This window comes from Chiloscyllium punctatum, chromosome 48 (genome assembly GCF_047496795.1).
Source record: "Chiloscyllium punctatum isolate Juve2018m chromosome 48, sChiPun1.3, whole genome shotgun sequence".
NCBI classification, from domain to species: domain Eukaryota; kingdom Metazoa; phylum Chordata; class Chondrichthyes; order Orectolobiformes; family Hemiscylliidae; genus Chiloscyllium; species Chiloscyllium punctatum.
Genome location: NC_092786.1, coordinates 35983514 through 37136946, shown reverse-complemented (window position 1 = coordinate 37136946; position 1153433 = coordinate 35983514). Strand labels below are relative to the sequence as shown.

The window sequence follows — 1153433 nt, the reverse complement described above, 5'->3', positions numbered from 1 at the left end:
CACACTGTAAGTAATCTAATCTAAATAATAAGGGCAAATTTCCCATCTGACCCTCCAGGAGTATGGCACACTCAAAGGAATTCCAGTCTAAGTTAAAGCTACAGTGGTGTCAATGTCACATTCCTCTCAAAAACAGCTCCTAGCTGAGTGAAGCAGCGTCAGTGATTATAAACAGTCATATATCTATAGTAAGTGAACACTCGCTGGCACTCAAGCTGTTTACAAAGTTAGATAAACTCCTGAGTTCAGAAAACAACTTTTGCATCTGTTCCCATGACCTTTGTATGTAGGAGGCTATCTATGTACATGCTACTTCTGGTCCAGCATTACTCAAGTGTGTCTGCTGTAGGGTATCTCTCTGTTTCAAGGAAGAAACCCACCTCCTCTGTTCTCCATAGAATTCCTACAGTGTGGAAACAGGCCCTTTAGCCCAACAAGTCCACACTGACCCACCGAAGATTAACCCACACAGACCGATTCCCTTATTACTCTACATTTTACCCCTGACTAATGCACCTAACCTACACATCCCTGAACACTATGGGCAATTTAGATTAGATTAGATTCCCTACAGTGTGGAAATAGGCCCTTCGGCCCAACAAGTCCACACCGATCCTATGAAGAGTAACCCACCCAGATCTATTTCCCTCTGACTAATGCACCTAACACTATGGACAATTTAGCACCGCCAATTCACCTAACCTGCACATCTTTGGACTGTGGGAGGAAAACGGAGCATTCAGAAGAAGCCCATGCAGATACTGGGAGAATGTGCAAACTCCACACAGGCAGTTGCCCCGGTGCTGTGAGGCAGTAGTGCTAACCACTGAGCCTCCGTGCCACCCTTGCTGCTGCTCCTCCAGCAGACAACCTCTGTCACAGAAAAACCACTGTCCAATAGAGTACTCAGGCTCCTGTCTGTCTTTTTCTCCTCCTCCGAATGCTGGCAGTGATCTTATAACCATCTCCTGCTGCTCTGCTTTAACACTGAGCGACAGATGTCTCAGACTCAACACACGAACGAGTGATCATTCATAAAATGAGCTGACCTTGCGATGTCACATAATGCCAGCTCCCGGTGCTACATTGTGCAATTAGTCCTATCAGCACTTTGGGGCATACTTCAAATGGAGTCACTACTGTAATGCAGCAAACACAGCAATTAATATAGGCACAGTAAGATCCACAAAATAGCAATATGATAAGTGATCAGACAATTTGTGTTTAACAGTGTTGGTTTAAGGCAAAAGCATTGTCCTGGACACTTTAATACTGGATCTTTAAATAATGTCATATTAATTATACTGGCAAAATAAATCAAAATTAAAATTGTAAATCTCATAATACAGCATGAGCTGCTACTGGATTCTCATGCTGCCTGACCTGCTGTGCTTTTCCAGCACCACACGCTCTCGACTCTGATCTCCAGCATCTGCAGTCCTCACCTTCTCTACTGTCCAATAACTGTCTTATGTTAACTATTCTTGGAGTAGGAGCTTAACTCCTGACCTTCTGATTAAGAGATGAGATAGTATACATTGAAGAGGAACTAAATTAAATTCCACGTTTGAAACTGCAAAATATCAGGTTTGTTTTCTACTGCCTTTCAGATATGAAACTGCTCATCTGAATGACTGGGTAAACATTGGGATCCATCAGTTTTGCCATTTTCAACAGTCCATGAAATGTCTTCTTCAGTTCTTGCTGGATTAGTGGTGCTGGAAGAGCACAGCAGTTCAGGCAGCATCCAATGAGCAGCTCATTGGATGCTGCCTGAACTGCTGTGCTTTTCCAGCACCACCAATCCAGTATTTGCTTTCCAGCATCTGCAGATATTGTTTTTACCTTCTTCAGTTCTTGGCCGAACGGCAGATCCAGCCCACAGCAATGCCAACTCCATCATGTTTGATTGAGAAGGCTGGTCCTGACTCCACCTAAGTCTGAGCAAGTATCAAACACCATGTTGTTGGCATCACTGGTTAGTTAACTGGCCTCACTGTGAAATCTGCGTTGACTTAGCAACAAGCAACAACATGAATGTCAAAGACTGGAACTACGAATTGTGATAGCAGAGGCAACAATTTTGTTTCTGTCACATGGTTGACCAGGAATCGCTCCTGCTCTTAGGACCACTGTTAACAGGCACTGGAAGGATTTCCATTGTTGACAATGTTGTGAAGTTAACATTGGATAAGTCAGATCCTAGACTAAAATCTGAATTGAGAAATTTTTTTTATACATATGGTGGTCTTTTACTGAAACATATTTTGATTTACAAATAAAACAGAAGTTTACTTAATAAAAGAAATGAAGATAAAATAGAGCAGATCAAGTGATTTGGAAGGTTTTGAACAATGGCAAAATAAAATCTGATCTATCCCAACACCATCACTTTACAGTACTCAAATACAGGGAGAGTTCCTTCTTCTATCACATCTCTCAGTTTAACGCAACTGTTTTTCTTGGCAGCTTGATAGCTGTTTCAATGATTATTCAACTACTGTCTCACAAAAACTATCAAGTCTCACAGAATTCTGTTTCAGCAGAAGAGCACCCATTCCACTTTTTTTTGAGTTATAAAGGAAAAGAACTCAAAATCTGAAATTCCATTTTCTGGTTTATATTTCCACATGAAATATGCGTAATCCTTATATTATATCCTGTTACTACCTCAAAGTTCAACAGGCCACAATGGAAATCAAGAACTTTGAATTGCACACTCTCCTCTTACAGCAGAGAGCTGCCCCCAAGGCTGAACATGGAGAGAAAGTTGAAACAAGACAGAATGGCTGGAAAAGCTCTGCAGGTCTGGCAGCACCTGTGGAGAGAATTCAGAGTTAACATTTTGGGTTGAGTGACCCTTCCTCAGAATCCAAAACATTACCTCTGATTTCTCACCACAGATGCTGTTAGACCTGTGAGCTATTCCATCAATTTCTGTTTTTGTTTCTGATTTTCGTCATCCGCAGTTCTTTTGGGTTTTTATTGAATAAGTTGAAGTTGTTATCTTAAAGACTGTGATAGCTTCCTGAGAAGGATCTGATGCTAAAATGCATTGCATCTTACACTTCATCCAGGCATGAGACCATAATGTTGAAATTACATCAGGTGATGTTCGAATCTGATTGCTAAACACACTTGCATTCACCAAAGAATCACAGATCACAGAATCCCGACAGTACAGGAAGGAAACCATTCAGTTCAACATGTTCATGTTAGCATTTTAAAAAAGGTGGCATTCACTGGCATTCTCCCTGTAACCTTACACATTGTCATTCCAAAAGAAACAGTCTAATTCCTTTGTGAATACCTCAATTAAGACTGTGTACCCTCAGGTACTGCAGTCCAGAATCTAACTGCATTCTGCCTGGAAATCGAATGTCCTCATATCACCTTTGCTTCTTTGACTATTTATATTAAATCTGTGCCCAAGCACTGTCACTTTAACAGTGGAGTTGACCTGTTTAAATTAAAACAAAGAATGATGAATTTTTAAGGGTCATTATGAGAAAGCTGGATATAGGCTATTGTTAGTCATATCAATACTCCTGTGACTGAAGATAAGTCTGCACTTTTCAGTTGCACAGCTATCAATTTTGAGAGGCAGATGTGAACGAAACATCCATAGATATATCCACAAAAATATCATGGAAATGACTGCTTCATAAGCAAGGGCTCTTGTCATAATTGGGTTCAATCATCATCCTGAATGTATAAATTGTAAACTGAATTTTCTAACTTTGACAAATACCACTCATAGCCTGAAGTCTGTCAGAAAATTCATAACAAAAGCATGAGAACAATACCATTCAACCAAGAGCATTATATCTTGTGAGTACAGATTGAACTTTCAGGATACTACATCACACAATAACGAGAGGTTCTTTGTACACAATTATTCCATGAAATCTACAGCTTTTTATTCCTTTAAAGAGGAGTTCAGTGCAATTTCAGTAATGACTGACTGCTGCATGAATTTGGTATGTTTTTCGGTAATTGCATTTGCTGGTAGGTTTTCGGGAAGAGGAGCAGCCACTTACCTGAGCTCTAGAAACCCCATAGGTATAGTGAACAGACTGTGTCGGTCATAGGGGAGGGCCTGCATGTGCTTTAACCTGAATCCGATATCAGTTGATTTGGATTTTCTAAGCCAGTGATTTTAACTGGAATGCCTCACACATTAACCACGGGAAGAAGCACCTGCTCAGGCATTAGAATATCAGAAATTACCTGAAGGAATACTCAGTCAATCTTTAGCTGTTCCACTTCTCTCACATTTCTGTGGTGTCTCTTGGAAAATGTTTTCTGATGCTAAAGGTGCTGTGCAAATACAAAGTTTTGCCAAGGCCAACCCATAGCTTGTCTGGTTACTGCCAGCCAATCAATAGGCACTGTTTAAGTCTATAAGTGGATGTGTTCATCACTTGGCACAGTTGGCATTTGCAAGTGAACATGTCAGTGACTGATTGAGTGTACAAACCAACTAAATATGTTGTGTGGGAGTGGTTCGACAGAGGATCACCCACTTTGATTGAACATGTATCAGTCTGAAAGTTCAATCCAATAGCCATTTGCCTCCAATAGCTCCACCCAGATTGCCCACCCCAACACATTTCCTTTTTTTTCCGAGACCTACAATAAAAGACATAGATCTGTAGGACAGGATATTCCCAGCCCCCTCATAGAATCCTGACAGTGTTGAAGCAGTCTATTCAGCTTATTGGGTCCACACTGTCCCTACAAAGAGCATAACACCCAGACCAACCGCCCTACCATATAATCCTGCATTTACCATGTCCAATCCCTCTAATCTGCACAAATGTGGACTTTGGGAGGAAACTGGAGCACACAGAGGAAACCCATGCAGACACATGGAGAATGTGCAAACTCCACATGGATAGTCACCTGAGGGTCAAATTGAACCTCGGTCCCTGGTGCTGTGAGGCAGCAGCGCTAACCACTGAGCCACCGTGGAGTAATTCTAAGCATTGAAGCACAGTATGATTCCAGGTAAGACTAAGTGAGGATGGCAGATTTCCTTCCTTGAAAGACGCTAGTGAACCAGATGCATTTCTACAGCAAATTTGAGCTTGTTGTCAGTTCTTCGAAATTGATGTCTACCTCAGTTTTGAACAGAGTTTGAGATTTTCAGCAGGGCAAGTGCGTTTTGTGAATGATATCAGATTCCCTGGCTTCATGAAGAAAGGGGAAGAACCTGCTGGGGAGTTAGGAATTTTCTTAAAGTCATCGTTAGAAGACATTCCCAGTATCAAAATGTCAATTGTACAATTGCAAAGGAGCAGCACAGAAAGTGACCATTTAACCCAATGTGTTGGAAACCGAAAGCCTATAATACCTGACTTTCCCAGGTCAGGATTCCTACCTTAAGGGAGAATGTCTGTCCCATAGAATCAATCCAACACAACAGGAGAACACTCAGCTATTAAGTCCACGTTTTTCAAATGTGTCAATGGTTTTTCTCTCCAGGAGATTTTAAAAAATGTTCTTGCAGCCTCCAACATAATGTTGGCTTCCTGGCATACTGGCGATGTCAGTGTGAGCTGATACAGTCGCTGGGGTTTAGAAACATAAGAGGAACATGATAAAGAAGGAATTGAACAGCAAATTCGCAGGAATAAGTTTGACAAAGGATTCGCCATTGAAACATCTGTGGAAACTGTGGGACCACGCCCAGTGAAATTGGCCTTCAGTATTCCCAAAGGGAGGTTTATCAGAAATCTGACTGATCTAGAATGAAGTTAACTGAACAGTTTGATGTTTCTCAACCAACAAACAGAAATAAACTGAAACGACTGAATTAGCTGGCATGAATCACAAAAGAAAATGAAAGATGACCATGTGACATTTAGGAGACTGGAACTGGGTGAGCTTTGCTAAAACTTGCACAAACAAATACACTATATTTGTCAGTCTGAGGCAGTGATAAAAAGCTTTGTAGTGCTACAATGTGGGATCAAATTCCCAGCTAATTAAAAGCCAATGAACATACTGATATGGTTGACATATTTGACTCCAAATGAACCCAGAGTGAAGGAATAGTCACAGATGCTACCTCTACCATGTACAGCAAGTTATTTTATGAAGGAAGAATTTGTCTTTTGCCAAATGTATGCTGAACAGTCAATTATTGTTACTCCCAACCAAGAACATCACTATTTCCGTGCTGCATTTCCTGTACTCTGAACAAAAAACATCCCATGCAATATGTGGCTCTATTTTTAATCATTGGAATGTTATGACATACAGGTAGGACTTGAACCTGGACCTGTTAACTCAGAGGTGGACAAGAGTTCAATATTAGGATGTAGCCTCTAGATGCCATGCAAGATGTTGCTATCATTGCCTCGACAGTCAAAAGCAAATCGATTTTGTATTTGAACTGAGACCAATAAATTTTAGATATCATCCACAGTTACATATCAGTATCAATTCATAACTTTGTATGAAATATTTTATTAATGTTGGAGGCTGATGGGTGACCATATGGAGGCTCATAAAATCATGAAAGATATAGATAGGGTCAATACCTAATGTCTTTTTCCGAGGTTAGGGGAGTCCAAAACTACAAAGCATAGTTTTAAGATGAGGGGTGAAAGATTTAAAAGGGACCTATGGGGGAACTTTTTTCCCTATAGAAGGTGATGTTTAGAATGAGTTGCCAGGGGGGTTGGTGGAGGCTGGAGCAATTACAACATTTATAAGGCACCTAGTTGGGTAAATGAATGGGAAGGATTTAGAGAGATATGTGCCAAATACTGGCAAATGAGTCTAATTAATTTAGGATATCTGGTTGGCATGGAGGAGTTGGACTGAAGAGTCTGTTTCTGTGTTATACATCTCTATGAATCTATGACTTTAATTGCCACTGAATTCATCAGTATTGTGCCTTGGTAAATGATGAAGACTGGATGTAAAGTACACAGACTCAGTTGCAGTGTATAGAGGTTCAGTAATCCAACCAACTAGACTACCTCTTTCCCAAATAATTGCATTTTGAAGTGAATGCTAATATTATCAAACAGCAGCTGCTCTGGTAGCATTTGTGGGGAGAGAAACAGATGAAATGTTGTAGACATATGATTGTTTCAGACCAGATCAGCCAGACCTGCCAAGAGTTTGCAGCAGTTTCTGTTTTTATTTCAGATTTCCATTGTTTTGTTTTTTGTATTATTGTCAAATTCTATGCTGGCTGAAAGAAACTTCAGATCTGAGATGGGCCCTGAATTGCCCTGTGAAGATTAACTAATCAATCAGGCACATTACTAAATAAAGCTAAATCTTGGAGAAAAATTACTGGCTTATTACATTGGTGAGGAATAGAGACAGGAAACCTCCAAGGTGGAGAGATAAATGGAGGGGGGAGAAGGTAGCAAAGAGTACCTTCTCCCTAGCCCTCCGCCCCCCCCCCCAATTTATCTCTCCACCCTGGAGGCTTCCTGCCTCTATTCCTGATGAAGGTCTTCTGCCCGAAATGTCGATTTTCCTGTTCCTCGGATGCTGCCTGACCTGCAGTGCTTTTCTAGCACCACTCTGATCTAAATTCTGTTTTCCAGCATCTGCAGTCCTCACTTTTGCGTTATTACATTGGTGGCCAGGCTATGAAAACATAATCATAAAATCAGCTGTTCTCTGATTCACCCATATTGTTAACATAATGGGAAGGATCAAATTCCAATTTGAATGACCAAGCCTCAGTCTCTCTCTTGCCAAACTTGCTAAAGCTGATCTAAATTGCAGTTAATGAGAAACTGTTGGCATCATTTCAGACACTGCCACCTGCTATTAATTGGGCCTCAGGAGAAATAATTGGATTTCTGACATTATCTATCCGAATCTTGCAATATAACAGTTCCTGATGCCCAGTATGAGACTCTCAGAACAAGAGGAGTTGGCTATTCAGTTGTTTGCACCATCTCTGTCAGTGTGAAGTTTGAAAAGTGACCTTTGGCGTTTCAGAGTCTTCAGTCATGTTCACTCATACTGTGTCTGAGTTTGAAAAGCTGTTTTCTTGTTTGCGAGACAACAAGCCACTGCACTGGATGGATAACTTATTCACAAAACACAAACCAGGGAATTATGATTAATAGCTATCTGTCATCTTGTCACATTGTTTGCGCTGAATTTTTATTTTAACCTGAAGTCGAGTGGCGGAAGGCATCAACAGTGATATTCTCTTTAGTTGTGACGTTACTGGCTGCCAAACAGGTAAAACCTGCTCCTGGAAGTAAAGACCATGCACATATTCACATTGTCACCTTTGCAGGAATTTTCAAGATGCTTTACAACCAATGAATTGCTTTGTTGTTGAAGAGAAATCAGGGATGTTCTGTCAGACGTAAACACACTAATGTCAATACATATAGACAGGATTAGACACGGGGCAGGTGATTGAAATGTAATCTCTAACATGAAGATGAAAGTATTCTGTCAACAATGGCTAGGATGTTGACTCCCCATACCTGCTGTGCTCTGGATGGAATACTGCAGCTGTGTTTAAAACTGCACAGGATGCTCCATTTCTTAAGAGATATGACAGGATAGATGCTGAGAGATTGTTTCTCCTTGTGAAGAAATCTCGGACCACAGGTCATAATATCAGAATAAGGGGTTACCCAGTCCAGAGAGAGATTAGATTAGATTAGATTCCCTACAGTGTGGAAACAGGCCCTTCGGCCCAACCAGGCCTTTCTTCTCTTACAGGGTTATAGAATCTGGAGATTTTTTTTATTGCAGAGGGCTGTCAGGGCTGGGTCATTAAGTATATCCAAGGCTGAAATGGACAGATTTTTAATCAGGGAATCAAGGGTTATATGTAAAACAGGAAAGTGGAGTTGAAGATTATCAGATCAGCCACCTACAGACCCACCCTGAGAGTGGAAAAGAGTCATACTTACGTGTGAGGGACCGCCATTGATGACAATAATGAAATAATGAAGCAAGTTCGAGGGGCTAAATGGCCTACTCTTGTTCCTAATTTGAATATTCGTTCGTATGTTCATTGCAATGGAATAGTTCCACCAACGAGTCAAGAGAAGCATAAGGAGCTTAATTGTGCTGAGTGCCTACTTCTGCTCCTACATCATATGATCGTATGGTCTCTATTCCCCAACCCTGGGAAACCTGGTCACACAAATCAACTTGCCTTAATGAGTTAAAAATCGCACAACACCAGATTATAGTCCAACAGGTTTAATTGGAAGCACTAGGTCCTACAAAGTAGGGTCTCCCTCCCTCCCTCCTCCTCTAACCTTAATTAAGAGTCCACAGACTTGCCATAGGAAGAGGGTCTAAGGAAGTTTAGATCGAAGAGTGAGGCTTCAGCTCAGGAATCTTGATAAGGAGGTTGAGTAAAGAGATTACGCCACAGTTGAAGAGGGTGAAGACATGACTGCTCAGCTGGTTCAGTGCGCTACGTGTTTGATGTGGCAGGTCAACGACTCTGGTGTGTCTGGCTCGTATATGTGTGGAAAGTGGGTGCACATTCAGCTATTGACCGAGCATATTGCAGCACTGACGAAAGAACTCGAAGACCTTAGGCTCATCCGAGAGAACGAGATCTTTCTGGACAAGACCTTCAGTGATGTTATTACACCAATCATGTCAGAAGAGAGCAGAAGAGTGCTGACGATGAGGAAGGCAGAGAGGAGACAGGTGCAAGAGACGCCGGGAGAAGTACCTGTCAGGAACAAGTTGAAGCTGTTGGACACAGTAGTGTCTGATGACACTGCCAGTTCGCAAGGCGGCCATGTTTGTCAATCAAAAGTTGCCGCAGAAGCAGAGTGGAAGAGTCGGACATCGCACAGAGCCGTGGTAATAGGGGACTCCATCGTGAGAGGAACTGACCGGGGTTTTTGTGGCAGCAGACGGGATTTAAGGATGGTGTGTTGCCTTCCTGGTGCTAGAGTGAAAGACATCGCGGACAGAGTGCAGGACATCCTCAAGGACGAGGGTGAAGAGCCCGAGGTGGTGGTACACGTCGGCACAAATGATGTCGGGAAGAAGAGGAGGAACATACTACAGCGAGACTTCGGAGAACTAGGAAGAAGGCTAAAAAGCAGGACGTCCAAGGTGGTTATCTCCAGTTTGCTTCCAGTTCCTCGGGCTAGTGTGGCCAGAAACCGGGAAATAATGGACTTGAACGTGTGGTTGGGGAACTGGTGCAGGAAGCAAGGTTTCAAGTTCTTGGATCACTGGGGTATATTTTATGGTAACCATAAATTCTACAAGAGAGACGGCTTGCACCTTAATAGATCAGGGATCAGCATTCTGGCAGGCAGGTTTTCTGCTGCAACACCACTACATTTAAACTAAGTAGCGGGGGGGAGGGGACAAGCTGGATGTTTAAAAAGGAAATTGAAGGGGTAGTTAGAACAAGAGAAGTCAAGAAAGACAACTGTATCAAGGAGGCAAAAAACTGGAAAAGGCATCATGCTGTAAAGTTGAGTGAAATAAGGGTTGGGGGGATGGGTGAGAGCAGTAACAAATTAAAAATTCTATATATGAATGCACGAAGCATTAGACACAAGGTGGATGAGCTTGAGGCTCTTTTGGAAATTGGCAGATACGATATTGTGGGGATAACTGAGACGTGGCTTCATGGGGACAGGGCCTGGGAAATGAATATTCAAGGCTACATGTGCTATCGTAAGGACAGACTGACGGGCAGAGGGGGTGGGGTGGCCTTGTTGGTAAGGGAGGATATTCAGTCCCTTGCGCGGGGGGACCTAGAGTCAGGGGATGTAGAGTCAGTGTGGATAGAGCTTCGAAACACTAAGGGTAAAAAGACCCTCATGGGAGTCATCTACAGGCCCCCAAACAGTAGTCTGGATGTCGGATGTAAGTTGAATCAGGAGCTGAAATTGGCTTGTCGCAAAGATGTTACTACAGTTGTTATGGGGGATTTTAACATGCAGGTAGACTGGGAGAATCAGGATGGTATCGGGCCTCAAGAAAGAGACTTTGTGGAGTGCCTCAGAGATGGATTTTTAGAGCAGCTGGTGCTGGAGCCGACCAGGGATAAGGCGATTCTGGATCTGGTATTGTGTAACGAACCTGAATTGGTCAGTGACCTCGAAGTGAAGGAGCCATTGGGAAGTAGTGACCATAATACAATAAGCTTCAATCTGCAATTTGAGAGGGAGTGGGTACAATCGGAAGTGACAATATTTCAGTTGAATAAAGGGAAATATGGAGCTATGAGGGAGCAACTGGCCAAAGTTCAATGGTGCAATACCTTAACAGGGAAGACCGTGGAGGAACAATGGCGGATATTTCTGTGTATAATGCAGAAGTTGCAGGATCAGTTCATTCCTAAAAGGAAGAAAGATCCCAGGAGGAGACATGGGTGGACGTGGCTGACGAGGGAAGTAAAGAAACATATAAAGTTAAAAGAGAAAAAGTATAACTTAGCGAAGATAAGTGGGAAAACTGAGGACTGGGAAGCTTTTAAAGAACAACAGAGGATTAGTAAGAAGGAAATACGCAAAGAAAAAATGAGGTACGAAGGTAAACTGGCCAAGAATATAAAGGAGGATAGTAAAAGCTTTTTTAGGTATGTCCAAGGCAAAAAAATGGTTAGGACAAAAATTGGGCCCTTGAAGACAGAAACAGGGGAATATATTACTGGCAACAAAGAAATGGCAGAGGAATTAAATGGGTACTTCAGATCTGTGTTCACTGGGGAAGACACAAGCAATCTCCTTGAGGTAACAGTGGCTGAAAGACCTGAACTTAAGGGAATTTATATTTGCCAGGATTTGGTGTTGGAGAGACTGTTAGGTCTGAAGGTTGATAAGTCTCCGGGACCTGATGGCCTACATCCCAGGGTACTGAAGGAGGTGGCTCAGGAAATCGTGGATGCGCTGGTGATTATTTTCCAGAGTTCAATAGAATTGGGGTCGGTTCCTGAGGATTGGAGGGCGGCTAATGTTGTGCCACTTTTTAAGAAGGGTGGGCGGGAGAAAGCAGGAAATTATAGACCAGTTAGTCTGACCTCAGTGGTAGGAAAGATGCTGGAGTCTATTATAAAGGATGAAATTACGGCACATCTGGATAATAGTAACAGGATAGGACAGAGTCAGCATGGATTTATGAAGGGGAAATCATGCTTGACTAATCTTCTTGAATTTTTTGAGGATGTAACTCGGAAGATGGACGAGGGAGATCCAGTGGATGTAGTGTACCTGGACTTTCAGAAAGCTTTTGATAAAGTCCCACACAAGAGGTTAGTGAGGAAAATTAGGGCGCACGGTATTGGGAGCAAAGTACTAGATTGGATAAAGAATTGGTTGGCTAATAGGAAACAAAGGGTAGTGATTAACGGCTCCATTTCGGAATGGCAGGCAGTGACCAGTGGGGTACCGCAGGGATCCATGCTGGTACCGCAGCTTTTTACAATATATGTAAATGATATAGAAGATGGTATCAGCAATAACATTAGCAAATTTGCTGATGATACAAAGCTGGGTGGTAGGGTGAAATGTGATGAGGATGTTAGGAGATTACAGGGTGACCTGGACAAGTTGGGTGAGTGGGCAGATGCATGGCAGATGCAGTTTAATGTGGATAAATGTATGGTTATCCACTTTGGTGGCAAGAACAGGAAGGCAGATTACTACCTCAATGGTATCAAATTAGGTAAAGGGGCTGTTCAGAGAGATCTGGGTGTTCTTGTCCACCAGTCAATGAAGGCAAGCATGCAGGTACAGCAGGTCGTGAAGAAGGCTAATAGCATGCTGGCCTTCATAACAAGAGGGATTGAGTATAGAAGCAAAGAGGTGCTTCTGCAGCTGTACAGGGCCCTGGTGAGACCACACCTGGAGTACTGTGTACAGTTCTGGTCTCCAAATTTGAGGAAAGACATTCTGGCTATTGAGGGAGTGCAGCGTAGGTTCACGAGGTCAATTCCTGGAATGGCAGGATTGCCTTACACGGAAAGACTGAAGCGACTGGGCTTGTATACCCTTGAGTTTAGAAGACTGAGAGGGGATCTGATTGAAACGTATAGGATTATGAAAGGATTGGACACTCTGGCAGGAGGAAACATATTTCCGCTGATGGGGGAGTGCCGAACCAGAGGACACAACTTAAAAATACGGGGTAGACCATTTAGGACAGAGATGAGGAGAAACTACTTCACCCAGAGAGTGGTGGCTGTGTGGAATGCTCTGCCCCAGAGGGCAGTGGAGGCCCAGTCTCTGGATTCATTTAAGAAAGAGTTGGATAGAGCTCTTAAAGATAGTGGAGTCAAGGGTTATGGAGATAAGGCTGGAACAGGATACTGATTGGGAATGATCAGCCATGATCATATTGAATGGCGGTGCAGGCTCGAAGGGCTGAATGGCCTACTCCTGCATCTATTGTCTATTGTCTATTGTCACTAGCTTTCAGATGAACCACCTAATGAAGGAGCAGCGCTCCAAAAGCTAGTGCTACCAATTAAACCTGTTGGACTATAACCTGGTGTTGTGTGATTTTTAACTTTGTACACCCCAGTCCAACAATGGCATCTCCAAATCATGTCTTGATGAGGATATTTGAACGGCAGCATCAGAGACAGAGCGATCAGATCTGAATCTGTGACTAATATAGCATTCCGTAAGTGCGAATGGTTAAATAAAAGAGTCATATTTATGCCAAGAACATGTTATCAAAATTACACATCTGTCCCAAAGCAGACATCTGCTGGGAAAGGTAGGGGTTTAATGAATATGTAGATGAATCTCTGAGGTATGCTGTAATATAACTGTGACTTCAGTAGTCTCGTGTTAAGGACCCTGTTAGAAGGTTGTGACTGATGCAATGCAAAGCGCAGAGCTCTAAGTGCTTTATATTCATGTACTATTGTTAATAAGTATTGCTTTATAGAAACTTGGATGTCTGGGCTGAGCTTATATGAATAACAGAAGAACCAATATTAAAGCACAGCCCATTGTGTTGCTTCAGTATGGAACTCTTCCTCTCCAACAAGCTTGTCTGTTGTCCCTTGCATGAAGAAGATGAAATATAGAATGAAATACTAATTGCCAAAGCAGGGTTTCTGGACCAGGCATCAGGCTGTGTCAAATTTGTGACAATTTGATTCAAGTTTTCTCTGTATCCCTGAAGAGTTCCCAGAATAATCATGACCTTGTCAGCGCTCTCTCTGACTGCTTGTTGTTGTGCTACCTCGATGAACTAATTAAGGTGATTGACAGCAGTGGAGAAGCTGACCCAGCATGTAGGCCTTAGGTATTGTCTGTCTTTACTGCAAATTGCGATGTCAGACTGGGTTTTAATATGAGTGTTGGATAGTCTAGTAACAACTGAGGAGATGTCATCAAATGAGGAACTAATTTCTACTCTCAACAATGTGATAGTGATGTGTGTCTGCGGGTGGTACACAGTCCAGGTTGTGGATAATATTGAATTGACATGTCAGCAATTTCTCAAATGAAACTAGAACTGGAACAATTCATTGAATCCGAGCACAGAAGGAGACGATGAAGTTCCTTATGCTTCACTTGACTTGTTGGTGGAACTATTCCATTGCAATGAACATACTCTTGTTCAAATTAGGAACAAGAGTAGGCCATTCAGCCCCTCAAACCTGCTTCACTATTTCATTATCGTCATCAATGGTGGTCCCTCACACGCAAGGGTGGCTCTCTTCCATTCTCAGGGTGGGTCTGTAGGTGGCAGTACAGACAGATGCAGCCTCCACAGGCTCTGTTACAGTTGGGGCAGAAGGTGGTTGCAGAAAGCGGTGAGTGGGGCATTGGTGCGGCAGTGCACTCCTTTCGCTGTTTTCACCCCGGTTTTCCACTTTCTCCTGGCGGCAAGTCTCGAGGTGCTTGACGCTTTCCTTAATGCTTTCCTCCATTTTGGACGGTCTTGGGCTAGTGATTCTCAGATGGCTTGGGAATCCTGCACTTCGCCAATGAGGCCTTGAAGATATCCTTGAGATGCTTCCTCTGTCCCACCTGGGGCTCGCCTGCCGTTTCAGAGCTGAGAGTGGAGCACCTGCTCCGGGGAGTTTTGTGTTGGTCATGGGAACGACGTGCCCAGCCCATCACAGCCAATGAAGGGGGGTGTCAGTGCCTCAATGCTGGGGATATTGGCCTGGTCAAGGACACTGATGTTGATGTGTCTTTCTTCCCCTGTGCTGTCACTGGATCTTGACTTCAAGTTTCATCATTTTATAAGATTGTGGCTGATCTGATTGTGACTTCAACATCACATTCCTGCCTAGCCCCAATAACCTCTGACTCCCTTGTTAACCAGGAATCAATTTATCTCTACATTAAAAGTATTCAATGATTCCACTTCACACTGCTCTCTGTTGAACTGAGTTCCAACGAGTTACAGCCTGCTGAGAGAAAATCAAAAACACCATCTCCATTTTAAATGTGAGGCCCCCATACTTCTGAATTTTTCTCCTAGTTCTAATCTCTCCAATAATGCAAACAATTCTTTTCCACGTTCATTCTAAATAGTCTCATTGGGATCTTGTATTTTTCAATGCTGTCACCTCCCATTCCTAAACCCCAATGGATATGGGCCCAGCTATTTCAATCCTTACTTCTAGGCTAAATACGTCTCCTTCCCAGGTGTCAATCAAGTGAAATTTCTCTTGAACTGATTCCAATTCATTTACATCCTTTCTTAAGTAGAGACCAAACTGTACACAATATCCAGACATGGCCTACACAAATGTAGCAAAACGTCCCCACTTTTACATTCCAATCCTTTGTGATAAATGACAGTATCTCATTTAGGAGAAAGTGAGGACTGCAGATGCTGGAGTTTCGAGTCAAGGTTAGAGAGGTGCTGGAAATGCACAGCAGGTCAGGCAGCATCCGAGGAGCAGGAAAATCTCATTTGTCATCTCTCTCACATGCTGTACCTGCATTCTATCTTTTTGTGATTTAAGTACCAACACACCCAAATCCATTGATGCTTCAGGCATCTTCAATCTCTGATTTAAATCATATTCTGATTTTCTATTCTTCCTACTAAAGTTCACATTTTCCCATATTGTATTCCATCTGCCAATTTTTTGTCCACTCATTTAACCTATCCATATCCCTTTGCAAATTCCTTATGACTTCTTTGCAATTTGCTTTCCTACCTGTCTTTACATCATCAGCAAATCTAGCAACCATCTATTCAATCTCCCCATTCAAGTGATTTATGTGGATTATAAAAATTGAGCCCTCAAGACTGATCCCTGTGGCGTAACACTTATCACCCATTTATATCTACCCTCTGCTTTCTATTTGTTCAACCAGTCCTCTACCCTGTATGTCATCACCTTTTATTTCCTCCTTTTTTATTCATCCACAGGAATTGGGTGTTGTTGGCTGGGGCCAGTATTTCTTGCCGATACCTAACTGCCCTTGAGAAGGTGTTAGTGAATTAACTTCTTGAACTTTACAGTTCACGTGCTGTAGGTTCATCCACAATGCTGTTAGGGATGGAGTTCCTTGATTTTGACTAGTGACTGTGAAAGATTATGTGTATCAGCTGATGATATTCCCATGTATTTGCTGTATTCCCATGTATTCCCATGTATTTCCCATGTAATCCCTTCAAGATTGTAAAGGTCATGAATTTGGAAGGTGTTCTCCTCAGAATCTTGGTGGGTTATTCAGTGTGTCTTATAGATGGTGCAGAATGTTGTCACTGTGCATCAGGTGTAGAGGGAGTGAATGTTGAAGGTATTAGATAAGATGGCAATCAGTGTTGGAGTGGTACTTATCCAGGCAGGTTATCCATTACACCATGAGGTTCCATGTAGCACCTTGTCATAGAATCCCTGCCATTTGGCCCAATGAGTCCACACCGACCCTCTGAAGAGCATTCTACCCAGACCTCTCCCCCACCGCATAACCCTACATTTTCCATGGCTAATCCACCTAACCTGTACATCTTTGGCCTGTGGGAAGAAACTGGAGCACCAGAGGAAACCCACACAGATGCGAACAGAATGTGCAAACTCCATACCGACAGTTACCCAAGGGATTGAACCTGTGTCTCTGGTGCTGTGAGGCAGAGGTGCTAACCACTGAGCCACTGTGCTGCCTCTTGTCATATGCATTCCAGCAATCTACATATAGTATGCCTAGTGGTTCTCCTTTATCTACATTGTTATTTTCTCAAAAATCTCTCGTAAATTAGTCAATTATGATTTCCCTTTCACAAACTATGTTGAATCTGCTTGATTGCTTTAAGGTTTCCTATTATAATAGATTCTAGCCTTTTCCCTGAGACAGCTGTTAGACTAAGTATCTTGAAGATTCCTCCTTTCTCTCTCCCTCCTTTTTTGTTCGAAGGACCTTTCCAGAATCTAGGGAAATTATAACCAATGCGTTTACTATCTCAGTAGCGAGTTCATGTAACACCTTGCTAGGATGTCCATCAGGACCAGTAGACTTGTCAGGTATTAGTTCTAACAGTTTTCTCAGCAGCACTCATCTGGTGAATTTTATTGTTTTATATTCTTTGCTCCCTTTCATATAACAATTCACAAATATTTCAGGAACTTTTCTGTGTCCTCTAAAATGAAGACAGATACAAAAATATCTGTTCAATTCAGTTGACATTTCCTAATTTCCCATTATTATTTTCCAGACTTACTTTCTAGAGGACCAATGTTCACTTTACTTATTCTTTTCACTGCTTAAATATATGTAGAAACTCCTACTATCTGCTTTTATGTTTCTAACTAGTTTTCTCTCAAACTCCAATTTCTCCATCCTTATTAATCTTTTCTTTATTCTTTGGTGATCTTTATATTTTGATCAATCTTTGTCCTGACACTCAGTTGAATGGAATGATGTACTTTATTTCAGGATGACATTATCTTTAACTTCCTTAGTTAGCCACAGATGACGTATCCTTCCCTTACGATCTTCTTAGGGTTGTAGTCAAAGACATACAGCAGGGAAACAGACCCTTCAGTCCAACCAGTCCATGCCAACCATAATCCCAAACTAAACTAGTCCCACCTGCCTCTGCTTGGTCCTTATCCCTCCAAACCTTTCATATTCATGTACTTATCTAAGTGTCTTTTAAATGTTTTAACTGTACCCACATTTACCACTTCCTCTGGAGGTTCTTTCACACGGAAACCACACTCTGTGTAAAATAATTGCCCCCATGTCTTTTTTTAGTCTCTTTCCTCTCACCTTAATATATGCCCCCTAGTCTTGAAAAGAAACCTATCATTAACCCCTCATGGTTTTATAAACCTCTACCAGGTAACCCTCAGCCTCCAAAGCTCCAGAGAAAAAGAAACCAGTCTATTCAACCTTTCTCTCTAGCTCAAATCCTCCAAACCCAGCAACATTTTTGTCAGTCTTTTCTGAACCCTTTCAAGTTTAACATCTTTCTTATAGCAGGGAGACCAGAACTGAAAGCAGTATTCCAGAATTGGCCTCACCAACTAACCAAATCACCTTTCTCTTGCAACCTGAGGAACCAGTCGCCCAACTTGCTCAGTCTTATCTCCAATACTTGAGCTCAGCCTTGCAACTCCTCCCTACCTTATAACTGTAGCTTGATTGCTTGTCTTTTACATTTTGGTGACCAGACTTGGATTAAACATTCTAAATGCCGTCTGACAAGGCCCCAATATAGTCTAAGAATGATTTCCTCTGTCTTGTACTTGACTGTACTCGCTAAAGAGTTTTAGTCGATTGTATTTATTTTTTGATTGCTGCTCTAAAATGGTTGACTATTGAATGCTTTCAGTTGATATTCAACTTTACCTTTTGCTATTTCAATGGTGTTCATGGAGTGTTTAGGCATTAATAGTTTCTTTACCCACAGTGCTGTGTCCTTTGCCATTTTGTAAATTCCTGAATTGCCTTGTTAGAATCAATTACCCTCCCTTGCACACCCTCTACTTCATAATTTGGTTATGTTTGTGAATTTGACTAGTTTTCATTGATTTGCTGAATCTCATAGGGTCATAGAGTCTTACAGCATGGAGACAGGCCATTTGGCCCAAATTGGTCCATGTTGACCAAAATGTCCATTCACCCTAACCCCATTTCCCTGCACTTGGCCCATATCCTTCTAAACCTTTCCTATCCATGTATTTGTCCAAATGCTTTTTAAATGTTGTTTAGTGTACCCGCCTCAACCGCTTCTGCTGGCAGCTCATTCCATATGAGTACCACCCTCTGTGTAAAAACGTTGCCTCTCAGGTTCCCTTTTATTCTTTCCCCTCTAACCTTAAACTGATATTCTTTAGTCCTCGATTCCCCAACCCTGGGAAAAATACTGAATGCATCACCCTATCCATGTCTCTCATGATCTTATACACTGCTATAAGGTGCCCTATCAGGCTCAGATGTTCTAAAGAAAAAAGTCCTAGCTTGTCTAACTTCTCCCTATAACTCAGACCATTGAGTCCTGGCACCATCCTTGTAAATTTCTTTTGCACTCTTTCCAGTTTAATAACATCATTCCTATAGCAAGGTGACCAAAACTGAACACAACATTCCAAGTGCGGCCTCACCAACGTCCTGTACAACTGCGACATAACTTCCCAACTTCTATACTCAATGCCCTGACTGACGAAGGCCAAAAGCCTTCTTCACTGCCCTGTCTACCTGGGACTCCACTTTCAGAGAACCGTGCACCTAAACTCCAAGGTCCCTCTGTTCCACTACTCTCCTTAAGGCCCTATCATTCACCATGAAATTCCTACCTTGATTTGGCTTTTCAAAATGCAAAACCTCACACTTATCTATATTAAACTCCATTTGCTATTTCTCAGCCCACTTACCCAGCTGATCAAAGTCTTGCTGCAATTTCTGATAACCTTCCTCACTCTCCATGATACCGCCTATTTTAATGTCATCAACAAACTTACTAATCATCTCTTGTACGTTCTCATCCAAACCATTGATCCAGATAATAAACGGTAATGGGCCCAGCACCAACCCGAGGCACTCCATTTGTCACAGGTCTCTAGTCCGACAAGCATCCTCCCACTATTACACTCTGCTTCCCACAATCGAGCCAATTTTGTATCTAATTTGCTAGATTCACCTGGATTCTATGCAATCTTACCTTCCAGAACAGCCTACTCTGAGTAACCTTGTCAAAGGCCTAACTGAAATCCATAAAGATTATGTCTACCACCCTGACCTTGCCAACCTTCTCAGTCACTTCCTCAAAGAACTCTAACCAATTTGTGAGACATAATCTCCCACTCACAAAGCCATGCTGACTACTCCTAATCAAACCCTGTCTTTCCAAATGCATGTATATCTTATCCCTCGGAATTTTCTCAAGTAACTTACCCACCTCAGGTGTTAGGCTTTCCTGGTCTATAGTCCCCAAGCTTTCATTTGCAGCCCTTCTTGAATAATAGCACAACATTTGCTACCCTCCAGTCTTTTGGGCCCTTACCCCTGTCTAACAATGCAGAGGTATCAGCTTGGGTCCCCACAATTTCTTCTCTAGCCTGTTGCAGTGTTTTTGGATATGTCTGGTCAGGACCAGGAGATTTATTCACCTTCATGCATTCTCATACAATTGTGACATTAAAGTGGTTGAAGAAATGTCATGTGGTTGAAGCTTACTTGCTGAAGTAGCCCAACTCTCCCCATCCCTCATTCTCCACAGGAAAACATTACATGAGATATCTGTCGATATCTTTGATGGGCCATCAATCAGTTTTTGTGGTTAATTTGGAACTTCTCAAGAGTAACTATATTATGTGGTTCAACTGTATGAGGGTATGCTAAAAGGAGCTGCTCACCAGATGTTCTCTCTGGAAACTCTCTCTGGGGTAAAGCTCCTCATGTTATATACTGTGTTTTCCCTTTGTCCTAGCCAGATGGATATAGGTGGGTTTCTCTGCACTTGGGGCAATAATGGAGTATCTTGTCTTTGTTGCTGCGCTACACCATTTATCAACTGATAAGACTTGCTGGCAATGTAGGCTGGGGAATTTTGGAATCATGATTTATTCCTTTCTCACCAGGGTGCATGTCACATTCCAAAGCAAGCTTGTGCTCATCAGCTTGGTTGAGATTCAAAACTACTCACTGCTTAAAAAACATCAAGATCTTTAACCTATTTCAAACAAGATAGGGCTCAGACAAATGGCAAAGAAAATTTCATGAACGCTGAACTAACAAAATGTAGGAAACACTATTTGCAAAATGCTGTGTAAAAAATATGGTTATGGGAATAATAAATCATCCAGTAGATGTCTGCAAAGAAATGAAAGGCTTACTCTTTCATTGTGACAGGAATGGCCTACTGTTCAATATATAGTTTTAAATCTAAAAGATGTCGCTAAACTTGAAAGGTTGCAGATAAGATTTACCAGGAAGTTGCCAGGGTTGGAGAATTTGAGCTATAGGGAGAGGCTGAATAGACTGGGACTACTTTCCCTGCAGCGGCAGAGGCTGAGGGGTGACCTTACAGATGTTTGTAAAATCATGACGGGTATGGAGAGGGTAAATAGCTAAGGTCTTTTCTCCAGGGTAGGGGAGTCCAAAACAAGAGGACATAGGTGTAGGGTGAATGGGAAGATTTAAAAGGGATCTAAGGGGCAATTTTTCACGCAGAGGACGGTGCGTGTATAGAATGAGCTGCCAGAGGAAGTGGTGGAGGCTGGTATGATTACATTTAAAAGGCATCTGGATGGGTATATGAATAGGAAGGGTTTAGAGAGATATAGGTCAAATGCTGGCAAATGGGACTAGATTAGTTTAGGATATCTGGTCAGCATGAACGAGTTGGGCTGAAGAGTCAGTTTCAATGTTGTACATCCCTATGACTCTATAAAGCCTATTACCTTCCCTTGTTTAGGAAGGAAGAGGTTTGACTGTCATGGTGGGAGCTGGCTTGAAGTAAGTAGATTTGGGAACTGAACTGAACAAGAGAGAGAACTGCATTTACGTAGCACTTTTCAAAACCACCGGACATCTCAAAATGCTTTCCAGCCAATTATGTACTTTTCAAAGTGTAGGAATAGCTGCTGGTAACTGGCTCACAGCAAACTTCCACAAACAGCAATGTAGTAATGAATAGAAAATCAGTTTCCGTGATGTCAACTGAGGGATAAATATAACTGCTGTGCTTCAAAATTGTGCTGCAGGATCTACTACATTGTCTCATTCAGACAGAGGAGAGATCAGTTTAACATCTCACCAAAAACCAACACTCTCTTAGTGTTTTATGACTGGCATGTCAACCTGGGTTTTCTGATCTCACTTTTCTTTCTCTTTCAGGCTTTTCCTGTTGGAGTGAGCCTTGAATCCAAGGCCTTCTGGACTTAAAGGCAAGAAGTATTACTGGTTAAGCCACATATGGTATATGACAATGGTTCGCGATGAAAAATAAAGTTGACATGCACGGACAAGCAAGGAAGCTTAGAAAGCCAACAGATAAGAGCTTGATAGAGAATAAATAAGAAATATAGCTGCAAGGAGCTGAAAAATGAATAAAAATTACTCAGTGAGACCGCAGCAATGGGAAATGGATAATTAATACAGTGGGAATGGGTCAAAATGGCAAGGATCAAAAAGAATGAATGAATAACTATGTAATCTTATAGACTGTAAGAACTTGGAGAAAGGTTCCAAAGAATTTACAACCCACTATTAGGCCATTAAATGCTTTATGTCAAAGTTTATACTTGGCATGAACCAGCTCTGACATAAACCCAAACAGAGTGATCTTCTGTTCCTTATTTCCTTCTATATTTATGGCCTGGATTTTCCAGGGTTCAGACAGTGGGATGTATGAAGAAGGGCTCATGCCCGAAATGTCGATTCTCCTGCTCCTTGGATGCTGCCTGACCAGCTGCGCTTTTCCAGCAGCACATTTTCAGTGGGACAAATGAAACAAGATGCAGCGCAGAAATCCCACACACTGGTCTCCATGGGAATTCTCAGTCGTAGTCCAAGAAGGTTGAACTTCTGACAGGAAATTCGCCTGCACTGAGGGACCCTGCAGAACCTTTCCACCTCGGAGTTAGAGTCAGAGTTTTCAAATGTAGTTATCCAGACAGTTAGACCAAAAACTGGATGCAGTAAGAAAAATCGAGTCAAACTGCTGGGTAACTGTACAACGTGCTTGCTGATCACTCACACCTAAACTCCTGACTCCTCCATGATCCCCTGCACTCACTGACCCTCTGATTGCACACACTATTCTCTGGCCTCCCAAACCTGGTGCGGTCCAACTGCTACCCTCTGCACCTGCCACTCTATGTACCAGTCACCCTAACCACCTGTAACCCTATGAAGTTATCCACCTACCACCTCCACCATATGCTATCCTACACATTACCCTCTTACCTCACCTACCTCACTGCCCTACCACCTTACTCATTCACTAATTCATGCACTCATCATTCCACCATTCACTAACATTCATACTGGACATCTAACCTTAATACTGATATCAAAACATGGCATGGCCTTTGTTTTGATACCTTTTCTTGCGCTCTGTGTGGATGTCTGAGCTGACCGCATCTTTCTGGGTTACTGCATCAGAACATGGACCTTTTGTTATCGTGTTAGTGTGAGTGAGGAGATTTCTAACTGAGTAGCATTGGACACAGCAGTTCTGACACTGATGAGAAGATTTGAGTCTATCTAACTTCCCATTAAATACATTCCTTGCTGTAGTTATTCCATGTTCTACACACTGCCTTTTCCTAGTCTATCTCAGCAGCCCTAGCAACAAATTATTCAAATTGGGAAACAGTTTGTAAATGCTTATTTTGGTCTACAGAATAATAAAGCTTCTCACTGTTGGATGTATTAGTGACCACTTCATATTTATGTCCGGCCATGAAAACATCTTCCCCACATCTACCTTATTCCATTTTCTTTGGATTTCCCAGAGTTTCCAAATACCATTCAAAGCCCTAAATGGAAACAGACTCTTGTCTGCACTGTAGCCTTGTCTAGCCCATGGGATAAAAGTATATAACTTATGAAGGCAGATTGTGTAAACTAGGTTTGTACTCACGCAATCCAGTAAAATAAAAGTTGACAATGGTGAGGCCACTATTGCATTCAAGTCTGGTTTCCCAGCTGTAGGAAAGATGTTGTTAAACTTGAAAGATTTACAAGGACGTTGCCAGAGTTGGAAGGTGTGCACTGTAGGGAGAGGCTTATTAGGTGGGGGAATTGGAGGAAGTTTATCTAAGTTCATAAAATCATGAGGGGCATGAATAGGATGAATAGTCAATGTCTTTTTTTCCAGGGCAGGGGAGTTCAAAACTAGAGGGTGTAGGTTTAAGGTGAGAGGGGAAAGATATAAAAATGCTCTAAAGGGTAACTTTTTCACATAGAGGGTGGTGCATGCATGGAATAAACTACCAGAGGAAGTGGTGGAGGCTGGTACAATTACAACATTTAAAAGGCATCTGGATGGGTATATGAAGAGGAAGGGTTTAGAGGGATATGGGCCAAGTGCTGGCAAATGGGACCAGATCGGTTTAGGATATCTGGTCGGCAGAGGCAAGTTGGACTGGTGGGCCTATTTTCGTGCTGTACATCTCTACAACTCTTTGTCATAGTTGATATGCTGCAGAAGATTAGCAATTTTAATGGAGTTAATGGAGAAATTCTCTTTCCTCTGGTATGTAAATCAGATCAAGCAATTTAGTCTTAAAATCGGAGCTAGGGGTAAATTCAAGCATGATGCTAGGGAAAATACCTCTCTGTAAAAAGGATGGTGTTACTCTCCACTAAAATGTTTTGAGGCTGGGAGCAATTAAAAATGTAAAGATGAACAGAATTGTGTTGGATGGTAATGGATATGGAATCAAGGCAGGAGTTAAGATTTAGATCAGCATTAATCCAATTAAATAGCAGGCACTCTTGAGAGACTAAATGTTCTTTCCCTGTTTCATTGTCCCTAAGTTTCATTAGTGATATCCTCTGAACCTGAACACAGCAGGAGACAAGGAAACACATGAGGCTCTGCTGATATTAGCTCCTGAACATATTTGCGTGAAATTACGTTTTGTCTGTTTATTTTAGGTGGTTGTGACTCAACAGCTGAATAAAGTAACAGCTGGCTTTATTGTGTCACACCTATTGGGCAGAATAGGAAAAGAGTAACAAAGGGGGAGCCAGGCAGTCTCAAGGCAGTAACAGCTCAACTGGCTGAATGAATCCTATCACAGCTGATTGAAGCTGAGCAGGAAATGATGATTCACAGAAAAGGGAGGAATATTATTGGTTTTATGCATTTCTCTATGAATAAACAGGCTGGTAAAGGAGCTAACACAGGGTGAATTTTCTTGTCAGCCTCCAGACTTCTGGAAAGTTCTGGATTCAAACTGACTTCATTTCTGTGGCAAGGGACCAGAGCACCTAGGGAGGCTGAGAGGCTTCAAAACCTCTCACCCCCTCACCATAGCCCAGCCTGCCTGGTATAGCAACAACTGCTTGGGGAACTCCACCAGAGGGGAATCCTTGGAAACGGAAGTACTGGGGGTACAAGCTGCTCTATGGTGAGGTATACATGACATACTTGGACCAGGGTCGAAGAGTGTGATGCTGGAAAGGCACAGCAAGTCAGGCAGCATCTGAGGAGCAGGAGAGTCGACGTTTTGGGCAGAAGCCCTTCATCAGGATTCCTGAGCCAGCTCATCACCATCAACCAACCCTCCACCTCTGTTCACCGCCAATGCTGGACCCAACCAACAATGATGTCTCTGATCCTCAGGCGCCATTTTTGCTGCTGGATCTACCTCACCGGCATCGCCTCTGCTGATTTGTGGCTTTTATCCTCCTTATTCATTCACGGGATGAGGGTGTTGCTGGCTTGGCCAACATTTATTGCCCACCCCAATTGCCCAGAGGGCAATTAAGAGTCATCCACATTGCTGTGGGTCTGGAGTCACATGTAGGTCAGACCAGGTAAAGATGGCAGACGTCCTTCCCTAAAGGGGGGTGTTATATATGGGGTTAATATATATGTGGTGGGTGTGATACACAGGGCAGGAGTGCTATTTATTGGGAGGGGTGATTCTCCGTGGTTGTACTCCTGCCTGTTCACTATAATGTCATGGAAGAGCCAAGGAATTCCCAGATAAAATGATATAATTTGTATTGTTGTTCCAGCCCTAGACTCTGAAATTTATAGTGAGAATTAAATGAGGATTAAATGCCATCCCTGATTATTTTCGAACAATAGCCAAAGTAAATTTTAAATTTAATGAGCTCTTCACAAGTTTGATGATTCACACAACTTGGAACACACATGAAAGCCAATGTCGACAATGGTCTCCATGACCTACCTGGAGTGACTGTGTGCCAGTGCGTCATTCATTACAAAGCGACGCATTGGATGAAAGATGGACCCACTGTCTGCTTTAAAAGTTGAACTCAAGCAGCACAACATTAGAGATGATGTTAACGATTAAATACACTTCTTGGACCACAGCAGGATATTGAGAGATTAGGCTGATTTTAATAACTCGCAGCTCCCCATGTCCTTCCAGGGCAAAGCCAAGTTATGAGTCTTGTTTGTAGGACTCCCTGATGGGATAGATAATGTGATTCACAGCACAGTCATCGAGTTTCAGAATCATTTTCAGAATTGAGAGGGTGTGGAAGCTGCCTTTTAAATTCCTGCCATGAACTAATTCATTGCTAAATCAAACCCATCACTTTAGCTGTGTGTGAAAATAATCGGTGATGGGTATTATTTGTTTCTAACAACTAAATGAAGTTTGAATGAATGGGTCTGAGAGTTAAAATCAGGCACATTGCGTCCACTACTCTGTAGCTGTCTGCTTGGCTCTTTGCAGTTCCTGCAATATCATAGAATCCCTACTGTGTGGAAGCAAGCCATTCAGCCCAACAAGTCCACACCAACCCTCTGAAGAGTAACCCACCCAGACCTCTACATTTACCCCTGAGCAATGCACCTAACCTACACATCCTCAAACACCTGACCTGCACATCTTTGGACTGTGGGAGGAAACCGGAGCAGAAACCCACGCAGACACGGGGAGAACGTGCAAACTCCACACAGTCAGTCGCCTGAGGTGGGAATTGCACCCAGGTCTCTGGCGCTGTGAGGCAGCAGTGCTATCCACTGTGCCACCATGCCGCTCTAGAAATGCTAGAGTCTGTTATAAAGGATCTAATAGCTGTGCACTTGGAAAACAGAGTTAAAAATCACATAACACCAGGTTATAGTCCAACAGGTTTAATTGGAAGCACTAGCTTTTGGAGCACCGTTCCTTCATCAGGTGGTTGTCAGAGTCAGCATGGATTTACAAAAGAGAAATCATGCTTGACAAATATGCTGGAATTCTTTGAAGATATAACTTGTAGAATTGTTGAGAGGAGGGCAGTGGATGTGGGTTTACTTGGATTTTCAGAAGACTTTCAACCAAGTCCCACGTATGAGATTAGTGTGTAAAATTAAAACACATGGTCGTGAACTAAGATGGACAGGAAACTGGTCAGCAGAGAGGAAACAGAGTAGGAATAAACAGATCTTTTTCAAACGACAGGCAGTAACTTGTGGGGTACCACATGGATCAGTGCCCAGGACTGCAGCTATTCATAATATACATTAATGATTTGGATGAGGAAACTAAATGTAACGTCTTCACGTTTGCAAAAGACACAAAGCAGGGTGGAAGGGTGAGCTGTGAGGAGGGTGTAGAGATGTTTCAGTGTAATTTGGACAAATTGGGTGAGTGGGTAAATGTATGACAGATGCGATATAACGTGAATAAATGTGAGGTTATCTACTTTGGTAGCAAAAGCAGGAAGGCAGATTATCTGTATTGTCATAAACTGAGGTAGGGGAATGTGCAACAATAGCTGGCCATGGTGTGATTCCAGCCAAGTCACTGAAGGTAAGCATGCAGGTGCAGCAGGCAGTAAAGAAGGCAGATGGTATGATGGCCTCCCTCACAAGAGGATTTGCATACAGGAGCAGAGAAGCTGCAATTAGAAAAGGGCCTTGGTGAGACCAGAGCTGGAATATTCTGGTCCCCTTATCTGAGGAAGGATGTTCTTGTTACAGATAGAGTACAGTACCAGAGTGATTCTTGGGATGGATGGCACTTGTGCATGAGGAGGAGTTGAATCAGTTAGGATTATACTCGCTGGAGTTCAGAAGATTGAGAGAGGAATCTCATAGACACCTATAAAATTATAAAGGACTAGACAGTGTATTTGCAGGAGAATGTTCCCGATGCTAGGGACGTTCAGAACCATAGGCCACGGTTTAAGGATATGGGATAAACCCATTTCTCCATAAGGAGAAATGTTTTCACCCAGAGAATGGAGATCCTCAGAATTCACCACTACAGAAAGCAGACAAGGCAAAACATTGTATGGTTCCAAGAAGGAATTGGATATAGCATACGGGGCTAAAGGGATCAGAGGATATGGGTAAAAAGTGTGAACGAGCTATTGATGATCAGACACAATCATATTAAATAGCAAAACAGGCTTGAAGGACCAAACAGCCTACTCCTGCTCCAATTCTCTATGGTTGGATGTTTTTACATAGAACCTCCAGCAGCCTCAACAATCGTAAAAAAAAAAATTATGATTGCCCTGAGTTATTTCTCCCTTTATCTTAAATTCCATTGGAACATATTCTGTTTGAATTACTGCAACAGTTCTTGTACCAACTGTCTTTCCTGATGTCTCCTTTGTGAAGACTGCTTAGATATGCTTACTAGTACACTCAGTCTCCCATTTAATTTCCAGAAATTGACATTGGCATGTCCAATGTTATTAAAATGAACATACATTAATTTCTCTACATTACCTTACAATTCCAGAATGTCTTCTTTATTACTTTGACACCCCTTTTGTCTGTTCTTTAAAACTAATGCATCCAACTACAGATTTCCTATTTCTCCAGTTTCTGCATAGGTTTTCATATGACCATTTCTCCACCTATCATTGTCTGAGTGAAATGTAGATATCTGTCAGAACTGTTACTTCCAGATCTTGAATAGTTGACGCTTATTTAAATAAATGTTTCATTTAGCTAGAATGCTATATCTGAATTCTTCCATGGTCATAATTATCCCAACAATTCTAAACATCTTTCTTGAGCTTGGGTGGATCTCTACCTCAGCTCCAAGAGCATTTTGTACTCCCTTGCATATTCTACACATGTTTGATTAGGTTTCCTTCTTGCAGTCCTAAATTTTAATTGAGAAGCTTCAGGTTGGAAGCATTGAGTATTGCCTATTTGAGAGTTTCATACTCTGCAGGTTGTTCTTCTGACAAACTGGTGTACACGGTCATAGCTACACCTGTCAAAACACACTGTAACATGAAGATCCACAACTCCTTTGGCCACTTTGTCTAGCTCCTTTCTAAAATGAGGTTAAATATGATTTGATTCCACCCTCGTTAAATTTAGGCACCAAGAGTAGATTCTTAGTTCAATTAGATCACTCTTTAGGATCGGAATCCTCTGAGCTGCTGCATCCTTTTTCCTTCTTTATCCTCAGAGTTTGCTTTCCCAATTCCTGTTCTCTAATCACTTCATCTCTTTGGAATTCAAGTGTTCTTATTTCCATCTTTTCTTAATTTTCCATAATTTTGAGTCTTTTCATTTTTTACTTTCTCCCTAAACCCATGTTTTTTTTCCATTTCTAGCCATATATTAACTAATTCCAGTTGCGACATCCTAATTTCAGGCTTTCTTTTTTTTTCCCAGTTGTAAATATTGGATAATTACTAGTAGCATGTCATACATATGAAATCCTACTTTTACATCTCCCTCAAATTTATGTGCTAACTCTCATTATTGTTTTGGAACGTGCTGCCTCAGGATCTTCAGTGAATTTCTGCAGAGCATCTTGTAGTTGGTACTCCCTACTGCTCCTGACCATCAGTGTTTGAGGGGCTGAATATTTGTGAATGTGATGTCAACTGTTGATTTGCCTGCATGGTGTCGAGCTTCTTGAATGAGCTGGAATTGCGCTCATGCAAGCAAGTAAGGAGGTGATGGCCTGGTGGTGTTATTGTTGGACTGTCAATCCAGAGATCTGGGTTTGAATCCCATCAGAGCAAACTGTAGAATTTAAAGAAAATTCTGGCATTAAAAGTTGAATAATAACCATGGAGCAGTTGGTAGGAAAAACCCACCTGGTTCATGAATGCCTTTTAGAGAAGGAAACTGCCATCCTCACTTTGATCTGGCCTACATGTGACTCCAGACGCACAATATGGTTGTCTCTTAACTGCCCTCTGGTCAATAAATGCCAGTCTAGACAGTGACAACCTCATTCTGTGAACGAATTTTTTAAAAGTGGTGAACATGCTGTCACATTCCTGATTTGTGCTTTAGATGGCTTTGGGGAGGCAGGAGATGATTTACTCAGTGTGGGATTCCTGCTCTTGTACCCACAGTATTTGTATGGCTTGTCCAGTTCAGTTTCTGATCAATCGTAACCCTCAGGAATTGATAATAAGAGATTCAATGACAGTAACATGTCATTGTTACGGGGCAGTGGTTTGATTCTTCTTGATGGAGATGCTCATTGCCTGGCATCATGCGTTGCAAATGTTACTTGTCACTTGTCATCCCAAGTCTGGATATTATCCAGATCTTTCTGTATTTGGGCATGGAATGCTTCAGTATCTGAGGAGTCACAAATGGTGCTGAATATTGTGTAATCATCAGTGAATAACCCCACTTCTGACCTTATGATGGTTATGAAGATTATCAATGAAGCAGCTGAAAATTGGTGGACCTAGAATACTACCCTGAGGAAGTAGAAGGCCTCTTGTGGCACAGTAGTAGTGTCCTTACCTCTGAGCCAGAAGATGTGGGTTTAGGTCCCATCTGCTGCTGAGGTAGGTAATAACATCTCTGAAGAGAATGATTCGAAAACATCTACCACAAGGAGCTCCTGCAGACATGGCATGAAGTTGAGATGACTGACCTCCAACAACTGCAACCATCTTCCATTGTGCCAGGTATGACTTCAACTAACAGAGGTTTTACCCCGATTCCCTTAAGACTCCATCTTTGCGAGGGCTCCGTGATACCATACTCAGCCTTGATGTCAAGGGCTGTCACTCTCACCTCACCTCTGGAGTTCAGCTCTTTTGTCCAACTTGAACCAAGGCTGAAATGAGTCATATAGTCACAGGGATGTACAGTACAGAAACAGACCCTTCGGTCCAACCCATCCATACCAACCAGATATCCCAACCCAATCTAGTCCCACCTGCCAGTACCTGGCCCATATCCCTCAAAACCCTTCCTATTCATATACCCATCCAAATGCCTTTTGAATGTTGCAATTGTACCAGCCTCCACCACTTCCTCTGGCAGCTCATTCCATACATGTACCACCCTCCACAATATCTTTCTGATAGGAGGGAGACCAGAATTGCATGCAATATTCCAACAGTGGCCTAACCAATGTCCTGTACAGCCGCAACATGACCTCCCAACTCCTACACTCAATATTCTGACCAATAAGGAAAAGCATACCAAACGCCTTCTTCACTTTCTTATCTACCTGTGACTCCACTTTCAAGGAGCTATGAACTTGCACACCAAGGTCTCTTTATTCAGTAACACTCCCGAGGACCTTACCATTAGGTGTATAAGTCCTGTGAAGATTTGCTTTCCATGGGTGGCACGGTGGCACTGTGGCACAGTGGTTAGCACTGCTGCCTAACAGCGCCTGAGACCCGGGTTCAATTCCCGCCTCAGGCGACTGACTGTGTGGAGTTTGCACGTTCTCCCCGTGTCTGCGTGGGTTTCCTCCCACAGTCCAAAGATGTGCAGGTCAGGTGAATTGGCCATGCTAAATTGCACTGTAGTGTTAGGTAAGGGGTAGATGTAGATGTACATGTAGGGGTATGGGTGGGTTACGCTTTGGCGGGGCGGTGTGGACTTGTTGGGCCGAAGGGCCTGTTTCCACACTGTAAGTCATCTAATCTAATCTAAAATGCAGCACCTCACATTTATCTAAATTAAACTCATTGACCCATCTGATCAAGATCCCGTTGTAATCTGAGGTAACCTTCTTCACTGCCCACTACACCTCCAATTTTGGTGTCATCTGCAAACTTATTAACTATACCTCTTATGCTCACATCCAAATCATTTATATAAATGACAAAAAGTAGTGGACCCAGCATCGATCCTGGTGATACGTCACTGGTCACAGGCCTCCAGTCTGTTTGGCTCTGATAGAACCCAAACTGGGCATCGCTGAGCAGATTATTGCTGAGCAAGAATTGCTTGATAGCACTGTTGATGTCAACTTCCATCGCTTTACCGATGATCGAGAGTAGACCGATGGGGCGATAATTGGCTGGGTTGGATCTGTAATGCTTCTTGTATACTGGACAAACATGAGTATAGCTTAAATGGTGATTTATTGGAGCATATTATTGTCCAGCAAGTATATTAAGGTGAAGAACATGCAGGTCCTTAACTATAGATTTGAACTAAAGGTCCTCTGGAATGTGTGGGTACATTTTAAGAAAGGAAAACGCAAACCTGTGGGAGTGATAGCCAGGAAAAGAGCAGCTGGTTTATTGAGCCAGTCCTCAGAATAGCCTTTCATAAATTGAAACAAGACAGATGTCTAATCTTCCATAGAGCCTAGGTGTCTCGATCAAAGCCAGAGATGAATTGCACATTTCATGGAATCACTGCCTGTAACTGCAGTGCAGCATCAGCAATGTACTGCCAAGTGACAATAGGATTTAACGATTTGTTTTGCCACAGGCTCCATGTCAATCAACAGCAGGATCATACACTTTACAATTTATTGTTGTATTAGTTCAGGTCACCAAATCTACCTCTGGCAGCTGCCCTTGTGTTAAATTTAGCCGCTGGGATCCAGCAGCATTTGGGGATCAGAGCATTATTGATACTGTGGTACATCAACCGCGGTCTTCTGCAACATCGCATGCCACGCATCAACAAGGAAGGATCATACTCAGAGAGTAAGGTAATGGTGAATAGCCAGAAATTATCCATGTCCATGCTCAGTTTCCACAATAAGCGATGCTCATATCATAGAATCGTACAGCACTGAAAGAGGCCATTTGGCCCATCAGGGCTGTGCACGAATGATCATTAATTTTCCACTTGTTTCATGACAAAGTTCATTTCTGACAAAGCAATGTCATTCACCAGTGTTGACACATTCAAGCAGAACTATTGAGTGTTAAAATACCTTGACCAGACCAATGTTGTTTGGATGATAGAGTTGCGATAGAGTTATGTTCACTTTAAATAGAGAGAGAGAGAGAGAGAGAGAGAGAGAATATTGAAGTAAACTTGAAGTGAAAGCTCAGCTGCCTGAATGGAAAGACTGGGAGACTAGTTGTTCCAAAATGGATACATGCATCAATTGGCTGTTAACTGGATACCTGAGTTTTGGTTACAGTTTTGACAACAATTCAAATTTAACCAATTACTTTAAATTATGCCCAGGATGCTAAAACCCAATTGAGTTTGAATTTATTGCTTTGACAACAGCAGATCAATGACAGGGAGCAATGTTGTGGAGTATAAAACCAGGGCATTTTGAAAATTTAGTCAGAGATCTATCGCCACTGATCAGCTGAGTAACTGCCATAGGGTCAGTGATTAGATGGATTTGAGATTAAGTTAATTTAATATCTAATAAGTGTGTTATTGGAACAGCATGAGAATAGGATTGCATTCAGTTAAGGGAGAGAGTGTCAGGTTTGTTAATGGTTTTGTTTAGTGCTCATATTAGAGTTGGAAAATAAATTGTTTTTTTTCTTTAATTAGTGGAATTTAGGAGTTCTCTGTCAATCTCTCACATTTTAACAGATTACGAGGCGGGGTGAGCTTTTCTGAGTGTTTGGTTTTAACTAACAGAGAGGTCGACCTCCGTGTCTTAATGAGAGAGAATGGGAGGAGGTGCCCGGTTAATCTGGGTTTCTGCCTGCTAAACTGGCCTATTCATAATTTAATCAGAAGTAGGTGTTTTTCAATCCTGTGAGGGAAGAGGCTTGGCTGGCTAGTTTGAAAATCCCACCCCTAATTCCTAGAGTGTTGAGGTCAGAAATCACACAACATCAGATGATAGTCCAACAGGTTTATTTGAAATCACGAGGTGAAACCTGGTGAAGGATCAGCATTCCCCAAGCTTGTGATTTCAAATGAACCTGTTGGACTGTAACCTGGTGTTATACAAATTCTGACCTTGTCCACCCCAGTCCAACACCAGCACCACCACATCATGGCAAGACATGGGAGCCTGTATCTGTTTTAAATCTGGATTCCTGAAGAAAGAGATATGGCAGAATTGCCAACGTTTCGAATCATTCTTTCACCAACCCCACAAGATTACTATCAACCCCACAAGAGTTTCTTCTTTACATAATTTGTGAACTTTACCATCGTCCTGCTTTTACATCTAATTCTAAATGGAAATGGGGCAAATGACAAGGAACTGGCAAAATACCCAATGCTGGGAATGAAATAATTTTCTGTGATTTGGAACCCCTCTCTGCTGAGATCTGTCTTTATGTTGTGTGTCTTTAAACGTTGTTTTATTCACGTTTGTTTGTTGAGAAGGATCTGTCAATACACCGGGAGAAATTTAGATCACATTTGCTTCTTTCCAGTGAGTGTTTTTAAAATTTACTCATAGGACGAGGGTATCTCTGACTAGGCCAGCATTTATTGCCCATTACTAATTGCCCTGAGGGCTGTTAAGAGTCAACTACATTGCTGTGGATCTGGAGTCAAATGCAGGCCAGACCAGGTAAGTATGGCAGATTTCCTTCCCTGAAGGACATTAGTGAACTAGATGGGATTTTCCAACAACCAACAATGGTTTCATGGTCATTATTAGACCCTTAATTCCAGATTCTTTATTGAATTCAAATTCCACCATCTTCCATGACAGGTTTTGAACCCAGATCCCCAAGACAATAGCTGAGTTTTTGGATTAATAGTCTAGTGACAAATACCATGGAGCCATCACCTCCCCAGGCTGGGGGCAACAAGTTTCAATCAAACTGAGACTGGCACAGAGAAAGGACCAGAGAATAGCAAAGGCTGGGGAGAGGTAGTGGTTTATCGAATTAGTGAGATAAATTGATTTCTCAAACTAGGTAAATAATGAAGCTGGCCCTCAAATGGTCAACATTGTTTAAATAACAATTTTCTTTCTTGCTACCATGTGAGCACTGACAAGGTACGGGGAGCTTAGTTTGACATATGAAGTGAGAGTTACCCAAAGCAACTTGGCAGAGAGATTCTGAGCTAACTTCCAATCAGCCCACTATTACAGGTAGACAATTCTTTATCTGAAACCCTTGGGACCAACTGTCTTTCGGATTTTGGAATTTTTTGGATAAAGGGTTAAATGACATTTTCATAGTAAAAAAGAAATTGCCAAACAGCAGACCCACCTGTGATTACTACAAGCACTGAGACAGAATTGACGCCTGCCAGTGCTAGGTCACATCATTATGTCACATCTGAATAACGTGAGTTGAATGGGTGTGAAGTTGCATTAACTGTTTGCACGCCAAACAACCCTGTTAATGAGAAAAAAACTTCAGGAAAATAATCTTCAGATTTTGGAGCTTTTCAGATTTCAGATAAAGGACTGTCTACCTGCGTTGGCTAAAATGGATTTGGGTGGAATATCTAGTCCTCTCTCTGATGAGAGCAAGGATAAAGCATTAAAACAAGTATTGAACGACAGTGATAGTATTTGAAACTTCCTACATTAAGTAGCTATGTAACTTGGGAAGAACATGAGCTCATACTGCCTAGCTGGATGTATTGTCATTCGGATGAAACATTGTGCTCAGCCCCTGTCTGCCTGCTCAGTCCATGTAATGGGTCCCAGTGTCTTAGCCAACATTCAGCATTTTATCACGCCACCAAATGGCATTACTACATCACATTTGTGACTGCTGTTTGTTTATGCTGAATGGAAATTCGGTAAAACACAACTGCAAAGTAAAATTATTCACTGGTTTAAGAGCACTGTCCAGATGAAAGGATTCAGATTAAGCTCCCCATTACTTTTTCATGAAGTAAATAGCTTTTCTATGCATTAAGGATCAAGGAACACAACTTCATTTTATCATTTCAAGCAATTTTCTATGAATGACACTTATTAATGAGTTAATGAACTATACCATTTGTTCTGCTTTTAATGTTTGATTTTGTTTTGCGCCTTTCTTGATCATTGGAAACATTATTCACAGTGATGAAATAGTCCCTACTGCTGTCTGAGTGATGTTCCTCTTTTCAGAAAAACGCACTGGGCAGAGATACATTGCTTACAGAGTCTGCCTTGTTCCAGGCTGCTCATCACTCTGACACTAAAGTGATCATCCGAAATCTGTTAGTTGCTACAGAAGGTACAGTCTAAGGTCAATCCGCAAAGTGCAGAGGCATCTGCTCTTCCCAGCTGCAGACTATTCCTGCAATTGGATCAGACTGCTCTACTTCAACATTGTCAGTGCAGTCTCAATCAATGGGTGGGAATCAGATAGCTTCCCAGTCAGATCTGGAGTCAGGCAGGGCTGCCCTCTCTCTCCTGCCTTGTTTGTGTGCTGCATACAGCCATTTGCCGATCCTTCAGGAAGGATGTGAGCCTGAGAAGGGTGACTATTCCTGGCAGCAGGGGCCTACAGGTTAAGGCCTTCCTGTACATGGATGACATCACTGTTTTCTGCTTGGATCTGCTGTCGTGCACAGACTAGTCTGCATATGTGACCAGTTTGAATGGGCCTCGGGGGCCAAGTCAACTTAGGCAAGAGCGAGGCCATGCTCTTCGGGAACTGGGTCGACCAATCCTCCATCCCTTTCACTGCAGGACTGGCCAGCTAAAGGTGCTGGGTATTTGGTACAGGGGGGCTGGGGCATGCGGCAAGTCTTGGGGGGAGCGTATCAGTAAAGTGAGGCAGAAACTGGGCAGATGGAAGCTACGGTCGCTCTCCATCGCGGGAATAAACCTGGTCATCAGGAGGTGTGATGCGCTGTCAGTGTTGTTATATGTGGCACAGGTATGGCCTATTCCCAGAACCTGTGCCGTTACAGTCACCCGGGCCATCTTCCATTTTATATGGAAATCAAAGATGGACCGGGTCTGAAGGGACTCGATGTATAAAGATCTGGGCAATGGGGAAAAAACACACCCAATGCCATCCTCACCCTGATGGCCACCTTTGTGTGTGGCTGCATCAAGCTGTACGTGGATCCCCGGTACACAAACACCAAGTGTCACTACGTTCGGAGGTTCTACCTGTCCCCGGTGTTGCAAATGATGGGCCTGGCCTCGCTGCCGCGGAACGCTCGAGTAGTTGGACCATCCCGTATCACCTGTCCTTCGTGGAGAAATTTATGAAGAAAAACAACTTTGACCACAAGTCCATCAGGAAGTGGTCAGCACATAGTGTCCTTGAGACCCTTCGGGAAAAGGAGAGGGTGGATCCTATCGAGCGGTTCCCTGGGAAGACTGTCAAAGCCATTTGGCAGAATGCCTCATCGCCAGAACTTTCCAACAAGCACCAAGACATGGCTTGGCTGGTGGTGAGAAGGGCTCTGCCTGTGAGATCCTTTATGCACGCCTGGACTCTCTGCCGCACTGTGGAGGGGATGAGACTGTCACACACCTCCTTCTGGAATGTCCCTACGCAAAAGAAGTCTGGAGAGGAATGCAATGGTGTTTGTCGAGATTTGTCCTGACCAGCACCCTGACGCGGGACTCACACCGAGATGAACATCAACTGTGTCTGGAGGATCATCAACTCGGTCAAAGACGCTCTTTGGTCTGTCCGAAACCTGTTGATCTTCCAGCTGAAGGAGCTGACCCCAACTGAGTGTTGCGGACTGGCACATTCCAAGGTCTAGGACTACGTGTTGAGGGACGTGCTGAAGCTTGGGGCAGCTGCAGCCAAGGCGTGGTGGGGAAAGACCACCGTGTAACGTCTGCCTGCTTAAGAAGAACAGGGGGCCCACTCAGTAAGTGGGCTCTGCTGAAGCCTCAGCTAGATATATGGATGGTAAATGTACAGACCTGTATATACGAATGATTAATTCCGATCTCTGTATGTAAAGAAATGCAAGGTGCGCCTATGAATAGCACTACCAATTGTAGAGATCATCAAAATATTTAATGAATAAAGTATATTTTTGAAATTAAAAAAAGCTGCAGATCATTCCTCTTGAATCCACTTGTGGAGCATCAAATTAACATGACTGTTTTAAAATTCACAGATCATCTTTTGAAATGTGTTCTCAGATGTGGGATTAAAGTTACTGGACATCTTGAAAATTACAGATTATTGTTTGCTTTCTCCTCAGGTGTTTATACAATTTGGAATGCTGAGTTCTTTGTAAAATAAAAGATTGAATTCAGTTGCGAACATTTGGAACCTAATAATGACGCAGCTTATTGAAATCTTATTTAAAATTTCTTCTCGTTTCCCTTGAGTTCTCATGAAAATTTACAACCTTTAATTGACATCCCTGAATTACCATATTTTGATCTGAAACATTGGGCTGAAGCTTACATTTTTTGGTTAAGTCTGAGTTTTGTTAAGACTTTTGGAGGGCTTCGCAGAGTGAGGTCCAATGATGTTTCTCACTGGATCTTACCAACTTTGCCTCATCAACTTCATAGCTCCCCCATCTCCCCCACAGGTCTCTGAAGGAATGCCCAGCATTGGGGAGAGACAGTCATTGACCTTCTGCACCCTGGTGGTGTTACTGTATATTACAAACCAGATGTTCAGCCAACTGATCTAACTGTCCTCCAAAGACTTAGTCTCCAATACTGTTGCACAATTTGGGCACGGTCAGTCAGTAACTCTGACAGGTCAGAGTCTGATGCTCTCCACATATATTCTCTGTGACACCACTCATGCTCTGCTACTGTGCCTCTCATAGAATCCCTGCAGTACAGATAAAAACCATTAGCCCACTTAGTCTGCACTGAGCCTCCAAATAACAATCCACCCAAACTCATGCCATCCGAATTAGCCTGGCTAATTCACCTGGCCTACACATCCCTGGACACTATGGGCAATTTAGCATGGCCAATCCACATAACCTGCACATGTTTGGACTGTGGCAGGAAACCGGAGCACCCAGAGGAAACCCACTCAGAGACAGGGAAAGCGTGCAAACTCCACATGAGCAGTCACCCAAGGTTGGAATTGAACCCGAGTTCCTGGCACTGTGAAGTAGCAATGCTAACCACTGCGTCACCATGCCACCTCTCACCAGGGCTCATGCTCTATCATTCTAATATTTGCAATGTTTTCTGTCACTGACACCCAGCCAACCCTCAAAACCACTCACCTTGCATGTCCTCTGATGCCTATTTATTTACTCGGGGTACCTCCCTATCCATAACAGACACACCAAATAATCGTATGCAGATACAAGATCCTTTATCCGAAATGCTTGGGGCCAGCTGTTTTTCGGAATTTTTCGGTCTTTAGAATGTGAAATTTTTTAAAATCTTACAGGAGAAGCAGACTTCTCACCGGAACATGCTTAGCCAAGCCCCCCTATGTTGCATCTGAGTGACACACATCGAGTGGGTGTCGGCTTGGGTTAACTGTTTGCTCGCTAAACAACCTTGATAATGAGAAAAAAACTTCACAAAAAAACCTTCGGATTTCGGAGCTTTTCAGTTTTTGGATGTTTGGATAAAGGATCTTGTAACTGTATTACCTGCCTTTCTCTCATTCCAGGAAGTTACCAGGCCCTGAGAGGGCAGAAAGAGTGAAGACAGTTGGTGTGTTCTGTATACCACTCTTCATCTCCTTATATGGAGAATGTCCTGACTCTGACCTCTGAGAGTGACTGACTGACCGTGCCCGAGCCATGTAATGGTATTGGAGACTAAGGCTTTGGACGACAGTTATCTCACTTGGCTGAACATCTGGTTTGTAATATAGAGTAACACCAACAGCATGGGTTCAAACTCCTGCACCAGCTGAGGTTACCCTGAGAAACCTCCCTCTCAAGCTGTCCCGTCACCTGAGGCATGGTTACCCTCAGGTTAAACCACCATGAGTCATCTCGCTCCTTAATTTGAGAGGTACCCTACAGACCACCAGGACAATGGCAATAAAGCCTTTTTGTTGAAGCCTAGACCCTGACTCACCCTGATTGAACCCGGCTGACATCCCTGACAAGCCCCCTGGTTTTGGAGCTGAGTTAAATGGCACAGGAATGCAGTGATTTGGACCTTAATCAACTGAGGGGACAAAGCACAAAAAACGCAAGGCAAACACGGTGTGTGCATTCAGGTTGGCTCAGAGTGAGGGAGCAGTACGAGAGCTATTAAAGAGTGTGGGAATGTAGCCTAGTCCAGTCTGTGAGCTGGGCGTGCTTCTGCATGTAGTGTCTTTGCTGCAGCATTACAATGAGAGTCACTGGTGCATCGGCTGCATTGGCATGCTGGAGTGCCTGGTAAGTAGAGTGGAGAGGCTGGCACATATCCGATAGTGATGCCTGCAGATGTGGAATGTATGTGGCTGCTGCCCTTGAGATGTTGGTGCCCAGTGAACAACATGGAGATCCTTCAGTAAATGGTGAGTTGATGGTGCGATTTAAATGTTGAGATTTCTCGACACCTCATTTGTTTAGTAAGGAACCTGGCACGTTTGCTGAGATAGAAGCTGAATACCTGTATCAAGAAGGTGAATTGAACCATTAACATTGCACATAAAGAGCAGTAATCTTCCTCAATCGCCCCCAGTCGAATGAGAATTCTGCCCTGTCGCTTGTGAAAGGCATAAAAGGTGAAGCGAGATGATCCCAATGTTGAGATCAACCTCATCAGGCGTCTTCCTTGATTCTGCCACAGGTGGCACCATAGCCCATCTCACTAAGACTGCTCTGAGATTCCATCTAGCATTTTTGCAAAGTAACTGTTACCACTTGCTGTTAATTGCCCACACTGTTATATGTTGAAAAATGTGGTGCTGGAAAAACACAGCAGGCCAGGCAGCATCCAAGGAGCAGGAGAATCGACATTTTGGGCATAATCCTTTCTTCAGTTATATGTAGAGTAAACATGTGCCAATCGTCCATTGGGATGAAAGTTCAGAGTAATTTTAACTCTTTACTGTAAAGTATGGCATGAATCTTCTTTGAATAAAAGAACAAACTGTGGATTGTGGAACTCTGGAACAAGAACAGAAATTGCTGGTGAAACTCTGCAGGTCTGGCTGTATCTGTGGGAAGAAAGCAGAGTTAATGTTTCCAGAACATTGGCTCTTCATCAGAGCTGACGAAGTTTTGTGCCTGAAGGCAAGTCTTTGTAGATTATTCACCAAACCCTGGCCAGGTTCTGTGATGTTTTACTAAGATAGGGTGCAGAAGGCAGCCCAGAGTTTACTCACATCTAGAATAGGGATCAAACCTTATGCGGTTAGCATTAGAGGGGGCGTGGACAGCAAGCTAACATTAAGAGTCTTGAAGTTTCTTCATTAGAAATGTTCCATCCTGGTTGGCCTTTGAAGAAGTACATACCTCTACTTACTATATTTAGTTGGTGAAAGTGAGGACTGAAGATACTAGAGATTAGAGGGGGTGGGGCTGGGGAGAAGGTAGCTGACAGTGCAATAGGTAGATGGAGGAAGGGGTAAAGGTAGTAGGTCAGAGAGGAGTGTGGAATGGATAGGTAGGAAGGAAGATTGACAGGTGGGACAGGTCATGGGGATGGCGCTGAGCTGGAAGTTTGGAACTGGGGTAAGGCAGGGGGAGGGGAAATGAGGAAACTTGTGAAGTCCACATTGATACCCTGGGATTGAAGTGTTGCTAGGTGGAAGATGAGGCGTTCTTCCTCCAGGCGTCAGGTGGTGAGGGAGCAGCGGCGGAAGAGGCCCAGGACCTGCATATCCTCGGCAGAGTGGGAGGGGGAGTTGAAATGTTTGGTCATGGGGCGGTGGGGTTGATTGGTGCAGGTGTCCTGGAGATGTTCCCTGAAGCGTTCTGCGAGAAGGCATCTGGTCTCCCCAATGTAGAGGTGACTGCATCGGGAGCAACACATGCAATAAAGGACATTTGTGGAAGTGCAGGTGAAACTTTGATGGATGTGGAAGGCTCCTTTGGGGCCTTGGGTGGAGATGAGGGGGGAGGTGTGGGCGCAGGTTTTGCGATTCCTGCAGTGGCAGGGGAAGGTGCCAGAAGGGAGGGTGAATTGTTGAGGGGTGTGGACCTGACCAGGTAGTCACGGAGGGAATGGTCTTTCCGGAAAGCGGATGGGATGGGGAGGGAAGTATATCCCTGGTGGTGGGGTCTGTTTGGAGGCGGCAGAAATGTCAGCAGATGATGCAGTTAGGTTGGTGAGGTGGATGGTGAGGACCAGACGGGTTCTGTCCTTGTTGTAGCTGGAGGGATGGGGTTTGAGGGCGGAGGTGCAGAACGTGGATGAGATGCGTTGGAGAGCACCTTCAACCACATGGGAAGGGAAATTACGGTCTTTAAAGAAGGAGGCCAACTGGTGTGTTCAGTGATGGAGCAGGTACGGCGGAGGCAGAGGAATTGGGAATACGGGATCGCATTTTTGCAGGAGGTAGGGTGGGAAGAGGTGTAATCCAGGTTATTTAGTTCCCAACTTTGATCTCCTTGTAACCTTTCTCCATAATGCCTATTTCTGTTGTTATTTCATTTTTTTAATACTATGCACATTTAAGCAGAGTCATTAGAAGCATAGAATGTTACAGTAAAGAAAAAGCCATTCAACCCATCATGTCTGTAATGCCTCCCAAAGAGAGCTAACACTCGTCCCATTTTCAAGCCCTCTTTCTGTAACCCTCCAACTCCTCACTTTCAAATATATATCCAGCTCTATTTTGAAGCCTCCTCTGGAATCTGCCCCTAGCACTCTTCCAGGCCACGTATTCCAGATCCTAACAACTCTCTGAGTAAACAAGTTTCTCCTCATCTCACTCCTAGCTGTCTTGTTGACAGTCTTGAATAGTTCATAGTTTTGAATTCTACAGTAAGGCCACCTCTTTATCATCTCATCTCCAAGGATAATAAACCCAAATTCCTCAATCTTTCCTTATATCTAAAATCCCAACATGTGCTTCCTTTCTCTTCCTGATCTTCTCATCAATATCTTTAATCACCCTGACTAATCTAGCATTGCATACTCAGTATTTACTTCTCATGGGTATGTCTACAGCTTGCACCCTAATCAGCACTCTTTTGAAAGTCACCCATTTCTCATCCATTGTTTTATCCAACAAAATGTGTTTCTGATCAATCAGCTCCAGTTGAACTTTAAACCCCTAAAATCTGTCCTTTTCCAGTCTGGGATCTTAATCATTGACTGATTTTTATTCTTTTCCAATTTAATATTGAAACTTATTATGTTATGATCGCTATTGCCCAAATGCTCTCCCCCTCTGACATTCTCCACTTTAACTGCCTCACTTTTTAAGAGTAGATCCAGTACAACTCCCTCCCTGGTGGGACTGGAAATATACTGTTCCAGAAAGTTCTGCACGTATTGCAAGAATTGCTCCCTTTCCATGACCCACACTCTTTTTTGTCCCCCCAGTCTATCTTAGGGTAATTAAAATCAGCAAATCGGAGGGCACCCATTTCTTTGTTCACCGCCAACATTCAAGTTTTCCCTCACTTCCTTTTCCCCTTCTATCTTCTCTCTTCTGCTGTCACAAGTACAACTGAAACTAGGCCCATTAGCCAACCCTCACCTTAGAAGTTTCAATTCAGCCCAATACAGATAGTATTCTGAGATCACTACATTAGAGGTCTCACATTTCAAACTACTCCTTTAGGGCAGAATGGTGGCTCAGTGGTTAGCACTGCTGCCCTGCCAGTGCCAGGGTTTGATTCCAGCATCGGGCAGCCGTCTGTGTGGAGTTTGCACATCCTCCTGCTGGAATTTCTCTGGATGCTCTGGTTTCCTCCCATAGTCCAAAGATGAGCAGGTTAGGTGGAGTGGGCCATGCTAAATTGCCCCATCGGGCCCAGGGATGTGTAGGTTCAGTGGATTAACCACAGGAAATGTAGGGTACAGGGGTGGGTCTGGATGGGATGCTCTTTAGAGGGTTAGTGTGAACTCAATAGGCCGAATGGCCTGATTGCACAATGTGGTGATTCTATGGGCCTGACTTCTGAAACTGATTCTGCCAGTCCTCCAAGCTATCCCCTTCCTATGCTGTTGGGGAAAAAAACACCCTTTCTGACATTGTTTTCCCTCTTTGACTCGATTTTCTGTTATCTTAATATTTCTGTACTCTGTCCTGCTCTGGGAATCATTACCTAAACAGCTGGCCTGTGGTGCTGCCACATCCTTTTACTCCATAAACCTCTCTATTCCTTCTCAAGAACCCACTTTCTCTCCATTAAAGTCCTCTCAGCACCCTAGTTGTTCAATTGACTGAGACCTGGTCCCAGCATGGTTCAAGTGAAGCAAGTCCCTCTAGAACAGTTCCTTTCTACCCCAAACTGATACTGTTGCCCCATGAATTGAAAGTCATTCCACCCACAACTATCTCTGAGCTACGCATCTAACTCCTTGTCTGTAATTACCCTATACCCTAATAACAATCTGGATGAAAGAACTAAGGGTATTGTTGCTCGGTTTGCAAATGACACAAAGGTAGTGTTGAGGAAGTAGGGAGTTGCAGAAGGACTTGACAGGCTAGGAGAGTGGACAAAGAAGTGACAGGTAGAATGCAGTGTGGGAAAGTGTGAGGTTATGTACTTTGGTAGGAAGACTAGAAGCATGGACTACTTTCTAACTGAGGAAAGGCTTCAGAAATCTGAAACACAAAGGGACTTATGAGTCCTAGTTCAGGATTCGCTAAAGGTTACCATACAAGTTCATGTGGCAGTTAGGAAGGCAAATGCAACATTAGCATTCATCAAGAGGGCTAGAATCTAAGAGCAGAGATGCACTGCTGGGGCTGTATAGGGCTTTGGTCAGACAGCATTTGGAATATTGTAAGCAGTTTTGGGCCTCGTATCGAAGAAAAAAATGTGTTGGCCCAAAAGGGGGTTCAGGACACCTTCTCAAGAATGGTCCTGGTGTTGAAGAGCTTGTCATATGATGAATAGTTGAGGACTTTGTGTCTGTACTTGATAGAGTCTGGAAAAATGAGGTGGGATCTGATTGAACCTTATAGAATATTGAGAGGCTTGGATAGAGCGGACATGGAGATGATGTTTCCACAAGCAGGAGAGACTAGCACCCAAGGGTACAGCCTCTGGGTGATGGGACAACCTTTTTTGAACTAAGACGAGGAGGTATTTTTTCAGCCAGAAAGTGGTGAATCTGTGGAACTCATTGCGTGTATTTAAAAAAAGAGATCGATAGGTTATTGATTAGTAAGGGGATCAAGGGTTATCAGGAAAAGGCAGGAGAATGGGGTTGAGAAACACGTCAGCCATGACTGAAGGGTAGAGCAGACCTAATTGGGTTAAATGTCCTAAATCTGCTCCTCTTTCTTATGGTCACTTGTCTATTACCCATGGCTCGGGTAACAGTCTCAAGATTATTACTTCAGTGGTTCTGCATTTTAATTTAGCCCCTAGCTGTTTAATTAATTTCAGCAGAACTTCCTTCCTAGTCCTATCAATATTGTTGGTATGAACATGGATGATGACAATCAGTCTCCTCCCCTCCTTCTCCACGTTCCTCTCCATGAAAGAACATCCTTAACCCTGGCACTGGGCAGGCCATACAGTCTTTGGAATGCACGGTCACAGTTACAGAAAACAGTATTGATCCTCTGTATTATACCATCTGTGTACAGAGGAACCTCGATTATCTGAACATCAATTATCCAAATTTTGGATCATACGACAAAGATCTCAAGGTCCTGCTAAAAACATTACATCAAAGAGGTGTTACCAACCCTGATCACGTCTTTTGTTTACAATGATTAAAAATGAACCTGGCTTACTGAAATGCTGCCGAGAACAGTCCTGGACATCAATGGGAGCCCAGGCACCGTCTTCAAATGACTGACCGCCCACCCTCTCTCTCTCCCCACACTTTCCCTGGAATTCTACACAGCGGTGTACCTTAAACCGCGCCCCCTTCCCCAGGTAATCTCTCCAACATTGTCCTGCAAAGGGCAAAGTTGGAACATGTCAAAAAGTTGCTGTAAAAAGGTGTGTGTGTGTCTCTGTGTGTATCTGTGTGTGTTTGTGTGTGTCTCTATGTGTGTGTCTGTGTCTGTGTGTGTGTCTGTGCGTGTCTGTATGCGTGCGTGTCTATGTGTTTGTATCTGTGTGTGTGTGTGTCTGTGTATCTGTGTGTGTATCTGTGTCTGTGTGTGTGCATGTATCTGTGTGTCTGTGTGCATGTGCTATTTAGGGAACATCTCTGGGACACCCGCCCCAATCAACCACACCGCCCTGTGGCCCAACATTTCAACTCCCCCTCCCACTCTGCCGAGGACATGGAGGTCCTGGGCCTCCTTCACTGCCGCTCCCTCACCATCCGACTCCTGGAGGAAGAACGCCTCATCTTCCACCTCGGAACACTTCAACCCCAGGGCATCAATGTGGACTTCAACAGTTTCCTCATTTCCCCTTCCCCCACCTCACCCCAGTTCCAAACTTCCAGCTCAGCACTGTCCCCATGACTTGTCCTACCTGCCTATCTTCTTTTCCACCTATCCACTCCTCCCTCCTCTCTGACCTATCACCTTCATCCCCTCCCCCACTCATCTATTGTAATCGATGCTACTTTCTCCCCACCCCCACCCTCCTCTCATTTATCTCTCCATCCTTCAGGCTCTCTGCCTGTATTCCTGATGAAGGGCTTTTGCCCGAAATGTCGATTTTACTGCTCCTCGGATGCTGCCTGAACTGCTGTGCTTTTCCAGCAGCACTAATCCAGAATCTGGTTTCCAGCATCTGCAGTCATTGTTTTTACCTTGTTGATTTGTAAGTACAACAAACTTTTATCTACCCACCTTCATAACCAACACTCCTCAAACATTCCGGTAGATTCCCCCGGCCTCTAGAACTGCTCGGATGCCATTAGCCATGTGGCTCATGCAGCCACCATCCCCACGCTGATTGATGACGTCACTTCCGCTCACCCCCCCCATCATTGCTGCTTCTGCCCCTCACAATTCCTCATGCATCACACGTGACATCACTTCCGCTCCTCACATCAGCGCTGATGTCACACACTCAGTGACTTCCGCCCCCCCCCCCCACCCACTGCCTTGTTTGCCACCACTTCTGGCCCCACCAACGCCGCTCACCTGCAGTCTGGTGACACGCCCCCCACAGATCCCACTGTCACCATCCCCCCCCCCACCCCGAACCCTGAGGGGAACACCACCCCTGCTCTTGACTTTACCCCCATTCCCCCCACCACCACACCCACTCCAGTTACAGGCTCCGCCCCTATTTCCAGCTCCACACCCACACCAAATCCCAGCTCCCAGCCCTATTGGTGTCCAGTCTGGTGCCCTGGTAGAGGAGGGGGGATGTGGAAGGGGGGCGCGGGCAGACGCGGGTTGAGGGCACACAGTGGACTGACAGGGGGAGGAGGCGAGGGTGCACGGGGGCTGGGGTCGATTGTGGGCGGGGCACATGGTTGTCGGGGGGTGCGAGGTGGACAGAGGAGTGGATGAGGTCGGGGTTGGATAGGGTTGGGGTGGGCGGGGGGGGACAGCAGCAAACGGGACAGGGGCAGGGGCAGGAGCGAACGGGGGCAGCAGTTAAGGAGGGTGGGGGCGGACAGGAGGAATGCGGGGCTCGTGCATGGTGTGCTGCTGCCTAGTCTCCTGAACAAGGAGCGGACTGAGCAAGTGCTTGCTGTGTCGATCCCATGGAACTGATGGTGGCGGTGGGGCTTGTGGGGGGTGGTGGTGGAGGCAGGAGGCTTCAGCAATGCTGCAGGTCCCTTACACACAGGTGGGTGTGTGCTCAGAAACAAACCCTGAGACAGAGAGAGGGAGCAAGGCAGGCAGAGTGAGGAAAAAGGAAACTTCAGAAAACTCAAGAGTCCCAGAGGAGAGGCATTGAATCAGTTAACCGAATAATCAATTATCTGAATGAGATACTGTCCATCCATCTCGTTCAGATAACCGAGGTTCCTCTGTATATGTCCACACTATGTTCCTATTTCATACCGGCTGCCATTCCCCCCTCCACCACCCCCCCCCCCCCCAACTTGACTAGTGCCCTGTACCATGGTGCTGTGGTCAGTTTTCACTCACCCTCCCTGCAGCCTGCACTTCTGTCCCCACAGCTTGCCAAGATCCTGTCACTGTTGGATTGTCACAGGGGCTGAGGCTCCTTGAACATTACCACGGGGTTCCCAACTCTGCCTCATCTACCCTTGTGTGTGGACTGATTTAGAATGACCTAATCAAGGGGGAATGACTATCTCCTGGAGCAAAGTGTCCAGGTACACTACCCGTCCCTGATGCCTTGCAAAGTCTGCAACTCTGGCTCCAAATCCTCAATTTGGCTCTGAATTTCCCTGAGATTCAAGCACTTACTATAAAGTCCAGTAACTCCCGGACGCTGCAAACCTCCCAGAGTATTACTGTCACAGAAGCAACTTAACAAAGAAAGGATAAAGCCAAGCTGAGGCTGGTAAGCAACTCAATAATTTAAGGCAGGTAGACCCATTGTACAATTGGGCAGAGCTTCAAACACAAAAAAACAAAATCCCTCCTGTTGTCTGATGCTGATTAATTCGTTGGAGTTGCAGTAGATTTGGAAGATAATAACAGATGTCAGCCAAATGGGTAAAATTGCCCTGATTTCCAAAGAGCTATGCTAACAAGTTGGATATGCATCAAGGGAACCATCAAAGATCTCAAATTTAATTGACATAATTCTGGCTTGCTCGGAATTAAATCTTGTGCCATCCTCGCTTGTGTCCAATCGCATTTGAAGTGGAATCCAACACATACCAATTTGTTAAACAGCTTGATCAACATTTATTAAAAGATTTCTCTGTGTTGTTTTACTCCAGGTGCCCAGAGCATCAACACTTCCCCATTTCTCGTCAACTGAATGGATTTAAGAGCTTGCCCACAGCTTCTCCCTGAGTCGATTTTTCGAAATCTTTCTCTTCATTCAGCTCAGCGGGGATCTGGGCTAAAATACTGAACTAGTGAAAAGAGGCCAACAGCTCTTAAATAAATAACCATGACAACGAACCAAAAGAGAAGTTGCTGGAGAAAATCAGCAGTATCTATGGGAAGGAAGCAGAATTAATGGTTTGAGCCTGACCCTTCTTCACAACTCGAGAGTGTGGTGCTGGAAAAGCACAGTAGATCAGGCAGCATCTGAGGTGCAGGAGAATCGACGTTTCGGGCAAACACCCTTCATCAAGAATGAGGCTGGGAGCCCAGGGGGTGGTGTGATAAATGGGAGGTGGGTGGGGCTGGGCGAAGGGTAGCTGGGAATGCGATAGGTAGATGGAAGTGGGGGTAATGGCGATAGATCAGAGAGGAGGGTGGAGCAGACAGGTGGGAAGAAGATGGACATGTAGGACATGCCGTGAGGACGGTGCTGAGTTAGAAGGTTGGAACTAGGATAAGGTGGGGGAGAGGAAATGAGGAAGTTGCCGAAATCCACATTGATGCTATGGGGTTGAAGGGTCCTGAGGCGGAAGAAGAGGCGTTCTTCCCCCAGGTGTCGGGTGGTGAGGGAATGGTAATGGAGGAGGCCCAGGACCTGCATTTCATTGGCGGAGTGGGAGGGGGAGCTGAAGTGTTCGGCCACGGGGCGGTGGGTTTGATTGGTGGGGTGTCCCGGAGATGTTCGCTGAAGTGCTCTACGAGTAGGCGTCCTGTCTCCCCAATGAAGAGGAGACCACAGCCCTAGCTGACCATGCCGCCTCTGTAACCATTGGCCAGACAACCATCTTTGTGACCACCATGAGATCCGCTGCCACCGAAACCAACGTGAGGCCTAACCGGAACATCACTTCCGCCCCCTTTGTTGCCACCGCCACAACCACTTCTGCCCCGATTGACATCACCAACGCCACGCGTTCCGCCACTTCCACCCCCAATAGTGGCCACCATTGCAATTACTTCTGCCCACACTGCCGCCACTCACCTGAACATCGCCAACAGAATTGCCTATGACACCTCACCACCCCCCCCCCACCCCCCCCGTTGATCCCACAGTCACCACCTCCGCACAGCAGCTCCCACTCCCCCTGGATGACCGGGATGAGTGTCACTTCCATAAATGACGTCACCGCCAGTTCCTCTACCGTCACGCCCACTCCAGTTACAGTCTGTAACCCCACTCCCAGCTCCAGCCCTACCCCAGGTACTACCCCAGCCCTGCCAAGTTTTCACTATCTCCCTAGACCTCCCCCTCACTGAGGATGATCAGTCCTCAGCAAAGGCCTTACCTTCATCCCCCTCCACTCCTGGATCAATGAATTCAACACGTGTTCTTCTGTTGCCTCCGCCTCTGAGCTTACTTTATCCACCAAGACTCCCACCCACCTTCCAAGGACACCTTCTCTCGCCTCCAACACATCCCATCCACCTGGACACCTCGTGCCAGTCTGTTACCTGCCCTCGACCTCTTTATTTCCAACTGCCCCTGGGCCATTAACCGTCTCAACCTGTCCACCCCCCTCACCCACTCCAACTTCTCACAGTCACAATGTGCAGCCCTCCACTCCCTCTGCTCCAACGCCAACCTCATCATGAAATCAGCGGACAAGGGGGAGCAGTGGTAGTTTGGCACACTGACCTCTACACTGCTGAAGCCAGGCGCCAACTCAAAGACACCTCCTCCTACTGCCCCCTTGACCATGACCTTGCCACTATCACCAGACCATCATCTCCCAGACCATGCATAACCTCATCACCTCGGGGATCTCCCACACACAGCCTCCAATCTCATAGTTCTGGAACTCTGCACCGCCCGATTCTACCTCCTAACTAAGATCCACAAACCTGACTACCCCTGCTGACCAATTGTCTTAGCCTGCTCCTGCCCAACCAAATTCATCTCTATATACCTCGATACTGTCCAATCGCCTCCCTGGGAATTATTGTCGCTCCTTAATTGCCCTTCAGTGGTTTGCTCGGCTATCTGAGGGCAGTTAAGAGTACACAGCATTGTTATTGACGTGGATCTGGAAGGTCAGATAAGGACAGCAGATTTTCTGCGCTAAAGGATATTAAGGAACATGATGGAAATTAATGACAATTGAGTGTTAGCTTCATGAACACTGTTAGTAAAACTAGCCAAGATTTTATTAATCAAACTTTGATTTCGCAAGTTGACAAGGTGGAATTTTATGTCCTAAAAGCATTAGCCTCAGTTGTTGGTTCACTAGCCTACTAACACTGTCACCACATCATTATCTCCCCTGACAGTATCCACCAAGAATTCTAATACTGAATTCAGAAGAAAGTTTTCCATTTTGAATAGTAATACAACTGGGTAACCCCTATAACAGAGAATGCTTGAAGCAAATATTAGGGATACACTTAAGCAGAAACTAGACAAGGAAGTAAAGGAGAAGTGAATTAAAGATTACAGTGTAAATGAGGTAAGTTAGGAGGAGAATGGACTGTTTGGGCCAAACAACCTGCTTCTGTGAAGTATAATTTGTGTCCGTCATTCTACAAAAAGCCTGCAGATTGCCCCATCTCCTTATGTGGAGCAGCTGTCTGGAATCAGAATGCTGATAGCACTGGTGGAGTGGCAGGGTTTGAGGATGAATGTCTTTCTAAGAGACTGCTGCAGATTAATGTTCCACTCTCATTGCTCTTGGGGGCAAACCTATTGGATGACAGATTGATGGTCGACTGTGACGGTCTGCGAGTCCCTTTGGTAAGGCAAGCATGACAGAGGCCCAAGCGTGTGCTGCAACACTCCAACATTGGGTGGCTTGTTGCTGCTCTTTTTGATACAATGGAAGTTGCGACATCAGCCATCGGACACTGCACCATGGTTGGGTTCACATATGTGTGTGAGCAGGGGTTAGCCACCATTCCCATGCTGAGACATAAGGGTCTCGAATAAGTAATTTGTTCAACCGGTACTGGAATCCTCTTTGCTCCTTGATCCTGCAATTAGGCTTTCAACCGACTGACTCCCACAGCTACCTAGATTACAAAATAAAAACCCCTCCCCCCACCTTATCCCAGTCCCAACCCCCAGATTGACCAATGCCCTCTTGACCTGCAATCTTCTTCCCGACCTCTCCACCTCCACCCCCTCTCCGCCTATCACCCTCACCCTCACCTCGTTCCACCTATCGTATTCCCATCGCCCCTCCCCCAAATTTCACCCCCCCCCCCCCCCCCCCCCCACTATTTATCTCATCCTGCTTGGCACACCAGCCTCATTCCTGAAAAAGGGCTTATGCCCGAAACGTCGATTCTCCTGCTCCTCGGATGCTGCCTGGCCTGCTGCGCTTTTTCAGCACCACACTTTTCATTTCAGGCAGGATTATCCAGTTCATCCTTGTGCATGCCTATTGGAGTGTTGTTGTAGTCTGCCTTGGTAAATTGGTCACCAGAATCATTAAAATGTAATCAATATAAGAATTTGGCAGGTTGGCATCTGTGCATCCTTACCTCTGCCTTTGTCAGTAGTCCACTTGTTCTCAATGTCTGACCTCTTGCCAATCTCACTTCTAACCAACTCTAACCAATTCTGTCACATACACATAGGATCAGCACCTCAGGTGAGAGCAAAAGGTAGGAAATCAAATGATGGTGTCATCTCCTCACCATCACTGGCATTCGGCTGCTTCAGCCCTGGCCAGATTACAGTTCTTGAACATCCGAAAGGAAATTGTAGACACATATGGTACTGGAAGGTAGAAATTAGGGGTTGTGTGAAGAAGAAGGTGTGGAATAAGGAGAAAATGGGATATCAGAGGAAGAATAAGATAGGAAGACACCATAATCTGTGATGACATCAAAATCTCTTCTGCTGTCCACCAATAGGTGGTTTCACCATCAGGAGAGCCCAGAACACCTCAATCATTTAGGACTGAGATTAGGAGAGTTGCTTTCCGTCAGAGCATTGCAGATCTTTGGAATTCATTATGAACAAGGTACAGGAGTAGGCCATCATCCTTTGGAGCTTGTCCTACTGTTCAGTAAGAACGTGGCTAATCTGATTATAACTTCAACGTTTCTGCGTGTTCCCGATAATCTCTCATCCAGTTTTGTTGTTGACTGCGCATTGAGCATATTCAGGACTGAGATTGATAGATTTTTGATCTGCCAGAGAATTCAGAAGGGTGAGGATAGTGAAAGAGAGAAGGGTTAAAGAATCAGCTATGATGGGACTGAACGATAGAGCAGCCTTGAATCTTTCCTCAGTCAGATTTATATCTTATGTCAGAGTCAGTGCATAATCCAAAACCAGTGCACCTCCTCCACATAACATACTGGCCAGCTTTAAGTAGTGTTAACAAATGATGACTGTGGCTGAGGGGTGCACCCAGTGAACTGCGTAATGTGGTTACACACATACAAATCGGCCAATCCCACAGGCAGTACGAGTTGCCAACATGTACATTAACCAGGTCAACCATGACGTTTGGTCTCTGTAGAAGGTTCTCGAGAGAATAGCAGAAATGTCTCAAGAACGTCCTCAAAGAGCTCAAATATCTCTGTTAACTTGTGAGCTTGTGACCAAGTAACGGAGAAGATTCATTTGGACAGGCACAGAGCATGGCAAGAAACTTAGTCAGGAAGACGCCAAGACCAAGTTGAGGTGTTGGAGGTGTTGTACCAACCTCCAAACATCCCAATCCTCCAAACACTACTTAACCACACATGGCAGAGACTGCAGATTCCGTGCTGGAATTAGACCCATCTCAGCAGTGGAAGCAAGTCATCCTTGATCTCAAGGGATTACCTAAGAGCAGGCACTAACCGGGGTGTGGATTCACTGTATAAAAGATCATCAGAAACCAGAGTAGAAGTTAACCTCCAGCCTCCCTGGCTTTCAATAAAATCATGGCCGCTCCGATTCTGACCTTCACTCCCCTTTCCTGCCTGACCCCCCTCATCCTTAACTCCTTGGTCAATCAAAAACTCGATCTAACTCAGCCCTGACTATATTCAATAATCCACTCTTCACTGTTTTCAGGGGAAGATAATTCCAAAGACGAATGACCCTCTAAGAGAAAAGAATTACATTTTAATCTCTGCGTCTGCATTCATGGGTTTTACCAATTTACTTAATGAGGGTAGATTAATCTCCCTGCTGGCTTTAGGCTGATTCATTTCCAGATGGGTAGGAAGTGACATCAGATTCTACACACTTTTCAGGATCTATTGTTTTCTTAAATCGTTTTATTAAATGGATTAATTTTGGCCCTCAGTTTAAATAATATCAAGGACACAGGCCTTTGCATTGTTAGGTTGAGTGCAATTTTGATGTGAATTATTGTTGTCATAATGAGAAAAGGGCACATGTGAACAGAAGGGTAGTGAGGATTTAAATAGATCCACCCTCATGTTATTGCTCTGTGATGTATGCATTTTCAATAGGGGCCTCTGCACAGACTTAAATTTTTTACTCTCACAATGCAGCTACACCAAGGCATTAGTTCAAATCCAAAGACAGATTGAGCCAAGCTGTGAAACACATAAAGTGAAATGCTTCTTACAGCAATAGTCATTTTTTGCTGAATCAGAGAAGAATTGCACACTAGAGAGAAGTTCCCTAACCACCTCAATACCCTGCATTTTGGGTGATCAATTTTGCTGATATAGTCATATTAAATCTGACATAAAATCAGCTACCCTTAATTCTACAAAGCGTAATTGAGCTGCAACTGGATTTTAAACATGACTCTGTCAGTGGAATGACCTAAATTCTCACAGCTGGCACCCTTTCATTATCTCAAGCTTAACATTTTGATAATTAGTCTACAAATTATTCATAACCTGGACTGAGAAAGTGGCAGACACATTAAGATTCAGTTTCCAGTGCTGCTGTTCACTCTATGACCTATGAAAACTAATGTGAGCATCCAATATATTCAGCACATTCTTCACAGTCGTGACTTGAGCCTCAAACCATTTAAAACTTTCCTTAATTATGTATCATTATTTTCACACATCCTCTTTGAATCCACCCTGGTTACTAACGTTTTATCGGAATCATAGAAAAGCTACAGCACAGAAAGAGGCCGAATGTTCTGTCATACCCATGTTGACTCTTTGCAAGAGCAAATAACCTAGTCCTATTCCATGTCTTTTCCTTGCAACCCTGCAAATTCCTTCCCTTTAGATAATTGTCTAATTTTATTTTGAAATAGAATTGCTCCACAATCTTAGGCAGAGCATTCCAGATCTTTGCTACATGCTGCATTGACAAGGTTTGTCATTACTTGTGGGTGAGATGTGGGTGTCACTGGCTAGTCCAGCATTTATTATCCATTCCTATTTGCTCTCGGGAAGATGATGTTGATCTGCCTACTTCCATGTGGCGTAGGGACACTCACAGCACTGTTAAGAATGGAAATCAGTGACCCAGGATATCCCCATACAGCCTTTGTTTCTTTCTGCCATTCACTAATGTATTGTCTCCTGCAATCACAATTCTCCTGCCAATGGGTGCAGTTTCTCTAATCTACAATGTCCACATCCCTCATAGTTTGGAAAACCTCCATCGAATCTCCTAACACCTTCTTTTCCCCAAAGAAAACACCACCAGCTTCTTCGATTTATCCACACAATTGAAGTCTCTCTTTCTCTTAGATCTTTTCTGAACCCAGCACTGTAGAATTCAAATACCTTTTTAATGTGGGGTGCCCAGAATTTGATAATTCTCTGTACAGTTGAGGCTGACCCAGTATTTTATAAAGATTCACAATAGTCTCCATGGTTTTCTGCTGTCTGCCTTTATTCATAAAGTCCACTGGCTTGTATGCACTGTGAAGCAGTTTCTCAACCTGTTGTGCCATCTTCAATGGTTTCTGCACATATATACACCCACGTTTCTCTGTTCCCATTCCTTTGTTCAGAATTATACTCTTTTTTTGTATTGCCTCACTTAATTTATCCTACTAAACGAATTATTTCATATTTGCCTTTGTTAAATTTAATCTGCCCCCTCCCTGCCTGTTCCACCAGTGTGTCTAGCTCTTGTTGATGTCTGCCAACATTCTTCACACAATGCAGAAAACTTTGGAGATCTGTGTCATTCTTAAATTATTTGAAATTGTGCTATGTCCATCCAGGCCTAAGTCACTAGTTTTATAAAACAGTGATCTTTCCACTGACCCTGGAGATGCCCACTGCTACAACACTGCCACTGCTCTCTGTTTCCTGTCACTTCATATCCATTCTGTCACAATCCCGGTTAGTCCATGAGCTTTCACCTTTCTGACAGGCCCAATGTCAATTTATTGTTCTATGGGAAGGTCAACTGTATCAGCTGCTGCTTATGACAAACATTGCTGCTACATTCTCTTGGATTGTGGGAAATGATAGGGCCTGTCTTGCTCTGGTATGGTCAAGGAAGACCATTTCCTGGTCTTGCGAGAAGAGTCTCTTGTAGTTGACAAGATATCATTATTGCATGTTAACAATTAATTACAAGTTACATTAATATGCTCGACGTGATGTGGTGGTGCTGGTGTTGCACTGGGGTGGACAAAGTTAAAAATCAGACAGCACCAGGTTATAGTCCAATAGGTTTATTTGGAAGCACTAGCTTTCGGAGCTCTGCTCCTTCATCAGGTGGAGCAGCGCTCCTAAAGCTAGTGCTTCCAAATAAACCTGTTGGACTATAACCTGATGTTTTGTGATTTTTAACTTAATATGCTAGATGTTGCTATAGAGATTTGAGGAGGGCCAAATGTCAGGTCTAACCCCTTTGAGATCCTATGCTGTTCTGCCCACAAGTCCATTTGACCCTCATCAAAGTGGCTGCTGCTTATGGCACTCCTCAATATTAACCTTTTCAAATCCACATGCATCATTTATCAAAAGCTTTTAGAAGTCTGGCGAGAGTATACAGGACTGGCATGTTTCAATAAGGAGAAAGGACAAGGATGGCAAGATCAGGGATCCTTGGATAACGAGAGAGATAATGAATTTAGTCAAAAAGGAAAAAGAAGCCTATGTGAGGTTTAGGAAGGTAAAATTGGACGGGGTCCATGAGGAATATAAAGAAAGCAGGAAAGAACTCAACCAAGGAATTAGGAGAGCAAAAAGGGGCCATGCAATGACCTTGGCAAGTGAGGTTAAAGAGAATCCCAAAGCATTCTATACATACATTAAGAACAAGGGGGTAACTAGGAAGAAGATAGGACCACTCAAGGATAAGTGAGGGAACTTGTGCTCAGAGGCAGAGGTTGTGGGTGAAATCCTAAATGAGTACTTTGTGTCAGTAATCATCCAGGAGAAGGATATGGAGGATAGTGAGATTAGTGTGGAATATGCTAATATGCTTGGGCATTTTGAGATCAAGAAAGAAGTGGTATTGGGTCTCTTGAAGAGCATTAAGGTGGATAGTTTTCCAGGACCCATTGCTATCTACCCCAGGTTATTGAGAGCGGCAAGGGAGGAGATTGCTGGGGTCTTGACCAGGATTTTTGTTCCCTCATTAGCCACTGGCAAGGTCTCAGAGGACTGACGAGTAGTTAATGCTGTTCCTTTATTCAAGAAGGAAATAGGGATAATCCAGGAAACGATAGATCAGTGAGTCGTACCATCGGTGGTTGGGAAGCCATTGGAGAGAATTCTTAGAGATAGGATTGAATTGCATTTGGATAAACATGGCATAATTAGGGACAGTCAGTATGGCTTTGTGCAGTGTCGGTCATGTCTTAACAAGGTGATTGAATTCTTTGAGGAGGTGACGAAGGTGTTTGATGAGGGTAGAGCAGTGGATGTTATTGACAAGGATTTTATTCAGGCTTTCGACAAGGTAGGCTCATCCAGAAATTTAAGATGCATAGGATCCATGGTGACTGGGTCATGTGGATTCAGAATGGGCTTGCCCAGAAAAGGCAGAAGTGTGTTTTTTAGGTTGGAGATCTCTGACTAGTGCTGTTTCAAAGGCAGCCATACTGGAACCTCTACTGTTTATCATATATATATATAACACACAACTTGGATGAATGTGTGGATTGGAGGGTTAGTAAGTTTGCAGACAATACCAAGATTGGTGGAGTTGTGGATAATATAGAAGATTGTCAAAGGATACAGTGGGATATAGATCAGTTGTAGATATGGGCGGAGAAATGTCAGACGGAGTTTAATCCATGTATGTGTTAGGTCGTGCACTTCCCTTAACAAATGTTAAGGAAAAATATACTGTTAATGGCAGGACTCTAAACCACTTGGAGTTCAAGTCCATATCTCCCTGAAAGTGGCCACGCAAGTAGAAAGGGTGGTAAAGAAGACATATGGCATGCTTGCCTTTATTGGTGGGGGAACTGAGTACAAGTCAGGATGTCATTTTGTATTTTTATAAAACTTTGGTTAGGCCACACTTAGAGTATTGCATTTAATTCTGGTCACCACATTACAGGAAGGATGTGGAGGCTTTGGAGAGGGTGCAGGACAGGTTTACCAGGACGCTGCCTAGATTACAGGGTATGAGCTATAAGGAGAGGCTAGAAAAACCTGGGTTGTTTTGTCTGGAGCGGCAGAGACTGAGGGGAAACTTGATGGAAGTCTACAAAATTATGAGATGCATAGATAGGGTTGACGGTCAAAATCTTTCTCCCAGAGTTGAAATGTTTAATATTAGGGGGCATACATTTAAGGTGAGAGGGAGAAAGCTCAAATGAGATGTGAGGGGCAAGTTCTTCTACACAGAGAGTAGTAGGAGTGTGGAATACGCTGCCAGGGATGTTGTGGAGGTAGATAAGACAGGGGTATTTAGGGACTTACAGATAAGCACATCATTATGCAAGAACTGGAGGGATATAGACCAAGGGCAGTCAGAAAGGATTAATTTAATTTGGCGTCATGTTCAGATCAAGGGCGGAAGGCCCCTTTCCTGTGCTGTAATTTTTATGTTCTATGTTCTAAGTCCATGTTACTACATTGACTGGATTATCTTTACCAATCCTTTCTGTTACCTCGTCAAAACATTCAATAAGGGAAAATCGCTAATATGACACCCCTTTAAAAAAAAGCAGTAAGGCAAAAGTTGGAAAATTACAGACTAATTAGCCGAACCTCAGTTATGGGTAAGATTGTGGAATACATTGTGAAGGATGAGATTTTTGAATACTTGGAAATATATGGTAAAATGAGGCAAAGTCAGCATGGTTTCATCAAAGGGAAGTCATGCCTGACAAATCTGCCAGAATTCTTTGAGGAAGTAATGAGCAGGTTAGACCAAGTAGAGTCAGTGGATGTTATCCACCTGGACTTCATAAAGGCCTTTGACAAGGTATCACAAAGGAGGCTACTGAGTAAGATAAGGGGCCCATGGCATTATAGGCAAGGTGCTAGCATGGATAGAAGCCTGGCTGTCTACCAGAAAGCAGACAGTGGGGATAAAAAGGTCCTTCTCAGATGGCAGCCGGTGACAAGTGGCGTTTCGCAAGGCTCAGTGTTGGAACCACAACTTTTCACTTTATACATTAACACTTTAGATGAGGGAACTGAGGGCTTTCTGGCTAAGTTTGCATATGGTACAAAGACAGGTAGAGGGACAGGTAGCATTGAGAAGGTGGGGAGGCTGCAGAAGGATTTAGACAAGTTAGGAGAGTGGACAAAGAAGTGGCAGATGGAGTGCAATGTATGAAAATGCAAGGTCATGCATATTGGTGGGAAGAATAAAAGCATGGACTATTTTCTAAATGGGGAGAAAAAAATGCAGAAGTCTGATGCGCAAAGAGACTTGGGAGTTCTAGTCCAGGATTCTGTCAAGGTGAACTCACAGGCTGAGTCAGTAGTTAGGAAGGCAAATGCAATGATAACATTTATTTTGAGAGGACTTGATTATAAAAGTAGTGATGTACTTCTGAGGCTCTATGAAGCTCTGGTCAGACCACATTTGGAGTATTGTGCACAGTTTTGGGCCCCATATCTCAGGAAGGATGTACTAGCCCTGAGGTGTGTTCAGAGGAGGTTCACGAGGATGGTCCCAGGAAAGAAAAGCTTAATATATGAGGAATGTTTAAGGACTCTAGATCTATACTTGATGGAGTTCAGAAGGATGAGAAGAGATCTAATTGAAACATACAGAAGCCTGAATGGCCTGGACAGAGTAGATGTGTCCATTGTTCGGGTGGGTGTTTCCTCTAGGTGCTCCAGTTTCCTCTCACAGTTCAAAGATGTGTTGGTTAGGTGGATTGGCTGTGGGAAATTGTTGACAGTGTCCAGGAATTTGTAGGTGAGGTGGATTAGCCATGGGAAATGCAGGGATAAGGGCTGGTCTGTGTGGGATGCTGTCTGGAGGGTCAGAGTGGACTCGATGGGCTGAGTGGCCTGTTTCCCCCACTGTCGGCGTTCTATGAATAAGTAAAGTGTCAGCCTCGATTATTTAATATCTCAAGCGTCAGAGTTAAGCTCAGTCTATTTTGGAAGCCTCAGAATTACCCGCTTAGCTAGAGTGGACATTGTCTGTGATTCCATTAAGAATCGGTTTTTGTGTGAATTTCTTTGAACTGTAACCGCTGGCAAGAAAGCTATTCAAAACAGAACAATTGAACATGTTCTCTGAAGTAATCTTGTAATGGTGTGACATTGATGATGTTTGAAAACCCAGATGGGAGAAATCCGTTTCACAGATTGTGCTGAAGAGAGAGAGAGAACAATGCAAAAGTTTGAGAAATAAAGGGGAGACTGGAGAGAAGCTTTTGTCTTAAAGAATGGCAACAGTTGAAACAGCACTGATTGCTCAGGAGGAGGTTTTATTTTGTTTAAAATCTGGTGAACAATCTGGAGGATGAAATACATGATAAAATATCCTATTATCATAAAATAGGCTCAATCTAAATCCAACGTGTGTGGGAAGCTTCTATAATGTCCCAAAGGTTTGTAAACCTATACATTTAAAAGGATTGTTTATTTTATACAATTACAGGAGAGTTAGCTGAAATTAGTAGCACCTCAAACTTATTTTATTCAAATCTGTAAACTGGAGTGGGATTCATCCACAATCTTCAGAAACTGAAACTGTTGAGAAATTGATTGAAACCGCAGAGCACAGATCACAGACAAGCAGCTCGGAGTCGCAAAAGCTGAAACAAAATATCTGTAGTTCAGTATGTTCCCACAATTCAATAGCACTTGCTGAACAATCCCAGTACACTCATAAAATTACGAGCAACCTGTTTAAGATAATCAATTGAACTTGTCACGTGGCTCATTTACACTTGTTTGAAATAATGTACGTATATATACAAGGACCCATTCTCTGGAAGAAGAAGAAATATGTTCAACATGTGTATTAAAGAACAAGCCCTGGGAAGTGCATAGTTAGCATTCGCTTACTGCATTGGCCAAGCACAGTTGGCTTGCTAACCAATCAGCACTCTTTTTTCTTATAGTATAATCTGTTGCAATCATTTGAAATTTGGCAATCTAGTGTTTGTCCCAATGACTAAGGTGAAGGCTTCTGCAGAGTCTCTGTCTTTTCAGCAATATTGAAATAAATTCATACCTTGTAGGAAGGTCGGTGCTTGCTGGGAGAACTGGAGTTGATAACTAAAACCTGATGTAACAAGCAAGTCCTTGAGGCTTGTTTCTATGGCTGGCAGGCATTGAGAATAATTGGTACATCTCATGACAGGAGATCCTGCAGCACCGAGAGTCCCTTGTGGGTAAGTGTCAGTGAAAGCTCATGACTAGAATGCTCAGAAGACAGTGGGATAGGAACATACAGTCTCATGAGGCCTATTTAAAAGTGACCGTAAGTCAGTTGTTACACTTAAATCTAATTACTGTAGCATTACAAGATGCTTGAGGCATTTCCTGGAGTGTTCACGTTTCACGAATTCTATTGGTGCTCCCAGAATGTACAGTGCTCTATTCAATTAAGCATCTGCAGAGCACTGTGCTAAATGTGGATATCCTGCAGCAATATTGTAAAAGGGAGATCACTGCCTATAAAATGGCCACTGCATTTATGAAAATTACAAGTTACTGAATGTCAAAGTCATTTTCTAGATGGGAAATGTTTCTAATGCAATAAGATGTTGTTCCAGTGACACTCAAAACTGGTCACTCAGACCTTTTAATCAGGATCTTAGATGGTCAAGATCAAAACAGTTTTTTAAAAAATCATTCATGCGATGTGAACACCACTGGCTAACTTGCCTCTAATTGTCCTGGAGAAGATGGTGGTGAAGATCTCTTTGAATGGCTGCAATCTCTGGAGGATAGGTACACCTGCACTACCATTAGGGAGGGAATTCCAGGATATTGAATCCCTGTAAAAGTGAAGGAACAGTGATATATTTCTAAGTCAGAATGTGAGTGGCTTGGAAGAGAACTTTCAACTTCCACCACATATCTGCTGCCTTTCTCCTTCTCAAGCTGATGGAGGTCACAGGTTTGGAAATTTGTGTCTTGGTGCAACGTTACAGTGTACCTTATAAATTGTACATTCTGTTGTCACTGTGCATTGGTGGCGTCAAGTGGGCTGCTTTGTCCTGAATGGTATCAAGCTTCTTCAGTATTGTTGGAACTGTGCTCATCCAGGCAAGTGCCTGGATTCTATCGAAGTCCTGACTTGTGCCTTGTAAATGGTGGACATGTTTTGAGGAATCAGGAGATGAGTTACTTACCACAGCTGACCTAGCTTGTAGACACAGCATTAAAAGCCTGGCCCAGTTCACTTTCTGGACAGTGGTAATCCCCAGGATGTTGATGATGAAGTATTCAGTGATGGTAAAGCCATTTAATATCAAAGGCTATTAGTTGCACTCTGTTTCTTTTTGGTGATGATCTATGCAAATGGAGCCTTTTTACAGGGCATTTCAAGATAGAGGTACCCATTGCTCCCCCTCTGGCAGTGGCAGTGCCAAACTCTACTGATGGGTCATCCATCCACACAAAGCTGCAGGCCACCTTCAGGAAGATCTCTCAGGCAAGCATGGTGATAGCCAATATGGTACCAGAGCCATGAAATAGTCTGTTTTATAGTTCGATTTCTGAAAATGCATAGGACTCTGCCCTGGTGGAATGATTGTTGACATGTTATTGGAGCAGATAGCTTGGTCTTACAGATACATTCTCAATCTTCATCCAGCGTCATGGATTCTGTCTCAGTTTCATCTTTATTAGTGTGCTTGAAATTGTTGGACATGAGTTTATGAGGGATTATGGACAGTTCAGTGAATAGAAGAGATAAACATTTTCAGGCCATCAATCCTGTCATGTATCTTTGCCTGATGTTAGAACAATACAGCGCAGTACAGGCCCTTTGGCCCGCGATGTTGCGCCGATCCAAGCCCACCTAACCTACCCTAGCCCACTATCCCCCATATGCCTATCCAATGCCCGTTTAACTGCCCATAAAGTGGGAGAGTCCACCACTGCTACTGGCAGGGCATTCCATGAACTCACGACCCGCTGAGTAAAGAATCTACCCCTAACATCTGTCCTATACCTACCACCCCTTAATTTAAAGCTATGCCCCCTCGTAATAGCTGACTCCATACGTGGAAAAATGTTCTCATGGTCAACCCTATCAAAACTCCTAATCATCTTGTACACCTCTATCAAGTCACCCCTAAACCTTCTTTTCTCCAATGAAAACAGCCCCAAGTGCCTCAGCCTTTCCTCATACGATCTTCCTACCATACCAGGCAACATCCTGGTAAACTTCCTCTGCACCCGTTCCAGTGCCTCCACATCCTTCCTATAGTATGGCGACCAAAACTGCACACAATATTCCAGATGCAGCATCACCAGACTCTTATACAACTGCAACATGCCCTCAGGACTCCGGAACTCAATTTCTCTAACAATAAAAGCCAGTACGCCATATGCCTTCTTCACCGCACTATTTACCTGGGTGGCAACTTTCAGAGATCTATGTACATGGACACCAAGATCCCTCTGCTCATCCACACTACCAAGTATCTGATCATTAGCCCAATACCCCATCTTTTTTTTACTCATACCAAAGTGAATCACCTCACACTTACCCACATTGAACTCCATTTGCCATCTTTCTGCCCAGCTCTGCAACTTATCTATATCCCGCTGTAACCTGACACATCCCTTCCTCACTGTCAACAACTCCTCCGACTTTCGTATCATCCGCAAACTTGCTCACCCAACCTTCTAGCCCCTCCTCCAGGTCATTTATAAAAATGACAAACAGCAATGGTCCCAAAACAGATCCTTGCGGAACACCGCTAGTAATTGCACTCCAAGATGAACCTTTACCATCAACTACTACCCTCTGTCTTCTTCCAGCCAGCCAATTCCTAATCCAAACCTCCAACTCACCCTCAATGCCATAGCTCTGTATTTTTTGCAGTAGCCTACCATAGGGAACCTTATCAAACGCCTTACTAAAATCCATATACACCACATCTACCGCTTTACCCTCGTCCACCTCCTTAGTCACCTTCTCAAAGAATTCAATAAGGTTTGTGAGGCACGACCTGCCCTTCATAAAACCATGCTGACTATCCTTCATCACATTATTCCTATCCAGATGTTCATAAATCCTATCCCTTACAATTCTCTCTAAGACTTTGCCCACAACAGAAGTGAGACTCACCGGCCTATAGTTACTAGGGTTAACCCTACTCCCCTTGTTGAACAATAATTTTAAGCTTCCCGCAGAGTCCTAGGGTACACCTGGTCAGGTCCTGGGGATTTATCCACCTTTAAAATGCAGAACACATTTTATGGAGAATACAACAGTACAGCACAGGGACAGGCTCTTTCCCTCACAATGTTGTGCCGAACATGATGCCAAATTAACCTCATCCTTTCTCCCTTGGTCCATATCCCTCCATTCCTTGAATACTCATGTGTTTGTCTAAAAGTCCCTTGAATATCCCCTATCGTATCTGCCTCTGCCACCATCTCGGCAGCATATTCCACACTCTTCTCTGGAAAAGTCTTGCCCCTCACATCCCTTTTAAACATTCCCCCTCTCAGCTTTAATGCATGCCCCTTAATTTTAGACACTTCAACTCTGGGAAAGGATTCTGAACATCAGCCCTATCCACATATTTCATAATTTTATAGACTTTTGGCCAAGTCTCCCCTCTGCTTCTGCCACTCCAAGGAAAACAACCCAAGTTTTTCTAGCCTCTCCTTATAGCTTATTCCCTCTAATCCAGGCAGCATCCTGGGAAACCACTTCTGCACCCTCTTTAAAGCCTCAACATCCTTCCTGTAATGTTGTGACTGGTCACTACCTGCTTCCTCAACAAAGGCACTTTCAGGGATGGAGGACTATTCCAAGACACCATCTGGGATACAAATGGCTTGCTGTTTCTGTATCCCACCAATTCTGACACATTGACATCATCCCCAACATTTGAAGTATTATAAGGTGAATCCCCTCCATGACTTGTCAGGTTGTTCGGGCTATCTGTTAGATTTGTATCTACAGGGTCTGCCTTGTCCAGTGTGGTGCAGCAAGGTGACTTGATAGTCTACTGAGAAATGACACTTGTCTAAAACAGGGTGCAGTTTATTGCATGATGAGAACTGTGCACAAATGACACTAATATGGTTGGCAGCATTACAGAGATCATGAAGAAGAGCAAGACAGTACATCTTACTCCTTTGAGAGCTCAAACTGTTCTCCCTCCAAGACGGTATGAAGTCATTCTAGTTGGTAGGGCACTCCACACTTCTAACTGTTATACAAAGTGGAGTTGTCGTGGTATTGTTGTGAGCATTATGCAAGCTGTGCTCTGTTGACAGTTGTGCGGGGATTAATGCTCTCTAAACCGCTGCTGATTTGAGAACCAACTGCATTTATTGTTGTTGAATAAAGCTGACAAGCATTTGTACTCATGCTGTGTAAGACTCTCCGTGAGGGTAGTGTCTAACTTTGATTCTTCTGAACCCAAGGAGAGTTCCCTTAAACACCTACTGGCCATTCAACCCTGATGAGCGCCAGTCCCGATGACGTAATAAAACTCAAGATTTCAGCCCATTTTCCATCTAATGAAAGGAGAAAGCTGAAAAATCCAGCATCCCTCAGATTGGAAACTGATTGTCCTGTATAATTTCCACATACACGCTCCTGATAAGTACATGCACATTTCTGTGATGGGTTCCTATATTCTAAAAATGTTATATGTCCCTTAAAAATATCATTCATTTTTCAGTCCTTTGCCTGAAGTCAGGTCTAACCCAAAGTATTGTGAGCTCCATCAAAGGAAGGACAAGAAGGGCAGGCCCTGGATCCATCCCAGATTGGAATAGTACCAAACCTTGTGTTGATGGCATCATTTTAAAAGAACAAACCATTGGTTCAGTCTCTGAAAGGTCATTTGGCAGTCATTAAAACTTATCACAGAGAAAAGCTAATTTACTCTTTTGTGAACAAGCCTTAACTTTTCTCCTGCTTTCAGTGGCTATCTGTTTAGTAAGTGCTGTTAGTTGGCACCTTGTGAACTCTGTGAATACTGTGTGTCATTGTGCAGTGGTGTTATTCCTCAGATTCAGGAAGACCAGATCACTCTCAAACTCCAATTCCCCGATTTCAATGTTAAACTGCACAGACACTGAAAGTTAATGCCTGATTTATTCTTGAATAACAGTGGGCACCGAAAGCCTCATTATTATGTCCTCTGCAAAAGCTGCAGTGCAAACCGATGTCTCTACTTGAGCTTGAAGAGTCAACTAACCAATCTGCGTTAGAGACTCCTTCATCCCAATGCTGGTGTGGGACGTTGTTGTGCAAGAATGGGTAACTACTTTTGCTTCCTCAACAGTGAATGTGCTTCAAAACAATCCACTGTGAGCACATTTTTTATTCATTCATAGAGGTTTCCCCCCACAGTCTAAAGATGTACAGGTTAGGTGGATTAGCCATGCTAAATTGCCCATAGTGTCCAGGGATGTGTAGGTTAGGTGGATTAGCCATAAGGAATGCAGGGTTACAGGGATTGGATAAGAGGATGCGCTGGGTGGGATGCTCTTCAGAGGGGTGGTGTGCACTCGATGGGCCGAATGGTCTGCTTCCACACTGTAGGGATTCTATGATTCAAGAAAAACAGAGAACAGTCCAACACAAGAACAGGCCCTCTGGCCCACCATGTTAGCATGGAATATGATGCCATTCCAAACTAATCCCATCTGTCTGCACATGGTCCATTGCCCTCTATTCTCTGCCTGTTCACGTGTCTGTCAAAATGCCTGTTAAGTTTTGCTAATGTACCTGCTTCTACTATCTCCCCAGGCAACACATTCCAGGTTCCCATCATCCCATCAAAATATCCTACTCACACATCTCCTTTAAACTTCCCCCTCTCACCTTAAACCAATGCTCCATCGTATCTGACTTTTTCACTCTGGAAAAGAGACCCCGCCTATGCACCCTATCCATGCCTGTCATAATTTGATAGACTTCTGTCAGGTTGCCCCCTCAGCATCTGACACTTGAGCAAAAGCAATCCAAGTTTGTCCAACCTCTTCTTCCTGCTGACATAGTTGTCAGGGAAATTTGACTTCTCCCTGATCTCCCACATCTCACAGGAGAGCCATACCACTCCACAAACTGCCATTACCTGCCTCTAGCAACTACTTGATCAATAGGAAAGAAAGATCTTCTCTTGCTGTCCCTGAATGCTGCTCTTCTTCCTCAGTGAAGCCTGCATTTTGACCTTAACAGCAACATGTTGACCTTACAGTCCCTCTCCAATCCACTAGAACTTGCCTGCTTTTTATACGCTGCCGGTAGAAAGCAAGAACCTCTCTCAGAATCAGCCACTTCTCACCATCGCCCCTTCTCTTGGATGCTATTCCTTCTGTTGGGCACTGGGTCTTCCATGATCCTTTTCTCAGTTGTGGGGACTGAGTCGACCTCCCAGAACTCTCCTTCTCCTCATTCATTCAAAGGATGTGGGCATTACTTGCTGGGCCAGCATTCATTGCCCATCTGTTATTGCTCTTGAGAAGATGGTGATGAACCAACTTCTTGAATTGCTACAGTCTGTGTGGCATATGTAAACCCACTGTGGGGATGGAGTTCAAGGATCTTGACCCAGCGACAGTGAAGGAACGGTGACATATTTCCACCTTAGGATGGCATCTGCCTTGGGGATGAACCTGCACGTGGAGGTGTTGCTGTTCCCATGTATCTGCGACTCTTTTTCTTTTACATGAAAGAGCTCATGGCTTTGGAAAGTGCTGTTTAAAAGAAGCCTTGGTAGATATGCTGCAGTCCATCTCGCAGATGGTACATCCTGCAACCGCTTTGTGTCAATGGTGGAAGGAGTGGATGTTGAAGGTTTGGAGAATTGGCTAGGTATAATATCAAGACAAGTATTTCTTTCTTTGTTTCCATATATTCTGTAGTGATGAGAGAACAATTTTACACAGAACCTATTGGAAATTATGCATGTGAATGAGCTGTGGAACTGACAGCAACGAACACAGCGAAAATGTAGTGCAGCAAGCTTCCTATACTCTTCAGACAAATGGGAGTGGGGTAGTTGGCTTGGAGAAAAATATCACTGTTCACTGGATTGACATTTCCATTGATGATTTGACGCACAATCTGAAAAAAAAAGTCGAGAGTAATTGGTTCATTGTTCCAGTGAGTGGGTATTAATTCAATGGGATGAATGGCCTCCTTCAGAGCAGATTCAAAGACATTGTTTTTGTTTCTTATCATTAAAGCCGGGCATTGTGAAGCTTTTCTCATGCATTATCCAAAGCTTTTCATACAAATGTCTCATTTTGCGCTGTATCATTTAATGATTCTAAGCTGTTTTTATTAACAGCTAAGTCTGACTTTGACGCACCATGGTTAAAAATTGCAAGGTACACGACTCAAGTTATAAGGTTCATAAAATATAGACAATGCAAGTATTTTATATTTTTTAGAACAGGGATTTTTACTGTAGACCTATATTTAGTTAAAAGTTGGACATTGCATTGCCCTAGGATAATAATCTCTCCGATGCAGTTTGAGTAGATGCAGTGGTAACATTGGAAAACTCGTCTATTTCATAAAAATTCAAATGAATCACAAGGTGGTTTCTTCAGGAGGGTCAGGACATGTTAGGTGAAGCTTTTTATTTCTTAAACATTTGTCAACATGCAGAATGGTGTAATTAATGTCTCCTTTTAATGAGTGTCATGGTTGATATGGTGGAACTGCAGCTTGTGCAGTCTATAACAAACAGCAAGTGTTGCTTCGGAAAAGCATTTTGAATGCTTTCACACAATTTATTATTTACTGCCAACTGATTAAACCAGAAAGTCGTTGTTTTTCAAAATAAGTTGTTTTGTAGTCGTAGTGCAATAATAATATTATGTAATGTTAGGGGGTTTATTGCAATATGAAACTTGGTTGCACTGAATTACATAGAGGCAAAATCACTGAAATAGGTCCTTTTCTTTTATTCTCTAGCCATACCTATTACCAGCTGTTTTCACTTAAACATACCAGCGTATGCTTTTACACCTTGGGGCCTCTTCTGATGCAGTGGTAGTGCCCGTACCTCTGAACTAGGAGATGAGGGTTCAAATCCATCCTTCTCCGATATGGGTCATAACATCTCTGAACAGATATATTGATTGGGATAAATACCTACCCTCTGCTTTCACCCTTGTATGGTTATCTAGGTTCTCCTTAAGTCCATCAATGCTGCTTTTCTCTTGCTATTTCTTATGGTAATGTGTTTCACATTCTTACTGATCGTTGGGTAATTAAAGTGATTATTTTATATTTATACCCCTAGTTTTGACCTCCATGGAATTTAAAGAGATGTAGTACAATAGGTAGAGTCAGAATCACGGGGAGAGCTTTAATGTAGGGGGTTTTGCAGCGGTTTACAAATTATACACATATATAGCATTTCAGGAAGTGGGACAAAGCCACATAACATGATCTTGATCTATTACAGCCTCATGGCAAGTGATAGTTCCTGTTAGATGTTGCTACTGTTAGTTATGGCCTTAAGTAAAACTTAATGTTTTTCACCTTTATCTCCGTTGACACCATAGACATGCTTTGGCAATTCAATGAGACCAAGAAAGGTCTGACAGAACAACAGTGACATCTTCAATACATCTACATTTCATTGTTTTAATCATGTGTATGAGACTACACTTAGATCTTTTCTTTCCTAAAGGAAAGTGCCCCAGACTGACAAGCTTTCCTGATGACTGGGGAATTCAAGGGAAACCTCTTTTTGCATGGGAATTTCTGCAGCATTAGGGAATGATGTGGAGATGCAGTGTCGTGGGGTCACAATGCCATTTCTTTTCCTATAGTCTCTGCTCCTGTTACATGGGGAACAGTTGGAACTAATGAGAGGAACAATGTTGGAACAAATTCTGACCGATAGGATTGCGATTCCAATATCCAGCTCAATGACTTCCAGCATTCCTTACCTCATTTATTTATCTTTCCTTTGCATTGACAAGAGTCAAGTTGCTATTTGGCATTTACAAGGGAAGGTACAGCCATAGGAAAGATTATAGACACAAACCTGTAGCATGGCATGTTGGAACACCAATGATAAAGTGCCACATATTAGGATTTATAAATTTGTTAAGCAAGCAAAAGCTGTGATGAGCAAAGCACAATGTAACTATAACAAAACCAATTCTGAAGAAGGGTCATTGGACCCAAAACATTCACACTTTTTTTCCTCCAGATGCTGCCGGACTTACTGAGGTTCTCCGGCAATTTCTGTTCATGTTTCAAACTTCCAGCTTTCACAGATCTTTGTTTTAGGACAATGTAACTGTACCTTTCCTCACTAAATGTCCCCCAATCTTTTTCCCTCCTTGTGTCCAATTCTTCATTTAGATTAGATTCCCTACAGTATGGAAACAGGCCCTTTGGCCCAACAAGTCCATGCCGACCGTCTGAAGAGTAACCCACCCAGACTCATTCTCCATATGTATCCCTGACTAATGCATCTAATACTATGGGTAATTTAGCATAACCAATTCACCTAATCTGCACATCTTTGTGGGAGGAAGCCAGAGCACCCGGAGGAAACCCATGCAGACACGGGGAGAATGTGCAAACTCCACACAGACAGTCACCCGAGGCTGGAATCGAACCCAGGTCCCTGACGCTGTGAGGCAGCAGTGCTAACCACTGAGCCACAGTGCCGCCCATTAAAAAATGTCCTGCTGTTTGATCTGATCCAATGTTTCAAATGTATCTTCATTCCATCTGGAATCCATTCTTTCTCCATACCGAGAAACATGTTTAAGATAATCAGCCCACTAGATATGCAAATAATTGGTGAAGTCAGCTGACAATTGGTAGGTATTTGGTCATGGAAAGGTTTAGATTTCAGCTTCTCACATCATTTGGCATCTGCAATGCAACAGGGACGATTGAATAGCGATCACAAGCTAGAGTGTAGGTTATTTGTACCCTCCCTAGACAGGGGGATGCTAACGAAGGAAACCTGAAACCCTATTGAGATTCTAATTGGCTCAATATGGGGCAGGGAGTGATACTAATCTTTATGGCAAGGCTTTACACCAGGCGTGAATTTACTAACCAAATGTCCAAGGAATTGTATACATCATTGAGCTGTGAAATACAATGATACAATTTCTGATACAGTCATCGACCTTGGAGGTCTTTTGAAAAGAATGGAGGTCTAAAGATTATTGGAATGCTTTTCTTTACAAACTATTGATTCAGAAATGGTTGAGCTTGAATTAAAAGAAAATAAAAATCACAATGTAACTTGCATTGATTTTGCAATGCACTTTCAAACATAAATCATTCAGTATGACCTGGATGCCTAGCAACAGGAATCTGTAACTCAACGATTCTCTTCACATGGAGCATAAAATCTAAGAAGTAGTCTCAAAAGATATATTCTACACATTAAGTTCAAGTTAAAGAGCAACTTCTCCATGGATTCTTTTGTTTAATGTTAACAATCGTTACATGAATTTTAGAAATGATAATGAAACTATGATTCTCATGTCAATAGGACTGATTAGATTTAAAATAAGCAAATATATCAATATTAATTAATCAGATATTAATTAAGATGTTTCCCTATTAGGAATATGGTTTTATTTCTTTTCTCATCCTGAAGGTTCGGAAAGGAGTCGTAGGAAGAGAAGGGACATTTGAGGTGTTTTGAGGAATCATAGAGTCGTAGAGATGTACAGCACAGAAACATCCAAGCCGACCAGATATCCTAATTTAATCTAATCCCATTGGCCAACACTTGGCCCATATCCTTCCAGACTCTTCTTTTTCATATACCCATCCAGATGCCTTTTAAATGTTGTAATTGTACCAGCCTGCTCCAGTTCCTCTGGCATCTCATTCCACAGGCGCACCAACCTCTGTGTGAAAAAGTTGCCTCTTAAGTCCCTTTCAAATCTTTCCCTTCTCACCTTAAACCTATGCCCTCTAGTTCTGGAAGCCCTGTGAAGATGAAAATTTGAAAGAGTTTGGTAGAGACTTCCAAAGAACATGACTAAGATAAGTGGGAAGATCTCTGAAGACAATGTTTGATGGAATTGTTGGCCGTGCTGGAAGGTCATGCATTATAGTTTAGAATCAGAGAGCTGGGGAAAGAGAAAGTTGCCGAAACCAAGTGGAGTGGGATTATGGGAGGAAGTGGTACACATTCATGGCTTTGAAGTCAGGGCACTCAGGGATGGCAAATCCATGGGGAGTGATGAGTGCAGTAATGACAGGCTGGCAGGATAGGCAGAGCTTTTGATGAGTTGAGATAAACATAGAATGCAAGTTGGGAATTCAGGAAGAACTGTTTGGGAAGTCATGCAGGGAGCTGGAAGAAGCATGGAGAAGGGTTTCAGCAGTAGTGAGAGACAGGCAAGGGTTTGAAGCTCAGAATTCAGATATTGATTTAACCTTCTGTTTGAGTCCAAATCCTTGAAAATATCTGATTATTAAAAAGCTGTAAAATAATTCTGCTCATGATACATTCAGTCTCCGCGTAAAACCAAGCCACGTGCTCTTTCTACTGGGATTCAGTCATTTAAGAAATCTTCAGATCCCAAGTCACTTGAGAAATACATCTAGTGACATTGCAAGGGACTGAGAAGTCAGTCTTCATGATTGAAATTCATAAGTTTGCAAAGGACATAAGTTTCTAGTAGCGTATCATGTGAATATGCTTAGCCTCTGGACATTAAAGTTGTCAGTTTGGATTGTGATTCAAGGAATAGATGTCTAACAAGAAGCAGTCACAAGTCCAGGCATCTTATCTACACACATCCATCCCTTAGTTTGCTGCCCCACTTCTTTCTCAGTACATAATGCCAAAAAAGCTCCTAATCCCATGATGCCAGAAATCCTGACCCATGCTATACTTTATACCTCAGCTCTGTTGTTCAGACCATGTACTGTTTAGTATCAACTGGTAAAATGACAAGAGCAAGAGCCAGCTGTCGATTTAAAAGTTATCCTCCAACCCAGTTTATACAATGCTTCCACCTCATCTGCTTCTCACTGTTGTTTGCCATTCCATTCAGCAGCAGAACTGCTCTATCAGCCAAGACCCTTTTTGCCTTTGCTGCCAGAAGAAGAGAGTGAAATTTTATCAAGGAGCCCCGGTGCAGGAAGTGGTTTCTCCTGCATTATGCTCCGCCTGTATAGGGACTGAGTTGGAGGAGCCTGACCTGATGCTTAAATGCCCCAGGAAGCTCTCCAAGAGAAAGGACCAGCCAATGTCCTTGGACTCAGAGGGGGAGGGATGAAGTGATTGCAATGATGAGATCCAGGTGGACCTCATAGAATTTGAATCCCCTAATTGGGGCTGTTAATCTGCGCCAATCAGTGAGCCATGGCTGACAGTTTAAAAAGGAGAGTTTCTCCCCTTCACTGTTTGATCACACAGCATTGCCCTTTGATGTGAAGGGCACTGCTTGTCACTGGCCACTCGAGTGTTTTTCATATCTTCCTGGTGGTGGAAATTGAATAAAGATTCGTGCACTTTGTGTCTCTCACTGTGTCTCACACCTGCACATACACACACCATGGGTGCTGGGGAAAAAATAAGCACTACCACAGTTAGGCGGTAGTGTGGGGGAATTAAAAAAAAATTAGTAGAACCACTTTGTGTCTTTTCACTGTGTCTCACACCTGCACACACACAACATGGGTGCTGGGGAAAAAATAAGCACTACCGCAGTTAGGTGGTAGTGTGGGGGTTAAATTAAAGAAAAAAAGAAAATAAATAAAAAAAAGAAAAAAAAAGAAAAAGAAAAAAATAAAAAAAAATAAAAAGGAGAGTTTCTCCCCTTCACTGTTTGATCACACAGCATTGCCCTTTGATGTGAAGGGCAGTGCTTGTCACTGGCCACTCGGGTGTTTTTCATATCTTCCTGGTGGTGGAAATTGAATAAAGATTCGTGCACTTTGTGTCTCTCACTGTGTCTCACACCTGCACACACACACAACATGGGTGCTGGGGAAAAAATAAGCACTACCGCAGTTAGGCGACAGTGTGGGGGTAAGAGAAAAAAAAGAGAGAAAAAAAGAAAAAGAAACAGGAGTTCACTGTAAAAAAAAATATAAAGGAGAGTTTCTCCCCTTCACTGTTTGATCACGCAGCATTGCCCTTTGATGTGAAGGGCACTGCTTGTCACTGGCCACTCGAGTGTTTCCTTTCTTCCTGGTGATGGAAATTGAATAAAGATTCGTACACCTTGTGTCTCACACCTGCACAAAAAAAAATTTAAAAATAAAAAAAAATAAAAAGGAGAGTTTGAGGGATTCTGGCACCCTGAAGAGGCAGCACTAAAATCAAAGACTGTTCATGTGTAAATAAAGGGTGACTCGGTGCCAGGATACTGGCCTCTGAGGTGTTAGTTCATTTTCTTTCTCTGGGGTGGCACGGTGGCTCAGTGGTTAGCACTGCTGCTTCACAGCGCCAGGGACCTGGGTTTGATTCCAGCTTCAGGTGATTGTCTGTGCGGAGTTTGCATGCTCTCACTGTGTCTGTGTGGGTTTCCTCTGGATGTTCCAGTTTCTTCCTACAGTCCAAAGATGTGCAGGTTTGGTGAATTGGCCAGGCTAAATTGCCCATCATGTTTGGCACATTAGTCAGGGGTAAACGTAGGGGAATGGGTCTGGGAGGTTTACTCTTTGGAGGGTTGTTGTGGACTTGTTGGGCCAAACAGTCTGTTTCTACACTGTAGAGATTCTTTCACTAAACTTCCAATATCTCTTGGCATCTTGGATTCCCGAATATTGCCATCCTTATCTTTCATTCTCACTGGAACATGTTGGACCTAAACTCTGTTCAAGTGGCCTTTAAAAGACTTCACATGATTGATGTGATTTTCCCTGAAACAGCAGTCCCCAGTCTGATTTCTCCAGCTCCTGTTTAATCCTGCTGTAATTAGCCTTTGTCCAATTTATCCCTTTCACCCAAGGACCAGTCTTAGCCTTGTCAATAATTATCTTTAAAACTTATGGAATTCTGATCATTCTTCCCAAAATGTTTCCCCACTGAAAATTTTGATCACCTGGGCAGGCCCATTCCCCAATGCAAGGTCTGGTATTGCCCCTTCCTGAGTTGTATTATCTACGTATCGTTCAAGAAACCCTCCTGGATGTGCCTAACAAATTCTGCCCCATCTAAGATTCTGGCGTTAAGGGAGCCCTAATCAATATTGGGAAATCACCCACTAGAATAACCCTGCTGTTTTTTTTCCATCCCTCCATGATCTGCTTACATTTTTGTTCCTCTATCTCTTGCTGGTTAATGGAAGGTATATAGTATAACCCCATCAGAGTGTTTGCCCCTTGCTTATTTCTGAATTCTACCCATATTGCTTCATTGAATGAGCTTTCCAAGATGCCCTCTCTTAGTGCAGCTATGACATTGCCCTTAATCAGTAATACAACTCCCGCACCCTTTTCACATCCTTCTCCATCATGTCTGAAACACCGAAACCCTGGAAGGTTTGACCTGGTATCTTGAGACTTCATGTGGCCTGGAGTCAATGTTGTGGGCACCAAGAGCAACTCCATCTCATCTTTGTGTCTCTGTGCCACACCTCTGCTGTAGGGATGGTAGTGATGGTGTCTGTAACATTATATTTCAGGTAACTGTTGTGAAGATATGGGTGTATCTTTAAGAGAGTTAAAAGCCAGCAGTGACAGCACCAAGTGTTCTCAATAAGACACAATGCAACATACATGCTCCAGCTACTAGGATAGCTAGGGTAGCTGGTTGCCTGGAACCGACAAAATAGATTCAAATTAGGCCAATCAGTTTAAATTACACCCCAATAAACACCAAACTCCAATCCAGTTTGAATTTAGTATATTATCAATCTTAAAAGTGAATGACACAATCCGATGTTTTGGGGGTATAAGACCAGGGAAAATTGAACAGTTAGGAGGAGAACTGTGAAGCTACCAGTATGTAAAAACTGTCTGAAAAATAGCTCTTTTAAAGGTACCTTTGCCGATCAGTAACCTGTGAAGAAGAATCCCTAAGAAGAAGAAAAGAAGACATAGGAAGACCCAAACAGAAGAACCGAAAGCTGCCTGGTTTTGTGATAAGTTTTGTTTTGTAAATCTTAATCGGCAGTTTTATCAGACTAGTATTATAGAAGCTGAAAAATGTGTTGCTGGAAAAGCGCAGCAGGTCAGGCAGCATCCAAGGAGCAGGAGAATGGACATTTTGGGCATAAGCCCTTCTTCAGGAATGAGGAGGGTGTACCAAGCAGGCTAAGATAAAAGGTAGGGAGGAGGGACTTGGGGGAGGGGCGTTGGGAATGTGATAGGTGGAAGGAGGTTAAGGTGAGGGTAATAGGCCGGAGAGGGGGTGGGGGTGGAGAGGTCGGGAAGAAGATTGCAGGTCAAGAAGGCGGTGCTGAGTCTGAGGGCTTGGACTGAGAAAAGGTGGGGGGAGGGGAAATGAGGAAGTTGGAGAAATCCGTATTCATCCCTTGTGGCTGGAGGGTTCCTAGGCTCTTCCTCCATGTGTCGTGTTGCCATGGTCTGGCGATGGAGGAGGCCAAGGACCTGCATGTCCTTGGTGGAGTGGGAGGGGGAGTTAAAGTGTTCAGCCATGGGGCAGTTGGGTTGGTTGGTTCGGGTGTCCCAGAGGTGTTCTCTGAAATGTTCCGCAAGTAGGTGGCCTGTCTCCCCAATGTATAGGAGGCCACACCGGGTACAGCGGATGCAGGGGTGACAGGCCGCCTACTTGTAGAACGTTTCAGAGAACACCTCTGGGACACGCAGTTTCCTCATTTCCCCTCCCCCCCACCTTGTCTCAGTCCCAACCCTTGAACTCAGCACTACCTTCCTAACCTGCAATCTTCTTCCTGACCTCTCCGTCCCCACCCCCACTCCGGCCTATCACCCTCACCTTTACCTCCTTCCACCTATCACATTTCCAACGCCCCCCCCCCAAGTCCCTCCTCCCTACCTTTTATCTTAGCCTGCTTGGCACACTGTCCTCATTCTTGAAGAAGGGCTCATGCCCGAAACATCGATTCTCCTGTTTCTTGGATGCTGCCTGATCTGCTGCGCTTTTCCAGCAACACATTTTCAGCTCTGATCTCCAGCATCTGCAGTCCTCACTTTCTCCTGCAATTCTGATTGACCTAGAGCTACATCCTATAATTTCAAAAGCTTCATCATCTGAGACATCTCAAGGCAGTTTAAATGGGTTAAGACCAGGCGAAGAGAGGTCAGTTAGTTCCCTCTTTTTAAATCCCTCAGTACTGCAACAAAGATTTTCTGTTCTTTTTTGCATGCAGATAAACTTACTTCATGAGAAACCAATCTATTTCTTTCTTGAATCTGTTGATTGATTCTGCCTGCACTGCATTCTGTGGCAGTGTGTTCCACAGATTCACAGCCCTCTGAGAGATGTAGTTCTCCACATCTCAGTTTCAAACCTACCTCCTCTCACGCAATCTCTATAATGTCTTGTTTGTCTATGACCTCTTCAATTAAAATGCTGTACTAGTCAAAATTAAAAGGCCAATTACAAGGTTTATTGAGTGAAAGAAAGCTGAATTTTATTATTTACTAACCCTAAGAAACATAAGATGTGGAATTGAACACATAGCCAAATACAGGTATAAAGTTGAAAAAGGGAAAGTGTTTATTACAAAAAGGAAGATAAATGTTTTGTGGTATAAACAATCCTTGAATCCTTGTGGTGTTGGGTTGAATCTAAGGCTATTGTTAAATTGATGAATTGTATGCTCAGCACTTGTTAGATTTGCAGGTAACCTTGAGTTCTCAATGAATGGATGTTTCCTCAATTTGCTTTAGCAATAGGTGCTGCTCTTGGGAGAGATTGAAAGAAATTGGGAGACAGAGAGCAATACACTACTTCGTTTTTTTCTTTCTGTATTATGTCTGAAAGCTTTTAGGTGAAATACTGCCCATTTTTGAATTCCCATGTGTGGTTTCAATGTTTATTCCAAACTTTGCAGGCAACTTCCACCTAACACATGGAACTTCCATAAAGATGTAAGTCAAATGGGAGGTGCAAATCAGAGGGACTGGTTTCAGTCATTTCAATGGCATGCTAATTTCAATATAGACTGAATCGCATTTATTCATTATATAGCTTGATCACTATGGCCTACTTAATTCAATGTTTTGGTTCATGTAAGGTCCTGGGTATTAAAAATCAAATGACAGAAGACAAAAACGTGTAATCGTTGTTTCCTAAATTTTATGAAAAGAAGAATTCAATGGGCAGACATTTTAAAATCCTAAAATTGGATATATTCCAACAATTACCCAAATTTTGCATTTGTGGTGTCAATAAAACTACCTTGTCTGCTGTAATCACACTGTGAAACCAACAGCAGCTTCTGACATCCACACGTCTGTAGCTAAATGTGAAATTCCAAAAATTGCTGTAAGCTTGTCCACAGGTTGCACCATTAAAGTTCCCATCAATAGAAATTTTTAGAAATGACCTGAATTCAGGTGAACATCTATTTATTTTGCTACTGATCTCCCTATGAAACTATTGTTACACTCTGCTGAATGGGGAGTGACTGGAGTTTTAACAAAGTTCATAAATGCTGATGAAGTAAGTTCATAAATACTAAAGAAGTACTATCTGACTTGCAAACTGATTTTAAATTGCTGGAGCATCATTTGTTTCCATTTATGATGAAAAAATATCCATAGATTTTTAAAATGATAGAAAATATTTATTTTTAAACTTGTTTAGGTTATTTCAACCTTAACCTTATTCCCAAGCTTATGCCTCAATTTTTATTTCACTTCTTATAAAACAGCTAAGAGATTAAATATAATCAGTGTGTTTACTTCCTGAATTGAAAACAGAAAACATTAGAAATACTCAGCAGATCAGGTAACACCTGTGGACAGAGAAATGAAGCTAACATTTCAGGTCGATGACTGTTCATTTCTTTAAATTTCAAATGACCAGATTCCAGAATATCCTGCTTTTTTTTATTTCCTGATTTCCTGTCTGTGAGATTTCATCAAAGTTTGTGTTAAATACTATTGCTGGTGCTGAATGCTGAAAGTCTCCTTCAGCTGACACTAATCATAAATTAATATCATGAAAGGGGGAATCCAAACGGTAGACATTACTTGATCTTTCTGGACAGTTTACTTAAAGGTGACTGTGAGGGTTATCCCTTCCTTGTTTATGTTTCCTCACACCGTTGTTTCCAAGGGTCAGACCACAATTTTTATTGCGTTGTTCCTTGCTCACGAACAAAGTACTGGCATTGGTTTGTTATTGCCTCCTGCAGGTCAGCTGATCAGGAAAATCTTTTGCTCTTACCATGGACTTACAATCTGTAATCAACATGTTTGTGGCCAGATTATGAACACACTTTGCATGGCCAACAAGCCTTGTCATGTGACAGGAATCCAGAGCTCTGTCACAGGGCTACTAATGCTCTACGAGTATCCATCTGGTCTTATGACCAGAACCAATGTATCAAATAATCCTGCATTGCACCAATGTGAATATTCATCTCTTCTGCTCTCTAATCAGCTATTTATGTTTTACTAAACTTTCCTTCTTGCTTTCAAGAGTAAATATGATAGAGATTGAGATAGCTGCATTTCTTCTGAGGCTATGTCAACTGTTGCTGTACCTTCCTTAGCTAAACACAATGTTCTTTCTGGTTTTCATGAGCAATCACAAGCTGAAATGTCAGTGTTCGAAAGCTTTAGTCAGGAGGAGGAAGAAAGAAGGTAAATGCTGAACTTGCATAGGAAAGAACACTTTTGATTCTGGCAATCATTAGGTAAGCTAGAATGATTCATTGAATGGCAGCACAGACTTGATGGGTCGAATGGCCTACTTCTGCTTCTGTGTCTGATCATCTTATTGAATATTGGACACACAATGAATAAACAAGTTTTAAGAACAAATGGCACAGAATTTGAGCATCTAATTTGTTATTGGAAGGAAATTTAAGTATTTTTGCAGATTCTGTGTAATATTAATTGATAAAATACTTTTTTGATAAAAGATTTTTCATGTTCAAGACTGAAAACAAACAAATGCCTTCCAACACAAGCACATTTTGTTTCCTTTCACTTGCTGGCAATGTAGGATTAAGTTCACAAGAATGGCTCCAGCTGCAGTAATTAGTTTTGAGGACCTAACAGCATTTACACCAATCACATTGAAGAGTGCTATGTATCTGGGTGCAGATGATTTACCAAGAGCACAGAGTGGAACAGTCTTTACAACGCAAAACCATGAAAATATCACTCTATTGAATGAATTGCTGTCTGTACAAATTTCAATTTCTGTTGCTCTTTTGTAATGAGTATGTGAGGCATGGCAAACATCGCTAAGAATTAACAGCCATCAGCTTGTCTGTCTATCGCAGGTAAAATTACATCAACCCGAGATACTGAGACCTTGAAGAACTATGTGCCACCAATAGCTCTGGCATTGTGCTATATCTCTGCTTTTCTCTGTTCCAAACCCTCACCTGAACAAAAAAATAACAGAAAGTGGATCCTGTGAATAAGCAACTTCAACCATCACCAGCACAGAAAGAAAAACAAGATGTAGGTTAAGTGTGAGTGGCCTTTTGTGTGATAGAGGTTCAATTTAATTCAAACAGTCATTGGATGACAATCAAGAGAATCTGATAGTGCGAATGTTAAGGCCCATAATGTTCAACTTTGGAATATTCCTTAAAATTTCACACACAGGAGGGAAGTCATAATATCCATTGCTATCTTTCCATATGGCCTCACTACTTACTGGTGCAAGGTTAGACTCATTCATTTTGACTTAAAATGCATCTAAGTACATGTTTCTTTATTATTCACCCATGGTCCATGGGTGCCGCTGGCTGGGCCAGCACTTATTGCCTGCTCCTAGTTGTCATTGAGAAGGTGTTGGTGAGCTGTCTCCTTGAACCACTACAATCCATTTGCTGCAGGTAGTCCCACAATGCCCTTACGGAGGGAATTCCAGGATTTTGACCCAGCGACAGTGAAGGAACGGTGATATATTTCTCAGTCAGGATAGTGAGTGAGTTGAAGGGAACTTATAGGTGGTGGTGTTTCCCATGTACAGTATCTGCTGCCCTTGTGCTTCTAGATGGAAATGGTCATGGGTTTGGAAGGTGATTTCCAAGGAGCCTTTCTGAATCATTCTAGTGTATCTTGTAGGTAGAGCACATATTGCTACAGAGTGTTGGTGATGGAGGGAGTGGATATTTGTGGATGTGGTGCCAATTAAGCAGGCTGCTTTGTCCTGGATGGCGTGAAACACCTTGTTGGAGCTTCACCCATCCCTAAGTGGAGACAGTGACCTATGTGCAAACAGTTCAGTTGCACAATTGTTTGCACCCAACCAGCCTTTCTCAGAGCTAGGCAGAAAAATTTCCAACAAATGCTTTGACCAGCTTTTCCAGTTCTAAAATAATCTAACAACTTTGGGACCACTTGATGCAGCTGAAGAAAAAAGTAGACAAGTGATAACTTAGAAGGTTCATGGGGAATCATTAACTTATATCCCCGTAGAGCTCATTTAATATGAGTTCCCCTGGTAACAGGCAATGGTGTGCTCAGATGGAACTTATCATCATTATAAAGCAGACCCAGAGATCTGTCAGTGCCGGATAAGGATTAGCCTATGGGTGCTACGAATAGTGGCTCTATTTTGATGTTCAATATTTCTTTCCAGTCAGCTTCCTGAGTTATTATAGTAAAAATTATACTATGTTTCATTTCCTGAGATGGTTAGGAAGGGCATGAAATGGCCTCTAATTGATACCAGGGATCTGAGCAATCCTCTGGCACATGAAAGAGTATTACCTCCCTTAATCTCCCTCTCCCTGCTTGAGCTGCCTCTTGCTGTCTGCTGTCACCATGGATTCAACACTTTGTTAGTCTCTGCTCTTAGACTCTGCCTCCCACAGGCTCTGGATACCTGTGCTGCACTCTTCAGGCTGCACTACTGTCCCTGGTTTGAGTGTCTTGCATCTCTGTCTTTACCTTATCTAAGAGTGATAGTGGCTGACAGGTGGCACAGTGGCTCAGTGGTTAGCATGGCTGCCTTATTTATGGGACCTGGGTTCAATTCCCACCATCAGGTTATTTTCTGTGTGGTGTTTTCATATTCTCCCTTTGTCTGTGTGGATTTCCACCAGGTGTTTTGGCTTCCTCCCACAGTCCAAAGATGTGTAGGTGAAGTGGATTGGCCATGCTAAATTGTCCATAATGTCCAGGGATGTACAGACGAGGTGGATATACATGGTTACAGCAATAGGGCGGGTCTGGTGGGATCGTCTTCAGAGGGTTGTTGTGGACATGACTGTGAAATAACATACAAGAGCTTGCACTCTTACACAGAGCTGTTATTGCATTAGTTGCGGTCTACCATTCTCTCTCAAACTCAGTTCCATGTTGCAACCTGGCAGTTTACACGCATCAGAAAGGCAGATATTCATAAACTATGGAGGGAGTTAGCATCTTGGTGCAGTGTTTTCTATCAGTAGACCTGTAATGCCTTTTGCGGTCTCACCAATAATTAAAAACAAATGAGGTTGTAGCAACAGTTTTACAGGGGGAGGTTTCCTAGGATTTACAATGAATTAATGGTGAAATGAACAACAAATTAATCAAATTACATGCAAAGCAGTTTAACCAAAATGCTGATGGAACTGTGATTGCGAATTGATTGAGGATCTGGAGCAGATGTGCGGTTGCTTTAAGTTGATTGCAATCAGATGGTGAAAGAGTTAGTGCCAGAACAAGACCTGGACGATTTATTTCATTTTAACTCACTGGGTAGCTACAGAAAAAAAAAGCACACAAAAATATACTTTGGTGCCAAACTAATTTTAGTATGAGATAAAAAAACCAAAAGACGTGCAGATGCTCTAAATGGCAGACCCTCTCCCCAACAACAAGGGCATCTGTTTTCACAGCGTTTGCAATTTTTTCAGTTTTATTTAGTATTTAACTCACTTTTTTATAATCCATTTATGGGATCAGGTTGTCACTGGCTAGGCTAGCATTTTCTGCCCATCCCAGAGGGCAGTTAGGAGTCAACCATATTGGTGTTGGTCTGGAGTCATATGTAGGTCAGACAGGGTAAGGATGGTAGTTTCCTCCCCTAAGGGACATTAGTGGACCAGATGGGGTTTTTCTGACCACAATCAATGATTTCATGGTCATCATTAAACTCTTAATTCCAGATTTCTGTTGCACTCAAATTCCAATCAAAGACCCCAACCATTACCTGGGCCTCAGGATTAACAGTTGAGAGTGTGGTGCTGGAAAAGCACAGCAGATCAGGCAGCATCTGAGGAGCAGGCGAATCAATGTTTCAGACATAAGCCCTTCATCAGGAATATTCCTGATGAAGGGCTTATGCTTGAAACATTGATTCCCCTGTTCCTCAGATGCTGCCTGACCTGCTGTGCTTTTCCAGCACCACACTCTCAACTCTGACCTCCAGCATCTGAGGACCTCACTTTCTCCTCTCTGGATTAACAGCCAAGCAATAGTACCACTCAGACCATCACCTCCCACATCACATCACTGCCACACCTCTTTCAGGTATGCTCACCTTGAAGGAGCTCAGCTCCTCTCTCCGACAGGATTTCTGTTCCAGTCTATTTTCTTGCCCACTATCAGTTCTGAGGAAGAGTAACTCGACCCAAAACATTAACTCTAATTTCTCTCCACTAATGCTGCCAGACCTGCTGAGCTTTTCCAGCAATTTCTGCTTTCGTTTCAATTTTAGTACGAGGCAGGCTTAGTTTTAACATGCCATATCTTTTTATTGTTTCTTCCTTTAAATTAGTTCATAGATTCTATTTTCATACCAGAAAAGGACAAATAATAGAGACACTTTGAGGCATTTTGATCATTCTTTGATGGGAGCTGTTTGTCTCTGGTAAAGCCAGCATTTGTTGCCTTATCCCTAATTGTTCTTGAACATGAGCTCTGACTGACAAGACCCAATGAAACCCTCTCCCTTTCAACAAAGGCACCTCCATTAACATGATGGCCTCCTACATGGCAGCGTGCATGTCTGTGGGCCCCAGGAATCAATCTAAAGTGGTTTGTGCATTATTTATATCCAATGCCCACTCCATTTATGAGGAATGAATGATACATTTCCAAGTCAGGATGGTGAGGGAGGGGAACTTGCAACAGATAGTGCTGCCCTTGTCCTTCTAAATGGTAGGCACCATGCTTTTAGATTAGATTCCCTACTGTGTGAAAATAGGCCCTTCGGCCCAACAAGCCCAGACCGACCCTCCAAAGAATAACCAACCCAGACCCATTTCCCTACAATTACCCCTGACTAATGTACCTAACACTATGGGCAATTCAGCATGGCCTGAACATCTTTGAACTTGTGGGAGGAAACCGGAGCACCCAGTGGAAACCCACACATACTCGTGAAGAATGTGTAAACTCCACACAAAAGGTTGCCCAAGGGTGGGATTGAATCCAATTCCCTGGCGCTGTAGGGTAGCAGTGCTAATCACTGAGCCACCATGTTGCATAATAGGGGGTGCTGTCTTGTTGAATTTCCACAATGCCATGTAACCAGCTGAATATTTCCAAAATTTTCTGGTTTTATTTTTCAATTTCAACACCCACAGTATTTGACATTTTGAAGAATCGAATTATCTACTTTATAATAATTGAAATCTGGCTCATAAAGCCGTGTTTAAAAAATGGAATAGGCAACACTGATTCAATGTCAAGATGGTGAGAGCAAATTAATATTACACTGTTACTTTTCTTTAATCTATCTAATTTAGGTTGGATCAAAATGCTTTCTTTCTCAAACCTAATCATATTTGAGGTGTTGTAATATATTATGCCAAGTGTCATGATCAGTTTTGGCAGTAAGTAAATGTTTAAGTTCCAGAAGTGAAAAAAAAACTTCAATGATGTCCTCAAGGCATCCCTGATGGGTTGAAATGCCATGTTGAGTCATGGGGACCCTGATCTCTGATTGACTGAAATCTTCAAGGACATCAAGCACTTTATCATAAATATGCAGTGATGAAGTCAAGTCATCAGAAGAGAACTGCAATCTTCTAAATAACCCATCAACCCAACTTTTCAAAAGCTACCTCCCTCACATGGCATCATCAACTGCTCTTCCCAAGACTGCAAGAAACTATAAGAGAGTCGTGCATTCATTCGCCAAGCTGATGTGTTTTTCTGCAAAGGTTTCATCGCCTTGCTAGATGACATCATCAGTACATCTTTGATAAGATGTTGATGCTCTGTCTCACCTGGTATTTACACGTCTCTGTTTGTTGGTACTTCCAGTTCTACCTGTGAGGTCCAGTTCAAGGTGTCTATTGATTGAGTTCCGGTTGGAGTGCCAGGCTTCAGGGAATTCCCTGGCATGTCTCTGTTTCGCCAGTGCAAGGATGGTTACACCGTCCCAGTTGAATTTGTGTCCTTCATCGTCTGTGTGGTTGGAAATGAGACAGTACTGGTCATGTCTGGCACTGATGATACCACCTAGCGAGGCAAAAAAACGTTTGCAGAAAAACACACCAGCTCAGCGAACAAATCTATGATGTCATCCACAATCTGAGCTACAGATCTTCTCAAGAACTCTAAACTGTAGGGAGTCGTGAACACGGCCCAGTCCATCATTCAGCCTTCCATTCATTCTGTACTTCCCGCTGCCTCGGGAAAGGAACTAACATAACCAAAGATCCCTCCTACCCTGGTTATACTCTCTTTCGCCCTTTTCTGTCAGGTAAACGTTTGAATATACGTACAAACAGATTCAAGAACAGTTTCTTCCCTGCTGTTATCAGACTTTTGAACAGGCATCTCAAGTGTTAATTCTGATCTCTCTCTCTCTCTCTGCACTTTCTCTGAGGCTGTAACAGTGTATTCTGCACTCTGTTCTGCTACCCTGATGCATTTTGTATGGTATGATCTGCCTATAGAGCACGCAAAACAACATTTTTCACTGTATCTCAACACATGTGACAACAATAATTCAATTAATCAGCCTGTGAGTTGCACATAGGATGCTGAATTGGCTGATAAATCCATCAAACTAAAATGGAGCCAGTCTTCCTTGATCCCCAGTCAGTTCTGAAGGGGTTAACGTTGAACACTGCCTTAAGCTCCACCTCATCTGATGATATGTCAGAATGTCTTAGGATCTCAGGAAGTGCAGATCTATATATATACAGGGGTCCTTATTGTCACAAGGATTAATGTAGATAGTTTTAATCAACATGTTAAGATACCTCCTGGACACATGGGACTTGAACCCAGACCTTCTGACCCAGAGGTAGGGACACCACCACGGCACAAGAGCCCCAGACAGAAATGAATGTAGTTATTTTAATCAATCTGCTCTGACGTGTTACAGTACACCTCCAGGGCAGACGGAAGTTGAACCCCTAACTCAGAGATAAGGACACTACCGCTGCATTAGAAGAGCCCTAAACATAAATTAATGTCGCTTGTATCTGATTGCTATTGTGCAATAAGCTTCATCCTGATGAGGAAAGATCCTATTCTTGTTAAGACCCAATAGACTGTGATCCTCTATGACTGTTGTTCAATGAGGCCTTTAAATCCAGCCAAAGAATCTGGGATTAGTGACAACAAATTTCTACTCACAAATCTCACAGTGATGGAACAGTTTCCAAAATAACGTCAATAAGACCAATTTGTACTGTTTCATTTCAGAGGTTTTCAAATTCAACCTTTTAAACACAGCAGAGCAGTTTGGATCAAAGATTACAGTCTTCAGCTGAAAGCAGTGCATTTTGATCACAATTCTGCAAGAACAGTTAATGGTGTGTTTATGCTAATGTAGACTAGCAAGATCTTAGTTACATGTTACAGGACTGTGCTTCTGGATGCAGCTATTTTGCCTTCTATCTCTTGACAAGAGGTTGTCCGCAGCCCCAATATTACTTCAATCACGCAAGTTGGTAAACAAGCTGCAGATCCAATGCTGCAACAATGATAAGGACTGCAAAGCTGAACTGGCATTGGATTGAAACTAATTAAAAGTCAGGCTCATGGCTTTGACAGTTCAGTACAGCACAATATTTATTTTATGGACACACAGGAGTTTGAAATAGTTATGAAAGAATAACAACTGAATTTCATTTTAACAAAATTTAATTTTGAAGTATTTTTAATAATAGCATATGCAGTCTTGGGACACTCATCAGGACCAATGCCAGAAAACCAAATTTCAAAGGGAGCTAGACTGCAAACAGCACCTTCTCATTTGCTGCAGAAATAGTTGGTCCCTTGGAAATTTAAAAACCACACAACTCCAGGTTATAGTCCAACAAGTTTAATTGGAAGCACACTAGCTTTCGGAGCGACGCTACTTCATCAGGTGATTGACAACCACCTGATGAAGGAGCAGCGCTCCAAAAGCTAGTGCTTCCAATTAAACCTGTTGGACCATAACCTGGTGATGTGTGATTTTCAACTTTGTACACCCCAGTCCAACACCAGCATCTCAAACCTTGGAAATTTGGTTTTCTTGCATCAGTCCTGAGGAGCGTAAGACAAAAAGCTTCAACAGTATATCTCCTACGTTTTGGCAAAGGCCTGGCTGATATGTGACTCCAGGCCGACAGTACTGTGATTGGCTTTTAACTGCCTTCTGAAATGGCCTAGGAATCAACTCGCTTCCGGCAATAAATGATGAATACTGCCCTAGCCAGTGAATCCCACAATCCAGGAACACATATTTTAAAAATGACAGGAATGAAGGGATCTAAATTCAAAAGCCCCCAGAAATGATTGCAAGTTGGAACACAATTAATCTTGAGAGCATAAAAACATTGTTGTAATACAAAATTCTTGCTAATTTAGATGGTAGCAGCATGACAGCAGTTATAATAACAGAGGGACTATAAAGTGTGAGACTATTGGTGAATATGGAATTATTCGCAGTTATCAGTCAGATGAGTTGTTTGTTGACTGCTTGGTCAGTAGGGGCTGTCAAAGTCACCTTGTCTCTTTTTAGTCCTCTTTCTCCTGTTCCTCAGCAACTTAGCCTTGTCATCCAATGTCTACTCTTTGATGTGCCATGCTGACTCAAATATAGCTGGTAACTTAGAGTGCCATGGAACAGATACTGGGCATTGACCTACAGGATTTGCCCACAAATCAATTAGACCTGAGAGATTGCAATCCCTTACATTGGCAGTAGATCTGGGAGGGGTTTGGTTGGCTCAGTTGGCTTATACAGCTAGTCTACAATGCACAGTGACACCAACAGCATGGGTTTAGTCCTTATGGGTAATCATGAAGGACTCTTCTTAACTTTCTCCTCACCTAAGATGTGGTGAGCCACAGGTTAAACTACCATTGGTCATCTCTCTCTCTCTAGTGAGGCAGCAACCCTATGGTAGCCTAGGCCAACTTTACCTTACCTAATAGGTCTCGAATTGACATTGGTCAGTTTGTGGATGCACCCTACAGCACAGGGAAACCAATACTCCTTGTGAAGCTGCAACTCTTCTTTTGGCAACTCTGCAGTGTGCCAAAAAGGACAGTGATCTGTCTATGAGCAGAGAATCAGTAATTTCCCTTCTTCAACAATGCACAGCAAACTATAAGGTGCTGCTAATACCACCATCCCCAGCATGAAGGGAGTCTAACAGATTGAGGTTTGTTGTGATGGTCACCTGGTAATTCCAGAATGGTGACCCCCAACATTCTGGATAGGTATAACCCACATGGAACACTGAGCACCTACTTCCTACAGATTGTCCCACTCTTTGTTGTGTCTGTGCATTCTCCTTATTGTGCTATTTTAAAAGGAGGACATATACTATTGCAGCCAGGTCTGGCAGCAACACATATGAGCAAAGGTCTTGAAGTCAGGACAAGGTCCTTTTAGCACCAGGGCTTTGACCTGCTTGTGTGTCCTGAACAGAACTTTGAAAGCTTCTTTGGGTGTCTCTTATGTAATTAGATTTCTTGCATATTTTAGCTCAATGTCCTCTTGACAAATATGTCTTCTATATCTCGCAAAATAGAATATAGAAACTAGGAGCAGGAGGCATTTGGCCCTTCAAGTGTTCTCCACCATTCAATATGATCCTGGTTGATCCTCTGTCTCAACACCATACCCCTTCATCCTCCATACCTCTTGATGCCTTTAATATCTAAAACTTTAGCAATCTCTTCCTTGAATATAGTCAGTGACGCTGGCCTCCACAGCCTTTTCAAGGAGGCACCATTGATCATCTTCTAAGTGAGGAAATGTTTCTTCTTCTCAGTTCTAAATGGTCTGCCTATATCCTGGTACTCTGATTCCTGGCTCTAGATTCCCTGGCCAGTGAAAATATCCTTTTGCATTTTGTGGAATTATATACATTTCAATCAAATCCCGTCTCATTCTTCTCAGCTCAAGTGAATACAGGACCAGTTGAATCAATCTTTCTCATATGACAGCTGCCATCACTGGTACCAACCTTGTGAACCTGTGCTGCACTCCCTCTGTGTGAGAATATCCGGTCTTAGGTAGGGAGAATAAAGTCGCAGTGCTGTGCCGTTCTGGAGTTAGTTTTGCTGGCTTCTCTCCCCCTTTAATTACTTCTTATTTAAAAGTTTCAAGTATGTTTCTGTTTGTGATGTTTACACATAAGTAGTGAGTTGGGACACCATGTGTGCCTTTTCTCATTATTTTTGCCTTTTCCAGTAAACAGAACAGTGGAGTCAAGTGATGACTGCGAACAGGTAAGCCTTCATTATCGTCGATAACACTGATAAAGTTGTTATTTCTGACAGTGTCTGTTGACAACAAGCTTCCAATGATAAATTCCAAGTGCACATTGCTGGTCTGCAATTTTTTAAAAATGTAGGTACAAATGCACAATATAAAGTTACATTTTTTAAAAATCTTAAAAATCAACTTTATTTAGCATTTATAAATGCAAAATACTGCGAATGCTGGAAATCTGAAACAAACGCCAAGAATGCCGGAGAATCTCAGCAGGTTTAGCAGCGTCCACAAAATCTACATCATTACACAACAGAACTCAATCAAATTCCCACAAAAAATGCTGTTACACAGTGCTGACCCAAACAAATGTATAGCATTCCAGAGAGCAATATTCAGTAAAATTCATGTTATCCAGGACATCACTAACCACAACCTCTGCTTTCCCCTTCAGACACCCCTAATACCAGATGAATACGCAATATTATCAGTAAAAGAACTGCATGAAGTATTTTTTTCCTTCAGTGGTTATGATGGAAAGAGTCAAAACTGGGAAGGATCTATGTCTCTGCAAGTTGCAGTAAACATTAAGGCATGTTTTCATTCGAAGTCAACCGTTACCGTGAACTACAAAGGGTTAACCAGCATTTTTGATTTACTGACATCAGTCAATCATGGTGCATGCCGAGAAAGGGGAATTGTATCATACCACCCTGGAGAAATCAGCAATCTAATCATGTCACATGACTGATTTACATATGGATAGAAGCTTGATTTGCTGAGGGACTTAGGGAGGAAATTCCTGTGGGTGGGGGGGCACAGAGAATAAAGCAGACATATCATTAATCTAGTACTTAGGTTACTACCTAATATATTGACCCTGTGGCACCTGTCAATCCCTGGAATACAGCATTGCTCAAAGCCAAAGGATTTAAAAGGCTGAATCTTCAGCTCAAACCAATTACACAGCAATCGATTTGCAATGGGAGAGCTGGTCTGTTTGGAAAAAGGCCCATCGTCAGTGCTCAATGTTTTTAGCTAAAGAGAAGCATATATCAGTCGGCATAGAAACAAAATCTGTTGCACATCTGAAAACACACAAAAAACCTAATCATTATATTCAAATAGGAAGCAAAGATGTAATCAAATAAACTAAGCACAAAAAAATGAAATAATTCTCGCTTGGATTGAGGCAAGTATTTGTAAACACAAGGTGTTCCCTTAATAGTCTCAGAGTGTCCTATATAAATGCAAGATATTGCTGATGCTAGCTATCGCAAATAGAAACAAAGTGCTGGAGAAACTCAGCGGAGCTGGCAGTGTCTGTGGAGAGAGAAACAGAGCTAAGTTTTGAGTCCAGTATGACTCTTCCTCAAAACTACTGTGGAGTCTTAAAATCATTTCACTCATTCAGCTATTTCCAAGATGGAAAATCAGTGGAGGCCCACCCTGTGGCCCTAATGCATTGTGGGAAGTCTAACCTGACTAACAGAGGAACTCCATCAGTGCCAACAGCACCAGAGCTGAAAATGTGTTGCTGGAAAAGCACAGCAGGTCAGGCAACATCCAAGGAGCAGGAGAATCGACGTTTCAGGCATGAGCCCTTCTTCAGGAAAATGAAGAAGGGCAAGATCTCCAGCATCTGCAGTCCTCACTTTCTCCCAGAAGATTTTTGCCATCAGCACCAGAGCCCAGGAGTGGGCAAGAGTGCTGGAAGAATCACAAAATGGATCATAGCGCCCTGAGAATGTAAGCCCCAGAATAACAGGACAGGGAAGGATCCTCGATCTCAGGGAGGGGGAAGAGAGAGGTGGGAGCTAGGTTTTGTCAGGCATAGATTCAATCCTCCTAAAGATCATAAGACACAAAAACAAAAGTAGGCCATCAATCCATTGAGTCTGCTTTACCGTTTAATGAGATCCGATAATCCTCAACTCCACTTTTCCCTGGAATCCTCAAATCCCTTACTGATTAAAAGTTGATCTCTCTCAGCCTCGAATATACTTAATGACCCAGCCTTGACAGCCTTCAACAAGTAAAGAGTTCCACAGGTTCACCACCCCCTGCGAGAAGAAATTCTTCCTTATCTTTGTCTTAAATATCCGATTCCTTATTCTGAGAGTATGCCCTCAGTTTGAGGCCCTCCCACAAGGGGAAGCAGCCAGCTCTTATCTACCCCATCAAAACCCCTGGGAATCATGGATGTCAGCTGTCATTCTTCTAAATTCCAACAAGTACAGTCACAATCTGCTCATCCTCTCCTCATAAGACAGACCCTACTAGGTATTAGCCCAGTGGATCCTCATGCCAGCAATGATAATTCATGGAGGCCTCCTCATCTTACTTCATTGATTTCAAATTTCTTCATTTCCTTGCTCCTTCCTGTCTCTAAAATCTCATCAAGCTCCACACCTCCCTGAGATATCTACATCTTGGTCTCTCAGCACCTTGGTTTTAATCACTCCACCACTGCCAGCCATACTTCCAGGTGCTTAGGTCCCTAGCTCTGGAATTCCCTCCCTCTACCTCCCTCGGTCTACCTTGCCTTCCCCCTTTAAGATATTTCTTAAAACCCAGCCCCTTGGCCAAGCTGATGCCCGCCAAACCTCATGTTTCCTGTAGTAGCTCAGTGTCATCCCACAGTTTGTGATGCTCCTGTGAAATATCTTGCAACATTTTCTTCCCTTCAAAATTTGCTATAAATACAAAGTTGCTTTTGCTTAAATGTAGCCCAATTCTTTGTGAGACGATTTATAGCTCGGGTGCTCGTTGTTGTGGTTCTGTTCGCCGAGCTAGGAATTTGTGTTGCAGACATTTCGTCCCCTGTCTAGGTGACATCCCCTGTGCTTGGGAGCCTCCTGTGAAGTGCTTCTGTGATCTTTCCTCCGGCATTTGTAGTGGTTTGTATCTGCCGCTTCCAGTTGTCAGTTCCAGCTGTCTGTTGCAGTGGTCGGTATATTGGGTCCAGTTCGATGTGCTTATTGATTGAATCTGTGGATGAGTACCATGCCTCTAGGAATTCCCTGGCTGTTCTCTATTTGGCTTGTCCTATAATAGTAGTGTTGTCCCAGTCGAATTCATGTTGCTTGTCATCTGCGTGTGTGGCTACTAAGGATAGCTGGTCGTGTCGTTTCATGGCTAGTTGGTGTTCATGGATGCGGATCATTAGCTGTCTTCCTGTTTGTCCTATGTAGTGTTTTGTGCAATCTTTGCATGGTATACATTGGTTTTCCTGTATACTACAAAGGTATACAGGAAAGCCACACACACACAGACCAAGTCCTAAACTATGAAAGCAACCACCCCAACACACACAAAAGAAGTTGCATCAAGAGACTATTCAAAAGGGCCACAACACACTGCAGCACACCAGAACTACAAAAAAAGGAAGAAGAACACCTATACAGTGTATTCGCCAAAAACGGATACCCGCGCAATTTCATCAACGGATGCCTAAGGGAAAGACAACGGAACGAGGATGTGCCGCAACCCAAAGGACTAGCCAAACTACGATACATCAAGAGCATTTCTGAACTGACAGCCAGACTACTGCGACCACGAGGACTCATAACAGCACACAAACCCACAGCCACTCTCAGACAACAACTCACCAGAACAAAGGACCCGATACCCAGCATGAGCAAAACCAATGTAGTGTACAAAATCCCATGCAAGGACTGCACAAAACACTACATCGGACAAACAGGAAGACAGCTAACAATCTGCATCCATGAACACCAACTAGCCACGAAACGACACGACCAGCTATCCTTAGTAGCCACACACGCAGATGACAAGCAACATGAATTCGACTGGGACAACACTACTATTATAGGACAAGCCAAACAGAGAATAGCCAGGGAATTCCTAGAGGCATGGCACTCATCCACAGATTCAATCAACAAACACATCGACCTGGACCCAATATACCGACCATGCAGCAGACAGCTGGAACTGACAACCGGAAGCTGCAGATTCAAACCACTACAAATGCCGGAGGAAAGATCACAGAAGCGCTTCACAGGAGGCTCCCAAGCACTGAGGATGTCACTTAGACAGGGGACGAAACATCTGCAACACAAATTCCCAGCTCGGCGAACAGAACCACAACAAGTAGCCCAATTCTGCCGGCATATGTAAGCAAAAGGCATGTTACTGTTATCATCGAATCCCTACAGCATAGAAGCAAGCCATTTGGCCCATCCAGTCCACATCAACCCTCCAAGACCCACCTCCTATCCCTGCATTCACCATGGCTAATGCACCTGACCTGCGCATCCCTGGATGTGGGCAATTTCCCATGGCAAATCCACCTAGCTTACACATCTTTGGACTGTCAGAGGAAACCCACACAGACACAGGGAGAATGTGCAAACTCAACACAGGTAGTTGCCCAAGAGTAGAATTGAACCCAGGTCCCTGGCACTGTGAGGCAACAGCACTAACCATTGGCCCACCATGCTGCCCCCATAACACTTGGGCATAACACTTCAGAAGGAGAGTCAGTTGGAAGCTGACTCACTCCTTCCAAGCCCACCCTATGGCCATGATGTGCTGCAGGAGGGCTAACGTGGCAAACAATAGGACTTCCATTCATGACCTGGAGGTCACCACTACTTGTCAGCACTTTCAGGAGTGAGCTGGCCACCTCTCATTTCAACAATGCACTTCAGTATCCTGCTGTACCAGCCCATTCTACATCCAGTGGAACAACATGACTCAAATCGAAAACACTCTGTCACACACAGTAATTTTTCACTTATTGATCACCTTGCAAGTTGTTACTGATGCTGGGTATTATGAAAGCTGATGTCAATACATAAACTACCTTAATCTCATAAGAAGCATAGCCAAGCCAGAAAGACAAGCTTGTTTCTTCCCGGCGTTACTTCTGAGATTTATTATCATGGTGACAAATGGGATAGTGGGGGAGATCAGGAGTAAAATAGCTTTCTGGTATCATGGTTCCAACTAACATATTTAATTGGATTCTTAACCTCCATTCCTGGGTTCATAGCCTCTGCATTGATCACGGGTTCTGCTTAATGATCTACTTAGCATCTTATTCAGTTCTATTTGTCACTGTTGTAATCTTCTAAGGAAACTAAATGTTCCTCTGCATACAGGTCTCAATCAAGTTAAACGTGTTTACAATGTCACAATCTATAAATATTCTGATTTTCTAAGTGTTGCACAGTCTGCAAATTTAAACCTTAAAGAAGGTTGCAATTTCACAACCAGGGGAACATTTATTGCTGCGTTCTGATTCCTGGATAGGGCGGATATGATCACCGCCACTGTTTTCCAATTATGGAAAGGCTACATTATAAGGATTTGGAGGATTTTTTTGTAGGAAGAGCAAGGAAGAGATTCAGCATTTGTATTGACTCTTCGAACAAATTGTATAACCAATTCCATTCCTCTGCCCAACAACATTTTCTTTTCAAGTTTATATCCAAATCTTTTTTATGAAAATTGGTCTTTTGACAATCTCTGTCCTTTCTTGCAGTGTATGTCAGATCATAAAACTCGATGCATTTATGAAAATCTTCTCCCTTTTGTGTTGCTTTTTGGAAATTGTTATAAATCTGTTGTCTGGTTACCAATCCTCCTGTCAGTGGAATCAATCAAAATGCTTCATAACTTTGAGCACCTCTATTACACCTTTCTGTAACTACTCTGCTGCTCAAAAGGAGATAAAAAACCCAGTTTCTCTTGTCTGTCCACAAAACTGAAGGCCCTCATTTCTCAAGCTTTTACTGATGTTTGCCCATTTTTCAGTGAAAATTGAAAATCAGTGGCATTACTTACTGTATCTCATACTGGGCCCAGACTAGTGCAAAGTAATAGATCCGCCAAAGATCAGCAAAGCAGCTCCAGAGCCCTTAACATAGATCATGAGAGTAGCTGAGGAGAGAAGCAATATATTGGTCTCCATAAACCTGAATATAATCCACACAGTGAGGCATTTCCGGTCTCTCACTTTGTTTATTTCAATATGTTTAAAATATTGCTTCACCGGCCTATTTTGAAAAGTGAGTGATTTTCCTAACGTGTCTTTTGCCTTTAACAGTATATTACAGATTAGACTCATGTGTGAATCTTATCCAAGTTCGCCTCAATTAAAGAAACACTGACTTCTCATTCATCCAACGACATTGCGTGAAGGTGGTCCAGTGAATTCTTCTTGGTGATATATTGGGTTCCAGAATCCAGAAGAGCTCTGCAGAATCTCCCACAGCCATGTTCTAGGCTCTAACCTTTGAAGAGCATCGTATCTCCTACCACCACACCTTTAACAGGAAGTTACTGTGCAAGGTGATGGTCCTGAATGGATTAATGATGAAACCTGCATTATGCTTCACCCGGTTTGGCCTGTTATCCGCAATCTCAACACCATCTGTGTAACCCCATTCATCACACGGATGTAACTTGTACCTGATCAGGAAACAATCAACTTTTTTTTGTCAACAGCTTCTGCTCTTTGGACTACTTAGTGACTGTTGCAACACCTGACCAACCAAGTCTTAAATACTTAGTCAGAAAAGGGGATATTGCCAGATATCTATCCAGTCATGTGTTGGCAGTGCTTGGCATCATATGCCCACGCAACATGGTGCCAGCAGTGGTCATCTGAAGATTCAATCTTGCTGAAGCATTGCAGAAAGCAAGGTAGTGGTGTGGAGCAGAATTCAATTTAGCTGTACAGTCCAAATTGCAGTAAATCCAGGAGATACTTCCAGTTATAGCTTCCAGTTAAAAAGTAATTCAGTCAGGCAGACAACCAGCAGTGGACAAGCTTATGGTCAGATTCTACAAGTTAAGGAAACAAAGCATTTCAGACCTGGTAAGAGAAGCTCAGTGTAAGTTCAAAGCTTCCTGGAGCTGGCTGACAGGCATACCTGGCCATTACGGATAATATCGGGTGCTGAAGCCCCTCCCTCCCGCAGCCCGATAAGAAGTTTAGCCACAGAGAGCTAATGGTTTCTGAGGCTCCATGAATCCTTGGTGTATAAGGAAAAACAGCTTTTGAAAAAATAGCTCCAGGCTGAAAGTAAAAATGAAAGCGAGCATTGTCTCTATGGTGGGGACAAACCACAAGGGGCATCTGCAGTAAGAGAAATCAAAGACCACAAGTGATCTAAGCTGAGTTGATGGCACCAGGAATGCAGCAGATCTTGAATTAAAGCAATAAAGTGGCGATTTAGAAACATGAACAGCTCGAGTCTAACAGAAGAAAAAAGTAGGGAGGTTTACAGAGGCTACATACAATTAGATCTGGACATCAAATCGAAGCCATGGTTACGGTGGGAAGAACTTCTCAAGGTCTCAGAAACTGGGATTTGATCAGAGAAGCCATTAAAGTGAGCAGTAATCTTTATTTAATTTGTAAAGCAACTGGTGTCACTGGACACACCACAGCTAAACGTCAATCAGCTGGGGATGCTATTAAGCAAATGGGATCCACCTTCAAGGTCCCAGGCAGCAGGATCTATTCAGGTAAAAACAATAACTGCAGATGCTGGAAAGCAAATACTGGATTAGTGGTGCTGGAAGAGCACAGCAGTTCAGGCAGCATCCAATGAGCAGCGAAATCGACGTTTCGGGCAAAAACCCTTCATTATTCCTGATGAAGGGCTTTTGCCCGAAACGTCGATTTCGCTGCTCGTTGGATGCTGCCTGAACTGCTGTGCTCTTCCAGCACCACTAATCCAGCAGGATCTATTCAGTCAAGCCAATGGAGAGGATTGGAATCATTTATGAAACTGCAGAAGGTGGGAAATTGTATATTTTGCACATGAAAATACATATAAAAATGTGCAAAATCTACATTTCACTGTAGTAGGTGGGAAGCATTCATTTTAGCTGCAAAACTACAGGAAAGCTCTCCAGTTAGTAACACAGGGGACACTGAGAAGCAGCATTGATGTACTGCATAGTTAAAACCTTTTACAAAGGAAAAAAAACAGCTTTGTTATACAGTGGAATTAAAAATCTTCCAGGTGATGAGAATCCATTCGCATTGATTTGCCAAATTAAAAGCTTTAAAGCAGGAGAATAAAGCAGTATTGATATTCTACAGAATTGAAAACAGTTAAAGTATGAAAACGAAAAAAAATCAAGAAGAAATGGTTAAATGCTGCATTTTCTGGCTATGTCTGAGTTGTGACAAGTTATTTTGAGGGGATTTCCACCACGTGATTTTGCACGCTCTCTCCCCGTATCTGCCCCATTAACTACCAACCCTGCCACTATGGCACCCTTTATGTCAATCTTTCCCCATGCGTTCCCAGAACAACTCGCCACTGAGCAGACATTCACGACAAGACTGATATGCCCCTTCAAAGGCCACTGTGCACCCAGGCAAGCACTGGCATTCCAAAGCTGCCCTGCTCACCCGAGGACAGATGGCAAAGTTGTCTAAGATGGGCACAATAGCACCGTGATTCTCCAACAATGAAAGAAAACACAGATGTGCAGATGCTGAAGATCTGAAACAGACTCAGAGAATGCAGGACAGACTAGGCAGCTCTGGGGTAGAGAAACAGAGTTACCATCTCAAATCCAGTTCTGAAGAAAAGTCACTGGACTTGAAACATTAACTCTGTACCTATTGCCACAGATGTTTCCAGATCTGCTGAGTTTCTCCAACAATTTCTGTTTCTGTTTCTGTTTCTGTTTTACTCTGTGACAGAGGTCTGGATGGTGGATCGGCTTTGCCCAGAATAGGGGTATCCTCTTCCCAGGGGGCTGGGAGAGCAGACCATGCCAATAGACAGTGGCAGCCTGGTCTGAGGGTGCCACCCACATCACGGGGAGGCAATGGCCTAGTGGTATTGTTGCTAGGCTGTTAATCTAGAGACCCCGGCAACTTTCTGGAGACCTGGGTTCAAATCCCACCACGGCAGATTTTGAATTCAATAAACATCTGGAATTAAAAGACTAATAATGACCATGAATCCTTTGTCAATTGTTGGAAAAACCCACCTGATTCACAAATGTCCTTTAGGGAAGGAAACTGCCATCCTTATCTGGTCTGACCTACATGTGACTCCATATCCACAGCAAAGTGCTTGACTCTTAACTGCCTTCTGGGCAATTATGGATGGGAATAAATGTTGGCCTCACCAGCGACGGCCTCTCATGGGTGAATATTAAAAACAAAGTGTCATCTCCATCGTCTGGAGCATGGATCTGCAGAGCCAGAAGTGGGCCAGTGATCTTTCCTTCTGCACCAGGGTAAATGTCACACTCTAGTTCTGCTGCATGTGCCTACCTCCCAACAAGGCTCCTGCTCTACTGCTCTCACTGTTGGCCATAATATCTTCCTTCACCCACCCTCAGCCACCTTGCTGTCCCAGCTCACTGAACCTGCCTGCCCTCTGCACTGTCTTCTCATTAACTTGGAGCACCTCACCCCTGACACCAGGATTCATAACCCCTCCATCCACTTCCATCTCCCTGAATCCTTTCCGTTTCTCTTATTACAGGAGAAGACGGCCTGAAAAGGGCAGAGTGAGCCCATACCAGTGACGGGGAGCCCAGAATCAGGCCCCATTCTCGAAATATAGAAACATAAAAACTAGGAGCAGGACTTGGCTCTTTGAACCTACTCTGCTATTCAATAGGATCATAGTTGATCCTCTATCTCAATGCCGCATTCCCTATACCCCCTCATTATTTTCGAATCTAAAACTTTACCAATCCTACTTGAACATATTTAGAGACATGGCTTCCACGGGCTTCTATGGTAGACAATTGGACATATGAGTGAGATTATCTTTGCTCAGCCGAGCTGACCCTCTATCCTGAGACTGGGCCACCTGATTCGCATTTTCTCAACCAGGTAGAAACATCCTCGCCTGTTTCCAGCCTCTGTACAGCAAATCCTGCCCCTCACTGCAGCAACGCAGAGAGTCAAGCATCTGTCTGGCTGCCTCATGGGCATGTTGGCCAGCTGGCATAAGGAGCCAGGTCAGGCACCTGTGGGATCTTCTGGAGAGGCGCACAACCTTGCACTGTGCTCTGAGCCTGCTACATTAACTGGAAGCAAGAGGAGTATGGCACAAACATGGCTTTGGGTCATCCTCACACAACGTCCCCATTCTTTTGCAGCCTCTAAATAACCCCTGCGCCAGGGAGGTGCAACACACAGAGGGGAGCAATGCATGGGGCTGTCCAGGGAATAGGGACCCACATGTACAATGCACTGACCCTCCCATGAAGCCAAGAATGACACGCTTCTCCCACATGATACCCGTTCCCATCCATGCTTTCCATCCAGCCGTGTAGACACTGATGTTGTTCCCTTTCTCAATTGTCAAGATGTTGAGTAACCTTCCCCCACACCTCCCAAGTCTGCAGCCACCCCTCCCCCCCACTCCCAAACCCAAGGACTAACTTATTGAGTCTCATTCCCATTGTCATGACAGCTCTTGCTCATCTCACACTTGCCCCTCCTCACTCAAGCCAGCATCCCCACCCCCCACCCCACTATCACTTCACCCCTAATGTACCCCCCTCCCCTTTGTTTCTGTAAACCGAGCTGACAGAATGACCCAGGTCATCCTTCAAGTGACCAAGCCAGACAACCCGGGACAAGAACAGCACAGATCCCTGACCAGTCACTGTACATCTCCCAGTGGCATTAGTCCTAGCCTCTGGACCAGACTCTCTAGAACCACAAGGAGAAAGTGAGGACTGCAGATGCTGGAGATCAGAGTCAAAGAATGTGGTGCTGGAAAATCCCAGCCGGTCAGGCAGCATCCGAGGAGCAGGAGAAGCGACATGAAAGTCTTGTGCCCGAAATGTCAACTCTCCTGCTCTTCGGATGCTGCCTGACCTGCACCACACTCTTTGACTCTATGAAGCCACAAGACTGACCATGAATCACTACCCAGATTGCAGATGCATAGACCTCTGAGTAAGATTACTCCAACCGTGGTCAATCCCGTGGACTGGTACCAGTGGCTGCCCTTGACTTACTGTGCCAGGACCCCCCCGACCAGTTGGCGCTTCCATGGACATTGGTAAAGGCTACTCCCCATCGGTGCTGAAACATAGTTGTTTGCTTGCTGCTCATGAAGTGGGTTTTCTGGGTAAACTGAAACACACGAGGGGGTTATGAGGTTAGCGTAGTTCCCTGCTGGACAGTAAGGTGTACGTCCCCTTGACAGAGGACTGCTGCCCAGTAAGGTAAACTGCCTGGTTGGGGTGACTGCTGTAAGTGGCAAGGCAGGGATGCTATGAGCCAACAGCTTGCTGTATCCCTTCTGCAGCCTTCCAATGCTGCCAGCCCTTGGAATTTATGTTTAATGATAAAGTGAAGCAGCCTGCAATACAAAAGAAATCCATTGTAAATTCATTGCTCCAACCAATTCATTTTGGCAAGAGGTGGTGAATGGCAATGTACACATCATTATTTTTAGCTTGGTATGAGGACAGCTGTCACAATAGTACCACATCATAAACAACGGGTGGATAAACAGAGGTTATAACCTACAGAAATCAAACTACCTGTTCTAAGATGTATAGATCTCCAGATTAATGGTATGCTAGAATCAATTCTGCAACAGAGAGTAGAAAATGTATACACACTTCACAATCAATAATTCTGACTCTTGAGCATGAATATTTGCACTGCCTTATTCAAGTGGTGAAAGGCTAGCTACAATCAACAATCATTGACAGCCTGTCAGGTCAAACCTGTTCAGAATGATGCCAGTCAGACAGCAAAGGTCATGAGAGACCACGGATAGGGTGAATAACCAAGGTCTTTTTCCCCAGTGTAGGGGAATTCAAAAGTAGTGGGCATAGGTTTAAGGTGAGAGGGGAAAGATTTAAAAAGGACTTAAGGGGCAACGTTTTCACGCAGAGGGTGGTGCGTGTATGGGACGAGCTGCCAGAGGAACTGGTGGAGGCTGGTACAATTACAACATTTAAAAGACGTCTGGATGAGCACAGGAATTGGAAGGATTCAGAGAGATATGGGCCAAATGTTGGCAAATGGGACTAAATCAGTTTAGGATGTCTGGTCGGCATGGATGAGCTAGACTGAAGGGTCTGTTTCAGTGCTGGAAATCTCTGCAATGAGCCGCCTGTTACAGAACCACGGGTCAAAAAATGCAAGCTGTTGAGTAAACAGTTGTTGAACAAACTGGTTAAGAGATAACCAATGGAATATGAGAAACAGGAGTAGGATTAGGCCTATCAGCCCCTCAAGTCTGATCTGCCTCATTCAATAAGCTGATGTGCCCCAGGCATCAACTTCTCTTTGATGTCAGCTCCTCATAGCCCTCAACATCCCGATATTTTAAGTAATCCATCTAACTCCTCTTTAACCTATTTCAGTATTTAAAAGAGTAGATTATGTTTGACTTCCTCGATTCATGGCGTAAGACCAAAAAGTGGTCAGAAAGCATTGCGGTTACTTCCGTCGACACAGGAGAATTATTTTATTCCACCACCAAGATGGGATTTTGCAAGTAGAGAGAGTTGCTAGAAACATCCTCCACTCCTGTCTAGACAGGAGCCATCTGCTGATTTAAGTATCAATTCCCAAACAGTATGGCTAAGGAAGTGATCATTGGCTCTCCAGTAAAGCAACCACAGGAGGTGAATGCAACTGTCCAACCTAATCAAATCGACATACTTCAGCACAGATTGGCCAGCAGATTGAGGAAAAAGAATTGCTCCTAGATTGAATAAAGGCTGGTTACAGCTCCATGGAGAATCCCACCAACATGAAAGGTCACCATCTCAAAATAAGGGGTCACACAGCAAAGAAAGAGAGATGGAGAGGTTAGTTCTCTGAGGGTGGTGAATCTGAGGAATTCTTGAGTACACAGGACTGTTGATCACAGTTCACTAAGTATAATCAAGGCTGAGATAGACAGACTGTTAATCAGTCAGACAATCAAGTGAATGGGGAGCAGCTTGGAAAGTGGAGTTGAGGATTGCCAGATCAGCCATTGAATGGTGGAGCAGACATGACAGGCTGAATGGCCAACTTCTACATCAACGTCTTATGGAATGACCAATGTCCACAGATCCAGGACATGGTCAAGAAGAGATTATCTGGTTCAGGATACTGCAAGCAAGACAATACCTATCTCAATAGATCAGCCGTCTTTCATGAAGGATGTTCATAAAATTACATCTCCCCCCAGATGACATTAAAGAGCAATTTCCTGTTTCAGCCAGCATAAGATCCTCTGTGAGGGAAACTCAGGCAATTAAAGGTCTGTCAGATCACATAAAGAACCAATGGCTTGCTTCAGCAGAATTGTGTTCTCCACAAAGAAGATCCAAGGGATAAATGGATCTCCACTGGAACTGATGTCATGAGAGCTTGAGTGGAGAACGGCAGAACATCTTCAAGCTCTTCTAATCTTGTAGATCTCCTCACAGTCATTGTAACAATGTCTATCTTACTAGCTAAAACTCTTGCTTGTTTAAAGTAAAAGCCTCTTCTCATTAGACTACCTGGTGGTTCCCTCCTACTTACTTTTGACCAAGAAGGCCCTGAAGATGCAGTCAGAAAAACAGATAGTGGCAGCAATCTACCCAACCATGTGTTGGCAGTGGTTAGCGTTGCATGTTCCTGCAGCTAGCTGTCAGTAGAGGTTATTTGGAGATTCGATCTGGCTACACTTTTCTAACAGGATTCATCACCCACTCTGCTCAAAGGCACATACACAGTAGCACTGGTCATTGTTGTGCGTTCATTGTCCATTGAACATTCGCTATGGACTTGCTTCCTCTCCGTCATCAATTCCCTTCTCTCCTCATTCATTACTCCCAGGATTGAGAGAGGTAGGACAGCAAGTGAGAGGTGAGTGGGTTAACGAATGAGGTGACATGCAGCGAGTGAGACAGTGAGCAGGGTGGCATGTTAGATGGCAAGGAGTTGGGCAGCAATCAGCAGGCATGCAAACCAATGTTCTATGATGCAGAAAGCTACATATGGCAGTGATACCACTCGACTCATGTGCAATGAGTGGATCCCTGTAGTTGTAAGGACAGCAAATGTAGCCTCAAAGAATTGGGAAGAGGGAACGATCTCTACTGATGACTATGGTGAGGTTGTAAATGTTAAGTTTACACATCTTTCATTGGCTATAGCTTAGCAGAGTGTTTGTAATACTTACTGTGAACATTGATTCCCATTGAAATCAGTGGAACCAATGAAGGCAGATAGAGATGAATAGTCTAAGTCATAAATTAGGTAGAATTAAATCTCAATCTCTGGAACATGTTTTGCGACTTTAGTACAAATCCATTGTCGCTGCACTCTGCTCACTGGGAATTTGAAGATTATATGAGAATGTGTTGCAGAAGTCAATCTTACATTCTGCTGAAGTGTTTAAAATGGTTGATAAATTTCGATAGGGTAGAACAGATAAACTGTTTTCTCCAGTGGAGGAATCAAGAATATGGGGATGTAATTAAACAGAAGAATTCCGCCATTTAGAACAGGCAGGGAGCACTTTGTGACATAATCACTAGACACTTAGACAATAATGATATGGATTTATATGGATTTATGAAATATGTATGACAAACCCATTAGAGATTTTTCAGGATGTTCTTGTAGGTTACATAAAGAGGACCACCAGTGCATGTGGCTTGATTTTCCAACAGCTTTCAGTAAGGTGTCACACAGGAGGTTAATGAATAAAACTACAGCACATGAAATTGGAGGTAATATGCTGCTAGGGGTATTGCATACAGTTTTGGTCTAAGGAAGGATATACTTTCCATAGAGGAAGTGCATCAAAGGTTCACTGGACTAATCCCTGGGATGGTGGGCATGTTTTGCAAGGAGTGACTGAAGAAATATATCTGGTGTGACAGGGTCGAAGCACATAGGGTGTTTCCTCTGGCTGGTAAGTCTAGAACCAGAGGACACAGTCCCAAAATAATGGGTAGGATATTTAAGACTGTGAAGAGGATCATGCTTCTTTGGAGAAATCTGTCTCCGAGGTCTGTGGAAGCTCAGTCATTGAGCGTGTTCAAGACAAAATTTTAAAAAATAGTTTCAGGGCACCATGTACGCATCAGCTCTCTGAGTATTGTAACTTAGTGTCAATCTCTTGTCTTCCCCCTATAATCTTTCACATTGTTTCTATTTAAATAATTGTCCAATATCCACTTGTGTGTCTCAATTGAACCTACCTCCAACATACTTTCATCCCAGACCTGAGCCACTCTTCTTTTTATTTCAAAAATATACTTTATTCATAAAATATTTTGATGGTCTGTACAGTCGGTCATGCCATACATACATAAACATTCCATTTCTTTGCATACAGAGATCAGAATTTATCATTTGTATATACAGGTCTGTAAGTTTATCAATCATACGTCCATATATTTAGCTGAGGCATCATCAGAGCCCAAATGACTGCGTGGGCCCCCTGTTCTTCTTAGGCAGGCAAATGTTACACGGTGGTCTTTCCCCACCGCGCCTTGGCGGCAGCTGCCCCAAACTTCAGCGCATCCCTCAACACGTAGTCCTGGACCTTGGAATGTGCCAGTCTGCAACACTCAGTTGGGGTCAGCTCCTTCAGCTGGAAGATCAACAGGTTTCGGACCGCCCAGAGAGCGTCCTTCACCGAATTGATGATCCTCCAGGCACAGTTGATGTTCGTCTCGGTGTGTGTCCCGGGGAACAGGCCGTAGAGCACGGAGTCCCGCGTCACGGAGCTGCTCGGGACAAACCTCGACAAACACCACTGCATTCCTCTCCAGACTTCCTCTGCATAGGCACATTCCAGAAGGAGGTGTGTGATAGTCTCGTCCCCCCTGCAGCCGCTTCAAGGGCAGCGTGCGGTGCGGCTGAGAGTCCGGGCGTGCATAAAGGATCTCACAGGCAGAGCCCTTCTCACCACCAGCCAAGCCACGTCTTGGTGCTTGTTGGAAAGTTCTGGTGATGAGGCATTCTGCCAAATGGCTTTGACAGTCTGCTCAGGGAACCGCTCGACAGGATCCGCCCTCTCCTTTTCCCGAAGGGTCTCAGGGACACAACATGAGCCACCCACTTTGTGATAAAACTCTTTTCCTCACATCTGCTTCTTCTACAAGACATTTTAAAACTATGCCCACTGGTTCTCAATCCACTTACTGTTGGGAACGGTTTCTCCCAATCCACTCTCCCCTTGTGATTTTTCAAACCTTCTTTAAAGTCTCCTCGAGCTTTCTCCTCTCCCAGGAAAACAATCCCAATTTCTCCAATTTCTTGTCATAACTGAAGGGTCTCATCTTTGGAGCCATTCATGTAAACTTCTTCTGCACTTTCACCAATACATTCACATCCTTTCTATAGTGTGTTGTCTAGAACTCCAGCTGAGATCTGACGAGTGTCTTATAATCATAAATCATTATTATCTCCCTGTTCTTGGATCCTATGCCCTTATTTATGAAGCCTGTTTATTTATATGATATGTTTGATTAACAGCTCTCATTACTTGCACTGACACCTTTAATGACTTCTGTTTAACTATAAACCAACCGACTCCCACAGCTACCTAGATTACACCTCATCCCACCCTGCCCCCTGTAAAAACGCCATCCCATATTCCCAATTCCTTCGTCTCCGCCGCATCTGCTCCCAGGAGGACCAGTTCCAATACCGTACAACCCAGATGGCCTCCTTCTTCAAAGACCGCAATTGCCCCCCAGACGTGGTTGACGATGCTCTCCACCGCATCTCCTCCACTTCCCGCTCCTCTGCCCTTGAGCCCCGCCCCTCCAATCACAACCAGGACAGAACCCCACTGGTCCTCACCTACCACCCCACCAACCTCCACATACAGCGTATCATCCATCGTCATTTCCGCCACCTCCAAACGGACCCCACCACCAGGGATATATTTCCCTCCCCTCCACTATCAGTGTTCCAGAAAGACCACTCCCTCCGTGACTCCTTCGTCAGGTCCACACCCCTCACCAACCCAACCTCCACTCCTGGCACCTTTGCCTGCAACCGCAAGAAATGCAAAACTTGCACCCACACCTCCCCCCTCACTTCCCTCCAAGGACCCAAGGGATCCTTCCATATCCGCCACAAATTCACCTGCACCTCCACACACATCATTTACTGCATCCGCTGCACCCGATGTGGCCTCCTCTATATTGGGGAGACAGGCCGCCTACTTGCGGAATGTTTCAGAGAACACCTCTGGGACACCCGGACCAACCAACCCAACCACCCTGTGGCTCAACACTTCAACTCCCCCTCCCACTCCACCAAGGACATGCAGGTCCTTGGACTCCTCCATCGCCAGACCATAGCAACATGACGGCTGGAGGAAGAGCGCCTCAACCACAAGGGATGAATCCTCGAACTCAGCACCACCTTCCTAACCTGCAATCTTCTTCCTGACCTCTCCACCCCCACCCCACCCCCACCCCCACTCCGGCCTATCACCCTCACCTTTACCTCCTTCCACCTATCGCATTCCCAACGCCCCTCCCCCAAGTCCCTCCTCCCTACCTTTTATCTTAGCCTGCTTGGCACACTTTCCTCATTCCTGAAGAAGGGCTCATGCCCGAAACATCGATTCTTCTGTTCCTTGGATGCTGCCTGACCTGCTGCGCTTTTCCAGCAACACATTTTCAGCTCTGATCTCCAGCATCTGCAGTCCTCACTTTCTCCTCTGTACATATCCACCCAGGTCTAACTACTCCTGCACACCCTTTTGAATGCTACTCTTTATTTTGCAGTTATTTTCCAAACTTCCTGTTCTGAGATGTTGTTACTCACCTCTGGGGCAGGTGGGACGTGATACCAGACCCTTGGCTGAGAGCTAGGGACATTCCCATCACACCACCAGAGCCCCAATCCTTTATTGTTTCTCCAATGTATCACCAAAGTATATACCTCACAGTTCATTTACTTTTCCGTCAGCCTGTTCAGAGATTTTGTACACAACAGGGTGGGGGAGTTCAAAATTAGCCAGCATATTTTTAAGGTGAAAGGAGTAACCTTTATAAAGGACATGAGGGACAACATTTTTACACAGGGAGTGGTTGGTGTGTGGAATAAACTGCCAGAGGAAGTGGTTTTTTGCAGGTATAGCACCAACATTTAAAAGAAATTTGGATAAGATCATGAATAGGAAATGTTTGGAGAGATACCGGTGAATCACAGGCAAGTGGGTCTAGTTTAGTTTGTGAGCATGGTTGGTGTGGACTAGTTGGAGCAGGGGGTTTCCATGCCATATGACTCTATGATTCTGAAGCAGGTGGGACCTAAACCGGGGTCTCTTGGCTCTGAGGTAGAGACACTACCACTGCACTATAAGAGCCTTTAGTTACGTCACAGTTCTCTGCATTTTTTTCAGATTCTCCACAGTGTGAAAACACGCCCTTCAGCCCAACAAGTCCAACCTTCCAAAGAGTAACCCACCCAGAGCCATTCCCCTACCACTCTACATTCTACCCTGACTAATGTACCTAACCTACACATCTCTGAACACTGTTGCCAATTTAGCATGGCCAATTCACCTAACCTGCATATCCTTGGAATGTGGGAGGAAACCGGAGGAAATCCATGCAGAACACAGGGAAAATATGCAAACTCCACACAGACATCACCCGAAGCTGGAGATGAACCTGGTTCCGTGGCACTGTGGGGCAGCAGTGCTAACCACTGAGCCACCGAGTTGTAGTTTACCAGCTTTACCTGGAATTAATGACATTATTGGGATGATGGGGAAAGTGGCATTGAGGTAGTTCAGAGATAGTCCTAGAGATGTACAGCATGAAAACAGACCCTTCGGACCAACCCATCCATACCAACCAGATATCCCAACCCAACCTAGTCCCACCTGCCAGCACCCGGCCCATATCCCTCCAAACCTTTCCTATTCATATACCCATCCAAATGCCTCTTAAATGTTGCAATTGTACCAGCCTCCACCATATCCTCTGACAGCTCATCCCATTCACGTACCACCCTCTATGTGAAAAAGTTGCCCCTGAGGTCTCTTTTATATCTTTTCCCTCTCACCCCAAACCTATGCCCTCTAGTCTGGACTCCCCCACCCCAGGGAAAAGACTTTGTCTATTTATCCTATCCATGCCCCTCATGATTTTATAAACCTCTATAAGGTCACCCCTCAGCCTTCAACGCTCCAGGGAAAACAGCCCTAATCTGTTCAACCTCTCCCGATAGCTCCCGAAATCCTCCAGTCCTGGCAACATCCTTGTAAATCTTTTCTGAAACCTTTCAAGTTTCACAACATGTTCCCTTTTCTTTAATTTGTTCGCAGGACAAGGGCATTGCCTGCTAGGCTGGTAGATTAGATTAGATTAGATTCCCTACACTGTGGAAACAGGCCCTTCATCCCAACAAGTCGACACCGACCCTCCGAAGAATAACCCACCCAGAACCCATTTCCCTCTGATTAATGCACCTGACACTATGGACAACTAAGCATGGCATATCTTTGGACTGTGGGAGGAAACCGGAGCAGCCAGAGGAAACCCATGCAGACAGAGGGAGAATGTGCAAGCTCCACACGGACAGTCGCCCGAGGCTGGAATCAAACCTGATACCCTGGTGCTCTAAGGCAGCAGTGCTAACCACTCAGCCACCGTGCCACCTGTAAATTCCATTGCTCATCTCTAATTGTCCAGACGGCTATGAAGAATCAAACATATCACTGTAGGTCTGGAATCACAGGTAGTCAGATCAGGTAAAGTTACCTAAAGGTAGGTAACACACTTCCCTAAAGTGCATTAGTGAACCAGGCTAGTTTTTCCCTGATAATTAGCAAAGGTCATCATTAAATTCTCAATTCAGACTACTATTGAATTCAAATTCTGTGTGGCAGGATTCCAAACTCAGGCCCTCAAGGGAAGTCTCTGGATTAATAGTCCAGCAACATTACCACTAGACCATCTGCATCCCCTTGATACAAGTGGACATGAAGGGTCATGGAAATCTGGAGTTCTGTCCCCTCAAAGGTCTGTGGATGGGAGGAACATATTGGCGCTTTCACAACAGAGACCATTGGATTCTAGTTAGGAAATATTATAAAGCAATATAAAAATAAAATGAAATTAAGCTTCAAATAAGTTGCCATAATTTAATTAAATTTTACAGCAGGTGTGAGGGGTCACATAACGCACTCTTGTTCCTAATGTCAGGCTCAGCTCTATTTCATATAATTACAAATTTGCATATTAATTGAGATTTTATTTTGGTACTCGCTAGTTCTGGGCAAGATCCTTAATGACTTGGAGATGTGAAGTACAGCATGATCAATGTCCATCTTCATTCGAATGCCACTGAGGGAGGAGTACAGTCATTGCTGAAGGTTTGGACAGAACAAAATGTTCAGGCAAGGAAATATTTCACTACATCTCTAAGCAAAACAATTGATATGCAATTAACACTTAGCAATCCCAGGCAATGAACAAAGTGATCGTTCAATATATCTGTATGTGGAAGCATCTCCCAGAATACTGTTCCAATGTAATGAAATAATATTTGTCCCATACCTCTGTATACCCGAAAGTGGATTGGGAACCAGTGTGCAGTTTTAAAATGTGAAAAAAAGCAGATATGAGGAAAGAAGCTTTATCACACAATGAGTGGCTCAGGTCTGGAATGCACTGCCTGGAAGTGTGTTGGAGGTAGGTAATTACCTGGATTATACAATGCAAATACTTTTCATGAAGTGAAAATGGATTATTTCTTTCAATTAGAGTCATAGAGTCATAGAGATGTACAGCATGGAAACAGACCCATTGGTCCAACCCATCCATGTCGACCAGATATCCCAACGCAATCTAGTCCCACCTGGCAGCACCCAGCCCATGTCCCTCCAAACTCTTCCATAGAGGAACAGGTTTCATTCCCAACTGCTCCGAAATCTCATTCAAATTCTTTAAGAGGGCTTGAGGAAGCAATGGCCTAGTGGTTTTATCTCTAGACTATTAATCCAGAAACTCAGTTAATGTCCTGGGGACCCAGTTTCAGTGGTGGAATTTGAATTCAATAAAGAGCCTGAAATGAAGGGTCCAATGAGGACCATGTAATCATAGAGTCATAGAGTCATAGAGAAGTACAGCATGGAAACAGACCCTTAAGTCCAACCTGTCCAGATATCCCAACCCAATCTAGTCCCACCTGCCAGCAACCGGCCCATATCCCTCCAAACCCTTCCTATTCATATACCCATCCAAATGCCTCTTAAATGTTGTAATTGTACCAGCCTCCACCACTTCCTCTGGCAGCTCATTCCATACACGTACCACCCTCTGCGTGAAGAAGTTGCCCCTTAGGTCTCTTTTATATCATTCCCCTCTCACCCTAAACTGATGCCCTCTAGTTCTGGACTCCCCTACCCCAGGGAAAAGACTTTGTCAGTTTATCCTATCCATGCCCCTCATAATTTTGTAAACCTCTATAAGGTCACCCCTCAGCCTCTGAAGGTCCAGAGAAAATAGCCCCAGCCTGTTCAGCCTCTCCCTTTAGCTCAAATCCTCCAACCCTGGCAACATCCTTGTAAATCTTTTCTGAACCCTTTCAAGTTTCACAACATATTTCCGATAGGAAGGAGACCAGAATTGCGTGTAATATTCCGACAGTAGCCTGACCAATGTCCTGTACAGCCGCAACATGACTTCTCAATTCCTGTAGGAGAAAGTGAGGACGGCAGATGCTGGAGATCAGAGCTAAAAATGTGTTGCTGGAAAAGCGCAGCAGGTCAGGCAGCATCCAAGGAGCAGGAGAATCAATGTTTCGGGCATGAGCCCTTCTTCAGGAATGGCTTATGCCTGAAGAAGGGCTCATGCCCGAAACGTCGATTCTCCTGCTCCTTGGATGCTGCCTGACCTGCTGCGCTTTTCCAGCAACACATTTTCAGCTCCCAATTCTTGTACTCAATACTCTGACCAATAAAGGAAAGCATACCAAATGCCTTCTTCACTATCCTATCTACCTGCGACTCCACTTTCAAGGAACTATGAACCTACACTCCAAGGTCTCTTTGTTCAGCAACACTCCCTAGGACCTTACCATTAAGTGTATAAGTTCTGGTAAGATTTGCTTTCCCAAAATGCAGCACCTCACATTTATCGGAATTAAACTCCATCTGCCTCTTCTCAGCCCATTGGCCCATCTGGTCCAGATCCTGTTGTATTCTGAGGTATCCCTCTTCACTGTCCACTACACTTCCAATTTTGGGGTCATCTGCAAACTTACTAATCATTATTGATTGTTAAAAAACAACCCATCTGGTTCACTGGGGAAGGAAAGCTGTCATCCTTACCTGATCTGGCCTCCATGTGACTCCAGACCCACAGCAGTGTGCATTAACTGTCCCCTGGGCCATTAGGGATGGGCAATAAATGCAAGCCTAGCTAGAGGCACCCTCATCACTGTGAGTGAATAAAGACGTTTGCATTGGTTAACAATTCCAAATTCCAAAGTTCTGGAAAGACAGTCCTCTACATACCCTTTTTGACAAGTACAGGATGTTATTGAAAACTGCATCATGATGGTCGCAGAGCTGACTAGTCTTAGAGCTGAGATAAGCAACTTTCTGTTCGCTACCACTTAAAATACCTCCTCCAGCTCAAGCAAGAAAAAAAGCCCTCGGCTCAGAAATAATGCTCAGTTAAGGCAAACTAAAACTCTCACTCCATCGTATTAACATTGGACAACTTCCAAGAAATGCATGAGAATCTCCTGGTCTCTCTGAAGGTTTATAACTACTTTCTGGAGGCTTGCGTAAGCATGGGCAGCGTGTGTTGAGGAGAAATGATATTGTCACTGTACTAATAATCCAGCTACCCAGGTAATTCTCTGGGGACATGTGTTTGAACCCGACCATGTCCGATGGTAGAATTCAAAGCTAGACAAAAATCTGGAGTTAAAAGTCTGATAATGACCATGAAGCAAGTATCCTTTTAAAAAAAATCTAGATCAGGTATCCCTTTAGGGAAAGAAATCTATCTTCTGCAGTTTGCATCTGATTCCAGACCAACAGCAATGTGGTTGACTCTTAACTGTCCTTTAACATGGTCAACAAGCCACGTAGTTCTATTAAAACCACAGAAAAGTTTCAAAGGAAAGAAACAGGATGGCCCAGCTAGCATGAAGTAACTGATAAACTCAGTCTTGGCAACACTGCAAGGTTCTCATGAATTATATACAGGAGCTAGGGCCAAACTTGGGAGAGCTGATTCATGGACTCTACAAAGCAACAGCCTGAAACAATCTAAGCACAGAATATTATGTTATGAGACGGGGTAAACTCTTTTGTTTAATTTAAAGCAATAGCACAGAAAAGATTTATCCCGTGCAGTAATCTGTGAAAATTTGATAGGCCAAGAACTAGCTAAAGTAAAAATTAACAACTTTATTTTTAATAAAATATAACAGAGAATAATTAACTAACAACTATTTACAACTCCTTCCTCGAAACTATCTTTTACTTTCCCTTCTATAATACTAGGAGAAAGTGAGGACTGCAGATGCTGGAGATCAGAGCTGAAAAATGTGTTGCTCGAAAAGCACAGCAGGTCAGGCAGCATCAAAGGAGAAGGAGAATCGACGTTTTGGGCATATGCCCTTCTTCAGGAATGAGGAGGGTGTGCCAAGCAGGCTAAGATAAAAGGTAGGGAGGAGGGACTTGGGGGAGGGGCGTTGGGAATGCGATAGGTGGAAGGAGGTTAAGGTAAGGGTGATAGGCCGGGGTGGGGGGGGGAAGGTAGCGGAGAGATCGGGAGGAAGATTGCAGGTCAAGAAGGCGGTGCTGAGTCTGAGGGCTGGGATTGAGAAAAGGTGGGGGGAGGGGAAATGAGGAAGCTAGAGAAATCTGCATTCATCCCCTGTGGCTGGAGGGTTCCTAGGGTTCCTCCATTTTGACGACGGACCACCCTGCCCCCTGTAAAAACACCATCCCATATTTCCAATTCTTTCGTCTCCGCCGCATCTGCTCCCAGGAGGACCAGTTCCAATACCGTACAACCCAGATGGCCTCCTTCTTCAAAGACCGCAATTTCCCCCCAGACGTGACTGACGATGCCCTCCACCATATCTCCTCCACTTCCCGCTCCTCCGCCCTTGTGCCCCACCCCTCCAATCGCCACCAGGACAGAACCCCACTGGTCCTCACCTACCACCCCACCAACCTCCATATACAGCGTATCATCCATCGTCATTTCCGCCACCTCCAAACGGACCCCACCACCAGGGATATATTTCCCTCCCCTCCCCTATCAGCATTCCAAAAAGACCACTCCCTCCATGACTCCCTCGTCAGGTCCACACCCCCCACCAACCCAACCTCCACTCCCGGCACCTTCCCCTGCAACCTCAAGAAATGCAAAACTTACGCCCACACCTCCCCCCTCACTTCCCTCCAAGGCCCCAAGGGATCCTTCCATATCTGCCACAAATTCACCTGCATCTCCATACAAATCATTTACTGCATCCATTGCACCCGATGTGGCCTCCTCTAGCTTGGGGAGACAGGCCGCCTACTTGTGGAACATTTCAGAGAACACCTCTGGGATACCCGGACCAACCAACCCAACCACCCCGTGGCTCAATACCTCAACTCCCCCTCCCACTCCACCAAGGACATGCAGGTCCTTGGACTCCTCCATCGCCAGCCATAGCAACACAACGGCTGGAGGAAGAGCCTCATCTTCCGCCTAAGAACCCTCCAACCACAAGGGATGAACTCAGATTTCTCCAGTTTCCTCATTTCCCCTCCCCCCACTTTGTCTCAGCCCCAACCCTCGAACTCAGCACCACCTTCCTAATCTATAATCTTCTTCCTGACCTCTCCGCCCCACCCCCACTCCGGCCTATCACCTTCACCTTAACCTCCTTCCACCTATCGCATTCCCAACACCCCTCCCCCAAGTCCCTCCTCCCTACCTTTTATCTTAGCATGCTTGGCACACCTTCCTCATTCTTGAAATAGGGCTCATGCCCGAAACTTCAATCAGAATTGCAGGCCAGGCAATAATACAAACTGACCCACCAATGCTGTATATCACATAAACAGCTTGGACACCAGTTATAGTTTATAAGCTTAACCACAGCAGATAGTTGCTCCAGACTCTTTCAAACTTGAAACAGGTACTTGCATTTTGTTGGCAAACACAGCAATGAATCAGGCTCATGAGTCATAGGATTACAGAATTTATTTACAACAACAGAACTTCACCATTGGAATCTTGTTGAACTCACGCACATTTGGCAAAAAAATGAAGTCTTTGTCAAAAATTATTCCCTCATAGATGTACTCGTGTTACCTTGAAAATATAAGCCATGATGTGCTGGTGTTGAACTAGGGTGCACAAGGTCAGAAGTCAAAAACACCAGATTATAGTCATTGAACATAGAACATAGAACTATACAGCACAGAACAGTCCCTTCAGCCCTCGATGTTGCGCCGACCTGTGAACTATTCTCAGCCCGTCCCCCTACACTATCCCATCATCATCGATGTGCTTATCCAAGGATTGTTTAAATCTCCCTAATGTGGGTGAGTTAACTACATTGGCAGGTAGGGCATTCCGCGCCCTTACCACTTTCTGTGTAAAGAACCTGCCTCTGACATCTGTCTTAAATCTATCGCCCCTCAACTTGTAGTTATGTCCCTTCATACAAGCTGACAACATCATCCTAGGAAAAAGACTTTCACTGTCTACCCTATCTAATCCCCTGATCATCTTGTATGTCTCTATCAAATCCCCTCTTAGTCTTCTTCTTTCCAATGAGAACAGACCCAAGTCTCTCAGCCTTTCCTCATAAGACCTTCCCTCCAGGCCAGGCAATATCCTGGTAAATCTCCTCTGCACCTTTTCCAATGCTTCCACATCCATCCTGAAATATGGCGACCAGAACTGTACACAATATTCCAAGTGTGGCCGCACCAGCGTTTTGTATAGTTGCAGTGTGATATTGCGGCTCCGGAACTCAATCCCTCTATGAATGAAACCTAACACACCATATGCCTTCTTAACAGGTCCAACAGGTTTATTTGAAATCACAAGCTTTCAGCGTGATGCTCCTTTGTCAGGTGAAGTTACTGATGAAGGATCAGTGCTCCGAAAGCTTGTGGTTTCAAATAAACCTGTTGGACTGTAGTTGAGAGTGTGATGCTGGAAAAGCACAGCTGATAGGGCAGCATCCGAGGAGCAGGAGAATCGACGATTCAAGCATAAGCTCTTTATTAGGTTGGTCTATAGCCTGGTGTTGTGTGATTTCTGACCTTGAAAAATATAAGCCTGATGGTCTGAAAGAAAATCCTTCTATTGCAATGAATAGTTTGTTCCTGGTACCCAACCAAACATCTGCCTTTTGTATTTTAACTCAATGAAGCCAAGACAGTGAGATACCTGTATAATTGCAGTAATTACTGGATAATGATTGCATCTTGAAGTTAAGATCTATCTTAATTACTTCAACTGCTGCATACAGTGATCTCAAAAGACTGGATGTTGCAATTGTTTCTCACATGGGGTTTTAAAATCTACCTCAATATGTCATATCAAAAAAGCACACACCTCTGATATACGAGAGGGCCCTAGAGCTTGGATAGTTTCAGTGTTTCTAGAGATCAACAGCAATCTTAAGGTTTGGAAATTGCGAAAATTATTCAGAGACAATATTGCACAGCTAGTTGGAAAATGGTATTGTGTTGCTGCAGTGGATGGTTCGTGTGAGATCGCAGTTTATGTTCTTTTCAGAATTATTATAAGCAAGCATCCAACACCCCTGACTTGGTTAGAATATCCATTCAAAGAGATATCCATCTTGACTCTGATCCCCAGCATCTGCAGTCCCCACTCTCTCCTAGAATAGCCATTGCTTGCTCAGTTCCTGCTTTATTGTAAATAATTAATCTCTTCTTGTAAGGTGTTGGCAGTGATACGCTCAGTTGGTAGTGCCCTTACCTCAGTCACTGTAAACTTTAGGATTCATGTTGCACCTCAGGGTTTGAGTACAAGAATCAAGGCTGGCATTCGATTTCTATACTGTCTAGTGCTCCCTCTTGGTGATGCCATGTTTTGGGTGAGATTCCAACCTGAAGTACTAACTATCCACTTTTAATGGATTATAAACATTCTACAGCACTATTTTGAAGAAGAGGGTGCCCTTACCAACACTCACAAAGTCAGATGTCCCAATCAGGATCCCACTGTTGCCTGTGGGAGTTTGATATGAATAAACTGGCTCCTACCTTTCCTACAATACAGCCATAACCAAACTTCAAACACATTTTCTTGCTTTGGGAGATCAGATAGATAAGAAATATGGGCTTGAAAAGCAAGATCTTTTTTTTTAGAGCTGGGTTATGTTTCTATCATTCACTGGTTTAGAATGTGGCTTTTCACAACAAAGTCAAAAAGTGTACAAAATCTAAGAAATGAATAAAAGTTGCACATTTCCTTCTTTATCATCCATTTCTGAAAGAGTATTTCGTCAGAATAAAAAAGTGCAAACTTCCAGAGTTTTATCCAGGATTTGTTACTTTCTAAGAACACAATAAACAGGAGCAAGATTAACCTGGAGTTTGCTCTTCCATTCGATAAGATTATGGCTGATCTGGTGAGGCCTTTAGTGTACATGGCTGCTTGATCCCATAAACATTTAGCCCCTTAACAACCAACACGTAATTATACTTTCTGTCCTTCGGCGACCCCAACTGGTTCACTAATTCCAGTTAGGGAAGGAAACTGCAGTTCTTTTTTGGTCTGGCCTCCATGTGACTCCAGGCCCACAGCAATGTTGTTCCCTCTTAATCACCCTTTGGTCAACTGGGGGTGGATAATAAATGCTAGCCCAGCCAGTGATGCCCAGATACTGCAAATGGATGAATTTTTAAAAATCTAGTTTTTGTATCCACTACCAGAGGGAACATCCTCAACATCTACTGGTCAATTCCCTCAGTATGATCATAAAGATCATAATTAGTTTTAATTAATCATAATTAAGATCGCCTTTAATTCTGCTAAATGCCTCTGATTTTAGGCCCAATTGTTACCCTTTCTTCATAAGACAACATTGGATAAGGAATCAGCATAATAAACACTCTCTGAACATTCCTCTTTAAGTAATGTGACCGAAACTGCACACAGTACTTTAGATGTGGTCTGTAATTCAAAAAAAACTGCTGTTCACGCCAATTGAAATAAAAACAAATCCAAATCAGAATACATTGCTAAAGCCTTTCCCTGTTGTGTGATTTTCTTAATTGCTGATTGCAATTGTCATGTGCTAGCAAGCAAGGAAAAAGCCTTCCATTCAAAACTACTTCTGTAAAAATTCTACAGTTCATTCCTGTCATACATATCAAAATCTGATTATTCCTCAGTTAGATTTATGTTGGTTGTGATTTTCCATAGATGGGGGAAGGGATGACTGAACAGTAGGTCCTGGCATGCTCTCTGAATGGCTAATCTCGCAGCTAGTTATATAGAGTCAAAGAGTGTGGTGCTGGAAAAGCACAGCCGGTCAGGCACCATCCAAGGAGCAGGAGAATCGACATTTTGAGCATAAGCCTTTCATCAGGCAGGGCTTCATCAAGGCTTATGCTTGAAACGTCAATTCTCCTGCTCCTCAGATGCTGCCTGACCGCTGTGCTTTTCCAGCACCACTCTCTTCAACTCGGATCTCCAGCAGCTGCAGCCCTCACTTTCGCCAGTTATACAGAGCCCCGTTTATTGCACACACATACGTCTAATGCTGAGATTGATGATGAAGTAGACTTAACCTTACAGACCAACACAGTGACAGATGAGCACATGTGCATGATTCCTTCATGGACATAATAGGAAGCTTGTTTGTAAAATGGCAATGGCAGGAAAGGGTTGGGAAAATAATAAGGCGCTGCATTGGGATGGCTCCCTTGTTGTCAGGGAGGTTTCCTTGGTCTGGGCTGGCAGGCAGATCTCCAAGTTTAAGACTCCAGTTCGGGGCCATTTTGGGATCTCAACATTTTGCTTATTACAGAGGGGCCGCAAAATTCAACAATTCTTACCTCTTTGAAGTTGCCCTTATTTGGAGGCACCTGACTGACCAGCACCCACCTCACATTATGGGGCTGCCAATACTCCACATCATAGAGCCGGCAGTATTGGGAACCTGTCCACTGTGCTTCAGCGGCTGGTGAGCTCGGAAGTGCCAGTCACTAGCGAGATAGTAGACCCATTTAATCCTGATGTTGGGTCCCAAAACCTCTGGAAATGCAACCCATTCTTTCAAAACATTGTTCCAGTTGTTTCAAACATAGAAAATCCTACTCTTTGGTCAAAGAAGCAGCTGTTGTACATTCATTAAACATCACTGTCTAAGGTCAACATGCAGCATCCATTGAAGATCAATCTGTTCCCCAGTTGCTAAAAACTTCTAATCTTCAGACTGTCAGAGACAAGATGTAAAACCAAGGATGCAGGTCAGGAGCCCGTGGAAGCCCTGTTATCGATGTGAGAATTGCTTGATAGGTTTAAGCCTCGAGTAGTAATCCCCAGAGTTGAAGAAATGTAGAAACATAGCTTTGTCTTACGGTGACGAACAGCTTCATTCTGTCAGAACTGTAGGATGAAGAAGAAAGAGAGAGTATCCACCTAGTCCTTAGTCCTTTACATAATGTTTGTTGAAAATCACTCACCCAGTCCTGCAGTCTAATTTCTAGTCAAACTGAATGATTGTAATGACACAAGCCCTGCAGCTTTTAATAACGGGATTGGTAGACTGTGTAGAATGATCGATCCCCAACATTGCAACAACATTCTCATTTGTGTGCCCGAGTGTTTGTCCCAGAATCTATCAAACTAGCTTATATAACGACAAGTTTAGGTTGCACATCTTTTACCAGATTAATGCAACTGTACAAAATACTTCCACGCTTTCTCCATCCCAATTTCAACAGCAATGTAATGAAGATAAGCTTTGATATGTTTCCCCAGTTGTGGATATAAATTGTAGTGCCACTTAGTCATGCCTTCACCAACTGAGGTTTTTCAAGTTAGCTGTGGAAGAAGGTTCTCGGTCAAGTCTCACATCAGGACCTGGGTGCAAAAGCCAAAGTTTACAACCCAATGCAACAATGCTACAACTTTTCAACTCTCTGATAATATGTTAAACCAAGGTCCGAACTGCCTTCTCAGGTGAAGGGAAAAGATTACACAGTGTTATGTTGAAGAATAGTGGCATTATTCCAGATTCCTCCCAATATTTATCCATCAATGAATGTCACAAAATATCTTTATTTTGTCAGTAGCACAATGCTGTTTGTAGGAGTTGAATGAAAAGTGGTTGCTGCATTTCCAGTGCTATAATAGCAACTACACTGCACAAATACTTTATTGCTTCTTAGAAGCTTTGAGATGTTTGGTTGTGGTGACAGATGCAATATTAATACTAGTTTTCTTTTCTTTAAAAGCTTTTTGGGTTATTTGCTGAATAAATGTTAGTGCAGCAGTTTTGTTTAAATGAAATTACTCAGAGAGAGAACATTGACTCTTGAATCCAAACAATAATAACTAAATTATCTCCAGAAGTGAACATCACCATCCTTTACCAGTAAATTACAGGAAACTCAACTGATGTTTCAGTCAACTATATCCATCCAATCCTCCCCCATTGAAGGTTCAGAAAACTATGCAGCCTGGTTTCTAGATGTGCTATCCTTTCTTCCTGAATGAAACAGCACTTTTGATAGGAGAGTGGGACAAAGACCCTCCTCTCATTGAAGACTTGGGACATATTGAACCAATAAACCACCATTCAATGGCCCAACACTGTTGGACAGAAATGTTTCTGATCCAACATTTAAAACTGCTGCAAAATGTTAAAGAACAATATTAATTTAGCACTCCGTTGTTCTGGGTTTGATTATGTGAATCTACTTGCAACTGAGGCTCACTGTGCTTGATTAATTAAGTCTGGGTATGGAATATTAGACAAGTGAACAAGCTGTCACCAGAGCTGAAGCTTAGTGAAAGCATTTTAGAGGAAAGTATATAAACCTGCCCCACAAAGAAACTGCTGTCATCCCTGCATAGTGCTGCGATATACAATATATAACAGTTACATCTCTGGAACTGGTACTCACTCAGGTACTCACTCACTCATCCCCTTACCAACCAGCATCCTCACTCACTCATCCACCTACCAAGAAGCATACTCACTCACTCACTCATCCACCTGCCAACCAACATACTCACTCACTCATCCACCTACCAACCAGCATACTCACTCACTCACTCACCACCTATCAAACAGCATACTCACTCACTCACTCATCCACCTACCAACCAGCATACTTACTCACTCACTCATCCACCTGCCAACCAACATACTCACTCACTCATCCACCTACCAACCAGCATACTTACTCACTCACTCACCACCTATCAAACAGCATACTCACTCACCACCTATCAAACAGCATACTCACTCACTCACTCATCTACCTACCAACCAGCATACTCACTCACTCACTCATCCACCTACCAACCAACATACTCACTCACTCATCCACCTACCAACCAACATACTCACTCACTCATCCACCTACCAACCAGCATACTCACTCACTCACTCGCTCAGTCATCCACCTGCCAACCAGCATATTCACGCACTTACTCACTCACTCACCCACCTACCAACCAGCATACTCATGCACTCACTCATCCACCTACCAACCAGCGTATATACTCACTCACTCCCTCATTCACCTACCAACCAGCATACTCACTCACTCACTTAACCATCCACCTACCAACCAGCATACTCACTCACTCACTCGCTCAGTCATCCACCTGCCAACCAGCATACTCACGCAGTTACTCACTCACTTACCCACCTACCAACTAGCGTATTCACGCACTTACTCACTTACTCACCCACCTACCAACCAACATACTCACTCACTCACTCACTCATCCACCTACCAACCAACATACTCACTGACTCACTCATCCACCTAACAACCAACATACTCACTCACTTATCCACCTACCAACCAACATACTCACTCACTCACTCATCCACCTAACAACCAACATACTCACTCACTTATCCACCTACCAACCAGCATACTCACGCACTTAATCACTAACTCACCCACCTACCAACCAGCATACTCACGCACTTATTCACTCACTCACCCACCTACCAACCAGCGTACTCACTCACTCAATCATCCACCTACCAACCAGCATACTCACTTACTCACTCACTAATCCACCTACCAACCAGTATACTCACTCACTCACTCATCCAACTACAACCAGCATACTCACTCACTCACACACACACTCATCCACCTACCAACCAGCATACTCACTCACTCACTCATCCACCTACCAACCAGTATACTCACTCACTCACTCATCCAACTACAACCAGCATACTCACTCATTCACCCACCTACCAACGAGCATACTCACACAGTTATTCATTCACTCACCCACCTACCAACCAGTGTACTCACTCACTCACACACTCATCCACCTACCAACCAGCATACTCACTCACTCACTCATCCACCTGCCAACCAACATACTCACTCACTCATCCAACTACAACAAGCATACTCACTCACTCACTCATCCACCTACCAACCAGCATACTCACTCACTCACTCATCCACCTACCAACCAGCATACTCACTCACTCACTCATCCACCTACCAACCAGCATACTCACTCACTCACTCATCCACCTACCTACCAGCATACTCACTCACTAACTCACCCACCTACCAACCAGCATACTCACACACTCACTCATCCACCTGCCAACCAGCATACTCACTCACTCACTCATCCACCTACCAACCAGCATACTCACTCACTCACTCATCCACCTACCAACCAGCATACTCACTCACTCACTCATCCACCTACCTACCAGCATACTCACTCACTAACTCACCCACCTACCAACCAGCATACTCACTCACTCACTCATCCACCTACCTACCAGCATACTCACTCACTAACTCACCCACCTACCAACCAGCATACTCACACACTCACTCATCCACCTGCCAACCAGCATACTCACTCACTCACTCACTCAGTCATCCAGCTGCCAACCAGCATACTCACGCAATTACTCACTCACTTACCCACCTACCAACTAGCATATTCACGCACTTACTCACTTACTCACCCACCTACCAACCAACATACTCACTCACTCACTCACTCATCCACCTACCAACCAGCATACTCACTCACTCACTCATCCACCTACCAACCAGCATACTCACTGACTCACTCATCCACCTAACAACCAACATACTCACTCACTTATCCACCTACCAACCAACATACTCACGCACTTACTCACTAACTCACCCACCTACCAACCAGCATACTCACGCACATACTCACTCACTCACCCACCTACCAACCAGCATACTCACGCACTTATTCACTCACTCACCCACCTACCAACCAGCGTACTCACTCACTCAATCATCCACCTACCAACCAGCATACTCACTCACTCATCCACCGACCAATCAGCATACTCACTGACTCACTCATCCACCTAACAACCAACATACTCACTCACTTATCCACCTACCAACCAACATACTCACGCACTTACTCACTAACTCACCCACCTACCAACCAGCATACTCACGCACATACTCACTTACTCACCCACCTACCAACCAACATACTCACTCACTCACTCACTCATCCACCTACCAACCAGCATACTCACTCACTCACTTATCCACCTACCAACCAACATACTCACGCACATACTCACTAACTCACCCACCTACCAACCAGCATACTCACGCACATACTCACTCACTCACCCACCTACCAACCAACATACTCACTCACTCACTCATCCACCTACCAACCAACATACTCACTGACTCACTCATCCACCTAACAACCAACATACTCACTCACTTATCCACCTACCAACCAACATACTCACTCACTCACTCATCCACCTAACAACCAACATACTCACTCACTTATCCACCTACCAACCAGCATACTCACGCACTTAATCACTAACTCACCCACCTACCAACCAGCATACTCACGCACTTATTCACTCACTCACCCACCTACCAACCAGCGTACTCACTCACTCAATCATCCACCTACCAACCAGCATACTCACTTACTCACTCACTAATCCACCTACCAACCAGTATACTCACTCACTCACTCATCCAACTACAACCAGCATACTCACTCACTCACACACACACTCATCCACCTACCAACCAGCATACTCACTCACTCACTCATCCACCTACCAACCAGTATACTCACTCACTCACTCATCCAACTACAACCAGCATACTCACTCATTCACCCACCTACCAACGAGCATACTCACACAGTTATTCATTCACTCACCCACCTACCAACCAGTGTACTCACTCACTCACACACTCACTCATCCACCTACCAACCAGCATACTCACTCACTCACTCATCCACCTGCCAACCAACATACTCACTCACTCATCCAACTACAACCAGCATACTCACTCACTTACTCATCCACCTACCAACCAGCATACTCACTCACTCACTCATCCACCTACCAACCAGCATACTCACTCACTCACTCATCCACCTACCAACCAGCATACTCACTCACTCACTCATCCACCTACCAACCAGCATACTCACTCACTCACTCATCCACCTGCCAACCAACATACTCACACACTCACTCATCCACCTGCCAACCAGCATACTCACTCCCTCACTCACTCAGTCATCCAGCTGCCAACCAGCATACTCACGCAATTACTCACTCACTTACCCACCTACCAACTAGCATATTCACGCACTTACTCACTTACTCACCCACCTACCAACCAACATACTCACTCACTCACTCACTCATCCACCTACCAACCAGCATACTCACTCACTCACTCATCCACCTACCAACCAGCATACTCACTGACTCACTCATCCACCTAACAACCAACATACTCACTCACTTATCCACCTACCAACCAACATACTCACGCACTTACTCACTAACTCACCCACCTACCAACCAGCATACTCACGCACATACTCACTCACTCACCCACCTACCAACCAGCATACTCACGCGCTTATTCACTCACTCACCCACCTACCAACCAGCGTACTCACTCACTCAATCATCCACCTACCAACCAGCATACTCACTCACTCATCCACCGACCAATCAGCATACTCACTGACTCACTCATCCACCTAACAACCAACATACTCACTCACTTATCCACCTACCAACCAACATACTCACGCACTTACTCACTAACTCACCCACCTACCAACCAACATACTCACTCACTCACTCACTCATCCACCTGCCAACCAGCAAACTCACTCATTCATCCACCTACCAAACAGCATACTCACTCACTCACTCATCCACCTACCAACCAGCATACTCACTCACTCACTCATCTACCTATGAACCAACATACTCACTCACTCACTCATCCACCTACCAACCAGTATACTCACTCACTCATTCATCCACCTACCTACCAGCATACTCACTCACTCACTCACTCATCCACCTACCAACTAGCATACTCACTCATGCACTCACTCATCTGCCTACCAACCAACATACTCATTCACTCACTCATCCACCTACCTACCAGCATACTCACTCACTCACTCATCCACCTACCAACCAACATACTCACTCACTCACTCATCCACCTACCAACCAGTATACTCACTCACTCATTCATCCACCTACCAACCAACATACTCACTCACTCACTCATCCACCTACCTACCAGCATACTCACTCACTCACTCATCCACCTGCCAACCAGCATACTCACTCACTCACTCATCCACCCACCAACCAGCAAACTCACGCACTCACTCACCCACCTACCACCCAGCATGCTCACTCACTCACTCAACCACTTACCAACCAGCATACTCACTCACTCACTCACTCACCCACCTACCACCCAGCATACTCACTCACTCACTCAACCACTTACCAACCAGCATACTCACGCACTCTCAACCACCTACCAACCAGCATACTCACTCACTCACACACTCACTCACCCACCTACCACCCAGCATACTCATTCACTCACTCAACCACTTACCAACCAGCATACTCACGCACTCTCATCCACCTACCACCCAGCATACTCATTCACTCACTCAACCACTTACCAACCAGCATACTCACGCACTCTCATCCACCTACCAACCAGCGTATATACTCATTCACTCAGTGTGTAGGGAAGTGATGTCTGTTTGTGGGAATCCTCAACTTTGCCTCCTTCTTGAGTTCGGCTACAAACCTCTTCTTACTTTCAAATGTTTGTCATCGTGAACCAGAGCTCTGAATTTCCTTAGATTTATTGCTGCTGTGTTGTCATTTGTGCTTCCAGCCAAGTTAATGCAAGGATTTGAGGACAGCTCAGCAAAATGAGTAACAAAATTGCCAACTTAGACCCAAAATATACTAAAAGAATTGCCATTTCAGACAAAATCACTTCAGCTATCAGTCACCATATCCTGTTTTGTTCTTAGTGATACTCATTTAGAATCAGCACAAATGTAGAATAAATGGATAGAAAGAGTTTGGAAAGTAGAGAGGGATTCTGACAGTTTTTGGGATGTGATTGGCAATGGGATTTTTTTTATTGATTGTAAGTTTGAGATATTAACACGTAGGAATTAAAGTTACTCTTATTTTCTGAAATAGGCTCCAAAATGGATGCTAATTCAATGAGAATGTTCAAGCCCTGCCTTCTGTCACTTTCTTTGTATTTGGCCATTCGTTTTTGTATTTGAACGCCCATCTTCATCTTTATCATATTGCTGCATTCCATTCCTGCCTCAGTTCATCTGCTGCTGAAAACCAGCTCCATCTTGTATTTACTGGACAGTAATGGGTTAATATTCAAATCAGTAAATTCGATATCAGCTTTGAAGTAAGAGATCATATGACGACATTCTCTGCAGAGAAATGATTCTGTGTCAAGCCTTGTGTTAAATCTTGTTAATAATTGATAGAAGATCTCATAAAAGGGTAAACTTAGCAATAATGTAGACTCCAACAGTGCCCATTAGATTTGCGAGGACCCACCCTCTTCTAAGATCAACCAATGTGATGACTTTAAACTTGACCAGCCCAGTACTCTCCTTGCCAGTTCCCACATTGTACATACCATAAACTGAGACCTGTCAAAACCCTTAAGGTCAATCTCCTCATTTGCACTATATCCCAATCACCTGTTAACCATGAAATCACAGACTCACATCGACACCAAGTCCTGCAAAGCCTCAAATTTAAAATTCTCATCCTCGTGTTCAAATATCTCTCAGATCTTGAGCCTGACCTGTCTCTGCAATCTCCATGAGCCTGACAATCCTTGTGTTTCTCTGCTGTGCTTCAATCCCAGCCTCTCACATATCGCTGGTTTTAATCACCCTCTTATTGGGGATCATGCTTTCAGCTGCATAGGATCCAAATTCTGGAAGACATTCCCTGATTCTCTTCATGTCAATGTCTCTCTCTTCACCTCTTTGCCCCTCTCCTCACCTCCATCCTCCTCTCGTCACCTCCATACCTGTCTCTATGCCTGTCTCTTCACCTCTATATCCTTCTTTTCACCTCTTTACCCCTCTCCTCTCATCTATAGCCCTCTGCCCATCCCTATACCTCTTTTTCACCTCTACAAACTGCTCTTCACCCCTATGCTTCTCTCCTGACCTCAATACCCCTCTTTTCACTGCCATGCATCTCCTTTCATCTTCACATAATCTCCTCTTCTCTATAATCCCTCTTCACTTAGAATCATAGATCATAGAATCCCTACCATGTATAAACAGGCCTTTCAGCCCAACAAGCCCACACCGACCCTCCGAAGAGTAACCCACCCAGACCCTTCCCTTACATTTACCCCTGACTACTGACCCCAACCTTCACATCCCTACACACTGTGGACAATTTAACATAGCCAATTCACCTGACCTGCACGTCTTTGGACTGTGGGAGGAAACTGGAGCACCCAGAGGAAACCCATGCAGACACGGGGAGAATGTGCAAACTCCACACCCAAGGCTGGAATCGAACCCAGGTCCTCTTCATAAGTATAACCCTCCCCTCACGTCTGTACAGCTCTCATAAGTTCAATGCCCACACTGTATTTCCACACCCTGTCCTCACCTCTATAAACCTCTCCTCACTTGTAGACCCTTCTCCAATCATTTAAGATGTTCCTTGCAATTTATCTCTTTGACCAAGATGTTGGTCACTTTTCACTTATTTATTTATGCTCTTAATATGACAGCCTTTGGAATGTTTTACTATTTTGTAACATTTATTTCATATCAACTCTAATTGAACATATAACATAACAGCACAGTACAGGCCCTTCGACCCTCGATATCTGCCACCCTGTGAAACCAATCTGAAGCCCATCTAACCTACACTATTCCACTCTCGTCCATATGCCTCTCCAATGACCATTTAAATGCCCTTAAAGTTGGAGACTCTACCACTGTTTCAGGCAGTCCATTCCACACCCTTATTACTCTCAGAGTAAAGAAACTACCTCTGACATCTGCCCCTCAATTTGAAGCTATGCCCCTTGTGCTAGCCATCACCATCTGAGGAAAAAGGCTCTTACTGTCCACCCCATCTAACCCTCTGATTATCGTATATGTCGCAATTAAATCACCCCTCAACCTTCTTCTCTCTAAGGAAAGCAGCCTTCAGTCTCTCAACCTTTCCTTGTAAGACATTCCCTCCATACCAGGCAACATCCTAGTAAGTGTCCTCTGAACCCTTTCCAAAGTTTCTACATCCTTCTTATAATGTAGTGACCAGGACTGCACCCAATACTCCAAGTACGGCCGCAGCAGAGATTTGTATGGCTGGAACATGACCTCATGGTTTGGAAATTCAATCCCTCTACTAATTAATAAAAGCTAATGTATACATTCTTAACAACCCTACCAACCTGGGTGGCAACTTTGAGGGATGTATGTACATGGACACTGAAATCTCTCTGCTCATCTCCACTACCAAGAATCTTATCATTTGCCCAGTGCTCTGCATTCCTGTTACTCCTTCCAAAGTGAATCACCTCACACTTTTCTGCCACCTCTCAGCCCAGCTTGGCAGCTTATCTACTTCCCTCTGTAACCTACAACATCCTGGGCGGCACGGTGGCACAGTGGTTAGCACTGCTGCCTCGCAGCGCCGGAGACCCGGGTTCAACTCCCGCCTCAGGCGACTGACTGTGTGGAGTTTGCACGTTCTCCCCGTGTCTGCATGGGTTTCCTCCGGGTGCTCCGGTTTCCTCCCACAGTCCAAAGATGTGCAGGTTAGGTGAATTGGCCATGCTAAATTGCCCGTAGTGTTAGGTAAGGGGTAGATGTAGATGTAGGGGTATGGGTGGGTTACGCTTCGGCGGGCCGGTGTGGACTTGTTGGGCCGGAGGGCCTGTTTCCACACTGTACGTAATCTAATCCTTCGGCATTATCCACAACTGTACCGACCTTAGTGTCGTCTGCAAATTTACTAACCCATCCTTCTACACCCTCATCCAGTTCGTTTATAAAAATGACAAACAACAGTGGACCCAAAACACATCCTTGTGGTACCCCACTAGTAACTGAACTCCTGGATGAACAGTTCCCATCAACCAGCATCACCTGTCTTCTTTCAGCTCGCCAGTTTCTGATCCAAACTGTGAAATCACCCTCAATCCCAGCCTCTGTATTTTGTGCAGTAGCCTACCATGGGGAACGTTATCAAATGCCTAACTAAAATCCATGTATACCACATTAACCACTTTACCCTCATCCACCTGTTTGGTCACCTTCTCAAAGAATTCAATAAGATTTATGATTCATGACCTACCCTTCAAAAAACAGTGTTGACTTTCCCTAATCAACTTATTCATATCTAGATGATTATGAATCCTATCTCTCATAACTCACAACCGAAGTAAGGCTCACTGGTCTATAATTACCCGGGTTGTCTCTACCCCCCTTCTTGAACAAGGGGACAACATTTGCTATCCTCCAGTCTTCTGGCACTATTCCTGTAGACAATGACGACATAAAGGTCAAAGTCAAAGGCTTAGCAATCTCCTCCCTGGCTTCCCAGAGAATCCTAGGATAAATCCCATCTGGCTCAGGGGATTTATCTATTTTCACACTTACCAGAATTGCTAACACTTCCTCCTTGTGAACCTCAATCCATCTAGTCTAGTAGCTTGTTTCTCAGTATTCTCCTCGACATTGCGTTTTTCCAGTGTGAATACTGACCAAAAGATTCATTTAGCACTTCCCCTATCTCCTCCGACTCAACACACAACTTCACACTATGTCCTTGATTGGCCCTAATCTTACTCTAGTCATTCTTTTATCCCTTATATACCGATAGAAAGCTTTAGGGATTTCCCCTGAACCTATCCGCTAACACCTTCTCATGCCCCCGCCTCGCTCATCTTGGCTCTCTCTTAAGGTCTTTTCTGGCTACCTTGTCAATGTCAAGCACCCGAACTGAGCCTTCTTCTTCCTCTTGGCAAGAGATTCAACTTCCTTAGTAAACCTCAGCTCCTGCGCTCGACAACTTCCTGCCTGACAGGTACAGACTTATCAAGGACCTGCAGTAGCTGTTCCTTGAATAAGCTCCACATTTCTGTTGTGCCCATCCCCCGCAGTATCGTTCCCCATCCTATACATCCTAAATCGCATCGTAATTGCCTTTCCCCCAGCTGCAGCTCTTGCCCTCTGGTGTATACTAATTCCTTTCCATCACTAAAGTAAACATAACTGAATTGCGGTCACTATCACCAAAGTGCTCACCTACCTCCAAATCTATCACTATTACCCAGTACCAAATCCAATGTGGCCTCGCCCCTTGTTGCCCTGTCTACATACTGTGTCAGAAAACCCTCCCGCACACATTGGACAAAAACTGACCCATCGAAAGTACTTGAACTGTAGCATTCCCAGTCAATATATGGGAAGTTGAAGTCCCCCATAATAACTATCCTGTTACTCTCGCTCCTATCCAGAATCATCTTTGCTATCCTTTCCTCTACATCTTTGAAACTATTTAGATGCCTACAGAAAGCTCCCTGTAAGGTGACCCCTCCTTTTCTGTTTAAAATCTCAGCCCATACTACCTCAGTTAACGAGTTCTCAAATGTTCTTTCTGCAACCACAATAGTGCCCTTGACTAACAATGCCACACTCCACCTCCTCTGTTCTTAGTGAAACATCTAAATCCCAGAATTAGGTTTGATTAGATTACTTACAGTGTGGAAACAGGCCCTTCGGCCCAACAAGTCCACACCGACCCGCCGAAGCGCACCCACCCAGACCCATTCCCCCACATTTACCCCTGCACCTAACACTACGGGCAATTCAGCATGGCCAATCCACCTAACCTGCACATTTTTGGACTGTGGGAGGAAACCCACGCAGACACAGGGAGAATGTGCAAACTCCACACAGTCAGTCGCCCGAGGCGGGAATTAAACTCGGGTGCTGTGAGGCAGCAGTGCTAACCACTGTGCTACCGTGTCGCCCACTAATCTGCAACAACCATTCCTGTCCCTGCTCTACCATTGTCTCTGAAATGGCCACAACATCGAATTCCCAGGTACTGACCCATGCTGCAAGTTCACCCACCTTATTTCAGATGCTGCTAGTGTTGAAGTAGACACTCTTCAAACTAACTTCTTGCTTGCTGGTGCCCTATAGCGACCCTGAAAACTTATTTTGGACCTCCCTACTTTGAACCTCCTATATACTTGAACTATAGTTTGAGTTCCCATCCTCCTGCTGAATTAGTTTAAACCCTCCCGAAGAGCATCAACAAATATCACCCTCAGGATATAGGTAACCCTCTGGTTCAGGTGTAGACCATCCTGTCTGTAGAGGTCCCACCTCCCCCAGAAAGAACCCCAGTTATCCAGGAATTGAAAACTCTCCCTCCTGCACCATCCCTGTAGCCACGTGTTGAACTCTTCTCTCTCCCTATTCCTCGCCTTGCATGTGGCACCGGCACTAAGCTTCCTCCCTAGCGCCCTGAATTTCTGCCTTAAATCCCCATCTCTCTTCCTACCTGTTGTTGGTGCCTATGTGGACCATGACTTGGGGTGCCTCCCCCTCCCCCTCGAGGATCTCAGAAACGCGACCAGAGACATCATGATCCCTGGCACCTGGGAGGCAACTCACCAACTGTGAACCTGTCTTGTTCCCACAGAACCTCCAATCTGTCCCCCTAACTATGGAGTCCCCAATGACTAATGCTTCCCTTCTGAGCAACAGGGACAGACTCTGTGCCAGAGACCTGTACCCCATGGCTTACCCCGGTAAGTCGCTCCCCAACAGTATCCAAAATGGTATAGTTGTTGTTGAGGGAAACAGCCAAAGGGAATCCGTGCACTGCCTGCTGGTTCCCTTTCTGTCCCCTGACAGTAGCCTATCTACATTCTTCTTGTGCCTGAGGTAGGTCCGGTGACCTTTCTTCAGACCTCTGCTTTCTCTCCACAGATGATGCCAGACCTACTGACTTTCTGCTGCAATTTATATTTTTGTTTCAGATTTCCAGCAATAACCATTCTTTGTTTTATCCTTGTTTCCTGTTTAGGTGCAAACACTTAATGCTCAGAAAGTTTCATCTCATTTTGAATGAACAGCATTCATCCACAGAGTTTGATGTCAAGTTCCTGGGAGTGGTCATCCACAACAAGCTTTCTTGGACTCTTCATGTGGATGCACTGGTTGCAAAGGCCGAACAATGTCTCTTCTTCCTCAGGCAGCTGAGGAAATCTGGCATGACGGCAAATACCCTTTCCAACATTTATAGGTGCGCCATCGAGAGCATTCTGTCTGGATGTATCACTGTTGAAAAATGTGGTGCTGGAAAAATACAGCAGGCCAGGCAGCATCCGAGGAGCAGGAGAATCGACGTTTCGGGCATAAGCCCTTCTTCAGGGATCTGGCGTTTTTACAGGGGGCAGGGTGGGAGGAGGTGTAATCTAGGTAGCTGTGGGAGTCGGTCGGTTTGTAGTAAATGTCTGTGTTGAGTCGGTTGCCCGAGATAGAAATGGAGAGGTCTAGGAAGGGGAGGGAGGAGTCTGAGATGGTCCAGGTAAACTTGAGGTCGGGGTGGAAGGTGTTAGTAAAGTGGATGAACTGTTCAACCTCCTCGTGGGAGCACGAGGTAGCGCCGATACAGTCATCGATGTAGCGGAGGAAAAGGTGGGGGAGTGGTGACAGTGTGGCTGCGGAAGAAGGGCTTATGCCAAAATGCCGATTCTCCTGCTCCTCAGATGCTGTCTGGCCTGCTGTGTTTTTCCAGCACCACATTTATCAACTTTGGTCTCCAGCATCTGCAGTCCTCACTCCCTCCTGGATGTCTCACTACTTGGTATGGCAACTGTACCATTCAAGATGGGAGATGGTTACAGAGAGTGGTGAACTCAGCCCAGACAGTCACAAAGGCCAACCTCCCATCGATAGAATCCATCTTCCAGGCCCGCTGCCAAGGAAAGGCCGCCAGCATTCTCAAAGATCCATCCCACCCTGGCAATGCCAACCTCCACCATCGGGGAGAAGGTACAGAAGGCTGAAACATTCACCAGCCGGTTTTGAAACAGTTTCTACCCTAATGTTGTCAGAATACTGAATGGACTCACAAACTCTTAACACTCGCCTGTACCTGTGTTTTTGTTTTTGCTGCTGTTTACCTATGATTTACTACCTATGCTTCTTAACTCTGTGATCTGCCTGTATTGCTTGCAAGATAAAGCTTTTCACTGTGTCTCGGTACATGTGACAATAAATTCAATTCTATTCAATTCAATTGATGTTACTTCTCTTCTCCATGTTTATTTAATTACTGCCTTGCACATCATTTTGACTTGCTTAACATAAAATGAGTCTGTTGATAGTACTGTGGCTGTAATAGATGTTGGAATCACTACCTGCTTTCTCCCTGTATCTCAATATCTATTCTTGACTATATCTAAATAATTTTAAAGTTGATTAACTGCTCCTCATCAGTAAGGTTGCCTTTTTAGTATTGAATGATGAGCATTGTTAGGTTGTGTACTTGTGTTCACTGGGAGTAAGGTGAAGAGTGTGCAGACTAATCACACTCTCGCCCATCACCTCCATGGAAGACAATAAACATTCGTCTCAGAGTCTGAGTTGGGTGATATCTTCAGTCCAGAAGAAGATGTACAATGGCTGTTAAATACATATCAGTATCTTAAACTTCCTTTAATTCCAAGCATTAAGAATGTTTCACAAAAATTTCAAAACACTGATCACAGAATCCCGACAGTGTGGAAACAGGCCATCGGGCCCATCGAGTCCACACAGACCCTCCAAAGAGCATCTTACCACATAACCCTGCATTTCCCACGGCTAATCCACCTAACCTGCATATCCCTGGACACCATGGGGCAGTTTAGCATGGCCAATCTAACTAACCTTACATCGTTGGACAGTGGGAGGAAACCAGAGCACCTGGAAGAAACCTAAGCAGACACGGCGAGAATGTGCAAACAGGCTAGGTGTGGGAAGAATGTTCCCAGTGTTGAAAAAGTTGAGAACAAGGGGTCACAGTCTAAGAAGAAGGGATAAGCCATTCAGGACCAAGATGAGGAAGAATTTCTCCACTCAAAGAGTTGTGAACCTATGGAATTCTCTCCTACAGGAAGCTATTGGGGCCAATTCATTTGATATATTCAAGAGAGAGCCGAGTGTGACCCTTGTGGCTGAAGGGATCAAGCAGTTTGGTGAGAAAGCAGGAGTGGGATACTGAAATTGCTTGATCAGCCATGTCCGTATTGGATGATGGGGCAGGTACAAAGGGCCGAATGGCCTACTCCCGACCTATTTCTATGTTTCCACAGACAGTCACCCGAGAGTGGAACTGAACCCGGGTCCCTGGCGCTGTGAGGCAGCACTGCCAATAATTGTGCCAACATGCTTTACACTGAGGTTGCGATTCACTGAATTCAGTAATAATGAAATGTGAAATTGACAAAGAGGGATTGAAATGTTTTTTTTCGAAAAGGAGCAGGGTCTGGGTTAAGGTTTTCATGTGTGGCTGGTGCAAGCCTCATAGATCATCTCAATCAGGGCCACTTGATATCCACAGAATCCTAACTACAATTTAATCACTGGCTGGGTGGAGTAAGATTAGAGTTAAAGGTCAGAATTAGGGTTAAGGGTTAGATGCTAGGATTTGAGGTTAAGGGCTATGTAAAGAGTTAAGTATTAACATTAGGTTTAGGGGTCAGGATAAGGATGAGGGGTATAGGAGCTAAGTGTTAGGATTAGGGTTAGTCTTCAGGATTAAATGGTAGAGTTGGTGCAGGATTAAGGTTAGGGGATAAGAGCTAAGTGTGAAGATTAGGAATTCGAGCTAGGGGTTGGAAGAAAGATTAGGGGATTAAGTGCTATATTAGGATTAGCCTTAGAGTTAGAACATAGAACATAGAACATAGAACAATACAGCACAGAACAGGCCCTTCGGCCCACGATGTTGTGCCGAACTTCTATCCTAGATTAAGCACCCATCCATGTACCTATCCAAATGCCGCTTAAAGGTCGCCAATGAATCTGACTCTACCACTCCCACGGGCAGCGCATTCCATGCCCCCACCACTCTCTGGGTAAAGAACCCATCCCTGACATCTCCCCTATACCTTCCACCCTTCACCTTAAATTTATGTCCCCTTGTAACACTCTGTTGTACCCGGGGAAAAAGTTTCTGACTGTCTACTCTATCTATTCCTCTGATCATCTTATAAACCTCTATCAAGTCACCCCTCATCCTTCGCCGTTCCAACGAGAAAAGGCCGAGAACCCTCAACCTATCCTCGTACGACCTACTCTCCATTCCAGGCAACATCCTGATAAATCTTCTCTGCACCCTCTCCAAAGCTTCCACAGCTTTCCTAAAGTGAGGCGACCAGAACTGCACACAGTACTCCAAATGTGGCCTAACCAAAGTCCTGTACAGCTGCAACATCACTTCACGACTCTTGAATTCAATCCCTCTGCTAATGAACGATAACACTCCATAGGCTTCTTACAAACTCTATCCACCTGAGTGGCAACTTTCAAAGATCTATGAACATAGACCCCAAGATCCCTCTGTTCCTCCACCTGACCAAGAACCCTACCATTAACCCTGTATTCCGCATTCTTATTTGTTCTTCCAAAATGGACAACCTCACACTTGGCAGGGTTGAACTCCATCTGCCACTCCTCAGCCCAGCTCTGCATCATATCTAAGTCCCTCTGCAGCCGACAACAGCCCTCCTCACTGTCCACAACTCCACCTATCTTTGTATCATCTGCAAATTTACTGACCCACCCTTCGACTCCCTCATCTAAGTCATTAATAAAAATTACAAACAGCAGAGGACCCAGAACTGATCCCTGCGGAACTCCACTTGTAACTGGACTCCATGCTGAATATTTACCATCTACCACCACTCTCTGACTTCGACCGGTTAGCCAGTTTTCTATCCAATTGGCCAAATTAGGTGTTAAGAGCTGGGTGTAAGAATTGGGATGGGGGTTAGGTGTTAACAGTTAAACTAGAGGGTTAGGATTAAGGTTAGGATTTAGGTTAGAAGTTAAAGGTAGGTGTTAGGGCTATGGGTTTGAGTTAGGGGTTTAAAGGTAAGGGCTGAGTTTAGGTTTAGTTGTTAGAGTTAGGGGTTGGGATTAGGTTTATTCATATCTGGTGTTCAAAAGGAAGAGGCTAGTAAAGTTCAGATAAACTGAGTTTATGGGACAGGAGGAGGTAGAATGTTTTCCCACACCCCATAAGAATAATATGGGCCACCATTGTCTCACAACCATCAGTCATGTTGTCCTCTTGACTGACCAATGCAACTTGATCTGGCCTCACTGTCACCCCATGGATCAGGCCTTGCAGTGGGTCTTGGCCACCTCAGTGTTAATGGCTTCTTTAGTATGTCATGTGCCTGAACCTGAAAATATCTGAGTCACAATGAGGCATGAAACATCTGAGAATATATGTTTCAAAAAGCAAATTAAGTAGCCATGGTGATTTCAGTTCTTATGCTCATGTTACAGCCAGACCCTGGGCAAGGTTCCCCATTTATTACACTCCCTGACGGAATGCCCAAATTATAGAGCTCCTGGGTGAATATGCTATTGGGCTTAAAAATGATATCACCAAACCAGATTGTTAAGGGTTAATCACTAAGGACATGGCAGTAAGCAATTGAAGGAAAATACATGGAAAAGAGGTTTAGTGTAACAACAGCCTGTTTTGGCTGGAAGGTAACTGTAATGATCTTGGATGGGATTGGGAACACACCGTTGTACAAAGACACAGAGACACTTGGACCTGTTTTTGCACAAAATGAATGTTTGTGAAAAGTACTCCTCAGAGGTGACAATACAGCAATGCAATATCAGCTTCAGCACAGGATTAATACTGGGGGTACTCCCCAGTTCCGGGGGCACTTTTCACTATCTCGAGGCTGGGGCTGTAGAAACTGAGATAGAGTTTTTAATGCTGTCACCCAGGAGTCCCCGATGGGCAGAAAGCAGTGAGACTCATTTGTTGAATATGTCTGAAGGAGTTTAAACTAATAGCTTGATTCATTAGTTTGCATTTACCTAAATTAGATCAAGCTAATAAATTTGCTTTATATCAAAGTGTACTTGTCTTCTTGTATTCATTTTCAAGTGCCTTCAAGAACTGTTGGGCACTGTCTGCCTAACAATACAGGGAGGAGGATGAACAGGTTCCCCCTTCTTTATTCACTCATCTCCTCACAGTGAGGTTAATTTACAAGCTGATCCCTTCCCTTGAGGATAGCTTTCACCCAGACACAAATGGACCGATGTTTTAAAAGGAGCCAATTTAGCCTGGCTTTCTTGAATTAAGAAAAAGTGAATTTACTAATTACTGAACATGAGAAATATTCGTAATACAACATACACATTAGCAATAAGAGCTGAGACCAAAAATAGATGTTTACAAAACAACAGATATATGGTTCATTGAGTCAAAGACATCTACAGCACAAAAAAAGGCCCCGGTCCATTGTGTCAGTGTCGGTCAAAAGCAATCACCTAACAGTCCTATTTGCATTTTCCAGCAACAGAATCATACAATGGCTGAATTGTTCGCAAAGAGCAGGACAGTTGAATGTTGGGGCCATTGCAGTGGAGGTTGCCAGTTGCCTTGACAATGGTGGTTGAACAGTCGATTTCATGATCCTTCGTTTTGAGGTAGGTTGAGACTCTGTAGTTTGGATTCTTTTTGACCGTGATTGAACTCCAGCATTGCGGGAGAAAGTCTTTTTATTGTCCTGGTTCAAAGCATTCAGATTGAGAGAATCTTTGTCTGCAACACAGGGTTGACTTGAGGAAAGTTCTTTGACTGTGCTCTTCACAGCATGCTCAAACCCAGGCTCGTACATATAATAACATGAAGCCCCACTAGCTCACTCCAGTAGAGTTGAAGCTTGCTTTATAACCTCTGAGCTTGAGTATTCTTCAAAGTGAGAAACAGAACACGTCTGCAGTTTTGGACATAACCTGCAGGGTGGTTGTTCAGCAGTAAATCGTTTTCTTGTAGTCAGAAGAGATAATAGTCCAGTCTGTGATGACTTATCTTTTCCTTCTTTGAAAGGCTGTTGTTTGGAGTTGCCTTCACACCTTTAGGAGTGACATTTTCTGTGGGTCTTTCTTTAGACTGCCATTTAATTTGCATCTGCAGCTATTTTTGGTTATATCAGTCCTCTTTAATAAAGATACATTCTTCAAGTAAAAGTTTGAAAATGCCAACAGTACTTCAGATTCTGACCCGTTGTCATGACAATGTGAAAATGACAAAGCACTTACCTCAGCAGAGTAATTTAAGTTGTTTACAAGTTCTACCCTGAAACAGGCTGGTGTAATTAATTTGTAACTTTGTTCAGCAGAGTCCAACCAGCTTCCCAGTGTCTGTACTGCCAGTCGGTACATTTTCCAGAGAATACTAATGGGAGCCATTGAATCTCCGAGAGTCCCATGAATTTTAAGTCGAGGTGATTGGAATAGTTGCAAATGATAAATGACAGCTGGAATTGCCTGCATTTTCTCACAGGAATTTCTATCCTGTCTGCTGCACTTTTATTCTGTCATGGACTCCAAAAGGTTGTGAATAACAAGAGGAAAAATGCGTAACCTTTTTAAACCTTGTGTGTTATTTAAAGCACAAAGTATCAAATATAATTCTTGCTTGTACACAATGCCACCGTTATGTGTTGTAAACTCCATCTATAGTATCTTGTCCATCCCCCATTTTCAATGGCTTCGCCATCTTCTGTTCTTTTCTACAGGTCCCTTTCACTCCTAACCACAAGACTCCATATTCAGGTTATTATGACTGGCCCTTGTAAGAATGATGTGTTTGGGTTACCTTCCCCTCAAACTAATAATTCACCAGCAGCAAGCACTCAAATCAGGATGTGAAGAAATGTCAGCTTTGACCTGCTCTGCACCACTTCGCACGTTCACTATGCTAATGAGTCTCAAATGGTATCAAGGATCACTTGAGTTTAAGTTGACCCTTTCAAAGAATTATTAGAATCACTTATGCTCCATTTAGATTAACAAGGTGCACGGTTGACAGGACTGATAATGTGGCATCATCTAACTGCTTTGACATTCAGTTTGTATACAAGATTAAAGCTTCGAGCTAATGCTAACATTTAATGGAAGAAACGGATTGATTGAGGATTCTTTCAGGGAATATTACACTAAGCTGAAGTCAGCATGTTTTGTGAAGTTATGCAAAGCTTCTTCTGAGATGGAACACTTTCCAACAAGAACTTTATTTCTTCATGCTTTCCACTTCCTTCTCGAAAATATATCTGACTGAATTCCAGAATTATTCAAGCGTTTCCTGTTGCATGATGAATTTCCACACAGCAACATCATATAATTCTGTTACTTGTGCTTTTGCAATATTAGAAGGGCAACTCCTTCAACATTTTTTTGGGCTTTAGATTTATTTCCTTCCATTTTCAGAGAGCTGTGCAGCTCTCCTGTGTAGCCTAGATCCACATTCATGACTGAGAATCACTAGTTAGCAGGATTGCTATCTGCTATACTGAATGCTGTGTGGCTGTGACCTTCATATATATTTCCTTAATCTATCATTTTCTACTGAAATACCTCCACAAGGGCCAGTATCCTGTCACCAAGTCACCCTTTATTTAGACATGCATAGTACATGACACTGACCCAGCTAGCTCTGAGAGTGAGCAGAACATCTGACACTCCTAATCTTATCTGTCAGCCAGGGCTCCCTGATAGGACCAGGTTAACAGCCCCAGTCAGGGAATTCAGATTCTATGAGATCCACTTGGCTGACCTTGTTCCAATCACTACATCTACATTCGAGCTGGCTATATCAATTTTGCAGTCGAGAGTGTGCTGCTGGGAAAGCACAGCAGGTCAGGAAACATCTGAGGAGCAGGAGAATCGACGTTTCGGACATAATCCCTTCATCAGGAATGAGACTGATGGGCCAGGGCTGAGAGATAAATGGGGGGGCTGGGGGGAAGGTAGCTGAGAAAGCAACAGGTGGATGAAGGTGGGGGAGAAGGTGATAGGTCGGGGGGGCAGTGATGGACAGGTTCGGAGGGTGGTGCTGAGTTGGAGGCTTGGGACTGGGATTATGTTGGAGGGGCAGGGGAAATGAGGAAGCTGTTGAAATCCATGTTTATCCCATGTGGTTGCAGGGTCCCAAAGTAGAATATGAGATGTTCTTCCTCCAGGCGTTATATGGTAATGGTTTGGCAGTGGAGGAGGCCCAGGACCTGCATGTTGTTGATGGAGTGGGAAAGGGAGTTGAAGTGTTCAGCCACTTGGGGTTGGTGGGTGCGGGTGTCCCAGAGATGCTCTCTGAAATGATTTGCAAGAAGGTGTTCCTGTCTCCCTGATGTAGAGGAGACCACATGAAGTAGATGACATTGGTAGCGATACAGGTAAATTTCTGATGGATGTGGAAGGATCCCTTGGGGCCTTGGACGGAGGTGAGGGGAGTGGTGAGAGCACAGGTTTTGCATTTCCTGCAGTGGCAGGGAAAGGTGCCCGGAGTGGGGTGTGGGCTGGTGGGGGGGCGTGAACCTGATGAGGGAGTTGCGGAGGGAATAGTCTCTCTGGAACGTTGATATATCTCTGGTGGTGGGGTCCATTTGGAGGTGGCGGAAGTGGCAGAGGATGATGCAATGTATGCAGAGGTTGTTGGAGTGGAAGGTGAGGACGGGGGGGGGGTGGTGGTTATGTCCTTGTTGCATTGGGAGGGATGGGGTTCAGGGGCAATGGTTTGTGAAATGGAGGAGATGCACTGGAGGGCACTGTCAACCACGTCGGAAGGGAAGTTGCAATCTTGGAAGAGGGAGGCCATCTGGGACGTTCTGAAGTTGAATTGGTCATCCTGGGAACAGATGCGGTGAAGGTGGAGGATTTGGGAACAAGGGATGGTGTTTTTAAAGGAGGCAGGGTGGGAGGAGGTGTAGTTTAGGCAGCTGTGCGAGTCGGTGTCAATTTTGTATATGTATACGTCTATTAATATGTATATTACTATGTATATTAATATATATATATGAATATATAATGTATATAAAATATGCATATTAGTAAATATGTCAATTTTTCCAGAAATCAGACAAAGTCTAGGCAGTTTAGCTGATCTGTAAACTCAAGTCTCTGAACTCAATGTTTCTTCAACAAGTGAAATTAGATTTATGGCCTGTCTCAAAGTCTCTGATCTCCACAATTAGTGACACTATTGATGAGAATCGCTTCTTGGTAACTGTTATTTTACAATATTAAGACCTTTTAAACTTTCAGATTCAGTGTTGTCTGAGGAAATAAAACACTTCAGCCAAAGAAAAATCATTACCAAAAGATGAAGCATCTCAGTCAAGCTTAAATTTCCCAATTTCAATAGCTTTACATGCCATCCCTGGGTTGCGAATGGATTCTGTTCTTGAGGCATTCACAAGATGGTTTTTACACAAATCGAACACAATACAAAACAGTCATTTGTAAGGATGAGGAAATGTTTGCATATAGATCTTTAAAATGAATTATAATAGACCACTGTATGGAATTACATTCATAAATATGAGCATTCAAATATCAGAAGTTTGTAAATTGGGATTGCCTATGTTCATATGACACAGTGCCATTGTTTCTGTGGTTCTTTGGCAGCTTTCTGTTTTGTAAGTCAGCTTTGTATCTGTACCATGCCGTGGTTCAGGAGCTCCACTTAGACATCGCTGTCTCTGTTATGTTTTCTGCAGTGGAAGGCAGTGAGGCTGCGAAGGTATTGAATTCCTTGAGCTCGGTTTTGTCTTTGCACTTGGAAAGCTAACCTCCCTGTTTCTCCTCACCTCTTCGGCCTTAGAGGTCACAGCCTTCAACGAATTACTTGCTGCACCAGTATCAACATTTGCCGACTTTGTCTCTCACTTACAGATGTCCATGTAGCAGAGACCTGAATGTCTGGCAGGTCATGACTCAGTGACAAGTCCACTGTAGCGAAGGGCTTTGGGATTACGGCTGTCAATTATCTAATTAATCTGACTAATTCAGAATAGACATCGCAATAAATGAAGTAATGGATTAGGTGATTACTGTGAAATTAAGCTTCCATTAATGCATTTGAATGATTCTAAATCTGACCGTTCTCAGCAGTAGCAGTGCTGACATTCTGCTTGCAAATATCTCTGTGATGGTGTATTGTTTGTGCCTGTCTGATCTTTCCCAGATACTGCTGCTATTTAATAAGGAGTTAATTCCACATTCCATTAGCAACCTTACCTTTCATCCTCACTTTTGTTAGATGTTGTTTGAGAAGAAACTTGGTAAGTAACTTATTGGAGGTCATATGACCTTTAGTAGTCAGTTATATGAGGTGAATAGCAGTTTACTGGAACAGGGATTTATTCTACATGTGAATGAGACAATCTGAATCAATCTTATTGTCTGAAAACTATCAGCAATAAATAAAACAGCATTGCTCAGATGCACAGTACTGCAGGCTTCTGCAATCATTATAATTTCCAATTGTCTATTCAACATCACAGCAGGCAAGAGTGTCGTACAGCACAAGAATTGACCATTAGTTTCCTTTCAACTTGGATTTTGTCAGAAAGGCTCAGCTCTGTTCTTGGAACAATGCGTGGGCTGATAATGCCAATAAAAAGAACAAATCTAGCAACTCTTAACTTGAAACAAAATGCTACAGAATCTGAAATAAAAGCAGAAACTAAGGGAAAAGCCAGCAAGCATCTGTGAGAGAGAAAGAAGCAGAATTCATGTTGTGAGTTGAATATGACTTCTTCAGAACCAACAGGTAAGTGCCTTGGTAGCACTGTTTGTGGGTCAGGGAGACAGTAGAGCCTTGAAACAACATTTGGTATGGGGACAGGTGCAGAGATGTCATGCTGGGTTAGAAAATGTAACACTGCAATTGGGTCAGAAATATAATTTCCCATCTTGACAGATCATAGAGTCATAGAGATGTACAGCACAGAAACAGACCCTTTGGCCCAACTTGTCCATACTGACCAGATAGCTAACCTAATCTAATCCCATTTGCCAGCACTTGGCCCAAATCGCTCTAAACCTTTCCTATTCACATAGCCATCCAGATGCCTTTTAAATGCTGTAATTGTATCAGCCTCCGCCACTTCTTCTGGCAGCTCATTCCATACACACACCACCCTCTGTGTGAATGAGTTTTCTCTTTTCTCACAACACTCAGATAGGTTTTCTCCCCACGAATGTGAACTTATATCTCCCAGGGCCATGCTGCAAGAAAGGAGGAAGCAGTCTGATATAAAGGCATCTCATGTGCTGGAGGTGCTTTCAATCAGCACTAGTTATCACCCCACATCAGGTTTTGATGATAATCATAAAAGAAAACATTTGTTGGAGTTTGGAGAGAGGGTCCTCCAAGTTGAAGCCCCCTTATATATTCTCCATTGCATGCTGCTTCTGTTTTTGAACTGAATGGTCTCTCCTTCACCCTCCAGTTTCAAAAGCATGCCCAGATGCTCCACTAGACACTGAGTCCACTCTTTGGCCATTGGGCAACATCATGGGTGAGTGGTGCCCATGGTGAGCTTCAGCATTCCCTCACCAGGAGCCTATTGGCAGGGTTCAGAGCCCACAGGGGAGATCCTGCTCTCAAACATGCTTTATCTCATTCTTTCAAGTTGATAGAAGAAAGAATGAGTAACTCAATATGAGCCAAACAAAATTCACAATAATCTGAATTCCTTAAAGTGGACTTGCTCTGAATCCTGAGCTTTCATCATTCATCATTCCTCTCCTGTTTCGCTTAACTCCAAAAATTTGAATAATGAATATTAGAAAATTAAAAATAGGAAGAGATAAAACCCCATCAAATAGATAAAGTCTTTTCCATGGGATGGGGGAGTCCAGAACTAGAGGGTAGAGGTTTAGGATGAAAGGGGAAAGATATAAAAGAGACCAAAAGGGTAACTTTTTCATGCAGAGGGTGGTGCACATATGGATTGAGCTGCCAGAGGAAGTGGTGGAGGCTTGTACAATTACAGCATTTAAAAGGCATCTGGATGGATATATGAATCGGAAGGGTTTAGAGGGATATGGGCCAAGTGCTGGTAAATGGGACGAGATTAGGTTGGGATATCTGGTCGGCATGGACGAGTTGGACTGAAGTATCTGTTTCCATGCTGTACATCTCTATGACTCTAAATGCTACACATAGGCCAGAATGAGAAAGGAATTGGATTGGATTAAGTGTGGTATTTCAAACTTGAACATTCCTTCAGTTCCTTGGTCTTTCTGCTACATCCTTTATTTCCAATTGCTCTTAACCTTCTCCCTCACACCTCTTCGAGTTTTACACCCCTTGTCACTTTGTGCCTCATTGAAATAAAAATATTGGCTCATCCTGTTTATAAGAAACATTTACTGAGTATTTGCGGTTGCTGTTTAGCTTGCTTCTATCTTCACACACCCAGTAATGTCAATGCAAAGCTGCAGAAGTGAGAATAATCCCGATTTTGACAGATGTTCACTGCCCCATTTGATGCTTTGTACCTCTGATGAGACTCGAGCCGATTGTAAGTGAAGTGTATAAAATGTGAATGCATTTGTACAATGGCACGGTGCTTTGCACAAAGATTATGCTGTCTGTTTAAGTTGAAAATATTAATTTGTGACCCAGAGTGGTCTTGAATCATTAAGAATGCAAATTAATGTGATATGGAAGCAAAATACATTTCAAAATGATTTCTGTATTCTTGTGGCAATTGACTATAATTTTCTGCTGTTTTCAAATAGCAGTTGCCCAAATTCTCAGGGAGACGTTTCCTGTCATGTCTTTTTGACTTTAGTCCAACAACTGCTGGGAGACAGTGGGCCTGTAATTCTCATTACATTGGCATTGAATAGAAGCACATTCTTCTGTTAAATTGCTGAAGGAAAACAAATAAATCCAGCCACCTACTTGAAGGAGTCTGATGGTCTCAAATTGTCCGTGAAAAGGAAATACCTGTTGTGATACGAACACTCCAATCCACTGATGTAATTGTGAGAAACAGGGGCATCATAATTGAAGGTTCAGGATTCAGAGCAAAGGAGTTCTGATTGTCGTGAATGTTGTTTACCTCATATTGGGTTAGACTTCCCTTCCTCTCTCAAAACTATAAAAACAAGTCCATTTTGAGAGCAGGATTTCTGCTTTGTTACTGTGAATCTTTCTATTAGGCTCAGGCGGGATGCAGAAGGCCACACTGTGTGTGTAGCTCACCTGTGATTTTCTATAAGGGGCTAGAAGATGGGCCCAGTGTCCAATGGAGAACCTGGGGACACTCTCAAAACTGGAGCATTGATGTGAGCTCATCCTGCTTAAAAACAGTAGGAGGAAGCAAAAGGAGGTACACAAGGCAGAAGGTACTTCAGCTTGGGGAAGCCCCTCTCCAAATGTTAAACTTTAAAATAAAAACTGGGCTTCTCAGGGAGAAATAAACAGTTATAAATAATTAATATATGGAAAGGAATGTATTGGTCATATTGGACTTCCATGGAGTAGCATGTTGGCTCAGTGGTTAGCACTGCTGCCTCCGAGTGCCAGGGACCTGGGTTCAATTCCACCCTTGGGCTGACTGTCTGTAAGGAGCTTGCACATTCTCCCTGTGTCTGTGTGGATTTTCTCCAGGTGCTCTGGTTTCCTCCTGCAGTCCAAAGCTCTGCAGGCTAGGTGGATTAGCCATGGGATAGGATATGGGGCTGGAATGCTCTTCAGAGGGTCAGTGTGGACTCGATGGGATGAATGGCCTGCTTCCACGCAGTAAGGATTCAGTGATTTGGAAGTAAACAAGACAATTTGGACCATTGTTGGATTTATCTTCTGGGTTTGCAGCCAGACCACCAGTGCAAGCATGAAGGGCTGTGAGCCGGATGAGATGATGGGGGAAGGGGGTGGTATATGTTGTGGAGGAAATGGGAGGGTCCTTTTCCAGTACAGCCTGTGGCTGCTGATGTACTCAGGCAGGTAGGGAGCCCCTCTGGGCCTGTCTGGAGTGTTGGTCCCTTGGTCTGAGACTAGGAGCCAGCTCCAGACAATTCATACCGATCCTCACCACCTGTAGGAACATGGATGTCAACTGGAAAATCCCACAAGAATAGAGATGTGCTGCCGAGTATTAAACTCTGCTCAGACTGTGTTTAGAATACTGTGAACAGTGTTGGGCCCCGTATCTAAGGAAAGATGTGCTGTTGTTAGAAGGTTAACAAGAATGATCCCAGGGATGAATGGCTCACCATATGAGGAGGGTTGAAGACGATCTATATTCAATAGAATTTAGAATGATGAAGAGGGATTTCATTGAAATTTACAGAATACCGAGATACCTGGATAGAGTGGACATGGAGAAGATCTTTCCACCAGTAGGAGAGATTAGACACAGCCTCAGAGTAAAGGAACAACCCTTTAGAACTGAAATAAGGAGGAATTTCTTCAGCTAGAAGGTGGTGAATCTGTACAACTCATTGTCACAGATGGCTGTGGAGACCAAGTCTTTGAGTGTATTTAAGACAGAGATATTTGACTGTGAGGGGATCAAAGGTTATGGGGAGAAGGCAAGAGAATGGGGTTGAGAAACATATCAGCCATAACGAATGGCAGAGCAGACTTGAATGGCTTAATTCTGCTCCAATATCTTATGGTCTGATGGATCTTATCGTTTCATGGTACCTTGTCCTCTGAACACAGGCCTTAATAGCTTCATAATTACTTGCATTATCTACCACAGCCATGTCTATCCTGTCACCCTTGCCCTTGCTCTATAAAGATGGTCTGGGAGGAGGGAACAGGCCTGCAGGCTGACAGCCGTGGTTCTAATGCCCTGTCCAATGCCGATCACTGCCACGATTGGGCCTAAAAATGCAGCCCTCCGTTTCAGTGCAAATGTTACACAGAGAATTTTGAAATATCACACAGAAAACACATTGATATACAACCATGAAATTTCACCCAATATACTGAGTCTCTGGAAAGGGACTGTCAATGCTTATTAGTTCGAGTCATCATAATTACAGAACTCTAATGAGCAGAACAAATGTTAATCAGCGTGGTAAAGTGTCACTTTACAGACTTTGAAATGCAGGCAAAGAAACAAACAGTTAAAGGGACTTACAGTGACCTATGTAGTTTTGGTCTTCTTGTCTAAGGACAAGTCTATTTCTTTAAGGGGGAGTTCAACAAAGGTTAACTGCGCTGATTTCTAGAATAAAGAAGAAGGTAAGCAGATGTGGCCTTTAGTCCCGAGAGTTCAGAGGAATGAGAATGATCTTGTTGCAACATGAACAATTCATTACAGGTCTGACAGGTGAGATGGGAGAATGGTTCTCCTGGCTGGGGAGTCAAGAAGCTAGGGTCACAGCATCAGAATGAAAGGTTGGCAATTCAGCAATAAGATGAGGAGAAATTTCTTCATTCAAAGGTTTGCAAATGTTCAGAATGCTCCACTGGAGGTATACGGGAGGTCTACTTGTTCGGTGGATAGTGTCCCTGTGAAAATAACATTCATTTAACATTGTGTTCAAAAAGGGGCACCTCAGTCAGTGTAACACTCCCTCAGAACTGCACTGAAATGTCAATCTGAATTCTGTGCATATATTTCTGGTGGACTGTAGCTCCAGGTTCAATTCCCACTCCAAGATTGGATTGTCAAGGAAAGTGCATGCATAATGTGGCCAAACTGGTCGTGGATCAAATTGGAAATCATGGCAATACCAGGCAGGAGAACTTTCTGTTCAGCCACATGTTAGAAAGAGTCCTGGAGCCTCTACCATCTCTATCCATAGATTTGGACTGTAACGTGAAGGTAAAAGTGAATGTTGCCATAGCAACTCGGACTCCCTGAATGAATTATAGCATCCCCACCACCACAGGATGCTGCCATTGAATAGATACAAGTCAGAAGTTGACAGATCTCCGGACCCTAAGGGAAGGTGCAGCAGAGGCTGAAGATGTGCCACGATCTTATTAAATTGTAGGATTGAATGTTTGTCTTCAGCTTCAATCACTTTAGGCAAACCTTACAAAGACATTTGAAACACATCAAACAGGTGTCGCCATTGCCTCAGAGAGTTGAAACAATGCACATCAGAAATATATGCAGGGAATTCAGATTGACATTTCAGTGCTGCACTGACTGAGGTGTCCCCTTTTGAGTACAATGTTAAGTTACAATTGCTTTCATAAGTGACTGTAAATATCCAAAAGAACTGAACAGGGGAGTTCTACTGTTGTACTTCTCTGTTTTTATTCTTTGGCCAACATCGCCAAAACTGATTTTTTTGTCATTGCTGTTTTTTGGGGTTTGCAGTGCACAATTTGGCAGCGGCATTTCCTGCATTGTAACAGGGACTGATCTTCAAGGGCACTTTGGAACATCCCAAGGATGTGAAAGGTGCTTTAATCATTGTCTTTCAATATGGGTCCCTCCATCTGTGAGGTAAAAGTTACCATAGTCCTACCAGACCATAGGGCTGCTCATTTGTTTGAGAGAGAGAGAGAGAGAGAGAACTGGTGAAGGTTTAACCTGATGGTCATTGTATCTCAGGAAAGGAGCAAGGTTGAGAAAGGAAGTCCTTTATGGTAACCTTAGCCGATGTGGGAATTGAATGCATGCTTTCGTGTCATTCAGCATTGCAAATCAACTGTTAACTTTCCAGGTGTGGTGACCCTTCCTCAGAATTTTCCTCAGAACTTCCTTAATTCTGAGGAAGGGTCACTGAACCAAAACGTTAGCTCTTATTTCTCTTAGCAAGTTTTGAGAAGATTTGTAGCTCAGGTTGAGGTTTTGGATCTAGGTTTGATCACTGAACTGCAAGGTTCATTTCCAGATGTTTCATTACCCTACTGGGTAACATTTTCAGTGGGCCTCAGGCGAAGCTGAGGAAATGAATCTTGCAGCTCAGCGAGCAAACCTAAATCTGATTTCTCTTCACAGATGCTGCCAGACCTGATGAGCTTTCCCAGAAACCTCTGTTTTTGTTTTTGATTTACAGCATCTTCAGTTCTTTTGGGTTTTATTGCAGACCAGCTGTCTGGCCAACTGAGCTAATCAAACCCCTAACTGTGAGGTGATTTACCTCAGTAACCTTGGTGTTTTAATGATGTGAAAATGTGGTGGGTGATACCATCAAACATCACATTAGTTGAGGTGAGAGAGCTTCCTGGTGACCAGCAGGTGGAGCTTGAACATTTGGAAGAGGTTGCTACAGGAACTCTGCCTGCCTATAACCTCCCCCAGAGTCTAGGATGGTATCTCTTCAAAGCAAAGAAATAGGGACGGTGTTCCAGACAGTGTCAAGATAGAAGATCAACCATGATTGAGTTGAATGGTAGAGCAGGCTCAGGACCAAATGGCCACTTCCTGCTTCCATTTCTCATGTTCTTAAAGATCTCAGAATTTAACCAAAATCCAAATCAAATTGAAGAGTAGAAAAATGAATCTCAACTGAGAGGCTGAGGGCAAAAAAAATTCAGGATTTACAAAGGAAAAGTAAATTAAAAATGAAAAATTGGTGAACTTTAGAGAAGAAAACTAAATCATAATTCAATTAATTGATGGACAATCTTGCTAACATTGGAGGCTTTTTAATGTATTTTTAAGATTTCTCATATTACTAAACTCTTTGATCTGGCAATCACACCCTCTAAAGAGTCCAGCAGTTTGGAATCTATTGATGAATTTGTTAATTGGCAATGAATTGTCATTTTTAATATAACATTAATCCTTCAACACACATGCATGCATCAGTTTCTACACTTCAGCTGCTATCGCAACATTATTAAATGACTGTATTTCCACTCGGCTTATTATTATTCAGTCACAGTCAACCCTTTGCCCTTTCCCAGTAACCCTTAATTCCCCAACGGCTATCTACCTCAGCTATAATATAAAAGGACTCTGCCTCCTCGGCTGTCTGCGGCAAGGAGTTCCGAAGACTCACAACCCTCTCAGAGAAGAAATTCCTTCTCATTTCAGTCTTAAGTCAATACCCATTTATTCTGAGACTATGCGTTCTAGTCCTAGACTCTCCCATGAGGGATAACATCCTCTCAGCATTTACCCTCTCAAGGCCGTTAAGAATCTTGTATGCTTCAATGAGATCACCCAACCTGTTTAGCCTTTGCTCCTAAGACAATCCCTCTATATCAGTCCCAAGAGGCAGTGGTCCTAGTCTGCACCCATTAAGGTCCCTCCTGGCATATCATTGCTATGATGCAACCAAATCTAAAGTAGATGTGTTGCCAAACAATCTTTCAACAGAGGCGTAGGAAGGAACCCTTCTGTAAAAATCACTCCCATTTTACATAGTGATAGTAGACCCCTGTATTGGCCTTGCTATATAAGGCAGTGGTTCTGAAAGACTTAACATGGGAGACTGTATTACTCCACCGAATCTGATGTCAGACTGTCTTGCATGGGACTAAGGTAGCACTTATAGAGAGAAGACTTACATCCACATTTCTCCTTATGGGCTGAGTAACCAGACTTTATCTTACTAATGTAACTTCTACAGGATTGCTAACATGCAACAATCTACATTATGTTTAAGATCAGAACCGCCTTGTTAATATTGAGTACCCAGAAACCTACCCTCACATCAAGCTGTCAGTGATTGACCTTCCAAGCCAAACAAAGCATGTCCTGTGAGGTTTTCCTGCCACAGTCCCTTCCCAGACAGCCATCCTCAGAAATGGTCTGGAGTCAGGATGGAGCCAAGAAATTGGTCTGTGGCCAGTTGGACTACTTTTAGCTCTTCTCTGACTCCAATCCTCATAGCTGAGGGAGGCATTGATGGAAACTTCATCATATCAAAAGGCAAGTGTTGCAGTTGCTGGAGATTTGAGGGGATTGGAGATTCTTTTATAAAAGAACAAGAGTTTTCAAGCGAAGATAACAAGAAAATCTGCAGCAGTCTGAAAGCAAGTAAATGCTGGCTACTATTTGACAATTTAAGTAGATGGAATTATATTGTCCTATGTGCGAGACAGCAGGCAGTCAGTCAATCTTTGTCTTTCTCCTTCAGTCAACATGGATTTGTCTGTTATTCAATATTGGCTTCTTCAGGTCGAGCTTATTATTGGGTTCAGACGAGCAACTCGATGGGAAAGACAGCCAAGAAAATAATTCATAGGGAAAGAATGATCAATCCCCATTCAAATTAAACAAGTTTAATAACACATCGCAGAACTGGATTCATTAGTTGTTGTGGTTTGGAATGAGGGCTCTAAAGGAAAACTTATAAAAAAAAATCGTTTGATGCGCAAAGTTTAATCAATGTGGATTCTGGATGGAAATTAAACTTCATTCAGGACTTGAGAATGTAGGATTTCAACCCTCCTTCCTCCTCACCACCACTCCCACCGCCGGCCAACACATACACTGAATTGTGAATATATGCAATGAGTGACCTCTTAGTCTTGAGTTTGTTTGATGTCTTTTGCAATGAAGGAGATCGATATTTGCCTTGATTGCTGTTCTCAGTTCACAAGTGGAAACTATTCTCATTTTAAAACTCTGCTCGCAAAGTGGGAACTGCTGTCAACACTATCTGACTGGGGATTTAAATCAGGAATGCACTTACCTCATGGTGTCAGGTTAGTTCCACAGTTGCCAACCAATTTGAAATGTCATCATATTATTCTTCAGCTCTTCACTTCCAAATTTGATTTTTTTTGATGCGTGCTAAAAGGTAGATGTATTATCCAAGGTTGAAGGTTTACACCACCCCCACCTGTTGGAATGTAGCTGAGGGTGGGGGTAGGGTTGGGTCATGAAATGACATGGCAAGACAAGAGTGCACACTACTTCCTGGCTTTGACCAGCAGCAGTGGGAGCAACTTTCTGCTTGGCAATATTTATACCCAGAACATGAGGACTGCAGATGCTGGAGATCAGAGTCGAAATGTGTGGTGCTGGAAAAGCACAGCAAGTCAGGCAGCATCCGAGGAGCAGGACAATCGATGTTTTGGGCATAAGCCCTTCATCAAGAATATGGGGAGTCGTGGGGGGGTAGGTTAGTACATGGGAGATAAATAGGAGGATGGGGTTGGGGGTGAGGTAGCTGGGAAGGTGATAGGTAGATGCAAGTGGGGGTGATGGTGATAGGTCGGAGGAGAGGGCGGTGCAGACAGGTGGGAAGAAAGATGAACAGGTAGGACAGGTCAAGAGGCTGGTGCTGAGTTGGAGGGTTGGACCTGAGATGAGGTGGGGGGAGGAGAGATGAAGAAACTGGTGAAGTCAACATTGATGCCATGTATTTGGAGGGTCCCAAGGCAGAAGATGAGGCATTCTTCCTCCAAGCATTTGGTGGCTTGGATTTGGCAGTGAAGGAGGCTCAGGCCTTGCATACCCAGGAAGGAGCCCTCAGACGCAGGGACAAGAGCTAGATTTCAGCTGTAAGATCTCCCTGCCTGCTCAATCCATAGTCGCATCACCAGTACCACTCCTGTCTGGCTCCAACAAAATTACCTCACTCACCTCTTCTGGGTGTCCAATATTACTTCTGGGCCTGAAACCTGCTGCAGTACCAGCAGCGGCCACCATCACCAGTGGGGCTGATGAGACCAAAGAGCAGTTGGCCCTCCCTTTGGCTGATGGAGGTGGGACTTTCTTCCCCAGAGTGTCAGGAGACAATTTCAGGTCACTAGTTACTAGTTACTGATTAAAATAGATGCGTGGCTTCCAGACCTAATGAAAGAGAGCTCATCTGACTTGTCAGTTGGCAGTGGGGCCACTACCTCCATGTTAAATCCTGGCCTAAATACTTATTGTGGAGGTGCCAGTGTCGGACTGGGGTGGACAAAGTCAGAAGTCATACCACACCAGGTTACAGTCCAACAGGTTTATTTGAAAGCTCAAGGCTTCAGAGCATCGATTCTTTGTAAGGTGAAGTGGAAGGAAGCACACAGGCACAGAACTTATATACAGAGAGATAATGGCAAGATAATTCCAGGTAATTAAGAGTGTCAAAAGGTAAATACAAATAGTGAGAGTGGAGAGTCGTCAGGCTGAATAACAAGTCTTCGCAGGCAATCAAGTGTCAGACAGTATGAGTAGCTGAATAGCAAGTGAAGGGATGGACTATGATCTGATTAATTAAGGCAGAGAGAGATAATTACAAAAAATCAAAAAATAAGATGGTTCTAGAGACACATCCCAAATAGCTGGAATAACAGTGGAGGCAATGGCTTAGTGGTATTATCACTGGCCTGTTAATCCAAGGACCCAAGTAATGTCCTGGGGACCTGGGTTTGAATCACACCACGGCAGATGGTGGAATTTGAATTCAATAAATATCTGGAATTAAGAGTCTAATGATGACCACGAATCCATTGCTAAAAGTTGGAAAAGCTGATGAGGAAACTGCCGTCCTTATCTGGTCTGCAGACCCATAGCAATGTGGTTGACTCTTAGCTACCCTCTGGGCAATTAGGGATGGACAATGAATGCTGGCCTAGATAGCAACACTCTCATCCCATGAATGAATTTAGGAGAAAAAAAAAACTCTTCATCCAGACACATGGAACAGCCAATATTTGCACCCCAAAATGCCAGCATCTTCATGCACAAGTTCAAGCAAGACTTCTTCACTGAACAGGACCTCAAATCAATATTATACACCAGATACATTGACGACATTTTCTTCCTTTGGACTCATGACACGGTATCACTGAAACGACTAGACAACGATATTAACAAGTTTCATCTCACCATAAGATTTACCATGGACTCCTCCTCAAAATCAGTCTCATTCTTGGAGACATGCATCAGCACCAAGGATGGATATCTCAGTATCACACTCTACCGCAAGCCCATGGATGACTTCACAATGTTACACTTCTCTAGCTTCCACCTAAACGTGTTAAAGAAGCCATCTCCTATGGCTAAGACCCGTGTAATTACTGATTTGTTCAGAAGAAGAGGAATGCGATGGACACCTAAACATTCTGAAGGACTCCCTGGTAAGAATGGGATTTGATGCTCAACTTGTCGATCACCAGTTCCAACGTGCCACAGCAAAAACCTCAACAACCTACTTGAAAGACAGACACAGGACACAACTGATAGAGTACCCTTCATCACCCGTACTTCCCCAGAGCGGACAGACTATACCAGGTTCTTCACAGCCTTTAACACATCATCGATGAGGATGGACATCTCACCAAGGCCATCCCTATGCCTCCACGTCTAGCCTTCAAACAGCCACCTAACCTCAAACAGACCATCATTTGCAGCAAACTACCCAGCTTTCAGGTGAATATCAACCACAACACCACACAATCCTGTCATGGCAACCTCTGCAAAACATGTCAGATTATCAACATGGATACTACCATCGGACATGGGAACGCCACCCACCACATGCATGGTATGTACTCATGTGATTCAAACAATGTTGTTTATCTTATACACTGCAGGCAAGGATGCCCCGAGGCATACTATATGAGCAAAACTATGCAAATGTTATAACAACAGATGAACGGAAACTGCACAACAACCACCAGGCAGGAATGGTCGCTCCCGTTCGGGGAACACTTCAGCAGTCAAGGACATTCAGCCTCCAATCTTTGGGTAAAGGTCCTCCAGGGCAGCCTTTAAGATGCACAACAATGCAGAATCACCAAGCAGAAACTGAGTCAAGTTCCGTACCCATGAGGACAGCCTCAACCGTGATCTTGGGTTCATGCCGTGCTACATGTAACCCCCCCATATTGTTCTGTGTAAGATCTTCCTTACTATTCTGTTTTGACACTATCACCTTGATGACTTGTTATGATCTCCCTACCTTAATTAGTTTGGAAGTACTAGCTTTTGGAGTGCTGCTCCTTTTGGCAGATCGTAAGACCTGCCCCACCAGTGACCTCATGAAGTAGCAGTGCTCCGAAAGCTAGTGTCTCCAAATAAACCTGTTGGACTATAACTTAGTGTTGTGAGATTGTTGACTTTGTCCACCCCAGTCCAACAACAGCTCCTCCTCTTCTTAACTAGTTTGAACTGGTTTGGATTACTTGATATTTTGGTTAGACCCTCGTCACGTGTTTCTTATAACTATCATGTTATTCCAGCCATTTGGATTTGTCTGAAGCACCATCTTATTTTTGATTTTTTGTCATTATCTCGCTCTGCCTTAATTAATCAGATCATAGGCCATCCCTTCACTTGCTGTTCAGCTGTTGATCCTCTACTCACACCGTTTGAAACTTGATCGCCTGCAAAAACTTGCTATTCAGCCTGACGACTCTCCACTCACACTATTTGTATTCACACTTTAACACTCTTCATTACCTGGAATTATCTTGCCATTATCTGTCTGTATATAAATTCTGTGCCTGCGTGCTTCCCTCCACTTCACCTGATGAAGGAGCAGCATTCCAAAAGCTTGTGATTACAAATAAACCTGTTGCATATTAACCTGGTGTCATGTGACTGCTGATTTTAAATACTTACTGATTTTCTTTTCTTTCAAGGTCATTCCTTTTCAATCAGTTTGATAAAACCAATCAGACATGGGTTGATTTTTGTCCTGGGAGAAAGTGAGGACTGCAGATGCTGGAGATCGGAACTGAAAAATGTGTTGCTGGAAAAAGCGCAGCAGGTCAGGCAGCATCCAAGGAGCAGGAGAATCGATGTTTCGGGCATAAGCCCTTCTTTGATTTTTATCCTTACTGCCTTGGGATTTAATGACTGGTGTTCGTGCGATTCAGACAATGTTGTCTATCTTAGACATTGCAGACAAGGATGCCCCGAGGCACAGTATATTGGCGAAACCATGCAGATGCACATTCTCCCCGTGTCTGTGTGGGTTTCTTCCGGGTGTTCCGGTTTCCTCCCACAGTCCAAAGATGTGCAGGTCAGGTGAATTGGCCATGCTAAATTGCCCACTGGTGTTAGGAGGGAAATGGTTCTGGGTGGGTTACTCTTCAGAGGGTCGATGTGGACTCGTTGGGCCGAAGGGCCTGTTTCCACACTGTAAGGAATCTATTCTAAACATATTCCATTGTAGTATTGATCTGTTCTTCAGGACTCTAGTTTCAAGTCATGAATATACATGTTGACGTGGAAATTATTTAGTTTGTTGATTGGTGTGCTCCATCCTTATTGTAGCCGACCTTGGAGAAATGACCTCTTTTCTTACAATGGATATGTTCTTGTGGTAAGGCTGAATAGCTTTGGTTTCGCTATTGTGAGGTTTTGGAAGCACATCTATGACGAGAAATCATTGCAAGAGTGTTCCAAAGTCCTGAAGATTTTCCATAGCAAGATCCCTTCATAAATAAGATTTGATTGCAATGTACTATGGTTTATAGGATGTAGGCTGATGGTCCAATATGTATGAGTCCTGAATTTGGTCATGTTCTGTAATTCTGAAAACATGATACAGCTGATTGCAAATTTGTAGATACGGACCTGATGCCAAGCTGCAGTAACCAGGGGAGTACTGTTAAGCATCAGAGTGACCAATATCCATCTGAAATTTTGATGTAATAACCAACTATACTTTGCAAAGCCTGGAAATAGAGGCAGTGAAACAGCTGAAGTCAAAAGATTTATTTCCACACAGTCCACATTTTCATGCCTTATTGGTTAAAAAATAAGTTGTAATGTTTAATGACCTTTATTTCCAATACCAGAAACAAAGGATTTTTTTTATCAGGGGTAAAAGAGCAAGATTATTGTTAAAAATCACACAACACCAGGTTATAGTGCGGTAGGTTTATTTGGAAGCACTAGCTTTCAGAGCTTTACACCACAACCACCTGATGAAGGAGCAGCTTTTCATTACAGGACAACCCTATTATTGCAGGAACCAACCAACTTGGGCGGCACGGTGGCACAGTGGTTAGCACTGCTGCCTCACAGCACCAGAGACCTGGGTTCAATTCCCACCTCAGGCGACTGACTGTGGAGAGTTTGCACGTTCTCCCCGTGTCTGCGTGGGTTTCCTCCGAGTGCTCCGGTTTCCTCCCACGGTCCAAAGATGTGCAGGTCAGGTGAATTGGCCATGCTAAATTGCCCATAGTGTTAGGTAAGGGGCAAATGTAGGGGTATGGGTGGGTTGCGCTTCGGCGGGGCGGTGTGGACTTGTTAGGCCGAAGGGCCTGTTTCCACACTGTAAGCAATCTAATCTAATCTAAACAAAGTGAAGGACCGAGTCTCAAAGCGTTTCCTTCCTGAAACATAGAGACCGAAGCTGTGCATTATATACCAGTTGAGGTCAATGTATACATTGGGATTCCTGCTGTTGCATGTGTTACAGATACCTCATATATGGAAGACATGAATCATTTGCTCTTTGTGCAAGCTGAAATAGGATTCATCAAATCTGTCTGTGGGATAATTAGCTACCTTGCTAATCAGTTGGCTTGCCAACCAATCAACACTCTTTTCTCATGCACTGTACATTAGTGCTCCCTTTGAAGTTTGATATTCTCGTGTCTGACCTAAGGAGAGCCTGACAGACAGCTTCAAGAAAAATATTCAATTATAGCAGGATTAAAAATGAACTAAATAACATGCAAAATATTCCAGCAAGTACAGCACCATGCTAATAGATGGCTGAAAAATAAAGATTTTTTTTCAGCAATTGCATTGCAATTTAGTGATTCTTAAATCCAGTTTACTGCAAACTGCATTCTGGACTTGTCTTCATTTTGTTAAATGAATAAATGTCTGAATGCTGAGGGTCCCAACAGGTGATCTCATGCTTCACTGCACTTCTGTTTAATGTTATCGTCTGGTTTATATTCAGGCCACATTCACGCCCCCAGATTTCTTGAAACACTTGGTCAGTTTTGGCCCACAGCTGAGTTCGTGAGATGGGCTACTATCACCCAAGCAGCCACTATAACTCAGTTTCGTCATCCAATGGTTATATCTATTATTCCCATCTCTTCCTGAATTTCCTGGGGTTTTGAAAATCTTACTCGAAAGCTTTCGCCTCCGCAAAATTATTCTGACTGCATTCTGATAAGGAAAGAAAAAACCTGGATGTGAAGTAAACAAAAAGCCAAGAAATAAAAAGCCTCAAAAATGTAACAAAACGGTTAAAACCTCAACAACAATCTACAGAAGGGAAAAGAACTAAAAAGGACTGTGACCCTTTAAGAACGCCAGTGTGTTTTTCTGCACACGCACTGCAGATGGTCAGGATGCATACATGACAGGATCATCTATGCAGTTATTCAAGATCTATATGGAACTGTCAGTCAGTCCTGGCAGGGCTGATAGTTACCCTGTGGATTTTCCTTTACTTTCAGTCTGGATTACTGAGGCTCCTAAGCTAGGTTTTATTTAAGAAAATGATGGACAGTGGGTGACTAGAAAGAATCAGAATCCTGTTTGATTTGTAGCCAGCACCCCTTTGATCACCAGGACTTAGTCTGGAGAAAGCTCTTTGGCCTGACAGACTTGTTCTGTGCCATTTATGACAAGGATTATTCATACTTGGTTTCAGCAATATGTAAAAAAACTGATTCCAAAACAGAAAAATGATCAAAACTGAATACATTCAAATATTCAGAGTCATACATCACCGAAACAGTCTCTTTGGTCCAACCAGTCCATGCCAATCATAATCCCAAACTAAACCAGTCCCACCTGCCTGCTCCTGGCCCATGTCCCTCCAAACCTTTTCTATTCGTTCACTTACCTGAGGGTAAACATTTTAAACATTGTAACTGTGCCTGCATCCACCATTTCCTCAGAAAGTTCATTCCACATGCGAATCACTATGTAAAACATTTGCCTCTTATGTGTTTTTCAATATCTCTCTCCTCTCACCTTAAAATGTGACCCCTAGTCTTGAAATCCTCCTCCTAGGGAAAAGATACCTACCATTAACCCTTTCCATACCCTCATTATTTTATAAACCTCTCTCAGCTCACCTCTCAATCTCCTACACCCCAGTGAAAAAAGTCCCAGTCTATCCATCCTTCCTTTATAACTCAAATCTTCCATACCCGGCAAATCTCTTCTGAGCCCCCTCTAATTGGGGTGGCATGGTGGCTCAGTGGCTCAGTGGTTAGCACTGCTGCCTCACAGCACCAGGGTCCCAGGTTCGATTCCAGCCTCGGGCAGCTGTCAGAGGGAAATGGGTCTGGGTGGGTTACTCTTTGGAGGGTTGGTGTGGACTAGTTGGGCCAAAGGGGCTGTTTCCACACTGTAGGGAATCTAATCTAACTTGATAATATCCTTCCTAAAACTGGACTCCAGAAGAGGCCTCACCAATGTTATACTAACTCCTGACCAATGAAATGTGTGAAAGATCACTCACTCAGACTTGAAGTCTCACATACAGGATAGTGTGAACTATTTACAATCACTAAGGGGGGACAGCGGTGTAATGTCACTGGAATAGTAATCTAGTTTAATGTTATGAGGGCACACGTTCAAATCCTACCATCGTAGGTAGTGAAATTTGAATCTGAAGGAGTAGGATTGAAAAAAAAGCTTACTTAATTGTAACCATTGTCATGAAAACTGATCCAGTTCACTAGCCCCTTTTCAGGGAAGGAAATCTGCTCTCTTTATTTGGTCTGGCCTACATATGACTCCAGTCCCACAGTGAGGTGGTTGATTCTTAATTGCCCGGTAGGCAATAAACGCTTGCCTGGCCAGTGATGCCCACACCCAATCTGCATCTTAACAAAAACTGTTGTAAATATTACACCAAACTCTGTAATCCATCTCCTGAGGAATGATCTGTTCAACTGGTAAAATACAAGGGATTCCAGGATCTGTGCCAAATCACTTGAGCTACCAAAGAGGACGGCACGGTGGCTCAGTGGTTAGCACTGCTACCTCACAGTCCCAGGGACCTGGGTTTGATTCCAACCTTGGACGACGGTGTGGAGTTTGCACTTTCTCCCCATGTGTGCATGGGTTTCCTCTGGGTGCTCTGGTTTCCTCCCACAGTCCAAAGATGTGCAGGTTAGGTGAATTGACCGTGCTAAATTGCCCTTAGTGTGTTAGGTGCATTAGTCAGAGGGAAAATGGGCCTGGTTGGGTTATTCTTTGGACCTGTTGGGCCAAATGACCTGTTTCCAGACTGTAGGTAATTTAATTGCTGCATTAAATGTTATATTAGTTTAAAGAGATAAAAGATGGAGTCACCACAGAAGACAGTGTCATCATAATTAGTAAAATATGAGCATTTCTATGAGATTGGAAATTCTGTGCATTCTTAGTCAAACTCAAAGGGACTGATTATTTGAACACTTAACATGAGATGTGTTGGGAAAGAACAGAAATTGGGAAAAGAGGAAAAAACTGTTCTGATCAATGTAGCTGAATTTTCACGACAATTGGGCCTTTAGTTTATTTTGTCAGAGTGAGCCACCCATCAGTTTAAATACGATTTTATATTTCAATGGATCTAATTTTAATTTTCTGCCTTTTCTCTTAGCAATTACAGTGTCATACAGCAGGGAAACAGACACTTCAGCCCAACTAGTCCATGCCAACCATAATCCCAAACTAAACCATTCCCACCTGCCTGCACTCCCTTTGTTCATGACAAGGGAAGCAATAAATCTCCAAACAGTCTCAAGCCTTGTAGCTTTTTTCGTCTTACACTATCATTTCTCAATTGGCTTCAGGTATAAGATTCTGTTGGTACTTTATGGATTCTTTTTCATCTGTGCTGATTAAAAATAGAGATTTTCTGTCATTCTTCACCCAACAAGACTTGATATTTCTGTAGAACTGTCAAATCTTGCCTGATAAATTCAGACATAGGATAGGGACCAATGGAATGAATATTCTGATGTCAGGTAATTATTGGAGTCACACAGATTGTGGTTCCATGTCAGGATGATGCAGAAACCCAGGCACAGCCGACTCTGTGGGAAATTCATGGGAATTTGATGGTTCTGATGGATAATTCCCCTCTATCCAGGGCAGAGTTGGGTGGTCCATGGTTGAGGGCAGGGGGAGTGAGTAGTCAGCATGAGTAGTTGAATTGTGTTGGGGTGTTAGTGAGGTCTGATTCGGAGTAGTCACATGGTTAGGAGGATAATGGGATGCTTTAAAGAAACAGTTAGATTGGGTGGGGTGGTGGGGAGTTGGTGGTGGTGGAGATAGTCAGGTCTGGTTGGATAGAGGTTTGAGTCAATTTGGATTGGGAAGATGGTTGAATGAATAGAGGCATGGTAGAGAGGGTTAGGGATTACTTGGGGTCCAGTTGATGGAATTGCCAGAGTCAGTGATTGAGGGTCAGCTTCTAGGTTTTAGATTAGGTTTTAAATTGTCTAATATTTCCTTGGTAATTATCGAGGCAAGGACTGCTGAACGATCTGAATTCTCCGACCTGAGCTCAGAGTCAGAGATATTGATAGTGGGTGGCTGGAGGCGGCGATATTGAGTGTTGGACTTTTAAACTTCCTGGATAATTCCCACACAGGTCCCCAGCCAGCACTTCAATCTGGTCCTGACGACACCTTAAAGCACACATCTGGTTTCGGATACTCCAAATACTAGAGGATTTGGCCCATAAGTGTCAGTGATCAGGAGAATGGGATATGGGAGGGCAAGTACTCTGGTTAATTGGGGCCTGGATCTCAGCAAGACTGATTCACAACCACCACTAGGTCCTCTTTTGGCTAAGCTGTGATCCACAGTAAGAAAGAAAGCGACATCTCCATTTATATAGCACCTATCACAACTTTGTGATGTTCCAAAGCACTTTCTAGCAAATAAGATACTTTAGGACTGCATTCATGCTGTAAAGTAGGATGTAGCATTGATCTGCTCGCTCCTAACCGTGGATTACTAGACACAATATTGACTCTGACTACCTCCTTTTCACCAGCCATGCTGCAGTGCAGTCCTTAGCTCTGAGTGTCATAGAGTCCCAAACAGGAAAATGCACACACATCGACCTTGCACTGAAGCACCTCCATTGCACTGCACTGAATGATCAGGCATTGCACGGTTCCTCTTTTGTCCATAGTCTTTATCCTTCTTTCAATACCATTTGGCTAGTTCTCCTCTGCAAGGAGTGAGAAACATTTCAAAAAATGTTAAAGCTTTCTAAATGATCCTAGAAAGTGGCCCCATTCCTTTAAATTTTAACAACAATACTTTAAGAGCTGGTAGTATGCACAATGTCTCATGTCTCCTTTGCCGAACTCCTACTGCACTCACCCTGGTTGGCCCTTCCTTTTAAAGATTATGAACCTTTGATGAATTGAGAGAGGTGCTGCATGTGCTATTGAGGCTGGCTGTCCAAAAGGACAAGATGGCCGCCGAGTGGGCAGCATCTGGGCTCCTGTGCACACCCTCTTTGTCCATTATTTTTCCTTTTTCCCTTTTCTCAAACGTACCCGATACAGAGAGCTCTTCGGCAGGAGGGGGCTTCGATAGGCTCTGGAGCGGCGATGGTGCCTTCAGAGGCAGCAGTGTGGGTCGCTCAGCCTCTGAAGCCTGGAGCAGGTCTCTCCCTTCCATGTGTAGCAGCTCCCTGGCGGTGGCAAGGTGTGGGCTGACAAACCTGGTTCGGGCCTGGAGCAGCGAAGAAGGTAAAGCTGGTCTTTCTTCAACTTATCTTTGTAAAATGTTATTCTAAGCAAATGCGAATGGTGCCTCTGCACAGTGACGGTACACACTTCTCACTGTATTTTATATTGAATACATGTGACAATACAAGATTCAATTCAATTCAATAGAGTGTTATAAACTCACAATGATCTATCGTGTCAGAATCAATAATATAAGCACCCTTGTGTAATTTACACTTTTGCATGATCTGTTCAAAATAGGAGATGAAATTGCCTCTATGATATTGGTTTGATGAGGGTCACAGGAATTTTCTCTGATGAAACTAAAACAAACACTACCAGGAATTTCACACACAAAAAAACAACCAAACTACAAAGAACACAAAGTTGGCAATAAGAATTCCCAGCACCTGCTTCCTAACCAGATGGCGATAAGTTCAAACACTTGAACTGGCTGGTACACAACTCATCTTTTATTGCTTGGCAAGAAATCCACTAGTTCTTTGACGAGTTGGAAGACAGACCAGGAAGTGCTGTCATAATTAGTTTGCTTCATTGTAAAAGCAACTCTTGACTCGTGGCAGAGCAGTATGAGAGTGTTTTACAAAGTCCACATTCAACTCCTCCAGCTGAAGAAAGGTTTTTGACAATAACTTGCTGTTCCTATCTGAAAACAAGAGGGTTAAATCTTTGCTGTCTAGTTTTGGATTCCCTACCCTGGGAAAATGACCTTGGCTACTCACCTTATCCGTGCCCCTCATGATTTTATAAATCTCTATAAGGTCATCCCTCAGCCTCTGCTGCTCCAGGGAAAATAACCCTAGCTTATTCCTATAGCTCAAACACTCCAAACCCAACAACATCCTTATAAATCTTTTCTGAACCCTTTCAAGTTTAACGACATCTTTCCAATAGTACAGAGACCAGAGTTGAACGCAGTATTCTAAAAGTGGCCTAACCAATGTTCTGCACAGTTGCAACATCCCAACTCCTATATTCAACTCACTGACCAATATAGGCAATGCCTTCTTTACTATCCTGTCTCCCTGCGCCTCCGCTTCCTAGGAACTATGAACCTGCACTCTAAGGTCTCTTTGTTTGGCAACACTCTCCTGGACCCTATCATTAAATGTATAAGTTCTGCTCTGATTTGCCATTCCAAAATGCAACACCTCATATTTATATAAATAAACTCCATCTGCCACTCCTCGGCCCATCAGCCCATCTGATCAAAGTCTTGTTGTACTCTGAGATAACCTTCATCACTGTCCATCATTCCATCAATTTTGGTGTCTTCTGCAAATGTACTAAGCATTCTTCCTATATTCATCTCCAAATGATAGATTCACATCCATCATCCCAGTACCAAAGAAAACATATGCAACATGTCTCAATGACTGGGAAAGATTTAAAAGGGGCCTAAGTGGCAATGTTTTTAGTCAGAGTGTGATGCATTTATGGAATGAGCTGCCAGAGAAAGGGGTGAAGAAGGGTATAATTATAACATTTAAAAGGCAACCAGATGGGTATGTGAATAGGACGGGTTTAGAGGGATGTGGGCTAAATGCTGGAAAACGGACTAGATTGATTTAGCCTATCAGGTCAGCATGGATGAGTTGGACTGAAGGGTTGGTTTTTGTGCTGCTCAACTCTATGACTCTTAAGTTTACTAAATGACATCACACGATCCCCTGGATTTTATGCTAAAATTCCTTCAGAATGATATTCAACCACATGAATTCTTTTACAGCAATCAAGGGCCTGCCTTCATTTTGTGACACTCACTGGTCCTCACAGTGAAGATTAAACTCTTACTAGTAAGCCTTATTAATTCCTCAGTTACATCACCAAGATGCTCGCAAGCTTTGACTTTGATCTTTGAGGTTTCAGGCAGCAATAGTTATGCTTCTTTTAATTGAGGGGTTTTGATAGGTTTTGGAGAATTCTCAGAGATATCAGTTTCGACATTTGGAATGATATAAATCACAAGATCTATTTTGTGCCAATGAATAAATTGCTCTATTTGTTCCAACTTATCATGGTAGGAATCTATAAAGTAGGGAAGCTAGAGAGAGAAGCTGTCAAAAAGGGATAGAGCTGACACTTAAGGAAAATACATTGGGAGAGAATTGGAAGCAGTATCAAAAAGATGACCATCACTTTTAAAGAAACCAAACAGAAGTTGGACACACATAGTTTAGACAATCTAACATTGAACATGTACTGTCCACGAGTTGGCAAGCCAGTTAGAAGGGTTCATAAGCGGTGATGCTTAATGGTTGAGGCAAAGGGAATGCGTGGAAGGAACAATGGCAACTTGAGTCAACAGAAGGGCACAAAAGGAAAATATGTGTCCCATCAGCCAGAAATGCTAGCTGATGTTGCACAGCTGAGCAACTGAAAACTACTGCTTTTTATTGTCATTTCTTTTGTATTTATTTCTGATAAATGTTTGCTCTGATCCTTTGAACTTGGTGAATAGGCCTTGTAATTTATCAGCAGTGGTAAATATTTAGATTGACTTTCTCAAACTTGGCTTGAAATTTTTATTGTAATTGGCTATGGGGGTTAAATGAATCTCAAAAGTTTAGACAATCAGTGCCACACACCTAGCTGTGGGTCAACACTGACTCCAACAGCCAGAGGTTCTATCAGAGGATCCTGATGAAGGGCTTTTGCCCAAAACGTCGATTTTCCTGCTCCTCGGATGCTGCCTCACCTGCTGTGCTTTTCCAGCATCACTCTTGACTCTAAGCTCCAGCATCTGCAGTACTGACTTTTGCCTCTATCAGAGGAGCCATCTTTTAGATAATGTATTAGACGATGCTCTGTCTGTCCTCTCAGTTTGATACAAAAGACACCATTGCATTATCCTAAAGAAGAGCGGAGAGGTTTTCTCTGGCTTCCTGTTCAATAATTATCCCTCAATTATTATCATTAAAATCCTGTGATTACTGTTCCAGGCACTTTGCTACATGCAAATTGGCTGCAACGTTTCCTAATTTACAACAGTAATCTTCTCGAACTGGCATTGTGCAGAAATTTGAGCATGATTTTGTCAGGTAATGAGATGTTAAGTGAAAAAGCACCGGGCGCAGCAAGTATTATCAACAGAATCACTGCTATCTCAATAGTCTGGATGTCTTGAAAGAAAGTAGGTAATAAACAGACATGGGATAAGTCTTAAATGCTACTTCAAATGATAGTTTGTAACTTATTATAAAGTAAAGGACAATTACACATTCCCCTGTTCACTCCTCCCCTTGTGTGAACACCTTGCAACATTTTGGGGCATTTAAACAATTTTTTACTGAAATGTAGCTAGTGCTGTAAAAAGAAAGCATCGTCCATTGTCCGCATGCAGATTCTCACCCAAGGATTCCCGTGCTGAATGATGTTTACAAGATCCGAAATCAGGTAATCGGCTGGGAGAAGCAGAGGAAGCTAAGTGGGTAATATTTTGTTCGGTTATTGTAGGAAACATGTATCCTAATACTGACAAAAACATTTGTGCCACTATCCACCTGGACACCTAAAATAGAACCTAAGGTAAATTTTGTGATGATATTCCCCTTACTCTGCATTATGTATAGAACAGATAACATTGACTCAGAGTCAATACTTTCTCAGCTTTGCTCATTGATCATCATATTTCTAACTAGTAACTAGTTATTCATTCTGAGCTAGGCTTCAGGTTTCCATGCAACTTTTACTGCTACACTGCTATAACCTCAGGGGGGCTAATTCTTCAGGCCATTAGCCATTTCTATCTTGCATCAATGTTGTGGACTAGTGTCCAAAGTAGTTTGCCGGAACAGCAAGAAATGATCTGGAGTTGCCTGGTGACTGCACTGACTTTCATGTTGAGAATTGTCACAGTTCCTAACCAGCTGAAGGCAGATGAGAAAACTGCAGGGAACTGAAGTGAGATTAATAATGAGATGTTGTTGTACACCAGTAGGCTGCTCCCCATCACTGGTGAGAATCCTATCTCACCATTCAGAGTTGGTTGGAAAATGGAACATCTTCCTCTCAATGTCGAGAAGCTCCTCACTGCCAATCTCCTGCGATTTTCCCATCTTTCTCGCTAATGCCCACATTGTTCAGTACCTGGGAAGATTCCACCCATTGCTACCAATCTGAGATGAGGTGATTGGAATCAAAAAATATGTTATATTGAGCCAGATTTGGTATGTCTTGTACAAACTGATAGTCCACCAGAGAGACAAATGACAGTTGAATTGGTAAGACAGCAACAAGACTCTCAAGAGACTACTTCCCTGTCATTGTATTAATGCTGTCTATGGGTTTAGAGATCGATGATTTTTTGGCAGAGATCAGACTTTATCATATGTATCCAACAATTCTTTTGGCAAAAGGTGATTCTTAATCTGTAATGTTTTTCACAGAAGGCATTTTTATTGTCACTCACTACCTTGTGATTTATAAAAGTGTATGGCAATAAATAAATGTATATAGCTCTCATATCACTGTAAAAATCAGATAAATACAAACACTATTTAAAACATAAAAGTCTAGCCATTGCATTATGCATGAAAGCACACACACTGAACACACTTGTTCCATACTGCCTGTTCATGTGGGTACAAGTGGAACATGAAATCTGGGCTGGAAGTTCATGCAAATGAGCCAAACAGCAACAGATACTATCCATGAAACTATCATACAGGGGTAGGCCATTCAGCCCATTGAATCTGCTACATTATTCAATAAGATCATGGCTAACCCGATAATCCCCAACACCACTTTCCTGCCCTTTCTCGATAACCCTTGATTCCTTTTATGCTTAAAAATTTATCTCAGTCTTCAATATACTTAACAAACTCACCTCTACAGCCTCACTGCTCATTGGCTGCCTATTTGTTTGGGTGAGGATGGAGGATATAGAAGCCTGAACGCACGCACCAGCAGATTCTTCCTGGATGATATTAGCCTATGAAATGGACTCTTTAGCCTCCAGTAATGCTGATCTTGCTAATGTTGATCTCTCCTGTATACCCTGTGCAATGTTACCCGCATGCCCCTGTCTAAGTCTTTTGTTCTGTATATCCTTGCTTGTTGTCTGTACTGCTTGTAAACAAAGCTTTTCACTGTACTTTGGGACATAGGACAATAAATCAACCAATCAAAGGCAACAAGAAAATCAAGCCTCACTGGTGGCTATTCAAACAGTGCCAACACTCTGAGCAGTGCACTCTGGGCAGAAGATACAGCAGCTTAAACACTCGTACCAACAGGTTCAAGAACAGCTTCTTCCCCACTGTTATTGGACCTGTGAATGGACATCTCAAATTTCAAACCATATGTATTCTTTCGTGCACCTTGTGTACAGCTGAACTTTGTATTTCTCGCTCTGTTCAATCACCCTATCACCTTTGTATGGAATGATCTGCCTATACTGCACACAAAACAAAACTTTTCACTGTACCTAAGTTCATGTGACAATAATAGATCAAATCCAACCAAATCAAAGAGGCGAGGACAAGGCACAGTAGGTCCTCTGATGCAAATTTGGAGGCCCTTGTCCATGTTAATATCTAATAGGTTCAGGAGATGGATATTAAGTATCTAGCAGATACTAGCAGATAAGAAGGTAAATAGATGTTGAGTATTGATGAGCTAAATACTTTTAACTTGTACTCCTAAGGGTCTGTTTTATTTTTGTTTGGCTTGGTTTTGTCAAATGTGTTTGCATGAAGAGAGTTTCTTAAATGTAAGTATACTTAAAATTATGCTGAAATATGTGCATAAGAAAAGCCAGTCTGTGCTAGAGGGAAGAACAAGAACCAAACCAAGAGCAAGAGGAATGTTTAGGGTGAAGGATGTGGCAAACACCAAGCACCCACCACCAAAATATCTTTCCTCATGATGTACTTCACGAATCGGCTTGGAGATCCTGTAACAGTCCAAATGTGGTCAGGAGGAGGGAGATTCCGTTTGCCTGGGAAAAGCAGGCCTCAGATACATAATGTCAATACCAAGAGCCAAGTACGGGCGGCATGGTGGCTTAGTGGTAAGCACTGCTGCCTTATAGCACCAGGGACCTGGGTTTGATTCCAACCTCGGGCGACTGTCTGTGTGGAGTTTGGATGTTCTCCCTGTGTCTGTGTGGATTTCCTCCTAGTGCTCTGGTTTCCTTCCACAATCCAAAGACGTGCACGTTAGGTGAATTGGCCATGCTAAATTGCCCACAGTGTTGGGTCCATTAGGCAGGGGAAATGGATCTGGGTGGGTTACTCTTCAGAGGATCAGTGTGGACATGTTGGGCCGAAGGGCCTGTTTCCACACTGTAGACAATCTAATCTAAAGCACTTAGTTGTTGGAGGATGGTGGTAAGGCCATAAAAGGTTTTGTGCCCTCACCAGAGTTTTTAAGGTAAGAATCTTACCTCTTCATTGATCTATTCTTGCCTGACACCTCCAAATGACATTATTTGCAATACTACACTGTCCCAGTCTACAATCAATGCTATTGTTATCACTCCATATTCATCTTCTTCTCCTCATACAAGCACACCTCCAAACTCCACATTTTGAGACTGTCACTAATAGAAGCATGCAGGAGTCGAACACTTAGTTCCTCCAACTTGCTTCGCCACTCAATAAGATCATAGGCTGATTTGCTTGTGTTTTGAACTCTGCATTCCCATTTATCCCTGAATAACAGTAGATTCTTATTAGGAAGTGGAATCAATCTTAAACATATTTACTGACCCCACCTGAAGAAGAGAGTTCCAAAGTTGCACAACCATCTGAGAGAAATAAAGTTTCCTCACCTCTGTCATGTTCTGGAAGAAATGAGGAAAATTAAATTTATATAAATTATTCATCATCCTAACGACTCCAGTAATACAACTTGTCGGATGTATCCTGGATTTTGTGTTGCATTTTAAACAGGAGATCTGAGAAATATGTCAACTGCTCGATGCTTCCTTTGACGTGTTAGTTAGTCACTGTCAAACCATGTATGGAACATGGGGGTAATTTTTTACACAACTTAAGAATATTACTCCAAGCTAGTAATGCTTTCACTGACCTGCACCACTGGAAATAATTGCTTATTTGGTATTGGCAAAGCCAGTTTGATTTTAGCTCAACCTACTCAGCAGTCATGGTTGTGTGAACACCAGGTTGTCATGACAACGAGTAATAGTCTGCCACAGGTTATTGTAAACACAGTGACAGTTACAAAAACACAACCAATCTGCTAATTTTGCAGTATCTCTACCAGAGCAGCTGATTGTTCTCTAGATTAAGCTCAGATTCAGGTCTATTCACTACCTAATGCTATTGTACAAGTTTCTACCAGAGTTCAGCACCAAAATAATCATTCCTGCTTTTTGCTGGATATCAATACTGTCACAAAAATAATGTCTTGCTTCTTTCCTCTCTCTTTACAATTGCTGATCTTGTTCCACAGTTATCTTGTTGACAACATTTATTGAGGATCCAAATCCTATCAGCAATGCAGTACAGAGGAACCTCGATTATCCGAATATTGGATTATCCAGCAAGATCGCAAGGTCCCGACGCTTGGCTAAACCATGTTATCCGGCATTTGATTATCCAGAATTCAATTATCTGAACAAAATACTTCCTGCCTGTGTTGTTTTGATAATCGAGGTTCCTCTGTACCGAGGGGATACTAAACCAAAGACAGAAACTGCTGGCAAAACTCAGCAGGTCTGGCAGCATTTGTGAGGAGAAAGCAGTGTTAACTTTTTGAGTCCAGTGACTCTTCATTAGAACTGTGTTATTTTCTGATGAAAAGTTACAGGATTCAAAATACTATCTCTGCTTTCTCCCTCACACATTCTGTCAGACCTGCTGAGTTTTCTGTTCTTCTTTCAGATCTCCAGCATCCGCAATTCGTTGTTTTTTTTTATCTGAGGGAGTGCAATATTGTTCAAGGAATGTATCAGATAGAATCATTGGATCCCTACAGCGTGAAAGCAGGCCATTCAGCCCATACCAACCCTCCAAAGATAGTTCCACCCAAACTCACCCCATCCCTTAACCGCATATTTCCCATGACTAAACCACCCAACCATACACATCCCTGGACACTATGGGCAATTTTTGCCTGGCTAATCCATCTAACCTGCACATAACATTACCTCGTCTTCAAAACAAATCACTGTCTATGGAGGACTTCAAGGTATCCTCTGCTGCTAAGATGCAGATTGACTTTGTCTATATCCTACAACTTAGGTTGCCTCCCCAAATCATGTTCTCGTCTTGCTGGTCTTGCCGTAGTTGATGACTTCTCTCAAATTCATTAATCTGTGGAAATCACTACCCTAGAGTGTGGCAGACGCTGGGATACTGAATAAATTTAAAGAGAAAATAGAGAGATGTTCCATTACTAATGGGTTGAAGGATTATGGGGCCGGATATGATTGTATTAAATGGTGGAATAGGCTTGAGGGGCTGAAGTGTCTACCCCGTTCCTAGTCCTTACATCCCCGTGATGAGTTGTTTTTTTTTCCACTATAGTTTCTTTCAGTCGTCACCAGGTTCACTTTCTGTTTGGTTGCTCCTAAACCACAATGTGTTTTCCATTCCTAATGGAATGGAGGGTAGGAGAGTTTCCCTCACCCTACTCGTTACACATTAACCAACACCAATTAGGTGTGGCTCAACTGACTGCCCTCTTATCTCTAAAACACAGAGTGATGAGTTCAGCTCCCACTTCAGGGTTTCAGTGTGCTATGTTTATATGATTTGGAGATGCTAGTATTGGACTGGGGTGTACAAAGTTAAAAATCACACAACACCAGGTTATAGTCTAACAGGTTTAACTGGAAGCACACTAGCTTTCAGAGCAGTTCCCTGATGGAGGTCATTTTATTCTTTTGTAAGTTTTGGGAGACATAAGCAAAGAGTTGACTCTCACAATCTAAATTCCTCTCCTGAAATTCAAGGGGTCTGATTTAAATTGGAACATTGGACAGGAAAGTGACTATTCAATCCTTTGAATTGGATTCACTATTCAGAGAGATCATGGCTGATTTGCAACTGGATTCCATCCTATGCCCTTGTCGGGCAACGATCTATCAATCTCAGATTTAAAACAATTCAATGGAGTGCAAATGTACTGCTTTGTCAGAAGTAAGTTGCACACTTCTCTGATTCATTTGCTTCAAGTTCTGCTTTCTGACTTCCCTCCTCCTGAATGGCCTGACTCTGATGTGAAGGTTATGTTCCTTTGTCAAGTCTCTGCATCACATCACCACACAGACACTCCTGGAATGTGAGAAGAGTGCGTATTGTTTGCCTCTGAGAAATGGCGATCACATTTTAAGAAGTCAGCTGTCAGCTTCCTTGAATTTGTCTGCTCTTTAATATCAGCCTGGTGCAGCCATTCTTCTGTAGCTGTTATCACAAAGAGTGACAATCAGGATTCCAACTGGTGACAGCTCAGACCATAGTTTTTTTTCAGTCTACTCACAATCCAGTGATTACCACAGTGACCAGCCTAACTAGCATTAATGCTGAAAGGTACAATAGTATCTATTACATGCATGAGATGCTTCCCAAATGTTCTGATTTAAGTCAAGTATAAGGGATGGATAGTGAGCAGAATTGTGGACTACTTGTTGAACCTACAAAGCAAAATAAACATCTTCTGAATCCTAAACTATCAGTCTTGACAACTTGTCAGTGATTCGGTTTCACTGTAATGTCACTTAACACCACATAAATACTGTGGTTAAATACTTCTACTGTGAAGTGAATTAATTTTTACAATTTTTCCACCTCTGCTTATATTTCTCTGATTTGGTACCCTGCTGTCCCATGAGGGAAATATGTTACTGTACATGATACCAGAACTAAGAGATAGCGGTGAGCTAATGGGAGGATTTGTGGAGCAGTGAGTCGTATCCCTAATTCTGCGCCCGAGCTCCAGGTTCATGTTTCGCCTCAGTATCTGGAGACCATAATATGACAAGATCAAACAGGTTGATTATCAATCTGTAAATCCTTCCAATACACCTATGGCAAACAGGAGAAAGTGAGGATTGCAGATTCTGGAGATCAGAGTCAAAACGTGTGGTGCTAGAAAAGCACAACAGGTCATGCAGCATCCAAGGAGCAGGAGAGTTGATGTTTCAAGCATAAGCTCTTCATCAGGAATAGCCTGAGGTGGGGGAGTCCAGAACTAGAGGGCATAGTTTTAGGGTGAGAGGGGAAAGATATGAAAAGTACCTAAGGGGCAATGTTTTCACACAGAGGGTGGTACATGTATGGAATGAGCTGCCTGAGGAAGTGGTGGAGGCTGATACAATTACAGCATTTAAAAGGCATCTGAATGGGTATATGAATAAGAAGGGTTTAGAGAGATATGGGCTAAGTGCTGGCAGATGGGACTAAATTAGGTTGGGATATCTGGTCAGCATGGATGAGTTGGACTGAAGTGTTTGTTTCCATGCAGTACATGTCTATGACATACACAGACACATATAATCACAGGCACTCAGACACACACACGCATACACATGTAAGCTGAATACTGAATAATGGTAACCATAATCGTAGGGTGGCATGGTGGCTCAATGGTTAGCAGTGCTGCCTCACAGCACTAGGGACCTGGGTTCGATTCCCACCTTGGGTGACTGCCCTTATGGAATTTGTACATTCTCCCCTGTCTGCATGGGTTTCCTCCCACAGTTCAAGGAAGTGCAGGTTAAGTGAATTAGCCATGCTAAATTGCCCATAGTGTCCAGGGATGTGTAGGTTCGTTGCATTAGATAGGGGCAAATGTAGAGTAATAGGTCTGGGTGGGTTACTCTTCGTCCAGTCAGATGGACCTGTTGGGTTGAAGGGCCTGTTTCCACACTGTACAGATTCTATTCATGATGTGGAGGAACCAGTGTTGGACTGGGGTGGACAAAGTTAAAAATCACACAACACCAGTTTATAGTCCAACAGGATTATTTGGAAACACCAGCTTTCGGAGTGCTGTGGAGTACGATCATAAGACACAGAATTTATAGCAAAAGATCATAGTGTCAACACAACTGAAATGACATGTTGAACAAACCTAGATTGCTGTTACGTCTTTCGTCTTTTAGAATGGGTTGCAGGTTCATTAATATGTAAATCCCAGAACTTCTTTTAAGTCACATTCTCAAGACAACTTAAGGTTTTATAAAAGAAAGGTGACACCTCAGCTCAGACAATGCATTAAAGAGTGAATGAAGAAAAACAGGGTTGCTACTTCAGTGCACTATTGAGAGAGTGAAGCTCTTTTCGAGGTGGTGTTCTCTCAGATGCAACAATAAACCGAAGCCCCCTCCAGCTGCCCATGTGGATGTAAAGGGTCAGATGGTATTACTTAGAAGAAGAGCAGGGCAGTTGTCCCTGGTGCCCCTGGCCAATATATACCCCTCATTCAACACCTCCATCTCTCATCATTTCATCTTTAAGCTCAATCAGGGTTAAGATGGCAGATACCAGAAGAATGCCAATTTTAATCTGTGGTGCAGAAACAGAATGTCCATGGGAGCCCCCTGAAATAGTCATAACCTCTATACCAGTGGCTTCTTTTTGTTTTCTTATCTCCAGTAGAGCAGAAATGCAAAACTCTTCATGTGAAGAACTGCAGGCTGTGGGCCATTATGTTATTGGCTGCACCTTGTACTGAGCACAGCAACAATGAGCTCTCCACGTGGTACAGTCCCAGAATAGGTTCTCTAACATGGTGGGAAGCATGGCAGTATAATGTCGTTATGGGTCATTCCTGGGAGACCCTGCATCTTTTCAATGTGTTTTTGATTCCTCGATGGAATATGGGCATCTCCCATATGCCCAAAGGGGAATTAAGTGTCATCCACATTGTTGTGGATCTGGAGTCACATGTAGTCAGATCAGGATATTAGTGAGCAGGTTTTTGTGACAACCAATATAGTCATTGTTATGCCAGAGAATTCAAATTTCATCATCTCTCAGGGTGGGATTCAAACTTATGACCCCAAAACATTAGCCTGGCATTTGGGATTACTAGTCCAATGGCATTATCACTACACCATTCCCTCCACTGTCGCTGAATGGAAATTATACTGCTAGTTAGAGATGGCTGCATACAATGCACCTGGGAGACAAATCTGATCAAATTCCTGATTGAAATTGCTATGTTCAGGTTGGTGTGCATCAAAAAGTACTTTATATTAGCATAATATTGGACAAAGTGGGCTCAACCGCACCAACGATGCCAGTGTTCTCTGTCTGCTGCACACAATGAGCAGTTACACAGCATCCCACACAGATCACTAATACATTATTAGTTTTAAGATACTGACTGTGTGTGGCAGTGAAAGAACTCTGAAAGGTTCCATGCACTGAAATGAACAGATCACACACACATCAAAACATAGTGAAGTTCAAAGAGACACTGGCTATGTCATCTCTGTCACACGCTCAAATTTGTTACACATTTTAATTCAATCTACCAGGGCTTGTGATGTCACTCACCTGAGCATCAATCCTTTTCCCCATCAACATGCACTCATTGATTGTGTGAAGATCGAAGTGGTGTTATTGATCAGCAATGAACTCTAATTCATTAAAACTCATCCTTTAATGAATGGGTCAGTGGCATTCTTCAATAAATTTACCACTGGGGTCAGCTGTTTATTGTGTGAATGATATACACAGGAAGTTCAGTTCAATTTAGCTGCTGAGTCCCACCCTGAAATCTGGCCTCATGTGGTTTTACAATGATTCCTATTATTGAGACTTGTTACATTTTAAAAATCTATATGTCAATCTTTATTATATGCCCTTTTTCAATGGCATCTACAGATGGACAATAAATACGGGCCCAGCCATTGACATCCACATTGTATGAGTGAATAAAAAAGATATAGATATATTTGTTATACTATGTACATTCTCTTTGTTTATCTATATGCCACTCGCTGTCTCTCTTTGATTGGAAGTGCCACTGTGAAAGCTGAAAGCTGGGATCTTCTGAAACACATGAGCAATACAACTTTTCCACTACAGATGAAAAGTCCCATTGGGAGGGAGGAGATTTTTCACAGCAGAGACAACAGCAGATACAATGTACTAAACAATTTTCCAACACTCTGGACAGTTCACATTTAGATTGACCAGTTGGACTCCATACCAGAAAGCACCATACATCTCCTGGATCAACACTGCAGCTGATCAGCAGCACTAGAAATCCTTATTTAATTCTCTACCTCCTTAGAGAACGAGATCCTGAAGCACAGTGTCACTCAACTTCTTAAAAATCAAATGGTTTAATCTCAGGATAGTAACAGCCCACGTAGTTTAACATCAATGGTACCAGCCAGTAGGTAGCTGCCAGGAAGAAGCAGTGGATCCAGGCTCAGTATTACCATGTGATTAAATAAAGAACACAGAGGAAGTTAAAATTAAAATAATAGATTAAGAGAGCTTCTGATGATTTCTGAGCATATCTTTACACAGTACGATAGCTCATTCAATCATTCAGCATTTTTCACAGTCCAGCCTTCTGTGATTTTTCTTAACTTGAATACATTATTGAAGATTTGCTTTATACTGTTCTGATGAAGGTAAATTATTCTACGAGATAATCTCAGGAGACTCAGGTGTAGGTTAACAATCGTTTATGTTGCCCACGCACTGAGAGAGGCTCTGAGATAAATCCCTGGCATCAACAAGAAATCTCGGCTATTTAAACATTGTAAGTCACGTCGATAGTATGTTGCTTGGACAAACACCTTGTTTCTCACATATTCCAAAATGACAGAGGCTCCTAATATCTCTGTTCCCAGCCATTCATCGCCCTAGCTCCTTCCCTGAGGCTTTGCTTCATTTTCATCCTTGTCAAAATTTCACTGCATTCTCTTAAAAGTACGTGCTCAAGGTGGTACAGGGTCACTCTCACATACCATCTGCCAGTAAGGCCTCAGAGTCAATGCTGCTTCAGCCATGTTGCGTTTTTACCAATTTTGGTCTCTCTGCTACATCAGTATCCTGAGCCCACTTGTCAGTTTTAACTCTTCTTTTTAATCTGACTGTTTTTCTTGTCAAAGAATAAATGGAAGAAGAATCTGAAATAGATTATTTAAATTGTTGTTACTTATTAACATAACTAAAACTCTCTACTTCATTCTAACCCTTGCTAACTCATTCCATACCTAATATTTCCCCAATAGTTCCTCTTATAGCAAAAATACAGGAGCTGGGACATCATGTTGGGGCTGTACAGGACAAAGGTTCGGCCACTTTTAGAATGCTGTGTACAATTCTGGTCGCCCTTCTATAGGAAGGATATAGTTAAGCTTGAGAGGGTGCAGAAAAGTTTTACATAGATGTTAACAGGACTGGAGGGTTTGAGCTATAGGGAGAGGCTGAATAGGCTGGGGCATTTTCCCCTGGAGTGTTGGAGTCATATAGGGTGATTAGCCAAGGGCATTTTCCTAGGGAGACAGAGTAAAAACTAGAGGACACAAGTTTAAGGTGAAAAAGGATAGAATTAAAGAGGTCCAGAGGGGGTAACATTTTCATGCAGAAGGTGGAATGTGTATGGAATGAGCTGCCAGAGGAAGTGGTGGAGGCTGGTACAATTACAGCATTTAAAAGGCAAATGGATGAGTAATGATCAGGAAGTGTTTAGAGGGATATGAGTGAATTGCTAGCAAATTGGGCTAGTTTAGGTTAGGATATCTGCTCAGCATGGATAAGTTGGACCAAAAGGTCTGTTTCCGTGCTGTACATCTCTATGACAAAGTTGCATTAGACAGATTTTGATTGACAAGTGAGGTTGGGGTTATGAGAGACAGGTTGGAAGGTGGAGCTAAGATCAACATCAGATCAACCATGATATTTGCTTTTTTCTGTGTTTTAAGCCAACACTACTAACTGTGCATTGGGAAAGTAGTCTGGAGAATCTCAGGCTGTGGGTGTCTGCACACGCACATATCCTAAGGCTGCCTGTTCTTCTCGAAGTAAGGTTTTTCAGCACCTTATGTCCTGTGACACTCTTATATTTATATCTGTGCATAGTAGGTTATCAAATGCAGCTTTCTATGTTAGTATTCAAGACCCCTCTCCTCACATACTCATTCCAGATTGGTATCCTGCATTTCTGATGTCAGACTCATGTGATGAATCACCTCATCTTGATTTGTTTGAATCTCCTTTGACCATAATCATATTGAATGGTGGAGCAAGTTCGAGGGGCTAAATAGCCTCCTCCTGCTGTGATTACTTATGTTCGCAGTGTGTGCCAAAACACTTACTGTGAATCAGTAACTGGTGAATGCATTGTTGTAATGCCGGAAGTGCAACAGACAACTTTCACTTGGTGAATCTTCACAAGCTGCAATGTGATAATGAGCAATGTTTTTTAGCTGTTCATTGAAGGACAGATATTGGTCAGAAAATCAGGGAGAACTCCTTTGTCCTTCTTCAAGTGGTACAGTGATCCTGTATATCCAAACTAAACAATTTTAATGCCTTATTGGAAAGATGGTTCTTCCAACAGCGTGATGCTGTCATAGTGCTGCACTGAACTGTTGGCTTAGATGACGTCCTCAATCTTCTAGAATGGGGCATGACCTCATGAGCTTTGGACACAGAAGCAGGACTGCTACCTCCAAGACAAGGCTATTACATAAGATTAGACTTATATTTGGTCCTTCCTGTAACAAGGAAAATATACTACTTGAAATAAAAATGGAAATTTTAATCATGTATCACTTCCTTCAGTCTCAGTTGATGTGAGGAACGTGGGTCTATACAGGAGGCTGGATTGGATTGAATTGTTTCTGGAAAGTATCCTCTGCAGTTGGAAAAGCCCTGGATCTGCTGGGGTTCTTTTCCAGTCAAAAATCTGACTCAATTAATAATATTTACCAGGATAGCATGTACATTTAATTTTAATGCATTCTTTAAAGGGATGTGGACAACTCTGACCAAAACCGTATTTGTTTCCCATCTGTAATTTCCTTGGAGAAGGTGGTGGTGAGCTGCCTTTTTGAACCATCACGGTCTGTTTGGTGTAGTTACACCGACAATGCCATCACGGTCAAAGTTCTAGGTTTTTGATCCAGCGACACTGAAGGAACAGTGATATCTTTCCACTCAGGAGGGTCGGCGACTTGGAGGGAAACTTGTAGGTAGTGATGTTCTCATGTATCTGCTGCCAGTTGTCCTCCTCAATGGTGGAGGTCATGGAATTGGAAGGTGCTGTTGAAAGTGGCTTGCTGGGTTGATGTCATCTGGTATTAGCTCACATGCCACTGCCCATTCTGTCTCCTGAAGCCTTTGCAAACATACATTTAAAGTGGCCCATTCATCAGCAAGAGTTCGCTGAGCTGATTGATTGGCTATGAGTGCTGCTCCTCACCTGTTTTGATGTTAATCAGTGCAATAACTGGGCCTATGCACCTGCAATTCTTGACCTGGGCCTAGGAACATCTTTGAGTTATAATGTAACCTGCTTTTGTAAGGTGTGATTGGTCACTTCAGTTCAAACAAGAGCAATACCAAATCAGATCGAAAATTCTCAATATGGGCCATCAATGTGAGCAGAGACCCAGATGATACTTGCACCCACATCTGCATTAGCACTTAAAGGACAGGTTAACGTGTTTATTGTAATGTACTCGGCCATAGCAAGATGTGAGCATCATGATAATGTCACTGCCCTAATATTAAAGGTCCAGACTAATTCCAACACAGCAGCTGGGGGAATTTAAACACTATTATTAAAATTCTCAATATAAAGGTTGATTCATTTCATAACCATGAAATGTTCATTGATTGCTGTTAATACACCACTGGTTCACGAATACCCTCTAGAGAAGGATTGTTGCTGGGTCTGGCCTACATGATTCAGGACCCACAGCAATGAGGTACAACTTTGGATGGCCAACAAATTCTGATCTTGCTAGCAATGCCCATATCCATGCAAAAATAAACTGCTCATAGTTACACAGATTCATTTCAAGGCTTAAATTACAGTGATTGATCACAAAGCAGGGATGGGAATAAACATTCTAACAGTTCAAATCCTGTGTGTCTGTGACTAACTGAGCATCAGTCTGCAATTCTGAGAGGAATTGGATTGTTTGGATTCAATACCAAGTGCCTCAGGGGATGGACTGCACCAAATACTGAGGCAACAAGGTTCTGGGTGACTTGGCCAGACAGCTGCAGCTGGTGTAGGCCTGTGCTGGGTGACAATAACAAGAGAAGCAGCAGCTGTCTTTGATGCAGCTTGCAGTAAAAAAAGGGTCAAGTATCTCTAGCATGTGGGAAACCTGCAGTGGGCAGAACCTTCCCCAAAGTTTCAAAATGCGACTGGGCTGTTTAAACAGTCGTTATGTTAAAGAAGTCTGCCCACCTTTAAAGAGTGGGTATCAAAAAAACTACCCGTATTGCCATTTTAAAATTGAGCATGTCTGGATTGTGGGTATTCACATTCAAGCCCAATTCTGTCGATTGTTTTGGATGAATATCTTAGCGATACTACGCTTTACAAATGTCAGACTTTCAGGTACTTTTTTTGATGTGCATCTTAACAGTGTAGTGTCTTATAAATGGAGGATTTTTAAAATTCACAGGATGTGGGCATCACTGATTGGGCCAGTGTTTATTGCCAATCCCTATTTGCCCTTGAGAAGGTGGTAGTGAGCTGCGTGAGAATATTGTAATTGGCCATTGTTCACAAGGAACACCCCACCTCAGTACAGTAGAACCTCCAGAGCCCTTGGTGCATCTTCACATATATAAGTCCCACAACCACCTACAACACCGCTAACTGCAAGGCAAAAAGCAGATGGTAAACCTTGATATATTTGAATGGGGGAGTGAGTTTCCGATGGCCAGTGTGCTCATGCAAGTATAGACAGTTTTCACGAGCTTCAGGGAAGGATCTCAGTCGAGATTTACACTGCACGTGTCCTGCAAGCCCAGTACTCACCATTATTGCTAAACAGTCACACAGCCATTCACTCATCAGTTAGAATAGCCATCTTTGCCTCAGCTGCTCTGTCAAGGCTCAGCTGCTGTGGGCACGGCTGCTGTCACTGAACAGGAACAATGAACCAGGGAAGACTCTGGTTGGAAGTGGTACGCAAGACTTCCCCAGCAGAAGATCCGAGTGCACTCAGCACTACTCTCAAAATGTGATACGTTGACAACTAAAGATATTACATGTGGAGAAAATCATTGTAAATAAAAGAAGCTCTTGATGTGGTGGAATTGTTGCACGTTTAGCTCCTCTTTAAAGCTGAGAAGCAAAATCTGGCTGTTGTCATGTAACCTTTATCACCTGAGAGATTGGAATAATCTTAGGCACAATAATTCAGTCAATGGAAGGTACAATTGCTCTAGTTAATTATGAATGCATTAACATTTAGAAGATATTGGATAATTCAACCCTTTGATCATTTTCCCCCTGGATTTTACTTTGCGGGGATGATTTTAGGGTGGGATGAGAGAATGCTGGTGTTTATAAATGTTTACTCGGGGAATTGAGGGGCCAGTTTGATGGCATGTGGTAAGGTGGTTTATAAACTAGCTTTATTTTGAGAAAAAAAGCACAGCAAGTTTCATTCACCTCCCGAAATGTACTTGGATTGATTTCCTGCTGTATTCAGCATGTTCCTTTCTGCTCACTGATAACACCATTTTCACATTGAAAGGAAGGAAATGGTATGTGACTACCTGAACAGGTTAAAGCCAGCTTCTCAAAAGTTAAACTTTACTTCTTAAGTGTATTAAGGAAAGTTATGTTTGGTTTCATATATCTGCATTTTTATTGGTGCATTATTCTTAGTTGCTATCTGGTATTTTGTCTTTGTATTGTAAGAACATATTTCCAACTCTGCTTCTTTGCAAATGCATAGATTCAGCGGCTTTTCTATGGTATTAGAATGGAGTAAAATGGGGAATTCTTCAGTATTGCACTGGGAGGGAGGAAGAGACATTTGTTGAATCTTAGCAGTAAAAGATGCAAAGTCATTTTGGTCAAGTTTCATGAGGGGGTTTCACTTTGCAAGGCCTAACGATTTTTCTCACTTTCCTAAACTCCACTCATTGCCACATCCCTAAGGTGCTCCATTCAGTCTCGTCTCCCACCTGCTGCAGGTGGAAATTCTTGCTACTCCCAGGATATCATGGGGTCCCCGGTACTGGTACCATTTTTGAAGTCCTGCAATGCAGTTGCCCTTCACTGAGCACCTACTGGGACAGGAACCACAAACCAATCTTTCTCAGAGCACATACGGGCATGGGTGACATTGCACATACAAGTTTACAGCCTTAGATCTACCACTGGTTAATTACCAAGCCACACAGGTAAAAACAATGACTGCAGATGCTGGAAACCAGATTCTGGATTAGTGGTGCTGGAAGAGCACAGTAGTTCAGGCAGCATCCAAGGAGCAGCGAAATCGACGTTTCGGGTAAAAGCCCTTCATCAGGAATAAAGGCAGTGAGCCTGAAGCGTGGAGAGATATGCTAGAGGAGGGTGGTGGTGGGGAGAAAGTAGCATAGAGTACAATGGGTGAGTGGGGGAGGGGATGAAGGTGATAGGTCAGGGAGGAGAGGATGGAGTGGATAGGTGGATTACGGAGGCAGGCACTGAGGAAGCAAATACCCATTCTTGGCAATGTCCTGTTTTACATTCCTCTCAAAGTAATTACTATTCTTTCCCCAATGTCCACTGTAGCCTACCAATTCATTATTGTTCAATGTGGGACCATCACATACAGGAAAGCCTTCAATTATTTCAAACATTTACTTTTTGGGTTTTTACAACAGTCATGACTACCATTATATAGGCTAGTTTATAATTCTCAGTTCTATTAACTAAACTGAAAAATCTACTAACAAACTTGATAGGATTTGAACCCATATCACAAGATCAACCATTTTGGCCTCTAGATTATTAGTTCAGCAGCATTACCACTATGCCATCATCCCTCCTTGTGGTGCTAGCCATTTTCCTATCAGACATGCCCTTGTGCTGTACCAGCTCAGCTGAGACATCACTTTCTTTTTCAAACAAATGCTAAAAGTACTTATAGAAAACAGGAGAGACAAATAACAACCTGTAAGACAGTGATGGATGGTGAGGAAATTCTGAATTGGTAGCCTCACCTTGGTGGGATTAAAGAACGATGTTGTTACAAGTATGTAAGTTCAAGGTTACTACACAGTGTAAAGCGAGAGGCTTTTCCATGCAGTTGTCCATGTGCTTTAATGCCAACCAAACCAGAACTGCTCATTCTGGGCCCAGCATAGTAGGTTGTGTTATTTACTCATCATTTACTTGCTCGTCATTAAATGCAATCCTACTGTAGAGTCAAGATAAATATTAAGGCTCCTCGTACGTAAATCCCTGGGACCCAAATCACATGGAAGATTTTGTTGCAGAACTAACCACCCTTTCTGTCGTGACCATAGCAAAACAGTATTGACTGACATCAGCTCAATGGAACTTGATGATGGAACTGGATGAGTGAGAACAGTCAGGACAGCAGGAATTTCCCCCCACCTGGTTCCCGGTAACTTTGTAAGACATGGAGTGCATCCTCAGTGGACAAGATTACTAGCACCCTGTATTGTCACGTTTGGTGGCTTTAGTTGTACAAACTCTCCTGTGATCCTTTTATATACTTGGCAGATCCTAAACATTGACTCTGCACAAATAAGACCATAACAGATGTAGGTGTTCAGCTCCTTGAACCTGTAGTGCCATTTAATAGGATCATGGCTATTAAATAACATTCCCCACTTCCACTTTCCTCCATTTTCCCCATAATCCTTGAACCATCTACTGGTCAAGAATCTAACTGAAAAGGAATCACTGAAACTGAAAAGTTATCTCTACTTTCCCTTCACAGATACTGCCAGATCTCCTGACTTTCTCCAGCAATTTCTGTTTTTGTTTCAGGTTGCCAGTATCCCAGTTTTTTGTTTTGTTAAGAATCTATCAATCCCAGCCTGAAGCATACATAGGAATCCTACCCTCACAGCTCTCTGTGGCAAGGAGTTACAAAGACTCCCAACCTTCTAAAAGAAGAAATTGTTCCTCATCTCAGTCTTACGTTGGCAGACTACGCATTCTGGTCTGACACTCTCCCATGAGGGAAACATCCTCTCAGCATTTACCCTGTCAAGCCCCTGAGGTATCCTATACATTTCATTGAGATCAAATCTCACTCTTATAAACTCCAGTGAGTAGAGTCCCAACTTGATTAGCCTTTGCTCATTAGACAATTCTTCCATACAAGGGATCATCCTGGTTAATCTTCTCCAAGCTGCTTCTATTTAAATGATAATTTTCCTTAAATAAGGGGACCAAGACTGCTCACAGAACTCTAGTTGTGGTCTCACCAGCACCTTGTATGGTTGCAGTAAGGCTTCCCTACTCTTCTTCTCCAACTCTTGTGAAATAAAGGTCAGCATCCATTAGCCTTCAAAGTTTGGGAGAAGATTTGTAGCTCGGGTGCTCGTTGTTGTGGTTCTGTTTGCCGAGCTGGGAATTTGTCTTGCAAACGTTTCGTCCCCTGTCTAGGTGATATCCTCAGTGCTTGGGAGCCTCCTGTGAAGCGCTTCTGTGCTGTTTCCTCCGGCATTTATAGTGGCCTGTCTCTGCCGCTTCCGGTTGTCAGTTCGAGCTGTCCGCTGTAGTGGCTGGTATATTGGGTCCAGGTCGATGTGTTTGTTGATAGAGTCTGTGGATGAGTGCCATGCCTCTAGGAATTCCCTGGCTGTTCTCTGTTTGGCTTGCTCTATAATGGTAGTGTTGTCCCAGTCAAATTCATGTTGCTTGTCGTCTGTGTGTGTGACTACTAAGGATAGCTGGTCGTGTCGTTTCGTGGCTAGTTGGTGTTCATGTATACGGATCATTAACTGTCTTCCTGGGTCAGATATCTGGATGACACCTTTGTAATAATTAAAAACACAGAATAGAGAACACACACCAGATCATCAACGCCACACTCACAGGAATCCGATTCACTAGAGAGGAAGAAAAGGACAACCAACTCCCATTCCTAGACGTGATGGTACAGAGAACACCGAACGGAGAATTCACCACAAAGGTTTACAGGAAAGCCACACACACAGACCAAGTCCTAAACTATGAAAGCAACCACCCCAACACACACAAAAGAAGTTGCATCAGGACACTATGCAAAAGGGCCACAACACACTGCAGCACACCAGAACTGCAAAAAGAGGAAGAGGAACACCTATACAAAGTATTCGCCAAAAACGGATACCCTCGCAATTTCATCAACAGATGCCTAAGGGAGAGACAACGGACCGAGGACATGCCGCAACCCAAAGGACTAGCCACACTACCATACATCAGGAGCATTTCTGAACTGACAGCCAGACTACTGCGACCACTAGGACTCATAACAGCACACAAACCAACAGCCATGCTCAGACAACAACTCACCAGAACGAAGGACCCGATACCCAACATGAGCAAAACTAATGTAGTGTACAAAATCCCATGCAAGGACTGCACAAAACACTACATCGGACAAACAGGAAGACAGTTAACGATCCGTATACATGAACACCAACTAGCCACGAAACGACACGACCAGCTATCCTTAGTAGCCACACACACAGACGACAAGCAACATGAACTCAACTGGGACAACACTACCATTATAGGGCAAGCCAAACAGAGAACAGCCAGGGAATTCCTAGAGGCATGGCACTCATCCACAGACTCTATCAACAAACACATCGACCTGGACCCAATATACCAGCCACTACAGCGGACAGCTCGAACTGACAACCGGAAGCGGCAGAGACAGGCCACTATAAATGCTGGAGGAAACAGCACAGAAGCGCTTCACAGGAGGCTCCCAAGCACTGAGGATGTCACCTAGATAGGGGACGAAACATTTGCAAGACAAATTCCCAGCTCGGCGAACAGAACCACAACAACATCCATTAGCCTTCCCAACTACCTGCTGTACCTGTCGGCTAGCTTTCCGTGTTTCCTGCACAAGTCCCTGCAGGTCTCTTTGTGTTGCAGCTGTCTGTAATTTTTTTTCACACAAACATTACCCTGTTCTTTTGTTCCTCCTTCCAAAGCGACTTCATTTTTTTCACACATTATATTCCATTTGCCAACTTCTTGCTTTTTTCTTGACATATCAGTAGAAATGCTGAAACTCCTTGGATAAGTGAGGAGTGGCATTTTAGGGTGAAAGGATGTGCATCATCTCTCCCTGGGTGAAAAGTCTTCAATCATATGTTTCTCAGAATCTGAATGTCTAAACCTTTGAAAAAAGATGATCCAAGTGTACCTAGACAGCCAGTTTGCTTGAAAAGAATTAATTTATCTTTGTGAAACATTTTAGAGTAACATCGTTCCTGCAGAATCTGTTGTTATGAGAAGTTAATAGCATTTTTGTTATCAAAGAGATGTGTCAGTATTGATGTGCAGAGAGACAGATGGCAGATGGAGCAGCAATATAGCTCAATATCACAACTGCAAGAATATAACAATGTTCTAAGTTAATTATACATATCCTGATTTTATTAAGGAAATAATAGGCAGTGTTTAATGCTGGCAAGGTGGGTATTATATGCTGCTGGAGAGGGACAAGGATTGCCTTCTTTCACCAAGGCCCACCTTATGAAGCATTAATCAGGCAATTCAGTGGACGGCTGCAGGCCTTCCCCAGGTTAAGGACCCTGCTGGTGGTGAGGTGTAAGAAAAGGTAGAGGCAGAAATCCTGTATCCCAGAGCTTTCAGACAATCGGTTGTCCATTGTAGGCCATTCCACCAGAGGCCCAGCATTGCTGAAAGATTGCTCACCAACGGTGAGTGAGGGCAGGATAGGGATCATCATGTGGGGGCCAAAGAGAGGGGAGGGGGGGGATCAGAAGCAAGGGAGGGGTGTTTGTCCTTGATGCTAGGCCTCTTGAACACGCACTGAACGGTTTTGAATGAGGCGCCCTCCCATTGCCAAAATTAGCAATTGCCAGGTGAAGTTTGCTTAGAATCCTTCCTACGCAACAAGATTCATCAAAATGAATTAGAAGGAGAGTGAATGTTAGCAAATTAACCGACAGATGAAGATATGTGAGAAAGTGCATAAAAGAAAAGAAAGGCTGTGCTAAGTCATTGTGAGCAGTGGGATATTGTGGCAGGTTCAGTAAGGCATAGGGAGGGCTGATGTGAACAGCAGAATCTAAGTGAATGTGCAACTGTGCTAACCTTGCCTGCATGGAATCCAGCAGTTCTTAATTATACAGTCATGCAGCACGGAAACAGACCCTTCAAATTCTTTCATTGGGTTGTTATAGACCAGGCCAGATCCCCTCAAAATATTTCAAGAAAGTAGCCCAGAGCTTAATTTTTCTAGTTGTTTTAAGCAGATGAAAGGTCTGATTCCAGGACTGATATAGCTGGTCAAACCACTTAGTTTTAAACGAAACAGATTTTATTTACAGACTACCGAATGAAACATGAACAAAAGAGAACAGAATATAAAATAACTTTACTGAAAACTCAACTGACTCTATTGCAACCCAATGTGCTGTTCCAAATTCCTGCTACATCCCCATAAACACTCCCCTTGGCAAAAAGGTAAATTCAAACATAGGTTCTTTCAAGTGAGATGTCAGAGAGAGAGAGAAAGAGAGTCAGCCAGAAAATATCTGCTGAAGCAGGGAACCTTCCTTCACTGTTGCTGTTTCTTTGTCCCCAACAATTTCTAACAGCTAAAACTAAACCAAACTCGAAAAATCCCTTAACTGAGAGAACTGGCCACTCCCCTTTCATTGTCCAAGTGTTTAAAAAAAACAACCTGAAAGCCTTTATTCCTGATTGTGACCTCAGGCAGCATCTGTTAACTATAATCAAAGTAGCGAGTGGCACAGTGGCACAGTGGTTAGCACTGCTGCCTCACAGCACCAGTGACCTGGGTTCAATTCCCACCTCAGGCGACTGACTGTGTGGAGTTTGCACATTCTCCCCGTGTCTGCGTGGGTTTCCTCCGGGTGCTCCGGTTTCCTTCCACAGTCCAAAGATGTGCAGGTCAGGTGAATTGGCCATGCTAAATTGCCCATAGTGTTAGGTAAGGGGTAAATGTAGGGGTGCGGGTCGGTGTGGACTTGTTGGGCCGAAAGGCCTGTTTCCACACTGTAAGTAATCTAATCTAATCTAGCCACTCCCAGACAAATCAGAACCTCTACCTTTTACAAACCCTTTTGAAAAAAAAACAAAGGGACAAGATAATCTTGTTAAAGGAGCAGCATCATCACAGGGTTGTGGCTAGCACTATCTCGTATTTAATACGGATCACAAGTCACACTTGTAGTAAACAGCTTGCTGAGCTTTTTCAGAAGGTAATTAAGATTTAGCCACATTACTGTTGATCTGGAATTATGTGGAGTCTCGATCAGGTGAATTTGGCAGATTTCCCCTCCTGAAAGGGACATTAGTGAACCACATGGTTATTTATGACAATTGATAATGGTGATATCTACTCAGAATACTCAATTTCAGAGTTTTTAAAAAATTAATTCAGTTTCCATTTGCTGACATAGTGAGGCTTGAACCCGTGGCCCCAGAGAATTAACATGAACTACTGAATTAACAGTCGTTGACATCACCACAGTGAAATTCCCCTGCTAATGACCTCCTAGTCCATCTTTAGCCATATCATTTTGGTGTTGGCAGAAAGTTTTCTTTCTCCCAGCTCTGGAGAAGTTTTATGCCTCCCCAGGTCCTTACAGTCCCCAGCAGCACGTTAAAGGAGGGATCTGTCAAGTGGTGCACAGAATGTGTGTGCCAGTTCCACATAGAGAATTCCTGTTATGCTTATTCCAACTCCAAGTCTCTCCAAATTATCTTTGGATTGATCATTTGAATACCGATGTTGGACCTGTATCATGCAGGCCCTTATGTAATGCGAACAGTGCCAATGATAATGCATTGGCTACATTAACAAGGGCAAAGGTGCTGCATTTTCCTCTTGGTTTCACCTACTATTTTGCTTCACACCCTTGGACCTAACACATTTCTTCCACTCCTTCCCTTTCTATTAGCTTTGCCTATTACATTCTCTATCACCAGGTCCTCTCTCCCCTCCCCCCAATTCCAGTGGAACCTCTGTTCTTTCCAGTCTGGTAGTTAGACACATCATTTTTCCTGTCTTTTTCACATTATGAACATGTCATCTGCACTATCAACACCCTTTCTGCCCAGTACTTATTTATATAAATCATGGTGGTGTAAGTAATGGTGTCAATAAGGGAGAAGCGACCAGTGCAGAATGAGCATATGAATAGAGACATTTCATATGCTGCACGAGAGAACCTACAATGTTAGGTAAAGTCACCATATGGCTACTCTCTCTCATTAGAGAGAGAGGGGGAGATGACTGATGGTGGTTTATCTGAGGGACACCACACCTCAGGTGAGTGGAGATGTTGAGAAGGAAAGTCCCTCATGGTAACCTCAGCCAAGATAGAAATTGAGTAGGTAAAAACAATGACTGCAGATGCTGGAAACCAGATTCTGGATTAGTAGTGCTGGAAGAGCACAGCAGTTCAGGCAGCATCCGAGGAGCAGTAAAATCGACGTTTCGGGCAAAAGCCCTTCATCAGGAATACAGGCAGAGTGCCTGAAGGGTGGAGAGATAAGTGAGAGGAGGGTGGGGGTGGGCAGAAAGTAGCATAGAGTACATTAGGTGTGTGGGGGAGGGGATGAAGGTGATAGGTCAGGGGGGGAGGGTAGAGTGGATAGGTGGAAAAGAAGATAGGCGGGTAGGACAAGTCATGGGGACAGTGCTGAGCTGGAAATTTGGAACTAGGGTGAGGAGGGGGAAGGGGAAGTGTGGAAACTGTTGAAGTCCACATTGATGCCCTGGGGTTGAAGTTTTCCGAGGCAGAAGATGAGGCGTTCTTCCTCCAGGCGTCTGGTGGTGAGGGAGCGGCGGTGAAGGTGGCCCAGGACCTCCATGTCCTCGGCAGAGTGGGAGGGGGAGTTGAAATGTTGGGCCACAGGGCAGTGTGGTTGATTGGTGTGGGTGTCCTGGAGATGTTCCCTAAAGCGCTCTGCTAGGAGGCGTCCAGTCTCCCCAGTGTAGAGGAGACCGCATCGGGAGCAATGGATACAATAAATGATATTGGTGGATGTGCAGGTAAAACTTTGATGGATGTGGAAGGCTCCTTTAGGGCCTTGGATGGAGGTGAGGGAGGAGGTGTGGGCGCAGGTTTTGCAATTCCACCCTACCAACCTTCGCATAAACCAAATCATCCACTGACATTTCCGCCACTTCCAAACAGACCCCATCACCAGGGATATATTTCCCTCCCCACCCCTTTCCGCCTTCTGCAAAGACCGTTCCCTCCGTGATTACCTGGTCAGGTCCACGCCCCCCCTACAACCCACCCTCCCATCCTGGCACCTTCCCCTGCCACCGCAGGAATTGTAAAACTTGCGCCCTCCCCTTCACTGTTTGATCACGCAGCATTGCCCTCTGAGAAGGGCACTGCTTGTCCTTGGCCACTTGGGTGGTTCCTTTCTTCCTGGTGGTGGAAATTGAATAAAGATTTGCACATCTGTTGTCTTTCACTGTGTCTCACACACAACATGGGTGCTAAGGAAAATATAAACACTACCACAGTTAGTTGGTAGTGTGGGGGTAAGGAAATTTTTAAAAATATATAATCAGAAAATAAAACTCCACACTGGCAAACCGTGACCACGGGCAATGAATGTACAGCTGTAAACCTAAAAGCATGTGATCCAATGTAGCAGACTATCTAAGTATAGCCTTGCGTGCTAAAGTTGAATGGGGGGGTCTGTTCAGTTCTCAGATTCTCCTGGTTCCCAAATGCATGTAAACATGGTCTTGTTAAAGTAGGAGATGCCTTTAATTTGTTTGGATGGAGTTAAACTCAAATGTTTATTTGTTTTCTTGCTCTGCTACTGTACAGAACTGAACTTTGTGAGAATGTTTATATATAAAGATATGTTTTATAAATAAGGTATATTTTGAAATTTTTTTAAAAATCTTGTACAATTAAGAAATGCTTTTGTTTGTTTGTTGGATAGAGTCAAACACCAATGTTGGTTTGTTTCTTTTTATCCTACTGTACAGAACTGAACTGTTTCAGTGATTTTATATGCAGACGGTATAAAGATATTTTCTTGAGTATATTTTTAGTGTTGAAACAAAAAAATCGAAGTAGTAAATGATAATTGGCTGCTGTTCACATCTCTGCAAAGTCCGTAGTGTGGTATTCAACTTTTATTCAAACCCATGCAACAAACAAGTAGTTTAACCGTTGGGAATTGCATTACCACAAAACCACAAACTTAATTTTAATTGACTTGGGAGATTTTGGAGTATAAGTACTTTGAATTGAATCTGAAACGTAAAAAAGCATTTACTGATTTTAAATTGTTGCTGAATGAAGCTTGCTTGAGATACTGAGCTAAATTTGGAATCATCACACTCGGTCAAAGAAAGGATATTCACACAATTAACTGCAAGTTACAAGGGAATAAAGTAAAGGTATGGTCACCATTGTCCCGTTCAAGAGAGAGAGGGAGACGACTGATAGTGGTTTAACCTGAGAGTCGAGAAAGAGAGACCTTCAGAGTGACCTCAGCTGGTGTGAGGTTACCTCAGTTAGCTGGCTGGCTGATTTATGCTACATGGTGATACAAACAGTATGGGTTCAAATCCTGTAGAGGTTATGCAAAGTTCCTACCTTATCAAGTAACCCTCACATTAAACACATTTTATGTTGTGTCCCTCTAAGGAGAGAGCATCCCTATAGTCCTCTTGTTTTGGTGGGGTTGGTTAGCTCAGTTGGCTGGATGGCTGATCCACAATGCAGGGTGATGCTGACAGCATGGTTCAACAGGGAATATAGGACTAACTGATTATAGTATAGAAACATGGGAATCATAGGACAGTTATAGCACAGAAAGCAGGTCGTGTGAGACACAGTGACATTGTTCCTACCTCTAGGCTAGAAGATTCAAGTCCCACTTGCCTCAGAGGTGTATGCTAACACATCTGAGCAAATTAATTTAAAAAAAGTTATACAGGACTTTTGTCAATTGCACTCTTATGGCATAGTGGTAGTATCTCTACCTCTCAGCCAGGAGGCCTGTGTGAAGGTCCACCATCTCCTGTGGTATGTAATAACATCCCTGATCATGTTGATTGTAAAATATGTATGGGAATAATTAATGACTAATATAGAACCACAGGAAAGAAAGGCACATAAGGCACAGTGGTGTGTCCCTAACTCTCTTAAGGCTCTCCTGTTCCAGAGCTGTATCATACCATGTCTGAACAGATTGATTAGAAAATATCTCCAGCACGGAAGGAGACTGTTCAGCTCATTATGACTGTGATAGATCTCTGCAAGAAAAAGTGAGAGAATCCACTCTCTCAATATTAACACTACAAAGGATTTTTCTTAATTGTTGCAGGTTGTTTATTCAATTCTCTTTTGAAAGCCCCAGTTCAATCAGCCTCCACAGCACTTTCAAACACTTTTCCAGAACGCAGCCACTCACTGTGTTGAAGAGATTTTCCCCATGTCCTTGTCTCTGTCTGTTCTTGTTGTCAACCACCTTCAATCAATGTTCTCTGGTTCTTGATCCTTTCGATAATAGGAACGGTTTCTCTTTCACTGTCCCCACTCAAAACCATAGGAACAGGAATAGGCCATTCAGCCCATCAAGCCTGATCTACCATGTCATATGATTTTAAAAGGACGAACACTTCATTGCCTTTTACCCACATTATCCCCATAGCCTTTTAAAAACCTGTGTTTTTTTCCAACAGTTGACAATGGTTTCATGCTTATCATTAGACAGTCAGTTCCAGATTTTTATTGAATTTATTATCCATTGTCCGCCATGGTAGAATTCAAACCTGGGTCCCCAGAACACTACATGGGTTTTTGGATTCTGGATTAATAATCTAGCAATAACACCAGTAGGCAATTGTCTGGCCCACAGATGTCACTTCCAAGGCCGTCATTTATAGAAAGTTGGACGTGTTCTCCAGGTAGTCCATGCACATAATAGACAATTTTGATGTAAGGTTTCTTACAGAGCCTCAACTTTTAATGACACAGGGTTAATGTGAGTCTTATGTGGCTTATTACTAAACATGGAAGTACTTTGAGGAAGATGGTGAGAGACCCTGGAGAACATTTTGAATCCAAGCAACTGAAAGCTCTCATTCCCTTCAGTCTTCACTGCACATCTCTAAAGACTTCATATCGTTCCTAGAGATTCCATGCTCTTAGATACATTCTTGTTAATTTTTAAAAATACCTTTTGATTTAGGAAAGGTTCCATCAGACTGGAAAGTAGCATATTTACCTGGTCTGGCCCACATGTGGCTCCAGACCTACAGCAATGTGGATACCTCTTCTCTGCCCTCTGGAAAATTAAGGACGGACATTAGTGATGCCTATTTCTCATGAGTGAATAATGTAAGGCCCAGGAAAGAATAAATAGGAATGGAGATCTTTTGCTTACAGCTAATATCAAGATAACAAAGGCCAGATTAAGAGGCAGTGACTAAACTTTGGTCAAAGAGGTGAGTTTTATGGAGTATATGAAGCAAAGAGAAAATGTAAAAGGTGAAGGGACATAGAGAAGGCATTGCCCAAGTGTGTGCTTAGATAACTGAAGGCATGGCAGGTGAGGAAAGGGGATGAGGAAGAAGCAAAGAGAGCCAGAGAAACCAATAGTTTGCTGAGGTGGGAGGTGAAGTGGATGCTGTTGGGCTGCAGAAAGTTGTAGAGGATTTGAGATGAAGTGCCACAGAAAAATAGAAGTTATTTTTTGTTGAGAAACAGGTGGTGACACAATTTTGAAAGAGATGGAGGCAGTATACAAGGAGAGATACACATTTACAATGTTAGCAAATACGGCAGTCAAGATGGAAAGTTGGGATGGTCAGCAATTGATGGGAATTGCTCTAAAGGGGCAGAGTAGACAGGCAGGAGGCTGGGAGAACACAGCAAGCCAGGCAGCATCAGGAAGTAGAGAAGTCAACATCTTGGGTGTAACCCTTGTGCAAGGAAGGTTGTGGGGACAAGAAGGAGTCATGGACATGTGGCATTTGTCGGTAGGAGGATGTTACCACCAACCCTCTTTCCTTGACTGCATCTTAGGGTCTGAGTAGTTTACAGAGGTAGAAATATTGAAAATAGGAGCAGGAATAGGCCATTTGACCTTTTGAACTTGCTCTGCCATTCAATGTGCTAATGGCTGATTATCCAACTTAATAGCCTGTTCCTGCTTGTCCCCCATATCTTTAGATCCTTTATCTAAGTCCTTCATGAAATCATCAATGTTTTGATGCTGACTGCTTTCTGTGGCAGCGAATTCTGTGGTCGAGGATCAACTGCTATTAAATCTGGACAAGAAGAAGTTCTTGCTAGGACCAACCAACCCAACCACCCCGTAGCTCAACACTTCAACTCCCCCTCCCACTCCACCATGGACATGCAGGTCCTTGGACTCCTCCATCGCCAGACCATAGCAACATGACGGCTGGAGGAAGACCGCCTCATCTTCCGCCTGGGAACCCTCCAACCACAAGGGATGAACTTAGATTTCTCCAGTTTCCTCATTTCCCCTCCCCCCACCTTATCTCAGTCAAATCCCTCGAACTCAGCACCGCCTTCCTAAACTGCAATCTTCTTCCTGACCTCTCTGCCCCCACCCCACTCCGGCCTATCACCCTCACCTTGACCTCCCTCCACCTATTGCTTTCCCAACGCCCCTCCCCCAAGTTCCTCCTCCCTACCTTTTATCCTAGCCTGCTGGACACACTTTCCTCATTCCTGAAGGGCTGATGCCCGAAACGTCGATTCTCCTGCTCCTTGGATGCTGCCTGACCTGCTGCGCTTTTCCAGCAACACATTTTCAGCTCTGATCTCCAGCATCTGCAGTCCTCACTTTCTCCTTGCATGATAGTACTGAGGTACAAGTTATATTAGCAACATAAATATTGTTCTCATTATATATGAACAGACATATGGATATACGTTTGCATTTCAAGAAGTTAGAAATTGTTCTCCTGTTTTTTCACCCAACCTGTGTGACATCACCAGTTTGGGTGGAGCTTAACAATCTACACTATTAGCCCCTTTCAGAACCACTTCACCATACATTAACTCCCACAAATGGTTCTTGTGTCACAGTGGTAGTGTCCCTACCTCTAAGCTGGGAGATCATGGTTCACCTTACAATTGCTCCAGAGATGTGCAATCATATCTCTGAACAGACTGATTAGACAGTATTTCTATGCAAGCTTTTCTTCCTCCTATAGTTATAATCTGTACATTCACGCATCTAAATATATTTACCACTACCTCAAGTTTCTGAATTCATCAATTCAGGTGATCTGGGTATTTCACAATTCTCCCAGAATGTGTTTTCCTCATGCTTGGAGGATTTGGTAGGTTTTTTTGGTTTGAGCCTGATTCTTATCTTGACGTTCTATCACCTGTAAATCATTCCTGTGCTCAAGGACCTTTTATCTCATGATCTCTTATCCCAGCTAAATCAAGCACCTTACCTGCATCAATCTCCTGAACATCTTTCATGAAGGAATTTTTCCCTCCTAATTTGGGGAGGTGCCACATCTGGAGGGCCCTGAATTGCATTAATTTCTGTCATGCTGTTTGCTACCAAGAGAAGTCTCTTTCTTTGCAGTGTCCTGGATTTCTGAGCCAGTTAATTTCTTATTTTCGACTGTATCCTGAATCTTTAGATGTTGGTCTAGCATCCAAGGGGACACATGTAGCTCAACTCCATTGTGCATCAGTGCATCTGTATTTTCAACAGCTCATTTTGACTTCAATATCTTCAGTCATTCATTCACTGTGGCTGTTGAGCTGGAGTGCAAGATATTTTCCCATCTTCAGTCATCATACTGAACTGGCTGCTTATTTAGCATTGCTCTGTCACTGGAGCTGATAATTCCACTTTAGAAGATGAAAAATTGACATGTTCCTCTTGAACTTGTGTCATTTCATCATCTGACATTTCTTCAGTGTGAAGAGGAATCTTTCCACACACTTGACAATCCTGTTTAATCACAGATTTTACGATGAGTGAGAGTAACAGAGAGCATGGAACAGAATGAGGAGAGAAAGAGAAAATGAGAGAGAGAGAGAAAAATAAACCAGAGGGAGAGACAGAATGAGGAAAGAGAAACAAAGAGAGAGAGGGCATGTGAGGGAAAATGGGAGCGAGAGAGAGATGCAATGGGAAGGATTTTTAAAAAGTGCCACAACTCCTTAAAGCAGTAATTTTCTCATTTTGGTCCACAGTCCAAAATAAAGAAACATTGAAAGATGGATATTAGTGAGTGATGTCTGAGCCAAGTCAGTGGCACCATGGGCAGCTCAGCTGGGGCAAGAAGAGTATACCAAATGACATGATATGGATAGAGCCGAGAAACACAAAAGGAGCAGCCACTCTGTAAGGTGAGTATTATAGACTCACAAATACTGTGAAGAATCGAGGAAAAAAATTGTAGACAAATTTCTGAGTAAAGATCAACATGGCAATAAATCAACTGAGGTGTAGTAATTTACATAAATGTGAGGTGCTGAATTTTGGAAAGGCAAATCAGGGCAGGGCTTAATGGTAAGGTCCTGGGGTATGTTGCTGGACAAAGAGATCTTGAAGTGCAGGTTCATAGTTCCTTGAAAGTGGAGTCACAGGCAGATGGGTTGTGAAGAAGGCATTTGATATGCTTGTCTTTATTAGTCAGTACATTGAGTACAGGAGTTGGCATGTCATGTTGTGACTGTACAGGACATTGGTTTGGCCACTTTTAGAATATTGCATGTAAGTCTGGTCACCCTGCTATAGGAAGGATATTATGAAACTTGGAAGGATTCATAAAAGGTTTACAAGGATGTTGCCACGGTTGGTGGGTTTGAACTATAGGGAGAAGCTGAATAGAACGGGGCTGTTATCCTTGGAGAGTCTGTGACTGAGGGATGACATTATAGAAGTTTTTAAAATCATGAGGGGCATGGAATGGACAAGGTCTTTTCCCTGAGGTGGGGGAGTCGAAACCTATAGACCATAGATTTAGGGTGAGAGGGGAAAGATTTAAAAGGGCCTGAAGGGGCAACCTTTTCACACAGAGGGTGGTGCATGTATGGATTGAGCTGTCAGAGGAAGTGATGGGGGCTGGGACTATTACAGCTTTTAAAAAGCATCTAAATGAATACATGAATAGGAAGGGCATAGAAGGATATGAGGCAAATGGGACTAGATTAATTTAGGATATCTGGTTGGCATGGATGAATTGGACCGAAGTATCTGTTTCCGTGCTGTACGCCTCCAGGACTCTATGACTCTAAAAATATAACTGGGATATAAGCAGTGTGAAAGAGGGCACAAAATTCCTCAACTGCATTCAAGAGAATGTTTTTTTGCTACCAGATACAAACCCAAAGAGGGGAGGAGGGCACTATTCTAGATTTAGTCCTACAAAATGAAGTTGGATATGTGGATAAATAGAAGTGGATGACAGTTTTGGAGATATTGATCAACGTAGCACCATTATGGAAAGGATCAAATGTAGAAAAGGAGTGAAAACGTTAAATTACGTGTCGGCAAACTTTAGAAACCAGGGATGATCCGACTTTGGAAGACATGCTCAATGAATGAGTGAGATGTTTAGTCCTATAACCTGCGTGTGTCATCGGATAGTACCACCAGTCAATGTCTGGTTTATACAAAAATATTCCACAATAGTAGATAAACATCTGATCGAGTATAAATTGCAAATATAATTCATGCCGTTCAAGGAGGATCGAGAGAACTGTCAGATACGTTACAACAATGGGAAGATGACAGTGAAGGACAAAATTATGTTCAACAGGGCTTCTCGATAACATTCAGGCAAGTCTTAAATGTCACTAAAATTGGGTAAATTGTTGCATTTCAATTTGCACACTTTAAAATTGTCAATCCTCTTTGTAATGACTATTGGCCACACGCAGATCTTCATTACTTGATCATACATTGACAGTATCATGCTCTAGCAGTACACAGTCATTGTTTCTAAATTCATTAAGTGTCGTTCATCCACTGAATTCAAATTAAATGTTTTATCGTTACCAAATTCCCAAAAGATAATGTCAAATCCTGTCCAAATTTACTTGTAATTGCTTGAATAAGTTTGCTGAAAAAACCTGTCACTTAGTGACTTTGTTCATTGATATTCATTTTAAGAATTTGTGCAAATATTTAGCCATTTCAAAATACAATGATTGTACTTTAATCCAGTTGTTACGTGCACACAGATTTTAATTTAAAGAGGATTTTCATTACCACAGTGCGTTTTATCAACAGAGCCATGGATTCTTAGAAACATAACAATCAACAAAAATGGAAGGGACTGAAGGGAATTTACAGAAGCAAATACCTAGCAACGGTCAACATGAGGTAACCATCCACACAAGTGACAAAGACACAAATAATAAAGACAATTGGAATTAGAATTAGCTTTTTTGTCACATGTACTCACGTGAGTAGAATGAAAAGTTTACAAGTCTCCACTTACTGTGGCATCTTAAGTACCAAGGAATATAGGTACAGATTCTTAGAAGAAAAAAATAGAGAAATAAAGAAATTAAAAGTCCAGCAGTAAATTAGAAAAATAGAAAAATAAGAGTTCAGAATAACAGTCCCTCCAACCGAGACTGCACCGGGCCTCAACTCAAGGCTGGGAGTCTGGGCCCACGTTGAGTCTGGGAGTCCGGGCCTACACTGAGGCCGGGAATACGGGTCCACACTGAGGCCGGGTGTTTGGGTTCACCTTGAGTCCAGGAGTCTGACCCCAACCTGAGGCCGGGAGTCCAGGCCCATGCTGAACCTGGGAGTCCAGGCCCATGCTGAGGTCTGGTGTCCGGGTCCACCTTGAGGCTGGGAGTCCGAGCCCATGCTGAGGACCCAAACACCCGGCCTCAGTGTGGACCCATATTCCCGGCCTCAGCGTGGACTCAGACTCCCTGGCCTCAAGGTGGACCCAGACACCCAGCCTCAGCATGGGCCCTGATTCCTGGTCTTAATGTGGGCCCAGACTCCCGGCCTCAGTGTGACTCCTCCAAGCGTCAGCGTGAGCCTGGACTCCCAGCCTCAGGGTGGACCCAAACTCCAATCCTCAAGGTGGACCCAGACTCCCAGCCTCAGCGTGGGCCTGGACTCCCAGCTTCAGAGTGGACCCAGACTCCTGTCCTCAAGGTGGACCCAAACACCCGGCCTCAGTGTGGACCCGTATTCCCGGCCTCAGCATGGACTCAGACTCCTGGCCTCAAGGTGGACCAAGACACCCAGCCTCAGCATGGGCCCTGATTCCCGCTGAGGCCAGGAGTCTTGGCCAACTCTGTCTTTCACCCCAGACATCGCTGATGTCACCTGAGGACAGGAGTTAAAAAGAAAAAAAAAGTGCGGTGAGTGAAAGAAAAAAATGAAAGAAAATGGATGGAGCAGACGAGCTCCAGCTCAGGAATCCTACTCTGCCGCCATCTTGAATTAGGGAATTATTCCAAGACAGTTCATCAACAATTTTTCTTCCCATGAAAAAATCCCACAATGGAACAAACTTTTGTAAGAAATAATCACAGTCCCATCACTTAACTACTTCAAAGACCTGATTTGAGCTGACACCATGGACTTACAAACCTCCATGGACATAACCTGAAGTTACTCTGTCCTCATGGATTTTGCTTACTATGTCTTCTGGGAATTTGATTCAGTCCTGCTCTGTCAAGGCTGCTATCTTAGACTAGACGGTCACATCTCTGAGTCTGTTGCATCTGTTGCAAATGTTGGTGAGGTAATGCCAAACATGGTTGAGGCTGTCCTGGGAAATTGTCGCACAGCTATTTGGGATCTTGCAGCAAGACCTGCAGTCTTTGTGTTTGGCAAAAAGTCTGTGTCAAGGGGTCCTCAAGGTGAATGCTGTGCACCAACTGTTTTGGTCAGTAGTTGTGTCCAGGGCTTTGTGGTGATATGTGGCCATTTGAAGCAAATCTCACCTCGGTCCATAAAGGAGGTGCTCCACGCCCTCTTCCTTCATGCGAACAAAATCTTAATTTCGCTGCAGATGAAGACAATCACGTGACATGGATTGGCATGCAATTCTAATAAGCAATTCTTCTTTTCAATATTTTTAATATTGATTTGAGAAAACAAAGATGTCAAGTGCTTCAAAGCTTCAGTTAGTGAAACTATGAATAACAGTGTCTGACATTTTTATTAGGTTTGGAAGCAGTTTTATTTGCAAAGAAGATTTCTGAAGGAGTGGATCATCACGAGCAGTTCAAATTCAACTCTGCTAGGATCCTGGCCAACATTATTGTTCTGGTCCTTCTGTGTCAAGCTGAATCCTACAAGAACAGTGTTTTTCAATATAGCTCAAAACTCAGGGCCTAAAGTCATGTCAGAATGGAGGTAGGAGATTGGACGGAGTGCAGGAGGATGATGATAAGGACTCTATAAAGTTATAAATATTCTTCTGAGTCTTTAAGCAAGTTTTAAATCAAGAACTTTTCACTATGTGTAGAGATGTTGAAAAGGAGTGTTAAATTTACTTCATTGTAGTATGTATTTTTTTCTGTGACAAAATATCCTTTGTAACCTTAATCACACTTGGTCATTAATAAAACTTGAAGCGTCCTTGAACTCATTCACATTCCTAACATGACCAGTCAACCTAATTTGTATGACAGCATTTCACAAACCTGTGTTGCTCCCAGTGATAGAGTTGCTTCCTGTCATATAATATGCTGCGCTTTTACCGAGTCTTAACGAAATGATATATTCTTTTTGAAGTGTTTGTGTTCCAAACAAAACCCATTTGACAAAACCTTCCTCAAGAGGTCAGCGATGAAGCTGCAGTCCTCTCCAATTTCCACCACAAATATTCTTGTGGAATTTTAAAGTGCCATTTTTTATTTGTCATATTTCAATGACTTCCCACTTTCATGAAGTTTTTGATGTATTTGTTACTACAATACACCAGCTTTACCCTAGATGAACTGAAAGGCTATAATAATTGATTTATTTCTTCAAACTACTATCTGCTGCAGCCTCGAATTTAGGCACTACTCAATTAGCCAAAAAGTGTTCAATTTATTTAGTCTTCATCTATTCTTATGTTTTTTAGTGTTAATTTAATTTTACTTTATGGTTAGTCTTATCTGCTTAGTTCAGTTTTGTCAGTTCTCACATTCCATCAGCACAGTGATTGGTTTTCTGGTTTCTAATCAGGGTTTCTGCAAAGTCTATTGGTGGGTGGCTGAGATTTTGTCCTACGCCCACTTCAACTGTGAAGAAAATTTGTTTCTGCAAATTTCACTTGGCAGTATTCTTTATTTTCGAAAACGAAAGCCTCAATCAGGCATGATGAGAATGATATTGCCTTATGACAACTCGCTGAGGTAAAACAAGTCAGTTAATGTCATTCAGGGCAACTCGCAGTCTCTGTACCTGAAAGTGTGTGATCGAAAAAGCAGCATCAGTGTCAGCAGATGAAAATGAAAGCAAGAGTTTTCATGTGGAACTGATCACCTGGCTTCAACAATTGCTGCCATCTGACACCAAGAGAACCAAATCAAAAAGAGCACGCTGAAGAAAATGCATGACAAATATAAAGTCAGCAAAACATCAAGATCAATTTGAATGGTTGGATTTTGCATTGGTATTTTTCATTTGCCCAAGCATACATTTTTTGAAAGTGAAGAAGTTAGAGGAGGTAGGTCTGGAGAGGACTAGCTGGGTGGCACTTTTGGGAGCCAGTACAGACGCAATGGCCTCCTTCTCTACTGTAAAATTGAATCTTGAACTAAATGCGGTCAACGTTTTTTAAAAAACTGGGCAGAATGGTTGTCTGGCGGGTTCCCTGTTTGATTGTGCTTTGCAGTGTCATGAACCGAGACCAGGGGCTATTTTTTGGGCTTCTTTCTTTTAATCTTATTAATCCTTTCATGAAGCGATGTGTCACATAATGTAAAGACTACATCTTTGTTTTTCTGGATTTTATTGAAGGACAGTAGCATTTTAATGAGTGGAGTTATATGTTGATACAAAATAGGAACTGAAGTAGGCCACCTCATCCCCGTTGAGCCTGTTCTACCATTTAATAAGAAAATGGATATTCCAGCATTTCTCACATCCACTTTTCTACATTTTCCCTGTAACCATTGATTTCCTGACTAATCAACAGTCTACCTATCTCAGCCTGAAATATACAGGTGGACTCTATCCCCTAAACTCCCTGTGGCAAGGGGTTCGAAGCCTTTGCTGATAAGACCGTCCCTCTATACCTGTGAGAGAGTGCTCCACTACAGTAAAGACTCTTGGCTACCACAGTGACAGGCTGAATGCTTTACAAATGGTCAATCAAATACTTTCACATATGTACACTAATTATAATACCTGGCATTGTGCTGCAGACTCTGGGTTCTGGGCTTGTAGGCCAGGTCTGTATCTCTTCACATTGTTTCTTACTCTGAAGAGTGACCAGACTTTTCACTCTTACTTATACTGACTTTGGCTCCATCATTCAGCTCCTATTCGTGAGCTTCCAGTCTCCTGATGTTCCTTATCCATTGCTGCACAGCCTGAACTGTCTGTGCTAATTCATTTGTACTTCTTTGTAGAGTGTCTTTATGTGGTATGGTCATTCCTGCTAGATCGTGGTACTTGCCAGCTCTGCCCATATTGAGTAATGATTGTTTGAGGTAGTTTGTTGCCACCAGTCCTCCTTTGCTCGGTCTTGGGCCTATTGAGAGGTTTGTGGTGAAGGAAAGACAAACATCGATTGCGCCTGCAGGAACATCAACTTGGTGAAAGTTGCTCTTTGGTCTGCCCGAAACTGGTTGGACTTCCAAAGCAAGGAGTTCACTCCGACTGAGTGCAGACTGGCACATTCCAAGATATGTGCTGAGGAACACACTAAAGCTTGGGGCAACTGCTGCCAAGGTACAGTGGGAGTAGACCACGGTCTGAGGTCTTCCTGCTGAGCTGATCAGTTATTGGACCCTCATGGTGCCTCAAATGCCTGTAAATATAATCTGGTTCAAGTAAGAGATGCCTTTGGTTTGTTTGGGTAGAGTCAAACTCTAATGTTTGTTTTTTGCCATAATATGTTACTGTACAGAACTGAATTGTGTTTGTGACTACGTGTGTATATAATATAATATATATTATGAATAAAGTGTATTTTGAAATAAAAAACAGATTTGTGGTGGAGGAAATGCCATCAGAGTGTATCTACAGAAGGGTATTGCTCTTAGATCCTGAGAAGGTTTATTGCATGATAGCAGTAATTGGGCCAGGCATAATGTTCAGGACCCTCCTCTATACATAAAGCTAAAACAGAATTGCGTGTCCCTACCCATAGACTGCATGTGATATCAGTAAAATGAGTGGAGCCAATGTACCAAGTACATTAACCACCCCTCCCCCACCCACCCCCTGGATCAATTACCCTGATACAACACTTTATAGCTATTGCTTTCACTTTTCTCTTTGTACATTCATTTCTGGGCTGGAGGATTTTCTATTTTCTGAACTATGGAATCCCAGCTTTATATCATCCTGGAGACATCAGCAATTTACTTGATGCAGCAGCCTTCTTTTATTGTTGACATCAGTAGAAACTTCTGTTATTTTGCAAGACCTAAGAGATTATTTTTTGATTCAAGCCTTACTTATTGCTTATATAAAGTCTACATCAGTAATGCAAACGATATATTATGAACTTTTCATATATGTGGATTAATTGCTCCCTGGATACTCCATTGTGGGATAACTTCGCAAAAGAGCAAAAGAATCAAAAAATTAATCTTAATAAAAATCAAATTCCGTGTCATCACAGTACCACACTTGATTAAATTAAAGGAGCTTTTTCCTTAGTTTCACCAGCTAATAAATATTATTTGCTTGATATACATTTTTCACAACATTTGTCAGCTTGTGTTGCAATACTTTAATGATTACAAATCTTTTGAAAGTGAGAATTTGATTCCCACTTCATTAATCATGCAGATAAGACAGGTTTCAAAGTTCCTCTCCATTAATTTAAAGACAAAATAATTTTAAATATTCAAATTGCTTTGCATGAGCTGTTAAACATTCCAACAGATCCAACCTGTTAGGCAAATATACAGCTCAATTTATATGCAAGAAGCGGATGTGATTGATTCAGTTTAAGTCATATGTCAAAAGGTTCTTCACCCTGAAATTGTTATACAAAGGACAGCTTTTCAACTCTGATTTATTAGGAAGAATGGACGCAATGTTCTTTAATTATCATGGTCATGACAGAAAATTCTTAGAATGATGGAAACAATTATTAGTCTATTGAATGTCAGATGGAATCTTCAGAAATCCATGCTTCTCAACAAATACCAACACGAGCTCCAAAAGCAACAATTCGTGGCATTTGAGAGACAGCCTAGAATTAGGACTCCGAACTTCATATTTTTCTGAAGGGATGGCTCAGTGTCATATATTAGGACCAGGAATAGGTCATTTGACCATTTAATAAGATCATGGTTGATCTGAGTTTGGTCTCAACTCCACTTTGCTACCTACCCTTGATATCTTTTGACTTCTTTGTTTATCTAGAAGTTATCTGCCTTTGCTTTTTAAAAAAAAATCAAGTCCTAGCCTCCATCGTTCTTTGGGGAAAGGAATTCCAAAGACTCACAATGTCCAAAACAAATAAGAATGCAGGATAAAAAAATGAAAGAACTGCGGCTGCTGTAAGTCAGAAACAAAAATTGCTGGAAAAACTCAGCAGGTTTGGAAGCACTTGTGGAGAGAAATCAGAGTTAACGTTTTGGGTCCAGTGACCTTTTATCAGAACTGGGGAAGGGTCTGTGCAGTTGTGAGGAAGAGCCACTGCATATGAAATGCTGCTAGACCTGCTGAGCTTTTTCAGCAACTTCTGTTTTTGTTTAAGAACACAGGACGTTCTATTTGTACATAGATTTCCTGCGTTGTTATTCCTGTAAAGGCCAAACCCTGAAGTATGGTTGCTGATATTTACTGCAGCCTAGTTACAAACTAAATAACAGTGCTTCACCAATCAATATAAGACAGTGCGTTTACTGAAGCAATAGACTGGGATGTGGGAAGTGTATTAAATCGTGGACAGAAAAGTCAAGGTTCTGTTGATAAAATATTAGTAATTATATCAACTTACAAAACCTTTTTGAAATACTTTGTACTCTTCTCTTTCTCTAAAACCCTCAGTTATTGACAGTGTGTTTGTCAGTGAATTGAAGAAATAATGTATAATAAATAAAATGCATTCTTGTCTAGTTTTGATTAAATGGTAGATTTTAAAATCCTGACAAAATGGATAAGCATTTCAAAGGTATGAATGCAGTGCAGTCTTGAATCAATTAAATTTGCATCTTTAGTTTAGCATAATAATGTAAGTCTAAGATGATGAGTTTACTGGCTGTGGTACGGAATAATTTGCTCTTCAGCAAAGCCAGGTCATTGGCTACAAATACCTAACTGTTCCTTTGTAATTTCAATGGGTCAGATATTCAAACTTGGACAGCATAATGCACTGTCTAAATTATGTGGGAACCTTTTTGAAAATCTATATTCAAAGTAACCAGCAAATTTGAAACTTTGATTTAAATTTTCAAGAGGCAATTTATATTGATTATAGCTTTTATATATTGTTTTGCAAAACTATATACAAAGAATGAGCATGGTGGTCAGAGATGTCTTTTTTAGCATTGTTCCATCCACTGCAGGGTTTATTGTAAGTTTGATGACTGTTAATAGGGTCATAAAGTCACAACAGCATGGAAACAAACCCTTCAATCCAACCCATCCACGCCAACCAGGTTTCCCTAACTAAACTAGACCCACCTGCCTGCGCTTGGCCCATATCCCTCTAAACCTTTCCTATTCATGTACCTGTCCAAATGTCTTTTAAATGTTGTAACTGAACTGCATCTACCTCTGCCAATTCATTCCAGAAACACACCACCCTCTATGTGAAAAAGTTGCCCCTCAGGTCCGTCTTAAATCTTTCCCCTTTCATCTTAAAACTATACCTTTTAGTTTTGAATACCCCTACCCTAGGGAAAAGACCTTTGCTATTCACTTTATCTATGACCCTCATGATTTCATAAACCTCTATCAGGCCATCCCTCAACTAGCTACAGTCGAGAGGAAAAAAGTCCCAATCTATCCAGTCTCCTTATAACTTAAAACCCTTTAGTCCTGGTAACATCCTTCTGTAACCTTGCTGCACCCTCTTCAATTTAATGCTAACACAGGGAGACCAGAACTGTACACAATACTCCAAAAGTGGTCTCACCAATGTCCAGCCACAACATGACGTCCCAGTTCCTACACTTAATGAAGGTAAGTGTGCCAAACGCCTTCGTCACCATCTTGTCTACCTGCGACACCACTTTCAAGGAACTATGGACCTAAGTCTCTCTGTCTGGCAACACTCCCCAGGGCCCTAGTATTAACTGTGCAAGTCCTGCCCTGGTTTGTCTTACCGAAATGCAATACCATGCAGTTATCTGAATTAAAGTTCATCTGCCACTCGTGCTACTTTTGCAATGAGATGTCAAACAGAGGATGGACAACCTTCCCCTGCACCTTTTGAAGAGCAGGACAGTTCTCTCAAGTGTCCTGTGCTTGTCCCTTGTGTGTTACTGGACCTCCAGTTTACAGTGTACAAGGATGGATGGGACCAGCATGTACCTGTCACCATTTCCCCTCTGAGGCAGCCAGTATAGCAGCTGACTTGTACACCCTGGAAACCACTTGCCAGACTTCAACTGTGAGCTATGAACTTTGGAATGTCCAAAAAGAGTGCAATTTGCTAATCCAGTTGCAATGTCTCTATGTAGCAGGTGGGTGAGGCCAGGATCCTTTTCCCACAGACCCTGCGCTGCAAATCTCTGACAACCAGTCAGAAAGACCAGGCGCTGTCAGTGTCCTGGAAAGGGAGGGGTTCAGTGTTTGCAGACACTGCTTCTCTGCAAACCAGCGTGAAGATGGATCACGATGGCTCAAGGAGGAACAAACAGAGAATGCTGGAGAATTCCAGCAGGTCTGTGCAGAGAGAAATGAGAGCTAACATTTTGGGTTCTTCTTGGGGGAGAGTCCAGCTGTGTGGGCCTGTGTACAAGGGGACAATACACAATACCTACCTGCCAAAAAAACATGCTGCCAAGACCAGCCACGAGAGCCCCGTTATGTACCACACGACGAACACTTGAAGCACAACCCAACATGAGTCAGGTCAGCGTATAATTACAGTTGTGAATCTCTCAGTATCTTACATGTGGTTGGTCAGTGGAAACACTACCCACTGTGATCTATTTCTGTGCATGTTGCTCCTTAATTTTCCTTCCTAGCACTTTAATACCGGCCAAATCTGGTCTCACAGACACTGTTTGATAAGGTACTGGTTCTGGAAGACTTAATGCTGAAAGTGCATTAGCTTTACCCAATCTGATGAAATCCTTAGTCTTTGGGGAGAGGAGACTGTGTCCTAGGCTAGCCTTTGGAGAGAGCTGATTACTTGGTACTACTCTTGACAATCCTTAGTAATTATGACTAGTAATGCAAACTGTACTTATTGCGATCATGCAGCAAACCGTATTGTTTAACTAAGACCATAAGACCATCAGAAATAGGAACAAGTGGAGGTCATTCAGTCCTTCGAGCCTGCTCTGCTATTCAATGGGAATATGGCTGATCTGACATTCCTCATATCTCCTTTCCCTGTAACCCTTGATTTCCAAACTGAACAGTATTCTATCTGTCTTAAGTACTCTCAAGGACTGTACCCCCACAGCTCTCTGTGGCAAGGTGTTCCAAACATTCACCTTTTCCCTCTGGGAGAAGACATTCCTCCTGACCTCAATCTTAAATTGGCACCCCTTTATTCTGAGACCATGCCCTTTAGTCCTAGACTCTCTCATGAGGGGAAATATCCTCACAGCATCTACCTTGTCACCCCATTAAGAATCCTATATGTTTCAATAGGAAAACCTCTCGTTCTTCTAAACTCCAATGAGTGGAGCTCCAATTGTTTAATCTTCACTCATAAGGCAATCCTTCCAGAACAAGGATCATTGGTGAACCTTCCCTGAACTGCTTTCGTTTAAACAATACTTTGGGGACCAAGACAGCTCACAGTACTCCCGATGTTGCAGTAAGACATCCCTACCCCGATACTCCAGTTCCTGTGAAATAAGGGCCGACATTCCACTCGCCTTCCTGATCTCCTGCTGCAGCTATGTGCTAGCTTTCTGCGCTTCATTTCAAGTTCTCCAAGTCCCTTTGTGTCGCAGCTTTCTACAGTTTCTTTCTATTTAAATAATCCTCTGTTCTTTTGTCTTCCCTTCCAAAATGAACAACTTCACATTTTTCCATATTATAATCCATTAGTCAACTTTTTGCCTGGTTATTTAACCTACCAATATCTTTCCGTTTGTATCCTCATACCTGCCATTCCACGTATTTTAGTGTCATCTGTAAATTTGGCTACAGTAATTCAATTCCTTCTTCCAAGGCATTATTATATATAATGTAAACAGTTGCAGTCCCAGCACTGATCCCTGTGGAACCCCACTGGTCATGGATCGCCAACCTGAAAATAAACCCCTTATTCTTGAACAGGTGGAGCCCAGCTTGACACCATCCAGGACAAAGCAATCCACTTGATTGGCACCACATCCACAAACAACCACTCCCTCCACCACTCGCTGTTTCTAGCCCATGAGCCAATTCTGAGTTAAGACACCCGCCCCTTCTGTTTAGAGTTACCAGTGGTCTGTCCTCTTCCATTGACAGTTCGACAGGTTCTAGACATAGTACAGAGAAAGGAGGACTGAGTTACCTGAACCTCCTTTGTCCCATGATGCATTCCTGCAGAAGATGCAGAGATCATGAGGTGCAAGCGACAGCAATGAGGGAAAATAGCAAAAGAAGAGAGGATGGAAAGTTCCACCTGAACTTTGAATGTTAAACAATCTCACACTCCTCCAATAAGGTGAGGTGTACTCATTATAAGGCAAATGCACACTGCCTGCTATATTTGTCCGAGATGACAGGATGACACAAGATGTTAATAATGTAACAGACTGAAGAATTACCTGTGCACTGCTAAAAGGACATGCTGCTTCAGTGTTCAAGTAAACAGTCATCTCAGTTCCAGGACATCTCTGCAGGAATCCCGCAGGGTAGTGTCCTAAGCCCAACCATCTTCAGCTGCTTCATCAATGACCTTCCCTCCATCATAAGCTCAGAAGTGGGATGTTTGCCAATGATTGCACTAAGTTCAGCACCATTCATGGCTCCTCAGATACTGTATCCAATTGCAACAAGATTTGGACAATATCCAGGCTTGGGCTGACCAGTGGCAAGTAACATTTGCGCCACACAAATGCCAGGCTATGGCCATCACCAACAAGAGACAATTTAACGACTGCCCCTTGACATTCAGTGGTGTTATCATCACTGAATCGTCCACTATAAACATCCCAGGAGTTATCATTGATTAGAAACTCCACTGGACTCACCACATAAATGCATTGGTTACATGAGCAGGTCAGAGGCTAGGAATACTGAGGCGAGTAACTCACCTCCTGACTCCCCAAAACCTATGTACCATCCACAAGGCACAAGTCAGGAGTGTGACTTGCCCGGATGGGTGCAGCTTCAACAACACCAAAGCATCTTGACACCATCCAGGACAAAGATATCCGCTTGATTGGCACCACATCCATAAGTACCCACTCCCTCTGCCATCGATACTCAGTAGCAGCAGTGTGTACTATCTACAAGGTGCACTGCAGAAATGCACTAAAGATCCTCAGACTGCACCTTCCAAACACACAATCACTTCCATCTAGAAGGACAAGGGTAGCAGATACTTGGGAAGGCCACCATCTTCAAGTTCCCCTCAAAGCCAATCACTATCCTGACTTGGTAATATATCACCATTCCTTCACAGTCGCTGGGTCAAAATCCTGGATTTCCCTCCCTCATGGCACTGTGGATCAACCCACAGCTGCAGTGGTTCAAGATGGTAGCCCACCCCGACCTTATCCAGAGTAACTCAGGACGGGTAATTAGTGCTGGCCAGCCAGCAGGGCCCACCTCCCATGAAATGAATAAATGTTAAAACGCACAACTTTTACCAAACTTGGATTAACTAGAAATTTTGCTCAAAAAAAATTCTGTCCTTTGTTAATCTGTGGGGATCTTATGATGATTGACATGAAAACAGAAAGGAAAAGGAACATTTGAAAGCAGACACAATAATCTTTGACCAGAGGTTTTTTTTGCTGTAATTTCTTTCACCATTTTGACATTGACTGTTGTCATATTACATTTTAAATTAATTCGTTGTTTATGTATTGAGGCTAGAGATTGGTACTTAAATGCATCAGATCCTGGTGCATTGCTTTTCAATCGCTGTTAAAGTCTTTGTTTGGACCAGATGCATAAATCTAGACATTGTTTAGCTTGGAGCAACATATGCAATACACTTGACTAAATGTAAGTATCAGATATTGAACATTAGAGATAAGAACTGAGATAAGACCTAAGCCTCAGATACAGATAAATACAGATGAAATTTTGTGAGCTGTTTTGGGCAAGTTTTATTCCATCATTTCATGTTACATTTCTCTCTCAATCTCTCCTTGTATTTATTTACCACCTATGGTTGTCAATATTCTGATTATAGGTGAGGTAAAACAGATGGCCAAGTCCTTTGTTTCATAACTGTTTGTGGGAGCTTGCTATACACCAGATTGTTACTGCTGCATTTCCTATTTTACAACAGTGACTGCACTTTATTGACTGTAAAACATTTGGGGATGTCTTGAGGTTATGACAAGCACGGAATAAATGCAATTCATCACTGAATAAAAATGTTACAGTATCTGGAATACTGCGTCCAATATTGGCTACTGTACTTACAGAAGCATGTTAATACATTTGAAGTATTTCGGAGAAGGTTAGTTAGACTGAATGGATTGTGTCATGACAACAGCCTAGACAGACTGAGCCTGCATCCTTTGGAGTTCAGAACAGTCAGAATTGACTTAATTGAAACATAGGTAAAAACAATGACTGCAGATGCTGAAAACCAAATACCGGATTAGTGGTGCTGGAAGAGCACAGTAGTTCAGGCAGCATCCAACGAGCAGCGAAATCAACGTTTCGGGCAAAAGCCCTTCATCAGGAATAAAGGCAGTGAGCCTGAAGCATGGAGAGATAAACTAGAGGAGGGTGGGGGTGGGGAGAAAATAGCATAGAGTACAATGGGTGAGTGGGGGAGGAGATGAAGGTGATAGGTCAAGGAGGAGAGGGTGGAGTGGATAGGTGGAAAAGAAGATAGGCAGGTCGGACAAGTCAAGGAGACAGTAACTGAGCTGGAAGTTTGAAACTAGGATGAGGCTTCCTCATTTCCCCTTCCCCCACCTCATCCTAGTTTCAAACTTCCAGCTCAGTTACTGTCTCCTTGACTTGTCCGACCTGCCTATCTTCTTTTCCACCTATCCACTCGTTGGATGCTGCCTGAACTGCTGTGCTCTTCCAGCACCACTAATCCAGTAGTTAATTGAAACATATAAGATCCAGAGGGAACTTGATGGGATAATTGTCAAAAGGATATTTTCTCTCGTGCGAGAATTTAGAACTATGGGTCATAGTTTAAAAAAAAAATTATGACAGAAATTAGGAATTTTTTTCTGTCTCAGAGGTTTGGAATTCCTTTCTTCGAAAGACAGTGGATGTGGAATCTTTAAATTTTTTAAGACAGAGAGGTACGTAGATTCTTGATTATCAAGGGCATGAAAGGCTATTGGGAGTATGCAGGAATACAGAGTTAAGGTTACGATCACGTCAGCCATAACCGTATTGAATGGCCAAGCAGCGTACTCTTATTTGTTAGTGTGTTTGTATCACTTCTTCCTTCTGCTCTACTACAGCTAGTCAGACCATGGGGCCAAGATATTATTACTGCTTGAGGGACATTGGGGTGTGAGATTTCACTGCTGTCTTTGTTCATTTTCACAATTTTACAGCCAAACCACATCAACCTCACTATGACTGGATTCTCAACACAATGAAATTAAAACATTTAATAACCCTCAAAACTGCTCCTTTGTTCTTAACCAGACTTTCTAAATAACAGATCTTGGACACGAAGTTTATATCTTAGACAAAAATTAATGATTTATGATTAAGAATGTAACTTCAGCAGAACACAGACAAACAACAAGGCAATCAAATTAATATCTATGAACAAAGCCCAATCTTCTTTGATCTTAAATCCCCACTCACACTCCAAGAAACAGACACAGTTAAGGAATAAATTAAAAAAGAAAATAAAAGAATTGTAATTGGACAGGTGGGTAACCATTTCAACCAGGCCTTTATGAAATCCTTGGATGAGGGGATGTATTATAGCCACATAAATCTGTATATCTTGCATGAAACATGAAGTCACTGGTCAATTCAAACAGCTTGGAGATTGCTACTTATTTCCAACAAACTGGAATTCTTTTCTCAGAACTTCCAACAAATTGATAACTGGAGAATAATTTGAGAGAGCAAAAACCAAAGACAGCTCATTCTGAAAACCTACAAAACAAAACTACCTCCCACCCAGTCAGAACCGGTTCACTCCTTGTTTTCTGTTTTTTTTCAACATGGTCTGCTGTTAGCTCGTCAGCACCAGTCCTCCTTTGATTCATCAAGTCAACATCAAATCCCTGAGCATAGCAGCACCTCAGTCCCTAATCATCTACAGTGTCCTTTCAGCTGTAATTAGTCCGTATTAACTTTTCTGGCCAGTTCCCAACTGCAAACATCTGTCATCTCCCCTCTCCTCTTTTTAAAACCATTCAAAATTTGAAGCTCAAATTCTCAACTATAAAAATGAGAAAAAAAAAAATCTCTTCAATAAGAGCAACTATGTTTCATTGGCTGAGAAGAACTTTGAGAAAATGTGAAGAATGCTATAAAAATGTGAGTTGTTCTCACTTGTTTGCCCAGTGTGAAATGTCAGATTATGCTGTGCATTGTATTCTGCAAAAGCTGGGCAAAATCTGCTGCCTCTATAAGCATAGTTGTGTGAGAGTATTTATTATGTTTCTGGACTAGTATTGCAGGTGCCTGCACTAATAATTCAAAATATGTGAGTTTAAATCCTGCCCAAATTAATTTAAATTCCAATAAATGAATAAATGCACCAGCAAAACTGGCCATGTTGCCTCTCGTAATCACAAATGTCCTTTAGGGAGGCAAATCAGCTGTCATTACTCAGTCTGGCTGTGGATTCATGTCAACATAGTTGACCCTGATTCCCTGTCTAAAGCAGCTTAGCAAGCTGTTCAGTTTTACCACACTGCTTTCAACAGTTAAAGAAAAAGGCCCTCGTTATATGGAATTCATGCTTTAAGCCTTCAGGGCTGGCAGAAAGAAAATTACATTTAATAATAAGGAAGATGATACAATCCTTGTTTAAGAAATCTACAGAGTGCTTCCAGAAAATGAAGATTTAAATTCCATCGAACTGAATTTAAATTCTATGCTGTAACTAGCTCATAATTTCCAATTGGGTGGTGTTAAGGTGTATACAGCTTCCAATTGAATGTATATTGGGGGGGGGGGGGTGGGGTGGGGTACATGGTTTAGATGACTTTAGCTATGCTGCATGAGGAGTGTTGGGAACTCTGGAGATCTGTTTTGTTCAGACACCAGTTAATGACGTTTTACAAACTTGATGTGAGGACCTGGAGTGAGTAGTTCAGTGCATTATTAAGAAGAGTCGAGAGAAATAAATGTGTTGTCACCTGGCAAGGGGTCCAGCCATAGAGTAACAGGATAATCTGGAAGGTCAGACAGTCTATGTGTCGGTGTGCTAAAGGTTGGAGACAGGGAAACTGGATAATTCAGGAACAGACTATAGTTTCTCTAATCAGAAAGATAATTATACTCATTAATAAGGGTCAAAATAGAGAAATAATGACCAGAGAAATCAGAAACATAATTGCATCAGATAATGCAATTTGTGTTAAATGTACATTGAATGAATTCAAAACATTTGAGAAAGTGAGGCTATCGATGGAACACCCACATTGTACTAATTACATGCCCCAGTGCCAATGCAACATGAAGACAACAACTAGCAAACAAAGAACTGGCTAAGAACATTAAAACAAACCTGTGAAAGGAAATGTGAATACACAATTATATATAAAGAGGAAGTTACGTGGTACAGTGGGTAATGCCTCTACCTTTGAGCCAGGAGCACCGACTTCAAGCCACTTTTCAGGGAACCCTTCTGATACGCCCATGAAGAGTTGGCAGAGTTTACTACTCATCAAGAACTATGTGGTAGCTGCCCAATTAAAAGACTCCATGGACAGGTTCTTATGATGAGTCAATCTTGTCTGGCATCCTTCGGTGCATCTCATCACCTTTCTCCTTATGTACATCAGCCCTCACAAACAGGCCACCCATTGTCATCCCCCCTCCTTTTCTCATTGGAGGAGACAACAGCCCATAACAGAGCAGAGAAAGTCCAGTCTGGTAAAGGGGTGCCTGAATCAGACTCCTTACTGACTATAAGGAGGGAATTGTGACCCTCCCAGGTGAAGACCAGGATCGCTCTTGTGAGAATTCAGTGACATCCGTTTTCTAAAGTCATAGAGTCATAGAGATGTACAGCACAGAAACAGACCCTTTGGTGCAACTTATGCATGCCAACCACATATCCTAAATTAATCTAGCCCCATTTGGCCCTATCCCTCTAAACCCTTCCTATTCATATACTCATCCAGATGCCTTTTCAATGTTGTAATTGTACCAGCTTCCACCGCCTCCCCTGGCAGCCCATTCCATACACACACTATCCTCTGTGTGAAAATGTTTTCCCTTAGGTCCCTTTTAAATCCTTCCCCTCTAGTTTTGGACTCCCCTACCCTGCAGAAAAGACCTTCCTGCCAAAATGTGTAAGTACCATTCTATGGGCCATTGTCTCCCCCTATTCCCATAATCCCTGCTGTCATTCTCAATTTCACAACATTTTCACCACACTTCCTCTGAGGCATCTGTACTGTCTTCATTAGACATCAACGACGGGGCATAACTTTCACCAAAAGGCATAATGTCTTCTCTCTGTGCTGTCTGGCACATTTTGTAGACCTATCATTGACCAACCCAGAAGCCCCACTAGTGACCTCCGTTGAAGACAGCCCGGGTGCCTCAGAAGAAGCATCAACAAAGTTGCCTCCTGCACTGCTTACCAGCTCAGATACTGACACCTCAGTGAAGGGAAATAAAACCCAGTTAGAATCTCACAGCAACAGGTCTGCAGCTGGAGGGAGGAAGACATTGCCTAGGCTGCTGGCACTCAGAGGACCTCAGGAGACCAGGCATATGCTCAGGCCCAGGCAGGAGAGAACCCGGTCTCTTTGGCAATCAGGGACTTCATCCAAATGCACAGGGTTGAGCAGCAGCAGCAGACAGGTACATGAGAGGCAATGGCCCTCATTGCCCAGACACTGCATCAGTGCAGTGAGTTACGCCCGTGTCTGCATTGCTGTATTGACATGTTAGGGTCAGTCACTGGGAGCCAGGTCCAGCCCCATGAGGGGCTGCTCCCTGGCATTGCCTTGTGAGGTGGGGGCATCTGGATTGGGGTCAAAGTTTTCCATCCCTGTCCTGAAGACGAATGGGTAAGGCAATGGAGTGTAATGATATACTACAACACCAGGGCGTGGCACACACAGGAACATCAAACCATGAAAGAAGCTCAGCTAACATACCACTCTTTAATGCAAATAGAATAGACAGAAAATCAGGGCAGGTGGAAGTGAGGACTGCAGATGCTGGAGATTAGAGTCGAGGGTGTGGTGCTGGAAAAGCACAGCAGGTCAGGTAGCATCCGAGGAGCAGGAGAATCAATGTTTCAGGCAAAAGCCCTTCATCAAGAATGAGACTGGGAGTCTTGGGGTTGGAGAGATAAATGAGAGGGGAGTGGGGATAGGGGAACGATAGCTGAGAGTGCAATAGTTGGACAAAGGTGGGGCGGTAAAGGTGATAGGTCGGAGGGGAGAGTGGAGCAGACAGGTGGGAAGGAAGATAGACAGGTAGGACAGGTCATGAGGATGGTGCTGAGCTGGAAGGATTGGAACTGGGGTAAAGTGGGGGGAGGGGAAATGAGGAAACTGGTGAAATCCACATTGATCCCATTTGGTTGGAGAGTCCTGAAGTGAAAGTTGAGACGTTCTTCCTCCAGGCATTGTGGTGGTTAGGGAGTGGCGATGGAGGAGGCCTTGTACCTGTATGTCCTCGGCGGAGTGGGAAGGGGAGTTGAAATGTTCGGCCACGGGGCGGTGGGGTTGGTTGGTGCGTGTGTCCTGAGATGTTCTCTGAAGCATTCTGTGAATTAGACGTCCTGTCTCGCCAATGTAGAGGAGGCCATATTGGGAGCAATGGACACAGTAAATGACATGTGTAGAAGTGCAGGTGAACCTTTGATGGATATGGAAGGCTCCTTTGGGGCCTTGGACAGAGTCGAGGGGGGGAAGGTGTGGGCGCAGGTTTTGCAATTCCTGCAGTGTAGCAGGGGAGGGTGCCAGGAGGGGAGGGTGGGTTGTTGGGTGGGGGAGCGTGGACCTAATGAGGGAGTCACAGAGGGTATGGTCTTTACGGAAAGTGGTTAGGGGTAGGGAGGGAAATATATGTCTAGTGGTGCATCCATTTGTAGGTAGTGGAAAAAGCAGAAGATGATGCAAAGTAAGTAGAGGTTGGTGGGGTGGAAGGTGAGGACCAGGAGGATTTTGTTCTTGTTGAGATTGGAGGATTGAGGTTTGAGCGTGGAGGTGCAGGAAGTGGATGAGATGAGCTGGAGGGCATCTTCAACCACATGGGAGGGGAAATTGCAGTCTTTTAAAAAGGAGGCCATCTGATGTGTTCTGTGGTGGAACTGGTCCTCCTGGGAGCAGATGCGGGGGAGCCGGTGGAATTGGGAATAAGAGATAGTATTTTTCAGGAGGCAGGGTGGGAGGAGGTGTAATCCAGATAGCTGTGGAAGTTGGTGGGTTTGTAGAAGATGTTGGTGTTGAGTTGGCTACCGTTGATAGAGATGGAAAGGTCCAGGAAGGGGAGGGAGGTGTCTGAGATGGTCCAGGTGAATTTAAGTTCGGGGTGGAATGTATTGGTGTCGTTGATGAACTGTTCAACCTCCTCATGGGAGCACGAGGTGGCACTGATGCAGTCATCAATGTAGTGGAGGAAGAGGGGAGTGGTGCCGTTGTAACTATGGAAGATAGACTGTTCCACGTACTTGGCAAAGAGACAGGCCTAGCTGGGGCCCATACAGGTGCCCTTGGTGACCCCTTTTGACTGGAGGAAGTGGGAGGATTCGAAGGAGAAATTGTTGAGGGTGAGGACCAGTTCAGCCAAATGAATAGTGTTAGTGGAAGGGCACTGGTGGGGATGTTGGGAGAGGAAGAAACAGAGGGCTTGGAGGCCCTGGTTATGGCAGATGGAGGTGTAGAGGGACTGGATGCCCATAGTGAAGATGAGGCATTGGGGGCCGGGGAAAAGGAAGTCTTAGAGGAGGTGAAAGGCGTGGGTGGTATCCTGAATGAATGTAGGGAGTTCCTGGACTGGGGGGATTGGACAGTATTGAGACATGTGGAGATGAATTTGGTGGGGCAGGAGCAGGCTGAGACGATGGGTCAGCTGGGGTAGTCAGGCTTGTGGATCTTGGGTAGGAGCTAGAATCGGGTGATGCAGGGTTCCCGGATTATGAGGTAGGAAGCCTTGGGCGGGAGATCTCCTGAGGGGAAGAAGTTGTGTATGGTCTGGGAGATGATGGTTTGGTGATAGGAGGTGAGGTCATGGTCGAGGGGGCAGTAGGAGGAGGTGTCTTCAAGTTGGCGCCTGGTTTCAGCGGTGTAGAGGTCAGTGTGCTAAACCTGTCTGCTTGTTTGATATGAGGTTGAGGTTGGAGCAGAGGGAATGGAGGGATACGAGTGTAAGGGTGAGAGGTCGGAGTGGGGGAGGAGTGTGGACAGGTTGAGGTGGTTAATGTTCCAGTGGTAGTTGGAAATAAAGAGGTCGAGGGCGGGTAACAGACTGGCACGTGGTGTCCAGGTAGAGTCAGGCCAGGCAGTTAAAGGTCAGGTTCTCTTCCTGAACTGATGTCCTTCACTGCACACAAGTGGTCTTGTATGTTCTGGCATAGGACTAGAGACACGTATCTAATGTCTGAAATAAGATTTATTCTCCACTTCACCCTTCTAATTCTCACCAATGTTTACTTTATTTCTCAGTCTCACCATCAATTTATGGTAAGATTCAAATATTGGTGCTTTTTCTCCTCTTCCTTCCTCTCAAACCTACCTCTCACCCCCTGACTGCACAATGGAGACCTCCTCAGCACTACATGGGCAACAGCCACATCAGGAGCACAGCACAGTCAGGGTGCAATGTCATTCACTGGGCTTCAAGGAGCCGGCTATTCCATGAAGAGCAGAATCTCTGCCCTCAGAGGTGCCAGGTTTGGAGGCCTCGCCTGCTTCCACCAGAATTGTCTTTGAGGAATTAAGGAGTGCCCAGCGCTGACCTTTCTGCCTCATCCCCTGAGGCCCTCGACTGACAAATAAAGGCCCATTTAAGGGCTGACCCTCCACTGCAGGCAGTCCTGTGACTGTGCAGTTTTCCTGATTGCTGCTACCCTTAAGGCAGCTTGTCGCTCTGGGTGTGGAAGTATCTCTCAAACAAAGGCAACCATTGCCTGATCGGGAGATTGGACATTGGGTAGGAGGTGTCCACTGGAAGCTGCCTCTATACATTTATTTCTGATCTCGCTTGCCTCTTTTTCCAACAGACTCTCTCAAATTCAACAAACACATCCCCTCCCCTCCCCATTGTCTTTTAGCAATAATGGTCTCATGATTGATTAGTGTGAAAGCTCAATTTGTTTCAAACAGTAAAACAGATTATAAATCATGAAGCAAACATCACAACAACCATCTGAATTTTGGCTTGTGCAGCTTACAAATCGAATGCAGACTAACAGTCAGGCAAAGTCAAAATATTGTCTATAGATGACACATGGAATCCTGAGAGGTGTACTCTCTTAAAGGCGAGATAATTATACAACACTGATCACTGTCCTGGATCTGTTGTGACCTCAGGACTCCAGGTGTGATGTTCTTCCATCAATTACTGTCTTCTCCATAGTGCTGCTGATCTCAAGAGCTGTCACTGCTGCCTGGCCCACCTGCTGGGGTGTGAATACCCCAGTGTCTTGGTTCTGGGGAATGGTCTCACCACTGCCTGATTGATGTGTGTTTCATTGGGTTTCCCTGAAAGAGGCAGTGCTGGTCACCCGCACTGGCTCCTGAGCCTTCAGACACTTCGAGAAGATTCATAAAGTCATAGAGTCATAGAGATGTACAGCACGGATACAGACCCTTCGGTCCAACTTGTCCATGCCGACCAGATATCCCAACCCAATCTACTCCCGTTTGCCAGCACCTGGCCCATCTCCCTCTAAACCTTTCCTATTCATGTACCCATCCAGATGTCTTTTAAATGTTGCAATTGTACCAGTCTCCACCACTTCCTCTGGCAGCTCATTCCATACGCGTACCACCCTCTGTGTGAAAAAGTTGCCCCTTGGGTCTCTTTTATATCTTTCCCCTCTCACTCTAAACCTATGTCCCCTAGCTCTGGACTCCCCACACCATACTTTGTCTATTTATCCTATCCATGCCCCTCATGATTTTATTAACCTCTATAAGGTCACCCCTCAACCTCCAACACTGCAGCCTGTTCAACTTCTCCCTATAGCTCAAATCCTCCAACCCTGGCAACATCCTTGTAAATCTTTTCTGAACCCTTTCAAGTCCAAAGTATTCTGTCAAAAGTATCTCACAAGTTTTCCATTTTTGTTCCCCTCGGAGTTCCTGAGCAGACCCCAAATAACAACTTTAGCTGAGAAATCTGTTTCATTGTTTTAACTGTGTGAAAAAAAATTCTTTCTTCATTGAATTTTCGTTCACCTCCACCAAAGTCATGATTAACCCTTCAAACCTTCTGTCCCATTGCCACTCACACAAAATGGGGTTAAGTACATCTTCCGTATGCTACTTGCCAAACTTCACTGAGAGGAGACAAAACTTGGAGAGATTCATGGGCTACTTGACACATCCAACCCAACACTGCAAAGAGACCTCCAGGCACAGGGCTAAATGATATCAAACCACAGGCACGCTTTGGGGAGAGCTCTGAGCTGTTTACTGTACACAAACATCTTAAGACATGCAAAAGAAAGTTGTCTAGTAATGTCACCATTCATCATAAAGTCAGAAGTCACGTGACATCAGATTATAATCCAATAGGTTTATTTGAAATCACAAGCTTTCAGAATGCTGACTCTCTTTTCAGGTGGCCACTTCCACCTTATGGCTGTTCAACACGTCATTTTGTTTAAAACATACAGTTTGGATATTACCTACATAAACAACTTATAAAGAAATTGTTCTCTCAAAAAAGTACTTTGAGTGATTCGATGAGGTGTCTCCTTATATATCTTTACAGGGAGTTCTTCGCAATTATTAGATTAGATTCCCTACAGTGTGGAAACAGGCCCTTTAACCCAACAAGTCCACACTGAGCTTCTGAAGAGTAACCCACCCCGACCCATTTCCCTCTGACTAATGCACCTAACACTATGGGCAATCTAGCATGGCCAATTCACCTGACCTGCGCATCTTTGGATTGTGGGAGGAAACTGGAGCACCCGGAGGAAACAGACATGGGGAGAATGTGCAAACTCCACACAAACAGTCGCCCAAGGCTGGAATCGAACCTGGGACCCTGGTGCTGTGAGGCAGCAGTGCTAACCACCGTGCCACTGTGCCACCTACATACTTATAGAAATATAACAGATGCAGAATAATGTGAGTAGGGATTACAAACAATCCCACAATCTTCAATGATATATAGTTTAAAGAAATATAATGAACACCATCACATTTTAACATTGTGATTTGTTCTTATGTCAATGAGAATTGAGGCCATATGGAACCTATAGGGTCATGGTATGGTTTGTAAACTTCACTGATATACACTGGATCATCTCAGCTAGTGCTATTATTAGTTTTTGTAATATCCTGCCCTGGTTCACTAATGGCCTGCTAGGTCACACTGGCAAGCAAGAAGGCCACTGAATGAAGAGGATTAATGGATTAATTTGTGAATTGTCCGGACAGTTGAAATTTAACAAGCAAGAAAACTCTGACAAGAATGGGATAACATTCAGAAATCCAATCCCTCACCTTCTCCTTTAAACCACTTTGAACATTTAATTCTTAAAACAAAAGAGAACAAATTCACCTCAAACAAAATTGTTTACTGGCAATTGCAGGTTTTAAACAAAACATTTTTCGCTGATTAGGAGATCATAAGATCAAAGATCATGTGTTCAATGTTCTAGCAGTTCAGCACAAAATCAGGACAAATTGAGTCACCATGGTAACTTGTATGAAATCTTCTAGTGCTGCGGATATAAAATGTTACTGACAGGTTGGACGCTGAACAACTTAAGTGGAAGGTTAGGATTGAAAAAAAATCAATTGCCCATATGTCCCGTGTTGTAGAATAATGATTCTGAGCAATAATGTGGGTCTGATATGATTAAAAAGTACCCAGTCAGTCAGTAATTAGTTCAAAGATGGATGACAATTTTCTCTGGTATTTTTTTATCAGCGTTTATCTTATCCTTTGCTGCACTTGTCACTTCAATTCATTTTCTAATGTCAGATCTGTCATTGCTCATGCTACACTTTCAATCAGTTTACATATCAAACAATTTTGCGTCATTAGGAACCTTAGGCATGTCCAGCGAAATATCCAGTCAGCACTTCTGTCTGAGGACAATCATGGAGATATCAACGTTGATGAATGTGAAAACTGTTCTACAAGCTTAAGGAGTGTGAAAGGGATGAGGTAAAGTAACACACTTTGCAATTCTTGAAAAGCACAGGGGGAGCTTTCTGTACAACATGTCAATGTGGCATATGTTCACTTCAAAAACTTATTGCTATCACAACATTTTCCATTGGTTTTTGACACTTAGACGATGCAAACCATAACTTTTAATCATTCACAAGTCAATACCATATCATAAATTTCTTAAGGTCAATAAACACTATCTACAAGTTGCTGCTTAGAAATAGTTTGGAGAGGCCGGTGTTGGACTGGGGTGTCCAAAGTTAAAAATCACACAACACCAGGTTATAGTCCAACAGGTTTAAATGGAAGCTAGTGTACTTCCAATTAAACCTGTTGGACTATAACCTGGTGTTGGAACAGGAATTTTTTGTTACTTAATGAACTGTTTTTCTAATGAACCTGTTCAGAGATGTTATGACATGCCTCTGGAGCAGGTGGGATTTGAACCCAAGCCTCCCTGGTCCAGGGTCAGAGAGATTACCAATTTAATATTGTCCTCCCCACCCACAATGGCCGGAGGTGGGTATTGTGGTGGAGTGGGTTATTTGATTGAGTGGGAAGGTATTGGTTAGCGATTTGGGGGGGGGGGTGTATGTGAAAGTGTGAGAAACCGTACTCTCTGCCCTAGCTTCTGACCTTCACGCTTCTGCTTTGCAGCTGGAAGGCCTCCTGTCTGGTAGCTGCCTCACATTCACCTCTGGCAACAAATCCAGAGACTTCCATTGTGAGGGTTTGAGTGCAATCCTGGGGAATGGCGACCATTTCTCGTGACACTGCAGATTGGCTGGCAGCTCCCTTTGTAGGCTTTCCCTCTCTATCCAGCTCAGTGCCTCATCCTTGGAATTGCTTCATATCCAGGTCAGTGTCTCATTTCCTTGGAATCACTTCAGGCCTCCAGCAAAGACAGGATATGGCTCTCTCACTAGTAGGCCTCACTTGCCACTACCACTTGGTATAAAATTCCACCTCAGACAGCTAACCTGCTGAGTGCTCTCCGAGATTTAATCCAAGGTAAATGAAGTTTGTAAGAAGTTCTCTTTACATCCACTTTAAAACTACGATGCTTGAAAACAGACTGAAGTCATGGCTGTTACTTTGCCTCGGAATATCTTTTCATTCTTGTCAATGGTAATCTGTTCATTGATGCATTCGGCTGATCAAGCACCAATTAATTTGGAGAGAGGGTGAACAAAATGATTTGATTTCAATAAAACAAAAAACTGCCGATGCTGGAAAATCTGAAACAGAAACAGAGAATTTTGACAAGGTTTGTGAAGGTTTGTAGCTCAGATTGAGGTTTAGATTAGATTAGATTACTTTACAGTGTGGAAACAGGCCCTTCGGCCCAACAAGTCCACACCGACCCGCCGAAGCGCAACCCACCCATACCCCTACATTTACCCCTTACCTAACACTAGGGGCAATTTAGCATGACCAATTCACCTGACCTGCACATCTTTGGACTGTGGGAGGAAACCGGAGCACCCGGAGGAAACCCACGCAGACACGGGGAGAATGTGCAAACTCCACACAGCCTGAGGCGGGAATTGAACCCGGGTCTCTGGCGCTGTGAGGCAGCAGTGCTAACCACTGTGCCACCGTGCCACCCTATTATTATTGAAATGTTGTGAAAAGTTTAGGGTGTAGCTTTGCTCGCTGAGCTGTAGGTTTGATATCCAGACGTTTCATTACCTGGCTAGGTAACATCATCAATGGCGACCTCCAAGTGATTTGCTGTCCCAGTCGAAAAATATTTGGTCAGTGTTTGTCGGTTTTCTGTATATGCAGGTTCGTAGTTGTCCGACCAAAATACTTAACTACACCAGCAACCATCCCAATACACACAAACGAAGCTGCATCAGAACACTATTCCAACGAGCCACCTCACACTGCAGCACAGATGAACTTCGGAAAACAGAGGAGAACCACCTATACAACATATTCAAGAAGAACGGATACTCAAAAAATACAGTCCGGAGATTCCTCAAGAACAAACCACGACAAGCAGACCAAACACAGCCAGAAACCCTAACCACTTTACCATACATCAAAGAAGTTTCAGAAATGACAGCCAGACTACTAAGACCCCTCGGAATCCTAGTTGCACACAAACCCACCAAAACTCTCAAACAAAAACCAACAAACTTAAAAGACCCAGTACAACCCATGGACAAAACCAACGTCATCTACAAAATTCCATGCAAGGACTGCCACTATGTAGGACAAACAGGAAGAAAGTTAGCCACCAGGATACACGAACACCAGCTAGCTACAAAAAGACACGACCCTCTCTACCTCGTAGCCCTACACACGGAGGTAAAAAAAACACCATTTCGACTGGGACAACACATCTATCCTGGGACAGGCTAAGCAAAGACATGCCAGAGAATTCCTAGAGGCCTGGCACTCCAACCACAATACCATAAACAAACACATAGATCTAGATACCATCTATCAACCCCTCAGAAAACGAACAGGAAATGACATCACCACAAACCCCAGGAACCCCATCCAGGAGAAAGATATAAATAGAAAGCAGGAGACAACAGCTTCGCTTCACTTGGAGGTCGCCACTGATGATGTTACCTAGCCAGGTAATGAAACGTCTGGATATCAAACCTACAGCTCAGCGAGCAAAGCTACACCCCACAAACAGAGAATGCTGGAGAAACTCAGTGAATCTGGCAGCATCTGTTGAGAGAGAAATACTTAAAGCTTCAAGACCAGTAACCCTTCATCAGAACTAGACTTTTAATTTAATTTCACTCTTTTTTGCTTTGTCCACTTCAAATGTTTCATACCTTAATATGTCTAGATATCAGTAATACAACATTATCTTTAAACTGTGATAATCATAGAGTCATGGAGATGTACAGCACAGAAACAGACCCTTCGGTCCAACTCGTCCATGCCCACCAGATATCCCAACCCAATCTAGTCCCACTGCCAACACTTGGCCCATATTCCTCCAAATCCGTCCTATTCATATACCCATCCAGATGCCTTTTAAATTTGTGATCGTACCAGCCTCCACCCCTTCCTCTGGCAGCTCATTCCCATACACATACCACCCTCTGCTTGAAAAAGTTGCCCCTTAGGTCTCTTTTATATCTTTCCCCTCTCACCCTAAACCTATGCCCTCTAGTTCTGGACTCCCCCACCCTAGGGAAGAGACTTTGTCTATTTACTCTATCCATGCCACACATGATTGTATAAACCTCAATAAGGTCACCCCTCAGCCTCCGACGCTCCAGGGAAAACAGCCCCATCATAGTTAAGATTTAAGCAAATCATCAAACAGGAATCATTATTAGGAATTACACAAGCGGAACTGATTAAACTCAGCATCTGTGGAGAAACAGAGTTAACATTTCAAGTCCAGTTGACTCTTGAAGAAGAGTTCAATTTCTTAAGGAGCATCGCACTGGATTCAACACTAATTCTGTTACCCCCTCCACAGATGCTGCCAGATCTGCTGAGTTTCTCTAGCAACTGGTTTCAAGTTGCTGACATCAGCAGTTATTTTGCTTTTAAAGGAATCGACTTGAATGGCAGCTTGTCCACAAAGTCCCAAGTGCTCAGATCCAGAGATAGTATATGGTTCACAGGGTCTTTTGCATTTGGAATAGGTCTTGAACCGTCACATGGACACATACATTCAAAAGAAGTCTGAGAGGAAATTCCACAGCAGCTGAATATAATTTCCATGATGTGTCAGGCAAGAGTTTGAGAAAAACAACTGAACTTGTTTGAATTTTTTGATGAGAAAATGGACAGGGTTGAACATGATGCTAAGACTGTGCAATTATAGTGGATATATAGCAAAAGAAAAACTAATCTCTCTCACAGTACGCAGAAGAAGCCTAAAAAGATGGCTCCCAAGAGTCACATAACTATCCATTGTTCTGTCAGATGAGCCAGAAGGGCAGACAGGCTGACACATTCTCAATAATGAAAGGAGACATTGAGAATTCGATTAACCCTTGGACCACAAATTGGTCCCTCTAAAGGTGTGACAAATCTGAGAAAATCAGGAGATTGGAGGGAGCAACAGTTTTCCTCACCCCCTGCCCCCGATTTTCACCCTCCCCCCCAGAGAATATAGCATAACTGATGCCACTTTGTGGAAAGTGGTTTATCTAAGTTAGCATAACAGTCAGCAGTCATCTTCATGCAATCTTTAAAATGGAAGCAATGAGGCACCTTTCCAAACAGAACTTTCCAGCAATGGTTCTGAGAAACATCTTCAACAAGGGGATTCTCGCTCAAGGTAAAAAGGCTTGCAGAAGTCAACCACAGCTCTGCTGAGGGTTTGGTCAATCTGCAAGTGCCATAACCACAGAGGCAGTGAGGAACTAGAAATCTTCTGTCTCAACAAAAGCCTGCTCTGTGTACTGAGTACAAGCAACCCTCAATTTTCAAAATACCGAATCGTCTGTAACTGCTGAATTCTCACTACAAGTTTTCAATCTCTTCATCTTTTGAAAGAGAATCTTCAAGCAAGTAACAAGCCTGCAATGAGAACAGACTGCAAGTTTCATCATTATAAATATCTTTTATCCATATCTACTTTGAATCTTTGGCACCTGAATTTTGTCTAATAATTTTGATTCTTTTTTTTACTTAGTAACATTCAACTATAGTTCTGTCATAAACTTGTCTTTGATTATGCTAAGTTTCGTTGCTGGTTATTTTTAAAATTAGAACATTCAAAACAAAACTAACAGGATGTTAAATGAGCTATACAAATTCACAATTCATGGACCATCGTACAGAAGCACCTATATGGTTGAGAAAAAGATAGCATGGTTAATATTGTTCATATGGGCTTTTATTAGGCATTTGCGAATATAGTTGCTAGCAAATTTAATAGTTTAATAAGACATTGGATGCCAAAATGACAAAGGCAGAAAAACAGCTCTGGTGATGATTATTTTTCATACTGGATGGTAGTATAACTGTTTTATCCTGAGGCATTCATATTTGGAGCTCACAATTATCTGGTATATATATATTAAATGACCTGGACTTATCTACATGGGAAATTGTTTCAAAATTTGCAGCTGATTCAGGAAGTGTGGAAAATTAATGAATATTGTGGACAGTAAGAAAGTTCAGGAAGACATAAACAGCTGTAGCAATGGTCACACATGATAGATGTCATTTAATAGATGTGTGGTGCAATGCATTATGGTGGGAAGACAGAGGAGAAACAATTACAATGAAATGCTAAAAATGTCAAGGTGAATGCAGGGACAGAGCTACTTTGGGGTGTCTGTATCCAAGCGTTTGAAGGTGGCAGAACAAATTGAGAAGGCTGCCAAAGAAAAGCCAATGGGATCTTTGGTTTATGAAGTGGAGGCACTGAATACAAAAGCAAGGGAGTTAGTGTTATTCATTTATTGGGTCCCAGCTGGAGAAATGTGTTCAATTAGAGCAGCGATGGAGAGATTCTTCATGAGGGGTGAAAGGTTTTTAGAGATGGTGGGAATATGGATGAGAGTCATACAGTCATACAAGCAGGCCCTTCAGCCGACCATCAGGAGGTAGAGAAGTCAATGTTTCGACTCCAAACTAGTCCTGAAGAAGGGTTACACTTGAAACGTTGACTTCTCCACCTCCTGATGCTGCCTGGCTTGCTGTGTTCTTCCAGCCTCCTGTTTGTCTACTTTAGATTCCAGCGTCTGCAGTATTTTTGTCTCTAATGTCAACTCACCATGTTTATACCGACCAACAAACACCAAACTATACTAATTCCATTTACCTGCATTGTGCCCATTGCTGACTGGCATTTTAACTGCTTGTCTAGGTGTTGCTTAAATGTTGTTAGAGTAGCTGCTTCCACCACCCTCTCGGGCAGCACCTTCCATATTTCTAACACACTCTGGGTGAAAATAAACTTTTCTTCAGATCTCCTCTAAACCACTTACTCCTCATCTGAAATTTATGCCTCCTGGTCTTAGATATGTGTGTCATGGGAAAAGACTCTCATGATCTACCTGTCTATGTTTCCCTCACTTTTGTTTGTCTCAGTCAGATCTCCCCTCAGCTTCCTCTGCTCCAGAGAAAGTATACCCAGTCAATCCAGTCATTGTCTCAATAACGAACACAAAATGAATTTGGGATATTCACCAGCAATGCACTGTAATGTAACACAATAAAGTAATTGAGACCAATATCCTGTGATCTTTTTACCCATCTCCATTCAGAGGAAGGTGCAGACACTGAGATGGTGTTCTCATATACTCTCAATTCTTGCCACCCCCTCAGCAAATCCGTTACCTTGCAGTACAAGGTCAGTAGTTTGACTAACATGGACATCATCTTTTATCAGACCGCCAATGATGTGAGGAAAGCTAAACAGCTCCTTCAGGATGCAAGAAGGGCAGGGTATGTTCATGGGAATGAAAGTCTTTGCTTATGTGTGACTTGGGAAGAACAATGGTAATTTTACTGGAATTGGGTTTTACTTCCAGTTGTTGTACTTGAGCTCCTGGCCCAGAGTCAGGGAGGTGCAAGATTCCTACAAACCTTTTCTTTCCCAACCACACTGCCTTCCACCTGCACATATAATTGTGTTAATATATCAACATGTACACGCACCTCCAGACATACATGCAGAGCACATTGATTCACACACAGGTATTCATGTACATAAAGCCTCCTGTGGTGAGAATGACCACCCTCAACCTTAAGACAGTGTTTACCTGAGCGTAGTACCAAAGAATCTTGGTAAGATTAATCGGAGGTTGGTATCAAGTTTAGCATAAAGATACTTGTAGCTGTTGGAGGTCAGTCATCTCAGCTCCAGGATATCTCTCCAGGAGTTCCTCAGGGTAGTGTCCTAGGTCCAACCAACTTCAGCTGCTTCATCAAAGACCTTCCCTCCATCGTAAGGACAGAAGTTGGGATGCTAACTAATGATTGCAGAGTATTCAGGAGATAATCCACTCAGCCATGATCTTATTAAATCCTGGAGTAACCTTGAAAGACTGAATGACCTACTCCTGTTCCTATGGGCACCACAGTCTAGGAAGAATACGAAGGACCTGTGACAAGACATGATGAAGAATTACTAGAGTGATACAGGTACACAATCCTTGATCCAAAAAACTCTGAAATCCAAAGTTTCTTTCATCAAGTTTTTTTTCTGTGTAACAAGGTTATTTGGCATGCGAAGAGGTGATCCAACTCCACATCCACTTAACCCACGTCACTCAGATGTGATGTGGCAGTGTGGTCCAGAACTGGCAGGTGTCAACTGTGTCTCAACACTCATACTGGTCACATGTGGGTCTGCTGTTCGGTAAATTTTTTTATTTCACTGTGAAGATGTCATTTATTCTTAAATCCAAAAAAATTCAGAAATCTGAAAAACAACTGGCCCTAAGGATTTCGGATAAGTGATTGTGTACCTGGACTGAGGTGGGGGGACTTTAATCAAGTGAAAAAGCTAGAGAAACTGGGCATTTTCTTCTTAGAGCAGAAAAGATTAAGGAGAAATTCACGGAGATACTCAAAATTATGTTGGTTTGACAAAGGAGCAGTATGCTTCCAGTAATAGAAACATTGAAAGCTAGAGAATACAGATTGAAGCTATTTGTAAAATGAGGAGATCAGGAATTCTTTTCTGCAAGTTCTGATCATAGCCTGAAAGAGTGGAGGAAATTAGATGTGTTACTCTCAAAAAGAATGGGATTAACACTTGAAGGCTGAAAAAGGGCTGCGGTGAAAGGACAGGGAAAAGAGATTAGTCTTACAATAGGGCCTCCTGCAAATGACCCTCTCCTTCTGCTGTATCATTCTATATTTCTATGAGATCAAGAGGGTTGTTAAAGTGAAAATTGTTAAATTGTCAACCTGGAGAGCATTCGAAGGATGACTTTGGCAACTGAAGGAATTATCTGAAATGAAGAGTTGAATGGAACAAACTTCCAGCATTTGGACAGCATGTGAGAATTATAAATGCAGTTTCCCACATGATGGCGAAGATCTCCTTATAGCTTCTATCCAGCTAAATCCAGGTAACATTGCACAATATTGCCTCTGTGATTATTTGCAAAAAAAAACTATGTTTGCTTGATTGGTAATCCTGACATAAAGACAGTGTGCACACCCCTAACACATCCTCTGTATTGCAACTAAAAGAAAACAGAAGCTCAATAAGATGCTTACATGGACGTACGGTGCTCCATCAACACATGGGTTATTCCTTGGTATGGAGGATATTGCTCTTCTACAGGTTGAAGTACATTGGTGACACTTGTGAGGATCAGTGGATTGAAGTAGAAAAGCACGCCAATTCAGATCTTTGAGGTCATCATTAAGGTCCTAATGTTAGAGCAATAGCAGGGCAGCAAAAGTGCTAAAAATCAGTGTAATCAAGGATTAAGAAGCTGAGCACTTTCTGTTTTCTATATCAGCTTTGACGGACCACCAAGTAATCCTATTGTGGACTATCACTGGGAAAATGACAGCCATTTTGATGTCACAAAGGTTCATCATTCGGACTTTGCCCAGCATCCTAGAACATTACCCAGGAGTTTATGGTAAAAAAAACTTCAAGGCTGCCATAAAGTTCCCAGCTAAAAACAGCGCAGAGCAATAAGACCCACTGAAATTCCATCTCAATCAAGTTTCCAAAATCACACATCTCAAAAATAATGTAATATTTCCATAATAGGTCTGGACAATGAATGATGCCTAGTTTGTCTCGAATGCAACTTTCCTGTTTTCACATTGTCTTCATTGTGTGGAGTAGAATAGCAGAACAGCTAGCTATCAGTGCAATGCAACTACTGACGGCAGAATTGTTACAGCTTTGTCGAAATGAGACTTTTAACATTCATTATTGATCAGTACTTGTTGGATGGCAAACAAGTTAACATTTTCACTTCAACTCTCAATAACTCTGACACTACTGACAAATAATATCCATTACTTTAGACTTAGTACAAAACTTGTCTTTACGTAGTGGTCAAGGTGCTACAATATTTGAAACCACATTTTCACCATACTCCAAAATCAGATATTTCAACCTCAAAAAGAATTGAGTTAGAAACATTTTTTCAGCAACCATGGATCTTGACTCAAAAGGGGGATTTTCCAATACTTTATTGTACAATTGTTCACTAAATATATTTACATGACATTAATTTTAACATCAGTGCAATACATAAGAATGTTGCATATTACCAATTGTTGAAAATGTTGAAACAATGGGGTCACAGCCGAACCAATCATACAATTTTATAAAGCAACATTGTACAAGCGCATCATTGAAAATAGTAACAGCTTCACTATTTATCAGAAACATAGTAATTTCTTTGATTCAAATCACCAAAACAGCCGGTAGCTCTGTAAACATGTGGCCTCTTAATGTGGCATAAAAAATCGTTGAATGGATCTGAGATCCCTTTGGCAATTTTTGAAAATTAACAATGCCAGTTTGCTTGTGTGAGCTGTTCGTTTTTTTATAAGGAAAGTGGTTACAATGGCAGCTAAGCATCATCTTCACAGTGGTATGTCAGAAAAATCCAATGGAACTAATATGAATTGTTTGCACCTTGAGGATGGGGAACACCGTTTGTGTCAAATAAATCATGAAAGGTAAGAAATGCAGATGTAAAAGCAACAGCGGATTTTGTATAAATGCCTTAGTTTTGTGGAGGAATTAACAAAAATGTAAAAGATACGAGTACGTTTTAGGATGTAACTTAGCTGAGTTACACTAACATGCGCTGGATAGGTACAGCCCAACATCACAGAGGTAACGAGACAGCATCTGCCACAAATGAGGGACCAACAAATACTTGTGTAAAAACTACAGAATAGCAATTTAGTACTAGAATTCAATCATTTAGCAAATTGAAAAATAAAACACAAAATACCAGGGAAAAATTCCCTCAGGTAATCTTGATTTGGCACTTTATCAGAACAATTAGCTGTCTGAGACACCAAAGAAAATGTCTTTCAGTACTCCCCATTTCATCATCATAATTATGGACTGAAGTACTTTATAATTATCTGCACACACCTGCACATATTCAGATAAACATACCCACACATTTAAACAGACATGCACAAAAGATAACTTCAACTTATGCTTTCTTGTCAGCTCTCTCTCGCTCTCTCTCTCTCTCTCTCTCTCTCTCTCTCTCTCTCATTCTCGCTCTCTTCATTTTATGTGGTTTCTTCAGTAGATCTGGTGTCTGATTTGAGGCGTACAAATTCTTTGGCCACTTCATCATTGGTCCTCTGTGAGAGTATTCTGAGGATTGTCAGCCCAGTTTCATCCATGTAAACATTTCTGATCAGTGCATACCACGATGCACAGCTTCCTCGCTCAGCTATGTCCTTTAGCTGGATGACAGTCATTCCTATAATCCGGTCTTCTCTGGCAAAACAGTAGTCTTTCACAGAGATATGAAGTTCATAGGACTCAGGGCCATTCTCATTACTCAGGACACTGTATGTAAAAAATAAAATTGACATTTACTTTGGAGAACTTTCTCAACTACCCTCTTAATTTCTCTCATTCACCCTCATGTGTTAACAGTTGTGTGTCTGTCCCTAGTCAACAGGACAGCACGCCCTTGGATTGCCATTTTCAAAATGAAATGCTTGGCAGGTTTTCCTTTCATTGCCCACCCCATGAATGCAATATTCCAGTAAACAAAGTGCTCCAATCAGCAACCAGTTGAAGAAATGACAAAACTACAACCAGCACCTACATTTTCAGAGTCAGACAGCACGGAAACAGACCCTTTGGTCCAACTCCTCCGCACTGACCAGATATCCTAATCTGATCTCGTCCAATTGCCAGCATTTGGCCCATATCCCTCTAAACCCTTCCTATTCATATACCCATCCAGGTAGCCTCCACCACTTCCTCTGGCAGCTCATTCCATACATGCACCACCCTCTGCATGAAAAAGCTACCCCTGAAATCCTTTAGAAATCCTTCCCCTCTCACATTACACCTATGCCTTCTAGTTTTCCCCCACCCTAGGAAAAAGATCTTGTCTATTCACCCTATCCATTCCCCTCATTATTTTGTAAACCTCTGTAAGGTCACCCCTCAGCCTCTGGCAATCTAGAGGAAAAAGCACCAGCCTACTCAGCCTCTCCTTATAACTCAAACTCTCCCAGCCCAGCAACAAACTTGCAAATCTTTTCTGCACTCTTTCAAGTTTTATAAAACCCTTCCTATAGAATGGGCGATCAGAATTTTATGCAATATTCTGGAAGTGGTCTCACAGTGTCCTGTACAGTTGCAACATGACAGCCCACACCAGAAGGACAGGGGCAGCAGGTACATGGAAACACCACTACCTGCAAGTTTATCTCCAAGCCACTCACCATCCTGAATTTGGAAATATCTCTCTGTTCCTTTACTGTCGCTGGGTCAAAATCCTGGAATTCCCTCCCTAAGGTCATTGTGGCTTAACCTACAGCACCTGGACGATAGTGGTTCAAGATTACAGTTCACCACCACCTTCTCAAGGGCAATTAGGGACAGGCAATAAAAGCTGGCCCAGCTAGCGATGCCCATATCTCATAAATAAATCAAAACTCAAAGGTCTGCTGCCAACACTCTCATTCATGTCGTTGGTACTTTGAGACATTACTGTTCCAATGGACTCCTCACTGGTCTCCCACATTCTGCCCTCTGTAAACATGAAGCTATGCAAAACTCTGTTGCGTGTGTCTTAACTTGCTGCCAGTCCTGTTTCTCTGTCACCCCTGTGCTCAATGACCTTGCATTGTCTCTTGCAGTAGCAGCATTCCGATTTTAAAAATCTCATGCTTGTCTTCAAATTCCTTCATGCCTCTCCATTCTTGCTTCCTCCAGCTCCACCTCCCTTTTAAATGTACATACATATCGAGTTCTGGCCTTTCCTTTCTGGCCCCACTGAATCCCTCCATCATCTCCAGCTGTCCCTTCAGTTGCCTAGGCTCTAAACTCTGAGGAAGGGCTTACGCCCAAAGTGTCAACTCTCCTGACCCTCAGATGCTGCCAGAGCTGTTGTGCTTTTCCAGCATTCCCCTTTTTGATTCTGATTCTCCAGCATCTGCAGTCCTCACTTTCTTCTAATCTCTGAAATCCCATCCCCCCACCCCTCTCTGCTTTTGTTTCTATTCTTGTTCACTTAATATCTCCTTAATAACTAACTCTTGGACCAAGCTTTTGGTTGTCTTGCTGAATGTTACTTTAGGGAGCTCATTGTCATACTTGGCTTCACAATCCTTCAGTACAGCACCTTGGTGGTATCAGTGGGAGTGTAATCAGCAGTTTTAACAGATAACTCTCATCCTTCCTAGCTTGCAAGAAAGTTTTCCATTCTCTGATTTATCTTTTGACTCTACTTGCTCTGATCCTATTTATTGGTCTTTTTATCATGCTTTAACCCAAGCCCTTGTTACGTTTACACTTTCCTTGTCTTCCCTCTATCATCTTTTCAAAAACGCAATAAAGTTGGTCTAGAAAGTCTTTCCCTTGGAAATTCAAGCTGACTAGTATTTTTGATTTGTACATTTTTTTTGGTAGGGATTCCAATATCTTAACTTAAGGCAGCATGGTGATTCTGCAGTTAGCACTGCTGCCTCACATAGCCAGGGACCTGGGTTCAATTCTAGCCTCGGGCATCTGTCTGTGTGGAGTTTGCATATTTTCCCTGTGTCTACTTGTGTTTCCTCCAGGTGCTCTAGTTTCCTCCCACAGTCCAAAGATGTACAAGTTAGGTGAATTGTCTGTGATAAACTGCCCATAGTGTTCAAGGATATGCAAGTTAGGTACATTAGTCAGGGGAAATGTAGGGTAATAGGGTAGGGGAATGAGTCTGGGGGGGTTACTTGGAGGGTCGGTGTGGACTTATTGGACAAAATGGCCTATTTCCACACTCTAGGGATTCTATGATTAACTGACATTAAGTTGATGGGTCTACTACTAAAATCGGAATTAAATATTATAATATATCTTTATGACTTATACACATTGAAGGCATTGGCTTAAAATTAATTTAGTACTTGAAAATAACTTTAAAAATCAGACAAAAATCACATGATCACTTACAAGTGAAATGTCTCGTTGTATTTCGGGGACCAGGCATTATTTTTTGTCTTGGTGGCAAATTTTCTTTTCTTGTCACTGAGGTTCGGCCCAACCACATGAATTTCTACAAATGGTCGGAACATCGCCGTGGTTTGCCAGTTTAGCTCATTGACTGCGACAACTGCAAAGAGAATTCAGAACATCCCAGGGCTTAGAATAGTCATGTCAGCGACATTCGCCTGTTAAATAATATCCCGAAGACATTATCTTTCCTGGATTAGGTTGTGGTCCTTACTTTTCACTGTGACTTTGTGCTCTCCTGTCCCAGGATGTGTAAAGAGATCCACGTGGACTGAGACTTCTCCAAATGTGCCGTTTGAGCACTGAACTGAAAAAACGAGAAACAATGTTTGTAAAACCAGAAAAAAAAACAAATCTTAACAGGAAGCTTCCAGAAGTTCAGATATAAGCATAATTATATAATTCTAATAGAAACATAATATACAATTATATAATTGCATAAGCATCAATCCAACACACAATTCCTAAATATATATTTAATTATAGTGCAAAATATAAAATCTCTGTTCTCTGAAAACAATAAATTGTCAATAAAGTCATAGCTGAAAATACAAGACTCAGCTTGATGGTTCTTTCTAGTTTGAAGGGCCATTGTGGATTTGAGCAGGGCAAAAGTGCTGTATTGTTCACACAATATTGTTATCAGTACAAGATATTTTGTCAAGTCAGGCCAGCTAAGAGAAGGCAAAGTACCAGAATACATCCTCGAATCTTGAAGCGATTGAGAAATGAGACCAAGAGGGCCCTCAGAATCTAATTTCAGGTTATGACTGCATTTGAAAGTTTTTGCTGGATGACTCTGTATAGGTCCATCCTTAAAAACGAGACAGGACCAACCCAGATGATCACAGATCGGTTACCTAACCGTCTGAGCTAGGAAACATTCAGAGGTTTTAACAAAAAATAAAGAGCCGCATAAATAGAGGAAACAGAAGTAGTCAGCACAAGGACACTGTTCTTGACAAAACCCGAAAGGATTCTGAGAGGAGGTAACAAATATGGTGTAGTGGAGATTTTGAGCTGCGCCTGGACTTTCAGAAAGCCTTTTGCAAGACCATATGGGACATGGCCAAAGAAGATTAAGGGGTATTGAATTAGGGGGGAGAATTGCAAGTTGGAATCACACTGATTGAAAGGCTTGAAATGTTGACTTCTCCACTTTCTGATGCTGCCTGGCTTGTTGTGTTCTTCCAGGCTCCTGCTTGTCTACCCTGAAAAACATTAAAGGCAGCATCCAAGGATTCAAAAGTCTATGAAGCCATAAGAATTTTAGATTTTACCTCACAAAAGCTATAGAGTATAAATTCCAACAAAAAGATAATGATGAACCTATATTAACACTAGGCAGGACCGTAGTTACAGTACGTTGTGTGCAGCCACCTCTACCACATGATATAGTCATTGAGATTTGACAGAAAATGTAATACCTTCTCTAGGGTGCTACATGGTATGAATAAAGATTTGAATAGTTGGGTCTTTTCCATTATAATGCAGATTGTAAAGTGGTGCAAGACAAGACTTGGTAGACATAGAGATTCCAGTAGTCGAAGGGTTAAGAATGAGTGGCTACAGATACAAGATTAAATGCAAACAGTTCAGCAGTGAGGCCTAGAGAAATTTATCACATGGCAGACTTGAGCCTGTGAAGTCGCTCTAGAATTAGCAGGTGAAGCAGAAACCAACACTATTCAGGATGAAACTGTAAAGTTGAATGAATGAAATATGTTGAAGTGTTGTTAAGAACAGGATGGATAAATTGCATATTGACAATTGGCTCTAATGAAGTATAGGCAGTGTTATGAACCCTTCACACATGTCTAGGAGATAGCCTCGACCTTAACTTTTATCTTATTTAAAGGTGCTGTGTTCCAGATTTAACTTGATTGGTTACCCTACTGGGCTTTAAGCAAAACATCCTTTATTCTTACTCTACACTTAAAATATAAACACAAGAAAGAAGAATTGATCCAATTTCAATTCTTTTGGAAAACTTAACAGAATAATAGATTATTTAATTACTAAACAGTAACTGTTCCAAAATAGTAAAATCTTATAAACACACCTTTGGCAAAGGCAAATTCAGTAAAACTGATTGTCTCGTGCACAGTTTCTCAAGTCCAGGAGGAAAGGACTTGAAGAGAATATTCTGGCAGAGAGAGGGAAAACTCTAGTGTTTTGCTGCAACAGGGATATATGGCAGCTTCAAAACCCTCAACAAATACTCAAAGCTAAACTGAAACCCTGGTTCTTTATTCCTGATGAAGGGCTTTTGCCCGAAACGTTGATTTTGAAGCTCCTTGGATGCTGCCTGAACTGCTGTGCTCTTCCAGCACCACTAATCCAGAATCTGTAGGAGCCTGACTCCACCCATTCATGCTGCTTCTATTGTTCCAACTTTAAAGAAACAATTCGAAGGCTTCACAAGCTGTTTACTTTATTGGTTTGGAATAGATCACTCGCCACCTCTGTCTCAACCTCCCCCTTCATAAATAGAATCAGGACAAAATACACCTCTTAAAGCCATTGTGTTGTCAAGTCAGAGTCATGGACTAATGGGCCAAAGGCTGCTTGCCGTATTGCAATTTCTACATATTTGAAGATTTGGTATATGTGCTATCTTTTGAATAATTTATTTTTGTTTATTCACTATGGAATGTGGGCATCACAGGCTGGGCGAGCATTTATTGCCTGCTCTTAGTCTGTGAGCTGCTTCCTTAAACTGCTGCAGCCCATGTGCTATAGTTAGACACACGATGCCCTTAGAGAGGCAATTCCAAGATTTTGAAAGAATATGAAACTAAGGCCCTGTCCATGAGTTCAGCTGGATATAAAAGATTCTACTTCATTCTTCACAGAGGAGCACGGAATCCTTCCAGTGTCCTCTCTGATACTACTCTCAAATAGCATCGCCAAAAACATATTAGCTGATCATTTATTCCATTGCTGTTGGTTTGATCCTGCACATGAGACAATCTATTTTTTCTGAATTTGCCTTTGCCAAGGGTGTGTTTATGGGACTTTACTATGTTGGAACAGTTGTTGTTTCATTGTTACATAATCTACCATTCGAAAAGAGTTGAAGTTGGATGAATTCTTCTTTCTTTTATTTATGTTTTAAGTGTAGAGAAAGAATAAATTATTAGAATTAGAATCCTTACTGTGTGGAAACAGGCCCTTCAGCCCAACAAGTCCACACTGACCCTCTGAAGAGTATCTTCAAATATGTAGAAATTGCAATACGGCAGACCCATTTCCCTACATTTACCCCTGACTCAGGTACCTAACCTATACATCCCTGAACATTATGAGCAATTTAGCACAGTCATTCACCTAACCTGCACATCTTTGGATTGTGGGAGAAAACCTGCACAGTCACAGGGAGAATATGCAACCTCCACACAGACAGTTGTCCAAGGCTAAATTATGTTTTTCTTAAAACCAAGTAGGGTCACCAATCAAATTACATCTGGAACACAGCACCTTTAATTAAGATAAAAGTTATGGTCTAGGCTATATTTGAAGGGTGTTTTGTCTGATTCATGACACAGCCCATATGAGAGCCAATTGTCTGCAATTTAGCTACCCTGTTTGACAACTGAAGAGCAACAACTGGATTTGACTGCAAAAAACTTTAAGATGTTTTGAGTATTTTCAAACAATGTGCGAACAATAAACTGTTAAATTTTAGTTCAGTTTTTCAAGTTCCTTTGCAAAATAGAACTTTAATCATTAGTCCAACTAGTACATCTTATGCAATCACAATATTAATAGCTCATATTTGGCAGACAATGTTTGAAAATATAGTATACTTTATGCTGTACAGTAATCAGAGAAGATTTCTCCAGTGATTTTCATTTCATTGTTAATTTAAGAACAAATGCATCAGTGGTAATTATTAACTAGTTGATATTATGAACATGCATAATTCATCCAAAACAGACAGCAGTAGATTTTGTTTGACAAATGTGGTCATCATCTGGCTAAGCGGTCCAAGGTGCTGGATTTAACCTCCAGTTGTTGTTGAGTCATGGGTTCGAATCCTGTTACCAGAGTCACACGTCATGTACTCCAAGCAGTTGCCTCAAAGGGACTGGGCAAGTTGAAACTTGCAGTATTTACTTTGGGCAGCATGGTGGCTCAGTGTTTAGCACTGCAGCTTCGCAGCACCAGGGACCCAGGTTTGATTCCACCCTTGGGTGACTGTGTGGAGATTGCACATTCTCCCCATGTCTTTGTGGGTTTCCTCTGGGTGCTCCGGTTTCCTCCCACTGTCCAAAGATGTACAGATTAGGTGGATTGGCTGTGCTAAATTGTCCCATAGTGTCCAGGGTTGTGCAGGTTAGGGTGGATGGGCCATGCTAAATTAGAACTTAGAACATAAAACAGTACAGCGTAGTACAGGCCCTTGTCTTGAAAATATCAGTTTGTGCTCACAGCTAATAGTGTAATGTAGAGCTGGCAGTAATGTGTAATAAAGTTGGTTACACTATCCCAGGTAATCCTCTGGAACTCTGTCGATTCACTTCCAAAATGTGTGGCTACTTTTATGCATAAATACCCGATAAGTCTACAGTGCTTCTGGATGACAGCAGATACAATCCAATCCGCGATACAATTTATTGTCTGCTCAGTTTCCTCTGTCATCGTGCCAATGCAAGACTGTTTCTGGATAAAGACATTTGGTAATGTTGAATGTAATTTGTGAAAATTGCATTATTTTTGTGATTGCTGTACATCGGGTATTTAACTATAAGTATTCCAAAACTTTGTGGATGTAATCTTCTGATTCTCATGTTTATAACACAGAGATTAACACAGTTATATTGTCATTCTGACTTTGTTGCACAGGCTTTCCACTTGACAGAGATGTGGTAGTTACAGTATAAGCCCAGGATCAGGGTCCAACTTGACCTTGTTGTGCAGAGGGGTAAGACTCTTTTCGGCCCCTCTACTCCCCAGAGGCATCTATCCAATTTGGGGGAAAATGAGGACTGCAGATGCTGGAGATCAGAGCTGAAAAATGTGTTGCTGGAAAAGCGCAGTAGGTCAGGCAGCATCCAAGGAGCAGGAGAATCGACTTTTCGGGCATAAGCCCTTCAGGAATCTCTTGAAGAAGGGCTTATGCCTGAAACGTCGATTCGCGTGTTCCTTGGATGCTGCCTGACCTGCTGCGCTTTTCCAGCAACACATTTTTCAGCATCTATCCAATCTGGTTAGCAGACTCCCACGAAGTGTCAAGCCTGATTTAAAAGCAAAAAATTGGATAAGGCCCATCGAATGTCCGAGATTACAAAAGATTACAAAGTTTGATTGCCCTGTGCCCAACTGAGATATTGCAAACAGCATGCAAATGTCACTCATATTCAAACGACTCTCACCATGACTGTGAACACTACTGTTCAAAGAAGGCTGCAGGGTCTCACAATAACTAGGATTGCCAGGATATCACCCAGTAGCTTTGGGAAGCAGAAACCCATTTCTAAGAATGATAGCTCTTCTACTCATTGCCAGCCCACTGGCTGTTGCCTGTCGGGGATGTGATAGTGTAAACTTCTGAACTTTAATAACTGCTCATGGATTGAAAAAAGCAGCAATAACTGCCTGGAATAGACTGTTAAGAGACAAGGACAAACTGTTCTATAGGAATTGAAAGCAATTAGTCATGCCTAGGAGAAGACTAAGTCAAAGCTACATAAACAAATTAAACAACTGTTTTAACAGCTGCTTGATAAACGCCTGTCTTATGCCACAGGGACAAATGATTGTCCTGCAGAAAAGCTTAGAAGAGTTAACTGCAGGAAAGTTGTGTCTTCAACCAGACAGTCATTGCATGATCTAACAAGGAAGAGGGGAGCTACTTCTGATAAGGAGGCAAGCTACACACCTGATAGTTCCAGAGGAGTATTCAATATTATAGATAAAAGAGTCCAAAGGATTATCAATAATGTCACACCACAAACTTTAAAGAGAGAACATTGTGTAAGGATTCATAGAACATAGAACATAGAACAGTACAGCACAGTACAGGCCCTTTGGCCCACAATGTTTTGCTGAGCATTTATCTTAATCTAAGATCAACCAAACCCTCACACTAATTCAACTCCAGATCCTTAGCAGCAGAACTTTGAAGAACAACGCTACACAAGGATCATACTGTGGACATGGAGAGATAAACACTGTTGGTTCGAATAATTCCAACCATAATAAATTCCACCATTAATCAGGTAATAGCCAAGTTGGTTGTGAGGCTTCACATGTTTACTTGGGTCTTATTTTGGTTGCTACATGCAGTAAAGCTTAAATAATTGTTTCAGTATTTGATTGTCTGTGAGATTTATTAATAAGTAGCTGAATTAAAGGTAGCTTGTAGTGATGTACACACTATGGAGAACTAGCCCTGGCCACTATTTCCTCTGTCAGAGCTGCTCAAGATGGTGCTGCAATACATTCTGCAGGCTGCGACAAGATTTCACCTTCTTATAACCTTTACTTTACCAAACAGACTAAAAGCGTCATTTGCTAACCAATTCTTTCAGGAAGAAGGTTATATTATAAATTACAGAATTGAACTTTCCCTTTTATTTTAACATTACTGAAAGCCCACATCATCAACAAGTTCCTCAGGATTTACTTCCATTCCTTTCCTCTCTCAGTCAATTAACATTCAACCCCAGAATCGTCTTTCACAATGAGTATCTTTCCTGATGTGTCTTTCTCTCATGCAAGTAAAGTAAACCTCCGAGACTTATTAGAGATGCTTTGGAGTTTAATCTTTTCCTTTTGAACGTGGCCCCCTCCCTGTATTCCCAGTGGCCCTTTGGCTCCAAGCTGCTCTTTTTCTCCCAGGTTCTGGTAGACCACCTCTGGCTGAGTGATTCAAGATATCCTTACCTTTCAAAGCCCATATCCATGATATTGAATCACAGCCGCCCTGTATCTAGATTGGAATACTGTTTATCTATCCTTAAAATCCCAACTCTCTTTTATTTTGGAAGTAGGTGAATAGTTCAAAGCACAACTGTTTAGTAACCTGACGTTCTTGACAGCTTCCTGGGACTTTGTAAAAAATCACACAACACCAGGTTATAGTCCAACAGGTTTATTTGGAAGCACTAGCGTTCAGAGCACTATGGTGAAGGTCACCTGATGAAGGAGCAGTGTGCCGAAAACTAGTGTGCTTCCAAAAAATCCTGTTGGACTGTAACCTGGTGTTGTGCGATTTTTAACTTTGTACGCCCCAGTCCAACACCAGCATTTCCAAATCCTGGGACTTTGAAATCTAACATTCCAAACACAGATTCTGCTGCCATTATCTCACAGTGTGACCAACTTCCACTACCTTACCAGAAAAACAACGTGGACCTCTCCTTAATCTTTAACTACCATTTCATTCAGGCCTGTTGTTTGGCAGATGTCTGAACAGATAACACAGGCCCTTCATTTTACTCTACATTAAAGACACAGTACCAAAATGAAACAATCTTGTGAACCTCATATCTGTAACGCAAGATCTACAGGATGACTCTACCACGGTTGCTTGAAGAAGCACAATACACAAAATAAATGATTTTTAAAAAGGTTGCAGAGTAATAGCTGCAATGAAAGTATAGTTAAGTAGTATTCCTGGGCTTGTTGCTATAACTGAGAGAGTTTTGAGGCTAAACTGAGCATTTAACTTGGCCCTCTCACCCACCTTAACATTAACTGCAAATCAAAAAGGTACACAGTCAATACAGGTCAACTTGAGTCATTTGAAAGCATTATTTGCTCTTAGAAAGAAGACTGAAAGTTTAAATCTCTTGGACTGATACTGCAGTGCACTACTGAGGGAATACTACAATATGCAAAGTCTTGTGTTTCAGATGAGATGTTAAACTGAGGTGCCATCTATCAGCTGGAATACACTCTGGCACTATTCATAGAAGAGTTGGGAATTCTTCTAGTGGGTCAGTCAAAGATCTCTCTTTGAATTTGATCCCTTTTTCAGGAAAAGACAAAATTCCAATACAGGTAAAACAGATAGTATAACTAACAGATTAAAAGATGGCATAAATTAGTCCTGGAATTATGCTCCAAGATACTACGCTTTGAGTTAAATGTCCTCTTTGCAAACCAGGTGCTGTGGTGCTAAAATAAATGGTTTGATGGATCTGATGTTGGCTCAGTTGGCATTTATTACGCATGCCCTGAAGAGAGCGCCAGTGAGCTATCTTCTTGAAATACATTTTGGCCCCGCCGGCCGGCTTGTATTCAATACATTGTGGCTGATAAGATCACGTTTTGAATTTAATCTCCTCATTCACATCCAATGACGTTTGATTCCCTTGCCCAACAAGAATCCATCTCGCTCCACTTTGAAAATACTCAATGTCCCACCTCTGCCACTTTCTGAGTCAGAGTTCCAAAGTCTCACAATCCTCAGACAGAAATAAAACCTTCTCATCTTTGTCGTAAAAAGGTGAGCCTTAATTTTTCTTAACAGTACCCCCTAGTTTTGGATTAAAATCCACCTTGTCAAGGCAATCTTATCTACATTTATTTTCTTCAAGGAGAAATAAATGGATTTCCACCAAAGTGTGCAGCGCGCTGACTGACACCTGGAGGCCGATGGATCAGAGACTCAGTGAGCTTCTCTCAGGCGATACTGAACATCCTGACTGTCAGCATCTTTGGGGAGGGAGCTGGGGTCAGGGGAAGGAGTCCACGTCATTCTTTCCTTTTAGATCCAGTTGCGCTCTTACACAGAACTGAACTTTGCTCTTCCCCATCACAACCTCACCATGTGGTATTTCTCTTTCCCCAGCTATTAACCACTGTCAGTAATTCACCCATGTTTTCCAACTGAATAATTTCTATGCAAAGCCCATTTGCAAAGGGCAATACAAACCGACAAAGGTGAGGGAGAGGGGGAAGGGGCTAAATCAAAGTGAGTTTGGTTGGGTGGGGTGGGGTGGGATAATACAGCTGCTTACTTCTGAACCAGGAGGCTTAGGTTCATGTCCTACCTGCTCCAGACACGTGTCATAATGTCTCTGAACAGGTTAACTGAAAAAAGCTTGTCAACAATCCTCTACGTGGCTCGAATCTCTTTATCAACATGGTGTCTCGCACTGAATACAGGTTAAACCAGTTGCAAACCAAGATCGCCATTTTAATCATCCTTTTACCTTCTAAAATATTCAACCAAAATCATCTGCATTTAACAGCAGAATCATGGTAAGAAAATTTTAAACTCACATCTAGTCATTATCAATTTGATTTGATTAGATTAGATTCCCTACAGTGTGGAAACAGGCCCTTCAGCCCAACAAGTCCACAATGACCCTCTGAAGAGCAACCCATCTGGACCCATTCCCCTACATACACCCCTGACTAATGCACCTAACACTACGGGCAATTTAGTATGGCCAATTCACCTGACCTGCATATCTTTGGACTGTGGGAGGAAACCGGAGCACCCGGAGGAAACCCTCGCAGACACGGGGAGAATGTGCAAACTCCACACAGACAGTTACCCGAGAGGGGAATTGAACCCGGGTTTCTGGCGCTGTGAGGCAGCAGTGCTAACCACTGTGCCACCACGCCACCATACAACCATCATGCCCCCTGAAATGAAACCCTAGCACAGATATTTGCAGCTATCAAAATGAAAACAAAACAGATAGTGAACAACATGGACATATATGGAAAGGAGTCATTTATACACTGCATTCTTTGGTAGCTAGCAATAGTCTAACTATAAAACAATAAAGGTATGACAGAAATGTTATTCACATTTTCAACTAACGCCTGATCTACAAAACAGAAACAGTTCTACTTGGATATAAAATTCATTTTATTCTTGTACTGCATGGAATCTATTTTCCTTCGCTGATAAATAATTTACAAGGACTGGCAGCTGGGAGGATTGAATACAGTATTCACATTACACATGCAGGAGAAACAGCAGTAAAATAGGCAATGGTGATCTTGGCTTCCAAAACTGACACAATTACATAGTTATGGGACTGTCAGGGGAGAACTATAAAACAAGAGGTGAAATGATTTCTGTTTTTGCAAAAGCATTCCCTTAAAATATTCCTGAAACAAACCAATATATTTCCAGGGAAGCTCATTCCTCTCAATGCTGCATTGAAATATAGGTTTGTATAAAACTGTGGTAATCACCATACTTTATTGAGCTGTGATAATCCCTAAACTAGGAAAGTACAACATGTCTGCTACTGCTGTCTCATCGGCAATTTTGCTATCTTCTGCATTGAAGTCACCAACGTACTCATTTCTATTAAAAAATGGAGACACTAATTCATGCAGTTGATCAGGTGACTTGCATCAAAATATGAAGATGAGACAGTGTTTTTAAACTTTTATCAACTAATAAACACATTAAAACGCTGAAACTATTTTTGAAACTTGGGAATCTCATTTTCAAACTAGAAGTAAATAATAAACATGGGAGTTTAAAAGGTGTGAATCAACATTGACAAATAGAATAGAGAAGGCCGGGAAAATAGTTTTGGGATGATTTTAAAAGTATGAAGATATTTGACAGACAAATACAATAACCATATTTTCTATTGATAAGGAAACTGTCTGTGGAGCATCGATAATCACAGCTGACTGAGGAGAGAGGTTTCGAGAAATGACAGTTGATACAACCTGGGATTGGCACAGATTGTTGTAAGGAGGGACAGTGGCAGAGACCACTGCTTTTTGTTTATTAGGTAAACTGTCGAAGAGGAGAAAGATGCAGGTGTTTACAGCAGAACAGTGGGATTAATTTTGCTTTGCTTTTGTTGACACAACTGACTAAATGGTGTCTTTCAGTGCTGTATATGTCTGTGCTACAAAGACCTGCAGCTCGCTGAGCCGATGTAAGTTTCTGGGATGAGACCTACTTGCACAATCTCAGTAAGAGTGCAGTCAGGATTGCTACATGAGCTGGGAAACCTGCGGTTAAAACTACCAGTTACTGCAGACCATGACAACCCTTAGTTCTTTGCCACCAGCAGCATTCTGGGACAGCCAGCATGCCTTGCAAAGGGAAACATTGCTGGTGATTGTCAAGGACCAGAACTCGCTAAAGCTCGGAATCCTTTCTATAGTGTGCTGCGATGAAGCAGCATGGATGCAAGCTGGATTCGCCAGGACCGTGAGGAATCCAGACAGTCTGTAAAGCTGCACAGCCTGCTCCAGTTACAGCCTGTTACCTTACAGGGAAGGAGAGGAAATTACTTGCTCAGACAAGCAAGAAATCTGTCTTGCTTGAACATTGTGGCATGATTCATGTTTCTAATGTTGCCAGTGGCAGTTTGGAAAGAGCTGGTGGCAAAGAACTAAGAGTTGTCATGCTCTGCAGTTACTGGAAGTTTTGTGGCGGACGACAGCTTTGACTGCAGGTTACGTTCCAGTGTGTGCTTGGCATATTGACATCACTCTGTAAATTGGTGAACTGCCATCTGAGCAATTAAGGATGAGCAATGAATGCTGGCCTAGCCAGCGATGCCCATATCCCATAAATGAATAAAAACATCCTTCCACAATCCCTAGTTTTAAAACAGTTCTGTCACTATTTCAGTCCACAGTGAAAAATACAGAGAATAATGCAGCCATTACAAACTCTATGCAAGGTTCAGATGTGCAGTTAAAGGCTATTATTCAAAAGTTCCTGTCTGAACTTTGCTACACTGCTTTTACTTTTGAGAAAACAACATTAGACTGTCTGCCTCACCATTGAAAAACATTGACAAGCAAAGAGACCGGTCCTGGTCCACTTTTGTTTGTCGTTTACATAAACGATTTGGAGGAGAACTTAGGAGACATGGTTAGTAGGTTTGTGGTATACTGGACTGTGGAGAAGGTTATCTACGATTACAAAGAGATCTGGATCATTTGGGTCAATGGGCTGAGAAGTGGCAGATGAAGTTTAATTTGGATAAATGCAAGGTATTACATTTCAGTAAAACAAACAAGGACAGGTCTTGTATTATAGGTGGTATATCCCTGGGTAATGTTGTAGAACAGAGAAACCTACAGGTTTGAGCATATAATTCTTTGAAATTTGCATCACAAGTAGGCAGGGTGTTTAAGAAGGCATTTAGCGTGCTTGCCTTCATTGCTTAGACCTTTGAGTACAGGACGTTGGGTGTCACGTTGCAGTTGCATGGGACATTGGTGAGACCTCTTCTTGAGTACTGTGTACAGTTCTGGTCACCCTGCTACAGCAATGATCCATATTATTAAAATGGACAGGGTTCAGAAAAGATTTACCAGGATGGTGCCAGGACTGGAGGGTTTGAGTTAGACTGGATAGGCTGTGACTTTTCTCACTGGAGTATAGGAGATTGAGGGATGACATTATACAGGTTTATAAAATCAAGAGGTGCATAGATAAGGTGAATAGCAAGGATCTTTTCCCTAGCGTGGGTGCGACTAGGCAGCATATTGTAAGGTGAAAGGAGAAAAATTTTGAAAGGACATAAGGGGAAACACTTTTACAGAGAGAGTGGTTTGTATGTGGAATGAACTTCCAAAGGAAGTAATAGATGCTGGTACATTTACACCATTTAAAAGAAATTTGGATAAGTATATGAATTGGAAAGATTTGTAGGGATATGGGCCAAAGCCAGTCAAGTGGGACTAGCTTTGTTTGGGAATATGTTTGGCATGGACGAGTTGAACAGAAGGGTCTGTTTCCATGCGATATGACTCTGTGACATGTGGTGGTTTAACCAGAGGGTCACCACCAGTCAGGCAAGGGGCGAGCTTGGGAAGGAGAGTCCTTCACGGTAACCTCAGCCCAGTGCAGGAAATGAACTCATGCTGTTGGCATCAAGAATCATCACAAACCAACATCCAGCTAACTGACCCCTATTTATTAATAGATATAAACTGAACGTGCTGATATTTAGAGTTGGTAATAAGTAATACAAGTACAGTTTTAATAACTTGATAAGTGTTAACTACTGCTAATCATTCTGGCATTGAAATTGAGTTTGAGGTCTCATTTCTTTAGGTTTTGAGAGTTTTGGCTAATTTAAACAATGTTGAATCTTTTCATTCTGACTTTGCTTCTTCATTTCTCACTACCCGACTTGACTCACCCTCTCAAATGTCCTGTCTTCTCAGTTTTTCCCATGTTTAATTCTTTAAAGCTAATTGGTTAAGATTTAAGGAGATATCCCATTCCTGTATCTTGTTCTGTCAGCATAGACTTAATTATGTACATGGATCTAATGTTCAGCACAACAGAATGGTTTAGATATCAAAATGTTTTTATATATCATCAAGGATCCAAATCTGCAGCATTCCAAAACAAATTGGATATGGAGAAGAACGCTGACTGTTAGTCACTTGAAAAATGTAAGGGAGTCAGAACTTACTTATGTGATTGAACTGAATACTACAACAGAATTACTTTGGGGATTGAGGAAAGAAGCTCCACATTCAGCTACGTATCAGCATGATGATGTCTTGTTGATATGTGTGATTTCACATCCACAAACACCAGGGTGACTCTGCATTATTTATCAAACAGTTACAGTGCAAACTTTGAATCAGTGCAAAGTGCTTTCATGCTACCCTGGTGCAAACTGAAGAGCATTGGAGTGATTAAAACGTGGTGTTTTAGAAATCTGAAATAAATACAAATGCAAGTCACAGCAGCCCAACTACATCTTCAGCAAAAAAAAATCTTGAGGATCTAGATGTGGCCCAACTGAATGGTGATAATGCAATTGCAGAAGACGTGTGGCTGAAGTTTGATCAAGCTAACGTGACAACTGGATCTTTTCAAATTAAGACAGCTCGCAACTGGAGGCTGGTGAACAGAGATTGTTGAGCACTAGTTAGGTACACAGTTGCACAGTTCCAATTCTCCTTATTGACTCTGTGCTGTTCACATAGTACAACAGCAGTGCATAAATGCAAAGGAACTGAAGATATCATTGAGGCACTGGTTTGAAAATTCAATAAGGAACTACCTGTGATTTTATCTCTCAATCCATATATTTATCCAATTTCATTTTGAATTTGAAGGCAGTCCTGCCCACCTGGTTCAATTATGTACAGACAATGTAAATTTAAAATAGTATTCCAGTTCACTCAGAACCTGAGTTGCTGTGGCAACACTTATTTTATATTACATGCATCTTGTAGTCTGGAGCTAATCATAATGATGATAGAATCTCAGGTGTTCTTCCTATCACATGGCCGACTAAGTACCTTTCACGCTAACTGATTGCCAGTCACACATAGCGGAAGGATATACAAGTTGACAGTCAACCTACGTGGCATATTATGAGTCAACCTTCCCTGGCCCTAAGGTCCTGGAGAGGGGCATGTTCCTGGAATTACTGGCTCAGAGACAGAGACGCTACCCATTTCGTCACTAGACCACCAAATGTTCTTTCTTCACTGCTTTCTTCAATTCTTGAGTCTACATAGCCTGCTTCAGAACTGTACGGCCTGCTTCAGAACTATATGGTCCTTGCAGCTAAATAATATGAAGCGTGTTGCACAGAGAATATACTTTTTCACTGAAACAACCCGACTTGTTGTGTCACAATTTGTGGTAAAACTTGCCACAAAAATGTAGCCAATTTAGTTTGATTTATCATTGATATATCTTTCATATGTCTTCTGTAAGAATGCAGATGCAAAGTCTGGGATAACTTTTTAAGATCATTCTAAGTCCACTGCTATTTGGAATATAAAATTCATTTATGGCAATTCCATCAGCAGTGCCAGTTAGTCAGCAAATAAATAGTTTTTCTTGTTGAATTTTGACAGGAATTTGCAGGGGTATCTTCAAAGACAAAATAAAAACCTGTCAGAGAGGTTGACACCTGAAGTGCTATTGTAGGAACTAACACCAATTCATAATTATGGTGCTTTCCAATTAAAATGACTAAGAAATGTTTTATCATTATAATGTAACGCAGCAAAGTAGTTACTCTAAAAATAGCTTATTTGTCTTCCGGTAATAAATTGGTTCTGATTTTCCAGTCAAAATAATGGTGAGGTTAATCGCTCTCATTGTGATTAATCAGGAAATGCATGGTTAAATTCAAATATCCAAAATCCATTGCCCAAATCTTGCTGCTCTGCCTCACGACAGACATGCATCAAATGGCATGAAAGTGCTACAGTATTGTGCAATAAATACAAACTAAAGTTGTCACACAACCCTTTTCAATGATTTGTTAAATATTGCTTCCTTTCAGTCAACTAGTTTGACACTGAATATTAATAATTACAGTTATGGAGTCTCACTCATTCAAAGCATTAATGCTGTTATTCCGGTTTAAATAATTAATTCAATCATTGTAGATTTCAAATTAAAATTAAAGAAAAATGATTTTTCATTCTTTCTTTGTCCGTCCTTCCTCTCTCTCCCTGTTTCAGTGTCTGATTTGGCATTTAATTCACCCCATTCTAATGTACACTTGTTCTCCGTTCTTGGGTTGTTGATTTTACAATGTTTCAGTCTCACTCATTTGAGAGTGACAGCGTCTCCCTGTCCTGGTCAATCAGGTCCCAGATCCCAGTCTCTCTCACTGCGTCACGATTAGCTCATGCTTTCTGTAGGCAATATGCTTCTGAAGAAAGGTCACTGGACCTGAAACGTCAACTCTGATTTCTCTCCACAGATGCTGCCAGACCTGTTGAGATTTTCCAGCAATTTCTGTTTTTGTTCCATTTACTTAGCTTTCTATCACAGAGTTAGACACACAGAGTTGTACAGCACAGGAACAGACCCTTCAGTCTAACTTGTCCAAGCTGACCAGATATCCTAAATTAATCTACTCCCATTTTCCGGCACTTCGCCCATATCCCTCTAAACCCTTCCCAGTCATATACCCATCCAGATGCCTTTTAAACAGCCTCCATCACTTCCTTTGGCAGCTCATTCCATCCACGGATTACCCTCTGCTTGAAAAGGTTGCCCCTTAGGTCCCTTTTAAATCTTTTCCCTCTCACCCTAAACCTATGCCCTCTAGTCCTGGACTCCCCTAACCAGAGGAACAGACCTTGTCTATTTACCCTTTCCTTGCCCTCATGATTTTATTAACTTCGATAAGGTCACCAGTCAGCCTTCGACACTCCAGGGAAAATAGGCCCCAGACTTTTTAGCCTCTCTCTATAGCTCAAACCCTCCAAACCTGGGAACATTCTTGTAAATATATTCTCAACCCTTTCAAGATTCACAACATCTTTCCTATAACAGGGAGATTTATCTACTGCTGTCCGGAGTCCTGCCCAATCCAAACCGAATACTACTTGCTCACTTGCATTATCTTCAGACTGTCATACCCCTCCTGACCCTCTTATCCTCCTCTGCCAGCTCTCAAACTGGATGTCACTAGGTTTTCCTGCTGCTATGAAAAGTGGCCAACATCAGGTTTCAGCTTGGCATCATTCAAATTCCTCTGGAGAAGAAAGTCTGACCTACTTTCAGGGTTCTTGGGGTGGGGGAAGGGGGGGGACCTTGTCCAAGAGAAAGCTATTGCATCGAGTTATTTGGGTTAGAGCAAACTCCTGGACTGACTTTAAGGAAAGAAGTGGAGAGAAGTAAGGATGGAATTTCCGAGACTTGCCCTGTAGCCCCTATTATCTGCATCCACAAATTTGCCTGGCTCTCTTTTCAAATTGCTTCTTGTGCTTCAGGGAATTGCCTTGCATTGTTGCGATGGGAAGAGTTCACACTGTAATATACAAAATGCGTGTGATAGCCTGAATTGAGTTGTAAAGGATTTTTCTTTCTATCCATCATCATGGATCATCATGTTACCCCAACAGTACATTCATATTACACAGTCGCAGTAGAAGCTCAGATTCTTCTAATTTTCCTAGACAAGCTTTTACTACAACACTTTGTTCACAATCTTCACCAGTGGCAATTTCCTCAAAGTTCAATACCTCTCTTCTGTGAATTTATGAATATCCTGTAATAGATACATTATCACTTTTGTGATTCATCCCCTTTAACCTTTCCACAAAAAGCACTCAGAAATGATTTCCACCAGACTATTATCAAATGCATTTACAGTCATCTTGCTCTTTAAATCTCAAAGTTCAGCTACTTACTCTCAAGATCAATAAATTACTCATTACATTTTACAACTTGACTTCATTATTTATGATCAGTTTGAATAACTATCCTTGGAAACAGTCAACATGTGGAACTTTATTAATGAGTGGTTACTTCATTAAAATTAATACAATTTCTGTGTGCACTAATTTATAATTTTACAAGAGCCCATCTATTTCCATTATAAATCTGTCACTGTGTTAAGCAATGAGGCAATTTCATGAGTGGTACGTGCAAGTACCCATGGTTGTAGCAACACAATAGAGAGTGTACATTACACTCCAGGACCTTGGTGCCAAGTAAATGAAACATAAATTCATGGTAAGTGTGTGAGTTGACCAATACACAGGTTATTGCAAAGGAACCACTGCGTGCACACTACTATATTCCTGGGAAGTTATCTTAATTCTTCTAACATTGTTGATTATTCCCTTACCCATGTGCTTAAGAATGGCATGAATTACTGTTATTGAACATACCTTCCACTCACCTTTCAAGTTTCACATCTATACACACAAGGAGGAGGACAGCTGCCTTATAATTCTTCATTTCACTGCCATACCATGTAGTCTCCACCCATGCTCTAACTGATTACCTTAGTTGCTTTGTGTGTGAACTGTTAGTTCACGAACAATTCTTGCATTATTAGCTGATACAATTCTAAGATAAATGAATTCCTTCATAGTATTCAATTAGTTTTCATAAATATAGATCATTGGTGCCACACATGGTTCGTCAGGAACTGGTTAATAGTTTGACTCAGTCTTCATCAATCCGTAGGCACTAAAGGAGCTGCAAAGATATTCATTAAAGCTGAAGAATGTACTGGCAAATTACTGCAGATACTGGAATCTGTCCTGAAAACAATAAATGCTGGAGCTCGCAGCAGGTCAGGCAGCATCAATAGAGAGAGAGCAAGCTTTGAGGTAAGATGACTCTTCAAAAGAGCTCTGATGAAGAATCACCTAGACTTGAAACAGTAGCCTGCTGGCTCAGACCATGCTGCCTGACTTGTCATGATCCCATGTTTTCAGTGAGGAACGTATTAACTGTGTGTATTCACCAATAGTATTTTGAGATCTTGTTTGATACACACAATCCCAATAAAATTTTCACAAATTCAGATATGAATATCACTAGTTTTATAAGCCAGTATGTTGACGTAGACGAGTGCAAACAGAACAAGGTTCAGTCCCTCCTTCACACTATTTGATAAAGGGAAAGATTCAGACAGAATGTCCCTTCAGACAGTGCCACACATTTCATCACCAAGCCAAGGAGACCAAACCTTAACAGGCAACTAGATTGCCTCATAAATTTCCAAAGTCCAATGTTAAAAGCTTTGATTGAGTCAACAGATACCATAGTATGGATCTGGATTTTGCTACTACCATTTCACCTAAATTTGGAGAGGAACAAACATCTATGATTCCTTCACAAGCCCTGAATCCCCATTGGATTCACGAAACCTGTTAACTGCTATATTCAGGGACAGATGATCAAGGAGATTTCAATTCAGAATGTGGGTTGCTGTAGGTATGAGATATCTAGACTTGCAAATACTCTGATCCTAGATTAGAGTGGTGCTGGAAAAGCACAGCAGGTCAGGCAGCATCCGAGGAGCAGGAAAATCAACATTTCAGGCAAAAGCCCTTTATCAGGAATCATTCCTGATGAAGGGCTTTGGCCCGAAACGTCGATTTTCCTGCTCCTCAGATGCTGCCTGACCTGCTGTGCTTTTTTAGCACCACTCTGATCTAGACTCTGGTTTCCAGCATCTGCGGTCCTTGTTTTTACCTAATACTCTGATCCACAGAGTCAAAGAGAAGAAGTGGCACATACAGAGATCAGTGAACCACCTACAAATTAAACTTCAAAGCCAGTAACATATCATGGCCACCAAGTACAATGTAGTCAATGAAGAACGAGCAAAGATCAAGGCATCCATCTCAGTCACTTCCATGCCATGGAAAATATCCCTATTCTATGATCCAACTCAACAGTAAGTTGAAGCTATCCGCCCAGAGACTGAGAAATATGTGGCTTATGGCTTAACAATATTATAACCACTCCTTTAAGTTACCCAACTGAAGGACATGACTTTAAACCCTGGCACTTTTCTGGCTAGTGATAGATGAAAGTTCCCTATTTTGATGTGTGTCGAATGTTCCATCCACATATAAATCAGGCAGTGACAGCAGCTGTCTAACGTGCATGGATCAAAGACAGACCATTTAAACCAGGGCTAACAGCAAATGCCAAATAAGTGCTAACTATTTGTCCTGGAACTCAGAAGAAGTAAGAGAAAATATTTTTAGCATTTGTTTTATGATTTGTTCGACCTGATACTGTTGGTCACTGAGCTGTTACAACTTTCTGTGAGGGGAAAGTGAGGACTGCAGATGCTGGAGATCAGAGCTTAAAATGTGTTGCTGGACAAGCGCAGCAGGTCAGGCAGCATCCAAGGAGCTGGAGAATCGATGTTTCGGGCTCCTTGGATGCTGCCTGACCTGCTGCGCTTGTCCAACAACTTTCTGTGAACAAGCTTCAAGACCACATTTGGAGGTAGTCAGTTTCAGTCATTTAGAATGCTACAAGGGAGAACATGCAGCTCTATAGGCAGATATTCACAGGGTGGTCGAAGGGCAATCTGCAGAGGACACTTCATTTATCACACTGTGGGTTCAGATGTCATTCGCTCGGGGAACACAACATCAATATCCTTTCGGGATATTGATGTTACTGTGACATTTTTTGTAGCCCAAATATGATTGTGCTCTGACTGCACTGGGGGACCTTCCCCTTGAATTGCTGTTGTCCTTATGATGATGACACTTTTCCAACAGCATTAGGTTGACAAACATCAAGACATCAAGCTTTGTGCCCCTTTAAAACAATTACAAGGCAAAGTCAGCACAGTCCTACCAGTCCGACTGTAGGTCTGCTCTCTCATTAGACAGAGAGAGAGAGATGACTGGTGATGGCTTAATTAGAGGGTCACTACAGCTCAGGCGAGGGAAGAGATTGAGAGGGTATCCTTCAGGGATTGAATCCATGCTACAGGTGTCACTCTGCATCGCAAATCAGCCGTCCAGCTGATCAACTCCCAAATGATGAGGAATAAAATGATAACAGGTATTTAAGTTGGGAGCAGCTATTATGTAGTCGTGACACAAAGAGCATGACAGGCTTCAAGATGGTTGACTGTTTCTTGCAGCCTGTAACTGTCACAGGGTTAGTAATGTTTCCTGAGGGTTTAGGTGTACGCTGGATCAGGAAGTAATGCTGTTCCTGTTGGAATGAAAAATTCCCCATGTTGAGAGTGGTGTCATCTAGATTTTTCTAAATTTTCTAACGGTGTGAGTGGGTTTGCTGAGTTTTGAAGTAGGTGGTTTAAACTGGGCTCTTCAGACTGCGACTCTGGAGCTGCCTGTGGCTTATTAACAATTAATAGACAGTTCACACCTTTGATTGATTAAACTCGTTTTGATAGCAATTAAATGACTTGCTCCATTTCTTTTTCAAATGTTTTTATCATTGTGGATGTGAGGAAGCATTGTTCAATTAATAACATCATTGTAAAATTCTTCAAAATATTTTTTAAATGGTCCACTGCTTATGAATTATATTGGCATTTGCAGAACAGTACTGTGGCTCTTAAGGTATTGCATTTTTAAACAGCTTTTTGCAAAAAAAAAGGTGCTTTTTGTTATTAAAGTTACTGATCCCTGGTTTAATGTGACACAGAGCTCAAACGTGGTCTGCACTGAGGTGAAAGTTCATTTGTTTGTTTTATGGGAAATATCTTGAGGCCTTCAGCCAAGCAGCTGATACCTGCAAATTTCCCAGAGAGCAGAGATATATAACTGGCTCCATGTAGGGTAACATGTCCCACTCTGGATGCTACACTTTGACAAAGGATCTGAAAGCACTGGAGAGGGATTCACTAGAATGATAATTACAGGATTTATGAGAGAATCTCTGTTGTTCTCAGAGCAGGGAAAGTGAAGACATTTGAAGTGGTGCTGAAAATCATGAATAAAAGTAAATAACGGCAAGTTATTTCCAATAACTGAAGGACTGATAACCAGAAGCCACAGATATAAAGTGACGGGCAAGCAAATTAGAGATGGCATAGGAAAACCAGTTTTAAGCAATGAGTGGTTAGGATTTGGAACGCACGACCTGATAGTGGGGTAGTAACTGATTCATTGACAGTTTTCAAATGGAAATAGGATGAATACAAGGAGATAAACATTGAAGAGATCAGGGGAGTGAGACTAACTGGATTGCTCTTCAGAAAAGCTCAACCCAATCGACTGAGTGGATAGCCTGTTTCTGCCCTATATTAATCTATGATTCTTTTCGATGTGATCCTTATTATTTGACTTGTCCAATTCCTGACATCTTATTCGTCACACCCTTCTAAATCTAGTGGACACTGTTTTATTGTGCATTCCTGTTTTAATCCATAGGCTCTATGTTCTGATTTCCTCATAACAACCGTAAGATTGCAGAAACTTGCTTATAAAGTGAACCATTTGGGTTGGCATGGCATCCATAATTGCTGACTGATGCATTCGGAACACCTTTTAGCATTTTAACTGTATTAAGAGGGTTTGCAAGTGTGTTTAGATTGATGTATCAGCTGTAAGTTGATTCCAATTCACAAGGAAGTGCACTGAGTGCATTTGTGTGTTTATGAGACCACAATAAAACCAGGCCAAAAAAAGCCTAAACTTCTCATTTGTTTCACTATCAGCTTTTTGAGGAATTTGTTCATGCATTACACATACGCACATTGGAAGGTGTAATCCCAAATAGAGAGGGACTGAGCAAGGAGGTGAGATTAGAGAAGCTTGAGGTATACAGTCTGCAAAGCAGAATGCTTTGGTAAATCTCAGAAAGGTTTCAAAGTTTACTGAATAATAAATTCAAAGCAAACCCTGATAACCTTTTCAGGAGCATCAGAGGGCCTCAAGGATTGAAATAATCTTCCAGACAAGATTACATAATTAAAATCATAGGTGAGGCACAATGCTCAGATTCAAAAAAATTGGGGTTGAGGTGGTTGAGATTCAAAAACAAAGCTATTTGTTGCCCTTGACTGTTCTTGTGTTTTTGTTCTGTTTGGTTGTAACAAATAGAAAACACAATTCATTTCACTGAAGTGTACTTTTCAATTTTATAAATCCTCTGGGGATCGCAAGAGTTGGCAAAGATGAGCTGAGACTTGAGTTTACAATAAATCTCATCTATTTTGCAGTGACAGGTCAATGTGATGCCCAGGGTTGCCATGTACTTCTCAGCTTTAGTCATTCTGAGAAGACCATGGTGAGCAGTACCATTTCATTGTTCACGACAACGGTGAATGACTAAAACTTCGCTTTGATTAGCACAATCATGTGATCACTCTAAACACAGAACAACCTAAAAAATACCTCAAACGGGTTACAACTGAGCTGTTGCAGTTACTGGATTAACTTGGCAAAAAGTCATTTACAAAAGTGTATTCCTTTGGAGGCCAATATTATTTATCAAAAGAACGTATGCTTTTACGTTTATCACAAAATATAATTAGTGCTGAGGATGCTGAGAATCAATTACAATGATAAAATTTGCATTTTAAAAATGTTTTTCTCATTAAATAATGTGCCTCCTGTTTTTAAATTCAGGATGGGAGCTTCGCTGTCGAGATCTGCATTTTCTGCCCATCTCTGATTGGCTGTCAGACATTGCAGCTGAGTCACCTTGAACCTCTGTAGCCCAGAAGCTGTAGGTGCACTGATAAGGAAGGGGCTCCAGCACAGTAATCTTGTGACAATAAAGGGACACAATACAGTTCCAAGCCATGATCGTGACTGGCTTGAAGGAGGACCTCCACACAGTGACATTCACGTACACCTATTGCCTTTCTTCATATAGTTGTAGAAGTTGCATATCTTAGAAGGTATTGGAAAAGGAAGCGTGGGGAGGTACTGGAGGATTTGAGCTATAGAGAGAGGCTAAATAGGCTGGGACTTTTTTCCCTGGAGCATCGGAGGCTGAGAGGTAACCTTATAGAGGTTTATAAAATCATGAGGGGCATGGATAGGATAAATGGACAAAGTCTTTTCCCTGGGGTGGGGGGAATCCAGAACTAGAGGGTATAGGCTTAGGGTGAGAATGGGATAGATATAAAAGAGAACTAAGGGGCAACCTTTTCATGCAGAGGGTGGTACGTGTATGGAATGAGCTGCCAGAGGAAGTGGGGTGGCTGGTACAATTGCAACATTTAAAAGGCATTTGGATGGGTATATGAATAGGAAGGATTTGGAGGGATATGGGCCAGGTGCTGGCAGGTGGGACTAGATTGAGTTGGAATATCTGGTCGGCATGGACAAGTTGCACCGAAGGGTCTGATTCCATGCTGTACATCTCTATGGCTATGTACAGAACAACCTTGGTTATCCAAACATCAATTATCCGAATTTTGGATTATCCAAACAAGATTTCAAGGTCCCGTAAAAATGTTATCTGTTATCTGAATAATCAGTTATCCGAACAAAATACTCCAGCCCATCTTGTTCAGATTATCGAGGTTGTTCTGTACACGGTAAACAGTGTGACCATTGAGACAGTGAAGGGTTATGCTAGTGGAAGGGGTACTAATTGAAATGACTTGGTCCTAGGTTGAGTCAAGTTCCCTCAAAGGCTGTCATTCTCACCATAACTCTTGAGTTGAGCTATTTTATCTCTGTCTGGACTGAGGTTGTAATGGGGTCTGGTACTGGGATGACCTCGGAGTACCCAGACTGATTACAGGTGAGTAGGTTATTACTGTATAAGTGCTGCTTGATAGCACTGCCAATGACATCATCCATCATTTTGCTGAAGATTAAGAGTAGACTGGTGGAGTGTGAATTGAATTGGTTGGATTTGTCCTACCTTTTGTGGATAGGACATATCGAGTCAACTTTCACTTTACTGGGTCAATGTTGTAAGCTTACAGGAAGAGCTTAGCTAAGAATGTGACCAGATCTGCTGCACAAGTTATCAGGTGTTCAGTGTTAATAGGCATATAGCGAGGGCATTGCTAGAGCCCAATGCAATATGCAGTGCCTGCAGCATTTTCTTAATATCACGTAAGGTGAACTGCACTGGCAGAAGATTGGCATTTCTGATGCTGAAGACCTCAAGAGGAGGCCAAAACAGATTATCCACTTTGCAGTGTTGGCTGAAGATGGTTGCAAATTATTCAGACTTAGTCCTGCACTAACATACTAGACCCCAATTTGTGGAAGTGAACGTTTATCCAATTTGTACCTTCTGTTGGTTCCTGTACTATGATTCCAGTATTAAAATGACTCCATTTTGGAGAGTGCATGTTTACTAATTCTCACAGCTTTACCAAATCTGAGGTGCTTTATGAAATGTTCAGATTAGGATTAATAGTACAGTTACTCTATGGATTTGTCTGAGCACCTTTTATCCACACTCGGTTTGTTTCTCATTTTAGCGATTTACAATTAAATTCAGCAGGTCGGGCAGCATCTGTGGTGAGAAAGCAGAGTCAATATTTCGAGTCTAGTGACCCTTCTTTGGTTCTGAAAAAGGGTCACAGGATTGAAATAGTAACTCTGATTTCCCTCCACAGATGTTGCCAGCAATTTTTATTTTTGTTTCTGACTTCCAGCCTTTCCTGCTCTTTGTGTTTTATCATTATTAAATTGCTTTGATCCAGGTTTAAAATTGCTATTAAAAATAATAAGAGTGCAAGCATTTGTTAAAATAAAACATGATTTACATTCCAGTTAGTCTAACAGTTTAAAATCTATTTTCTTATATGTGTTGATCTTCTGACGCACTCCCACCCAAGACCATGCTCCATTTGCTCAACTTTGTCACACAGTTGCCAGGGACTCTTCACTATGCTTCAAATTCCTGGGAAAAATCAGTATGTTATAAAGAAAGTTACTGCAAATTTGCATCAAATTCATATGAGCTGAATCAATTGATAAACATTTAAATGGTTTCATTCACACCAGTTAGTGTGAATTTCTGGTGGGGAAGCTGGTGACCATTAAACTCCATTTGGAATGCCTCAAATGGAAAACAAACTCCATCCACACTTCTTGTTGCCGTGGTAAGACTGCCAACATCATCAAATACCCCTCTCACCCCAGTAATAGAAGGGCTTATGCCGGAAACGTTGATTCTCCTGCTCCTCAGGTATTGTCTGACTTGCTGAGCTTTTCCAGCCCTACAGATTTCGCTTCCAACCTCCTCCTTCAGGCAGAAGATACTGAAGCTCGAACACGTGTACCAACAGGTTCAAGAACAGCTTCTTCCCAGCCATTATTAGACTGCTGAATGGACCTCTCTAATTTCAACCTAATGTTGACATGCTTTTGTGCACCTCCTGTGCAGTTGTAACTTTGTATGCCTCACTCACCCAATGATCTGTATGTCCTTGTATGCTACGTACTGCAGTACTGTACTGCTTGCAAAGCAAAACTTTTCACTGTACTTCAGTACATATGACAACAAATCAAACCTAACAAAATTCTTCATGTCTGAAAAGTGACCAAACAACATGCAGACTGTCCATAAAACCCTCTGCTCGAGAGGTAATCAGGTCTGTCACGTCAGCCATTCTTTCTCTCATAAGAACATAAGAGATAGGAGCAAGAGAAGGCCAGTCATATCTTCAATCTCACTCCACCATTCAATGGGATCACGGCTGATCTACTCAAACATCATTTTCCTGCACTGTCCCCACATTCTTCAGTCTCTGAACATGCAGAAATCTATCAATCACGATTGTATGTCCAAATCCTGCTGGGATACAGACGTCGAGAGATTCACCAGCCTCTGAATGACGGGAATCCACCTTAATTTAGTCCTAACTGATCTGTCCTTTATTCTGAGACTCAGTCTCCTGGTTCCAAACCCCTCTAGTCAGGGGAAACATCCTTCCTGCACATACATTGCCGATCAGAATTCAAGAGCTTTGTATATTTGAGTGAGAGTCTCTGTCATTCTTTTAAGCTCCAGAAAATTTGGCCCAGTCTATTTAATCTTTCCTCAGCCCAGGAATCGGTTTGGGGAACCGACTTTGCAACTCCTTCTGTGGAATGTATGTCTCAAGTTATTTGTTCTTTTCTGGCAATTAGTACTTTATGATTTTGTCATAATCTACCAAACATTTCACAGGATATTTAACAATATATTAAACTTATAATAATTGATTAATTTTCTTTTGAGATCCAAGTACTATGGATTCCCCTGCCTCCCCTTAAATATGTAAATGTTAATAACTATGTAACTACTTCAGAAAGACATTAAAACAAACTCTATAAAAGGGCCTGTATGAAGGATTTTCATGTTGCAATGTATCTTCAGCACTTAAAGAAAACAATCTTTAGATTCCTCTCAGAATGACATAATGATATGTGCTAAATCACACATTAAAATGTCAGGTATTTAATGGTAAGATCATAATTTTAATAAAATCAAGCATACAGTCAGAAATTCTATAGAAGCTAAAATATGAAACAAATTCAACAAAAAAAGACTCTTTTTCTGGTCATGCGTAATCATTTTCTACATTTTGTTATCAAAAATGAAATATATAAAATCCAGAAGGCAAGTAAGAATGGGTTACTGGATGTCTGTAATAGCAAAATGAGTTGATTTATGCCCTGTATTGCCTTTCACTTTCATAATGAATGGACTGGGGACACAAAACACATGCAATTACAACTCAGGTCAATTTCTAAGTTGCAAATATTGTGCTTTAAAACATGGACCATGGCATCATCTTGCGGGGGCTAAATTTACTACAATGTAAAAACAGCAAGGCTACAGAAAGATTTATGATATGAAGTAACAGGATAATTGCACAGGACTTGCCTATAAATTCATGTAAAGCAGAACTTTGAGAGAGCTGAGGCAGGCCCCGAAGTAGCCCAATATTCCGACAAATACATTTTACGGCAAAGAGAATTAAAACGTGATGTAGAGACAATGTGAGATGTCTTTATTTATCTATTGTTCAAACCTCCCCACAGCCTGACCTTGTACAGGCATTGAAAATGTCAAGAGGTAGCTTTGGAAACCTTTTGCTGCTTAATGTGTTATCTTCAGACAATGACACTGTGTTGGGCTGTGTCTCATCTTGAAACGATTCAGCTATTCATTGCAGGAGGCAAATTCCTTGTGGGCCAATCTCTTTGCCAGGGTGACTCCCCTTTCATAAAAAAATTACAGTGCAGTACTTCGGCCCTCCATGTTGCGCTGACCTGTGAAACCAATCTGAAGCCCATCTAGTCTACACTATTCCATTATCATCCATATGTTTATCCAATGACCATTTAAATGCCCTTAGAGTTGGCAAGTCTACCACTGTTGCAGGCAGGACGTTCCATGCCCTGACTGCTCTCTGAGTAAAGAACCTACTTCTGACACCTGTCCTGTATCTATCGCACCTCAATTTAAAGCTATGTCCCCTCATGTTAGCCATCACCATCTGAGGAAATGCAGGATAGGACCACAGTTTGGAAAGTTCTTTGCTTCAGCCACCCTGGCCAAGCATCCTTGGTGTTGGGGTAGGTGGCTGTTCTCATCCTCTCCCTTGCTGGAGGGAATGCCTGCTCATTGAACTGTTCCACCACGCCTGCCTTGGGCTTCACGAAAGTTGATCAACTCAATGGTAGAATCTTCCACCCCGTAATGATGTTGGGTTTTAATTTTGGTACCATAGTTTTCCACTCAACGAATCAACTTCCCTTTGTCTCCAATTGACTTTCTCGCAGGTTTAACTGGACTTGCAGAGACTGCACTCTGGTATCACCTAATGCAGCTCCAGTTAGTCAAAGCAGATATATGACGGGTGTGCACAAACGCAGCTAATCTCCAGTAGTCAGTCCGGCAATTTTGGCTTATCCAGGGCATTGGTCTATTAAATTTTCTGTTCGCCAGCTGGGAATGGCTGCTTAATGCACCATAAACAGAGGTTTGGCTGACCTGAATTTGAATCATCACAATTCCACCCTATCAATCGATTAGTAATTCCCACATTTGCAACGCAATTTAATGCATTTGCTTGCTCAAGTAGTGCAGATGGGCAATACCTTACAATTACCTTTGAATCAAAAATGTAAGTACAAATTAAAGCTCAGTAGTGACACTGTACTGACTATCTTGGAGGTGAAACTCAGAAACGGACTCACTGGCATAGATAGAAAGGAATAGTGCAATTGGTTATCATGAGTGCTCACATTGCCTCTCTCCCAAAGTTGCTTTCACTGCCCCCCCACCCCCCCCCCCCCCAAGGTTACATATCACCTCAAAAACAAGTGCACTTCCACGTGATTGCCATAGACTGACTTTTAGGAGCTGTACATATTTCATCAATGTATTCCCAAAATATTAAACCCACTTTCACCCATTCAGAGGCTGGGACAGCCTGGGAGCTTAGAGGGAGGTCAGATTGCTGGGCTTTTAGGTAAAAATCCCTCCATTTTTAATGGGTTTTCAGGACAGGAATCAGACTTCAAGATGATGCCCACTATTAGAAAAAAGGTGAGGATTTTCAAAGATCCACTAGCTCAGAGCTCAGCAACGTGCTACCTTGCAACTTATGATACCGAACCTTCAAACTCACAAACCCATGGGGGGCTGGGGTGGTGGGGGGGGGGGGGGGGGTGGGTGGGTTGAGATACACACTTCAGGGAGCCCAAGTACTGAGAGCAGGCCAGGGTTCGGAGTTGGATGTGGGTGCATTGACCCCCTTCCGGAAGGCTTTTCTTCAGGGTTCGCAGTGTGTTTTGTGTCCAACAAACCAGTCCCACCTCCCACACTTCTGCAGTAGAGCGGTAGAGATGAAACTGGCAGAGAAAGACTCAATGCAATAAATCCTCTTAGTTCCACCTTCCTTAATGCAAGTTGGCGTGCCAGCAAAACATAAAGTGGAAAGTCAAGCAAAAAATGTTAGCTCTTTACTGAAGTCAGCAATGAAGCACAGCAGCAGGAGTTCTGTGATCAATGTATCTCATTGTTCAGCGTGACTATTTCGTAAAGCTGTGCTTTGATACTGCGAAGGACACCACAAACTGTATAGTATGCAGCACATGTGAACTGATTTGTCTTATGGTAAGAAATATCTGAAAATAATACTTGTTCCTGTTTATTTGTGGAAATTGATTCTTCAAGTAATAGCGAAGGCAGTGTTTGGTATGCTTTCCTTTATTGGTCAGAGTATTGAGTACAGGAATCAGGAGGTCATGTTGCGGCTGTACAGGACATTGGTTAGGCCACTGTTGGAATATTGCGTGCAATCCTGGTCTGCTTCCTATCGGAAAGATGTTGTAAAACTTCAAAGGGTTCAGAAAAGATTTACAAAGATGTTGCCAGGGTTGGAGGATTTGAGCTACATGGACAGGCTGGGGCTGTTTTCCCTGGAGTGTCGGAGGCTGAGGGGTGACCTTACCTAGGTTTACAAAATTATGAGGGGCATGGATAGGGTAAATAGGCAAAGTCTTTTCCCTGGCATCAGGGAGTCCAGAACTAGAGGGCATAGGTTTAGGGTGAGAGGGGAAAGGTATAAAAGAGACCTAAGGGGCAACTTTTTCACACAGAGGGTGGTACGTGTATGGAATGAGCTGCCAGAGGAAGTGGTGGAGGCTGGTACAATTGCAACATTTAAGAGGCATTTGGATGGGTATATGAATAGGAAGGGTTTGGAGGGATATGGGCCGGGTGCTGGCAGGTTGGACTAGATTGGGTTGGGATATCTGGTCAGCATGGACGGGTTGGACCGAAGGATCTGTTTCTATGCTGCACATCTTTATGACTCTATAACTTGTGTCAACGCTGTCTCATTGGGACGACTTCCAGTCTTCAATCAGAGGCATGTGACTTCAAGATCTCCTTCACAGGCATGAACACAACCATTAAATCAGACACTCCAGTGCATTACCGAGGGAGTGCTGCACTATTGGACAACACCATCTTCTGAACGAGATATTAAATCAAGTCCTGTTTGCTGTCTCAGGTTGACATGAAGAGTGGTGCTATTTCAAAGAAGCATAAGGGGAATTAACCCCAGAGTCCTCATTTCTATTTATGCCTCCAGCAACAGCATAAAAATAAATTATCTGGCCATTATCCCACTGTTGTTTGTGGGAGCTTCCTGTGCATACTTTGGCAACTGTGCCTCTTATTTTACAACAGTGACGATACTGCAAAAAAAATTGTTTAATTGCCTGCAAAGATCATTGAGATGTCCTGCAGACATGAAAAGGTACTATAAATGTAAGGTCACAACAAATATAGACAGAAGTATACTAAAGTACAAAACAACATTGAAAGCTGGATAAAACATGCCACGAAATGGCTTTTTATGCTTGCATATTACTGATGCAATATAATTGGATATTTATTATGATGGTCCTTACCTTGTGAAGACTGGGTGCTGATAAATTTTTTAATCAGAGCGTCAGTAGTTTGAGTGTAGAGACTAAGTGCATATTTCAAGGACTGCATGTCTGGACTCTTTTCTAGGAATGTCTTCTTGAGGCCATTTCCTCCAGCATGGAAATATTGCTAAAGGATGGGGAAATGCATCAAGTAAAGAAATTTAACAATGCGAACATGGCAGAAAAATCACATCAATGAGACCAATTTTTATAAAGTCACTATCAAATCTGCTGAGGGACAAATTCACACAAACACGTACTTATACTCTACAGCCCAATCAGATTATTAGTCTAGAGATCATTTTTATAACTTGGAAATTAAGTACATTGGGCCATGACAATTAAAGTTATTTTCACATGTGCCGCCCATAGTGGAATCCAAAATCTGTGAATGGGATAATTTTACTTATTCTTGTATTGACTGAATGCAGCAAATATCAGAAACTGGTTAACTGGGTGTATGAGGGAGTCTATTTAAATTAATGCACCAAATATTTAGGGGTAGCTGTCATACAGCACTCCTGGTCACACAATTGTTTGTATTTGCTACATTTAGATTCAGTGTTGCTCTTAAACAGAAAACAAGGAAAATGTATCCAATCATAGACAGGTTTGTACTTTACTATAGATTACTTTTTAAATGCAATTACAAGAAAAACAAGCAACAAGACTACAACATAGTTCTTTCCTTTTACAAACTTTATTTTATTATAACTCATGAATTCATTCCCTATGGCGTTCTTGCAGCTGTGATATTCTGTATTGTTACCACCATATTCAAGGTTAAGAGATTTGTATGAAATGGGCATTGCTGGTTAGGACAGCATTTATTGTCTGCCCTTAAATGCCCTTGAAGGTGAGGGTGAGCTTCCTTTTTGAACCACTGCAGTCTGTGTATTGTAGATAAAGGCACAAACAATAAATCCTCCTTTACAATAATTTACAAAGAAACCTCGCAAGTTGACCAGAATCGCTATAAAATAACTCATTAAACCTGCACTCCCACTTGGTGAGATCATGATTCATCTGATTGTGGCCTCAACTCCTCCTTTCTGCATAGTATATCCCCCCTTCCCAACCTCCCATAAATGCTTGATCAAAACTCTCTTTAATTCATCCTTGAATATATTTAAGGCCCTAACGTTCACTACTCCCTGTGGAAGAGAACTCTAAAAGAGTAATGATCCTCTGAAAGACGCAAGTCTCACTCCTCTCAATCTTCAATGGCAGACCCTAACTGTCTTTTGAAACTATATCTGCTAGCCCTAGTTTCTCCTGTGAGGGGACTATTCCCCCAGCATCTCTCTTATTGACCCTCCTCAGAATCTTACATGTTTCAATAAGATCACCTTTCATTCTTCCAAATCCCCAATCAATGAAGGTCCAACCTTTCTCCCAAGATATTGCCTTTCTCCCAGAAATTAGCCTGTTGAACACTGAACGTCTTCCAATGCAAGGATACCCCTCCTTAATTAAGGCCAAAACTGCATGCAGTACTCGAGGTTCAGTCCCACCATTGCCATGTACAGTTGTGACATACCCCAGTCCCCTTGAAATGAAAGCCAATTTTCCATCTGCTTGTTGCTAACTTTTCATGATTTGTGGATGAGGACTCCCAGAATCCCCTATGCAGCAGCATTCATAATCTTTCTCCAGTTATATGTTTTTCTCCTACTACTACAGCATTTGTGTACTATAGGCAACAGTATGTCTGCTCGATTCTGATGAAGTTGGGGCCCATTTGTGCTGGGGTCAATCATTCTCTAGAAACTATAGAAACTAGACTGGAACACCTATCAACTCATTTCTTTCAGACAGTTAGAACTGGCTTAGGGTCCATCCAGCAGCCAGTTCAAGTGAAAGGTCAGGGATGCCTGGTTAGATGCAGCTTTACACATTTCTCAAATATACTGTAGTCAGATTCATCAAACTACAGGTAAGTAACTAGATGACAGTCAAATCTGAAATTCAACTCTGCCCATAATATGTTTTCAAACAGGCTAAAATAAACTTTTTTGTAACTTGTTCTCCAAGCTGAACTTGTCTACTAACTAGCTGAAATTGTGCAGTTAATGACAACAGACCTGCTAATGAGCACAACTGAAATTCAGAATAACAGTGATGAATTGACCCAAAGTGTGATCTTGCTCAGTGAACTGGAAAAGTGCCGTTGTCAGCTGTTTTGGTCACTTTGTGAGGAAACAAATTTAAAGTAAAAGTCGAAGAAAGTCGAATGTGACAGCCAAATGATCAAATTACGAACTCAGACGCTCATTCTGGTAGGTCAGAACAGATCCATCAACCTTGCAAAATGTGTTTTTTATTTGGCTACCTACCAGAGCTTAACTCAATTAACTTCATCCAAACTTAAATAAAATTGAAGAATCAGTTAAACAAAATAATAGATTTGTAACGGAAAAATAATTGCTGGTAAAATTCAGCAGGTCTGGCAGCAGCTGTGGAGAGAAATCGGAGATAACATTTCGGGTTGAGTGACCCTTCCTCAGAACCCAAAACGTTAACTGATTTCTCTCCACAGATGCTGCTCGACCTGCTGAGGTTTTCCAGCAACTTCTGGTTTTGTTACTGATTTACAGCATCCGCAGTTCCTAGAGTCATAGAGATGTACAGCACAGAAACAGACCCTTGGGTCCAACTCGTCCATGCCGCCCAGATATTCTAACCTAATCTATTCCCATTTGCCAGCACTTGGCCCATAACTCCTTAAACCTTTCCTATTCATATACCAATCCAGGTGCCTTTTAAATGCTGTAATTGTATCAGTTCTTTTGGTTTTTATTAAGTAGCTCGGAGAATGTGGGTATACAGTATATGCTGAAGATGGGGTGGGGGAGGGGTAAACGATAGGTGGAGACGGAGCCCAAAGAGAGAGGAAAATAGTTGGGCAGACAAATGAATGGGTAAAGGTCAGCCTGAGGGAATCAGTAGCTGTTGATGGGGGACCATTAGTGACTGACAATGGGATGGTTGCAATAGCGAGCTATGTGATGACAAGGCCTGGCGGTTAGGACGTGGGAGGAGGTGCTTAGGCCCAAACATTATTGGATTTGATATTGAGTGCAGAGGCTACAAGGTCCTCAAGTGGGAATGAGATGTTACTCTTCCAGCTTGTGCTGAGCTTCACTGGAGCACTACAGCAAGCCTGAGACAGCCCAAGTTCCAAAGAAGCTCAGTGCACATTAACTCTGCTTTCTCTCCATTGACGCTGCCATGGCTGCTGAGTTTTCTTTTTGGCAATTGCTCCTCACGTTTCTGATTTACAGCATCTGCAGTTCTTCAATTTTTTTAAAAATAGATTTGGAATATTGGGTGGAATTATAAAGGAGAAAGTGAGGACTGCAGGTTCTGGAGATCAGAGTCGAAGAGTGTGGCACTGGAAGAGCACAGCAGGTCAGGCAGCATCTGAGGAGCAGGAGAATCGACGCTTCAGGCATAAAGCCCTTCACCTGAAACGTCGATTCTCTTGCTCCTCGGATGCGACCTGACCTGCTGCGCTTTTCCAGCACCACACTTTTCGACTGGAATGATAAAAGCCCACGCTGTTTGTCCCCTCTGCTTTTGTGCTGGGACTCACGGCTCATGTAATTCAACTTCAGCTTCAACTTCAACTTCAAAGGGTATGGGAGACGCAGGCAATCCGATGGCAGGGGCAAGCTCACTGGTAGATTGTCACCATCCTGTGTCAATGCAGAAGTTAAAAGTATAAAAGAATCTCCTGGACAGACAAAAAGGCTCTTCACCAAGGCAACAACTCTACTGGCCACCCCCATTCTATTAGTGCGCCATTCCATCTCTATCAGAACCCTTCAAACCCTCCCCCTCAAACCTCTATCCCCTTAATTTTAAAGTAAAAGACAGGAGGGAAGTTGAGGTAAACCTTTTTCACCCAGATGCTGGTGGGGAATCTGGAAATGCATTGCCTGGGAAGATGGTTGAAGTGGGTAATCTCACAACTTTTAAAAATACTTGAATGAGCACTTGAAGTGTCATAACATTCAAGACAATGGACCTTGTGTGGGAAAGTGGGATGACTGCAGTTAGTGGCATATGATTGATGCTATAGCCTTGATGCATTTAATGCTGTAGACTTGATGGGTCGACGAACCTCTACTGTACTGAATGATACAATGATTCTATGATTAAATCTATTCAACTAAATTATATTTTAACTGTTCCAAGGTTTTGTCCCATTCTACCTCTGAAATCACATCGTGTTCTGTTTGTAGCCCTGAACACTCAATTCATCCGCTTCTGTGTCTCCTTCCATCCGTCCCTTCATCCATAATACATGATTATCCTTAAGCAACCTGCACCCTTTGATCTGACTCTCTCTACCTGGATCCCTCTGCCCTTATCTCCATCTCCTGATCAAACTTTGAAACTTTACTCAAAATACATCTAAGCTTTATTACCCTTCTCATTATGCTACAGTGGCACGTTCATAGAGACTCACAGGAAGGAAACAGATCCTTTGGACCAACCAGTCCAGGTCGAACATAATCCCAAACTAAACTAGTTCCACCCTACCTGTTCCTGACCCATATCCCTCCAAACCTCTCCTATTTGTATACTTATGCAAGTGTCTTTTAAATGTAACTGTGCCCACATCCACCACACTCTCAGGAAGTTAATTTCACATGCTAACCACCCTCTCTGCAAAACAATTGCCTCTCATGTCCTTTTTAATTATCTCTCCTCTCACCTTAAAAAAAAGCTGCATAGTATTTAAATCCCCATTTTAGGGAAAAGCTACCTACCATTAACCCTATCGATACCTCGTGTGCTTTTATAAACTTCCACAAGGTCACCTCTCAACCTCCTACACTCCAGTGCAAAAAAATCCCAGCCTACCCAGCCTTTCATTCTAACTCAAACCTTGCACACTTGGCAACATCCTGGTAAATCTCCTCTGAACCCTTGAAAGCTCTCTCTCTGGGCTTCAGCTCCATCTATCCTTTACTCCTCCCCCTTGTCCCCACTCCACCTTCAGCAATATATACTAACCTTTTCCCAGTTACAATCAGTTTTGAAGTTAACTCTCTTTTCTCTCCACAGATCCTACCAGACCAGCTGAGTTTTACCAGCAATTTCTTTTGTGTTACAAATCTATTAATTCATTTTTCAGATTTATTTAAGTTTGGAAAAAGTTTAGTTAATTAAGTTAGGTTCCGGTAGATAGCCAGTCATGAAAGCACCTGAGATATTTCTCTACATTTAAGTTGCTACATAAATGTAAGATGTTGTTGCCCATTCCATAATGTGTCCGGAAATAATCTTTTCTCATTACCCAGTAGCTACCCATTACCCAACTTACATTAACTTGCCATAAGTAAAACATATCAAACATACACTGGAACTTGCTTCTCAATGTGGCATCATACAAATGGAGTTTATGTCCCCACATTTGTGTGCTGTATTGGCAACTATAACTATCATCATGTCTCGCAACTATACTTTATCTAGGTGTTCTCTGATCACATACCAGTAGGAAAATCCTGCTATAGGTTTATGAATAGAATGTTCTCACTGGGATTATAAAACTGTGCTCCTATTCACACTTTTACTTGATGCTGATCTTTTTAGCATGTCCAGTGGTTGTCATAAATCCCTCTCCTCCTTGTCCTACAACCTGTAAAGCAACGTGCTAACTCAAACACATAAATTCTAATAAAACAACACGGATCAGAGTTTAATTTAGAGCAATGGCAAGGACCTACGGGAAACAGCCCTTTTTATTTAACCAGGCATTTAATTATGGTGGCATCAAGTTCCTTGCACTGCTTTACACAAGAGAATACAACCCTTTGATTTTCCACACCTCAGCTGTGCTTTACTTACAGAACATTTCTGTTAAGATGTGACCTGAAACAATGTCATACTAACAGGAAGAACTCTGACAGATTTTGGTACAATAAGTAATCCCTGAAGATATTTCTTTGAGGTTGTTGTTTTTGGCAGCAGCTTCAATAAAACTGTGTGGCATTGTTTAGGCGTCAGACCGGGTCCCGATGATCACTCACGCGTGTTTTCTTAGGTCAACTACAAGTAGTTCTTTTGTAATGTGACAGTTGCGTTCTTGTGCAACCCCGCATTATAGAAAAATTGCGTTTTAGAACCAGTGATTGAAGTGTTGGTGATGTAATCGTGTTTACAGCCAACACACGTTTTAAGAGTTTGCGCTTTAGGAATGGTGTCCCCAATTTGTTTATTGTGTTGCAGCAAAATTGCATTAACGAAACATGTGTTATCGCAGAACGATCAGTAATTGAAATACATTTGCAACTGAAGAGAGGGAAAAATGTGATGGATTTTACGCTGGAATTAAAAAGGGGGCGGGTCAAATGGAACAAAAGGGGAGGCCAGGGTTTGTAAAGAGTTTGATTAAATAGCAAAGATGGCAAGGAACAAAAGGCAAAAGGAATGATAACTGTGGTCATAAAGAAACAAAGCACTAATGCAGACTCAGTGGGAATAGCAGAACAATGGTTCTGAAAGCAAAAATATGAGAACAAGATGCAGACTGGCATTCTGGGGGGGGTAAATAAATCCAGACAGAGAGGACAGAGCATGGTCTGAAGTTGTTAAACTCAATGTGGCGCCCAGAAGGTTGTGAAGTGTCTTACTTGAAAGTGAAGGGCTTTTTGACAGTTATCTACACAAGTATTACACACACTGATAAGGGAGAACTGAAATCCCAGAGGGGAAAAAAAAAGTGTTACTGGACCAATGAATGATCAGTGTACCATGGGAATGGAGACCAGTAGATGCTACTGATCCTGAAACCAGCAGCACTGGTCATGGCAGCAGTAACATGGCTCCTGAACAGGGATGCCTCTGTTCACCTCCGCTGTTGCCTGTAATCGGTGTGTTTGTTGAAAAGGAATGGGTATGTGTTTTGTTAATCCCTGAATATGTGAAAAATTTAATCAATCAGTATCAAGCCTGCTATAGCTTTAAATAAAGAGGATTATTTATTCATGTAGTCAACTCCAAAAAGTGAATGTTGCATCTCTGACTGAGTCTACATTTAATTTTGGAGAAAAACAATCTTGGAACAATAAATGATTTCTGAATATGGCATCAATTTCTTGCTAAATGAGTGATTTTATTCTGGTACAGTATGAAGGAGGCTGGTTGAGCACTATTTTTCACTATCATACTCTTAGAAGCATCAGAGCACTCTTCCAATGTTTATAATTTCTGTGATTCAATGGTCAAATTAAGAAAAATGTGATCGTTTTCCACAGAAACATCAATAGATCCATCCAGACATGGGCATATCTCCTCATCTTTATTTCCAAAGGAAAATCCAATTTCCAAGGTAATCCCACTTCCTAGCCTTTCCCAAATTGACTCAAGAGCAGGCAGTGTGGACAAAAGTAAACCTGCCCGATGTGACAAGTGGGTTTCCTCTGGGTGCTCCGGTTTCCTTCCACAGTCCAAAAGACATGCAGGTCAGGTGAATTGGCCATGCTAAATTGCCCATAGTGTTAGGTAAAGGGTAAGTGTAGGGGTATGGGTGGGTTACGCTTCAGCGGGTCGGTGTGGACTTGTTGGGCTGAAGGGCCTGTTTCCACACTGTAATGTAATCTAATAGTCACAAAAATTGCTGAGTGTTCACCTTTCATTAATGCTACTCTACAAAATTAATTGACAATGAACTCCATTAACTGCTGCATTTAAAATAATTTCACATCCATCAAGTGGATGAAGATTTAATGCTTCATGAAGAACTATCGCAAACATCAACTTGAGTGAACTCCTTGGATCGCACACTAAGCTGGATGCTTCTGGTGATCTACTGTCAAAACTAACAGGAAGTAGCTAATCCCACACGTTTTAATGGATATTGAGAACGGGTGGATTATCGGACTCAAAACGACAGTCTAAAACGTACAGTTCAGGAGAGGAATTATAACACGGACCATGCAGACAACGACAGATGAAGTCAATTTTTCATGGGCTGAGACACTGAGTTCCATAAAGCAGGAGGACATTGAAGCTAACAGGCTCTGTGATGAGGCAGGACCAAGTGCAGTACGTTCTGCCTTGTAAATATGTTAGTGGAAATTGAGGAAGCTGCTTGCTGTTTTAATCATGATCCCTGCTTTACTCAGGCCCCTTCCTTCATCTCTTATTCTGGATTATTGATGACTGGTGCCAGCTTCTACTCCCACATGCTGGGGAGATTCACTGACATAGGGCTGAATCTTACTTTTCGATTAAGTGTGAGTCATGTCGAGTTGGATGGATTGATTCCCTTGATGAGGCTGAATGTGACGACTCTCATCCTATCTTATTAAACTCGCTGCATTAACTGGCAGCCCACTCCCTATGGGAGGCCTGCTTGATTACGTTGCATTTCTGGAACAACCTGATATCGGGAATTATTCTGCATGCCTGGTGCAGGCTCCATCTTTAAAAGACCATTGTGTACCTGGGCTGGCACTGCCAGTCCAGAGCTGTCCTGCTTGCTTGCTGACATTGGCTCACACTTGGCAGACAGGGGGACATTGGCAGCCCTCTGAGTGGGCAAGGATATGGTGTGCCTCCTGGACAGGGTGGTGCCAAGGTGGCATTTCCTCTTCCCCAGAGGACCAGCAGTGAAGGCTGTGACATCAGAGGTTACCACTCAGGTCAGACATCTTGAGGAATGCACAGCAATGTAGGAAGAAACACAATGTCCCTTTCCCCAATTGTTTCATTGTCATCATTAGACCCTTAATTCCAGACTTTTATTGAATTCAAATCTCACCATCTTCTGCCTGGGATTTGAACCTGCATCGAAGTAAATTACCTGGGTCTCTGAAATAACAGTCCAGAATATTACCACTCGGCCATCACCTCTCCAAATTATGCAGATGGTTTGAATCCACAACAAATTTACTTTCTTACCAGTAAGCAAAAATAACTAAATCCTGTGAGTGGCAGTCTGAGAGGTGGATTTCTTTATCTTTTAATGTTCCTAATTAAACTCAGGATGTCTGCCACAAGATAATCATTATAGCAAGCGACCTGAAGCCAAGGGAAGTCAATATCTGATATTTTCAGCATGCCATTGCTTCCAATTTTTCCATTTACTGACATCAACAGTTTAACGTGGCCCAGTCTAAAGGTGAATTTGACCTAAGGAAGGGTAACATCTCATGGGAATAAAGTAGTTTAATAATATTATACATTTTACATGATTTAACACAGGAATTAAATAAACGATAAATGGTATCACTTGGTCAAAAACAATTTCATTTCTAGGATGCAAGTCGAGTTCTAATAATTTGAGGACATAATAGAGATAGGATTTTTCCAAAACTAGCACAAACAGAATTTTTAAAAAAATGCTGTCAGGCTGTATGTTGACAACATTAGTTCAATCATAACAGAAGTAACTGTATTGTAATAAATGGTATTTGGCTTCTTAGTGAAATAACGACTCAATGAACACTGCCCTCTGTCCTGGGTACTGGCCATTTATAACTGAACTGAAGAATCCTACAGGGATAATACTAGGCTTTGCTTTGCAGTAATGTGAAACGATGATGGAAAGGAAAGTTGGTCAGGACACAAAATGAGCAGTAAATTCACTATCAACCATCCAGCACCACAATCCAAGACCGTTCCACCTATTGACAGCTTGTGGAATGTCAGTGTGTGATGAGTTTCATTTGGAGACTGAAGATTAATCCATTGCCAGTGAGAAAAATACTCTGTCTTTCTTTTTCCAAACCTTTATGTGCTGTCATAATTAAATGGGGAAACATCGATGCAGCTGTGTCCACTCAGAATCCAGAAAATATAAAATTACCTTTATTGTAGCCAACACTACTTCCATGATAGCACACTGACGTGGACTGAGACTTTTGACCTCTTCTCGAATCACATGATCCTATTTGAAAAGGATATTAACAAAAACATGTTCAGTTTACTGAAATGAATGAACATTTCAAAGTAACCTAACAGAGAAATTACTCAATGAGATCAGTTTGCCAGAAGCCCAAATCATACCAATGAATTACTGGGTACTGTTAAAGGATCTATGGCATTAGATAACCTTTACAGTAACAAGTAGGGTTTCTGGACTGAAAAATGCAGCACTTTAGATTCAGGATACAGATTTGTCTTGTAGGAACATTTTTAATAAAAGATGATGTATTATATATTTGTTAAATTAACGCAGTATCTTGCATACATTCACACAGGTTGTTATAGCAACTGTATTTGATAAAGAATGGAGCTATTTAATATGTGTCAAACTGAAGTAATATGTAGTAACTCCAGTGTGACAGGATGGACACAAAGCAAAAAGTTGAAATTTCCTGTCTATTACTAGCAAAAGTTCTGCTCATCCATCAATTAAAAATAAATAGAAAGAGCTCTGATTTCCTAACTGTTTTGGTTGGATCTTGGGGGAATGTATCCTTGCATCATTAAAAAAAAGCAGTAGTTTTTATTTTCAATGAAGAATTTAGTTTTTGTAATACACGAGGGAATATTATTTGACAAGAGCTTGGGAATTATCATTCACAAAAGTGTAATGCCCATTTTTTAAAAATTATGCAGATGAGCATAATTCAAGCTAAGAATCCTTCAAATTGCATGAGCATTGACAACACTGTGTATAGTATGGATTCATTTAAAGAATTCAATTGTTCGTGCATGAGATATGGGTGAAAGGTATAGATTTCTATAAGGAAAGTTGGAATGAAATATAAACATTCTATACCATGCCAAGTACATTTATATTGATACCTTTAGCTTTGATAACTGGCCCAAATCCTTAGCTGCACTGAAGATCATCTGTGCTCCCTGGATGAACAGGACAAAGAGAACATGATATCAAGTCAAAACAGTTGGCATGAATGTAGAAAATATCCTTTGAGCAACTACTTAGTTAAAAAGATTTAAAGGATCTGTAAAAGTGACCTTTTATGTTTAAACTGTGGTCAAGATTTTATGTGAATAAAATGCAAAAATAATTGACACTGACTAAACTGATGTTAGGCTTGCAACATTTCTTGCTTGCAGATCATCAATATGACAAAGTCCAAGAAAAAAAAGTCATTGCAGCAGGTTGATCATAATTATGTGCTACTCCAAATCAGTATGTTATACAGCAATGAGGTAACAATTGCTAAATGCTGATATTTATGCACTGGGGAGGCTGACAGGGCTAAAGCAAGACTCTTCAATATAATTGAGTTGTTCGCTAGGCCTGTTTAGAGGGTGATAAAGAGCCAACCATATTGCCATGGGTCTGGGGGCACACATAGGCCACATCAGCCAAGGATGACAGATTCTCTTTTTGAAAACAAAATTATGACCAGATAGACTTTGAAAACTAGAAGCAAAATACGGCTGCTGCTGGAGATCTGAAAGAAAAACAGAAAATGTTGGAGAAGTGCTTGGGCTGGCAGCATTTGTGAAGAGAGAGAAAGAAAGAGAGAGAGAGAGAAAGAGAGAGAGGAAGAGAAAGAGAAGTAACTTTTGAATTCTGTAACTCTGCTTCAGAATAGGGTTCAGAAATTGGTTTCTCCAGCATTTTTGGTTTAGATTTTTACAAACATTGCTGGTGCTAGTTTTGTTTTAATACTAAATTCATTTAAAATATTGAAATTAAATTTCTCAACTTCTGAGATTTGAACTCATGTTTTCAGATCATTAGTCCAGGTCTATAGATTATTAATAACGTAACCACAATGCTATCATAGCCCCTGTAAGAATTTCAAACCAATAGTGAAACTTTACAGGACCCACAGACTGTCTGTGACTGTCACAGATTGGTTGTCTTTTTTATAATCAATGAAAACAAGTAATCTGTTTCTAAATCATCAAACAATTTGTTTCACTTGAAACCATGACAAATGAGATAATGAAACACAATGTAACATTGCTCCCTATGTTTAACATCATGTAGGTGTCAAGACGTGCAGAAATCTACATAAAATGGTGGTGCCCTACATAGTCACAGTGATAAATTGTAGATTTACGCAAAACAAATTATGAATAAAGAAGCCCTTGATCACTGTAACTGTATGTAGTTCAGTAAGTTGAGTTACATGCTAAGGGTCTATATTAGACAATAAGACATTTAGATACAGAAGCAGAATTAGTTCATTCAGCCCATTGAGTCTACTCTGTCATTGGATCATGACTGGTCTGTTTCTCATCCCCATTCTCCTGCCTTCTCCCTGTAACCTTTAATCCTCTCATTATCAAAAACCTCTCAAATTCTATCTTGAATTTACTCAATGTCTCAGCCTCCACAGCCTTCTATGGCAATAAGTTACACAGATTCATCACCCTCTGGCTGAAGAAATTCCTCCTCATCTCAGTTCTAAAGGTTCATCCCTTCACTCTGAGTCTGTGCCCTCAGGGCCTAGTCTCTCCGACTAGTGGAACCATCTTCTCCACATGCATGCTATCTCGGCCCCTTATTACTCTGTCAGTTTCAGTGAGGTTCCCCCTCATCCTTCTCAACCCCATTCAGTACAGATCCAGAATCCTCAACCGCTCCTCATGTGACAAGCTCCTCATTCCCAGGGTCATTCTTGCAAACTTCCTCTGGACCTCTTCCAAGGCCAACATATCTTTCCCTAGATACAGGGCCCTCAACTGCTCACAATATTCCAAATGTGGTCTGACCAGAGCCTTATCCAGCCCCAGTGGTACATCCATCCCTGCTCTTGTTTTCTAGCCTTCTCAAAACAAATGCTAACATTGCATTTTAATTCTAATGGAGACCAATTCAGCCATATATCCTTCTGAAATCAAGGACTGCGTACCATATTTGAAGCTGTCAAGCAGAAGTTGAGACTACACAGATTACATCAAAGTATTTGTCTTTAGGCATTCCTGTTCATCAGGCAAACAGATATCAGCATGACTAATGATGGAAGTCTAGAGCTCCTAGAGAGACCAATCTCTGTGGGGATGCACACCCTCTGATGTTCATAGTTCAAAACCACACCCCACCAGGTTACAGTCCAACAGGTTCATTTGGAAGCACTATCTTTCGGAGCGCAGCTCCTTCCTCAGGTGGTTGTGGAGTATAAGATCTAACACACAGAATTTATAGCAAAAGTTTACAGTGTGATGTAACTGAAATTATATATCGAAAACAACCTGGAATCTTTGTTACGTCTCTCATTGTTTAGAATGATCATGTTGGTTTCAGTTCTTTCATATGTAAATCGCAGAACTTTTTGAGTTACTTTCTCAAGTGAGCTTTAACAATTGGTGTCACGTTGGCCCAGATAACGCACTGAAGGTGCAAGCACACCTCCTACCTCACAATCCAGGTCGTTTTTGACATATAATTTCAGTTACATCACACTGTAAACTTTTGCTATAAATTCTGTGTCTAATGATCTAATATTCCACAACCACCTGATGAAGTAGCAGCGCTCTGAAAGCTAGTGCTTCCAAATAAACCTGTTGGACTAGAACCTGGTGTTATGTGACTTTTAACTTTGTACACCCCAGCCCAACACCGGCATCTCCAAATCTGATGTTCATGTATCGATTGTCTCAGACTGACTATCCTGACAGCACTTCTTAGGGCAGGAGCCTATCATGATAAACCGAGTTGATATTTTGGTGATGCTGTCATGGAGTTCCACTGTCAAAGGTTTGGCCTTTGGGTATTTAATTGACTGTGCAGGACTCCATGCTGCTATATAAGTTACTGAGCATTCTCCCAGTGATCTCAACAAAGAGCATCATAAAGTCTTCTCATTCACCTGACTTGGATCTTGCTCCAGCCAAAATGATGGCCATATTTGCTTTTGTAGTGAATGTACTTTTAGATTAGATTACTTACAGTGTGGAAACAGGCCCTTCGGCCCAACAAGTCCACACCGCCCCGCCGAAGCGTAACCCACCCATACCCCTACATCTACATTTACCCCTTACCTAACACTATGGGCAATTTAGCATGGCCAATTCACCTGGCCTGCACATCTTTGGACTGTGGGAGGAAACCGGAGCACCCGGAAGAAACCCACGCAGACACGGGGAGAACGTGCAAACTCCACACAGTCAGTCGCCTGAGGCGGGAATTGAACCCGGGTCTCAGGCGCTGAGAGGCAGCAGTGCTAACCACTGTGCCACCGTGCCGCCCACTTAGAAGAAAGAAAATCCATCAGATGTGGGACACTTTAAAACCTGTTGTATAAATGCAATTTCTCTTTAGAGTTTTGATGAAAACTTAGAAAATGCTTTGATCAACATTTCTTTAATAGGTCAACTTTATCTAACCTGAAAATGGAATAGATGTAATTAGTATAACTTATAGTTTATGGTTTAATTACCTGAGTTGCTCATGGAGGAGAAACACTTAATATGCAGAAATTAAAGGGCCATTTGAATGTTTAATGTTCTCCCACTAAAGCTCCTCTCTCTCTCTCTCTGCTGTTTTGGCCGAGGCCATAATTTCAATTTGAAATCTGCTACAAATATATCTATTAAAACAGCAAAGTGAGAAATTTACTATAAGTTTGTTCAGTATTTACAAAAATTGCCAATATCTTTACCCCCTCTGAGGTTATAATGCGCACAGAAACCAATCTCAGAATTAAAAATTGAAAATGCAGGAAATACTCAGAACATCTGGCAATGTCTGTGGAGGGAGACCTTTTTGATTTCTCTGTATTGTAGGCTATTACTTAATATTCATAATAAGCCCACGTTGATTCCCACTTCTACACTTCCTTACAGCCTACAATTTGGAAGGACTCCATTCTGTCCTCCCACTTCCTCTCATTCTGTCACATTGGTTCCAATAATACAATCTCATACATCTCTTTGTTTTTCCTCAACTGAGAGTCCCTACCTTTCCCATTGCCATTGACAGAGCCCCTCGACTATATCTGCCACATTTTCTGTGCTTCTACTACCATCCTTTCCTCATCTGAAAAGATTCTCTGCGTCATCATCTTCCACACCTCCAGGTTCAATACTTGCCGGATCCTTTTCTTCTGGCTCCAGCATGAAGCAGAAAACCAATCATCACATCCTCCCATTCCCTTTCAACAACTTGAAGAGACCGATCTCTCTGTGATACCCTGGTCCACTCCTCAATCACTCCAACACCCAGCCCTCTTCCAGTGGCACCTTTCCCTGCAAATCTAGGAAATGCAACACCTGCCCTTTTAACTCCTCACTCCTCATCATTCCAAATGAAGCAGTGATTCACGTGCACTACTTTCACTTTATTGTATGTGCTGCTCACAATGTATTTTTCTTTACACAAGGAAGACTAGAACAGATTGAAAGACCACTTTGTGGAATCCCCTCGTTCACTCTGCAACATTAACTTGGAGCTTTCTGTGGCCTGTCATTTTAATTATCTACCTTATTCTCACACTAACACCTTTGTCCGCGCTCTGCTGCGCTGTTCTGGTGAAGCTCAGCTTGAGGAATCACACCTCACCTTTCGATTAGGCACTTTAAGGCCAACTCCAGAGGGAGTTTATCAATTTCAGATAGTCAATTTTATTCTTTTTGTTTTACTCCGTTCCTTTTTCAGTTTCCTCTCATTTTTGCTCTGTGACAGAAATACACCTGCTCCAGGTGCATCTGCTGTTCCTTTCATTCCCGCATTGCTATTTCCTCTCACACTAGAGAACTAACTTCTCTGTCATTCAATCTCTTCTGTCTTCCACCTTATCGCAGACCTTTCTTTGGTCCTGCCTCAAACATCCCTCACTCAAATCCGATTACACATCAAAGTTGCCCCGTTCTGATGAAAGGTCACCGACCCGAAAAGTTAACTCTGCTTCTTTTTCTACATGTGCTGCCTGACTTGCTCAGCATTCACAGTCTCTTTGTTGTTAATTTGGGGATGTGGGCCTCACTTGCTGGGCCTACGTTTATTACCCAATCCTAACTGCCATTGAGAAGATCATGGTGAGCTGCTTCCGTGAGACGCTGAAGTCCATTTGGTGTTGGTCGGCCCACGATACAGTCAGGGAGGGAGTTCCAGGATTTTGACCCAATGAGACTGAAGAAATGGCGATATATTTTCAAGTCAGGATTGTGAGTGACTTGCAGAGGAAGGTGTCGTGCTGGTGTACCCATGTCCCACAGCCCTTGTCCTTCTTGATGGTCATCGAGATGCTGGAAGAGGCTGACTAAAGAGTTTTGGTGAATTTCTACAGTTTATCTTGTATACTGTACACACAGATACTAGTGCGTGCTGGTGGTCACAGGAGTGAATGCTTGTGGATGTGATATCAATCAAGCAGGCTGCTTTATCCTGGATGGTGTGAAACCTCATGAGTGTTGTGGAGCTGCAGCCATCCAGTTAAGTGGGAAGTATTCCATCAGATTCCTGACGTGCTATGCTGACAGTGGACAGATTTCGGGGAGTCAGGAGCTGAGTTAGTTGCTGCTGGATTCTTAGCCTTGAACATGCTCTTGTAGCCAGATAGTTATATGGTCAGCTTCTGGTCAATAGTAACGCCCAGGATGTTGATAATGGGGAATTCAGTGATGGAGAAATGTTACTGAATGACAAGGGGTAATAGTTAAATGGTCTATTGCTTGAGATTATCATTGCCTGGCAGTTGAATGGAATGAATGTTACTTACCATTTGTCAGCCCAGGCCTCAGTATTATCAAGGTCTTATTGCATTTAGATGTGGACTGTTCTGAGAGGGGCATGAATGATGCTAAACATTGTGCATGTATCAGTAAATATCACCACTTCTCACCTTACGATGGAAGAAAGGTCACTCATGAAGCAGCTAAATTTATTTGGCTGCGGATACTGGAGGGATACCTCAGAGCTGAGATGACTGACCTCCAACAACCACAATCACCTTCTTTTGTGCCAAGTAGGACTTAAACTGCAGAGAGTTTTTCTTCTGATGCCCATTGACTCAAATTTTATTCAGGTTTCTTGATGCCACACTGGATCAAATGTTGCCTTGATGTCAAAGTTCATCGTCTCTGTTTCTTTTCAAGATTTTCATCATCGTCAGTTTTGTGTTTTTTGTGTAGGTCTCAGTTTGGTGCTGAAATATAATACTAACTTCAACCCCGAATTATAAGAAATAGTCCTCAAAATACTGTATTTGTAACCCGGGTTGAATGTAAATATCTTATCCAATTTATTTTATCGATGTGGCTTCATAGACAAAAATATTAGTTGTGGTTGATGTGACAACGCTATACAGATTGAGTCTTCTAATTTTCTTTACATTAATGACAGAATAGATGCTATTTGATTTTCTCTCAACACTTACTAAAAATGTTAAAACACATGGGCTATGCTCAAAGTTGTTGCAAATTTTAGAACCGTTGAGGAAAACACAAATGGTGCAGTATTTCTGCTTTGAAATCAGCCAGCTATAAGGAACATTATCTTATTCTAGGGATCTTAGAGGGGAAAAACAAACCGTTTGCCTCAAGGGAATGTCAAGTACAAGTAAATTCTCAGAGAGTTATCCTTCATAATGGGCACTGCTGCAAACTCAGCGAGCAAACCTACAGCCTAAACCTCAACCTGAGCTACAAACCTTCACAAACCTTGAGTAAGCATTTCAATCACAAACAAAACCGAAGTACAAGTCCCAGGAAAGGCAGAATATAAAGAGCAGCTTAATTTGTTGAGAGCATTTGTAACAATCTGTAGTTGCAAGGGCTTATCAAAAGATGAGTATTTCCCTTCATGTCAAGCTGAAAAGTGCCAATGGGTGGAATTTAATGTCCACCTCCAAAACAAGTTGGAGGGAGTGTATGTGGCATTTAATTGGAGAAGAGGGTGACATGCTCACTGTTTTCCCACATCTGCTCTGATTAAGCCCGGATTGGGAAGCCTCATGAAGTGTGGGAATCCACGGAACATCAATGACGAAAGTATAACTCAGTCTGAATAATAAGAGAAAGTGTGATTAGCATTTTTCTTCTCATAGGACATGATAAATGTTTAGAGAAGGGCAACTGCATCAGAAAATCCAAAACACAGATTGAGAAGAATTGGCATAAAAAGCTGAGTGGAATTTTTTGTTTTAGGAAGACAGCTGTTTATGATTTGGAATACATTGAGCGAGGGATGGCATGACTTTCAAAAAGAAATTTTCGAAAGAAAATTAGATATCTTGGGGAGGTTGGAAGGTAACTTGATCAGAGCGTGGGCACCAGGGTGTAATATTAAAAGTTGAAACACGAGTGCACGGAGGATTGGGACTTGCAGTGTTGGAGAGTTAGATTGTGTCAGAGAAAATACAATTTGGACTAAATTGTTAATCTGGTAAACATCCATTTGATGACAGATGAAGGAGGTGTGTAGGTTTGTTCACATTATAGTTCTCTTCCCATTCACAGACCAGTCTCTGCAAGAGGAGCCATGTATCTGCTACCCTTGTCCTTCTAGATGGAAGTGGTTGTCGGTTTGGAAGGTGCTGTTTGAGGATCTCTGGTGAAATTCTGCAGTACATCTTATTTAAAGACCTGTTCAGACATGTTATGACACACCTGAAGGTCAAGTAGGTCTTGAACCCAGATTTCTAACTCATTGATAGAGGACACTAGCACTTTACCACAAGTCAATTGGTTCTTTTAAATATGCCCTAACAGTTGCTCCATTAGAATTCAGCTGCTCCTCGTCACTAATGAAGCATACTTATTTACATTTTCAAGGTCACATCTTGTGGTGCAGTGCAGTTCCCTCTCTCTGGGCCAGAAGGTCCAGGTTCAGTTGTCACCAACCATGAATGTGTTTCATCACATGCCCAAGTGGGGTGGTTGAACACATTCAATCTTTTAGTGAGAGAAGATCGAGCCTTTCGTCTGGATCACCACCCATCTCCTTGACCTGGAAATCTATCTCCTACCTGCTGATGAATCCCAGCTGCTAAACTGGCAGGAGTTAGAGACTAAAGTTACCACAGGGAGATGGGAACTGGATAGAGCTGCTCCGGGTGTAGTCTTGCAGGGATCGAGTGCTGGTCAGAAACCAACGGATAATTGCCATCTTTGTGCTACTAGGTTCCCTTCGGCGGAGTTTGTCACTACAATGCAGAAGATGCTCGTGAACATTTTTTGGGACAAGGCAGCAACGTACTGAGGTGCTGAGCCTTCTGCCCAGATAGGGAGGCCAGGATCTGCTCCAGGTGGTGATGTTCTAAAGATTCACTCATTGGACATGGCCATCGCTGGCTAGGCCAGCACTTCTTTTGCCAGTCCCTATTTGCCCCTGAGAAGGTGGGGGTGAGCTGCCTCCATGAGCTGTAGGTTGACCCATGAAGCCCTTAGGGAGGGTTATCCAGGATTTTGACCCAGCAACAGTGAAGGAACAGCAATATGTTTCCAAGTCAGGATAGTGATTGGCTTGGTGGGGAACTTGAAGGTGGTGCTGTTCCCATGTATCTGCTGCCCTTGTCCTTCTAGATGGAAGTGGTTGTGGGTTGGAAGGTGCAGTCTGAGGATCTTTGGTGAATTTCTGCAGTGCATCTTGTAGATAGTACACACTGCTGCTACCGAGCGCCAGGCGGAAGATGAGGTGCTCTTCTTCCAGGCGTCGTGTTGCCTGAAACGTTCCACAAGTAGGCAGCCTGTGTCCCCAGTGTAGAGGAGGCCAATGTAGGGGAGACAGGCCGCCTACTTGTGGAACGTTTCAGAGAACACCTCTGGGACACCCGCACCAACCAACCCAACCACCCCGTGGCTGAACACTTTAACTCCCCCTCCCACTTCACCAAGGACATGCAGGCCCTTGGCCTCCTCCATCGCCAGACCATGGCAACATGACACCTGGAGGAAGAGCACCTCATCTTCCGCCTAGGAACCCTCCAACCACAAGGGATGAATGCAGATTTCTCCAGCTTCCTCATTTCCCCTCCCCCCACCTTATCTCAGTCCCAACCCTCGGACACAGCACCGCCTTCTTGACCTGCAATCTTCTTCCCGACCTCACTGCCCCCACCCCCTCTCCGGCCTATCACCCTCACCTTAACCTCCTTCCACCTATCGCATTCCCAACACCCCTACCCCAAGTCCCTCCTCCCTACCTTTTATCTTAGCCAGCTTGGCACACCCTCCTCATTCCTGAAGAAGGGCTTATGCCTGAAACATCGATTCTCCTGCTCCTTGGATGCTGCCTGACCTGCTGCGTTTTTCCAGCAACACATTTTTCAGCTCTGATCTCCAGCATCTGCAGTCCTCACTTTCTCCCAGTTCCGACGTGCAGCTTCTGTTTGTCAGTCTTCTTACCTCTTTGTGGAAGTTGCTTGTATATTTATCAGGAGTGGGTCAAAAGTGTGGAGGATTGCTGCTTCCCATTGGAGCTCTCTCACATCAGGAGACTGCAACTGTGGTGAGGGAGTGGCTGCTCAGGAATTTCACTGAAGTGGATTCTCATGGCTGATGATTGGAAAGGATTGGGCTGCCGGACTGACCAGAGAGGTGGTAGTGCTGGATGTAAAGGCAATGGGCTGTATGGTGCCAAAACAACCCGGGTACCCTGTATCAGTGATCCGTTTGCTGCAAGTAGTGTAATGGGCCTCAGAACCATGATGCTTGGCTTTGATGACACTCATGGTGCTTCAAACCTGTGGTGGACTGCTGTCTGAACTGACAGAATTTCACACTGATTTCACACTGACCACACACCGTCTCTTTCAGAAATTGGAGTTGTCTCATGGAACTTCCCTCAGTGCCATTCCATTCTGCAAGGAGGGGCTCCCTGTATGGGCTGCTCCTGCTGCACACCCTCGACTTCCTCACCCTCGTCTCCATTCAGACAGTGCATGCAGAGTTGCCCTGCCATTTGCGGGTGGCAGCGCCCCCTGTTGGTGGGAGGCTCTCTACGTGGGAGTCCTCCACTGTACACCTGTGGGGCTCAGCGTGGAGAATGTTGCTTGCAGTAAGCCGGTGCGATACACTTTTAAAGTGGTTCACATCCTCCCAGGCTGCCTGTGTTTTCTGGTGGCCTTGAGCTGTCCATATTCCCTATCAGTATGGGTTGTGCCAGATTGCAGCCTGGTTTCTGGTATGTGAAGGGGCTGCTTCCAGCTTTTGAGTTGGACTTCAGTCGCACATTCCTAGCATTGGTTAGCTGGCGCAGAGGGAGGTGGGAAAGTCAGAGCACCTCCTTGTGGGTCTGCTCCTGGGCTTGGGAGGGATCATTCAACTCAACTCAACTATCTGCCTCTTTCTTGTGGTTCTGTCTGCATCTGTGTCATACCCAGTGGTAGACTTGACCTCCCCCTCCACCCCCCCCACCCCACCCCAGCTTGTAGATACTATGGGGACTGGTCTACACTCACAATGACATTTTAACTTAGATTTTAAGTTTGCTTTGACAATTTGATTTTCAAATACATGTTCCTTTGAGGAATTGTTATTCATTCATTTGGTTGAATGCTTTCAAAATGGTATAGGGTCTCAGCAACGCTTTTAACATCAGCATCGACGCAATTTGAAACGTGTGTGTGTAAACGCACCGAATGTGATTAATAACTCTGGTTCCTTTCAACTCTGTTAATGGCTTTATTTGCACTCTATGACAGTGTCCCAAGCAAATTATTTGATGCAAGACGTTTCCATGGTTGTAATGGTGTGCAGCCAAGTTGGAAACACAGTCTATTTAAGCAAATGTTTTATAAATGTGTGTGCTTGGGAAGGGAAGAATAGCTAACAGTAGAGTACTAGCAGGGCAGGGGAGGAGGTGAAGTAACCTATATTGGCTTGCTTTCTTCTTTTGATTTTGGGAAGCTCGTTGAAGCACCAAGTTATGTTCTGGCATTTTCTACAAACAGCCATGTGGAATAAGGAAAGATAGAGCCCGTAATTTTGATGAAGGAATGCATTCTGGGCCAAGTGCTGGAGAACAGGATTAGAATAATTAGGTAGTTGTTTTTTTGACTGGCCTGGACTCAATGGGTTGAAGAGTATTTTTCTGTTGATCGCTGTGACTCTATTACTGTGTAAGAGACAGAGATATTCTAAAGGAGGTCAAGGACAGGATTTATCTGGATGCAGTTCAGAAGCATTTAAGGAGTTATAAGGCTATGTGGTGTCTTTTATAGACTATTAAATCATGGAAAGGAACTAGAAAGGTAGATTTCCAACAGAATGACTGAAATGTCCAAGAATTATAGACTAGTCATAATGAGGGATTTTAAATACTAGGTACTGATGGGATGGTTGCCGTGTTAAGGGCAAAGAAAGAGCAGAATCTCTGAAGTGGGTTCAGGAGACCTTTCTTGATCAGCATGGTCCAAGGGTAGACATCCACCCAATACTTCCCCTGCTGCTGATTAAATCAGAGCGGAATTAAATGGAAGACAGGATGGCAGGCATGGTGACACCCACCACGCTGGCACTATTTCAGGTTCCAAGCCCACCCTGGGGTGCCAGTCCATTGCCATGAGGTGGAATTGGGGAGTGGGAGCAGACAGGTAAAACCTTTCCTAACAAATTTTTAAAAGTCATCACTCTCCACCTGGAAGGGGACTCCGAATTGTTCGTTCCAGATCTGAAGTTTGTATCTTGGTGCAACTGATCTTGTCTCCTATGGGAATCATTGTACCTCTTAACACAACATATAGTGGAACTGCAACACAGGAATATACAAAATACTCAGCATACATTTTTAAGGTTTGGAGATGACAGTGTTGGACTGGGGTGTACAAAGTTAAAAATCACACAACACCAGGTTATAGTCCAACAGGTTTAATTGGAAGCACACTAGCTTTCGGAGCGACATTCCTTCATCAGGTGATAGTGCAGGGCTCAATGCTAACACAGAATTTATAGCAAAAATTTACAGTGTGATGTAACTGAAATTATACATTGAAAAACTGATTGTCTGTTAAGTCTTTCATCTGCTTGAATACCATGATAGTTTCATTTCTTTCATGTGTAAATCACAAAACCTTTTTTTAAAAAGTTGCATTCTCGGGTTAGCTGTTAACAATGGTGATAGCTAGACAATATGTTGAAGGTGTTAGCCCCCTGTGTTCTCTGTTGATGTCATGATGTTTAGATTGATTCTAATCTAAAAAGTGAGATAACAGAGTTTTACATGAATTCATGCAGTTTTTCAGCAAAGTACAACATAACCCTGCAAGTACAAATTCACCCCACAATATATATGTGTGCATGTGGGTCTTTGTTTGTCTGTGTGTGTGTGTGTCTATCTGGGTTGGGGGTTGAGAGTGTGAGAAAGTGTATGTGTGTGTGTGTAGTGAGTGTAGAGTGTCTTAAGTCTGTGAGAGGGTGTATGTGAGAGTGTGGGAATGTACGTGTCTGTAAGGGTGTGTGTGGGTGTCTGTGTGCACGTCTGTATGTGTGTATAGGAATGCCTGTGTGTGTGTGTGTGTGTGTGTGTGTGTGTGTGTGTGTGTGAGAGAGAGAGAGAGAGAGAGAGAGAGAGAGAGAGAGAGAGAGTGTGTGTGTGTGTGTGTGGTGTGTAGGAATGTCTGTGTGTGTGTACAGTGCAATGGTGGTCACCTGTAATGTGACATGAACCGAGGCCGAGCAGAGGCTGATAACTAAGTTTGGTACCCATAGGGTGGGCCTCAACCTGGACCTTGGATTCATGTCACATTACAGGTGACCACCATTGCACTGTACACACATACACACGGACACACATATACACAGAGGTGCACACAGACACCCACACACACCCTTACAGACATGCACATTCCCACACTCTCACATACACCCTCTCACAGACTTAAGACACTCTACACTCACTACACACACACATACACTTTCTCACACTCACAACCCCCAACCCAGACAGACACAAACACACAGACAAACGAAGACTCACATGCACACATATATTTTGTGGGGTGAATTTGTACTTGTAGGGTTACATTTACTTTGCTCAAAAACTGCATGAATTCATGTAAAAACTGTTATCTCACTTTTTAGATTAGAATCAATCTAAACATCATGAGAACACAGGGAGCTAACACCTTCAACATATTGTCCAGCTATCACCATTGTTAACAGCTAACCTGAGAATGCAACTTTTTTAAAAAAGGTTTTGTGATTTACACACGAAAGAAGTGAAACTATCATGGTATTCAAACAAATGAAAGACTTAACAGACAACCAATTTTTCAATGTATAATTTCAGTTACATCACACTGTAAATCTTTCTGTGTGTTAGGATTGAGCCCTGCACTATCACCTGATGAAGGAGTGTCGCTCCGAAAGCTAGTGTGCTTCCAATTAAACCTGTTGGACTATAACCTGGTGTTGTGTGATTTTTAACTTTGTACATTTTTAAGGATTGGATATTCTTAGCCTTTTAAGTAAACTCCCAGGCGATGAGTGATTGCTTGTATTTTAGTGGTTACTGATCAGCATTCAGCTGAAACTAATGCAAAGAAAGGGCATCTTCAACATTTAACACAGAACAAATTAAAACTGACAGAGACTACATTTTCTTTGTGAGAGCAGTTGATTGGATTGTCATCAAACAGTGAAAACCTCACTCAAAATCATGTCCCCCAAAATACAGAGTCAATTCCTTTCAACTCAGTTAATGACTTTCTTTGTCTCTTAAGTAAATTACTTGATGTGAGATGTCAGAACTGCCGTAATGGTGTCCAGCCAGGTTGAGAACACAGAATATTTAAGTAAGGGCTTTAAAAATGTCTTTAGGAAAGGAAGAATAGCTGACGGGATGGAAGCTTGAGTTCAGAGTAGATTCCCGGCAGGGTCGGGGGGTGGGGGTGATGTAACCCATGTTGGCCTCCCCGATTTTTTTTTAGGGAATCTGGCTGAAACATAGAATTATGTTGATGGCATTTCTCAGCTTCATTTTCGTTGTATTCGTACATTTGTGTCCTCACTTTCCTCAACATTGCATCTTCTGAGCTGTGTGGTGGGCATTGTTTCCTTTGTTTGACGGTCTGAAATAACTGCATGGAGGCCGGTAGCCTGTCACCGAGTGCCCCTTTATTTCCATGTGCCCAGTACATGGACTCTGAGCAGCAGGGTCACAGTCAGTCCCTAGGGTGGGGAGACTCTCTGAGACTCTTGTTTATATCTGCCAGCCAAAGCTCCCTGATTAGCCTATGTTAACAGCCCCAATCAGGGATCTCATACTCAATAAAATCCACCTGGCCTTCATTCCACTCACTATACTATCCTTCTATTCAGATTACCATTTATATTCAGATTCATGACTTGGCAGTTTTTCTCCAAAGATGCTGGATCTGAAGTTCTCTCTGCACTCCATCTCCTTCAAAACGTTTCATTGGTTGGCAAGTGGACATCGATAGATGGAGATGTTATCATGAAGAATGCACCAGTTGGATGATGACTGACAGTTAACTACCAAGCTTAAAATTAGGCAGGTTGACTTTGATTGGTCAACGCATCTTTGAAGAGAATGGTTATTGCCTGTTTTGTTAAGTTGAAACTAGCAGAGTACATGCACATGTTATTTTTGTCTGCAAAGAACAGCCCTATGTATTAATATATCTATCATCCAGTATGCAGAAGTTCATCGTGAGCCCAGATTGCAAGCTTTAATTGGTGGTTAATTCTCAGGACACTCAGGATTACTCCAGTAAATACTCCCCAGTTGTGGAATTGTATCAAATATTGATAGCTTATTTACCACTTGTCAAATGACTTGTCCTTTATATTTTCAGTATTTGACACCTCTTTAATACACTTCTCATCAGACATGTCTAACCACATAACAAACTCTACTCAAGGAAACATACTGAACTGAAATTTTAAAAATATCCTCATGGCCAGATTTGTACAACCATCAGTCGACGGCTTGATAGAAAGTTGCTGCCATTAGATTTACACAGGAATGAACAGAATTTGTTTTATTTAGAAATTTAGAAAATAAAATGTTCTGGTGGTAAGGGTGTTATATAAGAAATTAAAATACCCATGCACACACATGCATCTCAAAAGGTGGGTGAGGAGTTATTATTGGGAGCTGAGGGAAAATTAAAAATATATTTATAAAAAATTGCTGCAACAGGATCCAGATGGTGGAAGTGTGAAGTGTGAATGTTCCTCATGTTAAATTAAATTATCAAACTCAATGGTCCCAGCCTTGCGTTAATTTGTTTCTGCACTTTCAGAATGCCTGAAACTTCTGGCACTGTGTGGCAGTGGGTGGCCAAACTGTCCCCACATCTAACGTCACAGAGCAGCATGAAAGCCGCCTGAGTCTGTCATTCTCACATGCTGCGATTCAGAACTCAGAGCTGTTGCCATGGAAATGGTAGCACCTCCCCAGATCTGAGCTCACTGCTGTGTACCTGTTAATTTCAGAGCAAGCATGACAGAGGCTATGGAACTGATGCCTTGTACATCACAGGACCCTGCCAGATTTGGAAGACATTGAAATTGCCTGGGTGCCAGGCATGGAACAAGAAATTGACTTACTCCATTCTAGGAGGAGACGGTAGAGTAGTGTTAACGTCACTGGACCACCAACCTGAATTCAACCCCACTGTGACAGATGCTGGTGTTTAAATTCAGTGTGAATCTGAAATTGTAAAGCCGGTCCCACTAATGGTACCGTGATGCTATTACTAACTGTCGCAAACCTGATCCTTAATGTCTCTCCTGTTGTTCTTACCTCGTCTGGCCTACATGTAACTCCAGACCCACAGCCACTTGGTTGACTCATGACAGCCCTCTGAAATGTACTGGAGAGGGGGCAGAGGAGATTTACAACAGCCAAGTACTGACTACATCCAGCCCACTCATGCCTGGAAAACCTAAATATGCTATCAATATGTGATAAGATTTCATGACTGGGGAGTATTTACTGGAGTAATCCTGAGTGTACTAAGAATTAACCATCAATTAAAGCTTGCAATCTGGGCTCACAATGAACTTCTGTGTACTGGATGATAGATATATTAATACATAGGGCTGTTCTTTGCAGACAAAAATAACGTGCATATACTATGCCAGTTTCAACTTAACAAAACAGGCAACAACCATTCTCTTCAGAGAAATGCATTGACCAATCAGAGTCAACCTGCCTAATTTCAGTTTAAATAAAGCTTGGTAGTTAACTGTCAGTCATCATCTAACTGGTGCATTCTCCATGATAACAACTCTGTCTATCAATGTCCACTTGCTAACCAATCAACACACTTTCCTCATCCACTATTATAATGTTATTCCCTTTTATATTGGTGTTCTGATGAGTGCAAGCCAAAAATCTTGAAAAATTGTTTTTTTTTCCAATGATAATCGAGGTCTATACTACTACTGGATAACTATTTGATAGCATCATAACTTGAGTTATAGGCAAACATGTGGAAATGGAAACGAAGTTTCATTCTGAAAGCAAACAAAGGGCTATCATAAGGTAAGCTTAATAACCTGTTTCTGATGAGTACAAATCTCTATTTACACAATCTAAACTGTAATAATATAACTTCAAAAATGTCCCCACAACTCACTCAATAGGGGATGCTCGTTTCTTAGGCCATCTATATGAAATAAGATTACCAAATCAAACACAATCATGTGGGACAAAATTGTTCAGAAATCTTTTGTGCCCTGCGAGATGCACACAGAATTGTCATCAAACTTCTAACAGGGCATCTGAGATAAGATTTATATTGCACCACAGGACCAGCATTAGTTGCTGAATCTGATGCAGGATGCATGTGTTGGGGATTGCCTATACTTCTGGAATTCAGGCACACTGAATCAGAGGGAAATATTAACTCCCTGCGTCTGGCAGAAACTGGGTGGGCAGGGTTGGTGAGCACTCAGCACCCACTTTGTCCCCAATCTGTTGAAATTTTAAAACACCTGAGCTTTCAGACTTTAGATTCATTAAATAATCGAACCTTGTAAAACCAGCATCATGTGAAATCAATAAGACGCTGATGGCATTTGAACAAATCAGTCAGCACAAACCTGGTCCCATCATTGAAAAGTCCGAGTGAAGTGAGTTTGAATTTTCCCTTATTTCCCTCAGATTAAGCAGAGTTGTTCCTTTGGGATCCAACAGGTAGGTGTAGGTAACTGGTAGAAGAGATCTGGCTTATTTTCTGTTTAGCTGAATTGGAAAGTCAGCCAGTGGCATATTCTTGAGGTCCAGTCATTCCAATCAGCTGGTCCCCCCAGTGATTTACAGCACAGGTTCAATTTCTGAAGAATCATATCAGACTTGAAACATAACTCTGTTTCTCTCTCCATAGATTCTGCCAGATCTGCTGAGTTTTGCCCTGTCTCTGGAATCGTTTTTATAAATTCATTCACAAGATATGTGTGTTACCTGCAATGCCACAATTTAATGCTCCTCCCTAATTACCCAGCAAGGTAGTTAATCAATCACATATTACGTGTAGGACAGGGGATTTCAAGACTGGGGGCATGTTTTTGAGATGAAAGGAGAAAGATTTATAAAAGATATGGGGTGAAATATTTTTACAGAGGGTACTTGGTACGTGGAATGAATTTCCCGATGAAGTCACAATGTTTAAAAGGCACTCAGATACATACATGAACAGGACCATAAGACCATAAGACATAGGAGTGGAAATAAGGCCATTTTGGCCAATCGAGTCCACTCTGCCATTCAATCATGGCTGCTGGGCACTTCAACTCCACTTACCCGCATTCTCCCCGTAGCCCTTAATTCCCCGAGACAACAAGAATCTATCAATCTCTGCCTTGAAGACATTTAGTGTCGCGGCCTCCACTGCACTCTGTGGCAATGAATTCCACAGGCCCACCACTCTCTGGCTGGAGAAATGTCTCCGCATTTCTGTTCTGAATTGACCCCTCTAATTCTAAGGCTGTGTCCACGAGTCCTAGTCTCCTCACCTAACGGAAACAATTTCCTAGCATCCACCCTTTCCAAGCCATGTATTATCTTGTACGTCTCTATTAGGTCTCCCCTTAATCTTCTAAACTCCAATGAATACAATCCCAAGATCCTCAGCCGTTCCTCATATGTTAGACCTACTATTCCAGGGATCATCCGTGTGAATCTCCGCTGGACACGTTCCAGTGCCAGTATGTCCTTCCTGAGGTGTGGGGACCAAAACTGGACACAGTACTCCAAATGGGGCCTAACCAGAGCTTTATAAAGTCTCAGTAGCACAATGGTGCTTTTATATTCCACCCCTCTTGAGATAAGTGACAACATCACATTCGCTTTCTTAATCACAGACTCAACCTGCATGTTGACCTTTAGAGAATATTCGACTAGCACTCCCAGTTCCCTTTGTACTTTAGCTTTACGAATTTTCTCACCATTTAGAAAGTAGTCTGTGCTTTTATTGTTTTTGCCAAAGTGCAAGACCTCGCATTTGTTCACGTTGAATTCCATCAGCCATTTCCTGGACCACTCTCCCAGACTGTCTAGATCCTTCTGCAGCCTCCCCACTTCCTCAGTACTACCTGAGTGTCCACCTATCTTCGTATCATCGGCAAACTTCGCTAGAATGCCCCCAGTCCCTTCATCCAGATCATTAATATATAATGCGAACAGCTGTGGCCCCAACACTGAACCCTGCGGGACACCGCTCGTCACCGGCTGCCATTCTGAAAAAGAACCTTTTATCCCAACTCTCTGCCTTCTGTCAGACAGCCAATCCTCAATCCATCCCAGTAGCTCACTTCGAACATCATGGGCCCTCACCTTGCTCAGCAGCCTCCCGTGTGGCACCTTATCAAAGGCCTTTTGGAAGTCTAGATAGATCACATCCACTGGGTTTCCCTGGTCTAACCTGTTTGTCACCTCTTCAAAGAATACCAACAGGTTTGTCAGGCATGACCTCCCCTTAGTAAATCCATGTTGACTTGTTCTAATCAGACTTTGCTCTTCTAAGAATTTAGAAACCTCATCCTTAATGATGGATTCTAGAATTTTACCAACAACCGAGGTTAGGCTAATTGGCCTATAATTTTCCATCTTTTGTCTTGATCCTTTCTTGAACAATGGGGTTACAACCGCGATCTTCCAATCATCCGGGACTTTCCGTGACTCCAGTGACTCTTGAAAGATCTCAACCAATGTCTCCGCTATTTCCTCAGCCACCTCTCTCAGAACTCTAGGATGTATCCCATCGGGGCCAGGAGATTTATCAATTTTAAGACTTTAAAGCTTTTCTAGCACTATCTCTTTTGTAATGACAACCATACTCAACTCAGCCTCCTGACTCCCTTTAATTGTTGGGATATTACTCCTGTCTTCCACCGTGACAACTGATGCAAAGTACTTGTTAAGTTCTCCTGCTATTTCCTTATCTCCCATCACTAGGCTTCCAGCATCAGTTTGAAGTGGCCCAATGTCTACTTTTGCCTGTCGTTTGTTTCTTATGTATTTAAAGAAACTTTTACTATCGTTTCTAATATTACTGGCTAGCCTACCTTCATATTTGATCCTTTCCTTTCTTATTTCTCTCTTTGTTATCCTCTGTTTGTTTTTGTAGCCTTCCCAATCTTCCGATTTCCCACTGCTCTTGGCCTCTTTATAGGATCTCTCTTTTTCTTTAATACATTTCCTGACTTCCTTTGTCAGCCATGGCTTTCTAATCCCTCCCTGGATAATCTTTCTTTTCTTGGGGATGAACCTCTGTACAGTGTCCTTAATTATACCACAAACTCCTGCCATTTTTGCTCTACTGTCTTCCCCGCAAGCCTCTGCTTCCAGTCTATTTTTGTCAGTTCCTCTCTCATGCCCTCATAATTACCTTTATTTAACTGTAACACCATTACATCCGATTTTGCCTTCTCTCTTTCAAACTCCAGACTGAACTCTACCATATTATGATCGCTGCTTCCTTAGGGTTCCCTTACTTTAAGATCTTTTATAAAGTCTGGTTCATTGCAAAGCACTAGGTCCAGAATAGCTTGCTCCCTAGTGGGCTCCATGACAAGCTGGTCCAAAAAGCCATCCTGTAAGCATTCCATGAATTCCCTTTCTTTGGAGAGGTTTAGAGGGATATGACAGGTGAGATGAGTTTAGTTTGGGATTATTTTCGGCATGAACTAGTTGGATTTAAGGGTCTGTTTCTCTGCTCTATGTAGGCCAGAGTAGAAAAGTGTGGCACTGGAAAAGCACAGCAGGTCAGGCAGCATCTGAAGACCAGGTGCATTGACATTTTAAACATAGGCCCTTCATCAGGAATGTGGCCAGATCAGTTAAGAATGGCAGATTTCCCTCCCTAAAGTGAATCCAATGGGAATTTAATGACAATCAACAGTAGTTAAAATCAACTAGGTAAAAACAATGAATGCAGATGCTGGAAACCAGATTCTGGATTAGTGGTGCTGGATTCCTGATGAAGGGCTTTTGCCTGAAACGTCGACTTTACTGCTCCTCGGATGCTGCCTGAACTGCTGTGCTCTTCCAGCACCATGTAGTTGCCAATAGGCTAGCTTTTAATTCCAGATTTTACTGAATTCAAATTTCACCATCTGGTGCAGTGGAATTAGAAGCCATGTCCTCAGAACATGAACATGGGTTTGTGTATTATGAGTCCAGTGACTGCACTGAGAGAAAGTGAGGTCTGCAGATGCTGGAGAACAGAGTTGAGAGCGTGTTGCTGGAATAGCACTGCTGGTCAGGCAGCATTGAGGAGCAGGAGAATTGACTTTTCGGGCCAGAGTCCTTCATCAGGAACGAGGTTGGGATCCTCAGGGGCGGACAGACAAACGGGAGGTGGGTGGGGCTGGGGAGAAGATAGCGGAGAGTGCAATAGGTGGATGGAGGTGGGGGTAAAGGTGATAGATCAGAGAGGAGGGTGGAGCGGATAGGTGGGAAGGTCTCACCTGTCAATCTTCCTTCACACCCTCCTCTCTGACCTATCACCTTTACCCGCACCTTCATCCACTCTCAGCCTCCTTCCCCCCCCCTCCCCCCATCCCCACCCACCTCCCGTTTATCTCCCCACCCCCGAGGCTCCCAACCTCATTCCTGATGAAGGGCTGAAACGTCGAATCTCCTGCTCTTCAGCTGCTGCCTGACCAGCTGTGCTTTTCCAGCACCACACTTTCAATTCCAGTGACTGCATTACCATCTCCCCTCGATCTATAACACTTTGCTTTTATTCGTTTCCCTGATGACTCCACTTTGTGGGATCACATACCTTCCTGTTAGGAGTTGGAACACGCCTTCAAAAGCCTGCTGAGAAGTGAAGTCAGCCACTCACACTGTCTAGCCCCCTGCTGAGCCGTGGACTGTGGGACTCACTCTGGTCTACACTGTGATTAGGACTGTTATAATATAGGTGGAGCTATTCCTGCATTGCCACATATAGACCCACTTCCTGGATGCAATCAATTCTGCCCCCATTGGTTCATTAATCATTTTGTTTCACTTGAATTGACTGAGCTAGAGTCCATAGGTAATCATTTGCATGTCAAATACTGATTCCGTCTGATTGCTATCAAGACCACATGCTGTAACAAATCTGTAATGTTTGACTGAAGCTGAGTTGGCAATTCGATTCTCCCAAATTACATGATATTTATAAAACCAATGCATAGCCAGCAACTATTTATGCTTTTCAAAATTAATTTCTTTAAAAATGAGGCATCGATGTGAGATGTACACATCTTGACAATGTAACTGTCAGAAGGACCTTCACAATCACTAACATAAAGACATGGATGACTTCATGTTTCAATACACACTCCAGGCAAAAGCAATTGGAAACTGTATTCCCTGACTTATGAACTTTATTGGTCATGTATTTATGGAATGAAATTACTTCCCTCCATGCTGATATTCATAGCTCATCAGTTATGCATTGTGCATCACTTGTAGTTTTGTCCTGTAAAGTTCTCATGTCCAAGGTTTAACCTTTAGTTGATGATGTACTGAGCTTGAATGTAGTTACTGTCATGTTTTTTATTTGTCACATAGCTCTGGTAGTGCTCTAAAATCAAAGCTTTTACTATCAACACTGTCAAAATTTACCAAACAGAAAAACAACAGATGTTGTAGAGAGCCTGATCAACTAATTGGTTAAAAATAAATTAAAACCAAATGTAGAAAGCACTAACCGAACAAAAGCATTCATCTGTTTTCATTACAACTCCTATTCACTTTCAGCTGAATCCTAAACAGGCAGATTTTAAAAGCTAGTAAGGGCAGACACTTGTGGTGCAGTGGTAGTGACCCTAGCTCTGAGTCAGGTTCAAGTCACAACTGGGGTGGACATAATTAGCAGTCACACGATACCAGATTATAGTCCAATGGGTTTATTTAAAATCAGAAGCTTTTGAAGTGCTGTTCCTTTATCAGATGAAGTCCTGATGAAAGAGCAGTCAACCAAAAGCTTGTGATTTTAAATAAACCTGTTGGACTATAACCTGGCTGTCGTGTGACTTCTGATCGAGGCGTGTCATAGCATCTAGACATAGGAATAGGAAGTAAAAAAGCCAAAATTGCAAATGACACTGAAGGAGGTGGTAAAGTAAGCTGCAATGAAGAAAGGAGAAATTTACAAACAGATATATATGGATCAGTTAGGTGAATAGGCCAAATGTGGCAGGTGGAGTTTAACATGGATGAGTGTGATGTTATTTTGATCAGAGGAATAGGAAGGCAACTTGTTATCTGAATGGAGAGAACCGTCACAGTGCTTTGGTGCAGAGGGATCTGGGTGTCCTCATGCATGAATTGCAGAGAACTACTGTGCAGGTAATAAGGGAGGGAAATGGAATATTGACATTTATTACTAATGCAATAGAGTGTACAAGTACAGAACTGTTGCTGCTCCAAGGCATTAGTGAGTCAACCCTGGAGTTCTGTATACAGTTTTATCGCCCTTACTTGAGGAAGGATGTAGTTGGATTGGAGGCAGTTCAGAGCAGGTTCACCAGATTGATTTCAGAGATGAGTGGAGTCAGAGGTAGACAGTGGTGAAGGTGGCGTTTGGCTTGTTTGCCTTCATTGGCCAGTGCATTGAGTATAAGAATTACAATATAATTTCGCGGCTGTACAGGACATCAGTTCGGTCGCTTTTGAAATGCTGCATTCAATTCTAGCCTCCCTTTATTGGAAGGATGTTGTTAAACTTAAAAGGGTTCAGAAAAGACTTGCAAGGATGTTGCTGGGGTTGGAGGATTTGCGCTATAGGGAGAGGCTGGATAGGCTGGGGCTGTTTTCCCTGGAGCTTCGGAGGCTGAGGGATGACTTTATAGAGGTTTATAAAATCATGAGGGGCATGGATAGGGTGAATCGTCAAGGCATTTCTCCCCAAGGTAGAAGAGGCAAAAACTAGAAGGCAGAGATTTAAGATGAGAGGGGAAGGATTTAAAAGGGACCTGAGAGGCAACGTTTTCACATAGAGTGTGATGCGTGTATGGAATGAACAGCCAGAGGAAGTGGTGGAGGCTGATGCTATTACAACATTTCAAAAGCATCTGGATGGGTATAGGAATAGGAAGGAAGGAATAAAGGGATATGGGCCAAATTCTGGCAAATAGGATTAGATTGGTTGAGGATTTTTGGTCAGTGTGGATGAGTTGGACTGAAGGGTCTGTTTGCATGCTGTATAACTCTATATATAACTCTGGGAGGGGATCGTCTTATCAAGTGAGATTGAAAAGTTTAAACCTGTACTCTCCAGAGTTTAGAAGAATGAAAGGTGATCAAATTGAGATTTATGAGACACTAAAGGGGATTGACAAAATTGGCACGGGGATGTTTGCTCATGTGGAGCAATTTGGAACAAGAGGTCACAGTTTAGAATAACAGGTAGCAGATCTAAAACAGGGATGAGGAGAAATTCCTTCTCCCAAAGGTTTATGAATCTCTGCAATTGACTCCCCAGAGTGTGGCAGATGCTGGAACACTGAATCAATGTAAGGAGGAGACAGACCGAGTTTTTCTTGGTAACGGGTTGAAGGGTTCTGGGGGCTTGCAGGAAGGTGGAGTTGGAGCTGAGATGAGATCAGCCATGATCATATCAAACGGTACAGCAGGCTTCAGGGACTGAAGTGGCTACCCTTGCTCTGAGTTCTGATATTCTCTAAGCAGGTACATGAGAAGTATCTACAAGACTTGAGGAGAGGACTCACTGTGGAGTTCAAACTTCATCCACTCTACAGCATTAGACCCAGGACAGCTTAATTACTGTCCTTTTTTGATAACATTCAGGAATCTCTATCTTGCCTAGATTCTAGTTTAAATATTTGCAAAGTAGATGTCTGAAAATGAATACTTTTTTTCACAAATGTTAACATTATTAGATTCATTTATTATTAGAATGGAATATTGAAAGAGGAAGGTTTTACTGCAGCTGTTCAGGCTCTTGGGACCAAGTCTGAACTGTTGTGTAAAATTCTGAGGTCTCCTTATTTGAAAAGGGATATAATGCAGTAAAAGCAGCTTCCTATCGGGTTCAATTGACTCATTCTTGGGATGAGGGGATTATCTTATGAAGAAAAGGTGAACAAACTGGGTTTCTCTCCATTGCAGTCTAGAAGATTTTCTTGAAACATTTAAAAAGATTATGAGGGAATTTGATTGGATAAATACCAGGCAGTTTCCTCTTGTGAGGAAGATTAGAATGAGGGACCATAAGTTTAAGAACCGGGATTTCCCTTTCAAGATGAAGAGAGGAAGAACGTTTTATTTCCCTCAGCTTGTAAGTCTGTGAAATTCAGTTCCCCGGAAAGTAGAGGTGGCTGGCTGACTGAATTGTTTTGAGTGGATAGGTTTTTAGTAGTTAACAATATCAAGAGCTATGGGGCGGTGGAGAAGGTGTTGTCATAGAGCTGTACAGCATAGAAACAGATACTTCGGTCTAACTCGTCCATGCTGAATAGATATCCTCTATTAATTTAGTCCCATTTTCCAGCCCTTGGCCCATATCCCTTTAAGCCCTTCCTATTCATATACCCATCCAGATGCCTTTTAAATGCTAATGGGAAAGTACAATTAAGACCACAACCAAATCTCTCCCTGTCCTTTTTCAATGTCACAGCTAGCCCAAAGGGCTGAATGGTCAATTCCTGCTCCTAAATCTAATGTTTCTATTTTGTTGAAACAAGTATAAATATTCAGCCAATACTTACGCTTTGGTCTGTTAATGGAGGCAGAACAATCTTTTTCTCGATGGCGTTCAGGACTAATTTCCACAGTTCTTTCAGAACTCTCTTCAGAACAGTCTTCTCACATATTTTAGCAAACAGCGTGAGGCTGGAAAAAACGGAGAAATATTGACTGACGTCAGACAGTTGATGCATCAATGGACTTGGATGATAGCTCACAAAATCTGAAGGCAAATTAAATCTGTACAACAGCATCCCATCAGCATTTCAGCAATACATAACTGGCAAGGCAGCTTTCTGATAAGTCAAACTTAAGGGCCAAATTTCCAAACTGCTCATCTGATATTGGCATTTCAATACAAGTGATGCAACGTTCAGAAACAAATTACTGTAAAAACTATGAAGCTCAGGATGAAATGAATGTTTTTGAGTTGACACATATTCATGGAACTACGTTACTTTTTATCCAGAAGGTCCATGAGTGGCCTCAAGACAATTTCTGCATCCAGGGTTGAGCTGTTCCTGTTTGCAGACACATTCCCATTCCCCCGCATTTGATATAACTCATTGTTCATCTGCTTCACACATTCTTCAATCACAGACTGGAAGCTAAAACAATCAAACAAAGACAGTGATAAAACAAAGCATGTGAAACCAAATATCAAACATTTCAGGCAGTAACATTTTAAAAAATATAGTGTATCAAGGCTAATGATGTTTGCACAAAATGTTAGTACATTGATTTGACCTTTTCCTTTACCTACATATCCGTTAACATCAAAAAAAGCAGTGCAGGGATTCAGCTTTTAATACATGAATGACAAGGCCTTTGGTTGCCAGGTAACTGAATATATTGACACTTTAACAGACGGTGACCAATGCTATTGATGAGATAAAGTTGAAAATCACACAACACCAGGTTATAGTCCAACAGGTTTAATTGGAAACACTAGCTTTCGGAGCGACGCTCCTTCACCAGGTGGCTGTCCTGATGAAGGAGCAGTGCTCTGAAAGTTAGTGCTTCCAAATAAATCTATTGGACTATAACCTGGTGTGGTGTGATTTTCAACTTTGTCCATCTCAGTTCAACACTGGCTCCTCCACATCATTGCTGAGATAATACTTTCCAAACACAACCTTGCGGTAGCTGACCTGAATACCACAGTTAGTGGCAAACAAAGATTGACAAAGAGAAAGAATAGTCAATTTAGTCAGATACTTATATTATGTTAAGACTCTCAGAAAAATGCCTGGGTGCTTTGTTAAGACCAAGAGACGAGTAGGTAAATTCCTCTCTTTGTGCTCTTGAGGTTGGTGTAATAGTGTTTGGGATTTTAGAAACTAGTGCTTTTCAATTGAATATGTACTTGATCACATTTAAAGTTGTGACGGAGTAGGCCAAAGGGATCTTAAGGAGTTTGTTTATTGTAAACTCACTCAGCGAGTTGGTAAGCTCAGTTGGCTGCACAGCTGTCTGTGACACAGAGTGATACCAACATGGGTTCAGTTCTCACATCTGCCAAGGTTACCATGAAGGACTCTCCTTCCCACCCTCTCCTGTTTCCTGAGGATTGGTGACTCTCAGATTAAACCAACATCAGGCATGATCTCTCTCTCTCTATGGTTTACGAAGACAATGGCTTTACTTTAAACTCACTCAAATAAAGGTTAAAACATATTTTTAAAAAATCAAAGAACTTATCTCAAAATCTGAAACACACGCATACTCCACATACTAGCACATAAGGAAACAGGACCAGGTGCCACATGAGGGGAGGGGGAATTGGACAGTTCTTAGGTGAAGGCATAATATGACTTAATGCTGAAATTCACAGTCCACTTTGGGAGGGTGTGGATGGGGGTTGAGGGTGTGAGTGGGGGTGTGCGTAGGGGTTGGGGTGTGAGTGGGGGGGTGTGAGTGGGGGGGGGGGGTTGCAAGGGGGGTGTGTAGGTGGGGGGTGTTAGTTGGAGGGTGTGGGTGGGGCATGTGAGTTGGGGTCTGTGGGAAGGGGATGTGAGTAATGGGGTGTGAGTTATGTGGTGTGGGTTGGGAGGTATTAGTTGGGGGTGTGTGGGTGTAGTTATGGGAGGGAGACTATGTGGTTGCATCTGAACTGCTTCAGTTGGTCCTCGGACGTCTATAAATATAAACGAGTTTTGAATCTTAAACTGTCTCACTTCAGCATTGGTTCTTTTAATTAGGACTGACCATTTCTTGGCAGAATGGGGATACACCACTTCCAAAGAGAGTGAGACACAGAGAGAGAATGTTACATTCTGCACATAGCTCCTCTTGCAGATGTTATTGGATATTACTGTCTTCTACAGTGAAAAATACAGGTTAATAATCATGGCTTCACACTGGAGGATGGTTTTGGTATGTGCATTCTGGCTGGTGGCCTGCTTCTATTTGCTATCAAGAGTTTTGATGGTCCATTGTCAGAACTCCCCCTTCATTCTGTGATCTGGATCGAGGTTTCAATGCTCTTCTATGCATAACAAGATTCAGATTTAAGTTTGTGAGAATCACAGAATCCCTACAGTGTGGAAGCAGGCCATTCAGCACACCATCCTCCAAACAACATTCCACCCAGAGTCACCCTATCCCTATAACCTTGCATTTTTCAAGACTCTTTACATAGCCTGCACATATCTGGACACTATGGGTAATTTAGCATGGCCAATCCACCTGACCTTTGTTGCAGTCAATACCTAGAGTCAAGAGCTCTCATCCTCAGAGACCTGGTGGGCTCTACATTTCAGACAATGAATGTTAATGTCCAGGTAATTACGCGAGGATAGCCTTTTCAGAATGTGGTAAACAGTTTCAGCTATGTTATCCTTTGTATATGTCTAACAGTTTATCTACATTCAGGTCAGGTGATTTTAGCAAACATTTTAAGGTGTCCCAGCTCATGAATAAACGTTTTCGCTCAAACTATGGCCCAAGGGATTTTACTTAGTCAGTGAGGTTTAATGATTAGTAGCCTGTATTTTACATCATTATGACAGCTTGAAGTCTGGTGAATGTTGTTATGTAGGCAGCCCTTTATGAATGCAGCCATATTGTACATACAGCGATGGGGTGCGTGATTCAGTTTGAGTGGAAGATGGTTGAAAAATGAGTAGGGAAGTGGAATTAATTAGAAAGTCTATTGAAGAGCTGGGTGGGTGCAGGTGGGTGCAAGTGGCCTCTGTCTGTGCTGTTATCATTCCAAGACTCAAAGAGAGTGAAGACCAAACTAGATCATCAGGAAAGCTCCTGACTCTATCAAAATAACACTGTGATCAATATGAACAACTATCTGAATGGCTGAACAAAGTTAAAAATCACACAACACCAGGTTATAGTCCAACAGGTTTATTTGGAAGCACTAGCTTTCAGTACGCCGCTCCTTCATCAGGGGGTCATGGAGCAGGAGTATAAAACACAGAATTTATAGCAAAAGGGTTACAGTGTAATGCAACTGAAATGATATATTGAACAAACCTCGATTGTTGTTAAGTCTTTCATCTTACCCAAATTTCGGTCTTTCGTGACCCGTGAGGATGGCCTCAACCTGGGCCTTGGAGTCATGTAATAGTACACATGACTACACTACACCTATACACACACACACAAACTCTCTCTCTCTCTGTCTCTGTGTGTCTCTCTCCTGCGTGTGTGCACACAAGTCTGTGGGGCGAATTTGTATGTGCAGAATGATATTTACAGGTGCATTCTATTGTGCTCAAGAAATATACAACCAGTGGGCAATCAATGCAGGCAGTCAATCCATATAATATTTTGTAAATTCCACTTGGAAATAGAACCAGTCTGAGTCAAGATTGGGATACAGACAGACTCATACCTTTGAGGCATTGGCTGAGCTGAGATGTCACTTTTTAAAAATAAAACCTTCACTTATCTTGAGAATGTGACATAAAAGAAGTTCTAGGATTTACATATTAATGAACCAAAACCTGTAACTCATTTTAAAAGATTAAAGACTTTGCACAATCAAGGATTGTTAATATATCATTTTACTTGCATGACAGTGTAACCCTTTTGCCATAAATTCTGTGTCTTACAGTCCTACTCCATAACCACCTGATGAAGGAGCAGCACTCCAAAAGCTAGTGCTTCCAAATAAACCTGTTGGACTATAACCTGGTGTTGGGTGATTTTTTAAAACTTTGTACACCCCAGTCCAACACCGGCTCCTCCATGTCATGAATGGCTGTGGTTCAGCAGCATTCTCCATCCAATACACAGGATCTGAGCTCAGGCCACATACTTCATTCATTAACAAGCACATTGAACTTTCAATCTGTCAGTGTTCACATTAATAGCATGTAGATTTCATTATTTTATTTATTAAGCAAAATAGGTTGGGCAGGGGATAGAGGGGCAATCTTTTACGTACAAGACAACCCTTCCACATTGTCTCACTCATGCTTTTGATTTCTCAGCTTTCTTTGATTATTATGAAGATTTCATGCAAACATCGCTGTCACATCACAGTGGTTTCCTGCTCAGTGTATTGGTGCATTTGACATTTTACATGGAATATATTTTAACAGTTTTATTTCCCCAGATCATTTTATTATCTTGAAGGCAGTCTGTTACCACAGGATCTAATTGCAAATTGCTAATGCGAACCTCAGAACAGCTTTTTCCTCTTAGAAGTGCAAGAAATTGGTTTCCTTGGTGATAATAAAGGGATTGTAGCTAATGACAATTCACTTGCAGAAATTATTCTTTCACGTTTCTTGAGATGCCTAATCGGTATTAACTTCCCAAACCCTTCGATGCAGCTTATGTATAGGAGGTACCTTGAGAAGAAGACCATTGGAAGACCTTAGGCAAAAGTGGGGATTGCAGATGCTGAAAACCAGAGTTTAGATCAGAGTGGTGCTGGAAAAGCACAGCAGGTCAGGCAGCATCCGAGGAGCAGGAAAATTGATGTTTCGGGCAAAAGCCCTTCATCAGGAATGAAGGAAGACCTTGTTCCTGTGACAAAGTAAAAGTTCTCTCTGGCACTATAATGGATAGTTGTGGGAAAATATTGTACGGTGGAAGAGTGTCAGTTATGCAGAGGAGGTGGCTAAGGGGGAGCACATTACTGATGGTATTCTGTCTCAAAGACCTGGAGTATAGGATTAGATTAGATTCCCTACAGTGTGGAAACAGAGGCCTTTCGGCCCAACAAGTCCACACCGACCCTCCGAAGAGTAACCCACCCAGACCCCTTTCTCTCTGACTATTGCACCTCACACTATGTGACAAGTTAGCATGGACAATTCACCTGACCTGCACATCTTTGAACTATGGGAGGTAACTGGAGTACTCAGAGGAAACCCACGCAGACACGGGGAGAATATCTGTGTGGAGTTTGCACAGTCACCTGAGGCTGGAATTGAACCTGGGACCTTGGTGCTGTGAGGCAGCAGTACTAACCACTGAGCCACCATGCTATGACATGACTAAGGTTACATCCTCAGGGTAATGCCTGAATGGTACTGCAACAGAGGACAATAAGGCCAGAGTTTACAAGGAAGTAAGACACTTGCAATGAATTTAGTAACATTATGCAAAATTTATCATATGTGGCATGATGAGAGATAGATCTTTTTCCAAATTAAATCTTTAATGGATTACTTATCTTTTCTTCTGGCTGAATCTTATGCATTTTTGGTCAATTCTGAGTCATATTGAGTTCTGTGGAGTTATTCTCACTGTGCGGCTGAGCAGGTTTTCTCTCTGTGTCTTACCAAACTCGCTGCATGAACCCTCGTGATGAGAATCACATCTAACTTGCGCCCCATCTGACTCAATGATGTTCCCAGAGCAACTTGATGCTCAGTGAAGGTCTTCCTTAAGACCAACATCCATGTGGCTGTGCCATCTTCCAAAGCCTACTGATCATATCCAGAAGCTGTGCTGCTTTGCTGTGGAAAAGGTGGCAGAGAAGGGGAGGCTGGCATCATGCATCACTGAGAGGGACCTGGAGGTCTTTGTTGGGGGACGGTGGGGGCGGGGGGGGGGGGGGTGCGGGGGGAAGGGAGTGGAATGGAGAGGACAGGAGTCCTTTCCTGGGGGATCTGGCAGAGGAGGCCAGGCCATCGATATGATGCCACCATGGTTAGACATTGGCACCACAGTCAGTGCCATCTCCATGCTGAGGAGGACTGGGCAGTAGTGCAGGGCAATCATCAATAATCTTTTCCACTCCACCAATGTTCTCTGCTCCCTCACACCTAGCTGTTCCACCCAGCTCCCAACAATGCTTCTGCTTTCCCACCCTGCCTGTTGTATAAAGCAGCTTGACTCACTTGCTCTTGTTACCCCTCATACTCCCAAACCCCACAGCCTCTCCATGCTGCTTTCTCCCACCCTCTGAACACCCAGCTAACAGTGGCACCCGGCCTCAGCATTATCCTGTCACTGAGATCCCCCACATCACCCTCTCCTTTCTAGGGACCTCACACACTTCACTCTTCCCCAGCCCATCACCTGTGCTGTGTCCATGTGACTACAACTGAACCTGTCCTGCAGTCAGCCTTCCCACGTCGTGTGTGTGAATGGAGGCGACGAGGTGACAGTAGCTCGCACCCTTCAGCAACCTGACCTTCCTGTGCCAACCCAAACCATGTCCAGACCCCTGGATGGTGGCCGCTCATGTCCCTGACAGTGACAGTCCTCCCTCGCCCCACCTACACTAAGGCCTGACCCTCATGGAGTCACAAAGGTGACGCTGAGAAAGCACAGCAGGTCAGGCAGCACCTGAGGAGCAGGAGAAACGATGATTCTCCTGCTCCTCAGATGCTGCCTGACCCACTATTGTTTTCCAGCACCACCCTTTTCGACTCTGATCTCTCCAGCAGCTGCAGTCCTCACTTTCTCCCTGACCCCTATGAAGTCAAAGGACTGATGATGACCCACTCCCTGGGGCACACAGGCACAGTGCCCCTGTGCAACACCACCCTGACCAGATGCCTGACCACAGCCAAATCCTGAGAGCATCCCCCACGGACCTCACTGCAGACTACTCCCATAAGATGCTCAGACCTGTTCCACTGCTTAATGCAGATCTTTGTGTTTGCCATGAACACTGATGCGATGTGGTACAGGTACTAGACTGACTTGACACATTGATGTACACAAAGAAGCATGTGCCCTTGACTGAGGACTGCTGCGCAGCACAACCACCTACCTAACTATGTCACTGTGCCAACTGCCAATGTAAGGCATGGTGGAGCAAGACAAGGCAAGCATGGGAAGGCATAGTGGTTGGCACTAGATGAAAGCTGAGAGAGCAAGGAAGGAGCACTGGGAGGCAGCCTGGTGCATGCTGTGTTGTGGGTCCCTGTCCCTGTCTGGTGCCTGTACCGAGGCAGTCACTGCTGTTTGCTGGTGTGCCCTCCTAGACCAGCCTGCCCTTGCACAGTGATGTGCCAGTGTACTGGAGGATGCCAGGATGGTGGTGATAACCTCCTGAAATCACAGTGCCAGTGCCTGTGGTGGAAGAGTGTGTATGGCCGGTGCTGATAGGTGGGCAAGGTGGAAGACTTTTGAAGCAAGCGGCCAATTCAACCGAGCCAAGAACCTGCCCTGGTTTGTTTCCGTGAGGGGGTTTTGCGACATCTAGTTTGCAGCCTGGAGCAAGCTGAGTTGTTACAAGCCGTTTATCAAATGGTGAAGAGTTTCAGTGGGGCCCGGCCTGGTGAGAATCTCAGCACACTGCATGAGAAAGTGAACAAGATGTGGCAAGATGGTCTCAGCATAGAGGCAGGCCTCAGTGAATCTCATCTGATTCTAGCGCACATTGCAACATGGTCGGCACTCATCAGAGCATGGCCACTGTTCACACTCCTTTTGTATTTAAAACAAAGCAGAGGATTTCAAATAAGGACATGGAATAAAACAGTGGGGGAGCTGTAGATAAGAGAGTTTGGGTAGGTAGCCACAGTTGAGAATGTGTTGCTGGAAAAGCCCAGCAGGTCAGGCAGCATCCGAGGAGCAGGAAAATCGACGTTTTGGGCTGGAGCCCTTCTTCAGGAGTGAGAGTTTTCTGAAGAAGGGCTTCCTGAAGAAGGGCTCCGGCCCGAAACATTGATTCTCCTGCTGCTCGGATGCTGCCTGACCTGCTGGGCTTTTCCAGCACCACTCTTTCAACTCTGATCTGCAGCATCTGCAATCCTCACTGTCTCCAAGGTGGCCACAGGGCAGGAAAGACATTGGAAACAACTGGGTTTGAAGACTAGAAGGAACAGCAGAACTCACGATGTGTACCATATTCTGTAGACATTTTTGATTTTCACTGTACCTTGTTATGTACACACAGCGTTGTGCACAAGGCTGTGAACAGCAGGTAATAATCATAATGTACCGTCACCGACTTCCACAGAACACTGAGGACACAGTTAGTCTTTTAGGAGAATCTACATTCAGTAAGGAATGAGACACCAATATCACTCCTCGAACTGGCAGCTACAGCTACAACCCTTCCAGGCAAATTAGATAAAGAAATAGCAATAGGATTTTGAGCTGGAATTAACAGGAGATATTACTGTTATAGGTTAATGAAGAACCTTTTAATACTGCCCTTAAACTGAGTGCAAATCTTAGTGGACATATGTTATACATTTACAGCAGGGTATCAATGTGGAACTTCTGCCATTGCTTGCAATACTGGAAAATGAAGAAGGGAGTGGGTGGAACTTTGGAACAGAGGCAGAAGTGATCATCATACTTAATGATGGAGCAGTCTCAAGAACAAGTCTGACCCTGCTCCTATTCTCTACACTCTTAGAGCCTGGGGGCTTTGTTGCTTCGATGTGTGTGATGACATGAGGAGTTTTTGGTACTATGGAGGCTGTCTTTGGAGACGTTGCAACACTTGTGCATCGGGGTTTCCTGTAACTCGGGTAGGGACAGGGTGAGAATACAACATGTGGCAATTGTTAAAGGGCTGCATTTAAAATACTGTGCCACCTTGGTTTGAAGATATTTACTCCTAATTGAAATGTAAACTTTGAAAGCCACCTGTTCACTAAAATCACCCACACAATGTGTTTTGTAGGAGAAGGCTACCCACAACCTATGTGAAGATAGGTCTCCATGTACTGTGGGCAGACTACCGAAACATCTCAAACAGCCAAAGGGACAGGTCTGCACCCACCACCCCCTGGTAAAACCTCAGCTTCTGTTTACATTTTGCGAACAATCAGGGTTCTGCACCGGGACAGATCCTCAGTAACGGCTATCAATCCCCTTGCAAGCTAATCCTCTTGGCTTTGTAGACCAGGAATGACCATACATTGGAGTCCAAGGTCATTGAGCCAGCAAACAGAATGTCAGCGATCTGGATAATATATTGATGTGTGGACATGTAACTCTCTGGGAAATATCACCAGGGTTAGGTTGGAATATAGAGCAGGTCAGAAGTTCAGTGTGACAGTAACACACAGGGCACTGGTCATATGCTGGATGTACTCTGAAGGTCTAGCTCCAGCTGGTGGCATCATTTGATGGCAGCTTCTCTCCCTCACTGTGTCCAAGGCAGGTGAGGCAATTCACATGACATTGTTAGATAGGAGCCAGGCAACAGCTGGGTCTCATGGGGATGCCTAAATTGAGCAATTGGCTTGAAGCCAGGAGCACTGGATTAGTGGTGCTGGAAGAGCACAGCAGTTCAGGCAGCATCCTTGAAGGGCTTTTGCCCGAAACGTCGATTTCGCTGCTCGTTGGATGCTGCCTGAACTGCTGTGCTCTTCCAGCACCACTAATCCAGTATTTGGTTTTCAGCATCTGCAGTCATTGTTTTTACCTTGAAGCCAGGAGCAACCTACAGCATCAGTGCTACTGTTAGAAGGGTGCAACAAACAGATGCAGAAAAATGAATGAACTGCTCTCATCCACAACGTTCAGTTTGTCAAATCAAGAAGGACAGAAAAACTCCTAATTTGTGGCAAGTTGCAAACTATGTTTAAGTGGTGGAATTGCAGACTGACATATTTGAGACTACCCAGGTCCCTGTTTTGTATCGATGTTCAACAAATGAGGACATGTACTGCGAAGGGCAGTGGGAATTGTGGGGTTGATCTCAATCAGTTGGCATCAGTTTTGCCAGCTTCTCAAGCCAGCTCATGTTTCCAAAATGTGTTGATAGACTTATCAACTGGTCAGCTGATGACCTCCTGGTCCAAGACTATAGGCATTGAGAGCTGCCACTGAAGGTCTCCTCAGGCCTCAGGTTTGTCCGGCAGCATCAGGAGGTGGAGAAGTTGATGTTTCAGGTGCAACCCTTCTTCAAGACTGGGGTTGGGTGTTGGGGGGGAGGGGAGCTGCAGATAAAGGGGGAGGCCAGGGCAGGATGGTGAAGTGGGGATAGGTGAAGACAGGCAGAGGGTACAACATGGTTGGTCAATGGGAAGAATGAATCCGGGTGGTGGCAGGGAGTAGTGGGGGGGTGGATGGAAAGGGAGTCGGGGATGGGGAAGGAGGTTACTTGAAATTGGAGAACTCAATGTTGAGTCCTCCGGGCTGTAGGCTGCCTGGGCAGAAGATGAGGTGTTGTTCCTCCAATTTGCAGTTTGGTTCGTTGTGGCAAAGGAAGAAGCCAAGGATGGTCATGTCGGAAAGGGAGTGGATAGGGGAATTGAAAGGGCGGTGACTGGCAGGTCAGGTTGGCTCCTGTGGGCCCAGTTGCGATGCTCGGTGAGCGGTTCCCTAAGTTTACGTTGGTCTCTCCGATGTAGAGAAGGTGACATTGGGAGCACCTGATGCAGTAAACTAGGTTGGAAGAGAGGCAGGTGAACTTCTCTCTCACCTGGAAGGACTGTTTGGTCCCCTGGATGGAGATGAGGGGGTTGGTGTACTGGCAGGTTTTGCATCTTTTCCGATTGCAGGGGAAGGTATCTGGGGGTTCGGGGGAGGTCGGAGGGGAGGGAATGGTCCTTGCGGAAAGCAGAGAGGGGTGGGGAGAGGAAGATGCTCTTGGTGGTGAGGTCAAGTTGGAGTTGGCGGAAGTGTTTAAGGATGATGCATTGGATGCAGAGACTGGTGGGGTGGTAGGTGAAGTCAAGGGGGACTCTGTCTTTACTGCGATGGGAGGGGGGGGGGTTAGAGCAGTGGAATGGGGAATGGAGGTGGTGCAGAGGGCTGTCTGGATGATAGAGGGAGGGAAAGCACGTTGTTCAAAATAGGTGGACATCTGGGATGCTCGCGGGTGGAATGTCTCCTCGTCTGAGCAGGTGTGGTAGGGATGGAGGAATTGGGAGAATGGGATGGAGTTCTTGCAGAGAGGAGGTGTACTCCAGGTAGTTATGGGAGCTTGTGGGTTTGTAGTAATTATCCGTGTGGAGACTAAAGCTGGAGATGGAAATGGTGAGGTCAAGAAAGGGGAGGGAGGCGTCTGAGATGAACCAAGTGAATTTGAGGGCAGGGTGGAAGTTGTGGGTGAAGTACCAGCAATTAACATTCGCGTTGGCAACAAGATTACTCTAATCTAACAGGGGCAACTAAGAGGTCAAGTCAGGTTCTTCTACTTCACTTACTCTTCTAAAGATGAAATTTCTTGCACCTACACAGCAATGTAACTGGCAATCTGACATCTGACTGAACACAACTGTTGGAGGTAAATAGGAATGATGGAAAATTATATATCTGGATGCAACTTTCTGGCCATTCACTTAAGTTTCTTAAATTACTGATCGGGAGGCCTTGTGTTGCAGTGGCACAGCATCCATGACCTTGAGTCAGAAACCTCAGGTTCAAGTCTGACTCTCGGGCTCAATGGACAGGGCAGGTGGGTTCATAAAGCAGCCAAACAAGTTGAGTATCAATTTGCAAATTCTTCCAACACACACCAACAGCAGGCAGTAAAAATGGGAGGAGTTCCTAGTCAGCCATGTGACAAAGAGAGAGAGATTGGATATTCCTTCATAACTAGTCACAGTTGCACACCAAACTTGCACTGTAAATTGTTTTGTTGCCACAGCAACTCCGAGTCCTCAGAGAGAGTGGGGGGAGTAGTTAGCTCAGTTAACTGGACATGTGGTGAACCAGATCGATGTCAACACCACAGGGTCCAAGCACCTCAGTCGCATGGGTTGATGTGGGATCCTCCAGCCTGTGATAGTGGTTAAGACACTGTCGATCAGATCTAGCCTCAAGTACAGAACTCACAAAGAAGAAGAAATGACTAATAGTTCCCCAAAATTCACCTTTGAAAGACTCTTTGTGTAATGTAAAGCAACTGGAATGACATACCCTTTCACAATATCAGAGAAGAACATTTAAAGTATTTGTGCAACTCATTCCTCATTTAGCCACTTAACTATTTCCACTATAATTACTTTACCTCGTGCCAAACGTATAACTCAGTTCATCCAAGACACCGTTAAGCTTGACTTGTAACTCTTTCAGGATACCACTTGCCTCAGCATCAAGCTGAAAAGGAAGCAATCAATCATGAAAGGGCAGACATGCTATCAGGTAGTACACTGATTTCAAATAATGTTTGATCTAAAGCTTCATGTCAATTGTGGGATAAAGTTTTAAAGCGATGAATACTTGAGAAGAGCATCAATCATATTTGCTGTCTCAGATTTTATTGCTTTTTCAAATCAATTCAAATGAATCTGAATGTTTTATTTGTCTGTAGGTTGGGTGGAAAAAGATTCAAATCAAATACCAGGAAACTGGTACTAGATACTAGATGCTTTAGAACAGAGCTGATTAATTTTGGTTACATGCTGTATTGTTACGTGCAAGAAAACAGACATAGATGGCATTATTCACCAGAAGCTTAAGTGCCCAATCTGCTTAGTATTACTTTATTGGGATTTATTCGATGTTGAAATGTGCACAAGGGGGCACAGTCATAAGCGAAATGATTCAATTCTCTTGTTCTCAGATGAGGCAAATCTTCATGATTTTCTTATTGCACGGCTGACCCCTTTAACCCCCAAAAAACCACAGCAGCCTGCTACTACAGAACTGATCTGTTGATTACTCTGTGCAGTGTAAATAGGACTGCTGTCAGCTGTGCAACAGACTTATCAGACTTAAACCCTTTATTACAACACAATTAACTCATACAATCACTTTATCCAACCGCATCATAGTACTGAGAATGATAAGCCAAGAAAACATAGCAAGAAACAACAATGTGGATGAGCATTAAATCTGCACCAAGGATTCACAAAAGAATCTCACACATTAATGAGTTTAGTTCTTTGGTTTTAATTGAATCCTCTTTCATGACATGCCCTATATCTGCCCATATAATTTTTCCACTTTAACATTTTATGCTTCATTAAATGCATTTAGTTGAGCTCCATGCTTGGCTATTGACTCGGCTGGATGGCAAATAAGGGGAAGCAAAATTGCTCACAGATGTGGTCTCACCAGTAACTTGTACAGTTATAGGAAGACTTCCCTCCTCTTATACTCCAACTCCCTTGAAATAAGGGCCAACATTCCATTAGCCTTCTTAATTGGAATGGTTAAACCAATCACCATTTGGCATGAGATGCTTTGTGGAAGATATTTTAAGAAAGGGATACGAAAGACAAATTGTAGGTTAAAAATATAAAATGGGGCCATCTGGCTCCACAAACCTGCTCCACTGTTCAATAGAACGATGGCTGATCCAATGTTCCTTATGCCCAATTTCCTGCCCTATCCCCATAATCCTTGATTCCCATATTGATCAAGAATCAGGTTGTAAGTTTGCTCGCTGAGCTAGAAGGTTCTTTTTCCGATGTTTCGCCACCATGCTAGGTAACATCATCAGTGAGCCTCCGGTGAAGCTCTGGTGTTATGTCCCACTTTCTATTTGTGTGTCTTGATCTGTTACGGTGGGTGATATCACTTCTGAATCTTTTTCTCAGAGGTTGGCAATAAACACATCATTTTGGACCCCATTTACCAACCTCTGCGTACAAGAACCAGAAATGATATCACCCACCCTAACAAACCAAGACACATAAATAGAAAGTGTGATGTAAGACCAGCGCTTCACTGGAGGCTCACTGATGATGTGACCTAGCATGGTGACAATACACCTGAAAACAAACCTTCCATCTCAGCAAGCAAACTTACAACCTGAACATCAACCTGAGCTACAAATCTTCTCAAACATCATCAAGAATCTATCTGTCTCAGCCTTAAAAATACATAAGGGGTCTGTTCCCACAGTGCTCTCTGTGGAAAGGAGTTGCAAAGGTTTAAAGCATCTGACAGAAGAAATTGCTCTTCTTCTCAGTCTTAAATTGGTGCCCATTTATTCTGGGCCCATACTGTCTAGTCCCATACCTCTCCCATGAGGGGAAATGTCCTCTCAGCATTTACACTTTCAAGCCCGTTAAGAATTCTATACGATTCAATGAGATCATCTCTCATTCTTCGAAACTCCAGTGAGGTAAAGTCCCAATCTGTTTAGCCTTTGCTCATAAGACAATCCTTCCATACTAGGGATCAACCCAGTGATCTTTCACTGAGCTGGCTCCAAAGAAATATCCTTTGTTAAATAAGGGGAAGCAAAATTGCTCACAGTACTCCAGATGTGGTCTCACCAGTAACTTGTGGTTATATAAAGACTTCCCTCCTCTTATACTCCAACTCCCTTGAAATAAGGGCCAACATTCTATTAGCCTTCTTAATTATCTGTTGCCGATATGTGCTAACTTTCTGTGGTTCATGTGCAAGTCACCCCAGGTCCCTTTGTGTTCAACTTCCTATAGTTTTTCTCTATTTACACAATATATTTTTGTTCTCCCTTCAAGAACAACTTCACAGTTTCCCACATTATACCCCATTTGCCAACTTCTTGCCTACTTACAAAACCAGTCACCTTAATCTAACTGCAAAGTTCTTGGGCCATTTTGACACATTGACCATGGCTAAACCTCATGTGTGTGAGGAAGGGGTTTACTTTGCAAGGATTATTTTCATGGCCTTTAAACAGATTTTGAAGAAAATGAAGCACAGGGATTACAATGTTTCCTTGAATAGTGATGGTGCTGGTTTAAATTTTTTGTTGATACATGTATCTCATAAATTTCATAAACCTACTGAAAAGTCAGATTTGGTTACTTCTTGATTAATTCGCTAAAGTATTGTTACATCCCATTTCTAATATGAACAGATGAAACCAGCAGCACGCATCAGGTATTGAGAAGAGGTTACTGACCAGTCAAACATGCCAACTCAAGAATGATAGTGAACTACAGTCTCTTGTATTGAAAATCTGACGCTACAGCAAGATACTATGCTACCTTGTGCATCATACGATAACATATACTGATTCTGCATAGGATAACACGCACTGATTCTGATACCACCCCCTCCAAATCATGATTCTGCATTGGATGCATTTTGAATCTTAAAAGATTTTGGTATTGCAGTGATCATGTTTCAGTTATAAATAAATGCAAAAAACTATACAATACAACCTACAATTTATCTAACTCGTTTCATTAAGCAATAATCAATGTGTTTGAATCATATTTCCAATGGAATTAGTTGTCTCAAACTAAAATCTTTTTATGAATTTCCCCTTCCCATGTCTGTTATCATTTTCAGAACTTCAGAACCATTCCTTCAGAACTCTTCATTCCTTCTACTCTGGCCTCTCAGGTATCCCCCGACCCAACCCACACGCGGTGATGTTTACCGCCACGTGATTCGCAAATATTTATAGCATAACAAGAGGCCATTCAGCCCTCTATGTCTACACTGGTCAACAAAGAGCTGACTGCACTAATCCCATTTTCCAGCTCTTGGTCCATTATCCATGTGACGTGGCAACACATGCCAAAATCTAAAAACTGACTAAATATTACAAGAGTTTCTCAATCACCCTTTCAGACAGTGAGTTCCAGTCTTGCACTCCCTCTTAGTGAAATAAATTTTGTTCAACTCTCCTCTTAGCCATTGCCTCTTACCTTAAATTTATATGTCCCCCCCCCAGGCCCAGTTATTGACACTCTAAGAATGCAATTAGTGCCTTCTAATCCGTCCTTCATAATCCATTATAAACCACTCATAGGTGCTCTGATGAAGCATCATTTAGATTTGAAACGTTAGCTTGCTCCATCTCCATGAATGCTGTCTGACCCGCTGTGATCCCCAGCATTTTTTGTTTTCAGTACAGATTCCAGCATCTGCAGTGATTTGCTCCGATACCTCTAACAGGTCCCCTTTCGGCCTTCGTTGCTCCAAGGAAAACACCACAAGCCTATCCAATCTTCCTTCAGAGCTCTGACCCTCCAGCCCCAGGCAGCATCCTGGTGAAAAACTTTAATCACTCTCGTGCAGTCATATCTTCACAATAATGTTATGGCCTAACCAGCATTGTACACAGTTCTAGCATAACCTCCTTTCTCTTGAATCCTATGCCTGAGCTACTGAAGGCAAGTATCCTGTTTGCTTTCTTAACTACCTTTGTCCAATAAAAAAATTGCCACAAAGAATTCAATTGGAACCATGACTTTATAACACTTTGTTAAAACCAGCAAATGAGGCAATAAACCAGCAAAATTGTCCACTTGTCTGTTATTCTTGTTGGTTAATTCACAATACTAGTAGAAAATAGTCCAGTGTGAACAGAGAAAATTATTGCCTCACTGATCAATCCTTTCAAGTCCTGCTGAAATGTGCCAGGAAGTAAAACATATTCCGGCAAGAAAAGGGACACATAGATTAGAAAGTAATCATAGGAGCAGATGATGACAATTAGAAGCTCGGGTTGCTTGCAGTGAATGAGGAAGGTTACACGAAAGATCAGAAAAGTAAAGCTGAATCATTCATGTGAAGTAGCAACATGGAACATAGACACACATGGTGCAAACTTGTGGTTATTATAGAAAAGAGATGCAAATACAACATGAAGGCAACATGAAGTCCAATGTCATTGAGGATGCAACAGTAAAGGAACAGAGTTGAAAATGATTTGGAGATGCCGGTGTTGGACTGGGGTGTACAAAGTTAAAAATCACATGACACTAGGTTATAGTCCAACAGGTTTAATTGTAAGCACACTAGCTTTCGGAGCACCACTCTTTCATTCAACCATCTGAAGGAGCGGCGCTCCAAAAGCTAGCGTGCTTCCAATTAAACCTGTTGGACTATAACCTATAGTTGAAAGTAGAAGGCTACATATATAACTTCAGGTACATCAGAATGGGAAGATCTGAGGTTCAACTCAGTACTTGTCTGGTTCTAATGACTGTAGGAGTAGTCAAAACAATGGCGCTGGTGGCGTTGGTCACTCTGTAAACCATTAATGGCATCTGAGAAGGTGACTGTAAGTCGGTTCAGGACAGTGCATTCACAGCATCAACCAGGACAGTGGTGCCCCTCAGGTTAAATTACCAGCAGTCATCTCTCTCTGTTGGTCTGGTACGACTATGGAAATCTAACTTTACCTTAACACAGATACACAAGCACTGTTTTCAGAAAGAATAGTCGCAAGGGCAGGTGAAGAGGTACATGTTGGAGCAGGGTAGAGATCAACCACAATGTATTCCTCTCCATCTTCATTGATTTGAATCAAAGGCTGGTACTGCAGCATGTTGAGTGGCAGTACACACTCCTGTATTTAAAAAGTTAGGTGTCTCGTGTTGTCATTCAGATGGGATGACAGAAAACAACAGGCCATCATGGAAGATCCAGAGTGCTTCTGGCTTCATTGTGAACACGTGCAGCATGATCCTTGCTCCTCTTGCAGCTTGCCAGGTCAGCTACACATCAGGTCGAATCTGCAGATGGAGAAGCAGTGGCTGACTAGCCACATTTAAGGCTATAAGACCATGAGGCACAGGGGTAGAAGTAGGCCATGCAGCCCATCAGGTGCTCTCCCACTCTATGAGATCACGGCTGGTCTGATTATAAAGGATGCTCGCAACAGTCAAGAGGAAAATATACGAATCATATACTTTGAGGACACAACTTTACATTTGAAACTGCGATACAGTTCCAATGTAGCATTCAAATTGGTAGCATTCTCACTTCAGAGTCAAAGATTTGTGGATTCATGTTCCACTCTGGGCAAGAAAATCCATTCCAATGCTGAACTAAGGGTGTGGGGCATTAATGGATGTGCATCTGTTGTACACAATGTTAAACTGAGGCCCCGTCTACCCTCTAAGGGAGATGGAAAAGATCCCGTGGCACTATTTTGGAATAGAGAAGGGTAACTATGCCCAGTGTCCCATGCAGTATTTATCCTCCAATTAATGTCTCAAAGACAGACTATGGTAATTGCTGCCTGTGGGATCTTGCTGTGCACTGAGTGGCTGCAGCAGGTCTTGCAATGCCACAGTGACAATGCTTTGAAAGTACTTTACTGGCAGCAAAGGGTTTTGGGGTATCCAACAGTTGAGAAAGACATTGTAGAAACTTAAGTCCGTTAAAAGACATTTGCAGGTCATATCTTTTCATTGCACAGAAAGGAAAATGTCAGTAACACTCAAAGGAATGTTAACTGTTTGGACCAGATTATAACTCAGTGTAAGTTGTTGGGTTCTGAGTGAATTAAAGTCTCACCCATTAACTCCAGCCAGGCCTGCAGCAACCACACTGATGAACGTGGTGACGTTCACAACTCTTTGTCCCTCTCTGCAGATGATTAGCTTTCCTGGATGATCTTCACTGGCCAGAAGATGTCCCTCAGTTATGGCTTCACTGGTGAGCCAGATCTCTCTACTGCACTAATTCTCTGCTGTACTTAGGGGGCATTTAATTCCCAGTCACTCAGTCTCCACCAATAACCATTACACCTGCACTCCATGACAAAAAAAAACCCTCCACACTGTTCACTTTTGTCACTGGTATACAGTAGTTACTGCTTAGAAATTTGGCTACACCTGAATTGTTTGAATGTCAGATAATGACCAGGTATAAGTATTCACTTTTCAGTTTGACTGTGCGCCTGTGGATTAATTATCTTAATTTTAATAACAATACAACAGTGACTGCACTTCAAAAGAATCATTCATTCCACTTTGTGACATTTCCCACGTACAAGATAAGGTGGCATATAAATGCAAATCCTCTTTGTCTTCATGAACAGTCAAAAATTGACTTCTGCCCCTTTTGATAAGGCTCATTAATTGGTATTGGAGAATGAGAATTCGGAGAGCAACATTAGCTGCGGATGACTAGCCTTTCAATGTCCTTTGCCTACATCCCACCACTTACTTGCATCTGTTTTACTAAAATTTGTAAAACCAGGAATGACAGCGTCTAAATTGTTTTAAATGATTTGATAAGATTCCTAAAGTACTGCTGGCTTAATATTGGAAATTTAATCCTTGAGCACATATGAAAAAAATGCTATTAATTTACTGAACGTAATTGATAGAGAACATTGCTATGTGGGCCAATCAATCTTACGGATTTATTTGGGTGTATTTCGCTTAACATATTGAAACAAACTTAAAAGCTTTTCAGGAGGAGTTGATTTGTTCAAGAGACGTCCCAAATATTCTATTCCTTAATTAATATTATTTTTGAAGAATCGATGGGCATATTTTTGGCTTCCAGCAATCAAATCAAATCTGATTAAATAAAGTTTTCATAATTAAGTTACAAACAAAAGCTGGAATTATTTTAAATAAGGCAGTACATAGACCAGCATTCAAAATGAGGCTTTAACCTGCTAAAGTCAACTGTTCAACTACTTAACTAGGTGTCTTATTAAATATAGCAGCACTGCATCTGAGGTGTCTACAGACATGTTCACATCATACTATGCAATATTAGGTGCAGTCAATATATTGTTAATATTGAGGATGTGCGTTGTGTTCTAATTTCGCCTCCAGTTTAGCATATCTCTTGTAAAAGATCTTAAATTCTCAAGTTGCTTAGAATGCATCACAATGCATAATGTAATTACAAGTACAGACCAAGGGCTAAAACAAAACAAGAACATAAGGAACAGGGTATGTGTCTCAGTAAACCTGTTCCTCCTCTGTTTATCCTTCCATAGATGTGGGAGTCATAAGCAAGGTCTGTATTTGTTGCCCATCTCTCAGTTCAATTAAGAAGGTGGTGGTGAGCAGCCATTTTGAATCAATGTAGCCCAAATTGTGAAGGTACATCCAAAGTGATGTTAGTCAGAGAGCTCCAAGCTTTTAACCTACCAACTCTGAAGGAAAAGCAATATAAACAGTTGTTCGGTAATATAGAATGACTTTTGCTGTAATAAGAGACATGACGCTTTTTGTTTTACACTCATCAGGGCACACATAAGAATGCCAAATTTCAAAGGGAGCAACAATTTATACTGCATGAGAAAAGAGTGCTGAATGGTTGAGGTATTGCCATGGCAAATGCATCAGAGAACAATTGCCCCCATACAGTTCTTTAATGGATGTGTTTGTTGGTAATGCAATAGCAAGGTACATATTCATCACAAATGCAGTTGCAGTGTCTATGATGTTTCTGGCAGCATGCAGCAGCTAGATTCCCGCATCAAATAAGACTGGAATTGTACTAATTGCAATGCAGAAATTGTGACTTGCTTAACACAAATTTACAGTTAAAGCAGAAGTTTTGTTTATGAAATGTTTAGATCCTTGATATAACGACATACATTATGACAGTTGCAGCGAGGGGAGTGGTAAGCAAGACTGTGAGGGTGGTGGCAAGGGCAGGAGTTACCCTGGTAATGAGGGGCTGGTGGGGGTGGGCAATGAAGAGACGGTGAGCAGGGCTTGGTGAGCTTGGAAAGCAAATGAATGAAATAGAGAAGGTACAAGTTAGATACATCGCCATTTCGCTAAGAAGAAATGCATCAAGTGTGAGGTATCAACTTAGATAAATAACGAAACTGAAGAAAAACTTAGATTAAGAATCACTTGCAAAAACAGCAAGCAAGGGTCAGCTTCCAAAAATATGCCGGGCAGAAGTGTGGCCTTCTCTTTATGCTGGAGTGTGGTTTCAAACTCACCTACATTAGATTATGGTCAAGAATCCCTATTTCCACCTCAGTAAAAACACCTCCCTGCACCTCCACCTCACTGAAACACTTGATCACATCCTTTTCCATTTTGAAAACTCACACAACACCAGGTTATAGTCCAACAGGCTTATTTGCAAGCACTAGCTTTCGGAGCGCTGCTCCTTCGTCTGGGAGCTAATGGGGAGGGATCATAAGACACAGAATTTAAAGCACAGTGTCATGCAACTGATAGGATATATTGAATGAACCTAGATTGCTGTTATGTCTTTCATCTTTTAGAATGGGATGCAGGTTTCCATTCATTAATATGTAAACCCCAGAACTTCTTTCAAGTCATATTCCCAAGATAGCTTAAAGTTTCATAAAAAATGGCGACATCTCAGTTCAGACAATGCACTAAAGGTGTGAGGTTAGTGTCTGTCTGTATCCCAACCTTGTATCAGACTGGTTCCATTTCCAAAATAGGAATTTATAAACTGCCACATGGATTTAAGATCAGCAAGGCAGCCTTTGTGAGGAGCCGGGGGAGTAACTAAACGAGTATTTTGCATCAGTGTTTACTGTGAAGAAGGACCTGGAAGATATAGAATGTAGGGAAATAGATGGTGACATCTTGAAAAATGTCCAGATTACAGAGGAGGAAGTGTTGGAAGTCTTGAAGCGCATAAAAGTGGATAATTCCCCAGGATCTGATCAGGTGTACCCGAGACCTCTGTGGGAAGCAAGGGCCCCTTGCTGAGATATTTGTTACATTGATAGTCACAGGAGAGACACCACAAGACTGGAGGTTGGCAAATGTGGTACCATTATTGAAAAAAGCTGGTAAGGACAAGCCAGGGAACTATAGACTGGTGAGCCTGATGTCTGGAGGGCAAGTTGTTGGAGGAAATCCTGATGGACAGGATTTACACGTATTTGGCAAGGCAAGGACTGATTAGGGAGAAAGTGAGGACTGCAGATGCTGGAGATCAGAGCTGAAAATGTGTTGCTGGAAAAGCTCAGCAGGTCAGACAGCATCCAAGGAGCAGGAGAATCGACATTTCGGGCATGAGCCCTTCTTCAGGAATGAGGAAAGTGTGTCCAGCAGGCTAAGATAAAAGGTAGGGAGGAGGGACTTGGGGGAGGGGCGTTGGAAATGCGATAGGTAGAAGGAGGTCAAGGTGAGGGTGATAGGCCGGAGTGGGGGTGGGGGTGGAAAGGTCAGGAAGAAGATTGCAGGTGAGGAAGGCGGTGCTGAGTTCGAGGGATTTGATTAAAACAAGGTGGGGGGAGGGGAAATGAGTAAACTGGAGAAATCTGAGTTCATCCCTTGTGGTTGGAGGGTTCCTAGGCGGAAGATGAGGTGCTCTTCCTCCAACCGTTGTGTTGCTATGGTCTGGCGATGGAGGAGTCCAAGGACCTGCATGTCCTTGGTGGAGTGGGAGGGGGAGTTGAAGTGTTGAGCTACGGGGTGTTTGGGTTGGTTGGTCCGGGTGTCCCGGAGGTGTTCTCTGAAACGTTCCGCAAGTAGGCAGCCTGTCTCCCCAATATAGAGGAGGCCACATCGGATGCAGCGGATGCAATAAATGATGTGTGTGGAGGTGCAGGTGAATTTGTGGCGGATATGGAAGGATCCCTTGGGGCCTTGGAGGGAAGTAAGGGGGGGAGGTGTGGGCGCAACTTTTGCATTTCTTGCGGTTGCAGGGGAAGGTGCCAGGAGTGGAGGTTGGGTTGATGGGGTGTGTGGACCTGACAAGGGAGTCACGGAGGGAGTGGTCTTTTCGGTACGCTAATAGGGGAGGGGAGGGAAATATATCCCCGCCTCTAACCTCATAGTCATCACCTCAGTGGATCTCCCATCCACTGCCTCCAACCTCCCACAACCCCGCACCGCCCGTTTCTACTTCCTGCCCAAAATCCACAAACCTGACTGTCCTGGCCGACCCATTGTCTCAGCCTGCTCCTGCCCCACCGAACTCATCTCTGCATACCTCGACACGGTCCTGTCCTCCTTAGTCCAAGAACTCCCCACCTACGTTCGGGACACCACCCACGCCCTCCACCTCCTCCATGATTTTCGCTTCCCTGGTCCCCAACACCTTATCTTCACCATGGACATCCAGTCCCTGTTCACCTCCATCCCCCATCACGAAGGACTCAAAGCCCTCTGCTTCTTCCTTTCCCGCCGTACCAACCAGTACCCTTCCAATGACACCCTCCTTCGACTGACTGAACTGGTCCTCACCCTCAACTTCTCTTTCCAATCCTCCCATTTCCTCCAAACCAAAGGAGTAGCCATGGGCACCCGCATAGGCCCCAGCTATGCCTGCCTCTTCGTTGGATATGTGGAACAGTCCATCTTCCGCAGCTACACTGGCACCACCCCCCACCTTTTCCTCCGCTACATCGATGACTGTATCGGCGCTGCCTCGTGCTCCTACACGGAGATTGAACAGTTCATCCACTTTACCAACACCAAAAGCCAGTGCAGGGCGGGCGATGTATCAGCAGAATCGGTTTCTATGGTTTCAGTTGTCTGGGGTTTGCTACAGCCCGAAAATATTATATGGAACATTCCAGAGCCGGGAACGAGGGGTTGCCAGGGAGGTAAATTTCCTCTTGAAATGAATGGGTTTGCTTCTATCTGTGGTTTCTGGCATCCACAGTAGGTCTTGGAACATATGCCCATGGATACAGGTGGACCACTTTATTTCTAAATAAACCTGTCGGACTATAACCTGTGTGATTTTTAACTTTGTCCACCCCAGTCTAACACCAGCACCTCCACATCTTGTCCATTTTTGACACCGAAGAGTTCCAAGCTGTTCCAAACTGAACTTTCCCTGGTCTGTTATCCTACAGTAATCTTGTTTGCCCAATTTGTCTGTAAGTAATATCATGATTTGAAGACATCTTACTGCCTAAGGTGTGAATTTGAACTTCCCGGGCCTAGTCAAACACTCCCAGGACCTTGCCCTCCTCCACAACCTCAACGTTCTCCAAGTGCTCTACTTTGGCTCTCCTGAGTGTTTTTTACATCTGTCCCACTTGCTTTGTTCCACAGCTTGTGACAGATTTTCAACCATTACACCTTGATGCTGGGTAGTCCATTCCCTGACCTTTTCTAGTTCTTGATATCTGCAGGTTTGGAATTTATTTTTATCAAAACCCATATTTTCGACTGAACATTTCAGTCATCCATCCTAACTCTTTAACCATGGCTCCTCTGCTTTTCTTTCCACATTACTCTCCCTCTATAAAGGCTTGGATATATTCCTCATTAAAAGCACAATATAAAAGCACGTTTTTCTTGGATAAGTCCTGAAACTAAAGAACATCAAGCGGTACAACAATAGATCTGGGTTTGAGTTCCAAGTGCTCCAGAGATATGTATGAACAAGATAATTGAAATAAGTATAAAAGGATGCCGAATGGGTGAGGAAATGTCATTAGATTACATAGTGTCCCCACAGGTCTCAGCTGGCATAGCACACTGAATCAATGGCTTTCATCTAGGATAATATTCCAATAGCTGAAAGCAGGATTTTAGTAGCAGGGTAGGGTTCAACATTTGTCATATAATTACCAGGACCTGATCAAAATTGAGTTTGTCCTCACAATGACTTAAAAAGGATGAATTATCAGATAGATGACATGAATGAATTTCAGATATGATAAGCTCTTGAAGTAAACTCTGTTTTTAAAACATGAGGAAACAGAGGATTGCTCAATGTGAAGGTAATGGCTCCACAGCTTGTCATTATACAGTTTACTTTTCTGCATCATATTTTGGACAAAGTAAAATTACTCAATAGATTATTTTATTCATTTTCTCAGTATGCAATTCTTAAAAGTGGGGAAAAGATTTTAAAGCTGAATGCCAGCCCCTAGATATTCTCCAAAGTAAACACAGTTTCACATTACCCAATGTACATATCATTGTGTTGTAATCTGCAGGTCAGATTGAAATTGTATCACTGCCCTTGTTTAAATGATACTAATAAAACAATTCCCACTCTGCCCTTTTCTTCCAACACATTCGGAAGGTAAGAACATGACATCAAGCAAACTCCCTCAACTAATCTAAATGCAAAGTGTGGGCAGTTGACTACACAGCAAAAGCATTAATGGATCATCTCAAACATGCCAATATTGAAGAATAACTGAAGAACTCACTACATTATTACAGTATTATTAAAGAATAGTTATATATGAAATACTAATGCCCTGGTTGAACACTGTCATGTCAGAGATTTCAAAAACAAATGATTTTTATCAAAAACATTGCATACAAATTATAGATTATCATAGCAACAAGGACATGAAGTGTTCTCTTTTTTTCTTTTGAAATAGAATTTATTTTCCAGAAACCATTAATTAAAATCACCAGTTCATTAAGTTGAGCAAATGCACAATTTTGATTTCAACCTTAAAAATAACATACCAATAGATTTGGTTTTGTTAAAGTTTCAAACATTAGAGCAGCTCAAACCTGGAGAAGTTTACTTAAATCATACTTCCTGATAATTTAAATTCTGACCTTATATTTCCATAAATTTATACAGAATAAAACTGCTCCACTTTGGAGAAGACCTAACATTGATAGCACATCCAGTTATCCTGTGTAAATGATCTCCTTATTTGGCACCTTCTACCAATAAATCCACTATTTTCAATACAATTAGCTTGTCATGCATTAGAATTTAAGCAGTGGTTGAAAATAGTGATTGTAGATGGTAGCTATAATCACACTTGTAAATATATTAGTAAACTAAAATTATCTCCAGTCACGATTTATCTTTGACAGCCAGTCAATGCCATTGCCAAGCACAACTGTCTACAACAGTTTTACATTGACTTATTAAATTAGATCAAGAAAAATATAGTTTTATATTTGTCTTGATTTTCCATTTACAATCCTTGTTCACACAGACCTTACAGAAGGCATTTTCCCTTTCTTCCTGCAGCATAGTTGAATGCAGAACAAAAAATATTGGACAAAGACAAGACAAATTACAGATGGTGCACAAAACATGCAACAAGCTATGCTATTCAGAATATGTTAACAAAAGGTTTCCTCACACAACAGCTAATCATAGGAACATCAGGAAATTACCAAATGTAAACAGTACTTAAGCAATGTACTAGTGTTAAAAATGTATCCTAGTTCTAATCATGAAGCATATGTTTTTAATGCAAGAGGTAAAATTGCAAAAACCAAATGATGTAATTTATAGCATTAAATCCTGGAAATCTTTGAGTTATGTTTATATATTTTACTGCATTGGCTTCTAGATTTTCTAAAAGCACTGACCTCTTTACCACCCATTGACTCAAACATTTTCTCCAGCTGGACCCGCAATTGTTGGATGTTATTCATCAGGATGCAAGGCTGCAAAAAAAGGTTGAATTAATAAATCATTTACAAGTGCTTGACAGCATTAGTCAGAGTTTGCACACAGCAATAGTGCAGACAAATTATGCAAGAATGTTGATGGCTCACAACTTGTCTATCGTTTCTACGGAAGAGTACAATAAATGAATCAAACGTTGGCCAAAATGAAGGCCATGACAGATAATGCAGTTCACCTATGAGTAAAGACAACCTCATAACAGTCAAATGATACCCTGCACTCCACATAAGGTGTTTATTTGATCATTCCTCCATCTTGCAATCCTTGTATTTTGTTCAAATGCCTTCTTTCCCTCAATCTGCACCATTTTAATTTGATCTGTTCAAAACACAATACTGTAACAGCTCTACGATCACCTTCAGTTACTTTAGTACATATTAACAATAAGGGTTAAGGTTATCTCATATTGTAGAAACACTAATTCATTACTATGAAACATGGATTACAGTCCATTGAGTACAGGAGTTGGGAGGTCATGTTGTGGCTCTACAGGATATTGGTTAGGCCACTTTTGGAATCCTGCATTCAATTCTGGTCTCCCTGCTATTGGAAAGATGCTGTGGAACTTGAAAGGGTTCAGGAAAGATTTACAAGGATGTTGCCAGGATTGGAGAGTTTGAGTTATAGGGAAAAGGCTGAATAGGCTGGGGCTATTTCCCTTGGAGCATCAGAGGTTGAGGGGTAACCATATAAAAGTTTATAAATCATGAGGAGCATGAATAAGGTGAACAGTCAGAGTACTTTCCCCAGGGTAGGGGAGTCCAAAACTGGAGGGCATAGGTTGAAGGTGAAAGGACAAAAAGGGACCTGGGGCAACTTTTTCATGCAGAGGGTGGTGCGTGTATGGAATCAGCTGCTGGAGGAAGTGGTGGAGGCTGGTACAATTACAACATTTAAAAGGCAGCTGGATGGGTACATGAATATGAGGGGTTTAGAGGGATATGGCTTAAATTCTAGCAAGTGAGACCAGATTAGGTTAAGATAGCTGGTCGGCATGGACGAATTGGACTGAAGGGTCTGTTTCTATGCAGTACATCTCTATGACTCGATGAGAAAACATGAAGGTAGATGGATAAGATCGCAAAGTTTATCTGCCAATTAATGCATGGTGAAAAAGATTACCAAGCTGATGCCTTTATAAGCAAAGTTTAAATCACACTCTCTGCATATTCATTCACTGCTGACTTTATACTCATGATTTGGAGATGCTGGTGTTGGACTGGGCTGTACAAAGTTAAAATTCACACAACACCAGGTTATAGTCCAACAGATTTATTTGGAAGCAGTAGCTTTCGGAGCACTGCTCCTTCATCAGGTGGTCTCCACAACCACCTGATGAAGGAGCGTCGCTCCGAAAGCTAGTGCTTCCAATTAAACCTGTTGGACTATAACCTGGTGTTGTGTGAATTTTGACTTTACACTTAATGGACAAAGTCTCTTTCACTTGCAAAAATCACTGGCTATAAGTAAGAGAAGAAATAAAATACATTGCTTTTGGCAAAGGTAATTAAATTTAGTGGATAGACATAATTGCAAACATATACTTATTATTAAATGATTGTTCAATAAATTACATAATCCTGTAATAAAATAGATAAACACACGATCCAAGCTACTTCGTAAAATTATTAGTAATTTGTCTCAGAAGCACAGCTACTCAAAGAAAAAGATCCTTCATGAAACATTACTTGGCCAGTTGATTGCCAAACTGCAAGTGATGATCTAAATCCAATTAAGCATTTCATAGGTCTACTATCCACAGCATCACTAGGGCAAATGGTGAATCGCTCTCTAATTCTCTCTATAATATAAGCTTGTTGAAATAAAGAATCCTCCAACTCAAACTCCACCCTCGAAAATATTTTTGGTAAAATGACACAGAAATTTCATTGAGTTATGCTAAATGTTGATGATTCAATATTTGTACAAGGTAACTTCAATGTCTTGTTATTAACTCCACAGTGTGAACTAAGCCCATCATATTATTGTAGCCAAAGTCAGTGGAAGAAAAATAAAAATATCTGGGTTTTCCCAGAGCTACAATTACTTTGCACTTGTATAAAATCATAGAAAGTGATGAAACTAATAGAAGTGATAAAATAATGTGACACAGTTCCCTAAACCTGTCGATCTTTCTGAATACTATACTAACTGCCGTTGGTAGGATTCACACCAAGAAGGTGTTGGAATGAGATGCATAATTATAAAGATTGCAAAAGCACTTAAATAAATTTGCTGAAGAAATGACTCATTCCTCAAGTCTGGATTAAAATGATCAGGGCAACAAGAATTTTATTTTGCTGCCCACATTTGGATTTCAAAATGAAGACTTTCAAACCAAATTACATAGGTTGTTATATACTAATAAAAGCAAACAAATTCTACAAAAATACTTGAGTGACAAATTTGTTGCTCGTGACATTGAATCATATGGACGGAATTGCTGGATTGTGATTATAGCTGATTGAAGCCAGGAGAACAAGATCAATGCTGTAACTAGAGCAGTGTCCCTAAGGAATGGAAGAGGAAGAATGTTCCTGACTGAATGTTCCATAGGGTTCCTAACTGCAATCATTATCAAGTGCCCTTTCACCACAGAAAACTAACGTATGGTGACTAAAGTGTCACACTTTGCTGTTGAACAGCTTCCTGACATAAAGGCAGAATTTTAACATGACACCATGCTGGGAGTGAGAATGGGGTTGTCAAGTGGTACCCAGCAGCAAGTGCAGTGAATCTCTCTGGATCTTTTTAACACAACCACTGCTTTTGCGACTGACTTCCTGATTTCCCGACTGACCAGTTAACGTGTGCGGGTATTATGACAGCCTTCATGAGTTAATTTCAACTTTGTTGGCTAAACAGGCACTGCAAAGATGACAATTGATAGGTTTTGAAGATGGGGATCAAGAGATGTGACTGTACCAGTTTTATTGATGCCTCACAGGACCTAATGCTGCGGGCTAGAAGGATCTACGGGGAGATCCTCTTCTCTCCCAGTGACAGGGAGAAACCCGCCACTTAAAGAAAGAAGGCTTGGCTGAAGGTTACTTAGGTGGTGATGCTGCCAAAGTCCTGAATTCAGAGCTGAACATGGTTCCAATGATTACTGACATGACACACTAACATATTTAACTTGATATCTGTGTCAGGCCCATCCCTTACTCTACATTCAAAAAAATCTACTTCAACGTATCACTTTTCACAGCAGCTTACTTTCTAGGGTGCATCCATCCCTCTAACCCAGGCACATTCTCACATTCTCCCTCATCTGTCTATCCTCCAATAACATCCAACATCGCAGGCTGATGGAGGTAATATCACTGATCTAGTAATATCGTGGCCCAGTTAATGCTGTGCAGAGATGAGCTCAGATCCCACAACAGCAGATTTTTTTTTTGTTAATCATTCATGGGATGAGGGTGTTGCTAGCTAGGCCAGAGGGCAGTTAACAGTCAACCACATCGCTGTGGGTCCAGAGTAACATGTAGGCCAGACCAGGTAAGGATGACAGTTTCCTTCCCTAAAGGACATTAGTGAATGAAACTGGTTTTTCCAACAACGACTACATGGTCATCACTAGACTTTTAATTCCAGACTTTTAATGAATTCAAATTCAAACTGGGAGTTGAACCCTGGTCCCCAAAAACTCCCTCGTCAGGTCCACACTCCCCACCAACCCAACCTCCACTCCCGGCACCTTCCCCTGCAACTGCAAGAAATGCAAAACTTGCACCCACACCTCCCCCCTTACTTCCCTCCAAGGCCCCAAGGGATCCTTCCATATCCGCCACAAATTCACCAGCACCTCCACACACATCATTTATTGCATCCGCTGCACCTGATGTGGCCTCCTCTATATTGGGGAGACAGGCCGCCTACTTGCGGAACGTTTCAGAGAACACCTCTGGGACACCCGCACCAACAACTCAACCACCCCATGGCTCAACACTTCAACTCCCCTTCCCACTCCACCAAGGACATGCAGGTCCTTGGACTCCTCCATCGCCAGACCATAGCAACACAACGGTTGGAGGAAGAGCGCCTCATCTTCCGCCTAGGAACCCTCCAACCACAAGGGATGAACTCAGATTTCTCCAGTTTCCTCATTTCCCCTCCCCCCACCTTATCTCAGTCAAATCCCTCGAACTCAGCACCACCTTCCTAACCTGCAATCTTCTTCCCGACCTCTCCGCCCCCACCCCCTCTCCAGCCTATCACCCTCACCTTGACCTCCTTCCACCTATCGCATTTCCAACGTTCCTCCCCCAAGTCCCTCCTCCCTACCTTTTATCTTAGCTTGCTGGACACACTTTCCTCATTCCTGAAGAAGGGCTCATGCCCAAAACGTCGATTCTCCTGCTCCTTGGATGCTGCCTGATCTGCTGTGCTTTTCCAGCAACACATTTTCAGCCCCAAAAACATTAACTGGGTCTCTGGATTAACAGTTTAGCAGTAATACCACTAGGCTGTTACCTCTCCTGGAGTAATTTTAACTCAGTTAATAAATCTGAAAGCTAGTCTTAGTGACAGAGTCATCTGCTTCACTAACATCCTTGACACATGGAAATCTACCATCGTGTGACTCCAGACTCACTACAATCTAACTGACCTTTAACAGCCCTCTGAAGGGGCCCAGTGAGCTATTTAATTCTGGGGCAAATCGGAATGGGCAGTAACTGCTGGCATTGCCAGTAAAATCCACACCTTATAAAAGAATTAAAGCTTAATTAACATCTATTTGTTCATATAAAGCACCCGATAGCAATAAACACGTAAATGAAGCACAGGTACATGAGGAAGACAAGGCTGACCACTGTCCACTCCCCTCGGATGAGGAAGATAGGGCTGACCACTGTCCACTCCCCTCGGATGAGGAAGATAGGGCTGACCACTGTCCACTCCCCTCAGGATGAGGAAGATAGGGATGACCACTGTCTACTCTCCTCGGGATGAGGAAGACAGGGCTGACCACTGTCCACTCTCCTCGGGATGAGGGGTACAGGACTGAGCACTGTCCACTCCCCTGGGGATGAGGGGGACAGGACTGAGCACTGTCCATTTCCCTCGGGATGAGGGGGGACAGGACTGAGCACTGTCCATTCCCCTCGGGATGAGGAAGACAGGACTGAGCACTGTCCACTCCCCTCGGGATGAGGGGAACAGGACTGAGCACTGTCCACTCCCCTCGGGATGAGGAAGACAGGACTGAGCACTGTCCAGTCCCCTTGGGATGAGGGGGGACAGGACTGAGCACTGTCCAGTCCCCTTGGGATGAGGGGGGACAGGACTGAGCACTGTCCACTCCCCTCGGGATGAGGAAGACAGGACTGAGCACTGTCCAGTCCCCTTGGGATGAGGGGGGACAGGACTGAGCACTGTCCACTCCCCTCGGGATGAGGAAGACAGGACTGAGCACTGTCCACTCTTCTTGGGATGAGGGGGACAGGGCTGAGCACTGTCTACTCCCCTCGGGATGAGGAGGACAGGACTGAGCACTGTCTACTCCCCTCGGGATGAGGAGGACAGGACTGAGCACTGTCTACTCCCCTTGGGATGAGGGGGACAGGGCTGAGCAATGTCTACTTCCCTCGGGATGAGGGGGGACAGAGCTGAGCAATGTCCATTCCCCTCGGGATAGGGAGGGAGGACAGGGCTGAGCACTGTCCATTCCCCTTGGGATGGGAAGACAGGGCTGACCACTATCCACTCCCTCGGGATGGGGGAGTCAGGGCTGAGCACTGTCCACTCCCCTCGGGATGAAGGGGACAGCTCCACATTATCTGGGAATGGTCACTGCTTCTGCAGGAGAAAGGGCCCCAGGCCGAGAAATGGCCCAATAATGGGACAAGCATTCATGACCAGGAAGAACATTAATGCAGACAAACGAGGCATGTTAGTGGAAGGAACAAATTATCACTAGTGAGTAGAGGGGAAAGCTACCCTGCAAAAATCCGACAACTGTATCACCAGTGAGTATTTTGTGGCTTTACTTTCATTCAATCGGGAAATAAAAACAATACCTGCTCGTGTTGGTCCTTTGTCACATCACTGAAAACAAAGTTAAAAATCACAACACCAGGTTATATTCCTACAGGTTTATTTGGAAGCACTAGCTTTCGGTGACAACATCCTGATGAAGGAGCAGTGCCCCAAAAGCTAGTGCTTCCAATTAAACCTGTTGGACTATAACCTGGCGTTGTGTGATTTTTAACTTTGTACACCCCAGTCCAACACCGGCATCTCCAAACCATCACTGAAAACATGAAAGATTTAAATATTTGGCGTTTTGTTTATTTCTTGGTTGTCTTCTACACTGGGGCAAAATTCTTGGGATTGAGAACACAACTCCTGGCATCATCTACATTTAAACGAGGATTCCTGCTTCTTTATGGTTAGTTGTGATTTAATGTGCAGTTTCCAGGAAGATATTGTTATGGCCCAGTATGTACTAAATTTCCAGTCAACACATTAATATTTTAAAATAGGATAGAAGACGGTTGCGTGAGGAACCTGACTTCTTTTGTGGATTGAAATCACTCCTGCATCTCAGGAGGTAACAAAAAAATAAATTCTTCATTGATTCGAAATTCTCTGAAAGCAATCAAAGGGTCTTGTTATCAGATTGAATGGAACGTTCAAAAACAATGACGCAGTATCTCAAACCCTCTAGGCATCGGCCTGTTGTAACACACAATGTTGGAATCATCACAGACATCTCCATCTTATTTGGAAATGTGATTAAACAGCCTCCTTTTCCATCATTTTTCAAATCAGCAAAAGCAGTTTTTGCAGGCAGTTCCATCGGAAATCTATCACACCAACAATTCAGTCATCAGAACACCAGAGTACAAACCTGCTGCCAGTCATTCAGCAGCCAAGGTAGCTCACAGCGAAACCCTGAAACTGGGAGACCCCAACAGAGGGGAGATGACCTCTAACCCCCACCCCCCGCCCCCCCACCACCTGCACTGGCTTCAAGTTCACCTCAGAAACTTGAGTACAAGAAACCTCACAAAATGCTGAGAACTTATGGCTTTATAAGCTTCAGCTTAAAAGCATCAACTACATTCAAGAAAGCACACCTGCTATGCGGGAGACTGCATATCAAGGCCGTGTTATCCATTCGTATAAAGGCAAAATACTGCCAATGCTGGCAATCTGAAACAAAGCTGAAAATGTGTTGCTGGAAAAGCGCAGCAGGTCATGCAGCATCCAAGGAACAGGAGAATGCCCGAAACATCGATTCTCCTGCACCTTGGATGCTGCTTGACCTGCTGTGCTTTTCCAGCAACACATTTTCCAGCATCTGCAGTCCTCACTTTCTCCTATTCTGAAACAAACCACAGACACCCAGCAGGTCATCGAATCATGGAGCTGTATGGCACAGAAACCGACCTTTTGGTCCAACTCGTCCATGCCGACCAGATATCCCAAATTAATCTAGTCCCATTTGCCAGCATTTGGCCCATATCCCTCTAAACCTTCCTCTTCATATACCCATCCAGATGCCTTTTAAAGATTGTAAATGTACCAGCCTCCACCAGTTCCTCTGGCAGCTCATTCCATACACGTACCACCCTCTGCATAAAAAGGTTACCCCTTAGGACCCTTTTATATCTTTCCCCTCTCACCCTAAACTCATGCCCTCTAGTTCTGGACTCTCCGACCCTGGGGAAAAGACCTTGTCTATTTATACTATCATGCCCCTCATGATTTTATAAACCTCTATAAGGTCACCCCTCAGTCTCTGACGTTCCAGGGAAAATAACTCTAGCTTATTCAGCTACTCTGAGTAGCTCAAATTCTCCAAGTTAGCTATAATTCGTAACAGGTTCCTATCTTCACCTGGATATAAACTTTGCCAATGTGAGAGGACATGTGAAACACTGCAGTTAATTTGGGTAAGTATGTGAGAATAAATACTGCTCTTGACTTCTGAACTCACAAACGTTTGCTGTGAGTTATTTCATATTTTTTACACACAAGGGTAAGGAGACAGACTTTTTCGTCGAGAGACATATCCATTATAGGCAGTAAGGAGACAAGTAAATTCTGTCTGTGGCAGAATCTGCAACATAAAAAGGGATTTTCCTGTAGTGAAAGTGACCACTGTAGTGAGAGTCAAATCAAAAGCAGTGAAAGTAAACCTGTGAAGGTGTGGAAGCAAACTCAGAGTGCACTTGCGGGGAGCAAATACCTTTCACACAATTATGCAAGAGAGCAGACGAAAGATTTCAACATTCCTGATGAAGGGCTTTTTCCCGAAACTTCGATTTTCCTGCTCCTCGGATGCTGCCTGACCTGCTCTGCTTTTACCAGCACCACTCTGATCTTGACTCTAATCTCCAGCATCTGCAGTCCTCACTTTCATCCTGTGAGATTTCAATACGTTAGTCAATTGTTGACTGCCATTTCTTCAGCTCTCTCAAATGTTTGGATATTATGTCACCTTGCTTTTCCTGGCAAGTTCTAGAAAATCTGGGAAATCCGTGCACACACAGCCGAGTCTTGAACCTCTTTATGGTACTGCTCTTAATGAATTATTAATATATTGAAGTTGCTAACCTCTCTTGCCTGAGGGGGTTTTGTGCTGCAGTTAAATGCAAGAACGTGTTGTCAATTTCAGCACTTTTTAACCCTCCCATCTGCTTCCAAACCCACTCAGTCCTGGAAGTTAAAACTCCCCCACAATGTGTAGGCTCCGTTGTGAAGATCAGTACTTTTGCGCTTTAAATAGCACACTGGCTTTGGAAATATTACATGGCATGAGTCAATACCTTGAGGAGAGAAGCAAAGAAAAATATCATCTGAACGACACTAGAAAGCAGGGAAACAGAGCTTTTCAGCTAAATGATGGAATGTAATAGGGAGAACACAGGTCAATCCATGGAAAATCAAAATCCTTTGAGGAGCAACAATTTCTGATCCCTTCTGACTATTTATGACACCATAAAACACGGTCAAACAATTTGCTCCATTACATTGTTAGTTGGAACTTTGCAGACAGTAGAACAAATTATCTCTTTGGTGCGTTTTCTCACTCTCTTTTTGCTGTAAAATGTCAACCCGATATTGTTTCAGTCACCAATCTTCTTGTAGTCAATATCAGGGTAATGAGTGTGCCATTAAAAAATGACCTACTCTGACCTGCCTATCACCATAAAACATCTGCTTTAATTAGAAACAAATTGAATTTGTGGCCATTCAAAATTTTTCAGACATGAGTGGGAACAACAAAAGATTTTTAACTTCAGAATTACTCTAAGGTTTCACCTCCAAACCTGATTGTTATCGGATATTGCCTGCTGTGGTTAAGACATCAATAATTTCTCAGGAGCATATATTATCCAAGTGCTTATAAGAGCATAAGAAACAGGAGTGGGAGTAAGGCCATTCAGCCCATCGAGTCCACTCCGCCATTCAATCATGGCTGATGGGCATTTCAACACCACTTACCGTACTCTCCCCATATCCCTTAATTCCGTGCGAGATTAAGAATTTATCAATCTCTGCTTTGAAGACATTTAATGTCCCGGCCTCCACTGTGCTCTGTGGCAATGAATTCCACAGGCCCACCACTCTCTGGCTGAAGAAATGTCTCCTCATTTCCATTCTAAATTGACCCCCTCTAATTCTAAGGCTGTGCCCATGAGTACTAGTATCCCCGCCTGACGGAAACAATTTCCCAGCGTCCACCCTTTCTAAGCCATGCATTATCTTGTAAGTTTCTATTAGATCTCCCCTCAACCTTCTAAACTCTAACAATTACAATCCCAAGATCCTCAGCCATTCATCGTATGTTAAAAGTGCTTGTTGGGATTTAAAGCAAGGAACCAAATTGCAAGTAAAGCAGTGACCATCTGAAAGGTGGAGAGGTTGGATTTTTTTTACTGACGCAGAATACTTGATGGTAGATGCGTATTAATAAATGTTCATGTAGCAACATCTGTGATGCACTACATCTCATTCCAAGTTGCAACAACAAATTACTATTTTACTCTCAAATATTTGGACACCAAACAACAATGGGCATTTTCTTTTGCATCAATACAATAATCAGACATTTGCCTTCCTACTGGCACCTGCGGATTTTTGTAAATTCAAGTTTTTGAGACCATAATTTTAGGCAAAGCATATGAGGTTAACTTTTACAACAAGAAATTTGGGAATGAACAGGGCAGATATAGGAAGGTTGTTTCCCCTTGTGGCAGAGTTGAAGAGCAGAGGACATTACCTCAGAATAAGGCGTCACTCATTTAAGATAGAGATGAGGTGGAATTTCTTCTTAGAGGGTGGTGAATCTGCGGAATTCTTTACCACAAATGGCTGTCGAGGCTGGGTCATACTCAAGGCGGAGATAGGCAGATTTTTAATCAGTAAGGGAATCAAGGATTATGGGGAAAAGGCAAGACAGCAGAGGTGTGAATTATCAGTTCACTGAATGGCAGAGAGAATCAATGGGCCGGAATAGCCTCTTCCACTCCTCTGTTTCATCATCTTAATACGTCAACGATTTATAATCCATGCCGGGTCTTTGGAAGTGCCAAGTGACTGATAGTAACATGGAGATTGATTGCTTGTTCTAGTTCTGAATTCACAGAGGATAGCTGTCCCAGCCTATCTACCGATTAATGATAAAATTATGGATTTTGGGGTTAAACTTTGTGGCTTGCCTTATACATGTGATAAATGAGAAACTAAGGATTTTGGGGTCAAAGTTGGGAGTTGACTCTTAGTGAGATCGATTGTTACTTGGGTATGTACAGTTTGCAATGCTTGTCACCTTTCTTCACAGCTTCCAGCAGCTCCTTACTCCCTCCTTGCATCTCTCACTCTAGCTTAGTGTGCATCCCTGCCTTCCCTTCCTCCCACGATTCTGGCAGAATCTTGAGCCTCTTTGTCCCAAACTCTACAGGTTGCTTTCTAAACCCTCCCATTTCTTCTTTTCCGATCTTTATCATCACTCTATTTCTCTTAACTCCCCGCAAGGGTCAACAATCTTCTTTTCAGTTTTGCTCTCTTTGGTGAGTTTTTATATGCTTCTGCATTGAAAGCATATAAAGACAGAGTGCTTTATTAAGGCCTTGGCTTTTACTTTAGAGAGTATCGTTGTTCAGCTAATATTACCTAGCTGTGGTCTCTTTACAAAAAAAAACTTTTGTAAATCTTTGATTTTGTGCTTTCCTGATGAGGTTTTAAAAGTTGGAGCCAGGAAGTCTGACATAAGAACCTCTCAATTAGGAGTAGGCCATTTGAACCCTCACGCCTGCTTTGTCAGTCGACAAGATCATGACTGAGTCAGAAACATAAATTGCTGGAGAAACTCAGCAGGTCTGGCAGCATCTGTGGAGAGAAAACAGAGTTAACATTTCGGGTACAGTGACCCTTCTTCAGAACTGGGTGATCTGTTTGTGGCCTCAACTCCACTCTTCTGCCTGCAACCCCCATTACACATGACTGCTGTGTCGATCAAAATTCTAACTCAGTCTTGAGTTCCATTGCTCTTTGGGGGAAGAGAATTCCTATAGATGAATAACCCTCTTCCAGAAGATATTCCTTGTCATCTTCATCTTAAATGGAAGAATCCTGATTTTGAAACTGTGTCCCCTCTCATTCTGGAGGGGAAACATCCAAGGCTCATATTACATTGTTTGTTTAATCATCGTGTCACGGCAGAAGTGGAACAATGGCCCCTTAAGCCTGAATCAAATTAAAAAAAGAAAATGATCACATTTAACGAACAACACATTGAAAAATGTGAGCATTTGTTTGAGAATTTTGACAAATTCACAGTTGAAGACCTCCCTGATACTGGTAACTTCACTTCCACTTTCTAATAACAACACATAATTACTTTAACCTACTGAAACAACATGCCATATGTCCAGTGGGATTCTGCCAAATGCTACTAATTCATTCTAATGTGTGGAGGTACTTGGAAATCTTGAAAAAAACCCTGCTCGGATATCAATTGTGAAGACAAATAAATGGAAAGAAGGTGGACCAGTTTTCCACAAACAAGGTTGAGAAAGAATTGGATAGAGATGTTAAAATCATGAAAGTCCTGCCCACATTCGATAGGAAGAGACTGTTTCTATTGGCAGTAGGATTTGGAAGCAGGGGACAGAGGTTTGAGTAAATGGTGAAACACTCAAAAAGCAACATCATACAAAATGCTTTTACATATAGAATGGTTAGGATCTGGAATGCACTGCCTTTGTGTGGAGGCAGCAGATTCAAAAGGATGCAGCAGGTTAGAATTCTTACAGTGAGAAATGAGGCTATTCAGCCCATCAGGTCTGTAATGACTCTCTGCACAACATTCTATCCAGACCCAGCACCCCACCCTCCTCAACCATAACCCTGCATTTCCCATAGCTAACCCATCTAGCCTGTACATGCCTGGACACTAAGGGCAATTTAACATGGCCAATCCACCTAACCTGTCTTTGGACCTTGGGAGGAAACCCCACGCAGACACGGGGAGAATGTACAAACTCCACACTGACAGTTACCAAAGGGTGGAATTGAACCCGAGTCCCTGGCGCGGTGAGGCAGCAGTGCTAACCACTGAGCCACTGTGCCGCCCATTAGAGTTGCACAGCATACATCTTCAGTCCTGTTGCTGGCATGTTCTCAGGGCCCATAGTCTTTGCAGCCTCCAAGCATTTTAGATACCAAGTGGAGTGAATCGAATGGGCTAAAGATTGCCATCGGTGTTGCTGAGGGTCCTTGGTGGAGGAGATTTTCAGCACGTCTGGCTGAAAATTGTTGAATGTGCTTCAGCATTATCTTTTACACTGCTGGGCTCCCCCATTATTGAGGGTAGGGATATTTGTGGAGCCTGTTCCTCCAAAGAGTTGCCCACAATCATTCACAAGTGGATGTAGCAGGACTACAGAGCTTAGATCGGAACCATTGGCTGTGGCATTGCTTAGCTCTGTCTATAACTTGCTCTTTATGCTGTTAGGCATGCAAGTCATTCTGTTTGGTAACTTCACTACATTGATATCTCATTTTCAGATATGCTTGGTGCTGCTCCTGGCACGCCCTCCTACACTCTTCATTGAGCCAAGGTTGAACCTCTGGTTTGATGGTAATGGTTGAGTGGGGGAATATGCTGGGCCATGAGGTTACAGATTGTGCTGGAGGACAATTCTGCGGCTGTTGATGGCCCACAGCACCTCATGGATGGAGGTGTGAGATCCGCTCAAAGTCTGTCCCATTTTGCGTGGTGGTCGTGCCACACAACACAAGTGAGTGTATTTTCAATGTGAAGACAAAACTTTATCTCCACAGGACTGCGCCGATGCTTATGCGACAGGTAGACTGCTGAGGAGGCCTTCTTTTCCTTTTAAGCGATTGATGCAATTGATTGAGTAGCTTGGTCGGCCATTTTAGAGGGCAGGCAACCACATTGTTGTGCGTGCGGAGTCACATGGAGGCTGGGAAAGTTCAGCAGTTCCCTTCCCTAAAGGGCGTGAGTGAGCCAGAAGGGTTTTTACAACAATCCACAAGGATTATCATTAGACTATTAATTCCATATTTTCATTGCATTAAAACTTAGATTCTAACCTGGTCCCCAGATTATTACGTGTGCCTTTGGCTTACACGTCTCGCAACAATACAACTCAACATCGCCTGCGGTATAACATCACTGCAGGAGAGCACAGGCTGATGCAAGATGTTTTGGTTGGAGAAGGGAATGAGAAACCCTGCTGCTAGGAAAACATCCAACTCTAGAATTGAAAGGTCAATCCCTAATAAACTTGAAGCAATGAACCATTCAAATCCACCAGCAATAGTTATTGGGGACTCGATAGTTCGGGGCACAGATAGGCGGTTTTGTGGGGGCGAGAGAGACTCACGTTTGGTATGTTGCCTCCCAGGTGCAAGGGTACGTGACGTCTCTGATCGTGTTTCCCGGGTACTTAAGGGGGAGGGGGAGCAGCCCGAAGTCGTGATCCACATTGGCACCAACGACATAGGTAGGAGGAGGGTTGAGGTTGTTAGGCAGGCTTTCAGGGAGCTAGGTTGGAAGCTCAGAGTTAGAACGAACAGAGTTGTTGTCTCTGGTTTGTTACCTGTGCCACGTGATAGAGAGTCGAGGAATAGGGAGAGAGAACAGTTAAATTCGTGGATACAGGGATGGTGTAGGAGGGAGGGATTCCGGTTTCTGGATAACTGGGGTTCTTTCTGGGGAAGGTGGGACCTCTATAAACAGGATGGTCTCCACGTGAACCTGAGGGGCACCAGTATCCTTGGGGGGAGGTTTGCTAGTGCTCCTGGGTGGGGGGGGGTGCGGGGGGGGTTTAAACTAACTCTGCAGGGGCATGGGAACCTAGACTGTAGCTTTAGGGTGCAGGACCTGGACTGTAGGGAGGTTAGGAACATGGCATCAATCTCAAAGGAGGGTGCCTGTAAACAGGAAAGTGGCTTGAAGTGTGTATACTTCAATGCAAGAAGTATACGAAATAAGGTAGGTGAACTTGCAGCATGGGTTGGTACCTGGGATTTCGATGTTGTGGCCATTACAGAGACATGGGACAGGATTGGCTGTTGCAGGTTCCAGGGTTTAAATATTTTAGTAGGGTCAGAGGTGGGGGTAAAAGAGGGGGAGGTGTGGCATTGCTTATCAAAGATAGTATTACAGCGGTAGAAAGGACGATGGATGAAGACTTGCCATCTGAGGTAGTTTGGGCTGAGGTTAGGAATAGGAAAGGTGAGTTCACCCTGTTAGGAGTTTTCTACGGGCCTCCTAATAGTCTGAGAGACGTAGAAGAAAGGATTGCGAGGATGATTCAGGAGAAGAGTGAAAGTAATAGGGTGGTTGTTATGGGAGACTTTAAATTTCCTGATACTGACTGGGAAAGCTATAGCTCGAGTATGTTAGATGGGTCGGTGTTTGTCCAATGTGTGCAGGAGGGTTTCCTGACACAATATGTAGACAGGCCAACAAGAGGTGAGGCCATACTGGATTTGGTTCTGGGTAACGAACCAGGCCAGGTGTTAGAATTGGAGGTAGGTGAGCACTTTGGGGACAGTGACCACAATTCGGTGACTTTTATTCTAGTGATGGAGAGGGATAAGTGTGCACTGCAGGGCAAGAGTTATAGCTGGGGGCAGGGAAATTATGATGCGGTGAGGCACGACTTAGGATGCGTGGCTTGGAAAAGTAGGCTGCAAGGCAAGGGCGCAATTGATATGTGGAGCTTGTTCAAGGAGCAACTGTTGAGTGTCCTTGATAAGTATGTACCTGTCAGGCAGGGATGAAAGGGTCGTGAGAGGGAGCCGTGATTTAGTAAGGAATTGGAACCCCTTGTTAAAGGGAAGAGGGCGGCCTATGTAAAGATGAGGCGTGAAGGTTCAATTGGGGCGATTGAGAGTTATAAGGTAGCCAGGAAGGATCTGAAGAGAGAGCTAAGAGCAGCAAGGAGGGGACATGAAAAGTCCTTAGTTGGTAGGATCAGGGAAAACCCAAAGGCTTTCTATAGGTATGTCAGGAATAAAAGAATGACGAGGGTAGGAATAGGTCCAGTCAAGGATAGTAGTGGGAAGTTGCGTGTGGAGGCTGAAGAGATTGGGGAGACACTGAATGAATACTTTTCATCAGTATTCACTCAGGAACAAGACATTAGAATGGACGGCTTTGAGGTATGTAGGGAAGAGGTGTTGGAAATTCTGGAAATGGTGAAAATAGATAAGTCTCCTGGGCCTGATGGCATTTATCCTAGGATTCTCTGGGAAGCAAGGGAGGAGATTGCAGAGCCATTGGCCTTGATTTTTATGTCCTCGTTGTCTACAAGAATAGTGCCAGAAGACTGGAGGATAGCAAATGTGGTTCCTTGTTCAAGAAGGGGAGTAGGGATAACCCTAGTAACTATAGGCCGGTGAGCCTCACTTCTGTTGTGGGCAAAGTCTTAGAGAGAATTGTAAGGGATAGGATTTATGAACATCTGGATAGGAATAATGTGATCAAGGATAGTCAGCATGGTTTTGTGAAGGGCAGGTCGTGCCTCACAAACCTTATTGAATTCTTTGAGAAGGTGACTAAGGAGGTGGACGAGGGTAAAGTGGTAGATGTAGTGTATATGGATTTTAGTAAGGCGTTTGATAAGGTTCCCCATGGTAGGCTACTGAAAAAATATGGAGCTATGGCATTGAGGGTGAGTTGGAGGTTTGGATTAGGAATTGGCTGGCTGGAAGAAGACAGAGCGTAGTAGTTGATGGTAAAGGTTCATCTTGGAGTGTAGTTACTAGCGGAAGGATCTGTTTTGGGACCATTGCTGTTTGTCATTTTTATAAATGGAGGAGGGGCTAGAAGGTTGGGTGAGCAAGTTTGCGGATGATACGAAAGTCGATGGAGTTGTTGACAGTGAGGAAGGATGTGTCAGGTTACAGCGGGATATAGATAAGCTGCAGAGCTGGGCAGAAAGGTGGCAAATGGAGTTCAATGTTGGTAAATATGAGGTGATTCACTTTGGTATGAGTAACAAAAAGATGGGGTACTGGGCTAATGGTCGGATACTTGGTAGTGTGGATGAACAGAGGGATCTTGGTGTCCATGTACACAGATCTCTGAAAGTTGCCACCCAGGTAAATAGTGTGGTGAAGAAGGCATATGGTGTACTAGCTTTTATTGGTAGAGGAACTGAGTTCCAGAGTTCCTGAGGGCATGTTGCAGTTGTATAAGACTCTGGTGCGGCTGCATCTGGAGTATTGTATGCAGTTTTGGTCGCCATACTATAGGAAGGATGTGGAGGCACTGGAACGGGTGCAGAGGAGGTTTACCAGGATGTTGCCTGGTATGGTAGGAAGATCGTATGAGGAAAGGCTGAGGTACTAGGGGCTGTTTTCATTGGAGAAAAGAAGGTTTAGGGGTGACTTGATAGAGGTGTACAAGATGATTAGGGGTTTTGATAGGGTTGACCATGAGAACCTTTTTCCACGTATGGAGTCAGCTATTACGAGGGGGCATAGCTTTAAATTAAGGGCTGGTAGGTATAGGACAGATGTTAGGGGTAGATTCTTTACTCAGCGAGTCGTGAGTTCATGGAATGCCTTGCCAGTAGCAGTGGTGGACTCTCCCTCTTTATGGGCATATGGGGGATAGTGGGCTAGTGTAGGTTAGGTGGGCTTGGATCGGCGCAACATCGAGGGCCAAAGGGCCTGTACTGCGCTGTATTCTTCCATGTTCTATGAATATCCCTATTTTTTAGGATTCATCTCCTTGTTTCTAATCAGTTTGCAACAAATAGATAAATTCTCGTACATTCTCAAAAACGTTCCACAGCAAACAATAACATGAACTAAAATTTTTCATTATTGTGGGTTCTGTGTTTCTAACTGAAATACTGTGTGTGTATTGCGTATTTTCTTCTAAACAAATCCATTAATAGGCTATGCATAAAATAACTTTCCTACCAACATAAATTGGTTTGACACATTGAGCAACATACCAAATAATAACTGATATCTAAATTTCTAAGGTTAATTTTGTGGTTCATGTATCTTTACACGACTATAATTGCATTTAAAACATGATGTGGAGGTGCCAGTCTTGAACTGGAGTAGACAAAGTCAGAATAACACAACACCAGCTTATAGTCCAACAGGTTTATTTGAAATCACAAGCTTTGGGATCCCTACCCCCTTCTGGACTTCACCTGATGATGAAGGAGCAGGGCTCCAAAGCCTGCAATTTCAAATAAACCTGTTGGACTATAAAACAGTAAGTTCCATAATTACAAACTTAAAACTAAGCATTCCAGTTGTGGAAACTCAGAGGGAGCTCATTAACAGTGTACAATAAACTTATTCCTAATTAGTAGGGCCCAGAAAGGGTCATTTGACGGACAAAGCATTTACGACTTACTAACTGTGTTTGCAATTCACTTCATAAAAAGTAAAAATACACTTCTGTTGAGCCAATAGCCTGCATCAGTTTTGATAATACATTTTGATAGCGTAGAATTGGATTCACAGTTCATGCACACAACTATACCTACCACTTTTTCCTTGGAACAATAGAGGTGGAAATCTTTCGCAACAATAGCAGCATATTGTAGGAGGACTTTACATATGGTCTGTAATGAAAATGAAAAATATGATCATCAGATTTCATTCAGGTAAATTCCTGGTGATTTCTTTTTCGAGATAATGATGGTGCATTAAATATTTTTTTGGCTCTAGTACAGCATGAGAAATAAAATTTATATTTGTGAACTCAGAGACTGCATTTTTTACTGAGTTTTTATAGTTATTGTGAATTTAATCTGACTGAATATCTTTTGGATTGTCAAAGTATGTTGAAAAACCTTCTTGCATATATCAGTTAAAATAATGACAACCCAGGGAAGGAAGCACAGTAACAACTCCCTGAATCTACAGAAATGAAGTAATAACCACAGAACACACCACTTTTCAAACACTCTTAAATTGGATTAGATTAGATTAGATTCTTTACAGTGTGGAAACAGGCCCTTCAGCCCAACCAGTCCACACCGACCCTCCGAAGAGTAATCCACCCAGGACCATTTCCCTCCTAACACTAACACAATGGGCAATTCAGCATGGCCAATTCACCTGACCAGCACATCTTTGGACTATGGGAGGAAACCGGAGCACTCGGAGGAAACCCACGCAGACACGGGGAGAATGCCACCCGAGGCTGGAATTGAACCTGAGACCCTGGTGCTATGAGGCAGCAGTGCTAACCACTGAGCCACCATGCCCCCCTGTAAGTTCTTGTTTTTTAAAAATTATGAATGCATGTACCTTAGCAAATCTTCTCATGAAGTGTGCCAGTGCCTCTGGATTAGGACATTCAAGCTTTTTGATAATCTCAAAACTTTGATTCAGTTGAGTGAAGACATCCACAACAGAGCAAGAGAACAGAGCGTGTTCTGATGTTTGTAGGAACTACATTAGAAGGGAAAAACAAATTGGATAATAACTAAGCTCTTAAAATAAATGAGAGCAATCTGTCAAATGTAATTTACAATCTATTCCAAAGAAAATAACATTCCTGGTTATTGTAAAAAAAAAATCACAAAATATTCAGAATGTGTGCGTTTTAGCTGCAAGATAAGCAAGAAAATGCATTTGAGACTTGCCCCGTCTTTCTTATCTCTCTCAAGTGCTCCGTGAAGAAATTCCATTGAGACAACTTCATTTTCATCCAGCCAATCAATAGCAAAAGGCTCAAACCATCTAATAAAAACAATCAGATGATGATGTTTTATTAAAATGCAAGATTATATTCATTTAGTGTTTTATTTACCAACAATTCTGCCAGACTATAATGTCATATTACCATGGTTTCATCCACATTTCACTGTAACATACACCTTCTTATCAACATTCTCAAATATTCTTAAAATGAGGATTGTATTACACAGATATGGGCGAAAATGATATATAATTTGGAAAGTGAGAGTTACATCAGTTCATTAAGAATTGTTAACCTGGAAATCTCCTGATCTTAATGCAACTCTATGACTGAACTGTCTGTATATATCGGCTTCCCTTTCAGCAAGGGCTGGCATATACTTAATCAATAATATCCTAAGGGTCTATGAAATATAAACAGAAAGTGCTGGAGAAACTCAATTCCCATGTGACATTTCTTCAGAACTTGCTTTCTCATTGCATGGATACAGCTAGGCCTACTGGCACTTCCTTTTATTTCAGAATTCCAACATCCGCTGTAGTCTGCTTTTATAAATAAGGTGCCTTTTCTTTTCATTTACTAAATGCATCTTACACCATTTTAAATATTTGTGTACAATTCGAATAACTTGAAAAGGTGTTGCAAAATGGCTTGGTCTTCCTCTGAAGAATAAAAACTTCAGTTAATACTTCAGTGGAGTACTGGAGTGCTGCACGGTGGGAAGATGATGTCCTTTGGAGTCAACATTAAGCCATTAAAACAGTTTGGCCTTGTGTTTTCTGGTTGTTACTTGCCACTTATCAACCCAAACTAGTTATTGCCCACATCTTGCTGCTTGTGGACATGGACTACTTCAATATTGAGCAGTCATGAAGAGTGCTGAAGATCGTGCATTATAGAACATAGAACATAGAAGAATACAGCGCAGTACAGGCCCTTCGGCCCTCGATGTTGTGCCGATCCAAGCCCACCTAACCTATACTAACCCACTATCCTCCATATACCTATCCAATGCCCGCTTAAATACCCATAAAGAGGGAGAGTCCACCACTGCCACTGGCAGGGCATTCCATGAACTTACGACTCGCTGAGTGAAGAACCTACCCCTAACATCAGTCCTATATCTACCCCCCCTTAATTTAAAGCTATGCCCCCTTGTAATAGCTGACTCCATACGTGGAAAAAGGTTCTCACTGTCAACCCTATCTAACCCCCTAATCATCTTGTACACCCCTATCAAGTCACCCCTAAACCTTCTTTTCTCCAATGAAAACAACCCCAAGTGCCTCAGCCTTTCCTCATAGGATCTTCCTACCATACCAGGCAACATCCTGGTAAAAGCCCACCTTTCTTCAGTGAAGTTCCCTGCTACTACCTCATGATGGAAGGATGGGCATTGATGAAGTAGTTGAAAATGTTTGGGCCAAGGACATGACCTTGAAGAACTCCTGCGGCGATGCTCCAAGAACAAAGTGATTGACCTCCAACATCCATAACCATCGAACCAGTTCTGAAGAAAAGTCACTGGACTGGAAACATTCACTCTGTTTTTCCTTCACAGATGCTGCCAAACTTACTCAGTTTCTCCAGCTATTTCTGTTTCAGATTTCCAGCATTCGCAGCTCTTTGTTTTCTTTTACTGAAACCAATGTTTTAGTGCTAGGCATGACTCTAACCAGTTGTGTTTACCCCATGATTCTTACTGACATCCAGCTTTGTTAGGGCTCCTTAGAGCTCAGTTAAAAGCTGCCTTGATGTCAAAAGCAGTCATCCTGACTTCACTTCTAGAGTTTAGCCTTTTCTTTCAGGTTTGGACCAAGGCTATAGTAGGTCAGGAGTCGTGGGTGTGGTGCTGGAAAAGCACAGCAGGTCAGGCAGCATCCGAGAAGCAGGAAAATCAACGTTTTAGGCTAAAGCCCTTCATCAGGAATGACGCTGTGAGCTGAGGGGGTGGAGAGATAAATGGAAGAGGATTGGGACTGGGTGGGGGGGGGAAGATAGCTGAGAGTGAGATCGATGGATGAGGTGGGGGGGGGGTAAAGGTGATAGGTTAAAGAGGAGGGTTGAGTGGATAGATGGGAAGGAAGATGGACAGGTAGGACAGGTCATGAGAGCGGTGCCGAGTTGGTAGGTTGGGTAAGGTGGGGGAGAGGAAATAAGGAAACTGGTGAAATCCACATTGATGCCATGAGGTCGGACGGTCCTGAGATGGAAGATGAGGCATTCCTCCTCCAGGCCTCAGGTGGTTAGGGAGTGGCGATGGAGGAGGCCCAGGACCTGCATGTCCTTGGCGGAGTGGAAGGGTGAGTTGGAGTGTTCGGCCATGGGGCTGAGAGTTTGGTTGGTGCGAGTGTCCCAGAGATGTTCTCTGAGGTGCACTGTGAGTAGTTGTCTTGTCTCCCCAATGTAGAGGAGACCGCATTGGGAGCAACGGGTACAATAAATGACATGGGTGGAAGTGCAGGTAAAACTGTGATGGATTTGGAAGGCTCCTTTGGGGCCTTAGACAGAAGTGAGGGGGAGGTGTGAGCGTAGGTTTTGCAATTCCTGCAGTGGCAGTGGAAGGTGCTCAGAGGGAGGGTGGGTTGGTGGGGGGCATGGACCTGACAATTGGTCAGGAGTTGAGTGTCCCTGACAGAACTCAACTTGAGTGTCAGTAAGTAGGTCATTACTCAGTGTCACCTGACAGCATTGTTGATGACCCTTCCACATGATCGAAAGTAGTCATATTGCTGAACATCTGAAGTCACATGTTGGCCAGAACAGGCAAGAACAATGGACAATGGATCCCTCACGGAATTGGACAATGGGTTTTCTGATATTCAAACTCCGAGACCGCTCTCCCACCCCCATCCCACTCTATAACTATCACTTACTCAATCTTCAAACTTCTCTCTCAGGGTTGCACCAAGCCTGCCGCCTTAAACTGGGAACACAAACAGAAACTGCTGGAAAACCTCAGCAGGTCTGTGCAGAGACAGCAGTTAATGTTTCCGATCCAGTGACCCTTCTTCAGAACATTACCTGCTGCCTACCTGCCCACTCCACCTATGTGTCAATGTCCATTTAAAGTTCTCAATGTCCTTATGAAGTTCTGAAGAGTCGTCACTGGACCTGAAACGTTAACTCCGCTTTCTTTCCACAGATGCTGCCAGACCCCCTGTGTTTTTTCAGAGGTTCGGTTTCTGTTTCTGATTTGCAGCATCTGCAGTTCTTTGGTTTTTTTTTAAAGCATTCAACTTGGGGTCACACCATGACAAGGTTATTGGAAACAACCCTCATGGGCAAGTATATTCTTCCCCATGTAATTCCTGGCCAGCCCAAGGCACATGGGTGTGATGTGGGTGGATAAAGGTACAATACAGAGAAAAATTAAGATCTAGCATTGGGTTTAAGCAGCTTTCAACCATAAACCTTGTTTGACCAGCAACATTGCTTCTTCCTTTGAATCTAAAAGGAGTACTTTGCTGTTGAATAGTTACAACTGCCAACACCAAAGGAGAGTTGAAGGTTTTAACAGGCCATATGATGCAACAAGATACTGTTCACTGAGGTATGGACTTGCAGCACTGTCTATTGGTGCTGCTTTTTTGTGGCCTTCTTTCATTCTTCAAAGAACGAGAAATACTTGTTAAAAAAGACCCTTCTCAAATCATATTGTGATTGTAACTGAAATGCATCTGGTAACAGGTCCTACTTGGCCAAGTCTTCAGCACTTGAGCATATCCTTACTTTCTCTTCGCTATCTTAGAACAAATCCCTGAGGCAGAAGACTTTCTGGAATGAGGGAGGTTTTGGGAGACTGACCCCAGGGTTTGCTCCTTCATCTAAACTAAAAGGAGTAAATGATCCAGGGAGAATCCTGTATGACCAACCTATCCAGAGCATGAATTCAAAAGCTTTCCTTCTGGGAACTGCATAAAACTACGCTGCATTTGCCTAACGGGGCTGAGATCATAAGAAGCTCATTCTAAGTAACAGGTTGTGTGTGATCAGAAGCAAAAGGTCCATTAGGGACTAGAAACCCAGAAGAATAACACTTAATTCCTGAACCAGCCAGCCATGAAGTGCCTTCATAAATCATGTCCTGTTTCTGTCCTGATGCCTCGAGTTACAGTGCCTCTGGCTGCAGTTGTGAATAGAGCTGCACTGATGGGAGCAGGATCCAAAGGATACATTGGACACAAAGAATGATGGAGGAACAGGTAACATTGAGGAAGCGGGGAGGGTGCAAAAGGACTTGGACAGGTTGGGACAGTTGGGCAAAGAAGTGGCAGATGGCAGTGTGGGAAAGTGTGAGGTTACATACTTCGGTAGGAGGAATAGAGACAGAGCCTGTTTTCTAAATGGGGAAAGGTTATGAAATCTGAAGCATACAGAGACTCAGGAATCTAGTTCATAATCCATTTAAGGTTAACATATAAGTGCGGTTGGCAGTCAGGAAGGCAAATGCAAAATTAGCATTCATTTCAAGAGAGCGGCATGGTGGCACAGTGGTTAGCACTGCTGCCTCACAGCGCTAGAGACCCGGGTTCAGTTCCCGCCTCAGGTGACTGACTGTGTGGAGTTTGCACATTCTCCCCATGTCTGCGTGGGTTTCCTCCGGGTGCTCCGGTTTCCTCCCACAGTCCAAAGATGTGCAGGTCAGGTGAATTGACTATGCTAAATTGCCCATAGTGTTAGGTAAGGGGTAGATGTAGGGGTTGGGGTATGGGTGGGTTGCACTTCGGCGGGGCGGTGTGGACTTGTTGGGCCAAAGGGCCTGTTTCCACACTGTAAGTAATCTAATCTAATCTAATCTAGAAGACAAGAGCAGGGATGTACTACTAAGATTGTATAAGGCTCTGGTCAGACCACGTTTGGAATATTGTGAGCAGTTTTGGGCCCCATATCTAAGGAAGGATGTGCTGGCCTTGGAGAGGGTGCAGAGGAGGTTTACAAAAATCATCCTGAGAATGAGGGCTTGTCACTTGAGGTTAGAGCTTTGGGCTCTACTTGATAGAGGTTAGAAGGATGACAGGGGATCTTAGTGAGTACTGAGAGTCCTGGATAAAGTAGACATGTAGAAGATGTTTCCACTAGTAGAATAGACCAAGAGCCAAGGGCACAGCTCACAGTGAAGGGATGACCCTTCAGAACTGAGATGAGGAGGAACATTTTCAACCAGAGGGTGGTGAATCTATGGAACACAAATTGTCACAGAGGGCCGTGGAAGCCATGTTAAGTTAAGGCAGAGATAGGACAGTTCTTGATTGGTAAGGGGAACAAACCAGACATCCCACTCAGACCCATAGTATCACTACCAGGGACACCAGCACACAAACTGGCCAAAGAACTACAGCAGAAACTGAAACACCTGATCAGCGGATCCAGACACTCTGTACAATCAACACAGGAATTCTTGGACATCATCAGAAATACACACATAGACAAGGAAGAAACCATGGCCTCATTCAAGGCACTGTTCACCTCTATTGACAAAACCCTAGCCAGAGAAACAATCGCCGACCTGCTGGACAGATATAACAGACAACAGGACGTTGAACCTATCAACAAAGACGGCATACTCAAACTACTGGACCTGTGTCTCACAACACACTTCACATTCAACAACCAAATATATGAACAAATCAATGGAACACCCATGGGCTCACCCATCTCTGGACTCAGAGCAGAAGCGGTAATACAAAGGTTAGAACAAACAGTCGTACCGCAAATTCAACCCAAACTCTGGGTCAGATATGTGGATGACACCTTTGTAATCATTAAAAACACGAAATAGAGAACACACACTGGATCATCAATGCCACACTCACAGGAATCCGATTCACTCAAGAGGATGAAAAGGACAACCAACTCCCATTCCTAGACGTGAGGGTACAGAGAACACCGAACGGAGAATTCACCACAAAGGTATACAGGAAAGCTACACACACAGACCAAGTCCTGAACTATGAAAGCAACCACCCCAACACACACAAAAGAAGTTGCATCAAGACACTGTTCAAAAGGGCCACAACACACTGCAGCACACCAGAACTGCAAAAAGAGGAAGAAGAACACCTATACAATGTATTCGCCAAAAACGGATACCCCCGCAATTTCATCAACAGATGCCTAAGGGAAAGACAACGGAACGAGGACATGCCACAACCCAAAGGACTAGCCACACTACCATACATCAAGAGCATTTCCGAACTGACAGCCAGACTACTGCGACCACTAGGACTCATAACAGCACACAAACCAACAGGCACTCTCAGACAACAACTAACCAGAACAAAGGACCTGATACCCAGCTTGAGCAAAACCAATGTAGTGTACAAAATCCCATGCAAGGACTGCACAAAACACTACATCAGACAAACAGGAAGACAGCTAATGATCCGCATCCATGAACACCAACTAGCCATGAAACGACACGACCAGCTATCCTTAGTATCCACACACGCAGAGGACAAGCAACATGCGTTCGACTGGGACAACACTACTATTATAGGCCAAGCCAAACAGAGAACAGCCAGGGAATTCCTAGAGGCATGGCACTCATCCACAGATTCAATCAATAAGCACATTGGCCTGGACCCAATATACCGACCACTGCAGCAGACAGCTGGAACTGACAACCGGAAGCGGCAGATTCAAACCACTACAAATGCCGGAGGAAAGATCACAGAAGCGCTTCACAGGAGGCTCCCAAGCACTGAGGATGTCACCTAGACAGGGGACGAAACATCTGCAACACAAATTCCCAGCTCGGCGAACAGAACCACAACAACGAGCACCTGAGCTACAAATCTTCGCACAAAGGGGAACAAAGGTTACGGGGTGAAAGCAGGACGATGAGGTGGAGAAACGTATCAGTCATGATTGAATAATGAAGCAGATTCAACAGGCTGAATGTTGTAATTCTGCTCCCATGGTCTTACGGTACATCTCCACCTTACCAGGAGTTCTTGCAGCCTTAGTGTCTAAACCTGAATCTTTTCTTCATCCATGTTTCAGTAACAGAATGTGTGAAAGAAGAAAATAAGTCAACCAAGATTTGCCCGTTTTTCAATTGAGTTAGCTGGTGTACCATTGCCCCATCAGTAATACATGAATGAAAGTGAGATTTATATCTAGATTCTTTCAAGAAGATCATGATAGCATACACTAAAATTTCCTGAATAACTAGATATAGGACATGGAATTCTATTCCAGGCAAGATATCCTTCTGCATCTTCCTTTTCCTTCTGTCTAAAAACCAACTGCTATCTCCTTTTCTCATCCAGCTGAGGCAATATGAGCAGCTGTCCCATTTAAATCTTGGTAGTCTCCGTCAATGCCATTATAATCAGCAAACAGGGAGCACAATTCTACTGGGTAACTTTATTAATCTCAGTGTTTTGACTTCCTGGATACAATTCAGTTTTACGGCTTAATGAGAGCAGAAATCTTATTACACAGGTTGCCTGATTGGACGAAGAGCAGACAAGCAAAAACACTGTCAGCCAGTCAGTCAAGGAGATTTTAAGTAATGAAATACGTCAAGGTGTCAGCATTGTGCAAAACTTTCATTAACAGAAATGACAGAAACGGGATGTGAGATTCAGAGGTGGCAGAGGCTGAAGCATTGGTTATGGCTTTGGACTATGCAGTGGATTGCATATAGCAGGATTGATAAATAATGATACAAAATGTTAATCATTTTATCCAGATGATTACAGCGGGGCAGGGGAGCTGTATGACAAACCTGGCAGCTCAGTGACAAAAGCAAATCAGAAACAAAAATTGGCCAGTGTGATAAATAGACAGGTGACTGACAAATGCTTATTCCATGTAAATTCTGAAGGCAGATTTCACCTCCTCACTCAGGATATTTTGTGGCTGAACGCAGGATTAAGAGGAATTGAATCTTACAACCTCAGTATGATGAAGAAACAAGTAGCATCAGAATGTTTGGTAACTGGCAATGTGATTAATTTAGACTCAATGCCCTAAATGGAACAGAACCACTCCCTTACTGTTAAACATTCCCATCAGGTAAAGATAGCAAATCAGATCGCGTACGAAACCTTGCTATTGGGATAGAACTATTTTCTGGATGATAAACAAAAACAAAATTAAATTTTGTTACTTACAAAGAATATTCTGCGACTGCATCTTTGAAAGCTGGGAGTTCTCGCATATATTCATTATAAAACCATTTTACTTTAAAGTGCAAATTCATATAATCAGCACTCTTGCAAAGTCGATGCTTTTCATGCTCTGTTTAAAGCATAAAAGGAAAATAATGTCATATTTTACTTTTCTCTGAATAAGAATTGTATCAACAAATGAATGATTTATATTTCTATACCTTCACAAAGTGTTTCAACATAATGTTATATTTCAGTGAAACAATACTATTATTAAAATAGCATTAAATTATTAATATTTCTAAATATCAGATTAATGTCATGATTTTCTGGTGATTACTCTCAAATTTTAAGCATTGTGCATACTTTAAATTGACAGTTAATTCAACAATTTCAAAAGGGTGAAATATTGAGAATATTATATTATGGGCAGCATGGTGGCTCAGTGATTAGCACTGCTGCCTCACAGCACCAGGGACCCGCGTCCAATTCCAATCTTGGGTGACCATGTGGATTTTGCACATTCTCTACGTGTCTGCGTGGGTTTCCCATCAGGTACTCCAGTTTCCTCCCACAGTCCAAAGATATGCAAGTTAGGTGGATTGGCTACACTAAATCTCCCCATAGCATCCAGAGATGCGCAAGTTAGGTAGATCAGCAACAGTGAATATGGGGTTATGAGGATAGGGTGAGACAGTCTGGGTGGAATGCTCTTTGAAGGGTCGGTGTGAACTCAATAGGCTGAATGGTCTCTTTCACACTAAGGATTCTATGATTATCATTCTGCTGAATACTCTGTTCATAGATAGTGAGTTAAGCTGTTGGCGAGATTGAGATACAGCTATAAAAGCAGCCACAGAGAAAAGCTGATTTGCCTTCAATCCTGACCAATGTCACTTATCCTGAAAATGTACTGGCTCCCTTGTGATTTGACTAAAACATAATCAAAATACCTTCCCGATTATGAGGATGTATAGGGAAAAATTATCCAAAGTTTCACATGATTGAGGGAAGGTCCATTGTGAAACTTGATGCTCCAACTAGCACTTCTCTCTTGATAAACAATGAAATCATGGTGTTGTAAAAACTTCTCAATTAATTCAGCAAAATCTTCATTTGTTGAAATGTTCTGTAGATCGTCTGCAATGACCTCGGAGTCTGCTTAAACTGTTTTTCACATTGATAGGCAAACTAATGGAATGAATCAATAGTTATACACACATATATTTTAATAAATCTTCAAGCAAAATCATGACGACCTATAATTATTTATTGGGAGTGGTAGCAAATCCGTGCTGGAAGCTATGTTCCAGTCATATCAATCAGTATGATTTCTTTAAAAGGTGGATAGTGCCTTATAAAGCCACACATGTAACATGGAAAAGCTGCCTCGTGACAAGGAAAATGACCTCAAGGAACATCACCACAGACAGCCTGATCTGTAACTCCTTTATAAGCTCAGGACAGCAGCCAGCTACTCTTATTACTGTACAGGAGTGTCCAAAGCTGTGGAAATGTGTCAAATAATAGGAAAGTTTTAAAAATGATGTTCCTATTTGCCATATTAATAACAAAGATCATAATCTGCACAGTCTTATGTTTTAAATGCGATGTGCCTAGAAGTTTCCAATTCATTTGCCAGCCTATTATATAAATGCACTGCAACAGCAACTAACTGTCTGCTCCTGCTAAAATATAACTTAAATTCCACTCTTTAAAAATGCAATGTTGAACGGATTACTGGAAATGAATTCATGAATTGCAGAATCAGGAAACATTATTTCCCGTATTCTGCAAGAGTGAAGACAGCTGAGTAAGACATGAATTTTACATCACACATTATTTAGACAGTGTTTGGTGCAAATCTATATTTTTAAGTTCAATTGGCTTCATTGTATTTTCATATTTGTTGGTTTATTGTTCCCAAAAGAATTCAGTTAAAATATTATTCCTTCTGCTTTGACAAGAAGTTATCTACATCCACCTTAAAAAATTCAGTGATTCCCACCTCCACTCCCATCTGAGGTACATCATTTCAAAGTTGCATAACCATCTGAAATGAAAGAAAATCCCCACCATCTTGTTTCTAAAAAGGGTGACTCCTAATTTTAGAAGTGTCGTCAAGTTCAGGACTTATTCACAAAAGGAAACATTGTTTCCAAAGACATGTTGTCAAGATCATTCAGATTCTAATAAACTTCAAACAAGTCACCCTTTTGCTCCTCTCAACTCTTGTGAAAACAAGCCCAGTTTGCTCAATCTTTCTTCATAAGGAATTCAAAATATCAATCTAGTAAACGTCATCCAATCACCTTCAATGTATTTATAACCTTCCTTAAATAAGGAGACCAAAAGTGCACACAGTATTCAAAACACTGTTTCACCAATGCCCTGTTTAACTGAAGCGTGATGTCTTTACGTTCATGTTGAATTCTTCTCGTGGTGAAGCAGAGCATTCCATTTGCCCTCTTGATGACTAGCATATTAGGTTTTTCAGCCTCATGCCCTAGATCACCTAAATCCTTCTACACCTCAGAATTCTGCTGCCATTCACAGTTTAAAGTATACTCTGCTTTTTTATTCTTCCTGCCAAAGTGAACACCTTCACATTTTCCGACTTGATACTCCATCTGCCAGATTTTTGCCTACTCACTTAACCTAGTTATATTGGTCTGCATCCTTGTTATGTTATCTTCACAACATACTTTTCCACTGAGTTTTGTGATATTTATAAATTTAGCCATTACATCTTTGACTGCCTCATCTAAATCATTGATATGAATTGTCAAAGATTGAGGGTCCAGCACAGATGCGTGCAGGGAATCATATCCTTAGTTATAGATTTTTTTAAAAACTGCAGATGCTGGAATCCAAGGTAGACAAGCAGGAGGTTGGAAGAACACAGCAAGCCAGGCATCAGGAGGTGGAGAAGTCAATGTTTCAGTACTGAAAAAGGGTTACACCCCAAAACATTGACTTCTTTAGCTCCTGATGCTGCCTGGCTTGTTGTGTTCTTCTAGTCTCCTACTCGTCATAGCCTGCTAACTTGAAAAAGACCGTACTTGCGCATGTTCTCGGTTTTCTACCAGCCAGCCAATCTTGTAGCCATGTTGGTATGTTATCCCCCACTTTACGCAATCACCTTTTAGGTGGATCATGTCAAACACTTTCTGAAAATCCAAGCACAGCATATCAATGGGCAGGACATAAATGACACTTTGAAAGAAAACTAAATTTACAACTTGTGACAAAATATATGGATGCTTGCATTACTAAGATGCAATTAGTATATGTCCTAATAATCAATAATTGATGTGTGCTATACATTGATTTTACTTTGAAATGGACATTATACTAAACAAATATTTACAACAATGAATGGACAGATTAATTCAAATGTCACATTTAAGATTGCTGAGAGTTTCAAGTTTCCAAACAACTTCTAAACTGCAAGTCTCCCCTTACTGAAAAACTATTAAGGTCGGATTAACTTTAAGATCTAAAAACAGAATTCGCTGGAAAAGTTCAGTAGGTCTGACAGTATATATGGAGAGAAATCAGCGTTAACGTTTCAGGTCAAGTGAACCATCCTCCAAACTTCTGAAGAAGGGTCACTCAACCTGAAACTCTGATTTCTCTCCACATATGCTGCGTTTCTCCAGCAATTTTTGGTTTTGGATTTCTGATTTACAGCATCTGTAATTGTTTCGGTTTTAACTTCATAGTATGTTTATCTGGCTTGCAAACTCTGCTCGGAAGCTTACACCATCCAGACTTGGGAATATATTATCTTTCATTGTTGCTGTGTTGGAATCCTGGATTTCCTCTCCTAACTACACTGAGAAGTGCCCTTACCACACAGACTGCAGCGGTCCACTCACCACTGTCTCCTCTAAGGCAATTAACAACGGGCAATAAATGGTGGCCATGCCATATTCCCTGAACAACTAACAGATAAAGTTCAAAAGGAGAGCATTATTATGTAGGCTATTCTTTGTGTGTGATGAGCTAAAGTGGACTTCTATCATCTATGTTGTCTTATAATTTTTTTTTTATTCAGTGGATGTTCATGTCACTGGGAGACGTTCACCACAACTACAACACAGTCAGTTCTGCCATAACAAGCATTTCCTTATTGCCAATTAGCTATAATGAAGAATTTGGACCACTACTTGTAGAATGTGAAATGTCCTTACCTATATTGGTCATAACGTGATTCTGGTCCCATTGGCTTAAATGATGCCACTATTACACAATTTTCTTATAACGCAGGATCGAAAAGGAATGGAACTAGTGCGTTATTTCAGAACAGACTGGAGGTGGTGTTGGAAGCATCAAAGTACAGGTTAGTCCTGCAAACAAGGCGTCAGCAGATATCACTGACAAGGGAGACATTCATGTGTGGAACTTTTGGAAGATTTTGGCTTTCCATCAATAGAAGCTTCGTACATGACTTCGTCAAAGTTTGGAAGCTGTACTGCCACCAACGCTAGATGGAAGAGATGTCAATCTTGCTAATCATTTTCGGCGCACCCAACACATTGTTGTGCTTGGTTAATATGCATTAATGAACTGCATTATTAATGAAACAAACATATTAATCAGAAATGAATTACTACTTGTTAAGATTGCAGAACTCAAGTGACACTTTTCAGTTCCATGTCACAGCTAAAGAAAAATAATTCAGCTCTTCTCTTGATTATCTCAAGGTTTAAAAAGGAATCAAAAATTGTAGTGAAACTTTGGAGCTTTCACAGAAAAAAGGTCCCAATAGAAAACCTCACAAAATTCATCCTCATTCAATAATTGCTAATATCGTCAATTTGTAATAAATAAAAATATTTTCTAAACTAGTTCTGTCTTTCTCCAAATTTGGTCACTCACCAAAGCAGTGGAATATCACTGTAACTGATATCTTGTGGTTTCCGACTCTTTCATCTCAAACCAATAGTAAAGTCAAAGTGACTAATCAATTGCCCATTAACATAATTTAATTCTCTTTATTTTAGGGCAAATAAATATGCAGCATTGACAATCAATTTAAATTTATTTACACTGATTTATTGAGACCAAACCCTCCATATGAATGATAAATATTTACTTTGTGAAGCGCAATTGGGAGCTTATGCGCTGTAAAGACTTCAATTCATATTGTATCTTTTACCGAGTCCTTAATTAGTGGGAACCCTGTCGCAGTCACTCAAGTTCTACACTCCAAAGCTTCATGAGGCTAGCTAAAAATGAAGTTACTTAGACTTTTTTTTCTGATTATGTGAAGTGAAGGGGAATAGTTGTTTGACGCCTATTAATTATTCTCCCTCAAATTCAGCAATGCTGATTAAAATTGTTGTAAATAAACTATGAGTAATAGCATGGGGCCTTGACATAAGAGCTTCTGACAAATGAACTACCGGGGAACAAGCTGTTAGGAGACACATTGGTGTTGGTTAATTGATGAGCAATGGTGTTCCTCTAATGTCTGGTACATCACAGAACACTTACGAAGACAGCACAACTCACAGTCAGCTTCATTGTTGATAATGACCAGTTGTACAATTCAGTATAAAATCAGATGCTTAAGGCTGAATCCCGAAGTATCATCATTTTACAATCACTGAATTCCAACAGTGTGGAAGCAGGCTATTCAGCCCATCGCATTCACACGAACCCTCTGAAGAGCATCCCAGCCCCAGACCAACTCCCTACCCTATCCCTGTAACCCCATATTTCCCATTGCTAACCCACCTGTGAGAGGAGACTAGAGGAAAACCACGCGCAGACAGCAGAACGCGCAAACTCCACACAGGCAGTCGCCCGACGGTGGAATCGAACCTGGGTGCTGTGAGGCAGCAGTGCTAACCACTGAGTGACTGTGGTGCCCCCTTGTTTTGCTTATTTCAATACTGAACTATTTTGCAGATGTAAAACTCCCAATATCGATTCAGATTGGGCTTCTGTTAAAGAAACTTATTGACGCTGAACACCACAACCCCTGAACATTAGAAAGGCCATTATAACTGTTGGCCATGGCTGATTTGACCCAATCTATGTTAATGCTGGACACTTTTAGTTACAAAATCTATAAATTCATTTTCTTGATGTGGGCTCAGAATACATTTTTGTTATATCTGCCTCCAGCTGTGGAACACATCCTGCCGTTGGACAATATGCAGTTTGTCTGTGGAGAGAGAGAGAGAGAGAGAGAGAGAGAAGGGGAGTTAACATTTCAAGTCCATTATGATTCTTCTTTGGAACTGGCTGCTAAGAAGAGTCATATTTGATTTGAAATGTTAATTCTGTTTTTCCACAGATGCTGCCAGACCTGCTGTTTTCTCCAGCACTTTGTTTTTAGTTTACAGTTCCAGCATCCACAGTAGTTTGTTTTTGTGTTGATGTTTATCTGTGCTGTTTGTGAGGCAGAACTAATGTGTAATGAACTATTTACGTGTTAAGACAATGCCGTGATTTTTTTCTTCATCATGCCATAGTAAATCCTTTGAGATAATAACAGATAACAATGTTGAAATGTCTTTCATGAGCAATTCTACCTCCTGAATCAGGTTTAATTACAAGCAGACACCCGGCAACACATAAATTATTCAGACTTTACCAACAGAACTGGGGGAAAAAAAGGGCATTGAGAAATTTGCATCTTATGGTTGCTGGTGCTCAATGAGCTTGAATTCTGTCCATTTACTTTTAATAGCTGTTAAATATTTGTGCACCATCTGTCACATCGACACGGAGGGAAAATTTCACACCAAAGTGTCCTGATTAAGATAAGAGAGTTATACATTGGGAGATTACTGCATCCTCTCTCTCTCTCAAAGTTTTCATTCAGATTTTGGTCAAGATTTTCTCCTTGTTTGAGCGTTAGAACCATTTTATAGTGAGATTCTCTCTGGGAAGACTGCATGAAACATTAATTTGTCATTCCAAATTCAAGGATCTAAATTTTAACTAAATACAAAATATTAAGTTATTGTGCCTTAAAAATAAGTTGCTTCCTGTCTGCAGTATACAAAATGGATACAAGGTCAAGGAAATGATACTGTAACTTTAAAAATCTATTCTTGAAATCTGGGCATTGTAAGCAGTTGGGAGATCTGTTGCAGCTGTATAGAACATTGGTTCGGCCACTTCTGGAATACTGCGTGCATTTCTGATCTCCTTGTTAGAGGAAAGATGTTGAGAAACTTGACAGTGTTCAGAAAAGATTTACAAGGTTATTTGCCAGGGTTTGAGCAATAGCGAGGGGCTGAATAGGCTGAGGTTATTTTCCCTGGAGCATCGGAGGCTGAGGGGTGACATTTTCGAAGGTTAATAAAATCATGAGGAGCATGGGTAGGGTGAACAGTCAAAGTCTTTTCCCTCAGGTACAGGTGTCCAAAGCTAGATAGCATAGGTTTAAGGCAAGAGGGGAAAAATTTAAAAGGGACCTAAGGGACAACTTTTTCACACAGAGGATGGTGCGTGTGTGGAATGAGCTACCAGAGGAAGTGGTGGAGGCTGGTACAATTGCAACATTTAGACCATAGAACATACAGCATAGAACAATACAGCGCAGAACAGGCCCTTCGGCTCTTAATGTTGCACCGAACTGTGAACTATTCTCAGCTCGTCCCCCTACACTATCCCATCATCATCCACGTGCTTATCCAAGGATTGTTTAAATCTCCCTAATGTGGCTGAGTTATTGGCCTGTTTGTTAGCATCCATTTGCTTAAATTTCATGGGGTCATGGAGTCATTCAGCATGGAAACAGACTCTTCAGTTGAACTCGTCCATGCCGACCAGGTGTGCGAAACTGAAATAGTCCCATTTGCCGGCATTTGGTCCTTTTCCCCCTAAACCTTTCCTATTCATGTACCCATCCAAAAGTATTTTAAATATTGTAATTGTGCCTGACATTACCACTTCCTCTGGCAGTTCATTCCATATGCACACCACCCTCTGAGTGAAAAAGTTGCTCCTCAGGTCCCTGTCAAATCTTTACCTCTCACCTTAAACCTGTGTCCTCTAGATTTGGACTCCCTTTTGCTGGGAAAAGGCATTGGCTATTCTCCTTATCTATGCCCTTTATGATTTTGTAAACCTCTAAGTGGCTGTATCTACAGGAAACAGTCTCAGTAAATCCATTGAGTGTTCTTCAGCAGCCCCTCCCAAATGCATGGTTTCATGGGAAAGAGCAACATCAGTATGGAAACACACTCACTTTCAAGATCTACACCATGCTGCTGTGTAATACTGTCCTATTATCATTACCAGGATAAGATTCTGGAAGGTTCTAAGTAATGCTAGCACATCTTCACCCTGCGAGTTCTCATGGTTCACGAGCAGGTCCAGTCAGCAGTCTGTCTGAGTCATAGAGATATACAGCATGAAAGCAGACCCTTTGGTCCAACACGTCCATGCTGACCAAATATCCTAAATTAATCTAGTCCCATTTGCCAGCATTTGGCCCATATCCTCTTAACCCTCCCTATTCATATAACTACCCAGATGCTTTTTAAATGGACTGCTGGGTGGAACCCGGGATCAGAGGCGCTGGGTGGGAGGGAGCAGCAAACGGCCGTTGTCAAGGTGGGCAGCAGCGAGAGGTGTTGGGGGGGGGGGGGGGTGAAAATGAAAAAATAGGTTTCATTCATAGAGGGATTGAGTTCCGGAGCCGCAATATCACGCTGCAACTACACAAAACACTGGTGTGGCCACACTTGGAATATTGTGTACAGTTCTGGTCGCCATATTTCTGGAAGGATGTGGAAGCATTGGAAAACATGCAGGATGTTGCCTGGTCTGGAGGGAAGATCTTATGAGGAAAGGCTGAGAGACTTGGGTCTGTTCTCATTGGAAAGAAGAAGGCTAAGGGGGGACTTGATAGAGACATACAAGATAATCAGAGGATTAGATAGGGTAGACAGTGAACGTCTTTTTCATAGGATGATGACGTTAGCTTGTACAAGGGGCCACAACTACAAATTGAGGGGTGATAGATTTAAGACAGATGTCTGAGGCAGGTTCTTTACTCAGAGAGGGGTAAGGGCATAGAATGCCCTACCTACCAATGTAGTGAACTCAGGACCTGATCAGGTGTACCCTCGAACTCTGTGGGAAACTAGGGAAGTGATTGCTGGGCCTCTTACTAGGGTATCTGTATCATTGATAATCACAGATGAGGTGCCGGAAGACTGGAGGTTGGCTTATGTGGTACTGCTGTTTAAAGAAAGGTGGTCAGGACAAGCCAGGGAACTATAGATCAGTGAGCCTAACGTTGGTGGTGGGCAAGTTGTTGGAGGGAATCCTGAGGGGGGACAGGATTTATATGTATTTGGAAGAGCAAGGACTGATTAGGGATAGTCAGCATGGTTTTGTGCATGGGAAATCATCCCTCACAAATTTGATTGAGTTTTTTGAATAAGTAACAAAGAGGATTGATGAGGGTAGAGCAGTGGATGTGATTTATATGGACTTCAGTAAGGCATTCAACAAGGTTCCCCATGGGAGACTGGTTAGCAAGGTTAGATCTCATGGAATGTAGGGAGAACTAGCCACGTGGATACAGAACTGGCTGAAAGACAGAGTGTGGTGGTGGAGGGTTGGTTTTCAGACTGGAGGTTTGTGACCAGTGGAGTGCCACAAGGATCGGTGCTGAGTCCTCTAACTTTTCATCATTTATATCAATGATTTGGATGTGAGCATAAGAGGCATAGTTAGTAAGTTTGCAGATGACACCAAAATTGGAGGTGTAGTGGACAGCGAAGAAGGTTACCTCAGATTACAACGGGATCTTGATCAGATGGACCAATGGGCTGAGAAGTGACAGATGGAGTTTAATTTAGGTAAATGTGAGGTGCTGTATTTTGGGAAAACAAATCTTAGCAGGGCTTATACACTTAATGGTAAGGTCCTAGGGAGTGTTGCTGAACAAAGAGACCTTGGAGTGCAGGTTCATTGCTCCTTGAAAGTGGAGACGCAGGTAGATAGGATAGTGAAGAAGGCGTTTGGTATGCGTTCCTTTATTGGTCAGAATATTGAGTACAGGGGTTGGGAGGTCATGTTGTGGCTGTAGGACGTTGGTTAGGCCACTGTTGGAATATTGCATGCAATTCTGGACTCCTTCCTATCAGAAAGATGTTGCGAAACTTGAAAGGGTTCAGAAAAGATTTATAAGGATGATGCCAGGGTTGGAGGATTTGAGCTATAGGGAGAGGCTGAACAGGCTGGGGCTGTTCTCTCTGGAGCGTCGGAGGCTGAGAGGTGACCTTATAGAGGTTTATAAAGTCATGAGGGGCATGGCTAGGATAAATAGACAAAGTCTTTTCCAGGACTAGAGGGCACAGGTTTAGGGTGAGAGGGGAAAGATATAAGGGGCACTCAGAGGGTGGTACGTGTATGGAATGAGCTGCCAAAGGAAATGGTGGAGGCTGGTACAATTTCAACATTTAAAAGGCATCTGGATGGGTATATGAATAGGAAGGGTTTGGAGGGATATGGGACAGATGCTGGCAGGTGGGACTAGATTGGGTTGGGATATCTGGTTTCTATGGATGAATTGGACTGAAGGGTCTGTTTCCGTGCTGTACATCTCTATGATTCCATTAAATTTACCAGTCTTCAGCCAATTCAATTGATGCCACATGATGTCAAGAAACGGCTGGAGGCACTGGATACTGCAAAGTCTATGCGCCCTGACAACATTCCGGCAGTAGCATTGAGGGCTTGTGCTCTAGAACTTGCTGCAACCTAGCCAACCTTTCCCAGCACAGTTACAACACTGACATCTATCCAACAATGTGAAGAATTGCCCAGGTATGTGTTGAACACAAAAGCAGGACAAATCCAACCCAGTCAATTATCACCTCATCAGTCTACTTTCAGTCAACAGTAAAGGGATGGAAGGTGTCATCAACAGTGGTGTTAAGCATGTTATGGACTAGACCAAACTTCCTCAAAATATATTAAGAAGACAGCCTAAGCCTAGCTTTTTCATATTTTAAAAGGTGAGTGTAAGGCATTGTGTTCCAGGTGCAATTTTTTTTTAGATTACTTACAGTGTGGAAACAGGCCCTTCGGCCCAACAAGTCCACACCGACCCGCCAAAGCGCACCCACCCAGACCCATTCCCCTACATTTATCCCTTCACCTAACACTACAGGCAATTTAGCATGGCCAATTCACCTAACCTGCACATTTTTGGACTGTGGGAGGAAACCGGAGCACCCGGAGGAAACCCACGCAGACACGGGGAGAATGTGCAAACAGTTAGTCGCCTGAGGCGGGAATTGAACCCGGGTCTCTGGCGCTGTGAGGCAGCAGTGCTAACCACTGTGCCACCGTGCCGCCCAAAATTTGATTGGTGAAACGACCAGTCATGAAGCAAAAAACACTTTCTTCTTATACACCAGTTAAAATACAGACAAAACAAGAATGAGAAAAAAGCTCAACTGTAACTCTATCAAAAAGTTTTTCTAAGAGAGAGAGAGAGAGAGAGAACTAAAGTGTTTTGCAATAGTATGGGGAGAGTTACAGCAGCTTCCTATCCCTAACAGCTACTGAAAGTTAAACTAAAAACCTGGTTCTGTGGGAGCTTGACCCCAGCCACTCATGTTGTTTCAATTGTTCCAATTTTAAATAAAAATATCCAAGGCTTCATGGGCTGTTTACTTTCTTGATTTGGAACAGATGGCTCTCCACTTAATCTCTTTTATTTAAAAAAAGGACAACATACATCTCTTAAAGCCACAGTATTATCACAAGCAGCACCTGCTCAGTGATAACCTGCTCAATGATGCCCAGTTTGGGTTCTGCCAGGACCACTCAGCTCCTGACCTCAACCAGCCTTGGTTCAAACATGGACAAAAGAGCTGAATTCCAGAGGTGAGGTGAGAGTGTCAGCCCGTGACATCAGGGCTGCATTTGACTGAGTGTGACATCAAGGAGAGTCAATGGGAATTAGGAGGAATCTCTCTGGTTGGAGTCATACCTGGCACTTAGGAAGATGATTGCGATTGTTGGAGGTGAGTCATCTGAGCTGCAGGCCATCTTTAGAGGAATTCCTCAGGGTCTTGTTCGAAGCTCAATTATCTTCAGCTACTTCATCAATGACCTTTCCTCCATCATAAGATCAGAAGTGGGAATGTTCGCTGTTCAGCACCATTCGCCACTTCTCAGATACTGAAGCAGCCCATGTTCAAATGCAGCAAAACAACATCCAGGGTCACCAGACCCAAAATATTAACTCTGATTTCTCTTCACAGATGCTACCAGCGTCACTAAGCAGGTTATTACTTTTCCAGGAACTTCTGTCTTTGTTGTTGTTGAAGACAATGTCCAGGCTTGGGTTGTAAAGTGACAAGTAACGTTCACACACAACACAAATGCCAAGCAATAACCATCTCCAATAAGATGAAAGTGAGGACGAAAGTGATTCCTGATGAAGGGCTTTTGTTCAAAGCCTTGATTCTCCTGCTCCTCGAATGCTACCTGACCTGCTGTGCTTTTCCAACACCACACTCGCGACTCTCATCTCCAATAAGAGACAATCCACCCACTGTCCCTTGACATTCAATGGTATTACCATCAATGCATCTGCTTTTATCAACATCCTAGGAGTCACTGTTGACCAGAAACTCCAATGGACTTGCCACATAAACGCAGTGGCTACAAAGGTCAGAAGCTAGGAATACTCTGGTGAGTACCTCCCCTCCTGACTCCCAAAAACCTGTCCACTATCCAGAAGGCACAAGTGTGATGGAATACTCCTCACTTCCCAGGATGAATGCAGGTGCAAAAACACTCAACAAGCGTGACACCATCAGGACAAAGCAGCCCGCTTGATTGTCACCACATCCACAAATATCCACTCCCTCCTCCACCAACGAGACTCAGGAGCACCAGTGTATACTATGTACAATATGTATTGTGGAAATTCACCAACAATCCACAGACAGCACCTTCCAAACCCCCAATCACTTCCATCCAGAAGGACAAGGGCAGTAGATACATGGGAACATCAGCACCTTCAAGTTCCCCTCCAAGCCACTTACCATTCTGACTTGAAAATATCTCGCTGTTCCTTCATGCTTGCTGAATTAAAGTCCTGGAATTTCCTGCCGGACAATAATGTGGGTCAACTGACAGCATATGGGTTGCAGCGGTTCAAGAAGGCAGCTCAGCACCACCTTCTGAAGGGCCATTAGGGACAGAGTCAGATGGCACACAACACTAGGTTACAGTCCAACAGGTTTATTTGAAATCACAAGCGTTCGGAGCGATGCTCCTTCGTCAGCTGACGAAGGTCGGCGTTCCAAATGCTTGTGAATTTAAATAAACCTGATGGATGATAACCTGGTGTCATGTGACTTCTGACCTTGTCCACCCCAGTCCAACATTGGCACCTCCATAACTAGGGACAATGCAATAAATGCTGGTTCCAATCTGACAGCCACATCCCATCAGTGAATGAGATAAACCTGGGTAAGATTATTTTAACTCTTCTCACCTCCTAATTGGGCTGTTCAATTTTGTCATTGTCAACTCCTGTCGCCAATATTCCATGCATTTCTTTGCAAGCTCTGGTGGCCCTATCCCAAACAGGGCCAGATCCGTTAGCATGGTGACTTCCTATGCAGTGTCAAAAAATATTGACAACCTTGAAAAAGTTTCAGGTCTGCTGAGAAACTGATGTGTGTTTCTTCCTCTCTTAGCTGTTGCAAGAGGACCCCAGTCACATGCCAACAAGTCATCTCCCATGACATGGCATTCTGGGTGCTTGGAATCACCCAAAATATTGACTTTAAGGAACACCTCAGAAACTACAATGAGACCAGCTCATTTAATACAGTTGTCCAATGAGAAACCTGCAGCTAACGTGTCCCAACTGCAACAGAATCACAGTTGCACTGTAAAATTTCTAACTGGAATAAAAATAACCCACTCAAAAAGTGTCAAAACACATCAGAACATCCCAAAGAACATTCATGGAATTCTTTCCTTTCAATAGCTACCAATGACCTCACTCAACAAGATGATGGTGTTGTGGTCCAAAGATATGAGAAATTAGCATAATTGTCTAAAATTAAAAAAAGTTAATATTTCTAGATTCTGAGCTTGTTTACCCGGTGTGTTATGTGAATTGATACTATTCACACATTATGTAGCTGAGTTGTAGAAATCAAGATGGGATCCATTTCAACTACTGGTGTGTGTCAGCTCGGTCCATCCTAATCAGGGCATAGACTGGGCTGATAAGAAAAATCCCAAAGGTTACAAAGGGAAAATTCACTACACTTTCCTGTCCCTGTCACTACCCTGATTGATGGGTGGGTGCGCTTCGGCGGGTCGGTGTGGACTTGTTGGGCCGAAGGGCCTGTTTCCACGCTGTAAGTAATCTAATCTAATCTAATCTGATATTGTTGATAGAAGAGCATACTTGAGGATACTGGTTGAGAGCACTGACTGGTCTCAGATGTAATGCCTCTTCCCAGGCTGTTATTGTCACTGGACCCTTTAAAGCTCTGGGAAGAGAAGACCTTTCTTGGAAGGATTCATTAGTAGATCCTGGTCTCTAGTCCCTAGCATTATTTGTCGCTAACAGCCAGACCAATGAGCATGATGGAGCTGGTTTAGTAATATTTGAGATTATAAAAAATAATAACAGCTCGAAGAACCTTTAAGCTACGGGCATTTGAGCTGTGTCAGCAGCCCTTTTCCACAGCTGATGTATCTTACACAAAATCAGAAAGTTCTCCAAATGCACTGAAATAACTTGCACTAAAGTACAGAGAATTAATTCCGGTTTAGCGGTTTAAATGTCTCAGTGACAAAAATTATCCAGACAAGTAATGTTATTAGTTCACTGGAGCATGTGTTAATGCAATAACATTTTTACTCTCCAGCAGTCTACGGTTGAAGAAGTTGGGAAAAATTCACGGATTTGACTCTGGATGACTTTTGTATTTTGTGTGTGGGGGCAAGAGGCTGTTCGGCAGACTCTGATACTGCAGTGATGTCCCAGGTAGGGTTGGAATGCCTACTAAAAACTAAGAACAATACAGCACAGAAACAGGCCCTTCAGCCCTCCCAGCCTGCACCACTACATTTTGCCCTCCATACTAAAACTGCCTTCACTGACAGGATCCGTATCCCTCTATTCCTTTCCTATTCATACACTGGTCCATGTGTTTTTTTTAATATTGCTAATGTGTCTGCTTCCACCGCCTCCACTGGCAACACATTCCAGGCACCCACCACCCTTGGTGTGAAAACCTTGCCTCACATATCTCTTTTAAAACATCCTCCTCCCCCTCTCCCCTTGAATCTGTGTATCCTAGTAATTGACCCCTCGACCCTGGGAAAAGTCTCATATTTTCCACTTAGTCCATGCCATTCACAATCCTATAAACTTCTATCAGGTCATCCCTCAACCTCCTGTGTTCCAGTGAAAACAAACCCAGTCTGCCCAACCTTTTCTCATGGCTAAAATCCCCTATGCCAGGCAACATGCTGGTAAACTTTTACTATACCCTCTCCAAAGCATCCACATCCTTATGGTAGTGTGGTGACCAGAACTGTACGCAAAATTCCAAGTGTGGCCCAACTAAAGTTCTATAAAGCTGCTGCATAACTTGTCTATGCTTATACTCAATCCACGTTCCATTGAAGGCAAGTGTGCCATAGGCCTTTTTCACTACCCTATCTACCTGCAGAGTCGCCTTCAGTGACCTGTGAATGTGCACACCCAGATCCCTCTGCATATCAATACTCGGAAGGGTTCTGCCATTCTCTGTATAATTTTCACCTATACTTGACCTTCCAAAATGGATAACTTCACATTTGTCTGAATTAAACACCATTTGCTATTTTTCTGCCCATGCCTTGAACTGATCTATACCCTCTGACAATCCTCCTCAGTGTCTGCAACTCTACCAATCTTTGGATCGTCTGCAAACTTACTAATTAGACCAGCTATGTTTTTCTCCAAATCATTTATGTAGATCACGAACAGCAGAGGTCCCAGCACTGATCTCTGTGGAACATCACTAGTCACAGTCCTCCATTCCTTAAAGCATCTTCCCACCAATACACCTGTCTCCTATGACTAAGCCAGTTCTGTATCCACCTTGTCAGCTCACCCCTGATTCCATGTGAATTCACTTTTTGTACCAGTCTGCCATGAGGGACCTTGCCAAAGGCTTTATTGAAGTCCATGTAATGCCAACAACTTCTCCCTCATCATTCATCTTCTCCACTTCCTCAAAAAACTGGATCAAGTTAGTGAGGCACAACCTCCCCCACAGAAAACTATGCCGTCTAACACTAATAAACCAGTTTGCTTTGAAGTGCGTATAGATCTTGTCCCTGAGAATCTTTTCCAATAACCTGCATCCACCCTCCTATCAAGCCATACACTCCAAATTGCTAACCACATGTTGCAGAGGAATGTTTTTCTTCATATCAGCCAGTCTTTCCTGCCTGATCATACAATCCCTACAGTGTGGATGCAGGCCATTCTGCCCATCGATTCCACATCAACTTTCCACAGAGCATCGCATCCAGCCTTCTACCCTATCCCGGTAACCCTGCATATTTCATGGCTAATCTTCATCCCTGAACATAATGGGCAATTTAGAATGGCCAATCCATCTAACCTGCACAACTTTGGACTGTGGCAGGAAAACCTCACAGACACAACGAGAATATGTAAACCCCATTCAGACACTCACCTGAGGTTGGAATCAAACCCGGGTCCCTGGCGCTGTGAGGCAGCAGTGCTAACCACTGAACCATTCTGTCACCCTAATAATCATCAGACAGTAGCTCTCTATGAGGCAGTTCATAAGCACAGGGTAACCATGTTACCTTGTGGGGTAACCATCACACCTCAGTGTGGAACAGTAAACTCTGATGCTTGGCTCCCATCTCTGCACACAGAATAGTAAACAAATTTGACTTCAACCACCCTGATTTCATGCAATTCATGACTTGCATGAATACTGTAGCTAACATCAGTGACACTGTTTTGGCCACAGGAATGTCACAGTGGAAGATGCAATGGGTGAATGAATGTCAGGATTTTGTTCTTTCACTTTTCTGACAAATCCTTTAACCTTCCCCATTTCAGAAGCTGCTGCATCAGTGCAAATGCTGCAATACATGTCCCAGTAAGTTTGTTTTCCCTCAAGTAGGTATCTGATATTCCAAATATGTCTTTACCAGTTACATGACTAGGTAGCTCCTTAGAAAAAGGGAACGTTTTTCTGAATTGAATTCCCATCAACATACTGAACGTTGGTCAGCAGCTGGCAGTTTCCACTTCTATCGATGCACCTGTGGACCCAATTGTCCATTCCATCCACAGAACTGTAACCCCTCAATCTAGAGCCATTCTCGGAAGTTTCTTCTAAACCCCCTCGAAGTATATCATGCTCTTTCGAAAGTGTGGTGTTCTACACTGGCCACAACACTGTCACTGACGTTGCCTGGGTCTTTTAGAAGTTAGCAAGTGTTACATTTTTACATATATTGGATATTTACGTGACTACTTAATCTCTTGTCAGGTTTGCCAATTTGTTACATCAAGGATCACAATTGGTCTGTTCAGTAAAAGAAAGATTATTTTGATTCTTATTGCTCAAGAGACACGTGATTGACATTGACAAGTTAGAACAATAAGTTATTATTTTGAACTTGAGCATAAAACTAAGTAATACAGGTGGAATCGTTTTATGCAAACAGCAAAGGTATATGGAAGAAGCAGCTGGGAAAGGTCATTGCTACAAATCATATAAATGAGTTCAAAAAGGTGTTACACGTGCACAATTGCATCAAGTATCCACTATTGCATTATGCAAAAATAACTCTAGCTACAGTGAAGCACATGATATGCTCATGACTTGACATTTATCACTGCCAAGACAAGTTTCTTCTGTCATATTTCCAATGCTTGCGACTGGATTAGTATTTGCCTGCAGCCCTCCCAGCACCAAGCGTTTGATTAGCAAGAGCTGTTCAGCTACCATTGGGAAGAACATTTGATATAATCTCTAAGTACCACCAAGGTATTGAGAGATGTTGCATATTTCTCCAGCTTCAGCCTGCAAGGAAGCCGAGGTTCCTCACCATTATCACCCCCACAGCCGCTGGCAAGATATATCTCACCCTGCTGTGAGGAATCTCAGTAAGGACACCCTGACTGATCAGATATCTGTTCAGGTAGGAGCATCGTTCCCTGAACATCCAGGGCAGGAACTTGCTTTGAGGCCTCCTCCCTCATCAGTGTCCCCTTTACTCAGTTTCTAAGGCAACAAGACAGAATGAAGGCTACTGTACTCATGTCTGAGAGCAACTAGTTTTTTCAGAATCCTTGAAGTCAGGGTATAATCCCATCAGTTTGTGCCACATAAGTCCCTGTTGATTGCAAAATTGTAAAGAACTCTAGAAATGATCAAGCATTTCCACAATTACAGAAACAGTCAGTAGACGTCAATCAGCAGCTAATCTGCAAGTGACCGATGGTCATTTAACGAACGCTTCTTGGGCGTCCTTGCTACTGCCTGTGGGCCAGTTTCATTCGGACACCTCCGGATTTTCAGCATTCTATCAAACCTCGTCTCAACCTTCTTTTCACCCAGGAAAATAGTCCCAGCATCTTCGATGCATCTGCAAAACTGAAGTTCCTTATCCCTGAACCCATTCCTGAGATCATTTACTGCATTTTACTCTCTCCAGTACCTTCACCACATCCCAAAATTTTGGCAACCAATACTGGACACAATACACAAGATGAGACAGAAAGAATGTTTTATTAACAATTAAAATGAGCTCCTTGCTCTTGTAATTAATGCAACTATTAATAAAGTCGAGCACTTTATTAAGTGCTCCATTAGCCCATCCCAGCAATTTTCCCAGGTCCCTCTGCTCCTGCATCCCTGTTAGAACTGTACCTTTATTGTATGTTGTCTCTGTTCTCTTCCTCCCCAATGAATCCCTAATACTATGGTGCATTGATTTCACCTGCTACTTATCTGCCTTCTCACAGTTCACAATGCTTCCGAGCCCCATAACCTTCACAAACTGTCCATCAAGGTCAAAGTCATTGATTAATATCTGGAAACGCCAGGAAATACTGCACTGACCCCGCCACCCGAGACAGCATTCCAAACTCTCTATCTTACTGTTTGGTCAATATCTTAACAATGTCATTACTGTCCCTTTTAATCCACGATCCATACCTTTGCTCAGATGTCTGTTGTGTGACAGCGTATCAGATGCCTTTGCAAAGTCCACATACGTGACATCAACGTTCCCCTCATCAACCCTCTCTGTTACCTTTCTAAAAAGCTCTTGCAAGTTAGTCAGACAAGATGTGTCCACAGCTCTAAAGAGATGTCGACTTTCCTTGATTAACTCAAATGTGTTCGTGGAATATGAAGTTTTTCCCTGTATTGCTTCTGGAAGCTTCCCTCTCACTGAAGTTAAATTGCCCAGCCTATAGGTCCTGCACTTCTCTTTAATGTCCATTATTGAACAAGGGTATCACATTTGCAAGTCACCTCTGACATCACCAGTGTCTGAGGAAGCTTTTGCTTCATTCAGTCACAGAAAATGGGCATCAGCCTAGCTGCCCTCGAGAAGGGAATGGTGAGCTGTTTAAGGGCTGCTGCAGTTCATTTGTTGTGGGTTGACCCATAATGCCCTTAGGGAGGGAATTCCAGGATTTTGACCCAGCGACAGTGAAGGAATGGCTATATATTTTCAGGTCAGGATGGTGAGTGTCTTGGGGGGGATCTTGTAGGCAGTGGTGTTCCCATATACAGCAAATACTGCCCTTGTCCTCCGACATGGCAGTGGTTATGGGTTTGCAAGGTACTGTGTGAAAGTGTCTTGGTGAGTTTCTGCAGTGGACCTTGTAGATAGCACACACTGCTGCCATTGAGCTTTGGTGCTGAAGGAGTGGAGACTTGTGGATGTGGAGCCAATCACTGGGCCACTTTGAATTGGATAGTGCCAAGCTCCTTGAGTGTTGTTGGAGCTGCAGCCTTCCAGGCAAATGGGGAGTATTACACTACACTCTTCAGTTGTGCCTGATAGATGGTGGACTGACTTTGGGGCATTTCAGAGGGGAATTCTGAGCCTGTGATCTGCCCTTGTAGCCACAGTATTTATATGGCAGGTTCAGTCAGTTTCTGGTCAATGGTATTGTGAAGGACATTGATATTTGGGGATTCAGCCACAGTAACACCACTGAATGTCAAGGGGTGATGATCAGAATTTATTTTGTTAGAGATGGTCATTCCTGACACTAGTGTGGCTTGAATGTCACTTGTCAGCCCAAACCTGGACAATTTCCAGTTCTTGCTGCTTTTGGATGTGGACTGTTTCAATACCTGAGGAGTCGCAAATGGCGCAGAACATTGTGAAACCATCAGTGAACATCCTCACTTCAGACCTTATGTTGGACAAAAAAAATCATTGATGAAGTGAACGAAGATGGTTCGGCCTAGGTATCTACCTTGAGAAACTCCTGTAGTAATATAAAATCCGAAAGAATGTGGATGTTATAAATCAGAAATTTCTGGAACAGCTCAGCAGGTCTAGCAGTATCTGTGGAGTGGAATCAGATTTAATGTTTTCGATCGAGTGACCCTTCCTCAGAACCTTCCGAGGAAATGTCATTCAACCTGAAACATTAACTCTGATATCCCTCCATAGACACTGCAATACGTGCTGTGCTTTTCCTTAGTAATGTCCTGGAGTGGAGATGGCTGACCTCCAAAAAGCACAAGCATCTTCCTTTATGCTGGATATGACTCCAACCTATGGACGGTTTTCTCAATTCGCATTGATTCCAGTTTTATTAGAGTGCCTTGATGCTAAATGCTGTCAAATGCAGCCTTAATGTCAAGGGCAGTCACTCTCACCTCACCTCCAATGTCTAGTCAACTCCACTTCTCTCCTTTACTCTGGATGTTCCCCATGAAAAATTCTCAGATTCCCTTTTATGCCAAGAAGCAGAATTTGCAGGCTCTCTGCTTGAAGGCAGCTTTGTATTTGATATTTGTTTACCATGTGACATGATCTGGTAATAACAACAAACGTGCTACACATTCTGTAGCAGAGACAATAACACATTAGCCTCCCACACAGCAAGATTCTCCTCTCCCTGGCAGCTATCTTCCCATAATGTGGATTAATGTTCGCTACTTTGCTGGTGTCAGTTTTGACTCTACATTGTAATATTTCATTTGACAAAAATGATACCCTTAGATCTGAAATGAACCAAAAAGAACTCAAAGAAGGAGGCTTTTAATTCAGAGTGAGTCCCTAGTGGTAAACTGTTCAGGAAGAGTGATTGCTCTCCCACCTGGGTTTAGATTAGATTAGATTCCTTACAGTGTGGAAACAGGCCCTTCGGCCCAACAAGTCCACACCGTCCCTCCTAAGAGCAACCCACCCAGACCCATTCCCCTACATCTAACACCATGGGCAATTTAGCATGGCCAATTCATCCAACCTGCACATCTTTGGACTATTGGAGGAAACCGGAGCACCCAGAGGAACCCACGCACGCACAGGGAGAATGTGCAAACTCCACACAGTTGCCCAAGGTGGGAATTGAACCTGGATCCCTGGTGCTGTGAGGCAGCAGTGCTAACCACTAAGCCACTGTGCAAGGGCAAGGGCACTCAGGCTGGAATCCAGGTGTGTGGCAGCAGGAAGATTGCTTCAGCAAACGTCCCTCCGCAAGAAGAGTCCACTTTCTGAATGGAGCTTCGAGGAACAATTCTGCTTGTCGTAGACCCACAAAGCAATATTTCATGCCTGAATGATCTCTTGAATCTTCTTACCAGCTGCTAGCCTGATCCTACTTTGGTACAGAAAAGTACAGCAGCATTCCTCTCCCAGCATCCACTCCTTTGTCACTTTCCTACTCTGTGGAACAACATGGTGGTTCAGTGGTTAGCACTGCTGCCTCACAGCACCAGGGACCGGAGTTCGATTCCAACCTTGGAGGACCGTCTGTGCGGAGTTTGCACATTTTCCCCGTCTCTGCAAGGGTTTCCTCCGGGTGCTCCGGTTTCCTCCCACAATCCAAAGATGTGCAGGTTAGGAGAATTGGCCATGCTAAAATGCCCATAGTGTTCAGGGATGTGTAGGTTAGATGCATTAGTCAGGGGTGAACATGGAGTAGGGGAATGGTTCTGGCTGGGTTACTCTTCAGAGGGTCAGTGTGGACTTGTTGGGCCGAACAGCCTGTTTCCACACTGTAGGGAATCCAAGTTCTCCTCTCCTTTGTCCACTCACTTTTCTCCTTCTCTAGTTCTATCACTTTGGGTTGTTGACTATCTCAGTTCTGGACCTCTTCCAGTCCCCCTCCTTTACCTTCTGCTCCCTTCCTTTAGTTACCACTATGTCATATACTTCCACTGGAGGCATGGTGGCACAGTCGGTAGTGTCCCTGCCTTTGAAACTGAAGTTCTGTACTCAACTCTCACTTCAAGACTTTTTGATCATGGAAGGAAGGTGCATGACGTAGCTCAACAGATTGATATTCAACTCATTTATTCTTCCCTCATTTTCCCACTATTCCCCACCAGGGAGGAAAGTTGCATATACACAGATATAAAACAAACACTTTCATTACTCATTCTCTTTGCCTCTCAAGGCTTCACTTCTCATTCTGCTTCACACTCCCTTATTCCCTGCTCCCATTCATTTTTCTCTTTCACTTCCCACTCTCTGAGGTCCCTCTTTCCTTTCAGAATTACAAGCCCAAGGTCTCCTCAGCTCGATGGATCATCTGGAAAGACTTGAGGGAGACGAGATGATCAAGCAAGAGTTTGAAGTGAGCTGAGAACTGTTTGGAGTAAGGAGGGGCTGGACATGTTGGACAGCAAAAGGCTGTGTTATCTGCGGAATGATCTGAAGTGAGCAGGTCGATAAATGAGAATCTAGGACAAGCAGAAGAGTTAGATTGTAAGACAGGAAAGATGTAAATTGGGAAGGCAAGAGATCATACGTAGGCATCTAGCACATCACCTATCTATTACCCTCCACGTACCTTGAATTGGACTGATAACCTCAACATCTCAATGTCATTTTTCATTATCGTCAGTGCTTTACTTGTTAGAATTGCTTCGAGTTTAGTAAAGTGGATTAGAGGACACGTACAAGATAGTTCATTGCTGGGTAGGTTTATTTATTGTGCAGGGGAGTCCATGGCTTTTTCTTCACTTAAGGGTAAACCTACACATCTAGGTTTCAGATCAAATTATTCTACTGTATTGGAATAATATTTTGAGAGAGGGTGAGAGATTAATTATAGAAAAGACTATGTATCTGGAACACCAAATAAATACATGGTTGCTAAATCAAATGAAGAAATAACCTGTTGTTATTTAACTCATTTATCACAGATACATTCCAAAATGTAATAGTTTACACATTGTTTATAGGCTTTCATACAAAGTAAAATTAATTTACCAGATGTGCTTCTCAATTTAACATCATTGAGAGGGGGAAAAGAGTACAACAAATGGACACAGTTTACACACAGCAGGTTACACTATACCTATGCACAGCCAATCTAATTATAATGATATACGTTGACCACATAGAACAGAAGGATTTTGGTGGCAAATTAAAGAAGGAGAGTCTTATTTTGATTGACACAGACCAAACAGGTAATATTTCCAGAAAAATAAGAGCAAGTTCCAACCCACAAATGCAAACTTAAACCGAGCATTCCTGGAATTTATAACACAGAGGTAATTAGAAATTGGAATAATCATTTTATGCAGAATGCTTTTTCACTAGAACTGTCACATTATTTGCAGAAGTACATTCTCAGATGCAGGAAAATGCAAATGCCAGCTCTATTTCTTCAACAGTTTGAATCTTGCCCTTTTTAAAAAAAAATGCTGACCATGATTATTCACACAGACTGGATGTTGTCAAAAGTCTTTAGCATTCCTCACTGAGGACTAACAATCTGCTTTCCTGCAGGAAAATTGATATATTTCTAACCTTTTAAATGTGACATGTCACAGTTCTCTGAATATCTAGCTTAAATGAATCCAGGAGTAACACATACTATATAGTGCCTCAGTTATGTCACAGGAAGTGTGTGATGGAATGAAGTTCTGTCGATTTTATAGAAAACCTGTAGGTTTCCAGATATTTTGCCTACAGTGAGTTAGAATTATATCTTCAGTGAACTAATTTGTATTTGATTTCTGAAAACATTCTGCCTGAAACTGTGAGTCAGATCGTGCTCTCCATCTCTTGATCTAAAGTATGAGAAAAGCAAAATCTAAAGTTCTGAAATTATCCACAAATAAAGTTCTAAAATGCATGCTCAAACTTATTGATAAACCATTTGGCAAAAAGTCCGACTTTGATGTCATAGCTTGGGGAAAAGATACCTTAGGTTAGATGGACAAATGAAAATCATACTGATGTGTGCTGGAGAAGTTTCTCACTGTATACAATGAGCTGGAGGCAATGTAGGTGCTGCAGGAATGGCTGCACAGAAAAATATAATATAAGAGACTTTTATCTTTGAGAAAATTGTTAATGAGGGTACTCATAAAGACACTTATGGATCTGTGCAAACATACTGTTGCAAAATATTACGTTACGGTTATGTTACCAACTTTTCCAGTGTTTTTACTTGCAAGTAGTTGACGAAGCAAAGCAGGAGATAGTGCGGTGTGCAGATGCTGGAAAGTCAGAGTTGATAAAGAGAGGAGCTGGGAAAAAGCACAGCAGGTCCAGCAGCATCAGAGAAGCAGGAGAGTCAACGCTCAGGACTGGGGAAAAGTCCTGATCTGAAACCCCGACTCCCCTGCTCCTCTGATGCTGCTTGACCTGCTGTGCGTTTTACAGCTCTACGCTTTATCAACTAAGTCAAGAACGTCGTGCTGGAAAAGGTCAGGCAGCATCTTTAGCAACTAAGCAAACCAACCGTGACAATTATTTTGATAAGGAAACTATGGATCTTATCAGTCAATTTTATTTCTTCCTCATTTTCATTTGTTCCTTTGTTATCCCCAAGAAATAAGTTCTGATTTATAACAAAAACAAAAATTGCTGGAAAAGCTCAGCTCAGAGCATTTTGAGGACGAATCACCAGACCTAACACATTAACTCTGATTTCCCTTCACAGACACTGCCAGTCCTGTTGACATTTTCCAGCAATTTTGGTTTTTGTTTCTGATATACAACATTCGCAGTTTCTTCAGTTTTTAAGTTCTGATTTGCTGCTGTTGCTAGAATGATGATGCTGAAGTGTGAGCTGATAACAAACTTGGACATGAAAGTGTAATGTAACAAACATAAAGTAACACTGTTTTAATATTGCTCCCTTGGCATTGCTCATAGCACACCAGAGAACATAACATTGAAAGTGTTACATGGCAAAATGGGAAATGTATCACCACATAATAGATGGCAGTGAAAAATATACTGTTCTACTGGAAACACAACGAGAACACTCATTTGATACGAGCTGAATTGAGGTATGAAGGTAAACTGGCTAATAATATAAAGGAGGATAGTAAAAGCTTTTATAGGTATGTGCAAGGCAAAAAAAATGGTTAGGACTAAAATTGGGCGCTTGAAGACAGAAAGAGGGGAATATATTATGGGGAACAAAGAAATGGCAGAAGAATTAAATGGGTACTTCAGATCTGTGTTCACTGGGGAAGACACAAGCAATCTCCCTGAGGTAACAGTGGCTGAAGGACGTGAACTGAAGGGAATTTATATTTGCCAGGATTTGGTGTTGGAGAGACTGTTAGGTCTGAAGGTTGATAAGTCCCCGAGGCCTGATGGTCTACATCCCAGGGTACTGAAGGAGGTGGCTCAGGAAATAGTGGATGCGTTGGTGATTATTTTCCAGAGTTCGATAGATTCGGGGTCAGTTCCTGAGGATTGGAGGGTGACTAATGTTATACCACTTTTTAAGAAAGGTGGGAGAGAGAAAGCAGGAAATTATAGACCAGTTAGTCTGACCTCAGTGGTGGGGAAGATGCTGGAGTCTATTATAAAGAATGAAATTACGGCACATCTGGATAGTAGTAACAGGATAGGACAGAGAAAGCATGGATTTATGAATGGAAAATCATGCTTGACTAATCTTCTTGAATTGTTTGAGGATGTAACTCTGAAGATGGACGAGGGAGATCCAGTCGATGTAGTGTACCTGGACTTTCAGAAAGCTTTTGATAAAGTCCCACACAGGAGGTTAGTGAGTAAATTTAGGGCGCATGGTATTGGGGGCAAAGTACTGGATTGGATTGAAAATTGGTTGGCTGATAGGAAACAAAGGGTAGTGATAAACGGCTCCATTTCGGAATGGCAGGCAGTGACCAGTGGGGTACTGCAGGGATCCGTGCTAGGACCGCAGCTTTTTACAATATATGTTAATGATATAGAAGATGGTATCAGCAATAACATTAGCAAATTTGCTGATGATACAAAGCTGGGCAGCAGGGTGAAATGTGATGAGGATGTTAGGAGATTACAGGGTTACCTGTACAAGTTAGGTGAGTTGGCAGATGCATGGCAGATGCAGTTTAATGTGGATAAATGTATGGTTATCCACTTTGGTGGCAAGAACAGGAAGGCAGATTACTACCTCAATGGAATCAATTTAGGTTAAGGGGCAGTACAGAGAGATCTGGGTGTTTTGTACACCAATCAATGAAGGCAAGCATGCAGGTACAGCAGGTAGTGAAGAAGGCTAATAGCATGCTGGCCTTCATAACCAGAGGAGAAAGTGAGGACTGCAGATGCTGGAGATCAGAGCTGAAAATGTGTTGCTGGAAAAGCGCAGCAGGTCAGGCAGCATCCAAGGAGCAGGAGATTTGACGTTTCGGGCATCAGCCCTTCTTCAGGAATGAGGAAAGTGTGTCCAGCAGGCTAAGATAAAAGGTAGGGAGGAGGGACTTGGGGGAGGGGCGTTGGGAATGCGATAGGTGGAGGAAGGTCAAGGTGAGGGTGATAGGCTGGAGTGGGGTGGGGGCGGAGAGGTCAGGAAGAAGATTGCAGGTTAGGAAGGCGGTGCTGAGTTCGAGGGATTTGACTGAGACAAGGTGGGGGGAGGGGAAATGAGGAAACTGGAGAAATCTGAGTTCATCCCTTGTGGTTGGAAGGTTCCCAGGTGGAAGATGAGGCGCTCTTCCTCCAACCCTCGAGTTGCCATGGTCTGGCAATGGAGGAGTCGAAGAACCTGCATGTCCTTGGCGGAGTGGGAGGGGGAGTTGAAGTGTTGGGCTACAGGGTGGTTGGGTTGGTTGGTGCGGGTGTCCCAGAGGTGTTCTCTGAAACGTTCCGCAAGTCGGCGGCCTGTCTCCCCAATATCAATATAGAGGAGGCCACATTGGGTGCAGCGGATGCAATAGATGATGTGTGTGGAGGTGCAGGTGAATTTGTGGCGGATATGGAAGTGTTCCTTAGGGCCTTGGATGGAGGTAAGGGGGGAGGTATGGGTGCAAGTTTTGCATTTCTTGCAGTTGCAGGGGAAGGTGCTGGGTTGCATTTCTTGCGGTTGCAGGGGAAGGTGCCGGGTTGCATCCGAACCAGAGGACACAGCTTAAAAATACAGGGTAGACCATTTAGGACAGAGATGAGGAGAAACTTCTTCACCCAGCGAGTGGTGGCTGTGTGGAATGCTCTGCCCCAGAGGGCAGTGGAGGCCCAGTCTCTGGATTCATTTAAGAAAGAATTGGATAGAGCTCTCAAAGATAGTGGAATCAAGGGTTATGGAGATAAGGCAGGAAGAGGATATTGATTAGGAATGATCAGCCATGATCATATTGAATGGCGGTGCAGGCTCGAGGGGCTGAATGGCCTACTCCTGCACCTATTGTCTATTGAATTAAACAACATTCAGCTTGAATTACGACTGCAGACAGGCACATTCCTTATATCTGCAGCTGGCTTCTTGGCAGTGTTCATAACTCTTTCTGCTTGCCTCTGCTACCTGGCTATCAGGTTCCAGATTGGCTGCAAGAGCTTTCCCCTTCAGATTTAGCTCACAATTGCAGCCAGCCATCTAAGAATGGCAACTCCATATATCCGACAGCTGGGTCAGTGGGTTCGAGCTCTGTCTGGATCTTTTGGGAGGAGCTTTGAGTGTGTGTAACAGAGCAGGGGGTTTGGATCACCGCAGTGCTCCTGCTGAAGTGGTGTCAAAACCCATCAAACCAACTGAACTGATGAGAGAAAGGAATCTCTGGAGTTCTGTGACGTCAGGATTGTCATGATCTGAGTGAAAGGGGATTTGTAAATGTACATCGTGTTGGTGGTAACAAGAATGGTGAATGGAATGCTGCTGCACGTGAATGTGACTTAACCTCTGAAACATTTAGGTGAAGAGGGTGAAATCCAACAAAATGGAGGCTGAGTTGAAAAGACTGAGTTTAAATGTGATACCACATTTGTGCAGGAAAAAATGCAAATACTTGTATCTACGTGAGGTATGTCTTCGTTTACTGACTATATAAATTGACAGTTTATCTCATTATATGCAATATCATTCAGCTATTAATATTTGAGTTATTTCTTGTTACAGTAGAAGTTTTAAAGTGTGAAACTTTGACTAATTATATCGATTTTCAATGCTATCTGAAATTTTTGAAAGCTTTGCAAGTTTCGTCCAGCTGTTTTCGGAGTTAATTGAGCTCTGAGTTGCAGAGAGTCCTTAAGTGGTCATGGGTCTGGACTACAAGGGTGGAAAAGTTGAACTCTTTCTGATTTTCCCAGTGTTAGCTCTAAGCTCCAGCAGCAAAGTTTACTTCAGTGGGAGAAGATGGCTACTGAAACTCCAAAGTGAAAGAAAATAAGGAACAAACCACTTTTTGCCAGATTGATCAAACTGTTAGAAATTGCTACTGGATATATTCCTCTTCCCAGTCTGTAGTATTTAGCTTCAGCAGTAATGAGTTCTATAGGCTGTGAAGTCAAACCATCTGCTTGTAATTTCTTTTCCTTCTTCCTTCGACTTTTAATAATTTTTACAATCTTACTGAGACCCGATAGCTGCTGCCAGGTTGCAGGTCTAGTGTGTATAGTGTCCATACAATGCTGTGGAATCCATCCACTCAGTGAGTCATAGAGCGAGAGCTGTACAGCATGGAAACAGACCCTTCGATCCAACTCACCCATGCTGACCAGATATCCTGGATTAATCCAGTCCCATTTGCCAGTATTTGGCCTATATCCCTCTAAACCCTTCCTATTCATGTAGCCATCTAGATGCCTTTTAAATGTTGTAACTGTACCAGCCTCCCCCACTTCCTCTGGCAGTTCATTCCGTACATGTAAAACCCTTTAGGTCAAAAGCTTTCCCCTTATATCCCTTTTATACCTTTCCCCTCGAAGCCTAAACCGCTAGCATTGGACTCCCTTACCCTGAGGAAAAGACCTTGGCTATTCACCATATCCATGTCCCTCATGATTTTGTAAACCATAAGGTCACCCCCTCAGCCTCCGCAATCCAGGGAAAATAGCCCCAGCCTATTCAGCCTCCCCCAGAGCCCAAACCTCCAACCCTGAACCCTTTCAAGTTTCACAGCATCCTTCCTATAGCAGGGAGAGCAGGACTGAACACAGTATTCCAAAACCTTGAAAGTGGTTTCATTTTCATACCAGCTCTGTTTGCCTGCTCAACAAGAAACAGTTAAAATGCATACTCTGCTCAGCCAAATCTTCAAATTCCACGCTACCAACCAACTGTCACATTATTTTCTTCTCTTTATTCCATGTGAACCACACGCAAGGATTGGTAAAACAAAATGGGTTCTTTATTTGAAAGTGAAACTATTTCAGACAATATCCACTAGGGGCACATGTCTAGTCTCACCCATGTAACTTGGGGACTGGCCAACAAAGGGGATGAATCTATCCTGACATTTTATGGAATGAATGTCAGTAGTTTGAGATGCATTCCCTAATGGGGTGTGCAGATCATATTTCTTCAACTTTCCGTTAAAAGGAAATTGCCAGCCTGTAATGGACTCGACCACATTATTTACTAAAATGGAACCATTAAGCATTGAGGCCAGCTTACAGATACTCTGCATCCACTACAGTCCCAATTGTTAATCATCACTTTATATCTTTCACAAATTTGCACATCATGTCCCCAAACTGAAGCACAGTCATTAATATAAAAGTAATTGACAGTGATCCCAAAATGAATTTTTCAGGATAGAAGTGCTGTGAGTGGACATCAATTTTCCTTTAAGAACATTTAACCAATTTTACTTCAGCAAATTATCATTAACTTGATATTTTATCCATAGAGGTATCATACCTGTTGTGAGGTACCTTATCTAACACTTCCTGTAAGTCCGCATCATTTGTACATATTAGCTTACTCCCATCTTTTTGGAAACTATTTTGGGAGTTCATGTTAACATCATATGGGAAGACATATAGGATACCTCTAATAATACTTCTCAAGATGTTGCAAGCAAATTTTTGATTCATCAACCTTTTAAAGTGTGAACTATGTCAGCATCCTCCCAGTTTGAGGAAGCAGTTTTCAAATGCAGTAAACAATCAAGGAGTCACACGTAGAGATTGTGTTACACCTGTCTGATTTGTTTAAGGACTCTGAGGTAGATGTTACTCAGGCCTGCAGCTCAATCTATTTTAAGGTTCCTTATTTAAGGAAAATCTCAGCTGTTTTAACATGAACAAGTTTACTGTTAACAGTAACACTTACTGCTATTAGTTGAGCATCAAAAGGAATGGCTGAAGCAAAGAGTTCATTCAGTACCTCTGCCCTAAGAATCCTTTTTATCCTGTCATTGAGCACCTCTTAATGACTCACTACCATCTCAGGAAATTCCCTAACTCTTAGAATAAGTGACAAAGCTCTTTACAATACCACCACCGCTTTCCACTGTTCTCTTTCCATTAAGCTGACCTAAAAGGAGCTACAGTTTTACTGAACTATGCATGCCAATATTTTTCTTGTGTGAAATGTACTTTTAATTCACAAGATCATCATTGTTAACCAGTTTTTGATTTTCTGTACAGCCAGTCAGCCTGCTTAGCTTCTCCCAATACTCTGCTCTCTTGATGTTCGGGATATAGATGCTTCATTTCTGCTTTAAGTCACTCTTTGATATATTTTAGATTCAGCGTTGGAAGGTTGTGATTGACCATTTGATTTTTCCAAATAATCAGTTGTTTTATTAAGGTCAGCTTTAACTATCTGGAATTAATAGATGTTCAACACCTTAGTTTTTCCCATCATTAGAAACCATTCAGCCCATCAAGTGTGTCTCTCTAATCAATCCGATCATGGCTGATCGTAGATTTTTATGTCTTTTACCTATCTTATTGCATAACACTATTAGCTATTGGTAATCAGAAATCGATCAATCTCTATCTGAAACACATAGATAGTCTGAGCTTCTACAGCCCTCTGTTTTAGAGAATTCCAAAGGTTCACAACTGAGTAAAAACAAATTCTCCTTATCTCAGATTTAAGTCAATCCCCTGGTTCTAGACTTCATAACTACAGAGTCATAGAGATTTACAGCATGGAAAAGGTCCTTCGGCCCAATTTGTCCATGGTGCCCATCTTTTAAAATTAATCTAGTCCCATTTACCTGTATTTGGTCCATATTTCTCCACACCTATTCCATCCACATGCCTCTGAAATGACAAAGTTGTACTCGCCTCCACCACTACTTCAGACAGCCCAATGCAGACACTGACCACCCTATGTGTGAAAAAATTGCCCCCTGGACCTTTTTGTATCTCTTGCTCTCAACTTCACCCCAGGGAAAAAAAAATTATCTGCACTGACGCTGTCTATTCCTTGTACAATTCACTGCGAGCACCTCTAAATTTTCCATACCTGAGAGATTGCGGGTCTAATTTGGCCAATGTCTCTTCATAGGACAGTCCTGTCATCCAAGGAACACTTTTGCTGAATCTTCATTGGACCCCTCCACAACAACATCTTCCCTGAGATAAGACCATTAAAACCACACTCCAGGTATAGTCTAACCAAGCTCCTCTTTAATAGAAGCAAGGCTTCACTCCTCCAGTACTCAAATGCTCTTGCAATAAAGCTAACCTCATTAGCCTTCCTCATGGCTTGCTGTGCCTTCAGCAACTATCAACAAGGAAACCTAGGTATCTTTACACATCTACACTTTTCAGCTTCTATAAACAATCTGTACATTTGTTTCTTCTCTGTCACATTTTTCTGCATTCTATTCCATCTGCTGTGTTCTTGCCCATTCACCATTAAGCCTGTCAAAATCCACTCAAAACATCATCCTCACACATGAAATCCCAGTTACTTTTGTATCATCTGCAAAGTTCGAAACATTTAGTCTCCATGACCAAATATTGTGAACAGCTGGACCCCAAATACTGGTCCATGCAGTATTCCACTAGCCTGCCCATGTGTGAATGACCCAATTATTCCAATACTGTCTAACAGGCAGAAAACACTCATGAATACATTACCTTCTATCCTATGTGTTTTCATTTTTCTCACCAGCCACCTGTGGGGGACCTTATCAAAAGCCTCTGAATATCTAGCTATACTATGTCCATTGTCTTCCCTTTATCAATTTTGTTAGTGTCATTTTCAACAAGTAACATATCAAGTTCGTCAAACATGGTTTCCCGTTGGCAAGTACATGCTGACCATGCCTAACCAGATATTTATCGATAATAGATTCTGACATTTTCCCAACTAATGTTACACTGACAATCTGTAGTTCCCTGTTTTCTCTCTTGCTTTCTCCTTGAATTCAAGGGTGACGTTTGGTATCTTTTAATCCATGGGAACCACTCCAAAGTCTAATGACTTTTGGAAGATAATCACCAATACATCGACTATCTCTATTGCCACATCCTGCAGCACTCTGGGATGTAGACCATCAGGTTCTAAAGATTGATCAACATTCAGCTCCAGTTACTTTCTCCAGAACAGTTGTACTAATGCCAATTTCTTTCAAATCCTCATTTTCCCTATCTACTTGGATTTTGAGTTCTGGGAGATTTTTGGTACCATTTGCTGACAACTGACATTAAATAATCATTTTGCTTCTCTGCCATTTCTCTATTCTCCATTTTAAATTCTCCTGATCCACCACTGTTTTAGCCAAATGTTTGCTTTTCACATTCCTATAGAAGCTTTTACAGTCTGGTTTTATGTTTTTTCGCTGGATTGCAATCATATCCTAGTTTCCCTTTCCTTATCAGTTTGTTTGGTCCTCCTGTGCTGTATTCTATAATTTTCTGCTATTTCAGAAAATTTTATTGGCCTTTTTGTTCTTATACAATCCTGAAAATCCCTTGCTAGCCACAGGTGACTGAACATTTTTTGAGATTTGCAATTTGAAGGAATGCATACTTACTATACCTCATGTAATAACTCTTTAAGGTGTGTTCATTGTCTATGCATAGTTATACATTTGAATGCGTTTTCCCAATTCAACCTTTCCATTCTATAACACTACATCTAAAGTAGCATGGCATGAGTTGGCTGTACAACATACTGGTCTAGAAAACCATCCCTCACACACTCCAGAAACCTGTTCTCCATAGCCATTGGTGGTCAGCAGAGAGAAGAGCCAGCTGGTCCTTGCAAGTATCTGAAGGCCAGATGTAGGACTGAGATTAGGTCTAGGTGAACAGAGACATTCTATAGCCATCTAAGGAAGCATGAGATTCTCTTGGTGTGGCCAGGTGGGAAGAAGAATTATTGGAGTCCTTTGGGAGTAGATTTGCGAAACTGCCCGAAAACTAACAGATAACCCTGGACAGAGCCACTCAAAGTTACTGCTCAGTGAAACATGAATACATGAATGTGGTAGTTAGAAATGACTGGGGACTGTTTGCTCAGAGAACAATATAATGTATAACAAATATAAAAGAAGGGTAATCCTTTCTGTAATTAGAATTATAAACAGCCTACAATAATAATAATAGATTTTTTTTGTTATTTTTCACAGTAAAAATCTCACTGAAATACTCTCTTTTTAGCTATGAACTGGAAATTCATTTTTTTCGTTAAAAGTTATTGATCTATAAGAAAATCTTGTCCTCTTGACACCTAATTAAAGTAGAAATCAATGATAAATAAATAATCCCCACCTTAGGCTCCTTCTCCATTATTTTCAATTCTGGCAGAAAGAACATTTGGGCCTGATTTTAACTCTATTCAATAGAGTGGTTTGAATGAGTTAAATCTTGCCATATACTCCCACAATTTGATTTCGCACTTTAATATGGAATGTTTTCTAATTTCATTTTCACACTGTCCAGCCTTAGGCATATCATGCAAGAAATTCTATACAATTTAACAACTGCATTAATTTGGAATTTTGAGATTTTAGATGCTTCTTCATTGTTGTTATTCTTCAGAAGCAGTGGCAATTCAATTCTATAAAAACAAAGATTTATTTTCTTCTACACAACTCAAAAGTGAATCCATACAGACACCTTTAGCATGCAGCTTCTTTGGGTCCATTAAATACAAACTGACATTATTTCCAAAAATGTTAAAATAAACATTACATCAAGATAGTATCTAACTAAATACATCATACTGTATTTTTAATACTTCAGAATTCATCTGGGGAAGTTTAAATGTTAAATAATTGGGCGCTATTCATTAGCTTGGAGCTAGGATATCTTCAAGGTAATATAATAAATAGGAGCCTCATTAATCTATAAGTTTCTGAACCAAACCATAGGGTCTGCAGGTGCAGTGATAATGTCCCTACCTCAAAGCCAGAAGGCTGGGTTCAAGTCCCACCTACTACTGAAGCAGCTAATAACATCTCTGAACACCTTGAGAAAGAAAATATTGGCGTCAAATCATTCCTAACTCTATATCTAGCATTATACTTTATTGAGACGACCGACTTTACTTTGTACAACCTCAGATCTATAGAATATGGGCTTTTTTGTTTTTTTTAGATTAGATTACTTACAGTGTGGAAACAGGCCCTTCGGCCCAACAAGTCCACACTGCCCCGCCGAAGCGCAACCCACCCATACCCCTACATCTACCCCTACACTACGGGCAATTTAGCATGGCCAATTCACCTGACCTGCACATCTTTGGAGTGTGGGAGGAAACCGGAGCACCCGGAGGAAACCCACGCAGACACGGGGAGAACGTGCAAACTCCACACAGAGAGTCGCCTGAGGCGGGAATTGAACCCGGGTCTCTGGCGCTGTGAGGCAGCAGTGCTAACCACTGTGCCACCGTGCCGCCCACTGTTGTTAATCCACAACATTTAAAAAACTTACTTTCCTATGGATTTACTTAAAAACAGATTTGCTGCACCGAAACACTTCATCCTCAGTTAACTTAACTAAAATCCTTAAATGGCTGGCTTTGTTCTTTACCACAGGTTTAAATACACCCGTCATTAAACCAGATCAATCAGTCACAGTTGCCAGTCATGCAATAAAAATAGGGACTAACATTATAACAAATACATTCACAGGAGGTATACTCAGGGGCAGGTTTTCAACTTGAATAGCAAGTGAAATTATACGGTTTCTATTACAGATGGTTGAACCACAGTTTTACAAATGGCAGTCTTACAAACAGGTAGTCGAGAATTCACCTCCTATTGGTCATTGCACGAATAAAATGCTGCTTTGGCTGGACAAGTAAATACAGATGTCGCTTTACCATAAGAATTTCTTATTCATATTAGGAAATTAAATTTATGGGAACAATCTTCCCAGATTTTGGGCAACACGAAAGATAATGCACTGCCTCTGTTACATGGCAACACAAGTAAAGAGAATCTAGATTTTCTGAGAAGTGAAAATCTCCAACTGATACAAATTGCCACCCTGGATTTCTGGCAGGAGATTCTGATCAGGACTCCTTCAAAAATGCAGAGCAATCTTTCATTATGAGCCGCCCTTTGGAGATCAGTCAAAGGAAAGCAAACTGTGCTCCCTTTTCAACAGCAGTCAGCTAAAACGGTCTGAAAATTAAAGGTCCACTACCAAAGGCAGCCACTTTGACATCTGCAGGCAATGGGTTAAGTACGTACGGTTAGTGTGAGGTGAGAGTGATCGGACATTCAACTGCCAGGTGGATCGGGGTAGGTTGCCAAATGGGTAAGAGGGTAGTTGGCCAGGTGGGTAGGGTGCCAAGGAGCAAGGTGAGAGGGGGACCAGGTAACTGACGGAATGATTAGGGGATGTAGGGTGGATGGGAGATACTGGGTCTGGCAAGAGTGTGGAATGTGGGGCTTGGGTGTCAATTCTTGGGATGAGGGTCAGTTCCATCAGTGGAGCAGGGGTTTTATGTCCAGGGGAGGGAGGTGGATTGGGTATTGGGTCTGGTGATAAGCCAGAGGAGTTGAGTTTGGTGGAAGGGTAGGTACTGGCGGTGGTAGGGACCAACTTCAGGAGGGGAGGGATTGGGCACAGGGAGGGGTCATGTCTGTCAGAGGGAGGAGGGGGCTCAAGTCTTGAATGGATGGAATATCGGGTCCAGTGAAGGAGCTGTAGGATCAGTGTCTGGGATCATAGGGCATCTGGCAGCGATGTAGTTGTGAGTGATGTATGTTGGGAGTTGGGCTAATAATTACTCTTTTTAATGGACTATTTTTATCTGAGGAACTATTCACTTTACTTCAGTGGAACCCTCAGAATTCTCCTGTTTCAATGGGTACTTTCCAATGGTTCTGGTGCAGATGAACTTCCCACAGGAGTCTCCAATTTCCAGGGCAATTCCATTGGAGTGTGCTACAATGGGGATTCCTAAATGCAATTCCGACATTCGCTTCAGAAACGAACAGCTTGTTATCAGAAAATCTGGGCCCATACCTACATCGCCTGCATCAGTATGATGATGAGTAAGCCAGGATTCACACACTGGGCTGAATCTTCCCATTTTTCAATTCGATTCTTTTGTTGAGATAGAATCATGGCAACTGGTCCAACATAACTCACTGTGTCTTTTGTCAAGCTCATCATCTTATTAAATCTACACCTTGCTCTTCAGAGCTGTACTTGTGGAATCTTGTGACAACTGTCACTATCATGTACATCCCATTCCCTAAAACTACATGAGGTGGCACGGTGGCTCAGTGGTTAGCACTGCCAAAGTGCCACATAGTGTCCAGGGATGTGGGGGCTAGGTGGATTAGACATGGGAAGTGCAGGGTTCAAGGTATAGGGCAGGAGGATGGGATGCTCTTTAGATGGTCAGTATGGACTCGATGGGCTGAATGTCCTGCTCCCATAATTTACCGTTCGATGATACATGCCTCCAAGTATGTGCAAAACAAGTGAGTGTTAAGAAAACATATTAGATGCATCCTGTGTATGATATGCGTGTATCCCTCTGCACAAGGCAATCTGAATGACTCATATCACTGAGTCATAGGTGAGCCTGAGCTCCAAATTGAAGTGTGGACCGGCAGAAGTGGTGTCTGTGCTCATCTGAGAGAGGCCATGATGATGTACTGAGGCTGATGGTTATCAAGACCAACTTGCCTGGAGGCTGACTGAGGATCATACAGGGACCTGGTGGCTTAATTTACCCATATTCAGCACGATCCATACAGAGGATGATGGAAACATGAACTGAATTTCTGTGGTGTCCTGTGCTGACATTCACTGTGCCTATAAAACTGATCACAGCCCAAGGTGAGTTAATCACTATTGGAGAGTTTCCACTAACCACTCTTGCTTGAAAATCTTTGAGGAAATTGTAAATAAAACTAAACTGGTTCTTCTGAGTCATTTGAATTTTTTCTTTAAATTTACTAACAGATTACTGTTTCCCAATATCACCAAAAAGTACATTTTTCTAACAAGTCACTGTCAGGAATGTGAAAGCTGGTTTCTCATGGCTGGGAGGTTGACTACGGGGATTTCAAATTGCTACAACTTGTGATAAAGTCAATTTCAATCTTGTTACTCAAACCTGACCGATTTATCCCACTTAAACAGATCAACGTGTATTATATAAAACAATTTGTGATTTAAAAGAGCACACTTTAAATCGGAGCCAAACATAGTTGGTCAAGATAGGTCTTGGATGCTGTGCTGTGCAAATGAAGTTGAATAGAAACTCTAGAAAGGAGAACGTACTTCTCATCAAAATGGGCTCAGTTTTTGCCAACATGGAGACTTTCCCTAGTTATCTAGTACTTACTCAATTATGGAAAATATCACTAAACCAACCCATACAACTATGATGTAATTATTATACGTTGTGATTTTTCACTCTGGCACTGTGCAACTGCAAATTCCTGAATCCATCATCACACATCCATGTCAGCTAGCAGATAAGTAGCAGAAAATCTAAGGAATAATCAGAGACGGAGATCTTTATTCTGGTAGTTGCACATGGTTAATGTTTTGACGGAAGTAGGTGGAAAACTTAAAACAAATAGTTCAAGATGCAAACGGAAAGGAACTATATATGGCATTCATCAGTTTTATGTATTTTAATACCTGCATGTCAAAAAATGAGGAAACTATGCAGAAACAAACCTCACAAATGCATCAGCATCAAATCTAATCTGTACTTTCTGGGATTCTCTACACTGGAGAATTGAGGATGCTTTAAGACAGAAATCAATAGATCTTTGGACACCAAAGAAATCAAAGAATTTGGGGATAGCATGTGTAAATCTCACTGAGGTAACTCAACAGCCAAAATCTTTACTAAATCGTCGAGCAGGCTAATTCTGACATCTGCTCTTACTTACCTTATGTGTTTGACTGACCTTTCATGCTTAATTGTAATTCAGCCCAGTCAAAAGTTATTCATAACAATAATACATCAATGTAAGTTAAATGTCAATTGCATCTTTGTACTTAAGCAGCTGTTTATTAACCTTGGCACCTTGCCCACAAGTCATTAAGAAATTATGTGGGACAGGCTTTACTTGAACCATGCTGGAACAAGTGTCCTGGCGAGTTGAGAGGTGGGGCTGTAGAGTGGTCTTCAAACTACTTGTGGGGAGAGGTGAATATAGGCTGACAAAACAAAAGTATATGGCAGCATTTGCAGGCAGCTATTTGGATAACAATTGTATTTGGACCAAAATAATCGAATTAAGGGCACAAAGAAAGGATAATAAGCATAATCTTACAGTCATTACAGAGTCATGGATATTAGGAGATCAAAGCTGGGCACTAAATATTTGGTTTATGTGACTTTTTGGAAGGACAATCAGTAAAGAAAGGATGGGGGGGGGTAGCTTTGTTAATACGAGATGGAATAAAAATGATAACAAGAAAGAGCTTGGATCAGATAATGTAGAATTCATAGGGGTGGAAAATTAAAACAGTTCTAACTCACAACAAAAATACATTAGAAGAAGATTCTAGGAAATGGAGAAACCAACCATAGTTAACTAAGTAGGTTAAGGATAGCAACAAATCGAAACAAAATCTATCCTAGAATGTAGCAAAGATCCATAATAAACGAGGGGACTGGGAATGCTTTAACGGCAACAGCAGATGACCAAAAATATAACCAGAGAGAAAACACATTCCAAGGGTAAACTAGGAAGTATCAACAAAACAGACAGCAAGAGCTTCTTTAAATATGTAAAAAGGAAAGAAGCCAAAATGAACACACACCTCTTACAGAAAGAGGCTCTGAAATTAATAATGGGGAGCTACCAAATGGCAAGGAGTTAAATAAATATTTTACGTAAGTCTTCATGGTAGAATACATCCACAGCATTTCAAAAGTCCTGAATAATCCAGGGGCAAAAGGAGCTGGGGAAATAAATACCACAACAGAAAAAAGATCTCAGGAAACTAATGGTGCTAAAGGCCAATAAGGCCCCTGGACTCAATGGATTGCATCCAAGGGTATGAAAGGAAGTGTTTGAAGAGTTAGTGTATCTTTGGTAGAAATCTTCCTGGGGCTGGCACGGTGGTACAGTGGTTAGCACTGCTGCCCCACAGCGCCAGAGACCCGGGTTCAATTCCCACCTCAGGCGACTGTCTATGTGGAGTTTGCACATTCTCCCAGTGTCTGCGTGGGTTTCGTCCGGGTGCTCCAGTTTCCTCCCACAGTCCAAAGATGTGCAGGTTAGATAAATTGGCTGTGCTAAATTGCCTGTCATGTTAGGTGAAGGGGTAAATGTAGGGGAATGGTTCTGGGTGGGTTGCGCTTTGGTGGGTTGGTGTGGACTTGTTGGGCTGGAGGGCCTGTTTCCATACTAAGTAATCTCATCTGGAAAGCCCCAGAGGATTGAAAAACTGCAGGTTTAACACTTGTACTTTTAAAATGAAGGAGACAAAAAACAGATAACAATACAGCTGTTAGCCTAATATCTGTCATTAGGAAAATATCAGAGTCTATTATAAAGGATTTAATAGCACAGCATTTAGAAATACATTTCAAATCAAGTCAGCATTGCTTTGTGCAGGGAAAATCATACCTGACTTATCTAACTTATTAGAATGTTTTGAGAAGGTAACAAGCAGGATAGGTAAAGGTGAGCCAGCAGACATTTGGATTTTCAACAGGAATTTGATAAAATACCACATATAAGGCTACTTCACAAAATAAGAGGACATGGCATTGATGGTAGTATATCAGCATGGATAGAGGATTAGGTAACTAATAGGAGACAGAGAGACGGACTACGGGGAATGGGGGAGTTTCAGGAGGACAGCCTATAATTTGTGGAGTGTCACAGGGATCAGTATTGGGCCATAATTATTTATGATGTCTATTAATGATGAGGATGAGGAAAGTGAACGCACTGTCACCAAGACTGCAGATGACACACAAACTGATGGGAAGGCAAGTGGTAAGGAGGATGTAAGGAGTCAACAGAGCGATATAGATATGTGATGCATTTGGGCAATCATGTGCCAGATGGAACATAATGTGGGAAAATGAGAGGTTATGCACTTTAGCATGAAGAATAGCAGAGCTAAATATCATTTAACTGGAGAAAGACGGCAGAAAGATGCAGTACAGCTGGGTGTGGATCTCATGGTGAATTACCGAGAATTAGCACACAGGTTCAGCAGATAATAGCAAAGGCAATAGGGATGTTGGCCTTTATTTCAAAGGGAAAGGGATATGAAAAGATGGATTTCTTGCTAAAACTGTACAAGACATGAATTAGGAGAAAGTGAGGACTGCAGATGCTGGAGATCAGAGCTGAAAAATGTGTTGCTGGAAAAGTGCAGCAGGTCAGGCAGCATCCAAGGAGCAAGAGAATCGACGTTTCGGGCATAAGCCCTTCTTCAGGAATGAGGAAGGTGTGCCAAGCAGGCTAAGATAAAAGGTAGGGAGGAGGGACTTGGGGGAGGGGCGTTGGGAATGTGATAGGTGAAAGGAGGTTAAGGTGAGGGCGATAGGCCAGAGATGGGGTGGGGGTGGAGAGGTCAGGAAGAAGATTGCAGGTCAAGAAGGCGGTGCTGAGTCCGAGGGTTGAGACTGAGATAAGGTGGGGGGAGAGGAAATAAGGAAGCTGGAGACATCTGCATTCATCCCTTGCGTTTGGAGGATTCCTAGGCGGAAGATGAGGCGCTCTTCCTCCGGGCGTCGTGTTGCCATGGTCTGGCAATGGAGGAGGCCAAGGACCTGCATGTCCTTGGTGGAGTGGGAGGAGGAGTTAAAGTGTTCAGCCACGGGGCGGTTGGGTTGGTTGGTGCGGGTGTCCCAGAGGTGTTCTCTGAAACGTTCCGCATTAGGTGGCCTGTCTCCCCAATGTAGAGGAGGCCACATCGGGTGCAGTGGATGCAATAAATGATGTGTGTGGAGGTGCAGGTGAATTTGTGATGGATATGGAAGGATCCCTTGGGGCCTTGGAGGGAATTGAGGGGGATGTGTGGGCGCAGGTTTTGCATTTCTTGCGGTTGCAAGGGAAGGTGCCGGGAGTGGAGGTTGGGTTGGTGGGGTGTGTGGACCTGACGAGGGAGTCGCGGAGGGAGTGGTCTTTCCGGAATGCTGTAGGGAGAGGAGGGAAATATATCCCTGGTGGTGGGGTCTGTTTGGAAGTGGCGGAAATGACGAAGTATCTGGAGGTTGGTGGGGTGGTAGGTGAGGACTAGTGGGGTTCTGTCCTGGTGGCGATTGGAGGGGTGTGGTTCAAGGGAGGAGGTGCGGGAAGTGGAGGAGATGTGGTAGAGAGCATCGTCAACCACGTCGATTCTCCTGCTCCTTGGATGCTACCTCACCTGCTGCGCTTTTCCAGCAACACATTTTTCAAGACATGAATTAGGCCTGACCTTGAATACAATAAACTATTCTGGTCTCCTTATCGAAGGAAAGATTTTCTGGCTTTGGAAACAATTCTGAAAAGGTTTACCAGGTTGATCTGGGTATAGAACGATTTTCGTTTCAGGAAAAGCTGAGCAAGTTTGAGTTGAGATGAATGAGAGATTACCTTAGTAAAATATATACCGTTTTTTTTAGGTGTTTGACAGGGTCGATGCAGAGAGATTGTTTCCACTTGTGGGAGACTGCAGTACCAGATGGCATAATCTCATAATAGGGGTCGTGTATTTGGACAGAAATAAAGAAGACCTTCCTTTCACAGAGTGTACTGTATCTGTGGGATTCTTTATTGCAGAGGCCTGTTGAAGCTGGGAGATTAGTATATTCAAAGCTGAGACAGACAGATTTTTAATCAGTAAGGGAATCAAGGGTTATGGGGAAAAGGCAAGAAAATGGAATTGAGCACAATGATATCAGCCATAATTTCACTGAGTGGTGGAGCTGACTCAATCAACCAAATATCTCTCTCTTCTCCTCGGTCTTATCTTAAGAAAAATTGAACAGGCTAAGCCTATATACATAGGACATTAGAAGAAAGAGAGGTGATCTCACTGAAACATATAAGATCTTGAAATCTGAAGTTCTGGGTCGAGTAGTTACCAACAGGATGTTTCCTCTTGTAAAAGAGATTGAAACCAAGCACATGGCTTAACAATTGAAACAAAATGAGCAGAGTATTTCTCCTCAGATGGTCGTTAGAATGCAATGTTCTCCTCCCCAGAAGAAGGCTGGAATTTTAAATGTATCCACGACTGAATAGGGGAAATGGGGTGACAGTGGATGGACATTTTGGTTGGCATGAACCAGCTGGGGTCAAAGGGCCTAGCTCAGTGCTGCAGAACTCGATGACTCTAATTAGACAGACAAGGGAGTCAAGGGTCATGCAGCACGGACAGGAAAGTGAAGCTGAAGCCATGTGCTGATCAGTCATGGTCTTGCTGAATGTTAGAGCGGCTCAAAGGGCCAGAGGGCCTACTCCTGCTCCAAAATCCAAAATGTGTTCCTATATTCCTCATTGCAGAGTTGGCTGTGGGAATGTGGAATATCAATGAAAGCCTCAGCAACAACTATAAATCTCCCCTGAGATTTAAGTGGGGTGAATCTCTTTTATAACCACATAAGTAGCGGAAAAAGAACTTTTGAGGAGCAAAGCACAAATAAGGGGCTTGCATTTTTGGTGAATAACCTAAATGGTGTATGGAATATGCAAAAGAAAATCAGACAGTATATCTAAACAAGATGTTTTGAAGAGGTAAAAACAAAGCTTTATGTCTCTTAAAAGTCTTTGGTAAGGCGATGGATAAATATTACACTCTGAGGCCTGTATTTTTCAGTTTGGGAAAAGTATGCAATTCTCTGCATTGGTGTGACGTACTTCGGAGTTGTAAAAAAGAAAGTCAAAACCACACTACTGATAGTGGACTGTTGTGGATAACATAGAGGTATCAAGGTGTAATCAATGTACTCCTAGCAGTACACTGTCATGTTAATGGAAAAACAAAGTTTTGATTTCTCCCCCCTTTGGAAAGATGTCAGGGATTAATGAACAGTTGCTTAACTGCAGAGAACCAATTAGCATTTAATTTACTTCGATGTATCTGTGCTGCAAGTAACTTTTGGTCGTGCTTAAGTACATATAAACATTAAAGGTCACCTTGTACATTTCAAAAGTAACAAACAACAGTAGTGGTTCTGAAAGTCCTTGAAACATTAACTCTGCTTTCTCTCCACAGAGGCTTCCGTAAGTGTTGAATCTCTCTAGAAATTTCACCTTTTGTTTCAGAGTAAATACTCAACAACTCAGTGAGATTGTTTTACCTTATAGAGTCATACATCACAGAAACAGACCCTTTGGTCCAACCAGTCCATGCCGACCATAATCCAAAACTAAACCAGTCCCACCTGCCTGTTTTTCATGTCCTTCCAAACATTTCTTACTCATGTACTTATCTACATGTCTTATAAATTGTAATTGTACCGGCATCCACCACTTCATTCAGAAGATCATTTCACACATGAACCACTATCTGGGTAAAAAAAATTCCTCTTGTGTCTTTTTTTTAAATCTTTCTCCTCTCACCTTTAAAATATGCCCCTTAGTCTTGAAACCCCCACCCTATATCCCTCACGATTTTATAAACCTCTATAAGATTAGATTAGATTAGATTACTTACAGTGTGGAAACAGGCCCTTCGGCCCAACAAGTCCACACCGACCTGCCGAAGCGCAACCCACTCATACCCTTACATTTACCCATTCATCTAACACTACGGGCATATAGCATGGCCAATTCACCTGGCCTGCATGTCTTTGGATCACCCCTCAACCTCCTACGCTCCGGTAAAAACAGTCTCTGCTTATTCCAGCCTCTCCTTATAACTCAAACGCCCCATTCCTGACAATGTCCTGGTAAATCTCTTCCAAACCCTCTGCAGCTTAATAATATCCTTCCTATAAGAGGGCGACCAGAACTGGACACCCCAACTATCTTGCCACACTATCTCCTCATCCTTTGATTCTATTGATCTAAAGATCTATTGATCTCTGTCTTGAAGCATCTACAGTTGTCTGGTGCAGTGAGTTCCAAAGGCCACAGGGTGACATGTTGATGCACGGTTCAGGTTCTCTTCCATACACACACTTTATTTTGAGCCATATAGAAACTCAGCCCTCTGGATACACAGAGAAATACGTCAAAATGGATATATAACATCCTTTGCATGAACGCCTGTAAACCTCTGGATTATAAATTCTTATACTCATATCCAGAATGCTCACATAAAACTTGTCAGGTTAAACTTATACCCTCCTCCAGAGAGAATGCTGTGCTGCCATCAGTAGCAGGAGGGTGTAATTTCAGAGTGATGCATTCTAAATGAGCATTTTGTAAAATTGGGATACATAAAGGATATGAAAGATTACAAACAATATAAATGAATTTCAAAAAAATTTCAGATTGAATAAGCTCTGTACACTACGGCTCACCAATCCCATTTCACTTAACAATTAAGGAAGATTTACATGTAACTATTGAGTTAATTAGGTTTCACTCTAGCAGTTTGATGTCATCAAAATCCTTGATTATATTACTAGATATGGACAGACATATGCAATTGTTTCACTTGTAACTTATACATTTGTAACACTGACAGTTATTTTTCTCCTGCCTATTAATAGCTTATTAAGAATACTGCTCATATTATTTTCCACACATAAATCATAACTTACTTTTCAGTGATATATTCGTAATTGGTAATCTTTCTCGATTTATGACTTCAGGCAACAAATAACATGGATTGTATTGCTTACAGATATCTGCACTGAAAGCTGCTGTTGGCTAAATAAATGCAAGATTGAATAAACCTCACCATGAAGGTCACATACATCAATCTATATAATTAAAAGTTCTGTGGCTGTTGTGTTTTCATGGATCACAATTTGAAAGATACTTTCTTTCTTGCTTCAGCTCTCAGCCTGAGCTCTTTGTTCAGTTCTCTCAGACTTCACAGTTCTTCAGTTCCCATTTTCCTCCTTACAGTCTGATATCTCACCTCAGTGACTTAGGTGCCCCATTTAGTACCATCACCATGACCACACTCAGGCTGATCCAACTTTCTCTGTTATCCTCCTTGGTACCCACTCCAAAGCTGACACATGCTGAGTCCACCGGTGTCTCCAGATCAGATTCTAACTGCTCCACTGATTCATACCATACCACCCTCAGTGACAACTCCCTTCCTAAAAGCTGCATTGCCAACCTCCCTTGAGTGCTCTCACTTCCACGTTCTATGTGTTTCTAAACTCCTATCATTCATGGGTTTGCACATCATCATCACAGCCTGTGTTTTTTTGTCCTGATTCCTGGGACAAAGAGTTTATCAACAGGAAAGGTTGAGTAGGTTTGGCCAATACCTATTAGAGTATAAAGGAATGAGGGACCATTTTATTGTGACATATGAAAAAGTCCAGAAGAAACTTAACTGGATGGGTGCTGAAAGGAATTAACGTAACCACATAATTGAAATTTGTATGAATGAAGCAACAACTGGGGCTTGTCAAAAAGCTACAGCATTAATCATTGAGATTTTAATCTGTACGTAGTCTGCAAAAATAAGATGGGTGATGAAGTTGGATGCTAGCTTTTGGTGATTTGTACATGACGAGCCCTACATCTCCCTGTGCTACTGCTTTCTGGAGTTTTTCTGTATTCAAATAGTATTCAGATCCTCTATTCTCCTGTTAATGTGTAGAACCTCACAGTTTTCCCAGATTACATTCCAGCTGCCAAGTTTCATCCTCTCACATAACCAGTTTGTAATCCTTCTCGATTAATCTACCTCATCCACTCTCTTGCCTTCCCGCCTATTTTGGTGTCATTTGCAAACTTGGTGATAGAACATTTATTTCCCTTTTCCAAGTCATTGATACACATTGTAATGGTAGCCTAAATGTGGAGTTCATAAAATGTTTCTTAGAAATTTAAGTTCTTGAGCTAAGCAGCAAGTAGGTTACTCAAGACTTGGTATTGTACAAAACTATAGGTTAAATTAACCACTTTGTACTGATGGTGCTGAAGATAGCAGTAACAATATGACTGAATAGTCGACTTAAAGGAAAGAGTGGGATGAAGAATATTAATTTATGTCCACAGGTGTTTTGTGTCAGTCTTCACTATACAGGATACAAGTCTTATGAAGATGTGGTCCACTGTACATTTAAGGGAGTTAAAAGCTAAAAAACCACTTGACACTACACCAAGTGTTCTGAACAAAATATAAGGTAACTTTGGTCGAACAACTCAATTAGCTGGTTGCCTGGAGATGACAAAACAAATTTGAATTAGGCTAATCAGGTTAAATTATACCCCCAAAAATACCAAACACCAATCAAGTTTGAATTTAGTATATTGACAATCTTAAAAGCCAATGACCCAATCCGATGCTTTGGGGTGTAAGACTGGGGAAAATTGAACAGTTGGGAGGAGAACTGCCAAGCCACCTGCTTCTGCAGACTGCCTGGAAAAAAATAGGGACCCTTATCGATCAATGACTCGTGAAACAGAAATCCCTAAGAAGAAGAAAAGAAGACAGAGGAAGATATGAGAAGATTTTACAGCTGGCTGGTTTTAAAAAGTTAAATTTTGGTAAATCTTAATCAGGGGTTTGATCAGACTAATATTATAGAAGGGAAAGTAAAAGATTGGTTACAGGAAGGAGTTGTATATAGTTGTTAGTTAATTATTCTCTGTTATATTTTAAGAAATAAAGTTGTTAATTTTTACTTTAAATAGTTCTTGGCCTCTCAAATTTTCACAGAATACTGCACAGGATAAATCTTTTCTGTGTTGCTGGCTTAAATTAAGCAGGAGGGTTTACCCCGTATCGTAACATAAGTCACATCCAAAATGTCATTGCAAATCAGGAATTGGAAGGGAAAGTGGAACTAAAGAAAATTACAATCATACTGGAAGTGATCCTGAGCAAATAGTTGGAGTTGTGGGTTGACAGTTTCCTGGGTTCTGATGGGCTTCATCCTCAGAGCTTAAAAATGATCAGATTTTTTATGTTGGTTTTAATTTTCCAAAATTCGCTAGATTTGGGGAAGGCACCATTATTAGAAAACAGTGAAGATATTTCCTTTATTCAAAAAGGGAGGCAGACAGCAGGAAATGACTGGTTTGTTAGCTTCACATCGCTCACAGAGAAGATGTTAGACACTGTTATTAAAGGCACTATAGCAGGGCACTTAGGAAATGTAATGGTAACTGGGCAGGGTCAATATGGTTTTGTTTGTATTAGACTTGAATATAAATTAGACATATGTGCATACTAAAAGAAAGGAGACTCGAGAAGAGTCTCAGAACATGAAACATAGGAGCAGGAGAAGTTCACTTGGCTCCTCAAGCACACTCTGCAAACCAATAGGATCATGACTGAACTCTTAGTGCACCCTTAAACTCCACTTTCCTGCTTGTCATTCATATCCCTCATTTCTTTTGTGTGTCACATATCACAGAATGTCCCATTTTAGTCTTGAAAATTGTCAATGACATAGCTCCATCTGCTAACTGGGGATGGGGGAGAGAGTTACAATGACTCTCTGAGAGAAGAAACTCCTCCTTTTCTCCATATAAAGTGGGCGAGCCCTTATTTTTAAACTGTGCCCCCAAACTTTAGTTTCTGCCAAGTGAGGAAACATTCTCTCAACATCGACCCTGTCACCCCAACCACGCCCCAACCCTGAACCTTACATGTTTCAATCTTCTGCAGTCTAATGAGTACATGTCCAAATCATTTAATCTTTTCTCATTAGACGCTCACTTCTTAAGAAAAATTAAGGTAGAAGCATAAAACAATGGAGACGATTTGAACTCCTGACATGGAACAAATGGGCAAAAGGCAGTGGGTATCTGTTCCTAAAGACAGAGTAATCTTACCGCACAACATCTTCAATGCTTTGAGATTATCTTGACTTTCTGGTTACCATGAAACATAATAGAAGGCCTATAATTTGAATAATGGACAACCTGGATATCAACTAGCTGGCAATGACATAGATCTTGGGGGTGAGCCTACCCTACAGAACCACAGCAGCCTGAGTATTCCTGCTCTTCCTTCACAAAAAAAAAGTATTACTCAGAATATAGTTCTTTTGTTTCATTGCCCGGTATAACTGAAGGGAGTACACATGGTATGTTCTCTTTCCATTTGTCTTTCAAAACAGTCCCATGTACATTTACTCACATACAAGCAGGACGGAATCTCCTTTCTGGTTTAGGAAGGAAATTGGGATCAAGGCAGACACAAGCAGAATAATACACACATAGAGATAAAACTGAGAGGAGCACAGCTAAACTGACAGAGCAAGAAAAACATAAAAATGAAAACATGAACAAAACAAGGACACAGCCGCAGGAAGAGGGATGTATTGTATTTTCTTCAGACAGTGTAGAGGACCATCTATATTGCAACACATTTTACATTCCACAACACTCCTGCCACTAACATAGTACCTGACTTCAATTTACCACAAGAACTACTACAGTAGCACTTAATGTAGAAGCTACATGGGTGACTGGTAGTTTGTAATCTCAAGTTAGATCCCCATAGTTTGAATCGATATCTGAAACGGTGTTAAGTTGCAACACATTGATTGGTCCAGATATCCAATAGTATCTGTTTCCACCATTAATATATTTTGATAAAGAAGTGTGATTTGAAATTTGAGGCTTTTAATGGTCACTAAATCACCATTTGTAATTACGCAAGAATAATAAAGACAAGTGACCTAATTAGTTGATCATTCAGCTTGGACTTTAATATTAAATCTTTATTCAGGTCACTGGATAATTGCTTTGGACTTTATATCTATGTAGCGCAACAAGATACTTTTATTCCAAAAACCTGGTGCTTCCAATCACATTCATATTACAAGTGAGTGATTTCGGTATGTTCCAATTCTTAGAAAAATGTCAGGGTTGTCATAAATTACCTTCAAGCGCGTACTTCATGTCCTGAGCAAATAGCTGCCACATAACCTCAGCACTTACTTTTCCCATGTTAAGTTCTTGAGGGAATCTGAAATTGAAACACATATCTCTATGTCAAATACACACACTTGACTGCATAAAAATAAGTAATTTACTTCCAAAATAATTCAATTTGAACTACTCTATATTTGGAAAAATAGAATATAAACTGCATACATGCAATTTCCTTTGGTATCATTTATTACAAGAATGTTATCAAAATTTGCAGCTTGCTCTACCCAATATCATACATTAATCTTCCCACCCCAACCCTGTCCTCCCACCAGTCTCAAGCTTTCTCACAACAGTATTAAGTACGTTATATATTTTGTTAGATAGGAACTCCTTTGCCATCCTTTTCAATTTTCCTTGGTCACATCCATGATACACCAATTACAGCTGAGATGCCAGGCTCGATCCAAAACCTTATTCAATGCAACTCTCCGTTAGCTGCTCAATGATGTGAATGTGTAATCTGGTCATGAGCTTTCCAGGCAACTTTCTTTGATCTGTGGAGAGAACTGCCTTCTTTCCATTGATACTTCCAAGAATATTGTCAATAAAATGGAGAGTAGAGAGGGAGCTGGAAGGTGAATTTGAACTAGTGAATGATCATGGCACAGACTCATGGATGCATTAGTGTGATATGTCACAATTCGGAATGCATTTCCAAGATGTAAAATGTACTGATTTGCTTTTGGACTTGTTCTAATATACATGCATGAATTATAATATGACAATTGCCAAAACATTCATAAAAGTCACTTGTAAAGGAAGATAAGACCAGATCATTGAGTTGAAACAAAGTCAAGATCACACAAAGGGCCCAATGAGCACTCTGGATTTATCAATGTTGGAATGCTATTTAAAAAAATACTGCAATGCTTTGCGTGAAAGCAGACGCTGCAAATGAAAATATTTATATACAATTTTAACAACAGAAAATTGCTTGGTATGGAACGTTGATGCTCCACACTAATAACAAATTCTTACTTTAAAAGTTAAAATTGTATTTTGACTCAGTATTGTCAGATGGAACGAAATGAATAATAAGCCAAAACTCTGATTGCTCTGACATGGTAAGATGACAATTTCCAGCAACATAGCGTTCATTAGCTACTTTAACACTTGTCAGAAAAAATGCAAATATTCTTCCTTCAATAATTAAAGAATTTAATAGCTATCAAAATGGTAACACAATTATTAAAAGAAACATAATTCCAAACACTCAATATTTGAAATATGACTATTGTCTGAGCAAAGGAATCTCGTGTTTTATCCATAAGTTTTCTATATGTGGAAATATTTAGCTTTGTTGGAACTGCACTTTTCATTAGCCAAAATTTCTTGTATCATTTTAAAAGATAATTAAAATGAATGTGCATAAGGGACAAATTAAGCTGCCCACACGCTTTCTGCAGTGAGCTGCAATGATAGCATGGATCAGAAGCACAATTGCAAAACTGCAGCTTTGAGTCTTCAACCTACATTTCCTGCTCCAGGGTGGGAGTTCAGATGCCTTGCATTTATCTTACGTTTAATGAATACATGATGCTTTATTCTTCCCAAATGTCAATGGTGGCACTAAGACTCAGGTATCCCCACACTTGTGTAAAATTCCATCAATGCTGAAAGCTACACTTAGGACGCATTACAACATTTAGAACCTTTGTGAAACTTGCTGGGGCTGTGGGATGTCAGGTTGCAGTTGTACAGGATGTTGGCGAGGTCACTTTAGGAGTACTGCATCCAGTTCTGATCAGGAAATATATTATTAAATTGCAGAGGGTGCAGAAAAGATTTACAAGGATGTTAGGAGGGCTAGGGGTCTGAGTGATAAGGAGAGGCTGGATAAGCTGGAGTGTAGCAGGTTGAACAGTGACCTTACAGATATTTATAAAATCATGACAGGCAAGTTTAGAGGGTTGTGGACCAAATGTAAGCAACTGGGGCGAGTTTAGTTTGGGAAACTGGGTTGGCATGGGTGAGTTGGACCAAAGTGTCTGTTTCCATGCTGTAGGACTCTTTCAAAAGAGTGATCCCCAAAAAACAAATGATGTTGGTATTTTCACTTTACTGTGGAATCTTGTCATGTGCAAATTGTCTGCCATGTACCTGTATTCCAACAACACAAAGTGCTTTGAAATGTCTTCATACGAAGAATATCAGAACATAAATACTGTTTCCTCTTGCATTCATTCTGGTTTCCATTTGAAGAATCTGAAGAGCATTAACAGTTGAATGAACAGAATAGACAGGGCACTCATTCTCCTCTTCCGATTCTAATTTAGTTTGTAATTTTCCAATTCTCACACCTATCCACTCACTCTTGAGGATGGTACCTATCTACCCTTCACTTCCCCAGAGTGACTGCTACCAAGTCACGAGGTATTTGCTGTCAATCCTGATGCTGTCCTCACTTGTCAGCTACAAAACAGAACTGTCCACTAGAAGTGGTCAGCAAGCAACCTGCAGCAGTTAAATGTCATCACCTTCTCCAACCTCCCCCACTCCAACTGCAGCCTGAAGTCAGCAATGATGAGGAAATGATGTTCACAGAATCTGCTCTTAAGAAGGACTGGGGATTAAATATCGAAGTAGTGATTTTAAAGAAACCAAATTCTTGCACCTTCCATTTAGGACAATGCAAAGCAAAGCCAATTACAAGGTGGCTCCTGGCAAGTCATTTCAAACAGGGGATTACAAGAAAGAGAACTTTGACAGCAGCTCTGCTTCATCATCTCTGCTGTCATGCCTGAAATTCTTGCTGAAATGAATGCAAGAGGAAACTGTATTAATGTTCTGATATTCTTGGTATGAAGACATTTCAAAGCACTCTGTGTTGTTGGAATACAGGTATATGGCAGACAATTTGCATATGACAAGAATCCACAGGTAAGTGAAAATAACCGCACCATTTGTTTTTGGGGGATCGCTCAGTTGCTTTCTTTTCAATGCGGTTCCAGAAACAGGAAGAGGATGTTTGTTTTTAAGCTCATGGAATCTACTGTTTAATTGCATAGTAGAGTTATAAAATTGCTAAAACGAAGCATTAAGGTGAAGCTTATTGTCTTGTATTCAACTGGACAGAGAAAAAAATATTTTCAGGAATGGGATTCAACTGTTTACCTTGTTCCTCCCTGGACCAGGAAGGTTGATTGGCATTGTATTAGCAATTACCACTTTTGAACAGGCTCCTATTTTCTTAATTACCAACCTCAACTTTCTGTGCTGAGTTTAATAGGCACTTAACCTGCAAATTCAGCAAGTTCTTAAAAATAACTCGACATTGATGTAAGATGCTGTTTGCATGAAGCAAATGCTGGAGTAGGAAAAGTCAACTTTTAAGTTCTTAAGATTCACAATCCATGGTGTATCTTTAACTCCCTGAACCTGCAGGTCAATTTGTGTTTTAATAATGGAATCTGTCATTAATACACTTTTATTTTCCCAGCAAGGCTTAATCCTATAGATGAGATCAATTAGATATAAGTGAATTCCTTGTAAATTTCAGGGATCAGGTTGTGGTACAATGAGATTTGTGTAAACTCTGATGATGAAACCAATGCATGTGAAGAGAGATGTCTTGGACATTTTTACCAGAGAGCTATATTTGAGAATCTATTATGTACAGGTGTGAATAAAGGTATGATGCACTACATTAGGAGTTGAAGAGCTTTACTTTCTGATAAGAAGCAAGCAGCTTCAAGGTCAGTGTATATTCAGGCACTCCTAGCTCTAGAGACCCGGGTCCCAATGTGTGGGCAGAGAGTACTGGCTTAAAGCACAAGGTAAACCTGGCTTGCTTTTTATTTTAGAATATGAGATGTCACGAATGCAATGTAATAAAAATGATACATGTATACATACATCTTATTCATCACATCATTCTGCTCTGTCACAGTTAATTTCAAATAAATTTATTCAAGTGAATTTCTCTCAGCTAATTTAAAAGAAATCGCATTTTTAACTCAGTGTGTTAGCCTCAGCGTGATGTTTATCAAAACAAATGAGGTAAACTTCAAACTGGGGAAAATGGAAGAACAGAGCTTTGTGTACAGTATAATGGATATTGGTCCCACTGTGATGAATAAGTGGTAACGTCAAATCTTTCAGATACCGTTGAGTCTGATTTCAATACTCATACGTTAGTAATGATGAACCCAGTGATGACATGTAAATGAGCTGGATTAACAGCTAACTGAAATGGCCACCTCACTGATCAGGACTAAGCAAAGTGAGATTATTACTTTTGCTGCTATCAAATCTAACATGAAGGTCTAGAAACCGTACCACGCTATTCCAATTTACAGGCATTAATGGTCACAGAAACATTCAATATGGGGGGTGGACAGTTTGTGCATATTGGAAATGCTTCAGAATAGGCACTCATTACCTGACAGGGTGTTAGAACCTTTTCACATATACAAGTCATTCTGTTATAATGTGTGTTTCGTTAACATGAATTCGTTTTAACGTGATTGATGAATTAGGGACGCTGTTTCTAAAGCGTGAGCTTTTAAAACGCGAGTTGGCTCTAACGCAGTTCCATCACCAACACTTTAAGCGCTGTTTCTAAAGCGTGATTTTTCTATAATGTAGGATGCACAAGAACACAACCATCGTATTATAGAAGAACTACCTGTAGATAGGGGTGTCATACCTATTTTGGATATTTCAAAGAATATTAACTATCTTGAGTACAGCTGGCAATAACATCCGCTGCATTCAGCACAACCAGATCCATATTTAGTCAAACTGAGGATCCTTACCAAGAGGATCAGAGACTGCAATTCCTCCTGCTCTGCCCCAACCCCAGTACATACCTGTAGGCTTCTTGCAGTATGACCATATTAACTGATACCTACTTTACTGCATAGCTACAGGGCATTTGTGGATGGACAGATCTGATTCAACTGAAGCTCTAGGGCCAGTTTTGCTTGGGCCTACCTATTCTGGAGTAGGGATTGGTATAATTTGTGCCAGGACGCTGGCGCTACATAATTTCTACTTTCTCATCTATCATCCAAAGTTATTCCTGGACAATCTCATAAAAATATAGTCAATTATCAGGAAGAATGTTGTTCATCTTAGCAGTTACACAATATTTTTATTTTCGGATACAGAAGTGACAGACAGGAGGTCTCACTGTTAAGTAGAGCACACCAGATACAGCAATCCTTCGCTCCATGTTGTTTTGATAGGTATGTGTAATTTGCTGTATTTAATGTTATTTGACTTGGCAGGAAGATTGCCTTAGCTGGAATATGGCAGTCCCAAAGCACTCAGTTGTCTTGCTTGTCATCCGAAAGAATAGAGAAATTGGCATTGAGCCAACTGCTGTGGCAGGCTTGGCTATTCCATACTTGAGCCACACCAATCCTCAGTGCTCCAACACATTTTTAATGATTGACTAGTCAGCTGAGCTCATTAATGGGGCCTAGGGGGATCGACCTGTCGGAAAGCTGAGGTTCTTTCTAGCCAGCTGTAAATAACTCTGCAAGTCAAACATAAAGGATGTTTCTAGTTGAATAGACTTCCCTTTTATGAGATGATGCATGGTGACTAAACTCTAGTGGTAATATCAAAAGCACTCAGAGTGGAATTTAGGAAAATCAACACAGGTATCACCTGCCATCCAGAGCAGGCAAGAAGCCCTGATGTCTCCTTTCAGGACTGCAGCAGGCCATTCAGCTCAACAAACCTGCCCCACCATTTAATACAATCATAACTCATTGAATAGTTCAATGCCTTTTATCCATCCCATCTTCATAACCCTCTATGCTAATGGTGATCAAAAATCTATCAATCTCTACCTTAAACATATTCAAAGATAAGCAACTTCAACACACTATGGTAGAAAATTCCAAAGGTTTACAATGCCCTGAGTAATTCCTGACCATCGAGAGCTGCTCTTTGATTCGAGGCATTGCTCAGCAGCTGGTGCTGCAGCAACATGAGGTTATGGGGGGTTTGCTGGGAGTGAAAGAAGAGTGCACTAGGGTGCCCCAGAGGGAACGGTCCCTGCGGAAGAGAGAATTCCCGATACACCCCGCCAGCCTCATGACAGCTTCCTTTGCAACCGAGTAAGGTGTAACACCTATCCATTTATTTCCTCCCTCCTTAGTACCCAAGGACCCAAACACACCTCCCAGGTGAAGCAGCACTCAATTGCATTTCACACAATCTAGTCTACTGCATTCGCTGCTCACAACGTAGTCTCCTCTACATTGGGGAAATGAAGTGTAGACTGGGTGACCGCTTCACAGAACACTTGCATTCTGCCAAAAAAAAAGACCCTGAGCTTCCAGGTGCCTGAAACTTCAACAGTTCCATGGATAACATCTCTGTCACAGGCTTGATGCAGTGCTCCAGTGAATCTCAGCGCAAGCATCTCCTTTTCCACTTGGGGACCCTGCAGCCTTCCAGACTCAGTATCGAGTTCAATAACTTCAGAGTTTGAGCTCTGCCATGTCCTTACCCCAACACTCTCACACCAGGCCTTGTTATTCACATAGTCTGTCAGTACACACAACCCATTGTTGTACCAATAACAATCCCCATCAATAGCTGTTCACCCTCCTAGCCTGATCGTTACGCATTCCTGATGAAAGGCTTCTGTCCAAAACATCAACTCTCCTGCTCCTTAGATGCTGCCTGACCTGCTGTGCTTTACCAGCTTTTCGACTCTGACTCTCCAGCATCTGCAATCCTCACTTTCTTATCCACTCCTTTGTCTGTCCAACAGTTATTCTCTCTCTTTGGGCTCTGTTCCCACCTATAGTTTACTCCTAACTCCTTCCCCCCATCCTATCTTCTGCATATAAACCAACATCTTCCTCGCGACCGTCAGTTCTGAGGAAGGGTCACCTGACCTGAAACGTTAACTCTGATTTAGCCCCACAGATGCTACCAGATTCTGCTGAGCTTTTCCAGTATTCTAGATTTTTGTTTCTAATTTACAGCAGCTGCAGTTCTTTTGATTTTCAATTAGTCACTGGTCTGGAGAGCTCTGCTATAAATGGCATCATCTCGCCATGGGCAGGCACAGTCTGAGCTCACTCACTGATGGACAACACAAATACCATGGTGGAGTGGCAGTGATTGATAGATTTTACCTTAAAGAATTAAATGGACATCAAAAATCATCTTTGTAATTTAAGGTCTGGACAGTTCAGTAAATATTACAACATGCCACTAGTAAACATCTTTACGACCATAGTCTGCTGATACATTAATAGCTCAAGGCTTATAGAGGCTCAATAGCAATTAGCATTGTTTACAAATGACACACTGGCAGGATACAATACACAGGGGTATTGGCTACTCCACTTCTGATTCACTAGGATGGCTACTGCAGTGAATTCTAATCAGCAGTCCAACAAATCTTTGGCAGAAAATCAACTCTGGAGGATCAGAGAGTGCAATAGAGTCTAACATGTGTCGTGTGGTGCCAATACTGTTATTGCACTCAATTCCAAGCATTCATTTTCAACTGCTTTAATGTAGGGCTTGCTTTGAAAGGGGTCAGTGTAAAATTAGAAAGTGTTAGGTTAGGAATTGAGTTCCCCTTTCAACATGAAGCCTCAGTGGTATACAGATCAAAGAACAGGATGTGGACATCGCAACATCCAATCTGCCGTAAATCCTTGCAGTCAGTGGAAAATTGGGAGTTCAACAAATTGCTGCACATACTCATACACCAAACTGTTTAATCCAGGCTCCCTCCAATTGAGATCTCATGCTGAAATCTCAGCAAAAGGTTAATTGACACCTTTAGGAAATTGCACTAACTGCATTCGCTCTATGTTATATACAAAGATCTGATTTGCATTTATCATGGGTACTGTCATATGCTTCTTGCAAAAAACAATTATAGAAAAAGGAATAAATCCCAAGTCTTGTTAAATGAATCACTGGTAGAAAGGAACAATGTTTTTAAAGTCTGGTCTGCAGGTACAACAAGTAATTAGGAAGGCAAATGGAATGTTGTCCTTCATTGCTAAAGGGGTTTAGTTTAAAAGCAGAGAGGTAATGTTACAGCTGTACAAAGTGCAGGTGAGGCCACACCTGTGTGCAGGTTTGGTCTCCATACTTAAGAAAGGATGTAATGGCACTGGAGGGGATGCAGAGGAGGTTCACGAGGTTGATTCTGGAGTTGAGGGCATTGGTTTATGAGGAGAGACTAAGTAGATTGGGATTATATTCATTGGAATTCAGAAGAATAAGGGGGGGATTTTACAGAAACGTATAAAATTACGAAAGGAATCGATAAAATAGAAATAGAGAGGATGTTTCCACTGGTTGGTGAGACTAGGACAAGAGGGCATGGCCTCAACATTAGAGGAAGCAGGGTTAGAACTGAACTGAGAAGGAACATCTTCACCCAGAGGGTTGTTAATCTATGGAATTCCTTGCCCAGGGAAGTAGTTTACAGTACTTCAGTAATCGCTTTTAAAGCTAAGGTAGATACTTTTTTGAAAAATAAAGGAATTAAGGGATGTGATGAAAACACGGGTAACTGGAGCCGAGTCCACGAAAAGATCAGCCATGATCTTATTGAGTGGGGGAGCAGGCTCGAAGGGCCAGATGGCCTACTCCTGCTCCTAGCTCTTCTGTTCCTAAAGAAACAGATGAAAATCATTGAAGCATCCTCGGTATTTTCTTTTGTGCTGGTTGAAAATACTGCACAAGTGAAAGCTTCTTTCATGATAACTATTAACCAAAGCACCCACTATTAATCCTTTTCCCTAAACTGTCAACTGTGCAAGATTATGTCTCTTGAGCTTTCACCGTGAAATCCATGGTCTGTTAAACCAGCTGCCCAAGACTTTGCACTTTTCGGTAGGATTGTCCCAACCCTGACAAGTTTCAGTCTCAAACCACCAACCCCACGTGACCTGAGGCTGCAGTAAATTTAATCACAAATATTGCATCTTTGTCTTCTTACAAATGTAACTTCTTTCATACAAATGAGGTAAACTGAGTTACATTTACCAGTCAATTTTAGAACATAACAAATTACATGGCTAACGGAGAACTTATTTTAACTGTTCCTAATGGGAAGAAAATAAGATACAATAAAGGACATTGGTAGTTTGTAAAAAAAAATCATATTAGATCAGGGAGATTTGCTGATTTATTTCATTTTGTGATGTGGCAGTTGTTATCAGTAAAGTGAATGGATCCAACAAAATATCATTCAAATAGACAGGAAGTGGCTCAGTGCAAACTTCTTTTGACTAGTCACCCAGAATCCCAGGGCCTAATATTCTGGGGCTAAAGATTCAAATCCCACCATGGAAGATGGTGAAATTTGAAATCAATAAAAATCTGTATTTAAGAAGTTAGCCCAACGATGACCATGCAATCACTGTCAACTGTTGTTGAAAACCCACCTGGTTCACTCATGTCTTTTAGGGAAGGAAATCTACCAACCTTACCTGGTCTGACCTACTTGTGACTCCATACCCACAACCATGTAGTTGACTCTTAACTGCTATCTGAAAGGCCTAGCAAGCCACTCAGTTCAAGGACAAATAGGGATATGCAGTAGCTTCTGATCTAGCCAGCAAGGTTCCCGCCCCACACAAAGAAAATAAATATCATTCAAAATTCCAAGCTTTTAGAGTGATAAACAAAAGTGCCTTAACACCTCTATTATTCAATAGTTCTATCAGTCCTCATTTAATAGATATCTTATTTTATATATTTCCCTATTTGTTTGCATTTATTAATCCCATATTACTCCGGTGAATGGATTTTCTATATATGCCAGAGTCTAAAGTTTTAAAGGGATACATATATTTCGCCTTGGTTTTTGCAGACTAAAATGGGATGTACTGGGCCAGCAAACCATTTCAAATTTATCCCACAGTTCGATTAGATCGCAAAATGAGTGTTATGGCTTAAAAATTGATTTTTTTAAAAAAGGGTTTTGCTGGACAAATAATTTTGAGCAGCTGTGATGCATGAAAATACGCTGCTGCTCATCCGACACAGGGAGCCCACACAGGGAGCAGTGGCAACATTTTACAAATGGTGCAGCTTTAGGTTTGCAAATGGATGTGAATGGTACCTCCGTGGCCCCACCTACGACAGCCCTTTTCTGATCATCAACATTATCGTAAGACAAGTTCGATTAGGAGGCACGAAGTGTTAGAGCAAACTTTGTGTGATAAGAGTTCAGATTTTACAAGTACTCAACACAAACTGAACTGCCTGATGTCGCAGGTCAGTTCAATGAAACTTGGATGTTTCCACCCTGAACATACACAAAAAAAGTACACTTTGTTTAGGTTGGCCCCATTCTTTTTTTCAGTAGCATTCCACTTCCCCTTTCAATAGTAACTAACCTCTTTAAGCTCTGACACATCTTCACTCAATAGGTTAATATGGCTGCCTCAAACCTTGTGGCTCTGAAACAAACTGTCCTCCTGGACAGTCAAAACATCTGATTTTCAGGTGGTTCTAATGTTAGAAAATTCATATACAAATTGATAACGACCATCATGAAAGGTTAGGGGTAATCTGGTGACCCAAAGTGGCTTCAGAGCTCAGGTTAAGCTGAGACTGTCTGGCAGAAGCCAATGCATCGAAGGACATGACCGAATATTTTTATATTCTTGCAATGAATAATTTACATATTTGGCAATATGCAAAGTAGGCTGTGCTTCCCGCAGATTTACTTCACATAAACTGTAAATTGGCTAAATAATAAACAGAAGTGTCATTTCGCTTGTGCCAATAGTGAACAGAAGTGCAGCACAAACATTTGACATTTTACCCTGCAATATTTTAGCTCTGCAATATTTTACCCAGTTTCAACTATTTTGATTCAAACTTACACTAAAATATCAGAAAGCAAATTAAGCATAGCACATTAATATTTCACGGTGGAATTTTACAGCTAAGTGTAATTAATGTATGTTTATCTTAGTTCACTTTCTAAATTTTTCTGAGGTCACTCAATCTACTTGAGCATATTTACAATTAGCAAAAGCATAAAATATTTTATTTCAAATTGTAAATTGCATCCAGTTCTTTATTTTAAAGAAAACAGGATCGATATAATATTATAATTGTCAGAGCTAAAAAATGTGTTGCTAGAAAAGCGCAGCAGGCCAGGCAGCATCCAAGGAGCAGGAGAATCGACGTTTCGGGCATAAGCCCTTCTTCAGGAATGAGGAGGGTGTGCCAAGCAGGCTAAGATAAAAGGTAGGGAGGAGGGACTTGGGGGAGGGGTGTTGGGAATGCGATAGGTGGAAGGAGGTTAAGATGAGGGTGATAGGCCGGAGAGGGGGTGGGGGCGGAGAGGTCGTGGGGGCGGAGAGGTCGGGAAGAAGATTGCAGGTCAAGAAGGCGGTGCTGAGTCCGAGGGTTGGGACTGAGATAAGGTGGGGGGAGGGGAAAATGAGGAAGCTGGAGAAATCTGCATTCATCCCTTGTGGTTGGAGGGTTCCTCGGCAGAAGATGTGGCGCTCTTCCTCCAGGCATCATGTTGCCAAGGTCTGGCGATGGAGGAGGCCAAGGACCTGCATGTCCTTGGTGGAGTGGGAGGGGGAGTTAAAGTGTTCAGCCACGGGGCGGTTGGGATGGTTGGTGCGGGTGTCCCAGAGGTGTTCTCTGAAACGTTCCGCAAGTAGGTGGCCTGTCTCCCCAATGTAGAGGAGGCCACATCGGCTGCAGCGGATGCAGTAAATGATGTGTGTGGAGGTGCAGGTGAATTTGTGATGGATATGGAAGGATCCCTTGGGGCCTTGGAGGGAAGTGAGGGGGGAGGTGTGGGCGCAGGTTTTGCATTTCTTGCGGTTGCAGGGGAAGGTGCCGGGAGTAGAGGTTGGGTTGGTGGGGTGGACCTGACAAGGGAGTCGCGGAGGGAGTGGTCTTTCCGGAACGCTGATAGGGGAGGGGAGGGAAATATATCCTTGGTGGTGAGGTCTGTTTGGAGGTGGCGGAAATGACGAAGGATGATACGATGTATTTGGAGGTTGGTGGGGTGTTAGGTGAGGACCAGTGGGGTTCTGTCCTGGTGGCGATCGGAGGGGCAGGGTTCAAGGGCGGAGGAGCGGGAAGTGGAGAAGGTGCAGTGGAGGGCATCGTCAACCACGTCTGATGGACTTCCCCCTCCCACTCCGCCAAGGACATGCAGGTCCTTGGCCTCCTCCATCGCCAGACTATGGCAACACGATGCCTGGAGGAAGAGCGCCTCATCTTCCACCTAGGAACCCTCCAACCACAAGGGATGAATGCAGATTTCTCCAGCTTCCTTATTTCCCCTCCCTCCACCTTATCTCAGTCCAACCCTCGGACTCAGCACCGCCTTCTTGACCTGCAATCTTCTTCCCGACCTCTCCGCCCACACCCCCTCTCCGGTCTACCACCCTCACCTTAACCTCCTTCTACCTATCGCATTCCCAACGCCCCTTCCCCAAGTCCCTCCTCCCTACCTTTTATCTTAGCCTGCTTGGCACACCTTCCTCATTCCTGAAGAAGGGCTTATGCCCGAAACGTCGATTCTCCTGCTCCTTGGATGCTGCCTGACCTGCTGCGCTTTACCAGCAACACATTTTTCAGCTCTGATCTCCAGCATCTGCAGTCCTCACTTTCTCCCATTATAATTGTCAGCCTAATTCACAAATATGACAAACACCTTTAGCACCTCAGAGTACTACACTTTACTGCAGTTTATAGCATTCCTTTCCTACTGAAAGGATTGTGTACTGTGTAACTGGCAACCTGTGACAAAGATGTCCTAATGAGGCTAATTTATCAAGACAAGATAGATTAAATCTTTGTGACAAAATCATCCAAAATCCTCATTTTAGTTTTCTCATTTGGAGTAGAAATAGTGCAGTTGTAATTTTAATGGCAACTGCACCAATGTGTGGCTCTGAACCAATATTGACTGCCTGAGTAAATTTGCAAATTAATGGCCAAGAATTGCCCATTTATGAATTATGATTTTTTGTGACTAGTGTGGACTCCATTTCAGAATAGGGGATTGAAGATTTTGAACTGATTCTGGCACCAAATGAGTGCAATCAGCTCTCAGCTCTTGTATATTTAATGACATCCTGCTTCTTACAATAACTTGTTATCATCGAACCCCTATGGTGCGGAAAGAGGCCATGATTCAACTCCTAAGTAGCTAGTGGTCTGTTTGAAGGATTAACACAAGTTAGAAATGCTGGAACTGATCTGATTTTATCCGTGAATTCCCTCATTGGGCAGGGGAGGTGTAAGCTTTTCTCTGTTTGTTCTGGAAAATGAAGTTAGAAAAACAACAAGCGGCAAAAATTCTCCCTAATAAAATTTTGATTTCAGAAAGCAACCAAATGGAATCCAACTAATTCTGTTCAGCAACCATTCCCTGTTATTAATTTTATGACATGCTTTCATTCAGTTGCAGTTGTAATGTATACGCTAAATGGAAGAAATAAAATTGCACTACTGTGAAATTATTTGTAATCTTCAGCCTTGACATTGATGTCATTTTGCTACTTCATTGCCAACAAGAATTTTGAGGTTAATATCACTTGCAAGTCAGTTTCCTGTTTAGCATTTGAACGCATATCTGAAACACAACTTAAACTCTGACTTTACTTACTGGTTCAGGACAGGGGTATAGGCTGTCTTATCCTCGTCTATGCAAGAAACCATCAAAGTAATGAGTTTGGGCCAGAAATCTAAGTTTTTGATGGTGGGTCCCTGGTCCTCACGAGGAACCTCTTGCTTTTTACTCTGTTGAGATAAAAATACTCATTAGTTCAAAAGCAAAATGCAGTATTGGAGAAAATAAATTAATGCATCTTAATAGCTAATATTCAGGCTGTCCTTTTTACAGTTTGCAGCTCAAAACCACACAATACAGAACAACCGACATAAATTAAAGCGTAGTTAAAAGGAGGTAATATATTGGTTAAAAATTCTCCACAGGAATACCAATGCATCCCCACATATAATGTCTTGAGATAGTAAGTGATGTGTAACATGTGCCCACATCTTTTTAAATTCCTTCTTCAGATATGAACATCAATAGGATAATACATTGTTATTATCTATCCCTAATTGGCCTTCGAAGGTGGTGGAGAGCTGCCTGCAATTGAGAGGCTTGCTGGGCCATTTTGTAAGGGAATTAAGGGGTCACACCAGACAATCAATGGCAGATTGATCTTTCATCCCTGAAAGATGAGACAAACGGGTTTTTAAAACAATCCTACAGTTTCATGATCACAGTTATTGAGAGCAGTTTTCAAGTGCAGATTTATTAGTTAATTGAGTTGAAATTAGCATGAGTTAAGTGTCTGGGTTATGAGTCCAGTAACATTATCTCTGCACGACATTGTGCTGTGTCCTATTTATAAAGTTAGTTCATTGCTCTGAATGTATTATCTAAAACTTGCTGGGAAAGCCATAAATTCATGAGGGCTGAATGTCTAGAACCAACACCATACAAATGGCTATGAGTCCCTTAGGGAAGGAATGCCTACAACAAAGGGGCAAACAGAATAGAACCCAAGCAAAATCTGTATTCAGATACAGGAGTTGAATATTAGGTAAAATCTAATTGCTTTTGGCAATTCAAATTTACTTTCTAAAGCATTTTTACCTCTTTATTCTTCTGTTCTACAGCTCATTTTTGTTCCAACATAAAGTGAGTGGCAAAAATGACAGATATTTAGCAATTACATTGCTGAACTTTTGTACAATGCACAATCTGCTAGGAAACCAATTGGGAAATCCAGTTTGAGAACTCTAATACACAATGCAGAGATCTGGTTGCTGAATTTCTTTCTGACAAAGAGTTGGGAAATTTGCACATATACATCTTGATTGATTCACAGCAAAGAATTGTGTCTGTAACACAGCACAGAAGTGTCAACCTTCCTCCCAAGGCAGAATATTTTGCTATAATTCTGCCTAACAAACTCTTCAGTGATGAAACTCATCACCATGAAGGGAATCAGAGCTAAGCATCAAATAGCCTGGGAGTTTGAACTTGCTGCCCTACAGTCATAAGCAAGTGTTTACAAATTCAAACTACTGAAATCCTATATCATTTACCTGGCATGATCAAAGTCCATTGTGAAATTTGATAAGTTACAATCAATGTGACCAGCTGTACTGCCAACCATCAATAATAGCATTTTAAACCTTCTTTCAGTTGGCTATCCTCAACACTTCATTACTCCTTGTAAAACCGACCGTCATTTTTAACAACTCTGTAAGGTTATGTCTGCAAAATTGTCTAATTGTGCATTTCAATCGCATAACAACAATTGAATTTCTACTGGAATATTATATAATTGAAACGCAGCAAAAGAGTCAACGCACAAAAAATGCTGAGCCCTGTTCGTGCCTCCTGTGCTCTAGTCCAGAAAACACAGTTTGGTGGAAATGCAGACGAGCACGTTTCCATCCCAGATATTTGCCAGACATTTCTCAGAGTTGGAGGGAGGAAGAGCAGTATGAGAATGCATGGATGAGAAAGGTTTTTGAAGCAGTGTTTTTCTCACCAGGTACTTGCATTCTCCAGAGTCTTTATTCTTTAAATTTGCTTCTCCGCACCATCTATACCCACAATTATGGGCTTGCCGATTGGAATTCCACTATCTGAGGGGCTAGGAAGAGCTACTAAAGGGACAGCAGGCCTATTTGTGTGGTATGAATTAGCACTGAGTCACTGGTACTGGCACACCTATATCTACATCACAGATGTGAACGCATCTCACTTGGGCAATTAGTTAGTACAGCTGGAGGTTCTAGCTGTCAAGGTAATTAATGACAGAAAAAAAACAATAGTGTGTATCTTTATGAAGATTCAATTCATTGTTAGACGTGATGTTTCTTCAGAAAGAACACAAAGGTAATGTGACATTGTTAATGGGGTACTGCACAGAGGTGATCATCAGGAAGGAAAGTTGAATATGTACAAGTCCACTATTGTTAAACCTACTCAGCAACAGTGTTATTACTGGTCAAGTCAGATTCTAGACTGAAATCTGACTTGATAGGTCATATTTAGTTTAATTCTTTGGTTTTAATTAGATGGTCGTTCATTGAAATACTACATGCAATGTTGCAGGTTTAATGTTAACAACAAAACTGAAGTTTATTACCCAAAATAATAAACAAAATAAATCATTTTATATAACACATACTTAAAGATTTTTGAGACACACAGCAAAATACTATCCAACTAATCACACAAACCCTCCTTTATTGTACCCACATCACAGAGAATACCCTCTATTTCACATTTAAAAGGCATACTTCACTTGTGGCTTCCATGCGCCATCTTGAGAATCTGGCAGCCTCCACACAACAGAGCTTAGACTTTCTCAGCTTGAAATAATCCCTTCATGGTTTTAAGCACTCACTTTTGGTCTCTCAAATTTTTAAACTAAACACCCTACATCGAAGTAATCTTTTCTTTACACAGTCATCAAGCTATTTACTTTTCCTTCACAGGGAAAAATGCTTGATACATCTTCTGCAAACCTTCCCTAATTTAAACTAAATAGCACTTTTTCCACACTATGGGTGTATCCCCTAAATCTCGCTAACGATTTTAGAATTTTCAATCTGAAAATTTTATTGTTCATTTTGTTCACTCGTAAACTGTCCAACTGTAAACAAATCCTCCTTACACTCAAGAAAGTTTCTCTCTGTGATATTTTAAAATAAATCACTAGGGCTACAGGAATACTTGACAGTTAATCATTAAAATCCTTCAGAAACAGAAAGCCCATATGCCATTTGTTCAAAATTCAAAAATCCACAATGAATTATATTAAAACATACATACAGATCACACAACTTGTATCACAACTGTTAAGGGAATTGCCTTCACATGGCCTAAGCCCTGTAGAAATGAGACAATAGAATAGCGCCATGTTCTGTAAGGACACCTATTGTCAGTATGAATTTCAGAGTTGGCCCAGCAGAAAAGGGAGCTGCCAACCACAGTCTTAAGTCTGCATTCAAGGTTTCCTTATCTCTGATGCCTGGTGATCGTCAATTAATCCCTCACCTCTCCAGTTCATGCAAGCACTGTTTGTGAATGAAAATGCTTTTATAAAGGCTGTTATATTTCTACATTCATCCCTTTAAACACCCAAACAATTTTCTGCTCCCACAACTAGTATGCTCCCTACACTTGCTGGAAGTGAGACTAGTGTAGATTTAGTGTGCTCTCAGCAGTATAGACTTGATGGGCCAAAGGTCTTCTTCTGTATGATACTACCTGGATCACAAGAACTACGCAAGTGAGCCTGCCCATTTTGTGCCATAAGCATATTACCAGTGGGACTGGACAGCATTCATTTTTAATCTTTAAATTATTTACTAATATCTGTTAGATGTTCCTGTATGTTCAACTGAAGAGCTTGTAGTTTCCCCTGATAACCAAAGGTAGAATTTTTTGGTTTTGACTGGGACTCATTCTTCAGGAGCAGATGGAGATCACAACCCTGCATTGTGTAGGGATTAGTCTCCGATGGTGATTTTCCCAATTAGTGGTCAGAGGGCAAGTTGATCTTTCAGTTCAAGATAGCAGGTATGCTCATTATCCTGGAAAAGCAATGGGAGGACCACTTGGTACCAGTATTGTAGATAAAAAGTACATTCGACAGCTACACCACAATTTTGGAAAGGGAAACTTTCCACATGGTGGTTAGTGGGCAGGGCCTTAGTGGAGCTACTGAATATCATGTCTACCATCGGACAGCCACGCTGAGGCAACTGGTCAAGTTCTCAATGAGTTGGGAAGCTCAGGAAGCCAGAAAATTCCATCTCTCACAATGGGCTTTAATAGGAATTTCTAAAACCTTTATTTGGCTACTCACCGCTTGCAAAGTATGATATAATCCTGATGCACACACATCTCCTGGAAGATGCCCTAGGTTCAGGATGGAACCATCAAGCTGGCAAATTGTCACCCATGTTTACGACTACATTTGCTCTAATTACAAAGTAAAACCCTACCCTAAGAAACATGTCGCTGAAGAAAGGAACTGAGATCCACTGAAAACATTATTCATTTTCAGCTCAATACGAATATATTCTGCAAAGGATATTGGCTGCTCACATTATTCTGGAAGAACTAAAAATAAGTGTTATGATTAAAAATGCTGTACATATTTTGACAAATTCTGGTTTACCAAATAGCTGTGTGTGTCATCATTACTGTGAATGCTTAAAATGTTGTCAGTTACTGAAATAAGGCAGTTATTATGTACCAGCTTTGAATGCAATGTAAACATGCATAAATTGACCTGAACTTGCACAACCTATAACCTGAATAATAATTATTCAGGCAGGAAAGTTTGGGAGTACTCAAGTTCCATTAATTTATGAGAAACATACACTTGGGAAAAAATACTCCTGTCAAATCACACAAGGTCACATTACCATCCATCACTTTTGGGGGCAATGAATATTTCCTCACATAATTCCTTAGACCAAATAAGTGTCTACAGTGATGGTGTGTGTACTTGAGGCTAAGGATTGTTGCACATATTGCAGACAAATCACACACACATTCTGATCATTTGGATACAGAATGTATCTTTTATGTTTGACAGCTGTTAGATTAGATTCCCTACAGTGTAGAAACAGGCCCTTCGGCCCAACAAGGCCACAATGACCATCCAAAGAGCAACCCACCCAGACCCTCTGACTAATGCGCCAAACACTATGGGCAATTTAGCATGGGCAATCCACCTGATCTGCATATCTTTGGACTGTGGGAGGAAACTGGAGCACCCAGAGGAAACCCACGCAGACACGGAGAGAATGTGCAAACTCCACACAGGCAGTTGCCCACAGCTGGAATCCAACCTGGGTCCCTGGCATTGTGAGGCTGCAGTGCTAACCACTGAGCCACCGTGCCACCCTGTTATGGATACAAACTGCTCAAAAACATTGTACATCCAATGTGTTCTTACAGCTTCAGCTATAACTGAAATGCATTGAAATCTTTTTTGGGACTAGGAGTCAAGGCAGGCATGTTAGATGTTAACTACCCCGTGTCTGCGTGGGTTTCCTCCGGGTGCTCCGGTTTCCTCCCACAGTCCAAAGATGTGCAGGTCAGGTGAATTGGCCATGCTAAATTGCCCGTAGTGTTAGGTAAGGGGTAGATGTAGGGGTATGGGTGGGTACGCTTTGGCGGGGCGGTGTGGACTTGTTGGGCTGAAGGGCCTGTTTCCACACTGTAAGTAATCTAAGTAATCTAATCTAATCTAACTCGCCACTTCACTGCTAAGGCAACTCGAACGAACCAGCTCATTAAGAGCTGACTAGTGAGCTTCAGCAAGTATCTCAGCCTATCACAGGCCTGGCCAGTGGCTTCAAGAGGGAGAGGGGTGTGTGTGAGGCATCGGGGTGAGCGGGGGGGGGGGGGGGGGGAAGGGATGACTTTAGAGTCCACCCAAGTACTTCCCACTGATGCCAGACAATGGCAATTGATGGTCCTCCCTTTCCCTCACAGCTTCTCCCACAGTTAGGTTGCCCTGGTTACAGATTTTGGAAAGCAGCCTCTTTTCTCACTTGCTATGAAAGCGGGTAAACAGAGAGTGGCAGATTAAGGTCTTTGATCGACTATTTCAGATCATTGCCAAGATTAGAGTGGTGCTGGAAAAGCACAGCAGATCAGGCAGCATTTGGGGAGCAGGAAAATTGACATTTCGGCAGGAGCCCTTCATCAGGAGTGAATGTTCTGATGAAGGGCTCCTGCCCGAAATGTCGATTTTCCTGCTCCTCAGATGCTGCCTGACCTGCTGTGTTTTTCCAGCACCACTCTGATCTTGACTCTCATCTCAACATCTGCACTCCTCACTTTTGTCTATTTCAGGTCATTACTTGGTGGTGGATTGAGTGTGTCCCAAATGGATATTCTCAACCAGAACGTAATTAGTGAGACGGCGAGGGGGGTCAGGTATAACACGTCAGGGACAACACATCCAATAGTTTTGCCACCCCAGCATCCAACTGAGAAAAGTACAATTTGTAGTTTCGATCAGGATTGGAATGATTTCCATTTTAATGTTCCTTTAGTTCACGGTTGTAATCAAAAGCAGGATTACATTTATGCATAAGTAACCTCATACATTTATAACGAAAATAGCTACAGCCCATCTATTTCCTTTCCTGTGCTGTGGGCTACTGCAAATGCAATTCTGATGGAAGGGAACTTGGAAATGACTCAGGATAATCATAGATGCAATGAAATTTGTAGAGAGTCCATTCAATCCATGGTGAACACACAGGGTGATAAGTGGCCATGTGGTCAAATCCGACTTTCCAGCACATGGTTCACAGCCTTGTAGGTCATGACATTCAGCTGGACGTTTAAGTATCTCTTCAAACATCATGAGGGCTCCTGCCTTGACCACAGAAACAGGGAAAATAGGAGGAGTAGGGCATTCGACCCTTCAAGCCTGTTATGTCACTCTATACGAACATGGCTGATCATCCAATTCAGTACCCTGATCCTGCTTCCGCCCCCATAGCCCTTGATTCCTTTTGTTCTAAGAACTATATCTAATGGCTTCTTGAAAATATTCAATGTTTTGGCCTCAAGTGCTTTCTGTGGTAAAGAATTCCATAGGCTCACCACTCTCTGGGTGAAGGAATTTCTCCTCATCTCAGTCCTATGCGGTCAGTCCTGTGTCCTTCGATGGTGACCCCTGGTACTGGACTCCCTGGTTGTCAGCAACATCCTTCCTGTATTTACAAGTCTACTCTTGTTAGAATGTCAGATGTTTATGTGAGATCCCTACCCCATACTTTTGGGCAGAGAGTACCGGACCTCCACACTCCATTACTGAAAATAATGCCCAATCTTCCTTTCAACCACTTATCTCTTTCCCTGAATCTACGCCTCATGGTATGGAACCTTCAATCAGGAAGAATCAGGTCTTTCTATTATATCCAGAACTTTTGAAATTTTATACAGTTCAATTAGGTCTTCCTCAACCTTTCCTCATAATAGAAATTCTCCAATTTAGGTAAATCACATACATTTATTCTGTAGCTTCTCTCGTGCAGTTATTCACATTCCTATATCGAGGTGACCAAATATTTAACATTAACTTTCGATGATCACATAAAACAGGTGATAATGGATCAATCATCTGTTATGCATTTATCCCAATTTCCTAACTTAAAGCTGCCCACATCAACAGATGAAGGCTGAATTGTCTGAGGACATCTGCCAGTATGGGACATTTATCATAAGATCTCAAGCGATACAGTACTATTTTTCAATAACTCACTCCCTGTCTATAATTTGGAGTCTTCAAAAATATTTGTGTATGCATTTTCGTAAGGATTTGCCTATAAATGGATCTACGTAAAGTAGGAATGATCAGCCATGATCATATTGAATGGCAGTGCAGGCTCGAAGGGCTGAATGGCCTACTCCTGCATCTATTGTCTATTATTGCTGCACAAAACATACAGTCACTTGAACAGAGTACTTTGAGCATTGTGAGGTAATAGGAAATCATTCTAAATATGTCAAAACATTGGGATGTGCCTTTGACTAAATTATGCCAAATTCACAACAAATTTACTGGGAAAATATAATATTTTGACATGATCGAAGACATAATTTTGAATTGAGAATAGCTTGATCTGCATTGACATAAAATATATTACGGATACATGAGGATAATTTGAAGCTCACACAGCTCAGCATGTCTTGTGGTGATGACTGAAATTTGTAAATTAAATACTTGACACATCTATTTCAGGATCTTCCTGTCTTTGGCTTGCCTCCGCTCTTCCAACATTTAGGAAAATAGCATCATCTTCAAAAAGCATGAGAGTCATTTTCCACTCTCAGCTAGTAACATGAAGGAAGGACTTTTTTTAAGCAATCTGACAGTTCTCAGCTGGATTTACAATCTGGTTCACATTCTGAAGTTTTATCTTGCAAACAGTCCATCTGGAGATGATGTCACTTCCTCAGGAGTTTCTCAAACTGACTCACTTTTAAGACTAATGAAGCAACATTGTTCAGGCATCAATTGAATACATGATATCTCCTGGGATGTACAGATGGACTATCATTTGAAGGATATACAACAGAGAAATGCATTCGATTCAATTGATCTTACTTATTCCTTACATAAATTTGTCATAAAAATATTTCCTTTTTCATTTCACACATAAAATACAATAACCAAAAACGAGATTGATTGTGAGAATGTACGGTAAATTGGTGACTTTCAATAAACCCTCACATTTCATATCACAGAACTGGCTTCAAGCCAGATTAGTATATAAGAAAAAAAAACATGCAGTTTGATGGGTAGAGTTTTGTGCCTTGGGTATAATTGTTGATTCCAGCACAAATAGCATCCATTTCAGAAAATCCTACAAACTTCTTCACACTTGCATTTGCATTTCATTGAATGCCCTGAACCGCACAATTGAAGAGTACTTTAAAACAAAATTTGAACAAAAAAAGATGCTTTCAAAATATTTCTTGCTATGTATCAGAATGGTAATTTTATAAGATTTTATTAATACAGCTCAAAATGGACATTTCACAGAAAAGAATTATTTTAAAATGATTACGCTAATAAACCAGCTGTGAGCAGCTTTGAAAATACACAAAATCACCATTAGTTTGCTTGGGGGTGCAGTACTCAGAGTCTTTGCAAGCTTTCTTTGAAACCTTTCAAAACAAACCTCATGACCCTCTGTTTAAATTTTCCAGTATTAATATTGCCACTTGGTCAACGTTACTGTGTCCAATGCCTGGAAACTCCTTCCTACCAGCAGTCCGGTTGTATCTGCACCACATGGATTGCAGCCTCCATGAAGTCGATTTACAATAGCCTCCTCAAGAGGCAATGAGGGAAGGGGATATTGCCAGCAATGCTTAATCCTCTGAACAAATAGGGGAAAAAAAAACAATTTGGGACCTTCTAAAAGGCTCACAAAGTAATGCAACTATGGGTAACTCCTAATTTTTAATTCACCTCAGGGCCAGGCGTAATTTGTAAGTGAAACGAAGCCAATTTTAAAAGCATTAACTAAAGGCAAAGAACTGGGGAAACAAATTTTGATGAACTCAATTTGCATTTAGAATTTAGCAATTTTGCATACGAGTTATGCCAATACTGGGGGCTCTGTGCTCGAAAAAGTGTAATTGAACAGAAACTCCAGACCATGTTTATTTGAATTACAGCCTTTTCTTTCATTGGGAACACTATTATGAATTCCACTTTCTTATACTGAGACAGAATAACGATTTTGCATTAAAAAGATCTATCATTTGACAGAAGCCAATATACCAGGAAGTTAAGTGCAGCTAATATCTCATTCATTTAAAACACAAGTCTGAATTTATGATTTGAGTTTTTACTGATTTGAGCTGGTTATGTCTATTCCTATGTTCTGATGGTAATTTTCAAGTAATTGACTTACAACAGCTAATTATTCTACCATTTAAGGTTCAAACTTATAATTATTCTGGTAATCAGTGCTACTTATTTTCCTAAGGCTGGCAAGTGCATCTGTACAATTATCTGTTGTTTCACTCTTGATAATGTTAATGCTTTACAGCCCTTATTCAGCAATCGTTCACTTAGACCAGAAAACCATACACACCATTTCACCATTTAAAGTTATCAGGTCTGCAGCTCAGAAAGAGGTCATTCTGCACCAGTCAAAAGCAACCATCTATTTATTCTAATCATAATCTCCAGCACTTGACCGTAGCCTTGCATGCTTTGGTGTACATCTCAATAGTTCTTAAATGTTAGAAGGGTTTCTGCCTTTAGAGAGAAAGTTCCAGATTCCCAACACCCTCTGAGTGAAACCCTCTCACACCCCCTGTAAACCTCCTGGCCTTTAAATCTGTGTCCCCTGCTTAATGGTCCCTCTACCAAGGGGGGGGGGAAAGCTCCTTCCTGCCTACCCTGTCTGTGTTCTTCATTATTTTATACATCAATCATATCGCCCATTCAGTCTCCTCTGCTCCACGGAAATCACTCCCAGGCAAAGGTGAGGACTACAGGCGCTGGAAACCAGAGTTTAGATCAGAGTGGTGCTGAAAAAGCACAGCAGGTCAGGCAGCATCCGAGGAGCAGGAAAATCAACATTTCGGGCAAAAGCCCTTCTTCAGGAAAACCTTCCCAGTCTGTCCAATCTGTCCTCATAACTAAAACTCTCCATCCAGGCAACATCCTGGTGGATCTCCTCTGTGACCTCTGGCCAATATGTGACTCCAGACCCACAGCAATGTGGTTGACTCTTAATTGCCCTCTGGGCAATAAATGCTGGCAGAACCAAGAATACCTGCATTCCAAGAAAGAATTTTTAAACATTTTAAAAGACAAATCAAGGAATATACTGGAGTTAGCCTAATATTGGTTGCTGGGAAAATTACGAGAGATTATCATTAAAGACAAAGAGGCTTAAACCCTCGGGGTTTGCGGGTTTTCGCGGCGTCTGTGTGGGTTTCCTCCAGGCACTCCAGTTTCCTCCCATGGTCCAAAGATGTGCAGGTTAGATGGGTTAGCCATGTGTACTGCCTAGGAATGTGCAGGTTAGGTGGAATATCTGTAGGAAATGTGGAGTTATGGGGATAGGTTTGGGAGGCAGCTCTGGGTGGGATGCTCTCTGGACGGTCGGTACAGACTCAATGGGCCAAATAGCCTCTTGTCACACTGCAGGGAGTCTACGATTCTGTGACAGGAGCAGCACAGTGGCTCAGTGGTTAGCACTGCTGCCTCACAGCGCCAGATACACAGGTTCGATTCCAACCTCGGGTGACTGTCTGTGTGGAGTTTGCACATTCTCCCCACGTCAGTGTGGGTTTCCTCCTGGTGCTCCAGTTTCCTCCCGCAGTCCAAAGATGTGCAGGTTAGATGAATTAGCTGTGCTAAATTGCCCATAGTGTTCGGTGCATTAGTCAGAGAGCAATGGATCTGGGTGGGTTACTCTTCGGAGGGTCGGTGTGGACTGGTTGAGCCGAAGGGCCTGATTCCACACTGTAGGGAATCCAATCTAATGGTCTACCCCTGCTCCTGTGCTCCAATTTGATTCTGTGATTCACATTTGGCTGCTGGGAAATTGTAACAGCAAACAACAGTTGCTGAAATTGGGAGTTTTGTGTTTTTTATTCATTAGGGTGTCACTGGCCAGGCCAGCACATATTGCCCATCCCTAATTGCCCAGATGGCAGTAAAAAGTCAACTGAGGATCTGGACTCACATGTAGACCAAATCAGGTAAGGATAGCAGCTTGCTTCCCAAAAGGCCATTATTGAGCCAGGTGGGTTTTTCTGACAGTTGACAATTTGTTCATGGTCATCAATAGGTAATTAAGACGACAAATGGAATATTGTCCTTCATTGCTAGAGGGATGGGGTTTAATAACTGGGAGGTTATGCTGCAGCTGTATAGGGTGCTGGTGAGGCGGTCCCTGGAGTACTGTGTATAGTTTTGGTCTCCTCACTTAAGAAAGGATGTACTGGCACTCGAGGGGGTGCAGAGGAGGTTCACTGGGTTGATTCTGGAGTTGTGAGGGTTAGTTCACAAGGATAGATTGAATAGACTGGAACTATACTTATTGGAATTTCGAAAAACGAGGGGGGGATCTTATAGAAACATTGAAAAGTTTGAAGGGAATAGACAGATAGAAGCAGGGAGACTGTTTCAACTGGGAGGTGAAACTAGAAGTAGGGCATAGCCTGAAATTATGGGGGAGCAGACTTAGGACTGAGTTGAGGAGGAAAGAGTTTTGAATCTGCCTGGTGAAGCAGTTGAGACTACGTTATTGAATGTTTTTAGGGCAAAGATAGTTAGATTTTGAACAGTAAAGGAATTAAGGGTTATGATGAGCATGTGGGTAAGTGGGGAGGAGTCCACAAAAAGATCAGCCATGATCTTATTGAATGGTGGAGCAGCCTCAAAAGGCTAGATGGCCTACTCCTATTTCTTATTAGATCCTTAATTCCAAACTTGTACTAAATTCAAATTCCACCATCTGCTCTAGCAGGATTTGAACCCAAGTCCCCAGAATACTATCTGGGTGTCTCGATTAACAGTCCAGCAATATTGCCACTAGGCTGTAGCCTGTTTGCTATGCTTACTATTCCTTGTACACAGGCATTCAAATACAATGGGGATGAGTCAGACAACTTGGATATTGCCTCACTGTATTAGTGAATGCCCATTTCCAGCAGCACTGTAGATAACTGTGCCCTGGAGCCTGTGGCCAGTCCTGCTGCAGTGAGAGGATCCGTGAAAGTGAAACCTTCATGAAGATGGAACCAGGAAACATTTAGAGACTGCAGCAATATTTCAACGCGGTTGCCAGTTTCTAGAGCTTGGAACATTGTGGAGTGATCTAAACTGAGGAACATGAGTGAATGGGGGAAGATGTCAGCCTCAGGGAGGATAGCTGGCAAAATTAATTAACTCCATTCACACTGGCACGTGCATATCTCCAGTAACACAGTTGGTAGGATTTGGAGTCTTGCCCAGCTGTCGGATTGATCGAGCTGAGAGTCTGGCGGGAGGCTGGCTCTAGTGGGACTCTGCCATTTTGCTGCTTCTGCCCCGATTATGTCCATGACAGGAAAGAGCATGGATGGCCTTCCTACTGTGCCACCAAGTAATTCGGTCATGAAATAGGCCTGCCGCAATGTTCCAGCAAGCCTCACTGCAAGCTTAAAGAACAACACCTCATCTTTCATTTGGGGAACATGCAGCCCTTAGGACTCACTGTCAACTTTATTAACTTTAGGGTATGATTCCATCCTTCCGTGTTTTTCCAATCACCCTCACAGCCAGTCCTGTTCTCACATGGGTTGCTTTAAGCACAGTCACCCATTCTCACATACTCCTGTCACATTATGAAGTTTGCTTTCAGCACAGTCTGTCCATTCTCTGCTACCCTCAGCCCTCCTTATCGCTTACCAGCTTCTCTTTTGCCTTAGACTGTCATTCTTCATCCCCTTGTTTACTTCCTCCTTTCATATTTCTCTCTCTCTCTCTCTGTCTTTGTGCCCCCTCTCCACCTATCCATTCACCTCTCCATCTCCTCCATCTTCAGCATAAATACCATTTTGTCCAGCTGCTAATCGTTCTGAAGAGGAGTCATCAAACTCGAAACATTAACTCTGGTTTCTTCTCACAGATGCTGCCAGACCTGCTGAGTTTTGCCAGCAATTTCTCTTTTCGTTCCAGATGTCTACCATCTCCAGTTCTTTGTTTTATTATATAGCAGGAAAATAATGCCTTTTCAGAGGGCAGTTAAGAATCAACTACACTGCTGTGGGTCTGGAGATACATGGAAGCAGACCAGGTAAGGACAGCAAACTTGTTTGATTAGATTAGATTAGATTCCCTACAGTGTGGAAACAGGCCCTTCGGCACAACCAGTCCACACTGACCCTCCAAAGAGTAACCTACCCAGACCCATTTCCCTCTGACTAATGCAACATATAGCCAATTCACCTAACCTGCACATCTTTGGACTGTGGGAGGAAACTGGAGCACCTGGAGGAAACCCATGCAGACACAGGGAGAATGTGCAAACCCCACACAGCCAGTCGCCCAAGACTGGAATGGAACCCAGGTCGCTGATGCTGTGAGGCAGCGTTGCTAATCACTGAGCCACTGTCTGTGAATCAAATTACTGCAAATGCTGGAATCTGTACTGAAAACAAAAAAAGAACGCTGGAAATACAGCAGGTCAGGCAGCATTGATGGAGAGAGAGCAAACTAATGAAAAGTTTGATGAAGAGTCATTGAGACTCAAAACAATAACTTGCTCTCTCTCCATGGATGCTGCCTGGCCTGCTGTAATTTCCAGTATTTTTGGTGTTCAGTCTAGTAGATTTCTTTCCCTGAAGGACATGAATGAAATCTCCTCGATTCTAAGTGATGGTCCATATATTGGGACTGATCTTCATCTGTCTGCTCACACTAATCTACTTCATCCACTCCTTGGCAATCTATTCAACTGCTTGTCTGTACACACTGCTCCCTTTGCTCAGTGCATTGCACAGCTTTCTGCATCTAAATCACCTAGCTAGCCTGTCGCCCCTTCTCTTGCTGTTCTTTCAACCTTTTGATTGTTTGCCCGTACAGCTCACAGCCAGACTTTCCATTCTACCCTATGTTTCCACCCTCTGTTCACTTTGCTGTCATGTTGCTTGTATCTTCTGTTGTCCATCTGTTTGCACTGCTGCCAATAATGTCAGAGTGCTCAGAGCAGATAGTCTTGTAGGCCAAACATGCCTTTCTCTGCCACAGCTAATCAGAATGAAAGGCCTCTTTGGCAGTCATCAGTTTTATTGGAAGAGGGATAAAAATTTGAAACATACATTCAAACCCAGAAACATAATATTTTTAAAAAGTGTGAGGCAGAGCTGTAAAACTATGAAATACGCTGTACGTTGTCTTGTTAATTTCTGACAGCTGCATTTCTTAAAATCATGACAGTCCCGGTCGTCACAAATTGTTGCTCTAATCCTGATTTTTATCATTCAACTCACAGTTTACAGACAATCAGACAGGAATTGTAGCTCACTGCTAGCTTTCTGAAGCAATTAAGCCATCTATATTTAGACTGTGTATAATAAGGTTATGTGACTTGTAGTTTATCAACCAAACTCTCCATTGACTGAGAGTGCTGAATAATATATAGGAGTTGATTCAATAAGTACCATTGTCGCAATGTTGCTAAAAGGAACAAATTGTCCTATCTGGAAATTTTGAGATGTTAAACTACAATAAATGCTTATTGTAAGTAACTAAAATAGCTGCCATGTTGACTATTTTGCTCTGATTATAAACATTTCTGACCTTTTTACACACTCTTTGATATGCAACTTATTATCTCTGGATTTTTAAATGCAGTTTATACAAGTTATTGAGGAAAATGGATTACCTGATCCACCAGCTGGTTGTACAGATCATGGCAGTTGTCAAAAATATATTTGTAGGTGGAGTCTAAGCAAGCTTTGACGCAGTCTCTCACAACAGAACTTGCTCTTGGTGGGCTCTGTAATTCTTGAACCTGAAATGAGCCAATGATTGTACAATGCAAGGCATTAAAAGCAAGGACAGTGCTTTATCTAGATGAGAAATATCATGATATATGCATAAAGTGAATGCTTGCAGTAAAGCAAATAGGGTCAAAGAGTGTGGTGCTGGAAAAGCACAGGCAGTCAGGCAGCATCCAAGGAGGAGAATCGACATTTCAGGCATAAGCATTCCTGATGAAGGGCTTGTGTCTGAAACATCGATTCTCCTGCTCCTCAGATGCTGCCTGACCTGCTGTGTTTTTCCAGCAACACACTCTTCAATTTTTCCAGCAACACACAGCATCTGTAGTCCTCACTTTCTCCTTGTAAAGCTAATAGAGCACAGAATTCAGATTCCAGATTTGTTTCCAATGTAATCACTTGTGGAGAAGGAATCAAATCAGATTTTTCAAGTAGAAGTACTTTCTCCTTTCTGAGTTACCTGATCATAGAGTCACATAGCACAGACAGAGACCCTTCGGCCCAACTCATCCATGCCGATCAAATTTCCCAACCAAATTAGTCCCACTTGCCTGCATTTGGCCCTAACCTTTCCTATTCATGTACCTGTCCAAATGTCTTTTAAATGTTATAACTGTACCTGCATCCAACACTTCCTCTGGCAATTCCTGGCCTAGCAAAGCCAAAACCAACTGAAGTTCCTAGCACTGACCATGAATCACTTCAGTAAGTGGGTGGGTCATTGCATTGTGGTGGCCAGAACTGCATGCAATACTCGAAGTGTGGCTGCACCAAAGTTTTGTACAGTGCAACATGATCTCGTGGCTCCGAAACGCAATCCCTCTACCAATAAAAGCTCACACACCATATGCCTTCTTAATAATCCTATCAACCTGGGTGGCAACTTTCAGGGATCTAGGTACATAAACACAGAGATCTCTCTGCTCATCTACACTGCCAAGAATCTTACCATTAGCCCAGTACTCTTTATTCCTGTTGCTTTTTCCAAAGTGTCCAAAATTAAATTTATATTACTAAACAGAGCAGGATTAAGATATATTAGTTGAAAGTAGTTAAGTGAACTACAGGGACTTTTCTGGTCCTGAACTTTCCTTTCTAATCAATTCATTGAGCATGCTTGTTAAAAGCAATCTGAACTACACATTCTAAAACTTCTCCATCCATGGACAAAATCATTCCCACTCTCTCAATAAAGTTTTACTATCGTGTTATGAACTCACTAACCATCTGGCAGAGTTTATATTGAGAACAGGTTCTTTCAAGGGAATAGGCGAAAGTGGGTATTGCAGACGCTGGAGATCAGAGTCAAGATTAGAGTGGTGCTGGAAAAGCACAGCAGGTCAGGCAGCATCCGAGGAGCAGGAAGGATTTTTGACGAAATGTCGATTCTCCTGCTCCTCGGATGTTGCCTGACCTGCTGTGCATTCCCAGCACCACTCTTTCAATGGAATGCTGTATCTTGATAGGAGGTCCTAAGGCACAGTGTTAGTGTCTCTCTCTGTGGTTTGGTTTCAAGTCTCATGCCAGGACTTGTTGGTCAAAGATGGTGCATCTATAATGCAGCCAGACTGACGCATCAAACTGCAAATCGCATCAACACACACCGATCGCAGGAATACAACTGGGAAAGGTTTATAATCAACCATGTGATGGAAAGAAATAAGAGCCTCTACCATCACTTTCCACAGCTTCAACAACCTTCAGGTAAAAGTGCATGTTCCCACAGCAACCTCGACTCTCTGAGGGGCTTACTGACTGGATAACTGGTGTGACTCAGACTATTGCCAACAGCACAGGGTTCCATTCCCCATTCTGACTTCTTCTTGAGGACCTGCCTCTTTGCTGTAGCCATTGTGGAGATTGGGACGCAGCGGATCAGACCTGTCTTCAGGCAGAGAATTGAAGAGGGCGAGTGCACCATGACAGGTTGTGCTTGTTTTTCCTTTTGCTTCCCTTATCCCACTTATAATATACAGCAGCCCCTGACCTGGGTCGCTTCACTTCATTCCAATAGCTAACGTGGAGAACAAGCTTCCCCTGGAGATGAGAAGGATGGATGTGGGAAGCCCTTAAGACTAGAGAATGGTAGCAACTGAAGGTGGAAGTGACTTATTTTAAATGTAATGTCTCAAGGAGCACATCAAATAAAATTGCACTTGGTCTATAGAGGGAACAGATTCAATGGGCCAAATGGCCTTTTCTCCTTCCTTAGAGAAAATACATTTTTTCTCTCTTTGGAGTCAGAGGTGTAGAGGAGATGTGAGTGTGTAGTTAAGAAGTGCAGTTCCACATACAGTCTCTGATGCTTGTCTGACATAATATTGTTTGTGGTAGGTGCAGTCAATTTCACTGAAACAGCCACTTCATGACAAACGATTTCAGAGGACCCTGTAATTTCCTTAGAACTACTGGAGAGGCACAAAATGGCTCAATTAAAGCAAGTCCACTCAATAACAGAATTAACCCAGATGTTGAAAATATTCTTTGAGAGAACAGATGCTAGATTGCTGCAAGAGCAAATAACCATGTACACTGTGTAATGCATTAGATCGATTCAATGTGGCAGTCAGTGCTCGCTAATAGGGTCACGTCACCAGAGAAAACGTATCGGTGCGAATAACATTTAGGAAAACCAATTATCTACATCACAGCGTAAAGTAAAACACAACATTTTGTTCAATATATTTGCCATGTAAAGTAATGAGCAAACCTGCCTTCACCCAAAAAAAATTCATTTGCTTCTCCCTAATGTGCCACTAAAGTAAAGTATTATCTTACCTTCATACGGAAAAATGTAATGCTGGTCAAAAGGTCCACAGTTGATTTTAGGTCTTGCAATCTTTCTGGGTTGCTGGCTGGGAAATTATCCTGGCAAGAGTAATGCGGAAACTTTATAAAAGCAGAAAATACCGGAAATACTCAGCAGGTCTGGCTGCAACTGTGGAGAGGGAAACAGAGGTAATGCTTTGGCTTGGCGACCTTTCACTATGTGTGGCACAGATATGAAATAATTTTAATTTAAAAAAAACAGAAATAAAGCCAGTTATTTCATGGTATTCAGGAATTACACATTACAGAAGCTAAACCTCCCCTCTGGCCTCTACAGTTTATGAATAGTGACAGTAAGAAAGAAATCCTTACATTTATATGCTAGTTTTCACAACTACTAGATGTGTCAGGATGCTTTACAACTCATGAACTACTCTGAGGTGTAATCATTGCTGTAAATGTGAGAATAATGGGGCAGCAAAATCACATGCAACAAATTTGCACCAACAGCAATGTGATAATGGTCAGATAATCTGCCTTGTGATGTCGATCGAAAGAAACACAGTACTGGCCAAGGCAAAGAGCATAATTGTTTTGTCTTCTTTGAGATAGTGTCACATGATCATTCATGGCCATCTGACAGGACAATCGGGGCCTTAGTTTATCATCTCATCCAAAAGACAGCACTCTCTCAGTATATAATCAGAGGGTCAAGCTGGAGTTTCTGTTTTCAAATCCTAGAGTGGAACTTAAATCAACATCTTTTGACTTGGAAGCAGGCATGTTGCCACAGAGTCACGCTTGAATCTGCCTCCTGATACCATGTACTCAGAGGGAGTACTGGAAAACTTCAGACAGGTGTAGCTAGAACAGCTCCCAGTCTATGGCTTGGAGCTTGATGACCAGCTGGAAGCAATTCCTCGACTTACCGTATCAACTACAAAGACAGATACAAAATACCTGTCTAATACTTGTGTAATTTCCTGTTTTTAATTATTAATTCCCCAGTCTTGTCCTGCAAGAGGGTAGTGCTAATATTAGCTATTCTTTTCCTTTTAAATGCTTGTAGAAGTTTTAACAGATCTAGCTAGTTTTCTCTCATTCACTAATTTCTTCCCATTGTCTAAACATCATCCTATGTCCAATCTTCTGACCAGGTGTGTTGGACATTTTTTGTTTCAATTTGATACTGTCCATTAGCTTCCTTACTTAGCCACAGGTTTCACATTCTCTCAGAATCTTCCTTGCTCAATGTAATATATTTTTGTTAAGAGTTGTGAAATCTACTACTGCTTCTCAGCCTTTTTACTTTATTTTTCCAGCTCACTTTAGCCAATTCTGCCTTTGTAACCTTGCAACTGAATATGGCTGTAATTTCAACTCCTTGTAAGTAAATCAAAAGAATACAAATTGCATAAAAATAACTAGTAAAACATGAGGGGATAAAATTTTATTAAGTATTTCTCTCACACTGCTAAAACTTGTTCAATTCACCAATATCATCATGAGAATAATATGTCAACTTGAAAAATACATTTTTTTTCTAATCAACATGTTCAGAGATGTTATTGCACACATCTGAAGCAGATGGGACTTCAACACAGACCTCCTGGGCCAAGGGTAGGGACAGTCTACTGCACCACAAGAGGCCTTGGAACACTTCAACCCCAGGGCATCAATGTGGACTTCACCAGTTTCCTCATTTCCCCTCCCCCTGCCTTAACCCAGTTCCAACCTTCCAGCTCAGCACCATCCCCATGACCTGTCCTACCTGCCAATCTCCCTTCCCACCTATCCACTCCACCCTCCCCAGGACCTATCACCTCCATCCCCACCTACATCCACCCATTGTACTCTTTGCTACCTTCTCCCCAGCCAACCCCCCCCACCCCACTCTGGAGGCTCCCTGCCTCTATTCCTGATGAAGAGCTTTTGCCTGAAACGTCGTTTTTATGCTCCTCAGATGTGCCTGACCTGCTGTGCTTTTCCAGCACCACTCTAATTTGCACCACAAGAGGGCACATACCTAACAACTTTAAACACTACAGATTCAATTAGATACAGACATCCACAGATTAGCAGACAGCCAGGAGACGACACTAAGTACAAGAAGCAATTATTTTCAAAACTTGCAAACCAGATTGAATGGGTTCGATGATGCTCATTCCAAATTTATGGTCTACCAGCTTCCTGTAGCATATGTCTTCTTTCTTCTCTCCCTCCAATTTATTTAAACAAAAACTGCCATAAGAAATATAATCGTGTGACACCAGACTCATCTAAAATCTGAAAGCAGTCAAGAAAGGCACAAACAGCTGTGATTATCTAGTAGGAGACTGATTTTGTGCAGAGAAAGACAGTTAACATTTCAGGCCCATAACCGTGCACTAGAATAGTGTTGTGATGGAGATGATGCATTGCAGGCTGAGGGGTGACCTTATAAAAGGTTTATAAATTCATGAGGGGCATGGATAGGTAAATAGACAAGGTCTTTTCCCCAGGTTGGGGGAGTTTAACACTATAGAGGGCACAGGTTTAAGGTGAGAGGGGAAAGATTTAAATGAAACCCACGGGGCAACTTTTTCACGCAGAGGGTAGTGCATGTATGAAATGAGCATGCTAGAGGAAGTGGGGAGGCTGGGATAATTACAACACTTAAAAGGCATCTGGATGGGTATAAGGAGCGTTTTCAGGACATGGGCCAAATGCTCGTAAATGGGAGTTGATTAATTTAGGGTATCTAGTCAGCATGGACGAATTGGGCCGTAGGGTTTCCATGCAGTACATCTCTATGATTCTATAACTCTAACTGCCTTTCTTCAAACTTAAAACACCAGTTTAGGATACATGTTTCTCATCCCCAAACTGAATATTAAGTTCTATCACGTTATGATCACTGTTGCCTAGAGGCTTTTCTTTATAATGAGGTCATTAATTAATCCTGTTTTATTACACATTAGCAGAGTTAAAATAGTTAGACCCCTGGTTAGCTCTAGAATGCTTGGAATTGCTCTAAGACATTGTCACCAGAACACTTTGTGAACTTATCTTCCAGTCTTAATTTGCTAATTTGATTAATCTAATCCTTATGAAGATTAAATTATGGCTCACATTATTGCAGCTCCTTTCTTACAAGCCTCATTATCTCTTCAGTTATGTTCTGTCCTACAGAGTTATGGGAGCTATAAACTACTCCCACAAGTGAATTACTTCCTGTGCTATTTAATATCTTCACCCAAGTTGATTCTAAATCATACTGTTCTGATCAAAGGTCACCCTTCAGTACTCTACTAATCTCATCCTTTAATCTCCTGCAAAAGCTGAACCTCCTGGCTTTGTAACTGTTGTCTCCTCGTGACCTACAGCTGAAGCTTTCGTTAAATCTAAAGGTTTGGGTTTTATTTCATCAGAGTCATAAATAAAATGGGATGAGAAGACGTGTGGGAAGAATTTTGAAATGAAGGTGAACTCAGCTCCCTGTGTGAGAATATTTCACCATTACATATTGTTCTTACATACCCTATATTTAGAAAGGTCAATCCTCAGTGAGTTATGCAACTGATCCAGCAGCTTTATAAATTTCTCTCTCTGTGAAATAAATAAAACATAAGCTGTTACATGTCTTTGGAAAACATTCCTGAAACTCTAATTCTAATTCTTTAACCACAAATATTCATACAGACATCATAATAAAATTACGGACAACTGCATGTGGTGTAAGTAGCTTTCTCATGAATGTCACTTCTTTTCTGGTATTGTATTAAATTGATACTGCCACCGAAGTACCAGCATTTTAATGAGAGTCAACATGTACTTTGAAATGTTTTTGTTTCAGAGGGAGAGATGATGATAAAATCAGCAGTGTATGAATGCATAATTGGACTTGGTTTTAGAAAACCTCTCTCTCCACACACAAATAAATCAATTTTAATACTGAGCTATCATGATGAATAGGAGTGTCAGCATAACTGATTAAGAGCATTCTTCTGTAATGTTGCAGGTAATCGACAGATAATATGAATTTGGCTAAGGCAATCAGCCCAAATTCTTAGGAACATGCACAGTTCATTTTCACAACCTAATTAATTCCGAAGAAACTATCATATTTTCAACTTGGATACTCAGGTCTTCAGGAATTGGAATGGGGTTAATGAGATTTTGGTGAAAAACAACTTGTCACACAGTTCTAAAACAAATTTTTTGATATTAAAAAAACCCCCATTCATCGTGCACATTACAATTCAGCTTTCTCTCGCTTTGTAGTTGATGAATAGTCAGTGATTGTATGAAACATACATTTTTTCTCCAAAGTTATTTTACTTTGGGGGTTAATATGCTCTTGCTGAATTCTGTCTAATGAATGCAGTTTGCTGTGAAATATGTTGTACCATGCTTATAGTGAACCAACTACAAATACAGACATGTTTGAACAATTTAATAGATTTGTGATAATTATACATTTTAAACAGTTTTGGTGTTTAAGTATTTGAAACATCATAATAGGATTATGAAAATCTGTGTGTTCTTTCAGACTGTTAATTTTCAATATTTAATTTGTTAAGCAAATATTCAGCCAAGTGTTTTCCACCTAATTGGGTATCATGTCATATTAGCTCCAAACACAAGGTTACTTATAAAGAAATTATTTATATATTAATTATTCATTGAAGAGATTTAGTTATGAAGAAAGATGTGAACAAATGAGCTGTTTGCTTTAGAAGAGACTGGTGTATGTGAAAATCTGATTACATGTTGAAAATGATGACGGATGATGTGGTGAATATGGAAACTCACCACCCTGTCAGTGAGTCAGTAACTTGATGACATAAGTTTAGGATCATCATCAAAACAACGAAAGGTGAAGAATGAGCATGGCGAGCAGATCAGACAGATGAATTGCAGCGGCACATTGCAGCTAATGCCTCCATGGAGATTCTGGGCCAGGTGGTTAACATGCAATTTCACATTTCCTCCAGTGTAAATTTGATCTCACTTTTCCATGGAGTCTGGGTACCACTGGCAACACCAACACCCATCTGTAGTTGGCCTTGAACTGTGTGGCTTGATAGGTTATTACAGAAGATGGCGTAGCACGGTGGCTCAGTGGTTAGCACTGCTGCCACACAGCAACTTGGACCTGGGCTCAATTCTATGCTCAGGCGACTGGCTGTGTGGACTTTGCCCATTCTCCCTGGGTCTGCATAGGTTTCCTCCCACAGTCCAAACATGTGTGGGCTAGATGGTTTGGCCATGCTAAATTGGCCCATAGTGTCTAGGGATGTGCAGGCTAGGTGTATCGGCCATGCTAAATTGGCCCATAGTGTCTCAGGATGTGCAGGCTAGGTGGATTAGCCATGAGACACTCAGGCTGGCAGGAATAGGATAGTGTCGATCTGGGTGCAATGCTCTTTGGAGGGTAGGTGTGGACTTGATTGGCCGATTGGCCTGTTTCCACATTGTGGGGATTCAATGATAGTTAAATTCATCCATCTTGCTGTGGGCCTGATAATAGGGTTAAATTCAGCCTTTCAGGGCAGCATATAAGCTTTGAATTATACAGCTCGCCTCTTTTGCATTTAGTTGGGGCAAAGCAGAGTGTGTGGTGTCTGGAGGTCTGTATGGTAAAATATGAAGACTCAATTGCTCAGCAAAATTTCTAAAGCAAATGCAATGTTGAGTTTTAATGAAGGCCTTTGAAGTGTTTCAAGAAGATTTTCCAGCGGCTAAATTTCAAAACGCTTTGCATCAATAGAGCTAGATAGTTTAAAGGAAACAAAATGGATTTCAATTTGTGGCAGCCTTCTTCTTTGGTCTATTTTTATACACCTATTCCGCTTTCGTATATTATCAGGATGCTTTAGTAATTTGCAAACAAGATTTCCATGTAAAGATGCAAACTAACATGGTACTTACTCCAAAGTTTGAAGCAGCAAATCGATCTGAGGCTGAAACACTTGTTGAAGCTGTAGTGTGTGCAAAGTACGCATTAATATTGGCCAACAAAGTGCTCATTACAGCAGGAACCCCTGGGCACATGTATTTGGATGACAGACAGGAGAAATGCCTACAAAAAAAAGCGTGTTAAATCTTTACTTGTACATTTTTTTGTCAAGGTCACCACCAATTTATAAGTTGTTGTCATATTCAGATACATGGTTATTCCCACCCCAACCCTACTTGACTTCTCTGAACTGAAGTACAAATTTGCCTGTATTTCCAAATCTTCACTGTTGTACACTGCAGTACCTGTACCTTGCAAGTATTCAGAATGAATCAATTAATAAATTAATGAATCATACCTTTTAGTGGGTATGTGTGAATGAAACAGCGACATAATCTCCATTCCCATTGTTCGTTGCAGAACAAGAATTTAATTTGGTGCTAGAACATTTCATTGTATCAAATATCAATTGACACAGAGAGCATTTTATCTGTGTTGGTTGATTTATTAATTGAAAAATGCCCACGTGACCAGGAATTGACGGAGAGGGAGGGAAGAGAATCAAAGTGGCAAAGTCAAGTTGTTCATGATTGCCACACTGCTATAGAACGACGCAGTTACACGAAGATTAGCAGAATCTCCCACCTCTCAGCCCCGAGAAACCTTTCCTCGGACATATTGAAGAAACAGTGTCAGAGATCAAACTCTGCATGATCATCCCTGCGGAGGATTAACCCAAACATCTGCTGACACCTCCCTGCCAAATGCTCTTATTATCCCTTTCTTAAAGGGACTGGCTGAGCCACAGTCATGGTTACTGATCTCTCTCTACTCCCTGCTTCTGTATTTAATATTGTAGTGGCCTTTATTCAGAGATGGAAAAAAGCAATGGATGGCGGAGGTTTATAAAAGATCAAAGCTAAAAGCCAAGCTGGTCTCAAGTGGTGGACATCTTCCAACAGGATTCAGGGCATTAACCAGCTCCTCAACATTAGAAACATTAAAACTCAGAGTTGGACGGCAAAGGGGAGAAATAAAAATGGAAGGTACTGAAGGTCAGCAGCTCTGGCAGCATCAGTGGGGACAGAAATAAATGTGCCATTTCCAGCTGCAAATTACTCTTCTTATGAACTCTTATTTAAGTCGGGTGGAATTTTCTCTCCTGCAGGCCAGGTGTTATGATGGGCCGAAAAAGACAGAGAATCTTCCACTTGGGGACGATTCAAATCTTTGTTGGGTAATTACATTCTTCTCAGCACATTACACATGTACAGGGGCGGCACAGTGGCTCAGTGGTGAGCACTGCTGCCTCACAGCGCCAGCGACCCGGGTTCGATTCCGGCCTCAGGCAACTGTCTGTGTCTGCGTGGGTTTCCGCCGAGTGCGCCGGTTTCCTCCCATAATCCAAAAATGTGCAGGCCAGGTGCATTGGCTATGCTAAATTGCCCGTAGTGTTAGGTGCATTAGTCAGGGGTAAACATAGGATAGGGAATGGGTCTGGACTGGGAACTCTTTGGAGGGTCGGTGTGGACTTGTTGGGTGGAAGAGCCTGTTTCCACACTGTAGGGAATCTAAAAACAGCACACACTTTAGCAAGCTCTTCCGAGTTGGTCTCCTGAAGTACAGGAGGGAAGGGAAATGTGTTTCCCTTGAGGTGATTACAAGAAGTTATCTTGCCTGATGAAGAGAGCCTAGACATGGTTGGCTGTGGAGGTCAGTGCCCATAGGTGGCTCAAGAAAGCCGTGGCTCCAGCTTGGCAAGAATTTACTGTGCTTTGCCAGGGTATATGCCTTTATCTACTTGATGCTTCATGCTCCTGTGAATGAAAGGTTGCACTGTGATGTTATACAATCTACAGCCACTAAACAGGAGAATGGTGCCAAGCATCATCATCAGATGCCTCATCTGTAACCAGTATCTGTCACTCTATTGCAGCTACCAATAGCACAAGTGGCATCACAATGGGACTGCCTCTCACACGTCCACCAAGGTCCACATTTAAAATATGGAATGAGCTACAGCACTCCAGCTCACCAACCTTTCATCACAAAGGGGAGAACGTACACAGTTGACAGGTTTTCACCAAATGCTTGCCTGGGACATGAACACAATCATAAAGAATGGCCACTTGAGTTGAGCTCCCTTTTGAGTTCAGCCCTGTTTAGCTGCCTTGCTTCGGTTTGCCGATGTCAGTCAGTGTCGTTGCCTTGCTTGGACAGGATTGCCAGTCAGGTCAGGTTTCACCACCAAGTGGCTTTAAGATCAACGAGCCACACCACACATTACTGAGATATCTCAAAAGCTGGTCAACATTGAGAGGCTTCACTCTTTTACACATGAGTGTTTCCGCAAAAAGATGGCTTGGGTCTGAAGAGAAGTCACCCGACTTGAAACAATAACTCTATTTCTCTCTCCACAGATGCTGCCAGACCTACTGAGTTGCTCCAGAATCTTCTGTGCTTGTTTCTGCTGGCTCAGAGGTTGGAACACTACAAGACCCTCTTGAGTTTCTACATTGCTGAGCACAAATGAATCCAAAAATGCTCATCAGGTAAGTCGAATTAGCACCCATTCATATACAATTTCCATTGGAATAATGACTCTTGTGGTGCAGTGATAATGTTCCTCCCTTTGAGCTGGGAGACCAGCGTTCAAGTCTTACCTACTCCAGAGGTGAAGTGTGTCATAACATCTTTGAAAAGGTTGATTAGAAAATATCTACAATTATCAGGAATTCTAAATGCAAGGCCCGATCAGTTGTCTTAGGATTGTCAGTGATTTAAATCTGGAATTTCTAACTTTGTAACACCAGAAAGATCTAGGTTCAAATCCTGCCCAGTTTTGTGATTTAATTATTGCTACATGTTAAAGATGATTTATAAACTACAACTGGCATCAGGTGCTTGAGATTATTGATCCATTGAGATTTCAAAGATGATCCTTATGTTTAAATATAAACAAGTGCAATGTTATTTTTGATACACAGCACAATCCCAGCTCATGTCCCCACACAGTGTACTTTACATTTGAAATAAAAGGTTTATTTTCCATTTTTAAAAAATTCTTTATTAGTTATAAAATTTTGGTAATAGACTGACTGAATAGGCAGAGATCATGAAATGAAGCTTCCACCGATGAATATCCAACCTTGCACTATCACATTGGAAAAAAACTCCATTCAAATTTTCAGCAAATGTACTCCTACCTCCCTCAAGCTCATTTAATAATTATTATTCTTATTATCCTGAGTCTTATTTGGAAATAAACAATCCTGTTTTTAGATAACTCATGTACCCAAATATCCAGGCAAATTGTCAGCTCTACTTTCCCACAAGTCACCTCAGTTAAAATCTAAAGTAAAGTTGCCATCATCCCAGAGGGCCCTATGGTTATTCTCTCTCAATAGACTGAGATGACTGCTGGTGGTTTAACCTGAGTGTCACTGCACCTTAGTTAAGGAGAGAGGTTGAGAAAGAGAGAGTTCTTCATATTAACCTCAGCTTGTACAGGAACTGAACCCACTCTGTTGGCATCACTTTGCATTCCAAACCAGCCTTCCAACCAACTGAGCAAACCCAGCCAAGTTGTGTGGAAAATTGAAACCCCATCATGGTAGACTGCAACACTTCTCACAGCATGTTCCTATGTATTGCAGTTAAGGCCCTTCATGTATTTCTTTTACAAGGAGAATCAGATAAGCACAATTGGGGAGGATCTCCATGAGAGATAAGGGGCTGATTTTATGCTGTCTCCTGATGACGGTAAAACAGGGGCCTTACAATACTGGTGCCAGCTTCTGACAGTTGGAGAATACAATTCATGATGCTGGACATTAAGGAGGGAAACCATCCCTCAGGGCCGAAGAGGAAGGCAGGTTCAGGAAAACTGGAATCAATGGGTATCGGGGGCAAAATGTCCGCTCGTTGGATTCACACTTGGTACATAGGAAGAGATTTGTTATTGTTGGAGGTCAGTTATCCCAGCTCCAGGACATCTCCGCAGGAGTTCCTCAGGATTGTGTCCTCAGCTCAATCATCTTCAAATGCTTCATCAATCACCTTCCCTCCATCACAAGGTCAGAAGTGGGAATGATCGCCGATGACTGCACAATGTTCAGCACCACTTGCGATTCATAAGGTATTGAAGCAGTCCATATCCAAATGCAGCATGATCTGGACAATATCCAAGCTTGGGCTGCCAAGTGGCAAGTAACAATTGGGCCACACAAATGCCGGGCAATGACCTCCAATAAGAAACAGTCTAACCATCACTCCTTGACATTTAATGGTGTTATCAACATTTAAGCCCTCACCCTCAACCTCCCCAGGGTTACCATTGACCAGAAACTCAACTGGACTCGCCACATAAACATACTGGCTACAACATTAGGTTTGAGGTTAGGAACACTGCAGCGGGTAACTCAACTCCACAAAGCCTGTCCACCATCTACAAGGTACAAGTCAGGCGTATGATGGAATATCCCACTAGCCTGCATGGGTGCAGCTCCAACACTCAAGAAACTTGACATCATCTAGGACAAAGCATTTGATTGGAACAAGCATTCATTTCCTCTACCACCGATACTCAGTAGCAGAAGTGTGTACTATCTACAAGGTGCATGGTAGAAATTCACCAAAGATCCTTGGACAGCACCTTCCAAACCCACAGCCATTACTATTTAGAAGGACAAAGACAGCAGATATATGGAAACACCACCAGCTGCAAGCTCCTCTCCAAACCACTCACTACCCTGACATGGCAATATATTGCCATTCCTTCGCTGTCGCTGGGTCAAAATCTTGGAATTCCTCCCTTATAGCATTGTGTGTCAAACCACAGTACAGGGACTACAGCCATTCAAGAAGGTAGCTCACCACCACCTTCTCAAGGGCAACTAGGGATGAGCAATCAATGCTGGCCCAGCGGATGATGCCAACGTCCCATGTGTGAGTGAGAAAAACACCACAGACCTTGTGGTATAGCAACACCCCCAGTGCTGTTAAGGAGGAAGTTTCAGGATTTTGATCCAGTGACAGTGAAGGAACGGCGATACATTTCCAACTCAAGATGATCTGTGACTTGAAGGGGAACTTGCAAATGCGGCTCCCATATAACTTCTGCCTTTGTCCATCAAGTAATAAGGGTTGCAGGCTTGCAAGGTGCTATTCCAGGGATACCTTGGCGAGATATTGCAGTGCATACTGGATATGGTGCACCCTGCTGCTAACTATGAGTTAGTTATGGAGGGAATAAATGCTGAAGCTGTTGGACAGGGTGCTAATCAAGTGGGCTGCTCAGTCCTGAGAGGGCACTTGAACCTTCTTGAGTGTTGTTGGAGCTTCACCCATCCACCCAAGTGGACAGTATCCCATCAAATTCCTGATTTGTGCCTTCGAGATGGTGGGCTGGCTCGTTGGGGGTGGGGGGGGGTGGGTCAGAGTTCCTGGAAAATGTTCAAATCCTCCATAATGGCCTGAATAGAGGATATTGGCAAAGGCTGCTCTGTTAATGGGTTCTCCAGCTTGGTGACTGTTTCTTTTTCTGGATTCTTGCTACAGATTCCAAAAAAAATGGCCTGAGTGGGCCCCTTATGTTTGAGGTGCCTTCTCTAACCCTGGAAAGTGGGATTCTCTGGGGTTTGATCAGCCCTCCAAATTGGAAAGTTTGCCCGTCATCCTCCTTGCTGACGTAGGGCTCACCCATGCGAATACTGAACTAAAATTTTTTTTGAAGAATATTTTCTGATTGAATTGAAACAGACTAACATTCCCTGCAAAATACTATCAATCCAAGGAATAAAACCCAAACCTTTAGCTTTGGGAATAAGGTTGCCAATTCTGACTAGACATTTCCTTGGAGATTTTATCACATGGGTTCTACTTCCAAATATTGCTCCCAGTCAAAAGCCTTTTCCTCTCATCTGTAGTATTATTCCAACCAATAAAAGGAAGTGTTCAAAACTAAAAAGGATCTGACCATTTTTTTCAGTATTGATTTTATTTGTCTCCTGGATTTTACTCGAGTTAGTGTCTAGGAGATTACATTTTAATTCTTGGAGATTGCAGGAGAATCCTGGTGAGTTGGCAACTCAATTTGGGAATGGGTGTTGGAGGTGAGAAAGAGTGTGAATGAGACAGCAACAAAGACCTGCATGAGGGACGGTCCAGAGCTAGTGCAAACCACAAAAACCAGCTTGGATTTATGTTCAAATGTAATCATTGGTAAATCTAGTTCCAAAATTGTGTTTTTGTGTTCTATTGAGTAGAAAGGATAAAAAAAAATATGGCCACTTAAAAACAGAAAATGAGAAAGTTGACAACAGAATGCAAGGTCAACAAAATTGTGTTGATTAAATTTTCCTAAAACAAGGAAAATGTTGAAGCAAAAAAGAATAATTAAGCCTAAAGCTTTACATCCTAATTAGGCATGAATTTTCCTATAGGGACCAATGAGATATATATAGTGTGTCTTTAAGAAAAGGTCAATCTGAATTTGATTAGAAAAAAGAAAGTTAGAAAGTTCACATTTTTTAAAAGTCTCTTCAGTGATGGGCTAAAAATAATCTGAATAGATTTCATTGACGTTGCAATGTCAAGCAAAATGACAGCTGGTGTATTTGACTGCAACAAACACATTTTTTTTGACTTAAGGATGTTAGAATAGACTTTTTTAAGAGACAAATGGTACACCAAGTTTTCACAGGTTTTTAAATCAATCCAAATTTAAATTCTCTTTTTACTATTATGTACAAATTATTTCAAGGCATCTATTAACTTGCGTTTGAACATTCAAAGTAGTGTGCATTGACCATATCTCAATGACCACCTCCCAGAGTGACACGATGGCTCAGTGTTTAGTAGCCAGGTTCAATTCCAGTATCGAGCAACTTTCTGTGTGGAGTCTGCACATTCCATCCATGTCTGTGTTTCCTCTGGGTCCTCCCAGTCCATGTGCAGGTTAGGTGGACTGGCCATGGGAAATTGCCCATAGTGCCCAGGAATATGCAGGTTAGGTTGATTAGCCATGGGAAATGTTAGATTACAGGGATAGGGTGGGGGTGGGGGGAGCTCTGGGTGGAATGCTATTTGGAAGGTTGGTGTTAACTCAATGGGCCAAATCATTTGCTTTCACATTCTAGGGATTCAATTAATTAAAAAGAAATCATTCTCAGGCTGTCAACATCAGTGGGATTGTCAACATATAAAGCCCCTGCCTAATTCTCCCAAATAGATGTTACTGGGTCTTCTTGAACATTCCTTGTAGTGGTGCTTTGCTGTTAGTGAAGGGTTACTCTGCCAAATTATGCTTTGAAAGGCTGGTCATGGCATTAATCTACTCCAGCCTCCCCACTACTCTTGACCCACTCCAATTTGTCTATCAGACCAACAGACCCATGTCAGATGCCATATCACTTGCCCTTCACTTGTCCCTACAACATCTTGAAACAGCTATGTAGGAATCCTACAGTTCAGCCTTCAACACTATTATCCCCTCGAGACTGATTACTAAACTTAGTGATCTCGGACTAAGCCCTACTCTCTGCAACTGGATCCTCAGTTTCCTGTCCCACAGGCCAGGAATCAGTGAAGATTGGGGACAATATTTCATCCTCACTAACACTCAACACTGGAGCCCCCTAGAGGTGCGTACTCAGCTCCCTACTGTACTCACTATATACCCATGACTGTGTCACCAAATATCAGACTAATGCCATTTACAAGCTTGCTGATGACACCACCACAGTTGGTCGAATCTCAGATGGCGATGAAACAGACGACAGACGGGAGGTGGAAGACCTGGTAAAATGTTGCACTGAGAACAACCTAGCTCTCAATACCAGCAAAACCAAGGAACTCATTATTGACTTTCGGCAGTATGTTACTCATGCCCCCTCCTACACATTAACAGCGCAGAGGTGGAGATCGTCAAGCTCCTGGGAGTGGTCATTCACCACAAGTTTTCTTGGACTCTTCATGTGGACGCAGTGGTTACAAAGGCCCAACAATGTCTCTTCTTCCTCAGGCAGCCGAGGAAATTTGGCACGATGGTGAATACCCTTGCCAACTTTTATAGGTGCGCCATCGAGAACATTCCGTCTGGATGATTGGTAACTACCATTCAAGATCAGAGACGGTTACAGAGAGTGGTGAACTCGCCCCGGACAATCACAAAGGCCAACCTCCCATCTACCAGACCCCGCTGTCAAGGAAAGGCCACCAGCATTCTCAAAGATCCATCCCACCCTGGCAATGCTTTTCTACAACCTCTACACTTGGGGAGAAGGTACAGAAGCCTGAACACATGCACCAGCCGGTTTTGAAACAGTTCCTACCCTAATGTTGACAGAATACTGAATGGACTCACAAACTCTTAACATTCGCCTATACCTGTGTTTTTGTTTTTGCCGCTGTTTACCTATTATTTACTTATCTACGCTATTTAACTCTGTGGTTGGCCTGTATTGCTCACAAGACAAGGTTTTCACTGTGCCTCAGTACACGTGACAATAAATCAATTCAAATCAATTCAGAAGACCCTTCTGATCCAACCATGTTATTGTGGGTCTGGAATCAGACCCTGGACTGGGACGAAGATCGCACAGGTCATTTCCTGTTCATGATGAGCAGCCAAAGGAAATCGTAGAGGCGGGTATAATTAGAACAGAACATTAAAAAGACATTTGGACAGGTACCTGGACTTGGAAATGTCTATAGGGATATGGGCTGAATGCTGGCAAATGGGATGAGTTGGGCTGAAGGGCCTGTTTCCATACTGTATGATTCCATAACCTGTTGGTTTTGCATGACAACCTTCCAGCTTCATGGACATATCAATCTGATACAAACATCAAATTTCCAGGCACTTATGGTTGAACTCAAAGTGCATGGGAGAATATGAATCCAAGTCATCGGATTCATTCAGAATCAACATCAAAACAACCTGGGTCTAGGATGACTGAAAAAAAAGAATTATTGCAAATGAGTTACTCACGTCATGGCCTGGTAAATTGATTCAACTCCATAGCGCATTGCAAATTCATCCACGATTTCTTGACCAAAATCTTCAAAGTAGACCTTCCACGCTTCATCGCCTTTCACTTGCGGGATTTTCACAATACCATTATATTTTGTTTCAGTTAGGTGAGTGAATAGGCTCTGAAGAAAACAAGAGGAAGACTAAATTTGTGCATTGTATTTCCAGCCTTCTCAATCATTATATTCAATGCCAGAGACCCACAGAATTATCCTACTCACACTGCCTAAGCACTACTTTCATTTCAACACATATTACAATCTTTCTCCTTGTGTTTTCAAAAAATAAAACTGAACAAAGACAGGCCCAGGGTGGTGATTTATTTCTGGCAGTCACCACTTACACACAGTATCAGATATCCCATTCTGTTGACTGCAAATGAGGTGAATGTCAATTGCTGTATATTACACATACCCTCCTGTACTGCTCCACCATAAAGACAATACATTACAGTGATATGTTTGCAGAAGTGGTTTTAATGAACAATAAAATGTTTTGTAATAATTAGATTAGCAGATAAGGCCATTAACCAGCTATCAGAGTCATAAGAAATCTATAGCATAGACAAAGGCTTTTTGGCCCCAGTGTCTCTCTGCTGGTCAAAACAATCACCTAACTATTCTAATCCTATTTTCTAGCACTTGGCCCATAGTCTTGTGTGCAAGGGCACATCTAAGTACTTCTTAAATGGTACAAGGGTTTCTGCCTCTTAGCACTCTTACAGGCAGTGAGCTCCAGATTTCCACCAGTGTCTGGATGAAAATGTTTCTCCTCAACCTTCTAAATCTTCTCCCCTTTATTAAAGCATTTGACAAACTCCCTAATGGTAATTGATTCAGAACATTAATTTACATAGCATCCATGCTAAGTTGGTAATCTGGATACAAAATTGGCTCAGCCTTGGAAGACAGAGGGTAGTTGTGGAGAGTTGTTTTTCTGATTGGAGGTCTATGCCAGTGGTGTTCCATAAGGATCTGTGCTGGGCATCAACTGCTTGCAATTTATATAAATGGTTTGGATGAGAGTGTAAGTGGTCTGATTAGTAAATTTGCAGGTCATACAAAATTGATGGATGTGAATAGTGAGGCAGGTTATCAAAGGGTACAGCAAGATATAGATCAACTGTAAAGGTGAGTAGAGAAATTGAAGATGGCACTTAATTCAGGCAAGTGTGAGGTGATGTATTTTGGGAAGTCAAATGCAGAGGAAAATATACAGTAAATGGCAGCATCCTTCAGTGCATTGATATACAGAAGGATCTTAGGATGCAAGTCCACAGCTCCCAGAAAATGGCAACAGTGGATTAGGTGGTAAAGAGGGTATAAGGCATGCTTGCCGTCATTGGGTAGCTGTGATATGGAGGTGCTGGTGTTGGACTGGAGTGGACAAAGTTAAAAATCACACAACACCAGATTATAGTCCGACAGGTTTATTTGGAAAAATAAACAAAGCGGGTACCGTTTTCAATCTAAATGAAAAAACACTCTGGAGCCTAGCAGGCATATTTGGAAAAATTTGCGTATTTCAAAAGTTATGAAACATTAAACACAATAGCTGTATGATGTTGCCTTACCTCGTGTAAACATGTGTACTGCACATGATATGGGGCCACTTTCTCCTCGCCTTTAATTTCAACACTGATTTTCATTCTAATGGCGCCAGAAACTGCCGACTTGTCAGTTCTCTTCTCTGCGAAGAAGAAATACAGCCCATAATTCTGAGATATTCCACACTGCATCAAAATATCTTGGTGCTCATTTAAATGTTAATGATTTATAAATAGCATGAACGTGATACATTAGTGAAGTCCCTAAAGACTGTTCATCTCATCTTTCATTCAGATAATAGCAGTTACTCATATTGCAATTTGATGCTTCAAGCTAAGAATTATTTTATGATTCTCATTTGCATATGCTCAAAAGTAACTTTAGCAATTGAAAAACACAACAGTATGAATTACAGTCAGATCCTGTTGCAGAAAAATATCGAGGCAAAGGAAGATTGGATTGTGTGTAAAGACGGATATAAATGGAAAGTTGGAAAGAAATATTTTTTAAAAACCACACACGTTTAATCATTTATGAAGTGTAGGAATGAGACTCCATGGTTTCAGCTCTTGCTGTTCTGGGCTGAACAGATGAAGTGACATTAAAGGGAAATAAGTGTCATTATTGAAAAGGTCCTTGCACTGTTAAATACTGGCCTTAACTCATGAAGTCAGTTCAAATAGCAATTAATATGCAAACAAATGTAGCTTCTTTTTTATTTGATTTGACGATGAATTCACTCTCTTTAACTCATCTTCCTTCTTACTCCTTCTCATGGTTATTTCTCAATCCTGCCATCTCATTGATTGAAGAGATACAAACCTGTTTGCCCTGTTCACTCAGATCCCACATGTTCTGTTTCCTCACCATATCATCAAATGCTCATATTATCAATAACTTTCTAGGCAATTTTTCTTTGAACTGAAGAGCCCTCTCGTAACATATTCTGGCCCAATACTTAATGAGATGCAGCCAATTAACTTGAACTTCCAGCCATGTTCTTTGTTATCTTCACACATTACAGATTGCCATCATAATTCTTAAATTATATTCTCCTCAGATTTTATAGGTGTTCTGAAAATAATTGCCAGGTTTTTTGCTTTTAACAATGTTACATTTGGCCTGACTCTAGTTTTGCTTCTGTTAATTGTTATTTTAATTGGCCCAAGCACGTCTTCAAACTTAGAATGTTCTTACAATCCCTCCCCCAAATCTGGCTTTTGATTTACTGATCAGCCTGCACCCCGATCCAACTGTTACACTCCTGCATGGTGAATCCTAGTTAGACCCAACACACCCTGTCAATATTGGTTGAATTCCTGCTGCTATGCCCAGCGGTTACTCTGGGTAAATATCTGCTTCTGGTTTCTCTCGAGTCTTGGAGTCAGTTTTTGCTTCTCACTCACTTCGCTCCTGTGTTCTCCTTTCCAGATGTACTGCCCAAATATCTGAAACCAAAGTAGCGAATTCTATCTTCTTTGGGGGACCCCAGTGCCTGAATCACCAGGGGAAATGCTACCTTTTACCAACGAGTGACAGTGAGCAAATGATCGGAGTTTCACAATCGAACAGTAAAATACTTTGCAAACTTGCATCACCCTCAAAACCAGTTTCTCATTACCCATGCTCCATAAGATGCTGCCCATATCTAGACACACAGCAAATCCCAACCATCCATTATCTAAATCCTCACTGATCAACATTGGTTCCAGTTTGGTTATTCCTAAATTTTAAATTCTCATGCTTGATTTGTAATCCCTCCATGGCCTCACCTTCTCAATATCTTTAATGTCCTCAATCCTGCAAGATCAGTAAGACCTTAAACTGCTTGCCTTGTATATTGCCCTGATAATAATCACTCCACATTGGTTGCCCTGCCTTCAAATTGTTAGACTGAGTCCTGGAATTCCCTCCATTAACTCCTCTTCTTTGTTAATTGTTTCTCTATCTGTAAGACATGCCTTAAAACCTAACTCTTTGACCTAGCCAATCTGTTCTAATATCTCCTTGTGTGGCTCCAAAGTAAAGCACCTTGGGACGTTTTCCTGTATTAATGCAAGTTTTTGTTGATATCAGTATAAACAGCTGAGAGCAAAAATGGATGATGCATGGAAAGTGGCTCCTATTAATTAGCAAGATTTGCGACAATTAATTTAATTCTTACATCAACTCTACATGCAAGTAAACACACTATCACTCATCCCAATTTCTAAACCTGCCATGCTATCTGAAATGATCAGTTTAGTACCAAATTGGGACATGTTACATTGCATCTGAAAGCTTAGTAGGACTTGACTAAACTCATTTCACATGAGATCCTTACAGCTGGAAGAATCATTTACCCTGTTTCATTTGAATCCAAATGGCTTCTTTTATTCACTCATGGGATGTGGGAAGTGGGCATCACTGGCTGCTTGTTGCCCATTCCTAGTTGCCCTTGGTGGTGGTGAGCTGCTTTTTTGAACAGCACATGAACTGCATTGGATCAAGGCAGCAGCTCTCCACCACCTTCTCAAGGGCAAATAGGGATGGTTGAGAAGCGATGCCCAGGTCCTGTCAGGGAAGAAAACATTAAAATACCAGCCCTGCACCCACCTAGTTCCAATCCCTTTCACATGTACCATTACTACTAAGAATGTCTGTCCATAAAAATACCACTAAATGATTATTGTGCTCAATTTGCCATTTGCTGGGTAAAAATCACAAGTTTCATCAAACAACAGAAAGATCAAACAACAGCAAAGATGAAAAAGATAAATTGCATTGCGGTATAATTGAGTTGATGCAATAAGCGATTTGTTTAAAACTGTCAGTTGATTGTAGAACCTAATACAAACATACTTAACGTTTCTCAGAGGGAAATTCTGATTACTTTTTAAATGATGAGTGGCCATCCACTTAATCATAAATTCACAAAAAACGTTGTTGAACATTAAACTGAGGCTGGGGACTGAGGTGTTCAGAAAATGTATTTGCAGAGGATGAGATTTCTTCCCTGCATGTGGGCAATAATTGCTTCACAGCTCGACCAGCAACAGAATATTAACCTTGTATCGAAAGTGGCAGCTGCTAATGATGTTCAAGATGGCAAGCAGTAACAACTCATGGACAAAGCCGACATTGTTTGCACCAGTGTGATCCAAATATACAGAGTGCAGTATCCTCTGGGGTTTGATTGTTATGAAAGCAAGTGTAAGTCAATAACAAAGATGTGGCAAGTGCTGCTTTAACTTTTATACCTATTGTAAAAAGGACTGAAAGGCAATTAATGAAAGAAAATATAAAAAGCTTTGTAAAGGTAATTATGTCAATGACAGTAAAATGGTATAGCTTTGTTCAGAGCAGAACAGAACTGAATTTAAAATTTTCACAGAGTAGAGAACTATCATGTGACAACAGATAAAAAAAAATCATTGTGTGGTGTACCTAGTACAAATTGCAGAAGAAAAGTGAGTTACTGACTAAGCTGGAATGACAGGTTAGAGCACATCCGCTTTATTGAATCAACTCCTCCAGACAGTCATGTCCAAAAGCAATTCTAACTACATCTCCCAACCCGAGCTGCCTCTTAGAGAGAGCTTGGATTCAGTCTGCTCCTTTTAGCATCAATGTGTTTGAATGAATAAGCTTGCAGCTGGTCAGTCAGACACAGGTGTAGTCCTTTCCTTCCACTGGTGGGAGTGTCACTGGTGACCACTGCCAGCACTTGTCTGTGTTGGTTCCCTCCCACAGTCCAAAGATGTGCAGGTTAGCTGGATTGGCCATTCTAAATTGTCCAAAGTGTTTGGTGCATCAGTCAGTGGGAAATGGGTCTGGGTGGGTTCCTCTTTGGAGGGTTGGTGTAGACTTGTTGGGCCTGTTTCTACACTGTAGGGAATCCAATCTAATTTGACATAATGCCATATCCTTACTAAGTTTGGGTGAATAAACATTGAAATAAATTATGGTTTGATTGTCCAGTTAGAAGTTATCAGACATTTATTGCACAATATTTACTAAATTAGATGCACCTACAACTTGAATTGACAGGCGTCAACAATTCTTAGCTGCTGTAATGTAGCTCTCCGCAGCCTCTAAGATTATATGAAAGTGTGAAAATAACTCTCGTAACTTTCCTATATAGATGCTCGAAGTCAACATTAACAAATGCAGACATCATAAGACCATAAGACATAGGAGTGGAAGTAAGGCCATTCGGCCCATCGAGTCCACGCCGCCATTCAATCATGGCTGATAGTGTTTCCAACCATGAGAATGATCAATGAATAGGATGAACAGAAGAGTAGATGCAGAAATTTGGGATTGTTTAAGAGTCAATTGGATGTGTGTACAGGTGGGAATTTCAAGTCAGTCTGGATGGCTGAACTGTGATAGGCTAAATTAATTTTCTTATTTATAATTTGTTATGTTACAATTTGTTTTCAAATCTTTATTGCTTGACTTACATCCTACTTCAGATATTGTATAGATCTGTCAAATTATATAAAGTCATCTGGCTCCACAAAACACTTTTACATAAAACATGGGTAAACTGATGCTTGCTAAAGCTCAGAAGCTCTGGTATATGATAAAAATCCTCCAGTTCATCTGCAATTTCACCTTAGTCTAGATTTGATGCAGTAAAGAATTCTATTTCGGATGCCAAGCAAATTAAAAAGGTTTGTAAATCATTCCAATTTAGTCTACTCGGGCTCTGGATGGGCAATTCAAGAAAACTTGTAACTTTTATCTCATTTCATTCCAGCAGATGTGCGTACAGTTGGAGATTATAACTTTATTATGGTGGCAATTGGTTTTTTATTGTGGAATAATGATAAATTCACTGAGGGTGAACAGCTAAGAAATTAGGTTACAGCCTACAGTCACAAAAATGTGAAAAAGCATTTATGCAGATGTAATAAAATTCCAAAAGCACAACTAAAATAAATTGAAAATTTAAACATAACATGGATATCTGAACTGCAAGACTCTAATCTGCGTGAGGAGTTCAGAAAATATTCTTAACCAAGGGAATAAAGTACTTTCCAAACTATCTAAACAAAATTAGATTATAGCCTTTTGCTAACTCCATCTAAGTTAGATAGATAAATATTTATATTGCATTCTTCCTCCGTGAGTTGAAAGATATCCTGTTACGTAACATGGACATTAAACTACATACAGAATAACTTGTATAATTGCAGATATAAATCCGAAGAGTACAAAATACAGGATTACAAGCTTAAGGACGATGGAGGACCTTATATGGACATAGCCAGGATTATCACCGCGCCTGTAACTATGTTTGATGTCAAGGAACAAATGCAGGCAGTAAACAAATCTTCACTAAATTGATGGAATTTTAAATATTGCAGATGCATGTGATGGTGTAGTTGTTGGTTGTGTACGTACATTGTAACCTGATTGCAAGTAGAAAAGATAAAAACAGACTATTTCAACAACGTAAACATTGGAAAAACAACTATCTCACGTGAACTGACATGCAGTTGTTGGTTGTGTACGTACATTGTAACCTGATTGCAAGTAGAAAAGATAAAAACAGACTATTTCAACAACGTAAACATTGGAAAAACAACTATCTCACGTGAACTGACATGCATGTGCACCCAAAGTTTAATCTGTGTCATCTTCAATTTTCAAGGGTGACCCATGGTATAATATGGACAAAACACTATTAAACTGGATGGAGTGAAGGATGGTGGATAGTTTGGATTAATTTGTTGAGGAATATTTCCATTAAATGAACTGAAATATACCTTAAGTACCATTAAAATCAAACTGAATACCTTATATAGCGCATAATTTGCTTTGATTCATTAAATTTACAATTCACCCGAGTTTCATCATGCCGATAAGAGTACGTAAAGGTGAACAAACCCACTTTCATGTTTAAATATTAATGAAGAACAATGGGCAAAAGTAATTAACTGTGAGCCAACTTTCTTCCAATTTGATGTTTTAATATATTAGTGTGAATATAATGCTTTTAATCTTTCATTTTTAGTATGCGTTCAAAGACTCTAGGTATCACTGCCTGGCCCATCATTTATTGCCTATTCCTGGTTGTCCTTGAGAGCTGTGGTATGCTGGCTTCTTGTACTGTCTATACAGTACTGCTACAGTCCATTTCATGTGGGTAAAATGCTGTTAGGAATGGATCTCCAGGATTTTGACTGGAAAGGAATGGCAATATGTTTCCAAGTCAGGATGGTCAGTGGCTTGGAGAGGAACTTGCAGGTGGTGGTGTTTCTATGTATCTGCTGCCCTTGTCCTCTAGATGGTGGTGGTCATGCTCTTGGAAGGCACTGACAAGGACCTTGGTGAATTTCTACAGTACATCTTGTAGATGGCACACACTCCTACTTCTGAGCAGAAAGGAATGAATAAATGTGGATTTCTTTTTTTAAATTCCTTCATGGGATGTCAGCACCATTAGCTGGGTCAACATTTATTGCCCATCCATAATTGCCCTTAAGAAGGGGGAAGGGGAGTGAGGTGTTGCAGTCCATTTGTTTTAGGTAGATCCATAATAATATTACAGAGGGAGTTACATTCTTTTGACTCAGTGACACTGAAGGAATGATAGTCTCCAAGCCACTCACCCATTGCTTAGAGATATAACTTACAGATAGCAGTGTTCTCATTTATCTACTGCCATGTCCTTTTAGCTGGAAGATGCTGACTAAGGAGCCTTGGTAAATTTCTGGAGATGTATTTTCAATAAAATGAGTTGCTTTGTCCTGGATGGAGTCAAGTTTCTTAAGTGTTGTTGGAACTGGAGTCATCCTGACACACTGCTGACCTTGTAGATGGTGGGCAGGCTTTGGGGAGTCAGATGAGTTACTGGCTGCAGTATTCCAAGCCCTACTCTTGTAGCCACTGTGTTTATGTGGTGAGACCAGCTGAGTTTCTGGTCAATGGCAACCCCCAGAATGTTTATAGTGGGGGATTCGATGATGGTAATGCCATTAAAGATCATGTTATGCTTAGATTTTCTCTTGTTGGAAATGGTCACGGTCTAGTACTTGTGCGGCACAGTTGAAACTGCACTTTGTGGCATAAAGTAGCTAATGTAGGGATAAGAGAGAAAAGAGCAAGAAACAGAAATGTAAGGAGACTAAAATTACATAAATCTAAGTAAGGTTAAACCTGAAAATTAGTGCCAAACCATTTAGGAATTAAAATCCAGAAGATCTTTTTCCATAAAATATTGAGAATCTAGAGCACTCACCCAAAAGGTTGGAATCTGTTGGGAATGGGTAATAAAAGGTAACGATCAAACAAAAGCAGACAAATGAAGTTCAAGTACAGACCAGCCATGATCTGTTAGACTCATAGAATATGCTCATGGGGCTAAAACTGTTATTCCATTTAAGCACTTCAGTAGAGGCCAAAATGTCACTGTAGTCCTTTACAAGTAGGCATCAATAAATAATTACATACCTAAGTTGTACCAGACATCCATCTCACCGCTCAGTGTTCGTACTTCAATAATTGTTTGTCCAAGGAAATCATCTGATTCTTTCTTGAAATGTTGCTTAACCCGAGATTTAATATCATCATCTTCATCCCAAACTCTAACTTTTATTCTATCGGTGGAATTATGACACTCACTGTCCATAAATAAAACAATAAAGATTAAAAGCATACTATGGCATTGAATGCCACATTAGCGAAGCTCATTCTTATTTCAGTTAATAAAGAGATATTTATAAATGAAGTATCTTCTTTTTAACAAAAATAAGAAGTGGTTTGTTGGACTATAAATAAAACTTTCATAAGAGCAATTAAGCTATGTTAGCCATCTCAAAAATAATATTTATTTATGTTTAGCTACACATTGTGGCTTAGAAAACATATTTCTTCTATCATTGCAAATTTTTTTGAACAATGAGACATCAGAGAAACCATTGCCAATGGTGAAGATTGAGCTTTGGAGTTAGTTAGATTCTGTTGCTGTGTGTGACCAGAATAAATTTCGGTCTGCAGTATTCTTCTACAACATGAGCCATTAAGATGATGAAAGTATAGGTAATTTTTACAGTAATTAAGCATAAATAAGGCAAATTTCAGTCAAAACAAAGTAAATATAAAAACTCATTATTTCATATTTTCTCACCACTATTTAAATATTACAGGAGTTAATTTACTTTGAGGAAAAAACTAAGAAACTAATTTGATGCAGCTGACTGAAACCATGAAATTAATGGTTAATTTGCAGTTTCTGTAACTTGAGACTCAACACTTCAATAAGTATATTCAGCAAGACACAAGTTAAAAATAAATTCAAACTAGAAACAGCTATTGCCCATCTGCAGCTAATTAATGGCATTTTAACTAAAGTTTACTCAATTCAATAAGTATCTCAGAGGGTTACTGCAATTACTTATAGTGCACGATAATACCCTCAGCCTTCACTTTTAATTTAATGTAACAGAGTTTCAGTCACTTTCAGAATTCTCTGTGTAGAACTGTCATTTCAAACAGTCATTCACATACAAAATTGAGATGTTTTCACTACGGATGTAACAATCTCAGTTAGTACAGAATGCAGTCTTCACCAATTTGGCTACTGAATATTCTGAGGCTCATTGAGCTCGGCATTCTCTTATATATAAAGTTTAAATCATTATTCATCTATGTCAACTGAAAGTATGGTGGAATATTGCATGAAGTAGCACTGAACATTTAATAGGTTCAGATTTTCTTTGTAACTATGGTTTCTCTTGTCGGTCTCAAGTGATTCAGTTTCTGTAATGCACACTTGTCATCAGTAGAGTACGCAAAACAACAACTGCAATCATATGATAACAGAAATGGGAGCAGCAGGAATAAATAAAAAGTAGTGACAAGCTATTTAATGAACTTTGTAAATTAGGGGGAAGAAACAGAAGATAAGGAATGACTTGCTGAAATTTCACTTGCAAACATTTGCATACAATAAATCTCCACAGGATTACTAGATTCTCTCTAAGCTGGAAGATACGGCTCTGAATAACCAGAATGGTTCACTGCACTTGCCTACTCGAGCACTATTAAAGATGGCATTAACATTAAGACTGATGAATTCAGAAGTAAGTGACCCTTTAGCAGTATGGAAAGTGATAAATACTGCTGAACAATCTATTTGGTCCTGAAAATTAATTCTACAAATGTGGGAACTCATTCCATCAGAGGTTTTTAAAGAACAAAATAATAAAGTAATATCTTCTGCAATTGTCTCTGCTATAGACTAATTTGCCTTTTTCAATCTTTATTTCTGCACAGAATTTAAACCTTATTCATTTCTTTTGGCTTACACTCTGCGACATGGATACTAATAGTGGAGTGGAACTTCCAATTACAAACTGTGATGAGGTTGCTCCTTTAACATGGTTATGTTGTACTTTGTTTTTTATCAAGAGGCGTTGTAAAAGGCAGAGGTTCAAATTTGTCTGGCTTTAGGCCACGTGCTAATGGCTACCAGACACTGCCCAAGGTAACTAACAGGGTTTTTTTTTAGGTTTTTTTTATTTGAAACACTTGTACAATGAAAGGACGATGGCCAGTTCTCCCAGTTTAGGCATTTTTCTAGTTTGATTTAGTTTTAGTAGTTAGAAACTGCTGGAGACAGAGAAGTAGCTACATTGGAAGGAGGGTGCAAATGATCCCCAGCTGATTCTCCCTAATATCTCTCCCATAAGAAATTGGATTTGAATTTACCTTTTTGTCAAGGGGTGTTTAAGGGGACGTTGCACAAAATTGGAACAGCATCATTAAGTTGCGATAGAGTCGGTTGAGTTATCAAATCACTGTTATTTCAAATTTTGTTTTCTTTGGTTTGTGCTTCATTCAGTGGTGTGTAAATAAATTCTGTTTTACTTGAAGCCAAGTGGTTTGACCAGCTGCATCTTTCCTGGGATATCCACCTTCCATCTGCCTAAAATAACTAAAGAAGTTAACATCTGGACTATCTTCTTAAAATGTTTTGAGGTCCACAACAGAACCCACACTTTAATATGATAGTGATGTGTCAGTCCTAATCTCAGGCCTTAAGTCCAATTGGTTCTGGAGCACGCTGGAGGAGGAGACAGAAGCAGCTGGCAGAGGGAGATGCTGGTGGGATGGAGTCTAAATGACCACAGAGGGGATTGGATGGGACATGAGAAGCATCCCTGTGTTAAGTCGGTTACCTAGATAGTAATATGGAAAACAAGACTTGGGATAAAGGATAGACATTGAAAGCTGCTGAGTGACTAAATTGTTCATTAAAACGTTTTAAGTGTTAAGCAGCCTTCTGACTGAGGGACTTTGACCACACCTTACACCTCCTCTTTAGGTGCCCAATCCCCTCAAAGGATGAGTTCTGTCCTTCATGACCAATTGCTGTTGTTTTTCACATTTTAGATAGTGCAAACTTGAGGCTCTTCCACAGAGTAGACAGTGAATAATGCACCAATTGACATTTTCAAGGCTGTATTCTGGATGAAAGGCTTGAAAGAATGTAAATATCATTGAGTCACAGATCAGCCCATTATCTAATTGATGGAATGGAACAGGCTGGGATAGTTGAATGGTCTACTCCAGTGCTGATGTTCCTACAAATTAAATCCCAGTTTACAACGTGAGTTTTAATTCTCTTCAATCTCCTTTCAATTTTAATCCCGTGTGGCAAATCACTAAAGCTTTCTTGAATTAATGTAACAGCTACAGCAGCTGTAAGAGATGACCATATATGTGGAGAGCTTTGACATTAGAGGCTGCAAATTGGTCTTGGCAAAGTTACTGTACGAACTGCCAACAAATCAGGATTAAATTCTGCACTGCGCCTTTTCAATGGAGGCACTAATCTGTGCATTTTAAATCAGGTAATATCTCAGTTAAAAGAAAAGAAAGGAATTTGATATCATTGTGTTAAGCGGGAGATGGAAAACATTCCAAAAATCAGTATGAATATTTTTTAATAGCCAGCCACAAGCTGTAAATATTGAACTGCAATGTTCAGGAGCAATATAATTAATGCATGCAGAAACCATTTGTTTCAAATTTCTAATTTTAAACACTTCTGAATCACAATTTCAATCAAGTACTTTTGAGAGAGTAGCATTTTAAACTGAGAGCAGACTATGCATCTGTTCAGATCAAACCCTGGCAGATCAGTGAACTACCTTCTTAAACTTTTATCTTCTGAACATTATATCTTCATGTGGTGGTGAAGGTAGTGTTGTTGGCCATATTTCTTAGTTTGTTTGACTCTAGCCAATATATTTTATTTTGAAAACGGCAGATTTCAACAAATTTTGGGACAAAGGCAAAGCCAAAGGAAAACTGATTCCTTTCCCTCAATAAGATAGAGACTCTTGCGAAAACGTATTTATTTTTCTTCAGCATTGTAGTTTGAGAGCTTTACTCAGGAAATGGAAAGCCTAAACGAAGAGCTGTGTAATTGCAGGAATGGTTATACAGCAGTGTCTAAGCCTGGGCTTTAATGAGTATGTTCTTGTGTGATGTTGGGGTTTCCATAGGTTCAATATAAAATGTCATGATGACTCAAAAAAAAGTGAAGCCTTGTCCAAAGTTACACAAAGTCCTTTCCCCAAATAATAATTTCTCAGAAGTAGCCAGAGCAGTTTTGTAAGGAAGGGGGAGAGAAAGAGAGAGAGAGAGAGAGAGAGACAGTATCAGAGTTGTCTAAAACATGTGGTAAAACCAGGTTTGGAGAAATGCCAACAATTAAATGTAACACCAGATTGGAATACAATGAGTGTTGCAGATCACAATCTTGGAATAATACCCTGAAATCCAATTCCTAACTGAACACCAAAGTTCAAACCACACTATTTTTAAAAAATTCAATACGTCCATTGCTACACCATCATTTACTCATACAACTAAAGTATGGGCTTTTCTATATGTTGGAAAAATGGTAATTAAGTTTTGAAGCTACTCTTCTAGGTCAATCTAATTCACTGTATTGATGATGAGTGTGGGTGTGGGGAAGTTTGTTAAGAAGCACATCAAAACCTTTGCATAAAAATACTATCATTATAAGGGGAAGAAAAGTGACATTTCTCAGAATGATTAAAATATGCATTTTGTAATTGGCTCCATTTTGTGTTCAGCTATAGGTGTGAAGGCATGGGTATATTTTGAGCACATCCAGCAGTGAACAGTTAATAGATTATAATTAGTTCTAAATATGTGGCTCAGTCAGTTCAGAATGGAAGGAGTACTGCTGGTTTTGTTTTTGTTCTGTAGCTTTCACATCAGGGAGGAATACCTGGCATTCCAGCTAATTAAAGCCAAGAATCAGCCTTTAACCATGGAGGCGGCTTATGTGGCTCATCAGACACCAGCTGGACATCCCACAGTTAACCATTCACGCAAAAACTCCCAGCAAATGCCAGCCTTATGCTGTGCACATTTTAACGTTCAAGTTGTGTTCACCAAGAATTTTAAATCTCAAATTGACTTTGACCAATGCATGATTAGAACAAAAGTTATATTCTTGTACTTACAAGTGAAACTTTTCATCCCAGATTGGGTTGAGATTGCCAAAAATCGTTTTAGTTCTCCTCTTGGTTTTCCCCACTTGCACTGTGACATATGGATCACTTGATCCTGTCTTGTCCTTCGCTTGTAAACCCTGAGCACAAAGCACTGTATGTACAAAGGAAAACACCAAACAAATAACTGCAGTTCAACATGTTAACCATCTACACATGCCTAATACTTTTTATTGATCAATAGTTCTTGCAAAAAGTGTGTATGGCTGTTAGGAGAAGGCCACTAGTCTAGCACTCCCAATGGGGAACCTGCAACTCAAAGGGAACGTCGATCTGAAATAGGAATACAACACTGTTCCACCAGTTCTCTGACCTGTGCCTTCTGAATTCCAAAAAGCATGTTTGCTGACTGTTACCTATTTCACCACATGTCAAGGCCTTTGAAGTTGCTCCTGATAGATGTTATCTGGGGATACACAAGGATGGACTTTACCAAACCTTTGGAGTGGAAAGGCTGGTAAAGTGGGAGGAAGAGTCAGGAGGAGGCCAGAGTTAGCAGGTCGGGCCTACCCTTTTTGGAATTCTGAACAATGAGAGGTGACCTTACTGAAACCTACAAGACTCGTCGAGCACTTGACAAGGTAGATGTATAAAGATTGTTTGCCCTTGTACAGCAGTCCGGGACCAGATTAAGGGATCTCCAATTAAGACCGAGGTGAGGTCAGAGAATCTGTGGAGTTGTTACCGCAAGGGCTATTGAGGCTGGGTAATTAAGTAAATTCAAAGCTGAGATGGACAGCTTGTTAATCGATTAGAGAATCAAAGGTGATAGAGAAAAGGCAGAAAAGCGAACTACACATGGTTAGATGAGCTATGATCTCATTGAGTGGTGGACTTGATGGGCTGAATGGCCCACTTCCGTTCCAATCCTACTGTCTTCCAATCACTATGCATCACACTAGTAGTACGACCAACAGCTGTATGTTCAGAGTGCACTTAGCTTCCTCCGCTTTGTCCAATGAATGAGTCCTTTGGTAGCAATGGGAATCCCCATCACTTCCCAACCTCACTCACTAAATAAAGGAGTCACTCTAATCACCAGGGTCTGCTTTCCTGTCCCCAGCACAACCACAGAGAGATCTCATCGCCTCCTCAGGGCTGACTCAGTATAACAGTGTCCTCTCTTCTGTCCTTCTGCCTCAGCAATTACCACACCCTCCAGTGGTGGCGCTGCTGAGGCTACACTGCATTAGTCCTCGGAGCTAACAACTCTGAGACGATACCCTCCTGCCCCCAGTGGGTGCCAGTGGTAACCTCTTAGTTGGGCACTGCTGGTGAAATGCCACCTAGGAACCCATAGTCTCCCAGCGAGGGGTTGTGTCCTGTTTTCGGTCTCGTTAGAGATGCTTCTTCCCTGGTGGAAGGTGGGGGGAGCAATCTGCTGTCCTTACTAACTCTGACTGCCACATGATAACCTGACCCTTGCCTCTCCTCTGGAGTGGGCCCAGCAAGGCCACAAGCCTCAGGGTCACTTACAGGAGTGGGGGGAAACAAGTGTTGGCTTTGCCAGTGACCCTCCCACCTTCCATCAAACCTCTTGCTCTTTTTCTTTCCTATCCCCACTGACAACCTCCCTCCCATTTTTCCAAATGGTGAAATCCTTCCATAACCTACCTTTTTGGAACAGAATTTCTTTTGAGAAAAATAAAAGTTTTTCTGTAAAGTTCATTGTGAAGTCACAAGGTTGGAGAGCACTGAGAAAGGCCGTTCAGTCGATCAAGTCTGTGCCGGTCAAAAGCAAGCAGCCCCATTTTCTAGCAGTTAGCCTACAGCCTTGTATACCTGAAGGGTGCTATACAAATGCATGTCACTTCTTCCTTGATTTAACTTGACAATCTCTCTGTCCAACTGGCCTCTAATGCTACAGGACACTGGAAGCCTGGATTTCTGATGGTCGCCCTCAATCCCCTCTGAATGCACATGTTTCGACTGCCAATGATCTTTCTAAACATTTGAGGGAACTATGACTGGGGTCACTTTCTTTGATCTTTGGAACCTGCAAGGTGGTGGTTCTTTCTCCCAGATCCGGTTGCAGCGTCTGTGATTCCAACATTATCTCCCCTTGGAAAGAGAGAATTTAAAATTTTATAGCACCTATCACAACCTCAGCACCTGGAGGTGCCTTCAGGTGAACGAGGCGTTCAGAATTGTCATTGTGAAGATGATGGCAGCCAATTTATCCAGTTGATGATGCACTTTATTTGTCGTGAAATTGGGTAAGGGACCAATAATGGCTCTGGAGCACCAGGGAGAACCACCTCTGCTCTTCCGATACTGGCTGCACATTTTGTAAATGCGCCAGAACAGCACGGATGGGGCCTTGCCTTAAGGTCTCTTGGTTACAGGACAGTGCAGAGTTGCGCCCTGGTTTGGTCTTGGGGTTGCCCAAAACTCTGTCCAAACTTGCAGAGAGTCCCGCACAATCACTGACCTCCGCTGGCTGCCATTTTGCCATTATCTCATAGGAACATTGGAATTGGGAGCAGGAGTAGGTAGTTCAGTCCCTTGAGCCCACTCTGCCATTTAACATGATCATGACTGATCTTTATCCTGGTCTCAATTCCACTCTCCCGCCTGCTCCCCAGAGCCTTTTATCCGATTTCTCAACAGAAACATGTCTGATTCTTTCTTGAATCCATTGATTGATTCTGCTTCCACTGCTCTCTGGGGCTGTGAGCTCCACAATCTCAGTGTCAAGGTTCCTGACCTTGCTTTCAAACATCCCTCAGATGCCTCCCTATCACTGCGACCCCGAGCCCAATGACGTTTTTATTTTACAGAGTGGTTCGTGTGTGGAAGGAACTGCCAGAAGAAGTGGTGGATGCAAGTATAGTTACAACATTTAAAAGATATTTGGACAAGTACATGAATAGGAAAGGTTTAGAGGGATATGGGCCAAAAGCAAGCAGTGGGACTAGTTTAATTTGGCAACTTGTTTGGTATGATGGACCAAAGGGTCTATTTGACTTCATGATTCTAAGTGTATTCCGACTAATTCATTGTAATTTACTGCTCCATTAAAACAATCTATCCAACTGCACAAATTAAGTAATTTAAGCAAAAGAACACTGACTTTGACTTTTCAAAATGAAACACCTTTGAATTTTGGGAAATAAATGAAATGAGGAAGTGTACATAAAGCAACTTTTCCCATTGATAACAAGTTTGTTAAAGTTCTCTTTTTAACCTTATGCATGTATGAGTTCATTCACCTAGTTGTGGTTGTTAATCCAAATGAAATTGTAAAATCTGTAGCAACAGCAGCTGTTTCCTCAGGCTAGAACTATTTTAGCACAAATGCTAAAACATAACTAAAAAAAATGTTTTTGCTAACTTGAACGGTCAAAGAAAAACTTCAATTGATTCTTTTTAAAAAATTAACATCTCAAAATAGTTCTACATTTAAACATAAAAACAGGTTTTCTCAACATTTCTTTTCTTTTTGCTTCTCTTCTGAAAGTAGTAATGCTCTACTTGTAAAAACATCCCTTTTTATCTTTTACACATTGTGACATTCCTCTGTGGAAGGTGGGATTTGAACCCGGATATTCTGCTCAGAGATAGGACGCTAGCACTGCACCACCAGAATACTACTGTTTTTCCTTCAGCACTTCAATTAGAGCATCATTATATGTGTAAGCAGGCAATTTTATCATTGCTGAGGCCATCCTGCCCTTTACTCCTGACTGAACACAGTTTAATTAGAAGGCACTGCTTAACTCAAAGCAGCTGGATTCCTGGCCAATTTTCTCCTCCTTTAGCCAAAGTTGCTGCAGTGTCCATCCCAACACCCCACAGAGATGAACTGGGCTTAATCAGCCACTCAGCTAAAATTGTGTACCATGGGCTGAATTTATTCGCCGTAAAACCACTATATCAGTAGCAACACACCGATGTCGAAAATATGAACAGGAGTAGGCCATTTGGCCCTTCAAATTGCTCCAACATTCAATAAGATCATGGCTGATCATTCTCCCCAGTACCCTGTTCCCACTTTCACCCCATAGCCTTTCATCCTTTCAGACCTAACAATTTCTTGAAAACATTCAACATTTTGATTTCAACCGCTTTCTGTTGCAGAGAATTCCACAGGCTACCCACTCTGGGTGAAGACATTTCTCCTCAACGCGGTTTTGTTTTATTGCCTTTGGGATAATTTACTTGCAGGAGAAAGCGAGACTTGGGTCCTGATATTTACTGAGCCATCCATTTGGAGGGTGCACGGGTTAATGAGTATCTTGCCGATTTTAACTGTAGGACGGTCTTTAAATGTTTTTCCCAAGTGCCTGTCTGATAATCAGTCAGTTTGACCTGCTTGCTATCTACTTTGTTCAAATGCCCTACTTTCCCAGGTTGAACTTTACCCCTCAGTCAAGATTGATTTCTGTTCTGACAGGAGAGTGATTAGCTATAGGTATATGAGCAAGCTTCTGAAATTTCACATGCCAAAAAGTGACATCCTACTTGTCTAACTGAACACGAGCACACCTTGTAAGCACACACAGTGGACTATAGACTCTGTTTTAGTGAGGACAATCTCAGTGAGAGCAACACGGTGGCTCAGCAGTTAGCACTGCTGCTCCACAATGCCAGCAACCTGGGTTCAATTCCAGCCTCAGCTGACTGCCAGCATTGAGTTTGCACATTCTGCCAGTGTCTGTTCGGGTTTCCTCTGGGTGCTCCAGTTTCCTCCCACAGTCACAAAGATATGCAGGTTAGGTGGATTGGCCATGGGAAATACAGGGATAGTGCAGAGGTTTGGTCTGGGTGGGATGTTCTTCGGAGGCCTGCTTCCACACTGTAGGGATTCTAATCTGGGATGTGTATGTTGGGACCTGATGGTAGCTCAGAAGGCAGGGCAAGTAATTACCCTTCCATGAATTCCATGTCTTTTTAGAACAAAGAAGATTTACAGCCCAAGAACAGGCCCTTCAGCCCTCCGAGCCTGAGCCGATCCAAATCCACTGTCTAAACCTATCGTCCAATTCCTAAGCATCTGTATCCCTCTGCTCCACTCTGCTTCTTGTTGGTCTGAAAAGATTTCAATTTCCCTTTTGCTTTCTCTTTCCTAGACTCAGACTAAATTCTTAGTTGAATTGGCAAAAGATTGAAGATTATAAGCATTGGGATTGTTTACTCTGCAATACTGAGGATGTACCTACACTCCACAGACTGCAGTGGCTCAAGAAAGCACATCAGTACCAGCTTCTCATGGGCAAAGAGAGATGACCTATAAATGCTGACCTATCCAATGCCACCCACATCCCACGTGAGAATGTAAACAAGCACATAGCATGGTCTTGTGAGGGAAGATCTTATAGAGGCTTACAAAATAATGAGGGGTGTAGATCAGGTAGCAGGTATCTTTTCCTGAAGGTGGGGGAATTTCAAGTCTGGGGGGCATATTTTTAAGGTGAGAGGAGGAAGATCTAAAAAAGACATGGGGGCAATTTTTTTGGTTACACAGAGTGGTTCATTTGTGGAATGAACTTCCAGAAGAAGTGGTGGGTGCAAGTATAGCTACAACATTTAAAAGACATCTGGATAAGTACATGAGTAAGAAATATTTGGACTACAACATGGGAAAGTGCGAGGTCACGCACTTTGATAGGAAGAATAGAGGCATGGACTATTTTCTAAATGGGGAGAAAATTCAGAAGTCTGAAGTGCAAAGACACTTGGGAGCTCCAGTCCTGGATTCAGTCAAGGTCAACTCGCAGGTTGAGTCAGTAGTTAGGAAGGCAAATACAGCAATTGCATTTATTTTGAGAGGACTCGAATATAAAAGCAGGGATGTACTTCGGAGGGTCTATCAGGCTCTGGTCAGACCACATTTGGAGTATTGTGCACAGTTTTGGGCCCCATATCTCAGGAAAGATATACTGGCCCTGGAGCATGTTCAGAGGAGGTTCACAAGAATAGTCCCAGGAAAGAAAAGCTTAACAATAATTGGAATGTTTGAGGACTCGGTTTATACTCAATAGAGTTTAGAAAGATTGGGGGGGGGGGGGGGGGGGAAATCTAATTGAAGCATACAGAATATTGAATGGCCTAGACAGAGTAGATGTTGGGAAGATGTTTCCATTAGTAGAAGAGACTAGGACCTGAGGGCACAGCCTTAGAGTAAAGGGAAGACATTTTAGAATGGAGATAAGGAGGAGCTTCTCCAGGCAGACAGTGATGAATCTATGGACTTCTTTGCTATAGAAGGCTGTGGAGGCCAGGTCATTGAGTATATTTAAATCTCAGATAGATAGATTCTTGAGTATCAAGAGGATCAAGGATTACAGAGAGTAAGTGGGAGAATGGGGTTGAGAAAGTTATCAGCCATGATTGAATGCTGGAGCAGACCTGATGGGCTGAATGGCCTAATTTCTGCTCCTATGTCTTATCGTCTTGTGATATGGGCCCAGTGCAAGCAGGTGGGACTAGTTTAGTTTGGGATTATGGTCAGCATAGACTGGTTGGACCGAAGGGTATGTTGTATGACTATCTGCTGAAGATCCCTTCAGGGAGACTGAAATTAAAGAGGATGAAACTGATTAGTTTCTCAGCCTTTGGTTACACAATGTACACCAACTTCAAAATCAAACACATCAACTCCCGATCACGTTTTAGTTACTGCCGTTGGGTTCATATGAAGCTTCATGACAGTGGACCATCGTTTGGTAGAAATGTTTATGTCAATCTTCTGAAAAAATCTAATGTGATTTGGGGATTATCTAGTTTCCTGGGCATCTCAAGCAAGCATTTTGGATGCCATTCAGATTAACTGAAATGCAACTATCTTCAGTTTTGTTCTGAGGAAGTCATTAAATGAAATCAACATCAGAGCTTTCTAGGCGATTTACTCAATCATATATTTCTATAATTCAATCAGTTAAATGGTATATCATTCATAAAACAAGATTAGCTCCCTAAATCTCTACAAGTGAGATTTCCCAGAAGATCAGGAGGTTCTTAGAATACATCTCTGCATGTTGAAAATTGTTTTTGATGTACAAAGAGCTAAATTGTTTTTATAAACAATTAAATCAATATGGTGCTCAAGGATTTAGACAAGAAGCAATTCCTACTAAATATATTATAGGACAGTCTTGTGAAGAATTGCTGGAGATGTCGTCACAGCATGAGCAAGCAGGGCATAGGAATTCACTCAGGGATGCACATTCCCAATTCTGTATTTATTTTGTGCAGTGCCAAGCAACTGTGAAAAAGCTTGATTTCAATACTGGCATCGAATATATTTAATCATCAAAACGTAGATAATGATCGTAACTAATGCCCTGTAACTTCCCGCCAATTTAAAATGGGATTAAACTGTGCAGATTTCTTGTCAACTTGGCGAGGGAAAAACAAAAATTTCATGTGACGCACTTTTAAAGGGCAAGACCGCATTGGTGTTGATTTCTTAAAAATCTTTGCATCATTTAAAGTATGAGTTTCTTCTGTTTGCACAATACTGTACTGTACCTGGAGAGAGAGGGAGATGGATAGGGAGGGAGGGTTAGTGTGCAGGTGCAAGATAGGGTGCGTGCAAAAGCACGTGTATGCTGTGTGAGAGAGTGTGTGTGTGCCAGAGAGAGTGCGCATGTGAGAGAGAATGCATGCATGAGAGAGAATGTGTGTAAGAAACAGAATGCGCGTGTGCAAGTGTGTGAGAGAGTATGAGTGTGAAAGTGTCTGAGAGTGTGTCAGAGTATGTATGTGACAGAGCGCGTACGTATATATGTGTGCGATTGAGAGTGAGATAGAAGTATGTGATTGAGTGTGTCAGAAGATGTGAGAGTGAGTGAGAGAGAGTGATTATGAGTGAATGAGTGCATGAGTGAGTCTGAACGAGAGTGTGGGTGAGAGTAAGAGAGTGTTGGTGAGAGTAAGAGAGTGTGAGAGAGTATAGGAGAGAATGTGAGAGACAGAATTTGCAAGTGTGTAGATGGGAGTGAAAATGTGTGAGCGACAGAGTGCACGAGAGTGTGTGTGAGAGACAGAGTGCACAAGAGTGTGAGAGAGAGAGAGACAGTGAGTGTGTATGTGAGCATGCATGTGTGTGTGTGTGACAGTGTGTGTGTGTGAGACAGTGTGTGTGCGCACACGCATGTGTCTGTGTGTGCTATTTATGGCTTTGCATTTCACTTTTCAATCACCTGCTTTAGATTCATTAAATGACAAACTGTAACATACACACTTGCAGATACTGACATTACCTAGGACATGGATTGACATTAATAGACTTGATTTTTAAGATAAAATCTTGCTTGTTGAAGCTACTCAGCATCAGAACACAACATGAATAATAGGAGCTGTCTATTGGTGAGATTGGAAATCAAACACTTCAAAGGCAAATCAGATTTGAGCCAATACATAATTTGATAAGCAAAAGTGTGAAGCTCCGAACTCAGCTGAAAATGCACTGAAAAAGTCAAGGAAGCATTCTTTGGTGAGGTATAAATTAGACTAAAGCAGATAGATGTGGATTAGGGATTAGAACAATTGTTTTATGTTAGGGTAGTTTGAATTAAGCACAATTTCTTCCACTGCCTCTGATGTTTATTACTGAAATCTATTGGGAATACCACATTTTAGTATGTTTATAGAATTCCTACAGAAGCAGGCCATTCTGCCCATCAAGCCCACACTAACCCTCCAAAGAGCATCCCACCCAGACCCACTTTCCTAATCTATCCCTGTAAGGCTGCATTTAGCATGGCCAGTCCACCTAACCTGCACATCTTTGGACTGTGGGAGGAAACTGGAGCACCTAGAGAAAACCCACGCAGATCCCGGGAGAATGTGCAAACTTCACACAAACTTGCCCAAGGGGGGAATCGAACCTGGGCCCCTGAAGCTGTGAGCAGCAGTACTAAACATTGAGCCACTGTGTTGCCCTACAGTGCCACCACCAAATCCATCAATTGTTGTAAGTTGTATCCAGCGAGGATGTTAAATAATATGCTGTGGAATGGAACACTTCTTATTTTTGCAAATTGCGTTAACCAATAAACATTCGCGAGTTGCACTGTGCCTCCGATGAACCGTTAGAGCATCTCTGAGTGACCCAATAGTAGATTAGAGCCAAAAGCCAACTCCAGGAAAGTACCTCTTTAATGCACTAACTTTAGTTCCATTTCATGTATGTTATCTTTCTGGCTTTTCTGGGAAAGATCCTTTCAAAGTCCTGCAAAAACGGCCTATTCTCACCCATTTATAAAGGGTGCTCAAAAGATTACACGTAAAGGGGACATACTGCACAATCACCATCCTAGGATGTGAAGCAAAGCAGCTTTTGAATTTATACACCATCTTGTCAATAAACTCAAGGAGTTTGGAGGCCACTGGAACAGAAGTAATGCCTGTCAGAAACAATGCTATTAATAATGTAACTGGACGTCCGTGTTTTATTTAAAATATAGGCCTGAGAAACACCCAAACATAAATATATTCTGGTACTCGTGAGATGTGACTCTCAGTGTTGTGACTCATTCTAATAAAAGTGTTCTATCGATAACTGACCTGTTATGTTTATCTTCGCTGACCATTTGGAAGTTCCATCCAATACACTCTGCTTTGCTGCTTTCAAATGTTGTGCATAGTCCTCTTTAGAAACTACAAACTGTTCCCGGATCAGCTCAAAGATCTCCGGCTTGTTTTTCTCTCTGATTTTCATCCTTTCCTTCATGGCTGTGATGATGTTTTGTGTTTTGTCCTCTGCACCATGTTTTGAGCTTTTCTCAGCAGCTCCTGACATTGGAAATGAGAGGTCAGTCAGTCATTCAGAATTTTAACTGAGCTGGGTTTATAAAGTAAAAACTACAAATGATCTGCGTTTATAAAAGAGAAGCTACCCAAACAATTCTGATGGCCTGACTTTGGTGCAGTAAACCATTTCAAATAACTTTACTTTCTCTGAAAACGAATTCCTAACAGCTACAACCTCTGGCTGAACAAAACTCCTTACATCACACCGTTCAATTGCATCTCTACAACAAAAAATCAATATGTTCTGCTACTTTTATTTAATTATAAACCTCAAAGACATTCTCACAAGAAAATATAGATAAATGCCTGATGCCTAAAGACTTTGTAACCGAAGGAATCACTGGATTGCTTATTCCTTGGCCTTTCCAGCAAAACAGTTCAACTTTTGGCAATTTTTATAAATAGCAAAATTTGAACTGGCAAAGTTGCTAATTCATGGATAGTTGCCCCATCTTTATAAAATTAAGTTGTTAAATATCTTGGTTAAATGGATTAATGTGACTTACGCTGAGTTTTTTTGTAGCATTGGTTAAAATCCATAAACATTTCTGCCCCACTCTCTAAACCACTGCTGGTTTGCCTTCAACATTTGTGTACATTCCTTTAATTTTCTACAGAATGTGCCAAACTCTTATTGCGAGAAGGTTAGTGATAAGATATTAACATGATTGGGGGACCCAGCTGAGGGGAGGAGGAGGGATGGGGAGGGTGTGGACAGGAATTATCAAAGAGGTTAATGGGAATGTAAGATGGATTGAGGGAAGAACTTGAGAAAAGCCTCAGAATCATAAACAGAATGGGCTGGTCGCATCTTAAATGCAAAGTGGGAATGCAGCCTGTGGTCTAAAAGACCTTCAGAGGTCTGACCTTGGGGATTACTGATGGCCGAAAGAGATTTGGAATGACATTGCTGTAGCAGGGCCTCCATACAACAGGTGGCAATAGTGAGGAGAGCATGCTAATTCCTTTTGGCCCTTTTCTGCTGGAAGCAGTGTTTTTGGCAAGAATGTGGGGACAGAGGTCATGGGCATGAGACATGGAGTGAAGGAACAGCAGGCCAGGATGTGCAAGTAGCCAGCTTCTGATGCTGGCTGGAGAACCTTTTCAGGGATTTGGAGCTGGCATTTAGATACTGGATACTTAACTGAAAGTCAGGGCAGGAAGGGCCCAGAGGAAAGAATGTACTCTCCCCCACTATCGCCACCTGTTGTATGGAGGCCCTTCTACATTCAGTAATGTCATTCCAAATTTCCTCCTGTCATCAGTAATCCCCAAGGCTAGACTTCTGTAGTTATTTTGGACTAAAATACTGAAGGGAAAATCACGTTTAACTAACTTGCTTGCATTGTTTGAAGAGGTAACAGAGAGTTGATGGGAGTAATATTATTTAAGGTATGTATAGGAATTTCCAAAATATGTTGATATGGTGTCACTCGACAGATCTGTGAGAAAACCTATAGCTAATGCAATAAATAGGTCATTAGCAACATGGTTACAAATGTTTAACAAAAACAAAGGTATTTTAGAGGAGTGATAAGAAACAGACAGTAATAATTAATGGTATTTATTGGGGTGATGGAAGGGCTGTAATGCATATTAATGATCTAGACATTGTTTATGTGTGTAGATGTAACACGAAAACTATGAGGAGCACAGTACAGAGCTCTAAAAGGTCAAAGACAAATTGGTGGAGTGGACTGATATGTAGCAGATGGTGTTCAATGCAAAGTGTGAGGTGATGCATTTTGGTAAAAACAACACACAAATACAGTATCAAGTAAGGGCACTATTTTAAAGTGTGCAGGAGCAGAAAGCCAGGAGTCAATATGTATGCCACTAAAGGTGACAGGACAGACAGGGTCAGCAGATAATAAAGTAGACAGTATCCTAGACTTTATGAACAAGAGCACTGTAGCGATTCTAATGAGATCGGTCAGGTGGACCTCATAGAATATGTTAACCTTGTCTAATCAGGGAGCCCTGGCTGACAGATATAAACATGAGTGTCAAGCATCCTGTTCACTCTGAGCGCTGGCTCTGAGGGAGCTGGATCAGTGTCAAGGACTTTCCACATGTAAATAAAGGGTGACTTGGTGACACCGTGCTGTCCTCTGAGGAATTATTTCAAGCCTATCTTACCAAAGCAAGGAGTTCAGGTGGACCTTGCACAGGGCACTCATTAGAACTCAGCTGGTGTACCATGTACCGTTCTGAGTGGCACACTTTAGGAAGGATGGGAATCCATTGGAAAGAGTGCAGAAGCAGTTTTCGGTAATGGTTCCAGGGATGCACACTTCAGTTAGGAAGATGGATTGGAGAAGGTGGGACTGTATTCTTTGGAAAGGAGAAGGTAAATAAGAGATTCAATACAAATGTTCAAACGCAGAGGAACTCAGCAGTGTAGGTAGGGAGAATCTGTTCCTGCTAATAAAACAATTCAGAAAGATAGGGCAAATGCAAGCTTTGCAAAAGAAGCAAATGTAATATGGTATGAGACATTTCAGACAGCGAGTAGTTTGGGTATGGAATACACTGCCTGGAAGTGTGCAGCTTCAATTGAGGCATTCAAATGGCATTGGATACTTATTAAAACTGAAACACTGTTCAGGGTAACAGAGAAATGGCAGGAGAACTGCACAGAGCCACCATGCTCTGACAGAGGGTGCAGATAGGATGGGCTAAATGGCCTTGTTCTACACCATCTTAATTCTGTTATTCAATAACACCCATGAGCTGGCAGAAGCCTCTGGAGGAATAGCGAATGAGAGAGGGCACCAACCCTGAGGCTGCACCATATGTGACCCTGGCTCTTCAATATTGTTCCACCTGACTGCTCACAGAAAGCTTAGCAGGAGCACCTCCAACTGGAATGGTTAGTCACCTGAGCAGAGATCAGGAGTTGAGATCTACTAAAATGTCCCAGGCGAATGTGCAACACTGGGCAACTATCTATTGTATGTAAAAACCAAAAGAACTTTGGATGCTGTAAATCAGAAACAAAACAGAAGTTGCTGGAAAAGCTCAGCAGGTCTGGCAGCATCAGTGGACAGAAATCAGAGTTGATGTTAAGTGACCCTTCCTCGGAAAATCCAATGTGTATAGTTCATTCCTCGGTACTGCACTTTTCTATTCATGTTTTTAAAGGTTCGTTGCCAGTGGAATAAAGAAACATCCTTTCACAATCTTCATGCAGTGCGTGTATTTAAATCACCTGTCACACAGTACAAGGGGGCTCGCCAATCTGGAAACATTTGAAAACAGGGAGCCACTTACTGGCCATTATCAAACACGTGCAACCACACTAGACATTCAAACAATGGTTGACTGAACAGGAGACTGGAGTACAGTATAGATGGGATACAAATGGCCTGAAGATATACATTCTGGAGGTTGACTAGTTTGGGCGTAACAAAGGAAGAATACATAATGGTGAGGGGGGTGGCATTAGAAACAACCAGGGGATTTGGAAGCATTGTTTTGTAATTGGGTAGTGCTGCATTGTGTGTTCTTGCCCTTTGAATGAACAATATTGCCTTGAGTTTGCAATAGAAACAATGGTGGGGTTATTATTACTGTCAGGCAATGGCTCTGGAGGAGCAGGAGGGCAATATAAAGAGGGGTTAAACAGAGCAAAAACATCACAGAGCAGTTGTAGACATGCTACAGTGATGTGTGAGGACACTATTAGACAGGTGAGCATGCCATGTCATACTATTCCCGGGAAGAGTAGCTACAAGTATGTCAGGATAGGAACTTCTCCTGTACGGAAAATAATTCTTTTAAAAAAGTTTGGAATCTCAATCCTTCATATTTTAATTACTGATTTCTGTTATATTTTCTTTCCCTCTCTGTATTTTGCTCTCTGCGCATGATTTTGCTGTGAAAGCAACATTCTAACTTGGAATTAATTTTGCAAGGTGCTGCAGGTCTCAGTGAAGAATCTTCAATCTGAATAGTTGAAGAGATACACAGTTGCATGCTGTCTCCACAGAGATCCTACAGCCCCTCTGGAGTGAACTACCATGTTGCTGCCTGAAAACAAAACTCACACAAAAAAAAAATCAATAGGTAGCTCTAAGCATGACAAGCAGTGGCTGTGTGTCTACTGCTGACTGCAAAATCCAGGCAGTAAAACTGACATTTCTTTTTCTCACACTTGCTCACTGTTTCTCTCCCTTTCACAGATTAGGACAAATAATAACTGGTCAGTGAAAATACTCACGTTGTAAACAATCGGCATTTAGAAGGTCTTGACATTTTTCATGGCATTTGACACCACACTCTGTACAACGCATGCCTTGCCTGGCTATGCCCCAGAGTAGGCCTTCACATTCATAGCAATAGGTAGGAGTCGTCGCAGTCCAAACCTCAAAGTTATGTGGGGTGGTTGATGACATTGGGTAGATTAAGGCCTGCAATGTTTTCTTGTAAACATGTGCTTTCTGTTAAAAAAAAATCGAGAAAATTTGGCTGTTTGTTATTATGAAGCACTGATTTAAAAACTTTAAGAAAATTTACTTCAATACGCCATGTTACAATTAGGTTTAGATTCCCTACAGTGTGGAAACAGGCCCTTCGGCCCAACCAGTCCACACCGACCCCCCTAAGAGCAACCCACCACCCCCTTCTGACTAATGCACCTAACACAAATGGGCAATTTAACATGGCCAATTCACCTGACCTGCACATCTTGGACTGTGGGAGGAAAACCAGAGGAAATCCACACAGACACGGGGAGAATGTGCAAACACCACACAGTCGCTCAAGGCTGGAATTGAACCTGGGACCGTGGTGCTGTGAGGCAGCAGTGCTAACCACTGAGCCACCATGCTGCCCTATAAAACTGGCTGTGCTTGAAAATGGTATCACTGAAACCAACAGCATCTCTTTAACTCTGGACATGAGAATTCTTCTGTACGTTGCTTTTGCCAATTGATTCATCCAAATCTTTTCCTTTCGAATCAATTAAATATTTTGCTGTAGATATATTTCACAACAAGGAATAGGAATCTACTCTGAAAAGCAAACAAGGCTTGCATAGAAAAATACAAATGAGAGAATTTGTTAACATAGTTCTTCAGTGTTTGCATTTGTGTCAATTATCAGAGGAATTTGTCAGGTTTTGTATCTGTAACAACATCATTCCAGATTATTTCTCAGAAACATAGAGTGTAATATGCTTGTGGTGTTGAGTTTTGAATTCGGAAGTTTTCTGTTATGTCGCTCTCCATTAGCCTGGCTCTGAAGTGCAGATGGGAGGATTAATTTCTAATCCAGCCTGTCTTCTCAAGGTCACTGCTCAGGTGCTCTCTGTGGGAAGTCAGGTATTTGTATCTGCTGTAAATTCTGAGGTGAATTAGGGGTCATCTCATTGCTCGGAAATTAAATCTCCAGGTCAGAGTCAGCATGAAATGACCGACTTTCTTTTCCCCCAAGTGTTTTACATTTGTAACAAGGATTGTGATTTGTTGTGTGAAGTCTGTGAGTGATATTAAAAGCTACTTCAGTTAGAGATGTGGAGTGAATACTTTAAAAACAGAGACACTGAGACTTCACGAATCTCATTCTTTTAATTTTTGTGTTTGCAATTGGTCTTGAATTTGGGAAGATAAACATCAATGTAATTTTTTCACTTTGTGTGACAATGTGGGGGCAGATGTGCTAAAGTGGACAGTAGCACACCACCCCCACTGCTGAGGTGGCTAGACTTATCGTGTGGGCAAAAGTGAGGACTGCAGATGCTGGAGAGCAGAGTCTAGATTAGAGTGGTGCTGGAAAAGCACAGCAGGTCAGGCAGCATCCGAGGAGCAGGAAAATTGACGTTTCGGGCAAAAAGCACTTCATCAGGAATGAACAGGAATGACTTATCGTGTGCCAAGCTGCTAGACAAGAGTTGATGGAAGTGTCATAAACAAGAATTTTGCCTTATCAGACGATCCAATACGGACATGCCAGGACTTCAGAAGCTGAAGTCTCTCAATCTTTTAAAGGCTGGCAGCCTGTGTACCCTAAAGGCTGACTGTTGGGGCCTGGCGATCCAGGAGCAGGTAGGTCAGGGTTCTTTATCTTCAAGAGGGGGTTTCAGGGGAAGGAGTGTCAGGGAAGAAGGTATTTGGTTGGGGTCTGATCAGAGACAAGGGGCAGAACTGTGGATTTCAGAGGCCACTCACTTGGCCATCACATCCTGGCCTGCAATTGCACCTCCCCCCTTCAGGTTGAGGTGTTGTAGTCTCTCCCTTCCACCCAAAGGTGGAACTAAGGTCTCCCTGATTTCCCAGCAGGGAAACTAGCCACCTATCTTTGCATGCTGGGAAGGCAGGTAAGCAAGGAGACATAGAAATGGGCAAAATCAACAAAACTAGGGTTCACATTTCAGGTGACAGAATCACACTTACCAAGTCTTCATTATTTATTGACGTTCTGTTGACCATGGCTAAAGATATACCTGCTTTTCGGGCAGCTAGAGTCTGTTGAGATAGATTAAAATACAAATAGTGATGAGAAGACATTTAAAAAACATACTCCAGGGAACTAATGAATGTCTATTGTAATGTTTTGCAATGTAAAATGTATATTAAAGCTTTTGTGTCCTCCTAGAACCTTGGGGATGATTCTTCATGCAGTTATAGCTGATGATTAACTTAGAACCAGTATATTATACAAGAATCAATAGATGCTCCTGATCTAATCAAATCAGATCTGGCTTTATCCAGTGACACTTAGAATAAAGAATAAACCCTCTGCCCCATCATCAGTGAGCCTGAGATTTTTTTTCTTAATATGCTGTCAGGCCTAACTTCAATCATAGATTTGTGGCTATGGGATATTGAATGGGTTGGTGTTCTGAATTGTTCCCTTGCTGTACACAGGAGGAAAACAAAGAAAGTTACCAAAATAATCCAACTTCAGAATAGCAAATAAAAGTCTTTATGAAAACAAAACTGCGAGGGAGTGTTTGGCTTTCACTTGGCAACTGTCAGCAGTGAGATGTTAGAAATGTGGAAATCACTGTGTAGGGAATCATGTGTAGGCACATCTCATTAGCTGCTGGTGAACACATTGCAGCTTTTCTTGAACAGGGTATTTAGTCAATCAAGTGACCTTCAACCCAAGGTTGAGCAATTCTGTTCTGTGTAAGAATGCTGATATCACTGACAGCACAAAATGCATATTTAATCTGCTCTTTATTAACTCAAGGTACTATGCTCCATATATTTAGCTGTTCAAACGATCTGCAGAATATTGGGCGATAAAACAAACGGTCCTAAAGCCTTTCCTTTCAAGGGCTTGATCATTAAAATGTTAAGCATGTGCAAAATAAGGGCTATTGCATCCTTTGTGAAAGTGAGCAATGGGCAAAATCTGGATGGGATTTTGCTGGTGCTAATTGGAACCAGTGATGGGATTGGGGAAGAAAAGGACCACTGAGTGGGAAGGCTGGAAATCCCACCTTCTTCTCCGCAGTCAGCCATTTTCATAGAATCAGGGGAGGGAACAGATCTTGGAACCTGTCTGCTCCTCTGAAGGAGGCCATGTGGTTAACTTTTCAAAAATGTTCACAGTACGTGAAATAACTCCACAAAGGCTGGTATCCCATCACCAAGTCACCCTTTATTTACGTGTGTATTAAACATGACACTGACCCAGCTAGCTCAGAGCCAGCTCCTAGAGTGAACAGAATGCGCTGACACTCCTGTTTATATCTGTCAGCCAGGGCTCCCTGATTGAACCAGGTCAACAGTCCCAATCAGGGGACTCCTATTCTAAGAGATCCACCTTGGCTGATCTCATCCCAATCACTACAGCAGGGGGTAAATCTTAGAAGCTACACTAACTGCACAAACCATACTGGAGGCAGAAAGAAGGTAAGACAGAAGTGAAAAAGGTTTTGCCTCCTCGATGGCTTGTCATGAAATGATGTCAGAGTGCTCAGTAAGGCGAGCCATGTTTGGGCCGTGGCTGAAAGCTGGAACTATCCAGTAAACAACATGGTTGGTAGATTGTCAGTTTTAGAAACAACAATCTGTTTTGACTTGAAATGCCAGCTCACCGTGCTTGCTTGAAAACACAACAATGAATAAGAATTAGACTTTCAGATGCTTGCAAGCTTTGTTGTCAAATACAAGCTCTGAGTTGTGGAAAACATACAAGGTCATTAACTTTCACGCAGTGATACAAGGTCTGATCTTTTTCATTGTTTAAAAGACAGGAGAAAAAAAATTGATGTTTAGAGAAGAAATCTTATTCAACACTTGATGAGATTTCGGTAAGAGAATTCTCCAAAAGCATTTCACATACACTCCCTAAACCATTCGAAAAAAACTGCACCTTATGTTATGCTAATTGGCTGACCTGGAAATATTGAATGTAAACAGCACAACTTCATGTTGTTGCAAAACCTACCATTCACATTAAGATCAGCCAAACAAGGCTGATATAGTTTTCAGGGAAACATATAATCAGTTTGTTTTGAATATTTTCATTACTTGTCAAAACCGATCATATTGCATATGTACAACTTTGAACAGAATTACTGTAATTCCAGGATACCTAATTGCATACGACAATATGTCTAAAAGTAAGCTCGGAGAGCATTGTTAAAATGTGGATGCTGACATGCAAACATTGTGGAATATTTACTGGAGGACAAGAGAACACAGCTAAAATTATCATTTTGAAATAAAATACTGCAGCTGTGTTTAAAAAAAATGTTACCATTGCAGTAAGTTTGGCATTTTGTGCCTGTCAAACTGTAGCTCAGCTCAGCACAGGAAAATGCTGTTAATTTCTTCTAAAATCAGATGTTGGATGTGATACCAAAGACTAAAATCACGTAATCACAATTATTGTTTGCGAATATTTAACCACAAAAATATTTAAATTCTTATGGAGATCGAGTCAGGATTTCCATTCATTTAGGATATTTTCTGAACATGCTTACTTTTCCTGAAAAATGTAACTCAGCACTGAAGATGTGCATCATTTCATATGCTTTATGTTGTGGAATGGAGCTATTTAGCATTAACTCCCCAACCTGCACTGAGAGGTGGTCAACAGATTTGGACTGTTCAGATAAAGCATAGTAACATTACCAGTTTCCATTCAGATAAGTCCAGCTTTCACATTCTTAAATTTGGCGGAAACGCCACAGTCTAAGGTCTTTATGCCAAAGTATAATGGAGGTCCATTTTTGTATCGGACCTTCCCGGTCCATCAAATACATGTAAATAATACCGTACCATAAGACCATAAGACATAAGAGTGGAAGTAAGGCCATTCGGCCCAATGAGTTCACTCCGCCATTCAATCATGGCTGATGGACATTTCAATGCCACCTACTCGCACTCTCCCCGAATCACTTAATTCCTTGTGAGATTCAGAATTTATCAATCTCTGCTTTGAAGACATTTAATGTTCCGACCTCCACTGCACTCCGTGGCAATGAATTTAACCTTGCACAATGAAGAAATGCCTTTGGGCTTGTTGTAACTAGAGAGAAGGTCAAACCCCCATGGTTGTTTGGTCTCAATAAGCAAAGACTGTACAGAACCGAACTGATTTAATAACTGTGTACGTACACAATTGTTTCTACGAATAACGTATAGTTTTGCAATAAAGAGAGAAAATGGAAAGTGAGATAGTTTGCTCCACATAGTCACCAGTGGAGCAGCTTGAGGACTCATCACTTTAAACAAACGTGACCAAAGTATTTTGAATACTCCTAGAGTGTTGTCAATTCAAACCATTATGTCACAAGCTTCAGCGAAGTGAAAGTCATCCATTGAACTCTGCTTTAGCTAGTTCAGAGACTAATGTTTCAGTCGTGAATTTCAAAAAAATGCATCTCAGATTGCTGAAACTGCTGTGCAATTAGTTCTGCACTTTTCCCTTAGCCCTTCATATTTCAAGTATGCATATTTACAAAGGGAAGTTAATGCGCTTTCGTATTTGGGGCGTGTTAGAGACAAATGTGAGTTCATAGACTTTCTACAGTGTGGAAGCAGGCCATTCGGTCTATCGAGCCCACACTGACCCTCCAAACAGCTTCCCACCCAGACCCACCCCTCTACCCTATTCACATGACCTTGCATTTCCCATGTCTAATTCACCTAGCCTGGACACTATGGGATATTTAGCACAGCCAATTCACCCCAACCTGCACATCTTTGGATTGTGGGTCAAAACCATCTGCCTCATAGCGCCAGAGACCCGGGTTCAATTCCCGCCTCAGGTGACTCTGTGTGGAGTTTGCACATTCTCCCTGTGTCTGCGTGGGTTTCCTCTGGGTGCTCCGGTTTCTTCCCACACTCCAAAGATGTGCAGGTTAGGTGAATTGGCCATGCTAAATTGCCTGTAGTGTTAGGTAAGGGGTAGATGTAGAGGTATGGGTGGGTTGCGCTTCGGCGGGGCGGTGTGGACTTGTTGGGCCGAAGGGCCTGTTTCCACACTGTAAGTAATCTCTAATCTAATCTAAACCGGGCAGAAACCCATGCAGGTACGGAGGGAAGATGCAAGCTCCACACAGACAGTCACCCAAGGGCGGAATTGTGCTGTGAGACAGCAGTACTAACCAGTGAGCCACCGTGCTACCCTGTTATATTGTCATCTGTCATTTGAACCTGACATCATTTTTATTATGTTTAGTAAGAGAAACCATTCATTTATTTTTGAATGGAGATCATCCTTGACCTACTTCTTTTTTTAAGTAGTTGTTAAAACTGGGGCTGGTTAGCTCAGTTGCATATATCTGTAGAGTATCGTTCAGAATTACATCAACAGCACTGGGTTTGATCATTGTTCCGGCTGAGTTGGACTCTGAACTTGCCTCATTGTCCTGCATCATATTAAAATTACAGCAGAATTGAGAGTGCTGCCTATACAAGTAGTACAAGTGCTGTAACTGGTGCTTTCATGGTGGTATACTGTAAGAAATCTATATTTGAAAAGTACTTACCAAAGCCTGCTTAATCCCCGAAGCAAATGAGAGAAATACTTTGTTAGTTTCACTGACAACAGTTGCAAGTAAATTATCAAACGTCAATGATTTTTTTTTAATAATAGGCATAAATAAACTTGCAATATAGTTAGCAATTGCAATGATATGCGAGTGTTATTATGTGATCGGCGTCACTATGCATTAGTTATTCAACAGACATGAAAATGTAACAAACCATTATTCAAAGAGAGTTTCTATTTTCACCTGAGCCTGGGTGGAGGCAAAATGAAGGTCAAGTCAACGAGCATCCCAGGGCACATGCCCCCACCACCCCCGTCCCCCCTGTTACTAGTTACTGAAAGACACTGGCCATACCCTAGCTTCAGGAAATCTGATTTGATAAGCTGAGGTAATATACTTCTAAAACGTGAGCACTTCAAAACCCGGGAAACAAGACTACATTTTCCTTCAGCTTATAAATCACTTGACTTGAATTTCATTTGCCATCTAAACGCAGACAACTATTTTTAATCTCAAATGAAACATGATTGTTGAGCAAATTCAAGATAGCACTTACCAAATCTCGAACAATAGGCATCGTCTTCTTTCGACGCAGGTCTGGCATACTGTCAATGCCGTATAGCTCACTTCCAGGCCTATAACATTTCATACAATTCAGCAATGAGCACCATATAGCATAACTTAGAAAGCTACAATATAATTTTCACAATATTTGAGTTCTAGATCATAGCATCTTCATTCTTCATAGCATTTAGGAGAATCTGCTAGGCATCAACATGTCTGTGTTGCAGAAAACAAAATAGGCTGGAGAGTACAGTGGATCAGACAGCATCCATGAAGAGAAAACAGGCTAATGTTTCAAGTTTAGATGACTCTTCATCAGAGTTGACGTTACGTGTGGAGGGGTCACTTATGCAATAGAGAGGCAGGAGGTGTTGTTGGAGTGCTGGGGGAAAAAGGATGCTGACAGTTCAGATTAAATAACTGGAATGTGAGAATGGCTGAACAAGGGTGTGCTTAACTACCAGATTGGAAAGAACGAATGGTTCGCACTGGGGTTGGGGGAGGGGAGAGAAGGTGACAGAGAATGTAACAAGCAAAGCTAAAAGAAAGGGAAAGAATAGGTTCACAATCTGAAGGTGCTGAATTCAGTATTGAGCCTAGAAGGTTGTAAAGTGCTTCATGTGAAGATGGGATGTTGCTCCTCCAGCTCTCACTGCGATTCGCTGGAGCATTGCAGCATGCCAAGGACAGAAAAGTGGGCATGTGAGCAGGACGCTTTGTTAAAATATCAGCTACAGGAAGATCAGCGTCAGGCTTGCTCACAGGCTGGAGGTGCTCCGCAAAGCGGTCACCCAGTCTGCATTTGGTTTCTCCAATGTGGAGTAGGCCACATTGGGTGCAGCAAATACAATACAATACACAAGACTGGAGATGGTACAGGTGAAATGCTGCTTCACCTGGAAAGGCTGTTTAGACCCTTGGATGGTGAGCAGGGAGGAGGGGAAGGAGCAGGTGTTGCACCTTCTGTGGTTACATGGGAAGGTGCCACGGGAAGGAGGGTGGTGTTGGTGGTCAAGGGATGGAGTAGGGAACAATCCCTGCAAAATGCAGATGGGAAAGATCTATTTGGTGGTGGTATTCTGCTGGAGTTGGCTGAAATAGTGGACAATGATCCTTTGAACATGGAGGCTGGTGGGATAATAGGTGAGGACAAGGGGGACTTGATCACTCTATTGTGACTGATGGGGTGGGGCAAGGGTGGAAGCATGGGTGGTAGGTCAGATGCAGTTGAGGGCCCTGTCAACCACAGTGGGCCGGAAATCACGGTTATGGAAGAAGGATGCTATATTTGTACTGCTTGTGTAGAAGGTGGTATCATCCAAATAGATACAAGGTGGGTGAATGAACTGGGAGAATGGGATGGAATTCTTGCAGGACATAGGTGGGAAGAGCTATCCTGAAGGCAGCTATGTGAGTTAATGGCTTTGCAGTGGATGGCAGTGGACAGAGATCAAGGAAAGGAAGGGAAGTGTCGGAAATGGATGAAAGGTATAGACAGGAGGAAATTGGAGGCAAAATGGTCAAAGTATTCAAGGTCCAGGCAGGAGCATGAATCAGTAGTTGATAAACTGAAGAAAGAGGCAGGAAAATTGACATTTCAGGCAAACGTCCTTCATCAAGAATGAAGGCAGGGAGCCTCCGGGGTGGAGAGATAAATTGGAGTGGGGAGCTGGGGAGAAGGTAGCCAAGAGTACAATAGGTGGATGGAGGTGGGGATGAAGGTGATAGGTCAGAGAGGAGGGTGGAACGGATAGGTAGGAAAGAAGACTGACAGGTAGGACAGGTCATGAGGATGATGCTAAGCTGGATGGTTGAAGCTAGGGTAAGGTGAGGGGAGGGGAAGTGAGGAAACTGGTGAAGTCCACATTGATGCCCTGGGGTTGAAGTGTTCCGAGGCGGAAGATGAGGTGTTCTTCCTCCAGGCATTGGGTAGTGAGGGAGTGGCAGTGAAGGAGGTCCAGCACCTGCAAGTTCTCGGGAGAGTGGGAGGGGGAGTTGAAATGTTGGGCCATGGGGTGGTGGGGTTGATTGGTGCGGGTGTCCCAGCAAGTGGTCTGCACAAGTGGAGATAGCATGGAGTCAAGGTAGGAGGAAATGAGCTCAGTGGGCAGGAACAGGCTGATACGATGGGCCTACCAGGACAGGCTGGTGTGTGAATTTTGGGAAGAGTAGAAGTGGGCTGTCCGGGGTTGGGAGACTATAAAGTTGAAGGCAGCGGTGTTGGGGGGTGGGGGCTGTTGGTGGATGGCAATTTCTAGAGGTAATGAGGTCAGTGACAGTTCTGGAAACAATGGCTTGATGTTCAGGTGTGGAGTCATGGTCCAGGGGGAAGTAGGAAGAAGTGTCCAATTACTGAAAACAAAAAATGCTGGAGAACAGAGTGGGTCAGGCATGGTGTGTTATATATGTGTATTAGGTACATTGTATTATCAAAGGGTGGTTCAGCAACCATTGCCTGCTGCTCTCTTTTTTGCCGTTTTCCACCCTTTTGTAATTTCCTAATCTGAAGACATTTACACCTTGCTGCATTGAGGGCTTTGAGTGGCAGAAATTCTACAGTATCTTGTTCACAGCATTCATACATACACCGTCAATGTGCCCTTTTATCAGGAATAGACTTCCAGCAGCGTTCGTTAGATCACTCTGACCATTTCACCACTGTGGATCATTGAGCACAGATACAGTGCTCATCATCATCCATGCAGAGTGGTAGAGGTGAAAACTTGAATAGAACCGATGGTTATGTTTTACATAAATGTTCATTATTGACAATCCATTTAGCTAACTATGATTTTAATGAATTTTGAATGGTTTTAGGGAGTTAGGGTGAGAAGCAAAATTAGATGAAAAGAATCCAGATCTGCCTTTTGGGGTCTGCGCCTCTCTGATACAAATCAATGACTCAGAATAAGATGTTCCTGGGCTACGTGACTTGATTAATGTTTGGATGAAACGCTCATCTTTTTTCTCTTTCAAACACAGAACTGGCAATTAAGAACATATTCTTGTGAAAAAGCTAAGTTTTTGTTCTCAGTGGTAGAGAATTCCAGCCATTCTCTTCATGGGTCAGACTGTAGTTGAAATGGCAGCGTATTCTAAGGGAAGTACCTTCAAGTGAAAGCATTAAACTACATTTCCACACATAAAAAGCATCTCTTCACACAAACCCCAAAAGACAAATCGAGATCTTTTCATGTATCTTTTTTGTTTCTTATCTATCTCCCTGAAATCCATTCAAATGATGGTAAGTGCAAAATTCACACTTAAGCAGAAAGGATTCCTCAATAGTGAATCTTTATGCACAACAAAGCCATCAGTTCTATTCATGGTTCCACATCCTCCTCCACCATTCATGTCCATCTTTCTGCTTGGATGGTTCTGCTTCGCATTGATCATGATCTGTCTGAAGAACTACTTCCTTTTATAGTCCCTTGAATATAATAAATAGTTTGACCTTGCATACCCATGTTCCATCCCTACCACTTCCTTGATGATTTTTCTGCATCCATTACCATAACTTTTGGAGATTTTAGGTTTGTGCATAAGTACTGAATGGACCCACAAACTCCAACATTCGCCTGCACCTGTGTTTTGGTTTTTGCCGCTGTTTACCTATTATTTACTTAGCTAAGCTACTTAACTCTGTGATCTGCCTGTGTTGTTTGCAAGACAAAGCTTTTCACTGTGCCTCGGAACACATGACAATAAATTCAATTCAATCCAATTGAAATTAGATCATAAACTCACTTCAAGCAAAGTTATTGTGACAGTGAAAGACCAGTACCAAGGACATTTCTGGATCAAATATTTTTATGTTACCTAATACAGAGGAACCTTGATTATCCGAATATCGGATTATCCGAAGGAGATCTTGAGGTCCCGATAGAGACATTACATCAAAGACATGTTCCCAACCCTGATCGCGTCTTTTGTTTACAATGATTAAAAATGAACCAGGCTTACTGAAATGCTGCCGAGAACAGTCCTGGACATCAATGGGAGCCCAGGAACCGTCTCTAAATGACTGGCTGCCCGCACTCTCTCTCTCCCAACATTTTCCCTGGAGTTCTACACAGGGGTGTACCCTAAACCCCCCTTCCCCAGACAAACTCTCCAACATTGTCCTGTACAGGGCAAAGGTGAAACTTAACAAAAAGTTGCATTAAAAGTGTCTGTCTGTGTGTGTGTGTGAGAGACCTCCCCAAAGGCAGCAGCATCTTGTTGGTGGTGTCTCATCTGGCTGTCCCGGAGACTGGGGGGGGGGGGGGGGGGGGCACACAGGGGGTGTGGTTGGTGGGGCAGATGGGGGTGGGGTGGGGTTGGGCGCGGGCAGGGCAGACGGAGTGCGGGGGGGGAGTCAGTTGGGGGGGCAGTGCCGGCGGGAGCTTTTGCGCGGTGTGCTGCTGCCTAGGCGCTTGAACGGGGAGCGGACTTAGCAAGTGCTCGCTGTGTCAATCCCATTGAACTGATGGGGGCCGGGGGTGGGGGGACGGTGGGCTGCGGTGGAGGCGGGAGGCTTCAGCACTGCTGCCGGTCCCTTACACACAACTGTATGTCTGTTCAGAAACAAACCCTGAGACAGAGAGAGGGAGCAAGGCAGGCAGAGCTGCGAAAAAGGAAACTTCAGAAAAGTCCCAGAGGAGAGGCATTGAATCAGTTAAACGAATAATCAATTATCCAAACAAAATACTGCCCGCCCATCTCATTCGGACAATCGATGTTCCTTCGTATTTTGTACATCTCTGGAATACTGCTTCTTAGACCTGCAACCGACAGGGTACCCTTCATTGTTCAGTATTTCCCAGGAGCTGAAAAACTACGACATGTTCTTCGTGACCTGCACATTATCAATGGGGATGAGCACCTCACCAAGACATTCCCCACACCTCCACTACTTCCCTTTAAATAACCACCAAACATCAAAGAGATCATTGTTCATAGCAAGCTGCCTGGCTCTCAGGACAATTCCATACAACCCTGTCACAATATGTGCTGCAAGACGTGTCAGAGTGTGGACATGGATACCACCATTACGCGTGAGGACACCTCCCACCTTGTACATGACAGGTACTCATGTGACTCAGCCAATGTTGTCTATCTTATACATTACAGGCAAGGATGCCCGGAGACATGGTACATTGGGGAAACTGAGCAAAGGCTACGACAATGGATGAATGGGCACCGCACAACAATCAACAGACAGGAGTGTTACCTCCCAGTTGGGGAACACTACAGTTGTCCAGGACATTCGACCTCGGACCTTCTGGTGACCATCTTCCAAGGCGGACTTCGGGACAGGCAGCAACGAAAAGTTGCTGAGCAGAGGCTGATAGCTAAGTTTGGTATCCATAGGGAGGGCCTCAACCGGGACCTTGGTTTCATGTCACATTACAGGTGATCACCATTACACTACACACACACACAGACCCACAGGCACTCCTATACACATACACACGGACACACACATACACAGACGCGCACACAGACACCCACACACACCCTTACAGACACACACTCACACATGCACCCCCTCACAGACTTAAGACACTCTACACTCACTACACACACACATACACTTTCTCACACTCACAATCCCCAACCCCGACAGACAGACACACACACACAAATATATTTTGTGGGGTGAATTTGTACTTGCAGGGTTACATTGTACTTTGCTCAAAGACTGCATGAATTCATGTAAAACTCCGTTATCTCACTTTTTAGATTAGAATCAATCTAAACATCATGGCATAGACAGAGAACACAGGGGACTAACACCTTCAACATATTGCCCAGTTATCACCATTGTTAACAGCTAACCTGAGAATGCAACACTTTAAGAAAAGGTTTTGTGATTTACACATGAAAGAAGTGAAACTATCATGGTATTCAAACAGATGAAAGCTTAACAGACAATCAATTTTTCAATGTATAATTTCAGTTACATCACACTGTACATTTTTGCTATAAATTCTGTGTTAGGATTGAGCCCTCCACTATCACCTTATGAAGAAGCGACCCTCCAAAAGCTCGTGTGCTTCCAATTAAACCTGTTGGACTATAACCTGGTGTTGTGTGATTTTTAGCTTCTTAGACAAGTACTTTCCAGCTGAGAAGTCGAATTGTCTCCAGCGTTCCCTCATAAACTCAGTGAACAACTCTAAAACCTTTTCTTCTGCATAGTGATTCTTCACACTCGCCAGTACTTGGTTTCCCGGCTTTGTGGTGGTCAGATTGGACACCACAGCTTTCTCAAATTAGCCTTTTTGCAAGTCCTTCCATCACACCAATGGCAGGCTGTAATATGTGAAAGACCCCTGCTCAGCAATGCTTAATGCGTTGACAATTAAAGCTTCCTTTGTGGATAGTGTGCTGATTAAAATATTCTGCTAATTTCAACTGTCAAAATCTTGGGATGTTTCTTGAAAGATCTACAGACTTCACAAGCCTTGTTCAATACAACCATCCTTTTTCCAACAACAGTTGACAACCACACAATGTTTTCTCAGTGAGCTGTCAGCGTCAAAGAACATTCAAAAATTTCAAACACTCGAAAATAACATCTATTTGGATTGAAATTATAAAGTTTTTTGAAAAGTTTGATTCAAAGTTAAATACATTTTCCATTCCTCTCACCAGAGAGGAGCACATTGCAGTGAGCACACAGCTTTCAGAAGATTTCACATTTCCCAAGCTGCAGGCAGTCACTGACTCTGTTTATATTGCTTTACTGGTGGTGCATATGAACTGTGAAAGCTATTGCAACCAAAATGGATTGTATTCTTGAATTGTCTAGCTGGTGTAGGAGTGTATGCAGAGATTCATGATGGCCAATGACAGTGGCAAGAGGAAATGTGCAAACTCCTCAGCTGCAGTCAGTGAAGGTGAAATCAAACCTCAGTCCCTGGAGCTGTGAGGCAACATTGCTAACCACTGAGCCACCCAAAGTAAATGCTACAGGTTTCAACTTGTCCAGCTCTTTCAAGGCAACTGCCTGGGCTACGTTACCAGTGACTTTGAGCAGTGGGTTTCAAATCTACGACACCCTAGAGACTGGAACTTAAATCCAGCAGCTTATACCACTTGGCCACAATAAGTACTGCAGCCATTGAAATATATATTTAATGTTGGCTGTGTGGTGCAATGATATATGTAAGCACACAGCACAGTGTTTGTGTGTTGCACGCGTCAGAAGAAATGCACACCCTGTAATCTGAAACACGGCCAACTTTGGGTCTTGATTAGAGCGGTGCTGGAAAAGCACAGGCCAGGCAGCATCCGAGGAGCAGGAAAATCAATGTTTCAGGCAAAAACCCTTCATCAGGAATTCCTGAATCATCAATTTCCCTGCTCCTCGGATACTGCCTGACCTGCTATGCTTTCCCAGCACCATTCTCACCTCGACTCTAATCTCCAGCATCTGCAGTACCCACTTTTGCCAACTTTGGATTTGTCCAGTTATATGGGATTAGAAGCAGGAGTGGGTGATTCCACCCCATTTAGCCTGCTCCACCATTCAACTGGACCATGGTTAAGCTGAATCTTGGCTCCACTGACCTGCGTTTGCTCCATAACCATGATGCCCATAATCAATAAAAATCAATCCAGCTTTGTCCTGAAGATCTTAATTGACCCAATATCCACAGCTTTCTTGAAGACAATAAATTCCAGATTTCCATGACCCACACAACTTCCCTTCTGAAAGGGCCTACTTTAAGTTGAAGATTGTGCCACCTTTGTCTATGATTACCCCACACGGGGAAATATTTCTTAATTTAAACACTTCTTAATTTAAACCATGATTAGATCAGGCCACATCTGTGCAATCTTTAAGCATAGACAAGCAACATCTATATAACATGTGATTATAATTTAACTCTTTAAGCCCTGGAATTATCCTAGTGAAATTTTGCCGTCTGTCTTTCAAAGTCAATAAATCTTTCCTGAGGTTTGACACCGAACTGAATGAGATGCTTCAAAAGGGTCTCTCCAAGTCTCTCCACAACTGAAGGATCAGCTCTTAACTGCTGAATTACCATTAGCTTTTCCAACTGCTTTCTGGAACAATGCCCTAGCCAATTGTGGTTTGTGCATACAGACACCTAAATCATTTTGATCTTTCACAGGTCCTATTCTCCAACTGTTAAGAAGATTTCCCTACTTGTATTCCTTTGATGTATAACTTCACTCCAAACCACTTTGAATTCCATTTGCTCATTCAGTTACTTTGATCTCACAGCCTTGCTCATTACCATTGTTCAGAAATTCAATAAGTATAAATATCGATGTTGCAACTTCTCCAGTCCAGGAGATAGGTTTGGAACCCAATCATTCTTTAATTTCAGAATTTTCTGGATCATTGAAAGACATTAGAAAGCTGAAATAACTTTATAAAGGCCAGTATCACCAAATCATTTTTTATTTACATGTGCATAATACCTGATGCTGACCCAGCTAGTACAGAGTCGGATCCTAGAGTAAGTCCATTGATATCTGTCAGCCAGGGCTGTTAACCCAGTCCAATCAGGGAACTCATTCTCAATGAGACCCACCTAACTGACATCATTCCAATCACTACATCCCTCCCTCTCTAAGTCCGAGGACATAGGTCTGTTCTTTATCCTGTAGTTTCTCCAGGGATGGTTTTGCACCAGTGCCTCTGACTCTGTCTGGGTTACTGGCAGCATGTTCTGGACCATAGTCCACCTATAATGCCTGGAGTGTCTTGGCTGAAACCCATCTTCTTCAGGCAGTAACAGTGTCGAGGCTGTGACATCTGCCATGTCCATCTTGTCCCTCAGAGGTTTCTTTGACACCAGGTGGAGGGGGAGAACCCACAGGTTCTTGACAGCCTTACCCGATGTTCTGAGGGGCCGGGTATGTTTGCTGCTGCCCAGTTTGTGAGGTTGCAGGTTTCATGTGATCCATGGACTGCCTCACCTACCCGAACTTTGTACATCACAGGGCCTGACCTCGTATCGACCATGTCTCTTACCTATTCAGGCCATTCCTGTGGTTTTGATACCAAACTTCATCCCATGAAGTAAACTGTCTCTCTGGCTTGGAGGTGTATTGTGGCCGACACTGGTGTTCCTGATGCCATTTCACCCTCCCCACTCCCCTCCGCTCTGCTCCCAACCCCCTCCCCCAGGTCCAGGAAGATCAGATTTAATCTGGTAACAGAGTTTTCTCCTCATTACCAATTCCACTGGTGCTCTCCCTGTAATTGTGTCAGGGACAGTCCTATAATTAATTAGGAACTGGGACGGTTTGGTATCTAGTGGAGCTGTAAGTTGTTTCTTTAAGCTTACCTGCAAAGTTTGGATTCCTCTTTCAGCCACACTGTTGCATAAAGGACAATATGGAGTTGTCCTTATATGCCAAATGCCACTTAACCTGAGGAAATACTCAAATTCCTGGCTGGTAAATGATGGCCCATTGTCTGTGACCAATACCTCTATTGTCCCTGTGCTTGATGAATGAACTCTGTGTGCATCCAACCCCTCAGAATGGGCATTCACAATGCGTAAGAACATAAAACCCGTGAAAGGGACAGTATGATGTGTAAGCGAGTCCAAGATTTACCCGGCCATTCCCACAAATGTGCAGGAGCTGCTGGTGGTAATTTTTTGATCTTGTTGGCACTCTGGGCACTACCCCACCAACGTAGCTATGTCTGCATCCAATCCTGATCACCAGACATAACTCCTTGCCAACATCTTCATTTTATAAGCCCCTGGATGACCCCGGTAGAATTCAGCCAGTATTTGGCGGTGACCTTTGCTCGAGACAATCTCTCTTGCTCCCCCTAATAAAATGTCATCCCCTACGGTAATCTGGTTTCATCAGGTCCAGAAAGGTTTCAGTTCTGGTCGTGATGGCCTTTTTGTCCTCCCCATCACCACCAGCTGTTTCAGTTTTGTCAAGGATGAATATTTTTGTGTCCCCAGTTTGACACTGTCAGCAGTGACCAGAAGGGTGTCCAGAAAGTTTAAAACCTGAACCAGGGGTGCATCTGCCAGCAGGAGGCAGCTAAAGCATCCACATTCGTCACTTGGCCTCTCGAACAATGTTCAAACTTGCAATTGTACACACTTGGAATGAAAGCCCATTGCTGAATCTGACCTGAAGCTATGGGCAGCATGCCCCTGTCCTCTTTAAGTAGCCCTAGCAGCATTTGTGGTCTGTTACTATTACAAATAGATATTGGAGGAACATTCTCACACCAAAGATGACCACCAAACCTTCCTCCTCCATCAGCCGAAGTCCGGGAAGCATATGTCACTGGGTGTTCCTCTCTGCTGGGCCACTGGTGACTCAACACTAACCCAATACCATTCAGGGAGGCATCGCAAGCACCGCATCTTGCTTGGGATCGGAATGTGCCAACACCTTAGACAACAATGGCTGTTTCTTCACTTCCCTATAAGTTATATCTTAGCTACAAGACCATTTTCAAAGCTGACTATTTTTCAATAGCAAATGGAACAGCCCCAGAATGGAGGCCAGGCTAAGTAGGAATTTTCCATAATAGTTCTCCAAGGAAAGGCCAAAGGTCCAGTACAGACGTGGGAGCTGCAGCACCTTTGATCACCCTCACTTTATCTTCCAATGGGTGCAACCTGGTCTTGTCAACTTTGTTGCCAAAGTAGTTCAGTTGGGGTGCCTGGAACACACATTTTTTCCCTTCTGAGGTGTGCACTCGCTTTGGAGAAATGTTTAAGCACTATGTCCAAGTCCGTAAAATGCTCTTTACTGGTCCTCCCAGTTATTAGCACATCGTCCAGATAAACAGCAATCTGGGGTAGACCTTCTCCAACATCCGCTGGAAAATGGCACAAACTAACGATACCCTGAAAGGCGGTCTCATATATCGATACAAACCCTTATGGGGATTAATTGCAGCATTTGTTTGGGAATCCACATCTGCAATTGCAGGTACCCTTGGCTCATATCCAGCTTTGTGAGCAACAGCTCCCTGCCAACTTTGTGTATTAATCCTCAACGTGAGGGACTGGGTATTTATCCAGCTGCGAGAAGCAGTTCGGCTATTTGTTTGAAATCAGTACAAAGTGAACCGACCTGTCAGGCTTCACCATCAGTATGACTGGTGCTGCCCATTCCACAAACTGGACTGGTTTGATGATTCCTTTGTTTTCTAGTCTCCTGATTGCTGTCTCTACTTTTGTCCGTAAGGCAATTGGCACTGGGTGAATCTTGCAGCATTACGGAATTGTTTCTTGGTCAACATGAAAGTGGACTTGGCTCCTTTGATGGGCTGGAGACCTTCCTGAAAAACTTCCAGGTATTTAATTCGGACTTCGCTCAGGCAGCCATCATCGAATCAAAAAATGTTGAGGTGAATCTTTCTCAACCAATTTCACCCCATCAAGGAGAAAGTGAGGACTGCAGATGCTGGAGATCAGAGCTGAAAATGTGTTGCTGGAAAAGCGCAGCAGGTCAGGCAGCATCCAAGGAACAGGAGAATCGACGTTTTGGGCATAAGCCTGAAGAAGGGCTTATGCCCGAAACGTTGATTCTCCTGTTCCTTGGATGCTGCCTGACCTGCTGCGCTTTTCCAGCAACACATTTTCAGCCCTGAGTATTTTACTACAATCAATGGTAACTGAACCAGCTGTTTCTCAGACACCTGGACCAAAGTTGCCCCTTAATCTGTAAAGGTTCCTCAGTGTAGGTTCTCAGTCTAGCCGAGGTCTTACACAAACTTAAGGATGGAGTCCAGAATGAAATTTGTTGAATGCTGGTTCTGCAATCACTGATATTACTGCGCCAGTATCAATTTCCATTAGAAACGGGTGACCACGTAACCAGACACTTATTTTGATTGGTTCTAATTTTCACGGTGCCAAGCAATTTAACTGTTCCAAACCAGATGTAGGTGGTCTTTCCAGGGCCTGAACTCTCATGGGTATCAGCCTCTGAATTCTGTCACTCAGTTCAGGCCCTATGAGATTCTTCTGCTGACTCGAATCTGCATACCGGCAGCACTTACAATGGCTTGCCATCCTGATCCATGAGAAAATTTTAACCTTTTGGCTGAGGCTTGACTTCGTTTTGGGATTTTGCTGTGGACTGACCGAGAGTCCCTCTGTTCAGGATATGTCGTGAGTAAGGCTATGCAATTGCCTTCACTCAAGTGGTATTCCCCAAACTCAGTCAGCCTGTCAAGGGTGTCCACTTCCTTCAGAGTACCCTGCACCTCATATGCTCCACTTGTTGCACTTTCCAATGACAAAGCCAGGTGTGGTGTCTGTTTGAAGTCCAGTTGGGCTTCAGCTAGTAGGTGCTTTGGCACAGTTACACTCGGAATGTGTGGTACAGGAAAAGCACAGCAGATCAGGCAGCATCCGAGGAGCAGGAGAGTCGATGATTCGGGCATAAGCCCTTCAGCATAGTTATATCATTAATCTCACATACCGAATGGTGTCTCAGCATCTCACTCAGGGTTAAACCAAATTCTATGCCTCTACCAGTTGTCTTAACCTTGGAAAAAAGTTCTGATACAGATTGTCCAGGTTTTTGAACTGTCAAATAAAGGCAATAGTATCTCAGCATTAAGAGGCAGCGTGAGGTTGTAATATTCTTTAACTAGATCCGTCAACACTTGAAAGGTTTTATTATCTGGTGCCTCAGGGAAAGTTAGCTTCCTCATACCCAACAAAGCTGTGGGTCCACAAGCTGTCAGGATAATTATTCGTTGCTTTTCTCATCTGTCCCAATGTCATTTGAGTGTGAAAAAAATAACAAATTCTTTCCACAAACTGGGCCCAGAGGATCGAACAAGTCAAGCTTCCCAAATAGCGACATGATGCCAGAAATGCTTGCCCTAACTCAAATACAACTGTTGCGAGTGAATCTCTGCAGTGGCATGTTTTTCTTTCAACACGACTGAATTAAACCCATGAAGACTGGTATCCTGTCACCAAGCCACCCTTTATTTACACGTACGTAGTACCTGACACTCACCAAGCTAGCACAGAGCAGGCTCCAAGAGCGAACAAATCCCCTGACACGCCTGTTTATATCTGTCAGCCAGGGCTCCCTGATTGGACCAGGTTAATAGCCCCAGTCAGGAGCCCCTCTTCTCTAAGATCGACTGTGCTGACATCGTTTACAATCACTACAGAAACCTAGCCCCAAGTCCATGAACTGGAAAACACTGTAGACTTAAAGAATTACAAGAAACATAAAAGCAATGTAAAACATTATAAAGCAGGAATAAAAAAAACATTTAATGCATCAAAATGTGATATTTTGTTTCTACTCCCAAAGCAATGTAACTTAAATGGCACCGAGTGTTGTTTAATACAGGTTCAAACAATTTCCAGACAATGAACATTGACATACAATAGATTTCCACACTGGAAAGGTTACAATATCATTGTAGGGTCACACATTTTGACTGTAACTACACAAAAGCACCTACTAGCTGAAGCCCAACTGCACTTCAAACAGGCACCACAACTGGCTTTGACATTGGAAAGTGCAGCAAGTGGAGCACATGAGGTGCAGGGTACTCCGAAGGAAGTGGACACCCTCGACAGGCTGACTGAGTTTGGGGAACACCACTTGAGTGAAGGCAATCGCAAAGCCTCACTCAGGACACACCCTGAACAAAGGGACTCCAGGTCAGTCCACAGCAAAAAATACAGTTGGCAATAAATATAAATCAATTCCAATATGAAATTGACTGCTGTATGTTATAAATTTTATAATACTGAAGATTTTCATAACTAAGTTGCCACCCACACAATCACACTGGTCAAAAGGAACTAATAAACACAATGGTTTTCACAATCCAGCATTTGGAAAAATGGTAAAATGTTGTTAAGTCCCTGCGCTCCCAAACGAATACAGCATTGGCTTCAAAATGATTTCTAGTGACGTTGCTCAAAGACAAAAATCTTTTGTGGTCCAGACCAGCAAATATAACAAGACCAGAAATTGGTGGAAAAGGTTTAGCAGCATCTGTGGAGAGAAATCAGAGTTAATGTTTCAGGTCAAGTGACCCTTCCTCAGAACTGACGGTAGCTGGGAAAAAGGGGGTTGTCATGCAGAAGATAGGATGGGGGCGTGGGGAAAGCAGCAAACAATAAGTGGGGATAGAGTCCAAGGGGAGAGATGAACAGTTGGACAGACAAAGTAGTGGGTAACAATTAGCCGAGGAGAACGTGTAGTTACTAATCAGGGACTAATGAGGAACACCTCACTTTTAATTAAAAGTGACAAATGCCCTTGTTTGCATGACATTTAGAGTCATAGAGAGGTACAACACAGAAACAGACACTTCGGTCCAATTCATCCATGCCGACCACATATCCTAACCTAATCTAATTCCATTTGCCAGCACTTGGCCCATATCCCTCTAAACCCTTCCTATTCATGTACCCATTCAGATGGCTTTTAAATGCTGTAATTGTACTGGCCTCCACCACTTCCTCTGGCAGCTCATTCCATACACGTACCACCCTCTGCATGAAAATGTTGCCCCTTAGTTCTCTTTTATATCTTGCCCCTCTCACCCTAAACCTATGCCCTCTAGTTCTGGACTCCTCCACCCAAGGAAAAGACCTTGTCTATTAAATCCATCCATTCCCCTCGTGATTTTATAAACCTCTATAAGGTCACCCCTCAGCCTCTGACACTCCAGGGAAAACAGCCCCAGCCTGTTCAGCCTCTCCCTGTAGCTCAAATCCTCCAACCCCGGCAGCATCCCAGTAAATCTTTTCTGAACCCTTTCAAGTTTCACAACATCCTTCCAATAGGAAGGAGATCAGAACTGCACACAGTATTCCAACAGTGGTCTAACCTATGTCCTGTACAGCCGCAACATGACCTCCCAACTCCTGTACTCAATACTCTAACCAATAAAGGAAAGCATACCAAATGCCTTCTTCACTGTCCTATCTACCTCCGACTTCACTTCCAAGGAACAATGAATCTGCACTCCAAGGTCTCTTTGTTCTGCACACTCCCCAGGACCCCACCACTAAGTCCTGCTCTGATTTGCTTTTCCAAAATGCAGCACTTTCCATTTATCTCAATTAAACTCCATTTGCCACTCCTCAGCCCATTGGCCCATTGATCAAGATCCCATTGTACTCTGAGGTAAACTTCTTCACCGTCCACTACACCTCCAATTTTGGTGCCATCTGCAAACTTACTAACTATACCTCCTCTGTTCGCATGCAAATCATTTATGTAAATGATGAAAATTAGTTGACCCCCAGCACCGATCCTGTGGGACACCACTGGTCACAGGCCTCTAGTCTGAAAGATAACCCTCCACCACCACCACCCCCTGTCTTCTACCATGAAGCTAGTTCTTCATCCAAATGGCTAGTTCTCCATGTATTCCATGAGATCTAACCTTTCTAAACAGTCTCCCATGGGGAACCTTGTTGAACGCTTTACTGAAGTCCATGTGGATCATGTCCACTGCTCTGCCCTCATCAATCCTCTTTGTTGCTTCTTCAGAAACCTCAATCAAGTACATGAGACACAAATGCCCAAGCACAAAGCCATGCTGACTATCTCTAGTCAGTCCTTGCCTTTCCAAATACATGTAAATCCTGTCCCTCAGGATTCCCTCCAACAACTTGCCTACCAGCAATGTCAGACTCACCAGTCTATAGTCCCCTGGCTTGTCCTTACCACTCTTCTTGAATAGCGATACCACATGAGATTCCTGATGAAGGGCTTTTGCCCAAAATGTCAATTTTCCTGCTCCTTGAATGCTGCCTGACTTGCTGTGCTTTTCCAGCACCACTCTAATCTGGACTCTGATCTCCAGCATCTGCAGTCCTCACTTTTGCCTCGGAGATACTGAGTGGGCCTGCTCCACAAAGAGTTAGAATGGGATGACATGGAGGGAGTGATGTCTCTGGGAAGTGAATGGAGAAGCATTGTAAAGGCCTTGTGTAAATTGAACAAGGACTTCTGAGCCCACCATTTGCACATAACGATTTCTGAGCTCCAAGTCCCAGGACCCCGGCTGATGTGCAGCAGCAGTGTCTGGTGATGAGCATCGGATCAACGAAAGGAGGAAGAGATTGGGGTTGAGGGTGATGAGGGAGGGGTTGGTGTTGTTATAGCCGAGTGGGCAATTGTAAATTAAAAAAAAACAAGAACGAGCCACTGTAGTTATGATTTGGAAGTGCCGATGTTGGACTGGGGTGTATAAAGTTCAAAATCACAAACACCAGGTTATAACCCAACAGGTTTATTTGGAAGCACTAGCTTTCGAAGCGCTGTCCTTCATCAGGTCTTTACCAATCTATAATTTCAATTACATCACACTGTAAACTTTTGCTATAAATACTTAACTAATGATCTTGTACTCCACAACTACCTGATGAAAGAGCAGCGCTCCGAAAGCTAGTGCTTCCAAATAAACCTGCTGGACGATAACCTGGTGTTGTGTGATTTTTATCTTACTGTAGTTATATTATTCAATTTAAAAAAGAGATCCAAGATTGTGCTGGAAGATGGCAACATTTTGTGATTAGCACACAAAACAATACTTTTCACTGTATTTTGGCACGTGACAATAAATCTAACTTAATCTAGTCCTCTGACAGAGCTATTTCTGCTATCTCCCTATGACAAAAAAAACAGTATTTTCTTAAGTACTCTAACTTTTATAAGAAAATAATAGCTTCTTGTAACTTTCCTCATTCCTGCAAGTTCTAGGGAAGATTGAATTATCCCTTAAGAACAATGTGTGCTGCAGATTCATCACCTTTCAGCAAAAATCGCAATCGATCAATTCTATTTGTCTCCATGCAAAAATGCATCCTGTTCAATTGTACAATATGTATGCTGAAAGAATATCTGGATCATTGATGTCAACTTGTTATATTGTGTTAATGCGTCCTTGTATCACCTGTCTATCATTCATCTGTGTTTGGAAGATTTCTGTGCAAGGCTAAAATGACATATGTCAATAAAAATAGAAGCAAGTCCATGCTCTTCAGCCCCTTGAGCCTGCTGCATTGCTCAGTAAGATGATGGCTGATCTCATTATAGCCAATTGACTGCCTACGCCAAGTAACCTTGGAAACCAAATACCTCCCCTCTCACCCTTGGATAAATTCAATGGCCTTGCTACCACGGCTCTCTGTGGATCCAAATTCCAAAGGCCACTGAAAATAATTAAATACATGGATGAGATCATTACTGTTGAGAATTATTCTCTGTTCCAGCTACATTATTTAGGTTATTAAGTTGAAAAAGAGCTACTCTAAGTCATTTAATTTTCATCTATCTGTGAAATGCTTTTGAACTAATGTATGCCAACCAATTTTGAGACGTTCAACATCTCTCTAATTGGCCACTCCTATTTCCAAGTTCCAGTAGAGTATAACGACCAATGCAATCATTTTTAAAACACCGTAAACATATTTTGAGGATCAGCAAATGATACATGCACCTCATCAATTTCTAATGGAATCCAGATAAATATCAATGGTCCAGATTTATTTCCTGCATTCACCACGAGGCTGAAACCAGATGAATTTAAAATAATTGGCTCAGCAGCAAGTTCTGTTTTAATAATTTAAGTCAATAGTTGGCTTTGCTTTACTGACATCCTTCAGTGGCTACAATTAGATGTTCTATCTGTGATCTCCTCTGTCAGTGTCTCATTCTTCATTTGGATAGGGTTAAGAAGTGTGAAGTCCTCACCCTTCTATTATTGGTACTTTAATGACAATTTTAAAGGTTGTAGGAACAACAGATTTTTATTTCAAAAGAATTTTTAATAATATTTTTCTCTCAGCAGTTTCCATATTTGTCATTGTTATTGTTACTGTATGGCACATTGGATGCTGGATGAATGGGCATGGAAGGGGCAGGAGTTTTATATTGATTTGGCACAGAGAAGGTGCAAAACATGCTGGGCATCAGATGTCTAACATCCCCAATGGAACTGGTCAGGTAGAAGTGAAGAATGTAGACGTACTACACAGATCCTGATCTCACAACAATAAAACTGCAGGAATGGGAGTAGGAATCCCAGATCTGGTCACACTCCACAGTCATTTTGTATCCGTAAAATAATTGTTATGAGTGTGAGACTTAGGATATGTCAAGCTGAGATTTCTAAAGTAAGATTACATTGTGATTATTTGAGCTGGTAAACATTTCATGATTAAACAACACGACCACTAGTCATGAAATAGCACTGATGCAGAAAAGAAATCAGTTGATGTTGCAAGTCTTGATGCCTTTACTCATGATCTGACCTCTCAGATGCTTCTTGACCTGTTGAATATAGCCAGCTTTCCCATTTTGAAATTTTCAACATTTGTAATATTTTGCTTTTATAATTAGCTCCACCGTTAATGATTCAGTTGCCTCGGCACTAAGCTCCGGCATCCCTCATCTCAAGCCAATCTTTGCCATAGCTTCTTATCCCCATTCTCACCTTTCCTAATAAGCATCAATACCAAATTTTGTTTGGTTTTTTGAGTGAATACACTTGTATAAATAGTCTTGGATTTCACTATTACCTTAAGGGTGCTATATTGAATGCAGATGGTGGCTATTTGTACGCTGGTAGAACAGCTTAGTCTTGCAATTGATTGAAATGACTGGAGACTTCAGTTCAGAGAAACCATGGTTTCCAAAATAGAGCAGAGTTCAGTCTCGCTGCTCCTTAACTATTAATCAGTTTATGTTCCACTGACCATGAAGGTGCTATGCACCATTGACTGTTTGGTTCCTTAGTTCAGTGGACTCATGATTAACTCAATGAACTGAGCATCTGATGACCAAAACTCCACCAGGCAGATTCTGAAGGGATCAATTTTATACTTCTGCCAATGTGACAAAATAAACAGTCAATGCACTGAATAAAATGTACTGAGCAACAATAGCAACATACAATGGCTTTACAATCTGTCCTAGAGCATATTGATTAGGCACATCTATGATAAATGCAGCAGAACCAAGCAATCAATTCACCACACTGATAGAATCATTTGCACATTCACCTCATTTATCTGCAGAATTCCTGACGGTTAACTAGCTGTAACTGACTAGTTGCCAGAGGTAAAGTTCCGACTCCGCAGCAAGAGTCACATCAGACATTATCAATTTCATTTTTAATATAGATCTGATTGCTGTATCTCAATGGAAATCAGTTTTAACACTTCAGCAACAATAACTTTCATTTGCATTATTAAAATGCAGTAGTAAAATGTCTCAAGGTGCATCACAGCATTGTCACTCACTGTTTGACACCAAAACACACCGGAAATTTTAGGATGGGTGAATTACTGGTTAGTAATAGCAAACAAATGTAGCTGAAGGAACTGAGTACAAATCTGGGAGGTTGATGAGTTCAAAGATTGGGAGAAGATTTGTAGCTCGGGTGCTCGTTGTTGTGGTTCTGTTCGCCGGGCTGGGAATGATGAGTGATAAGTTTACAGTGTTAACTGTATTTTTTTCTTAAAATGTAATGCAGCCTGGAATTAGTTGTAAGCGCAAAGTACAGTGTAGAGTGTAGACCAAGTTTCGTTCTTGCAGCTTAGACAAGGCTGAGACTGTTGTAAGAGCTGAACAGTTGATTATCTAACTGGTTGAACCTGGTTTCTCTAGGCCCAGCTCTGTCAGTTGTAAAGACTGGGTCTCTTTAGTGCAGCAACATGACAAATGTGTGCAGCCCTGGGATGTTGGTGCATGCAGACTTGATTGAAGGGGGAAGGAGCTATTTGTTTCTTTTTGATTTCCTTCCCTTCGTGCCCTGTGTGATTAGGGTCTGGCTATACTACAGAGATAAGAGCTAGATCTTTGGTGAGTAGCAAATGTCTATTCTATTTTTAAGTTTTAATGCGGTAAATAAATTGGTGGTAAAGTTAACAAAACATGAAAAATAACATACATGAGTGAATAACATGACTAAACAATTAATTGAAACTCATTGAAGATGCCAAGATAGGTAACGTGTCAAGACTGCAACATGTGGGAATTCCTGAAAATTTTTGTGAGCTAGGGTAAATAGGTCTGTAGTAAATGTTGAAAGTTTTAGCAGCTTTGACTCAGAGTTTATGAACGGGAGGCTGAACTACAGACACTGCAATGCATCAGGAAGACAGAAAGTTATCTGATTTCTTCCTATCAGGAGGTAGTCACACAATCTAGTCTTCTGATTTGATTGGTAGTGAGTGACAGGGGAATGTGACGAAGTGAGGCAGATAAAGGGACCCACAGGACAGGAGTGCAGGAGCGTCAGCTTCTACACTTGTTCAATAGATTCAAGGTTCTCTCAGCTCTTAGTTGGATGAGAGTCGGGTCTGCAGGTTGGATGAGGAAAATGACCATGGTACCATGATGCTAGAGGCCATTCAAGTGACGGAAGTGACAATGAATGTTGGGATAATATACTGACGGGGATTTAGACACATTCTAGAGCCAGAGAAGAGATCTATATTCGACTTAGTATTGTGTAATGTGACATGATCAATGAATGGCCTCAGAATAAAGGCACTCCTAGCTAGCAGTGACCATAATGTGAGAGAACTTTACATCTGGTTTGAAAGAGAGAAGATTGAGTCTAAGACACATATTGTAAAGTGAAGTAATGGCATCTATGTGAGCACGATGATTGAATTGGCTGAAGTGAATGACTATACAAGGGTAGGGGGAATACATCAATAGAGGTGCAGTGATAGACATTTAAGTGAGTATTTCAGAATTTCAGAATAAGTAATTCCTACTATCAAACACAATTCTAAAGTGTGGACCACCATCCATGGTTAACTGAAGCATCTTGGGAAACCATGAAACTTAAGGAAAAAGTCTTTAACTGCAAAAAGGTGAGTGGCAAGTGAAATGATTGGTCAGAATATAAAGAACAGCAAATAATGAATAAAAGTCTAATTAAGATTAAGAAAGTGGAATATGAGCGGAAGATGTAATACCAAACAGGAAGAGTTTCCAAGCTACATTACTTAAAAAGGGAATAAAAGTAACTCAATGTGGTTCCCAGGGTGAGTGCAAGTGTATAAACCCACACACAAGTACATCAACCATGTTCTTACTGAACAGTGAAATAAGCTCAAGGGAACAAATGGTTTACTCCTACTTCTGCCTGTATTTCTTATGTTCGTATATAACATATCAACTTAAATCAGAAACTATTACAGCGAACATTTACATTCTGATCGATGAAAAGAATTTTTAAAAAATTATTGTACTTTTAATTTGGAAAATGTTGGTTTAATGGGATAACATTCCACTAATTGTTATTTTAACATCTCTCTGGCATTTCTTTGCAAACGATATTAATAGTAATTGCCAGTCTTGGTCTCCGAATGAATCACTGACAATGTAGCATACATTAAATTAAAATAACCTTTCATTAGGACAATTACTGCAGAGACTTACAATCTCCTTTAGAGGATGTTTATATTACACCGGCCTCACGTCACTGGTGTGTCTTCTGATTTTATAGCCAGGATCAAAATGAGTATCTAAAATTTTAATGGTGTACAATTTTCTCTACCATCTTCAAAACAAGCAAGAAAAATGTTTGCAATGCATGGCTTTATTAATCGGAGCACTTTCTGGGTTCATCTAAGACCAACTTGATATGGGCATCAGGGGTCATTTAGCCATCCCCACCCCCACTGGTGAATTACAGGCATCTGCTTGGTGTCGGCTCAATATCTAAGGAGATTTCAGTTTCAGCTTCCAACATTACCGTCAGTGGTCCTCAGCTACGTCCAAGTGAGGGCTAAAGCAGACAGTGAGCAGGAGATGGGGAGCAAGATATTGAGAGAGGTGCATGGAGCAGGGATTTAAGAGTGGGGGTGAGCTTAACTAGTGAACATTCGAAAAAGGAAAATGAGGAGTTCATATGACCCCTCGGGTTTGTTCTACCATTCAAAATGAACAAGGCTGATCTTCTGCTTCATCTGCACGTTCCTGATCCCAATATCCCTCGATTCTTTGAGACGCCCAAGATCTTTCTCGTTAAATATTTAAAAATACCCAATCCTTTACGTGAAGAAACTATTTGCATCTCCATCCTAAATGAGTGATCTCTAGATTGCATCCCATAGTCACCATTCTCTCAGTATCTAGCCTGTCAAGCCCCTTTACAATTTATATGTTATGATTCGACCTCCTCTCATTAATCTAAATTCCAGGCAACATCACCTCAGTTTACTGAGCCTGTCAACATAGGATAATCCTTTCAATCCACTAGTCTACTTAATAAAACTTTGATGCACCATTCCAATGAAAATATATCCTTGCTTCATTGTGGAGACCAAACTGTACACTCTGGGTGTGGCTTTACTAAAAGGCACAGTAGCAAGACTTCCTTACTTTGTCCTCCATTTCCATTGCAATCAAGGCCAACATATCATTTGCCTTCCTGTACACTTTTTCACCTTGAAGCTAACTTTCTGAACATTAAGAAAAGATACTGCTTTGTAATTTTTACTACTGGAGTGAAAAATCCCACAGTTCTATATATCAAAAACAATCTTCCATAAAAAGAAAACACTGTGGATGCTAGGAATGGAAACAAAAACAGAAACTGCTGGGGAACTCATCATGTTGGAATCATCTGTGGAGAGAGAAACAGAGTTAACATTTGGAGTCCAATATGATTCTTCTTCAGAAACCAACAGGAAACGCTCACTCTGCTAAGTGCAAAGTTTCTCATTTGCATCAATTCACTCTCCTTCACACCCTAATTTACACTAATTATTTTCCATTGCCATTAAGAACCCCTTTTGCCTTTTCAATTAGGCCTCTACACTGTCTGTCTCTGGCTCCTCCTCTGCCTCTGTCAAACATGTAAAAGAAAACCTATTTTTTACCACTTTCTGATCTGAAGAGGAGTCATACTGGACTCAAACCAGCATCTCTGTTTCTCTCGCCACAGCTGCTGCCTGAGCTGCGGAATTTCTCCAACATTCTCTGCGTTTGTTTTAGAAACAAGTTGCCACCTGTCGTCTACTCACTTAACCTGCCCACGTTTCTTTGCAGCCTCTTCGTATGTTCTACACAGCAGACATTCCATCTCATGACTCTCATGACTCTCCTCACTGCAGCAAGCTTGCAGAAGTAGACCTCCTGGTTCCACACTGAACTGTGTTCCTTTAAAAGCATCCCTGTTTGGTGATGGCCTCCAGTCAGGTCCCTTTAAGGACCAGTGGATTGGCAGTCTGCAGACCGGTCTGTGCTGAAGACGGAGGATAAATTAATGCAACAAAGGGGGCCCGACACAGGCACTATGCTTTCCATTTGCATTTGTGATGGGAATAATATTTGAGAACCAGCCCTTGACACCACCTTTTCTTCCTTTATCACCACACTGGCAGTGCACTTACAGCACTCGGTGAGCACATGCGCCCTTCCACCCACCCACCTCCAGCTCATTGAACTCTGAACTCAGGGGCTACATCAAAGATTTTCCATGACACAAAGGTCTACTTGAATTATTTTGGCCATGCATGTTGCAACTGTTTGCCTATTTTTCTGTGGTCAAACTAATTAAGTTGCATTACATTATTGTTACACGTAAGCAATGCTTTTGAAATTAAACTTTGTTCAAACAGGTTCGAAATTGTCTTTTCAGTTATAAAGCTGCAGCCACTGAGACAAGAAGCTGTTTATATGTTAATGAATTAAGTGTTGAAGAGGCACTTCAAAGAGAGGATGCAAGTATTAATTCATTCTGTGGTCTCTCACTTCCCATGAAAATTTACACCAGCCATCATTCAGGTCCAACTGTTTAGGTGATCCAAGGTTTGGTGTTTCTCGGAATGGGCGCGAGTATTATTGAAAAAAAATCACTGAATAGATATGAAATTGGACAAGCAATCCATTTATTTCATACGTTCAGGAGTCCAGGAGGAAAAAAACCCAGCAGTACAGTGCAGAAAAAGTTATGAAACCTGTAAAACTATGTTGACTTCATGCACATCATGTTTCACATTAGTAAAGAGTAAACCAGGAATAATGTCTGACTTTTATTTTCCATACAGCAATGATCACCAAAGTTTGTGAGAAGATTTGTAGCTCAGGTGCTCGTTGTTGTGGTTCTGTTGGCCGAGCTGGGAATTTGTGTTGCAGATGTTTCGTCCCCTGTCTAGGTGACATCCTCAGTGCTTGGGAGCCTCCTGTGAAGCGCTTCTGTGATCTTTCCTCCGGCATTTATATAGTGGTTTGTCTCTGCCGCTTCCGGTTGTCAGTTCCAGCTGTCTGTTGCAGTGGTCAGTATATTGGGTCCAGGTCGATGTGTTTATTGGTTGAATCTGTAGATGAGTGCCATGCCTCTAGGAATTCCCTGACTGTTCTCTGTTTGGCTTGTCCTATGATAATAGTGTTGTCCCAGTCGAACTCATGTTGCTTGTCATCTGCGTGTGTGGCTACTAAGGATAGCTCACCAGAACGAAGGACCCAATACCCAGCATGAGCAAAACTAATGTAGTGTACAAAATCTTATGCAAGGACTGCACAAAACACTACATCGGACAAACAGGAAGACAGCTAACGATCCACATCCCCGAACACCAACTAGCCACGAAACGACACGACCAGCTATCCTTAGTAGGATATAAATGCTGGAGGAAACATCACAGAAGCGCTTCACAGGAGGCTCCCAAGCACTGAGGATGTCACCTCGACAGGGGACAAAACGTCTGCAACACAAATTCCCAGCTTGGCGAACAGAACCACAACAGCAATGATCACCATATAGAATGACTTTCTGCTTACAATAATTGGAGACCCATGAATCATCTGGTGATACTATAGGAAACTTTAGGACTTTTCTGAGTGGCCTTTCTACCTCGAACAACCTTGTGTTTTGTTGGATTGGGAGTCATAGAGTCAGACAGCACGGAAACAGACCCTTCGGTCCAACAGTTCAGGCTGACCATAATCCCAAACTAAACTGGTCCCACCTGCCTGTACTTGGCCAATGTCCCTCCAAACAATTTTTATTCATGCACTTATCTAAAGGTCTTTTAAACATTGTAACTATATCCACCACTTCCTCTGGAGGTTCACTCCACACAAGAACCACTCTCCTGTCTAAAAACATTGTCCCTCGTGTCCATTTTAAATCTTTCTCCTCTCACTTTAAAAATTTGCTCCTTATTCTTGAAATTCCCTACCATTGGGAAAAGACACTTGCTATTCACCTTATCTATAACCCTCAACTTTAAAAAGCCTTTATAACGTTACCCCTCAACCTCCTAGACACCAGGCAAAGAATTGGAAACTTTTCAGCCTCTCTCTATAATTCAAACATTCCATTCCTGGGAACGTCCTAGTAAATCATTTCCTGAAACCTCCCCTAGCTTAATAATGTCCTTTCTATAGCAGGGTGATGAGAACTGGAACAGTACTCCAGCACACACCAATGTCGTGCACAACCTCATCATGACCTCCCAACTCCAATACTCAAAAGTCTGAGCAATGAAGGCAAATGTGCTAAATGCCTTCTTAGCCACCCTGTGACCCAAACTTCAAATAATTATATACTTGAACCCCTAGGTCTCTCTGTTCTTCAACACTATCCAAGGCCCTACTTTTAATTATATAAGTCCTGCCCTTGTTTGTTTTGTCAAATGCACTACCTCGCATTTATCCAAATTAAACTCCATCTGCCACTCCTCAGCCCATTGACTCGATCGATCAAGATCTGAAGCTCTGACAGTTATGTCAAAATTCAGTCAAATTTTGCGCTTTTTGTGTATTCTCGTTTTTAAAATCTTAGGTGGTAGCTGTATTCCAATTCTCTGATCACACCCGAGTACATTTTCAACTGGTACCTAGGGGTCTGTAAAGTTACAAATGAACTGCCTCTGTGATTAGAACACAACAGAAACTGTTGCAACACTGTAAGCAGTGACAGAATCTGAACATCTCCCATTATCAATGCGTAAATCAGGCTGCAACATTTAGTGATTTCTTAAATTGCAAACTGGCACAAGTTGCTGCCTGAGTTAGGTTATTCTGTAAAGACCACTCCCTCCGTGACTCCCTTGTCAGGTCCACACCCCCCATCAACCCAACCTCCACTCCCAGCACCTTCCCCTGCAACTGCAAGAAATGCAAAACTTACGCCCACACCTCCCCCCTTACTTCCCTCCAAGGCCCCAAGGGATCCTTCCATATCCGCCACAAATTCACTTGCACCTCCACACACATCATCTATTGCATCCGCTGCTCCCGATGTGGCCTCCTCTATATTGGGGAGACAGGCCGCCTACTTGCGGAACGTTTCAGAGAACACCTCTGGGACACCCGGACCAACCAACCCAACCACCCTGTAGCCCAACACTTCAACTCCCCCTCCTACTCCACCAAGGACATGCAGGTCCTTGGACTCCTCCATCGCCAGACCATGGCAACACGACGGTTGGAGGAAGAGCACCTCATCTTCCGCCTGGGAACCCTCCAATCACAAGGGATGAACTCAGATTTCTCCAGTTTCCTCATTTCCCCTCCCCCCACCTTGTCTCAGTCAAATCCCTCGAACTCAGCACCGCCTTCCTAACCTGCAATCTTCTTCCTGACCTCTCCGTCCCCACCCCACTCCGGCCTATCACCCTCACCTTGACCTCCCTCCACCTATCGCATTCCCAATGCCCCTCCCCCAAGTCCCTCCTCCCCACCTTTTATCTTAGCCTGCTGGACACACTTTCCTCCTTCCTGAAGAAGGGCTGATGCCTGAAATGTCGATTCTCCTTTCCTTGGATGCTGCCTGACCTGCTGCGCTTTTCCAGCAACATATTTCCAGCTTAGGTTATTCTGTGACCAGTTTTCGGAAAGTATCATCTCACATTCATTCTCCCAGTGGTTTATAATAAGTTGCTCCTTTTATTATATTACCTTGTTGAAAATTAACCTCTATCACAGTAAGTTATGTTATTAATGGCTATCAGCAACCTCTCTTGCCTGGAAAGGAAATGTTTCTAAGGGTGGAATATCATTCCCATAGGTTGCTCACACAGGATTAAGGAATAACAAGCTATTTCTTTTTCTTACCATTCACTGGGACTTTTTTTTTCTGATTTGCAGGATGTAAAGATTATTATTTCTAATCTGTCTGGGTGCTCCGGTTTACACCCACAGTCCAGAGATGTACAGTCCAGGTGGATTAGCCACAGGGAATGCACGGTTACAGGGACAGGGTCCGAGGGTGGGTCTGGGTAGGATGCTCTTCAGAAGGTTAGTGTGGATTTGATGTGCTGCTTCCACATTGGAAGGAGTCTATGATTCTATCAAGGAATCAAATCCAAGCCAGTCGAATGAAAATGGTTTATATCCAATTACTGTACACCGGTTAGGCAATAACATTGTTGCACTACAGTTAATCTTGTGACCCAGGTAATGTTCTGGGGAGCTAGGTTCAAACCCTGCCATTGTGAAAATTGAATTCAATAAAAATCTGGAATTAAGAGGCTTATGATAACCATGAAACCACTGTCAATATTGGGGAAAAACACGCCTGGTTCACTAATATCCTTTAGGGAAAGGAATCTGCCATCCTCATCTGGTTTGACCTACATGTGATTCCAGACTCACAACAAAATGATTGACTCTTAACTGCCCTCCGGGCAATTAGGGATGGGTAATAAATGTTGGACTAGCCAGTGATGCCCACATCCCATGGACGAATTTAAAAAACCTGACATTTGACTGGAAATGATGGACAAATGATGTGATAATAGTGAGGTCCAATGCAAAGCCCTTTGAAATCCTTGCATTTTGTGTCACATCACTTTAGTTTTGCACAGTAATCCTTGAGCATTTGGTCAGATTAGGTCAGCAGTTATTTCATTTCATTTTGGAGAAGTGTGTAATGTTCAACAAGATGCGCTTTTCCCCAAAGCTTTGTTTTGCACAATATTCATGATGTCCGTGCACATGAGAATGCACAGTTCCATTTTAGAAGCAAGGTGTTCACTTTGTGTAAAAGACCAAACAAAATACTCCTTCAGGTGAAGACGACAAAGAAAAATCAAACAATGCAATTCTGGTATAGAAAACGGTTGCAGCTGTCTGAATGTAGTCTCACAAATAAAATGGCAAATCTACATTCATCACACTCAGAAGCACTGTATGATTTCAGAATTATATGTGGAAAATAACCAAATACTGATATTTGCCATTTGTCAAATTTACTTCTGATACTGGATTGCAGTTACCCTTTCAGATTTCTGTTCTTCAATTATGTAACCACATGTTTGCTTTGAAAAGGAATGCACACATATTTCAAGTATAGGTTAACAACCAAAAGCTCTTTAGAATTAGAATCCCTACAGTGTGGAAACAGGCCCTTTGGCCCAACAAGTCTACACCGACCCCCTGAAGAGTAACCCACCTAGATCCATTCCCCTATCCTATATTTGCCCCTGGCTAATGCACCTAACCTACACATTCCTGAACACAATGGGCAATTTAGCAATTCACCTGACCTGCACATCTTCAGACTGTGGGAGGAGATTGGAGCACCTGGAGGAAACCCACACAGACATGGGGAGAATGTACAAACTCTACACAGAAAGTGGCCCGAGGCTGAAATTGAACCTGGGTCCCTGGCACTGTGAGGCAGCAATGCTAACCGCTGAGCCACTGTGCCACCCAATAGTTCATTTTATAGGGCAATTATTTTTGCTGAATTTTGAAGCTTAAAAACATCACTCCATTACTGTAGATATTCAGCAGTTCGCAGCTTCCAGTTTAAATCCCCAGTGATTCTTCATAATTGAAGTTGAATTTTAAAAGCTACTTCATCATTAGTAATCAACAAATTTCATCATTATTGTCTTGTTCTTTTCATAAATATTTCTTCTTGCTAAGAGTATAGTTTATTCTAAATAATCGAGTCCTCTTAATTAAAATGAGGTTACAATTCAATTATTTAGCTGTAAATTCTAACTTTGTGTTTGTTAGAATTCTTAAGTCAAATTTTTTGATCAATCATTTTTATTGTGCAAATAATTGCATTATTAGGAGAAAGCTGTTTTATTTGTAAATCATTAGTTTTCATGAATCCTTTTGTTTCTTAATCATGTACTATTATATAGTATTTAGGCAGTTATTGAATCAGAGACATTATTTAACAGATTGGGGCCATTTGACCTATATCAAGTCCATATCAACTCTTTGAAAATCAATCCATTTAGTCCCATACCCAAATCTCTGCAAATTTATTTCCCTCAAGTGCTCATCCAATTTTATTTTCAAATCATCAATTGTCTCCACTCTTTCAATCATCAATACCTGGTCATCACCACTTACTATGTAAAGGGAAATGTTGTTTCTCATTTTCTCTTCTGCATCCCCTTATCCAAAACCTTATATTTGTTTCCTCTTGCCAGTGTATCTACTGCAACTGGGAACATCATTTCTTTGTCTGTCATTTCTAACCTCATCAGAAACTTGTACCTTTACCAAATTTCACCTTCATCCGAGTTGTCCCAAGAAGAACAATCCTCCAACCCAACTTGATACTTCAAATCCATCAGCTCTGGAAGCATTTTTGCAATTCCTCCCTGCATTGTCGCAAATACTTTCACATCCATTCCAAAATGTGGTGAACAGAACTGGAGACAATATTCTTGTTGTGTCTGATCTGAGCTTTGTAAAGGTTCATCATAACTTCCCTTTTTTTGTACTCAATGTCTCACAATGGAGCCCAAAGTCCCATATACCTTTATTAGCTCCTCTCAACACATTAGGCCACCTTCAAAATCCAAACACATGAACCCAAAGGTTCCCCTGGTCTCTGCATACTCGCTAGGATTCTGCAATTAAATCTCACCCTTCTGCCAAAATGCATGACCTCACACACCTCTGTACACACACTTCAACTGTCATTCTACCAGCTTATTATGGCTCTGTTGCAGTTATGATTTGGAGATGCCGGTGTTGGACTGGGGTGTACAAAGTTAAAAATCACACAACACCAGGTGTTGCTCCTTCACAACCACCTGATGAAGGAGCAGAGCTCCGAAAGCTAGTGCTTCCAATCAAACCTGTTGGACTATAATCTGGTGTTGTGTGATTTTTAACTGTTGCAGTTAAATTGCATTATCTGTCAAACCTCTAAATTTTGTTTTTACTTTTTAAATCGATCAAGTTATTCAGGATCTAGTTGAATATTATAAAAGAGAAAGATTACCAAAGAATTCCACTTTGCATTTATCAGGAATGACATAAAAATGCCAAATTTCAAATTATCATAACACAAATTATCCTACAAAATAAGAGAATGCTGATTTGTTGTGAAGTCATGGCCAGAGTGTTGCCATGGAGAAATCAATAGGGAAATATAGGCCCTGCGGTAATTCAAAGGTTGCTATTCATTTTGCTTGCAAAGAACAGCCCCCTTGCGAAAGAACATATGCCACTCTTGCAACTATAATGTAATACAATAATAAAACAATACAGCATAGGAATAGATCCTTCAGCCCACTGACTCTGTGCCAAATCCTAATCCTTTTTTAGACCCGCTATTTATTGACCATGTGTAGTACTATTCCTCAGTTTGCCTCCTATTCATGTGTTATCAGGATACACCACCTCCACTAGCAGCACATTCCAGGCACCCACCACCTTCTGTGAGAGGAATTTTCCCTACACTTCTCCCCTGAACTTTCCTCCACTCATCTTGAAGCTGCATCCTCTTGTAATTGAGCTTTCCAGCCTGAATAAAAACCTTTAACTATCTGCCCTATCGATGCCTCTCGCAATTTTATGAATTTGCCTGTCTCATATTGCTGGTTGGCTTAGGTATTAGCACACTTGAAATTGGTCAGCTCGTATTGTCCAACCACAGGATCGCTTCTCGTAGTGCATGTTTTGTTTTGGGTTTTGCAATGCAGGCTGGTTTGCATTCTGCGTACTGCAAGCAGCCAAAGAAACATGCTGTTTGATTCGGTCAGCCAGCCAATGTATGGCCTGCACATATAACATCACACTGGGACTGAAATCATTCAGCAATCTGTTTGAGTACAGACTCTGCAGAGTATAGACTGCAGTTAACAGATCCCCGAGGAACACAAGCAGTAGCATGCTTCCCTGAAATACAACATTTACCAGAGACTTTGGAGCATATTCTCATCTCCAGAATGTCTGGCTGCACATAAGGAACAAAGAAATATGACAATTAGACTTAGATTTAGATTAGGTTAGATTGGATTCCCCACAGTGTGGAAACAGGCCCTTCGGCCCAACAAGTCCACACCGACCCTCCAAAGAGCAACCCACCCAGACCCGCTCCCCCACACTTACCCCTGACTAATGCACCTAACACCACCGTCAATTTAGCATAGCCAATTCACCTGACCTGCACATCTTTGTTTGCAAGAGATGAGGAAGTAATACAATGGAAATGGAGAAAATAAATATAAAGTAAAAAAAAAGTTGGCCTGCATTGATGCGATGATGTGAATGCTGTTTTTTATGTTCTAGATTTTAAAATAAAACCAATGAGCATTAATTTGAATAATGCCTGCTTACCAATGTTCCTCATACCTCCAAAAGTGAGTTGTGTAACCACAAACCACAGACAGACAGAAGGAGGCTTGTTTTCATATGCTGCTTGTACTGGGTTTTGCTGGAACTTAAATTATTTGTTTAGGTTGAGATATGGCATAGCTGCAATTGTTGTAACTTGCCTGCATGCAGGCAGATTCAAAGGAACTGGCTTTCAAACTAACTGATGACCTCCAATAGCAAAAGGTGAACCATTAAGACACAGCAGAGTCAGAAAAACCTCGTTTCTGTGAACCCACAGAGGAGTCTTACTTTTGAGAAAAATCAATTCATTATTAGATGCCGACTTGCAGAATTTATATTGAAATTAGCATAATTTTACAATGAAATGTTGGAAATAAAGCTGAAAACTCTGGAAATCAGCAAGTGAGGTATTTCTAGAGCTTTCTGCTTTTATTTGAGATTTCCAACATTCACAGTACAGTATTCTGCCTTGCAAATAGGAAATGCGGGAATATTTTTGAAAATATTTTGTTTACATTCAAACCTGACAAACCCTGCTTGACAAAGCTCCCCAGTTCCCAGATAAGATACTGCATTAAATGTTTTTTTGTCACATATATCTCGTTCAGAATCCATGTTTCAGTATATAATTTCTGGTTTTAGGATTTTAAAAATTTGAATTCTTGAAAATGGGGCCAATTAGTGGAGAACCTAGTAAAAGGAAGCCTGATGTATTTGTAATGAAAGAAGATTGGAGTTAATGACGTGTAAAGGTTGGGGCTGTGCTGTCTGTAGATGTTAACAGCTAGAAGGGTAAGAATCAAAATACTATGTGGAGAAATTTAATGCATTGGTGACACTAATTTAGAACTTTTGGTGGAGTCACAATCCTTGCAGTAAGAGGACTCCAAAGACATGCTTTTGTTTTGGGAGTTTGAATTAAATTAGAGTCAGAGTCATAGAGATGTACAGCATGGAAACAGACCCTTCAGTCCAACCCGTCCATGCCGACCAGATATCCCAATTCAATCTAGTCCCACCTGCCAGCACCTGGCCCATATCCCTCCAAACCCCTCCTATTCATATACCCATCCAAATGCCTCTTCAATGTTGCGATTGTACCAGTCTCCACCACATCCTCTGACAGCTCATTCCACACACGTACCACCCTCTGCATGAAAACGTTGCCCCTTAGGTCTCTTTTATATCTTTCCCCTCTCACCCTAAACCCATGCCCTCTAGTTCTGAACTCCCCAACCCCAGGGAAAAGACTTTGCCTATTTATCCTACCCATGCCCCCCATAAGTTTGTAAACCTCTATAAGGTCACCCCTCAGCCTCCGACGCTCCAGGGAAAACAGCCCCAGTCTGTTCAGCCTCTCCCCGTAGCTCAGATCCTCCAACCCTGGCAACATCCTTGTAAATCTTTTCTGAACCCTTTCAAGTTTCACAACATCTTTCTGATAAGAAGGAGACCAGAATTGCATGCAACATTCCAACAGTGGCCTAACCAATGTCCTGTACAGTCGCAATATGACCTCCCAACTCTTGTACCCAATACTCTGACCAATAAAAGAAAGCATACCAAACGACTTCTTCACTATCCTATCTACCTGTGACTCCACTTTCAAGGAGCTATGAACCTGCACTCCAAGGTCTCTTTGTTCAGCAACACTCCCTAGGACCTTATCATTAAGTGTATAAGTCCTGCTAAGATTTGCTTTCCCAAAATGCAGCACCTCGCATTTATCTGAATTAAACTCCTTTTACCACTTCTCAGCCCATTGGCCCATCTGGTCAAGATCCTGTTGTAATCTGAGGTAACCCTCTTCACTGTCCACTACACCTCCAATCTTGGTGTCATCTGCAAACTTACTAATTGTACCTCTTATGCTCGCATCCAAATCATTTATGTAAATGACAAAAAGTAGAGGGCCCAGCATCAATCCTTGTGGCACTCCACTGGTCACAGGCCTCCAGTCTGAAAAACAACCCTCCACCACCATCCTCTTAAACCATGGAGTTTTGTAAATCTATTTCCTTTTTCAGGTAAAGGAAGGAACATTAAATGATGGAAACTTAATCTAAAGATCTGTTTGAGGACATTTCAGAGCATGCCACGTCATAAAGAAGATAGGTAAGCCTCAAGCAGGTTCTCAGATTTCAATTTATTTGGGCGTTTGCTAAGAGTCTTAGTTACAACTTGGATTTTTGTGCAGGTGCTGTTCTCTGACAGAAGATAACCAAAGTAGACAATAGTTAAAAATCACACAACACCAGGTTATAGTCCAACAGGTTTAATTGGAAGCACTAGCTTTCGGAGTGCTGCTCCTTCATCAGGTGGTTGTGGAATTACTCCACAACCACCTGATGAAGGAGCAATGTTCCAAAAGCTAGTGCTTCCAATTACGCCTGTTGGACTATAACCTGGTGTCAGTGTGATTTTTAACTTTGTACACCCCAGTCCAACACCGGCATCTCCAAAGTAGACAATAGTTAGTTAGACCTACACTACAAGCAGTGAAGAAGCAAACTCCTCCATTTGTATAAAAGTAGGATTTAATCTGAGTTTGGATTTCATGAAGAGAAAAAAAAGAAGCTTGAAGAATTCATAGTGTGAAACTGGTGGAAAAATCTACAGTGGCCGTCATAGAGTCATGTGACAAACCAAAGGCATCAGTAGATTTGCTTAGAAGTATTGAAAAAGTGATCAAAACTAGACACTAATGCCTCCACTTTCTAGAGACGTAAATGAAAGCTTCATCTTAAAGTATTTGGAACCGAAAAGAATTAACATACTTTCCAGAGGCCAATGGCTTATAAATGGACCCTGACAGAAATAATAACTTTATAAGATTGATGTATCTGATAAGGAAAACTTGGGAAAGAGGAAATAAAAGAGACTACACAATGCATGTGGCTATATTGTCAAATTAACAATACCTGTTTTAAGTCCTTTAAGTACAATAAAATTTATTTCAATAGAATGTGAAATCTTGTGGCATGGTTGGAGAGATAAATAAAGTGTTCAGTTTTCCCTTTAAATGTTGACAGTCCCAAAACAGATTGTAATTTTTTTGCAAATATAGAAATATATATTTGGGGTAAACAAAATCTAATAGGGGTCAACAGAAATGTATTTCTGGTGTTTACCCAGACTTCATACTGAACAAAGCACAACCACTGAAAAATTAAAACATAGCTATTCATCAAGTGAAGTCAGTGAAAGGTGCAGCAACATCTCAGTTGCCAAGTCAGTCAATTTAGTTTGAAATGCACAATATCATCATCTCGGGAACTGCAGTTACCACAATGCGTTTTGACAACTTAAGAAGATTATACAACATAATGCACCCAAGGGACTCCATCACTGCTTCTCAAGTTCAATTGTGTCATCTGTAACAAATGTCATAGACAATAATTTTTTTTTGACTCCATGTTACACTTATTTAATATTGAGCTCCAAGATTGCTGACAGAAAATGGGAGTATGTTTGACAGTGATATGAACAACATTGACTGGAAAAACCTGGCACATTTCATAGATGTCCTACATTGGCCACTATTATCATGCATTAATAAAATCAACAGCTTCAATTCCCTCACATGAATATGTTTTTAATGTGAATAATTTAAACTAATGCTATTTTCTAAGCAACACTGAAAAGCTGAGGATTCACCACTATTTTGTCGCTGCTAAATCTCATAATAGTGACTACACTTCAAATGTACTGAACAGATTATAGTCACAGGGGCTGCAGTTTCACAATCAGGAGTTGCTCATTCAGGACCACATTTATTCAGAGTATTGGGAATTTTCTCTTCCTGAGGGCTCAGCCATTGAATACATTTAAGTCAAAGACTGAAAGTTTTGGACAGTAATAGACCCAAGTGATTTGGAATGGGGTTAGGGAGGGTGGGATTGAGGTAGAAGATCTGTCATGATCGTACTGCACACCGCATTAACCTGAAGGGCTGAATGGCAATTTTTCTGTTACTATTTCTTATGTTCTGGCATCCTGAAAGATGATATAAAAGATGCCAATTGTTTCTTGATACTACTTTGATTTTGGGGAATTGCAGCAAAGGACTGGGTGACTCAATGCAGAGAATCATAGAATCCCAAGACCGTGGAAACAGACCATGCAGCTCCTCGAGAGCACATCGACCTTCTGAAGAGCATCCATCCTGATGCACGACCCCTACCCTATCCCTGCAACCCTGCAGTTGTCCCTTGAAAAGCCTCAGATCCCTCACATGCAGAGCCTGCCTACTCAGAACTGCTTCCTGACATTCTGCCACTGCTTATTGTGGATGAGGTATCGATAATGAAGGCGCGAGAATGGAGGTGAAAGCAGAAGCTGTTTCAGAAGTTGTGTCAAGAAACCTTGTTGAAGTTAGAGATGAACCCTGACCTTATGGAAGCTGTGGTGAGGAACGTGGAGTGATTGGATCAAAAGCAGGAATGAGGAAAGTCAAAACGATGAGTTGAAGTACAAGTGAAATGGTCATGTATGAGATGGTCAGTCTGATAGAAGTGGAGAGAGTGAGAGACAACCATCTACGCACTGTTTCCATAGACAAAACCTTATCGCTGCTGTTTCTCTCCCAGTCTTCAATATTCCTGCTTATTTTTCATTTCTGATTGTACCCGGCCTACACTGGATTCTAGTTACTCATCTTAGATTTGAAGTTCTTATTCTCATGTTTGTCTTTGATTAATTTTGTATCCTCCCAGATAAAGGCCCCACTGCTCTACTCACTGATCATAAGTATCAGCTGTTCTATCTGATCTCTCAGGTATCATCCACAATTGATGCAGTGTTCTCAAGGGTCAAACCTAACACTATAGAATTCACAATACTGGTGCCCCCTATGGTGTTTTAGAATTCCTACAGTGCAGAAAAAGGCCATTCAGCCCATCGAGTCATCCAGCAACCCAGCCAGATCCCTCCCCCTCCCCACCCTATCCCTGTAACTCTCCACTTTTCCCATGGCCAATCCAGTTAACCTGCACATCTTTGGACTGTGGGAAGAAGCCAGGAGGAAACCCCCACAAGGAGAATGTGCAAACTCCACAAAGTCGTTGTCCAAGGCTAGAATGGAGCCTGGGTCCCAGGTATTGTGAAACAACGGTGCTAACTACTACGGCACCCTGCCTCCCAGTAGGAATTTATTTGTATTCCCTTCCTCTCATTTCCCAGTTTTCTTTTCTTAAGTCAGTTTGCGAGTTCAGGAAATCTGCCACAACTCTTGTTGAGCCTCCTCCGTGCATGAACCAAGACAGTGAGTCGTAACTGACAGCTTCATCGTGAGACACATCAGCCTTCAGCTACCCCTGTTCTCACCTCAAGTATAAACTTCCTATTAGGGATGAGTAGGTAATGAACAGCAGAGGGAAATCTATCGGATTTTCCCAATCTTTAGACAGGGAATAACAAAGCCAATTATTTTGCTGCTAACAGGAAGATTGATTATTTCAGCATTGACAACTGACTGATCCATGGGACTTACCCAAAGTTAGCTCTTTTCTTTTTTCTAAGTGTTATGAAAGAAATTACTCTGATGTAAACTATAAAAACAACAGATTGTAAATATTTTACAAAATGATCAAAAGGAAACATGATTTACTGATGATCATTCCTACCAATCTTAAATGGAGAATAACATTGTTGAGCTTTTAAGTGCCTGAACAGGATCGAGTCAACTGCTTAAATATTAAATGATCTTTAAAGTTTATGAACACACAGAACACGTAGAGGATATTCACCTGTCCTATATGCACAATTTATTTTGGTAATTGACCTACTCTCTGAAATACATGTAAAATTAAATATACTGCGATTTCCTATCCCCATCAAAATTTCAGTCACAAAAATAGAAATTGCTAGAAAAGCTCAGCAGGTCTGGCAGCATCTGTGGAGAGAAATCCGAGGTAAGATATTGGGTTCAGGCACCCTTCCTCAGAACCCATTTCAGTCTCTGCCTTAAATGTATACAACCACTGAGCCCTTCGGGTGGAGACAATTCCCAAGATTCTGTGAATAAATTCAATTGCACCCTGGTCCTGAACGAGGGGATGCCAGTGTTGGACTGAGGTGGACCAAGTTAAAAATCACACATCACCAGGTTGTAATACAAGTTTGTTTGGAAGTACAAGCTTTTGGAGCACTGCTCCTTCATCAGGTAGCTAGTGGGGCAGGATACAGTAATTTATATTACTATAAATTCTGTGTCCTATGATCCTGCCCCTCTAGCCACCTGAAGAAGGAGCAGCGGTCCGAAAGCTTGTACTTCCAAATAAACCTGTTGTATTATAACCTGGTGATGTGTGATTTTTAACTTGGTCCTGAATGACCAACTCCTTTTGATGAGACAACAGCCCCTCAGTTCTATACGCATCAGGTGTGCGAAATATCCTCCCAGGCTCCACTATGTAAATTGATTTCCTCACCATCATTTTATCTTTATATTCTCATGAATGTTTCTCTGATCACGTCCACCACTGTATCAATGACTCTTTGTTAGCACATGGCTTATTAGGCAAAGGTACCATTTACCCTAAGTCAGCTTGACTGCGAGTATTAGTGAGTTAGATTCTTGACCCATGTGATAATCTAAGATAATGTTCTAAAGTGTAATTCGGATAGAACGATCAAAAGCAGGAACTCCTGATCAGATTTCCCTCCTTCAGCCAACTGCATCAAGGCCACTTTTATGTCCCCAGCTGAGCAGGTAATTCCCCATAAGCACAGCGCAGGGCCAAACCTTTATGTTTCTAGTCTTAGTGAGTTTTGAGAAGATTTGCAGCTCAGGTTGGGGGTTCTGGACGTAAGTTTGCTCGCTGAGCTGGAAGGTTTGTTTTCAGACATTTCGTCACCATACCAGGCAGCATCATCAGTGAGCCTCTGGTGAAGCACTGGTGGCATGGCCCGCTTTACATTTATGTGTTCAGGTTTCCTTGGGTTGGTGATGTCATTTCCTGTTCTTTTTCTCAGGGGGTGGTAAATAGGATCCAAGTCAATGTGTTTGTTGAGAGAGTTCCGGTTGGAATGCCACGCTTCTAGGAATTCTCACACGTGTTTCTGTTTGGCTTGTCCTATGATGGATGTGTTGACCCAATCAGAATGGTGTCCTTCCTCATCTCTATGTAAAGATTCTAGTGAGAGTGTGTCATGTCTTTTTGTGGCTAGTTGATGTTCATGTATCCTGCTGGCTAGTTCTGGTCTAGATGTTACAGTTAGCAAAACAGCTGGGTGTGGATCAGAGTAACCCCCACAGCATAGGGTTCAATCCTTGCCTTGGTTTGATTAGATTTTGGAGCTTGCCTCCTTGTCCTACTTGTGGATCAAAAGAAAACTACAACAACATTTGGTGATAGTTGCTAATGCCCTGCCTTCAGGCAGAGAGCTTAGGAACAAGGTGTTATGAGCCATTGTCATTTCTATTATATTTTATTCCAACATCCAAATATCCTTTCCTTATTTCTTTACTTTAACTTCTATCATTTGCTGCCCCAAGCATACTTAAGTACAAAAGATGTGAAGCTTTCCCGACAAAGACTTAAAGGATCGTTTTGTATCAATGACAGGAACTAGATTCTGAAAGTCTCAAGGAAGTCTCAAGCTGAATTCTCTGATTTGTAGATAATGGATGTGTCCATTAGGATCATCCAGGAATAAATGGAGTTTGTTTTTTTTTCTTTATGTTTCATCAAAAACTAATCAGGCTTCCACCTCCTCATATCTGATAGCCTGACACAAGCAAACAGTGCTTCTCATTCATCAAGAAAATGATCTGAGCAATTCATTCATTCCCTATTTGGACACCTTCACTGTTCACTACTGACTGCAACTGTTGGCTTACACCCCAGTGACTGCACTTTAGAAGTAACCTATTGTCTGTGACACACACTTTAGTGTGGGAAGAGGCACTTGGTAATTTTCTTTGCAAATATTGGCAGTGTTGTAGGAATGGTATTAATGTCACTCAATTTGCAATCCAGCAGCCAGGTTACTGTTGTGGGGATATGGATTTAAAGTCCATCACTGCATCTGGTGGAACTCAAATTCAAATTGAATTGATCAGAAATTAAGAGCCAGTCTCAGTGATTGATAGTCGACTGTCGCAAAAGCCCTTCTGCTTCACTCTTGCCTTTTCAGGAAGGAAATCTGCCATCCTTACCTGATCTGGCCTACATGTGACTCCAGGCCGACAGCAATGTGTTTCACTCTTAACTGGGTGGAGGGAGAAATAGGGAGACTTAAGGAGTGTGGAATATAGACATTGGAACAGCTCCTGTCTCCACCAAAATGGCACCCCCACGTTTTGTTCCTCCTGCTTGTACTCCAAAGCTCAGCAAATTTCCAGCCTCCCCCTTGGCTTTCCCAAACCCTTCCCACCTTAAAGGTTTGGGACTGTGTCTGTCTACAGCTGCCCTGATCTACTTCCTGTGTCTCCTTACCAGTCCTAGGCATGACCACAACCAAACTCTGGCCCCATTGGAATTGTTGAAGCTGCTGCCCAATCCAATTGGCTGACAATTGAAGGTCCAATGAGAAGTCGAGGTCTGACCCTCGATCTGTTTAAGCCATGGCCCAACAGCTGAAGAGTGTGGTGCTGGAAAAGCACAGCCAGCCAGGTAGCACCCAAGGAGCAGGAGAGCTGACATTTTGAACACAAGTTCTTCATCAGGATGGCAAGCTCTCCATCCTGACCAAAAGCTTATACTAGAAACATCGACTCATCTGCTCCTCGGATGCTGCCTGACCGGCTGTACCTTTCCAGCACCACATTTTTTTATACCTGTGGCCAACAGTAAAAGTAGGAGTGTTTATGGTCCAGCCAGGATTGTGAGGTAGCTCCAGTGAAACGGCCTCTTTGACTCTGATCTCCAGCATCTACAGTCCTCATGTTCTCCGAGTCCTCACCACAGCAGCAGGCCTTTTAAAAAGCAGTCTGTTCGGACTGAACTTCCCTTGCAGGTGTGAGGAAACAATCTGCACATCTACTTATCCAAGAAAGCCTGCAAAAAAGCTACCCAGTCCCCAAACAGCTTAAATACCAAAGAAATTCAGGGCTGGATTGCCATTGAATTCTTTTGGCATTTAACAAGACCAATTTAATAGAGGAATTGCTCACATCTCAAAGAACATGAGAAAACTGAAGACTTGCCTTTCTTTAGCCCCAGAGATCTTCAGTTTTAAATCAATTCTGCTAGTATTCTGCCCTTTTCCTGAATACTTAACCTCAAACTCAATAAAAAAGAAAAGAAAAAGTCATAATTAATTTCAAGTGGCTACCTTTTATTGTGTGCTCTCCATTTCCTATTTCTGTGACTACTCCATGGCACCTTTAGATAATATTCTCACCTTGCGTCTTATAATGAGCTAATCTCATTATAAAGCAAAACTATTTCCCCTCATTCTAGAGCAACTGTGTTTTCAAACTTAATCCACTCCATTGACCATCAGTGGGAATCCATTCAATGTTTTCCAGGATGCAAAGATCCCTCTGCACAATTTCACCGTTTAAGCTCTGAATTCACCCAAACTTGCCCAAGATATTCTTTCAGAAATGGCCTCACTTTCCACCATTTTAAGAATATTATTCATGTGTCTAACCAAACTAAAATGCACTTGATTACATCAACACTGTATTATTTGTGGCCAACAATCTCTAGAACACAGAAGGATATACAGAGGAACCTCGATTATCTGAATATCAATTATCTGAATTTTGGATTCTCCAAAGAAGATCTCAAGGTTCCAATAAAAACATTACATCAAAGAGGTGTTTCCAACACTGGTTGTGCCTTTTGTTTACAATGATGAAAAATGAACCTGGCTCATTGAAATGCTGCCAAGAACAGTTCTGAACATCGATGGGAGTCCAGGCACTGTCTCCAAATGACTGACCTCCCGCCCTCTCTCTCACCCTACAATTTCCCTGGAGTTCTACACAGAGGTGAACACTAAACCCCCTTTCACTAGATAATCTCTCCACCATTGTCCTGTGCAGGAGGCTTCAGCAATGCTGCAAGTGTGTGTCTGCTCAGGAACAAACCCTGAGACAGAGACAGGGAGCACGGCAGGCAGAGCGAGGAACAAGGAAACTTCAGAAAACTCTGAGCCCTAGAGGAGAGGCATTGAATCAATTAATCGAATAATCAATTATCCAAACAAAATACTGCCCACCCATCTCGTTCAGATAATCAAGGTTCCTCTGTACTGTTGAAGAAAGACACACACTTTTCTTTAAAATCAAACCCACAGGAACAGGTCATGTCCACAGGAAGTGGTAGAGTTAGATACATTTACAACATTTAAAAGATAATCAAACAGACATATTAATAGGAAAGATTTCAAGGGATGTGGATCAAATGCAAGCAAATGGGACAAGTACTGTTTAGCAAACCTGGTTGGCATGGACAAGTTGGGTCTAAGGGTCTGTTTCTGTGCTGTATGTTTCAATGACCATGAGATGTTTTTTATCCATATGCATTTATTGCTGCTGAGTATAATTTTGTGCTTCTACGTGTATCCCACAGTAGGTACCTTGCAACCAACTTGGTCTGAGTACTGATAAATGATTATTTTCCTCACAGTTTTTTCGGACAATAACAGCTTCTTCATCAGACAACACCAGGTTATAGTCCAACAGGTTTAATTGGAAGCACTCAACCTTTTGGACTATAACCTGGTGTTGTGAGATTTTTAATTTTGTACACCCCAGTCCAACACCAGCATCTCCAAATCATAACTACCAGCTTCTTCATCCTATTTTAGGTGCAGAGTTGAAAGCATTCAAAATGCTGGCTGTTCACCTGGTGGTAAATTCAAATAATTCAGGATTGAGTCGCTTACACCCAGAATAATGCACTAATATACTGCAAAGGAATCAGTTTCCCACATGTTATTGGGCACAGCAATGTGATCAATACTAATCAGAGTGTATGATGCCCTGACAAACATTAGCCTGGTGTGCAGATGCATTGTCTGAACCATTTTGACAAATCGTAAGCAAACATGGATTTAAATTAACTTTCGACTGCTAAAACAGATTATGGTTAGAGTGCAATTTAGAAGACTGCCAAAGAGAGAGATATAGCAATTTGGAATTTGCAACTTCATATAGGTCAACTGAATCCATCCTCCATAATTGATGTATTCATTCTCTGGCAGAAAATATTCATCATTGTCCTGAATCTGGTCTAGTTTATGAAAACTGACATTAGTACATGCAAACCATAATTAAAAATCCAATAAATCATTGCAAAAATTAGCAACAGAATATTACCTCTTAAATGTTGATAGGACACTGGGTCCAATTTCAGATCCTCATGCAATTACCTGAGGATTACTCCAAATACTTCCATAAACAGTCAGACTGCACCAGAGTGTCGGATAGGTCATGCAATTCCAATATTCACAATGGAATGTGACATGAATCACAGAATTATAGACCCGTCTGTCAAGAGTTGGCAGAATGGAAAATGCCATAGTCAACTATGATTATTGAGAGTGCACAATCTACTGGAATGTTTATAATGGAATAAATAAACAAATCAGTTTATGGATTGAAAACTGTATAGATACAAAGTGGAAGGAAGGTTTTAATAAACAGAAATCTCCTTGTTAGGTGGAAGAGGCAGTGACTTGTTTTACTAGGTGTTTGTTAGTTGTACCACCCATTAGCAATGTGGACATGGTGCTTTCTGCATCATGATATATGACATATTTAAAAAGATTGATCACCTCAAAGTGAAACAGTGTTAAGTCAGAACTGAAACTTTGAAAACATGTTCAACATGGTTGGTAAATTGGTATGAGTAAGCTGTGTGGCTGGAAGACAGTGTAGTAATGTTGGGAAATGAAGTTATAAATCAAAACAGTTATGTGGGAACATGTGAGGGGTCAGTACTAATCGGCTTGACAGAGACTGTTAGGAAGATAGGGGCATGGAGGTTTGGGTGGGGGTCCTTCAGTGACTCGGATAAGGCTTTGACTCACTGTGCCAAGTGCTGCCTTCCATCCTCATGTGAATTGGAAATCAAAAATGGCCGTGACCACACTTGGAGTGGGAGGACTAAGTATTTTTTCCTGTTTGAGAAGGTGGGCCTACTTCAAGGGGCAACTACTTTAACTGTTTTCACAGTACAGGTGGATGTCACCAGTGTGGCAGTGTCCATACCTCTGAGCCAGGAGGCCAGTGTTTAGGTCCCACCTGCTCCAGAGATGTGCTGTCATTTTCTGACTAGAAAAAACCTCCTGCATGTGAAATGCAGGCAGTGACCAGCTGTGTGAAATATAAATTCTGATCATAGGTCACAGCATATTGATTATAATCATCTCAGTGAAGCAGAGGTAATCCCAGGTGACCTTCAAAGTGTCAGCCACGCACCACAATTCACAAAGACAATCTGGGTCTTCAGAGGCTGCATGGGGTAAGGAGCTGACTCCCTCTCACCTCGAACCATATTCACCAACTTGCTCTTATATGCAACGCTGACATTCCTGGGAGATGTGGAGTGTGTGGTTAACAGTCAAGTACATCACTTACAATCTCCTATTGTATTTCCATGACATGGCTTGTGCTGTATGTATCAGAATAAAGTCACTATACCAAAACTAATTTGGAAGCATTCCGTAGCCCTTCCTTCTCAGAGTCCTTGATCATTCTCCTGTATAGAGGACGAAGCCAAACCATTATGTGTGAGTGACAGGATTGCTGACTGCTCACATGACTAAAGGATCCATTCTGTTTCTGATATTCCCCACACCGCAATCCAGCCACAGCACGGGTTATGTTCACTGTTGCTGCAGTATATCAGAGGTTCAGAGAAATGAACAAGCCACAGCAAGGCCAGGACCAGCAGCAACCTCCAGCAGATACAGGACAGTCTCCAACTGAAGAGGCTACAACTGAATGTCCCTGGAGACCCAGAGTCTATTGTCTTCGATATCATTCCATCTAGGTGAGCGAGGTGGAGTGTCACTGCAAACTGAAGCTGTCATGAGACACTTCGCGGAACTGTGCCAACAGGACCTGACACCTGAAGAGCAGGGCAACCATTCTATCCCAGCGCCTGACAGTGTGACAGCGCACTGAACTTTTATGCAACTGGTTCCTTCCTAGGATCCTCTGACCACCTGTGTGGGATCTCACAATCCTCAACCCACAAATGTGTTGACGTACTTGGTGCCAGATCACACCATTGCATCTCATTTTCTCGTGATGAGGTCAGTGCTGCATCCTGGGCAGGAGGCTTTGCGAACATCCCTCAGGTGCAGGACACTAAAGACTGTACACATATCACTGTACACATGACTGTACACATATCACATTGAGAGCGTAATGCAGCTAAAGTTCATCAACTGGAAAGGATTCTATTCCTTCACTGTACAAATCACCTATCACCATCAGCACCACATCCAAACGGCCTGTGCCAGCTACCCTGAGAACTGCCTGGGTGCCTATATCCTTGAGAACTCTTATGTTTCTGTTTCATTTAATGGACTGAATGCTTTACAAAGATGATTAGTGGGAGGTTGGAGCTACCTTTGCAACCATGGCCGATGACTACATCATACAACCGTTTGTTAAGGCTGACATAGATCAAAAATAGCCCAATATGCACAATTGGAGGGGATATGATGGACTCTGAAGAGCTGGGAGAGCTACCGCAGTCTTCTGAGGAGGAAGATAAGGACATTGAGCAGGAGAAACATTGTGTTCTATTTGACAGAGTGCAGGAGTGTCAGGAGACAAGCCAGACAGGAGCTGAATGCCACCCCGTCCCCCAAGTTGAGGGCAGTTATCACTCACTAATTGTAAACATGTTGGTGCTCAAAAGGCAAACTGTCGTCTTTTCCCAGAAGCAAAAGCACCATTTGTGTTTGCTTTATCTTTGCTGTTGCTGTTGCTGAATAGAAGTGAATGCTTTCAATTGTTTGAAGACTTTCTGGTCAGTCATAGTCCCACATTGAACAATGAGAAGATGTTAGATTAGGTGGGGATTGGGGAAAGAGTAACAATCCTTGAGATAGGGTTCTAAAATGGAGTGACACTAACAATGAGTAATCTGTGCAGCTTGGTTCCTAAATAGCAATATCTTTGCAAAGTTGCACCAGTACTGGCATCAAAGTCTCAGCCAAGCCATTGACATGCCCTCATGCTTTTGGTTCCCCTCCCACTATGTGCACAGTTAAAAGGGAACTCCTGCCTGGCAGTGCTTAACCGAGCACATGTCTGCATGTTATAAATGGCGCCAGTGCTGGGAATCCCAGGACATCCTGCTAATAGCAACGACTCCTGCCCCTGGTGAGCAGTGCCTTACAGACATGGTGCATTGCTCATGTGTAGAGTTGTGGAGAACAGTGTGACAAAAAAAAACTAGCTTGGGCTCACCTGCCAAAAGATGGAGCTGCTTTCTGGTAAAATTCAACCCACCGATTCTCTGTCACTCAGCACATCTATCGAGCTTAGCTTTCAAATTATTCTTTATTCCTGAATTCACACCCTCTGGGGAACAGCATGTCACTGACTATTGAGTCTCACAGAAAACATGTTGCTCCTCTGAAATAACTACACAAAGGCATCAAGTCACCCTTTATTTACACATGCACCCTATATGGACTCTGACTAGCGAGCTAGCTCAGAGACCATCCCTAGAATGAGGGGACTGTCTGAGACTCCTGTTTATATCTGTCAGCCAAGGTTCCCTGATTGATCCAGATTAACAACCCCAATCAGGAATCTCACTCAATGAGATCCACCTGGCCCTCGTTCCAATCACTAAATCCTCATTTCCAGTTTAAGTAGGAGATCCCACATACATGGTTCTTCTGTAATATGACGGTTGCAACCCGGCATTATAGAAAAGTCATGCTTTAGAAACAGCACTTAACATGTTGTAATCATGTTACAGCCAACATGTGTTTCAAACCTTCGCACTTTAGACACTGTCCCAATTCATCAATCGCATTACGGTGAATTTGCATTAACAAAACACATGTTATAGCAGAATGACCTGTATTTATTTTTCCAACTCTCCATTAGTTCTAATTGCTCCCAAAAGGGAAACATTCTCTGAGCAGCAAATATTACAAAAGGAAATTCTTACTCTTCAAATTCCAACGGATTTACCAATCTGATCAACCTTTCCTCACAGGATAACCCCTTCATCATGGATAGCAGTCAAGTGACCATTTTCTCAACTGCTTTTGATGCAATTGTAGATATTTTCTAATCAGCCTGTTCATCTGCACATCTCTGGAGTTGGTAGGACTTGAACCCAGGATTCCTGGCTCAAAGCTAAAAGCCAGGATTCCTGGCTCAAAGACTAACACTTCACCATTAGAGTCAGCCTTTCAGAAATAAGGAGTTCCAAACCAGAACATGATACTCCAAATATGACCGCACTAACATCCTGCACAACCACAGAAAAACTTCCCTCTTTTTATACTCCATGCAATAAGCAACATTCCATTTGCCTTCCTAATCATTTGCTGTACCAAAGTACTAATGCTTTGTTGTTTTTATAGCAGGACACTCACAGCCCCTATAACTGCTGTTGCACAATCCATTTCTATTTAAATAACATGCAGCTTTTCAATTTTTTCTGCTAAAGTTGACAAATTCATATTTTCTCACATCTGCCAAATGTTGACCCACACCAACTATCTATATACCTCAGCAGACTCCCTGTGTCCTACATACAGCTTACTAAGCTACCTTTGTAACATCAGCAATGTTAAGTATCATACATTTGGTCACTGACATTGATTGTAAATGATTAAGGTCCCAGCACAGATCCCGGTGGGGAATCTATTCATTACAGTTTGCAAACCTGAAAATGACCCATTTATCCCTACTCTCTGCTTCCTATTAACCTACCAATTCTCTCTTTCTCACTAATATGTTTCCACTTAGACCACAATTTTGTACATCATACTCTATGTTTTGTGTATTGTGTGCACATGGTGTACTGCATTGTAAATGTTATATGTGTCACCTTGTCAAATGCTATCTGAAAATCCAAGTATGCCACATTTACAGGTTGCTACTTCCACAGAGAACTCTAATAAATTAGCCAAGTGTGGTTTCACCTGCACAAAACCATGGCGAGTCTTTCTGATCCCATTCGGATTTTTTAAGTACCCTGCTATAACCTCCTCACAATGGTACTTTCTCCATGACAGGTGTTAGGCTAACTGGATTGTAGTCTCCTGCTTCTGGTTAAAGTGAGTACTGCAGATGCTGGAGATCAGAGTCAAGATTAGAGTGGTGCTGGAAAAGCACAGCAGGTCAGGCAGCATCCGAGGAGCAGGAAAATTGACATTTTGGGCAAAAGCTCTCCATCAGGATGATGAACGGTTTTTGCCTGAAATGTCGGTTTTCGTGCTCCTCGGATGCTGCCTGACCTGCTGTGCTTTTCCAGCACTATTTTAATCTTGTCTCCTACTTTGTGTCTGCCCCCATTCCCTCCCTTTCTCGAACAGAGGCTTAATTTGCTACGTTCCAAGCCAAGTTCCAAAGTGATGTTGGTTTGCTTGCGTTAATGATTCTACCTGGGCCAACAGCAATCCAACTCCCTCATCATTTAAGCTGCTGTTCTTGAAACTAGCACTGTTTAAGTGAAAGAATTCAAAAATTAATGGAGGTTGATGTAGGGAACAAAAATCAAACAAGAGCTCTTCTTAACTACTTAGGTTGCTTTTTTGAAACTTGGTTCCTGGTGAAGAAGTCTTTTTCAAAATGCAATTGTTCTGTAATGAATTAATTCAACTAGTTTTCCCCATCGAATATTGCCCCTGCTGGGCCCGGTTTGCATAATGAGGGCACATAAAATTTGACTGGTAGCCGGCTCACCACCAATCTGAACTTCATCACTGGTAGGTGGCACAATGTCAAAATCAACAGCCTGCGAGCCATTTTTAAAAACTAGAGGGACCAAATGTGGCTCAGTGGTCAGCGCTGTTGTCTCACGGCGTCAGGGACCTCGGTTGGATACCCCACTTCGGACAACTGTCCATGTAGAGTTTGCACATTCTCCCTGTGTCTGCGTGGTTTCCTCCAGGTATCTCCAGTTTCCTCTCAGAGCCCAAAGACATGCAGGTTAATTGGACTGGCGATGCTAATTGCCCCACAGTGTCCAGTGATGTGTCGGCTAGGTGGGTCAGCCATGGGAAATGGTTACAGTTGGATCTAGGCGGGATGCTCTTCGGAGGGTCAGGGTGGACACGATGGGCCGAATGGTTTGCCCCACACTGCAGGGATTCTATGATTCTATGATCATTTTCAGATGACTGAATGAGCCTAATTTCACCCTCCACTTGTTCTGGGCTGTATATCCGTTATGATAATAGCTGCCCTCCAGAGAGGAGAATGTTGGACAGGGTTGAAATAACACATTGAATTGTCTGGAAAATCCATCAAAACAAAACAAAAGGTTGATGTTTGTGCAGCCATATGTGAACTGGAGAAGGTTCACTAGATTCAACTTTGGACGTGCTGTGTGTCAAACACTAGATGAAATACCAAGTTAGTTGGAGAGATACTGAAATTCTGAATGAAATCTGTTCTGGTAAAGTCACAGTTTATTTTTCTAGTATAGAACACAACAAAAAGCATTGCTTGGCAGAATTAATTTAAGGCTTTCAAGTAAGATATATATTAGACAAATTACTGAGGTTACTACTACTGGACTGGACAGCTGGATGAGGCAAGGCTTCAGCGAGAGCCAGGCCTGGGGTCATTTTTTCGCATTTTGACAGAAGTATGCATCTACACAGCAGCACACAAGGAGGTCAGCTCAATGTTCTACATGTTTAAAATAATTGTTAGAGCAACATCAAAATTTGTGAGGTCATATCTTGGGAAGATGGCCAGTACCACAATTTGGGGAGAAAGTGAGGACGGCAGATGCTGGAGATCAGAGCTGAAAATGTGTTGCTGGAAAAGCGCAGCAGGTCAGTCAGCATCCAAGGAACAGGAGAATCGACGTTTCGGGCATCAGCCCTTCTTCAGGAAAGTCCTGAAGGGCTGATGCCCGAAACGTCGATTCTCCTGTTCCTTGGATGCTGCCTGACCTGCTGCGCTTTTCCAGCAACACATTTTCAGCAGTGCCACAATTAACCATCTTAGAATATTGGGACTGATTTTCCCCCACACAGACAGTGGAATTAGGGAGTAAACTGCTGGCTATGTGGCTAGCACTGTTGCCTCTCAGTGCCAGGGACCTGGGTTCAATTCCACCCTCGGGCAGTCAGTATGGAGTTCTCCTAGTGTCTGTGTGGGTTTCCTCTGGGTGCTCCTGTTTCCTTCCACACTCCAAAGATATGCAGGTTAGGTGGACTGGCCATGCTAAATTACCCATAGTGTCCAGGTAGGTCCAGGCTAAGTAGATTTGCCATGGGAAAAAGGGGTTACAGGGGACAGGGAGGTGGGGTGGATTGCTAGATGACTTGATGGGCTGAACGGCCTCTTTCTTAACTGTAGAGATTCTATGAACACATTTCAGTCATGATACCAAAGGGAGCACTGGGATTGGTAATTCTGGGAGCGTTAGGTTTGACCCTTGAGAACAGAGTGATCAATTGTGAATAGAAGCCTGATGCCTGAGAGATCAGATAGAAGAGCTGATACTTCAGGTCAGCAAGCACAGCAGTGGGGCTTTTATCTGGGAGGAGACAAAATTAATCAAAGACAAAAATGAGAATAAGAACTTCAAATTTAAGACTCGTAACTAGAATCCAGTGTAGGTTAGGAACAATCAGGAATAAAAAATAAGCAAGAATGTTAAAGACTGGGAGAGAAGCAGCAGAGATAAGTCTCAGTCTATGGAAACAGGGCGTAGATGGCTGGCTCTCTCAGTCTCTCTCTCTCCCCACTTCTGTCAGGCTGACCACCTCATACATGACCACTTCACTTATACTTCAGCTCATTGTTTAATGCTTGCCTCATTTCTGTTGTTTCTGATCTGATCAATCCACTTTCCTCACCACAACGTCCATAAGAAATAGTTAGGAAAGGTTTCGAAGGATACGGGCCAAGTGCAGGGAAATGGGTTGTGTGGGTGGACATTTGATCGGTGTGGACCAATTTGCACCGAAGGGCCAATCTCCGTGCTGTAGAACTCTGTGATTCATCATCTTCCCTCCACCAGGGTTCACCTCGACCTTCATCAAGGTTTCTTGAAACAACTTCTGGAATGATTTCTGCATTCACCTTAATTCTCGCACCTTCACTTCTGATACCTCATCCACAATAAGCTGTGGTAGAAAGGTAGAATGCTTTTTACACGGAATGTCAGGAAGTAGATTTTGCATCGTCTTCCTGAACAGCAATGGACTGGGCATTGAGTGCCCCTGCCACATGTGTTTTGGGTGCGGGGTGTGGGAGACACGTCCCATAGCAAGAGTAACTAATCCATCATCATGACACCCAACCCCATAGCATGGAAGATACAAAGGCACTAAAATCAACAGTCCAGTCCACCAAATGTAAATAAATGACCACAAGAAATAGGCAGGATGTTATTTTACAAAACTGCTTAAAATAGCAGGAGGGTGCAGGCAGGGGGGAACGATACTTGGAGAATGCCCCTGAGAAGTTAGCAGCCTCCTCTCTTCCTTTCTGACTGCCTACAGGCCTAAACACTGTCATCCTGCCCCACCCCTTGCCTACCTCCCAAAGGCACTGAAACCCCGCAACCTTCACCACCACCACAAAAAAAAGCCTTTGACATAGATCCTATTTATCCCGGAGAAGCTCTTTGTGGGTCTGCCTGGTCTCCGGGCAGCATCCAGTATGGAGCTTTGTCGCTGCCAGGACTGCAGGAGCTCCAGAAGTTGGGATATCCTCCCAGTGAGGGGCAGAAGGTCCACTCAGAGTTTGTTTAGCCCACCCACAGAGTGTCATGGCTGCAGGGTGTCCTTCTAGCCAGCCAGACTGGGGCAGGGGCGGTGGGGGTGGTTGTGGGTTGGGAGTGGGGGGACATTCATCTGACCCTCTGCCATTCCCAACCCAATCCATCATCTTTCGCCCCCTGATTTTGATGGACAGCAGCCTCAAGCAACATGAACCAGGGAGGTGTGGTATTACTGCTGGGCTGTTAATTCAACGACCCAGGTAATGTTCTGGGGACACAGGTTCAAATCCCACCATGGCAGATGGTGAAATTTGAATTCAAGTTTTAAAAAAAATCTGGCATTAAGAGTCTAATGATGTCAATTGTTGGAAAAGCCCATCTGGTCTTTTGAGTGGGAAGTTGCTGTCTTTATCTGGTCTAACAATGTGGTACACTTAACTGCCCTCTGGGCGATTAGGGATGCACAATGAATGTTGGCCTAGTCAATGACACCCACATCCCCTGAATTAATTTTAAAAAACCATTATTACAGCCTTGGGCTCTACAAAAATCTATTTTCAGAATTCCAAGAAAGAGACGGACTAAAGTTGCTCGAGCTTCAGTCCAGTGAAAATTATAACAGCTTCCTAGGTGTATGAAGTAACCTGTTAACATATCCAATTGTACCTCAGAAAATTATTTATAAAGTCCATATGCAATGGGGCCAGTAACATATGATTAAAAATTGTTTGCTATGATGTCAGTTCCGTGAGATTAAGACTTGATGGAATTTGAATGAAGCCAGCTCCATCACAATCCTGTAGAAAATTTGATAGTTAGTAAATATGACTGGTTCACTCTATTATGAGTCCAGTCCTAGACCATTTAGCTTCCTAAAGCTGTCAATGATATTTATAGAGAATAATGATTCCGATATGCCACATATACATAAATACTACATAACAGACTAATGCACTTGACAAAACAATCTAAAATATGGTCACTCTCTGAGCTGCAGTCTGCAGCTTATAAGTATACTTCAATTTTCAAAGTTCCTGATAAATGACTGAATAACCTGTGTTCTCATTGCAATATTTGTTTGAAGAATGCAAAAAGCTTTAAAATGTCCTCTGCTTCTTGGCTTGAGCTTGAAGCTCATAAACACATTTCAACTAAAATTCCCTCATCAAACAACAAACTCAGATTGACCTGAGTAAAATTTATTCCTAGCTATTAGACTGTTACCTTAAAGGAATATACAAATCCACAGTAACATCTGCATTGTGTGAAGCATTGTATAACATTCCTGTCCTTTACTACTGTCATGAAACTGGATAACTATAAATATATACTAAACTATATATGATATACCATTATAGATTAGATATAACAATCGAAACTGGTGACAAATAAAATGATAACCCTGTTTGTACCATGTCATATGGATAAAGCAGAGTAAATAGTAGAAATATGACCCCCTGTCTGGCCCAGATGAAAGTGTCCCACTTGCCACTTCCTGGGATTCCAGCGTCTCGTGAGGACCGCACAGCAATACCAGCAATGGCCAGCACTCCTGGTGGCGCTACTGGTTTGGCCAGCTTCTGACCAGCCAGCAGCTCTTCAAGGTGAAGGTGGAACACCTTCCCCACACCAGGATTTTCCAGGAGAAACTCCCCTCCTCAGCAACTAGGAAGCCAGACATTGGGAGATAGGCACTGTGCTTGGATTAAATTCCATCAGGTGTCCTGAAAAATGGTTGTGAATGAGCTGCTGCAGGATGCCCTGCAACTCATGGACTGACCCCTGCAGTCACCATTAAATCCTGAACACTGGCTCTCTCTTTAAAGATGCAGCCTGCCTGAGCTGTGGGGTGGTTTGTTTTCTCTTGTCATATATGTACGAGTGTAGCACACTCCGATCAAGAAAATATTTCAAAGTATTTTCAGGTCACTTTCAGGAATGTGCAAATCATGAACTCGAACTTGAACAAATAAAATATTAAATCCTGAAAAACGATGCTGCATCTTGATTCTTTCAATGCACTTTCAAAATTGTTCAAGCAGTAGATTTGCTAACATAGCCTTAGTTGTTGGCAATAATGTGTTGATAAAGGTGAGCACAAAAAACAAAATGTAAAAGGCAAAAAGTCAAGAGTGATTTTGTTTAGTTGTTCCATTGTCATTCCACAAAAAGTCATTGCTGATGTGTGTTTAATTTTAAGAATACATGGGATATAAATTCAGCTCACCCTCCGGGGGTCTTGAAGCTTGAAAGGTTCGATGCATCGAATACATTACCACTTGACAGCTGAGCCTTTAATAAAGAACAAATAAAAAACTGTAAGCATTATGAAGTCCTAAATAATGTGCGTACAGTTTCAATGAAAAATTCAACTTTTTTTTCTTTTGCACTTGCAACATGAAATACATTATGAAAAAGTATGTTTGTGGAAGTTTATTCTTAGTAATAAATGTCCTGTTTACAAATGCATCATATTTTCAACATATGACAAATAAGATAAATTATATCATGTATTTGTAAAGGTGGGTTCCATGCGATACAAACGGGATGTGAAATGAATATATTTACACTGATAACCACGTAAAAATGTAACAAAATTCAAATGAAATGATATGAAAGGTGAAACACAGCAATTTAGAACCTGTTGATCCACAGAACTGTTATCTGAAAAAGAACCAGGGAGAGGAGGACATAATATGTTAGATATTCAATATGCTAAAATTACATCATTTGCTTGTCCACTCATACAAAATGCTCCACTTATTGCAGTTATGAAACCATACTTAACTTGAAACCAAATTAATGCAAACTTAAAACCAGAGGAAAACAGCTCCAAAACTTATAAAGTTGGTGAAAAATCAATTTCTAACTCTACTAATTCCTATGCAGTAAATAGTTGCTACTGGCATGTTGTTTTTATTTAAAACACAAAACCCTTATTTAAATATTCCAATCATTGCTCCAATTGTGAAAGAAGTAAGAGCCAATGATTACAATTTTTACCTTTCAAGTTGAAAACACACTCTATAACATGCCATTTAACCCAAGTACAGTTCCAATTTAAGTGTTTCTGCAGCTCATTACTTTTTATCATTATATTAAAAGCAGTTTCCAGACTAAGTACATTCTTGCGATGTTTGCCACCTTGACACACAACCTTGATTTGAACTTAATCACTGACTGAAATTTTTATTTGGAACTGTAAACAGCTCCTGAAAATGTTCACCAATTGAAACAGTTTCAATATTATGTTTTCCCATTGAGCCAGTTGAACCCATAATGGAGATAGCTTAAAAATTCAGCTCCAGTAATGTGTGCATAAACAACATCAGTAGCTGCAGCCACATCAAAGTGCGACTGTCTGCGAGAGGTTAGATGGTGTGAAGAGAAGGGAGATTGTGGGCTTTCTCATTTTATGATTTATGTTCTTATAAAATTAAGCTTTTTGCATCAATAATGTCTATTGAAATAGTTATTGTACTTTGTCAGAAGTTGATATATGAAACTAACCATTTGTTCAACTCAATTAATAGTGTTTCAAGAAAACAGGACATTAATAAGCAATACCTGTGGTGAAAAATGACTAACTATCACAGATTATACAATTGTGTTATAACTGGGGAAGAGGAGCTCGAAGCAGAAGCTCTCAAAAGGCTTTCCCCAGTATTGTACTGCTGCCAATAACATTCAACTGGCCAGATGTCAACACTGAATCATACATAACACATATTGCGCCCAAACTCCATCCCTTTCACAACGGGAATTGCCTCTCAGCATCATTGTGTTGGGACAATCAACACAAGGAGTGTATGAGTTAAAGGAAAAAAGCTCACTGCTACCAAAGGAGCTTATTGGTAGAGTTGGTAGGAGTTTATTGGTAGGAGTTTATTGGTTGAGGAATTGAGTTCCGCAGTCCTGAGGTCATGTTGCAGTTGTATAAGACTCTGGTGCGGCCACATCTGGAGTACTGTGTGCAGTTTTGGTCGCCATACTATAGGAAGGATGTGGAGGCACTGGAACGGGTTCAGAGGAGGTTTACCAGGATGTTGCCTGGTATGGTAGGAAGATCGTATGAGGAAAGGCTGAGGCACTTGGGGCTGTTTTCATTGGAGAAAAGAAGGTTTAGGGGTGACTTGATAGAAGTGTACAAGATGATTAGGGGTTTAGATAGGGTTGACCATGAAAACCTTTTTCCACGTATGGAGTCAGCTATTACAAGGGGGCATAGCTTTAAATTAAGGGGTGGTAGGTATAGGACAGATGTTAGGGGTAGATTCTTTACTTAGCGAGTCGTGAGTTCATGGAATGCCCTGCCAGTAGCAGTGGTGGACTCTCCCTCTTTATGGGCATTTAAACGGGCATTGGATAGGCATATGGAGTAAATGGGCTATTGTAGGTTAGGTGGACTTGGATCGGCGCAACATTGAGGGCCAAAGGGCCTGTACTGTGCTGTATTCTTCTACGTTCTATGTTCTATGTAAAGGAATGCAAATAGCAATGGGCACAATGAATGCAGTGTTTTGTTGCCCACATCCCATGCAATACCATAAAACTACTCTTTTACATAACACAGTAGGATGCCACACAGTAGGATGCCACACTGAGTCCACGCTGGCTTATTTTAGAGAAATTTGATCGAGCCCTGTAGTCTGACATATTTACTTTGTGCCTGTGTCCACCCAATTTCTTTTCAAAATAATTGATTGCCTCTACTTCCACCGTGGGCACTGGGTTCAAGCACATTACCATTTGCTGTATAAATGAGTTCTTACTCACATTCTTCCTGCATATTTTTGGCAAAACATATATCTATGTTCTCTGGTCCTTAAACCATACAATCATAGAGTCGTAGAGATGGAAAAAGACTCTTGGTCCAACTCGTCCATACTGACCAGATGTCATAAGTAAATCTAGTCCCATTTGACAGCATTTGGCCCATATCCCTCTAAACCGTTCCTACTCATATACCCATCCAGATGCCTTTTAAATGTTGCAATTGTACCAAAAGTTCACCACTTCCTCATTCCATACACGCACCACCCTCTGTAAGAAAACGTTGCCACTTAGGTTCCTTTTACATCTTTCCCCTCTCACCCTAAACCTATACCCTCTAGTCTGGACTCCCCCATCCCAGGGAAAAGACCTTTCTATTTACCCTATCCATGCCCCCCATGATTTTATAAGGTCACTCTTCAGTCTCTGATGCTCCAGGGAAAATAGCCCCAGCCCATTCAGCCTCTCCCTGTAGCACAAATCTTCCAACCCTGACAACATCCTTGTCAATATTTTCTGAACCCTTTCAAGTTTCAGAGCATCTTTCCTCTAGGAGAAAGATCAGAATTGCACGCAGTATTCCAAAACTGGTCTAACCAATGTCCTGTACAGCCGCAACATGACCTCCCACTCTTATACTCAGTACACTAACCAATAAAGGAAAGCATATCAAACGCCCTCTTCACTATCCTATCTACATGCGACTCCACTTTCAAGGAGCTATGAACCTGCACTTCAAGGTCTCTTTATTCAGCAACACTCCCGAGGACCGTACCAATAAATGTATACATCCTGCCGTGATTTGCCTTTCCAAAATGCATGACCTCACATTTATCTAAATTAAGCTCCACCTGCCAGTCTTTGGCCCATTGGTCCATCTGATCAAGATCCCGTGTACTCTGAGGTAGCCTCTTTCGCTGTCTATTACATGTCCAATTTTGGTGTAATCTACAAACTTTCTAATCACACCTCTTATGTTCACAACTGGTAAGTGGGATAATTTTTCCCTGATCTATTCTATCCAAACCAATCATAATTGTACATCTTCCTTAAATCTCCTTTTCTCCAAGGATGATAACACCAGCATCTCCAATCTAACCTTGTTCAAATGCTCCATCCTTAAATCTATTCTAGTTCACTTTCTCTGCACTTTTTAAAGATCCATCCCATTGTTCCTAAGGTGTGCTAACCTGACTGGAATGTCATACTCTGACTGTTTTCAACATAGTTTCAGCATAACTTCACTGTGTTTGTTCTCAATGCCTCTAAGATCAGATCTGATTGGCTAAACACACTCTGAAATGCCCTATCACCTTCAAAGATCAATGCACGCACTCTCCCAGGTCCCTCTGTTTTCTGCACATTTGTTGTTTCTAAAGTCTCAGTTACTGCTGATGCCAAACTAACTGGCCTGTCATGATTTGGAGGTGACACTGTTGGAGTGGAGTGGAGTGGACAAAGATAAAAATCACACACCATCAGGTTATAGTCCAACAGGTTTATTTGGAAGCACTAGCTTTCGGAGCGCTGCTCCTTCATCAGGTGGTTGCCAAGATGAAGGAGCAGCGCTCTGAAAGCTAGTGCTTCCAAATAAACCTGATGGACTATAACCTGGTGTTGTGTGATTTTTAACTGGCCTGTGATTGCTAGAATTGTCCTCACTGCATCTTTTGTACAAGGATAGCATATTTGCCAATCTCCAATCCTCTGGCAACTTTCCTGTATCAAGTGAAGATTAAAAGGTTATGGTGAGCTCTTTCACTACATCCACTCTCACTTCACTTTAAAATTTAAAGTTAAAACAGTTTAGCATCTGCATAAAGACAAAACCAGTCTACAATGAATGAAAATGCATAGCCACTGTTCAATTAAACAGAGCCTATTTTGTGATTTATTTCACTGTGACAGGAGGAATTAGTAGAGCACGCACGTATTTCATGAACATCAATTTTGACTATTTTAGAAAATGGATGGACTACAGCAAGGATTTTACGGGAAGAACTACCTGTCCTAATTTCAAGAATACGTCCCAAAGTCCTAGACTTTGCAGAAAGAGCTTTTTTACTCTCTATTTGTGGACATTGAAAAAGACTTCAACCCCATCTGATCCTATCAATGTCCTGAAAACATAGATTGAGCTATTTTCCAACCTCCTAAATGCCAGTATATTCCAACCCAACTTTGTGTAATCTCACTTTATAATTCAGCTCTGGGAGTTCAGGGGTTATTCTGGTAAATGAATAAGATCAATCCATCATTCCTAAGGTCAATCCATCATTCCTAAAGTCAATCCATCATTCCTAAGTTGCGATGCAAACAAAAACTGCTCACAGTAAATCCAGGTGTGGTGTAACCAGGGCTTTGTATAATTGTAGCACGACTTTCACCACCTTGTATTCTAGTTGCCCAGAAGTAAAGGTCAAACTACTTTCGATACCTATGTGTGACATTTTGATGCTGTAAGTAATCAGATTGTCTGGTGTGTTTGGACAGTATTCATTTTAGATTTTAGCCATTTAGAAATTAAAACACATTTCTTCCGCAACCAAACTAATTACAGCACAAGACAGTCTAAAGCTACAGGTGATACAGCAGCTTCAAAATTGGTTGCATACCCACTAACTGCAGAATTCATTCTCTTCAAAACTGTTGCTATATTGGCCAAGGTTCAATTTTGTCAGAGAGAAAAAAAAAGAGGCAAAATGTTATGCCTTTATTCTCTGCTTACTTGATAGTCTGAGATAAATAGCAGACCACAACTGGAATTGTTTATTGAATCTTTGTTGTATTTTTTTCACTATTTCTTTTTCACACAGAACAGTCTCAACAGTCTCAAAGAACATGAAACAGAAATATTTTGTAGTTGCGTTCGTGCTACAGCTGTGTTGTGAAATTAATTTTCACATTGAGCATTGGAATAAGTGCAAATTTGTTTCCCTCTACTGTAAGATATAAGATCTGAAAGAGTCTGTTCAAAGCCATATGTTACAAGAGAAAGATGAGAGGCTTAGACATTCTGAAATTGGTCACTTAAACAGAGGGTTTTAATGAGAAATCGGGAAGATTTAGCTTTGCAGTTGGGCTGACCCCTTTGTTTAAGTATTCCAGAAGGGAACAAAAAGAAGTAGGATTCCTTTCATGAGAGGGACGTCACTTTTACAATTATTGTCACAAATAAACTTATTTTGAAACTTACATCTCACGATGATTCACTTGCTTTCCATTGATTTTATTCAAGCGTGTTATTTTAGCAAGGAAAATGGAAAGACTTTTTGCATATACAGCACTAATTAATTAAAGAGCAGATATTAAAATGCAACGATATCAATACTAAGAGGAAAAAAAAGCGGATGATGTTGTTGCACAAAGTCAAATTGAAAATAGGAAGCTCCTATGAGCAACTAAAGAGGAAAAGTACAAAACCACAGGGATGGAGATAGGAACAGTGGAAGTCCTGAGGTAAACCACTGAAGAAAGTTACTTCTGTGGAACCCATTGAGATGCTTTACTACATTATATCAATGCAAGTTGCCGTTATTGATAGGGCCCAGTTCTGCCACTTTGGAGCTGGTGCACAGACATCAGACTGGCCAATTTCCTGACAGGCTTCAGGACTGACAACTCTAGCTTTAACACCTCACCTGAGGTTCCATCAGCAACTTCCCTCCCCAATCCCCAGCAACTGTTTACAGTGTAAGAGGCGATCTAGAAAAGACCCAAAGTAGCCAGTTTTCTTACAGCTCTGCCAGTCATCCTTGAATCTGTGGCAGACAAATGATAGAATCTCCATGAAATTTAGTGTCATAGGGTCTAAAACATAAAAATTTGTGCAGAAGAAAAAAAGACAGTAATAGACAGAGTTAAATTTTGATTCAGCAATGAGACAAAATGCTGCAATTTAATTCCCATATCCAACAAATTTGAGGATACATTATCATAATCCCAAGAAAATTGAATTGTAGAAATAAGAAATGTTTTGATTAAGGCTATGTATCATCAATGCCAGGTACAAATCAAACATCACCTTTGTGAAACCCAGCTCCTTGCATTAGCATCAATCTTACTTCCTGTAACAGAGAGGTTTCAGGGTTTTGCAGTGTGGAAGCTTCCATTGTTAATGCACTGTGACATGTATGATCTATTGTCTAACCTGAAGCATCCCTAAGCTAAACAAAAAAAAATCCATTCACGGTTAAACATGATAACTGATGGGCCGCTGTAATGAATTATTTCCATTTGACTTGACACTACAATTTCTGGTTCTTTGATGGTAAATTGAGTATCAATCCACAATGGCACTCAGGTCTACTAAGCTACTGTTAAATACTGTGACAACTTGTGTGCAGAAACCAAACAGAAATTAAATAGATCAAATAGAATATCTAGTTTTTCTTTTGAATTTCACTTGTAATCTTGAGAATGTATAGAATTATATATGGAGGGCCTCAAATTCTAAATGTGAACTTGACAAACCCCATTGTATCATGCAATCAAAATGTATATTTACTATAATTTACAGCATTTTGCAAAGGTACCTGATGCTTTATGTTGAATAATGTCACCATCCAAACATTCTGACATTAATCTTGAGTGCTACAGTCCAGATTAGAATTCTCAAAGTCTGCAATGAACTTGCACTACATTCCAATTCAGCCACGTCACATAACCTGCAAATCATATATGCACGGGGCCTGCCAAAATTTCCTCCAACTTGCAGCCAAATTCCATCAAAAACCAATTAATCTTGAATAATTGATGTGTTCCATCTCTTGAATAGATTAAAACTTGCAGTAGGAATCTGTTATTTCAGGACCACTTGATGCATTACTGCTCCGCAAATGATTTATGCCCATTATTTTGTAATAGCAGTCCGAGGGAGATCAGTCTAGGATATTCATCATTCTTCCATTTTTGTGATTCAACTGTGCACAATAAGAAATAAATAAAGAAGAGTAGAGTCCTAATATGGCACACCAATTGGGTTGCAATCAACAAGGTTGTTACCTTTTGCAAGTCCCACTTTCATCACTCTCAAAACTGAACACTTGGCTGCACATCACCATAATGAATGCAAGACATAAATAACTGGAATAAATGAATAACAGCCAAGCATTGGGAGGGGAGTTTTAACTATCTGCCAGTTCGGCAGGATGGTAGGAGAGGGACATGGAAAAGAAAAGGTTAATCATTTAATATTGGGAGACCCAAACTAAAACCATTATGACTGCTTAACTGGGAATGGGTTGGGGCTGGATGAGTGACCAGCACCATCTTAATGAGATGGCTTGCCTTAGATTTTGGCAGCCATTTAGATATAATGCAATGCTGCTCTTCTGATCTTTTCTCTCAATGATCGGCCTCTGTCTAAAAGAGACCCATCCTTGCACTGACCTGCTGGAAAAGCATAGCCAGTCAGGCAGCATCCGAGCAGCAAGAGAATCAACATTTCAAGCACAAGCCCTTCATCAGGAAGGGCTTATACTCTGTTCTCCAACATCCGCAGTCCTCATTTTTTCTTAATAGATTCTTGATTAGCGAGTTTTAAGAAGATTTGTAGCTCAGGTTGAGGTTTTGGATGTAGGTTTGCTCACTGAGCTACAAAGTTCATTTCGAGACGTTTTGTTACCCTACTAGGTAATATCTTCACTGGGCCTCAGGTGAAGCAATGCTGAAAATTCCTGCTTTCTATTTATATGTTTGGGTTTTTTTGGGTTAGTCATGTCATTTCCTGTGGTCATTTTCTCAGGAAGTGGTAGATGGGGTCTAACTCGATGTGTTTGTTGATAGAGTTCCAGTTGGAATGCCATGCTTATAGGAATTCTCGTGCATGTCGTTGTTTGGCTTGTCCTAGGATGGATGTGTTGTCCCAGTCGAAGTGGTGTCCTTCCTCATCTGTATGTGAGATACTAGTGAGAGAGGGTCACGTCTTTTTTTCGCCTGAGGCCCACTCAAGATGTTACCTAGTAGGGTAACGAAATGTCTGGAAATGAGCCATGCAGCTCAGTGAGCAAACCGACATCCAAAAGATTCTTGATTACCAAGGAACTGAAAGATTACCAGGAGTATGCAGGAATGTGGAGGTTAGGTTAAAAGCAAATCAGCCATGATCTTACTGAATGGTGGAGCAGGCTCACAGGGTGGAGAGGCCTACTTTTGTACCTTGTTTGCATTCACTTTGAGAATTCTTTTTAAAAACGTCTTATTTAAAATGCAAGTAAACAATTTCCAGGCAACACAGCATAAATCTTAGAAACCAAAATTGACACTAACACATTACAAATACAATAGATAAATGTAAAACAAACATAAATTATACATGGATCTGTCCATCTTTGAACGATTAAATTTATAAATAATAATCACAACAATGTATTAAGAACCTTTACCAAACTATCAATGGCATTCTGCATCATGTGGTGAGGCACTATTATCGTGTTAAATGGGACAGACTTAAAAACAGGTCCAGCAGCTCAGAGCTGGGCATCCACAAGGTGCCACTGGCTATCAGCCAGAATGGGATGGTACCGAACCACAATCTGTAACTTCATGGTCCTGCATATCCCCATTTCATTAATTACTATCAAGCAAGGGAAATCAACCTTGGTTCAGTGAGCAGGAGTGGAGCAGCACCAGACATACTTAAAAAGGTATCAACCTGGTGAAGCTACAACACAGAAATGCTTGCACGTTAAACAATAGACAGGGCTAATTGATCTACAACCAACAGATAAGATCTAAGTTCTACAGTCTGGTCATATCCAGTCAAGAATGAGGAATGCAAATAAAAGGCTAAAGCATTTGCAACACTTGTCAACCAGAAGTGCTGTGTGGATAATTCATCTTGACCTCCTCCTAAGAGCCCTAGCATCAGAGATTCCAGTCTGCAGCCAATTTGATTCACTCTGCATGGTATCAGGAAATGGTTGAAGGCATTAGATATTGCAAAGACTATGGGCACTGACAATGTTCAAGCAATAATACTGAAGGCTTGTTCCTTAGAACTAGCCACACCTATAGCTAAGCTGTTTCAGAATAGTTACAACACTTGCATCTTGCGGACAATGTCAAATATGGCCGAGGTATGTCCTATCCATAAAAACCATGGAAGATCTAACCAAGTAAATTACTGCCACATCAGTCAGCTCTCAATCATCAGCAAAGGGTCTTATGGCAGTGCTATCAAGCAGCACTTGCAAAGGAATAACCTGTTGGCTGATGCTCAGTTTAGGTTCCACCAGGGTCTCTCAGTTTCTGACCTCATTACAGTTTTGGTCCGAACATGGACAAATGAACTAAACTCCAAAAGTGAAGTGGGAGTGAATTCACTTGACATCAAGGCAGCAGGTGACCTAAACGAGCATCAAGGAGATCTAACATGGAGTCAAACTGGGAGTTATTGGCAGTTAGGTGTGGGTGAGAACTCACCACTGGTTGGAGTCATATCCAGTATAAATCAAGTTAATAATCTCAGTCTGGAATCCCTCAGAGTGGAGTCATTTGCTCAACTAACTTCAACTCTTCCACCAGTTACCTTCTCTCCATCATAGAGTCTAAAGTAGGTACTTTTACTGATGATTGTACAATGTTCAGCACTATTTGTGATTCATCAGGTATTGCAGTGGTCTGTATCCATTGCAGCAAGATCTGGACAGCATGCAGGATTAGGCTGGTTAGTGTCATGTGACATAAATGATACATAAGTGCCAGGCAATGACCATCTCCAATAAAAGAGACTCTAACCATTACCTCTTAATGCTCATTGATGAATTCCGCATTGCTCAGCGTCCTAGAAGGTTATCACAGAGTTTCATTTCTGATCAGTCCTATAAATATGGTGGCTACAAAAGCAGTTAAGAAGCTGGAAATTCTGAAGCATGTAACTCAACTCCTGTCTCCCCAAAGACTGTCTAAGTACAAGTTAGGAGTCAAATGGGACACTTTCCATCTGGCTGGATGAGTGTAGCTCCAACCTCAAACCAGAAGATCAACATCATCCAGGAGAAAACAGCCCGCTTGATTGACACCCCATCCACCACTGTCAAGATTCACTCCCTTCATCACTGACGATGACTGGCAGCAATGGGTACCATCTACATGATTCACAGCTGTAGCTCACCTTCAACAATACCTTCCAAACATATAAACCCAACCACCCAACAGACAGGAGCCACAAAAGTGCCTACTGCAATTTCCCCTCTAAGCCACACACATGTCTTGTCCCTGTGGCTCAGTTACTAATGGTGTACATTTACCATCAATTCAGGAGACCTGAATGTAACAATCTGAAGCAAGATACTGCCAAATCCAGCTGTTTAAAAATTCATTCCAAACGCATTATCAAATTCCAGATCTATGCTGAATCCTATCAAGGCAGGATTCAAAGGTCTAAGCATAAAAAAGCTCTTGAACTGCTCCACTGGCTCTGAAATTGACTTCAGGAATAGTGATGACTGTACATCATGGAGCACACTTCGATTATAGGTGTCAACAGATAATGCCACCAGCACACCCCACTTAGTTGAAAATCATTTGAAATTGTTTAAAACAGAGTTGATTTACCAAAGTGAAGTCACAGTTCAAGTTTTTACTTGAACATATTCGCATAATTACAAATGGAAAATCTTCCATGAACCAGCATAACTCTACTGTATAATGTAACATAATTGTTTAATTCTTCCATTGCAATGAAAAGACTCAATATGTTTGAGTGATAAGCTGGTGCCATTTTATTTCTAGCTAAGAATATTTTTTCTCAAAGTAACCCAACTGTAAAATTATTGAAAATAATGTTTAAAAGAACTATACTATGCAAAGCATTTACTTTGTTTTACTGACATACATTAGTCAGGCTGTTAGTAATTTGTTTTCTATTTGGCTGTACAGAACTTGAGGATTGCTTAAAAAGGAAACATATGGTTACATCTTTTCATCTTGCCTCCATCAGGACAGATGCAAGATTACCAAATTGCAAAGGGGACAATTTATAGTGGTTGAGAAAAGGATACTGAATAGTTGAGAAATGGACTCTGAATGGTCATGATTTTGCCATGGAGAATACAGAAGTGAACAGTTATCCTCCTGGAAAGGAACTTATATAAACATTGTGCTTTATTCAACAAAATAAAAATTTGAGGAGACGGATCCCCCATGGCAATGTCACAGCTAATCATTCTATTTATCACCAATGGATACCAACTTCTCATGCAATATAAACTGTTATTCCTTCTGAAATTTGCATCTGTCCCAACGAGGGCAAGATGGAAAGCTTTGACAGCAGGGGTCCCTCTTTAATAATACTCAAAATATTTTTTACATATTTGAAAATATGCTTACTGGTCTCTCTCCACCCACAGAAAAAGCCTCACTACTTGAACACCCTCCTCAAATACATGCAAAAGGTGCAACAGGTGGAAATTCACCAAGTTCATTCTCTCACTCTTTGTGGGCAGGGCCAACCCTCAGCCTTTTAAACTAGCTTCAAGATTGCAGAAAGTCAATTTATTTTCAATTTACCCTGCATTTAAAGTTCGTCAATTTTATACACTTGACAGTTTCCAGGCTAATTGCACCTAAGTGTTTAAGCTTATAAGCAATGTATTAATTTACTATAATAGACTAAGTTTGAATGAGTCCCATTAACATTTGATGGATGCCAATCAGTTTGCAAGTGCAACAAATTCTATAACAAAGAATATTTAAGCACTGGTGTTCTTGCAACTACAAAATAAGTTGTTTTTTCCAAGAAGAAAAATTAGTTATGATAACAGATGGTCTCCTTGGTATTCAGTACAGCATCAATATAATTATTCAGTGATGGCTTGAATACTTAATCAAACAAATTAGGTATGGAAATAAAAATGTGAAAACAGACAGAGCTCCAAATCCATTATAGAGGCATTAACTGTACACACTGGTGAAGTAAGAATCCGTAATAGAATGTTAAGCAATTATTTTGCAGCTACAATTCCTCATATGGTGAGTTCTCAATTGCAGCTGAGCTGTTAGAGTGGAATAAAGCAGAAGTGATGCGGTATTCCACAGAAAGATCATATGTTCCTCAATTCCTTATTCTTGAGCTAGCTTAAGAAAAATGTCGAACTAAAAAACAATTATCTCTTCATCATTCTGGAAATTGTGCACAGGTTACAAAGACGGAGATAAATAGCAAAATGCAAACTACATTTCGTTTAAAGTAACTACATAGTAGTCTGCCATCGGGATCTGTTCAGCTTTGAAGTCATTGTAGACAGCAGTCAGACAGCATGTGATAGTTATTTTCTCTCCTTTACACATTTTGTCCTCGGAATCAGAAGATTCTAGAAAGACAGGAAAATCAGTGCAGCAGTGGATGGATGGACAGGTCAGACCTTGTCCATGCCAGAGCGAGGCAAATAAAGGTAGTGGCAGTCTGACTTATTTTATGGGAACCATGACCCCACGACAATAAAACACAATCTGAGGCTGTTTTGTTAGCAGCCACTAGTCAGGCTGTTCAATTACTACAACAGAAGAACAGTTCTGACACAAACTTTGCTCATTTCACCTTAGGAATTATAAACAGGATCTTACAATGCACACAGGAACCAACTTTGTATTTATACGGAGCCTCCCACTGGAAACAGTTGGCTATATTGTTTGCCATTTTACAGGCCTATACTAAAATTGCATTTCAACACCATCTAGAAATCATTCACTTATTTTGCATTTTTCTTGATTAGATATAATTTTCTTTTGTTGTGCTTTCTTGTATACTTCACCCAGTTCATTTTGTAGTTTCTAAACTGCCTCCACTGATTCCAATGTCCTTCCTAATTAATTATTATTAGAAGACATTTCTATTTTGCATTTTTATGATCTAGATCATGTGCATAACATAGAATCAAGAATGACATGGAATCAGAGCTTTGGGTCAGCCAATTACACCCCTCTATTATAACTCCCCTGACAAATGTTCATTACTTTCGATCTTTCAGCAACTTCACCATATATTCCCAGTGCTTACTCTGAATTCCCAGTGTTCACATTTGACAATTTTCTTTAAGAACTATATTAAAGATCATTGATTAACTTTGTTAAATGTCTTCTACTTGAGCTGTCAATAGTTGGGTAGCAAGTAATGCCTTTTGAATCCAAATGCTGCCTATTTGGTAGGAGTAAAAAAGAAATTTTTAAATTTACTCCCAATCACTGAGTCAAAGATTTTACATGTAACGGATGTAAGAACAATGAGTGAGGTAGCCTGTATTCATTTGTCAGCCTTTTTGAACATGGAACTCTTATTGATCTGTCTGCAGACTGTGGATACCTCCTCACTGTCCAATTACTGTCTCACCGTGCTTATCAGTACATGGACAAATTGTCTCCCTCATTTCTTTCAGAACTCTGGAATACTGGCAAAGCATGTTTATTTTTTTGTCTTGATGTCTTGGCGCACTTTTGGAGCCTTCATTTCTATCAAGGTCATTAATTTTGTTTAGGCCATCTCATTGGGAAGTGTTGACGCGAATAGGAGGCATCCGTAGAATATTTACTATTTTCTCAGTTTTGAGACTGTTTATGTCAATCAATCCCTTTTATTTTCACCCTGCACAATAAATAGAGCTTTCTGTTTTTATTGCTTTATATAATTCTCCTGTGACTTTCTCCAGCATTTTCAGTTTGTTTTGCTCTTACTTTGTGAAGGGTCAAATTTACTCAATCTGAGCTTGTGGGTTTTGTGTGTTTTTTCTATGGCTCACTGTGATATCTCTGAAAGGTATTTTTCATCTAAGCTACTAAAATATTGTTGAATATCTAATCTATTTATAGATATCGATCTTTATCCTACAACTTTCATTGTTTCTACACTTCATTTAATTCAGATTTAAAGCTAAGTTACTGGCTCATGGAAACACCTGGTGGTGGTGAGCTAGTTTTCCATAAAACCTGTTTCTAGCCTTTGGATTGCTATCAGTAGCTGACTAAAGCAAGCATTGGACTCTTGGAATATATTAATCAGAATTTTAATGCTCATTTTGGAGCAGAGACCAGAAATTTGTGCACACTGAATGTTACAGGAAATGCCAGCCTTGGCCCTGTTGATATAACTCTTGTCTCTGAATTGTAAGACTGTGGGATTACCCAGGGATTTGACCCACAAACTGTCATCTCAATGCAGCACTGACGGAATGCTGTCTTTCACATCGGATGTTAAACCAAAGTCCATGTGCCCATCTCAGGTCGCCATTGAAGATCCTATGACATTATTTTGAAGAAGGGCAGAAGAGTCATCCCCAGTCTCCTCATCAATATTTATCTCTCGGTCAACATCACAGAAACAAAATTATCCAATTCTGATCACATTGCTGTTCATGGGTGTTCATTGTGCACAAGTTGGCTGCCAGCTGGTAGGTTTCCTACAGTACAACAGTGCCTACATGTCCATCAATTTACTTGTAATATTTAATTGGTTGTAAAGCCCGTAGGTCAACCTGAGGTCATTAGAATGTTATAGAAATGAACATCTTTCCTTTTCAGAATTATCAGACGTATTGATCTCACCAATACACCATCAAGGATACGTGGGTGGGCGCTACCAAAAGGGTACACCTAGCAAGAAATAGTAGCCTCAATGTACAGCAATGAGGAGCAGGAATCGCAGTATTCAACAATCACGTGGACTGATTCAGATCCCCACTCAGCTCAATCTGGACACTTTGATGAAATGAAATAAACATTTGCCTTGCTTAAATTAAACAGAAATAAAACTGTAGCTCACAATGGAAGTTTTATCTGAGTAACTTGCAAAGATAACAGAGTAGAAAGAAATGTGCTAAGGCAAGGATCAGGGAAATGGCATCTGTGGTATAACCTCAGGCTAAATAAAACATACATATGGCTTCTTGAGGTCCAATGTCTTTGCTACGTGCCTGGATCATTGCACTCACCCTGTCTGAATGTGGGAGATCACAAGAATGCAGGAGTGCTGGACTTTATCAACACAGTATCAGTGCTAAACAATATTCCAAACTAAAGCAATACGCTTTACACTTTGCATTAAAATTCAAGGTTATTACTGAGAACAAAGTATTTGTTCAGAAAGAATTTAACTTCTCACAACGTAGATATAGTATTATTCGTTTTCAGTGTTATCTTACCTCAGTTTTTAGCCAAATTGCAACACTTTTTTTTGGATTAATACATTTTAAGACAAAGATATGTTTCACTGATATTCACCTGGTAATTTTAAGCGAGCACCAAACACACAGCAAAGTGGCCCATATTCAGTTCTTTGGCCTGTATTTTCACTTGCATGTGAATATGTGAATTAGAAACAGTCAATGGCCACTTGAGCCAGTTTCAAGATGGTTGCCACTCTTTTTGTGTTTGTGCTTGACAGAAGCCATATCATAAGAAGTATCCCAAATGCAGGATCTTTGGGAGCATGCAAATGTAAGATGGAGTCAGGGCCTCTGGCCCTGGGTGCAGATTGGCTGAGTTGACCACCCAGGCTGAGTATTTTGTTTGAATGGTAGGCCCTCCAACCCTCATCCTTTACAACTCCTCACTACTTGCAATCCATTGTCCAAACCCAACCATGCAACTCCTGCCAGCTCACAACCCCAGGCTCCCTTTATAGCCCCAATGACCAACATAATGCCAAGTCATGACCCCACCACCACCCTTCATCCTACGCCCTCCATTCCAAATTGCCCAAGTATTCACAGTTGGCATAACTCATGAGCTATGGTGAAGTTAAATAAAATACAATCCTAAATACCTATTATAGATGTCACTAAATTTTAAAAGGCACATTCATGAAAGACCATTCAAAACATTTAAATCTCACATATTTCATCTCCTAACATAACAGGGAAACTTACTTTCATGGTGCCACATTAAAGGCAACTAATTCTAATAACCTCTTGGGGATGACAATCATATCATAATTCTACAACACTTCCACAAACCTCACACTGTGATAATTATAGGAATTGGAAAATAGCCATTCATTAATAAGGATAGTCCTTAGGAATATGCAAACAAAAATCGAAACTACATGAACAGATTTCAAGTTCAAACAGCCTTTGAGATTGGGTTACCCTCATTCGCCAATTACCTCCAGCTCCTCTTCATCTCCTAAACCCCAGCAGATATACAACCTGTTGTAAAGAGTAATGAATGATCTGGAAACACGTTTCATTTCTCATTCTTGACCATCCTTGGAGTCTCCTCAACAATACAAAAATCTTAAGTGCCTGAAACACTCAACTGATCTCAGCTGGTGTACTATAATTAGTCTCAGCTCTCCATGTCTAGAGGGTGGAAACTACCTAAATGGCAATGGGGTTGGATTCAGCTCTGCTGATCCAAGTGAACCACAGGATATTGCCCCAATGGGACAGGAGACAGGGGGATGAAACAAGGGTTTCAGTCCAAAGATGGGGAGGGGAGACATAGCAAACCATCTCCAAATTAGCAGCTAGGGGTTTCTCCTAGTGCTACAAGAAAAATCTTAAAAAATGAAATGATTCACCTCTCTGCCTCTCACAGCCCCAATGACACTTCCTTCCAGCTTGCTATCAGGCCAATGTTTTTTGTACACTGGCCCCTAGGTATACAAGTGGTCCAGCACCAGTAACATAACCAATGTTGGACCTGCACATTTCCAACACATACCTCCATCAATTGCTCAGAACAGCATTTTAAAAATCAGAATTTGCAAGATTGGTGTGGAACGCTGATGGACAACTTTCACAATGACTTTAACTGCTCACGTCCCTTCAAGTCGGCAGGGTGGAAACTGCCCTTCAACAAACAAAGCTGCATGTGAACAGTGGCTCCTTAGCCAAGGTGCCAAAGTTCTACCAATACCAAAGTACACCAGCAGGAAATAAACACTCCAGAGAAGGGGAGAAAAGTGTCAGACGAACGAGGAAGTGGAAAAAGAAATAAAACAATCAGCTTTAAGAACGCTGTACTCTTCAGGGGGAATGCCAATTATATTTTACAGACAAAGCGTCACTCGGGGCACTGCTTGCTTTTGGCTTGAACAATTTTACATAAGCTCCCGCTAAGCAGAGGAAATGAAAATTTCCATGACTATGGCATGTTGTTAAAATATAGTCCCTTTCTGGCAGATATTTCTCAACTTAAAAATGTCCTTCGGAAAGATTCATAGAGAGAGGCTGATTGAAAAGGAGAGGTGACCGTGCAATTAGATTAAAAACAAAATTACGATTGCTTGGAAAACAAAGCTTGCAATATTTCCCACAATTCCCTCTATCACTGAAGACGTCTTCATGCTGCATGGCCACCAAAACCTTGTTGTTATTAAAGCCTCACCTATTACAGCAGCAGCAGCAGCTCCAAGCATCTCATGGTTGTTGTATTGTTGGAAAATTAAAATTTTTTTAATACACATAAAATGAAGGAGTACACTTATTTTTAATAATGCCACTGAAAGATGAGAAGTAGCTTTAGTCTCTATTTTTTATTCTCTTTACTCTGAAAACACACTTGAAATGAATTTTTCTGTCACCAACCCCCCTCCTACAGTGCCACAAAAGTACACAGGAAAAGTATACCTGGATCATGGTTTGAACTTGATCATTGGGAATGAAGAGTTCACCTGGAAAATGAAAGCAGGATGAGAGGAGAGGGGGACCTCTTGTCTGGAATTGAGGACTTGAATAAGGAAGGTGCCGCGGGTTGGTAGTGCAAAAGAGAATGGAAGGATGAAGTGAGCAAGAGAAATTGGGAAAAGAGGGAGTTCGCAGATTGTTTTGACCTCTGACCTCATTCTTCAACTAGCCAATGGATGCTCAAACTTCCTGTTTCATTCGCCAAATAAAGATTCCAAACTCGGTTTGATACAAATCTTCAAATTATCCAATATTTTAAATTAAAATCAGAGCAATAAATCACACTATACAAAATAAATTCTCACTCACCCCCATTCCCCCCTACCCCCACACCTTTCCCCCAAAGCAGATAGAAGTCTGCACACAAATCTTCCCTATCACTCCAACTTTAGGGACCCATTCTCAATTCTGAACAACAACCCATACACAGTGAAATTTCACCTACACTTCTACAGCGCACTCAGCTTTTCTGATAATTTGGCATTTCGTATAAAACAAATTAATTCATTTAGTGCCAGTATAACGTTTACACTAACCGCCGTACCAGCAATTCAACCAATTGAAAACAACTCTCTCAACATAACAAAAACATTCCAGTTAATGGTCTAGAGGGATCATTCCTCATTTGATACACATTAAAGGCACTATGTGAGGGATTCAGTCATTTAGTGTGACTCTTTTGTATAGGGGACATTACCTAAAGTTTGAGCTTGCAGACAGAAAATGAAAGAGATATATCCCAGGATTTTATATAGGGCTCATTTCCAAAGACATCCAGATGCCAAATTTCCCTGGACTTAAAACTGTCCCTGAATGCACAACTGATCCATTTCCATCCCATACCTTCAAGTTTTAGCAGTCTCCTACTTGCGACAAATTTGAAAGTATGTCTGTACATAGCCTGTCGAACTGACTGTAATACTGTCACACTTTTCTTGTGCACTTTTGTGGCACTGTAGGAGGGAGATGGTGACAGAAAAATTCATTTCAAGTGTATTTTTCAGAGTAAAGAAAATAAGAAATAGAGACTAAAGCTACTGCTGATCGGTCAGTGGAATTACTAAAAATAAGAGTACTCCTTAATTTTATGTGTACTAAAACATTTTGTTTTTCAGACAATATAAGAACAAGAGACGCTTGGAGATACTGCTACTATTTCTGAATAAATTGCCTTTTGAAGAGTAAAACTATATCCTGAATTAAAATGTGAGGTCATTATACATAATTAATGTTATTTGTTTAATGGGGACACGCAGATAAAGTGAACATTTACTTTGCCAGGACTCGAACATATGTGTAACAGATAGACCAATATAGACAGCACAGATACTGTCTACTGAACAGTAAAAAACTAAAATATTATTTTAATTACACAATGATTCTGCCTGCACACAGCTGACAAGCTGGAGTGCCTCGTGAAGCAACAAAAACTTGCTAGATTGCAGTTATAAGTGCAGATCGCCGTTTTGTCTGTCAATACACATTATAGTTGTAATGATGTTTCCTTAGTGTCAAGCCAGAAGTTAGATGGAGCACCTCAGGTCATGAATGAATTGCAGTGACAACAAGCAAAAACTGCTGCAGCATTTATTAGCCTGAGTGTATAACTACTGCAGAGTGGCTCCGAGCCACACAGAAAATGATGGCATCAATACTACAAAGCGGAAATTAAGAACCAACAGGGTGGAAAATAAGCTAAAGGGCCTACTGTAAATTAGAGAAAAATCCTACTTAGGGCAGGAAATTCCAACAGAAGTGGAATTCAAAAATTCCCTTTTCAGTTGTAGCCTTCATACCAAACTAAGCTCTTCATCTAATGAGTAGGCAGAGACAAGCTGGTACAATAGCTAGAACAGCTGCTCGCAGTGGACCAAGCGTCAAAAGGAAGGCTGCAGAATTAGTCACAATAAAGCCAGAAAGATAGTGCCTGGCAATTGCTGGCAACCATGAGTGAAGGGAGAAAGGTCAGTGGAAAGTTAAACAGCGATTCAGCAATGGCAGTGCCTGCAGAGGATCCCAGTGAGCACCTTGGGGAAGAGTCAACTAGCAGAGACAATTGGGACGGATGTTCACTAAAAACAGCTTCAAAAGAGACAATGTCATTTGTGCAATATGTAAAAGATGGGTTGCAGAACCTGCATCTATCACTATCGATTAGTTTACTTGTGGAAAACCTCCTGATATTCCAGTCTCCATCAAAAGGAGATTATCTGGCTATTCACTCATTTGCTGTATGTGTGGGCTATTTTTTGCTCGAAATCAGCTGCTGTACTAATCCCCACTGTAACAATAAATACATTTTATGCACCAACCTAGTTGTAAAGTGCTTTCAGAAAACACTATAAATTATACATTCATGAGTGTTTCTTGGCTTGGATTGCTGCAGCATATGTAGAGATCAGTAAACCATGTGTCACAAAGAATCTTCAGGAATTACATATCTACAGGGCACCTGGACCAGATGGTATACACTGCAGATTCTGTTTGGAAATGAGCAAGGAAATAGAGCAGACTTAGATTAAAATTAATACAGATAATCAAAAGGATCAAAAATATAATCCCATATTGACAAAGATGCCATTACATCAAATAGTCATTAAGCATGCATTTTTAAAGCAGTATGAAATGCATTTATTTAGGTAACAGTGTCAGCATGGTTTTAAAAGCTATCATATCTCGTACTTCTTGTACTCTTTTATAATGCTCGCTGATGCTATCAGCAGACAATCCTGTAACTGAAATCTGGCTCGATAGATCATTTTCTACTGTTTTCATTGAACAAGGTGGTCTTTCACTGGAACAGTTGCAATGCTGCAGATTTGCTTTGACAATAAAACAGAAAAATAAATGAAGATACAATACAACAAACCAAACTATTTACATATAACAGAATTAGAAAGCATTTGAAACACATGGTAAAATACCATCACATCAATCCCAATACCATCATACTACAGTACTCAACCCAGAGGGGATTTTTTTCTCTGTCGCACCCATAGTTTTATATTAACTGTTTCTTTCAATACCCAGCCTTGAGAATTCAATAACCTCTAATCATGCAACTGAGATTAGACTTTCTCAGCTCTGAATAAGCCCTTTCTAATCAAATACTTCAGGTCAAGAATTACAAAGTAGAATCCTTACACTGAGCATACTTATTTCCTAACTATTCTGTATTATTCCTTTTGTCAGGAAGAACTGTTTCATTCATATGACTTCCAATAAAACTTCTGTGAATTGGGCACCAAAAGCTTTCCAAGTTATAAGTTTTATCACAAAACAAAAGCAAAAACAATTCTTGATTTTTCTAACCAAAAGTTAGCGACTGCCCTTCAATGTATATTTGCTGCGTTTGTAAAATTCTCCCCAATGCAAACAAGTTCCTATGAGGGCCTAAGGGACTCTCTCTCTTTCTTATTGATTTAAAGAAAATCATGGCTCCAGAAATACTGAAAAATTAATAATTTAAACCTTCTCATACGCAGCACAAAAAGAGATATGATAGTCTATTGTAAAAAGATATAATAGCAGAGCATTTAGAAACACATAATAAAATCAAGCAGAGTCAGCATGTAGTGGAAATCAGGCCTGACAGTCTTTAGGAGGTAACAAGCAAAATAGATAAAGGGGAAGCAATAGCTGGAATATATTTGGATTTTCAGAAGACATTCGACAAGATACAGCATAAATGGCTACTTTACAAGGTAAGGGCGCATGGTGTTGGGGGCAGTAACATTAACATGGATTTGGCTAACTGTTAGAAAATGGAGATGGGATGAAGGGGGTATTCTCAGATAGCAACCTGTAATTATTGTCACAGGGATCAATGCTAGGGTCACAATTATTTATAAGGCAAACTTAGACAAGGAAGGCTTTTTTGTTCCTCCGAGAGGGTAGTGAAAGCGTGGAATTTTTTTTAAGAAGTAAAGACAGCTGGCAAGGTGAGGTCATTAAGCATATCCAAGGCTGTGATGGATGGATTTTTTTTTATCAGGAAGGGAACTATGGGTAATGGAGAAAAGGCATGAAAAGTGGACTTGAGGTCTATCAGCTCGGCCATGATCTCACTGAATGGCAGAGCAGACTCAATGGGCCAAATGGCCTACTCCTGCTCCTACACCTTATGGTCAGGTGATCTAAAAGTTAGTCAAAAGACTTTATGGGCATCTTAAAGGAGGAGAGTGAAAAATAGAGGCAGAAGGAGGGATTGAGGTCTAGAGAGCTGAAAATATGGCAGCTCATGGGTGGAGCAAGAGGCCAAAATTGAGGTGTTTAGAGATTTCAAATTTATCTCTTTGCAGTGACACAAAGGAATGTCCTGGCAGGATTTGGAAGCACAGATCAGAATTGTGTGTGTGGTTGGGCCGGGTATTGGTGTAAGTCAGCATGTAGCTTCAAGAAAAGAAATAAGAAATTAAATGGAGGGTAGAAAAGAGAGGTGAAATAGCCTTGAAATACGCAAATGCTTTACAATTACATTTCCACCCCTTTCTGTTTGAAGCCACCCTATCATCTCCCATCCCAACCCCAGTCAAGCACAACAATCACACCAATCACAATCACTTTCAGGAGTCATGGGCAGTGACAACAGGCTCGAGAATGCAACCACTCAGAAGACGATATTGGAAGTGTAGAGAGTGTATTCAGAAAGTAGTGAGGTACAACACTTAAAAAGGTGGATATGGAAGAGAACATGGGCTGTCCTGACCTGCATTACAAATTTATCAATAGCAACAAACAAATACATTGCTGAGCTACACACTGAGGATGTCTAGCCTCAACTTGGTGAAGGGTTTCTGTGGAACAAAGCAAGGTTTCACAGATACAAGAAAGAAATGGTTTGGATGCAGCAGATTAAGCTGAACTTCGAGTCTCGCTGTCCATAAGATTCTTCTGGGCCAAATATCTGGTGGCACCCAAAAATAGAATGTCTTTGTAATGGCCTGAGGAATGGAGTTGTTGTGAGAATCTATGAGGTTGATGCAATTTAACTCTAATTTTGGTTAGGCATTGTAGAGAGCATTTATATGCAGATGGAGTGCAAGAGTAAAATGGTAAAGCTGATTTCATACTCCCTGATATCATCAAGCATGAGCAAGGACCTGGAGTATGGAACCCTGGGCTTACAACACCGTAACCTTCTAGACATTGGAGCAGAAAGTATTAAAATCAACATGGTGTCAATATTGCAAGGAGTTAGTTGGAAGCCATTTTGAAGAATATTGAAAGTATAAACATTTTGGTTTTGACAGGGGTAGCACCAAGAATGGGAAGTTCAACAGTCAGGACAAAAGAACGATGACACCATGAACAAGATGGACAAGAAAAATGTAGAAAAAACAGAGGGGTGAGATACAGGAACAGCTGCAGAATAAGGAGGGTGAATGCCTGATGGAAGATGGACAAGGATTTCTACAGGAGATCAATACCTGATGCTTCAAGGGAAATGAGTTGCCAAACTTACAAATCTAACACAAGTATTGATGATAAATTATTTACTAAATGTGAATTATACTCTGATTGGGTGGAGTAATTTTGGTTGACAGCTTCTCAAACTTAGTTAAGCAATTAACCCCCATAATCAGTTTCAGCATGTCATAGAGTCATAGACTATTCAACCTCAGCCTGTTCAGCCTCTCCCTACAGCTCAAATTCTTCAACCTTGGCAACATCCTTGTAAATCTAACAATGGGACTCCCTTGTGATGTGAACTGAATATTCATAACTTGGGCAAGAATATTTTTTCAACTTGCCCAATAGCTGACCAAATTAATATTAAATGAGATAAGGCTGGGTTTGGGGTACTAAGCTGCTTTATTCCACATTACATCAGTATAATCACTGTAATCAACTCAGTTCAATTCATAGAACTCCCCTTAGTTACTCCTATTTAGTCTCTCAATAGTTATGTTATTCCAGACTCATTACAATCAGAAAGTGATAAAAAAAAGTACAACACAATGGGATGAGCTGTCCATTAAATTCAAGGACAAACTATTCAGTTGGTTATTGTTCACAATTTATGAGAAACTGCATCAAAGCTAGCTGATCAGCACCTTAACTACTTGTAGTTTCAAGTTAAACAATTGTTTAACTTGCAGGGGTCCCTGTAAAAGACTCGTTATAAAACACCTCAGTCATCTGCAATGCCTTATTTCCCAAGAATAGGTCAAGTTTTGTACCTTCTCTAGTAGTTATCTTTCTCTTCAAGTCTTGTCTGGAGAAATTGTCAAACGATTCTGATCTTTGAGTATTAGGCAATAAAGATAAATCATTTAGATTTACTAGAGATGCTTGACAGATCAATATTAAAATTATTTTGCAAGGTTTGTAGCTCAGGTTGAGGTTTAGGGTGTAGGTTTGCTCGCTGAGCTGTAGGTTTGATATCCAGACGTTTCATTACCTGGCTAGGTAACATCATCAGTGGCGACCTCCAAGTGAAGTGAAGCTGTTGTCTCCTGCTTTCTATTTATATGTTTGTCCTGGATGGGGTTCCTGGGGTTTGTGGTGATGTCATTTCCTGTTCGTTTTCTGAGGGGTTGATAGATGGTATCTAGATCTATGTGTTTGTTTATGGCGTTGCGGTTGGAGTGCCAGGCCTCTAGGAATTCTTTGGCATGTCTCTGCTTAGCCTGTCCCAGGATAGATGTGTTGTCCCAGTCGAAATGGTGGGGTTTTTTTCATCCGTGTGTAGGGCTACGAGGGAGAGAGGGTCGTGTCTTTTTGTGGCTAGCTGGTGTTCCGTGTATCCTGGTGGCTAACTTTCTTCCTGTTTGTCCTACGTAGTGGCAGTCCTTGCATGGAATTTTGTAGATGACATTGATTTTGTCCATGGGTTGTACTGGGTCTTTTAGGTTTGTTGGTTTTTGTTTGAGAGTATTGGTGGGTTTGTGTGCTACTAGGATTCCGAGGGGTCTTCGTAGTCTGGCTATCATTTCTGAGACTTCTTTGATGTATGGTAAGGTGGCTAGGGTTTCTGGCTGTGTTTGGTCTGCTTGTCGTGGTTTGTTCCTGAGGAATCTCCGGACTGTATTTTTTGAGTATCCGTTCTTCTTGAATACATTGTATAGGTAGTTCTCCTCTGTTTTCCGAAATTCATCTGTGCTGCAGTGTGAGGTGGCTCCTTGGAATAGTGTTCTGATACAGCTTCGTTTGCGTGTGTTGGGATGGTTGCTGGTGTAGTTAAGTATTTGGTCAGTGTTTGTCGGTTTTCTGTATATGCAGGTTTGTAGTTCTCCGTTGTCCTTTCTTTTGACTGTGACGTCCAGGAATGCGAGTTTGTTGTCAGTTTCTTCCTCCTTGGTGAACAATTAAAATTATTGTGAAATGCATAAGACCATGGTTCAGACTCTTGCTTGGCTCCATGGTCTGACCAGCAGACAGAAGCAGGATTTTGTGAGACAAAGGTTTCCAACACAAAGTTTCTCCTGTGCCCACTCCTGTTTTCTGCCAGGAAAAGCCCTAGTCATGTGACTGGATCCAAAGTGGCAAGGTCCTATTTGCCAGGAACAAGTGCTTTATTGCCAATAGACTCACTGCCTTCTCTAGACGCAATTGCCCTCCAAGTGTTCTTACACGTCAGAGTTTTGTTGATTTTTTTGTATAAATTCTTTACACATAGTTCTGGACACATCAGTCCCTCCCAAATGCTAGCTGCTCATCTTACATTACCAGCTTAAGTACGGTGTAGCAGCTTTGATACATGAACATACAAAGAGCTCCTGCATTATAATGATATTGTCCAAAGCTCACAAACAACTAGCACAGCAGCTTCAGAAGTTGAAATGTAATGTCTCATTATGTAAACATTTACTGGTTTGGCAAGTTGTATAAATTGTCTCTCTGCACTGCAGCGCAAAAGCTGAATGGACAGTTCATTCTATATAAAAGAAAAACAGCCACTCCTATGTTCCATCATATTCGCATCCTCTTTGCCAATCATGATGAGGTGTGTGTGTGTATTCTTGCACAAGTTACTGCATTCCATATTTTGAGGGTCTGTAGTTCCCAACTAGTTAATAAAGCTCATGTGAACTGGATGATAACTTTACTCGGATGTTATCTAGCAGAAAACCCTTGTAAGGTAAATAGGGACAATCAGTCAAAGAAAAATCAAACCCAAGTTAACTCCAATCTTATTATTCTTTCAAGGTTCTTTAAAGCAACCGCAATTTTGTTCAACATTGCCAAGTTGTTTACTGTAGAAGAGGAAAGACTGTTTGTCATTTTGACAGAAATCATATCCAAAAGTAATTTGATTGGAAGGAACCCAAATTTAGCAGAGTAGCTTTTAAAAACAAAATCTTTCACAGGAAGTGGAGATTAATGGCCAGATAGCATGTACTGATGAAGGGCTCCTGCCCAAAATGTTGATTGTCCTGCTCCTCGGATGCTGCCCGACCTGCTGTACTTTTGCAGCACCACACACTCTCGACTCTGATCTCCAGCATCTGCAGTCCTCACTTTCTCCTAGATAGCATGTACTACCCATCCTTAATTGCCGTTGAACTGCTCTAATTCCTGTGGTGCAAATCCATTCTCAGTGCTACTAGGAGTGAGTTCCTGGATTCTGACTCCCAATGTTGGCAAAAGAACAGCAATATATTTCCAAATCAGGATGGTATATGCCTTGAAGGGAAACTTGTAGGGGAATGGAGTTGCCATACATGTGTTACCCTTTGTCCTGCTAGATGGGAGAGATGACAGGATTGGAATGTAATGATTAGTAAAGGAATATGAAAATGTGGAATTGTGTTGATACCATGCATCCCCCACCCCCATTACCAGGAAGAAGGTATGGCTCTCAACATGTGATGTTCCTATTTGTTTTTAAAAATTGTGGGACACACTAGATGGTGACCAACACAACACACCCACTATTGAGGAAACATGAACAATCAGAGATCTGGAGTCAAGGGCAGGTGGTTGGATTTCAGTGGCCAGCCCCTTGCCCTCATTCATGCCTCTGATTGCCCCTGGGGTGGGCCAAATGGAATGTTGATCACCACCTGCCATCCCAAACCTGGGAGGTTGCTGACCAGTAAGGAAACTAGTCATCATTCTCAGCTAATGGGAAGGCTCGTGTGATGATGATGCTCCTTTAACAAGGTTATGTTGTCATAGAGTCATAGAGATGTACAGCATGGAAACAGACCCTTCGGTCCAACCTGTCCATGCCGACCAGATATCCCAACCCAATCCACTCCCACCTGCCAGTACCCGGCCCATATCCCTCCAAACCCTTCCTATTCATATACCCATCCGAATGCCTCTTAAAATGTTGCAATTGTACCAGTCTCCACCACATCCTCTGACAGCTCATTCCATACATGTACCACTCTCTGCCTAAAAAAGTTGCCCCTTAGGTCTCTTTTATATCTTTCCCCTCTCACCCTAAACCTATGCCCTCTAGTTCTGGATTCCCCGACCCCAGGGAAAAATCTTGTCTAGTTATCCTATTCATGCCCCTCAGAATTTTATAAACCTCTATAAGGTCACCCCTCAGCCTCCGACGCTCCAGGGAAAACAGCCCCAGCCTGTTCAGCCTCTCCCTATAACTCAAATCCTCCAATCCTGGCAACATCCTTGTAAATCTTTTCTGAACCCCTTCAAGTTTCATAACATCTTTCCGATAGGAAGGAGACCAGAATTGCACGCAATATTCCAACAGTGGTCTAACCAATGTCCTGTACAGTCGCAACACGACCTCCCAACTCCTGTACTCAATACTCTGACCAATAAAGGAAAGCATACCAAATGCTTTCTTCACTATTCTATCTACCTGCAACTCCACTTTCAAGGAGCTATGAACCTATAAGACCATAAGACATACGAGTGGAAGTAAGGCCATTCGGCCCATCGAGTCCACTCCGCCATTTAATCATGCTGATGGGCATTTCAACTCCACTTACCAGCATTCTCCCCGTAGCCCTCAATTCCTTGTGACATCAAGAATTTGTCAATCTCTGCCTTGAAGCCATTTAGCATCCCTGCCTCCACTGCACTCCCCTGCAATGAATTCTACAGGCCCACCACTCTCTGGCTGAAGAAATGTCTCCGTATTTCTGTTCTGAATTTACCCCCCTCTATTTCTAAGGCTGTGCCCACGGGTCCTAGTCTCCTCGCCTAACGGAAACAATTTCTTAGCGCCACCCTTTCCAAGCCATGTATTATCTTGTAAGTTTCTATTAGATCTCCCCTTAACCTTCTAAACTTCAATGAATACAATCCCAGGATTCTCAGCCATTCCTCGTATGTTAGACCTGCCATTCCAGGGATCATCCGTGTGAATCTCCGCTGGACACGCTCCAGTGCCAGTATGTCCCTCCTGAGGTGTGGGGCCCAAAACTGGACACAGTACTCCAAATGGGGCCTAACCAGAGCTTTATAAAGGCTCAGTAGCACATCGCTGCTTTTATATTCCAACCCTCTTGAGATAAATGACAATATTGCATTCGCTTTCTTAATCACGGATTCAACCGGCATATTTACCTTTAGAGAATCCTCGACTAGCACTCCCAGATCCCTTTGTACTTGGGCTATAGTGAAACTGCACTCCAAGGTCTCTTTGTTCAGCAACACTCCCTAGGACCCTACCATTAAGTGTATAAGTCCTGCTAAGATTTGCTTTCCCAAAAATGTAGCACCTCGCATTTATCTGAATTAACCTCCATCTGGCACTTCTCAGCCCATTGGCCCATCTGGTCCAGATCCTGTTGTAATCTGAGGTTACTCTCTTCGCTGTCCACTACACCTCCAATTTTGGTGTCATCTGCAAACTTACTAACTGTACCTCTTATGCTCGCATCCAAATCATTTATGTAAATGACAAAAAGTAGAGGACCCAGCACCGATCCTTGTGTCACTCCACTGGTTACAGGCCTCCAAACTGAAAAAGAACCCTTCACCACCACCCTCTGTCTTCTACCTTTGAGCCAGTTCTGTATCCAAATGGCTAGTTCTCCCTGCCTTGTGTTTTTTTTTAATCAGAGAGATCGTAAAAGGCACAGACTTCGAAAAATCTAAGTTGAAGGATTTTAGGGTCAATTTGATTATATCTAACAGACAATGCCTCAGACAGAAGGCTTTTGAGTAAAAATAAAAACACTTGTACAATAAAAGGGGAGTGGTCAGTTCTCCCAGCTCAGCAGTCAGGCAGTAGTGAAGCTGCTGGTTCCTAAAGAAGCAGGTTTAGGCTGATCCTGCTCTCTCTTGAGGCTTTTCTCCTGTCAGACCCTGGGTTTGGTTTTACCTTTTGTGCCAAGGAGGGTTTATGGGGACTGTTGCAAGCATTGGGAACAGCATCATTAAGTGGGGATAATCTTTTGGGTTTATAGATAGAAAAAGTTATTCAGTATTCTGTTCTCTTTTATTTGTGTTTCATTCAGTAATCTTGCAAATAAACTCTGTTTCATGTAAAACTAAGTGGGTTCACCAGCAGCATCTCTCCTGGAATAGTTGTGTTACACCTGCTTAAAACAACTTGCAATGTTAGGGTTTGGGCCACTTTCTTGAAATGTTTTGTGGGGGTCTGGCCTGGTCCATAACAGATGTAATCAAGGAAGTGTCAAGATAAGGCCCTAAAGTGGCTATTCATTTCTGGTAGAAGGTTGAGAAGGCTGTTCGAGGACCTCCACACCCAGGAAGGACTTACAAAGCAACATGGTAAGAAGGGTGTGACTATCTGACTAGCGCTATCTCACCCAATTGTTTCCCCCTCTTGCCAACTCCATAAAGGGAAAGGTCGCAGCATCAGAGCTGAAATAAAACAAAAACACAGCACAGCATATTGTGCGTCCATTATCTGCACAATACTTGCAGTATCTTAGTGCCCTACAGAATTTGTGCTCTAAAGCTCAGTGAGCATGGGATGTAAATGTTCAGGGCAGTGAGGAACACAAATGTGGAGAACACAGAGGATGAGGCTGTTAAAACACTAAAAGTAGCATTCCCACCTGAGTGACCTAACGCAGTCTTCTTCAACATTATAGGCCCCAGTACAACCTCCTTGAACTTGTCACTATTCCTGAAACAGCGCTGCAACCCTAACTCCTTCACATGTGGTCCCTAGGAAGCCACAGTCAAGGACAGTGTAGGAACTGACAAGTGGAGAGAGGTAGCAATTGAAATCCTCTGACTGGACCATGGATGAACTGGCAAAAGGGCTTGCCAACGTCATTTAAGATGTTAGCGCGATGCAACTTTCATCCTGCAGTGAACATTCTACACATTTGGAATTTGTTTACGTCTTTTGATGACTCTGTGGGAGATTACAGAATAAATAACTGCAGCACATAAGACATGCAAATGCATCTTTAACAGCTAAAGAAAAGATGTTGGTCTAACAGGAGTTGAATCAGTTAGTTGTGTGCCATTCCAATACAGAAGTTATGCTTCTATGCTGAAATATTAAGAGCTGAAAAATAAATTAATGAACAATTAGATAAAACAAAAAGGGTTATTTAGTTTAGAAGAAGAAATTTAAAATGCCCAAAAAATATAAGAAGTGAACAGCGTCTGTGTTCAGACTAGATAAGTTGATAAAGAAGCCTGACAATCAATTGAAATTGGACCCTATTGGTATGAATCCAGCAATCTGTAATAGGACACCTATCAAATGTTGGCCAGCTCAAACTGGGAAGTCCAGAGAGTCTGGGTTTGGAGGGCGTGGGTTACAGCAAGGAGCTGTGATGTGGAGTAAATGGCCTGTACCCAGTACGTAGCTGTGTATAATATTAATGATTTATGATAAGGTAGCTCTACAGCCATTGCTTCATTGAGTCAGCCATGACTCAGTCAGTAGCACTCTCACCTCGAAGACACAAAGTTCAGGTCTCAATTGAGCACAAAAATCAAGGCTGACATGACAGGACAGCCCAGAGGGAATGCTGCAATGTCAGAGGTGCCGTCTTCCACAGGTAGTGTTGAACCAAGGCCCCATGCCTGCTGGGTGGATGCCAAAGTTCCCTGGGTAGTAGTTTGAGTCTGGAATTATTCCCTGTGGCCTGTACCGCACTGATCCCTCGATAACACCACAAAGGTCATCATCTCATTACTGTTTGTGGGAGTTTGCTGTGTGCAAATTGCTACATGTCCCACGTCACAGCAGTGATTACATTCTTAAAGCATTTCATTGGCTACAAAAGTGCTTGGAGATAGCTGGCGGTCATGAAAAGCACTGTCTAAATGCAAGGCTTTTTTGTTGAATTTTACAAACTAATTGGATTTAAATATTTTGCTCATATCCAGATGGAACAAAGGTTACTTTCTGAAAGGCGCTGGACACTTTGGCCATGACTTGGCTGCTCACGTAGATGGGACATAGGGCACATTGTAAGCAGCATTAGAAAAGAGAGCAAGGGCAACAGAGAACAGAGAAAAACACAAAACAGAGTGTTTGATTGCAATTTCAAGAGATATGATCCAAACAGTTTCAAAAAGGTTATGCAGATCAATATAAAAATGTCTTGAACAATTAGAGAATGGACACTTTGCTGAAGAAACAGCCATGCTCTAGAGAACTTACACAGAGGTCACATCATCCAGTTTGTGAATAGGACAAAGACAACTGCATTTTTGAAACTCAGAGAAAGAATTTAATCAGCCTGAGAAGTAACAGGCCACTGTTACCCCTCTTTACCTTTGCAACACCTCTCAGCAAACTGAAAACCCATTTAAAAACTGGGGGAAGAACCTGTGAAGTACACTTTCTTGGAAAATACCTGAAGCAAAAGAAATTCAGCTTGCTGCACCCCATCGCCAGCAGCTTGTTTATGCAGCATTGCTTCAGAATCAGAAGACCATTTGGGACAATGTGTGGCCACTGAGAATAACTCCAGACTCAAACTACTACCCTGGGAATTTTGACATCCACCCAGCAGGCATGGGCCCTTGGTTCAATGCTTCCTGTGGAAGACAGCACCACTGACAGTATGGCACTCCCTCTGAGTGTCCTGTCATTTCAGCCTTTATTTTTATCATGAGCTTGACTATTATTTGACCAAGGTACCTTAAAGTCAACACTGTGAAGCACTTTAACTTCCTTGCTACTCTTCAGACACATAATCAAGTTTGTTGTTTAAAGGGGTAAATATATCTATTTCCAAAATACAGACTACCTGCTAATAACTTTTGCATCTTTGAGTAAGTTTGTTTCTGGTCATTTGTTGTTACCTGAAGAAACAGGCTGATTTGCTCTTGATACTGAAGCTGTTGGTCTGAGACCTATAAAACTCCCCTTCCTTTCACTCAGGAAATCATTGGGAATTGGCTCCTTCATTTTGATCTTGTTAGCTATGTTTTAATTGATGTGTGACAGCTGCATGTCAAAAAATATGAAATAAAAAATACTTGCTGCAACAGACCAAGAAGGGATTAAAAGGCAAGCCAATTCCCCTCCTCATCTGGTCATAACAAAACCTTTCCAAAACCTTTTGACCCCTCCTATTGCACAATAGTGCAATTGAGGCCGAACCACAGCTTTTTAACAAATTCACAACATCAGTGCATGTGTTTTCCATGTCTCCTGAAAGATTGCTTTGTCATGTTTAGATTAAACTCCCTTGCCATGGACCGACAGAAATAGTTATCTCCATCTAGCTTTTCTGTTCCATAAACTTCAATCAACTCTTGGAGCTCAGATGTAATTCTGGTAAATCTATGCTGCCAGAATCCCCCCCCTCAACCAAGTTTGTAAATCCTTCTTAACGTGAGGTACCCAGATTAGCTCAAAATACTCCAGGTGTGATCTACCAGCAATTTGTTCAGGTGAAGCAAGCCTTTGCTCTTTATTTCTTATTTCTCCAGAGATAAAAGCCAGTGTTCTGTAGTATTTTGACTTTTTTCTCTACCTTCCCATAATTCTTTAAATGATAAATGTACAATGAACCCCAAATTTCTTCCCACATCCGCTATTTCTAGCTTTTAACTATTTAGAAAGTACCTAATTCCATCCCTTTTAGATCCAACATGCAAGATGTCATATTTGCCTACAATGAAATTCATTTGCCACAGATGTGCCCACTCACTTTATCTACTTTCTCTTTGCCAATTTATGCATCCACATACACCTTTGTACTATTGACAAACTTCCTGGTAAATGGCTTTCCATACTATCATCAGAGTTGAAGGTGTTGAATATGAGAGGTCCCATTACAGGTGCCTGTGGGACACTGCCAGGCACATTAGAGTATCTGTCTTGGGGTGGCACGGTGGATCAATGATTAGTACTGCTGCCTCATTGTACCAGGGATCCAGGTTCAATTCCACCCTTGGGTAACTGTCTGTGTGGAGTTCGCACATTTTCCCTATGTCTGTAAGGTTTTCCTCTGAGTGTGTTAGTTTCCTCCTACAGTCAAAAGATGTGAAAGTTAGATGGACTGGCTGTGCTAAATTGCCCCATAGTGTTCAGGGACGTGCAGGCTAGGTGGATTTGCATTAGGAATGGTAAGGTCGCGAGGATGAGGTGGGTCTGGATGGGATGCTGTTTGGAGGATCAGTGTGGGCTGAATGGCCTGCTTCCACACTTCAGGGATTCTATGATTATCCCCACCCTCTGTCACGTTTCCTAACCAGGTTACTAACTGCTTCAATTGCACAAGTTTAACTTCAGTCAGCAGTCTCTTACATGCTTTCTCAAAGTGAATACAAATAACACCCACAGATGATCCCTGCCACTTCCTTGTTCTTCAATGAACCTTGAATTCATGACAACAACTATATTTGGCAATATGCTAACGATTTTGCGCAGAAACTCTAAAGTGTTGCAATTTGAACCTGGATGCCAGATGTACCCAAAATGGAATCTCTTGGACAAGATTTGTTTTTCGTTGTGTGCAATTTAGGCCCCATCATTCCTGTTGTAACAAGTGTTGCTGAACAAAGAGACCTTGGAATGCAGGTTCATAGCTCCTTGAAAGTGGAGTCAGAGGTAGATAGGATAGTGAAGAAGGCGTTTGGTATGCTTTCCTTTATTGGTCAGAGTATTGCGTACAGGAGTTGGGAGGTCACGTTGTGGCTGTACAGGACATTGGTTAGGTCACTGTTGGAATATTGTGTGCAATTCTGGTCTCTTTCCTATCAGAAAGATGTTATGAAACTTGAAAGGGTTCAGAAAAGATTTACAAGGATGTTGCCAGGATTGGAGGATTTGAGCTATAGGGAGAGGCTGAACAGGCTGGGGCTGTTTTCCCTGGAGCGTCGGAGGCTGAGAAGTGACCTTATAGAGGTTTACAAAATTATGAGGGGCATGGATAGGGTAAATAGACAAAGTCTTTTCCTTCGGGTCAAGGTTTAGGGTAAGAGGGGAAAGATATAAAAGAGACCTAAGGGGCAACTTTTTCACACAGCGGGTGGTACGTATATGGAATGAGCTGCCAGAGGAAGTGTTGGAGGCTGGTACATTTGCAACATTTAAGAGGCATTTGGATTGGGAACATGAATAGGAAGGGTTTGCAGTGATATGGGCTGGGTGCTGACAGGTGGGACTAGATTGGGTTGGGATATCTGGCCAGCACAGACAGGTTGGACCGAAGGGTCTGTTTCCATGCTGTACATCTCTATGACTCTAATTATTACAACATTGTACCCAAGAATTCAGCTAGGAGAAAGTGAGGATTGCAGATGCTGTAGATCAGAGTCAAGAGTGTAGTGCTGGAAAAGCACAGCAGGCCAGGCAGCATCCGAGAAGCAGGAGAATCAATGTTTTGGGCATAAGCCCTTCATCAGGACCACACTCTCAACCTCAAAAGTTCAGGCAAAACCTCTAACTTAGTCTGGCCAATTAATATTTCAGTTCTGTTCTAATTAACCATAGGCCCATTTCACCTCCCTGATTCCCACTTAGAGTTTATCCTTTCTGCTAATTTAATAAATATTAGAGAATGTAGGGGGAGGAAGAAAATCTACCACAATGAACAGTTCTCAGAAAAGCCTCACACACCTCCCAACATTTGCTTGTCTCGCTCTTTCAGATAAAAATTAGTTTGTTGGAGACTTCGAATGTTTGGATGTTTCCATTCATCCTTGGGACCCTACCATGCATAGAACTGACTAAAGTAACAAACAGGTCTTGTGACTGAACCTCAAAGGGGTAAGAATTAAAGAGCAGGAAGAAATGATTTGTTCTGTGGAGTGAGACCACATGACTATTGGGTCAAACTAGTCTGCTCAGCCATCAGGTAGAGTTTTACACAGGCAACAACATTAAAAATAACCAAATGTCATGTAAAGTTGCAGAGTTCATTTCACATTCCATCAAGAGGTGCACAGTCAACACTTAAAAATAGATGGCAAGTTAAACTATTTGAGTGTCACAAATTACTGAAGGTGGGAAGCATCTTCAATTAGTTCAACTTCTGTTCAGTCTCTTTGAGCGGTTTTTAGTGGAGGCACAGAAGTGCCTCTGGTTGGTTTAAGAGCTGGCAAACCTGCACATACACTGCCTTTATTACCTTCAAGGTCTGCCAAACAAAGCATCGCCCATACAATGGACAGCAGTTGTCCTTCTCCCAGGACCTCGCCCCCTGAGGGCGGAAGTCAGGCTCCTAGAAGCTGCTAGCCAATCTACGGCTGAACGCGGTGCATTGCTCAGCAGCATCATCAAAGGAGTGGTGGCGACAACCGGTAATGCATTCACATTCGGCCCAGGATCAGTGAAGAGCCCAGACCATTGGTGAGTGATGGCAGGATGGATGTCCCAGGGTGGGATTACAAAAGAATGGACAGGAGTGTTGCTTTCTGAAGATAGCTTCCTTAATTGCTCACTGAGTTCCTTGGAATGAGGATCAACAATCCTAACACCTTTAAGGACAGGGTCTCAAGCAACAGTGACAGCATTTACTTTTCAGGCTTCTCACCAAACAAGTTCCCTTGACCGCAACTGGATGAGTATCCGCTGTGACAGACGGAAGCCCTTCAGTCAGGCACTAGTGACCAGTTTAATGGGGCCCTTCAGTCAGGCGCTAGTCACCAGTTTAATGGGGGCCCTTCAGTCAGGTGTTAATGACCAGGTTAATAGGTTGAATTATCTGCAGGACAGGGAGGCCATCTGTGGGCACACCCAGCCCGATGCTGAGGCAGGAAGGCAGCTGGATACCTCTTTGCCAACCCCCTGCTTGACTAAATGCCACCTAGCACCAAACCCCCCTCAGGAGAAGGCATTAAATCCTGACTTTTGAAAGCTTGAACCTCTGTGTTGAGCCATGTCTAGAACTGGAGAAGCTAAGTGGGCAAGAACCTTGAGCCCAAAATGCTGTCTATCCTGAGAAGATTGTGCGTTCTAAGAAGGGAATAAAACTAATTGCTCGTTCAACAAATGTTCCACAGGTGGGGGTGAAGCCATTGGCTCATACGTTAGTGCTTATCAGCAAAGCTGGATTTTTTTTTAAATGCAATCAAGAAGATTCTATTTTTAAAATATAGCACTAACTCAGCATGTTGGTCATGGTAATCCCCTGTTAAGAAAGCTTTAGTTTTTATTTCAAACTTTTGAGAAGCACTGGAGCTCAATGATGAGTGATTTTGGTCTGTTACAAAATGAATTAAATATAAAACACTGTATCACCCATTTTTGGAAACACTGCTATCAAGCACTTGCTGCACAAGAGCAAGTACCTGAGCTGCAGTTTTGGGAACAAATCTTGAGTTGGGGGTTGCAAAGCTGCTGAAGCCCATGCAAAATAAGTGGCAGGAATTCCACTTGCAGGCTTTCATCGATTGTGGTATTTATTAAAACTGGAAGAGTTCTGCAAAAGTTGGTAAAAAGCTCTTTAGGAATGTGTGTGTGTGTGTGTGTGTGTGTGTGTGTGTGTGTGTGTGTGTGTGTGTGTGTGTGTGTGTGTGTGTGTGTGTGTGTGTGTGTCAACATGCTATCGAACAATTGCACTGTTCCAATGAAACAATGCAGGAATAATGTCAAAATGTGAACCATAACTTGAACATTCACTTTCCCAGGAAATCAGATATGTACACTTGAATAACACAGCTCACTGTGGCATTCCATGTGTCCAAAGCAATTTGTCTTTTTAGGAGGGGTGTATGATCATGTACCAGACAAACTCTAGGCTATAACTTTGACTTATGGAGCCATAGAGTTTGACAAGGCAGTCACAGGAACCAGATCAGCCTCCCTATCCTTTTATTGTTGATCCATGACACACAGGAATCTGAAGCTGTCATGTATTTAATCAAAATTAATAGTAAAATAAATAATCTCATTGAGGTATGTAATATGATAAAGGGGATGGACAAAGTAGATACAGAGAGGATGTTTCCACATGTGGAGCAATCTAGAACAAGAGGCCATAGTTTTAGGATAGGAATAGCGGATTTAAACAGAGATGAGGAGAAATTACTTGTCTCACAGAGCCGTGACTCTGTGGAATTCGCTCTCCCAGAGTGTGGTGGATGGAGAGATGTTGAGTAAATTTAAGGAAAAGGTAGACAGATTTTAATTAGTAAAGGGTTGGAGGGCGATGGGGAGAGGCAGGGAAGAGGAGTTGAGGACTGATTGTACCAAATGGTGAAGCAGCCTTGAGCAGCTCAATCGCTCATCTTTGCTCTTAGTTACATTCTTGTGTATTTGAGTTTTATGCTACCAAGTGAGAAAATAAGTGAAAAGGCAATAAAAAGAAAAGACAGACGAGCTAGAAAGAAATAATTGTCTTAGTAGTTAAAATATCCTCTCTAAAGTTTAAACAGGGAGGCCAAGTACCTGCCTATAAGTTCATACACAGATGGTCAGAAAGAAAGAGTTAGGGCAAGGACTCACTCTTACTTAATCACATCCTGAAAATCTCAAGATACAAATACAGCTGTCTAAAATTAGTATTTTCAAGTCGTCCCCTGGCAACATCTAAAATTTAACCTTATAAGTTCAGTCACTCGTGGGCTAGTTCCAAAGTGTTTAAACTATCTGACTTCCCTAAACGCCAATCTCACTCACTTCATGGATTACAGCCAGTCGCCCATCCCATTCGATCCAGTATGGTTTACATGCAGTTCTTGACCCTATTTGTCACTGAATCTCAATTATATCAAGCAACAGCCAACAGACGCAGCCTTACTGTCATTGTCCATATCCCAAGGACAAAGAGAAAGAAAAAATATTCAGTTTGTTTTTTTCACAACTACAGCTAGAGCAGAGTCAATCAATTTTTTTTTTCATATTAGGCATCTTACCTTTCAATTGGTTGCCTAATAATAATTATTGGCATTTCTGCATGGTGCAGTGACTGACAGGTCTAAAAGTACTTTGAATAATAAGTTCAACAACATTGATTAAACAGGGCATGTTGGGCAGGACTGCTCTTTACTTGATACTATCTGAACAAAAGTAATATCCTCCAGAATACCAAAATGTATTTGACAAAAGCAATGCAGCACTCCTTCAGTATTACAAATGAGCTGCAGTCTTGATTCTATGCTCAAATCCTGTCATGAGGCTTGAGACCATGAATTTTTGTTTCTGCTTAATAATAGGGTGATAAATGATTAATGACTATTAGTAACTGCCAACGTGACAGTGAATATGACCGTCCAGTTCAAGATCAACGTTCCCTCTGTGCTGTTGCTGGGAAACTCCATGCACACCTCCCAGTGTGTTGATACATGGCTTCCATTTCTGTTTCTATTGCGCATGGACCTCAGAGACTGAAAGGAGGGAAATGCTGTTCACGATCCATCTGCAACGGAAGTGTGTCAGCACACTTCAGACAGACTGATTTTAAAAATCCTTTATAATCTGAAGACTAATTAAGTTAGGCCTGCCATTAACTCTATAAGTTCCAGCAATCATTTCACTCAAAGTACAATTCTACTGATGCTGAAAATCTGAAACAGACATAAGAGTACACTGGAGAAACTCAGCAGGTGTGGCAGCATATGTGGAGAGAGATAGAGAGTTCAGGTTTCGAGTCTGGTATGATGCTTCAGTATGACTCTTCTTCTTTCTATCTCTCTTGCTTTTAATCAGTTCACTTATTTAGTCACTCTCAGTTTCTCAGTGGAAAAGCATCGTCTGAAAGCAGACAAGTTAAAAAATGCTTTAACAGGATCTTGTGGCACAGTGGTAGTGTCCCTACCTCTGGGTCATAATGTCCAGGATCCAAATGCCACCTGCCCTGCCAATGTTTCCCAACATGTCCATAGAAGTTGATTTTAATAATTATATTATTTTAAAAGAGGGTAAAAATACAGTTTACAAAAATTGGCACTTGGAATTGGAAGCAATGTATACATGTAGGCATGGAAGTTGTTAGGAGGGAGGTTATTGAGTAGGAATAATTGCCATGGACTCAAATTGGCAACAATAATGTGTGCTTTGCTCTGGGGAATAAGCTTGTACCTGTATTCATATGTGATTTAGATGAAGTAACAGAAAAACACATATCCAAGTTTGCTGACACACTATGTTCAGTGGTTCAGCAATTGTGCATATGGAAATAGAAAGTTACAAGAGATATTGATACTGTAAAAAGCTCTGATAAATGGAGTTCAATGTGGAGATCCTCTGTGATCTAAAGAAAGATAGATTATTCTCGACTTGGCAAAAAGCAAAGAGATTTAAGAGTTCTAGTACAACAATCTGTAAAAAGCCAAGTGGACAGGTACAAAAAGTAATTTAAAAGACACATGAAATCTTGGCCTTTATTCGATATAACACAAAGGGAATATACATATCACAGTTAAATCTCATTTTGAGGAATGCATTCTGATCTGGAAGGATATATTGTTCTTAGAATGAAGTGTCACAAAGATTCACCAAATAAGACTGGCGCTAACAGTGACAAATTTATCAGGATAAACTTCATGGACTCAGTTTGTATTCCTTTGAGTATAGGACATTAAGTGCTCTTTATCAGATACAAAGCAGATAGAGTAGATCAAGGTAAATTAATTCCACCACTGGGAGAGTCCATAGCAAGGGAGGATAACCTTAGCTAGGCTGCTGAAAGATGATGTCAATAAGGACTTCTTGATATAATGGGGAATGGAAATCTGTTGTATAAGGGAATTATTCTAAAAGTGTTAATGATGGAATTATATTAGCTCATGATGGATGGAGAATCAGTCAGTCCATCTTACAGAAGGTCCCAATGGACAAGATGTGACAAACCAAGCTCCTGATAAATGTGGCTATGTCTAATTGTGTACGTTGACCTTATAAATTGGCAAAACATCAAAGAAGGCAAGAATACTTATAAAACATTTAAAAGTCTTGAATGATTTCTTCAATCTGAGAACAAGTAAATTTTTTGAATGGTGAAAGATTTTCAGAAGTGTTCAGCTTCCAGGGGCTTGGGTAGATAATTTCATCAATTATCTCAATAGATGAATGGAAAAACTAAGACTGTGGAGCTTTGAAAGCAAAATTCATAAAAGACAGAATTGTCGACTGAATTATTGATGAAGCTTTGTCAGATTTATTACACAACAAGAAATATTTCACTTTGGATAAAACTATTTAAACTGTGGTTGAAGCAGAAACCAGAGAGTTTCTCAGCCAGAACCCAAGAGGAAAAGAACACAATTTCAAGAGAGCAGCAAAACATTTTCATTTTATAAACCTATAGACAATCTAAAGGGGCAGTGACAAACCATCACTGACAGTAAGTCAAACAGCAGACAACAAAAGTCACCATCAGTGCTGTAGAACAACAAAGCCTCATAGGTACAAGTAATGCCCAGCCATGACAAAAGAATGTTACATCGGTAAGACTATAGATCACTTCCAGAAAATGTGTAGAAGTAGGACTATTTCAGAGCAGCAGAAAGTCAAACATTTACTCATATACACAGACCAATAGTGAAAATTACTCAAACAAAATCAGTGGTTTAACTACCTCCTGTTTCACTGAGCTTATTAATGTCAATGGACATCTTGTTAATTTTAAACTTGAATGAGTATCACTATCCTGTCCAATCAGATATCATGGCTGAAGAAGCAGAAGTTACAGCCTACAAAGTTGAGACAATATATTGTCGGTGGAACAACTCCCAAGAAAAAGGTATGTTAAAAGTAAAATTACAACGCAAACTGTTTACAAGATCTGCAAATATATATTTTGGTTCACAGTAAATACTCCTCACTTCAGAACCTGCATGTGTGCCATGCTCTCACCAGTATGTTGGTACTTGAAGGAGTTTGACGAGTTTCAAGTGAAAACTTGATTCAGAAACAAACTGGTGCATCAACCAACCACTCAAGGAGCAACAAGTAGGTGATTTCAAAATAAAAACAGGAAGTGCTAGAAAAACTCAGCAACAGTGACAGCATCTGCGGACAGAGAAACAGAGTTAACATTTCGGGTCTGATATGATTCTTCTTTTGCGGTCCCAATGGAGACAGGTGTGACATCTTGGCACCTGACAGTGATAATTATGCTATGCAAGAGAAGTAACTCTTCTTGTTAAGACTTTTAATAGGTCATCCCCTACCACTGGTAATAACCAAACCCATTTAAGAGAACTGGTGCCAGCAGCTACACCAATCACTGGCTGCCAGTGGTTGGTGCCCAGATCTCCATGCGATATTTCTTCCCAAAAAGCTTTTGGGAGTGAGGCCATACGGACTTTTGTTCAATAAAAGGCAATTATTATGGAACTAAAGATGGAGAGATAAGATGCAAATCAGCCAAAATCTAATTTAATGTTGGAGCTTGTTTCAGAGTCTGAATGACCGACTTCTGTTCATATGTTTAGATTTCTAAAAATTAACTTGAAATGACACTTTAACCTCTGCAAACAACTGAACATTAAATGTGACCTTCTAAATAAAGCAGTTTTTCATTTTTCCAGTTGCACTGAGAGATAAAAAAAGAAGCCTGTACTTGAGGCTACATTTCAGAAGATATTCCTGAAGCACATTTCAAAAGAGCCACATTTTGCAGTCCACTTGTATAATCCATTCCTAAATTTCTCACAGGATATAAAGAAAATGCTGAGATTTAGCCTAAGGATCAGCCTCATTATGAGACAATTAAAATATTCAGGAGAAGAAAATGTCCTCTAACGCAGTGAAAGAAACCTGCAGAACTGAAAAATGGCACGGCATAATCCACTGGATTTATTCTTTATGTCTCCAAAGATAATGATTAATTTAAATGCAGGAAAGAATTAGAAATAGCCACATGTACATTCTGTAGGTACAACACAACACAAGAAAAGGTTTGAAAGAGATGCAACTATTGTACTGCATTAGGATTGTGAGGTTGCTGGTTATTTTAGACAAACCCCTGCAGGTATCAAGGAACTTCCAGGAACAACAATACTTGCTGAAGGAGAAAAGATTGCTACTGCATCTCCTGACTCCACGCCAAACGGTAATTTTCCAGGACTGGAAAAACATACCAATAACTGTTTCACAATTGGTCTGCATTGATTCTGGAGGATGTTAATTGGTTATAATTGAAACTGGCTGGCATGGGGGGAGGTGTGTGGGTGGGGGAGGGGGGTATGAAAAATAGAAAAAGCAACAAAACTGCTACCTCTGCATTCCTGTCACATTAGCTTTAATGGATGGGAAATCATGTACGGAAGGTGTTCAATCTCACTGAGCATGTGCCAGGGAGACCAAAGCAGAATTTTATCTTCCACCATAAATGGTGGCCTGAAATCTTTCACTAAGGACTAGATAGCAACATTCTTCCTTCTGGTGAGATAACTAGCTCAGGTAGTGGCTCCCACAATGTTACAAGAAGTACAAAATGACAATGTACAGACCTGGAAATAAAAACAACATAAGCACTTTAATTTACAGGTGGCGTTGTGTCTTCTCTCATTATGAAATACACTTTAAACATTAGACGCCAAAATAATTTGTTCCTTATGTTGAAAATAGTAACTAAAGCCAGAATGATGCAGGTAACAGATCCAAGTATAAAGCTATTTTGTCATTACTATGTAAACACAGTTTTCAGCTTGTATTTTATGCTTTACTTTTGAGATATTCTCCTTTGTGCTTTGTTTTAAAGCAATATAATCAAGTATTTAAATAGCACATCAGTTGGGATGATTTCATTATCTTTCCAGGTTGTGATGATTTTGTTCAGATCAGCTCTATTCTTTCTTTCGTTTTCAAAGGAAGATTGCAAATAGTGTTGTATTATTGTTAATACTGTAAATTGGCACTAGTTCTTAATGGGGGAATCTATTGATGTTTTGTATTTATCCTAAGGGAAATAAATATATGTGCACATAATAAAAACAACATTGAAGCATTTTGCTTTGCATTACCAGTGTTCCGTACAATTATAAGGAATTAGCAGAAACTTTTGACTTACAATGTTTGATATTTTTCAAAGGACTCATTTAAAACAATGTCACTACTGAACAATTCTATAAAAACAGCATTACCTATCCAGCAGGACTGACTATACTTTGCTATCTTATGTGGCAAGTTCAGTACCAAACCTGGCCAGTATAAATAACAAGTCTTCCAGAAATTGCCAATTTCAAATAACTCTGGAGGAAACTGGAATTTGTAACAGGCTGTTAAATGAAAATGTTACAATCAAGAAAATATAGCTTTATTCAGGAGTGAAGACATGAAAGACATTTTTATTGCGCATAGTAGAAATCTGGAATTTTCTCCTCTACAAAATTATGACTACTGGAATAACCAAAAATTTCAAGAAAGAGGTTTTTGTTAGGCAAGGTTATTACAACGCATGGATCAAAGACAGCTGACCAGATTTGAGGTACATATCAGCTTTGATCTAATAAAGTTGAAGAACTAACCTGAGGCACTAAATGGTCTATTCCTATATAATGGAAGCAATCACCAATTGCATTTCAAGTAATATCTCTGTCAGTGTACAAGTACAAATTGAAAAGATGTTTACATCATGACTGATGAATGAGTTCATCTACAACAGAAGAGTGAGAAACATTTGAAGAGGAAACAATGCCATCACTTTTTTGTTTAAAAACCAGTTAAGTAACCATGAAAATAAAAATGAAGAGAACTTACACCACCTTAGAGTGCACCACATACTGATTCAATCAGAGAATACAGTAAAGGTTGGTCACTTAAAATTTTCCAGTAAATCTCCTTAAGCAGCCAGTGGTTGAAAGTGAGATAATGCATTCCAACCAAACACTGAAAAATATTACGCTAACGTGCCTTGATTTTCAGTTTAATGGTAATGAACAAACACTTCAATAGGATTTGACATACATCCTGTTTCAATAAATGCTTAGAAAGACTTGATTAACACAACAAATCTAACTAATATATTTTTCTGTTGCAAAGGCATCACAAATTTAAATTAGGTAGACATGGTTAAAGTCATAAAAGTGGGTCATGGATGGAATGGAAATGGAACCCTGCGATCACTGCCTGCAACTTTCTAACAATGGGCTATAAATGCTGGCCCAGCTAGTCACATCCTATGAATGAATAAAACAAAAAATAATTTGAACTTTAACTTCATAGAAATCTCATTATGCTGTTGTTTTTTTTTCCTGCCAAAACTGTGTGATTGTGGATTACAAAGAAATTCACCTTTACATACAATATAACTGCAGTGACATGTGCATTTGGACGATAAGGAACAGGGACAGAAGTAGACCATTCAGCCCCTCAAGCCTGCTCCACCATTCAATAGGACCATGACAGATCAGTCATTCCTCAAGTCCACTTTCCTGTGTTTTCCCTGTAACCCTCGATTCTCTTGCTGAATTGTAGCATAACGATTTGGTAAAATAGCTTTGCCCTTTCACGAGTTAAGAGGTCAACTTACAAGGGTATTTGTCACAAATAAAGTCCGACTGTGCTATGTCCTCTTTATCCCTGATTAAATGTAAATCTTTATGAAAATAAAATTGGATTTTTCAAAACATTTATTCAGTTAAGCAAATGGTAATAAAGATAAGAATGTAAATTCACTACAAATTACTGTATTCACAGGCTGAATGGTAAGGTCTGGTCTGTAAACCATCTATTTCTCACGCTTTCAGACCAGCTAGTTATTACTCTGAAACTTTGAGCAGTGCCAAAATGTAATTCAAGTACAAAGTACAAATAAATTATTTTAGGAAGAAGATACTTTATTCAATCTCTTTCTACCTAATATTGCAATGAAACTGATGGGCATTTTGAAAAGTTAGACATACTGTGAGTAAGAGTGCACAGTATTAGATTTCTCATCAAAGTACCTATTGTAGTAATGGCTGACATTACCAATACAGATACACAGGGATTAATAAAAACCAAAAGGACTGTGGATGCTATAAATCAGAAACAAAAAAAAACAGAAGTTGCTGGAAAAGCTCAGCCAGTCTGGCAGCATCTGTGATGGGGAATCAGAGCTAACGTTTCAGGTCCAGAGGCCCTTTCCTTACAACTGAGGTTCTGAGGAAGGGTCACTGGACCCAAGACATCAACAGAGGGATTAATGGTGCTTTTGTATCTCAGCAAAGAATGGAACAAGAAATAAATATATTTTTACAAATTGTAAACAGATCAAAATACTTGCATTAAAGCTGGATTTTAAGTTCTAATGTACTGAGTATCCAAATCTTTAAACAGTTAAGTTTTGTACAATTTCCCACACAAAAAAGAAGAGATGTAAAGCTCACAACATTTTACCAGAATCATCAAATCATTAATTATTTGAAACCCAATTACAATAGAGTGTGTGCTGCACAAATCAGTGAGACCCTTTCCTTGTCTAAGTGCAGTACTTATAGCAAAGATGAACTATTAATCCTTGTGTTGTAATTGAACGTTGTAAATTGTCTTGAATGCAAGTGAAAATAATCAAGAGTTAATGTTAGTCAGGGTGACAATTATCGCCTACTTCTTTGACAAAAGTAGTTCATTCCACACAATTAACATGGGATGACAGAAACACTTTCACAGTACAACAAATCCAAAAAGAATAGAAAATCCAAAAAGTAAAAGAAAACGCATGGGATAAACAGGAGTTGCTATTTCTGTGCGATAGTGTAACATATAAGCAAACGACCACCTACAGAGTCAGAATTTCACAAAGTAACAAAAATCTGAGTTCATTTCTGTCTTATTTGTTCAATTATAAGGCTAAAGCCTAATTTCTGGGGACTTGGCTTTCAGTGGGCAGTCAACAGCAAGTTACCCTATCTTTCTCTTTCTCTCACATCTTCTCACCCTGAACTTCAATTATAGCTTGAAATCCAAAGGGAAATCCTTTCTCTCCCACTGCCAGCAGGATGCTGGGCACACCAATTAGCAGTGCACATGTACCTTAACTCAGGAACTCAGTAGAAAAATTCAAATCTGGATCTTGCTATTAGATACCCAATACATTGCACATTATATTTAACTTCTGACTTTGGTTAGGTTCCCCTCTGCATTTCAACAAGTGTTATATTCAATTTATTTCCAAACATTTAGCACAGGTACCTGCAGAAAGAATCCTCTCTTCCATTTCTGCTACTTGTTGTCTATATGCTTTGCAAGCAGCTTGTTTGAATGTGGGTCTTATCTTGACTTTTTTTGGAACTTCAGGACATTCCTCTGAGATGGTTTGAGTTTCAGATTCTCCTGATACACTCTGATGTTCATCTTGTTCGGGCTCTGCTGAGATGACAGCTGGGGGTTCTCTCTCTTCATCATTGCTTGTCTCATAAGGGATCTCATAACTGTCGCCTTGCAAATCTGGGGCTGTAAATTCTTCCAGACACTCAGGTGACAAGACTTGCTCATCGCTTGACTTGGGAAATGTTTTATTTTCCAGTTTTGCAAGCACTTCCTCCATCACTTCAACATAATCCATTTCGTTTTCCCCTGCCTGCTCACTGTTCTCATCTTCCTCAGCTCTGTAATAATAGGGTTCATAGTACAAGTCTGAATCGAGGGTAGTGCACGATTCATCTGCTGTGGATTGAGACAAAGTCCTGAACCGTCCCATAAAACTGCCTCTTTTTCCATCCTCACTCAGACTTTGGGTACTTCTGGAGTCCATTTTATTCCAAACAACCTCTAAGGCAGACTTAGCGCGTTGAAGTGACGATCCAAATTTTTGGAAGCTGAATCCTGTATCCGAGAGGTCAATACTCAGGCGGCTATGCCAGGATTTAGCTGGCACCTCCATTGAATCAGTGTCACTAGGAAGCTCACTCTGACTGCGACATCTTAGCGAATATCTATTTTGATACTGATAATTATCACTAGGATATGAATCACGATAGGGGTCATATGTGCTTTCCCACTGATTTTGAGGTTCCCTATCAAAACCAGAACATTCTGAGGTGTCAAGAGTTGTATCGAACATTTCTTCTTCATATCCTTGGCCAACAGCCTGGTAATTTGCATCAAAGTCCGTCGTATAGTCTAAGACATTTTGCTCCGACGGGCTATTTAATTCGGATGTAAAAACATGCTGTGAGGTGTCTAGACCAGAGTCTGTGCCTTGTTCTAAATGTTGCCATTCTTTCCATGGTGAAAGATCACCTTGCAAAGACAACTGAGAGTCACTGTAATGACTTCTATCACCAGAAACACAAAGCATTCCATTGCTCATGCCACTATCAGCGTTCTCTGTGTTCTCTACTTCATTTTGTTCCATATAATGTTGATCTTCATAGTCATACTGCTGAGTACCCACATTGTTAGCCCAGGTAGCTGCTGCTTCTTCCTTACCTCTTAACCAAATGTCTCTTTCTGAAGATGATACAACTGAGGCACCATCAGCTCTGATGAAGTACTGATTGTCCGTAAAATCTTCAGAGTAAGATATTGACTGGCAGAGTTTAGAAAAATCAGATTCTGAACGGCTGAGTTTGGTCGTAGTGTAATCGTTCTGGAGCCACGAGGGAGCCACTTCATTGTAATAAGGTTCCATCTGTTTCTGGGTCTCTTCAAATGGAGACGAGTGAAGGCTGTCATCAGTACATAGCTGTGTTGAATCTGAATATGAGCTGCAAACTACAGTTCTGTCAATGTTAACAATGTTGTGAGATTCTGGGCCTAATTTTGAAGCAATGGACACTTTCTCAAAAACTGTTTTGGAACTCAGTTCAAAACTGTGATTGTTTTGGTCCTCCTCCTGATCTTTGTCACTCAATTCAGGTGATGTCAGCCCATCTCCTCTGGGCTCCTCCTCTGTGGTTGCTAACTTCATAATCATACTTTCGTATGTCTGGGATTTTGATGGAAGTGAAAATTCCTTTCTGTCCTTCACATCAGAAAAGATCTCTGTAGAAATTCCAATGCCTGAGCCTTTCAACTTGTAACATTTTTTAAGAATTAAATCCCTGTTTTGGGGACTGTCAAAATATACAAGAATGGGACGAGGCTTGGCATTGGCGCAGTCTCTTTGTTGCCCTAGTCTGTGCACAAGTTCAATCTGAACAGTTTTTCGTGCATCTGTAAGTCCTAGTTTCTCTTCTATAATTCCATAAATTATGTTTTCTGTGTTTTCATGCAATTCTTCAGGCACGTTAATAAATCGTAGACTTACATTATTTCCTTGATAGTTCATTTGTCTTATATAATCATGTATATCTCTGGTTTCTCTTCTGGACTGCACAAATCCTGAGCGCAATTGTTCAATTTCCGTTTGCACCACTTCCACGCTACTGGAAATTTCATCAATAGACTCTTTCAGAGCATTGACATGTCCGCGTAGCTCACATAACTCAGTTTCTATTTGGCTTATCCCCTGAAGCTCCTTAAAGATCATTTCCATGACATCATGAGTTTGACTAATGCAGCCAGTGGAACTGAATGCAGGTTCTAGTCCACTCTTTTGCTGCAGACGTCCAGTTCTGTCCAGGGATTTGCTTCGAAAGCCAAGAGATTTCTTCCATGTGCTCATTTCCGTATCTGAGGAAATACACTCTTGACTTTTCTTCCATTTGCGAAGCTTACGCAATGCACCAAGTCTCAATAATGTCCGATCTTGATCTGAGCTTCCATCAGATGCAGCCAGGCTGCTGACACTCTTCCTATTTCTCCTTACTGGCATCGTGTGCGATTTATGATCTTTTATTTTCTGCGAAGCACTTATTTCGTTCAATAACTCAGAGGTGCCACTATCAACAGACCACAAGTCTGGACACAAATTGTCATTATTTGATGAGCTAATATTCTTTTTCAGCCCGTTTGCTATAGCCACTCTGTAACTTAATGTAGGAGAAAGTGAATATTCTGTTTTTCCTTCCTCGTCTTCAACAGATAAATTATGGGCAGATTGACACTTAGCTATTCTTTTGACAGTGGTTTTCAGATTTGTTGAGAATTTTTGATTTCGTGCCGAATTAGCTTGCAGGTGTTTTTGTACTTTCTTATCTAGATTACTCTCTTTTTTCCTTGTCGTATTTGCTGGTTTCTTAGTAAACATTCCTTTGTAAAACTTTAAAAGGTAGACCTGGAGTAGATTCTTCAAAAAGGAAGAAATCATAGGGAAAGGCAACAAGTATCACTGATTCCGGTCAAAAACCAGGGCAGTTGCAATCAAGCCAGCCATACATTTCTCAGAGTGAGTGTGTCACTTTCAGCAAAAGACACATCAACAGCATCAAACCATATGTCCTAGTTCTTAGCAAGAAGACAGCATTTATAGGCTGTGAAAGATTAATGCAGATAATTGTCAGAACGCAATCACAATGAATTTGTATCAGATGCAGCTAAAAGTCCTGGGGAAAGGGCAACAGCGCCGAACAGGGTGGAGATCCCATGTCTGCCTCTGTTACAGAAAAGAAGGTATTAGCATTGAACGACTCAGAATTTTCAACGATGTTGCTTTAGCATTCAAAGCGAACATCAACATACAATGCTAGCAAACAATTAACTAGCTATGGCTATTAAAATACAAACATACATAAACATATTAAAATGCCTTTTGTGGTCAAATATTGCAGTAACAGTCTCATCTCAAAACCACTTGTTCTTTGTGAAACTAATGCAATTTAACTGAGAAAACAGTACACTTCAGTTCCATTTTTTATTATAAACTCTCCACTCCAAGTTGTATGTAGTAGGAAAACTGAGCATGTAGCATTGCATTTTTTTTTATTCATACATCTTCACTCTATTCAATTTTTTTCCAACAAATTTTGTCATCACTATGCACAGGCCACTTTTCTAAAATTATTCACAAGAATTTGACTCATTCAACACAGCAATTCTTCTTTTGAAATGAAGAATGCATTATAATAGATTTCATATATACTCCATTCATTGCAGTTTTATATTTATACTTAACATAGTTTGCTGATCGTGCTTTGACAAGCACAATCAGAATGAACTGCAAGGGGCTCCGATATTGTCTGAATTTCTTCATTTGAACAGCGGACATTAAGAATACTATACAAAGATACTAGCTATGAAGAATTACAAAGATAAACAGTGTGGGGGAGCTAAACAAACAACCTAAATTTAGATAAACTACATGCTTCTGAAAGTTCTCAGTTTCAGCATTCTAAATTAGTGGAAGGATTTTCATCAGTGAGAGGGGAAGCAGAGATATAGAAATTCCCAGCTCAGCCTGCTGGTTTCAAGAGAATAGTTGAACCTCCATATTCATTCTGGACTGAGAGCTCAGACATCCATTACATTGTTGAAATAGCTGAATCCCCGGGAAACAATTGCTTGATTGACAGCTCTGTCTCTCAAAACTCTTTTGTCAATTTCACAAAGTTCAGTGAGACGAGAAAGAGAGGTTTCAAGTGCTTGCAGTTTTGGCTATTGACGATTTAAGGATCTGGATAATTGACCATTTTATTGACCTGTACTGAAATGAAATTGTTTAAAAAGGTAGAACATTGTGAATTAATTACTTTTCTAAAAACCGTAGTGTTACCTTAGAGTCGTTTGTTTCTATACAGTGGAGAATGTATCATAGTATAGAGTATATGAGGGTGATGGGTGCTGTGTGGGAGACCATAGTTTAGCATGAGGAGCATTGGCTTTTTTACTTTTTTAAAGGTGCCCTCACCCAGATTATGATTCGTGATATCTCTCGGTGTTATGCACCACAAATCCTTTAAAGTTGGCCCAACACCATTAAAGTATGGAGGACTAGCAGGTGTCTGTCCCTGCAATGGAGCCAGCCAGGTCAAGGATGGAGGCTGTGAACTTATGAGCCAAACCAGCCTGAGCCCTTAGGTGGGCGGCACGGTGGCACAGTGGTTAGCACTGCTGCCTCACAGCGCCTGAGACCCGGGTTCAATTCCCGCCTCAGGCGACTGACTGTGTGGAGTTTGCACGTTCTCCCCGTGTCTGCGTGGGTTTCCTCCGGGTGCTCCGGTTTCCTCCCACAGTCCAAAGATGTGCAGGCCAGGTGAATTGGCCATGCTAAATTGCCCATAGTGTTAGGTAAGGGGTAAATGAATATGTAGGTGTAGGGGTATGGGTGGGTTACGCTTCGGCGGGGCGGTGTGGACTTGTTGGGCCGAAGGGCCTGTTTCCACACTGTAAGTAATCTAATCTAATCTGATCTAATCAGTACTGAAAATGAGAAAACTCAAGCATGTGGCCAGAGATCCCAGAATCTGATCTTGACTGCAATTTTCACCCCTTCACAAAAATGTCCCCAATTCCATGGAAATCCAGCCCAGTGTCTCACATTTCAACCTCACACTTTTACCAATTCAAAGAAACATCACAGTTCCTCTCCCCCAGTGACCCAAAAGAATCTGTAAAATGTTAATACTTTAATCTGTTTATTTACTTTGAAATCTGTTTCACTGTTGTATGTAGTTATGTTTTTCCAATGCCAAACTAAAATGAGTGCTTAGCTCCTCTCCACGCAGTGTCACTTTTATTTATTATCTGAAGGATGAATTTGTAGTCAGTTTTAAGTTACAGTTAGCCTCACAAGAGAAGATTTATCAAAAAGTTGTATTACTCATTGTTTAGCAATCTCAGAGTTGCAAGGGGAAATATTCTCAATGTGTCTTATTTTCACTTTTGACAGAAAATAAAAGTAAACTATTCAAATCATGGAAGTACAAACTTTGACACTTCAATTACCACACAAAATGCTAAAGGTGCATCATGGGTAGAATCTGTTAAATCATTGAGCAACGTCTTGAGCTCACTACTTTTATACGTTTCAACATATCACTAAAACAAACATTAATGTTCCCATGAAAATGCAATTTAAATAACTAGTGGAGAGGTAAATACTTAAAAACACAATGAACTCAAACAATTCATGTTTTAATGTTATTTTTTCCATCACATTTTAATTTATAAGTTCTCGCCTTCTCGTTCCTTACAAAGGATCTTTAAAAGCTTTCATTTTCTTGCTTCCTCCTTTATTTAGTACTCAACATTGATGTAGGTGATGATAATTTACTAAAGTTGTGGGCCCTATTTTAATACCAGCTGAATAATACGATCAAAGTCAAGATCATTGATCAAGTATGCCTCAAAGTCCCAGGATCTAACTTGGGTACATTTTGGATGTAATGCAGTTTACTTTCTGTTGAACAAACAATCTCAGTTGGACAGTAGTCGTGTCCCTGCCTCTGAAAATATTTAAGCTATTTGGTCCTAACTATTGACAACTGTTAGAACTCACATTGATGTGGTCAGGGTTGATTATACTCAAAATAAGCAGAACAGCAAGATTCCAAGAATCTTTTTACAGAGACAAAACACCTGCAAAAAAAAATTAGTCTAAACACAAATGAGAGCAATGTTCAGCCAGTTCCTCCTAAATCTAGGTTGACAAAAATGTTATGTTTTTATATTTTAAAAATCCTATTAGGAGTCATATATTCTATGTCTTTCTGTAGAAATGTCTGTTTCCATAGAACACCTTGCAAGAGAGGGCAGTCTTTTTCATAATGGTAAAATGCAATGTTCCAAGTTGGGTCTCTTCACTACACAGCAGCACATTAACCCTAGAATTGAATCTGCTGCTTAAACATCAACATTAGCAAAGGATTCAAGTCCATTTTATTAGCTGGAATACATAATAACTTCTTCAGTGTCACAGAAAACACAGCTGATAAAAAATCACATGTAAAATATAATTATTTTCTTTAGAGATATCATTCAAGTTTCAGAACACTACATCCTTTTACTCAGAGCCATATGAGGTTAATAAAAAGTCACACTTCAGTGAACTGTTTAACTGGTAATTGTGCAAAATTGTATGAAAGAAAGATGATTGTGTGTGGGGAAATGTGTAAATGCTAAGATGATGCCACTAATGTTTTGATAAAAAGGGAAGGAATGTGTCATGGTCATACTTGATATGATGGTGTTCATTTGCATGCGATTATGTATCAAGTCTTTAAGAAATATACTGTTATTACTTTGTAGTGCCATGTTAACCTCCGTAGTAAGTAAGTAAAACTGCATGAACAACAGACTTCTTTCAAGGCTGCTAATGCTGTTGTATAACTGACTAATGTTGTTTCATTGCTATGAACCTGGTCTTAACAACTTCTTTAACAGCATCATCCCACAGCATGGGTTTGAGAGTAAGATGATCCTATCAAAGGTGCAAGGGTAGGTGCGGGAGGTGTGTGGGGAGAGGTGTGTGGGGGTAGGGGTGGGGGGGTGGGGGGGACAGTCCAATGTTTCAAGAGCAGGCCACTCTCACAAAGCACATGTGAGCGTTTTCAACATGTGGAGCCTTTCTTCAAAATGTCTACAGAGCAATGAAGGTCCAACCCAATAATGTCAGAATCTCCGTTATTATATTTATGTTCTAGAAGAATGAAGAAGCTACGCAGAAAATAATAACCTTTGTGAATTACTGAAGCCTGTGACATCTTGATTTTCATAAATATGAATTGCAGTATGAATTTGTAGGATTTTCTCCACGTTTTGTGGGAACTTATTTCTAATGACTTCAAGTAATACAGTACATTATTGCAGGGCAAACTCGGGTGTACTAAGATATGCTTCAAACTGAAATGACCACCTCATCACTACTCTAACCATTTAAAGGGTTATCAATGGGCAAAATTAAATAGTACTTTAATGTTATTCACCTGTCTCAATTGAGAGACACTTCAATTCCTGAGACAATTCTTTTATTTTTTGCAACACCAGGAAAACTTAACAATGTTAAAACATGAAATTATAAGCATATTTTTTTAATAAAGCATGACACAAGTTTGTTTCTTCCAGTCCATGCATTTTAGCTACATGTTGTTTAAAACAATTTAGCTACTTTAAATTTGTGTAAAGTGTTGTTAAATAAGAATTCAGTCTATGAAAACAAATTCTATCTTACCTATCAAAATGTACTACTGTCTGTCAATTTTCAACAACACTGAGATTTGTTCCTCTTCTAATAAAGTGTTTATCAAAAATAATTTTGATCTGAAAAGGCACATAATCAAAGCAAACCACCATAAACAGACTGAGCCTGCATACTGTATTAAGAATGTTTTGGCTTACTGTCATCAAGAATTTAATTTCCAATGTAAACTTAAATTTAATTCTACGCATGCAGTTAATATAATTGTCAATCCACCTGTAGTTTCTTAAGTTCAGGTACGAGATAGCATATCTCAGGGGTTGAATCACTACTTAGTACCAGACTGCAACTCTTAAAGAGAAGGTTACTCCAGTAGCTGCATGGGGTGAAGCAGGTTGCAAGAGCTAAAGACTGGGGAGAAAGTAGAAAGATGATACAACAAGCCAAAGAGTCTGTTTCAAGGTTGTTGGGAGATCTTTGTGCAAGAGATGCACACGGGGAGTCAGGCAGAGATAAAGAGAAAGAATAAAAAAAAGGAATTGTTTTCCTTCAGTGAGTTAGGAAGCATACAAGAGTTGAGAAGTCAGCGAGAGAAATAGGCAATACGGCAAATGCCTCCAATCTGATCCCAAGAACCTGGATGTAGCTCAGAAAGAAGTCTCATTAGTGGCCAAGGTGGGTGAAAGCATCTTCAGATGCTACAAGCCTAACACACTGCTCCATTCATCATTGATTATGCATCAAACTCTATCAGTCTTGGTACATGTTATGGTGTTGTGTCACACCACCAGTATGTCAGTAAATCATTAAAGAGACACAATCAATATATCATCATTGCACAGTAGCATGAGGCCTCAGATGAAAAAGGCCTCATATTTCTTCTTAGCTCAGATCACTTGAAGCATGATACTCAACTGGAAGTGTGCCCCTCTGAACATCTTAATATTAGACAAGAGCCTTATGTGCTTGAGGAATGAATTGCTTGCACATCATAGTTAGTTGTAGTAAATAATTCAATACCACAATATCCATGCCCAACATTGGGTATTTTTCCCTGATGTAGCAATCAGATGGACTCCTCATACAACGTGCCTTACATTTTTGGCACAGCCTCCATATACTCTGCCCTGAAATGTACATCTCCCAGCATGTATGTCCTGCCTGCTATTGAACTGTAACAGGCATAACATGCAATCAGTTTAGCATCACACTGATTGATGCATTTCGCTCCTTCTTGCGGTACCTGGTGACTGACTCTAGGCGACAGCAGCAGAAGCTGAACAGTGGAGTGCAGACAAAGCTGCAGACGTTCATCTTCAGGGAGAAGACGGTGCAGGACATTCGTGAAATGGTAACCACTGACAACCTGCGTAAGAATGATGGCACTTCACCACCTATAACCCTACAGCTCCAATCTATTTCACGGCCATCCTCCGGGCTGTTATCATTCACAATCTGCAGATGGTGTAACCTCTTGCTTCCCCGGTCCTATTCCAGCCGTTTTACTTTTGTGCTAGGGCAGTTTCCACTCAGTGGGTCACAACACCCAGTGGGAGTACAAGGCAAGACTCTGGGGCTGCAAGATGCAAAGGAGCAACAGTTTCTGTGGAGCTGGGACTGAGTGTTAACAGTTATTTGGCCCCTGTAAATCCTCTTGTTTTTTTTCCCCATTGGTGTCTGTGGCCTGACCGATCTTTGAAATGTGATTGTTGACATGTAGAACAAAATCTTCAACGGTGGGGTAGGCTTGTTTATTGTTGTTCAACCTTGCAATTTAAACAATTCCCACCACCTCAACCTTCTCCCGACATCAGACCCTGCTCCCCTCATGCAATAGGTAAAATCAACACCTCTGTGAAATTCTTCACCAAAAGAGCGATAGAGGTTGGGGCGTTAAGTCTCATGGTATGGTGGAACAGACCTGATGGGTGAATGACCCTTCACTGCTCCTATGTTCTGTGGTTTTATGGAGAGAGGGGTCGTAGAGGTTATCCTTTAGAGGAGTCAGTTTAGCACTATAAAGGAATCCTATGCCTGTGTTTTTTTTAAATTTCAGAGTTCCAACATCCACAGTACTTTGCTTTCATATGAAAGAAGTGCTGGGCAAGTTGGAACAGAAAGGGCTATTATTTTTATTCACTCACAGGTATTTGGGTGTTGTTGGCTCGGCTGACATTTATTGCCCATCCCTAAACACCATTTATTGCAATTAGATACACATTTCAGTAGCTTGCATGGCCATTTCATTTGTGGCAGCTTTTATTCCAAGATCATGAACAAGAGGATTTTGTGATGGGCTGTAACTGGTGAAAAACAGGGATCTCGTGTTTAATTCACATTGAATGATGTTGCTCACAAACACTCCGTATGGAATGACAACCGCTTTCTTCTTTTCTTCCTCCTTTTCCGGAGGTGGTACTCAACTCACATTGGCAAGAGCTGGGTCCTCACAGTGACTAGGTTGAGAGAAGTTTATAAGATTGTGAATGGTATGGGTAAAATGAAAAGTATGAGGCTTTTTCCCAGGAAGGAGGGGTCATTTACCAGGGAACACAGGTTCAAGGTGTGGAGGGAGATTTAAAAGAGATGTGTGAGGCACGTTTTTCACACAAAAGGTGTGGAACGTGCTGCCTGAGGAGGTGGTTGAAGCACACACAATCACTGCATTCGAGAAAGCACCTGGCTGAATCCATGAATAGGAAGGGAACAGAGAGATACGACTCCTGTAAGTGAAGACAGTTTTAATACGGAAGGGCAAAATGTGTCGGCTCAGACTTGGAGGGCTAAGGGCCTGTCCTTGTGCTGTGTTATTGTTTTTTGTTGAGGTGATTTGCGAGAGTTTGTTCCCAGCAAAGTGTTTTACCTGGTGTGACAATGTCTATGTCTTCTCCTGTAACTTAAGAAACTGTGGTTATTGTAGTATTGAAGAATCCAACTGATATTTATTACAACAAATTATGTACAAATATTACATTGCTCAGGCACATAAGTGTCTGGGCTAATAACAAGCTATTCAAATGCAATAGAGTATTATGTTTTTGGAGCATGCTTTCAGTGGAGAGTCATGTTTCAAATGATCCATTGTAGATGGAGTATGAGATCCATACACCTTCAGGTCACATACAATGATACAGTGATACTATCTCTTGCAGGCAGTTTGACACAGACAGTCTGACATAATATGACAGTGGTTGAAACAGACCACCAAGGACTGAAATACTTGTTCCAGTGAGAAGGGGTTACACTCCTCCTGAGTGGTTGAGACAGCATTGTTTCAACTTCCCAATTACTTGGTAAATGGCATTCATTGTCTGAGCATAACTCAGATATCAGAGTACTGGTATTTGGACTGTGGAGGAGAGTCATTGGCTAGATGTAGAGTGGATAGCCCTCATCGCCTAGAAACCATTTTCAACTCACAGCCGGTAGAAGAAAGGCTATTGGAACAACAGACTGATGCATGGTGAATATATTGTGACTCTACCAGAAATGTAGGCACTCGCCGACAGAATATGCCGCACATGGTCACACACCCAATGTGAGCGGCAACATTTGTGGTTTCATTATTATTCCATGGTTGGGAGGTGCCCCTGCCTAAGCCTCAAGTGGAGAGACAAAGGCACTGTGTGCATCCTTCCCAGCAGACATGTGCACACTCCTCCTGCTTCTGCTGGTTCAGAGAAAAGTCGACACGATCCCTCTCTTTGCATACAGAATATCTCCCATACTTTGATGCTGCAAATGGAAGATGAACTGCAGGATGTTAGCTCTCCTCAGCAGCTGAAGATCTGCTGCCAAGAGACTGCAGAGTTTGGTCCGACCTCCTTGGTGAATCACAGACACACAACACACTGGGCCTGCAATGGGGAAAAGTGTCCTGGAAGAAACCTAGATGAGTTAAGCTGCCCCTTGGGAGTCCTTCTTGCCTTCCTTCCCTTCGTCTGCTGATGGCTTTGCTTCTTTGTTACCACTGCATCATCTCTGACCTGTACTGTAACCTAATTGTCCTTAACTTTAGGCAGCATGCTGGCTGAGTAGTTATCACTGTTGCCTCACAGCACCAGGGACCTGAATTTGATTCCAGTGTTGGGAGACTTTCTGTGTGGAGTTTGCACATTCTCCCGTCTCAGCGTGGGTTTCCTCCAAGTGCACCGGTTTCCTTCCATAGTCCAAAGATGTACATGTTAGGTGGATTGGCCCTGCCTGTAATACCCAGGGAGGTCCAGACAATGGTAAATGCAGGGTTAAGGGGATAGGATGGGATGCTCCTCAGAGGATCAGTGTAGATTCAATGGGCCGAATGGATTCTGTGATTCCCATGCAGAGTGTTACTATAGTCCTCATGATTCAGAGGGGAATGGCATGCTCAGAATCCAGCATTAACTCAATTCACAAACTCAAACAGTGTACTTGGAAACTAATAAGCGACTAACCTACAAGTTGTTGATGGTGTCTTTAAATTGTACTGCTGTAAATGTTTAAAGGGGGAGGGGGGGGGGTGGTGTTACCAAGAGCGGCAAGCTCCATAATGGTGGGTCTGGCATCAAATCAGCATTCGACGTTGACTAACATCAAAAATGCCTACACTGCATGCTTCTGGCATGCACATGAAATGCCCATGCTGACGCCCACACCAAGCTGCTGTTTGGCTGCAGGCCATTGCCAAGGCTGGCAGAAGCTGTACAATTGCCACAAGGGCTTTGGCTGCTTAGATCCAAACCTGACAGCCATACCAGCTTGGGTTGTCAGGAGCACATACCCGGCCAGTCAAGAACAGGATAACATTGTTGCCGAGTTCATTCTGAAAGGTTTAACCTCTTTAGACGTGACCACCATTTCAACTGAAGAAACTGCATGGAGATAAGATCCCAATGAGTGGGAAGAGTATGGTTAAAATGATTTTCTGCAACATACTTGTTCACAAGCCAACATCCAAGTGTTACCCACTTCCAACACAAATCTCCATGAACGAAGGCTTATATAAAGAAACAGTTTGTGATCTGAGCTGCTGCCAGAGTGTCTTGCTATAACTGTTAGATATTGAAAATAGGGCTGTTTAATTCTCAACATGCTGTGAACTGAATTTGAACTCTTGGAGATCCATGTTCAATGATGCAGCTAAGTCACAGTAGAAATTATTATTGGTGGAAATATAGGAAGCACACCTAAAGTAAATGCTATACACGTTGCCTAACAATGACTTGCCATCACTTCTTTCACCTGTCCAAACAGTAAAGTTATCACTGGAGCCAGATTTTCATCTTCATTGCCTGGACTATTTGCTCATGGAGCTAATTAGAGAACTCTTTAGAGAATCCACTTGGTTTTCATTCAACTGATTTCAAAGGAGCAGTTTCATTAAGTTTCATAACAAGATGGGGCGGTCCATTCTCTCTCTCTAAAGTTGACAATTTGTCCGTGCATTTTTCTTCAACATGGAAGCTTTACTGATGTAAACACTACAATGAATTAATTTGATGTGCTTTACCGTGATAATATTCATTAAACAAGTGTGTCTTTTTTTCTTCAGCGGGCAAATTCCGAAGTTTGCAAAGAAAGGCAAAAGGGTGCTGAGAAAGTGACATCATTCCATCATCAACTCAGCCTGACAGGATTTGTTTAAAAAAAACACTTTTTTTAAGTTGAGAGGGAAAAATCGTAAACTAACAACTTAATCACACAAGGTTCATACTCTAGCACTTATAACATAGAATAGGAGGAACTTTGTCCAGCAGTTAATACAGCAGCACTCCAGCCCGAGACCCAAGACGGTCTAAAAACAGAGTTGATCAATCCTTCTAAATTATGGAAGGTCCATCAATTTAGGAAGGTCTCGTCAATTGTCAGACGGAAAAGATCTTGTATAAACATGTATTAAAATGGATTTATCATTTTCCTTGCTCAAATTATGCAAGATACAGGATTTTGGCATTCCTTGGGTATGCAAGGTTTAACAGTCCAAATGTAGACTCTACCTCAGACCAGATATTAGTTCTTAAACTTCACAAGAAGCTCGACAGACATGAAAGGAAGGTGTTATTTTGCATAAAGACTTGAGGGAATCATGAAGCTATGTCTTAATTTACATGATATAGCTCACATGGCATGTTGTTATGTTTAAACCTTCTTTAAAAAAAGAGCATCGGAATGACAGAGCAATAATTAAAATTACTTTTAGATGCAAAAATAGGAAGCCCTCGGTACTAAGCAGAAAGTGCAGGTACCAACTGCATGAACAACTGTCGAGCTATCTGAATAGTAGTAGTGGAAAAAAAAAGATCCAGCATACATTTTAAACAGGCTGCCTGTCCGTGGCAATGTTGCAGGCTGTTCATGCTGAAAGATTAATCAGGACACGGGAATGCATAAAACAGATGTACCACAACGTTTGCATGCCTAGTTGTGAATTCACTTAAAATTGCTGAATTACACAGCAAAAATGTAACACCAACATGGTGGCAATCAAGAAATTAATGTATTCTTCAGCTATGCACTGAACTACAATCTTACAGCCCCGACACTAAAACTATAACATACATTATATTTAAAGCTCTGAGGTATCAAATGAGATTTACTTACATTAGCAGTCCACGATTTGGGTACAACAGTTGATGCTACTATTGATTTAAGCAGAACAAAAGACAAGACTGAGCATCTTTAATAGTATTAAGTTGTGTCAAGCAGATCGATTGAAGCACTTTGAAACCAGTTGTGAAGAAATACATCTAAAATTAAGTAATTTATACATTATGGATGCAGAAGAAACTGAAAGAGTCATACCTGTATTTTTCCAGATTTGTAATCATGAATAAAATTACCCAGCAAACAAAGGAATATATGAGAATTTTTCCTTCAGTGCAGAAATACAAAGCAAAGAGCACACGTTTGATCTCCCATGCTTAATGAAAAAGGAAATGCTACAACAGACGGTAGAGCCGATCCAGAGTGCTTCAACTCAAGTGCGATCAGGCATACTGGTACCCTGCAATGTTAGCTGTTCCTCTGAATTCCAGTGGTTTCCCTAAGCAGCATTAACTGCATCTTTACAACTTGCTACATGTAGTAAATTGCCGTCACTATTCCCAAACATCACCTGAAGCACAATCTTCCCCTCCGCTTCCTTTCACGCTGCTTTGGCGTAGCTTTAGCACGAGATTAAGAGTCGGTGTCCCTGACAACTATTGAATTGCACAGCTCTCCTCAGCCACACCAGCCTGACAATCCTATCATCGTGTGCATCAGCTTCAACTTCACATAGCAACCTTCTTTGTGCCACAGCTTTATACTCTTCTGCCCACATTCTGAATGGCACGGCCACAAGTCTCTCTCCCCTCTGGTAACGTGTCTTCCTGCTTGGAGACAGTGTGAAATGAGCTCACCACATAAGAAAAACAAACCCTGCACACAGATATTACACATGCAACATTGTCACAGACCCACAGCCGACAGCAGATGCATTGCTTGCTGCAATACTGATAACAGTGCGAAGCTCTCCCTTAGGCTTGGTGAGGAAATCTGTTTGCCAGGATTGTGCTGTACCTGACCTTTCATTTATCAGCTCAACGTGACCTATTGCAGCAACCATATAACCATTTTGTATAATAGGGTGCAGTGTATAGCAGATTATTACTTTGTTACCTGAACTGATGATTGCTCCAACATATAATAAAATGTAAAATTCTTGCACTTTATTCCAATGTAATTTCGACCCAACTATTTGTCCAATATAAACAATTAAAGGATGAGCACAACACAATAAGATGCAGCTTACTAATATCATATAATTCAACAAGAGAATCACAGTTTCCAGTTTCTTTTCCCAACAATGTTGTAAACTAGTAATTAAGGAATTAAAACATGCCCGAATGAAGTATCCACTTATGCATAATTATTTGAAAATAACTACTTCTTAATTATGTTGGAGAGGATTCAGGAAAATTAATGAATATCTAATGCATTACATTTTAGAAACTGCAATAACAAGGATTTACAGAGATGCTATGTTTCAAAAAAACTTTCCGTGTATAAATTGTCCAAAGAACCGTCTAGAATCTCACTCTCCAAAGACTCAGCAGCAGTTTGCTGACGCCAGAAGTTCTGTCTTCTATACTCTTATTATGATGTGGCATTCAAATGAGTAAGTTTACAATATTTCATTCCAAATGAATATAATTGTTCTAATAGCAGTTTCTGCAGGTTTTAAATTAAATCATCTTGCTGCAGAATTTGTCAGCAGCACCACGTGTTTTTTAAAGAGTGAGACATTGTTGACAACTCATGGTGCACACCATTAGTTTCCTTTGGTGCTTTTAGCTCAGAAACATATTTTGAACTGAAACCGGTTGCAAGTGAGCATTGATAGCACCAATGACAAGGATGACAACAAGCACCCAGGAGCAATACTGAAACAATGAGATGTAACGATTGAGGAAGGAACAGTAAAGTCGGAGTAGAAAGAGAATTCAAGTCTACTGGGAGTATAGATAAATAAGGAGACAAAGAGAACATTGGACTAAATTAGAACATTAGTGTGACAGAAAGGAACTTGAGAAAACAACATTAAATTTGAGATTTTTAAAACCTCAACAAACAATTGACTACTTCTAGAAATGAGATTGAACACATTTTTTTCCTACAAGTTGAAAGTCGCTGCATTAACATTGCATTTTTAAAAAAAGATACTTACACTCTTGGTTGCTAGACTTGATTTTCTCTTATAAGATTAAGGGGCAATTAATGAGCAAATCCAGCAATTTTCTCAAGGTAATGGCAGAAGCTAAGAGGTGCCACCTGTCCAATGTAAGTGACAAAGAGGCATAAATTGACCAGCAAGCTCTGGACATTTGCAACGCCTGCATTGCCAGCTGATTTGCACAGTAATATCAGCATGTATTATCAATAACATTATTTTCCAGAAAATCTAAGGAAATAAGATTCCTAAAGCTGCTAATATCATGACAGAATTCAGACAAGTTTACACTAATTGTACTTAATCATTCACTGTTTATTTACTGTGCTCCATCCTTTAAAGTATTAATCAAAACGCAGAAATCTGACTTCCTGTGTACAGTTATGCACAGTACATAATAGTATTCATCTCTTATATAATTTAAGTAGTTTATGAACTGCAGTGTCAAGCAACTAAGTTGCAAAAAGCATCATCATAAATATGATCTATTGAATCAGGATTTCTTGAAGAATGAAATATTCTGCTGGGAGCTACTGTAATTTTATGTGGATATATTGAGAACCACATATTGCCCACATAAAAAAGTTTGCTCAGCAATAAAATTAATTACTGAAAGAAAGCTGAATTTCACTTGCTTTATTAAATGTGTGATATAGAACACTACAGGGGACATCAATTCAAATCATGTCTGTAATTCAGTCTATATATCAAACACAGTCATTGAAGAGAAATTATAATTTTCAAAATTACTACAGAGACCTGAAAGGACTCACTGTGAGGAACAGCAAAACCATTTAGTCATTTGAGACTGTTCCACCAATTATACTGCTTTCCACATTTCTTTTATATAGACAACCAAGTATCAATCACACTAATATACCCTTACCACATTTCTCCAAACAATGTTACTTACAAATAAGCACGTGCAGATTCTGTTTCTCTACACGGAACACACTAATACAGCATCAACCTTGACTCAGTGCTAACGCTTCCATTTTTAATTCAGATGTTCATTGGTCAAAGTGCTTTTCCAGAAATTTAAGCACATAACATACATTGCCGTTTGCACAACTGTGGGAGTGTAAGGCCATCATATGTTTGTATTCTGGATTAGACATTAAAACAAAGCACATTCAAAGGGCAGGGGAGTGGTTTGATTCATTCTGACAAAACATCAACAACCTGAGGCCAAACTATTTGTCATTTAATCTCTCACAGACCTTTCCTTTTGTTCTGAAGAACCATCATACCAGACTTGAATCGTTAACTCTGTTTCTCTCTCCACAGATGCTGCCAGAGCTGCTGAGTTTCCACAGCAACTTTTCTGTTTATGTTTCCCTTTTGTTCTTCTACCCAGTGCCCATTTCCACTTATTCAGATTGATTGTGTTTCCCGATTTCCCAGTTCTGTTGAAAGGTCCCTGATCTGAAATGCTAACTCGGTTTCTCCATCTCCACAGCTGCTGCTAGGCTGGCTGGGTTAGCGCTTTTTGTTTTGATTTAGATTTCTAACATCCACAGTAGAGTGCATTTTAAAAAAAAACTCTTAACTGTTTATGAAAGCTTGTGAACAAATTAGTTGATTTTTTTTCCAACGGTGGCTACAATGAAAAGTATTTATTGTTCTGGTATGTTCCAAGAATGTGAAAGTCGCTTTTTAATTGCAAATCTACTTCCTATCAGAAGTTTTCCTCCTGCTTATAGTGTGGGCAGGTTTGGCCAAAGCTGGCAAGAACTGAAGCTAAAGGCACTTAGGTCAATACAAGAACACTACTGGTCAACAAACAGCTAAAGCCCATAGTTTAGGAGAAGATTTGTAGCTCGGGTGCTCAAGTTGTGGTTTTGTTCGCCGAGCTGGGAATTTGTGTTGCAGACGTTTTGTCCCCTGTCTAGGTGACATCCTCAGTGCTTGGGAGCCTCCTGTGAAGCGCTTCTGTGATGTTTCCTCCGGCATTTATAGTGGTTTGTATCTGCCACTTCCAGTTGTCAGTTCCAGCTGTCTGCTGCAGTGGCTGGACTAGAGGCATGGCACTCATCCACAGATTCTATCAATAAGCACATCGACGTGGACCCAATATACTGACCACTGCAACAGACAGCTGGAACTGACAACCGGAAGCGGCAGAGACAAACCACTATAAATGCCAGAGGAAACATCACAGAAGCGCTTCACAGAAGGCTCCCAAGCACTGAGGATGTCACCTAGACAGGGGACAAAACGTCTGCAACACAAATTCCCAGCTCGGCGAACAGAACCACAACAGCTAAAGCCCATGTCGAGTAAAAACAATTTGTCACTAACACTAGAATGCATTAATGGTCCACCCCAAATGACTTGAAGTGATTCTTCCTATGTCTACATGACGTACTAAGCTATTTTAGAGGAGTAAAACCGATCACATCATGCAGGACATGTTATCTAGCTACAGGACCTACCATATCTGCCACAACGTTGCCTGAATCCCAGTTTCCAGTTTCAGTTTTACACATTCAGGCTACATTGATGAGCCACACTGGGCATCCATGCTACAGTACCATATAGTAATGCACATGTGTCTGTTTAATGTAGCAAACAGACAAATGTGCTACACCCACTCACAGATATATCTGCATGTACTTTCTTGGAACTCAATTTAACTCCCACTGACGTGTACTCGAGCTCCTTGTTTGCATGTAGTATTTGAACTGAAAGCAACTACATCACAGTCAGCTCACAGATAGACCTTTCGATATGATGCGCCAAGTTAATACAGTGGCATAAAATCTGTTTGGTAGCTGTCCTAATGGAAGAAACAACTTTTCCTCCCAGTCTTCACCTCTCAGAATGTGAAGGTGAAGTGTCAACACACAGTCCTATCCAGGCGTTCCAATGTGAACCAAAAACAACGGCATCATATTATTTTCATTTGTGGAAGGGTATCTGGACCCTGGAGCAACCTTGGCACAATGTCATGGAACTGTACATCACAGAGTATAAATACCACAGTGTTAAAGTACACTAGAAGCAGCATTCTGGAAAACAATTGAGTGAGATTCTTGGGGAGGAATTGAGAGACTGTGGACGTGAACATGCAGAGATCATTCTTATCTAACATACCAGAGCCTGGTATATCTATGATTACTATGTATTTAGTATTAAAATTGAATAAATTGTGTTCGTTTGAAGTCTAAGCCTGAAAAACAGTCCTTGACTTTGCCTTTTCCTCAACCAATCTATAAAGAGCCCAAACTCAGTATGGTATGAAACTACACAACAGAAGAGCTGGCTTTTATGTTTCTATATTCATAGAACATAGAACAATACAGCGTAGAACAGGCCCTCGATGTTGCACCGACCTGTGAACTACGCTAAGCCCATCCCCCTACAGTATCCCATCATCATCCATGTACTTACCCAAGGATTGTTTAAATCTCCCTAATGTGGCTGAGTTAACTACATTGGCAGCCTGGGCATTCCACGCCCTTACCATTCTCTGAGTAAAGAACCTGCCTCTGACATCTATCACCCGTCAACTTGTAGCTATGCCCCCTTGTACAAGCTACCGTCATCATCCTCAGAAAAACACTTCCACCGTCTTACCCTATCTAATCTTTTGATCATCTTGTATGTCTCTATCAAATCCCCTCTTAGCCTTTTTGTTTCTAATGAGAACAGACCCAAGTGTCTCAGCCTTTCCTCATAAGACCTTCCCTCCAGACCAAGTGAAATAGATTTGGTAAACATCCTGGTAAATCTCCTCTGCACCTTTTCCAATGCTTCCACATCCCTCCTGTAATGGGGCGACCAGAACTGTACACAATATTCCAAGTCTGGCCACTCTAGCACTTTGTACAGGTGCAGCATGATATAGCGGCTCCGGAACTCAATCCCTCTACCAATCAAACCTAACACACCATATGCCTTCTTAACAGTACTATACCTGAGTGGCAACTTTCAGGGATCTATGTACATGGACTCCAAGAACCCTCAGCACTTCCACACTACCAAGAATCTTTCCATTGACCCAGTATTCTGCCTTCCTGTTATTCTTCCCAAAATGAATCACCGCACATTTATCAGCATTGAATTCCATCTGCCACCTTTCAGTCCAATTCTGCAGTTTACCCAAGCCCCCTGCAACCTGCAATGCTCTTCTACACTGTCCACCACTCCACCAACTTTAGTGTCATCTATAAACTTGTTAACCCATCCACCTATACCTGCGTCTAAGTCATTTATAAAAATAACAAACAGCAGTGGTCCCAAAATAGATCCATGTGGCACACCACTAGTAACCAGATTCCAGGTTGAATATTTTCCATCAACCACCACTCGCTACTTTCTTAGAGAAAGCCAATTTCTAATCCAAACTGTTAAATCACCCTCAATCCCATGCCTCTGCATTTTCTCTAACAGCCTACCACGTGGAACCTTATCAAATGTTTTACTGAAGTCCATGTACATCACATTATAGCTTCAAGTTTTATACAAGAGTTTCATGACAGAGGAAGAACAAAGTCAAACCATGGCCATTCTCAAGACATGCAGAGATCGTCAAATCTATTTGACTTGATAACTTCACAAGGATTTCCATCTGATAACTGAACGGTTAGAAATTCCCAACAATTTGCTGAGATCTGGAAATGCCATCTGTAGAGTTGAAGAAATATAGTAGAACGCAAAACAAGAGGAGTGACTACTTCCCTGAGAACTGCACTCTTTCTGAATTAGGTGTCTCAATTTCTTTTCCTAATAGTACCAACAATTTTCTGTTTATATCTTACTCTTTGCTTTACATTCCATTTCACCTTGTTCTTTTTTATGCATATTTCACTATTTCTTCAAATCCCTTCATACACTCATTTGGACTCATTTTCTGCTATGCTTCTCTAGATTAACATTCATTTCCTAGTCATTTCCCCCCCCAACATCTTAGCATCATTTGCCGACAAGGATAAATACTTACAGTTAGTGTCTTTATGATATAATAAATGCTATTTCCAACACGAGTACTGAATTATTTCAATAACTCATGTTTTGTTTTACTTTATCCCAGGAAAAGATCATCAAAATCAATATGAAAATAGTATTTTGCATCAGCTGGTGCAATTCCCTGTTTGAAACCAATTTGAACAACTAATTTGGCATACATTTTGATGTAATAGTGTACAGAGTTTAGAAAGGAGTTTTTAGCTTCACTGAAGACTTCAATAAAATAAATAAAATAGAAATGGGGGCCTTTTCTTTTTGGCAGGAGTTCAAACTTGACATAAACTGCACTGTAGTTTATTGAATCTTGCCAAAGAACATCTCTAAAGGGAATAAGGTGCAACACAGATTAATGTTCCCCAATCAGATTCTAGATGCAAATCACTTTTTTATATCATGCTAAATTACAGGTTAATGATGCAAAAGACTCACTTGACTGCTAGCCACTATTCTGCTAAGCTGGCAGAAGTCCAATAAACTGAGGACCGGAATACAGAAAGAATGCAGAGCTTGGTTTTACAAAGTACTAATTTCAAAACAGAGGAACTTACGAGTAAAGTTTACATTACTGGTAACGCACACATTAAAGCACTGGATAGGGGAGTAAAACTGTAACGTCTCTGATTCATTTTACGAGTCGGAACAAATGGGAGACTTGCTGCCAAAATACCGACAAACATCTAACTAGAACCGTAGACAACCTTACAAAAACACGATCACAATCCCGATTACCACTCAGTTCATGGAGGTGCTGCTGTCTATAGTATCAGGATATCTTGTAGAATTAAAGGTAAAGTATTCACAAACTAGTGCAAGGCCTTTCAGTAAGAGATTTTAGTTGGTCATGAAGTAACACAATTAAAGCTATTTACATCTATAACTTAAATGGGTTAATTGAAGTTAAGTTTATGTGAGAAAAGTGAATGATCAAAAATTGCAGGACGCATACCAACATGTGTCAATTTGAAATGACATGATACAATATAAATTCAGTACTGGCTGTGATTATCTGCATGTTTGCAACTAAACTTTTCACAGCCCCCTTATTCTATTTTATCAAAGTTTCAACAGTACTTTTATGAAATTCTACACAACCTAAACAATACTAAAAGGAGACAAGTCAGTGGAGTATTACACCTTGCACTCCTCAGAATTAGGACGCAAAATGAACTTGAATAAAGGGAGGTCACTTCTTACAGCATAAAGGCACTGCTAGGTCAGGTGCACAGTGGGATATGTTTGCATGTGCTAGAGGCTACAATTATGAATATACAAGACCCTATTTCTACAGTCAAAAGGATTTTGCACACCTTTATCATGGCAAGGGTTCATAGAGCCTGCCAATCCCTGCTGCATTTCCATGGCAACACCCTGCCCAATCAGAGTCTACCTGCTTAGTCCCTGAGAGCTAAGATTGATCATTAACTGTTCTTTGCTGCATCTCAATGCTAAAGACGGCCTAATCAATCAGCACACTTTTCTCATGCCATATAATTTGCTGTCTGTATTTTTCCAAATTTGTTCCTTGTCTCCTAGTCATGATGATTACACAGTGAACAGCTTCAACTTCATGTCTCTTTTTATTGATATTTAAGTTAAGCCCATAGTAAGCCCATAAGAAATAGGAACAGGAGTAGGCCACTCAGCCCCTCGAACTTGCTACACCATTCAGTTGGATCCTGGCTGATCGGACGTTCCTCACATCTACCTCCCTGCCCAATCCCCGTAACCTTTGATTCGACCAAACAATTGAGAATCTAGCTCAGCCTTCAATATACACGAGGACTGGGCACTGCCGATACCACCCCACCCTCCCAAAAACTCCCTCTGGCAAGGAGTTTGCAAAGACTCTCAACCCCTTTAAGAGAAGAAATCCATCTTATCTCAGCATTAAATTGGTGCTTCTTTATTCTGGAATTATGCTGCCTGGTCCTCAACACTCCTCTCTGCATTTACCCTTCAAGCCCTTTATATGTTCTTATATGTTCATGTCATTGACTTCAGGAAGCAGAATGAATGACACACCCATGAATGTATCAATGGTGCTGAGGTGGAGGTGGTTGAAAGCTTCAAGTTCCTTGGAGTATATATCACCAATCTGTCCTGGTCCTTTCATGTCGACACTACGGTCAAGAAAGCACACCGATGTCTTTACTTCTTCAGGAGGCTGAAGAAATTTGGCAAGTCCCCAATGACTCATCAATGTTTATCGCTGCATCATATAAAGCATCCTATCTGGTTTACTATGTATTTGATTTGCCTAAGACTGCAAGAAATTACAGAGAGTTGTGAACACAGCAGAGTCCCTAATGAAAACCAACCTTCCCTCCATTGTCTCTATCTATACTTACTGCTGCCTTAGGAAAGCAGCCAGCATCATCAACGACCCTTCCCATCCCAGTTATACTCTCTTCCATTGGGCAGAGGATACAAAGTTTGGAAAACACTTACCAACAGGCTTATGAATAGCTTCTTCCCTGATGTAACGGACCTCTCATATCTTTCTTTTTGCCTTCTCTGTAGCTGTAACTCTATATAGTGCATTCTGTTCTATTACCCTCTTGTACTAACGTAAGGTATATGATTAGCACACAATAAAATACTTTTCACTGTATCTCAGCACATGTGACAATGACAAATCAAATCCAAGCTGAGACGGCCAAGAGGAGGAATCAGGTTAGGAACCGTGATGACGTTGCTGAAATAATTGGGTGCTGGAAAATGGGGCGGGGAAGGGAGGGGGGGGAGGGGGGCATGGCCACAAAAATTAGTGTAAGGAGGAGGAGGAGAATGGACAATAAAATGCTTCACACAGGATGGAGAAGTGAAGGAGAGATCATTCATGATAACTGTTGTGGGGTTGAATGCAATTGAATTAAAGAGGAGATACCTTGGATACTATAGATTCCTGTTCAGCTTTTGCCTCATTCCCACTTCAGATCTTTGTAATTGGATTCCATCTCATCCAAATCACAAATATAATGTGCACAAAAGCTCTTTTTTCATCTGCATGATGCTCGTGAGTGAGATAATATGTAGATAGGCGAGAGCAAGCATGTAGGAGAGAAATATTTCATTTATGATAATGTGCTGAATGAGCAATTTCCCTCAACAACAAACCTCAGGGACAATCAAGCCACATTGTTCAGCTGGTGCTGGGCCTTCTGGATCAGGGCCTCTGTTTCCATCCCTTGCTGACCTGCTCACTTGCTGTTTCCCCTGAACAGAAACTCAAACGTAGACAAATACAAATGTAAAATAACTGTGAATGCTGGATGTCTGAACACAAATGCTGGAAAAAAAACTCAGCACAAAACAAAGCAAAGGAATATCCCAATGAGAGCATTCACTAAAAGGAGACAAAAGACTGGATGCTGCAGATCTGTAAAACAGAAATTGCTGGAGAAACTCAGCAGGTCTGGCAGCAGCTGCCACAGGAAGTCTGTGATTCAATGCTGCCAGACCTGCTGTGTTTTGCCAGCAATTCTTGTGTGTTTGAGAGCAATTCACACCTTATTTAGAATGCCCTCTGTTTATATCTATGTCCCTCACTTTCTCCAGCTCTTGCATCATAAAATCTTTTGTTACTTAATTTCATGTGGTCTCTGTAGAACTGCTGTCTTCCTGCCCACTCCCCTACTCTTACATTTCCATCTTTTTTCAGTTCTGATTAAAGGACAGTGACTTCAAATGATAACTGTTTTTCTCCACCTGCCAGCTTCATCCAGGAGTTTTCCTTCTTATTTTAAAAACACAGACACTTTCAAAGCACTTTTAACAGAGGAAATTATGGACTTGGTTCCCAAGTATTTGTGTTTCTTAACTTGAAAACGTCTAGTGGGTTTTTAATCATGGGCTTAGACAGCTGAACAAGGTCAACACGGAAAAAAACCTCCAAGCTGCTCAATTCATCCAGTTACATTTGGAAAGAGTGGCTTTTTGCTATCGGCATTATTGTAGACTTTTATACGGTAATTATAAAAGCCAATTACTAGAACCCAAAAGAAACCTGATTGCCTGATATTACTTGCTTGTATGATGTGTTTCAAATTAGTTTGAATCTAATAAATTTATGAAATACTGGAACAGCAGAAAAGTACAAAAGGTTTAATGTCCACACATTTCACTCATCCAAAAAGGAGAATACTTAGAGTCATAGAGACTTAAAGATGTACAGCACAGAAACTGACCCTTCAGTCCAATTCGTTCATGCCGACCAGATGTCCTAACCTAATCGAGTTCCATTTGCTAGCATTTGGCCCATATCCCTCTAAACCCTTCCTATTCATATATCCACCCAGATGCCTTTTAAATGTTGCAATTGTACCAGCCTCCACCACTTGGCAGCTCATTCCATACACGTAGCACCTCCCCCCCCCCCCCCGCATGAAAATGTTGCCCCTCAGGTCCCTTTTGTATCTTTCCCATCTCAGCCTAAACCAATTCCCTATGTGCATACGTATTTATGCTAACAAAGGGGTACCAGTCAACAGGAAATTGGACTGGGTACTGATGTATTGAAAATGAAGGATGATTACAGCAATGGTTGATGATACAGTGTAACTGGTAATTAGAGACAGGATTAATGTAAATGTAGGGCTGCTATTACTTTTGTGACTGAGCATACCTACAATCAGCAAGATTAATTAACATTTGCTGTTATCCTAGTACAGGAGGCTCCCTACAGTGATATGGCTGAGATTTACATTATCCTGGTCTCCATCAATGTATCCTTTTTGTTGATGTACATAATTGGGTAGTTGTGTCTCCTTGGTTAATGACTTGGGCAATCCCTGTATAAAACATAATAAACATAGTCCTGAGTCATCATTGGCAATTACTCGTCAATGATTGCCTACTGAGGAAATGCTGTGTCATTGGCCACTGGTTCAGTGCGTCCTTGTGTGGCTGATGAGTTGCATCTCTGACCACATGTTTGGCAGGTGTTTCTGGGAGGTGGGATTGGTGCTTGGTCTCCAAATCACTTGCATTCCTTCCTCAGATTCCTTTTCCAAACTCCCTCTTGCTGATGAGTGTTCTTGAAGCATTGTGGTCCTTCATAGAGGAGCTTCCTCCAAGTTGGTTTCTTCTGACTGAAGGTCTCCCACCCATTGATGTCTATGTTGCATTTCTTGAAGGGAGCTTCAGGGAGTTTCTGAAATGCTTTCTTGGTCCTCCTCTCATTCCAGGGCCTTCCAAGAGCTGAATGAAGAAAATTTGCTTTGACAGTCACTAGTCAAGTATCCAAAGCACGTGGCCAGCCAATGGAGTTAGTTTCAGATGAGGGTGGTCTCAATGCCAGTGCAATTGACTGCTTCAAAGATGCTGCTGCTAGTACGCCTATACTCCCAGCTGATGTGAAGAATCTGTCCATGTAAAAAAATAAGCTGGCCTCTCTATGGCATCAAAGAAGGTCTCAAAAGCCAGGTCCTCCTGTTCTCAAAAGTTATTCAGACATAAAAGCATTATTATTAACAACCAGAAATTTGCCTCTATGCTTATCACAACCAGTTGAATAAGACATTGATATTCAGTATCAGAGTCCATCTCTGACAATAACCTATTATTATGAATGTAAATAAACCTTGGTTTAAATTTAGAATAGCATTTCCCTCATGGCCATTTGATTTCCTCCTTCTGTTTATTCTGAAAACTTGGCATAAGTGTGGTCGACTCAATTGCAACATAATTTTCCTTCCTTTCATCCCTCTCTTGCCACACAACTTCCCCGCACCCCCACCCCGGGGGAAGTTGATCATTGCTGACATTCTCAAATTCTTGGCAATTCCCTCCAGTCAATATATTTTGGGTCTTTCTACAAAGTTCAGTTCTAACCTGTCCGATGCATACTTGAATTCAAACAATAGAACATTGGTCATTTTGAGATATTGATTTTCTTTTTGATGCTTATGAATTACTAGTTATTTTCGGAGGAGGCTTAATCATAACTTGAAGTGAAATTAAAAATGAATTGACCAATTTTTCTGACATTGAATTTGTAGATGTTGATTCTGAAACAAGAGATGATAAAATACACATGCATAGCACGTGTGCCCATAGATACCTAATTTTTTAAGACAAGTGCTTACACACCAGGAATCAAAGTGCTGTCGACAGCAATGCATTAATAATGTATTGCCAACAATCTACAAATTACATGGCAACACCAGGAAGTATGCATGAATGTGATTATATTTTCAGGGAGTGAAATTAGCTCATTCACTCATGAGTGTTAGTTGTGGCTCAGTTGCCAACGCTTTTTTGCCTCTGAATCAGAAGTTTGTGTGTTCACATCATATCCCAGATATCTCAGCCCAATAAACTCCAGGCTGCTCCTCCAGTGTTGTGTGGAGCGATGGCTGCACTTTCGGAGACGTGATGTTTGAAATGAGCCCCCATCTGCTCTCTCAGGTGGATGTAAAAGATTCTGCAGCAATATGTTTTAAGATCAGTGGGGGAACGTACCTCCAGTCTTCTGGCAATATTTATCCCACAGTCAATATCACAAAAACTGATGATTTGGCCATTCTCACATTGCTATTTATTTACAGGCGTGAGAAATTCCTATTTAACTGGAGGTCAACAATTCTCTTTGTTACATGGAATTCAAAACAATCAGTAAACATTTTTATACAAATGACCCAAATAATCTTACTCCTGTTATAAATAATCTAATTTCCTAAGAAAACCTTACATTTTCAAAATACTTCTCAAACACAGACAAGGCTATTTGTCCCTTCAATTTATGTTGGTTTTTACTTTATTAAAAATTTTAAAACAGTAGACTTATCTCAACAAATTTTGTTTAAAGTGTCCCTTTTCACATGAGTAACGATTGGATCATAAATGCGGAAATAGTCTATGAGGAGTAACGGTTCATTTTAAATGGCTATATATCGAGGATTTTTAAAGGAAGCTTAATTTCACAGTGGTTCCCTCCATCTCGAAATAAAAACCGAAAGAATTGCAGATGCTATAAATCAGAAACAAAACCAGAAAATGCTGGAAAAGCTCATCAGATCTGGCAGAATTTGTGGAGAGAAATCAAAGTTAACGTTTCGGGAAGAGGGACCCTTCATTAGAAGAACGTTCTAAGGAAGGGTCACTGGACCTGAAACATTAACTCTGATTTCTCTCCACGGATGTTGCCAGACCTGCTGAGCTTTTCCAGCATTTTCTATTTTCCATCCCAAATTATGTTGGTGCCTTTTGATCATGTTTTACAAATTTGCCAGCTGTGAGCAGGTTGCCTATTTTAATGTTTGAGGAAAGATTCTGCAGTAGATTCAACTGTGCACCTGCAACACAGAATATGGGGTAAGAAGTGGCAGCTGTGTCCCTCTGGTGGTAACATAAGTAAACAGCAATGTAATGGCTCGGGTTTTCACAATATGCCATTATTTTTAAAACAAAGCGTGCTGCCTAATTTATCTGAAGTTATTGGGCTTTTTTCTAAACTCAATCATAGAGTCATAGAATGCTTTTATTTTAAATTGTGTCAAGTGTAAAGGAAGAAGTCAGAGAAAATACAAAAGGCAGCTATATATTGTGCACTGTATGAAATGCACAATCTTAACAGAAATTGTAATAATTGTGTAATAATAATAAGTCAGATTAAGGCTAATAAGCATCAATAACTTTGGTTTTACTCAGTGAATTAAAATAAAAATTCAATTGTTATGAACTAATTCAAGTGGAATTATATTTTCGATCAGGATGAGTTTGATTGCTCATTGTTACATTTTGGATTAATTAAAACTGCGCAAACTAAAGTGATTATGTGAAATTACAGCATGCTGTGTCTTTGAGTCTTTGATCAGTGTCTCAGTTACTGGCAATTAGAATGCATCAGCTCCTTTTAGTGTTAATTGTTGTACCTCAAAAGGTGACTTGTATTTCTTTTGTGTAGAACTAAAGTGACAGCTATTTTAAGTTCTTAGATTTGAACATTTGATTGAGAACATTTCTGACCGTAATTTCAGTCCCGCAAATCATTCTCTTTGTGGAAATACCTGCTTATTAACAATGCTGAATTTTCCTGCATCACAGCACTGCAGTTGCCAGAGATTTTTTGTCAGAAACATTTAAAGGAATATACCACTAAAATATCTAGCGAAAAAATTTCCTTTTAATGAGATTCATAATGACACATAATTGCCTTAATTGCTCAGGACTTTGAATGTAGGCATTAGGACATCATGTAGAGGTTCTACAGGACATTAGTGGGCACCTTCTGGAGTACTGTGTACAGTTGTGGTCTCCCGATTATAGGAAGGATATGATCAAACTAGACAAGATTCAGAAAAGATTCACAAGGATGGTGCCAGGACTTGAAGGTTTGAGTTAGATTGGATAGGCTGGCACTTCTTTCACTGGAGTGTGGGAGATTGAGGGGTGACCTTATAGAGGTTTATAAAATCAGGAGGGGCAAAGATAAGGTGAATAGCAAGAGTCTTTTCCCTAGGGTTTGGGAGTTCAAATCAAGGGGCATATTTTAAGGTGAAAGGCGAAAGATTTAAAAAGGACAATGAGGCACAACTGTTTTTTACAGAATGGGGTCTGTCTGTGGAATGAACTGCCAGAGGAAGTGGTGGGTGCAGATACAGGTACAACAGTTAAAAGGCATTTGAATAAGTACATGAATAGGAAAGCTTTGGAGGGATATGGAGCAAATGCAGGCAGTTGGGACTAGTTTGAAAACATAGTCAGCATGGAATGGTTAGACCAAAGGGTCTGTTTCTGTGCTGTATGAATATGACACCGTGCCCATTTCTAATCTGAATAATTTGCATGTTGCAATTTAGGACATCAGCAAGTGAGACTTCAGGGGCTTTTCTGGGATTCGAGTTGGTGCAGGAGGAGTCACCTGTTCACCTGAATTCCTGGTCAGAAGTAATAGGAGTGTGTGGGAAAAGCAGAGGACAAAAGAAATGACCAGACTGCGGAACAGCAAACCTGGTGGAAGGATAAAACCAGTTGAATTCAGGACAACGCTATTCACCTATGCCAGCTGGTGGAAGAGCTGGTCACTCGCTAGTTTCCCTTGACATCCTCAGCTGTACTGACTGATGCAGAATTGACACACACCATGAGAGAGAAGTCTCCGGGGTGGGGGACAGATTGCTGACCACCACCATTCCCTTACCCAAAGATGGGTTAGAATGTAACTCCCTGCCACAAACAGCAGTCATTAATAAAGGTGCATTGAAGAGGGAAGCCTCATTAATACTTAGATAAGAAAGGATAAGACAGATTTAACGTGAAGGAAGGTAGGAAAAGTGGTGGAGGAAGAATCACTAGCATCAGTCAGTATGCCAAATGGCATGCTCCTGCGCTAGTTATTCTATCCAAGTTCAATTTCTGGAAGCAATTGTAGGAAGTAGTCTCGCTGGGTAGGTTTTTCTTTTGCAGACAGGACACTATATGGCTCATCATAGACAGATATTGTTTGATGTTGAGTGGCTGACTACTTACAGGGGAATTAAAACAATCATTCACATTCAATATATTTCCAGTCCCTTTTGTTGTTTGTACAAAATCTTTGCAATTTTACAAACTAAGAGGGGAAATCTAACTGCCCTTCACACCCACTGGGCTTCCTCTCATTGGTGTGAGGGCCATCCCAAATATGGTCCAAATGGCAGGATCTTATGGGCACCTGAGTGGGCAAGACATCTAGAGAGGCCCAGCTGATGCCAAGAACATCTCTCTGCATTGTTTATGCATCTGGATTAGTGGTGCTAGAAGAGCACAGCAGTTCAGGCAGCATCCAAGGAGCAGGAAAATCAATGTTTTGGACAAAAGCCTATGCATCTGCTGAGTAGGTTTCTCATGAGGTTGTGGCAGGTTGCCAACTATGAGGAGCTCTATTTCAGAATTCTCTTAATGCTACATGCAGGTGGTCAGGAAGGCAAATGTAATGCTGGCATTCATTTCAAGAGGGCTAGAAAACACAAGTGCTGATGTTCTACTGAGACTATAAAAGGCTCTGGTCAGACTGCATTTACAATATTGTCATGGTTTGGGTCCCATATTTGAGGAAGGACATGCTAAGCTTGGAGGGGGTCGAGAGGGGGTTTGCAAGAACGATCCCAGGGATGACGGGCTTGTACCATGAGGAGTGGTTTGGGACTCTGGGTCTGTACTCAATGGAGTTTAGAAGGATGAGTGGGGAACTGATTGAAATTCGTAGAATACTGAGAGGCCTGGATAGAGTGGACATAGAGAAGATGTATCCACTAGTAGGAGAGACTAGGATTCGAGGGCACAGAGTCAGAGTGGAGGGATCACCCTTTCGAACTGAAATGAGATGGACTTTCTTCAGGCAAAAGGTGGGGAATCTGTGGAACTCATTGCTACAGGGGAGGCCAAGTCACTAAGCATACTTCAGACAGAGGTAGACTGGTTCTTGATTGGTATGGGGATCAAAGGTTATGGGGAGAAGGCCATATCAGCCACGATCAAATGACACACCAGACTTGATGGGGTGAATGACCTAACTCCGCTCCGAAATCTTATGGGTGCTTCTCTCCTTCCTGAAACACAAGGTGCAACATTGAAGTTTTGCCTTTTGACAGAAACTGTTTATGCAGGCACAATGAGCTGAATAGCTTCCCTCGGTGAGCCACGAACTGCATTACCTTTTGATGGAGTCATAGAACGCTGGGAAGATGCTGCTGGTTCTGAAATTAAATTCCAGTTCTCTAACTTTCCACATGAAGAAATCTGGAACTCAACTCATTAACTATGAGACAACAGATAAAAATAACCAAAAACAGACTGGGAAGGAAAACCTGAAGGAAAGGTAGAACTTAGCTGTTCAACTTCAAACTGCTTTGGAGGAATCTAATGAGGCTTAGTGTTTTATAGAAACGGTGATCAGACAACTCTTAGATACTGTAGCATTTTGTTTTAAAATTATGGCAAAAAGAGACTAATATTTTATCCACCTAGTACAAAGTGCTGTGGAAAAATAGTGAAGATCCTCAGTTCACCATAAAAGTCATCTCTCTTCTCATTCCAGCCTTGCCCATGTGACCAAAACTATACTATCCATTTCAACATTTAAGTTAGCCCAACATCTGATCCAATTATTGTTCAATCAAATTATTCCTTTCCCCACCTCCTCTCAATCCTAACATTTCTGTTTGCTCCCCACCCTGTCACCCAGTTATTTCAGATACTTGGTCTGCACTCCCTATCGCCTCTCCAACACACAGTAACTCAGCTTCCTATCTCTGCAGTAGCACCCATTTTGAATCATCCACCTTTCCACTTCAATGTGATGTCACTTCTCAAAGCAATGCTGTTGTTGGAGAATTTGTAAATCATCTTATCAAAATCTCCAACATTGGTACCGTTCAGGTCAGTGACAGGGCCAAATGAGTGTTGAGTCATGTGGCCAAGGCTAATATAGGCCGAGAAGTAACTGTGAAAGTGATCCCATTGAGAACCCACTCCCCCAAACCCCAACAGCATATTTACTGAAATAGTACAAAACCCAACTTCCGTGTAGCAATCCTGCCAAGTACAATTCCAAGCATCTCTCTCAGAATGAGCAGTAAACTACCCTATCTAGATGCTGTATAGAAACAGCTAGATGAAAATTTACATATTAAGAGTGAAATATAGATACCAGAAATTTTACTCATGTTCTACACGTGTAGTTTAGTATCAACACTTTAAAATAAAAATCTATAATTATCATTCAAGATAAATGGGATGTATCATTACAACCAATTTACCCTTGACTAAAACAGCCAATCCACTTTCACTTCCAACTCAGTGGCCAGTTATTTCTGGATATGGAGAATTCTGTGAGAGGCCAACATAGCTGCTATTGCTTGCCTGATTTACAATCTGCCACCCAAATCCTGTCCTCTGACCTACCACATCTTCTCCAGGACCGCCGTGTTTGATGCTGTTTAATAGAAAACACTAGTAATTGTGAGTAAATGGGGGTCAGAAGTGGAGTCAGAGGTTACAGAGGAGCAGCTATAGTCTGAATGTCAAACCATCAAACAAAACGCAACACCTACCAGTAGCATTGGGATTCTACATGCCTATACTGATCTACATCATACATCTTTTATACTGGCTGTGATCTCAGATGAGTGCTGATACATACAGGTATCCTAAACAGCACCAAACCCAGGTTGAACATGTTTCAATTCTAACCATTGGTATCAACTTGAAATAATGCCAACTATAAACAGAAATTGCTGGATAAACTTATCAAGTCTGGCAGCATCCGTGGGGAGGAAGCATATTCTGATAAAAAGTCACTGGACTCAAATTGTTAACCCTATTTTCTTCCCATGGCTGCTCTAAGACCTGCTGAGCTTCTCCAGCAATTTCTGTTTTTGTTTCAGATCCCTGGCATCCACAGTTCTTTGTTTTATATTGTTTAATTGAAATAATGCCAATTGCCTTGTTTTAAAAAGTTAAACTTATACCCTGTACATTGCTTTCAGGCAACAGCAAATGAGTAGAGTCACAGAGTCATACAGATGTACAACACAGAAACAGACCCTTCGGTCCAAGTCGTCTGTGTCGAACAGATATCCCAACCTAATCTAGTCCCACCAGCAGCACCGGCCCATATCCCTCCGAATCCTTCCTATTCATATACCCATCCAAGTGCCTTTTAAATGTTGCAATTGTACCAGCCTCCACCACTTCCTCTGGCAGCTCATTCCATACACACACCACCCTCTGCGTGAAAACGTTGCTCCTTAGGTCCCTTTTATATCTTTCCCCTCTCACCCTAAATCTATGCCCTCTAATTCTGGACTCCCCCACCCCAGGGAAAAGACTTTGTCTATTCATCCTTTTCTATTTACCCTATCCATTCCCCTCATGATTTAATAAACCTCTATAAGGTCACCCCTCAGCCTCCGATGCTCCAGGGAAAACAGCCCAGGCCTATTCAACCTCTCCCTATAGCTCAAATCCTCCAACCCTGGCAACATCCTTGTGTACAACCACAACATGACCTCATGACTCCTGTACTCAATACTCTGACCAATAAAGGAAAGCATACCAAACGCCTTCTTCGTTATCCTATCTACCTACGACTCTACTTTCAAGGAGCTATGAACCTGCACTCCAAGGTCTCTTTGTTCAGCAACACTCCCTAGGACCTTACCATTAAGTGTACAAGGCCTGCTAAGATTTGTTTTCCTAAAATACAGCACCTCACATTTATCTGAATTAAACTCTATCTGCCACTTTTCAGCCTATTGGCCCATCTGATCAAGATCTCATTGTAATCTGAGGTAACCCTCTTTGCTGTCCACTACACCTCCAATTTTGGTGTCATCTGCAAACTTACTAACTATACCTCTTATGCTCGCATCCAAATCATTTATATAAATGATGAAAAGTAGTGGACCCAGCACCGATCCTTGTGGCACTCCACTGGTCACAGGCCTCCAGTCTGAAAAACAACCCTCCACCACCATCCTCTGTCTTCTACCTTTGAGCCAGTTCTGTATCCAAATGGCTAGTTCTCCCTGTATTCCATGAGATCTAACCTTGCTAACCAGTCTCCTTTGTCAAATGTCTTACTGAAGTCCTTACAGATCACGTCCACTGCTCTATCCTCATCAATCCTCTTTGTTACTTCCTCAAAAAACTCAATCAAGTTTGTGAGACATGATTTCCCATGCACAAAGCCATGTTGACTATCCCGAATCAGTCCTTGCCTTTCCAAATACATGTACATCCTGTCCCTCAGGATTCCCTCCAACAACTTGCCCACCACCGACGTCAGGCTCACTGGTCTGTAGTTCCCTGGCTTGTCCTTAGGCACCACGTTAGCCAACCTCCAGTCTTCCGGCACCTCACCTGTGACTATCGATGATGCAAATATCTCAGCAAGAGGCCCAGCAATCACTTCTCTAGCTTCCCACAGAGTACACCTGATCAGGTCCTGGGGATTTATCCATTTTTAAATCTGCAGCTTTATTCTTGAACGCGACAAAAATATGGTAGAATTTTAAGCAAGTGACTTATGTGGAGAACTACAATATTCCCAGGAGTCCTCAAACATCTGTCCAAAGAAATGTGCCCCCACAATACTGGCCATCATTTTGCATCTTAAACCTGAGAGTCCTCCAACTCCACTTATTCCAGCATCTTTCAACATTGGTTGAGAATTGCTGCATTCGGAAATCAGTGTTTCATTTTCTCCTCCCTGAGACCTGCTCTGCATTTTCAGGTTTTTAAAAAATATATTATTATGGCACAGGTAGAAAACACATGAAAACATGAAAAGCATCCCCGATTGTGGTTCGTAAACAGCGTACATATGATATGACTGTTGAGTAAATTCAGGTTCAGTAGAAGAATTACAGTGATGTGTGACTTATATGTTCTTGGAGTCCAATCATTTAATAATTTGAGTATCAATTTAGGGCTAGGTCACACTTTGATATCTTCTAATATAATTGGAAATTTGTGGCTGTACATCGACATTAGTATTAGGTGCATCTTCATATCATATTCATAGCCCAGGCCATCACAGGAGCCAACCTCCCATCCATAGACTCCACTTACATGGCTCACTGCTCAGAAAGGCTGCCATCAAAGACCCAGCACAACCCAGTAATGATCTTCTACAACCCAGCAGAAGATACATGCACCAGTAGGTTCAGGGACAGCTTCTTCCCACATGTATTTGACTACTGAATGGACTCTCTCACCTCAAATAATGCTGATCTTGCTAACTTTGATCTCTCTTGTATGCTCTGTGCAATGTTACCTGTATGACTCCATCTAAATCCTGCTTACTTTGATTTGCCTGTACTGCTCATAACAAAGCTTCTTGTTGTACTTTGGTACAAGTGACAATAAATAGATCAATCAGTATGTAATGTCTGGTTGTGCCGAAGGGAAAAAACTCAAGATCATCATTTGTGATTCAAGAGAAAAGATGATCTTAAGTATTTTCTAAACAACATTGAGGAAATAGAAACAAAGTTGTCAGATATTCAATCCTCCATTTCCCATTAATTAATTTGGAGGGACATTTAGTACAACACTTTTCACTGCATTTTGTAACAAAATACACATGACAATAAATAAACAGTATTCTATTTGTTACAACATAAATACTTCCACCTCAGTAACAGAATACCTGTGCCCATGGACAGACAAAATACAAGTACACTAGAAAAGATAACAAAGGTCAAAATCAAACACCTCCCCTCAACAACTAACATCAAGTTATAGGTAAATTGTAAAAGTAAAATTAAGTTGTAATATAATCCAGCTTGTAGGTGTGGATCAACAGTTTGAAACTGCTAGTAATCTCACTCTACACCACATAATGAGAAGAACTGAACTTGGAAGCTAAGGAACATGCATCAGACAAGTCAAAGGTAGCTTGATGTCGTACCACAAAAGCTTGGCAATGACTGACATACAATGCCATGAAAGAAGTAGAAAGCATTCCCCATCCTTCACCGTAAAGCACACAAAATTCACCAGATATAAACTTCATTATATTTCAATTCTATAATTTGAAACATAATGTTAATTTTTGAAGAATCAATGGAACAGCAGCAACTTTCCGTTTCCCTTTTATAAAAATAAGGTTAGTACTGGCGCATATTGTGATGTTTGTAGCTCAATTGAAGTGGCTGTAATGGCCACAGTCTTTGTTTAGTCATCTGCATTGATTTATTCTGTGCATATTCAACAGCATAGCAACCAGAAGGACTCCTGCACAGGGCACTTCAACAGTTACACCAGCTCATGTGATTCCATTTAGTCGTATGTATCCGCTTCAGATTAACCTGCACCTAAATTTTATTGAAAAGGAATCAGCCTTTCAAAATGTTTCAATCCATGCTGCGGCTTTATTTCCTAAAAGCCCAAACCTTATTTTGGACATAACCAGATAATAATCGCAACATACGGCATCTCCCCAACAAATCCACTCGCCTACAAAGAGGTAATCAAATGTTTGGTTGTGGCTGATCTGTAGTGGAAATTCTTACGCCCAGATAATTTTGTAACCTCTATCCTGGATCCTCAATCTTACTCACATTATATCTTCTCTTCTCCATTCTCCATTGGCCCTAGTTCACTGAACCGATGAGTTAACCCTCCTAGAGGCACAGGTAATTTTCGGCACAACATGAACTCCAGATAGCTCCTAAACACAGACTGAGTAATACAGCCTCTGGCTAATGCTTGATATGATACCATGGAAACTGCCGTATTAGTCAACCTTTTACGTTGTCAACAGTTAAACAATAAGTTTAAACAAACATTTATGTTCACTTCATGTGTCCCAAAAACACAATTTGCATCAGACTCTAAGATGCTGCAAGACACTGGTGGTCAAAGGGATTTTCAGAAGATATCTTCAGATCTGGGATCGCCTTTGGAAACCCCACTAAGCACTTGGGGGAAATTGAGGCAGCAAAACAGTTACTAGCCTCAGTATTCTTTGAATTGTTATCCACTATATTGGTTAAACATTGAAAAAACTGAAACCATCCATTTCCATCTCTGCAACAAAGTCAGTTTCCTTGTCACTAATTCCACCTCCTTTCCCAGTCATTCTCTTAAACTTTTTGCACCTTTAGATTTGACCCTGCATTGAGTTTCAGTCCCTCAATGCTTTCTCTCAAATTAACAATCCACTTCCACCCTAACAAAGTGCATCTCTGCTAATTTGCTCCATTTATGCCACTGTCCCCTCCAATCCCAATTATTCCAAAGCTCTCTTGCTCTTCTCTCATTTCACCAACCCCTGTAAATAAATCTAAGCTTCTGTTGCCCAAACACAATCCTGCATCAAATCCTTCACATTTACCAGCTCTTTCTTCTTTGGCAGGGTAAAAGTTTTAAGCTGGTTCTTAGTAACCTCCTGAATATTCAACACCTTCAATTTTATCCTCTCATTCATATGTTCAAATAACCAAGGATGCTATAGACTTTTCTGAACTTCTCGTACACCACAAACCTCTGGGTTACACTATTCTAACAACCTGCTTAAAATTGTAGCACTTTGTTTATATTGCCTTGCCTCATTCTGCCTGCCACAGCGCATAGCTCTATATCTAAGTCGAGAGTATGATGCTGGAAAAGCACAGGTCAGGCAGTATCCGAGGAGCAGGAGAATCGACCTTTCGGCCATCTCCATAAGCTCCATATCCACCCATTTTACCTCCTGGTGTATGTTACTATCCAGCTCACTGCTCATTGTTTTTCAGAGAACAGGTCAGGTTAGCAACTGAAAAACTTTCCTAGTTGTAGCTCCCTGACAATGCTGTGCCTGATGGACAAGAACAAATTGATGAATTGAAACATATATTTTCTTGGTTAAAGAGGAAATACACTATAGCTATTTACCTCCATTCTGGGCAAATTCTAATGAGATTTGGAGAACACTTGGGCATTTCTCCATATGAACAAGATGGGAACAAGCTTGGCTTCATTTTATATTTTACTTCTGGATTTTGCCAATGCCTGCTAATACCTTAGAAACAAATTACTGCAGATGCTAGAAACTGTCCTGAAAACAAAAATTGCTGGAAAGCACAGTGGGTCAGGCAGCATCTGTGGAGGGAGAATAAGCTAACGTTTTGACTCTAGATGACTCTTCAGGGCTGTTTGAAGATGATTAGTCATCTAGACTCAAAACGTTAGCTTGCTCTCCCTCCACAGATGCTGCCTGACCCACTGTGCTTTCCAGCATTTTTCTGTTTTAGTTTGGTAATAACTTTACCTCTTTCACTGGATGGATTCGCTCCTGAGTCATGATGGCAAACATTATTTATTTTTGGTTCGAAATAATCAAAGAATTTCACAAGGCAGAATAAAGCATCATCTCTGCCTGTACAGCATATTCTAACTGTAGAAATGGGAGACCACTGACTAATGTTGGAGCATATATCCCTCCTCACCCCAACTGATAACAAGGTTTGAAGCTCAGGTTGTGGTTCTGGATGTAGGCTTGCTCACTGAGCTGGAAGGTTCATTTTCAGACGTTTCATCACCACACTAGGTAACATCATCAGTGAGCCTCCAGACGAAGCACAGCTGGCGTTTCCTGCTTTCTATCCATATGTTTGGGTTTCCTTGGGTGGGTGATGACATTTCCTGTGGTGATATCATTTCCTGTTCCTTTTCTCAGGGGTGGTAGATGGGGTCTAACTCGATGTGTTTGTTGAGAGAGTTCCGGTTGGAATGCCATGCCTCTAGGGATTCTCATGCATGACTCTGTTTGGCTTGCCTTAGGATGGCTGTGTTGGCCCAGTCGAAATGGTGTCCTTCCTTATACATACAGATAAGGAAGTATGGTGATGAAATGTCTGAAAATGAACTCTCCAGCTCAACCAGCAAACCTACATTGAATCACCCCAGTTGATGCCACTTTGCCTCCCAAATAAGGCCAATACTTCTACACGACATTCTCTTTTGAACTGACTCACACTCGGTTCAAAATTATAGTCAATTCAATGTTAGAAATTCATATCCGCCAAAAGATATGTTACAGCAACCCAACTTGACTACCTTCTCACTCCTTAGTGATAAAGAAAGGGGTTTCACCACATCAGTGTGCAGCTTGCTTTCACATGAAAAGGTACCAGCAGACAACAAATTAGCAATTAAAACTCACTATTTCTTTCCAACAACCTCAATCCCTTGAGGAAAACAGAGGGTAGGGTTCCCAACAATGAAGCAAACTAGTAGGTAAAGATCTCAAAGTGCAAAACAAGTACTAGTTTAAACAGACCTCAGTGTCAAAGTGAAAATATTCCCAGATCACTTAATATTTTGCAGCTGTCCACAAGTCATCTTGTTTCAAGTACAGTAATATCATCTGGGACATCAAGGAACTAATGCATCAATAAATGTAGAAGGATAGGAAATAGAAGCAGGAATAGGCCATTTGGCCTTCCAAGTCAGCTCCAGCATCCAGTATGATCATGGCTGGTCATCCAATTCAGCACCATGCTCCCACTTTTTCCGAATACGCTTTGATCCCATTAGCCCTGGTTAGCACTGCTGCCTCACAGCACCAGGGTCCCAGGTTCGATTCCAGCCTCGGGCAACTGTCTGTATGGAGTTTGCACATTCTCCTTGTGTCTGCATGGGTTTCCTCCATGTGCTCTGGTTTCTCCCACAGTCCAAAGATGTGCAGGTCAGGTGAATTGGCCATGCTAAACTAGCCATAGTGTTAGGTGCATTAGTCAGAGGGAAATGGGTCTGGGTGGGCTGCTCTTTGGAGGGCCAGTGTGGACTTGTTGGGCCAAAGGGCCTGTTTCCACATTGTAGGGAATCTAATGTAATCTAATCTAACTGTATGTAACTTTTCAAAACATTCAAAGTTTTGGCCTCAACTGCTTTTAATGGCAGAGAATTCCATAGGATCACCACTTTCTGGATGAAGAATTTTTCCCTCATCTTAGTGTTAAATGGCCTTTCCCTAATTCTTGAACTCTGACTCGGTTCTGGACTCCCCAGTCATCAGGAACACCCTTCCTGCATTTAACCTATCTCGTTTTGATAGAATTTCAGATGCTTCTAGAAGATCTCCCCTCACTCTCTGAACTCCAGTAAACATTGTCCTAATCAATTAAATCTCACATTCGACATCAATCCTGCCAGCCCGGGAATCAAGAGGTAACTTTGATGGTTTTGGCTCCTAGTAAAAGTTGACATAGAATTCAGATCGAAAGCTTGTCAAAATCACTGCTGCCAGTCTCACAGGGAAAGTAGGATAAAGCAGAAGCCATTTCCCCTTAAGAATAAGGAAAGAAACATAACATGTGGAAAAAAAGTTTCTGCCAGAGATCGTTCTAGTTAGGAAGTCTCATTGCAGGATGAAATGTCACACCTTCTGTCTGAATTCCCCAGTTCTATGTAAAGTAAAAGGTTCAGTAATTTCACAACACTGAGGAAATTTCCCTGGAGTTCTGCGCTGTGCTTATGAAATGTTTGTCAGCAAAATGACAGAAATCCCGACCACACCAGTTAGCTGGAGCTCCAAAGAAAGTCCTGTTGCACGTGAAAATACACAATGACTTAGGATGCATGAAAATCAAAACTGTTGATTAGATTAGATTCCCTACAGTCTGGAAACAGGCCTTTCAGCCAACAAGTCCACACCAACCCTCCGAAGAGTAACCCATCTAAACCCATTTCCCTCTGACTACTGTACCTAAGACTATGGACAATTTAGCATGGCTAATTCACCTGACCTGCACATCTTTGGACGGTGGGAGGAAACGCACGCAGACACGGAGAGAACATGCAAACTCTAGACAGTCGCCTGAGGCTGGAATCAAACCCGGATCCTTGGTGCTGAGAGGCAAAAGTACTAAGCATTGAGCCACCATGCCACTCCAATTGTTTACAATTACAATTGAAGTTCAGTTAATTAAACCTCTACATATTGTCTTCAGTCCCCAGCTATCACAAACATTGTGTTTTGACTATTGCCATCGATCTTCTCCCAGTCAAGAGTGCGAGGCAGAACCAGACTCTTCACAGCCTTTTGTACCCCAAGATAAGCTTCAACCTCATAACTTCACCATCTCTACCACTCCTCACTTCTACCTCTGTAATATCGCCCATCTTCCCACCAAGGTGGGTGGGAGAGTGAGCTTTGAGGAGGATGCAGAGATGGGATTTGGACAATTTGAGAGTTACATGGCAGTTGAAATATAATGTGGATAAATGTGAGGTTATCCATCTTTGGTAGCAAAAACAGAAGACAGATTATCTGAATGGGAATAGATTGGGAAAAGGGAGTGGTGGGTCAGTTAGGACTACATTCACTAGAATTTAGGAGAATGAGCAGGCAGCTAAGAAACCTATAAAATGCTACTAGGGTAAATGTCAGAAAGAGATTCCTGATGACCAGGGAGTCGGGAACAAAGGTCACATTCTAAGGATTATGGGGTAGGCCTTGTAAGGCAGAGATGAAGAGAACCTTCTTACCCAGAGGGTGATGAGCCTTGGAATTCTCCATGACAGAAACTGCTCAAGGCCAAAGCATTGAATGCTTTCAAGAAGGACTTAGATATGGTTCTCGGGGCAAAAGGGATCAAAGGGAGAAAGTGGGAAAAGAGTTAGATGATCAACCCTGATCATATTGAATGATAGGACAGGCTTGAAGGGCTGAATGGCCTACTCCTGCTTCTGTTTTCTACACTTTTGTGTTTCACCCATCTCTACTCATCAGCTGCTGAAACCCTAACCTCTGCCTTAGTTATTTCCAGACTCAAGCACTCCAAAGTCCTCCAATACAGTTGTCCACCTTGCATCTTTTATACACTTGAGCTCATCAAAATCACTGATGCAAACGGAGTTATCTGCACTCGTCAGATCTGCGTAGCCCTTACTCAGCAATGTATCTGAATGTTTTCATGCCTGTTTTCAATCCTTCCATGCCTCTACCACCCAAGTTTCATCCAGCCCGACAACACTGAAGTCTCTGCACTCCTCCAAATCTGGCCTCTCAAGTATCCCAGGATCTTAACTGCTCCACCATCACTGGACACTTCAAATTCGTCTCTCTCAGGTGTGGAAATTCTTTACCTTTCTGTCCACTTTTAAAATCCTCCTCAAAACCTAACTTCTTGATCATCATTTATGATGGTGAGACCAAATGCAGACTGGGTGACCATTTTGCAGGATATCTCTGCTCTGTCTGTAGGAATAACCTGACCTTCAGGTTACTTAATATTTCAGTAAACTGCACTACACCCGTGATAACATGTCTATGTGGGGTCTGCTGCAATAACCCAACAAAGCACAATCCAATATTGAATTCCAAGCTTGAGAATCTGAATGTTATTTGTTCCCCCCCACCCTCACCAGCCCCCCATCCCATCCCCATGCTAACTTGCTTTCAAATCCCTTTGTGCATCCTACCTCTGTAATCATCTCAAAACGTTGTGGGGCTGGAGATGTCCAAAGCATCCACCTCTGACCTTCTGAATGAATCCAATTTTAATCACCCCAAAGTTAATAGCAATGACTTTGTTCGCTTGGCCCTAGGCTTGAGAGTTCCCTCTTAACCTTACTTTTTTTGCTTAAGATAGTCCTTAAAATCTAACTCTGGAGCCATGTTTTTTGGTCAGCTAACCCAATATCACCTTAAGCAGCTTGATGATTTATAATGCAGCTGTAAACGACCTCAGGCCAATTTACTTCAGTAATGGCACGACAGAAATGTAAGTTTTGTTGCTGTACTCAAGATTAGAGATTCTATTACAGATAACATAAAGCAATCTGAATATAATCAAATATCATCTCTACAGATCATGTCCTAAATTTCTTATGCACGATTGCTGGAGACTTATCTGAATTTTTTATTGATATTAAACATCCATGCTTGCTTCAATTTATGTCACGTTAGTGATGTTCTCCTTTAAGTTATTCCTACTACAGTTTCTACTCTCCACTGAGGTCAGTATTTTACCTCCTTAGGGATTCTGTCTAACACTTTAACACTCTGAAATACAGATTTGCTTATGCAATAAGACACATCGAGTAGTACTGTTTCCTGATAGGGATTCATTTCACTGCAAATCTCATTACTCTCTGCTTCCAGTTCCCACCCTTTTCTGGAGAATTGGCGTTCATTGTCTAACATTTATTTTGGATTTGATTTACACTGTTTTAGCACAAAATATCTAGTCAAATGGAACCCAAAATAAAAAAAGAGAATATTTAATTGTTCAACTGTATGTTATTTCTCCTGAAATTTGAACATTGCATTTAGTGACAAACCTGATTTTTAACCTATTATATTATTTTATTATAGGTGCTTTGGCAATTAATTCCATTTCTGCAGGAAAGCAAATTCCTGTTGAGAAAATTCCCTAGCCCATACTCTGCATTCTTCGAGTGTGCAGGCAGAGTAGACAATTTTTTATATGTATTTTAAATGAAGAATTTGGAGAACAAAATCCTCTCAGGTGATTAGAATTGATCGATCTGATGCCAATCTCTGAAGGACCTGCTCAGTCCCCAGCTCTGACTGAACTAATTGAACAATCTCTCAGTATAAATTGGCTGGTATCATCGTCTTTCTGTGCCTGCAGGGAAATTCCAAACATTTGAAAAATGCTGCTCAGCCTAGTATATCATGGTCCAATTCATCATCGACTGCAATTCTGTTGAATGAGAGACCACCAACAACTCATTCTGTCAAATATTTGATGTTCTCAGAAGCGGAATGGCTGTATTTACCCATGTAATTTCTCATCTGTGTTGTGCTTTTCTCTGAGTTTACCATAACCAGGGAATATTGTGGCTGAAACTGAGTTGAGTGCTTTGGCAGTGCTGATCAGACTAGACCACCAACCAAATGGTGACACTTGAGATCACACCAAGGAGCGTTGTGAAATCAGTTCAGTTCAGTTCAGAGATAAGTATTTATATAGCGGATGGGTGTCAGATGCAATGAGCTTGAAGCAGACAGACTGAAGGAAGGAGTTCGGGAACAAGATGCTGAGGCAGTGGAAGGCACAAGCCTCACTGGTGAAGTCAAGGCTATGGGGATGATGTAACTGAGGATAAGCAGGAGAAACAGATACTTCAGATGGTTTGTGGCAGGAGAGTGATGGGAGCAGATGGCACTGAAAGCCATGCAGGGATTTAAGGGCAAAGGTGTAGGGTTTGCATATCGGATGTAAACATGACCCAAATGCAAGTTGTGTATCACTTGTCATGTCACCAATCTGAAAGGTCACATGATCCAGCACAACAGAAACACTTCAGAATGTAACTAATTCTGCTCTTCTATTATAAAGTTTTTAAAAAATAGCAATGTGGTGCAGAAATCAGGTGAAAAATCCCCAAAAAAAGAAACATTTTTACTAACTTTCTAGACCTCTGCTTGCACAAAATGCAAGTTTAAATACCTTAACATGATTTTGGAAGAGGCTATGTTGAACCGTTCACCAACATGGACTGATTCTGCAGTTCATACCTAACAATGAGTGATGCTAGTTGCAGAGGATGGATGCCAGGTACAGACCGAAGCTGATAAAATGTGTTGCTGGAAAAGCGCAGCAGGTCAGGCAGCATCCAAGGAGCAGGAGAATCGATGTTTCGGGCATAAGCCCTTCTTCAGGAATGAGGAGGGTGTGCCAAGCAGGCTAAGATAAAAGGTAGGGAGGGGGGACTTCGGGGAGGGGCATTGGGAATGCGATAGGTGGAAGGAGGTTAAGATGAAGGTGATAGGCCGGAGAGGGGGTGGGGGCGGAGAGGTCGGGAAGAAGATTGCAGGTCAAGAAGACGATGCTGAGTCCGAGGATTGGGACTGACATAAGGTGGGGGGAGGGGAAATGAGGAAGCTGGAGAAATCTGCATTCATCCCTTGTGGTTGGAGGGTTCCTAGACAGAAGATGTGGTGCTCTTCCTCCAGGTGTCATGTTGCCATGGTCTGGCGATGGAGGAGGCCAAGGACCTGCATGTCCTTGGCGGAGTGGGAGGGGGAGTTAAAGTGTTCAGCCATGGGGCGGTTGGGTTAGTTGGTGCGGGTGTCCCAGAGGTGTTCTCTGAAGCGTTCCGCAAGTAGGCGGCCTGTCTCCCCAATGTAGAGGAGGCCACATCGGGTGCAGCGGATGCAGTAAATGATGTGTGTGGAGGTGCAGGTGAATTTGTGACGGATATGGAAGGATCCCTTGGGGCCTTGGAGGGAAGTAAGGGGGGAGGTGTGGGCGCAAGTTTTGCATTTCTTGCGGTTGCAGGGGAAGGTGCCGGGAGTGGAGGTTGGGTTGGTGGGGGTTGTGGACCTGACGAGGGAGTCGCGGAGGGAGTGGTCTTTCCGGAAGAGGAGGGAAATATATCTTGGTTGTGGGGTCTGTTTGGAGGTGGCAGAAATGATGAAGGATGATACGATATATCTGGAGGTTGGTGGGGTGGTAGGTGAGGACCAGTGGGGTCTGTCCTGGTGGCGATTGGAGGGGCGGGGTTCAAGGGTGGAGAAGCAGGAAGTGGAGGAGATGCGGTGGAGAGCATCGTCAACCACGTCTGAGGGGAAATTGTGATCTTTCAAGGAGGAGGCCATCTGGGTTGTTCGGTATTGGAATTGGTCCTCCTGGGAGCAGATGCGGCGGAAGTGAAGGAATTGGGAATATGGGATGGCGTTTTTACAGGGGGCAGGGTGGGAGGAGGTGTAATCTAGGTAGCTGTGGGAGTCGGTCGGTTTATAATGAATGGCCGAAGGCCTGGTCAGTTTCTTTGCAAATTCCATAATTTTAAAATATTTATATGCCTTGAAAAGATGCCAATGAGTATGTGCTAAAGACACTGCTTGATTTGAAAAGATTAATTGATGGGCTGCAAATGGGCATAATTAACAGTAGCACACCATGCTCATTAATTTGACAGGGGGGAAGAGACAGATTCATGGGAGGGTCAGTGACACGGTAGTTGTGACCCTGCCTCTGAGCTAAACGTTACATGTTCGAATCCCACTTGCCCCTAAGGTGAGTCATTATATTTCTGAATGGGTTGATTTTTAAAAATACATATATTTCTTTTTCCTGAGAATAGTTTTAAGCCAGCACAAAAGGTTGTGAAATTTGATTAATGCAGCTTTTGACTTGCAGCCAAAATTCTCCTGCTCTGGTTTTGCTGATTTTGGGCACATGGTGCAATCGAGTGGAAGATCTGCTGTGTTTTAAGTTTGAGGTGAACTTGATGAAGGAGCAGCTTGTGGTTTCAAATAAACCTGTGGACTATAATCTGGTGTCATGTGATTTCTGACTTTGTCCACCCCAGTCCAACACTGGCACTTCCACATTTGGAAGCATGGGAGATGGTGAAACAAAACACAGGTCAACAATGACAGAAATGTTAAGAAGACTTAGTGAGACACTAGATGCCAGTGACGGAATTCAGGTGAGCTGGAGGATAGATTTTACCAGGTATGGCGATAGAGTCATAGAGATGTACAGCATGGAAACAGACCCTTCGGTCCAACCTGTCCATGTCGACCAGATATCCCAACCCAATCTAGTCCCACCTGCCAGCACCTGGCCCATATCCCTCCAAACCCTTCCTATTCATATACCCATCCAGATGCTTTTTAAATGTTGCAATCGTATGAGCCTCCACCACATCCTCTGGCAGCTCATTCCATACACGCACCACCCTCTGCGTGAAAAAGTTGCCCCTTAGGTCTCTTTTATATCTTTCCCCTCTCACCCTAATCCTATGCCCTCTAGTTCTGGACTTCCCCACCCCAGGGAAAAGACCTTATCGACTACCCTATAAATGCCCCTCATGATTTTATAAACCTCTATAAGGTCACCCCTCAGCCTCCAACGCTCCAGGGAAAACAGCCACAGCCTATTCAACCTCTCCCTGTAGCTCAAATCTTTCAACCCTGGCAACATCCTTGTAAATCTTTTCTGAACCATTTCAAGTTTCGCAACATTCTTCCAATAGGAAAGAGACTAGAATTTCCCAGGATAGGAGCAGCTGCAAAAGCAATATTTGTAATGTATAGAACATTGCCAATTGGATACAATATTGGCTTTATGATAGGAGACAGAAGGTGGTGGTGGAGGCTTGTTTTTTGGACTGGAAACCTGAGACCAGCGGTGCTCCATAGAAATTGCTGCTGGGTCCACTGTTGTTTGTCATTTATATAAATGAATTGAACGAGAATTTGGGAAGCATGGTTAGTAAGTTTGCAGATGACACCAAAATTGGTGGTATAGTGGACAGTGAAGCAGGTTATCTAAGATGACAAAGGGATCTTGATCAATGGACTGAAGATTGGCAGATTGAGTGTAATTTGGATAAATGTGAGGTGTTGCTTTTTGGTAAGACCAACAAGGGCAGGACTTATACAGATAATGGTAGGCCCTGGGGAGTGGTGTCGAACTGAGAGACCTAGGGATTCGGGTACATGGTTCTTCAAAAGTTGCATCACAGGTAGACAGAATGATAAAGGCGGCATTTGGCACGCTTGCCTTCATCACTCAGACCATTGATATAGGAATTGGGACATACTGTCAAGGTCGTACAGGATGTCGGACAGATCACTTTTGGAGTAACATATACAGTTCTGGTCAACCCATTATAGGAAGGATATTATTAAAGTGGAGAGGGTGTAAAAAAGAGTTACAAGAATGTTACTGGGACTGGAGAGTTTGACGTGCAAGGAGAGGCTGAATAGTCTGGGTCTTTTTTTTAAACTGGAGCACAGAAGGTTGAGGGTTGACCTTGGAGAGGTTTATAAAATCATGAGGGGTATGGATAAGTTGAATAGCAAAGGTCTTTTCCCTAGGGTAGGCAGATTCAAAACTAGAGGGCAGATTCAAAACTAGAGGGCATATTTTTAAGGTAAGAGGAGAAAAATTTAAAAGGGACCTGAGGGGCAATTTTTTCACACTGAGGATAGTTCATATTTGGAATGAACTGCCAGAGGAAGTGATAGATGCAGATACAGATAAAACATTGAAAAGGCATTTGGCGAGGTACATTGAGTAGGGTGGCATGGTGGCTCAGTGGTTAGCACTGCTGTCTCACAGTGCCAGGGACCCGGGTTCGATTCCCACCTCGGGAAACTGTCTTTGTGGAGTTTTCACATTCTCCCCGTGTCTGCTGGGTTTCCTACAGGTACTCCAGTTTCCTCTCACAGTCCAAAGATGTGCAGGTTAGGTGAATTGGCCATGCTAAATTGCCCATAGTATTAGGTGCATTGGTCGGGGTAAATATAGCATAGGGGAATGGGTCTGGGTGGGTTACTCTTCAGAGGATCACTGTGGACTTGTTAAGCCAAATGGCCTGTTTCCACAGGGGAGGGAATCTAATCTAATTAAAATAGGTACCATTTAGAGGGAAATAGGTCAAACACAGGCAAGTGGGACGAGTTTAGTTTGGAAAACTTGGTCGTCATGGACTAGTTGGACAGAAGGATCTGTGTCCTTGCTGTATGACTGCATGGGGTCAGGAGTTCAGCTAAGAGTTGGATGGAATAGCCAAGCTGAGAAGAATTTGGTTTGAAATGTCACTATGGTCAAAGATGAGGCTGGAATCAGTAGTGAAAGAGAAATTTGCAGAGAAAGCTGAAGTTGATGACTTCAGGCTTCCCAGTGTTGAACTGTAAATAGTTGAATAATCACATTTTACAGTACAGACATTGCTGTGGGGAGGGTCAAGAGAAGACAGAAGCATGTTAGAGACAAGAACTAGCCTCTCTTGATTTTAATGATTATGAAGGTTTGTCAAAAAAAACTGACTTTGAAAAGTAGCATTTAAGAGGTCAAAGATAAAATGGATAGAGCAATAAAACTGGATTGCAGATAATAGAGGTTCAGCAACTGTTTTCTTCATGAGAAGATTCATACAAAGTCCAATTAATACCCCCCATAATATTGTAGCCACAGCAAGATATTGCAGAAATTGATTTCGAATCAATTTGAGCTGTTCATTTTAATTACAAGTCATTTTTGTAGATTAGAAAGTGACACAATGGCTTAGAACTCCATTGGACAAATTGGCCAAATATCAAGAATCTCGATTCATACAAGTGTTTAAATTTACAATAAGAAAATTGTGATAAGCAGATTTAAGGATGTATAAATCATCTGTATTCCTTTACACTAATGATTTATGCACCTCACCTACCACTGATATCTTCACCACGTGAAGTTAAACAAAGAATCAGAAATGGGGAGAGAAAGATTGTCTTAAGACTAATCAATATTATCCTACAATAGGCAACTTCAAGCAGCACTTAAATCTAATTTTCTACCTTTTATAGAATTTTGCTTCACTAGTTCATTATATTACACAATAAGTTGCAAAATCTGTCGGTGTCCTGTTCTAATGAGATTGATCTGCTCATTCCCTGTAAAATATTTGCATTTCTAATAGTCCAGATTTATTGCTATTTACACCATTTAAAAACAAACGCAGTTCACATCGATTTCAGAGGAACAGTAATCTTCATTAATAATGCAGGTTACTCAAAAAAGGAACTCTCTACTGCACAGAGCCCAATAAGACTGTTGGGAGAATTATTTCCATTGTTACACTGTGTTCCCAATTTATCAAATGAAAGTATATCACACATGCATTGGGAATCAACTGAAAATGGGTGCTTCTTTAATGAAGCATTGTACGGAACAGTTGCCCAGCACTATTATGATGGTGTGCCTTGAACAATTGCTTAGTTTTTTTTGAACCATGATTGTTATGTTGCCTCAGATAAACTGAATTAGGCAGGATTCCTTGTTCCTATGCCTCAGTGAATGGATCGTCTGAGCACAATTAATACAAGAGTATCAGACGACACCGGGAAAAAAGAACTATCTTCAGTTCAAATGCACAATTATATTTTAGAAAAACAATATTAATAAACTGCAATTAGTCCCCAGTGACAGAGGTTCCCATGTCACTATGTATAATTTGCAATCAAATTGATTCCACTGTTATTTTTCCTGTAGGTGGAACTGTAATACTGTAATTGACTTTTCTGTAATGGATGCCACTCGGCACTTTTTGAAAAAAAAGAATCCTGCATCTTTGCCAATGCAAAGGTTTCTCTACATAAACTGAACTTCTAATCTAGTAACATTCATCAAAACTGATGAAGATCTGGAAAGGGAACATTATTTACAGGTTCTTCACAAATCAATAATTTTAAGAATTGTATCAGGATGTGGCTCAATTCACACATCTCACTGTTATTCATTGGGACGGGTCACTTCAGATTACAACAGGATCTTGACCAGATGGGTCAATGGACTGAAGAGTGGCAGATGGAGTCTAATTCAGATAAATGTGAGGTGCTGCATTTTGGGAAAACAAATCTTAGCAGGACTTACACACTTAATGGGAATGTCTTAGGGAGTGTTGCTGAACAAAGAGACCTTGGAGTGCAGGTTCATAGCTCCTTGAAAGTGGAGTCGCATGTATATAGGATAGTGAAGAAGGCGTTTGGTATGCTTTCCTTTATTAGTCAGAGTATTGAGTACAGGAGTTGGGAGGTCATGTTGCGGCTGTATTGGACATTGGTTAGGTCACTGTTAGAATATTGCGTGCAATTCTGGTCTCCTTCCAATCGGAAAGATGTTGTGAAACTTGAAAGGGTTCAGAAAAGATTTACAAGGATTTTGCCAGGGTTGGAGGATTTGAGCTACAGGGAGAGGCTGAACAGGCTGGAGCTGTTTTCCCTGGAGCGTTGGAGGCTGAGAGGTGACCTTATAGAGGTTTACAAGATTATGAGGGGCATGGATAGGGTAAATAGGCAAAGTCTTTTCCCTGGGATTTGGGAGTCCAGAAATAGAGGGCATAGGTTTAGGGTGAGAGGGGAAAAATATAAAAGTGACTTACGGAGTAAATTGTTCACACAGAGGGTGGGGTACGTGTATGGAATGAGCTGTCAGAGGAAGTGGTGGAGGCTGGTACAATTGCAACATTTAAGAGGCATTTGGATGGGTATATGAATAGGAAGGATTTGGAGGGATATGGGATTAGTGGTGCTGGAAGAGCACAGCAGTTCAGGCAGCATCCAACGAGCAGCGAAATCGACGTTTCGGGCAAAAGCCCTTCATCAGGGATATGTGCCGGGCGCTAGCAGGTGGGACTAGATTGTGTTGGGATATCTGGTCTGCGTGGATGGGTTGGACCGAAGGATCTGTTTCCATGCTGTACATCTCTATGACTTTATGACTAATAATTGTCTGATGCTTTACACGTCTGTTCATGTCTAGAGAGTAGAACTCATCTATATGCGAGTCACACAGTCATCCACCTGATACCTGTATTCTGTGGTGTTCCAACTGTAAAGCATCTTAATCACTTTCAAACATCATTCAATTTAAAAATTACTCCGAAAAAAAACTATTGTCTGAACATCAATGATTAATGTACACCTATGGTTGGAACATAACTGCTGCATGTGAAAATTAAGCAATATTTTAGAAAGATCAATGGATAAAAAATTTAGCATAATTGCAACATTAATTTTGCAAAGCATTATTTTTTTGTGCCACGAAGAGTATTGTGTTTCATATAAGCTAAATCATACTGATACAAAGCTAGGTCTTGTTGTTTGAATAATTTGATTACTGTTTAATGGTTACATTGGGAAATTAGATTAAAAGATTTGAACTGGAAAACCTCTACCAAAAAAGTGGTATAGCTACAGCTAACTAGAAAAATTAAGGATAGCATTAAATTGAAACAAGAAGCTTACAGAACTGTCAAAAGAGTAATCCATTTGAGGATTGGAAAGGTTTAAAACAACACAGAATAACCAAGAAATTGAAAAAGAGGGAGAAAATAGAATGAGAATATCCTAGGAATAAAAGTTTAAAATAATTAAAAGCTTTTGCAAACATGCACAAAAAGTGGGTTTCAGAGATAAATTCAGAAAAATTGTACAATGAAGGAATGGCAGAGTCAACATCTTATGTTTACAGAGTGCTTTTAACATAAGTGAAATGTGCTTCACAGGAGCAATACAAAGTCAAATACAACACTGAGCCACAGAAGGTCATTCTCAATCACACGACCAAATGCTTGGACATTGAGGCAAGATTTATGCAGTGTCCTAAAGGAGGGAAGCAAGATAGAGAAAGAAAGAAAGCTATAGGGAGGATAATCAATCCAGAGCATTGGACTAAGGCACCTGAAGAGACAGGCCACAATGATGATGTAATTATAATTGGGAATACAGAATAGCGCAGAATAAAAGGGCACTCTACTTCGAACATTTGAAAGCCTGGAGAAGATTAGAGAGACAGAAAAAGCTGAGATCAGGGAGGGGACTGAAAACAAGAGTAAGAATTTTAAAACTAAAACTTCCCAAGTGCCAATGTAGTATAGTAAGCACAAGGGTGCTAGGGAAATGGAACTTGATGTCGGGTACCCAAAGTTTGAATATTTATAGAGGATAACAAGGTATTGAAATACATGTGTCGAGATGTAGCAACATATCAACACTGGTTGAACTGAAACGGGCAGGTTCACATGATGTGACAGCACTGGAAAGAGGCAATCTTACTATTGATGTGAATGTAAGGTCAAAATGGCAAGATCAGACCTAACACAAGTTGTGAATGGACAGGCTGAATCTCAGGGAGTGTGTGAAGTTGGTTCCTGGGGAACAGAGTTTGGAGCAGGGACTTAAAAGAATTTAATTTCCAAATATTTAATTGGAAGTCATTTATGCTCACATAGCACAGGATGTCAAAGTGGCAGTTGGTTAATTCTGGAATAGTGCAGGAGCCAAGACAAGTGACGCTGATGTACAGATTATGGTTGCCACCTTACGTACGAAAACTAACATCACGCTTTGGAATGATGCCACTGAAGGGAGCATGTCAATGAGAAACAGAAGGGACCAAGGAGAGATTTTTGGGGGTCAGCAGAAATAATGGAAAGTTAAACAAGTATCTTGCATCTTCCTTTGCAGAAGAAAACTAGTTGCAGTTTATTGACTTCATGCGCAATCAAACCAGTCTCTACCTCACTTGTTTCTCCCTCTCTCTCAGGTGAAATTAGTCCTTCTGGTGTAAAAACCCATCCAGAAAATGTTGCACTATTGGAGGTCTCTTAGCTTTCACTCGCCAAGGCAAACACAACCATTAAGATAAGAGCTTTAAGTTGCAATACACAGTTTAATCCACTATTAAATATTTCAGCACCATGGCAACCAGGCCTTGAAATTCAAACAGCAGATTTACTTGGTTTTATTTGTCTCTGTTTATGCTGCTCCAGCTTCAGTGGATGATCTTAGTAAAAATCTTCAGCTTTTCAAGTCCTTGAACAGCTTTGACATTCATTCCAACAATTCAGAGTGTGACTTCATCCATCTCAACTTCAGTGGAATCATACACTTTTCAATCCACTCTCATCTCCAAACTTCATGGTTTAAGTGCATTTTCCGCTGTGTGTCTACAATCACCTCATTAATTTTTTTTAACATTAATAACGATGAATGACCTGAGGAGGGAAACATCAAGCTCTCCTTGGTGTAGAGTTATTAGGTGCTTCCAATATTTAAATGGCTAGAATAATAGTATTGTGCGTACATCTCGACCTGTGGATGATTATCCCTCTTCCTGAGAGAGAGGCTTAAGCAAAGACAATGTGGATGTATATTTTGTTCCACAGATTCGGAAGACACAAGTTTCAGGACAACAGTGGATGCTTTATTATCAGACAGCCGGCAAGAGATTCTCAATGTCCCCAAAAGTAGTCGTGCGTCTACTTGTGGTGACACTTCTCCACGAATCTCTGCTCTACACACAAAGTCAGCACTTCTTATAGGAATAATACAAAAGGTCTAGAAGTCACATGGTTGATTGTCATTACATTGTTTAAGATGGGCAATTATAATTTTACAAGGCCCGGTGAATGTCGATGTCCTGTGATAATGAGTGAATGGATTACAGGGACTGATTATCATATTCTTCATGATCATGTGTTGATGGGAAGAGATTATACAGAAGGGTTTTGCCTGTTCTCAATGGGGGATTCACAAACCTACACTAATACAGAAGGGAAGCAAGATAATGGGAGCAGGAGGCAGTTTAGCAGGGTTGTGGCCAAGGCTATCAGTCTTGTCTGGGGAGGACAAATACCTCTGCCCAAGGCTGCAGAGGAATCCACATGTGTGGATCCACTGGATTCCTTCTCTAGGATTCAGCCAGCCTCCTCCATACTGAGATGTTCTGTCTTTATTGTAAGAGGACAGGCTTCTAATTGATACTGCAGGGAGTCCCTTTGGTAGTGGAATGTTTAACCCTTGAGTCTCCAGTATGCCTTGAAAGAGAAGTAAAACATGGAACTGATCCCTTTGTGGCTTTCTAACTTTCTCAGCTCTAACAAAACTGATCTAACTTGCTGATGTTTATAAAGCAGTGACTCTTCCTTCAGATAGGATAAAAATCCACCTCTACATCTTGGGACCCCAAACGTTGTCAGTATTTGTACTTGAAAGTCCATCACATGCAAACTTTTTTTAAAATAAAGTTGCAGTCAATGATTTACTTTTTTGTAAAATTTATCACGCGAGCAAGATTTCTCAGAATGCTTGATATGCATTTGGGAAAAACTGGATGCTGAGTAAAGTCAGACAGAAAGGAGGAGAAAGTGAGGACTGCAGATGCTAGAAATCAGAGTTGAGAGTGTGGTGCTGGAAAAGCACAGCAGATCAAGCAGCATTCAAGGAGCAGAAGAATCGATGTTTCTTCCTGATAAAGGGCTTTTGCCTTCTCCCTTTCCTCGGATGCTGCCTGACCTGTTGTGCTTTTCCAGCACCACACTCTCAAAAAAGAAGGAAGGGTCCAATAAAGCATAAATATGTGGGCAAGATTTTTCAAAGTAAGAAGGTAAGTCATCTGGTTGCAGTCTGTCAGGTAGATTGCTATCTTCAGTGAAACTGTTGATACATTAAGAAGACACAAACATTAATGACTTTTATTTAGCTTTCAGCACAGGGTAACTTTCCTGGTGAAGGATGTTAACATGGGAAAGTATACTTTTCAATTTCAGCAACCAAATATCAGTATGAAATGCCCCTAAGTCAGATTTAATACATTTGTTAATAAATAGTTGCTGAGTTACGCTATTGGGCTAGCAATCTGAGGCTAAGTTTTCAAAGCTCTTCATGGAAGAAATTCTGAAATTGAAATCAATAAATTGGCTAAGTACCAACTAGTGTTTGAAAGCAGCTGTGAAGACAGAAGACAGCTCTTGCTTCACAAAAAAACCTTGAGGAAAGGGAATTTGTTATTTCACCCTGACCTGGCACACATTTGATTTCAGCTCCAGCCCCAGGGTCATTCAGCTTAGCAATACAGTAAATACCTCCTTCCTAGTACCAACCACTCAAGAGCCAATTTTAAATATGCCCTTCATGCTACCCAGTCAAGTCCTTGCGGTCCAGTGGGTAGCATCTCTGCCTCTAAGCTGGAATCTTGAGGTTTGGTTCCCACTCCACAACTTGATGACCGGGGAAGGTGCATTCACAATGCAGTCAAAACATTTAAGGATCAATGTATAAATCCTTCTAACTGGCAGGCAGTAAGAGACGGAGAGATTCCTGGTCAGTTGTATGATGACCCAAAATTAGAGCTTATGCCATCAGTATCCACAGCTCCAGGCTACAACACTCACGTAAAATGCACAGTGCCCCAGCAACAACTCGGGGTCCAGTTGGCGGCCTGGCTGGCGGAGTTTAGAATGATGGCCAACAGCACAGGGTATGATCACTATCCCATCTGGAGTGGACTCAGGACCTGCCCCTTCTACCTGTGGGTGGAGCTTGCAGCATTGTGGGTCAGACCTACCTGTGGGTGGAGCTTGCAGCATTGTGGGTCAGACCTACCTGTGGGTGGAGCTTGCAGCATTGTGGGTCAGACCTACCTGTGGGTGGAGCTTGCAGCATTGTGGGTCAGACCTACCTGTGGGTGGAGCTTGCAGCATTGTAGGTCAGATCTACCTGTGGATGGAGCTGGCAGCATTGTGGGTCAGACCTGTCTGTGGACAGGCACTGAAGTAGGAAAAAATAAATGAAGTTGGCTCATTTGGCAGCGCTGTCGCTTCAGAGTCCGATTTGATTCAGAATGCTGGTATTTCAGTTCCTAATCTTGGCTATCCCTCCAGTCCAGCATCAAGAAAGATCTGGACTGTTGAAAGTCCTATCCTTTTAATGTTGCACTGAGATCCTGCCAGGGTTCAGGAAGGCATTCAACATCACATGACAGACTTTGAAAATAAACAGGTCTATATCTTGGTCCCCTGGCCAACACATGGCCTTGGTAAATATCAGTCAGTGTTTGTCCTTTCTTTATACTGTTACAAATGTACCTTAGGTTAATGTCAATTCATAATGTAGCAATGTGCACTGCTTTGCTATAATGAAACCCAGAACATTTTAATTTATCGGACACTGAAGAATTGATAACATGCTGCATGTGCTTTCACAGTGCCTCACATCAATTGTTTCATTAATTGTACCAGCAAACCTTTCTTGTATTATTATAGTTACTAATGTTGTCAATGAATGTTCAGCAACAAGAAATGTTAAGACAACAGCCCATCTTCAGCTTTATCTGAATTATGTCTCTTTTTTGGCTTATAATTATTTTTAAATCAACCTGTGCACCCTGATTACAACACAACTCTGGGACAGGTGAGATTTTAAACAGACCTACTGGCCCTGAGGTAGGGACGCTACAATTGAGTTACAAGAGTCCCCTTGTAGTTGATACTCAAGTCAGGCTCTTCAAACATCAGGCCACATGCTCTGCCCTGTTGGCAAAACATTGCAACTTTCTCCTCTCAATTGGTTAAACACTATCATTATATTAGTACTTGGACTTTGAAATTAATCCCCTGGATTCCACTAAAATCACAAAAGATAAAACAATGTATAAACTGGCCAACTACTACACCTTCATTGTTAGTTTATATTGGATTGGTGTAGTGGTTGTAGTGGGGTCAGCCAGTTAGATCTCAGAGTAGGAGTTCCCTGATTGGGGATGTTGGTCTGGCCCAATCAGGGAGTGCTGGCTGACAGATAAAAGGGGAGTATCAAAAATAATAAGCAGTACCGCAGTTAGGCAGTAGTGTGGGGGGGGGGGGGGGGGGGTTTAAAAAAAAGGGTGTATCTTCACTGTGCCTCACACCTGCACACACACAACATGGGTGCTGGGGAAAAATAAGCACTACTGCAGTAGTGTGGGGGTAAAAAAAAGGAAAAAAAAAGAAAAAAGGGGTGTATCAAAAATAATAAGCAGTACCGCAGTTAGGCAGTAGTGTGGGGGCTTTAAGGAAAAAAAAGGTGGGTCAGAAGTCCTGTTCACTCTGTTGGCTCTGAGGGAAGTGGATCAGTGTTAAGGATCCTCCATATGTAAATAAAGTGTGACAGTGACTAGATACCAGCCTCTAGAGTTATTTCAATCATGATAAAAAAAATAAAAAAAAATAAAGGGGAGTATCGAGTAACTGATACTCTGATAAGTGACACGGACTGGGGCAGTACTAAAGTCATGGACTGTTCATGAGTAAGTAAGAGGTGGGTTGGTGACAGGATACTGGCCTCTGTGGAATTACTTCGGTGTTGACGATGGTAAGGCAGGTTCCTGAAGAAACTTCCTCTCAGTTGTCTTTGATTTGAGGCAAGCATTTCCATCACATGGCTTTGTTTGGAAAGCTTGATTTGTTTGACCCTAGTATCAAGGACTGAGCCCAGCATGTAGGATGAATGAGTTATTTTTTCCAGACAAATTATATTGTGGCAGATGAAAGCCACGAGTAATTTTCCCGAGAGCCTGTGGCACAGCAGCATTTTCTCTTATAAGGAGCCCAACTTCCCCTGAGGCACCAGATATTAAACTCTTTCAAGAACTGACAGGCATAGATAAGGAACATTACGATCCAAAGCCGAGTGGTGAATACAGATATATTGAGCCATGTCCCATTAGCAGATACACCAGTGATGGGAATCCCAACGGAAGAATCTGTAATGATATTAAATTTTCTGACCACGCTCCCAGTCACAGCTGACAATCTCAGAGTTTGAATGCAAGATGATACAGTTCTTTCAAACCTGAAACAGTTGCTCATGATGGGGGAAACCGAAGGGCCGTCATAACCAGGACTGCAACCTTTTCTGGAGTCAGAGAGACCAGATCATATTCGAGGGCAGCACTTTATTATGGGGAGCAAGACTGACTGTCCTGAGCAAAGGTCGCTACTGGATATTGACTGAACTCCACCAGGGTCATCCAGGGGTTTCTAAAATGAAGATGTTGGCAAAAAGTGATGTCTGATGGCCAGGACTGCATGCAGACATTGCTGCATTGACAGGGCAGGGCCCAGAGTGTCAACAAGAATAAACATTACCCCCAGCAATTCTCCCATATCCATGAAAAAGGCCAGATAAACCTCAGACACAGTTGTACATTGAGCTCATGAAAGGGCCTGCAAAGTCAATGTTCTTAGTCATTGTAGATGCCCACTCACAATTATTGGATATGCATAGAGTTCATTCGTTAAACATGGGGATAAAAATAGAAAAATTGCACACATATTTTTAACACATACAGTCCCAGAAGTGTTGCTCACAGATAACAGGCTATCATTTACCAGCATGGAATTTGGGTATTTCATAAAATTGAATATGATTTGACCTATAAGGACGGCTTCATATGAACCATCATCCAATGACGCGGCAAAAAGAGCAGACCATACTTTCAAGGATGCTTGAAGAAACAGCCGACGGCCTCTTAGACACCAAACTGTTCCAGTTCCTATTTAATTATTGATCCACTCCTCATGCAAGTACAGGATTAGCACCAGCAGAGTTGTCAATGGGGGGGGAAAGACCCCACACCAGGTTAAATCTGATCTTTCCAAACCTCTGGGGCTGGGGGGGGTTGCCGAAACAGTATGGGGAATGCCAGTGCCAGACTGTAAGACTCCGCTGAGCGAGACAGAGACAGTTTGAAGCAGGGGATGCAGCTCAGTGTTAGAATCATGGAAATGGCCCAGCATGGGTAAGAGGCATGGTCAGCGCAAGGTCAGGACCAGCGTCATAAAATGTCCAAGTAGTTGGGACACTCCTGAGCAAACATGTGGCCCATATCAAAGCTGCAAATTCTCAAACGGTGCGGGATCAAACATGCCCTGCCCCTCAGACCAGTCAGAAAGACTGCCAGAACCCAGGGCTTCACCCACTCCAGCAAACATTAACAAGTGGTCTGAATCAGACATGGACAATGACAGACGTTGCCACCTTGACACCGTTGCTGCCAGCAGAACAGGGCGAAGTTCTCCTGAGATGCTCGCAGCACGATGGTGAGCTCTCCTGCGGCACACTCTGCCCGTGTCGGATGCAGAGTCAGACAAACCTGATCCAGTACTAAAACACCCCAGGAGGCTCTCCAAGGAAAAGGACAAGCCTACATCCTCAGATTCTGAGTGGGAGGGATGTAATGACTGTTAGGAGGTTAGCCAGCTGGACCTGGTAGAATGAGTTCCGTGATTGGACCAGATTAACAGTCCCAATCAGCAAGCCCTGGCTGACAGCTAAAGCAGGGAGTGTCAGAGATACTGCCATTCTGATAGCTGACTCTCAATGAGGCAGTACCAAAGTCAAGAACTATTCGTGTGTAAATAAGAGGACTCATGGCTTAGAATGGGGCATGATCTGGACATTTCATTTTCTTTTGGCTGTTGCTTTTATTTCTGCTCCTGTTTTTAATCCTGTCTTCTGTTTGCTGAGATGGTATTGGAGCATGGGGACTCTGTTCATTCTTCATTGTATTCCTGTACTCAAGTACACCTGACAATAAAACCTAAATCGAAAATCTAAAAAAAATCTAAACTTGGAGAAAGGATAGTAGATGGAGCTATATCAATTGGCGTGTCCAGTATTGTCCATGCTTTGACCAGTTCATATATTAAATACATTTTACCCAAATGCTCTTGTTGATGAGGTGGACAAAGGGACACAGAATTCAGTTTGTAGTTTATCTTAATTGTATTTACAAAATATTCCTTATTAACACCATCAGTAAGCATATCCTAAATTCTCATTATATTTACTATCTAGTTCTGTCCATCTGAGAAAGGATATTACCCTCAAGCCATGATCCAGGTGTTTGAGCTAGGCTGTTGGAATCTTCTTCCTCTCTTGACATACAGCTGGCTCTCTCCCACGAAGGTAGGTTTCGCAGACCAGGGTGGGTCTTCCTGGGTTGCCATACAGTCTCCCGCCACAAGTCTCGCTGTGAATCTTCATTGACGGGGTGGTTTCCAGATGTGTGTTTTTATTCCCCCTCACCCTGGACTTTCCAGAATGCTCTGTGACTTTTGGCCAATGGGATCATGAGTTGGGTTCAAATCATCCAAATGGGTCGCACCAACTCCCTTCACCGTTGCCATGCCGGGGAGGTGTAAAGTACACACACTCAGGCAGTTGAGGTACCAGAAAGTCTGATCGATTTTTCTCCAATACATAATCCTCATACTGGTTGTACTAGCTCCCCCAAACCGTTGTGACCTTTGACTTTGGTTTCCACTGTTCTCTGTAGCCAATAGCTGCTGGCTGCTGTTTAATTTAGTTTGGCCAATTTCCTGTCAGGCCGGATTTCTCCAGCTATGGATTGATTTAAAATATCCAATTCTGGGTTGATGTCATTCGACCACACCAGATTATACTATAATCTTGCAAAAGCTCCCTGAGGAATATGCTGACTTGTGGTGTTTGGAGTTTTTTTTTAAACACTGTTCATCTGCAGCTGATACAAAACACACCAGTTCCCACAACTGTCCAATGTCAAGTAGAGAGTTTTGTTTATGGGAGGAGAAGAGATGTTCAAGAGGCTAAAACCGGTTTATTAAAATGCTCAGTGAAGGTGCTTTCAAACTTATCTTTCTAGAATGCAATTATGCCTATTGTATGTTTATCAAGAAACACAAGACATTTACTTATTGGGGCAATTATTAGACAGTACACTGCCAGTCTGGTTCCTCAGCAAGTGCACAAAATTGAAAAATTACCTCCGTTGTCCCCATGTCATAGCTACATCAAGTATTCTGTTCTGCTGAGTGATTTGTATGACAGCTACTGGCCTCAGGCCAGCTGCAAATTATTGCTTGCAGTAATTATTGCTCTCGACTGTAAACCATTTATGCTGCCGATCTGGAACTAGAATTCTCTTGTTCAGGATGGAGTTCTGCATCCACGTGCTTGTATATATGTGGAACACGATTCTTACAGCTGTTAGAATGTAAAATGTTGGCAAAGCCAAAGCAGCAGCCTCCACACTTGCTTGTTGAAAGCTTGTTTAACACCGACAATTACATTATTTCCACATGATCTGCGACTCACATTACATACAGCCATAATTTTGTAAATTTATTGCTGCGTGAGGCAGAAAGGTTATGCTGTAAACATTCACTTTAACAATCATCAGAAGGCATCAGTGATCAGTGTGAAGACCTACGAGAGCCAAGTGTTCAGCAGCATGTAGAAAGGACGTGTTTAAGCATGAACCTTGGTTTTTATAGAATGCACGGACATGTAAAGTGAAAAATCAGACCAAGTCATCATCCCTGAAATTATGACCCTCCCACTTTTCTCTCTACAAATTCTCCTTGATCTGTGAAATGATTGCAGAATTTTCTATCCAACATTTCTGATTTTCAACAGCTGCAATACTTTTGCTTGTTTCATAATGATGAAGTTTGTGTGACAAGAACATTTAGATGACTAAGTTCGGCACGAGACAAAAAACAAACTGCTCACCAATCAAGCTCTCTTGCAGAATTGTCATAGCACAGACGAATATTCGGTCTGTCATGTTTGCTCTGACTCTTCAAATGACTTGGTGCCATTTTCCTGCCTTTTCCCACAATGCCTGCACATTATTTATATTTAAATAGTTACTAATGTCTTCTTAGAACCTCCATCACAGCTCCAGGCAGTGCATTCCAAACCAAAGCCATCAGTTAGGAGAAAAGATATTTTTCTTATATTACATTTAATTCATTTACAAATCATAAGGGACTACATAATCAAACTGGAATTCAAACTGAAACAGAGGGTGGGTTGTTCTATTACTAAAATACCAGGTGAGATTGCAGCTTGGAAAAAATCAATTGGTACACATTTTCAGCTGTGCAAATCAATGTTGCTTTTTGAAGCAATGTGGAGGATATGGAGAGACAGAGTGGCACCAGGAGCCTTTGAGCTATGGGCAAGACTGCCTGACAACCACCATGGATTGATCAAGCTACAACTTTGACACAAATCTTTGAATGCAGGACAGTCAATGATATCAAGAGCCTATGAACTGAAAATATCACTCCAACCTATTTAGTGTGGGTGATAAAACAAAACTGAGAAAGTTTACAAGAAGGAATTCTAAGAAGAAAAGACCTAGGTCCAATCAACTATTGAAGTGAAAACAAGCATCACTTTATAGACAGCAGTGTGGAATATAGGTAAACTAATGTTACTTCTGCAATTCTGCAATTCCATTTTACAAAGTAATTACAAAGTGTGTAATTGTTTTAGCCAAGAGCTGAGTCAACAAGAATGGAAACGATGTGGAGGAAATATATAATTGTTTTTGTATTAGCTAAAATTGTATGCCAGAATGAAACGTGACTACAAAACAATGGTAGACATTACGGGCAATTAGTGAGCTTTGTTTCTCACAATTGGGGGCTCGTCCGGGATGTTCTTCCATCGCCGGGGGGGAGTGGCTGGCCCTGGACACTGGGAAGATGTGTCCCATTCCCCATTGAGGAGGGGTCTCGTGTCCCGGTTTGGTCCGCTCCCTTGGGTGACTGGTACGAATCCCACAACAGAGACACCTGAATCAGACAGTGGTAGGAGCTCGATAGAAAATATGGCACAAAGGGGCCAGGCAACTCTGTGCACAGACCAAGGTAAGAAAATTGACTTTTAAGTATTGCCTTGGTGGCCGGGATTGAGTTTTAGTAGCTAATAAGGGACTAACGAAGGAACTCAATATGGGTTGTGCCGTGGGCAAGGAAAAAGCCTCCAGGAAAACAAAAGAAGAATAAGGCAATGGAAATGGAGGCAAGGTCCCTTACAACATACCTCCAGAAAGTCCTTTGGGCAGGATGTTGTGGAATTGGCAAAATAATACTTGTACAAGGGAAAAAGATGATTAAATATTGTTGCTTCGTATGGACTACAGAATCCATTCTTCGTCCCGCCGTCTTCTGGCCAAAATACAGGTCGGACGAAGACTGGGTTTGTAAATATCAGAATTTATTTGTCAATGAGTGAGAGAAAGAGAACGAAAAGAGCTGTACAGCTGGTAGAAAGTTTAACCCTTTGTGATTTGGTTTGAATGCACATTTGTTTGTTGGTGATTGAATGTTTGCGTTTTATTCCCTGGAGCTTGAGTTCCAGGACTGTTTTGAATCTGATTTTTATTATGGAAACTTAACATGATTTCTTTAAAGGTTAAGGATTCTATAGAGATTATGAAAAAAAGAACGATAACTCCTGTTCTTTTTACAGATCATGACTGCCTTACTATCAGTTTCTAACTAATCTCTTTTATCTTTACATAAAAGCGATTTATAGAGAACAGTTGAAGTTTCAGTTCAATATTAGATTGTAGTAAAAACAAAATTCTGTGGTTAATATCTGTGACCTTGGATTCGGTCATTGTTCATGCATTAAAAGTTTTTTTTAAACTTGAATAGACAAATTCTTTTAAGGCAGCTCTGATTATTTCATGACCTATAGTATTGTAATTGAGCAATGATTGTCAGGACTGCTTAAAAAAACTAATTTTGGATTTAAATTAAGGGACTAAAACTGGGTGATTACAGTGGATTTCAAAATTGGGAACTGTATGCATTTTACATTTTAAATATTAAATACTGAATAAATGACCATAAATATATTTACAAGTTTGGAACAGGCTTTAAAGTTAGTCAAGCATGAATTGATGAATTGGTGTTTGAAGTTATAGGGAGCTAGAAATATTGCAATATTTCTTTAAAAAAGAAAAAGGGGAAGAACGTAATGACTTATTCCCTTCGGGAGGTACTAATAGGGGACAAAGAGATTGGGTTTGTGAGTGCCCCCCTCACCAGTGGGGAGGTCAGAACATTTAAAAAGGAAATGAAGATCCTGGTTGAGGATCCGGTAGGGTTGTCTGAACAAATTGATCAATTTTTGAGGCCCAGTCTGTGTACGTGGGCTGAGTTAATGTCAAGTTTGAATATACTATTTACTGGGGAGGAAAGGGGACTTATACGGGGAGCAGCCATTAAAATATGGGACAGGGAACATCCGATTGGAGATGGGGATGCTGGACAGGGAGAGACGAAGTTTCCCCTCAGAGACCCCCAGTGGGAAAATCAAAATCCGGAGCATTAAGAAGAAATGAGGGAATTGAAAGACCTGGTTCTAAAAGGAATAAGAGAGGCAGTTCCGAAGTCACAGGATTTGACTAAAGCCTTTGAAGTTAGACAGGAGAAAGATGAGACTCCTTCAGCTTTCTTGCAGAGATTAAGAGACTCAATGCGGAAATATTCTGGAATGAACCCTGAGGACCCAGTGGCACAGGGCCTTTTGAAAGTACATTTTGTGACAAAGGCATGGCCAGACATACAGAGAAAGATACAGAAGATAGAAGGGTGGAGTGAAAATCCATTAGATGAATTGTTAGGAGAGGCACAGGAAGTGTTTGTAAAGAGAGAGGATGAGAGACAAAAACATAAGGTGAAAATGATGGTAGCTATGGTTGATGAGGTAGTTAAGAAAAGAATGGAATGAATATTGGGCAACCGGAGCGGTGGGTGGCAGCATGTAGGACAGAGAGGAAGAGGGAGAGGGAGAGGACAAGGGGGAGCATTTGAATGAGGGTTTGAGCGACAGGGGCAGAGATGGAGGTCTCCACAGGAAGGTTGCTATTATTGCAGAAAGATAGGGCATTTTAGGCGGGAGTGTCCTGATCTACAAAGGAAAGAAAGGGCAATTCCGCTTTTGAATTTTGATGAAGAATAGGGGTGTTAGGGGTTCCTGCCCTCAGGGACCCACCAGGAACCCTTGATAAACTTGAAGGTGGGACCCTGTGGGGAAGAGGTAGACTTCCTAGTAGATATGGGGGGCAGCACGGTCATCGCTGAATTTTTAACCAAAGAAAGTAGAAACGTCGACTCGGTCAATTACTGTTTCGGGGGTAAAAGGGGAAGGCTTTACTGTTCCAGTATTTGAACCTATGATGATAGAAGGTCCTAAGGATAGAGTCACAGGGGAACCGCTGTATATCCCTGATATAGGAAGTAACTTACTAGGGAGAGACTTAATTATCCTCTTAGGACTGGAGATTGGAATTCAGGAAAAAGAATTAGTTGCACAAATGGCAATGTTGACAGAGGATGTGGAGAGAGAGATAGACCCTATTGTATGGACTAGGGAAGGGAATCGTGGAAAACTACAGATCCCTTCCCTTCTAATAAATTTAAAAAGGAAAGAGGACATTGTCTGTGAGCGACAATATCCCATTTCCATAGAAGCTACACCGAGGACTGCAGCCAGTAATTGAGGGACTGATTAGAGATTAAGTAAGATCCCCCATGACCACAAATGGTTTTGTGTGATAGATTTAAAGGATGCCTTTTGGGCTTGTCCCTTGGTGGAGGAAAGATTTAGGACTATCCCCCTAAGAAAATCTTATTTGGATTACCTTACTTGGGAACGAATGGAGAATTGCCAATTCCCGAAACTAAAGATTTGTTCTTAAAGGAGTATATACTGGGCTTGTCCTCCTCTTTGTCTTTCCTCAGGAAACAGGGTTTATTGGCACAGACTCCACCCCTTGAATTCACCGTTCATCCCATCCAGCCAGGCGATTGGATCTTAGTAAAATCATAGACAGAGACTAAATTGCAGCTGGACTGGGAAGGGCCGTAGCAGGCTCTTTTGACTACCGAAACGGCAATAAGGACGGTGGGGAAAGGCTGGACTTACTACACTCGGATCAAAGGGCCAGTGGAATCTCCAGTTGAGGAAGAAGTCTGGACAGCCAAATCAACGCAAGACCCGCTGACACTCAGACTAAAGAGACTATGAGTAACTGATTATACAGTGGCGACGCGAGCGCGGGATTATTTCTGTAGGATTGTATATTAAGTCATTTTGTGCTTCAGCATGACGTTTAAAGTCCTGCGAATGCCTCGAGTTATGATGCTAGCCCTCTTAGTATTGGGATTTTGTCAAATATCATTTTCATATGTATTATTAACAGTTCCTGAGTCTGGTAATCCACAAGTAATAGACGCTGATGCATGCAGCTGAGTAAATTGTGGGGATGTAGATAATCAGAGACAGTACTGCAGCTCTGAGATACATCTTAAGTCCTATGGGGATGGCCTTGGGGACGGTACTTGGTGCATTGGTCTCGTCACAGTACACCGGACCCCCTTCCAACCAGCTCACGATTGTCCCGATAAAAAGTGTAACCCAATATACCTGACAATAAGGACATGGCACGAAGCAATTCTGGCGGGGGGGGGGGGGGGGGGGGGGGGCACCTATGAGATACAATGAAATGAAATGTTTGGGATAGAAATGAAAGCAAATGGGAAGGTTTTCTTGGGCTGTTGTTTTCAAATTAGTGTAGGACAGGGAAAACGGGTAGAACTACTGGGTAATAAGATACAATCTTTCACCCCTCCCTATGATCCTAAAGTAGTAAAATTTATAGAGCTAAAGGACTTGAAACAGACTATCAAAATAGAAACTGGGTATGGGGATGCAAATGCCTGGGTTGAATGGGTAAAGTATACTGTAAGAAGTCTGAACAAGAGCAATTGCTATGCACGTGCCTCCGGTCGGCCAGTGGCCCAGGTGGTTCCCTTTCTGCTCGGGTGGAAGCGAGACAGGAAGGGCATGAAATGTATGATAGCCCTGTATCAGGATGAGACTGCATGGAATGATAGGAATTGTACCTCCCTATCTCTGATGTTCCCTCCCTTGGAGAAGAAAGATGCAAAAGTCCCCCCCACATTTTCTGCCGCAGTTGGAAATCACACATCGTGTGTGCGTAGACGAGGTACAAGTCGGTCGAGAGATTTGGGGGAGCTGAAATTATGTACAGAGATTAAGAATGTCACCGAAACGGAGAAGGGAGGGGACTACTCAGCACTGAAGGTTCCCCGAGCGGATCTGTGGTGGTACTGTGGAGGCAAAATATTGAGACCCACCCTACCTCCGGATTGGTGAGGGATATGTGCAATTGTACAATTGGCAATTCCATTTACCCTGGCATTTGAGAAGGAAAAGATAGTAGGGGCAAAGGGAAGGGGTAAGAGATTACTGTTAGACACTTCTTTCGATGACAGGATTTATCTCGATTTGGTAGGAGTCCCTAGGGGGGGACCTGATGAATTCAAGGCTCGTAACCAGATTGCAGCAGGCTTTGAGTCAGCTCTCTTTTGGTGGGTAACAATTAATAAAAATGTAGATTGGATAAAGTACATTTTCTATAATCAACAGCGATTTATAAATTATACAAGAGATGCGGTTAAAGGAATATCAGACCAGCTTGATGTGACAAGTAGGATGGCATGGGAAAACAGAATAGCCCTTGATATGATTTTAGCAGAAAAAGGGGTTGTGTGTGTGATGTTAGGAGGAAGCTGTTGCACCTTTATTCCTAATAACACTGCACCTGATGGTTCAATTACTCAGGCCTTAAGGGGATTGACTACCTTAGCAGAGGAACTGGTTGAGAATTCAGGAGTAGACATCTCTCACAGGTTGGCTTGAATCATGGTTTGGAAGGTAGAAGGGAGTGGTGGTTTCCATCCTTACTTCCCTGATAGTAGTAGTCAGGGTATTGGTGGCCATTGGCTGTTGTATCATACCCTGTATACGAGGACTCACCCAAAGACTGATTGAAACAGCCTTGATGAAACAGATGCCCCTAAAAGAAAAAGGCAGAAGAACTTTATCGACTAAATAATGAGGAGATGAGTGAGACCAAGATGGATGAAATCTCTGGAATGATGCTTGCGAATTTCGGGGGCGATGCTTAAAAGAAAAATGCAGAAGATAACAAATGGTAATTAAAGAAAAAGGGGAAATTGTGGGATATAGGTAAATTAATGTTACTTCTGCAATTCTGCAATTCCATTTTACAAAGTAAATGAACTCACACCAGTGTGTAATTGTTTTAGCCAAGAGCTGAGTCAACAAGAATGGAAACGATGTGGAGGAAATATATAATTGTTTTTGTATTAGCTAAAATTGTATGTCAGAATGAAACTTGACTACAAAACAATGGTAGACATTACGGGCAAATAGATAAGATGTTGTGAGGGGATGAAGTTAAGCTAGATACACCTGTACAAACAGTAGGTATAAACAGCTGTTTCCCACTTTTACAGAGACAGAGGAACAAACCCCAATTAAAAGGGTCATAGGGATCAGAACAGCCTCGGGAAAGGCACAGATGGAGGGGGTAGATAATGATGAAGAAAGAATATGCCCAACAATGACCTATAGCGGGATGAGGTCAAACAGCCTTGTGAGGCCAGAAATAAGCATTTTGTCACAGACAAGGCCAGATAAGGCAAGAGATAAACAAGGGTAATGGGAGCCGGTCTTAGGGAAGTGGAAGATGTAAACAGGGGAGGAGCAATGTAAAACAAAAGAAACCAAATTATATAAATATTGTGTATGAATTGAATTTGGTGTGTGTATGTCATCTGCCTTCTAGGCACTGGACATCACACCCACTTGCAAGTGTGAAATAAATGACACTACTGATTCAGATCTTGTCTCGGACTGAACTTATTGAAGTGAGTGAGCTTTGTTTCTCACAGCAGGATGTCATCATTGCTAAAATCAAGAAGGAACCGGGAGAGACAGCTTTAACCCATCCTTGAGATCTGCACCTTATCATCTTTGGAATTTAGTTTTCCAGGTTATATAATTCTCCGACCCACGCTATCTGCATCACATCATCTGTATTTTGTCATGACTCTGAATGAGAGGGGGCAATCATTTGGGGTTTTAAACATGCATAGTTTAAGTTGCGTAGTAGATTAGTAATCCTTTCATTTCACTGCCATTTGTTAAGTGTGCTACAATAAAGACACTCAAATACAAGCAAAATACTGTGGATGTTGAAAGTCTGAAACAAACATGGAAAATTCTGGAGAACCTCCAAAGAGTCATATCGGACACGAAACGTTAACTGTTTCTCTTTCCACTGGTGCTGCCAGACCGGCTGAGTTTCTCCAGTACTTTCTATGTTTGCTATCACTGATGAAACTAATGTGAATTGTTTTTGCTCTTGATAGTGGTCCATCAGGAAAAATGGTCATCCTGCTGGTTTCCTTGGGATTTGGGAACAGTGAGGCACTGTCATCAGTGCAGTGCTCCGAGCTAATACAGGACAAAATCATTTAAAACCTATATCCTCTTATACTTGATCCATTTCACAGTGGGAAACGTTTCTCCTTGCTTTCTCATTTCAGGCCATTCACGATTTTTCAAACTTCAATATAATGTCCTTTTAGCCTTCTCCTCCCAATGGAAAACAGTCTCAACTTCTTCAGTCTACCTTCACAGGGTTGGAGTTTCTCAACCCTGTAACAACTCTCACAAACCTCAAGCACAATGCGTGCATATCCTTTCTGAAGTGTGGCACTCAGAACTGGATATAATACTCCAGATGACTAATCTAAATAGTGCCTTACATAAGTTCAACATGCTATCCCTGCTGTTGTGTTTTATGCCATTATTAAGAAAGCCTACTTTAAGGTGTTTTAGTTAATAAAGTTGAAAGGAGGCTGGATGCCAGGCAGCATTCCCTTGCATTTGCTTACCAGCTGTAAGGAATTCTGAGGACCATGCATGACAGTGAGCTCTGAGTCACATTGATGCTGATTACCGTGTGCGGAACATCGGAGCAGCTGTACGTACACAACTCAGAAGGATTGTGACAGAGGTCAAGGTGGCAATCTAAGTGATGCAATATTTAGGATTGGTGGTGGAAGCTGGGTCAGGCAGGGAGTGTCGGGTCCAGTGGGGGTTGGTTCTGGGGTGTGGAGTTTTGTCTCAGTCTGGGTCCAGCATCAGGGACTGTCAGATTAGGTCAGGTCTGGCAGAGGGACAACTGAGTGTTACCTCAGGATCCGGGGCATGCAAATGGTGGTGTAGTTCAGTATGAGTGTTAAAACGGGGTCAGCTTTGTCTAACTTTACCTGAGTAAATACTTCACTTAAATTTCTTTGGAACTCTCTGATATTACCAATTTAAATGGAAACTTTTGGGGGGATTCCAGGATAGCGAAGTTGACCGGCGAAAAATTCATTTTCCCAGGCGATTCCTTCAAGATTCAGCAGGGACCCCATGGGCAACTCCCGTCTAGGCTGGAAAAACAACCAGTGGAAAATCTGGGCTAATGTTTCAGGTCGATGGTCTTTCAACAGGACAGGAAAAGTTAAAGCTGCAGTTAAGTATAGAGGTAGAGAAAGGGGTACCCTCAAGAGAAAAAGGCAAATTCTATGATAGTGTCTAAGGCAGTGGGAATGAAATGACTAAAGGAATGCGGATGCAAGGCAAAAGGTGATAGTGACAGGGAAAGTGAAGAAACAATAGATGAAGACGAAGATGGCTCACATGGAAATCACAGAACATTATTCATCTTCAGCTTCACTGGCACTGTATCTGACTGAGAATGGGGTGGAGAATTAGAAAGATGAACAAAAGAAAGAGTTATCCAATCTGCATTTAGCTCTTCTAGGCTACAGGGGACCTCATTGTGAGCAGCAAATACAAGACTAATTTGAAAGGTAGAAAATTAGATCATCATTTCTCCTGGAAGGAGTGTTTGAGCCTTCTACACCAGGAAGGGAGAAGTTAAGAGGGTACACATTGCTGCTCCTGTGCTAGCAAGCTTCCTGTTGCCTCTTGTTTTAATTCTTTATCTCAAATCCAACTCTAATCTCTATCCTATATTTCCGACACAGTTTGAGTCAATGAAGCACAACATTCCCCTGAGGAACAGCACCTCTCCCTTTCATTAGGCGCTTTATAGTCTTCCTAACTCAGCAAATTCAACCATTTTCAGATCATAATCTCCAGCCCCCCTATTTTTTTCTGGACAATAGCTGTTATTAATGTTTCCTCTGGATTCACCTTATGTTCCTCTATCTCCTCCATTGCCATCCCTTGCACCATTTGCCTTTAGTCACTGAATTGGCCCTGCCTTCCACCCTATCATAGACCCTCCCTTTTGTTGCTCATTCCAAGTTCATGCTTCACCTGCCCCTGTATTGTTTAACATTAAATTCTCCAGGTTCTGAAGAAAAGCTTGTCCTGAAATGTTAATTCTGTTCCACTTCACAGATGTTGCTATATTTCCAGTAAAGTATTTCCGGTATTTCCTATTTCCATGGAAAAAGGTCATGCTACCTCTCCAAAAGGAGATCGTAATGAGGACGAGTTAAGAAACAAAACTTGAGTCTAAAGAAGATTCAGATGGAAATCACAAAATCGTGAAAAATTGATGTCTGCAAAAAAAGGGAATTTATTGAAGAAAATTATTACCTTTTTTTTTACTAGCGGCATATAAATTTTCTAAAAGTTCATATCAGGAGAAGTTTGATCTCGCTCGCAATCATTTGAATCATTTCCAAGCTGCTGCAGCATAAAAACTTGGAAAGGTATTATCAATCAATGGGCTCCACATGAACCAGCAGATTAATTTTCTATTGAGGTAAGTATTCAATTTTGAATGTTTCTGAATTAATACTGTAATGAAGATATGCTATGTGAATTATTAATTCATAATATCCTCAGCTGAACACATATACATCCTGAACTTTTTGAAGAGAACAATTCTCAAAGTAATGGACACTAGCGACATGTGCAAGCAAAGTGTTGTGTTTGCTCAGAACACTATCTGCTTGAGTAGTGTCAGTGGGTTATGCAGCACTTTCAGAGGCAGGTCACATGACCTGGTTTGTGGGTACATGTTATTGGATTTAAGCAGAGACAATCAAAGAGAAACTGCCATTGGCAGAATAGTTTTTCTACTCTCTGCATTTTTTTCTCAAATCCCTTTTTATCAAAGCTTGAGAATCATAAAAGAACTGGAAAAGTGAAGCCTCAAGTTGAGACTTCTTATAGGAAAGATCCAAATCTACACCACTCTGTCTCCAGGAAAAGAGCATTCCACCAGCCATAACTGATCCAGGAATAAAAAACAAATCACAACTTGCATGGAAATTGACTTCGGCTGCAGACTCGCATTTGGACAATCTGTGAATATTATTTTTTTCTGATTTTTAATTGTTGCTTGGCCAAAGTTTATTCGTAGAATTCATACAGTGTGGAAACAGGTCATTTAGCCCAACAAGTCTACACTGGCCCTCCAAAGAGTAACCCACCTAAACCCATTCCCCTTCCCTATTACTCCACCTTACCCCTGACTATTGCACCTAACCTACACATCCCTGAACACAATGAGCAATTTATCATGATCAATTCACCTAACGTGCACATCTTTGGACTGTGGGATGAAACCACAGCACCCAGAGGAAACCCACGCTGATACAGGGAGAATGTACAAACTCCACACAGTCGCCCGAGGCTGGAATTGAATGCAGTTCCCTGCTGCTGTGAGGCAGATTTGCTCACCACTGAGCCACCGTGCAAAGTTCTTAATAGAAACACAGGGAGAAATCTTAAAGGGGTCTGACGGACGTGGGCCATATTGAGATTTGTGGTGGAATCAGACGGGAAATTTGTCAAGACTTCTTTCGATACTAGGAGCGTTTTGCTCTCTTTCATGCTTTTGCTGAGGGGTAAGGGGAGTTTCTTACGAGACTGCGATGAGTTGACACTAAAGGGGATTACTGCTTGTTAAACACTTTCGGTCCAAGATGGCAGCAGAGTCGGATGCCTCAGCTGGAGCTCGTCTGCTCCACATGTTCTTTGTCTTCTTTTTCTCTTTGTATTTTTTAACTTCTCTCACAGATCGGAAAGATGTTGTGAAACTTGAAAGGGTTCAGAAAAGATTTACAAGAATGTTGCCAGTGTTGGAGGATTTGAGCTATAGGGTGGGGCTGAATAGGCTGGAGCTGTTTTCCCTGGAGCATTGGAGGTTGAGGGGTGACCTTACAGAAGTTTATAAAATCATGAGGGGCATGGATAGGATAAATCGACAAGATCTTTTCCCTGGGGTGAGGGAGTTCAGAACTTGAGGGCATGGTTTAGGGTGAGAGGGGAAAGATATAAAAGGGACCTGAGGGGCAACTTTAGCGCAGAGAGTGGTGTGTGTATGGAATGAGCTGCCAGAGGAAGTGGTGGAGGCTGGTAACAATTGCAACATTTAAAAGGCATTTGGAAGGGTATATGAATAGAAAGGGTTTGGAAAGATATGGGCCGGGTGCTGGCAAATGGAATTAGATTAGGTTGGGATATCTGGTCAGCATGGCCAAGTTGGACCAAACGGTCTGTTTCCATGTCGTTCATCTCTATGATTCAATCACTCCCTCTGCAATACACGTGCAGATGCTTGGGAAATACAGATTTGCGTTCCATAACTAGCACTGGGAGGGTGCAGCAAGCACACGTTCCTAATACAGAATCCCACTGGTTCAACTTCCACAGTGTGAAGACATTTTACCAAGCTTCCCAAGATGGCACCTTTCAAACCTATGACCATGACCATCTAGAAAGACAAGAGTAGCAGATTCAAGGGAATACCCACCTCCAACAAGTTCCCCCCCAAATCAACCACTATCCTGACTTGAAAATATATTACCATTTCTTCAGTATCACTAGTTCTAAATGCTTAAGCTCCCTCCCAGCTGTATTGTGGGTCTGCCTATACCACATGGACTGTGGCAGCTCAACACCACCTTCTCAAAGGCAACTAGTGATAGGCCATATATACTAGTCTAGCCAATGATGCCCAGATCCCATGAATGAATACATCAAAACATAAGATCTCAGTCCAAAATGGTATCCTGCATCCTGAAACTGCAGTCCATTGAACCCCAGCCCAGTCAGAGGAAACATCATTCCTACATCCAGTCTGTCTAGAATTTTACAGGTTCCAGTGAGATCCCTACTATTTAATCATGCTATTGTTACACTAAAACCTCTGCTGTACTGCAGGTGATATCAGCAAATTAAGTAACTGGCTTGATCTGTTTTTGTAACTAAAGGCTAGGAGCTATATCAGTATGCTTATAGTATAAATAAGAGAAGTTAAGTTCCCTGTCAAGAGTGCACTTGTTCAAAGTTTTTAAGGCTTAATCTTTTATAAACTCTAGAACTGCTTGCCCACAGTTCTTAGTAGACAGGCAGGAGGCTGGAAGAACACAGCAAGCCAGGCAGCACCAGGAGGTGCAGAAGTCGAAGTTTCAGGTGTAACCCTTCTTCAGAATTGGTGGTGGGTGGTGGTGGGGATAGGTGAAGACAGATAAAGGGTACAACCTGGTTGGTCAATGGGAGGAATGAATCCAGTTGGTGGCAGGGAGCAATGGAAAGGAGGAGGAGGGGCAGGGAAGGGAGTCGGGGGGACGGGGAGGGAGGTTATTTGAAATTGAAGAACTCAAATGTTGAGTCCTCTGGGCTGTAGGCTGCCCAGGTGGAAGATGAGGTGTTGTTCCTCCAATTTATGCTGCGATTTATTTTGGCAATGGATGAGGCCTAGCATGGTCATGTCAGAAAAGGAGTGGTTATGGGGCAATGAAATGGGCAGTGACAGGGAGGTCTATAATTCTTGCCATGATATGGAGGTGCTGGTGTTGGAGTGAGGTAGACACCTGATGAAGGAACAGCTCTCCAAAAGCTTGTGATTTCAAATAAACCTATTAGACTATAACCTGGTGGCACGTGACTTCTGACTTTGCCTTCTGTTCAGCATTTTATTCATCTTTACTGCTTCTAGTCTAATTACTGTTGTATATTCGTTTGAGTAAGTTTTTTGCAACAGAACTAAACTTTCATTTGTTATCTTCAGGTGCATGCTGCTTCATTTCTGAAATGGAGACGTATACACTCAAATAGTTATAATTGGCGATATAGCTTTCCTTTTTTAATTAAATACTTGAGACCACGAGAAAAGTATGACAAGGAATGAATTCATCCCTGCTCACTTGGTCGTAACAATGCAAATTCATCTGTATACATTACAATTTCCATTATATCACATTTTCGTTCACTGTTTTATTAACAATATATTATGTCCATACACATTACTATAAAATTTTTTAAACACAATACCTGCAGGAGTAATTGGAGGATATCTTTTTTTCATATTGCAGTAGAAAGCACAAATTAGAAGCAGCTGTTAAATGATTCAGTCATAAAATGTAATTACTTCTTGTATTTCATTCTGTTTTCTCAAACTTCCAGAGTGTCAGAGAGAGAGAGATACACACAGGAAGCTCTTTAATCCATCCTGCCTGTGCCAGCCAGCGATTCAATTCACCCCAATCACATGCTGTTTTTCCACTGATTTGGTAAATATTTCACCATAGACTTATTCAACTCTCTTTTCAATGTCACTATTGAATGTACAGCCACCATGAGATCAAGCAATGCATTCCAGACCACAGCAACTCACTGTACACAAAAAAAACAAGTAATTCTTTTGCTGATCTCCTCTGTTTGATGATCCATTGCTTGCGGAAGCACTTTCTCCTTATTTGTTCAGCCAAAGCCTTTCAAAATGGTCAATACCATTTCAGATGCCCCTCTTAACAATCGTTACCATCCCAACTTAGTCCCACCTTCTTATAAATCTCTTCTGCATCCTATGCAATGCTTCTACCTCCTTCACAAAGTGTGCAGTCCACAAGTGAGCAGAAGTGAGAATGGCGGTAAACAACAGACAGAAGGGTCAAGGAAGCTCCAGGAACAGCCCAACCTTCATACACAATGGAGCCCAGCAGATAAGTGCAAAGGACAAGGCTGAAGTATTTTCAAAACCAGCTTCAGTGAAAAACAAATATAACTATGTTATGGGCTCTGACAAGACTGCAGCTTCAACGCTTAAGGCTTGTACTTTAGAAATAAGTATGCCTGTATTAAGCAACTCAATATACCTACATGGCAGGTAATTAACCAATAAAATGGTAAATTATCCAGGTTCCATCACTGAGTAGTCCTCAAACAGCATGGTGGGATTACCTTCGCTACATTGATAGCAGCAGTTCCGGAAGGTGGATCACCAACACCTTCCCCAGTGCTGCTAAAGATGGCCATCCACTGCCTCCCACATCCCACACTTTAGCATTACTTTCCTCTTCTCATACTTCATTCTTCTATGAATAAAGCTCCATGGATCCCATGTGTATCTTGGTTAACAGCCTTTTCAACTTGTGTCATCTTCAAAGATTTGTGTACGAGCACCTCTAGGTCAATTCCTTCCTGCAGCTCCATGAAAATTGCATAATTTAGTTCATATTTGCCTCTCCTTGGGAACTGGTTAGTTCAGTTGGTTGGACAGCAGGTTTTTGATGCAGAGTGATGCCAACAGCTTGGAGTAAATTCCTGTACAAACGGTGGTTACCATGGAGGTTCCACCTCCTCAACCAAGATATGGCAACCCGCAAACTGAACTCTCTACTAGATGTCTCTCTCTGATGAAAGAACAGCCCCATGGTCCTCTGAGACTACGGTGACTTTATCTTTTCACTTTCCTCTCTTCATTCTTCCTGCCAAGCTCGATCATGTCAAACTTCTTAGTGTCAAATTTCACCTGCTCTGTGTCTGCCAATTTTACCATGCTGTATCCTTCTGAAGACTATTATTGTGTCTGCTTTTAAACTACATCACTGAGTTCCGTATCATCTGGAAACTTTAAAATGATGTCCTACATACTGAATCAGCGTTACTAATACTCCTCCAAAAAAAATCTCCCCCATGTCCAAAGAAGATTGGAAGTATGTGACCAGAGCTTCAAAAAGTGTCCATTATTATATCTCTCTATTATTTAGGATGCATACAGTTTGCACCTATTTTGGGAACAACCCACTAGTAGAAAAAGCGTAAAGGGCCTTCTACAATATAGGGATCTATTTAACAGTTACATCCATCCGTAAAAACCAGCGGAAGAAGATCTTCTCATGGGGAGATAATACAGATACACTTTGCTGGATATGTTCAGGGAAATCCAGGCACAGTTGCTTAGTAAAAATGAGTGTGGAAATTGGATATTGAGAACCAACAGCTTAGCAAATGATTACATGGGTTTAAGTGTCCAGTACACTGGTATACAAATTTGCAGCAGTTTCTTTCCATATTTTATTGCAAAGTAATTCACGTTAAGTTTAGTGGATGCCACAACTGATTGGCTGTTCCAAAAACATTTACAGATCCTCAACTGAGAGAAGGAAGTGCCGATAACAGTCACGTAGAAACATTTGCAGGGACATTTAGACAATCTCCCAGTTTCCTGTCGAGATAGATGAGCCCATGGTTAACAAACAAGAGTTTGCACTGACTCTCTGGATATCTACAAGGCTACAAACAAACATGGCGATATAGAAAACTGGTGCTCACCCTCTTATCCCAAAACCTTCATTACTAATCTCAAGAATACAAACAGCCTAAAAATGTAAAAGAAAACTTGAAGTCAATGAAATCTTAGAGTTAAATAAAGTTAACTACTTTGTAGGTATTGTGGTTAGCAATAAGCCAACTGACTTATAATCTAGGAAAGTAATGACTACTTGTTGATTCAATAATTATATATTGCCTAGGCTGCCTCAAAAACTTCTTATGTTGTGTATACAGGTGACTGCATTAAAGAAACAGAGAATACTGGAAAAACTCAGCAGGTCTCAGCATTTATGAACAGAGAAACAATGTTAACGTTTCAAGTACAGTATGAAGCTTCTCCAGCGTTCTCTGCATTTGTTTCAGATTTCCAGCACCCACAGTATTTAGCTTTTATTCCAGTTTACTGAACCTACAACTGGTTGTGTTAATGATCAGCAGTTTCCGAACGAAGCTGTTTCTAGCTATGCAGGAACAAGCAGTCCAAAATCTCCCAGCATTTTAAATGAGAAACATTCATCAAGGACAACTAAAAACAATGAAGTTTTTAAACTTCATAAAAACTAATGAAGCCAAGTATTACATTCCCATATTTCATACTGGGAGAAGGGGGGGGGGGGCATACATTCACTATTTGTCTAGGATCTTAGTTATGAAATTTGAAGGATTTTACATTTAAAGTACTAGGTTATTGCAGGCAGCCTGATATTTTAGAACTGTATTAACAGCTGAGAAATGTTTTGGGTTTTTTTTGAATAACGGTTTTTGTACTGAACTGAGAAACATGTTGATTCATTGAAGGGAATAGATTGGAAGAGCTGGAATGTATAAATATTGGAAATCTCACAAGTGACCCTCCAATCTGCTCACACCTGTGGGACCGTGAGGAAGCAACCAACCCCAATCCCAGGGCAAATCTCACTCATCCAAATCACAGAATCCTTACAGTACGGAAGCAGACCCACCCCCATCCCGGTCTCTCTGTTCACTCTGTTACTTATGCAGTATGGTGCTGAACCTTTCCCTATCTGATAGGCAGCCAGCCTCTCCAACCAATATAAAACAAAGAACTGCAGACATCTGAAACACCGACAGAAGTTTCTGGAGAAACTCAGGTCCGACAGCATCCGTGGAGGGAAAGCCTCTCAATCTAGAAAGCTGCAGACAGAAAACAGAGAAAAATGTGAATCCTCTTTGTACAAGTTTCCAAATTTTAAAAAATGTTTGGAGCCACCATCCCCTCCATACCACATAGAAAATATTCCATTCAGAGGGCAGGCAAACATTACCTTAATAGTTACATGAACCGATGAATGAATGATTGTCATGTATATTTTACAGTGAAATTGAATAATATACAGTGAAAAGCTTTTACTTGGCACCATTATTTGACGCCATTTTGATAGCTTAAGAATAAAAGAAAATTGAAAGGTATAATTTAAAGAGAAGTCCATCTACACATGAGATCTGAACCACCACACCTCACTCGACCCAACTAACATCAAATTTGTCCATCCTCAGGCACCATCTTCCACTGCTGGGCCAATCCACCATCACCACTGCCAATACCAGGCACACCAATGTCAGTGACTATTGCCATGGTCAATGTAGCCAGGGTGCCCATCACGCTATTGCTTCACTAGACCCAGACAATGACAAAGTCAAGAAACCTCAGGTATCACCTTTTGTCACTGGGCCTACCGAATTTATGTTGCCAAAGCGTATGCTATTCCCACCGCGTTTCGCTCCCTCCCTCTCACTCCCCTCCACCCTCCATCCCTCCCTCTCCCCTCCGCGCTGCACTCATTCTCCCTCTCGCTCCCACAAGTCTCACTGCTGCCATTGTCGGAGGAGCCAGCTGTGCTGCTGCACCTGCTGTGGAGGCTGGGCCTGCTCTCACCATGATGAAGGTGCCGATAAGACAAGGGAAAAGGAAAAGAAAGAGCAGGAAAGACAGCAAAAGACAAAAGTAAGAGCAACAAAGAAAGTATACGGAGCCACGATTGGGAGCTCAAACCCAGCACTGCTGCTCCACTGTCACCACCTTGATCCAGAAACATTGTGACAGAACATCTGATGACAAGAGCAATTTACTAGATGAGATCGAGAGGAAAGAAATTACCACAAACTGAGAAATAATACATTATCATTAAGGAGATAGATTTTAAAAATACTTAATTTTAAATATATGGAACTTTGAATCAAATTAAGAAGCACTGATAAATTGTCAAAATGATGCTGTGCCAGATGCTCCCAATGACATCGACATTTCTTGATCCAGCTGTTCATGTGTGCGCAGATAATTAACTTTGACACAGACAACAGTTATCCAGTTTTCATCAATAATCTTCTGAGCATAATACAGTCAGATGTGCACTATGGGTGGTACCGACATGGGATGTTTAAGTACACAAGTAAATTCAGAGATTTAACTCCATTCAAAGCAGGCAACAATCTCACTCAGAAATGCAAGTCTCAACAAAAGTTCCTGAGCACTGTGTGGTTGTAACATGGAGAAACAAAAAAAGCACTGATTGTGATTGCATATTCAGCACAAGAGACCCTTCTGTACATTTATAATATTCTAAGAAATAAGGTCTTTTTTGTCGTATTAGTTTTTAAAAATGTGTTGACAGTATTCAGGTGTCACTGGTAAGGTCACTACCCACCCCTAATTACCCTTGAACTAAATGGCTTGCTCAGCCTTTTCAGCCATCACTTAAGAATCCAACAACTTTGTTGTCGGTCTGGGGTCACATTTAGGCCAGACCAGATCATTAAAGAGCTAATTGGGTCGACATGACAACTAGCAAGAGGAATATGGCACAAAGATTTCAATTCCAGATTTAATGTTTTATTTAACCACATTTAAATTCCATGAGCTGCCATGGTAGGCCCTAATGCCATACTCCAGGTTACTAGCTCAACCCCTGGATTATTAATCCCTTATCACCACAGTCTCCCCTAATCTATTGAAGGAAGTGTGATAGTATTAGAATGGTAACAATAAACGAAATCTTAAATGGCCATGCCGTTCATGGGGTTTGTACTTGCTCCTTGAAAAAGGTTGTTCAACTAGTCTCAATTCACTATTTCTTCCTTACAGCTGTACAATTTCACCCTTTGACGTGCTAACCCAATTCCCTTTTAAAGTTTGTATTTAATCTATTTCCACCACCTTTTAGGCAGTCAGTTTCACTGCCTCAGTATATTTTGGTTCCCAAACAATAAGAATACGATGACTGTCCATCGGCATTATATTAGGTAATGGTACAAAATGGCTGCATAAATACTATTTGTGTTCTTCACATGAGTAATTTCAACAAAGCTAAGGACTCTTTTCGCTTACAAAATTATTCTGAATTTCCACATAGCAATGTGCAGTGAGAATTCATTCTGTTCCTCAGAATATTCCGTTCATTTCCCATTTACAGTTTCAGATCGGTTGGGATTTCCTTCCCAATGACCTTCTTGATGTTATCACATTCTCTTTAATACATTCATCAGCAGTGCAAAGGAACCTTGCTTCCCTGTACATGATCATTTAATATTCTAATTGAGGACTACTCATCAAATTGTCATTTTCTTTGGCTGAATTCCATTCCAGCAAGATCATCTAGAAGTAGCATTTTTTGGTAACTTAATACAATATGGGTTCTCCCTCCTGAAATTAAACACTTTGAGTTAAACTTTCTCTTACTTCTCATACTATATTGTCTTATTTGATTCTCCTGATTTTATTCATTAGACTGCTGTGATGGCAAACTTCTGGAGTTCCTTTCTGTCCTGGACCTCGGCCAACTTTCTCTGAACCCAATGTGCATAATGACAAGATTGACACGTCCTTTCATTTTCTCTCACTCCCTGTGGAGAAACATCTAATCTTGGAATGGTCCTTTTACCAAGTAAATAGTGCCTTGCAGTCAGAAACTTTAAAAAGCGAGAGTTAGAGACATAGACTTGTTTCATGGCACACTTGAAATACAATGTGTTTTTTTTTTAAACCTTGGAACAGGGCCAACACTGCCAATTAATTAAAATTCACCGTATGAAATGTTGTGCTAAAGGTCCAAGCATTGGCAACACAACAGCTCAGCATTTACCATATGAACATCTGTGCTATTTTTCAAAACGTTTTTCACTTATTTTGTTCTTTTACAGTTTATAAAATGATTTACATGACTATTGGAGATGTGCAATATGAACAGCTCATGAATGAAAAATACAGTCTAATATCTAATATGAGATGCACTGAGATGCAACCAAATACATTAACATTCAGTCCTGTTTCAGAAATAAATCCATGTTTGAAGTGGATATGTATTCACTTGTGCTGATTGTGACTAGTCCAGGGCAATGTTTGAACATTCTATACTATGACTGCAGTAAGCCACCAAAGTAGAAATCAGCAGAGAGTTTCAAATTGATATGCAAAAATGGTTTGTGACAGAATTCAGATATTCATGCTGTGCTTGAGCAAGACCAAAGGCACAGATATTTTTCAGTCTGACAGGGAAAAGCACTTGCTTAGGTTTGCACAAAAATCTGGTGAATCAGAAACTCTCCAGTTGTGAGAAAGATTGAGATAGAGAAACACAGAAAGCTACATAACTAAAGCTTGAATGGTAAGAGAGAGATGGATCAATACATTATTAGTAACTGGCAGGTTGGGTCAACATTTCATAATTGGCTTTAGCTTTGTCCCTATTTTGAAGCAAAACTTGGAAAAACTACATTGCTGTATTGCAGAGAAGACACTGAATGTTTACATCATCATATTGAAACTATTTTTCAAACTGTATTGAAAGAGGGAAATAGAAATATACTCCAGATTCAAAGTTAATTTGTAACTGGTCATGAAGATTTTGCAAAAGAATTGCATTGTAATGATCAAGCTAATTTTATCTCTGAGTACGGGCATTTGCATCTTTAAATTGCCTCAGCCACAATTTGCTTTCTTCTGATTTTGTCCAAATGAAAAGACAACGTAGTCTACTATAAATTGTGAAAATGCTAGAGGGCTAAGGTTTACTCCTTTTTGAAATAATACTAGAAAATTAATATATGCATTAACCATTGTAAAATAAAGATTATTCTGTCATAAAATTATTAGAACATAACAGTTTTGTATGACAAAAATACAGAAAATAGCTTAAATATTATATTATACATAAAAAAATATTAAATAGATGTGCATTTGGAAACAGGAGCATATTATCATGCAAACTCTGTAGAACACAAAACTTCAGGTGAACATGATTGAAGTTATGATGTGTCATAACCCAAAAAAATCTTTTGCAAAAAAAACGTGTTATATTGTTGATTTCAAGAGTACAAAATGTAAATTCTCAGTCATTAGTAAGAGCTGTGAATTTGAGGAAACATCTGAGCACAGATTATTTCACACATACCACATTGTTCTAAAAGTTGTTGGACATCAACATTTCCAGACACCAGAAGCTACTTCCTTCACTAGGATGAATTAGAATTGATGGTCTTTTAATTGTACAATGAAATATAAACCTGAATTCTTGTGACAGTAAGGAACTTCCCAAATTCCTTTTAAAAATCCAGTTAAATCTCAAACCAATAAACATAACTAATTTCATGTTTTAAATGCCTCCACATTCTCTGCATTTACATCTTTTGTTTCTTAAACTAAATCTTACTTTTAATAATAAGAGAATTTTATAAAAAAACATGGCTAATCCCAAAATATGGTGTAACCTGATTGATAAAGTTCTACTACTGATAGAGATCAGCACCTGTTGTAAACATTTAAATAAAAGGATGGACATCTACTATGTGTACTTAATATGTCACCCAGCTTCACAAAATCAGTGTGTAATCCAAAAGAAAAGGAATATTCATTTGGGGAAGCTTGCTCTGTTTTTTCAGAAAAGTAAGATCACAGGCATTCTAATGTTGAAACATTGTAAGCTCTCCAGTCCAGAAACAACAAGATCAACCATGATCACATCAAATGGAGGAACAGGCTAGTGGGACTGAATTGCCCACTTTTACCCCTACTTCCTATGCTCTCCATTATAAATTTTCTTGCCTACACCTATAATAGGCCCAAATTTGTCATAGGCAATCATTTCCTTTACACATTGCTCAAGAAGTTTTTACAATCTCCCATTATATTCCTGGCTAGTCTATGCTCACATTCTCTTTTCCCTTTCTTAATTAGATTTGTGGATCTGCTTTGCTGTGTTCCAAATTACTCCCAATGCTCAGGCTTACCATTTTTCTTCTTGCATTACTAAGTTTCAACTCCTCTGATCTCTTGAAATCCTTAACTTTTTTTCTTAACCATACTTGGTTTAGCTTTAAGTGTTTGAAAAGTAAAAGAACACAGGAAACGTTTTTGCAGACGCTTTGGAGCAGAAAGAAGCACATGAAGAAAGATGCTTGAAGTGGCTTGGTGTCACTCTTCTGGCAGTCTCTCTCCATCACTGGCAAACAGAGTAGCCATATTTCAATCCTGTCTCATAATGTCTTTCATTTCCACAGCATCAGGGACTGAAACATTTACAGCAATCCTGACCTACCTCACCACAAAACCATACAACCTGCTTTCTTTAGAGTATCTAGCTCGCGTATAGCACTGAAAATCCATATTTCATATTAAGTGGTTAAATGGCTGCCACTCCAAAGATGAAAGCAAGTTACAGCAGAGGTTATGGCAAACCACAAGAATACAATTTCCAAATGCATTGCCGCAAGCATCGTATGCATCATCAGCGTAATTTTACAACAGTACATGAGAACAAAAATGTGAAAGATACTATATTTGTTAACAACTTGCTGCTTTATACTTTTTTTCCAATTTTCATATTTCAGATAAATTTTTGTATCTACAGTGTTTGATATGCTTATGCTTAGGCATTCTGATATCATTCTATAAGCTAGAATATACTGAAATATAGAAATAACTTTGTCCAAGCATTCTGGACTGGAGAGATTACAGTGTAGTTAAGCATCTACAGAGACAAAGAACATTTTGAGTCTACACTTTGGAAACGCAATTATAGATAGGACAGAAACAATTGTCTGTGACAATGCAAAGCAACAATGTATTAAGGGTAGTGTATTGGTGCAATGAGTTGAAGGTTCTACTATCTTATATCAAATAGTCAAGTCAGTACCTTAAACTATAACTTTGCTGCAGCGCCTTTCTGATCTAGAAATAGCTACTTTGAGGAAATCCTTGAAAAGGACTGCTCTGGAAGTGGCAAAGATAAAGCAGCCAGTAAACAAAAATTAAAAGTCAATCTAGATCATTTACAGACCAGAAATGACATCGGTCTGGGACAAAGTTTCCCACTCATCTTCTGAGCCAGTTAACTATGCTGAGTATAAGAGTCTAAGGACAAGAAATCATATTTTAATTCAATAGGAAATAATTAAAACTTTTAATTGACACCAGTGAGGAGAAATCTTTCTCAACTGCATGTAAAAATGTCATCTCATGAAGCATTTCTTTGTAGAATGTGTTCATAGTTTAATGACAAGGTAGCACATAATAAATTAACTAACAACGGTCCTCCATTTCAGTTTGAAAGCATCAGCAAGATCCATTATCAAACTATGTCCTCGTAATGCTAGAAATGTCACTTATTCTTTCCTATTTCACAGCATAAATATGCCAAAGCTCTCCAAAGCTTGGAATAAAATAGATTTCACAGAGGGATTTCATTTAATGTAATCATGGGATTCAGGAAAAAAAACCCAGAAACTATTTGAATTTTAAACTTATAATTTATGATACTACTCAATAGCTTAGTTTATAATTTCTAACCCACCAGCATTTATGTATTAAATAGGATGAGATTATTTCTGACAAATTGCATTGCTGGAAATCACAGATTGCTTCATTTATGTAAGAAGTCATTTTCAACTTGCCAGAGTGCAAAGCCATTACTGAGAGTCAGGCATCAGGCAACAACAAAACATGACCCAAAACAGCAGCTTTACACATAAACAGTGAACTGAAAACTGGCCCCGAGAGTACAAACTTCTATGCTGCAAAATGGGCATCAAAATTAAAGTAAAACAGTGCATTGCAGAACCAATAGCCTAGCTATTCAAACTTACCACTTAGCAATTTAAACATTTCTTCACTTTACATTCATAATTCATTTACTGGAACAGGTTGTAAAAAAAACTCAAGTTTTTCCCCTTGGGAAGCTATAATTTCCCAAGCCTATATGCTAATGAGAGTTACATATAGTCTTTATCCATTTCCATATATCACTGTTCTTGCGTTTGTGAACTGCAAGCAACTTGAACAATCCCTCGAGAAGTTCCCAATAATCATAGCAAAGCAGTTAAGAATTTCCAAAATTCACTATCTTACTTTTTCAATGACTTTTTTCCATCTTGATCTTGAAATGCTCCTCATACAGACCTCTTCTTCTTTCCTGAAAAAGACAGATTTTAATTTATTAAAATCATTTCTAATAACTTCAGAAACATGATCTAAATATTAATATTTGACAGTAATCTGATCAATCTATAAGCAACATTTATTATCACCATATTAACAATAAAATTGGTATTATTTTTGAAGAAATGTCAGCTATACATTTGATAACAACCATCTGCAAATACTTTATAGTGCCATAAGGTAAATTTTATCTTTAAAATTTTGAAATTGAAGATCAAAGAAAATTTTAAAAGCATATACCTTCCCTCTTCTAGAGCAGGAGACAGCAGTATATGACATAAGTGTGTACATTAAGGATGGTTGAAAAGTAGTTAGAAGTATCCCATTTTGGACGGTTCTTTTTACAGTCTTCTCATACAACTCTGCACATTTTTTCTGTTCAAATCACTCTCTAATTGCCTTTTCAACGCCCTGATTGAACCTGCATCCGCGCACACTCAGGCTATGCATTTGTGACCCTAACCACTTGCTGCACGGAAATGTTTTTCTTATTTTGTTCCCTTCACTAATTACTCTAAATTTGTCACACTCAAACTTTTCATGTGTCTGAACATGCTCCCCCTGTTTACTCCATCCAGATGTCTCATGATCTTCAATAGTTAAATTAGATCTCAGCCTTCAACACTTCCAAGAGAACAATCCTAACCACTCCAATTTATTGTGGAAATTCCTCATCCCTCAAAGACACTCACATAAACCTCTTCCCTAGTCTCTACAATGTCTTCACATCTTTCCTAAATCAGAATTGGATGCAATTCTCCATTTGAGGCTGAACTAGTGTCTTCTATCAATTCAACATCACTTCCTTGCTCTTGTATCTTGTATCCTATTCAATTATAACCAGCGTATTATAGGCTTAGTTAACTACTCTCTGAACCGGTCTTGCTAACATCAATGACTTAAGCATGCATACATACAGGTCCCTCTGCTTCTGCATTTTCTTTAAGAATGTACGCGTTATGTAAGGATGCAAGAGTCTAAAAGGGTTAGTGCACTGCCTGATAGGATGATGCTTGTGGACTTGTTTTGGAACAGGTTAGCACTGAAAGAGCAAGACTTACTAACTGGGTCAGTGTAACAACATCTAGTGCATCAGTGTAACTTGTACCTTGTTGTTTTATTCAATAAACTACATCTTTCCTGATGAAGGGCTTTTGCCCGAAATGTCAATTTTGCTGCTCATTGGATGCTGCCTGAACTGCTGTGCTCTTCCAGCACCACTAATCCAGTACATCTTGTGTAAGACAACTGCCTCTTCACATTAGACTGCCAAGCAGTTTTTCTCTCCTGCGCTTGACCAAATAGGCCCTGTAGATCCCTATTCTGTAAGAGAATGGTGACAGCTAATCTATCTTTTAGTAAGAGAGAGAACAGAGAGAACATATAGCATACAAACAGTGGTATGGGCAGTTCATGTAACAGTTTACTTTCTATTGTCTGTCCAGTTCACAGGCATTTCCCAGTAGTTGTCCAAATGGTGGGTGAGACTGGTATTGAGGACATTACATCTATCCCCAGTCACCCAAACTATCTGCACTTGGGAAATGGCTGTAAGGATATTAAATGCTCAATATTAATTCTACTGGCATAATATATGCTGACTCTAGCTAAGTTCTTTGGATCTACCTAAGATTCTATCATTATTAATAATCAACGAGTTCCAACATTATTCAAACAGAATAAATGACAGCAGGATAGCTGTTGGGAGACAACATGAGCAGACTCAAATGACTTAGGCAGACAAATGAACTCAGGTATAATTCCCGCAATAAACATCAAATGCAAAAATTATTGTGTGCACATTTTGATCAATGCATTAAAATATATTTTTTCGTAACTCAATAAAGAACTGCAAAATACTGTACTTTGTCATGTGTGGGTTATCTTGTACCTCACAGGATAGTGGTATTGCAAACCTTAAATCAATGTGCAATGGTATGTGTCATGGAAATGAGGAGCTTTGACAGGTTGTTCCCAGAGTGACATCCTGACACTGACTGAAGAGATGTACCACCAACTGATACAAAGGGAGTTCAGCTCAATGTTCATATTAAGTAAAGTTAATGAACTGCCTTGTAGCATGCTAGTTGTTATTTGAATGACATAATGTTGCTGATAATGATCTCTCAGCTGCCATCTACAGTGCCCAGGTTTTCCAAGAACAAAATGCAGGAAGGGGAACAGAACATGACCTGTGGTCATCTCCTACTTCACATGACCTGAGGATTTCTGCTGCTTCCACCAAAGAAGTCATCTGCACTTACAATAGGTCATCTCGACCCATTTTTCTGAAGGCTCTCAGAAATGCTCCAAGATGTGAACACAACTTAATAAGCTATAACTAACCTTTATCCTTAACCTGCACCCTCACCTTTCCAACAGTATGTCCCAGTGTAATCAGTAAAAGGAAGTGTTACATGAATGGATAACTGCCGAATGGGTCAGCGTGGGTCACAGCTGTAGTAATGGTATGTGATGATGATCTGTATTAGAGCGAAAAATATTCAAAACTATCAGATTGCAAGTACTAATGCATCTCATTTAATGTTCATGTGCCAAGAATGATTCCATAGAATCAATGAAGCCACAGCTATTCTGGAATAGTCTCATCTGGATTCCTAATCTGATAAAGGTTTCTTTTCCATCAAGGTCCTGAAGTCTATTCTGATTTCAGCAAGTTGATTCCATCATGCAACACCAGCTGCTTTATTATGTTTGTTGAGCGAATCATAATATCAGCCCATCTCATCCTTGCAATAAAAGCTATCTGCTCCAAAGGTCAGCCATTGAGCAGGCCATCAGGCTTCTGAAGGTGTGGTCCCAGTGCCTGGATTAGTCAAAGAATACTCTCGTACACTGTGATGAACTGTGGTGCTCTCCGTAGTATGACCCACTAGAGAGAAGTTGGACCTTGCAGACAGAGGAGTGGAGGAAGACAATATCTCATCAAAGAAAGCAGGGCAGCCGGAAGTGGAAGGGGAGGAGAATAGAGGAAGTTGAGGGTGAGAAAACCAAGGTGTCCTGGGTGCACAGAGAGGAGCCCACAGATAGTGCGGGGCTCAGAGTAATCCTCAGGATGCCACAAATGTGACGGGTCAACTGATTAAAGAATGTTTCAACTGAGCCCATAAGGATCAGACACTGTATGGAGACACTGAGCTGTTTGTGCTAACACTTCTAGGCAACAGTAGGACAAGAAAACCCTTACTGCCACTGAAGGGCACACGTCAGCCCAGAGGCTTTGCCATATCCACTGAGAAACTCTTGATCTCTTTCATCATCTTTTTCCTTGTTCCAGCTTAAAGAAGAGTAGTACCAAACATCTGGCTTCAAGAGGCAATATTTAAATAGACCTCAGAAAGGAAAGCAGTGCACAGGTACAGCAAATATCTCAGTGAGCCAGCATGCTGCAGAGGCCTCCAAACTCTCTGACTTCTAAACAGTGCTCCCCCTGAGCTTGGAGGAGCAGGAGCAGGAGGAGGAGGAAGAAGCCTGCCCCTTTGACTTTGCTTGCAGCCAAATACACATGATGGTCACCCTTGCTGTGGATGTGTGGCAGCTGCATCATTGATAATGTTTGGCCATCTTACTTACAAACTATCATTAACTGTCTACATTACATCTCCTCCTAACTTGTGATCGATTTTATACACTATTTACCATTATCCTATAGTATTCAGCTTGTAGGGTTACGTCTGATCATTAAACCTCTTCTGACACTAGATTCACACTGTCTTGACTACGTTTTTGCCACTGACAGTAGTAGCTAACTCTAATCGGGCTCAGTGATCAGTCTGACTGTCTTTCTCTGGGAAGACAACAAGGAACGTCCCTCCCCCTCTTCACCAGTCTCCAAGTATCACCTTAAGGCTTGTGTCTGAAAAACCAGCAGCCAACCTGCTCAGTGCTTCAGATTCTCTGGCGGGATCATGGAAACGAAGAATTCGTTTGGTGTTTTCTGTGAATCTTCACCTTCCAGTCACAGATCTCAAATGGCAACCACAGCAGTGACCACCCAGGGCCACGTGCAGGACCCAGGAATGATTTGACTTCTGTTTTCCAGCTTCACAATGAAGATTCATCCCCAGGTATCACACTGGAGACCCTAGTGCCTGTGTGACTCATTGTCATAATATTGAGAGCCAGCACTCAATAGCTTTGGATAAAACAGTAAACAGGAGTCTCGCCAAGTGAGGGAGGGAAAAAAAAGGAACGAAAGAAAGAACAAAAGAGAGGAAAAGAGATGGGGGTTAGAGAGAGAGGGGAAGACAGAAAGAGAGGGGAAAAAGGGAGGAGGGGAAGAGAGAGAGAGAGAGGAAGAGAGAGCGAGGGGAAAAGAGCAGGGCAAAGAGAGATGGGGGGAAAGAGAGAGAAAGGGTAGAGAGAGGGGAAAAGAGAGAGGAACAAAGGGAGGGATAAAAGAAGAAAGAGAGAGAGAGAGACAGCTAAGAGCGTGTTGAAAAATCAACAGTAAATGAGTCACAAAATAAATACTTATATGGATGGTAGCTTCATTTTACATAGTAATTTATCATAATAGTACTTCAAATAACCACATCCATAAAAATATAAACCTGCACTACACAAACAGAAAAACTACATTTAATGCACAGTGAATACTCTGCTAAGTCAACCCCTGACGTTTGGTCCAAAAATCCTCAGCTTTGTCAAATAGCTTGTGCTTTATTTCAGAGCAAGGTTGACAAAGAACAGTCTTGCAAAGCTTTTTCTCTTTTTTTTTCCACGTGAACAGTCAGAAATAGAGAGCCTGGGACAGGCACTCCCCTGATGAATTCAGAACCACGAGTACCGCCTGCTGAAGCAGTATCATTATTGGCACTTTTCACAAACCACCATCGATTGCAAACGTCATCCATTTCTAAGCCAACTTCCTACTTTTTGCTTTAGAACTTGGACACAAAAACTCAACTTTCACATGAGTATTAAGACAGACTCGAGCATTTTAAGACCAGAATACAGCGACACCAGAATAAATTGCCTGCAAGACCTTGCAGAAATGTCTTTCAGGTTTGTGCAGATTGCTGCTGAGAGCTAACAGATGTTTGCACTGTGTGCTATATGAAGTTATCCCACTGAAGCTGCATGAACACAAAACAAAATAACCACAAAAAAATGATGAAATTTCAAAGGCACCCAATTAAGCTCCCCATTGGTGATAATAGTTATTAGTGTCTTTAATGAAGCTACTGCAATTAGAATGCCGAAGGGAGGCAGATGAGGGGAGTTGACTAAGTTCTTTGCAAAGACACAGAAATCTGAAGGGATAAATATTGATCAAATAAGGTTAAACCTGTTTTCAAAACTCAGGCACAGTCTCCCTAACCTCCTTAACGATAGAGTCATGAACTGTACTCAACAGTATAATATCTATTGAATATAAATTTGCCAAGTATTGGAAAGTCTACAGTTTTATTGTCTTCAGAAAAACGCTTACCCCCCATAAGAATGTGCATAATGATTTTTGCAAACCCGCAAAGAGTAAAATAACATTATACCATGGGTAGGCTGCAACCAATATTATGCTGGAGGTTGGAGTTCCTCAGGTGAATATAAAAATCAGATAAGGACCAATGGAAATATGTATCTTCAAGTCAAAGTTGTTAGGCACAGAAGAAAGCCATTCAGCCTCCTGAGTTCATGTGAGCTTTGTAGAGCAAACCAATCAGCCCCATTCCCCATGCTATCCCCATTGCTCTTTCCATTAATTTCATGCAAGTGCCCATGCTTTTCCCTTTTAAAATTGTCACCATCTCTGCCTTGCACCACCCTCATATGCAGCAAGTCCCAGATTATCACTTGTTGTGTAGAAATGTTCTTTTTCACAGTCCACCTGCAATTCTTGTGCAAAACCTAAAATCTACATTCCCTCGTCCTTATTTCACCAGCTAACATGAACAGCCTTGCTTTGTCTGCTTCCACCCTGTTATAATTGTGCATACCCCTAACCTTACAGAATCAGACTGGAAACAAGAAAGAGTTTTAAAGACCTAAATGCCCGAGCAAACTTTTTCATCGTTATAATCTGCGTCATTGCTGTATATCCAACAACATTAACAAAAAATACCATGACTTTTTAAAGCAAAAGCAGGAAACATTCAAACTGTGCAACAAATCAACCTGCGTCTTTGAAGAAAGGAGGCAGTTTTGCATGGATCTTCTTTAAGAAGTGATAATTCAGCAAGCTTTTTACTAGAACTAAAAGAAAAAAAGTGAGGAAACTTTTAACTTCTACTGTATTAAGGTCACTGTCAATAAGCCCCAAATAATTCAGGAGAACTCAACTGCCAAAATCACAGGTTTAACGCCACAATCAGACAATGGAGGATATGTCTGTGCATGCGTATGGCAGATGAGATATTTAAAAGCTATATCTTTATATTTGAATTTATTTTCAAATGTACACTGAGTTTGGAAAATGACTGTTTTAAAGCAATGGACTGAGGAAAAAAATTACAGAACTTTTAAAAAGCAAGCTACTGAAATTGTGTGTGTGTGGTGTGTGGTGCGTGTGCGTGCGTGTGTGGACAGTCCGGATCTGGGGCTCTATGTACAATGTGAGTTTTGACTCGCAGCAAGTTGCTGTTTGGTTTGTTGAATTGCAACCACCTGTGGATGCCAAAGGTCATTAGCCTGACAACAACTATTTGTTTGGCTCTTGGGTAGCTAGACATGAACAATACGGTCAGGATTTGGACTGATGAAAAGGCTGATGGTATGCATCTCACTCTTGCCCCTCAAAAGGTGGGAATGAGCTGCCTTCTTGATACACTGCACTTCATGCGCTGTAGATAAACTAGGTTTCTGTACTTACTGTGGGTCTATGTTTTCTGTTCACTTGGGTCTATCCAACAGATAATTTGGGGGCTTTGCACATTTTGCTGACATACTTTAACTTTTGTGATGATTGCAAGAACAATGGAGCTTGTTTCCAGACCACTACCCTAGTGAGGTGTAACTAATAATAGAAAATGTGAACGAGCGTGAGTAGTGAACAGACAGGCACATTTCCAGATTAAATTCAATCAAGTGAGGTTAGACAACCATATCTGGCTTACAGCATTGTCCCTCATGCTGTTCCACTGCCCGGATCTCAGAGCATTACATGTCAGCACAGTGGCTCAGTGGTTAGCACTGCTGCCTCACAGCACCAGGAACCCAGGTTCAATTCCGACCTTGGGTGACTGCCTGTATGGAGTTTGTACATTCTCCCTGTGTCTGTGTGGGTTTCTTCCGGGTGTGCCGGTTTCCTCCCACAATATCCGAAGATGTGCAGGTCAGGTGAATTGGCCGTGCTAAATTGCCCATAGTGTTCAGTGCTTCATTCAGAGGGAAATGGGTCTGAGTGAGTTACTCTTCAGAGGGTAGGTGTGTACTGTTTCCACCCTGTACAGAATCTAATCTAACGTGAAAGTCAATCCGTAGGCAAGCCCATCAGTACTTGCAGGACATCAAAGCAGCTGCAAGGCCACAGAGTAGAGGGACAATTACTGGTGTATCCTACTTTTCACTAAAAGAGGGTTTTTGCCTTCCATCACAAAAAGCTGACCAGAGTTGCCTCAACACTCTACAGCGAATGTTTTAAAATATAGATCAAATGAACAATCAAACAACCCGAATAACTGAAAGCACATTTACTCCCTTCAGTTGAAATTCTCAGATACTGATGGATCACCAGGAAGAATTCATTTTTGCATTTATGTCCCTGCATTCTCCATGTGAATTCCCATGGGTTAGCCAATTTCAGTATGACTTCTCATTAATAACGAGATTCACTAATGTATTAAAAATTATGTAATGATACTAAATTATCTAATAAAAGTTACATAGAGAATAGATTGTTTATATAATTATACAAATGTTTATATAATTGTAAAATTATATAGTAGTTTCACATTTGTCATTTCACATTTCCTCTAAACTTCAAAAGGCAAGTTCATAACTTTAATGCGTAGGCATTACTAAGCTAGAAATTCAAAGCAGCAAGTCACACAATACCATTTCAAAGTCCGTTCAGTTCTTATTGTTATCCCTTACTGACTGGCATCTGTAACATTAGGAATTTGAATATGAATAATGTGAGAATATATTAGCAAACAAAGTTAACCATGTCAGCGTAGATACTCCTTAGACTAAGAAACCATCTTGGATTAGTATTTTTCACTGATGAGAAAATTAGGCTGCAGAATACATTTCGGACATTTGAACAGTACAGATTTATATCATTACTGAGCTTACTTCAGAAAGCTCAAGGAGAAATAGGAAAGTGATTATTATGTTTATGAAAAATTCTGGAATCACAGAAGTGCGGAAAGAAGTTATTCAGCCCATTGAGTCCACACAGACCCTCTGAACAGCATCCCACTGCCCTACCCTATTCCCACAACCCAGCATTTCCCATGGCTAATCCACCTAGTCTATACATCTCTGGACACCACAGACAATCCACCTAACCTTCACATCACACCAAGGTGGCACGATGGCTCAGTGGTTAGCACTGCTGCCTCACAGCACCAGGAACCCAGGTTCAATTCCGACCTTGGGTGACTGCCTGTGTAGAGTTTGCACGTTCTCCCCATGTCTGTGTGGGTTTCCTCCGGGTGCTCCAGTTTCCTCCCATATTCCCACAAGATATGCAGGCCAGATGAATTGGCCATGCTAAATTACCCATAGTGTTCGGCATATTAGTCAGAAGGAATTGGGTCTGGGTGGGTTACTCTTCGGAGGGTTTGGTGTGGACTTGTTGGGCTGAAAGGCCTGTTTCCACACTGTAGGGAATCTAATCTAATCTAATCTTTGGACCAAAGGAGGAAAGAGCAGTACCCAGAAGAGACCTATGCAAACATAGAGTGAATGTGCAAACTCCATGCAGAAGTTACCAGAGGGTGGAATCAAACCACTGAGTCACTGGTGTTTACAAAATTCTTTTTTTCAAAAGTACAAATGAATTTAAACTTCATGTGGTCTTCAAGACTTCCATTGGAACATGAAAAATAAGCAATAGTCCTCTCTGATCCACAAGTCTACTCTGCCATTCAACTTGATCACTGTTGGACCTCTTTACCACCCTCTGAGGAAAGAGTTTCATCATCTCAGTCCTAAATGATCTACCCTGGGGGATATACCCCAAGCATACACAGTATCAGAATTACTTTGTCCAATTCATTTGAAAATAAGCCAAAAGACAAAATTAGGAAGCTTTCTGGGAGTGAAAGTGTTGCATCAGATCTGTTCAGAATTTCCCTTAAAGTTCAGGGTGGAATTCTGAGCTGTCTAAAATAATAAGTATGGAAACATGTCTCACAGCAGGATCATATGGATGAGGAGCAGAAGTAGGCCATATTGATCTTCAAGACCCCTCAGCCATTATTGGTGGCCTGCTTATATCCTGAATTCCACATTCACATCTAATTCTAGATTCTTTCTATGCCCAGTGAATCAACCTACTGCCGCCTTAAAAATATTCAATAAAAATTACCAGTGTTGGATAACAGAGATGATTGGCATTAAAGCTGTACTCTTTCCGTCCCATGAGAACCTATGTCAAGAAGTGTGGTGCTGGAAAAACACAGCAGGTCAGGCAGCATCCGAAGAGCAGAAGAATCAACGTTTCGGGCATAAGGCCTTCATCTGCAGTCCTCACTTTCTCCTCCCTGAGATCCTACCCAACATCATGCATTTTATTTACCTACATGATGATCGGGGACTTCTTCGGACACTCCCCACCTCCCCAAACCCATCAGCAAACCAGTGACAATAGCTCAGTTAGTTTGAAATAGTCTTTTTTCAATCCTGAATGATCAAGGGGAAGACAGTGACATACTAGGAGTAACCTAGAGGTCTAGGTTGTCTCTCTGAGCCATCGGAGCCACTTTTGGAATTCAAATGTAATTATTCTAAAAACGCAGACGCGAAAGCTATAGTCTCAGTAACAGCAACCATGAAACAATCATAAAAATCCATCTGGTTCACTCATGCCCCTTAGGGAAGTTGTTCCTTATCTAGTCTGGCCTACCTGTGACTCCAGACCCTCCAGGCTAACTGTTAATGCCCTCTCAAATGCCCTTCCATGTCATTTCCAGGGCAATTAAGGACTAGCAGCAGTTACTGGCCTTGCCATCAATGATCACATAAGTTAAAGCCGCGCATAAACACCTGTATTCCTTTTATATCACAATTTCCTTTTGATTTAATGAGATGTTGTTGGACAGGTAGAGAAGTGGAATCATAAATTGTAGAGTTAATAAAGTCATCAGTGAGGGCTTCAGCAGGACATGAACTGAGGCACCGACAAAGTCACATGGTGCAAGGTAGGTGGAAGTAGGCAATCTTGGTGGAAGATTGGAAATTTGGTCAGTAGTTTATCACAGGGTCAAACGCAACCCCACAGCTGTGATTGTAACAGGTCTAACTCAGCTTCAGTCTGTTGTGGCATTGAAAGGGAATGATGTTATGGGGACATAGCGAGGGATTAAATGAATTTCAATTACCTTTAGTTATAGTTTTCTAAGCACTTATTATGATAGCATGTGGTTATAACAGGCTGTCGGAATTACAGAAGTAGTTGTATTTTAAGCTTTCCAATTTAGATTATATTTACATGGGCAGGGGAGTCAACAGCTCAGTTAAAGCAGCAGCAGCACAGACACAGCACTTCTCTCTTGATTCAGTGGGTAAAATTTCAGTAAAGACATCATTAGATTCCATAAATATGACACTCATCTCTTTCTGAGTGCAACCTCTTACTGCTTCCACAGTCTCCAGTTGGTCACACTGTTAATCCAACCTCCCACTGCATCTGAACAGCAATTTCTTCCAGCTAAATATTGTGAAGACTGAAATCACTCTCTTTGGTCTCCATGTGCTAACATCATTCCCTTTCAATGCCACAACAGACTGAAGCTGAACCAGACCTAATACAGTCACAGCCATGGGGTTGTGTGTGACCCTGTGATAAACTATTGACCACATTTCCAATCGTTCACCAAGACTGCCTCCTTCCACCTCCACAGAATCATCTGGCTTTGCCCCTGCTTCAGTCCATGACTTGCTGAAGACCTCATTCATGCCTTTCTTAACCCTCGACTTGATTATGCCATTTCTCTACCTGTCCAACAACATCTCAATTTTAAAATCTTCATCCTTGTTTCCTGTACAGCCTCAAAGCACCTCATTGCTTTAACCTCTCCCAGGTTTAGGAACCTTTTAAGTTGCCTCTCTCCACCAATTCTAACCTCATGTGCTGCCTTCATTTTAATTACTGTACAAGTGCCAATGGTGGAACCAGTTGCCTTGGCCCAAAGTTCTGGAAGTCGACCTATCCAAACCTCTGTACACCTCTCTCCACTTTCAATACGTTCATTAACATCTCTTCTGCATGGCAGTGTCTAAACCACTGTTTATACATAAAGCTCTATCTGGTGAAGTGCCTTGGGGACATTTTTTTATTCACTTGTGGGACATGGATATCACTGGCATTTTATTGTCCATCCCTAGTTGCCCTTGAGAAGGTGGTGGTGAGCTGCCTCCTCGGACCTCTGTATGTCCACGTACTGTAGGTTAACTCATGATGCCCTTAGGGAGGGAACTCCAATGTTACCCCACGATAAATACTGTACAAACGTAGGGCGTTTTGCTGTTGTAAGAGGCATTTTTATGGCTCTAAGGTCTGCACACTAGTGTAGCTGGAGCCTCAGTCTCTGCTTGGTGCTCATTTTGTTGAACTTGGGGTCAATAGGAATGATTAAAATTAACACCATGATTACTGAATTGGGGCAAAAAGCAAATCAGCTCTATCTGCCCCTGCTCACTAACCAATGATACCAAAATGAACAACGTTTGGTTTCAGGTTAGGTGCAGATGTGATGTCCCGTTAGTCAAACAGCCTCTCAGCCCTCACCATCTGGGCAATCTATGAAGAATGATTAGTCGATTGGAGAACTGAAGAGTTGCCTAAACCATATAATAGTCTAGATTAGAGTGGTGCTGGAAAAGCACAGCAGGTCAGGTAGCATCCGAGGAGCAGGAAAACCGATGTTTCGGGCAAAGGGCTTTTCCAGCACCACTCTAATCTAGACTCTGATCTCCAGCATGTGCAGTCTTCACATTTGCCTAAACCATACAATAGAATTTGGTTTCTTTACACAACCTCTGCAGAAAACACCAAGCTTGTTAGAGGGTTACTTTCTCCTTTGCTGAAAATGTGTTGCTGGAAAAGCGCAGCAGGTCAGGCAGCATCCAAGGAGCAGAAGAATCGACATTTCGGGCATAAGCCCTTCTTCAGGAATGAGGAAGATGTGCCAAGCAGGCTAAGATAAAAGATGGGGAGGAGGTACTTGAGGGAGGGGCGTTGGTAATGCGATAGGTGGAAGGAGGTTAAGGTGAGGGTGATAGGCCGGAGTGGGGGTGGGGGCGGAGAGGTCGGGAAGAAGATTGCAGGTTAGGAAGGTGGTGCTGAGTTCGAGGGTTAGAACTGAGACAAGGTGGGAGGTGGGGAAATGAGAAAACTGGAGAAATCTGAGTTCATCCCTTGTGGTTGGAGGGTTCCTAGGCAAAAGATGAGGCACTCTTCCTCCAGCCGTCGTATTGCTATGGTCTGGCGATGGAGGAGTCCAAGGACCTGCATGTCCTTGGTGGAGTGGGAAGGGGAGTTGAAGTGTTGAGCCACGGGGTGGTTGGGTTGGTTGGTCTGGGTGTCCTAGAGGTGTTCTCTGAAACGTTCCACAAGTAGGCGGCCTATCTCCCCAATATAGAGGATGCAGCGGATGCAGTAAATGATGTGTGTGGAGCTGCAGGTGAAGTTGTGGCGGATATGGAAGGATCCCTTGGGGCCTTGGCGGGAAGTGAGGGGGGAGGTGTGGGCACAAGTTTTGCATTCCTTGCGGTTGCAGGGGAAGGTGCTGGGAGTGGAGGTTGGGTTGGTGGGGGGGGTGTGGATCTGATGAGAGAGTCACGGAGGGAGTGATCTTTTCGGAACACTGATAGGGGAGGGGAGGGAAATATATCCCTGGTGGTGGGGTCCGTTTGGCGGAAATGACGACGGATGATACGATGTATATGGAGGTTGGTGGGGTGGTAGACGAGGACCGGTGGGATTCTGTCCTGGTGGCGATTGGAGGGGCGGGGTTCAAGGGTGGAGGAACGGGAAGTGGAGGAGATGCAGTGGAGAGCACGTCTGGGGGGGAATTGCAGTCTTTGAAGAAGGAGGCCATCTGGGTTGTACGGTATTGGAATTGGTCCTCCTGGGAGCAGATGTGGTGGAGACGAAGAAATTGGGAATATGGGATGGCGTTTTTACAGGGGGCAGGGTGGGAGGAGGTGTAGTCTAGGTAGCTGTGGGAGTCGGTCGGTTTATAGTAAATGTGGGTTACTTTCTCCTTGTTCATTTTAAAAATAGAAATGTGGGCTCTGCCATTAAAAGAAAAAATGGAAAGCAAGACTTTGCCACATTAAATTATCTTTGGATTCCTCATGAGAATTATGGGTGGTTAAACAAAAATTAATTTTGGCACCATAACATGAAGTTAAAGTGATTGGTCGTTTTTGCAAAAATGTCAGAAATAACAATCGGTGGGAGAAAAACAATATAGCGCAAAAAGCGGGATTTATGGAGTTAAAGCAAATTTGATTCCTTAGTTTCACAATAAAAATGGCTCTGAGTATACATACATGTTGTCTTCTCTTTCAGGTGTATGGCTACAGGATCCATCAGGGTCCTCCTCCACTTTCAGACTGTCCTGGGATGCGCAGCTGCAGTTAGAATTGCATTGACTGCAGCACGTGCTATTCTCTTGGTCACTGGGCTGCCCTTGTGAATTCTGCTGGTAGCTGTACACAGTAGAGCGGGACTCACAATCACTCCCCACAGTAGAGTCATGTACAGCATCACTCTCACTTCCTTCAGAGTAACTTGGCAGGGAATTGCCATGACTGGGGGTTGTGGACAGGTGCTGTCTGCTTTCCAGTGAGCCACTGCAGAAATCACAAATAAACCTTCCGCATCACATTTGGCACAAAGTATTTGGAAAATAATTTGCCTTCCTACGAACAAACTTTTATTTTCATGCAAAGGCGCAGTTGAACAACTAGACAAAATAACACATCAATTCCCATAAGAGATTAAGATCACAACAGTCTTTGTCACTTTAAATTCAGTGCGGAGAAGATAATGAAGGCCAGATTAGACAGGCAAATTAAATATTTAAATACCAATCAATTTCCTGAAAAGTTGAGAACTGTTTCATTTTTGACGAGCAGTTTGATAATATACTCCAGTATATTCAGTAAGATGTGTATTATAAACTAGATGGTACACCTTCTAATTAGTGCAATCTTATGACGCCATGTTTAATGATGCTGCTCACAAAAGCTTTGTTACTGAGAGGTTGACAAACAAATAGTGGGGGTTGTGATAAGTCACATGGTGTAACAAGTCAACAATTAAGTATTTAATTATAAAACTCTATTATAAAATTTTATTTGACACACCAGGTCAAAAACTCATTGTATTGCTGTTTTCCTTTCAACCATCACATGAAATGAGAAAACTCGATGTATAGTTCAACATTTGACTCTCCTTTGGGTATAGTCTTTGCAACAGAAAACGACAACAGCAACCCTAATCAGTTTATCAATAAACTACTACAAGATTCAGGCCGGGTAAAATAGCCTTAATCCTTACTCTTCTGAGCCATAACTTATCTCAAACCATCCTTGCCTCCAATAGTCTTGCTTTCACGAATCTTTCCCTTGAATAGCCAACCACCATCCAGCAATGCAGTCTTGCCTCTCTTTCAAGAGTTTTGTTTACAAGAACAACTAGCATCTAACTTGCCACCAAAGCTAAAGAGAGATGTAAAGAATAATTTACACAAGTTGCAACAAAGAGTTTTGCTATAGATTTGGAGATTTGATTTGTGGAAGGTCAGAAGAAAGCAAATGATGCATGTTTTGGCTCCAACAAAATGGACTTGCATGCAATATTTGCAGGGATAAGATTGGTCTGGGAAATGGGGTATCATCATTTAAAGTCATGTGATGAAGTGAAAAGACTTTAAGTGAAGCTTTGATTCTCATAGGACCCAACATTAGGCCTGGAGTTAGGTTCTGTAAGGCTTTCTTTAGCAGAGAGAAAAGAAACTAAAACATTATACCTGTACTCTGAAAGTTGAACTACTATACCATCTATACTGCAAATGGCTAATTCCTTCACTGGTTAAATTAAATAACTTAATTTTTAAATCTGTTCAGTTTAAAAATATAATCTTCAATTTACTGCAGCTCCTGTAGTGGACAGTCAGAGAGGAGTTAGGGGACTTGGTCCTCACAGTCTGTACCAGCAGGCCTTTCTCACTGGGCTCTGGGCCTCCTGCTGGGGCTGTTATTGCATTCTGGATGCTGACTGACGCTCGGTCGCACCTTGTCTGATTGCCATCTCCAGGGTCCACTCAAGGCGCTGCTGGGCACAGGGCCTTCCTAACCTTCCCCCACCCCACCCCCCTCTCCTAGCTGGCCAGCAATAGCCCAGCTGGCTGGCGTTTCCTCCTCTCTCCTCCAGAGACTATGGGATCCCTGGGCTGGATGGTGGGCAGCAGAGGGTGGGGAATGGAGGTCAGTAACTCCCCGGTGTTGTTCTGCCTGCTGGGAACTGCAATGGGGACCCACAACCTTCTGGTCACCATCACCTGGGGAGGACTGCCAACCTCAGCCAGGCCCAGTGCCATACAGCCATACATTACAGCAGCAGGATTAGGCCATTCAGCCCATCGAGTCTGCTCTGCTGTTCGGTCACGGCCAACATGCCCTAGAATGAATGGACTTCCTGATGAGAAGAGGCTAGACAGAATAGGCCTGTATCCTCTCGAGCTTAGCTGAGTCAGAGGTGACTTAATCAAAACATACAAATTCTCCTTCAACTCCTGTCTTTTTCTTCAAGTCATAGGTGTGGCTATGGGCACCAGCATGGGCCCCAGTTATTTTTGGGAGACAATCTAAGACTAGGGGTCATTGCTTAAAGGTAAGAGGTCACCCATTTAAGACAGAGGTGTGGAAAACATTTGTTTTTCTCTCAGAGGGTTGAGAGCTCTGAAATTTCCTTCCTCAAAAGGCAGCGGGCACATAAGCTTTAAATATTTTTAAGACAGAGGTCGACATTTTCTCAAAAGGTGGAAGTTTATCGGGGGTATGCAGGAATGTGAAGTTGAAGTTAAAATCAAATTAGCCGTCATCTTATTGAACGGTGTAGCAGGTTCAACGGGGTAAGTGGCCTGTTTTGAGCCCTGTTTGTATGTGAATAGGCCAAGGGAGGGGGATGGTGCTGCCAAACTTGGTAGAGGTCAGCGTGGAAGGGGTAGCTCCATCCTCCTGTCTGAGAGGGTGTGTGTGTGCACGCGTGTGAGTTGGGGTGGGGGTGGGGGGGGGGGGGGGGGGGGGGGGGTTGAGTGCTATCAGGCTGTAGGGTGGGGAATACAGTACCACATGGAGAGTGGCCTCAACTGAGAGAGGGGCACTTTGTGACAAAATGGCAGCAGGTACTTCAGGAAACAACCTTGACACAAACCTTGTGACACTCCATAAGATTTCCAAATTAGTTAAGGCAAAGTAAAACAACACTAAAAAAGGCAACCATGAGAATGCAGACTCCCTGTACTGCAAGATGCAGGTGGCAAGATGGAACCACAAAGTAGTGCCATTGCCATAACAACATAGTAGAGCAAAAAGATCCCACTTGTAGATTTGCTCGAAGCGCTGAAATGCTCCTGGAATGACCAATCTTGCATAAATAGTGAAAGCTTGTAGATGTTTCTAGGAAACGCTATCAGCATTTTTAAAACACAAAAATACAGTGCTGCTGCCAGGGCTCCCAGGCTACAAGTCGTGGAATGCTCTGAGTGCTCATTATATTCAGAAAGGAAAGATCTGTTCTTTTCACTCGAAATGAAGGCACTGGTGTCTCTCTGTGACTGATGGGGACTGTGGGCAATCGATAACCAATGCATTTACAAACGAAATGATCAGCAAAGTTCAACCCAATAAATAAAGCTCCAACCAAAAACAGTCACATTGCCAAAAGTGCACAACCAAATTCCAATTGTGCCATTACTATAATAAAATATTTAGGTACACATCACAGGAACAGAATCAGATAGAACACATTGTGAGTTTGGGGTGGGGAGGGTGGGGATGGTCAGAGAATGGCAGAAAGCTTGGTCAGAGTTTGGCTGTAAGAGTATGCTTAAAGACTGGGTGTTTTGTAGAGCATCGGGGAGTCAGAGTAGAAATGGCTGAAGACATAGCTGGTAAAAACAATGACTGCAGATGCTGGAAAGCAAATACTGGATTAGTGGTGCTGGAAGAGCACAGCAGTTCAGGCAGCATCCAACGAGCAGCGAAATCGACGTTTCGGGCAAAAGCCCTTCAGCAGGAAGACATAGCTGTCAATAATCACAGAATCCCTATTGTATTGAAGCAAGCTATTGGGGTTCATACCAATCTTTCACTCAGCATCCCACCCAAACTCTGCCCCTCCCAACTTACCCTATCCTTATATCCCGGTGTTCCCCATGGCTAATCCACGTACCTGCACATCCTTGGACACTATGGCAATTTAGCATGGCCAATCCACCTAACCAGCTTGTCTTTGGATTGTGGGAGGGAACCGGAGCACCCAGAGAAAACCCACGCAGACACGGGGGAGAACGTGCAAATTCCACACTGACAGTCGCTAGAGAGTGGGATCAAACCTGGGTCCCTGGTGCTGTGAGGCAGCAGTGCTAACTGCTGAACCACTGCACCTCTTTATGATGGAGCAAAGGGTTGGCAGGATGATCAAGCATCCATAGTTCAAGGAATGCAACGTTCGGAGTGTGGGAGGATTGATGAAGGTGAGAGAGATTGGGGATGGTGAGGCCATGGAGGGGTTCTAAGCTGACAAAGATGGGTATTTTGTATGTGTGGTGGTAAACCAGCTAGCCCAGGAATGATGAGAGAGCAGCAGCTGCTGCCGGTTTGGGCATGGACAGCAGTTGTTAGACTCGTCCAATGTTATAAAGAGTGGAAGACCTGCGATAAGAGAATTGTGAATGTCCAGTTTGAATGTAGCTGGAGCACAATTGTCAAAAATCCAGGCAAGTAACAAGAATCAAGGGAGGGGTTGAAAATTAGTGATGACTTACATGTCTCAGATTCTAATTATAAGCTAACTCTCTGAGCAATCCTAAACATACCATATACCTTCCTCATTCCCTATTTATGCTCTTTTCTGCTCTATATTCCATCTTTAATCAATGTTCCTCTGAATTTCTTTCTTCAGTTCTTTGAAGTCTCAAATAAATGTCACCCTCCTCCCTTCTTCAAAGATGCATTGAAAGTAATTGTTACCACATTACCTCTGGTTCCATATTTTTAACAAAACTGAAAGAACTCTGGATGCTGGAAATCAGAAACAAAAACAGAAATTTCTGGACAAGCTCAGCAGGTCTGGCAGCATCTGTGGAAAGACTGGTTCTGAGGAAGGGTCACTGGACTCGAAACGTTAACTCTGACTTCTGTGCGGTTTTGTGGAGAGAAATCAGAGTTAACATTTCAGGTCCAGTGACCCTTCCTCGGAACCAATCTCTCTACCGATGCTGCCAGACCTGCTGAGCTTTTCAGCAATTTCTGGTTTTGCTACCTCCTATTTCATGTTGTTCTTTCTCAGCGTCTTAGAACGATCAAATTTTTTATTTATTCAATTGCCGTCCAAGGATCTTGGATTTCATGAAAAGAAAATCCAGGTTCAGTATCACAATAATTGCTTCTCTAAGTTATGTAATTTGTTTTAATTTATTATCCACTACTGAGATTCAATCAAGGTTTCCTACAGGTTACACTTATGAAAACTGCTATAAAGAGAAAACGAGGCAACATGAAAGAATCAGTCATTTTTGCACAAGTTGAAGAGTCAGTTGCAAACTGCAAGGTAAATAAATTAATACCAAACTGCATGATATTTCTTAACTTATTTATGACAGAGGATTAACATCCCAGGATGAGCAAAAAACACACACACACACAGACCAATACTCTTCTCAATCAACTACTTTAAAAACTGAAAAATTAAGATGGGATTTGTGTTTTAAAAAGATTTTAAAACATGAGAAATGCCAGAATTACCTACATTTAAAAGCCAAACACAAAACACTGTGTTTTTTAAACTGTTGCAGATTTTTGATACAAACAAAACCACCTTGGGAATGGTTGCTCAATAACTAACAGATTGTGGCAGTGAATGGAGTAAGACACAGTTCTGTGGGAAGTGTATCCTACTTGGATGGTTATAAGGAATCAGCAGGACCATCACTATGCTATAACTGCGTGCTACATTACAAGGTTGGCTTCCAAAAACTGCAATAGACGAGGCTCTACCCTCCAAAAGAAAACTGGAAAATAAAGTTCCTTGATTCAATGTCCACTGTGGGTACCTTTGCCATGCCATTGTTTTGGGGAAAACATTAATTGGAGAGTAACTAAATCTACACTTTTACGTAATATTTGTAATAATTAACATTGTTATATTAGTGCATTAATATTAAACTGTAAATTGGTTATTTGATGCGTTATTCATTTTTCTTTGAAAGAACAGAATCTTGTGTTCAGGATTTTTGAACAGCTCCTTCCAAACTTTTTTCCCCCCGACAACCAAGGACAAGGTCAGCAAATGTATAGAAACACCAGAGGTCCCTTCTAACCCACACACCATGCTGAGGAGGAACTACATTGCCTTTCCTTCATTGTAGCTGAATCAAAATCCTGGAATTCCCTCCCAACAACTTGGTGTCTGTGCACTATAAGGGCTGCAGAGGATCAATAAACTTATTCAGTCAAATTAAACTTGTGCAACTTGTTGCCAAGCGAGTGCCTTTAGCTGGAAGAAGAAATTCAGAAATACCACAAAATTTTCTAAAAAAAAACTTTTCTGGCCCAAAAGGAACTATTTTACATTAATTATAAATTGTAAAACATGTGAAGATGTACAGGCCATTTGTTAAAGTTCAGAGAGTCATAAAAATGTACAGCACAGAAACAGATCTTTCGGTCCAATTCGCCCATGCCAACCAAATATCCTAAATTAATCCAGTCCCATTTGCCAGCATTTGGCCCACATCTCTCTAACCCCTCTATTCATGTACTATCCAGATGCCTTTGAAGTGTTGTAATTGTACCAACCTCCATCACTTCCTCTGGCAGTTTATTCCATACACGCACTAACCTCTGAGTGAGAAAGTTACCCCTCAGGTCACTTTTACATCTTTTGCTTTTCACCTTAAACCGATGACCTCTGGTTTTGGACTCCCTTAGCCTGGGAAAAAGACCTTGACTATTTACTCTATCCATGCCCCTCATGATTTTATAAACCTAGATATGGCCAGCCTTCAGCTTCCAACATTCCAAGGAATCTTCTGTGATTTTTCACGTTGAATTAAAAAATGTCCAGAATTTGGATATTTTAAATACACACATAAAATAGTCATAATATTTTCCATCTGAAATGTTTGTAATTCTACTGCTATTGTCACTCAGGTAATTTTCTGACTAGAAACAGCAGGTGGAGATTATTTCAATTTCTCCTCCATCTTGCATGCCACAACCTATGTTATAGACTTCACCCCTTTCTGTTCTCACCAAAATCCCTGGGGATATTATTAACTTAGTGTGAAGATTCCTGCTCTGGACTAATGATTATTTATATCTGTTAAAAAGCCATTCACTAGACACTGACATTATTCTTATTGTACATAAAGCTCAGACAATAGTGATCTCCTATTCTACTGCTGAAAGGTATATCTGTATTTGGAATTAATATGGAAGTGAGATCACATGATAATGTTAGTGCTCATTGTGGGGAACATGCTCAATGTAACAGGAAGGTCAGACAGCATTTTGACTAACAAGTACTCTTAAGTAAATTCTCTGATCCTGAAGGACTGATGTAATATTTGGGGAATGTCATAATTCTCCATTCCCTGGTTAAAATTACCTCTGAAATAATATAAATACTACTTATAAGTTGATATTTCAATTTCTTTCTTAATCCACATGCATGTCTCATTTATTATTTTGCTTTCTGGAAAATCATAAAATGATAATGTCTGTCTGTTACTCCTGGTCTGAGAGAATTCTTGAATGGGATTGGTTGTTCAGTCTTTGTAATTCCTTTATCCTTTTATGGGATATGGTCACAGCTGGCAAGGAAAGGATATTCTGCCCATCCCTTGGACAGAGTGGCTGGTTAGGTCAATATTATGTCTGTGGGTCTGGAGTCACATGTAGGCCAGACCAGCTGAGAATGGCAGGTTTCTAAAGGACGTTACTGAACCAAATGGGTTATCATTTACAAGTGATCAGAGTTCCATGGTCACCGTCATGGATTAGCTTTATATGAATTGAATTTAAATTCCACCAATGCCTCCACAGCACTGTTGGACTCTACATTACCAGCCTAGCAACATGACCCATACGCCAGTTCCCCCACTGCTTGTGAAAGGCTCTTGGAGCAAAGGGATCTCCGAGAGCTGGTATCAGAATGAAATTAAACATACTGCTTCATTATGAACCACAAAATTCATACCATTTCATGCACCTATTGCATTGCAGTATAGAACAGAACAATAATGCTTTGAAGATATGTAAAGATTGAGCTAACTCACCCATTAGTTAACTCTAGTGAAGGCTTGCTTTCCAGTGAATGTTGTCGACTTGATAATCGGCTGCAACTTGAGAATGATTCTCCCTCACTTCTGCTATCAAATGAGTCTTTCCCATCATGCTTTCTGTGAATAAAAACACTTGTTTCAAACAGGACACAGTTATAAGATAATAATAGTGATAGCAAAGCCAAATATATCAAAATACCAGATGTAATCATCCACTAAACTACACCTGATTAACAGACGGAGGACTGCAGGGAATTGTCAATAATTATAGTCCTTTGTTTAAAACAAGTTCGGTTTAACAGCCCTCAGCAAAAGAGGAATGCAATTAAGGGTCTGGTTGATTTAAACAATGAACATTCTGCTAATAAATTATGACAAAAATCCAGAATCAAGCATATCCTCAGTCCATTGCCAGTCATTCATCAACCATCACTTGTTAACTTTCTCTGCAATGCTACTTTCCCTCTGATAAAAGTCAATAGCGCCATGTTTTGTCAGATTTGGCTTATTTCTCCCGAATGCTAAATCATATTCATTACGCTTCAGGGTGAACTCAAAAAGCCCCTCCGATTCTTTACTATCCTCTTTCAGTCATCAGTGACTATGGATTGAAGAAATGTCAATGTTTTGTTATTGGTGATGATTTATTATGAAACATTCTTTTTTTTTTGGACACTTCCTGCCCTGGAGTATAAAGGGCAGCCAATAACCATTTTAATGGAAACAATGTGACCTTTCTCTTCCAATCGAGTTAAGTTTTTTACATCCACAGTACATAACTGTCATCACTTTAGCTGTCAAATTATAATCATTACAATGAACAAAGCAGAAATTTACAGTTTAATATTATTTTCCATGCTTATCAAAATATAAACATTCTCTTCAATATCTGCATAAAAATTAACAGATAAGTTTCAAGCAACCAAAAAACACGAAAAGACCTTATTTTATTTTTGGTCACCCAATCACATTTCATTTCTTTCTGTACACAGAAAAACTGTGGATGTTGTAATTCAACAATAAAAACAGAAGTTGCTGGAAAAGCTCAGCAGGTCTGGCAGCATCTGTGAAGGGAAATCAGAGTTAATGTTTCGGGTCGAGCGACCCTTCCTCAGAATTCAGTTCTGAGGAAGGGCCACTCAACCTGAAACATTAACTCTGATTTCCCTTCAGAGATGTTGCCAGACCTGCTGAGCTTTTCCAGCAATGTCTGATTCTACTTCCTTTCTTTCTAGGCTGTATCCAGTAATTCAACATTCCCCCATCACTTAATACATCTTACCAATTTTATTCTGCAGATTCGGAACAGAACAGGATTCAATTGAAGATTTACGATAGTATTTCATGGAGAGGGGTCTGTTGGTGAACATGCAGCAAGAGCATGGCATTGTAGGAGCAAATTACTGCAGATGCTGGAATCTGTACAAATGCTGGAACTCAGTGTGTGTCAGGCAGCATCCATGGAGAAAGAGCAAGCTAATGTTTTGAGCTCGATGTCACTTCATCGGAGCGGATTGTGTGTTTTTTTTTAAATAACCCGTTTTACAGAAGACCAGATGAATTAAGTTTGGAGGATATGGCGGGCTATTCAGGGCACGTGGAGGGGCAGAGGATGGACTATCTGGAGTGGGTGTGGCATGTAGGATGAGAGATAAATATTTCACAACACCAACAGGGTGAAGTCCCAGAGAACGGAGATGGGCTTTTTAACCAGCTCACACTCGGCAGGCCTTGTAGCTGTCTCCATTCTGTGTCCAGGCCTGGCAAGACAAGCTCCATCCCATCCTCATCACCCCCACCCACTCCTCTCAGATTGAGGATCCAGCTATTCAAGGCATTTTTCCTGACCCTATCTACCTGTCAGAATTGGGTACTGCAGATGCTGGACATTAGAGTGGTGCTGGAAAAGCACAGCAGGTCAGGCAGCATCTGAGGAGCAGGAAACATCGATATTTCAGGCAAAAGCCCTTCATCACACCTGAAGCTACATCCTGAACCTCTAATCCTATCTAACTGTACTGACTGAGCCTGAATACCCAGACCTGAATGTCAGCTTGATATTGCTTAGAAAATTATTACAAAAGATTTCTTGGCAGTCAGGAAATTATCCAATTGGGGAACAATTCTATTCATTTTCTAATTGGCCATGCAAGGAACACACCAGGAGGACACTGTGCCAACTGACCAATGACATGGTTGGATCTGATGAATAGGTTCAAACAGATTTAATTCATAGTGGATCCCTAATCCACCAACCACAAGATCAGAATAGGAGGCCACTGAACTACTGCAGGTAAGAATAGGAAAGATTCCAGCAATAAATTGTGAGTCCTGGGTGTTATTAAAAAGTATGGATTTCCTTCCCTAAAAGGCATTTAGATTCTGATAGGTTCTTACATGGTCTCAATTAGGTTAATCTTGATTTTATTGAATTCTAATTTCCTGACCTGCTTTAGTGGGATTGCCCCCCAGTATATTAGGCCAGGGTCCCAGACTACTTGTCCCTTGACATGACCATGATGTCACCTCCTTCCCCCAACAGTAACAAGATCTTGGGTCAGGAAAATTCAGGCTTATGCCTGAAATGGCGATTCTCCTGCTCCTGGGATGTTGCCCGAGCGGCTGTGTTTTACCAGCACCACACTCTTGACTCTGATCTCCAGCATCTGCAGTCCTCACTTACTCCTAGTAACAAGATCTTACCTACTTATGCTTTTTCTTGCATTCTCTGCCTCTGAGCAAGATAAACAAGGTAAATCAGCACAGCTATAATAAAAACAGAAAATGTTGGAAATACTCAGCAGTGGTCGGCACGGTGGCACAGTGGTTAGCACTGCTGCCTCACAGCACCTGAGACCTGGGTTCAATTCCCACCTCAGGCGACTGACTGTGTGGAGTTTGCACGTTCTCCCTGTGTCTGCGTGGGTTTCCTCCGGGTGCTCCGGTTTCCTCCCACAGTCCAAAGATGTGCGGATCAGGTGAATTGGCCATGCTAAATTGCCCGTAATGTTAGGTAAGGGGTAAATGTAGGGGTATGGGTGGGTTGCGCTTCGGCGGGTCGGTGTGGGCTTGTTGGGCCGAAGGGCCTGTTTCCACACTGTAATGTAATCTAATCTAATCTAAATCTAAAGTTCTAGCAGCATCTGTGAAGGCAGAAACACAGTTAATGCTGCATTCCTAGTTCTGATGAAAAGCCTCAGATCTGAAACATTAACTCGGTTTCTTTTTCTATAGATGCAGCCTGAACTATTGAATATTTCCAGCATTTTTGGTTTGTGTTCAGATTTCCAACATCGACAGTGTTTAGTTTTGCATAATCAAGCACAGCAGCTTCTGTCATAGAGTCATAGAGATGTACAGCACAGAAACGGTCCTTTCAGTCCAACCCGTCCATGCCGACCAGATATCCCAACCCAATCTAGTCCCACCTGCCAGCACCTGGCCCATATCTCTCCAAACCCTTCCTATTCATATACCCATCCAAATGCCTTTTAAATGCTGCAATTGTACCAGCCTCCACCACTTCCTCTGGCAGCTCATTCCACACACGTGCCTCTGAGTGAAAAAGTTGCCCCTTAGGTCGCTTTTATACCTTTCCCCTCTCACCCTAAACCTATGCCCCCTAACTCTGGACTCCCCGACCCCAGGAAACTATGGCATTGACACTGACACAAGCCAATTCAAGTCATTGCTCTTTGACAAATACAGACAGCTCTTATGACAGGTACATCTTGCAAAATCTGGCTACCTGAAAACTGGTGAATACTAAAAACTGGACTTTCTTTTTTAAGATCAAACTGGACAAGGCTTAATGTAAAGTGATTTGTCATCACATTTGTTGGCTTTCATGCATGGGCTAATTCATTGCCTTAAGGTGTGCTTTTCCTAAACATCAGCAAGTTCTGAAATCAGTCATGGTTTTGGTCACAAAGCTGCCAAGACCTGGGAGAGTATACCCCTGCAGTGGCGAGGAACGTAGTGACATTAAAAGCAGAAAACATGTTTCAGTTCAGCTGTTCCTCTCCTTACTGATGGAAGATCAAATGGAAAGCTCATTTATAACTTGCTACTTGAGGGAGATGTTTGAATGTGTACTAAAGGGATGTGAGAAAATGAAACCAATAAAATTCACTTTGGCACAACCAGAGCCTCTCATAACTACTTTGGAGAGTATTCCAACTGAAGAGGTCGCACTTGGGGGAAAACAGCCCATTACAGGCTTCTTTCACTCTATTTGTACTTAATGTCAAATTGCTCGGGTATTGTGTTCTTATTTATGTTCTCCCAGCTATTACAGTCCTAACATTTCATGAATCTGCTACCCACCGTTTCAAATGGTCACATCAGTGCAACATAAAAACCATGTTTCATCTATGGCAAATGTTGTAACAATTGCAGAGATTCTTTGGACAATAAAGGCCACCCCGACCCCGCCACCTGAACTCTTTCAAGAATTCAACAATTTTCATTTATTTACTCACTGCCCTCCATAAAAGATAGCCAGCCCGACCACATCAACATGTGTCATACAATTTATGCAGAAAATGGTTTTTATAATAAGTTTTTCTTAAATCTAAAAAAAGACTTATCATAGTGATCTCAGACAGGTCCATCTTCAATTAAGCACATTTTTAAACCAGGGAAACATGCAGTCTTTTCCACGACACAATCCTGGTGGTACAATTTGATGAAAATCTTACAACTTCATTTATTTCTTGGTAATTTATTTAAGAATGCTAACATTTGCTGGATCGTTTAATTGAAATTGCAATTTCATTAATTGAACCTGCAATTGCAGTACAGGAAAATGGAATTATTTTTTAAAAAAAACCTTGAAGTCTACTGTTCATTTCTTCTGAAACATCTGCTTTGAAAAATGGCAAGTGAGCATAAAACTAGCATGGCACCTTAGACTGTTATTAACTCTAAAGTGCCATGTTAGAACATAAAGGACTACAGCACTTCAACTCCAGAGAGATGCAAGAATTGTGAAAGCTGTATAATCAGCATCTTGAACATAGCATGAGATTTGGGTAGCACAACAACAAAACTGTTAAGAATAAGTTTCTCATTTTCCAGTTGGGGACCCTGCAGACTTCAGGACTCAACATTAAAATGTCAGAACCTGAACACTTCCTTCCATGTCCTTTACCCACCCCCACAGACCCCAGGCTCTGTCATGACATGGGCTGCTTTCTTTTCACTTGTGGTCCTCATTGTCAGCTTTTTTCTTTCTCCTGAGCACACTCCTGGACATCCAATCCTTTGTCTCCTAAGCTGTCATTCTCTCTCTCTGGGCTCCACCTCAGCCCTTTCACTCACTCCTTTTCTGCCCCCTCCTTCTGTTGTCAGCATAAATGCTACCTTTTCCAAGCTACTGTCAGTTCTGAAGACGGATAAGCTGGACTCTGCTTTCATTGCCAGACCTGCTGAGTTTCTCCAGCAATTTCTGTTTTCATTTCAGGTTCCAGTACCCAGAGTTCTTTGCTTCCTTTAAGGATAATGACACTTGCATTATGTTAGCCTTGGTACAATGTGGAATTTTCTCTTTTTTTAAACAAGCAAGGCAGGGATCAAAGCAGAAGGGAATTCCACTTGAGGGCTGGTCAGGTTTTTCCACAGAATTTTGTTCTTCTCAGCTCATTACACAGTCATGTGCAAGTGAAAAAAATCCAACTTTATTGGAAGGAGATTCCAAAGTCCACCAAGACTTTCTGGGCTCCAATATCTCCAACATATTTGAAAGGTAACCAGGCAACAGCAGCATCAACCCAAGAGCACCGCTCCGCCTCTACTCATCAACCCCTACCCAGGCAGAGTTGTCAGAGATCAAGCAAAAGCTGGGCACCATGCTCTAATGATGCCTCTCTAGATGTTTCCTTGAAGGTTGTCCAGGAAAGAAAGGAAGCTCTTTTCCCTATGGATGGCAACAAAAAGCCATCTTCACTGATGAAGGCAGCCTGCACAGAGGTGGCTGTGGTGGGCAGTGCCCTCCAGTAGTTGAGGAGAACCTGCCCAAGTGCCACAAGAAGATAAATGATCTGCTGCGCTCTGCCAGCGAATGTACCAGTCCACTCAGTGCTTCGTGCTCTCATTACTGCCAGGTGTAGTTGTAAAGTTGCCAACCAGGAAGTTAGGTGCCAGGTATCTCCAACAAATACCTCATGGGCAATCAATGTCTATCACCTTGTTGCAGCAGCCAATGTAGTACAACTTGCACCACATTGTCACTGCCTCTCACAGATCTGTCAAAGTTCACACTTAAACATAGAAGCAGCTAAAACAATCAGCAATCATGCCCCATCAAGTCATTGTCTTGTCAGTACAATGAAGAGAATGTCCACATGTGATTGATTTTCACCAGAAGGTTTGCATGGGGCAATGATATAATGTCAAGAGATGGCCTTTTGAGTGGAGCATTGCTTTGAGTTAAGTCCAGCTTGTCTAGCCCTCTGCTGGTCTGCTGGCATCAGTGAGTGCTGCTCCCACACTGGGCAAGTGTAGTGGCCTGGTCAGACTCCTCGTGAGATGGTCAAAATGGAGAGGCTTTAGCCTTCACATTGTAAGCAATTTCATGAGGAAACACACAGATTACGAAGGGGCTGAGTTACTGAAGAAGCCTGGAGGAAAAGTTCTACCCTGCCTGATACATGGCTCATATAGAAAAAAAAACAGAAATAGCTGGAGAAACTCGGCTGTTCTGGCAGCATCTGTGGAGAGAATGCATAGAGACAACATCTTGGATCCAGTGACCCTTCTTCAGAACACGCCTCATGTATATAGTCAGGCTTGTAAAATATGTGCTTCCCATTTTTGGGGAACACCATTACTACTGAATACGAAACAGTTTTCTGACCACTGGTCAGCCTCAGAGAAAGGGGTCAAGAAGTTTAACAGCAAAGCCTGGACCAGGCATTGAGAAACTAAATTTTTGTCTCCTGCCCAGTGAAGCTCTCGCACCTTTAGTAAGTTCCAGAAGATTTTACCCAAGCATGAAAAGAGGAGGTGATGACATTGTGTAATGTTGCTGAACTCACATTTCAAGTTCCAGCTAATGCTCTGGGACCTCAGGTTGAAATTCTACCACTGCAGCTGGTGGAATCAGAATTCAATTAATCAGAAGCAGGTTCACCCGAATGCTGGCCTCGGTAAGCATGACCATGAAATTATTAACAGGCATCAAGGTTGCCTGCAGATAGATGCCATGCTCCTGATGAATGGGGTCAGCCTGCAGTCCAATGTGAAATTCCAGGAAGTCTCCGATGATGTTTGCAGTCATATTATAACTTGCTTTTATGTCATCCCACTTCCATTCACGTACCACCCTCCGTGTGAAAAAGTTGCCCTGTAGGTCTCTTTTATATCTTTCCCCTCTCACCCGAAACCTATGCCCTCTAGTTCTGGACTCCCCAAGCCCAGGGAAAAGACTTTGCCGATTTACCCTATCCATGCCCCTCAATTTTATAAACCTCTATAAGGTCACCCCTCAGCCTCCAACGCTCCAGAGAAAACAGCCCCAGCCTATTCAGCCTCTCCCTATAGCTCAAATCCTCCAACCCTGGCAACACGGTGGGCGGCACGGTGGCACAGTGGTTAGCACTGCTGCCTCACTGCGCCAGAGACCCGGGTTCAATTCCCCCCTCAGGCGACTGTCTGTGTGGAGTTTGCACATTCTTCCCGTGTCTGCATGGGTTTCCTCCGGGTGCTTCGGTTTCCTCCCACAATCCAAAAAAATGTACAGGTCAGGTGAATTGGCCATGCTAAATTGCCCACAGTGTTAGGTGAAGGGGTAAATGTAGGGGAATGGGTCTGGGTGGGTTGCACTTCGGTGGGTCGGTGTGGACTTTTGGGCCGAAGGGCCTGTTTCCACACTGTAAGTAATCTAATCTAATCCTTGTAAATCTTTTCTGAACCCTTTCAAGTTTCACAACATCTCTTCCGATAGGAAGGAGACCAGAATTGCACGCAATATTCCAACAGTGGCCTAACCAATGTCCTGTACAGCCGCAACATGACCTCCCAACTCCTGTACTCAATACTCTGACCAATAGACAAAAGCATACCAAATGCCTTCTTCACTATCCTATCTACCTGCGACTCCACTTTCAAGGAGCAATGAACCTGCACTCCAAGGCGTCTTTGTTCAGCACACTCCCTAGGGCCTTACCATTAAGTGTACACATCCTGCTAAGATTTGCTTTCTCAAAATGCAGCAACTCACATTTATCTGAATTAAACTCCATCTGCCACTTCTCTGCCCATTGGCACACCTGGTCAAGATCTTGTTGTAATCTGAGGTAACCCTCTTCGCTGTTCACTACACCTCTACTTTTGGTATCATCTGCAAACTTACTAACTGTACCTCTTATGCTCGCATCCAAATCCAATCACAGATTCACACCTAATTGAAGAAGTTTTGCTTTGGGTTTAGCCTGGAAAGTCAAAGAACCTTTAAAAATTTAACAACAAATTAAAGATAGTCGTTTTGTGCTGTTATAATGCAATGGGCACAATTATAAAGATGGCCCCTCTGCAGAGAGCCTGGTCTTGCATGTACACATACCATTGAAGGCAATAGGACAGTTTGGGGAAGCTTTTAATGGAACATATGGAATCTAGTGCTTTAGTTCGGGGCACAGAGTACAAAAGTAAAGAAGATGTGATAAATTTGTATCAAATTGGTTCAGCCTCAATTGGAATAATGCATCCAGTTCAGGGCACCACACTTTAGAAAGAACAGAGTCATAGAGATATACAACACGAAGGCATTCGTGAGAAAAGTCTCTGAATAGTTCTAGCAATGCAATGGCAAGTCAAGTAATCTTTGATAACAACAATCACACTCACTGACTGTCATCTTTACTTTATCATGTTTGACTCTACCAAAGACATTCAACTAGGTACACCAGGAACACTTTGCAAGGTTTTCAATGTGCAGCCTCATATGAAGATTGAGAAATGTACCATGTCACATAAAGCTGTAGAATATGGAAAATACTAGAATCTTCAAACACCACTGAATCAAAAATCAAATGTTGGGACCTTCCAAAATTGTGATTTCTATTGGCTCTGAGGGGGGGATGGTGACTGTTCAATACAACAAAAGAAAAAACACTGAAGGAAAAAACTAGCCTCATGGTGACCATGAGTCCATTGTTGAACAAAAACCTATCTGGTGCACTAAAGTCAGTGATGCCCATATCCCATGAGTGAATAAAGAAAAACTGCTTCTTATTCAAAGCACTTCTTCGGTCTTTTCTCAAAGCCGATCACGCTGGTAAAATCCAGCCTTAATAATACCGGAAATTCCAGGCCAATGCAGTGCCATCACTGAGCTGGAATGCCATGCATCATTGTAAAGTGGAAGTGGGATGACATGTTTGCAAGTTATAATATGACTGCAAATTTCCATTTGTGTTAAATATATTGCTTTTTCCCTTCACCATAGAAGCACAAAATATTTTCACTGGTGTAAGAACAGTTATTGACTCTTTGCACTATCTATGCTTCCATTGTTGTTCGTGGATATCTTAATTTGCTGATTTGACTACATGAAGTAACCCAGTGTATCACTGAAAACATTGCATTTTAAGCAGCTTAATGCTGAGCTTGAGCTCAGTTCCTGACACTCTTAGTATCCACTCCACGAGGATGGAATCATCACTTCAGCATTTCACTAACAATAGAAAATTACTCACTGTAGTGGCTCACATCAGAAGCAGACAAAAAAATGAAGTCAACCATGAAACATCAAGAATTAGTCATGATTGCATTTATTGATCGAATATATTTGGTAGGATTTCTTCAAAAATGTGAAATGAAGAGGAAGCATTTCAAATATAAATATAAATTCAGAATATTGAAGAGAATATTGTTGAGTGGGATCCCGCAGGGCTCTGTTCTTGGGCCTGTGCTCTTTGTAGTTTTTATAAATGACTTGGATGAGGAGGTTGAGGGGTGGGTTAGTAAATTTGCAGATGACACAAATGTTGGAGGTGTCGTCGATAGTATCGAGGGTTACTGCAGGCTGCAGCGCTGCATAGACAGGATGCAGATCTGGGCTGAGAAATGGCAGATGGAGTTCAACCTGGATAAATGCGAAGTGATGCATTTTGGGAATTCGAACTTAAATGCTGAATATAGAATTAAAAACAGGGTTCTTGTCAGTGTGGAGGAACAGAGGGATCTGGGTGTGCAAGTACATTGATCCCTCCAAGTTGCCACCCAAGCAGATAGGGTTGTTAAGAAAGCATATGGTGTTTTGGCTTTCATTAACAGGAGATTAAGAGCCGCGAGGTTTTGCTACAGCTCTACAGGTCCCTGGTAAGGCCACACTTGGAATATTGTGTCCAGTTCTGGTCGCCCTACTATAGAAAAGATACAGAGGCTTTGGAGAGGGTGCAAAGAAGGTTTACCAGGATGCTGCCTGGACTGGAGGGCTTGCCTTATGAAGAAAGGTTGAATAAGCTCAGACTTTTCTCTCTAGAGAGAAGGAGGAAGAGAGGAGACCTGATCAAGATATATAAGATAACGAGTGGAATAGATAGAGTCAATAGCCAGAGACTTTTCCCCAGAGCAGGACTGACTGGTACGAGGAGTCCTAGTTTGAAGATATTAGGAAGAAGGTATAAAGGAGATGTCAGAGGTAGGTTCTTTACGGAGAGTTGTGAATGCATGGAATGCATTACCAGCTGTGGTGGTGGAAGCAGAGTCATTAGGGACATTTAAGCAACTGCTGGACATGCACATGGATAGCAGTCAGTTGAGGGGTGCACAGGTTAAGTTATTATATTTTACATTGGGAATAATCCTCAGCACAATATTGTGGGCCAAAGGGCCTGTTCTGTGCTGTACTTTTCTATGTTCTATGTTCTAATACAAAATCAAGTTAGCTTGCATTAGAGACACAAAAACCAAAACATGCAAGACTGAAATGGGCCGGCACAGATGAAGCCCAGAGGGTGTAACATAAATAGGGAAGTCAGGTATCACTGTTGCATAGACAGAGCTATATTAAATGCTGCAGTGATAGTCTTGTTCACTGGCCAGAAAGTTGGTGGTTACCTTGGAAGCACCAATGGAATTCACTGCCCGTGAGGTAGCCAGTCATGAGGGCCACCGTGCCTCTTAGGGGGAAAGTCACATGTCCATGAGCAGCCAATCAATTGGGAGGGTCAGTAGATGTTCAGTGCCAACAGTGGCCACTGGCAGTACTGCAACAGGGCCCAGGTGCAGCCATCTCCCACAGTACAAATTGTTTGTATTCACTGTGGGATCAATTGGGAGGACCAATCAAAGTTGGCTGGCAGTGTGGCAGCAGAGAGAAAGAGAGAGAGAGAGAGAAGAGGGAGGGGACTTATTGTGGTGGACAGGCAGGGCGCTTTCAGTGCCTTGTAATTTAATGCCAAGTACCTCGGTAGGCCATTAAGTGCCTGACTGGGAAGGAACCCACCGGACTCACAGCGAGATGTTGAGTGGCTTTCTTTCCCACCCGGTGTACACCCATCCCACTATGATGGCAGATACCCACACCCTATGAAAGGACACAAAAATATCACAGAAGGATAGCATCTGTTTGTTCAGAAAATTCGATTGTCGAATGCACAGTGAAGCCCAAAACTACACAATTGTTGCGGTCGAAAAAAGAAACACCATTTTATCGATGTACAGCGTTAAGAAGAATACTCCTACTTGTTCCTATTTTTAACAAAAGGTTTAAAGAAAGTTTAACTACTTTGAGGTGCCATGAGACCCCAGCACTGCACCCCGTCCCCGCCCATCCCCACCACTGTATAAAGCAATTCACAGCATATTGCTCTGTGCTTGGACATTCTGCTACTGTATAGAGGAAACTGCATTACAATCTGATAAAAGGTCACAGACCTGAAATATTAACTGCTTCTCTTTTCACAGGTGTTGCCAGTCCTGCTGAGTACAACATTTTCTGTTCTTATTTTCCCTTTGAAACTGAAGACAAACCAGATGGAACTAAACGGTTTTTACTAGTCTTCTGCTTTGCCATGCTTTTATTTCTAATAGCTCACTTCATGTACTGAATGCAGAATGAAGTATTGCAAAGCAGTATTAGGTATTCACAAAGATAGGACCTGTATGTATCAGTCTAGAAACAAACTCAAAATGATGGGCCAGCTCATGTCAAAAATAATAATGTTAATGATATCAAGGGGGCAGAATTATACCCTTACTGACGCTGACAGGATTGGGAAATTATGGAGCAATTTACCACGGAAAGAAACTTACCCCCTTCTCCATAAGACCATAAGATATAGGAGTGGAAGCAAGGCCATTCGGCCCATCAAGTCCACTCCGCCATTTAATCATTGCTGATGGGTGTTTCTATTCCACTTACCTGCACTCTCCCCTTAATTCCTTGCGAGATCAAGAATTTATCAATCTCTGCCTTGAAGACACTCAACATCTGGGCCTCCACTGCACTCTATGGCAATGAATTCCACAGGCCCACCACTCTCTGGCTGAAGAAATATCTCCTCATTTCCATTCTAAATTGACCCCCTCTAATCTTAAGGCTATACCCATGGGTCCCAGTGTTCTCGCCTAATGGAAACAACTTCCCAGCGTCCACCCTTTCTAAGCCATGCATTATCTTGTAAGTTTCTGTTAGGTCTCCCCTCGAACTTCTAAACTCTAATGAATACAATCCCAGGATCCTCAGCCGATCATCATATGTTAGGCCTTCCATTCCAGTGAACATCCGTGTGAATTGCCACTGGACATGCTCCAGCACACGTATGTTCTTCCTGAGGTGTGGGGCCCAAAATTGGACACAGCATTCTAAATGGGGCCTATTCTCACCAACTCAGCAAAGAAAGAAGGTCCGTTTGGGATTTTCTCAACTCACCAGCAATAAAGGCCATGGAGTGGCCAATTAATGGCCAGTTAAAAAGGTCTCAACTCACCACCTCCCTGATCACCGAGTCACTAACCTCCCCCACAATCAGGAGGAAATGTGGCTATCTCCAGAATGGGAAACCATGGAAACTTGCCGAATGTGGCGAGTGCTCCAAAAGCCCCCATTTGGCAGTGATCACATGTGACAGAAGGTGTTCTTGGAAAGGCCACCCCACTGCCCTCACCGCATTTCACCTGTACCCATCGAAGGAGGATAAAAAGCATTCTAACCACTTGATCCCCAGAAAAGCAGGCAGAGTTTCGGACCCCTGGAAGGAGCAAGCCTTGATGAGCTAGCCAGATTGCAAACAGATTGACAACTGATTGGGCAAATTACCTTGGCAGTGGGGGTGACATGTTGGTTACCAGCTAACACTTTCAACCCCACACTTTGTTTAGATGATTAAGAAATTTACTGCAATTTTCTCAATGTTAAGCCATTTAACCAATACCACACAGATTCGGGTGCTTATTGAGACAGAGAGCTGGAAATTTATTACCAACTTATCCACATATGCTAATAGAACATCTCAGAGTTGCACAAGGTCTGGCTTCAATGGTTGCTTCTGCTGTTACAGTGTCTACATAGTTGACTGGCTGACTAACCAACCGACTAATTGTTTAACTGATTATGAGTGTAAGATGGAAAACTTTTCATTCGGGTGCCACACGCTATGATGCAATCGAGCTGTCATACAGATATGATATGTGCAATATGATGTCTCCCTTTTCCTTTTGCAGCCTAATAAAATAGTTCTGATCAGTATATAACAAGGAATCACATTGGTATATTAGCTTTACACATGACCTGGCAGATGTACACTACAGCCAGAGTCAGAAACAAAAACTGAAGTTGCTGGAAAAGCTCAGCAGGTCTGGTAGCAACTGTGAAGAGAAATCAGAGTTAACGTTTCGGGTCTGGTGACCCTTCCTCAGAACTCATTTTCACAGCTGGATTCAGTCCTTATACAAATGACTGACAGACACAGGTCAACTCACTGACTGACAACTTAACTGACTGAAAGGAAGGTGGAGTTCTTTCAGGAGGGTGCCATATTTCCTGAAGCCATTCAACTGTCTTAAAGGTATCGTGCCTTTCCGAAATCTGTGCAACAACACTTCAATTTGTCAATCTTTAAAATTCTCTATTAATTGTTCAACCAGCTTCACGCAAGTGGCACGTCATTATTTTTAAGAACTTGCTTGATTTTTCTCATTAATTTTCCATTAAACTTTCCACAGCAAGTTATTTCTGGAACTTAATGGTACATGTACCATTTTATCAGCATCAGGATTGCTAACTACAGTGCCAATCTGCCTCTGCAACCCAGAAATTTAACAAAGTAATTTAAAGCCTCATTCCTCCTGGTAAACACTTTCAGCAGATATTGAAATTTTTTAATTTTAGTGTTTTTTTCCCACTTTTCCTTTGTCTTTTGCTCATTCTAATAAATTTATTTCTTTCCATGATTTTTATTCCTGAATCTGATCTGATGAATTCACCCATTCTAATCTACCCTCTTTCTTCATTATTCCTTAGTTTCTTAACCTTCAAGCCTCACTGGTTGAGGTGACCCACCATTCACCATGACACAGTACTTCCAACAAGTTAGAGCATAACGATTTGTTTTGAGTGTTATGGAGCAGACCAAACCCCTTAAAATATTCAGAAGACAGTCCAGACCATAATTTTTCTTATTTTAAATGTAAATGTAAGGTGTTATGTTCCAATTTGATTGGAATTTAATTGATCAAACTGCCAGATTTAAAGCAAAACACACTTTATTCATCTACTATAGTTAAAACACAACAAAAGAAGGAAGTAATTGGAATACCTTAACTCTATTGGAAAACATAACAGAATAATAGATAGTGTAACTATTATTAATTAACTGTTCCAATATAGTAACATCCCATAGACACAGCCTTGGCATAATGCAAATTCAGAAAACAGATTATCTCACATGCAGTTCTCCAATCCAGGAGGAAAGAACATCAAAAGACAATTCTGAGAGAGACAGAGCTCTGGTTTTCAGCTGTAGCAAAGAGAGATATGGCAGCTTTTCAATAACCCCAGCAGCTTCTGCTGAAAGCTAAACTAAAGATCCCGGGTCTGTGGGAGTTTGACCACACCCTTTCATGCTGCTTCTTCGTTACAACTTTTCAAAGAAAGTCCCAAGTCCTCACAAGCTGTTTAGTCCAATGATTGGATTTAAGAGGGTTCATCTCTGCCTTAAAACCTCTCTTCAAACAAAACCAGGACAAAATAACTTCTTAAAGTCACAGCATCATCACGACTCATAGGTTGCAGATAAACATACAACCAAAGACTGAGACTACAGGATGCCTCAGTTTTGCACTCACCTCAGTTCCTTTAGATCAGGGAGGAGCGGGAGGATAGAAAAAGTTATAGCTCCTGATTACCACTCATAACAACTCAAGAAACAGGAGCAACAGGAGGCCGTTCAGCCCCTTCAATCTGCTTAATCATTCAATTCGATTGCGGCTGCTTCAATTATGGTTTCAACTCAACTTTCCCTCCTGCCTGCAAACACTCCCAGCAATGGTCATCAGATTTGACAGCTCTGTATTCAAATGGCCTATCAGGGCTCACTCTGACTTACATAAGAATAATGATTACTCTCACCCATGTTAGCACATTTCCTATTGTATGGGGTCTTTAAAGGATTCTGTATTTCCCATAAATTTCTATGAGTCAAATAACCCTAATCATTCACTAAAGACAGAGTCCTGGCCAAAACGGTCTTTGGTTTATGTTCATTCTGCTCCAAAGTCCTTCCCCATTTACTTGCAGCTGTTTCATTGCAGTAAATACATTTAATTATGTCACTACAAACAACTCCTGAGCATTAAATGCACAAATCATTCCCATTTGATCAAAACGAAACCACTATGAAGGGATCACTCTCACTCGGCAGAACAACTCCCAAGCTCTCCAGCAAAGCAATCCTGGGTAACGCGGCTCCATAAAAAGAACAAATCATTCCCGGGCAGCTCCTTAGCACAAAGCCAATCTGATTCTTGCTTGGCAGCACAGCTCACTCGCTGCCATCAAACCAGTCTGACAGTCAGCAACTACACACCTGCCTCTGGCTCAAAGACCCAATTAAAAGCAAACTTGGCAGCTGCCCAGACAAGAATATTCTGCTATGAGCAGCTGTCACCTTTACTACTGTCCTCCTTCCCTTCTGCCCACATCAATTCCAGCTGTGGTTTACAACCCTAAAATATTTAAATACATCTTCCAAGCTCCATGTTAACTGCTGATTGTTAAGAAGATTTATTCCTCCTTTAAAGAACCTGCCATCATTAACTCTTAAAGCAGCACTCTTTGGCCTACAGCACGCAGTAATCAATAAGAGACACTACTGAATATCGAGTTTACAGCTCAGATATTCCAACGGTCAGAGAGTTGGTGGAACAGAGCTCACTGGAGCTACACATTGGGACTAAACAGAATCTGGCTCTGGTGGAAACTGCTCATAAATCTTAATTCTCTGATGAGCAGTTTTTTTTAAAATCTGGAACCCTATGAATTTCTTCACCATCTGGAGAAAGTCTGTTAAAAAGTCAGAGAATTTGAAAGATTCTGACTCACTTCAGCTTAATAACTACCCCGGCAGGGTTGAAGGATTAAACACCTACTCAAATGGAACTTCCAACTCCACAATGGACCCCCAAATACACCACCCCAACCCCTAATGCTGCCTGAAAAGACAACTACCTCCCCCTGACTCGATACCCTTCCCATCAGCACCTAGACTCCCAGCCCAGCCCAGACTGACTCAATGGGACCTGACCACACCCTGGTCCCACTGGATTTGATGTTCCTCAGCTCACTCAGGACCAACCTGACCAACTGACCTACACTGGCATTATATCCATCTGGCTCATTGCCCTCCTATCTGTCCACCTGCCAAACCCAGTCCTCACGTACCTCGCACGCTTACCTCACCTCAGTCACTGTCAAAGTTCTTTTGGGATCTTTAACTCTTTAAATATGGCAGCAAGTGTCATTAAAACATCGATGTGTGTTGGACTGCAACACTGATCCTGCTTATACAATACATTTCTCCCTGGTTTCCTTTAACGGTCAGATTTGGGACAGGCCCAACTCTAAATCTTGCCTTAGCCATTTTTGACATGACTGCCATTCTCTACTAATTGTAAAAGGTAAAGTGTGCGTAGTCCCAGAAGACCACAGGGCTTCTCTTTCACTCGAGAGCGATGACTGGAGGTGATTAAGCATGAGGATCACCACGCCTCAGTCAAGGCAGGGTTGAGAAGCAGCCAGTATGGGAATATTGCATCTTCTGATTGTAATAACAAAGACTATGGTGTGAATTTAGGTTCTGCAGTACTGGAGCTGGGCCTGTATCAGCCTTGTAGCCTGTCAGTGCTGAACAGTGAACCACCAGTATTCTCTGGAGGCAATGGATCCAGTAAAATTGAGATGCTGCACTGGTTGGTGTGATGCCAGAATTTCTAAATGGTTGACAGATTCTGCTATCACATCAATGGACAGATCAAGAAAGAAGAAAAAAAAAAGCCAGTTTATAGTCTGCATTGACGTTTTACATTAGGCCAATGTTTGGCTTGCGAGCACGACACTGGAAATCACTGCTGAAGGGACAGATAGAGGCATTGTTTTGCTCTGTACTTGTTTGTGTTTGAACCAACCAGATCCACTGAAGACATTTGGACATTTCTGTGCAATGAACCAGTGTTGAGCTGATGGATAAGTGCTATTTAATAAAGCCAGGCATTAAAGTTGCAGAATCATTCTGAATGACTTTAGCTTAAGCAGTGATTGGCGAAAGCATAGCAGTGTATTTTTTCAGAGTTCTTTTTTGAGACTCAGTGCATAAATCAGGGAGGACAGAGGAAAGCACAAGCCTAGTCTGGGGGATCTGGGTGCAGTGCAGCTTCAGCACAGTGAGAGAATTTAACAAGGAAAACTTCAGAAAAAAGGTTCGAGAACAGCATTGAGGAGGAAGCATGGAGGATGGCAAGAGGTCAGTCTGTACTCTGGGTGAGGGGTTTTCAATGTTTATCACCAACAGTGGCTCCATGTCATTATTACTTGCTGATTACTGAAGGACACAGCTGCCAGTCCGAGGTGGGCAGAAAAGCCAGAAGAGGAAAAAATATACTTCACTTTGCCCTCACCTGTCTACCTTTTGAAGATGTACCTGTCCATGAGAATACTGATCAGAGTGACTGATGCACAATCCTTGTGGAGACAAATTCTGATCTATTTCAGAAAACATTAACTGAAATCTAATTTAGTGGGAACTTGCGTTATTTCAGAAAACATTGAAAACAAACTGATTAATTTATTTTACTGTGCTATAAGTTTTAATCGTTTTAGTCCTTATTTGTTTATATGCTTGATTTGGTAATCATTCACCATTTAAGTCAGCTGAAAATATACTTACACATTATTAATGATAGGTGAACGATCATAATTCTTTAAAGTAAGACATCCCTTGCTTTCCAAACTTTGAGACATCACTCTTCTGAACAAAACTTAATTGAAAATTACCAATATATTTAAGAGATTTGCATGATAATTCTGCTGAATTCATCAGTTACTAAGAACTCAATTGAAGGCAACCACAGGAGGTAGGATCTTCTCAAGTGTAATGTTCTTCAGAATGGTCACTGAACCGGAAACTTCAACTCTGCTTTCCTTCCACAGATGCTGCCAGACCTACTGAGATTTTCCAACAATTTCTGTTTTTGTTTCAGATTTCCAGCATCTGCAGTGCAATTCTTTCGGCTTAATGGCATTTGCACATCTGGATATTCTAATGTTCCAGAAATGATTGTACACCATATATTACAAATTTATAGAATTACATAATCTGAGGGTAACTGTTGACCTTTAGCACACCTTGTGCATAAACTGACACCTGGCAGCTGTTCAGACCCATAACTGGCACCAATTAATCGGCCCTGCAGCCCACAACATGAAAATGAAGATGGGAACATTCATCTTGTCAAACCTGCCCTGCCATTTAGTCCAATTGTACCTGATTGAACACTTCAATACCTTTTACAATACTAACCCTGAAACCATTTACAGCATTGTTAATCACCTCTACTTCAAACATACCCAGAGACTGAACTTCCACAGCCCTCGGGGGTAGAGATTTTCAAAGATTCACCACGTCTCAATCCAGTCCTAAGTGTTATATCTCCTGCTTTACATTTGTACCCCTTGTTCTATACTCCCCAACCAGGGGAAATATCTTACCTGCATCTATCCCTTTAAGTATTTTGTAAGTTTCAATGAGATCACCACTCTTTCACTGAAACTCTAGTCTGCATGATCTCACTTCACAGGACAGTCCCACCACCCAGGGAACAAGTCTGGTGAACCTTCAATGCACTTCCTCTATGTCAATAATATTTTTCCTGAGATAAGGAGACCAAAATACACATGCCAGCTACACAACTGAAGTAAGACTTTACTACTCCGTATTCAAATCTTCGTGCAATTAGGGCTAACATTCCATTAGTCTTCCTAATCGCTTGATGATCTTGCATGTAATATCTAGAAATATTACACTTGGTCTTCATGTCCAAATCATTGATATATATTATGTACAGCTGAAATCCCAAGTACTGGTCTTTGTATTACACCATGTATTCCAGCCAGCCAATGAAAGAATAACTCATTTATTCCTACAGTTGGTTTTCTGTTTGATAAATCAATCCCTAATCCATCCCAATAAATTATCTCCCACACCATGTGCTTTAAATTTGCTAACCAATCTCTGGTGGTGGGAATCTCATCAGGGAATTCCTACAGTGTGGAAGCAGGCCATTCAGCCCATCAAGTCCACACTGACTCTCCGAAGAGTATTCCACCCATACCCAACCTCCTACCATATCCCTGTAACCCTGCATTTCCCATGGCTAACCCACCCAACTTGCACATTCCTAAATACTATGGACAACTTAGCATGGCCAAACCACCTAACCTGCACATCTTTGGACTGTGGGGAAAAAGCAGAGCGCCCAGAGTAGAAACTGGGAGAACGAGCAAACTCCACTCTTTCAGTTGCAAGAGGGTGGAATCAAATCCATGTCCCTGTGAGACAGCAGTGCTAACCACTGAGCCACTGTACCACCTTATCAAAATCTTCTGACAATCCAACTATATATACTAGTGACTCCTCTTTTATCAATCTTGTTCATGACACCCTCAAAAAAACTGCAACACGTTTGTCAAAAATTATTTCCTATTCGCAAATCCACGCTGACCATGTCCAATCAGGACATTCTTATTCAAATGTGTATTTACCACTTCCTTCATGACTGCTTGAAACATTTTCCCTACTAGTCATATATGATGATAGGTCTGTCGTTCCCCATTTTCTCTCTTACTCCTTCCTTAAATAGTGGGGTTAAATTTGCAAGAATCATTCCAGAATTTATGACATTTTGGAAGATAATTATCAATGCATCAACCATCCCTATATCGAATTCCTTCAACGCTCAGATTTTAAGGTCTGATCAAGTTTGAGCATCATTAATATATCCAGTCCAACCTCCTAACTATTACTAACTTCCTTCAACTCTTAATTCTACTCAGTCACTTGGATTTCTAATTCTGGAGAGATTTCTTGCATCTTCCTCAGTGAAAAACAATTTAGCTTCTGTGCCATTTCTCTATTTCCCATTACAAACTCTCTTGAATCTTCTTTTAATTAGTCCACATGTGTCATGGTCAAATGTTTCCTGTTAAGTAGCTGTAGAAGCTTTTACTGTCCATTGTTATGTTTTTTGCAATATAGCGTTCATAATCTACTCTTTCTTCTCTCATCAATTTCTCAGTTTTATTTATTCTAAAAAAGTCCTAATCTTCAGATATATTACTATTTCTGGTTACCATAAAGCATAAATTCTTCCTAAAACAATTTTTTTCACTTCGTAGGGAACAAGAATTAATCCTATTGAATATCCCCAAAACAATCTCTGCAACTGGAGATTAATGACTAACATCTACCAGTTCACAGGCAACTTGCTTAATTTTCGGTAAAATTCCACAGGAGTCATCTAAAGAAACTAGACGTCAAACTAAAACCACTCTGAGGTTATTACTATAATAGATTATCACCATAATGAACCATTCACTATTAAGGTAAAGACATCTAGATAATATCAAACAAACTTTCCAAAATGTAAATATTTCTCAGTTTACATATGATTTAAAAATATTTTTGAAATGAATAAATTTACTACCTTAGTTCTCTCACTGGTAACAGTCTTTCTTTGGTTTTGGAGTACAAGTCCACTAACCCAGAACGATACATCAACTGTCCATTTCCAGCTTTTGTTGGTGAATTATGACTGCAGCTTTGATAGTCACAATGGAAGTCTTCACGAGTGCTGTCTGAGAGTGCTGCAAGGAAGTAGGAGTGATCGTGAAACTGGAGCTTAACATAAAATGCAACATTCTTGAAAGTGGTTTCAAATCCATGCACTACACTCAGAAATGTCACGGGAATCCTAACAGTAATTTCCAAAGGCATTGGTCTTAGCTGATATGTGCAACTGTATTGAATGACAAGACAGTAGACTATACAGTAAGAGTGCACATAATCAGCTGTCAAAGTCAAAGGCCACCTAATAAGGTGTCAACTGTAGCCCAAATAGTTGGACAAACCTCAGACATGATCATCTAAAGATTCTGAATTGTTGATTACTTGGTTAAGGATGATGAGACCTGAAGTACTTGATATCAGATCTTGCCGATGATACGAAGTTAGGTGGACAGGCAGGTAGTACTGAGGAAGTGGGGAGGCTACAGAAGGATCTAGACAGGTTGGGAGAGTGGTCCAGGAAATGGCTGATGGAATTTAACGTGAGCAAGTGCGAGGTCTTGCACTTTGGCAAAAAGAATAAAAGCATGGACTACTTTCTAAATGGTGAGAAACTTAATAAAGCCAAAGCACAAAGGGATCTGGGAGTGCTAGTCGAGGATTCTCTAAAGGTAAACATGCAGGTTGAGTCTGTGATTAAGAAAGCGAATGCAATGTTGTCTCTTATCTCAAGAGGGTTGGAATATAAAAGCAGAGATGTACTACTAAGACTTTATAAAGCTCTGGTTAGGCCCCATTTGGAGTACTGTGTCCAGTTTTGGTCCCCACACCTCAGGAAGGACATACTGGCACTGGAACGTGTCCAGCGGAGATTCACACGGATGATCCCTGGAATGACAGGTCTAGCATATGAGGAACGGCTGAGGATACTGGGATTGTATTCGTTGGAGTTTAGAAGATTAAGGGGAGATCTAATAGAGACGTACAAAATAATACATGGCTTTGAAAAGGTGGATGCTAGAAAATTGTTTCTGTTAGGCGAGGAGACTAGGACCCGTGGACACAGCCTTAGAATTAGAGGGGGTCATTTCAGAACGGAAATGCGGAGACATTTCTTCAGCCAGAGAGTGGTGGGCCTGTGGAATTCATTGCCACGGAGTGCAGTGGAAGCCGGGACGCTAAATGTCTTCAAGGCCGAGATTGATAGGTTCTTGTTGTCTAGAGGAATTAAGGGCTACGGGGAGAACGCTGGCAAGTGGAGCTGAAATGCGCATCAGCCATGATTGAATGGCGGAGTGGACTCGATGGGCCGAATGGCCTTACTTCCACTCCTATGTCTTATGGTCTTATCATAGAACTAGTGTGACATTACACTCTTCACCTGTGTGGGCTGTAGACAACAGCTTAGAAACCAGACCACTAGAACCACAGCCACATTCAACTAAATTGTTCTAGAGATCCAGCTGTGGATTGCAGAGCTATAGAGGAAAGATATAACACAGGACTGGAGTTAATACTGGGCTGGGAGTGAAGTCACACAGGAAGGTTATTGGAGCAAAGAAAGGGAGAAATTGGAAACCGAAGGAGATTGAGAGTCAGGCATTTCAGGAGTTACATCAAAGGCATGGGCTGGAGGCACCATTTAAAGTGGGGCATAGAGGAACTCCTTCCAATTCCACTATCAGTGAGGGCACTTACTTACTTTGTGCTAAGTGTAACTCAGGGCACTTTCCTGAGTGCAGCCGATGAAGGCAGATAAGTATCAAAATAGACCCATGAAACAGGCTGCTAGGTTCTTTATTTGTTTATGCTAAATGAAGAACACTTGATTCTGTCAATGTTAAAGGACACCAATTGTTTTTCCCTGCCCAGTAATGTAAGTGGTGAAATTGTGTACATGCTCCCCATCCACCATTTTGGCATCTTATTAAGCCATGCAAAGTTTGACAACAGCTTGTTACTTATCTTGCATTAAGTACCTGACAGAACAAATGAAAGGAAAATTAACTTGAAAAACAGGCACAAGGGAAACCCAAAGCTTTTCTCCTGAGGTCCCAAGCTACACTGCTCCCTCTTGACTTCCTCTGACCCATGATTCACCCACTGGTAGATCAAGCTGGATGGTGAAGTTGTCACTGCTACCCTCCTCCCCTCCCACCCCAGCCCCATTCAGACCTCTGACTAACCTTGTAATCAGATCGCTATCTGCACACTTCCACAAGGACCCCTGCTGTTTTCTAAGGATGTTCTAGTTATCTGTTTACAACAGCAAGTCACCAGCAGGTCACAGCAAGGCAGCTGGGTCAGATGGGCCCAAAGCATACAGAGTAGACAAATCAAGCGACAATTGGTTTGTAATGCCCATTTGATGCCAGCAATGCCACTTTGAAGCTGAACTCTCCAGCTAACATTTTCCTTCATCTCACATACTGAATACATATTCTGCACTTAGGGGTCTAAAACTGGTCTAAAGCTATAGGGCGTAGGTTTAAGGTGAGGGGCAAAGATTTAAAAGGGACCTGAGAGGCAACGTTTTCATGCAGAGGGTAGTGCATGTATGAGACAAGCTGTCAGAGGAAGTGGTGAAGGCTGGTATAATTACAACATTTAAAAGGCATCTGGATGGATATATGAATAGGAAGGATTAGATGGATATGGGCCAAATGTTGGCAATGGGGCTTGATCAGTTTAGGATATCTGGTTGGCATGCACGAGTTGAAGCAAGGGGTCTGTTTCCTTTCTGTATAACTCTATAACTCCTTCTCTACAGGACAGTGGAGAAATCCAACCACGTTGCCATAAAATCAGAATTCATGAAACCGGATTGTTTTAGGCTATACTGATGAGCCTTTGTCAGATTTATTACAGTACAAAGAAGACCCAACTTGCAAGAAAGCCATTCAGGTGGTGAATGAAGCAGACGTCCAGTATTAAAACAGATTAATCCGAAGAATCTATTCACCTTTTAAGCTGCAAAATCACAAAATAAAAATCATATACACCAAAACAATCAAAGGACAGAACCTGACACTAAAACATCTTTGCAAACACTGTAGAAAAAAATCTCATGGATGCAAACAATGCCTGGTTTTTAAAACAGAATACTTTTATCATAAGCAAATAGGTAACTTTCAGAAAATGTGTCAAAGCAAGACACAGTTACAGAAAAGCAAAAGATTAAAGAACTAGCCATACAAAAGAGATAAATGAGGTTGAACAGTCTCTAATAGAAGAAAAATTCTACTCCTATGGAATATTAATGACCCTGACCAAACATTTTCTCAGACATTTATATCAATAAGTAAGTTAGACACGGGAGCAAGTATCACAGTGCTGTCTGATAGAGACCACTGTAATGAAGCACTGCTTACAGTAAGCAGATATTCAGCTAAATGGTCCAGGGGCATCAGACTTGACATTAAAGTTATGCTAAGAGCAATTCCAAGAACAGGAAACACCAACTACCAGAAAACCTTCATGTACCTCACAAGCAATAAATCTTTCCCTTAAATAGATATTTTCCTTAACCTCATTCCAAAGGTGGAAAAGGTTAAACAACGAAAGTCAAGGAAAAGGCAACAGAAAATATTGTTGAATTTCACGAGCTCATGATGGAACTTAAATGTTAAGTGATGTTAGAATGAAATGTTTTGAGAGATGGCAAGCAGTACTATAGTAGTTTGGCTGAAATGTTTTTCACTGCTATCAAAACAGATCAGTTAGAGACAAAGAAAACTACAGATGCTGGAATCCAAGGTGGACAAGCAGGAGGATGGAAGAACACAGCAAGCCAGGCAGCAATAGGAGGTGGAGAAATCAATGCTTCAGGTGTAACCCTTCTTCAGGACTGATGAGAGCTTAGATTCCAAGTTGCAAAAACGTTCCAACTGAACTGGAAGCAAGGGCGTAACAGCTGCATAGTCTGCACCACTCGAGAGGAAGTATGTGATAGACAAACAATGGAAACATCGACCCCAGTGCAAGGATAATTTTGTCAGCATGAAGAAATGAACAACCTGATTCATCAATAATTCAGTCTCTCAGAAGGAGGGAGAAAGTCCAAAATATTCAGCACAACAAAAATAAAAACCAAGTTTCATTATGCTACTCCAAAATTCCACCAAGTTAAAGATGCAGCACACATAACCGCATGAAAAAGCACTAAGGAAAGAGAAATAGTGTGCAAAGATCCAAAATATGGAAATGACATAAATCACCTTCTACAGTAGGGACCACATAACAGCTTTGGTGGTGAAAGTCATATATTCCTAAAGTTACTCATGTTATAAATGCACAAAGTTAACAATCTTACAGTTCAAGGAGGAACTGCAGATATCAATTGAATAATCTTCTACACAAAAATGATCATTCTTTTAAGTTCCCACAAACCACCTCAGGGGAAAAATGAAACTTTCTGAATTTGTAAAGCGAAGGTGATTTGGGGGGGTAAATGGATGAGTGGTTAATGCAAGCATATAAACAAATGTATACCAATGTAATTATTACGAGGAAACAAAGGCTTGGGGGCAATGTTGCATACTGGTCTAAAACAGTCTAAGAAAGGTTGAGTACAGGAAGGTTGACTTGATTGAGTACAGGAAGCACCTCCCATTATCTTGGGAACCTGGCCAGAATGAAGAAGGATCTTGCAGGAGTCAGGCCTGGTGTGCTTCTAGCAGTCTCTGTAGCAATGTAGATTGTATTCATTGTGAACTAATTTGTAAATTGTTGCAGAAATACAATAAACCTGATATTAATTATTCAACACGGTCTAGTTAAACCAGAAAAGGAATTTTCCAAATCTATACTTAGACCACTTAGGGCTTGAAGAAACCCACACATGCAGCAGTAATCATGGCCAAGAACATTTTGTGTCTAGTTCCTTCCATTCTGGCTTTGGAGATACATGATACATCTTAATTTACTGTTCGCTATCATGTAAGAGAGGTCATGGAGGCTTTCTATTCAATGGGCACCAATTACATTTCATCTGCCTCATCACACAACAGTTAGTGAAGTAACACAGTAACTCTATAATAATTGCAGGTTTCCCCATGGTGCAGGGGGCAACTGATCTCTCGTTTACACATCAACTCTGTGATTTACCACAACTAAGAAAGATTCCACGCTCCTGGTATCTAGCTAGCCAAGTAATGGAAGTCATTAACAGCAGTTACTGCACTCGGGAGAGCAAAGGAAAAGGCAGAATAACATTTTTGCCGGAGTGTGGGGCAGATAAAGAAGGAAAAGCAAACCACTCAGGTATAAAACCAGAAAGTTCTGAAGAAATCAGCAGGCACCCTCATTCTCAGCAGCAGCATCGAGAAAACAAGTCCACCTGGCACTCAGGTTGCATTTGTTTGGATTAACGTTTAATCCTCTTCACTACTACATGTTACCTGCTTCCCTTTAGCTTTTATCTAATTTGATTGCTTTTGTGTTTACATCCTCTTAGCAGCAAAGCTTTTTATTTTTGGACAGATTTTCACAAGAAATATCCTTCATTGTAATCATAAACATATAACTGTTTACCTGTGATGTTTTATAGTGTCTGGGTGTTGCCTGCTTTGTAATGAACTGTGTTATCAAACAAGAATTATAGCTTCGAGTGTGTGGTGCTGGAAAAGCACAGCAGTCAGGCAGCATCCGAAGAGCAGGAAAATAGACTTTCATCAGGAAGGGCTTATGCCCGAAACATCGATTTTGCTGCTCATCAGATGCTGCCTGATCTGCTGTGTTTTTCCAGCACCACACTCTCGACTCTGATCTCCAGCACCTGCAGTCCTCGCTATCTCCTCTCAGAGTCAAGTGATGTCATGTGCTGTCACTTGTGTTGCTTCTGCTCGACGTTGTTGAACATATCCGTGCTTATATCCATCACAGACTTCCTTTTGAAGCCAGTTTGTGACAATTGTGGCAATCTTCGCTTGTCTTTTAGCTGGAAAGGATGAATAATCAGTTTGATGGAGTGGCAAGAGCATCCTGCAATTTTTTTTAACAATCCAACCCCTCAGGTTGCAACTTTTATATGGGACTCGGTGGTATGAGACATCCTCCTTGATAATCTTTCTCTCTGCATTGGTTTACTGTACGTGGGAATTGGATTGGAACCGGATTTGAGAGTTAACTTGCCGTCGTTACAATGACCTACACTTGACTGTGGTGTTAAAACTCGAGCCTGAGGATATAAAAATGAACAAGTTGTTTACAGCAGGTTTTGAAAACTGTACAACACATTTTTATTTGAGTGCTGGGCAGGGGATGGACTAGTATACATTTTAGAAGCGTGTATGGGGTAAAATCCCAAATTATTTCTCCCAATCTTCCATCATAACTTCAATTCAATCTGAGAGACTGGGGAAAATACGTATGTTTTTGTGGGAAAAAAGATCTGCCCCCCCTGCCCACCCACAGCATGGCCACATAAAAAACAGCATCTACAGGCCTCACTTTCCCCAAGAACTTTAGCTTGCCCTTTCCATCACTGGCTTGGGAAAGCCTTTCAGCAAATATACCTCCCTTCCCCTCGAACAGCAGGGTCTTGTCAGTAGGAAAGCCCATCACTTGTCCTTTCTTCTCCATTCCCCACCAAGAAATGAATTCTCTCAAAGTTTATCCTTCTGTCTCTCATTGTAGTATCTGTGTTTTCTTGAATTTTCTTCTCCTCCTAACTACCTGAGCCCCGACGTATTCAAGTCTTACATTAATACTTATCGCCTCAACTTGTGCCTTCCTCTGAATGTTACGCTGCTCTCCCTTCCTCTTTCTAACTAACTGTATCAGTCCAGACCATCGAACCTGTTCTGCTACTTAACACAAAAAAGTGAAAAATATTGTTAATAAACTTTTTTAATATATAAAGTATCTTCAGGTCTGGATGAAGGCATTTAAAATACTTGTTTGCTACAGAACACTAGAGACATACTGTTTTATGGCAGTGTATACAAACATGATCACAGGCCACTGTGCTCACAATCTGTGCAGAGATTGATTGGATAGGGTGCCAGCCAAATGCAATGGCAGCAACTTAAAGGGCAGAATTTCTGCTTAAGAGCAGAGGCACACACGCCCTCCAATTCAGTGTAGAAAAGCCACAGCAGAATGCCAACAAAACAAAAATACAATATTTATTCAGTCACCCAGCAGAGTCCCTTTAAGTCCACCTCCAAATCATCAATTGAGATCAAAATCTAAAAAGTTCCAACGAGCATTTTGTGTGGGATGAGGAAGACACTGACACAACTAAATGCAATACTGTAATGCCCTCTGCAGGCTTGTGGCAGAATTGCTGGCTCAAAGGCAATATAATGTCCTGCAAAATATTTAATTATTAAAACATAGCACCAACCCTTTGTCACCTCCAAATTAAAGAATATCCACAAATGTATGGGGAGAGATTCTGACCATTAATTATTTAAAAATTAATTTTATAAAATTAAAATCATATCATGAAACGTCTTTAACTGTTTTCTGTTAATTTGATGTGCCATATAATGAAGGAACAGCTTGTAGAAATCATTAATTCAGGTGTATTCAAGTTTATCAAACACTCAGTAAAAGCTGGAACAATAAGACAGCCAGATTAAACAAACCATTCAAGTTTGCAATCATCATTTTGGTAGCAAAATTCACCAGATATTATAAAATTTATTCAACTGAAGTTCGGTTGACACAAAATTTCCTGAAATATTTTGACTTTTAATTGGAGAGCTAAAAATGTGTTGCTGGAAAAGCGCAGCAGGTCAGGCAGCATCCAAGGAACAGGAGAATCGATGTTTCGGGCATAAGCCGAGAGACCTTGTTTGCTAATGGATGACATAGAAATAGCGACCGCAGTTCAAAGTGTGAAAAATTTTGATATGTTCAAAATCTCCCAAAACATTTTGACTCTTAATCGAATAACCTTAATAGTATGGTTTTCTCAAGGATTTTTATTTATCTATTGCAATATACTTACAACGTCCAAGGACAGGTAACGAAAACTTGACCTGACCAGGAGAACTTTTTGAATGGATATCATTCCCATTGGTTTCCTGGGGGGGGAAAAAGAAGAAATTCCTTCAATTACATTGAAGCATCTTCATAAATTCAACTGAACAAATACTGAAAAGATGTTGTGAAACTTGAAAGGATTCAGAAAAGATTTACAAGGATGTTGCCAGGATTGGAGGATTTGAGCCAGAGGGAGAGGTTGAGTAGGCTAGGGCTGTTTTCCCTGAAGCGTCAGAGGCTGAGGGGTGACCTTATGGAGGTTTTTAAAACATGAGGGGCATGGATAGGATATTTAGACAAAGTCTTTTCCCTCGGGTGGGGGATTCCAGAACTGGAGGGCATAGATTTAGGGTGAGACGGGACAGATATAAAAGAGATCCCAGGGGCAACTTTTTCACACAGAGGGTGGAATGTGCATGGAATGAGCTGCCAGAGGAAGTGATGGAGACTGGTACAATTGCAACATTTAAAAGGCATCTGGATGGGTATATGAATAGGAAGGGTTTGGAGGGATATGGGCCGGGTGCTGGCAGGTTGTACTAGATTGGGTTGGGATATTTGGTCGGCATGGACGAGTTAGATCGAAGGGCCTGTTTCGACTGTAACATCTCTATTGAGTCAATGACTCTATCATAACAAACAAATCTGGCTTCAGCTACATGTTTTATGATTAATTTGTGGTTTTCTGATGCCCATGAAATTACACCGCAGAATAATGGGCATGGAAATGTGACAGAAATTCCCCTCCATCATATTTTAATTGTTTGAGTAACTCCTCTTGAATAACAAATAATATAATTTCAGATGAACTTGTGAAAGCATGCTTATGGTGTCATTTCTCCATGCAATTTCAAGAGATTTTTTTTCATGCATTTGAGGATGGAGGCATCCCTGTGCAGCTCAGCAATTATTGCCCATCCCCAAAGGGCAGTTAAGAGTCCACCACATTACTGTGGGTCTGGAGTCCATGTAGGCCAGACCAGGTAAGGATGGGAGTTCCCTTCCCTAAAAGACATTAAAGAGCCAGAGGGCTGTTTCCAACAATTGACAATGGATTCATGGTCATCGTTAGACTCGTAATTCCAGATTTGCATCACATTCCAATTCCATCATCTGCTATATGGGGATTTGAACCAAGGTCAGCCAGAATATTATCAGTCAGATTAAACCCCAACAATAAATACCACTGGGACATCACTACTGACAACTACTTAGCTAGTTCTCTCAAATTCATTATAAGAAGGTTTTCCTGTACTTTAGCAATAATATTCATACAAGTAGAGAAATATAACACCAAGGCTGGATAAAATTATGTTGTTATCTACACTGGTTTCACCCTGGCTCACAGACATCATAAATATATCCTGTGATAGAAATGAAATCTTGTCATCTTGTAGCAGAAAACTTTCTTCAGAAATTGAGAGCCTCCAAGCAAAATTTGATGATGCGCTTTATTTCTTGAACTGGGATAGAATATTTTGCCAAAATGGAAGACTGTCCTATTGCCTGGCATAGACAAGTGCAAAAGCAGGGACAACATTTTGAAAGCACTTCTCCATAACACCTGGCTCTAAACAAATTAGGAATGATTGCAGAATGCTCTTGCAAAGTTATTATAAATACACTTCATCAAAAGAATTGTTAAACTGCTATTAGCCAAATGGAGGCTGAAAGGCAATGTTGGGTTAAAAATGATAAGTGATTCTGACAATTTTCTTATATTACATTCATGAACAATTGTTTTACCACACTGGGATCTTACAAAGTGTTTCATAGGTAGGTTTTCACACTGAACCACAATGACATATTAAGAGAGGTGACCAAAATACTGGGCCAAGAGGACAGTTTTCAGAAGTATTTTGATGGAAGAGACAAAGATCTGAGGAAGAGAGCTTCAGAGTTTGGGGTCTCTGCAGGTGGAAGGACAGTTGTCAAAGAGTGCGATAATGGAAATAAGGCAAGGAGAGGCCAACATTGGAGGAGCAAAGAGTACCCAGTGGCTCACGCAGAGGAAGTGCAGGTGCAAGACCTGGGGAGGCATTTGAACACTCGAATGAAAATTTTTAATTTTAGAAATTTCCAAACTGCCAGCCAATGTAAGCCAATCTGTATAGAGATTGATGGATAAATGGAACATGGTGCAAGGTAGGATGCTGGTTACAGTTTTATGACTGAGCTGAATTTTGCAGGGTGCTGCAAGTTGGAATACCATGCAAGGGAGCATTAGAATATTAAAGTGCACAGGCATCAAAGATTGGGAATGAGGTTTTCAGCAATATATGGATTTAGGAAAAGCCTACATTCTGACGGTGGACACAGAGTTTTGGAAGCTAAATACATGTTCGAATCGGACACAGAGATTGCAAACTTGTTTAGTGACGGACAACAGATAACAACATTCTGGATTAGTGGTGCTAGAAGAGCACAGCAGTTCAGGCAGCATCCAAGGAGCTTCGAAATCGACGTTTCGGGCAAAAGCCCTTCATCAGGAATAAAGGCAGTGAGCCTGAAGCGTGGAGAGATAAGCTAGAGGAGGGTGGGGGTGGGAGAAAGTAGCATAGAGTACAATGGGTGAGTGGGGGAGGGGATGAAGGTGATAGGTCAGGGAGGAGAGGCTGGAGTGGATAGGTGGAAAAGGAGATAGGTAGGTAGGACAAGTCCGGACAAGTCATGGGGACAGTGCTGAGCTGGAAGTTTGGAACTAGGGTGAGGTGGGGGAAGGGGAAATGAGGAAACTGTTGAAGTCCACATTGATGCCCTGGGGTTGAAGTGTTCCGAGGTGGAAGATGAGGCATTCTTCCTCCAGGCGTCTGGTGGTGAGGGAGCGGCGGTGAAGGAGGCCCAGGACCTCTACATCCTCGGCAGAGTGGGAGGGGGAGTTGAAATGTTGGGCCACGGGGTGGTGTGGTTGATTGGTGCGGGTGTCCCGGAGATGTTCCCTAAAGCGCTCTGCTAGGAGGCGCCCAGTCTCCCCAATGTAGAGGAGACCGCATCAGGAGCAACTGATACAATAAATGATATTAGTGGATGTGCAGGTAAAACTTTGATGGATGTGGAAGGCTCCTTTAGGGCCTTGGATAGAGGTGAGGGAGGTGGTGTGGGCGCAGGTTTTACAGTTCCTGCGGTGGCAGGGGAAAGTGCCAGGATGGGAGGGTGGGTTGTAGGGGGGCGTGGACCTCACCAGGTAGTCACGGAGGGAACGGTCTTTGTGGAAGGCAGAAAGGGGTGGGGAGGGAAATATATCCCTGGTGGTGGGGTCTGTTTGGAGGTGGCGGAAATGTCGGTGGATGATTTGATTTATGCGAAGGTTAGTAGGGTGGAAGGTGAACACCAGGGGCATTCTGTCCTTGTTATGGTTGGAGGGGTGGGGTCTGAGGGCAGAGGTGCAGGATGTAGACGAGATGTGTTGGAGGGCGTCTTTAACCACGTGGGAAGGGAAATTGCAGTCTCTAAAAAAGGAGGCCATCTGGTGTGTTCTGTGGTGGAACTGGTCCTCCTGGGAGCAGATACAGCGGAGGTGGAGGAATTGGGAATACGGGATGGCATTTTTGCAGGAGGTAGGGTGGGAAGAGGTGTAATCCAGGTAGCTGTGGGAGTCGGTGGGTTTGTAAAAAAAATCAGTGTCAAGTTGGTCGTCATTAATGGAGATGGAGAGGTCTAGGAAGGGGAGGGAGGTATCAGAGATGGTCCAGGTAAATTTAAGGTCAGGTTGGAATGTGTTGGTGAAGTTGATGAATTGCTCAACCTCCTCGCGGGAGCTCGAGGTGGCGCCAATGTAGTCATCAATGTAGCAGAGGAAGAGGTGGGGAGTGGTGCCAGTGTAATTACGGAAGATCAACTGCTCTACGTAGCCAACAAAGAGACAGGCATAGCTGGGGCCCATACGTGTGCCCATGACTACCCCTTTGGTCTGGAGGAAGTGGGAGGATTCAAAGGAGAAATTATGAAGGGTGAGGACCAGTTCGGCCAAACGAATGAGTGTGTCGGTGGAAGGGTACTGTTGGGGATGTCTGGAGAAGAAAAAACGGAGGGCTTGGAGGCCCTGATCATGGCGGATGGAGGTTGTAGAGGGATTGGATATCCATGGTGAAGATGAGGCATTGGGGGCCGGATAAACAGAAGTCTTGGAGGAGGTGGAGGGCGTGGGTGGTGTCTCGAACGTATGTGGGGAGTTCCTGGACTAGGGGGGATAGGACAGTGTTGAGGTAGATAGAGATGAGTTCAGTGGGGCAGGAGCATGCTGAGACAATGGGTCGGCCAGGGTGGTCAGGCTTGTGGATCTTTGGAAGGAGGTAGAACCGGGCAGTGCGGGGTTCCCGGACTATGAGGTTGGAAGCTGTGGGTGGGAGATCTCCTGAGGTGATGAGATTCTGTATGGTCTGGGAGATGATGGTTTGGTGATGGGGGGTGGGGTCATGGTCGAGGGGGCAGTAAGAAGAGGTGTCCTCGAGTTGGCATTTGGCTTCAGCGGTGTAGAGGTCAGTGCACCAGACTACCACTGCGCCCCCTTTATCCGCTGGCTTGATGGTGAGGTTGGGATTGGAGCAGAGGGATTGGAGGGCTGCGCGTTGTGAGGGTGAGAGGTTGGAGTGGGGGAGGGGGGTCAACAGGTTGAGGCGGTTAATGTCCCAGCAGCAGTTGGAAATGAAGAGGTCGAGGGCAGGTAATAGGCCAGCGCGAGGTGTCCAGGTGGATGCAGTGTGTTGGAGGTGGCGAAGGGGTCCTCGGAAGGTGGGCGGGAGTCCTGATTGTGAAAGTAAGCTCGGAGGCGGAGGCGACGGAAGAATTGTTCGACGTCACGGCGTGTAATAAATTCGTTGATGTGTGGACGGAGAGGGATGAAGGTGAGTCCTTTGCTAAGGACTGATCGTTCGTCCTCAGTGAGTGGGAGGTCTGGAGGGATGGTGAAAACTCAGCAGGGCTGGGAGCTGGGATCTGGTGTGGGTGTAGAGCTGGGAGTGGGGGCGGAACCTGTAACTGGAGTGGGTGTGATGGTGGGGGGAATGGGGGTGGAGTCATGAGCAGGGGTTCTGGGGGGTGGGGATAGTGACAGTGGGGTCTGTGGGGGCATGTCAGCAGAATGTAGGTGAGTGGCGCTGGTGGGGGCGGAAGTGGTGGTGACCACGGCAGTAGGGGTGGTGGAAGTCACTGAGCATGTGGCATCAGCTGCCACCTAGCAGAGCGCTTTATGGAACATCTCCGGGACACCCGCACCAATCAACCACACCGCCCCGTGGCCCAACATTTCAACTCCCCCTCCCACTCTGCCGAGGACATGGAGGTCCTGGGCCTCCTTCACCACCGCTCCCTCACCACCAGACGCCTGGAGGAAGAACACCTCATCTTCCACCTTGGAACACTTCAACCCCAGGGCATCAATGTGGACTTCAATAGTTTCCTCATTTCCCCTTCCCCCACCTCACCCTAGTTCCAAACTTCCAGCTCAGCACTGTCCCCATGACTTGTCTGGACTTGTCCTACCTGCCTATCTCCTTTTCCACCTATCCACTCCACTCTCTCCTCCCTGACCTATCACCTTCATCCCCTCCCCCACTCACCCATTATACTCTATGCTATTTTCTCCCCACCCCCACCCTCGTCTAGCTTATCTCTCCACGCTTCAGGCTCACTGCCTTTATTCCTGATGAAGGGCTTTTGCCCGAAACGTCGATTTCGAAGCTCCTTGGATGCTGCCTGAACTGCTGTGCTCTTCCAGCACCACTAATCCAGAATCTGGTTTCCAGCATCTGCAGTCATTGTTTTTACCTAACAGATAACAACAGTTTACAGAATAGCTGCACAAATAGCACATAAGTTTACCTCAATACTATCTGCACATATGCAAAGTTTCATCTTACCAATAAGATATAAATGGGGACTAAAGAATTATTCAAAGTTTGTGCGAAGATTTGTAGCTCGGGTGCTCGTTGTTGTGGTTCTGTTCGCCGAGCTGGGAATTTCTGGTGCAGATGTTTCGTCCCCTGTCTAGGTGACATCCTCAGTGCTTGGGAGCCTCCTGTGAAGCGCTTCTGTGATCTTTCCTCCGGCATTTATAGTGGTTTGAATCTGCCGCTTCCGGTTGTCAGTTCTCATAACTCATAACAGCACACAAACCAACAGCCACTCTCAGACAACAACTCACCAGAACGAAGGACCCGATACCCAGCATGAACAAAACCAATGTAGTGTACAAAATCCCATGCCAGGACTGCACAAAACACTACATAGGACAAACAGGAAGACAGCTAACGATCTGCATCCATGAACACTAACTAGCCACGAAACGACACGACCAACTATCCTTAGTAGCCACACACTCAGATGACAAGCAACATGAATACGACTGGGACAACACTACTATTATAGGACAAGCCAAACAGAGAACAGCCAGGGAATTCCTAGAGGCGTGGCACTCATCCACAGATTCAATCAATAAGCACGTCGACCTGGACCCAATAAAACGACCACTGCAGCGGACAGCTGGAACTGACAACCGGAAGCAGCAGATTCAAACCACTACAAATGCCAGAGGAAAGATCACAGAAGCGCTTCACAGGAGGCTCCCACGCACTGAGGATGTCACCCAGACAGGGGACGAAACGTCTGCAACACAAATTCCCAGCTTGGCGAACACAACCACAACAACTAAAGAATTATGCGCAACTGCAGTCTCTGGTACTATGATATTATGCAAAATAGATAAATGAACTCGTGCCAAAACAACATTTATTATTGCATAAGTAAAAAGTGCAGTTGTTAGTTATAAAGACTATTCTCAAATGAATGTATCTTGTTTATATTATCGGCTCTGATTAGACATTACAGAATGTTTCTAAATTTTCCACACGAGCTCAGGAATTAATTAAATTTTCTGTACAAGCTCAGGAACAAATACAGATCGCAACAATTGTTCAGTATTCATTTTGAACAATTGGCCAATTTACAGTGTGCTAATTTAACTACACTGAATTTTACAATGGTAATACCTCTTCTACATGACAAATTGAGCATGCTCTCACCACTTCATTCATATTATCCATTCATATCTTCCAGTGGCAAATTAATGGAACCAAATTAATGAAAATTATTACTGAAAAAAAATAAATTAAGATTTTAAGAAACAACAGTGGGAAAGCACAAGTCAAAATAAGAGGTTGAAAGGTGGAACAGACATCAGAATTGAAGTTTCTTGGAAGCATCCTATCAGAATATGATATAAAGAAACCAGAGCTAGTACAGCAATGGCAAATGATGTATTCTCCAACATCAAGCATTCCTCCATATACAAATGAGCAGAGATTGTAAGAATATTTCTTGGGATTGTTATTTAACTGCACCTTATGTCTGAGGTCTGAGCCCTAACTGTGTTTAAAGAACAGTGGACATCCATAAGTAAGAGTGATGATGCTATGGTTGAGAGAGGCTATTTTGTCCTTTTCCTTTGAAGAGAGGTTTTAAGGCAGAGGTGAAGTGCAGTCTGCCAGAACCATTAGAGTAAACAGCTAGTAAGGCCTTGAAAGTTTTAAACATTTGGAACAATAGAAGCAGCTTGAGTGAGTGTGGTCAAACTCCCACAGAGCCAGGAACTTTAGTTTAGCTTTTAGCAGTTGGTTTTAGGGTCTGAAAGAAGTGGAAGCTGTTTTTTTCCCTCTTGGTAACAGACAAAAGCTGGGAATTGTTTGGGAGTTGCACATGAGACAATCTGTTTTCTAAATTTGCCTTTTGCCAAAGGTGTGTTTATGGGATGTTATTATAGGGGAACAGTTAATTAGTAACAGGTGCTGTATCCATTATTCGGTTAAGTTTTCCAATAAAACGAAGTTATTCAAATTCCTTTTCTCTTTTGTTGTACTTTAACTATAGTGGCGGAATAAACTGTCTTTTACTTTATGTCCAGTAGTTTGATCAATTGAATTGCATCTAGAACACAATACCTTATATTTACCTTTAAAATAAGAACACATTAGGATTGCGACGACATTTTGAATATTTTAAGGGGGTTTGGTTTGGTCCATAACACTAGAATATTGTGAAGTGTGCTTCTAGAGAGAGATGGAACAGATCAGATGGACAGAGCCCAAGAGAAATTAAGGGGTTCTCAGGATGTTGAAGGAGGGAGGAAGATTGTGAATGGATATCACTAACGAAACCACAGGTTAGAATGGATTATGTTCTAAGGCACGAGAACCTGCAGAAGGAGGTGATTGAAGATTACTAGGACATAAACAAAGAAGGGAGAAAGAATGATGTCAGACAACATGAAGATGGGAGGATCCTGTAAGCAAGTGAAAATGAAAACACACCACTGCAAGTTACAGAGAGAATATCAGAGAGTCAAACCTTAGGCAGCACAAAACTAAGGGATTACTGGTTTAGGTTAAAGTGATAAAGTATGACGGCAACATTTCCTATTTTATGCATTGTTTCCAAATAACAGTTGGAAGACTTAATTGGATTTCTTGTTGTCATATCTACCTAAGTACAGTGAAAGATTTTGCTCTGCGAGCAGTGCAGGCAAATCATAACATACAAGGACATACAGATCATAGGATGTTTAGATAGAGCAAGGCATAAAAGGTAACAGTTGCACAGAAGGTGCACAAAAGCAAGATCAACATTAGATTTAAAATTAGTGGTCCATTCGGCAATTTAATATCGGTAGGGAAGAAGCTGTTCTTGAACCTGTTGGTGCGTGTGTTTAAGCTTCTGTATCTTCTGCCTAACAGAAGAGGTTGCAAGAGAGTATGGGGGGGTGGGGGAGGGTGGGTCTTTGATGACGTTAGCAGCCTTTCCACAGCAACAATAAGTGTCGATGTAGTCCGCAGATGAGAGATTGGCTTTCGTGATGGTCTGGGCCGTGGACACAACTTCTCGTAGTTTCTTATGGCCCTGGGCAAAGCAGTTGCCATACCAGGCCATTATGTACCAGGATAGTATGCTTTCTATGGTAATCTGTAAAAGTTGGTGAAGGTCCTTATGGACGTGACAAATTTCCTCAGCTTCCCAAGGAAGAGGAGGTTGTGCCCTCTTGTCCATCAAGTCTAAATGGGAAATCCAGGACAGTTATCGTTGTTCCCAGGAACTTGATGCTCTCTACCCTCTCCATCTCAGCCCAATCGATGTAGATAGGGGCATGTTCTTGTCTTTTCTTCCTGAAGTCAATGATCAGCTCTTTAGTTTTGCTGACATTGAGGGAGAGGTTATTTTCATTGCATCACGATACCAAGCATTCTATCTCCTTCCTGTGTTCTGAGACATCATTGTTTGCTATCCAACACTCGATGGCGGTGTCATCAGTGAACTTGGAAATGGTGTTTGTACAAAATCTGGCCATACAGTCAAGAGTGTACAGGGACTATAGTAGGGGGCTGGTGGGGCACTGGTGTTGAGTGTTATTGTGGAGGAGGTGCTGTTGTCTCTCTTCACTGATTGCGGTCCAGGGGTCAGGAAGCTGGGGATCCAGTTGCAGAGAGCGGAGCCAAGAACAAGGTCTCAGAGTTTGGAGATTAGTTTGATTGGGATTAGAGTGTTGAAGGCAGGTCTGTAGTCACTAAGTAGGAGCCTGATGTAGGTATCCTTATTGTCCAGATAGTCCAGCGAGGAATATAGGGCTAGGGAAAGGGCGTCAGCTGTGAACGTGTTTTGCCGGTAGACAAATTGCAAAGGATCGAGGCAGGTTGGGAGGCTAGAGTTGATGTAGGCCATGACTGATCTCTCGAAGCATTTCAGGATTATGGAGGTCAGAGCCACCAGGTGGAGTCACTGAGGCACACTGCATGTATTTTCTTTGATACTGGGACAATAGTGGACTTCTTTAAGTAGGTGGGAAACTTCAGATTTGAGCAAGGAGAGGTTAAAGATGTCAGCAAATGCTCCCACCAGCTGGTCTGCACAGGATCTGAGTGCACGGCCAGGGACTCCATCTGGGCCAGTCGCTTTCCTCAGATTCACTCTCAAGGAGGCCGATGTGATGTCTGCAGTGATGATTGTACTGTACTCTTCCAGCACCACTAATCCAGTATTTCCAATTTTGAGGTGACCAGAAAGATGTAACAAGCAGTTCGAAAGAAGGCTGGGAAACACTAACAATGATTACACTCTTCTGGAATCTTACTCAGAAATGGTGTTTGCAAGGAGCAGAGCAGTGTTACAGTGTCTGATCGTTCTGTCTGATTTTCCTCTCTGGTATTTGTCTGGGTGATGCTGTACACTTTGGCAAGAAAGAAATAAATCTACCCCATTGTGAGAGATTTTCTGGATGTTCCAAAGATCCAATCAGTATGCAAGGAGTGAGAGAGATATAAATGAAACGACATGACTCAGATCAGCAGGTTGCTGAAATATCAGGCCACGATAATTCTTAAAAACCAATTCCTGCAATGAATTAATCACCACTGAAATAAAATACCACCATACATTGAGTACATAAAACAAATGTTAATTAGTGACACAGCACTTTTGCACTGGGATATTTTCACATTATCTGCTTGAATGTTTTATGCTTGTGTAGCTTGAAAGGGGTGGGGGTGTTTGGGGGGGTGGGGAGTATTTAATCTGGCCATTCCTTTCAAAAGGACAAATGCTAATGGTGGATCCCCTGAATGAATTTTGGTTCTATCCATTGTCAGAGGCTCATGGAACTATTCAACTGGAAAATAGGCAAGACATAAAGATGGAAAATAAAATTTATTGAACAGGGGAGTTGTGAGAGAATGGGCTCAAAAAGACAAGTGGCAAGCAGATTCTGATTTTACAACAATTGGTCAGAAAGTTTTCTCAATTACTTATTATAATGCTGCTAAATCTGATATCTTCAGGAGGTATTCTTTGGCATTACAATGCACCAGTAAAGCTTCAAATTAATAAAACAGAGCAGCCAAAAGTCAATGCAGATGATTAGATATTACAGCTATTTTTGCACTGTTTACCATGACAATCATGGCCATAATGCAAGAGCTAATTGGCATATGCACTGAGTGGCTCTGCACTCTCGGGGGGTACTGAGACCTCTCTACAGAGAGATTTTCCCCAGATACTTGGATAACAATAGTGCCACTTTAACAATCCATATACCACTGGAAACAGAAGCTGGTGAGGGTTTCCTCGTCACTCACTGGTACAGACCTTACTCTGCACTGGCAAAAAGGCCAGCAGCTGACAAAGCAATTACAATTTCCAGTTAACACAATCACACACAAGTACAGCTCTTTGTTTTCCTGGTGCTATGTAAGTCAGCCTTAAGACACAGATTTGGAATCTTAGCACAGTCCACTCCACAGTTATTATGAATTACGCATCACTTCTTTCTTTTCATGCACAGAAATGTAAGGAATTATGTAAATGCATGCTTCCAAATTTAAAACACTGTGACCACTATTCTGATAGAATATGGATACCTGCTCGGTTTCCAGTTGTGCATTTATACTTCGAAGACGTTCAATCAAGTATTGAGCTTCATCCTCTGGGATTTCTGAAAAAGGAAAAAGAGAATGACTGTTTATATTTGTAGAACAAGCTCTTTGTAAAAGAATTGTTCATGATTAGATTAGATTAGATTACTTACAGTGTGGAAACAGGCCCTTCGGCCCAACAAGTCCACACCGCCCCGCCGAAGCGTACCCACCCATATCCCTACATCTACATCGACCCCTTACCTAACACTACGGGCAATTTAGCATGGCCAATTCACCTGACCTGCACATCTTTGGAATGTGGGAGGAAACCGGAGCACCCGGAGGAAACCCACGCAGACACAGGGAGAACGTGCAAACTCCACACAGTCAGTCGCCTGAGGCGGGAATTGAACCCGGGTCTCCGCCGCTGTGAGGCAGCAGTGCTAACCACTGTGCCACAGTGCCGCCCACTGTGAGATGCAGGGTTCACTGACTGGAGTACTGTTTAATCTTTTAGTGCCAAGAGGACAAATTACCAGAGCCATTGCTGACAGTCTGGAGGCTTCCTCCCCTCAAGAGGAGAGTGAGTCAAATGGGTCTTTCTTTCAATCATCTTTATTGAGTTCAAATTTCTGCCATGATGAGATTTGAACCCATATTCCTAGAGAGTTAAGCTTGGTATTCTGGGTTACTAGCCGAGTGGCTACACCACCACCTCCCCTATCACATACAGGCCGTGAAGAGTCACTGAGGTGAATGCAGACATCATTCAATTAAAAGCAATAGAAATCCCAAATCCCTCAATCAGATCACCCATCACCATTCACTATGTAATGAACACATGTTAGGGAATTGCCAGCCATAATGCTCTGCCAAATTATTAAATGCCTGTTCATTTAAAATATCTTTGTTACACACGGAAATGTGCAACCTGTCGTTGTCACAAAATATAGGAGCAAGACAAATAAATCTTCTAACTGCCTTCATTTATGTTGGTATTTGTGTTGAATATGGACAGATTAGTTTACTTCTCACTAACGTCTCAGCTCTCCAGAGTCTGGGGCAAAGAGCATCCATCCACTAAATCCTCGCATATTGTTTATGCTAAAATCTTTGATTTGTAAATGTTCCCTCTATTCGGAGAAGACATATTTCCTATGTCTTCCCACGTATACACTTCTGGGAGAGAAGCATTCAAAATCATTACTTCTTGTGAGTGCCAAGTCTTGAGCCTGTCACAGTCTAAGGCATTCTTCGACACCACTATTAATTTTCTATCACTGAAAAGCGATGATCTGTCTGTGCACCTTCCCAACATATTGTTGCATTTTCTAACTGCGTATGCATGCCACTTCCCTTTATCCCTGTAGGAATTGGAGAGGTAAATTATCTCTATATCTTCCTTTTAATTTGATTTTTAATTGATTTAGGGTCAAACTTGTTCATTCTGACCTGTTTAGTTCCAAATGTACTTAATACACAAAGCTTTGAAGAGGCTCCACTTATATTGTCCCTATGTGTTGTTGGTTAACTCACCCAATCTATTTGTTTTCATAGTTCCTCATGTCTCTACATTGAGCCATGTTAAACTACACCGATTCTATTGTTTTCAATGAATCCAACACACAAATCACATTGATTGTGGATCATTCTGTACAGGCTATTCCCTGTGCTGCTATTTGTCTGGATGGCAAATGGTTACCAGGTCCAGTTGGGGTGGATAAAACAAAGAACTGTGCATGCTGGAGATCTGAAACCAAAACAGAAAGTGCTGGCGAAACTCAGCAGGTCTGGCAGCATCTGTAGGAACAAAGTGGAGTTAGCATTTCCAGTCTGCTGACTCTTCATCACAGCTTCATCTGATTTCACCCATTTTGAGACACCACCTGAGAAACATTCCCGCACCTCCCCCAAACTTGACATATTTTCAGTAATGATCTGACTTACAGCTTTTAAAATGCAATGTCCATTTGTGTGGATTTCATGTTTCTGTGAATATCTTGTCACACGAGATTGAGAAGAGTGGACACCAAAAGGCCAGAAAGTTGTGAAATGTGCTTAAAGAGCAGGACGGAGTGGCTCAGTCAGAGAGAAGTTAGAAACAGTGAAGTTCTCAGGATGGTGGAGGAAGGAAAACCATTAGTGAACATCATCAAGGAAAAGCAACAAGGTTGGACTTGCTGCAATCCTGCTAAGCAGGTGACTGAAGGACTGTTGGAGAAACGTAGACCGACAGGGAGAAAGAGAATGATAATCTGATACAGTGTGAACTGAAGCAGAAAACTTGAGGTGTGGACAAATAAGCTGATCTGCCCCAAGGCACATCATCTTCTATATTATCTCAATTATCCACAAGTGAAATAATGGAACTGTTGCAACATGAGATCCATAGCTGAGCACAATTCTTAGATTCTGGTGTCAACCCGATTCATTATTGTGTCCTGGGCAGGTAAAGTGGCTCTCCAAATGTAAGTATCACTAGAATAACGGCAGCATTTCAATGTTAATGCAGAGTCAGGCACTCAGCTCTTCAACAACAAGTTCACAATTGGTCTATCACACCATCTGCAAGTCACTAGGCAATCACTCTGCATTCTGCTCAAAGTTAATGCGAGGCAATGCAATGTGCATAGTTTCTACTAATTCAAATCTTGGCTGAGAGGGCTGCAGCAGCTTAAATTGCTAAGAACCCAAAACTATTTAGCAGGGCAGCAAAGTACATATTCCAGCCACTATGTCAAGCATACACTGTAGAAGCAAGGCATGGCTCTCATCATAGAAAAGGAAGCCACAAATGTACTGCACAAATATGTATAATTCAAAGAAAGTTGAGATTTTACTTATTTCTGTCTAAAAAGTCCCAAAAGTTTAATTTGATCCAAGCTAGCAAACAATGTTCTTAATAAGTTGTGTGAATAAATGTTTATTATTAGCTTCAAAGTCAGAAGACGGAAGTTGAGTAGCTTAAGTTCAACTATTTGACACAGGACTACCCCACACCAAAAATCTTTTTGTTTCTAAAGATTATTGTGTAGTGAGGAAACAAGTCACCATGCGGGAATTGAGTTATTGAATGTAATTAGAAAGATGTAATAAACATGGAACAAACAGTAACAGAGCCAGGTGGATGGCTGTGGTTGCCAACGAATGCCAGCAGAGGTAACTGGCTGAGTGGCCATATTGGTATCCAAAGTGAACATCAACGAGCATGTTATTCCTCAGCAAATGCTGCTTAATGGCTTTACTAATGACTCCATCCATCCGTTTATGGATGATTGAGAGTAAACGTTAGATGGGACAATAATTGCCAGGTTGTATTTGCCTTGCTTTGCATGAACAGGACATTCCTGGGCAGTTTTCTACAGTGCCAGGTATACACCAGTGTCATAACTGGTCTAGCCAAGCAGCAGGTTCTGTAGCACACATGTTCAGGACTATTCAGAAATGTTGTCAGGGCCCATAGGCTTTGCAGTATCCAGTCATTTCTAAATATCACACGGTGTGATTGTTGATATCACAGCATGAATTAACGTGAAATAAAGGTGGGGTTCGTGTGCAAATGCACAAGTACTGACATCACTGCATACAGAATGTGGTGATATCAGCAACACGTCTATCTTATCTGCAGATATCTTCACATTTCATGAAGCCCATCACAGCCAGCTGACATCTCCAAACCCACCTGCACAGGAGCAGGGGGTCAGTAGTCACTTTACCATTTGGACCAGTTATTCTGTTGTTCAGGCAGTCCATGATGCAGTGATTTTTGACAAAGAGTGGGAAACATTTGAAGTGTCAGTGGGATTTGGGGAGCCACACTTTCACTACCATCTGAAGTGGGGGTGGGGCTGTGTTCAGAAATGAATGGGATCTGTCTTGACTATATTTGATGTGTTCGGTTGAGTGTTCAACCACAGTTTGTCTGTTACCCATATTTATCTTAGAGATAGAGTCAAACAGCAGGGAAACAGGCCCTTCAGTCCATCCAGTCCATGCTGACCATCATCCCAAATTAAACTAGCCCCACCTGCTTGTGTATGGCTTATGTCCCTCCAAACTTTCCTAATCATGAACTTATGTCAATGTCTTTTAAATGTTATATCTATGCCTTAATCCACCTCTTCCATGGAAGTCCAGTCCACAGTGTAAAAAAAAATGCCCTTCATGTCTTCTTTAAATCTCTCTCCTCTCACCTTAATATTATGACCCCTAGTTTTGAACTTCCCTCCCCCCTCCCATGGAAAAGACACCTGCCATTCACCTTATCTATACCCTTGTGATTTTATAAACCTCCATAAGGTAACCTCTCACTGAAAAAAGTCCCAGCCTATCCAGCCTTTCCTTATAATTCAAACCTCTATTCCCAGCAACATCCTGGTAAATCTCTTCTGAACCCTCTCCAACTTCATAACATCCTTCCTATAACAGGGCGACCCTGACCGCCCCAGACACACCTGTTCCCTCGATCACCATTGCAGAGATCAGACTGGTCTTCTTGTGAGTCAACCCAACGAAAGCAATGGACCCAGACAGTGTCCCCGGCTGAGCACTCAGATCCTGTGCAGATCAACTGGTGGGGGTATTCACCGATACTTTTCACCTCTCCCTCCTACAAGCCGAAGTCCCCACCTACTTCAAGAAGACTACCATCATCCCCGTACCTGAGAAAGCACATGCAATGTGTCTTAATGTCTACTGCCCGATCCTTGACCTCCATAATCATGAAGTGCTTCAAAAGGCTGGTCTCAAACCACTTGATCTCCAGTCTCTCAGCCTGCCTCAATCCCATGCAAATTGCCTACTGATGTAACAGGTCCACAGCGGATGCCATTTCCCTAGCCCTGCACTCATCCCTAGAGCATCTGGACAACAAGGACATCTATGTCAGACTCCTGCTCATTGACTACAGCTCCGCCTTCAACACCATGATTCCCTCCAAACTGATCTCAAAACTCCGAGACCTTGGTCTCAGCTCCGCCCTCTGCAACTGAGTCCTCAGCTTCCAGACCGACATACTGCAATCAGTAAAGATAGACAACTGCACCTCCTCCACAATAATACTCAACACTGGAACCCCCCCAGGGATGCATCCTCAGCCCACTACTGTACTCTTTGTACACCCACGACTGTGTGGCCAAATTTGGAAAGGACACCATTTACAAGTTCACTGATGACATCACCATCGTAGGATGAATATCAAACAATGATGAGTCAAAATATAGAAGGAAGATAGAGGGCTTGATGAGAACGACCTCTCTCTCAATGTCAGAAAAACTAAAGAACTGATCACTGACATCAGGGAGAAAGCAGGATAACACAACCCTATCTCCAGAGCTGAGGCTAAGAGGGTGGAGAACGTTAAATTCCTGGGAGTGATGACAACCAACCACTTGTCCTGGATTTCCCACATCAATGCAATGGTCAAGAAGACACAACACCACCTGGTTTTCCTCAGGAAGCTTGGAAGCTTCAGCATGTCCATGAGGACCTTCACCAACTTCTACAAATGCATCATAGAAAGTATCCTGTCCGGGTGCATAACAGCCTGGGATGGCAACTGCTCTGCCCAGGACCATAAGAAACTACAGAAGGTTGTGTACACAGCCCAGACCATTACAGAAGCCAATCTTCCATCCACTGACTCCATTTACAATGCTTCTTGCCGTGGAAAGGTTGCCAACATCATCAAAGACCCATCGCATCCTGGTAATGATCTTTTACAATCTCTTTCAGGAGGCAGAAGATACAGAAGCCTGAACATACACACCAGCAGGTTCAGGAACAGCTTCTTTCCAGCTGTTATTGGACTGATGAATGGACTGTTTAGCCTCAAGTAATATTTATCTTGGTAACACACTTGGTCTTGATCTCCTTGGTCCACACTTCTCTCTCCCATAACTCTGGCCTTAACAGGAAACCAGTTCTGCATAACCACCAGACAATTTCAGACTGTCCTAATTAGAAGCCAACCTTGGATTACCATCCCCACGCAAATCAAACTCAACCATCATGTCAACAAAGATAGAGTGTTGATCATGCCTAGCAGACACACTGTGCAATGTAACCTGTATGCTTCTGTCTGAGTCTTCTTGATCTGTAAGTCCTTGCTTACTATGATCTGCTTGTACTGCTCATAAACAATGTTTTTCATTATACAACTGTACATGACACAATAAATCAATTAAATCAACCAGAAATGGGCATAACACTTCAGACAACGCCCCACCAACATCCTGTACAACCTCAATATAACATCCCTACACTTATATTCAAAGGTCTGAGCAATGAAGGCAAGTATTCTAAACACCTTCTTACCACCTATCTGCAACTTATATTGATGCAAGCCTCAAAGAATTATGTACCTGAACCCTTACATCTCCCTGTTCTACAATACTGCCCAAGGCACTACCTTTAATTATACAAGTCTTGCCTTTGTTTGTTTTACCAAAATGCAATATCTCGCATTTATCCAAATAAAACTCTCTTTAGCCCAATGACCTGATTGATCAAGATCTCTTTGTAATCTTAGATAAGTTTGGATAAACAGGCAAGACCGTGGCAAATGGAATAAAATGGATCACGTGTGAAGTTATAGGAAAAATAAAAAAAGTAGAACATTTTATGAAAGGTTCAAGACTAGGTAATGTTTGCATTCAGTGGGACTCGAGTATCCTAGGACAGGTATCACAAGGGCGCCAGCTTTTTGGTTACTAAAGAGAATTAAAGGATCTGGGGCCAGTGAAAGAGGGTGGAGTTGATGTAAAAGATCATCATGATCTTGAAGGAAAACAGAGCAGGTGTGAAAGGTGAAGAACTTACTTCTGTTCCTATTGCTTATGGCCTGGATAAATAGGAAAGGTAAAAAGGAAATATTGATGTGATTGATGGTAATGCAGTAAAGGGCTCCCAGGTCCATTCCCAGTGCACTGCCTCTGTTACATAAAGATTTTTAAATATTTCTCCGCAGAAATGAGCTCAATAAGCAACTCATAACGTAATTTGAGAAATCAATAAGCAACTCAGATCAATTATGTTGAAAGTTGTTGCTTACTATCTAGCAATGAATAAGCAAACAGCGATGGCATATTGTCAAAGATATTTCTTAAAACTGGTACAATGTTTATCATTTGGCTTGGTGGAATCAGGAAGATCAGAAACAGGAACGTCCTGCAAGATACACCAACCCATTGTGCATCACCACACACAGATTTATTTTGCCCCCCACCCCCCGAACACACACACACCATGCCCTCTCCTTGGTCCACACTTCTCTCTCCCATAACTCTGGCCTTAACAGGAAACCAGTTCTGCATAACCACCAGACAATTTCAGACCGTCCCTAATTAGAAGCCAACCTTGGATTACCATCCCCACGCAAATCAAACTCAACCATCATGTCAACAAACATAGACTGATGTATTCCACCCATTGATTCTTCATTATGATACCAAAGTGTAAAATTAAGTTCAAATTAGTCTTGCTTGAGTTACAAATCTGATCATAACTATTAGGCTCTGATTATGTTACATAATTGGACAGTATCCCAGAGCGCTGGGATAATGAATCAGATACACGAACTGCCTCTGCACCAGCTCAGAAATTTAAATTCAGTTATTTCAATAAAAATCTAATCTCCGTTATGGTGACCTTAAAGCAACCAAATTGTCTCAAAAACTCAATCTCATCATTAGTATTCTTCAGGGAAGGCAACCTGGCATCTTACCCAGAGGCATGGGGCTGGCCTACAGTTTCTCACTGCTTTTGACAACGCATCACCTTGGCAATCGGAGGCAACTTGCCAACCAATCAACAACCCGCTTTTCCCTGTAGTTTAAGTTGTCATCTTTGGAAATTTGGATTTCTTGCATTTGTCCTGATTGGTGCAAGAAACATGTCATACTTTTCAGTAAAACGAGTGGTTGTTAAAGGTCTGCTCAAGAGGACATCTCCACAGGAGTTTCTCATGTTAGTCTCCCAGGCCCAGACATCTTCATCAGTGGCCTTCCCTTCATCACAATTTTGTTCTATTTTGCTTCTGTGAAGCATCTTGGAATGTGTTATTCCATTTAAAATGCTGTATAAATTAAAGCTGTGGAAAGGTCAGAAGTGCAGATATCACTGAAGACTGCAGAATGTTCAGTCCCATTCACAACTCCTGAGATATACAAGCAGCCCATGTACAGGCCATGGACAATGTTGCAGGCTTGGGTTTATGTGAGAAGAACGCATTTGTCATAGAGGTGCCAGGTAACAAATAAATCCAACAGTTAACATTCAAATGACCTCTCCACAACATTCAATGACATTAGCATTACTGAAAGCCCCACTGTCATGTGGATCACCAATGCTCAAAGAATTAACAAAAACAACCATATAAATGTTGCTGCTACAAGAACAGATCAGGCGCTGGGTTTTCTGCAGTGATTAACTTACGTTTTGATTTCACAAGGCCAGTCCACTATCAGGGATGTGACAGGATGAGTTCAGCTTCAACAACAGTCAAAAAACTCCATTCAAAATTGCTCAGTTGTGTGGCAATCCCTCCCAACACCTGCAACATTGTGTAGCCATCTGAAAGATGCACTGTCACCATTCACTCCCAAGGTTTCTTCAACAGCACCATCCAAACTCACAAGGACCACCATCTAGAAGAGTAAACCCAGATGGATGCAACTGACAGGTTCCCTCAAGTCAGGTATCATCCTGACTGGGAATTATATCACTGTCAAATTCTGGAGCACTTTCCTCACAATGAGTGTACTTGTACCCGACAGTTTCAAGAAGGCACCCTGCTACCATCTTCTCGAAGTCAATGAAGTTTGAACAGTACACGTGGGTTTTGCCAGCAGTACCTGCATCTCCTGAATAAATAAAGAGGAGATTCTGTTAGGTATGATTGTCTTACTGGGAAGTGAAATGCGTTACTTATGTCTGTCCTCTCAACAATTGAATGTTCATCTTCAGAGAGACAACTGAAAAGACATGAACACTGGTTCAAGTCAAAGTGGGGTTCTTGTACTATTGTATAATAGATTTAGGAAAGTTTGAGAATCTCTGACAAAATTAAAGCACTCCAATGTTATTAGGACTAACTAATATGACTGAACCAATGAAGTTATGAGCATAAACCTAAATGTATAAAAACATAATTGAACAGATTTTTTTTGACATCTTGAGCGAGAAAACAGAGGGATGCAGCATCCTAAAGCAGATGCTCTTGCCAATATGGTAAAACAAAATTAAAAGTAATCCAAAATGTTAAGTGCAGTAGTTATCAAACATGCTTAATTTTTTAAAAGGAAGCTCTATGCTTGATGAAAGCATGTTCAACTTTCAAGTTTCATAATTAAATGATTGCATAGTGTTGAAGGGATAGGTAAAAATATTGTCTACTTTGGTCTCACAACACAGCTTGAGGTACAAATCAGCAAGCTGTCCAGCTTCAGTCTGTGCTTTTCCAATCAGTTAAATTAATACATAAAAAATTACAGGCTAGGAATGTAACTATTTCCTGATCTGCATTCCAGTGAAGCACTGAATGAATCAAAAGTGAAAAGCCTCCTCTAATTATTTAATCATTCTCAAGAGGTCCTGACCATTAAATTCCACTTTCTTGGAAAGGAGCATACAAACGCAATATCAGTTTGCTTAAACAGTCAGATTACATTGGTGGATGCACAAACTCATAAATTTCAAATGAGTTAGCACTTCAGCTAGAATAGCAAAAGAGGGGAAGTTCAGACAACCATCCTAAATGTTCTGCGATGCTAAAGAAAATTTCGATGTGTTTCAATATTCTAGTCAATCCTTCTTGACTGCCTCAATTACCAAGGACTGCAAAATCAATCTGTGACAAAAGAGCCGAGAGAGATGCAGAAACAAACAGACGAATAGTACAAAAACATAAATTGCTGGAATAGTTCAGCAGGTCTGGCAGCATCTTTGGAGAGAAATCAGGGTTAACGCTTTGAGTCAAGTGACTCTGCCTCCCGACCCTTGAGCTCTGAGGAAAGGTAATTAACTCTGATTTCTCTCCAGAAATGCTGCCAGACCTGCTGAGCCTTCTCAGCAATTTTAGTTTCTGATAATAGCATCCGCAGTTCTTTCAGTTTTCATTTAGATGAATAGTATAACTTGATGTTCAGAGTCACAAAGTCGCTAAGTGACATTGGCTTGAAAGAGTCAAGATTCCAAAATGCTGCCATGGCAAGCCGTTCAGACATCCACCAGGTTTCTTCAAAGTTTCTGGGCAGAGTTTTCTCCTCCCTGGTGCCATGAGAGTAATGACAAGAGCAATAACAAACTGGGAGTGAACAATAAAGAAAAATCAGATTCTTAACATCGATTTCTTATTTCTCCCTATTTTCTCTTCTAACTTTGAATGATGACATCCATGTATTTGCATCTCATTAAAGCCGTAACTTAATTTATTTACTTCCCACTTACAAGTCTTCTTGCCTCCGCCAAGCCACAAGACAGTGCAAACTCCCGACAGGTAAAAGACAATAGGTACCTTACGGCTGCAGCCCACTCATTGCCTGTCCCATCCAACAAACAACTGCTTCTTCTGATAAATGTCCCTGCATAGACCATGGTCACCAACCCTCTCAACCCTTCATCAAGAGCAAACCACCAGCTTCACAGGGTACCGCAGGGATCCGTGCTGGGACTGCAGCTTTTTCCAATATATGTAAATGATATAGAAGATGGTATCAGCAATAACATTAGCAAATTTGCTGATGATACAAAGCTGGGTGGTAGGGTGAAATGTGATGAGGATGTTAGGAGATTACAGAGTGACCTGGACAAGTTAGGTGAGTGGGCAGATGCAGTTTAATGTGGATAAATGTCTGGTTATCCACTTTGGTGGCAAGAACAGGAAGGCAGATTACTACCTCAATGGTATCAAATTAGGTAAAGGGGCTGTTCAGAGAGATCTGGGTGTTCTTGTCCACCAGTCAATGAAGGCAAGCATGCAGGTACAGCAGGTCGTGAAGAAGGCTAATAGCATGCTGGCCTTCATAACAAGAGGGATTGAGTATAGAAGCAAAGAGGTGCTTCTGCAGCTGTACAGGGCCCTGGTGAGACCACACCTGGAGTACTGTGTACAGTTCTGGTCTCCAAATTTGAGGAAAGACATTCTGGCTATTGAGGGAGTGCAGCGTAGGTTCACGAGGTCAATTCCTGGAATGGCAGGATTGCCTTACACGGAAAGACTGAAGCGACTGGGCTTGTATACCCTTGAGTTTAGAAGACTGAGAGGGGATCTGATTGAAACGTATAGGATTATGAAAGGATTGGACACTCTGGCAGGAGGAAACATATTTCCGCTGATGGGGGAGTGCCGAACCAGAGGACACAACTTAAAAATACGGGGTAGACCATTTAGGTCAGAGATGAGGAGAAACTACTTCACCCAGAGAGTGGTGGCTGTGTGGAATGCTCTGCCCCAGAGGGCAGTGGAGGCCCAGTCTCTGGATTCATTTAAGAAAGAATTGGATAGAGCTCTTAAAGATAGTGGAGTCAAGGGTTATGGAGATAAGGCTGGAACAGGATACTGATTGGGAATGATCAGCCATGATCATATTGAATGGCGGTGCAGGCTCGAAGGGCTGAATGGCCTACTCCTGCATCTATTGTCTATTGTCTATTATCCTGCTTTTGGACTAATGCAGCCACCAGTGCAGACCGTCAACACTTCACTTTGGAACTCACACACACCAACAACTTGTATATCTCTGCTATATCCCTGTGTGTACAGGGACAGATATGCATCTACACATAATTCTCTGTGCTGACAGGGACATGTGTATCTTACAGCTCCTCTCTTCCATTATCTGAAAGATCTTGATCAGGTCATTCCTTTCCAGAGTAGACCAAAAGACTGTTCAGCCTTTCCTGGTACTATCCTTGTGAATTTCTTTGGACCTACTCCAATGTCTCTACATCTATTTTATAATATGAAGACAAGAACTTTGTACAGTTCTCCAAATATGAGCAAACCAAGGTTAAATACAAGTTCAAACAGAACCCATGTACTTTTTAAAAACACCTCTCTAGAAAAATCAATTCCAATGACTTGGCTTCCTGGTTTACAAACCCACTATTGAGATGCATCATTCCTTGTAGTCATTTGTGAAGTTATTCCCCTTGGTGCATTAACTTCTCTGTCTGATTTAGACTCTTGATATCAAATAAACAATGTTATTATTCAATCTCCTGAAAGGTGACAGTGTAAACATATCAATACTAAAAATTGATTGCCAATTACATGTCCATTTTGCAAGTTTATTAATATCCCCACCCTTCATGTTAGCTGCAACAATCTGAGTTAGCCAAAGTTCATTGACATCAAAAGGAAAACAATATTTTTCACTCACCAGCAGGTAGTTCAAAGTAGGTATCCAGCAGGATTTTATGGGACGTTGGATTTTTTGCACCGCAAATTTCATCTCCTTTTGTAAGAACTTCAGAATTCAAAATCCACCAAGTCCCAAAGCCTTCCTAACAAAACATATGCATAATGGTACAAATCAGCTGATTAATTGTGAGCCTTTCTTTAAGGACAGTTTGCCCAGGAAAAGCACAAGGAATTAAACATATAAAATGCTAGAGGAATTCAAACATGATTCAATGGCAGTGTTATCGCTATAGTATCTCAAATATAAACATATTCAGAACAGATACTTTATGCAGTTCTAAAAATGTTGCAAGTGACACACTAACTTTTCACATGTTGTAGAATGAACCAATGGAGTTTCTTAAGCCTGAACCTTTCTAAGTTTTAACATCAAAGTTGCATCAATTTATTTCTTCAATTCGCAATAGACTCCTTTCATGAGACAAAAGCTGTGACTTCTGATATATGCTTTATAAGATCAATTAAAACAACCAAAGTGGGTATTTCATCCCAGTATACATTATTACATTTGAGTGTGAAAAAAAGAACAAAGAACTGCGAATGCTTTAGATCTGAAACAAAAGCAGAATTTGCTGGAGAAACACAGCAAATCTGGCAGCGTTGGTAGACAGAAGCCAAGAGTTTCGATCAGAGTGTTGCTGGAAAAGCACAGCAGGTCAGGCAGCATCTGAGGAGCAGCAAAATCGTCGTTTCGGGCAAAAGCCCTTCATCAGGAATAGAAGCAGGAAGTCTCCAGGGTGGAATGATAAATGGCGGGGGGGGGGGGGGGGGGGTTAACATGAACTCCAGTGACCCTTCTTCAGAATGTGTCCAGGAGCAGAGTGCGCAGAGTGAGCAGGCCTATTCCCAGACTCTAAACATTAACTCTGTTTTCTCTGCACAGACTATTGAGTTTTTCCAGCAATTTCGGTTTCTGCACTATATTTGAGCAACTGGTTTTAGGAATATCATTTGGCTACTGTTACAGGGCCCACAAACTGCTCCCCCTTCCTTTTCCTATTCTTTATCTCACCTCAAACTGATTATGCATCTTACTTTTTTGAGTTAAGGACTTCTCTCACTAATATAACATCTTCAACTAATAAAGCCTTCCCACAACCTTTTCCTAGATTCCTATCTTTTTCAAAAATTCAGACATCCATCAGCATTCCAGTCCCATATTCAGTTCCCATCTGTAGGTCTGTTGGTTATGGATGTGTATATTGTATTGTAGAATTAGTCTGTCAATACATAACGTTGATACTCTGTGGCGGAGGAGTGAGTGGGCTGATTCCCGGAGCACTGACAGAGTGAGCGGGCTGATTCCCAGAATGGGAACAGAACAATCGGAGTGAATCCTGAGCAGAGGCCGGCATGTGGAGGTAATGTGGCCTCGTGTTCAGGGGCCTGTGGGCACAGATTCATGTTGGAAAGGGACTGGAACTTCAGTCACTTTACTGTCACTTTCTATTATCATTCTGGACTTTTTAAACTCCGTGACCATGCTAACCTATTGGTTTTTTAAAACTCAGTTACAACACTTCAAGCCAAGGTACATAGCACCTAAATCTTGCCGAGTGGGGCCATTTGGAATTCTTTATTGCATGCCTGAGTGCACATGACAACAAAGGCCATTCTATTCTATTCTATTCTATTCAAGGTGCGCCATTCTCAAATACAGAAGGCACAAATCTCTCATGCTTGACTTGCACCCATCTTCTAACTTAAATATCTATCACCTTCACCACCACCGCAGCAGTGTGTACTATTTACAAGATGCAAATCCCTTCCAGGAATCTACAAAAGACATATTACCACAAGACATAGGAGCAAAAATTAGGCCATTCAGCCCATCAAGTCTGCTTCACCATTCAATCATGGCTGATAGTTTTCTGATCCCCATGTTCCCACTTTTTGCCCATAACCCTTGATCCTCTTGATACTCAAGAAGCTATCGATCTCAGTTTAAATATAGTCAGACATTATGCTCACCCTTTGAGCTACAAAAACGTGTGAACCACCAGGAAGAAGATTTCTGAGATGCACAAGAAGCTTGTTGAGCGGAGGTGTACCTATGGTTCGTGTCTTGTTTGCCAACTTAGATTATTCAGAACTTCATGCTCCTCTCCTGGTGAGTTTGTTGGCACAGCAGGCATTGAATGAGGCAGGAGGATAATGGTTGGGAACAGTGCTGCTGCCCTGATTACGTTGCACCACCAACTTAAGTTGTAGCAGAAATTGAAACCCCTAAATGGGAAATTAATGCCTTCATCATATCACTATATTCATCCTGCAGTGGAAAAGGGACTCCCCATGTTGGGCTGCATACTGCTTCCAGGGGATCGCAAAGTTCAAAGGCACTCTGTCTGACTGAGAGCCTTTTATTAAGTAAGGTTGCCTTAGCACCAAAGGACCATGGGGTTGCTCCGTCACTGGAGAGCGCAGCAGGGTGGAGGGTTACCCTGAGGATCAGCACACCATAGGCAAGCGGCGATTCCCAGCCTGGAATCACCCAGGAATCAGCTCACTCACTCTATCCCTGCTCCGGGAATCGGCCCACTCACTCTGTCTCCACTCAGAGGGGCTGAGATGGTGGGATCTCAACCAGCACAGGAATTGAACCCACACTGTTGGCATCACTCTCGCCAACTCAGCTAACCAACCCCTTCCTTTTCTGTTAAATACTGCCCAAACACACAGCTAGTGATTGCTCTGTGATATCACACACAGGTTACCTTTGGCTGAATTATAAATTTTAGGATAAACAAGCAGGAACATCTTGGGCAAACGAGATCTCACGCTAAAGATCTTTCTGAAAAATCCTTGCATTTCTGTAGCGCCATTCATGTCCTCAGACCATTTTGCCCTCAATGAAGTACTTTGGAAGTGCACTTTTGGCTCTAATGCAGAAGTGTGACAACCAACCTCTACACACAAGCTCCCACAAACAGCAATATGATGATGACCTGATAGTCTGATTTTGTGATGGATTAATATTGGCCAAGACACAGAAGATAATACTCTGCTCTTCCTTAAAACAGGATCTGAGAGGAATGACAAAACACAACACCTTCAACTGTGCTTCACATTCTCAATACTAAAAATTGTAATATTTGTCTTGATGAGAGGCACAGTGGCTCAGTGTTTAGCACTGCTATCTCAAAGTACCAGGGACTCGGGTTCGATTCCAGCCTTAGGTGTCTGCCTGTGCACATTCTCCCTGTGTCTGTGTGGGTTTCCTGCGGGTGCTCTGCTTTCCTCCCACAGTCCAAAGATGTGCAGGTTAGGGTGGATTGGTCATGCTCAATTGCCCATTGCGTTCAGGGATGTGCAGGTTAGATGCATTGGCCATGGGAAATGCAGGATTACGGGGATAGGGTAGGGAGGTGGTCTGGGTGGGATGCTCTTTACGGGATCAGTGTGGACTGAATGGCCTGTACCCAACACTATAGTGATCCTATGAATTCTTGGAATGGAACTTGAACCCACAATCTTAAAATTCAAACACAAGCCATTCCTCAGTTAAATAGAAATCAAACTTACGTCCATTGCATGTTCAATTTTTTTGAGTGGAATCCATGCAGTTCCCAGGAGTGTGTCCCATATCAAACCTTTGTCCCATACTTCAACAACAAGGCCCTTCCTTAAATCATTTATTTCGCTGTAAGAGAAAAGCAGCTTTCTTAAATCGTGCGGCGATAACACGTCACTTTGTAATTAATTGACCAATTTCCTTTTGATAAGTCGAAAGAAAATACAAAGGCATAAAAAACAGATACCTGAGCATTAGTAATTACTCTTTTACTGTTGTATGGAACATCATCAGACCAAAAGACTACAAAGATAAGTAACAAAAGGAAATTCTCTTATCGCTAATACTCAAGCGAATTGCAATGAGGAAAATGCAAATTAAAAACAAAATTCCATATCAATCAGATTAATTTGTCAGATTTCTCACACATCCATCAACATCCTTCAAAATCCTATTGCACTTAACTATTTTGCAAAACTTTGAACAATGATCAATGGAAGCATTTTCTGTATTCAGACCCTACACCATAGCACAAGTGTTGAGTTGTTGCAGTAATACACAAGGTTAGGTAAACCATGGACATTGGCGTGGCCTTGGATATTAATTACACGGAGTATCCTCTTTTAAAGCCAGTTTTGGCTTAGTTGATTCACACTGGGACAGCTGGCAGTCAATCCAGAGGCAAGAATTCCAGCCAGTCCTTTCAGGAACAGGTTGGCCTAGCACACCAAAGGACTCAAGTGGCAGTGAATTGAAGGACCTTGAGGGACAATGTTATTCTGCATTCTATTAGCAGAATTGTTAGTTGGACAACAGTACTGAAATGATCGGCAGATTGTATTTCAGAGAATGTTTACAGCAGATCAGAAACCCTTTGAAATAGATATATTTTAAACATATTTAACATACATCATCACTTAATGTTTGTCCTTTTCATTCGTGCAAATAAATGATGTGGATCAAACAGGGGCAGATTTCTGCAATTTTTCCTGGATTTTGATAGGATCCAGGCGAGGATATTTTGCCATACAACTCATACGTTCACTTCGGATGGCCGAACTAAATGATATACCTGGAGACAATATTCTGTTACCCAAAGAGATGGAATTGTTAGCAATCACTGTGTTGGTGCCCTGCACTGAGATACAGTTTGTTTTTTCCAAGTCAAAACAAACCATTGCAGTGGACGTGACCAAGCAGCCTCGAGGAGCAGAAAATCATATTTAGTATTTTCCAGAGGGTTTTCAAGGAAACTGCACAGTGTATGCAGTTATAATATGTCTCATCAGCACATCTGTGTAAGCTCATAAGAGCTAAAATGGATTTTAAGGGGTATTTTATCAGAAGAAGGTGAGATAGGCAAACATGTATGTTGAGGATATTCCAGAGTTTAGGCCATAGGCAACTGAAGAAATGGCTTCCTAATACAACAGCAATTAAACTTGGGAATGCTCAACAGGCTAGAATCAGAGGACCACAATAATAGCAGGCTAATGTCCACAATTCTGGCAACTACCGACTTTCCACTGGATTTTCCACTGTTGTCATGCCAACACATGCATCCTGTGGCCCAGTAAACACAGCACCAGTCACACAGCCAGGACAAGTCTGCAGTCACACATAGTGACTGATGGTTGGCTCTCTATCTGCAGCGATACCACCACAAGTGGGGTTTGTAAGACTCTCTGGGTTGTTATGATCACAGATACTGTATTTAATCGAAACCAAAATCCTGCAGGATTGCTGGGGATCAGAAACTAAAACAGCAAACACCGGAGAATCCCAGCAGGTCTGGCAGCATTCTCATGGAGATTCATTTTGATTCAAAACCTTATCTTGGTTTCTGTCTCCACAGATGCTGCCAAACCCACTGAGTTCCTACAGCACTTTCTGTTTCAACATGGTTGGATAATTAAAATCTTGAATCAACTCGATGGTGAGACCCAAGGCCTGCCATAAAATAAACAACGAAATCAGCATGCAGTTGCAAGCTGCAATTACCAAGAAAACTCTCGGGAAAAAAATCAGCCGAATGGATCAGAGACCATAAACAAGGATCATGGTGAAATTGATAAGAGGATTATTAAACAAAGCGATATTGTGGAAGAGAAATTGACCAGAGGGCAGAAGTGAGCACTACAGATGCTGGAGATTAGAGCCAAGATTAGAATGGTGCTGGAAAAGCACAGCAGGTCAGGCAGCATCCGAAAATCGATGTTTCGGGCAAAGCCCTTCATCAGGACAGAACTGATTCCCTGCACAAATGGCCAGAATGCTCTTCTAGAGGATTTTTCATTGTATTTCCCATCCGCGCGACTATGTGTAAATGCCCCTTTTCCTGGCATTCAGGTGTGTCCATTGCGTTTCTCCCACGAGCGAAGTCTTCCGGGGTCCCTCTTTGTTTGTACGGTATTGGTTTCAACGGGAAGCGAGCCTGCCCTTAAGGTATTGGGACACAGTGCTGATCGGAGCTGGAAGCTTTACTGTGAAGGCTGTTTGAGAAGTGTATTCTCTGGACTGGGAGTAGCTTGGCCATGTCTGGTTTCTTTGTTATCCTGTTTGGCCGAGACTGAGGCATTGTCTTTTGTGGTGTATATGTTGGCAGGCTTAATCCCTGTGTTTGGCAGGCCAGTTTCTGTGCTTTTTATGTGGCCATGCTGTGGGTGGGGAGAGGGGGCAGATCTTTTTTCCCACAAAAACATATTATTTTCCCCAAAGTCTCTCAGATTGTATTGAAATTATGATGGAAGCTTGGGAGAAACATTTTGGGATTTTACCCCATATGCGCTTCTAAAATGTATACTAGTCCATCCCCTGCCCAGCACTCAAATAAAAATGTGTTGTACAGCATTTTCAAAACCTGCTGTAAACAACTTGTTCATTTTTATATCCTCAGGCTACAGTCTTAACACCACATTCAAGTGTAGGTCATTGTAACGACGGCATGTTAACTCACAAATCTGGTTCTAATCCAATTCCCACGTACAGTAATCCAATGCAGAGAGAGAGATTATCAAGGAGGATGTCTCATACCACCGAGTCCCATATAAAAGTTGCAACCTGAGGGGTCGGATTGTTAAAAACAAATTGCAGGATGCTCTTGCCACTCCATCAAACTGATTATTCATTCTTTCCAGCTAACAGACAAGCAAAGATTGCCACAATTGTCACAAACTGGCTTCAAAAGGAAGTCTGTGATGGATAGAAGCACGGATATGTTCAACAACGTCGAGCAGAAGCAACACAAGTGACGGCACATGACATCACTTGACTCTGAGAGGAGATAGCGAGGACTGCAGGTGCTGGAGATCAGAGTCGAGAGTGTGGTGCTGGAAAAACACAGCAGATCAGGCAGCATCTGATGAGCAGTAAAATCGATGTTTCGGGCATAAGATTCGGGCGTATACTTCCTGATGAAGGGCGTGTGCCCAAAACGTAGACTCTCCTGCTCCTGCCTGACCTGCTGTGCTTTTCCAGCACTTGACTCTTGCCAACTATGTTCAAGCTGACCACCTGAACCTATCAATGTGGTGTAACTGCAGCCTGCACCTGGATGCTCCATACTGGTGTGATCAGGTACACTAGAACAAAAAAAACATTTTCAACTTACAACATGTAATCTTGTTCCCAGCAGGGTTCATTTCCTCGCCTGGTCACTGTAGTGCTTCTCAAATTTTGAACCTTCAGAACCACATAAGTATTAAATTTGTCTGTAAAATGAAAAAAATATTAGTTGCACTACATTGTAAAATTATTCTAGATTAAATCAAATGTTAAAAATGTACAATCAAACCTCCTGCGGTGTTCGTAAAGATAAAAATAAGGAAGTAACAAAACCAGTCATGCCCTCTTAAGAGTCAGAGATTCCTGTTGTGAAGGGGTGAGGTATGGACAAAAGATCAGAGTTAATATTTCAGGTCAACAGTCTTTTATCTGTTTCCACTCCTCAGATGTTGACTGACCTAATCATTTTTTTTTCTGATCTCACGTTTTACTGCACAATGTGCATTGCTTATCTACACCAGCACACACCAGGATTGAGTGGTGCCAATAAAGCAAAAATGTAAGTTATAAACCTGAAAGAATAGAGGATGCTGGAAGTCAGAAACACAAACAGAAATTGCTGGAAAAGGTCAGCAGGTCTGGCAGCGTCTGTGGAGAGAAATCAGAGTTAATGTTTTGGATCGAGTGACCCTTCCTCAGAATTGTAAAATGTAACTCAAAAATGCAAGTTAACTAATTGAAATTCTTGGTTAATAGTTGGAATTGACTGAAGAGCTGACTTGATACATACGGCAATTTGTAGTGATTTAGAATCTCCCCATTTGTGATTTTTTTCACTGAAAACGCAGCAGGAAAAGCACTTCAATCTTGTGCCAATTCCTTTACCATCACTTCAGGATGACAACAATCTGTGTTTTAGACAATGACAGAGGCACCCATGGACAGAAAGGATTGTGGGGTATCAGGGATTCCAGTTGTTGGGATGTCAGTTAATGTGAATTTTATTACATTTTGCCTTTGAGTCAAAATATATCAAATAGGGTTAGAAATTAGATTAGATTAGATTACTTACAATGTGGAAACAGGCCCTTCGGCCCAACAAGTCCACACAGACCTGCCAAAGCGGAACTCACCCAGACCCATTCCCCTACATTTACCCCTTCACCTAACACTACGGGCAATTTAGCCTGGCCAATTCACCTAACCTGCACATTTTTGGATTATAGGAGGAAACTGGAGCACCCGGAAGAAACCCACGCAGACAAGGGGAGAATGTGCAAACACCACACAGAGAGTCACCCGAGGCGGGAATTGAACCCGGGTCTCTGGTGCTGTGAGGCAGCAGCGCTAACCACTGTACCACCATGCCGCCCAATGCATACAGTTACTGCGTCTGCTGTGCTAAACAGCCCTTTCTTTAATCAGTAACAACTCACTTACGTAGCACCTTGAACATAGTGATATATTTGGTCCAAATCGTAGGTTTGAAGGGGTATCTTAAAAGAAGAATGAGAGGTAGAGAGGGTGGGAGGTTTAGGGAAGGTATTGAAGATCCTAGGGTCGAAGTAACCCAAGGTAGCGTTCCAATGGTGCAGCCATTAAAACTGAGGATCCTCAAGAGGCCAGAATTGGAAGACTGTAGTTATCATGGAGGATTGCAGGCTCTAGGAGATTGAATTGGTAGTGAAAGGCAAGGCCTTGTAGGCATTGAAAACAAGATTAAGAATTTGAATGATAGGACTGCGAGGAATTTAGAGATTTGCACTCAGTTTCAGGAAAGGCTGCAATATTAAATGAATTATGAACTCCATTTAATACTGCACATGGCAATGCAGCAAAGGCATGGAGGAAGAGCAACTGTACTCCTAAGAAACGTAAGTTCACAGATTTTCCATCACATCTACATTCCTTTATTGAACTCGCAATAATTTTATAACTTCGCCTGCACCTGAGATGCTACTTATGTTGCCAAATGGCATTTGATGAAGTGAACATTTATTGCTTGTCCTGATTTGCTCAGAGGGAAGTTAAGAGTTACATGTAGGCCAGACCAGGGAAGGATGGCAATTTCCTTCCCTAAAGAACATTTGTGAACCAAATGGGTTTTTCTGACAATTGACAATAGCTTCATGGTCATCAGTTTTTTTTTGTGTATATTGAATTCAAATTCCACCATCTGCTGTGTCGGGATTCGAACATAGGCCCCCAGAACATTACATGGGTCTCTGGATTAACAGTCTAGCAACAATACCACTAAGCCATTGCCTCTCCATATTCATAATGCAGCAATTAACTTAACAGTGGAGCTCTGACGTATATACTTTGTGAGTATTCTTGCGCATATTTTAGAAAGTGAACACTTTAGAAAACCTGTGCACTTTTCCATACCAGAAACGTTAACCCTGCTTTCTCTCTACAAACGCTGCCAGACCTGCTGAGTTTTCCCAGTAATTTCTCGGTGTTTCTGATTTCCAGCATCTGCAGTTCTTTGGATTTTTTTTTGTTTTACGAAAAGTGCAAATGTTTGTGATCAATACTAAAAGAACAGCACATACTAGCATGTTTAAAGAGGAAATGTTGCTTCTACTGGATTTCTATCCACATATTATGGTTTCGTGAAATACGTATTATCAATGTGTTACTTGCCCTTATTGGCTGGTGCATCAAATCAGAGAGGAAGAGGACGCACCATGTTGGAGGTCAGCTAGAAAGGCCATCTTAGTAAGTATGCAGATGATGCAGCTAGGTTTACAGATCCAGGCATTGGGGAAGCTGATGGGGATAGATTTTATCAATAGACCTGACATTTCAGGCAAAACACCACATTAAAGATTGTCCTTGACATTACCAAGTTGTTCAGTTTCAGAATACGAGTTTTTGAGAGCCATGGATTTCACTTTTAGCCAATAAACATTACCTTTGAAGAAAAACCTGCTCCTCTCCTACTTCAGCACAGGAGCAGGGTGCTTAAAGAATAAAGGCAAGCAAAAGTTATTCAACTGCAACAATTGAGGGAGAAATTAAATCGGGCACAAACTGAGAAAAGGTAAACATTTCATTTAAAACTGAGCAACATTTCCTCGTTAAACATACTAGCAGAACACAGAAACGGAAAGGAAAGCCGACACTTCTGCTTTACAAAATCTGCAAATGCTGGAAATCTTAAATGAAAACAGAAATTGCAGGAGAAATTCAGCAGGTCTGGCAGCTTCTGCAGAGAGAAGGCAGAGTCAGTGTTTCAAGTCCAGTGACCCTTCCTCAGAACTGACAGTAACTAGGAAAGGCTGGTACATATGCTGAAGACAGGGACTGGGGGAGGAGAAGTGGGGGGGGGTGGTGGGAGAAGGAGTGAGTGGATAGGTGGAGATGGAGCCAGACAGAGAGAGAGAGAGAGAGAGAGAGAGACAGGGACAGAGAGAGACACACAAATGGGATGGATAATGGTGAGCCAAAGAGAATGAGAATTTGATAAGTAAATGCAAATGAGTTAGCTGTGATAAAAGCAGCCCATGTCATAGTCAGGGAGCGTGGTGCAGGGGAGTAAAGGATAGAGAAGATGGTGTTCAGATTCTGAAATTGAACTCAATAATGGGTCCTGAAGGCTGTAGAGTCCCCAAGTGGAAAATGAGGTGCTGTTCTTCCAACTTAGGCTGGGCCTCACTCAAGCACTGCACCAGGCCTGAGACAGAGCTGATGGCCAGAGTGTTAAAATGGCAGACAACTGGAAACTGGAAGCTCGGGGTCACCTTTACAGAGTGAACATAGGTGCTCCATAAAGTGGTCTCGTGACCTGTATTTCATCTTCCTAGGAGAAAGTGAGGACTGCAGATGCTGGAGATCGGAGCTGAAAAATGTGTTGCTGGAAAAGCGCAGCAGGTCAGGCAGCAGCCAAGGAGCAGGAGAATCGATGCTTCGGGCATAAGCCCTTCTTCAGGAATGAGGAAGCTACACTGGCAGCTACACTGGCACCACCCCTGACCTTTTCCTCCACTACATCGATGACTGTATCGGCACTACCTCGTGCTCCCACGAGGAGGTTGAACAGTTCATCCACTTTACTAACACCTTCCACCCCGACCTCTAATTTACCTGGACTGTCTCAGACTCCTCCCTCCCCTGACTCCCACCCTGTCCCCTGTAAAAACGACATCCCATATTCCCAATTCCTTTGCCTCTGCTGCATCTGCTCCCAGGAGGACCAATTCCAATATCGAACAACCCAGATGGCCTCCTTCTTCAAAGACCGCAATTTCCCCTCAGACGTGGTTGACGATGCTCTCCACTGCATCTCCTCCACTTCCCGCTTCTCCGCCCTTGAGCCCCGCCCCTCCAATCACCACCAGGACAGAACCCCACTGGTCCTCACCTACCCCCAGATACATTATATCATCCTTCGTCATTTCCGCCACCTCCAAACAGACCCCACCACCAAGGATATATTTCCCTCCCCTCCCCTAACAGCGTTCCGGAAAGACCACTCCCTCCGCGACTCCCTCGTCAGGTCCACACCCCCCACCAACCCAACCTCCACTCCCGGCACCTTCCTCTGCAACCGCAAGAAATGCAAAACTTGCACCCACACCTCCCCCCTCACTTCTCTCCAAGGCCCCAAGGGATCCTTCCATATCCGTCACAAGTTCACCTGCACCACCACACACATCATTTATTGTATCCGCTGCACCCGATGTGGCCTCCTCTACATTGGCGAGACAGGCCGCTTACTTGCAGAATGTTTCAGAGAACACCTCTGGGACACCCGCACCAACCAACCCAACCGTCCCATGGCGGAACACTTTAACTCCCCCTCCCACTCTGCCCAGGACATGCAGGTCCTTGGCCTCCTCCATCACCAGACCATGGCAACATGACGCCTGGAGGAAGAGCACCTCATCTTCTGCCTCGGAACCCTCCAACCACACGGGATGAATGTAGATTTCTCCAGCTTCCTCATTTCCCCTCCCCCCACCTTATCTCAGTGCCAACCCTCGGACTTACCCACCCCACCCCCACCCCCTCTCTGGCCTATCACCCTCACCTTAACCTCCTTCCACCTATCGCATTCCTAATGCCCCTCCCCCAAATTCCTCCTCCCTACCTTTTATCTTAGCCTGCTTGGCACACCTTCCTCATTCCTGAAGAAGGGCTTATGCCCGAAACGTTGATTCTCCTGCTCCATTGATGCTGCCTGACCTGCTGCGCTTTTCCAGCAACACATTTTTCAGTTTTCATCTTCCTAGTGCAGGAAATATGCTGGGCACAGTTAACAGTCCTGTCAGCCGCAGTGCAGGGGAACCTTCGTCTGAAGGAAAAGGTGGACATTTCAGAAGGTGGAACCATCAGAACAGATGTGTTGGAGATAGAAATACTGGGAGAATGGGATGGTGTCTTTACAGGACACAGGATATGAGGATGCACAGTCCGGGTATCTGTGGGAGTTGATGGGTTTGTGGGGAATTATCGGTGGCTAGCCTATCTCCAGAAATGGAAACAGAGAAATTGAGAAAGGAAAAGGAGGAAGTGAATGACAGTGTGGTGGAAATTGGAAACAAAAAAAAGTGATGGATTTTTCCAATTCTGAATGAGATAGGGGAGAAACACCGATGAGGTCATCGATATACCAGAGAGAAAAAAAAAGAGTTGTGGGAGATACCAGAGCAGAACTGGAACCAGGAATGGTCCACGTACCCCACAAAGAGACAGGCATATGGTGACACATGGCCACAGTTTTGATCTGAAGAGAATGAGAGGAATTAAAGGAGAAGCCGTTTGAAGTGAGGACAAGCTCATGCAGACACAGGAGGGTGAAGATAGTGCTGGCCTTCTTTCTGGGAAGGATATAGACCATCCTGATGTGGGGGTGAGGGTGTAAAGGCATTGCATATTCATGGTGAACAAGGAGGTGGCTGGTGCCTGCGAACTAGCAATCTTGAAACTGATGTAAAGTTTCAGCGGAATCATAAATATAAGAGACAAGGAATTGAAATGAGGAAAGAAAATGCCCTTTATCCACCTCCACAATCGAGGTCTTGTCGTGACTTGAGTCGCTTTCAGCACAGCCAACCCACTTTCACCGATTCGTCACCTGTCCCTTTGTTTACCAACCTGTCATTCTCTCTCTCTCTGGGCTCAACCTCTGCCAATCTGCTCACTCCTCTTTCCACTCCTCAGCATATATATCGCCTTTCCCTAGGTACTCTCAGTTCTAATGAAGGGTCACGAGATTCAGAACATTAACTCTGCTTTGCCTCGACAGATGCTACCAGACCTGCCAAGATTCTCCAGCAATTTCAGTTTTTGTTTCTGAAAGTTCTAATGCCTAGCTGCTTACTGATGAAGACAATACTGTAAAGAATTTGCATTTACATAGCATCTTTCATAATTGTCAAAGTTCTGAAAATGATTTACAGGCAATTCAGTGCTTTTGAAGTGTAGTCACTGCTAGTATTGTTGAAAACTCAGCAGGCAAGTGTACCCAGTCAATAAGAAGTTAATGACCACATAATCATTTCAGTGATTGCTGTCTGAAAGCAAAATAATGGCCAGAGAGAGAGGGAACTTCACTGCTCCTTTCAACATAGGCACTGAAAACAAAGCAAAGCAAACTTGAAATGGATGCAGTAATTGTCTTTAATTGCATTTAAATCCAATACTTACAATTATAATCATGAGATCAATCACAATATTGTTTTTAAATTATTCAACAGTCCTTAAAAGAATTACTGCTCAATTTAATTTCTATGTTTCAATGTTTTGAAATGAAATTTCAGAAACAATGGTTATCAGTTCTGCCTTTCAGATTATATTATTTTGCCCAGAAAGTAAGGTTTTATTTGGTCTGAAATCCACACAGGCCATGATGATTCAGATATGCCACACAAGCCAAGTCTAATATGAAATGATCTGTGCTTTAACAATTAGGACAGTTAACTATAAGAAAATAAATTCTGCTCCATTCAAGATGAGCTACTCAATTAAGCCGAATGGGATTTACCACCACTCAAGTCAATTGTGCCTTTCTCATTGAATGGACAGCTATGCCACTGCTATAGAATTGTTCATCCAGATGCTATCATTGCTCACCATGTAACAGAAAAGCATCAAGAATGAAGACAAATGAATTTCGCACAACCAAGTAGATTTCTTAACCATTTATTTGATTTTTTGGAAGTTCCAATGGTAGATCTTCATTCAAGTGTGCATTTTTTGGCCACTGGGTGGCAGCAAATCCTATTCTCCACATGTTTGAGTTTATAACACTGCAAAAATGTGAAATCTACTGAAGAAGCATTGTGAAAATTATTCCTGAAAAATCTCGCTCTCCTAGCTTCCCATCAGTAGCAGCTGTTTTCCTATCAGTAATCAATTGCCAACAGCAAGTCTCACTATCACCAGTATGCAATGCTGGCAGGAGTGGTACGTTTGTGGATCACTGGAACCATAAATAGAACACGAGTTAGAGAGAAAGGTAAACCTGAAGAGGGAATACTTTATTGTCGGTCCCTCAGCTCCCCCACAGTCTTAGACTGCCTCCCCTAGCTCCCCACTTTGGGTCACCTGACCTGCTCTCAAAGGGACAACACACATCCAACTACACACATAACCTCCCCTCCCCCTTTATTTCAATGCTCCCCTATTAACACATACACATCCACCAATTAAACTACTTTACAGGCATTGTAATCTATATTCATCGTCAGGAATATTTACAAAAAGGAGCATGGAAAGATAAAAACGCCCATTCCACCGTGTACAATGACATGATCAGTCTCTCAGGAGAGTTAATGAATCCTCCAGGATTGTCTCCTCATCTCAGGAAGCTTTCTCTGCTGTGGTCTTCCGGGCTTTCAGCAGCTCCTGTTATTCTGCAGGAACGTTCCTCTCGGACTGGCTGTCGTTCCCCTGCGATGCTGCTGTTGCCTCCTCCCTGACTCAGTTGGCCCTAATGGTCCCATCTGAACCAGCTCGATATCCTGAGGGACAGCCCCACCATTGGTGAGTTGTGAACGACTAACTGGTCTGGAGATCTCCTCCAGACCAGTTCATCCCTGGTCTGTACCGCATATAACAACGATCCTGCTTAAGACATCACTACTGCTGGGATCTATTTCTCCCCAGATTACAATTCCATGCTAACACGGTCTCTCCTGTTTGGATCGTGAGATTCTCCTCCTTCTGGCCATCTGGCATTCTTGCTTCGTTCTACCCCCATCTTCAGGCCGCAGTAAGTCAAACATGTTCTCAGCTGAATCCTTGCAGTGCAGAAAGAGAACATTCAGTCCATTGGGTCTGCACCGCCCCTCGCAGACCAGCACCCACCCACTCCTTATAACCCTGCATTTAGCATGGGCAATCCACCTAACCTGCACATATTCAGACTGTGGGAATACAAAAAAGGAAACCCACACTGAAAACATGCACACAGACAGTCACCCGAGACTGTAATCAAACTTGATCCTTAATGCTGTGACGCAGCAGTGGTAACCACTGAGCCACCGTGCCGCCCTGAACTCTAAGTATTCTGGCAAGCACTGGGTCATCTATCCCAACATCAACATGGGAGGAGGGAGACCAACGTGAACTCGTCACATCAATCCCCAGCCCTCATGCCCTCTTTTCGAATTTCACAACGTAAGGAACAGGAACGTGGCAGAATCAAGTTTCCTCACCCTCTTCCAAATCAAGTGACAGAGGTGTCTTCTCAAGCCTGGGAACTTGGGGATTGTTCTATTTATTATTGCATGTAGGTTCCATCAATCCCACAGTGATCTAACATGGATTTATATATCTACCTTTCTGATTTAAGAGTGAATTGTTGAGTAAATGTATTTTGTATTTATTGACTTTAATGCATTTATTGCATTGCAACAAGTTATTACGGGTTACCTGAACATGATCTACATTAATACAGCCCTGTCGACCCTACTTAGCAACATTTAAGGGCTAGTACTAAAGTTGAGGGAGATGTTGAGGATCAAAGGTCGGTTTCTGTACTGCATCTCTATGTCTCTATGTCTCACGGACTAGTCAAGCAACAGTCTGACAGTCAAATTCATGAAATTATATCTCTCAGAATGTCCCAGACACCACCATCATCCCTGGATATGTCCTGTCCCATCCAGGCCCAGTTCAGTGGCAAACAGTCAGGAAGGAGTTACCCTGGGAATTTTCAACATTGACTCTGGATCCCATGAAGTCTCATGGCTTCAGGTTAAACATGGGGCAAGAAAACCTCCCATTGATTACCATGCACTGTCCTCCTTCAGCTGATGAATCAGTATTCCTCCATGTTGAGCAACACTTGGAGGAAGCACGGAGACTGGCAAGGGTGCAAAGTGTACTCTTGGTGGGGGATTTCAATGCCCAGCACTTACGAGTGGCTCAGCAGCAGCTCTACTGATCAAGCTGATCGGGCCATAAAGGACATAGCTGCTAGACTGAGTCTGCAGCAGATGGTGAGGGAACCAACAAGAGGGAAAAACATATTTGACCTCATCCTTCACAATCTGCTGGCTGCAGATGCATCCGCCCATGACAGCATCAATAAGAGTGACCATCGCAAGGTCCTTGTGGAGACAAAGTCCAGCCTTCACATTGAGAATATCCTCCATCATGTTGTGTGGAACTATCAAAATGCTAAATGGGACAGACCTCAAACTGGTCTAGCAACTCAAAACTGGGCATCCATGAGGTGCTGTGGGCCAACAACAGCAGCAGAATTTACTCCAGCACAATTTATAACCTCATGGCCTGACATATTGCCCACTCAGCCATTACCATCAAGCCAGGGGATCACCCCTGGTTCAATGGAGAGTGCAGGAGGGCATACCAGGAGCAGCATCAAGCACATCTGAAGATGAAGTGTCAACCAAACCAGATTGTTTATGTACCAAACAGCATAAGCAGCAAGTGACAAATAGCACTAAGCAATCCCACAACCAATGGATCAGATCTAAGCATTGCAGTACTACCACATCCAGTTGTGAATTGTGAATTAAACAACTCATTGGAGGAGATGGCTCCATAAATATCGCCATCTTCAATAATGGAAGAGTCCAACACATCAGTGCAAAAGATAAAAAGCTGAAGCATTCATAGCAATCTTCAGCTAGAAATGCCAAATGGATGATCTATCGTAACCTCCTCCAGTGGTCCCCAGCATCACAGATACCAGTCTTTGGTTCACTCCGCGTGATATCAGAAAATGGGTGGAAGCACCGAGTACTGCAAAGATTATGGATTCTGACAACATTCCAGCACTACTTGCCGTTCCCCTTGGCAAGCTTTTGCAGTACAGTTACAACATTGGCATCTACCCGACAAAATGGAAAATTGCCCAGGTATGTTTTGTACACAAAAAACAGGACAAATCCAATCCAGACAGTTATTGCCCCATTAGTCTACTCTCAATCATCAGTTAATTGATAGAAGGTGTCACCAACAGTGTCATCAAGCAGTGTCTGCTCAGCAATAGCCTGCTCAGTAACGCCCAGTTTGGGTTCTGCCAAGGTCACTCAACTCCTGATCATATTATAGCCTTCGTTCAAAGATGGACAAATGAATTGAATTCCAGAGGTGACGTGAGAATGACAGCTCTTGACATCAAGGTCACATTCAACTGAGTAGGGCATCAAGGAAGCCTCGCAAACGTGGAATCAATGAAAATTGGGGCAAACTCTCCATTGGTTGGAGACATACCTGCCAGATAGGAAGATGGTTGTGGTTACTGGAAGTCAGTTATCCCAGCTCCAGGATATTTCTGCAGGAGCTCCTCAAGGGTACTGTCATCAGGCCAACCGTCTTCAGCTGCTTCATCAATGACCTTCCCTCCAGAAGGTCAGAAGTGGAGATGTTTGCCAATGATTGTGTAATGTTCAGTACCATTCACAACTCCTCAGGTATTGAAACAGTCCATGACCAAATGCAACAGGATTTGGACAATGTCCAGGCTTCAGCTTACAAGTGGTAATTAACAATTCGGCCACACAAATGCTAGGCAATAACCATCTCAAATAAGAAACAATCTAACCATCCACCCCTTGACATTCAATGTTGTTGCAATCACTGAATTTCCCACTATCATCATCCTGGGGGTTACCATTGACCAGAAATTCAACTGGACTCACCTTATAAACATAATGGCTACAAGTATAGGTCAGAGGCTAGAAATATTGGGCAAGAAACTCACCTCCTGACTCCCCAAAACCTTCCCATCATCTCCAATGCACAAGTCACGAGTCTCATGGAACACTCCCCAATTGCCTGGACGGGTGCATCTCAAACAACACTCAATTAGCTTGACACCGTCCAAAAGAAAGCAGTCCACTTGATTGTCACCACATTGACAAAACCACCTCCCTCCTCCACCTGACACTCAGTAGCAGTAGCGTACACTGCAAAAATTCACCAACGATCCTTAGTCAGCAACTTCCAAAGCCATGACCACTTCCATCCAGAAGTACAAGGGCAGTAGATACATGGCTGAAAATGTGTTGCTGGAAAAGCGCAGCAGGTCAGGCAGCATCCAAGGAGCAGGAGAATCGACGTTTCGGACATGAGCCCTTCTTCGGGCTCATGCCCGAAACGTTGATTCTCCTGTTCCTTGGATGCTGCCTGACCTGCTGCGCTTTTCCAGCAACACATTTACAGCTCTGATCTCCAGCATCTGCAGTCCTCACTTTTTCCCAGTAGATAACTGGGAACACCATCGCCTGCATGTTCCCCTCTCAGCCACTCACCATCTTGACTTGGAAATATATCATCATTCTTTCATTGTCATTGGAACAAAATCCTGGAATTCCCTCCCTAATGGCATTGTGGGTCAACCTGGAGCATATGGACTGCAGTGGTTCAAGGTGGTAGCTCACCACCATCTTCTCAAGGGCAACTAGGGACAGGCGATAAATGCTGGCCCAGCGAGTAACATCCACGTTCCACGAGTGAAATTTAAAAAACAGAAATTCAAAGATGAAAGTGTACAAAATGAATATGGGGTTGATCTCAGAGACCTATAAAATTGTAACAGAACCAGACAGGGTGGATACAGTAAAGATGTTCTCGGTAGCAGGGGAGTTAAGGACCTGGGGCACAGTCTAAGGATGAAGTAGGCCATTTAAGATTGAGATGATGAAAAAGTTCTTCACTCAGAAAGTGGCGACCCTGTGGAATTCTCTGATACAGATATTTTGAAGCCAAAATATTGAATGTTTTCCAGAAGAAGTTAGATACAGTTCTTAGCGATCAAAGGACAGGGGTGAAAGCAGGAACAGGGTACTGAGGAGAATGATCAGAAGAGGCTTGAACAGTCTACTCCTGCCCTATTCCTGATGAAGGGCTTTTGCACGAAACATCGATTTTCCTGCTCCTCGGATGCTGCCTGACCTGCTGTGCTTTTCCAGCACCACTCTGATTCCCAGCATCTGCAGTCCCCACTTTTGCCTAGTCTACCCCTGCTCTTTATTCTACATTTTTATGTGCATCTGTTATCCAACTGAATGGTTCAAATTACTTACCCATTTAAAAAAAAACACAACAGAGCACAACATTTGTTACTACTTGAATCATCCAGATTTCCCAAAATATTGCAAAGGATAATCTGGTTACAAAGGAATCTGTTGCTCCCACCATTTTCTAATGCTTTTCATAGGTACAAATTCACAGAAGGTTGTTAATAGTACAACAATTACCACAAGAAATACTAAAATCACTTGTATTTTGCAATGTTTTAGTTTTTCTTGCTTGTAATTACAGTAAAATGGCTGATATAGAACATATGGTTTCATTTGTGTACTGCACATTTAATTGGGAGCAGTTTTAGATATCAGTGAGATTACCATCATTCACTAATTCAACTAATTAGTATTTCACACTCTAAATAAAGAACAATAAACCATACAGCACAGGAACAGGCCCTTCAGCCCTCCAAGCCTGACGTGCCAAATTTTGCCCTTCCATAACATTATTAAGCATAAATGTGCATTGTTAGGTTTTTGCTGACCTAGACAGTATGCTAATAGGTAAACTGTATAGGTACAAATCAGCTTCAATTTGATATATTTATTACAGATTTCAGGCAAGTCCATTTGAAAAGATATTTTTGGAGTTCTTGTGCTTCTGTATCTCAGACCATTAAAAGCTGAATGCATAATTTAATTTGTTCCCCAAAGGCACAAGTGCATATTTCAAATAGATTTAGTCATACTCTGAACAGTGCAGATTCACATCTGCACTTGGCAAAATGCCACCAGCTAAACATTGAACCTATTCAAATCAATGGGAGCTCATAGACCAGCTTTAAAGACTTCATTGCAAAACAAACTGAGCGTCGAAGTTTTATCAGTAAAAATATAAAAAGAAAGTCTTAACAGTTTTACTTCATACCTTATTGAAATCAAAATAAAGAAATGTGACAATAATATTTCCAAAGATAGAAATGTTGAAAAGCTGAAGCAGATTGAAATGCTGAACACTTGAGTGTTACTGACAGACCCACATCCAAAGTAAGGCATGATGCTCACAGGAAATATCTCACAATGGATCACAGACTCCCAGTCATATTCACTCATTACAATGAGTGGATGAAAGTGAGGACTGCAGATGCTGGAGATTAGAGTCAAGAATAGAGTGGGGCAGGAAAAGCACAGCAGGTCAGGCAGCATCCAAGGAGGGAAAATTGATAGTTCAGGCAGGAGCCCGTCATCAGGATAAGTGGATGGGTGATCACAGAATCCCTACAGTGTGAAAGCAGGTCATTCAGCCCATCAAGTCCACACCTAGGAACATACCATCCAGACCCACCTCACCTCAACCCTGCATTTCCCATGGCTAACCCACCCAGCCCACACATCGCTAGACACTATGGGGCAATTTAGCATGGCCAATCGACCTAATCTACACATCCTTTGACTGTGGGAGGAATCTGGAGCATCCAGAGGAAACCCACACAGACACAGGGAGAATGTGGAAACTCCACACAGACAGTCACCCAGAAGTGGAATTGAACCCAGGTCCCTGGTGCTGTGAGGCAGCAGTGCTAACCACTGAGGCACCATGCCACCATATAGCAATAAATTGAATTTACAAAGGCTCACAAAAATTAAGGATTGGGAGAAACAAAACCAAGAGTTAAAGTCTCAACATTAGAAAGAATATCAGATTCTTTGTTTGCATTTGAAAAATAACTTACCACAAATCTAATTTTCTAGCAATGTTTGACAAGGACCTGTTGAGCAATAGGATGTGGACAGAAGATGTTTGAAAAGGTGGAGTTTAGGAATGGTGCAAAGCAGCCTGTGGGGAGATTAACTTAGATGATGTTGCAAAAATACGAATGAGAATTGTAGCAGCAGGTCAATGAGATGTAACTGGTGGTAGGCAATATTGTAAAGATAGAAGTTACATGGATTTGTGTTGAGATGGTGTGTGATAGAGGCTCAAAGTTCATTTATCTGGTTTAGTCTCCAATATAAGCTAATGAACAGATACAGGAATACCATTGGAATTCAGCTCCTCAAATCTGTTCTAACATTCAATTCGACCATGGGTGGTAGGTAGCCTCATCTACCTGCCATTGATCCAAATCCTTGAAATGTTACATAACATAAATTTATCAATTCAATTCCTGCAAGTTTCAACTGATATAGCATTAACCACGTTTTGGAAGAAAGGATTTCAGAACTTCACTACTCTTTCCATGAGAAGCACAACTTAGTATCTCTTCCCCATTTTAGAATTCTAATGCCCTTGAGGTCAAGATTCTACATGCTCTTTTGAATACTGTGTGTACTCATGCACAAACTTCTAACAATTTGCCTACATGGAAATTTACTCCATTTAATCCTCTACAGCTCCTAATCTTTCATAGAATCACAGAACTGTTATAGTGCAGAAGGTAGCCATTTAGCCCACTATATCTGCACCATTCTCTAAGTGAGCATTTCACAAAGGCACCATTAAGATATTATTCTTTTGAGTGTGATACAAGGTGTGTTACTTATGTGCATTTTAATATCAATTATTTTAGAGGTTGGGTTTTAAAATAGTGGTATAGGGGTCTGTGGTCTCTGTGTAGAAAGCAATTTAATGATAACTTGTCAGTACTTCTGGTGCCATGGTATTTTTCTTTAGAAGAACCAAACCAGTATGTGAGGACTTCCTGCAGCAGGATTGGGAACTTGTTTGTATTGGAACAGTTTTACAAGCAGACTGAATAAACATTGAAGAACATTAGGCTTTCAGTTAGAAGGATATGGGGTTGTTTTGTTTTGCTTAGGCAAACATTTATAGCTTGAAAAGTCTTTGGGTTTAAGTTCTCATTACTGAAGGAAGTTAGATGTGTAGAACAGTTTCTACTGAAGAAAGGATATAGTGTAGAATAGTTACGAAATATTTTATGTGATTGGAAGGAGTTTAGTTTGAAAGTTCTGCACCAGAAGTATTTGGTTAGAACCCTGAATGGGCTATTCAAAGCTGAGAAAGTCTCAGCTCAATGATGTGAATACAAAATGAAGAGACTATCATACTCCCAAGATCAGGAATTAAAAGTAGCAGTTAAGTGAGGCCACTTAGCCACCTCTCTCATGTTTGAGAATAGACAATCCTCAGTTTGCAAATAAGTTCCATTCTTGAATGTGCTCACAAGTCGATTTCTACACAATTCGAGACACAATGCAAGACAATATAGAATAGTTACTCGTAGGTATAGGAAATGCTTATATGTGGAGTCTTTAAAATTACACCCCCGTATGGGATCACATTCATAAATCAGGGACCCCCCCCATAAAAGGAGATTTATGTAACAGATAGAATAGTGTTGTTTATTGTGTATTTTCACACTTGAGTTTAAGCCAGTCAAGATGGTGGTGGAGGAGCTGGGTCGTGGCTGGGCTCATGAGCCCAGAGATTGTCTGCTCTGTGTGCTTTTACCCTTTTTTCTTTCTCTGCTTTTCTTTTCCACTTTACCTTTTCTTACCCCGAGGACAGTGCATCCCGAAGCAGCTCAGGGCGAAGAGCGCCCCGGAGCAGCTCAGGGGGAAGAGCGCCCCGGAGCAGCTCAGGGGGAAGGGCGCCCCAAAGCTGCACAAGGGAAGTGAGCCCTGGACCAGCACACAGGCAGCAAATCCTGATAGAGAAGGCAGTCCTGGAACTTACCTTGGAGCTGCGAAGTGTTGGTACAGAGTGGTCTGGGATTTCGAGCAGAGCAGGGTTGGCTGTTGGACTGGGATCTGGCACGGGCAGTCAGACCATGTGCAGAGGCCCTGCACTGAGCTGCTGCACTGGAACATTTACTTAAAGTTTTTTTTAATCTGACTATAATGTCAATCCTTTAACAATGTCTTATTGTGAACTTATTTTTTAAATTCTGTAAAGTACTGCAACTACTTTTAATTTCTCTTTTGCATCCAAGATTTATACTCAGCACTTGTACCTAAGATGACACCATAAGAAACAGACATTGTAATAGCTTTTCACTGTACTTCAACAATGGAGGACACGTGACAATAAAGGATATTCTATTCAAATCTTTAAATTTACAATATATAAAATAGTTTTGTTTATTCTAATTTACCATTTTTTTTTGCAGATTGACAGTCTGTTGTATTGTTAGGACCATACCTGCAGAAAGGGTTGTTTGTGTTTCAGTGAAAGATCACCATGTTAAATAAAAATAAAACTAAATTTGATCTATCTAGTTGGATTTCAGTTTAGGATCTGACTTGCATAGTAACAACATCAGCTGGGATCATAACATTGGTTCTGCCCACTCATGTTATCCGTCCAAGCTTCTTAATAAGCTTCTCTTCCTACTCATAGGACTCACCGTCTCTCTTGTCTTAGTGTCATCTGAAATCATAGGCATATATAACTCTAGAAACACATCAGTACACATCTCTTGGGTATATCAATAGTTACTTACTGCCAATCAGATAATGTTGCCTCTCTATCTTCCAGCTCCTGAACAATGTGTAACCCATGCTATAACATAGTATGGCTAACTTCTGGCATTCCAATACTCTTCTTCAAACAATGGTATGAGATATTTCATGGAGATTGAGCTTCAGTTTAAAATGGCATCTGAGAATGCACACTGCACTCATACTGCATTGAAGTGTCAAGTTAGATTGCATGTTAAATACTACAAGAGAAAACAAATTCATGACTTTTAACTCAAGAATTGAGTAGACCAACACTAAGTCACATTTAATAGTGCCGCGCTGAAGGAGGATACAAATGTCATATCATGTCAAACTCCATAATATAATAACATAACTTCAGCTCAGTCAAGAAATTAATCTTACAATACCTATGTTGTCCAAGAAACCACAAAACACTAAAACTGAACCAGCGAGATCAACAACAAGGTACAATTATTGTTCAGCACGCAGGCTGTCATACAAACCAAATGTTGCGAACAATAGTGGCACAATGTGGACTATCAATTTTAAACTTCCATCATCTACTTTTAATGAATCAGACCTTCATGGACCAAAATGCTTCTTCAAAAAGAAATGTGCAACTAAAATGGTTTCAGCAATCTTCTGGCCACAGACTGGTTTCCTGAACTTGCCTCAAGTGAGGACCAAATGACATTGTCTGAACTAAAATCACCATTTTATTTGAAAGCACTGACACTAACACATCAATGGAGTCAAGCATCAAGAAATTCACATCTCCTTTTGATTTACACTTTTTATAAAATGTCGTACATATTAGACATAAAATGTTACCTGCAACTATACAGCTTGGGAAGACAATGAAGTTAAACACATGAATATACAAATGAATCATATTTCAACAGCTGCTGACAAACAAGCAGGAAGAGATAAAAGAAAGTGAATTGCTAACAAAGAGGAGAACACTCTCGCTGTTTTTCCGCCTAGCATCTCAAAAGTCAGCACTGATGATAAAGCAAATTGGAAAAAATATCTATACAATGGAAACTCAAGGATTCTGCAAATTTCACTACTACTGAGCATGCAAGATAGCAACTAAACAGCTATGGTCTCAGGCTCATCTTCAATTACAAGGACTCAAAGAACTTTTTAAACAACATATTCTTCATCATCTTATTATAAGAGACCCTTCCTATTTTTAAAATTTTTTCCTTGTGATTATGTTTGTTCGATGTTGTGTTTTATTTTCTCTTCTCAGGATTAGTAGGTAAAAGACATTTTTTTTCTTTCACTCAAGAAAATCTTGAAAATTGGCTCCTTAATTCTGATCTGGTGACTATGGGTTAACTGACGTGAGGTATACCTGTGTGCTAAAAAGACAAAAAGAAATCTTTGCTGCAGCCAACTGAGAAGTGTTAAGAAGACAGAACTGTTTTAGCCACTCTCACCTGGTTGTGACATTCAGATTAGGAGTGTTGTAAAAAACATTGAAGCTTAAATCTCAGTTTATGCAGATATCAAAACCATATATATTATAAATCTCTAGCAACATATTGCCTATGCCTGTCATCTTGCACGTAATACCTAAACTAAAGCCTTTTATTGGCTGGTGGGAGTGTGTGTTTTGCATATGCAAGCAAAATGGTCCAAAAAGCTATCAGTACAGCTAATAAGAGCTTGTTCAATAGAACAAATGTTTTCTTGTTAATATTTACTAATTCCAGTTAAATTATAAACTTCTCAAACACCGTGCCATTATGGATAGCTGTCAAAATGAAGCTAAGAAATGAGGTCAAGTGAATTAAAGACAAAGCAGGCTGTTTAGTAGTGACAGAAAACACAACAAAAGTGGTTTATTTGCCTGCTTCTGCCAAACCACTACCTCAGATCATTCGTGGTGAAAGTGAGGACTGCAGATGCTGGACATCAAAGTCAACAGCGTTGTGTTGGAAAAGCACAGCAGATCAGGCAGCATCTGAGGAGCAGGAGAATCGATGTGTCAGACATAAGCCCTTCATCAGGATTCCTGATGAAGGGCCTATGCCCAAAACATCAATTCTCTTGCTTCTTGAATGCTGCCTGACCTGCTGTGCCTTTCCAGCACCACATGGTCAGATCATACCTATTGGCCACAGAGTTGGAGACAGAAAATCAGAGTGAATTGCAACAGCTGATCATGTCAGGGTATTTCAAATTACAAACAAAATTCTTTCCTTGTTCAGCCACTCATTAATTTTTGGCTTACTTCTTGCAGACCATTCTGTAAGTTTGTAGTGTGCCCAAGATATTGGGTACAAGTTTTATCAACCTGGTCATCAGGGAAAGTCAGAATTCATTCATGACTTTAGTTTCCCCGGCCTGTCTCTGCAGCTTAGTTTCCCTCCTGAGGCCTGCCCGATTAGTTTGGGCCTTCAATTGGCTAGGTAGCCGATCACTAACAGCTGTGGGCTAGGTCCTCGCAGGGGTTGAGAAAGGCAGCGGTAGTGAGTGATTATGGGAGTTACCTGTGGTGGGGAAAACCCAAGCCTGGGAGTTACAAGGGATCAGGGCCTACTGGGGTTGGTGTAGAGTTGAAAGCCTCAGGGGAAAGGTCATTGTGAGATGGCCCTGATTGCAGATTGAGGCTCTCAATCAGGCATGTGGATCTCGGAGGTACCTAAGAAAGCATTTACCTCCTGAAAGTCACTGCTGGGGAGAAGCTGGCAGCAATTACATTTCACTTAGACATGTGGGCTCATTATCATACTTAAAGCTGCAACCCCTAACTCTGTGAAGTGTGTTCATTAATGCTGGAAATCATAGAATCCCTATAGTGTGGAAACAGGTCCTTCAGCCCAAGTCCTCACCAACCCTCCAAAGACTAACCCACCCGGACCCATTCCCCTACCCTGTTAACCTCTGTTTACTCCTGATGAATGCACCTAACCTACATATCCCTGAACACTGTGGACAATTTAGGATGGCTAATTCAGCTAACCTGCACATCCTTGGATTGTGGGAGGAAACTGGAGCACACAGAGGAAATGCACGCTGACACGGGAAGAATGTGCAAACTCCACACAGACAGTCACCCGAGGCTGGAACTGAACCTGGGTCCCTGGCACTGTGAGGCAGCAGTGCTAACCACTGAGCCACCGTGCATTGGAATAAGGCTTAGGTCAGGAAATGAAGTTCACATTTAACCTGCTGGAACTGATCCACTGTCAGTCTTGGCTTTTCTTTGTAAAACAAGATAAAATTCAGCCTATTTGCTCAGATGTATTAGTGAAAGCATAATGAACCCAGGGAACAGGAAATAACTGTATTTAAATATCATGCAACATTTATCACAGAATATGGGAAAATAAATATCTTACCTGATGGTCCATGTAGTCTTCCTCTTTTAACTAGAGGAATGTAAAAATAGGTGTTAGTACCGTTTAAATACACATATGTCGATTTGTCATTGTACACTCATCCTAAATTACTGATGTCACAAGTTGCCCTGGCATGTTTCATTAGGTCAATGGAACCCTGACTTCAACACTTGATGGAATTAAACAAAACTTCCAAAATCAACTGAAATAAAATAATCCCAATGGTTCAATAGGGAATGCATTGTATACTCAAACAGAGGAAGCTAAATATCACAGGAATTTTTATGGATGAATTTTCTGGGGTTTTGACAATCACAGCCAAATTACTTGCTCATTTTGTTTTTTTCTGGACCTGCCACAGACCTCTGAGAATTGGACCTCTTGAGAAACAATAATTGCTCCTGAGCTGGGGCTCTTCCAATGCAGTGCAGGATCAGTATTGGAGATTAAGCCATTACCCCATTTCCACACCAGGAGCTGCTGTTTTCCTGGATTCCACAAGCTACGGAGCAAAGTTAAGTGAGCAAGAGGGTGGGCATGCACGTAAGTAGGTGGGTGAGGGGACAGGGTGCCAAGGTGAATGGTTGAAGGTATAGGGGGCAGGTAAGTGGGTGGGTGGTGTCAAGTCAGGGGAGGTAGCGGATTCAGATCAGACTAGTGGTGCTGATCATTGGGGTGAGATGGGGAGGGTGATTAGTTTTATGGCTATCTGTGAGTTACACCAGGTCTTAATCTATCTCACCTTTCCTGAGTAACTATTTAGACGAGTGTGTCAGAACTCTCCTAATTGAGCCCAGAATTATGGACATTTTCAAAGGGTTCTGGACGCAGTTTAATGGCCCATTGGAAGCTTAACTTTTTTGGACAACTCCCAGGTGATTGGTGTGCTGGAACATCCGAAGTATCCCATCGTACCACTTTCAAGATGCATTGGTTTGGCGACTGCCCTTCCAATTAGAAGGTCTGGGCCATGGACATTAAATGCAATTGACCTTCCTTAACTTGGGACATGATATACAAAACTGTTCTGGTATTTCACATAAAAATATTGAGGGGATAATCAAATAATAGCATTAAAAGAACTGGAATGAAATCCAGATAATGAATTTTACATCAACAATTAAGAATCAAAAGGCATGAATTGTAAGTTTAAAGGATATTACCATCAATGAGAGACTGAAATAAACTGGAGGCGCGACAGACAATTTCTACCTACATTTTGTACAAAAGTTGATTGACACATCGTGAATAACTTGGAGGAAGGAACTGACAATATGAAAATAGGTGGAAAAGCAAGTTGCAAGAGAGTTACAAACTGTTTACAGAAAGATAGACATTGATAGTTTAAGTCAGTAGTCAAGTGGACATTGAGGGAAAATGTGAAGTTATTCATTTTGGATGGGAGAACAAAAGAACAGAATATTGTTTAAATGGAAAAAACTGCAAAAAGCTGCTTGAATGGACTTGAGCACAGAACACAAAGCTAACACACGGGGCAGCAGGTAATTAGGAAGGTGAATGGAATGATGGTCCTTATTTCAAGAGTTTTGGAGAATAAAAAAGTAGGGAAGTCTTACTGCAGCATACAAAGATGTCCTGTGAGCAGTTTGGTCCCCTTATTTACAGAAAGATATCATTTCATTGGTGGTAGCTCAGACAAGGTTAACTAAGTTGATCCCTGGTACGGAGCAAAGGCGAAGGAGATTGGGACTCTTACTTATTTGAATTTAGAAGAATGAAAAGCGATTTCATTGAAACATATAAGATTGTTAAGGGGGTTGACAGGTAAATGCTGAGAAGATGATTCCTCTCCTGGGAGAGTGTAGGACCAGAGCGTATAGTCTCAGAATTAAGGGGCATCAATTTAAGACTGAGAGGTGGAGGAATTTTTTTTTTCCTCAGAAGGCTGAGTATCTTTGGAACTCCTTGCACAGAGATCTGTGGGGACAGAGTCCTTGTGTATACATAAAGTGGAGATAGGTTCTTGATTAGTTGGGGAATCAAGGGTTACGAGGAAAGGGCAGAGAAGGGGATGTTTCAGATCAGCCATAACCCTATTGAATGACGGAGCAGGTTTAACAAGCTGAATGGCCTATTCCTGTCCATGTTTCTTATGGTCTTGTAGTATATGAACAAATTACACCTGGTCATGAACATAGACAAAATGTAGTTAACAAATAAAAAAAAAAGATACTGTTGTGACCAATTTCCAGTACACCTGAATGGCTCAGAATTAAACAAGAGAAGATTGTCCTGTTAGGAGAGATTGTGTAGATGAGGCCTATATTCCCTCGAGTCTAGATGGCTGAGCGAGTGATCAAGTCAAACAACTGAAGTTTTGCAGGGGCTTGACAGAAAGGAGGAACGTATTAATAAAGAAAAAAGGGATTGGTCAGTGAACAGGAATAAATGTGTCTTTCTCGGGAAGTAAAGGTTAATAAGGTGCATCCAGCAGAGTGCTACAGGGACCAATAATGAGACCTCAACAACTTACCATCCACATCAATGGTCTGGCTGAAGCAATAGAATGAATGATAACTTAACTTGCCAATGGCACCAAGACAGCCTGTAAATTAAGCTATCAAGAGGAGGTAGGGAGTCTGCAAAAAGGAATATGATAGGTTTAGTGACATTAAAAAAAAAGGCAGATGGGGTAGAATATGGGCAAATGAAAACTTGTCTATTTAAGCAGGAAGATCAGAAAACCAGTACACTATCTAAACAGCAAGAGACTGCAGAACGCAATAGTACAAAAAGATCTGGGTGTCTTGGTACAAAACGCTAGTATGCACTTACACCAGGTAATTAGCAAAGTGAATGGAATGTCAGCAATCAATGCAAGGGGACTGTCATACAAACAGAGTGTTTCGTGGGAGCTTGGTGAGATTACACCTGCTGTACTGTATACAGTTTTCACCTCATTTTTTGTGTTGAGAGTAGTTCAGAGAAGGCTCACTCAACTTTTTCCCAGAATGAAGGTGTTATCGAATGAAGAAGATTGCACAGGTTGACCACATACCCTCTGGAGATTAGAAGAGAGATGATCTTACTGGAACAAAGATAGGGTGGACAATGGAACGGTGAGTGCTCTTTGGGACGGACACAGTTTAAAAAGAAGTGATGAGGACATTTTGTTATTGCTCTCAATTCTATGGAATTCACTACCCTCGAAAGTTGTAGATCACTGAATTTATCAAAATTGAGTTTGATGGATAATTGATACATGAAGGAGTTGAGGGTTATTGTGGACAGAAAGAACAACATGGCAGCACGGTAGCTGAGTGATTAGCACTGCTGCCCCACAGCACCAGGGTCCCAGGTTCAATTCCAGACCTCGGGTGTCTACCTGTGTGGAGTTTGCACATTCTCCCCGTGTCTGCGTGGGTTTCCTCCGGGTGCTCCGGTTTCCTCCCACAGTTCAAAGATGTGCAACTCAGGTGAATTGGCAATGCTAAATTGCCCATAGTGTTAGGTGCATTAGTTAAAGAGAAATGGGTCTGGGTGGGTTACTCTTCGGAGGGGCAATGTGGAGTTGTTGGGCCGAAGGGCCTGTTTCCACACTGCAGGGATTCTAATCTAATCTAATCTAACAGAGTGGAGACCAGCATCAGATATGACATGATCTTATCTAATCATTCTTAGATACTGAGAGAAAGAAATATCCCTGAGAAGGGAATCTGAAATCCAGGGCCACTGTTTCAGAATAAGGGGTTAGCTATTCAGGATTAAGGGGAGACATTTCTTCAAAGGACCATGAATCTTTAGATATCTTCACAGGGTAAGAAATTCCAGCTGTTGTATTTATTCTTGATAGAAGTCAACTATGTTTTGGATGGTAAGGATAGAAATGGGGCAAGTTTGAGAAATGAGATCTGAAGTGGAAGATCAGCCAATATCTTGTTGAATGGTGGATCTACCTTGAAGGGCCAAATAGTCCAACTCTATCTCCTATTTCTCATCGAGTCATAGAGATGTACAGCATGGAAACAGACCCTTCAGTCCAACCTATCCATGCTGACCAGATATCCCAACCCAATCGAGTCCCACCTGCCAGCACCCAGCCCATATTCCTCCAAACCCTTCCTATTCATATACCCATCCAAATGCCTCTTAAAATGTTGTAATTGTACCAGCCTCCACCACATCCTCTGACAGCTCATTTCATACACGTACCATGTTCTTGAGAAATCCCCATTTCACTTGTATTCATGTCTATTTAGCCATGTACCTGACATTTGTATTATTTGCTCAGGGCATGTAGGTTGCAATGATGGGACAGTAAAATAATAGTTGAATGCAAAACTGTAGGCCTAAAAGAAATAAGCCAACCTTTCTGGCCCATATTGTTAATTATATAATAACTGGTGGTGGGCTTTATCTGGGGTTTCACTTGTGGTTGATTCATTGACTATTAAAGGTACCTGTCATTTCTGTGTCTTGAGATTCACATCTTTTTCGAATATGAGAGAAGTTGCAGCCCTACTTCTCTATTTTGTTCCTCAAGTTCTGTCACACTGCTGGCTCATATGGCTGATCTTTGGCCACAAAGTGCCAAGAGGAGTGGGGATTGTTTCTAGGAGTGGACAAGATGGCAATGAAGCAATCCAGCCAATGGGCAGTCAAAGAAGTTGACTGCCTCTCCTTCACAGCTCTGTTTCTGGTCAGGTGGCCCTGGCAAAGGAGCAAAGCATCCTCTGGTACCTAATCAGGTCTCCCTTGACTGCTCGGCATGGTGAGGGGAGAGAGGGACCAAAAACATCACTTTGGGTACGTACTGTAATCAGATTTATTTTGTTCATTCATGGGATGTGGATGTCACTGGTTGACCAGCATCTATTGCCCGCCCCTAGTTGTTCTTAAGGTGGTGATAGTGAGCTGCCTTTTTGAACCACTGCTGTCCATATGCCATGGGTTGACCCACAATGCCAACAGGAAGGGAATTCCAGGATTTTGACATAACGACAGTGAAGGAATGGCAAAATATTTCCAAGTCAGGATGGTGAGTGGCTCAGAGGGGAACCTGCAGGTGGTGGTGTTCTGTTGTCCTTGTCACTCTGGATGGAAGTTGTAGGTTTGGAAGGTGCTAAGCTTCTGTGTGGGGGGGGGGGGGTTGTTTCTTAAAAGCTCGACAAAGGGGCAACTGGGTCTCTTCATAGTAATTGGATCAAAAGAGATATAAACAGACAGCTGGAGCTGTGGATGTTGACTAAGGAGATGGATACTTGCAATAAGCATCTCCGAAAAACTACAAAGGTTAAAGAAGTGTACTGAAATTATGATGAGCTCCACGATGAGCTGGTTATCTGGGATATTATTTCCCACTTAGAAAGGAAGTAAATTTTAATTGGTACAATAAGAAGGTAATCTGTTACTATGGTGAGGAGAAATTTTGTAATTTAGCATTTCCAATTTTAAACTTTATCAGATTGTGGTCATTTTAAATGATCATTTATTTTTTAAAAAATGCATTTCCTGGATCAAAACACTTGCAGGACAAGCAGCACAGAACAATTTCAGAGCAAAGCTTCCACAGCTAAATACATCCCTAGAACCAGGCCTTCTGATCAGCAATTCCTACAAGATTAGTGGAATCCTGTTATGAGTTACAGTGATTAGTCATTTCCTGCAATAAAAACGTATTTTTTTTTCACAAGAACAATCCACCTGATTATTTACTGTGATGTTGCAGCGGTTATTAGAATGCTAGGCCAACAACTTCCAAAGAAAAGGATTGTAAGCAATCACAGCACCTCCAAAATAAACACGCTGTATTTCGTTATTTGGACACCAGCATTCTGAGATCCCCACGGTGTGTGCTGTTAATATCTGTTTGTCTTATTGTCATGGTTGGTAGTAATTAGTCCAGTTCAGAACTTGGTCTCATCACTTCAGTGCAAAGCCATTGTCTGAAATATCACTAGATCATTAAACCACACAATTAATTCAAGTGGACAATGAAATTACTGATGCATTACAAATTATCTTTTATTTTGTTGAGTAGCTATTCAGAATCAGAAACCTAGCTGATTTCAGTAGGTGGACTTAGCACATTTGATAGCTTTCTTGATTCCAATTCAGAATGGTCAAAACCTTCCAAACAACATCAAAACCACAGCTTTGACAAAGGGTCAGTTAAACTCGAAACGTCAGCTCTTTTCTCTCCTTACAGATGCTGCCAGACCTGCTGAGATTTTCCAGCATTTTCTCTTTTGGTTTCAGATTCCAGCATCCGCAGTAATTTGCTTTTATCAAAACCACTCTTTCTGGCAATGACTAGACAAAACAATTGCCTACTTACCTTGCCCCTGTTTTTCTGACCAATCTTCTGATTGAGGATCCTGCCCTAATAAGTACGTGCAGCAACCCCTAAGATATCAGTGAAGTGAATCCATGCATAAAAAGTATTTTAAGGCACTAGCTGCTGTATTCTGGAAAGAAATAGTTTAAAGTCCCTGAATATCTCGATGCTTTTTGTGTGAATGAATGAAAAGATGGCAATAGAATCAGTGGGCACAGCAAGTGGGTAAAGTCATTGGCTATCCTGCTGTTACATACAATCTTGCTTGTCAATGAATGCTTGCATTAAAATATGCATCTAATGGTTTGATAAGATGTTATTTATTACTTGGGGATTTCACGTGAACTCCATCACAACACACTACACATAAAGGAAGATCTTTAGCCATTTATGTTACTCCTGGCACACTCACACAAGGGCATATCAGCTTATTGTCCATTAGCAGCTTACCATTCTAGAGAGAAACTTAACGCATGCAGAAGTCAGAAATACAAGGTGTTGACAGACAGCCTAAGCTGTAACTTCTCGCTCCCATACTAGGTGGTTTTGACTAACATTTTGTTCACTTCCATGTTTTAAAAAAAGAGCACAACAAAGGAAGGCTGATTAGTATCCTGCCGTTCTTGCAGCCAAACTAGAAACCTTTCCAATATTACACCTTCCATTCAAACCTCCCCAGCCTAAATAGATTGGCCAGTGTTTTGACTGAGGAGGTGGCAGTCAGAAAACCAATCAGTATCGTGAAACAATGCACCACAACTGCTTATCTATGGAATCTTTCAGACTTTGATAACAAGGGCTTTATCAGTGTCCAATAAAATGCTGAGCAAACTTAGAAACATTCTTCCTTCAGATCAAACTTTTTCCCCATGAGAGACATCTATTTGTACCAGACACAATGAATTTCTGTCCTTTTCTGTCAAATACAATCAGTTTCAAAACATGGAAAGAATTCAATCTCACTCTTTTATCATTGAATACTTAAGACAATGTACTGCACAAATGTTCAATAGTTCACGGAATTAAATCAAGCATATCAGATAGAGTTGGTGCTGGTTCATTTTCATTTTGCTCTGCTTTATTGTTTCCTTGTGTTCTTTACAAAGACTTTTTCAATCACTGTAATTGGAATATTTATTCATGGCATTCATCTTTAATTAAGTTAAGATGCACTTAGCTGTTCAGAGTGCTTACTGATTCCTCATCGTCCATCAACACTTACGTAATTCACTTCCATAAATCTTAAAACACATACTGTGCACACTGTAATGGTCTTCGCAAGGAAGGATGCATATGAATTGGAATCAGTTCAAAGGAGGTTGACTAGACTATTAACTAGAATGGGCAGATGGTCTTGTAAAGAATGGTTGGACATGCAAGGTGTGCATTCTTTGGAATTTAGAAGAACAAGACTTGATGGAAATTAGGAGATCTGGAAAGGTTGAGACACTGGAAATGACGCTTCCTCTTGTGGGAGATCCTGGAATTAAGGGTCATAGTTTGACAATAAGGAGTCATCATTTAAGACACAGATGAGGAGCAATATCTTCTCAGACGGACACAACTCTTTGGAAGATTCATCCACAAAAGGCAGAGGAAGTAGAGTTCCTGAATATTTTCTGAGGGAAATGTTGATAGATTCTCGATAAGTAAGGAGGTGATCATGGGTAAGCAGGATTGGGGAGATAATCAGATCAGCCACGATCCTATTGAACAACAGAGCAGACTTGAAGGGAAAAGTGGCCAACTTCTAACTCACTGATGTGCTCTTACGTAAACGAGTGAATTAGCACTGGCTTCATTTAACAGAAAGTGAAAGTGAAAATAAAGTTTGTTTCTTCAGAATGGTCAGTATTTAACTTAGAAGACTGTTTTCAATTGGCCTAAATCAATCTCTGTTGGAAGAAAGAAATTGCTTCAGGTTGAATCATTTGCAAAGCGTAACTTTTTTTTAATCAAACTGTTCACTGATGGGCTATTATGATGTTGGCTAGGCCAGTATTTACTGCTCTTCCACAATTACCCTAGAGGAGGGTGCTGGAGATCTGCCTTCTTGCACTGTTTCAGTCACTGGGGCTAGGTATACCCACAATACTGTTAGGAAGGGAGCTCCAAGATTTTAACCCAGCAACTGCGAAGGAATAGTGGCACAGTTCTTGTCAACATGATGTGCAGCTTGGAAGGGAGTTTGCAGGTGATATTCCCATGCGTCTGCTGCCCTTGTACTGCTAGCTGGTAGGTGTTTGGAAAGCAAGTGCCATCAAAGGATGTTTCATATTCATTGTAGTGCATTTTGTAGACAGGACACACTACTGCTACTGTGCATCTGAATTAACAAGTTAGACATGCTGAAGAGATGGACAATCACACCGTCCTCGCGATTTCCATGAGCAAAGATACCAGTCTTCAGCCAAAGTCAGAAGTCACCAGGTTATAGTCCAATAGGTTTATTTGAAATCACAAGCTTTCGGAGCACTGCTCCTTTGTCAGGTGAAGGGACTTTAAATAAATCTGTTGGACTATAACCTGGTGTCATGCGACTTCTGATTTTGTCCATCCCAGTCCAACACCAGCACCTTCACATCAAGTCTTCAGTCAATTCAATTCTCTCCATGTGATATCAAGAAACAGTCCAGTATACTGGATATCACAAAAGGCAAGGGCCCTAATAAAATCACACTGAGGATTTGTGATCTCAAATTAGATGTGCCTCAGGCTGAGCTGCTGCAACTCAGAATGCTGGCAATGGCCCAACAAAGTAGGAGCTTGTCCAGTTTGTTCTAAGGGGATTTACACATGGAGGCAAGAAACATGGCTGAGGTGTTAAATTAATACTTTGCATCTGCCTTTACCAAGGAGTTTGATGCTACCAGGCCGTGATAACAGAGGAGGAACTTCTGTCACTTGAAGGGTCCCACATTGATAAGGAAGGGCTGTTGGATACTGTAATGATTGTAACGAGGTCAGCCATAGAAAGAGTTCCTTGACTGGGGCTGCTAATCTGGCTGACATATAAAAAGGGGAGTGTCAGACATGCTGAAACTCTGGTAGCTGTCTCTGCATGAGGCAGTACCAAAGTCAAGGACTGTTCATGTTTAAATAAAGGGTGACTTGGTGATGAGATACCAATCTCTGTGGAGATTTATATGATAAGATAAAGTTGACACAGAACCAGGACTGAAGGAGATGTATCCAAGGAAATAGGAGAAACTGGGAGTGAAAAGTGGCAGGGGTTTTAGCCACAATCTTTCTTAACTCGAGGAAGAACAAATCAAATCTAGCCAAATATGGCCAAGCGTCAATCACCAAAGAGATGGAAGACCTTGCTGATGGGCCTATTGTCCAGATCGCGTTGTACGCTGTTTCAAACATGGATAAAAGAGGAAATTCCAAAATTAAGTAAGGAGGATTGGCCTTGTCAAAAAGGCAGCATTTGTCAAAGTGTGACTGCAAGGAACTGCTAAAATGGAGTTTACCAGGAATCAGAGGAAAACCTCCTCACTGGCTGCAATTGTAACAAGCACAACGGAAGCTGATTGTGATCACTGACAGCCAACCATCAGCCAATTCAATTCCCTTCATTAATAGCAAGGGAGCAACTCTGTAAGCAGTGAGGCAATGACATCAGCATCAGCCTGGGTCCAGTAGTCGCCCTGTCTCTCATCAATCAGTTCCAGTACAATTAAAATGGAAGAATACTCTAGCCAAAAAAAAACTACCCAGATATGTTTTGGATGGAAAAACAGAATATGAATTCCAGAACTGAGGTGACTGACTGCTTTTGACAAGATAATATTTGGCCAAACGTGGAATCCAGCCCTTCTTGTAAAATCAAAGTCAATGGGAATCAGAGGGAAACATCTCCATTGGTAGGAGTCATAGCTAGCTCAAAGGAAGATGGTTGTGATGGTTAAAAGACCATCATCTCAGCTCCAGCTCATTGCTAATTGTGTTCCTTGAGGTAATAGATATTTTCTAATAAATCTGTTCACAGATGTTATTATACAGGTCCAGAGTAAGCAGGACCCAACCATGTTCAATTACTTCATCAGTGGCCTTCTGTCTATCATAAGGTCACAAGTGAAATGCTCACCATTCTGTTCCATTTGTAACTCCTCTGATACGGAAGAATGGAACATTTAGGCTTGGGCTGCCAAGTGGGAAGTGGCATCGTGACACACAGTTTCCGATAACAACCACTACCGAGAAGTAAAAGTCTAACAGTTTCCTACAGGGCTCCTGTGGTGTAGTGGTGGTGTCCTTACCTCTGGGTCAGGAGTCCTCGGTTCAATTCCCACCCGCTTCAGAAGTGTGTAATAACGTCGCTGATTAGAAAATACTTCTAACAACCTCCTCCTGCAGCATTAACATTCCCAAAATCCCCAACATCAACCCCCTGAAAGGCCCTAAACACCAGAAACCTGACTGAATCACCACATAAATACTACAAAACAGTTTTTAAAAAGTCAAAGGCTGAGAGTTCACTCTCAAAAAACTCAGCTTTTAGTTTCTCAAAGTCTTTGCCCTATGCCCAACAGTGATCACCCCCAATAATCACCATCTACAAGCCATGAGTCAGGAGTGTGACAGAATGCTCTCCACTTGACAGAATCAGTACAGCTCCAACAATAATCATGAGGCTTTACTCAAGCCAAGAGGAAGCAGTCTGCTTGATTGGCACCACATTCACCGACGTAAATATTCATTTCCTCCATCACAAAACATGAATGAGGCTAGCCTGCATTCAGTTCAGTCAAATTTAAAATTGGTCACTTTGGCTTAAGAATTTTAAAAAGTAACTTGTATTTGTTTATCCAGCAATGTTCATTTACTGTGGATTTAATTTTGTTGCAAATAATCCATCATCTCTTGGAATTAAGCAAGTATCCTTCTCGTTTGGACAATGACACATACCCACCAGACAGTATTGTTCATTTTTCCTCATTGTTGGAAAACAAGTGCACCATCCATAAGATGCACTGCAGGAACTCCCCCGAGTCTTTACCAGATTTCATTCATAGCCCCAAATCAGAAAAAAATTACAAAATTGTGAACGTTTTGCTCACCAGTCCAAGATTTAGTTGCTGAAGGATGGGCGATTTCATACTGAGATCAGGAGAAAACTCTTTGCTAAGGACGGTGAACCTTTGGAATTCCCTACCTGTGGAAGCTCCACCATTGAATATGATCAAGTCAGAGATCAATAGAAAGAGGGCTAGTGCGGAAAAATGATGCTGAGGTGCAACCAACTGAATGGTGGAACAGACTTGAGAGGCCAAATGGCCTACTCCTATTTTCCAGTGTTCCTCTGTTGCATTGGCATTTGGATAAGAATTTTCTCCGGGGGGGGATCCACGATGGCGATGATCCAATAACTCTGCCCTGCTGGGCTCTGCCCAAAAAACCCAGTCAAAGTGGTGCATTCACCCTCCCTTTCTACCCATTGTGGTGCAATTCGTTGGTTCGAGACCCTAAGAACTGCTACTTATTACTTTCAGTGGGTTTTCTTTTCAAGGGAAGGAAAAAAAATGACTAAGGGAAAAGGACCACGAGGATCGCAACAAGCAGGGCACTCGGCTGCAGTCCCGGACACGCCTGTGTCTGCAGCATCAGCCTCCGCGAATGCCCCTAGGGACTTACCTGTGAAGCAGAGTCTGGTCTCAGGGTTCGTAAAACTCCGAGAGAAGATTGATTCAGCGATGGAGGAGACCCAGACCAGGCTGGAATCAATCTCGGTCATGCTGCAGAAGCATAACCAGGCGATCCAGTGTCTCGGACAGCACGTCGTGGAGGTGGAGCAGCAGGTCACAGCTTCCAAAACCGTGGTGGAATCCTCGGGAGGGCCGGGTCCAGGCCCTGGAATGGCAGGTAGGTGAAAATCAAAGCTGTCAGAGGAATATCTGCCTGATCAGTCTGCCGGAGCGGGTCAGCTTCTTGGAGCAATGGCTCCCTCAGTTTTTGAAGCTGGAAGTAGGGGTGGACTGGGTGTGGGTCAGGCAGGCCCATCGAGTCGCAGTGCACAGGCCCACCAGGTCATACCAGCGCTACCAACACACCCCCTTCCCCCCTCCTTGTGCGACTCCAACACTATAGAGACAAGCAAAGGATCCACAGGCTCTGATATACACAGGATCAAGAATTATGTTATTTCAGGACATTTCTGTGGCTGTGATCCATAAGAGGAAGGCCTTTGATAAGGTAAAAAGGAGGCTGAGAGACTTGAATATTCAGTACTCTGTAAGATATCTGGCAATATTATGTTTCAGCCATGGAGGGTCCATGTTTAAATTTTCATTCATCTGAAAAGGCAAAAGACTTCTTGGACACCTGAAAACAGACTGGCTGTCTCAAATTATATGGACAATCGTGTTTACTTTGTTTTTTTTCTCGTTTACCTGGTTTTGTCCTTCTAATATGTGGGGGGGGGGGGGAGGGGGCTCTCTTTTTCTTCTCTCTCCTCTCCCTTTCTTCTTCCCTCCCATTAGCCTCTGTTTTTCTATCATTCCCATTTTGTTTCTCTTCCTTAGTACAGTGGGGTTTGGGGGGTGGGGGAGGTTGGTTGGTTGTAGTGGGGGTCCTTCTTTTTCCCACCAGGACTGCGTCAGGTCAAACTATGCCTGGGATGGGTTGAGTGCCCACTTTTAATTTTCTTGTTGTAAGACGCATGTAACTTTTTTGTTCTTTGTTTTCTCTGGGTTTGGGGTGCAGCTCCAGCTAAAAGAAGCCATAAAGGGATTTGAAGTTAATATGACTGCCCCCCTGTGAGCAAGGGGGAAAGTCTCCTCTGAGTTTTGTTATATGTTTGTTCATTGCAGAACTAATTGTTAGAAGTTTTGATTTGGTAGTTTTGTAGTTATGTTTTCTAGTTTATACGAACTGTTTGCTGTTTTCACTTGGTGCACTATAAATGGGGTCACGGGCTGTTTCGGATGGCTATGGTTAACTGCTCATTTAAATACTGCACCTGGAAAATTAAGGGATGTCATTCACCGATGAAGAGAAAACAAGAAACTTACAAGCTTTAGAAAGGATAGGGTCGATGTGACATTGCTGCAAGAAACACATTTAACCGATAAGGTGCACTTAAAGTTGCAGCAAGGAGGATCCGGCCGGATCCTCATCCTTTAATTCAAAAAGTAGAGGAGTAGCTATACTCATTCAGAAGAATCTTCCGTTTCAGTTGTTAAACCAAATTAAGGATGAATGTGGGCAATTTCTGATCCTAATACATGGAGAGGAATATGGGATCTTGAATGTATATTGCCCCACCAGCATACCCCCTCAAATTTTTAACAGATGCACTCTCCAGGTTAATGGCCCTTGGGGTGTGTCATACAATTATAGAGGGAGACTTTAACCAACTTATGCACCCCGAGGTGGATAGGATACCGAAGGGTCTTGCGGATATACTCCAACAGTCCAGGCAGCTGGGGTTGGTGGATGTGTGGAGATGTCTTCGCCCTGAGAGTAGGGACTTCACCTTCTTCTCTAACCCACACAAGTACTACAATAGGATTGGCATGGTTTTTGCCCCATCAGCCTTTTTGAATTCGGTGCTGTCCTGTAGAATTGGGAACATAGCCATTTCTGATCATGGAGGTTAAGGCCGGTGGCGATGGGACAGGCGCGCGGCACTGGCGCGTGGATCCTTTCCTCCTGAAGGAGAGCAAGTTCATTGATTTTTTTTCGCAGGAATTTAAAATTTTCTGGGAAATTAATTCAGGCATGTCCAGTAATCCATCAGTACTCTGGAGACCTACCAAGACCCTATGCTTGATTATTTTTTACTAGGTGACTCAGAAGCGGCTGAAGGGAGAGCAGCATCGTATGAAGGCAGCTGAAACAGCATATTTTGCCAGACCGTCTGTAACTAATTTGCAGCGGATTATAGCCCTCTGGGTTGCTCTGAATGCTGCGTTCACTCAGACAGCAAAGAGGGAGATCTCCTTTGCGAAACAGAGGGTATTCGACTATGGTGATAAATTAGGTAGATATCTGGCGTACCTGGCCAGAAAGAAGAGTCCCCCGTTCCCCCCCCCCCCCCCCCCCGCCCCCGCAGTGTGCTGGTAATATCACCTGCGATCCTAAAAAGATTAACGCAGCATTCAGGAAGTTCTACTCTGGGGTGTACCGGTCAGAGGGCTGTGAAGACAGATTAGTGAAGATGGAGTCCTTTGTTAAGAGCTTGGACCTCCCAGGTGTAACTTCGGAGCAGGCTTCTCTTTTGAATGCCCCTCTGACAATCCAAGAGATACAGGAGGCAGTGAGGCAGCTCCAGAGCGGTAAAGCACCCAGCCCAGATGGATTTCAGAGAGTTTTATAACGAGTTTATCGACCTGCTGGCCAGGCCAATGTTGGATATGTACAATTACTCGTACAATCAGGACTGCCTCCCATTCTCTCTCTGAGGGAAGCAAATATTTCTCCTATTCTCAAAAGAGGGAAAGCCCCAGAGGATTGTACTTTGTATAGGCCTACATTATTATTAAACGTGGACTTTAAAATTTTGTCGAAAATGCTAGTGTTGAGGTTGGAGAAGGTCTTGCCCTCCATCGTAAAGGAGGACCAGACAGATTTTATTAGGGGTTGCAGGTCCTCTAATAATATTAGGAGAGTGTGAAATATGGTCCAGATGTGCCAGCAACCGTCAATTCCAGGATAGGTAGTCTCACTGGATGCAGAGAAAGCATTTGACCAGGTGGAGTGGCCATACCTCTTGCATGTCCTGGAATGGTTTAGATTTGGAGGGGTCTTTGCCAGGTGGGTGACAGTGTTATATAGTGACCCTAAAGCAGCAGTTCTCACAAATGGCATACGGTCTGACAATTTTAGTATTGGCAGAGGCAGCCAACAAGGGTGCCCTTTTTACCATTACTATTTACATTGGTGAGTGAGCCACTAGTGGAGGCCATCTACAGGGACCCCAATATGACTGTCCCAGAAGTGGGTGTAGACAGGCATAAAATCACCCTTTACGCAGATGATGTTCTTCTCTTTCTAACTAACCCGACAGTATATGTGCCCCGTTTGAGACAGCTGATTAATTTATTTAGCTCTTTCTTGGGATACAAAATCAATTTTACAACATCAGAGGCCATGCTTACTGGGATCTTACTGGGGGTGGAGTCTGATTCCCTTTCAGATGGTCACAGGGAGGTTTCTTGTATTTAGGCATTTTTATCAGCCTTCTTTTGATCAATTATATAAAGCTTACTTTGTGCAGTTGCTAGAGAAGATAAGACAGGCCCTTCAGCTCTGGGAGGATCTTCCAATATCCTGGTTGGGTGGAATAGCTCTGGTCAGAATGAACGTTTAGATTAGATGACTTACCTAACGCTATGGGCAATTTAGCACAGTCAATTCACCTGACCTGCACATCTTTGGACTGTGGGAGGAAACCGGAGCACCCGGAGGAAACCCACACGGACACAGGGAGAATGTGCAAACTCCACACAGACAGGTGCCTGAGGTGAGAATTGAACCCGGGTCTCTGGCACTGTGAGGCAGCAGTGCTAACCACTGAGCCACCGTGCCAATCGTGTTCTTACTCATTTATTATATTGCATGCGAATGCTCCCTTTGATGTTGCAGACACTATGGTGGCTTAACAGTTGGGTCGGCTCTTTTATCTGGCATCACAGGTGGCCTCTTATTAAGTTTGCAGGGGATGGGGGTGTGGACTTTCCAAACTTTAAGAAATATCAACCAAACTCCCTACTATCCTAAGTGGATGATTGGGCTTGCCGGGACCCGCGGTCAATTTGGCTGGACATCGAGGCCTCCCAGGCAAAACGTCCCCCTCATTAATCTGTTGTTCACGGACAAACTGAGGACTGTTATAGAGTACTGCAGAAATCTGATTGTCCTTAACACGGTTAAAGCATGGAGGATGGTGTGACAAAGTGAGGGCAATTTACAAAACACTTCCCCTTTTACTCCCACGGTAGGAATGTCAAGATTCCAGTTGGGATCAATAGATTTTGGCTTTGGCTGTGGGAGTTCAAAGGAGTTTCCTGTTTGGGAGACTTATTTGAAGGGGAGGTCATGACGTCTTTTGAGCAACTGAGTCAGAAATATGAGCTATCTCGGAGGGATCTCTTTCATTAATTTCAGATTAGGGACTTCATACAGAAAAAGACTACATTAATGGTTAGTCCCTATAAGTCAGCTATGGAGAGGAGTGTGCTTCGGTCCACTGGCACTCTCTCAGTCAGCACCTTTTATCATTTATTAGGAGGTAGTGAATCAAAGGACATCAAGCAATTGTATGGAATCTGGGCTCAGGAATTGTGGGTAGAGATCTCACCAGAGGAATGGGAGGATATTTGGGAGAATGTAAGGAAGATTTTGATTTGCAACAGGACACAGGCTATGCAATCGAGGGTACTCTACAGGGCTTATTCGGCACCGGAGCGGTTTGCAAAATTTAAGATGGGAGTGTCCTAAATGTGCTCCAAATGTAAAATAGATGTTGGCACTCTTACTCATTGCTTGTGGTCATGCCACAAGCTTCGTAGGTATTGGGGTGCTACAGCGAGTGTTTTGGAAGGGGTCTTGGGGACTGAGAGCAAGGTTGATCCAGTGTCCCTCCTTCTGGGGTCGCCGAATCTCCCCTCTTTGGACGCACATGGGAAGAAATGGGGGTTTTGTATTCTTTCATTTTGTATGAAGAAGAACATTCTGATGAGCTGGAAAACAAAACTTTTTATAGGATGTGGCAGCCCTTTTTGAGCCATATAGATGCAAACTTATCGGCTATATTGGTTAGGCTATGAGGGCTGTGTCTGGTGATCTGGGGACCCCCGGTAGGAGGAATTCTGAACAAATACAGGTATGCCAACTGATGCTCCCAGTGATGGGGAGCTTTGGTGGGATTGCGCTTAGTGTTGTAACAACGTCATTTAATTTAATTTGCCTTGATTCAACTCGATTTAATTTAGTTTCTTTTTATCTTGATTTTCTTATTTATTGATTTGTAGTTTGTGTAGAGTTTCTTTCCTCCTATATTGTGGAGTAGAGTAATAATTTGCTTACTGTTAGCGTTGTTATATTGCAAAATAGTTCGATTATTTTGTCGTAATTTTAAACGTTTTGTAAAAAATTGAAAATCTTCTCAATATTTATAAAAAGTGAATTTTCTCCTCTCTACTCCTTTCCATTCATTACAGTTTAGAAACAGAAACTTGTTAAGATGAAGCATTTGGATGAATAGGAAGGGTTTGGAGGGATATGGGCTGGTGCTGGCAGGTGGGACTAGATTGGGTTGGAATATCTGGTCGGCATGGATGGGTTGGACCGAAGGGTCTGTTTCCATACTGTACATCTCTATGACTCTATCTATGACCCTATGCACGTTAATATTTCATGTGCGTTATTGAGGTTGGTTGAATTCCTAAAATTGACACTTACATTAGAAAACATGCTAATGTCCCTGTTAAAAATGAAAAAGAATTGTACCCATGATAAGTCTTGTTTCATTAAGGAAATAATTTAGAAGATCCTTTGAAGGCTGCTTCAAACTAAGTTTCTTTTTCTCCCCAGTGTATTGTGGGTAGTACAGTGAGGTTTAAAACGTTTTATGGTTTATTTCGTGTATAGCACACATGTAATTGCTACGGATATGAACTAAATCATTGTTATTTTGAATTTTAGACTGGAATGACAGGCACTTGAGGAAAGGCAAGTAGATGAAGGAAGAGATTATCTGTCTGCCTACCTTCCTGTTTTCCATCTATTAGGAAAAATGAACAATACTGTCTGATAGGTATGCGTCATTATCCAAACTGTAAGGATACTCTCTTAATTCCATGATGACAGAGTAGTTGCTATAAAGTTAATGTCACAGTAAATAAGCAAATACAACCTTTTTTTTATTCTTAAGCCAAAGCAGACTTTGAGTAAACCAAATGCAGAATAATAACATTCATTCTTTGTTCTTTACTTCAACTTATGCTAATTGAACTATAAATTGTGTTATGAAGTTTCACATTTGCCTCATTTATAGATTAAGTGTCAAATCTTGAAAACAAAATTCAAGATGAATCCTGATTAGCCGTTTACACTACTCAAGGTAATGGATTCAGAAATTATTGCAATATACCAAAAAGGTTCTGTTGCAGTCCAACTGTTTAACTCTGCTGCTGTAGTATCCAGGACTCCAACTAATATTTTATGAGGAGAAGCCTTAGGTTTTAAGTTTATTCATGGGACACAGGCATTACTGGCACACCAGCATCTGTTGCCGGCCCTACATGTCATTAAAATATGGTTGTGAACTGTAAGCTTCTTAAACTATTATGGTGCTGCTACACTTAATGGAAGAGTTGAGAGGGAGGCTATTCACCCTGAGGGTCTAGGTAGTAGAGATTACAGAGTGTTTTGTATGTTGATGGAGGCTGGTTCATTGCATGTTTGCAAACTATACACACTATCACATATATAGCACCAAGTCTGTGCAAGGTCTCTTTTCCATGTGATTTCTGACATCACCAGAGTGGGTGGTGCTACTGGCAATAGAGTCATAGAGATGTACAGCATGGGAACAGACCCTTCGGACCAACCCATGCATGCCCAAATTCCCACAGTGACGTTAGGAAGAGAATTCTAGGATTTAGCTCCTACGACAGTGATGAACAGTAATTATAGCTACAAGTCAGGATAGCGAGAGACTTGCAGGGTAACTTGCAATTGGTTGGGGTCCAATTGTCCTTCAAAGATCAAGCCTTTTAAAAAGATGCTACTGAAGAGACCTAACACCATTTATTTTAGTTTATTAGACTTAGAATTAGAATCCCTACAGTGTGGAAACAGGCTCTTTGGCCCAACAAGTCCACATCGACCCTCTGAAGAGTAACCCACCCAGATCCATTCCCCTACCCTATATTTACCCCTGACTAATGCATCTAACCTACATATCACTGAACATTGTGGGCAATTTAGTACAGCCAATTCACCTAACCTGCACATTTTTGGATTGTGAGAGGAAACCGGAGCATCAGAAGGAAACCCAAGCAGACACAGTGAGAATGTGTAAACTCCACACAGACAGTCACCTGGTCCCTGGCGCTGTGAGGAAGCCGTGTTAACCACTGAGCCACCGTGCCACTAGATTTTGAAATAGTGACATGATGGCTTTCATCCGTGTGTATGAGAGAGGGAGTGTTTTCCTGGAATGGTGATGCAAATTTCATGCATCAAGAGCATTTTACAATCAACCAAAGCAAACATTGAAAAGCATTGACTTGCTTTCGGTTTAAAAAGAATCAGGATTGTTTTGCTGAGTAAAAAAATTGGAAACCTTTTGGTTTTCAGTTCAAGCAAATTTTGAAGGAGGTTAAAAGTAAGAATGAAGTTTCTCCTGGAGAAAAGAGTTGTTTCAGAACAAATAGGAAATAGGTTACCTTAGTACAGAGGTTTTAGTTTGAAAGTTCCTAATCGAAAGTGATTAATTAGAAGCCTGAAGGTGTTTTACAAAGCTAAGGAAGTGTAAGCTCAACTGCGAGCCTTATCCTTAAGTATTCACACTAGCTGCCAAGACTTGGAATTGAATGCAACAGTAAAGTCAAACCAATGGATGTGATAGACAAGGGAACTCCCTCTGATGTTTGTTTTCTGTAGAGTGATAGTGTTGGTATAGATGGGATTGTACTTTTATTATCTATTTCAAAAACTTCCAAGTTGTATTGTGTGTAAATAGCTTGGTATATTCCATTTTATCCTCATTTGTTTTGTCCATTAACTGTCTGTTTCAATGTTAAAACCAAATCTGCAGCATTGCATGCTTTTGTGTCTCAATGAAAGACTACCTCATTAAACTAAAAAAATCTATGAAGTCACATTTCAGTCTGGGATCTGACTTGTCCAATCATAATATCAGCTGCAATTACAACAAATACTCTATACTCAACTTCATGGTGCAAAAACAACACCAATAAAACAAAGGCAGGTCAATCTTAAAAGGGCAAAATGCCATGGTCTATTTTCATACAACACTGAGCAAGTGTTATTGTCAGAGGAGAATCCTGTTTTGCTTCTCAGGGAGACATCAAGCTCTTCCAGTCACTCCAGTCAGAATGCAAACAGGCTGAAGCACCATGAAGAAACTGATGCATCAGCGCTTGTGGTATAGGCATTTGCAAGACCATCACATGACTTGGCATAAATAGGCAAACAGACTCTTCATTCCCCAGACACTCAATGTGATGAAATAGACTGTTGCTTGCCACTGAGGGTAGAACTAAGGCTTTGGAGTACCCATCCCAACAGAGAATCAGATGAAAATACACTAACCACCCAGACGATTCATGCTTGCTTGCAATTTATTTTGAATGGGTTTACAGATCTTTTCCTTGAGCTTTTCATTCATTTTGGAGAGTGTTGCTGACAACACGGAGATTAGTTGTTCCATCCCTAGCAATGTTCCCTTCAATATCCGATTGCTGTGATTGGTTGACTAGCGACACGAGGTGGTCCCTTTAAAGACGGTTCTCAGCCCTGCATGCATGCCAGCACAGTGAAGGCCTTAAAAACAAATAAGGCTTTTCTCTTTTGTTTTAAATCTTCATTTATCAGATGCGATCATCATTTGCCAAGCCAGCATTTATTGCTGTCCCTAGTTACAGTCAAGAGTGACCCACTTGTTGGATCTGGAATCACATGTCGACCCCACACCAGGTATGGACGGTTAATTTCCTTCTCTAAAGGCCAGAGAACCTGTTGGATTTTTACAATTGACAGTGGTAATGCAATCACCATTAGACTACCTTTTTAATTCCAGATTTTTTTTTAAATTGAACTCAAACTTCACAATCTATCATTCAAATTCACATGCCAGCATTCTGGATTACTGATCCAATGACAATAACACCACATCACCACTTCCACAGCTACTACACTACAGAATATGTGAGAGTTCACACATTTTTGGGATTTAGCAAGAGAATGACCAGCTTCCAAGGTGATCATAAAGAAGTTTGTGTGGTTATTCCAGTTGAGTTTCTAGTTTCTAGTGACCTGAGAACATGGCTAGTGGATGATCCAGGAATGGTGATGCTATTGAATATCAAAGGAAAGTTGTCTTGTTGAGATGGTCAATGCCATACATTGTGCTCGCCACAGATGTTACTGCCTTTTATCAGTCCAAGGGGAAAGTGAGGACTGCAGATGCTGGAGATCAGAGCTGAAAAATGTGTTGCTGGAAAAGCGCAACAGGTCAGGCAGCATCCAAGGAGCAGGAGAATCAACGTTTCAGGCATGTCCTTGGCAGAACATTTCAGAGAATGCCTCTGGGACACCCGCACCAACCAACCCAACCGCCATGTGGCTGAACACTTTAACTCCCCCCTCCCACTCCGCCAAGGACATGCAGGTCCTTGGCCTCCTCCATCGCCAGACCATGGCAACACGATGCCTGGAGGAAGAGCGCCTCATCTTCCGCCTAGGAACCCCCCAACCCCAAGGGATGAATGCAGATTTCTCCAGCTTTCTCATTTCCCCTCTCCCCACTTTATCTCAGTCCCAACCCTCAGACTTAGCACTACCTTCTTGACCTGCAATCTTCCTCCCGACTTCTCTGCCCCCACCCTCTCTGGCCTAGCACCCTCACCTTAACCTCCTTCCACCTATCGCATTCCCAACGCCCCTCCCCCAAGTCCCTCCTCCCGACCTTTTATCTTAGCCTGCTTGGCACACCATCCTCATTCCTGAAGGGCTTATGCCTGAAACATCAATTCTCCTGCCCCTTGAATGTTGCCTGACCTGCTGTGCTTTTCCAGCAACACATTTTTCAGCTTTATCAGTCCAAGCCTGGAAGTTGTCCAGGCCGAGTTGCATGCACGTATTGACCAATCGTAAAAGAAGCCAAATATTGTTAAATTTACAGAATGAAGAGTTCCACTTCCAACCTTATACATGGAGGAAGAATCCTTATGAAACAGCTAAAGGTAGTTAGTCCTAGGACCCTATTTGAATGAACTCCTACAAAGATATCCTACGATTAAGGTGGCTAGTTTTTTAAGACTCATATTCCTTTGCATTAAGTATGGCAAATTTCCCCCAATCCCTAATGACTTCAGTTATGAGTGCTCCTTGGTGACACACTCGAACGATTGGTACCTTTGTATGAAATGCAATCACTGTCCCCCCCAACTTGGGAGGTCACTATCTGTTCACGTTTAGCCTGTGATTGTTTGAGAGCCAAATGGACCCGCTGCAACTGAGACTAAGCAGAGAGTGGGTTGGTGGTGATAACAATGTTCATGACCCTTTCCATCACTTTGCTTATGAAAGAAAGTTGGGTCAGTAACCAATTCTCTCGATTCAGTTTGAACACAGCCCACCGGAATAACTTTCAACATGATCAGGTAGAAGCTGATGGTGTACCTGTACCAGACCAACTTAGGTAGGAACATGACTAGCTCTAGAACCATGGTCTTTAGTGAAGTTGACAGAGCCGTATGAGAGCCAGTAGACTTTGCTGTTGCAAGGCTAATGTTTCTGGAGGAAATTGAATTGGCTGGGAAGCTGCCTCTCTGGCTCCCTCCGTTGTTCAACTCCTGGCCACAGGTAAATGCAATCCTGCTCCATCTACTTATAGGGTCTGTTTCCGTGATGTATGACTCTTCAGTCCAACCAATTTACACAGACTAAGCTAGTCCCACCTGCCTGCATTTGGCCCATATCCCTCCAAACCTTTCCTCTTCATGAAAATATCCAAAATGTCTTTTTAATGTTGTAACTCTACCCACATCCATCACTTCCTATGGCAGTTCATTCCACACATGAACCACTCTGCATTAAAATGTTTTCTCTCAAGTCCTTTTTAAATCTCTCTCCTCTCACCTTAAAATTATGTCACCTAGTTTTGAACTCTCCCACCCTGGCAAAAAGACTCTTGTCATTCACCTTTACATGCCCTTCATGTTTTTATAATCCTCTATAAAAGGTTATCCCAAACCCCTATGCTCCAGTGAAAAATGTCCCAGCCCACCCAGACTATTTTTGAATCTCAAACCCTATTCCTGGCAACATCCTGGTAAATCTTTAATGGACCCCTCTCCAGTTTAATAATAACGGCGGGGGGACCAGAACTGCACATACTCTAGAAGAGGCCTCATAAATGTCTGTACAACCTCAACATACTGACCCAACTCCTATATTCTAAGGTCTGATCAATGAAGGCAAGTGAGCTGATCCTTCACAAGGCCTCTTGTGCTACAGTAGTAGTATCCCTAACTCTGAAAAAGGACACCCAGATTCAAGCCCTACAATTATGACATAGCATCTCTCAACAGGTTGATTAAAAATATCACAAAAGATGATCGTTGGATCACAAAGTTAGCTAAGATTCTCCTCTCACCATCATTTACAAGGCTGCTCAATGTTGCCTCTAACAGTTTCTCAGAGACATATTCATGCTGCGCTTGGTACAAATACCCCAAGCCTGAAATTTAGGCCAATGAATACATTTTGCACACATTCTGCCATGTTACTCCAGGTTCTGGAGGTACAGAGAATTTTGGATATTATAACAAAGCATCCAATCCTTGTCAAAGGTTATGTTAAACAGCAAAAATGGAGCCGTTGATGCATTGTAGGGACATTTATAATGCGTGTACTATCCACTAAAATGCAATTTACAAAGACTTTACAGTGATTGCTGACTTAATCCAGAATGAGATAAAGTTGTGAGTGAGGGAGAATGTGAAGAGGAAGAGAATGTGACAGTGAGAAAGGGAGAGAAAGAGAGAGAGAGAGTGAGCGAGGGACTTAGGGAGGTGAGGTCAGGAGAGGGAGAGAGAGAATAAGTGAAAGGAAGAAAAAGGATGAAAGACTGCGTGAAAGAAAACAAAAGGGAGGGAGGGACAGAGAAAGAGTGGAAGAGCGAAGGAAAGAGTGGGAGAGAGAGAGAGAAGAAGGCAGTGAGAGGGAGAGAGAGGAAGACAGACAGAGAAAGAGAGAATATACGTCTGACTTTGAGCGTGCAAAAGTTAGTTTCTACATTTTCACTGCATTTCCTTCAGTATACTGGGATCTGTTTCTCTTCGGCAGCACTTCACTATCAGAGTATTCAGCCTGTTTATTACATATGTGAGAACGATGTAAAAGTTTCAAAATACTATAAACTGATAACTAAAATGATAGGTTTCAATGGTAATAATTTAGGAAGCTTTGTTTTCCAGTTCATATTATCAGTGTACATGAGACAGAGAGCAAATGATCATGGCGATGAGTGTCAGTAATATGAAACAGTGTATATTTATAGTGAATACTTCAGAGAGATGATTTTCTGAGAGCACTCCCAAGCACAGTGCTTCATCTGTTGGAAATGTATACAGTGGGAAATCACAGATGCAATCCCCCATGTTTTCTCTGACTTATATTAATTGCTGGAAAATTCGAGAAGTGTGCTCATGACTTGGAATGTCAGTCTCCTGGCATCAGCATCAGCTAACTACAAAGAAGGTGAGAAAGGTCGGTATTGCAAATATGTATGACACGTTATACTTCATTCCATTCCATAACACATTTCCTGGCATACATCTTGATAAAACTATTGTGTTTATCAGATCAGCAAAAATGTTTTTTTATTCAGTTGTAGAACGTGTGCGCTGCTGGCTGGGCCAGCATTTATTGCTTGTCCCTTGTTGTCCTTGAGTAAGCTGCCTTCTTAAATCCTTGCAGTACACGTGCTGTGGGTTGACGCTCAATGACTGTAGGGAGGAAATTCCAGGATTGTGATCCAGTGACAGTGAAGGAACGGCGATATTCTTCCAAGTCAGAGTAGCTTGGAGGGGAATTTGCAGCTGGTGGTGTTCCTATGTATCTGCTGCAGAAGGATGGAACTGTTGTGAGTTTCGAGGGTGTTATGTTAGGATCTTTGGTAAAATTCTGCAGTTCATCTTACAGCTAGTACAAGCAGTATGTACTGAGTGTCAGTGATGGAGGAATGGGATGTTTGTGGATGTGATGATAATTATGTGGACTGCTTCGTCCTGGATAGTGTCACTGGAGCTGTATCCATGCAGGCAAATGGGGAATATTCCATCACATTCCTGACCTGTGTCTCTTAAATAGTGGACAGGCTTTTGGGAATCAGATAGTTGAGTTACTCACCACAGTATTCCTAGTCTCTGACCTGCTCTTGGAGCTATTGCGTTTATGTGGGAAGTCTAGTTGAGTTTGTGATCAAAGTTAACCCCAAAGATGTTGGTAGTGGGGTAATCCAGTGATGGTAACACCATTGAATATCATATGGGGGGAGGGATGGGTGATTAGTCCATCCCTTATTGGAAATGGTTCTTGCCTGGCATTTGTGTGGCCTGAATCTTACTTGCCATCTGGTCAGCCCAAGCCTGGATTTTGTCCAGATCTTGTTGCATTTGAACACGGACTACTTTGGTACCAAAGGTGTTGCAAGTGGTGCTGAACATTGTGAAACTATCAGCGAACATCCCCACTCCTGACCTTCTGATGGAGGGAAGATCAATGACGAAGCACTTGAAGATGGCTGGGCCTAGGACACTATCCTGCAGAACTCCTGCAGGGATATCCTGGAGCGGAGATGACTGACCTGAAATAACCACAATCACTTTCCTATGTGCCAGGTATGACTCCAACTAGTGGACAGTTTGCCCTGATACCCATTGGCTCTAGTTTTGCTAGGGCTCCTTCATGCCACCTTTGTCAAACGTGATCTGAGGAACTTCAGGCGGACTTTGGGATACGCAACAACGCAGAGTGGCTGAGCAGAGGTTGATAGCCAAGTTTGGTACCCATGAGCCTGACCTCAACTGGGACCCTGGGTTCATGTCACACTACAGGTGACCCCACTGCACTATACACTCTCACATATACACACACACATTCTTACATGCTCACACACTCACACTGTCTCTCAAACACACACACACATACACATACACCCCACACACTCTCACCCACACGCACACCCTCTCACAGGTTTATACTCCGTCACACTCATGTACACACTCTCCCAAGCATGCACACTCACTTTCTCTCTCTCTCTCTCTCTCTCTTCCCCGCTCCCCCTCACATGCACATATAAGACTATTGAGTGCATTTGCAGAATTGTATTTACAGATACATTCTATTTTGTTCAAAAAGTGTACAATCTGCAGGCAGTCAATCCATGTGACATTTTATAAATGGATTTTATAAATTCCTGTTTGGGAAATAGAATCAGTCTGACTCAAGATTGGAAAACAGACAGACTCTAACCTCAAACATTTAATGCATTGTCTGAGCTGAGATGCCAACTATTTTTTTATAAAATCGTAAGTTATCTCGGGAATGAGACTTGAAAAGTTCTGGGATTTACATATTAATGAATTGATACCTGTAACCAATTCTTAAAGATGAAAGATTTAACAGCAATTTAAATGTGTTCAATATATCATTTCAGTTGCATGACACTATGATCTTTTGCTATAAATTGTGTTTAAGATTCTGCCCCACTAGTCAGCTGAAGAAGCAGCGCTCTGAAAGCTAGTGCTTACAAATGAACCTTTTGGATTATAACCTGGTGTTGTATGATTTTTAAACTTTGTCCATTACAGCATTGGAGATTAGTGAAAGCATAACTTTCTGATAAGTAGACAAATCTCCATCAAGGACAAGTTTACCTCAGGAGAAAGGTAAGTGACCAGATTAATTCAGACTTGTAATTAGACATTTAAAAAGAAATTTCAGAATACTCAGAAAAATATATATTTCAACTACATTTTTTTTAAATGAAGGACTCACTGTTTACAATAAACTAAAGTATTTCAGGTAAACATCAGAGTTAGGGAGAAAGCAAATATAACTGCACAAAGGTGAGTCAAAAGTTTATTGGTCAGAATAGAAAGAACTCCAGAGAATGACTGAAAGGAGGAAGAAATTAGAAAGTACTCCACAACCACCCGATGAAGGAGCAGCGCTCCGAACGCTACTGCTTCCAAATAAACCTGTTGGACTGCAACTTAGTGTTGTGTGATTTTTAACTTTGTCCACTCCAATCAAACACTGGCACCTCCAAATCATGAAGAAATTAGAGTACATGAGGACGCTAAGAACACTAGATGCTAGGGGTAGTAAAAGGAAAGGAAAACAATAAGTAAAGTGAGTGTTGGTCCTCTACAGAGTGAGAAAGGAGAGTTTGTTGTAGTAATGAGGAAAATGATGATGAAATTAAAAAAAACTATTTTTCTTCTGTCTTCACTATAAAGGATATTTCAAAAGTCCTGTAATTGCATATAAAAAGAGGGAGCTGGAAGGGAGAGAGGAGCAGAGTGAAATTACAAACACAAGGGAAAGGGGTACTAAGCAAACAGGAACTGTGGGCTGAAAGGTCTCTGGGCCCGGATAACTGTATTTAGAATCTTGGAAGGAGCAATTAATAAGCTTGTAGATGATTTTGAGCTAATTTTCCAAAATTCATTCAGTTCAGGAAAGGTTTAATTAGGAAGGAGGCGTAAAAAGGAGCAATTCAAGACGAGCGTTTGTCATGTGAAATTAATCATTAAAGAAACTATTAGTACATATTTAAAAACAAAGTAATTGGGAACAATCAGCATGATTTGATCGAAGGAAAATCATGGTCATCCATTTTTTGAGTCCAGAGAAAGAGGACCCTGTCAATGTACTGTACTGTCCTCAAATTTCCAGAAGTTCTGAAGAAGGGTCACTGGACCTGAAATGTTAACTCTACTTTCTGTCCACAGATGCTGCCAGACTAGCACTTTCTGTTTTTGTTTAAGATTCTGCATGATCATGACAAGGTGGAACTGAAAGGGATGTTTCTTCTTGTGGATCAGTCCAAATCTTCGATGAGGATGGAGGTGGTATGCAAATTTTGGCATAAGGGCTTGCCAGATCTGGACAGAGGTGAAAAAATTTGTTTTCTCTCTCTGAGGATTGAGAGACTTTGGAAATCTCCATCCCAAAAAACAGTGGAGGCAGGATTATTGAATACTTAAGGCAGGGATAGGTAGATTCTTGTTAGGTAAGGTAATCTAAACATTATAGGAAAACAAAATTTCAAAATGAAGACATTATCCTTCATCTTATTGATTGGCAGAACAGATTCAAGGGGCTGAATGGTCTACTCCCGCTTCAATTTATGTTTAAATGTTCTCAGAAAACTGGTGACCATTCATTATTGGCTAAGATTGACACAGTGGCAAGTGTTAATATACTGTGTGAATTGTAAAAAGGAATTTTATTAGTGTTCCCTGATGTAGGGCTCTGGCCCGAAACGTCAATTTTTCTGCTCCTCGGATGCTGCCTGACCTGCTGTGCTTTTCCAGCAACACACTCTCAACACTAAAATATTAGCTGTCTACTCTGGAGGGAAAAATAAAAATTCAAGACGAAAAGGATAGTTCAGGATAAATCTAAACTTGAGAACAGCACCTCTGAGATGAATAAGTCTTCAGGGAATACCTCTGCCCAGTTAAAAAGAGGAATGGTGAAGGAAGCAAGTGGAGGATGAACTACAAGCAACTTTAACAGTGTTCACCTGCAAGACCCACATGTGCAGCGTCTACACAATGTTGTGACTCTGCCTGACAGTTAATCTGCTACAGGTCTGTAAGGTGCACACATAGACGTCAATTGGCTTACTTACTTAATGTTTTAAAAAATTTACCCAGAGAGTTAGTCAGTACCTGATCAGCAATTGACTGTTAGACCACTATCAACAACATGACACTTTCCCTCTCGCTAGTGAGAGGAAACTGGAGAGGAAAGCTGTAAGTCAGGACAGTTCCAAGGGGATCAGTGTGTCGGTAAGTTGAAAGAGTTTGCAAGTTATTAAGAGTTTTTATGGTAAATAAAAATACTAAATGTGTTTAGCTGAATTATTGGGCTGGTAAGCTCAAGGTGGCCAATTGATTTTTAATGTGAAAGTTATTGATCAGGAATTTAAACCACCCTTACTGCACTTTCTTATAAGATAATGGTTTCCATTCAGCTTGCTTTCATTTAGCACAACAACTTTGGAAACATGTTAGGACTACTGGAGAAGGGATAACTGTTTTGAGTTGTACACCTAATCACACTCTTGAAAATAATACATTAAATAATACAATGCTAAAATAAAATTCTGTGTATCTTTCCTCAAAACTTAATACAGTAATCAGATAATATTCTGGACACTGATAAAGATCAGCTGGAAGTTCATACGCACTCAATAGGAAATAACTTTATCAAATGCTGCATCAAACTGTAGATACCAGAATAGGTATTTCCTGGTAACAACATGAATGGTATTCAAGAACTCTTCAATTTTGCAGCTACAAATATTCTAAAATCTGAGTCCAGATAAAAGGGAAATAACTCATTTTAAAATTTGACTCCATTCTCGCGGTGAGTTAGAACTAAACTAAATTTGCAAAATTTCTTTGAACTTTTACTTTCAAAATCTAAACTTAATAGAAAAAAAATGAGTTCAAAATACCATCAACTGCCCTCAGGCTTCTATCATTAAACTCATGCATGGTTTGCACTATATATTGTTTAATTGATTTTGTTTAATCTTCTCATGAAAAAGGACATTTAGAGTTAGCAGTACTTCAGCTATTCCTCATTCCATACATAATCACAGTTCTCATTGCATACATATTTGGTTGCACTTACAGATTCATCAGAATTTGCTGGTCATATTCTTAGCAGACCTTTTTGTTTTATTTATTTCCTCTTCGTGGGCTTTCTCCTGGCTCACTCTGCACAGCACCCAGATGGAAAACCAGTTAAAAAGAAAAGGAACAAATATAGTGAAGGCATTTGATATGTTTTCCTTTATTGGTCAGTGCATTGAGTATAGGGATTGGGAGGTCATGTTGCAGCTGTAAAGAACATCGATTAGGCCACTTTTGGAATATTGCATGCCATTCTGGTCTCCCTCCTATCAGAAGGATGTTGTGAAATTTGAAAGGGTTCAGAAAGGATTTACAAGAATGTTGCTAGGGAGCATGCTGGCCAGCACGCCAACAGCCTGTGAAGTGTCAGAGGCTGAGGGGTGACCTTATAGAGGTTTATAAAATCATGAGGGGCATGGACAGGATAAATGCACAAGATCTTTTCACTGGGGTGGGGGAGACCAGAACTAGAGGACATCGATTTCGGGTGAGAGTGGAAAAATTTAAAAAGGGACAACCTTTTCACGCAGAGGGTGATGCATGTATGGAATGAGTTGCCAGAGGAAGTGGTGGAGGCTGGTACAATTACAACACTTAAAAGACATTTGGATGGGTAGATGAATAGGAAGAGTTTAAAGGGATATGGGCCGAGTGCTGTCAAATAGGACTAGATTAGCATGCTGGCATCCCAGGAATGCTACCGGACCAGCAAGCCAACAACCTGTCAGAATGTTCCGGAAACAAAACTTCAAATCCCATCATGACAGTAGGGGTGGGGGATTTAAATGAATAGTTTAAATCAACAGTTTATTCTGGAATAAACTGCTAGTATCATTAATGATCATGAAAATACAAGACTGCTGTATAAAAGTACTTGTTTCAGTAATATCCCTCAGGCCACGAAGTCCATTTCCAATCCAGACCTTTGGGTCTGATCTATGTATATATGATTTCCAACCAACAGTAATATGGCTGATTCTTAAATAATTGCTCTCTGAAATGGCTTACAATATATCACTGACAGAGGAATGTACACCTGCGGTGGTTCAGGATGGCAATTTGCTAATTCCTAATTGGCATTGAAAAAGTATGTGTAATGAATCACCAGTGACACTTCTAGGGAATAAACTTATCTTTTAAAGAATCCACAGAGTTACCACGTGATCTGTGACTTGCATATCACAAGGGCAAAAACTTCCTGCATTAACTTGCAAAACATACAACCCACCTGAAGTAATGAAAAATATCAGTGCCACGCTCCAAGTTATTAAATGGACAGTTAACCCTTAGATTTAATCAAAGAACTATTTAAAATGCCCTGTGCACAACACTACATAACTACTTACAACAATTTCTTCACTCAAAAGGTAGTGAACCTGTGGAATGTTCTACCCCAGAATGCTACTGAAGCCAAAGCACTGAATATATTCAAGGAAGACATTATTTTAAGGTGTAATAGACATCAAAGGATATGGCAAGAAAGCAGGAAAACGGCATTAGACTGACGACCAGCCATAAACATTCAAGTAGAAAAGCAAGCTTGAGGGAGCAAATGGCCTACTCTGGCTCTGGGTTGCTATGTAAAAGCTCAATGCAAGTATTTACAGTACTGCATGAACCACACGAATATCATGAAAATGTGTTACTTCATGTCAAAAATGCTTTAGAGTAGAACAAAGCAAAATAAACTTTCTGTATAAATAATACAGGCCACTTCCTTAATCACAAATTTTCTTTTAACTCTACCAGCACAGAAGTTCCTTGACAGCCCTTAGTTAAGATTAAACCCATTCTGTAAGATATGGGTGACCCTGAAATGACATGGTAAGTCCTAATGTACAAAACATTCACACATTCATCTATTTTTTTTAAAAAAGCAAAATAACCCAAACAAGAACTGTAGACAAACACGATGAGTAAAGTAGCTTTAGAGCCAAAGCCTTTGTACATTCCCCACAGCTGAACAACCCTGCGTTATTTTCACAAAAACAACAGAAGTTAATGGCATTAACATTGAAGTGAAGCACGTTGCTGCACATTGTCTTATTGTTGTCACTGTTCAGCAGGCCACAGTATAAAACGTACCAATTCAAATGGTATAGGAAGTCACTGAAAAGCAATAACTTGTTTTTAAACCAGTCGCATTTAAACCACACAATTTTTGGTTCACATCTCGCAGAACAGCCAATCAACCAATAATATAGTGGGATACGTGACAGGAGCATGTGCAGTAATGTTCTGAGCTATGAAGGTCCTGGTTTAAGTCCCACCTGCTCCACAGATGTGTCATAACAAGTTAATTAGATGATACCTATAGTAGAACAAGTGACTACCTGCACTATGTGCATTGTTCTAAAAAAAGCAATGATTGCAATGGCATGAACTGTACAATGTTATCTAATGTAATAGTTCTGAAGTAATTAATGTCACATTGACCTCCACCCAGTCTGATGATGTACACACCGTTTGTAGATGGAGACAGTTAGGTTCTACTGTACAGCAAAGCGAACCCTTAGTAATTAAACCTGACAAGGGAGGTTACTGTCTCGACTGCAATTATGCAATAAACTACATTATGATGCCACCTGAATTACATTTCTGTTGAGATTTACCAATTAACACAGATCACAGGTTCAGTATTGGGAGAGGAAGATTGTGGCAGCAAACTACTCAAAGCAGAAAACACCATGCTGGTGATGGGGCTGTCTGAAAATATGTCATACATCAGTTTCCATTCTTTACTGACACCTCACTTTCCTTCAGCAGATCAAAGATTAGCTATTCCTTTTTATAATGAAGCAAATGAATATGCAGTTGATGCTTGCCATCTGAATACAATTAAGATACAAGTACTGAAAAAATACTTGTTGCAGAAGTTTGTTTTTGTCTTACAACTCACCGGGGCAATTCATAAGAATGTCAATTTAAAGAGAAAACCAACAGTTATACTGTGTGAGAGGTGGATGCTGATTGGTTGATAAGTGGACTCTGATTGGTAGAGATGTTGCCATGGAGAATACACTAGTTAATAACTTCTGACAGTTAAATGCCAAACTTTGTTTACAATTTAAACTAGGCAAAATATTCTGATTGATCAAGGCACTGCCCAAGAAATAAACCAGCAGATGACTGTCACCTATTTAAGGAGGTGAAGTAGGTACAGTGCATGCATATGTTCTTTCCTGTCTGCATGCAACAGAGCCCTGTGTCCTTTTCTACAGAAATATTCAAGTTCTTACTACCAAAGACTATTAATGTAAAACTTATATAATAGACATGCTTTGTTAAAAATTAGAGTTATACATTCACAAACTAAATTTCAGAAAAAGTTACAGAATTAATTGGATGATAATACAGGAGACATGGTTAGTACATTGGCAGATGACACCAAAATAGATGGTGTAGGGGACAGTGAACAACTTTATCACAGACTACAAGAAGTCAGATGGGCCAACAGGTTGAAGAATGGCAGATGAAACTTAATTTAGATAAATGTGAGGTGTTGTGTTTTGGTAAGGCAAACAAGGGCAGGATTTATGCACTTAATGGCCAGGCCCTGGGGAGTGTTGCCCAACAAGGAGACCTAGAGATGCAGGTGCACATTTCCTTGAAAGTGGAGTCTCAGATTTGACAGAGTGGTGAAGGCGGCATTTGGTACACTTGCCTTATTGGTCAGTGCATGAGTATAGCAGTTGGGACGCCATGTTGCAGCTGTACACGACATTGGTGAGGCCATTTTTAGAATATCGTGTACAATTCTGGTCGCCCTTCTATAGGAAGGATGTTGTGAAACTTGAGACGGTGCAGAAAATATTTACAAGGATGTTACCAGAACTCCATGGTTTGAGTTATAGGAAGAAGCTGAATAGACTGCAGATATTTCCCCTGGAGTGTTGCACGCGGAGGTGTGACATAATAGAGGTTTATAAAATTATGAGGGGCTTGGATAGGGTGAGTACCAAGATCTTTTCCCCAGGGTAGGGGAGTGCAAAACAAGAGGGCATAGGTTTAAGATGAGATGGAAAATTTTAAAAAGGGATACAAGAAGCAACCTTTTCACACAGAGGGTGGTGCGTGTATCAAATGAGCTGCCAGAGTAAGTGGCAGAGGTAGGTACAATTACAACATTTAAAAGGTATCTGGATAGGTCCATGAATAGGAAGGGTTTAGAGGGGTATAAGCCAAATGCTGACTAATGGGATGAGGTCAGTTTGGGATGTTTGGTTTTTTATGGACGATGCCAGACCACTCAAAACATTCTTAAACAGGCAGCCCCAGACCATAACTTTATGATTTGTTTTGGTATGCGTACAGTGAACCTCACCCGGAGTAAGTTAAATTAGATTAGATTCCCTACAGTGTGGAAACAGGCCCTTCGGCCCAGCAAGTCCACACCAACCCTCCAAAGAGTAACCCACTTAGACCCATTCCCATATCCTAAATTTACTCCGACAAATGCACCTGACACGATGGGCAATTTAACATGGCCAATTCATCTGACCAGTACGTCTTTGGACTGTGGGAGGGAACCGGAGCACCTGGAGGAAACCCACGCAGACACAGGGAGAATGTGCAAACTCCACACACACAGTCACCCGAGGCTGGAATCGAACCTGAGTCCCTGGCACTGTGAGGCAGCAGTGCTAACCACTGAGCCACCGTGCCGCTCTTTTTAGTAAATCAGGCCTTTAATTTTTAGATTATATTCCCTACAGTGTGGAAACAGGCCCTTCAGCCCAACCCGACCACACCGACCCTCAGAAGAGCAACCCACTCAGACCCACTCCCCATATTTTACCTCTGACTAACACACCTAACTCACGACCAATTCACCTAACCTGCACATCTTTGGACTGTGGCAGGAAACCGGAACACCCGGAGGACACCCACACAGACACGAGGTGAATGTGCAAACTCCACACACACAGTCACCTGAGGCTGGAATTGACCCCGGGTCCCTGGCGCTGTGAGGCAGCAGTGCTAACTGCTGAGCCACTGTGCCACCCTAAGCTGGGTTGACTACCAGATTTTAAAACAGACAAAAATTTATTCACAAAATTACACAATGAAACACAAAGAACAGAAATAAAGAACCACCACAGAACTCAGTCTATCCAAGCTAGACTTAATTAGGCTGTTCCAAATATACACAACAGTCCCAATAAGCAAACTCCCTTTAAAAACCAGTATAAATGGAACACATGCTTACAGGTTGAAGTTGAGGGGCAGAAAAGAGAGAGAGTTTCCAGACAGCTCACTGTTGAACTTCCCAGTTCAAGACTGAACTAAACTGCTCAGCTCAGCTAAAGAGCTGACCGCTCCCCTTTCATTGTATAGGTCACTTCTAAAACATGACCACTTTGGCCTCAAGTCTCATCTGTTTACATAGAAACAAAAGGTCTCTCAAAATTCTTTTCATCTCTGTACCAAACCAGACTGATTGGAGCCCAGCCCGGTTTATTGCCCCTCTGAGAAAAATCAAGGACAGAATCTCCTTGAGCTGAGGTACAGCTTTTGAAAAGAAGGAACTAGCTTTGTAACAGGTCGGCATGGATCAGTAGGACTGAAGCCTTTGTTTCCATGCTGTATGACTCTGCTACAACAGGTGACACTACGAGGTGCCTGAAAAATTCTGACTGGTAATGATTTTTTTGCAAAGCCGTTTCCTTCTTATAACTCAACAGGCCAGTTGATGACTTACAGCCACCCATTTAATGAGAGATACATCCTTATTCCCAGCATTTGTTTCAAGCCAGCATGGTCAATTAGTGTCTGTTTCTCACTCACAACATTTCATAGAAAATATATTCATCATCTCACAGTGAACACTTTTTGGCATAAGGAGAGCGCCAGTGTTTTGGCAGTAAAGTACATTTAACAAACCCTTATTTGCCTTCCAAAAGGAAACATTTTCCTATTGTAAACCAGCAGATGAGTTATGAAACCATTTGCCTGAGACTACACATCAGGAATATTAGAGTGTGTGACACTTGCAAATGACTAGCTTCATCTTCTATGGAACACCTATGGATGAGAATGCGAGTACATATTTCTCCACATTTACTCATTTTCATGTTGTATTCACCCTTGATATGTATTCTTAAACTTTACTGTCATTCACCTCTAACTTACCAAAACTAGCATTTAATCTGGTCTAAAGTACACAATCAGTTCAAACTGACCAATCAAACTTCACAAATGCTCTGTCTTTCCTTTCAATTTAATTTCATCTTTTGACGTTGACCCAGTAAAACTGTTATGGGAACATTCTCAAAAAAGGATGGCTAATTTAAGGTTATTACAGCCCTGCTTTGCTTAATATCTAAACTAATATATTTGAAAGCCCCAAAAGTTTGATTCCCTTTGTAAATTCTACCCTTATAATACATTTTCCAAATTCTGCAGTACCATCCCCCACTCAGGAAATCTGCATCAAAGATGCCTTTGGTTTTCCTCTAATGTTACTAATGAAAGGGTGTGGGATCTGCTTTTAATTGAACAATGTATGTTTAGCAAAGTAGACCTCAGTATAAAATACCAAAGTCTGGAAGAAAACGCAGGCCATAGACGTGTTTGTTTACTTTTCACCATCTACCATTGCACCTGCTGCCTTTGTGCACAGCTCCAGAACCAATACTCGCTGCAATATTATTACCCTCCCATCGCTAGAAAATAGTTTTACCATAACATACATTCACATGAGCATGTAACCAAAAGACCAAAAAAGATTTTCAATATCATTTTTCCAGCTGCAGAAGAATTACTTAGTCACTCTTTCAAACACCCAACAAGTCTCACTATCACCCAGTAAGACAAATCTGCAAAGACATTTCAGTATCAATCTAACAATATGATAATGTTAATTAACCTTTATCTGGAACCTCAAATTAAATTGCAAACTCTATCCAATAATCTAAGTTATGACTTTCTCAGTATTTATCCCCATTCATTGAGAGCTAATAAAATACCTCATTCATGGCAACCCTAATTTCTAAATCTATTATGAGACCTTGCTTTGATCTTTACTTTAACCTCAAATTTACTCAGACGCTTTGACCTCCACTTTCATTTTCACGTCTGTCCAGATTACTGCTGTGACTATTCCTTGTTGAACCAGTGGGAGCTATTTCTCAGATGTCTGATTAACATCTGATGCAGGAGTTAATTACATACTCCTGATCATTACTCACACTTTTCCAGCTCTCCAGTCTTCCATTCAATTCTGTCAGTCCTGAACATTCAATTAGTATTGAAACTTGTCACTGTTGCATGTCCCACAATTGTTGCACTCATCCTTTCATTTGATCCCTGCTATAATGCATACCCAAGCATGCTCTCTGGGTGACTGACCTGCAGATATGAAAGCTCTGTAGGACACTTTATGATCATTCACATTACAACATCTCACCTTTGATTCACCATATTCTGCTCCTCAGGACGTATATCACAAATTGTAACAACTTGGATTATAAAGTTATAAGGATTATAATATATCAGTTGCACAGAGTCTAAGATCCAATTATTCACAAAGAATGATCTTTAAACCTCAATTTCTATGATGAATAAGTTTGATCTTACTCACATCACCTATTAGCTTACTAAGAGCTTTCCATTTTCTATGATTCTCTCTTTCTTCGTATTTAATCTGTTGAATTGAAATCAGTCTCAGAGGGTTCAATGTGTTCTCTGAATTTTTTGAGACCTTGACCCTGACAAAAGCCTGCCTCCTTGCATGCAAAACATTTACATATGCAGAAAAAAATGCAAATTATAATTGCAGTAAGCTTGCAGCATCTCTGACTGTTCTATACAAACAGAAAACTATTTGGAATTGTGCTCATAAACTAATGAATCATTAGTTGAAGTTTTTTTTGCATACTATGCCTATGGACAACGGTTGTCAAATTTTAATGTGGTTAATTAACTAAAATATTATGCATTATTTCACTGCATGATTCCTTTGAAAAAAAAATGCAATTCAGAAAGGATTTTCAGTGGAATTCATGACTATGATGAGTCTGAAATTAACTCATAGTTGGGCAAGCAAAATGCCCATGTAGCCTTAAGACAATTTGCATTTTTTTTAAACCATCTTGACTCTTATTACCTCCTCTTATACTTTCTAAGAAGAGTGATTAGAAACATCAGCTTTAAGGGGTGAACACGAATATCTTGACTACAAACTGCAAATCAACTGCTTCTCCAAAAGATGACTTAACACGTTCCATATTGTTTCACTTGTACCTTTTCCAAAGGTTCATTCAACAGCATAAATAGCTCACTGGAGCCCACATCAGTGTTTATGACATGGCTTTCTCAAGCTGCTTAACATGGAATTACACACCTCTTTGGTGATCTCAAAGTGGTGCCACCACTGAGCTTCAAGTGGTACATTTATATTCCGTAACCTTATATCTATCCTCAACGCTTAGTGAATCAAAGAAGCATTTTAACTAAAACAGAAAGTGCTAGAGAAACTCAGCAGGTCTGGCATCATCTGTTTTTTTTCTCACTTCAGATACTGCCAGACTGGCTGAGTTTCTCTTATACGTTGTTTTCTCGCAGATTTCCAGCATCCACAATTCATCGGTTGTATTTGAGCATTTTAACTAATTTGTCCCATAAAGTGCAAGTACTGTCTATTACTGCACAAAAAGAGTCCAGAACCAACATACTCTTCACAGAACTAAGATTCCTTGTGACCGGTACAACTTGCTCAGATGTATCATTATTTTCATCCTCCTTCATGGAATTCTCTTCATAATATGGCATTTCTGTCTCTATGTGCCAGCGAGTTCATCTCATTATAATGATACTTTGTGCTACATTCAAGGCACCTATTAATGTCTCTTTGGACATTCCTGAGATTTGTTAATCTCTTATTGTGGTTACAATTTTGTCTCTGTTGTAATAAGCCAGACCTAGGAATGATGGTTCATCCTCATTACATTCAGGACTATTTCAAAACCTGTTAGAGAGTCATGAATGCTTTAAAATGTTTCACTTGCTCTGTGAAGGAACTTAATTTATTAGGACATTTTTTTCAATAAAAGGCTGGAATCATTTGATCCAATAAGGTCTCCCTCTGAAAATCAAACACTAAATACAGTCAGTAGCCTCTCTATATTAGACACCTGAGCACAATTGAGTCAGTTAAACAAAAGTACGAATATAGAAATCCCCAAATTGAGTTTTAGCTATATTTCCTACAATTTTTAATGCTCTTGACATATTAATTTATGGAATGAACATACGTTTTCCAAAATCTAACAAATTGTGACCATGCTTCATAAGCATTAGCAGAACATCCTTTTTGTAAATCTCATTTTACAATCACAACAGATGATCCAAAACTTCATCAATACATCAACTGATAGCATCCAACTTGCAAAATATTTCTTATATGAAGTGGCAAAATTAAGGCCACAAATTGTTTCCTCTTTGAAGGAACAGAATCCATGTCAATAAATCCACTTCATTCTTCTACTGATAAAATAGTTGTAACTCTAAGGATATCAAAAGTTAATCAAACCTCACCAATTTAAATTGCTTCTGTCATTCTCTACCAAGCCACTGGCATTTTAGTTTCTGACTGAAGTAATTTTTGGATCGCAGTTTGGTTACAGCAAAGAAGGAAGCCATTTAGCCCATCATGCTGGGCTGTCTAACTGAAGGGATGATGGATAGTACCATTCCCGACCCTCTGTTTTTCACCTTCACCTTGCGTCAACCAATGTTTCCTACCATGTTATATCCCAGAAAATAAAGTGAGACCTGGACGTTATAAAACAAGAGTCTCCTCACCCAATTTCTACAGTTTCAGTCTGTTCCTTTTTAGAGGGGTGCAATTGAACCCCCAGTTAGGGCTAACCATCTATATGTAATAATACAATATAGCTCAAAAACAGGGCCCTTCAGCCCACCAAGCCTGCACAGATTCCTGATCATTATTTAGACCTGTTACTTATTGCCAATGCACAGTATCTAAGCCTTTGTTCACTTAATAATATACTAATAACATAACACACGTCAATAATTTTGAAAAGGGCCTTGTGGCAGAACAATTTTATCTCTAGCTCGAGGGCAGGAGTTCCAGATTCAAGTTCCACTTCTGGATGTAATGACTATGGAGTTGTATCATGACTGGTCTGAACAGGTTGATTTGAAAGAAAACTTATTGAAATCTACAATAACCCCACAATAGGGGTTAAGAATAGTCACTGTGACCAACAAACATAGGAACTGGAGCTCCACAGGAATTGGTGCCGAGATCACCACTGTTACATAAAGGATTTAATCTTGGGAATCATATGTAAAATATCAGCACTTGCGAATAGTACTGAGGTGAATACACAGTTAATATTGAAGCCGACCGCAACAAATACAAGATACAAATTTATAGAGTAGTGTGGAATTGGCAATAGAATTTTATTGCATAGAATGAAAAGTATGAAGAAAAATATTATCACGTAGTGCTTGTAAGATGTGCCTAAATTGAGTAGGGTAGCAAACAGATTAAGCCACGCACATCCAGCAGTCTTGAAAAAGTTGCAATGCATGTCAGCAAGGTCATAAAATGAAGCAAACAAAACATAGGTGTTCAGTCCTAGGGAGGCTGAATTGAAGAGCAGAGGACTCCTGCTAATCTTGTACTAGACATACTTTGAGTATAGTGCAGCGTTCTGATGTCTCATAGAGGCAATTAAAATTATAAAGGAATTGGATGGGATAGACATAAAGATGATGTTATCACATTGTGGGCAGATGCCAAAACTAAACTAGGGGCCATAAATAAGTTAGTCACCAATAAATCCAAAGAGGAACTTCTTGCCCTAAGTAATGGTAAATATATGGAACTCATCACCATAAAGTGTAGTTGAGGCAAATTGCCTCGCTTCAGTTGAGGGAATGCTTGATCAATGTACATGGAAAAGTGGAATAGAAGGGCTGGCAGACAGCCAGTCAATAGAAGGAAACTCACATGTAGAACAATGACAGATACCACCCCTGCCAACATATTATAATGATCAAAATACCCAGTAATACACCAACTTTGATGTGACTAAACCATTTGGAATGTCTTGGGCAGAGTGACTGCCACCAATCCTTTGCAATAGCGTCAATCTAATACCCAAGTGGAGATGAACGCTCACTGTCTTCAGCAGAAGCTGAGCTTAATCTTGCGAGCAACTAAAATTCCTTATTTCATCTGAGGGATGGGACGATAGCTTGTGAAACATCAGGTTAAGCACACTACTGTCACTGAACCATTCTGAACACACAGAGATACCGCGAACAATCAGTTAGGGTGGAATACTCATTCCACGCCCGAAATCCCAAAGTAACCTTTAAATAATTGAAGAAAAACACACCCAGTCCCAGGCCAGTCTGCGGGAGGAGGTAAACAAAGTGACTGAAGCACAGACAGCGCCAAGCACAAGAGCACAGCTGAACATGCAAAACCCAGCTCATGACTTCCAAATAAAAAATAATTTCTCACATTAAGACAAAAACCCCACTTCGGGCTGCTGTTTAATTTCTTTTTAAATTCTCATGCAACAAGTTTCAACAACTCCCACAGAGAAACCTCGCTTAAGTTACCCCAATCAACAGCTTGCCTCGGTTCTTTACCTCTCTCTGCTTCCTTTTATTTAACTGATAAAATAAATAAATGGATTGACACGGATTGAAAACACATGTCCCTCCAAAATAAAATTAAACCTCACTTCAGGAGGACATGAATCAACAGTTAAATTGAAGCTCATTTACCTTTAACACACAGGAGTGACATTCTAGTTGCGGGTAAATTGCGCCTGTGTTTCCTGACGGAGTTAGAGGCGCCACTGGGCGCAGGTTTCTTCAAAGGAAAAGTGCATGGGGAGAGGGTAAGAATCATCTGGATGATCGACAGACGAAGAGACCAATAGGATACAGCTTTGGCAAGAGGAGGGCGGACCAATTGTAGCCAGGACCAATCAGCCCCGTCGGCGGGCGGGAGCTCAGTCTGCCCCAGCCCTGTGGTGTCTGTCAGGAACCTGAGTCCCAGAAAAGCTCTCAGCTCAGTGTCAGTGCAGCGCAGGGCACAGGATAGGAAAACCTCTCCTTCTCGGACCCCTGCAAACCAGGAAAAGTATATCTACAGTTCACATTGCCCAGTTATAGGTTTCTCAATAGACGCAGTCAATATTAAAGGCGAAATATTCATTTCAGAGTCATTTTAGATGTAATAACCTATTTTAACAGTAACAGAAATTTCTGGAGAAACTCAGCAGGTCTGGCAACTTCTGTGGAGAGAGGAAGCAAAAGTTGTTTCGACTCTCGTCACCGTGATACGTTAATTCTGTTTATGTCTCCACAGATGTTGCTAGGGGCTGAGTTTCACCTTCAATTTCTGTTTTTGTTTCACATTTCAAGCAATTGCAGTTCTTTGCTTTATTTTCAGTCTTTGTACTTTGTTTGATTTGTAGCTGTGTTCTTCACGTGGTTAATATAAAGGAGTTGTATGAAAGGCTCCAAATTTAGGCCTCATGTGGTGGTGATAGTGTCCTTATGTCTGGACCAGGAGACCCCGAAATGTGACCATACTAGGGCTTTAAGAGGTGCATTTTGTCCTGCTTTTATTTTGTGAAGAAAGATTGAGACCGAGTCACCAAGCAATCTGCTCCAAAGCCAATAAAACAGCTTTTGAGGACTTGGAGGATTTTGTTTAAAATTGCAACAATACATGCAACCTGACTGGGCGAGGTCAAGCTCCCATAGAACCCGGGTTTTAGTTTTAGCTTTCAGCAGTTAATGGGGTCTTGAAGCTGGTGTGGAAGCTCTTATTCCTCTCTCTGTTACAGCTAAAAGCTGGGGTTCTTTTCCTGCTGTTAGGCTTGCATCTGGGACAATCTAAATTACTGAATATGCCTTTGTCAATGGTGTATTTATGGGATATTACTGTACTGGAACAGTTGATTAGTAGTTTATATATTTTATTTTGTTCAGCATTTTGATAAAGTTGCACTTAAGCCAATTCTTTTATCTGCATTTTACTTAGATTATATGAATAAAGTGTGTTTTGTTTCAAGCCTGGTAGTTTGATCAACTGAACTGCATCCAGAATACAATGCCTTACACTTTAAAATAAGAAAAAGTTAGCGTCTATACTGTCTTCATATCTTTTAAGGGGATTTAGTCTGGTCCATAATTTTTGTTCAATTTCCATCTGGTCCAGGCATGTTTTGTAATGTGTCTGGAGCAGACTGATTAGAAATATTAGGGACTTTAAAAAATGCATGGATGAAGTCCTTCAAATGTCATAACATTCAAGCCTTTGGGACTAGTGCTGGAAAGTGGAGCAAGTGTGCATTTAATGTAGATTTGGCAATACAGACCTGATGGCTGAAGACCCTCTTTTGTACTGTATGACTGTGGTACAGTGGTAGCGCCCATCCACAACAAGCTGTGTTCCAGTTCCACCTGATCCAGAGGTGTGGAATAGCATCTCTGAGCAGGTTGGTTCGGAAATATCTGGAAGATTCCAAATTTCCTTTGTGAGTGTCTGTAATGCAATCAGAGACTGGCATGTTTTGAAAGGTTATTTATTAAGGAAAGTGATTAGATTTTGCAGTTATACGATCATTTAGACAATTCCTGAGGTTGGGCAAACGTTTAATGAATGGATTTCCTGGGAACTCTTGCAGGTGAATATCTATTTTGGTTCTCTCCTTGATTTTTAACGTGGCAATCCACGTTATAAACTTATAACTTTGACTCACGTGAATGCAGAACAAATTCAATCTCCCGGACTCCGAACCTAATAAATGCTTTCACCAAAACAAAAGGATGATGCAAAATATATTCTCTGCTGCCTAACCATGTGTTGCAATTGTGCAGCCAATGAGTGCATCGTGTCTGCCAAATGTGTTGTTTAGAGGGATTTCAGGAATGCAGTATAAGGGGGATTTGTATTTACATGTAAAGCAAAGGACATTCTGAAGATTCAGAGGACCGTGCCTTCCGTTGCGAAAATCACATGTTGCTACTCCGCAGAGTCACTTGACACTGATTTAGGCGTGTGTGTGTTTGGCCCGGATCTGGTATTCGGGACTATATTAATCCCATTTGGCAACACCTCCACTTCCCCTTATGGGATCCACGATGTATTTAAATATCCTCCAAATATTACTGTTATTGACTTCGTACAGGGTACAAGATGTCATCGCAATGTTGCCTGCATTACAAGAACTTAACTGGGAAATGCACAATGGTAAATCAATGTTGGCAGAAATCCGTCCAGTTCTCAAACAAAACCAAAGGTTTTTCTGCCATTCTACAATGCTGGGTGCAGACTTTTTGAAGGATTTGGCCCCTCCCCCAATATGATCGCATTTAAAGCAAAAACAGAAATTCCTCATGAAAACTGAACATTTAAACCTGTTTCTATTGACCTGCCTTTCATTCCAAGGCGCTCACAGAACAGTCTACCTCCGGGGCACTCTGTGTCACGTACTCTTATATTGTCATCATTTGTGGGAAGATTCAGATTATTGGTGTGTAGATCCCTGCTCAGGGAATTTCCACTCATTGAAAAGCCTCCTTGCTTTATGTCGGTCTGTTAACTGCAACCCTGAAAAGCTTGGGAGATTGTTTTGAATCGATCCGTTTCCTTTTGGCGCGCTTTGGTAAAATAAGATAAGCAGGCATCCTGTCGAAAAATAAATGTGAGGAAGGAGCTCCAATTTAAACATAAACTCGACTTGTCTCTCTTCATACCTGACCTTGTTTGTAGCATTTTCTTCTTTTATTATGATTGTTTAAATGTATTTGTGTTGCCCACATTTCTTTTCAAATCAACTGATTCAGGACCTATGGAGCAGGTGGGTCTAGCTCAGATAAGGGGACACCACCACTGTGCCAAGTATTGGTTTGTCAGCATCTTTAATCAAACAGTTCAGAGATGCTATGGCACATTTCTGGAGTAGGTAGGACTTGAACTTTCTAGCTCTGAGATAGGGATATTACCACCTCACCATATGAACCCCAGTATTTGTTTGTAAAATTGTTCCTTCCACTGACTACAAAATTGTCTCATCAACCCTTGGTGTTGACCAATTAAGAGAAATTTTTGAAACATTTCCTTAATTTCATGCTTTGAAAAGTAATCAAAACTTCAAGATACTGATTAAACATGTCCCTCTATATCCTTCAACACCATTCAGTTCTTTTCTGAAAGTATTGATTATTGAACAACATGTTTAGAAGGAAATTTATCACTTCAATTACATTTAAGTAAAGACCACAAATACATTTTTAAAGTATAAAATAAAATAAATGTTCCTTTATTTTCCTCATAGTAACTTTAAACAGCTGTTATTTAAATGGTTAGCTGTCTTTAGTACAATTACACATACATTTTTGTGATTCATCAACTCTACAGTCAAATTGACAATGCATCAGATTGTGAAAAAAATGACATGGAGCTTAAGGACTGCAACTTTCCCAAAGGTTTAAATGCAAGACAACTCATATACTGTGAACTGTTTAAACTTTGCCTTCTACCACCCACTCAATTAGTATAAGGTCGTAAAACACAGAATGTATAGCCTATAAATAGGCTATACATTCTGTGTCATACAATGTTATACCCTACAACCACCTGATGAAGGAGCAGCACTCCGAACGCTAGTGCTTCCAAATAAACCTGTTGGACGATAACCTGGTGTTGTGTGATTTTTAACTTTGTACACCCTAGTCCAACATCGGCCAACAACAATGTCCAAATCAATCTTAGTTAACAGTAAACTTGAATTGCCATTAAGTGGTTAATGCCTGCAGAAGTAAATCTCTCTGCCAATATCAGTTTTAAAGTGGACAGTCAGGAGCTGGAAATCAGATGAGGAACTGGTTAAATTATGCTTCTATTCCATTTTCTATCCATTAGAATTTCAATTACATTTGAGGATAGGCATAGAAAGCAGCCCCAGGCAGATCAATGTATTGTGGTACTATTCAAATGTTGAAAATACATTTTTTTACCACCATTTGTGTCCTCATATTACCAGATCTGAGGACAAACTGTGCATTTCAAGCATTTATTGTAGTTAAGAGCATCTATAAAGTACCACTCTTATATCTGGGAAGCTCCTAAAAAGGCTAACCATAATGAGTTGGAATATTGCTCTTAAGTTTTCCATTCTGAACTTTACAAAAAAATGTAATTTTATTTGTGAGTGTGTTATTCTTTAAATTGTTTGGTTCTTTTTTCTTAGTATAATCATATTCCCTGAAGTCTCCACTTGCACACAAAGAGCTTATCAGCATCTGCTTGAGTTCTTTTCTTTTTCCAGGGAGAACTAGTTGTTGATTCAGAGGGGAGTTTTATCCTGGAAACAGTATTGCATGATGCTCCCACCAACACGCAAAGCAAATCCTTCAGTTTTCCAGACTGGGAACAGCTTTGTCCTTAGTGCCAGCTGAATTGGTGGTTCATGAACTATGTGGTTGCATTAAGATTTACTTTCCTTCATAAACAAATCGATTGAAAATTGACAGCAGTGCATCAATTGAAAACGTGTATACACTGCATAGGCAGCATTATATTCCACATAATTTAGGGTGACTTATTCCTACATAATACAAATTATTACTTTTTTTAAAATGTGAGATCTGGTCTTTGTTATGGCTTTTGTTGTGCAAATCTTAAGACAGCAAAGCAATTAATTTGGATTTAGTTTCCTTTCAGTGCAGTTTTGTTTGGTCCAATCACAAGAATTGTTTCAGTTCAGTATTTAAAACATCTCATGTGCCTCCCTGAACTCAAAATTATGACAAGACACGAAAACAAAGTAGAGCATTTGACCCATTTCATGTCACAGCTGACAGTGGCTAATTTTGACTACAGTTCAGGCAATGAGAAAAAAGAACATATGATGAAAATAGAAAAGGATTTCAAATGTTTGAAATAAACATTTAATTAAGAACATACCGATATTTCAGATTGGCCGAAGTTTGCAGTTCATATAAGTAATTATTATTTCTAATGTATAAAAGATTCTTTAGAACTACATACCTTTCTTTCACAAGTTTTATTTTATTCATTCATGCAGGCATTGCTAACCCTGTCATAGTCATCCAGACAAGTGGGGAATATTCCATCACACCCCTGAACTGTGTCTTACAGATGGTTTAGATTACTTACAGTGTGGAAACAGGCCCTTCGGCCCAACAAGTCCACACCGCCCCGCCGAAGCGCAACCCACCCATACCCCTACATTTACCCTTTACCTAACACTACGGGCAATTTAGCATGGCCAATTCACCTGACCTGCACATCTTTGGACTGTGGGAGGAAACCGGAGTACCCGGAGGAAACCCACGCAGACACGGGGAGGATGTGCAAACTCCACACAGTTAGTCGCCTGAGGCGGGAATTGAACCCGGGTCTCTGGCACTGTAAGGCAGCAGTGCTAACCACTGTGCCACCATGCCGCCCACTACCACCATGCCGCCCACCAGCCACCATGGACGGGCTTTGAGGAGTTAGGAGGTGAGTTTCTCACTGCAGAATTCCTAGTCTGTGGCCTAGTCATGTAGCCACTAATTTTATATGGCTGGTCTAGTTCAATTTCTGGTCAAAGATAACCCTCAGGACATTGATATTGGAGGATTCAGTGATGCTGTCACCATTGAATGTCGTGGTGCATTGCTTTGATTCTCTTTCATTGGAGACGGCCATTGCCTACCATTTGTGTGTTGTGAATGTTATTTTCCATCTTTCTGCCCAAGCCTGGATATTGTCCAGATCTTGTTGCATTTGGACATGGACTGCTTCAGTTTCAGAGGAATTGTAGATGGTACTGAACAGCATGCAATTATCAGCAAACATCCCTGTTTCTAACCTTATGATAGAGGGAAGGTGATTGATGAAGCAGCTGAAGATGGTTGGGTCTTGGACACTATCCTGAGGAACTCCTATAGAGATGTCCTGGGAACTGATCTCCAATTACTTCCATCTTCCTTTGTGTCAAACATGGCTACAACCAGTAGGAACCATTCCCCCTGAGTTCCATTGATCTCCAGGTTTACTCAGGCTCCTTGATGTCACACTCAGTCAAATGCTAAGTTAAAAATCACACAACACCAGGCTATAGTCCAACAAGTTTATTTGGAAGCAGTAGCTTTCGGAGCGCTGCTCTTTCATCAAGTAGTTGTGGAGTATAAGATTGTAAGACACAGAATTTATGGCAAAAGTTTACAGTGTGATGCAACTGAGACAACATATTGAAAAAGACCTGGATTGTTTGTTAAGTCTCTCATCTTTTGGAATGACCATGTTGGTTTCACTTCTTTCATATGTAAATCCAAGAACATTTTTAAAGTTACATTCTCTGGGATTCACATATGAAAGAACTGAAACCAATATGGTCATTCTAAAAGATGAGAGAATTAACTAACTATCCAGGTCTTTTTCAATACATCATCTGAGTTGCACAACACTGTAAACTTTTGCAATAAATTCTGCGTCTTACAATCTTATATTCCACAACCACCTGATGAAGGAGCAGTGCTTCCAAATAAACTTGTTGGACTATAGCCTGGTGTTGTGTAATTTTTAACTTTGCACACCCCATTCCAACACCAGCATCTCCAAATCAGTCAAATGCAGCCTTGATGTCAAGAGGTAATGACCTCTCACCTCACTTCTGGAATTCAGCTCTTTGTTCATAGTTCAACCAAGGCTGTAATGAGGTCCAAAGCAGAATGGCCTAGGAGGAACCCAAAGTGGGCATCACTGCATAAGAATATCACATGAAAACATGTAAAGATGAAATATTCAAACTTTTAAGATATATCCACTGATTATAAGAAAGAAAAAATTTTGCAACTTGCATTCCACACATGTGCTTAGTTCAGCACTCTATGCCTCATTGAATACCACACCTGCAGAAACATGTAAACTTAAATGGTAGTCATCAATCTAGCTTTCAATCTTTAAGAATGAATTGAGAAAATAAATTATAAATCTTAGTAAGTCTAGAAACATGTATTAGGAGAAAAAATGTTGAAACCATGGCAAGACAAATATTTTAGGATCACAACTCCACCTCATAACTTCTATAGAAACATATCCAACCAACAGCTAGTCCTCAAAGCTGTTGCGTGTTTATAATCATTTGGGAAAATAGCCAACTGGGATAAAAGAAAGTTTATCATCGGGGAATTAGCAAATACATGGCTGATGTTATTGTGCGCATTAGACTACCTACAAAACTGTTCTGAAGAAGTATGAACATTTCCAGTTCTTTATAGATCATAATATCCAGAGAGCTAAAAAGGACAGTTCTAGACAAAATCATGTTTCCATTATTGCTCAACCATATCTGGAAAAATAAATATGGGGAAATTGCTACTCCAAGTAAAACAGCTGTTCCTGGCACATGGCATTACACACAGTGTAAATGATTGGTGCCTGTGATATCACAAATGCAAGCTGAGAGAAATTACAACTTCTACCGGTGTAAGAAAGCCTGTGGTCACTTCAGAGTAAAATAGCTCTATAATTTGTTTCTTTCTGATGTGTCCGGTGCAACTTTGTCATTCTTATATTTTATAAAACTTTCTTTAATGTACATTTGATTTCATGCAATAAGTTGTCCCTGGAAGAGTGCTAACATGGCAATAAAATACATCAATTTTTAAGAAATTAGTTAGAAAGAATGATGCCCTGAAGACTCAGAAAGAATTTGTCTATGATATTGTAATATTTAAGATAATGGAGCAAATATGTAAGACAAAATACAAATTAATGTGTGTTACCAAGTAAAGCTGAAAGAAATTACTTCAGCAAGGCATTTGATAAGGTTCCCCATGGTAGGCTCATTCAGAAGTCCAGGAGGAATGGGATTCAGGGGAACATAGCTGTCTGGATACAGAATTGGCTGACCAACAGAAAACAGCGAGTGGTAGTAGAAGGAAAATATTCTGCCTGGAAGTCTGTGGTGAGTGGTATTCCACAGGGCTCTGTCCTTGGGCCTCTATTGTTTTTAATTTTTATTAATGACTTGGATGAGGGGATTGAAGGATAGGTCAGCAAGTTTGCAGATGACACAAAGGTTGGAGGTATCATTGACATTGGCTGTTGTAGGCTGCAGCGGGACATTGACAGGATGTAGAGATGGGCTGAGAGGTGGCAGATGAAGTTCAACCTGGATAAATGCGAGGTGATGCATTTTGGAAGGTCGAATTTGAAAGCTGAGTACAGGATTAAGGATAGGATTCTTGGCAGTGTGGAGGAACAGAGGGATCTTGGTGTGCAGGTACATAGATTCCTTAAAATGGCCACCTAAGTGGAAAGGGTTGTTAAGAAAGCATATGGTGTTTTAGCTTTCATTAAGAGGGGGATTGAGTTTAAGAGTCGTGAAATCTTGTTGCAGCTCTATAAAACTTTGGTGAGACCGCACTTGGAATATTGCGTCCAGTTCTGGTCGTCCTATATAGGAAAGATGTGGATGCTTTGGAGAGGGTTCAGAGGAGGTTTACCAAGATGCTGCCTGGACTGGAGGGCTTATCTTATGAGGAGAGGTTGACTGAGCTCAGACATTTTTCTTTGGAGAAAAGGAGGAGTAGAGGGGACCTAATTGAGGTATACAAGATAATGAGAGGCATAGATAGAGTCGATAGCCAGAGAAGATTTCCCAGGGCAGAAATGACTAACATGAGGGGTCATAGTTTTAAGCTGGTTGGAGGAAAGTATAGAGGGGATGTCAGAGGCGGGTTCTTTACACAGAGAGTTGTGAGACCATGGAATGCGTTGCCAGCAGCAGTTGTGGAGGCAGGGTCATTGGGGACATTTAAGAGGCTCCTGGACATGCATATGGTCACAGAGATTTGAGGGTGCATACATGAGGATCAATGGTCAGCATAATATCATGGGCTGAAGGGCCTGTTCTATGCTGTACTGTTCTATGTTCTACGTTCTATGTTCTAAATTCATCTAATAGAGGGAAAGATGGAGAAAGATTTCCACAGCTAAACAGTTTCAACATTTCATCCATGACTCTGCTGCATATCAGAAAGTACAAAGCAAACGGACTCTATTAGTCTTGTACTCCAGAATTATTCCACTGCCCATCATAGCCAATCATTTCCTACTATCCTCCTCTACTCTATTTTAAAAAAAAACACAACATAGGTAGTTTGTTTGAATGTGACCTTTGTTATGAACCCTTGGGAGGAGACTAGAAGGAAATTCTGAGCTTGACCCTCATGAGCCATGCTTGCAGCAGAATTAGGGACAAAAATGTCTTCCACCTATTCACTGCATGGTCTTTGCTGCAGGTAAACTTAGAAAGTTCTATTTTTATATGTAAATGTTGAGAAAACTTTACTTTAAGAACATATGTCTGCATATCTTCGATCTCCACCTCCAAGCTTTTTGTTCAAAGGTCAAGATGACACTGGACTTATTACTGGCTTTACCGTTCACATTATCAAATAATTATAGATGAGAAAGGTCAGTTTTCTATTTCATGTCTACAAGAATCCTTACATCAACTCAAGGTTCAGTGACTCATCTCTGCCATCACACGGAATCTTAAAATTATACAAAAGAGCCCTTTGGCCCATCAAGTCTGCAGCAACAAAACAACTGCTTTAAATCTACACGAATTCAATTTCCAGCACTTATTGAATCATACAGTATAGAAGAAGCCCTCATCACACCCCACTCTCTCTCTCTCACACACACACATACACACACAGACACACACACTCTGAAGGCACACACACACACACTCTGAAGGCACATGCATATACACACACATTCCACTCTCTCATACACACACACGTACATATATACACACACATACCTCGCTCTCTTTCTCTCTCTCTCTCACACACACATTCTGAAGGCACACCTTCTTCACTCAGAGTGACCCCAATCATATCTTGCAATGTGGAGACTCGAAAAGTTATATATAAAACATAATTTAAAAATTCTTTCTTGGGAGTAGCTGGCAAGGTTGGCAACTTTTTCCTACTTCTAATTGCTCTGAGTGGCTTCCTAGGCCAGTTAAGAGTCAACCACCTTGTTGTGGGCCTGGAGTCACATGTAGGCCAGACCAGGTAAGAATGGCAAATTTCCCTCTGTAAAGGACATAAGCAGCAAAGGTGTTTTTTTTTTAAACTGACAATAGTTGTGATGATTGCAGCCCCTGAGACTAGATTTGTGTTGCAGAAAAATGATTATATAGTCCTGCACGTCTGGTACAATCTGTAGCATTGCTTGCACTCTGTGTCAAATCATAATCCAAGGTAGTATTTAAACTTCATGTGTATAAAACTAAAGATGATGAAGGTGGGCATCATTATAACTGAAGTGCTGGAATAACCGCACTACCTGATGAAGTCTATACATTTACTTTTATTTCACACAAGTTGTTTTATTTTCACCTTTCTTGTACAAGCAACTAACCTTTTGGTCTGATCAGTAGAGAGAATACCAATGCATTGCAGAGTAACTCATTCTCCAGTCTGCCATTTTTGAAGTGTTGTGCTGCTATTTTGGGCCTTTTTCTGGTATTCATGTTGCTCATCGACATTCAGAAGGAAATGCCCCCGTACACTGCTGGAATTGCACTAGCAACCAACCCTCAATATTATAAGGAATGGGGTAAATACGTAATATCTGGCTCTGAACCTCGATACTGACCAAATGTGGAAAAGAGCACCATGTCAATAAGGACGTAGGCCTAGACCGGACACTAGTTAGAGGTGCAAAGACCTACCTGAAGCACATCATTTGGTAATCAGTAGTGCACTTTTATAATTTCAGAATACTAACCAGGAAAAGCCTTTAATGTTAATATTGCAGACCAAAATGCAAAATTCTATACAAACAACAACGAGGGTTACCAGCCAATAACATATCGTTAAACTGGGTCTCTATCCCATTGATGCAACCTGTCCCTTGGTTGGCCTATCTGTCTTGTCTGTTAAATGTTCAAAAATTCCCATCAATCATTCCTTGCCCTCATGTCCACCAAATCCAATCCTCAGCTCCTCCATCGTCCTGACGGCATATCAGCCTCCAGTCCAAATGACATGACCTTGGATGTGTTGGGCAGTTGGTGGAATAACCATGATGTTTGTTTCTTCATGACCAATGACAAAGATCAAGAATTATCGCCCCTTGGCAGACTGGCAGCTTTATGGTCTCCTCACTACTGTGAGATCTATACGAGGTCTATACACTAATACTTCCCCTTTTTCTTGATGGTGATGTGCCTCTAATTCTCAGTTAGTTGCATTTAAACTCCACCACATCATTGCCAGCATGTGATGCCATTTTCAGCAGGTCTGTGGGAGTGCCAGAACTCACTGCAGTATCGAATGGTGGAAAATTCCTACAGCTACTATATCCAGTTCTCCACACCAGGCTACACTTAACCTGTGAGAGAAACTCAGCAGCAAACGGTGACCCAGATACTGCTTGTAATGAGCAGTTCCACAGGAAACTCCCATGAAATCAGAAATTCAACTGTGAAGGTCACGTAAGGAGAATTGAATCCAATCCTGCCTGACAGAGCACTTCCATGCTTATACAGCCATCCATAGGTTAGTTCTGGTTAACTGTGTTCTATTTTATTGGTACCACATGAGTGTTTCTACAATTATTAGCATATCTGTTCTTATCTCCCCCATTAGATTTTCCATAGAATTGCCTGGTTACTAAATTGTATTATTGATGTGGGAACCTATGCTTGCTTTGACAGCTGAAGTAAGTTCATTTTTAACAATGAATTGAATAATTGTGGCATTAAACACCACAGTGCTAAATTTTCCCAGTGATGTACATCCACAAAGCTCCAGTTTATATGAATATTCTAAGCTTGCCAGAAGAGGATATCAAACTCTCAACAGCAACTCTCCATCTCGGCACTGCCCTCTTGAATTGTCCAACCTGTCCATCTTCCTTCCCACCAATCCGCTCCACCCACCACTCCAACCTATCGCCATCAACTCCCACTTCCATCTCCCTACTGCATTCCCAGCTACCTTCCCCCCAGGCCCACCTCCTTCCATTTATCCCTAGCCCCCTTGGGCCTCCCGCACAATCCTGATGAAGAGCTTCTGCTTGAAATGTCGACTCTCCTGTTCCTCAGATGCTGCCTGACCGGCTGTGCTTTTACAGCACCACACCTTTTGACTCTGGTCTCCAGCATCTGCAGTCCTCGCTTTCTCTTATACTTGAGCACTGTAAAATGATGGTGTTGAGAGAGATGGGATTTCATTTTTGCCATCTGTTTTGAAAACTTGCAAGTTGTGTTATATCTAAATAAAAATGTAGTTTCCCACTGTACTGAATATTCACCCAGCAGTGCTTGTATTTAATTAATGCAACGTACACTAAGTTCAGAGCTAAATGGTAGGCAACTGAGAAATGAACCTAAGCTTTTGTAACCAACAAGTGTTGTGGTTATTGAACTCTATTTCAGTTAAATAAAGAATTCATCCACTCTGATGAAAGATTATGATTCACTCAATTACACCTTCTGAATCTGCATTCTTTATAACCTAGAAGACCAAGACAGTAGATACATAGGAACACCTCCACTTGAGTTCCCTCCGTCACTCACCATCCTTATTTGGAACAATATCCTTCATTGTTGCCATGTTAAAATCCTAGAAATTCTTCTCTAACACGACAGTGGGTTTTCAAGAAGATTCACCACGATCACTTTCTCAAAACAATTAGGAATGGGCAATAAATGTTGACCTAGCCAATGCCACCCATATCCTGGGCAAGAGCATTTTGAAAGAACACTCTCCATCTTCAGTATTTCCAACATTTTTTCTTCAATTAATTCACTAATCCTGACATAAAAATGAAAGAAGCGTTATACCCGAATTTTTTTTTAAAAGGTTAACTTTAGGAGAGAATTGATATTTACATAATTATTGGAAAAATGACAACTGTACGCAATTGGAGAGACAATTTCACATTACTATTTATGTGTAAGGCACAAGGAATTAAAAACTAAATTATCATGCAGACACACGCAATCATTAGATCATTAAAGGTATGCATAGTATTCAAAGTCGGAAAATTAATGCTGAAACGCATTTCAACACAGATTTAGCAAAGGTATCTGCCCAGATTGTGTAGTGCTAATAATAGAAAAATTGTTAGCATTCGCATTATACTTTACAAAAACTCACATTAGAATCTCACATATGGACAGAATAACTCAAGAATCCAGAAATTGCAGTGAGTGTTTCTACTTTTCTTTAATGAACGCATTGTTGAGGCAATTACCTTCCAAACAATTAATCACTGGGATTGAATGGAATGTTTGAGAATTACTACTCTCATGTTGTTTATTTCATGTTAAAAACTCTTGTTGAACACTTGTAAAGTGAGTTGTAGTGTGATAACTTTATAATAACCTCTAAGCAGCCTCAAACACCGTGAGAAGCTAATATTGTGTTTGTATGATGTCAAATTGCTTCAGAATGTTGAAAAACAATGTATATCATTTGAAAGTTTGCCACTGAAGGAAGGTGAGAAAGTGGGACAGTGGTGGGGGTTGAAGGTGATGAGGTTGGCAATGAGGATGTATAATATCTTCTGGAGGCATGGTGCTTGATAAGCAGAGAATATCCTCCAATGTATACGCTCCCTTTCCTTCCTTCCATTTCAAAACCTTTCAAAAAGAAAGCTGCCCACCCCCTCAACCTGCCCCACCAAAGGTATTGTCCTGTGGGCAGGATAATGTGATTTCAATTAATTGGTTCCCTTCACTATTTATTTTAATATGGTGGATGAACTGCCACACTTGGCCTACACCCGTCTCCATAGCAGTGATCTATCTATGGGCTAGGTGGGTAGGTGATGGACTAGCCACTGAGTCTATTTTACATGCCCCCACTGCTGAAAATGCCACCAGTAGGGGCAGGTGGTATCCTGATTTATTTATTTCCTGTCTGAAAATATCAATGACATGTGAAGAATCGTCAGTTCTTTAACGTTTTGAGTTTCTGCATGTGGGTACTTCAATGCAAATGGCTTTTAAATGCTTGCTGCCATCACTACTATAAACCAAGATATCCCCTTGACTTGTAGCATCATAGAATCCCCATAGCACAGATAGAGGCCATTCAGCCCATCAAGTCTTCTCCAACCATCCAAAAGAGTATCCCACCCAACCCATGCCACAACTCTATCCCCATAACCCCGACTGGGGTTTTTACCATGACTAACCCACCTGACCTTGACACTATGGAGCAATTGTTTTTTTAAACATGCTCAATCCACCCTAACCTGCATATCTTTGGACTGTGGAAACACCACCAGTCTGTGGCCAGATGTAAACTGCTGTTGGGAAAATGAAGTACTATGGCAGAGAGGTCACTAAACCCTTGTGAGCAGCGTTCTTTGAGATCAGTGGCAAGGTTCCTCACTTGGTTGTTCATTGACAATAAATTCTGTCCATCACTTACTCTTCAATGAGTTAGGTAGTGATCCAAAAAAAAAGGTTATTAGCATCTCACATTTCATAATTGAAGTAAATATCAAAGTATAAAAAAACTCTTGCTCATCAAGTAAATACTGCCAGGCAGAGTTTTTAATCAGTACAAGTAGCTATTTTACATTAAGTGCATTTGCCTTTGAGACTATCTTTATTAATACCACATGTTCATTTTTCAAATAATACAGAAGTAGAAAAAGAACAGATGCCAATTGAGTTTCATTATTTTCTTCGTACCTTCCCAGGATGTGGGAATAACTAGTAAGGCCAGCATTTAGTGCCCAGCCATCATTGCCTTTGAGCATCATGTCTTGGTTGGCCAATTCAGAGGGCAGTTAAAGAGTCAACTCCATTGCTGTGAGTCTGAAGTCACATAGAGTCAGAGAGTCATTCAGCACTGAAACAGACCCTTTGGGCCAAACAGTCCATGCCATCCATAATCCTAAGCTAAACTAGTCCAACTGCCTGCTCGTGGCTCGAATGTCTCCAAACGTTTCCTATTCATGTCCTTATCCAAATGTCTATTAAATGTTGTAGTTGTACCCACATTTCCTCAGGAAGTTTATTCCACACGCAAGGAGGCCTTTCCTTTCCGAAAGGATTTGTGAGCTGATGAACCTGAAGAACCAGCAATCGATAATAGTTGTCATAGCCACGTTCACTGAGATGAGCTTTAAACTCAAGACTTATTCAGTGAATTTAAATTCCACCAGTTGTCATGAAGATTTATACCGGTGTCTTTAGCATTAGCTGGAGTTATACCCAAAACGTTGACTTCTCCATCTCCTGATGCTGCCTGGCTTGCTGTGTTCTTCCAGCCTCCTGCCTGTCTACTTAGCATTAGCTGGGGCCTGTAGACCACCTGTCCAGTGGAATTACTATTGTCTGATCACTTTCTCTCAAAGTTTTTATGAAACTCTGTAGCTCAGAAGCTGGTTGGATTTGTTGTTGGTAAAAACAATGACTGCAGATGCTGGAAACCAGATTCTGGATTAGTGGTGCTGGAAGAGCACAGCAGTTCAGGCAGCATCTGAGGATTTGATGTTGGTCTGTTCGCTGAGCTGGTAGGTTTGTTGGCAGATGTTTCTAGGTGACATCATCTGTGCTGTGTTTCCTCCTGTGAAGCACTGCTGTGCTGTTCTGTATTGAATTTATATGGTTCCATTTGAGCTGGTTCCAGTTGGTGCTGGTTCCGGTTTTCCATTGTGGTGGTTTGTATATTGGGTCCAGGTCAATGTGTTTGTTAATGGAGTCCAAACAGGAGGATCGTGTTTCCAGGAATTCCCTTGCTGTTCTTTGTTTAGCCTGTCCTAGTATCATTGCGTTGTCCCAGTCAAACTCATGGTTCTTGTCATTCATGTGTATGGATACCAGGAACAGTTGGTCATGTTGCTTAGTTGCTAGTTGGTGTTCATGGATGTGGGTCACTAGCTGTCTGCCTGTTTGTCCTATATTGTGATAATCAAAAGAACTGAAATTGTAAACACACACCAGACGAGAGGAAGAGAACAACAACCAATTCCTGTTTTCAGATGTCATGTTTACAAGGACACAAAATCGTGAATGCACAACAGAAGTGTACAGAAACACCACACATACCGATCAGATCTTAAACTACAACAGCAACCACCCAAACACCTGCAAGAGGAGCTGAATTAGGATCCTGTTCAAAAGAGCAACATACTGCAACACCCTGGAACTGCGAAGAGAATAAGAAGAACACCTGAACAAAGTCTTTGCTAAAAATGGAGACCCCCACAGCTTCGTTCATAGATGTTTGATGGACAAGCAACACCGCGAAGACAAGACATGCCCCAACAGACTGGCTACTCTCCCATACATTAAAAACATTTTGAAACTGATAACTAGACTGCTTCAACCACTAAGGATCTTGACATTACACAAACTGACAGCCACACTCAGGCAATGGTTCACCAGAATAAAGAACCTGATGCCCACTGTGTGTAATTTACAAAATCCCATTCAGTGACTGCTCTAAGCAGACAGCTAGTGATCCGCATCCATGAATACCAACTAACAACTAAGCGACACAACCAACTCTCCCTGGTATCCATACACACAGACAATAAGAACGATGAGTTTGATTGGGACAACACAATGATACCAGGAGAGGCTAAACAAAGAACAGCAAGGAAATTCCTGAAATCATGGTCCTCTTCCTTGGACTCCATCAACAAACACATTGACCTGGACCCAATACACAAACTGCTGCAATGGACAAACTGGAACCAGCACCAACCAACAACAGCTCAAACAGAACTGCATCAATTCAAAGCGCAACAATACAGCAGCACTTCACAGGACGCAACACAGCAGTGATGAGGTCACCCAAAAAGGGGACGAAACGTCTGCCAACAAGCCTACCAGCTCAGTGAACAGAACAACAACGAACCCAACCTTCTCTGAAAATTTCACAAAATCATCTTGAAGACCTCACTACATGCACAAAGTTACCCTTATTTCATAGATACTTATCCATTTCCTCAACTCTGTTATGGATTACCTTTAACCTCAAACAGGTTACCACTTTTTTTTTCCCTTGAAGGTAACTTGTTGTGGACAACAGTGCAAGGCCTAGTGCTCCTGCTGCCATTCACTGGCCTGCTATATTCCCTTGGAGCATTGTAACTTGCAGTATTAGGAAGAAGAGCAAAAATCCAGCAGATTGGGAGAGCTATAAAAAGTAATAAAGGGAAACAAAACCAATGCAAAAAGAGAACATGCGAGGAAAAATTGCAGGGGCGATTACAACGCTGCTGATTGGAGCTTATCCTGGCAGGAGATTTGCTGTCATGGTGTGCTACTCTCATCTATCTTCTGCCAGTTTCACACATCCACTAAAACCCATCTGCAACCACTTTTTGGATCTCTCATCTAACTACACCCAGGTTAGTCCTGCTTTGTGTTGCTCTCCACTTAGCCCTCTTGAAGAATTCTCTGTAGCTTTTCACCCAAGAATATAACAAAAAAAGAAACACAGAAACTGCTACATTCTATCTGCTTTCCTGTATGCTCCAGAAACCTGGACAAAAATCTGTGAAAGAAAATAGAGGTCTTTTAAATATGGATGCGAAGATGCATGCTAAAAATGTCATAGACAGACTCAAGGACAAATGAAGAGCTTTTGAAATTACAGATCTAACCCGGAAAAATGGCACCCCAAAAAGAAAATGTCAGTATTTTGACCATCATCCAGCTTGGGAAAAGATGAAGGCAGACCCAGGAATACACATGCAAACTATATTTCAGACAATAATCTTTGACCAGCAAGTGAGAAAACTGATAAATTCATAACAGCAGATCTCGATAATCCTGCTCTCTCTCCCCCTGTTTCTTTCAGTCTATTGACAAAGCAAATCAGAGAAATATCTGTCACTAAGAACTCAATAACATCTACAAAGTTACCACTCCTGTGGTTACAAAACATCAATTGAACAACCATAGTCACAGGTTAAAAACCAAAACCTCAAGCACTTGAAGAACCTCTCTGTAAAAATGCTTATTAGAGTCAAAGAGTCTTAGTGATGTACAGTGAAAACAGCCCCAGCCTATTCAGCCTCCTTATGGCTCAAATCCTCTAATCCTGGCAACATCCTTGTAAATCTTGATCTTTCCTTTTGTATGAGATACTGTACCCTTTTAAAAACTTATACTTTTTTGTGTTTTGGATGTTATGTTTTATTATATTCTTTGGGTTTATTAAGTCATTCAAATTCCTCAGTCTTTCACTCAAGACCTTGTAACTTACTCTTTCATTTTGACCACTAATACATTTTAATTGAAATGTGATAGTTGCATGCTTAAAAAAAATTAAAAGATCTTTCTTACAATTAGCTGATGGGGTTAAAAGGAGAGAAACTTATTCAACCCTCCTCACTGGGTCATACCCGAGGTCCATAAAAGAACAATAGCTGGATATTGTGCTTATTGAGATATTATTCCAGTTTATGACCAGGAGACATATGTCTGGATGGTAGGGGTTCTCTAATGAGAATGCTTTGAGTCTCTAGAATACATTGTTGATGTTGTGATGGGTTCTGACACACAGCATGTCTTTAAGAGGAAACTGGACTAGTTCTTGATTTTACAGAAGTATGATAAAATATGAAATTGGACTATTTGGTATCCTAGACTGAGATTAATTACCTGAGAAAATTGGACAGAAATTTTCCAAAGTATGTTTTCACTAATTTCCACTTTTTGCCCCTCCCAGGGGTTGAGGATTTGGTGGGGGGGGGGGGAAGAGGGTGTGGTGGGGGGAGGAGAGGAGGGTAGGTGATGGGGGAATGGGTTGACATATGGTGAGGAGGGAAGAGGAAGCATTTAACCTGAAGTGCAGGCCCAGTTGTGCATCTACTGAGCATGTTCATGAATGGCTTATAGAGCTTTCCAGTCATATGAAACTATTTACGTGGTGTCCAGCTGTTCTTGAGGGATGTTCAAATGCATAATAAACTTTGGCAATGGACAAATCCTGAGAATGAATTTGGACGAAGTATTAAAATAAATTATTCTACTACAAATGCAAGACAAATGCAACTACAAATAGCCAGAGTTTAGCTTGTTCATTATTGAAGTGGACTAACCTCTGTAACTTCAATGTTTTTCCTTTAGAATATAGCAGGAGGAGCATGGCGTTTAGTCTCACAAACATGTTCCAGCATTTAATGGGGTCAAGGTTAAGCTGCAATCTAATTCCATGTCCTTGCCTTTGCCCCACATCCCTTCTCAACGTTGGTTAACAACAATCCATCAATCTCAAATTTAAAATAAAGAATTAATCCAGCATCATTTACCACTTGCAAAGGACAATTCTACCCTTATGTAAAGAATTATTTCCTAATTTCATTCCTCAAAGATTTCGCTCTGTTTTTAATACTTAGCTTCCTCAACCAGTGGAAATAATTCTCATCTATCTACTCTATTTGTTTCCCTTAAGGTCTTGAAAACTTCCATCCAATCGCCTCTTATCTATCTAAATTCCAGGAAATACATTCCCAGTTTGTGAATATCTCCTCATAATTTATCCCTTGCAGTCCAGGGTAGACTTATGCTGCACCCCCTTCATATCCTTAGTAAGGTCCTGGCAGTACATCCTTTTAGAATAGAATATCCTTTATCATCCTAATATTGATCTCAAAGATTGTGTCTGCATCTACTTTGATATAGTCAAAACTGAAAATGAAATGCACTGCTGCTAACCACATGGTGCATGGGAACAGCTGTAATGTAGCTATTCCTGCTTTTCCTAACATTGTGAAGTCTGGAACCAAGGAATCGGAGGCAACTCTTTTGGAAGAGTTGTCTTCAGATGAAGAAATGAATTCTGAGCTGAAACCTCTCCTCCTTCTTTCTGACTGTAGGCCTGAATTGATCTTTGTTGCTTGCAAACATTGAGAAACTATGATTGAGTGTGTGATTTGATGCCATGCACAATGGTGTCCCTTGGTACCAAACCAGGCTGCCGCCAGTAAATTAATAGTGCCCATAACTTGAGCATTTATTGATCCAATTGTTTGGCTATCTTCAGGTAGACCCTGTTGAAACAGCATAATTACATTTATCGGCATATACCATGGTATGCTATTTCCAATGTTAGTTGATAACTTTAATTTTATGTCATGAAACAGTGCTTTCATTTATGCTATTGTCCAGCTGTTGGATAATTTTGGTAAGGATCTGGTTATGTAGAAGACCTTTCTGAGATGAATATAGCAACAAGAGGATAAGAAGAGAAGACATCGGAACAGAAGTAGGCCAGTTGGTCCCTCAGCCTGCTGCATCACTCAATGAGATCAACACCACTCACTTCTAAACATTCAGTCATGGGATACAAGCACTGTTAGCTAGGCCAGCAATCAGGAAGAAAGAACCCTTAGCAGAGCTCAACAGGGCTGAAGTGGAGAGGGTGAAGAGTGTCAAATTCCTTGGAGTGACGATAACCGACAACTTATCCTGGACTTCCCATAGAGACACGAAGGTCAAGAAGGCATAACAACGCCTCTTCTTCCTCAGATGGCTTAGGAAATTCAGCACGTCCATAAGGACCCTCACCAACTTTTACGGATGCACCATAGAAAGTATCCTATGAGGGTGCATAATGGCCTGGTACGGCAACTGCTTTTCCCAGGACTGTAAGAAACTGCAGAAAGTTGTGAACACAGTGTAGACCCTCACAGAAGCCAATCTCCCATCCATGGATTCCATTTGCACTTCTCAATGCCATTGAAAAAGGCTGCCAACATCATCGAAGATCTCTCCCATCCCAGTAACCTCTTCCATCAGGCAGAAAGTACAGAAGCTTGAACACACGCACCAATGTATTCAAGAACAGCTTCTTCCCTACTATTATGAGACTGCTGAATGGACCTCTCTAACTTCAAATAATGTTGATCTTGTTTAATGCACCTCCTGTGCAGTGTAACTTTGTATGCCTCACTTTGTCTATGCACCCTACAATCTGTACATCCTGTTTGCTCTAATCTGCTTGCAAAATAAATCTTTTCACTGTACTTGGGTGCATGTGACTACAATAAATGAAATCAAAATCAAAGCCAACATTTAATACCCTTCTATAATTATCTAGAGGGCAATTGGTTTACCAGATGGGGTTTTACATAATTGACAGCGTGATCACATTAGACAACCATTTTCATTCAAGATTTTTATTGAATTCAAATTTCACCACCTGCCCATGATGGAATTCATAGAATCATGATTAGATTAGATTACTTACAGTGTGGAAACAGGCTCTTCAGCCCAACAAATCCACACCGCCCCCGCCGAAGCGCAACCCACCCATACCCCTACATCTACCCCTTACCTAACACTACGGGCAATTTAGCATGGCCAATTCACCTGAACTGCACATCTTTGGACTGTGGGAGGAAACCGGAGCACCCGGAGGAAACCCACGCAGACACGGGGAGAACGTGCAAACTCCACACAGAGTCGCCTGAGGTGGGAATTGAACCCGGGTCTCTGGCGCTGTGAGGCAGCAGTGCTAACCACTGTGCCACCATACCGAGTCATACAGCATATAAACAGATCCTTCAGTACAACAAGTCCATGCTGACCAGGATTCCCAAACTAACCAAGTCTCATTTACTTTCATTTGGTCCATATTCCTTTAAACCTTTCAAATGTCTTTTAATTGTTGTAACTGTACCTGCTCATTTCCTCTGGCAGTTCATTCTGCAGAGAACCACCTTCCATGTGAAACAGTTGTCCCTCAGATTCCTTTTAAGTCTTTCTCCTCGCACCTTCAAATTATGCCCTCTAGTCTTGAATTTCCCTATCTTAGGGAAAAGACCTTTGCTCTTTACCTTATCTATACCCCTTATGATTTTATAAACCTCTGTAAGATCACTTCTCTATCTCCTATACTCCAGGGAAAAATATACCACACTATCCAACCTCTCCTTATAACGCAAATCATCCAGTCCCAGTAACATCCTTGGAAATTTTTTCTGCATTCTTTGTAATTTTTGTAACAGGGCAGCAGAACTATACACAACACCAAAGGTGGCCTCACCAACATCCAGAACATGACATCCAAACTCCTATACTCAATGATCCGAGCAATGAAGGAAAGTGTGCCAAATGCCTTCTTCACCACCGTGTCTACCTGTGACGCCACATTCCAGGAAATATGTACCTGAACCCCTCAGGCTCTCTGTTTGACAACATTCCGCAGGTGCCTACCATTAACTGTGTAAGTCCTGCCCTTGTTCATCTTACCAAAATGTTGCATAAATTAAACTCCATCTGCCACTCCTCGGCCCTGGCCCAGTTGATCAAGATCCCATCCTACTCTTTGATAACTACCACCTATTTTGGTCATTCACAAATTTAGTAACCATGCTTACTTTCTTCTTATCTAAATGACAAACAACAGCCTGCGGAACATTGCTGGCCACAGGCCTCCAGTCCAAAAAGCAACCCTCTACCACAATCCTCTGTCTTCCACTATCAAACCAATTTTGTATCCATTGTCAAGCTCTCCCATGTGAACTAATTTTACTAGATGGCATGCAGAACCTTGTCAAATGCCTTGCTAAAGTCCATGTAATAATGTCTACTGCTGTGCTTTCATCTATCATCTGGGTCACATCCTCAAAATACTAATCAATTTAACCTAACTAATGGCACCACATTAGCCACCCTCCATTATTCTAGCCCGTCACCCGTGGCTGTCAGTGACACAAATATCTCTGCTTGGGGCCCCACTATTTCTTCCCTAGTTTCCCACAATGTCCTGCGATACACTTGATCAGGTCCCAGAGATTTATTCACCTTCATGCTTTTCAAGACCTCCAGCACCTCCTCTTCCATAATTGGACTACTTTCAAGACATTGACATTTATTCAAACTTGTGTTCCCAGAACTTTAGCCTGGGATTCTGGGTCACTAATCCAGGGACGTTACCATGACAACACCACCACCCCTTTATTTGCCTTGTTTTGCAAAAACTGCTATTCAGCAAGAGATGGTTTAGAGCCCATTTGAATTCCTGAATATTTGAATCATGCAAAATCATTCTTGGAAATCGTACAGACTTGGGACAAAAATATTGCTTTCCACAACACATGTTGCTTTAACAAGGAGAGAAACATTCAGGCTGAAATTCAACAGAGTATTGATCAACACAAAGGACTTAATTTGGACAAAGCAAAATTAGTACGGTATCTTTAAACCAAATCAGCAAAATTGTTCAACAACAGCAACAAGAAAAACAACTTATATTTATATAGTACCTTGACCAAGACATATAATGTAGGAGTAGAGAGGTTATTGCCTGAACTGCATTGGTTAGAGGTAGAGAGAGGATGGCATACAATTATGATCATCTCTTTATAACACAGGTGTGACACACAGAAATGTTGTCAGGGCTGAAAAACATCAGCAAAGGAGAAATATTAGAGAGGATGATATTCGACCATAAGACCATAAAACATAGGAGCAGAAATTAGACCATTCAGTCCATCAAGTCTGCTCCACCATTCTATCATGGATGATATGCTTCTCAACCCCATTCTCGTGCTTTCTCCCTGTAACCTTTGGTCCCCTTGACACTCAAGAACCTATCTATCTCAGTTTTAAATATACTCAATGACCTGGCCTCCACAGCCTTCTGTGGCAATGAGTTCCTACCAAAGCGCATGACCTCGCACTTGCCCATGATGTACTCCATCTGCCACATTTTTGCCAACTCTCCTAATCTGTCCAAATCCTTCTGCAGTCTACCTGCCTCCTCAATGCTACCTGTCTCTCTACCTATCTTTGTATCATCTGCAAACGTAGCCAGAATTCCCTCAGTTCCCTCATCTAGAGCATTAATGTATAAAGTGAAAAGTTGTGGTCCCAACACTGAGCCTTGCAGCTGCCATCCTGAGAAGGACCCTTTTATCCCCACTGACTGCTTTCTGCCAGTGTCTATCCATGCTAGTACCTTGCCTCTAACACAATGTGCCCTTGTCTTATGGAGTAGCTTCCTGTGCAATAACTTGTCAAAGGCCTTTTTGAAGTCAGGTAGACAGCATCCATTGGCTGTCCTTGGTCTAACCTACTCGTTACTTCTTCAAATAATTCTAACAGATTTGTCAGACATGACCTCCCCTTGATGAAACCATGCTGACTTTTCCCTATTTTACCATACACTTCCAAGCATTCAGAAATCTCATCCTTCACAATGAATCCCAGGATCTTACTCACGACCGAGGTTAGGCTAATCGGTCTGTAATTTTCCATCTTTTGCCTTACTGCCTTTTTAAACAGGGGTGTCATTGTTAACAATTTTACAGTTCTCTGGGACCTTCCCTGATTCTAGCAATCCCTGAAAGATCACCACTAACACCTTTGTTGTCTCTTCAGCCATCTCCCTTCAAACTCTGTGGTGTAGTCCATCTGGTCCAGATGGGTTATCCACCTTCAGGCCACTCAGTTTTTCTAGCAGCGTCTCCTTGGTGATGGCCACCATACTCAGCTCAGCCCCCTCACTCTTTTGAATTTTTGGGACATTACTCATGTCTTCCACTGTGAAAACTGACACAAAGTAATTATTCAGTTAGTTAGAGTTAGAGAGAGTCATACAACACAGAAACAGACCCTTCAGTCCAACCAGTCCATTCTGAACATAATTCCAAACTAAACAAGTTGTACCTGCTTGGCCCTGGCCCACATCCCTCCAAATCTTTGCCATCTATCCTTAAATAAAGGAGACTTTAACTGTTCGGTGTTCTAGGTGCAGAGAACTTGTGCCTTGTATAGTTTTAGCAAAATGGCCCTATTTTTATACTCCATTGCCTCTGAAATATAGATCAATGATTTATTTGCCTTTCCCATTATCCACTGAACTTGGATGCCAGTTTTCTTTTGTGATTTATGCATGACGGCTTCCATCTGTGATGTAGCTTTCTGCAGTCTTTCTCCATTTAAATTTAATTGTAGTGGAAGGTACGCAAACTCAATGTTGTTGTCACAATGAGAAGCTTAATATCTCCTACAGAAAGGTCTGAAACTGCTTTAACGATAAAAACATTAGGAATTTTTTTTTGCAAGTGGTTTACCCAACGGAGGAACTAAGCTTACTGCTTTCTTCCTCAGCCACTTCCTTGTTCCCCATGACTATCTCTCCAGCATCATTTTCCAGTGTCCCAATGTCCATTTTTGCCTCTCTTTTGCCCTTTATATATGTAAAGAAACTCTTACAGTCTTCCTTTGTATTACTGGCTAGCTTACCCTCATATTTAATCTTCTCCCTCCTTATTTTTTTTTGTTGCCCCCTGTTGGCCTTTGTAAATTTCACAATCCTCTGGTTTCCCACGATCCTTCACCATATTATTTGTTTTTATGCTATCCCTGACTTACCTAGTCAGCCGTGGTTACTTCATGCTCCCTGTACCACGCTTCCTTTTCCACGGGATGAATTACTGTTGTGTTTCTTGAATTACACCCAGAAACTCCTGACATTGCTATTCCACTGTCTTTTTTGCTAGGCCCCTATCCCAGTCAATTCTACCCAGCACCTCCCTCATGCCTCTGCAGCTGCCTTTATTCAGCTATAAAACCGTTACTTCTGATTCTATCTTCTTCTCAAATTGCAGAGTAAATCCAATCATATTATAATCACTGCCTCCTAAGAGCTCCTTCACCTTATCAAGTCTGCCTTGGACAGCACTAAATCCAGTATTGCCTGTTCCCTAGTGGACTCCACCACAAGCTGCTCCAAAAAGCTATTCACAGACAATCCACAAATTCCTTTTCTTGCAACCCACTACCAACCTGATTTTCTCAGTCCAACTGCATATTGAAATCCCCCATGATCACTGTAACTTTGCCATTCCTACACATCTTTTCTATTTCCTGGTGTATCTTGCACCCCAGTGTTGTTTTGTTTGGAATAGACAAGGCTGAGGAGAAACTTAATTGAGGTCCATAGAATGTTGAGGTCATTGACTCATAGTGTTATACATGCCACTCGTCCAGTTTTCCTAAACTGATTTAGTCCCATTTACCAACTTTTAGCCCATATCCCTCTAAACCCTTCCTATTTATATATCTAGCCAGATGTGTTATCAAAGTTGTAATTGTACCTGTCTTCACCACTCCTCTAGCAGCTTGCTCTATACACACACCAACCTCTGCTTGAAAATGTTGCCTCTCAGGTCCCTTTTCAATTTTCCCCTCTCATGTTAAACCTACACACCTACACCCTCTAGTTTTGGACTCCCCCATTCTGGGAAAAAGAACTTGACAATTCACTCTATCTATGCCCCTCATGATTTCATAAGCATCTATAAGGTCTCCCCTCAGCCTCCAACCTTCCAGGGATAAAAGCCACAGCCTATTCAGCCTGTAACTCAAAATCTCCAGTCCTAGCAACATCCTTGTAAATTCTTTCAGAACCCCCTCAAGTTTAACAATACTGTTCTTGGATAGAGTGGATAGGAATGATCTATTTCCATTATCAGAAAGGCTTTTTAAAAAGAAAACAGAGACATAGATCTAAAATAAACAGTTAATTGAATGTTGAGTCACATTTCTACTTTAAGAAGAGGAAGATTTTCTTATCTTGAGTATCCCTGCACCAATTGGTTACAGTATCTATTCCAGTTAATCCTGATACAGTTTGAGTGTGCCAGTGATGACAGATGACTCAACATTATAATCATTGCATTGCTATTTGCTTGGGAAAGCTCTTTGTAAATATTTGTGCAAGGAGTGAATGAATTTCTCAGTGTCTGTAACGAGCTACAGACAGTGTGGTAGTCTTTACCTTTTACATCAATTAGGTAGTAATTACTAAAAATAAAATGGTATTCTGATTCTTAAAAAGTTACATTGTTAATGTTAATGTTAAATTAAGTATTTCCAAAGGTTACTTTAAGTCTTGTGGAGTCTGTTAGCACTTGGTATAAATAAGAATGGAATAATGAGTAACACTTACATCTCACAGACATTAAACTAGTATAAAGTTATTCAGCTGAATTACCCTAGACCCATGTTTTCAGAAATTCATAGTTGTTCAGTTCAAGAAAAAAACTCTCTTTGATCATTATGGACACCACCCATTTGATGAATGTGTGGTTTGTAAATAAAAAACAACAAGTTCTGTTTGGTTAATTAAGATGCAACCAATCTCCCAACAGCAAAATGTTTGTTCTGCAAATTCCATCCTCCAGTGTACAGCTACGGAAACATGACATGTTGCAGAACCAGCCACACCCTTAGCCAAGCTGTTCCAGTGCAAGTCCAACATTAGCATCTCGCCAGCAATGTGCAAACATCACACAAGTATTGTCCATTAAAAGCAGGGTACAAAACCAATCCAGCAAATTATGGCTGTCTGTTTACTCTCAATCATCGGTGAAGTGATGGAAGGTGCTAGAAGCAGACTTATGCAACAATAACTCACTCACTGATGCTCAGTTTGGGTTCCATAAAGGACAGTCAGCTCCAGACCTCATTATAACTGTGGTGCAGTGGCTAAGTGGTTAGCACTGCTACCTCACAGCACCAGGATCCCAGGTTTGATTCCAGCCTTGGGTGACTGTGTGGAGTTTGCACGTTCTCCCTGTGGGTGCTGTGGTTTCTTCCCACAGTCACAAAGATGTGCAGTTTATGTGAATTGGCTGTGCTAAATTGCCTGGTGCATTAGTCAGTGGGAAATGTGTCTGGGTGGGTTACTTTTTGGAGGTCGGTGTGGACTGGTTGTGCCTGTTTCTGCACTGTAGGGAATCTAATCTAATTTTGTGGGTGGCACAGTGACTCAGTGGTTAGCACTGCTGCCTCACAGCACCATGGTCCTGCGTTCGATTCCCGCCTGCCTGTGTGGGTTTCCTCTGGGTGCTCCGATTTCCTCCCACAATCCAAAGATGTGCAGGTCAGGTGAATTGGCCGTGCTAAATTGCCCACAGTGTTAGGTGTGTTAGTCAGGTGTAAAGATAGGGTAGGGGAATGAGGTTGGGTGGATTTCTCTTTGGAGGGGTGGTGTGGACTTGTTGGGCCAAAGGGCCTATTTCCACACTATAGAGAATCAAATCGAATAACATCTGTGCTAACATGGCAAAAGAGCTGAATTCCAGTGATAAGACATGAGTGGTTGCCCCTGACATTCTTACTATCTCCTGTCAGGCAAGTTGTGACTAAGTAAGACTTAGTAAAATAGAGTCAATGGGAAACAATGTGAAATCTCACTGCTGTTTGGAATCATATATGGCACGAAGGAAAATGGTTATGGTTATCTCATATTGGTCTTCTCAACTCCAGATCATCTCTATAGGAGTTCCTCAGGGTAGTCGAAGCCCAAACCATCTTCAGCTGCTTATCAATAACCTTCCATCCAACTTCAGCTCAGAAGTGGGGATGCTTGCTGACGATGGCACAATTGAATGATACCATTCATAACTGCTCAAGTTCTGAAGCAAGATTTGGATAATTTTTTCAGACTTCAGCTAAAATGTAGCAAACAGCACTAATGTCACACAATTTTCAGGCAATAATTGTCTCCAACAAGAGAAAATCCTACAATCTCCCTCAGATGTTCAACAACATGAGAGAATCCCTCACAATTTATATTCTAGGGTTTATGATTAACCAGAAACCGAACTGGTCTAGCCAAGTAATTACAATATTTACAAATCAGGTTAGATGATGATAATTCTGAGATGAGTAAGTCATCTTTTTACTTCCCTAAGCCTGTCCACCATCTATAATGTCTCAGGAAGGTGATGGCATCCTCTTCATTTACTTGTATGTGTTCAGCTCCAGCAACATTGGACGAGTTTGACATCATCCAAGATGAAGCAGCCAAGACTTAGCATCTCACCAACTACCTTAAACATTGACTCCATAATTGCCCTTGTGAAGGTACTTGTGACTACCTTCTTGTACCAGTCCATGAGGTATAGGCATTCCCATTGTGACGTTAGTTCCAGTTTTGACCCAGTGACGGTGAGGAACAGTGATGTTGTTCCGTGCCAAAACATTGAATGAATTCAAGATGTGGCTCGATATAGCATTTAGGGCGAATGGGACCAAAGGTTATTGGGAGAAAGCAGGAGTAGGCTGTTGAGTTTTGACGATCAGCCATGATTGTGATGAATGGCGGAGCAGGCTCGATGGACCAAATGGCCTGCTCCTGCTCCTATCTTCCATGTTTCTATGTCTTCATTAAAGTCACAAATTACTTCTGCTGTGACTGTGATGCATTCTCACTGCCATTCTTTTTAAACTTGTTTTACAGCTTTTCATACTGTTGTCAAAACTATTCTCCACCAGCACCAATCCTCTGTTACCTAGTTGAGGGTAGTTACTTTTGCCTGCTTCCACATTTACATATTAAGGTGTGGCCAAAGAATCATCTGCAATGGCTTCTCTTCCAGCCTCTGCACCATTCCTGTTGGAGAACTGCAAAGATTTATCCTTGTTCCCTTCTTAACTGATTTGCATCCTATCTTCCAACAGAATCATTTCATCAGTTAATGTCACTAAAAGGCAGCAGATGACATGAAGTAAGGTGGGGCTGAGAATAAATCTTCAGGTAATGTTAGGTTAATGACACCTAGCCCTATATTCCTACTACATCCTTTGATGAGGTTCTTTTTCCTCAAAGGTGTGTAGAAGGCGAGAGAGGGTCAGGGAAAACTGTCAAAACTGCAGAAAGGTATGTAGAACGTACTCCTGCTGCAGACGATGGGGGTCGACATTATTAGATTAGATTAGATTACTTACAGTGTGGAAACAGGCCCTTCGGCCCAACAAGTCCACACTGACCCGCAACCCACCCATTCCCCTACATTTACCCCTTTACCTAACACTACGGCAATTTAGAATGACCAATTCACCTGACCTGCACGTCTTTGGAGTGTGGGAGGAAACCGGAGCACCCGGAGGAAACCCACGCAGACACAGGGAGAACGTGCAAACTCCACACAGTCAGTCGCCTGAGTCGGGAATTGAACCCGGGTCTCTGGCACTGTGAGGCAGCAGTGCTAACCACTGTGCCACCGTGCCGTCCGTTATGGAGGATCTCTAGGCGGTGAAGAGCCAGCAAGCCTCACTCTTTGCCATGGAGGCCTCCAAGATAATCTTCCAGCCCAGGGTCCATACTTTGGAGCAGGATGAGACGTGCTCACATTTCTTCTTCCAGAAGAAGGTGCACAAGGAGATCTCTGTGCTCAGCAGCCTGAAGGAAGAAGATGGCTCAGGAATGTCATCTCAGTTTGACATCCTGAGGATCAGTAATTCCTTTTATAACAGTCTGTATGACACAAAGCCCACTGACAGCATGGCCACCCAGTCATTCCTGTTCTCAATCACGGAGGTTTTAGATGACAGCATGTAGGAGAGGCTGAACCAGCTGCTTTCTCTTGATAAGCTGACCAAGGCCCTTCCCTTACAAAAGAATAAAACTTTGTCATTTATATAAATGATTTGGATGTGAGCATAACAGGTATAGTTCGTAAGATTGCTGATGACAACTAAAATTGGAGGTGTAGTGGACGGCGACGAAGGTTACCTTGGATTATAATGGGATCTTGATCAGATGGGCCAATGGGCTGAAGATTGGCAGATGGAGTTTAATTTTGATAAATGTGAAGTGCTGCATTTTGGGAAAGCAAATCTTAACAGGACTTATACACTTAATTTAATGGTAAGGTCCAAGGGAGTGTTGCTGAACAAAGAGACCTTGGAGTGCAGGTTCATAGCTCCTTGAAAGTAGAGTCACAGGTAGATAGGATAGTGAAGAAGGCATTTAGTATGCTTTCCTTTATTGGTCAGAGTATTGAATACAGGAGTTGGCAAGTTATGTTGCAGCTGTACAGGACATTGGTTAGGCCACTGTTGGAATATTGTGTGCAATTCTGGCCTCCTTCAAGTTGTGAAACTTGAAAGGGTTCAGAAAAGATTTACAGGGATGTTGCCAGGATTGGAGGATTTAAGCTATAGGGTGAAGCTGAACAGACTGGGGCTGTTTTCCCTGGAGCGTCGGAGGCTGAGGGGTGACCTTATCGAGGTTTATAAAATTATGAGTGGCATGAATAGGGTAAATAGACAAGGTCTTTTCCCTGGGGTGGGGGAGTCCAGAACGGTGGGCGGCACGGTGGCACAGTGGTTAGCACTGCTGCCTCACAGCGCCAGAGATCTGGGTTCAATTCCCGCCTCAGGCGACTCTCTGTGTGGAGTTTGCACGTTCTCCCCGTGTCTGCGTGGGTTTCCTCCGGGTGCTCCGGTTTCCTCCCACAGTCCAAAGATGTGCAGGTCAGGTGAATTGGCCATGCTAAATTGCCCGTAGTGTTAGGTAAGGGGTAGATATAGGGGTATGGGTGGGTTGCGCTTCGGCGGGTGCAGTGTGGACTTGTTGGGCCGAAGGGCCTGTTTCCACACTGTAAGTAATCTAATCTAATCTAAAAAAAACTAGAAGGCATAGGTTTAGGGTGAGAGGGGAAAGATATAAAAGAGACCTAAGGGGCAACTTTTTCATGCAGAGGGTGATGCGTGTGTGGAATGGGTTGCCAGAGGAAGTGGTGGAAGCTGGTACAATTCCACGATTTTAAAGGCATCTGGATGGGTATATGAATAGGAAGGGTTTGGAGGGATATGGGCTGGGTGCTGACAGGTGGGACTAGATTGGGTTGGGATATCTGGTTGGACCAAAGGGTCTGTTTCCATGCTGTACATCTCCATGACTCTATGACTCCCAGAAGTGATGGCTTACCGGCTGAGTTGTATTCTGCTGTATGTGATTTGATTGGCCAGGACCTGCTAGAGCTGTATGACAGTATGTTTCTGGCTGGTACCATGAGTGAATCCATGAGGAAAGGTACCATCACCCTTATCTACAAGCGGAAGTGGGAAAGGGAGGAAATTAGAAATTGGGGATCAATCTCACTCTTAAATGTGGACTACAAAATCCTGTCAAATGTCACAGCCAATCGGGTCAGGTCGGCTCTGGAATCAGTGATTCAATCCTACCAAACCTGTGCTGTACTGGGCAGGAAAATCGCTGAGAGTCTTGCGCTCCTCAGGGATACAATCGCCTACGTGCAGGATAGGGGGGCAGACACCTGCCTCATTAGCTTGGGCAGGAGAAAGCCTTTGACAGGATATCATGCACCTATTTGAGGGAGGTTCTCTCCAAAATGGGCTTTGGGGAGGGAATCTGCAATTGGGTCTGACTGCTCTACGCCAATGTTACTGCAGTTTCAATCAACAGGTGGGAATCAGAAAGCTTTCCAATCCGATCTGGAGTCAGGCAGGGCTGCACCCTCTCTCCTGGTTTGTTTGTGTGCTGCATGTGCTGAGTCTATCAGGAAGGGTGCAAGCATGAAAGGGGTGACTATTTCTGGCAGCAGGGGCCTACAGGTTAAGGCCTTCCTGTACATGGATGATGTCACCATTTTCTGCTTGGATCTGCTGTCAGTGCACAGACTCATGTGCATATGTGACCAGTTTGAACAGGCCCTCAGGGGCCAACGTAAATCAAGGCAAGTGTAAGGAAATTGGACTGACCAATCCTCCATCCCCTTCACCATCAGGACTGACCACCTGATGGTGCTGGGTATTTGGTTCGAAGGTGCTGAGGTGTACGCTAATATTTGAGAGGAGCATGTCACTAAAATGAGGCAGAAACTGGGCAGGTGGGAGCACCGGTCACTCTCCATGGCAGGTAAAAACCTGGTCATCCAGTGTGAGGTACTCTCAGCGTTGTCATGTGTAGCGCAGGTCTGGCCTGTTCCCCGAACCTGCGCTGCCGCAGTCACCCGGGCCATCTTTCACTTCATGTGGAGATCGAAGAGGGACCTTGTCTGAAGGGACAACATATACAAAGATCTGGACATAGGGGGAAAAAACACACCCAACACTACCCTCCTCCTGATAGCCACCTTTGTGTGTGGCTGCATCAAGCTGTGCATGGATCCCCAGTACACAAACACCAAGTGTCACCACGTACTGAGTTTCTATCTGTCCCCGATTTTGCAAAGGATGGGCCCGACCTCGCTGTTCCAGAGTGCTCCAAGTGGTTGGACCTTTCCATATCACCATCCATCGTGGAAAAGTTTGTGAAGGAAAATACCTTTGACCACAAGTCCATCTGGAAGTGGACAGCATGCAGTGTCCTTGAGACCCTTCAGAGAAAGGAGAGGGCAGATCCTCTCAAATGGTTCCCTGTGCAGAATGTGAAAGTTATTCCATAGAATGCCTTATTGCCAGAACTTCCAAGCAGGCACCACGAAATGGCGAGGCTGTTGGTGAGAAGGGCTCTAACTGAGAGATCCTTGTTGCCTCGGACTCTCTGCGCCACTGCACGCTGCCCTCAAAGCGGCTGTGGAGGGGACGAGACTGTCACATACCTCCTTCTGGAATGTGCCAATGAAAAGGAAGTCTGGAGAGGAATGCAGTGGTGTTTGGAAATGACACCATAGGAAATTATATCGCCACAGGAAATGACATCACCAACCCTAGGAAACTCAAACATATAAATAGAACACCACCAGTGTTTCATTCAGAGGCTCACTGAAGATGCTACCTAGTGACGAAACGTCTGAAAACGAACCTTCCAGCTCAGCAAGCAAGCCTACATCCAGAACCTCAACCTGAGCTATAAATCTTTTTAAAACCCAGTAGCAGTGGTGTTTGTCGAGGTTCATCTCAAGCTGCTTTGTGACGTGGGGCTCCATGTTCTACAGTCTGTTCCCCGGTACGCACACTGAGACAAACACCAACTGTGCCTGGATAACCATCAACTCAGTGAAAGACGCTCGTTGGTCTGTCCAAAACTTGCTGGTCTTCCAGTTGAAGGAGGTGACCCCGACTGAGTGTTGCAGACTGGCACATTCCAAGGTCCAGGACTATGTGCTGAGGGACACGCTAAAGTTTGGGGCAGCCACTGCCAAGGCACCGTGGGGAAAGACCACCGTGTAAGGTCCTGCTGCCAAAGAATAATGGAGGCCCATCCAGTAACTGAGCCCCGCTGATGCCTTGGCTAAATGCAAAGAGGTCGGTTGTAAATACCGAGATGGTGAACATCAAAGGCTTAAGTTGTATATAATGAGAGTATAGATCTCGTTAACAGCTTCATTAACTGCACACGTAGCAAAAGATTTCTTTCTACGAATAAAATATGTTTTTGCAATATAAAAAAAATGTCCCTTGAGGTGATCGCCAGGCATTGCATGTGTTGTAAGACAGCTCATCTGTAATCCAGCTTCAGAAATAATGCAATTCTCTCCAATTCAACAATAGGAAAATCAAAGCCATTGTTTTTGACTCATTCCCACATTCAATTCTGTTCAACTTTCCTAATCCCCTCTCTGGCTATAAGTTCAGACTGAATCAGAATCGTCACAACCTCAGCATCCTCTTTAACTAGGAACATGCTGTATTGGTGGGAGGGATGGAGGTTCAGTGATTGACAGTGTTACCTTGGTTCGATTCCACCCTTGGGCCGACTGTCTGTGTGGAGTTTGCACATTCTTCCTGCCTCTGCATGGGCTTCCTCCGGGTGCTCCAGTTTCCTCCCACAGTCCAAAAAAAATGCAGGATAGGTGAATTGGCCATGGAAGATTGCCCATTAGGCCCAGAGTAGTACAGTTAGCAGATGGGTTAGCCAAGGGAAATCCAGGGTTACAGTGATGGGGTAGAGTGGGGTGGGTTGGGCTGGGATGCTTGCCAGAGGGTTAGTGTGGATTCAATGAGCTGAATTGCCTGCTTCCACACTTTAGAGACTCTATGCTATTGTCTCCACTTTAAAAAATTGATTCAAGGGATTGGCCCATCCCTGGTTATTCTCGAGAACATGAGAGACAAAAAACACTGCAGATGCTGGAATCCAAAATAGACGAGAAGGAGGCTGGATGAACAAAGCAAGCCAAGCAGCATCAGGCGGTGGAGGAGTCGATGTTTCAGGGTAACCCTTCTTCAGGACTGGGGGATGGGTGTGGGGGAAGCTGCAGATAAAGGGTAGAGGGTATGACCTGGTTGGTCAATAGCAGGAATAAATCCAGTTGCTGGCAGGGAGGAGGAGAAGGGAGGTGGGGGTGAGGGGAGGGGCTGGAAAGGGATTCGGGGATGGGGATGGAGGTTATTTGAAATTGGAGAACTCAATGTTGAGTCCTCCGGGCTGAAAGCTCCTCCTACACCCACGCCCAGTCCTGAAGAAGGTTTCCACCTGAAACATCAACTTCTCCACCTCCTGATGCTGCCTGGCTTACTGTGACCTTCCAGCCTCCTGCTTGTGTACTCTTGAGAAGGTGGCAGTGAGGTGCTTTCTTAAAGCACTGCAGTTCGTTTGGTGTTGGTGACCCCACAATGCCCTCAAAGAGAGAGTTCTAGGACTCTGACCAGCTTCAGTGAAGGAACGGCAACATATTTCCCAGTCAGGGTAGTGACTGACATGGAGAGGAACTTGCAGGTGATGGTGTTTCCATGTATCTGCTTCCTCATCTTTCTAGATGGAAGTGATTATGCATTTCAAAGACTGCCAAAAACTATCGGCAGCTCTTTAATATTGTCTGACTCTGCCCCTGTATCATCTCATCCACTGTTTAAGTCCTCATCCAGATTTTTTTGATTAGAAACCTTTTAAAAATGATGAAATATCCAGAGCTCGGTGTCACCTGTCTCCATGTGTAATTTTATTGTACCTCTGCAGAATGCAGTTTTTACAAGTAGTGAGAAAGAATGTCAGTGCTACACAAATAATTAATCTTAGCTATAAGTCTGCAATTCATAATTTCTTTATTTTACATAAATTCGATTCCTTCCTCAACGTCTTCCAGTGGCTCAACCGTGTTACTGAAAGAGTCTATTGTTTATTCGGAGGGATGATGTACCTGCTGGGACTCAGGTTGTTGACATCATTTTGCAAGCCTTGTGCCCTAGGGGAATCCGAGTATAATGAGACACATGAGGGAGGCAGAAGCATTTTAAAGCAGACATTTGGGGTGTTCAAATAAAGGCTTAGGTGTTTGGACTACTCCAGCTTACAGCTTGCCCCAAGGGAGTTGGAAAATTCAATTGTTGTGCTTCATTTTGCTGTGAAACGTGGACAGAGGTAACTGGTGGAATATTCCAAGAGTGGAAATTTAAAACATAGCGTGTGCAAGGCATAGACAGCATGGGGTGCACCTGGAAGTGGTGAGGGATGTATGGTTGGAAATGAGGCCCAGGACTTAAGATGGTGTCAGAAGGCTGGAGTACTGCAAGTGTTACACTCTTATTCCAAAATGGATGTAAGCATAAAATTAGCAATTACAGATTAGAATCCCTCCAGTGTGGAAACAGGCCCTTTGGCCCAACAAGTCCACACCGACCCTTTGAAGAATAACTCACTCAGACCCACTTACCCCTGACTAATGCACATAACACTATGGACAATTTACACGGCCAATTCATCTGGCCTGCACATCTTTGAATTATGGGAGGAAACCACAGCAAACCCACAAAGACACAGGGAGAATGTGTAAACTCCACACAGACAGGAATCAAACCCGGGTCCCTAGCGCTGTGAGGCAGCAGTGCTAACCACTGAGCCACCATGCCACCCATAATCACCCAGTTTAATCTTGTTGGTGGAAAAATGTTTAGAAAAAAATAATCTGGGCTAAATAACCAGTCATTTGATTCAATTAAAGAAAGCCTAGATGAATTTATTAAATAGAAATTGTGTTGAACTAGCTTGCTTGGTTTTGATGTGGTAACAGTAGGTTTTGTGCAGGTAACACAGATAGTGAGGTGCTCTTTGACATTCAAAGCACTTTTGATAAAATGTCACACAATGGATGTGCCAGCAAAATTGAAGCCAAGTATACGACAGCCATTGGCACCATTAATATAAATTTGTTCATGGAACAAGAAACAGAGGTTAATGATGAACAGTTGTTTTTTTGAACTGGAGAAATATATACATTGGCGTTCCCTAAGTGGAAATGCCAGAGTATTTTTGTTTAAACACATGTTAACAGCCTAGAAATGGAAAGTGTTTTCAAAAACCATAGATGACACAAAACCTGAAGGTATTGTGAACTGTGAGTAGAATCATGAGAGACTTCAGAAGGACATGGACAACATAATGGAATGAACAATTGAAAATTCTTGAACAAGTGGAAGCTGAAATTTAATGCAGAAAAGTGGCAAGTGATGTTTTTAGGGATGAAAAAGGAAAGACACTATAATGTCAGTAATTATGTTTTGAAGTGTGTGCAGGATTAGAGAAACCTGTTGAAGGTATCAAGACAAGTTAAGAACATAGTTAAAAAGGCATAACAGTTCATTGTCTTTATAAATAGGGGCCTGGAGTGTGGTATAATGATATAGGGAAATGAAGATGATGTAACTGCTGGTGCGACTCTAACGTCAGTAAAAGAATGCATGGAATACGTTACCAGCTGAAGTGGTGGAAGCAGAGTCATTGGGGACATTTAAGCGACTGCTGGACATACACATGGATAACAGTGAGTTGAGGGGTGCGTAGGTTAAGTTACTATATTTTATATTAGGATTAACCTCGGCACAACATCGTGGGCCAAAAGGCCTGTTCCATGGTGTACTTTTCTATGTTCTATGTTTTATGATCTTAATCAAACCTGAAGAAGCATGTAAAGAGGGAAGTCTTAGCCATTTACTACATTAGAGAGCCATTTATATTGTACACAGGTAAGGAAAGTAGTACTCCAATTCCATCAGGAGTGGAAGCCCTTTACAACTCTCTGTAGTTTCTTGCAGTTTGGGAAGAGCAGATGCCATTACGTTGCATTGATAAAAATTGTTAAGTGTCTTTGTGGACATGCTGAATTTCCTTAGCCTCCTGAGGAAGTACAGGCATTGATGTGCTTTTTTGACTGTCATGTTGATGTGGGTAGAGCAGGACATATTGTTGGTGACAAACCTCCTGGGAAATTGACACTCTGGACCATCACCACCTCAGCACCATCGGTGCAGAGAGGGCCATGCACTCCACTTTGCTTCCTGAAGTCAATGACCAGGTCCTTCATTTGCTGATGTTGATGGAGAGATTGTTGTCTTTACACCATGACACTAAGCACTCAATCTCTTTCTCGTACTCTGTTTCGTCGTTGAGACCCAACCTGTAATAGTGGTGTCATCAGTAACTTGGAAATGGAGTTGGGGATGAATTTAACCTAACAGCCATGGGGGTGTAATAGGGGGCTGTTTATGCAGCTTTGAGGGACACTGGTGTTGAGGATTATGGTGGAGGAGATGTTGCCACCTATTCTCACTGATTGTGGTCTGGGTCAGGAAGTTGAGGATCCAGTTACAGAGAGGGGAGCCGAGACTTAGGTCTTGGAGTTTGGAGATGAGTTTGTTTGGAATTATGATATTGAAAGTGCAGCTATAGTTAATACGCAGGAGCCTGATGTAGGTATCCTTGTTATCCGAGTGTGCCACAGATGAGAGTAGGGCTGGGGAGATGGTATCTGCTGTGGACCTGCTGTGCTGACAGGTGAATTACAAAGGATCAAGGCAACCTGTTAGGCTGGAGTTGATGTGAGCCATGACTAATCTCTCAAAACACTTTATAATTATGGAGATCAGAGGCACTGGCCAGCTGTTATTGAGGCACGCTGGTATACATTGGCTACACACTGTGATGTTTATGTACTGTTGGCAAAGGGAATGAACATTGAAGGTGGTGAATGGGGTACGAATCTAACAGGATGTTTTGTCCTGAATGGTGCCAAGTTTATTGCGTGTTGCTGCAGCAGTGAGGAAAATAGAGAATTTTTCATTGCACCCTTGACCTGTGACTTGCAGATGATGGATAGGCACTGTCAAGATAAGAGTTGAGTTACTTTTTGCAGTATTCCTTGATTTGCTCAGCAAACCACAAGAATATAACTTATTGTATAATACATCTGTTAAAAATGAAATCATTGGCTGCCAAAAGCCTCCCTTTGTAACCCCCTGGAATGTTGTACCTTTATATGATGCTAAGTGAGCTTCATACATCAAACGACAAAGGTACAAGGAAATCAAGCTACTCCTTCTCAGCAAAAAAGATCTTACATTTCACATGGCGTGTACGAGTTGAAAGGTATTTGTAAATAGTCTATGTGTTAGTGGACTGACATCCTAATATGGACGAGTGTGCTGTGAAGGTCGTAGCTTGAGGACTGCCATTAGACACTCCCGGACTGCAGGAAAAAAGAAAAAACACTCCCTCGTTGTGAGTACAGAAGCCAGTTAGTGAACCCATCACCACTGAAAAGGAAACAGGACAGCTGAATTTCAATTAAACTACAAAACCAAGAATCTCAACATTGGCTGCTCAGTGACTAATGTTAGCACTACAATTATCACTCAATAAAGTAGCCACAATATTCCATTCTCTACTCTTCATAAATGACCCAGAGACTGAGCTGTATATCTTTTAAATATATCTTTTTTCTCAGACTCATTTCTTATTTCTAATCTGTGTACTGCATATTTACTTCCTCTCACAATTAGTAGCCTACAAACTCAGAGTCATAGTCATACAGTCATACAGCACGGAAACATACCCTACAGTTCAACCACTCCATGCCGAACATATTCCCAAACTAAATGAATCCCACCTGCCTGCTCTTGGCCCATATCTCGCTAAACCTTATCTATTAATGTACCTATCCAAATGTCTTTTAAATGTTTTAATTGTACCCACATCCACCACTTCCTCAGGAAGTTCATCCCACATGCAAACTGCCCTCTTCATAAAACAAATTGCCTCTCATGTCTTTTTAAAATCTCTCAATGGTAGTTTTCTTCTCCCTAGGATGAGGGATTTCAAGACTAAAGGGTGGATTTTTAAGGTGAAAGGAGAGAGATTTTAAAAAGGCATGAGATGCAAATGTTTTATGCAGAGGGTGATTGAATTGGTCTGTCAGTCATTTGATGTTCTGATCAGGAGAAGCCTTAACTCCAGCTTTGCCTAAGCGTATCCATCATCTACAAGGTCCAAATTAAGAATGTGATGGAATTATCAGCACCCTTCCCCCAACTTCCACCCTATTTTTCTGGATAAGTGTGGCTCCTACAACATTCAGGAAGCTTGACGCTATCCAGGAGCTATTTGACTGGCACCCCATCTATACCTTTAACAGGAATGCGCTGCGTAACAGGCACTGTAAAGAGATTCACTGCAAAAATCCATCGAGGATTCCTTTCAGATCTGTGAACTCTATTGAAATCCAATAGGAGCAGGTCCGTGGGCACACCGCCTTCTACAAGTTCCCCTCCCAGCCTGCATCACTCCTGAATTGAATCGCTGTTCTTTCATCATAACTGATTTCCTGACCTGATATATGTGTGCTTTCTTGCACAGTCTGTGGCTCAACATGAACTTCTCAAGGACAGTTAAAGATTGACAATACATGCTGGATTGCCAAGAGAACCAGGACTGATTAAAAAATACAACTAATTTCCTTCAAACCCTGCGCTAATGTTGCTAATTAAAACAGTTGGGGCTGGTATAAGTGTCTCAGTGTTTGGTGAGCAAATAAGGAAATAAGAAATAAAAAAGAACAGCATTGAACTTTAGTTCATAATATTGTTTCAACCTACAAATAGTTTCGATGAAGATTTCTTTTTCTGGACTCTCACTCTGGAAATACAGTAGAGATTTTCTTTTTCATGCATAGGAGACATCACAGAGAGAAACGAAAAGGATCAAATACCCATAATGAAGACAGTCCATTATCCATACTCAATCCTTGTTTACATACTCAGATAATGCGACTGAAATAACTACACAGAGGCCGGTGTCCTGTCACCAAGTCACCTTTTATTTACACGTGCACAGTACATGAGCTCTGACCAGCCTAGACTGAGGAGACTGTCTGAATCCCCTGTTTACATCTGTGCTCCCTGATTGGCCCAGGTTAACAACCCCAGTCAAGGATCTCCTAATCAATGGGATCCACCTGGCCCTCATTGTAATCACTACATCAACAGAGCACAAAGGGCCTAAAAATCTGTAAATTTTCAATAATCTCATAGCCCTGCATAGACTTGGTTTGCCTAAAATAAATGCCAATTTACTATCCTTTACTAGGAGGAACCTGACCTGTTGATCACTGTCCCCTTGACTTGCCCGGACTTGTCCGACCTGCCTATCTTCTTTTCCACCTATCCACTCCACCCTCTCCTCCTTGACCTATCACCTTCACCCCCTCCCCCACTCACCCATTGTACTCTATGCTACTTTCTCCCCACCCCCACCCTCCTCTAGCTTATCTCTCCACACTTCAGGCTCACTGCCTTTATTCCTGATGAAGGGCTTTTGCCTGAAACGTCGATTTCGAAGCTACTTGGATGCTGCCTGAACTGCTGTGCTCTTCCAGCACCACTAATCCAGAATCTGGTTTCCAGCATCTGCAGTCATTGTTTTTACCTGTTGATCACTACCAGCACTTTATGTTTGATTTCAGATTTCCAGTGTCCATGCTATTTTCGCTCATGAAATGAATCTGAAATATAGTGAAATGCATCAGATGTAGAAAAAGTGTCATAGGCACCTTTCCTGATGAAGGGCTTTTGCCTGAAACATCGATTTTCCTGCTCCTCGGATGCCGCCTGACCTGCTGTGCTTTTCCAGCAACACTAATCTTGACTTTAACGGCAGTCCTCACTTTGCCATAGGCCAGTGCACCCTCATGTTAAAAATATTGGAACATTTTTCCAGACATTACTCAATGTCCATAATGTTGCTAGAGATTTATTTAGAGACAAAAAAAAACCTGCAGATGCTGGTATCCAAAGTAGACAGGTAGGAGGCTGGAATAACACAGCAAGCCAGGCATCATCGGGAGGTGGAAAATTCAGTGTTTCAAGTCAAAATTATTGTTGTCCAATTTTGGCTTGTTGATTGCCTGTCTCCTATTGTTAACATGTTTATACAACATCAGAGAGACATTTGTACTCTTTTTTAAAAAAAAATGTGTTTATTCTCAGGATGAAGCAACGACAATAAGGGTGTACTTATTATCGATCCTTAAGTCTCCTTAGGTAGGGATATCATTTGTCCCAGGTGTCCCAAATGGTTAGCTTGTGCTTCAGAATAATGCCTATACCATGGGTTCAATTCCTATTTTAGCTGAGGTGAAGATCAGACCTACTTCCTTTCCCTCACTCAAAAGCAGATGATAAAGGGAAATCCCCAGTGATGAGAAAAATGGATCAGGATGAAACATCAAAAGACAATGTGCCAAGAACCAGCTTTAAGGCACAGCACTCAAGGAATGGAATGGAATGGAAGTGTACTGAGAAAGTGATGGTGCTATTCTTCTGGAAATCATTGCATGTTGTCATTTATCAATAATACTAAATAATAATACCAGTAGCAGTGGTACAGGAAGAGAATTCTAGGCTATTAGCAAGCTAACAAACTGGTCTAATGGCGACCATGTACCAACTGTCTATTGTCATATCGTTGGCGTTATGGGTCGACCTAGAGCTCGTGGAATGCAAGGGTTCAAGAAAGTAGCTCACTACCATCTCACAACGTCAGCTCGGGATGGGCAATAAGTGCTGGCCCAGCAAACAATGCTCACATCCCATGAATTAATGAAAACAAACATCTGTTTCACTGGTTTGAGCTTGTTGTGATGCCAGACTCACAGCAATGTGGTTGACTCTTACTTGACCTCTGGCAATTAGCGATGAGCAACAAATGGTGGCCCAGCCAGTGACACTCTCATCCCATAAACAAATAATAAAACAGAGGGAGTGATATATGACCAAATAAGGTCAGTGCCTGACTCAGAAGGGAATTTGGAAGTGATGTAGAATTGATAACACCATCCTTCACATTTCGGAAAAAGGAGGAAAGCTGATAATTGGCTAAATTATATTTTTCTTGGTTTTAATGGATAGGATGCATCTGAGTATTCATCGATATTGTCAGACAGATGCAATGCCATGGCTGTACTGGAAGCCCCAAAGCATCAAATTGACTGTTACAATAATATTCAGCAATGACATTACATATCTGTGGAGCAGATGGGACTTGAATCTTGGGTCACACTAGCACTGTGCCTTCAGAGCTCCTCCCATTATTAAATATTACTCAGTGTAGAAGAGAGCCCACCTGATGACGATTTTACTTTTGGTAACCATTGAAACTGTCAACAAACTTCTTTAAGATGGAACCTGATATGTAGTGGTTGACAGAACTGCTGGGATCAATGGATTTTTGATAGGTAACAGTACTAAGGTATATAAAGCTCAGGCAGATAAAAGCAATTTAATTAATCAGTTATGCTTGAACTGAATGAAGGAGTAGGCTTGAGATGCTGAATGGCCTTCACTGGTTCATATGTACAGTGTTTCTATCAACTTGACTTGTGAAGTTACTGGCACCTAATGAGAGTCTTTGTTATACCTGAAGATTTTACTTATTTATCTGACTGAGCTTTATATCCGTTAGTATTCTCTTATATCTCATGTATGTCTTGTGGTGAACAATATGTTACAGATTCATAGAGTCATACAGCACAGAAACAGACCCTTTGGTCCAACCAGTCCAAGCCAATCATTTTCCTAAACTAAACTAGTTCCACCTGCCTGCACTTGGCAAATATCCCTCCAAACCTTATCTCTACACGTACTTATCCAAATGCCTTTTAAACATTGTAACTGTACCTGCATTCATGACTTCCTCTGGCAATTCATTCCACATGAACCACTCTCCATGTAAAAAAGTTGCCCCTCATTTTCTTTTTAAACCTTTCCCCTCTCACCTTAAAAATATGCCCCCTAGTTTTGAACTCGCACACGCGAGGGATAAAACCCTTGTCATTCATCTTATCTGTACCCTCATTATTTTTAAAACATTTTTAAGGTCACCCCTCAACCTCCTACGTTCCAATGAAAAATTTCCCAGTCTTTACAATCTAATTTTATGTCTCAAACCCTTCATTCCTGGCAATATTCTGGTAAATCTTTTCTGAACTCCCTCCAGTTTAATAATATCCTTCCGATAGCAGGGTGCCCAGAATTGTACGCATTGCTCCACACAAGGCATTACCAACATCCTGTACAGCCTCAGCGTGACATCCCAACTCTTATACTCAAAGGTCTGAGCAAAGAAGGCAAGCTGTCTTAACCACCTATCTACCTGTGATGTAAATTTCAAAGAATTATGTACCTGAACCCTGAGGTCCTTCTTTCCTAACCAGGGCCCTACATTAATTGTATTAAGTCCTGCCCTTGTTTGTTTTACCAAAATGTAACTCCTCGTATTTATCCAAATTAAACTCCATCTGCCACTCGTTAGTCCATTGACCAACCGATCGAGATCTCTTTGAAATCTTAGATAATCTTCTTCACTGTCCACTATACCAATTTTGGTGTCACCTCCAAACTTACTAACAATGCCTCCTAGATTCTCATCCAAATCACTTTTATAAATGTCAAACAACAGTGGACCCAATGCCGATCCCTGTGGAGTACGGCTGGTCACAGACCTCCACTCTGACAAACAACCCTCCACCAACACTCTCTGTCTCCTACCATGAAGCCAGTTTTGTATCCAATTGGGATGCTCACCCTGAATCTCATGTGATCTAACTTGACTGATTAGTCTACCATGTGGAACCTTGTCAAAGACTTCATTAAAGTCCAAGTAAACAAAGTCTACCATCCAGTCCTCATCAATTTTCTCGATTACTATGTTAAAAGAAAGTTTGTGAGACACAATTTCCCTTGCACAAAGCCATGCTGACTGTCCCTCGGCAATCCTTGCCTCTCCAAATGCATGTAAAACCTTTCTTTCAGAATCACCTCCAACAACTTACCTACCACCAGTGTCCGACTCACAGGTCTATAGTTTCCTGGCTTCTCCTTACAGCGTTTGCTGAACAACCGAACAACATTAGCCACCCTCCAGTCCTCCGGCACTTCACCCATGTTTAGAGATGATACAAATATTTCTGCTGGTGGCCCTGTAATTTCCAATTGTTGTTGTCTTTCAGAACTTAGGAACTGAAACGTCGTCTCTATTTATGGGGGTCTAGCCCAAATCAATACATCTCATGCAAAATGTTAGAGGTGGTAAACTGGTAAGTCAATGACAAAGTGGTTCATTAGAAGTAATAAAGAGATGGTATAATTAACCAGTAAAATATTAGACTGCGTTTTTAAGGAGGATAATGAACCACATACTGGCATCACAGTGGGCACAATGGAATGGAAATGAATGACAAAACCATTAAGGGTGACATGATATTAATTAGAAAAATGATGATGCATAATTCAAGCTGGGGAAAGCAGCAAAATACTTTCTGTTTATCTTCCTTCACCAAAAGCAACATTTAACATATGTGTTTCAAGCTAGAAAGTTAACACCACTTTGTCCAGAAAATAACATGCTCTAGCAATTTCAAACTATGTTCATGTGTACAGAAACCAAGATAAAGGTCATAAACATTTCACCAATTCTGTTAATGATGATAGCTCTTTTTCAAAGATTTGAGGACATAATTCAGATTGACACAGAAGTGCACTGTTGGAGGTGCCATCTCAATGGCATCGCAGATGATGCCAGACTTTCTCCAGCATTCTCTGTGCTTGCTTCAGATTTCCAGCATCCACAGTATTTTGCCCTTATTCATAGAGAATAATTGTACAGAGAACAATAATGTTAGCTTCCTAGCATTCAAAGATATTCCTTGATGTATTTAAAAATGGTAACTTGGTCCAGTTTTACTTTTACTTTAGATTAGATTTGCTTAGATTCCCCGACAGTGTGGAAACAGGCCCTTCATCCCAACAAGTCCACACCGACCCTTCCAAGAGTAACCCACCCAGTCCCATTTCCCTCTGACTAACGGACCTAACACTACGGGCAATTTAACATGGCCAATTCACCTGACCTGCACATCTTTGAACTGTGGGAGGAAACCGGAACACCCAGAGGAAACTCACGCAGACACGGGGAGAATGTGCAAACTCCACACAGACAGTGACCTGAGGCTGGAATCGAACCTGGGACCCTGGTGCTGTTGTCGTGAAAAAAACAAGCATTTTTATTGAGAGGGTCTAATTCACCACCTGCATGTTTGCTTGGTTTTAAATCACTGAAAATGACATTAAAAAATCAGTTTCCTAGCAAATCAAATATTTTTCAATACATAGAAGTTTGAAAGTTGTATATATTGATGATTTAGCATCTAAACCAAATCTACTTAAACTGAAAGGAGCACAATTGTCAGAAATTAGTCATGCTCATTACAGAGGAACCTTGGCTATCTGAAGGACATGGGTGGGCAGTATTTCATTCCGTTAATCGATTTCCAGATAATCGGATGCCAGATAACATATCAAGCATCGGGACCTTGCGATCTTGCCGGATAGTCTGATATTTGGATAATTGAATGCCAGATAATTGAAGTTTTGATCAAGAGTTTGGCCAATTTATGGACTGACTTGGCTGAAAACATTTCATGGTAATGGTAAGATATAGATTGTCAAATTTCACTTCCACCATTCATGGACTAAATGGTTTTAAAAGTAGAGACATTGACCTAAAATAGATGCAGCAAACACCTGACCACAAATCAAAGCAAGTAGGCAGAAGTAGGTACTGCAGATGCTGGAAATCAATGTCGAGAGTAGAGTGGTGCTGGAAAAGCACAGCAGGTCAGGCAGTATCCGAGGAGCAGCAAAATTGATGTTTCAGGCAAAAGCCCTTCATCAGGAATGAAGGCAGGGAGTCTCTGGGGTGGAGAGATAACTGGGAGGGGGGTGAGGCTGGGGAGAAGGTAGCCAAGAGTACAATAGTTGGATGGAAGTGGGGATGAAGGTGATAGGTGAGAGAGGAGGGTGGAGCGGATCGGGGGAAGGAAGACAGGTCATGAGGATGGTGCTGAGCTGGAAGGTTGGAACTGGGGTAAGGTGGGGTGAAGGGAAATGAGGAAACTGGTGAAGTCCACATTGATGCCATGGGGTTGAAATGTTCTGAGGCGGAAGATGAGGCATTCTGATAAATGGGAGGGGTGTGAATCAAAGCAAGTTTAGAGAAACCAATGTGAAATAGATGAAACTGAATTGAAATGATCATTGTTTTGTAATGTTACAATCAATTAACTGAATCAGGCATCAAGAAACTGGCAACTCCTGTTTCAATTAGCACAAAAGTGATAAGTGTTGCCTCTGAACTATCCAGCTTGGAGAGATAATGATGCCAGATGAGAGAATGTATAAATGAACACTATTTCAGCAGCTGATGTTGAGCAGCAGAAATGAGAAAGAAATATGGGTTGATAACAGCACGGACTGGAAATTTGTCTCTTTATGTGTTATCATCACCTTGAAAACAGTGTCAGGTATAAAAGCAAATTGGGGAAACAACCATCCACAGAGAATTATTGAGGATACACGTCAACAATTAACAACTCATGTTAAAATCTAACACCTTTTATATTCTAAGGACATAAACTGTACTGCCTTTATTCTTTGTGAATGCACTAGACACCGTCTCCTTTTTAAATTTTATACATGGATTTTTATTGCTTTTCTTGTAGTTAGCAAGTAATAAAAATTCTCCTTGTTACTCTTGACTAATTTTACAGTTTAATTGATAATGACCATGAGCTAAATAGAATTGAACATCATTATTGTGATGGGCCAAAAGGGGATTAGGGGGTGGAACTGAGAGGTAGAGCTTATTTACATCATCTCACCTGTCCTTAACAGGCATCATAATAATTATAAATCATAATTTAAGATCATGGAGAGCAGCTGTACACTTGTTAAAATTCCATCACGTTTTGGACTGGTTTGTCCAACTTCAGCTATAAATAGGCAAAAGTTTAAACTGAAAATAGAATTATCTGTGAGGTGGGCAGATGAGACTGCAAATGGTGCTAAAAAAATGTTAATATAGTTAGGGATGTGGATATCATCACTGGATCTGACATCCCATTCCTAATTTCCCAAAGGGCAGTTAAGAATCAACCACATTGCTGAGGACCTGGAGTCACATAGAGCCATATCAGGTAAGGATGGTACATTCCCAGTTCTGAGGAAGGGTTACTTGTGAACTCTGATTTCTCTTCACAGATGCTGTCACACCTGCTGAGCTTTTCCAACAATTTCTGCTTTTTGTTTCTGATTTACAGCATCTGCAGTTCTTTTGGTTTGTAAGGATGGTACATTTCCTTCCTGAAAGGACATTATTTAACTAGGTGCATTTTTTAAAATGACAATGGCCATCATTAGACCAGCTTTTTAACCCCTGAGTTTTATGTCATTCAAATTTCTCTATGTTATGATTTGAACCCATGTTTCCAGAGAATTAGCTTGGATTTTGGATTACTAGTCCAGTGACATTATTACCACCTCCCTGTACTTTTAAGTTATTGCAATACCTGAAGAATTCTTCCAACGTTCTCATTCTCTGTAAAAATAGTTATCTTAAATAGCTGTGTTGGCATTCAGTGTTGTTTTTAAGCACAACAGTATATGTCATCTTTTTCTCTCCAGGCAAATCTCAGGAGCCCTTAATGACAATGGCTGAGCTTGGCAGCTGTTTTGAGGGTAGTTCAGTCACATACCATTAGTATTAGCGTGACATTATTTTCACTTAGATATGTGTTAGTGCACACAGAAATCTCTCAGATGCTTATATTTTTTTAAAACGACTCTTCCCACACAAGTTAGTAGAACGCAGAAAGAGAAAACTACAGCAGGGCACCTTCAGTCTGAACAAGAGAATGCTGAGAACTTGGATTTGCACATAGTGTGCAATAAATAAGTTAGACTACAAGAGGAAAATGATGGAACAAAAAATATTATGAACTCCTGGATGAGTTGCAAGTGTGCACATCCAGCTTTTTGCTACCATTTATCATGTAACTATTATTCTGATGTTTCACAAGGCTCAAGAGAATACCTGAAGCAGCGATGGTACAGTTGGAATTTCCCCAGCCCTTGCAAGTAAATGCTGCAGAACGACTCATACGCTGAATTCATACTCTAGCTCCATAAACTTTAAAGTGTACAAAGTTTCTTAAGGGTTTGTCACTTTGGACATTCTATGGCCAAAGTGGAAATTATTGCATAGGCAGCACAGAAGGAGGCTAAAGCACCATTGCAATGGTGTTGAATTGTCTTTTACATGGGATGAGGGTGTTGCTGGCTGTTCAGAGACAACCACATTGCCACTGGAGTCACATATAGGTCAGACCAGATAAGGATGGCAGCTTACTTCCCTAAAAGGCATTCGTGAACCAGATGGATGTTTCCCTGACAATTGACAATGAATTCATAAGACCATAAGACATAGGATTGGAAGTATGGCCATTTGGCCCATCGAGTCCACTCCGCCATTCAATCATGGCTGATGGGCATTTCAACTCCACTTACCCGCATTCTCCCCGTAGCCCTTAATTCCTTGTGGCATCAAGAATTTATCAATCTCTGCCTTGAAGACATTTAGCATCCCAGCCTCCACCGCACTCTGCGGCAATGAATTCCACAGGCCCACCACTCTCTGGCTGAAGAAATGTCTCCGCATTTCTGTTCTGAATTTACCCCCTCTAATTCTAAGGCTGTGTCCACGGTCCTAGTCTCCTCGCCTAACGGAAATAATTTCCTAGCGTCCACCCTTTCCAACCCATGTATTATCTTGTAAGTTTCTATTAGATCTCCCCTTAAACTTCTAAACTCCAATGAATACAATCCCAGGATCCTCAGCCGTTCCTCATATGTTAGACCTGTCATTCCAGGGATCATCCGTGTGAATCTCCGCTGGACACGCTCTAGTGCCAGTATGTCCTTCCTGAGGTGTGGGGACCAAAATTGGACACAGTACTCCAAATGGGGCCTAACTAGAGCTTTATAAAGTTTTTTTTTTAGATTACTTACAGTGTGGAAACAGGCCCTTCAGCCCAACAAGTCCATACCGCCCCGCTGAAGCACAACCCACCCATACCTACACTACGGGCAATTTAGGATGGCCAATTCGCTTACCTGCACATCTTTGGACTGTGGGAGGAAACCGGAGCACCCGGAGGAAACCCACGCAGACACGGGGAGAACGTGCAAACTCCACACAGTCAGTCGCCTGAGGCGGGAATTGAACGCGGGTCTCTGGCGCTGTGAGGCAACAGTGCTAACCACTGTGCCACTGTGCCGCCCCAAGTTGTTGTGGTTCTGTTTGCCGAGCTGGGAATTTGTCTTGCAAACGTTTCGTCCCCTGTCTAGGTGACATCCTCAGTACTTGGGAGCCTCCTGTGAAGCGCTTCTGTGCTGTTTCCTCCGGCATTTATAGTGGCCTGTCTCTGCCGATTCCGGTTGTCAGTTCGAGCTGTCCGCTGTAGTGGCCGGTATATTGGGTCCAGGTCGATGTGTTTGTTGATAGAGTCTGTGGATGAGTGCCATGCCTCTAGGAATTCCCTGGCTGTTCTCTGTTTGGCTTGCCCTATAATGGTAGTGTTGTCCCAGTCGAATTCATGTTGCTTGTCGACTGTGTGTGTGGCTACTAAGGATAGCTGGTCGTGTCGTTTCGTGGCTAGTTGGTGTTCGTGTATACGGATCGTTAGCTGTTTTCCTGTTTGTCCGATGCAGTCCTTGCACAACACACTGCAGCACACCAGAACTGCAAAAAGAGGAAGAGGAACACCTATACAAGGTATTCGCCAAAAACGGATACCCTCACAATTTCATCAACAGATGCCTAAGGGAGAGACAATGGAACAAGGACATGCTGCAACCCAAAGGACTAGCCACACTACCATACATCAGGAGCATTTCAGAACTGACAGCCAGACTACTGAGACCACTAGGACTCATAACAGCACACAAACCAACAGCCACACTCAGACAACAACTCACCAGAACGAAGGACCCGATACCCAGCATGAGCAAAACTAATGTAGTGTACAAAATCCCATGCAAGGACTGCACAAAACACTACATCGGACAAACAGGAAGACAGCTAACGATCCGTATACACGAACACCAACTAGCCACGAAACGACACGACCAGCTATCCTTAGTAGCCACACACACAGACGACAAGCAACATGAATTCGACTGGGACAACACTACCATTATAGGGCAAGCCAAACAGAGAACAGCCAGGGAATTCCTAGAGGCATGGCACTCATCCACAGACTCTATCAACAAACACATCGACCTGGACCCAATATACCGGCCACTACAGTGGACAGCTCGAACTGACAACCGGAAGCGGCAGAGACAGGCCACTATAAATGCCGGAGGAAACAGCACAGAAGCGCTTCACAGGAGGCTCCCAAGCACTGAGGATGTCACCTAGACAGTGGACGAAACGTTTGCAAGACAAATTCCCAGCCCGGCGAACAGAACCACAACAACGAGCACCCGAGCTACAAATCTTCTCCCAAACTTTATAAAGTCTCAGTAGCACAACGGTGCTTTTATATTCCAACCCTCTTGAGATAAATGACAACATTGCATTCGCTTTCTTAATCACGGACTCAACCTGCATGTTTACCTTTAGAGAATCCTCGACTAGCACTCCCAGATCCCTTTGTACTTTGGCTTTATGAATTTTCTCACCATTTAGAAAGTAGTCCATGCTTGTATTCTTTTTTCCAAAGTGCAAGACCTCGCATTTGCTCACATTGAATTCCATCAGCCATTTCCTGGACCACTCTCCCAAACTGTCTAGATCCTTCTGTAGCCTCCCCACTTCCTCAGTACTACCTACCTGTCCACCTAACTTTGTATCATTGCAAACTTCACAAGAATGCCCCCAGTCCCTTCATCCAGATCATTAATATATAACGTGAACAGCTGCGGCCCCAAAACTGAACCCTGCGGGACACCACTTGTCACCGGCTGCCATTCCGAAAAATAACCTTTTATCCAAACTCTCTGCCTTCTGTCAAACAGCCAATCCTCAATCCATACCAGTGGCTCACCTCGAACACCATGGGTCCTTACCTTGCTCAGCAGCCTCCCGTGTGGCATCTTATCAAAGGCCTTTTGGAAGTCTAGATAGACCACATCCACTGGGTTTCCCTGGTCTAACCTGCTTGTCACCTCTTCAAAGAATACCAACAGGTTTGTCAGGCATGACCTCCCCTTAGTAAATCCATGTTAACTTGTTCTAATCCGAGCCTGCTCTTCCAAGAATTTAGAAATCTCATCCTTAATGATGGATTCTAGAATTTTACCAACAACCGAGGTTAGGCTGATTGGCCTATAATTTTCCATCTTTTGTCTTGATCATTTCTTGAACAAGGGGGTTACAACAGCGATCTTCCAATCATCTGGGATTTTCCCTGACTCCAGTGACTTTTGAAAGATCTCAACCAACGCCTCCGCTATTTCCTCAGCCACCTCCCTCAGAACTCTAGGATGTAGCCCATCGGGGCCAGGAGATTTATCAATTTTAAGAACTTTTTGGTTTTCCAGCACTTTCCATTTTGTGATGGCAACCATACTCAACTCAGCCCCCTGACTCCCTTTAATTGTTGGGATATTACTCCTGTCTTCCACTGTGAAGACTGACGCAAAGTACTTATTAAGTTCTCCTGCTATTTCCTTATCTCCCATCACTAGCCTTCCAACATCAGTTTGAAGTGGCCCAATGTCTACTTTTGCCTGTCGTTTGTTTCTTATGTATTGAAAGAAACTTTTACTATCATTTCTAATATTACTGGCTAGCCTACCTTCATATTTGATCCTCTCCTTCCTTATTTCTCTCCTTGTTATCCTCTGTTTGTTTTTGTAGCCTTCCCAATCTTCTGATTTCCCAGTGCTCTTGGCCACTTTATAGGATCTCTCTTTTTCTTTAATACATTTCCTGACTTCCTTTCTCAGCCATGGCTGTCTAATCCCTCCCCGGATAATCATTCTTTTCTTGGGGACGAACCTCTGTACAGTATCCTCAATTATACCCACAAACTCCTGCCATTTTTACTCTACTGTCTTCCCCGCTAGGCTCTGCTTCCAGTCGATTTTCGTCAGTTCCTCTCTCATGCCCTCGTAATTACCTTTATTTAACTGTAACACCATTATATCCGATTTTGCCTTCTCTCTTTCAAACTGCAGACTGAACACTATCATATTATGATCGCTGCTTCCTAAGTGTTCCCTTAATTTAAGATCTTTTATAAAGTCTGGTTCATTACATAGCACTAGGTCCAGAATAGCCTGCTCCCTTGTGGGCTCCGTGACAAGCAGTTCCAAAAAGCCATCCTGTAAGCATTCCATGAATTCCCTTTCTTTGGATCCACTGGCAACATTATTTACCCAGTCCACCTGAATATTGAAGTCTCCCATGATCACTGTGACCTTGCCTTTCTGACATGCCTTCTCTATTTCCCAGTACATGTTGCACCCCTGGTCCTGACCACTGTTAGGAGGTCTGTACATAACTCCCATTATGGTTTTTTCGCCTTTGTGGTTTCTCAATTCCACCCACACAGACTCTACATCATCCGACCATATGTCATTCAGCGCCATAGATTTAATTTTGTTCTTAACTAACAAGGCAACCCCACCCCCTCTGCCCACCTCCCTGTCTTTTCAATAAGTTGAAAATCCTTGGATGTTTAACTGCCAGTCCTGACCCCCCTGTAACTACGTCTCTGTGATGCCTACCACATCATAATCATTCACGATGATCTGTGCCATTAGTTCATCTGCTTTGTTACGAATGCTATGAGCATTCAGGTAAAGTGCCTTAATGCTAACTTTCTCATCATTAGAGATATTGGAAGTCATAAGATGTCCTAAGTTATCCTTCCTTTTTGCTGCATTCCCAGTCGGCCTCGAGTTTAAATCGCCTGCACATATGCTATCCTGTTGCTTATCTTTCCATTTAATGCCATACTCCCTGTCGCTTTCACTTTCCCTTCCCCCCAACTCAGAAGGTTAAAGTCCTACTGACCACCCTATTTATCCTCTTCGCTAGAACATTGGTACCTGATCGGTTCAGGTGGAGACTGTCCCAATGGTACAGATCCCCCGGTTCCAAAACTGATGCCAATGCCCCATGAAGTGGAGTCATAACCATCATTAGACTCTTAATTCCAGATTTGTTTGTAATGAATTCACTACCTGCTTTGGCAAGATTTGAACACAGGTCCCCAGAATATTATCTGGGCCTCTGCATTAATAATCCAGCAAGAATACCATTAGGCTACCATCTCTCCCTGCTGCTTTAAGAACACTTCCAGTTGCTGTCCCTGTTCCTAAAGTGCTGCAAAACATGCCCTTCAGATCTTGATCCAATTTCTTTTGAAAAGTTAATACTGGTTCCACTCCTGGCAACCTTTTAAACCATGTCTTCCAGATTCACAAATTACTCGATCCCTACCTCCTTTAGAAATTAACTTTATTGTATTTCTTCGAGATACTAAGAATTTCTCTTTATTTATTATCAAAACCCTTCATGAGGTGTTCAACAAGGTTCTTCATGGTAGACTGGTTAGCAACATTGGATCACATGGAATAAAGGGAGTACTAGCCATTTGGATACACAACTGGCTCAGCGGTAGAAGACCGAGGGTGGTGGTGGCTTTACAGACTGGAGAACTGTGAGCAGTGGTGTGCCACAAGAATCAGTGATGGGCCCACTACTTTTTGTCATTTATATAAATGATTTGGATGTGAACATAAGAGGTACAGTTAGTGTATTTACAGATGACACCAAAATTGGATCTGTTTGGACAGCGAAGAAGGTTACCTCAGAGTACAATAATTTCTTGATCAGATGGGCCAATGGGCTGAGGGATGGCAGATGGAGTTTAATTTAGGTAAATATGAGGTGCTGCATTTTGGAAAGGCAAATCAAGGCAGAACTTAAACACTTAATGGTAGGGTCCTGGGGAGTGTTGGTGAACAAAGGGACCTTGGAGTGCAGGTTCATAGTTCCTCGAAAGTGGAGTTGCAGTTGGATATGATCGTGAAGATGGCATTTAGTATGCTTTTATTTATTGTCAGAGCAGTGAGTATAGCATTTGGGAGATCATGTTGCAGCTGTACAGGACATTGGTTAGGCCACTTTTGGAATATTGCGTGCAGTTCTGGTCTCCCCGCTATAGGATGTTGTGAAACTTGAAAGGGTCAGAAAAGATTTGCAAGAATGTTGCCAGGGTTGCAGGGTTTGAGTTGTAGGGAGAGGCTGAATAGACTGGGGCTATTTCCCCTGGAGTGTCAGAGGCTGAGGTGTGACCTTATAGAGATTTATAAAATCATGAGGGTAAATGATGGGCTCTTGCCCGAAAAGTCAATTCTCTTCTCCCTTGGATGCTGCCTGATCTGCTGTGCTTTTCCAGCACCACACCCTTAACTCTGATCTCCAGCATCTGCAGTCCTCACTTTCTCCCAAGGTCTTTTCTCTGGGGTAGGGGAGTCCAAAATTAGAGGACATATATTTAAGGTGAGAGGAGATTGATTTAAAAGGGACCTAAGGGCCAACTTTTGCATGCAGAAGGCGGTTCGCATATGGAATGAGGAAGTGGAAGTGGTGGATGAAATTACAAGTACAACATTTGAAAGACATCTGTATGGGTAAATGAATAGGAAGGGTTTAGAGGGATATGGCCAAATGCTGGCATATGGGACTCAATTTATTTAGGATATCTAGTCAGCGTGGACGTGTTGGACTGAAGGGTCTGTTTCCTTGCTGCACATTTGTATCACTATAACATTTGAATGTGGTTAGCAGTGGTTAGCACTGCTGCCTCACAGCACCAGGGATCCATGTTTGATTCCAGCCTTGGGCAACTGTGTGGAGTTTGCACTTTCTCCCCTTGTCTGCTGGGTTTCCTCTGGGTGCTCCAGTTCCCTCCGGGTGCTCCAGTTTCCTCCCACAGTCCTACGATGTGCAGGCTAGGTGAATTGGCCATGCTAAATTACCTGTAGTGTTCAGGGATGTGGAGATTAGGTTCATAAGTAAGGGGAAATGTAGAGTAATTGGGGAATGGGTCTGGTTGGGATAGTCTTTGGAGGGTCAGTGTAGACTTATTGAGCTGAAGAGCTTGTTTCCACACTGTAAGAATTCTAATTTCTATCAAATCTCCCATTAATCATCCCTCTGCCAATTCTAATTTCTCTAAGCTTTCCATTGAACTGAAAGCCTGAATTCCTGCTACCATTCTAATCAATAAATCACACTGCTCCCTCCAAAACTTTATATTTTTCCTAAAAATGCAATGCTCAGAATTAGTCACAATACTCCAACTAACATCTAACTAGTGTGTTATTGAAGTTTAGCATCACTTCCTCAGGATGAATTCTAATGTTCAGATCTATTTGAAGTGGAGGAGGTGGATAACACTGTCGGGAACTCTGTAATGTTTGGTTATCTAACTAATATTTATCCTTTTAACTTTATTTCTTATTTTCCACCTTATACTGTGAATCACTTTTAGTCATGTACCTTTTTTTTTGTTTATTTCTCTATTTTGTATCTAAGATTTGTACCTAGGTACGTTGTACCTTATATGGCACCATGAGGGACGATATTGTAGACTTTTCACTCTACTCCTCTATTTGAATACACGTGACAATTAACCTAATTCTAATTCTAAACTCAAAAGTTTCAGTAGCAGGGTTTGTTGGCAACATTTTAGCCAAGTCTGCATAGTCACTTTTGGATTCCCTAAGCAATTGGAGTAGACAGCATGCTGAAAACGTGCATCATTCTACTTTAGCTCATACACTGAAAGGGACCTGCAGATGTGCTCTCACAAGTCCAGGCAGTACACAGATGTATGCTTAAAAATGTGTTGCTGGAAAAGCACAGCAGGTCAGGCAGCATCCAAGGAGCAGGAGAATCGACGGCGCTGGGAATACGATAGGTGGAAGGAGGTTAAGGTGAGGGTGATAGGCCGGAGAAGGGGTGGGGGTGGAGAGGTCGGGAAGAAGATTGCAGGTCAAGAAGGTGGTGTTGAGTCTGAGGGTTGGGACTGTGAAAAGGTGGGGGGAGGAGAAATGAGAAAGCTGGAGAAATCTGCATTCATCCCTTGTGGTTGGAGGGTTCCTAGGCGGAAGATGAGGCGCTCTTCCTCCAGGCGTCATGTTGCCATGGTCTGCCGATGGAGGAGGCCAAGGGCCTGCATGTCCTTGGCGGAGTGGGAGGGGGAGTTAAAGTGTTCAGCCACGGGCGGTTGGGTTGGTTGGTGCGGGTGTCCCAGAGGTGTTCTCTGAAATGTTCCGCAAGTAGGCGGCCTGTCTCTCCAATGTAGAGGAGGCCACATCAGGTGCAGCGGATGCAGTAAATGATGTGTGTGGAGGAAGAGCGCCTCATCTTCCGCCTAGGAACCCCCCAACCACAAGGGATGAATGCAGATTTCTCCAGTTTTCTCATTTCCCCTCCCCCACCTTATCTCAGTCCCAACCCTCGGACTCAATACCGCCTTCTTGACCTGCAATCTCCTTCCCAACCTCTCCATCCCACCCCCTCTCTGGCCTATCACCCTCACCTTAACCTCCTTCCACCTATCGCATTCCCAACACCCCTCCCCCAAGTCCGTCCTCCCTACCTTTTATCTTAGCCTGCATGGCACACCCTCCTCATTCCTGAAGAAGGGCTTATGCCCGAAACGTCGATTCTCCTATTCCTTTGATGCTGCCTGACCTGCTGTGCTTTTCCAGCAACACATTTTTAAGCTCTGATCTCCAGCATCTGCAGTCCTCACTTTCTCCTAGTACACAGATGTATGTACTTGTAAGCACTTAAAGACACAACCTTCAGGAAAGCATCTCCAGATGTAATGGGGATCCACAAAGTATTTCCATTCCACACTCTATGGGAGAATGAAAGGCAGTCTCAAAATGTGCAGTAATGTCTGAAAGTGGCTAAGGATATCAACAGCAAGATAGAAAGTGGTGGGGTTAAATGGCTGCTTGTCTTGGACGATTATAGAGTCATATAGATGTACAGCACAACTCGTCCATGCTTACCAGATATCCTAAGTTAATCTAGCCCCATTTGCCAGGATTTGGTTCATATCTCTCCTTAAATCTTCCTATTTAAACATCCATCCAGATACCTTTTAAATACTACATTTGTACCAGCCCCATCACCTCCTTTGACAACTCATTCCATATGCGCACCACCCTCTGCATGAAAACGTTGCACCTTAGTTCCCTTTTAAATCTTTCCCCTCTCACCTTAAGCCTATGCCCTCTGGTTTGGTCTCCCCTACCCCAGAGAAAAGACTTTGCCTATTTACCCTATCCATGCTCCTCTTGATTTCGTAAACTTCTACAATGTCACCCCTCAACCTCTGATGCTCCAGGGAAAATAGCCACAGCCTATACAGCCTCTCCCTGTAGTTCAAACCCTGCAACCCTAGCAACATCTTTGTAAGCCTTTACTGAGTTCTTTCAAGTTTCACAACATTCTTTCTATAGGAGAGAGATCAGAATTGCATGCAGTATTTCAATAGGGGCCTAACTAACGGCCTGTACAGCCACAACATGACCTCCAAACTCCTACGCTCAATGCACGTATTCCAACAGGTGCCTAACCAATGTCCTGTACAGCCATAACATGACCAATAATGGAAAGCATACTAAATGCCTTCACCACCCTGTCTACCTGTGACTCCACTTTCAAGAAACTATACACTTGCATACTGAGATCTCATTGTTTGGCAATGCTCCCCAGGACCTTCCATTAAGTGTTTAAGTCCTGCCCTGATTTGCCCTGGTGTTGAGCTTCTTGAGTGTTGTTGAAACTGCTCTCATCCAGGCAAGAGGAGAGTATTCAGAATTCCCATTTGTGACCAGGTTTTTAGATTAGATTAGATTAGATTACTTAAAGTGTGGAAACAGGCCCTTCGGCCCAACAAGTCCACACCGCCCCGCCGAAGCGCAACCCACCCATACCCCTACATCTACCCCTTACCTAACACTACGGGCAATTTAGCATGGCCAATTCACCTGACCTGCACATCTTTGGACTGTGGGAGGAAACCGGAGCACCCGGAGGAAACCCACGCAGACACGGGGAGAATGTGCAAACTCCACACAGTCAGTCGCCTGAGGCGGGAATTGAACCCAGGTCTCTGGCGCTGTGAGGCAGCAGTGCTAACGTTTTGTAGCCACAGTGTTTATTTGACCTGTTCAGTTCAGTTTCTGGTCATTGGCAAACTCAAGATGTTGATAGTTGGAAAATTTAGCAATGGCAATACCATTCAAAGTCAAGTGGGAATTCTCAGCTTCTCTTTTTGAGATAGTCATTGTTTGGCATCCATGCATTACAATTACCACTTGCCAATTTTCAGGCAAAGCCTGGATGTTGTCTAAATCTTCCCAACTTGAGCTACCTACTTCAGGAGTGAGAACCCGATCTCATTGGTGCAAGTTAACATATAGGCAGTAAAATTCTGGAAGAGTCCAAATTTAGGTAGCAATTACCATTTTATTTTTATGATTTTAAAGTGTTGAGTAGAATTGTTTATTTAAGACGTGCTACATTAGTCTTGTTTCCTGAAACACTACTTTTCAGATGAGTTTACGTCAAATACAATGGTATTTTCTGCAGCAATTTGCATAGTTCAGAATCTTCCAGCATTTGTGCTTCTAAGCATCTAACATCATAGGTTATTCCAACCCATTAAATTCGTGTAAATGGCTCTGTTTTTTTAATAAAAAATTGCTTCCTCATTCTTGTTTCTCTCTCCAGTTGTGCAAGACGCTACCTTATATGTGATGTTTGCTACACAAGGTTCAAAAGACAAAAGTATTTAGTTTAAACGGCCCTGGCTTAGTTGCTAACATTTTTTGTTTCTGAGTACAAAAGGTCATTGGTTCAGATCCACCCAAGAACTTGAAAGGAAATCTGGATAACTGGTCCTTCTCTTGTTCTAACAACATAGCTTAAGAAAGCGTAGACACAATGTGATAAGATTTGGCAGGTAGTAGCAGGTTACTCCCTGCAGTTGGTGGCCTAAGGTCACATTTTCAAACTCAGGGTAAGAAAAATATTTCGAAAGAATTGTGAGACTGTGAGGTTAATTTCTAGAGTAGCTGATTCCAGCAGCATCAATGTCAATGTTAAGTGCTAGATTGCATACATTGATAAATAAAATTTAGTTGCAGGGGTATGGAAACTGGACAAGTAAACTTTAAAAAAGGGGGAGGTCACAGCCCGTTAATCCCAAGATCCATGTAATAGTTGTGACGACCTGGGTTCAAATCCGACCACAGCAGATGGTGCAATTTGAATTCAATAAAAATCTGGAATTAAGAGTCTAATGATGACCACAAATCCACTTTAAATGTCAAAAAAAAATCTGCTTTATGAATGCCCTTTAGGAAAGGAAACTGCCATCCTTTCTTGGTCTCGTTTACATGAGACATCAGACTCACAGCAATGTGGTGGACTCTGAAAAGCCCTTTGGGCAATTAATGCTGATCGAGCCACCGATACCCTCAGCCCATGAATGAATTTTCTTAAAAATTATCACGACTTGCTCACATTGAAAGCAAACACTGACATGGACTAATTGGGCCAAATGGTTGTTTCTATATCTTAATCTTTATGCATATTCTAAAATGACAGCCCAATACAATATTGAGGGAGTGCTGCACTGTCAAAGGTGTTGCCTTTCAGCTGTTGAACCAAAACTATAAAGCTCTGCTGATGGCTTAAGTTGAGGTTAAAGATTGCATGGCATCATATCCAAAGGACTGGCCACACTGTTCAACACTTTGTCACTCAAGTAACACCATCAAAAAGGGTCATTTTAGATGTTCAGAAACTATGGCAAAGAAATGTGCAAAAACTACTATCTAAAAAACAGTTTTATAATTCATTCCCACTCAGAATGCAAGTTACTAAAAGTCCATGTCCTCAGCAATTCTACAAATGTTTCCCTATGACGTTTTCTGTAGAACAGAAAAGTCATGAACCAACAGAAAAGTCATGAAATCATAGATCAGAGCTTTAGGGAAGTAGTTACTCCGAAAGTTATAGAGAGATGGGTGACAGTGAGGGGGAGTGGGAGGAAGCAGCCAGTGCAGGGACCCCCTGCGGTCATTCCCCTCAAGAACAAGTATACCGTTTTGGATACTTGTGGGGGGGATGACTTACCAGGGGTAAGCAACGAGGTTCAGGCCTCTGGCACGGAGCCTGTCCCCGTTGCTCAGGAGGGAAGGGTGGTGAAAGGTAGAGCGATAGTTATTGGGGACTCAATAGGCGGTTTTGCGGGGGCGACAGAGAGTCACGATTGGTATGTTGCCTCCCAGGTGCAAGGGTACGTGATGTCTCTGATCGTGTTTTCCGGGTCCTCAAGGGGGAGGGGGAGCAGCCCCAGATTGTGGTCCATGTTGGCACCAACGACATAGGTAGGAAGAGGGGTGAGGATGTTAGACAGGCTTTCAGGGAGCTAGGTCGGAAACACAGAGCTAGAATGAACAGAGTCGTGTCTCTGGTTTGTTACCCGTGCCACGTGATAGAGAGTCGAGGAATAGGGAGAGAGAAGAGTTAAATGTGTGGCTACAGGGATGGTGCAGGAGGGAGGGATTCCAGTTTCTGGACAACTGGGGATCTTTCTGGGGAAGGTGGGACCTCTATAAACAGGATAGTCTACACCTGAACCTGAGGGGCACCAGTATCCTTGGGGGGAGGTTTGCTAGTGCTCTTTGGGAGGGTTTAAACTAACTCTGCAGGGGCATGGGAACCTGGACTGTAGCTTTAGGGTACAGGACCTTGAGCGTAGGGAGGTTAGGAACATGGCATCAATCTCAAAGGAGGGTGCCTGTAAACAGGAAGGTGGCTTGAAGTGTGTATACTTCAATGCAAAAAGTATAAGAAATAAGGTAGGTGAGCTTGCAGCATGGGTTGGTACCTGGGACTTCGATATTGTGGCCATTACAGAGACGTGGGTAGAACAGGGACAGGAATGGCTGTTGCAGGTTCCAGGGTTTAAATGTTTTAGTAAGGTCAGAGATGGGGGTAAAAGAGGGGGAGGTGTGGCATTGCTTGTCAAGGATAGTATTACAGCAGTAGAAAGGGTGATGGAGGAAGACTTGCCATCTGAGGTAGTGTGGGCGGAGGTTAGAAATAGGAAAGGTGAGGTCACCCTGTTAGGAGTTTTCTACAGGCCTCCTAATAGTCAGAGAGAAATAGAGGAAAGTATTGCGAGGATGATTCAGGAGAAGAGTGAAAGTAGCAGGGTGGTTGTTATGGGGGACTTTAACTTCCCAGATATTGACTAGGAAAGCTATAACTCGAGTTCGTTAGATGGGTCGGTGTTTGTCCAATGTATGCAGGAGGGTTTCCTGACACAATATGTAGATAGGCCAACAAGAGGTGAGGCTATACTGGATTTGGTTCTAGGTAATGAACCAGGCCAGGTGTTAGAATTGGAGGTAGGTGAGCACTTCGGGGGCAGTGACCACAACTCGGTGACTTTTACTCTAGTGATGGAGAGGGATAAGTGTGCACTGCAGGGCAACAGTTATAGCTGGGGGCAGGGAAATTATGATGCGGTGAGGCATGACTTAGGATGCGTGGATTGGAAAAATAGGCTTCAAGGGAAGAACACAAATGATAAGTGGAGATTGTTCAAGAAACAGCTAATGGATGTCCTTGATAAGTATGTACCTGTCAGGCAGGGAGTAAAGGGTCTTGTGAGGGAGCCGTGGTTTAATAAGGAATTGGAATCCCTTGTGAAAGGGAAGAGGGCGGCCTATGTAAAGATGAGGTGTGAAGGTTCAGTTGGGGCGATTGAGAGTTATAAGGTAGCCAGGAGGATCTAAAGAGAGAGCTAAGAGCAGCGAGAAAGGAACATGAAAAGTCCTTAGTTGGTAGGATTAGGGAAAACCCAAAGGCTTTCTATAGGTACGTCAGGAATAAAAGGATGACTCGGGTAGGTATCGGTCCAGTCAAGGATAGTAGTGGGAAGTTGTGTGTGGAGGCAGAGGAGATTGGTGAGACACTAAATCAATACTTTTCGTCAGTATTCACTCAGGAACAGGACACTGTTGCTGATGTGAATATTGAGTCACAAGTGATTAGAATGGATGGCCTTGAGGTACGTAGGGAAGAGGTCTGGGGAATACTGGAAAGGATGAAAATAGATAAATCCCCTGGGCCTGATGGCATTTATCCTAGAATCCTCTGGGAAGCTAGGGAGGAGATAGCGGAGCCATTGGCCTTGATTTTTATGTCATCGTTGTCTACGGGAATAGTGCCAGAAGACTGGAGGATAGCGAATGTGGTCCCCTTGTTCAAGAAGGGGAGCAGGGATAGCCCGAGTAACTATAGGCCAGTCAGTCTCACTTCTGTTGTGGGCAAAGTCTTAGAGAGAATTGTAAGGGATAGGATTTATGAACATCTGGATAGGAATAATGTGATCAAGGATAGTCAGCATGGTTTTGTGAAGGGGAGGTCGTGCCTTACAAACCTTATTGAATTCTTTGAGAAGGTGACCAAGGAAGTGGACGAGGGTAAAGCAGTAGATGTGGTGTATATGGATTTTAGCAAGGCGTTCAATAAGGTACCCCATGGCAGGCTAATGCAAAAACTACGGAGGTATGGCATTGAGAGTGCATTAGAGGTTTGGATTAGGAATTGGCTGGCTGGAAGGAGACAGAGGGTAGTCGTTGATGTTGTCTGGCATGGTAGGAAGATCATATGAGGAAAGGCTGAGGTACTTGGGGCTTTTCTCATTGGAGAAAAGAAGGTTTAGGGGAGATTTGATAGAGGTGTACAAGATGATTAGGGGTTTAGATAGGGTTGACAGTGAGAACCTTTTTCCGCGTATGGTGTCAGCTGTTACTAGGGGACACAGCTTTAAATTAAGGATTGGTAGGTATAGGACACATGTTAGGGGTAGATTTTTTACTCAGCGGGTTGGGAGTTCATGGAATGCCCTGCCAGTAGCAGTGGTGGACTCTCCCTCTTTATGGTCATTTAAGCGGGCATTGGACAAGCACATGGAGGTTATTGGGCTAGTGTAGGTTAGGTAGGCTTTGGTCGGCGCAACATCGAGGGCTGAAGGGCCTGTACTGCACTGTATTTTTCTATGTTCTATGTTCAACATGGAATACAATACATGCCCACCTATGATTTTTGAGAAGATTTGTAGCTCAGTTTGTGGTTCAGGTTGTAACTTTGCTCGCTGAGCTGGAATGTTTATTCTCAGACATTTCATCACCATGCTAGTTAACATCATCAGTGAGCTTTCGGTGAAGCGCTGGTGTTCTGTCCCACTTTCTATTTATTTGTCTTGATCTGTTGTGGTGGGTGATATCACTTTTGGTTCTTTTCCTGAGGAATTGGTAAATGGGGTCCAAATCGATATGTTTGTTAATGGAGTTCCAGTTTGAATGCCAGATCTCTAGGAATTCCCATTTAACTTGTCCCAGGATGGATGTATTGTCTCAGATGAGCTGGTGTCCCTCGTTGTCTGCGTGTAAGGATAGTAGTGATAGTTAGTGGTGTCTTTTGATGGCTAGTTGGTGCTCATGTATCCTGGTGGCTAGCTTCCTGCCAGTCTGTCCAATATAATGTTTGCTGCAGTCCTTCCGGGGTATTTTGTATTTGATGTTCGTTCTGCTGGTTATTGGTACAGGTTCCTTAAGATTCATCAAGAATTGTTTCAGTGTGTTGGTAGGTTTGTGGGCTACCATGATGCCAAGGGGCTGGAGTAGTCTAGTCATCATTTCTGAGATGTCTTTAATGTATGGCAAGGTGGCTAGAGTCTCTGGGCGTGTTGTGTCTTCTTGTTTAGGTTTGTTGTGTATGCATCAGCGGAACATGCTTGTCAGGTACCCATTGGTCTTGAATACATTGTATTGGCGTTTTTCTTCAGCATCTCATAGTTCCTGGGTACTGCAGTGTGGTGTGGCTCATTTAAATAATGTCCTGATGCAGCTCCATTTGTAAATGTTGGGATTATTGCTCCTGTCGATAAGTATTTGGTCTGTGTGCGCCACTTTCCTGTAGATATTGGTCTGCAGCTCTCCATTCATTTTACATTCTGCTGTGACATCTAGGAAGGAGAGTCTGTTGTTGTTCTCCATCCAAGCTTCTGAATTGTTTATGTTATTGCTGTGTGTTAGCTTGTCCGGTTTTTCTTGTAGAGTTGGCCTTGGATAAATAAGCTGTTGGACCGACCACGGAGAAAGCCGTCCTGGTACAAGGGATGAACTTCAACCACAAGGAGGTGGACAAAAAGGACTCTCCAACAGCACTGCAATCCACCCTGAAAGACTTCCATTGACATAAGGAAGAAATCCAGCAGGACATCACACAGATGGTAACACCAACACTAAGCAGAAAGAAAGAAGGGAACACCCTTAACATACTGGAAAGACCTGAAAGTACTTCAAAAAAACCCAGAAATATTATAATTCTACCTGCAGACATAGAGTACATGACTGTCATCCTGAACAGAACACAATACAGAGGAACCTCAATTATCAGAGTATCAATTATCTGGATTTCGGATTATCCACAGAAGATCTCAAGGTCCTGATATAATGTTTCTATCAAAGAAGGGTTTCCAACACTATTGCATCTTTTGTTTACAATGATTCAAAATGAACTCGGCTTACTGAAATGCTGCCGAGAACAGACCTGCCGATCGATGGGAGCCCAGGCATCGTCTCCAAATGACTGACTACCTGCCCCCTCTCTCTGTCCCCACACTTTCCCTGGAGTTCTACATAGGGGTGTACCCTAAAACCCCCTTCCCCAGATAGTCTTCCAACATTGTCTTGAACAGGGCAAAGATGGAACTTGTCAAAAAGTTGCAGTAAAAAGTTGTGTGGCTATGTGTGCATGCGTGCGTGCGCTATTTTGGGACTCACCCTCCAAAGGCAGCAGCAGTCTTGCTGTTGATGTCCAGTCTGGCTGCCCTGGGGTGGGGTGGGGGTGGACAGGGGGCACACGGGAGCAGGGTGGCTGGGGAAGGGTGTGGGAGCAGGGACTCACGTGAGGGCAGACAGGGATGCGGGACTCGCGCACGGTGTGTTGCTGTCTAGCCTCCTGAACGGGGAGTGGACTTAGCAAGTGCTCGCTGTGTCAATCCATTGAACTGATGGGGGTGTGAGAGGCTTCAGCACTGTTGCCGGTCCCTTACACACAACTGTGTGCGTCTGCTCAGAAACAAACCCTGAGACAGAGAGAGGGAGCAAGGCAGGCAGAGTGAGGAGAAAGGAAACTCCAGAAAACTCAGCTCCAGAGGAGAGGCATTGAATCAATTAACCGAATAATCAATTGTTCGGATGAAATAGTGTGCGCCAATCTCGTTTGGATAATCGTGGTTTGGATAATCATGCGACTCAGCCAATGTTGTCTATCACATACACTGCAGGCAAGGATATCGGTGGCATGGTACATCGGTGAGACAAAACAGAGGCTATGGCAACGGATGAATGGACACCACAGAACAATCAACAGAGAGGAGTGTTCCCTCCCAGTCAGAGAACACTTCAGCAGTCTGGGACAATTGACCTCAGACCTTCTGGTGATCGTTCTTCAAGGTGGACTTCGGGACAGGCAACAATGGAAAGTGACTGTGCAAAGGCTGTTAGCCAACTTTGGTACCCATGGGGATGGCCTCAACCTGGACCTTGGTTAATGTCACATTACAGGATGCCATTTTTTTTTAAATTCCAAAAATATACTTTATTCATAAAATAATTTGATGGTCTGTACAGTTGGTTATACCATACATTCATAAATATTTACATACACAGATCAGAATTTATCATTTTTATATACAGGTCTGTACGTTTATCAATCACATGCCCATATTTTTAGCGGAGGTGTCAGCAGAGCCCAAATGACTGCATGGGCCCTATGTTCTTCTTTAGGCAGGCAGATGTTACATGGTGGTCTTTCCCCACCGCGCCTTGGCGGCAGCTGCCCCAAGCTTCAGTGTGTCCCTCAATACGTAGTCCTGAACCTTGGAATGTGCCAGTCTGCAGCACTTAGTCGGGGTCAACTCCTTCAGCTGGAAGATCAACAGGTTTTGGACCCAGAGAGCGTCCTTCACCGACTTGATGATCCTCCAGGTGCAGTTGATGTTCGTCTCGGTGTGCGTCCCGGGGAACAGACCGTAGAGCATGGAGTCCCATGTCACTGCGCTGCTCGGGACGAACCTTGACAAACACCACTGCATTCCTCTCCAGACTTCTTCTGCGTAGGCACATTCCAGAAGGAGGTGTGCGACAGTCTCGTCCCCCCCACAGCCGCTTCGAGGGCAGCGTGCGGTGTGGCCGAGAGTCTGGCCTGAGAGTTCTCACCACCAGCCAAGCCATGTCTTGGTGCTTGTTGGAAAGTTCTGGCGATGAGGCATTCTGCCAAATGGCTTTGACAGTCTGCTCAGGGAAACGCTCGATAGGATCCGCCCTCCCTTTTTCCCGAAGGGTCTCAAGGACACTTTGTGCTGACCACTTCCTGATGGGCTTGTGGTCAACGGTGTTGTTCTTCATAACCTTCTCCACGAAGGACAGGTGATACGGAACGGTCCAACTACTCAGAGCGTTCTGCGGCAGCGAGGCCAGGCCCATCCTTCGCAACACCGGGGACAGGTAGAACCTCAGAACATAGTGACACTTGGTGTTTGCGTACTGGAGATCCACGCACAGCTTGATGCAGCCACACACAAAGATGGCCATCAGGCATTCGATGTATTTTTTCCCCCATTGCCCAGATCTTGATACAGCGAGCCCCTTCGGACCTGGTCCATCTTTGACCTCCATATAAACTGGAAGATGGCCCGGGTGACTGCAGCGGCACAGGTTCTGGGAATAGGCCAGATCTGTGCCACGTATAACAGCAATGACAGTGCCTCACACCCGATGACCAGGTTTTTCCCCCCGCGATGGAGCGACTGTAGCTTTCAGCGGCCTAGTTTCTGCCTCATTTTGCTGATACGCTCCTCCCAATACTTGGCACGCCTCAGCACCCCCCGAACCAAATACCCAGCACCTTCAGCTGGTTGGTCCTGATGGTGAAGGGGATTGAGGATTGGTCAGCCCAGTTCCCGAAGAGCATGGCCTCGCTCTTGCCTCTTACCTTGGCTCCCGAGGCCCGTTTGAACTGGTCACATGTGCACATGAGTCTGTGCTTCGCGTCATACAGACTGGCATAGAAGGATTTGCTGATCCTCATGACGTCATCGAGCCATCTTCTTCCTTCAGGCTGCTGAGCACGGAGCTCTCTTTGTGCACCTTCCGGATGAAGAAAAGTGAGCACATCTCGTCCTGCTCCACTGAGCGGACCCTGGACTGGAAGATTACCTTGGAGGCCTCCGAGGCAAAGAGCGAGGCTTGCTGGCCCTTCACCTCCTTGAGGCCCTCCGTGACATCGACCCCCATCATCTGCAGCAGGAGCAGGTTCTGCATACTTTCCTGGAGCTGGGACAGTTTTCCTGCCTCTCTCTCTCACCTCCTGAACACCTTTGAGGATGAAGAACCTCTTGATGTTCCCTTTTACTGTTTCACACTGTAAATTTTTACTATAAATTCTGTGTCTTACAATCTTAGTCTCCACAATCACCTGTGGAAGGAGCAGCGTTCCGAAAGCTATTGATTCCAAATAAATCTGTTGCACTATAACCTAGTGTTGTGTGATTTTTAACTTTGTACACCCAGTCCAATACTGGCATCTCCAAATCGTGATTCTTCTGTACATTGAAAAAGCAAACACACTACTTGCACATGCTGACACCTACCAACAGGTGGCAATGGACCCAACTCCATAGCTAGAAAACTGTATTACAGTAGTACTGAAGAGACTCCACTAGTGAAATTAACAAACAGACCTCCAAAGAATGAAACCTGAAGGAGTCAATATACCCAGTTTCTTTGGATTACCAAAAGGTACACAAACAAGGGCCCCCCCTCAAACCCATAGTTGCACTGCATAGCACACAGACATACAGACCAGCAAAGGAACTTCACAGTAAACTGAAATACTGAGTAGAAGTCTCACACCATTCCATCCAGGAATTCCTGAACATCAAAGATGGCCATCAGGCATTGGATGTATTTTTTCCCCCCATTGCCCAGATCTTGGTACAGAGGTAGAGGACAATGAGGTCATGGCTTCCTTCAACATGACATCCCTTTCCACATCAATAAACATCTGCCTGGCCAAAGAAACACCAGCTGCACTACTTGACGAACCAAGGACACAAATACCAGGCAGCACCAACTCCATCAACAAGGACAGCATCCTCAAACTTGGGAGATCTGTGCCTTACGACCCAGTTCACCTTCAACAGCAAGACCTACAAATAAATCAAAGGGATCTCCCCATGGGATCACCAGTATCAGGATTCTTGGCAGAAGCAGTTATGCAGAGCTTGGAACGAGCAGCCCTCCCCACAATCCAGCCCAAGCTTTGGGTCCGCTATGTGGATGACACCTTTGTCATCAGGAAACGGAACAAATTAGAAGAAACCCACAAACATATAAACAACATCCTTACTGGTATAAAGTTCACTAGAGAGGAGAATAACAGACTCCCCTTCCTAGATGTCACAACAGAACAAAAAGCCAATGGAGAGGTGCAGACCAGCACCTACAAGAAAGCGACACACTTACGAGATACACAATTATAGGAGTAATCATCCCAATACCCACAAACGGAGCAAAATCAGGAATTATTTAAGTGCACAGCACACTGCAGCACCCAGGAACTACGAGATGCCGAAGAAAAACACCTATACAACGTATTCAAGACCAATGGGTGCCCGATACGCATGTTCCGCAGATTCTTACATAACAAACCTAAACAATACAACATGCCCAGAGACTCTAGCCACGCATCATGGTAGCCTACAAACCTACCAATACATTGAAACAGCTCTTGATGAATCTCAGGACCCTGTACCAACAATCAGCAGAACAAACATCATGTACAAAATATCCTGCAAGGACTGCAACAAACATCAGACTGGCAGGAAACTAGCCACCAAAAGACACGACCAACTATCATGAGTATCCTTACACACAAAAAAATGAGGGACACCAGTTTAACTGGGACAATACATCCATCCTGGGACAGGCTAAACAAAGACCTGCATGGGAATTCCTCAAGGCCTGGCATTCAAACCAGAACTCCATTAACAAATATATCGTTTTGGACCCCATTTACCTCAGTAAAAGAAGCGGAAGTGATATCACCCACCGCAACAAATCAACACATAACCAGAGTTCAAATCCAGCCTTGTGCGACTGTATGCTGTTTGCACATTCCTCTGGGTGCTCCGGTTTTCTCCCACAGTCCAAAAGATGTCCAGGTCAGGTCGATTGGCCAAGCTAAATTGCCCCATAGTGTCAGGCCATTAATCAGAGGCAAATGGATCTGGGTGGGTTACTCTTCAGAGGGTCGGTGTGGACTGGTGGGGCCAAATGGCCTGTTCACACTGTAGGGAATCTAATCTAATATAGGTGGGACAGAATATCAGTGCTTCAACACCGGCTCACTTATGACATCACCATGCTAGGCAATGAATGCCCGAGAACAAATCCTCCAGCTCAGCGAGTAAATCTACAACCTGCCAATACCGTAAGTAACAATAGCATGATTGAAGTTTTGTAGCTAAGATGGGGAAAATGTAAAGTAGTGGAGGAGTACATCATTGGGAAATTAACATGGTATGTGACAGCAAGAGTGAACTCTTATGTGCCAGATTTGCTACAAGGGTAAAACTAGTAGGATTCAACACTAACACCATTTCCTGAATGAAAAAAAAACTTAAAAATAAACCTTTCAAGAACAATTTCATTCATTAACCATTTTTGCCAGCATTTCAGTGTTTCTACATGCATCTTCTTTGTTCTGCTTTGATTTTATATGGTCACAACATGCAAATTATTTTTAAATATTTAGAAGAGAAATTTTATTATACTTGAAAAATTTATTTCAGACAACACTTTCATGAAAATACAATTTTTCTTCAGCTTTGAAAGACTAATAAATTTAATTCTCAATTCTCCCTTTTTCATCTTTTACTGTGTTTTGACACATTTGTGCATATTTAGATTGTTTCTGTAAATAATTAACATAAGACTATTGGAGGAAACATTTATGATTGAAATGCTTGAAAAGCCAAGTCAAAGCACAGACACTTTTATTGTCAGTTGTTACTTTGTAAGCACCATTTATGGAGATACAAACTGAGTGACGGTAATGTTTCTTATCAATAATCAACACTGATCTGAGGAACACACAAAATTCCAAGTAAAATGACAGGAAGGAAGATGGCTATAATTATGGGAGAGCCTTGCATTCATTTAAAGCAGAAAAGAAACCAATAGCTCCCAACATATTGCAAAGGGCAATCATGTTATTTGAATATGGTCTCATAGCGCTCTCTTCTGGTCAGCCAGTATAGGTAACATATCAAATATCATGTTTATGTATATTTCTATACTATTCTACTGACCTACAATTAACTTGACTGATCATCATTAGGATTCATCCACTCCAGCTGCAATAAAATGTTTGTAAAGGTTGATAACAATAAAGAAAGAGAGTCTGGTTGAACGAGAAACCTCTGAATAAGTCAGTGGACACCAAAGAAAGCACTATCAGAGCTAGTGCTAATGAATGATCAAGCAAGAATTGGGTTCATGTTGAGGAACCAGAAGAGACTTTAGAAAGGGAACTTTATGCATTTGGTGGCAAAGGGACAACACTTATTGCTGATCTTAATAAAAGCCACTCTGAGATTTAGAGGCCTATGAAGTATTAAGTTCCTCTGATATGTTTCAGCTTTGCATCTGGCACCATCCTATAAAGATATCTACCACCAAAAGGGAAATCATTAATACACTGGCTAGCAAATCAGGACAAATTATAACTGATTTTCAAATCATTTTACTGAAAGTAAAGTTTGGGACAGGCATATGGGATTATGATAGGTTGTACATCATAGGCAAGCCTTTAAAATAAAAAAACTATTTGAAGAATTACAGCTTTATATTATTGAGGCCATGTGTTAGCTGTTCAGGAAATATTCAGCGGAAAAGTTTGAATTAGTACATCATTGAAAAGACCATTTGTATCTCACTCAACGAGGCTTGACATTTTCAATGTGACAGTGAAAACAATGAATAAAAACCTGCAAGTTCACATCAATTTAACATTTATGATCACTAATTTTGTGTTGATTATATTGGAAAGACTCCTACAATTCCACCATCCATTTGCTCCATTAGAAGGGCACAGTATTGCTATCAGTAACTTTCAAATTTCCCATTTCCCATAGCATATGTCAGATGTTAAAACTTGCTGTCAATTTTATGCAATAGTAGAGACACTGGCAATCTCACATCACAACTGATCTGCTAACTCATCACAACTAAAAGGTTATATAGTGTTGTAAAGCTTATTTTTAGATCATGGTGGAACAGTTATTAAGATCAGTGTAAAATTATTTATAAAGATGCTCAATAACCCAAGTATAGATTTTCTACTTTTTTCAGCACTTCCACTAACAGGGATCAAAATTAGCAGCATCAGGAAACTGGGAAAGCTGATCTTAATTGGTCCCATGAATCAAGGATGCTCTGCAAATGGAGACTTCTGACGCCTTTTGATATTGTCAGTCCAAAGCACATAGGAATCTCTTTGGAAACATTGCGTTAGCATTCCATAATAGTAGCATGCATTAACAAAAAGAAGTTTGTGTTTAAACTTGTTTTTGTTTTAGAAATGCACTAATGTCAACGAATGTAACAAATCTCTGTATGTGCAGCTTTGTGACCAGTAGTTGGCACACAAGTCTCTGACATAATGGTTCTATTTAAATCCTTAATCTTCAGCAATAGTTATATTGTAATATACACTCCAATACACTATAAATGCATGAGGGGCATATACTGCAAGTAATTTACGAATACTGGACAATGGGATATAAAATTTATAATGTGCTATTAAAACATGGCATTTAAAGAGATAAGAAATAGAAATAAAATTCTATTTTACAAGACTTACTGACTCAAAACAAAAATCCAGAATTTTTGGAAATCTTGTACAAGCCATGTAGTTTGGCAAGACTATTTGACATCTGAAAATATTTGAAGCCAAACAGCGTTCGCATAAAGATATTCATTAGAGCTTGTTCCTTCAAAATTGTTTCTTGGAGACAATTCCAGATCAGAGTTTGGATAAGATTCCTTTACACTTGATGTTTGCTCATTTAGCAATAATTTTGATTTCTGCAAACCTCTCGTTTGCAATTATCAATTCCACTCAACAACACAACAAACATTTTTAATGCCCATTTTGTAAAACAAAGAAATGGAGCCAAGGTCATTTCACTTAGTCATTTTTTCATTACACTTTCCAAATCCTGCAAGTGCTAATACCACTCTTTAAAACATTTCAATACTTTGAAAACATTCCAAATGTTGCACACGTCATTCCAACTGGGGTCCATCACTTTTATTGTAAATGCGTATAAACAATAATTTAGTCAAATGTCATCAGGGTGCATCCCAATAGAGATTAGCTTCAATGTTTTACATGACACATGTGGTAACTTTTTTTAAACAAATATTCCTATGTTAATACATCTGTCATTCCAAAATGCATCAAGTTTAGATTTTAAAAATCCAAGCTACTCTCTGGACCTTAACGGTTACAAACTCTTTTCGCTATCAATTTCCCAGGTTTATAATTTGGCTGCATGGCTGAGGACTTTAGCAAATGTTTATTACAAATTCTCTTCCATGTCATCTATAACTTTGAACAGAGGAGGCAAATCTATTGTAGTGAATATTTTAAGTAACATTGCATAAAATTACAAAAAGGTTAGAATCTTCTTAAACAACTCAGTGGAATTAAATTAATTCCTTACTGTTGCTTAGATTTTTCATAGATTCTTAAAATAAACCAATGCTGCGAAGAATTGATCATGCCAAGATGGGTAAACAGAACTCTTATGGCAAGGATCCAAATCAATCTTCAGTGTCTGCCTAGCTGAAATAAAGACTCACCCACCCAAACCCATAACTGCCAACAAATAGCCTGGCAAAAGAATTAACTATTCAAGAGGAGTGGTACACATGAACATCATTGAATCTGTTCAGCCCATCAAGCTGGTTTTTCCCACTGGCATCACAGCTGAACTGGATCATATCTCCATTCACCTGGTGAAACCATTATCTCAATATGCCCCTTAATAATAATCCTGAACATTCAAGTGATCCAGCTTCTATTTCACAGATGGAGGGAGTGGGGTCAGAATGGGGATAATGATCAGCCCTGGCTTTCACTATCTTGTGATAAATTGATCCTCAAAAGGCCTGAGGTCCAATTCTAAGAATTTGTCCCTTTATCCTCCATTCCTTAGTAGAAGAAGATGCTTGCATGTTTAAAATTTATCAAACCTCATGATCAATTTAAACACCTTAAGTTTCCCTTATCATCTAGCTTCATAGAATCATTGGTCCAGCTGTGCCAATTGGTCCCACTTAACTGTAACTTCCTCATTGTTTTGCAAATTTTTCCATGTACATACCTAATTACCTTTAGCTATTGAAATTGCAGGCAACAACCCTTTCAGGGAGTGCACTGAATAAGTTAGAAAGCTCTCATCTCCCTCCTGTTTCTTTCACTAATCATGTAACTGTGTGCCAATTACTAACCCTGACTGGAAATGTAGCCTACAAACATAATACTGAATGTCTCAAATCTCCCTACAACCTCCTCTGCTTTGAAGAACAAATTTTCTACTTTTTCCTGTATCTCAACTCCACACCACTTCCCAGGTGAGGTGCCCAGATTGGACATATTATTCTGCAGAGGTCTAATCAAACAATAACAGTGAAGTAGTCTCAGGTTTCAAGCTGCCACAGAAAATTTAAATACCCTGGAAGCATTTGCAGATGGGTGTTGTGGCTTCTTGCTTCATAACTGGAACACTTGGAGTAGCTCAAATTGCACCTGTGACCATCTAAGCCTGGTCATTGGCATATATGATCACCTGCTGAGAGAGATTAATTCCTAGTTGCATTAAAGTCGTCCACATTGGCTTAAGTTCACACAATTGACCTAACCTTGGCAATAAATAGAGCCATACACTTAAAAATAAATTTACTGCAACTTCTTGTACACACTTGTCTTCACAATTCAATAATTCTTACACTATCTGCTTTAGCACTGCCATGTGATGCAGTAAAATAAAGACCTATAGGCCAAGTCTAATGTGTCATTAGAGATTCTGGAGCAGACAGTACACAAGGCAAATTATGTTGGAGTATTCCTGCTATCGAACACTTAAGTGGAGCCAAGCAAAAGCTAATGTCGTGGTGTGGTCAATGAAGCACTTGCAGACAAAAATATCAAGGACAATGACAACATATCATTCATCATTTTTAAGGACAACATAATATTGAAGAGTGGGAGGAGGGAGTAATAGTGGCAGAGTAATTCAAACAAAGTTTTAGAAGTTTGCACTAATCTGAAAGGCAACACATTGCAGGATCTTGGAAGGGATATATAAAAAAAAAAAAATCAGTGTTCATAAACACCTTAATTCTCAGGATTTCTGAATGATGTTTCTGAGTTGAAGTGTTAACGTTCTATAGAAGTCATTTAAAAAAAAAGTAACAACTGGCCAAATACTCTCAGCACTTAATTCATAATTAACAATCTAGTCAACCCTATCGAAGGAAGACAGATCCAAATTTGAAGGCGAACAAAAGCATGAGCACTAAACATGGTCTGAGGAAAGATTTTACAAGCAAAACACAGGAAAGTGTGACACCCAAGCTAATTTCAAAGTATTTACCCAAATTGGCTTTTGTTGGATAGCCAAAAGCAGCAATGGTAGTGACAGCGTCCTGGTCCAGGACATCTGCATTCTACTGGATTAATTGCAGACTGCAGAGATACATTTTAAAGATGTGAGATTAGGCTAGTATTTACTTGCCTAAAATTGTCAGCATGAGCAAGTATTCACCCTTCAGACCATTAAAGTTTCAAGAAAGTGTTAGAAAGTAGGATGTCTATTTTCTTTCCTCAAGAAATTTGAATGTTTCACCCATACACCTCCCAGCACAAGGCAGGCTAAATTTTGCTGTTAGGGATTAATTAGCTCCTAAATTTACAAATTACACAGTTTAATTTGAAGATTAAAATGAGCAGTTAATCTGTAATGAGAAAACGACTCAAATAATGAGAGCAAATTGAAAATACATGCTATAAATTTAGTGTGTGCAAACATTGCAGTGCATTCAGTTTGGTTTAAAGGGGTTTATTGTTCCAAAATGTACAAAAACATTCACCAGTACAAAATAAGACCAAAACAAAACCTGAATTTCTGCCCCTTTTGATTCAATAACTTTGATAGTGCATCTTAAAATTGATACAGAAATGGGACCGGTATGGCAGACTGTGAACCCTCTTAGAAAGTGACTATTACCACCACCAAATCTCTAACCCAACCCTGGCTCCAATTAATCCTTGCATATCAAGATGTTAGCATTGGAAGTGTTTCCAGTAATTTACAGGTCTTCCTTGTCCCTCTTCTTCTTCTTTGACTTCTTTTCTTCCACTGTTACAGCCAGAGGATGTGTAGATTCCTTCTTCAAGTAATTCATGAAGTCACTAACTTCACGACCTCCCTGAATTAACAACACAGCGATAAACATAATATTAAGCATCAATAGTTAATTTACACAAACTAGGAGATAAGAAAGAGAAAGTTTTGCTCAGTACAGCATTATAAGTTCAAAGCTTGGGGTTCAAAAAAATCTCCATTAAGCTTGCCAATCAACTGTCAATTACCTAACTGGTGCATTCTCCATGGCAATAACTTTCAAATAGTGTGCTTACCAACCAGATGTTCTGCACATTATTCCCCTTTACATTGGTATCCTTGCAAATGATGAGTACAAGATGATGAGTTTCACCAAAATGCATCTAACAAACAACTGTTTGAAGACTAATATGAGATTTACTATCATTTAGGAACATCTATCTGCATTTCAAGTTGGGTTTAGCTTTTCCAGCTAACGGCTGCAGTTGGCTACCTGATTTTGCATGCTTATACATGCTTAGGCTTATTCAAAATGAAACAATGAATCATAACCTAATTAACAATATTTGATTAGCAGCTGCTTCAAAAGGAAATGGCCAGATCCCAGATACATTTCTTATTTGTGGAAATGAACTGACTCAAGTGATATAGACATACTTTGTATTCTTTGATACAAAGGTGATCTCAGATTACATACAAGCATGAACCTCAGCACTTGCCATAATTTCTTACGGATTTCAAATCCAAGGACAAATACTCAAGACTGATCTTGGAAAAAAATTGATTCTGAAACGGAGGTGGCTTTTACTGCTCAAGCAATATCAAGACACCATGGCTATTGAAACAAGATTTTCAAGAAGCACCTAATTACTAAAACTAGCTTTTACTAAAGAGAGTTATCTGAAAAGGACCAATTTAGTTACATGGAAGATTTACTTACTTCGAACTATTCAACCAATGGCTGTTAATCAAACAACAATTCAAGTATCAATAACAAAGTTAAATTCGCATTTACTCATTTTTACAATATTTTCTATAGAAACTGCAGATCAGTCACTATATTGTTACAAAAAGATTCAAAGTACAAATTGTGTAGTAAAAAAAATGAACTTACCTCATATTTCTTTGGGCTCTGCTTCTTACCCATCGGGGCAAAATAAAGTGTGGGGAACCTAAATATAAAGAAAATAATTCAGAAAGGATTCAAAATGAGGGGCTTTAAACCAATAAGATGGATTATGTCACCACTCTTACCCTTGAACTTCATAAGGTGAAGGCACATCATTGGCTGTAGCATCCATCTTGGCAATGACAATGTTAGAATCACCACTTAACTAGCATTTAAAAAAAAGACAGACAATGTAATGGAACAATTACTTTGTAAAAATAGGCTTGTTTTTTTTTCCCCCCAATCAGAACACAGTCTAACCTTTTCTCCAAGCTCCTTATACTTTGGCTCCAGACTCTTGCAGTGGCCACACCACGGAGCATAAAATTCAATCAAGACATCCTTCGTTTCATCATTTACAATGTCATCAAAATTCTCAGCGACTACAACCTGTAAAAATACAAGTCTGCATTGTTTCAGGTAGGAACACTATATTCTAACGAATTGACATTGGAAGAGCAAATTGACAAGACAAAAAAAAATGTACCCAACTGTCAGCCATTGCAAAATATGAGAAACACTGCTCCATTTCAATTCTGCAACTAATTTCTCTCCCCTCACATACACAAGTGTCAATTATTTACCAGATTGAAGGCATAGTCATTCTCAATAAACAAATGCAAACATCCAATGTTGAATGTCAAAAAAGATTAGCAAAAACACAGTCTCTCCACCCAAGTGATTACGCTAAATGGCTTACAAGTGTTGCACAGATGAAAAGAAACTAATTCTGGACCAGAAGTTCCTTGAATAAAGTGTGGGTCTATTGCAGACCAGAGATTGATTACCATAATTAGTCAGCAACTCTACCATCACCACAGGGATCACCTGGTTTATGGAAAGCACGTAGCTTTTTCAAAAGAAAGTTAATTTCCACGTTTGCTCCCAAAAAACACAGAATGGTGCCAAAGTAGGTATAAAATGGCTAGCATTTTCTAGCAATTAAGTTCCTCCAAGATTCAATTCATCTGAACAAAAATATCCATTAGTGCAAGGTGCATTACTCCAACTTGTTAAACAAAATACATGACATATGCAAATATTTAGAACACATTGGTAAATGAACAATCAAATAGCAGGTTGCGCAGATAGTTCAATAAGGTATATGGTGATTATTCTGCAGTTAAACACAGTAATAAGTCATTGCAAGCTCAAGGTTCACGGAAAGAACTTGACGGCAAAGAACAATACCCAAGAGACTAACCTTCACAGGACCATCATTGCTCTCTGGAATTGGCTCAGATTTAAGATAACGTTTCAATTTACCATCAAAGTAGTCCTCTAGAAAACGTTCCAGTGCTTTACCATCTCGCCTGGCAAAAAGAAAAAATAAGGTCCTCAAAACAATGGAAGTGCTAGTTACAAAGCAAAACGTTAAGTTGCTTAGTATATCAAAAGCATTTTTAAGACAAAGTGCCTAGTCAAAGCACCAGATTTCTGACAAGACAGCCACAGAGAGTTTGATTTGTACTTATAAGATTTGAAAGTATCTGGTCAGATTTACAATCCACAGATAATAGTCTACAAAAACTAAATGTACTTTTGCAAATACATTAAAAAAAAACATTAAATTCTGTTCCTACAGCAATTCTCATTACAAAAACATTAGCTTTAAGAATCACTGGTTTTGCATCTGTTCTGTACACATTCAAGTGCAGAACTGAAGTTACCTTCTGTTAGCATCACTTTCCAAACAATCTGTCTACTCATCTAAAAACATTCCAGTTTACGAGCATATCAAGTTAATGGAACAACCACTTTTCTACAAGTTTTGATATTTCCATACACATTAATCCCAGTGACAAGGTTGCTTGAACAGACCAGAGAGTCTCTGCTTTCCACCAACTCAATGTACTTACGAGAATTCTTCTTGCATCACGTATTTTACGTCCTTAGCAGTTTTGATAGCAACCACAGGAACATCACCAGTGGCAGCATCTAAGCCAAATTCTGAGAGTTCGTGGCCGAAGGTTTTAGAGTTGGCCACAGCAAAAGTCAGCTTCTTACCATCATCCAGAAATTTCTGAGCAACTTTCATCACTCTGTACAATAAGAATAGACAGACCAAATATTAAACAATGGTATGGTTTTCAAAGAAACATATTAAAGTTATGGTTATGGAATGAATCAAGATAGGAAAGATAGATTCCATAGTTGTTTAAAAGAATGTCTCTTGGACCAGTGGCTTCTCAAACACACTGTAGTTAAGAAAAAGCTCAAGCAAAAACATAATAGGTGCTAATATTTTGTGCATCTCTTTTACAGTGCTTGCTGCAATCTGATACAAGCTCTATCATTCAATACTTGCAAGTGCTCTTTACATTTTCAGTACTTGCAGCTAGAAAGGAAAATAGAAAAATTCTTACTATTGTGAAGGTGACAGTTTAGTTCTGATGAACCTTGAGATGGGATGAAGCAATAATCATGTGGGACATTACACATCAAATATAACAAAGCAGTCATAGTTTAAAAGCATTTGATTAGTTCCAACGTGCAGTCAGTACCTATTTCTCCAATAGTTAGAACCTTTTGGGTTTTTTTCATAATCCACATCATAGTAAGCCACCAGCAGATCTTTCCCTTTTAACTGATCTTTATTATCTTCAGTCATATGGGGACAGATGCCAAAGCTGCATTAAACAAGAAATATTACATTACAAAAACTGACATCTCTGAACAAGCTGATTACAAATATCATACAATCAGTTCTTTATGGTCCTTGTGGCACAGCAGTAGTATGCCTGCTTTTGAGTCAAGGCTCCCAGAGTTCAAATCCCACATACTCAAAGTGTATAATAATATTTCTGAACAGATTGATTAGAGAATACATAATAAATTGAGCTAGTCATTTCTTTCCTCTGGCTTCTACAAACAATAGTCTTTCACCTCTTTTGTTGTTAACGTTTAGAGGGAGGATGGCACCGCAGAGTGTGGACTGCCTGATTTCTCCAACTCATCTTCCTCCCTGCCCCCTTTCCCTCATCTTTGGTCTTTAATTAGACTGCCCTTAATGAGCTTTATGTGTAAACCGGTAATTTGAAACAGATGATTTAGTGGTGGTGGATAAAAGGTGAAAAGTAACATGGGTAGTTTTGGTGATGGAAAAAAAATCTGTTCAGTTATGCATGAAAGCACTCCTGCATGTAAAGTTTTAAAAAGCAGACATTTAAAGCTCCTGTGGCAGTGCCCTTTCCTGAGTTAGGAGACCCAGGTTAAAGTCACACCTTCTCCAGAGGTGTGTAATAGCATGCCTAAATAGGTTGGTTTGACACGAAGGGCATGACTTTTGCTGAATCCTCCACCATTAACATTCTCAGAAGAGGGAGTTACTATTGACCAGAAACTTGAATGGGCCAGCCATACAAAATACTGTGATAACAAGAATTCAGCATCAAGTAACTCAATTCCATTTCCCCAAACTCTGCCTGCCATCTACAAGGGACAAAACATGATGGAATATTCCCCAAAACACGGAAGAGTGCACTTTCAGCAACACAAAGCTCAACAGCAACCAGGACATAAGCTCATTTGATTGGCACCAAGATCCAACAGAAAACACCATCCACAATATCATCAAACCACTACCATCTAACAGGATAAGGCTAGATGTGTGGAAGTACAAACACTTGCAGACTGCCCTTCAACAAACCAATCACCCGGACTTGATTACTGCTCTTTACTGACACTTGGTCAAAGATCCTCAAACTCCCTCCCAGATAGCACCATGTGCGTAACACTGATCACAAAGAGATTAGTGTACAAAGTTTCTGGCCTTGTTAGTGATACCCACATCCCACAAATCAAATCCCCTACAAGACATTAATAATGTAGTCTTCCAGCATGATCATAAAGCAAAATTTTTCACCAGTTTCCTTGTGCAAAGTAAAGTTAATATACTCATTCCCTTCCCACATCTGGAACTAACTTAAAAAAACATTGCAAAACTTCAATCCATGTTTCAGTTTGAATAATCTAAACTCACGCTATTATAAAACTTGTCACAGAACTGGGACTTACATGTTGTCAAGGACAAATTTTTTGATTTTTGCATTTGTGAATTTGTCTTCTGTGTACTGCACACTGCTACTTTCAAACTTGTTTGCCAGTCGTGGAGGTCGGAACAGAATAACTCCCCTATGTAAAAGTAAAAGCAGACATTGTCATTGCGTTCAACAACAAAGGTGCCAAGATCAAAACTTAGAAATGCATCCTTTCTTCTCTAAAGATAGCCCCCACTAACAACCACTCACTTAAAAAAAACTTCCTAGTGATCAGAAATGAACACAAATCCATTTTGAAATGCTCCTGAGTGAACATTTACTGCACCAATGCTAGAGTCTGCACGGACCATGGATATTACCTTGCTGGTGCATCATTAATCAGCTCACGGTTGGAATATGCACATCCATGGTGTACTTTGCTCACTAAGTGCTAGAAGAATTCTCAACATATTTAACATTAAAACTTTACATTCTGTCATTAATAAAGGGTCAGCAACAAGCTAATAGATCTTGGCTGTCAACCAATTAAAGAACGTGCAGGAGAAAGAACCAACATCCTTTTAATTAAAATGGACATACTTATGACTTCAGGCATCTTACTTCAGGCAGTCAGTCAGTGACTGAATATTTATGATTTCATCCTGGTAAGAATTAACTGTTCTGATCAAATTCCAGGTAGTATGCACCAAACAAGTGGATTTTATACTGGAAAATGACTGCATAGGCTACAAATGATTATCAATATTGAAGATTCTGCAGAACGATGACAGCAGACAGTTTAGAGTGTTTAAACAATTATATACTTCAAAGCCTGAAACTGGAAGCTAGAATCCAGTCATAACACAAGACTATTAAGATGCTCAGTTCTTTAATTATGTAGTGAATGAAACCAGACCAACCACAGCACAAGAGGCATTTGGGTAATACTTGGAAGAGAATTATTAAAAAGAGTGAAGGACAAGAGTGGGAAAATGTGTTCAGAGTGGAGAACCTCAATATGGCAATGGCACTTATTTAGACACAAATGCTTCCAAGGTAAAGTTTCACCAGTTAGGAACGTCCAAGAACATCAACTCTGCTTTCCAAAACAATGCTGCCACTAATCCTACTACCTCTCACTAGTTTTGCATAAAAAGTGCTATAGAACGAAATACTTGGGAAAGCACTTCATAGCCTATATGGCAGATGGCACCAGTTACATGCTTTAATTTGTCAACTGCAACTCTCAGTACTAGATGACCAAAATACAAGTTAGTGACTGAAAAGGGAAACATTTTCAGCAGCCACTACATTGGGAAATGAAAGGAGGTTTGAGCCTTGCAGCTCCTTGAGCTTCCTCTGCTATTCAATGAGATTATGGTTGAATGTTTACAACAATTTCACTTTCCCACTGGGCCACATATTTCAACACCCTTAATATTCATCTTTAACATCCACAACTCTTAGAATGCAGAATTATAGCAAATCATAATCCCATGAATAAAGATATTTTTCATTAGTCCTAACTTCCTTCATCTCAAAATTATAAGTTCTCATTCTTGAGCTCTTCAGCCAGCATACACCCTGTCAAGCTCTCACAGCTGAAGTATTTAAAAATAATGAAGTGTGTTTTTTTAAAAATTGTGCTTAGATTTAAATTACGTCACTAGCACTGGCCAAATTCTGACAGTTATAGAGTCACAGACATGTACAGCATCGAGACAAACCCTTCGGTCCAACCCGTCCAGATACCCAAACCTAATCTAGTCCCACCTGCCAGCACCTGGCCCATATCCATCCAAATGCCTCTTAAATGTTGCAATTGTACCAGCCTCCACCACTTCCTCTGGCAGCTCATTCCATACACGTACCACCCTCTGTGTGAAAAAGTTGCCTTGTAGGTCTCTTATTTCTTTCCCCTCTCACCCTAAACCTATACCCTCTAGTTCTGGACTCCACGATCTCAGAGAAAAGAGTTTGCCTATTTAGCCTGCCCATGCCCCTTATGATTTTGTAAACCTCTTTAAAAGGTCACCCCTCAACCTTTGACGCTCCAGGGAAAACAGCCCCAGGCTGTTCAGCCTCTCCCTATAGCTCAAATCCTCAAACCTTAGCAACATTCTTTTAAACCTTTTCTGAACCCTTTCAAGTTTCACAACATCTTTCCGATTGGAAGGAGACCAGAATTGCATGCAATATTCCAACAGTGGCCTAACCAATGTCCTGTACAGCCGTAACATGACCTCCCAACTCCAGTACTCAATTCTCTGACCAATAAAAGAAAGCACACCAAATGCCTTCTTCACTATCCTATCTGTGACTCCACTTTCAAGGAGCTATGAACCTGCACTCAAAAGGTCCATTTGTTCAACAACACTCCCTAGGACCTGACCATTAAGTGTATTCTTCAAATCTTTCCCTGAAACATCCAAAGAACTGAATTAATGCTGACTGACTACATTTTAAAAATACGTATTTGTCCTGAGTGCAGCTTGTATACAGCCTTAGAGCTTCTAAAAATTACAAAGCTACTCCAACAAAAAAAAAAGTCTGGAAATTAAGCGGCGCATATCTCAGTGTTTAAGTATTTTAACATGAGTTGTGAAATTCTCTTGCATGTGTTTGTTAAAAGAAGAGAAACCCATTGATTAAAATGCCTACATGACTAGGTATTTGTTTGCCAATCCAGTGCACCTTAACAGCATGATCCTAAGTATTCAACTGATTTGTGGTAGCAGAAAAAGAATTACGTATTATTCAATTTATTGATCTAGATATAAAGTGATTATGTTCAATTGCAGGCTTTCCATGAATAAACAGAAGATTGAAATTTAAATCAAAAATGAAGTTTTCAAAAACAGGGGACACTTTTGGAAGTGGCCTTGAAAAATCGATAAAAGATTACAAGCGAAGATAAACATTTTGGATCAAAAGACTGTCCATATGAAAAGAAAAGATGGATAACTTTTTGATTCAGTGAAAAGACAAGTTCCAAACATCTTCACAACATTAATGCATTATCTATTGACAATGCAAGCAGCAGCCATATGGTTAACTTTGGATGGTTCCCAATACAAGGCGGTACATACTTGGTCTTGATGTCGTATTTCTCAAGTAATTCCTCTGTATTAGTGTGTGCAAAACGGTAGTTCTCCCTCATTGCACTCGCTGCCTTGAGGAAATCTGCCTGGGCTGAGCTAGCAGAATCTTCGAAAAAACCTGCACAACAGGCACACAAATTGATTAGAGTTTATTTTAAACATTTTGGCAAATCAGCAGATTTCTAGTTGTCACTGACATTTTCAGTGAAACTACTAGCGAGTTCTGAGAAGAATTATAGCTCATGTTGAGGTTCTGGATGCAAGTTTGCTCGCTGAGCTGGAAGGTTTGTATTCAGATGTTTCAGCACCATACTATGAGCCTCCAGTGAAGCTGATTTACCTAGTATGGTGACAAAACATCTGAAAACAAATCTTCCAGCTCAGTGAGCAAATTCATGTCCAGAATGAAACTATGTACGTAAACCAAGGAGAGTTCATAGTCAGAAATACTTAATTAAAAAAGGTTTCTGCAAACAAGCAAAAGTAAGAGAGAAAATCTGATTTTATCCCTTTAGATTAGAACACTACTAAAAAAGGAAGACGCAATACCATAGCGATTTAAAATAAAGTTAAAAGACTTAGGTGGAGAGTGGGCAAAAAATTATTTTGCAGAAGAATCAAAGAATTAATCATACCCAGAATGATTAACTAAATAATAATGAACTGATCACATGGGTACTTCAAACAAGTACTAAAGCCAGCCATTTTTCGAATGAATACATAATTTGGCACAAATTTCGGTACTAAGGAAGCTTTCACAATTGCTGCAATAAAGATAACTAGCATAACCCAAAGATTTACTGAACCGGATCAGTACCAAAACTGTCTTGCCAAGTCTTCCAGTTCTACCTTGATCCTCCTGGAAGGTTTTGCAAAATTAACTGGGTAAACATAATTGTCTTCTTTTCCACTGACAGTTACAGCTAAAAAGAGGAGTTCTTATTGCTCATTGTGAGTTTGTGTGAAGGAGGTAAACAAACATCATGCAGACACATCCAGTTTGCTCTGATAGTAGTAAATAGAGTTTGAAGTTTGCCACCATGTCATTTACTGTATCCATTGCTCCCGATGTGGTCTCCTCTACATGGGGAGACAGGATGCCTACTTGCAGAACACTTCAGGACATGGAGGTGCTGGGCCTCCTCCATCACCAAACCCTAGCCACCCGACACCTGGAGGAAGAATGCCTCAGCTTTGGTCTTGGGACCCTCCAACCAAACGGGATTAATGCGCACTTCACCAGTTTCCTCATTTCCCCTCCACCCATCTTTCCCAGATCCAACCGTCTAACTCGGCACCAGCCTCATGACCTGTCCATCTTTCTTCCCACATACCCGTCCCACCCTCCTCTCCAACCTATCACCATTACTCCCACCTCCATCTACCTATTTCACACTCAGCTACATTCCCCAAAACCCCACTCCCTCCCATTTAACTCTTTACCCCCTTGGCTCATAAGTCTCATTCCTGATGAAGGGCCTTTGCCAGAAACGCTGATTCTCCTGCTCCTCGGATGCTGCCTGACCTGCTGTGCTTTTCCAGCACCACACTCTCGACTCTGATCTCCAGCATTTACAGTCCTCGCTTTCTCCTAAAAATAAAATGTCCCGTTCAAGTTTAATTGACAGCTACTCACCAACAACAGAAGCATCAGCGTCATTAATGAAGCTCTCCAAATCTTCAGCAGTTTTAATTTCTATGGAGCTTGGTCCTGCCTGTTTCTTCAATTGGCTGACAATCCCATCTGCGCAGACATAACAAGTAGATGAGCTACTGTTGAGCTAAAGACATCCTTATAATCAAGTTAGTTTTAGCCCTGGATGACAAGTAAAATCTAAAAAAAACAACAATGTGAGTCACAAGACTGGTACACAATCTCTACACTATTTATTATTTGAATAACCGGCAAGATATTTTCAAAGGATCTTGAGGCTAAAATCAGACAGTTTCAGGGATGATGGCGGGTATTGTATGGCTGTAAGTAGTACAGAGATGAAATAAAATTTAAAATTTTTCAAATTTAAAAGTAGCACTGCAGAGATTACAGGCAACATTACCAAGATGCACATGTTATGATACAATGCCACTACAGGTGGGACTGGAAGCCAAGTTTTCTGGCCTTGACAGAAGACAGTAGCATTACACCACAAGATGCCTCTATTCTCCTCTTAATGTATCTGTTCGAATGTGTTTTGGCATATCTGGGGCAGGAGGAACATGACACCAGATCATGTAACCTGGACATAGGGACACTACTATTTTACGCAAAGATGTTTTAAATTTGGTACTGCTGACATATGCTGACAGAAATTCAGCTTGGGGTTAACTGAGACACCAAGGTTTTAAACAGCTTGACTTGATGATGTGGCTGAGACAGGAAACTGGACCACAGGCATGAATATCGAGACTGTCTTGGGGCCAAGGAGATAATTTCAGTCATCCAAAATGTTCACTGCTACATAACTGGGTTCCAGAAGCAGTGGCAAGATTGAAAAGATGGTAGACAAACTGCATCTTGTCAAAACAATGGAAACTGTTTCTACATTTCAAGGTGACAGCAAGGTACAGCTGACAAAAGGCAGGAGCCACAGATGGATTTTTAGTGGACACCACATGTATCAACGTTAGCATGGGAGGAGATATGCTCCGGCTGCTTTGAAGACAAATAGTTTCTCTAAGTGCAATAACTGAGGGGAGGCTTGCAAGGACAATGCAGCATTAAAGGCTACAGAAGATTGAGAAAATTCTTTTGCAGACATGAGGTCAAGCAAGGAAGTGAATACATGGAAAGGAAAGAGAAATTAGAGAAAGACATAGATCTTGGAGTGCAGGTTCATAGCTCCTTGAAAGTGGAGTTGCAAGTAGATAGGATAGTGTAGGCGGTGTTTGGTATGCTTTCCTTTATTGGTCAGAGTATTGAGTACAGGAGTTGGGAGGCCATGTAGCGGCTGTACAGGACATTGGTTAGGCCACTGTTGGAATATTGCATGCAATTCTGGTCTCCTTCCTATCGGAAAGATGTTGTGAAACTTGAAAGGGTTCAGAAAAGATTTACAAGGATGTTGCCAGGGTTAGAGGATTTGAGCTATAGGGAGAGGCTGAACAGCCTGGAGCTGTTTTCCCTGGAGGGTCGGAGGCTGAGGGGTGACCTTATAGAGGTTTACAAAATTATGAGGGGCATGGATAGGGTAAATAGACAAAGTCTTTTCCCTGGGCTAGAGAACTAGAGGGCATAGGTTCAGGGAGTCCAGAACTAGAGGGCATAGGTTTAGGGTGAGAGGGGAAAGATATAAGAGATCTAAGGGGCAACTTTTTCACGCAGAGGGTGGTACGTATATGGAATGAACTGTCAGAGGATGTGGTGGAGTCTGGTACAATTGCAACATTTAAGAGGCATTCGGATGGGTATATGAATAGGAAGGGTTTGGAGGGATATGGGCCAGGTGCTGGCAGATGGGACTAGATTGGGTTGGGATATCTGGTCGGCATGGACAGGTTGAACCGAAGGGTCTGCTTCCATGCTGTACATGTCTATGACTCTAAGGCTAACACACTGTTTATAAAAAACTAACTTAAAGTAAGGAGCAACTTGAGTTGAACAAATCCAAATTGTCATCAAGAACAAGCACTAATAACCCAAATCCAGCAAGATTATAGATGGTGATCTAAACCACAAATGGTGCAATTAGCTGCCCATTGTAAGATTAAAGCTACCAATGGAACATAATTATGTTAGCTCCTACCTGCTGTTCTAGGACCATCATAAGAACCAGACTCTTCACCATCACGGAATATCTTCAAAGTTGGGTAACCACTGACTCCATACTTGGTGCATGTATTTGTGTTTGCAGTGCAGTCAACCTGATTAAGGTCAATACAATATCAGACCATTAGTCCAGCTGAAGTTATTAGAATATACAAACTACACAAGCACTCACCTGTTGTTACAAGGAAATGGGGAAAAAAAGTAGCAAAACAACATTTCAATAATTTTCAATAGGGTATTTACAAAGTTCATTTTTGTCTGTATAACTTTAAACAGATTTAACACTAGGCCTATGCTTTTTTTTTAAGCTTCTAGGTACTACCATTTAGAAATAATTCAACTTATTAACTTTGGACAAGAACTAGCAATAGTGATATCCAAGTGAATTGTCAACATGTGCACTAATCTCAATTGCAAGCTTGTGTCTTTGTCGTTTCACAATTTACTTGCACACATTGCATTTCCACTGTTCTAATTAAAGGATTAATCAAAGGAAAGTGCTTGATGAGTGTACAACTAAATTCCAACCCAACTATATCCTAAAAACTTCAACCTAACCATTAAAAACCATTGCAAGACTGACTTTAAGCAACAGACTTCTCAGAATGCACACAATTAGGGAACAAATTAAGCTGGTATGCAAAATGAATCCAAGCTGCCAAGAATTTTGATTTGATTCATTCACAGGATGACCGCATTGAGAGGTGATTGTCCTTAAAATGGTGGCAAGCAGTCTTCTTCAATACTCATTATTCAAGCTTCCAAGGTCAAAATCAGCACTGTGTTATTGAAGTGATCCTGTTCATAATGGCAATCACAATCTCTTCCTGGCTTTTAAGAGCCTTACACTTCTGTATTCTCTTGCCAAAATACAGTTTATCTTCGCAAAAGATTGAGCAAGTAATCACTGTAGTTGAAATTAATTTTCTGCGGGGGGGGTGCCAAAAGTGCTCCCAACTTGCATTTCCATCAATTATCTTCAATTTCAGTGATATACCAATACTGGTGATTGCAACCCTTGCTATCTTAGCATTGCTGAGCTAATAGTTACAATTTAATTCATTGTAATAGCCTACAATAAACTTTAGATAGGTTAACATATATCGCTTTGGTTAAACATGCAGAAACACATTGAGAAAGTAAAGAAAATACATGTTTTACTATTTAATTTGGTTATCAATACAACAAAACGGTACATAATACATCAAGCAAAGAAAATAAGCTTTGTCAAAATACTTGCAGATGCATATTTGAGACTTCCAGTTTATTACATTTAGATCTGAAGTTGTCAATTGTTAAACTGTACTATTCCTATTCGACATCCCGAACAGATACACTGAGTGACTTACCTTCGCTAGAGGAACTCTTCCTTTTAACCTAGTAGCAGCAGCTTCATATTCTGGGGCCAGCCTCTTGCAGTGGCCACACCTGTATAAAGTGAACAGTGATTAGAGAACATGATATACACAAAGATCATGCAGATATTCCACTCATTTCGGCTGTATTGTTATTACAAATGAGTAACTGGATGAAAGGCTCCACAATTGAGGGCTTTGATAAGGTAAACAATAACAGTTTCCAAGGATCTATGAACTGGTGGCATACTAATTTAAGTAGTAAGGAGAGTTAGAAAACGTTCCTTCACAAAATTTTGAATACTAATCATTTCCTATATAATCACACTTATGGAATAATTTACTTTAAATACAATAGACAATTCAACAACTGCTTGAAAAATGTGACAAAACAGAGAGGGTAAAACATCAGCACAGGCTTGTATGGTAGCGAAATACACAGTGGATGCTACATCTCAAATTTTAAAAATGCTGGAGAAACTCAACTGGTTTGGCATCATCTGTGGAGAAAGAAAGAAAGACAGCTAACATTTCGGAGTTTCAAATCTGATATTGTTTTCCAGAACTTTATCAGTGCAGGTTTGACAGACTGACCTACTGTTCGTAATCAGATAGATATTCTTCAGCAGTCCTTTCCAAGCCTTTACGACCATGACCCCATTTCAAGGTTTGAGAAGTGTCTCAATGTAACTGAAACATTTGAGTTTGGGGGAAGGGAACTCCTGCTGGAACAGGGTTGTAACTGTTAGGAGCTCCATGGCAGACATGACTGTCTCAGAGCTTTCAATCAAATTATTAGCATATAGAACAATACAGCACAGTACAGGCCCTTTGGCCCTCGACGTTGCACCGATCCAAGCCCACCTAACCTACACTAGCCCACTATCCTCCATATCTATCCAATGCCCATAAAGAGGGAGAGTCCACCACTGCTACTGGCAGGGCATTCCATGAACTCACGACTCGCTGAGTAAAGAATCTACCCCTAACGTCTGTCCTATACCTACCACCCCTTAATTTAAAGCTCTGCCCCCTCGTAATAGCTGACTCCATATGTGGAAAAAGGCTCTCATGACCCCAACTGGAGTCCCAATCCCCACTTCAGGAAGCCTTGTACCAGATTCTAGTTTGTTAGTTAACAAACTGCAACCTGTTCAAAATTTATAGGACAGCAACTAGACTTGAAATTATTTAACAGTAGGACTTCTACCTCTACCTCCTCCACTTGTCTGCCCGCTATCAGTTCAGTTAGTTACATTGTCACAACCCATTTCAATCATGCATAAAATCCCATGGCTGTTCATTTATAGTTAACATTATAAAAATACTTAAGAGCTGTCTCTTATACCGCTACAAGTTAACAAAATATGTACATTAAAAGATAGGTCAGAAGAGAAATTGAATTTTTTTTAAGTGCAAGGTTGTGCAATCAGGACCAAATGATTTCAAATACAAAAACCAACCCTCAAGGAAATCTAGCCAAACCAAAATTTAAGTTTCAAAATAAATGCCAAGAGTTAAACTGAAAATCCAGGTCTATCAGACACGCTCATAACATGTCATTATGAAAATGATATGCACGTTGCTTCAATGTCTTCAGCTTTTATTAGCTTTTGACAGTTTAAAAACAATATCTGTTACAACATTTGTTCTATTTCTTTAGGCTTTCAGAGACTGTCCTAAGAAAACAGACAACAAACTTGATCTCAGACACCAGTAATATAACAAACCCAAACTCATATCCAACAGTAAAGTAACTCCACACACAACTCTGTACTGGTCACAATCAGCTGCAGTACTCTGATAAGAATCAAGTAGCTTAGACTTACCAATCCACTCTCATGAGAAGCACATAAAAAAAGGCCAATGATAGATCCTTGGGGAATACCAGAAGCTATGGTGCAGAAAGCCACTGGAAACGATTCTTTAGCTATGTACAGATAGCTGAGAACAGAACCAGGTAAGTGCAGCCACTCCCAGCAGGATAACAGTAGAGAAGCACTGGCAGAGGAAGGCCCATCAAGAATGCTAATAAGTAGCAAGACAGGTCAAGAGGGATTAGGCAAAGTATACTTCATGTAATTTGCAATTTGTACGTGAAGATCTTTTATGATACTACACAAGGAATTATAGACTGATTCAAGCATGGTGCTCTGGGAAAGACAGGCAGATATGTGGGAGCAATGATGCACAAGGACTTAAGGAAGGGGAGCACAAAGACGGAATGGCAATTTGCAAGGACTATGGGATCGGGGATTTTTTTTGACAAGGTGGATGTTAACAGCAGACTTGTAGGAAGGACAGACAAACCAAGATAGTGAACTGTTAATATCATTGGCCTACACTTGAACAAGGAGGTTAAGTTAGGTGGTCAACAGATTAATGGGAACAGATTAGAGGGAACAGAAACTGGCCTGCATGGACAAGATAAACTAAGAGGGGAGAAACTAGAGAAAGACTTGAGTTCAAGGCTCAGGAACAGAAGTAATTAAAAGGAAGTTTGGCCAAGTAGATTTACTGGTCTCCAACTTTCTCAAGTACTGCTATTTATTTCTGCTATTAACTCTTGATTGGGGAAAATTAAGAGATTTTGAGATGTTTTGGCGAATTCAAGTTGTCAGCATCATGCAGAGTCAGCAGTGTTAATCCTAAGTAGCTAGCTCCCATGTTACTACAAATCCTGTGAATCACCCAACTCAGTGATTGCATGTGATAGGAATCTGCCACTTATGCATCGCATTCAGTTCAAACTGAGGTGGTTTATTTGAATCCATACCCCTTTTATAGAACAGCATTATATAGGAGACTAGGGAAGAGGGAGAACACTGATATGATAGGATATTTTCAATCTTGTCTAACATAATTTTACTTTGTGTTACTGTGCACATGTCAGAACTCGGTGCGGCAAGTTGCTGGATTGGAGACCAAACTTACATTCGACAGTTAGGTCAAATACAATTTATATTTCTAGTAAGCCACTGCTATAGCTTTTTTATAAATTAAAATGATGCCTATATTTCCAGGGTACTGGTTTCTCGCCAGAAACTTGGTTGAATGTTGTTCTTCAAAGACGGATTAACCAGGAACAGAATTCATTTCTAACTGCACCACCCAACAAAGTAACAGGAACTCCACCATAATCACATGCAATGACAAATCTACCAAGTAAATATATTGTTGGATTAGTAGAAGATTATTGTAAAAATAAATGCACCACTGACAATAGAGACTACTGAAGAGTACAATGTGCAATAATTGCTTCCAAGTTAAGTATTTACACCTGTCCACTTCTGGCATTCAGCATTAACACAAATTGCAAGACAAAAGAAACCAGGTTAATAATTCATCTATACCACAAAATGGCATCCTTTGGCACTGGTAACAAACAGCATTTCACAATTAAAGGTTCACACCCCTAGGTTACTGGATGAGAACAGTTTGTTTCGTTGCGAATTAATTCATAATACAAGATTGTTGCCCATCACCTAGTAAATCACTCAATAGTCATCACACAAAATAAAATGCAAAATTTTTCAACTCTATTTTGATTTAGTTCCTACCCTCCCCTTCACTGTTTTGATCACACAGCATTGCCCTTTGATGTGAAAGGCAGTGCTTGTCACTGGGCACTCGGGTGTTTTCCTATCTTCCTGGTGGTGGAAATTGAATAAAGATTTGTGCACTTTGTGTCTTTCACTGTGTCTCACAACTGCACATACACACCATGGGTGCTGGGGAAAAAATAAGCACTACTGCATTTAGGCATTTTTTTTTCTTTTTAACCCCACTGCATTTAGGCAGTAGTGTGGGGTTAAAAAGAAAAATAAAAATGCAAAATTTGAGTTGTGTACAGTAACTTTAATCAGAAGTAAGAAAATGCAAGAAAGGGAATGAGGCTTTCAGTTTCACAAGTTAGTATTCTGCAATTTAACAGTCAGAAAATGTTTTGGTCATCTGATAGTATACCATCAGCAATCACTAGGCCAAGTAGAAGGTTCTATTAAACTGTGCTCCAAATCTCCCATAGGCTGACCCATTAGTCAAGCTACATGATCATATTCTTTTCCTCACATGATATCACAAATGAAATAGGAATAGAACGTAAAGGATGCAAAAAACCCAGCAATTGCTCAGATTAGACACGTTACATTGGGGAAAAAGTTTGCAGGTGGCATGCTTGCTGCTTACAAAATTTTAAAATGGATCAGATAACATTCCACAATTGGTTGTAGTACTCAAGATAAATAGAGTAGGTCAGAGGAGACAATCAGCACTAGGGTAGGATGAGAGTCGAGGAAATTAAAATGCATCTGAAAACATGCTCAGTGAGGGGGAGAAAGTGAAAACATACAGTATTAACTAATTCAAAGACAAAGATCAATGAATCATACTGTACTCAAATTTTGTCTGAAAGAATGAGCGCCATAACACACTTGTTGCATATTTGGAAGTCCAGATAACTTTGGACATTGGATTCCCACAGTTTACCTACACTTAGTTTCATTTCTTCACATTTATATTCCAGATTAAATGCAATCTTTGTAATTTTTGTTTATACAATTAATATGATAAAGTAAACAAGATTTAAGTCCACCAGTAGAATATTGTCCACAATTCTGGTCTTCCTTCTGTTAGAAGGATGTTGCAAAATTTGAGAGGGTTCAGAAAACATTTTACAAGGATGTTGCCAGGGTTGGAGCTGATGAGCCACAGGGAGACGCTGAATAAGCTGGGGCCGTTTTCCCTGGAATGTTGAAAGCGGAGGGGTGACTTTATAGAGATTTATGAAATTATGAGGGGCATGGATAAAGAAAATAGACAAGGACTTTTCCCCAGGGTAGGGAAGCCCAGAACTAGAGGTTGAGAGGGGAAAATTTAAAAGGGATTGGCACTGGTATCAAACAGCAGTTGCCCTCAGTGGCAACATTTTCACAGAGGGTGGTGTGTGAAATAAGCTGTCAGAGGAAGTGGTGAGAGACTGGTACAATTACAACAATTAAATGGTATCTGGATGGGTATATGAACAGGAAGGGTTCAGAGAGATATGGGCCAAGTGCTGGCAAGTGGGACTAGATTAGATTACTATAGTCAGCATGGATAAATTGGACTAACAGGTCTGTTTCCATGCTGTACATCTCCATGAATAGGTTGTTATAGTATTGTTGTGACAAATAGTTTCTGTAAAATATCCATTTCCATTAGCTGGACAACTAAGTTAATTTTCAACAACTAAACTGACAATTTAAAATGGTGTTTGAAGATTGGTTAAAACAATTAGGTTTGGCTTGGCTTCATACTTTTCCCATATATATAATTCAAAAAGATATAATGCAACAGGAACACGTTCACAGAATCCACGTGTACCAATCAGCATTCCTGGGTCAAAACATTAGATTTTCCTCCAAAGAGGTTTGCAGGCGCAAAATATACAGTTTTGCCACAACAGCCAACAAAGCAAAGCACAATGTGATCAGCAATGACTGCAATCTGGTTGTTCAAGCAAACACAAGTCAGACTAGCTCTCACGCAAGATCAAATGGGCCAAAATCAAAACTGTTGAGGATGCAACTGAAAATAAATCTGGAATTAGTTGCTAGCAACAAGGGAGTTGCCGTAGCCACTTGTCAATGACCGCAGCACAATAATCACATTCATCCTGGTTACCACTTAGTAACCCATTCTAAATTTTCAGCAGCGTAGTGACACAGCTACAAAAGAGAGATTTCATTTCATGCAGCCCCCTGCGTGAGAAGGTGATCAATGTCCTCTTTCCCCCCCGCCCCGCCCCCTCTCTCTCCAGGTTCTCCCCCCCCGCCCCCCGGGAGAAGAGAGAAAGGGAGGCGGGAATAGCTACCAACCAATCAACGCTGGCCACCCAGGCCCCGGCACCCAATCAGCCAGAGCCACGGAGTGCGCGCGCCCATCGTTTCTGGCCAGGGCCGCTGCGGCGAGTGGCCGCGGGTGGACGACGGGAGTTGTAGTCCGGTGGACCTGAGCCCGCCGGCCAACCGCGGGAAGGGGGAACTACAAGTCCCGTCAGAACCCGCGCGCCGGAACCGTCCGCCGAAAATGAAGGGGGACAAAATCCCTCTTCTTCCCCCCCCCCGCCCCCCGTATTCTAACAGGATTCACCGGCAATGCTACTACCCCTCCCCAAGCAACTCAACCCGTCCGGGGTGGGGGGAGGGATTGGGGAAGAGAACCGGGGAACGGTTGGGAAAGAAGGGGTCGCCTCTGCCTCCGAAGCGGATGAACTTTTCGACGACCGGGCTCTCTCTTCCACAATATCGCCCCCCGCACCGTCGGAAATAAAAACGTAGGGGTAGGGGGGTGGGAGCACCCGGGGACTCACCAGGGGGCGAAGAACTCCACCAGGATCAGCTCGTGGTCCCCGATCCGATCCTCGAAATCGTCGTCGGTCAGCTCGAGGACGTCGCTGGCCAGGCCCGCGCCCACGGCGCACGCGAGGAGCAGGAGGCGAATCATAGCGAGGATGGGAGGTGAGTGTGTCTGACTGAGAGAGCGTGAGTGAGTGAGAAACCCGAGCCCCGCTAACACCGCTGGCGGCCTCCTCTCCGGCCTTTGGTGGGCGGACGCGGACAAACTGAAGGAGCCGGAGCCCCGGCGGAAAGCAACCCCGCCCCCCCCACCAGTGTGTGGCGCCTCCTCATTGGTCGGCGGCCGCCTCACGTGGGGGGCAACCCGCCAATGGAACCGTCCTCGGTGCTGACCTGGACCAACCAGGAACGGCGCCCTCGGAGTCTGCGCAGTGCGGCTTGGGGGGGGAAGTGCCCTGTCATTGCAACTTGTGCAATGCTGCAAGATTGAGTTGCAGCTTTTCAGTAATAATGGGTACATGCAGCGTGCAGGCACTTTTATTTTAAAACAAATGCACTGTGTCTCCAAATCCTGGAATTGCCTTTTGTAACATAAACAAATAGTAGACCATTTGGACCTTTGAGGTTGCTCCACCATCCAATATGATATGGGGTGATCATCCCATTCAGTGCCCTGTTGGTAGAGACTACAACGGTAGAGGCCACCATGAGATTACCCACAGCCTTATTGAATGGCAGAATAGCTTCAAGTGGCTGAATTATCTACTCTTGCTACACTTCTTATGCACCCACTTGCTATCCACATGCTTTGATCTCATTATCTCCAAGAACTGTAGCTAATTCCCATCTTTAAAAAAAATTACAGTTTGGCCTCAGTTTGCTTTTTGTGGCAGAGAATTCCATAGGCAAACATCATTCTGGGTGGAACTACAATACAGGGACTGTAGTGGTTCAACAAAGCAGCTCACCATCAACTTTCTCAAGAGTAATTAGGGACAGACAATAAAAGTGGGAGGGGTGGCTGCATCCACTGAGTGAATGAGAAAAAGCTTTTTTGCAAACGTACTCACAGCTATAATGCACAAAACAGAGCACCTAATTTTCAGTCAACAGTCACCCATATCCCTTCAATTGTTCCTTTTTTAAAGAAAAGATTTCCATCACAATGGGCTAAAGGATCTCTTTCTGTCCTATAAAGCTGACCAATTTGTAAAAGTAAATCTTCAATTTCATATCACTCAATGTTATTTCCTGATCTTTAAAATATTTTAAATGCTACTACACAGATTATGTTTTGCGTATTCTTTCTGCAATCTCTCACTCACAGGGCTAGCAATCATTCTAACTCAACCACAGCTCAGCAAGGTACATCAACTACTATCTGCATCATGTTCACTTAAGGGCTTGCATGACTTTTTCCTCCCAAACTACTAACCAACCTGATGAAGGGCTTTTGCCCGAAACGTTGATTTCGCTGCTCGTTGGATGCTGCCTGAACTGCTGTGCTCTTCCAGCACCACTAATCCAGTACTAACCATTTATGCCCTCTGTTATTTCAGCTCAATCGTGGGGACATCTCTGCTGCACATGCATAATCATTAACTGCTCTTGCATCCATTTCTACCATACTCAAACACCCCTTTGTTTCACTGGAGAAAAGACTGGCCAAACTATGGACTAATGTTTCAACAGCACCATAACGGACCTAACTGTAATTGCTGGGCTTCATCCACTACAACTCTAGGACTGTCTTTGGGCAACCCCTTGTACTGTAATCAGATGAGTCCCTTGACTCATAGTAACAATACTCTCTGACTGACTGTTTTATCCTCCACTCCACTAAGGACTCTTCCCTTTGACTTACACAGTGCCATTTGCTTGAAATACACACATTAAGTGAAAGTCAATGATGACTATTAGATGCTAGACTATTAATCCATAAACTCAGCGAATGTTCTGGGGACTTGGGTTCGAATCATGCCATAGCAGATGGTGAAATTTGAATTCAATAAAAAAAAATATGATTAAGAATCTGCTGATGATTGTAAAACCATTGGGGAGGCAATGACCTAATGATATTATCACTGATCTGTTAATCCAGAGACCCTGGTCATGTTCTGGGGAACTGGGTTCAAATCCATGACAGTTGGTGTAATTTGAATTCAATAAAAAAAAATCTGGAACTAAAGATCTAATTATGATCATGAATTCATTGTTGATTGTTGGAAAATCTCATTGGTTCACTCGTGCTCATTAGGGCAGGTCTGGTTGACTCTGGGCATTTAGGGATGGGTAATAAATTATTACCTTAGCCAGTGATGCCCATACTGAATGAATAAAAAGGAAACGTTTGCTGAGTATGATACTGTAATGCTGACATTAATGTAGAAAGGCACCATATCATGACAAATTCTCCCCCAGTATGAATGCTAGATTGACTGTGCTCCCAATCATTACTTGCTTCATGCCTCTTCCTCTGTGTTGAAAAGCAAGCTAATCAGAATATGAAAGAAATCTAAAAGCCATTAGATGTAAGTAGTGATATCAGCACAAAGTCATGCAGATACATGAGATGTGTGGCCATCCAACTCTCTGGTGGTCTCTCTCCTCTTTTAAGACATTCCTTAAAACCTGCCACTGATTACATGCGCCAGTATCCCCTTATGTGGCATGTCATATGTCACTGTGGTAGCATGCTGGAAATCCCTACTATCCCTGGACTTGTCACAAAAGTGAAAATTTCACTGCATGTAGAGTACCTAGTTTATCTGTTAGATAAAGCTCGGCAATCAGAAAACATGGACCACGATCATATATTGAACAAGGACTATTATTTATTGCAAAGAAATAGTCCCTAATCACTGATAAACAAGCACAAGCTATCAACATATAGCTCTACCAGTTAAAACTCTAACCAGTTGAGAAAAAAACCTATGTACAATTACAGGCTGACAAAAGAAAGATTGGTCTTGTGGGTGGAAGGAAATAAACCTTGGAATGCAGTCCAATAGCCCCTATCCATATGGTTCTCCAAGATGATCCTTTTGCTTGCCAGGATTTTCTGTTCTTCAATCTGATTTCTCCAGGTTCTTTGTTGGAAGTACAGGCAGTTGTGAAATTTCTTAGTTATTTATTAAAGGCCACAACTTACAGCAACTGGTGAGAGAAAATAACCTGGCTTTTCTCAGGCTTTAGTTATGTTCCAGGAGAGAAAGCTGTCAGAAGGCTTCTGTCAGTGTCATTGATACCCACAAGCTATGGGTGGCACGGTGGCTCAGTCGTTAGCGCTGCTGCCTCACAGCACAAGGGACTGGGTTCAGTTCCAGTCTGTGTTGAGTTTGCACATACTCCCCGTGTCCAGGTGCTCCATTTTCCTCCCACAGTCCAAAGATGTGCAGGTTGGGTGAATTGGCCGTGCTAAATTGCCCATGGTGTTCAGAGATGTGTAGGTTAGGTGCATTAGTCAGGGGTAAATTTAGGGTAGGGGAATGGGTCTGGGTGGGTTACTCTTCGGAGGGTCGGTGTGGACTTGTCGGGCTGAAAGGCCTGTGATTCTATTTATTCTATGATGATCTATTTCGTTACCCAGGAGCCAATTACATAATTGTCAGGATGATTGCCTTTAGCATCCATTACAGTTCACAGCTCCACAAACCAATCAGTAACCCTGTTGCCAGTCGGATCTCATTTTGTTCACATTCCCTGGTGCCTGCCCATCTTCAGACAGCATCTCCCACAGTTTGAAGAAAGCGGTACTGTTAACTCAGCTTACAATGAAGTTCAGTAACTTCTTTTAAAAAAAAAACAATTCTTTCTGCAAACCTTGGTTTTAAAAGGATTCTTTTCACAATTCAGTCCATAATAAAATAATACAGAAAATTAAAAAGATACCATCTTTGCAGGCATGGTGCCCACTTTTGTTTCATAATGCACCTTTGCAGTGCCATGAGATATTTCACCACTTTAAAGGTGTTATATAAATTCAAATTGCTGTTGTTGCTTTATTGGTATTGGACCAATTTCATTGCCACCTTCTTTTACATCCCTTATCCTTATGTTTTACAACAAAAGCTATTATTAAAAATGGGCACTGATTCATTCCTGTCAAGTATGTGTTTCTTTACCATCTACCATTGGGAAAAGAAGAGTAGATACATCAGATAAGGCATGGCAGACAGACGTCTTCACGCTATTGATACTTGCTTAGTCTGTTAAGTACTGTCCAATGCCATAAACGTATATTCAGACCCATTCAAAATCAGTTGCATTGTTAAAAAACATTCCTGAAGAGCGCCAGCAAGGAACTATGCTGTCAAGGCTACAGCAGTGTTGAACTTTATTATAAATATGACAACAGATCTATGCCTAATTTAACCTCAATGTAGAGTTGCATTATGTAGGTCATCAAAACATTGATGAATAAATTCAGCGGTCCCAGCAATGTTTATTTGACCAATTGCAGAAAAATCTTTCCATTTTGTACACACAGAAGTTTTCCCCGGACTAGCGGACATAATTTCTCATACATGCACATTCCAGAGTATACCTACTCCTTATGCCTCTCCATGAACATGACAGCTCCTCTAGCTTATCTCTCCACACTTCAGGCTCACTGCCTTTATTCCTGATGAAGGGCTTTTGCCCGAAACGTCGATTTCGAAGCTACTTGGATGCTGCCTGAACTGCTGTGCTCTTCCAGCACCACTAATCCAGAATCTGGTTTCCAGCATCTGCAGTCATTGTTTTTACCCCATACTTACAAAGTCAGCCTTTGGGATTTCTGTAGTAACAGCTCTTGGAAGCTCACCACCATGCAGTCTGCACTAATTAAATGTCTTGCAGTACTACACAAAGGCGTCTATTGATGACTCCAAACAATACAACCTGGTTGGCAAACTATCAAATGATTTGATAATTTGCTGAAGCAGAGTTATCAAATGAATTTGTAAGTAGGCCTTATGAATTATTCTGTAAATGAAAAACCTTAAAGCTAATCTTTGCATGTTACATCTCTTGAAAATCTAAATACAATTTCTTCACCTCTGGACTGACATTCTATGCTTCAATAAATGCTCCACCATCAATTTACTTCATGTTTGCAGTTAGATACATCTTTATGCACACTAAGGTGTCTCACTGTATTATTCGTCAATGTTGCAAATCCACTTGTGTAATGGAATAAATGGATAAGGAGAAAAAATGTAAAGGAAAGTATATTAGCCATTTGGGAAGCCCCATTTTCCACTCCAAGTCCATGAGCTCTTTTCTCACTTCTCAGAATGATTCTTAAGTTCATAGCCTGAAGAGTCACACAGATTCCTCACTCTTCTTTTCCTATGTTGATTCCTGTTATGTGGAACCTTCTCTATGCAAAACAATTAAAGAAGAGTTTATGTTGGAAAAGTGGACAGTTGGTTGGTTCAGTTGGCTAAAGTGTGGCGCACAATAAAGCATACAGTACAGATTCAATCCCTGTACTGGCTGTGGTAGTTCACAAAGACCATGCTCCCTCCCCATACTCCTTGTTTATGGAATTCTCTCTCCCTTTGAAATACCCTTCAACCCTACATATAACCAAATATCTCTCTCTAATGGTTTCTCAAGAAATGGGTTTGTCAGTTCAGTTGGTAGCACACCAAGAAATTGTATTCCAGGACAATATTTATTCTTCAATCAATTATCAATACTCTCTTGTCCCCCTCCATTGATGTTTGTCAGAGCTTTCAATCTGCAAATAGGCTGCTGTGTTTCCTACATTGCACCGTTTGAATACTCTTCAGAAGTACTCCTAATAAATCCTGCAACATGACAATAACTATTTAAATAGAGTTCTTGCTTTTTTAATCTACTGGCCTAAAGGACGTGTTTCAATGAGGTCTTATACTCTTAACTATTGTTTTGGAATTTGGAATGCTATTCATGTTTACGTTGCCCTATGATGTCATTTGCATGCTACTGTGACACCAGAAATGTAATCATGATATCATGAATAAAGTGTAACAAATGAAGCACAGTTCACTCAGAATAGCTTCAACTTAACGATGCCGAGGTCACGCGCAACGTGGCGAATTAAAGACACCAATTAACATTCTGCTTTTATTTGAGTGAGGATTTCGGTAAGCAGCTACAATGATAAAATGACCTGGTCTTTTCCTGTAGCTCTGATGAATTTAGTATCAGGAAAAATATACAGTAAATAGATCAGATAAGGCTATAACATTAAAAACCAATAAATAAGCCAAATTCCTCTTACCACATAGTTTGTGTATTACACATACCTTTATTTTCCTCCTGTCAAACTGAAAGTATTATCAGTGGATTTTGTGGTCTGTGATAGAACAAGGCTGCTATCTGTTGACCTTAAAGAAAGTTGCCCACAAAGATCTAGCGATCTCGATAGGATGGGTTTCTTCCTTCTCAAGCTAAGTGAAAAGCTGGTGCCAGGTTGAGGGGATTTCCAGGCATTTGCAACAGTGCTGTCAACACGAAAGGCAAGCAGCATTTTTACAGAGGGCAAACCTGAGAGTTAGAAGCTCCAAATATTTCTGCTTTTAATTTAACTATTTCAGATAATGTAGCAAACGATTAGGATTAGATTAAGATGTAAGCTAAAATGTCATGAATATTTTTAAAATGTGGGGAATTTGTGTACTTAATGGAGAAATTAGAAACTCTTCAAATATAAGATTAGCCTCTTCAGACTAGTGAGGCAATGTAGTAATCATTTTTAAGAGGTTAACAGCATGGATTTTTCTTGTTAATTCATACATTCCCCATTGACTGCAGTCTGGGATGCTTCTACACGGTTAGTCTGGAGAAGTGTAAAAGCACTGACAAACTTTTGGATTTCTGCATATGTGTAGGCTCCTGAATTGTCAATTTCAGTTCAGTGGGTCAAAGACAGCAAAAGCTGTCAGTTTTGATGCCAATAGCACTCCAACATCTGGGCCATTAATAATTCACTAGAATAATGATTCATGAACAGGGATCCTTTCTCATATCCAATCCAAATGACTGTTATTAATGTGAGCCATGACAATGAATTCTCATATGATATTGGAAAGGAAGGGCTAACACATCAATTTCCTGTTCTCTCCTGACCCCCGTTATGCTCTGGGCTTTTATCTGCACTGCTCAAAACATAGTTTTAAAATTCACTACAATGAACATAATATATATATATATCTCAATATTCACCTGCAGAAATGGAATGGAGACTGGTTGCCATTGGAATTTGGAATTTTTAATGACAAAAGCGAATGCACAAGCATTCCACATTGTGATAAAATTATTCTTGAAGACACCAAAGTTCCTTGAACAACGTTTGAAGAAAACCAATAGGCTCTGTTGCTATTCTGTGGGTACAATTTAATATCAGCAATATGGCTGTGACTCAATAGCTGGAGAAATGGCAGAAGCCTTGTATCATCTCAGTTGAGGAAGGCCTGCTGGACATTGGTCATCCCAGTCAGAGGCCAGTAACTCTCCATTGCTCATCAACACCACCAGCAGCTGTGGGAGCAGCTGGTTATGTACCACCAGTGAACAAGGGTTGTCGAGGGGCCAGGCCACAGATGAGTCATGATAGGACAGCTGTTACAGGGAATGAGGCTCAATGGCTTTCGACTTGGTGGTAGGGGTTGCAGTAACAGGAGAATTGGAAGAAACAGCAAAGAGTGGCTGTCAGTATTCCCCTCCTATTCTTCCTGATGTCTGGTTCCTTGATCAAGCACTGCGGAATTAAGGCCTACCTGCCAAATTACCCACTCACCTCCAATGGCACTGGGGGATGTGATCTTGAATTGCTTATATAATGGCCTCAATTAGCATTGGTCTAGAAAATTTGTTCATGAACCTGCTCTGGAAAAAATGCAGAGGCAGAGGTGGAAAATAGCAGGATCCCTACTGTGCTTTCTCCCACCTCGTTAAATGTCTCCCAGCCTTTAAATCTATCACTAATGGGCAGTAAATTCGGCCAAATGGCGGAATCCTCCCAGGTCCTGAATGACGTGGGCTATGGCAAGAAATTTGGGAAATTCAGGTGAGATATCTGGTGAGGCCCTTTTTGATATCAAGGCCAAAGGTCACATTTTAATGACTTTCTCACTAGTGAGCAGTGAGAGGCTGTAAACAGGGATCAGTACTCTTTATCACATTCATTATTACTTAATCTCCATCTACGACCCACTGGAGAGACAGTGAGAGTTCCCAACATGGAATTTAGGGAATGTATCTGGCAACTCCAGCTTGCCACTTGTGTGCCTGGACCTTCACCTTGGATATCAGGCATCAATATTCCAGGGCACACTGCAGGAGCAGCAATGACACATTTCCCATGTTCACAGATGTTGCATTTTGAAGTGCACTGGCTCCTCTCATTGGAATGTGTTTGCAAGGACACTGCACTTGTTCAGGCACTAAGCACACAGACTGGACCAGGCTGCATCTCAGGGCTGCTTTTGGAGTGCTCACTCCCTTTGTGCCTACCAGGATGCTCACATCATCCCTGCCTTCCCTTGTCTTCTTGTGCTTTGGCCCCTCAATGAAACCTGAATCCTTCTATCTGGCCTTGCTGTTCAGCGCAGGCACAAAGCCAGGCAACTTGTCATAGTTGTCAGCTGCCATCAGACAAAAGAGGTGGGCTGATGTTGTCCAGTGCCATGCTGCATCAGTGTTATATCTGCCCCAGCTGCCAGCTGAGGGCCAGCAAGTAGACAGACATGTCTCAAAACCTAAGGGGAGTAGTTCTGGCGGCCTCTGATATCAGTCTGAGGGCTAGACTTCAGTCAGTCAGCCATTCAGGGTGGTCAAAATCTGCAGTCCGAGGATAGGACCACAGCTCTGTGGGTCCAATTCAGCCAGTTTTGGGAGTGACAGGAACACAGTCTGGAAGCAGTACAAATATCAGTTAGGGTTCTGGTCACTCATCGTTTGGGGCTGTTATGTGGCTGAAGGGTGTTGGTCACAGTCTATCCATTAAAAGTCAAAGGGGATGGACAGGTTATCAGGTGCCACTGCTGTAGGAGGGAGGCTGGGTAACTTAATTGTGGGGATTGAAGTTAGAATGTTGGATTCAGAGGGGACTACAATAGTGAAAGGAGGCAACTCAAAGTAGGAGTGGGGGAGAGATGATAGAGCATGGAAGTAAAAGACATTCTGAAAAACATAGCATGGGATATTGACAGTCAGCGTGCAAGCTTTGGTGGGACAGCACTGTACCAGAAAGATCATAGTTGCCAAAATAGCAATTATCTGCCATTTACCCATTGCCTGCACATGGTGCAAGAGCTGGTCAATTCACACCTTGGACCATCAAACATCAGAGTGAAGGATAGCAAGGCTATAATAAATCAATGTTTTCTTTGTAATTAGACATTACACACACAACTGATGATGAAAAGTGAATAGATATTTACAAATGTGAGGATCTTCTTCCTTTCCCTCCCACAATGTTTCATTGCAATCCTGGGGTGAATGGAGAGGGCCCAGCTTACAATGGAGTCCATTGGTCTTGGAGGTTTGGCCAAGTGACTTGAGGAACACATGTATCTGTAAAGCTCAGACACACTGAGTATGTCCTGCTCAGACCTCGGTACACTCTCCTCACCCAGAGGCCATAACTGAAGTGTCCTGAGAGACTTGGTGGGGGTGGGGTCTGCATGAAGTTATTTTCTTCCCACAGGCACCAGTCCGACTCCTTTGAGGAATGGCCACCTGGACTGAGGTCCCTCACCCATTGCCCTGCTGCCTTGCATTGCTGCTGAGCACTAATGGCTAGAGCCAGAGAATGTAGGTCTCTGAGGCTGCTGGACAACAATCTGCCCATGGAGACAGCCTGACACTCACATACCTGAGGCAGCAGAGTGCCAACCATGTCGCTCCAGTCCTGCCAGCCTATTGTCCCTGACCAACCTGTCTGCCGTTCCCATCTCTGCTTACGGGTGTTGATGAAGTCACAAATTGTTGTTGCCGTGGGGTCCTCCACTGTCTGGAGCAGCGGAAGTGTTTGGTTCCTGGAGGTCCTCTAAGTGCCAGTGGACAGGAACCTTTCTTCGGCTAAGTTCAAAGACATGGCAGTGAAGTGCTCACCAGCAAGTGCCCCTGACTCTGACCTAGAGCGCAGGCCCAGCAGGGTTGCAGTATCTGAGCTGATGGAGAGCATAAATAGCAGCCTTGTCTTCTGCGAGATCTGTGCCTCATAGGATAAGGGCGTATCTTGCAGCACCATACCTTGACTGCATGTATCATGGATATGTTCCTCATGCCTACTGAAGGCAAAAGAGAGAAAGCATTCTGACCAAGAAGTTATGTCATGATAATAATACATCCACAGAGAGGATGAACGGTGAGTGGCAGTGCAATCAGCAAATCTTCTTACCTGGTTGCTGGGACTTGGAAGTTTCAGTATCTCCTCATGAGTGGTCCTGGTCCTCACCAGTGAGGGCCAGGATTCTCTCCTCATAACAGCTGAGGAGACCAATATCTATGGGTGTGAGGTCACAGAAAGAAGATAGTGGCACTTCCCCTGGTTGGAGCTGAGAAGGCCACTGACCTTCTTCCCTCACAGCTGGGCCTTTTGCCAGACCTTGGAAACTACACTGACATGGATTGCATCCTTAAACCAGATTGACAGGGTCTCCTCGACTAGACCTGGGGGAAAAGGACTGCCTGACCCAGTTCACCAGATCCCTGTCCAGAAAGCAGGACACGAATATCACCATGTCTGCCAAATCAGGGGCAAACTTCGCAGGGCAGCTTCAGACGACCAGTGCTTGACCAGGTGTGAAACAATTTAGAAACATGAAATTGATGCTCGACATTCTGCAATATCATTGCATTGGTGAGTATTTCTACTTACGGTGATTAGGAACGTTGGGTTAACATCTAATGAGTAGACGCTGTAGGGCACATACAGGGTAAAATGCAGCAAAAATTACACTCGACAGATACTGGTAAGGTTCAGCTCAATATTTCTTTCTTAAGCACAGCGCCAATCACAGGTTAACGGCTCATTTATCATCTTTGTATTTGTCGGACTTTACTTTTCAAAAATAGACCTTGGTTTACAGAAATATACTGCTACCTGCATAACACAGAATGCACTTGTAAACACAATTAATTGGATGTGAAGTGCTTAAGGAAAGACAGGGCACAACCTAAATGCAAGTTGTTTCTTTGTACTAATTTCTTCCTCTTGTTTCTTTTCAACCTGCTACATTAAAATGCTGTTTGCTTAACCTTGATCCAAGGAAGTTATATATGATATTGTCCTTTTGCACTGCATTAATTACTGTCTGATGGTCATTTTACATTTACTCATTGCAAGCAGGAGATTGCTGTTAATTGTCTTTATAATTATTTGTATTTCTAATTGATGTAGATTTAACAGGATACAGAGTCAGTTATACCATTAGACTAAAAATGTGTTTTTTTTTGTAAGTAGAGGGACAGATTTGGTCATTTTACTCATTATTCATTAGTGGGCGGCACAGTGGTTAGCACTGCTGCCTCACAGCGCCAGAGATCCGGGTTCAATTCCCGCCTCAGGCGACTCTCTGTGTGGAGTTTGCACATTCTCCCCGTGTCTGCGTGGGTTTCCTCCGGGTGCTCCGGTTTCCTCCCACACTCCAAAGATGTGCAGGTCTGGTGAATTGGCCATGCTAAATTGCCCGTAGTCTTAGGTAAGAGGTAGATGTAGGGGTATGGGTGGGTTGCGCTTCGGCGGGGCGGTGTGGACTTGTTGGGCCGAAGGGCCTGTTTCCACACTGTAAGTAATCTAATCATCTTCTAACAATTACACCTACATTAATAATATGAAATTATTGTGCATTAATAGCACTTCTTCACATTTTAAAGAAAAGCCTGCCTCAGGACAACTATAAGAGTTCTATGTTGTTGACCATACATTTTTGCCATGTTACTAAGGTGAATGAGAAGATTCATTTTCAGGGTTTTTATTTTCTGCTTTGCATGTTTGTATTGGTTCCAGATGTTTATTTGGGAAGGCAATGATTGCCAAGTTCTTACAGTAATAACAATGATACTTGCATTTAGATAGCATCTTTAGCAGTGCAAAGTATCCCAGGGACTTCACAGGAACCTTATTAAACTCAAGAACAAGAACAGGCCAAAGAGATAGACTTCAGGGAGTATCTTAAAGGAAGAAAGAGGGGGAGAGATTGGACCTCAGCATCTAAAGGTGCAAAACCAATAGTGGAGCAGTTAAAAGCCAGCATGTCAAAGAGGATATCTCAGAGGGTGATGGGGTTTATGTAAGATACTGATTGAAAACTTACATCATGTCGACATTACACACTGTCTTTCTATTGACTAGCTTCTCACAATGGATACACTGAAACTAATTCCAGAACGAAAAGGAGTTTCCCAGATCCATTCAAAGGAGAACCCTCGGGCTGAAATTATCCGAGCAAAACTCATTCAAGATTTTAACCTGTTGGATCATTTACAAGGATTGGTCATCAATAATCCCAAATATAACATGAATGATGTTAAAGGTACTATAGGTTGTGTAATAAACAAAGTTGATTTTGCTAGTGAAAATGAAAAATGCATACAAAAGTATGAAGTGTGAACAAAACTCTCAGTTAACTGAGGATTTGAATTTAAGAGGGTGCTGTCTGTTTAACTAGTCCAGAGTCTATGTGTACAAAGTGCAAGATATACATGTTTATCTACGCAGTACAAACATGTTATTACAAAACATGGGTAAAGTCTAAAAATAACATCATCTTTCAATGCTGTTATCATCTTGGTTTTATCATTTTAATATTGCATCTTAATGTATGCTATTTTAAAGTGTATATATTTGTTTAAATGTATATTTATGGGGAGATGACACTTAAAATCTGGTTAGTCAATCTTTCCTCCATTATGTCTCTGGTGCAGTTGAAATCATAGACACTGTAATAGCAATGTTATTATTTGTATCCAAAATGTTTATTCATTCAGTATTACAACATTCTGACTTGGCAATGAGGGTCAGTTTTGCTGGTTTGCAGGTAAATTGTACATTGAGATTAAATAGTGGACCTAAGTGGGATTCTAAGCAATCTTCAAAAATAATTAATGGAAGGAATGCATAAGGGCTATACAAAATAACTTATAAAGTAATAATGTGTGGGCAAAAAGATTTAATAATTTGTAATTATAATCTGAGCCTCAAAATAAAATTACAGTCTAAAACTTAATGTTTTATTATATGCTGGTTGTTTTCAAAGGAAACTTATCTTACTGTTAGTTTCCAAAGAGCCTGAGCAGTCTTAGGCCTATTCATTGCTCACTCCAGCCTTAGTTTAGCTGCAGTTAGAGTTCTACCAAACGCTGTGTCATTTCCCAGTTGTCTTCCTGTTCAATGAATAAACGAACTGAGGGAGGATGCAGATCTGGAGAAGATGAGGCTCGTGTAATTGCATATACTTTGTGTTAATTGACTAATGGGATCCTACCATACAACAGGATCATGAAGATATGTTTATATCGACATAAAAGGAATGCTGTTGGTTGCGATGTGTTAATGACAAGACACATGGAACTGGAAGATTTCTACCAATCAGCATGATAGAAAATATGTTATTTTAGGACAGCTTTCCTACCATATTTAAATTTCTAAAAGCAGCCAGAGGAAACTCATCTCAAAATATTTACGAACATGGAAACTGTAGAGTTGGTAGAGCAGTTTATTTTGTTTTTAGCTTATTTTCATATCACAGTCAACTAGAATAAGTCAGTGATGGCAGTTAGTACTGTGATACAGAATAAAAACACAGATGAGTGGTAATCCTATCGGATTTTTGTTTGTAAGGTAACTCCAGTAAAACAAAAAGTAATGTACTGTTCTCTAACCTGTGCCTCATAATTCTGAATGATATTGTTATTAAAAGTAAGGCTTAAAATAAACATTTTTGCAAAATATGAGAGTGGATCAAAATCCCATCTCTATTCTGCTCTTGCTGGACTTTTGGATCTTGATTCTGCTGATTAGAGTGTTGTTCTGTAGTTAGTGTAATGCAAGACCTGAAAATGACAAAGGTCAGTGAGCAGTGAGCTTAATGCAATTTTTTGATATTTTTCTATTCATTATTTTGTTAAAAGCATTAACCTCTGCAAAGTAAATTTTCTATGAAAGTTAACTGAATAGAAGTAACCAAGTCATGCTTGTTGGGAATAATATCAAGCAGTTTGACTATTTAACATGAGAACGCTTATTGACCTTGGAGTAAGTTATTTTAAAGGCCAAGTCTTCCAGGATAAAGTTATGTTTTAATCTTTTTTTCCCACCAAGTTACTTACCAGACACCAGCCAGTGCGGCTTTGATATCAGACACTGCTACACCACCATACCGTAAATTGATTCACCTGCTGACTCTTCTATTTACTCGCATTTGTTACTATTATTAACACAGACAAAAAGTTTTTTAAAAATTAAGGCTGCGTATTGGAACAGCATTATGTTCAAAACAGATGTTATTTCATCATTTGTCTGGCAGATTAGTAAAGTGGTCAAATGCTTAGTTTGTGAATACTTGTTCTGTTTTTCCAATTACTGGCCACTTGAGGACTGCTTCCAGTCTGACCTCCATTTTCAACAGGTCACTCTCCTAAGGCCTTGGATGGGAAGGTTAGCTGTTTTATAAAGACCTGAAAGGGTTAATACTGAAGGGTGACATAAACACTAACCTACTCTGCTGATGTAACATCGGCTTGTGTGTAGAACAACTTAGAATCTCAAAAGCATGAGATCTAATCCAGTTGTCTTCAAAGCTGCTGGAACAATAAGTTTGCTTAAGGAGTATGGTGGTGGCGTCTCAGACGGTATAGAGAGCTGGAATTCCCATGACATTCCTCCACCTCCACACACCAATGTCTGCTTCTCCTACCCCTCCCCAGGAAGCCTAATCTTTTTTTCTCTACCCACACATATCTCCGCTCAGAATCATGGGATTGCTTGAAGTCGGAGAAATTCTCACCAGTTCCAATGGATTAGCTAGTAGATGTTTGGGGCAGGACATGCATCCAAGCAAAAACCTCACCTTGAGCCAGTTAATACGCCCCAGAGCACTGAAATATGGCAGAGCATCCAACAGCAACGCTGCTGCATTTCTCACCAACGTTTTAGCTGACTGGGCAGGAAATGACACTACCTGTGACCTAGTATACTGTCAGTATTGACATGTTACATAAATTAAGAGAAAGTGAGGACTGCAGATGCTGGAGATCAGACTCGAGAATGTGGCACTGGAAAAGCACAGCAGGTCAGGCAGCACCTGAGGAGCAGGAGAATCGATGTTTCAGGCATAAGCGCTTCATCAGGAATGAGGCTTGTGGGTCGGGGATGAGAGATAGATGGGAGGGTGGTGGCATTGGGGGGGGTGGCGGTAGCTGGGAAAGCGATAGGTGGATGAAGGTGAGGGAGAAGATGATAGGTCAGAGGGGGCAGTGATGGACAGGTTCAGAGGGCATTGCGAGTTGGAGGCTTGGGACTGGGATAATGTGAGGGATAATGGCCCCCCACCCCACTTCCATTTATCTCTCAGCGCTGACCCACAAGCTTCATTCCAGATGAGGGGCTTATGCCTGAAATGTTGATTCTCATGCTCCTCGGATGTTGTCTGACCTTCTGTGCTTTTCTAGCACCACATTCTCGACATGTTACATAAATGTCTTGCAGAGTAAATTTGCTTTTTTAAATATGACTTTATAATTAGAACAGTGAAGATTAAAATAATAGAAAAATATTTGTAGAAAATATATGTAAAAATGCCTAAAAAAGTCAATGCACAAAAAAACACATATTGATCCTCTTTCATTGAACCTTAGATCCAAAGGTGCTGAGCAAGTTGATGATCGAAGATCCTCTGCAATTGGTGCGCTTTGATTTTAATCCAATTCGGAACACAAATGTCTCCTCAAACTACAGACAGAGAAACTGTCTTCAGAATCGTTATGTCAAGTATCCACCTCTCAACATGTGGGCACAATGGATCCTGGATAGTATCCTTATTATGTTTTATGATATTCTTCAGGTTAAACTTAATTGACGTTGGTTTCTGTTTTACAAGAGACAAGTTAATATTACCTCACATGATCTGGGCCATGTTGTCCAGGAGGTTGAGTAGCTGCATGAAATCTCAAGTTTTTTTAAACTCTCATATTGTTATCTCACCGAGTAATTAAAAGTCCAACTGAGTGACGCAAGGCATTGTATTAAAGTTTCATCCACTTTCACTGTCTGATAGGAGAGATTGGTTTGAAAGGTTCTGCATTCATTAAAGTTTAGAAAGATGAGAGGGAATATGATTGTATCACTTAAGGTTTTAAGAGGGTTAGACAGTCTAGACACAGGAAGGATGTTTTCCCAAAATGACATGTCCAGGCCCAGGGTTTGTATTCTCAGGATATAGAGTAGGCCACTGAATGTGAATCAAAATGAAATTGGGGAAAGCTCTCTCCACTCCACAGGTAGTGAACCTGTGGAATTATCTACCACCGAAGGCAGTGGAGGCCAAGTCATTGAATACATTCAATAAAACAATTGATAACTTTCCAGGTATTAAAGGGGTATGAGAAAAAAATAGGAATATAGTATTTAAATAAAGTATCAGCCCATGATCAGATTTAACCATGGTGGGGCAGGTTTCAAAGGCTAAATGGCCTTCTCCTGCTCCTAGATTCTATGTTTCTATATTCATATCACTGTCAACACTGTCCTGAAATGCTAACCTAGAAGTGGTTGTTTCCCTGGGGTAGGTTTTGACCCTACAAATTTCTGACTAAAAACTGTGCCTTGCTAGATGCGAAGTGATACTGGATATGTCACGTCAGTAGACCCCTGGAGCATACCTGGGGTACACCTAGACTTGAAGAAGGGGGAAAATAGATTAAATGTTATGTTCTTAACAAACATTGAAATCTAAGATGCAACATTTTGATTCACATTGCAAGGTGTTTCAGTATGTGTTTTAATGCTGGAGAGTATGTCTGGTTGAATTTGTTTCCTCTGTGATATTTATATTCAATGTGCTTTGGGCATACACCGCAAAATGGAGATAAGGATGAATGTTCTTTCAGAAAACAGTAAATCACTTTCTCTTTCAGTTCTGTGTATTTCTCATTCTGCAACTTTCGTCAAAGTTGTTATTGGGAACATTTTCTCGCTTTCCAACTCCCCATTGTTTGGTGAAGGATATTCCACAGTAGGAAATTTAAAGCTGCATCTTCAAAGCTGCAGATCACCTTCTTTGAGTTGTTGAATCTATTTCTGCTTCCCAATAGTTGGGTGGCTTGAAGGAGCACTTTATGAACTGTTAACATTAGATAGCCTATCATTGATCCTGATACATCATTCAGAGTATCCTAGGACCACTGTATTTTTTTTCTAATTAACTATTACAATCCAGTCAATAGTTGAAGAGAAATAATGCTGCCAACACTGCAACATAATTGCAAAGTCACACCCATACTGGGAACGTGTAAGACCTGTTTGTTTCACTTTCCAGTTGTAGAAGCGATTTCAACAAGAAAGTAACAGAACTTTTGAACATGTCACTTGAATAAGGTTTGAAAAAATGATAAATCAGACAAATGTAACTCCAAGAGAAGCCAGTGGTGAAATGCAAGGCTGATATTTATTGTCCAGTGAAGAATAAGATGACAGTGTATTTGTGTTTTTACTCCTTCATCTTGATTATTAGCTTCTTAAATATAATTTTGATATTTTGAACAGTATTCAATTGATTAATTAGCTTGGGAAAAAATGCTGCAATTTTTCCTGATCAGAGTCAACCAGGTTCATTTTTCAGAAATCTTATTCTGTATCTCATAATCCTCAACACTATTGTATTTGGTGTTTTAGTAGGTAAGAGAAAGCAAATTTCTGCTCTTTTATTGTAGATTAGATACTGGCAATCTAGATAAATACAAAAGTAATAAAATTGAATAGCAACTAATTAGGTTACAATTGGAATTATGTCTTTTTCGAAATAGGGTGATGTGCAGAATTCTAATTATAATCTCTTTGTAACTATACACATATCTCCTCATTATTCCACAGAAATATTCTGTGGGTTACAAATTTGAAAAAACCTATTTCAAATTCAGAGAAACAAGTGCTATAGACCAGAACTTTGGAGCATAATTCAAAAATGAAAGAAATTTATTACCTTGAGCACTGGAACAATTGGGGTAATTTGGTTAGATCAATTTTCTACTCATTTATAGAAACTGAAATTAGCACATATCTCATGAGCATATTTCCCCTCTCCCTCACAAATAGCATGTTAGGAATCAGATATTTATGATATGCAGTCTCCCACAAAGCTACCAGGACAAATCCTCTTGATGTTCTTGCTGCCAGGAGAAAGATTCTTTGGTCACTTTTCATTGTGTTTCAATGTTGTATTTTATCAGCACACCACATCTTTCCAATGGTATTTATAGTTTAGAAAGATTTGAAAATACCAGCTTATGTTCAGTTACATTTTACGGTAAGTTGTGATGGTAGAAATTAATGGAACATTTCAAAATGTATTCAAAAATCTGGCTTGCTATATGTACAATGAAATAAACAGCAAGTTATAAACTTGTAGCATTTGAGGAGGAATGTAGAATTGCAGGTAGATGTTTTGGTCACTTGATAAATTTTGTGCAAGTTTTTTATAATGCTATGTTGTATGACTCTTTCTCAGATGTTGCTGACAAACCAGGACCAAAGTACCATGCCATAAAAATTATGTTAGTGATCATTGACTGGTGCATTCTTTCAGTTTTGACATGTGAAATCATTCTCAGGTGGCTTTATGATTTTGTAAATTTTTGGAAAAGTGGCTGGAACGTGTTTGATCTGACTGTCCTAATTGTGGTAAGAATCATTTACTTATCACTTACAAAATCTGTATCATTTACAAAACTCCATTAGACTGCTTTACATTTCCTTCCTTTTTTTTAGAAGCTTAACTTATATAGCATTTCATTATTGTTTCTCTCTAGTAGTAAATATCATGTAACAGCTTAAAAGCTTGTTAGTGGAAAAGAGTATCAGGATCTCCTGTAATACGTTTGAGAGTGAAACTAGGGCTGGAAAGAAGTGAGGGTTTAGAATGAGAGAAATTGAGCCAAAAGGATGGGTCCTTGATTTCATGTCGTGAAAAGAGCAGCCAAAGAAATAATGGGAACTGTTCTTTGGAAACAGAACCTTTTGATCTGCACAAAATTGTACAGATCTCAGCAAATAAACACCAATTATGTTCAAGGTAAAAACAATGACTGCAGATGCTGGAAACCAGATTTTGGATTATTGGTGCTGGAAGAGCACAGTAGTTCAGGCAGCATCCGAGGAGCAGCAAAATCGACGTTTTGGGCAAAAGCCCTTCATCAGGAATAAAGGCAGAGAGCCTGAAGCGTGGAGAGATAAGCTAGAGGAGGGTGGGGGTGGGGAGTAAGTAGTGTGGAGTAGTTGCAGTGGGTGAGGGACTCCCTGAGATTCTTGTAGAGAGAGGAGGAAAACTTCTTCAAGGCAGGCATCCTTGCAAGAGGATTCACAGTAGGGTTAAAATCAACTAGGTAAAAACAATGACTGCAGATGCTGGAAACCAGATTTTGGATTCCCTCTCCCACTGCAACTACTCCATGCTACTTTCTCCCCACACCCACCCTCCTCTAGCTTATCTCTCCACGCTTCAGGCTCTCTGCCTTTATTCCTGATGAAGGGCTTTTGCCAGAAACATTGATTTTGCTGCTCCTCGGATGCTGCCTGAACTGCTGTGCTCTTCCAGCACCACTAATCCAAAAACTAATTATGTTCACATGAACTCGCTTTATCAAAACTTAAAGTGTGCTGAAAACAAATGTCATGTTTATTGAACACATAAATTGGTCTGATTCTTTTTTATAACCAGTCTCTAGTTCCAGAGGTTGTTAAAGGAACTCAGCTCAAAACCAGCATCAAACTACACTTCTTGAAAGTTATTCGAATCTTCAGAGCTTTACGTTCTTTGAAAATGATGAGAAGATTTCATCAAGTGCGGTTGATTTTATTGGCTATAACAAAAGCATTTAAGGTAAAGGTTTATTCACTGGCAACACTAATTGATGAAATGAACTTATGTACACAGCAAAAGTATCTTACGTTTATAAAATATCTTACATTTATATTAAATACATATCATTTCTTGAAAATTTCAATGACAGCATTTGACGGAATATTGGAATCTTACTTAACTTTGAGTGGTAAACTTATGACTTTTTGCTGTCTCCTCAACATTATGCTTCTACTGGTAAATTAATCCTTATATTAATAAAGTACATAGTAATGCCTTAATAGCTGCAGACTTAAATACAGTAATCGTCTCATTGTTAATCTCCTATCTCTAGCCTCTTGTAACATTGTTGCACACATTCTGTCTTGCTTTATGATTTGGAGATGCCAGTGTTGGACTGAGATGTACAAAGTTAAAAATCGCACAACACCAGCTTATAGTCCAACAGGTTTATTTGGACCATTTGCACCATTATCATGATGCATTGAATTCGATATCATTGGGCTAAAAGTTTGGTTATCTTAGAACACATGCACAGTCTGCATATTTTCAAACTTAAGCAGGAAGAATCCAAACTTTAAGCCATGTATTAATCTAAATGACACCACATAAACATGCTGCACGGCTCAATAACGATCCATGTTTGTTTGAGAAAGCTAACCTCATAGAGTCATAGAGTGATAGAGATGTACAGCATTGAAACAGACCCTCCGGTCCAAGCCAACCATACTGACCAGATATCTCAACCCAATCTAGTCTCACCTGCCAGCACCTGGCCCATATCCCTCCTCCAAACCCTTCCTATTCATATACCCATCCAAATGTTGCAACATTTTAAATGTTGCAATTGTACCAGCCTCCACCACTTCCTCTGGCAACTCATTCCATACATGTACCACCCTCTGTGTGAAAAAATTCCCCCGTCGGTTTCTTTTATATCTTTCCCCTCTCACCCTAAACCTATGCCCTCTAGTTCCCTAGCCCAGGGAAAAGACTTTGTCTATTTACCCTATCCATGCCCCTCATAATTTTGTAAACCTCTATAAGGTCACCCCTCAGCCTCTGACGCTCCAGGGAAAACAGCTCCAGGCTGTTCAGCCTCTCCCTATAGCTCAAATCCTCTAACCCTGGCAACATCCTTGTAAATCTTTTCTGAACCGTTTCAAGTTTCACAACATCTTTCCAATAGGGAGGAGACCAGAATTGCATGCAATATTCCAACAGTGGCCTAACCAATGTCCTGTACAGCTGCAACATGACCTCCCAACTCCTGTACTCAATACTCTGACCAATAAAGGAAAGCATACCAAACACCTTCTTCACTATCCTATCTATCTGTGACTCCACTTTCAAGAAGCTATGAACCTGCACTCCAAGGTCTATTTGTTCAGCAACACTCCCTAGGACCTTACTGTTAAGTGCATACATCCTGCTAAGATTTGCTTTCCCAAAATACAGCACCTCGCATTTATCTGAATTAAACTCCATCTGCCATTTCTCAGCCCTTTGGCCCATCTGGTCAAGATCCTGTTGTAAACTGAGGTAACCCTCTTCGCTGTCCACTACACGTCCAATTTTGGTGTCTTCTGTAAACTTACTAACTGTGTACCTCTTATGCTCGCATCCAAACCATTCATGTAAATGACAAAAAGTAGAGGGCCCAGCACTGATCCTTGTGGCATTCCACTGGTCACAGGCCTCCAGTCTGAGAAACAACACTCCATCACCACCCTCTGTCTTCTGTGAGATCTAACCTTGCTAATCAGTCTCCCAAGGGGAACCTTGTGAAACGCCTTACTGAAGTCCATATAGATCACATCTACTGCTCTGCCCTCAATAATCCTCTTTGTTACTTCTTCAAAAAACTCAGTCAAGTTTGTGAGACATGATTTCCCACGCACAAAGCCATGTTGACTATCCCGAATCAGTCCTTGCCTTTCCAAATACATGTACATCCTGTCCCTCAGGATTCCCTCCAACCACTTGCCCAGCACCAATGTCAGGCTCACTGGTCTATAGTTCCCTGGCTTGTCCTTACCACCCTTCTTAAACAGTTAGCCAACCTCCAGTCACCTGTGATTATCGATGATACAAATATCTCAGTAAGAGGCCCAACAATCACTTCTCTAGCTTCCCACAGAGTTCCTAGGGTACACCAGATCAGGTCGTGGGATTTATCCACTTGTATGCATTTCAAGACATCCAGCACTTCCTCCTGTGTAGTCTGGACATTTTGCAAGATGTCACCATCTGTTTCCCTGTAGTCTATATCTTCCATATCCTTTTCCACAATACAACCTAAAGCTCAAACTGCACCACTTAAAGGCTTAATCAAACAATGACTGGAAGCAGGCTGTAGAAGAGCATTTGACGTACAGGAAGAATAAAGATGGCACACAACGGCTCCTGATGAAGGGCTTTTGCCCGAAACGTTGATTTCGAAGCTATTTGGATGCTGCCTGAACTGCTGTGCTCTTCCAGCACCACTAATCCAGAAATCAGGCAACCCCATCCACATTTTCACACATTGTAGATGGAGCTAACATGCATCTGTATTTTCACCATCATTTTTCACTGCACTCCAACCTTATGCTTGTAACTTTCTCCTCTCAGATACTTAAGAACTGTCATTTTGTCAGGCAGTAGTGCTAATGCCGAAAGATCAAGAGGGCCAGGGCATGATCCTTCAATATCACCATCATTAAATCTCAGATTTGTAGCCATCACTCAGCCACTGCTGCTGTGCACATGTTGACACAGAAGTGGGATCTGCAACTGGTAAGTCACTGGGCATGAGTGGCCTGGAGCCAGAGCAAGGCAAAACCATGGAATGGTAACAGTTTCCCAGAGGGTGAATTCACACCTCCGTGCTATATTTCACACAGCCAGATGACGAGAGATGGAACTAGAGTCAATCTTCAAATGCTTTTGTAAGCATTCACAGAGTGACAGCTTATATGTATAACTCTTACACGCCAATTACTTTCAGTCTTTAGCCAACAAGTGAATCCTCAGTTAATTCCTACGACCTAACAATCATTAAATGCAATTATTAAGTTATTGAGTTTTGTGCAGGTAATTTGAAAGGGGCTTTCATGGAGCAGCCCAAAATCACTGTCTCGTAAATGCACTGCAGTGACTCCAGCAACTGCTTGAAATTTGAAATCTAGAGATCAAACTTCAGTTAATGGTGATTCTTGCAGCAAATGTCTGTCTAAGACACGTGCTGCATCCATAACTTCCCTCATACTACAGGATGGATATTGTACTTGGTCAAGCTGCGCTCCCATACTTTAATTTTGACAAAATATTTCTGAAAATAGAATCACTTACCAGTTAATCACCTGTCATCCTATTTGCCTGTGACAACGTAAGAAACAAATACCAGATGGAAAAGGTGCAAAAACAAAGAAGCATGTTCTCCCTTTCACCAATTTTCATCTCTCACCAAACAACTTATTCCTGCTCATATGTTATATATTCAGACGATGACTCTTTGGGACACCTATGGTGTCATTGCACATGAATTACAAAACGTTAGTTTGCAGGTGCAGCAGATAGTTAAGAAAGCAAATGGAATACTGACCTTCATTGCGAGAGGGATTGAATTTAAAAACAGGGAGATTATGCTGAGCTCTGTAGGGTACTTGTGAGGCCACACCTTGAGTACTGTATACAGATTTAAAAATCGCACAACACCAGGTTATAGTCCAACAGGTTAAATTGGAAGTACTAGCTTTCGGAGCGCTGCTCCTTCACCTGATGAAGGAGCAGCACTCCGAAAGCTAGTGCTTTCAATTAAGCCTGTTGGACTATAACCTGGTTTTGTGTGATTTTGAACTTTGTACACCCCAGTCAACACTGGCATCTCCAAATCGTTGACAGATTTGGTCTCCTCACTTGAGAGAATGTCCTGCCACTAGAGGGGGTGCGGAGGATGTTCAGTAGTTTGATTCTGGAGTTGAGAACATTGGCTTATGAGGAGAGATTGAATAGACTGGGACTATACTCATTGGAATTTAGAAGAATGGGGGGAATCTTATAGAAACACATAAGGAAAGGAGTAGATAAGATAGAAGCAGGGAGGTTGTTTCCACTATCAGGTGAAACTAGAATGAGGGGCATAGCCTCCAAATAAGAGGGATCAACTATTGGACTGAATTGAGGAGGAACTCTTCACCCAAAGAGTTGTGAACCTGTGGAATTCCCTGTCTAGAGAAGCAGTTGAGGCTAGTTTGTTCAATGTTTTTAAGGCAAGGATAGATTTTTGAACAGTAAAGGAATTAAGGGTCATGGAGAGTCAGCAGATGAATGGAGCTGAGTCCATGAAAAGATCAGCCACGATCTCATTGAATGGTGAAGCAGGCTTGATGGACCAGATGGCTAACAGAAGACATGTTGGCCATCATCTGCTCCTATTTCTTCTGTTCTTATGACCCTGTCCTCAAAGCTTGGTGGGTTTTGTTTGCATCCTTTCTGTGTTGGCTTTCGCACTTAGAGTTTTTCCAGAGATGGGATCAGCGGGATTTATCACTACAAAGGCATTCCACCTGCCTTGCCCCTTCCAAACTCATGGACATTCCGCGGGGCATATGGAAGCCCCATGCTCTCAAGACTTTCTTGAAATTTTTCTATTGAGCTATTTCGGATGGAGATTCAGCATTTGTGGCTGCTGCCAGATTTCCAGTCCCTTTACCATATTCTTCATTACTTTACTATGGATATATGTGCTAAGATTTCCAATTATTCTAAAAAGTAGTGATTTTAACACACTTTGAATGTATGAATGTTTTCCATTTACTCACTGAGTACTTCCATTAGTTTTCATAATTAACATAAAACTAAGGGCAGATATTATGTTTTACCTATGTATGTATGTGACAAATTGATGATGAATTTTGTATCTATTCTAGACAATAACTTTCATCCTGCTGTTGGTGTTGATATTTGCTGACGTGTTTGCAGTGGTTGGAGTGTCACTTTTTCGTAGTTACACTGAATCTGACAAACCAGGACTGTATTACCATACATCTTTTAGGTAAATACATTTTTAAAACTCTTTTAAAATGACATGACTTTTATAAGATATTAACTCTTTCCATATTTGACTCATTTCAATAAGGCAAGTTTCAGGAAGAACTCAGTTAAATGCAATGGTCTATTCAAGGATATTCACAAATAAGAGGATTTCTCTCTTTTTTTCAATATTCCAAGTAAAGATAGAATTGACTGCCCTTACTGCTAAATCATGTGAACTATAACAAAACCAAGTCTTCACTGTTCATACTGCAGGTTAGGTCTACCACCAACAATCTGCAGTGATAGCCCTCTGCACTGTTCACATTATGTCTTAATAGCAAACACAGGAGATTTCTGCAAATTGTATTGCATGACATTTCATTTGCCAGCTACACTTTGTAACCCTCATTAGGGAAACTGCTAATTCAAAGGTTCCTTTCAGCAGCTTTGTGTGCTTTGTGTTTATGTCTAATATAGTTAAGAACACTCAGTTTTATCAATGTTACAGTTATCAAAGAGGGTAATGTATAATACCATCATTTCTGAATTGGACTGATATATAATAAGTGTCTTTGGCAATCCTTTGTAACATATATTCTTGTGTGTGTGTATACATATATGTATATATTTATATATATAAAATCACTTGTGGGAGTTAGACATTGCTGACTAAGCCAGCATATATTTCCCTTTCAAAGGTGATGGTGAGCTGTCTACATTAATCACTTCAGTCCTTGAGGTGGAGAGACTCCCACCAGTAATATTATGTTGTGAGTTCCAGGATTTTGACCAAGCAACAGTGAAAAAACAGTGGTAGAGTTCCAAATCAGGATGATGTGTGATTTGGTGAGGTATTTGCAGGAGATGATGTTCCTGCTGCCCTTGTTCTTCTAGATGGTGGAGGTCATAGGTTTAGAAGGTACTGTGAAATGAGTCTTGGTGTGTTTCTATTTGTTATTATTCATGTTATTATTTTCAGTTATTTTTTGCATTATTATCCACAGTGGGACTATATCTTCCAGCGCTATCCCTTTATTCAGGGGAAAAAAGCCTTGCATTTCTATAGTGAGTTCTACAGCTAGCAGATGCTCTACTATGCTTCATCACAAGTGTAGCACTAATCCAGTAGACATCTCACACAGAGCAAATGTACTATGCAAAATAAGAGCTTATATTATCGGTGTTAACACGTTAGCATTGGTTGGCTAAAAAGAAGCAGGAAGGGTGGGGATGCAAAACTGGGTCACTTTCAGGTTGGTATTATGTGATGAGTGGTATATGCTATAGGAATCAGTATTGGAACTTCAATAACATAGATGAAGGGACCGAATGTATAGTTCTTAAAGAATGTTTCAGAGTCCTCCAGCTAAGGATACACTTCTCTACTATACACTGAAAGCAGGGCTTCACTAACTGTGGTTCTCAGACCCAATGTTGCAAGGCAAGATTCTGGGATCGCATACTGAGGCAATGCTGCTATCGAGCGCCAACTGAGTATTAACAGCTGCATGGTCCTTTTAAAGCCATGCTTATTTCAAATGGTAGGTTAGGCCTCAATGGACGAGTAATAACTTCTTTTGATTGACATATAGTTTTCTTATTGATATAATTAATAGTGTCACTGGAAACTGCTTGATTTTGTACTTCATTGGCAGTAAAGTTACAATTCTGGCATTTTGATAGTATTCATTTCTCTGGTGCAGAGGAGTTACCATCCAGTCTTTGTGAAATGGGTGTTGCAGGCAATAGCAGGTTAACTTGACAATGCTATTGAACTACGATCCAAGTTGGTTAGTTCAACAATTGGTGATGATAAGAACAGTGAAAAGTAAGAAGATGATCAATGAGGGAAGAAATATTGGGACAAGAAGTATATATTTTTGTTTGCTTTGATATTATGCAATCGAAAATAATTATCTTTACACAAAAATGATTTTTTTTGCCAGGAGTGTCCTGCTTACATTCCAGACCCTCTTCCAGTTATTTACCTTGGACCATTGGTATGCTCTGCTCACCGACATATGGCAGGTTGATGAAGTTGATGTAATAGCAAGTGGGATTTATATAATGCTCTGGATCCTGATTGGTTCCTTCATATTCAGAAATATAATTGTCGGGATAATGGGTAAGCAAAGCGTTGTACATTTTAATTCAGCATTAAAGATGTTAAGAGGCTTGGTCCTTATTTGTTTATGTTACGCACAAAAAGTTTGAGTTTGATGTAAGGTTTGTGTTTTACATGCGCTTATTTTAGAGTTGGATTTTAAACTAGTGGCATATGGATTTTGGCTTGTGTATATGAGGTGTTGCATGATTAAATTGTCAATATTTCTGGAGACATAATTTTTAAAATCAGACAGCATGAGAGAGTGACTTCCTCGGGTGACAATGGGGATTTGGTTGCATTGGGCAAGTTTCAAGAAGTGGACTAAGTAAACATTGAAGAGCATTAGGTTACTTTCGGTTTAGAAATTATTTTATGCTTAGAGAAAAACCCATAAATTGGAAGGTTTTCTTTTCAGTTTGTAGAAACCTGGTTGAAATAAGTAAGACAAATGAAACTGTTTCTCTTAGAGAAAGGAGCTTTTTCAAAAATATTAGGAAATAGGTTTTCTCAGTGTTAAGACTTCAATTTTAAAGTTTCAGATCAGAATAATTTATTTAGAACTCTGAAGGTATTATTCAATGCTGAAAAAGTCTAACCTCAAGGTATGTGTATAATCAGGAAAAAGTCTATCAAACTGTCAGGACTAAGAATTGATAGGAACAGTTAAGTTAAACTTAAGGATGTGATACAGAACCAAAGGTTTGAGTACTGTAAAATGATGGTGTTGGGAAAGATGGGATTATATTTTTTTACTATGTTTTGACACCTTTCAACTTGTGCTAAAGGTAAACAGCTTGGCTTAATCTATTTTATCTATTTTTCGTTTGTGTAATAATCTTATGTTCTGCTGTTTGAATCAAATCTGAAGTATTGATGCTTGTTTCAGTGAAAGACAACCTCATGAATTAAAGAAAACTAATAATGATCTACTTAGTCAAATTTCAGTCTGGGATTTGACTTGTACAGTAATAACATCAGCTTTGATCATAATGGGATCTGTAAAAACAGAAGGTGCTGAGACTCTCTCCACTGTTTCTGTTTTTATTTCTGATGTCCAGCATTAGCACCTCATTTGCTTTCTAGTAAAGAATACCATTGTTTGTATTACTCTGCTATCCTCTCTTCTCAGTCTCGAAAGCATGTGTCAGTTGATGTCATTGTATACACCATTTCATTAACATATGCATTCTTATTCTCGTCCAAATGTGAGCAAGCTTGTTCCATGTAGAAGTTTGTGGGTGCAAGTCTCATTCCTCATACCATAGCCAATAATGTCATTTCTTACTTCAGTGTCGCATTAAAAGAGTATTGCACTGTCAGATGTATGATCTTTTAGATGAAATCTTCAACTGAACCCTGACTGCTTCTGAGATGCAAGTTTTTAAAAAAAAGCAGAAGAGTTCTTCTGGTATTCTGGCCAATTTTTATCCCTCAATTAATGTCATTGTTGTGCACAATTGTGAATGTTGCAGTGTGCAATTTGCCTCACTCATCTGCCAACATAAATACGATGGTTATACTCTAAAAATACTTCATTAGCTGTGCAGATCTTTTTGGTGGCCCAAGGAGATCAATACAATCTATCTTCCCTTTGTTGAAGAGGTTTAATTCCTTTTTAATTCCTTTTCAGAAGGTCACCTAAGGAAATGAAGGGTGTCCAAAGCCAGGAGTCAAGCTGGAACTCTGGGTCATCCTGATTCTTTCATGAGTAGTTATCCCATGTTATCATTCATGCAAAGGCATATTATATTCAATTTCAGATATTTCACGTAAAATACTTTATTGTGATAGGACTGATTGATGATTTTAAATTGATGCAACCATTTGACATTTGATGGGGTCCAATTTATTACACCAAAAATGAGAATAATGCAAATGAAGAGTTTGCTTTGTGTGCAATGTATTCTGTGTTCAATATAATTGTAAACCAATTGGGTTACTTGCAACACATTAATGGACAATAACAGAAACACTGCCCCCATAAGACTGAAGCTGATCAAAGTAATGTCTACATTACAATTTCAAAACTCATCAGAAAAGGTTTTCTGTAGTTTCAAAACATTTTTTTTGTTTTACCTGCAGTGAGCAATTTTCAGTCTATAAGGAAAGATCTAGCAACACAAATTAAGCGACTTGAAGCCCAACGAAGAGCAGACCATTTTAAACTACAGATGATGCAGAGGTATAAGGCAATGTTATATTTGGGTCTGCTTGATATTGAATATGTGCAAACCACAGATCACATAAATAAGATACTGCATTGCACATTAGTTTAAGTGGTTTCTTTCTATCCAAAATATGTCATGTTTTGAAATAGGTTGTTTTCATTGTTTTGGTGACCAGTGCTATTACAGGTCACTGCTGTCTGAATTGATACTGTTCTGGAGCACTCTCATCCACTTCAAAATTATATTCATCAGGAAGACATTCAAGTCTCGTAAAAAAACAGCTTTGTAGTCTTATAGGATTTGTTCAGCAGGCAATGGATTAATGACCTGCGAAATGCTGTAAATCTCATCTGGCACATTTAGGTTACTAGCGCAGGTTCTAGACTAGCCTCAGCCGAAATGAATGTATTTTGTTTCATGTCTGCTCTCTGGAGCACCATATGTTTATTCGTTCTCTAATGTTGGGCTCTCAGCTTAATTTATCCACTTGGGTATGTGTGTTATTCCATCACCTAGAGTCACCCTCATTTTTGAGGCTTCGTCTTTTTGGGACACCATTTTGAACCATGTCATGTAGATCCGAAAAGGTCATGAACTTGTACAAAACACTAATGTTTGTCAAACACTCACATTCACTTGATGTTCTATAGTCGTCATTTAGCAGTCACAAACCATTTATCACCTTCAGGTCTGATGATGCCAATTATATTCCATCAACTGACATCTCCAACTGTCATTTTCTAGGCTTGCTTTGCTTCTTTCCAGTGATTCAATGTGATCCAGTGCAAACTGATTCAATGTCTTGCAGTTAGAATATTGCCTTCCCCGCACTGAATATTTGTGTGATTTCCTCCACAATATTTACAATGTGCCCTCTGACCTTGGCCCTTCTTCCTTTTTTTTTTCAATATGTTGTTTCTGTTTCTCATCTGGTGGAAGTAGCAAATATCATAAGGTACTGGGCCTGGTCATCTGTGAAAATACCACAGCTGCCATATAACATCCTGTAAATGATTAACATTATGATCTGCCTTCCTTACAACAATCATTCACTGCACGCATGTTAGAGCCCTCACCAAGATAGCTTTTAGTCCAAATTATACCATTTTGATCCCTGGCTGACACCCGTTACATTCCAACAACATGTGAGGCCAAATTTAATTCCCATTGTCTATCTGGAGTTATATTCTGAGTTACTGCTGGCAGAGAAAGACCTAGAAATGCCAGAATTTATTAATAGTAGTGCCATCCTAAAGCCATTCACTGCCACTGTTTAAAATGTAGTAAATATGGAAGCCAATTTGAGCTCAGCAATGTTCCACAAACAGTAATGGCTAGATTATCTGCTTTAATTAAGTTGGTTAAGTGATAAATATTGGGCAGGACATTGGGGTGGAAGCCTGCTTTGTTCTGTTTGGTTTCTTCATGAGATATCACTAGAGACCTTGAATTGTTTTAGATATCATAATTTTGGCATGCAGTTGTTATGAAGTGAGGCACTCAGATAGGGGAGGATAACAATTTAAAACTTGCTTACTATTGTTACTGATTTTCAGGAGACTGAGCCCAGAAATTAGTGTAAAAGATGTTCTGAACAAAGGGTAAGTGGCTTATAGTTCTTACTTAATATGTGAAAGTGAATTTCTTGTGTTAAGTATCAAAACATGACATTTGCAGAACTATGAATATTATGTAAAAGCTGGTGTCTTAGCCAAGAAATAGAAGAAAACTAATGTGGGATTTTGGATTCAGACATTCAGATAAAACATGCTTATCAAGTACGAGTTGAGTTTTTTTTTCAATAAACATGAATGCTTGCAACTTGTCACAATCCTGCAAGATCTTGTGCCGTGGGCGGTATCCTCCCACAGTCCAAAAATGTGCAGGTTAGGTGAATTGGCCATGCCAATTGCCCCTAGTGCATGCTAAATTGCCCGTTGTGTTAGTGAAGGGGTAAATGTAGGGGAATGGGTCTGGGTGGGTTGCGCTTCGGCGGGTCGGTGTGGACTTGTCGGGCCGAAAGGCCTGTTTCCACACAGTAAGTAATCTAATCTAATCTAATAAATCTCAACTAAAATTACACTTATTTATCAGGGTGGCTTAATACACATAATGTTCACACTTATACAATCCTTAATGGCATACTTTTACTATTGTAATATTGCTTCTCAAACTGATGCACTTTGTATTCTTGTCATTACTTCTCTCAATGCTCCAGCATATTCTGGTAATATTAGAAGGATTTCTCATCAGAATGCTGGGAAGCTATTTGACTCCACATGCCTTAAGTCACCATTATTGATGTTCACATGTCACATTATTCTCACTGCCCAAAGATTAGTTTTTACATCGTTCATCCAAAGGCTTGGAGACATTTTCATTCTTTGCACAGCTTAATGCAACATTGTTTTCATCACTGCGGTCCTTTTTACACAGGCACTTTTTTTTAAAGTGGTGATTAGCAGTTTTATTCATAAGACTTTATGGTAACCCTTATGGAGTGGATTATTGTGTTTTACAAGGATTCAGACACAATTTTTTTTCAGTTCACTGGCATCAATACAAGATATTTCTACATTTGTTAGTATTGTAGCATCAATCGCATTACCATATTTCATCCAAGGAATAAAATCCAACACATGCTGCTACTGAAAAAACACAATATTTAAATTCTGCAATAGTTTAATGAAAGTTTTTTTTTGTAGTGCACTGTACAATGATAGTTTTTAGACTAGATTCCCGTCAGTATGGAAACAGGCCCTTTGGCCCAACAAGTCCACACTGACCCTCCGAAGAGTAACCCACCCAGACCCATTCCCCGACCCTACATTTATCCCTGACTAATGCACCTAACACTATGGGCAATTTAACATGGTCAATTCACCTAACCTGCACATCTTTGTGGACTGTGGGAGGAAACCGGAGCACCTGGAGGAAGCCCACACAGACACGGGGAGATGTGCAAACTCCACATAGACAGTCGCCCGAGGGGCGGGCTTGAACCCAGATCCCTGGTGCTGTGAGGCAGCAGTGCTAACCACTGAGCCACTGTGCTGCCCTTGTGTTAGATTGTAATACAAAGGTAATGTGTTAATCAGAAGTCCAACAAGCATCTAAAGGGGTCTTCATCTTTTATTTGCTCTTTTTGCCTGAAGTGGCCTTTTAAATTCAGTAACTGTGCATGAACCTTTTAAGTTATACCTTAAATATTATTAAATATAAATATTTGCATTATGTTGTTCACATAATTAAGCACCATCATCAATCATAATTTCAAAATGCAACTATGTGATCCTTGTATTTTCACCTGGTTTAATAATCAGTTGATAAAAAGAAAATGCTGAAACAGCCAGCAAGCCATACAGCATTGATCTTTCCTAGTGATTATTTCCAATAGTTTACATTTCTCTTTCAGATTTCTAACATCTTTAGCTATTTTTATTTATCAGTTTAGTAGCTTCATAACTTTATTTTAAAAAGACAAAGCGAGTCCCTTTTGAGGTTTTTGTCATTGATTTTGGACAAAAAAGTGTTTGCAGGTTGCAAAATAACTGACAGAAATGACCCATTTGATGCTGCTCTCTGCAGAATTGAAGCAAACCAGCCCAGAGAGTCCTATGTTCTGTCTAGATTAATTCTGAGTTTTCTAGATTAATTCTGAGTTGAGTGCTGTCACCGCTAGACGTGCTGATAGACGTTTATGTACCTGGTCAAGGAAAGAGAAGAATCAGTCTGCTTCTGATTGCCACTTTAAAGTGATTCCTGCTGGAACCTACAGATGTTCAGACATCTGGGAAATGAAAGTTATATCATAGTTTAATTGAAATTCCATTTGGCTTTTCTTCCTGTACAAGCAATTTCATTAAAAAAGAAAATATTGGGGGAAGTTTAAACATTTTGCTGAGTATAGATTGTGCTGTGTGTTATAATGACTTTTAAGCAACCAACTGGAGCTCATCATCCAAATTCATGAAGAGAATTGAGTCTGCTTGGTCAATTACTTAGATCTGTTTTGTAACTACCTTCAGAAGAACAACGATGATTATATAAGTCAGGAAAAAACTATATTATAACATTGTGCACTATATTATTTTAATTTCTACTGCTCACTACATGCAGAGAGAGACGATCAGAATCTGACATAACTCATGTGAGTGAAATTGATTTTAAATCAAGCAGCCATGCGAGTCATTCAAGTGATCTGTCTTACAAAGCTGGTAAAGGTAAGAGATGAATGAAAACAAACTTGAAAGATTAATTTACTTTAAAACATACCATGAATTTCAAAAACACTGAATTATTGACTTTCAATTTTAACTTAACACCCTGTTTTTAACAATAAATATTGTTAACTTCCTTTTGTATTTTGCCTTCAATTTAGTGGAAATATTAGCAGTGTCAATATGCATTTTGAAATGAACTTGTTAGAGGTTAGATTCTTGGATAAAGATAACAGAATCTGCTGGAAATATTCAGCGTGCCAAACAGCTTCTTTAGAGAGAGAAATAGTCGACCTGCTTATCCCCTTCCTTTCCACAGTACTTCTCTATGCAAGTGCAGAAGATGAACTACCTCCTCCCTTCCCACCATTCAGGGGTGACAATTGTTCTACTTCATTATAGATGCATGTTTTTCAATTTAGTGTCCTGGATTTGCTGTCCATAATGTAGTCTCTTGTACACTGAGGAGAACAAATACAGATTGGGTAATCACTTTACAGAAATCTCTATTCAATCACAGGCTTGGCCCCAAGTTTGAGGTTGCCTATCAATTTAATTCTCTTCTCCACTCCCCTCACCTCTCTGTTGTTCTCCTATACTGATTTAACAAAGCTTGATAGAAGGTCAAGAAACAATGGTAGCTCATATTTATCTGACTCCTTTAACATAACAAGCTGTCTTAAGGTGCTTTATGTTAAATTTTAAACTATCAAGCCCAGTACTGCACAGAATACTCCAGGTACAATCTCACTAATACCCTGTGTAACTGAAGCATAACCTCCTTACTCTTGCATTCAAATTCCTCTTGCAATAAAGCATTACATTCTATTTGCATAACTACTAAAATAAAACAACGATGCTGGAAATCTAAAACAAGAACAGAGATTGCTGGAGAAATACAGCAGTTCTGGCAGCATTTGTAGAGAGAAAGCAATTTACATTTCAAGTTCAGTTCTGAAGTTCATTATGGAACTGACTGCAGGACATTCTTCCCAGACTGCCTCACTGTGATGCGCAGAAAGAGACATTCATTTAGATAATCAAAAAATTGTTCAAAGAGTTGAATTCAAAGGAGGAGAACTCAGAGTAGGTATTGCAGAACATAAGCCAATGCAGATGAAATTATGGCCACTAATTGGGGATGGATTAACAAAGTGTAGACATCACAGAGGGGGCTGGAGAGTATTGTGGTGAGGAACGAGGTCATGTCAAGATCTGAAAACTATTACAATCCCTGTAGAATTAATAATTTATGAAAATGTATTTTATTTCTCAGTTAACAAACTTTTAAAAAATGTTGCAAGATTTCAAGCTTTAAGAATTTTACTGTAATAAGCAGACTAAAAAGAATCGACAAACATTACTGAGTAGGTAACTAGTACTCTACGCACTTTGACCTTTTCTTTTATTCTCTGTGTCTTTCACTTTCTGTTCAAACCCTCAGACAGAAAACCTATCCACAACTACCAGGTTTAGTTTGGTTTCGGTTCAGGTGTAAACATTGTGTATTTTACTCTCAATGAGTCTCCTGCTTCCTCAGTCACCTCCCCCTGATATACCCATATTAGCCAATGGACAGAGGCTTGTGGGTAGACAGAACTCTTAACACATCAAGTGATTAAGAGGTTGCTTGGCTAGGAGCCAGAATGGGTCAGTGAGCGTAGGGGTGATCAGGGAAGAGGGCTCACTGTGAGCCGAGTCTCAGACAGTAGAATTTGGGATCACCTCAGATTTACAGAGGGTAGAATGTGGGAAACCAGAAAGAAGTAGATTGATTTAGTCAAGTCTACAAGTGTGAATGTATACAAGACAGTTCCGGCATCAGATGAGTTGAGACAGCGACAATGTTGTTGATGTTTCAGGGATAAAAGTGGGGGTTTATCTCATGGTACCCAATAGCCTCACATTTTCCAAGAGTATCCTGCACTTCAGACCCATCTCTCAGGCTGTCTCCTGCATGTCCAATAACTTTGTGCTTTGGTTTTTATGTGCAAGATGTCTTTGTGCATGAGCTTCCTTGCTTGTGACCAGCTATGACAGAATTGGCAACAACCTTACTTTTCCCACTTCTGACATAAGAACACTGACTTGTAATATTAGTAAAGTTCCCCTCTCCTAAGATATTGACTATGCTTCTGATTGTTTGCAGTATTTTTGCTTTTATTTCAGATTTCCCCAGTATTTTATTTCTGTAGAAAATTAACTAAAAAATTTAAGTTAAAGTCTCCTTCCGGCTATATATTCCCCTGTGGCTGTCTTTAAATAATGAATATCTGTGCTATCATTGGTTAGTTCAGTTGGCTAGATGGCTGATTTGCAATGTGGTTCAATTCCTGCGCCGGCTGAGGTTACCATTGAATGTGCCACCTTCTCAACCTCTCCCCTCGCATAGATGTGGCAACCCACAAGTTATACCACCACCAAGCCATCCCTGTTTCTAATGGATGAGCAACTCTATGATCCTCTGGGACTGTGGCGACTTCACCTCCTGTGACAATTTCTTTCAATTTTCAACAAGTGAAAAAATCCGACGATTGTATATATCCAAGTTCACAATGCTTTAAGCCTTATCTTATCCTTAAATAGCTAATGCAAAAAAAAGCTGAAAGTAAGTCCATGCGAATGACAGATGTTGGGGTTTTTGCAGCTCATTTGTCAGAATCCTACGGTTTTAAACTTAGTAAGACTTAATAGCTCCTGTGCCTAGAGGCACATGAAGCAGACAAAAAAAAATCTCTCTTTCGTATATACAGTGAATGTTCTCCCATTGCTCCAGCACCTCTTCCAAGGGCAGCTTTCCCTCTAGGATGTCCCTGTGAGGTGCAGTGACAGTGTCTGTACCTCTGAGCGAGGAGATCCTAGTTCACATTCCACTTGCTTCAGAGGTGCATCATTAAAATGTTCCCTGTGACATCTGGTCCCTAAAACATGTATCGAATCTCAAAATTGATCCACATGTGTTTTTAGCAGTTAGAATACCACATGATTAAATATGAATGAAAGAACCATTGAAATCCATTTTGGTTTAATTTCTACACAGATTGGGAGGACTATATTCGTAAAAATATGAAGCTCATGCAAAGTAATTTAGCAAGAGAGAAGGTCATCTGGCCAAGAGATTCTTTGTTCCATTACTACGAGCTACTAGAACAGCTCCAATACAATCTGGGCGAAAGGAAGAAACTACAATTTCTTGCAGGTTGGTGCAAACACTGGTGCTAAAGGAGCAATGAGCATGCCACAGGAACACATGAGGCAATGTCAAATAGCTCAGGAATAAGCTCCCGAGATACGGGAGCTTCATTCCCTGAGTCAGTCACCATTAGAGAAGTCTCAGATTCCAGGGACGGGGAACATCAGTTACATGGACAGATTGAAGAATCTGGGACTGCTCTCATGGAGTCATAGAGATGCACAGCATGGAAACAGACCCTTAGATCCAACTTGTGCATGCTGACCAGATATCCTAAATTAACCTAATCCCATTTGCAAGCATTTGGCCCATATCCCTCTAAACCCTTCCTATTCGTGTACCCACCCAAATGCCTTTTTAATGTAATTGTACCAGCCTCCACCAGTTCCTCTGGCAGCTCATTCCATACATGCACCACCCTTTGTGTGGAAATCTTTCTCCTCTTACCAAAAACCTAAATAAACCTCTAGTTTTGGACTCCCCTACTCTGGGGAAAAGACTTCGGCTATTTACCGTATCCATGCCCCTCATCATTTTATAAACCTGTATAAGGTCACCTCTCAGCCTCCGACGCTCCAGGGAAAACAGCCCCAGTCTGTTCAACCTCTCCATATAGCTCAAACCCTCCAACCCTGGCAACATCCTTGTAAATCTTTTCTGAACCTTTTCAACTTTCACAACACCTTTCCGATAGGAGGGTGACAGGAGTTGAATGCAATATTCCTAAAGTGGCCTAACCAATGTCCATTACAGTCACAACATGACCTCCCAACCCCTATACTCAATGCAATGAAGGAAAGCATACCAAATGCCTTCTTCACTATCCTGTCTACCTGCAATTCCACTTTATAGGAACTATGAACCTGCACTTTAAGGTCCCTTTGTTCAGCAACACTTCCCTGGACCTGACCATTAATTGTATAAGTCCTGTCCTGATTTACCTTTCCAAAATGCAGCATCTCACATTTATCTGAATTAAACTCCATCTGCCACTCCTTGACCCATTGGCCCATCTGATCAAGGTCCCCTGTGCTCTGAAGTAACCTTCTTTGCTGTCTGCTGCACCACTAACTTTGGTGTTGCTCTTGTAGAGAGCTGGTACAGACACAATGGCCAAATGGCAATCTTCTGCAATGTAACCATTATCTGATTCTAAAACCTACATGTAAAATGCTGAAGAAATCTGAAATAAAAGCAAAATATTCTGAATGTTATAAATCTGAGATAAAAATAGAAAGTGTTGGAGTAACTCAGTATGTTTGGCAGCATCTATGGTGGGAGAAACAGAGCTAACATTTTGAATCCAATGATCCTCCTTTTTCTTCATTAGGTAATGTGAAAACTGGCAGCAGTAATATTAATAGTCAGTCTACACAAGCACTGGGGTCAGATTGTTTTAGCTCAGTTATGCAGATTAAGACTGCGATGGGAATAATTTTTTTTCACACAGAAGATTTTGAATCTTTTGCATGTTCTACCCCAGAAGGTGTGGTTGCTCAGTGATGAAGCATATTCATGACTACAGTCAATGGATATCTGTCCACAAAGAGAATCAAGGATGTACGATTGGTTGATAAAGTGGAATTGATACAGTGGTACTGTCACAAACATATTGATGGTGGGCCTGGCTTCAGGGGCATTTGGCCTCCTACTGCCTCATGTTCTTAATTTCAATTTGCAACAAAATCGGAACATAGATGCATAAGTCGAGGAATTAAGTAAACCTACCCTTGCTCTTCCACACCAATAAGTAGGAAGGTGGCTGTCTGTCAGACCTCTACCAATGTTACCTTCTAAATTACTATTTATGTGTTTTGCAAGGGCAATGAGAAATTATGATTCTATCGAAAATTCATCAAACTGAAATTCTGGACTAAATTTTCACTTTCGGCAGCTAAAACACAAACTGGGAGTATTTCCTGATCTCAATTCTTTGCAAATATAGTGGGTTTTTTTAACAGCGTCTTTAGTTTTTAAGAAAGAGAACAGCATTTCAGATGTAGACTATGGAATCATAGAATTGTTACAACACAGAAGGAGGCCACTTGATCCATTGTGTCTGTGCCAGCTCTTGAAGTGTAACTCACCAAGTCCCACAGCACTGAATGTTCCCCTGAAAATCTTCTGTAGTTGGCACAGAAAATGTAGTAAAGGTAGAGGTAAAGCTGGACAGCCTGGAGACTTTGCAACTTCAGAGAAGCAGCAGATTGCAATAAAGAGTAAATAACTGAGAGGTAACTTCAATGCGGTGTTCTTTCACAAACATTTTTTTTAAAAAATCAAATAAAAACAAGGCAAAAACTATCACTGTGCTTTGGGAGATGGGAGGGTAGAATCTCTCTACAGGCCAGCTTTTAGTAAACTCGCACTCTGTGGAGATGGACAGACTGGCTGGACCTTGAATGTATTTCCATTAAAATACCCTGTGTCAGGAAATTGGCTTGCTACCCAGTGCCAGCATTTTCAGGGCTTGGCCCTTCCAACTCCGTTCCTGATCTGAGCGCATGAACTGTTTTTCATCAGTGATCCATGCTGCCAAATCAGCTGTTTCAGATTTTGTGTTTTCATTTCACATTTCCAGCATCAGCAATATTTTGCTTTTGTTGAGGTGATGCTTCCTTGCTTGCTTGTAGTCCAACTCCTGACCTTTTTGCTCAACGCCTCCTCCCCACTTTATGCAACAATGGTCAGAAACCTAAATTGCACAATCTTGGGATTGTCTGCAGTAATTCCCACAACACCTACGGCTTGCAGCTCTCACATACTAAAACACTGTGTCACTTTTGGGTATATTTGAAGGTTTCCAGTGCTATTTACAATTACAAAATAGATTTTTATTTTCAGCAGCACAAGTTAAATAGAATGTTCCAGGATCTAAACCAGGTTCAGAGCAAGGTGCTGTATTCACCAAAATTAACAGCAAGGATGTAATCTGAAATGAAACAAAGCTGTACAACTACGGTGGCTCAGTGGTTAGCACTGCTGCCTCACAGCACCAGGGACCTGTGTTCAATTCCCATCTCGGGCAACTGTCTGTGTGGAGTTTGCACATTCTCCCCGTGTCTGCGTGGGTTTCCTCCGGGTGCTCTGATTTCCTCCCACAGTCTAAAGATGTGCAGTTCAGGTGAATTGGCCATGCTAAATTGCCCGTAGTGTTAGGTGCATTAGTCTGGGGTAAATGTAGGGGAAGGAGTCTGGGTGGGTTGCTCTTCAGAGGGTCGGTGTGGACTTGTTGAGCCAAAGGGCCTGTTTCCACATTATAGGGAATCTAAACTAATGCATTTTTATTCGTTTACAGCTCAGGCCCTTGTGAATATGCATGACGTGTAAAAACTCTTCAAGATCTTGTAGGCAGCCAAATTACAAACACAAGAAAGCAAAATCTGTTAATTGTAAGCTCAATAGCACTAATATTCATGAAAGCTATTACAATATTATAACTTCATAATTTCTACTTAAAGAATCATGTATTTTGTTGACACCACTTTTACCTGTAATTTTTCAGTTATTTCTATCCCTTGAGTCACATGAGGAGTTTTGGGGTGGGGTATTAGAATAGCAGGGAGGTGGGGGGAATGAAGGGGAACGGAACATGCTTGTTTCCTGGTACCTGGGAGGGCCAAGGCCTCCATATGGCATTTCCTTTGTGGCGCAAGAATAATAGACTAGCAATGACCTGTATATTGGTGTGATGTTTTACTCTTGCTAGCATTCAGAAAACAGGTGTTACCAGATCAACCAGTTGATGTGCATTATATGGAAATTAATTTGGGGGTGTGGTGTTGAGATGCACAACTGATCTGCTACTGCCTGTTTTAGTTCCAATGGTAAAAGTGAAAATCCATTGCATTCCATGCAACACATTTTGTATTCTTGACTCTGAACAGCTGAGCTGCAAACATTGAACCCCAACATAAAGAGGATTTGCCGCAAAGGACCTTAAAGAGATCCAACTTCTGTATCTAGAAAGATGAATGTACACTAAGGCACTTTAATTATGTAAAATATTGCCTTAAAACAAACCAAAAAAGGGAAAGTCAGATAGGATAATAATGGTCCTACTTTCTGTAGCATTCCTCACGATGTTTCTGTCAATGGCATAACAAAGTGTACGGGAGATGTAAAGTGAAAATATGCAGCATCATTGAAAAGTTCGGTTCCACCCTCGGTATTGTCTGAGTGGAGTTTGCACATACTCCCTGTGTCTATGTAGATTTCTGCCGGGTGCTGCAGTTTCCTCCCACAATTGAAAGATGTGCAGGTTAGGTGGATTGGCCATACTAAATTGCCGCATACTGTCCAGGAATGTACAGGCTAGTTGAATTGGCCATGGGAAATGCAATGATAGGGTAGTGGGGCTGGGCCTGGTGAGATGCTCTTCGGTGTGGAATCAATGGGCCGAATGGTCTGCTCCCACACTGTCGAGATTCTCTTGCTCTATGGTTACAACCACCCCCCCCCCCCCACAGATTCCCAACCAGGTTTGGCAATTAGCAAAATTAATTTATTTGCCACATTGCTGTTCAGAAATCCAAGAAAATGTCAAGGCTATTTCAATGAGACACAAGTATGGTTTGTAACAGTGATCTAGGTTAAAGGTATTGCTGAAAATCCAAGCTGGGCCTGAGAAATACATGGAATATTGGTAAATGTCTCCATTATGATTCATTATTGGTTTTCTTTTCAATAACGAGAAAAGAAATCCAATATTTTTCACAGCATTTCAACTTTAGAATAAAGGTATTCCTCAGTCTTTATTTTTGTCTGTGTAAATTATTTTTAAAAAAATGTGATTTGAGTATTTGTACTTTCTATTTCCTGATTGGATGACTGTGAGAGTTGTATCATGTGATTGGCTGCTTTGATAGCTCAATGCTAGCACTGCTATTCCCAGTGAACAATATGACTCCAATTGTACCGTATGAGTTAAGATTTTTACCAATTTGGATCCGGTAGACTTAGCAGTGATTTTCCTGCATATCCAAATGCCTCATCTGTGTTTGTTCTTGATGTGGTCTCCTCTACACTGGGGAGACAGGACGCCAACTTGCGGAACATTTCAGGGAACAACTCTGGGACACAAGCGCCAAAAAAACCCACTGCTCTGTGGCTGACCACTTCAATTTGTCCTCCCATTCTGCCAAGGACATGCAGGTCCTGGGCCTTTTTTTTTCAATGACAACTGAGGGGACCCATATTCCATCAAGAGAGCACAAAATGATCAAACATGGGTATGATGTACATTGTGCAAAAGGAAACCTGTTACAATAATAGATAATGTTTTGGAAGAACACAAGATATAGAAAGTAATGAAGCATAACATTTCGTAAAATGACTGTCCATTTAAATAGAAAAAGAAAGGAAGTAAGTGGCCTTGTGTATGTATGACAAGCAATTAACTATTTAGAATTAGGGATTAAAATTTAGTCATTTATGATAGGATATTAACATTGCATCAGATGTTACAGGATTGTCTGAAGTCTTGACACCATTACCTCCACATCACATTTGTACTTGGTTACTCCTTTGGTAGTAATCCCCCTTCTGCTGTATTTCATACAAGTTTGATTCTCTATAAAGAATCTTTCACTTGTAATGGGTCGACAAATGACAACAAATACATCAAATAAACCACAAACTCAAGATCAAGTCTGAATAAAGTGCACCAAGCTTGCATTATTTCTGCACTCATAAATGAATCAGAGTTATTTGAATGTGCTACCAATTCCTTTGCTAAGGGACTAATAGTGAAAAATGGCAAAAATGATGATACATTTTGTGCGATTATGTAACACTGGAGGCTGACATAGTTGATAGGACAAATAACCAGTTTGGTTTGATCAGAGTTAATGATCAATAGATGAGCTATTGTACAATTGCCACAAAATAATGGGAAAGAGATAGACTGGCTTATTTATAGGCAAGTTACAAAAGAGTCAAAAAACTCCAGAGCAGTGATATTGGGAACTTCAATCATTCTAATATAAACTGGGTTAGTGGCACTTCAAGAGACAAAGTAAGTTAGAATTCCTGAACTATATACAGGAGAACATCCAGAATCAGTATGTTTCAGCCAACTGGGGAAGAAAGCCATGCTGGATCTGGTTCTGGAGAATGAAGTGGTGCACGTGGAACAGGATTCAGTGAGAGAATATTTGCGTAACAATGATCCCAATATCTTTAGGCATGGAATAATTATGGAAAGAAAAAATTACAATTAAGTATAAAACATATTTAACTGAAGGACAGACAACTTCACTGAGTTGAAAAGGGATCTGGACCAGGTGGAATCAAAAACTGGTTGGCAAAAACAGTAATAGAGAAATAGGAGGTTTTCAAAAAGAGAATTTATGATCAATGTAGGCACTCTGTGGGAGAAGCAGGGTATCCAAAGCGCAATAATAGGACTCTTTTCTCCAATCGGTAGAATACACTTGAACATCTTCATATTTTTGTTCATCCAAATCTACCATTGCAACAATCTGTTCCCTTTATCCTCATTTACATATCGAATTTTCCCTAAAGTGCAATTATACGAGTCACTTTTGCTGACTGTGGCAGTGTTTTCCACATTCTGACCATTCTTTGAGTGAAGAGGTTCCTGTTGGATTTCTTGATGACTAACTTATGTTGTTTACATCTAGTTTTGCTCTTATCCAGAAGAGGAAATACTATCTCTATATCTTTTCCATTTGAACCTTTCATAGTTTTAAAGGCCTCTGTTAGGATGCTCCTCTGGCTTCTTTTCATTAAAATAAAGGAAATGCAGCCTGTCAATTCTTTCCTGATATGTTTACCAATATAATTTTGGTAATCATCCTTGCAAATCTTCACAGCACCCTCTCCAATGCAGCTGTATCCTTTTTAATGATGTGGCAACTCAAACTGCGTGCAGTCCTCTTAAGATACTGAGTCGTGACTGAGCAATAATCCTGTTTTTAGATCTTAATTTGGGCAATGCCACAGAATTTGAGTATTGGTTAAATCAATTTAATATAATTTGGAAACTAATTTCCTCAAGTCTTTAAAATGCAATACTGAGGTCATTTTGCAGTTGGCAATTATAGCCCGTTGTCTTTCTTGTTTTAGTGAAACTAGACTAAATGAAAGCAGTGTAGAGTTATAGAATACGCTTGATCTCAACCAAAAGGCCGAGAAGCGATAAATTTTAAATATTTTATCAAAGCCTGTCCTTGTAACCTGAGTGTAAGAATATATTTTGTATTAGCAATATCTAAGCCATTCCATTGCACATACTTTGAAGTGGAAAATAATTGGTTTCATTCATTTTATCTTGTTTGCTTTTCTTCAGTGATCATTCAACAGACTCAGGTAAATGAAACTGTTCACCAGAAACTATTCAGGTGATAGCCTGAGTAAATGGTTCAATGTATTTGACCAGAAGAATGAACTGGCTAAGGAAAATAAACTGCCCTGAAGTGTACAAATATCATAATTACAAGGTTCCCCTTGAATTGTTGTTGCATAAAGATCAAATCTGAATAAAATGTGCTAAGCTAGTGATATTTCTGCATTCCTAAATTCATCAGAATTAAATAAATTATCAGCTCTTGCACTGAGGGACTAATAATGTCAAATTACAAAATGATAGTACATACTGTGACATATATAATACTGGAGAGAGATGTTGAGGGATTGAATATAAAGTTTATTTCATCACAATAGCATTTGTCTTGTTTGGTGTCAGCAAAGTTTGTTAAATTTGATGTGAGGTGAATTACATATAAAATATATTTCACTTATTTCAACCTCCCCAGTTTATCCTTATCACTGAAGTTTTCTCATTCATTCCTGGAACCAGACATGGAGGTCTCTTCTATACTGCCTCCAGTGCTTTCACATCCTTCCTATAATTTTGAAAAGGAAATTTTGTTTAATAAGTGAAAAATTCACTGGTGAAAATCACAAGTGACCCATTATAACAAGAATGACACACAACTGTTACACTCCACCTTGACCAAACAAATGTAAAGAATTGACTTTCTGGAAGCACTTGGGTGTACCTGCCCCAGACGGACTACAGCAGTTCAAGATGACAACTCACCACCTCTTTCCCAAGGGCAACTAAGAATGCTGGCCTGGCAAATCGCATCAAATAAATTTTAAAAGCTGCCAAATAACAGCTGAGAAAAAGTATCAATATTGGATAACTTTATCTGGCATAAAATGAACATCTACATCGTTGGAAACATTGTATTTGCTCAGAAGTGTACTGCCTGCTACATAGATAAAGAGTGTGCAAATTAATTTACAAATGTCTTCTGGCTTTTTAGATTGTTGCTATGTATCATGCAAGCTTACAAACGTATGTCAAAGGCTGCCACCCTTGGACCTGAAAAGTGACTAGTCTACCACCAACCACCTAGAAAAGACAAAATACCTCAATAATTTGAAGAACTAGTTGAGTAAACTACTTCATGATGCTACCATGCAGTGGATATGAGTGTGGTGTTTTCCATTAACAGGATCAACCCAAAACATTATTCTACTACCACACACAAGATCACAGAAATGTTCACTGTGCAGAAGGTGGATAGTCAGCCCAGTGTATCTTTGCTGACTTTCCAAATGAACGTTATGATTTCATGCCATTATCCTGCCTTTTCATCTACCTTATTTAAACAATCATTCAATGCCCTTTTGAATGCCTTAACCTGCCTCCACCACACTTCCAGGCAGTACATTCCAGATCTGAGCCAATTGTTGTGCATCAAATCTCATTCTCCAAGGAGAACAGTCTCAGGCTCCCCAGTCTATGCTCATCACTGAAGTATTCTGATTCCTGGAAATGTGCATGTCAATTTCTTCTATATTGTCTTCAGGGCGTTCACAGCCTTCCTGTGATATGATGTCTACAGCTGTATGCAGAAGTCAAGAACTGCAGATGCTGTAAATCAGAAACAAAAACAAAAACTGCTGGAAAAGCTTAGCAGATCTGGCAGCATCTGAGGAGAGAAATCAAAGTTAATCTTTTGGATTGAGTGACCCTTCCTCAGTTCCTGAGAGCCTTTAACAAATATAGCACACACTATAGCATGTCTTAAAATGCAGTTGCTGTTGCAATGGAGGGAAATGTAGCAGCCAATTTGTATACAACAAGGACACGGCTCATTTTCTTTTACCTTACTCCAAACAGTGAAGTTAAATGTCGTGCCCTTTCTACTTTCCTAGCTGCAGGCAACTCATTCAACATGGGTGCGTCAGGGTGTAATTCAGATAGTGGGAGCCCATGTGTGCACATAGCAACGTATTTTACATTAAGTGTGGCACTGGAAAAGCACAGCAGGAGAGGGGTGGGGCTGGGGGAAGGTAGCTTGGAAGGCGATAGGTAGATAAAAGTGGGCGGTCATGGTGATAGGTCAGAGCGGAGGGTGCAGCAGATAGGTGGGAAGGAAGATGGACAAGTAGGCCAGTTCAAGAGGTGGTGCTGAGTTGGAGGATTGGATCAAGGGTAAGATGGGAGGAGGGGAGATGAGGAAACTGGGGAAATTGACATTGATGATGCGTGGTTGGAAGATCCCAAGGAGGAAGATGAGGTTCTTCCTCCAGGCGTTGGGTGGCTTGGATTTGGCAGTGGAGGATGCCCGGGATTTCCATGTCCTTGGCAGAGTGGGAGGGGGAGTTGAAGTGATCGGCCACAGGGCAATGGGGTTGTTTGGTGCATGTGTCCTGGAGATATTCTCTGAAACATTCCACAAGTTGGCATACAATCTCCCCAATGTAGAGACCACATCAAGAGCAATGGACACATTAGATGAGGTGTTTGGATGTGCAGGAAAATCTCTGCTGGATTTGGAAGGATCGTTTGCAACCTTGGATGGAGGTGAGAGGGGAGATGTGGGCGCAGGTTTACACCCCTTGTAGTGGCAGGGGAAGGTGCCGGGAATGGAGGATGGCTTGATGGGGGGGCATGAACCGAACAAAGGAGTCACAGAGGAATGCTGTGGAATGCTGATAAGGGTGGGGAGGGAAATATATCTCTAGTGGTGGGGTCTGATTATAGGTGGCAGGAATGGCAGAGGATAATGTGCTGTATCCAGAGATTGGTGAGGTGGAAGCTGAGGACTGGGTCGTTCTATCTTTGTTGCAGCTGGAGGTATGGGGTTCAAGGGCGGAGGTGCGGGAAGTGGAGGAGATGTGCTGGAGGGTATTGTTGACCACATGAGAAGGGAAATTGTGGTCACTGAAGTAGGAGGCATCTAGGGTGTTCTGCAATGGAATTGTTCTTCCTGGGAGTAGATACGGTGGAGGCGGAGGAATTGAGAGTAAGGAATAGTGTTTTTACAGGAGGAGGGGTGGGAGGAGGTGTAGTCCGGTAGCTGTGGGAGTTGGGGGGTTTGAAGTAGATGTCTATCTTCTGCAGTTACATCAGCACCATTCCCCAACGTTTCCTCTGTTGCATTGATGACTGTATCGGCAGTCATAGACACCTACTTCAAATCCAGTGAATCCCACAGCTACCTGGACAACACCTCCCCCCAATCCCCTACTCCCAATTCCTCTGCCTCCGCCATATCAGGTCCCAGAAGGAGCAATTCCACAGCAGAACATCCCAGATGGCTTCCTACTTCAAAGACCGCAATTTCCCCCTTCACATGGTCAACAATGCCCTCCAGTGCATCTCCTCTACTTCGCACACCCCCACTCTTGAACCCCACACCTCCAGCTGCAACAAGGATAGATCCCCCGGTCCTCACATTCCACCCTACCAGTCTCCAGATACAATGCATCATCCTCCAGCATTTCCATCACCTACAGTCAGACTCCTACCACCCATATATTTCCCTCCCTACCTCTATCTGTATTCCGCAGAGACCATTCCCTCTGTGACTCCCTCATTAGGTCCATGCCCCCCACCAAACCACCCTCCACTCCTGGCACTTTCTGTTGCCACTACAAGTAGTGTAAAACCTGCCCTCACACCGCCCCCTCACCTCCATCCAAGACCCCAAATGAGCCATTCACCTACGGTAGGGATATTCCTGCCCATCCAAACACCTCATCTACTGTGTCCATTGCTCTCGATGCGGTCTCCTCTACACTGGGGAGACAGGACGCCAACATGTGGAATGTTTCAGAGAATATCTCAGGACACACGCACCAAGCAACCCAACCGCCCCGCGGCCGATCACTTCAACTCCCCCTCCCATTTCGCCAAGGACATGCGAGTCCTGGGCCTCCTCCACTGCCAAATCCTAGCCGCCTGACACCTGGAGGAAGAACACCTCATCTTCCAATTTGGGACCTTCCAACCACACGGCATCAATATGGATTTTACCAGTTTCCTTATCTCCCCTCCCACCATCTTATCCCAGATCCTACCTTTAACTTGAACCACCCTCTTGAACTGGCCTATCTGTCCATCTTTCTTCCCACCTATCCACTCCATCCACCACTCCGATCTATCACTATCACACCCCACCTTCATCTACCTATCACCTTCCAAGCTACCTTCCCCCAAGCCCACTCCCCTCTTATTTATCTCTCAGACCTCTTTGGGCAAACTCCCCCACATTCCCGATGAAGGGCTTATGCCTAAAATATCGACTCTCCTGCTCCTTGGATGCTGCCTGACTTGCAGTGCTTTTCCAGCACCACACGTTTTGATTCTGATCTCCAGCATCTGCAGTCCTCACTTACTCCTATTTTACTAAAGCCCACCAGGGGGCAGTGTACCCACTGGTACATCATGATTTTGATATTTTTGTCACCTGCATGAAATGATATTATCAAACATTTCATAGACTTCCCAATTCTAAAATATCTTGCAAGTGAAATGAATACATTTTTGCTATTGCCCTTTCATTCCTAAAGGAGTATTATTGGGTTTTTGATGGTTATTAGCAATGTTGTCATGTTGACAAAATATGATCACATAAACTGAGGTTTGGAGAGGGAATCATTCACCCTTTTAAATATCTTTAATCAACCTCAAAGCTTGGGAGAAGATTTGTAGCTCGGGTGTTCGTTGTTGTGGTTCTATTCGCCGAGCTGGGAATTTGTCTTGCAAACGTTTCATCCCCTGTCTCGGTGACATCCTCAGTGCTTGGGAGCCTCCTGTGAAGCGCTTCTGTGCTGTTTCCTCTGACATTTATAGTGACCTGTCTCTGCCGATTCCGGTTGTCAGTTCGAGCTGTCCGCTGTAGTGGCCGGTATATTGGGTCCAGGTCGATGTGTTTGTTGATGGCACTCATCCACAGACTCTATCAACAAACACATCGACCTGGACCCAATATACCAGCCACTACAGCGGACAGCTCAAACTGACAACCGGAAGCGGCAGAGACAGGCCACTATAAATGCCGGAGGAAACAGCACAGAAGCGCTTCACAGGAGGCTCCCAAGCACTGAGGATGTCACCTAGACAGGGGACAAAACGTTTGCAAGACAAATTCCCAGCTCGGCGAACAGAACCACAACAATTTAATCAACCTGTTTAGCTGTACAATGACACAAGCTCTGGAGCTGGGGGACTTAAACCTCTGGCCTTCTGGAACAGTGCACTTGCTCCACAAGAGTGTCCTTTCTACTATTGATCTTTTATTCTTTGTCCATTGGGCAAGTGTAAACCCCACCCTGCTCTTCTTCAAAATAATAGCTGTGGGATATTTTACATCCACCTGAGAGGACAAACTGATCCTCCATTTCATGTCTCATCTGAAAGATGGCACCTGCAACAGTGCAGCACACACTCTGAGTGCCATGCAGGGTGACAGACTGTCCCGGATTTTAATTTCTTTTTTCCTATCCAGGAGCAGCAGGGGACAGAGCGGAGGTGACGTCGGATCCAGGAAGTTGCCAGGAAGGTAAGGGATTTTTATATATTCGGGCAGCGGCTAAACCCAAGATACTACAAGTGTTGTATCTTCCTCCCAACCCCCAACCAGAAGAAAAGGACTCTGTAAGGTAAGGCTGTATTGTTTGGTATTAGTTAGTTGAGTTAAAGCTAAGGCTTACAATGGCAGGGGACCTCAGACCCATGGCATGGGCCTCTTGCTTGATATGGGACCTCAGGGACGTGGCTGACATCCTTGACTCTTACACTTGCAAGAAGTGAGCTGCAGCTCTTGTTTGACTGCATGGCGGCTCTGGAGCTGCGGGTGGACTCACTGTGGAGCATCCACGATGCTGAGGAGATTGTGGATAGCATGTTTAGTGAATTCGTCACACAGCAGATTAGAATTGCTGAGGGAGACAGTGAATGGGTGACCAAAAGGCAGAGGAAGAGTAGGAAAGCAGTGCAGGTGTCCCCTGCGGTCATCTCCCTCCAAAACAGGTACTGTATACCATTTTGAATACTGTTTGGAGGAGATGGCCCACCAGGAGAGGGCAGAAGTTGCCAGGATTATGGCACTGTGGTGGGCACTGCTGTTCAGAAGGGTGGGAAAAAGACTTGTAACGCCATAGTCATAGTCTATTGTAAGGGGAGTAGATAGGCGGTTCTGTGGCCAAAAATGAGACTCCCGGATGATATGTTACCTCTCAGGTGCTCTGGTCAAGGATGTCACTGATTGGTTGCAGAGCATTCTGAAAGGGGAGGGTGAACAGCCAGTTGTCGTGGTGCATATAGGAACAAAGAAAATTTACAGCCCGGGAACAGGCCCTCAGCCCTCCAAGGCTGTACCGATCCAAATCCACTGTCCCTTCAACTACTACTCTCTGTCTCCTGTTGCTCAACCAGTTCTTTATCCACCTAGCTAGAACACCCTGCTCACCATGTGACTTCATTTTTTTCCATTAGTTTACCAAGGGGAACCTTATCAAATGCCTTACTAAAGTCCATGTATATGACATCTACAGCCCTTCATCTATCAACTTGCTCACTTCCTCAAAGAACTCTACTAAATTGGTAAGTTGGCACTGCTACCAATGCCACTTGCTAGCCAGTGTAGAAATGAAAGAATAGGCAGGATGAACACTTGAGGGATGGTGTAGGAGGGAGAGGTTCAGATTTGTGGACATTGGGACCAGTTCTGGGGAAAGGTGAGCCTATTGCAAATTGGATAGTCTGCATCTTAACCAGACTGGAATTAATGTCCTTGGGAGAGTTTTTGTTACTCCTATTGGGGAGGGTTTAAACTAATGTGGGCTTTGAACCTGAAGAGAAGACAGTGAGGTAGAAACTAGAGGCAGTAAGGAAAGGAGCAGGATCATGAAGTTAGCATTACCAAAGGGAAGGGTAGGCAGGGAGCAGATGAACACAAAGGAACTGGTGGTCTGAAGTGGATATGCTTTAATGCAAGGATGAAAGTGGGTTAGGCAGACAAACTTAGGGCTTGGATTGGTGCCTATTGAGATCACGAAGACTTGGATGAAGGAAAGGCATGATTGGCAACTAAATGTTCCAGGATACAGATGCTTCAGACAGGATAGGGAGGGAAGTAAAAGGGGGGAGGTGTTGCATTGCTAGTCAGGGATGATATCACAGCTGTGCTATGGAGGGCTTGGGCAGTGAGGCATTATGGGTAGAGCTGAGAAATTAAGAAGGGTGCAATTACATTGTTGGGCTGTACTACAGGCCTCCCAACAGTGAGCGTGAGTTAGAAGTACAAATAGGTAAACAGCAACAAGGTGGTGGTAATGGGAGATTTCAATTTTCCCAACATTGACTGGGATATACTTAGTGTCAGAGGTCTGGATGAGGCAGAATTTGTCAGGAGCAAGCAGGAAAGTTTTTTAGAGCAATATGTCAATAGTCCAACTAGGTAAGGGGCCATATTGGACCTGGTATTGGGCCAGGTGGCAGTGGGGGATTTCTTTGGAAATAGTGACCACAATTCTGTAAGTTTTAGAATACTCGTAAACAAAGATGAGGGTGGTCCTAAGGGAAGAGTACTAAACTGGGCCAAGGCCAATTATATCAAAATTCGGCAGGAGCTGGGAAACATGGATTGGGGGAAGTCCACATTTGATATTTGGGAAGCTTTCAAAGATAGATTGAAGATAGTGCAGGATAGGCATGTCCATTTGAAAACAAGGGATAGGAAAGGCAAAATTTGTGAATTGTGGATGACAGGAGAAATTATGCGACTAGCCAAGAGGAAAAGGGAAGCGTACTTAAGGTCCAGGCAGCTAAGAACAGAACATGCTTTGGAGGAATATCGGGAGAGTAGGACCAATCTTAAACGAGGAATCAAGTGGGCTAAAAGGAGTCATGAAATAACTTTAGCAAACAGAACTAAGGAGAATCCCAAGGCCTTTTATTCATGTATATGAGGCAAGATGATAACTAGAGAAAGGATGGATCCAATAAATTATAAGGAGGGAAGATTGTGTGTCGAACCCAAGAAAATGGGTGAGATTCTCAATGACTACTTTGCATCAGTGTTCACTGAGGAGAGGGATGTGATGAATGTTAAGATTAGAGATAGAAGTTTGTTTACTCTGGATCACATTGACATAAGGAGGGAGGATGTGTTGGGTTAGCTAAAGAATGTTAAGGTGGACAAATCCCCAGGACTAGATGGGATCTATCCCAGGTTGCTGAGGGAGGTGAGAGATTAAATAGCTGGGGCCCTGACAGGTATCTTTGTAGCATCTTTAAACACAGGTGAAGTGCCAGAGGACTGGAGAGTTGCTAATGTTGTCCCCCTTTTCAAGATGGGTAGTAGGGATATTCCAGGTGTCTACAGAACAGCGAGCCTGATGTCAGTGGTGGGAAAGTTGCTGGAGAAGGTACTGAGGGATGGGATCTATTTATATTTGGAAGAGAATGGGCTTATCAGTGATAGGCAACATGGTTTTGTGCAGGGGAGATCATGCCTTACCAACTTATTAGAGTTCTTTGAAGAAGCGACCAAGTTGATAGATGAAGGAAGGGTTGTTGATGTCATATACATGGACTTTAGTAAGGCAGTTGATAAGGTTCCCCAGGGTAAACTAATGGAGAGAATGACGTCACATGGCATGCAGGGTGTTCTAGCTAAGTGGATAAAGAACTGGTTGAGCAACAGGAGACAGAGAGTAGTAGTTGAAGGGAGTTTCTTGAAATGGAGAAAGGTGATCAGTGGTGTTCCACAGGGATCAGTGCAGAGGCCACTATTGTTTGTAATATACATAAATGATCTGGAAGAGGGCATTGTTGGTCTGATCAGTAAGTTTGCAGATGACATGAAGATTGGTGGAGTAGCAGAAAGCATAGGGAACTGTCAAAGAATACAGAAGAATATAGATAGATTGGAGAGTTGGGCGGAGAAGTGATAGATGGAGTTCAATCCGGGCAATGCATTTTGGAAGGTCTAATTCTAGTAGAACAAAGTATACTGTAAACGGAAGAGCCTTGGGAAAAGTTGATGAGAAGACAAAGTTGAGAGTTCAGGTCCATTGTACCCTGAAGGTGGTTGCACAGGTGGATAGAGTGGTCAAGAAGGCATATGGTATGCATGCCTTCATCAGACGGGGTATTGAGTATAAGAGCTGGCAGGTCATGTTAAAATTATACAAAATTATACAAATTGGTACGGTCGCATTTAGAATACTGTGTACAGTTCTGGTTGCCACATTACCAAAAAGGATGTGGACACTTTGGAGAGGGTGAAGAGAAGGTTTACGAGGATGTTGCCTGGTATGGAAGGCGCTAGTTATGAAGAGAGGTTGAATTGGTTAGGATTGTTTTCATTTGAACAAAGGAGATTGAGGGGGGACCTGATTGAGGTCTACAAAATCATGAAGGGTATAGACAGGGTGCATAGAGATAAGCTTTTTCCCAGGGTGAAGGATTCAATAACAAGAGGTCACACATTCAAGTGAGAGGAGAAAAGTTTAAGGGAGATACATGCGGAAAGTACTTTACACAGAGGGTGGTAGGTGCCTGAAACGCATTGCTAGCAGAGGTGGTAGAGGCAGGCATGGTAGATTCATTTAAGGTATGTCTGGACAGATGCATGAGGAGGTGGGGAGGGATACAGATCCTTCAGAAATGGGCAATAGGTTTAGACAGTGGATTTGGATTGGCACAAGCTTGGAAGGCTGAAGGGCCAGGCTATAAATTTTCTTCGTTCTTTGTTCTGATCTGTCTCATAATTGAGGCTGTAACACCCAAGACCAGAAGTGCTTGAGAATCTCAACAGGCATGGCAGTATCTGTGGAGAGAAAACAGAGCTAATTGTGTATTAACTCTTGTTTCTCTGTCCACAGTGCTGACAAATATGCTGGGTTTCTTCAATATTTTGGGTGTTTATTTCAGATTTGCAGCCTCCACCATGTTTTGCTTTTAGTAAAGAAGGAGCTGGAGCTATTTTGGGTTGTGTCAAGTGATCATTGGGGGAGGGATTTGTGTGTATCAAAAACAGAAGTTTCTGGAGAAACTGAGCAAGTCTGCCGGCATCTGTGTAGAGAAAGGACAGTTTATATTTCGTGTTGGTGACCCTTCTTCAGAAGCAATAACTCTGTCTCTTTCACTGCAGATGTTGCGAAGCCTGCTGAGTTTCTCCAGCAATTTCTGATTTTGCTTCAGACTTCCAGTCTCTGCAGTATTTTGACTTTGGTGAAGATGGTGCTGGAGCTTTTAGAGGTTGGGGGTAGGAAGGTTTTTGTGGTGATGAAAAAAAAGAAGGCTCTCTGGACCTGAAACATTACCTCTAGGTTCTCTGCTAGACCTGCTGTTTTTCTCCAGCAGTCTCTGATTTTGTTAAGATTTTCTGTTTCTACAGCAATTTGTCTTTGGTGAAGGATTGAGCTGTTTGGGATTGATGCAGGAGGGCCTTTGGGAGAGGGAAGGGTTGGGGTGTGTGTATATCCCACACCTCTGCCCTCAGACCCCACCCCTCCAACCATAACAAGTACAGAACCCCCCTGGTGCTCACCTTCCACCTTACTAACCTTCGCATAAATCAAATTATCCACCGACATTTCCACCACCTCCAAACGGACCCCACCACCAGGGATATATTTCCCTCCCCACCCCTTTCCGCCTTCCGCAAAGACTGTTCCCTCCGTGACTACCTGGTCAGGTCCACGCCCCCCCAACAACCCACCCTGCCATCCTGGCACCTTCCCCTGCCACCGCAGGAATTGCAAAACCTGTGCCCACATCTCCTCCCTCACCTCCATCCAAAGCCCCAAAGGGCCCTTCCACATCCATTAAAGCTTTACCTGCACATCCACCAATATCATTTATTGTATCTGTTGCTCCCAATGCGGTCTCCTCTACACTGGGGAGACTGGACACCTCCTCGCAGAGCACTTTAGGGAATATCTCTGGGACACCCGCACCAATGAACCACACCACCCGGTGGCCCAACATTTCAACTCCCACTCCCACTCTGCTGAGGACATGGAGGTCCTGGGCCTCCTTCACCGCCGCTCCCTCACCACCCGACTCCTGGAGGAAGAACACCTCACCTTCTGCCTCGGAACACTTCAACCCCAGGGCATCAATGTGGACTTCAACAGCTTCCTCATTTCCCCTTCCCCCACCTCACCCTAGTTCTAAACTTCCAGCTCAGCACTGTCCCCATGACTTGTCCGACCTGCCTATCTCCTTTTCCACCTATCCACTCCACCCTCTCCTCCCTGACCTATCACCTTCATCCACTCACCTATTGTACTCTATGCTCCTTTCTCCCCACCCCCACCCTCACCCTCCTCTCATTTATCTCTCCACCCTTCAGGCTCTCTGACTTTATTCCTGATGAAGGGCTTTGCCCGAAACGTCGAATTTTACTGCTCCTCGGATGCTGCCTGAACTGCTGTGCACCACTAATCCAGATGGAGGTGTGTCTGGGCAGGGTCTTCAGACTGGACTACAAGTCCCAGCGTGCTCCGCGAGCCGGCGCCCAATAGGGAGTCGTCTTGCTGCTGATGTGGGGGCAGGACCAATGAGGAGCGGGTTTGTTGTGGCCCAGAGATGGCGGCGGCGGCGGCGGCGGTTGTCCGCCTGATCCGAGAGGAGCCCAGCCGCAGAGCCCAGGCCCCGGCGGGTTTGTGGTGTCCCTCCTGCTGAGGCCGCCGAGTCCCCTGTCATCATTGCGCTTCCCCCGAGCACCAGGAGGTATTTGGTTATTTGTATTCAGTCTGTCCTGTCAGTGAACAGCCTTTTGATTTTGAGGATAGGGAATACCGAGGCAGCACCTCCCAGGGCAACCACATCTTCGCTGCAATTACAAGAAATCCCAAAACGTTTCCTGTATTTGTCTTTTTACAGAAAAGTTTACTTTGGGATTGAAGGTGATAGAAAACCCGCTATTTTTTAAATCTGTCTGGTCCTCCAGGGTTTGAATATTTGTGAAAAAGTGGTGTTTACATTCCCTACGGTGTGGAAACAGGCCCTTCGGCCCAACAAGTCCACACTAACCCTCCGAAGAGTAACCTACTCAGACCTACTAACACGATGGGCAATTTACCATGGTCAATTCACCTCACCTGCACGTCTAGAACATAGAAGAATACAGCGCAGTACAGGCCCTTTGGCCCTCAATGTTGCGCCGATCCAAGTCCACCTAACCTACACTAGCCCACTATCCTCCATATGCCTATCAAATGCCTGTTTAAATGCCCATAAAGAGGGAGAGTCCACCACTTCTACTGGCAGGGCATTCCATGTTCTCACGACTTGCTGAGTAAAGAATCTACCCCTAACATCTGTCCTATACCTACCACCCCTTAATTTAAAGCTATGCCCCCTAGTAATAGCTGACTCCATACGTGGAAAAAGGTTCTCATGGTCAACCCTATCTAAACCCCTAATCATCTTGTACACCTCTATCAAGTCACCCCTAAACCTTCTTTTCTCCAATGAAAACAGCCCCTAGTACCTCAGCCTTTCCTCATACGATCTTCCTACCATGCCAGGCAATATCCTGGTAAACCTCCTCTGCACCCATTCCAGTGCCTCCACATCCTTCCTATAGTATGGTGACCAAAACTGCACAGAATACTCCATATGCGGCCGCACCACAGTCTTATACAACTACAACATGATCTCAGGACTCCGGAACTCAATTCCTCTACCAATAAAAGCTTTCTTCACAGCACTATTTACCTGGGTGGCAACTTTCAGAGATCTGTGTACATGGACACCAAGATCCCTCTGCTCATCCACACTACCAAGTATCCAACTATTAGCCCAGTACCCCATCTTCTTGTTACTCTTACAAAAGTGAATCACTTCACACTTACCTACATTGAACACCATTTGCCACCTTTCTGCCCAGCTCTGCAGCTTATCTATATCCCGCTGTAACCTGCCACATCCTTCCTCACTGTCAACAACTCCACCGACTTTCATATCATCTGCAAACTTGCTCACCCAACCTTCTAGCCCCTCCTCCAGGTCATTTATCTTTGGACTGTGGGAGGAAGGAGAAAGTGAGGACTGCAGATGCTGGAGATCAGAGCTGAAAATGTGTTGCTGGAAAAGTGCAGCAGGTCAGGCAGCATCCAAGGGGCAGGAGAATCGACGTTTTGGGCATGAGCCCTTCTTCAGGAATAGCCCACGCAGACACCGGGAGAATGTGCAAACTCCACCCAGACAGTCGCCCAAGGCTGGAATTGAACCTGGGTCCCTGATTCTGGGAGGCTGGAGTGCTAACTGCTGTGCCACCCCATGTGTTGTGGGAACTTTTCATCATCTACTAATTAGACACACACACACACTCGCAGCAATGTTTTCCCTGCTACACCTGAAAGCTAAGCTCTTCCCTCTGTGTTTAAAAATCACACAACACCAAGTTATCGTCCAACAGGTTTAATTGTAAGTGTTAGTTTTCAGGGTGCTGCTCCTTCATCAGATAACTAGTTGGGCAGTTACCTGATGAAGGAACAGCACTCTGAAAGCTAGTACTTACAATTAAACGTGTTGGACTATAATCTGGTGTTGTGTGATTTTTAACTTTGTCCACTCCACCTCCACGTCATAACACTCTCTGTGTGTTGACACGGTTTATCCTGCTGACCTTTTTCTACTGATAGTCATTATTTACATTCAAATTTTGGACTTGGGAACAAGTAATTCTTACCAAACTGTTTGCAGATGGTATCAAACTGAGGGCTGTTCTGATATCTGACAAAGGATATAACATGATGCTTAACACTTTAGAAAACTCTCTTCTGACTATCTTCCGCCTTGGAGACTTAGGACCTGCACTGATTAAACAGTTCAATGCTGGTCTGCACACCCTGCCAAAAATGGGGCAGGTGATGTTTGAATTCTTCTGTTTCTGCCATTTGCACTGAGCTTTTTATGGTTCTGTCAGAGATGTTTGAGATAGTTGGCATTTCTGCAGACCTGCCTTTTCCAGAATAGACAGTTGAGTGAGATTCACAACAGTTTGTGAGGATTTGGATTTTTCCCCAAAGGCTTTGAGGACATCCATGAATGTCTTTTGCCTGATTAATAACTGTTTGCTGTGGTGAAGCTTTGGAATAGAGAACTTTTTTTGGAAGTCTTGCGTCAGGTGTGCCCTGATGCAGCTGATTGACAGTAACCAGTGTGCCATTGTTGATGATGTTAGCCTGAGAGAGGATATATTGATAGTGGAGTGCCTGTCCTGACAGTGGGTCTGCAGGATTTTGGAGAAGCATGACTGATGATATTTCTATAAGAATTTGAGATGTCTAATGTAGATTGTCCATATTTCTGATACACACTGAATGGGAAAGGTGTACTACTGCCCTATGGATATTAGGCTTGATGTCCGGTTTGAGTTTTTAGTCATTAAATGCTTTTATCGGGTTCACTGGAGGATTTTATCAACCATGACTATTTTGAAGTAGGGAGGCTTTGAAGAATATAAATTGGTCCATGTTATCCAAAGGCTTGCTAGGATTTTGTGTGTGTGTGTGTTTGTGTGTTGGAAGCAAACTGGTAGGGAACCTTTTTTTTTCAAGTTTTAGACCAAGGCCTATTCTCTCATGTGCCTCTTTGAATTTTCAACAATGGTTTGGAGCTCAGCAATTATGTGTGTACACAAACCAATATCACCTGTGCTGTATCGCTTAGTGAAGGTGAGGAGTGGTCCTGCTTTGAGGCTGGAGGTAATGCGGATTGAACAGTTTTCTGCTTGTCCTGTCATGAATCTCCACACCAGTAGAAAGCTTCGTAGATATGGAGTGATGTGTTGCAGAGAATATGCTGAAGAAAAGTATTGGTGTGTAACACAGTCTCACTTGACCCCCAGTTTGCTCACTAGTTCTGTAGTGGATCCATTGGTGAGGATCATGGCTTGTACATTTACATATGCTGGTGGAGAATTTCTGCTGGCAGCCAAGTTTGAGAAGGATGTTCCATAATTCCTCCTGGTTTAGAGTCAAATGCCCTTTGAAGTCACAGAAGCCAATGTATAATGGTCGCTGCTGACCTCTGCACTTTTCTTTGACTGGTCTTCCTTTGGAGACCACGCCTCTGACCCACTTTATGGGTGGAATCCTCATTGTAACTCCAGTAAGAGGTTATTTGCAGTTACCTTCCCTGTGGTGGACAGCAGAGAGATTCCTTTTTAGTTACTACAATCAATAGGATAAATAACACAAAATGGCTAAGGCAAGCACTCTGATGTCTTCAACTGGAAACAAGATAACTGCATGGGAAAAAAGAAAATAGGAAGATTTGGTGAATGTCGGAGATGAGATAAGAGGAGACCAATTTTGAAAGGTATAAACAACAGACTGATTGGATTGTTGATGTGCTGTATATTCTTTGCAGTCTGTTTCCTTCTGCCCTACCTGAAGAAAACGGCCTGTTTTAAAAACTGCGCTGTCTCTTAAAATTGTTTCCTGCCTGATGAATGGCTGCGAGGTCCTGCTTCAAACCATTGCGTGGCTAAAAATAATTACAAAATTATGTATAGAAGTGATCAATGCACCCATTTTTCTTAATTTTTTACATCTGTAAGACTAATTCTTTGTATCTAAATCAATGACTCACCTCAAACTTGGTCACACCTCTGATTTTCATGTGCAGTCTCCAGTTTCACTTAATTCGAATGCCTTGCAATATTATGCCTAAATTTTCAGATATGTTAATAAACAGAGGAAATGTTCTTGTCCTATCATTGCAATTTTTAAAATATTTTACAAATGTTTATTCATAGTCCTATACTCTATAAATGTAACTTTTATGACGTAAGCATAGTTCACTTTAAAAATGAAAAAGCTTTTTCCACTTGTTGATTTTTAGCCATGATGGAATGAGTCACAAAATTCATACAAAATGCTCTTGAAGTTACACCAGTTAAATTACACCTTATATCATTGCTAAAATTATTTGTGTAATCAGTATCTTATCTTTCTGAGTCATTAGGCAGTGTAATTGCTTACAGGTCGTTCTGCTACAACGTGTTTCATCAGTGGGAATTGGCTATAACACGATTGACGAATTGAGGATGTTGTCTGTATAACGCAAACTTTCTACAGAATGGGGGTATAGCAGTTTTCTATTCGTGATCTTTTACAACATGATTTTCTATAGCAGTTTTCCATTGCACGATTTTCAATAGCGTGAGGTTGCAGAGGAATACAACTGTTGTGCTATAGCTTAAACACCTTTTTTTTTATCTTCCACCATTATAGAGTATTTTTAATGCATTTTAAGAGAGGTAAGTTGGTACAGCTTTGTTAATATAATTGGAAACAGAAGTATCATTAAAAATGTAATCAGATGTCTTGACTTCATCTGTGATTAACCTGATTTGCATAACGATGTAAATCAATAATTTAGTAGTTTCATTGGTGCCTTTGTAAATTAACTTGTGTTTCATTTGCAATAAATCCAATTTAAAATGTACTAAATTGTAATGTTTTCCCAAAGAAAATGACTGTAATTTGCAGGCCCCTTCCCCATTTCTGGGAGCTCACATGTTGATCCTGGGGCATTTTGTCAGTAAGTCGTCTTCTCAGCAGATGCAGTCTTGGAGCACTTCAAAAGGCAGTGGAAAACATAAATGATATAACTCATATTTAACATTCCTATTTTTTTGTTATGTGCTAATATTACGCAAAGAGAAACTCTATCCGATTGTTCCTAAATGGCAATTAATGAGTTGAAACTTAAGTTTTAAGTTTGTTAATTTTTCAGGCTATGATTGTGTAACTTTATTCATGTGTGGATCATCTCTAACCTAGTTTCTGCTTTGATTTTTGTTGTCATTCAAGGTTAGCACTATCTAAACAATGTGTTGCTCCATGAGTTAAATTAATTAAAATTCCAGAAAAATACACACTAAGCCACCTGCTCTTGCAATAGCAATGAGAGATTGGATAAACATACACTTTTTTTCAAATGTAATTTTTTTTTTCACCTTTGCATTCAGGTCATTGTTTCATGAGAATTTTTGTCAGCTTTGTTTTGTCAATGGTGCAGAGGGTTCTTTTAATTTTGATTAACCTTAGATGACTTTTCTTTTCAGGAAACCATGGATATTTGACATTATCCCAGTTGTGTAAGGTGTTTTGATCATGAACATCGATCTCTGGAAAATTATCTTGGTGGCTAAGCAGGAGAAGCACAAAAAACTATTTCTCAATTATAAGAACTTGTGCAGATTTCCTCATGAATTACTGAAAGGTGGTGGCTCAGAATACTTGGAACACCTTTACATGAAGATGAATTTATTAACAACTTTGGTATGTGTGGTATTTCCTACTCTTTGTTGTTTTAAAAATAAATTGCTAGGTTGTTTCAAAACTTATGAGCAAGTAATAGGTAGTCTTGTGCATGTTTTGAGGTTCATCAGGTTGTTTTGGCAATGCATTTTAAATTGGAGCTCAAGCTTCTGGAACAAAATGTTTCATTTTCGACTTGCAGTCTGTCATGAAGAAGCTATTTCATACAGGGGTGAGACAGAAATACTTAAAAACAGGATTCCTGATTGCTTTGTTGGAGAAGATTCATTGCTGGAGAGTTGCTTGTGTTGATGTCAGGGGAAAGCATCTGCTTTGGTTATTGTGCCCCTGTGGTTAACAGTGTTTAGACGTGCCTGAGAGTACGTTTCATTCTGCCAGAGTATGTATACCAGCAGAAGGGTCAGGAAGGAGATGCGTAAAACTGTTTTTGAGAAAGATAAATTTAAAATAATAAATGTACTTAAAAAGGCTACAACTGATGAAACCAAATGGAAACAATCCAAGATTATACGTCTCAATAGCTTGTGTACCGTTGCTCCAGTTTTATGCATATTGTTTACTCTCCTTCAGTAGAGAACTGTTATCCAACTGGCTCAACTTTGGAGAAATAGTGAAGGCTTGTTAGTATTTGGGTTTTAATATCTTGTGTAATAGTGAATTCAGTTAAGGAGCATGAGAGAACAGACTGCCAGTGAACATTTTCTCTGGGCAACATTTTAGCCTTCAATTCAGCCAGAATGCACGATGGAATACTTCACTTTAGCCTGTAGAAATGAACTTTGGAATCATTGAAAATGGTTAATTCTTCAGTCAGGGATCTCCTTTTATTTATTGCATTTTAGAATTTTGATGAATTATGTTCTGCAGTAGTGCCAAGTACAGAAAATGTGAATAAATATTATTGTAAATTCAAGCATTTTAGTTTTGGAGATGTTACAGTTTTAGAAATTAAACTACAAGAATTAAAAATAATTGTAATCTTTAACTATTTCAGCCAGACAACCTTGGGGAGAAACTTCCAAATCTCACTGAATTGTGAGTATTCTCAAACTGCTTTGTTCATTTTGGTGTATTTTTAGCCAAATGCATGTCTATTTACCATTAACAATGTAATTTGTAATGTAAACAAAGTTGTTTAATTTAAGTTATATTACCTTTAAAGGTAGCCTTTTGACAACAAGACTGTTATTAACGCTGAACAGCTAAATGAACGATAGTTTGTACAAACAGTATATTTTACAATTATACACTTTATTTTCTATAGTATTTTACAAGTTGCAAAGATGCTTCTGAGTGTTTCCAAGAGAATATTGATTTTTAAAGATAGTTGCTCACTTCTTACATAGCAGGAACTTAACTAGGATCCAGATCAAATTTATGTTGACCTTGGGCTGAGTTGCACGCAGGTAGTACAATATAAATGTGGAATTATACTTGTTCTCCAAAAAAAATGGTTGATGCTGTGTTTCATTTTAAACTAGTTAGGTTGAATGTTGTCTACATGTTTGTGGCTGAATGTAACTTAGCAACATGATGAATTGGTATGCAATGCCAGTTTTTGTGTGATATTTAGATATGTACCGATGGAGAGAGAATTTCATTTTTCTGTGAGTATGAAGAATTTTAAACTTCTGATTTTATCTTATAAGTAAGGAACTATTGGAATTAGGAATGTGTAAGTTTTTGTCTCTGCCAATTGTTTGAGTACAATGAGTCTGATTTTCATGTTACCTCTTTTTGTTTAGTTTGTTTCAATGTCGTTAAAAAATTAAGACTGGAAATGTCTTTGGGCATTATTAATTCCATTTTAATGCAGGTTGTCCCTGACCCGATTGGCTCCATTTTAGCCTGATTTCTCTCTCGCTGAATTTGTGAGGCAGTTCCCAGCCAGAGTTGCTGCATGCCCCCAATGGCTGTGCCACAGATGCTGCCTCATACTGCTCTTGCATGAACACAGAAAACAGCTCCTCCCTTTATCACATACACCCAGGAGGCCACCAAGTCCTCAGGAGCTTCCTGGATATGGTGGAGCCAACCCTTTTCGTGTACATGTACTGGCCACAAGTGAACTTGGCAACCCCAAACTACCTTACCCTCTCCTCAGGGTGGTTGTCAGAAATGCATGTTACCTGTAGCAGACTGTAGTTCACAGCCAGCAGAACAATACAGGAGAGTCACCAAACTCTATGCTGACCAGAGGAGTCATTTCCTCCCCCTTCACCCCAGCTTGGGCATCTCTATTGCTGTCTGTCTTTGGAGAGGGAGGTCAAGGTATATATTAATATCATTTATTTTAGAATGTGAATTTTGAATTAGTCAAATGTAGATACCTCCAGCATCTGCAGTCATTGTTTTTACCTGTTACATCAGTATGTAAGAAGATGAAGATAATGCTTTTAAGCAGGCTTGTTCTGTTTGCATGCCAGATTAGTCAAGCCTTAATTGGCTGGCATGGTAACATAGAAACCTAACTCAAATCTGGCTAGTTAGTTGGAATGATTGATTAGTCTCCACAAACTGTTTCCAGTGAAGTCTTGATTAAACAGTACACCTTTGTGCAATATTCACATACAAGAGAGGTCAGTATGTGTTACAGATGCTGTAAGACTTATAACTGAAGAAGCTGAAGAACAACACATTTTAAATCGTAAGATTTTGTCTTACGCTAATGAGGGGTGACCGTTTAGAGGTTTATATAGTCATGAGGGACATAGATAAGGTGAATAACAAAGGTCTTTTCCATAGGATAGGAGAGCTCAAAACTAGAGGGCATAATTTTAACATGAGAGGAGAAAGATTTAAAATGGACCTGAAGGGCAACTTTTTCAAACAGTGGTTTGTATATAGAATGAACTGCCAAAGGAAGTGGAAGATGCAAGTACAGTCACAACATTTTAAAATACATTTGGACCAGTACATGAATAGGAAAGATTTAGAGGGATAGTGGGACAAATTCAGGCAACTGGAACTAGTTTAGTGTGGGAGGCCTGGTCGTCAAAGACAAGTTGGAGCGAAGAGTCTGTTTTGTGCTCTATGACTGTTTGCACAATTGGACAATGTTTGCCACATAATCCTGAGTGTGCAAAATATTACACTGATAACCACCTTCTGATTATTGGTCAGACTCACAGTATGATGCGTTCATGTGCTAAAGCTATATCTACAAATTAATACACATGGCCTTGTTCTTTGCAAATGACAAATTCGAGTCAGCTTACTTTAAAATTCAAACAAAGTTTGACAGTTAACTGTCAGTCATTTAATTGGTTCTTTCTCTCTTGCAATACCACTACCAATCAGAATCTACTTACCAATCAATCAGGACACTCCCCTCATTCAGTAAAATTTTTTTTCCCCTTTTCTATGTTATCTCTTGCAAATTGTCATAATGAGTGCAAGGTAAAAAGCATAATCAAAATTACCTTTTATAACAAAAACTACCAAACAATTAAATATAATTCTATTGAAATAAATAAGAGTGAGGCATAATATATCAATTTAAAGTGATTTTGAGTATTCACGACTAAATTTGGGTCAGGTTTCACTCTGTAATCATCATTCTTTGTCAGCATCTCAATTTTTAACTGTGTGCTTTTGGAACATTGAATTCTACCTCACTTCGATCAAGAAAAATCACCCTGATTTTAATTTGCCAGAAAATTTAGATTTTACTTTTTATAAATCTGAATGAAATGCTCTACTTTGCATGATAGGGCTATCTTACCGATATCTCCTTTCGCCATTAAAGAATCTTCAATTATACTTGTGTGCTGTTAAACTAATACCAGTATTTTGGCCTATTTTCCACTCCGACATGAGTAGGCATGGAGGAGAGCTATTATTTCCATACTTTCTTGAGGGAGTTATCTCCTAACTTAATAATGATATTTCATTAGTGTACTGAATTTGTCTTTTCAAATCAACAAATTAAGTCCAAATACCAGTTATTCCTATTTTAAAAATGTTTGTAAGAATAATTTAGTCTCAATATATAGTACATAAGAAAGGCAGAAGAAGAGTCTTCTGATGTTTTTAGTCTTGAGCTGTACTGTGGTTAAGCACATTTTATGTGCGGGAAGAGTAAAACATTCAGATGTAATTGAGGCTTTGTAGCAAATCTCATTTCTTGTCGGCAGAGCATACAAATTCTAATAACCTGGTTGCTTTGTCTTTCAGAAGTACATTTTGAAATTGAACAAGTATTTTCCATTCTACACTTGTGTTTGGTTTCAGACTGGCATTAGTGAAGGACTGGAGGAAGTTATGTTGTCTAGCACTTCACCCTTTCACACCCCCAACTCTAAGATGGATAAAATAAATTCTCCCCCCTTCTATAAATATTTAAAATGAATGAGTAATAAAGATAAAGTGCTGTGATGTGATAACACCTGCAAGATACACGGGTTTAATTGGTGATTAATCTCCTGGTGGAGCTTGTTGAGTATGAGTTGCCTTGGTAACAGGCAATGGCCTACCCAACTGGAACTCATCAGCTAAACACACCCTGCCCATTGTTTTTATAGTGTAGTGATTATCATATTTGTTTAAATGTGAGAGGAGCCCCCAGTTCGTAAAACAATGAGCAGAAACAGAGATGTGGCATGGTAGTGTTCATACCTCTGAGGCAGGAGGCCTGATTGAAGTCCAGCCTGCTTATGACATGTGTAAGAATGTTTCTGAGTAAGTTGAATACAAAGTATCAATAAAGCAGACCCTCCCTCTTACGGTGCAATGGCAATTGCGCTGCTTGAGGTATGAAGCAAATTCTCTGAACAGGTTGATTGTAAAATACATATAAAGCAAACCCCAAAAATGCCCTGATGTTACAATGGTGGTCTCCCTACCTCTGGCAAGGAGGCCTGAGTTCAAGATTCACCTGCTCCAGCGGTGTTAAATAACAAGTCTGTTAAGATTGATTTGAAAATGTTTATAAAACAGACCCCGAGGGCTCTTACATCGCACTGGTAATGTCCCCACCTCTACACCAGGAGCCCTTGGTTCAACTCTCACCTCCTCCAGAGGTGTGTAACAGGGTGTCTTAACAGGCTGAATGAAATATCTATAAAACTGACCCCCTGTGTTCTTGTGGCACAGTAGTAGTGGCCCCACCTCTCATCCAGAAAGTCTGAATTCAAGTCCCACCTACTCTAGCAGTGTGTGACACATCTCTGGGCAAGTTGATTAGAAAATAATTTATAAAACAGACCCAGGGTGACTTTTATAATGTAGTGGTAGTGTCGTTATCTCTCAACTGGGATGAAAATGTGGTGCTGGAAAAGCGTAGCAAATCAGGCGGCATTCAAGCAGCAGGAGAATCCATGTTTCAGGCATAAGCCTTTCATCAGGAATATTGGGAGGAAGGGAGGGATGAGAGATAATTAGGAGGGTGGGCGTTAGGGGGCTGGGAAGGTGATCGGTAGATTTAGGGAGGTGTGAGGCTACGAATTGCCTTCCCAGCTACCCTCCACCCCCACACCCCCACCCTCCCACATTACTGATGAAGGGCTTATGCCCGAAACATTGATTTCTCCTGCTCCTCGGATGCTGCCTGACCTGCTGTGCTTTTCCAGCACCACACTTTTCATCCCGGTTGAGAGATAATGATACTGCTGTTGTGCTTTTTTTGCGCCACACTTGTCAACTCTGATATCCAGCATCTGCAGTGCTCACTTTCTCCTAGCCTCAACTGGGAGGCCTAGTGTCGTTCCACCTGCCTCCAGTGGTATGTGACAACATTTCTGAATTTTTCAGTTGATGAAAAATTCCTCTAAGCAGACCTGAAGAGCTTTTGTGGTTTATTGATAGTCCCTACTTCCAAGCGAGGAGGTGTTGTGGGTCAGGTGGACTGCAGAGGTTCAAGAATGCAGCTCACCACCACCTTCTCCAGAGCAGCTAGGGTCAGGGCAATAAATGCTGGCCAGCCAGCGACACCCACATCCCACAAATGGAAACAAAACAAGACACTTTGCAGCATAATGTGGACAGCCCCAGGGCCTAAGAGTTTAAAACCAGCAAGAATAGCTTTAAAGTGAGAGGGGAAAGATATAAAAGGGACTTGAGGGGCAACTTCTTCATGCAGAGGGTGGTATGTGTATGGAATGAGCTCCCAGAGGAAGTGGTGGAGGCGGGTTCAATGACAACATTGAAAAGACGTTTGGATGAGTACGTGAATAGAAAGGGTTTAGAGGGGTATGGGCCTAAATGTTGACAAAGGGGAGTGGATCCATTTAGTATAGCTGGTCGGCGTGAACGAGTTGGACTGAAGAGTCTATTTCTGTGCTGTGTGACTCCATGACTCTGATTGCTGTCTCATTAGAGAGATAATTGATGACGGTTTAACCTGAGAGTCACCAGCAAAGGGAGAGCTTGAGAAGGAGGGCTTTCATGGTAACATCAGCTTCTTTGGGAATTTGTAATACCTGCATCGTGTAGAAATCAGTGGATGATGTGCTGTCACCAAGCACACTTGCTAGTTAGTAATAGTACTCTTATCTAAGTGCAAGAATCAAAAATAATGTTTCTGGATAATGGTCTGGCACAAATATGCATCAAAAACTAAAACTTGTAATTACAATGAACGTAAGTTATTTTAGCTTTTTGGATAATTGTATTTGCTTTTATATTCACTGGTGATAGATAGCGCTTTTCGTCTTTGCAATCTGTTCCCATTTACTCTCAAATGATCAAAGTAGTAAATTATAATAACCTTTTAAGTATTCACCCATTGGCAATCTGGTCTCTCAATCCATGTAAGTAATCACTATTTGTCATCTTCTAAACTAAAATGCAACACACTTTCTCTTCTAGATACTTACATTCAAATAACATTGCAGTCATTCCTGAAGGTAAGCATAGTTGTATTGAAATTATTTGATGTTTCAGCAATATTTCCATTTCTAAGAAACCCACTATTGACTATTCAGAACTACGGATTCCCATGAAAGTGATTTCCCTTGAGGCTTGGAATTTAAATGTATCCTACTTAATTACACTTATTCCACAAAAATGTACATCATCTGGATATATGTTTAAAAGGAACACGTTTTCTCCTGCACCTTACTTTGGAGGTTAGGAGGTAGAAGCAAGTACATCTAAACCTAAACCACTCAGCCCTAATGACAGGGCTAAAGTGCACAGAAGATTCCTTCAGTAAATTAAAATAGTATGGATTTTACTTCCTGTGGCCTTCTCATTTACCCTGAAGATGGATGTTGAATAATGACTATGACAGCTGTTTTTGGCATGGATTTAAAAATTGATAAATAAATGATCACTTCAAAGTTTAATATGATATCTATTGTGCAAATCATTTCTTTAGACGTTTTGGAGGTACAGTACTGATGCTACGGATGCTTGTCAAATAACAAGGGATGTAGACTTGGCTGAGGAAAGTGAATGTATGAAAACCAAGTTTGTGGGTGACTCAAAAATAGGTGGAAAGAGAGTATGTAGAAGGATATAGATAGGCAGAAATCTGGCAGATGGATGTAATGTGGGAAAATGTAAGGTTTTCTTACATTTGGCAAGAAGAATAGAGGACATGAATATTATTCGAATGGAGAAAGATTGCAGGCAGCTACAGTGCAGGTGTAATTGGAGCACCTTGTCCATGATTCAAAAAGTTAGCATCCAAGTTCAGCAAGTAATTGGGAAGGCATATGGAATGTTGGCCTTTATTTCAAAGGGAATGGAACATTAAATATAAGGAGATTCTGCTAATTCTCTACAAGGCATTACTCAACCCACAACTGGAATGTTGTGAACAGTTTTGGAGCCCTTTATCTGAGGTAAGATATCCCAGCATTGAAGGCAGTCCAGAGAAGTTTCAGAAGGCTGATGCCAGGCGTGGAGGCTCTGTCTGAAGAGGAGAGGTTGAGTGGATGAGGCCTGTACTCATTGTCTCTCATTCTTCAAATTTCAAGCTAATTGAAACATACGGGATTTTTAGGGGACTTGACAGCCGTGGAGAGGTTGTTTCTCATTAATTGGAGAGCCTAGATGAGAGTGCATAATCTCAGAATAAGTCATCACACACTTAAGACGGAGATGCGGAGGAATTTTTCTCAGGCCAGTGAATCTGTGGAATTCTTTACCACGGAGGACTGTGAAGCTCTGGGTGTTAAGTACATACAAGGCTGAGACAAACAGATTTTTACTTAGTAAAGCAATTGAGGTTTTAGGGAAATGCAGAAAAGTGAAGTTGAGGATTAAGAGCAGCCAAGGTCTCATTGAATGGGAGAGCAGACCTGATGGGCTGAATAACCTACTTCTGCTCCTACATCTTATGGTCTTATTTGTTCAAAGCAGGTTCAGAAGCAATCCAATAAGGTACATATTTACTGGTATATTAGACTCTAATGGTCTAATCGAGGAGTATTTGTATAGCAATAATCTGACAGTAGGAATGGGTTCAAAGTTAAAGTTATGATGAAAAACAGTGGTGTAACTCTTTTGCAGTTTTAATCAAAAAGCTATGGTTGCAATTCCATGGGAAAGACTTGTTAAATAAAACAACAGGACCTTGGACAGAACATGGGATTGATAGTCAATAAATGGAAAATATATCCCATGAATGTCTTCAGCTTACATATTACTATATTTTATATAAATTACCTTCTATTCTTGTGAAGTCACTTATATTTTCTTATGAGAGGGGATAATTAAGCATGATGCATTCCCTTAATTCAGGTCACCGTCTGATATATGATCAATGTTATAGTGTCACTTTGTGGGCAGATTTTCTTAAACATCTTAAAACATATCTGATTCCCATTTAAACTGATTGGTTTATAAAAGCAGAAGCATTCCACTCTGTGACATTGCAAAAACATACCTTGGGATCTAATGTCAAAGTTATGACAGTGATCTGTGGGGAGCTCTTGTGATGTAGTAATATTGTCCATACCTCTTGAGCCAGAAGCAAGTGGCCCATACTCCAAAGGTTTGTGGTAACGTGTCTAAACAGACTGATTTAAAAATATGTATTGCAGCGACGGGGTAGGCAGTAAGAAATGTTGCAATTTTGCTTGCAATTCTGTTTCTCATACTTAATCTACCATTTACATTATCCCTTTTATATTATTATGAAGAAATACTACTGGCATTTTCCAATAAAATAAAGTCCACAAAGTTTGCCCTTCGATATTAATGTGGTAACAGACCTGCTCCTTAATGTTTTTGATTGTGATCGTCTTCAAATGGGTTTTGTTTAAATTTTAATGGTAAAGAATATAATGAGTCTAAGTGACAGAATGTAATTTGTGCGCAAGTGTTTGTGATTTATCTGTATCCCAGATTAAAAACTTCATAAGATTATAATTTGGGTATGACAGCAATAATGAGATGAGCCATTGCTGTTTTCTTTTGTTAAGCGTCTGGGAGAGTTTAAAATCCTGTTGTTGTGCACATGTATTGTGCAATGTCATACTTCAGTGTACTGCAACTAAACTGTATGCAGCATCACTATATGTTTTGTTTCTTCAATGAAATGTACTAGTACTGGGTAAGTGCTACGACTAGTTAATGGCTTCCCATTTGTAAGAAAAGGTTTTCTATTAAACAGTGTTGTATATCCAGAATATATGTTCTGAATTGAGCTTGACTTATTGGAATGATAACTTTTTAATTTTTCTCCTTACTAGCAATTGGCACTTTGGTTAAACTTCAGTCATTGGATCTTAGTAATAATGTGTTGGCAATTCTCTGCCCTGAGATTGGACAGTTGAAATCCTTACGACACCTGCGATTGGCCAACAACCAGCTGAAATTCCTTCCATCAGGTGAGGAAATAATGAAAGAATTAAGACAGGCGGGCGTGATTTACTGTCATTTTAGGTACCTGTAAATTCAATAACATTTGGAATATGGACTGCAGTGCAAGTAATATTTTCATTACTCCCAGCAATAAATGATTGAATTTCCAAGGCTTATTCAAATAGCGAAAGATGGCTAAATGTTAGTGACGGTCAGAGAAAAGGCATGAGAACATATCCTTCAAACATGAGGAAGGTATGTGGTTGTAAACTTATTGATGTCCTTGTATTTAACAAGATCCAATGTTGCTCAGCATTTCACTCATCCTTATGAGAGGAGCTGGTGGTGCAGTGGCGATGCTTGTGAATGGGTAATTCCAGAGGCCCAGGCTAATCCCTGGAAACATTGGTTCAAAATCCCACCAGGGCAGCTGTTGGAATTTAAATTTATTTAATATGTCTGGAATGGAAAACTAGACTTAAGAATGATCATGAAAATTCATCTGGATTTATGGAAGGAAATTTGCCATCTTTATCCGGTGTGACCTACATGTGACACCAGTCCTGCAGCAGTGTTGTTGACTTTTAACTCCCCTGTGGAATGGCCTCTCAAATCAAGGCCACTTAAGGATGGGCAGCAAATACTAGGCTTATGCAAATCCCATAACATAAATGAAGAAACATGTCTAGATTATATGTGGTCCTTCAACAATATTTTATGAATTGATGTATATCTGGAAGGGTATTCCAGTACAGTATTTTAGTTTTAATTGAATAATGCATCCTTTATGGCAATTTATGCTACCATAAGTTAATATTTCACAACGAATGTCGAACACAGAGGTCTCTCAATTTACTGAGCCTGTTACCAGTGAAAGAAAATTCTGAAACAAGAGCTTCAACAGAAAACATTGATTCACAACACTTATTTTGCAGCACACTATTTTTACTCTTAAGAACAGGATGCTTTCTCTTGATGGTGTCAAAAATCTTGCATGTTATTGGAGCACTAATCCAGGCAAAGGGAAAGTCTTCACTATGACTAATAGATGGACAGTCTTTGGAATGTCAGGTGCAATATGAGTGTTAGCTGATTTCTGAACTTGTGTATAATTTGTTTAGTCATTTCTGAAGTAGCTGTAAGCACCAGTTTTAGAATTGAAAGGAAGCAGAAGCTTGACTCGTTTCATATCATTAATGTGATGTTTTGTAAAAGTTATACCTTCAATCCACTGGAGGGCAGAAGTACTACAGTATAATATTTTTCTCTCCGGCTATAGACTTTAGTAATTCTCTGATGTCTACATTGTTAAAACAATAACTCAATCTACCTATCAGTATAAATATCTGCTCACCTAATTGTTTGAAAGTTTACTTTTTTTTTACACTTTCTAATCGACTTGTTTTATTGATTGTTGACTCAGTAATCTGAAACTTCAGCTCACAAAACGAAGCTCCAAGTAAAATCCCATTCCTGGTTACCCATTACACAGTTTAAAAAAAAGATGCAATGGAAACTCAATATTGTACATGCAAAGACAGAAAACACTTTTTTTAAAAAAAACCTTTTTGTCCTGCTGTTATGTCTTTCTAGGCTACTGGGATTTAGTTGTATTCATTAAATCCCTGAGAAATGCTGATGTTAGACCAGTTTTTAATGGAATATTTATTTGGTTTTATTAGAAGCATACTTCACACAAGTTACGAAATTAATTACTTGACAAATCTTTATTAATATACAAAGGCCTTCAGACATAAAGTGATCAGTTTATTGCAGCTCGTTCCTGCTATAGTTTATGATCATGTCCACCAGAACAATCTGTGATGCCTTGGATTCACTGTCAGCAATCTTTTTTGATATTAGTCGAGATCACTAGTACCAAATAGGAAAGGGTGCCATGTCAAAATCTTTGACAGAAGATATGTTTGGTGATGATTAGTAGCATAACTTTATTTCAGAGTTTAATAGCCAGTTACGTTACATCTGACATGTGTAAGAGACCTTTGCAAGGCCTCAAGTAATACCTCAGAGTAAGTACACATCATTGTTACTGAAACACTCTGGCACATGACTTTGAGACAACTGGCTACCTCCTCCCATAAACAGTTCTTTACATCCATTTTGGCAGAGCTTTCTTCTCAATATCGTTAATTCTTTCAGTTGCTGCTGGCCTTGTTCATAGAGTCTTGCTCACAGGAGAAACATTAGCCCAGATCATCCAGTTTCAGGATTGTCAGCAGCCCCCAAAATGTTTCCAACTCTGAGTAGGAAACTTCAGAATGTTCTGCCTTATTTGCCTGGATAATTACCCAACAAATATCATACAGATTAAATATATGATCCAAATCATTAGAACCCAGACATTATACCCCTAAATGTCTGTTGGGACTTTAGATGGCTAACTGACTCCAATGTGCTAATTCCACAGAAATTGCCTGGGGAAACTTTCCCTTCCATTGAACTATTTCTGTGCTTTCCAGGACTCTTTGAAAAGTCTCCAACATTGAGTTGGAGATTTTGGACAGTCTCAATGTACATACATGGATAGTTATCCATGAAATGTTAAACGGATTAAGACCATATGTACCCTGTAGGCGAGTATAGAATTAACAACCACCCAGTGTCACAATAATTTTTTAAAAGGGGATGATCCGAGCGTTAATTTTGTCAAATTGGTGACCCATCATTTTAAAGGAATTACATCAATGTTGTTTGGCATTTAGTAAAACAAAATGTAGTTGTCTACCAATGTGAGATTCTTGTTCCATTTTCTTGAAGGTATTTAATGTTCTTTAATGCTCATCATGATTAACATAAGTGGGATCACATCAATTGGCACAGAGCATAATTTTGAAGTATTTAATACTGCAAACTTCATTTCGGGTTTTTAGTTTAAAAAACAGTCAATGCTATCTCCTTTGAAACATTGAAAAAGTTTAAGGTAGGTAGAATTTGGATGAAGAGAATAAAAGTGGAGAAAAGTTCTGGAATTTCCTCCTTAAACCACTCTACCTCGCTACTCAATACCTCGCTTGTTCAACTGTCTCTGGCTTGGTTACAAATTTATATGATGGCATTTCTCTGAAGCCTCAGCAATGTTTCATTATATTAAAGGTTCCAAGTAAATGTTACTTTTTTTTCGTTTAAAATTCCCTATCAATGGTTTTCAGCATTGTGGGAGACTCATAAGAAATGCTGTTTTCGCTGATTTAGAATGTTTATGCTCCCAGGCCAACGACTGCAGTGTTTGTGGACTAATTTAGTGCCAGCAAACAATCTGAAGTGTACAATTCAATTAACACCATTTTACAGGTGATTAAATGACTGTGTTTTGGATTACCATATGTTTTGGTATGCCCACGTGCAAGCGTAAGGAGTCCATTTCCAGTATTTGCCACCTTTTTTTGACACGGCTCTGAATTCATGCTTTTGAAGGAATCTCTTCACTCCACAGAAAGCTAATCATGTTGATTGGGATGAGATGTTTGAGCTCTTTTAGAGACCGAGGAGAAAATGAGGAGTGCAGATGCTGGAGATCAGAGCTGAAAATGTGTTGCTGGAAAAGCGCAGCAGGTCAGGCAGCATCCAAGGAACAGGAGAATCGACGTTTCGGGCATAAGAAGGGCTTATGCCCGAAACGTCAATTCTCCTGTTCCTTGGATGCTGCCTGACCTGCTGCGCTTTTCCAGCAACACATTTTCAGCTCTTTTAGAGACCATCAAACAATGTGCCCAGTAAAGTCTAAGAGAAAGTCCAAATATTTATGTCAGAAAGGGTTCAGAAAAGATTTATAAGGATGTTGCCAGGGTTGGAGGATTTAAGCTATAGGGATAGGTTGAATAGGCTATGACTGTTTTCCCTGGAACGTCAGAGGCTTAGGGGTGACCTTATAGAGGTTTATAAAATCATGAGGGGCATGGACAAAGTCTTTTCTCTGGGGTCGGGAGTCCAGAACTAGAGGGCATAAGTTTAGCATGAGAGGGCAAAGATATAAAAGAGACCTAAGGGGCAACCTTTTCACACAGAGGGTGGTACATGGTTGGAATGAGCTGCCAGAGGAAGTGATGGAGGCTGGTACAATTGCAACATTTAAAAGGCATCTGGATGGGTATATGAATAGGAAGGGTTTGGAGGGATATGGGCCAGGTGCTGGCAGGTGGGACTAAATTGGGTTGGGATATCTGGTCGGCATGGACGGGTTGGACCGAAGGGTCTGTTTCTATGCTGTACATCTCTATAACGCTATGTTGCTTGATAAATTGAAGGTTTAAGAACAGGTGATTGTATTTCGAATGACGTAAATGAAAGCTGCTCCAAGTTCAGAAGAAGTAACACAAAGACCCAGTCGAATTACAAGATTTTTATCCAGACTCAAATAAAGTCAGAAAAAACAGGAGTGACTTACGTGAAGTGAGGCAACCCATTGAATAGACAATGGTAGCCTGTTCTTGAGTTATGAAAAGTCAAAATTTTCTGTGAAGTTTTATCAGGTACAGTCATGTTCTAATATTCACTTGCTGTAAACTAAACTATCGATTGTTGCTTGACCTTGCCACATCTAGTGTTTATTCAATCTGCCTGAAGATGTATTGAAAGAGCACACTTGCTGTGAACGTTATGCCCAGATCTTATCTCCTGAAAGTCTGAATGATAGTACACAAATGCAAGTTTGCTTGTGCATTTCTTTCCTGTTTTACTTTGAGTGAAACATTTTCTGCTGTTAGCTTTATTAATATAAAAATAGTAAATTGCAATTTAATCACATCAGACTATCCTTTACTTTCTGGTGTATTTAGATGTATTTAAGAGGACTTTTAGCTAAGGGTGTGAAAAGAAAGAATAGAAAGAGAGCGAGATGAAGTAAGATGACAGGAAGCTTACGCGGATCATGAAAAGAACCTATTGAGCTAAATGATCTGTTTCTGTTGTAAATATGATGCCATGTCCAGTGGTTCATTGTGTTGTAATCCAACTTTGGTGATTTTTGTCTGAATGTTTGCACTGAGCTACTTTCTATAAAAGCTGATAGAGTTAGGGAAGGAAGGAGAAAGATTGGAACTTGTGTTTTAATGTAATAATTACTTTGATTCACAAGTAAGACCATTGCCACATTACATCTAGAAATTAGACTTTTTTTTCTAATTGGTGTCAGCTTTGTCTGACTTGTTTTTAAGTCTCTAAGGTTTACCATGTGCTGCAGTAGATTAACTTACATTTCTCTTAGCCTGCTGATGGATGCAGCATGTTATGGAATGCTCATTATAATGGCTCTTAAAGAATAGGAACTAATTGCTTTTTTAATAGAAAGGGAGACACAAAATAGGATTTGAAATAACGATATAGGGGACAATGAAAACATCTGTGATAATGCAGCAGTCCATTCAGGACGTGTTAATCTATATGTGTGATCTCATTGGATATTGACATTTTCAGCAGTGAAACATAGCCCTTCCTTGCACGTGGATTTGCAAATCCCAGATTAATTTGTGCGGCTTCACACATGTAAATGGTGAGGAAGTAGCCTACAAATGTACTATTAAATAATTTGCTTTAAAATCAATTAAATTACTATGTTCAAATGTGCATAAGAATAATTCTAGGTGTTACTTTTCTTCATCTTTATTATTGACTGACTTTTGATCCATAACTAAAGCTTAGAATTTCCAATAAACAAAATGCATTGTGACCATTACAGTAAGCCTCTTGAGAGCTGTTTGTATATTTTTATTCTGGCAGGTTGCAAAAACCAATTTTGCAGCAATTTTTAGGACCCCTCTGGGGATAGAAACTTCTCTATTTCGAACACCAACCCAAGCAAAGTATTTTGTTTCAATGTTTTCATAAAAATCAAACATCTATACTTTGATATGCTACAACAGAATTTAAATTACCATTGCACACTCCTACCAGTATGATGCATAAAGAATCTGACAGCTGTTTAGCAGTGGAGATGGAACCACAATGGGATGATTTTGTTTTTCTCTTTTGTTAGAAGTTTCTATGACAACACTTAGGACTTGGGGCAAAAATATTTTCACGAAGAGTACTGGGTTTAATTTGAGCAACACTTAACATTTGCCAAGCAACTTCTCCAATAAAAATTAGCCTTGCTTACATCTTGCCAAAAGCTGCATTATGATTGTGTAGTACATCACTTCCCCAAAAATTACCTCAACACTCACTCTCCTGTGTTCAGTTTTTCCACTCTTGATCCTATATCTTGGAATTATTGCGACTTCAGGATGTAATTATGCACCTTTTGTATCACTCCAGACAGCCAACAATCAATGAGTGCAGTATAATACATGAGCCAGAATGAAGCTGTGTTTTGAAAGTGACTGAATCTTTTAATGAAAGAAGAAAGTGTAAGCTTCTGTTTTGCATTCCTAATGTTAAAAAAGGGCTGCCAAGGAGCAGAGTTTTGAGTGTGTGCCCAAGATTCATTTGCTAAGTTACATGTAGTTCACAGTTTAGAGAATGATTCTCAGTCTTGATGCCATATATCGTATTCCACAATACCTGCTGAAAGCTCTACTGTTCATCACTGCTGGCTTGCAAGTAAAATATTTCAGCTGTGTTGCATGTCGTTTCTTACATTGTGATTGAAGTTCAAGAAGATTTTGTTCAATTTTGCACATTGGGATAAACAAACTAGCAATTGCATTTCTAGATTGAGTTGGCAATCTTGTTCACCGTCCCTCTGTCCCCCACAGCCCCAGTTTTGTTCACCCGAAGTAAGTCGTTCCCTTTAAGGAAGGAAAAGTGTAACTTATAGATGTCTGCAGTCACCCCATTACTAAGTTTGGTTTATCAGTGTTGAATAGCTCACGTTCTATAAATCCCTTGATAATTTGGCTCAAATTAACAAACATTGTCTTTGAGAATATCTTTAATATATGTTGAAGGGGTATCAAGGAGTAGAGTTTAATTGGTATGCCCACAAGTTGTGATTACAATTTGGAAGCTTTCGCATTCAAAATCCTTCCACTGTAAGTAGAACCTTTTGACCGTGCACCCTTTCCAAATTAGTGCTTTGCTACAGAATCACAATGCCATCTTTTTCGAAAGGATAACGTTTGTTTTAAAGTATTCATTTTCAAATGCCGGTCAAACCCTTCTGTAAATGCTTGTGGTGCTATGTTCGGTTTTATGCTTGAATCACTTTTCCATTTATATTTCTCAAAAAAGCTTCTCTCTAGTATTTTTAAAATCCATAAACAAAAGTTCTCTAGTTTGGCATTGCTTCACATTGTATTTATAAAACACGTGAAATGACAGGTTTACTATGATGCAAAGTGACCTTGTTATCCTCATGTTTTGCATGTGATGCTTTTTATCCTGTTCTGATATTCTTCCACCCCACCAGACTTCCTTAGAATCATAAACAGACTTCCACTTCTCTTACTTGCAGATTGTTTAGTGAATAGAACAACATCCTTTCAGCAATGGTAGGTCTGACAGCAAAGGAAATGAGGCCTGACTGTGTTGTACCTTCTTTGTTTCACACATATAGCAATCATGTTAATGAATCTGTTTTTCCTTTTTTCATCATTACAAATCTCTGTAATATTCCCTAAACGACAACACTTCATGTGTCTATTGTTATACTTAACAAAATAAATTGTGTAATTATTTTGTCAAATGATTCTTAGTTTAGAGCTTTGTTTTGCATATTGAACTAAATTATTTATTGTGCTCAATTCAGTATATTTAATCTTCACTGTCTTGCATGCATTTGACAAATAAATTCTCCTATACCTAAGGAAATACTGACGTTTAAAAGTGTAATAAGTACCATGTCCAGAACAATTTTTTCTTCACTTCCAGCCACTTCCTTAAATTGTTTTTCATTCTCCTCAACTCCATCAAGTAAAGTACTCGTGTTCACCTGCCTCTGCTGCTTTCCATTCTTCCCCATGTGTTCTTTAGATTCTGCAGTATCATTTCATCTTTCCACCAGGCTCAACATCCACCACCAGAAATTTACCTGTTCTTCCAATTATTCCAATCCACTAATCATCTGGCATCCCTTCTTAGCAAGTGTGCCAGATGAATTTTTATTTGTTTCCTTCCTCTGATACTACCCTCCTCTCTCAAACCCCATCCTCACCCCTTTCTCAAGAAACACATTCTCTGTATCATCACTTGTTACAAACCAGTGAGAACCCCAATTTGTTATGATTTTGGACAGGATTTTTCCAAATCATTTTACTCCCAGATGAGGAAGGAGGAAACTGGCTCCCCTTCTCCAATCAACCCCAACCCCCTTCCTTGGTGATTGAACAAGGTGACTTAGTTGAACTGTTGATTTTGAGATTGTTGGTAGTGCAGGTTAATTGAGATTCTTTAATCTTGTTTCCTTTGGTGATTGCAAGGCAGTACTTGGAACAAGCGGATCCTTTTTATCCTGTTTCCTTTTGACTGGATTGCTGACTTCTAGCATTCACAGAGAGAGTGCTTCACTTGCAACACAGGAATGATTAGTATGGTTCTTTGACTGTGACTCTGTGCAAACGCTAGAGCTCAAATGCAGGTTAGTAAACAAGTACCTCAGCCCACTGGCACAAGAGCACTTCGGCTTGCAAGGAAGGTCTGCAGGGAGTGACTTCATTCTGAACATAGCAGTGAGAAAGGCTGAGTGTGAAAGAAATCAAAGAATGATGCCACAGGAAATCTAAATTTATTTGTTCATGAGAAGTCGTTGTTATGGAATGAGTCTAAATAGCTTAAGACTATAAATGCATCACAGTTATAAAGAAGAGGCAGATACTTGGCTTTCTGTCACTGAAGGATCACTGATAGAGGGAAGTAAAATTAAATAAAGTAAAATAGTAAAGCAAAAGCAAAGAACGGTAAGATTACTTGTGTGTTTTAATGTCACATTTAGACAATTCTAAGGGTGACAAATGATTTTCAGAGTTAGGGTATACCAAGACAGCAAGGTCCAGTGTAGAGTACATTGTTTGATATGTTGTTATGACACAGGGTAAACCCCTCTGCTGATTTAAACCCAACTCTCAGAGAAGCACACCTCATGCTGTAATCTGTTAAATTTGGAGGGGCAAAGAACTATCCCAGAGGTCACTAGTTAAAGTGAAAATTAATAATTTTATCCTATAAGTCCAAAGAGAACATTAAAACCACTATTTACAACTCCTTTCTCTTAAACCTGTCTTTTACTTCCCACTCTACAATACTGGTCCAAAAAAAAACCCCATTTAAGATTTACAAAACAAAATCATGTTTCAAAACCAGTCAGCTTTGTCAATTTTCCTCTGTTGATTTTCCTCTGGGTTTTCCTGGGTTGTCTGTTCTTCAGTCTTCTGCTGCACAAGTTTTTTTATGGTCAGGTACCTTTTAGAGAGCTATTTAGCTAGCAGTATGCACTTGATAGTGTTGGCAGCTCTCGCTCTAACTGCTCAAAATGTCTGTTTTATATCCCAAAACATCAGATCATTTCATTGGTTTGATGTCTTCAAAACATTAAATTCAAATTCAATTGGATTTTGGTATCTGCAGCATAATTTAAACTGGCCGAATATGAGTTTGTTTTTGTTCCATGGTAACGCAACTTCAGCTATTTGTTTCAAACAAGTGTTACATTTTTACCTTGTTTAGCACTCTCTGTGCTTTCAGTCAGTCCTTGCTAACTTTCTCTCTCAAAGGTACAGTACACACCTACACCTTCATAACAATGTAAAGTCATGGACAGAGCATGAGTTCCAGACAAATGCATCTTCAGGAAGTGTCACTGCTTACATAAACTTGAGCTCTGGGATTTGGAACTTGTGCAGTGACCATTGGCAAGGATAGCTGGTATAGCAATTGTAGGCTGGTGTTGGAAAAAGAAGTGGAGGGCAGTACTGATAGGTGATTCCATAGTCAGAGGATAGGACAGGCTTTTCTACAGTATGTAATGTGACTCAAAGATGGTGTATAGCCTCGCTGGTGCCAGGCAAATGTGGCCATTGAGCAACTGTAAGGTATCCTTACGGAGGAGGAGAATCGGCCAGAAATTATATCCCTGTTAGTGTCAATGACCCTGAAGGAAAGAGTTCGTAATTGCAGAATTCAAGTAGGTAGGAAGGGAATTGAAGAAGAGGATCTCAAGAGCAGTAATCCCAAGAAATCTTCCAGTGCTGGATGGCAGAGAGCTTAACAGGGGGATTGATCAATTGAATACCTGTTTGGAGAACTGGTGTAGGAGGAACAGCATCAGATTTCTGAGGTGATGGGATCCTGGAGCAAGTGGCACCTGTACAGGTTGGGCAAGTTAGATCTGAACAGAACTGGACTGATAGCTTTGCAGATTTTCTGGTGCTTTTAGGGTTGGTCTAAATTTGCCCTGGAGTTGGTAACCTGAGGATTGGAAGGGAATTAAGTTAGAAGCAGGAAATGAAGAAAAAAAAACTGAAGGAAGGTTATACAAGAACTGTGCAAAACATTGGTTAGGCCACAGCCACAGTATTGTGTGCTATTCATGAACCCACATAGGAGGGATGTGATAGCATTGCAGAGGAGGTTTATCAGGATGTTGCCTGGGCTGGAGAGTTTCAGTTATGAAAAATGATTGGACAGACTGGGGTTGTTTTCCTTAGAGCAGAGGAGATTGAGAGGGGACCTGATTGAGATGTATAAAATTATGAGGGGTGTAGACAGAGTAGTCAGGAGAAAAAAAATTCCCTTGATGGAAGGATCAGTGACCAGGGGCATAATTTTAAAGCAATGGGCAAAAGGTTTAGAGGCAATACAAGGAAAATGTGTTTTACCTAGAGGTCATGGGAATCTGGAACTCACTGCCTGTAAGGGTGGTAGAGGCAGAAACCCTCGTTCCATTGAAGATTTATTTAGATGCGCCCTTGCTGGAAAAATAGGATTAGAATAGTTCGATGGTTGGTTTTGACTGGCGCAGGAGTGATGGACCGATTGATCTTTGAGTCTCTGACAGAGTCTGATTAGGAGAGAGGAAAGGCTAGCATTGAGTGTGCCTCAAATACAGAATGATGTCAAAAAGACAAAATTAAGGGCACAGTACAGAGTGATGAGGGAGAATGAGGAGTTGAAGGAAATTAGTATTAGGAAGAAGATTGTACTGACGTAATCATTGAAGCTGAAAGTTGATAAGTTTTTGTTGGCCTGTTGTGTTGAAGGAGGTAGCTGCAGAGATGGTGAATACATTAGTAATCATCTTCCAAAAGTTCATAGATTCTGCAAAGATTGTTTGCAAATATCACCCCACTAAGAAAGATGCAAGGGAAAAACACGAACTGCAAAACTATCAGCATGACAGCAGTCGGGACAGTGCTAGAATCTGTTAAAAAGGACTTGATAATTGGATGTTTGTATGAAAATGATCGGATTGCATATGGATTTACGAATGGAAAATTGTGTTGAGTTTTTTGGTGAGATCAATAAAATTGATAAAGGGGAGCATTGATGATCTATTTGGCCTTTCAGATTTTGATAAGGTCCTCCACAGAAGGGTTGTTTGCAAAATTTAAAGTACCTGATATAGAAAGTCATGTATCGTCATGGATAAAGAATTGGCTCAGAGAAAACAGTAGAAGTTGATGGGCTGTGACCAGTGAGGTATCTCAAGATTCAGTACTTGGATTCCAGCAGTTCACAATATAGATGAATGATTTGGACAAAGGAACTAAATGTAAAAAATCCAAATTTGCAGATGATACAAGCTAAGTAGAATTATGTGTTGAAGAAAATGAAAAATATTTTCAAGATTTAGACGGGCTTTGGACAATGGAAGAACATGGTAGATGGAATATATTGTGAAAAATGTGAGGTTAGCTGCTTTGATAGGAAGAACAGTTGAACAGAGTCTTTCTTAAATGGTGAGAGATGGGCAAGTATAGAAAAGCAAAGGGATTTGGGTGTCCTTGTCGATAAATCAGTGAAAGCTGACATAAAGCTAATAGGAAGGCTAATAGGATGTTAACCATTAATGCACGACGACTTGAGTATATGAGCGGTGATGCCTTCCTTTAGTTGCATCGAACCTTGGCTAGACTGCACTTGGAGTACCGTGTACAGTTTTGGTCATGTTAGAAAGATATTGTTGCCAGAAGGGGAGTTTGGCAAATGTTTGTCAGACTTGTTTTCCTAAGGGTGGGACTGGCCGATGAAGAGAGATTATGTAAACTGACCCTGTGTTCTCTCGTGATTCGACAAATGAGGTGATCTCATTAAAACATAGAAAATACTTCAAGGGATTTTCTGGAAAAGGATAAAGTATGCAACTATATAGAGTATAGTTTCTCCAATTCAATTGTAGAGTTTCCCTAAATTAGGCATAATTCAAAGATAGAGGGCATGCCACAAGTAGATATAATGGTTAAGAAGGCAGTTAACACACTTGCCTACTTTGCTCAGGCCTTTGAGTATAGAGGTTGAAACAGCATGTTGAGGGTGTACAGGATGTTGGTGAGGCCTCTTTTGGAATACTGTGTGTATGTCTGGTCATTCTGTTATGGGAAGAATATTATTAAACCGGAGAAGGTTCAGGAAAGATTTACCAGGATTTGTGCAGGGAATAGAGACTTTGAGTTATAAAAATAGACTGGATAGATTATTTCACGGGCATGTGGGAGATTGAGGGGTGACCTTATAGGAAATCACAAGGGGCACAGACTAGGTGAATAGCAGAAGTCTTTTCCCTAAGTAGGAGAATTCACGACAAGGGGCCATATTTTTATAAAGGAAGATTTAAAAACATGAGTGGCAACCTTTTTACACAGAGAGTGGTTAGTGTGTGGAATGAACCAGCAGAAGAGGTGGATGGGGCTATATTTACAATGTTTGAAAGATATTCAGATAGGTACATAAATAAGAAAGGTTTGGAGGAATATGGACCAAATGCAGGCAAGTGGGACTGATTTAGTTTTCTTTGCGAACATGGTCAGCGTGGACTAGTTGGATTGAAGGCTCTGTTTCCTTGCTGCACGACTCATTTGGGACTGAGACTTTCTTTAACTTACAACGTTGTGAATCTTTGGAATTCACTCTCCAGAGGGGTGTCAAAGTTCATTATTCGTATATATTTAAAGCAGAACTTGATATGTTTTTGATTATCGTTGGTGTTGAGGGTTGTGGCTTAGTTTAGATAAAAGGCATTGAAGTGTTCATTCAGCCACGATCGTATTAAATGACAGACCAGATTCAGTAACCCAGATTGCATTGTGCTGTTGCTATGTTCCAATGATGTGTTTGTAATCAGTGGTCACGTTGCACAGAACAATTAGAACAAAAAGTACAGAAATTAGTTTTTTTTTTGGTTTTTCTGTGAGTAGTGACTGGTGAAATATTGTGGCTATTTAGTTATGTGGTTCTGGTCCCACTAACCTCGGCAGTTGAGCACTTGGTGTGGAGATTCTTGGTTCTCCAATTTAACTGAATGGAGCTACCTTGTTTCCTTTTCAGTGGTGTCTTTGCAAAGTTGTGACTCTGTCTTTTACCTACTAAAATGGGTGCCTAGTGACTGGTCTTCACTTGTCACCTCTGGAACATACACTCTTGTATATTACTGGTAGAGGAAACACAAGCATGTCTTTCACCCATAATTGCTTTCCTTTACCTTATATAGTGTTCACAGTCTGGGTGGCATATGTGGCATGAGCTGGTTTCTGCCAATGTGTAATTCACCTCCATTTATCTCTCCAACCACAGAATGTAGTTCAGGTTTTACATTGTATCTTTACTTTTGAAGTGTTCTTTCTTTCTGTCTGAAGTTCTTTAACACCCCCAGGTGTAACATTCCACGATCTCTCTGGGGACTGTGTATTATCCACCACAGGAATTATATTCTCAGGATTAAGTTAGCAGCTGTTTTTGGCTTGTATATCCTTGCTTTTAGTTTATCACAAAAAATACTACTTAGCAGCTCAATACATCTAAAAGTAATTTGGGCCTGTGTTCCATTGTCATGACACATTGCATAACTCTGCACTGTATCCATTCTCCCATTTCCTTCCCTGAAGTAAGGAATTATGTCAAGTGACCACATTCTGAAAAAAATTGATGCATTTCATCTTAACCAAAGTATATTTTTATGAAACTAATTGTAGCCTTTCCTAAAAGCAAGATTTTGACCTAAAGTCCCGCCATGTATGAATGTGAATTTGAATGCATCTGGACAAAATTGGACAGGAAATTGGATTTTATTTCTCTAGAAAAAGAAACAACAATGTGGAAGATAGTTTCTCTAATTCAGGAATAACAATTTAAAATTCAGTTTTAATCCTGTTATATTTTTGATGGTGGGAATGTCTCTGTAATAAAATGTGTATTCTTCTTCATCATGAACTCTATAATGAAACTAGTGTAAGTGGTTTATGATTGTGGTTGTGATTTTTTTTGTCTTGAGCAGAAATTGGAGATCTAAGAGAGCTGCAAACTCTCGACATCTCAACCAATTGCTTGACGGCGTTGCCAGAGAGTCTTCATTTATGCTTCGCCCTGCAATATTTGGCAGCTGACCGAAACCACCTTACGAATCTGCCGAGACAGCTTTGTATGCTTCCAAACTTGAATGAACTCTCTGTGACGAGCAATAGTTTAAAATGTTTACCACAAGGTGAGTTTCAAGTATTGTTTTGTTACCACTGAATAGAATAACATTAATATAATGTACTTTAGAACCTTTTGCTACAATAAAGGCATTATATCAATACAAGTTGTTATTGAAACTTGGTATTTTCAACTGATCTTGAATCATGCAAGATTTGAAAGGTGACTTTTATTTTGCTGTTATTTCACATCTGTTAACTTTTAATTTCTCTTAAGGATTCTTGTACAGTGATTCACCATTTCAATTCCCAAGCTCTAATAGAATAATTTAATTATTGATATTCTCATGTATTTTGAAAATTCCCAGAACACAATGAACCTCTTATGTAACTAATGGGAACATGAGACAATCCTCTGAACTAATGAAAGCAAGGTGGGAATTTATGATACCACTAAAATATTTCGCTTGTGCTCAATTCACAAGTGAAGCATTCACAGATTCAAGATGTTACATTACTGCTAACATTATATTAACATTGTGGAAATTGGCCAGGCTTTACGCCTTGTGAAGATTTCTTGTGAAATCATTACAATGTATAAGAAAAATATTAACTTGAATATTTTTTGTTATATCGTAAATTGAGTTGTTGCTTCAGAAATCTTAGCTTTGTATTTTTCAGTTTTTTTTATTGGTTACACAATAACGGATAATGAGATGCATTTGTGACAGGAAAGGCAAGATCCTTTTGAATTGTGCCTGATGTGGGCAAGACTACCTTTGTTGTTCATCTCTAGTTAAACTGAGGGTTGGTCTCCTCCTTGAATCACTACTAAAAGTACTGATGATACTCACTAATGAATTGTAGAGTTACTGACCCAGAAATAGGAAAGGAACATGTCCAAGTATATGTTTGGGTCACAATAGTGTATGACATAGATTAACTCCAGGATCTCCTCTATCTGGAGGATGAGTTAGTCTCAGCAGGCATATGATGACATGATCCCCTCCAAGGTAACTTGCTTTGCTTCAGATTCATGTTGAGCCTTATTCGAAATTTATACAGGTACACAATCCTTTATCTGAAATTCTGATATCCAAAGTTTTCTCGTGAAGTGTTTTTCTGCATAACAAGGTTGTTTGGTGTGCAAAAAGCTGACCAACTCCACACCACTCAACCCCCTTCACTAAGATGTGGCGTGGCGGTGTGGCCCAGCACTGCCAGGGGTCAATTGTGTCTCAGCGCTCGTACTAGTCACACGTGGGTCTGCTGTTGATAAAAGTTTTTGTATTTCACTGCAAAAATCTCAATTATTCTGAAATCCAAAAAATTCCAAAATCAAAAAAATAACTGGCCCCCAAGAAGTATGGGTAAAGAATTGTGTACCTGTATTACTTTTCTAGCATCAGGCAAAGCAAAAAATTGATAATTATACTTGAGGACACAATATTGTAAATAGAAACCTGATCTTATTAATTCATCCAAGTTTATAGCTGTTTCAGCATTAGCTGTTCAAAGTTTCACTTCAATTTGCAGCTTATTAACTAAATAAATTATCCATTGCAGATGGAAATGAGCCGTGTCTAAAGTGGTCATCTGTTTCATTATTTCTTTAGCGTTTCGCCTGTGAAGTGTGACCAGATAGTTGATTTGAAAATTATCACATGCACTCCAAATTGAGTCAATTTTGATTTTGGCTGTGTACAGGCATGTTAAGTTTTACTTGCCAGACTGTATTATGCACATATTGTAGAATAGTTACAAACCAGTGATTTTGTTACAGTGTAAAAGAATTTATTCAGACTGAGTACAGCTTAAGCTTTTCTCAGTTTATAGATAAATGTTATTATAGTTCCTGTCAAAATCTTAGCTTTCCATTCAGAAATTGATTCATTTAATTTTGAAAAATATGAAGATTGAAATTTGTGTGACAAAGTAGTCTTTAGTAGTTAGAAGAAAAATGTTAATATAGTCAAGAATCTAATGATCTAGAATGTAGTATGATTCTCTGACATGAATATTCTTGATTTATTTGTGATTTTAATTCTGTTTCCCCCTCCCACATAATCACACTGTTCATTTCATAGCAGTGGGGAAATAACATATAATTGAACCCTATTTTGCCAGTGCCAAAACTCATAGTCAGACCTACACCCAGCTGTGAGTGAACCCTTCTGTAAACCCAACTTGTATTGGGAGTTAACCTGAATTTTTCAACTCAAATGACTAACGGACCCATATCCATATATTGAATAAGGCAACAAAAAACTCAGATTTTCATGTATTTTATTACAAATTGACAACTTAGCACAAACACCACTTTTCTCCACCTTTCCCTCCTGCAATCTGTCACTGTCCAGAAGCCCACTTCTCACTGGGGGTGAAAATCCAGCTGTTAAACGTGTAACATTTATGTTACGAAGTTGAATGAGTATATGTTCACTTTAAAATAGCATCTTCTGAATTTTGAAATAAACTTAAAGTGTAGGCTTAACTGCCCAAAAGGAACAGCTGGGAAATGAGCTGTTCCAAAATAGGTACATATAACAATTGGCTGTTAAAGGATACCTGAGTTTTAGTTGCTGTTTTGAGAACAATTCGAATTTAACTGATTAGTTTAAATTATGTTCAGGTTATACAATCGAGTTTGAATTCATTGTTTTGACAACATTGAACCAATGACTGGGAATTTCTCATGTTTGGGAAATAATTGCATCTCCCAATCCCTGTCAAGAATGGGGTTCAATGCGATGTAAGGTACACACACGCTGATCCATTGTGAAGGGCTTTTGCCCAAAACGTCGGTTTTTCCTGCTCTCAGATGCTGCCTGACCTGCTGTGCATTTCCAGCATTGCACTAATATTGACACGCTGATCCATTCAGTTTAGCGCACGTACAGCCCTGGAATCTAAGGGCATCACTGACTTGTTATTGCTGAGTCTTGTGTGGTTGTATGACATTTGTCCCACTAAGTAGTTGAACAAAGACTGCTCTGGGGTCGCATAACTATTTAGCATGAGGGCATCTCAGTCTTTATCAGAATTAACCAGTTCACTTCACCAGGTAAGAATGGCCATGCACAACCACCCACAGAATTGAGAAAGAGCCATCAATCTGTCAATTGGAATAATGGAATAGGACCTAGATTCTATTTTGTTGGTTTTTGGAACTGAAACCATGATTAAGAGGGACACCCAGGAGCAATTGTATTATGCCGCTGGAGGTGAAATACTTGGACCAGCGCAAGAATAACAAAAGTGAAAGCATTTGCCAAGAATTTTTTCATTAATCAAAAACAAAAGTTGGAGGTTTGAAGACTATCAGATATTGTTATAGTTCCGAGCATAAACGATGATGCCTAGCAATTCATCAGTGTTATTCCCATGACCTGCTGAGCAGTTTCCAGGAAACCAAAGTCTTTAGGTTCTGGGGGAATTCGGTTGCAAAGCAGGAGCCTTAAGGAATTGATAGAGGAGCGCCACTAGGTGTGGAGCCTGCGGCTTAATTTAACTCAACATAGGAAACCTCACCCAGTCTGGACACGGAAAAGATTGGCAGATTGATAGCTCTTTCTCAGTTCTGATTGGTGGAGCGATTTGTCTCGTTAATTCTGATAACGAACGAGACTCGCTAAATAGTTATGTGACCTCCGAGCGATCAACTTCCAACTTCTTGGAGGGACAAGTGGCATACAGCCACTCAAGATTGAGCAATAACAAGTCTCTGATGCTCAAAAATGCCCGAGGCTGCATGTGCACTACACTGAATGGATCAGCATGTGTCTACCCTACGCTGCCAGGTATAGGTAAACTGTTGAACCCCATTCGTGGCAGGGATTGGGAATTGCAATTTCCCATAAACAAGGAATTCCCAAAGTGTATGTCATAATCAATGCAAGCTTTAGTCCCCCCAACATTATTTCTTGTCATTGGTCCGATGTTGTCAAAACAATAAATTCAAACTCGATTGAGTTTTAGTAACCTGAACATAATTTAAACTAATCACTTAAATTTGAATTGTTGTCAAAACAAGAACCAAAACTCCGGTATCCATTTAACAGTCAATTGTTACATGTATTTATTTTGGAACAGCCTGCCTCCCAGCCATTCCTTTCAGGCAGCTGAGCCTGCACTTTAAGTTTACTTAAAAAGACAGAAAACACTCTCTACTTTAAAGTGAACATACACTCATTTGACTTCATAATATTTGCTAACATTTAACATTTATTCAATAAGATTTGTGGTGAAATTTGGGTTAGCAAAAAACCAGTAGAAGAAGGAGTCTGTCCTGAAGAAGGTACTCAAGACTAAATACGCCTTGCAAACAAGTACTGAGCATCGACCTGACATTAAAATACCTATCAGAATAAATCCTCAAAAGTTATTTGCATAGTTGCAATCGTCACAGGAGGTATACCAAATCGAACTTAGTCCAGAGCTTTCAGAGCAACAGCTAGTTGGTGTAATCACTTTATCTAACAAACATGTTGAGTTGGCAAACATCAACATTGCTCAGAAACTATCAAAAGATCTCTGGAAGATATGAATGCTTCTTATGTCATAATTATAACAATGATGAAGTGCCTATAAAGTTTGACATGCCCAACAACCAAACTGGAGTGGAAAGACCCAAACAGTTTTAATGAAAACCATGGGGCACAAAATGATAAAATTAATTGCGGTACTAGCATGTGTGGTTGACCAAATTAGATTAAACCAATGATAATTTCAATTTGGTTTTCTACAAGAGCTATAGTTTGTATCCTGTGTACGTGTATGAGATGGCTGTGTGTACTTGTGCTCAAAGTGACCAGGAAGAGCATGCAAGTCACAAGTGTCCCTAAGCTCCTAAGTGAAGTCCTGAAGGGCTGTATTGGATTCCAAGTTCCTGGCTTTCTACATCTGAAATGGTGTGCACCTGGTCAGTAGCATGAGGATTTTGCCTCTCTTGCCATATGATGTCCCCTGAAGAATGCCAAAGAGGCTGGTTGCATAACTAATGAGGAGCAGAAAATAGCGGAGAAAGATGAGAACACTTGACTATGAAACTCCTGACAATAATGCAGCCTAAAAATGGGAAAATCTAGCCCATTGTATTCTTTTCCTTATTAAGTCTTGATTTTCCAGAGTTTTGGATGAAGTTCAGGATTTTTAAAGTACACAAACAACTGACTGGATTTCAATAAATCTTAAGGATCGTCGTATAGTTGGATAGGACTGAAGACAATTTCTTTGACTTGATAATGGCATGTAATTTTTAGCTTTTGACATAGTTTTGATGTAAACTCAAGAGAAATGGCATTATAAACCATTTACATATACATCCTGAATATTTGCTTAACTTACAGTGATGGATCAGAAATATTGTGCTGAAATTCTTGAGAGAAATTTAAGCCTCCAACCACCATGTCACGTGTAGAAATTCTATCTCTCAATGCTTTAATGAAAAGATCCCGCAACCTCAACTTCTTTTATGAAAAGTCACATCATCAAATATTCATCAGTGTGTACTTAAAATCAGTCCTTTACTCCTTACAGAATTTATTCATCACTTCAAGTCAGAATCCTAGGAACTGGAGTTTTCAAGAAAGCAGCTCACCAACATCTTTTCCAGTGCAATTAGGAATGGGTGATAAATGCCAGCAATATCCACATCACATGAACGAATAAAACAAAAATAAGCATTTTGAGCTGCTAGTCTTGCTATTAATCAAGCAAATGTCTTGAATTTTATAGACATACAAATGTCTAGCATGGTTGCACAACTCCCGATGCAACAAAGTTCTTGCACAGGTCATGCACAAAAGGGCTCCTTTAAACTAATTTGCATGCAAAATAAAAATTAACAGGTCCATTCAATTAACTAAATTGTCTGTGTGACATGAAACAAAAGGGCATACATTGCTGAGAAAAGAGATTTTATCGAAACTTTTCATCTTGCACTCATTAGAACAATTTAAAGGGAAAATCTGCAGTTATGATATTAGAGGAGAGTGGTTGCTGGCCAAGTGGTTGCTATGAAGAATGCATCAGTTAGTGATGGTTAGCTTTTAACTTCGCGGGCTTTGTTGACATTTTAAGACAAGCATGTTGACTCTGGTCAAGACACAGTCCTGCGAAATAAGCTAGTGAATGCCTGTCACCTGTTCTGTAGAGTTGCAACAGGTGCAGTGTAGGTACATGAAATAACAGAGTCCTATGTATTAATGTAAGTAGCTTCCAGTGCATGGTAACGCACCACTCTGAGAGCATGACTGACTATCTTAACACCAGTGTCAGCACAAGCAAGATTATGTGGCAGATGTCTAAGTGTGGAGTTAGATCTCATGTTGGACACTGTGTTGTGCATTTTCCAAGATGGAATGGTTAAGTATCTCTATAATGGTTGCTGTTGTGAACTGCTGAAAGGATAGGCTGTTTGATACACTCCACTAGCCTTTGGGACATAGTCCTTACATAACTAGCAACATACTGGCACTGAAATTCATAAACAATAAAACTCATTTATGTGACAGGCAGAAACCGGTTATGGCTTGATAGCATCCTGTTAATGGGAAATATCGCTCATTTGCTGTTGCGTAATGGTTTACACAGCTAGCTTTACCTGGTGATCAAATGTTATATGGCACTTGTTTTTCAAGGATAATCCAGGACTGTCTGTTAAGCTCAAACTATTGTGCACATGTATGTAATGGTGCATATATTAATTGCAAGGCTATCTTCTTTACACACATAAAGAATGTATACACACACTATGTCAATTTCAACTCAACAAAATTGATAACAACCACTGTCCAACTCATTTCTCAAGGTCATTTCTTGAAGAATCAAGTGAACCTTACCTGGTTTAATATCTAACCTAAGCTCGGCAGTTAACTGTCAGTCATTATCAACTGGTGCAATCTCCACGGCAATGCCTTTACAAGTCCACTTGTCAATCAATCAGCACTCTAGTATGTTACTGTGTAGAACTTGTTTTGGCTTAATTGTTTTTTCTTGTCATTTGTCTTGTGAAGCATGAGACAAAAGGCTTCAATGAAATGTATTTTTTTGAGCAGTGGATAGTTTTTTGCTTTTATTCTGATCTCCTGGGAGTACAGTATTGTAAACAAAAAATGCTAACACAGGCATTTTCGCTGAATCGAAAAAAAAGCTGATATTTGCTTCAGTGTAAACCCTTTAATTGAAAAAAGCTGTTGAAAAATCATTTCCCAGGCGGGTTTTAAAATAATTTGGAAAGGAAAAGAAATTAAATTGTGTTGCAGCATGAGAGAATAGTGTGTACATATTGTAAACAAGGAGAGTAATCTTGATGTAAGCTGGCAAACTCTGCATTGTGTACTCCAATTGTAAAATCTAAGGAATTGCTAACAGACAGATCTGTAAGAAAAATATCACTTAAACCTCTATACTTTTGTGAAAGGTTGAAATCTTGAAGGATAGCTCTTGTCAAAAATAGTGTAAAAAAATTTGCTGTTACATTTTTAGATTCCATAAATCCTGTTGCAAAGTACCTAAATTTTTCATAGTATTATGTTTGAAGCCTTAATTTGGGCCCTTTCCCAGCTTCCTGGCAGGTAATGAGAATGACCAAATATTTAACTTCATTTGGTTGGTTTAGTTTCCAGTTTAGAACAAGTTTTGAGACTGTTCTTTATTTTAGCCAGTTTGAAGAATGTGACATCAGACTGTGGCAGATGGGAGTGATTTTTAATATTAAGATATCTATAATAATATGCATATGTTAAATATATATGTATAATGTATATTATATAACTTTTAATTAACTGCCCCAGATTTATATACATAGGAGTATCTACAAGGTGGGGAGACATCAGTCGATTCACTCTATCAGATTTATTCCCTCCCTAGGAGGATGCACCTGCCTTTCGCTCTGTACCTTCCCACAACAGCACGGAATGCACCACATGGCGAATGAAAGAACAAATCCACATCCTGTCTGAAAGTGGCACAGAATGTCAGAGTTCCAGCCTGCTGTGCCACTGCACCTGCTCATCATGACATTTTTTTTTTCACTACGGCTGTTTCATAATATGAAGAAGAAAAGAGATTCAGTGCCTGTTGCCTTGATTGTTAGAGGGACTCAGTCACCTGCTGTCCTTAATATTGTATTTTCAGGTTGAAAGACTCTGGGCTTAAATATAATTTGTGGCAAGCTTACAATTATTTCCCTCCACCAAATATTGGAGAATATTTTAACTAGAGGCAATGTCATCTCACTTGGTTCAGAAACTACATTTTTTATTTTGTACTCATTAATTAAACACTGGATCCAGATCTAGTGCAACCATGCTCTCATCTCTGAGGTATTAATAACGTCATTCAATTTCTTTCAGGGAAATAGTGTTCTTCAAAGTATGAAGTCAGCTACATGTACTAGAGTACTCTGGATTTTAGTCACTGATTTCTCCATTCAGACATTTCCCTGAGGGCTGCATTGGCCATCATCTCATGTTTAGTATTTCCTCAAGTCTTTAACTCGCTGTCTCAATTGCACCATAATACTGAAAGCTTTCCTTCCATCTTATTCTATTCCCTGGTTATAAACTGCTGTTCTAATAAGTTCACAAAGCTGATTTTATTTTCCCCTGCTGGGACTTTCATGTGTTTATTTTATTACAGCTATCCTCTTAGGTATAATTGTTTTTGGAGTCTACCTACGGATGTGTAAGATCTCATCTTGGAGCAAATATCACTTACTATAGTCATTTTGTTTCTCCAGAGGAGAGTTTTTGTAAAGAAATATGATCTCACCTTTCCTTGCCATATTTCCCCTCCATTATCTCCTGGGTCTTAAAAGCTTGGAGCAATCACAACCCAAATGTTATCATTGTTATAGTTTATCACCATTAACGCTGCCAAAGCTAGAGAGATGGCGTATGTTTGGGACCAAATTTAGTAATAATTTAAATTACATGAATCGCAGTTATACCATAATCATTTACAGTTTGTTTCGATCCATTTATTAATGTGATTTGGCATGTAAAACCCTAACTTTGAAGCTGATGTTTCTGTAGATCTCCAAAGATTTCATCAGAGTGTAACTATTGGACAAGATCAAACCACGTATAATTCCTGTTTTGGAATGTTTTTAAAATTTTATTCCTTCATAACATGTTTTATATCCATGAGTGTCATGTTCTACTCTTAAAGCACTGATGATTGTAATTAGTTTTTTTAGGTAACTATTTATGCATATTTTTAGCCTTAATATTTTCTGTTCACTTTTAAAATTCTCCATTGATGTCATGGGAACCTTTAGTTTTCCTGATCATGAACCGAAGAGAAACAGTAACAATTATAATTCCTTACACACCTTTCAAAGTGCAAACAAAATTAGAATTTTACCTTCAAAATCTAACTCATAAATTTCCTATAAAACTAGCACTGGCAAAATCTTTTCTTCCTTTAACCCTTTGTTGTACACCTACCCCACATCTTTCTTGCAAATAGCACTATGGCCTCAGAACAGACTGTGTATCCCCTCCAAATGTAGATATGCTGCATCAGCCAACTCATTCCACTTACTTTGAGGTCTTATATAAAGACTTCATTGTTAACAGTATGCACCAAAGTGTATAATGTAGAAAAGAAACTACAGGGCTGAACTGAATATGTAAAATGTGTTTATGTCTATTCCTCTGTTCTTTCACACTCACCGAAGTGAAGTGGACAATTAACTTATTGTGAGTCGTGAAGTAAAATGAGACATAGCAGTCACAGCATAATTACATTTAGCGTGAAAACAGAAAGGGACAAAGAGCACTCATAGAAACAGTGAAAGGGCAAAAAGCAAAGTACATAGAGACAGGAAACGATCTGGCCCAATTTAACTGGGTAGATCAGTTAGCAAAGAACAATGGATTAGAGCAGGAATACTAATTATAGCAGAGCTGAAACACAATATAGATTTGTTGCATGATGATGGAGGTTTTAAGAATAAGGTTTTATGACAAAGTAAACAAACCCAAAAAGTGCAGATTAAAATTGGAGTAGCATTACTTAAAATCAGATACAGAAGGGCAATGGAGAAGTTAAAATGGGGATTGAATGAACTGAAATGACTAGTAAGTTAAGTAGAAAGCAATATTTAAGCACTTACTCATAGCTTTTAAATGTAAAAGATAGAAATTCTAGGCCTTTGTTGTAAATACTAAAATCTAGCTGTGAGATGTGGAATCCATCCAGTAGATAGACTGCTGGAGAGGAAGTAATTGTAGAATAAGTAAAAAAAAGATTTTAATGGGACATTAGTGGACAAGTTATTGGCCTCTGGTCTACTTTATCATTCAGCGAACAGACAGAAAAGGTTCTGACTACCATTTTTCAATTATTGCATGAAAATTGTCAATGAACCAGGAATTACCAATACAATTTTGAAAGTTCAGTGTTGGTGAAAGAAGGTAGTTTGGCCCAAGTGATTTTCTATTTTTAGAGTCATAGAGATGTGCAGCACAGAAACAGACCCTTTGGTCCAACTCGTCCATGTCGACCAGATATTCTAACCTAATCTGGTCCCATTTGCCAGCACTTGGCCCATATACCCCTAAACCCTTCTTATTCATATAGCCATGCAGATGCCTTTTAATTGTTGTAATTGTGCCAGCCTCCATCACTTCCTGTCCATCATTCTATACATTCACCACCCTCTGCGTGAAAAAGTTGCCCCTTAGATCCCTTTTAAATTTTTTTCCTTTCACCCTAAACCTCTGCCCTCTAATTCTGGACTCCCCTACTCCAGGGAAAAAGATCTTGTCTATTTATCCTATCCATGCCCCACTTCTGAAATTTTAAACGCTAAGGTGGCGCACTTCATGCATCTATATAAAACAAGAATTACTTGTTTTACAAGAATTACGTGGGCGGCACGGTGGCACAGTGGTTAGCACTGCTGCCTCACAGCGCCAGAGACCCGGGTTTAATTCCCGCCTCAGGCGACTGACTGTGTGGAGTTTGCACGTTCTCCCCGTGTCTGCGTGGGTTTCCTCCGAGTGCTCCGGTTTCCTCCCACAGTCCAAAAGATGTGCAGGTCAGGTGAATTGGCCATTGCTAAATTGCCCGTAGTGTTAGGTAAGGGGTAGATGTAGGGGTAGGGGTAGGGGTATGGGTGGGTTACGCTTCGGCGGGGCGGTGTGGACTTGTTGGGCCGAAGGGCCTGTTTCCACACTGTAAGTAATCTAATCTAATCTAATCTAATCTAATCTAATCTAAAAAGAATCGCCTTTACAATCACTGTTAGCTTTATTATTGTGGTTCTTGGAGCCATAAGAAAACTTGTAAAATAAATAACAGTTTAAAGTCTTTCTCCTTGATTGCGTAGTACTGGCTGAGGAAAATGGGCCAAGTGTTCTAAACTAAATTCAGCCATGCCCACAATTCACCTGGACATAGTAAAGTTTAAAGTCCCTTCTACCCTTATTATTCATAACCTCTGTGGATCTAATGAAATGCTAATTTTTTTTGATGTTTCGAACTGAATAATCTGATTTGGAGGAAATCATTTTGCAAATTGACAACATATTGATATACCACTTTGAAAACTTTGGTTATAGTGCTTTTGATATCAACATAGTGAGAACTATCACATGAACATCAGAATGACTCTTGTACTGTTTCAGATCCTGTTTCTGTAACTTTGGCTCAGTGATTTAACAGCAGCCATTTAAAAAAAACTGGTCCTTCTCCTTCCTGATTCCGAGACCACGTGTTTACTAACTTGCACTGGTCTGTACTTACACAAATATTGTTTACTCTCTAGCATATTTTAGTTCTAAACTGTTAACTCATGGAGTTAGCAACTATGACCAAAGAGACCACAGGTCTCTATTGCTACAGTGTTGTTGGGCAGCTCAGGCATTGTAAATGAGTTTCTAGATCAACATCTTCACAAATCCTGCAGATTGAAATGAGCAACAGGTTATTACACAAAGTGAGGAAAAACCCTCCATAGTCTTGTGCTTACTCAAGAGCATTGCATATGATAAGGTGGTCAATAACTGATTTGGATTTGAGGCCATGTCACAGAATATTCACCTGGACCACCGTCCGCCTCTACATCTGGTGCTTTTTCTCCCCCTGCAATGTATCTCTGAATTCCATAATATAAGCAAAATAAATAAACCAACTGAGGGTAATAAAAGTATGAAAATCAATATTTGCAATCTCTATTTGCACAGAGGAAAAGTTACTGTCTTGCCAGCAACCACATCAAAACAGAAGAATCATTCAACAGTTTTCTGAAAAGATTCAGTTCAGAATAACCAGAATGATTCTGATTAAAACTAAATTCTCACTTTAAACATACGAATTCTTTGCTATTCACCATTATTTGTAAGAACTTTCTGTAATGGCAATCTCTTTGGTTCATTCTTGTGTTTTTTTTAAGACCTAGGGCGATATCCAGAACTACAATACGTGTATGTAGATAACAACTTTCAGCTATATGGACTACCATCATACCTATACAACAAAGTTATTGGTCACAGTGGGTAAGAACAACTTTAGAATTTTAATATTCAGCATCAGTGTATCACTGTGATTAGTAGTATCACTGAACAGATTGCTAAGAGCAAAATGTCATTTTAACAGACTGAAAACAAATTGCAATTGTTACAGTTCATCGGTAGCAGTAATCACATTCTGTGAAAGTAAGTATATGCTGTGCAATTGATGTTCAAAAACAATCAAAATGGGTTTACAACCATTATGCTCAGCAGGAGTAAATTCTGGAGATTTGGATATGTAGGTCTTAAATGGGCAATTTGTTTTTAGTGGATACCTACACAAAGGGAAATTCTGTAAATTTAAATGTATTTTACTTATAGAGTCATAGAGATGTACAGCATGGAAACAGACCCTTCGGTCCAACCTGTCCTTGCCGACCAGATATCTCAGCCCAATCTAGTCCCACCTGCCAGCACCCAGCCCATATCCCTCCAAACCCTTCCTATTCATATACCCATCCAAATGCCTTTTAAATGTTTCAGTCTCCACTAATTCCTCTGGCAGCTCATTCCATACACATATCACCCTCTGTGTGAAAAAGTTGCCCCTTAGGTACCTTTTATATCTTTCCCTTCTCACCCTAAACCTCTAGTTCTGGACTCCCCCACCTCAGGGAAATAGCTTTGTCTATTTATCCTATCCATGCCCCTCATAAACCTTTATAACGTCACCCCTCAGCCTCCTACGCTCCAGGGAAAATAGCCCCAGCCTGTTCAGCTGCTCCCTATAGCTCAAATCCTCCAACCCTGGCAACATCCTTGTAAATCTTTTCTGAACCCTTTCAAGTTTCACAACATCTTTCCGAGAGGAAGGAGACCAGAATTGCACACAATATTCCAACAGTGGCCTAACCAATGTCCTGTACAGCAGCAACATGACATCGCAACTCTTGTACCCAATACTCTGACCAATAAAGGAAAGCACACCAAACGCCGCCTTCACTATTCTACCTACCTGCGACTCCACTTTCAAGGAGCTATGAACCTGCACTCCAAGGTCTCTTTGTTCAGCAACACTCACAATTGTTACTCACAATTTATGAAATGTTTAATTATCTCAGCCTTGCAACTTTCTTTGTGTTTGTTCTTCTTTATGATGTTCATGGCATTATGGGAATCAGTATTGAGAGAATTGTAAAATACAGGAGTAATGTGGGCAGAGGATTTAGGTGAGGTCACAAGACATGTCATAGGAACTTGAGCATATGTTGCCTGAAGCTGAGGATCATCATTTCCCTTATTTACCTGTTACTCTCCTGATGGGAAATTTAAAGGTTTAATTTGGAGAAAGGATTCTACTAAAATTCTAAAAACATAAAAGCAAAAGGATGTGTTGCTATTCAGTCCCAGATCATTACTTACTACCTTACTTTGTTTATTGGGGTTCCATGTTTCTGGGTTATTGGAGATTGTTGCCTGTGGAGGATAATCAGGCTTGTATGATTATTTTCTGAACAAAAGACATATTTAATCTTCACAGTCGGCAGATCATGACTTTTCCATTTTATGTGCTTTTTAATTTTTGCCCAACAATTACTCTGAAATGAATTTAAGATGATCCAACAAGCAAGTCACTTGTACATAAAGGTAGATTTTTATAGAAATACTCTTTACAAGTTTGCTGGCATAAGAACCAGAAGTTGAGAAGTAGTTCACTGTGGAATAAAACAAAGTGAGATATTTCTGGCATGAATGTGACTTCCATTCAGATCTGTGCAGCACAAGAAATCTTGAGGACCTAGATGTTGAAATGTATCCTCCTAAACAATTCTTCCTTGGTGGGTTAACTGTCTAACTTGCATGTTGAGGTGAAAGGCCTGATGAGTTGTATGTGAGCATTCACTTTGAAACCTATCCATAATGCAACAAAAGTTTATAGCATTATTGTTTTCATGGTACAAGTGATTTATAGTGCTTTCCATGCACTTTTCGGTTGCTTAATGAATCAGATCATTAGGTGGTGAATGACTTTATTTATCTGCTTTTGGTGAGTGTTCAAATGTACTGGCTGCAGAATGGTCATTGGTACAAAATAAACAGGTGTGTAATTTTATTTTATATTGGACCAAGTTTTGCTTTGAAAATAATTATTTTTGAAATGCAAATCGATAAACTGCACCTACACAGTTAACTCTGATGGTTTGAAAATTGCAGTCTGAGGACCTTTGCTCCTGTGAAAACTCTATGAAAATGGAATTGTGCCTGGAGATTTGACTTTGGAACGCACAGAATAGTGTGAAGTTAATCTACTTACCCATGAATTACCCTCTAAACCCAAGCATCATAGAGTCAGTACAACACAGAAGAAGGCTGTTTGGCCCACCCAAAACTGTTCTCTTTGTAGAGAAATTAATCAGTCCCATTGCTCAGCTCTATTCCTTTAGCCTGCAAATTTATTTTACTCAACTGCTATTTTATATTAATAGTTGTTCATTTCCACTTACATAATTCTCATGTTCAGTGCATTCCAGGTCATTGTTTTAAATAAAAGCTTTTCCGAACATCATGTGACATAAGAGCAGAAGTAAGCCATTCAGCCCATCAACTTGGTTCCAGCATTCAATGAGATCATGGTTGATTTGATAACATTCAACTCCACTTGCATGCTTTTTCCCAATAACCTTTATTTCCCTTGCTGATTAAGAATCTATCTCAACCTTGAATATAATTAACGACCAAGTCTAGACAGCCTGCTGTGCTCAAGAATTCCACAGATTCACTACCCTCCTTATGTCTGTCTTCAATGTGTGACCATTTACCTGAGATTGTCCTCTGATTCAGATTCTCCCATAATCAGAAACAACCTATTTTCATTTATCCTGTCAAGTCTTCTAGGAATCTCGATTGTTTTTGCCTGTGATAAATTGCAATGTGTATAGGCTCAACCTTTCATAAGACAGTCCTGACCTAGTGGACTGGACTACCTCCAATGCCAGTATATCTTCCCTTAGATAAGGGGCCCAAAACTGTTCACAGTATTACAACTGTGGTCTGTTTAGTGTTTTGTATAGTTTCACCAAAACCTCCCTACCATTATACTCCATTCCCTTTGAAATAAAGGCCAACATTCCATTTACCTTCGACTGAACTTGGATGCTAGCTTTCTGTGATTCCTGAACTCGGACTCCCAAACCCCTCTGTTCCGCAGTCTTTGCCAGTTTAAATAATGTTCAGCTGCTTTATTCATTCAATGAAAATGCAAATATTCTCATTTTCTCACAAGATTCCATCAGCCAAGTATTTGCCCCCTCACTTAACCTGGCCATATTCCTGTGCAGACTCTTTGTGTCATCCTCACAACTTTCCTTCCCAACTATTTTTGTGCCATCTGCAAAGGTGGCTGCAGTGCATGCATTTTCTTCGTCTAAGTCATAAATAAAATAATTATGGCCCCAGCACTGATCCCTGTGGCCTTTCACTTGTTGCAGATTGCCATCTTGAACATGATTTCTTATCCAAACTCTCTGTCTTCTATTAATTAGCCAATCTTCTGTCCATGCTGACATACTGCCTCTAGCACCTGGGCTCTTATATTATTAAGTAGACTAATGTGTGGTACCTTATCAGATGCTTTCTGAAATTTCAAATATATTACATCTGTTGCTTCAGCTTTATCTATCCTGCTTGTTTCCTCCTCAATGAATTCTTGTAAATTTGTCAGGCATGATGACCACTTCATGAAGCCATACTGATTCTGCTTGGTCATGTTATGTATTTCTAGGTTAAAAATCACACAACACCACGTTATAGTCCAACAGCTTTATTTGGAAGCACTAGCTTTCGGAGCGCCGCTCTTTCGTCAGGTGGTTGTGGAGGTTAAGATCATGCTCACAGAATTAATAGCCAATGGAGTACTGTGTCATGGAGATGTGATACAGTAAACAATCTGAGGTTAAAACTTTCATCTCTTATAATGGGATATGCTGGTTTCTGTTCTTCGATATGTAAATCCCAGAACTTCTTTTAAATTATATTCTCAAGATAGCTCAGCTTTTTAAACGTTAGGTGTGAAGTCTCTCTGTGTCCCAATGCTATGTCAGACTGACAAACCCTTTGTATCGTTCTACAGAATTTTACATGGATTCATGGAGTTTTTGAGCAAAATAAAATGTAAAGTTATTCTGCAAAAGCAAGTCCACCGCATAAGCTTATATGTGTGCGCATGTAGGAGCGACAGATTGATTGTGCATGTGAGTGTGTGGGTGTGACTGCACGTGGTAGAGTGTGTGTAAGCTTAGTTAAGTGAGTGTGTGAGAGAGAGAGAGAGAGAGAGAGAGAGAGTGTGAGTGAGTGAGTGTGATGGGGTATGTGTAAGAGGGTGCGTGTGTTGGTGTGAATGTGGGGATGTATGTGTGTATATGAGAGAGAGATTGTGTATGAGGGAGGGTCTGCAGAGAGAGCTTGTGTATGAGCGAGGGAGACACACCCACACAGACCCTCCCTCGTACACAAGCTCTCTCTCGTGCACACACATATATCCCCTGCACTCACACCAACACACGCATCCATCATACTCTCACACACACTTAACTAAGCTTACACACATATATACACACACTGTATCATATGCACTCACACCCACACACTTACATGCACAATCAATCTGTCGCTCCTACGTGCGCACACATGTAAGCTTATGGGTTGGATTTGTTTTTGCAGAATTACATTACATTTTATTTTGTTCAAAAACATCATGAATCCATGTAAAACTCTGTAAAACTATCCAGAGGGTTTGTCAGTCTGGCACAGCATTGGGACACAGACAGACTTCACACCTATTGTTTAAAAAGCTGAGCTATCTTGAGAATGTAATTTAAAAGAAGTTTTGGGATTTACATATCAAAGAACAGAAACCAGCATATCCCATTATAAGAGATGAAAGTTTTAACCTCAGATTGTTTACTGTATCACATCTCCATGACACAGTACTCCATTGGCTATAAATTCTGTGAGCATGATCTTAACCTCCACAACCACCTGACGAAAGAGCGGCGCTCCGAAAGCTAGTGCTTCCAAATAAAGCTGTTGGACTAAAACTGGTCTTGCGTGATTTTTAACATTGTCCACCTCAGTCAACACCGGCACCTCCAAGTTATATATTTCTAAAATAATCTGCTATTATATGCAGACTCCTGTGTCGCTAAACTGAAACCTTTTTATATCTGTGACTCATAGTCCTTTTACCATCAGCCAATGTGAACAGTTTTTCTTTTGTTGCTCCCCTTATCTGCCACTGTCTTAATTTCAGACTTCTGTAAGACCTCCGTCCAATTTTTTATGCTTCAAAAAGAACCACCCCAACTTTTTAACCTAACCTTGTAGCTAAAATTGCCTGAAACCATTCTAGTAAATATCCTCTCCACCCTCTCAAAGACCTTCAGATTCTTCCCTTTGTGGTGATCAAAACGGACACAACCAGAGCTTGAAACAGTTTCTGCATGACAGCTCTGCCTTTATGCTCAATACTTTTGTTTATTGAAGTCCAAGACATCCTCTTCTTTGACAACACCTCAAATGTTGCATCTAATGCCACTCTTCCCTGATATATTTGTCCCCATACACTGAGAACTGTATAGTTTATTCTATTGCCTCTCCCTTTCTCCTTCTGCCAGATTGCATCACTTCTTATTTCTGTATTAGGTTCATATGCCACTTTTCTGTCCGCTGACCTGTTGCAGTCAGTTGGTATTGTCCACATTGTCAGCCACATACAGCTACCATCTACATGTATATTCCACTTTATGGCATCCTTTAATTGTTTACTATGATTCAGTTTATGTCCTGAAGTTAGAACTTGCCAGAAAATGTTACTGTTTGTCCATTCTCGTGTAAATAAGCTTATGGAATGATAAATCTTCTTTTCTGGTAAATGCACTCTCCTACCCCTCCCCAGTAAAAATTCATGTAAGTGAGGAATCTCCTTCCTTAAGCTTTTAAATAAACTTTATCTTTCTCGGAATCCAATTTTTCTTTGCCTCCCTACCTTTCACTTTCCCTATCTGATTTAATATGGAAATAAACACACCCTATGTCATATCTCATTAAGTCTTCATTCAGCCTAATTGGATGATGTGGTCTAGTTTACACAGTTCTGAGAGCTCCTGTCAATGCCACTGCACTCATTTCCAGTAAGTGGCACTGTAAATCACGTAATCATCCTGTGAGTAAATGTAGTGAATGCTGGCACCCTTCATTCAATATTGGGAGCTAGATCCAGTTTCATTGGTTATTTCAATATGCTTATATTGATGTAAAATTATTCATGCCATACTTGTTGTGCCTTTGTCGCCTAAAATAGTTATTTTGAAATTAAAGGGAGATTATCAACATTAGTGTAAAGAGAAATCAGACTCATGGCAAGGTCAACATTACTGAATTTGGGAAACAAAATGCCAGCCCAACCAGTGACACCACGTTCCATAAACGAATAAAAGAAAGCACATGGTATGCAGAATATGTTTGGAAATGTGTCCACTTTAGTACAATGGCAAAACTTTTGATCAAAGGTTGTTTTGGTGTCATGTACAATGGTAACTCTAACATGGCAATGACTTTTGGGTGTGTGTTTTTCTTCCCTATTTAACCACAGTTGTGGTTCCTCTTTGAAAAATGAAGAAGTGAAACTTTCATTCACTCACAGACAGCTGACCATTACTGTACCTGATGAAATCCAGACAATAGGAACAGAAAATGATACTGTCCCACCACTTCAAGAAATGGTTATGAGGACCATCTACAAATTTTACCACACGTCTAAGAAAGGCATGTCTAACTTATTCTTTCTATTAATGGTCACAACTTCATGTCTGAAAGAAAATGTAAAGTTTATTTTAATTTTAACATTAAAAGCTGCAGAATCATCACAGTGCGTTTAAGATAAAGAACATATTTCGTTGTTGCTTGTTAGTTAGGAACTGGGGATGACTACTGGATATTCTCAACGCATTACTTTTTTTTGTGAACATTTAAGACCAATAAAAGCAATTAGTGTATTTAAAATAATAGGAACTAGATCCAGTTTCATCTGTTATTTCAATTTGCTTATATTTATTTAGGAACATAGCAAATAGGAGCAAGCGAAGCTCATTTGGCTGTTTGAGCCTGATCTACCTCTAAACCATTTTACTGTACCATTTCCTTATTTTTTCATATCTTCAATATCTAGAAATATGTGAATATGTGCCTTGAATATATTCAACAACTAACTGATCCCTCTCAGCATCTGGAAGAAAATTCCCAAGTTCCGTCGCCCTCTGAGTGAAGAAATTCCTCCTTCTCTCAGTCCTTGATGACCAACTTCTAAATCGGAAACTGGATGGAATTTTGTTCAGGTGTTAATGGTCTGGTCAGCTGGCTGCAGAGCTGATTAGAGACCCATGCTGCCACTTTGGGCTACAACCTGGTGTTGTGTGATTTTTAACTCTTTAAGGAAAAGTTCCACAAGTACCACTCTGCCATTGGTGAGCCTTTCTCTGGAATCACACCCTGCGTTGATTCCATGTCAAATATGCTGCAAAGAATACACCAGACTCACTGCGAACTGTTACATTTGCCAAATGAAACTTACTAGACTTTTCCTTATAATACAGATCTGAAGTTCTTGATCTTTGTTGTGATGTAAGTGAAAGGATACAATAGAGATCAGTAATTTGGTTGAGGGTATATAGTAAAATGGAAAATGTGGATATCAAACCCCTTTTCTCATGTACTCTAACAACCTCTTGAAACGCATCCTAAACTTTGCAAAACCTAGAATCCCTCCGATTGCATAGCAAAATGATGGAGGAGGCCGAAAATTAAAAGGCTCCTTAACAATTGAACTTAGCATCTATAAGAGGCAGGACGTGTTTTGCTCGTGTCTTTCTCATGCAAGCTGCTTGCATAAATCTGTGTCTGTCTCCAATTGTGTTTGATTTTAATGAGCTGGCTGTGTGAAACACAGATGTGTGTGATAGAGGTTCTGCAGAGTTCTTCATCGAGGTAAGGTATCCCTTTAAGTATGGCCCTGCAACATCTTGGGGACAGTCAGGTGTTCATTCCGATTGTTAAAGGTAGAAACAAATGTGGGTAAGAAGTGCATAAACACATCAACTGTCATGCTTATTGAACTTGACAAAGGCAACTGTCAAAAGGAATTTTCAAATACAACTGTCAAGTGTCAATGCATTTAAAACTCCTACCCTTTGAAATATTTGAGATTTCTCCTGTAATAGAATGCTTGCTGTTTTACTCTGTCTGATGACATAAGCCTGAGGACGTCCATTACTGTGTTAGTTCTGCACAGCTGATTTTAAACCCTTCCATTAACAGACTAGGATGACTGTAATTTCAGTTTGGTTGAAGTGAGATATTCCACTGTTTTTCTAAAGGATTATATATTGAATGAAATGTTTGTTTTTGAAAGGGATTATGTAGTTGAAGGACTGTAAATTTAGTGGGTGTTTTAAAATAAGGTATGTTGTGGACGCTTAGGTCATTATTTTATCTCAGCATGTCTGCTGAGTTCTGCACATGATAGATACTGGAATAGGAAGTGTCGTGGAAAGGATGATGATTTGATATGAGCTGGCACTATTGACAAGTGCTATAAAGGGTGTGAGCAGAGGCACAGAGACTATTAGGACCCATGGTGTTTGGGCCTACATTGGCATGGAATGCAAGACTGGTATGAGTTTGCTGGAGGTAATGTGGTATGGATTGATATGAATAGTGCATGGGGTGGGGTGGGTGTGTGTGTGAGGGTTCTTTTGTTTCATTTGTACTGTTAAAATCTCCAGTTCATAACTGGATCATTGAGGTAGGTCTTCTGTCCAGCTGCACTTCACACCCAGTACCTGCTGCGCTTGTTCTAGGATTGCCAAGCCCCACTCCCTGAAAACCTGGCCATCCTGGAAACAAACTTGCAACTTCCAGAGTTTTTTCTCCTGAATCACGTTTGCAGAGCTGCAAAATATTCTGTTTCCACATTCCTATCCAAAGAGACCCAATCATTCTTAACCTTTGGCAGAAAATAGCGAATGTGCTTGTATTAATGATCCAAAAATTAATTTAATTAATTGGTTGTGTAAGCTGACATTTTGCATAATGTGGTTACACTTTGTAATAAGTCATATCTGTATCAAAGTCAAATTGTGTTCGTGGTTAGCATGCTAGAAATCAACACTCCATCCTGCAGTTTAAACATTTACTCCCTCCCAGCAGTACCAGCAGTGTATACTGCTAATAAGGTGTACTGCAATAACACACCACCTTCCAAACGCAAAGCATTTACCACCTACTAAAGCAAAGGTAGTAGCATACACACACATTCCCAGCTCCACATTCCCTGTAGTCAGTGCACCAGCCTGACTTGGAACAATATCACCATTCCTTCAGTACCACTTGGACAAATACTTGGAACTCCCTCCCTTTCAACACTGTTGGTGTATCAACACCAGATGGGCTTCAATATTCCAAGAAGCCAGCTAAACACCACCTGCTCAAGGGCAGGTGGGGACAGGCAACAAATGTCGTCCTTTCCAGGGATACACACACCCCATGAATGAATTTTAAAAATGCATCATGCATTACACTATGTTTCAGATATGGAACTTTCTTAAAAGAAACATAAAGATGTATACTACTTTAGACCTTTGAAATTGAAAAGTTTTAGTTTCAAGCATTACCTCACCTAAGTTATTGAGCTCACAATCCAAGGCCGAATTTGCTGCTAAAACAACACTAAGGAGGTTATAGGTCATCTTGGCAATTGGATAATAGTTTAGATTATGTGACATAGTTTTCTCTCATCTGGCTTTAACTGTGCAATACTAGGGCAGACTGCATTTGTTTTTACTTGCCCCAGGGAGCTATGATAGGCACCTAATTGCCATCTGCAATTGTGCCTCTTCAGGCTTTCATCCTTTTGGATCTTAGTAAAATCTTTAAGTCTGGCTATGATAATTGGAAAATTACAAAACCTCAAATATTAATTTTAGTGCAGCCTTTCTGAAGAATAGAGAAGGAGCTTGTTATGTGTACGGTTTGCATATCTATGGAATAACAAATCCCCGAAAAAGTTCAGTTTATCTTCAGGAAAATTGAACCTCGCCTTTAAGTTTACATTTTGTCATGTCTTTGTATTATGCAGGATATAAAGTAGTGAATCTGATGAATCATCCAAAACAGTAAATATAATCTTCAATGACTGCTACATTATTTAAGCATACACTTGAGGTAGAACTGGAAAGAGTACAACTCTGAGATATCAGCAGTGTTTGGCTGTCAGTCTGTGTGTGTCTGTCTCTCACACCCACACATTTGCCCTCTCCTCTTGCACACTTTCTCCCTTTATTTAAGATGCTTCTTAAAAGATGACCTTTTACTAAGGTTTTGATTACCTGCCTGAATACTTTGTGGCTTTGTCAAATTTTGTTCAAAAACTCCTGTGACATATTTGCTATCTTTTCTTACCTTAAGGGATTTATATATTACGTGAGTTGTTGCAGATTTGTATTAGCAAAGCAAGCACCAGCAGTGCAAACTGAGTTGGTAAGGCAATATTTATGCATTTTAAAGCAATTAATTAATTTCAAACAATTGCATTATTTGATTTTAAATGTACAATTTCATAACTGTGCAAATAGCACAGTTCCATCACCATTTGTTGCAAGTTGAATATTGAGCTATTACAGTGTGAAGGTGGGGAAGAGATAACTATTTCCATAAAAGTTTGGAAGCAATGTCTCTAGAGGTACTGAAATGAATGGTTTCTAAGAAATTAAGAATATACTTAGATGTGATCTTTCTCATGTAGCAATAACTTTTTTTAAAATCCTTTTCACAAGTGTCAACATTGGGCTGGAGAGTTATGTGGCTGATTGTTTTAAGGCTGTTTGCTTTGTTGAATCGCATTTGCTCTTAGAAATTTGACAAATTATAATTAATACATTTGAATCACATTAAACAGGTTTGTTTATCGGCCAGTCATGTGGAAGAAGTTTAGGCCATATTTAAAGTTAGAGATATGAGTTATAGTGCATTATGTCTGAAATGTGGTAGATCGCCAAGTACACATTCCTATGGAATACAATGCTAAATCTCCCATAGGATTGCTTGTGGTAACTAAGTTGGTGCACTGATTACACAGATAAGAATGCTAAACTATATAAAAAGTATTCATATATTTGCTAATTGTGACCTTTTACAACTGATAGACAATTGATGAGTGAATTAATGAAAAGGTTCATTGATATTTAAATCGGCAATTAGAAGTTTGATTTGTGAGAAGGCCAGTTAAAAGCCTGCAGATGTGGTTTTGATATGTTGTGTTTGTGCAGACCTTTTTCCACCCATGATAAATTAATGCTTTTGTTGCTGTATGCTTTTTAAGCGGTAGACAGAAATTTACACTATCATATTTCAAATATTGTACATTTTCTGAATTTGCCATGTTCTGTATATTTTAAAGTATTTTTATTATTCAAATGTAATTTATATATTGTTTACTTTGTACTGATTTTTCTTTGCTTTGTAATCTGGATGAATCTGTTTGTAAATTGTGTGACTGCCAATTTCATTTTTCATCAGAGCTATAAGCCTAGATGCACAAAAGTTTACAGGGCACAGATTTATTTGTTTAATCTATAGTGGGTGAAGACCACATCATTTATGCACGTATACTCTACATATGCAAAGCATTGAGCATAGTATATATTTGAAGTGCTGGCAGGTGAACCTGAAAAGTATCTCCTGCATTTTCATTGGCCTAGTAGTGCCCACTGCTTTCTTTTAATTGCTTAGTAATGTTTACTTAACTTTTTCTGGTTTCCATATGATGGAAAAGATATTTATGGGAGTCAATGGCACAGTGGTAAAGGAACTGAATGATTAATCCAGAGGCTAGATCAGAGTGGTGCTGGAAAAGCACAGCAGGCCCTCTGATTAATCCAGAGGGCCAGGCTAATACTCTGGGATCATGAATTCAATTCCCAACATAGCAGCTATGGAATTTAACTTCATACATGGAAATGAACCATTTGGCTCAACTTGCCTATGTTGGTGTTTATACTGCTCTTCATCCAGCTCAAGGAAGGCATTCGAATGAGAAGAGGATCAAGGAAGCACTTCAAAGACTCCCTAAAGGTTTACCTCAAAAATTAAATGTAGACATTAATGCCTGGGCAACCCTCATTCAGAAGAAACCAACTTGGAGGAAGCTCCTGTATGAGAACACCCATCAGCAAGAGGGAGTATGGAAAAGTAACCTGAGGAAGGAATGCTAGTGATCCTGAGGCCAAGGATCAACTCCACCTCCGAGCAACATCGACTTTAGGATCAGGCACATCAATCACACAAGGACCCATTGAGTCCATGGCCAGTAACTGGAATTTCATAGGTGGACATTCCTACTCATTAGTGCTGACGACAACAACTAAGTCCACTTTAGCCTCATCTCATCTAAGCCTAACTCTTAACCACTTATTCCCTTCTACCATGTATGAAATTAAATTCCACAGCTGCTATGTTGGGAATTGAATTCATGATCCCAGAGTATTAGCCTGGCCCTCTGGATTAATCAGAGGGCCTGCTGTGCTTTTCCAGCACCACTCTGATCTAGCCTCTGGATTAATCATTCAGTTACTTTACCACTGTGCCATTGACTCCCATTAATATCTTTTCCATCATATGGAAACCAGAAAAAGTTAAGTGTGGTCTAAATGAGGTTTGGTACATGTTTAGCATAACTATCCTACTTTTCACTTCCGTCTTTCTAGAAATAAAAGCTAGTACTTGGTTTGTTCTCTTTATGGCCTTGCTAACCTTGGCACAGCGTTTGATGTATTTGTGGTCCGAAATCCTTTTGTTCCTTGACCTGATGTAGACATGCACCTTTAACGTAATGAGAGACCTCTTCTTCTAAAATCAATTATCTTGCTGTTATATGTGTTGAACTTTATTTGTCAACTATGTGTCTATTCTGAGTGTTCGTTAATGTTCTCCTGTAATTCATTGCACTTCTCCCCAGTATTTAGATTCCAACAACTATTTTCCTTTTCCTTCATCCCCAAAACAAAAAGTTGATCTTTGAAGCCATGGGTTTAAGGTGAGAGGGGAAAGATTTAAAAGGGACGTAAGGGGCAACTTTCTAATGCAGATGGTGGTGTGTGAATGGAATGAGCTGTCAGAGGAAGTGGTTGAGGCCGGTACAGTTACAACATTCAAAAAGTCATGATTTGGAGATGCCAGTGTTGGACTGGGGTGTACAAAGTTAAAAATCACACAACACCAGGTTATAGTCCAACAGGTTTAATTGGAAGCATATTAGCTTTCGGAGCATCGCTTCTTCATCAGGTGAATGCTGTTCATCCAATCGATCTTATGATCGGAGTGCTAAGTTTAAGAGTAAACCATTGAAGTTGGGCATCTGATGCAGAGTACCCGTGTTTTAAAGTATGTAAAACATAGGGTGAAAAATAGAATCTGTCTATTAAAGCAAGAAGGGTACATTGAGGCAGAAAGTTGGTGCTGTCAATTAATATACAGAATATATTAAAAAATGGGACCATCTTGCATAGAGGGTCGATTCATGCAACAGAATTTGTGGCAACAATCCATTCTGCCAGTTTTTGGAGAAAGTGGAGTTGGAAGTGCTGAAGAAACTCAGCAGATCTGACAGCATGTGAGGAGAGAGAGAAATCAGAGTTAACGTTTCATGTCGATCTTGTCCATTAGTTAATTATGGAGTACGTTATTGAAAACTATTTAGAAATCCAAAACTTGTTGCTAATGCTTTACTGTTAATCATTTCTGATCTCATCAGAATATTCAAAAGACTGGTCAAGCTAGATTTTCCCTTTTATATGTGAATTTGGCAATCCTTAGAGGAAGCTTGAACAAAACATGTGTGCTTATAATTTTACACATTCACCATCCTTCAAGTTATTGATAATTTGGCAAAGTTTAATGGTTTTCTATCCAGATTCTGAATTTTAAAGAAATCTGCGCTGTATTGTTGTGTACTGGTGTTCTGGCATGTGTTACAGAATGATTGAATGTGAAGGTAGTGGTCATAAAGTGTTACCACACAGAAACAGATGCTTCGATCCACTTCATCCATACTAAGCAGATATCCTCAACTGATCTTGTACCATTTGCCAGCATTTGGCCCATATCCCTCTAAACCCTTCATATTCCTCTCAACCCTTCATATTCATCTACTCATGCAGATGCTGTCCAAATGTTGCAATTGTACCAGCCTCCTCCACTTCCTCTGGCAGTTTGTTTCATACACGCACCACTCTCTGCATGAAAAAATTACCCCTTAGCTCCCTTTTAAATCTTTCCCGTCTCACCTTAAACCTATGCCCTCTAATTTTGGACTCACATAGCCTGGGGATGTCCTCTTGTGCAGCAAGGACAGGCTCTGAGCAACATCTGCCAAAAATAAGTTGGCATAAGGAAGGTAAACGAATACCATCTTCTTTTAGTATCTTGTAATGATAACCGATTTATGACCAGTTTGGCAAATAACGAGCAATGACTCCACCTACCCTTTGAGTAAAGAATTGATTTGCGGTGTGAGCACACCTGAAGGAAGAAAAACAAATACAGTGAAAATAACAAAATGCCTGTTATTATCCCCTCTCTTCTGTACTTGCCCTAACAAAAGCACCTGTAAAGTAATACCATGATTGAAGCCATCTATTCCCATCTGCTGCAGTTCTGATTTATGCAGAATTACATAAGCAAGTTGAGATCAAAGCAGTAAACTTTGTACAGGTGTGACTTAGCTTTACAAAGATTAAACTGCAATAATAGGATGTTTGTTGTGAAGCCATTTACATGTTATGTTCCCCTGTAGGTCTGGATCTCCTATCCCCAAACTCATTACCTCGGAATCTGTGCAAGTTACTATTCTACCCTCTGGGACATTGTCATCACTGCAGCCAGCCAATGTTTACCATCGTCTATCCTAAGTGTTTCCCTTTGACAGAGACCCCATTGGCAGCCTTGTATAATGGGTAATTATAAATAAATTGATCTTGTGTTTGTGTGTCCATTTGAGACTTTCATTTAACAGGAATCCATTAACTGCTAAAAAGGAAGCACACGTTTTCTTTTATTTGATTAGCTTATTAGATTGCATCAAATGTGCAAATGTTCTGAGCCAAAAGCAGAACAATCACTTATTTTCCTATAAACTCCGGAGAATTATTTTACTGATGTTTTACACTTGTGCATTTGTTACTCAGATATTCTATAGTTTGAATTAATCATAGCAGAGATATGGTATCTGATGAGGCCTGATGCATGCTTCTAGAGCACTTGTGAAGATAATTCACGTTCTCTTTGTGATGAACATTTGAATACACTATATTTATAAGGTTTCATCAGCCTTACCTGTAAGACCCTTTGCATTGAAATAAATGCAGTTTAATTTATCAGTTACCTCATTCTCTGACTTACTCCTTACTCCTGTCTGCCTTTTCTAATTAACTTGCTCTTTTCTTATTCAGAACTATCTTCATCTGTCTTACTATTTTTACTGCTACATGGGAATCCTGCACCATCCTCTCTGCTAGTTTAAAGGCACTTGAAATAGAATTAGTAAATCTGCCTGCCAGAATATTGGTCCCTTTCCAATTTAGGTAAAACCCATCCCTTTTCAGCTCAAGAAGAGATCCTAATAATCCAAAAATCTGAATCTTTGCACATTGTACCATCCCTTCAGCCATTGATTTATCTGCCCTATCTTTTTATTCCTACTCTCGTTAGAATGTGACACCGGGAATAAACCAGAGAGATCTACTTTTTAAAGTTCCTGTGCCCCTGACAGGAGAGTCCTCTATGACACCTATTCTTTTAAATCTTGACAAACCCTGTGTAACATAAGATTTATTCATAGTGACAAGGTCTGACTGCCACTTCTATTTTCCTCTGAGAGGTTATCCCCTTCATCAGTAGTCACAACGGAATATATGTTTGGGAGAGAAATAGCCACAGGAGACTTCTGAGCCACTTTCTTACCTTTCTCAGGTATCTATCTGACTGATCCTGCTGTGTAACCATCCTCTCTAAATCTACTAACCATTACACTCTGTCTCTTGAATGCCCGAAGTGACATTAAATTTCAAAAGAAGCTCTTAAAAACATCTACATTAAAAAACAACTATCCCTCCTTACCCACAGATTTTAATCTTAAGTATGCAAAAGTTAAAAAAATTCAAAACTTTCAATAAAAAATCAAGCACTTAAAAGTCAACCGATTTTAAAAAAAAAGCCTCCTCCTCAAGTCCTCTATCAGTCAAGTTTCAAATCTTCAGATAAACAAAAGAAAATCTCTCCACAGCAGTTGAACAAACACGTGGACAGGCTTCTCCCACAAGCCCAGTGTAAAGAACAATCTGTCCTCCTTCGTGTTGATTTAAAAAAAATTCTTACCTTTTTTAAAACTAAAATTTCAAACAGAAAAGGTATCCCTTTCTAGATCAACACTTGACAAAAATGTGGAGGCCTCTCCCACAAATTCCGTGTGAGAAAAAAAATTCTCCGCCTTCACGTTTTTTCTTTATGTAGATTGTTGGACTATAAAATCCCCAAAAAAATTTAATAAAAATTTTCTGCTTCTGCTGTATAATAACTTTACGGATTCCACAAACAAATGCATGAAGCTCAGGAGCAGCTGCAAACTCCATACTGCTCTCGTTCCACCATTTTTTAAAAACCAATTCTAAGACATTCCTAGTGTGTGTGATTCATGTATTACCACAGTGTATTTGCCAACTTTGCATCTATTTGATACCATTGCAATCATTCATGATCTTCCACTGCCACATTTATAGTCCATTGCTGAAGAGAAGTATTAAATATTTTTGAGATGAAATTGGGGAAATAAAATTTGAAGTGGTTGATTTACAAATGTTAGAGCATAAAATGAGCAACAATATTAACTCTGGTACAAGCAGTACTGAATAAAAACAATTTATTTTTAGGATAGTGAATTGTACTCAGTAATTCTGGAAGCAAAACAAACCTGCACAAGTATAAGCTGTAGTTGTTGACTGAGAATTAAATCTCATTTAATCAAAATATTTCTTGTGAATATCAAGATTATGATTTTTCTCTCTTCATAGGAGGACGAAAATGAGCTTTGTAGCATACTGCTGCTCCATCAAATGTCTGCAGGTTTTTGACTTGCTTAGCTGATAGATCTCATGGCAAGGAATAACTTGGTGGACACGTTGGGAGGTGGGAAGGCTGCGTTGAATGGCAAGGTTCTGAAAGAGATTCTGTTGGTTAACTTTCATCCCACCTCAGAATATAGTTGCAAGATTACAACAAGCTGTAAGAAAAGTTTGCACAGATTATGATTCTTTTCGGTTCGTACTGAAAACTATTATGAATCACACCTGTGGGAAATTGTTTATTTCCAGTGAAGATATCTGTCATTTATAAATGTCAAATGGTGACGTACTTTAAGTCTGTAACCTGAACAACGAAGTATAATGTAAGTTCAAGGGGAAGAACCTACAAACTAAGAAAAAAAGAAGCTCATTTGGCATAACTACTTGAAAGTCAAAGCAAGCTTTGTGAACTGCTTAATTCCATGACATTTATTTCCATTATTGTCATTCTCTTTTATTTGTCAAAAAAAGGCAGTAATCATTTGGTAATAAACCATCAAATAAAATATGATGATATAATCAGTTACAAGCAGTTTGTCTGATGACATTTGCACAGTACGTGTTTAGGTGGAGGTCTGCTTTAAATAATAGGTTATCCAACTCTGCTGATTTTCTATATGTGTAGCTGTATAGTTTATCTTAGTGTTTTTAGCTGAGTCATAGAAAATACTGATTGAAATGCAGAGGTTTTTTTCTTTAAACACTAACGTTACATCATTTCTTTTGCAGTAAGGTGATTACATGGAAGTTACTACTTGTATATTAAATGGTCTCGTTGAATAGGATATCAGTATGATGTGTAAACAATTTTTGCTTTAAATACAGTACATGGTGTTTTACAAATTCGTAGAGACTATTAGGTCTTAGGTTTGTTCGCTCATTTGTGAAAATCAAATTCATTTTATGCATAACAGCAATAAGGGATTCTCAAATTGAGCCCAATAATGTAGTGAAAAACCAGCCATTGTTGCCAAAGCTAAAACCGAACAAGACAATGACCATCTCCAACAAGAAAGCATCTAGCCATGTACTCTTGAACATTCAGTGGTATTACCATCATTGAATTCCCCATTGCCAATATCCAGAAGGTTACCGTTGATAGAAACTGAACTGAGCCAGCTGCGTAAATATTGTAGCTACAAGAGTCATCAGAGGCTGGAAATTCTGAATCCTATAACGTAGACAGTCAATCCCCAGAGCCTGTCCACCATTGACAAAGCACAAGGTAGGAATGTGATAGAATGCTTTCTACTTACCTAGGTGACTGAGGCTCCCACAGCACTCGAGAAACTTCACACTATGCAATACAAAGCAGCCACTTATCGATACCCCATCCACCAACTTAAATTCACTGCCTCATTAAATTCATTACAGGATGCATTTCAGAAATTCACCAGAGTTCCTTAGTTGGTACCTTCCAAACCCATGATCTCTTCCATATAGAAGGACAAGGAAAGAAAATCCTTGGGAACACCACCACCTGCAAGTTCCCCTCCAAGCCAATCACCATCCTAACTTGGAAATATATTGCCCTTCCTTCACTTTGCCAGATCAAAATCCTGGCATTCCCTCCTTAATGGTGTTGTGGGTCAACCCACAGCATGTGGACTGCAGTGGAGTTAGAAGAATTAAAGATTATTTGTTTGAAATTTAAGATACTAAGAGGATTGAAAAGCATAACTAACCCACCTGGCTGGCACATCCCTGGACACAACAGGGCAATTTTTAAGCACAGCCAATCCAACTTGCACATCTTTGGAGTGTGGGAGGAAACTGGAGCACTCGTTGGAGACCCACACAGACACCCAAGGCTGGCATTGTGAGGCAGCAGTGCTAACCATTGTGCTGCCTTGCCATTGTTGAAAGTGTTGACTAGTTTTAAGGCTGAGGTAGATTAACTGACAAAGGAATCAAACAAAATTAGGAGTGGGTAGGAATGAGGAGCTGAAGTCTCAATCAGGTCAACCACGATCTTTTTAAATGGTGGAGCAGGCTTGAGGGACTGAATACCCTGCTCCTCGTCACATACATGTCCATATAGCAACTGGGACATGCAGAGCATGGTAATACCTGTGCTGAACAGATCTGTCTCTGAAGACCACTGACTAAATAAGAATGCAGGTTGTTATAATTGTTTATAAATTCTTGGGGTTAATTAGTGTACATTTAAATTGCTTACATGGATCATGTTCCAGGTTGGAACTCAGGAGAAATGCCTTTTTACCTTCAAGTTGTATATTTTGACTCATACCTGTTTGTGTCCGTGATTGAAAGTATCTATCTTGCCTCATCCAGTTAATGATCCCCATTTCTGGCTTGTAATTGCTGTCATTTTTCACATAGCTTCAGTAAGTGGTGACCTCCTAATTCCATATATCACTATTTATTCTCTCTAATATAAGACACTCCAGAGTTGCAGTATACCAAGGGCTGAATCAGGTACTGGTGGCTAGGAGAAGCTCCAGTTCATGAATTCCTGTGACTACACCAAATATACAAGAGCCAGGTTGGGACAGTCATTTGGAACTGAGCCAAAATGCAGGCATCAACTGAGAAAATTACCATTATACTGTCAGTCTTGTATCATGACCAGTTAATCAGTCAAGAGACCTGTTCAAAATCAGTATTAGTTAAAAAGAATTGCTGCTTTTCTTCAGTTTATAATTAAGGAGTTAAAGGAAATTGAGTATCATTTTCACATGAGAAGCTGTCAGGTTTTATAAAATATAAAGTTGGTCACTGGGTGTAGGTTTGCTTGCTGACTGGAAGGTTTGTTTTCAGACGTTTCGTCACCATACTAGGTAACATCTTCAGTGAGCCTCTGGACGAAGCGCTCCTGATGTTTCCTCCTTTCTATTTATATGATTGGGTTTCTTTGGGTTGGTGATGTCATTTCCTGTTCTTTTTCTCAGGAGGTGATAAATGTGTCCAAGTCAATGTGTTTGTTGATAGAGTTCCGGTTGGTGTGGTGTGCTATGGTGAGGAAATGTCTGAAAAAGAACCTTCCAGAACAGCGAGCAAACCTACACCTAGAACCTCAACCTGAGCTACAAATCTTCTCAAAACTCACTAAAGGTGGTAACTGTAAAACTACTTGTTTCTTCAGTGTGATGCAGGATTTTTCAATAAATTGTTGTAATGTTACGGCTTTCACAATGTGCATTCTGTTTGCAGCTTTTTGTATTATCAGTTAACAATGTGTTAATATTCTTTAAATTCTAAGATATTACTGTGATATTTCTCATCAAGCTTTTTAAAATTGAAGTTGTGTTCACCATGTACAGAAGTACAGGGTAAATGGCATTAGGCTTCACAGCCAACTCAGACGTGACTGTGCTTTCAGTGGTATTTTCTTTTCAAAATCTCACTGATATCATTGACATTTATCTCTGCCTGAAATTTTAATAGATTTTAGGTATTAAAATATCTATATATAATTTTGTGGCAGGAAGAATCTTAACTCTGATACCTCTCTTGCCCTGTCATTAACTTAAAGCTCATTGTTTTGCTGCCCTGCCCATGATATACATTGGACTAATCATCAGGAACAACCCTCGTCATGATCCATGCTCATTATAAACCAAAACAAATTGTATATTTTGCATTTTAATATTAACATTAACTGTATTGAAATGTTGATCAGTAGTTGAAGAGTCTGCCCTGTTAAAATAAAAATTATATCTTTTTTTGTGTCGCTGCACAAAGCTGGCTGCCTAGGCAATTGTCATAACGTTCTTGTGATTAACCTTTTCTGCTGTTTTACTTCATTGATCCAGAGGTTAATCTGTTGTACAATAACAGCTTAATTGATAGTCATTATATGATATGTATCTGTACATACTGAAATGTCATATAAGCTCAGAAGATGTAAAGGTCCTTACTTGTCTGCATTAGGCCTCCATTATTTCATAGCGTCAAATTGGGAAACAAAATGTCAAAGATAAAAACATCTAATAGAAAAAACTTTGAAGGAAAGCTAGCAAGTAATATTTTTTTCAGACTAGGATGAATCTAAGCCCTCAAAGATTGAGAGAGGTGCTGGGGAAATAATAATTGGTAATGAGGTAATGGCAAAGTTAAAAATCTCACAACACCAGGTTATAGTCCAACAGGTTTATTTGGAGGCACTAGCTTTCGAAGCGCTGCTTCTTCATCAGGTGGTTGTGGAGCAGAATCATAAAACACAGAATTTATAGCAACAGGATTGAGTGTCCTGGAATGAAATATGAAACAAATTTAGCTTGAGTCTTTCAACTTTTAGAATGATCATGTTAGTTTCAGTTCCTTCATATATAATCCCAGAACTGGTAATGGCTAAAGAGTTTAATAGATACTTTGCATAAGTCTTCATGAAAGAAGATTGTGAAGCAAGCAAATGGTATGTTGGCTATCATGCTAAAGGGATTCAAGTACAGGAGCATACTCATTTGTACAGGGCCATGGTGAGACCACACTCTGAGCACTGTGCAGTTCTGATTCATATATCTAAAGAAGGATGTTCTGGCTTTGGATGGATTGCAGCAAAGTGTTACCAGACTGATTCCTGCGATGGCAGGACTGACGTAAGAAGTTAAAATAGGGAAGTCTTGCTAAAAGTATACAGGGTGCGAGTTGCATTGGAAGCAGTCCAGCGAAAGTTTGTTACATTGATCCCTGGAATGGAGATGTCAAGTAATTTGGGTCTGTACTCAGTGGATTTCAGAAGAATTAGAGAAACCCATATTGAAACGCACAAGATTTTTAGGTAGCTTGACAGGGTACACTGAACTTTCCCTAATGGGAAAGCCTAGAACCAGAGGATATAATCTCAGTAAAGGGTGGTCCATTTAAGGCACAGACAAGGAGAAATTTCTTCTCAGCAGCTAGTCTATCTGTGGAATTCTTTTATAGCAGAGAGATGTTAATTGATCAAGGCTGAGGTACGGATTAGTAATAAGTAAGAAAATCAAAGGTGTTCTATGAAGAACTAGCATGAAAATAGAGTTGAGAATTATCAAATCTGCCGTAATTTCATTGAGTGGAAGAATCGTCTTGATGGACTGAATGACCTAGTTCTGCTTCTACAACTTATAGTCTTGTGGTACGTGGCCTTCAGACCCCAACTGTCTCTGCAGAAAAGGACGAGTAAGGTTACAGATATCTCCTATAACATTTACAGTTGTGCACCACTTTGTGAAATAAACATCACTTTGAGCTTAACATGCTCCTTGCACTAACCGAAGAGAACAGTCGTCTATTTATGCAGAGCACAATTATTGGCATGACATGGAGAAACAGTTCTACATTTATTAAATGGTGGGGAACAGTGAAATGTAAATTCTTGATGCCTTAGAATCACAGTCTTATCTTCCCAATGGAATCTGAGCATATAAGCATGTCCATTGAAAATTGTCAGAATCAACTCTTGAGAGAAGGGCCCTTTTTACAGCATGTGAAACAGATCAGTTACTTGGCATATTTTAATGTCCTGATCGTGTTCTTGTTCCAGTTGCTTCACTAGCAGCAGTACACGTTTTGGCAGTGATAAAATGGGCTACAATCCAAAAAAAGCAACAGTTGAGTAGTGCCTAAACCCTCCTTTTCATGATTACAGTAACTACTTTCATATGTGTAAAATCTTGCATTGCACATAACCAGAAGCATACCAACAATACCTGTACTCATTAAACCATTCATCAGCCTCGGTTTGGTACTTTCCACCTAATTTGCTGCTTGTGATTTAGTACAAATCCTGTGGATTTCTCCATCTATGTAACTCTTTCATTATCTAATAAGAATGAACATAACTCTGACCTGCTTTTTAAATGCCTGACTCATTCTGCGGTAATGTGTGATATATGGATACTGAGCTACAACAAACACAGCTGCAGCATTTTAAAACTCATGCTCCAAAATCATATTAAGCAGGCTACATTTAAGGTTGTATTGCAGTCTTTCTGGACCTTGCCAAGAGCAATTACCAAGATTATGAAAGAAACCGGGCAAAAGCATTGTCGATTTAGTCAACTTCCAGAACTGAATAAGTTTTGATTCAAAGCAAGAGGTTACCTCCGTTCCTTTTGAAAAAAGTCATTTTTGTCACTTTTATTGTCTGTCTTGTAGCCTATTTTTTTTCTCCCCACCCACCACTAGAAAGCCAATATACACACAACTAATTTAAGGTAGGGGGGGGATACAGAATTATAAAAGCAAAATATATTGAAAGAATTGTAGAAGAACAATACTTTTCACTGTATCTCATATGTGACAATAATATATAGATTCACCCCTCAGTGTTGAAGCTGCAAATATTTGGATGGGTATATGAATAGGAAGGGTTTGGAGGGATATGGGCTGGGTGCTGGCAGGTGGGACTAGATTGGGTTGGGATATCTGGGCGGCATGGACGGGTTGGAGGGTCTGTTTCCATGCTGTACATCTCTATGACTCTCTATGACTCTAAGATTATTGGTGTTAATTAATAGGATTTTAATTTGCGAGATTTGATTGCTGTTGATATTACGCTACTTTTTTTAAAAACTACAAGCAATTTTAAAATGCTGCAAACTGTTTTTACAAATGATCATTAAAAGAAACCAATTTTCAAGGCTGGGATAAATGTTTTTTAATCAGTAAGGGCATCGAGGATTATGGAGACAAAGTAGGAAAGTGATATTGAGGATTAGCAGATCAGCCATGATCTCATTGAATGATAGAGCAGCCTCAGTGGGCTGAATGGCCTACATTTGCTCCTACATCTTAGAGTTTTATGGTCTTGAAACCAAAAGTGGAGATGGAAAAACCTGAAACAATTAGCACATTGGACAGTTAACATTGTCACTCTTGGTTTATGGAAAGAACAGATAAGTTAGCATTTTGGGACCATTTATCATTTTAATTCACTTTGTTAACCATCACTTTTCTCTTTTAAGGTGCATCAAAGCAGCCCATGGTAACGTAGATTGTTTGTTGCTTCCTGTTTATCTGTGCTGTAAGGCAGATTTTGAATGTGCTATTTAGAAAGATGGAGGTACAATGCCTGCATCTTATTACTTGAGTACAATGTCCTGCAATATAAGTGTGTGTTTTTTGTTTAAATTATCTATGTATTTTAACTTAAGCTTGTCATATTGTAATTTTAAGGAAGGTAGCAGTTCCGCAATTCAGTAAGATGGTAGTTTGCAGATGATCAAATGTTTGCTCCACAAATCTTACTTCCTTACTTCAGGCAATTGCAGTTTCGTTTGCAGCAGTTTTTTTTGACTAATCTGAAAAATCAGAGTTAGTAGTTTTGGCTTTTTAATCCAAACCACATCATAAGCAATAATACTTTATTTTTAAACATCACTCACACTTTCATTCCCTTTTCACATTTTCTCCCTCAGGAAAGAAAACCTATGTGGATCTGTATGGTTATATCATCAATGTGCATTAATCTTTTTAAAAATGTTTAGTTTTGCTCTGATTAGAATTTCCTGTCATGGTTTTAGCCCTAACCTTTCTCCTTTATTATTCATTTAGAACTTCGATGAGACAAATTTTCATTCTGAGCTTGGGCAGTTTGAGATTTTTAATAACTTATTTATCCTCCAATACCTTTTCACCCCAACCACTGCCTCCTGAATTTCTCCTTGGCTTCAATCAAGAAATTGTACCATACATGGGTAGTCACAATAAGGAAAAGCTCCCACATGGACTCTTGCTTGCACCTCCTCTCTCTGTGTACACTTTACACTATCATCCTGGCAGTGTTTGGTTACTTCCCTGCCAAGTCTTGCTGAGCCTTTTCTCCAGCTGCTGCCACTAAAGGAAGCCAAGAACTTGACCTACATCAGACAACATAGATTAAAAAGCTGATGATGGAGCAAAATTAAAATGGGACAAGAAAGTCTAGTTGAGATTTTTTAAAGACTGTAAAAAGATTGGAAATGATATTAAAAATAAAAGGAATGCAATAAAATAAAGCATTAAAGACTTCAACAAATTACCAGTTTTTTGCAAAGCATGTGCCTGTTGCAGAAAAGGAATGTTAATTTTCGGACCTCCTTTGACCTACTGATTCTAATATCATGTGCTGCGAGCGTTTGCTTTGATTTGTTATTCCACCTCCAATTCCTAGCACACTAATCTCACTTTGTGGGCTTTTGTCTCGCCTCTGCCCTAAGATCCTCTGAAATCCAGTGCTTGACTTTGCTAGCTATCAGTGATCAGCACTTTGAATGTAGCAAGTAATAGAATAAATAGATGAGCGATCTAAATGCAAGTAGCTTTTATATCCATGAAAACGTCAGCAGCATTTTTTTTGATGTATTAGCTGAGCGATGTCTGATGGTTTTTATGAATGTTAATATTGGTCTGGTTAGAATGGTCTATGACCCCAGAGTTGGTCCTTGCCTTTTGTGACTGGGTAAATCATATTTCCGGGGAGATGCTATCTCCATAATTGCTTCTAAGCAGAATTAGAATTTTTGAAGAATTATTAAGAATTTGTATTGCCCCTTAAATTTGAAATGTACAATTTTAACATCGTGGGAGTGCCATTTTCAAGTGTTTAAGCAAAGCTTTTTCTTTGCAACATTTATGTGGAGAATAATAAAATGGCTTTCGCATTGACCTTATACTCACTTGAACTCTAATATAGAGCCTAAAATGTGCATGTTGTTGTGGTTCTGTTCGCCGAGCTGGGAATTTGTGTTGCAGTCGTTTCGTCCCCTGTCTAGGTGACATCCTCAGTACTTGGGAGCTTCCTGTGAAGCGCTTCTGTGATCTTTCCTCCGGCATTTGTAGTGGTTTGAATCTGCTGCTTCCGGTTGTCAGTTCCAGCTGTCCGTTGCAGTGGTCGGTATATTGGGTCCAGGTCGATGTGCTTATTGATTGAACCTGTGGATGTGCATGTGCCCACTGCCTAACTACAGCTGATTAATTTACTTTTTGCAACCAATCTCAAATGAAAGTTAACTTTGGCATGAGATTTGTGTGGGATCTAAACATGATTATCAACAGCTATATAATTTCAATGCCAAAAATAAAACAATGTTTCTATTTACGTAAAAGCATTAATGATTTAAGCTAAACTTTTTAAATTGTTATTTCTGAAAATACTTCCTTGCATGATTGGATTAAATTGTAATTTTGTCAATGAAATGAATATACCAATACATCAAAAAAACATGCTGCTGACGTTTCATTTAGATCATGCATTAATGTAGGAAAAGCTGTTCCGAGATACATCATAAAAGCTTTATAGCCCAAGCTGCTGCAATGCTTTAACATTTGTTAACTTATCTATAATTTAAGCATTAATATTAAAATAAAGTCTTAAGTCACCTTGAATACTGCATTTTTTAATGCAAAAATAAGCATTAAATTGTTGAAAAAGGGACCTATTATGACTGTCTTAATAGTATGAAAGCATTGACGTTTATGCAACTAACTGCCAAATTTTCTCATTTATCTTCAATGCAATATTTAGGCATTTGATGACATTTTACACTGTCATTTCTTCAGCATAGGTTAGTTCTTTTTATAATTTTCTTATAATTTTTTTTAATAACAATCAGGAATCAGTCTTTCATCTAGAAACAATTATGTTGAATTGTTGAAACTCTCCAAAATAATAGAAGTGTGTGACCATAATGATGAGAATCTTCAGGTAGACAACACTTGAGTCATCTACCTAATTTTTCCCTGTAATTCTCAATCCATTTCTCTCTTTTGAAAAGATTGTGTATTTCAACTGACTTCCCTGCAGTACATGTTAAATGTTTTGCTTAGTGTCACTTCCTTTCCTGATTAACTCAATATTTATCTTCAAATAAATCCCGTCACCCCAATCTATCTTTCAAACAGTAGCAGTCCAGTTCCTTACCTTTCCCCTCATAACGTAGCATCCAAGCACTTGCAATCATCGTCATTTATTTGTCTCTATACAAAGCGGAATCCTGAGGGATGGCCGGGAGTTTTCTGGTGAAATTTCTAATCAGCATTGAACTACCGGTGATGGTTTGGGATGATCATTGGTGTCCAAGTACACTAACATCAGTTAGAAAATCCAATCCTAACGTGTTTTACCAAACTTAGTCTAACATTGTATAATAACTTAATAACTGTTTTCTCAGATTTTGAAATGAACGTGCTCTGAGGGTAGACCAGATTAAATGGACAATTAATTGTCAAGAAAGATGTGCCTTGTTCTAAATATCAAGCTATAAATTGTCAAGGTATTTCTAATCGCTGCTTGGGGGCTAAACAAAATGTTAGTGCTTCTTCATCAGCATCTTAAAAAAAAGTCTCCATAGTTCCACGCCCTCACTAGAGAGCGAGATGACTGGTAGTCACTTAACCCAAGAGTCACTACACCTTAGGTGAGGGGTGAGGTTGAAAAGGTAGAACCTTCAGTAATACAGGAATTGAACCCAGGCTTTTGATATCACTTGGCCTTACAATCCAATCATCCAGGCAAAAGTGTGGACTGCAGATGCTGGAGATTAGAGTCAAGATTAGAGTGCTGCTGGAAAAGCACAGCATTCGAGGAGCAGGAAAATCGACATTTCATCAGGAATCCAGCCAACTGAACTAACTAACCCCCAGGATCAGTGTTTATGTTGTAGTATGCACCATTGTGATAACCATGGATGATAACTGATTTCAGAGATTTTTGGACTGAAACATTTTGGCCAAATGTGAAAGAAAAAGTATTGCCTAAGCTATGTCTCAGGCAGTATTGCTCACTAGTCAGGGAAATGGTTTTTATTTCAACATAGAGAATACAACTTAATGTTATCTATCTACTTGTTTAGAATTCCTTCTGTACCTATTGTGCTTTGGACCTGTACTGTTTGTACACCTTTCAGCTTGTTCATCAGGATTTTCTTAAAGTAAGTATTCCCCATTCAAGAAGCACCCAAAATTAAATAAGTTTTCATATCTGCACTCTTACTGCAACACAAGTTGGGGGTCTGAAAAGCCTTTCAAATCCATTGATGCTGTTCCCCATAATAGCCCAACACTCCGATTGTAAAAACCAAAAGAACTGTGGATGCTGTAAATCAGAGACCAAAGCAGAAATTGCTTAGATAAGCTCAGTAGATTTGGCAGCATCTCTAGAGAAAAATCAGCGTTAACATTTCTGGTTGAGTAACCCTTCCTCAGAACTTTGTGCCAGACCTGCTGAGCTTAGCCAGCAATTTGTTTTTGGACTCCTTTTACAACATCAAGTAGTATTCTAAACATGATAATGCTTTTTGCCTCTTCTGCATGATTTTACTGCTCCTCAGATGCTGCCTGAACTGCTGTGCTCTTCCAGCACCACTAATCTAGAATGCATTATTATAAATATGAATTGTACTTAATAAGTATGCTGCTAATATTTTATACTTATATTTAAAATTTGTTACGTGGTCCCACTTGCCAGTACCCTTTTACCTTGACTGACATTTTGCTAATATTTATTTCACGTATATTTCTTTGTATACATGGGATCAATCTTTGTCTTCTCACTGTGTTGAGATTTGGAGGGTTTTTTAAATTGCCAAATTGAGTCTTAACTCCAACTGTGGTCTGATCAATTTAGCACTATTGGAGGCTTGAGCTGTATTTACTAATTATCGCAGGCTTCACCACATTACCCAAGAATTGTAAATCACAAATGTGCTATTATTTCCCGATTCCTTTTGAACTCGTCCTCTGTCAAATCATTTAAATTCATTGCATGATCTATAACATGGAATTGTTTATTTCGTTTGCTTGTTTCATCTTTCCATGCATATGCAATCTAAATCTTTCTGCAAAGACTTTGCAGCATTCTCATCTGTAATGTTGTCTGTCTCATTGATCTTGTAAAGCATGTGCTTACCTTGCTTTCAAGGTCATTAAGTGAGATTAGGAGAACAGATTCGGGAAATGATGCCAATGTAACTGCACTGAGCACCTCCCCCAATTTAGATGTCACCTCTCATGTGGGATCTGTTTCTTTTTAGTTCCATCTATGCAATGCACATAAATGATCTAATGATCAACTAAAATTAGCTGAACAAAGAACAATCTAACTCTGTTGCTTCCTTTCCTTCCCAATACGATACAAAGCTACACACCTGTTTCTGTATTGGGAATGATGGATTTGACCTTTTCATCATTTTCCATGTGCATAGGTCATGTGGCACAAAAAAAACATTGTTCTTGCACATTCTTGTGGAGTTTGACATAGCCCACATATCAAATTGCAACACTTAATGGATGGGATTGTAACTGAAGCTCTTGCCATGTGTCTGTAAGGGAACAATTGGACTCACCAATCAAACTAAAACTGGAGACCTACAAACCCACTGTAGCATAAATCAACATTTTTTTCAATGTGTTTGTCCACCTGATCCAAGTTACTTAACAGAAAAACAACTTATAAAATGGTACTATATAAAATGGACATTATAAAATGAAGTGTGACACCAAATCACAAGGGAGCTATGAGGTCAGATTACCCAAAAGCATGTGAAAAAGCGAAGTTCTAAAAAGTGTCCTAAAAAGAGGAAAGGTGATGTAAAAAGGCAGAGAAGTATAAGGAGAGATTTCTGGAGGTTGGGGTCCAGAGAACTGAAGGCATTGCCGCCATTGTTGGAACAATACAATCGGGAGTGTGGAAGAGATCAGCATTAGAGGAATGCAGATTTATTGGAGAGTTACTGAATTAGAGGAGCTTGCAGAGCTAGGTCAGGTCTTGGAGATCTGAAAACAGGCCTGAGAATTTTAAATTTAAAATGTTACTGGGAGCCAGTGTAGGTCAGCGTACACAAGGATTATGGAGAATGATATTAGTTGCTTAAAATAATGACAATTATTTTGTAAATTGAATCTGGGTTTCAAGTTGTTGGGATTTGCAGCATTCAAACAATACTTTGAAATAATTGTGAATTCCAAAGATACATTCAAATACACAGATTTGACTTTTGGTAAAATAACATCCTGAATATACGTGCGAAGTATTCAGGATTTGAAAATGAAAAACAATACACCTTCCTTCAGGGCTGGATCTGATTTTGTTCTAACGTCAGTGTTCTAGTACTAGTAGTTTTTCTTTATGCCTGCAAACCATTTTTCTGGTTGACTGTATTTTCCTCAGCCTGGAGGCTGAGGAAATTTGCAAATTTGTATAAAATTCTGAAGAACACGTAAAATACAGTGAAACTTCAGGCTAATTATAGGTTTATGGTAGTTGTCAAATTTTCCAGTTGATGCTTTAATTTAATTTTACACTTAAAAAATTGTAAGTGTCTAATCTTGAAGGTGACCTATGATTAAATGGCAATTTAAAGCACTACATAGTTATATATTTCATCAAAAAGAAAGATTAGATTGAGTTTTTGTGAATACATCAATCTGAATGTCGCAGTTTAACATCCACCAACATCTTGTGGGTGTCTTAATTATCAATTTTATTTTTATCCTTGGAAACTAAATGTGTTGATTCTGCTCACTTAATAAAAGCTGTGTCTTCCATTTTGTTTGCCTGCTCACAGCTGTTGAGCTGTTATAATTCAAGATTGCTGTCTTACTTTCTGGCAGTGAAACATGCTTTCTCTCCAGATTTGTAGGCAAATATGGTACATCCATAAATCGGAACCAGTGCCTTTACTGAGGGTCATAACAATGAGATAATACCATGCTCGACACCAGAAACAGGACCTTCAGATGAGGAAGACAATTGTTTCCCTCGTCAAGGGACTGGAGACTAGTCAAATATTCATTTATTTGTTTCCCCTTCCAACTTTCCTTTACGAAAACCAATGGCAACACTTTTCTTTGTTTGTTCGTGGCATGTAGATGTCACTGATTGGGCCAGCATTTATTGCCACTCTGAAATTGGCCTTGATGTGCCGTTTCAGGGTCTTTAAGAGTCACTTACATTGCTGTAGGTCAGGAGTAACATATAATCCAGATTAGGAAGAATAGATTTTCTTACCTGAAAGAAATTTGTGAACTAGATGGGCTTTTAGGACAATTGACCATTTAAAGTAGTTTTTAATTCCAGATTTATTAATTATCTACCAACAGTCGACAGTAGTTAGGAGAAAGTGAGGACTGAAGATGCTGGAGATCAGAGTCGAAAAGTGAGGCCCTGGAAAAGCATAGCAGGTCAGGCAGCAACTGAGGAACAGGAGAGTTGACATTTCGGTTATAAGCCCTTGATCAGCCTGACCTGCTGTGCTTTTCCAGTGGTTCACTTTTTGAATCGACAGTGGCCGTGTGCTTACCATTATTGAGTTCAAACTTCTTCATCTTGACATGGTAGGATTCAAAATGTTCTGTCCCCATCTGGATTATTAGTCCAGTAATATTACTGTCACTGGACCAGTAATTCAGAGGTTCAGGCTAACGCTTGGATTAAATCCCACCACAGCAGCTGGTCAAATTTAAATTCAATTAATGAGTTCTAGAATTGAAAGTTAGTCTCAGTAGTAGTGACCATGAAAGAACTGTTTGTTGTCTGATTCACTGAAATCTGAGAGAGAAGGAAGTCTGCATTCCTTTTCCTCCAAAGTTGGAATAACTGAGAATTCCAAGATTTGATGAACTGCTTGTATTTTCCTGTGGTGTGTTGGGGACTTGGTCTCGTTTAGGAAGGATTCCAATGGACTGTAATTTTGTGTTTTATGTATGAAAATTACCACACAATCTTTGGTTGTGCAGGGTCTTTAGCCTGTAGCAGCTCAAATCTGAATGGTCGCACATTACTGAACGTGGGGGCCAAGTTAGCAATCGTGTTTACTGTAAGGCCTGATCACTTGTGAGGAAGTGCTCAAGGAGTGAAACTTCTTCAGTGTGACGGTCGATAGGATATACATTGTATATCCAGAGGAACCAAAGGAAAATCACTTGGAGGGAAAAGCTTTTGGAAAGTCAGTGCCAGTTTATCAATTTATTATTCACTTTCATTGCCCAAATGTCACACACTGTTTAAGGGAATCCGACTACAGTTGTACATTGTTCAATTAGAGTCATAGAGATGTACAGCATGGAAACAGACCCTTTGGTCCAACTTGTCCATGCCAACCAGATATCCTAAATTAACCTAGTCCCTTTTGCCAGCACTTGGTCCATATCCCTCTAAACCCTTCCTGTTCATACAACAATCCAGATGATTTTAAAATGTCGTAATTGTACCAGCCTCCACCCCTTCCTCTGGCAGCTTATTCTATACATGCACCACCCTCTGCGTGAAAACGTTGCCCCTTAGGTCCCTGCTAAAGCTTTCCCCTCTCACCCTAAACCTGTGCCCTTTAGTTCTGGACTCACCGACACCACAGAAAAGACTGTCTATTTACCCTACCCTTGCCCGTCATGATTTTATTAAAAATAGTTACTGAAGGTGTGTAGTTTTCACTAACATGGTTTCGGCCTCCTTTCACTTCATCCTCCTGCTTTTGACACAGCTACATGTTGAATTCCACAGCCGCAACACAAACGTGCAGAATTTTACATCTTGGTGTGACAACACTAAGAAAGAAATGGTGCACTTCCATCAGTAATTGGCCACCCAGCTGCCTTTCTATAAAAGAGCAAATTACAAGTTGTGTCTTGGAATAGAGATGCAATAGGAAATAAGACTGGTTTAAATCTGTGCACCTTAACAGAACTTCCTACATGCCATCATTCTTTTCTAGCCCATTAAAAGGAATATCTCCAGTTTCGCTCAATTAACGGAATCCGTTCCATTGAAAGACAAATGACATTTGATATTTTCTGCAAGTTAAAAAAATTGCTACAGGCAAGTGATTTGTTCCTTTCATGTTAATGACCATTTAATATTTTTCTGAATAGATACCATACTTGAGTCAGACCGTGAAACAGGTTTTCAATTCCCCAGCTGTGATTGAGAGATTAGAATTAAGTATGGGACACTCTCTTTGATTGAAAGTAGAGTGTATCCTATATATTTCTTACATGGTGTGCAGGCAATAGGGAAAGAAACACTGGTAGCTTTAAAATATTTACGGAGACTGCTGTTTATGGACACATTCTGCCATATTTTTCACTTTTGGTGGCACAGGGAAAGAGGTCAACCAATTACAGAATGACCTAAAAAGCTGAAAATTCCATTGGCCTCTTTAGAAATTGTTTCCATTATTTAGTCAAAGATGTTGCCTGTTGGATTACAAAAACAGATGCAGTGCTAAGATCTTTTGGTCAAGTTTCCAGGTGGTACCCTCGGAATGTGAAGTAAACTAGCCATAGAGATCACAAAGGGACTAGGTTCTATCCCCCTGCCTGTTGTGAATGAGCTAACTTCAGCTTGAGCAACAGGAGTCAAAATAATATCCCAACGCCCAGACTCAATCTGATTTTGAGGTTTTTTTGTGGGGGTTCAGTTTTGGTTTCCAGGGACTCCTTTTTCCATTATCACAAAACCCTTTTATTAAGATTGCAGTCGCCTTTTGTTATTTGTGTTGAACGTTTTAGGTAGTTTCGAAATCCAAGATGGTGGCAGGATAGGACACTTCAGCTTGAGCAAGCTCACTTCCTCCATTTCTTTTGCTCTCTTGGTATTCCTTTTCTTTGTTTCTTCACTCCCGGCCTCTGTGTGGACCTGACAAGGAGCCCTCTTGGCCTGTCCCAGCCTGTAGTGGTCTCACGGCCTCATGTGGCTGTCTGAGCCCGTTCTTTTGGCCCACCGTGGTAGTAGCTGGGGATGCAAGTGGGTCCTGCTCAGGCATGTTCTGGATGAGATCGGAGAGACGGCAGCTTCGTCAGCAGTGACAGCATTGCAGCCCAATCGCAGCAAGAGCGAGCGTTGAGGGAGCTCCCCTGGTATCTGAGGTGGCAGCGTCGAGAACAGGAAGCTGAGGTCTTCAGGAGAGTGAACTAAGCAGAGAACTCAAAGTCGATTGAACTTTTAACCCTATTCTTTTATTTTTCCACTTTATATTAAGACGAACATTAATGTTAACTATGACCTTATTTCTTTATTTTTCTATTTATTCTATGAGGGTAATGCTTAACTTTTTAAACTTTGGTTCTTTTGCTACTTTTTTTGTACCTAGGTATCTTTGTATTTAAAATGGTGCCATGCAAGACAACATTATACACATTTCACTATAATCTAAATCTAAGGTTATATATATACAAAAATCTTTTACCTTTAACTCCTCTGAAGCCTTCACTTATGCCTTCATTACTCCACGCATGATTATTCTTATTCACTCCTGACTGGTCTCTCACATTCTTAGTCTGGATGTTTTAAAATGTTTCTTGGAACATGTTACTATGTTAAAGCATAATACAAAATTAAGTTGCTGAACTGGGCTTCGACAACCCATACCTAAATGCTGTTTTGTTGCCCATCTGCAACCTTGAGGCTATTTGATTCCTAATGTACCTCCATTTTCAAATTTAGTTCAGTCCAGGATATTATTACAGATCAGGAGAATCTAGCATAAATGTCTAAGGTACGTCATTCAATAATGTTCTGACCCATCTCCAGGTTGTGAGGGAACCTTGCTGGTCTTTGGCTCCTTTATCTTTCAGCTAGGTTGACACGACCCATCATTACAAACCTTGACATGAGATAACAAAAGTGGCTTATGTGTAATTTGAATGCAATAAATAAGAATAAAATAATATGTAGTGTATTAATTTGTACCTGTGCATTGCTCTCCTGTTTGAAATAAAGCAGTAAATGTTGGGGATTTCTTTTAAAAGTGCCTCACTTGGGCTCCAGTTGTTGCTATGATGGTGATTTGAGCTACACTTGCAAATTGAGAATTCTGCTCAGCTGTTGTTACTGTAGGCTCACAAAATGACTGGGCTTGTGGTGCGTAGGTGCTTTTGCAAAGTTGGTGCAATTACTCCCATTTTCAGCTTCATTGCTCAGGACCTGATACCAAGATTCGGTTTTAGATGGAGGTGGGGGATCCTGGGGAACTCAGGAAATCCCACTCTGTTATTCCGACAGAGAGAGGGGAATTAGAGTGAGAGGAAAGTTTCTGAAGGAGGTAAAGCCTCTTCTCTAACCGCAGTGTTGTTGTTCCAGCTCAAAATGAGTAAAATGGAAAGCATAGAATGTTACAGCACAGGAGGAGGCCATTGAACTCATCATGTCTGCCACTCCTTCTAAAAAAGCTACCCAGTTAGTCCCATTCTCCGGCACTTAAATTCACCACTTTCAAGGATATGATTAGATTAGATTCCCTACAGTGTAGAAACAGGCCCTTCGGCCCAAAAAGTCCACACCAACCCTCCAAAGAGCAACCCACCCAGACCTATTCCCCTACACCTAAGACCATGGGCAATTTAGCATAACCAATTCACCTAATCTGCACATCTTTGGACTGTGGGAGGAAACCGGAGGAAACCCACACAGACATGGGGAAAATATGCAAACTCCACACACAGAGTTGCCCGAGACGGGAATTGAACCCGGGTCCCTACTGCTGTGAGGCAGCAGTGCTAACCACTGAGCCACTGTGCTGTTCTGTTGTTTTTGGAAGCATCCTATAGAATCTGCCTTCACCACTTTACCAGGCAACACATTCCAAATCCGAACAACACTCTTACATTTGTTCTAGGACTTCAGTAAAGCCTTCAAGATTCAGCATGGTAGACTAATTAGTAAAGTTAGGTCACATGGCATTCAGACTAAGCTTGCCAATTGGATACGTAATTGGCTTAGCGACAGGAGACAGAGAGGTGGTGGAGGGTTGCTTTTCAGACCGGAGGCCTACCACCAGTGGTATTTCACAGGGATCAGTTCTGGGTCCTCTTGTTTCTTATTTATATAGTGATTTGGATGAGAATATAGGAGGCATGGTTAGTATGTTGTGACTGATACCAAAATTGTTGGCAGAATAGATAATGAAGATTTTCTAAGGTTACAAACAGATCTTGACCACATGGTAGAATGGGCTGGAAAATGGCAGAAGGTGTTTGATTTGGGTAGTACAAGTTATAGTACTGTCAATCAAACTTTTGATAAATGTGAGATATTGCATTATGATACAACCAACAAGGGTAGGGCTTGTACAATTAATGGTAGGGCCTTGGGTGGTGTTGTAGAGCAGAGGGACCTCGGGATGCAGGTAAATAGTACTTTGAAGTTTGCATCACTTGGAGACAGGGTGTTTAAAAAGGTGTTTGGCACACTTGCCTTCATTGCTCAGTCCTTTGAGCATTGGAGTTGGAATGTCATGTTGAGGTTGTGTAGCACACTGGTGAGGCCTCTTCTGGAATACAGTGTTCAGTTCAGGTCAGTCAGTTATAGGAAGGATGTAACTAAACTGGCGATGGCGCAGAAGAGATTTATCAGGATGTTGCTGGTTATGGAAGATTTGAGTTACAAAGGAAGGCTTGTTAGGCTGGAACTTTTTTCACTGGAGTGTAGGAGAGTGAGAGATGACCTGATAGAGGTTTATAAAATAATGAGGGGTATAGATAGAGTTAATGGTAGTTGTCTTTTCCCTACGATTTCAAGACGAGGGTGACATTTTTAAGGTGAGAGAAGAGAGATTTCATATGCCATAAGGGGCAAATCCTTTACACAGAGGGTGCTGCATTAGTGGAATGAACTTCCTGAGGAAGTGGTATAATTACAACATTTTAAATATATTTGAAGAAGCACATGAATAGGAAATGTTTGGAGGGATATAGGCCAGGACCAGGCAAGTAGGACTAGTTTAGTTTGGGATGATGTTCAGCATGGACTGGTTGGACCGAAGGGTCTGCTTCTGTGCTGTATGATTCTATGAGCTATGAAAGAGTTTATCCTCATCTCTCTCACATCTTACAATCTTGAATTTGTGACCACTAGTTACTGACATTCGAATTAATGGAAACAGAATATCCTTCTTTACCCTGCCAAAATGGTTCATAACTTTGAATACCTCAATAAGATCATTTCTTAATCTTTTCTGCTCCAAAGGAAAATTAATCTGATTTTTCTAAACTTTCCTTGTGTCTAAAATCCCTCAGTCCTATTATCATTATAGTAGATCTCCTTTGCACTGTCTCCAGGGCTTCAACATCCTTCCTTAAAGAAGGTGCTTGGAACTGAACCCAAATTTTGTACAACCAGTGATTTGTAGCAGGCTCACATCACTTCCTTGTTTTTATATTCTGTGCCTCTGTTTAAAAACCCAAGCCTTTAAGCCATCTTAACAGTTATTTCACCTTGCCTGGACATCTTCAGAGAATTATGCACGTGAACCCTGAGGTCCCTCTGCTCCTGTACTCCCCAGTGCAATATTTGGGGCTTCATAATTCTTTGAAGCTGGGTCCTCCACAATCCCTTTCACAGTTGTGTGAGTGAGCCAACTTCTGCCAGAATTCTCCTCAGTCACTTCTCCCTACAGCCCTCTCAGTTCTGGGATTCCAATTTCAAAACCTCCTATAGCTTACATGCCAAACATATCACAAGCTTTCCCAGGGTCCCTGTCATCTTTACTGGTCACGATGATGGGCAGTACTGAGGCTCTACTGTTTCTAAGCCACAAACAAGTTTTTTTATAACCGTTCCCCTATCTCTTTCTCTCTTTAGTTTGACGAGTGAGGGGAACACTACAGTAGAATCATAGAATTTTACAGTACATAAGGTGGATGTTTGGCCCTTGATGTTTAGTAATCCAAAAGATTTTTTCACAGCCACCAAAGGATCTGGGCAAGGCAGGTTGCTAGCAGGAATAGAGTTATTGTAACAGTGGACTGATCAGCTACTAACATGTCCACTTGTGTATTAAGATACACCTTTCAATTGCACTTTGCTAGTCTTCAGTCCATCCAAGCATCTAGCTGTGAATTTTCTTTCCAAATAGCTGCCTGTGAATATGAGGTTTTTTCAGATGTATTCCCTCTTGGGCAAAAACACAATAACATTTTGCAACCTGCATTTTGCTTTGGCTTAACACAAGTTTTGAGATGGACAATTACCAATGAAATTGTCAGGAGAGAGACTTCCTTCAGACAAATCGATTTTTCAAAATGCACTTCAAACAAAAATAGAAGAATTGACTTAGTCACTTATCAATGCAACTGAGCCTTCAGCACTGATAATCACAGCACCAAAAGCCAACAGAATGACTTTGTATTTGCAGAGAAGGAAGCAGCACCCAATGAAGTCCATTGACAATAGCAGCTGCTGCTGCCTTGATTTATCCATTTGCCTTTCAAAGCAAATGTCCCAAATGCCAGACAGTAACTTGCAGCCAGACTGGAGCCAGCTGACTTCTTGAGTTGTAATCTGGCAAGACATGGTTTCTCAGGGACAAAGGATAGTACACTCCGTTTACATTGCATCAATAGTTTAGGCTCCAGAAATGATAGGGGAGCACTGAGTGAACATTTTTATTATTTGTAAAGTGAATAGATTCCTCCATTAGAAAGCATAATGATACGTAATAACCATTCTTAACTCCCAGATGTCTTCCTGATAGTACATGTGGAGAGAATGGTAATTCAATCTGAGTGGAACTGCAGGCACACTTGGATGAAACTCCCCCACGTACCTGTAACAGTGTTGTTTATGACAAATGTTCTCTTTTCCTTAGAGAGAGGTTGGGGAAATTGGCAAATGGTTCTTGGGAGCAGCTGCTTACACATCCAAACTAATTGGCAACCTGACATGTGATGTTTTGCACAATCTCTCACCTTGAGAAATATTAATGGAAGACCACGGATTGTCCATTACTGAGCAATAATCTCTCCTTGAGCTCTTTTCAATCTGCCTTTTGTTGCTGGGACTCACATCTGCACCTTGTTGCTTCCAGTCTTGATGATCTATCTTGGTCAGCCTCTCTTATTCCAATATTTTTAACTCTCCCAACCCTGACCAAGTCCTGTTTATCCACTCACTGGCATATAGATTGGTATGGTCTCAGTTTTAAAATTCTCATGCAATGTTTTCAGATCTCTCATGGCCTTGCTCGTTCTCTCTTTCTGTAACCTGGCTTCAATGCTACAACAGTCTAGGATCTCTGCACTCCCCTTGCCCATCTCAATTGGTGGCTGTGTTATCAACCCCCTGCTGCTTCCTGTAGCCAGGAGATGATGTTTTATTTATTCACCAGATAAGGCCGAGGCTGGCTGGCAGACATTTATTGCCCATCCCTAATTGCACAGTGTAAATCGCATTGCTGTGGATCTGGAGTCACGTAGTCCCAACCAGGTACGAATGGCGGTTTCCTTCCCTAGAAGACAGTAGTGAATCAGGTGGGTTTTTCTGACAATCAGCAATGGATTATCATTAGACTCCAGATTTACATTGAATTAAAATTCCAACCATCTGCCATGGTAGGATTGGAAGCCGTGTCCACAGAATATTTTCTGGGTCGTTAGATTCTAACATTGTTGCAATAATATCACTAGGCTATTGCCTCCCCTAATCTATCATGTTATGTCATCCTTTTCTGTCGCCTGTCACCTGACATATGCACTATAACCTCTGTGTGATATCAGTCATCGAATTACACCAAGATAGACACCTCATCCTGCTACCCTGCACTTTACTATCTCAGAGAGATCTCTGTAATTCTGGTCAACTAGGCACAATTCTGACATTTCCTTTTCTGGATGCCATTTATTAGATTTCTTTTTACTCTTGCAATTTAATATCCCTCCTCATTTGTTTTTCGCAAATACCTTAGCATACACATTTCAAAGACTTTGATTTTCTTCCATAGATCTTATCATCCAGGATTCTGAAGCAGATAGTGAATAAAATTCTCCCTCTGACTCTCTCCAGCATTTCACTTTTGTTACCTTTCATCTGAAAAAAGAGTCACACTGGACTTGAAATATTAACTCTATCTCTTGCTCCACAGATGCTATCAGACCTGCTGAGTTTCTCCAGCATTCTCTGTGGCTGCTTATGGTGACTGATACATGCATAAATGTTTTGCTGAACATAGATTAAACCACATTTACTTTTGATTTGGATAATTTAAAGATAATTTTAAAAGCATTTCACCAGAGCAAAAAAAAATCAGAATTAAAATAGCACTTTGTTAAATAGGAACAAATGTCCTGCTGACATCAACAATTTTTCAAACAAAATGATATCTGTTGAAAAGGAGTGGTAAACCTGATGCACATAGAGCACTTGTTGCAAATGAGCAGCAAAGTACAACAGTAAATGATGCAGATTTGAAACTAAGTGTTTGAAATTGAGCTTTATGTGTATGCTGTAATGATCAAACGATCAGTGCAGTAACATTTCTTGCCACCTGATGTCTTTAGCTCACTGCTGCTATACTTTCAAAGTTTTCCTTTAATTGATACAACCTGCTTTTGTACAACACTATTCCAGGTACAATATCAGTTCACATTGGTGAGGAAACGTACTGGTGGAATTTCAATCTCTTGAGGAATCCTGATTTTAATTGCTCCACCATGGATGGCAGAACCTTCAGCTGCCTTAGCCTTCAGTTGTGGAATTCCCTCCCTAAACTGTTGTGTTGCTCTTTCCCCTTCCCAAACATTCCTTAAAACCTCTTTGACCAAGCTTGGAGCCATTTGCTCCAATATTGCTTGACATGGCCCAGTGTCAAATTTTGCGTTACAGCATTCTCCTGGCAAACCTGGGGGTATTTTTAAGTTAAAAGGTGGTTACACCCACAAATATTGCTTTGAACTGGATCAAATTCACACAGTTAGCAGTTAGTAGTTATCGCTAAGCACTGTGGAATTTGTGTAATTCCAAGCAGTAATAGAAAAATAAATTGTTTATCCCTAACGTTTGGGTGGATCTGCTGCAGACTGCAGTGATGAATCAATTGTGGTGTGAGTGAACAAGTTTGAATTTCATCCATCACTGCTATTCCAGTCAAGTTGATAACAACCTGTTGTGCTGCTCAAATCCAGCATTGATCCATTGTCTGCCAATAATATTTTGATGGAAGTGCAGAAGAATCTGGTAGGACTTCCAAATATATCATGGTCAGAACATATTCCAGTAAAAGCTAAAATAAACTATGGTAATTTAACTGGAATAGTAGACATGCCTCTCTCAAATCAATCTTTGAGACATCAAAACCAGGGACAGTGGAATGGGCAAAACCTCATGGAAGTGAATGGTTACTAATTACATGCAAGTGAAACCTATTTAAAATTAAATTGATCTAAACCTCTTATAAATACATCTAATCACTAATATTGGCAGCAGAAGATACAATGTATACAAAAGTCACAATCTATTCAAGCCCTACCAATGATGTTTTTAACATTTACAGGAATTTGCATTTGTCTTTATCTGGACATATCCTCTTTTTCTGTATTGTTCTCTAACCATTAACACTCCCTTTGGTTTTTGTATCATGATGCCTTTTGTGGGATTGAATTACTTTTCATTAAATTTGTCTTGATCAACTGAGGAATCAAATTATATTGTGGTTAGTTGTGAAACATCTTCTGCAAGGAAGAATAGCCATATTGGCCAGGTTTAAATTAAGCAATGGTTTTATGGTTTGTTTTGTTATTTAATCTCTTCTGCATGTCACCCTATCACAGACCTTCTACTTTTAATCTTCTTGTTAATCTCCAACCCCTCCATTTGCTGGAAACCAATTACATTTCTATCTTTCCTCAATTCTGATGAAATGTTACCAACCTGAAAGTTTAACTTTGCTTCTGTCCACAGAAATACAGATTGATTTTAGAATTTTTGTTGTTTTCTGCTGAGAGCTGACCTTTATTTTGTCATATCCCACAACTGCTCAAATATTGGAATAATTTGACATTTCAGTTCCATGAGGTTTTGCCCATTCCACTGTCCCCAGTTTTGATGCCTGAAAGATGCAGAGTGGGAGCAAGCACCTTTGTAAATGGGCAGAAGGGATTTAGAAATTTACAGCTTGAAGAGAATAGAGAAATGAGAACAGTCGAGAAATGATGTAGGCAACAAAGTGTACATTGAGTACAAATTGCCATTTTAATCAGTGAACAATTCTTGAGTTGTAAATATTTTACAGTTCCTTTGAGTGAAATGCTACTGTTGCAAGAATAATATGCCCTGTCGAGTGCCTTGAAATGTTAGCCAGTCTAGGAAAAGAGTTATAAAAGTAAACATTTTTGGAAAGGTACTTAGAGTCACAAATACAGCATATTAATATAGTAGGACTTACTCAACACAAAACAGTAGATAAAAGATTAAGTCATCCAACATGACTAATCACACATATACTACACTGCTCCTCCAATAATTTCTCAATGACTTAAGTAGTATTTGTGTTCCTGAAAGGAGATGCTGAGAGAGGGAGAACAGCATATGTAAAAGAGCCTAAGTTCTAGCGGTAGACACTTGAGATCTCAGTGATCAATCAGCTAAATAACAGTTCTAAACTTCAAATCATGCAGAAAACTACTAACACCAACTTCTGTGAGTAGAGATCTGTAAATTAAACGACCAGATGGCAAAACTATTTCCATCTGCATAAAATATAAACTCTACTAAGCTAGAAGACCTGTTTCTACATTCTTAAAAAAAACCTGCTTTCTGATTTAAAAAAAATTAAATGTCAAAGGCTTCTTACAACATAGCTCTCCTTAATGAAATGCCGGTTTAAAATCACTAAGAGGCAGTTTCCTAATGTAACCAGTCTTACCTGTGTGTAGAGTTTGATTTGTTCTACCATTTTGTCATTCCAAATTGGTAGCAAGGCAGATGCAAGCTTGTTATATAATCATTCCTTATTTAGTGTTAATGCCATACAGTGGCTGAAATCTGAACTACAAACCATTTTGACTTACAGGTTTGCCTTTATTATCCAAGTAAAGGAATAGTTTCTTCCCCCCCCCCCAGAAAAAAGTGAATAATGGAAGACAAACAGTTAATTATGGATTGGGTTGCCAATGTCATTACACAAAGAACATATGAAGCATTCAATTTAGGATCAAGCAATAATTGTTGCTAATAAGAAAGCTCTGAAAATCTTGCTTGCCATTAACAAGGAGGAGTTTTGCAGAATTAATCTGTCTGATCTTTCCAAGTGTGAGCAGAGAAAGCCAGAAAAGACCTGGAAGGTAGAAGACTAGTTCAGGACAAGAATTAACATCAGAATTAACAGACTCCAACTCATCATGGAGACAGAATTCCCCAAGTGTCTATTGAACAGTTTGGTAGATGATGTTGCAACAAACGGTATGAATGTGACTATTCCAAAGAGGGATTCTGAGACGTTCTTTGAATTTCGTCATAATCTTTGTATAGGGAAACAAGTTCTAATACTGAGAGCATTACACCAGGGACATATGGGTCTTGAAAACATAAGACAATTAGTACATGAATCTGTGTACTAGCCAGGGATGAATTGGAATATTCAACTATTGTTAAATTCATGTGAGGCATGTCAAATGTACCAACCCCATCAGCAAGGAAAGCCTCTACATCCACATGATAGGCCATCCACTCGGAGAAAAATAGCAACCTACTGATTCCCAGTATACGGGGAAGACTACTTCCGTGCGACAGATTATTTCTCCAAATTTTCCACATTTAGTGACTTCACACCACAGTGTGTGCAACCATCATTGACATTGTGTTTCAGTTTATTCAGTGTTGCAGAATGGACAGTGGATTGCAACAATCTACAGTTCATGGGCAAACCATTTCAAGACTGTGCAACGAGTGGGGTTAACCATATCACGTTGAGATCCATGCTGAAACAGTCTAGCCGAACGTATGGTGCATATCATCAAACCAATGACCATGAAGTGACAAGCAACAAAATAAGTGTTTCTCATTGCATTGCTCCATTTCCTGCAACACCACTTGTGCTGAGAAGGCAAGTGTGAATAATCTTGCCCAGCAACCAATTGCCTAACCATTCCGAGACATAGGACATTCTTCTTCAAAGGCAGAGGAGAATGAGAGATACATGACCAGCAAACATGTAGAGAACGACCACAGTCAATAAAATGTGGAGCTGGAAAAAGCACAGCAGGTCAAGCAATGTAAGGTGAGTTGGCATTTCAGGCAGGACTCTTCATCAGGACTTAGTTAGGGTGAGGAAGAGGACTGAGAAATAAATGGAGGGAGGGTGGAGCTAGGGGTTGACTCAGGTAGGCGGAGATTGAGATTGGTCATTAGGAAGGGTAGAGCAGATAGGTGGGAATGAAAATGGACAGATTAGGTCAGGTCAAGGTGGGGGGGGGTAGAGCAGAGACAGTGGGCTGGACTTGGGGTGAGGTCAGGAGATGGAGAGATTGGGAAGCTGCTCCACCCTGACCTAACCTGTCCATCTTCCTTCCCACCTATCTGCTCCACCCTTCTGACCAATCTCAGTCACCCCTTTCCTATATCAACCTATTGCCATCACACCTACCTTTACCCCAATCCCACCCCTGCTCTCTCTATCTCTCAGCTCCCTTACCCCCCACCCTCAAGTCCTAATGAAGGGTCCTACTCAAAATGTTGACTCTCCTGTTCTCCTGATGCTGCTTGACCTGCTGTGTTTTTTCCAACTCCACGTTTCATCAACTCTGACTTTCCAGCATCTGCAGTCTTCACTGTCTCCAAGAGCAACCACAATCGCACAGTGGGCAATGAGTGTGAATCAGAAACACAAACACAAGTACTTGGACACCAGCAAAGATTTCCAGAACATGCAACATTTCGAGAACATTGTATGGAGCCACTATTGATCATGGTGCTACATTGTGAAGAAACAAAAGCCAGTTCAGGCCAATGATGTACAAAGAGAATGGGGAAGAATATTCTGACAATGAGGGTACAATGATAATGTTGTGAGACAGCAACCAGCAGCAAGTCAGAGAACAATGCGTACCTCTTCAGTCAGATATACAGTCACCCAATCCAGCTAAGTTGTCAAACCTCCAAAGTGTTATGTCCAAGTAATCTGTTTTTAACCACCTTGTGTAATTATCAAATTAACAGCTCATGCCTTTATACAAAGGCAAATATGTTTGGGATAATGTTTTTTTAATGTATATATTTATTGAAAAAAGTTTTCACTCTTTTACAAAAAAATACAAAATGGTTATAAAAGTACAAAAGTACAGAAACGTAGAAATAATGTTGTACTATTATATTATATTACAGTAACATTGACAATAAACTGTCTACTATACTTCAAGATACAGTCATCTCATATTTACTTAACATAACCCAAATGAGCATAAACTCAAATTAAATAAAATAACATTAAATTAAATTACAATCCACTAAAGTAAAATTACATACATTACTCCACTCGCTGCACCTCCATCAAGGCTCCCATCCGCAGGAGCAAAAGTTATTATATCCATATTTACTAGGCCTCCCACCCCTGGGATCTCCAACCCACCATATATGGCCCTCGTAGCTATATAAAGGCCCTAATCAGTACTGCTGACAGATCCATGTCTATGTAATTTAGAAACGGTTGCCATGTCTTATAAAATTGCTCCATTCTGTAGTGCACCATACTTGTCAGATAATCTTGAGGGATGTGCTCCATCACAAGTCTGTGCCACCCTGCAAGACCTGGAGGCTTTTCTGATATCCAGTTCATTAGGATGTTTTTCTGCGCACAATGTGTAAGAATATTGAATAACCTCTTACCGTGCTCACCCAAAGAGGGAAGATTTGGTAATCCCAAAAGGAAGGACACCGGACCCCCCCCCTAACTTCCACGACCAGGATCCTCTCTAGGTCATTTAGTGTGCCCCTCCCCCCAGTACCCACAGATCTTGTAACAGGACCAAACGCAATGTGTAAGTGTGCTAATACTGTTTTCACATTTGGGACATTTCAGGGAAGATCCTTTCCTATTCTCTCTGGTGCCATATGGGCCCTGTGGAGTATCTTCAACTGCATCGCTTGCACTTTATTCCATATTGAAATTTCCTTTACATTCCCCCATATATCTTCCCATGTTTCCGATGAGATTTCTTCCCCTCCTGACTTCAAATCTCATGGAATCACTCCATATCGCCCAAGGCATTCCCTCTCTGCAGATGGTATATGGTACTAACTGAGAGAGCACCCCCACATTGGAGCACTCTTCATTCTGTATCCGACTTATAGGCCTGGGTCAAGAGCGTGATTTTCTTCTGTCTTGGAAGAAATCCCTAACTTGGAAATATCGGAAAAGTCCCTATTAGGGATTCCATATTTCTGACATATTTGGTTTAAAGACGTGAAGACCTCTTCCTCAAACAGATCTCCCAGGCAGGAGGTTCCTTTACCCTCCCATGCTCTGAAACCGGAGTCCATTGACCCTGGTCTAAATCCTGGGGCTCCCACTAATGGGGTGAACGGTGAAGCCTTAAGCAGGTTGCCCTCACCCTGCTGCATTATCCTCCATGCTTTCACCGTATTTATGATAATCAGACTCTCACGGTGCTCTACCACAGATTTCATCTTATCCATGAACAGTAAGTTTATGAGGGGACATCTTGCCTGTGAGGCCTCCACACCAAACCAAATCGACTTCGAGTCATTGTGCACCCATTCGCCACATACGACAACATGGTGCCTATTTGATATTTCTTCAGATCTGGGAGGTCCGCCCTCTCCCCCCCCGCCCCCGCCCCCCATCATATCCTGCGGACGTTGCAACTTGGTAAATTTAATTAAGGGGCACCTATGGTAGCAAATAAATGATCCAAGCCATCCCACAAACTTCCGCAGCACCTGTTTGTGTAATAACAATGGGAGCATCATCCTAGGGTATAACAACCGAGGAAGAACACTCATTTTAATTAAGGCTATACGGCCTAGCCATGATATGGGTAGTCCCTCCTACTGCTACAAGACCTGCTTTATCCTCTCAGACAGTTGTATAAAGTTAGCTGCGTATGGTTGTCGGAAGGAAGGGGTAATAAAACTCCCCAGAGAGAGAGAACCTTTCCGTGACCATCGAAAAGGAAACTCCATTCTTTCCTCTAGCTTCGGTACTTCCACCAATCCCCCCACAGGCATGACTTCTGATTTTGTGAAATTTATCCTGTATCCCAAAAACATGCCAAATAATTTAATTTTTTATATTAGCCGAGGTATGGACTTTTCGGGGTTAGCCAAAAACAGAAGGACATTGTCTGCATAGAGAGTGGTTTTGTGTTCCCCAACTCCCACCTTTGCTGCCATTATTTCAGGGTCCTTTTAGATAGCCTCTACCAGTAGTTCAAGTACCAAGGTAAACAGCAGTGGTGACAGGGAGATCCCTATCAGCTGCCCCTCCCCACACCAAACTTGCTCGATTTAACCCCATTCGTGATAACTGCTGCCACCCGCCTGGCACAGGTCGCTCCCATTCCCTCACTTCTCCGTGCCCACAGCCCTCCGACCAGTATAACTCTGCATAGAACTCCTGGAATTTGGCATTGATCTTCCTCTGTTCACAAGTGACATTGCCAACTCTCTCCCTGATAGTCACAATGGACTGTGGAGCACTTTTCTTCCTAGCCAGGTATCTCGATGAGGTCTCCTCTACATTGGGAAGACAGGATTTCAAATCACAAAATGTTGCAAGGAACATCTCCAGGACACATGCACCAAACAACCCACTGCCTTGTGGCCAATCACCTCAAATCTCCCTCCCATTCTGCCAAGGACAGGCAAGTCCTGAGCTTCCTCCACTGCCAAATCCTAGCCACCAAATGCCTGGAGGAAGAATGCCTCATTTTCAGCCTTGGGACCCTCCAACCACACAACATCAACGTCAACTTCACCAGTTTCCTCATCTGCTCTCCCCCAACCTCATCCCAGAACCAAACCTCCAACTCAGCACCACCCTCTTGAACAGTCCTACCTGTTCATCTTCCTCCCCACCTATCCACTCCACCCTCCCCTCCCACCTGTCACCATCACCCCCTCACCTGCATCTACCTATCACCTTCCCAGTTACCTCACCCCACCCTCCTAGTTATCTCCAGGACACATGCACCAAACCTGGTATCTACCTGGCTTATCCCCATATTCAACCAGCCTTTGCTTTGCAAAGGAGACCCCTCTCTTTGCCTTTTGTGTGAACACTGAGTCCAGAACAGCCCGGAGAGCGGTGATCCGCTACAATTTGACCACGGATGGTCTGTTATGATATGCCGATTTGGCTGCCTTCAGCCAGGCCTCAAGCACCCGCTGCTGCTCTCCTCTCTGCCTCCTTCTCGTTGTCAAGTATGAAATAATCAGACCCTTTAAAAATGCTTTGGTAATCTCCCAGCGCACTGACAGATTACTGGCCGGACCCCGATTGATGTCCCAAAAAGCCCTGAACTCCCTTGTGATTACTGTACAAAGTTGTCATCCTTCAACAGAAACAGATCCGTGCGCCAGTGCCCTGTGCCTACTCCACTACCTTTGGTCTTAACATCTAAATACACTGCCGCATGGTCTGAAATAGTTATGCTCCCAATCCTGCAGGCCAACACCAAGTCCAAACAAACAATGGAACAAAGAACAATTCTTGGGTGGTACTTGTGCTGGCTGGAATAGAAGGTAAAGTCCCTCCCATTCAGGTGGACACACCTCCACATATCCACTAGTCCCAACTCCTCACACAAGTCCACTAACTATCTAGACTGCCGAGGTGTACCCAACAAGGTCTAGAATAGAGTGGTGCTGGGAAAGCACAGCAGGTCAGGCAGCAGCCAAGGAACAGGAAAATCGACGTTATGTACTCTCCTGCAAGTTAATGATGGACACCAACCCCCTCCATCTCAACTAGACACATCTTTTCATCAAAAAAGTAACCACTCCACACCCAGCAAAACAGAGCAATAGAATGACTAATAACCACCAAACAGATACAATAATAAAGCAATACCAAGCTTATAAGGCCTGAGACCTCAAAAGGGAAAAGAACAAAGAGAGATTATGCCATTGTCCGCACGCATCTTTTCCTCCTTCCCCCTCGGCCAAAGTCTATCATTTCAGCGAGTTCAAAATTTCTTTTCCTTTTTCCGTTGAGTTGAAGTTGTAAACACTTCCCCTTTAATTGAAATGTAACACTGCCGGGTACCTCAGAGAATATTGAAAGTTTAAATCTCTTAAAGTTTTCTTTACATCATCGGAGGTCTTCCTTTTCTTAAGTATGGCCCCAGAAAAGTCATGAAAAAACATTATCTTTGAACCCTTATAAGTCAAAGCCTGTGGATCTTCTCCCAGTCTTCTGGCTGTTTCTATTATTAATTGCTTTGCCTTGTAATGCTGGAGGTGCACTAGCACCGGGTTGGGAAGGGCGCTGGGCTGACCTGGACCTGCGTGTTGCGATCCAATGGGCCCCCTCCACACTCACCCGGCCCGACTCAATCTCCAGCTCCAGCACCTCAGGAAGCCATACCTTGAGAAAATCAGCAAGGTTTACACCTTCTTCATGCTCTGGTAAGCCCTAGATCTGTAGATTTTTTTTCTCTGAGCTCAATTTTCGAGGTCATCAACTTATTCCTGCAGGGCCTGAACGTGGCCTTCCAAGGTTCGGACCTGCCTCTCGGAGCTCTCCATTGTGGCCTCCGAGGCTGCGGTGCTTTGTTCCACCGTCTCTACATGCTGATCCAAAGCCTGGATCTCCTGCTCATGCTCTGTCAGCATGGCGGTAGTTGGTTCCAGTGCTCCCTCAATTTTTTCACAGAAGTTTGCGAACTCCGTGAGTAAATGCTGTTGCCACACTGAACTTAAGGGCAACCACCATGGGAGTCGAGGTAATGGGTGGCGGGTATGTCTGACATAGTAGGGGAGTGCCCTGCCTGCTGCGTTCTCTTTGCTCCCTTTCAATTGTTTGTCTTCATTTCAGCTCTAGATCTGTCAACTTAATTTAACAAAGCTCTAGGTATTCTACTTACTTTACAAACATTCCTCAGGGTGACTCATGGTGGGGTGGGAGAGGGGGGGCAGTTAGGAACCCACCTTGCCTGGGGTATAGCATCATCATCTCAGCACAACATGTGTCCTGATGGTGTAATAGTCTCAGGCTCCATCTTGATCAGGATCACTTGAAGCATGACATGCTGAAGAAAGAGTCGAAAAATGTGGTGCTGGGAAAAGCACAGGAGATCAGGCAATATCTGAGGAGCAGGAGAACTGATATTTTGGGCATAAACCCTTCATCAGTATTGTGAGGTTGGGGGAAGGAGGTTGAGAGATAACTAGGAGGGTGGGGTGAGGTAGCTGGGAAGGTGATAGGTAGATGCAGGTGAGGGGGTGATGGTGACAGGTGGGAGGGGAGTGTGGAGTGGATAGGTGGGGAGGAAGATGAACAGGTAGGACTGTTCAAGAGGGTGGTGCTGAGTTGGAGGTTTGGTTCTGGGATGAGGTTGGGGGAGGGGAGATGTGGAAACTGGCGAAGTCGACGTTGATGTCGTGTGGTTGGAGGGTCCCAAGGCTGAAAATGAGGCATTCTTCCTCCGGGCATTTGGTGGCTAGGATTTGGCAGTGGAGGAGGCCCAGGACTTGCCTGTCCTTGGCAGAATGGGAGGGAGATTTGAGGTGATTGGCCACAAGGCAGTGGGGTTGTTTGGTGCATGTGTCCTGGAGATGTTCCTTGCAACATTTTGTGATTTGAAATCCTGTCTTCCCAATGTAGAGGAGACCTCATCGAGAACAACGAACACAGTAGATGAAGTGTTTGGATGTGCAGGAAAATTACTGTGGGATGTGGAAAGATCCTTTGGGGCCTGGGACAGAGGTGAGGGGGGAGGTATTGGCGCAGGAGTTACACCTCTTGCAGTGGCAAGGGAAGGTGCTGGGGGAGGAGGGTGGGTTGGCAGGGGGGCATTAACCTAACAAGGGAGTTGCGGAGGGAATGGTCTCCGTGGAATGCAGATAGAGGTGGAGAGGAAATATATTTCTGGTGGTGGGGTCTGATTGTAGGTGGCAGAAATGACGGAGTTAATGCATTGCATCAGGAGACTGGTGGGATAGAAGGTGAGGACTGGGGGTAGGGGAGTTCTATCCTTATTGTGGATGGAGGGTTGGGAAGTGGAGGAGATGTGCTGGAGAGCATTGTTGATTATGTAAGAGGGGAAATTGCAGTCCTTGAAATGGGAAGCCATCTGGGATGTCCTGGAGTAAAATTGCTCTCCTGGGAGCAGATACGGCAGAAGCGGGAATAAGGGATAGCATTTTCACAGGAGCAGGGGTGTGGGGTGGGTGGGAGGAGGTGTAGCCCAGGTAGCTGTGGAAGTCAGTGGATTTGAAGTACATGTCCGTGTTGAATCGGTCGCTGGAGATAGAGATGGAGAGGTACAGGAAGCAGAGCAAGATATCCAAGGTGGTTCAGGTGAACTTGAGATCAGGATGAAAGGTATCTGAGATGGTCCACGTGTACTTGAGGTCAGGGTGGAAGTGTATGCTGAAGAAAGTGTTTGTAACCATTAGCTTAATATTAGCCCAGACACTGAAGTGCCTGTGACTTTAATGCAATTTTATATCAAGAATTGTAAGAAACATCTGTTGAATCCTTCTCATGTTCCCTACATTGAGTTCTTATGTTCCAGGAGTTAACATAAACATTGTCACATTAGATATAAATGCACTGATGGAAGCAAAACCCAAACCACAGTGGCAGATTATTTTCATCCTTTTCTCACAAGATACGTTCAAAATTAGAGTTATAACTAATGATTATGGTTTAAACCAAATTTCATTTGTGTAACATTTGTTTTTAAATTAGAGTGAAAAGGTTCTTTAAAACTCTGTTTTAAGTTGAGAACGATGACTTATTGATGTGGGATGAAGTGTAACGGGCACATTAATTCAATAGTATTATTCAGATGTTGTGCTGATTAAACCCATTCATAACTGCATCTCTCAACTTTGCTTTTCTCCTCTAAGATATGACATAAAACCTACTGCTTTGACGAAGCCTGTAGACAATTGACCTGGCATCACCTTACGAGACTTGTTGTCCTAGTTTGTCTTATTAAAACCCCCATGAAGTGCCTTAGGATGTTGATCACTTTAAAGGAATTTTATAAATGCAAGTTGTTATTGCTATTATTTTCACTGGCTCTGAAATAAAGCAGTGCAACGATTTGCCATACTATACATCAGTTTGGTCTTAAAAGGTTTGAGGAGACATGAGGGGACAATTGAGAATGACAGGAAGATCCAGTTCAGACCATATGGGACATGTGATGTCTATGTCCCGATTACAGTAAATATTGGACAGTGTGTGCACACAAAGTGTATTGGGTACTCAGAACAGTGACCAGACTGAAATGCCCAAGAGTAGCTAAGACCCTAGGTTAACCCAGATTCAGGCCTTACGACTTGTTCTGCTGTCTCATTAGGTCATGTTCCCAACTCCATGAACCTCCCATTTGCTTTGTATTCCTTGACAGTCAGGTTATCTATCGGGAAATAATATTTAACATTGCAGTCCATGCAGTGTTGATTCAATAACATTTATTACATTAGTGACTTTTTTGTTCCTAAATGTTACTTACCCTGTTCAAAGAGAAAACAAATGTTCATAATACAAATGTAGAAAATATGAGCTATGAGGAGTCTGAACCTAAAATATTTACTGATTTCTGTGAACTCCAGTTTCTCTCCAGCATATTCTAATTTGATTCTTTTTAAGTTGCAGTTCGCCAGCAGTTGCATTTCTTTTTATTTCCCTCCTTATTCCAAGGTTAAGTTTGGAAGTCTTCATTTGTTGCACATGTTTAAAATTACTTTGTACAGCACAATGCAGCTTTAATGTGCCTGTTTTGATTCAACTGATCCACTCTCAAAGTTAATGTTACTTTACACTTCAGTAAGGCATGAGACAAATATCTCAACAACAATGTGCATTTATATAGCACTTCCATATAGTACGGGCAAGTCCTAAGGCATTTTGTGAGCAGGAACTTATGGACTTTGCCACTGAATCACATAAGGATCAATAATCATAAGCTATGATAAACTGAGGTATGAAGAGGATCAAAGGGCAGAATGGTTCATGGAGGGAGCGCTAGGTATTTTCTTTTTAATGCTAGTCCAACATTTATTGCCCAGAGGGCAGTTAAGTGTCAACTACATTGATTTAATTGTAATTTGATTTGATTTATTATTGTCACAAGTACCTAAGTACAGTGAAAAGTTTTGTTTTGCATGCAGTACAGGCAGATCACACCGTACAGAGATCATAGGGTGATTGAACTGAGCAATGAATACAATGTTACGACTGCAAAGAAGTGGACAAAAACCAAAATCAATATTAGATTTGAAATTCGAGAGGTCCATTCATCAGTCTAATCACGGCAAAGAAGAAGCTGTTCTTGAACCTATTGGTAGGTGTGTTTAAGCTTCTGTATTTTCTGCCTAATGGAAAGGTTGGAAGGGATTATAACTGGGGTAGAAGGGGTCTTTGTTGATGTTGGCTGCCTTTCCGATGCATCAAGTAGTGTAGATGGAATCAATGGCTGTACGTCTGGAGTCACATGTAGGCCAGACCAGGTAAAACAGCAGATTTCCTTCCCTAAAGGACATTAGTGAACTAGATGGCTTTTAATGTGGTTACATGGTTGCCATTAGTTTTTTTTTTAATTCAAGATTTTGTGAATTCAAAATCCACCATCAACATGGTGGTTTTGAACCTGTATCCCCAAGACATTGGTTCTGGGTTGCTAGTGCTATGATGTCACTAGCTTTCCATGAACAGGTGCTAGAGGCATAGCCACTAATGACGGAACGATCAGAATTGGACTGACGCTCCTGAAAGGGTCTCATTGAACATGTGGTAAGTTCTGTTCAGGAACTACTTTGTGAAAGGCTCCACCAGTTTAAAAAGAAAGCATGGCAGCCTCAGATAAACACAAGAAATATAGGTGAACAGGACAGGAAGAAGAAACTGACAAGGGGTGGGTACGGCATGTGAGCATTTCACACGAGCTGGGGTGGTCTGTTGACATTCTCGTCGGATTCAGAAAGAGGTGGAGCACTGAGATCGCTGTGTAATGTAATGGGAGAGCAGATTTACAGAGATGGGTGTGGGGGGGAAGCAAAGATCCCTCCTATATTATTTTATCTTGCACAGAACTCTGATGTGTGTGATTTCCAGAACCAGGAAAGCATGCTGTAATCTACATGGGTACACGGTTCACCCTGGGCAGAATGTCTGTGTACACAGTGGAGCCTGATGGGAGGGGAGGGGGGGAACTGAGGAATTGTGACAAAGCCGTGGAGATTTCCTGCAGGTTTGCCTGGTGTTGTGAAAATGATATGTTTTTAGCATCTGTGTTATGGTATCTTGTGGGAAATCAATGGTCAGCCACCGGGTGGACTGAACCCTTTGAAGAATAGTGGAAATGCATCCTGCCACTATTTGTATTTTATGCCTTATTTTTTGCAAACAACTATATAACCATCCGCAACTGAAACAACACCAGGAGCCCTGGGGTGAGAATGCTTCAGTTAATGGCCAGCACTTCCTCTTCAAACCAGCTGAGGAAGTTCAGAGGAAGTAGATCATGAGTCAACTTGTTGGAAAGGACCAAAAAAGGAAAACGAGAAGACAAACCACATGCCATCACATCAGAGTCTGGCAGCCTGAAGAAGCAGAGAATGGAATCTCCTGTCACCAATACAAGATGACTGTGAGTGCTAGAGAAAAGGGCCATAAATGCCAAGAAGATAGCTGAAAATCTGAAGCAAAAGCAGAAAATATTGCAAATAGAAAAACCTCAGGCATTCCGGTAGCATCTGTGAAGAGAGCAGAAAAATAGTTAACATTTCAAATTACTGGTGAGCAAAATTATTTCCAATGAACTTTTTCTTCTCTGTACCACCAACACCAAGCTAATGTTTGGACATTTGTGGAAGGTAAGCATCACCAGTAAAGCCCATATCCCGTAATTGGTGAGCTGCCTTCTTGAACCACTGCAGTCCACGTGCTAAAGGGCCACGTGATAAAGAGCGAGGTTTAGATGTTTGACCCCGTGATAGGAAAGGAACAGTGATGTAGTTCCGAGTCAGGATGGCGTGTGACTGAGGGGGAAATCTAAATGGAGCCACGTTCCTGTACACCTGTTGCCCTGGTTTGTCCAGATTGCAGAGGTCACAAGTTTAGAAGCTGCTCTTGAAGGAGCTTCAGTGAATTGCTGCAGTGTATTTTGTAAATGCAGTCTGGCACAGCTGCCACTGTGTGTCAATGGTGGAAGAACTATATGTTTAAGGGAGCAGGTGAGGTGTCAATCATGGGGGCTGCTTTGGCCTGAATGACACTGATCAACTTGAATATTATAGAAACTGAACTCATCCAGGTAAGCGGAGAGTATTTTATTACGCGGGGATGATGGTGGTAATGTTATTGGAATAATACATCAGAGGCCCAGGTTAATTCGCTGGTGAGGCAGATTCATATTTAATGACGGCCCGTGGAATTTCATTTCAATGAGCAAATTTGGAATATAAGACTAGTGACGATGAACCAGGGCAAATATTACCCATTGCTGTTAAAAACCCACCCAGCCTTCAATAAAGGGATATGTGCCATCCTTATCTGGTGTCTACACGTGATTCCAGACTAGCAGCAATGGAGCTGACTCTTAAATGCATTTTGAAATGGCCTAGGCAATTAGAGACATGCCACAAATGCTGGCCTTGACACTGATGCCCATCTTTTACAAAAGGATTGAAAAACTACCCCATCTGATGGTGGAGCAGCTTTGGGGAGTCAGGAGATTAATTCATTGCTGCAATATTTATCTGACTGCTCCATCAGTGAACATCTCCACTCCAGAATCTCACAGAATCGCTGTATTGTTATGGTGCAGAAGGAGGCCATTCAGCCCCTATGCTTGCACTGGCTTTTTAAACAAGCTTCATCACCTCCTTGTGATGGAAGGAAGACAAAGCAGTTGAAGATGGTTGAGTCTTGGTCATTATCGTGAGGAACTCCCACAGCAATATCTGGGGACTAGGATGATTGGTTTCCTACAATTAGAACCATCTTTCTTTGCTCTAGGTTTATGACTCTTACCAGTCAATAGATGTCCTCCTATTTCTCACTGACTTCAATTTTGCTGCAGTTCCTTAATGCCACACTTGGTCAAATGCTGTCTTGACATGAAGTTTAGTCATTATCATCCCACCTCCTGAACTCAGCTCTTTTGTGCACATCTGGGACCTAAGGTTGGAGGTGGGGAACCTTTCACAATGAGAACATTTCTAGAATAGTATCTTTTGAGTCATTGTCTGTCACTCGACAAGATACAGCAAGCTAGTGAGATTGACTGATTTCAAAGACTTTATACAAAAAAGTGTGATAATAAAGTTTGTGATCTTCCATTGGAATACAAGAATTGCAAACATGGTGAGTTAATCCCATACATTTCTGTGAGTTTCTCTATTAAAAATCAACAGTGATTAACCAGAACATCTCAGGAAATCCCCTTCTTGGTTGCTTTCTCAAGGGAAACAGCAATATGGCAATTTGTTTGACACCTCAGCTTTCAGCTGGACGTAAATTTGACACGTAGGTTACCTCTGCAGTGACCTCTTTCTCCATTCCCTTTTATTCTTATCTGTTACTGCAGAAATGTGAGCTGTGGCTCAGTGAGTTACATTCCCAGCTGAGTCACAGCTCACCTTCCAAAGAGTTGAACACAGAAGCTAAGTTGATAGTCTGGGGCAGTAGCAAGGGAATGCTGCACAGTTAAAGGTGGTGACTTTACAATGAGATGTTAAACTGAAGCCCCTCGTTCCTTCCGAAGTGGACAAAAGAGCTTGTTGGGTATTATTTTGAAGAAGACCAGGAAAATTCTCCAAGGTGTCCCTCAAACATTACCAAACTTCAAGTGATCTGGTCATTGTTACATTGCTGTTCCTGAAATCTGGCTGTATGCTAATTGACTGCTACATTTCCTGCATTACAATAGTGACTGGACTGAGAGACAGTATTGGAATTGTGAAATGTGTTGCTTCATTTTAAGTCTTTCCTTACTTCATCCTTATGGCTGCCACCTCACTAACTTCATTTCTCAAAGGCTAGCTTCAATAAACTCCAGAGTATCTAGTACTTAGCTAATTCTTTTGTATGCTGTATTGTCAACATGTTCCCAACACACCAAGCGTGATAATTCTCATGCTCATTGTCAAATTCCTTGTTTCTCTCTATCTACACGGCAACATGCATCCTCTAGCCTTCACTGATTAACTCACTTCTCCTGGTCTTTTCTTATACAAGTTTCAAACATCACATATTCTGGATCTATTTCCCCAAAACACTTTGTGTTCTATTTCCCAGCCAGCTCTCAGCAGTATCTTTGAAAGGTACTTTAAGTTTGCTTTGAGTCAGTTCTCCGAGGTCTCTGTTTTATCACAGGTTCCCAAAGTAAAGGCACCTCGGAATTGTCAGATGAAAGGCACTATTAAGCTGCCATAGGGGGGTGCATTTTTCTTTAAATCTTAATGGGATAATTTCCAAATTGAATTAAGGGAAAAGGGTTAAGCACGTATCAATAGAGCCTTGATAATATTCATTCATTTTAATGCTCAATCTGAAAGAACTACAAGTATCTGCTTGGTGAGTTGGCAGCCTAAAATTCTCAAGGGAAGAGCAGCAGGTTTGGAACAAAAGCAAGGTGAATGAAAGGGATGTGTTGGCATGGTGCAGAGTTGCTGTTAAATGGAACCAAGCCAAATGGTGAAATATGAAACCAAAGACAATTCCTTTTCTGGATAATAGGTTAATTTACGGAATGCAGCATTACATATCTCCACCTCCTAGTGATCCGTACATTACTCTCCCAACAGATCCCTTTTATTCTTTCTGGTTTTGTATATCCAGGAGTGTTATCACACAACGAATGGCTTTTTGTTTCTCCCAGCACCAAATCATGTCATACTTTTCATCTATTATCAACTACCAATAAATCACTCATGTTTCCAATTAATCAAATTACGTGTAAAGCCCAGCAAGGCCAATACAGACCACCAGATGCAAAGGAAGGGGGTTAAATCCACGTGGAGTTGGAAAGGGAAGTTAATCCCTTTTATGCTGTTTTGAAAACAAAATCTGTTTAACTAATTAACTAGCCCTTGAAGGGCCCTCAAGAAATTGGAACCTGCGTCCAGCACTTTAGATGTTTAGGCAAGCCATCGTCTATTCATATGTGCTCAAAATACTTTTCTAATTTAACCTATTTTTCTAATCATCCTGTTCGGAGATGTTATTACACGTGTCTGGAACAGATGAGACTTGAAGCTGGACTTCTGGTACAGGGACACTACTTCTGTGCCACAAGAGAGCCCTTTTGTTTTATTTAAACTATTTTTCTATTCGAACTATTAAAAGATGTCATTACACACCTCTGGAACTGATAGGACCTGAACTCAAGCCTCCTGGTCCAATGGTAGGGACACTACCACAGCACCCAAGAGGGCTCCATATGTGTTCAAGATACTTAACCAATCAATGTCCTCCACCTGTTTATACCTAATGTTAATTACTCAGTCAACACAAGTGAACAGTATCAAGGTATTGGGAGAAAGTGAGGACTGCAGATCCTGGAGATCAGAGCTTAAAAATGTGTTGCTGGAAAACGCAGCAGGACAGGCAGCATCAAAGGAGAAGGAGAATCGACGTTTCAGGCATAAGCCCTTCTGCAGGGCTTTCCTGATTAGCGCCTCATTCTACACCTTCAACATTCACTCCCTTCACCACCAATGCTCAGTGCCAGGAGTATGTCCCATCCACAGAAGCACTGCAATGTCTCAGCAAAGCTCCTTTAGAGGCTATGCCTCCATTTGCATTGTCTATCAATGAGAAAGACAAGGGCAGAGATGCATTGAAATATGATTCCCTCCAAGTTTGCCTCCAAGCCACAGACCATCCTGCTTTGGAACTGTTGCTGAGCCAAAATCCTGGAGCATCATTCCTGACAGTACTTACACACCAGGGACTGCAACAGCTCAGGAAGCCAGTTGACCATCATATTGTCCAGAGCATTTAAAGATGGGCAACAAGTGTTGACCTAACCAGACACCCACATGCCAGAAATGAATAAGCGAAAGGGAGGCAAAGAGGTTCAGCTGAGAAGGTTTGTTTTTTCAATGTTTGTGAAAGGGATGGAGATGAACTGGGACTTTGGTAAAACAAAACCAGCAATTTCCAATTTCTGAGGTTCCATTTAAATGAAGACAAAAATCCTAGAAAGACTCAGCAGGTCTGGCAACATCCATGGAGAGAGAAACAGAGTTAATGTTTCAGGTCAATGACCTTTGCTTAGAACTCATCAGAAAATTAAAGTGCAAGAATTTTCTGCCTTGTCTATTTTGATTTCAGATTTTCAAAATCCACACTACTTTGACTTTGTGTTATTCATATTTTTATCTCATGTCTACATGACAAATTGTTTCTGGCTGCATTGATTCGCAAAGTGTGGTGCTAATAGTACATACCTTGAAATAGACATGAACCAGCACAAATAATTAGTATTTTTTTCTTTGTACAGCAGATGTTTTGTTAAAATCCTCATTTATTTAAAGTGAGTCAATGCCAAACTGTGAAATATAAATTTTATTGTACAAGAAGGAGCTGATAACTAACTCAGCAGTCACTGTGTGACTCAGTCTGCTATGTTCAGAAATTTCCCCAGAGCAAGATTTTCCCCCTGTATTAATAGGAAATTATTTGTCATATCTATCAGTCCACTAACTGAACATATGCAGAAGCTGGTTTACTTCCAACATATTTACCTGGGATGCTAATGAAAACCTTCATGGTGGTCGGCGACAGTAGTAGAATATAATTGATAATAGAATTATCAATCTGTTTATCATCTCCACAATGTATCTGTTTCCTCAGCTGAGAAATAGTGTCAAATGGAAGTTGACAAGTGTGTTGTGAAAGGTCGAGTGTATGATGCTGGAAAAGCACAGCAGGTCAGGCATCGATATTTCGGACAAGAACCCTTCATCAAGAATGAGCCCTCATTCCTGAAGAAGGGTTCTTGCCCAAAATGTCACTTCTCCTGCTCCTCGGATGCTGCCTGACATGCTGTGCTTTTCCAGCATGACATTCTCGACTCTGATCTCCAACATCAGCACTTTCTCCTCTCTTGTGAAAGGTGCCTGTTGTCCTAGAGATCTGCCATCTCATTGCTGTCAGGTGTGTGATTCACAGCAGCAGTTCTGTTGTGTTTTGGGTTGCTTGTTGGCTTTTGGAGACATGGCGCAGAAAACTGACACAATCCCCAGAACGGGGCAGCAAAGCTCAGGTATCTGGCTTGGTCTGCATTATTCCCCAGCAAAGTATTGTGATGTTCAGTGATTTTGTTTAAATATTTAGAATGGGCCCAGTAAAGTACCAGACGGCATGCTTGTTATGTACAAGTCTCACACAGCAGTGCTGTCCCTATAATCAATCAGGGGAGCATTCTTGGGGTTTCGGTCATGACACATTTCGGTCACAAGGTAAATGACTCAGTACGGTTGACCATCCAGTTGGTTCTTAAGGAGGGTTGCCAGAAGTGAGAGAAGTCAAGGGTGAAGAGTTTATTTATTTGTTTGTTTTCTTTGTAGTAGAAAAGGTTTTTTTTTGTTATTCATGCACAGGATATTGTTACTTAAGTCAGCATTTATTGCCCGTCCCTAATTGCCCAAAGGGGCAGTTATAAGTCAACTACATTGCAATGGGTCTGGAGTCACATGTAGGGTCGACCAGTAAGGATGACAGGTTCCTTCCTTAAAGGATATGAGTGAGCCAGATGGGCTTTTCCCAACTGACGATGGATTCATGGTCATTATTAGACTTTTAATTCCAATCTTTTTTATTGATTTAAAATTCCACCATTTACCATACCAGGATTTGAGCCCAGGTCATCAGAACATTAACTAGGTCTCTGAATTAACGGTCGAGTGATAATACCACTAGGCTGCCACCTCCCTGTAAGATTTAATGATATTCAAAACTACAAAGGGCCACAATAGAGCAAATAGGAAGAAACAAATTTCTCTGGCAAGTGGGTCAGTAAAGGTTTAAATAACTGATAATAGACCCAAGGGGGAAATGGAGAGAAATTACTTCACCCATTGTGTTCCAGATTTAGCAATGAATGGTCGAATCAAATTCTGTAATAACTTTCAAAGGGCAATTGGACAAGAGATGGGAAAGAAAAATGGATGCAAGACAACATAGCCAGATGTTTCAATGAACTAGAATGGGCAGGCTGGGTCGAATGGCTTCCTTTTGGTTCTGTATAATTCAATCAATCTAAGTATTTTCCTTCTGGATATGAAGCATCAAAGGCTATTAACCTGCATCTTTTTGCCCAACCCAACCATTGACACTAGACCCAAGAACTTCATTTGAAGTTTTACTGGTTCCATCCTCAAATTTTAAGTAGTACCTATAGCTAAACTACTCATGGATAACATCTCTTTTTGTTTATTCCAGGTTTCAAGATGTCCTGCTATGTTCTAACCCTGAGTCATTGAATTTTGAGTTTGCATATTATTCTGACAGCATTCACACCAAAAGATGTGAATTTTCTATAATATGTTGATGCTAGGCAGCTTAAAAAATGCAAGCTCAAAGTGGGTGCTTTTATTTGCAGTCTATTCATATTTTCCAGTGCCATAATTGATTTTATTTGGCCAGTGCAAGTTCTGTGCTCAGACATTGTTGCTATGGTAATGACTGTTGCCATAACTACTGGTGATGGCCTCCCGAATTCATTCCAAATTCAATCTGGCTCTACTCGGATCTGTTCCGATATTTCCAAATTAGTCCTGCTAAGACGACAAATGGAGGCATTTCTGGATTTTCACACAGAGGTGTTGCATCTCAAATGGATTGAAAGTGCATTAGAGAAAGCTGCAAATCTTTTGGAAATTGTGAGCTTGACTCCCCCAGGTTTTCAACTTCCTCTTCTCTTCCCCTGAACCAGAAACGACAACTCCACCACCACCCCCCACCACCAACAACTTTTTTTTGGAAAATTTGAAGGAATCATTTTACGAAACAGTTCATTCATGAGCACTGAGAACAGTGATGCAAGTCAAAGCTGATCATCCGAGAAGGTTTTTTGACAACAATATTAACGTCTGTAAAGAACACACAGAAAGAAAGTTATTCTGACAGGAACAAAGTGAATCTAAAGGATTGTGTGACAGAATATGAAAAATAGGTTTTTGGTGTTAGATATTTAAATAGCTCAAAGGAATGTTTTATTATGTGTAATTGTTTGCAAGAAGTGTAAGATCGAAAAATTAATAGGGACAGCACCCTGCTCCTAAGAGAGATACTAAAACTTACACAAATGCAAGTTGTCTATTGTAACTCCTGGGTAGTATGCAAATTGTGATGGTTTGGTAGAGAAAGGAGAGGAAATTGTTTGCTTCCACTCAGTAAGTGGAAATAAATTTACAATCATTGCCAACAGAACAAAAGGTGAGATTACAACATTTTTTCTTTTTATTAATGGGTTGTTCAGAAAGGGAATCACTTACAGTGTTACTCACAGAATCTTTTCATAGGTTTATAAAAGAAGAAAATAATAGCATAACAACTAGGAGCAGGAGTAGGCCGTCTGGCCCTTCGAGCCTGCTCCACCATTCAATAAGATCATGGCTGATCTTTTTGTAGCCTCAGCTCCACTTATCTGCCCTCTCACCATAACCGTCAATTCCTTTACTGTTCAAAAAATTATCTATCTTAGCTTTAAAATAATTTACTAAGGAAACCTCAACGACTTCACTGGGCAGGGAGTTCCATAGATTCACAACTCTCCGGGTGAAGAAGTTCCTTCTCATTTCAGTCCTAAATCTGCTCCCCCTATTTTGAGGCATGTCCTAGTTTCACTCGCCAGTGGAAACATCCTCTCTACTTCTGTCTTATCTATTCCCTTCTTAATTTTATATAAGATCCCCACACATTCTTCTAAATTCCAATGAATATAATCCAAGTCTACTCAGTCTCTCATCCTAAGCCAACCCCCTCAACTCCGGAATCAACCTCGTGAACCTCTGCATCCCCTCCAGTGCCAGTACATACTTTCTCAATTAAGGAAATCAAAACTGTACTCCAGGTGTGGCCTCACCAACACCCTATACAGCTGCAGCCTATAACCTCCCTGCTTTTAAACTCAATCCCTTTAGCAATGAAAGACAAAATTCCATTTGCCTTCTTAATTACCTATTGCACCAGAAGGCAAACATGAGGAAAACTAGGGACTTAGATTCAAGTAGATAACACTTTAAGAGAGTTGGAGCAGACACAATAATCTAAGTAACCTGTATATAAACATTGATCGCTCTGGATCGCAGAGATCAAAAATTACATTGATTCATAAATACTAAAAGGTAGATCACAATAAATCGAGTACAGGCATTTCGTAAGTTAAAACTGACCTGTTGTTTGATACCTAATTCTGGTGCATCAGATTTTAAAAAAGCAAAATACATTTGCATTGATACTTCCCAAAATTGTCTATAGAGTATACACATAAATAAAATTTCTCCATCACCATCTAGTAACAGAGTATCCTCTGACACCCATCACGAACAAAAATAAATGCGGGAGCCTAGTGCCACATTGTCAACAAACAGCAGCCCCTCTGAATAGTTCTTGTATTATTTTCCATTAGCTAGAATAAATGGTTTCAATAAGTTTTTCCCTTGTGACCACCAACAATGAAGTTATACACAGAAATCCATCCAGTCGTAATTTGTCTGAAAGATGGCATCTCTGACAATGTAGCTTTCCCCCAGCATGGCACTGAAATGTCCTCTAGACTTTGTTCAAGTCTCTGAAATAAGGATTGGGTGCAATATTCTTTGACTCAGTGCTGCCATTGAGCCTTAGCTGATTAAATGTTTCTGGTTAGAATGCTATATGAAATACGGTTCCTGGTGGCTATAGGCCACAGAATAAAATTCATCCAAATTTGGCACTATATGTGCTGGGCGAGGCCACAAATTTCCTGTACTGGGAAATGGAAACATTGCAGGTTGAGGTAACTGTCAGTCTGAAATTGAGAAAGTTTTACAATGGGTTTCATGCTGCATTTGAAATAGTGTCCAAAAATGATCAATTCCCCGTCTGAACATTCTTTATATAATGCCATTTAGGTCAGCTCTTGATGAATCTTGCATCCTGGCCCCTATAAGTGCCTTGGTCCTTATCCCAGATTCTACCTCAGTCATAACATAAATTATACAAAATTGTTTAAGCACCTAATGAATCGTAGGGTGGATTTTTCAGCCTTTGGGATCTGTGCCTCTGGCCTGGAATAGGCATTCCAGGCTGGGAAATCAGATAGGGATTGTTTTTGCCAATTCCCTACTTAATTCACATCACACACAATCTTCCTGTAATGGAAGTACAGCTGCACATTACAAAGCTCTGCCGTTTTCCCAATTTGTTTTTAATTTAATGCCTTTAGTTGCGTATAGAGAAATGTGAATGGTTTTGAGTAAACCAGTGTTAAAAGGGTGGCTACATAACCACAGACATGAGTTCCTGGAGCTTGTGTGGGGTGTTGGGAATTTGTAAAAACACAGGCCAGAGGCTTTAATCTGAAGATAAACCGTCTTTTCTTATGTCTAATCTGATTATGTTGTGTAGAAGTTTTAATTGGATGTGCCAAGTCAAGATAAGGTATGACATGTCCATTCATCTAGTGTTCCTAAGGCTTTTGTGTGCCATTGGTCTGCTGTAATTGGCAGTATGATAGCAGTCTTTCCGACTGAGGTAAGAATGTCCAGTTTTCACCACTTCTTTTGGTTAATCTCCAGATCATTTCTAAAACAGAACTTTAAAAAGTGCAGCAGTATGACAAGGTTCATGTTATTTTGGTGACTTATTTAAATGAAGCTGTGAAATTTCAGAAATTAAAATGCTTTGTTGCATTGTGTTAAATTATCATAATTATCACAGTAAGTGCTGTTTTATTTGCTGCTGTGTATATTTCTTCTAACAATAAAATGAAATTAGCTTTCATTTGAACCATGTGGTCTGTCAATATATATGTTTTTAATTATTATAGAGGCCAGGAGTATAAGGCTGGTTCCCAGCACATTTTACAATCTAATAAAAAGTCTATTAAAGACTTTTAAAAAGAGTGTGGATTGTCAATCCAGATCTATTCATTGGTTGATCCCTTTGCCCATCAACGTGGATCTATCTGTGTAATCTACCTTTTGTGGTGACAGGGAACAGAGTTTTGGAAATAATTTCAACTGGCCTTCAAGACAGTTTCTACTTGTGTGTGAAACCCCAGAACCTTAGGATGGAAGCTGGACAACATCTCTTAATCTTTCTTTCTTCAACTTTTCTTTAACTGCAACCGTAACAGTGGCGCTCCCCCCCCCCCCCCCCCCTCCGCCCCCATAACTGCATTGTTGGGTAGCGAAGTTTCTTGTTCATTTGAGTGCTAAGCCCATTGCGCACTGTTATTCCCCAAAATTTGCAACATTCACAATCAATCAATCTCACATTGAAGAAATGTTACCCAATTAAAGTACATTTTACTGAAAACAAAAAATACTGGAGATCATGGCAGCTCAGGCAGCATCCATGGAGACAGAGCATGCTAGCGTTTCAAGTCTAGATTACGTCATCTAGACTTTAAATGCTAACTTGCTCTCTCTCCATGGTTGCTGCCCGACCCCTTGTGACCTCCAGCATTTTTTGTTTTCAGGGAGGAGAAAGTAAGGACTACAGATTCTGGAGATCAGAGTCGAGAGCATGTTGCTGGAAAAGCACAGCTGGTCAGGCAGCATCTGAGGATCAGGTTGGTTGACATTTCAGGCATATGTCCTTCACCAGGAAGGGCATATGCCTGAAACTTTGATTCTCCTGCTCCTTGGATGCTGCCTGACCTGTTGTGCTTTTCCAGCACCACGTTCTCGATCCACATTTTTTGTTTGCAGTACCGGTTCCAGCATTTGCCGCAATTTGCTCCTATAAAGTACACTTCAACCCAACTATCTTATTGAACAAATGTATGAAACTTCAGGAAAAAAGGGAACAACCACATTGAAGATAAAATGTTCTTATCTTCAAAAATCTGAGTAAGCAATCACCCATTAAAAGCTATCACCAAAAAAAAGACATGACCCTCTGTCACAAGTATCCTTACATACAGCTGAGGAAGGACACCACTTTGACTGGGACAACACATCCATCCTAGGACAAGCCAAACAGAAACATGCACAAGAATTCCTAGAAATAGCATTTCAACCAGAACTCTATCAACAAACACATTGATTTGGATCTCATTTACCACCCCCTGAGAGAAAGTACAAGAAATGATGTCACAACAGACAATGATGTCACCACAGGAAATGACATCACCAACTCCAGGAAACCTAAACATGTAAATAGAAAGTGGGCCTTGCCACCACTGCTTCATCCAGAGGCTTACTGATGATATTACCTAGTATGGTGATGAAATGTCTGAAAACGAACCTTCCAGCTCAGTGAGCAAACCTGCATCCAGAGCTATCACCATACTTGCAAGATACAACTGACCAGACATTGAACTTTTCAGTTTTGGGTGGTCATACTAAACCTTATTACCAAGAAAAAACACAACTATTTTGAAATTTGGATTACATTTTGGATGTGTCTATGACCACTAAATATTTATTAAATTATTTTTAAATGTCGTAGAGTCATACAGCACAGAAATATACCCTTTGGTCTAACTCATCTGCACTGACCAGACATCCCAATCTGACCTAGTCCCATTTGCCAGCATTTGGCCCATATCCTTCTGAACCCTTCTTATTCTTAAACTCATCCAGATGCCTTCTACAAGTTGTAATTGTACCGTGTTTTCCAGTTCCAAATATATTTAAATTCATGTACTTAAATTGCATCCCTGTAAATGTTGTATTTAATCCTTGTCATATTATTCCCATTTATTGGTGCCACCCATTACATTATAAAACAGTGATGCTGCTGAATGTCTGTGAGAAATTATATGGGTGATATACCTTTCCTATAAAAAAGAAGAATGGACAATTTACTGTAATTTTCCTCAGTTATTAGTGCAGGACAGCTCTTCTAGAAAAGTACCTTCTGATGAAATGTATTGGTAATTCATTTCCTTTCAATACTACCCACTCCTACAAATTTTTACACATAGCCCTTCTGTTTTATTAACAATCAAGGCATTGTTGCCCCTAGCTGTGTTTCTACTTGTCGTGTGACTTTCAGTATGAAGGCAAGGGATCCAAATATGTGTTGCGGTATAATTTACTGATTCAAAGAAAACAAAACGATCAATAACAGTTGACACTTCTGTTGAATGCCGAGATGTAGATCTTCCCATTTACTTCTCTCAATGAAATGGACCTCCATTCAATTGCAGCTACTTTTCTTCTTCGAATGATATTTGAACAGAATATATTTGCTGATTAAAAGCTGTAATCAAACATCTATATATACACTTCAAAGTTTATATCTGAAACATAACCAACGTGAAGTTAATCTGTTGAACATGTTCTCCATTGAGCTTAAGGGGTGGCTTCTCATTGAGATGAACATGAAGTTGGCATGTTCCAAGGTGTTGGAAAGTTGAGTGTTTGTGATGCAACATTTAGCTCCATGAACAAGATTGCAGGTGCCCTTTTTTCTTCAACCTGTCTTTAACAACCTCTGTGCTAACAGATAGCAATAAATACTTCCTATTAGCATGTGGAATGCAAACTGTGACCATAGCATGGATAGCATGGTGGCTCAGTGGTTAGCACTACCGCCTCACAGCACCAGGGACCTGGGTTCAATTCCTCCCTTGGGTGACTGTCTGTGTGGAGTTTGCACATTCTTTCCCTGCCTGCGAGGGTTTCTGCCAGGTGCTCTGGTTTCCTCCCTCAGTCCAAAGATGTGCAGGTTAGGTGGATTGGCCATGGAAAATCCATGGTAGAGGAATGGGTGGAATGCTCTTCGGAGGGTCCGTGTGGATCTGATGGGCCAAATGACCTCCTTCCATACTGTAAAGACTACTTAAGTAGATTGCCAATTCTTCGGTGTGTCAGTGTGCTACGTAGTGGTCTGTTTGCTTTGGTTGTCATTGTACTTCCTGCCTGTTACAATGAAACAGACAAGCAACCTTCCTGCACTTTAACTCATTCAAATAGGAGAAATAACAAAAAATAAAGCATTACAGTTACATTCATCTTGTGTAAAGCACATCACAAATTGAAGACATTCTTTATGATTGTAATGTGCACACAGGAGCTTACACAGCATCATTTGAACGCAGTTAGCACTGATGTAAGACCCTTATCCAGTGATAAAATTGTGGTAACAAATGTACTTGACTGTCAGAGACAGTTGGCTGATTGCCCTGCCCAAAGCAAGCTGTGCCTTTGTAAACAGTATTGCATTCAAGTGCAGTAATAATCCAAATATCTTTTCCACAAAGCAGTGCAAATTGAGAATAATTTAGACCCATACAGTATTCTGATAAATTGACAGTGTACCAATTCACCAGCCACATCCATGTACCTTTTGAGGTCCTTTGTATTTTTCAGTTCTTTTTATATATCTATGGTCTTGGTGTCAAGATACTGAATAATGTTTACTTCAGTGTGTATTAGACTGGAACGCAAAGAAGGAAGTCCTGTATCTTCTCACAGTGTACACGTAGGGCAGCTAACCCAAGTTCTCACTCCCATTATCTGATGACACCATCTTTCTGCAGCAGTTGCTTGCAAAATCTGTCAAAATACATTATTGATGGAGCTGCTGCTTCTGTGACCTGTGCTCTGCTGTAACACCCCCCAGTTATGAAGGATGCATGCAGCATATAACATACAATGAAACAGTGCAAATTGTGCTGATTAGAAAGAGTATAAATTCAGAATGGAAATGCAAAAATTATAGAAGACAAATTGTGTGTTAACATGTGTAATGATCTATGTAACATTTGGATGAATGTGTATAATATGGCTAAAGCAGAGATCAAAATAGTTAGGAGCGAATTATTTTCTAATTTTGATAAGCAGAAAACAAGTGAGCTGAAAAGCAATCCCAGGACAAACCTGTTTACCCCCATTTTAAATCCTTTATTGTCTATTTTTGTCCTTCCCTTTTGCAAATGTTCCTTCTTTTGATTCTAACTCTCCTCCTAATTCATTCAAAAACAAGGATATCAATTGAATACTTATTTCATATTCTCTATTTTACGTAATGACTAACTGATCTCATTTCTTCAAAAGGTTCATTTTCTGATGAGCTTTCACATGCAAGTTTCCAACCAGCAAAAGATGACCTTTGTCAGGTTCCACCATTTCTGACTAGTGATATTCTTTGGATGACAGTCAGGAAACTTGAGAGCTGCCACACAATAGAATAAACGTAAAAAAATTCCTTCCTTCCCCCTGTATTCTTGGCACTACAGACAACGTGATGGAAAGACCTGAGGCAAAACAAGACAACTATCAAAACAGACACTTTATCTTGTGTCTGTTAGACAGGAATTAATAAAGAACCATCGACCTCACTTTGCTGAAGAAGAAAATCTGACAGGATCTTTCATCTGTTAATCCTATGTTTGCATATTTAGGTTTTAAATTATTTTGTATAGCCCTTAGCCAAGCTGTTCCAGTACAGCTACAACATTGGAATCCCCTGATGAGGTAGAAAATTGTCCCCCACCCTTCCACAAAAAGCAGGACAAATCCAGTGCAGCCAAATACCATCCTATCAACCTACTTGCAGTCATCAGTAAAGTGATGGAAGGTGGCATGAACAGTGCTATCAAGCAGCTGTTTCTCAACCACAACCTGTCAGTGATGCCCAGTTGGGTTCCAACAGGTTCCTGACCTCATTACAGCCTTGGTTCAAGTTGGACAAAAGAGTTGAATTCCAGAGGTGAGGTGAGAGTGACAGCCCTTGACATTAAGGCTGCATTTGACTGAGTGTGGCATCAAGGAACCCTAGCAACAGTAGGATTAATAGGAATCAGGGATACACTGTCAGATGGTTGTTTGACAGCTATCACAAAGGAAATGGTTGTGGTTATTGGAGATCAGTAATTTCAGCACCAACACAGAGCGCTCAGGGAAGTATCCTAGGCCTAATTGTCTTTGGCTGCTTCCCTCCATCGTAAGGTTAGAAATGGGATGTTTGGTAATGATTGCGTAATGTTCAGTACCAGTCACAACTTCTCAGGTACTGAAGCAGACAAAGTTCAAATACAGCAAGATCTGGACAATATCCAGATTTGGACTGAGAAGGGGTAAGTAACACTTGCACCACAAATGTGCCAGAAAATGGCCATCGCCAACAAGAGAGAATCTAGTCAGCAACCCTTGACATTCAATGATGTTATCATCACAAACCCTGCCATCAACATCCTGCAGGTACAATTGAACAGAAATTCAACTGGATTAATCATTTAAATACTACAAGAGCAAGTCAGAGTTTACAAATGTTGGAATGAAGAGCTCATTCCTGACTCGCAAAGCCAGTTATAGAGTCATAGAGTCATAGAAATGTACAGCATGGAAACAGACCCTTCGGTCCAACCCGTCCATGCTGACCAGATACACCAAACCAATCTAGTCCCACCTGCCAGCACCCGGCCCATATCCCTCCAAACTCTTCCTATTCATATACACATCCAAATGTCTCTTAAATGTTGCAATTGTACCAGCCTCCACCACATCCTCTGGCAGCTCATTCCATACACGTACCACCCTCTGCGTGAAAAAGTTGCCCCATAGGGCTCTTTTATATCTTTCCCCTCTCACCCTAAACCTATGCCCTCTAGTTCTGGATTCCCCGACCCCAGGGAAAAATCTTGTCTAGTTATCCTATTCATGCCCCTCATAATTTTGTAAACGTCTATAAGGTCACCCCTCAGCCTCCGACACTCCAGGGAAAACAGCCCCAGCCTGTTCAGCCTCTCCCTGTAGCTCAGATCCTCCAACCCTGGCAACATCCTTGTAAATCTTTTCTGAACCCTTTCAAGTTTCACAACATCTTTCCAATAGGAAGGAGACTAGAATTGCGCGCAATATTCCAACAGTGGCCTAACCAATGTCCTGTACAGCCACAACATGACCTTCCAACCCCTGTACTCAATACTCTGACCAATAAAGGAAAGCATACCAAACACCTTCTTCACTATCCTATCTACCTGCGACTCCACTTTCAAGGTGCTATGAACCTGCACTCCAAGGTCTCTTTGTTCAGCAACACTCCCGAGGACCTTACCATTAAGGTATAAGTCCTGCTAAGCTTTGCTTTCCCAAAATGCAGCACCTCGCATTTAGCTGAATTAAACTCCATCTACCACTTCTCAGCCCCTTGGCCCACCTGGTCAAGATCCTGTTGTAATCTGAGGTAACCCTCTTCGCTGTCCACTACACTCCAATTTTAGTGTCATCTGCAAACTTACTAACTGTACCTCATATGCTCGCATCAAAATCATTTATGTAAATGACAAAAAGTAGAGGGCCCAGCACCGATCCTTGTGGCACTCCACTGGTCACAGGCCTCCAGTCTGAAAAACAACCCTCCACCATCACCCTCTGTCTTCTACCTTTGAGCCAGTTCTGTATCCAAATGGCTAGTTCTCCCTGTATTCCATGAGATCTAACCTTGCTAATCAGTCTCCCATGGGGAACCTTGTCAAACGCCTTATTGAAGTCCATATAGATCACATCTACTGCTCTGCCCTCATCAATCTTCTTTGTTACTTCATCAAAAAACTCAATCAAGTTTGTGAGACATGATTTTCCACACACAAAGCCATGTTGACTATCCCTAATCAGTCCTTGCCTTTCCAAATACATGTACATCCTGTCCCTCAGGATTCCTTCCAACAACTTGCCCACCACTGAGGTCAGGCTCACTGGTCTATAGTTCCCTGGCTTGTCCTTACCACCTTTCTTAAACAGTGGCACCACGTTTGCCAACCTCCAGTCTTCTGGCACTTCACCTGTGACTATTGATGATACAACTATCTCAGCAAGAGGCTCAGCAATCACTTCTCTAGCTTCTCACAGAGTTCTCGGGTACACCTGATCAGGAACTGGGGATTTATCCACCTTTAACCATTTCAAGACATCCAGCACTTCCTCCTCTGTAATCTGGACATTTTGCAAGATGTCACCATCTATTTCCCTACAGTCTATATCTTCCATATCCTTTTCCGCAGTAAATACTGATGCAAAATACTCATTTAGTATCTCCCCAATTTTCTGTGGCTCCAAACAAAGGCCACCTTGCTGATCTTTGAGGCACCCTATTCTCTCCCTAGTTACCCTTTTGTCCTTAATATATTTGTAAAAACCCTTTGTATTCTCCTTAATTCTATTTGCTAAAGCTATCTCATGTCCCCGTATGGCCCTCCTGATTTCCCTCTTAAGTATACTCCTACTTTCTTTATACTCTTCTAAGGATTCACTCGATCTATCCTGTCTGTACCTGACATATGCTTCCTTCTTTTTCTTAACCAAACCCTCAATTTCTTTAGTCATCCAGCATCCCCTATACCGACCAGCCTTCCCTTTCACCCTGACAGGAATATACTTTCTCTGGATTCTTGTTATCTCATTTCTGAAGGCTTCCCATTTTCCAGCTGTCCCTTTACCTGCGAACATCTGCCTCCAATCAGCTTTCGAAAGTTCTTGCCTAATACCGTCAAAATTGGCCTTTCTCCAATTTAGAACTTCAACTTTTAGATCTGGTCTATCCTTTTCCATCACTATTTTAAAATTAATAGAATTATGGTCGCTGGCCCCAAAGTGCTCCCCCACTGACACCTCAGTCACCTGCCCTGCCTTATTTCCCAAGAGTAGGTCAAGTTTTGCACCTTCTCTAGTAGGTACATCCGCATACTGAATCAGAAAATTGTCTTGTACACACTGAAGAAATTCCTCTCCATCTAAACCTTTAACACAATGGCAGTCCCAGTCGATGTTTGGAAAGTTAAAATCCCCTACCATAACTACCCTATTATTCTTCCAGATAGCTGAGATCTCCTTACAAGCTTGTTTCTCAATTTCCCTCTGACTATTGGAGGGTCTATAATACAATCTCAATAAGGTGATTATCCCTTTCTTATTTCTCAGTTCCACCCAAATAACATCCCTCGATGTATTTCCAGGAATATCCTCCCTCAGCACAACTGTAATGCTATCCCTTATCAAAAATGCCACTCCCCCTCCTCTTTTGCCTCCCGTTCTATCCTTCCTGTAGCATTTGTATCCTGGAACATTAAGCTGCCAGTCCTGCCCATCCCTGAGCCATGTTTCCGTAATTGCTATAATATCCCAGTCCCATGTTCCTAACCATGCCCTGAGTTCATCTGCCTTCCCTGTTAGACCCCTTGCATTGAAATAAATGCAGTTTAATTTATTAGTCTTACCTTGTCCCTGCCTGCCTTGACTGTTTGACTCACACCTGTTCTCAGCTGTACCCATCTCAGATCGATCTCGTTCCTCACTCTCTCCCTGGATCCCACCCCCCGCCCCCCACCTTACTAGTTTAAATCCTCCCAAGCAGTTCTAGCAAATTTCCCTGCCAGTATATTAGTCCCTTCCAATTTAGGTGCAATCCGTCCTTCTTGTACAGGTCACTTCTACCCCAAAAGAGATTCCAATGATCCAAAAATGTGAATCCTTCTCCCATACACCAGCTCCTCAGCCATGCATTCATCTGCTCTATCCTCCTATTCCTTCCCTCGTTAGCTCGTAGCACTGGGAGTAATCCAGATATTACTACCCTTGAGGACCTCCTTTTTAAATTTCTACCTAACTCTCTGTAATCTCCCTTCAGAGTCCCAACTTTTTCCCTTTTAATGTCGTTGGTTCCAATGTGGACAATGACCTCCTGCTGGCCCCTCTCCCCGTGAGAACATTCTGCACCCTCTGAAACATCCTTGATCCTGGCACCAGGGAAACAACACACCATTCTGCTTTTTCTCTGCTGGTCACAGAAACGTCTGTCTGTACCTCTGACTACAGAATCCCCTAACACAATTGATCTCTTGGAAGCCGACGTACCCCTCGTTGCATTAGAGCCAGTCTCAAAACCAGAAACTTGACTGTTCGTGCTACGTTCCCCTGAGAATCCATCACACCCTACATTTTCCAAAACAGCATACCTGTTTGAAATGGGTATATCCACAAAAGACTCCTGCTCTAGCTGCCTACCTCTCTTACCCTTCCTGGAGTTAACCCATCTATGTGACTGTATCTGAGATGTCTCCCCCCCCTCCCCCTACTTTCTATAACTACCATCCATCACATTCTGTTGCTGTTGCAAATTCCTCATCACTTCTATCTGTCTCTCCAACCGATCCACTTGATCTGATAAGATTCGCATCCAACAGCATTTAAGGCAGATATAATCCACAGTAACCCTTAAACTCTCTTTAAATTCCCACATCTGACAAGAAGTACATATCACTGCAAAGGCTATTTTTGCTCCTTCACAATCTACAGACCCAGAAAATAACACCGTCTTATTCCTCGACAAACACTGCCCCAGTTTAAATTAATAACTATGGCTTATATTTTAAGTTTAATCAAGAGACTTATCTCCAAAAACATATAATCAAGAAAGAATCCACTGTACCCACTACTGCAGCCTTTCTCTAGGACAGACTTAAAACAACAATTAACTTATCTGACTCCGTGCTGTGAACTTCGCCCAACAGTTCCTCCAAGATTAGTTGTGAATTTCACTGTTTGTTAATTTTCCCAGATGCACTCTGATGTCCAGCCATACACAAATTCAAACAGCAAAGGCACTAACTGTGCGGGTTTTTTCTCTCTCTCTCTCTCTCTCTCTCTCTCTCTCTCTCCTGCACTGTCCTCACCATGTGCTTCCTTTGTCTGCCCTTCTCCCTTTTAAACTGCTGTTGTTTTGACTTTTTTTTCCAAAGTTCCAAGACAATGCAACAGCATATAAAACAGTAATTGCTGCTCCTGGAATTCGAGGAAATCACCTCCAACGCCTAAAATACCTCAAAAAAAAGGAGCAACTCTTACAGCCAGAAATTTTTCCCATCCTCCATCTTGGATTACCCAGAATCCAACCTTCATTATCCACAGGGCACATGTCAGTAGTGTGTTGGAATGGCCCACACTTACTTAGAGTAATGAAAATCCAACAACACTGAAGATATTTGACACCATCCAGGACAAAGCAACCTACTTTATTGGCACCATAGTAGAAATATTCACTCCCTCTGCTACCGATGCTCAGCAGCAGTAGTGTGTACTACCTACAAGATGTAGAGCAGAAATTCACTACAGGTTCTTAGACAGCACCTTCCAAACCCTTGGCTCCTACCATCTAGAAAGAGAAGGGCAGCAGGCACATGGAAACATCACCATCTCCTATCTCCTCTCCAAGCCTGACTTGGAAACATATTGCAGTTCCTTCACTGTCACTGGATCAAAATCATGGAAGTCCCGCCCTAACAGCACTGTGAATGTACTGACACCAAATGGACTAAAAGTTCAGGTAGGCAGCTCACCACCACCTTTTATTGAGGCAACTTGGGATGGGCAATAAATGATGACCCAGGCCAGCAATGCATGCATCCCAAGAATGAATAAAAGGGTGTTGCTGGCAGTGTCAGCTAATAACAGCACCATAAGTGAAATAAGACATCTGAGACCTGAATGAACACAGCAAACAGTTATGCATCTCCTTAAGCAAATAATTGAAGTATTCTGGAATTAACAGAGCAAGGATTAAGAAGGAAACGTTATTTAGAACAGGTGAATTTATTGTCAATGCCAAATCAGATACAGAATGAAAATTAAGGGGAAAGTGAAATAACTGCACAGAGGCTGGTAGCCCATTTCCAAATTACTCTTTATTAACATGTGCACAGTACATGGGCTCTGAGCAGCCAGCTCAGAGCCAGTTCTTAGACTGAGGTAGATGTTTTGAATCTCCTGTTTACATTTGTCTGTCAGGGCTCCATAACTGGCCCCGGTTAACAACCCCAATCAAGGATCTCATACTCAATATGAGATCCACTTGGCCCTGGTTCTAATCACTACAGAAGGAAAAATTAAATTGAAAAAGACGTTGCACCAAAAGAGGAAGTAAAAGTTCTCAAAATGATTATTTTAAGAACAACAATAATTAAAACCTGAAGACAAGAGGGACGCATTTGTAATAGTTAATGTTCAGTGCTACAGAATTTGTTTGTTCAGAATTAACAATTATCTCAGTTTCAAGGACACTGAAATTGACAAAAGCTAACCTTCTGCAGTATGTTTGGCTTGTGTCTATGGTGCAGGAACAGCTTTGTGTTTCTTATGTATTTCAGTGTTGGACCAGAGAGCGAGATGCCACTTTTGCATAATTAATGGTGGAATGCCAAATCTTGGACATGAACTATGGGACTTTCACCTGAAATTGTTGTAATATTTGACTGTAATTAATGTTAATTGCTAATCACTTCATTGTCACTTTGACAGCAAATTATGGGCCATTAATTTTGAACTTTTTCAACGATAGGTCAGGATTAAATTTAATATTATAGCCAGTGCTTTCCTTGATGTAAACTACGCTGATCATTTTTAATCCTTTACCAAAAACTGTGAAATGCTTGCCAAAAAAAGCATGTGGTGGAAATAAAAACAAGAATGAGAAATTTGATGATGTCTGAACTTATGTTCCAATGTTATTTTCATAAATCTATTTTTTGATGATTGATACACTTTTTTTTGCAAGTTATATTTTATTGGTTTGTTTTCCTGTTTCCCTCATGCACCATCCTCCTTATATTCATTTTCTTCCTCCTCTGAAGAACTCTGCTGTTCTAACATGTCCTCCTGTTCAAGGTCCACACCTTTCTGCAGGATCATGTTATGGAGAGTGAAATGGACCATCACATTACTTAGCACCCTTTAAGAGATTTACTGACAAGCTTCATAATATCAGTCAAGACACTAGAACTGCATCTTCAAAGGTCTGATGGCCTGCTCAGTGGTGGTCCTTATGACCATATGGCATCAGTTGTAGGATCTTACAATGATACGTTGAATCACAGACATATTGAGCTTTCAATTATAACATGCGTTTCTGAGGACTCAGCACATGGCCCAAAGATGACAGCCAATGTAAATCCAGTAGCTGCCTGAAGAGGAACCCTGGAATGTCACATCTGAAAGGAGGTAACAATCCTCAAAAGTGGAGCCATAAGTCAAAACAAACTGGCATGCAATCTTCTTTGCCCACAGAGATAATGTGGAGCTTATTTCCCAAACTTTAGCAGTAAAATATCATCTGCAAAATTTTTCCCAAATTGCAGGTGCATGTTTTCTCCCCCTTTCAAGAATTCACAACGACATGGGTTTGAATTCTGACCTGTGTGTCAGTGGAATAGTGTGCAATGAAGATGACAGCTTGATTTAACCCCTGCACAGCAGGTAAAAAAGTAAACATGGTCTCTTGCTTTGAGTGCTGCATGCCACCTACTTTAAAAATAAACAGGGCAAAGTACAATCAATTCAGTTGCAAAGCCAATAACCTCAAATTCTACTGCTCAACTGCCAATGCCAATGCTACCAATAAAACTCAACCAACCCGGTGAAATGCCCCTGTATCTATTGTTCACAGAACTCAAGTATTTTTTTAGCTTTTATCTTCTTTGGACTCCCTTTTCATTTATAATCTGTGTGAATGTACGCCATACTATTGTTTCGTTTCATGCTTAGTAACTAATAAACTCACTTCCCTTTAACTTAAGAAAGCTTGATTAGATTGGCTTATTTCAAAACACAAGTTACTTTGGACTGGAAGAAAGGCATCCACTGGGGAAGGGATCATTTCAAAATTAGTCTGATTTCTTGGTTTCCATGCCTCTGGTCATAAAAATCACAAACAGGTTTTTAACAATCGATCACTCGTCATATCCTGGGAGATTGTCAAGTCCCACCTCATGACTCAGTTTCTAAAATCACCACACATTAGTAACACATCGGGAAAATGTCACTGCTTCAAGGTGCAAAATAATGGCCATGCACACCTCCACGTCTGACTCTCGTCTGCATTGAAAATTCGACTTTTGGGATAGCTCTGAAATGGAGCTGAGCAAGTAACTATTTAAAAGTGGGCAGCAGGGTGGCTTAATGGTTAGCACTGCTGTTTCATAGCGCCAGATAGCTGGGTTCAATTCCACCCTCGGAAGACTCTCTGTCTTCCTCATGTCTGTGCAGGTGGCCTCTGGTTTCTCCAGTTTCCTCCCATAGCCCAAAGATGTGCAGGGTGGATTGGCCATCGTAAATTACCCCACAGTGTCCAGGGATGTGCAGGTTAGGTGGGTTGGCCGTGGGAAATGCAGGGTTACAGTGACAGGGTGGGTCTGGGTGGGATGGTCTTCAGAGGGTCAATGTGGACTTGATGGACTGAATGGCCTGCTACCATACTGTCGGGATTGTATGACCAGCTGGCAACATATAGGAGTGTTAGTGAAAGTATAGTCATTTCCAACTGAATTCCTGAAAACTCAATTCTTGGCCTAATTTCTGAAGCCTTTTTACAATAAAGCTCAAAATGAACTTTCTTCCTCTGACATGGGTGAGAAGTCATATTTACAGTACATGGAAAGTTACCGGATGTGCAGAGATTCAATAAAGTCCCTACAATTTTACAATGAAGAAATTTTTTAAAAAAAAATTCAATTAAGTGGCAGCAATGGAAAGTTTTATAAGAATGGTAAGGCTCTTCATCTTGCTTTTAAGAGGAAACTTTTAACCACTAAGAGGGAACTTTTAACCTTTTTTTTACAATTCTCTATCAAAATGGTAAGTCGGCAAAAATTTGCTTTATCGAACGATAGTTAGCTTGTAACAATAGGAAATAACCAAATTTTAATGCAGCTGTAATAACATACCTTTCACATCTCTGCAGCAGCTAAGTATGCCTTGTCTGATAATCACCAGGAGTACTTTCTCTGGATCTGTACATCACCGATGCTTACAATTCCAGGTGCATGGCTGCAGAAACATTTAGAGCCCAATGCTCTTGAGATTATTCGTTCTGAGAATAAATATCTCGTATGTTGGGGATGTCAGATGGTTTACCCAATTATGGCTCATGCTTTCACTAATAGTTGAGACTCATGTTGGTCCATATTGATTCTTCATTTGTGAAGACTTTTCCCCTGAAACATAGCTCACAGTGACTGGGATTCTACAGACTTGATTCCCAAACTCAGCTTTTCTGTTTCTCATTTATCATTGAAGAATGTTATTCCTATTTATTGAGAACATAAATATTATATTTGAATTTTACATCCATCTATTTATGACCTTTCCAATTAGCTGGTAAATCCCAGTATTAAGACTTTCCCCTTGCAGAAAATTATTGGCTATTCTTTTCCTGCTTATTGCATATATGTTTTTGATGTGCAGTATTATTTATCTTGCAGAAGATAAAGTTAAATCATACTTTGGAGCAAAAATTTTAACCATTACTTTTTTTCATATTTTCTTCCATATCTGTGTATCTTCCACTTAGAGGTTTACATAAGGAGGCCATTCATCTTCCGCTGTCTGTGACAGGAATAATTCTATCTGTCTGAATCTAAGGACATTACTTGACTGCCTCACACGAACTATTATTTTTAAAATGACTACATTGGATGCAGGTATGACTATCAAGGCCAGCATTTATTGCTCATCCTTAATTTCCCTTGAAATGGTGGAGGTGAATCTTCATCTTGAACTGCTACAGCCTGCATTGTGAGAATGCAGGCACTGTGCTGTGGGGGTGGGAGTCCAGTGTCTTTGATCTAGCAACAATGAAAGATCAGCAATATTTGTCCAGGTCAAGTTGATGTGTAGCTTGGAGGAGAACTTAAAGAATTGGGATTCTCATGCAACTACTTCAATCTAGCAACACAATCAAGTCATAAACTAAAAGTAATCACCATTATTTATCTTCTGTTGCAGCTCATGGTGTCACATCACTGATTTCCTAGATAACAACACTCTTCAATATCTTCACTCAATTGCCTTTGATTCTGTTTTTGCTCCAATTCACCTGGAGTTATTCTGTAATAGTGTTAATATTAGTCCTGGATTGAAGCTGGACGGCTTGAGCTATAGGGAGAGGCTGAATAGGCTGGGGCCATTTTCCTGATGTGTCAGAGGCTGAGGGGTGACCTTATAGAAGTTTATGAAATCATGAAGGGCATGGCTAGGGTGAACAGTCAATGTCTTTTCCCCTGGGTAGGGAAGTCCAAAACTAGAAGGTATAGATTTAAGATGAGAGGAGAGAGATTTAGATGGGACCTTAGGGGCTATTTTTTCACACCGAGGGTGGTGTGTGTATGGAATGAGCTGGCAGAGGAAGTGGGGGAGGCTGGTACAATTACAACTTAAAAGGCAGCGGGATGGGCATATGAATAGGAAGGGTTTAGAGGGGCATGAGCCAAATGCTGGCAAATGAGACTAGATTAATTTATCTGATTGGCATGGGTGAGGGTCTGTTTCCATGCCGTAGATCTCTTTGACTCTGTGACTCTATCTGTAACTTCGATCCACACCATTCCATAAGTGAAGTCCAGCCTCTGAATATCCAGACAGGAGCGTTTGCAGCAACAACAAATTCTTCTGTTCCTCTTATACCTCAAACTATTAATGGTGCAGAATTATTTCAACAAGTTTGCTATTGGTTCTTGCATGGTTTGGTGCTTTGGGAGTGTCTGCCAATAAATGACCATGTATAAGGCACAGGTCAGGAATGGTGATGGAATATTCTCCAGTTGCCCGGATTCCTGAAGCTCCAACAACACTCAAAATGTTTGCCACCACCCACAACAAAACAGCCTACTTGATTGATATCCCATTCATTCTTCTCCACTATTGGTGCAATGTGTATACCATTTGCACAATTTGCTGTAGCAACTCACCAACGCTCCTTCGACAAAACCTTTCAAACCCATTACTTCAACTACCTAGAAAAGCAAGGGCAATTGTTGTATAGGAACAACACACAAGTCACCCATCAAATCCTATTCTGTCTCAGATCTATATTGAGTCAGAATCCTGAAACTCCCTCCCTAATAGCATTGTGGGAGTACCAGATGACTACAGCGGTTCAATAAGGTGACTTTCCACCACCATCCTGAGGGCAATTAGGTATGGGCAATACGTGCCAAGTTTGTCAATGGTACTCACATTGCATCAAACAAAGAGAAAAGAACTCTGACTTAACCCACAGTGAAATGTTGCAGTCTCTGCAAATTCATTCCATTGTTTGCCCTGAAAATTTTATAAGTCTGTTCCGAATCTCATAGGAGTGATTGGCTGCAGACAAGATAGGAAGTTTCTGGGCAGAAAAGCTGGAAATGTGCATGGAGACAAAGGGCAATGTTTATCTTGTGAGATGAGGAATTTGTGTTCATCAAAACCTTATCTTTTGTATTACAAAAGGATTCTGTTCATTTGCCAAGTCTTAGGAAGACAAAAGCATGATTTAATCATTAAATGATGTTCTTCCTCCAGCATGTGTTTCATTCAAAATCCCTTAAATGTTCAAAATCAGCTGGATTGCTGAAGTGGGACCGAAATCTAATAAGGAAAGGATCTGTTTCAATGTTCGAATAAAAATTAGTTGGCTCTGGAATTTCTATATTGAAAAGCAAATAGCAAATATGGTTATTGGGTAAGGCTGTGTTGTCATGTTTTGTCATGTTCTGAATACATCAGAACAATATTTACAATGGTACATCTCCGTATTTATTTTTAATTAAGATGGCAAGCGATATAGGACACTTCTTGGGCTACAGACCCATATTAATGGGCTGCAGAGTTTACACAATGCTTGTTTACATATCTATACGGCCATGAGACATGTTGCATTCAGATGAATGCTAATTTCAGTGGGTTCTCAATGGCATTTCTGCCCCCTCGGGGAGTGGAAGAGAAGTTACTGATGTCGTTCTAGTGCTCCCACTGTAATGTTACAGACTAACTCCTCTCTGCCCAGGATGTACATTGGTTGTTAACACTTTACAAACTTCTATGCAATGAAACATCTTTGAAGATTATGTTTCAGAGAAAGCTGTCGAGGTGAGTGCGGGATATTGTCCAGTTTACTACAAATTTCGTTCAGGAGAGTTTGTACACAGATGGTAGGAGGGTGGAGTTTGTACATTGTTATTGGAACCATGCATGTTCTTCACAAGTACACACATACCATATGCTTCAGCAGAGCCATGCACTTGCTCCAGATAGAATTTGTTTTAAGCCAAAGATATCAAATGCACTTCAAACACAACACGTGTTCATAGCCACAAGATGGCCACTCAGTTGGACACTGCAGTTGTGCTGATCTCTCAAGTTATTCAAAGCTGTTTCAAAGACTAGCGACAGGATACTGCTTACTTCTCCTGTAGCACGTCTAGTCATGAGACCTTGACTCATAGGGAAGATTGTCTTTGTCTGTCTTCATTTTAATGTGAGATGGTGGCATGTTGGCAGTGCCACTAAGCTACCAATCTAGAGGCTACTGCTTTAGTGGACACTGGTTTAAATCTGACAAGGGTCGGTGATAGAATTTGAGTTCAGTGGTGAATTCCACAGGGAAAGAAAAGTCTCAAATTGAAAGCTAGCCTCAGTCTTGCTGCCATGAAGCTATCATTGTCCTTTTGGGAAGGAAATCTGCCATCCTTCCCTGATCTCACTATATCTGATTCCAGATCTGCAGCAACGTGGTTGACTCTGAAATGGCCTAAGGAATGGCCGAGCAAAGCAGTTTGCTCAAGGGCAATTAGGAATGGACAAGTGTTGGTCCTACCAGTGACACCCATACCCCATAATTATTTTTAAAAAGCCAAAAGACAGCTTGATATGGACAGATCTAATGATGCATAATCCTTCACTGATACTCCTTTTGTCTGTCCAGAATGTGTAGACAGGAAGGGGATACCCCTTGGTCTACCTTTAAGTGTGGAGTAATGCCATTGAATTTTGAGATGAGGAGAAATTTCTTTACCTAGAGAGTAGTGGGCCTGTGGAATTCTCTGCTGCAGAAAGTAGTTGCAGCTAAGACATTGAATGTTTTCAAGGAGGAGATAAATATAGTTCTTAGGGCTAAAGGGTCTGGGCTAAATCAAGAATAGATTAGATTACTTACAGTGTGGAAACAGGCCCTTCGGCCCAACAAGTCCACACCGCCCCGCCGAAGCGTAACCCACCCATACCCCTACATCTACCCCTTACCTAACACTACGGGCAATTTAGCATGGCCAATTCACCTGACCTGCACATCTTTGGACTGTGGGAGGAAACCGGAGCACCCGGAGGAAACCCACGCAGACACGGGGAGAACGTGCAAACTCCACACGGACAGTCACCTGAGGCGGGAATTGAACCCAGGTCTCCGGCGCTGTGAGGCAGCAGTGCTAACCACTGTGCCACCGTGCCACCCATAGGTTACTGAATTAAATGATCAGCCATGGTGGAATACTATTGAAGGCCAGTTCGCCTATTTCTACTCTTATTTTCTGTGTTTGAACTGAATTGAATTGAACTTATTGTCACGTGTACTGAGGCACAGTGAAAAGCTTTGTCTTGCGAGCAATACAGGCAGATCACAGAGTTAAATAGCATAGAGTGGCAGCACAGTGGCTCAATGGTTAGCACTGCTGCCTCACAGCGCCAGAGACCTGGGTTCAATTCCCACCTCAGGTGACTGTCTGTGTGGAGTTTGCACATTCTCCCCGTGTCTGCGTGGGTTTCCTCCCATGGTCCAAAGATGTGCAGGTTAGGTGAATTGGCCATGCTAAATTGTCCATAGTTGTTAGGTGTGTTAGTCAGAGGGTGGGTGGGTTACTCTTCGGAGGGTCAGTGTGGATGTGTTGGGCAGAAGGGCCTGTTTCCACACTGTAGGGAACCTAGTAAATCTAATAAGTAAATAATAGGTAAACAACGGCAAAAACAAAAACACAGGTACAGGTGAATGTTGGAGTTTGTGAGTCCATTCAGTATTCTGACAACAGTAGGGTAGAAACACTTTCAAAACCAGCTGGTGCATGTGTTCAGGCTTCTGTACCTTCTCCCCGATGGTAGAGGTTGTAGAAAAGCATTGTCAGGGTGGGATGGATCTTTGAGAATGCTGGTGGCCTTTCCTTGAAAGCGGACCTGGTACTTGGATTCAATAGATGGGAGATTAGCTTTAGTGATTCTCCAGGCCAAGTTCACCACTCTCTGTAACCATCTCCAATCTTTAATGTTGCCATACCAGGTAGTGATACATCCGGACACAATGCTCTCAATGCCGCACTTATAAAAGTCGGCAAGGATATTTGCTGGTCATGCCAAATTTTCTCAGCTGCCTGAGGAAGAGGAGATGTTGTTGGGCCTTTGTAACCAGTGTATCCACATGAAGAGTCCAAGAAAACTTGTTGTGGATGACCACTCCCAGGAGCTTGACACTGTCCACTCGTTCCACCTCTGTGCTGTTAATGTATAGGGGGGTATGAGTAACATCCAGCCGAAAGTCAATAATGAGTTCCTTGGTTTTGCCGGCATTGAGAGCTAGGTTGTTCTCAGTGTACCATTTTTCCAGGTATTCAACCTTCCGTCTGTAGTCTGTTTCGTCGCCATCTGAGATTCGGCCGGCTATGGTGGTGTCATCAACGAACTTGTAAATGGCATTAGTCTGGTATTTGGTGACGCAGTCATAGGTATACAGTGAGTACAGTAGGGGGCTGAATACATACCCCTGGGAGGGCTCCAGTGTTGCGTGTTAGTGAGGATGAAATATTGTCCCCAATCTTCACTGACTGTGGCCTGTGGGTCAGGAAACTGAGAATCCAGTTGCAGAGAATGGGGCTTAGTCCAAGATCACTAAGTTTAGTAATCAGTCTCGAGGGGATAATAGTGTTGAAGGCTGAACTATAGTCAATGAGTAGGATTCTTACGTAGCTGTTCTAATCTAATCTAATCTTATCTAATCTGTTCTTGGTATCAAAATGTTCTAGGGAGGAGTGAAGGGCAAGTGATATGGCATCTGATGTAGATCTGTTGGTCCGATAGGCAGATTGGTGTAGTCAAGAGTAGTGGGGAGGCTGGCATTGATGAATGTCATGATCAGCCTTTCAAAGGACTTCATGACCACCAAAGTTAGGGCCACTGGGTGGTAGTCATTGAGACATGCTGCATGAGCCTTCTTATGCACAGGGATGGTGTTGGCCCTCTTGAAACAGACAGGGACAGTGGCCTGCTGGAGGAAGAGGTTGGAGATGTCCGAGAAGACCTCTGCCAGTTGATATGTGCTTGCTCTGAGTGCTCGGCCTGGTACTCCTTTCACACAAAGGAAAACTGATCTGATCTCTGATGCAGTGACTGTTAAGATAGGTTCATCAGGACTTGTCGGAATAGGTGTTACCTCTCTGCCGAAATCCTGCTACTTTCTATTCACACCTTCCTCCTGAAGGGTTGCAGCTTTAGGAAAATGTGCATAACTTTAGTGATTGCAGGAGAAAGTAAGGTACAAAGAAAGAATGAAAAAATGGGATAGAAATACAGCTTTTCACTATAACTACCAAATAGGAACATAGGAGCAAGTGTAGGCCATTTAATCCTTCAAAATTTCTGTGGCATTCTCAGTCATGTATAATCATCAACGTAATGTCGTATTCGCACACTATCTCCATATCCTTTGATGTCATTTGTAACTAGAAATCTATCAATCTCTGTCTTGAATTTACTTAATGACTGAGATTCCACAGCCCTTCGGGGTGTAGAATTGCAAAGATTCTCCGCCCTCTGATTGAAGAGGTGCTTCCTCACCTCAGTCCTAAATGGCTTGGCCTTTATTCTGAGACTTTGTTTCTGATTCAAGACCCCAGAAGCAGGGGAGAACATCCTTCCTACATCTATCCTGCCTATCCCTTTAAGAATGAGATTACCTGTTGTTTTCCTAATCTCCTGGGAATACAAGTCATCAATCTCAGCTCCCATACAGTGCCATCATCCCAGAGCTAAATCTCGTGACCTTCCACTCTACTTCCTCTCAACAATTTTATCTTTTCTTAAGCAAGAGGACCAGAACTGCACGCAAAACCGTGGGTGAGGTTTGACCCATTTTCTATGCCAGTGAAACAAGACTTCTGTGCTCCTGCACTCCAATCTGATGCTATTGGTTAATTCCTACAAGTTTTGCAATTGTATAATTCCAAGTAACAATACCTTATTTGGTTTGCGTGTATCTGTGTACTCATTAAGACACTAAAGGTGAAGTTTCTTGTGAGTTACCAGGGGATCTACGAACATAAGTGATCAGTTGTTTCATTGAACCTGTCCCAGACAGGCATAGTACAATTACAGCCCCAATAAACTCACTCGTCAGACATCACATAATTGATAAGCAAAGGTGGAGAGTTTGTAGACAACAAATCTAGACCAAGTAACTTTCTGATCCCCAAAGATGATGGAAATATGATTAGCAGACTACTGCAATCAGAGTGGCCTATTCTTTGCGTCGAGTGGTATCAGTGTCAATCAGGCAGCCACCCAATTCCCTCTTGAATGTGTGCAGTGAACTGTCTGTAGCATTGTTCATAATGAGGCAGAGGGAAATATTGCATGTACGAGTTAAAGGCAAAACATTTTGTACAGGAAAAGCATCTCCAATAGTTAATCAGTAAATATTAAAATGATCATTCTCAGGAATGAAACAGTGAATTAATAGGTTTCACACTGTTTAAAAAATCATTCTCGTATCCCAGGAAGAAAGGATGGCAATGAATGATCAATGCTTCCTTTCAAATGAGGGAAATATATTACCCTGATTTTGTAACATGACCGAAAACTAGGCTAGAAAGTATGATTCACAGACATTAGCTACACAACAGCTCAAACTTCTTAAATTATATTTTCAAGCTGTATTTACAAAAGCATCTTGCTCTATAGTTAAATTAAGCTTCAGCCCAGTGTATAAATAATGTAGCAGTGCTGTAGTCTGGAGCTTTTATTGAGGTAGCTTGAATTGTATCGTCAGCGAGTCATTTAAAGAATGTTCTTTGTTTAGTAGATGTCAGGGGGCAATAGGCTTATCAATGGTCTCACCATTCAAACACATGTAACGCCAAGGTGGCACCAGGGTTAGGGGGTAAAGTTGAAACTAAACCAAGTCATAACATCCCATCTCCTTTAGGGGGATGGGAGAATGAGGTACTGGCTGGGATGAGATACCCATTTGGTGAACTTTTCTATCAGGCTTCTGTAAATACAATCAAAATACATTGTCTCATAATTGCAGGTCTAGGATTCATAGTGCAGGGTTGAAATATGTGGTGCTGGAAAAATACAGCAGGCCAGGCAGCATCTGAGGAGCAGGAGAATCGACGTTTTGGGCATAAGCCCTTCTTCAGGAATGAGGCTGGTGTGCCAGGCAGGCTAAGATAAAGGGCAGGAGGGAGGGAATTTGGGGGAGGGGCACTGGGAACACGATAGGTGAAAGGAGGTGAGGGTGAGGATGATAGGCCGGAGAGGTGGTGGGGCCGAGAGGTCGGGAAGAAGATTGCAGGTCAAGAGGGTGGTGCTGAATCGGGGGGTTGGGACTGAGATAAGGTGGGGGGGAGGGGAAATGAGGAAGCTGGAGAAATCTACATTCATGCCGTGTGGTTGGAGGGTTCCTAGGCAGAAGATGAGGGGCTCTTCCTCCAGGCGCCGTGTGGTCAGGGTCTGGCAATGGAGGAGGCCAAGGACCTGCATGTCCTTGGCGGAGTGGGAGGGGGAGTTAAAGTGTTCAGCCACAGGGCGGTTGGGTTGGTTGGTGCGGGTATCCCAGAGGTGTTCCCTGAAATGTTCCACAACTAGGCGGCCTGTCTCCCCACTGTACAGGAGACCACACTGGGTGCAACGGATACAATAAATGGTGTGTGTGGAGGTGCAGGTGAATTTGCGACGGATGTGGAAGGATCCATTGGAGCCTTGGAGGGAGGTGAGGGGGGAGGTGTGGGCACAAGTTTTGCACTTCTTGTGGTTGCAGGGGAAGGTGCCGGGAGTGGAGATTGGGTTGGTGGGGGATGTGGACCTGATGAGGGAGTCGCGGAGGGAATGGTCTCTTCGGAACTCTGATAGGGGTGGGGAGGGAAATGTATCCCTGGTGGTGGGGTCTGTTTGGAGGTGGCAGAAATGACGGAGGATGATATGATGTAGCTGAAGGTTGGTGGGGTGGAAGATGGGGACCAGTGGAGTTCTGTCCTGGTGGCGATTGGAGAGGCGGGGTTCAATGGCAGAGGTGCGGGAAGTGGAGGAGATGAGGTGGAGAGAATCGTCGACCACGTTGGAGGGGAAATTGCGGTCTTTGAAGAAGGAGGCCATTTGGGTTGTTTGGTAGTGGAATTGGTCCTCCTGGGAGCAGATGCAGCAGAGGCGAAGGAATTGGGAATATGGGATGGCGTTTTTACAGGGGGCAGAGTGGGAGGAGGTGTAATCTAGGTAGCTGTGGGAGTTTGTCAGTTTGTAGTAAATGTCTGTGTTGAGTTGGTTGCCCGAGATTGAAATGGAGAGGTCTAGGAAGGGGAAGGAGGAGTCTGAGACAGTCCAGGTAAATTTGAGGTCGGGGTGGAAGGTGTTAGTGAAGTGGATGAACTGTTCAACCTCCTCGTGGGAGCACGAGGTAGCGCCAATACAATCATCAATTTACCTGGACCGTAATTTGTGGAGAGAGAACCAGTGTTAATAGAATCGAGCACAGTCAATTTTTTCTGATAACTAGGGTTGCTTAAATGTTTGAGGAAAAGAAATGCTTATTTTTAGTAATGGCTGTGCATCATTCAAAATTCTCTTTGAAAATGTTGAAAGGTTTTAACTGTCTTTGCAGTATTTCTATTTATTAACTAACTTGCTGCCTGAAATCTAAGCTTTTTGAAATACTCAAACATAAAAATTAGGAGCCACCCACCCACTCTAGCTTGTTTAACCATTTAATTAGATCATGGCTGATCTGATTACTTAACATCCCCATCCATCCCTGATAATCATTCACCATCCAGGACAAACAAGCCTGCTTGATTAGCACGACATCCACAAGCATCCACTCCCTCCACCACCAATGCTCAGTAGCAGCAATGTGTACTATCTACAAGGTGCACTGCAGAAATTTATCAAAGATTCTCAGACAGCACCTTTCAAACTCACAACCACTTTCATTTAAAAGGACAAGGGCAGCTGATATATGGGAACACCACCACCTTCAAGTTCCCCTCCAAGCCACTCACCATCCTAACTTGGAAATACATCCCCGTTCCTTCACTGTCGCTGGGTCAAAATCCTGGAATTCCCTCCCTAATGGCATTGTGGCTCAACCCACAGCAGGTGGACTGCAGTGGTTCAAGAAGGCAGCTCAATCCCACCTACTCAAGTGGCAACTAGAGACGGGCAATGAATGCTGGTCCAGTCAGCAATGGCCATATTCCACAAATGAACAAATTTTTAAAAAGCTTGGATTGTCCAGAATCCTCTTACTTCTATCTTAAATATATTTAAAGACATCTTCCAGTTCCTTTTGGGGAAGAGATTTCCAAAGATTCACAATTCTCCATGAGAAAAAAATTCTCTTTCTCTCTGTCTTTACTTTTATAGTCAATTCTCCTTGCAGTAAACAATAAACAAAAACATTCTGTTAGCTTTCCCAATTACTTGCCATACCTGCATACTAATTATTTGTGATTCATGTATTAGAACACCCAGATCCCTCTGCATCTCAAAGTTTTGCAATCCTTTGTATTTTCCTGCCAAAATGTACAATTCACATTTCCCACAGCCATATATTTTAAATCAGATTATTTATTTCTTTAACAAGACAGCACAGAACTTAACAGGGAAATTTGACGTCCAATGTGAATAAAGCCGACCATTTATTATTCAAAACGAGACATTAAAGAGAATGCAAACTTCTTTTTATGATAAAATCTGAATGTGGAGGAAAGAATATCATTAGGTACAGCAAGAGGTTGTGTGGCAAAAGGCTCCGGAGGACAATTTTTTTTTGAGTGGAAAAATAAGTCAAACACGTGCACGAAGGCATAGTCACTGCAAGTAACTCAATTTCCTGTAATTTTGGATGAATTGGACATTTTCATGATCCCCTTCATCAAATTGCTTAGTTTTGCCCCAAAAACGTTGTATTGATTTCCCATAGGTTATTCCACACTTTCTCATTTAAAAATGGGCTCTTTGTCTAAACCAAAAAAGCACAAGATATTATATTTCAAAAATATTAATCATTCCAATTTTTAAAATCATGCTGTTTTGATGTGAATGCTCAAGTAACTGAGACTAATCACATATATTAATAAGGCAGTCCTTCATTTTAGACATGATTTTACCAGAATTGATAAGTTATTATGCTTAAAATAAGCAAACGCCTTTCTGTTGTTGTGTTCAGCAACTATTAACCAACTTACTGGTTAAGGACGAAGGGGCCTAATGTGGTCGTTTCCAGTAACATACTGAGTTTATGGAATTTTAGCAACGTCTGAAGATCTCAATGTCAATGTTAAGGACAATCGCAGCATTGATAGATAGAAAGTCCACTAAATGTGGGCCAGCAGTTTTATGAGGAGAATGAAGTGAGAGCTTTTCCTTTCATTTCACCGTGATTTATATGATGTGATATTCCTTAGCATAAAAACTTGGATTGAGTACAGAATACATCTCGCACCTTCCTGCTACTGACTGCACCAAGTCACATCTACATCAGGGCCTCATAAATCATGGGCTGCAAAACAAGTTTAATCAAATAGGTGTAAATTTGATCTGTAAATTTATTAGCTGCTTTGAGAAGGGGCCTGGGAGGAAGGGGTGGTAGTGGTGCTGGTGGTGGGTGAGACAGATGCTACTGAGCTTTTCCAGACAAATTGTAAAATAAAAATCAGTCGTATAATGGAGTTAACTAAATGTCAGCAGTCAGATTGTAGGTTTATAATCATCAAGAGCTGGGCATTTAACTTATTGGTGTAATGTAAAGAGCAGCTACTACATGAATGAGAGCGTTTTCATGTGTTATATCTATATTAGGTGATATGTATTCTTGTCAATGGGTGATTAATATTGGTACAACACAAACCAAGAGGAAAGACAAAAGAATGGGTAAGGGCAACATGTAAAAATCAAGAAGAAATCAAACATAATTTTTAAAAAAAATTCCAAGTTTGATGTCCCCCCGACATGTCCTCCAAAGCTCTATTGCATTCAATATGTGTATACATGTGAGTTGACACCATCGCAATTATCATTCCCTCTGCATCTCAGTGTGCTGTCTCCAATCCCAACACTTCTCTAACCTTCTGAACCTGCCTTGACTTTCAGTGAACAGCTAGCCCATGGTGGTCAACCTCCCTGACTAACCTTGGAAGGACAGCGCTGACCGATGAATAACCTGACCATTGGCTGATCTCAGTGCAACTCCAGGATTGACTCACTGCAGCTCTGATGCCTGGCTGCAATGGGCTGGCAGGACCAACCATAGCCCAATCCCAGGACGTTAATGATCTGAAACTTCTGAAAGTGGCCGCCTCATGTGACTAACTAATCATGTCCAAGCTTTAGGACTGAGATTGAATGCTGTGCTTAATTGACTGTGGTGGGATCCCTGACTGACAACAGACCCTCATGACTAAACACTAAGACATGGCCATTTGGTTGAAGCACATACAGTGTGTTGGCCACATAGAGTGTTGACACAAGGTGCAGGTGCGATAGTAATGTAACATGGTGTAGCAAAATAACATGTGCACCCTATTAACTGATCACTGCTGATACAGTCTTTTACAGGCCTCCTAATAGTCCTAGAATTGTTGAAGAAAGGATTGCGAAGATGATTCAGGAGAAGAGTGACAGTAATAGGGTGATTGTTATGGGAGACTTTAACTTTCCTGATATTGATTGGGAAAGCTATAGCTCAAGTTCGTTAGATGGGTCAGTGTTTGTGCAATGTGTGCAGGAGAGCTTCCTGACACAATATGTAGATAAGCCAACAAGAGGTGAGGCCATATTGGATTTGGTTCTGGGTAACGAACCAGGCCAGGTATTAGAACTAGAGGTAGGTGAGCACTTTGGGGACAATGACCACAATTCGGTGATTTTTACTCTAGTGATGGAGAGGGATAAGTGTGTACTACAGGGCAAGAGTTATAGCTGGGGGCAGGGAAATTATGATGCGTTGAGGCATGACTTAGGATGTGTGGATTGGAAAAGTAGATTCCAAGGCAAGAGCGTAATTGATATGTGGAACTTGTTCAAGGAGCAACTATTGAGTGTCCTTGATAAGTACGTACCTATCAGGCAGGGAGGAAAGGGTCGTGTGAGGGAGCCGTGGTTTAATAAGGAGTTGGAATCCCTTGTTAAATGGAAGAGGGCGGCCTTTGTAAAGATGAGGCGTGAAGGTTCAATAGGGGCGATTGAGAGTTATAAGGTAGCCCGGAAGGACCTGAAGAGAGAGCTAAGAGCAGCAAGGAGGGGACATGAAAGGTCCTTAGTTGGTAGGATTAGGGAAAACCCTAAGGCTTTCTATAGGTATGTTAGGAATAAAAGAATGACTAGGGAAGGAATAGGTCCAATCAAGGATAGTAATGGGAAGTTGCGTGTGGAGGCTGAAGAGATTGGGGAGGCGCTGAATGAATACTTTTCGTCAGTATTCACTCAGGAACAGGACATTGTTGTCGATATGAATACTGAGGCACGAATAAGTAGAATGGATGGCTTTGAGATATGTAGAGAAGAGGTGTTGGAAATTCTGGCAAGGGTGAAAATAGATAAGTCCCCTGGGCCTGATGGCATTTATCCTAGGATTCTCTGGGAAGCAAGGGAGGAGATTGCAGAGCCATTGGCCTTGATTTTTGTGTCCTCTTTGTCTACAGGAGTAGTGCCAGAGGACTGGAGGCTAGCAAACGTGGTTCTCTTGTTCAAGAAGGGGAGTAGGGATAATCCTAGTAACTATAGGCCAGTGAGTCTCACTTCTGTCGTGGGCAAAGTCTTAGAGAGAATTGTAAGGGATAGGATTTATGCACATCTGGATAAGAATGATGTGATCAAGGATAGTCAGCATGGTTTTGTGAAGGGCAGGTCGTGCCTCATAAACCTTATTGAATTCTTTGAGAAGGTGACTAAGGAGGTAGATGAGGGGAAAGCGGTAGATGTGGTATATATGGATTTTAGTAAGGCGTTTGATAAGGTCCCCCATGGTAGGCTACTGCAGAAAATACAGAGATATGGCATTGAGGGTGAGTTGGAGGTTTGGATTAGGAATTGGCTCTCTGGAAGAAGACAGAGGGTAGTAGTTGATGGCAAAGGTTCATCTTGGAGTGCCGTCACTAGCGGTGTTCCGCAAGGATCTGTTTTGGGACCATTGCTGTTTGTCATTTTTATAAATGACCTGGAGGAAGGGTTAGAAGGTTGGGTGAGCAAGTTTGCGGATGATACGAAAGTCGGAGGAGTTGTAGACAGTGAGAAAGGATATGGCAGGTTACAGCGGGATATAGAGAAGCTGCAGAGCTGGGCAGAAAGGTGGCAAATGGAGTTCAATATAGCTAAGTGTGAGGTGATTCACTTTGGTAAGAGTAATAAAAAGATGGATTACTGGGCTAATGGTAGACTACTTGGTAGTGTGGAAGAGCAGAGGGATCTTGGTGTCCATGTACACAGATCTCTGAAAGTTGCCACCCAGGTAAATAGTGCAGTGAAGAAGGCATATGGCGTACTGGCTTTTATTGGTAGAGGAATTGAGTTCCGGAGTTCTGAGGTCATGCTGCAGTTGTATAAGACTCTGGTGCAGCCGCATCTGGAATATTGTGTGCAGTTTTGGTCGCCATACTATAGGAAGGATGTGGAGGCACTGGAACGGGTGCAGAGGAAGTTTACCAGGATGTTGCCTGGTATGGTAGGAAGATCGTACGAGGAAAGGCTGAGGCACTTGGGGTTGTTTTCATTGGAGAAAAGAAGGTTTAGGGGTGACTTGATAGAGGTGTACAAGATGATTAGGGGTTTAGATAGGGTTGGCCGTGAGAATCTTTTTCCACGTATGGAGTCAGCTATTACAAGGGGGCATAGCTTTAAATTAAGGGGGGGGGTAGATATAGGACTGATGTTAGGGGTAGGTTCTTCACTCAGCGAGTCGTAAGTTCATGGAATGCCCTGCCAGTAGCAGTAGTGGACTCTCCCTCTTTATGGGTATTTAAGCGGGCATTGGATAGGTATATGGAGGATAGTGGGTTAGTGTAGGTTAGGTGGGCTTTGATCGGCGCAACATCGAGGGCCGAAGGGCCTGTACTGCGCTGTATTCTTCTATGTTCTATGTTCTATAACCACGGCAAGCTGCCTGGCTTTACATCTGCACTAAAAGGCAAATCAAGGCAAATAGGTGTCTCGCCACTCACTGGTGAGATTTGTGTCTTGCTGTTCAAATCCTGGATGGAAATTTGGAATTTGTTTATCAATGTTGAGAATCGCATCTTTCTTATCTCACCACATTTTCCCAATGTCATTCAGGGACTGGAAGAATTCTATCCACAGGGCTGTTGACAATGTTTTAAAAGCTGGAGTGGACATGGAACTAGTACCACTTGAGTATACTTTCATTTGAACAAGAACAGTCAGTAAAGTAAGAATTCAGATTTTAAATCTGTTGTCCAAACATTGAGAGCCACAGATAGGAAGGCGGGCAGGTTAACAAGGGAGGACAGTAAAATCTTGAGGCATGCTATAGACAGAACCAAGTGATTTCATAACCAAGGGTCAGATCAAAACTCTGCAAACCATCCACATCCAATCCTCACTTACCATGGCTCACCATGCCAATGAAAATGATCAGGCTGAAGCAGAAAGATATGTTGAGATAATTCAGCCTGAGATCCCCCAGTACATTTTGGTTTATTCCGTATGATATCAAGAAAGAGTTAAAAACATTAATACCTCAAAAGCTATGATCCTAGACAACTTCCCAATTGAAGACTTGCTCTCCAGGATTAAGGGTGCCCTAGCCAATCCTACAGCACTGGCATCTACTTGAAATTGCCCATGTGTAAAGCCTAGACAATGCGGCTGGACAGGCTGCTCAAGATGATGAATTTATGATGGATTTACAAGGATGAGATAATAACTAAGGCATGCTGGGAAATGAAGGAAACCCTTAACCAAAGTGACTGTGCTAATAAACATGCTACAGAATCCAGGCAGGCTGCAGCTACCAACATTCAATATGCAACCGACCTGGTAGCTACAGGCTGTACAATACACACCTGCATTTGGATTTGAATAGAGTCAATGGAATATCATCCTCAAGATGATTGGAAACATTGGGGTGTATAACCAGTCATGGGGGTGCCTCACGCCCTGATTTAGCGGAGGCTATGTACACCCAGTACCTCCAGGAATGGAGGCCTAAGGACCAGCTTGTCATCAACATGCCAACTGAGGGGAGTGGCATTTTTGATAAGGCATAACATTACAGCCGTACATAGGGAGGATGTTCCTGGGAATACGCCCAGGGAAGTTTATTTAAGTGGAACTGAGAAATAAGAAAGGGATGATTGTACTATCGACCTTCCAATAGTCAGTGGGAATCTGTGAAACAAATTTGTAAGGAGATCTCTGTGATTTGTAAAAATAATAGGTTGGTAATGGTAGAGAATTTTAAATTTCCAGACAGAGACTGGGACTGCCATACTGTTAAGTGTTTAGTTGGAGATGAATTTGATAAGTGTGTACAAGAAAACTTTCTGATTCAGTGTGTGGATGTACCTACTAGAGAAGGTACAAAACTTGACCTACTCTTGGGAAATAAGGCAGGGCAGGTGACTGAGGTGTCATTGGGGGAGCACTTTGGGACCAGCAACCACAATTCTATTCGTTTTAAAATAGTGATGAAAGAGGATAGACCAGATCTAAAAGTTGAAGTTCTAAATTGGAGGAAGGCTAATTTTGACAGCATTAGGCAAGAACTTTCAAAAGCTGATTGGGGGCAGATGTTCACTGATAAAGGGATGGTTGGAAAATGGGACAACAAGAGTCCAGAGACGGTATATTCCTGTTAGGGTGAAAGGCAAGGCTGGTAGGTGTAGACAATGCTGTATGATTAGAGAAATTGAAGTTTTGGTTAAGAAAAAGAAGGAAGCATATGTCAGGTATAGACAGCAGAGATCAAATTAATCCTTCGAAGAGTATAAAACCAGTGGGAGTATACTTAAGAGGAAAATCAGCATGGCAAAAAGGGGACATGAGATAGCTTAGGCAAATAGAGTTAAGGAGAATCCAAAGGGTTTTTACAAATACATTAAGGACAAAAGGGTAACTAGGGAGAGAATAGGTTCCTTCAAAGATCAGCAAGGCAGTGTGTATATGGAGCCGCAGGAGATGGGGGAGATACTAGATGAGTATTTTGTATTAGTGTTTACTGTGGAGAAGGACATGGAAGATATAGAAGGTGGGGAGATAGTGACATCTTGAAAAATGCCCATATTGTAGAGGAGGTGCTGCTGGGTGTCTTAAAATGCATAAAGATGGATAAGTCGCAAGGACCTGATCAGGTGTACCCTAGAACTCTGTGGGAAACAAGGGAAGTAATTGCTCGGCCCATTGCTGAGATATTTGGATCCGTAATAGTCAAAGGGGAGGTGAAGAAGACTGGAAGTTGTCTAATGTGTGCCACTATTTAAGAAAATGATAAACAAAGCCAGGGATCTATAGTCTGGTGAGCCTAATATCGGTAGTGGGCAAGTTATTGGAGGGAATCCTGAGGTACAGGATTTACATGGATTTGGATAGGCAAGGACTGATGAGAGATAGTCTACATGGCTATGTATGTGGGAAATCATGTCTTACTAACTTGATTAAGTTTTTTTGAAAAGTAACAAAGAGGATTGTTTATGGCAGATTGGTGGACGTGATCTATATGGGCTTCAGTAAATTGTTTGACAAGATTCCTCATGGGAAACTGGTTAGTAAGGTGAGATCACATGGAAAACGGAGAGAACTAACCATTAGGATACAGAACTGGCTCGAAGGTAGAAGACAGAGGATGGTGGTGAAGGGTTACATTTCAGACTGGAGGCCTGTGACTAGTGGAGTGCCACAAGAGTCAGGGCTGGGTCCACTGTTTTTCATAATTTATATAAATAATTTGGATGTGAGCATAAGAGGTATAGTTAGTAAGTTTGCAGATGACACCAAAATTTGACATGTAGTGGACAGCGAAGAAGGTTACCTTAGAGTGCAACAGGATCTTAATCAGATGGGCCAATAGGCCGAGGAGTGGCAAATGGAGTTAAATTTAGATAAATGTGAGGTACTGCATTTTGGAAAGGCAAATCAGGGCAGGACTTATATGCTTAATGGTAAGGTCCTGGAGAGTGTTGCTGAACAAATAGACCTTGGAGTGCAGGTTCATAGCTCCTTGAAAGTGGAGTCGCAGGTAGATAGGATAGTGAAGAAGGTGTTTGGTATGCTTTCCTTTATTCGTCAGAGCATTGCGTATGGGAGTTGAGAGTCATGTTGTAGATCTTGACCCCCAGAAGGGGTCTCTCAGTTCCACAATCGGTCAAATAATCAACAGGAATGCGGTCTGCTTCAGCAAGTTTCACAAATTATTTCAACGCCAGGCACAGACTTATCCAGCAACACAGAGGTTAACAGCTTCTGTGTTCCTTAGAGAAACTGCGTGATTTCACTTAGAACAAAAGCAATTTTTATGTTTCTCAAGAAATGGTACAGCCTTAATTACAGAATAAATCCAATAAAATGTAATAAATGACATAATGGACAGCAGGTTAACCCAATGATATTTGCTGGAAAACAAAGTTGTTTACTACACAGTTATCTCTTCCCACTGCATTTCAAGGTTAACTAAAATAGCTAGTAATGTCCTATCTACCTTAGTTAATTCTATGCTGTGGAGGGTCCAATGTTCTGCTTTATCTTTGATTCAGTTAGCTCAGCAATGCAGGAATGCAGCCTCAGCCTGAAGCCATTTTGTTATGTTACTTTGTATTAAGAAGCCATTTTGTGGTTAATAGAGTCAAAGAGTCATAGAGATGTACAGCATGGAAACAGACCCTTCAGTCCAACCCGTCCACACTGACCAGATATCCCAACCCAATCTAGTCCTACCTTCCAGCACCCGGCCCATAACCCTCCAAACCTTTCGTATTCATATACCCATCCAGATGCCTTTTAAATGTACCAGCCTCTACCATTTCCTCTGGCAGCTCATTCCATACACGTACCACCCTCTGTGTGAAACATTTGCCCCTTAGGTCCCTTTTTATTCTCTCCCCTCTCACCCTAAACCTATGCCCTCAAGTTCTGGATTCCCCCACCCCAGGGAAAAGACCTTGTCTATTTACCCTCTCCATGCCTCTCATGATTTTATAAACCTCTATAAGGTCACCTCTCAGCCTCCAATGCTCCAGGGAAAACAGCTCCAGCCTATTCAGCCTCTTATTATAGCTCAAATCCTCCAACCCTGACAACATCCTTATAAGTCTTTTCTGAACCCTTTCAAATTTCACAACATCTTTCTGATAGGAGGGAGAATTGCATGCAATATTCCAAAAGTGGCCTAATCAATGTCCTGTATAGCTGCAACATTGAGGATCTAAAATCTGGAATCATTTGGATGGGTGCATGAATAGAAAGGGTTTGGAGGGATATGTGTCAAGTGCTGGCAAATGGGACTAGATTCGTTTAGAAATTCTGGTCAGCGTGGACGAGTTGGACCGAAGGTCCTTTTCCATGCTGGACATCTCTAGGACTCCATGGTTTGGCCCAATCAATCAGGGTGATCAAGCCTGATCAATCTATTGGAGGACACTAAAGACCCTCACATGATGACTTTGGAGTATAAGAATCACTGCAACACCATGCTCAGTGTGGTAATTTCTGACCAGCCACTGAGAAAAGAAGACACCTTGAGAATTAGATTACTTACAGTGTGGAAACAGGCCCTTCGGCCCAACAAGTCCACACCGCCCCGCCGAAGCGCAACCCACCCATACCCCTATATCTACCCCTTACCTAACACTACAGGCAATTTAGCATGGCCAATTCACCTGACCTGCACATCTTTGGACTGTGGGAGGAAACCAGAGCACCTGGAGGAAACCCACGCAGACACGGGGAGAACGTACAAACTCCACACAGTCAGTCGCCTGAGGCGGGAATTGAACCCGGGTCTCTGGCGCTGTGAGGCAGCATGCTAACCACTGTGCCACCGTGCTGCCCACTAATGCCGCCCACCAGGAGAAGACCAGACAGTCATCACCATGTGGATCTAAGCTAATGTGGTGGGATATGCTCAGCCAGAGTTAAGTTAAAACATAAGATAGTTGATTAGATTTATATTGTAAATTTAAAAATCACACAACACCAGGTTATAGTCGAACAGATTTAATTGGAAGAGTGCTGTGGTGAAGGTCACCTGATGAAGGAGCAGTGTTCTGAAACCTCGTGCTTCCAAATAAACCTGTTGGACTGTCACCTGGTGTTGTGTGATTTTTAACTTTGTCCACCCCAGTCCAACACCGGTATATTGTTAGTTTATAGTGTATTTTGTTGTCTTAATATGAATTAAGTTAAATAAATAAATATTATTTTTTATTATTATTATTGTCAACCCGCACTTGTTTAGCTGGAAATAAGAGTCAAAACTCACTGAGTGGCAGGCGCAACAACAAAAATCAGGACAAATCCAATCAGCTACTAAATCAAATTCCTGGGACAACATCCCAGTGAGTGTACCTGCAACATGTGGGCAACAGCAATTCAAGGCTGCAGCTCATCACCACGTTCTTAAGGGCAATTAGGCACAGGTAATAACTGCAGGTCTTGCCATTGACACACATATCCCATGAATGAATAAAAAATGAAAATATTTCAGATAATTCCTGTGTGAAGGCTTCAACATGTTGGATTTAAACTGCCATTATCGTTTCAAGGGAATCAATTCCATGTTTAATGTTTGATGTAAACTGTACTAGGTACTACTAGAGTTTTAATTAAAACTTGGTTTTGTCAGAAGGGGCAAAATTTCCTGTTGCAAAATTGGGTTTATTTAATACATAAACTCACACACCGCTCACTGGCTCTTGAGTGGATTTCAAACCGTTGAAGCTTACTCACATAGGAAAGCTCCAAGAGACCTTCAGTGAAGGAATATGGCTATCGTGCATAATTATCCTGAAAAGACAAAGGAATAATGTAATAGACTATTTGTTATAGTACATTGTATAAAACAGAAGCCTTTTAGACACTCGAGTGACTTCAGTGTGTGAGCTAAGCTGTGGTGGTTCAAAGACCAAATCTTGTCTTCTTCCATTCCCCAATCCTATGTTAAAAAGAAGGTACTTGAGGAGTTTGTCACTGGGGTGGAAGCTGTCATGTGTAGAAGAATGACACTGGATTTAAAAGTGTCTGGAGTGAGTTCCAAACTAAAATAGAACTGGGATCTTTCTGACTAGCTTCAATGTATCGTATTTGGGTTGGAATTGTTAGTTGGAGGGTTTTGTAACTCATCACAAGAAGGCTAGAATAAAATGGAATAGAATAGAAATTTATTGTCACATATACTTTTATATGAATAATACAGTGAAAAATTTTATACATTGCCCACCACAGCACCTACATGAATGACAGAAGTCACACATAGTAACAAAAAAAAATTAAGACAAAGTTCATCACAGTTCAGTTAATGCCTCCTGGGCTCAGGGAAAACCAGAAGTCACACAACACCAGGTGATAGTCCAATGGGTTTATTTGAAGTCACAAGGTTTCAGAGGACTGCTCCTTTGTTGAGTGAAGTGAAGTAAACTGACACAGCGATCAAAAGATTGTACAAGTAGTGTGACACTGGGAGAACGTGCAAACTCTCATCCTATCACCCCAAGGCTGGAATCAAACCCAGGTTCCTGGTGCTGTGAATCAGCAGGGCTAACCACTGCACCACCGCTAGTTGACCTTGTCCACTTGTAGTTCCAAATCAACATTCCTTAAAATCCTCATATTTTCATGTACCAGTCAGCTTTTAACTGTGTCTGCTTAATGCCAAGAAGTCGTTTGGAAGCTGACTTAATGCCATTATTTGTTTTTGATTCACAATTGACCTCTGCTTTCCCAGGCTTTACATAATTTATCCCCAGACAGGACCTACTAGGTGGAATCTTTAAAGGGTTTGAGATACTTGTGATACAGTGAGATTTGTGATAGAATTGACCGAGACATCTGGTGAAGCCTACTTCAAGACCAGGAGCATCCCACTATATTTTTTATGCCTTTCGCCGAGCAGCAAGGTGAGTTTGTTGCTAGGCAGTGGTGAGTTGCTAATTAAGAGGATTTATCTCTTGTAAAATGCCTTATTAACAAAGAACCTCATTAATATTCAGGTTCCCATCTTGCCAAAAGGGCCAAACAAGCTAGACATGGAGAAATCTTGATGTGGAGGTCGGAATGGGTACTTGGTGACTTCAGCTCATTGCCAGCTGTGAAGAGCTTCCAGGTCGCTCAGCACCAAGCATATGAACCACGGACATCAGCCACAGACTTTGGCATTATTGGTATCTGGCATTTGCCAATTCCTCATGACACCCCTCCAATCCACCAATAGGCCACTAGGGAACAACAGAGTCGCGTTGCAGGACATACAAGTATCCAGCATTAAAGGGCTGCAGTGGGGTCACTTTGCACACCCAACAGCTACCCAGCCCGAGGCTGCTGACTTTCCCTCTCAGAGCTCGCTCACTCAGCACCCATCAGCATTCATACTTTCCCTTTAGCAAATGGGTGCTTCAGAGACAGCCATTACTGCTGGACTGACAGGCTGCACAGGGACAATTCAGGCTGCACGTCAGTTGGAATCTGCCTGGGGTGGACTGGGGGCTGGGTGGTGTGACACCTTGAAGTATAGCACCCTAAGATGTCGTTGGACACATACATCCTATACTAGCTGCTTAGACAGCAATTAGGCAGGGGCATAGTCTGCGCACAGAGCAGGGGTTTGGCAGCGGGCATTCATCAGCTTTGGGTGGCCGGGGGGATTGTCTGACTTCAGCCTGGGGAATGAGCAGTGACCAAATCCAGCAGTCAGGGGAATCGCATATCGCCAGGCAGGGTATTGCAAACACAGCAGTCAGGGTGTGGTCGGTTATATTTAGGGGCTGCTGTCAAGGGCGGGATGCTAGTGGTCTGAGGCAAATACAGTCCTGAGGGTGCAAGGTCTGAAAGAATCACTGCCCTAAGCTGTTGGGGAGAGAAAGTAGAAATATTCGTGGAGGTGAGAACAAGGATGTTGATGGGGTGGGGTGTGAAGCTCAATAAAAGCTAACAGTGAGACATGTTTGAATACTTGCATGCGCATGATGTTACCCTATTGGATAATAAAAGGATGTGGATGTTCACTGTCGGCATTGAGGAAAGAATAGTGCTGACTTAGAGAGTGTCATCATTCAGAGTGTATTGAGGGACAGTTAAGGTGGTTAGAAAGTGACTAGAGTAAGAGAATGGGGTTGCATGTGTGAAGAGTGAATGATAGTCATGCCAGCTAGTGCCACAGGCAGCATGGCTTACTAGCTACTGTGCCATTATGCTGCCATTGAGGTTCAATGACAGATCTATTTGTATTTCCAGAAAGCCTTTGACAAGATGGCGCATGGAGGCTTGCTCAACAAGATAAGAGCCCAAGGTACTAGGGCAAGGTACTGGTATGGATAGAGGATTGGCTGGCTGGCAGAAGGCAGAGTGTGTGGATGAAGAGTCTTTTTCAGGATAGCAGCCGGTGACTAGTGGAGTTTCACAGGGGTCAGTGTTGGGACCATAACTATTCACATTACACATTGACAATTCAGATGAAGGAACTGAGGGCATTGTTGCTGAGTTTGTAAATGACAAAAAGATAGGTGAAGGGTCAGGCAGTGTTGAGGAGGCAGGAGGCTGCAGAAGGACTTGGACAGGCTCAGAGAGTGGGCAAAGAAGTGGCTGATGGAATACAATGTGGGAAAGTTGAGGTAATGATATTTTGTAGGAAGAATAGAGGCATAGACTATTTTCTAAATGGGGAAAGGTTTTGAAAATCTGATGCATAAAGGGACTTAAGCATCCTAGTTCAGGATGTGGGTGGTTAAGAAGGCTTTTAGCACATCTCCCTTCATTGCTCTGACTTTTGTGTATAGGAGTTGGGACATTATATTGAGGTTGTATAGAACACTGATGAGGCCTCTTCTGGAGTACTGTGTGCAGCTCAGTTCACCCTGTTATAGGAAGGATACTATTAAGCTGGAGAGGGTTCAGAAGAGATTAACCAAAATATTACCTTGAATAGAGTTTGAGTTATAAGGAGCAACTGGATAGACTGGGACATTTTTCACTGGACCATAGGAGGTTGAGAGGTGATCTGGTAGATGTTTATAAAATCATAAGGGGACAGATAAGGTGAATGGCAACTGTTTTTTTCCCTACAGTGGGGGATTTCAAGACTAGGGGGCATATTTTTAAGGTGAGTGGAGAAAGATTTAAAAAAGACATGGGGACAATTTTTCTACACAAAGAGCAGTTTGTGTGTGGATGGAACTTTCAGTGGAAGAGGTGGATGCGGGTACAGTTGCAATGTTTAAAAGACATTTGAATAAGTACATGAATATGAAATATTTGGAGGGATATGGGCCAAGCACAGGCAGGTGGGACTAGTTTAGTTTACAATCATGGTTGGCATGGACTGGTTGGACCGAAGGGTCTATTTCAATGCTATGTGACTCTTTGACTCTAAGACTCTGTTTTCTTAAGGTTAACATGCAAGTTCAGTTGGCAGTTAAGAAAGCAAATGCAATGTTCACGTCTATTTCAAGTGATGTACTACTGAAGCTATATTAGGCTCTGGTCATACTGCATTTGGAATATTGTGAGCAGTTTTGGGTACAATATCTAAGTGCTGATCTTAGAGGGGTTGAGGAGGTTTACAAGAATGATCCTAGGCATGAAGGGCTTGTCATTTGAGGAGCGCTTGAGGACTCTGGGTCTGTAGCTGATGGAGTTTAGAAGGCAGAGGCAGAATTGCATTGAAACTTACAGAATACTGGCTGTGGAGAAGATGTTTCCACTAGTAGAAGAGACTAAGACCCAAAGGCACAGCCTCAGAGTGGAGGGAAAATCCTTTAGAACTGAGATGAAGATAAATCTTTTTCAGAGATGGTCAATCTATGGAACTCATTGCCACAAAAAGCTGTGGAGGCCAAGTCATTGAATGTATTTAAAACAGAGATAGATATGTTTTTGATGAGTAAGGGGATCAAGGATTGTGGAGGGATGGCAGGTGAAGAGGTCTGGGAAACATATGGAACAGAATAACCACATATCAGCCACAATTGAACGGTGGAGTAGACTGACCTTCTGATTGGTGAAAGTGAGGACACACAAACCCGAAACATCGATTCTCCTGCTCCTGGGATGCTGCCTGACCTGCTGTGCTTTTCCAGTGCCACACTCTCACCTTCTGAATGGTCTTTTTCTGCTCATATATCTAATGGTCTTATGGTTCTGGGAACACTGAATGATAGAAAGGGGCAAAACTCAAACGTGAGGAATGTCATAGGGACCAGCTCAGTAGTTGTGTTTGACTAAATATGGCAAGAAATTTCATCTGGCCTTGTGCAAAAAGCTCATTGCAATTCGCACTTAGGCAAAATAACGTAAGGTTCAGCCCATCGATTTCACTCTAAATAAGGGAAGATAAATATTGCAACTTTCTAACTTTGAAATGAATGAAACAAAGTGTAAACAAGATTTCAATGTTGAAGAAAATGTTTTGGTACCCTGGCTGAAGTCTAGCATTTTGATGGAAAAGTCTAGATTGTGTATGAAATGTCTTCGAAAAATAATTAAGAAAGTGATGCAAATGTAAATGGCAGAAAAAAAAAGCTCAGTGCTGTGTTGAGCAAAGCTTTCTCATGTGACATGACTGAATATGACAGCAGAGAAAAACACAAAGTAGCTAGCTGGAGGCTCTTCAGCTCAGTATGAATAATGAAGATCATGTGGTTTCCACTGAAGTCTCTTAAAGAACCAAGATCAAATAATCTATTTAGTTTGTTTATTTACTCTGCATATAACATGCAGAGTGTCATGAAATATGGAGTAGTTAACCATCATGAAAGGTTCCTGATAATTTTTTTGACTAATTTAATTTAATGACAACTGTAAGTAATTGTTCAATTTGGGGAGATAAAGTTTTCCTAAACAGGCACAATTTGTTCTCTATCATGGGCAATACCTTTTAATTTGATGTTTCCTATCAATAGATTTATTTATGTGTAAGTGAAGGTATAATGTTCCTCTCTACCCTACATTCAGAAGTCATCGACCTCTTTAGCAACTTTCACTTGCTGAGCATTTTGGAACTGCTTTCAATTGCACCACCACAAATTGTTCATTCAACACAGACTGGTTATTAAAGCTGTTAGAGAACTAAAGTTAATATGGTTTGTGATAACTCGTTAGCTGTTGATTCAACTTATCATGTACTAGAAGTACAGGATTCAGTCTTTACTTGGGGCAGAGGTAGATTTATTTGAGTTCAGAATTCATAATAAAAAAAATACTTGCCAATGTCAATCCAAACTTCCACCTATTCAGCATAGGCGAAGGCAATTTTCATTTTGAAGTTGCGCTTCTTCACTTGAAAGACGTGGAAGAATTATTCAGGAGCTAGTGCACATCAGAAGTTAATAAGTGGTCTGGAGTTGGCAGCAAGAAACAGTGATAAAATAGAAGGCACCTGATGCATTTATTTTTGAGTATTATTGAAAAAACCAAACATTTTGTCAAAGCTTTTTATCTTGTGGGCAATTCATATTCTCCATGGCAATATGTCTACCAATCAGAATTAACTTGCCAGCCAATTAGTACTGTCCTCCCTGACAGTTGAAATGTTGGTTTTCCCTTTTATTGATATTTATGCAAATTCTCCTGATGAATGAAAGGTGAAAATCTTCGACAAAATGTGCCTTGTTCTTTTAGCCATACTCAACTTCTATACTACCAAATGATTTTTTAAGAGGAAAATAAACCATTTCCTAGTGAGCATGTGTCCCCTGCGTATTTCTAATGACTGTGAATATGACTCACTGTAAATTGACTTCAGTGAATTCTAACCCTTGAGAAAGGAGGGCTAGCTGATTACCTGCTGAGTACATCATTTAATGTTGTTATGGAAATGTTAGTCAATTGATTTGTTTTCTTAGTTTGTACAAAGGGACATCTGAGGTGATCTGAACACAGCATTATGGTGATGAACAGAAACCTTTCCCCTAAAGGCATTCAGATAAAGGCTTATTGATTTTTCTAACACGATTAATGGTGAGTTAGGGGTAGCTGAATTGATAGTTCTTATGTACACACTGATCATGTATGCACTGTGAGGAAGGAAGAAAATGAAGATTTGTTTTGGTGGTTTTCAATCACAGAGTAATCATTTAACATTTGCACAACATGGGCATTGTTTTCTTCTCATATGCTACATGTTAACGTTGCTTTCTTTAACCCTTTTGGACGTTGTCAAGGTTGGCAAGTACAGCATTTGTTACCCTTCTCTAGTTGCCGTTGAACTGATTGGCTTTCTCTACAGAGCTGAAATTTCACAGAGGATTCAAGAAAATGTTAAGCTTGTTGGAAAATATAACTCAGATAATAAACAAACTCATCAAAAACTGTCAGGGAATCCTGTCTAGATGGATTGCACACTCAGATCATGAGGGAATTAGTTTCTGAAATCATTCATATTCCATTGACCATCTTCAAGGAGCAAAGTCCAAATTTCCGAAAGCAATTTGTGGGAGCATGCTAAACCAGTTTTGGGGAATTAACATGGGTAATGATGGAGTAGGGGGAAACAGGAGATGGTCTCAATTTGCAAAATGTTAGTACTATAAATAACAGGGTTCGATGGGTCAAACATAAAGGAATTTGTGTAGACTGTAGATATTTTTAATCAACATATTCAGATACCACAGAATCTCAGAAAAGTTACAGCACAATGGGAGGCTATTCGGTCCATCATATCTGTACTGGCTTGTTAAGTGAGTAATGTCACCGAGTGCAGACCTCCTGTTTTATCCCCATACTTGTTTATGTTATTTTGATTTAAATAATGTCTAATGCACTTTTGAATGCCTCAATTGAACCTGTCAAGAAATATTATTAAAAATCACACAACACCAGGTTATAGTCCAACAGGTTTATTTGGAAGTACTAGCTTTCAGAGCGCTGCTCCTTCATCAGGTAGCTGCCTGATGAAGGAGCAGCACTCCTAAAACTAGTGCCTCCAAATAAACCTGTTGGACTATAGCCTGGTGTTGTGTGATTTTTAACTTTGTCCACCCCAGTCCAACACCAGCAACTCCTCTTCAAGAAATATTATGTCACACCTCTGAAGCAGGTAGGACTTGAAACTGGGAGTTTGGGTAGGTTGCAGACTTGTCTCATGCCACTAAGTAGAGTTAATTACATTGTCTTTAAGTAGAAGAGTACAAGATGGAAGTTATTGGCTTATGGAACATGACATAGGAGAAAAAAAACTGGAATTGGTGAATGGCTCAGTTACCTCACAAAAGAATTCAAATTGTCTTAAGGAAGGAGATGAATAAAACTTAAATCCCATGGAGTGACAATTTTCAGCTTCAGTAGAAAACTAATCTGGCATCACCTGAGTCTTGAATACAACTTTAGCTGCTTTACTTCACTGGGGCAGTATCCTAGCTCTGGAGAAGCTACAGAACTAAAGTGATGAATGCCGTGAGGTCCCTGAATTAGGGAATGAAACAAGAAGCTTGGGGTATTTATACTGGATTGAGAAGGTCTCTGGAAAAACAGCTGAGCAAGAGACAGGTTTAAATTAATGACCTCGCACAAAGGCATTAACTTCATGCTAAGTGTTGGAATAGACAGTGCAAGTTTGATGGTTATTGATAATGAACAGTGTTGAACTTAATCCTAACCCAACAAACTGAGGCTAATTATAAGAACGCACTGTCATCGGCTTTACTGACACCAATTAATACAAAGCTGGAAATGTAGCTTTTTGTTAATGTTAAAGAAAAAGGACAGCAAAGTACAATTAAGTATGTTTCTGGTGAGTATCCAAGCCACAAACACCTCAGTCCATTGAGAGAATATGTTGAATGTCCATAATTAGGTTTAAGAAATAAGAATTTCCTAGACTGAACCATTACACATGAGGAATCACTGAAGAGAGCTGCTTTGCTAGGGGAAAGGGTAAGAAGGCGCATCTGCCAGTATGCATTTTAATTCATTCCTTTTTCTGATTTCTTGAAGCTGATATCAATTAAAGGAAGGGAATGCAGACAACAATCTTCCATTTGACAATCGACCAATGAAACCAAACACTACATCCGGTATGCAAGCCAAGCCATTATTGAACTGGGTATTGTAAACTTTGGTAATTTCATATGGTATCAGTTTTCTAAGCATCTCAAGAAGATGATAATCAATAGCTACTTCAAATATTCTGAAGTATACAAATATTTTTTATTATTGCAGTTTGCATAATTATCTTTATCCTAGATGCATATATACATATAATATACCAAATAACTCACTACAACATTAGGATTGCATTAGGCCCATTTATAACAAATATTTTGCCTACAATGAATGAATTTCCTCTGCTTTAGCACAGACATTGTCCGTTTCATATATTACTGCCTATTTACTAGCATACAGTGGAATCTTAATTCATAAGATGTTAATTACTGAAAGGAATTGAATACTTTTGAAATTATATGTAAAATGATATACAAATGAATGGATTTCAGCTCCTCAGTGATCTTGCTGCTCCCTATCTCTGCAATCTCATCCAGCCTCACAATGTCTGAGATCGTTGCATCTCCTAATTCTGACCTTTTGAATATCCTTGATTTTAATCACCTCACCACTGGTGCCAGGCCTTCAGCTGCCCAGGTTCAAATGTTATTTTCATCGCAAACAAGGTGAAACTTTGAAGCCAGATACTAATACTTTTCTTAATATTAGGTGTATTTACTGAATATACATGTATTTGCTTCATACTTAGTGACTCAGTGTGCTAGTTTTCTCTTTAGATTATGAGTCAAAGAGTGTGGTGCTGGAAAAGCACAGCCAGTCAGACAGCAAGAGAATCTTGCTCCTCGGATGCTGCCTGACCAGCTGTGCTTTTCCAGCACCACCCTCTTTGACTCTCAACTCCAGCATCTGCAGTCCTCATTTTGTCCCTCTTCAGATTATGATAAATAAATCAATTAGATGAATAAAAACAAATTAACCAGATTAAACCAAATTAAAAGAACTCCCATAAAGGGACACTGTAATTAAGGTTAATCAAAATTACATCAGAATTTCATTTTATGCAGTCTCTCTTTACAATTACTCCTGTACTTAATTAAACAATACTTTTCACGTGTGCAATAATATAACTAAGATATCATTAATACCTAGTTTTGGAATTTCTGCAACCCCATAAATCTTTCCCCTCACTATCTCTCACCTCCTTCAAGACACTCATAAACATCTACCTGTTCGAGTAAGCTCTGACATCTCCCTATGGGGAAGCAGTGAGATATTTTGTTTTATAATGTTCTGGCGAACTGCCTTTGGGGTTAGTACTTTAAAGGTGCTATATTGGTGCTACAAGTTGGTGTCATATTGTTTATATAATTATATAAACATGAAAATAATTGCAATTGCAGAAAGTGTAACACCTGTCCATTTACTTCCTCTCTCCTCCCTATCCAAAGCCCCAGTCACACCTTCCAGGTGAAGCAATGATTCACCTGCATTTCACTCAATCCAGTCTACTGCATTCACTGCTCACAACGTGGTGTCATATACAGCAGGGAGACAAAACACAGACTGGACAACTGCTTTGTAGAACACCTATGTTTTGTCTGCAAAAATGTTCCTGAGCTTCCTGTTGCCTGTCACTTCAACACACCACCCAGTTCCCTGGCCAATATCTCTGTCTCAGGTTTGCTGCAGTGCTCCAGTGAATCTGGAAGAACATCTTATTTTCCACTTTGAACCCTACAGCCTCTGTGCTCATTATCGAGTTCAATAATTTACAGGCACCTTCTCCCATGTCCTTACCCCAATCCCCACACACCAGACCTTGTCATCACATGGGCTGCTACCACAAACAAGCCAATGTTAGGCACTAATGGTCCCTGTGAGCAGCTAATTGATAATCCCAGGCTGACCTTTACCAATCCTTTGTTTGCCCAACTATTTTTCTCTCTCTCTGGGTTTGATCTCCATCTTTAGATTAGGTTACTTACAGTGTGGAAACAGGCCCATTCGGCCCAACAAGTCCACACCGACCCGCCGAAGTGCACCCACCCAGACCCATTCCCCTGCATTTACCCCTGCACCTAACACTACGGGCAATTTAGCATGGCCAATTCACCTAACCTGCACATTTTTGGACTGTGGGAGGAAACTGGAGCACCCGGAGGAAACCCACACAGACACGGGGAGAATGCGCAAACTCCACACAGTCAGTCACCTGAGGTGGGAATTGAACCCAGATCTCTGGCACTGTGAGGCAGCAGTGCTAACCACTGTGCCACCTTGCAGCCCACCTATCGTTTGCTCCTTGTCCCCCCACCCCATCTTCAGCATATTTACCGACCCTTTCCCAGCTGCAATCAGTTCTGAAGAAGGGTGACTGGACCTGAAACATTAACTTCGCTTTCCATCCACCGATGCAGCCAGGCCTGCTGAGTTTTCCCAGCAATTTATGTTTTTGTTCCTGATTAAAATCATTATTTTTGAAACCACCAGCATATTCTATATTTTCATTTCACATTTGACTCTCTCGAATTGTTTTAATGAATTGCTGGGTGACAGTATCTGTTCAGCACTGCTGGGCTCACTGGTCTGCTATTTATTACCTTTATTGATCTTGACAGCTGTCCTTCATGTAATCCCAACTGTGATGTATTCTAGCCACAATTCATACTGGCACCTTTCTCCAAGGGAATTTCCAACTGCTACCCTGTGATTTTCCACTCCATGATATCCAGTGTATTCATTGCCTAGGGAGACACTCCTCTTTGACTCTTTCAACATACACAAACCACTTCTTATACATTTCTGCAATTGCCATTGCTCTATCTTGTTATTTTTTAACACTCTTATTTTCACAAAGCTTCCTTTTTGAAGAGTAGACAAATCACATACAATTATGGGTAGACTAGCTCTTGGAAAATTACAGTAATAGATGTATGACATTTTGTAAACTGAGGCCACCTTGCTTTAGCGTTCAAGTCTGTGCAGCTCATGACAAAATGGAAAAAAAAAATCTACGGTTGCAACTCAGCTGTGGTGTAAACAGGAGAACGAAAAGAGATTATGGGTTGAATTTTATCCAAGAACAGGTTCCCTGTGTCATACCATGTTAAAACGCTCTCTGAAGGAGTATTATTGTTTCCCTAATATGCAGTGTAGCACTAAGTCTTGTCAATGTTCAATGTGGGAGCTTGCATATTGTAAAACCTTCAAATAATGTTAACTTTTACTCAACAACAGGAAAAGTGAAGAAAAAATAAACAGAAAAGCTTCATTCGCTTCTGGAGATAAATAACGGCTGCTTGCCTTTTGAACAACAATAAATTTACAGACAATGTATGATCTGCTGCACTTCACTCAGATTTTTTTATTATACATTTACAGGGTGAAGACATCGCTGGCTTGACCAGCATTTATTGCCCATCCCTAATTACCGAGAGAGCAATTAGGAGTCAATCACATTGCTGTGGGTCTGGAGTCATATGTAATCCAGACCAGGTAAGGATGGCAGTTTCCTTCCCTAAAGGACACTAGTGAACCAGATGGGTTTTTCCCCACAACTGATTCACAGTTATCATTAGAGTCTTAATTCTGGATATTTATTGAATTCAGCTTCCACCATCTGCCATGGTGGGATGTGAACCTGGGTCCCCATAATGTTACCTGGATTAACAGTCTAGTGATAGTAATACTAGGCCATTGCCTTCCCCCCCACCAACACACACACACACACCATTTGCAAATTAAATCCTGCCTCTCTTGTTGCACCGGACATTGTCACACTCTATCACTCAAAAGTTGAGGTTTGCTCCTGTTTGTTCACCTCGACAGATTGCTGCCCCACTCTCAGTTCTTCAGCATCCATCACATGCTGTAGTTGTGCAGCACCCAAGGATTATTTAGCACAGTTTGTCTCAAGTCTCCTTCAGCATCGGAACCTCATCTTCAGCAGATTTGTTAATTTTTTTTGTGGTGGAAGGTTGAGCTGCATTATACCTATGCTTCTTCTCGTTGAGCCAAGGTTGCATAAAGAACTCGTCAGTTTTAGTTGCTGAAGGTAAATCTTGTCACCCAACAGCCCTTTTGGTTAGGGATCCAGTCCTTGAAATGATGTAGGGAACTGAGAGGTCTCAAAGATATAGGCATCATGACATCTTCCAAGGTATTTGGTACAGATCTCTAAGATGTAGTACTAACGATGACTGAATGTAGTACTAAGATTTACTGGATGGAAATCTTTTCTATTGATGAAGTCTGTCATATTGTGATATAGTTAAAAATCACACAACACCAGGTTATAGTCCAATTTTGACTATAACCTGGTCTTGAGTGATTTTTAACTTTATCCACCCCAGCACATCATGTTATGATATGGCACTCTCAGTGCACCATGTCAACAGTCTCTAGTCTCCTGCACTTGGGGGAATCTAGCTAGAGCTGAACCAGTGTGATCTCTCACAAATTACAGCATTCACATCATTGTTATATTCGGGGGTTCAGGGTGGAGAGATCCCACACATATTGCATTAAACTTTAGCTCACCTGTCACCCTGACACCCACTGGGTTAGGATGGCTACTCACTCCTTCAGGTAGCAAGTCCCAGGACACCCTCAGTCTGCAGCCACACTGCGACTCATCTGGAGAAACTAGCATCAAGGGCCTTCTGTACCTCCTCAGCATCCTGAGAGGACCTTCAGTTGTGACCTCGTCATGAGGAGGCTGTTCAACAGCTGCTGGTTCCTGGGCTTGCGCAGCATCTGCCCCTCCTCTTTTTCTCTGCACATTTGTTACACCATAACAGTAGCAATGATAACCTGCGTTGTGGCTGGGTTCATGGGTCACACTTCCAATGACACTGTGTGGGGAATATCAGAAACACAACAGCTCCCTTACTAATGTCAACACTCAGCAATTGCATCAGCCATAAATATCAGCTTAACATCGCCCTCCATTGAGTGGGGCATGGAGCCTCTGATGAGGGGGGTCATGCAAATCCCTTTACATAGACTTGCACAGAGTGGAGTGTATTCAATATATGCAGCAAAAGCCGTGCCACACAATATGGCCAGGATTTGTTGGTCACTGTTTATATTTCACATGCAGAATCCTAGGAATACAGATACCTTAAACGTCTACAGAACAACCTCGATTATCTGAACAAGAAAGGCAGGGAGTATTTTCTTCAGATAACTAATTGTTCGGGTAACATTTTTACGGGACCTTGAAATCTTGTTCAGATAGTCTGAAATTCGGATAATTGATGTTCGGATAACTGAGGTTGTTCTGTACAATGTAAGTGGCAAGTTAATGCAATTGCCACTTGAAGGGCGTCACATCAGTCACTAGTAGAGCCACATGCTCAGACAGAAAAAAACTACTGATCCTGCCCCACTCCAGCTGTGGGGATATCTGGGTTTCATTTCCATTGCACTCTTCTGATTTTGACGAGGCAACCAAAGTTACACTTCACAGAATGAGATGCAAGCTCAACACATTAATCTAGGGGACCCTTTAATCCTTCGTGTTCTTTTCTTCCTTACACTCCCTACCAACCACATTGATTCTGAGCTTCCCATTCTAACTCTTGTAAACCTTCATCTCTTCACATTGTCCCCTGAGCCACATGATGGACCAACCATGATGATGCACTGCCCTTCTATTGAAGCCAGAGAAAAGATGACCATCGATGACCCTGCCTCACTTCCTCCACTCCTTGCAAAATCCACATCCACCAATTAAGTACTGTTTCCCACACTTATATACCAAATTACCCACATCACAATTATTGTTCCTTTATGCCACAGCATGCTGCCTCCAATCCCAACAATTGACTTGTTCACAATAGCAGAGCCCACGTTGCCTTATCTTTTAGTGAACAGATCCTTTGAGCTGAGCATGGTCCACTTCTCTGACCAACTTGGAATGATGGCACCAACTGATAAATGAGCAGATCCCTGAATGATCTCTGTGCAGCTCACTGACTGACCAACCACTACTTCTTGGATTGGTTGCACTGGGCTTGCAGGATTAACTGTGACCCAATAGACCATTGAGTTGTTGACTGACTGTGTCCAAGCCACTGGACTGAGATTGATTGATGCCCTTGACTGACTGTAGCAGGTCTCAGTGATTGACAACAATCCCCCATGTGATTTGATTAAGGACTGATCCTCTTACGTTTTCAGACATTCAGTTGATGCACATGTAGTGTGTTTGTCGCATACACTGCTGGCACATGCTGTAGGTGAAACACTGATGTAGTTTGGTGCTGTACAGCAACATGTCCAGCCCCTTGACTGATCATTACTGGCTAACATGACGAGCTGCCTGGTTTTGTGCCTGTACTGAGAGGCAAGACAAGACCAAAGTACTTGGAGGCTGTAAGTTCTGAATGAGGCAGACATGTGCAAAAGGTCAAGGCAAGATGAGGCAGAAGTGCAGTGAGTGTCCAGTTAAGTGCACTGTGTGAGTGCTAAGAGAGCAAGGTATGGGCCTGAGATGAAAGCTAAACTGCTGCATTAGGGATCCTGTCCCTGTGCACAAAGAGGTCTGTGAGCAGCATTGTAACGAAAGGTGTCAGTGTACTTTAAAGTTCACTCTAAAGTGTTGGAGTAGTGAAATGTAATGTAAATGAGGGAAATGTGCCAGGATGATGTGGTGAAGCTGGTGCATGTTAACCGCCAACCATTGTAGTCAAAGGATGCAGATGGTCATGACCCATGGAGCGTGCCCTGAGATACTGGGGAATTCTGGCCTGAAGCTGGAGGCCTAGCAGTGCAGGCAATGAGCTGGAGCTGCCTGGAACCTGCTCAGACCTCCATGTTGGAAATAGTTGCCATCCAGTTTCTCTCCTTCACCTCATAAAATAGCAAACTGTTTATAAATTAGGTGGGATTAAATAATGGATTTTTGAAAAAAATTGACTTATTCATGGATGAGAGCATTGGTGGCTAGGCCAGTATTTATTGCACATTCCTAATTGCTCAGAGGGCAGTTAAGAGCCAACCACTTTGCTGTGGGTCTGGAGTCACACCTAGGCCAGACCGGGAAAGGTTGGCAGCTTACTTCCCTAAAAGACATTAGTGAGCGAGATGGATTTTTTCAACAATGGTCATTATTTAATTCCAATTTTTGTTTTATATTTCATTCAAACTCCACCATCTGCCATGTTTGGATTCAAACCTGGGCACCCAAAACGTTACCTGGGTCTCTGGGTTAATAGACCAGTGATAATACCACTCAGCTGTTGTCTCCCCTGCTGAGATATTAATGCATGCATATAGGCCTCTCACCTTTCTCTAGAGAGATTCTGGTCTTGTTGTTGAAATCTTGGGTCCAAAATTGTACTTTTCTTTCTCGACATTAAGAATTTCAAATCTCACTGTACTTTTCCAACTGATTCACCATTGCACTTATCATTCAGGGGCTGAGTAGTTTACACCCACCATTTCTCAATGAAGTATGCTCTGAAATGATGATGGCTAGCAACAGCCTATCGTAACTTGTTGCTATTATGAAACGAGGTAAGCCTGCAAACCACTGACAATGATACCACTGTCTGTGACAAAGTACCATATACATCATGACCGTCCATTAGGAAATTGGACACTTGCTGGAAGCGAATGTCTGATACACGTACTCAGCAGATAATGACTTAGAATATCTGTCTTCTAATATGTTGCAAGCTAGCTTACTTAATACTTCAACTAAAATAATTTAATGAAGGAATGTCACCCAATTGTATTGAACATTGTCCTACAACATGGATAACAGTTATTTCAAGCCCATTAACTGTAGCACTCATAGAGTAAAGATCACTAATGGGGAAAATGGGAGAATACTTTCAGATTGAATACAAATTCATATTGTTGACCAGCTGGTATCCATGATTGGAAGTGAATTATGTCTTATTGAGTGTATTTCCAAGAATGAGAGAAACAGAAAGTTTGGAACATATATCATATGGACAGCTTGAACTTTATTCATTCGCAATAGAAAATCACCTAAGTTGATTACAACCAAAAGTTGGTGTGAGAAACTGTTATTTTAGAGATGACTTGCTCCTGTATCTACTCTTTACATATTTGTGAATGATATTGATCAATGAGCGAGTGCAGAAGGCGGAATGGTTTATGATTCATTTAGTTGCTAAGATTATAAAACATACCAGTCAGGACAAGTCGCACCTTGGTCCTGCAACACCATTCAATACGATCATGGCTGATTGGATTGTGGCCTCAAATAATAGCTCAGAAGTACAAAATGAAAGCTATTAAACATTCATACAATCCACCCTTAAAGTTAAACATGGTACGTCTGTATCACTAAGGGATTGTACTATTATGGAGCATTGCTGATTGATTTTGTTGCTGTGTAATAAAGCAGAGGAATAATATATAGCTCAGTAACTCATCCTGACTGCAGCTCACAACAGTCAGATCTGACTAAGTTGACTAGCTCCATAGCTCTTGCATTTGTTACTCTAGTAGGTTTCTACAAGGAGTGCTAAAAAGTTATTTTTAATCTACAGAACACTTTCTAAACTTAATAAAGCCTTGATTCAGTGTTTGGAGAAAATCAAAACTCTTACCTGTCCACTCAGAAAGTTAAAAATATGGCTGGCTGACATAGAAGCTCAGAATTGCTCCTGGTTGGAAATAGGATTGACATGCTGTAGTTTCCCTGCAAACATTCTCCTTTTTAATTTGGGATTACTTTCCCGGGTCCCTTAATTTTAAATCATGTATTAAACCCAATACACTTCCGACCTCTTTGGGCATGCTTTAATTTGACAGATCATTCCAATGAGATGTTAACCCACTCAATGGACAATGGTCCATGATATTTACAAAGTAGCATTTTAAAAAGCAGAGAATTAAGCTTGAAATGTCTGGCCTCATGTGTTGTGGTGCATGAGAGGCTGGAAATAGATTGCAAGTTGTTCATCCTTGTTTTTCCCGATGTATATTTAAGATCTAAATCTTGTTGTGCATGGGGCAACTTCATAGTTTGCAGTTGGTACAAGACTTGAAAGCATGAGGTGAATGGTGTAGAATTCTGAAAGGACAGCGACAAACTGGTCGAGTGGGCGGACAGGTAGCACCTGAGGTTCGATGCAGAAAAGTGTGAGGTGATTCATGCTGGTAGGAGGAACATGAGCAGACAATAAAGTTAAAGGTGGTCAGATTTGTTCTGCGAGTGTTGCAAGGTTGTCTGGAGATTTGTTATGTTTACATGCATTTTAATGAAGTTGTTGAATGCTTGAGGTGAATATTAGAAAGCAAAAGGTATTGGCGTGAACTAAAAACTTAGAAAGTCAGAACAATCCAGAAGAAATCAGGCAATGTGCAGGTTTATTTACAGAGAAGATATCCATAAGAGCAAAAGTATTGTTATTAACGGTCGCCAAGTAAGCTGAGCTGAAAGAAAGTCCTGAGTTATTTCAAAGTTGTGAAGAGAAAAGTTCCAGATCCAAAAGGCTGTTAATAAGATATTTAAGAATGACATGCAACTGACATATAAAGGAAGATTGAATTGACTGGGCTTGTACTGACTAGAATTTAGAAGATCCTGATGGGACCAGACAGGCTAGATTCAGGAAGAATGTTCCCGATGTTGGGCAAGTCCAGAACCAGGGGTCATACGAAAGAATAAGGGGTAAGGCTTTCGGGACTGAGATAAAGAAGAATTTCTTCATTCAGAGAGTTGTGAACCTGTGGAGCTCCCTCCCACAGGAAGCTGTTGGGGCCAGTTTGTTAGATACATTCAAGAGGAAGCTGGATGTGACCCTGGTGGCTAAAGAGACCAAGGGGTTTGAAGAGAAAGTGGTTTGGGATGTTGAAAGTACATGATCAACCATGATCATATTGAATGGGAGTGCAGGCTCGAAGGGCCGAATGGCCGACACCTGCACTATTTTCTATGTTTCTGCATTTCTATGTTAAATAGTAATTGAGCTGACTTAGCAGCTTGCTTAAGATCTCAGGAAGAGGCATTAATTAAAGAAACTAACATGGAGTGAATGCAGAAATTTGCTGAAAAGTAAACAATTGCAGTTAAACATGATGCTTTAATATGGAGACTGGGTGACTCTTCATTCAGATTTGAGTATCTGTAAGTTTGATGCAGAGTAAAAGGTTGGAATCTTTCTTTCTGAGGCTTGTAGTTGAACCATTTCAAATAGTTCCGCTATAATGTGATGGCATTCATGGTTTATCTTGTGTGCAGTAATTTCTGTGATGTTCTGTTAAAAGTACATTGGCAGCCTCTTGTGAAAATGTCAGTTGCTGACCTTGCAAAAAAAAACACAAACATTAAGCCTATGGTCTATAAAGCCAGATTTCACTCTTGGACTTGACTTGTCCAGTATTACTACCAGCTGGGATTGTAACAACATGAATCAAAAGATATGAGGTCTACCATCTAAGGAGATCTGCTGCTAAGTCTGGACTTTATTACACTGCTGCAGAAAGACCTCAGTTAAGCATGAAGCAAAGTTATCTGACCTTTTCCAAGTCCAGATCTCTGCTGAGCAGTTTGCAAAGAGGATTATAGAACATAGTGTTAGAATTCAGACCACTGTGGTATCCCTGTTATCCGAGAATCCAATCCAAAAACTTTTGGTTCACTCTAAATCCTCTGGAGTGACCATTATAACTATTCCACACTCTGATGCCTCAATATCATGTCTTGCCAGTCCTGATGAAAGGTTCTGACCTGAAATGTTGACTCCCCTTCTCCTCTGATGTTGCTAGACCTGCTGTGATTTTTCCAATTTACTCTTCATCCATTTTGGATTATAATATCAACCTGTGCAATTCTCTGTGAAGATCCATGATTAATAAGTGTTAATTACTCTTGTCAAGTCCAACTTGTGAATGACATTTCTTGCCTGGCACAAAGAGACCGCCTTAACTGTATTGAGTAAGAACCATGATGTGGAAGTGCTAGTCTTAGACAGGGGTGGACAAAGTTAAAAATCTCACAACACCAGGTGCTATACCTGATGAAGGAGCAGCACTCTGAAAGCTAGTGCTTCCAGAAAACCTGTTGGACTATAACCTGTTGTTGTGTGATTTTTTAGCTTTGAGTAAGAGTGTCACTTTGTCTCATCCAACTCCCCTAACCAATCCTGTTTTATTTTCTAAAGAATAATGTGGTGATCTCCAAGTCATATTCCATCTTAAATTTAGTTTTGTCAAACTCACTTGCTCAATCTATAGCTCACATGATCACCTATAGCTTCTGTAGCTGCAGTGAAGCTTTGATTAAATGATTCAGTCAGGTCTATTATGACAACAATTTTCCACCTTTTATGACACATTGTCTTGTGATGTGTAGCTTTCTTGTTTCCTGGAAAAGATAAGTTTTACGAGGGGTAAAAAGTGCCACAAAAGTCACCTTTGCAATATTAATAATTGTGATACAATTCTGCATATTTATCCATACACTGAGCCATTTGCATCGAGACTGTTTCCAGAGGTCCATAATTTTTGATTGAAGTTTTGTACTTTGCTTTTGTCAATGATGTGTGATATTCAGGTATGCTGCAAATAGCCCACTTAAATACATTCTAAGCAATTTGCCGGGGAAAACTGACTGAATCTGATTTTGGAAGTGATAATACGCATGGAAAATGTAATAGTTGTAGATTTAACGTCAGTGAGTGATTTAAAAGCAAAGATGAAAGGAACTTTTTTTCTGAACTAATTATCAATATTCTTAAATATGTGGGCAGAGCAACACGAAATTGGAAGGAATTGAAGGCACCCAGAACTCAAAGCCTTAAATGATTTGGAATAGAGACGCTATCTGGAATTAATGGGAGATAATCACAAATTGGGTGAATAATTCAAATTCGAATATTTCTGATATAAAATACTCATCAGTTGTAAAGCTCGACCATGTAAAATTATTAAAGTTATGCATCAAAATCATGGAGTCATAGAGATGTACAGCTTTTTGGTCCAACTCGTCCATGCCAACCAGATTTCCTAAAATTATCTAGTCTCATTTGTTAGCCTTTGGCCTGTATCCCTCAAAACCCTTCTGATTCATATACCATCCAGATGCCTTTAAATATTCTAATTGTACCAGCCTCCACCACTTCCTCTGGAAATTCATTCCATACATACACAACCCTTTGCGTGACAAAGTTACCCCTTAAGTCCCTTTTAAATTTTTCCCCTCTCATCCTAAATCTATGCCCTCTAGTTCAGAACTCCCCCATCCCAGGGAAAAGACCTTGTCTATTTATCCTATCCTCATGATTTTATAAAGCTCTATAAGGTCACCCCTCAGCCTCTGACGCTCCAGAGAAAACATGCCCATTCTATTCAGCATCTCTCTGTAGTTCAAACCCTCCAACCCTCGCAACATCCTTTTAAATCTTTTCTAAACCCTTTCAAGTTTCACAACATCCTTCCTATAGGACGGAGACCAGAATTGCACACAATATTCCAAAAGTGGCCTAACTAATGTCCTGTACAGCTGCAACATGATCTCCCAACTCCTATACTCAATGCTCTGACCAATAAAATAAGCATATCAAACACCTTCTTCACTGTCCTATCTACCTGCAACTCCAGTTTTAAGGAACTATGAACCTACACTCCAAGGTCTCTTTGTTCAGCAACACTCCCCTGGACCTTGCCATTAAGAGTATAAGCCCTGCCCTGACATGCCTTTCCAAAATGCAGCACCTCATATTTATCTAAATTAAACTCCATCTACTACTTCTCAGCCTAATGGCCCATCTAATCAAGATCCCATCATACTCTGAGGTAACCTTCATCACTATCCACTACACCTCCAATTTTGGTGTCATCTGCAAACTTACTAACTATACCTCATATGTTCACATCAAAATCATTTATACAAATGATGAAAAACAATAGATCCAACACCAATCCTTGTGACACACTGCTGGTCACTGGCCTCCAGTCTGAAAGATAACCCTCTATCACCTCTCTCTGTTTTCTACCTTTGAGCCAGTTCTGTGCTTGATTTCATCCTGCATGTTGAAATATTTTGGTTTTGTAAAAACTCCTATTTTTGAAATTGGTTCATGGTAAGTGAGTGTTGCTGGCTGCGACCAGCATTTATTGTTCATTCCTAATTGCCCTTCAGAAGTTGACAGTGAAGTGCCCTTTGAACCACTGTATCTGTGTACTGCGAGATGTGTGAATAGTCAAATGGACACTGCCAAGGCATTGAGAAGTAATGAATGTCTCTTAAATTATCTAATGCTTGCAGGTTATTTATTATGAAACTGATGTATTCATCCAAATTAATTATTTCAGACATTGTTGACCACAAACATTTTTGTGGGAAACTGAAAGTCCCACTGGCCTAAAAGATGAGCACATCATGTCCACAAAAGCAACTTTATTGTGTAATACTGGCAAACCACTTACAGCTGCCATTTGACATTTCTCCAGAAGCAAGTGTTAGTCAAACATTAAAACTTAAATGATGTCCGTGACTCCTGAGGGCTACCTCCATCACTGCATTCCAGAATGCCTGTGGTACCACCAACAGTTGTTATCGTATTTTTGGCCAGGCAGCCTTTAGGGAGCTGTGCCTTCTTGTGATGCAGACAGTCATAAGAGCCCAAATATTCTGATCAGGGTCTGAATCCCTACGTCCAACCCTGATCAGGTCAACATTTACCCAACTACAGTTAGATGTCTCTGTACTGGATAGTGGCCTCCTGTTATGAACCTGTCCAGGAATCTATGAATCCAGCTGCGACTAAAAGTTTTGTAGAAGCTGTACCCCTTTTACAGGGGTCACTGTGCCATACCCTGACTTTAAATGTTGTGCAACACATCTGCCACTGTGACAGCTGCTTGGAAAGGGTAAGCATGAATGTCAGGGGCATAGCTTGCCAGTGTATCAGGTGGGTAGGTGCCAGGTGGGTGAGGTTGGTGTGCCAGGTATATTGGCAACAGAAGGAGTGCTCGTGGAGGCGAGGAATCAGGGTTGTCAGGTTTGGCGATGGGTTTGAGAAAATCAGGTCTGTGAGGTTGTGAGGGAGGGGTGAAGAGGTAATGAATCCAGCAGTGTCTGCTCAGAGGATGTTGGGGATAGTGTTTGTCTAGGGTCCAGTGGATTCAAACAGTCGGGGAAGGCATAGTTTGTGGATGCAGTGGTCAGTGGTGAGTCAGGGTTCAGTTTAATAGCTAACTAGGAGTTAGGGAAGCTTCTTAAGTTTCTAAATTTTCCTGGCTATCTATTAAACTTAACTGAATTGGAACCATCTGATCTTTCAGACATGAAGGACATTTTGGAGTGTTCCTGATGCAGGGGAGTTGCCCATCAATTCCTTGGGCAGTTTCCACTGAGACAGTTGCAACAAGGATGCTGCATGTTCCTGAGTCACAACTTCAGCCCACATTGCTTCAGCCACTCTCCAGTGATCAGAATATCTGGGCCAAAATCTACTTTATAATGATAAAATTAGGAATGGTGTTGAACTGCCTCACTTACATAGATACACAATCCGCTAAGTCTATCCAAATCCTCTTGAAACTGCTTTACATCATCCTTGCAGCGCACCTCGGTTTGTGTCAATGGTGAAATACTACTTTGTGAACAGCCGGGCCTAAGTACTAATTGTTGTGGTGCCTCATTAATGACAAACTATCAACATGAGCTTTTCAAAAATAAATTAGATTAGATTACTTACAGTGTGGAAACAGGCCCTCCGGCCCAACAAGTCCACACCGCCCCGCCGAAGCGTAACCCACCCATACCCCTACATCTACATCTACCCCTTACCTAACACTATGGGCAATTTAGCATGGCCAATTCACCTGACCTGCACATCTTTGGACTGTGGGAGGAAACCGGAGCACCTGGAGGAAACCCACACAGACACGGGGAGAACGTGCAAACTCCACACAGTCAGTCGCCTGAGGCGGGAATTGAACCCGGGTCTCCGGTGCTGCGAGGCAGCAGTGCTAACCACTGTGCCACCGTGCCACCCATTCTTTCATGGAATGTGAGTGAGGCCTCTGTTTATTACCCATCCTGAGTTGCCCGTTGAGAGAAAAGGGCAGAATGCTGGCTCCCTGGTTAGCACTGCTGCCTCACAGCACTAGACATCTGGGTTTGTTTCTGCCCTCAGGTGTCTGTGTGGAGTTTGCACATTCTCCCTCTGTCTGTGTGGATTTCCACTAGGTGCTCCAGTTTTCTCCCATTGTCCAAAGATGGGCAGTTTAGGTGGACTGGCCATGCTAAGTTATCTATAGTGCCCAGGGATGTGCAGGCAAGGTGGATTAGCCATGGGAAATGCAGGGATAGAATGGGGGGGGGGTGAGTTTGGATGGGATGCTCTTCAGAGGGTCAGTGAAAATTCAATGGGCTGAATGGCCTCTTGCCACACTCTATGGATTTCTATTCTGTGATGGAAATGACTTGTTGAGCCACACAACACCAGGTTGAAGGAGCAGCAGTTTGTGATTTCAAATAAACCTGTTGGACTAATACCTGGTGTCGTGTGACGTCTGACCTTGTTCACCGCAGTCCAGCGCCAGCACCTTCACATCATTATTGAGCCACTGCAGTTCTTGAGGTGTAGGTACACCCAAAATGTAGTTTGGGAATGATTTCCCAGATTTTAACCCAGGAACAGCAATATATTCCCAAGTCAAGATGGTGAGGGACTTGGAGGGGAACTTGTAGGTGGTGATGTTCCAATGCATCTGCTGCCATTGCCTTTCTAATGGTTGAGATAGTGGATTTTGAAAGTGTTGGAAAAGGAGTTTTGGGAATACACCTTGCAAATAGTATACATGGCAGGGCCATAAATAGATGTTGTTGCCGAGGATGCCCACATCTCTTGAATGAGTAGATAAAAGACAGGCACTTCCACCAATGTGGCATTCCGTTAATATTACACAACATTTATGGGAAGCAAACGGAAAAGCAGGGTTGAGAACACAACCAGATCAACCGTAATCTTACTGAATGGTGGAGGAAGTTTGAAGAGTCCAATAGCCTATTTCTTATCCTGCAATTCCTATCTTTCTAGACGTATGAACTAATAATAGAGTCATAGAGATGTACAGCATGGAAACAGACCCTTCGGTCCAACCTGTCCATGCCGACCAGATATCCCAACCCAATCTAGTCCTGCCTGCCAGCACCCGGCCCATATCCCTCCAAACCCTTCCTATTCATATACCCATCCTTTTAAATGTGGCAATTGTGTAAATTCTCTCAAATGGAGATCAAACTCGTGACTTAGAGGATGTGACAGTAAGCCAAAGCTACCAGACAGTGAAGGACGGTGAAGCAATACACTAATATTAAAGTGCAGGATTAATAACAATTCTGCTAATCGTGTTTCTTTTTCTCTCCCATGTACTGGAAAGCCAAGCATCTGCTGATTTGTTTTACAGCAAATTACATCAAATAAAGAAGAACATTCCAACACTGGAAAACCTTAGCTTTGCATTGTCACTTTCTCTGTGTTGGTATATTGACTAAGCAGGCATTGACAGTGTGTGTCAGTCCTGGAGATGAGCTTTTCAGCTGCTTTTCAGTTTTAGCACCTCCAAACTATCAGCAGTAGCAAGGCATTTCAGCAACAGGGTGCAACTGCTCCAGGCTGTAAGGTGAGAACTGCCTTGGGAATATCACTTCACAACAGGGAAAGCTAAGGCGAAAATGTGTTTCTCTACTAACCCCTATGAGATTTGTAGTATTTGTTCTGTCAACCATATGCGTTTCTTGTTTATGCACCAGCACATTAGCAATTGAGATCAATTCTTAATCTGGCTGCAACCATACCAACTAATACAGCAGATATAATACTTCTTAATTAAGCTTCATCAAATACACTAAATATTTTAATCAGGTTTTCAGTTATTTATTTGGAGTAGATAATATCATTGAATTATGATCTGAAAGAATATCGACAGTTCAAAAAATATTTTCAAATAAAATACTAGTTATTGATGATCTATATTTTGAGAAATCAATCCAGGCCATTTATTGTAGAAACTTTGAAGTAAACAAGCCGAAAGTGGTGTGTTTTATAATCAGTGAGACATAATGTACTTCTGTTCTCACCCACAATTACTCAAAAGGTTTTAATTAGATAGTCAGGTGCATTAGCATAAGGAAGGAAGAGAGAACGTTTGACAGTGAACGCATTTTTTTAACCTCTCAGATGGTGTAACAACAGATTGCAACCACAAGAACTGTAATGAGGCCAGATGTTTTACAAACGAATGGTTGTAAAGGAGGATTTGGAAAAAAAACTGTCACAGTGAACATGTTTTTCACACTTTAATGCATATCTTCACAATCCTGGTTCAGTGAATGATGGTTAACTGCATTCTCAGCTATCGTACTGAAGGATAAGAGAGAACTACACAGGAATGGGGAGCATCTGTGAAGCTTCACAGCTGCTACTTTGTGTGGACTGTTTGGGTTAAAACAGCAAGTAGCAATAGATCTTTAGCAGTGTGAAGGTTCCTAGCTTCAGTATATCCACGTCTTATGGTGTTCCCACGGTTATAATCTGGAAGTAGCCTGGACCACAGTCATGAACCTCCTGGGTGTCTCAGTACCATGAATACAAGAGACTTGCTCTATCTTGATTGACTGTCATGTATCTATCATGCATTTGGTACACATGTCTAGCCGTCAAAAAGCAAGTAAGTAAAAATGAAGGAACAGTCTCCATAGTTAATTAAATACACTCAATGTATATGTCAGTTTTTCAGCCCTTCTTAGAATTTAATCTGGTGATGAACTCTAAAGCACTTGAGAAAGACTTCCAGTCAGAGATCTTTATACACCTTCACTGGACAATGATGTCAATCCTTTTGTAAGACCTGACCATCAGCAGCTCAGATAAAGGGTTTTATTGCAAAAAAGAAGGGGAAGACAGACAAAATGGTATCCTCTGGAATTTGTTCAACCCCTAGGCTCCAAGGCAATGAATTCAATACAAGAAAGGCTACAGTCAATCGCATGGAATCTGATTGTAAACTTGAAGCATGGCAGGAGATGATAATCACTGTCACACTCAAACCATGTTGGCTGAATGATGACCTGAAAGCTACAGGATGATAGTTCTCCTGCACATGACCTAAACTCTCCAGTTACATATCAACCTTTAGAGACAGTGACTCCTTAAAGTGACATTCTGGTCTAGTCACAGTCGCTGTGACTCAAGTTTTTACTTGGTAACAGTACAGCCCTCTGTAGTCCTTGATACCATTGGCCTGTTAGCCATTAGCCTCTGCTCAGAGCACAGCCAACCAATTATTGACCATTTACACTTCTTATCAGTACCCTCCTAGCAATTATCTCCTTCTTAACTTATCATTAGCAATCTATTTGTTTGCTGATCACTTTTTTCTCTCTCATCCCACCACGACTAACATCACCCCCACCGTCAACATAATTGCTTCCCAGTTATTTGTAGTTCTGATAAAAGGTCACTGAACTTGAAACTCTGCTCCAGTCTCTACTGATACAACCAGACCTGCTGACTTTCTCCAGCACTTTCTGTTGTATAAAGAACAAAGAACAACACAGCTCAAGAGCAGGCCATTGCGCAGACAAATTTTGTCCGTCCATACTAAAACTGGCGTCACTTACATGATCCGTATCCCTCCATTCTGTTCCTATTCATGTATTTGTTCAGGTGTTTTCTTGAATGCTGCTATTGTCTGCTTCCACTGCCTCCTCTGGCAGCATGTTCCAGGCACTCACCACCCTCTGTGTGAACAGCATGCCTTGCGCATCTCTTTTTAACTTCCCCCTTTGCACCTTGAACCTGTCTTCTGTAGTAATTGACCCCTCCACCCTGGGAAAAAGCCTCATACTTTCCACTCTATCCATGCCATTCACAATCGGGGTGGCACGGTGGCACAGTGGATAGCACTGCTGCCTCACAGCACCAGAGACCCAGGTTCAATTCCTGCCTCAGGCAACTGTCTGTGTGGAGTTTGCACATTCTGCCTGTGTCTGCGTGGTTTTCCTCTGGGTGCTCTGGTTTCCTCCCACTTTAGGTGAATTGGTCATGCGAAATTGCCCGTAGTGTTAGGTGAAGGGGTAAATGTGGGGGAATGGGTCTGGGTGGGTTGCTCTTCGGAGGGTTGGTGTGGACTTGTTGGGCTGAAGGGCCTGTTTCCACACTGTAAGTAATCTAAAAAAAAGTAATCTAATCTAATCTTAAAAATGTCTGTCAGGTCACCCCTCAACCTCCTGTGTTCCAGTGAAAACAAACCAGGTCTATCCAACCTTACTTCATCGTTAAAATTCCCAGTACCTGGCAACTTCCTGGCAAACCTTTACAGTAGCCTTTCCAAAGGTAAACTTTTTCTGTACCCTCTCGAAAGCTGTATAAGGTAATAGTTCTGAAGGAGTATGAATCACACAAACCTTGGGTAAAGAAGAAGCAGTCTAGCACAAGGTCGTGACAGAGGCAGATGTGACACTGCTGGCTTTTTATAGGCTCAACTTGTCAGCAATGTACCCTCTGAGCTATTCGACTGTGCAGCAACTCTGAGGTTTCACTGATGTCCAGCATGCATTAATCGCTGGACCACGCATTGACGTCTAGCTTTGGAAATTGCTGCTGCTGACCTCAGGAAAATAGAGGGTGTGTTGCCTGTCAGTGTCATTTGAACCTCTCACTATCTTGCAGAAAACTACCTTTTGCTGTATGCAATAAATGCTTCTTCTCATTTCAACACGAAAGGAGATCATTCTCCATCATTAGGTCCTTAGACTCAATGCAGAATGGACCACTGGTTGCAGCCCAACCACAAGCCTTTTGAGATTGTTGTGAAAACATGCAACACAGTCAGGCCAATAAGGGTGGCATGGTGGCTCAGTGGTTAGCACTGCTGCCTCACAGCGCCAGGGACCTGGGCTCAATACAAGCCTCGGGTGACTGTCTGTGTGGTATTTGTACATTCTCTCTGTGACTGTGTGGATTTCCTCCGGGTGCTCCAGATTCCTCCCACAATCCAAAGATGTGCAGGTTATGGTGGATTGGCCATACTGAGATTGTCTCTGGTATTCAAGGATGTGTATGCGAATGGAGTATCCCTGGGAAATGTAGGGTTATGGGATACGGTACGGGGCTAGGTCCGGAAGGGATGTTCCTCCGAGGGTCAGTGCAGATTTGATGTGCCAGATGGTCTCCTTCCACACAGTACAGGTTCTATCATTCAATAAGTTAGGACAAGGACATATTCTAACTTTGGCCCTGACAGTTAACAGGAGACAGGAAGTAGGGTCCACAACTTGGGTTGGAGGGCTGCTGAAGGCTTGATCATATGAAATCCTGACCTTATGACATTTGATCCCACAACATCTACAAGTGTTTACCTCATTTCATTCAGGCCTGCTCCAGTAATGTATCTTTGTTTGTGATTTTACATAAGTAATTGTGAAGTGACAAGTTCCAAGAACCAGGATATATGGGTTGGGCAAGAAATAGCCTTGATGTGGAAAATTGGTAACGATCTTGTTGAACAGCAGAACATATGCCCTTGACCTTCCAGACGGGAGTGATCATGGGTTAGGAAGGTGCTGCGGAAAGATCTCTGTGAGTTCCAGTAGTGAATCTTGTCAGCATTGTAAGGCTTGGGAACATGGGAAGCATGGTGGCCAGGCCCCGATTCAGGGCGAGGTGCTGTCAGGGCGAGGTGCTGTCATTTCCTGTCAGTGGCAAAACTTCCTCACCATGTCCCCTCACCCTTGTTAAATCAGATGGCAGAAGGGACTGACAGGATGGCAGTTAGGGTCATCAATCAGCCACTTGACATCCATGTTGCAATGCAGCTTAGTTAGGGTTTAGGGATCAAACTGCCAGGAGATACAAACCTACCTTGCATTCTCAAGAGGTGACTCAGCAAACCCATCAGGAGTGTCAGAAGACTCCCTAGGGGTCTCTTGAGGTCACACCAACTTGCCCAATTGACAAGGGGCCCAACATCAGATCTAGGGCATGGTCATTGCAAACCATCCTCTGCCTGAACTTGACCTCTGACCCCCCTCCCCATTTCCCAATACCTCTAGCACTCATCTTCATTCATCTTTGACCTGAGGGTGATGTTGTGTCTCTATTGGGTGCAGTACCACCATAGCTACCACTCTGGTGCTGGGATGGGAGGTTGCCGGTCTCTGATTGGCCAGTTGTCATCTGAGGATGGGACTTTTATCACTGAGGATCTGAACTACAGTAAAAGCCCAATGGTGGGCAGGAGGTGCCTGAAGCCCTGCCTCAGTCTGGTGTCACCCTCAGAGCTGACAGGGGTCGCCAATTGGATATCTGACCAATGGTGAGAACCATTGACCGGAAGGATTCCTGCCTATGTATAACTCACTGGGTTTCTCAAGACACAGTTGCAACTTCTATCATTCTTGTTACTCTGAAATGATCTAAAAATAATTGCAGGAACTTGAATGGACTTTGTAGTCCATCTGAAGTCATCAGAGAAAGATATTACCCCTGAGCAAAGTTAACGTTATAATCAGCAACATTGTTTCAGAGTGGATATTGCATTGTGCTTTATTAGAGAAGGAACTGTGATGATTTATTACTTTCTGCAATCCAAGCAGGAATAGTTTGGTCTCGATATTGTTCCATAGCTGATACTTACATATTTTGCTGTTTGTAAACTGCAGGCCTGATTAAAGCGTTGTTTCTGCAATAATCTGAAACTCAAAGCACTCACAAGTGGGGCTTGTGATCACTCCAGGAAGCTGACAACATTGAGGGGATAGTGAGTGTTTCACCTCTGGGCATGCAGCATCACTTGGCATTGCATGCTTTAAATCGGACTCTCTTAAAGAGAACAAAAACCTGCTTATCAGAGCAGTCTTTGGCATCGAATGTGAGGAAAATATCAAGGTAACGGTCTTGTAATTGCAATGTGGCATGCAACAAGAGATTTTTGACAGAATAGCTGCATTTGGCTGATCTGTTTAAAAGTCTTTCCAGTGAGCTGCACTCAGGAGCCATTGTGGTTGCGAATTAAAAGCTTATCTTGCATTTATCTAGCAACCTTTAAACACCTCAAGACCTCCTAAAGTGCTGTCCAGACAATGAAGTCTTTTTTGAAGCGCAGTTGTTGTTTTAATGCAAAAACATTTGGCCAGTTTGCACACAACAATGTCCCACTGCCAACAGCGTGATAGTGACCAGATAACCGGCCTCTTTGGGGGGGTGGGGAGAAAAAAAGAACAGATTGGAATATTTTTATGCAAAGACAGTATGTGTGATATCACTCTGACTGCTACCACCGACACCTCATGCTATCTGAAATCTCTAACAATATGTGGTTCAGAGTGAGGGATGCTTGGGGGAATTAGCTGCTACTAGTCAATACTTTTTATACAAGGCTTGTCTAATAATTAATGGTAGAAGCACTGTTCTTAGTTCAGAAGATTGTTTACTGCATGACAACAATTAGAACAACTACATTCTAGTCAAGCACAATTACTCAAATTCTCAGGAACTGTCCTGATTACATTTACTCCTTAAAGAAATGTCACCATAGTCCTACTGGACCCTAGAGAGAGAGTTAAAAGTTGCACAACACCAGGACCATAACCTGGCGCTGTGTGATTTTTAGCTTAATCCATCCCAGTCCAACACCAGCTCCTCAATATCATTAGAGAGAGAGAAGAGAAAGAGAGAGAGAGAGAGATAGTGTGGTTTAACCTGAGGGTCACCACATCTCAGGTGAGGGGGGAGGTTGAGAAAGGGAGTTCTTCTTGGTTACTTCAGCTATTGAAGGAATTGAACCCACACTAGAAACATAGAAAATAGGTACAGGAATAGGCCATTCAACCTTCAAGCCTGCACCACCATTTAATATCATCATGGCTGATCATGCAACTTCAGTATCCCACTCTCGCTTTCTCTTCACACCTCTTGATACCATTAGCTGCAAGGGCTACGTCCAGCTCCTTCTTGAATATATCTAACAAGCTGGCCCCAACAGCTTTCTGAGGGAGAGAATTCCACAGGTTCACAACTCTCTGAGTGAAGAAATTCTTCCTCATCTCAGTCCTAGATGGCTTACCCTTTATTCTGAGACTATGGCCCTTAGTTCTGGACGTCCCCGGCATGGGATCCAATCTTCCTGCATCACTCTGCATTGCAAACCAGCTGTTCAGCCAACTGAGCTAACCCACTCTCACTTTGCAACTCTGAGTATCGAACTCAACAGCCTCCACCCAATGACAGCTTCAGAGTGGGCGGAGCCCACGCAATTTCAACACTACCCCTTCCAGAACATTCTATAGCAGTATAGGAGCATAAGGCAAGCAGCACAACAGCATTGATAATTGTGCTAGCAAAATTGATTGCATTGATCAGTAAACGCTCCATTACCATGTATGTAGCAGGACAATGTGATGCATATTGGTCACTTTTCATTTCACAGTTTCTAAGTGTTGGTGAAGTAACTCAATTTAAAACAGTGTCACAGCATTGTTCCTCATGAGTTTATACTTCAGACATTATTAATGCAAGGCGCACTAAATCTTTCTCTGCCAGGATTGACTTTGCAACGACTGATGTATCCATACCCCAATTACACCAGTTGGGTGGCACAGTGGCTCAGTACCAGGGTCCCAGGTTCAATTCCAGCCTTGGGTGACTGTCTGTGCGGGGTTTGCACATTCTCCCCATGTCTGCGTGGGTTTCCTTCGGGTGCTCCGGTTTCCTCCCACAGTCTGAAGATGTGCGGGTCAGGTGAATTGGCCATGCTAAATTGCCCATAGTGTTAGGTGCATTAGTCAGAGGGAAGAAGGTCTGGGTGGGCTACTCTTCAGAGGGTCGGTATGGACTGGTTAGGCCGAAGGGCCTGTTTCCACACTGTAGGGAATCTAATCTAACATGATCGGGAAATCGGTGGTGAGAAACAAACAAAAAGATGGCTTCTTTGCAAGAAAGATTGCATCAGCAGAGTTTTACACTCATCAAATTCTAGTATTTGAGCATCTGAACTCCAAAACTGAATTTCTGTGCCAACCTACAAATAATCAGTCAAGTCACATCCATGAAGTGTGAATGCAGAGAATTAAACAACATTTAAGTAGATTTTGTGCCACATTGTTTCACAAGCAGCAGTATTCTTTAAAATAGAGATTGAAAAATATTGGGCGGCTGCTTTAATGATTTGCTTTCACCCCGAATTCTAGTTTTCCACACTAATCCCCTCCTTCACATCATGAAATGAAATAAAAGCTTTACAGAAGGGAGATCAGACTGTGGAAAATTGACACTTAATGACAGAAGCTTAGTCTCAGTTTGCTGCATAATAAAAGGGAACTTGCACATAGCAAGGTCCCACAGTCAGCATTGAGATAAATGGCCAGATATGTTAAAAGCTTCGTTAACTGAGGAATGTCTCTTGGACAGGAAACTGGTGGAGTCTTGCTGCTCTTCTACATTCATCTGAGAGGAAGAAAAGGATCTCTTTTCAATGACAACACTACGAACAGTGTAGCATTTGCTCAGTACTACATTGAAGTGGCAGTTGAGATCAATGCTTCACAAAACTTTTCCCACTCTAACACCATTTCAAAGCTCGAAACCTATTGCAACCCCTCAGTGAGGACCGCGAGAGTGAGGGTCTGTTAGAGCCTTCAAACCCACAATGCCGCAGAACGCTGGCCTAGACTATGCAGTTAATCTCTGAGTGGGTTTGAAAATCCATCATCTTCTGACTCAAAGGTGAGCAAGTTACAGTACATTAAACCAAATGGCTCCTCATTGCGCCAGGGACCCGGATTTGATTCCACCCTCAGGCAACTGTCTGTGTGGCATTTGCACATTCACCCTGTGTCTGTGTGGGTTGCCTCCCATAGTCTAAAGATGTGCAGTTTAGGTGGATTGGCCATGCTAAATTGCTTATTGTATCCAGGGATGTGTAAGCTAGATGGATTAGTCATGGGTAATGCAGGGTTACAGGGATAGGGTGGGGTGGGTGGGTCTGGGTGGGATGCTTTTGGACAGTCAGTGTGGATTCGATGGGCCAAATGGCCTGCTTCCACATTGTAGGGCTTCTATGATTCAAAGTACGCATTAAGCAGTTTTGTAGTCGTTAAAGTAAGAGTGCACAAAAAAATACGCGGCTATGCAGAGTGTTGCAATTCATAACTACAATAAGTAATTGTCGACTGTTTAGCCTCTGTTTCTTCCCCTCTCTCTGGGTTCTGGCTTGATGAATTTAAATGGCATATTCAAACATAGGTGCTTCTTCATTCTGTTAGACCTCCTGCTCAGTGAATCACCTTGGGAAACATCTGCATTTCTCTGAGCAGCTGGTTCACAGCTGTATTCCCAAGACAGTAGCGATTCGAGGACAGTGCAAATTGATGAGTGTTTAAACTGAAGCTCACAACAAGGCAAGAAATGTGACCAATTTAGTGAGACGGACAGAGAGGGAAGCGATGTAGAAAGAAATGTAACAGAAAGGTGGATGAAGATGCATGAGCAAAGAAAAGAGACACATTCTCCTGACTGTGAGTGTTTCTGATGAAATATGGAAAAGACCATGGAGGAGGAGAGATGCATTGTGGGATGTGAAAAGGAGATGCATGTCCAATTGCAGCTTTTCAATCCTATTGACTGCTTCCCCTCAAAGATGGCACAGGTACAGAGGTCGGGAACCCTCCGAACCAATGCTCCGCCATTGTATTGTTGGGTGTCACTTGGAGAAAGTTTGGGTCAGCAACACCGAAATGATGAGAAGCAGGGACCTCCGAGCAGAAACAGAGAGTGTGCCTGGAGGCTGCAAACAATCAAAAGAACAGGCCGTGGGAACTGTTGGTACCAGAATGGGCTACAATCTGGAACAAAAAGCAAATGAAAATCCAATATTGAGACAGCAGAGTGAAATATTGCAGGACATGAGTGACAGCTAACAATCAAACAGCTCCACGTGCACGCAAAGGGAGAGACCACAAAGAGAAGGTTCACAGGGCAGCTGTGGTCTAACTTCTGGGAATAGATCAGCACTTTCTTGGTTTAGAAATGGTTCATTCCACAATTATACTAGAAAGAAAGTGATTGATAAAGAGAAAGAAAGATTTAACATTCAGAATAGCAGTTCTCTTCATTTTTAGAAAGGCATTTATTATTGTCAGGAAGTGGAGCCAAAATAGCAATGTATCATTTTGCTGTGACAATCTCATGTGCAAGCAATACTTTGCTAGAACAGTATAGCTACACATTAAATCTTTTGCTAAAAATATTCCTCAAAATCTGAGAACAAATAGATATTTATGGGCAAGAAAGGGGACAATTTCAGAAGGGAAATCTGGAAGTATAGGATTCCTAGATACCTTGCAGGGTATATTTTAAATGTTACAACAGAATTTCTGTCAGACAGACAGTCGGGTTGTTGGGCTGCCTGTTCACCTGTCAGGCGAACTATCCTGAAACACAGGCTGTAATGCAGGAATAGGGAGGGAGATTTTCTGAGGGAGGAAACTGAGCAATGTAGGTTTTTCAGGTCAGAAGGAAAGACTCCATCTCTTGCTGGCCTACAAACATTGTTGTAAAGATACTTTTGTATTTGGTCCAGCTCGCTTCAATTTTATCTCTCAAGTTTCCAGATCCTTAGAAAATATGATCAAAATGAGTAAGGAATGAAACTTTTATTAAAATGGAGAATACTTAAAAAGTTTTTATTAACTTATCTCTTGTGATTATCTTTTTTTATTCATTCGTGGAGTCATTGATTGGTCAGCATTTATTGCCTGTCTCTCGTTGCCCTTAAATTGAGTGGCTTGCTAGGCCATTTCAGAGACAAAAAAAAACTGCAGTTGCTGGAATCCAAAATACACAGGCAGGAGGCTGGAAGAACACAGCACGCTGGGCAGCTTCTTCAGGACTGGGGGTGGGGCAGTGCGAGCTGCAGATAAAGGGGGTGGCCAGGGCAGGATGGTGAAGTGGGGATAGGTGAAGACAGGCAGAGGGTACGACCTGGTTGGTCAATGGGAGGAATGAATCTGGTTGGTGGCAGAGAGCAGTGGAAGGGGAAGGGGCTGGGAAGGGAGTTGGGGATGGCGAGGGAAGTTATTTGAAATTGGAGAACTCAGGGTTGAATCCTCCAGACTATAGGCTGCCCAGGCAGAAGATGAGGTGTTGTTCCTCCAATTTGCAGTTTGGTTCATTGTGGAAATGGAGGAGGCCAAGGGTGGTCATGTCGGAAAGGGAGTGGTTGGGGAATTGAAATGGGCAGTGACTGGGAGGTCCAGTCAGCCTCTGCGGGCCTGGCTGAGGTGCTCGGTGAGCTGTTCCCTAAGTTTATGTTTGGTCTCCCTGATGTAGAGGAGACCACATTGGGAGCATCTGGAAGCTCTGTTTGGCCCCCTGGATGGAGATTAGGGGGGTGGTGTACTGGCAGGTTTTGCATCTTTTCCGATTGCAGGGGAAGGTATCTGGGCGTTCATGGGGCAGGGGGTTGGTGGGGAGAGTGGCGCAAAACAAGGACTGTTGAAGGGAGCAGTCCTTGTGGAAGGCAGAGAGGGTTGGAGAGGGGAAGATGTTCTTGGTGGTGAGGTCAAGTTGGAGTTGGCGGAAGTGTTTAAGGATGATGCATTAGAAGCAGAGACTGGTGGGGTCGTAGGTGATGACAAGGGGGACTCTGTCTTTAATGCATTTGGGGGGGGGCTTTAGAGCAGTGGAATGGGGAATGGAGGTGGTGCGGAGAAGGGCTGTCTGGATGACAGAGGGAGGGAAAGCACATTGTTCAAAATAGGTGGACATCTGGGATGCTTGTGAGTGGAATGACTCCTCGTCCGTGCAGATGTGCTGGAGGTGGAGGAATTGGGACAATGGGATGGAGATCTTGTAGGGTATTAGGTGGGAAGGGCAGTCAAGAGTCAACCACATTATTGTGGGTCTGGAGTCACCTGTAGGCCAGAACAGGGGTGAGAATAGCAGATTTTCTTCCCCAATGGACATTAATGGTACACCTACAACATGTATAAAAGCACCTGGAAGGATATATGAGCAGGAAGGGTTTAAAGGGATACGGGCCAAATGCGGCCAGATTAATGTAGGATATCTGGTTGGCACAGATGAGTTGGACAATGGGTCCGTTTCTGTGCTGCATATCTCTATGGCTCTCTGACTTTAGTGAGCCAGATGGGTTTTTCCCAACAATCATTAATGGTTTCACAGTCACCACTACATTTTAAATTTTTAAATTTAAATCAAATCCCATTATCCCCATTTGGACCCAAGTCTCTGAGACATTAGCTGAGTTTCCTGGATTAATAATTGAACAATAATTGCATTAGGCCAACATCTCCCCCTTAAACCCCTCTTCCTCTGACCCTCACAATCCTATCTTCACTAAAATTAAAAGTGAATTGAGGGAGGGTTTGAAGTTTTTCAAGTTTTAACTTCTCACTGACTTTAACCCCTCATTCTTAGTTGTTAAAATAACTCCCACTATTTCTTTAAAAAAGAGAAGATAAACATGGTCACGTGTCGTGGGTGAGGACAGCACCAGTTATGTACTGAAAGCTATGTCGCTATTTGGTAACAGCCACAAATATCTGAGGTTTTCACAAACCTCCCGTAGAAAATGCAGTGACTCTGCACAAGGCTGAACCCATTCACAGAGGAGTGTTTTAACACAACTATGTTCCCCGACCGTCTCATTCATCTCAAATCAAAATGTTTCAAGGAAGGATTCTGATTACAAGTAAAGCTACCTCTGCCATCGATGTGGAACAAGAGAGTGAGGCAGTTAGTTTTAAACACAGAACGTGCTGGAAATACTCAGCGGGTCAGACAGCATCTGTGGTGGGAGAGAGAAACAGAGAGAGAGAGAGAGAAAACACTTCCAGACTGATTTCTAGGATGGTAGGATTGACATATGATGAGAGGTTGAATCGGTTAGGGTTCCCTTCGCTGGAGTTCAGAAGGATGAAGGGGCTCTCATATAAACCTATAAAATTCTAACTGGACTACATAGGTTAGATACAGGGAGAACATTCTTACTGACGATACCATCCAGAACCAGGGGTCACAGTCTAAGGACACTTGATCAACTCTAAGGAATGATCATGACGTGAAACATGAACTCTGATTCTCGCCCCACAGATATTATCTGACCTGCTCAGTTTTCCCAATAATTTCTGTTTCTTTCTTTTTCCAGACTTCAGGAGTGCTTGGCATTTAAGGAATTCAATTCTATTCTTTTGACTTGACATTAAGAGGAAGTCAAATTTTCAAAGTGGAGTTGGGAACCTAACGTCCAATGAATTCTACATCCTGTCTATGAAATTGCTTCATTTGTGTGGCGCTTTTTATAAATTCCAATGCCCTAAATGGACAAAAGCTGTGCAATTAGTGGAGCTGAGTGTTTCCGGGAGGGTGGAGCTACCAGAGTGGTGACAGAGTGGTGACAAGTGGCAGCCATCTTGGGGCCTGTTGCTAAGAGAGCAGACAGTTCCTCCAAGAACCAGCAGCAGAAAGACTTAAGGTAGAGTGCAAAAGGGAAAATCTGAGATCCCAATAATTTTAAACATCAAAAGCCCATTCTTGTTAGCCCATGGTGAATCCAAACGCTGTTCACTAATGTGCTTCAGATTGTTCAGTCCTCCTGAAATCTGCTTACAAATTGGCAGATCCCACCTCCATAGCCTGATAACAATCCGTTAAAAAGGAGTTTAATTGTTAGTGGGACATGAGCAGGTTCACTGTTCACTTACCCTGATATCAAAAGATTCAGATTCTGCTAGACATCTGAATGCAAGGTTGACCTTCGGGACTGCAGTTTTTAAATCGCACCAAGTTTGGGTCGTGGCTATTGTCAGCAATTAAAAATCTGGCCACTCCCCAGGGAATGAAACACTTTGGTTTGCCAATTTGAGTCAACAGAATCAAAAGTACCCAGGTCAGGCATGGTACAATCATCTATGTAGCAAAGCTCATATAAAGTGCCCACAATTTGCCTTAACTGAATCCCAAATTGGCATTCTATCCTGTGACTCTGATAGTCTATCCACCTTCCACAGTTAGCTAGATTGCTAGCTCGCCTACTGTTCTTTTCTCCACGCTAGGGATGTTCATTTTGATCGGATGTATTTCTGGATATATCACTTGCTTCATCCTGGCATTATTGGTCAATTGAAATGTTTTGCTTCATGATGCCCTACCTTGTCAAGCCATTTAGAAAACAGATGGATTTCTACTTTCCCAACTGGGCAATTCCTGGCTGGCTCACAAATATCCTGTTTCTCTGTTCTGACGTGGAGTTGCCACAAAGATTAACTCTGTTATCTCTCCACAGATGCTGCCAGACCTGCTGAGGTTTTTCAGTAATTTCTGTTCTTTGTTTTATTTTAGCCTGTTTTTCACCTCAGATTTTCCTATAACAGGTTGTGTCCAAGGAAAACCAAAACGTGCATCGATTTTCTTAATGTTCGTATGATTGTTTTCTCCCTGGTTAGTCATTGTAAAGTCTTGCACATTCTTCTTTAATTTCTATAGGCACCAGAACATTCCTGGAAGCTGGGAAACTCAATTGCGTGGAAATGTCAACTTGGCAGCCATCTTGCATGATGGAGTCATACCCATTAAAATTTGGGAAAAGGTCGCACAAGTTATTTAATGTCAGAAAGAGGAAGACTTTAAACTCCCTACTGTTTTAATCAGGATCAGCCAGAGTATCACAAAGAGGAAAACTGATCTGGAATTATCTTAACCTGAAGACAACAGCACATGATACATTTGGGTTGTTTGGGGTAATTAGTAAACGAGTTAACAAACTAAAAATTAACTGCCAAGAGACATGTGTCATAAACAGTTGATGGGTGTAATTTTTACTTTCAGAAATTACTTCTCTGTAAATGTCAACTGCCCTGAAAATGATCAATGACAATCTTTACTTCTGTTGCACTGAAAGACAATAGAACAGGCCAAAGCACGTCACATCGCAAAACCTGAAACTAATCGTATGAGGAATGTTAAGGTGGATTGACTGGTTGCTGGATCAAAAAAAAGGGAGTATGTTTTATATATATGAAAGAGAGGTAGAGATGTGGAGAAACATACATAGAAATAAAAGAACATTCAGGCCATTCAGCCAATCGATTCTGCCCCATCATTCAATATGATCATGGCTGATCAAACACTTCAGCATTCTTTCCATTACGCTGTCTTCTGAAATCTGTTAACCTCTACCTTAAACATTCTCAAAGACTGAGCTTCCATAGCCCTCTAGGATAGAGAATTGCAAAGGTTCATAACTCTTTGAGTGAAACAATTTCCCCACATTTCAGACTAGGTGACATCCACTTAATTTTAAATTATAATCAAGGCACAGTGGCTCAGTGGTTAGCCTCACAGCACCAGGGACCCAGGTTCAATTCCCACCTTGGGCAACTTGTCTGTGTGGAGTTTGTACATTCTCCCTTGTCTGCATGCGTGTGCTCTGGTTTCCTACCACAATCCAAAAGTATGCAGCTCAGGTGAATTGGCCATGTTAAATTGCCCATAGTGTTAGGTGCATTAGTCGGGGTAAATATAGGGTAGGGGAATAGTTTGGGTGGGTTACTCTTCGGAGGGTCGGTATAGACTTGCAGCTACCCTGTCTATCCCTTAAAGTATATGGCAGGTTTTAGTGAGATCACATTTCATTCTTTGAAATTCAGAAGAACACAGGAACCAGTTTACACAGTCTCTCTCCATAGGACAGTCTGACTATCCCAGAAACAAGTCATAGAGTCATTGAGACGTACAGCACGGAAACAGACCCTTTGGTCCAACTCATCCATGCTGACCAGATATCCTAACCTAATCTAGTCCCATTTGCCAGCACTTGGCCCATATCCCTCTGAACCCTTGCTATTCATTCACCCATCCAGGTGCCTTTT

The 1153433-nt window shown here is 41.7% G+C and overlaps 4 protein-coding genes across 13 annotated transcripts; 2 read left to right on the top strand and 2 right to left on the bottom strand.

The window, feature by feature from the left end:
• Positions 1–231605: 231605 nt before the first annotated feature.
• On the bottom strand, positions 231606–818726 carry LOC140468888 (protein unc-13 homolog C-like). Of its 5 annotated transcripts, XM_072564959.1 has the most exons (41): positions 818649–818726; positions 776943–776972; positions 756804–756903; positions 753205–753322; positions 749642–749765; positions 737265–737338; positions 725834–725909; positions 717797–717956; positions 696587–696709; positions 688569–688871; positions 674793–674856; positions 541407–541471; positions 487801–487879; positions 482683–482754; positions 480510–480729; positions 476042–476269; positions 466481–466622; positions 461427–461596; positions 454010–454125; positions 452395–452558; positions 443375–443525; positions 440981–441049; positions 437471–437560; positions 434575–434703; positions 419264–419397; positions 405618–405703; positions 355838–355964; positions 347659–347755; positions 347321–347464; positions 346552–346629; positions 328441–328518; positions 328061–328087; positions 314538–314626; positions 302650–302799; positions 302215–302338; positions 276958–277014; positions 276014–276094; positions 266170–266317; positions 235853–235945; positions 235579–235738; positions 231606–232971 (listed from the first exon to the last, which is right to left on the bottom strand). In XM_072564959.1, the coding sequence occupies exons 1-41, from the start codon at positions 818668–818670 to the stop codon at positions 232686–232688; spliced, it is 4848 nt and encodes a 1615-aa protein (XP_072421060.1). In that variant the 5' UTR covers positions 818671–818726; the 3' UTR covers positions 231606–232685. The 5 variants fall into 5 exon arrangements, with proteins under 5 accessions (XP_072421060.1, XP_072421057.1, XP_072421056.1 ...); XM_072564956.1 differs by lacking the exons at positions 674793–674856; positions 688569–688871; positions 696587–696709; ... (6 more) ...; positions 776943–776972; positions 818649–818726 and adding exons at positions 541821–541843; positions 587960–591245; positions 602304–602341; positions 602505–603158; XM_072564955.1 differs by lacking the exons at positions 674793–674856; positions 688569–688871; positions 696587–696709; ... (6 more) ...; positions 776943–776972; positions 818649–818726 and adding exons at positions 541821–541843; positions 587960–591245; positions 602505–603158.
• A 76356-nt stretch (positions 818727–895082) lies between these two features.
• pdia3 (protein disulfide isomerase family A, member 3) lies at positions 895083–915387 on the bottom strand. Its single transcript, XM_072564954.1, has 13 exons — positions 915106–915387; positions 908748–908826; positions 907376–907493; positions 905269–905376; positions 903621–903750; positions 900569–900685; positions 899056–899181; positions 898411–898593; positions 897756–897864; positions 896813–896941; positions 896638–896717; positions 896498–896555; positions 895083–895468 (listed from the first exon to the last, which is right to left on the bottom strand). The coding sequence occupies exons 1-13, from the start codon at positions 915237–915239 to the stop codon at positions 895349–895351; spliced, it is 1491 nt and encodes a 496-aa protein (XP_072421055.1). The 5' UTR covers positions 915240–915387; the 3' UTR covers positions 895083–895348.
• Positions 915388–925834: 10447 nt separating this feature from the next.
• LOC140468884 (cation channel sperm-associated protein 2-like) lies at positions 925835–958371 on the top strand. Its single transcript, XM_072564947.1, has 13 exons — positions 925835–925931; positions 927426–927606; positions 930929–931102; positions 932898–932966; positions 933796–933968; positions 935005–935166; positions 940059–940183; positions 942111–942289; positions 944354–944453; positions 945996–946040; positions 948559–948662; positions 951700–951858; positions 955151–958371. The coding sequence occupies exons 2-13, from the start codon at positions 927435–927437 to the stop codon at positions 955180–955182; spliced, it is 1494 nt and encodes a 497-aa protein (XP_072421048.1). The 5' UTR covers positions 925835–925931; positions 927426–927434; the 3' UTR covers positions 955183–958371.
• A 6283-nt stretch (positions 958372–964654) lies between these two features.
• On the top strand, positions 964655–1038292 carry lrrc28 (leucine rich repeat containing 28). Of its 6 annotated transcripts, XM_072564950.1 has the most exons (11): positions 970709–970864; positions 975132–975232; positions 976218–976434; positions 977429–977469; positions 983242–983279; positions 986076–986213; positions 1000568–1000774; positions 1013113–1013215; positions 1019820–1019992; positions 1028073–1028232; positions 1030345–1030924. In XM_072564950.1, exons 3-11 carry the CDS (start codon positions 976267–976269, stop codon positions 1030415–1030417), a joined length of 1101 nt encoding a protein of 366 aa, XP_072421051.1. In that variant the 5' UTR covers positions 970709–970864; positions 975132–975232; positions 976218–976266; the 3' UTR covers positions 1030418–1030924. The 6 variants fall into 6 exon arrangements, with proteins under 6 accessions (XP_072421052.1, XP_072421053.1, XP_072421049.1 ...); XM_072564951.1 differs by lacking the exons at positions 970709–970864; positions 975132–975232 and adding an exon at positions 964655–964679; XM_072564952.1 differs by lacking the exon at positions 975132–975232 and having other exon boundaries at positions 970703–970864; positions 1019871–1019992.
• The last annotated feature ends 115141 nt before the right edge of the window (positions 1038293–1153433 follow it).

Excerpts from the sequence above, each read along its gene's own strand:
- lrrc28 (XM_072564951.1), top strand. The coding sequence starts at position 976,267 with ATGAACATCGATCTCTGGAAAATTATCTTGGTGGCTAAGCAGGAGAAG. Across the intron at positions 986,214-1,000,567 it reads GCTGAAATTCCTTCCATCAG|AAATTGGAGATCTAAGAGAG; the intron begins GTGAGGAAATAA and ends TGTCTTGAGCAG. Across the intron at positions 1,028,233-1,030,344 it reads TTGGCAGCCTTGTATAATGG|GAGGACGAAAATGAGCTTTG; the intron begins GTAATTATAAAT and ends CTCTCTTCATAG.
- pdia3 (XM_072564954.1), bottom strand. The coding sequence starts at position 915,239 with ATGATTCGCCTCCTGCTCCTCGCGTGCGCCGTGGGCGCGGGCCTGGCC. Across the intron at positions 907,494-908,747 it reads GAAGAGTTCCTCTAGCGAAG|GTTGACTGCACTGCAAACAC; the intron begins GTAAGTCACTCA and ends GACCTTAATCAG. Across the intron at positions 898,594-899,055 it reads TCTAACTATTGGAGAAATAG|AGTGATGAAAGTTGCTCAGA; the intron begins GTACTGACTGCA and ends CTTATTGTACAG.
- LOC140468888 (XM_072564956.1), bottom strand. The coding sequence starts at position 590,960 with ATGATTTCTTCCTTTTTGAAGAATCTACTCCAGGTCTACCTTTTAAAG. Across the intron at positions 454,126-461,426 it reads GGATGTCTGGTACAACTTAG|AGAAGAGAACTGACAAGTCG; the intron begins GTATGTAATTAT and ends TCTTCTTCGCAG. Across the intron at positions 434,704-437,470 it reads TTACATTTTTCCGTATGAAG|GTTCAAGAATTACAGAGCCC; the intron begins GTAAGATAATAC and ends GGCTCATTTCAG.
- LOC140468884 (XM_072564947.1), top strand. The coding sequence starts at position 927,435 with ATGGATACACTGAAACTAATTCCAGAACGAAAAGGAGTTTCCCAGATC. Across the intron at positions 935,167-940,058 it reads CTATAACAAAAGCATTTAAG|ACAATAACTTTCATCCTGCT; the intron begins GTAAAGGTTTAT and ends TATCTATTCTAG. Across the intron at positions 946,041-948,558 it reads AAAGATGTTCTGAACAAAGG|AGAGAGACGATCAGAATCTG; the intron begins GTAAGTGGCTTA and ends CACTACATGCAG.